Source organism: Ambystoma mexicanum, chromosome 3q (genome assembly GCF_040938575.1).
Source record: "Ambystoma mexicanum isolate Mex_15411 chromosome 3q, UKY_AmexF1_1, whole genome shotgun sequence".
NCBI classification, from domain to species: domain Eukaryota; kingdom Metazoa; phylum Chordata; class Amphibia; order Caudata; family Ambystomatidae; genus Ambystoma; species Ambystoma mexicanum.
In genome coordinates this window covers 731,813,655-732,939,120 of record NC_090926.1, presented here as the reverse complement: position 1 = coordinate 732,939,120, position 1,125,466 = coordinate 731,813,655, and the positions used below count along the sequence as shown (strand labels likewise).

The 1,125,466-nt window shown below is 47.9% G+C and overlaps 2 protein-coding genes across 7 annotated transcripts; one reads left to right on the top strand and one right to left on the bottom strand.

The window, feature by feature from the left end:
* Positions 1–269,264: 269,264 nt before the first annotated feature.
* Positions 269,265–480,022, bottom strand: JMJD6 (jumonji domain containing 6, arginine demethylase and lysine hydroxylase). Its single transcript, XM_069654657.1, has 6 exons — positions 479,431–480,022; positions 478,641–479,029; positions 444,880–445,166; positions 410,575–410,710; positions 330,729–330,867; positions 269,265–269,667 (listed from the first exon to the last, which is right to left on the bottom strand). The coding sequence occupies exons 1-6, from the start codon at positions 479,557–479,559 to the stop codon at positions 269,536–269,538; spliced, it is 1,212 nt and encodes a 403-aa protein (XP_069510758.1). The 5' UTR covers positions 479,560–480,022; the 3' UTR covers positions 269,265–269,535.
* Positions 480,023–480,439: 417 nt separating this feature from the next.
* Positions 480,440–1,091,129, top strand: METTL23 (methyltransferase 23, arginine). Of its 6 annotated transcripts, XM_069654659.1 has the most exons (5): positions 480,440–480,671; positions 634,915–635,019; positions 830,487–830,724; positions 1,006,658–1,006,742; positions 1,090,728–1,091,129. In XM_069654659.1, the coding sequence occupies exons 1-5, from the start codon at positions 480,573–480,575 to the stop codon at positions 1,090,900–1,090,902; spliced, it is 702 nt and encodes a 233-aa protein (XP_069510760.1). In that variant the 5' UTR covers positions 480,440–480,572; the 3' UTR covers positions 1,090,903–1,091,129. The 6 variants fall into 6 exon arrangements, with proteins under 6 accessions (XP_069510760.1, XP_069510762.1, XP_069510765.1 ...); XM_069654661.1 differs by lacking the exon at positions 480,440–480,671 and having other exon boundaries at positions 830,470–830,724; XM_069654664.1 differs by lacking the exons at positions 480,440–480,671; positions 634,915–635,019 and adding an exon at positions 776,052–776,841.
* Positions 1,091,130–1,125,466: the final 34,337 nt, after the last annotated feature.

The window sequence follows — 1,125,466 nt, the reverse complement described above, 5'->3', positions numbered from 1 at the left end:
ACCAATCAAGGTAGCTTGACGGCGGTCAAGACTAGGTCTCAGGAGCGGTGAGGGTGACTGAAAGACCTCAATGAGCACAGAGAGTAAAGGACACTTAAAAATCACCCCAGTCAGGTGCAGATATATCAAAAATACATATACATTTATTTCAAGGCCTTTGAGTTACAAACACACGCATCAAATCACAGTAATACTTATGAAGCCAACACAATACTATCTAAATAAATATAAAGAAGACCAATGGGGTCTAAAGGGTTAATGCACGAAATGGGTCCACAAACTAAAAGGGGAAGGAAACAGGCAGTGCAAATAGCCTTTAGCCCCTTCTACATCCAACACACTCCTAACTAAGAGGCAGTCCGATCCCTTAGAAGAGGGGAGCCTAACGCTCAAAAGTACAGGCAATGCAAGCGCTCACGGTAGTTCCAATGGGCAAAACAGAGTCTCTTCAGGGGTCTCTAGCAGCTCAGGAAGGTGGGTGAGGTGATGAAGAATAGGTTCCCACTATTCGAGGAGGGTCTCCACTTGAGGGCAGAGTCGATTCCAAGAGTTGGGAATAGTTTGCTAGTTCGCACTAGCAGTGGGAAGGAGGGGGGCCCACAGGGGCCACTTGTGCATAAAAATGGATGGAGGCACTAGGGGCCACTGGCTAGGGTTGCAATTTCTCACCGACCCCCAGGCGCACACCAGACCAAACTTCAGCAGTCAAGTCCACTTCGGTTGCAGGTTCAAGTGCGGCAATTTGGCGACTCTGCGGCTTTCAGAGACGAAGATACAGTGATGATTCCCAAAAAGGACAGTGGCGATTTCTCCGCTCCTGCTGGAGGGATCAGGCCAGTTTCACTGCAGCAGGCTTCAGGGGCAAGAGGGGCACAAATTCAGTGCACCTGCAAAGGTCATCACCACGGCTGGGCGACACTGTAACCCGCGTATGCTCCGGTTCAGGTGCACTCGTCTCACTTCATACCTGGGAAAAACAAGTTTACGAAATTCGATGTGAGGGTGCCATGAGCACAGAGCCAGCGATATACCAAGTTTCGAGGGCCTCCTCGAAACGGCGGCAGCGGAGTCCTGCGTAAGCTGGTCAGCGCACTGCTTGTCCCAGGGACACTTCCGAGAAAGCTTACTTGCAGGGTTTGATGAAGGTGCCAATAATAGTTGGTCCCACTATTTCAATGGGTCGAAGCATCTTCGCAGTCCTTCTAGGACGATCAGATGCAGGGGGTCCCACGGGACAACAGCGGGCTTAGGGTGCCAAACCTTCCAGCGGGTCACCAGCAGTTCCTCGACTTGGCTTCTTAGCTTCAGGATACTTGGACCCTACCTTGGTTCAGTGAGAACTCCAGAGTTCGACATGGTATGGGTGTTTGGGGGCTTCTCTTATCCAGAATCTCCTTCGCGACAAAACTAAGAGGACCCAATGGGAGATCTGCTCAGATACAGGCATACCATACATGGACCAATCATGAACCATGGTGGTCCTAGGCATTCACAGCACTCCAGACCCTCTGGCACCCAGGATGTGTATTGAGGACAGACACCCCAGCCCACATCCTGGAGGCACACACACAAGGCATGCAGAAGCCCGCAAAAGCTTGGCATTTCACGGGAAAATACATGCCCAAATAAGGACTGACCTGGGTCGGCTCGACCTGGGGAAGGCAAAGGGGCAAGATGGCCAAAGGACAGGACAAAGAACCTCGTGGCATGGCCATTTTGGAGCTAGGCCACCTATGTGTGCCAAACGCGGTAATCATAGTTTACCTGGCAGGAAAGGGTTAAAATTACATGAAAAGATAAGTTGCCACCAGCCCTGTCCGTGACATATCTGCACATCTCCTAAAAATTCCTTTGAGAGTATGTAGGGCCTTTGGAAATGACTAAGAGACCCAAGTGTACTGTACTAGAAGGTACATTGTACACTTGTTACATGTTGCAGAAAAGTTGCAACATTTGAAAAGGACTAAGGGAAACAAAGTCCCCCAGTACTGACTGTCTTAAGGGCACAGACCTAGAACAGTGGGAATTAATCCACTCCTGAACGAGTCTCATGTTCAGGTCGGTTAAACATTCTGGACAACCCATCATCATTGCTATGTTGGACACCTGGCCTATGCTCAATAGTGAAGTCAAAGCCTTGTAGACGTATGGACCACCCAAGCAACTTTGGATTCTCTCCCTTCATTTTCATTAGCCACTTTAAGGGCTTATGGTCAGTTTTCACAGTGAAGTGAGTCCCATAGAGGTAGGGCCTCAGCTTCCTTAGAGCCCACACAACAGAGAAACATTATTTCTCTACTGTGGACCATCTGAGCGCTCTTTCCTTAAGCTGGCGACTAATGAAGCCAATAGAGTGTTCCTTACCCTTCTCATCTACGTGTGAAAGTACAGCTCTTATCCAAGTGTCAGAGGTATCTGTCTGCACGTGTTACGCTCACCTGGTATCCACAGGTCTGCGGGGAAGGCTCTGCCTGAAAATACAGGAGGACTGTGTTCAAGACTGACCGACTGGGGTAGTATCCTCCCTCCACCCCCATATGATTTCAGTCCCTCGGGCGCCCTCTCCTCACCTTGTGGTAGAATTAGGCGTGCTCTCCGTCCTGCCTTCTTTGCAGGGGTGCGTTGTCTTTCATGGGCGAGTGCGGTCCAGTTACCCTACTGACGCCGACCCGTTTGATATTGTTCAGATAGGTTTTATTGCTGTTCTTTAGTTTTGTTGCTATCCTGCATGCCTTTCTTTGTTTAAAATGTCTCTTTTTTCTCCCTTAGGTATGCAGAGCTTCAGCGCGGCGAACTGGCTTGGTTGAGCCCCTCTGGTAAATGATGGTGCATTAAGAGCGCTATGATGCAGTAATTAAGCGCTATGCGCAGCGCTGAAAAGTCTTGCCTTTGCTAACCTGTGTTTTCCTGCCTTGTAGGTCACAGTGTTCTTCAGTGCGAGTGGAATGTCCGGGGTGGTTCCAGCCGAGAGGCAACCAGCCAGGTAAACCTTTTGAGCAGTTCATAATTTGTAAATGTCTCTACTGCTTTCTTTAATGTTGCCTCTATCTTCCCCTTTCAGGTCGTTCTGTCCGGGAGAAGTGCGGATTCGAGGAAGCTGTTCTCAGTAGCTGCAAGTGTTTAAAGATGAAGACTGCAGGTAAGATGCTGCTGCTAATGATGTTCCTTTTGTCTCCTTGCAGGTTCTGCTTCTCCGAGGTTCGAGGGAATAGCTGGACACAGTGAGCGACACGTTGCAAGCTGCAAAGTAACGCGAAGCGTGTTGTCTTGCTTGGGTGCGGTTTAAATAGCCCCAACAAAATAGTCCAGGTAAAGTAGTCCCTAGGCTACCACACCCAAAACACTAGACCGCATAGCTTGGTTCTTAAGAACCAAACTATGTGGATGCCTCCATGTTGGCTGACAATACAATAAAGTAGTTCCCAAGCACATTGTTTTTCATGGTGTATGAGCCTGGCTATAAACAAAAGGAGGGAAATCAGGTATAAATGAGCGTAGAAGAGGGGTTTTTAACCTGACATATATAAACCTTCAACAAAAAAGTGGCCCCTGCGCTTTTTTAAGTTGTAAGCCTACAATTAACTGTATACTAAAGGGATTCTCACACTTATAAGAGCAATGCAAGTTTAGAGAGCAGAAGTACTAGGAGAATACAATCTGACTTCATCATGGATTCTGTTAGAAGATGTTTTTTAATATAAATAGAAATATCATAAAAACACATAAAAATTCCCATACAAAACTAGCAAAAAGATCTGCACGCGTTTGTTCGTTGCGGCTGCAAGAGGTCCTTACACCATGATTGAGCCTAAATTAACACTAACTAATTTAGATGCACTTTAGGTATACACCGACTGAGGCATCAGGATCAGTAACACTATAGAAGGATGGTTTCTGAATTGTAACTATTGTGTGGTTTAATGCTCAGTAAATAGCAAATGTAACAAGTATTTATAACTGATTATATGCTGCTTTGTACACTTGATGGTATTAGAATATCTTAGAGAAGAAATACAGATTATTTGCGATTTTTGCACAAAACTAGGTATTTCAATGATGAACACTTACTATTGCCTGTGAAGCACTTGTCACTTTTTGCTAGTTTTGTATGGGAATTGTTATGTGTTTTTATGATATTTCTATTTATCCTCTTTTGAAGAGGATGCCAGGCTCTAGAGACCCGAGTCCTGAATCCACCTGGCCAATGGCTTTGCCAGAGGGGGTTTTGGGCGAGGGTCATGATAGCAAAATAAAACGGTCTTTGGTAATCAGGGGCCCTGAGAACAGGGGCCAGGCACAAGGAGTTGTTTAAGCCATTGAAAGCCCTCGCATACTCTTCAGACCAAGTTACCTTCTTGGGTTTCTTAGGAGTTGTGAGAGCAGTCAGAGGGGCGGCTATGGTGCCATAGTCTGCCATGAAATTTCTATAGTACCCAGTGAGTCCTAAAAAGGTTCTCACTTGGGTGTGAGTAGTGGGGGTAGGCCAGTCTTGTACTGCTTGTACTTTACTGGGTAGCGACTGTATCCTCCCTTCACCTACTTCATGTCCAAGGTAGACAGACCACTGATCCTTGTCCAATCTGGCACTTGCTGGCCTTTATGGTCAAGTGGGCCTTCTGAAGGGCATGCAGCACAATCCTAAGGTGTTTCACATGGTCTTCCCAGGTGGCACTGAAAACTGCTATATCATCCAGATATGCAAGACATAATTCATCTAACCCATTCAACACGATTCACAAGCCTCTGGAAAGTGACAGGGGTATTTTACAACCCAAAAGGTATTACCCTGAACTGGTAAAGACCCTCTGGTGTTGATAAAGCCGTCTTCTCCTTGGGATGTTCTGCAAGAGATATTTGCCAATAGCCTGCAGTGAGGTCAAATGTGCTGAGGTATTTGGAGGTACCCAAAGTATCCACCAGCTCATCTGTTCTAGGCAAGGGGTCTGCGTCTGTCTTGGTGACAGCATTCAGAGCCCTGTAATCCACACGGAACCTCAACTCAGAAGTACCTGCATTTGGAACCAAAACCACTGGGCTGGACCAAGGACTACTAAGGGGTTCAATCACCCCAAGATCAAACATTTTGTTGACCTCTGTCTTAATGTAAGACCTTACTTTGTCTGACATCCTGTATCCCCTACTTTTGGTAGGTACACTGTCTCCCGTGTCAATGTCATGTTTGCAACAAGGTGTCAAACCAGGAGACTGTGAGAACAAGGGGGGAAATTGCCTCAGCAAACCTTTCACCTCTGCTTGTTGATTAGTAGTCGGGTGAGGGGCCCATACACACCCTTAATGGAGCTGTCTGAAGGACAGCTCTGGAACAGGTCAGGGAGAGGTTCTGACTCCTCCTCCTCAACATCTGAAGCCAGCAGCAGTGCAGTGATTTCAACTCTTGGGATGAAAGCCTTCAGTCTATTCACATGGAACACCTTTGGAGCCTGAACAGCCCTTCCAAGGTCCACCAAATAGTTGACCTCACCGAGTGACTCCACCACTGTGTAAGGGCCGGACCAATTGTCCTGTAAAGCTCAAGGCCTTATAGAATTCATGATCAGGACTTGCTGACCAGGTGTAAAATTGATGAGGGAAGCCTTCTGGTCATACCAATGTTTCAACAGTGCTTGCCCTGCCTACAGTCTCTCACTAGCCAGACCAATCAGGAGTACCATCCGTGTTCTGAGCCCTAGCACATAATCTACTACATTGGTAGTAATGGGGGAGTGGGCATCTCCCATCCTTCCTTGACTATGGCCAAGGGTCCCCTCACAGGGTGACCAAACAGAACCTCGAAGGGGCTGAAGCCAACACCCTCCTGTGGTACCTCTCTGTAGGCAAAAAGTAAGCATGGTAGCAGAAGATCCCATATTCTTCTTTCGGGTTCTTTCAGAGCCCCAATCATGCATTTTAAGGTTCTGTTAAACCTTTCAACTAGACCATTGGTTTAGAGGTGATATGCGGATGAAAACCTATAGGTGACACCACCTTCCTTCCACATGGCCTGCATATACTTTGACATAAAGTTGCTGACCCTATGAAACATAACTTCTTAGGGAAGCCAACCCTAGTAAATATGCCTAGTAAAGCTTTTGCAACTGACTTGGCAGTCACAGTTTTCAATGGGATGGCCTCAGAATATCTGGTGGCATGGTCGACCAGCACCAGGATAAACCTATTGCCTCAGGATGTTTGGGAGTCAAGAGGAACAACAATGTCGATCCCTACCCTCTCAAATGGTACCCCCACTACTGGGAGTGGTACCAGTAGAGCTTGGATTGTTGATCCACTCCTACCAGATAACTGGAAGTTGGCACAACTCCTGCAGTGACTTTCTACTTGCACCCCATCTCGGGCCAATAGAAAAGCATGGATGACCTTTGCTTGGTTCTCTTGATACCAAGGTGACCAGCAAGGGGCACTTCATGTGCCAGCTACAGGATGAAGGGTCTTACAGCAAGGGGACCCACCAACCTCCTATGGTCTCCTTCTGTAGACTCTGTAGGCTCATAGTAGAGGAGCCCACCTTCCCAATAAATCCTGTGCTTCCCAGGAGGTTCACCCTCAAGCTGGGAGTAAGCCTGTCTCCTTAGGCCTTCCAGAGATGGGCACTCACGTTGGCCCTTACTGAATTCTTCCCTGTCAGGACCACCTTCTACTAACAAGTCTTTTAGTTCAGGATGGTCATTGGGGTCAAATACTTCAGGTAACACCTTTACCTCATCAGGCCCTGGTGTTTGACCAACTACCTCCACCTCAGTGGTAGGTGAGTTAGGGGGAATATTCTCATTCCCTCTTTTGTCTTTTCCGACTCCTTTAGCCTTGGGTTTCCCCTTTGTCTTGGGCACTGCAGTGGTCTTGGCCAGTCCTGCCCTTGTTTGAGACCTTGTGCAGGGTCTTTCTGCTGTATCTCCCACAAGCCCTAATGCTCTGAGATCATTTCCAAGCAAGACCTTTCCTGGGACATCTCTTTGAATGCTAACTGGAATTCTGACTACTGTACCATTTACAGTAAGATTTACAGGTATAACTGGGAACTGGAGAGGTGGGCCATGAGCCAACCTAGTGGGCATCAGATGAGCCCTGGGAACTTCCTCTGGGTCTACCAAGGTAGAATCCACTACAGTTCAACTGCACCCACTATCCCTAAGAGCTGTAGTATTTACTCCATTGATCAGCACACTGGGCCTCATCACGAGTTGGGTGGTAACACCGGTGCTATTACCACCGGTGCTATTAGCCCTACCACCAAACCCCCTGGCGCTATTAGCGCCGGATCACGGTATTGGCGGAATGGTTAATGTCCATTCCCCATTGGGCCATTCGGGAATTTCTCATTCACCATTGGGCACAATGGGGAAAATTCATGCTATTACCGCCGGCGGATTTCCTGCCGGCGGTAATAACGCCAAAAATCAGCACATTTGCCACGGATTTCCCCCAAGCTCAGAGCTGGGGGGAAATCTGCCAAGGCCATGATCTGGCGGACCCTTAAATGTGGCGGTAATAGCGCTACCACCGCTTTTAAGGGTTACCACCAAACTCGTGATGAGGCCTAGTTGTCTTTGAAGTAGTGCTTGGTATTGTCTGGAATCCTAGCATAAGCCTCTGAGACGTTAGGCTCCCAGGAACCCAGGGAAACTAAAACTACCTCAGAATCTATCCCACTGGGGAAGGAATCTGAGGAGAAGGATGCCCCTGTAAACTCTTCTTCCTCATAGGAGGAGAAGGCCAGATTAGCAGAGTGGATCCCCAAGGTTTTGACTTTACATCCGGGGTCACCCTTAACATGGTCACTTGCTCCACAAGCCACACAAGATCCATTGGGTCTGTTGATATAGGGAAGCTTACTGTAACCAGAGTTCTGTTTTGGAGGATAGCCTCCACTATCCTCTGTGTTCTCTTGTGACTTACCCTTATTTTTCTTTTTGTGGCCCTTCGGGGAGGAAGTTTTATCAGGACCCCCACCCTCCTTATCTTTGGGCTTTTTCCCCTCCATCTGCTTACCAGGTTGTGTCTAGTCCTTATGGGACACTCTATGTGACACCCACACATCTGCTGCAATGGCCAGCTTCTTAGGATCTAACTCCTTTGAATCCGCCAAATGCTACTTAAGCTCAGGGGAACAAGATGCACAAATATGTTCAAGCATGATAAGACCTATCATATCCTCAAAGATGGAGACCGTATAGCCTTCAACCCAGCCAGTCAAGCTTTTTAAAGAATCAGTCACATATGACACCAAAGTACTTCCCTCTTTCTTTTTATACTCTCTGAACCTTTTAAGTTATTGGGCAGGAGTCTTCCCAAACTTCAAAATGAGAGTTTGCTTTAACATTGCAAAATCAACTCTCTCAGCTTTTGACATTTCCATAATGGCACTGCAGCCAGAATGGGGTAGTCTGCTGAGCAGCCATGCAATCTTATCAGCATTTACAACCTCCTGAACTTCACATGCATACCCAAATGCATTCAGCAAGTCCATTATATCATTCTTCTCATCATACACACTGAGCAGATCTTTAGGAAATAATGGATGAGAGGAAGACCCAGACCCATGTCCAGATCCCTTGGATCCAGTTGAAGCTTGGCCAATTCCAACTGGTGATCCCTGTCTTTTAGTTCTTCTGCCTGCTCTATTCTCAGTTTATCCATGTGAATTTCAAGCTCCTTCTGCCTAAACAGCACTTTTTGTTTCTTGAATTCCAGCATGGCCTCAGCATCAGAGCTTGCAGAGGAAACATTAGACATAGCATCCTCCCTGTCATCATGGGCACCACTAATGAGGGCAGCGACAGACCTGTCAGTTCTGCCAGTGGAAGCTGCTCCATCCCCTTCTGCACTATCATCAGAGGCTATGGCATTGAGTTGCAACTCTTGCCATTCCATGACTCTTTGGATCATTTCAAATTGTGTACCTTGAGCAGATAAACCTCTCTCAGTACATATCTTTCTCAATGTTTCTGACCTGTAAGCATTTAAGGTTATAAAGGTACTTGTTTCCATTATATTAGATAGGTCTATGGCTTTTTACAGTTATCACTACAAAGTCACTATGTGCCCAGGATAGGAATAACTTGAAATGCCTTCACTAGTGTGCAACTGTTACGCTCACCTGGTCTCTGCGGAGGCGTTGGGGCACGGTTGCAGCCCTCCCACGAATTTGATCACCCCGTTATATCTCTCCCCCTGCAGACTGGCTGTGGGTTGCAACAATTGGTGGCACTGCTCCTGCGCAGATATGAGAAAACTTGAGTGCGCTGATCGGTGACTATGGTACCTCTCAAACCCTTCTACCCAAGGTGCGATTTCTGTGGACATGTACCGGCCCATAAGGCTCACCTGTTAATTGTTGATGGTGAGCTCACCGTCCTGCTACTTCTGGCAGGGGCGCTAGTGTCAATGGGATCTAGTTCCTTCACTGATCCCGGGTGAGTAATAGTCCAGTCTGGCTGCGACTATTCTTCTCTTGGTTGGTAGTATTTATTTTTATTATTAGTAAGTTTCTCAATGTCTCTTGTCTTTTCCTCTTTCTGTTTTTTCCCCTTCTCGCTTTCTGTCTTGTATTCTTGCTCTCGATTTGTTGTTAATTCCTGAATAATGTTTTCTCTTCTGTTTTCTTCCCAATAGATGGAATTGCAGCTCAACGGCAACTGTGGAGGTGTGGAACGCTGCCAGGAGGAAGCTAGAGGAAACCGCAATATTTGACAACAGGTGAGTGATGGTTTAAGGAAAAGCGCGAGATGCGGTGGGAGCGCGACCTTAAACTTAATGGGCCTCATTACGAGTTTGGAGGCAGCCATGCCTCCAAACTCGGGTCCGTGGTTCCTGAATGGGGAAATACCGGGCCATTCTGACTTTGGAGGTCCCAGTATTTCCCCATTCAGGGAACCCGGACCTGGGACATCACCATTCCCGTTTGAGCCCGCATAGGGCTCAATGGGAATGGGGAGCATGCTAACAACGGGCCCGTTAATGACGGGCCCGTTGTTAGCATGCTGGTCCCCTCTCGGGACCCACAAAGGACGTCTGGTCTGACCAGACGTCCAGAGCGGGTACCGCGAGGGGACCTCGTAGTGAGGCGGTACGGGGTTAACGGCGCAGGCACCTTTACCAGCGCCGTTAACCCCTTAACGCCTCACTTGTAATGAGGCCCAATGTCTTTTTAATGTCTAACCTTGCCATTTGCTTTTACTTGCAGGTGCTGCGGTCGTGGACGAAGCATGTGATGCTGCGGTGCCAAGAAGGAAGTTTCAACGTCCTTGAAGCCGTGAAGATGAGCTGCGGTCCTCGGATGAAGAGCTCAGCGCTCCGGAAGGTTTGAAGGTAAGCTGCGGTGCTAAGATGAAGATGACGGCGTCCCAGAAGATTTGAAGAAGATGCGCACAGTTGAGAGCAGATTCCCCAAATGGTAAGTATAGAAGCAGGAAGCAGGATTTAGAAGGTAAGTTTTAATCACAGGCGGCGGTGAGTGTTACGCTGCATGGATGTGCAGAATAACGCGCAGCGTCTGCCTCGTGGATTGGAGCAGTTTATATAGCTGTGATTGTGGGCACGCCCACTAGGCCGAGCTTGCCTGCCACACCCTGCCACTCCTAGTGAGTCAGCAGGTGCAAGGCAACCCAGCAATAGAAGCCCCACCGCAGAGTACACATGGGGCTGCTTTAAGTGATGGAAGGTTCCACGTTAAATGCACCTTGCACCCGGAATAAGGTGCTATGCTTGTAAAAAAAGCATTTTGTCCCGAATAAATGTTCTTGTTGACTGTTATTTATGAGCCTGGCACCAAAGAAGCAAGGACTGTGTTCATCCGGGCCCCTTCTGTGTTCTTGGTCATATGAGCCTGGTGCCAAAGGCGCCAGGACTGTGTCCATCCGGGCCCCGTCTGTGTTCTTGGCCCGATGACCATGACAACAACACTGGATACCTTCAGTCCTATCCCACCACTGCACACCAATTTGTTAAGATGGATTTCTGAACTCTGACCTGGTGGGCAGAGGTTCAGGAGGCTGGCCTGATTTCGTGGAACAGGGTAACCTTCTGGACAAGCCAGACCAATCAAGGTAGCTTGACAGTGTTCAAGACTAGGTCTCAGGAGGGATGAGGGTGACTGAAAGACCTCAATGAGCACACAGAGTAAAGGACACTTACAAATAACTCCCAGTCAGGTGTAGATATATTAAAAATACATATACATTTATTTCAAGGCCTTTGAGTTTCAAACACACACATCAAATCACAGTAATACGTATGAAGCCAACACAATGCTATCTAAATACATATATACAAGACCAATGGGGTCTAAAGGGTTAATGCACAAAATGGGTGCAAAATCCAAAAAGAGAAGAAAACAGGCAGTGCAAATAGTCTTTAGCCCCTTCTAAATCCAACACACTCCTAAGAGGCAGTCCGCTCCCTAAGAAGAGGGGAGCCTAATGCTCAAAAGTACAGGCAATGCAAGCGCACGTGGTAGTTCCAATGGGCAAAACGGGGTCTCTTCAGGAGTCTCTAGCAGCTCAGGAAGGTGGGTGAGGCGATGAACAATAGGTTCCCACTATTCGAGGAGGGTCTCTATTTGAGGGCTGTAACGCTCACCTGGTATCCACGGGGACGTCACTCAGCCTGTTCTGACCTTCAGCGCAGGGGCGTGTTGATTGATGCAGGCTCGTTGCTGCCTAGTTACTTCACTGGCAAGAGTCCGACAGGTAAGTATAATGAGTCTTTTGAACAGTTCTGTAACTTTGTTTCTTTCCTTCCTTAGATGATGGCCGGCATCCGGGGATGGCGGCGTGCTGCTGAGATGAGTAGCACTGAAGTTGAGTGAGAAAGCGATGCGCGATGCACCCCTTTCGTATTTGCATTGAACTGAGTTATTTTCTGTGTCTTTTAGGTGCCGCAACGTTTTCAGCGTGGATGCCGGTTATGAAGAACAAATGCGGTGGGTAAGCGCGGTATGCAGCCCCTCTACATGTTTCCACGCTAACCTGGAGTGTCTTTTCCCTCTTGCAGATGGATGAGAAGTTCCGGAGACAGAGTCCCCCCAGAGCGGCTAGGATTCAGGTAATGCTTACTAATGCCTTTTTTCTGTTCTATTCCCTTTTCCTTAGGAAGCGGCGTGCCGGATGGGAATGACACTGCCGAAGATGCCCGCAGAACAGAAGGAGCGATAACTGATGGGCAGAAGCGCCGCAATGTAAGGCTGTTCCTAACGGTGTTCTTGTTCTTGCAGGAGCTGAGCGCAGAAGAAAGATGCAGGCCAACTGGAGACCGATCCGAACACGGTGAGTGTCACGCTGCAGGTGCAGAAAACGCAAAGCATGTTTCTCAGCCTGGGTGTGGCTTAAATAGTCTCTGGGTATCCTAGGTGCCTCTGGGCTGAACTACACCCAAAAGACTAGACCGCACATGCAGTTCTGGGAACCGAAATATGTGGGGGCATCCATCTTGTCCCCATCAATGCACTACAAGTCCAATTCCCAATGTTATCCTATGGGAGTGAGTGAGTCTGGTGCCACAAGCGCCACGTCTGACTCTAAGGGGGTCTATGGAGGGACGGAGAGGCCCTTGAGGGCCATGTAGGTGATCGTGGCCTGGCTCCAGCCTGACATCTTGGAGGGCTGGGGACATGAGGGGCAGGAATCATGACAAGGGCAGAGTTGATTCCAAGAGTGAGGAATAGTTCGCACTAGCAGTGGAAAGGAGAGGGGCCCGAGGGGCCACTTATGCATAAAAATGGATGGAGGCACTAGGGGCCACCGTCTAGGGTTGCGATTACTCACTGACCCCTGGCGCACTCTGCATCAAACTTCGGCAGTCAAGTCCACTTCAGTTGCAGGTTCAAGTGTGGCAATTTGGAGTGTGGCGGAAGATACAGCGATGATTCCCAAACGGTACAGGTGCGATTTCTCCACTCCGGGTGGAGGGATCAGGCCAGTTTCGCTGCAGCAGGCTTCAGGGTCAAGAGGGGCACAAATGCAGTGCACCTGCAAAGGTCATCACCACGGCTGGCTGACACGGTAACCGTGTATGTGCTCTGGTTCAGGCGCACTTGTCTCACTTCAGACCTGGTAACGCCAAGTGTACGAAATCCGGTGTGCGGGTGCCGTGAACACAGAGCTAGCAATATACCAAGTTTCGAGGGCCTCCTCGAAACAACGGCAGAGACAGAGCAAAGGTCCTGCGTAAACTGGTCAACCCACTGGTTGGCCCAGGGACACTTCAGAAGAAGCTTATTTGCAGGGTTTGATGAAGGCGCAGAGAATAGTTGGTCCCACTATTCCAATGGGTCGAAGCGTCTTCGCAGACCTTCTAGGACGATCAGTTGCAGAAAGGTCCCACGGGACGACAGCGGGCTCAGGGTGCCAAACCTTCCAGCGGGTGACCAGCGGTTCCTCGACTCGGCTTCTTAGCTTCAGGATACTTGGATCCTATCATTCGTTCAGTGCGAACTCAAGAGATCGACATGGTATGGGTGTTTGGGGTCTTCTCTTATCCAGAATCTCCTTCACGGCAAAAGGAAGAGGACCCAATGGGAGATCTGCCCACATACAGGCATACCATGTGTGGACCAATCACAGACCACGGTGGTCCCGGGCATTCACAGCACTCCAGACTCTCTGGCACCCAGGATGCATATTGGGGACAGACACCCCAGCCCACATCCTGGAGGCACACACACATGGCATGCAAAAGCCCGCAAAAGCTTGGCGTTTTGTGGGAAAATGCATGCCCAAATAAGGACTGACATGGGTCGGCTCAACCTGGGGAAAGCAAAGGGGCAGGATGGCCAAAGGACAGGACAAAGAACCTCGTGGCATGGCCATTTTGGAGCCAGGCCACCTATTCGTGCCAAACGCTGTAATCGCGGTTTACCTGGCAGGAAAGGGTTAAAATGACATGAAAAGATAAGCTGCCACCAGCCCTGTCCGTGGCACATCTGCACATCTTCTAAAAAATCGTTTGAGAGTATCTGGGGACTTTGGAAATGACTAAGCGACCCAAGTGTAATGTACTGGAAGGTACATTATACACTTGTTACATGTTGCAGAAAAGTTGCAACATTTGAAAAGGATTAAGGGAAACAAAGGGGGTCATTACGAGTTAGGCGGTAAGGGGTTAACAGCGCCGGTAAAGGTGCCGGAGCCGTCAACTCCTTACCGCCTAATTACGAGTTCTGCTCGCAGGACCCGCTAAAGCCGTCTGATAAAACCAGGCGTCCTTAGCGGGTACCGTGTGCAGACCAGGGTGCTAACAACGGGCCCTATGGGGGCTCGAATGGGAATGGGGATTTACCGGGTCCGGGTTCCTTGAATGAGGAATTACCGGGTCCTCCATGGTTGAAATGGCCCGGTAATTCCTCATTCGAGGAACCCGGACCCGGTAGCCAGTAAGGGGGTAGCCATGACGCTAATAGTCGCATGGCTACCTCCAAACTTGTAATGACCCCCAAAGTCTCCCAGTACTGTCTTAAGGGCATGTTAGTTTCCCCATAAAAAGTGAGGGAACGCCCAGAGGAGTGCAGCAGAAGGCTGTGCTCCCCTGGCAAAGTCAGACTATGGTGTTAAACTGCAGCAGAAAAGTTGGGGGGTACACAACTAGAAGGAAAATTACACATAACGGAAATCTTTTCTAACATGGACCACAATAATAAGGGAAGGTACTTCCCTAAGGACCTGATCCTGTCTCCGATTCCATCAGATGAAAGGCAAAACATCTTACTAGAACCTATCCTCTCAGATCATTTGCAACTTGGCACACAGGAACCAAGGTTACCGAATGGCGAGCCGCAAGAAAAGGGTCTCCCAGAAGGGTTTCCACCTGATACTAAAGCCAATGAAGCAACGTTGACAGCCCTCAATTTTGTTTTAAATTCATATGTCAATGTATTTGAGTTACTGAAGGGTGAGACTCATTCGGGGATACTGTTGGAAATGACCAAAGAAATGGAACTAGGCGAATCCTCAATGGTGGGCTTAAAGAACGCACTCAATATATCAAAAATACCGACACTTTCATCTTTGACAAAGGAAATGGCAAAACAAACCCTAGCATCAAATATGTTAAAACAGATGATCCTGGAATTAAAACTAGGTGAACAAGAGACACAAGCTCTGGTCAAAGAACTTCTAGACCTTGCCATAAGAAAAAACACGAATTGGCAGGGAGGGAGGAGATGCCAGCAAACAGCTTTGATGATACCCCTCTCTCTGAGTCAGTCCTAGAAGAATTTAGGAGAATGGCCCAGGTGGTGGAGAGTGAGACACTGGATACTTCTATAACACCAAGTTGCAGCATAACCACCCCCTAACAAGAGGCTACGATCGAAGAGGAGGTCTGGCTTGACAGTGCACAGCAAAATTCTCAAGGGAGAAAGAGAGCCAAAAGGAAGGCGATGTTAAAACACAGGAAGCCTACCCAACTGTCAGAAGAAGGGCAGATAAAAAAAACAAAAAAGCCAACAAACCAAAAAACACAGGCACATCCTCTTTTATCAAAGCACTTAGTGATCCAAGTAAGAAGGTTTCAGACACTGGTACAAAGGATCCATGTGGCCATAAGCAGAATCGAGTTAAAAAGCAAGGAAAAAGAATGACACACCAGATACACTACTCAAAGAGCTCAGTGTCCATGTGGTTGAAGATCTATGAATCACCAAGGAAACGATTGGGATGCAGACCGAAGAAATACCGGGACTAAGAAGCGATACATGGAACGCTTGGCTGTTCAAGCATTAAGCAAAGAACTGCACTTACAGGAGAACAAAAAATCATTGCCTGTCTGGAACCAAAGATGATGAAAGACCCAACCAAATGGACTCCCATTTTCAATTGTGGGAAAACAAAGAAGATAATATCAAAAAGGGATGAATTGAATCAAACGCAGCAGCCAAATAAGCCCTTAAAGTTGGCTTCCATTTTCTGCTGAGGCCAAATATCTGAGAAGGTATTGTACCCAGAAAGTGACTATATTCCAGTGGCTGAGTCACATGAAATACAAAGAGATGGAGTCTCTCGTAAAAACCTTGGGAAAGGGAAGGACAATGCAGAAGGAAATGTCACCCAAGAAAATACGAGAGGAGAGGCCTCACTATCACCTAAGCAGAAGCAATCATTGCCTATGGAAGAAACAGCTCCCTTTGCTGTACCCAGGTATAGTTCAAATGTGTGAAACAGTCAGCCAGCTATAGATCACTGAATAGAACGACCAATTATGACTTTCTTGAAGTGAATTCCAGACTTGTATTTGTTTTGTTCAGATGACATAGAATTAGTCAAGTTTCCCTTCCCATATACACCTCTAGTGGCCGAGGTGAGACTCAAATCTAAGACGGGGGCTAGAGCAACCCACCCAGAATTTGATTTGTCAGAACAAGGGAAGGTCCCAGAGAAGGGAAGAGAGGAGAGCCCAAAGAAAGGTAATGTTAACCTGGCTACCACTGGTATAACAAAGTCTAAAGGAGGGATGTCACTCCAAGAGAAACAGTAGAAAAAAGTCCTTACAATGCTCCCTGAGATCCTGACACAAGTGCTTCAGTGTCTGGGAGTAGGAAGGGAGTCTCTTTTGTTGGGACAAGTGGCATTTCGTGAGCTGTAACACGCAGGGCTCAACCTCATTCAAATTGAAAAGTATGAGGGAGGTCCTATTTGATTGCTACAATTTGATTGTCCTGCAAGAGACATGGATTTAGGCTTTAAAATATTACACCAGCCAGCGTCGACGCAGGGGCGAGGAAGGCCGTCGGGAGGGGGGAGTCTCTTCATAGCATGCAAATCTTCTTTAATCTGGGATGTACAGGAATGAACTGCCTCGCAGAAGGGAATTCTTGCAGGAAGGCTCTCTTTGAACTCAGATGGTGGTCCCAAACAATTAAAAGCAATCAATATCTATTGGTACCCTGCTTGTACCAAGCTCACGATTTTTCTGGAGTCACTGGCCATTTTGCTGACCAGCATACGTTTAGACTTCCCGGGTATTCCAATATTAATGGCTGGAAACTTTTAACACTCAATATGTAACAATGTCAGCAGTAGGAGAGGGGTCAAAAGAGAAGAGAACATCCCGATTGGGGAGAAGATGGCAAGCCTTCTTCACTGAGTGGGATATGAAGATGCTCAATGGCTCCATTAAGGGGGATATCCCGGCTTCAGTAACATGGATTGGGTGTAAATCCTCCTCGATCCTAGACTACATTCTTCTCTCCTCACAGATATTTGAGGATGTACGCAACTGGAGATTAAAGAGGGGGGCACGAGTTACCACAAACGTCTAGTTGCTGTAATGTCCTGGAGCTTCACAAAGAAAGTTGTCTACCTAAAGAAATCACTCGCATTTAATAATGGTAATAACAGATTGGTTAAGTACAATAGCAAGGGCAGACACCTGAACGACAAACTAGAGTACTATCAGAGGAATACATAGATCAGGGAATGGAGGGACAACTGCAATCCTCTAATTTTCCATGATTTTCTGTGGTCCTTCGACCGACCAAATGGCCCAGACACCACAAAACAGAGGGTGCAGCATCATTCATTTGATGAAGTAACGTGGGGAAAAAAAGAGAAATGTGACATGAAGGGCCGTGAAGCTAATAACTCTATCAAGAGATCAATATGCAGAGAAGGCTCGTAAGATCAAAAGAGCCTACATAAACTGGTCCCACCAACATGAGGCATTACGCCTTCAGAAGGATGGGGAGAGAATAATCGAGGCACTTAACGAAAACAACTCTCGTAATTTCTGGTCAATTATCAACAGGGAGGAGAATGCTCTAAATCGAGACCTAATAAATTCAGTAACAGAAGTAGACAGGATGGAGTACCTGACGTCCCAATACCAAAGGCCACAGGGCACCTTTAGCTATAATATCGCATACATCATTTGGGAGTTGAATTTTGAAGAGAAAGATGTAAGGGATCTGATAAAAAAAGGCATCATCCTCCTGGGCGGCGGGGCCAAATGGCCTGACATATCAGGTACTCAAAGGAAACATACATTTATGGGGGAAGGTCTTAACACATCTGTTCAACGAAATTTTGGTTAATAGAACTCTCCTCATGTCCTGGACCACTTCGATCATTGTCCCCATATTCAAAAAGGGCGATCGGACATCTGTGCCAAATTATTGCGCAAAAGCGCTTTTGGACGTGGAAAGTAAATTGTTCGTGGGTCTAGTACTTGGGCAGTTCAGAAATGGGCAAAGCATAATCATATCATCTCCATATACCAAACTGGTTTCCGGAAAGGCCTCTCCACATCACTGAATGGGACCATACTCACGACTGAGATGGAAAATTCAGGCACCAAGGGGGCGGGGATCTCTTTGGGGCCAGGATTGATCTGTCGAAGGTGTTTGATCTAGTGACTAGAGATTACATTTGGGCTAAATTGGATATTTGGGGGATACCAAATCGCTCTGTATAGAGATAACACAGAGCAGATAAGATAAGATGGTGGAGGTTCTCTCTCTGATTACATCAAAGTGGAAAGAGGAGTCAGGCAGGGTTGCTTGGTGGCACCTTCCCATTTCAACTTATACCTGGCAGATTTGGGAAGGACGTTGGAAGCTTCTGCTTTGATAAGCCTAGGGTAGGAGACAGTACCATTGAATGCCTCATATATGCAGACGATATTGTTCCTTTGGACAGGACTGAAGTTGGTCTGCAGCGATTGTTGAATTCCCTGGAGGCATATATTTAGGGAAACAACATCCTAGTCAATCCAAGCAAATCAAAAATAGTTGCCTTTTAGAGTCGAGGCAAACAGGGGCAAGTTATTCCGGTGGTCAAGGAGGTCACTTACTGCATCTTTGTGTTTGGCCCAAAGTGGTCAAGATCTCTTGGGGAAAAAAATTTCAACTATCAGCCAAATGGTCAAAATTAAGAGGAAATATTGCAGGTTCTCAATGTTACCTCTAGTCAGATATTATATAGCAATGGTTATTCCAAATCTTTTATATGGGCTGGAGGCGAAACCACTGGTTTGGGAATTCAACTGGCAGCGCTTGGAGGGTTTCATATGGAAAAGAGTCCTTGGTCTCCCCCAGAGTCTCCCGATAGTAAGTCTATGGTACGAGCTGGGGATCAAATCTTTAAAGGTACAAGTAACTGGAGGCTTATTTCGCTGTATGGACAGGTTATGGCCCCACAGACAGACTCCCTCTATGAAGACCTTCAATCTCATTTGATCCAACAAAGCCCACCCCTCTTATGCGCTCTTCAGAGATTGATGCTGGGAGCCCTCACGGACTGTAACAGTGATGTGGAGACTCTCATCTCTAACCCAGACATGACCAAAGGGGCCCTTATGCAGATGGACTGGATCCATACCATAGAACAAATGCGAAAACTCAGATTGGGAAGTTCACTTTCTCCTTATGATAAAAAAGGGGCTTTCTCACAAGATACCTGAGAAAGTTCCCTGACTCAAAAGTTAGACAACATTTTTTAAGTTTCCAAGTGAATGGGAGAAGTCACGTCCTGTTTGTACCGTGTTAATGAAGAGAAAAAACGTGTAAAGTCTATGAGGACCCTCGAAAGCAGTCCTGAAAACATCTCATGATGGAAAGCGAGGGCACCTTGGAAGTGAGAAAGAGGTGTCTGTGTCAGCTGGTTGAAACTGAGGAACCGCCCCCTTTCTGAAATGTTTTGGCATAGGCTTATAGCGGGCCAGGAAACGTTGCTAACTATTAATGTAATCAGGCTATTTCACTTGAGTGGGATTATACCGTCAACTCATTATTGAAATGCTCTCACAACATCTCAGTTGGGAAGGATGAAGATATGGGAGGTTTGTGTCTCCTCTGTTCTATCTGGTTCTTTCTGCATCCTGGCTCTTTTGTCTTTTCCTTTCATCTGTGAGTATTCAATTTGTTTTTATGAAATGTGTAGGATGCTTTAGGGATGTTGGAAAGTATATACTTTGAATTTTAGGTTTCTGATTTTATTGTACTTGCTCTACTTAATTATTTTACTGTCTAATTATTGACTTATATGAATTTCTGTATGGTTTGTGTGTAAAAATCGATTATTCGGTTTCAATACACAAAAATAAAAAATAAAGTCAAATGGCTTTTTGTTTCGGTATGGATGAGGTTCCATTAAGAAAAAGAAGAATCTGTGAATGTCGCAATGTATATGATCTGCCTTTGAAGTATTGTTAACAGTCTAGTTACATGGAATGGTGTTGACGTTCCTGACCTATCAGGATGTTGTGTTTGACGTCACACGAACATGATTGCTGCATGTCACCCCTTCTGGGAGCATGGTAGCTCCCAGGATGTGTGCTTGGGTAACATGGTGGCAACCATGTGACTCATCTAAGAAAAGCAACAAGCCATTCCCGGCTCGTCAGTCGATCCCAAGCTGACTCCAGCAGCCTTCCTTCATGGGCACCATGCTGGTGCGGCACAGTCTGCTGAGGCCCTGTCTGCGTGGCCCAGCATTTGGATGGTGCTCCTGCTGGGCAACACCATCCCCATGGAATGTCTCTGCCATGTGATCACGGCCATGTGGGTGCAACCCCGGCCTGGGTGCCCCCAGAGCCGGGGATGCTGTGTGCTGGGTGCCCGCAGCTTGGGTAAGTGGCTCCGGTGCTCCGGAGGCCACATGGTGCCCCCTGCGGTCCACCGCCAACGGTATGTTCACTCCATTGACCTGGATGCCGTAGGGTGCTCCCTATGGTCCGCCCTCTGCATGATTGCAGAGCGGTGGTCAGCCTGATGACCCAGGTGCTCAGTGTGGCCTGCCCGGAAGCCCATAGGCAGGCCGCCACATTGCGATGAGGGCTGGTCTGGGCCCTGCATGCAGGAGGAGTGTGCGGGCTTCTGGAAGCCCATGTTTTAGTTTTAGTTTTTTTGTTTTGTGGGTTGAACATCAGCGGCTTTGTCGGCCGCGTGTGGGTAGGAGGCAGTGGCTGCAAAAGGAAAGAAGAGCTGCAGGTGGTCCAGGGTCCTGTGCTTTGTTATAGCATGGGCCGACTGGTGCCCGCAAGGTGGAGAGGCGGCGGCTTCGGCGGCATGGGTGAAGGCCTGCGGTGGCCCCAAAAAGAGGTGGCATTGCCTGTGACTACCTGAGCCCGGCGAGCGCGGCTCACGGAGGGGAGGCTCTCACCGTGCTCCCGGAATGAACCTGGAGGAGAAGCAGCAGTCATTGCATGCAGATGGCGGGGGTATCCATGCGTGAGCCGCCCGGCCCTAATCAAAGAGGGTGCTAGTGCGGCCGGGGTAGGTGTGTGCCTGCAAGCCTGCCGTGTCCACCAAAAGAGAAATGGAGCGGCCGGAGCCGCGAGTGTACAGCAAACAACACACCGCTTGGAGTGGAAGAGGTCCAGCGGGGGCCCGCATCCCTCTGGGAAAGTTCCCGGGTCCTGTCTGTGGTGAAATGAGGCTCCGGGTTCGGAGCAATAAAAAAATAAAAAATGCATGTGACACTGTGTGCATCACGGGCCGCAGTGCGCAACATCATGCCCCATGCTGGAGCAAGGAAATGAGGGGCGCTGACGAGAAGAGAGGGCGTGGTCCACCATGACCCGGGCCAACCTTGGTGAAAAGAACGAAGGGGTGCTCTGGAACGGAGCACATAAAAAAAACAAATATGGAATAACATTTTTCCTTCTTCTTCTTCTTCTTCTTCTTCTTCTTCTAAATTACCGAATGCGTGGGGGGACCCACGCAGGCGCTTCCCCATCCAATAGGATGATGTGCACCAACCCACCAATCAACACATATCCCACATAAACTCACAACTCCTCCCACCGCCCCGTCTGTCTCACAAAATCCAACAACATACTGCTCCTCCTCCTGCCTCTCACCCCGTCACCTCCCAGCAAAGCCTTCCCACTCATCTCAGCCACACCCAACGCAGACAACCGAACCCTCATCAATTCTCTCTCCACAACATGTCTCTCACACCTAAGCAAAAAATGTCCCACAGTCTCAGGCACCCCACACAGTGCACAGTCCCTCGATTCACGCTTCCCCACTCGATGCAGACAGTCATTCAGCCCCACATGCCCTATCCTCAACCGATTCAGCATCACCTCATCCTCCCTCCTCCATTCCAGACTTCCCGCGTCCACCTTCACCGACACTTTCCCACGGAAACCAAACATCCACCTGCCCTTCACCCCACTCACCCACCTCTCCTGCCACTCATCCATGACCCGTCTCACCACCACAGCCTTCACCTCATCCACACTCAAAGGCAACCTCACATCAACCGTTCCCCTCCTCATACCTTCACCCGCTGCCAGATCCACTAACTCATTACCCAAAATGCCACTGTGACAGGGGACCCACGCCAACTCCAAACCCATTCCCCCACGCACACACCGATCAATCTTCCTCCTGATGTCCAAAATCACATCCTTCCTATCACCATCCCCTGCCACAATCGCCTGCAACCCACTTAATGAATCCGAGAACACCACCACCTTCTCATACCCCAACTCACACACCCTACCAATCGCCAATGCAATCGCCACCAACTCAGCCGTACAAATAGACACATCATTCGTCAGACGCCCTACTTTATACTCCCCAGTGCTTTCCAAATAATACGCCATACCCACTCTCCCAGACACAGGATCCTTCAAACCATCCGTGAACACCTTACATCCTTCCTTCCCTGCCACATACGCCTGACCCAAAGCCTTGATCTCACCCCGCAAACCCCACTTCTTCGACACCACACTCGCCAACTCTAAACACACCTTCGGAGACCCCATCATCCACATCGGTCATCTCACCAAAACATTTTGCCTTCAACAATGAGTTGGAGGCCTGCCGCAGCCCCGATAAAAGAGGCCGGGGCCTCTTAACACCCGGGCCTGCGGCAGAGCACGAGAGAAAGGAAAGGGTGAGGCCTATCACAAGAGGAGGAGGTGTGGCCTTCCAACACCTGGGTCTGTGTGGTGAAACAAATCAGCGTCACCAAGCCACTCAATGCGTCAGCTGAAAAAAAAATAAATAAATCGGGGCTAATCAACGCTGCACGGTGTGTTGTTCACCTCATTTAATCCCCAACTGCAGGTCATCCACCTTCCAGGCAGGAAAATGGCCAATGAAAGAATTCACTCATCAGGTGTGGGCCAAAGACAAGGAAAATAGAAGACCTCAGGCCAGCTGGGGGGATTATGGTCCGTGTGCACCATGTCGGAGCCTGTGGACGAACTGGGCTGCGTGGGCAAGAGTGAGGTTACAATCAGCCCACTCTAGTGGAGTTGTGAAGACATAAGCCCCAATGTGATCCGGGGCCCAGGAGCAGTGACTGGCAAAGTTAGAGAGATCGCGGAGTAGGGTTGCAGCTCTCGCAAGTGCTTGTGCGCCCTCTCCTGTTTGCAGTGCCCGGCAGCGGCCCCAAAGGGAAGGGAGTGGTCCGTCATCCCGCCACCAACCCAGCACCATGCCGTGATTTTGCCCCAACCAGTTATGGACGAGGTCAAAGTGGCCCCTGGTGCTCCCAGGTGCGGCTTTGCCGGCCCTTGAACTCAGAACTGTCCTAAGGAGATCCGAATGGAAGTCGGACTGGCATCCTGCAGACCTGCAAGCATTTAGAGTGGACCTAGTGGTCATACACATGAAGGATGGGAGCCCACAGGTCCCGAGCATGCTTAAAATAGTCCTGCCAATATGGTGTGTGAAGCTGTGCTCCTGCGCTTGTGGGTTTTTGGGTTGAGGGGTGCCAGGCGCGAGCAATGGTGTTTTGTCAGTGGTGTAAGTTCCACTCACCCAGGTTAATAAAGGGTGTGTGTGAATGTGGAGTTTTCAACATATCGCCAGCAACCCACCAACCCTGACTGTCACCCCCTTGGGTATCAAGGCCTAAGAGGTGGGGTAACCTGGGGTTCTAAGTGTGTAGAAAGTAGTTGCACCCATATTCCTAGTAGTATTGTTTGTATTTTGTGGTGTGATGTCCTGTTTTAAGCATTGTTTGGTTTTTATGGAAAAGGAGGAGTGTTGCATGCAACTCCTCCTGGGAGCATGGTAGCTCCCAGGACTTGTGCTTGGGTCACATGTTGGCAACCATGTGACTCACCTAATAAAAGGGACGAGCCATCTATGCCTTTTTTGACATCACAGTTGGCTGTGCGCTAGTGGTGGTGGTTGTTATAGACATACGTAACAAGTGAAGATTTTAAGCCTGTGTTTTCTATCTCATTTTGATTCTAGAGGTACACTATGTTTATAAGTTGGGAATCGTTCGACATTTGCACATCTGAAGTGCGCCTGAATTCATTGAAGGTGACCAATACCACTGAGAATTATATGAGTTATTGTGCTGTTTATGGAGGTGCATGATACAGTTTCAATTGAAATGCAGCATTGAAGTCGTAAAGTTGAAGAGATGAGCACATATCTGGTGGTTTTAATTCTCTGTTTTATTACTATTTGTAGAAATGGTGCTGATTTGCGGTCAACAAGTGGATGCTTGGTTATATCTAGACTACACACACTGGATTTGTTAGAGTGCATTTGGGCGGCATAGGGCTATTTTTCAACAGAGAATTGGAGATTGCCTTATCAGGAGTTTGGCGATAACCCTTAAATGCGGCAGTAGCGCTATTACTGCCGCATTTAAGGGTCCGCCAGATCATGGCTTTGGCGGATTTCCCCCCAGCTCTGAGCTGGGGGAAATCCGCAGCAAATTTGCCAATTTTTGGCGTGATTACCGCCGGCGGAAATAGCGCAAATTTTCCCCATTGGGCCCAATGGGGAATGAGGAATTTCCGAATGGGCCCAATGGGGAATGGGCAATAACCTGTGATCCGGCAGTAATATCACCGGGGGTTTGGCGGTAGGGCTATTAGCGCTGGCGCTAATAGCGCCGGCGTTACCGCCCAACTCGTGGTGAGGCCCAAAGCATTCTAATTTTAAAAGGCACATCCACAGTTAAGGAGCTACATTATAGTTTTATAACCCATGACAAATGTCCATCATTGGTAGTCTTATGGACAGAAACATGTTGGGTGAAAACTTACTATGATTATGTGTTAGGAATTATATGATTTATTCATTTGTCATAGCGACTTGTGAAGCATATTTATGCACTGGTGGGATTGTGCCTTTGTACATTATCTCCTGATTTTGCATTTGAACACTTCTTCTAAACTGTTGTTTGATACATTGGATGTGTATTTTTGTCAACGTGTATTTCTTTTTAAAGTCAATCGTAATTCATGTAACTTGTTTCGTTTATCCTTAATGGCTGCTTCCATTTCGCTTCCCACATGTTTTACCACTGGAAGCATTTGGGCACATTACTGATCTATTTCCGTGGTTCTCAGCTCAAGCAAAGAAGTACTTGTTTCCAGCTGTGCTACTTTTTCGCTTAGCTTGTTGAACCTGCTCTCCAACTGAGACATTGAATTCTCAATACGACATAACGCGGCCAGCACTGGTTCCAGAGATGGCGATGTGGGTCTGGACTCATCACTTGGCTGTCTGATGCGTGGTGCAAAAAAGCCAGATTCTGCTCCTTTGCTTTTTCATAGGTTTCCCAGTTGCCATTTTTCCCTCTCCGGCCTTTAAGTAGACTGGTTCATGGATCTGAGTATGAAGGTGATAGTGATAGGATTGATAGGGTGGTGGCTTGGGTCATGCACTGTTTCACAAGTTACTTGTTACTCTGCATTTCAGCTACTTAACATTGTCATTGATTTGGCTGAGGAGGTGCTTTTTCCTGTGTAGGTAGTTAGGACGAGTATCACATTTTTTAGTGGCAGCGGAACTCTCATTTTGTTACAGCCCATGAGTGGTTAAATCCTTTTGCATCTGAAGAAAAATAGCCACCCCTACCTCCTATTCATTGCTTCTAATTACATTGGCAAATGCCACCCATTTCAGTGATGGCTCAGAGAGCTCTTCTACGACAGATGGATGGGCTCCAGTACAGCAAAGCGTGTATCTCACACGGTGAGCGCTAGCAGACAAACTGCACCAAGACTCAAGGCCACCCAACCCATCCGAGTGGTTAACCCCCAGCACTCACTCTGCCACTCTCCTCTCCCTTGCCCCCGCACAGCACAAAGGAGCTCGGCTCCTCCTTCAAGTCTCAGCTATTCATCGCCCGGGCATGGAGACCATAGCTCCCCGGGTACACCAGGAAACCCCTCCTGGGATCATCTGCCATATCGCTAGTGGCCTCCAAGGCAAAACCACTGGTGCGGTACGGTCTTTCAAAGAAGGTGTCCTCGGATCTCACAGGAAGTGCTCCCACACCAGCGCCATCTTGGCCACGCCCCTAAAAGTAATTTCGTATATTTATATAGTACTCCTCTTTTGTTTCAAGCACTTGCCCTCTTAAGTTAATATTGCCTATGTAAGTCACCGGTTTTCTTATATACATTTTTCCAATTTTTTTGGTTTTGCCTTTGGTATATGCCCACGTTTTTACACCCTCACACTGACTCACCACTTATTCTCCTTTTAGTGCTATTGGACACGTACCCTTCATGGGGATGCTTCGACCAACAGTAAATGTGTTATTGTAAGCCATGTTTTAATTGAAATTGACGTCCCTTTTGCTTAAATAACTACAAATATAGTAGTCTGGTCTCAATTCTAGGAGGTTAACATGATGATTAAGCTCGGCTTCAATCATTATTACACATTTTTTAAACCATGGTGCACAGTGCATTTTACCTGTAGCTGTGACAACCCTCTAAGGGGCTTTTACATGGTACTGTAGTATTTATATTATCTGCCTCATAACTTGCATATTTTGGTATCAACATGGCAATATGTATAACCTCCCTGCCCCAAACAAATCATCAGGATCTGGTGCATGGATATGTTTCATGACTTGCAGCTTCATAATTAATAAAAGGGTCCAAGAGTGGTTCATCAATGGCGCGGCATCCCAGATTTAAACTGTCTACAGTCCTGAAGATACTTGTACTGGGGCTGAATGAAGCACCCTGCCTCTGGTTCTTCAAACTGAACTCCAGGTGCTTTATAGCAGTCTTGATCCTAGCCTCACTTCAACACTTGATCACCTTTATAGAACAGGAGGACTGGTATAAGCTCAGGCAAGCATACTTCTAACCAGTCTGGAATGCCTGGCGCAACAACAGTACCCGGGGCAGAAAGTGGCAAATAACCTGTATTGTATCCTTGGTAGAACGAGTATCTGGGGCATCAAGTGGTATAGTTCCACTGGGTTCTTCCAAGTCAGTTATAGGTCAAAGGATCGACTGGAAAGGGTCGAATGACAAAAGGTTCGAGTCAATAGTCTCGAAAACCAAAGGTTCGATTTATTTTTTAATATATATATATTTATTTTTTTAGGGGGTTCCCCCCCAACCCCCTTTTTTGTGGTAAAAAATACTAACCTTTGGTTTTCGACCCTATTGACTCTCACCTTTTGCATTCAAGCCTTTTGTAATCGATCCTTTGACTGGACACCTTCCAAGTCTTGTATGGGAGACTGCTCAGTGACGTGGTATTCTGGAATAATCTAGAATGCTGGCCCAGATGAGAGCATCTATACCATAGGGATCATAATTATTGCTGAAATCAGTTGGGATCCTCTTCTCTGACTACTTGATTTGGGTTTTTCAAATGAATACTTGACAGCTGTGAGCTGACTGGAATTCTCTAGACTACAGTTTTCATTCTCCAAACCCTGACGGTTAAGTTAAGGGCAAATTTGGGATTTTATTTGTGCCTCTTCACTGATTGGAGGAAGGTGATTTAATGCAGTGTTCTGCAGTTTCTTGGCCTTCCTTCTTCCCAAACACTGTACACAAGGTGACCAGGCAAGTGGCTTTCCACAAAGTAGGTCCCAGACTCCCATCTTCCTTCTTATTTGTTCTGGCCTTTCTATTCCAAACTTCTATTAGGCCATGATCACCTGGTTGCAGTGCATGGAATCATACTGTCTTATGTTTGACTATTTGTTTTAATTTATTTTGCAACATTTGGCCTATTACAAACCTTTTTTGCAATTGAAAACATCCATCTTCCAATAAAATGAATGCAAAATATTGTCACTTTACATAAAAACAGCTTTTCCCCCTTTCCACAATCCTCAATCCACTTCCCTCCCCCTCATAGTTGTTTAAAGATCGCATCCAAGAACCGTACAGTAGCAAACACCCAGGGCGTGTTCTCGCCACTTAACAACTGCCACCATTCATCTGGTGATAGAGTACTCATGGAATTTAAGAACGAGGCAAAATGCCTGGTCCTCAGATCAGTACATGCTGCACAAAATAACATATGTTTAAGCGATCCTAAAACCTCCTGAAGATTACAATGATTGTAATACGCCTTAGTTGGACACGGGTTCCGTCTGACTGATACCACCTCTTTTGTGGGCATCCGGGTTAGATGTATCTTCATCAACTGGGCTCTAACATGACAATTGGGACATTTCCTCAAGTATTTCGGTAAGGGGCGGGCCCAGACTTCATGTTTCAGATGATAAAATAATGTACATTTATTTGCTTCTTCTCCTGTACGAATCCAGTCAGCTCCCCATAGCTTTGTTTTTACCTTGATAAAGTTATTTCTCAGCGCATCTTCTGTGGAGCTGATCCTATCCAATAGGGCCCTGCATTTCCGTTGCCATTTTAGCAATTTTATTACCTGACCCTCTTCCATTTCTTTCCTTAACAGGCATAGGAATTGGGGGTTCATCCACTGCAATACATTTTCTATAAAAGGCCAATGAGGCCCAATCGACTTTTGCCTTCAAGGATATCAATACAAGCTCTTTCCTAACAATTTGGATGGGGGTTGCCTTTGGCAGTTTCAGAACCCTCTTCCAGAACAAACCAATAGTGCGCCATAACGCATCTGGGATATGAAAGAGTGCCTCTGCACTGTATATCGTTGTAGCAGTGACCTTGAGCTTGTAAAACTCCACGATCAGAATTAGGGAAAATCAACAGAACTTCCTACACATCAGCCTAGCTTGATTTGCTTTCATCTTTACTTTTGTTCTGATTACCTGTGCCATATGAACTTCTGTCTGACTGCTGTTAATCAAAACACCCAAATATATGAACTCTCACCTGTTCAATAAATTATGAGCCCAACCACCATTTGTGGCCGGCTCGCTTCCTACCCCGAGGTTTATTAAGGACCAGAATTTTTGTTTTACCTCTATTTATTTCCAACTCGTTGGCTTCCACATATTCTTCTAGTTACTTTGGGGATCTTTGTAGGCCAATCGCCGTCTGATCTATTAGAACTAAATCGTCTGCATATAGCAGATTCCCGATTTTACTGTTTTATAACTAACAAGAGACATTTTTGGCTTTGACCAAGCTAGCTCCAATGTCGGAGATAAATAGATTGTGCAAAGCGGGTGCTAAGGAGCAGCCTTGTTTTAACCCTCTCGTAGTTGGGATTTCTTCTGAGAGATTGCCCTCTCTATTCAAGCTAACCCTCATGGATGTCCTTGAATAGAGGGCTTGTACCTGCTCTCTTAGTTCAACCGGGCAGTTCCATTTCACAAGTTTGTCCCATAGCCTAGATCTACTTATGCTATCAAAGGCATCTACTACGTCCACAAAGGCCAAGTAACATTTCTGCCTGGCTTCTATCACTCGGCCTTTCAGAATAGACACTACAGCAATATTGGGGCTTGTGCCCAAGCCTCTTACAACGACGGTTAGATATATATTGCTGTGACGTTCTGTAACTGGCCACCCGTTCAATCGAGTGAGCAGCAAGGAGCCAAAGATCTTACCGACAATATCAACGAGGGCAATAGTGTGATAGTTCTTTGGGTGCTCCCTATTGCCCCTCTTGAAAATCGGAATGAGAGTGGCCTTTCTCCACGAATTTGGAACTGTTCTTGTGATCACTATCTGTTCAAATAAGATACACATGAAGGCTGCCCATGCATCTATCACTTGCTTAAGAATTGCATTTGTTAAACCATCCGAACCAGGGATCTTTGATGTGCTGGCTTTGAGTATTTTGGTGCTAATGGCCTCCCCATTTCCCCTGTAAAGTGTGGTCAAAGTCCACCCCTTGATCGCGACCCTCAAAATAAAGATTTTTAAAATGATCCACCCAGGCCGCCTCAGATATATGATAAGACTGGAGAAGAATTTGAGCAGAGTTCTCTTCTTTTAGGGGGCCTCATATTTTATATGCGTCCTTCTTACACAGTGCTTTCAGCATATTATCTGTGTTATGCTGAAGCAGTGTTGCTTTGTGCCAGCAAATCCAAGACTTGTATTTCTTTTTTAACACTATGACTGCTGGATCCCGAATATTTAATTATCCCCCTATTCTTTCTCATGGCTTCTCGCAAGTATTTTTTTAACTCCCTTCGCTTGATAACCACTTCTCTATCAAAAGTGTGGTGGTAATTATGATCAGCTTCCTTTGGGTTAGGCTAACCGATAACAGGCTGCTCAGGAAAGGCGTGTACTCCACCTGGTCCCCAATTGGCCCAGCATGTGTATTCAAGTTCCCTGCAAACTGTGAAACAAAAAGCCCCATATTCTTACTTGGCATTTTTAAACTAGTCCCTCCATTGACCACTGCCAATTCCAAATCCTGAACTATCACCTTTTTTACATCTTCCCTAAGCCATTTCAGGCTCATGATATTATGGGTACTTGATGTCGAACCCTTTAACCTAAGGGACTCTACCGATGGCAAGAAGTTCCTAGAGACAAATTACTTTCTTTCCCTGTGACCATGTGTTGGCTGGTGTCATATCGCTTGGAGTACAGCCGTTCAATAGGTGGAGGTCCCTTGACGACATGGCCTCATTCCAGTCCAAACCTTTTAATTCAGATAAGGCTAGGGACAAAGGCATCTCCCTTATTTGCCCAGACTCGTTAAGGCATTTGCAGTTCAGATCTCCACAAATCAAAACAGATCTCTTTCCTTCCCTGCTCACTGATTCATCAACCAGCTCCAAGACTGCTTTTATAAAACAGTCATTTTTGCTATCAGCAAGGTTCCAATATAGGTTGCAAAGTACTGAGTATTGTACTTCTTTCTCTGGTCTTTGTGGACTTGGAAGTGTTCTTTTCAGTTCCACCATTTGTATGAACGGAGTAGGATTGTTTGTAGAAGTCACTTCCCAGCCTGCTCATTTAGGCACTGCCACCAGTGAACCAGCTTTTGGTCTTCCTTTCGGGCCTTTAGTCATAGAGTTTACCAAGACTGAGAAGCCGTTCAAGCTTGGTTTATTTCATAAGCATGTCTCCTGAAAGCACAAAATGTCATATTCCTTTACATTGAATTAACTTCTGGAAGAGGTGGTTATGGCCTTGTGTATTACAAGAGGTCCTTTTGCTTCTTTCCATAATCATCATCTTTCTTGTCAGATTATCAGCTTCTTTCTATTCTATTGTTATGGCTAGCAAATGCTTAGGTGCGGGGTGCCTTTTCCCTTGTTGTTCTTTTCCTGCTTCTCCCATGCATCTATATCTCGATTTTCTTTGGTTCAATTGCTCCGATGCTGGTCGACCATAGTGGGGCCGTTTGGGGCCTCTGTATCGGATCCCGCCTTCTCCTCCAGTAGATGTCACTCTATTTCGATTAGATCGAATCCCATAAGTCTTATTCCAATGCTGGCTTACATCAACGCATATTTCCATATCGGTGAATATATGTGGAGGTAAACAGCATCCAATCTCATCTTGTCAGCAAATTCTAAGATTTTCATATCGTCTGATCTTATTTGTCTTAGTACATGTACACAATGTAGCAAAAACAAGACATTCCTTCTATTCAAAATTAGCGGGACATCTCTATCAATTAGTCTTTACAATTTCAGACTCCTAGATCCGATCTTCTTTGGGCATGATTCAGGGATGCCCTCTCTCCTTCCCTTTTGTTCTTTATCCAGCTCACAATTGTTTTCCAAGTTCCTTGCTGGCCACTTCTCTCCAGGATTGGATGATTTCTTGTCCCAATTTAAGGATGTTAACAGGAGTGGGGGTTTTGGTCTGGCCAGCTCAATCTGTGATAGAGATGGCCTCAAGATCCAGACTCTTACAGCAAGACCTCAGGAGGAGAATCTGGATAAAAACATATGAATAGAGACAGTAACGTTTCTAACTTTGGCCGGAAAAAGAGCTGAAGCTGATAAGAGATACATCCAAAGAGAGTTTCCAATTTGCCCTGTATGGATTTTTGAGTTGTTAGTTGCCTTTGAAGTCTTATCCTCCTAAAATTCGTTAGGCAGGCAGTTATCTGATTTTACCAGATCACTTCCATTTTCCAACCACTGCCCTACATCACCTTTTAAATTTCCTTGCTCAGGTTCTCCACCCGAATCCCATTCTGTTGGATATACTGAGAGCTCCAACAAAGAGGTGGGTGCTTCTAAAGTCACCTGCAACTCCCCTCCCTTTGTCATTTGGGGGTTTGAAACATGTGCGAGGAGCCCTCTTTTTGCTCTTGATTTTTTTCAAGGCCTTGTTTTCCTTATCATTACTTCAACCCTTTTTTGCCCCAGAGAACTGTAGACTTCTGAAGAATTGCTGTGAGTCATTAGATCCTGTGGCTGAATATGTTTTTTGATTCTTTTTCTTTGGTTGTTGCAAAGCTCTCCCCCTTTTCTCTTCTTTTTCCCTGAAAACATGGGGTACAGTTCGGAGCCCTCCCTGTTAGGGCATGGGGGCTTTCACTTACAGCCTCTATCCGTCCCAAGAGCTCGACTGTATTGTACACTACATCTGAATTCTCAGCTCTAAGTGGGGACAAGGCGGTCAGTTATTGCTGTGCCAGAGGATAGGGGGAGGATCTGTTCATTAGTCAAACGTTGTGCCTCTTTGGTATCCTTTTTCCCCATCACCAACAGTTGCCATTGTCTCATCAAGATGGGCTAACGAGGCCTGATTTAATGGCAAAAAATAAATCTGCTCTGCCTGGGGGGTGGAGAAAGGGAATTATGGGCACCCTGTACATTGTGAGCCTTTAAACAGGTCTCCCCTTTGATTCCCATCTCCGCAAACCAATTCCTTTTTAGCCGTGATATGGCCTGCAATGACCAAACCTTCCAGTGTAACGTTGTTATGAGGATGGCCTGGTCCTTCATCGAATCATTAATTGATGCATACATCTTTAAAAATTGAGCTAATGCAATCGTGAGCATGGACAGCAAGTTTATCAACTCCACCATCATGAGGCTTTTTGGTTTAACTTATGCTCTTTCATGTTAAAGTCCCCCCTCTTGGCTTTAAGTCATAGGAAGAATCAGGGGAGGTTCCTAAGGACTCCAGATCTCGAAAGGGGACGCTTCTCCCCCTTTCGATTTGACTTTCCAGGTTTATGATATCCACATTTTTGGCTGGGATATGGTTTGAATTTACTCTCTGGACTCGGTTTGTTCCAACAGAAGCAATGGAATTCTCCTTCCAGCTCTCCGCCCCATTTCTTCTGCCAACTTCGATGGGGGTGGTCTTATACTTAAAGGGTCCGTCATTTTTATCATTTTCTCAATCTTTGCAATATCCTGTTTTAGAGATGTCTCTAATAAACAGATATCGTTTTTATTCTTTTGTATGGCATTAATTGCTCATAGTAGATGTGCTGATACGATGCAACAAGTGTCTTCCTCTCCCATCTAACCAGGGATCGGTCCTCCAGAGCGCCCTGCTTTGCTATTTCATCCGCCCTAGTCCAGGGCGGAATTCTTAGAACTTTGGGGGGGTGTTGTTCTTAAGGGCAATAATTCCTCTAGGTCAACCTCTTGCCCTAAAAGCCCATCCACTCCTAATAATTCCACGTCAGTGATATCCACTGGCTGGAGACATGAGGCATTGTTGTAATAATACGCTGTACTTGTCAGATCCAGCAGAGGTGGGCCTGCTTTCATCTTGGTTCACTGCATCCCCCCTCTAGATCATAGACTCTCAGTTGAGTTCTCTGATCAGGTCCTTCAAATTTGAAATAAGTTGGGGTCAAGGGGGCCTTGGTACTGATCTTAAAGGTTTGGGTAAAAGTGCTTCTCCATTTGGTGGCTGTTGGCACTCCTCTCTCCTCCCCTTCTGCCCACCCCCTCGAGGTAATTGAGGGGGTGGGCAGAAGGGGATAAAGTACTCACACCACTTATGGCTGGTCCATCGACATAGCTATTTGTTTCAAGTCCCCCATTGACCACTTGCAATTGTTTAGTGAGAGGACACCACCCTCGCATGGGTTTCAGGGTACATAAGGCCCCCCTGAACTCGAGTGACTGTTAGCTGGTCCACACTGTTGTGTGGGCGGACTGCCGTTGCGGCCTTGGTGCAAGATGTCCAGGATGTGACGTCAGGGGAAGGGGAGGTACGAGGGGAAAGTTGCGGCAGTTGCCGCCTGTAAATGAATAAATCAGGTTGTGTTCTGCCCCAGCTCCCACGTATCATTGGCCTAGTGCCCTGCGCGCCTGCGAGTCCCCTGGCGGGGACCTAACAGTAACCTTCAACTTCTCGTGTTTGGCTCCCTTTGTCATTTCAGGGGCTCACACAGGCGACAGCGCAGCCAAAGATGGTAAAGGCATAACTGGGCAAATGTAGATTTTCTCAGAAAATGCAACTTCCACACGATCTTAGGAAGCTGAAGCCTATTTTACTCTCCATTCTTTTCTGAAGCAGCATGCGCTAACTGGTGTGCTTGTTCCAGTAGCTGGGTGACATGGTAATGAATGAAAAAGATTGAATCTAAAATGCCAAATGCACGTTTATTGTGCATTCGGCATAGTAAATTAGATCTATTGCCCATAACACCGAACAGGAGAGCGGGGGTTACGTGGGTGTCTCCCACTCCCCCAGTTCGGTATTATGGGCTGCGGGGGTGTCAACCGCACACATTAAAGGATAGTGCAGGGGACAAACCGGCAAAATCCCAAAAGATCAAATGACAAAATACGGGCAAGTGGGCTCTGTGATTTTGTAATTCGATTTTTTGGAATACGTTTTGTTAACGTAGATCACAGGTTTCAGGTCCCCACCAATAAGGATTCACTCCAAAAACAGATCCATTGACAATATGATATCACGTCTAAATATCCGATAGTTTTGAGGTGTAACCTGTTGCATTATTTTGAGTACAAGTCTAGGCATGCAGTAGTTGTTAAGTACTGGCTTCATTGAGTCTCCTGTTAAGGCTTTAGTGATCACATACATTTTTTATTTGTGCATCTCCTTTTCTGATGGTAAGGATACATTCTTGTTTTCTTGACACCCAAAAGGTGTAAAATCTGCTACTCCTTGGTTTAAATGAGTATGTGCTAGCCAAGCCTAATTAAAGAAGTACTTCTCCCACAGCACTTTGGCTACTGTGGAAGCCTTCTGATCCACGGCGAAGTGGTGCACACAACCATGATATCCGGTACTCCTTTTTATGCATCTCCAGGTGCAGGAAATCTGAACAGACCTGATTCAGGGGTGTAGAACTTTGAAGATGCTGCAGGTAGACAGAATCTTGCAGCTGTTTTACTGACAATGCATCCGTTGCATTTGTGGCAGTAGACGCCTACTTGCCCAGACTGTCTGGCCCAGTAGAAACATTAACAAACTCGCTTGTGCTCTTTAAAGTCCCAGATGGCACTGTTGATCATGTAATGTATACAGCACTACTTGTTGGTATATTTGAGGTAGAATCAGTTGATGGATTACTTGGTTCTCGATTTTACACTGTCACCACAAGACTCATCCTTTTGCCACACTATGTTACACTGTCACTACAAGACTCCTCCTTTCATCACAAAAGTCTTCAACTTCCCCAGCAATAATCTGGCTTTGTGGTCTGGATGATAGGCAGGCACATCCTTGTCACAATCAACTTTGCCAGGAGCACCTCAGAAATACTGAGATCTTCCTTTGTCAACATCAGCCTTTCTGACATTTCCAGACTAGTAACAGTGCAGTAATAAGGCTGATTAACTTCTACCAATGCTCTGTGAGAAACCTGAAGGTGTCTCCCTGGCTAAACCCAGGGCATCTGTCATCCAAGTGACCATGACATGGCCATCGCTATTGGATCTAGTTCCTGGGGGTGGACCACTGAGGGAGGATCACCTGGATGGGGGGTCCTCGGGGAGCTATGTTAATGTTAATGTTAAAAAATATTTGTACCGTGCACTATCACCACCGGATTGTGGTCCCCTGGTGGCTCTGAAAAAAAGGGAAGAGTGGGGGGAGAGTTAGTGGGTTGAGCTGGAGAAGTGCAAGAGAGCAGTGATGTGCTGTTGGCGGCCTCAGCCCGCAATCCCGTTGGCTAGGCTTGAGGTGTTATACTGTCGGAAGACATTGTGTGCTGTTGTGCGGGTCCATGTGTGCTTTGTTTTGTTGTTGCAGTGTAGTGAAGTTTGTGCGGATTATTGTGTTGTAGGTTTGTGGTTCTGTTCGGTTAGAATTTGAGAGGTGTATCCAGAGGGTGAAGATGTTAGTGGGTTGGTTAATTGTTATTGCTGTCTTGAAGTGAGGCGCTACATTTCGCTATTTCTAATTAGGTGGGGTGTGTGGGCGTCTCTGTGTCTGCGTCGAGATCAGGGCTGTACGACACTCATGGTCCCTTTCCCATATGGCATCCCTTCATATGCATAACTTTGACCAAGTTGGGTACCGGCCGCCTCTGTGGCCCCTGTTCGCATGCGGGGCGGGCAGGCGTTTGTGCATCCCTTGCTGTCTAGTCCAGAGAGCATGCCCAATCTAGTCTAGCAGGAGGGTGGCATCAGTAAGCCCGGGTTTACTGCCTCCATGCGTTTGGGCTGCTCGGCATTCATCCGCTTATTCGGTTGCTCATTCATGTTACTGCTCCTACCCCCTTTGGAATGTGGCAATGCTAACGCTTGCAATTATGTCCAGGAACAGCGTCTGTCTTCAATCACAACTCTCCTCGGTCCATGCCCCTGCCAATATCCACAGCTTAGTTAGTGTGGCCAGTGCCAACGTTCACCCATCTTTATACAGGTATGAACTATAGTAGCATTTATCGAGTGGGTGAAGGTTGTTCGCTGGGAGTTGGCTAGGGATGCTGGACTCTGTCCTCATAGGTGTCTCTTGTGTCCTATTAGACTTAGTGTCTCGTCTCTCTTGTTCTAGTAAGAGTTTCTTTATTCAGTTCTGGATGTTGTCATTGTCGTCCTAGATTTGTCAACCTTTTCATTGTTTTTCCGTTTGGCGGTTTGTTTTTTCAGTTTGAATCTGTGATGTTGAAGAGCCAGGTTTTTAGTAATTTTCTGACTTGTAGGTGGTCTTTGGTGTTTCTTATTTCGTTCGGTGATTTGTTCCAGGTTTTTGCAGCTAAGAGGGAGAAGGAGGTGCCTCCAAGTTATTTCTTAAGGTATGGGTTTTCTTCCAAATGGATTTCGTTGCTTGATCTGAGGAGACTTGTTGGCTTGTAGACTGTTAATTTCTTTTGCAGGAATTCAGCTCCTTGTCCGCTATTGCCCTGTGTGTTATGCACATTGTTTTGAAGGTGATGTGATGTTGGACTGGGAGCCAGTGCAGTATGTTTATGGCTGGAGTGATGTGGTCTCTTCTGGATAGTTTGAGGAGGAGTCTGGCTGCTGCATTTTGGATCCATTGTAGTTTCTTCAGGAGGTATTCTGGTATCCCGAGATAGAGGCTGTTTGCATAGTCGATTCTTGACATAATGAGGGTGACGATTGTGAGTGTATTGTGGGTGAAGGAGAGGAAAGGTAAGATTCTTCTTGCCATGTGAAGGAGGAAGAAGCATTTCTTGAGTATTGCTTTTATTTGTGGTTCTAAGGTTAGGGTGTTGTCCATCAGAACTCCCAGATTTCTTACTACCTTAGATAGAATTGGTTTGGTTTCCATTTCCGTTGGCCGTGGAATATAGGTGTTGTTCTCTTGATTTTTGGATATAATCATGATTTCTGTCTTTCCTGGGTTGAGTGATCGGCTTGAGTGTCTTTGATTTTGTAGATGATTTGAGTGTCATCTGCGTAGTTGTAGCATGTAATTTGCTATTTTTTGAAGATTCTGATTAGTGCAGTTTGGTAGATGTTGAAGTACAGTGATGATAGTGAGGACCCTTGTGGTACTCAACAGTCGTTGGCTCGTGTTGTGGATTTGAAGGACTTTAACCAAGCGGTTTCTGTTCTCTCTTCTAGGTAAGATTTAATCCAGAGTAGTGCCATGTCTGTTATGCCTATGTCTTCTAGTCTTTTGGTTAGGGTCTCATGGCTAACTGTGTCAAAGGCTGCAGAGAGGTTGAGCAGAATCAGAGCTGAGATTGTGTTGGAGTCCGCATTTATTTTTAGGTCATCACAGATGGATAGTAGTGCTGTTTCTGTTCCTCTTGCGGGTCTGAAGCAAACGTATGCTTGGTCCAACAGGTGATGTTTTTCTACGTGTTCTTGGGTTAATTTGTATACGTAGGTTTCCAGGAGTTATGCTGGGTAGGGAATATTTGAGTTCGGCCTGTAGTTAGAGAGGTCTTCTACGTCGCCACTTGTATTTTCTAAGAGTGGTTTGATAGATGCTGATTTGAATGATTTTGGTATGGTTCCTGTTGCTAGTGAGAGATTAAGGAGGTTTCTGTAATATTCTGATGGTGTTCCTTGTATGAGGATTGATTTGTAGATGTCAGGCGGGCACGGATCCATAGGTGAGCCTGATTTCTTGCTGTGTTTCACCAGCAAGACGAAAGCCTCTGCTCATATTTCGGGATAGTTTTGGAGTTTGTGTTGTGGTTCTGTGTTAGGTTCAGTTGGTTGAATGTTATGGTTGGTTGGTCTATTTTGTATGCTTTGTCGGATTTCATTGATTTTGTTCTTGAAGTGGTCTGCCAGGTCGTTGCAAAGGTTCTCTGAGGGGGTTGGGGTGTTGTCGCAGCCTGGTGGGTTTCTCATTTCTTTAACGATGTTGAACATTTATTTTTCTGAGTGGGACACCAACAGGTGAGACGCAGTATCCCCCTTCTTTCAACACGTTTTCCCCATCCTACTGTGTAGGACATTCAAAACCACTGCCTCCGCACCCTCTTTTCCATTACGAACACTTTCGCACGACACAAGAGAACAAACTAACACCAGAGCAGTTTACCTGACATGTCCCAATACAAGGGTCAGGCAAAGTCAGGCAATTGATCAGAATCACAAACACTTGACGGCCCTTTCCCTTCCCCACAGTGATAAAAAGTGCAGCAAGAGAGCACAGTACCAGCAAGGCAGACCACACAACGAGACAGCATTCCAGCCCTGGCAGTTCAAGAAGAGGAGCAAGGCGGCGAATATCGAGAGGCTGACAAGGAGGGACACGACCTTACCCTTTTCGACGCAGACCTGTGAAACCTCCATAGAGGGAATCGTAAGACCAAGGACAATAGCACAAGTGTGCTGCCGCAGATGCCAATGGCACATGGAACATATCAATGTTGATAAGCCGGAGCGAGGGAGAATCCTGCTTTCATAGTACCGGCCTTGACTCCAGTTAAGAGGAAAGCCAAGCAGTCCATCACAGTCGGTGAGTTGAGGGGAGAACCGATAAGAGCGGGGCTGTGGTGAATGAATGTCACAAAGTGGCAACTTTAACCAACTTCAAAGAACTGTAAAAGTGTTAAAGGGGAGACCAGCTGCTACCACGTGTCTGCTAACTCGAGAGACTCTGGTCAATCCCTGTCTAAGTGAAACTACAGATACCAGAAGGCTGTAGGAGAGCTGCCAAGATAGGTCAAAGTGCTCAGACAGCAGGTCAAGCAAAATCCCTGTACAGTCGAAAGCCTTTGCGCTAAGAACTTTGAGAAAGCAGGGGAAGTGAATCCCACAAACATTGAAAGCGAATTTGAACGTAAAGTTGGCAAGAGTGACTCTGTAAGAGGGATGCTGACAAAGAGGGGCCAAAGTCTAAAGTCCCAAGAAACAGTGTGTTGACAAAGGTGAACCCGACCAAGGGATGTCCACTGGACCTGTTTAAAAAGACATTGTACAATAACGATAGAGGAGATTGCTCTTTGTCTGTCGCTCCCCCTTCCCCTTACTGTCCCCCCCATCCCTCCAGCACTATCTGAAATGTTGTCAGGCCTAGTACGATAGTCGCTTGTTTTGTTCCTCCCCTCCCTTTCTGCACCCCTCTCCCTCACCTTTTGTTTTTCTCCGGCTCTACCAGAAATGTCACCAGGCCTAGTACGGTAGTTGCCCGTCTGTTTCCATTTCCTTCCCACCCTCCCCCTCCCTTCCTTATCTATGTCTTAGCTCTTGCACTATCTAACATGTCATCAGGCCGAGTACGATAGTTAATTTCACATCCTTACTGTTCACGGCCTGTAAGAATGTCATTGTATTTTCCCTTGTTCCCTCCCTTGCCTTGAAGCGCTTTGAAACACTTTGTGTATAGGCGCTATATAAATATCATATAATTGATGAAAGCCATATTGAACCTGGTGCAGGGAGGCTAACAGTCAAAAGGGATCTGAACCCGAACGAGGGAGATCCAGGGGTGAAGCCATCACAAAAAATCGAGAAGCCATAGTGAACCCGGCGGAGGGAGGCCGAAGATTTGAGAAAGGTCTGCACCCAGAAGACGGTGACCCAGGGGTGGCAACCTATCACCCAAATACAGGGAAGAAACCCATGTGAAAGAACGTGTTGTTTTGATACTTCGAAAGACCTAGGAATCAGGAGGCAAAACAACTGAAGGCCTTGATACTGATAGGAAATGTTTTTGAAGGGTCCGAGCCCGAACGAGGGCGATCCAGAGGTAAAACCATCATCCTAAATCCATTGAAAGAACTGTTATTTTGAGATACGATTTGTGAAGGATCAGCGCCCAGAAGAGGGGGACCCAAAGCTGCATACATCCCCTGCAGAGAATATGTAAAAAACAAACTTTGTTTTTATTTGACTACGTCAGGCCCTCGAAGGCAAGAGACTTACAAGAGAAACGAGATTTCGCCATAAACGGCCCAGATAGCTGAAATCTCATCTTGTGCTGAGAGAGCTCGAGACTCTGCTGTGCTCCAGGATCCCGCCTTACCCCATGCTCTAAACATGGGGAAGGAAGACGCAAGCTACTGCATCCTGACATATTATTTGTGAACACTTTCTTTTCTGGAAAACCATCCCACACCCCTTTTGTTATTAGTTGTAAGGTTTGGCAATAGGTTTCTTAGTATAGGGCCTTTCTATTGTGACACAACACCACTGGGACTGCCTTGTTTTCAGTAGATGATCGACGCTTGCTCGCATCTTAGATTAAGGTTTACATTAGGCATTTTCCCAACCTGCATACCGTTTAATAAACACTGTTGAACTATGCACTTGTGTCTGTCTTTACTGTTGCTACCGTGAATTCCTTAGAGCTCCCAGGCACACCAGTTTGCACTGAACAGACTGTAGCTGGCCACACTGTTGTTGGCTTGGCAGGTGGCATTCCCGCTTGGTGTGGACACTTTCACCCAATTAGCATAATCTGTAACATCTCCGTTGTGTGGTTTTTGGGGACATGGCATCAGCCTCCCCATTCATTGGTCTTGGCCAGTACTGCAATTGGAAATTGTACGTCAACAGGACAGACAGCCTTCAATGTCTACGTTGTGTCGAGCTTGGCAGATCCAGAAAGTAGTCAAGAGGGTTATCAGTCTTCACAGTAAACTGAGCACCATGAAGGTAGACCTAAAACTTCAGTGACCACCCACTTTAATGCTATAAACCCAAGTTTGTGAACAGGTCAATGTGTCTCAGGAGATAATAACACTCTTCAGAATAACAACCTGTAGCTTTTGCCAGTAATTCTTGACATAATTGCACCCAACCTGTCTAGGTTAGTATCTATATGTAACACATACAGTAACTGGTTTGGCATACGTTAGAACAGGGGTCATAATGGAGGTGGCTTTAAACGTTTACTAACTCTGAAAAAAGAGCGATCAGAGTGACACTGATTGTATCCCTGTGCGATTGGTAGCATTACCCTTTGTAAAATATATAAGTGGCCTTCTTATCAAGGAAAAATATGTGACACATTTTCGGTAGGAATTGCAAAATCTCAGGGAACATTGCAGCTCTTTCAGGGTATTTGGCCTATGCTACTTTTTTAAGGCTTCATATACTGAACTGAGATGCGGTCAGCTGAAAAAACAGGCCTGAGGTATTTGGCACTGCTTCTACAAAACGGACATTTCTCCAGTGACACGTTTAGTCCTCGATCCTTCAGAATATCCAGTACTTTCACAAGACATATGTTCTACTAAGGTTCAACGAAATAATGATGTCACTTAGATATAGTATGACCTCAAGGAAGTTCCTGTCTCAGACAGTCCATCAGTCTTTAAAAGGTAGCTGGTGCGCCATAGATTCCCTGTGGTCATCTGGTAAATCCGTACAATCCCAAGCAGCAGATGAAAGCGATCTTCTCCTGGTCTGAAGTATGCATTGGTGTTTCATAATACCCATTTTTGAGATCCAATACGGTGAACCATTTACTTCACTGTAAGGCCATGAAATGCTTCATACACTTGAGGTGTGGTGTCATATGCGGTCGTCATTGTTCCTTTTGCAACAAACACTTCCTGTCACGCCCCAGGCAAGAACCAATCAGGTGATGAGAAGAATCATTCCTGCAATGCCACACCCCTCCACATATAATGAACAGAATTGGGTGACAGATCAGGAGAAGAACCAGGGAGGCTGTTAGGGAAGGAAAACAGGAAAGTGTTAGCACAGGACCAAGTGAAAGCAGGACTTATTTGCAAATTCAATACTGCACCCAAGAACATATCTGCAGATCCAGGGTGAATAGGATGCGCCTTGCCACCTGGAAGACAGAGAAACCCAAAAAAGGTCACAAGGGAGGTTTAGAACAACAAAATCAAATAGAGATCACAGCAATCTGAAGTGGGAAAAATAGCACTCAATCCAGTGTCCAGTCCAATGTTTAATGTTCAATCCAGGAACCAATCCACAAGAGCCAATCCACAAAGAAAGAAATCCAGATAAGTGCAGCACAAAATAAGTCCAGAGTTCAAATTCAAGTTCAATCCAGGAAGCAATCCAAGACAACAGTCCACAAAACGGGATAAAGCAGAAGACAAATTCAGAAAACCGAGTTCACGCACAGCCGGGCAGGTACCAAATCCGAAGGGAAACACAAGAAGGATACACTGAGGGTCTGGGTAACACCAGGAGCAGCACAGAATAATTCAGTAACGCCAACCAACAGCCAGAGCTCATTCAGAAGCACTGTATCTCCGACATGGCTTCCTTTTACTTCTTGAAGTGTCAGAGATGCGCAGTACATTGTGCGTAACGTCGTCTCGCACTAAGGCTGCCAGAAAGTGTAGTACTCTGCGAGTTACCACTGCAACCTCCAACAATGTGTCTGTGCGCAGAGGCCTGCCAGGAACCTGGCGACCCAAGACACTTCCTTACTCCTTGATTACAGCAGATAGCATCCCATCCAGATATCTTCCCCCTTCTTCAACATCTCCTCACACTAAGCAACAGGACCACTGACAGAAAGCCATCTCAGGAGTTACTCAAATGTGGCACCCCACACCATCAGCTTATCTGATTTCCCATTTGAGGTAGAGACAACATCAGCCTTCTTTTAACTTTTCTCTCAGCTTGTCACAATCTCATTCTGACAAGGGAGATTCCCCAATAATTCAGCTTCTGTGGGGTTAAAGGTTGGTACTGCACGTGACGTAATAGAGGCTTGGATAACTGTAGCAGTGAAATAAACTGTACTATATTAGCTCCTCCAGGTAGACTTGTGTACTACTCAACGACATTGGTGATGGAAACTCTAATAAGTTACTGTCTCAGATTGGTCTCTTCCATGATAATCGATTGAATACGACCAATGCATGAGAACATTCCAGTGGTATGAGAACCAATAGATGATAACTTGGCCATCATTAATGTAGCTAAGCACATACTTTCTGATACCGAAATAAAACTCCTTCAGAACGGTTTATTCTTTGTACCAGTGACTAGAGCAGATCCATTCTTTTGTGAGATAGAACTTTGCAGGTTCTTCCGGAATATTAGACTGAAAAACATTTTGTAAATGTACTTGCCTAAACACAATCAGGGGGATGGATATTCCGCTAATACTACAGAGAATATTACAGTCCTCAAAGCGAAATCAAAGTTTATCCCCCGAACTATGCATGTCCAGCAGAAATGACTGCTTTTGAAAATATAGTCATTGGACAATCATTGGATGTAATGAACAAGCGGAATTACCAGCAAGCTAACCTCAATAGAGAACATCAGAGTCTAGCATTGTTATGTAATGATGCTGAAATAACTATTAAACCTGCTGATAAGGGAGGAGGGATTGTACTAATGGACACCACCTCATATGAAGCTGAGTGTGAAATACTGTCTCGGATAACTCCTTGTACGTGAGATTACCGGCAGATCCTATGAAGTGGATACAGGGAGAAATAGAAACTTTCATGGCCCATGCCACCAGACTTGAAAGGATCAGCGATGAAGAAAAACTCTTCCTGAAAAAGTGGCACTCTAAGATTCCTGCATTTTATGTTCTGCCTAAAGTCCATAAAAATATGAGGCACCCTACGTGGAGACCCATAGTTGCAGCCACTGATTCAATCTTGGAACCACTATCCGTATAGACAGAGTTTTTTTTCGAAAGCCATTTGTGATGGATATGACCTCATATGTTAAACATTCTACGAATATGATTAATATTCTTTCCTCCATTCCCAAAGATGAGAAGGATAACTTGGTGATGCTAGACGTGGAGTCTCTGTACACCTCGATTCATCAGCTAGAATACCTGGTAATCCTAGCTCACATTCTGGATACACAAAGTGATACGCTCAAACCCCCTAGTGCATTAATAATTGAATGTGCAAGATTGGCAATGACCGAAAACTTTTTTATGTACAAAGATCAGTTTTATAAACAAAAGAAAGGGGTCAGCTTGGGGGCCACTTTTGCCCCGGATGTGGCAAATCTCTATATGGCACACTTTGAAATGCTATATATTTTTTCCCTCTACAATCCGTATGCTAAAAACATAATGATATGGAAACGCTATATTGACGATGTGTTTTGCATATGGTCTGACACAGAGATAGAATTGAAGTATTTTCGAGACTGGTTGAATGCATGCAACATACATCTTTTCTATGGAAACACATCAGCAGAATATTCATTTCTTGGATCCGACGGGTACGCAACCTAACTATATAGGAAACCATCAGACAGAAATGGTCTTTTACACTTTATCAGATTCCACCCAGCTGGCTTGAAGTTGAACCTCCCCTACAGTCAATTTCTCAGGATCTGCAGAAATTGCAGTGAAAAAGAAAATTTCACCACACATGCTGAACATCTGAAGAGATTTATAGACAGAGGCTATCTGAAAAAAGTGATAAAAAAAACGAAAAAGAGCAGCTAATACCAACAGGGAAATGGCACTGACTAAAACTAGGAACACCTAGGAGAGACTGGTTTGTGTGACTACTTTCACGCCAGCAAGTGACCAAATCAAAAGGATCATACTTAAAAACTGGCATCTTGTGAAACAACCATGTACACTCAATAAAAAACCTTAATTTGCTTTTTTTTAAAAACACAAACTTGACACAAAAATTGGTACATACTTATAGGACCCATCCAGACAATTCATGGTTACTACCACTCTGGGACTTACCCCCACTACAAGGAGACCACACATGTGGGAGCTGTAATGTGTGTAATTTTACAAAAACTAAAATGGGGTTCAAACACGCAAGAATACGATGGGAACTAAGGGCCCACACAAATTGTAAAAGCAGATTTGTCATTTATATTGTGGAGTGTCCTTGTGGGTTGCTATATGTCGGCAAAACTATTTGACAGGTGAGAGACGATCCCAGAACACCAGTCATGCATCCGTAATCAGGTGCTGACAAACCTTTAGTAGAGCATCATACATGCTTGGGGCACACAGACAAGGATTTGTCATGGTTGGTGCGACAAAAGCTTAAACCACACCCTAGATGGGGTGACCTTGCACCTCAACTATACAAACTGGAACGATGCTGGATATACAGGCTGAATACATTTAAGGACGGCCTTAATCTATCGGTTGAGTGGAACACCCTTATTCTTTCCTGACAATATGGTTCCACATGACATTCCACAGATAGACATTTTGCTTGTAAGAACTGTACCCTTTTCTAAGTTAAAGTGATGACCCATGACATAGAGATGTCAATTATATCATGGTCATGCATTGGTTGTTTGCTTCAAATGAAGACGGAAAAGGGCCTCTAAATATGGCAAGTGCATTTGCCGTAGGAAATGTACCGCTTTGAAACTCTAAGTGATGACCTGTGATACAGAGATGTCAACAATATCGAGGTCATGAATTGGTTGTTGGATTTTAACGAAGACTGAAAAGGGCCTATTGACATGATCAGTACATTGCAGGTAGACATCTTGCCTGTATGAATTGTATTGTTTTTGCAAACTAGTTATGAGACATTATTTAGATGACGTTTTTGAGTGCAGCTATAGTACCAACATATGCGCTTTTAGTACAAGCGCCCATAACTTTCATAGGGGATGTTAGTCCTGTTGATGAGAGTACGTTTTTATACACCACTCGACACGAAAATGAGTACAGTACATAAAAATAAGCCCAGTTACCCTTAGTTTATAGTATATTCGTCCAGGTCTAGAATTCAGGGACATCCAAAAGGGACGCACTATTGGTATACGGTCCCTTCAAAGATGGCCGCCTCGTTATCCTTACTGGCGGCCTAACCTTTTGTTTCCAGGGGTTACTTAGCAACCCTGCTCGATTCACTGCAAAACATTTGTGCTCGAGTCACAGCAAAACCTTTGCCTTGACTCTTCATTGCGTCGGGTTGTTTCAACGCGTTCTAATGTCCCTAGTTTCAGGTATGGTTACATTGTGATACTGGGTTTAAAATCAATTTCACAGGATTTATTTTGAATCGTAGTGTAATGGGAATAACATTGCGATCTAAAAGTGTAAATCTCCACACGCGGTGAAACAGTCGGGGGCCGAATCTGTATAATGCAATTAAAAAGGTATATTGTGCATCATGGACAGCACCTGTATACCCTATATGAGTGCCTAAAGGGATTTACACAATCCATGGCAGACTTGAGAATGATGAGAATAATGTTTTTAGAGCCGCTCAGCACACGCTGTGCCAGCTGTGATATAAAGTCAGCCTGTGACTATCCTTTTCCATTAGGTCACCTGCTGTACCTTGGTTTACAGGTACCTCCCCTGGGAATAGGCCATGTCCATAGCTGCTCTGAAACAACCAACCTCCAGAGAATGAGAGACCAACTACTGGGGATAAAGGACCTGCATATAGCAGGTGAGTCGTGCAGGGTTTGTATGTTCTAAAAATGTGTTATCTAAAGACACCACTTCCAGTGGAGTGTCGTCCCACACTAGCACACTGTCCTATATAAATTTACAGGTGTGGGTGAACCACATTATTTTCCAACTAACTAAGTGGGCTTGCTTGGGAGAAGGACCAGCACGTAGCAGGCGAGTCACAATGCCCTAAACATGGCGACCTGGAGACACTACCTGTAGTGGAGTGCCTTGTTGTACTGACATACTTTCCTATATTGTTCTTTAGGCATGGATGAACTATGTAATTGCCCAACTAATAAAGTGGGCTATTCGGCCACCACTTCTATCCTGGCTACTACCAAGGTCGGATGCTCAGCTGTACACATAGAGACCTTTTAAATATCTCTAAGACGCATTCAGTCATCCTTTTCTTGAATTAACATGTGACACTGGCTTTCAACCTCTTTTAATATGCACATACATTTTTGCTTTTCCACAGACAAAGAATACACACTATGGTATGTTGAATTTCTGGTCACGTCCAGATGAAGGACATAAACGATTAGAACATCACTAATGTTTCTGGAGACGGTCGAAACACACTGTGTCGACTTTTGATGAATGTAAAATGACACTGCAATTAAGGGCAGGTCATATATATGTTAAACACAATTTAGGATTGAATGAGCTCTGGAACTAACCAGGGTTGTGGTTGTAAATACAACATATAGATGTTGGACCTATGTGGATGATAGGTCCCAAGATTGTAATCTTTGGTTTGTTTTGTGTCTGATAAATGAAATGAATTGTTTATGTGGGTTACACGAACATGTCTTAATGTGTAAATGTGGTGGGGCAAATGTGGGTATGAGAATTGTTTTAGCGATTGTTGTAATGCGAATAAAAATGATACTTTTGGTAAAATAATCAGAATATTTCATGTAAATCAATTGAAGCAGCAGAGTGTGACATAAAGGCCTTGATCGTTGCTTTTTGATATATGTGATTGAATAAGCAGTCCACCTGGCAGTGACCTCTGTTCAGGTGCTTCAATCACAAGGTTGCATACCCATCCTTAGTCTCATTTGGGGGTCCTGGCAGGTATACACACCTGGTGGCAGTTACAGCTTCAATAGGCACTACAACATTCTCTTGAGATTGCAGGTTTCTTCTCAGGTAGGCCTGTTGGCACAAGGTCAATGAATTTTTACAGCTTGGCCAAGCTGTCTCCTTGCCCAACGGTGCTAAAGCACTAAACATGGATCAATTGGTACCTAGCACAAACGCAATGTGATGTTGCTTCTCACCCTGGCTGCTCCTTGCAGTACTTGCATCTTCACTTGGATGTACAACAGGTATTTGCAGGTGAAGTCTCCCAATCCGAGGAGGTGTAGACCTTCCAGGGGCTTCAGTGTCAAACGGTTAAGGAAAGCTTGGCAGATAGGATAACAAATTGTCACTTGTGTGTCCAGCAGAGCTTTTGTACTTCTACCTTCCACTGTCACAGGAACTTCCACTTTTGCTCCCAGAAACTATTCTGAAATTTTGACTAGACAGCTCTTGCTTTCAATTTAAGAGGTTCCTTTCTTGGCAACACCGGTGGAGTCTGGTGGTCTTGAAATGACGTTTAGATGTTGCAGGATATCACTGTGTTTGAGGGTACAGGTGCTCCTGTAGACAGACATGCCTTAGGGATGTTTCTCCAGAAACATTAGTGATGTTCTAATCGTTTATGTCCTTCATCTGGACGTGACCAGAAATTCAACATACCATAGTGTGTATTCTTTGTCTGTGGAAAAGCAAAAATGTATGTGCATATTAAAAGAGAGTGAAAGCCAGTGTCACATGTTAATTCAAGAAAAGGATGACATGCCTTGATAGCATTTCCGTGGTTAAGGCAGCAAACCTCTGCCTGACTTGGTTAGTTGTTCTCATTTGTGCTCACAGGAGCAGTAGGCCATTCTCCACACCCATGAAACAACCTTCATGGGGGCAAAGGTCTTGGGACACTGGGTCTTTTGAGATGGGCCGCATATGCTTGGAAATGTTGCAGTCTCTCTCAGGTAGGGGATCCCCTTGGTTTGAGTCTCCTGACACAGCCTTCCAGGTTCATGCTGAGATTGCTAATTTTCTTCCTAGCATCTCCTACTTCATTGTCTGGTGGCACAACAGTATGTCTTTCACCTCTCCTTCCAAAGTGCAGATATCTCTAATGACGTCTTTAAAAGGTGGATCTGTAGTGCAGCCCTTGACTCCCAATTGTAGTATCATCATAGGCCATTTGTTGGCCTCACAAAGAATCAGTTGCAGGCAGTAGGAGCCAATATGAGCCAACCAATTGCAATATCGGGTCAATTCAGTTCACATAAGTTGACAACTTCTCCCCTCATTCTAGGTAAGTAAAGTAGAATGTTACCATCATCTGTGACCCGGTATCAGTACTCCCCAAAACACCCTCCAGCGAATCCATAATATCCTCAGCTGCAAATCAATCTATGTGGAACGAAGACTGGATGACTTTTAAAACTTCTATACACAGACACTATACAATGCATTTCTGCTCAATGTCACACCTTTCATTCTCAAATCACCTGCCATGCCTGCTCCAGCCTGACTGGACATTCATCCTCTTCTTTAGGCACAGGTATATCCACAGAGACAGCCCACAACCACACACAGGTGCCCTATTTACTGAGTGTGGCGAGGACCACCTTCATGGCTCTCTTGAAAGCATCAACAGATGTGGTCAGACACAATCTATCAGCTGGGGAGGAATCCCTTAATTGGGTAGGGCATCTAAAGAGGTGAAGGGATAGATCTGTTCTGGCATGTCCTCTTTCACTTCATTGGATAGTTTGCACCTATCAAGAGAATCATCCCCATAATACCAGTATTTGCTAGGTTTTCAGAATATTATCTTCACTGCAACCAAATGTTTTAATGTTCAAAGAGATATTTTCCTCAAAGTCAAACTTTGCAGAAATTCTGTTGTGGGCATTTCCCCTGGAACCGCCTGACACTAACGAACACCATACAGGGTCAATCCTTTCTGAATTTGTCTTTTCTGCTATACCCACATGTTACACTCTTTCTTCTTTCTTTGTGAAACTTCCATAGCACTATTTCCCCAATTCACGTAGGGAATCAACACCACCATGAAAGGTTTCACCAACATGCACATTATTAAACATTGAAATATACCCTATGCTCTAATTACCAACAGCTGCCTTCATTTTTCTATCCCTCTGGCATGTGTGGTCCCTAGAAGTGGAGTGATGTGCTATGTCCTCCGCCTGCTGAGGAGACGGGAAGTCATTACTAATATAACACCTGAATACTTTGGTGTTTCAGAAACCACTCAGCAGCGTTTCAAAGAATTGGTCAAAACTATAACCATATTTATTTCTGTGCACCAATATTTGCTGCTTGAATTATGGAAATGACTGAATAAGACTTTTAGGCTGTGTTATCCATATAAAAACATGTCTTGTTATCGAGTAGTAAGTTTAAGAAATGTAACTCACAAAAACAATTGATCACTACGGTCATTAAAAATAGCACAACATTACTTATGAATTCGATCAATTTGTGTCTGAAACAACTTGAATAAGATGCTAGAACATTTTTCGATTCTTCCTTTCCTCTTCAATAGACAACCTTTGATCGCAACACATTTAAGCCAAATATGCTGTTATTTAAATCATTTGTTGTCCAGGGTGTTGTGTAGTATAGAAAGCACATGTTATTATTATAGCTGACATAGGGCCTCATTACGAGTCCGTCGGTAACCGCAGCGGTAAAACCGCCTGGTTACTGCCGGACTCGTATTACCATTCCGCCTCCGTGATTCCCGGAATTACCGGGGCATTACAACCCCGGTTTTCCAGGAATCACGGAGGCGGAATGGTGTTAATCCCCATTCCCATCGAGTCCTATGGGACTCGATGGGAATGAGGATCATGGAAACACCGGCAGCATCTCGTAATGCTGCCGGTGTTTCCTCGTCCGCCTGCAGGCGGGCGGTGTTAAACCCGCCAGGTCAGACCTGGCGGGAACATCACCTCCCGCCTGCAGGAGTCGGGATCAGGCGGTCCGGAAACAACGGTGGCGGCGGGTTTACCGCCACCGTTATTTCCGGACCGCCTGAGTTATAATGAGGCCCATAGTATAGAATATGGAATGTAGAATGTGAGGGACATTCTGGAAGGTGAAGGAAGGAAAGAGAGCCCGGGCAGTTGATGAAGGAAAATAAAAGGATAAGACATCCGCATCTTGTGTCCTGATCATTACTTGGATATAAATATAAAGATAACAATTTGGCGACGAGGAGGAGCAAGACCCATGCGATCTAGAGCTGTCCAAAGGAAAACAGGAAACGGCAACCGCAGAACGGAGAAAAAGGAGAACGAACAATAAGCTGGTGAGACATTAATATAATAACAAAGGGGCAACGCAGGCAAAAATAGAAAACAAACGAAGTGGAGATAATTTATAAAAGTAGCAGAGGTGTGAAAAATTGGAAAAGGGACAATGTGGCGATGCATTTAAAAAAAAAAATAACATAATGCAATGTACTTGGTGAACGAGCGTCGGCACGAGAAGTAATGGTGACGTCCGCATAGAAATAAAAAAAGGACCCAAATACGTAGACTTTACGTGCTGTCATATCAGGAAGTAATGACACAAATTATTAAAGGAATGAACCTGTGAGCGTAAGAATACGTGCATCCATTCAGGAAAATGAAGGAAGGAACAATTCGTAATTCAATTACAGTTGCCAGCACAATGTCCGGTTGAAAGCAACTTTGAAATAAAGCATTGATCTTGTTGCCGATGAAACGCAACGTTATGTAAGTGCGTGGGACAGTGCAAATCGAAGCGCACCATGGAAGTAAAATGAAAGTAATAGAACAGAACAATGGAAATAAAATGAATGCAATTAACATAACTGAAGAAGAAAGTGAAATGAATGGATAAACATCACGATGTTCCACCCACCTGCAAACAAAATAAAATGGATATTAGATGTTAATAACACAATCTCACCTTAAAAAAAGAGCTTTTTTCATTTCTATTCTCTTTTCACTCTTTTTCTCGTCTGCCCACAAAAGTTAAGTTAGGGCAAATTTGCAGGGACAACCAACTCAAAGTGAAATCTATATTGCATAAATAAAAGATTAAAATACAAGCAAATAAACATGTCAACAGACAATGCAAATGCAAGTGGAGACGGGAACACACAACAGAAAGCACCTCTGGAACGCTGTTATCTACAAATCCTCTGAATTATTTACGGCGACCAAACCCCTTTAGCTTAGAGCCAGAAGAGAATCAAGGGTAAATATGGCAAGATTGCATTGATGAGTTTGAGGAATTCTTGAGAGCAGTAGGCGATCAAAATGCACCAAACAAATTAGACATCTTTACGAATTTGGTAGTAAAAGAGATAAAAAGCATCATTAAAATGATACCAGCTCAAGAGCAAGCAACCTATTCAATACTGATAGCAGCGATCAATGCTCAATTAGTAATCCCTCTTAACAGAGATTATGAAAGATATGTGTTCAATCAGTGTACGCAGAACTTGCACGAAACCATAGCTCAATTTGTATTGAGACTGCAAAAGAAGGCCACATTCTGTGAATTCATGAACTTTAATGATGATGAGGCAATAAGACTGCGAGTTATCGTGGGGTGCTTGTCATCACAATTCAGGACGCACTTATTAAAAAAACCCTTGCCTTTGCGAGAAGTGTTGGAACTTGCACGAATATAAGAAAGAATTGACACACAGGCAGCCAATATAGAAAACCCGAAGAGAATGGATACTGATACCGTTGCGGCTATGAACCAAAATACACAATGGCAAAGGAGATACCCCAATATGACATCACCTAGATCAATACGAAGAATTGCAGGGGATAGACAATGTTACAGTTGTGGATTTGAATTTCCTCACAAGGGGATATGTCCTGCTATGGATCAAATTTGTTTACGTTGTAGACAAGAAAATAATTTCCAAACGATGTGCCGAGAAAGACTCCCAATGTCGGTGAGCCGCTACAACACACAAGTAGTGTCAGGTAGACGATATGACAATCAAGGAAATTCAGGAGGACGAATGTATACAGAGAGAGAAATGGCAAGACCATATACAACAGTGAGCCAACAAAAGGCTCAACCAGGATTTGTCAGGGCCATGGACAATCTGCACATTGAGCCAATAGTCCCAAGTGACCAAGGGTTGGAACAAGATATGATGTCTCCACAAATTCAAAGTCAGGGAGAAACGCAATATGAGGATCCATATGAAAACCCACCCATTTCCCGTGAAGAAGAAGAACTAACAATATCAGGAGTATTACAGGTACAGCAAAGGATATGTACGACTGATATATGACACCTCAGCTAGCAACAAAGCTATAAAGGTGTCAGTGAATCTGGGTGGACATGAAATACCATTTTTGGTAGATACGGGAGCGACAGTGAATGTCATGAGTGAAGAAGCATATGATAAAGTTGCTGCTACAGTCGTCAAGAGCAGAAATATTTCAATGGGGAGCAGAAAAACCGTTAGTCAACAAAGGACAATTCCGATGTGATTTGATTCATGAAGGACTAGGCATACCCACTAACATTCATGTCATAAGGAGTCCTATTATGGGTAGATGATTAATCAGTTGCAAAACTGCCACAGAATTGAAACTTATTGATGTGAAATACAGAGAGTCGGAAAGGATATCAAGGAAGACACTGGATTTGGAAGGGCTAAAAGAGAACTTTCCAGGCCTATTTCAAGGAGTTGGAAAACTGAAAAATAATGAAATTCAACTGGACACTGACAAATCAGTTCAACCTGTCCCTCAACACCCGAGGCGTATAGGATTTCATCTGTAGTCAAGGGTGTCACAAGAACTAAAGCAGCTAAAAGATAATGACATCATTGAGAAGGTTGAGAGTGGGCCAACACCCTGTGTATCGCCGTTGGTAGTGGTGCACAAAGCGGATGGACGTCTTCGTCTGTGTGTAGACATGAGGATTCCTAATACAGCCATTTTAAGAGAACGACACCCTGGACCCAATATTGAGGGCATGATAATACATTTAAATCAAGCCAGTAGATTCACCAAATTGGATCTAAATCAGGGTTACCATCAGTTGGTGATTGACCCAGAGCCTCGACCTATAACTACTTTTAGCATGCATGAGGGGTTATTCAGATACAAACGGCTCAGTTTTGGCATCTCATCTGCTGCAGAAAATTTCCAGGAAGCAATAATGAAAGTAATAGCCCCGGTCAAGAATGCATTTAATTACAGTGACGATATTTTGATTTATGGTACTGAGCAAGACCAACATGACAGGGCTCTTGAACAGGTATGCAGGCTATTGCAAGAGAATGGGCTAACATTGAATGGACAGAAATGTGACGTAAACAAAAGAAGTCTGAAATTCTTTGGACACATATTTTCAGAGAATGGAATGAGAGCGGACCCAAGAAAGGTGAAGGGTATATTGAATCTTGAGGCTCCCAAGGACATATCGGAGTTAAGGTCTTTCCTAGGTATGGCTGGTTATTGCGCCATATATTTGCCAAATTATGCAACCATCACTGACTCATTATGACAACTTCTAAAAATGGATGTGGCATTTGTGTGGAATGAAGACTGTGAGAAGAGTTTAAAGTAGATTAAGGAAGAATTGGCCAGTGATCAGAGATGGAGCATGAAGACAAGCGATGTATAGTTGCATATGCTAGCAGAGCATTAAGTGATATTGAGTAAGCGTGTTCTCAGGCTGAAAGAGAAAGTTTGGTGGCTGTATGGGCATGTGAGAAATGGAAACACTTTGTGATTGGGAAGCCCTTTACTTTGGTTACTGATCATCAAGCACTTCTTTCGTTATTTGGAAATCCTAGAATCAAAATGCCTCCCAGGATTGAGAGGTGGGGTATACGATTACAGGAATAGGATTACAGAATTGTTCATAAACCTGGAAAAGAGGCGAATCCTGCAGATTATCTGTCAAGGCATCCTGCTGGTGTGGCAGAGACTGAGATGCAAAGGAAAGCAGATGAGTACATGTCATACCTGTCTCTCAATGCATTGCCAACATCAATTACTGAGGAAATGTTCAAGGAGAAGAGCAGGAATGACCCGATGATTCAAGTGGCGGTTAGACTCACTAAAGAAGGAAGATGGCACTCTCTTAACTTAGAAAAGGGGGTTGAAGAGGGTGATATGAAAGATCTTCAGAAGTTGGCAAGAATGAGCAGTGAATTGTCAGCTACAGAGGAAGGAGTACTTCTTAGGGGTAACAGGTTGGTGGCTCTGAGAAGTCTGAGAAAGGTTTTGGTGATGCTAGCGCACAAAGGTCACCGAGGGGTTGTGAACACTAAAAAGATTCTGAGAAATCAAGTGTGGTTTCCCTGTATGGACGTAATTGTGGAAGACATCTTACAAAATTGTGTTGCGTGTCAAGTGGCCGAGTCAAAGAGCTGTGCATCACCTCTTCAAACAGTGCTACTCCCAGATGGCCCGTGGAACCATGTGGCTGTTGATTTCTTTGGACCTTTGGAAGAAGGAGGATACTTGTTGGTAGTTATTGATGAATACTCAAGGTTTCCTCTTGTAAAGCATGTAATGTCCACTGCATTTCATCATGTAGTGGTGAAGCTTGATGAGTTGTTTAGTGAATGGGGAGTGCTGAAAATTGTGAAGACGGATAATGAGCCGCCGTTTCAGGGTCATGAGTTCAACATATTTGCATTACATCTGGGTTTCAAACATCAGTAGATAACACCATTGTGGCCTCAAGCGAATGGTATGGTCGAAAGATTTATGAGTACTTTGAAACAAACTCGACAAAAAGCTGTTGTGGATAATATATCAATGCCACAGGCGGTGTCTCAGATGTTAAGGAGTTATCGTAATACCCCTCATGAGATGACTGGATACTCGCCTTCTGAATTAATGATCAAATACAAACCTCACACCAGGCTGCCTTGCGTGGATTATTACACACCTGCTGAAGACCAGGAGATCAGAGAGCAAGATAAAGTGAAAAGGTTTACAATTAAGGAGTGGACAAATCGCAAAAGGAAGGCAGAGGATAGTGATTTTCAATTCGGAGACACAGTGTTGGTTCAACAGAATCAGCGCAAGAATTTGGATACTAAATATTGGCCAGTTCCGATGAAGATCAAAGGTGTCAAAGGACACATGGTTACGGCTGAAGGGGGTGATCGTAAAATAACCAGGAATGTATCCTTTTTTAAAAGATTTTGTCATGATTCTGGTGAGAATGAGGGTCTGGCTGGTTCATTGGACAATGGACATGACTGTGCCTCTTATGATTGTCACATTGATTTAACTTTGTTGGATGGATCTGCTAATGAAGATAAAGCTGGCTCTGAAATTCCCATTAATGTTGATGTTGGAAATGCCAGTGATGTTTCTTTGCCAGTGATGAATTATAGTGGTCATGAAATTGGTGATGACATAGTGACTGGGGTGTTGGGAATTGATGTTGTAAATCATGATTTGTCTAAAGGAATATTGGGTCGGCGCCCCATAGATTAGTTCGCAAGCCAACTCGTTTAATTGAACAAATGTAAAAAATAAATTTAAAAAAAACGGAAATGTTAAAGAAATATTTTTAGGTTGCCTGCTACCTTCTTTGAAATGTTTGCAAGGAACTTGGGGTTGGTCACCCTGAGTTACCTGGGGGCAACCAGACGTGGACTCCCTGCTCAATGTGCGCAGAGAGACAAAGCTTCACCTCATTGATGAGGCCCAACAAGGCTGAAACACCTGTATGGGGTTGCTGTTGGTACTCTTGTTCAGAGAGGAATTGCCATAGCATTTCGGTGCTGGACTGCACATGTGGGCGGGACAAAGACTGATATGCAAATAGATATTTCCCATCTGTGAAAGGTACAGTGAGCAAAAAGCGTGTGCTGCAAACTCTCATCTCAGAGCGCCTGCTACCTTCTTTGAAATGGTTGTTAATGTAATTTAGATGATAAGTAAGGGAGGGGTGTTGTGTAGTTTAGAAAGCACATGTTGTTATTATAGCTGACATAGTATAGAATATGGAATGTAGAATGTGAGGGACATTCTGGAAGGTGAAGGAAGGAAAGAGAGCCCGGGCAGTTGATGAAGGAAAATAAAAGGATAAGACGTCCGCATCTTGTGTCCTGATCATTACTTGGATATAAATATAAACATAACACAGACCAAAGAGAATAAAATGCTAGCCAGCACCTGACCCATGTTTCGAGCAATGGGGGTCTCTCAAGTCTACATTTTAAACAGAGACAGTACTCATTGATAATCACTTCAAAAAGAAAAGAAAACCTATAAATTCTTACAGAAAACAGTAACACTGAAAGCAAAGAGACAAGAGGAGAACCTATAGCGAGGTAACCAGGAAAAGAAAAATGAGCTGGGGTGGGGGAGGAAGTTGGCTCGACCAAAAAAAAAGTGCACACATTTAGGATAACAATAATTCCACCTCATTTGTACTCATGAAGCTTTTCGCCTGAGCATGGGCACTACTGCCTGCCAGTACTCCCTCAAGCCAGGTAACCTGGAGTGACCACTCCCCTCTGATCACTTCAGGCAGCCATGGTCTCTCTGCGGAATCAGGCGGCCACGCCATCCCCTGTTGCTCATCTTTCACAGGCTAAGGGGGACCAGCAGGGAGAAGCTGCAGCTCTGGTGCCGACTTTAAGAGATTCTTTGTGAAGTGAAAAGGAAAACGGCCTTGGCCCAGCAGATTCACCAGCCGGACCACTAGCGCCACAAGAAGCGAAGGCTCTGGACACCCAGTAATGGCGATGGGCAGACAGCCCGAGGGACTACCTTGAGTGGGTGGACTTGGACCTCCTTTTGTGGGTCCAGGAGAAGGTTCCAGACCTGTGAGGGTTTTCCAAGAGTACACACTCCCTCACAGATAATTTGCCTCAGGCACCGACTGTCCACTCTTTTCTCCGTAGAGAAAAGTCGTTCTGCCATGCACCATGGAATGTTCAGTTAGTAATCAGCCTGGAGATGGGCACCCTGGCTTGAGTCCTTTCCCATACAGCATTGGAACACACCATTTTGAAACTGTCCAACCTTTTACACTTTCTAAAATCTAAATACAGTAGTCTTGTCTCAATTCTAGGAGGTTATTAGCCAACAACGTCCATTTACCCAATCCTTATTGTACATTTCTAAAGCACAATGCATAAAGAATGTTACTAGTAGCTGTGGCAGACCATCTGAGAGGCTTGTTCAGGGATTACTGTTTCTTATTATTTGCCTCATAACTTAATCCCTAATTCTACCGCATTCACATTACATATGTTGGCACCATCATGACAATGGCCCTCATTAGGACCCTGGCGGAGTGGGTTTCCGCCAGCGCTAATCGCGGCGGACCCGTCCGCCGTACTACGAGTTCCCTTAGCGCCATGGAGGTTTTCTCCGCCTGGTTTTACCGGGCGGAGAAAACCATGGCGCTAAGGGACCTCGTTGTTAATTACGCCGCCGTACTTTACGGCGGCGTAATTAACTCCTTCCCCACTCCCATTATACCCTATGGGGCAAGAATGGGAATGGGGAAGGGTAAAATGGGGATTGGGGATTTACCGCTCCGCCAAGGTCGGCATGGGGTGGTAAATCCGCCAACCCCCATGGCGCTATCGGCGGCTTTCCGCCATGCTCCGCGGTGCATTTAGCACCGCGGATTCCGCCTGGGTCGTAATGAGGGCCAATATGTGGACCTGCACCGAGGCTGCACTCCCGCTGCAGGGATTGCATGCGGGCTCTATTGAGATTTTAGTGGGCTGCATGTTTACATGGGGGGGTTATTGAAGAATTTACGGTGAAGAAGCCAGAATGGGTCAGTTTGTGGGCTTTCAGCTTCACCTACCAACAGAGGCTTTGGGACTAAGGCCTTTGTGGAAAAAACATGATTGCCCATTTGCAGGACATCTGGGATACGATAAATCTTAGGATTTATTCAATTGATGAATTTGGTCATCCTTTCTCAGACTTTTAGGAATTCCAGTTTCTAAACACACTGATGGTAACAACAAGAGGAGAATCAGGAGTCGAGATAATTACCTCTGTTGTTATTTCAAGGCAGGAAGAAATCAGGTAGATCTTGTTATATTCTTAGATATTAATATATTGATTGCACAGACACCGTCACGTAGCTTATAGCATCTTTATTCCTTAACCAACTAAAGTTTCCTCGCCCACCCATATTCTAGAATTCCCCACACTTGCCCCTCTACATTCTATCATTCTAATAGAATGCTACTTTGGCTTCCTAATACAACAATGATACATAACAGATCTTTTAAAGGTGGAAGCAATAAAAGATCACTGTGTAGTTAAAACACTTCACACAAAATCAGATTCAAGCATTTGAAGCCTAATGACCGCCAGTGACCTGCCACACAACCGCTACTGCAAACAGTATTAGAGAATTCAACACCAAAATTCGATCCTCTGCCTTCAAATCAATTTGGAAGCTCTGCCCAGGGTGCCTTACTCCTTTGGAAAGGTGGCACCAACGAGTCTGAAGCTCTGCTCTGCATCCATAGAAGTTTCAAGATCAGAGTAGTCAATGGGTCTGCACCCGACAGGAACTGTGTAGGCACCTGCAGCATTCCACAGGTCCCTTACTGCCTCATCACTGGAACCTTTGCTGGCATCCCAAGATCTCTGCTGGGACCTTGCCAACTTACTGCTGCCATCTAATAACCAGGAAGGCCTACTAGAACCACGAAGACTAACTGCGTTGAGCCCCAGGGATTGCCGGCCCTCTACTGGGTTACACCAACATCTACTCCTTTCTGTATCTTCAGAGGGGTTTTCTCCGGTGCTAATGAACCTGAAATCAAGCAGTCTTCAGCCTGTCCTGGGGTTTCTGCCTGAGCCTGATCTAACTTCATTGGAAGACTCAAAACTCCAGCCAGTAAACTTCCACAGCCAAGTAGACTGTGAACCGCATTGTCCCAGATTCCCTGTTAGTGGTGTTCTAACTCAGGATCCCTGGGGGTCAAGGTACCGCAAAATGCATTGGCCCCCCCACCCCCGAATCCCATTGACGTGCATTGGGCATAGAGCCCTTAAAATAAAATATAGCTACTTTACTAGGCCAAAGGTTGTGGAGACTAGGCCAGGAATCCTCTCTACAGTCACTGAGGGCCTGGGTACCTGGAGTTTAGGTACCTGGAGTCTAGCCCTCCAAAGCTGGCGGGCACCTCAGAACATTTATACAGTGACTTTTTGAAAAAACCTAATTGATAAGAACACCTGCTTGTAATAGACTGAAGTATAACAAAAGCAAAGGATAGACTTCTAGAGTGTTGCTCTTGCAGCTGAAGGATTTATAGCTGACCGTAGGCTTGTGAAACTGCACTCAACATTGTATTTCATCCTCCTCACTTTAGACATTTACAGTGTATAGTGCTTATTAAATTGAGTTACAATGTATAAAGTGCTAGGCAAACCATTTTCCTGCTTTATATCTATGTTCGAGAGTGGCTTTACTTACCAGTAGTGGGCGGATGATTTTACTGATTGCCTATGTCTACAGATAATATATTTATGTTATTTTCTGTGTGGACCTCTTTTCCTTAACAGACTTTGCTCTTGTTAACTGTACTTCATACCCAAGTCTTCCTCTTCCTGAGTTTAAGTCTGACTGTGTGCTGCTTTACCATTGAGAGGAGATATTGAGAACCCCCTCTTTACAGTCACCATCAGGGGTGGGGGGGAGTTTAGTAAGAAAAGCCCTCTTACCTTTGTTACCTGTCTGCAGACAGCACAACATTGAAGGAGAAGTAAATTCCCCAGATCGCTAGTAGCGATTAATTGAATAGCCAAGTATACAAATAAGCTCAATTTTTCTAGGAAGATTATGTCTGAAGAAACAGTTATGTTGATTGTCGGAGCCTTCACGCAGGCAGTGCGAGAGGCTCTCTCGAACACAACATCATCTGGCCCCCGACAGGGCCATAAAGTACGCGGACACAGTGGGGTCAATTACACGTCTTTATTTCACTTCATAAGGTGGACAACTGCCAAAGCCCCGACCCACATGACCCCCTGTAATCGCCCCCTTGCCTAGCCCAATGTCCCTCTTCTTGTCATGTGGCCTGAACTGAGAGCCACCCACATAACGATGTGGGAGGGCTACAAGAGTCACGTTTGTCTTGATATTGGGCAAATCTTCCTCGGGACCAGCCCTTGGGAGCAAAAATTACCCAATTCATCCCAAAATACAGGTTCTATTGTGCCGAGCAGTGAACTCATGCTAGTGACAAATGACACCTTCAATAAGTTTTAGTATTTTATTCTAAACAGTGAATTTCAGCAACATCTTGGGATTCAAGTTAGAGAAGATTACAAAGCACAAAACTTAGAGAAATGCAAAATATAGAGAAACATAGAACTTAGAAAAACATAGAGAAACACAGTCTTACGCCCCTTCAATCAGCACTGGGAGACCCTGGCCCTCATAAGCTAGCTGTAACAAGCCCCGCTCAGAGGACAGCGCTGTAGGGTGCCGACAGAGCCACAAATTCCGGACACTTGATCTTGCTCGAACCAAGTCCACAGATCGATCTCCCACCTGAGTCATGTGGGCATGCATTTTTATAATCTCGTGCTGTCAGTCCATGACGCATAGTTCCAGAACTTTCCCTGTGCAAAATATAGGCTTGCTCATGGAAAAACCCAACTCTGTGAATTTCCACTGGGCTCCTTTTCTGTGCCCCTCCCTACTTGGAGCCTATCTGCGCGAAAGCTCAGGAAAGTCTTATCAGTGCCTTCTCAGAGAAAGAGGATTTGTTTACGAAGCCATACAGGGCTACCGTTAGAAAGGCAGAATATTCTAAGAGAAGCCGAGATGAATTAACCCCATGTGAGCAAGCTCTAAAAGGCATGCACTCATAGCTTAGTGTTCATAGCGCTTATGACTGGCTATCTAAGCGCTATATAGGTGCCATAATGTTACAAACACTCCAATAATGTCTATTAGCTACAGACCTGGGGCCTTCGCCGCCTGTTTATCTACAATGCATAATGTGACCTACCACCCCTACTAGGCCTGCATATTCCTTGTAGCTCACTACTGCATAATGGAAGTGCTACAACAGACTACTGTCAGCATTTTTGGCACATACTTTGAATAAACTATTGGCTTTCAGCGGCTAATGCTGTCATCTAAAGCCCTGATTGGCAAATTTGCAATTTTGTGTATCACTACACTCCACCCCTATTCAAAGTGTGTGCGACAATGCTGACTAATACCCATCAACATAGTATGTAGTGCAGTGATAAAGACCTTGGGGCTTTGCAAGAGGTTTAAGCAAACTATCTTCTAGCGGTTAGTCAGCGTGGCATGCAAGGTTAGTAAAAACACTACCTAAACAAAAATGTACACAAAGTGAACAGTGACAAATACCCTTGCCCAAACCTGGCCTACACAAAAATACCTACACAAAGTGAACATGGACATTTACTCTAGCCAAAACCTGGCCTACACAAAAATATCTAAATAATTATTGTATAACTGATTGTCAGTTATAAAGCAGCATGCAGTTAGAATGTCAAGGCAATCCGGTGTAGTCTAATCTACAATGCACTATTGCATTTATGTATGGTTACCAATTCTAAACCTGGCAGCCTTTCACTCTAAGGGCCTACCCTCCCCCTGATCCCAGGGCATTCAAGCGTGACTATGGGCTGTGTGATTAGACACTTCCCCCATGTATGTGGAACCCAACCAAAAACCATCTAATTTCATGAGCAAGGTGAACCCATGGGCACCAGGTTATCAAAATAAAAACAATTCTACTAATTTGCATTAAAGCATGGCATGTGTTATTCATGCAATCAAAAGCAAGCGATTTGATCCATATGTTTGCTGGTAACTGTAGCTCTGTGTGCCAGTGGGTTGAGGATGGTCGCCCCCACTCGGAGCGAAAAGCCAACACCTGCTGATTTAACAATGTTTGCCATAAAATGCATCGTGTGTATTTAGCAGTCTTGTTGACCTGCCCTATGGCAGAAAAAATGTCTTCATACCTAAAATTCCGCCATCTCCAGTGGTTGCCAATACTTGTAGCAGTGTTGGGCATATCAATGGGCCCCACTAGGCCAGAGGTTTTGTAGCAGAGCTGGCATCAGAACCCATAGTGGCTAGCTTATTGTGCACAGTTTCTATGTCAAAATCGTTTAAAGCTCCTGTTACCCCCCGCTGCTCCCGCAATTAATGAATCTAGCTCCCTAGCTATGCGCAATCTAGTGATGGGCCATAGAAATGGACTCCATTTGTAGCAGCTTGGTAGTACTAAGGAAACATTGCCTCGTGATAAATCTATGTCTAAGTGTATCACTGTAATAATAGAGGTGTGCATTACCAGCCTACAATTTAAATGTTGCCTTACTACTGGAAAATCTAATATGTTCACAGTTTCTACCTTGTGTGACTTGGAGAATACCCTTCTCCAAGTGGGGTGCCTACCATATACAATATCAGTTTTAGCTACAAACACCATACTACCATCCGGCAGTGGCTTGTTTCATCACACCATTGTGTGAAATGCATTTAGTCAAATTATAGTCCATAAAATCTTGGCGAGAACACTCGCTGCAGTTCTTGGTCAGAAAAAACATAAAACAAACAAATTAAACAAATCGTTGGATCCATTCACTGAAACATTTGGGCCTAGGATTTCATAGGCACCAGTCATATGAGGCAGTGACCAAAGATGCCCGACAATGTGCCAGGCCAGTACGCTAGCAATTCCATGTGGATACTCATTTGCAGCGCTTTTCCAAGGAATTATTCTAAATGTCTACAATCAAAAGGTGACTCTTTGCATTAGTGTGCTGGAGACAACTGTCCCCACAAAAACATGAAACTGGTTGGTTTAACAAAAATCGTGTCACACACTGTGTTATAAAATCAAATATCAAGTCCGTCATGGTTTCATTTACCCGCCTTAAGGCTAGCTGTAAAAGTACCCAGTGTTTCAAAGGTTACCATCTCAAATTAGAGCTCACACACTTGGCAGCATTACTTCCAATTAAGAACCTTAACCAATGCACAGCTGACTTTGGTGTGCGCACTCATTTTATCTCAAAATAAAGTACGCTCCTGCTTGCATAATCCGGCTGCCCACACAATTCATAAATCATTTTCCTGCCTACGTGCAACGTAGTAGTTTTAGAAAAGGCAAAATATCTCTGGTTAAAGCAATTCAGTTGGAAGAGCAAAACATTTCGTTTTTTCAGATTCATCTCAAAAAGTGCATTTAAAAACCATTTTTCAATGTGCTAGCATTCAAGTGCTGTGTCACACAGCTGTGTGTGGTGCATGATGTCATAGTCCACAACCCATTGTACACAGTCCTTTAAACAAGAAAGGCAAAACATATCAACCAGGTTATTTCCAGCAACTGAATCATTTGAATGTGCAGCATCAAATGTTTGATAACTAGCCAAGTCTGCATTGTGCCAGTTCAGCAAAAGTTATTACTCTGTTGGACACCTTTCGCAGGTTGCAGAACAAATGTCCTCATACGTCGTGCATGTAAGCAGCATTGAGTGCGGTGCAGGACAGGTTCAAAGTTCACACATCATCTCGCAGTGACTCGCATTCTCTGAGAATGCGCCTGTTTGACTGATCAGTGTCACCCGCAAATTGCACACATCTACCCCAATCATGGCACGCAACTGTCTTGGTTTTTTGCCTAGGCAAAATACAAACAGAAATGTTAGGATTTCATCAAAAGTACAATGTCATTGTTCTTCACGTTAGGATGTCATCAGAACTACAATATCAGCGTTATCCACCCCATCCCTTAACATCACCCCCACCTTCAGAAGTCTCATCAGGTAACTACACACTTTATCATTGCTCCTGCAATTATTTGTCACCCTTCTGCATGTTTCTGGGGGCTTATTTGCACTCAACCATACAGGGTGTAACTGCCTAATCACAAACTCATTTGTGCAATGCGATCATAGTTGGTCAATGGTACTTCAGACTGATCTGTGATTTTACAAAAGCCATATAATAAGTACCCAGGTCGCACTTCTCAATGGATCAATGCTTTTCTTTTTCACCAAAGCGATCACGAATGCCAGGCACCAACTTGCTTCCAGTGTTTAATGATCTTGATTTAGGTTGCCCTGCTGGCATCACTCCATATTTCAAAGGTAAAGTATTTCAGTCCAATACCGCCTGCAGTTAGTTGCACAAGCAGCTTTGTTTATTTTTCTCCATATAGCTAGTGTCTTTCAAGCCTCTGGTTTTCCACGTGTCATTTTCCCAAAGGGTGTCTGCTGATTTCTTGGCCCACCCCTTTGAGAGCGATAGTCTGAATCAGTTCCTTTTATTTGCTTCAACAAATCACTCATTCTTGCACTAAGCCGTGAGGCTTCTGGATCATGGCTAATGTACAGTGTTCATGTTATACTCCAGAGCCCCGCTCTGCATGTTGTCTCTTGCAAAACGGCTACCTTTGTCAGTTTGATTCCATCTGGAACACCATAATGTCTTTGTCAGTTACTCCAGCCCTGGCAATGTAGCTTGCATTTTGCCAGCTGTGTATTTTCACTTCTCAAAGCGCCTAGAGGTTTCTTCTCTAGTGCACAGGGCTTTACTTCAGTTCACATCACATGGAGCACTGGGATGCAGCTTGCACGGCAATGTCGCTTTACTTCACATCACATCACATGGCGCATGGGGATGCAGCTTGCACGGCAATGTCTCTTGAAATGGGCAGCTGTCTTTTCTTAGCCCATTCACAGATGCACAGGTTCCCCAAATGTTCAGATGCGATGTGCCCGTCTGCCATCCTGCATGCAGCATTTGTTTTCCTTCAAGTGTTGTTACTGGGCAAATTCTTTACTTCTGATCAGCTCTGTTTTTGCATGCCGGTGTTAGAAAGCATACGTACATCAGCATGTAAGGTAGATTGCACTCTTTTTCAATTTCTCACTCACAGCAATTATTGCCTTCAGTTCTGTTTCAGCATTATGTCTCTGCACCCCCCTCCTCAGTTTTTGCTCACACTGACGGTGTCTCTCACAGGGGATGGAATGCAGGAATGTCATTGTTTATCTTTCATGTGCACATGGCAGCACCATGAGCACACAGCAAACTTATCTCTTTGCCTATAACTCTTAAATTGGGGTGGCTTCAATGAAAGGCACTCGTTTCAGACAGTTCATCCAGATTAACTGTTTCCTGCCTTCCTCCAACAGTTTTTTTTCTTTCGCGCACCTCGCCCAAGACAGTGCAAGTTATCTTCAAGGCACAAGCTCTACACAGCAAGACTCTTATTTTCAAAAGAGGCACTTTTTCTTGTCATCAGATTCTACTCCATGTAATTTAGCAAAATGTCAAAGCGTCTTTTAGCCTGTTTTGAAACTGATCAATGTTCCATTTAAAGGCATACATTTTTTTTTCTTTTTCCTCGTAACCTTGTAGTTTGGCTTCACAAGCTCACTCCAATGCAATGTGCGATCTTTAAAAAGAATCCGCAACCCACTAAATCTTTGTGCTGTCTTATCACACACAGATTTTTCATTCTGTTGTAGCATTGCCAGAATATAACCACTTATTTCAGTGCATTTAAAACATGCCATGCGTAGTGCAGCTCCCTGCACGTTTTTTTTCTCTGCAAGAGCAACCCACACTCTATATTGCTTGTGGGCTGTTAATGTGTCAACAACATTTTTCACCATGTACCTCAGTCAACAGGTCACTATTTCCAAAACATACATCACTTATAACGCAACAGTACAAATCCATGGCATAGCGTGGGAACAGTCAAAAATACTCCAGGGGCAATTAAGGGGAAATTTAGAAAAATATAAATTGTCTTTTCCTCCCAAACCATTGCAAACTGATTCTGCAATTCCAAATCAATACACAAAAATCGAAAATCCAAATATCATTCACTCACTTTCTTTTTTAAGTGAGTCTCTCACCCATTGTAAGCATGGCACAGCTAAAATGCAATGTAGCCATTTTAGTGTGTTTCCTTAAAACAGAATGCACCACCAGCACATGGAATTTACAGTTGCCAAAAGAAAAACAAACCCTTTAGGCTCTCAACACAGATGTTACTCTTTCTCCTAAACACGGCTCATTCCCACGTTATCTTCAGGAATGTGAGCACTTCAAAAGCATACATTTAAAAAGCGAACCTTCACCTCCGTACATTACAGCCCCCCACTCGCTAGCACACTGGGGCTGAATCAATGGTTAGAATTACTATTCACAATTTGCATGTCAAATCCTCGCAACTATTTTCCTGCCCTCATGACAGAATAGAGTTGAGAACTCCGTCTCACTTTGCATTTCAAATTACAACTTTAAACTTGGGGAAACCGCATAATAAAATTCTTTCCTAATTGAACATAAATCTTTATTGACCATTCATCGGAGCGCTTTAAACATAGCCATTTCCCGCTTGTTTATCGCCATGTGCTCCCTGGCTCCATTCCCAAGCAATAAGTCAGTCACGACTGATTTACTGAAGGGAGTCTTAACCACACAAGCTATCGGCCACGGCAAGCCGGCACAAAGTTTCTGTCTTTTGTGTCTCAGAGCTGCAGTGAGACCACTAAGGAAATGCGACAGCCTGCTCATCACTCTGCACTGTGTTCTCTCACACAATTTGTCATTTCACAGCAAGGCACTGCTCTGCACAAATCCCACCGCTGCCACCAAATGTCTTGATATTGGGCAAATCTTCCTCGGGACCAGCCCTTGGGAGCAAAAATTACCCAATTCAGCCCAAAATACAGGTTCTATTGTGCCGAGCAGTGAACTCATGCTAGTGACAAATGACACCTTCAATAAGTTTTAGTATTTTATTCTAAACAGTGAATTTCAGCAACATCTTGGGTTTCAAGTTAGAGAAGATTACAAAGCACAAAACTTAGAGAAATGCAAAATACAGAGAAACATAGAACTTAGAAAAACATAGAGAAACACAGTCTTACGCCCCTTCAATCAGCACTGGGAGACCCTGGCCCTCATAAGCTAGCTGTAACAAGCCTCGCTCAGAGGACAGCGCTGTAGGGTGCCGACAGAGCCACAAATTCCGGACACTTGATCTTGCTCGAACCAAGTCCACAGATCGATCTCCCACCTGAGTCATGTGGGCATGCATTTTTATAATCTCGTGCTGTCAGTCCATGACGCATAGTTCCAGAACTTTCCCTGTGCAAAATATAGGCTTGCTCATGGAAAAACCCAACTCTGTGAATTTCCACTGTGCTCCTTTTCTGTGCCCCTCCCTACTTGGAGCCCATCTGCGCGAAAGCTCAGGAATGTCTTATCAGTGCCTTCTCAGAGAAAGAGGATTTGTTTACGAAGCCATGCAGGGCTACCGTTAGAAAGGCAGAATATTCTAAGAGAAGCCGAGATGAATTAACCCCATGTGAGCAAGCTCTAAAAGGCATGCACTCATAGCTTAGTGTTCATAGCGCTTAAGACTGGCTATCTAAGCGCTATATAGGTGCCATAATGTTCCAAACACTCCAATAATGTCTATTATCTACAGAGCTGGGGCCTTCGCCCTGCCTGTTTATCTACAATGCATAATGTGACCTACCACCTCTACTAGGCCTGCATATTCCTTGTAGCTCACTACTGCATAATGGAAGTGCTACAACAGACTACTGTCAGCATTTTTGGCACATACTTTGAATAAACTATTGGCTTTCAGCGGCTAATGCTGTCATCTAAAGCCCTGATTGGCAAATTTGCAATTTTGTGTATCACTACAACGTTACGACGCGACATCTCCCCCCTTTTTATAGTACAGCTTAACTCGTGTCTTTACCCCATTTCCTCGATCAGTCTTAGGAGCTTTATGCAGCTGCGTTGAGGTCTTGTGGGCTACAGAGGTTTTTGGGTGGGTGAGTGTTTTCCTCCAAGCTGTTCTTCATCTTCAGAGGGTTCACTATCTCCTTGGTACGAGTCATCTGAAAATGATCCATCGACACTGTCACTTGACAGCTCCCATTTTTCAGGTATGCAACATGGAAGTCTCTTGAAACGAGATGAGTTTCTTGTGACCTCTTGTTGGCGATCTCCACTGGTTGTCACCATGTTGCCCTTTTTAGCAGTCACTATCAGCATTTCTGGGGCAAATGTCGAGTCTCGTCCTTACAGGCCCTTGGCTGGCACATCACTACCTGGTCTCCCAGACCTACCTCACACTACTGTGCTCTCCTTCGTGTGTCCGCCCTTTCCATCATCTTCTCCTTTTGTTCTACATCACGATCGTTGAATTGTTGTTCAAGGGGTGTGACGGGGTGTCGACTTTGACTCTCTGGTAGTCGTGTTCCTATGACTCGAAACATGAGGTCAGACGGCTCACTCCGGTAGTGCTATGAGGGGTGTGACGATAATCACGTAGTGACTTATATAGTGCTTGGTCAAAGGGTTTGTTGATCAGATTGGCTTTCTGTAAGGACTTCTTGACGTTGGCCATAAATCATTCAACGATCCCTGAGGCCATTGTGGCGTTATCTTGCTGTGTAGGAACCCCATGTATTTGGCAAAGTTCTCAAAATCATGACTTGTGAATGGGGGGTCCATTGTTTGATTTCAGGACCTTTGGTATGCCATAAACAGATAGCATTCGGTCTAGCGCTGATGACGCACGTTGTCCAACAAAATTGACTGCTGCCCCTTCCCAAACACCTCTGGGAAATGATGACATTTGTAAAGGATTTGGGTGCGGCTGGGGAGCCACTAGCGCGCACAGATCACATCTGCTAACAACCTCTTCCACCAGAGTGTCCAACCTGGGAAATCAGACCTTCTCGCGCAGAAGAAGTTTCATGGAAGCTAATCCTCGGTGACCTCATTTGCTAGCTCGACAACACGTTCACGTAGCGAGGGTGGGATGACAACTTTTGATCCTTTCATCACAATGTGGTTCTCAACTACTGTCACCACTTCCTTTCCAAGTTCCAATCCCCTAATATCTTTCACAGTCTCTTCTTCTTGTTTGGCCTGTTGTTTAGCATGTAACATCCTGTCAGTCTGCAAGGGCTTTATCATTTTCTGATTCTTTACGTATGTTGGCCCAATCCACTGGCAGAGGTTGAAAATGATGTAATTGATGTAGTTGTCTGCGATGGATGGACTGGCTCGGGATGGGCCTGCAGGGTGTCTTGAAAGGTAGTCCGCTGGGTTGTTTTCCTTTCATGGGCTGTGTACGATATTAAATTTTTAGTCTTGAAGGCGTAGTCCCCACCATGCTAATTTTGGGGGCATTCTTGCCTTGGGATCACTGAAAATTGTAAGAAGTGCCTGGTGATCAGTGATGACGGTGAAAGCTTTGTCATATAAGAAGAGGTGGAAATATTTGCAGGCCCACACCACTGCTAAGATTTCTTTTTCTGCCTGAGAATAGGGATCTTCTGTTGTTGTAAGGCTCCTACTCGCATATGCCACAACACATTTTTCACTGGGTTCCATGGGATTGCATTGTGTCAATATGGCGCCAAGTCCAACTGGGCTTGCATCAACTATTACTTCAGTTTTCTTGTCTGCGTCAGAGTATTGTAACGCTCACCTTGTATCCACAGAGATGCCATTCAACTGGACTGGATCGTTTTCGATTCGGGTTCACCTTCCCCGGGGACTCATTCTGCCATGGGTCTATTCTGGAAGACAGGAGTTCTGTTTTAGCCACAATCTCCTTCTCTCGGGGCCCACCTCCCAAGTACCCCCCAAGACCCTCTTAGAGTCTTCCTCACCTTGTATCTTAATAAGATGCACTCTCTGTCCTGCTGTTCTGTGCAGGGGCGCGTTGTGGCTGGGCACCTTGCTGCCATGTTACTTCACTGGCGTGGGCCCTCGAATCCAGTCCTGCTGCGACTCCACTCTTGAGGTAAGTCTATAATTCTTAAAGAGTGTGTGTCCGTAACAGTAGTTGCCCTGTTAATCTCCTCCTTTTCTTGTAGATGCAGAAGGGATGATGAAGACATCGAGCTGATGGAGAGGGCGATGCTCGAGAAGGTGAGTGAAAGCGCGAAACGCGACGCTATGAGCGTCTTTGAATTTGGCTAACCTGTGCTGTTCTTCCCTTGCAGGTCGCCGAGAAGATCCTGGAAGAAGTGCGATCAGATGGAAGTGGAACGCAGAGTGGAAGATGTCCGGACCGCTGTCGAATACCAGGAGAGTTTCGGTAGGTAAGCGCAAGTCTGAAAGGCGTAGGAATCAGAAGACGAACGCTTACTAAATTGTCCTCTTCTCTCTATCTCCCTAGAATGTTGCTTGCTGGTGAGGACAGGTTCCAGAGAAGACGCCGGAGCGATCGAGGAGCTGGATTGCTGAACAGGTAAGGAGGAATAATGGTGTTCTTCTTCTCTCCCCAGATACAGACCTGGAATGCTGTGAGCAGGTCTCGGTGAACGTCACGCTGCGAGAGCAGAACAACGCGAAGCACATGCTTCAGCTTGTGCTTTGCTTAAATAGCCTACAGGTATCCCAGGTGCCTCCAGGGCGGACCACGCCCTAGATGCTAGACTGCATGGTTCAGTTCCGAACTGAACCTTGTGGTGGCAGTCATGTTGGTCCATTCCCCAATGGGAACTCCATTTGCCATATGAGCCTGGCACCAAAGGCGCCAGGACTGGCTCCAGGACAGCCGAGAGGGGCATGATTGGGCCCTTGAGGCCTTGCAGGAACACTGGCGAGGCCCAGAGACCCCGAGTCCCCAGGCCAGGGGCTATGGCCGTGACAGCACTCCCCCCAAAGGCCCCTCTCAAGGTGGTTCTTCTGTCCGGTCCGGGCTTGGTGGGGTACTCCTGATGAAAACATTGTATTAGAAGTGGTGCATGAATGTAATCACTGGGCTCCCATGTTCTGTCCTGCGGGCCATATCCTTTCCAGTCTAGCAGGTAGGAAAGCTTTGTTCTAATATACTTTGAGTCTAGAATGTCCTTTACTTCAAATTCTGGCTCTCTGTGGATCATCACAGGTCCCGGTGGGGTAGTTACTCGAGTCCCAGGCTGAACTGGTTTCAAAAGGGATACATGAAACACCAGGTGTATCCGCATGTTGGTTGGCAATGTCAATTTAACTGGTGCTGGGTTTATGATGGACTCAATGGGGAACGGCCCCAGGAATCGTGGGCAGAACGTCTGGGTTCCTTTTAGAGGCACATACTTAGATGCTAGCCACACCCTATCCCCTACTTGGTAGTCAGGGGCCTTTTCACGATGCAGGTCAGCGTACTTCTGGCAAACTTTAGCTTGGCGCAAATGTTCAATGGCTCTTGTGAAAGCCTGCAAAATGGTCGTGTGTAGGGTCTTGATGGCTGGCATTTCTAGAGTCGTAGGAATGTCCAGTTCTGACGTGCGTGGGTGTCTGCCATACAACGTAAAGAATGGAGTCTGCCGGGTACTGCTGTGTAGAGAATTATTATAGGCATATTCAGCGATCCACAGTAAGTCTTTCCAATCCCCTTCCCCTTTGTGAAGCATGCAGTGCAAGTATTGTTCGAGCGTCTGGTTCGTACAGTCCGTTTGACCATCCGTTTGGGTATGATGGCTAGTGGATAGTCAAATGTCTATTTTACCACAGGAGGTGATGAATTGAATAACATCTCTGCGCCATGTTGGCCACCAGTAGCTTCGTTTCACCTTGGCCAGGGTTTTAGCAATTCCTGGATGGCCTTCCATGAGGGAGTCATGATACTCCGAGATAACCTGTTCTTGAAGCTCTTTTTCCGGCACGAATAGCCGATCCCTGTAGTAAGGTAATTGGTCCTTAACACTATAGTGTTCTCCTCTCGAATTCCAATCATGGAGTCGTTCCTGAGTCATTACTTGTTGGATTTCTTTCAGCAACTCATCTTGAGTCATGGTGGTTGTAATGCCCAAAAGCCTGTCACCCGGAATGATGGCCACGGGATCAGGGGGTGTATACACCAGCATGTCGGTGCCCATGTGTGAAAGGGCATCCGCTTTGCCATTTCTGACTCCAGGTCAGAACGTGATCACATAGTCTTACTCTGCGAAGAAAAGGGCCCAGCCTAGTTGTCGAGAGAATTGAGCCTTTGCACTCTTCAGGTATTGTAGATTTCGGTGGTCAGTTATCACTGTGATAGTGTGTCTGGCTCCCAACAGATAATGTCGCCAGGCCTTGAAGCTGCTTTGCACCCATCGCCATGCTGGAAGCATCTGTCTCCACCACATATAGAAGGTCTGGGCAAGGATGTCGTAGGACTGGAGCGGTAATGAATTTCACTTGAGTTCTTGAAAGGCTTTTTCAGCCTCTTCAGTCCATTGGAATGTCTTGTTGCACTTCCTTAACAACAAGGTGATCGGGTGTACTATTTGCGAGAATCCTGGAATGAATCGACAGTAAAAGTTGGCAAAACCTAGCATGCTCTGGACTCCCTTGAATGAGCTTGGGGCTGGCCAATTGAGGACGGTATCGACCTTGTGCATATCCATTTGTATTCCTTTTGGAGTGAGGATAAATCTTCTGTAACATGGAATGAACATTTCTCGAGTTTTGCGAAGATATTTTGTTGTCGGAGCTTGGTAAGGACGGACCGTACATGCTTAAAATGATCTTGCTCTAAAGCCGAATATACCAGGATGTCATCAATATAGACCAGGGCGCAGACGTCAATCAGCTCCCTCCGAACATCGTTCATGAAATATTGGAATACGGCTGGGGCACTGCACAGGCCAAATGGCATTACTTGATATTCATATAAGCCATATTTGATACGGCATGCCGTTTTCCATTCGTCCCCTTTTTTAATGCGCACAAGATGGTAGGCCCCTCTAAGGTTCAATTTCGTGTAGATTTGGGCATCCTTGACCTGGTCTAACAATTCCGGGATCAGGGGTAAGGGGTAGCGATTCTTGACGGTAACCTGGTTCAATGCATGGTAGTCGATGCAAGTCCTCAATTCTCCTTCCTTCTTCGGCATGAAGAATAAGGGAGACGCTGCCGAAGACTTTGAGGGGCGGATGAAACTGTTGTCCAGATATTGCTTCAGATATGACTTCAAGTGCTGGTTCTCGGGTTCAGTGAGTGCGTAGATACGGCCACAAGGAATTCGGGGACCAGGTATCAGATCGATCTGGCAATCATAGGGTCTGTGGGGTGGCAAATTATTTGCTTGTTCTTTTTGGAACACATCCTGAAAGTCCCGATATTGAATTGGTAGGGTAGCAACCACACCTAAGACACTTATCGCCCCTTCCTGAACGGATGAGCTGGTATGCTTACTCTTCCTCCCTTTGGGATAGCAGGTATATGTGCAGTCATGGGAGAAGACCAACTTTCGGGCACGCCATTTGATCCGTGGGTTATGTGCGACCAGCCACGGCAACCCTAGGATTAATCAGACCTGCAGTGCTTTGATGAGGTGAAAAATGTTTGATTCTCGATGACCATCCTGGCATAAGAGGGTGAGATCAGTGGTACATTTGGACACGGGACCGGAGCCGATTTCGGTGCCATCTAAAGTAGTTACAGTCTCTGTGGTGGGCTTTGAGCAGAGTGGAAGGCTTTGAGCAGAGTGGAAGCCCCATCTTTGCTGCAAGATCCTGGTCCATGTAATTCCTCACGGCCCCGCTATCAATGTAAGCTTCTAACGAATGCCTCTTTGATGGCTGTTGATGGGTGATCAGGATCACGGGCAAAGCAAAATGGGAGGTCTGTAATTAGATTTCTTCACTCGACAATTGGACCCCTAAAATTGCCGGGCTTAGTGTTTTCTGACTCCTCATTTGGTTTCTCCTTGTCCGTAGCTCCTACAGTCCTTCTTGGTGGTTTTACCGGGTACTCCTTGAGGAAATGGCCTGCCTTTCCGCAGTACAGGCATAATTGCTGTTCCCTCCTCTTTTCCCTTTCTACTTTGGTTAGAGAGGGTCTAACTCCTCCTAGTTGCATTGTTTCTGCAGAATTTTCTGTTCCCCGCTGGGCATGATCTTTGGGGCGCACGAACATGGGGCGTGCATCCAGTTTACTTCGATCTGTTCTCCGATCTTGCAACCGATGGTCAAGTTGAATTACCAGATTAATGAACTCGGCAGAGTCCTTGGGCGGATCCACTACTTGGGTAAGTACATCCTTTAGCTCCCCTCGTAAGCCCCGGTGGAACAAGGTGGTTCTTTTGTCCTCTGGCCACTCTGCTTCGACCACAAGCCTATTAAATGTAGCTATGTATGTCAACAGATCTTGGTTTCCTTGACGAAGGACAAGAGTTTGTTGTCTAAGGCCTGTCCATGAGAACGGCAGGCGAAGAGCTTTTCCAACTCCTGTAGAAAGTCCCCAAAACGGTGTAACAGTTGATCATCCCGGCTGATGAACGGTACCGAACATTCTGCTGCACTGCCACTGAAGTAGGACAAGACAAAGGCCACTCGCGACTGGTCAATGGGAAACACCCCAGGTCTGCACAAAAAGTGTAGGCGACACTGATTCATAAAGGTCGCGTATCTTCGGGGATCCCCCGAGAAACACTCCGGTGGAGCGAGTGGAACTGCCCCATGAAGGGGGATTTGCACCAGATTGCTCGTTGGGGTTGGCGTTGGGGGGCTAATCCCAGGCAAAGGGGCTTGTCCAGCCTGTGATTGAAGGAGTTGCCTACTGAGATCATCAGTTTGTTCTTTGGCCACAATTAGTTCTCTCCGCAAGGCATTGGTTTCTTGTCGAGCTGAATGTACCTCAGCGCGTAATTGCCCCAACAACTGAGCCAACTGGTGGGTTTCCGAACTGGGCGCCTGGGTGGATTAAAATGTTTGGGCTTCGCATTCTGGAACGCTCACCTTGTATCAATATGGCGCCAAGTCCAACTGGGCTTGCATCAACTATTACTTCAGTTTTCTTGTCTGCGTCAGAGTATTGTAACGCTCACCTTGTATCCACAGAGACGCCACCCAACTGGACTGGATCGCTTCTGATTCGGGTTCACCTCCCCCGGGGACTCGTTCTGCCATGGGTCTATTCTGGAAGACAGGAGTTCTGTTTTAGCCACAATCACTTCTCTCGGGGCCCACCTCCCAAGTGCCCCCCTACGACCTGCTTAGAGTCTTCCTCACCTTGTATCTTGATAAGATGCGCTCTCTGTCCTGCTGTTCTGTGCAGCGACGCGTCGTGGTTGGGCACCTTGCTGCCAAGTTACTTCACTGGCGTGGGCCCTCGAATCCAGTCCTGCTGCGACTTCGCTCTTGAGGTAAATCTATAATTCTGTCCGTAACAGTAGTTGCCCTGTTAATCTCCTCCTTTTCTCGTAAATGCAGAAGGGATGATGAAGACGTTGAGCTGATGGAGAGAGCGATGCTTGAGAAGGTGAGTGAAAGCGTGAAGCGCTGCGCTATGAGCGTCTTTGGAATTTGGCTAACCTGTGCTGTTCTTCCCTTGCAGGTCGCCGAGACGTTCCTGGAAGAAGTGAAATCAGATGGAAGTGGAACGCAGAGGGGAAGATGTCCGGACCGCTGTCGAATACCAGGAGAGTTTCGGTAGGTAAGCACGAGTCTGAAATGCGTTGGAATCGGAAGACAAACGCTTACTAAATTGTCCTCTTCTCGCTCTCTCTCCCTAGAATGTTGCTTGCTGGTGAGGACAGGTTCCAGAGAAGACGCCAGAGCGATCGGTGAGCTGGATTGCTGAACAGGTAAGGAGGAATAATGGTGTTCTTATTCTCTCCCCAGATGCAGGCCTGGAATGCTGCGAGCAGGTCTCGGTGAACGTCACGCTGCGAGAGCAGAACAACGCGAAGCACGTGTTTCACCTCGGGCATGGCTTAAATAACCTACAAGTATCTCAGGTGCCTCCAGGGCGGACCACGCCCTAGATGCTAGACTGCATGGTTCAGTTCCGAACTGAACCTTGTGGGGACAGTCATGTTGGTCCATTCCATAATGGGAACTCCATCTGCCATATGAGCCTGGCGCTAGAGGCGCCAGGACTGGCTCCAGGACAGCCGAGAAGGGCATGATTTGGCCCTTGGGGCCTTGCAGGAACACTGTGGCAAGGCCCAGAGTCCCCAGGCCAGGGGCTATAGCCGTGACAAGTATGCCATGTTATCTGCTTTGGTGATGTTGTCGCGGATGGTTTCAAAAGCAGTTTGACAATCTCAAGACCACTCGAATGATTGTTTTTTTCGTGTGAGCAGACTTTGTAGATTACTTACTGTTGCGCAATCATGTAAATATTATGAGAAATAGCTAGCCAGCCCAAGAAAAGATTGTAGCTCTGATATGTTTGCGGCGGTTGGGCAGAGTTGAGGGCTGCCACTTTTTCAGGGTCTGGTCACATTCCTTTTTCTGGAAATATGTGTCCAAAGAACCTGAGAGAGTCTTTTAGGAACTCACACTTTGCTCAATTCAGCATAAGACCTGCTGTGTCAAGCGCTGTACAGACTTTATGCAGAGCTGCATCATGCTTCCTTGGATTTTCCATATACCAGTACATCATCTGAGTAATTCAGACAGTTTGGGACATGACAGATGAACTTATGAATTTCTTCATGGAAAATTTCTCAAGCCGACGAGATGCCAAAACTGAGTCTCTTGTATTGGAATAAGCCCAGGTGAGTTACAAAGGTGGTGATGTACCTGGTCTCTAGGGCAATTTCAATTTGATGATATCCTTTTGTAAGATCCAGTTTCGAGAAGTATTTGGCTCCATGTAAAAGGTGAACCATATCTGTTATTCTCGGTGCTTGGTGTCTTTCTCTTTCTATGGCCTCATTCTCTCTTCTCATATCCACACATAACCAGATGGAACCATCTGGTGATTTCTTCGGTACAGGTACTATAGGTGACACCCACAGAGTAGGTCCTGTATCTGACTCTATGGCATGTTGTTTTAATAGTTTTTTGATTTCATCCTCAACTTGGTGTTGTATATTAATGGGTATGCCCTGGTAATGTTGGGCGACAGATTTTACTTCTGGATTGATATGAAGCTGGACTTTCCGGTTCTTTAGCTTCCCTAATCCTTTAAACATTTTTGGGAAGGTTGCATCGATGTCTTCTGGCTGAGAAAAGTACTTGTGAGCCATCAATTGGTACATGGTGTGGACTAGTCCCATGTCCGCTGCAGTCTTAAAACTGAGTATGCATGAACTTTTTGCTTCAGTCTTGAGGACATGTACCTGAACCTTTGAAACGGGGGATTTGTGTGCACACGTGACTGAGATGACCCCTCTGCAGGGCAGGGGCATGGTGGAGTCATAGGGGTAGATGTCTACCATAGCATTCTTGAGTTTTGGTGCAGTAGGTAGAGTGTCATAGGCTTCCTCACTAATTATGTTGACGGTGGCACCAGTGTCGATGAGAAACTCCATGGGCATGTCATTTACTTGGATGCTAAGGACAAGGCTATGTTGGGTTGCAGTGTTATTTAAAGCCCACACGTACCCCTTTTTATGCTGGTCATCTCCTGGTTTAGAGGATTCACTGCTGGAAGGTGACTTCATTTCAATATAACGGATATAGTGCCTGCGTCTGCTGCGTTGTGAGGTGTCAGATGGCTTGTGTTCATCTCTCGGATAGGTTTTCTTATGGTCCCTCTCATCTCGCCTTTGCCACCTATGGTCTCATCTGGACATCCTTCACACAGACTTGTTGGTGCTGACTTTCTTGGCTCCTTGAAACTTTACCAGAGGTTGGGCTGAATTGGGGCATACTTGCACATGGTCATAGCCCCCACAAGCAGCACATTTTTGTCCCATGGCAGGGCACTCTCCTGCATGGGGGTACTCATGACCACATCTGTAACATGTGGCTTTGTTGCCTCTTGGCAGTGAGTTGGCTGAAGAAAATATTTTGCTGACCACTTCTTGATCTCTTGATCAGCCAATTTTGTCTGTATGTTGACTTTGCCTAGATTATCCAATTGGGACTCCACTGCCACCTCCATGCGTGCCAGGGCAAGAATTTCATCAAGGGACCGTTGCTTTTATAGTAGCTTCTTACGAAAACCTTGAGAGTCACACCCAGCTATTACTTGGGATTGGAGCGCCTCCTCATTGGAGTACCGATGGAATTTGCAGTGCTTCAACTTGATGCGCAGTCGCATTACAAAGTTGCCTATGGATTCTCCCTTCTCTTGACGTGTAGTATGAAAAATATGTCCTTCATAATCTACTTTAGTCAGTGGTGTGAAATATTCTGTTAATTTGGAGTGTAACTCATGATATGAGGCAGTGTCAAGATTGATTAACTCTCCGACAATATCTCTTACTGCAGGACCCACTGCCATGGAAAGAGTATTTTTGAGTCTGGTGTCATCTTTGAGTCCTATGGCACCTATGTAGAAATTGAAATTGCGTAGCCAGGTAGCCCATTGTGGCCTTAGGTTACTGGTATCTCATATATCAAAAGCATGTGGTAATTGTAATACTACTGGCCCTCCACTTGTCGAGGGCTGCATCTCACTTGATGGGGTTGTCCCTGTCGTGGACGTGGGATCTTTCTCAGGCATGTTGGCTGACTTGGTTCCCTAAAAGCTGCTTGTAAGATTCAACATCGTAGTAAAAGACTTTTGTGTAACAGCCACACACTGCAATTTTTGAAATTTCCTCCATGCTAATGTTTTATTATGTTTGTTAGATCCCTTGAACTCTGTTTGCTTGTGAAATTCTTTATCTTGGTTTCTTACTGTTTTTCTCACAAATCGATAGCTTGGTAGACCTTATGTTCATGCTCACACTCACGTGGGTGGGCTACGGGTTCAGCACACTTCATGACCAGTGGTGGGTTGAAATCACTCTTCACCTCCCTTAAAGCTCACTGGCTTTGGATTTAATTACACAAGGCATTATTGCCGTGCCGCGTTCGTGTGGCGCTCCTTATAAAGCTTTTTTTTTCTTTACTAATGGTGCCAGGCTTCCAACCTGCTCTGCTCCCTCCCCCCTTTTTACTCTGGGTCTGAGCACACTCAGCGGGCGCAAGAAAACAAAAATGGTATTTTTTTACTTACTGACGGTGCCGGACTTCCAATATCTTTTAATTATTGAGTACCTGTAATCCTGTAATCCCGTCTGTAACCGGCAACCCGATGTGCATATGCAGTGCCCGGCAGCACCCTCCTCGTCACTTTCTTCACTCTGTGACAGACTTAACTTCTGTCACGGTGTGGATTCCATTTGCGCGGTTCCCTCTTTGCCAGTTGTCAGAGCCTTCACGCAGGCAGTGCGAGAGGCTTTCTCGAATGGAACATCATCTGGGCGGATATGGCCATTATTTCACTTCATAAAGTGGCAAACTGCCAAAGCCTGACCCACGTGACCCCCCCTGTATTAACCCACTTCCCTAGCCCAATGTCCCTCTTCTTGTCATGTGGCCCGAACTGACAGCCACCCACATAACGATGTGGGAGGGCTACAAGAGTCATGTCACGGCGTGATATTTATTGTACATAGTTTAGCCATTTGGATTTCTATTAATACAATTATGATAATTCGGTTTCTGAAAAAAAGTCTGTTAATCAAAATGCTCAATGGAAAAATTATAGTGTACAAAGGTAACATGCCGCAACCAATCTACGGAAATGACAGCACCAGTTCTGCTGTGCCATAGAGTGGGCTCAAAGGTGACCTATACATCCCTTGTAGCTGCATCTCTGCAGGTAGAGTTAGCCTCTGATTAAGGCTGACAACTATCATAATTTAGAGCAGTCTATTTGCAGGGTTATCTATAAATGTAAGCAATGCCTGGTTGTTTTATGGTGACTGATAACTGCATGGGATTGTGAAAGCCACAAGCAACCTTATACCATGCAAGTGTGAACTCTTTGAACCCAGTCTCAGCTATGTCAGGGCAATGTTTATTTATGGATAGTCTGGCTATCTCCACTACTGCCTAGTGAGACAATAGCCAGGATGCTGCCTTCTTTGGATTCTCTAGCAGGAAGGGTACACCCCCGTCCCCCGGGCATTGAAACTTCCCCAGTAAGTCTCATGAGAACGGTGCTTCAAAGGCAGCACTGCCAAAGCCAGCACTGCGCCAAGGTGCTGCATACAAGAGTTTCATTTCAAGACAGCAGGCATGGGAAAGGGAAGGAGGAAGAGTTAGAGTAGCCGGAGAGGGAATGTAGGCCTGAAGATGGGTCCCAACAACTTGGTTTTCTGTCAGGGCTCTATTCCTTACTGTACACTAATTTCCTGCACGGCAAGGAACTCTGAGTATGATGTCAGAAGGCAAGAGTCACTTGTGACAACAAGGATTGAACTACTTACAGCAGGCTTGCTCTGGACAAATCCCCTGTGACAATGGGCCTCATTAGGACCCTGGCGGTAAGGGGTTTGCGCCAGCGTTAGCTGCGCCGACCCCTTACCGCCAACTACGAGTTCCCAGAGCGCCATGGTCACTTTTCCGCCCGCTTTTTGCGGGCGTAAAATTCCATGGCGCTATGGGACCCCGGTGTTAATTACGCCACCGTAGTGTACGGTGGCGTAATTAACACCTTCCCCACTCCCATTGAGCCCTATGGGGCCGAAATGGGAATGGGGAAGGGTAAATGGGTCAATGGGGACTTACCGCCCCGCCGACCTCGGAATGGGGCGGTAAGTCCGCCATCCGCCATGGCGTAAAGGGACTTTGCGCCATGGCGGAAAAGTCCGCTGATGGCGGAAAAAATCCGCCAGGGTCCTAATGAGGCCCAATGTCTTTTTTTAAATTTAATTTAATTTTTAAAAAACGTTATTTATTAACAGTCATGTCCGTGTTCATACAGTACAGCAATACTTTCTGCGTTACAATGTAGGTGTAACAGTATACATTTATACAGAAATTAAATGATCAAGGTGTAGATGCTGGGGAGAAGTCATTGTCAGATACCATCTCACATAAATGCCTTCTGAATGGAGCCCATATGTCTTTAGGCCAGTTTGTTACGGGCATAGATAATACATATTGCTCTTCACTTTCGTTCACAAATGTCAATTCGCGAAGGAAGTCATTTGTCTGAGGGGCGTATGTGGCCTTCCAACATTTCAGTTTGCATCGTTTCGCTACAACACATGCTACATTAACTAATCTTCTAGTGGCTTCAGCCAGGAGATACCAAACAGTACTTGTTTGGTATCTCCAAACAAGTACCTCAGTGGGGTAAGGGAAACTAGGATTTGTATTATTTGCTCGAGTATCTCAGCGACACGGCTCCAAAATACAGCAATCTGCGGGCATGCCCAATACATGTGAAAAGCATTTGCGTTTGGGTACCCACATTTCAAACATTCCCCAGACCAATTCTCTGTGAATTTGGCCATTTTGACTGAGGTGTAATGAAGTTGGGTTAATATTTTGAACTGGATCAGGCGTCGTGCAGCATTCAGCGATACTGTTTTCATCAGTTGGCAGCATTTGCCCCATTGTTCTTCACTCAATGTCATGCCCAGGTGTGATTCCCAAGTTGTTTCAATATTGTTTAAGGATTTGGAATGTGTCTGTATCAATGCATATAGGTTGGAGACTCTCTCCCTCACCCCATCTCCAGCAGATATGGATATGGATTCATGTGCAGTAGGTTCTTTTGGAAACGTCGGCCATCTAGCACTGCAAACTGCCCTCATGCAGTGATATTGGAGCAATTTTAGCTGTCCTCCCCCAATTGTATTCACGAAATCACCATTTGCCCTCCGGGAACATGTGCCGCATCCTCAGCATTTTATCTGGATCCCGTGTTTTCTGTAAGGAGTCGTCAAATGTCGGGGAGATTCTGGGGAAGCGCCAGAGCCGGGCCTGTGAGTCGTAAGGTATCTCTACGTTTATCCTCCTATATATTATGGACCATGAATGGACCGTAACGCTGACCGGCTCATATCTACGGGAGTCTTTATGACGAACACTAAACATTACAGATCTGAGATCAGTGGGGGATGCTGCATATCTTTCTATAGGCATATATGCGTGGCAGTATCTTCTTGGTCGTGCCAGTGGTTTGCGAATTGGGCTTGTGCCGTCAAATAATAGAGCTCGAAGTCTGGTGTAATACCACCGCTCGAGTATGGTTCCACGAGTATGTCCCATTTATTGTCGCGGCTCCTCTACCCCATACAAACGTGGTGTCCAGGGATTGCAGTCTATTGAAAAAACTCTATCCGGCCAAAGGGGAACATTGCCAAAATAGTGCCAAAATAGTATAATTATTTGGGGAGAACCACCATTTTCAGGAGTGATACCCTGCCGTATAGAGAGATGGGAAGTTAAGCCCAAAGTTGGAGTTTCACAGTTAACAGCTGTAGGTATGTTTCGTGGTTATCAGCATATAGGGTTTGTCTTTCTCTGGACACGATTATGCCCAAATAGCAGACTCAGACAGGTGCCCTTTTGAATCCACTAGCACTTAATGGGCATTCGGTAGCAGGTGTAAACGGAAACAGTTCTGATTTTGAGTCATTCATTCTATACCCAGAGTACTGTGCAAACTCATGCATGTCCTTCATGATAGGTACACGCTTTACCTCGGGGTCTCGAATGTGGAGGAGGGTATCGTCTGCATAGAGTGAAATTATTTGAGGAGGGCCAGTCATTCTGATGCCCCTATTCCATGGTTTTTACGAACAAACGCTGGCATCGGTTCAATTGTTAGGGCAAACAGTTGAGGAGAAAAGGGACACCCTTGTCTGGTACCACTACCCAGGAGAAACAATGCAGACAAAGTGTGGATCATAAAGACTCTTGCCCCAGGGTTGGAGTAAAGGAGTCCAACACATTTTATAAAGTACGGACCCAGTCCGAAGCACTCACGCACTGACCATAGATACACCCAGGAGACAGAGTAAAATGCCTTCTCGGTGTCTAGTGCAGCCACTGCTGCTTTTGCCTTCGGGCATATCTGTGCCATTACACCAAACAGCCTGCAGAGATTAAGGGCAGTGGATCGCATTGGAATGAGTCCAGATTGATCCGGATGTATTAATGTGGGCATGTTGGGGAGAAGCCTAGTCGCGAGGATTTTGGCAAATATTTTCGCATCTACATTAATTAGGGAAAGGGGTCTCTACAAGGACATATCATGAGAGGGGCGTCAGGGTTTCAATAGTACCGTAATGATAGCTTTGCGCATCGAGTCCGGGAGTGTACCTCGTTCCATAGCCTCCTGCCACACTTCCAGCAAGATGGGGGCTAGCTTATCATGGTACTCTTTATACAATTTGATACCCAGGCCATCTGAACCAGGAACTTTCCCTGATGCCAGTGCTTTAATGGCGATTTAGCCTCAGGGGAGAGTACAGGAAGTCTGAACCTGTACAAATATTCAAACGTTTCCTAGGCTGTTTTCTCATCTCGAATGGAGTACAGTTCTATGTAGAATTGTGTAAATGCAATGTTTATCTCTTCCCCTTGGGTCTTCACCACCCCATTTCTGAAAGCAGAAATCAAAATATCGAGGCTTTTACACCATGCAAAGAGAAATACACCATAACGGGCTTGTAAAGATTCCCAGAATCTTTATTACAAAACTGCACAGTTAAAAAACAAAGTACACAAATAACTATTTTGGCCGTCAGTACACCACAGAATACCAGCAATTCAATGTGGGCAGTGAGCAGGCATTACCATCTGGACATCAATGTATTTATATGGTTTTTTGCAGTGATGTTCAGCCCTCTACAGGTTAATCATACACGGGACTAGGGATCGTGCCAGGTTCATTTCTAATTTACATATCTCGTACATACGGGTTATTCCTAATATATTTTACTGACAGCATACGATGGTAACAATATAGTGTCTGGATTTAGTCTATCCCTCTTTATTCATGCATTACAATGCAGGTCAACAGATGTTCGCGTACAATGTTTAAACAGTATTGTATTCACAGGTTAACATTGTTGTTACAAGCAATCCCTTGATCCATAGGTCAATGAAGGACAAGGTCTCAGTCCACAACCTCAACAAGTGGCCTGCAGGCAAGTTACACATTAGCAACATACAGAGGTCAAGACGACCACGTTGTATTTCGGAAGGACATTGTCCACCATTTTGACTCACAGGGTGACTTTACAAATAACAAATCTAAAATGGCGGATTTACCTAAAATGGCAGCTCACATTGATTCAAAGGTCAGGACCTTGCGACACAGATTCTTTCGCAAACGACTTACAAGTAGCTTGGCGTAGGCCAATATACATACATTTTATGCAATAGGAGGCACGATATAATTTCTCTTTTGACACATTTGTTGCTTGGATACTGGCAATGGGGGTGCAATGGTTTTCCACTGTCAACATGTTTGCCAATGATTTCCCTGCCTTGTCCCACTCTCTGCGTATCTACGTGCCCTCACAGGAGCGGCCATATATTGCACTTCCCTATCAGCTAATTTATGAAAATCACTTAACAATTTGTTAATGTCCGCCAAGGTGCCCTTGTTATGTGTTGTACTGTAGCTTTTCTTGTGTTCCCATAGGCGGGCCTCCACCAGACTCAATTCCGTCCCAACTGATTTAAGCATCCACAGCTTTTAGCCATAAGAATACCCATACCTTAAAGGTTTCTCAGAGTATGGCGGGACTGTTAACAGAGCCTTTGTTAATGTTGAAGAATTCCTCAATCTCAATATGTAGGGATTCAGATACATTGGGATCTTTGAGGATAGCAGATGGCATCCCCCAGAGCTGTGCGCGCGGGGCAATGTCACATAGTTCGAGGCACAGAGAAACCAGGGAATGATCCGACAGTGTGCGTGAATGAATATCACAGCTTGTCACCACGTTCGAGAGCGAAGCAGTCAGGAGCCAGTATTCAATCCGGGGAATCAGAGTCATGTACCGTAGAATAGTACGAATATTATTTATCTAGTGGGTGGAGTGTTCTCCAGGTATCTATGAAAGGTGCCTGTAGCATTATCTTGTGAAGGGTTGTGGCTGCCCTTGTGAGTACACAGGGAGCATCCGACGACCTGTCCAGTGAAGTGTAGTGCCAAGGAATGTGTTGAAATCCCCTACCCACAGTACCCAGGTCTCATCTACCGGGGTAAACATTTACAGCACAGCTCGGTAAAATTCTGGGTTGTCTATATTGGGCCCATATGTATTTACCAGTATCACTGAAAGACCTGCCAACTCCCCCAACACCAGTACGTAGCGTCCCATAAGGTCTATTTTACTGTTTATGTATCGGTAGCCTAGTGATGGATGGATAAGAGTCAAGATCTCCTGGCCTGTATGGAGCATTCCATATAGTATCGGAGTGGGCCCCAACCAGCGTTAAAGTCAGTGTTTACTTTCTTCAATGCATGGGTTTCTTGGAGCATTAGTATCTGCGGGTTGTGTCTTGCCACGTATGCACCCACTTTCCTGGCCTTGACCGGATTATTGAGGCCCCTCACGTTCCAAGTTAACAGCTTAACCCGCAGCCCATTTTATTACGTGCCATTTGTATTTAACATGGTTATCACATCTTCACTTGCGTTTCTGATTTCAGTACTGTCCACACCAACATGACTTTTAGTTTTAAAACTTTCAACCTCCCAACTCCGTCAGCCTCCGCTACCCATACCTCCCTCCTATCAGGTGTATCAAGAAGTAACCTTGGCAAACCCCATCCGCACAATCAACCCCAACAACATGATGATGTTTCCCCCTGAACTTGTGGAGACTTCCGGAGGTGGTTATGCTGCAGCTTCGTGACTGCCACAGCTGGATGCTTCTGGTCTAGTTCAAAACTCTCCGATTCATTCTGTGCCACCCATTGACCTCTCTCACTCACATATCAAAGGAGTATTACATTACATTCCGCAACATTCAGTCTGCCGGATCTCTCCTCTCTTCCTCGGGTTGGGGGTTTCTAGTCTGATCTGCTCCACGATCTCGAGGCAGTAGTGGGATAGAAGCTTCGATGTAGTCCATTGCTGCCGGCTCCTCAAAGAAATGCGCTCTACCGCTGTGTTGTATTCGCATCTTGGCCGGAAAGATCAATGCATACGGAATGTGACAAAGCCGTAGTTGTCTTTTGACTTGTTCGTCGGACCTTCTTTGGGCCTGTACTCCTGCCGCAAAGTCAAGATAAATGTGTATATCGTTGCCCTCAGATTGCAGTCACCCCAACTCTCTAACCATCCAAAGGATTGAGTCTCTGTCTCTATAGTTGAGCAGCTTAGCAATGATGGTACAGGATGGGGCCCCAGGTCTAGCCGCTGGTGCTAGGGTGCAGTGAGCTCTTTCCGCTATGAACTGGTCAGAGAACGCTGTCACCCCAAATGGGATTTCAGGAGACCCTCAACGTGCGCTTCCGTGGGTCCAAAGGATTCTGCGACTCCAACTATATGGCTATTGTTCCTCCTGGACCTGGATTCCAGGTCCTCACACTTGTTACGCATCTTGGCGACTACATCCCTCAGTTGTGCGATATCCGGGTCATGTTGACCAATTGTATCTTAGTTTGTGCTTATTCTGGCCTCGATCTCCGTCACTCGAGCACTTTCTTTGTCCAATCAAGCCTTGCGTGACCCTATGGTGGAAACTATATCGTCCAGATTTACATTCACGGATAAAAATCAATTTTGCATAGCAGCAAGGAGATGATTGTTTCTAGGGTTGGCTGCAGATGTTGTTGGTGCCTCCCCAGTCAAAGGCATTATTGACATTCCTGCCAGGGTCTGGGTGTTCGGGAATGAGTCCATCGGGCCTTTTTATTTTAGCCCCAGAGCCCTGTCATTCTCAACAGTTAGTTGTGTAGAGGCTGCGCTATAGACCAAATGACAGGAGACGGCGAATGGTATTGTTGATGGGATTATGCTATGCAACCAGTAGTTTTGTGCAGTGGAGGTTCTCCTTGTAGAGTTGTACAGTTGAGGCCTTCACCGCATTTTGATGAATCCGGCCTTTTCAGAGTGGATTTCGTTATCAATGACCGCATTTCTCAGCGCAGGTCAGCCCTGGGCGCTATGTCTCTTGTGTGACCGTGTCTCCACACGTCGCCAGGACCACACTCACACTCAGAGTTTTTGGAAAGTCGACAATAATGTGGTGGTGTCTAGACTGCGATATACTGCAAGATGTACCTAGTCAATAATTAACACAGGGTTCAGCAAGACTGTTAGGCCAGATTCAAAGGTCCTGTAAAGTGTGTCCAGGGGCGAGGACTGCACTGTCTTCTATACTGTTCACACTGGATCAGGTATCCCGCCAGTGGCGTACTGAGGCTCAAAGCTGTGTGTCTGAGTGTCGGTCAGCCCAAGTTAATCAGGATGTTCACGCTATATTGCCCTTTGGTTGGCTGGATGGATTGCGTTCCCCCACGTCTTAAGGGTGCAGATTGCTTTGTTGTGTGAGTGCTATAAAACGATGACCTTACATTATTTACAGAGCATAGTGGTCAGTAGTGTCTCAACACATGAGGGACCCACCACCGTGTAACAGAATTCTCCACCTCTCAGTCAACAGTGTCTCTTGCAGGCCAATTGCGTCTGTAGTTATGCCCTGATCCAAGTAGGCAGTGGCAGCCGTGCGTGCGGTATAAAATGTGGGCCTGCTTCTCTTTTGACTGTATGGCGGGTTATGTGGCCAAGGCATTGCGACAAGACACAGATGTATTAGTGGGCCAGGTATCACTCCTTACTCACAGTATTTGTGGCAATCAGCAGGGTGTTGTGGACGGATGGTCTTGCCTCACTGTCTCCACCTCGAACCAGGGCCTCTGTTGCGTTTCAATCCGACCGTTTGGCTTGAGTGGCGGATTCAATGATGTTTGCGGTCTGGTGCCGGGTCTGCTTCAACTGCTGTGCACTCGTTGTATGAAGGATCGAGTTGCAGAGTTCTGGCATATATGAAATATTACGGGTGATCTCAATGTGGTATCCCGGAGTGCCTCGTGTTGTTCCCGGCTTGGGTTGCAGAATGGACTGTATTCTCCCACGTTTCGAGAGATTGTGGTTGTTACATTGGATAATCCATTCTAGTATGGGCGTACTGTCATGCTGCAGTGCCCGTTTTTAACAGCAGTTTTGCCGGGTCCCCCCTTGACCTCTGCAAGTCGAAATTATCCGCGTAGTCTGTGTAAGCAGGAGGTTGGCTTCGGCTGGGTCTTCGAACCTCTGGTGTAAGCGTGACATGAGAGGCCCCTACTACACAGTCGGCCTCGTTCTAGACCATTACTGTAGCCTGGGCCGCGTATACAGGTGGGGGTATGGGCTGGGGGGAGAGCGTCACTCCCTATTTGTTGTATCCGCAGGGTCTGGCTAAGTGGAGTTCGATGAGAGGCCCTCTCCGTAGTGCATAGGTGCCGGGTGGGTTTAGGGTGTTCTGAGGCTGACCACCGTGAAGGCCTCCACTGCGCACTTGATCCCACTTCACCCCGTCTCTGGCTCAGCCGAGCCGACAGCGATGCAGTCGGGTGCCCGGTAATGCCTCCTGGGCCTCATGACCGGAACACGCCGGTGCGTCCAACCAATAGAGTCCTGTTACCTCAGTTGCGTGGACTGCACTTTCCACAATCAATTACGACACCCGGCGTCTGTCCACCCAAGGCATCGCAGAGTCAGCCGAATCGATCTCCGCACCCGGTGCATGCACAGATTTTCCCAATGCTGCAGGTCTCTCCCACGTGGAAAGGGTGTCTGCAAGCCGACCCAGTCCTCCTCCCTCACGGCCTGAGCGCTCAGCTCCTCCTGCGGGCTTGAGTGTTTATCTGACGGTTCTCGCGGTCTGCCACTGCATTTCAACGCTCCTGCTCAGCTTTTCCAAGATGGATATCTCAGCCGGTTGTTGTCGGATTGGTCCAATCTTCACACCGGGTGTTCTCCCGTCTTTTATGAGTTTTCGTTGCAGGAAATCTCTTCGCCGAGGGGCTCCAAAAGTGGATTATATTTAATGAATGATCTTGTCTGGATCGGAGCTCTACAGCTAGTCAGCCATCACGTGAGTGCGCAACAACACCCCCAACAATGTCTTTTTAAGGTAGGGGTCTCCCACTTTTTTCTTGATTTTACCCTGGACTTGCACAGTAAAAAGAATTCATCTTGAGTACTGTGGAGGATATCGCTGAACACTCTGCCCGGGAGGTAAAGACAGAAGGGAACCTAGGCAAAGGAAAGCTCTGCTCCCTAACTATACCCAATGTACGATGAGGGTGAATTGCTTTTAGAACAAGACTTCACTGGGCTGCTCTGGAACTAGAAACCTGTCACAGGAGGTAAAGGAACCCCTGCAGGTGATAGCCAAGCACCTTGGAGTGTGAGTGCATAAGACGGATCCCACCTTGTTAGAGTCCCTGGATTGGAACTCCCAGCAACCTACAAACCAACCAAGAGCTGAAATCCTGTTTTCACATTTTAAGACACCTTTGAGCCGCACTCGATGCCTTTGAGAACACATAGGCCAAGCGATGCTGCTTTTGGCACTTCTAACAAACTTTGAAATGCTCACTGCATTTTCAAACTATCCAGGGGCTGGCACAAAATTTTCCACAGACAGTCTCAAGCAACCAAACCGGAGCCTCAACATTTGTTGAAGCAACCGACTCAAGCACCGACAACCTGCAGGACACCATTGAACTTGCTGTCACAAATGCAGACTTAACACAGCAGAACCCCTTGTCTTGACAACCTTAAAAGTTTTGTCCCGCTGGCCCACTTTCTGGGGTTGTAATGTGGCAATAAGACTGAGGCTGAGGGTCTTATAGCTATTAGTACCCCGGCCCATTAGACCGTGGTACTAATGACATTTTCTTCTGTTTTGAAACGCTGCCGCGATTCGAAACAGAAAAAAAAGTGAAAAAACGTAGTCCGTTTTCCCTTTCCATGGTGGCCATTGGGAGCGGACACGCTGGGAACAGAAGTGTTTCCAGCACGTTCGCTCCCAAGAAAAGAAGAAAAAAGAAGGTAAGTGGGGTTGGGAGGGTGGGGAGGCGATAGTTTGCGGGGGAGGAGGGCAGAGGGAAAAAAACGTACCTGAGTCCCCAGCCGGGGACGAAGGCAGCCTCCAGCCATGGGGAGGCTCGGAGCAGGGACTGCCCCGTTTCGAGCCTCCTCATTGGCTAAGGGCCCGCCACGCCCCCCACCGGGAACAAAAGGCACATAGTGCGTGCAAGGGATTCTCGGCCTGGTAATTCCCCAGCGAGGGCCAATCAGAATACTTGTTGCATTCTGGTTGACCCTCGCCGGATACTAATGTCTCTTAGGCTCCCTTTGCCACCGTATTTTTAAGACCTATCCTTTCTTAACAGTGAAATTGTTAAAACTGTCTTGCCTGAATACCCTGCTTGTTTCCCAGAGTGCCATGCTACACCAGTCTGCATTTTCTGTGTTCTCTTTACAAGGGTGATTTTTTGCTAGTATTTAGTTAGTTGATTGGATTTTTATTGTTTAATTAAAGTATATGTTTTTATTGAACCTTGATTGGACATTTTCATTTTTTGAGTCTTTGTACTATTGCTGTTTGGGTTGCTACTGTCATCACGTCATACCCATCTTGAAGACACAACCTGCCCTCAGCCTGCAATATCACATTTGGCGAAGGAGGAACCTTTTGGGCTGTGCCTATTTCACCTTCATGAATGGATAACTGTTTATTCAGTAGTGTGAGCGCTGACTAGACAGTTTAGCCACTGCTCATGTCCGTACTCCTGCAGAGCAGTATTCATTTTGTCACAGTAGCAATTTAAAATGTGTTCAAACACTAAAGACAGTGAGTTTAAGAGACCTTTTCCCACTTGAATCATAGAACATGAGAAGCCATTAGGGTTCATTATGGGTAAGCCAATCTAAAGCTGGAAAAAGAATACTAGGAGAAAAAACCAAAGTAGGAATTTCAAAAGCCTTAGTAAAGAAAAACTTGAAGAAGATTGTAGTAGGCCTTAACAGTGACTCCAGTAAGACCTATCGGATTATAAGGAAGTCACACAGGGGTTCGGTGAGCCAGCAAAGGTAGCCAGGGATGACAAAGCCCATAGCAAGGCTACTTACCTCTCTTTAATCTATTGTCCAGAAGAAGATGAGTGGGGTACAGCTGTTTTTTATTAGTTTGTACAATTCCCCCAGAGGCTCTGGGCACACAGTCCTGTTACTAGAAGAGTGTGGGCCTGGAGTTGAATGGGCTGCTGACATATGATAAATATTACTTATCAGTAATGGTCTTTCTGTAGCTTGTAGCTGCTCAGAATCACATGCTTTGCATGGGCCATCTAATGGTTGGTGCAGAGTATTACATATTGTTTTTTCAAATTCGGAAAATGGGTGTCGACAGGTGTGTACACTATCTCTACTCTACATGTAACCATGATCCATCACACATTGCAATCCTCAGATTGTCTTCTAACATGTGAAGAGTGCAGACCCTTTTAAATGTGTCTCTGTGCACCCTTCTGCTCCTGCATGGGGATGATGGATGGGAAGTAATATTTGTCTTCTTGAGTTTGTAAACCCGCTAGATGCACATGCTTTACATAGATTAGCACACAGTATTTAGTGAAGGACAGAGGAGAGCTGAAGGGCTGGAAGAGAATACGTGTCCTAATATTGCCTGACCCAGTTGTTAGTCTGACTATGCCCACAATAGTGTTTTGCGAAGGTATGTACTGAACTCTAAGCGGCTGCTTTGCAGATGGCTTCCAGTGGGACATTTTGTAACGCTCACCAGATTCCCGCAGAGGCACCGGTCTTGACTGGGTGAATGCCGCATCTTCAAAGGTGATGTGTAACACACGGTTGGCTCTTTGGGCTGGACCTCTGTGCACTGTATGTCTGACTCGAAGAGTAAGATGTCTGCAGATAGAAAATATGGGATTAATGAACTGGGGTTATTGGGTGCCTCTCTCCTCTTCCCTTTCTCTTCTCCTGTAGAACCCCAAAGGTTAACGCCCTCACCTTAGGTAAGTGAACGCCGAGCTCTCCATCTGCCTCTGGGCAGGGTGCCGTAACCAGTTTCTTCACTGGATAAGGGTGCAGGCCTCTTGACCTCAGAGGACTGCTGTCCGTCGTTAACTGCACGAACGGTAAGTTCTGGGCACTTCAAATGTCTTAAAAGTCTTTTGTAATGATATCTCTTGTTTTGCAGGGTTCCGGCGATGGCGGATGGCGGGCTGATGAGAGTTGAGGATCGAACCTGCGTGAGGAATAGAAGCGCCTGGAAGCACGTAAGTAAGCGCTTGTAGCCTGCTTCACGATGCGCACTAACTGTCCCTTTTATCTTGCAGGTACAAGTTCGGAGCTTTAGAGAAGCTGAAGGGTTCTGGAATACCCACTGGATTCGGCGTGGGAAGGAGTAATGGCACGTGAGTAATAAAGTTGCACAATGTCTTTAAACGCACCTTCTTTTGTCTTTCAGATGCGGGATGCAGCGCCGAAGGCCTCCGGAGCGTGCAAAGAGCTGGTAAGCTTTTGTCTTTCAGATGCCGGAATGCAGTGCGAAGACCTCCGGAGCATGCGAAGAGTAGGTAAGCCTTTGTCTTTCAGATGCCGGAATGCAGCGCGAGGCGCTGGTGACAGCCGATGGACCAGGTAAGAAATGCGCTGCCACTGAAGACCGTAGTGCTAACCTGTTCTTTCTTTGTCTTTACAGGTGCTGCTGAAGACTGGATTCCAGGATGGTAAGCCTTTGTTCCCTTAGGCCCAGGATCAGAAGCAGAAGACACGATGAGCGTTCTGCTGCAGAGAATGCAGAATAACGCAAAGCAAGATTCATCCATCGGGTGTGGTTTAAATAGCCTCCTGTAGTGCTTAGGTGTCTCCTTCCGCAGCCACGCCTAGGTAAGAAAAGAGTTCCTGCTTTCCAGAAGAGTTCCAGTGTTCTGAACCTAGGGAGTGGCTCCTGCCCCACCCAACAGGAAAAGTAGTCCCAAACAGAAGAGGATCAGGGGTTCAACTGGCAGGTAAGTAAGCAGCATGGTCTGCTGCAGGTAAGTCCACCCAAGCATTATGAGCCCGGCGCTTCCAGCGCTGGGACTGGGCATCTTTATGAGCCTGGTGCCACTGGCGCCAGGAGAGGGTCCAAAAGGTCCCAATTGGGACTGGCTGGCACTCGGAACCGGGGTTATGGGTCTGCTTCCAAGGGAGTCGGGCAAGTCCTGATCTTTTGGAAGCAGAGATCATGACAGCACCCCCCCCTCAAGGCCCCTCCCAAACCGGGCTTCTCCGGGGGTTTGGGCTTGTTAGGAAATGTTCGATGAAATCTTTTGATTAGACGAGGCGCGTGGACATATTCTGCAGGTTCCCAGGATCTTTCTTGGGGACCATTGCCTTTCCAGTCAATCAGGCAAAATAGTTTAGATTTGGAGATCTTGGAATCCAGGATGCTTTTGACTTCAAACTCGAGTTCTCCATCAACTAGAATAGGTTTTGGAGATGTAGTTAGTCGGGTTTGAGGTTGCACGGGTTTTAATAGAGAGACGTGGAAGACCGGATGTATCTTCATGTGAGGGGGCAAGTCCAACTTGACCGCTACTGGATTTACTATGGTAGTGATGGAATAGGGACCAAGGTATCTTGGGTTGAATGTGCGTGGTCCTTTTAGAGGTAGATATTTGGTGGATAACCAGACTTGATCTCCTACTTGATATTGGGGGGCTTCCTTCCGATGTTGGTCTGCTCCTTTCTTGTATTGTTCTTTAGCCCTTTGAAGGTGAGAAACGGCTTCCTTAAACGCTTGGGTGATTGTAGAATGCAGGTGGTCTACTGCTGGTGTTCCAAGATCTTGGAGTGGATCCAACTCCGAGGTTCGAGGGTGACTACCGTATAAAAGAAAAAACGGGGTCTTCCCAGTTCCCGAGTGGACAGAGTTATTGTAGGCATATTCGGCTATCCAAAGGATATCTTTCCAAGTTTTTTCAGTTTGTTGTAGCATGCAGCGCAAATACTGTTCCAGAGTTTGATTGGTCCTCTCGGTTTGTCCGTCGGTTTGAGGGTGGTGGCTGGTCGAAAGTCTCACATCAATTTGAGCCGACCGACAGCAACTTTGCCAAAAATGAGAAATAAATTGACTACCTCGATCCGAAATTAGAACTGAAGGAAAACCGTGCAGTCGGATGATGTTTTCGAGAAATTCTCGGGCCAGAGTTGCTGCTGTTGGTAAGCCTTTCAGTGGAATGAAATGCGCCATCTTGGAGAATAGGTCCACGATTGCTAGGATCGTATTGTATCCGGAGCATGGAGGTAGATCGGTGATGAAGTCCATAGAAAGCGTATGCCAAGGGTGAGGCGGGATGTCAATAGGGCGTAAGAGGCCGGCTGGTTTTTCCTTTGACTCTTTGTTTTGGGCGCATACTCCACAGGACATTATAAAGTCTCTGATATCTTTTTTCCAAGACGGCCACCAGAAGTAGCGCTTGATCTTTTCCGAGGTCTTGGTCATACCGGGATGTCCTTCCATTAAAGAATCGTGATAACAAGAGATTACCTTTTTCTGTAAATCTGTGCTGGGCAGGTATAACCGTTCTTGGAAATATAATAGGTTGTCCTTCACCGTAAAATCCTTTCCCTGCAGATGCCAATTCTGTATGTCTGCTGGAGTTACCAGTAGCCTGGCTTTCTCCTTAACTTCCTCTATGGATTGTGTGGCGATTACACCTAGAATTCTTTGTTCGGGAATGATAGGTACAGGTTTAGGATTGATCAAATGTTCTTCCACTCCCATCCGAGAAAGGGCATCAGCTTTACCGTTTTTTGTACCAGGTCGATAGGTAATTATGAAGTCAAACTCGGCAAAGAATAGTGCCCAAGGGAGTTGCCTAGAGGATTGAGCTTTTGCGGTTTTCAAATATTGCAGGTTTCGGTGATCTGTAATCACAGTAACGGTGTGTCGAGCCCCCAGAAGATAATGCCGCCAAGCCTTAAAGGCGGACTTGATAGCTAGAAGTTCCTTATCAGTAATAGTGTAATTGATTTTTGATTTCAGGAGGCGAGAATTTACGGGACCAAAATGCCACGGGATGCAACTGATTGGTTACTGGGTCCTTTTGTGATAGAACTGCCCCCATGGCAAGGCTCGAAGCATCAGTTTCAACGATGTAGGGGAGTTCTGGGCGAGGATGTTGTAAGATCGGTGCAGAGATAAATCTAGTCTTCAAATCCTGGAAAGCTTGTTCTGCCTCGGTAGACCATTCAAAACGTTTGTTTTTCTTTAACAAGGCGGTGATGGGCTGGACTATTCGAGAGAATTCGGGGATAAACCTGCGGTAAAAGTTAGCGAAGCCTAACATGCTTTGAACACCTTTTACGGAGGATGGCGATGGCCATTTGAGAATTGCATCGACCTTCTTTGAATCCATACGCACTCCGCTAGGTGATAATATGAATCCCAAGAATTCAACTTCAGTCACGTTGAAAACACATTTTTCCAACTTAGCGAAAAGTTTGTGTTGCCGCAATCTCTCGAGGACCATTTTCACGTGTTTCCGATGTTCAGTTTCCGATGAAGAATAAACGAGGATGTCGTCAATGTAAACAACAACACACACATCTATGAGCTCTCTGAGGACATCGTTCATAAAATATTGAAAGGCGGCCGGGGCATTGCAAAGTCCGAAGGGCATGACCTGATATTCAAATAGCCCATACTTGGTGCGGAAGGCCGTCTTCCATTCATCGCCCTCTTTTACTCGTACCAAGTGGTAGGCTCCTCTAAGATCCAGCTTTGTATATATGCATGCTTTTCTGACTTGGTCCAGGAGTTCAGGGATCAAAGGTAACGGATATCTATTCTTAACGGTGATCTGGTTCAGGGCGCGATAATCTATACAAGTTCTAAGGTCCCCTTCTTTTTTTGGAACGAAGAACAAAGCTGAGGAAGCAGCGGACTTGGAAGGACGAATAAACCCATTCGCTAAGTATTGATCCAGGTATTGTCGGAGGTGAAGATTCTCAGGCTCGGTGAGGGCATAAATTCTACTACAAGGAGGAGTAGATCCAGGTATCAGGTCTATCTGGCAGTCATAAGACCTATGAGGAGGTAGAGAGTTAGCCTGATCCTTCCGGAAAACATCTTGGAATTCTAGGTATTCAGGAGGTAACTGGGGAGCCTCCGAGGAAATTGCTGCCAGTGCAACACCAGGTCGAGGGTGACAAGTAAAGACACATTCTGGAAACTGAACCGTTCTTGCTCGCCAATCGATCTGAGGATTGTGCTTCTCTAACCAAGGAATTCCTAGAATAATCTGGAACTGAGGGGCCTTGATCACATTGAACACGATCTTCTCATGGTGTCCATCTTGACTTACTAGCGTCACTTCTTGGGTGGTATGCGTTACTGGTCCGGAGGCTATCTCCGTACCATCCACCGTAGTAATGACGTCCTTTACAGCCTTTGGACAAAGGGTCAGATTCATCCTCAAAACCATTTCATGATCCACATAATTGCCGATGGCACCGCTGTCGACGTAAGCTTCAATCGCATGTAATCGATCCGGATGTTCAGGGCTAATGAGGACCATAGGTATCACGAAATGCGAGGTCACGGAACTGGTTTTAACGCTCGGCAAGAGGACCTCTATTCTTGTCAGGCAATGTCGTTTCCCTGCTCAGAGTTTGTGACCCTGGTAGCTGCAGCTCCTACTGCCTTCTTGGCTGGTTTCACCGGAAAGTCTCGAAGAAAGTGCCCCGAGTTTCCGCAATAGAGGCATAATTGCAGCTGTTTTCTCCTTTCCCGCTCCTTTTGTGTTAGTGGTCCTTTCAGGCCCTCTATTTGCATGGGTTCCCCGGAGTCTACTCCTTTGGTAGGAGTTGGTGGTTTGGAAAATACTCGAGCATCAAACTTGGAACGATCGGCCTTCCTGTTCTGCAGTCTGTGGTCAATTTGAACGACTAAGTCAATATAGTCCGAACAGTCTTGCGGGGGATTCACTACTTGGGCTAACACATCTTTGAGCTCTCCACGTAGACCTCTATAAAACAGCGTAATCCTTTTGTCCTCAGGCCATCGAGTTTCAACTATCAGTCTGTTGAAAGACGCAATATAAGCCAAAAGGTCTTTATTACCCTGTCGCAATGAAAGGAGCTCATTGTCCAAGGCCTGCCCCTGTGGATGTCTTGCAAACAGTTTTTCCATACTGAGCTGAAAAGCTTGAAAATCATGGAGAACCGGATCATCTTGATTAACTAGAGGGATCGACCAGTCTGCCGCATTTCCACTAAGGTACGAAAGCACGAAAGCTACCTTAGCTTGATCAGTTGGAAAGGCTGCTGGCCGGCATAAGAAGTACAACCAGCAGTGATTAATAAATACTGCAAACCTCTTTGGGTCACCAGAAAATCGTTCGGGCGGAGCCAGAGGTACATTCCCAGGTAGGTTGATCTGCACTGGGTTCGTAGAGGATGTTGAAGGAAGATTTGCCCCTGATGCGGGTAACGGAGTTTGTCTGGCTTGTGACTGTAGCAATATTCTAGCGAGATCGTCTGTTCGCTCCTTGGAAATAATCAGTTCCCTTCTTAGAGCATTCTTTTCCTGACGGGCTGCATGCACTTCTGCTCTTAGTTCCCCAAGTAACTGGGCTAGCTGGTCGGTATCCGAGGTTTCCATAGCGCCTGGGTGGGAGTTTTGCGGTAGGGCTTTGCGTTCTGTAACGCTCACCTGATTCCCGCAGAGGTGCCGGTCTTGACTGGGTGAATGCCGTATCTTCAAAGGTGATGTGTAACACACGGTTGGCTCTTTGGGCTGGACCTCTGTGCACTGTATGTCTGACTCGAAGAGTAAGATGTCTGCAGATAGAAAATATAGGATTAATGAACTGGGTTTATTGGGTGCCTCTCTCCTCTTCCCTTTCTCTTCTCCTGTAGAACCCCAAAGGTTAACGCCCTCACCTTAGGTAAGTGAACGCCGAGCTCTCCATCTGCCTCGGGGCAGGGTGCCGTAACCAGTTTCTTCACTGGATAAGGGTGCAGGCCTCTTGACCTCAGAGGACTGCTGTCCGTCGTTAACGGCACGAACGGTAAGTTCTGGGCACTTCAAATGTCTTAAAAGTGTTTTGTAATGATATCTCTTGTTTTGCAGGGTTCCGGCGATGGCGGATGGCGGGCTGATGAGAGTTGAGGATCGAACCCGCGTGAGGAATAGAAGCGCCTGGAAGCACGTAAGTAAGCGCTTGTAGCCTGCTTCACGATGCGCACTAACTGTCCCTTTTATCTTGCAGGTACAAGTTCGGAGCTTTAGAGAAGCTGAAGGGTGCTGGAATACCCACTGGATTCGGCATGGGAAGGAGTAATGGCACGTGAGTAATAAAGTTGCACAATGTCTTTAAAGGCATCTTCTTTTGTCTCTCAGATGCGGGATGCAGCGCCGAAGGCCTCCGGAGCGTGCGAAGAGCTGGTAAGCTTTTGTCTTTCAGATGCCGGAATGCAGTGCGAAGACCTCCGGAGCATGCGAAGAGTAGGTAAACCTTTGTCTTTCAGATGCCGGAATGCAGCGCGAGGCGTTGGTGACAGCCGATGGACCAGGTAAGAGATGCGCTGCCACTGAAGACCGTAGTGCTAACCTGTTCTTTCTTTGTCTTTACAGGTGCTGCTGAAGACTGGATTCCAGGATGGTAAGCCTTTGCTCCCTTAGGCCCAGGATCAGAAGCAGAAGACACGATGAGCGTTCTGCTGCAGAGAATGCAGAATAACGCAAAGCAAGATTCATCCATCGGGTGTGGTTTAAATAGCCTCCTGTAGTGCTTAGGTGTCTCCTTCCACAGCCACGCCTAGGTGAGAAAAGAGTTCCTGCTTTTCAGAAGAGTTCCAGTGTTCTGAACCTAGGGAGTGGCTCCTGCCCCACCCAACAGGAAAAGTAGTCCCAAACAGAAGAGGATCAGGGGTTCAACTGGCAGGTAAGTAAGCAGCATGGTCTGCTGCAGGTAAGTCCACCCAAGCATTATGAGCCCGGCGCTTCCAGCGCTGGGACTGGGCATCTTTATGAGCCTGGTGCCACTGGCGCCAGGACATGGTCCAAAAGGTCCCAATTGGGACTGGCTGGCACTCGGAACCGGGGTTATGGGTCTGCTTCCAAGGGAGTCGGGCAAGTCCTGATCTTTTGGAAGCAGAGATCATGACACATTTGTGAGAATGGCAATTGTTGCTCCTGTACTTCTTGCGGAATGAGCACTTGGTGTAGATGGAAACATGTTGTTAGCTATCAAATAGCATTTCTGTATGCATCAAACTATCCACCAAGCAATAGTTTCCTTGGTGACTGCATCCCCTTCTCTCCCAGTTGCAATGGACATGACAAGTTGCTGTGTTTTTTGTATATGTTTTTAGTTTTGTCACAGTAGTACATTACTGTCCTGCACACATCCACAGTATGCAGTACTCTTTTTCCTTTATTCTGTGGGTTCTGGAAAAAAGATGACAATTCAATGGATTGATTCATGTGAAATTTAGATATGCGTTATGGAGAAAACCGAATGCAAGTTCTTAAAACCACCTTGTTTTAATGAATGGTGATGACTGATTCAGAAACTGATAGGGCTTGTAACTTGATTATCCTTTTTTATAGATGTAATATCAACAAGTGAAGCTACCTTATATGTAAATTCTTTAAGCAGGGCTTTGTGCATGGGTTCAAAAGTAGGTCTCTTGAGCCTTGAAAGAGCAGTGCTTAGATCCCATCCTGGAGGGATTCGAGAGACTGCTGGTTGTTTGTGCTTGATGTATTCCATAAAAGCTTTTACTACTGCTGCTCTCCACTATGATGTTTTGTGTTGTGATGTGGTGTATGCTGCTAAGTATACTTTAGAAGCTTGATAAGTTGGCACAGAGACATGTGCATTAGGTGAGAGTACCATGGCGGTCTTGCCCACATGGAGCAATAAGTAACATTGTTAAATTCTGTTGGTGCATTTAGTGAATTATCTTGCGGATGAGTGTAGTCAATGGAAAAGAGAATATCCAGTAATTTGGTCGCATCCACCACGCCCTTTTTGCAGCATTTATTTTAAACAGCAATTTTCGCTGCAACTTTATTACATGGAACTGAAAAGAGTATGCAAATATCCCGGACCAGTTTGTCTATAGCGCGTTGCCTAGGGAGCCCAGTTGTGGGAACCTGGACACGCAGGTTTGGCCTTTTTTGTTTTCTCTTGTTGCGCATAGGTCTACTGTTGGGTGACCACATGTCGCAAAGGTGTGTTTCAGTGTATTGGGGTTGAGTTCACACTCGTGTTCTGGCATTAGAACCCTGATGAGCGAGTCTGCCAGACAGTTATGAGCCCCTGGAACATGCTATGCTTGTATGGATATGCTCCTCTGTATGAACCAGTGCCACAGTAGACAGTTGTTTTGAGCGAGTTCTGCCCTGCTTGTTGATATAGAACATTTCTGTTGTAGTGTCTATATGTATTAGGATTCTCTTTTCTTCTAGAACATTTTGGAAGGACAGCAGTTATCTTTATTGCCAGAGGTTCCAACCAGTGAATGTGTTCTGTCTTCTAACGACTTCCCCTGTGCCGCGAGGTGAAGTCAGTGCTCTCCACCATACTAATGATGTGTCAGTTGCGGTGGTTGAGAAATTAATGGTCTCCACATGCTCATGTTGCTTCCTAACCCCAACAGAACCTTTGTTTACAGTTTGCAAGACTACCACTAGATTGTCCAATTGGCCCTTCATTTGTGACCATTGTTCTGCCAGCCACTGCTATATTATTGGCATTCTTAGACATACATGTGGTATTATAAAAATGCATGATGCCATCATGCCTAGGAGTCTAATAACTTTCATGACTTAGCATCCGACATGGTTTGAACAGGGGAATGAGTGATTATAAAGCTTGCACTCTTTCTGGTGTTGTGTATGCTGATGCCTTTTTGTGTTTCAGACTGCCCCTACCATCTATCAGCACCACCATACACCTCCCGTTCAGCACTGCCACTGGTGAACCTCAAGCCTGCCACACTTGGGAACAAGAACTCCCTAGGCTAGCACATGCACCTGCTGGACCAAACAATACCTACTAACATCCAAAAGGCAAACCAGACCCAAGAAAAATCTCACTACACGCAGGGATCCACAACCTAACTATAATACATTCCTGCAAGAGACCATGCTAAAGATAAAACACTACACCATCTCACACTCCCCATCACACTCTCACAAATGGCAAAACAGCAAAGAATTCCCCTTAAAACAAGCATAACTACTACCAAACCCAGGAATTTTGCACCATGAAACCTTGCTTTGAGATGAGGTATTGGCAGAGGGCAGCGAGGTGGACCTTTAGAGTTGAAAACAAGTCCTGAGTCTAATAGGTATGTTGGATAAAGGACTATATCTTTCAGTGAACAGTTAATCGGGTTGACGTTCTCAGAGTTGCAGCAAATGATAAAACGTTTCCACTTATTGGAGTAACAGTGGGCTTCATTGTAAGTCGGCCGGTGCAGTAAAAAAGTGCTATCGGACTGCATGGATGGGGAGTGACACTGCCATTCCAGCACCCATAATCCGTACTGGATGCAGGAAACAGTATCTATACCGGCAACCTAGCGGAAAACTCAGATTGAGGCCCAGTGTCTGGTGTAAGGTTTCCGTGACTCCTTTAGTATGTCCATGCATCTTTGAGGTCATTGGCAATGACCAAACTCTATGACTTCAGGAGCCACGCTGCTAAATTGAGCATTTGGGGGCACAGGTGCAGTGTCTTACAGTGGGGGTTGGGGGGACTTCCCTGACACCATTGGCTCGAGAGCCACTCCTGAATGGGGGCGCAGGCCATCAACCCCAATAGATGCATGGCTTTGTGTATGGTTACCCGGCGACTGGCTACTTAATGAGGTATCTGGAACAGCATGTTGACGGGGAAGACAAGACCATCTTCTGTCCGAATAAGTGCTGAAAGAAAGTGTTTGACTTGACTAGGAACCAGACTTGACATTTTTTTCATTGATTGAGAATCCCAGATTGGAAAGGAGATCTGTTTTGAGTGTTCTCGAGACACGATCTGTACGAGTCTCCAGTTATGAGCCAGTCATCAAGATAGGGATACACTGGGATGGACTGCCTGCTCAGATGAGCAGCTGCTTCTGCTAGTACCTTCATAAACACCCTCGGGGTGAGGCAATGCTGAAGGGGAGCACCTTGAACTGATAGTGAGTGTTCTCTATCTTGAACCTGAGGTACTTTCTGTGTGCTGGCAACATTGAAATATGAAAGTATGCATCTTTCATATCCAATGTGGCCATGTAATCCCCCTGTTGCAACAGTGGTAGTACCTCCTGAAGAGTTGTCATCCTGAACATTTGAGGCTTGACATATTTGTTTGCAGGACGCAGATATAAAACAGGGCGCATGGTTAAATCCTTTTTGCGTACAAGGAAGTATATTGAATTAATACCCTTGTTTACCTGAAGATGAGGGACAACCTCGATCGCTCCCTTGTCTAGAAGGATCTGGACCTGTTCCAGCAGGATTTGCAGATTCTCTGCGGACAGTCGTCTGCTCTTGGGTAGATGGTAGCAGATGGTTGTAGGAATTCTATGCAGTAACCGTGGGCAACGGTCTTGAGTATCCACTGATCTGAAGTGATCCCCTCCCATGCATGGGTAAAAGATGTTAGACACCCCCCAACAGGGGAGATATGGGAAGGGACCCCTACTGCCGAGTCATTTGCTGGTTGGGGTAGACTGGAAGCCGCTGGAGGAATGTTGACCGGAAAACCATTAGACTCCTCCTGACCCGTACCGTCCCTGGGAGGAACGGGCAAAAGACTGCCAGCGAAAGGGCCGGCAGGTATTAAATGCCTGTCGCTGGACGAATGGTTTTGCTGAGATCTGGTTGAGGGATTTGAGAGTCTCATGCTCTTTCTTACCGGTCTCCAGGGCATTATTGATCGCCTCACCAGAAAGGGCAGAGTCTTCCACAGGCTTATTTGATGAGGGTAGCCCGAGTCTCTGGCTTAAATCTCAAATTTTTCAGCCAAGTCTGGCATTTTAGGAGAGTCCCTTGTACGAGGATGTGTACCCCTGTTTCAGCCAAATCTAGGTTATTTTTCAGGATATTTTGCGTCACTTGGTGTCCTTCAGTGACCACAGCTAGCAGGTGGGCGCAGGCTGGCTCCGAGACGTTCTGGAGGCCCTCTGCACGAGATTCCATTGTACATCACTATAGCTCGCACGGAGCATGGTGTTATTGATGATTCTGATACAAAAGGCAGCAGAGATGACACATTTGCATAGAGCGTACATCTTTTTGCAATCCTTGTCTGGGGGTGACTCTGACGAGGATAGTGGCACTCCTGCCCATTTCCTGGTGGTTTAAACAACAGGGAGTCAAGGACAGCCATGGGGCTCAATGGGAATGGGGAGGTTGGATGCACCGGCACCATTCGTGAATGGTGCCGGTACATGCAACATGCTCTGCTCGTGGGTGCCGGTACGCCCACCAGGTCAGACCTGGCAGGGTAGGAACGCACCCGCGAGCAGAACTCGTAGTCTGCCAGACCGGTAAGAACGGTACCGGCAAGCTTACCAGTACCGCTGTTACCAGACTGCTAAACTTATAATGAGGGCAAGTGTCCTGAAATGTCTGACCTGGGTCAGGGACATAGTAGATGTCCTGGTCGGGGTCATCATGGAGCACATAAATAGGAGGTTCCTGTGAACACTGTTCATTTGGGGATGCAAATTGGGCACCTTATGAAAGGAGCCTAAGGGACTCGTGAGGAGTAGGACAACAATCCACAGGTATATATTTAAAAAAAAAATGTATCAAGTTTATTTTAAACCAGCAACACAGTAGGAGATAATGACATACAATGGGAATAAGAGTCATTGCAAATGAGAGCTGCGTGTCCAAGGTCTAGGAGCCCCAGGGTCAGTAGGAGTTCAGTTAGAAGTTTAGCAGTTCTTCCCGATCTTTGGTAGACCTCTGGGGCTGGAGCACCCAACAGGATGACTTCCGGATCTTTGTGAATGCTCACATGAGTGAAATCTTCTATGGCAAATAGACAGTAATTCCAGAAAGTTTGCACAATCGGGCAGGTCCACCATATATGAAGTAGAAGCCGGGCCGGCGATAATTACGCCAGCAATGAGGGTCCAGGGATTGGTTGAATTTGAGCAGGCGGGTTGGGGGTAATACCATTGTAGAAGTAATTAATGAGCACTTTCCCGGTTGGTGATGCAGAAGGAGGAGGAATGGGTTCTGGTCCATATGTCAACCCAGAATTGGTCCTCCAGGGAATGACCCAGGTCTGTTTTCCACTGTGCCATGTAGGGGATTCTACTGCTAAGGACGTCATCCTGTAGTAGCTTGTAAAGCGTGTAGATCTTACCCGGGTGCGGCAACACCTGCAGCGTAAGTTCCACGGGGCTAGGGGCTCGCATGGCTGCTTGTTTGGTCTGGGGCTGGGAGCACCAGTGCTGCAGTTGGATGTAAGAGAACCTGTCCGCCGTTAGATGAAAGGCCATTTTGCATTGTTCAAAGGATCGGGGTTGGCCGCTCTGGAATAGCTGTCCCAGGGATTAAAGTCCCCAGGCCGTCAAGTGTTTGAAGTGCCCAGGGGATGCTCTGGGTGAAAAGTCCGGGTTGTGAAGAATCGGGGAGGAAGAGCACATTCCTCGTGGAACCCTCTTTTGTTTCAATGCCCAGTTCGCTGAGGGTATGCTTTGTGTTGGTCAGGGTCCCCGTCCAGGTTCTCCTCAACAGAGATGGAATGTATGGGAGGAAACGGAGGGGCAGCGCAAGGCAGGACTACTCCAGCTCCATCCACTTTGGGGTCTCCTTAGTTCCGCTCCAGGCTTGGATTTTCGCCAGTTGAGATGCGACGTGGTATCTACGCAGGTCAGGCCCCCCCCCCAGGTCTTCTAATTAGGCAGTGATCATCATGGCCTTCTGGGGGATTCTCGCTTTTCGGACCCTCCATATAAACCTGAGCATTTTCCTCTGCATCTGCCGAAGGTGGGGGAGCGGGATTGGAGTCAAGAGAGAAGAGCATGACTAGAGGAATCAGGGGAGAAGATTAATCTTGCAGGCGGTTATCCACCCGATAAGGGACATTTCTTGTGTTGTCCAATGCTCGAAGTCCTCAAAGAGTCGAGGAAAGTTCACTGCGTATACATCTTTGGTATGAGCCGGGATCTGGACCCCCAGGTATGGAATAGATTTCTCACTCCTGTGGATTGGGCATAGGGTTTCAGGTTCTCCAAGTCCCCGGACTCCAAGCCTATACCCAAGGCTGTCCAATTCTTGTAGTTGATGTCGAAACCCGAGACCCTGAAGAATCTGTGGAGTTCCTGGAGGGTATGAGCCGGGATCTGGACCCCCAGATATGGAATAGATTCCTCACTCCTGTGGATCAGGCATAGGGGTTTCAGGCTCTCCAGGTCCCCGGACTTCAAGCCTATACCCAAGGCTGTCGACTGCTTGTAGTTGATGTCAAAACCCAAGACCCTGCAGAATCTGTAGAGTTCCTGGAGGGCTGGGGGCAGGGAGGGTCGGACATCCTTTATGGATAACAGGACATCATCAGCATAAAGCGAGATCTTGTGTTGAGAGGAGCCGACTGGGAGGGCCTTTATGTTTGAGTCTTTTCTGGTTCGCTAGGCAAGAGGCTCTATGACTAGGGCAAACAGAAGGGGGGGACGGGGAGCATCCCGGCCTGGTTCCGCAAGTCAAATGTATCGGGTTTGAATAATTATGATTGACTCAAAGAAGGGTTTTCGGGGATCAGTAGTTATTGAGGACCAATTTTTGAAAATGCGGTCCAAAGTGGAAGGCTTCGAGGGTGAGTCGTAGGAAGGTCCAGTCCACTTTATCATAGGCTTTAGTAGCGTCCAGCGCCAGCACGGCCAATTTATGTGAATCTTGGGCTGCAATGTCCACTAGGTTCAAGGCTCTGCGGATGTTATCTCTGGTTTATCTGTGTCTTATGAATCCTGTCTGGTCCAGGTCGATCAGTGTAGGCAAAAGGCTAAAAACGGAGGCCAAGCGATTTGCCAGAATCTTGGAATATATATTGGCGTCAATGCTCAATAAGTAGATGGGCCTGTATGATGCATTGTCTATAGGGTCTTTGCCGGGTTTGAGAATAAGAACCGTTATGGATTCTTGCATGGTTGGGGTGATAGTGCCAGAGGTGCCAAATGAGTTGCAGAGAGCCACTAGCGGGGCCACCAGCTGGGGGTAGAACAACCTCGTTGTGAACCTGTCTGGACCTGGAGCTCTGAGCTTTAGGGATTTGATGGCCACTTCAACCTCCTCCACTGTGATCGGGGTATCGAGTTCCTCTCTGCTAGGCTCGTCAAGTTGCGGGAGGGTAGCATCATTCAGGTATTTTGTCTGTCTCGCGGTGTTGCAGTTAATGTTTCGTCGAGATGGGACGCTGTCAGCAGTAGCTTATCTTGGTCCGCGTATTGAATTCGGCCTTGAGTGTTGCAGGGGCCCACTATGGTGTTCCTTCTTTTTGTTTTGGCCAATTTCTCTACCAAGAGTTTATTTGCTTTGTTGCTTTGTTGCTCCCTACATAGTATTTTTGTTTGGATTTGGCCAGTAAGTACGCCTTATCTTCTGCGTAATGGGCCTCCAGCTTCTTTCGAGACGACTGCAGAGAGTGTTGCGTCCTCTGGGACCAGCCTTTGTTCGCATGTGTTTATGAAATGCCGCCCCGTGTGCAATTAAGTCTCTCCTCACCACTGCCTTCATGGCATCCCAAGTGTTGGCTGGGGGCGTGTCCTCCACTGGGTTTACTTGAAAGAAGTTTGGGATCGATTTGGCTATGGAGTCCATCAGTGGCATCTCATTCAAGATGGGATCATACAGATTCCAGTGACGTCTTGGAGGTGGATCAGGGTTGTGGGCTTGTAGGGTTAATTTAACTTTGGCGTGATCCGATAGCACCTTCAGTTCCAAGGCTACATCATCCACGTAGGAGAGGACTTGTGGGCAGGTCAGGATCAAGTCTATTCGGGAGGATGTTCTGTGGACATATGAGAAGAAGGAGAAGTCCTTTTCACCTCGGTGGAGCACCCTCCATGAGTCTACCACCCCCAACGTCCGGAAGAAGTGAAGTCATTTTGTGGTGAGTTTGAAGTCTCTGGATCTGGGGGGGGTGCAATTTGTCCCATAGGGGGTCCAGGACCCCATTAAAGTCTCCTCCTATGATTGTTTGGCCCTTGACAAAGTAAAGCAGGGAATTACCCAGAGAGTTCTAGAATGCCTCTTGGGGGGCATAGACCGAGACAAGAGAGTAGAGCTGTCCGTATAGGAGGCCTTTGACAGCAGTGAATCGCCCTTCCAGGCATAGTAGTGTCTCCAGAGTCTGAAAACTGACTTCTGGCAAATAGAAAAGCAGTGCCTCATTTCTTGGTCCCGTTAGGAGCGAGAAACTGGAGCAGGAAATCCCTATTTCGGAGGCATGCGAAATCTTGTGGCAGCTGGTGAGTTTCTTGTAAAAAGACTACAGATCCTTGCATGTCTCGGAGCCATTTCAGTGTTGATTTCCACTTGAAGGGGGAGCTCAAACCTTTCGTGTTAAGTGAAATAAAGTTTAACTTCTGATGCGGTGAAGAGTCTTCCGGGCCATTCGTGGTCGGTGGGTGAGGGGCTAGGGCTGGGGCTGGTAGTGACTCAGCCGCCATCCGTATCCTTTGTCATAGTGCCACCGCATTTTACTGGAGTTTTAACTTAAGCTTCCAACGTGAAGCGTTGTTCGGCAAGGTTTGTATGCAGTACCCTCTGGGAACACTACAAACAACTCTGACTACAGATATATAATCTTTGTTATAAGATTGTAGTACATAGTTTTGGTAGCGTGTTGAGCAGCCAGGCTAATCTCAAGAGGGCTCAACGTGAGTTGTAGTCGAGTTACACAGAGATTTACAGTTACAAGTATTCAAATAAACTCTTACACTCCAGGTTTCTTGAATAAACAATTATTAATGTATTTATCAATCAGTTAAAATAGGGAGCAATATAATAGTAACACTCAAACACACTTCATGAAACACACATCTCTAAATCAGAGGATACCTTTTTGGGATGGCCCACAGACACTACCTAAACCCTCAGGTGACTTCAATTGATAGGGTGCTAAGGACATTAATATATCACTGTTGCATTTAGGATCATATAGCAATAAGTCAAAGGAAAAGATTATTTAGAACAACCAAGAGACCACAAATATTGTTAAACAGGCAAATACTTTTGGATCTCCTCAAGAAGAGCCATTCCGTACAATAGGTTAGGCCAAGGTTAATGGGCAAAATGTCTTATATAGAATGAAGCACTTCTGGTAGGTTCATGGAAAAGTCGTTGCACAATGTTTTAGAAGTCTTTGAAGAAAAGAAGAATCAAATGTAGGGCCACAAGCTGATTAGACTTGTGAGTAGTAGAAGATGAAAGCAACTCTACAGCAATAGGTAAGTTCTCTTAGACTTTGTACAGTACCTTTAAAATGAAAATAAGATGCAGCAGATGACTACTGTTCCTGTGCAGCTCTGCAGATCTCACTGTTCCTGGGCCTCAGTCGTGGGGACAAGAGGGAGGACATCGGGGGACTCCTGCACTGCGCTTTGACGGTCAAAGCTCACAACCGGCAAACTTCACTTTCAGTGGCTGTTCAGTGTTTCAGCTCCTCGCATTGAACACTGTGGTTCCTGGCTGTCGAGATGGACTTTCCTTGCTTCTGGAATCCTGTACTCTGTTGAGGGGGCTCAGGCTCGTTTAGTCCTGCTTCCTGGGAGTCCGGAGGATCTTCCTGGAACTCTGGGCCAGCTTAAAAGCAACGCACACAAGCTGGTGTTCATCTTCCTGGCTATAAGGTTTCAGGCAGCAACTCTGTGGAAATTCCACAAGCTCTGAGAGGGATGTCCCGTTGGCTTACTTTGGAGTTGATTGGTCCCACCAACTCAAGGGGAGAAGTCGTCCTTGCAGGGGCTTCTCCGTCAATACGAATTTGGAGTTTTAGCACAGCAGCAGGGCTTCACCGGGCAAACCAACGGTCCAGTAGTTGTAGTAGGCACCCTCTTCAACCTCTTCTTCGGTTCCTTAGTCCAGTGGTCAACTCTGCCTTCCAAGCCAAAAGACTCGCCTTTTATTCATTTCTCTCATATTCATTCCAGCCCAGCTGTCAGTCACCCAGCAGGGTGGCTGTCCTTGCCAGTCAGTCAGCCGGCCAATCAACACAGAGTGCATTTGCGTCTCTTAGGAGACTAAGCACATGGAGTTTCGGGCACCTCCCTCACTTCCTGCCTACCCCAGGCACCCTGGAGCCAGAGGCGGGCTTCATTCGTGAATCCCGTAAAAGGCAAAACGAACAATGGGACCAAACCTGGTTTGGCATGCTGAGTAAATCTCAAGAAGGACCTTTCCACAAAGAAATGGTGAAAAAAGAAGACCGGGGCCATTTCGACAAAAATAGCACCCTTGGGTGCTTTACTGCAGCTGCGAACGAAGCCCACGATTAATACACAGCACGGTAGTTAAAACATACCCACTGCCACCAGCCATTCAGTGAGGAAAGGGTAACATAAAAAATGTTACATGAGAAACTAGACAAAGGGGATACTAGGTAACCCCCCCCTCCCCCCAGAACCCCATTGTAAGATAGTGTGTGCTGGGTCTAGAAAGTTTACAAGTGTAAGTAAAGTCAGTTTCACTTTACTGCTCTGGGAAACAGTAGTTGCCGCATTTGGACAAAGCATCAGTTGAGCTTTGTCCAAATGCGGCAAAAGGGACTGGAAGAGGTCACTGTCACGATCTGAAAGACTTCCCTGTGCCACTGCACTGAAGGTGCTGTGTGACACAATGTAAAAGATGATGCCTATGAGTTTGTCAGGCTCCATAACCAAAAAAAGCACAAAGCTCAGAAACCACATTAAAGTACATGAGAGAGTGGGAAAAAGGGTCTCACTCTCTCCAGGTTGAAAAAAGCAAGTCCTGGGGGGCGCTGTTGAGCAGCCGACAAAATGGCTGCCTAGCTTAATTGCTCCGTGCACTACCGCACTTCATCTGCTGATATCTGCGGAAATCTATACCATCCGGCATTTGCACTGGTTCCCCTGCACTGCTGTGCTACTAAGCTACCTGCGTGTGCAGTTTGGGCCGAAATCAGTGCCCTGGGGTCTTGTCTTGGCCCATCCTCCTGTCCCACTGGTCGTCGGGCCGGCCCTGCCATCGCTATTCGCTGCCGAAGGGGTGCGCGGCGGGCTGCTGGGAGCCGACCCCCTTCATTGACGGAGACTCCTGCCGGGCTGTCCGCATCGGGGCTGGAGCCGAGGGACTGCCGCTGCTGCCTACCGGCTGCTGCGTTCATCTCCTGCCGGGGTCCTGCGCCTTGAAACGGCGCCGCCGCGCATTGTGACTTCTCCTGAGTCGGAGCGGCTCGCGCTCCCGCTGGCGGCTGGAGGCCCACACTCGGGATGGTGTCGGCCGTCTGTGCGGTAAGCGGAGCTCTGCCTTCCTGCCCCGGGTCGCTCCTTCCTCCCGGTGAGCGTGCCTCCCAGCCCTGTTTGGGGTTGCGCTTGGGGGGCGCGACGTGACACCCCGGCCCTCCTGGACACTGCTGCAGTGTCTGCGAGGTCCCGGCGAAGCCCCGGCGGCCCCCCTGTGGATCACCTACGATCGTGCGGCCGGCAGGCTGCGCATACCAGGTGAGGAGTTGGTGGGGAGGTGGGCGCATGAAGGGCCCTTAGCCGCCCCCCCCACACTGCATCGTTGCCTCTCTGTGGCATCTGGCCCCCGGGCTCTGAACACTTTCACTTGCATTGGCAGCGTGTGCTGCAGGCAGTGGACTAGTGCTGGCTGGACTGCTGCCTTCTCTGGCTTGCCTGCACTTGCCATTTAACACACTTCCACCACCACTGGCAGTCTACATCCGAGGAGGTATGGGGCCCCATTAAAAGCGGCAACGTCTACACCTCGAGACGCCCCCTGCAATGCATCTTTTGGCCTCCCCTAGGGCAGCTGGCCCCCGGGTCCCCCAGGCTCTGAACACTCTCTCCCACGTTGTGCTGTGTGTGCTGCAAACACTGCATCAGAATCGGCTGGATTGCTGCCTTCACTGGCTTGCATGCACTTGCTATCTGACACACTCACCACCACTGGCAACCTACATCCGAGGAGTTGCGGGGCCCCATTGACAAGGACATTGATGGCACTCTTCATCACCTGGAGGCATCCCTCCAAGCATTAGTTGCCTGCATTATTATTTGCAATCTACCAGTGCCACGGAAGAAGGGCCCTCTCCCACTTGCATGACAATTGGGACGGTCTTGCTCTCATTTCTCCGTGCCGCACACCCACTCTGCCGTTTGACACCTCACCCTTGCAGCGAGAACCCGGTCTTGCATGATGTCGAACAGATCCAGGAGTGTGAATAAGTCTGGCGCAATGGACAAATTCGCCAGGGCGGCCCGAGGCCGGATGCAGCCCAAACACCTGGCGGGCAGACGGAAGAGCTGATCCCAACTGAGGCGACGGCCTCGGAGTTAGCTGTAATGATGGAGTCTATGGCCAGAAATTTTGCGTCCTTCCATGAGAAACTGGACGACATTAATGCAAATGTCGCATCACTCAAAACCCAACTGGACCATCAAGGTTCGAGAATCACTGAGGCTGAAACCAGGATAGGCGCCAACGAGGACAGTATAGCCACACTGCAGGACACGGTGACTACGCTGGCACGGGATATGAAGTCAGTCAAAGCCAAATGTGATGATCTCGAATGCAGATCCCGCAGAAATAATATACGCATTATTGGTGCTCCCGAAAATGCGCTTAAGGGCCGGCTCGAACTGGCAACCGAAGATCTTCTTAAGGAACTTCTGGGCAATCCCAACCTATCCCCCTTCTTTACTGTCAAGAGAGCACATAGAGCACTTGCACCACGCCCTAAACCAGGGGACTTCCCGCGGCCCATCATCGCGAAGATTCTAAGCTTCAGAGACCGAGATCAGATCCTCCGGCTGGCGCGGGAGAAGGGTGAGCTCAGACTGGAATCGCAGGTGATCAGGATATTCCCGGACTTTTCTACTGGAGTGCAGCAGGAGTGTCGCCAATTTCTGGGGGTCAAACAACTGCTCAGAGAGAGGAATATTTCTTACGCCATACTGTTCCCGGCGCGATTGAAGTTTACGTTCAACAATAAACTATACTTCTTCACGGTACCTGCAGAAGCGGTAAAATTCATTGAGGCGCAAATCCCTTGCAGGGCCCTGCTGATGGCCACATGGACAATGGGCCTCATTACGACCCAGGCGGTAAGTTACCGCCTGGGTCGTACCTTTACCACCATGGCGTAAACTACGTTTACGCCATGGTGGTTGGCGGACTTACCTCCCCATTCCGAGGTGAGTGGGGCGGTAAGTCCCCATTAACCCATTTACCCTTCCCCATTCCCATTTTTGCCCCATAGGGCATAATGGGAGTGGGGAAGGCGTTAATTACGCCACCGTAAATTACGGTGGCGTAATTAACAACAAGGTCCCATAGCGCCATGGATTTTAACACCTGCTAAAAGCAGGTGTTAAAACCTCCATGGAGCTAAGGGACCTCGGAAACAGGCGGTAAGGGTCGGCGCTGTTTACGCCGCCGTAAACCCCTTACCGCCTGGGTCCTAATGAGGCCCAATGATTGAGCTCCTCTCTTCCCTCGTACTTTGAATCTGTTGCCCGCGTGGTGACCGACATCATGTTTTCACTGGCTTTCAACCAGCGGCTGAACTCCATGCAGCGCACCTTGCTCTCCTGCTCCTGCTGTTCATACCGCATTACTCCCTGGGGTGCTAGCTGCTGGGCATGCGCGGCATTGTCCTATACTTTGAGTATCCCTATTGTTCACTAATGGCTAAGCTGTACTACCTCGAGTTCCGAGTCTTCCAGGTGCCCTATTTACTTGCATACTGAGAATCTGCCCGAACATTGGCCTCATTCGCACTTGACCCTTTTGCCTCATTTGCCCTGCTGGACGGACTTGGCTATTCGCATGTCACTTGCCTTATCTGGAACACTCACTGTTTATTTGTCCAAAGCTGATTTGTTTCCCTTGATCATATCCCAGACTATCTGTGTTTAAACTGCTATGCTTACACTCCATAGCTTGGTCCCTGCTTTCCCACCTTGAAACGCAGGGAAATGCACCAAACGACCGCAGACACTGTTAGTTTTGTAACAGAACCATTCGGTTCCAGGCGTGCTGGTGCACGGCAATGGCGCACCCCATTGCGATTGCACTGTTCTCTGATACACCTTCGTTATGGGTTAGCCACAGTTGGGCCTTCGTACAGGCTGGGCCAAGTTGGGGGCGGCTCAGCTGTGTACAGTTATGGGTGGGTGATGCTTACACTGCTAGTTTCGGGCCAGTGGTGAGGCAGGTGGCAGGGAATGGGGTGTTATTAAAAATTGGCATACGAGGTTGCACAGCACATGCATTGAATGGCCACAAGCTCATCCTCTGCTTCAAGGATGGGAGCTCGCATTATCGCTGGTTCTGGGATGTTCACTAAACGTATATTATGGGATTAGATTCCTGTTGCTGAAATGTCTACCAACATAATGTCCTGGAATGTCCGGGGATTAAGCAATCATACTAAAGCCTGCAAGATTATGGCTCATGCTAATAGGTATAGCTGTAAAATACTATTTTTTACAAGAAACACACTTTCTAGGATATATCTCAAGGACAATGGCCCCAGCGTGGGGCCCCGCTAGATACTTCACTTCCTATTCCACCCAATCCAGGGGCGTTCTTACGATGGTCCATAAATCTATTAAATTTGTGCTTCACAAAAGATACATAGGGCCTCATTACAACTCAGGCGGTAAGGGTTTTACGGCGCCGTAAATATCGCCGACCCTTACCGCCTGAGTACGAGGTCCCTTAGCGCCATGGCGGATTTAACACCTGCTTTTAGCAGGTGTTAAAATCCATGGCGCTAAGGGACCATGGAGTTAATTACGCCACCGTAATTTACGGTGGCGTAATTAACACCTTCCCCACACCCTTTATGCCCTATGGGGCAAAAATGGGAATGGGGAAGGGTAAATGGGGATTGGGGACTTACCGCCCCGCCAAACTCGGAATGGGGCGGTAAGTCCGCCAACCACCATGGCATAAACGTAGTTTATGCCATGGTGGTAAAGTCACGGCCCAGGCGGTAACTTACCGCCTGGGTCGTAATGAGGCCCATAGACCCTAAAGGGCGCTATGTTATATTACACTGCATGCTGGTCAACAGGGAATATCTACTTGTAAATACCTACTGCCCCAACATTGACTTCCCCAAGTTCTTTGACACAGTAACCACCATACTGTTGGGCTACATTGGAGTTCAGGTTATATGGCGTGGAGACTTGAATCTTATCCTGGACACTTCCCTGGACAGGACTGGTACTGCTGTCCGAGCCCTGTCCGGTGCTGCACGTAGGTTACATGGCCCCATCAAAGCACTTAATATCTGCGACGCCTGGAGAGTGCTACATCCCCAGCGGCGAGAGTACACTTACTACTCATATCGAGCGAGATCATGGGCAGGGTGGAGGGGTCCCGGATCCTGCCTCGCACATTGTCAGACCATTCCCCAATTACACTAGCCGTTGGGCTGGGAATAACTATTCCGACATTCAGCACCTGGCGCTTTAAATCTGAGGCCCTCAAAGATATTGGCCCTCATTACGACCCTGGCGGAAATCGAAAAACGATGGCGGAAATGCAATACCGCCATCGAATAGCGCTCGGTGCGACTATGACCCGTCACCGCAAAGTACGAAGCCATTAGCGACACCGTAGTGAACGCCAACGCTAACTGCACCAAGCACGCGCGCGCGCCATGCCAAACCGTAAACACCACCATGGCGCAAGGGTACGCCAATTCCGACCCTAGCGGACATGTACCTAACGCCATCAAGCATGGCGGAATGTACCATTCCGCCATGGTGAGAAGTACGGCATCGCGAATCAACCGTAAACGGCCCCACTGAGTGCCTGTACACCGCTCCCTGCCCACAAAGTACAACTCCCCGTAGGTGCAATGAAGTCACAATGCAACCAGTGAAATGTACAAGTCACCCATGCATGCCAACGAACAAATGAAACACAAGAGGGGCCAATGGGAGCTGCAGGGCACAGATGGCACGAATACAGAAGCCATCCCAATGGACATGACCACAGTCCCCCACCAAGAAACGCACGCAAACACAGGCACCTGTGACCAGCAATATTCCGAAAATCACATCATTCCACCAGTCCACCTGGCTGACCGGCATCTGTTACACAAAACCCAATCCCCCGCCCCTGAGCATGACAACATTGGCAGCCCCCATCCCTGACCTCACGGGCTTCGTAGGCAAACGCGCCCAGTACAGTACCACGCAACTAAACTCCGAAGCTGGAACCCAATGCAGATCTCCTCACAATACATCGCTCCCCAAATAGGAATATGCCACATCACTTGCAAAGAAGAACGCTACACGGGCCAAATCAGAATAGAAATTTAATGCACAACAAAATCACCAAGCCCATACAGCCATCAGGCCATGAACTCCAAAACACATTTCACCATTGTGGGCTGCATCCGCAAGAAATGACCAGCCACTACTTGTGTGACGCCCTGTTCCATCATGGTACACAGAGCCACATTCACGTACGAAAAGGCAACATGGAAGCGCACAGAACCGCAGGGCCGTCCCAATGGGGAGGCACTAGTCCAGCTGAAAGGCCGAAATGTTGCTCCGAGCCACCAGTACTGCGTAAGGGCATGTGGCCCATTGGCGATCGTCCCATAAGATCGTAATGCTGCTCCACTGATTAACACGAAGCAGCAGGTGTCGGGAGTAAAACCCATCTGCAGGAGTGGCATACAGATGGCAGTGGCAAAAGGGGAGGAGATACCTGTCAACCAAAAGAAAAGAAAAAGAACAGAATGGCCATCAGAACTACATTCCAACAACTCACTTCAATGATCACACTAAATCCACAGCCATATGCATGCTAGCCCACTCCAAAGGTTCATCACCACCCAAAAACCACTTGCGACTCATAACTATCTATATCGAGGTGTAAACACCATCACAAACGAGTGTACCTGTGCATGCGTCTGTCAAAACAGAATCCATCAGATGGGATTGGTAACGTGCATGGACACAAGTGTCTGAGGGCGCGTCGAGACAGGGAGGGCTCAACAAGGCCAGATAGACGATGGTCCCACTATGGCAGCCCTGCATCACATAGCGTAGGGGAGGCGGATAGATCCCAAGAAGCCCTGTACATGGCAAACTCTGTATCAAATTACCTGCCCATGCATCCATTCATCATTCCCTCATCCCGGGATTAAAACGCCTGAATATTTACTCACATAACATTAGAAATATCCATTGAGTCTGTGCGTTATGCAGCCTGCAAAATCCACAGTGCCCCAGCCCGTAATTCCAGTGTTGTGAAGTAACATGTATTTGGGAACGTCCGGCCTCATCGCCCACGTCGCTATTGCGCATCCCAAACTATTCATATCAATCATTGCTTCCTCGCCATGGCCCCTGTCTCAAGGACATTGAACAATAGAACGTTATATTTGCAGTCAGACCTGTGGGCATTTCCTCGCCGCTAGCTGAAAACCGAAAGCGCCGCCCTTCGAATTCCTCATTTGCAACATCACGTCGAAGAGGCATCTGTGGCCGTTTGGAATCACTAATTAATCCATCGAGTGCGGCTGTGTGTGAAAATGGCAACTGCCTTCACCCACAAATGGGACGTCCCGCCCGTCGTTGCAACTCGGTACAGTGATGCATGAGGGCCCACCGTTACTCGAGTACTACGTTCCACTGACCCTTCACAAGTCTGTTCGCGACTGCACAGATGGTATGTGAAACAATGGGACCATAGCCGAATGTACATATCAACCAATGTTACACGGCCATCGGATACAAATACATGATTGCAATAGCAAGATGCCATTCCTCGAATTGCAGCGTTGTGTGCGGGACGTGCTCGGCCAAAGGGGAGAGCAGTTTGCCCAGGTGGAATGAATCACCACAGGTGGAGGCCATACAGCCTGAAAACACATAAATTGCACACCCAGTCTCCTCCCACAACCACACCGAAATGCTACCGGCAGGACTCGCGATGTTGGCCCTGGGGGACATGATAGCACTGCAAGTACTCCAACTCCAAGAAGAAGACGAACACCAACTACAACCGGCCGCACGGAGGAGACGCAGGAGGAGGAGGAGGGCAAGGCAGGGCCAGCAAGGGCCGCCAGCACAGCCACTACCACCACGCAGGCAGCCCGCAATCCCACGCCTCCGAGCACATCCGTTCAACCTCACTGATGAGCAGATCCACACCCTCTACCGTCTGGACCGGGACACCATAGCCGCCATTGTGGACATGACACAGGCTGACCTTGTCAGCATGATAGATAGCCCAACCGCCATCCCACCCCTACTGAAGGTGGTGTCTGTACTCCACTTCCTGGCCACAGGCACCTACCAGCACACAGTCGGACAGTTGCATGGCATTTCTCAGCCACTGTTCTCACGGACACTATTGCAAGTGCTCGATGCCCTCCTGCAGCACGCAGAGGACTACATCTCCCTACCACGCTCGGAGCAGGAAATTACCAACACAAAAGTGGGATTCCATGCACTTGCCGGCATACCGGGTTGCATTGGTGCCATCGACTGCACCCATGTGGAATTGGTCGTCCCACATGCCATGGAGGCCCAGTACCGCAACCGAAAACAATTTCATTCTCTGAATGTACAAATGGTGTGTGACTCCAACAGGATCATTACACATTGTTGTGCCAGATTCCCTGGATCAACCCATGATTCTATGGTCTTGAGGAACTCTACAATACCACGCTACATGGAGCGACACGCAGGGAACAGATCCTGGCTACTCGGTGAGTCACATTACATGCATGATAATGTGGGGTATGTGATTCGGCAATGACCTGGCAGGAAGGGGGGGGGGTGTGCGTACGTAGCAATGGCATTCCACATCATACGTTTATCGTCCACATACAGGTGATGCTGGATATCCACTGAAGAGATGGCTCCTCACACCAGTCCGGAACCCACGGGACCAGCATGAGGAGGACTACAACCATGCCCACTCACGTACCCGTGTAGTCATCGAACAGGCATTCGGCCTACTGAAGGGTCGTTTCCGCTGCCTCAGCAGGTCTGGCGGGGCACTCCTGTACCGCCATGAGAAGGTTGCAAAGATGGTGATGGCATGTGTCATGCTCCACAACATGTGCGTACGTAGAAATGTGCCCATGCCCCCTGACGCAGAACTGCAAGCACCTGATGATGGTCATGATGAGGGTGGGGATGTGGCAGCACCTCAAGGAGTCTGCGAGGCACCGGAGGGCCGTGACATTCGTCAGCATCTCATTGATGTATGCTTCTAGCACTCACGCCTGGTGGCTGATACATGGACACGGGACCCGTGGCACTGTGTGTGTCTGGGACATGCACAATATGGACTGTACGCCTATGATGGCCTAGTACACAAAGATCAATGTCCACACATCTCATTGGTTGATCGTGCACTGTTTATGGCATATGTGATATCATATTGAACACCCTATCGACCCGCCACCCAAGTGAGCCCAACACACCCCCTCCACCCTCCTACCTCCCCCCCGAACACCAGTGTCCAAAGATGCTCATTGTCAGTGGGCAGTCGCTATTGCAAGCCCCCTCTGCGGGTATTAGGGGCACCCCTGCCTGTGGAGCGCAGGTTCCTCCCAGATCTACGTTGGGGGCTGCCCTGGACGGAACTTGCAACGGATGATGTCTCTGCCTGCTCACGTCCATGCATGTCCCTAAGGGTTTGCGAGAGCTCAGTGAGCACACGGCGCACTGCGGCAAGTTCGGCACATACGTCTTTGGACGTCGCATGTAGTTCCCCCCTCAGGCTCTCGGTGCTACTCTCCATTTGTGCCCTTAGTGTCTCTGTACTTCTCTCCATTTCTGCCCTAAGTGTCTCAGTTGATGTTTCTATGTCTGCCTTAGTGCCCCCACATTCATCGGCATGGTCCTTGAGGAGCGTGGCCAGTTGCTGCTGTTGCACGATTAACTGGTCGAGGGACTGTTGCCTCTGCTGGGCCATGGCCATTTGCGGGGGTGTCACAGAGGGGCTGTTGTCCTCATGTTGCCTTGCCACAGGGCTTGTGGGGGATGGCCAGTCGTCGTCTTGTGGGTGCCCCTGCGTGGTATCCTCATGTTGTACGGGATGGGACAGACAGGGGGATTGGGACAGGTCATGGATGGATCTGACTTCGACATCCCCGTCTTCTGTGTCGGAGCATGCTGCCATCAATGGGGTGTCACCTATGGTGCTGCTGCCACCAGAGGCAGTGCCTTCTGTGGCATCCGTTGGGGGGACCTGTGGTGGTGGTGGTGTGGGCATGCTGGCTGCTGGGGTGCCTGTTGATGTTCCCTCCTCTGTGCTGCCACCTGATTTGTGCTGCTGCCGTGTCTTGATGCGTGCAGCTGAGGTGGAGGGTCTTTGGCCGTTGGTCTTGGCCCTCTTTGCAGGTGTGCTGGTAGGGGTGTCCTGATGCTCGTCGTTTGGATCGGACCCTGTGGTGGAGTAAAGGAGGGCGAGGGTTATTAATGGGTCTGTGGGTATTGGAATGGCATTGTATCACATGCATTGGGGTGGTACCTGAGGGTGATTTGGGTCGGGGCCTTGGAGGTGCTTTCATTTGTGTGTGGAGTGAGGGTGCAGTTGTTTGGCAGCCTGCAGTTAGGGTGTGCCTGCTGCACGTGTAGTGCGTTTTTTAGGGGTTTTTAATTATTTATGTATTTATTGTGGGTTTTAACGTGCGCTATCAGGCCGATGTGTGTGGACGTTCTCCTGGACATGTGTTTCTGTTGCACTATGTGGACACATGGTACCTCACATGATTGGACATTGTGGATTTGGCATTGTTTTATTTGGCCCACCTACCTGAATCTTCGGATGTCTGCACTCCTTTCTCCATCCCTCCGACTCCCTCTATGCTCTCCATTCTGATGGTGGAGGCACAGATTTCTTCCCAGGGGGTCAACTTGATGGGTGAATCAGGGCCTCCCCCGGTGGCTGTGGCAATGTTGCGGTTGGCAGAGAGTATGCTGCGGACGCGTATCCGCAGGTCGTCCCATCGCTTTCGGCATTGCTGTGGGGTGCGGGGTGCGGTCCCCACAGCACTTACCCGCTGTGCCACCAGAGCCCATATGGCCTTCTTGTTTGCAAGTGCCGTCCTGGTCATTTGCGTGGAGAAGACGACGGCAGCATTCTCCTGGAGGGTCTCTGTTAGCACGGTGAGTTCCTCACGGGAGAAGTGGACCTGCCGCTTGCGGTCGCACGCTTTCTTCACTACTTTTCCCATTTTTCTTGGTTTCGCTAGGGTGGATGACGGGTTGGGGTGTGTCTCTGGGTAGTGTTTTTAGTGGTTGTGTGGTTTTAGTGGTTTTATAGGTGTACGGCGGGATGTTTCCCGTTCCGGGCCCATGTTTTAACTTCCGTTTCCGTATATTTCCGGTCACTGTACTTTCCGGTAGGCGCACACTGCGGTGTCCGCTGTGATGGGTGGCGGTATTGCACCTAGGGCGCCGTACGGCGGCGGTGTGGGCCGTTTTGGGGTCATTTCCGCCATCGCGGACTTTGCACTTCCGCCATGCCGTGGTGCTGGTGCCCGATGGGTCGGAATGGGCCGCACTTTGCTCCATCGTGCAATGGCGGAAACGCTATTTACGCTGTGGCGGTCCGGTCAATCACTTTCCGCCAGGGTCGTAATGAGGGCCATTGTGTTTAAGGTGGAAATACTGGCTGACATTGAATCTTTTTATGAGCACAATTCCCTCCTGGACACGTCAGCTGCGGTTAGGTGGGACGCCTTCAAGGTGTTTATCAGGGGAATGTCTATCTCCCGCGAAGCTGGGGTGCTAAAAGCAATCAGAGCTGCCCTCGGTCGCTCCGAGGCCAGACTGAAGCAACTGGAGCTGCAGAGCTCCACTGGGGCTGATCCCCCCATACTCGCCCAAATTAGCGATGAACTCCAATCGTACAATGCACTTGCTACTAACGAGGTCCAGTACTTTAGTCGCCCACAGGCCACCAGGAAATACGGTGAGGGTGACAGACGGGGAGAACACTAGCGGCACTCGTGAGAAAAGAATCTGGTCGGACCCAGATCTCTTCCATCAAAAACAAGCAAGGCGAGGCACAGTGGGCGGACCAACAAATCCTAAATGTATTCACAGAGTTCTACAAATCCCTTTACTCCCAGCCTGCCGAACACACCGAACAACACATGCGTGAGCTTCTCAACCAGATCCCCACCACAGAAATTTCCCCCTCTACACGGGACCAGCTCGACTCCCCAATAACATTAGACGAAATCGTAACGGCCATCTCAGATCTTCCCAAAGGTAAAGCACCAGGCCCTGACAGACACACCACCGAATTCTATCAGGAACACATTGCCATTTTAGCCCCCAGACTGCTTGAGGTGTGGGACGAATCACTCTGAGTCTCTATCCTCGCTCCATCCATGCGTGAAGCTGTCATCACGGTACTGCTCAAGCCTGGTAAACCCGACGATGACTGTGGGTCCTATAGACCTCTCTCCCTCATGAACCTCGATACGAAAATCTTCGCTAAAATCATAGCGAATCGTTTCCTGCCCATTATGACATACAGTCCATGAAGACCAGGCGGGCTTTGTCCCAGGAAGGTCCACCTCCCACAATATTAGAAGATTGTTTAATGTGATGTCCTGTATAGATCAGGATGTGCAAGCTGTGGCGGTCACGTTGGATGCCCTGAAGGTCTTCGATATGGTCTCTTGGAGATACATGTGGTTGGTACTGGAGACAATGGGCGTCGGTCCAAACATGATTAGGTTCATTAAACTACTATACACCTTACCTATGGCGTGAGTAAGAGCTAATTCATTGACATCTGATCTCTTCACACTCTTTAGGGGTACTCGACAAGGATGCCCCTTCTCCCCGATTCTTTTTGCCCTAGAAATTGAGCCGATGGCAGATCATGTCCGTTCACGCCATGCTCGCAAGGGTATTAGACTGAAAGATAATCCCAAAATCATATCCCTATATGCGGACGATGTACTACTATACATCAGAGATCCTGCAACCCATCTCGACCCTATACTGAAAGACATCACTCGCATCGGCACCCATTCCGGATTCACAATTAACTACTCCAAATCTGAGATCTTCCCGCTTACTAAATCCACCCAGTGACCCGTCACCGAATACCCTCTCCGCTGGTCCACGGACGGCGTCAGATACTTGGGGGCTCAGATATCGCTAACCAAATCCACCTTGCTAGCTGATAACTACTCTGCGGTGGCACAAATGGTTGAGACTAAAATCTTGCTGTGGCGTACTCTTCCATTATCCATGGCTGGTCGGCTGTCCCTCATAAAAATGATACTACTTCCCAAGCTCCTTTACACTTTCAGTAACATACCCATATGGCCTGGGAGGGAATACTTCCTCAACTACACACACTATTTGCACAGTTCCTATGGCACTCTGGTGCGGTGCGCAAGAAATGGACTGATATGGCGCTTCCATACGAACAAGGGGGCATCACGGCTCCGGATCTATCATATTACTGGACCGCGGCCCAGGCTCAGCATGCCACTCATTGGTACCCCGGCTCCCCAGAGAGTCCGCATGTCAAACTGGAACGCCTGGCAGCCGCTGGCACCAACATAATGTCCCTTATACTGCATCAACATTATACACCCGATTCTCCTATCGATATCATTCCCACAACCCTTCATGCCTGGTCACGCCTGCTATACCCGACTGCTGAAGCCTCCCCATACTACAAATGGCTCCCAGTGTGGGCCTTTCCCGGTTTGGAACCTACGCATGACACCGCTGTGGCCCGACACTGGTGAGTGCTGGGATACTAGGCACTATCTGACTTCTACCCCCAGGGCAGGTTCATCGACCCCCAAACATGGAAACAGGGACACACCAGATCCGCCCTAGAGACCCTCCAATATTATAGACTCTGTGCCGCATTTCGCACTAAATGGCCCTCCTTTCCAGACGAGCCCTCAGACCATCCAGCTATTGCATACATTGGTAACTCGGGCGGCGCCCGGGTTGTCATCTCCTCACTGTATAAGATCACACAGGACACTACCTCGATACCAACTCTTAGGGCGCGCAATGAGTTGGCTGTTGAACTGGGGCTGGAAATCTCAGACGAGGGGGAAGATGTGTCAACACACCAAGAAGGTTTCCCTTAATTTTCGTTACCGCGCTATGCAATACAAGCTCCTAAACAGGCTATACTATACTCCACACAGGACCTCGAGGTTTAGCCACACCACACCGCACCCAAGCCGCCGCTGCGGGGCAGAAGGAGGCGATCACTTACATATGTTCTGGGCCTGCAATAAACTGTTTGAATTTTGGGAAAGCGTTTTAGAAACACTCACCACAATTACCGAAACTTCGATTAATCCAGATCCTTTAGCAGTTCTGTTTGGTGCCTGGAGAACAGATGACACTAGACGATCGGCTAAATTCTTGAACATAAATTGTATGATAGCTAAAAAATGCATACCCCAGAATTGGAAAAGCTCTTCCCCATCGGCCCATCGGAAATGGTTGCGCTTACTCACCTGGTCGCGAAACTGTGAGGATGAATTCCTGGCCACGCTACCGGCCCGGTCTCGTCCCAAGAACATATGGGTTGAATTTAACACTTATCTTAACAATCAAAGTGAAGGTACACCTGGGTCTGGCTTGTCCCCTGCCCCATCAGGAACTACTCCTACACCATGAACTCTGGTATCCTCTTCTCGCATGCAATGACCTATTGATACTGTTGTAATTAATGTATTATGATGGTTGTACGGCTCCAGAACATCTGAAGGTCTCTAAGGTGGGGGGAATTAGCACATTTCTGAGAATTCTCTCTAACAAGCGTTAACAGTAAACTTGTGGGATGCCGATTCCTTTTTGTCTGCGACTTCCCTAACTAACGGATCCATAGGGTTCTGTGATTCACTCCAAGGGTGTATCAGTGTCATCCACCTTGGAGATGGGCATGTGCCGTGTGAAGCCCTATGTCTGGTAGCGCTGCGTTCCTTGATATTCCTTGATATTCAATTGGCCCGGTTAATTGAAATCCAATATTTGTAAGGGAGAGGGCCAGTGGGGCCAAGAGGATCAATTGCCCCTTAACCTGTCTGATCACGAGAGCGGGTCACTTTGCGTTCCGACTTTTCTGCATCTTCGTGCAGGTTATGCATTTCTGTTTGGGGGAGCGGGGATTCTCTGGATCCTCCTCTGGGCAGTTGGGCGAGGCATCTTCAATTCCCTGGGTGATTTAGGGTGTAGAATTGATGCAGCATCCTCCAGGTGCGCTATTGTTCGGGACACTCCCTTGTAGGAAAATTGAAGTGCAGTTGGAAATAGCCATCGGTATCTGATATGTTGGTTTCGAAGGAATAGTGATCGGGGCCGTAAAGCCCTCCGTTTTGTATTGTCACCATGGCCAAGTCCTGGTAGATTTGAAGGGGGGAGCCTTGGAACATTAGTTCATCTTGTGAGCGTCCTATTGCCATGACAGCCTCCTTGGTAGTGTCGAAATGAACCTGGGCGATTACACCCGGGTTGTGTGGGGAAGTCCTTGTCTGCTCCTCGGCGGGGTCGGAGTCTATGAGTGTGGTCCGGCATCAGTTGAGCTTTGTCCAAATGCGGCAAAAGGGACTGGAAGAGGTCACTGTCACGATGCCTGCCCCCAGACATCAGGAGCAGACCTGTCTGCCCAGAGTACTGGCATCCATTGGGACCTATCAGGCTCCAAAGGATTGCCTAAGGGATTCCTGGACTCAGTGTAACGCTCACCTTACTCCCACGGGGGCGCTGGCCTGGTTCGCACTGCTGTGACCTCGTCTAAGGTGATGCGCAGGGTTCGGAAGACGGACTGGACCGGGCCCCAGATCTGGCTTGTCTGACTCGCAGAAGTATCCTTCTGTAGGTGAGAATAGGGGGCTAACTGTCTGCGGGGTAATGCAATCGGCCTCCCACTTACCCCTCTCACCCTCCTCAAAACCCCCGTAGCGTCTCACCTTAGGGTCTGGAAGGACGAGCTCTCCATCCTGCTTCTGATGCAGGGGCGCGTTGGTATCCATTTACGTCACTGGATTTTCAGATGGGTGAGAACCAAACTTGCTTGGCTTCCAGGTAAGTTTTTCTATAAGTGGTTCCCCTTGTGTCCATGCATTAATGTTCTAATGCTAGTGTCTTTTTCCCCATAGGGGCAGGGGTACGGAATGCCGGGGAACAGGCACCGACCCGAGGTGAGCTGTGAAATCCTTGTGGAAATCAGGTAAGTCTTTAATGAATGTTTTGGTAATGTCTTTTCATTCACTCATTAACGCTGATGTCTTTTTCCCCTTAGGGGCCGGGGTCCGAAAATGCCTGGATGCGGCGCGGACCCGAAATGAAAAGGGAATGACCCAACAGGTAAGTCTTGACATGGAGTTTTAGCTTCCCTTTTCCCTTCTTTCTCTCACCTTTGTTCTTGTCTTTTTCTCCCTAGGCGCGGGGGTGCGACTGCGAATCCGGATGGTCGCTGCTGAACATGGAGGCGCCCTGTAAAGGTGAGTAGAATGCGGCGCTGCAGCGATCGATGCGATGTGCTTTTAAAAATAAATGTCTTCCTTTTCAGGATTGTCGGCGAAATGTCTCTGGGATGCAGATTTAGCAGGTGAGGCCTTTTCCTTCTTCTGTTCTCTTGTTCCCTTCCTTTCCAGGTGATTCTGGATGCTGGCAGGTGTGGCAGAAGTCAAGATGCAGGAGCAGACACGGTGAGCGTCCAGCTGCTAGATGCAGAACAACGCGAAGCACGTGTGGCTGATCGGGTGTGGTTTAAATAGCCTTGGAAGAAGTTCCTAGAATGTGTCCTTCCTCCAATCAGGTATGTATCCTTCCCCGACCACGCCCGGGTGGTAAATGAGTCCCACAGGTAAAGTAGTTCCTTTCAGGCCTCAAGGAGGCCGGGGTTCTGCAGCATGGTCTGCATCAGATAAGTGCACCCAAACACTTTCATAATGAGCCTGGCGCCTATGGCGCCAGGACTGACGTTTTCTATGAGCCTGTCCAAAGGGCCCCTATAAAGGGTTGCTGGGACCTTCCCCGGGGACTTGATGTCCGCTTTCGGGGACGCAGGGCCTGAGCCGGCTCCCCGGGAGCGGGCATCGTGACACTCAGTCCTGGCGCCGTTGGCACCAGGCTCATATTGCCTTTTTCAGGCAAGTCAGGTCATCAAGTGGAAAAACCATGTACATGCCACCTTGGGCCCCTTGAAGGGATTACTTTATTCGAGGGACTATTTCCTTGGGTGTGGTACTGGGACTACTTTACCTGGGAACTACTTCTGGATGGCTATTTAAACCACGCCCGAAGAACAGAACACGCTTCGCGTTATTCTGCACTCCTGTAGCGTAACGCTCACCGTGCCTGCAGCTCCAGTATCCAGTCCTCGGCCACACCTGTCTTGTTCTTCATGATCCGAACCTGCAAAGGAGAAAAGGAAAGCAGATTAGAACAAGAGCCTTACCATTCGCCATTGCAATCATCCGGGAGTCGCCGCACCTGCAAGAAAAGTAACTCCAATTACCGCGCTATACAGTCAGCATCAGCGCCGCGGAGTACTCACCGATGCTCCATTAATCCATGCGATCCATCGAGGCACGCTGCCGAGATTGCCACTCGGAGCATCTGCACCTGCAAAAGATAAGAAAGTTTACAGGTGAGCTGCGCCTCGCTAAAGACATTCGACCTCGCACCGCAAGATACGTATCCGTGGCAATACTCGCTCGAGGTCTCACGAGTCACCATCATACGTCCCTCGCTCCAGGGAAGCGCCGCACCTGCAGAATAAAGAAGAGGACAATTGATTAATCACACGAATGAACAATATCGCTTGCTAAGACTTTTGCTTGCTGCAAATACTGAATCTTACCTTGGCACTACCTTGTTTCTTTCGGAGAAGAGACACCTGTCTTAGACAATTCTGCAAGAGGAAGAAACATAAAGAAAAGGTACAAGAGTGAACTATAAGACAACCTGAACTCTAAAGCATTGCATGCTACTTTGGATTGGCAAAAGACTTACCTCTGAGTCATTGTTGTCTGGAACTCTGCCATAAAATTAAGGGATCAGTGAAGTTAACTGGATTCCAAGTTCAGCGCACCCCTGCATTCCGACGCAGGATGGAGGCCATCCTTCTTAACAATAAGGTGAGGCATTATTAGGGGAACACAAGGTGGTTACGGAAGCAGAAGTTAAACCTCCTTCTAGCAGTCGGCTAACTTACCATTTTACCACTCTAGGAAAATCCTCCTACGTGCCAGACAGACGAAATTAAGAGGGCAAGTGCAGTCGCTCATCACTACATTACGAGTCACATTGGTGGAGACCGTTGCAGTCCAGATTTGTTCGGCGCCCCTGTGGAACCCAGTTGAGCGTAACAGTCGCTACTCTGGGAGATTCTGACCCTGGATCGAGGCGGGGATCCCCCAGAATCCGTAGATTGTTCCGACAGGCCCTATTCTCTAGGTCTTCCTGCTTAAATTCTAAGATCTCATTTCTGCTGTTCAGTACTGGATAGAGCGTTGGAGTTCTAGGAGAGCCGCCGCATTGTTTTATTACCAGATCGATGGGCACGATAGCTTTAGTGTGCAGATGAACGTTCCTGGGAGCTGAAGCCAGGGATCAGATTCCAGTTCCACAGGATGGTCGTGATTCCTGCCCGAGACCTGGTTCAGGAGTAGGGGATTGTGCCTCTGAATAATAACATCTCCTGGCATAGGAGCGCAGCGCATCCCCAAGCCGGCCTGAGCAGGGAGATGGTGGTGGTAGAGCCTCTGTCAGTCCTCGCCATCCAGAGGAGTGATGGGCTCAAAGGAGACGAGAGGGAGACTGCTGCAGTCAGTCACAGTGCCTCCTTGCTTCCGAAGACGTGGTCTGTCTCTCTTTGCAGAGCGAGGGGGCCGGGGGCACAATGCCTGTATCCCCATGGGGGAAGTGACCTCTGATGTGCCGCGGTAGCAGGGGGACAGCTGTTATAAGGGGCACAAGCTCCCCCGCTTATCGCAGAATGAGGCAGGAGAAGCACTTCTGCAGGTGTTCCCGCAGCCGCCTGGAGTGTTCAGGAGCCGCGGCACCCGATCTGCAGTAATGCTGGGCTGCGTTGCACCACAAACAGGTGCATGGGATCAGCTGGAATGCCGGTGGTACTGCCGCTGGGCCGGGCGCTTGGACAAGTCACACAGCGCTGGCGAAGGCGAGACTTGCTTCCCCTCCGGTGTATGATGGCCGCCCGCCATTTTGAGAGAACACTGCAGCAGGCACTCCAAAGACCAGCTTCAAACCAGGGACAGAGAGCACATTAGGAGCTCATATTGCTGCATTCCACCTTCTTTATCTTCGTTCCTTTATCAGGTGTAAATGCGTGAACTGCATTTTATTTCGTCGTAGTGAAGGCTTCACATGGAGGCCATCAATGGAGCAGCCACATCGATGGCGATCCTGGCCACGCCCTCCAGGTCTATGTCTTTTAAGGATATTATCAAACGGGTCCGAAAAGTTGATATATACTCGACCATCTTATCCATACATGCTTCAAATTCTTCTCTAGTCCACCAGAGGAGGTGGACTCGTCAGTGGGAGGGAAGGGCAGGGCAGCTTGAACAGAGAATCCTGCTGTAGGGCCACATCAAGAGGGAAAGGCTGGATAGCACTCAGGGAAAGGGCTGGTCTTTTTTTGGGTCAGAACCCTGTGTACAGGATTTAGAGAGCTCCTCCCGAAGCTTCAGGAGCATTTTGGATAAATGGGCCTATTTTGGTGAGTCTTCGATGCTACGGCATCGAGTCCGTAGATTTAATGCCGCCAAAGACTTCATGCCGTGTGCAGGTCGCGATGGCGGGTTGTGCAGAGGACTCTTAAACCTACAAGATAGGGATGGGGTATATTTTACAATCATAGGAACACACCCCCAGGGTAAATTACAACACTAAACAAAAGAAGCGTTCCTATGGTTCTCTGACACTCCCATACAGGGTACATCCATAGATCTTTTGAGTGGCCAAAACACTATACTACAACAAACATTTATTTTTGTATACATTTTTTGTTTCCTTTTCAAGTATTTTGTTTACTTATTTATCATAAATATCAAAATCATCTCATTAGCATCACTTAATTCATACAAATGCGATGGATGTTACCAAAACTACAATGCATAATACAATTCAATAAACTAAAAATACAGTGTACATCACACTTAATTATTCCTCACTCACATTCAAATCATACAATCCATTACTTACTACACACTCACCCAACATGTTTATTTCCTTCCATTCTTATTTAAAACAGTATCTTAGGAAATTCTTCAAGGAAGCAATGTGTCACAACGGAATCGCACCAAAATGTCGCCCTCACAATTACGACGGCAGAAAATGCTGACTTTTTTTTTACCCTCCCCCCCTTACACCACGTATATAGGTGGGGGTAAAGAATATAAAATTAATATGCGAGGGGTGCGGTGGTCTCCCCCCACATATATATGTGGTGTAAAGGGGTTTAAAAAAAAAGTCTGCCTTTTTCGGCCATTGCAATAATCACACAGATCCTGTTACAACCACCACATCCTACTATACATTTGCTCTTATTAAATACAATAATCTGTATGGTTTGTTCCAGACTCTTTTCTGGTGAAAATCAAGTTGGTGACACTTCCTGTTTTTTCTTTGTTACATCAGTGCAGGACCATCGTGGGGGCCACCTATCTGAGTGACACATAAAGAGGGGCTTAATACCTCAGTCTTCAAATTATATTTTCTATATCAGCAGATTATTCTATTATAATCACACTAACGGCACTCCTAACGTACATCAGGAAAACAAATTCCCTATCTTACAGTGGGAAGAAAACAACATATGCGCATACTCAGCCTACATTGCAGCTAGAAGACTTGTGTAGGGTAAGGCCTGCTACCGCTCAATGGGCTTATTAGCCGAGATGCACAACAAATGAATGTTCACTCGCCTTGAGGTGACAGTAGTACGTAGTTTATTGCTACTGAAACTTATGCTAATACAGACTGCAATAAAAGAATGATACAAAGCTTATCACTAATATGTCAACATCCATAATTTCATCCGTTTATATAACGAATCCCATGTCCGAAATTCCTATTTTTCAATTCTTCATACATTGGTTACTTATACTTCTGGACATTCGATGGTCATCGCCCGCCTTTATTGATTCGGGATATCCTGTTTCTTACTATTAGCTTGTAAGTTATGGGAAACACTTGCCACAAACACGCGTGTGGTGCACTCTTTATCAATGGTAGCCCTCTAGCCAACTCTCTGAAAACATACTTTACTATTCTTTGTGCATACGACCCGTAACGTACCTGTAAATACAATGCACCTGAACATTTATACTCCGAGCTTACTTACTTAGGAACGTGCAGCCTACAGTATATTGAATCACTCTTCGTACACATTTTCGGTCTTTCAACACTTCACCATTATCTGAAGATTGTTATATGCTGTTCTCCCGGAGGCCCAGCACGAGGGGCTGGCTCCGGTCCAGGAGGCCGCGCGGCCTTGACCGTGGCGTGGGCAGGAGCACTGAATAAACACACGCACACGCTGATCTGCATTCGCCCGGAACTGCCTCCCACTCCAGGGGGCTGGGCTTTTATTTAGCTGCCCTACGTCACCGCGCTGCGGGACGTAGGGCGGATACAACATTCCTCCTTTATTTCAAACCAACCTAACAAACAACATAAACAACATGCTCAACTATAAACTCCTGCCACTGTTCTTGGCTTAGTATACATAGTCATTCAGCCTCGCAGGCGGTCTCGTGGTCTTTCTCAGACTGTACCGCTTCGCTTGGGGGCTGTCCCCGCTCGGTTCGTAAGTCTGCTCACCTTCGCTGCATGTGTCCTCACTGCTGGGCGGTCTCGGTGATTGCCAGCTGTGATCCCCTGCTGATTCTTCCTCGGGGTCTTGCGCCGGCACGTCGCTGCTTTGTTGCTCGTTGTCGTCGTGAGGCCCCTCGCAATCCGTCCAGAGATGCTGGGGCACGGGCTTGAACCAGGAGGCGTTCCTTGTTACTTTCCGACCTCCCCGGGTGACAGTTATCATGGTCCCGCGCCGGTTGCTGGTAGTCCATGGCAGTTCCTCGTACCTGGTGTCTAGCTTGGATTTCGTGGGGTTTCGCAACATGATTACTTGGTCACCCACTCTGTGGTTTGAGGGCCTTGCTCTTCTCTTGGCGCTCATGTGAGCGTTGGCACGTGTTCTCCTCGTTTCCACGCGTGCATTGTCGACGTCGTCAGGGGTCCTGCTTGGATGATGGGGAATCGATGAGTTGATGATAGTTCCAAACATAAGGTCAGCCGGTGGTATGCCTGTGGTGCTCTGGGGGGTGACCCGATAGTTCCTTAGGAACCGGAATAGGTCGATCCTCCACGGGCTGGCGTTTGCCTTTGATACTCTGAGTACCTTGTTGATGGTCCTCATGAATTGCTCGACGTCCCCATTAGCTTGTGGCCACCTTGGCATGATGTGGTGGTATTTAATGCCCAGTTCCTGTAGGTATGACCTGAATTCCTCCCCTGTGAACGGGGGTCCATTGTCACTCTTAATGGTCGTGGGCAGACCATGGGTGGCAAACATCTTTTCTATCACCGGGATGACCACTTCCGCGGCGGTGGACTCCAGTATCTCGACCTCTGGATAGCGTGAGTGGTCATCGATTGCCACCAGTAGATGTAGACCCTCTCTGATTTTGCAAAAGTCAATGCTGATCGCTTCCCATCGTGCCCGGCCACACTCGGCCGATAGGATTGGTTCTGGGTCTGGTGGCCCACTCGTTATTTGGCAGGGTAGACATGTGTTCACTAGGTCCTCGACACGATCGTCGATGTGAGGGAACCATACCCTGTGTCTGACCCGGGCCTTTGTTCTTGCGAGCCCTTGGTGTCCTTCATGCGCTAGGGCAACTATCCTGTCTTGCAGCCTTGGGGGTATGATGATGCGGTCACCCCTTAGCAGGAGCCCTCCCTCAGTGATTGAGAGGTCTTGTCGAACCGTGAACATGCCTGCTAGGAACTCCTTGGCCCCCTCGGTTCTGTTGCGTGTGTGCGACATGAATTCTTTCCAGTTGCCTGACATGATGGCATCTTTTACCAGATCGCAACAGGGGTCATTTTGGGTTTCTGTTGCAATGTCCTCAATGTTTATCGCTTTGGGCCTCATGGTGTGGACTACTTGACAAATGTGTTCCTCCGTTTCTTCGGCGACTAGCACTTCCTGCTGGGTGGCTGGTCGTGGGTGTCTCGACAGGAAGTCCGTGGGGTTGCCACTGCCCGGTTGGTAGACAAGTTCGAAGTCATACTGCTGGAGGTGTAGCAGCCACTTGGTGATTGGCTGGTGGGTGCGCCGATGACCCAATGAAGATTGGTAGTAGGGGCTTGTGGTCGGTGATCGCCGTGAACTTGCGCCCATATAGGTACATGTGGAAGTGTCGACACCCCCATATAACGGCGATTGCCTCCTTTTCTAAATGGGAATACCTTTGTTCCGTTGCTGTGAGCGCCCTGGATGCATATGCAATCGACCTTTTTGTGCCCTCTTTTGTGATCTGCATCAGGATTGCTCCAAGTCCCACTGGGCTGGCATCCACAAATAGTTCTGTCGGGAGGTCCGTGTCATAGTAGGCCATCTTGGTATCAGTTGATAGGGAGTCTTTTATGCTCTCAAATGCTTTCTGGCATTCGGGCCCCCAGTCCCACTTGGTACTGGCCTTTGTTAGCTCCCGCAGCGGTTCGGATAGGGTTGCTAGGTTCCAAATGAATCTGCCACAGTAGGTGGCCATTCCCAGAAAACTGCGCACCTCAGTGGGAGACGTTGGGGGACTGGCAGCTTGGATGTCCGCCACTTTCTGGGAGTCTGGTGATATCCCGGTGCGGTCGAACCTGTATCCAAAAAAAGTTAATTCTGGTTTTAGGAACTCGCACTTCTCTCGGTGAATTGTGAGTCCGGCGTTTTCCAACCTGCCCAGTAGTGTCTTGAGTCTCGTGATGTGTTCCTTGGTGTCCGGTGCATGTATTAGGATGTCATCGCTCACGTTCAATACCCCTGGTATGCCTCTGATGACCTCCTGGATGGTCTGTTGAAAAACCTCCGCGGCCGAAGCTCAGGCGCTTGTACCTCCTCAGACCTAGGTGGGTTGAGAAAGTGGTGATATAGCGCGACTCTCTGTGGAGCTTAAGCTGGTGGTACCCCGCCTTTAGGTCTACCTTCGAGAACACACACGATCCAGTGAGGTCGGTGATGATTTCATCAATTGTGGGTGTTATGTGTCGTTCTCTTTTTATGGCTGCATTGGGCAGGCGCATGTCAATGCAGATCCGGACTTTTCCGGGCTGTTTGGGCTTCCTGGTGACCACCATCGGGGAGACCCACGGTGTTGGTCCCGTGACTTCTTCAATAATGCCAGCGGCTTCGAGTGACCTTAACTCCTTCTCAACCTGTTCCCTCATGTGGAACGGTGTCCTTCGGTGTCTTACCGCACGTGGTTGCACTGATTGATCAATGTGTAGTTTGATGGTCTTTCCCTTGAGACAGCCTATCCCCTTCTGTAGCTTGGGGTGTTGCCTGAGGAAGTTCTCGACCTCGGACGTGTCGTCAATGTGGCATATGAATTTGACCACGCCCAGGTCTTCAGCCGCATCTCCACTCAGCAGGCTTTCAATTCCCGCCTTGACAACATAGATCTTCGACCACAACTTCTGTTTGCCATGCTGAAGAGTGGTGCGGAACCTCCCGATGACTGGTAAGGGTCTCCGACTGCCGTAGGCAAATAACCGAGTGTCGGTGGATTTTAGCTCGGGTGGTGGTACGAGGGTTTGGAAAATGGTGGTTGGCATGACGTTTACCGAGGCCCCCGTGTCAATGGTCATCTGTATGTCCTGGCCTTGTATGTTGACCATGCATTTTCGTCGCCTGGCGGTTCTTTTCGACGGTGCTGGCCCTTGGTTCAGTGTCGATACTAGGTATACCTTTCGGCCCTTTCCTTCGTTCTCCGTGCCTGCTGTTTGTCGTAGGGCTGAGAGGTCATCCCCTTCCTCTTCCGTCGAGGAGTTGACTACCGCAACCCTCCTCGCGCTGGCTTGTTTCTTTTTTTTCGATGACCCTTTTTCCTGCAGAGGCTGTAGTGGCGTGTTCGCTGATCTGCACACTTTCGCGTAGTGATCCTTCCTGCCACATGCTCCGCACGTGGTGCCTTGCGCCGGGCAGTTTCGCCTTCCGTGCCTTTGACCCTCACACCATCCACATTCTGTTGGTCCTGGTGCTCGAGGCTGCCACCTGTTCTGGGTGTAGCCGCTGCCACTTTCGCTTCTCGTTGATTGTCTGTCTGAGATTTGAGCGACCATCGCTGTGGAGAGTGACGGCTGGAGTTTTTGTAGGGTCGCTTCCATGTTGGCGGCCCTGGAGTGGGCAAGCTCCCTCTGTCGACCCAATTCCAGGATGCGTTGTAGAGGGATGCCCTTTTCACTGAGCACGAGACGCCTCAGCTTCTCCGAGTGAATTCCATTTATGATTTGCCTCCTAATCTCCCTTTCAGTGTTCGTAAACTCACACGACATGGCCAGCTTCCTCAGCCTCATGTGGTAGGCGTCGAGAGTCTCATCGGTGGCCTGGATGATCGTGCAAAAGTTAAAAGTTTCATAGTCTGGATTGAGTTGCGGGAGAAAATGTGCTGTTAGCGCGTCCTTTGCACTCCGGTATGCGTCTTGGCCGTCATCCACATCCAGGGAGTTGAAGATGCGCAGCACCTCGTCGCCCACGCTGAGGAGTAGATGCGCTTTCATCTTTCTGGATGACGTGATGTCCTTACATTCCATGGCCATCTCAAACTTTTGTAGCCATAGCTGCCATCTGGGCCCACTGGATGATGGGTCTGTGAATGGGTCGAATGGTTGGATCAACGTCGACGAACTCCCCTGCGTGCGAGGCGGTGGTGACTCCATTGACAGGTTTGCCGCCATCCTGGACGGTGTTGAGGGTCCAGGGGTAGATGACCCAGTCGCCATGGTGTTGCGTACGCTTGGTCAACGATTCTCCGCCCTCTGGGTTCGTGCGCACCCTGTGGTGAGGCAGTGCCCCACGTGGTGACAGTTCCTACCGGCACTTGTGCTCCGATTGATTGGCGCTTCGTGGCCTGTGTGCCATGCAGGAGACGTTGTGCAGGTGATGACCGGGAGAAAACACGAAAAAAAAATTTCACCCCCTGAGGATGAGGTGTGGGAGGGGAATGAAGAAAAAAACTTTTTTTTTTTTTTTTTGGGGGGGTGGGGGTCACGTGATCGTGGGGGCCCCCACGGGTGTCCAAAAATTTACACGGAGCGTCCGTGTGGCATCCGCGTGTGAAATGGTGGTGGAGCGCGTGGATGCTCGCTCACTTCCTCGTCGCCATTGTTATATGCTGTTCTCCCGGAGGCCCAGCACGAGGGGATGGCTCCGGTCCAGGAGGCCACGCGGCCTTGAGCGCGGCGTGGGCAGGAGCGCTGAATAAACACACGCACACGCTGATCTGCATTCGCCCGGAACTGCCTCCCACTCCAGGGGGCGGGGCTTTTATTTAGCTGCCCTACGTCACCGCGCTGCGGGACGTAGGGCGGATATAACAAAGATCTTGTAACATGCTGCCGTCATTAGCGAGGACTAAAGCTTGTACGCCTGAGTACACGAGAAATACAAAGTGTATATTATAATCACTACTAGCAACTACTGCACGTTTTTGTACCGTACTGCCTAATCTAATGGCTTACCTTGCTTTGTTTCTCTCGCAACGCCTTCCAGGTCAATTTTTCTGGTAGCCAGTAAGTTGTCTCTTGTCTCTATGGTAATGTGCTTTAGACCTATAGGTCCTTTCTTCTAATCAGCGGTTGCACTCTTTTTGGCTCATTATTATTGGAGTTAATGTGTTACCAATCTAACAACCAAAATCAACCATATTAATTTGCGATATTAACCCGGTAGAACCATTCACCATCTTCAATATAAGATATATCTGTGCCATATGTCAACACGCTTAATAATTCTTAGGTGAGTCATCTCTTGCTCGAGAATCATGTAATGCTCTGGCTGGGTTGTGCAGAGGATGCTGAACTACAAGGTTCAGAAAGCCCAGTCGAAACTTTCACCCAATCGCTTTTCTGCCTGCATAGCATAGACTGCTACTTTTTTGTTCTACGCTGCTTTAGCGCTTCGGTCTAAAAAGCCTGCAGGCTTTGCACCATGAGTTATCGTGGTCCCAGTGAAGGCATTTATTACTACACACCCAGTATGGGCCCTTCCAGGGAAATTTAGTGTTACAGCTAGGGCAGAATTTAAATGGAGTGTTCTCCATTGGGTAGTAAGGAAACAGACAAGCTATTACGTGTAGGTGTATCTACGGTGGGGGGCAAAAGGTATTCTCTAAAGACTTGCTGGTCAGAAAAATATATTTATATATATATATAACAATATTACATACCTGTGATCATCTTTCTGATGTTTTTATCTGCTTAGATTCTCATGGTTTGCATAGGCCACCATCCAGTGGTTGGTGCAGAGTATTGCATGACTTGTTTTCAAAATTCGAAAAGGGTCGTCGACAGTGCGTGTCTTTAATACTATCCCTATTGTCATTTTGTTTCTGACATGAGGGTGCATGAAGTGTAAGAGTATAGGAAGATAAAAGATGGTGTAAGTTGTCTATGTACCTTTGATTTACCACGAGAGGAGGAAGGGTGGGCACATGTTAATCTAAGCAGATACAAGCATCATAAAGACGAATACGGGTATGTAATATTTGTCTTCTGAGGCTTGTGGATCTGCTTAGAATAATTTGCTTTGCATAGACTAGCGAGCAATACCTGGAGAAGGTGTGTTGCTAGAAGGTACATTGACCAAAAGAAGTTTTAATGCTGCCTGTCCCACCTGAGAATCAGTTCTTGTGTGAGTATCCACACAGTAATGTTGTGTGAATGTATGAACTGAACTCCATGTTGCTGCTTTACAAATTGCCTCTAGGTCTGGGGCACATTTGCAATGAAAGCTAAGGTTGCACCTGCACCTCAAGTTGAGTGAGCTCTGGGTGCAAATGGTAGTATTCATTTGGATAATGCATTGCATTGTTGAATGCAGTCAACTATCCACTACCTGCAGCTAATGAAACAAAGAATTGATTTGTTTTTCGTAATGGTTTAGCTTTGTCAAGGTACTGCATAACCACTTTCCTGACATTTAGTGTATGGAGGGCTCTTTCTCCAGAGTTCTGTGGGTTTTGAAAGATTGCTGGCAGTTCTATTAACTGATTGACATGACATTTCGAGATAAAAGTAGGTGCGAAGCGTGGATGTGTTGTTAAGACTACTTTGCCTTTGTGTAGGATGACAAAGGGGTCTGCCACTGATAGTGCCTGAAGTTCACAAGCCCTTCTCTCAGAGGTAGGTGAGAACTATAAGAAAAACAGTTTTGTATGTAAGCTCTTTGAGATTTGCTATATTCATGGGTTCAAAAGGAGACTCCATAATCTTGGTTAGGACATTTAAAATCGCACCCTGGAGGTGATGTTAAAATTGGGGGATACATTCATTTAACCCCTCCCATGAACGCTTTAACTGGGATATTCCACCAAGACAACTTGCTTTGTGAGGTGGTGTAAGCTGAAAGCGCTGCAAGATGAACTTTAAGCAAATGAAACATTAAACCGGAGTCTAACAAGTGTAGCAGGTAGTATATTGGAAGGTGAACACTCAATGGGGTTGATATAAGCCTTCATACACAATAACACAAAACGCTTCCATTTATTGAAATAACTCTTGTATTTGGCTTACAAGCATTGAGATGGTCAATCTCTGTGACTTCAGTAGCCAAGCTGGAGTGTCTGAGGATGTGAATGGTGGGTTGTTCCCTGATGCAGTGACAGCATTTTGTAAGGGTTGTGGTGGACAGATTGACATTGTCAGTAGGTGTAGGAATCAGGTTCCGTGCCCACAATGGAGCTAGTAGGATCATGGTGAGATGTTCCTGATGCATTTTGTGTATTATCTTGTTCAACAATAGTGTTTGGGGCGTGTGGGGTGGAGCATACGTAAAGCTTCCTGACCAATTAATTTACAGTGCATTCCCTTGGAGTTTGCCTGGGGAAACCTGGATGCATAACCGAGGCATATTGCGTTTTCTTATACTGCAAAGAAATCTATGTCTGGATGCCCCAATCGTTTGAAACTGTTGTTTAAAATGATTGCATGTAATTCCCATTCATGTTCTGAGGAAAGCTCTATTTTTCTACTTAGCACACCTGCTAGACAGTTGTGTGTCCCTAAAATATGTTGTGAAAGGAGCAAAATGTTCCTATGCCGCGACCACGTCCAAATCTTTCGCCTTTTTTGTTGATGTAGAACATGGCAGCAGAACTTGTCTGTGGGGATTAGAATTCATTTGTCTGACAACTGGCATTAGAAAGTTTGTAGAGCCACAGTATCCCTTTCCTTATAACACCTTTACCCCATCCTACCATGTAGAATATTTAAGAACTCTACCCCCGCCCCCTTTTAACAACACACTTTCTCACCATCAGCCCGCTCTTAGGAAAAACAGGCTAACACCTGAGTCATGTACCAGACGTGTCCCAATACAATTGTCAGGTAATTACCGATCATCACACACACCTGACGTCCATTACACTTCCCCACACAGATAAAAGGGGGAGCACAAGAGCACACTCTTCATTGAGGCAAAGCACACAAGGGAACAGCAGTTCCAAGATCGCAGTTTAACAAGATGAGAAAGACAGCAAAACAGAAGGGGTTCACAAGCAAGACACTTCCCTTGAACCTTTCGACAAGGGACCATTACTTTCGTGACACCTCGAGAGAAAGCGTAAAACCAGGAAACCAGGCTGAAGAATCCTGCATTGTGTGTCGGAGGTAACAGGGGCAATCCCGTGTCAAAAATCAAGGCGGGGAGAATCTCCAGCTACCGTGGTACTGTCCTTGGCTCCAAGAACAAAGCTGCTTCAGAGAAAGCAACACAGCCGGTGAGTTGGGGGAAACCAATATAGCACTGTTCTGTGTTGAAGCCAAGGTTGCAAGCAGCAGCATTGTATGGCGAGTGCTGGAACGAACATTGTTAAAACTCATGTGATAAGAAACTTTAATGAAGTCAGACTGCTGATGAGTGGTTGAACTTTAAAGCAAACTACAATACCTTTGACAGAGCGGTCCGGCACTGGGTGGGTGCTCAATCGAAGGTCTCTGTAAGGTAGCCAGCTAAGAAGAAGAAAAGTAGATAAAGTTGGTCTGAGCCCGGCGGAGGGGGATCAATTGAAAGAGAACGAATAACTGATTGGAAGTGGTCCTGCGACGGGTCAAGTCAAATCCTGCACACAGTTGAAAATGTTCGAATTCGATGAAGTAGATCAAAGTTTGGAACAGTAAATGGCTTTGGTCCAAGCCTGATAGAGGGAGATCAAGTGAAAGCTTTGTGTTAAAGTGGGTCTGAGCCTGGCGGAGGGGGGCCGGGGTAAGTCGAGAATCAGCCAAGAAGTTTTATATGAGAATCATGAGGAGTAAGGAACTTTTGAATGTTTGTAGCATCAGGCCCTCTGAAGTAAGAGACTTTGAATAGCAAAGAGACTTTGACATAGAAGGCCCCAATACAGAGATCTGAACTGCATCCTCATGCTAGAGAATCCAGAGGTTGTGCTAAGCTCGAGTTTGCCGCCTTGTTCCGTGCTGAAAACATGGGGGAGGCAAACAGATTGAATATCCTGATATGTGATTTCTTGAACACTTTTCTTTTTGCATAACATTGTTTCTCACTTTATTTTTATTTAGAAGTAAAGATTGGCAATAGGTTTATTAGCATAGGCCCTTTTCTTTTGACAGACTCGACTATGACAGCGTTATTATTTGATGGTCATAGCTTGCTCCCATCTTTAGATTTAGGATTACATAGGCGTTTTCCAAACCCCATTGAAGTCCAATAAACACCCTTGAACTGTGGTCACTTGTATTTCTTAATGGTTGATACCATGCCTTTCTTACAGTGGAGGTAATGAACTTCCCACCCTGAAAGTGATGCATCTGTTGTTAGAGTGGCTTGCACTGCAGATGCAAGAAAGTGATTGCCTTTTGACATGTTCTCCTTTGTCTTCCACTACAGTGCTTGTACTACGGAGTACAAAACACCCACTAGATTGTCCCAAAGACCAAAGTTTCACTAGCCGCTCCTGGATAGGAAGCATGCGCAACCTTGCATGTGGCACTAAGAAGATGCAGGAAGCCATCATCCCGAGAAGGCGCGCGCATGACATTTTGAACAGTTATCTGGTGACTGACTGTGAAAGAAGGAACTTGAAGCAGCATGTTTTGAACCCTTTCAATGTGTTTGTTTGGATTGAATTACCGTGCCAAAGAACGTTTGGTTTTAGCTGGGTACTAGACTGTATTCTTTCTCTTTGCTTCAGAAGCCCAATTGAAATAGAAGGTTGATTGTTTTTCAGACACGTTTCTGGGGTTGTTCCTGTAATTAGCCAGTCATCCAGATAATGGTATAGCGGGATGGACTGCCTGCGCAATTGGGATACCACTACTGCTAGAACCTTTGTGAACACCCAAGGAGCTGACGAGATGCTGCAATGCAACACTTGGAATTGATCATGGCTGGGCCCCACTTTGAATCTGAGGTATTTTTGATGGGAAGGCAACATTGAAATATGAAAGTATGAATCTTTCATATCCAATGTCATCATGTTATTCCCTTTTTTGATTAGAGGGATTACTTCTTGAAGGATTGTCATTTTGAAGTAACACATATTTGCGGATTTACTGCTTTCGTAAGAGGAGTTGGAAGTAATGTTATGTTATGTTAACGGTACTTATATAGCGCACCGTCACCAACGGAATTGGTCCCCAGGCGCTCTGGAGGATCTGTAAATGAGAAGGTGGGATGGGTTAGTAAGGTGAAGAGGGAGTAGGATAGTGAGAGCAGTAGTGTACTGTTGGCAGCTTCAACTTGGTAGATACCGTGTGCTGAGCTTTGGTGCGAGTATTGGATCGGTGTCAGTCCGCGTGTGCTGTTGGTGCGACTTATATGTTGTTGCAGTGTGGTGAAGTGCGTACAGCTTGTTGTGCAAGAGATGGTTGTGTGAGATTTTTTTTAAGTGTGCAGAGAGTTTCAGTTTATATTGGTTAGTGGGTTATGTGACATTTAACATGCAAGCATTCACAGTTCTGTTTAAGTGTAGCACCCGCTGACCTACTCCATTCAGTCTGAGTGTGGCACTCACCAATCTTCACAATATTATCCAGATACCGCACAGACCAATGTTCACAATTCTATCCAAGTGCTAACATTCTCATTTCCTTCTAAGTGTTGTGCTTGATAATCTTCATAGTTCCATCCAGGTGTGGCACTCTCTAACCTTCACAATATTATCTAGATGCGATGCAGGGCGAAGTTAGGAAGTCCGTCTAAGTGTGGCACACACTAGCATTCACACTTCTGTCTAGGTACGGCACAGACTAATGTTTTCAATTCTAAGTGTGGCACATACTAACATTCAAGTTCCATCTAAGTGTGGCACATGCTAACATTGACAGTTCTGTCTAGATGCGACGTAGGCCCAAGTCAGGAATTACGTCCAAGTGTGGCACATGCTAATATTCAAGTTCCAACTAGGTGTGGCACATGCTAACATTCACAATTCTGTCTAGATGCGATGCAGGCCAGCGTCCCCAATTCTCTCCAGGTGTGACACTTGTTAACATTGACTTGTATGTTAGGATGCAGTGCAAGGCAACCTTTCAAACACTGTCATGGTTGATATCCGGCTGGTGGTCACACAACTTTCTAGGTATGCCTGGGCTATGTCAGTCTATGTTATGGGATGGTAGGGTAGAGTGGCAGGGGTTTTCTGGTGTAGAGTAATTGCTCTACACCCCACCCATGCCACACTTACAGTTTTTGTTGGTGTCTGTTAGCTGCTGGCTTCCTTGGCTTCCCCTGCTGACACCGGCAGACACATCTTGGAGCCGCCTCTGTAGGAGCCGCCCTTTGCCTTGGAGCCCTTAGCCACAGGGCTGCACGGGCAGAGGGCTGCCCTGGGAGGAGCGGTGATGAGGGCCGAGAGGACCAATGGGAGCCGGGGGCCGGGAGGGAAGGAGAATCAGGAAGAGGGCATGGGTCGGTAGGCCCAGCTGACTCGATTCAGGTGCCAATCAGGCCGGTGTTGTGGGCCAGGATAGCCAATCAGGGACGGTGGGAGGCGGGCAGTGGAGGAACTCAGGAAGTGAGGGAGGGCTGGGGAACGGAGGCCGAGGAGGGGCACCAAAGACACTGTGGCGCAAACAAAATGCAGCTTCTTAGGAGGAGCAGAGGTCCAGAGGGTCTCAAAAGCATATTCTACTCGACAGAGCAGCAGGCAGGGAAGTGGAGGAGGCGCGAGAATTGAGAAATTCTTCCACAAGCAGGCTTAGTGCCTCGCTGGGAAAGCAGCACTAGATGCATGAGCCAATTGGGTCAGGGGCTGGGCGGGAGTATACTGGAGCAGGAAGCATGGGGAGAAACCATTGCGCACCGAGCGCATACAAACAATCAAAGCCAACAAACGTGGCTATTACAATTTAAGAGCCCAAGGTAGCTCTCGCTCACCTTTGAATTCGACAGCAAATGGAGAAATTCTTCCACGAGCAGGCCTAGTGCCTCGCTGGGAAAGCAGCACTAGATGCATGAGCCAATCTGGTCAACGGCTGGGAGGGAGGCGGGAGTATACTGGAGCAGGAAGCATGGGGAGAAACCATTGCGCACCCAGCACATACAAGTAATGGCAAAATATTTGACAGATTGCAATAAAGGGACATATTGCCCTACTGACATTTTTCATTTAAAATATGATCAACTAAGTCGGAATCTTCCTCAGACGCGTGTGTTTCTATTTAAAATGCTTAGCAGCTTTCTTTAATAAATCATTAAGGAGGAGTTGGTCATCTATAGGTGATGTTGCGATGGCCTCATCTGTGACATCCGGGGACTGAAGTAAGTAATTATGAGTCAAGATCAATATAAATAGCTGCACCATCACCCTCCTCGGTATGAATTATACTATGGGAGCACGTGCCAGACACATTATCTACTCTGCGTGTCTTAGCAGGAAGTTCCCCTTCTCCCATGGAAATATAGTTCTGTGTAATGGGGCGCTATTCGAAAAACCGACTAAAAGAGGGCACGTACTTTACACTTTCCTCGAAGCACTGTTTGGTCCATGCTCCTATCCTTGGAGTTTCAGCGGGGTGATGTGTATGGGAATCTGTCTGCAAAGCCCGAGGCAATGTGGTTTAAGACTTTGGTGTGTTGTGCTAATAGAGGCAGACGCCAGGTTAGGCAGTAACCTTTACGCTCGACAGCTGTTTATTGTTTGAGTCATGCACTGGACTTGGCATTGTAGGTCACCGAGGACCTTTTGCTTTTTGTTACAACGGGCCACTTTTCGGTGTTTTAGCCTGCATGGCGTAGGCCGCCCACCATTTCGAGTGTCGACCTTTTAATGCCTTCTAATGAACGAGCTTGCACACGTGGCACAGACTTTCTGAACGGTCTTGAGGTAAACAGTGGTTACACATGCTATGTGTGTCTTCCCACTGGAATTTTCGGTTACATTTTGGGGCAAATAGTTTTCTCTATAACTAAAAATAAGGCCAGCTACAGTCAGTATTACAAGGAAGGCTTAACGGAGACATTCTCTAAATGTCAATGTGAAGTGTCGATTGCCCCCCACTCTCCCGACTGTGAAGGTGGAAGCCCAATGTTGCAGAAGTCTGCAAAGAGACGTCGAAGACAGACGTCTGGATGAAAATGCCATAGTACACTGCTTGATCAGTCAAGCATCGATGGCAACGTATTAAAGATAATATCAAGCTGGAAGCTAGGAACTCGGCGAAATGCGACCACCTAGTATGGTGGGGAAAAATCTGAAGACCTCAACGCGTGAAGTACCTTGGGTGCACTACAGTCACACTAGGTATAATATGAAGACATTCCCCAACGAAGTCCCTTTTCGAATTTCAAAAACAAGCCATGAACTCTGCACCAACCACTAGATGGTGGCCTATGCAAAGCATGTGTTTCCAAGCAGATCCACAAGCCTCAGAAATATAAATATATATATATAAAGCCCTCCCACTCTCCCTACTGAATCGCCATACGTAGTGCGTGGTTCGGTGTCTGGCAACGTCTCGCAGCACCTCTCTTGTCATGCAGTAGGCCTCAGTCTTCAATGTGCATGTGCTTCCTCTTGGGATCTCCGCATTTTGAGTCCAAACCCAGTGGCAGAAACAAAAAAACGATTTGCGCACATCCAGTGAAGGATCATGGGTACACGTAGAGTAGGGATACTTTTACAGGTACACCCCAGTCGATACCCCTTTTATGACTTTGAAAAAATAATATGTAATACTCTGCACCAACAACTAAATGGCAACCTAGGCAAAACCAGATCAAAGCTGATTCACAAGCTCCGGAAAACCTATTTACACAACTCATACCTTGATAGTGTGAAGGCAGCTATGTGCACTGTTCCATTCTTCCTGGCACTGTACTATTCCAAACTCTTCAATTTACAAACTGACACCTCAAAGGCAGGAGCAGTTCTATCACAGCGGGGGAAAAGGAATGCAGGGAACAACCAATCACCTTTATCAGTTACAACTTCAAGTGTTATTAAAATACATTGGCAATTGGAGACAAAGCCATACCATAAATTGATTGATAAGGCGTTTTAGACCCTACCTTGCTGGGCCGATCTTTAAGGGCTTATGATCAGTTTGGATGGTAAAGTGGCTTATCCACATTGAAGGGGAAACTCCCTAACTGCTCAGCTGGTACATCAGAGTGGAAGGGATTGGCTTCACCAGATAAATATTGCCGCACAGGGCTTGTCACAATATGCAGCCAACTACAAAATAAATGACTGTACCCTGGAGGGTAGGATGAGAGTCCTAAACTGTGACTCACCAAATCCAACATTTTTGACCCTCTTGGTTCACAAGCTTTTTCTCTCACGAGTCCCCATCCAGAGCCTGATGCATATGCCCCTGAGTCCAAGACTTGCATGTCAGGGTGACCTGCAGGTACCCCATAGGTATTTTACCACAGCAGGACATGCTGCTGAGTACCTTGGGTAAATTACTGGCTGGTGGCAGCTCTCTGCATTATTTTTGAAGGCTGCACGTTGCTGTGACCATTTCGTCATTAGGGAACAAGACTTGCTCCATGCAGGTCACCGTTAAAATGGTAGACTGTTTAAATGCCCAGTGAAGGGCCAAAAGAAGAAAGTGTTTACCCGACAGGCCGTACCATGACTGTATTGGGAGTTCAGAGCAGCCATTACCAGATCAAGGGGAAGATGCATGAACGGGCATCTGAAATTCACAACTGAATCAACATCCTCAGAGTTTAACTAGAAAAGTTTGAATGTGGTGACCATCAGGGATTAGTTAGCTGCCAAATGTTTGAATCGTGCAGTACGGCTTACTGGAGGAAAGATGTGTATCCGGCCCCCAATATCTGCATACCAGCAAGGGTACCCGCACCATGCCTCTGTCAAATGCTGGGACTCATGCCAAAGCAGCTGGAATAGGAACCTATCGAACAATTTGTCCTTGGATGGGGCTGTTGCTCACCCAAAAGAACCTCTACAGCTAGACCACAATGGACAGATTTTTCCTTCTAACCAGAGGATTTCCACTAGTCTTTCGCACTGACCTACACTGCTCCTGGAATGGCTTTGAGTGCAACCTTTACCATAACCACACCCTTTAATATTAACTTTGTACTGTAGTAAAGCACGGAGTTGTCTCAAGTTCTAAAAACACTGCATTCTGAACTCTGTTTTTCTGCACATTTAGAGACTGCTGTTAATGTTGCTGCCCTAAAACAGTGTACACTACAAAGCTAGTCATCTGTAACAAGGCGTTGATATTGAGATCTTCAGATATACATGTAGGCTTTATATAAAAGACTACAATCTTTGCTGCTAATATTGATTTGGTAAGATGGGATGTGCTACAGACAGACAAAATGATCCTGTCAAGGCTTATTGTGAGCCGATCAGAAAAAAATGTATGTCTTGTACTAGCTGTTCGTTGGTATGTGCCGGTATAGATCCCAAGAAGCATGCCACTGAAACGTGACAGCCGTGGCCTTAGCCCTGACCGCATGGGCATGAATCCCCTCTGGAACGGGTTTGCCCCTGGCCGTATACGTCTCCAAGATGGCCTGGACCATCCAACAGGCGATAGAATATACAATATAATATGATAATTTATTTAGATTGCGCTCGTACACAAGTGTTTAGAAGCTGGCGAAGGCTATGTACCGGGAGACGAGCCCCAAAAAGTAACAAACAATGCCTCAGACTTCCTGAAGGATTTTGTCTGTGAAAGATAGAACTCTAGGACTTTGAGGTTCAAGGAATGTAGAGCCCGTTCTGCCGACTGCAGGTTCGGGAAGAACACCAGCAGGAAGATCTCCCAGTTCAAATGGAAGTGAGAAACTACCTTGGGCAACATATTTTGATGAGAGCACATGACCTTGTCACCATGAAACGTGGTGAAGGGCCTGCACAATGACCACTCCTGTAGCTTGCTGATCCTGCGTTTAGAGGTGAGTGCCACTAACAGTACAGTCTCCAGTGTTAACATCCGAATGTCCACTGAGGCCTTCGGCTCAAAGGGCTTGCGCTGCAAGGCCGCCAGAACCACACGGAGGTCCCAGACCGGATGCGGCCTATGCACCGGAGGAAAAAGCCTGGACAATCCCTTGAGGTGGACCTTAACCACCGGGTTGGCTGCTGAAATAACATGCTCTAGAGAATTGTTGTAGGCCGCAATTGCCGCCAAATAGGTGCAGCAGGTATCCACCTGAACGAGCCAGATGTGCAGAGAACATCAGCACGTCGTCCAGTAGCGCATGAGATTGGGTCCAGCCCATTGTCGCAAGCACAGTGGCAAAACCTAGTCCCCTTGCTCTTATAATGGGTTTGAGTAGATGGCCTCTTGTATGATGTCCCAGTTGGCATCCAGAAATTGAGCATGCTTCAGGCTCAGGTGGTCAGGAGCCAGGCCGCTAGGGCCATCTGGCTGGGTCCGAGTGCTCCACTGTCCTGGCATCCTGCATCAGGAAGCCCCTGCTGGGGAATCGGAATATGGAGAGGCCCTTGGGGAGCACAACTGCAACAGATCCGAGAACTGCACCCTCGAGGGCCAGTGGGGGGCAATCAGGATAAGGCAGCAGCCTACCGACGCCTGGAATTCGCAGAGGGTCCACTGGAGCAAAGAGGGAGGAGGGAACTCGCAACACATGAAGCCGGTCCAGCAGATCTAGAAGGCGCCTTCCAGAGACCCCTGACCCCGACCAGACCATGAAGCAAACCGGGGGCACTTGGACTTCAGAGGCGATGGAAATAAGTCCAGATCTGAAAACCCCCATCTCTGGAACAGGGGCAAAAAGGAGTTGATATGTAACTCCCACTCATAGGTGTTGAACCCCAAGCGGCTCAGCTGGTCCGCTTCTGCGTTGCTGTCCCCAGGAGGTAGACCGCAGAAATCCGAATCCCCTCCGACAGGGCCCATTCCCAGATCAAAACCGTTTCCATGCACAGCAGGAGGTGTGGGGGGGGAGAATGGGTGCCACCCTGCTTGTTCAGGTAAAACATTGTCGTGGAATTGTCAGTCCAGATCAGAACTGCCATGTCACTGATGAAGGGGCAGAAAACCTTTGAGCACCAGGCCCACTGTACTTAGCTCCCGCAGATTGATATGCTGGAGGGCTTCCGCCCTGGACCATGCGCCATGAATGGAGTAGCCCCCCCCCCCAGAGTAGCTCTCCAACCTGAAAGAGGAATTAGTCTCCGGAGGGTGGTGGGCTCCGGACGGGTAAAGGGGCTCCCACAGCCACATTGCAGTCCCCCAGCCACCAGCGAAGATCCGGGAGGAGGAGCAGGGGTATTGGGATCCTGTCTGACTGAGACCCCCGCCTCCTGGTCCCAATTGGCTGCCAGGTGGAGCTGAAGGTACCTCATCTTGAGGTGGACGTGTTGCACCGTAAGCACGCAAGATGCCATCAGTCCCAGAAGGTGCTGGAACCACCATCACAAGTTGGTCGAGTTGGCCTGAATGTGCCCCACTGCCTTGCGGATGGAGAGGAGCCTCTCAGGCGTGGGGGAACACCTGCTGCGCCGCTGTGTCCCAGGGCACTCCCAGGAAGATCAGATCCTGGTCGGGAGTCAGCTGCAACTTCCGCCTGTTGAGGGAAAACCCCAGCTGGCAGGAGTGCACCACCCCCTTGGAAGAGCATGCCCTGACTAGTGTAAGAAAGCATGGGGCGAATTAGCCCCCCCATACATTCTACACAAGATGAACCACTTGCTCTTGCACTAGTGGGGGACGCCTCCATCGCCCTTCTGCTGTCATAAGAGATAAGGCCTCGGCAGAAGCAGAGGTGGTGCTATTGCAAAACACACTTGGACTCCATTTTGTGTGCCCTCAACTCCATCTTTGGAATAGGCCGCAATTTGGCACTACGAAGTCTCCTCTCCCCTCAGCAGCGCAGCGAGCACCAACTGCCCCCACCTTTTCTGTGCGTCCCAAGTCCCTTTCTCACAGATGCGCTGAAGCTAACTGTTACAATTAAAACTATGTATCTTATCATTCTTCCTCTGAGATCACTGTCCTGTGTGTGAACCGGTCTGAACCATGACTTGTAGCTCATCCATCTCCACAAACCTGCTCCTGCACCCCTCACCCTCGGTGTTGGAAAAAATGACTGCTTGTGTAATCCTGTGCCCTCCTAAGGTATTCTCTTGGTGTAACAGAAGTGTGCCCCCACTGTGCTAACCACCCCAGAGTGCACCCAATAAACCCAGACCCCTGTCACAGTATATCCTGTCCTAAACTAACATGTGTCACTTCATTCCCCTACCCGCCCTGATGTGCCAGACCAGCCCATTCCCCAGGTTATCGCAGAAGCAAGACCCCCGCACCCTTCCCCTTATGAATGACCCAATGTAAGACAATGCAATCATGTGTGTGTACAATTTATAGGCCTCTAAGATTTATTCAAAGGTATATTGATGCTCATTGTTTATTGCATGTCTAGAATAATGTGTAAATTAGCTAGTGAGGTCCAGCAGCCTCTCCGACCTTCCCTAACCTTCACCTCGCACGGACCGGCCCAGCTGAATCACGTGGTGTCCAAACTCCCGCCAAGTCATCAGCCAATCCTGTGGAGCAGGCCCATAAAGAACTATATGTGCACCTCCTTTCTCACCAATGAAACTGTAATATGTTGCCTGTATAGAACTCATCACTGATGACGCTGTAACCCTTCAAAACATATTGCATCTGTATTGTTTGTCTGAGCGCTCTCAAGGTAGCAGAGTTCTCTGGATGCTGAATATCATATAAATCTTTGACAAACTTGCAATCAACTCTTGTGGTCTCATTACCTACTGGGATGTGTCCTTTATTCTGATTTCTATTGGTATTGTGGGGAGTGAGTACTTTCACTAGCCAGTCGTCCAGATACGGGTATAAGTGATGGCCCTCCAGGCGGAGGAGACCAGCCACTGCATTCATCAGTTTCGTGAAAACATGTGGGGCCGAATTGAGGACGAAGGGCAGCACCTTGTATTAGAAGTGGTACGACATAAATGTGAACCGCAGAAACTTCCGATGAGGCTGGTAAACGGGGACATGAAGGTATGCATCTCTAAGGTCTAGGGAACACATCCAGTCCCCTGCGCACAGGGAGTAATCATCTTGAAGCGTTCGACCGGTAAAGACAGATTGAGAAATGACAGGTCCAAGACTACCCTCAGGCCAGCCTGGTTGTTCTTGGGTACCACAAAAGTCCTAGAGTAGGAAACGGTTCCACTGCCTGGATCTCCAGAAGTGAAAGGATCTCCCGTAAAAGAACCAGAGACCCCATCTGACGTAGAGGAGGAGAGGATGGTGGAGGAAAAGGCAGAGGACGACTGAATCCCATGGAGACTATCTTGGAAGAGAGCCAACCGGCCTCCTACTGGTGAGCTGTGCTCCCCGACTGTGACGTCACTGCTTCTTGGAGTCTGAGACGGGGGAAGAGGAGGGGGAGCAGAAGAAAATTTGCAAAGTCCTCTCCTGCTTCTTCTAGTTGTCGCTGGGTGACCTATCAGGCCTCTGCGTACCGCAATCCTGAAAACCCCAGAAGCTAGTGAAAGCATGTGGCTTAAAGTCGGTCCTGCCCTGAAACTGAGGGAAGGACTTCTGCCCTGGGTTTGTCAGGATGGCCAAGGTCTTGGCGGTTTATGTGGAGGTTTTCGTCTTTGTTAACTCGTCATCGTTTGATGAATGAAAGAGGGCCACGCCTTCGAAGGGAAGATCTCGGATCCGCTCTTGCACATCAGATGGAAGTTTAGTGGCATGCATCCACGCCGTCCTTCTCATCTTGACTCCCAGGCACATGGCTGTATCGATGTGGGAGACCAAAGACTCCATGAGGACCTGTGCAACGGCCCTGGCATCCATTAGACCAGCATTGAAGGAGGCTTGCCTCCCCAGAGGGGCAGCGGGGGGGAGGTCGAGGTGGCTCCCGAGGATGAAGACGATGGTATAGAACAGAGCAGCCACCACTGAAGAGTGCAGCTGTGGATGGCTCCCTGTGCGTTAGCCTGAACCTGCTGTCCAACTTCTTGTTCATCTGGGTGTTGGCCCGGGGCTTCTCCCAGATCTTTCTCGCCACCTGCAGAACATCTTTCTGGAGAGGGATACCAGAACGGATCGTGGTGCGCTTGCCCAAAATCTCTGCTAGCACTCCCAACTCCTGTGGGCTTCCTTGGGCAGGGGAACACACAAGAACTTTACAAGGCCCTGAAGGCAGTCATGAAAGACCTTAACAGATGCAGAGGGTTCAAAGTACTGGGCATCATAGTCATCGCCGTCATCGTCCCCAGTTTTGTACAGATTGAGGGGTGTCCAAGCCCTGGGACACAGGTACCGATGGGATCCCCACTCTAGTTCCAGATCCAAAGACATGTCCAACAACTGCTGAGGGGGAGGCATTGGTGGTACAGGAGGAGGCGGAGGGGTCTGAGCAACCAGTAAGGCCTGGACCGAGGGAGGGACAGGCGCTAGCATTACTGGAGGAACAGGCAGAGGGCCAAGAGAACGAGGCCGGGGAGGCACAAACTGTGTGATCCCCTCCTTCACTATGTCCTTGAGGAGCCCTGTCAGCTGTGGGGAACGAATGAGTTGGAAGAGTTGGTCCTCGCAAGCCGCCGGGCACCTGGGGAGCCAGCCCCCTGAAGTGCTGGGTTGCGGCTCCTGATCGAAGCGCTGAGGTGAGTGAGGCATGTAGCCATAAGGCTGCTATGAGTAGATGTACCCTGAGGGGACCAGCCACCTGTACCATACAATCTGCCGCCGCTTCCAGAGGGAAGGGGGCTGGAACCTTCTTGCAAGGCCCATTCGAGAGCGCGGGCGGGCCCGAGTTGAATATAAGATGGCCGCCGGCCTAGCTGGCTCCGCCACGTGCCCATCCACCATGCCTTGGGCGGGAAGGCGCAAAGGCCCCGAGCCGCATGCTGGCTCAGACAATGGAGGACACATCTTGGGGCCCAGAACCCGAAACAGAAGCGTCACCCTCAGAGATCACTTAGGTAGGTGCTGAGCCCTCGGCCGGCTGGCCAGTTTTCGAATCGCCCTGACACACTACCTCAGAGTGAGCTCAGACTGTGCTCTCTGCACCAGTAGGTGTGCTGAATCGTGCCGAGGACTCTTGCTGGTAGAAACCGATGATCCTTTACCCCTGGGGGCTGATAAGGACGAACTTGACTGCCCATATGAGGACAGCCCGGTAGGGCCCCTCTGCTTGGGATCCGGTAGCCTTGAGGGCCTCGGATCTGCCCACAGAATTACCGGAAGAGCCCCCTGGGCCCCTTGGCTTGGAAGCTGGTAGCCGTAGCAGCCTTGGGACTGCCAGAACCTGAATCCAAGGAACCATGCAGGGAAGGAGTCTCTGCACTGAGGAGCCGCACTAAACAAAGGGCCTGCCTTGTCTTAATGGGAGGTCCTGGAGACAAAGTCTTTAAGGTGTGCTGTAGGAGAAGTGTGGAAGATCTCCCTCCAATGCGACAACCGATTCTTCAATGCCCAGTGACCGAGCACTGCAAGCCGTGCACGCATCCCGGCAGTGATGTGGCCCCAGGCACTCAAGACAGAGCGCATGGGGTTCTGAGGCTGGGAACAAGCAGTCGCAGGACCGTCATCTCAGGAATCCTCCTGCAGCGTAAATGCGCCAGGGGAAGGCGAGGCACCTAAGGGAGGTGAAAATTGAAATACAAAACAATGGGGAGCAAGTGAAAAGTAAAAAAAGTCTGGTACCGTCACCATGTTTGGGGACACCTACAAGGATGGTGACGGCTGGACAGAGTGTGCAGAGCATGCTCACATAAGAAAATAATTATATTGTTGCTGCTTAGTAACACTCTCCGGCCTGTGAACATCCCAAAAGTATGGAGGAAAGGGGACAGGCCATAAGAGTAGTCTGTGTTTATGGTCCGAAACCTGCACTCCGAAGCCACACATGCTTTGCCATTAAAGCAGTTGCATTATCAATGCGTACCTCGCAAGCAGCAGAAGAGGATACTTTCCTCCCGAGTGCACATATCTTTTTGCTCTCTATATGGGGGTTACTCATTGGCAGACAATGGTGTACCAAACCTTTTACATGTTGTAGTCAACCAAAGAGTCTGGTGATCGCTATCCCTTAATGTATGTTGGGTCACTAGGTGCAGGCCTTTATTTCTTTTGAACACAAGGGTTGACAGCCTTGGTAAGAACTGGGTTGGCTAGGGAATGGATTACCCTCTTATTGACTGAAGTAAAAGGAATGCACACAGCTGTTTTCTCTCCTATAAAATGTCCAATCAGCTTCATCCGATTCACGGGTCTCTATGCCAAATCAACCTACAAAGTACACACTGGTCACCTGTGAGGAATTATGTTATTGGAGGGTCCATCACATCTGAAGAAGGTAAAGGATAATCCTTGGGGGTCGATATCTTGAACTTCATCTAAAATGACCTCATCTGTAAAATCTTGCTGTTCCACTAGGTCTTCCTAATGTTTCAATTATTCTAATTGAGCGCTTTGTTTAAATGAAACACTATCCGCAGTGTTAACTTGTTTCCTCACTTTATGGTGTGCATTTCAATGAATTTCAAAAGGGTAATTTTGCCATGGTTTTCTAAAATTGTTCTTTTGTTTGTTTTATCTTAGGATGCACTGATGGGACATGCTCCCGCTGCTCTATGTCCTCATCTGAATCAGAGCCTGTCAGCGAATGGCAGCCCAGACAATTGTGGACATCATTACCTTTTGTCCACATAAGGGAAAATTGAATAAATGAAATTGAGGTTTCTATTATTGCTCTTATTTAGTATACCAGTCTGTTCCTATATGGAGCCCAAGTGTTTTTTTTTATTTCTGCTCAATCATGTGCAAAGAGCAGAAGTGCATAGACAAGCAGTGAGCCAATGAACCTTGTCTGAGGAGGATGGTTGTCATTTCTGACACGTTGAACTGGAAATACATGGACACGTGATGAGGAAAGGTTAATACAAACTGAAAAACTATAATTGAAAGTGAAAGTCTATTGTTCCAAAGCGGGCAAGAAAATACAAATTGAAAGTTACAAAAGGTGAGGTGGCCAGAGGTTGAACCGCTGGGGAGGTATAAGGAGAGGGGAGTTGCAGGGTGTGGGCTAGGTGGGCCTGGGTTTTGGGGTGGGAGGTTATGCTGTCTGAAGTTTGCTAGTCTTGGAATATTGTTTGCTTGTTCATCCCTCTGATGGCTAATTGGGTGAAAATGTCTGTCTGTTGACATCTGTAAGCTTTTCTTTTTTCCTTCACCGACATTGATGCAAGAGCAACCTGCCCTTCAAAATACCAGACTTGACACTCAACTGGTATGTCTGGAGTTGGGACAGGCTTGTGTGTTTTTTCAGTAATCTCTCAGGTTGAAGCTGATACTAGAGTCCTCAGACCGTTAGTTGCAGAAGTTTAGTTTTCTGAACACTATGACAAGTGACAGTCACCCATTGCATGCCTTGGCCTCTGTGCAAAATGGGCTATGTTCCTCTTAAAGTGTTTGATTTCACCACAGGTGTCAGTGTTCTACTATGGACACACTTAATTTGTTTTAGACTATATTGGCTACCCTTTACACAGGATGACTACTTCTGCCCTATGGAGCTGGGAGCACGGCGAGGAAACTGAGGTTTCCTCTTTTAACTCCTCCTCTGTTTCACTTGTCGCTTATGTCCTCAACCGTAGTGGTTAACTTCCCCAGAAATGTCTTAGCCTGCATAGCATATGCGGCCAAGTGCTTTATTCTGCTCTCCTTTAGGATCTTAAGTTTGAAGAACCGACAGGCCCGACACCTTTCCTCTTCATGATCCCGTGGAAAACAACAGTTACACACACACGCACAGTGCGTGTCCTTCCAGGGGAATTTAGTATTACTAAAGGGGAAACATTTTAAAGGGATATTATCCATGGGCACCATGGTGTTCATATATTTGGAAAGAAGGTGCTTCGGAGGCCTTCTACACACTGGCTGTGTGCATCCGATACGTTTACCATTCGCTCCTTCTACTGTGAGCCTTTTCAGCAGTCAAGCGCACTAGACCAGTCACTCCGGTCTGTCTACTTCCTACATAGTCTATGTTGAATCACAATCAATTTGGAGAAACTGATTGAGACAAATGTTTACAATCGCTATACTTGAACTCCAAATGTAGGCATCCAACCCCAAGCAGAAAACCAATGAGAAAGTCAACACATAAGGGATCCTGCACATGTAGACTAGAGCTAGTGTGGGGACGCCAATTTCGACATCCCCTTATTTTGAATTCAAAAAGGTGTAATACTCCACAGCAACTACTAGAATGGGGGGTCTATGCAAAGCATGTAAATCTAAGATTCACAAAAATGTTATTATCAAAGTTGAAAGAAATCAACTTACTTATCCTTACTAATTGAATAAGTTCAAAGTATTTATAGGCAGACTTTAAAACATTTTTGATATGGTAACCAACAGAACAATGCCCCTCCCCCCAAACCCACAATGAAGACTGCATATCTGGATCTGAACCTACTTTGCAAATTAGTAATGTGTGTTGTGAAGCCGGTTAGTAATCACTCACCTTTACAATTTCTGTTCAGTCCGATATCTCATCACAGAGTGTATGACAAGCATTACTTACTGTAATCGTATTTCTAGTGCTTATATCTGCTTTGATTCACATGCTGTACTTATAGTGTGACATCTAGTGGTAATCGAGTATTGCAGCTTTTTTTTCTCCAAATATCAAAAACGGACATTGACCTGGGCTTGTCTGCAACACTATCCCTACTGCTATCCCTACTGCGACGTGTAGTGTATCCATGATCCCTCACGCGTTGAGGTCCCTGCGGTTGTTTTTGTTCTGCCATGAGGGAACCTGAAGAGAATTTGTGAGCACAGAAGGATAGAAAGGTGTAAAATGTCTATGTTTCTTGAACTCCAAAAGAGGAAGAGGGGTAAACGCTTGTGAATATAAGCAGATACAAGCACCCGAAATACAAGTACGGTAAGTAATGCATGTCTTCTGATGCTTATGAATCTGCCTAGAATCACATCCTGTGCATAGACTAGCAAGCAGTACCAGGAAATGGAAGTGGGGTGTTTGAAGGAACAGCGGCAAAGAGATGTCTTAACACTGCCTGACCCACCCGACAATCAGTCTTACAATGTGTATCTAAGCAATAATGTTGTGCAAATGTGTGAAAAGAACTCCAGGTAGCTGCCTTACAAATAGCATCTAGAGGAACATTTGCAATGAAGGCTATAGTAGCTCCTGTGACTCGAGTAGAATGTGCACTAAGTGTAAAAGGTAAAGCTCTCATTGACAGAGAGTAATCCGTTTGGATACATTTAACGTTCCATTTAGAGATTGACAACTTGGAGACTGGATCCCCTTTTCTACCAGTGGCAATGGAGACAAGAATTGATCTGTCTTCTGGAGTGGTTTTGTTTTATTGAGGTACTACATAACTGTCCTCCTAACAGCTAGTGTATGGAGGCTTCTTTCAACTGAATTAGTAGGATTTTGAAAGAAAAATTTAAGTTCTATGGACTGGTTTACATGGAATTTGGAGATAAGTTTAGGTGCAAAACCACTTTGTCCTGATGAATGGTAACAAATGGGTCTTGAAGTGAGAGCGCATGCAGTTCACTTACCCTTCTAATGGAAGTAATGGCCACCAGAAAAGCAGTCTTATAGGTAAGAGCCTAAAGACTAGCTTTGTGCATTGGTTCAAAAGGAGGGCCCACACATTTAGTAAGGACGACATTCAAGTCCAATCCGGGAGTTGGATTAGAAATAGGTGGGTGAAGTCTTTTCACCCATTCCATGAAAGCCTCAATTACAGGGACTTTCTGCCAGGAAACCTGGCTTTGAGAGGTAGTGTAAGCAGAAAGGGCAGCAAGGTGGACCTTTAGTGAGTTAAAAACTAGTACTGAGTTCAAGAGGTGAGCTAGGTAAAGGCATGTGTGTGTGTGTGTGTGTGGGTGAACAATCGATTGGGTTGATGTTACGAGTACCACCCCCAAATGATAAAGTGTCTCCATTTACTGGAATAAAAGTGTCTGGAATTTGGTTTACATGCCTCCTTAAGAATGTCCATACATCTTTGAGGCAGCTGGAGATGCCCGAACTCTAGGGCTTCAGGAGCCAAGCTGCTAAGTTGAGAGTTTGAGGGCATGGGTGCAGTGTTGTCCCCTGATCATGGGACAGCATGATGTAGGGGCAAGGCAGTTTGACTGGAGGATAAAGTATCGTTCACATGAGATGGGAGAACGACGGTTCTGTTGAGGAGAGGAGTTGGGAGGAGGGGTTGCGGGGATTTAGGAGTGTAAGCAAATTTCCCTGACCATTTGATCCAGAGACCGTTCCCCCATGGACATCCTTTGGGGATACCTGCAGGCGTAGTCTAGACATTGAGTGTTCTCCAGTGTTCCAAAGAGGTAGATGTCTGGATGCCTCCATTCCACAACGACGTTGTGCAAAATGTGTTCACGTAAACACCACTTGTGTTCTAGGGATACCTGAAAGTCTCTGCTGAGCACATATGCAAGAATATTCTGTTCCCCTGGAGCGTGTTGTAACAGGAGGACCATGTGTTTGAGTGCCCACTTAGAAATGCTTTGTGCCAGCTTGGACAGCCTGGAGAGTGAGTTCATCCCTGCTTGTTTATGTAAAACATGGCCGTGGTGCTGTCTGGTAGGACTAGAACTGTCTTCCCCTGCAGTTGTTGAAGAAAAACATTCAGGGCTTTGAAAACTGCTAGTAGCTCTAACAGGTTGATGTGTTTGTTTGCTACAGATTGTGACCACGTGTTGGGCACTGTCTGGTGGACAAGGTGAGCTCCCCACCCTGACATGGTTGAGTCTGTGGTGAGAGTGGCCTCTACTGAAGGAGTGGTGAATGATTTCTCTTTGAAAAGGTTCTCCTTTGTCCACCACTGCAGTGATAGAATAAGGGGTTTTGAGACAACCACTAGATCGCCCACTGACTGCTTGCTTGACACTATTGGATGGCGAGCCACTCTTGCATTGGATGCATGTTCAGGCAAGCATGTGGTACCAGAAAAATGCAGGAAGACATTCCCAATAGCCACATGGCTCTCTGTACCGTTACCTGACAACCGGCTACATACTGAGGGATTTGTGACATGTTTTGGACCCTCTCGTTTGGAGGGAAGATAAGGCAGTCTTCTGCTTGAATTAGGGCTCCCAGAAATTGTTTTACTCGGCTAGGGACAAGGCTGGACTTCTTTTTGTTGATCGAGAACCCCAGTTGAAAGAGTAGTTCTACAGTCTTTTGCGTGTTCTGTAGACACGTTTGAAGGTGGTCTCCTGTTATGAGCCAGTCTAGATAAGGGTACACTGGAAAGGACTGTCTGTGTAAGTGTGCTGCTGCCACTGCCAGAACCTTGGTAAAACCTCTTGGGGCTGAGGCAATGCTAAAGGGGAGTACTTTGAACTGACAGGGAGTGTCCTCTATCTTGAACCATAGGTATTTGCTGTGCACTGGCAACATTGAAATCTAAAAGTATGTATCTTTCATATCCAAGGTGGCCATGTAATCTCAGTGCTTCAGCAGTGGTATTACCTCCTGCCGAGTGGGCATCCTGAAACTTTGAGGCTTGACATACTGGTCAGCAGGACACATATCTAATACAGGGTGCATAGTTGGATCCTTTTTGGGTACCAGGAAGTATATCGAATAGATACCCTTGTTTACCTGATGATCTGGGACCACCTCTATTGCTCCCTTTTGCAGCAGGGCCTCCACCTATGCTTGAAGAATAAGGAGATGGTCTGGAGACATTCTTCTTGTCTTTTTATGTGGGTGGTACCGAAGTTTCAGGAGAAACTCGATACAGTATCCCTTGCCCACTGTATTGAGCACCAACTTGTCTGTAAAAATCAGTGTGTGGGGGAAGTATGTTATCCGACATCCTACTGGAGATGCGAGAGAGATGCATGGGAGGGGACCCAGACCGGAGAGTCATGTCTATACCTTCCTTTACCATGTCAAAACCACTGTTGTTGTGGAGCTCGATAGGCACTGGCCGATCCTTGATTTGAATAACAGGGCGAACATCCTGTGCCAAAAGAGTTCTATGCAGGTCTGGAAAAGATTGCAATCAAAAAGAGCGGCAAGTATCAATAAGGAACAAGTTACTTACCTGGAACTATTTTTCTCCAGCATGGGTCTGGTATGGATTCACATGTTCATGAATTCCCCATCGTCAGGCCGTAAATCCTCGGTAAAAGAAAAAACAGTTACACTTTCACTTACAAACTGTATTTCTCCTCTAAACCAATCGCTGTACCCTGGGTCATACTGCCCCCAGCCAATGACTGCCCTCTCCCTAAGCCCCTCCTCTGGCAGCCAGCTTCAGATTTGGTAGCACGTACAGTGGCAATATGACCAAGACGCTGCAGAGGGGAAGGAGGGAGGGTTCACATGTGAATCCATGACAGACCCGTGCTGGAGAACAATAGTTACAGGTAAGTAACTTGTTCCTTTTCCAGCATGGGGTCTGGCATGGATTCACATGTTCATGAATTCCCCATCGTCAGGCCGGAAATCCTCGGTAAAAGAAAAAACAGTTACACTTTCACTTACAAACTGTATTTCTCCTCTAAACCAATCGCTGTACCCTGGGTCATACTACCCCCAGCCAATGACTGCCCTCTCCCTAAGCCCCTCCTCTGGCAGCCAGCTTCAGATTTGGTAGCACGTACAGTGGCAATATGACCAAGAAGCGCTGCAGAGGGGAAAGAGGGAGGGTTCACATGTGAATCCATGACAGACCCGTGCTGGAGAACAATAGTTACAGGTAAGTAACTTGTTCCTTCTCCAGCATGGGGTCTGGCATGGATTCACATGCTCATGAATAAAGAATAGATAGCAGTACCACATTATACAACCCAGGGAGGTGGCAGGACTCACCAGAAGCAAATGTCTTACCTCTGGAACAGACTCACCTCAAGCAAACAGGCTGCTTAACACTGATTGGCCAACCCTGGACTTCTCTCTAGAATCCCCGTCGACACAGTAGAACCCTGTGAAGGTGTGCATAGACCTCCACGTAGCAGCCTTGCAGGTGTCGACCAGGGACACACCAGACAGGAAAACTGTAGTCACAGCTCGAATGGGCTCTCAGACGACTGGGCGGTGGTCAGTTGGCCAACCAATGGCAGTGTGTGATACAGCCAGAGAGCCACTTGGAGATGGATGCCTTGCACAAGGCCTTCCCATGGTTCCAAGGATCAAAGTACAAAATAGTTGAGACGTCTTCTTTTGTGCATGCCACGTAGAACTTGAGAGCACGAGTAACATCCAGCGAGTGCAAAGCCCTTACAGCCGGTGAAGAAGGCTTCGAAAAAACACACAGGTAGCACATAAGGCATGTTGAGGTGGACTTCTGACGGAACCTTTGGCATGAAGGAGGGGTGCGTCTGCAGCACCAATCTTGACTCGTGGAAAGTCAGATATGGCTGTTTGCAGGATAAGGCCTGGATCTCACCCACCCTCCCGGCAGAGGTGATGGCCACCAGGAAAGCCTTTTTTCCATGAAAGGACCTTGAGAGGAGCATGATGCATAGGCTCAAAAGGGGCCTCCCATTAGCCTAGTCAGCACCACGTTGAGTTCCCACGCCGTGGCAGGAGCCTTCACCGGTGGGAAAGATCTGGACAGTCCTTTGAGGAACTCCTTCATGAGATGGTCGGACCAAAGAGAAGATCTTCCTGGAGACCTAGTGTAGCAGGAGATAGCCGCCAGATGCACTTTGGTAGAGGCGTGTGCCAGCCCTGCCTTGGCCAAGGACAAGTACGAAGAATCTGCAGGGCCGTGACCCTCAGAGGGGTGATCTTCTGCAACTGGCTTCACGTAGCGAAATGCTTCCACTTGTGACCGTAGCACTTAAGAGTTGATGACGCTCTGGCCTTGGCAAGGACCTCCCTGCAGTCCACCAGCAACTCGTTGTAGTGATACACGAAATTGCAACCTTGCCAATCAGGGCTTTAGATGACAGCATTAGCCGCTGAAAGCCAATAGTGTATTCAAAGTATGTGCTAAAAATGCTGACAGTAGTCTGTTGTAGCACTTCCATTATGCAGTAGTGAGCTACAAGGAATATGCAGGCCTAGTATGAAATAGGTCAAATTAAGCATTGTTGATAGACAGGCAGGGAGGGCCCCCAGCTATGTAGATAATAGGTTTTTGGAGTGTTTGGAACATCATGGCACCTATATAGCGCTTAGATAGCCAGTCTTAAGCGCTATAAACACTAAGCTATGAGTGCATGCCTTTTAGAGCTTGCAGATGGGGTTAATACATCCCTGCTTCCCTTAGAATATTCAGCCTCACTAACGGTAGCCCTGGCTCCAAGCTAATCTTCCTTTTCTCTGGGAAGGTACTGATAAGACATTCCTCAGCCAGCGCAGATGGGAACCAAGGGAGGGGGTAGGAGCGAGCAGGGAGCATCTCAGAGAGAGCTGGGTTTTTTCCATGAACCAGCCTCACAGGGAAAGTTCTGGAACTGTGCGTCATGGTGACTGACAGCAAGAGATTATAAAATATCCATGCACACATGGATCAGGGGGAGATCGCCTGTGGACTTGATTCGTGTACAGTCAGGTGCCCGGAATTGGCTCTCACGGTGTCCTCCAGCCTTGTTTTTCTATGAGCGGGGCTTGTTTTACAGCTAGCTTATGAAAAACCCAGGTCTCCCAGGGCTGATTAAGGGACGTAAGACTGTGTTTCTTTATGTTTCTCTATGTTTCTCTATATTTCTCTATGTTTATCTAAGTTCCATGTTTCACTATATTTTGCATTGCTCTTTGTTTTTTGCATTGCTCTTTGTTTTATGCTTTGTAATATTCTCTAACTTGAATACCAAATGTATATGAAATTCACTGCTTAGAATAAATATGCTAAAAACTTTGAGGGTGTCATTTGTCACTAGCATGAGATCACTGCTCAGCACAATAGAACCTGTATTTTGGGCTGAATTGGGTATTTTTGCTCTCAAAGGGCTGGCCCCGAGGAAGATTTTGCCCAATATCAAGACATTTGGTGGCAGCTTTGTGGGATTTGTGAAGAGCAGTGCCATGCTGACATGACAAATGGTGTGAGAGAACACAGTGTAGAGTGGGGAGCAGGCTGTCGCATTTCCTTGATGGTCTCACTGCAGCTCTGAGACTTCAAAAGGCAGCAATGTTGTGTCGGCTTGCCGTGGCCGATAGCTTGTGTGGTTAAGACTCCCTTCAGTAAATCAGTCGTGACTGACTTATTGCATGGGATTGGTGCCAGGGAGTACAAGGCAATAAACGAGCGGGAAATGGCTTTGTTTAAAGCACTCCGATGAATGGTTAAGAAAGATGTATGCTCAATTAGAAAAAGAATTTTATCATGTGGTTTCCCAAGTTTAAAGTTGTAATTTGGAATGCATAATGAGACGGAGTTCTCATCTCTATTCTGTCATGAGGGCAGGAAAAAAAAATATAATTGCAGGGATTTGACATGCAAATTGTGAATAGTGATTTAACCATTGACTCAGCCCCAGTGTGCTAGCGAGTGGGGGCTGTAATGTTCGGAGGCGAAGGTTCGTCTTTTTTGATATATGCTTTTGAAGGGTTGGCATTCCTGAATAATGAGGAAGGGGAATGAGCCATGCTTAGGAGAATGAGTAACATCTGTGCTGAGAGCCTAAAGAGTTTTTTCTTTCTTTTGGCAACTGTAAAATTCCATGTGCTAATGGTGGCAAATTCTGTTTAAAGGAAACACACTAAAATGGTTATATTGCATTTTAGGCTGTGCCATGCTTATATTGGGTGAGAGACTCACTTAAAAGGAAAGTGAGTGAATGTTATTTGGATTTTCGATTTTTGTGTACTGATTTGAAATTGCAGAATCAGTTTGCAATGGTTTGGGGGGAAAAACAATTTATATTTTTCTAAATTGCCCCTGGAGTATTTTTTGACTGTCCCCATGCTATGCCATGGATTTGTGCTGTTGCCTTATAAGTGATGTATGATTTGGAAATAGTGTCCTGTTGACTGTGATACATGGGGAAAAATGTTGTTGACACATTAAACAGCCCACAAGCAATAGAGTGTGGGTTGTTCTTGCAGAAAAAAAAAAAAAACGTGCAGGGAGCTGCACTAAATATGGCATTTTTATTTTTTAAATGCACTGAACTGAGTGGTTATAGTTTGGCAATGGTACAACAGAATGAAACATCTGTGTGTGATAAGATAGCACAAAGATTTAATGGGTTGTGAGTTCTCTTGAAAGATCGCACATTACAAGAAAAAAAAGACGCTTTGACATTTTGCAAAATTACATGGAGTAGAAAAATGACAAGAAAAGTGCCGCTTTTGAAAACAAGAGTCTTGCTGTGTGTGCAGAGCTTGTGCCTTGAAGCTGTCTTGGGCGAGGTGCGTGAAGGCAAACAAAAGCAGAAACAGTACAAGAAAGAGTTAATCTGGATGAATTGTCTGAAACGAGTGAAGCCGCCACAGTATAAGAGTTATAGGCAAAAGAGATAAGCTGCGTGCTCATGGCGCTGCCAGGTGCACACGAAAGATAAACATGCCTGCATTCCTGAGGAAGGGGGAGCAAAAACAGAGAGCTGTTCAAAAAAGTAAAGAATTTGCCCAGTAAACTGTGGTACGGAGCAAAGGCTTCATGCAGGATGGCAGACGGGCACATCACATCTGAACATTTACCTATGCATCTGTGAATGGGCCAAGAAAAGACAGCTGCCCATTCCAACAGACATTACTGTGCAAACCGCATTCCCATGTGATGTGATGTGAAGTGAAGTGAAACGCTATTGCTGTGCAAGCTGCATTCCAATGCTCCATGTGATGTGAACTGAAGTAAAGCGCTGTACACTGGAGAAGAAACCTCTAGGCGCTTTGAGAAGAGAAAATACACATCTGGCAAACTGCAAGCTACATTGCCAGGGGATGGAGTAACTGGCAAAGACATTATGGCATTCCAGATGGAAGCAAAACTGACAAAAGTGCTTAGCCGGTTTGCAAGAGACAACATGCAGAGCGGGGCTTTGAAGTACAACATGAACACTGCACATTAGCCATGATCCAGAAGCCACACGGCTTAGTGCAAGAATGAATGATTTGTTAAAGCAACAAAAGAAACTGACTCAGACTATCGCACTCAAAGGGGTGGTTCAAAAACAGCAAACGCCCTTTGAAAAAATGACAAGTGAAAAAACCAGAGGCTTGAAAAGACACTGCTAAGAAAAGAAAGATAAATAAACAAAGCTGCTCGTACAACTGCAAGCGGTATTGGACTGAAAGACTTTACCTTTAAAAAATGGAGTGATGCCAGCAGGGCAAACTGAATCAAGATCATGAGACACTGGAAGCAAGTTGGCGCCTGGCATTGGTGATCGCTTTGGTGAAAAAGAAAAGCATTGTGCGACCTGGGTACTTACTATATGGCTTTGTAAAAGCACAGATCAGTCTGAGGTACCATTGACCAGCTATGATTGCATTGCACAAATGAGTTTGTGATTAGGCAGTTACACCCCGTATGGTTGAGTGTAAATAAGCCCCCAGAAACATGCAGAAAGGTGATAAATAATTGCAGTAGCAATGACAAAGTGTGTAGTTACCTGATGAGACTTTTTGAAGATGGGGGTGGTATTATGGGAAGGGGTGGATAACGCTGATATTGAAGTTTTGATGACATCCTAACATTTCTGTTTGTATTTTGCCTAGGCAAAGCACGACAAGACATTTCATAATATCAGAAATTAATATGCAGTTTGTGGGTGACACTGATCAAAGAAGGGTCAGACGCATTCTCAGAGAAAGCGAGCCACTGCGACATGCTATTTCAACTTTAACGTGCCCTGCACCGCACTCAATGCTGTAACCTGCGAATAGTGTCCAACAGAGTAATAACTTTTGCTGAACTGGCACGATGCAGACTTGGCTAATTATCAAGTATTTGATGCTACACATTTAAATGACATGTTTTGCCCTTTCTTGTTTAAAGGACTATGGACAATGAATTGTGGACTGTAACATCAGGCACCACATACAGCTGTGTGACACAGCAATTGAATGCTAACACATTGAAAAATGGTTTTTAAATGCACTGTTGAGATGAATCTGAAAAAACCAAATGGTTTTACTCTTCCAACTGAATGGCTTTAACCAGAGATGTTTTGTTTTTTGAAGAAAAAAAAATATTCTACATTGCACCTAGGCAGGAGAATGATTTATGAACTGTTGGGGCAGCAGAATTATGCAAGCAGGAGCGTAATTTATTTTGAGATAAGATGAGTGCGCACATCAAAGTCACCTGTGCGTAGGTTAAGATTCTTAATTGAAGTAATGCTGCCAAGTGTATGAGCTATAATTTGAAATGGTAATCTTTGAAACACTGGATACTTTTACAGCCAGCTTAAGGCAGGTAAATGAAACCATGACTGACTTGATGTTTGATTTTATGACACAGAGTGTGACACGGTTTTTTGTTAAACCAACCAGTTTCATGTTTTTGTGGGGACAGCTGTCTCCAGCACACTAATGCAAAGAGTCACCTTTTGATTGTAAACATTTGGAATAATTCTTTGGAAAAGCGCTACAAATGAGTATCCACATGGAATTGCTAGTGTACTGGCCTGGCACATTGTCAGGCATCTTTTGTCACTGAATGGATACCATTTGTTTAATTTGTCTAATGTGATGTTTTTCTGACCAAGAACTGCAGCGAGTGTTCTCGCCAAGATTTAATGAACTATAACTTGACTAAATGAATTTTTTCCATGGTGTGATGAAACAGCCACTGCCGGATAGTAGTATGGTGTTTGTGGCTAAAGTTAATATTGTATATGGTAGATATCCCACTTGAAGAAGGGTATTCTCCAAGTCACAGAAGGTAGACACTGTGAACCTGTTAGATTTTCCAGTAGTAAGACAACATGTAAATTGTAGACTGTTAATGCACACCTTCATTATTACAGTGCTACACTTAGACATAGATTTATCATGAGGCAATGTTTCCTTAGTACTACCAAGCTGCTACAAATGGAGTCCATTTCTATGGCCCATCACTAGAGTGCGCGTAGCTAGGGAGCTAGATTCATTAATTGCAGGAGCTTTATATGCTTGTGACATAGAAACTGTGCACAATAAGCTAGCCACTATGGGTTCTGATGCCAGCTCTGCTATAGAACTTCTGGCCTAGTGGGGCCCATTGATATGCCCAGCACTGCTACAAGTATTGACAGCCAATTGAAGATGACAGAATTTTAGACATGAAGACATTTTTGTCTGCCATAGGGCAGGTCAACAAGACTGCTAAATACACACAATGCATTGTATGGCAAACATTGTTAAATCAGCAGGTGTTGGCTTTTTACTGGGTGGGGGCAACCATCCTCCACACACTGGCACGCAGAGCTACAGTTACCAGCATACATATGGATTGAATTGCTTGCTTTTTGATTGCATGAATAACACATGCCATGCTTTGATGTAAATTAGTAGAATTGTTTTTATTTAGACAACCTGGTGCCCATGGGTTCACCTTGTTCACGAAATTAGATGGTTTCTGGTTGGGTTCCACCTACCTGGGGGAAGTGTCTAGTCACACAGCCCATAGTCACGCTTGAATGCCCTGGGATCAGGGGGAGGGTAGGCCCTTAGGGTGAAAGGCTGCCAGGTTTTAGAATTGGTAACCATACATAAATGCAATAGTGCATTGTAGATTAGACTACACTGGATTGCCTTGACATTTTAACTGCATGCTGCTTTTTAACTGACAATCAGTTATACAAAATTGGTGTAGGTATTTTTGTGTAGGCCATGTTTTGGCTAGAGTAAATGTCCATGTTCACTTGGTGTAGGTATTTTTGGTGTAGGCCAGGTTTTGGCAAGGGTATATGTCACTGTTCACTTTGTGTACATTTTTGTTTAGGTAGTGTTTTACCTTGTATGCCACGCTAACTAACCGCTATAAGATAGTTTGCTTAAACCTCTTGCAAAGCCCCAAGGTCTTTATCACTGCACTAAATACTATATTGATAGGTATTAGTCAGCATTTGTCGCACAAACGTTGAATAGGGGTGGAATGTAGTGATACACGAAATTGCAACCTTGCCAATCAGGGCTTTAGATGACAGCATTAGCCGCTGAAAGCCAATAGTGTATTCAAAGTATGTGCTAAAAATGCTGACAGTAGTCTGTTGTAGCACTTCCATTATGCAGTAGTGAGCTACAAGGAATATGCAGGCCTAGTATGAAATAGGTCAAATTAAGCATTGTTGATAGACAGGCAGGGAGGGCCCCCAGCTATGTAGATAATAGGTTTTTGGAGTGTTTGGAACATCATGGCACCTATATAGCGCTTAGATAGCCAGTCTTAAGCGCTATAAACACTAAGCTATGAGTGCATGCCTTTTAGAGCTTGCAGATGGGGTTAATACATCCCTGCTTCCCTTAGAATATTCAGCCTCACTAACGGTAGCCCTGGCTCCAAGCTAATCTTCCTTTTCTCTGGGAAGGTACTGATAAGACATTCCTCAGCCAGCGCAGATGGGAACCAAGGGAGGGGGTAGGAGCGAGCAGGGAGCATCTCAGAGAGAGCTGGGTTTTTTCCATGAACCAGCCTCACAGGGAAAGTTCTGGAACTGTGCATCATGGTGACTGACAGCAAGAGATTATAAAATATCCATGCACACATGGATCAGGGGGAGATCGCCTGTGGACTTGATTCGTGTACAGTCAGGTGCCCGGAATTGGCTCTCACGGTGTCCTCCAGCCTTGTTTTTCTATGAGCGGGGCTTGTTTTACAGCTAGCTTATGAAAAACCCAGGTCTCCCAGGGCTGATTAAGGGACGTAAGACTGTGTTTCTTTATGTTTCTCTATGTTTCTCTATATTTCTCTATGTTTATCTAAGTTCCATGTTTCACTATATTTTGCATTGCTCTTTGTTTTTTGCATTGCTCTTTGTTTTATGCTTTGTAATATTCTCTAACTTGAATACCAAATGTATATGAAATTCACTGCTTAGAATAAATATGCTAAAAACTTTGAGGGTGTCATTTGTCACTAGCATGAGATCACTGCTCAGCACAATAGAACCTGTATTTTGGGCTGAATTGGGTATTTTTGCTCTCAAAGGGCTGGCCCCGAGGAAGATTTTGCCCAATATCAAGACACTCGTATCCTCCAAACTCTAGGGTTGCAGGAGCCAAGCCCTCGGGTTCAGCGTTCCTGGGTCGTGATGCAGGATTGTGCTGCCTCCTCTGGTGAGCAGATCCGCGCCCACTGGCAGCTTGACCAGATACTGCCTCGGCCACGCTCGGGTGACGAGTATCATCCTGCATCAGCACTGTTTGAGTTGACTGACGACTCACAGCAGGAGTGGCAACCGGGGGGGGGGTGTATGCGTACAGAACCAGGCCTTCCCACGGAAAGGAGAATGTGTCCCCCATGCTCCTCGGCTGGTGGAACCTGCTAGCAAATTTCTGGCATTTGGAGTTCACCGCCGTCGCTTTTCAGATTGATCTGGGGCCTGCCCCCACTTGATGAAGATGCGGTCCACCTGGTGCTGCAGAAGTTCCCACTCATGGCAGGAGCGCAACTCCCTGCTTAGGGAGTCAGAAATGGTCTTCTTGACTCCTGCCAGGTGAAAGGGGATGAGGAACATCTCTTGTCTGACGGCCCAGTGCCACATGTTCTGCGTCTCTTTGCAGAACGCTGGGGATCAGGTGCCCCTCTGCTTCTTGATGTAGAATGTGGTGGTGGTGGTGTCCATGAAGATCCTCACCAGCTTGCCCTTCAGGGATGGAAGCAACGGCTTGAGGGCCCAGAACACTGCCCACAGCTCCAGGGTATTGATGTGGAGATCCTTCTCCTCCGGCAGCCACAGGTCTCTGGCGTGCAGACATCCAGTGTGGGCTCCCCAGCACTCCAGGGAAGCGTCCGTGGTGACCGTCTCCCAGTATGTGGGGTTTTGAAACCCTGTGCCCCAGGCGATGTTGGAGTGTACGCCCCACCACCTCACCGCCCGACGGAACTCCTCGCTGACAGGGCTCTTGTCTGCAAATCTTCTGGCTACTTGTATCCAGCGGGCATCCAGAAACTCCAGAAGAGGCCGCATCCGCAACCTGTATAGTCGGATAAGGTAGATGCACAACGACATCATTCCGAGCAGCGACTTGATGGTCCACACCGTGGCAGTGTTCACTGACAACAGCCGTTGCACTTTGCCCAGCAGGGCCGCTATCCTCTCCTCCAAGGGCGACGCTAGGCAGGAAACCGTATTGAGCCTGGCTATCAGGAACAGTGCGTTCTGTGATGGTGTCATTGACAGCGAATTCCGGATCAGACAGTCGTCTCTCTTGAATTGGCCAGGAGGAGCCAGTCGTTGAGTTACGGTATACATATATCCCTCGTAGACGGGCCGCCACTGCTGCAAGGCACTTCGTGAACACCCTGGGAGCTGACTTTCAGCCGAAAGGGAGAACCTCAAATTGGTAGTCCCTTCTCTGCACCATGAAGCGTAGGAACTTTCGATGCTTTCTGTGAATGGGGACGTGGAAGTAAGCGTCCTCCAGATCTAGCAACGTCAAGAAGTCTCCTTCCTCCAGTTGGCCGAGCATGTGCTGCAATGTGACTATCCTGAATTTTTGGGACTTGAGGTACTTGTTGAGATGCCACAGGTCTACAATGGGCCTTCAGCCCTGGTCTTCTTTTTGACTAAGAAGTATCTGGAGTAGACCGCGGAGCTGTCTTGGGACTAGCTCTATTGGCCCCTTTCTTAGCATGGGCCAGAGCTCCTGCAGGAGCTGAGGGATGTGCTGCTCCTGCCGGGCCACTGGAGGGCTCCACGGACACTTCTGCTGAAACTCCAGGGTATGTCCATGAGCGAAAGCATCCAGCACCCATCTGTCAGTGGAGATCTTTTTCCACTCGCTGACGAATCCAGTCAGCCGGCCTCCCACTGGGGTGCATGGGTGGGGGCACAACATCCTTGCCGCTGCAGGACTCTTTGGTGCCTGCATTGCGCCTTGGGGTTATTGGCACTGACCACTTCCACCAAAAGCCTTGGAACTGCCTCTCTAGGCCTCATGGGTCGTGGACCGGGAGGGTTGAAGGTACGACGAGGAGCCTCCACCAAAACCTTTCGTCAATCTGCCTGAATTTCCTCCGGAGGAGCGAACGGCAGAGCGGTGCTGTTGGAGTACCCAGGGCACGAGCCGTCTCCGTATCCGTCTTAATGGACTGCAAGGACTCGTCGATGGCCTTCCCGAAGAGGTTATCCCTGAAGGGCATGTCCAGAACCCTCGTCTGGACCTCCTGGCAGAAATTGGTGGCCTTCAGCCAGCCTCAACAACGGAGGCAGACAGACACAGTTCCCCATCCGTTGGAAACCAGTTTCGGCGATGTCCATGGCCACTGTGATGGCATGGTCCGAGCCACCTCCCACTCCTGGTGGAGTGCGATCGCCTCCACCCGCTTGTCGTCAAGCAGGAACTCCAGAATCGGGGCCAGTTTGTACCACAGTTCCCTGTCGTACATGACTTTCCTCCCCATGGCATCCAACTTCTTCCCATTGCTGTCTGGAGGGATTGAGGATGATGACGAGGGGTTAGACAATCTCTTCCTCACAGCCGCCGACACCACCAAGTCCAGCGACGGTTGCGCCTGTACGCACTTGGATGCGGACTCCGGGACCTGGTACTTTTTCTCTAGCCTATCCCGCTTGGCCAGGGCCTTGGCAAGATTCTTCAATAGGGTGAAGCCTTCCTACCACACATCATACAGGAGGGGCACCGCCATGATGGCCTCGCGCCTCTGGTATAGGAAGCCTTCCGTTTTGGTCTCCTCGGTTGCCAGCTGGAAGAGCTCAGAAGCTCTGGCGACCATGGCATGAAACAAACCCACCTCCTCCGGTGGGGATGCCCTCAGCTACGGCGATCCATCCGCCATGACGATGTCATCATCGTCCTTTGTCGCCATGGCTGTGTCCGAATCCATCGGGGGAGAGGGCACCTGGCGCGGGTGTGGAGGTTGATGAGGGGGCGTTAGGAGGCACTTCCTCTTTTTTGACAGAGGCTGATCAGGGGCCACAGGGGCCAGGGCCTGGGGCATCCGTTTCTGTATTTCCGACACCAACGTGTGCAGGGTCGAAAGGATGTCTAGAGATACATCCCTCGGTTGAGCGGTCGGCATACTAGCCCCACGCCTTCGTTGTCCCCAGCGATTCCGCCATCATCGTCCTCGTGGATCGTGTGCACGGACTCATGGTCCTCCTCGTCCGAGGACAAAACATCTATGTCGTGGGGTACGGTATGAGACTGGCCTGGGACCTCATCACCACCCCCCCCCCGTTTTGGACCCTGAGGGGTCGGGCAGGCTCAGCAACAGCATCCTCTTTTCCGGTGTCTTCGCCACCGGGCCAGCCAAGGCCTCCCGCCTCAGGGGTAGGCACACACCCTGGGCGCAGTTGGGGCTACCTTCACAGGGTCAGCCCCTTTGGCCTTCGAGAGAGCGGCCACCACCATGTCAATCATTGACGACATTTGTCCTGTGTCATCTGGGCCTTCTAGGGCAGGTCGTCCGTCTTTTCTTCAACCCTAGGCTTCTCCTGCAGCTTAGCCAGGATGGGCGATTTTCTTTTTGAGGAAGAGCTTGATCGATGGCTGGAGAAGGAGGCAGATGTGAGGTTGATTGCACCCCGCTTGCGCACTGACCCCGACTGAAACGACACTCACAGCGCTTGGCCTGGTCTTGGGCACCCACAGATGGAGCACCCTCAAAGGACTTAGATGCCCGCTCCTTGGACCGGCAAGCCCTGGGTGAGGCATGACCCTGCTTCAGGCACAGGGCAGAGGCCTTGGCGCTTAACCACATCGCCAGTCTACTATGACGATCCTTCATCGTTCTCTTGGAGAACCAGAGGCAGATCTCGCAATACTTTGTGGTCCAGGTGAAGACAGTAGAGGCACTGAAGGTGTTTTTCCTCCACAAACACATTCCGCAGTCCGCACCTGGAGCAGAGGTTGAAGAGGGAACTTCCCTCCTTCTCCTCCGCCGTGGCAGTAGGTGCAAAGTAGGCCGATGGCCTTCTGGAAACTTTGATGAAACTCAACCATTCTTGCCCTTGGGAGGGCACTGAAATTCACAGACAAACGGATCTCTGCTTGTCGGCCAATGAAGAAAAAAGCACACAAGCTCTGTTTGACAAATGTAGGACTTTTTCATGAAAAAAGCACAAGAAATGTAGAATAGCTCACGGAGCAAAACTCAAGGACTTCCAACACTTGAAAGTGCAGTAAAAATCTGAAGATGGCTGCCATAGGATGGGCTTAGGCAGAGGGCAGTCATTGGCTGGGGGCCATATGATCCAGAGTACAGTGATTGGTTTAGGCAAGAAGAACAAGTTACTTACCCATTGTAAAGTTTTTTCGACTGGATGTTCCTTACACGTATTCCTTATCTTTTATTATTTCCAATATCCAGCTTGCTGCTTGGGAAAAAAATAATCCCAGGAGAGGGCGCTGCGCGCCGACGCCTGTCGAGATGATGTCCCTCGGAGGTCTCTGTTGCAGTGTCGAGGTCATCATTGGTATAAGTAGCGCACGCAGGGTCCGTTGCTCAGTTCCGTTTTGAAGTGTTATGCACTGTCCAGGATGAGACGGTTACTAACCGTGAGGGAGAGCAGACTGTAACCACAAGGGAAGTTTTCCTGCGGGGAAGGATGGGATGGGCGATAAGGAATACGTGGGAGTAACATCCCATTGAAAGAACGTTACCATGGGTAAGTAACTTGTTCTTCGAATGGATTGTGTCCTCCCACGTATTCCTTATCTTTGATAGACTCCCGAAGTAGTAAGGTATACAGGAGAAGGGAGTGAAAACTTAATTTCTTTTAAGTATACAGAGAGTGCAATACTGCCTTCCCAAATTTAGTCTCTTGGCTAGTGGAAGAATCCATACTATAAAATGTTGTAAAGGTGTGTGCAGACCACCATGTGGCAGCTGCGCAGATGTCTTTTAATGGAACTCCCCTTTGAAGAGCTGACAGACCTGCGATACCCCTGGTTGAATGAGCCCTTAAGTGCTCTAGAGGGTCCTTACGGGCCAGCTTGTAACATTCTACAATAGTCAGAATAATCCATCTAGAAATGGTTTGCTTGGTGATGGCTAGGCCCAGATTATGACCTGTATACCTGACAAATAATTGGTCAGTTTGCCTGAATTTTGCCAGTCTACTAATATAGAATCTCAAGGTACGCCTTGGATCAAGTCTGTGTAGCGTTTCCTCCTCTTTCCCTGGATGAGGAGGAGGGTAAAAGGAAGGGAAGGTTTTTTTTTTGGGTGATATGAAATTCCAAAACAACCTTGGGAAGGAAGTTAGGCTTGACTTGTAAAACCACCTTGTCCTTGTGTGAAAGACTGGCCCTCATTACGACCCCGGCGGTAAGTGAAAAACGATGGGTTTCCATGCACTAGCCGGCATACCTGGTTGCATTGGTGCCATCGACTGCACCCACGTGGAATTGGTGGTCCCACATGCCATGGAGGTAGCGTACCGCAACCGTAAACTATTTCACTCAATCAACGTGCAAATGGTCTGTGACTCCAACAGGATCATCACACATTGTTGTGCCCGATTCCCCGGATCAACTCATGATTCAATAGTCCTGCGGAACTCCACAATACCGCGCTACATGGAGCGACATGCAGGGCCAAGATCCTAGCTACTCAGTGAGTCTCATGTCATGGCCATGGAAATGTGAAGTGGGTAAGGTGATTGACGTACCAATGCATACTTTACCTGGCTGAAAGGGGGGGGGAATGATGCATACTTTACCTGGCTGAAAGGGGGGGGGATGATGCATACTTTACCTGGCTGCAAGTAGCAGAGGCAATGGAGCCAGCTCATACCCTAAAGCAGCACAAACGTCAACTGACACCTGTACACATAATGCCAGATGTAAGCAGCCCTACCATGTGAACGAAGGTGTGTCCCAACCATGACACAACCATCTGCAAGTGCATTGTACCGATTCGGACCACATTGACTCCAACAAAATGCACCTACATGTAATGACTTTAGCCAATACACGGCACCAAACACCATCAACTGAAAGCCCAGTCCCCCATAACTGCGCACAAAGGAGGCACATGACGGACAAAAACATCAATACACCACTACACAGACACCGAGGCCCCAAAAATGTCCCTATCAACATTAGTAGTGCTCAGTGGGGTCATCATGAGGCTGACAGCAATGTTGCCATGATGAGAGTGTTGATATCACAGGACACCTGCCAGGTCACCAAAACAAACGCCATGAACGAACACAGTGGATGGGCACTCACAAGGCACTTGACCCCCCTGCATACAATGGTTGATGGCATGCAAAACAGTCCATGAGAGGAATACACATATACCGGTCACATAGTGTGAATCCATTTGTGCATGTAAAAGTGGTACAAAGTAACAGTTGAATGCATGCCATGGTGGCACGTCATGTTCGGAATTTGATGTCATGACTGACACATTGTTGCCCACATACAGGTGATGCAGGCTATCCCCTGAAGAGGTGGCTCCTTACACCAGTCCGGAACCCACAGAACCAGCACAAGGAGGACTTCAACCGTGCACATACACGTACCCGTGTGGTGATTGAGCAGGCATTCGGCCTACTGAAGGCACGGTTTCGCTGCCTCAGCAGGTCTGGTGGGGCACTCCTGTACCGCCATGAGAAGGTGGCAAAGATCGTCATGGCATGTGTCATGCTACACAATATGTGCATCAGACGAAATGTGCCCCTGCCCCCTGACGCAGAACTGCAACCACCTGACGATGAGGATGAGGAGGGTGGGGATGGGGAAGCACCTCAGGGAGGCAGCGATGCACAGGAGGGGCGTGACATGCGTCGGACTCTTATCAACCAATGTTTCTAGTACACGCGGATGGGGGGTGTCACATGGAGATGGCAATTGGGGCACTGTGTGTGTCTGGGATATGGACACTGTGGACTGTTCACCAATAAATCACACATACGCAATGAGCAATACCACACATGTGTGTTGTGATCAAGAATAAATTGTATTGTAAATGTGAATTCAATTAACACACCCACTCACCCCTCCCCCCTCCCCCCTCAACTCCCCAACACACCCACTCCCCAACACACCCACTCCCCCCTCCCCCCTCAACTCCCCAACACACCCACTCCTCCTTCCCCCCACCCCCCTCAACTCCCCAACACACCCACTCCCCCCTCCCCCCTCAACTCCCCGCAAAAGTGCATGGATCCCTGTGTCGAAGTGCCTAATGTGGAATTGATCCACTGGGTGGCCTCTACTGGCAGCCCCCTCTGCCGGCCCCCGGGGCACCCATGCCTGTACTCCGCAGGTTCCTGGCCGACCTGCTTGGGGCAGAACTGGCAGCGGAGGAGGTACTCGGCTGCTCGCTAGGACGCATGTCCCTCATTGTCTGTACATGCTCAGAGAGCACGTGCCGCACAGCGGCAAGTTCGGCACAGATGTCCTTGCTGGAGGATTGGATGGCTGCCTTCACAGTCTCGGCACATCTTTGCATTTCAGCACTGGCACCTCCACAAACGGGCACATGCTGTGTGAGGAGTGAGGACAGTTGGTGTTGCCTTGTCAATATTTGGTCCAGCGACTGTTGGTATTTTGGGGCATTGAATGATGCAATTGCCAGGGTCATTGGGCTACTCCCCTTCTCCACACCTCCCACTGGGCATGGAGTGGCTGGCCAGGAGTTATCAGGGGATAGCCCCTGTGTGTTATCAGCGGGCAGCCTACATGGGGACAGGTAGGGGGAATGAAGGTGGGCAGTGGGGGGACATTCTATGACATCCTCATCATTCCCCACATCACTATCAGAGCAAGCTGCAATGGCAGCAGTCTCCCCAATTGTACTGCTTCCTGCAGACACATTCCCTTCAGTGGCCACCAGTTGTTGCATGTCTGTTGCTGGTGGTACCATGCCGCTTGCCTTGGGGATCATCGATGCCCTGGGCTGTGTTGTGGCAGTCAATTTTGGCTGCTGTGTTTTTTTTTGGGTCCGGCAGAGGTGGAGGGTTGGTGTGGTGCTGCCTCTGGCCTGGCCTTCTTAGCAGGTGTGGTGCCTTGCCGGGGTCCGAATGGGAGCCTGTGGTGGAGCAAAGGAGGGAAAGTGTTATCGATGGGTCTGCGGACATTGAGCAGGCATTGTGATTAATGCCATGAATTTGATGAATAGATGGTGCACTTTGGAGGCAGTGACATACAGGTTGTCTCCCTTTTGGGTGGGTTAAGCGTGCAGGAATGTGGGTGCCTACAGTGGAGTGTGCATACTGCATGTGTACAGGGTGTAGGTCAATGATGCCTGTTGGCAGTCTTCTGCTGATGTGTTGCGTTAACCCTATTGGGCAACATTGTGATTCCCATGTAAGTGGACTTCAGGGAGTTTAGCATGGCTTAATTTGAGGCACCTATCTGTGTCACCTGATGTCGGGGCTCCTGTCTCCATTCCACCGACCCCCTCGATGCTCTCGATGCCAATCATTGTGGCACATATCTCCTCCCACGGCTCCATTTTAATTGGTGAGTGTGCTCCTCCGCCAGTTGCCAAGCCCATGTTTCGGTTGGCCGACAGTATGCTCCTTACACGGAGCCGGAGGTCGTCCCACCTTTTACGACACTGTTTGGTGGTGCGGGGTGTTGTTCCTACTGCACTGACCCGTTGTGCGACTAGTTCCCATATGGCCTTTTTCCGTCCTATTGCCGGTCTGGTCATTTCACCGCTATTTGCTATTTGTGGTGCTCTCTAATATTGGTGGGTAGGGTGGCGGTGGTGCAGCTTGCACGGCTTACAATGCCGGTAGCTGACATTTTTGGGACGTTACCGGCATGGCGCAGATTACATTACCGGCATGGCCCAATGCACGTGCACGAGAGGTCGTAATTTACCGCTTTTAACGGTTCCAGACCAGCACGGACACGTTAGTTGCGCCATGCCGGGAATGTCCATTACTTACCGCCGGGGTCGTAATGAGGGCCAGTGTGATGAGGCTTGCAACATAAAGCCTGCAGCTCACTCACACTTCGGGCAGATGTTATTGCCACCAAAATGACAATTTTGAGGGTAAGAAGTCTGAATGGGCACAAGTGAAGGGGTTCAAAAGGGGTACCCATTAGAAATGATAAGACCAAATTTAGATCACACAAGGGGAATTGAAAAATGAATTGGGGGCTAAACATTAGTTAACCCCTTCAGAAATTGAATTACCAATGGTATTCTAAAGTAAGAGGGTTCCTCAGCAGTGCGTTTGAAGATGGACAGCGCTGCTAGGTAACCTTTTATTGTGCCAACCTGGAGTCCCAGGTTTGCTAAGTGCAAAAGGAAGGATAACATGTGAAAGTGTCAACATTCTTAAAGGAATGGTTCCCTCAAAAAATTTATTGGCCAAAAAGATGGGCAATAATAAAAAAAAATATACTGCCACTTTTTTTTTTAAGTCCCTATGTAAAGTTTTGAGCAAATGAAGCTCAAAGGGAAGCGCATGGGGGCATCCATTTTGTGAAATGGATGCCCGCCTGTGCTTGCTTTTGCTTTTGCAGCACTAATGAAAGAAAAGCCAGCCAGCTGTAATAAACAAAAGCTACCACTGGGTGGCTTTTCCTTCATTGGTGCCGGGACTTGCAGGACGGATAACAGGCAGAAAAGCTGCAGCTGCATCTCGTTAAGTGCTATTTTTTTTTTTTAAAGCACTAGCTGCGTTTTTTTTTCTATGTTTTCCGGGCTGGCGGAGCCCGGAAAACTTATAAATAAAATCGCAGCTTTAAAAACATTGTATTTATGTTTGCGGTAGCTTTTGAAGCTACCACAAACATAAATACGTTATTGTGTTTGAAAATGCTGCGGTTTTTCTTTCTAAGTTTCTCAGGCTCCTCTGAGCCAGAGGAGCCTGAGAAACTTAGAAAGAAAAACAGCAGCGTTATTGAAACACAACCGCGTTTTGTTTCTGCCTGCCGTGGCTATCACTAGGGGAGCACAGGAGACCCAAAGTGAAAGCCAAGGCAGGCAGAAACACAACGCGGTTGAGTTTCCATGCTGCGGTGTTTCTGCTTAGAGCAGCTTTCCCATTTGGGGCTCTCGGGCTCCCCGTGGGGAGCCCGAGAGCCCCAAATGGGAAAGCAGCTGCAGGCAGAAACACAACACAACACAAGTTTCTTAGGCTCTTCCAGCTCGGAGGAGTCTGAGAAACTTAGAAAGAAAAACCAGTGAAGGAAAAGCCACTCAGTGGTAGCTTTTGTTTACTACAGCTGGCTGGCTTTTCCTTCATTAGTGCCGCAAAAGCAAGCACAGGCGGGCATCCATTTCCCAAAATGGATGCCCCCATGTGCTTCCTTTTGTAAGTTTTGAGCTTCCTTTGCTCAAAATTTTACATAGGGACTTAAAAAAAAAAAAGTGGCAGTACATTTTTTTTATTATTGCCCATCTTTTTGGCCAATAAAATGTTTGGGGCAAACCATTCCTTTAACTCTACACTAGCTGAAGAACTTGTTCCAATGGCAGCGGTATAAAGATGTGGTCGCTGGCCTTCTGGCCGAAAGCAAAACCTCCATTACAATCGTCCGTGAGGTCCCAATCTTTGTATCTCAGCCTCTCAGAAACCATGCGTGAAGGCTGAGAGTCCGGATATCTGGATGGAGAACCTGAGCTTCCTTTCGCGAGAGAAGATCCTCTCTTTGTGGAAGACGAATCGGAGGACAGATGAACATGTGTAAAAGGTCCGGATACCACGTTCTCCTGGCCCAATCCGGCCCAATTTCCTGAACCTCCTCAACCTCCTTATCACGTGAGGAATGACAGGGACTGGAGGAAACGCGTACAGGAGTGAAAATTCTATTCTATACGGGCATTAGTCCCACCCATATTTTCTCCAAGCAACCCTACTTTGTGTAGGGGTTACGCGCATTTGGCGCGCCCTTTGAAGTGCGTGAGAAGTGTGTTTACTGTTTGGCTGTTCGGCAGTGAGGGGGGGCCTTATACCAAACTCATATGCTATTTGCTTTGCTACTTAGGGCGTGCAGTATTAATGCTGCCTGTCTTGCACTGTCTGCTGTTGACAAGTAAGTGTGCTCTCAGCTTCTCATATAGGAGTCCAACGTGAGTATTGGAGTGAAGTGGCTTGTATAAGTACAGCTTAAATACGGTCATGGTTCAGCGGTCTCTGCCGTAGTTGTGCTGATTTATAGACGCAACTCCTGTCTCATGCAGTGTTCTTCATGTGTAAAGCAATCGGTGCATTTTTTTACTTTATTCTTTGACTCTGATGTCCGGTTGCTTGGTAGAAACAGTGGGTATTGTGCCATAGGTAAGCGTGCTGCGGATTTTCACATTGGGGGTCTGGTGAGTTGACATAGGAACGTGAAGTTTACAGTTTGTTCTTTCCGTTACTAAGACAATTAAAATACTGAAACCCACATATGACATTCTGACCAGTATGAATCGCGGACGCTGTGCCTTTAGCAAGGTGCCACGCTCTTGAAATATTAGGATAGTGAAGTGCTTTCTATCTACACATATTGCACATTTTCTCGAAACTCTGACAACTGACACAAATAATCTTTGAGGTTTGACGTTTATATTGATTTATTATTTATTTATTATTTATTAATTTAATATGCACATAACATTACAGTTTTACATATATAGTACATAAATCACATCTTTATCACAATTCATGTTAGCTTTCATACACTTTAACTTCATTACTTAAAAAAAAAAAATATCACTATGAAAAAATGTTAAAACACCATTTGATAATTCAGATAAAATCTCTAAAATTTTCACAAAGAACTTCATCATATAAAATATTAAATTCATGTCCTTTCCATTCATAAGACTCGTCCATATTTCAGACATTTTGCACGTAGATGTATCATTGTTATATTTCATCAGGTATTTTCTGCGTATTCCCTCAATACTCTCACATTCACATATTATGTGGTAGGCAGTTTCTATTGCATTATTCCCACATAATCTACAATATCGACTATCCTTATGGATAGCATTTTTTGAACCTAGTATGTCTAGAGTATTACAAATGTTAAATTTAAACTTTAGATACCACCTAATTGTTATGCTTTCTGGAAATGCATGTTGGTAGGTGAGTATACCATCTCTGGACATCAAGTGTTTTAGAAAGGGACCACTATTTACTTTTTCACCCACATTCACTGTCATCTGCTCTTTATCTTGCTCACTAATTAGCCTTTTTAGTTTACGGTTGATCTGCACAATGGAGAACAACAGCCAATCATCATTGTCACTTTTTGTCCATTTATCATAGATCTTATGCCACTTATTTATGGTGACAAAATTCTGTTTGGTTGAAGATCTAACATATTGATCCATAACTTTTATCACAAACGTTCCGTTAGAGAGACGACGAAACTTGACATATAGCATAGCCACCATTATCTCTATCCGACTATTCACACTTGTCAATCCACATTCCAGCAATATGTATTCATTAGACAGATTTTTTGGCATCCTCAATAATATCTTAAGCATTTTAGCTTCGAATAATTTTAACTCTTTTTTAAGATGGCAACCCCATGTTTCCGCGCCATAGAGTAAACAGGAAACAATTTTAGCAGAGTATAGCGAGATCACAGTATTTACAGAAATATTCCCTTGCATACCAATAAATTTACTTAGAGCCATAGTGGCTATCATACATTTTCGCTTAGTTTCCCACCAATGTTTTTTCCAATCCAGCTTATTGTCTATAACCACTCCTAAATATTTGTATTCATTTACGACCTCAAGGTATCTTTGCTCTACTATCCATTTTTCTTTATGGTTTCTATTCAAATTTTTGGAGTCAAATGTCATCACTTTTGTCTTCTCAGTGTTGATGACCAGATCGTTCTTATAAGCAAACTTAACCAATTCATCTAATTTTACTTGGAGGCCCTTAGGTGTATAATCAATTAATACAATATCATCAGCGTAACCTAGCCACCCAAGCTTAATTGTGCCGATCTTAATGTCAAAAATTGAATTATTACTGACCTCATTTAGAAAGTCTGCCAGATATAAATCAAAAAGTGTGGCTGCTAATGTACAGCCTTGTTTGACTCCACGCAGGGTAGAAATCGCATCAGATAGTCTGCCTTCAAGGTCTAAACGAACTCGGACCGATGTGTCGGTGTATAGCAATTGTATCATATACAATAATCCTGAAGGTATTCCCCATTTGATAAGCTTGGCCCATAGCTTACTCCTAGTAATGGTGTCAAATGCAGCAGAAAAATCGATAAATGCAGCATATACCGACAATCCACGTACCTTGCGTGAGTATTCTATTGCAGTCACAAGGTTAACTATATTATGCGTGGTTGAGGAGCCTGCTCTAAAGCCTGATTGTTTCTCTGGCAGGATTTCACATTTGGTTATCCAATGATTCAACTCAATTAACAAGATTTTGGCAAATATTTTGGCCGGTATGTCAAGCATGGCCAACATTCTATAATTGGCAGGATCTTTGCGGGGCCCTTTCTTATATACTGGCAATATTATGCTATTTTTCCATGTCTCAGGGAGTTTCCCATAGCACCCGATCCATTTAAATAAAATAAGTAACACTCTTGCCCATAGATCAGGGGCCTTTTGTAATAGAGCATTGCACGTATTGTCTGGTCCAGCTGCTCTTGACTTTGGCAGTCTTTTTATTATTTTGGCCAACGTGCTTTCAGTCATGGTACATTTCCATTGGGTAGGGGCAATCACTATCACGCCTTCTTCGTTTCGTACGGTTCCCAGTGTACTCTTCACATGGGAAGCCCATAGACCTTCAGTCGCACAATTAATAGGCAAGGAGACTTCTTTGTTAGCATTTATAATGGTCCACATTTCTTTACTATTTCTACTTTTTGAGGCGTGAGCCAGTTTCAACCATATGCCTTCATGTTTCTTATTCTGGTAAGATTTTAACCAGTATTTATATTGCCTTTTAAGTGTTAATATCTGTTGGGTGGTATCTGTGGGTCGCTCTTTTATGAGTACTTTGAGACCGTCTCTAAGCTTTTTCGTTTCCTTATGTATCACACTATTGTAACTCTTGTTGTGTGTCTGATTCCATTTTTCTCTAATTGTTCTATATATATATATATATATATATATATATATATATATATATATATATATATATATATTTATATTGATTTAATGATTCGCATATGTTTGATGGGGAGTTGAGATTGGATGTAGGATAGTGTTTAGTAACTATTATACACGTATTATTGCTTAAATACAATCAAGCCATTTTTCCTGCAATATGGTCGGAAGTCTCTGTAGTGGTAAGTGTCTTAGTGAGAGACGTTTGAATGCTAATTTAAACATGTCTGCCCATATTCAGTTTCATGCTATATATGAGAGAGATGATGATGATGTTTTAATCCATCCCACTCACCATGTGCACTCTATTCATGGTGAGCGGGTTATGGATTCTGATACTGCGCCCTACAGCCTACAATCTTTGGCTGTGGAACCTAATGATAGCATGCAACCCTTGCCTCAAGTTAGGCCTCTACACAAAGAGGATAAAGAGGCTATCTGCACCTACGCATTGGGCCCCAACTTGCCCATGGTCTGAACTCTTCCCACTATGTTTATGGTACCAACAATCAAAGAAAAATCTCATGTATCTTTGATATTTCTATTTTATCACCCACTGTACTAGCTGAATGGAGTAAGCGTTGTCGGGGTTCTTTGGGGCATGCTTCGTCTCAGACGCCTTGTCCCTCAGAAGCTGATGAGGCTCATTTGCATTATTTTCAAAAAATAAATTTAGATGTCAATAGCTCCACTCAGAAGAATAGCAGTGTTCGAGTATTTTCTGTCAGATTCTATGCCTGAACCTAACAGCTTTTCACGGCTAATTGAAGCCATGGAGGAGCTTAATAAACATAATGGGCCTCATTACACGGAATGCGGTAAACCATGGTGCTATTAGCACCATGGTTGCTGCTGGTACCATACCGGTACCACCATGGAGAAAAGGGGAATTACCACCCCATTCCAAGGTTGGCGGGGCGGTAATTCCCCCTTTCTCCATGGCCCTTCCCCATTCCCATTTTTGCCCCATAGGGCATAATGGGAATAGGGAAGGAGCTAATTACGGTACTGCAAATTGCGGTACCGTAATTAGCACCAAGATCCCTTTGGGGGACCCAACTTTAACGGCTGGTCTACACCAGGCGTTAAGGTCGGGTCCGCAAAGGGACCTCGTAATAAGGCAGTAAGGGTTAACGGTCACCGGTATCTTACCGGTGACCGCTAACCCTTACCGCCTTCCGTGTAATGAGGCCCAATGTCTCTGAACAAATTCTTCATGTGACTTCATCTGAAATCGTAGCATCTGAACCTGATTCGAGGCTATACTCACGGAAACTCAGGTAAGCTCATGCTAAAGCACTCAAATGTAACAAACTTGCTCAAGGCAATAATAATGTCTCTAAAAAGACTCAAACAAAAAAAAAATCAAACAATGTGCCTCATTTAAGTGCATGTGAAAATCAAACTATCTAATATTTTGCCTGCTTCCGTCAATGCCGAGTTAAACATTGACCTAGATCAATTGAACGAAGAATCAAAATTCCTTCTACCTATGGGCAAACATGACTCTCAATGGCAGACAAAAATAATAAAAAACAAAAAAAAATATTCAGAAACTGCCAGAGAATGTTAAGACTATCTTGCCGACCGCCACGCCTAGTTCATTAATCAATCATACAAACACATCTGATGTGCAGAGCTATGGAGGTTCCTTGAGTCAAGACTTGAGTCAAAACCCCATTACTCGAGAAAAGACAATCCAAAGTCAACTATTACAGGTGTATCCAATTACATGTATAAAAAATTCCTCCTCGGGAAAAAAGATCTTGCCATGCAGTAATGTAACATTCAAGTCATCCTTACCTAATTCTTCTTTACAACAGGTGAAACTAGCCCCCCAATAGCTGCCAGTCACTCTCTTAATCAAATTCCAGTAGTGATGTCCAACATTAAAAAAGTTACACCTGCCGTCAATGGATCCTATGTTTCTGTGCCTCACAATTATCCTCGCAATTTGGGATGTGAACGTTCTGACTCAAATCCTTTCGTGCCTCTGTGCAGTAGGGACCCCAGCCAGCCCATAGGACTGGGGGTTTCCAGACACCCCTTTAAGATGAGTAGCAGCACCCTTGAGATGGATGGGGATGCAGATTCGTACTCTCGCAACAAATCAATAATGACAACTCAATAGTTTGGCAAAGGGAGTCCATTTAAAGACAAGTACAAAAAACAGGCAGTTCATGGATATCAGCAATCGCGCCTCCCTTCTCGCTTCGACTCCAATTCATTTCAGAAAAAACAGAACATTTATATCGAAAACTCATCATCACTGACGTGTAACTCTTAAAACTTACTTAGAGAGTGCTTAGAGAGGCATCAGCTTCACCTCACTGATGATCCCCAACAAGGGTGAAACACGTGTATGGGGTTGCTGGTGGTACTCTCGTTCAGGTTGGAATTGCCATTGCATTTCGGTGCTGGACTGCCCCTGGGCAGGACAAAGACTGATTTGCAAATGGATATTTTCCATCTGTGAAAGGCACAGTGAGTAAAAGCAGTGGCTGCGAACTCTCAAGTGGTTAATAACCACTGAACAGGTTATCAGGCCTTGTTCTGTCGAGAGAGGGGCGCCCGCTACCTTTGCAAACTAAACTTCAAGGAACCAGGGATTGGTAACCCTAGGTCTCCTGAGGGCAACCAGACGTGGTCTCCCTCTCACTGTGCTTAGAGAGGCATCAGCTTCACCTCACTGATGATCCCCAACAAGGGTGAAACACGTGTATGGGTTTGCTGGTGGCACTCTCGTTCAGGTTGGAATTGCCATTGCATTTCGGTGCTGGACTGCCCCTGGGCAGGACAAAGACTGATATGCAAATGGATATTTTCCATCTGTGAAAGGCACAGTGAGTAAAAGCAGTGGCTGCGAACTCTCAAGTGGTTAATAACCACTGAACAGGTTATCAGGCCTTGTTCTGTCGAGAGAGGGGCGCCCGCTACCTTTGCAAACTAAATTTCAAGGAACCTGGGATTGGTAACCCTAGGTCTCCTGGGGGCAACCAGACGTGGTCTCCCTCTCACTGTGCTTAGAGAGGCATCAGCTTCACCTCACTGATGATCCCCAACAAGGGTGAAACACGTGTATGGGGTTGCTGGTGGTACTCTCGTTCAGGTTGGAATTGCCATTGCATTTCGGTGCTGGACTGCCCCTGGGCAGGACAAAGACTGATATGCAAATGGATATTTTCCATCTGTGAAAGGCACAGTGAGTAAAAGCAGTGGCTGCGAACTCTCAAGTGGTTAATAACCACTGAACAGGTTATCAGGCCTTGTTCTGTCGAGAGAGGGGCGCCCGCTACCTTTGCAAACTAAATTTCAAGGAACCTGGGATTGGTAACCCTAGGTCTCCTGGGGGCAACCAGACGTGGTCTCCCTCTCACTGTGCTTAGAGAGGCATCAGCTTCACCTCACTGATGATCCCCAACAAGGGTGAAACACGTGTATGGGGTTGCTGGTGGTACTCTCGTTCAGGTTGGAATTGCCATTGCATTTCGGTGCTGGACTGCCCCTGGGCAGGACAAAGACTGATATGCAAATGGATATTTTCCATCTGTGAAAGGCACAGTGAGTAAAAGCAGTGGCTGCAAACTCTCAAGTGGTTAATAACCACTGAACAGGTTATCAGGCCTTGTTCTGTCGAGAGAGGGGCGCCCGCTACCTTTGCAAACTAAATTTCAAGGAACCTGGGATTGGTAACCCTAGGTCTCCTGGGGGCAACCAGACGTGGTCTCCCTCTCACTGTGCTTAGAGAGGCATCAGCTTCACCTCACTGATGATCCCCAACAAGGGTGAAACACGTGTATGGGGTTGCTGGTGGTACTCTCGTTCAGGTTGGAATTGCCATTGCATTTCGGTGCTGGACTGCCCCTGGGCAGGACAAAGACTGATATGTAAATGGATATTTTCCATCTGTGAAAGGCACAGTGAGTAAAAGCAGTGGCTGCGAACTCTCAAGTGGTTAATAACCACTGAACAGGTTATCAGGCCTTGTTCTGTCGAGAGAGGGGCGCCCGCTACCTTTGCAAACTAAATTTCAAGCAACCTGGGATTGGTAACCCTAGGTCTCCTGGGGGCAACCAGACGTGGTCTCCCTCTCACTGTGCTTAGAGAGGCATCAGCTTCACCTCACTGATGATCCCCAACAAGGGTGAAACACGTGTATGGGGTTGCTGGTGGTACTCTCGTTCAGGTTGGAATTGCCATTGCATTTCGGTGCTGGACTGCCCCTGGGCAGGACAAAGACTGATATGCAAATGGATATTTTCCATCTGTGAAAGGCACAGTGAGTAAAAGCAGTGGCTGCGAGCTCTCAAGTGGTTAATAACCACTGAATAGGTTATCAGGCCTTGTTCTGTCGAGAGAGGGGCGCCCGCTACCTTTGCAAACTTTTAAAACTTAGCATGCAACTTGATTGGTTTTAGGAAGGTAACTTTAACATAGGTATTATATCTGTATATGGTAACGGGGAAAGGGGATTGGATAAACAACGTCAGGTGGGGCATCTAAGCCCTTCCTTCAAAATGGCTACTGTAGACGTCACTAAAAGTACAACGTCTCATTGGTTCTACTAACTATAGGACTCTAGATTACACGGTCCACTATGATTGGGTTGGCATCAACCCCACTCACACTTTTCCACTTGCTTAGCAGCATGCAGAATAGCCGGCCAGGTGCAGGGAGTTTGTCTGCACCCCCAGCTTGCCTCCAATTATTGCTACAATCAATCATCACTTCAGTGGTCATGTGTCAATTATTTCTATGTGGTTGGCCTCGAGTCTGCTTCTTGATCTGGGAAAGTTACGGCGTCTGCGCCTGGCAAAGGTCCATGCGTAGGTGGGAAAGTTTCATCCCTTCTGCTTGCTTGGTCACGTGATTTCGACACTGTAAAATCGTCTTATTCTTCATGCAATTTCATATATTTGATTTAATTCTGCCAGTCATCTGCCATCTGTGGCTTATCTTGACCGTTCTGAACAGGATACTCTGTTCTTCTCATTAATTGTATCCACTGTTGGTCTATTTCAGCCGATACATGTTACGCTCACCTGATATCCCCGGGGGCTTCCGGAAGGCTCTGAGATCTGGAACCCTAGATGCGTAGTTGCCCAGTGCTGAATAATGAATCTTAGTTATTTGTGGGGTGAGCTATCCGTCCTGCGTTTCTTGTGCAGGGGCGCTTGACGTTTGTTGGAGAGCTGCCCGAGTTGCTTCACTGGTGCAATTCACCTTCCTTGGGCCCAGGCCTGCTGTGCCCAAAAATCTGCTGGTAGGCAGGTAGGTTTGTTAATTGTTATTCTTTGTTCTGTTTATGGTGGGAATTCGTTAATGTCTTTATCTCCTTCGTTTTAGGTGTGAAGGTCTTGATGCTGGCGTGCCGGATGGAGAGGCACGTTTTCTAGGTAAGAGAAAGCGCGAAGCGCAGCACCTTTATTGTCTTTTAAAGCTAACCTGTGTTTTCTTCTTCTTCTCCTCACAGGCCGCTGTGGTGCTGTGAGTGGATGGGAGTGCGATGAAAAACAAGCCCCCGGAATCCGTTAAGGTAAGTACAGCGCTGTGCTGTTGTTTAATATTGAAAGTGAACCTGAATATGTCTCTTTTCCTTTGCAGATGTTGCTGTGGTGCTCCCGATGGAAGCGTGGCGTAGCGCGATGGAATTCAGGTAAAACTAATGGAATTCGATGTTTTGGAAGCACGCGTTCTAATATTGTTTTTCCTTTTCTCGTTATTGCAGTTCGCAATGTTCCAACTGCAGCTGTGGTAGCGGTTCGCCGGAAGTCCTTAAGCTAGTACTCACAGGTGAGTGATGTTTCTTCTTCTCTCGGTTTCCACTGATTGCAGCCCAGTTGTGATGCTGAGTGCTGGATGGTGTTTTCTCAGGTAAAACAGAATAATCTTGTTCTTGCAGGATTACAGGAAGATGCTGAAGACCAGGAGCTGGACACGGTGAGCGTCACGCTGCGGGTTGCAGAATAACTTGAAGCATGTTCTGCAGTCAGGGTGTGGGTTATATAGCCCAGGTAAAGTAGTACCACGGAAAGTAGTTCCAGGCCTGCCACACCCAAAACACTAGACCGCATGGCTTGGTTCTTAGAACTAGACTGTGTGGGTGCTTCCATGTTGGATTTAAAGGCCCATGTACATAAATGGGACCTAGTTTGAACAGCCCTTCCTTCCTACATATGAGCCTGGTGCCAAAGGCGCCAGGACTGGCTCCAGGAGCCCTTTTGCAGTGGTTTTAAGGCCCTCAGGGTTCTGGTGGGAGCCTGCTTGTGGCACAACTTGTGCCCCCTCTGTTACGCTCACCTGGTATCCACAGGGACGCCCGTATGCCCTGGGTGCCGGATTCCCCCCGGATGTGGCCAATTCGGGATGATGTCTTCTATGACAGGTGGGCCTAAAACACAGGAGGACTGGATTTCGTTTCCTCCCCACCAGCCCCTTGGACTCGACCTGATGGCCCCCTCCTCACCTTGTTATGATGTCTGGCGTGCTCTCCGCCCTGCTTTCTGTGCAGGGGCGCGTAATTTTCTGCGGGTTGAAGCGACCGAGTTAACTTCACTGGTGCCATCCCATTCAAGTGTCTTTAAGGAGGTAAGTCCGATTATAGCAGTCTCTGAAGGCCTTTGCTTTTCCTTCATGCTGTTAATGTCTTTCCCTGATTTTTTCTCCCTTAGGTGTGCAGAGGTTCGCTGGGTTCGCTGCTTGGATCAGGCTCATGCCGGGATTATGGACGCGGAGCGTATGAAGAATGGTAGGTTCAGTGCGAAGTGCGGCGCGCTAATGTCTTCTTTGGGCTAACCTGTATTCTTTATTCCTTTTCAGGTCGCGATGGTCTTTCTGGGCGTACAGAGATTTTCCGGAGCGGAACCGGCCAAGAAATGCCCAGCCAGGTGAGGAGGTTATGGTACTTCTCTGATTGCCATGAGTAACCTGTTTAACCTTGTCCTTTTTTCTCTCTCCCTCCAGGTGCTTCGTTCCGGTGAGTGCGTGATGTCCTGAAGATGGTGCCAACGGGATGGGAGACTGCGAGCAGCCGGGGTCGAAGGATGGAAAGCTGTAGGTAAGCAGGGACTGCTAATGATGTTCTTTTGTCTCCTCTGCAGGTCCGCTATTCCAGGAACGCCGGGTGCTGGTCACTGAACACGATGAGCGTCACACTGCTGGCTGCAGAATAACATGAAGCACGTTCTGTAGCTTGGGTGTGGTTTATATAGCCTACCCCTGTAAAGTAGTCCAGGTAAAGTAGTCCGGGCTACCACACCCTAAAACACTGCACCGCACAGTCTGGTTCTTCGGGACTAGACTGTGTGAGTGCCTCCATGTTGGCTGCAGGCTTACACACAAAAAGTAGTCCCCTCAAGTCCCATTCCAAATATGAGCCTGGCGCCGAGAGTCCCTGATGATAATGTAAGGCCCTTGGGGCCCCGAATGAACCCCGAGTCCTAACCCTACCTGGCATGTGACCATGCTAGTGGGGTTCTAGGTCATGGGTTGTGACACCTCACAGTGGTCATGACGTAAGAGCTTGGTTTCTTGGCATGAAGCTCTCCTCTTGAGACCTTTAGTAACCTTTGGTTGATTCTGCTCTTGTGCATAGTGGAAATATACTTCTATAAAGTGCTCCTTTGAGGTAGATATGTATAGGTGGCGCGTGCCGCAATCTATCTTACTACTAAGCATAAGCAAGTCTCACAAGTTCTATGCTCCTTGCGGTTACTTTGTATATGTACACGTTTAAACTAACTGAATATCTTCATCGTGCATATGGCATAATTTCTGACATCTTGACATTAATTATTTCACTTTAGGCTCAGGATATCACTTATCCATGGTGTTTCGTCTCTTTTCATCATTCACATGTCTTCATATCTTCTATATGTGAGTCAGTTTGGGTTCTTATAACGTCACCATTCGTCTTCCTTTAGTATCTTTTTTAGCTTCTTCAGGTATTGTATTCTGACAATCGTCATTCTGTCTCACGTGTCGATATGGTTTTCTCAATGGGTACCTTACTGTCCAGGGTTTCTTAAGTGTTGGTACTTCAACAGGTTCTCTTCTTCTGATAAGTACTGGACAGAGCCCAACTGCAGCTCTCTGCTGGTTTATTTGCTCATCATACGTCACATATTTTGCCGTGAATGTTCCTGGTACTTCAAAATGGGTGGTTGGAGTGTGAATCGAACTTAGCACCTCCTCAACACTCCCCCCTCTGGGCGATTCATCGACCACTTTAAATTCTTCCTTTGTATCCACTTTTATTTCACCCTCTGGATCCACTTTTTACTTCATTCTCTGGATCCACTGTTACAATCTATGTACCTTTTATTCCAAAGGTTTGGTGTTCACAGTCCCTACTGCAGATATCAGATAAACAACAAGACAACACTAACCTGGTCCAGTAGGAATTCGTAGAGAAGAATGGAAAGCTCACCTAACCTCCTCTCCCCGCGCTGGAGAAACCCAGGTCGAGGAGGGGAAGTCAGGGAAACCCTCGTGGGGGAGAAAACCCTGTTGTGCCAGGAACTCAAAAGAAGCGATGGGCGAGTCTTGATTCCCAGGAGTGACTTCGGGAGGTGGACTTGCGATCGCGAACTATCCTGAAGAGAGAAACCAGGTGGTGTTTAGAAAAGGCAGAGATTGCTGCAGTAGGACTCAGGTGAGCGATATACCGTTAAATTTGAATGTCTGTTGAGGGGGTGTAAGACGGCTTGCACGAAGGTTGTATTCTGTTCAGCGCGTGGTAGAAAGTAACTCCCTGTCCTTGCTGAAGAGACTGAAGAATGGAGAAAGGTTAGTGATGGAATGAATGAAAGTATGTTGTATGCTGGGGGGGGTACGGAACTATACGTACTGCGGAGTGTAGAACCAATGCCTTCGGTGTAAGTGTGTGGAGAGCTGGTAGGGAAGAGGACCAAGGACAGAGGAGTCTGATAGGAGCGTGGCCTCTTTAAACAGTAGCAACGCGCTGGACCGAAGACGCCGCCGAAGGAAATCCATTCTGCAAGGTTGGGGGCGGAGTCATCCGCCACTCTCGGATTCGGAAGGCTGGAGCGCTGCTTTTCCTTGCTACCGCCATGTTGGAGGAGGTAGAGGCGATGCATGAAATTCGTCTCCACCTGTGCCAGAAAGTCCACGTGAGCCGCCCCCTAGAGGGAGCGGACGTGACAGTATGCCCCCTCCGAAGGGCGACGAAACCCGGTTTACCAGGATGTAGCCGGTAAAACCTGCTAACCAAACGGGGAGCATGAACCGCTGAGGCGGGTTCCCAAGAACGTTCCGCCTGAGAATATCCCTTCCAGTCTATAAGAAACTGTAGCACCCCTCTTCTATAGCGTGAATCACAGATCGAGGAGACTTCGTATTCCGGTCCTTCACTTGTCAGGACCGGAGGGGGGAGTTCCCTTCTTGGACACATGGAATCGGGATTGGACGTCAGGCTTCAACTGAGAAACATGGAATGTAGGGTGTATGCGTTTCCAAGAAAACGGGAGACGTAACTTGAAAGCAGCCAGACCTTTATTTTCAAGAACCAAAAAGGGTCCAAAGTATCTCGGCGATAATTTTGAAGGTTTCAAACTCTTGGGGAGATATTTACTCGACAACCAGACCTTGTCACCAACTTGAATGGAAGGTGTGGGACTCCGATGTTTGTCGGCTTGTATCTTATAGCGTTCATGAGCATCCTTTAGAGCTACCTGTGCATTTCGATGTCCTTGTTGAATGGAGGTTATTAACCCGTCTAAATCCGGATACGAAGTATCCGTGGGAACAGTTCATGGGTACACCTCCGGATGAAATCCAAATGTACTAAAGAAAGGACTAACACGTATGGTGGAATGAACCGCATTATTATAAGCAAATTCTGCTATAGGCAGTAAAGCCTTCCAATTATCTTGTAAAGCTGATATATAACATCTTAGATATGCTTCCAGGGTTTGATTTAAACGTTCAGTCTGGCCGTTGGTCTGAGGGTGGTATCCTGAACTGAGCGCTCTTGAGATCCCTAGTAAACAACGAACATGTTTCCAGTACTGTGACGTGTATTGTGGTCCTCGATCCGAGATAATGACCTCTGGTAGTCCGTGGAGTGAAAAAATGCGTTCCACGAATACCCTGGCCATAACAGGTGCAGATGGAACAGATGGGAGAGGGACGAAATGCGCCAATTTGGTCAAAGAGTCTATTGTCACCATGATGGTATTACAACCCTCTGACCTTGGTAAATCCACGATAAAGTCCGTTGATATTATTTGCCAAGGTTTCGTAGGAATTTGGGTCAGGATAAGTTTGCCAATAGGAGAAATCCTTGGGGTCTTGGTTTGCAGACACACCGGACAAGACGCAACATAGTCCATTACATCTTTGCGAAGTGTCGGCCACCAGAAGTGCCGTTGAATTTGTTCTGTAGTATTGAGAGTACCTCTATGCCCGGCTGCCTTGGAGTCATGACACATTTGAAGTACTTCTAATTGTAGTTCTTGATCGGGAAGGTACATCTTGTCTTCCTTGAAAAGAAGACCCCGATCAGCAGTAAGTCCTAGTTCTCGCAGGGTAGCGTCCTGATCCAAGTCCAGATTTCTTGTCCTTAGTGCTACCTTTTGAAGAAAAGAATGAACAACAGGCACTGTGACCAGGTTGGGAAACATAGGTTCAGGCTGAAAGGGAGCTCTTTTTCGTGGATTACTGCGGGATAAAGCATCCGCTTTGAGATTAGTCTTGCCCGGTATGAAAGTGAATGTAACCCGGAAGGGTGAAAAAAAATGCGCCCATCTAGCTTGTCTACTATTGTTAGTTTGGGCATATTGCAGTGCTCGGAGGTTGTGATGGTCGGTTCTTATTTCAATAGGAAATAATGCTCCCAAAAGTAAATGACGCCATTCTTCAAAGGCCCTCTTGATCGCGAGCAACTCTTTCTCGAGAACCGTGTAATTTACTTCTGCCGGGGACAGAGTCTTCGATAGGTACGCAATGGGTCTTTCGAACCCCCTCTCGTCCGGTTGTAACAGAACCGCTCCAATACACTGGTCTGAGGCATCTGATTCCACTATGAATCTGTGAAGCTGATCCGGCATTGCCAAGATAGGAGCTCTAGTAAATAGGGCTTTTAGCTCCTGAAAGGATTCCTGAGTTTCATTTGTCCACCGAAATACAACCCCTTTCTTTAGCAGATGAGTGATGGGATGGGTGAGGGTAGAAAAATGAGGAATGAAGCGCCTGTAGAAATTCGCAAAGCCAAGAAATCGCTGTATTTCTTTAACTGACTTCGGGGCTGGCCAATCAAGGATAGCTGACACCTTTGAGGGGTCCATGGAAACTCCTTGATCGGACAGGATATACCCTAGATATGCCACTTTGTTTTTATAGAATTCGCATTTCTCTAATTTACAAAAGAGATGGTTCTTCTGTAGTCTGTGTAAGACTTCTTTAACATGAATGACATGGTCTGCAAGGGTAGATGAAAATACCAAAATGTCATCTAAATAGAAAATGACAAAATGTAGGGCTATATCTGCAAAAATGTGGTCCATAAACCTTTGGAATATTGCCGGGGCATTGGCTAATCCAAATGGCATTACACTATATTGGAAATGACCGAATGGTGTCCGAAAGGCGATCTTTCATTTGTCTCCTTTTCTTATGCGGATGAGGTGATAAGCACCCCGTAGATCCAGTTTAGTGTAGAGTCTAGCTCCTCTAAGCGCTTCCAAGATATCTGGAATAAGCGGCATGGGATACTTGTCCGGCACTGTGATCTTATTTAACCCTCTGAAGTCAATGCAGGGACGTAACTCGGTCGTGTTTTTCTTTGGAATAAAGAAGAGTGACGCCGCTGCAGGAGAGGTGGATTCCGTGATTAAGCCATTTTCTAGATTTGTCTTCAGATATTCTTTCAGTGCCTCTTTTTCCTTGGCGGACAATATGTACATGCGGCCAAAGGGGAGAGGACTATTGGGAATCAGATCTATACAACAGTCATCTCTGCGGTGAGGTGGTAATTCGGTGAATTCTGTTTTTGCAAAGACCTGGTGGAATTCCTGATATTCCTGAGGAAGAGTGTTGACTTTGTTAAGAATCTTATTTGAGACACAAAAAGACTCTAGAGAGTGCTTGTTCTTGGAGGTGGAGGCGACTAAGTTATGGCAGTTGTGAACACAATGTTCTGACCCCAAAAAAAGAGTACCAGCTCTCCAGTTAATAAAGGGGTTGTGAAATCTCAGCCATGGCAATCCTAAGATTACAGGATAATGTGCAGTCTTGATTAAATCTAATTTCAGGATCTCTTGATGTGCCGCTATAGTCATCGTGAGAGGAGAAGTGTGGTCTTTTATGGGACCGGAAGTAAGAGGGCTACCGTCCACACTCTCAACCGGGATCATTAATGCCTTGGGTACTTTTGGAATCCCCTGTTTAGTAGCAAATGTGTCATCTAAAAAATTTCCTGCGGCTCCGCTATCGATAAGTGCGGGCACGTTTTCCAATCTTGTGCTACCCCAGGCTAGCGTAACCTCAAGTACTATCATCTGGTTTTCTGTGGATAAATCTTGTTGAACCCTGGGAATGCTTTGAAGGGAACTAGTAACTCTGGTACCCTGCACCGTTGTTCCCCTTACGGTCGGGCGCTGGCGTTTCCCGCCTTCCTAGGGGGAGTATGGGGACATTCCTTGACCAAGTGAGAGCTCTCTCCACAATACATACAAAGACCCTGAGTACGCCTTCTGGTACGTTCACCCACCGATAAAGGGCCTCTCGTATTCCCTATTTGCATCGGCTCCTCGGAAGGAACTGGTCTAATAGGAGACAGGGTACCTTCGGTGGTTTGTCTGCTCTTTCCTTTTCTTCTTTCCTTCTGTCTTTCTTGCAGTCTATAGTCTAACTGCATAACCAGTGAGATGTATTCCGCCATGTTATGTGGACGTGGGGCTCGGGACACCTCGTCCTTTAAATCCTCAGAAAGTCTTCTTCGGAATATGGTCATCAAAGCTTCATCGGCCCATGCCGTGTCAGAAGCTAGTTGCTTAAAGCGTGTGATATAAGAAAGAAGATCCTGACTACCCTGTTTACAATCCAATAACCTTTCCTGTGAGGCAATGGTTATCTCCTGTCTCCCAAACATACTCTTTATGCTGTTACAAAAAGCAGGGTAGGAATCGAGTATGGGATTGTTATTGGTAACCAAAGGAGTGGCCCAAGCTAACGCAGCCCTTGACATTTGGGCAATCATATGGCCCACCTTCTCTCTATCTGTCGGGAAAAAGGCTGCCTTAAAGGCGAACTGTAGAGAACAGGACTCAAGAAATTCCTTGACTGCATGGGGATTACCATCAAAACGTCCTGTGGGTAATGGGCCAGGAGGTACTTCCGAGCTATGGGCTGCTCGACCCACCTGTTGCCTCAAGCTGGTATTCTCTAGCTTCAATTGCTGGACCTCGGATGACAGGGACTGAACCGCTGCCATTAATTGTTGTATTTGTTGGTCCATAATGGATCCTCTGATTCTATCAATAAAGACTGTGAGGCCGGTATAGGCTTGAAAAAATCAGGCGTTGCCAACTGTTACAATCTATGTACCTTTTATTCCAAAGGTTTGGTGTTCACAGTCCCTACTGCAGATATCAGATAAACAACAAGACAACACTAACTTGGTCCAGTAGGAATTCGTAGAGAAGAATGGAAAGCTCACCTAACCTCCTCTCCCCGCGCCGGAGAAACCCAGGTCGAGGAGGGGAAGTCAGGGAAACCCTCGTGGGGGAGAAAACCCTGTTGTGCCAGGAACTCAAAAGAAGCGATGGGCGAGTCTTGATTCCCAGGAGTGACTTCGGGAGTTGGACTTGCGATCGCGAACTATCCTGAAGTGTGAAACCAGGTGGTGTTTAGAAAAGGGAGAGATTGCTGCAGTAGGACTCAGGTGAGCGATATACCTTTAAGTTTGAATGTCTGTTGAGGTGGTGTAAGACGGCTTGCACGAAGGTTGTATTCTGTTCAGCGTGTGGTAGAAAGTAACTCCCTGTCCTTGCTGAAGAGACTGAAGAATGGAGAAAGGTTAGTGATGGAATGAATGAAAGTATGTTGTCTGCTGGGGGGGTGCGGAACTATACGTACTGCAGAGTGTAGAACCAATGCCTTCGGTGTAAGTGTGTGGAGAGCTGGTAGGGAAGAGGACCAAGGACAGAGGAGTCTGATAGGAGCGTGGCCTCTGTAAACAGTAGCAACGCGCTGGACCGAAGACGCCGCCGAAGGAAATCCATTCTGCGAGGTTGGGGGCGGCGTCATCCGACACTCTCGGATTCGGAAGGCTGGAGCGCTGCTTTTCCTTGCTACCGCCATGTTGGAGGAGGTAGAGGCGATGCATGAAATTCGTCTCCACCTGTGCCAGAAAGTCCACGTGAGCCGTCCCCTAGAGGGAGCGGACGTGACATCCACACATAGAGGTCTGAAGAAATATCTCTTTGGGGTCTATATCTTTATGACTCCCTTCAAGCTTCCTGCTGTTCTTACATGCTCATCTTTGTTCCAAGTCATTAGTTGACATTGTCCACTTGGACTACAATAGATCTATCTTCCCACATAATTTCTGTGTTTCCTTGGATATCGAAACTTTGTTCCTTCTGATGCATAAATGCTGGCTTTCACGAAGTCTCTTATTTCTTCATCAGCCAGGTCTTTGTGCTTCCATCCTGACTCAACATCAATCATGATCTTCATCCCTATGGCCTTTTTCTGCAGTTTTCTGGCACCGAGATATTATTATCTTGATAACATAGAATCCAAGCAATATCATCACTAGCAGGGCTCCTAGGAATTTGAATGCATCTGCCATCCACTGTGGAACCCATGAAAACAGTGATCCAAACCAACTGTCATCATCAACTTCGTCAGCTTCGTCTATCATTTGATTCTGTAGTTTTGTCAGCATACCTATGGCTTCTGTTAAAGTTCCATTCTCATCATCGTGCAAAGGTATGAATGTGCAGCATGATTCTCCAATTTTTGCACAAACACCTCCATCCATAGCTGTGATCATGTCAAGGACATATCTGTTCTGGAGAGTCATTAGTCGAATCACCCTTAACTCTTCCTTGATTGCATTGAATCCTTTTATGGTTGTGATGATGGTCTGCAGTAACTCCCATCTGGTTATCTGTAACCATTTAGTATTTGCTCCAACCTGAACTCTTGGCATCAGAATTGTCGTGAATACTGATGAGGTGAGAAGGGACTACAAGCGGGGATATTAATAGAACTAGCGGAAAAGGAGCTAGAAACAGTGCTGAGCAGACAGGGTAACACTAAGGAAGATACTGAAACCATACTCAGGCTGCAACAGAAATGTGCAGGACACTGGGACAGACTATGCAATCTAAACTTTAAAAGGTATGTAGAGAGACAACATGCGGGAGGAGATAAACCAGGGAAGGTGTTGGCATGGTTATATAAAAGCGAGACCCCCAGACCAACAATCAGAGCATTAAAGAAGGAGGATGGGCATGTAGTGTATACGCAAGAGGGCGTGATTCGGGAATTTCCAAAACACTATCAACAATTGTATAGGGATGAAGGAGGGAAGCAACTGCAGGGAAATAAGGGAAACACTGGAAGACATAGGCATGCCACAAATTAGCGCGGAGGAACGAGAGGATTTAGAGGCCCCGAATACCATGGAGGAATTAGAAGAGGTGGTAGTGCAGCTACCCACTAGCAAGACTCCGGGGGCTGATGGACTCCCTAGTGAATTCTATAAAATGTATAGAAATGAGGTGCTTCCCCCGCTTTTAGCAATGCTTAATGAGGCATGCGAAACAGGAAGGTTGCCAGAGTCCCTGAGAGTGGCGATTATCATACTGCTCCTTAAACCCAATAAGCCTGGCAAAGATTGCGGATCATTCAGACCGCTATCAATGCTTAATCAAGATAGCAAAACGCTCACAGCGGTTCTGGAAAACAGAATGAGACGGATCATTAATAAACTAGGTTATACACCCCGATCAGACCGGATATGACCCACATAGGAATAGATCCAATAACCTTAGACGATTTCACCGAGTTATAGAACATACGAAAGGGGACGCGGGCGAAATTGCAATTGTATCGTTGGACGCAATAAAAGCCTTTGCTTCAGTCAAATGGCCTTGGCTGATTGCAGCCCTGTCCAGCTATGGGATAGGGCCTGGGTATCTTAAATGGGTCAAACTGCTATATATGGCCAGGGTTAAAATCGGAGCAATAATATCGGAGAGGTGGCAACTTAGTAGGGGTACTAGACAGGGATGTCCGTGGTCCCCTATGCTGTATATCTTAGCATTAGAGCCCCTGACTCTAAGGCAACATCTAAGGCAACAGTATGACATAATAGGGATTAACATAAATGGGGAGTCACACTCCTTGTACACTGACGATATGCTGTTGTACTTACGATACCCTGAAGAAAACCTCCAATATGTTTTGGAAGTAATGGAGCGATTTGCGTCACTATCTGGCAATAGCGGTGAACCCCAAAAAATCATGTATATTTCCGCTGGGTAGGTATGTTGGGATCCCGCAAGATCAATTACCAGTTTTACAAATACCATGGGAGGTCAACACGTTCAGATATCTTGGGATAGACCTCTACCATACGGTGGAGGCAGAGCACCAACATAATACTGAGAAAGCGGTGAAGAGCATCGAAAATAGTTTGAGGTTCTGGGCAAAGCTCCCCCCGGCGATGATGGGAAGAGGTGCAATGCTGAAAATGGTAGTTCTGCCGAGATTATTGCATTATTTCGGGAACATACCATATCTGATGCCAAGGCGATTTTTTGCTAGGATGCATAGCATATGTAGGGAATTTCTCTGGCATGGGACGAGGAACAGAATCGGCCTTTGGAAGTTACAAAATTCGTATGATAAGGGGGGTATAAAACTGCCAAACTACGAGATCTACTATCTAGCGAGCCAACTACAATATGTGGCAAAATGGATATCAGAAGACCCAACCTCAGAATCTAGGTTGTTTAGACTGGAATGTGCACCATTCTTCCTGAAAGAAATGATATGGCTTCCCAAATCAGATATGAAAGAGCGCCCAGAGATGATGACATTGGGATGGAAAATATGGCATAGGCCTGTCAGGTAATGGAGAACCCAACCCCGAGTTCCCCGCAAGTGCCACTGGTCACATTGACGGGAAAAGAAGGCCAATTAATGAAGATGATCAGGAAGCACTGGGAACCGGTAGGGATAGCAACAGTGGGAGACATATGGCAAGTGGGGAGTTTAAAGGAATTTGGGATGTTAGTGGAGGAAACGAGGTTGAATACGGACAATATATTACATATCATAGGATGGTGCGGCGAATCAAAGAGACATGGTCCAAAATAGTACTAGAGCAGCACCCGGACGCCGCCATAGAAATGATATACGATATAGCAGAATGAGGGTACTAGATAGCCAGGATATATGAGCCGGTGATGTCCAAAGTGGGGAAAGAAGTGGTACAACTGAGACAGGATTGGGAGGAAGAAGTGGGTGCCCCTATGAGTGATGGGATGTGGGAGCGGGCCCAAGGGTACCACAAGAAAGTGTCAAGGAATGCAAGGCTACAGCAAATACAACTGTATATAACCCACAGGGCTTATATGACACCCCAGAGGATAGCTAAATCTAAAAACACAGTACGACAAACATGCCCTAAATGCGGCGAAGAAAACGCTGGGATGACGCATATGTTCTGGGCATGCATAGAAATTGAGAAATTTTGGGGAGAAGTAGCCCACAGATTAGAAGAAAAAGGGATTAAGATAACTGTTGAAATAGCATGGGCATGTCTGGTAGGGGGTTTTCCCAGACCACGTAAACTTAAACATGTAAGCAAACTAAAGGATTTGGCATATATAATTACGAAGCGTAGAATTGCCATGGGAAGGAAGGCATGCCACAGACCAAGGATAGAAATATGGTGGAAAGACCTTCAGAAATGGGCAGAAGCTGAAACTGCAATATGGCAGGAAGCTAGTAACACTGGAGGGGATGAAGAAGCAGAAACCCTGACAGCCTGCAAACATTTAATAGCCACACTGTTTGGGTCGACTCAGGACGTGTCAAGCGACCAGGACCCAGCAGAGAATACAGGAGAGGGAACCCCTCTGCTAGATGAAGAAGCAGATCGCGAAGTAGTGTAGGCTCGGATGGGGGGGGGGGCGGGAGACGCAGTAGACATTGTTTGAGTTGCATAAAATTAAAATACTGGGATATGTACTGCAGGTTTGGTTGTTTGAAATAAAATTGTTTTTAAAAAAAATACTGATGAGGTGAGGCTGAACAGCCTGTGTTCATACGGGATAGCATGAAAAGCTTCTTCTGATTTGGCAGAAAAGTAATTATCTCTCTTCATTCGGTTCATCAGTTCCACAGATCTCTTCTTTCTCAGCTGAGCATCTTCTTTCGGGAAACTGTAAATATTCAGATCACTTTTTGGTATCACCAACGCTGGAACGTGGACATTCACCAGTGTGCATATACCTCCCCAATTCTTCGGGAGTCTGATATATGCTTTAGATCCACATGCCCAATAATGATCCATGATTACTGCTGTTCCATGTATCATTCCTGGAGCATCAAAAACTCATCCACAGTTCTGATTCTCTCACATTTTCCTTGTGCAATTATTCCTGAAGCAGAATTTTGGGCTCTCCAGTGGCATTATCTGCAAGGGTCCTCCTCTGTCCTTGACCCATGTCAATAGTTTAGCAAGCTTTGGCCATAATGGCTTGCATCCATTTTGTACTATGTCAATGGTACTCTGGTAACGACCGTTGACCATCCATGCTCTGCAGATCACTACTCCTTTCTCCCAACCGTCTGTTGAAAGCATTGCTCCCCAGATTTGCATTTGGCCTCTGTTCTTCCAACTCTGAGCTTCTTCTGGAGTTTTTCCTTAAACTTTCAGTCTTTGGTTTGTTTCACTTTTGATCTCTGCTCCTTTAACTCCAGGCTTTTCATATCTGATCACAATGTTCTTTGTTTTTCCATTGTTTCTTGTATTTATGTCCTGGACATAATCGTCTTCATTTGGATCAGTTGCCCACTTGAGTGAAGCATCACTTTCCCATGAACTGGCCTCTGGTCTTGCACATTGCTATGTGTGATAGGCAGTGGGCTGTCTGGACATCAATTTCCACAGCTACGAAGATCTTTGACTTCCCCATGCTGTAAGTTAAGAGTGCACAAATAAAGCATTCGAGTGGATTGTGTCCTCCAACATATTCCTCATCTTAGATAGATGTATTCCATCCAGCTTTAGCCGTTTGCTTCGGAAAAAAATTTCGGCAGAGGGCGCCGTGCGTCGATGTCGTCGAGTCGATGGTCCCTCAAAGGCCTCCGTCGAGGGTGACGTCATCGGGTGTATAAGTAGCACGCATGGCGCTCGTTGGCCTCAGTTCCATTTTTCCGCGGTACACATTGCTTTGGAGATTCGGCACGCCTCGAGTTCTGTGACGCAGAAGTAAATTACCTTACGATAGCGATATGTCCTCGTCATCGACGCTGACTACGACCCCAAGATTGGGTTTCACATAGTGCAAATAGTGCAGTTCAAAAATGTTTATCACAGACCCGCACCGAGAGTGTTTCTGGTGCCTCGGGGAAGGCCACGACATGGAGGCCTGTACGAAGTGTTAGGCGATGATGGGAAAGGCTTTGCGAGAGAGGAGGGGAAAACTACAGGTAGGTCGTAAATCCGACCGTAAAGCCTCTAGCGTGGAGTCAAGGTCCCGCGAGGAGAAGTCTCCTCGACGCGAAAGGCATCGGTCCAGGTCCCGAAGCGATTCCCATCGCTCGTCGTCTTCGACCAAAAAAAAAAAAGAAAATCGAAGAAAAGATGCCACAGGTCCCCCTCCACCTCGTCCTGGGACGAATCCCCAAAAAGGATGAAATGCCCCAAAAAACATTTGTCTTCCGAAGAGTGGGAAGCTTTCAGGGTCCAAATGATGGAGGTATTTGAGAAAGAGAAGCCTCGGTCCACGCCTTCTTTGGAAGCCGGCCGGGAGCATCATCGCTCCAAAACTGGCGCGCCCTCGAGCCCGGGTGATCGAAAAAGGAAGAATAGAGAACGTTCTAGGACACCGAGCGAGAAAAAGCACTCGAGTCGTGTTGACCACTCGAGGTCACTGACGCCGTCTGACACCCAACGTACCTCGAAGGGCAAATCTTCAAAGAGAGCCTTGATGCCCTCAAAGCCGGCTCCATCGACGACAACTATTACGTCTACGCCATCAACACCTTTGTTGACATCGACCCCGAAGCCCTCTGCGCCAAAGGCTCCAGCTCAGCAAGGCCAGCCAGAAAAAGGGAAAGAGAAGGCTACAAGACCTGTAATGCCTTCAGAACCCATTAATACATCTCCTCCACCTCTCCCAGAAAAGGTTTTCAAACCTCTTCTTAGGAAGGAGTTTTTCAAGTCCCTGACCTCAATTTTTGAGGCACAGGAAAGATCTGAGGAGGAGAATGTACTCTTTGGGCTAGAATATGGTACTCCAAATGTCCCAGAATGCCCGATTTCAGAAGAAAGGATGAGGAACCTAGTGTAATCATTACACAATGCAAGTGGCATTGATACATCTCCTGAAAATGACTTTGGCAGGCCAGAACCAGGAGAGCATGCCAGTCCATCATACCATCAGCTAATGACAAAGGTGGTATATTATTTAGGATGGGCTAGACCACCAGCCCAATTCAGCCAGGATGATTTGACAGATATATTGGACCATGGTCCCACTGAAGACCCAATACTACCCTTTCACGTAGCCTTGCAAAATAGGGTGGCCAAGAATTGGGAGACTCAGTTTTCGTACACTCTGTGGGAGTGCATTGCAATGGCGGCAGAGCACAAACCAGAAGGGGACGAAAGGGAAGGATTCCTAGCCATCGTCAGAGATGGAAAAGAGGCCATGCAGGAATCCCTTCAATCTGGACTGGACACTGCGGATAGTGTGAGCAGGTCCATGGGCACTAGAACGGTAATGCGCAGATTTGCGTGGTTTCACACCGGACGTACAGAACCGCCTTCTGAACATGCCCTTTGACGGGTCTCACCTTTTTGGCAGCAAGGCTGACGAGAGCCTTGAGAGGTTGCAGACCTCGAAAGCAGCTGCCAAGTCTTTAGGGGCTGCTATTAGGCAACCTCAGCCTTTTCGTGTGCCAGGACAATCTTGGAGGGGACGATCCTATCGTTACTACTCCTCATATGGAAAGGCGATAGGAATGGCCAGTCAAAGGGGCCAGAGAAAGGCCACTCGCGGTGGACGAGCAAGACGTGCAAAACCAGCTCCAGCTGCAGCCTCTTTACTATCAGCGGCCGCAGCAACCACCACAAAACCACTTTGAGGACTTGCATCACAAGACACCTGTGGGAGGCAGACTGTCACAGCAGCTGCAAGAATGGCGAGCCATTACTTCAGATGTTTGGCTCTAGAAATAATAGCCCAAGGTTACTGCCTTCCTTTTCTAACGCAACCTCAAAACAATCCACCAGGGAGACACCCTTTGAAGTTTTCAGACCCGCTCCTACAGCAGGAAGTTCTGACCCTGCTGGAGAAAGGTGCTATAGAGCCAGTACCTGCAGCGGAGAAGAACCAGGGATGGTACTCCCCATATTTTTTGATTCCCAAAAAGGACGGAGGACTGAGACCCATCCTGGACTTGAGAAACTTGAACAAGTTCCTCAGGAAGTTCAAGATGGTCACTCTTTCTCAGATCCTTCAAGTCCTTCAACTCCAGGATGCTTATTTTCATGTGCTGATTCATCTCAAGCACAGAAAATACCTGAGGTTCATAGTTGGCGACTCACACGATCAGTTTTGAGTCCTGCCATTCAGATTGACCTCCGCCCCGAGGGTCTTCACCAAGCTAATGGTAGTGGTGGCAGCGCACCTCAGGAGAGGGGGATTCACGTCTACCCCTACCTGGACGATTGGTTGATCAGGGCGCGTTCCGCGGAACAAGCACTGGATCATCTGAAAGTCAACTGCCACGTCCTCCACAAGCTGGGCTTCTCCCTCAATTTCAAGAAGTCACAAAGGACACCTTCCCAACAGCTCCAATACATAACAGCTGTATTAGACACATCCTTGGGAAAGAGCTCGCCTCCCAAGTCAAGAGCTCAAGACATTCTTCAGATGGTTTCCAAATTCCAAAATGGCCAAAATCTCCAGGCCTATGACTTTTTAAGGCTACTCGGCCTCATGGCATCCTGCATCTTCCTTGTACCAGAGGCACGTCTGAGGATGAGATCCCTTCAAGGGGCTCTAAAGACTCAACGGTCGCAGTTCTCAGGTCAAATGATGGATCTTCTCCAAATTCCGAACAGGGTTCGGCAGGATCTTCTATGGTGGTCTTGTATGGAGAATATCCTAAAAGGAGAACATTTTTGGCAACCATGCCAACGATCTGACAATCAGCGGTCGTTGGTCTCCATCAGAGCCCAAACTACACATCAACCTTTTAGAGCTGAGAGCAATCATACTTGCGCTGAAAGCTTTTCTACCATCTGTCAGGGGAACTCATTTCTTGATAATGACAGACAACACAGTGGCCATGCATTATCTAAACAAAAGAGGAGGCGTAGGGTCACTACCTCTGTGCAGAGAGGCAATGCAGCTCTGGTATTGGGCAATTCAGGAAGGAATCTCCTTAACGGCAGTTCATCTTGCCAGGGAGGAGAATATGACGGCAGATGCTCTGAGCCACGAATGGGAACTGGCTCAGGAAGTCATTCAGGAGATCTTTGCCCTTTGGGGAACCCCTCAAGTAGACCTGTTTGCGACCGGAATCAACCAGAAGTGCGAAAGGTATTGCTCAAGGGAATTTCCCCCGAGAGGAGCCCTAGGGGACGTGTTCGTGGTGGAGTGGAATTTCCCACTATTGTACGCGTTCCCTCCGACTCCCGTCATTCCTCAGGTCATCAGGAGACTGAGACAGTTCGGAAACCTCATGATCCTAATTTCCCCGCATTGGGCCAGGAGAACCTGGTACCCGGACCTTCTAGATATGTCCATCTGGCCCCCGGTACGTCTTCCTCAGAGAGAGTACCTTCTCTCACAAATGGAGGGTCAGGTTCTCCATCCAGAGGTCAAAATTCTCAACCTTCACGCTTGGTATCTGAGAGGCTAAGATACAAGGATTTGGACCTTCCAGATGACGTCATGGAGGTGTTGCTTTCGGCAAGAAGGCCAGCAACAAAGTCTCTATACCGTTGCCGTTGAAAAAAGTTGTGCAACTGGTGCAGAGATAAGAATGTTGATCCTTTTCTATGCTCTATTCCGGAAGTACTGTCCTTCCTCTTGTCATTAGCACATAGAGGTTTAAATGTTGGAACCATTGAAGATATTCTTGCAGCGCTTTCCATCGTCAAGCGCTCGTCGGAGGAATGCTCCTATTTCAAAATTCCTTTAGTAGTACAATTCTTAAAAGGACTCACTAACGGGTTTCCTCCTTACTCATTTCAGGTACCAATTTGGGATCTTAATCTTGTTAAAAAATTCTTAATGTGTGCCCCTTTTCAGCCCTTACACACTTGTCCATTAAGATTACCAACATGGAAAACTGCTTTCCTAGTTGCTTTAACATCAGCAAGAAGAGTGAGCGAATTTGCAGGCACTGTCTTCTGGGCCACCCTATACTGTGTTCTATATGGACAGAGATGTATTAAGGGTTAAACCCTAATTTTTACCTAAAGTTGTGTCTGATTTTCATTTCAATCAGAACATTTTTCTACCCGTATTCTATCCTCCACCTCACCCTAGTAAGGAGGAGGAAAGGTTGCACAGGTTAGACCCGAAAAGAGCTTTAAGCTTTTACATCTCTAGGCTTTCTAAGCTTAGAGTGGACAATCAACTGTTCATTGGCTACACCGGAAGGAAATTTGGTAAATCGGTGTCAAAACAAGCCATATCACGCTGGATTGTGCTTTGCATTTCAGAACCCACCTGAAGGTTTAAGGGCTCATTCCACCAGAGGCATCGCCTCTTCGTCAGCCCTACAAAGAGGTGTTCCAATAAGGTCCATTTGTGAAGCAGCAACTTGGTCTTCGCTGCATATATTTTCAAAATTCTATAGTCTAGATGCTTCCCAGTCTAAGGAGCTGAATTTTGGTAAAGCGGTACTATATTCAGCCATTTAAGGGTATCAAAAAATCTACCCCGCCTCCAAAGGAAATTGTCCATACTGCTTTGGGTGCCTATCTAAGATGAGGAATATGTTGGAGGACACAATCCACTCGAGGAACAAGTTACTTAGCGACTGGTAATGTTCTTTCAATTGGATGCTCTTCCAGCTTATTCCTCATCGCCCTCCCAGCCTACCCCTCTGTAGATTTTTCCGGGTTATTGCCACTTCAACTCTCGCAAGGCTGATACCTGTCTACTGGCACACTCTACACAGTACAAAATCAAAGGTGAAGAGGAAAAACAGAACTGAGGCCAAAGGCCGCTGCATGTGTTACTTTTACACCCGATGACATCACCCTCGACGGAGGCCTTCGAGGGACCATCGAACCGACATCGACGCACGGCGCCCTCTGCCGAAAATTCTTTCCGAAGCAAGCAGCTAAAGCTGGATGGAATACATCTATCCAAGATGAGGAATACGTTAGAGGAACATCCAATCGAGAGAACGTTACCAGTTGGTAAGTAACTTGTTCTTCTACCTCTGAAGTTCGTCTTCCAACTACTTTCATATGTTGGTACCAGATGTTATTTCCCAAGTGTGCTGTGCTGTCCAGGTAGTCGTTTAGTTCGTTATTATCTTCTTGTGTGCTTCTTCTGATTCTTAAGGTTTTCGTGTAGTTTGCTATCATCACATCCTTAATCGCATCCACATAGCTTCTTCTTGCTGGAGGATTCTCGGGTATCTTCATCCGAGGTCCTTGCGTAGTAGAAAGCTCTGTCATTCCTTCCTTATCTCTTTGCATTTTCCTGGCTTTGGCTACGAACGGCCAAATTGATTCTGCTATCATCTCTGCACGTGATAGTTTTGTTGGACTTGTACTTGTCCCTTTCATTGTTGGATTGAGGGTGCTCATCAATGCTGTCTCTGTTTGTTTATTCTCCAACTATTTGTCTTTTAACTTCTCTTGGTGTGGAGCTTCTGATCGTTGGTTGTCCAACCTTCTCCCATTCTTTGACTTGTGGTTCTGCAGTTATTGACACTAGACAAAGTGTATATGCACTCATTGTTTGTGTGTGTGTGTGTCTTTCATTAACCTTTTCTCATGCTTGCTCTGCCAACCTTGTCTCCGGCTTTTCAATTTGTTTGTTACCACAAGTGTGTGTATATTATTGTTCATCACATCCATTTCAAGTTCACTCATTCCTCTATCAGACCGTCTAGGGACTGGAATGTCTATGTAAGGTCTGGGTGCCTTTGTGGATTTCAAGCTTACATCATTAGATGGATGCACTGGAATCGGAACACTTTGTGCACCAATAAAAAATGCAGTTCAAATCGTCAGTGACAGTAAAACAATGATGAATACAATGCATAGGTACATAATTCCTCTATAGGTTAACCTACAACACTTAGTTCCGCGACAATATGAGCACGTCTCCTCCTGAGGGATGACGAGATTACTATTTTGGTTGCCCATCTCGATCATCTAAGGAAAGAAAACTAACTCTTTAATACATTCTAGGTAATGTTATATCTGGGTTCTGCTGTTTGTGCTCATAGGTTGCAGATACTGGAACGATTTTCCTTTTTTGCCTGAATAATAGATTGTCTCTGTCTCTGGAAACAGTTCTCTTTTCTGTAAACGAAAATGTCAAATAAGGTAAAAAGTTCAGCAAGTCTTTAGTGTGCGTGTTCAAAATAAACACGCTCCAAGTCAATGCCTCTTATCTGTTTCACTCCAGAAGACATGTCTTGTCCTTGTCAGTATAAACAAGAGTGGAGTTTCTGGAAACACTTTCTGATCTGTCCCCTGGCGGAAAGTTTACCATCTTCTCCAGAAATTCTGATGATTAGAACGTTCGACCTGCATTATAATACCATGAAGGTGCAGGCTCATCCATGTAGAGTTCGCTGGGTCTCTGATGAAAGTGAGGACGTCAACACTTGCAGGTCTCCCCCACAAGCTCTGGAAAATCTTCAATTAGGCGAAAGAAGACGTTGCTTGCCAATATGCTATCTTCTGGTGACAGGGACATTTGTCTTGTCCTCCCTGTATTCCGGAAGCAGAAGGAACTGCTTGGCAATCACAGTGAGCAGCCTCTTTATTGTCTTTTCATTTTCAGGATGTTGAAGAAATTCAGTGATGTTAGTGAGCCTTCCCACTAACGACGGGCACGATCTCAATACTAATTCGAAATAGATTAAGAAGTCTTTACTCTTAAAGTCTTTAGTCTTTACTCCACTCGCAGCCCCAGGAGCTGATGGACCCTCAGAACTGCCGGGGCAGTGCTGCACTCATTGCAGGTGAGGCTAGGATGCTACCCCGATGGAGCCAAGCCAGCGCATCCATCTAACACCATATGACACAGGCAGATCCGAATATAGCCTTGTGTCTGTTAATTTGCGTGGAAGCTGCTTAAAACTAGAGCCTGACATAAGGCTGCTTTCTTTTGCCACGAGAACCGCTTTTCTACAGAGCTACCATTAAGCTCCACGAGGCTGAGGTCACTTCAAGATGGCCGTCTGCAAATTTGTATTACCTTCATGCATTGTTTACTATGAGAGAGGCGCGATTGGTTCCCTGCACATTCTTCTATCCAATCAACATTGCCGGCAGGCAAACGCTGGCACACCTCCTTAGGCCACCTACCAAGGCTGACTCCTGTCTGGAGCCTATCCGGAGTCGTCAGAGTCCAGGGTCAGGAACCTTGCCCAACTGCCTCCAGGACTCTGTCGATACCCCCCGAACCTTGGCTGTACTTAGCAATGGTAAGCACTCAAAACGTTACCCCCCCTCAATGACGCTAAGCTACCCATTATTTAGTGCGTTGTGAAACACGTGTTATACTTATACCTTAAAATGTACTTGATTCCGCCTAAATGCATGTTAGTTGCACCAGCGCACCACCGTACTGTTGCTGCTGTACCTAGTTGCACACATATCCTAAATGCGTTCTGAACTAAAGTTGCATTGTTTATTTTATGCCGATTCGGGATGTTAGTACTAGTTCATCCTACTTGCAATATTAGCCACAAACTGCTACGGTCGAACAGCCGTCATCCTTGCCGATTGTATGTGCGTATATGCACTTGTGCTCTTTTAGCTCAGCTGTTAGCACCACGACCGGGTGTACTCGATGCCTCCGATTGCGTAATTATGCTGCAGATTGTCTAACTGCTCTTGGTTCAACCTTGGGTTGTGGTGTAAATTCCAAATTAGCCGACCGTATTGCCTTTCCATAGTCTGTGCAATGGGTTGGGAGCACTGCTAGCTAGCATCGCCCAACTGCATGACGGTACCTTTTCCCCAGCTGAGTGTTATTTGCCCACCCCCGCTCCTCACTAACTGCCTTTTCAGCACTAACAGTTTAACGTTTTACGGCTCGCATTGCCGAACTTCACGATTTGTCACACTGACTGCTAGTTGCCTTACTAATGGGGCCGCTGCCCACCCTTCACTATTTCTATGGCTCACTTGCATATTGTATAACCATTTTACATAACCTTGTAAATATACTTTATGCTCTAATATCTGTTTCTCTAGCGACTCACACTGCTAGTAGCCTGCCTGAATGTTTTTATCTTTGGTTACAAATCATGAACCCACGCTCCTACTCCCACAGCAAGCTAATGCTCCTCACACTAGTCCTATTTTACTCTTTTTGGCCTGTTATCCTCGCAATCCAAGTACGATTATTGGGCTTCCTCACAGATTTTAACCAGTTCACACTGATAATGAGCCCATCCTATAGGCCGACAGTGGCACAGCACAATGAGACTATGGGTCCCCAAGTGCTATGTTATAGCAGCTGGCCATATTTGAACACTGCTCCCCACAACATATACCTTAGTGCCCCGGCCCTCTGGTTAGATCACTTCACTAAGAAACCTACTCCGAACCAACCTTGCCCCACGCACCTTAGAAACAAAAGACTGGGAGCCAGATTTCAGTGCTCAACTCAGCACACTAAGAATCCTTGCTCCTCATTAAAACGATCAACATCTGGCCTCAACCACCAGACTCCTACCACACTAACTCCAAAGCCTTCTCAACTGCCACTAGCACCACCAGGCAAAGCTACACATATCAAGGGCGCCTTGGTCAACGCTAGATCCCTGGCAGCACATGCACTTGATATTGCTGATCTTATTAAGACTCAAGAGCTTGACTTTATTGCCATTTCTGAAACATGGCTTCATGCTGCCTGCGGCCCTGCACTCTCCCTAGCGATTCCAGTGGACTATGCTATCACTAGATGCGACCGTACCACCAGAGGGGGTGAAGTTGCCTTTATCCATAAAAATTCACTCAGTCTGAGAGCCCTACCTAGCATCAACATTGAATCCGCTGAATTACTTTCGGCCAAAGTACCACTACCTCCCAACCAAACAGCCAATGTACACTTAATCTATAGACCACCAGGCCCTTCAACATCATTTGCGGATGATATCACTTCTTTAGTACTTGACAAAGCCAAAACCAACTCCCAAACCATCCTGCTTGGGGACCTTACTTTAGGCCACCAATACCCGAATGATCATACTGCTATAGACTTAGCTAACATCTTAACAGATTTAGGATTTACCCACCACATTCAAGAACCTACCCACACGAAAGGGAGGTCGCTAGACTGGTTAAGTGACACCAATTGTAACATCAGCCTACTATCCAACTCACCTTGTGCATGGTCGGATCACCATATTATTACCTTTAATATTGGGACAGTAGCCCTCCCGGCGCCATCCATTGCACCTGCCATCCCTACCAGAAATAAAATGGATATAACTAAGGAGAAGCTACTCCCTCTCATTCTCCCTACGCTCAACAACTGCTCTAACTCTTGCGCAGATCCCACTATCTTAGCAGACACTTACAACCATGTGGTGCTTGCAGCTTTAAACTCCATCGCCCCTCTCAAACTCAGGAAACCTAAACCACATGCGCACCTTAACTCATGGTTCACACCTCAATTAAGAGTGCTTCGCAAAGCTAAACATAGTGTGGAAACCCATTGGAACACAAGGACAGGCTTTTTCTAGCTACCCTCAACTACAAAGAAGCTATCTTCCAGGCAAAAAAAGAGTCTTACAACAATTGTATCTTGTCAGCACAATCTAATACGAAAGAACTGTTCATAATTCTAAAGGAACTTGAGTAACCTGCAGTGCCGCCAGACTCTTGCATTAAAGATAGCACCTGGTGCTCTAACATACAGACAGCACTTCTTGACAACGTTGCATCACTCCAAACAAAAATCAGAGGCAAACAAAATTCTATACAGTCGGTTAAACCTCAGACGGCTCCTACGACTGCCTCCGGACAAACTAATATGAATTGTAAACCTTTCGCATTTTCCCCTCTTACTATTGGCGAAGTAGAAGGAATTATGAACAAACTCAAACCTTCCAATTGTCAAGGCGATTCGTGTCCAGCCTTGATAATTAAGGAAGCTGTCACTGACCTAGCTCCTTTCATCACAACTTTCATAAATGCATCTTTCAAAACAGGCATAGTCCCAGATAATCTCAAGGACGCATGGGTGATCCCTCTGATCAAAAAACCGTTCGTTGACCCAAATATACCTACTAATTATAGACCGATTACCACTGTCCTGTTCCTGCTCAAGATCTTAGATCGTGCAGCCTACCTTCAGATCCAAGAGTATCTTGAATCTAACAATCTCCTTGACCTAAGACGGTTCCCGCCCAAGACATGGAACAGAAACAGCTTTGATCGATCTTAAAACCCAAATTGAGGTGTTAAAAGTTAATAGGAAACTAGCTTTGCTAGTTACTAGCTAGTTTTACTTCTCGATCCTTCCGCCGCATTTGATCTGGTCAATCACCAAATCCTATGCCAGCATCTTAAAACTGCTGCACATTTTTCTGACTCTGCCACTGCATGGATCAACTTGTTTCTAAGTAACCGTTCCATGAGGGTCTTCTCCCCTACAGCCTCAGCAGCCCCTTCTCCCATTCACTGCAGTGTACTTCAAGGTTCCTGTGTGTCACCCACACTTACAATGTGTTCACCAAACCCCTCCTTGATATTCTTGATTATCTGGGTGTCTCTTACACTAATTATGCTGATGACACCCAGATACTCATCCCTATCACGGGGGACCACACAGTGGACACCAAATCACTGAATGACGTCTACCTGGTTATTCAGGGATGGATGGATCAACATGAACTTTGCCTCAACGATGACAAAACTGAACTCCTTATTCTTGGATCATCACAACGTCTCAATAAACTTGACCAAGCTTTTAAGTCTTTTACCATCAATGTTTCTAAGGACACCAAAACATTAGGGGTCTAGCTCGAATCCGCGCTGTCACTGAATAGACAAACAAACGCAGTAAGGTCAGCTTCGGCGTATACCTGCAAACTCATCACGGCCTGTAGGCCTTTTCTGAACTCCACTAACTTCATTACCTTGGCTAGAACAATGGTCATCTAAGATTGACTATTGTGGCACCCTCTCCTTGGGGACTAGCCTGTCTAACATCAACAAATTACAAACTACACAGAACAATGCTATTAGAGCAGCGCTCAATATTCCTAGACATCACCATATCTCCAATGTCTACGCTGGCTCCCAGTCAAACACAGAATATCCCTAAAAACACTAGCGCTGACACATAAATGCTTCGCCAACAAAGCCCCCACCTCCTTATCTAACCGTCTCACTCTCCACATGTCTACTCGACCCATGAGATCTGCACAAATACACAGCCTCTCCCTGCCCAGATTCAAACTTCAAAAAGCAGGAGGGGTGAGCTTCCCTATACTGGCTACAAAGCTCTGGAACTCCCTTCCTACTGCCATTAGAACTGAGCCCTCTCTCCATGCTTTCAAGAATAAAACGAAATCATGGCTCCTCACTCAGAATATCTGATTTACTGCTTCATGGTTAGGTTGTCTAACGCCCCTGTCATTACTTCTTCATTTTATATTCCTGTACAGTAGGGTTGGTTTGTTGTTTTACTGGGGCTACAGTTCCTCCTGGCACCCTGCTCAGCAATGTATATTCTTGTATTGTAATATATTTAGGATGTATTGTTGCGACGCCAGTCCCACACTGTATCCTTCTGTAACAGAGGGAGCTGGTCTCACCCATTTGCCCTGTACTGTAATTGCAACGATGTATGTTAAGATTATGCGCCCCTATGCCTTCTGGCCTGGTTGCCCTTTACAAAAACTAAATACAAATAGTGATGTTACTACTGTGGGACACCATAAGTGAGTTCAAATAAGGCTGTGTTAAGAGTCTGGATACTGTACTTTATTATTATTTTTTTTAAATTATTATTAAAGTGGGTTTAATCAAGAAATGTCTTGATTTTACAACTAGTAAATTAAAAAGACCATATAAATTAAAAAGAAGTCAGCATTCTCTTACATCATTAATATATACATAAACATACATACATGCGATTTCTTTTAAATTTCACGAAAACAATCAATTAATAACAAAATATGAGGTCATAATAATAATAACAAAAACAAGTGTGTCAATAAGATGATAATACATTCCAAGTAAAATCGCATGAATATAACCACAATAAAAAATAGCAACATTAGTGCCTTTAAATTGGCACTGTGTAATTATAACTAATGGTTCCTGATGAAATTAACAGCTGACTTTACAACCAAGCCCATTTGACAAGTCCAAGCAGTAAAGATAGTTAAGTATTGCATATCTAACCACTTTCCCTTTCAGCATGAAATAAATACTCCCAAGATATCTCTGTCGCGATAATAGAGGTTTGAGTTGGATGGATTGTAGAGAGCATAGCTTCGGACATTCAGTGCATAAATGTTGCAGAGTCTCCATTACCATATTACAGAAACGATATTGTGCATCTGATTTGGAAAGCAGTTTAAGTGTATAAGATAATTCGTGTGTGTGCCATAAATTAAAACAGAAACGTAGGTACTTATTCCTCTGGTAGGAATTTGGGAATTTAACAAGATAACTTTCTGTGGACCCATAACGTTTCAAGGCAAAAGGGTTGTTCTTAGACTTCTGATATCGAAGAGATGCTGTTCGTGTCTTGAACCAGTCAGATTCCCAGAGTCGAGACTTTGCTTTATCAGGATTTTCACGTAATAACTTTAGTGAAAATCCTGCATCGTCCACTATCTTTTGTATTTGGAGGCGCCATCTGCTGGGAAAGATATCTGATGAGTTTAGTACATATGCAGCAAGAATCCTTAAAAGATCCGAAGTCAAACTAGCCAAAATACATTTACGATAAAGGCTACACATCTTCCATTTATATAAGGCATATAGGGATATCAAGCCTAGCTCATGCCCTATAAGGCAGATGGATTCAGAATTAGGTAGGTTGAGGGCTACTTTCCAATATTTACTTTCAAGTTTGGTCCAGTAATGATAAGATTTTCCTACATATGCTTCGGAACCATAAAGGACTACGGGGACCATTTTTTATCTGTAATAGATTAATAAAGGCATAACTGAAAACTTGCAGTATCTGTTCTTTATAATGCAAGCTTGTGATAGTGCTGTATCCACTTTGCCTTTAACATGAGTTTCTTGTTTTGTATTGGTTATTTGATTTGTTATCAATGTGCCTAAATATGTATATGTGGAAACAGAAGTCAAGGACACATTCTGCAATGGCTTAGCAATACGTTGTCTTACATTACCACATTGAATAATTTTTTGCTCTTCAATACATTTATCCTAATACAGTTCTTAATAGTGTATTCATTCAAGGCATTCAAGAGTTCACAAGGCCTGAGTAAGACCATATCGTCTGCATACAAAAGGTATTTTACTTGGTTGCCATTAATTATCGGTGGATCGGCTTTAATGTTCAAATATTCCTTGCCAACGTCTGAAATGAAGAAATTAAACATGACTGAAGCTAGCAAACAGCCCAGTTTCAGGCCACGGGAAGTCAGTATTGAATTTGACAATAGACCATCATTTGATAGTTTAACTTGAACAGAGGTTGCAGAATGAAAATCAATTATCCATTTGAGGATATTCCAGGGGCAGCCTTTATCCAGTAATTTCTTAAATAATAATTCCCGGGGACCGCATTAAATGCCATACGGAAGTCTATAAACGCAAGATAGAGTGGTTGGTTGTGTTGCATTGCCCGAGATTGAATACTGCATACAGTTGTTATATTTATGGCAGTGCCAATGCCTGAGAGGAAGCCTGTTTGAAACGGGTCACGCAATTTATTTAGATCAAGCCATGTATTAAATGCCTTCAGAACCAGACTTGGGATCGCTTCTATCACCCTTTTTAAAAATCGGCAAAATTATGGACTTCTTCCATGACTGTGGGATACCTCCTACTATGAAAACATGTTTGAAGATTAAATGAAGGATTTTTGCCCATTCTAACGGATTATTTTTTAGAGTACCGTTATGAAGTCCATCAGGACCAACAGCTCTTGACCTGCTCAAGGGAGAATGTCATGGTCTCTATTGGAAAAGTGCACAATGACTCTTGGCCCATAAAAGACCACTCTAATGGGAAGGAATAGGGTGAGCTATAAAGATCACCAAAGTAACTCTGCCATAACTCTTTAGAGATTGCCTTGATTTGTAAGGCTCCCTGATGGTGTGAGACGGCCTTGTTCAAACAGGCCCAAATACCACTAATTGATTTTTTAAGGATCTGTTGGAACATATGCTCATTATCGAGGCAGCACTGGGTTGCTCGCCGATCTTTTAACCAAACCTTATAAGCCACTTTCAGTTGTTTCGTTATTGTAATCCTTGCAGTATCGTCAAAATGCTTTAAATTGCGAAGCATGCGTCTCAATTTAGATTCGTACTGTTGTACTTCTGGATCGAAAACATGAGAATGATTGCTTATATAATTAGCGTTTGGTAATTTATGTTTCCTAAAAAGTTGCCTAAGATGAACATAGCAATCAGATCCATTTTCACAGGTCTGCTCAATGCAATCTCGTAATCAAGTCAAAGTCCTAGAGTTCCATTGTAAGCGAGTTCCTCTGTTATTAAAAATTGCATTTGAAATATAGATGTTCATCTCAGCCTTATTCAAGGAAGAGGTAGTCTGAGACAAACTTGCAACAGGTTATGATCGCTAAGACCTGTATCAACTACCTTGAAAGAGACTATAAGATTTAACATTTACATATAGTCGAGCCTCTATTCCACGTAAAGCGCAGAGGTACATCTCCCAGAATTGCTCCGTTAAGCATTGTAAATCCCCTTTCCTTCATCATAAGGCCCCATGTTATTTCAACATCTGGAAGTTCTACAGTATTCATTGGAAGTAGATGTAGATTCAAATCGCCCATTAGAAGGGTATATGACAATGCCTGGTCCTGGAGTAGTGTATCAAGGATAACTGACAGATGATTGAAAAATTGTTTTGCTGTTATTGTATACTTACTCCAATATATATTTACAATGGCAAGCGAGGTGTTACCTCTCACGACTTTCACTACTTGGAAATAAGGGGCTGGGGTGGAACATGATATACAAGCAAGGCCAGAGATTTTTTTTATGGCCACAAGCAACCCACCCATCGGACGACCCAGCCTACGTTTGATGGCAGGTATAATGTAAATAACATGCAAATCCCATAAAGGGGCAGAGACTAGCCATGTTTCTTGAAGGACCACGATGTCTTGTTCACCTAATGTGTTTTGTAAGGAGTTAAGAAGATGAGAGTAACCTCTCGTGTTACACAAAGTCATGCAAATAATATCATGTTGACTCACTTGTTGTTATGAGTTCTGACCAAATGTTTGCATTGCTTGAGAGCAGTTTGATGTATTTAGAGCATGAGTGGCAGCGATGGTCGGATTGGGGTTATAGATGTTAATTAGGGTTTTTGGGGGTTGCAGGAAGCCGCTTTCGGAGGGTTGGGGTAACACAAACCCTAGATCAAATATAGCCATTCTAGCTTGCCACAATATGTTGGCTCCACGCCCAGATCGAACATGTATTCTGGCTTCTGAAAGATTAGGACCATTGGTAAATTCCACTAAATCAATATCCATGACTGTGGGATACCTCCTACTATGAAAACATGTTTGAAGATTAAATGAAGGATTTTTGCCCATTCTAACGGATTATCTTTTAGAGTACCATTATGAAGTCCATCAGGACCAACAGCTCTTGACCTCCTCAAGGTAGCAATACAGCAGAGAATGTCTTCGGTCTTTATTGGAAAAGTGCACAATGACTCTTGGCCCATAATAGACCACTATAATGGGAAGGAATAGGGCAAGCTATAAAGATCACCAAAGTAACTCTGCCATAACGTTTTAGAGATTGCACTGATTTGTAACACAAGTTCAGAACACTTGCATGATTGAGAACATATTGGGAGGCAGAAAGCTCTCAACATTTCATTATCAAGCAATGAGGCTTTGCTTTGTTATTTGCATTTTCGGACAACTTTGGAGTCTTGACTTGAATGTGTTCAGCACTTGAGCTTAATACGTGCTCCGGCATGAGAGACTGTGGGTGAGGCTTGGGTAGCAGCTGGTCAGATCGTTTCTCTAAGGTGGGGCCATGAAGTATCCTCGCTACATTAGGAAATAGTAATGAGTAAAGGCTATCCCCATTCTGTGCTCTGTTGTGAACTTCAGAAAAATAGGCATCCATAGATGTTTTTATGATATCTCGCAGAACTTCAGAACTGGGGTGGTTCTCATCATTAGGGACTTGATGAGTGTTAGAGATACTCACTGCAGTGCGATTTGTCAAGTCAGGTGGATTAGATGTAGTGCAATTGTTCTTATACCAAATATTAGATTGTTGGCTTGGGATATGTGACTTTAAGACCTCTAGAGATTCGGTGGGCACTTTGAATCGCAAATCATGCAATAAGTTACCCTATGTTGGACACAAATTTGAGGCAGCTATTACAGTAGTGGCAGGCGGCCTTGCAGAATCTGCTTCCAGTGATTTTTGATTCACATAAGAAGCAATTGAAGCACGGAGTTCATCTCTCAGTAAATCTTTTATTAAAGGAACATGATGAACTGCAGCATGGCGAGTTACTACTGGATGGTTAGTCATGTTCAACGATAATTTGAATCACGGATTGGGTTCAAAATCTGTGGAGCAGGATCTTTAGTAAGAGGTTCACAGCTAAGCGTGTTTTGATTTGTCTTGCAAGTAAGGGCTACTGGGTCATCAAGTGGTTGATAACTATATTGAGCATGAGCAGCAATCTCAGATGTACGAACTACAGGAGACGAGTCTTGCTGCATCTCTAACCGACTGATGGCCTTTACAAAACGCCTGCTTTTGCCTCTGACTGGAGCTTGTCGCAATCTCTTTACAATTTTACAAGATTTTTTCACAATAGGAACTTGTTTTGATAGAATAACACCTTGGTCAGTGTGTTTATCATTAGGGATTGAGAACAGATTGTATGTAGTCACTTTAGAAACTTTGGAGGGCTCGGAGGAAATTGGAAAATCATTTATAAGAGACTTTGGAAGAGAGTCTTTACTTGTGACTATAGACTCTATGTTGGGATCACTATTTTCATTGGGATTCTCTGCCAATTCACAAGATATCAAACAAGTCATTGGAGCATCAGGGGGTCAGAGTTAACTTAGGTTGAACAAAAAGCGGAACGTTTGCCTCTTTGAGTAAAGAAAGATGAACGGGAGATTGAATGGGTGACAATGACCTCGGGTGTGAGTTAGATGGGTGGTTGGAATTTATGAGCTTTTCCAAGTTTGTTACATTATCAATCAATTGTTCAATCAAAGTGGTTTGGTAACTCACGTTCCCCTCCATGATTTCATAGAACTTGGCTACTGCAAGCAAAGCAGTGTTCATGGCACTCAATGTATTATCGAGGGCCGGCGCCTCAGGAAAGGAAAAGTGAGATGACCGTCCCTTTTGAATGAAAAATTCTGGATTGTGCATATCATCATTAAATTTGGAGCGCCTGGGAGTCGGGGCAATAAAAGATGGTGATTCATCAACAAAGTGTATATGTGATTTGTTGACCGTATCAGAGATAGGACTCCGATTTAGAGTTGGATCAGGGGGTTGTGCATTAGTGGGAATCGCTGAGTCAGTATGGTTCACAATAGGACTTTGCATAGTATTTTCATGAACTTGAATTAAATCCCCTGAATTGGAACAAATGTGCATGATTTCATGTGTAGATGAGCTCGATCTATTCGAAATATTCATGAAATCAAGCACATCATCATCGATTTCACCTGCCAATGTGAGTGATGCATGGGCTTTCTGCAAACGCTGCTGCGGGAAGACTGAACACAACTCCGGCGCTAAGGGGCTGATTGAGGTCAAATGAATTGCAGTAGGTACTGAACCCACAGGTCGGTCCTCGTGTTCTATACAGACCGAGACAAGTGTATTATCAGTAATTTCCCCACCCGCCACAAATACTTCAACAGGGACAGAATTTGACACAAGTGAGGAATTACTGATGGCTGGCAGTGGTGCATCAAGCATAGAATTATTGGCAGGTGTAAAGTTCAAAGATAGGTTATTCACCGTTGATGTGGGGACTGACATTATATGAGTGCTACTAGGTGTTTCCATATTGTTTTGCTGGTTAACATTTACTTCTTTGGAGCAAAAGGCATGAATATCAGATACCCAGGGCAGGGTGTGAGTGCCCTTTTTGCCAGGGACCCACCCGGCCAGCGAAATTAGTTTTATTTCAGCAATTGTTAGTTTCTTTTGAGTTAATCTCATTGCACCTTTAGTCACGGGGTGCGGAAAAACCGTAGCCCGTTTATTAAAGTATATTCATTTATGACCATAATCGAGATTTCTGATAAACAATGTTTCCCCAAGATCAAAGTGAGGTAGAAGCAATACCGTGTATATAGGCGCCCCCCTACTCCCGCTCGACAGCAGGACAGCGAGACAGCAAATTCACTTGGCAAATCCCCTTGCCCAAATGCGCACGCGCAATGTATTTTATGTGGATTGACTTGGGGGCGGGCTGGTTACAGCTGAAAAGAAACCAGAAAAACACAATGAAAATCTGAAATTGGCGAGTAACAGCAAGTCAAAAGGCCGTTGCTAGGAAAGTCCTTGGCTCACAGGCTCACGGCCAATTGCAAGTTGTCAAAATGTCCGTACCTAGCCAATGAGAAGTGCTCTACACAAGTCTCAAGAGCGTAAACACAAAGCGCTCGATCCTCGCGTACGGCGACTCCGGGTGCTTCAGGGAAAGGCAGCAGAGCGGGACAACGAGACAGCAAATTCACTTGGCAAATCCACTTGCCCAAATGCGCGTGCGCAACGTATTTTATGTGGATTGACTTGGGGGCGGGCTGGTTACAGCTAGCCAATGAGAAGAGCTCTGCACAAGTCTCAGGACCGTCGACACAAAATGCTCGATCCTCGCGTACGGCGACTCCGGGTGCTTCAGGGAAAGGAAGCAGAGCGGGACAGCGAGACAGCAAATTCACTTGGCAAATCCACTTGCCCAAATGCGCCAATACTGTATTTTCTTCCAATTTATGTGTCCTCGATCAAATTATGGCATATCCTTTTCTTATCAAGGCTTCAATGTGCCTCAGTCCAAAGTTCAAATTCAGACTATGTTGTGGCTTATACGTGTAATTTTCTTCTTTACCCTGCAGCTAGGATGCACAGAGTGTCTGTGTTTATGTCCTTATCCTCTTTTTTGCTAAGAGGAAATGTCCAAAATTAAGCCACAACTATGCACAAACGTTCTTTGCCTTGCTGGTCATGCATCCCTTCTTCCTCATCATGGATCTCGTCTACATGTGCTGTGGTTCTTCCTCGTTGTCTGTAGTCTCTACGCGTTGAGGTGCGGGCAGAGGGTCTTCTCCATTGTATGGCTTGATGTCACCCAAGAAGATCAAAGCTCTTCTTCCCTGTAGCCTGACTGCAGAGGGAGTGACGTCCTCCACTCTGAATGGTCTGTTGAACCTTGCTCGTCCCACTTTTTTCTCGTGTGGTTTCTCACCAGGACCGTGTCCCCAGGGAACAGTTGTGGAACACGTAAACCTTGAACTTTGGTCTGTTGTAGTATGTCCTTCTGTGTTCTGTGCTGCCCTGCACCCTATTTGTCGTCGCTGCAGCTGTCCTGAAATTACAGTAAGACAAGATGTCATGCAATTCAAGTAATTTTGCATTTCTGACCCTAACACTTCACCTGTTGGCTGAGCATCACATCTAGCTCTGTCTCGGGGTGTCAATGGCGTGTGCATTCTTCTGCCTGTCACGATTTCATGTGGCATGAGATGGTGGTCAGAACCAGGTTGGTTTCTGAGCACATACAGTGCCAGTGGAAGGCAGTGTAGCCATCCCTTCTTTAGACTACGCTTCAACTTGTAATTAAGGAGCCTGTTTTGTTGGGTCATTACCCCAGTGGACCTCAGCGCCCTCCTTAATGATTGTTGACTTAAAAAGTCACGGTCGCATGACTGAGTAACAACGGAGATTGCTGGCTCCCTTACTCCGTTCGAAATCAAGATACAAAAAACTATGTTACTGTTAGCTAGTATCATGCGCCCTTATCATGTAGGAGAAAAAGAAAGACAACCACTGCCTTATTATTCTCCAAGTTGTAAGCTTTGAGCTTTTAATTGTGCATTATTTCGAAAAGTTGCCCGTGTTTCGACGTCTGCGTCTTTTTCAAATCAGGGCTGATTGAATTCCATTAACAAAAATATATTAATTACAGATGTAAAAAGAAAAAGAAAGAAAAATAAACATTGTATACATGTTGTAAATCAAACACAAACAGTTTTATGCACATGTGTTAAAAGATGGCCATTGATGGAGGGGGTAGGGTGGGATTGTTAAGGGTGGTTGACAAAAGAAAGAATGCATCAAGTAATAAAAACGAAACAGAGAAAAGAGAGAAAAACATACATGAGAAATTTAGTTATTTGACGATATCTTATTCCACTTTGCAAGACATATCCAATATAAATTCGGATTTGAAACCAGAAAAATTGGGGTTTCTATTTCTTCTTACCTAGTCAGTTCGGTTTGCAATTCATAAGTTTAATACTTAGATTGGATAGTCATGAGTTAAATCCCTAAAACAAAAAACATGTGTCCCATTAGTAAGCTTACCCGCTTAAGGTTAATAAAGTACATTTGGTCAATGGGGCTATACATTGTTTATAGAGCACATGAAATCGTGGGCGATTTTAAGTTAGCCATTATGAGTTGTCCCAAATGGCTAATCCGTTAATGGTTGACGTTCAATAGAAAGGCAAGGGACCAGGTTCCCATTTTATCACCATGGTCTTTCAAAATCTGTTTACACTCCAAGTGCGCGGATGTATTAACTTTCCTAGTGTTAACAATCGTGCTTCACGGTCTAAAAATTTCAAACAGTAACGATCGTGTCACCACGTGTATTCCACGTGTCATTCCATTGTCTGAGTGAGCCCCCCTGCGAAAGACCCTTCAGCACGCTTACCTGTTTGTCACCGTGTGCCGTTTCAAAATTAATGTACGGTTTTCACCTATGTACTTTCACATCTTCATCAAGTTGTAACAAATGCCAATTTTTCCTTAATATCTTTCTCAATACTTTATTGTCTGCACAGTAGCTGGTAATGAAACTAATTTCTTGTCTTTCATCATGTTTGGATCTTGTTGGCTTTAGGGTGCTCTCCCTGTCAACTTGGGAAGCCTTATCTCTGGCTTGTGCTATTGTTTTGTTCCCATAGCCTCTTGTTTTAAATCTGCTTGTTAATAGTTTGCATTCCTCTTCAAAACTTCTTTGTTCAGAGCAGTTCCTCCGGGCTCTGATAAATTCTCCTTTTGGTATGTTCTTAATCACGGAATTAACATGGCAACTTGTGGAGAATAAGGTGGAATTTGCCTCAGTGCTTTTTCTGAAGGTTTTAGTTTTGAGGTGGTTGTCTTCTACATAGATGTTCAGCTCTAAAAAGTTTATTTCGTTAGTGCTGGCAGTTCCTGTGAATTCTATCCCCATCGTGTTCTTATTCGCTCTGCTTCTGAAGTCTTCCAGGTGTCCCTCCTCCCCTTTTCAAATGATAAGTACATCATCCATGTACCGTGTCCATAGTATTACATTTGCGTCATAATCTTTATCTGTATAAATGTATCTGTCTTCAAACATTGCCATCGTCAAATTGGCAAGGGCTGGGGCATACTTAATCCCCATTGCCACTCCTTGTGTCTGCTTGTAAAATTGACCATTGAAGATGAATACATTGTTTTGTAATGTCAATAAGGGCATTTCTTTCAACATGCTTACAGATTGATAATTGGATGCAGTTTCCTTAGAAAAAATGTAGTCCATAGTTTCTATGGCGATATCATGTTTGATTGATGTGTATAGGGAACGTACGTCCCAGGTAGCCAAACGATAGCCTTGCTGCCATTCTATCGTTGCTAATTTATTGATTGTCTCAGTTGTATCCCTCAAGTACGATTTAGTTTTGGTTGCCAGGGGTCTTAAGATGTTGTCAATATACTGTGCCAGGTTCATGGTTGCCCAACCTATTCCACTTAGAATGGGTCTTCCTTCTGGAATCTTTGTGTACTCTTTGTGTATTTTGGGTAAAAAATATACTGTTGGTAATCTAGGTTGTTTTATTTCCAAAAATGTTTTCTCATCATCGGTGATTAATCCTTGTCTGTGCCACAACGATATTGCTTCTTGCAGTTCTATTAATATCTCCATTTTGGGTTTCTTTTTAAGTTTGACATAGCAATTAGGTGTATTCAAATGAGTCATTGCCATCTCTACATAATCCACTCTGTCCATTACTACTATTTTTCCTCCTTTGTCACCTCCTTTAATCACAAGATGGTGGTCTTTTTTGAGTTGAAAAAGTGCTTTTCTTTCCATCCTTGTTAAGTTGTCATATTGGTATTTCAATTTGAATCTGTTTGCCGTGTTGGCGTCATTGTAGTCGTTTAAATCCTTTGTAACGGTTTTGTAAAAGGTATTGACTAAATTGTCTGGCATAAGCTGTGGCGTAAACTTAGATTTAGGTTTGAAGTCCTTGGCGGAAAGGCTGGTTTGTTGTATTTGAAGTTCATATAATGTCTCATGGATTGGTCTTTCTTCTGTTTCTTGTAAAGATCTAAGTGCATTTATGTTGGCCAAATCTTCAATAGTTATCTCACTTTCCTGTACCGGTGGTTCTTTGGTATGGTGTACCTTGATTTGGGTATCAAAATACTTCTTCAATTTCAGCTTTCCCACAAATTTAAATAAATCTATGTGTACTTCTGTATTATTGAAGTTTGTGGTTGGTGCAAAGGTAAATACTTTGTTTAATAGTGATATTTCCTCCGGTTTGAGTTGGTGATTGGATATGTTCAGAACCAGGTCTTTCACTTGTTCTTTTTCACTGCTTCTCTGGCTCTTGCTCTTGTTAGTCTCCTGGAGTTTTCTAACGCCTCTGGATTTCCTGTGTCTACTATTGCCACGTTTCCCCCTCCTCCTGTTGGCGGTTGTTGTTGGGTTGCCTGTTGTGGCAATAAAAAATGCACTTGTTTCGGATTTTGGTAGGTGAGTGTTTCCCTTCTTATATCTCCTTATTTGATTTAAAAAAACCTTGTCCTTCTTGAGTTTCAGTACTATTAGGTGCGTCTTTGTCTTGGTCTCCTTCGGACTCTGCATCCAAACTACCTGGGGAAGTATTAGGTGTGCTTTCTTTGGAACTGGGTTTACTTAATTGTTTGTATTTGTCCTGGAAAGTGTACACCTTGTCATCTTCATAATCTCTGTTGTCTCGAAAGAATTCTCATCTTTTTAAGTTTGATTTCGTCTTGGTATTCCTTTAAGATCTCGAACATTTTTTGATAGTTTTTCTCTTTCGTCACTTCTGGTGCTTTTGCTTCTTGTATTTCCTTTTTTACCACCTCTATTTGATTTGTTATCCATTTGTGCTCTCTAGAAGCATGTTCTATTAGGAGTTCTAACATCACATTGGAACTTTGGTTCAAATTTCGTTCCCAAGAATCCGCTAGGTCTTTGTCATCATCTTTTGTAAAATCTGGGAAGATCAGTATCCTCAAGCCTCTAGGGATCTGTTTTTTCGTAATGTAGTTCAATGATTTGATTTCCCAATATTTCCTTTTTTGATAACCTTTCCAATTTCACAAATTTGTACCTTAAATCCTCTCTTTGTTTCGGTAGGTTGGATGCAAATGCGTGTGCGCTGCTGCCTTTTGGGGCAAAAAGATTTAGAGCATCTCCTTCTCTGTTTTCTAAATATTCAGCCATATTAGGCTAATTTTGTTATTTATGTCTGTTGGGGCTGCAAGATCCTGGGTACCCTTTGGAATAATATTCTCTTGTAATTAAGGAGCCTGTTTTGATTGATAATTTGATAAACTGCTTACAGATTGATAATTGGATGCAGTTTCCTTTGAAAAAATGTAGTCCATAGTTTCTATGGCGATATCATGTTTGATTGACGTGTATAGGGAACGTACGCCCCAGGTAGCCAAATGATAGCCTTGCTGCCATTCTATCATTGCTAATTTATTGATTGTATCAGTTGTATCCCTCAAGTAGGAAATTTTAGAAATAAAACAACCTATATTACCAACAGTATATTTTTTACCCAAAATACACAAAGAGTACACAAAGATTCCAGAAGGAAGACCCATTCTAAGTGGAATAGGTTGGGCAACCATGAACCTGGCACAGTATATTGACAACATCTTAAGACCCCTGGCGACCAAAACTAAATCCTACTTGAGGGATACAATTGAGACAATCAATACATTAGCAACGATAGAATGGCAGCAAGGCTATCGTTTGGCTACCTGGGACGTACGTTCCCTATACACATCAATCAAACATGATATCGCCATAGAGACTATGGACTACATTTTTTCAAAGGAAACTGCATCCAATTATCAATCTGTAAACATGTTGAAAGAAATGCTCTTATTGATATTACAAAACAATGTATTCATCTTCAATGGTCAATTTTACAAGCAGACACAAGGAGTGGCAATGGGGATTAAGTATGCCCCAGCCCTTGCCAATTTGACGATGGCAATGTTCGAAGACAGATACATTTATACAGATAAAGATTATGACGCAAATGTAATACTATGGACACGGTACATAGATGATGTACTTATCATTTGGAAAGGGGAGGAGGGACACCTGGAAGACTTCAGAAGCAGAGCGAATAAGAACACGATGGGGATAGAATTCACAGGAACTGCCAGCACTAACGAAATAAACTTTTTAGATCTGAACATCTATGTAGAAGACAACCACCTCAAAACTAAAACCTTCAGAAAAAGCACTGAGGCAAATTCCACCTTATTCTCCACAAGTTGCCATGTTAATTCCGTGATTAAGAACATACCAAAAGGAGAATTTATCAGAGCCCGGAGGAACTGCTCTGAACGAAGAAGTTTTGAAGAGGAATGCAAACTATTAACAAGCAGATTTAAAACAAGGGAACAAAACAATAGCACAAGCCAGAGATAAGGCTTCCCAAGTTGACAGGGAGAGCACCCTAAAGCCAACAAGATCCAAACATGATGAAAGACAAGAAATTAGTTTCATTACCAGCTACTGTGCAGACAATAAAGTATTGAGAAAGATATTAAGGAAAAATTGGCATTTGTTACAACTTGATGAAAATGTAAAAAAGTACATAGGTGAAAACCCTACATTAATTTTGAAACGGCACACGCTGACAAACAGGTAAGCGCGCTGAAGGGTCTTTCGCAGGGGGGCTCACTCACACAATGGAATGACACGTGGAATACACGTGGTGACACGATCGTTACTGTTCGAAATTTTTAGACCGTGAAGCACGATTGTTAACACTAGGAAAATTAATACATCCGTGCACGGAGTGTAAACAAATTTTGAAAGACCATGGGGATAAAATGGGAACCTGGTCCCTTGCCTTTCTATTGAGCTTCAACCATTAACGGATTAGCCATTTGGGACAACTCATAATGGCAAACTTAAAATCACCCACGATTTCATGTGCACTATAAACAATGTATAGCCCCATTGACCAAATGTACTCTATTAACATTAAGCGGGTAAGCTTACTAATGGGAACATATTTTTTGTTTTAGGGATTTAACCCACGATTATCCAATCTAAGTATTAAACTTATGAATTGCAAACCAAACTGACTAGGTAAGAAGAAATAGAAACCCCCATTTTTCTGGTTTCAAATACAAATGTATATTACATATGTCTTGCAAAGTGGAATAAGATATCGTCAACTAACTAAATTTCTCATGTATGTTTTTCTCTCTTTTTTCCGTTTCGTTTTTATTACTTGATGCATTCTTTCTTTTGTCAACCACCCTTAACAATCCCACCCTACCCCCTCCCTCAATGGCCATCTATTAACACATGTGCATAAAACTGTTTGTGTTTGATTTACAACATGTATACAACGTTTATTTTTCTCTCTTTTTCTTTTTACATCTGTAATTAATATGATATTTTTGTTAATGGAATTCAATCAGCCCTGATTTGAAAAAGACACAGACGTCGAAACACATGTAATCTTAAAGGGCAACTTTTCGAAATAATGCACAATTAAAAGCTCAAAGCTTACAACTTGGAGAATAATAAGGCAGTGGTTGTCTTTCTTTTTCTCCTACATGATAAGGGCGCATGATACTAGCTAACAGTAACATAGTTTTTCTGCACGCTTCAACTTGGGTATCCTTTCCTTTAACACGCCATTGAGCTTCTTGCATATCGCATTTCCTTGGGGATGATACGCTGAAGAAAACTTGTGCTTTATACCAAGCAACAAGCTGATCTGTTCCAATACTGCATTAACAAAGTGAGGTTCATTTTCTGACCTCATGACCTTACATACTCCCCATCTGGGAAATACCTCCCTCACCAAGAATTTGGCCGTGCAGGTAGAGTCTGGGTGTGTATATGGACCTGCTTCTATCCATCCAGAGAATGGACACACCACAACAATTAGGTACCTGTACCCGTTACATACTTGAATCATATCGACATGCAAGTGCTGAAAAGGTCCATTGGGCCTTGGGATGACTCCTCTAATTACACGTAGCGTATGCCCAGCCATGAACTGTTGGCAGATTATACAGTTCACCATAATATAATGCAACATGCTCTGCCAAGTTCGGTAAAAACCAGTCTTCGGCAATTGTTGCTGCTAGATTCTCTTTTGTCATATGCACTGGATAGTGTAACTGTTCCAGTGCGATTTTCAATAAGACTATAGGCATCACCGGTTTACCAGTGCTGTCTTGTCGCCACAAGCTCTCTGAGGGGTTTGAAAAACACCCTCGCCGCTTCCAAAGGGTTTTCTGTTCCCGTGGTGCCCCCCCTTGGAGCTCCATTAACTGGGTTTGCCCCATATTGCTATAACTTTCAGGTTCACTTCGTGCAACAATCATTCTCTCATGCATGTCAGTTATTTCCACATTCATTATTATTTCGTCTTTGGTCGCTACACGTTTGGCTTCCGTGTCTGCTGCCTGATTACCTTGTGAGATAAAATCTCTCCCTTTCGTGTGGGCGGTGCATTTCACGACCGCTATGCCCACTGGGAGTTGTAGTGCCTTAATGAGCCTATCCAATAAGGCTGCATGCTGCACTGGCATGCCATCCGCTCGCAGGTAGCCCCTCCTTTTCCAGCGCGCTAGGCCTGCATGTGCTGTTGATGTCACATAAGCAGAGTCGCTGTACACCATCACTTCCTGGTCTGCGTGATTCTCCATCGCGAGTATCAACGCCAATAATTCTGCAGCTTGTGCTGAATAATGTGATGTAATCGTGCACTAATGAGTACTCCAAATTCTCCATTTGCCGTGTGCTTCATCACAGTGGTGCCTGTATATCTTTGGCCATCATTTTGATCGATTCTCAAAGAACCGTCAACGAAGATGATTTCTCCTTCTGCAAATGCATTTTCTTTTACTCTGGGACTCTCATCATAAAATTCTTCGAAGTTCGCGCAATAATGGATTGGCTCTCCTTCAGTGACTGGCTCGGCTATAAACCTAGCCGGGTTCACTATCTTACATCGAATTATCTTAATCGATGTATTTGATATGATCACTTCATAAGCAGAAGCTCTCTGCGATTTCAATGTGCCTTTCAGTTTCTCTAGAATGGCAAATAATGCATGCTCGATGAATAACATCATTGTGCATCACATCACAATGGTTGTAGCCTTCTTTATGGCGAACGCTGCGGCAGCTAAACTTTGTTCGCATGGGATGGGACCTCTCATTACTGGGTTCAAATTTCCAATCGGGACATGTCAAATGGGCAAATAATCAGACCACCACCAATATGTTGGACGTGTGGGATGACTGGGCATCTAGCACGCACATGCAGAAGTCAAGGCATGGTGCAAAACGACCAAGAAAGAAGATTAGGGATGGCAAATTCGCCTGTGTTTTTACAGCAGGGTGGAAATGGAGTTGTACAAAATCACACGGTGCAACAGCAAGGGAGCACAGCAAAGCTTGCAACCTCAGAATATGACAAACGTCCGACAAGGACAGTCTCAACAGTCACTGGTGCAACTGTTACAGGCAGCAAGTATACGACAGGTACTGAATTCCGTCATAACACTGCCATTTGTGTGTAAACGGGTAGAATTCCGCTGCATAATTGGGAATCCCTAGAACTGGTGCCATGAAAATTGCCTTTTTCAGTTCAACAAATCCTTCTTCCATGGTCTTGGTCCACACAATTTTTTCTTTCGTCACCTGTGCTTTCTTTAGGGCTTGTAACAAGGGCTTGATATACGAGCTGTAGTCAAAGACCCATGCCCTGACATAATTGCATAATCCTAGAAAACTCTGCATTTGCTCTATCGTGTTAGGCTTGGCTGTGTTTAATATTGCTTCAGCCCTTTCAGGGGTAACCCCTTTCCCCTCATGTAAGATTAGCTTCTCTTTGTCAATTTTATATCCTTTCTCAGCCAATATAGTCAATAGCTTAATAGAATCGTGTCTGTATGTTTCTTCTGTCGTACTGCAAATTAAGATGTCGTCCACATATTGCAAGACAGCACACTCTAATGCAATATTCCTTAAGTCCATCTGTAGGACTCTGTTGAAAATCGAAGGAGACTCACAGTACCCTTGAGGTAACCTTGTGCTTTTCAGACGCATTTGCCTGAACGGGAATGACGTCAAATCTTGTGAGTCTTTGTGCAATGGGATTGAGAAAAATGTGTTTGTCAAGTGAAACACTGTGAAATATTTTGCGTCAACGGGTATATTACATAGGATTGTGGACGAGTTAGGGACTAGAGGGAACTCTGCCTCTACAATATCATTTATCGGCCTTTGATCTTGGATTAAAACACCAAGACCCTCCCTTTGATTTTTCGATAGGGTAAACTGCGGTATTTATTTATTTTATTTTTATTACATTTGTTACTCGCCCAGACCCTAGGGTATCACGGCGAAAGATACAGGAGAGTTAAACTCATTATTATACAATGTTGCAGTTACAATACAAATAATACATTTTTCTTTATACATGGGTTACAAGATATCATGTAGTCATATACCAGATTCCAATTGGTCAGTTGGCCCTTCCCATTTTGTTTCAGCTTTATTTGCAGTACAGTGGCTGCCCTAAGCAGTGTAGATGGTCATGGGAGGGTAGGGCTTGAGCGGTTAATATTTATTGAATAACCAGGTTTTCAATGCTTTTTTGAATTTTCGTAAGGAATCCTCGTTTTTGATACTCAGAGGTAGAGCGTTCGAGTGCGAAGGGGCTAAAACTTTGAAACTACTTCCTCCTGCTCTGCTGTATTTGTAATGAGGAACTTCTAATAATTTGGCCTTCTTAGATCTCAGCGACCTACATGACATTTTTTTTTTTAATGGAGTTGTTTAGGTAGCTGGGCGCTTTGTTGGTGGTACATTTGTAGACGATACTAAGGGTTTTGAATATGATCCTTGCTTCAATTGGCAGCCAGTGGTTTTCTCTTCTAGTGCTGGATATATGTTCAGATTTCTTTATCCCTAAAGCCGCTCTGAGGGCTTTATTCTGTAGTAATTGGATTTTGTTTAAATTGGTTTTGGAAGTTCCTAGGAAGAGGACGTTACGGTAATCTAGTTTTGTTAGGATTAGGGCTCTAGCCAGGGTGATGCAATTTACATGGGTGAGAAATTGGCGACTGAGTGCAATACGTTTTGCTGTGTAGGCTGTGGACGAGGAAAGGGCTGCTATTTGTTTATGCATGGAGAGGTTGGCGTCAATGTAGACACCTAACGTTTTGACTTGTTTAAGTACTGGGATCCGGGTACCGTCGATATTAATGTGAGAGTAGTCCGGGTGGAGGGTGCTTATTCTTTTTTGGGAGCCCACAATGAGGACCTCCGTTTTCTCATCATTTAGGCAGAGACTGTTCAGGGCCATCCAGTTTTGGATTATGGAGTAAACTTTATTAATGGTGAGGGTGTCTTGGGTGTAGTCGCCTGTAATAGGGATGAGGATCTGTGTGTCATCTGCGAAGTTGGTGTAAATGACACCCATATCGTCTAAGGCTGAGAATAAAAGTTTAGTATATGCATTATAGAGGGTGGGGGAGAGGCAGGATCCCTGGGGGACTCCAATGGGTACTATTATGGGGTCCGCTGCAAAGTTTCCAATGGCAACTCTGGATGTACGGTCAGTGAGAAAGGATTTGATCCAATGTGTGGCGTTGTTGGAAAGATTAAAATCTTTTTTTAGAGTGTTGCATAGTTTGTCATGATCTACCAAGTCGAATGCTGCTGATAGGTCCAGTAGCAGTAGTGTGGCTAGTTTGCCTGAATCTCTAATAGAGTCCATTTGGATTTTAAGATCCAGGAGGGCTGTCTCAGTGCTGTGATTAGGCCTAAAGCCTGATTGTCTGGCCCCTAGCAGGTTATTTTGTTCTAGGTGAGTTTGTAGTTGGTTGTAAGCTATTTTATCAATGATTTTAAGTAAGAATGGGACAGTCGTTATGGGCCGGTAGTTTGTGGGCACTAGTGGGTCTAGTGTGGGCTTTTTTAGTAGAGGGGTGACCCAAGCCGCTTTAATGCTGACTGGGACCTGATTAGTGGAGAAGGAGGTGTTTACAAAGTTAGTGATTATAGGCGTGAGAGTGGGGGCACAGAGTTTAATTAGGCATGCTGGAAAGTTATCTCCTTTGCAGTTGGACGCTTTAAGTTTGGCTATAGTATTAAGTACTGTATCATGAGAGACTGGTGTGAAGTTGAAGAGGGGGGCAGTATTTTCTATAGTCGTGGAGATCTGGTTGGCCGTGGAGTGTTTGTCGGACAAGAGGTTTCTTTTGGAGATAATTTTGTTTTGTAATAGTTTAATTTTAGTGGCCAAGGTATCTTGGATGGTGGTGCACCATTCTTTACTTGGTTTGACTGGGTTAATTATGGGGATCGGATTCTCCAGCTCCTGGAGTATGGTAAATAGCTCTTTGCTATCGGAGGCCGCATTACTAATTCTAGTATTGAAGGCATCTGCTTTATGGGCGATGATGGCTGATTTATAGGTTTTGTTTGCAGAGTTGAATTCTTCCAGAGCTTCTGGGGTGTGGTTTTTCTTTAGGCGGTGTTCAAGCGATCTTTTGATCCGTCTAAGAGAGACTAATTCCTCGTTGAACCAAAAGGAGGACTTTTTGTCTTTACGTTTGGTTTTGTTAATGCAGGGTGCTAGGGCGTCAATTGTACTGGTAAGACAGTTATGGTAATGGTCTGCCAGGGCACAAGGTTCTTTGGCAGTAATGATATTGTTATTGAGGGCATTGGCTAATAGGGGGTTGATGTTTTCTATTGTGAGTTTGTGGATGTTTCTTGTTACATAGGATTCTTCAACAACCGTTTTCGGTAAGTCTGGTTTTTTGCACAGGATAGTGAAGTTTATGCAATGATGGTCTGACCAGGGTACTGGGGTGATGGAGTCTATGGATACTATAGTGTTAAGATATAGTATCCAGTCTAGTGACCTTCTTTTTGTATGGGTAGGGGCGTTCACGAGTTGCGTGAAAGCCATGTCTTTAAGTGCACTGTGTAGTGTATCTGCTTTGTGGTCTTGGGGGTCGTTAAATCCTAGATTCAGGTCCCCTAGGACTAGGCATTTTGTGTTTGGTTTAATAAATGGCGTTAACAATAGTGGTATGTCTAATTCTGGTTGAGATATGGTGTTAGGTGCTCTGTAAATGGTTATTATGTTTATAGTGTTTTTGTGGTCCGTAGCTAGTTTAGCTAGCAGGACTTCGTAGCCGACTGGGCTCTCAATAGGGCTGGTTCTTATTTTGAGATGGGCTTTAGAGATAATGGCTACTCCCCCACCTACTGATTTTGTTCTGTCTGTTCTGAGAATGGTGTAGTCTGGGGGAATGGCAATGGAGAGCGATGGGCCGGAAGCTTGGTGGAGCCAGGTTTCTGTCACTATGAGTAGGTCAAGTTGTTGCTCAATAATGAGGTCATGAATTTCAGTGGCATGAGCAGGTATGGGCCGCGCATTAATGAGGGCTGCTTTGAGGTGTGTGGATGGAGGTGGCTCTTGGGTTGGGGTGGGTGGGTGAGTGTTGGTGGTTTCTATGGAGTTAGATTGTTGTTTGAGTATGATGGGACTTTTAGGGTGTTTAGCTTGGGTTTTTAATAGGGGTATATTTCCTGTGTTAGCATGATTGATAAAGGTGATAGCTCTAGGAGGGTTAGTGATTCTAGATCTGAGTCTTTGGGTTCTTATGGTTCCTAGAAGAGGGATTTGATTGGGTTGATTATCTTTAATGGGTCCTCTGGTTGGAACGTAGGAGGTTATGTAGGTCCGTGATCTGAGTCTAGTGCGTCTAAGTGCACTGAGAACCGGGGTAGTTGTTATAGGTACTAGGTGGGGTGTGTTATCACTTGGTGGCTTTTGGATGCTTTTGTGATCTATTAGACTATTCGTTGAATGATACGGATTGGGAAATGGTGTAGTGCGGGGCAAGAAAGGCATAGGGCATGGGATGGGGTGATGACGTGGGCAGGCTGCTCTGGAGAGGCCGATGTCGAGGAAAAGGAAGTGGGTACCTGTGCAAGGTGTGTCATACGGGACGACACAGAAGGGAAACATCATGATTAGTAACCAGCCTTGCATGGTTTGGCTTAGTTTGGAATAGTGAGGGGACAGGTATTGGCTGTCTATAGTGTACCTGAATGTCTCTCTAGTGGAACGTGCCTGGGCGAGTAATAGTGCTAGGGCTACTACTATTTTATCGGGCTAGCTAGTAGTATTAAGTCTGGGCAATGACCGGTACATATGCGTGATTATGGTTGCAAAGTGCTAGGTCCTAGGCAAATTAGAGGTGGATAGTACTAACAGTGGCAATGCTGACTAACATCGCAGGGGTTGAGATGCGACTATGCACATGCGTGCAAAGAAAGGCAGCAATGGCAAATGCTCGCAACACAATAGTCTCTATGGGACCATAAGGCATAATACAATAGCACTGTGGTTTCTAAGCGAACATAAGGCAGATCACAATAGCACTAAGGTCTCTAAGCAACCATGAGGCACAACACAATAGCACTGAGGTCTCTAGGCGACCCTGAGGCACAACACAATAGCACTGAGGTCTCCAGGCGACCATAAGGCACAACCCAGTGGCACAGTGGTACACAGTGGCAGATTCGTTTTTTTTTGTTGTTGCAAGGGATGGCTAAGACATAGTATGCAAGTACACAGGTGCTCTAGCACAGAAAATAGAGGGCAGTTGGAGTTATATTTGAGCGTCTGGATATGCACAGGGTACAGGAAGTTTGGCAAGGCAACTGTTGTCAGGGCAGCGTCAACATATACTCTTAGTACTATGCGGGGTCAAGTGAGTACTAGGCTGTAGTTCTAAGCTAGCAAAGGTGATGGGCAGGTGCCTAGGGGTCTGCGGCACATAGCAGGTACAGTAGTAGCCAACAGAGACTATTGTCGGATTGGCGCCAACTGCAGCTGAGGCAGGGTGTAGTGGGGACCTGCAGGGCCAGATGTACTGTGTAAGATGATCATAGACAAATAGAAAAAGGCTCAGTAGTACATCGAGCAGACTACAACTGGAGCATTACACAAGTTCAAGGTTATCATTTATGTGGAATGGCACTAAATACCCTACTCCATCATAGCAGAAAATGTCTTGAAAATCCTTTCATCTGCTTCCCTAGACATGGGATACTGTCGTGCTTTGGTAAAATTGCTCCTGGTTTCAATTTAATCTTTACTTCCCCGACTCCTTTCAACAAGCCTACCTCATAAGGGCTGTAGTCCATACTGAGACAGGCACTTTTGCCATGTCATCATCAAAATATTCAGGACGTTTTTGTGCCTGCATCATTCTCTGGGGCACTTCTCTTTTGATCATTTTCACCCAATAAATGAGATTAACTTCAACTGTTTCATCTACACCTAATTGCTCTTCAAACAGATCGTCATCAGTGACGTCAGTCAATCTGTATCTTTCCTCAATGGTGATCACTGCGCACCATTGTTTGCCTTCGTCATCACAACCATTGATCAAGTCCACTTTTCCTCGCTCTATGGCTGTGTGTATTGCCAAGGGAAACACTTGTCCCTTTTCCTCATGCATAGGTATTCTTGGCCTAAATAGAAACTCATTGGGGGTTCTCATGGTTTTGCCTGCAAGGCCTGGTGGCCCTGCCATTAATATACGCGCACTCCAAACGCAAATACTTCTGGTTCCAATGGAACAGCTCTCATAGCCGTTTGTTATGCATATGCTCTAATCATTTTGCATACGTTCAAATAATGCATTCCTGGAGTAGAACATACTATGCCCTTCTCCGTGAACGAGATTGTCATGTTTAACTTCGTCATTAGGTCTCATCCCAATATATTTACTGCGGTTTGCCTTAAATACAGCAGTAGCACGTTCATGTCACATTCTCCTATAAAAAATGGAAGTTCTTTTGTAAAAAGAACAGGACTTGTTGCTCCTGTGAAGCCATGAGTATTTATGGCATCGCTGGACAAGGAAAACGTGCCTTTACGTATACACGAGCGTGTTGCACCTGTGTCAACTAAGAAGGAATATTCTTTATCCCCTATAACGACCTCTACCCTTGGCTCCTCGTGAGGGTTTGGTGTCACTGATAGGATAGAAGACATCAGGTTTCCCAGTGAGCTATCCTAGTCCATATATAACTTTGGCCCATGCTGAGCGAATGGACTTCCTCCATCACTAGTGTTATTTCTCATTCCAGAATTAAGTACCCGTCCTTTACTTGCTGTCTGTAACAGTTGCATCGGTGACTGTTGAGACTGTCCTTGTGGGTAATGTGTCATATTCTGAGGTTGCAAGCTTTGCTGAGCTCTCGGCGCTTGCTGTTGCACTGTGTTATTGTGTGCAACTCCATTTCCACCCTGCTGTAAAAACACAGGTGAATTTGTCATCCCCACTCTTGTTCCTTGGTCGTTTTGCACCATGCTTGGACTTCTGCATGTGCGTGCTAGATGCCCTGTCATTCTACACGTCCAACATATTGGCAGTGGTCTGATTATTTGCCCATTTGACATGTCCCGATTGCCATTTTGCATGTTTTGAAAACCTTCCTGATTAGTCTCTCCTCCTTGGGTAAAACCAGTTATTGCCTTGATCACCCTGCCCTTGTTTATTGACCTGCTGCATGTTTGATCCGTCTCTGCTAGTTATCATTGCCCCTTCAACGGCATATTTTGACAATTTCTTCTGCACTAATTTTGCCTCTTCAGCTTTTCGTGCAGCCTCTTTTTTGAGATTTTTCTCTTGTAGCAGCCTGCAATAGTGAGATATTGTCAACTGTATTTCAGAGCATGGTTTGGCTTCTATTCCTACTATTTCTCGAACTGCTTCTGTACTTGATCTGGCAGCCATTGGCATAATATATGGTAGAACACGGGTATGGACTTCCCCCAAGATTCGCGCGTTTCCAGCACCCATGCGTCTTGGAAATTCTGAATGTAAAGCAAAGGATTCTCTGACTCCTTAATTTTACGTGTCATTATAGCTCCCATGTCTGAAGTGTCCGGGTATAGCAATCATAATGCTTTCCATACCGCGGCTCTGCAATTGTTAAATGGAGCTCCATCATGCGCAGCATTAACTGTAGTTAAGCCAGGGTAACCTGCACGTGTCCACACATCGTCAGCTATATCACCAAGTATGGCAATTAAAAGACCCTTAATATCACTGATAGCTACCGTGTTCCTTCCCGTCATTTTTTCTAGCTCATGTATCCATTTTCCAGCTCCCGATGTTACCATTGGAAGCTTATTTTTCAGATTTTCTCGATCCATGTGTGGCCAGTAACGGGAATTGTAACACATGGCACTCCTTATCCTCTCTCATCATTTTTCTATCCACAGCAGGTGTAAAATTACTGCATCGCCGTCTACCTGGCAATGTTCTTAGTCTGATCACATAGGGTAGTGGAGACACCCCCTCTGACCGTAAGATGCTTCCTTGTGTCGGTCTTACTGGGTGGCTGACTTTGATGCCTTAGTTGCAGATCCACTAGACTCTGACCACCTTATTCCCTTTCCTCTAGAGAAGCGTTTTTCGCATCTTCTCTCATGTGCTCTTTCCTCACATTCCTCTCTTTCCGCGTCTGATATTGTCTGTGCCCAACTCGTGCAACTTCTCTCATCCTCCTCATTTCTGTTTAGCGTCAACCTATCTAGGGACAGTTCTCTATTTTTGCTACTTCAGGAGGCATCCTCAGTGTTGTACAATTGAGTGCTCTCAAGACGTCGTACTCTCATTTCCCATGGGGTACCTTTTCTAGCCCCATTTCATCATATATTCTGGTGTCGAAGTCATCTTCCATATTTGCCCTAGACGTGCCTGGTACTAAATCATACTCAGGAAAGAATTCTTCTATATTTTCCCAGTCTACTACTGGATCAGGTTTTTTAACCTCTCTCTCCAGATATTCAAGATCCTGGCTCTCTGTCTTCGCTTGCGTTCTATGTCGTCATCAAACTTTCTGCGCTTCCTCGCTTCCTCTCTGACCCCATCTTCTACCTGTTTCCTTGCATCTCTACGTTTATTTGCCCTTCATATTTCCTCATCCCTTTGTCTTTTTATTCTCTTTTCCCGTATTTATTGTTCTTCGTCTATTCTCCTTTGTTCCTGCCTGTCCTGATCATTAGCTGCTCTTTGCTTATGATCGCGTTTCCTTTCTTGCTCTTAACGATACAACTGCTCTCATCTCTGTCTATCCTTTTTTCTGATTCCTTCATCTCTCAATCATTTTTCCTTTTCCTTCTCTTTCCTTTTTGAATTGTCTGGCTCTCCCTTTTTTCTCACATCCTCAATGCCTTTACCATTGAGTTTCAATAAAATCGGACCTTTTATCCATTCGTTCTGTGTGAATGTCATCTCATCAGTTCTGTCCTCGTCTCCTTTCCATCTCTTTCCCTTTCTACTCGTATCTAGAGACATACTTGCTTGTGCCTGGTCTCCTTTTTCTTTCTCGCGTCTCTCCTTGTCCCTCAGGACTTTGGAGGTAACATCTCTGTCTCTGCCCTTGTTTGGATTTGTGTCACTACTTTGCATAGGTGTCTCATATGCCGGGTTGCTATATCCCGTGGCTGCTTTAAGCTCCCTCAACGGATATAATCCTTCGCCTTTACCGGCTTTGCTTTTTGTTTCAGACGGGGCGGGTGGCGCAGAAGGTGTTTCACCCCCCTCTGTGCATATATTAAGTATCCAATCTAAAGGTGGCTCTTCCTTCTTTTCCTCTTGGTACATCTTCCAAAGCTCTAAACTAGCTAGGCGTTTATCTAACTCTTTGCCAGTATGCGTGTCGTGCAAATATGTCGTCATGTGTTGCAAGACCGTTTTAGATAGCGATCCGCCTTGTGGCCATGTCATAGACATTTTGCTAGCGGTTCCTTTAATCCATTCTGCACTGTACTTCTTCAGCTTAGGTGCATATTTTGGCAAATGTTTGCATAAGTGTACTAACGGTGTAACGTCCTCCATGCTTAACCTTTTATATTCTCTCCTCCTATAACACTCTGTTATGATTTAAGTTTCACAAACAAAATCAACCATGAGCGAGCACAAATAGTCGCAACCTCCAATCGCGTTTTTTCACAAAAAATGTACTTTTACTTTTTCAAACAACAACCATAAATTCATGTCATACAACGTTTTTTCTATTCAATCGCACAATTTTCATGCTATTTCCCCCCAAAAATGTTCTTACCTTGTGACGTCAGAAGAAAGAAAAAGCACAAGACAGACACGACAGACTAGACAGGACTCTGGCTGGCTACATGAATCTCATTCCCCCATCATTATTCCAACATGTAATGTAAGCCCATTTCTTGCAAAAACGTCTTTAATCGTTTTGGTCTCCTATAGCGTCCTATTTTGTTTTCATGACTTTAAAGGCAGGCTTCTTCTAGTGCTATATTAAAACCTATGTATCTGGGCGTATCCTCTACCTTGGGTATCCTGCCGGTATCTCTCTCTAGCTCGGGTATCCTCCCGCTATCTCTCTATTGCTCGGCCACCATCGAGTCAATATATTTCCCCCTTTTATATACATTATACTCTTACTCTGACGTTATTTTTGTCCCACCTCTGTCCGTTATATTCCCTTACTTGTTCTAAGGCATGCAACTTTTTGTCAACGCATTTAGTTTTTTTCACTCACCGTTCGCATTTCTTTCCTCTCTGGATGCTCGGGATCACCGCCTTCGTTACCGCCTCTCCTTGCCTTTTGTCCGATTAGCTGCTCATAGAAGTGGGAAGGAGTTTATGGGAGAAAGCAGGGGTCCCTTCAGACCTTAACTGGCAGGGTTTTTACTTAGACTAACCACTATCCACGGGGAGCCTCTCGTTCTACCCAGCCGGATGCAAAGGAGGATATTGCTGAGGACCTATGTCAACAACCAATGGGTGTCTTATCTAATCGAACCATCAATCTCTGTTACCAAGTGTGCAGTAGGGACCCCAGCCGGCCCATAGGACTGGGGGTTTCCAAACAGCACTTTAAGATGAGTAGCAGCACCCTTGAGATGGATGGGGATGCAGATTTGTACTCTCACACAAAATCAATAATGACAACTCAATAGTTTGGCAAAGGGAGTCCGTTTAATGACAAGTACAAAAAACCGGGGAGTTCATGGATATCAGCAATCGCTCTACCTTCCTTCTCGCTTCAACTCCAATTAATTTCAGAAAAAACTATAGGACCCTAGATTACACGGTCCACTATGATTGGGTTGGCATCAACTCCACTCATACTTTTCCACTTGCTTAGCAGCGTGCAGAATAGCCGGCCAGGTGCAGGGAGTTCATCTGCACCCCCAGCTTCCCTCCAATTATTGCTACAATCAATCATCACTTCAGTGGTCATGTGTCATTTATTTCTATGTGGTTGGCCTAGAGTCTGCTTCTTGGTCTGGGAAAGTTAAGGCGTCTGTGCCTGGCAAAGGTCCATGCATAGGTGTGAAAGTTTCATCCCTTCCGCTTGCTTGGTCACAGGATTTTGACACCGAAATTGTCTTATTCTTCATTCAATTTTGGGTATTTGATTTAATTCTGCCAGTTGTGTGCCATCTGTGGCTTATCTTGATCTTTCTGAACAGGCTACTATGTTCTTCTTCTCATTAATTGTATCCACTGTTGGTCTATTTCAGCCGATATGACCTTGGCTTCTTGGCATGATTATCTTCGTTTGAGTTTCTCTCCGTCTTTCATTTTCGATTTGTTTGCTGCAAAGCTCTCCTCTTGAGACCTTTAGTTGATGCTGCTCTTGTGTATAGTGGAAGTATACTTATAGAAAGAGCTCCTTTGAGGTGGATATGTATATGTGTCGCTTGCCGCAATCTATCTTAGTACTAAGCATAAGCAAGCCTCACGATTTCTGTGCTCCTTGTGGTTACTTTGCATATGCACATGTTTAAACTAACTGAATATCTTCATCGCGCATATGGCATAATTTCTGACATCTTGACATCAATTATTTCACTTTAGGCTCAGGATGTCACTTATCCATGGTGTTTCGTCTCTTTTCATCATTCACAGGTCATCATAACTGCTATATGAGAGTCAGTTTGGGTTCTTATGACGTCTTCCCTTAGTATCTTTTTAGCTTCTTCAGGTATTGTATTCAGACAATCATCATTCTGTCTCACATGTCGATATGGTTTTCTCAATGGGTACCTTACTGTCCATGTTTTGTTAGGTGTCGGTACTTCAACTGGTGCTGTTCTTCTGATAGGTATGTCTAGAGCCCAACTGTAGCTCTCTGCTGGCTTATTTTCTCATCATACGTCACATTTTGGCGTGAATGTTCCTGGTACTTCAAAATGGGCAGTTGGAGTATGAATCAAGCTTGGCACCTCCTCTACACCTCACTTAAAGGTACCTTGTGAGGGTTACACAGAAGATGGTAACTTTCCCTTAGAAATGCCCACTATCTTAGGCTGGATTAATGATCCGGCCAAGATAGGTCAAAAAGATTCAATCGTTCATTCATCTTCAATACTTTCAAATATAGTCCCCAGTTAATGATAATGTGTTATTTATATAGCGCCTTAATCCAAAGCGCTTTACAGAGCACATATTTACATAAATAATTTACATAAGGACATTGATTTTTGACGATGTGGAGTGGATACATTTGTCAAATTTTAATAATCATCGTATGATTAGTGGTACCTATTCACGCAACATTTTATTGTTAATATGGTCCCAAAGAGAGGCTTTCAAGATACAAGGGTTGACCTTGTGAACGTTTGGCTCTTTAGAAGAGGCTAATGCATTTCTTGAGGCTCCTGTGGTTGTTATTCCACCTGAGACAACAAATTCTAATTTTGTAACTTCCACCCTCACAACTGACTTAATTTGTCAACTAAGTGCTTTGGTGGCCAGCTCTGCCAACCTAACTTGGTTGGAGCCATTGTTGGCCTCTATAGCAGAAATCTCAAAGTTGTCTAAACAAACGTAGCCCTGAGATTTTTAGTATTATTTCATGGAACTGCTGTGGCTATCTAAATTTAAATGTGTGGCTTCTTTCTGTTTCAGCAAATGAATTACCTGCTATGTTCTTAATTCGGGAAACCATGTGTACCCAGCTTCTTGATGGTTTCACTACGATTTCACATCCTGCAAAGGCAGGGGCTCTAGGCCATCCATCAGGGGGACTTGCCATACTCCTGAATAACAACATGAATGCTAAAGCTAGGTTCATTTGTTCTTATGATGAAATCCTGGTAGTTGAATACCACCAGGTTGATTTTCCTGCTCAGGTGTTCTTGATTATATGTATCTATTTTAATCCTACCAACAACACTTTTCAGCAATGCTTTGATATCTTAGATACCATACTTGAAGAGGCCCTGTTAAGGAATCATGATTACTCTATTATTTTAGGTGGTGACCTGAATGCAACTTGCATTTCCCATGATGTTGGCAAAACATGTACAACAGCAGTCGGTGCTGGTAGAGAATCCAAACAACGAGGCAATGTCTGGCTACAATATTTTGAGTAATGGAATATTCATTTAGTCAATTTTATACAAACTACCCCCCTGGTCACCTGGAGTAGGGGCTATGCCTTTTCTTGTATTGACTATTTTTTTATTTCAGCAAATGTAATACCTACTGTTGATCTTGTACGCATTGAGCGTATTTCATATGGTGATCATCACCCTATTAAGCTAGATATCAAGGCAAGAGTAGCACTTCTATGTAAATCGGATCTGGAATTGATTCAGGCTGACAGGCATCTGCACTCTATTAGTCGTCAAAGCTATGTCAGCATCTCACCTATTTAATCAACCGGGACATATGGCGTGTTTACGATAATAAGTCACTCTCCTTATATGTTATGTTATTTTGCATTTGTATAGTGCCTTATGTACCATTGGTATGATCTCAAGGCGCTGGTAGGTTGAACGCCCTCAGGAACAGCAGTTCAAGTCAGTTGAGAGAGAAAGAGTCGTAAAGTGCATGGGCGAACCAGGTATGTGTGTAGCTGGTGTGGTTGTTGCATGATCGCTGCTTCTTAGCGTTAAGTGTGGTGTTGAGGAGATCAGTTGAATGTGTTCAGTCTTGGGGGGTGGACATCCAGACTGAGTTCTGGCTGCGTTAGGCCTGAGGAGACGCCTAGGCTAGCCAGTGTTTTAGCAGTTTTTTTTATCAGGATGATGGGTAGTTTGATGAGTGATGTTAGTATGAGAACAGCTTTACCGAATGTGTCATTGTACTGCTGTGTTCTAGTTAAATGGTGGTGTATAGGAGAGAGTAAGCATAGTAGTGTGATATTGTGGGAATCAGTAAAGTGTATGTGACCAGGCACATTCAATGATGTTGGGAATGCCTTCTAAATTAAACTTTTGACACAGTGACGCTATTAGGGCACACTTTCTAAGTTCAACTTTAACACAGTGACGCTATTAGGGCACACTCGATGTTGGAATACCTTCTACAGTCACGCTGTTAGAGCAAACTTACTAAGTTCAACTTCAACACAGTGACGCTATTAGGGTACACTTTCTAAGTTCAACTTTAACACAGTGACGCTATTAGGGCACACTCAATGATGTTGGAATACCTTCTACAGTTACGGTATTTGGGCACACATTCTAAGTTCAAATTTAACAGTTACGCTATTAGGGCACACATTCTAAGTTCAAATTTAACACAGTTACGCTATTAGGGCACACTTTCTAAGTTCAACTTTAACACAGTGACGCTATTAGGGCATACTCAGTGATGTTGGGAATACGTTCTAGATTCAAATCTAACAGTAACGCTATTCGGGCACAGTCAGTGATGTTGGGAATACCTTTTAGATTCAACTTTAACAAAGTGACACTATTAGGGCACACTCAATGTTAATGTTAAAGGATATTTGTACCACGGACTATCACCATCAAAGAGAAGAATGGAATACACTGATTATCAAAGCCCATGTGTTGGAATTGAGTCAGTCTCTTAGGAATACAGCACTAACACATAAATAGTCTTGTAATGTTGAAATAGCGGCCCTATAAACGCACAAGAACTCCGCCCTACCAAGGCTCCCATTTCCCATGTTGAATATTACATTAGGAAAAACTTGATTATACAATTCTATAGAAAGCAACTCAGAGTTTTGAAACATCAAATCCATTGTGCTGAAAATCAAAGGTTGTTGTTGCTCTGTAAACGGGATATCTGTAGTATCTGGTCCATATTAAGATCGGCAGGTAAATCAAGTACTTCAACTTTAGGCGCTAGTATTTCTGCAGATGTATGGAAAACATACATTGCAACTAAACTTACCCTTCCAACATAGTTTATTTCTCTGTACTTTCTTGGTACTCTTTAAACCTGAATACGGCTAGTGTAGATGATATGTCATTTTCTATTGAGGACATGTTGTTGGCATTTGGTCGTATGAAAAATTCAAAATCAGCTGGTCCCGATGGTATACCACCGTGCATTATAAAATTTGACACCAAATTTTGGGCCGCTGTACTTCATAACCAAATTTGACCATATTGTGCGTTCTATGGTTATTCCTGCCTCATGCAATTATTATTCTGCTTTATAAGAAAGGTGACCCACATAATCCTAACAACTACCGTCCAATTGCCCTGACAGATGACTCTGCAAAGATATTTGCGATGCTCTTGCTCAAGCTGAAAAAGACATCTATTCCAGATACCAAGTCGGTTTCAGGAAAAATAGGAGTACCTCATTAAATGCCATGGTCCTTGCCCATTTGTTGGCAACTGCCCACTTCACTAACACAGGCCGCATTCGTGCGGCTGCATTAGATCTTAAGTCAGCATTTGACGCTGTAATTAGAGAACCTTTATGGTGCAAAATGTTAAAACTAGGCTTCTCACGTAGACTAGTTCAGCTAATTGCACTATTACACAACCATACATCATTTCAGGTGCGTATTAATCAAGAGGGATCCATCACTGCTCACATTCCCACGATGACAGGCGTCAAGCAGGGCTGCAACTTAGCGGCCACTCTTTTCAACCTTTATATATGTGACATTGATTTACTGTGGGGGGGGGGGGTCAGCTATGTATCCTGCGCGCATGGCGAACTTGCATCTACATTGGCTCTGCTTCGCAAACGATAGCCTCCAGTTGAACAGAACACCTTCTGGTTTGCAGCGTAAATTAACTGTTTTTCATGAGTTCGCGACTGCTCATAATTTACAAGCGAATCCTGCAAAATCAAACATTCTTGTGTTCCTGAACAAAACGCAGTCAAAAAAATACAAATGGTTTATGGCCGACCAAAACATCTGCCAAGTGACATCCCTTCGCTATCTGGGATATCATCTAACAGACACTAACTCATTGAAAACATGGACAATGCAACTGAAGGCAAAGGTTCAAGCTCTTCTTTCTCAGATGAGAAATATTGCTAGGAAATATGGGAAATTTTCGTTAGTCCCTGTCCTTGATTTTTATACTCTCAAGATGGAGCCTACTCTATTATTTGGCCTAGATCTAGGACTACTCAATCTAGATGATACCCTTAATAGGATACTGGGTCAGATATGGAAATCCACGTTGCGACTAGCAATGACGGTGCCTAACTCTATAATTCATCATGAACTTGCCTAACCATGTTTATCTGTTACATTCACATGGCGGAATCTCTCGATATATGCATAAATATTGGTTCCATCTTGTAACTCATTATTTCAAAACCTTAATGAGCTTTTGTTAATCTATAGACTTCCATCTCTTGTTTAGTTTGCGAACCACATGCATGCCATCCTTGGCCAGATAAATTCCTCTGTGGATGACTTGATGTTGGGTTTGCCAAATGTAAAAACTAAATTATATGACTCAGACTGGATTGCTACCAGTGAAACTAACCGTTCATACAAAACATATTAAGAGTATGCTGTATTTGTAAGAAAAAGAAACAATTGAGCTGTATATTTACTTAAAAGTCCATGCCCTAGGGTTCGTCAAATCTATATGAGATTTAAATTTAATCAATTTCCAACCCTAGAATGAATGCAATATAAAATAGCTTTGGTCAAATGAAATAATCGTTGCTGTCGATTCTGTGTTGCTCACGATTAAATCGAAACTATAAAACACCTACTTGTTTATTTCCCACATCTAGAACTAAGTAGACTACAGCAGATGGGTGAATATTACCCAACTCCAATGGTTGTGGTGCGATTGTCGTTTTCGGAGCATGCAATGCAAGGCGATAGTACGCGACTAATATTGGCATTGGGTAGATTCTATACAAATTGGAAGAAGTACTCTCTACTATGAATATGCTTGATTCTACACTTGTATTAATATCTGTGAACTATGCTTTATAATGACGTCTTATGTAATGGTTCTTAATAAGATTTTTTATTTCATTAAGATGTGAAATGCTGACCTGCTGCATATTTTGATGTCCTTAATGCATCACTGATTAATGTTTGTATTTAGGTGATTGTATATTAAATTGCAATAGGAATTTCTTTTCACTGACAATCTATGTAACATTGTATTGCTGTGTTGTTTATGTTTTGTAAAGGTTTCTTTGGGAACCGTATAGAAACAAATTTTAAATAAAAAAATAAAAAAAAAGGTTCTCCCCGACAGGCCCACCACTGAAGGTTCAGTGAGACTGTTTGGGATTTGTAAAAGATGAGACATCCTTCCTGAGAACTGTGACCACTGGGTCCTGAGAGCCTATTGACGAGATCTCATTCTCAGGCGAGCCTGTGGCACCAGAAAAATGCAGGCCGCGCAACCTCAGAAAGTCAAAGGCTGGGATATGTTGGGCATTTTGGAATTTTGTCACCATCTGTAGAATGTCTTGAGCCCCCACCTTTGGTGGCAAAACCTTTCCCAGGGATGCATCCAGTACTGCTATGATAAATTGGAGTCTTTGTGATGGTCTCATGTGGGACTTCTTGAAGTTGAGGGAGTGAAAGGTTTGGTTTAGATGTTCCGGGGCCTGTTCTGGGGAACTGGCCCTGATCAACCAATCATCCAGGAACGGGTAGACATGAATCCCCCCTCTTCTGAGACTCGATGCCACAACCGCCATTAACTTGAGGAAAACCCTTGTGCAGAGGTTAGCCCAAATAGCAGAACCCGAAACTGATAGTAAGAGCTGCCAATGGCAAACCTCAGGTACTTTCTGTGCTTGTGATGGATTGGCACATGAAAGTAAGCACCCTGAAGGTCCAGAGATACCAACCAATTCTGAAGCTGGAGGGCCTGAAGGATCTGAAAAAGTGTAACCATCTTAAACTGGTCCTTCCTGAGGAATTTGTTCAATTCTCATAAGTCCAAGATGGGTCTCATTCCTCTGTCCTTTTTCAGAATTATTAAATAAGGGGAGTACCAACCCTTGGTCTTCTCTCCGCTACAGGTACTGGTTTCTTTCTCTAGCAGGTCTAGAATCTCCTGCATAAGGAGAGGGTCTGGAAACTTCAAAGAGTTGTTCCCCGGTGGATGACTGTGAGGTGTGCATACAAAAGACAGGCTGTAACCCTGGGCAATTGTCTCCAATGCCCAAGCATCTGACGTAATAGCCTGCTATTCTGTCCGATGTTGAGTTAACCTGCCTCCTACTGCTGTATTGCAATATAAGACCTAAGTGAGGTTTTGAGGCGGCTGACGCAGAGGCTGACGGTAAGGTAGCCCCTGCTGCTGCGGCTTTAGTACCTCTGCCCTTTCCACCACAGGGAAAAAGTCTCTGGCCTCTTTGAGCTGGCTGTCCTCTGCCTTTTCCGAATGCAGAATAATAGCGAAAGGACCGGCCCCTCCGGGGCGTACCTGTGGGGCGGTTCAGAGTTTGTCTTATTACTGCTCCAAGGGATTTGGCCTCCGCCTTGGAAGTTTGCAACATCTCCAAACTGTTATCAGCTTTCTTACCAAATAGAGGAGCACGGTCAAAGGGCATATTCAGAAGCCTGGAATGAACATCTGGGGCAAATCCAGACTTCTGCGACCACGCAAATCTGTGGATTGTCGTACTAGCCGCCATGGCTCTAGTGATGCTGTCAACAGAGTCGAGACCAGTTTGGGGGAACTCGCACATGGCGTCCTTTCCATCCTTGATAAGGTTCAAGAAACTGTCCCTATCTTCCCTTTCGGGGATATGGTCAGCCGCCCCAAAGGGTGTAGCTAAACCTCACCAGCATGCATGTTGCATTAGCAGACTTTAAGGCCATGCTGCATGCCAAGAAAACTTTCTTGGCCATGGCATCAAACCTTTAATCATTACAATCCTGCGAGATTGTGGGGTATGCGTTCTGCTTTCCATAAGAAGTTGCAGCTTGTACACCAAACTCTCTGGAGTTGGGTGCTTTGAGGGGTATAGAGGATCTGCAGTTGATGCCCTATACATAGCTGTCAGTCGTTTACTGACTGCAGGGATCACATCCGGTGTCTCCCAGTTGGTAGACAGCTTTTTAAGCAAAGTCAAGTATATCAGTTAGGTCACCTTGCTCGTACACAGGTGTGGGCCTAGACCACCCCATATATTTTCCGTCACTCTATTCATGAGCAATCTGCAATTGCCTTCCGCATGATCCCCTGGATCAGGCTTACCAAAGTCAATCTCCTGGGAAGCATAAATCCCACTTGCATCATGCAGGGAGTTCTGGAGAGGTTTCATTCTGGACTCTTCTGAGACCAGTTATTCTGGGATAGAAGGTGTTCCATACTCCAGACCAAAAGGTCTTTCATTATCATGTATTTGACCCCCCCCCCCCGGCCCCTGCAGTTCCTATCGTCTCCTTGCCCCTAGTTTCCCTTCTCTCTAGCCCTTACTCTTTGCTTCTGCCCCTCCCCCACCCTGCTATCTGTTCTCTCCTGGCATTGTGCACCTTGGCCACACTGTCCTCCAGGCCCAGGTACCTGCTCACCCTGCCGCACTGCCTCTGGGCCACCCCTTGCACTGGCGTCTGTATCTGTACCCATAGTCCCCACCCCCTTTTTTCTTCCTGCACTTATCAGACTTGCGCAGCTCACTTGCTGGCTGCACTACCATGGTTCATTTATTGTATTATTTGTTTTTTCTCTCCTCACTCCACACTCTCCTTTTCTCCCCCCTTGTATGCACTTCTCCCCCTCGCACTATGAATATTAGCCTGTGTCACCTCTAGATAGCTTTGTGAATGTTAACAATGCACACTAGGTTAGAATTGTGAACATTGGCCTACGCCAGACCCAGACAGGATTGCAAATGTTAGTAATGCCACACTTAGATAGAACTGAGAATATTACCCTGCATCACTTCTAGATAGGATTGTGAATGTTAACAATGCCACACTTAGTTGGAATTGTGAACATTAGCCTGCCAAGACCCATACTAGATTGTGAGTGTTCACAATGACACTCTTCGTTAGAATTGTCAACATCAGCCTGCCCCACACCCATACTAGATTGTCAATGTTAGCAATGCTGCACTTGGTAGATTTGTGAACATTGGCCTGCGCCAGACAAGATTCTGAATGTTAGCAATGCCACTTCCACACTTAGTTAGAAATGTGAGCATTAGCCTGTGCCAGACCTGAACATTAGCCTGAGTCGCTTCTTGATTAAGTGTAGGTGTTGGCATGTCCCACACTTGGGTGGAGCTGTGAACAATGGCCCGAGTCACATCTGGATGGAAATGCAAATGTAAATGTTAACATGCCCCACACGTGTATTACTGTATACCCTGCTTTCCTGTTCCCCATGCTGTAGCTATATATCTGTATCCCCCCTCAGGTCGCTGTAAGCCCAGCACCATGTCCCTATGTGTCACTGTGTCGCCATGTTCTCTGACATCCTGTTCACCTGCCTGGTCTCGGGCACTTTAAAGACAACCATCATATCACACCACTACGCTTACTCTCTACTATACACCATCATTCAACTAGAAGACAGCTATACCCCCGATTAATTCGGCCTAGCTGTTCACATATGAATACGACCCCATGCACACCTCATCACCCTAATGAAACGCAGCTAGCCGAACACATTCCGGCCTTGTTGCTCACATATGCTCCCTTCAGGCCTAACGCAGCCAGAGCCCAGTCTGGGTGTCCACCCACCAGACTGTACACATCCAACTGATATCTTCAGCACCACATCTAACGCTAGGATGCAGCTACCATCCGGCAATTACATCAGCTGCACACATACCTGGTGCACCCACGCACTCTACGACACTATCTCGCTCTACTGACCACAACTACGGGTCCCGAGGGCATTCAACCTACCAGCGCTTTGAGGTCATACCAAGGACATATAGAGCGCTATATAAATGCCAAGTAACATAACATAACTTGCACGTTCTCAATGTCACTGGTCCTAGTAAGATCGTTTTTTGTTCTCCCGTTTCTCCTTCCCTTGTCGCGCTCTGCAACACTTGTGTATGAGCGCGATAGAAATAAAATATCAATTCCCTCCCTCCTCCTGCTTCCCTGTCCCGTGATTGGCTATCTGCAGCCAATCTTGCCTGGAGTTTGCCACCACTCCCTGCACGCCTGATTCCATCTTGGCATTGCATGCGAGTGCAGTACTTTGTTGGACCCTCAGCCCCTTTTCCAGTGCCTCCATATTTGTAATTGACCCCCCGGCCCTCACCGTTTTCCCGATCGTTCCCTTGCCTCCAGTCCCCCTTCCCTGCCCGCCCAGTGATTGGCTATCTGCAGCCAGCCTTGCCTGGAGTTCGCCACCGCTCCCTGAACGCCTGATTCCATCTTGGCATTGCAGGTGAGTGCAGTACTTTGTGGGACCCGCAGTCCTGTTTCCAGTGCCTCCATATTTGTATTTGACCCCCTCAACCCATCGTTGAATTCCCGATCGTCCCCTTGCCTCAAGTCCCCCTTCCGTCCCTCCTCCCTGCCCACCCCGTCCCGTGACTGGTGCAATGGATGGTATTAAACAACCTTCCCAGGGCAGTCCATGCGGCAAGGAGCGGCTCCTACTGAGGCAGCTCCATATTGTGTCTGCAGAGGAAGCCAGTGGCCAGCAACATCAGCGACTAGGACGAGTACGGTAGGAGTTGCATGGGTGGGGAGTAGAACAATTACTCTACCCTTGCAACCCAGCCACTTAGTAGCCTTACCTATACCTGTAAAATACTGTAATTACATTCCTCTGCCTCACTCTCTCCCACTATACATGACTCTCAGTTCTACCACTATACAGAACCACACAAAACCTACTGTACTATAGTCTGAAACCTACGGCACCGTGAAGCCTAGGCACCCCCCGCCCACAACCCAGGGCTCTCAAATCTAGGTGTAGCCGCCCCCCCCTCCCCAGCCCCTTGTTTACTATATGACGAGACCTACTGCATTTTGAGACCTACAGGATTCTCGTGTCTGGGTTCAGCCTCCATCTCGGGTTAATATATGCAGATACCCGCTACAATATGGAAAGCTATGTCCACTGGTACAGGAATCTTAATTCTAGATCTGGACCTGGACATATCCTGGCCTAGCAGATAAACCTTGCAGCCTACTGTAAATATATCCTTGCAGCATTAGCGTGGACAAAGGCCGCAGGCACGGCCAAGCATCCATGCACGATAGAACACGGCTAAGCACATCCAGCCTAGTGCACACAGTCGCCCAGACAAACACCTGACGTACCTTAACACCTCTGCCATTAGCATACAGCAACCACCGCCCTAAAGGAACAGGTATAGCTGGCTCACATAGATTGCTATTGTTGAGAGATTCTATCTCTAACCCCTAACAGCACCCACCCATGTGACGGACCTCTCTTGGGTTGCTTAGTCGAGCTTTGCCAGCCACCCAAGTCCTAGAATGGCAAACATGCATCTCCTAAGCTAAAACCACTTAGAATTTCCAACCACATTGACTACGGTCACCAAGGGTGTGTGGGGAAAAAGTGCTATATAAATAACAAAATAAAATATAATCAGATGTTTCACCTTCCTCATAAATAGAGAATAGAGTTTTGAAAAAAAATGAACGAGATTGAGCAACATGTTTTTTCAAATGAAGTAGGAGCTATTGATGTCACTATTTGTGCAGAAATAGTCAAAACCGTCGACATAGACATAAAGGCTTCGAGATAGTCGACGATATCAACTGTGATGTCGACGTCTTCGACAAAGTTGTCGAGTGTAATGTCCTGAACGGCGTCGAGGGGGTCAAAGCTCACAGAGTCTATGACCTTTCCTTCGACGGAGTTGCCGATGGCGCCATTTTTGGCTTCGACAAATCAGTCGATAGTGAAGTCTTGTGCGTCACAGAGGCTTTTTCTCCACTCGAGGGTTTTTCACACTCTCGAGGAGTATCTTTCGCCAAGGTTGAAGACTCACAGCTATTATGTTTGCCAGGCTTTTCTCCTGGGGAATCCCCTCTAGGTGCCTTCCAGGGGGGCAAGGCTGCGTTCTCAAACACCTTTAGCATACTTTTGCGGAATTCTTCCCACTGTGCCAGGGAATTGTATTTGGTAGGACATATTACTCTCTGGTGAACTGGAAGACGAGGTGGATGGCAATCTATGGTACCTTTTCTTACTATGTTTCAAAGCTGATGAATGGTGTGACCCGCTCAGAGAGCGTGGCAGGAAGTGTTTTTTGCGATGAGGAGACTACGGTCTCCACTCATTGGAAGTGTGTTTAAAAGGGGTAATGAACTTTTGGGGCTTACCTCTCTCCAGCTTCCCTCTGCACTCCCTCAAGGCCTTTGCCGTCATGGACATACACTCGTCACATTCTGAACAAGGGTGCTCTGCCCCAAGGCACCAAAGACAGACCCTGTGTGGATCTGTCATGGACATCTTAGCCCCACAGTCCCGAAATTGTTTGAAGCCGGACAAGGGCGTAGATGGAGCCGATGAAGAGGCCATCTTGTATCGAAGATTAGAAGATTTTGACAGAAAAACTCGAGGAATTTCAATTTTCTCAGAGAACAGAGCGTCGAGTTCCCGAAGCTCATGAATCGAGGAAAAACGGAACTGAACGGTACTCTGCGTGTGCTACTTACACCCATGATGTAGCGCCCTCTACTGGGAACATTTTTTTTGTCGAAGCAGCAAGCTAGATATTGGAAATATCAAATATAAGGAATACGTGGGAGGACAATCCATTTGAAATACAGTTTGCAAGTGAAACTTTTCTTTTACTGCGGATTCCCAGCCTGACGGGGAATTCATGAGTATGTGAATCCATGCCAGACCCCAGGCTGGAGAACCCTGCACTGCACGTACAGATTCCTGGAAATTTGGTTCAAACACTTCAGAGTCTTGTGTACTTTCATTGCCGTCTCAAGCACATCGTTCACTGGTTTTCCAAGCAAGCATGGCACTTTAGAAGAGTCCCTTCAGCTAACACACTGCCAGCTGTCTCGGTGGAGAAAGTGTTTTAAAAAATATTTTGGGTGGCTTGCCACCCTTCGTGAACAATGGCAAGCAGCTGTATCTTGGCTGGTTCAGTTATAACTATGTAGCATGGGGTGTGGGAGCCAGTGGGCTCTCTTGTGCTTCTATATTCCGATGATGCCGGATTACTTTGAGTTATTCAATAAAAGAACTCTTACAACTTTACCTGCTGGAGATAAAGAGGATGGGATCCAAACCCACGCGTGTGAAATAAAGTGAGTGTCTTTGGAGGTCAAATCATTGAATCGTTGTTATCCACTTTATTCCTTATGTCTACATTGATCCTCATGTCCATTACATTTATTTCGTCCATTTCATTATTTTCAGCTCCTATACTGCTAGCGTACAATTTATTCTTTTTATCTACTTCGCATGTTCAATCTTTTTTTTTAAATGTTTAATTTTTTTTTATTGTGTTTGTCCTTTTAGCTAACCAATAGAGGTTATTAGTTTTCGATTTCCCGCTTGGATCATGATGCTGCATTGCTATTTATGATCTAGTATTTGGCAAAGTCATTGCGATGCTGTTATCCGGTTTGAGTTAGTTTTGGTTCGGGGGTCGGTTTTAGGGGAAGAGCCAAGTTTTCAGTAATTTGCGGAAAGACATGTGGTCTTCAGTGAGTCGGATGTGGGGTGGGAGTGCGTTCCACAGCATGGGGGGGGGCCAAGGCTGAGGATGATGATGATGATCCGGCTAACCTGACTGAGTTTGTTTTTGGTACGACTAGGAGGCCGGCTGAGCTTGATCTTCGCATACGTGCACGGTGATAGGGTTTTAGTTTGTCTTGAAGATATTGAGGTCTGTTTTTATGCAGTGCTCGGTGAGAAATGCATAAGGTTTTGAAGGTCACCCTTCGGGCAACCGGAAGCCAGTGAACAGTTTTGAGGGCTGGGGAGATGTGGTCTCTTGGGCCAAGCGCTAGTACCAGTTTGGCTGCTGCGTTTTGAGCGCTTTGTAGTTGTCATGATGCCTACCCCCGGGCATCCGGATCAAGCCCATCAGCCCCGGGAGCAGGCATCCAGACATTTACAAAAACCCCAGCAGCCCCAGCTAGGGGCTGTCTGGGTTCGGTCCTGGCGCCGTAGGTACCAGGCTCATAGACATTACTTACCTCATGCAGACCATGCTGCAAATAAATCCAAGCCAACGTGAGGCCAGGATGGGACTATTTTACTACAGGGACTATTTTTTACTTGGGTGTGGTCCTGGGGAACTTCTTTCCTGGGACTACTTTGGAGGCTATTTAAACCACGCCCGAACAGCAGCACATGCTTCGTGTTATTCTGCATCCAGCAGCGTGACTCTTACCATGCCTGCAGCCAGCATCCAGTCTTCTGCCACGCCCGCGTGCCTACAGCCAGCATCCAGTTTTCTGCCACGCCCGCCTCGAATCCGGAGCTCCTAGAATAAAGAGGAAGACAAGGACAAGGTTAGAAAACAAACTTATTTCAAATTCCTCACCTGATTCCAGATCCATTTCATCTCCCGACCTGGAAAGTACATCAGTCCTTCACGCGTCGCTTCGCCAGCTCCAGCACGGCGCCATACTCACCAGTTCTCACAGCATCTTTCGATCCGGCACTGTCTCCATCATTTCTTCGCCGTACTCCGGCACCTAGGGGCACGAGAACAACAAGGTGAGCCAAGGGAATCAACAAATACCTCTTACCACCATAGACTTACACGATTTACCACCGGCTGTATTATTCTCCATATCTTCATATGTCGCATCTGTAAAGAGGGAGAAAAACAACACGTTAACGCATGCAATAGTTACCGGACAGCGTTGGGTAACACAGACTCTTACCTGAACGCCAGCAGCAACTACGAGACCTTCTTCTCACAAACTCAGTTGCAACTTAAGGAAGGAAGGGGACAAGAGTGAACATCAGGCACATTGAACTCTTTGAACTTGATACTTACCAATCCCGCCTGGGACTTCAGAGTCAATGCTTACCGGAACTCTCCCAACGCCTTCAAACCAGTGAAGTAACTGGGATCTACGCGCCCCTGCAAGACACGCAGGATGGAGAGCTCATCTTTTACAAACATAAGGAAAATACTTCTTCGGGTCCAGCAGACAAGACTAGGCGGGCCAGTCCAGACAGTCATCTCTGCACTACGCATCACGTTGACGGAGACCGCAGCTGTCCGGGTCCAATTGACACCCCTGTGGGGTCCAGGTGAGCGTAACAGTAGTTTAGTCAGTTGGTATGCATGGACTCCGAGGTATAGGGGGTTAGCGTAGTCCAGTCTTGATATAACAATGGATTGGACCGCGGAGAGTCTGTTGGGAAAGGAGAGGTATGGAAAAAATGCGTCAAAGAGTTTTAAGGCAGTATTGGCACGACTTTGAGACGTTGTTGACTTGGCGCGAGTGTGTTAGGTCAGAGTCTAGGGTGCATCCAAGGTTTTTTACTGAATTAGAGGGAGTCGGTGGGTTGCCCATGGCAGATGGCCAGGGTAGTGGGTGTGGAAGAAGTTTGATGATGCCACATATCATGATTTCTGTTTTGGAGGGGTTTAGCAAGAGGTGGTTTGTGGTCATCCAGAGCTCTATGTCGAGGAGGCAGGAAGCAAGGTAAGGTCGGTAGTTGGGTTTTGAGTTCAGGATTTTTAGAATTAGTTGAGTGTCATCAGCGTAGTTGTAGCACAGGATGTATCATTTTGTACAGTGGGAAAAAGGCCTGGACATACCCGGAGGTAAAACTGGAAAAGCCTAGGGGCCGGAAACATGGGAATCCCGCTCTGTAAGTGTCTTTGACAACTACTCCCTTAAGTTAGGGTGAGTTAACGGACGACGCGTCTTTTTTGATGCGTCTGAAACAGGTGCTGAATATTTAGGGGGGACCCTGGGAAGTCAAAGACTTAGAACCATGCGCTACACGCAGAGCGCCGAGAACCGGAGGGTGTCTTAGATTTCAACAGGCCTGCTGGTGCAGTCAGCTTCTTCAACAGTACTGTTGAGGGATGCTGGGGGTTGTGTGCTATGCCTTGGTGTCAGCGTGCGTGCCCCCATCACCAGTGGGTGATCTCCTCATAGCAGTGCGTTCAGCATGCCTAGTAGGGCAGGCACGCGGGAGACAGAGTACTCTACAACAATGTCTTAAGCCTCCGAACTGGAGGCATGGCTGCTGGAGGGTTCCTCGTCCAATGTGACAGAGCCGGTGGGGGGAAATGGGATTCGGCCTGCATGGTGTAGTCCGCCCACTGCTTAGTGTGCCATTCTTTGAGTGTCTTGGGCTTAAAGAGTCGACATGCCTTGCAACGCCGCTCGCCGTGGTCACGAGGCAAACAGTTACTCTTGTGAGTGTCCCTGCAAGTACGGGCAACATTTATTAAGTAGATAAATAGCAGTCTGACAAGGTAAAGAAGAGGGAAGAATAGGAAAATGCATTCTCTAATGGAGGAGAATGTTAAGAAGGCCCCCCACCCCACTCTGCCCTACTGTGAAAGGCCGAATCCCGATAGTGACGGCTGCAGTCAGCCGTCAGGAATTCAATCACGGAAATCTCCAGATGGGATCCTAGATGAAAACCGCCATCAATGAACATCGAAAAGGTGCACCAAGACGCGATGACATGCATTACTAACCTTAATAGCATTTCTGATTGTATCAACTTAGATTCACATGCTGTGCATATAGTACGACATCTAGAGGAAATCACTGAGTATTGCATCCTTCTTTTGAAGATTGAAAGGGGACATCGACATGGGTGTGACACTATCCCTAACGTGACCTGTAGTGTACCCAAAATCCCTCACACGTCAATTTCCCTCAGATAGCTTTTTCCACAGACCTAGTTGGTCGCTTATGCAGAGCTCATATAGCAAGAGATCTCGTCAAGAGCTCTGCATTAATGCAACCGACCACTATGTGGGGGGTAGGGGAACAATCTGGGGGAGCTTGATGCATGAGGGATCATGGGTATACTACACATAACCGTAGGGACAGTGTTACAGGCACACCCTTGTCGACATCTCTTTCCAAAACTTCAAAAAAGAATGCAATACTCCAAGATTACCACTGGATGTCAGACTACATGCACAGCATGCGATTCTAAGCAGATTGACCAGCATCAGAATAAAAGTTTGGAAAACTCGAGTTGCATTTTCAAACTGATTTGTTCATATGATCCAACATTGTAAGAAAAAGGGAACTATCCACAAGCACTTGCATATGGCATTCATCAATTCATTTTATTATGCTTTAGAACAATCGTATTGATAAATATATAAAAAGAAATGTTAAACTTGCACACAAAAAACAGCTGCTTAGATAAGGGACATCTGTGCTTGCTTGAAACCACTTGGTTTAGTTGCGACAATTATTAAATGGCCTTTGCCACACAGTCTAGTGGCCAGTCCACCACTTGGCGCAGATAGGAAAAGGATGCAACACATGGCCTGGTGCACAGATAGGAAAAGGATGCAACACATGGTGACAAAATGGTTTATAGTAATTACAAATCTCAGTTAATTCACATTACACAGTTCTCATTCAAATTCCAACTTTTCTACAGTATTTGGCAGTATTTACATCATAGCTCTGGCTCATGTTCACCAATATATATAGCAGCAAAAGAGGAGCTTTCAAAGAATCCAGCACAAACCTCATCTTGGTAGTGAAAATATTGTGCAATCCTGGAGCATAATAATGGTATGTTCAACCTTGCCAGCAGGCTCTTCATGGACAGATCAATCCTACCCGTTAATAAAGGAGAAAAAAACAGCACCTTGATGGCAGAGTGCTGGTTTTGAAGAAGGATGTGCCCACGGGGAATCAATTGGCTAACTGGGAAATGAGTGCTGGAACTATATCAAGCAAAAGACAACCAAGGTCTTGAATAACCTTGATTGGGTCGTTATGTCAAAACTAGGACTGAGATGGGAAAAGTGCCCTACTGAGGTTTCTATTATACACCGATTAGGATTTTTTGCCAGTTTGTGTCTTGAAAGGAAAGCTGTTGGGAATTCTCCTTTTCATACAGTTGCACTAAGGGGGTCAGAAGCACCAGCGTGGATGCGAGGATGCATAGTGGGCAGTGGTCACATAGTGCAGCCTCCTGATGAGTGCCGGAGGGGGCCGGGAGAGGTTGTATAGTGCAGCTTCCTGCTGGGTGCCAGAAGGGGTGGGGAGAGGTTGCATAGTGCAGCCTCCTGCTGGGTGCCAGAGGAGCAGGGAGGGAAAGAGCAATGGCCACATAGCACAGACTACTACTGGGCACCAGAGTGCAGTCGCCTGCTGGATGCCAGAGTGAGGGAAGAGGTCACAGTAGCACATCCTGCTGGAGCCAGAGGGAGCTCATAGTGCAACTTCCTTGTGGGTGCAGGTGGGGTTGGGGGACGGGAGAAGAGGCCACATAGTGCAGCCTCCTTCTGGGTGCCAGAGGGAGGTGCTGGGTCCTGCTGAGTGCTGAAAGGCGGGGAGAGGTCGCATAGTGCAGTCTCCTGCTGGGTGCAGGAGAGGTCACATAGTGCAGCCTCCTGCTCGGTGATGGAGGGCGTGGAGAGGTTGCATAGTGCAGCCTCCTGCTGGGTGTGGGGGTGGTCTTGGAGAAGGGAAGAAGAGGTCACATGCTGCAGCCTTCTGCTGAGAGGGGGGGAGGGGTGCAGGGAATCAGGGGGGTGGGAGGAGGGGGCAAGTGATGTCTCACCGAACTTTCTCCCACTGGGCACGAGAGCGGATGTGAGAGGTTGCATAGTGGGTAGTGGTCACTTAGTGCAGCCTCCTGCTGGGTGCCGGAGGGGAGAGGTCGCATAGTGCAGCCTCCTGCTGGGTGCCAGAGGGGGTGGGGAGGGAAAGAGCAATGGCGACATAGCACAGACCACTACTGGGCACCAGAGTGCAGAGTTCACAGTGCAGCCTCCTGCTGGGTGCCGAACGGCGGGGAGAGGTTGCATAGTGCAGCCTTCTACTGGGTGCCGGAGGGCGGGGAGAGGCCGCATAGTGCAGCCTCCTCCTGGGTGCCGGAGTGCAGGAAGAGGTTGCATAGTGCTGCCTCCTGCTGGGTGTCGGATGGCAGGAAGATGTCACATAGTGCAATCTCCTGCTGGGTGCCGGAGGGAGGGGGGGGGTGGGGGGGGGGAGGAGAGGTTGCATACTGCAGCCTCCTGCTGGGTGCCGGAGGGTGGGGAGAGGTTGCATACTGAAGCCTCCTGCTGGGTGCCGGAGGGCAGGGAAAGGTTGCATACTGCAGCCTACAGATGGGTGCCAGAGGGCGGGGAGAGGTTGCATAGTGCAGCCTCTAGCTGGGTGCCAGAGGGCGGGGAGAGGTCGAATAGTGCAGCCTCCAGCTGGGTGCCGGGGAGAGGTTGCATAGTGCAGTCTCCTGCTGGGTGGCAGGGAGAGGTCGCATAGTGCTGCCTCCTGCTGGGTGCCGGATGGCAGGGAGAGGTCACATAGTGCAACCTCCTGCTGGGTGCTGGAGAGGGAGTGGGGGGGAGAAGAGGTTGCCTACTGCAGCCTCCTGCTGGGTGCCGGAGGGCAGGGAAAGGTTGCATATTGCAGCCTCCTGCTGGGTGCCGGAGGGCAGGGAAAGGTTGCATACTGCAGCCTCCTGCTGGGTGTGGGGGTGGTCTTGGGGAGGGGAAGAAGCGGTCACATGCTGCAGCCTCCTGCTGGGTGCCGGAGGGCAGGGAGAGGTTGCATAGTGCAGCCTCCTGCTGGGTGCCGGAGGGCTGGTAGAGGTCGCATAGTGCAGCCTCCTGCTGGGTGCCAGAGGGCAGGGAGATTTCACATAGTGCAGCCTCCAGCTGGGTGCCGGAGGGCGGGGAGACGTCGCATAGTGCAGCCTCCAGCTGGGTGCCGGAGGGCGGGGAGAGGTTGCATAGTGCAGCCTCCAGCTGGGTGCCGGACGGCGGGGAGAGGTTGCATAGTGCAGCCTCCAGCTGGGTGCCGGAGGGCGGGGAGAGGTTGCATAGTGCAGCCTCCAGCTGGGTGCCAGAGGGCGGGGAGAGGTTGCATAGTGCAGCCTCCAGCTGGGTGCCAGAGGGCGGGGAGAGGTCGCATAGTGCAGCCTCCAGCTGGGTGCCAGAGGGCGGGGAGAGGTCGCATAGTGCAGCCTCCAGCTGGGTGGCAGGGAGAGGTCGCATAGTGCAGCCTCCTGCTGGGTGGCAGGGAGAGGTCGCATAGTGCAGCCTCCTGCTGGGTGGCAGGGAGAGGTCGCATAGTGCAGCCTCCTGCTGGGTGGCAGGGAGAGGTCGCATAGTGCAGCCTCCTGCTGGGTGGCAGGGAGAGGTCGCATAGTGCAGCCTCCTGCTGGGTGGCAGGGAGAGGTCGCATAGTGCAGCCTCCTGCTGGGTGGCAGGGAGAGGTCGCATAGTGCAGCCTCCTGCTGGGTGGCAGGGAGAGGTCGCATAGTGCAGCCCCCTGCTGGGTGGCAGGGAGAGGTCGCATAGTGCCACCTCCTGCTGGCTGCCGGAGGGCAGGGAGAGGTCGCATAGTGCCACCTCCTGCTGGCTGCCGGAGGGCAGGGAGAGGTTGCATAGTACCGCCTCCTGCTGGGTGCCGGAGGGCAGGGAGAGGTCGCATAGTGCCGCCTCCTGCTGGGTGCCAGAGGGCAGGGAGAGGTCGCATAGTGCCGCCTCCTGCTGGGTGTGGGGGTGGTCTTGGGGAGGGGAAGAAGCAGTCACATGCTGCAGCCTCCTGCTGGGTGCCAGAGGGTGGGGAGAGGTCGCATAGTGCAGCCTCCTGCTGGGTGCCAGAGGGTGGGGAGAGGTCGCATAGTGCAGCCTCCTGCTGGGTGCCAGAGGGTGGGGAGAGGTCGCATAGTGCAGCCTCCTGCTGGGTGCCGGAGGGCAGGGAAAGGTCGCATAGTGCAGCCTCCTGCTGGGTGCCGGAGGGCGGGGTGAGGTCACATAGTGCAGCCTCCTGCTGGGTGCCGGAGGGCGGGGTGAAGTCACATAGTGCAGCCTCCTGCTGGGTGCCGGAGGGCGGGGAGAGGTTAGTGCAGGCCCCTGCTGGGTGCCGGAGGGCGGGGAGAGGTCGCATAGTGCAGCCTCCTGCTAGGAGAGGTCGCACAGTGCAACATCGGGCTGGGTGTGGGGGTGGTCTTGGGGAAGGGAACAAGCGGTCACATGCAGCCTCCTGCTGGGTGCAGAGGGCGGGGAGAGGTTGCATAGTGCAGCCTTGGGCTGGGAGAGGTGGCATAGTGCAGCCTCCTGCTGAGTGCCGGGGGCTGCAGGGAATCGGGGGCGGGGGGGCAGAGATGTCTCACAGAACTTTCTCCCGCTGGACACCAGAGCGGATGTGAGGTTGCATAGTGGGTAGTGGTCACATAGTGCAGCATCCTGTTGGGTGCCGGGGGGGGGGGGGTGAAGAGGTCGCATAGTGCAGCCTCCTGCTGGGTGGTGGGGAGAGGTCGCATAGTGCAGCCTCATGTTGGGTGTGGGGGTGGTCTTGGGGAGGTGAAGAAGTAGTAACATGCTGCAGCCTCCTGCTGGGTGTCGGAGGGCGGGGTGAGGTCGCATAGTGCAGCCTCCTGCTGGGTGCCGGAGGGCGGGGTGAGGTCGCATAGTGCAGCCTCCTGCTGGGTGCCGGAGGGCGGGGTGAGGTTGCAGTGCAGCCTCCTGCTGGGTGCCAGAAGGCGGTGAGAGGTTGCATAGTGCAGGCCCTGCTGGGTGCCGGAGGGCGGGGAGAGGTCGCATAGTGCAGCCTCCTGCTAGGTGCCAGAGGGCAGGGAGAGGTTGCACAGTGCAACATCGGGCTGGGTGTGGGGGTTGTCTTGGGGAAGGGAAGAAGCGGTCACATGCAGCCTCCTGCTGGGTGCGGAGGGCGGGGAGAGGTTGCATAGTGCAGCCTTGGGCTGGGAGAGGTCGTATAGTGCAGCCTCCTGCTGGGTGACAGAGGGCGGGGAGAGGTGGCATAGTGAAGCCTCTTGCTGAGGGTGGTCTTGTGGAGGGGAAGAAGCTGTCACATGCTGCTGCCGCCGCCTGCTGGGTGCCGGAGGGCTGGGGGAGGTTGCATAGTGCAGCCTCCTGCTGGGTGCGAGAGAGCCCACCTAGTGCAGCCTCCTGCTGGGTGCCGAAGGGCTGGGAGAGGTTGCATAGATCAGCCTCCTGCTGGAGGGCTGGGAGAGGTCACATAGTGCAGCCTCCTGCTGGGTCCCGGAGGGGAGAGGTCGCATCCTCCTGCTGGGTGCCAGAGGGGGTGGGGAGGGAAAGAGCAATGGCCACATAGCAGAGACTACTACTGGGCACCAGAGTGCAGAGTTCAACGTGCAGCCTCCTACTTGGTGCCGGAGGGCAGGGAGAGGTCGCATAATGCAGACTTCTGCTGGGTGCCGGATGGCAGGGAGCGGTCGCATAGTGCAACCTCCTGCTGGGTGCCAGAGGGCAGGGAGAGGTTGCATACTGCAGCCTCCTGCTGGGTGTCGGAGGGTGGGGAGAAGTGGCATAGTGCAGCCTCCTGCTGGGTGTCGGAGGGTGGGGAGAAGTGGCATAGTGCAGCCTCCTGCTGGGTGCCGGAGGGCAGGGAGAGGTCACATAGTGCAGCCTCCTGCTGGGTGCTGGAGGGCGGGGAGATGTTGCATAGTGCAGCCTCCTGCTGGGTGCCGGAGGGCAGGGAGAAGTCGTATAGTTCAGCCTCCTGCTGAGTGCCAGAGGGCTTGCATAGTGCAGCCTCCTGCTAGGTGCCGGAGGGCAGGGAGAGGACGCACAGTGCAGTACCCTGCTGAGTGTGGGGGTGGTCTTGGGGAGGGGAAGAAGTGGTCAAATGCAGTCTCCTGCTGGGTGAGGAGTAAGGTTGCATAGTGCAGCCTCCTTCTGGGTGCCGGAAGGCTGGGAGAGGTTGCATAGGGCAGCCTCCAGCTAGGTGCCAAAGGGCGTGGAGAGGTTGTATAGTGCAGCCTCCAGCTGGGTGCCAGAGGGTGGGGAGAGGTCGCATAAGGGAGCCTCCTGCTGGGTGGCAGGGAGAGGTTGCATAGTGCAGCCTCCTGCTGGGTGTGGTCTTGGGGAGGGAAGAAGCAGTCACATGCTGCAGTCTCCTGCTGGGTGACGGAGGGCGGGGAGAGGTTGCATAGTGCAGCCTCCAGCTGGGTGCCAGAGGGCGGGGAGAGGTTGCATAGTGCAGCCTCCAGCTGGGTGCCAGAGGGCGGGGAGAGGTTGCATAGTGCAGCCTCCAGCTGGGTGCCAGAGGGCGGGGAGAGGTTGCATAGTGCAGCCTCCAGCTGGGTGCCAGAGGGCGGGGAGAGGTCGCATAGTGCAGCCTCCAGCTGGGTGCCAGAGGGCGGGGAGAGGTCGCATAGTGCAGCCTCCAGCTGGGTGCCGGGGAGAGGTCGCATAGTGCAGCCTCCAGCTGGGTGTCAGGGAGAGGTCGCATAGTGCAGCCTCCAGCTGGGTGTGGTCTTGGGGAGGGGAAGAAGCAGTCACCTGCTGCAGCCTCCTGCTGGGTGCCGGAGGGCAGGGAGAGGTTGCATAGTGCAGCCTCCTGCTGGGTGCCGGAGGGCAGGGAGAGGTTGCATAGTGCAGCTTCCTTCTGGGTGCTGGAGGGTGGGGAGAGGTCGCATAGTGCAGCCTCCGGCTGGGTGCCGGGGAGAGTTTGCATAGTGCATGCTCCTGCTGGGTGCCAGAGGGCGGGGAGAGGTTGCATAGTGCAGCCTCCTGCTGGATGCTGGAGAGAGGTTGCATTGTGCATCCTCCGGCTGGGTGCCGGGGAGAGGTCGCATAGTGCATCCTCCGGCTGGGTGCCGGGGAGAGGTCGCATAGTGCAGCCTCCGGCTGGGTGCCGGGGAGAGGTCGCATAGTGCAGCCTCCGGCTGGGTGCCAGAGGGCGGGGAGAGGTTGCATAGTGCAGCCTCCTGCTGGGTGGTGGGGAGAGGTCGCATAGTGCAGACTCCTGTTGGGTGTGGGGGTGGTCTTGGTGAGGGGAAGAAGTAGTAACATGCTGCAGCCTCCTGCTGGGTGCCGGAGGGCGGGGTGAGGTCGCATAGTGCAGCGTCCTGCTGGGTGCCGGAGGGCGGGGTGAGGTCACATAGTGCAGCCTCCTGCTGGGTGCCGGAGGGCGGGGTGAGGTCACATAGTGCAGCCTCCTGCTGGGTGCCAGAAGGCGGGGAGAGGTCGCATAGTGCAGGCTCCTGCCGGGTGCCGGAGGGCGGGGAGAGGTTGCATAGTGAAGGCACCTTCTGGGTGCCGGAGGGCGGGGAGAGGTTGCATAGTGAAGGCTCCTGCTGGGTGCCGGAGGGTGGGGAGAGGTCGCATAGTGCAGCCTCCGGCTGGGTGCCGGGGAGAGTTTGCATAGTGCATGCTCCTGCTGGGTGCCAGAGGGCGGGGAGAGGTCGCATAGTGCAGCCTCCTGCTGGGTGCTGGAGGGTGGGGAGAGGTTGCATTGTGCAGCCTCCGGCTGGGTGCCGGAGGGCGGGGAGAGGTCGCATAGTGCAGCCTCCGGCTGGGTGCCGGGGAGATGTTGCATAGTGCAGCCTCCGGCTGGGTGCCGGGGAGAGGTTGCATAGTGCAGCCTCCGGCTGGGTGCCGGAGGGTGGGGAGAGGTTGCATAGTGCAGCCTCCGGCTGGGTGCCAGAGGGCGGGGAGAGGTTGCATAGTGCAGCCTCCGGCTGGGTGCCCGAGGGTGGGGAGAAGTCGCATAGTGCAGCCTTCTGCTGGGTGCCGGGGGGCTGCAGGGAATCGGGGGGGGGGGGGGAGGGGCAGAGATGTCTCACAGAACTTTCTCCCGCTGGACACCAGAGCGGATGTGAGGTTGCTTAGTGGGTAGAGGTCACATAGTGCAGCATCGTGTTGGGTGCCGGGGGTGTGGGGGGGAGAGGTCGCATAGTGCAGCCTCCGGCTGGGTGCCGGAGGGCGGGGAGAGGTCGCATAGTGCAGCCTCCGGCTGGGTGCCGGGGAGAGGTCTCATAGTGCAGCCTCCAGCTGGGTGCCGGGGAGAGGTCGCATAGTGCAGACTCCTGTTGGGTGTGGGGGTGGTCTTGGGGATGGGACGAAGTAGTAACATGCTGCAGCCTCCTGCTGGGTGTCGGAGGGCGGGGTGAGGTCGCATAGTGCAGCCTCCTGCTGGGTGCGGAGGGCAGGGTGAGGTTGCATAGTGGAGCCTCCTGCTGGGTGCCAGAAGGCGGGGAGAGGTCACATAGTGCAGGCTCCTGCTGGGTGCCGGAGGGCGGGGAGAGGTTGCATAGTGAAGGCACCTGCTGGGTGCCGGAGGGCGGGGAGTGGTCGCATAGTGCAGCCTCCGGCTGGGTGCCAGGGAGTTTGCATAGTGCATGCTCCTGCTGGGTGCCAGAGGGTGGGGAGAGGTCGCATAGTGCAGCCTCCTGCTGGGCGCTGGAGGGTGGAGAGAGGTCGCATAGTGCAGCCTCCGGCTGGATGTCGGAGGGCGGGGAGAGGTCGCATAGTGCAGCCTCTGGCTGCGTGCCAGGGAGAGGTTGCATAGTGCAGCCTCCGGCTGGGTGCCGGAGGGTGGGGAGAGGTTGCATAGTGCAGCCTGCGGCTGGGTGCCGGGGAGAGGTCGCATAGTGCAGCCTCCGGCTGGGTGCCAGAGGGTGGGGAGAGGTCACATAGTGCAGCCTCCGGCTGGGTGCCAGAGGGTGGGGAGAGGTCACATAGTGCAGCCTCCGGCTGGGTGCCAGAGGGCGGGGAGAGGTTGCATAGTGCAGCCTCTGGCTGGGTGCCAGAGGGTGTGGGAGAAGTCACATAGTGCAGCCTTCTGCTGGGTGCTGGAGGGCCGGGAGAGGTGGCATAGTGCAGCCTCCTGCTGGGTGCCGGGGAGGAGGGGCTGCAGGGAATTGGGGGGGCAGAGATGTCTCACAGAACTTTCTCCCGCTGGACACCAGAGCAGATGCGAGAGGTTGCATAGTGGGTAGTGGTCACATAGTGCAGCATCCTGTTGGGTGCCGGGGGGGAAGGGGGACGGAAGAGGTTGCATAGTGCAGCCTCCTGCTGGGTGCCAGATGGGGCAGGGAGGGAAAGAGCAATGGCCACATAGCGCAGACTACCAGAGTGCAGAGGTCACAGTGCAGCATCCTGCTGGTGTCGGAGGGAGGAAGTCATAGTGCAGCATCCTTGTGGGTGCAGGTGGGGTTGGGCACGGGAGAAGAGGTCACATAGTGGAGCCTCCTTCGGGTGCCGGAGGGAGGTGCTGGGTTGGGGCAGGAGAGAAGAGGTCACATAGTGCAGCCTCCTGCTGGGTGTGAGGGTGGTCTTGGGAAGGGCAAGAGGCGGTCACATGCAGCCTCCTGCTGGGTGCCGGAGGGCTGGGAGAGGTCACATAGTGCAGCCTCCTGCTGGGTGCCGGAGGGCAGGGAGAGGTTGCATAGTGCAGCCTCCTGCTGAGTGCCGGAGGGCAGGGAGAGGTCGCATAGTGCAGCCTCCTGCTGGGTGCCGGAGGGCGGGGATAGGTCGCATAGTGCAGCCTCCTGCTGGGTGTGGGGGTGGACTTGGGGAGGGGAAGAAGCAGTCACATGCTGCACCCTCCTGCTGGCTGCCGGAGGGCGGGGAGAGGTCACATAGTGCAGCCTCCTACTGGGTGCCAGAGGGCGGGGAGAGGATGCATAGTGCAGCCTACAGCTATGTCCCAGAGGGTGGGGAGAGGTTGCATAGTTCAGCCTCCTGCTGGGTGTGGGGTGGTCTTGGGGAGGGGAAGAACAGGTCACATGCTGCAGCCTCCTGCTGAGTGCCAGGGGTTGCAGGGAATCGGAGGTGGGGGGGGTGTGTGTGCGTGTGTGTACACGGTGAGGGGAAGAAAGTTGCATGCTGCAGCCTCCTGCTGGGTGCCGGAGGGCAGGGAGAGGTGGCATAGTGCAGCCTGTGGCTCGGTCCGGGGAAGGTAACAGGGGGGGGGGGTAGAGTTCACAGGGAAGGGACAAGGCAACAGTGCAGCCTCCAGCTGAGTGCCAAGGGGGCAGCAGTAGAGGTCGCCGTTTAACTTTCGGCTGGGTGCCTTTGGGGGGCGTGGGAGGGAAAGGGACATTAGTGGGCACAGTGCAGACTAATGCTTGGTGCAGGGGCAGAGAGGTTGCATAGTGCAGATTCCTGCTGGAGGACATAGGGCTTGGAGCAGCCTTCCCTTTGGTGTTGGACAGGCAGGAGGGATTATGGGTGTGAGGTTCACAGCACAGCCTCCTGCTCGATGCCAGAAGGGGGCTGTACAGGTCATATGATGAAACCTCCTGCTGGGTGACTTCAGAGGGAGAAGAGGTCTCACAGCGCAACCTTATGCTCAATGCCAGAGTGGGGGCGGTAGAGGTTGCATAGTGCAGTTACTCGCTACTCTGATGGCAGAAGGCAGACCAACAATTTGGTGCAGATTTGAGGGAGATCAAGGCAGTGCCAATTTTTTGCTGAAAACAGAAGGTTTGTGGAAAAATACTTCAGATGAAGGAACAAACAATGGTCACAGCACTGCCTCTTACTCTTTCATATTCAAAACGGTTTGGGTATGAATACTGTAAATAGTAGCGAAAGGACAAGGGCCTGACATTACTTTTAAAGATGTGGGGACCTCTGAGCTTGATCAGCAGTGCGTTAGGAGGCAGTAAGCACCTGCAATGCCAACAGGTTTTTCAGCCCAACTAGTCCTCCAAAACGAAGGCCCATGAGCCCAAGATGCAACGAGTAGCATCTGGAATCCAAGCTATAGCTCCAACCACCTACACAAAGGCATACGCTACACAAATATTTGTACTGCAACACTTATTTGCATTAACATCTTATTTTAGCCAAAGAGTCATTGGATGAGAGCATAATGAAAGCTTTGAAGGCAACAAAGGATAACCAAAAGAATTAAGACCAGCTGTAATTACAATAAAATGTGAATAGCTACAAAAGGATAAAAACAAAAATATACAATCTGTCTCTTTAAAATATTTCAAATAATTCCCAATGGCACAGTTGGTGCCTAACCTGAAGCACTTTAGGATGAAAAAAGTATCTGAAAATGGCTTGAAGGACCAGACATTTTTGCAAATCTAGCACTATCCTCCAATCTCGCTGAACAATCCATGCTTTATTCTTCTGTAGAGCAGTCTTAGTCTTGGAAAGCAGGTCTGTCACCTGGATGAGCTGCGCTCTTTGCTGACGCAATCATCCTGAGACATTGTGTCTCCATTTTCAATCATACTACATGTTCGCCTCTTTTTTCTGCGGTGAGTCATTGCATCTTCTTCAGAGCCAGAGTCTCCCTAAGAAACAAACAAGTGTCAGAGCATGGTTACGTAAATTAAAGATACAGAAATGTTTTGTACCTGTAATAATGGTTAACCAGCATGCAAGTCTTACGCATATGAACAGACCGCATAGGGTATTTGAGGAAACGGTGGTCAATTAAGCATGAACAATGTACTTATGTATCGGTTCCTTTAAAATCAGTCAGGTCTCGTCACTATTATGAAAGACAGCATGCTGGTTAGAGACAAGTGTCTCCTACAATGCTTTGCAGCAACTGTGCCATAATCAATTTAATTCGTAATTCATGACATGTGCCTAGAAACAAATGCTGGGGTGGTTTGGCCCCATTACTTTATTGAGTAAGTGTTTTTTCAGAGAGTAAAGGTTACAACTGTCTTATTTCCATCTGAAGATTTAATAGCTTACCAAGTCACAGTTGTTTTTAGGTTCCGACCATTTTTTATTTTTTGAACATTTGTATGGTGCTGATACATCAAAAAGTGTTTCCCAGTGCCACACCATAAGGTGGTGTGGGGGTACAGAAGATAAAGTTACATTAACAGTTCTACTAGGCCCTATGACATTCGGCCCATGCAAGTGCAATAAGAAAGTGCAGGGAGAGGGGACTGGGCAAGTGCAAGGGTGGCCCAGGAAAGCAGGTGCTCAGGGAAAAAGGGATGGGGTCAACTTGTGCGAGGGAGGGGGATTGCACCAGACTCAGTAAGCTAGTCAGGTAAGGGTTCCCAGGGGCAAGTGCTGGTAGGAGGGGAGACTGGTCGAAGGAGGGCCTGGACCCAGTAAGGCTCACAAGGGATACAGGCAACCAGACACAGGTAGGTGGAACTAGCAGAGAAGGGAGAAGAAAAGGAAGGTCTTGAGGAGCTTCCGGAATTTAAGGAGACCTGGCTCAAGACCAAGAGGGGCAGGAAGGCCATTCCAGAGGGAGGCTCCTGCAGAAGAGAGAGATCTACCACCCACTCTCTGCTTGGAGAAGCGTCTGACTTGCAGAGAGTTAGAGCTAGAGGATCAAAGAACTCTAGCAGGTTGGTATTTAGGGAGAGAGTTGGATGTGGCGAGGTCCCAGGCCCAGAAAGACTTGTGGATGATGCAGAGGGTCTTACGACTAGCAACCTACCATAAAACATGCTAAATGAAGAGTTATTGGGATTTATCATAACCCATGCAACAGCCCAGATATTGTGTGACATTGGTTTGATTAGGTTTCATCATATAGTTCTGCTGTTGTGCACATTTACTGTTCTGTCAGTGTAATGAGATTGAACGCATGACCCATTTCATGCCATGTAAATGCATTGAGCAGGGCAGTAGTGGAGGTCATTGGTCTGTCCCTGCAGTAATCACATTGTGGCATATACTCGGGGGTGACAGAATCTCCTTTGACTAGGCAAAATGTATGTGAGCAAAGGGGAAAATAAGAACATTCTGTGGAATGTTAAGATATATTAGCTCTGCATTACAAGACATTGGACATGCAGTGTGCTCAGCAATGCTAGAGTGCTGCTTTTAGAAGACATTCTGAAATTTGACTGACTGTTCACATGACGGCTGTCTTCTGTGCTAATTCCCTTCAACCTTAGAGAGCCCCAGCTCTTTAGCTGGACATTTTAATTTTAACCCTGGAGTGAGTGAGCCCTTTTTCACGCTCATGTGTTTTGACCTGATTTGGATTGTGTGTTCTTTGTTTTTGGAGTCTGACAATCTACATAGGCATTTTGTTCGTCTATGGTGACACACGGCACCTTCAGTCCAGTGTCACAGAGAAATGCTTTAGATTTCTCATAAGGTTTAAATACCTTTTCTTGTGTGAACTACTGTTCCCAAGACTAGTAAAGTGAAATTGACTTTACTTACCTTTTCTCTTTTGTGGGTCCAGCACAAACCATCTTATGTGGAGTGCTGGGGAGTTACTTAGTAGCCCCTTATCCTACTTCCGTAACATTTTTTATGTTACCCACACTACTTTAAATGGCTGGTGGCAGTGGCTTAATTTTCCTATCATTGTGCTTTTCTACCACAGGCTGAATCCTCAGCTGCAGCTTAACACCCATGGGTGACCATTTTGTCGAAATGGCACCTGGCCTTCTTTCTGCGCCATTTTCTGTTTGTGAGGTCTTTGGAACAAGTTACTTACCTGTAACTGTTGTTCTCCAGCATGGGTCTGGCATGGATTCACATGCTCATGAATATTCCCTGTTGTCAGGCTGGGAATCCTCGGTAAAGAAAAATCAGTATCAGTTTCGTTTCTGATCTGTCTTTCGTAGTAGTAACCAATCACTGATCTCTGCGTCACACTGACCACAGCCAATGACTGCCATCTCCCTAAGCCACGCCTCTGGCAGCCATCTTCAGATTTGGTAGCATGTGAAGTGGCAGTATGACCAAGTGAAGAGCAGAGGGGTAGGCGGGAGGGTTCGCATGTGAATCCATGCCAGACCCATGCTGGAGAACAACCGTTACAGGTAAGTAACTTGTTCCTTCTCCAGCATGGGGTCTGGCATGGATTCACATGCTCATGAATATAAGAATACATAGCAGTATACACATGCACAACCACGGTAGGTGGCAAAAGGCTCAACATTAAGCAATACAACAACTCAACATTAAGCATCTCTTACCTCCTCACCAGGCTCACCTTAAGCGAACAGGTTGCGCAGCACTGCTTGGCCGACCCTGGACTCCTCCCTGGAATCCCGATCGACGCAGTAGAATCTCGTGAAGGTGTGCGTCGACCTCCACATAGCAGCCCTGCAGATGTCCAGCAGGGGCACACCAGATAGGAACGCCGTAGTAGCAGCGATCGCTCTGGTCGAATGGGTTCTCGGACGGCCTGGCAGCGGTCGGTTAGCCAACCGGTGGCAGTGCATGACGCAGCCGGAGAGCCATCTGGAAATAGAAGACTTTGAGAGAGCCTTCCCTTGATTCACAGGTCCAAAGTTCACAAACAGCTGTGATGTCCTCCGAAAACTCTTTGTGCGGTCCACGTAGAACTTCAGCGCTCTAGCCACAACTAGCGAGTGCAAAGTCCTCTCGGCCGTCGGCGAAGGAGACGGGAAGAAAACAGGTAACACCAGAGGCTCGTTAAGATGGAAGTCCGACGGCACCTTGGGCATAAAGTAGGGGTGCGTCCTAAGCACCACCCTCGAGGCATGGAAAGTCAAGTACGGTGCTTTGCAGGATAGGACCTGGATCTCTCCCACTCGTCGTGCAGAGGTAATGGCCACCAGGAATGCAGTCTTCCACGACACAAACTTCATCGGTGCGGAGTGCATCGGCTCGAATGGGGGCCCCATGAGCCTGGTCAGCACCATGTTAAGTTCCCACGCTGGGGCAGGGGCCTTCACCGGCGGGAACTTCCGGAACAGTCCTTTCATAAACTCTTTTACCAGTCGATGGGACCACAGGGATGTCCGTCCTGTGGTTCTGGTATATCTGGAGATCGCCGCCAGATTAATCTTAATGGAGGCATGGGCTAGCCCAGCCTTTGCCAGCAATAGCAGGTACGGCAGCACTTGAGGGGCCGTAATCCGTAGGGGGTTGATCTTCTGTGCTCGGCACCAGATAGAGAACCTCTTCCACTTGTGACCATAGCATTTGAGAGTCGAGGTCGCCCTGGCCTTTGCAAGAACCCCTCTGCAGTCGGCCGGTATATCGTACCCTCCAAACTCTAGCGCTGCAGGAGCCAAGCCTGCAGGTTCAGCGACGCCGGGTTGTGGTGGAAGATGGCGCCTCCTTCTCTGGAGAGAAGATCCGCGTCTGCTGACAGCTTGATGGGTGGGGACGTTGACAAGTCCAGAAGGTCCGGGAACCAGATCTGCTTCGGCCACGCCGGTGCGACGAGGATCATCCTGCACCCGGACCTCTTGATCTGGTTGATGAGTCGAAGCAGCAACGGCAACGGAGGGAACGCATACAGGTATAGGCCGCCCCAGGGGAACGAGAACGCATCGCCCATGCTTCTCGGCTGGGGAAACCTGCTGGCGAACCTCTGGCACTTCGAATTCGTCGCTGTTGCGAACAGGTCGATTTGGGGTTTGCCCCATCGTCGGAAGAGTTGATCCACCTGATCCTGGCGCAGCTCCCACTCGTGACACGCGCGCAGCTCCCTGCTGAGCGAGTCGGCGATGGGGTTTCTTTCTCCTGCCAGGTGGAAGGGAACCAGGAACATCCCCTGGGCGACCGCCCAGTGCCACAGATCCTGTGCCTCTATGGATAGGGCTGGGGATCTGGTGCCTCCCTGCTTCCGTATGTAAAACATTTTCGTGGTGTTGTCCGTGAAGATCCGCACCACCTTGCCCTCGAGCGACAGGAGGAACGATTTGAGAGCCCAGAACACGGCCCGGAGTTCCAGGATGTTGATGTGCAGGAGCTTCTCCTCCGGGAGCCAGAAGCCTCTTGCGTGGAGATCTCCGGTGTGGGCGCCCCAACCCTCCAGGGAAGCGTCCGTCATCACCGTCTCCTGGTATGCCGGCGTCTGAAAGTCCTTGCCCGCCATGAGGTGCGCTCAAACGCCCCACCACTGAATCGCCCGCCGGAACACCTCGTTGAGGGGGACCCTGTCTTCGAAGGTGCCCGTCACCTGCATCCAACGGGCGTCGAGAAATTCTTGGAGGGCGCATCCGTAGTCTGCAGAGGCGCACCAGGTAGATGCAAGAGGACATCATCCCCAGGAGGGACTTGATGGACCTCACCCTGGCCACGTCCGTGGCTAGCAGGTGCTGCACTTTGTCCAGAATGGTCTTCGTCCGTTCTTCTGACGGTGCCGCCAGGCGCCTCACTGTATCGAGCTTCGCTCCCAGAAACAGGGCCACCTGTGACAGCACCAGGTGGGACTTCGGGTAATTTATTGCGAATCCCAGGTCTGTGAGTAGCTGGACGGTCCTCGCAGTGTGTTCGACGGTGAGTTCCCTCGTCCTTGAGCGGATGAGCCAGTCGTCCAGGTAGGGGTAGATGTGAATCCCCTGCAGGCGCAGCCGCGCCGCCACAGGTGCTAGGCACTTGGTAAAGACCCTGGGGGCCGACTTCAATCCGAACGGCATTGCTCTGAATTGGTAGTGGCGTCCCTGGACGACAAACCTGAGGAACTTTCGGTGACTTTTGAGGATGGGAACGTGGAAGTATGCATCCTCCAGGTCCAACGACGATAGAAAGTCGCCTTCCTCCAGCTGTCCCAGCACGTGCTGGAGGGTGACCATCCTGAACTTTTGTGACCTGATGTATTTGTTCAAACGACGAAGATCCAGGTTGGTGCGCCAGCCGCCCGTCTTCTTCCTGACGAGGAAGTACCTTGAGTACACCCCGGAGCCTCTTCGGGACGAGCTCAATGGCGCCTTTCCTGAGCATCGCCCGTACTTCCAACAGCAGTTGCGGGACGCGATTTTCCTTCCTGGCCACAGGTGGAACGTGAGGGCACTTCTTCAGGAATTCGATAGAGTGTCCTCTTGCCAAGGTATCCAGCACCCAACCGTCGGTGGAGATGGCCTTCCACACGCCGACGAACTTCCTCAGCCGGCCTCCCACTGGGGTGCTTCGGTGGGGGCCCGAGGCCACGGGCGGTTCAGTCCTGCTTGGAGGTGGTGGCCTTGCCGCCCTGGCCACCTTCAAACGGCGGCGAGGCGCTCCCTGCTTGCCGCGACCCCTGTAGGCCTCCTGAGACGAGGAGCGTGCCGCCTGGCGGTAGGACGAGCCACCGCTGGATCCCTTGGAGGCCCCCCTGTCTGCATCCGGAGCTCCGAAAGGGCCGTCGTTGCTGAAGGGCTCCTAGGGCGCGGGCCGTCTCCGTCTTTATGGCTTGGAGGGATTCGTCAACCGCCTTCCCGAACAAGTTGCTGCCGTCGAACGGCATGTCCAACACCCTGGTCTGGACGTCCTGACCGGTAGGAAGTCCAATATGGGGGCCAGCTTAAACCTGTCGTAACGGGCCACGATTGCCAGGGCGTTGGCCGCTTTGATCGTCGTCGCCGCCGACGAAGTGACCCGTCGCCCCATGGCGTCCAACTTCCTTCCCTCGCCGTCCAGAGGGGAATTCGACGTTGAGGCTCCTGACCCCGCCGCTTTCTTCTTCGCCGCAGCCGAGACGACCGAGTCTGGCGTTGGCTGGGCCCTGAGGCACAGGGGAGCGGTCTCGGGGACCCGGTACTTCTTCTCGTACCGGTCCCGTTTGCTGGTGCCGTGGAGGGGCTCTTGAGTACCGACAGGCCCTCCTCCCAGATGTCAATGATTAGAGGCACCGCGATGATAGTCTTCCTCTTGGCCTCCCGGCGCTGATAGAGGAAACCTTCCTTTTTCTGCTCCTCCTGGCAGAGCTGGAACAATTCGGACCCCCTGGCGATCATGGCGTGGAATGAGCCAATCTCGTCGGGCGGAGAGGCCCGTGCGAACGGGAGACCCGTTCCGTCGTCACCGCCGTCGCCCTCAGAACCCGTCGTCGAGCCCACCGCACCGTCATCTCCCGACTCGTGGGAGGATGAGGAGGGAACTGCAGGCCTTACGGGGACGAGTGGAGGAGAGGGTTGGGTCCTCCGTCGTTTGTTCGGAGGACTTCCCGACGGGCCAGGTTGCGGGTCCTCCGGCCTGGCCCGTGGTAATCTCGTCCTTATCTCCGAGCATAAGGACTGGATTGCAAACAAAATGGCCGCCGAGCTATCCCGAGGCCTAGGTTCCGGCTGCGCCGGAAGGGAAGGCTGCTCTTCCTCGGTTATCTCCCGAGGATCTTCCTTGCGGGATTGAACCTTCTCGAATTGGACTTCGAGATTCCTCACGACCTCGGTCAGTTCCCCCTCCGAGGCTGACTCCGAGCTCGAGGAGGCTACCGTGCCCCCCCCCCCTTTTTCCATCACGGGGGCCATGACAATGGGCTGAAAAGAGGATTCCCTCCTTGGCGGCAGGGAAACTCTAGTCCCGGAGGCAGTCTCTGCTGGCGGGGTCTCTGCCGGCTTGGCCAGAGTCGCCTCGATAGAGGCCTTTGCCTGCTGGTTAGGGGCCTTCACCACCTTTGGTGCGTCTTGGGCCTTCTCCTTAGGGGGAGGGGCGACGCCTCACTCCCCCGCTCCTGAGATCGTACGGGGCTTCTCCCGAAGCTTACCCGGGGTCTCGGACTTCCTCTTCCCCGAACCGGAGAGCTGGCTCGTGGTGGACTGTGCCGGGGAAGGTGCGCCCTGCCTGGCGACCGAAGAGCCCGACCTTTCGGCGCTCCCGGAGCCAGCGAACTCGCAGCGCCTGGCCTGGTGTTGGGCGCCCGCACAGGACTTAGAAGCCCGCTCGGACCCTTGCTTCTTCTTCTCACCCGTTGAGCCCTTCTCCAACCAGCTGGCGAGACGGGATCGACGGTCCCTTATGGTCCACTCCGACAAGTTCTTGCAGAACTGGCAGTCCTTCTCTACATGAGTCTTGTCCCCATGAAGACAGTAGAGGCATCTCGAATGTTCGTCCTCAAACACATTTTGCAGCCCGCATCCAGGGCAGCTGCGAAACAGCTTGGGTCCGGGTGACGAACTCGCGTCCTGGGCCATCTCGAAGTAGGCCGCAAATCTTCTGGAATCCTCCAAGAGGTTGATTCGACGAAATCTTCACCCTTGAGGGGCGTAGGAAAATCCTGCAACGGGTACCCGTTAACGGAAGTAGAAACGGTGGAGCTTGAGGCTCGATTAACCGAAAAAATGTGAAAATTCACCTGAAAAAGCGCGAAACACGCAGCAAAAACTCGAGAGCTAAGCACAAGGACTCCCAACACTTGAACGTGCGGTAAAAATCTGAAGATGGCTGCCAGAGGCGGGGCTTAGGGAGATGGCAGTCATTGGCTGTGGTCAGTATGACGCAGAGATCAGTGATTGGTTACTACTACGAAAGACAGATCAGAAACGAAACTGATACTGATTTTTCTTTACCGAGGATTCCCAGCCTGACGACGGGGAATATTCATGAGCATGTGAATCCATGCCAGACCCCATGCTGGAGAACTTGAGTTTTACCCTGTGCACCAAGCCAGGTTTGTGCCCTTTGTTCGTTTTGCCTTTGGCGGGCTTCAGTACTGAAACCCGTCTCTGGCTCCAGTGTGTCTGGAAGGGCAGGAAGTGAGGGAGGTTCCCAAGACCCCAGTGTCCTTTGTCTTTAGGAATGCCTGAACGAACCCAGTCTTTTCAGGACAGCCACCGTGCTGTTTGAGCGACATCTAGGTTGTACATGAATGGGAGAAACTTGCTTAAAAGGCAAGGGTTTTGGGACTAGAGACAGTCGACCACTGGGAAGAACAACCCAATGAAGAAACAGTGAACTAAGCTTGCTGCATCCTCCTGGACCTTTGAATTGCCCCGTGAAGCCCTGCTGCTGTGCTGGAACTCTTTCTGATCGACAAGAGAAGCGCCGGAAAAAAGGACGGCTTCTTCCCTTGGGTTAGTGGGACCAACTACCCCTGAGACGAACTTCACTGGACCATCTTCCCCGACTGGCTGTACTTCTTTGCTGCTGCAGGTACAGAGTGCCTGGAGTCGAGAAATCCGTAGTCGAGTGCAGCTTCTGCAATCCGGCCAGAAGCTCCAGTAGTCTCCTAAAGACCCTCCAGAGGTAGAACGACCAGAGCTCAAGACCCCTCACCGGAATGCAGGACTCAAGGCGTGAATGAAGCCCAACCGGTGTCCAAGATCTGCAGTGGTGACGTTTACCGAGCGCTGAAACTGTAAAGTGCTGATCTGTAAAGAACCTATAGCTGCCGCCGACCTCCGAATTGCTGCCGCAGGAGTCCTCTCTCTTGTCCCCACGACTGAGACCCAGCAATCCAGGACCTGCATCGCTGCAACCAGACAGAAGCCATCTGGACCACTCTTCTGTTCCGACTTGGGGTACTTACCTCAGTGTCTTTAGCTTTGCTTCTCTCAGTTGAGACTGGCAATAGCTACTTTGCTAGAGTTAATTTCAGCTCAAACCTTCACAAGTGTAACTGCTTGTGACCCTACAGTGATTTTTCTTCAACCAACTGCAAGACTTTGTTATCTAAGAAGTGCCTCAGCTCCATAGACTGTGCTCCAATTGACTTTGGCTATCCTGGCTCCCAGCAGACTCTTCTAGTCCAATTGACTTTGATAATGTGGCTTTAAACTATTATTGCTGGGAAAGGTTTTTGTCTAGACTTCATTGGAAGATTTAAGTGCTCACATGCTCTGAGAACCTGTTTAACCTTTCCTTTCTACAAACCTCAGAATCTACAAAGTGTACTAGTGACATAAATGCAATTACTGTCCTTGTTAGTGAAGTCACCCGTGTAGGAAGTGTTTAAAAGCATTTCTACAGGAGTATCTACTAGCTTTGTGTTGATTCTGGAAAAGTATATTTGATTGTTACCTATATCGCCCTTTTTAAAGAATGCTAATTTAAAAACTAATGTTAAATAACTAACTAAAACCTTGAGTGTAAGTGTTACTTGTATTTGCGAATGTCATTGCTACAGCTCAAACTTACCACTCTTGAAAAGCCTGGCTGCTCAGTCAAACTACCAACTTGTGTAGTACAGGCCTATACCAAGAGGTGGGTTACCTAGAGGACAAGTGTTGTGTAATCTCCCAGAGGGTTACTACATCAATTATTGCCTAACAGCCAACATATGGTCATACAGCAATGAGGAATGCAGTGCCAATTCTGCATCACAAAAGACAAAACTGGTACACACCACCTTGAAACTGAAGTGCAACAGGATGTGGGCTGAGAGTTTTCAGTCACTGTTAGGACCGGTTTTATATACTCTGGCCTGGTGGACAGATGTATAGAATGACAATCTATATTGTGACAGTGACAACTCTGTAGAGCTGTAGCCAAACCAGTTCAAGGTAGCTAGGTGAGTGGTCTAGGCTAAGTCTCAAGAGGTGGTGTGTTTAAGGGGATCCACAATGAGTACACACAGTGCAGCAGTCAAAGATTACACTTGGACAATCAGGTATAAAAATACTTCTTTACTTATGGCCAAAACACAGTGAGAAAGGACTAAAAACCGGTAATATCACACAACAGTCAAATTAGATCCAGTTATAAAAGTACTGGTGTAGGGCAAAATACATATCAAACCTCTGAAAAGAAAGGTACAGGTAAGTATTTGCACTACAAATCCACAGAGAATCAACCCTAACTTCAGAAGTCCAACCCCGAGTTGTCTGGGGCCTTGTGCCCAAAAGTTCAGCAAAGTTTCCACATAGTTTCTGAAGCTGAAAAAAATTAAGGAAGGGTCTCTGGGGTCCAATGAACAGTTCCAAGTGTCAGGGGGCAAGTTAAATTAGCGAACCAACGTGTTCCCAAATTTCGGAGTGCTTGTGTGAACATGCAATGGCAAAGCCAAAGTGTTAGAAATTTTTTATAAAAGTCAGCAAACTTTTAAAGGGAATTTACGGGGCAGGTTAAGTATCGCCATAATGCACCCCCCTGTCCGCCGATTGTTCATGGGACTTGGCAGGTTGGATGAAGAAGCTTCGAGGTCACTTTTCCCGTCAGCCTCAGCCCTTGTTCCCCAAAGGTTGCAGGTTCAAGCAGCTCTCCGGTCGGTGTCTGATGCATTTGCAAGGACTCTCAGTGGAAGACTGCAGCAAAACTATGCAGGGACCCTCTCAGGACAGGAATGGATACAGGAAAGCAATTTCGGCCAACAATGCATGGCGACGCAAAGGGACTTGCATGTCACAGTCCGACTTTCCCTCCTAACTCGGGTCCCCCTTGCTACTAGGACCACGAAATTTCACATTAAGTCTTGTAGCACAAGCTGAGGATCCCCTTGAGTTCCAGGCCTCAACTCAGAATGGTGCAAGCCAACGTCAATAATGGATGTTCCCTCCACTCCAAGTTTCGCAGCTCCTTCGCAGGATTGCTGGAGATCCCCTTCAAAACAGGGCTCTCCAACCCTTCTTCCGACGGGTCTCCAGTTTCCTCGCGGGTTTTGCCGCTGGATAGGAGACTTGGCTCCTTTAGAGATCCTCGAAGAAACTGAAGAGTGGCTGCAGGGGTCCTCTTATCCAAAAAGCAAGGCAAGAGCAGCAGCCCCCACCAGCCAATAGTAGATCTGACCCACACACACCCCAGCAGTGGTCCAATCAGGACCACTGGCAGCAAAACTCATTGATTCAACCTAGACACACTGGCACCAGTTTGTGGATTGGGACAGACAGTCCCAGCCCACTTCCTGCTTGAAATTGGGATTTGTTGTCCAGGAGCAAAAAGCAGATCCTGGGCATCTGGCATAACCAGTTAGGCAGGAGCTACCTCTGGGGGACCAGGAGCTACTACAGACTGCACAGCAAACCTAACTTTGCGCAAGATGCAAACTAACTTTTGTCCATTTTATTTGATCCAATATGCTCTAAATGTCCCGTAAGTGTGTTCATCGTCCTTTATATACATCCCCAAATATAAAATGTTAGTATCACATAGCTAGGTTTGTATAGCACCACTTGCCTGAGGAGTCAAAAGTAGCTCCTGGTGTTTCGACAGTTTTTCTGAAGTCCAGGACTTAGTAAAACCATTCAACTGAGGCAATACAAGACTTCACTCTTACTAAGGCTGTACCACCAGAGTTCATGTTAGCGTAGACAGAGCAGCCAGGCTTTTCGTAGGGAGGGAGAGAGAGAGGGCTGTATAATCCATACAAATGAAATTGTAATACAAATGGACTAAACAAACACTATATGCAAGTAGGCCTGGATAAATCTTGGGGGAAATAAGTACCATCACATTATATGTAACCACAACTATAGAAAAACACAACACTATGCTTTAAGGTACACAGACGAAAGCATATAACCTTATTTAGAACACCTAACTCTAGGGAAGTCAATACCAATAGTTACTTTTAAATTACTTTCAGTAATACCAGGGTAGTAGTCTCCATCAGTTGTACCGTGATGCACTTGCATGGTCCGAATGACAGTATCATCAACTGGACATGATACTTTTCCAATTTTGTGAAACAGATTCTAGGAACAGTATAAACCTATAACTCTATGATTCAGGATAAGTTATTCTAGGGGAGTTGGACCTTGGGGTGTAATATTCAATTACAGCTGCTTTTCAGTTCAAAGACTAAGGGACGCAATAATAAACTTATTTTAGGATAACAGTTATACTCCAGGTAAGTAAAACCTATACACTTAACATTTTTACACTTATTATATTATTATTACAGGAGCTATAAGCAAATTAAAGGCAGGTATGAACCCAAGACTGTTTTTGTGTTGGTCTACAACAGACCAAGGAAAGCAAAACCCAGCGTTACATTTTACGAATGACTGAGTTATTCTAGGAATGTAAAACCTAATGCAGACTTTCTGGACAGGCTAACAGCAAGTGAGGAGAAGCAAGACCCAGTTGGGGACACTCATACCTTTATCCTAACAGGAATAGTGAAGTGAAACTACCAGCATTACTTTTGGGAAGAGGCACAACCAAATCACATGCGAGTAATATAACCTTACAGCTCAGCACAGAAGATTTTGCAGCAGGACTACTTCAGGATCTGCAGCCAAAAACATGGTCGTTGAATTCCTTCATTAAGACGACAGAAGACAGGACACTGGAAGGACTTTTGCAGCAAGGATCACAAGGATCTAGGCAAGGTTTTCCTTGCCACAAAATATTGTCAGTCAGATTCTCGTTGTTTGCAAGGTCCAGCACTCTGGTGAGGGCACTTTTTGGACTGGAATCGTGAGATCCAGTCGGAGGCCCACGAAGTTTCAGCAAGATTCACCATTCGGAAGACCATGCACTGCACAATGGCTTGAGGTCCCAGGGTATTGCACCCCCTCAAGGTCGCAGCACAGCGTGGGATGGCTCACAATTCATGTCTTCTTGAGCCCGCTAGGCTCTGGGCCGGGGTTGTTGTTTAAAGAGTCCCCAGATCAATTGGAAGGAAGGGCTACAGCAGGCTCCGGTTACACAGAAGGCTCTCCGGTCGCTGGAAATTGGAGCTCCCACAGGGCCAGAGAGCTCCAAAGTGAAAGCCACTGTAGGCAGAAAGACTGCGGCATGGAAACACAACCGCATTGTGTTTCTACCTGCCTTGGCTTTCACTTTGGGTCTCCAGGGCTCCTCCGGGGGAGCCCGGGAGACCCAAAGTGAAAGCCACGGCAGGCAAAAACAACGCGGTTGCGTTTCAAAAACGCTGCAGTGTTTCTTTCTAAGTTTCTCGGGCTCTTCCGGCGCGGAGGAGCGCGAGAAACTTAGAAAGAAAAACCACAGCGTTTTTTAAACACAACGTTGCATTAATGTTTGCGGTAGCTTCAGCTTGGAGCCCAAATACGTTTTAAAAGCTGCAGTTTTATTTCTAAGTTTTCCGGGCTCCTCCAGCCCAGAAAACGTAGAAAAAAAAACGCAGCTAGGGCTTATTTAAAAAATAAAAATAAATAGCACTTACCGAGATGCAGCTGCAGCTTTCCTGCCTGTAGTCTCTGGTCCCCGTCCTCAGAGTCCGGCACCAATGAAGCAAAAGCCACCCAGTGGTAGCTTTTGTTTACTACAGCTGGCTGGCTTTTGCTTCATTAGTGCCGCAAAGGTAAGCACAGGCGGCATCCATTTCACAAAATGGATGCCCCCTAGTGCTTGCAATTTTAAAGTTTGAGCTTCATTTGCTCGAAACTTTCCATAGGGACTTAAAAAAATGACAATGCATTACTTACCGTAAAAGCATTTCTGATGATTGTATCTGCTTAGATTCACATGCTGTGCATAGGTCCGACATCCAGTGGTCACTGCGGAGTATTGCATTTTGTTTTTCGTAGTCGAAAAGGGACGTCGACAAGGCGGGTCTGAAATACTATCCCTATAGTGACGTGTGTTGTACCCACAATCCCTCATGCGTCAAGGTCCCTCCGTTTGTATTTTTCTGCCCTGAGGGAGCCTTCTAGACGTGAGTGAGTACAGAAAAAAGAGAGATATAAAAGGAAGTCTATGTTCCTTCCATCCGAGCGGGGAGGAAGGGTGGGCGCATGTGAATCTAAGCAGATACAATCATCAGAAATGCTTTTACGGTAAGTAATGCATTGTCTTCTGATGTTTGTTAATCTGCTTAGAATCACATGCTGTGCATAGACTAGCGAGCAGTACCCGGAGTTGGCGGTGGGTTATGAGAAGGAACAGTAGAGAAAAGATGTCTTAATACTGCCTGACCCACCTGGGAGTCAGATCTCGAGTGTGCATCTAGACAGTAGTGTTTTGTAAAGGTGTGCACAGAACTCCAGGTAGCCGCTTTGCAGATGGACTCAAGGGGAACATTTGCAATGAATGCTATGGATGCCCCCGCGCCTCGAGTAGAGTGTGCTCTAGGCTTAAAGGGCAGTTCTCTCTTAGCAAGAGTATAGCAGAGAGTGATGCATTGAACAATCCATCTAGAAATAGTGGACTTTGAAACTGCATCCCCTTCTCTTCCTGCTGCCACCGAGACGAAGAACTGATTAGTCTTCCTCAGTGGTCTGGTTCTTTCCATGTAGAACATGACCGCTCTGCGCACATCTAGTGTGTGCAGAGTTTTTTCTCCCAAGTTGGAAGGATTTTGAAAGAACGTTGACAGTTCTATAGATTGGTTTACGTGGAATTTCGATATGAACCTCGGAGCAAACCTTGGGTGTGTGCGTAGAACCACCTTATCTCTGAACTGTAACGAAGGGGTCTAGAACAGAAAGAGCCTGTAGTTCACTTACCCTCCTGATGGAGGTGATAGCTATTAAAAAAGCAGTCTTAAGAGTGAGGTCTTTAAGAGATGCTTTGTGCATGGGTTCGAAAGGTGAGCCCATGAGTCTGGTAAGTACCACGTTAAGGTCCCATCCGGGAGCTGGGTCAGCTATCGGGGGGTGTATTCTCTTTATTCCCTCCATGAAGGCCTTTATAACAGGGATCTTCCACCACGACACTGAGTTGGGAAGTGGTGTATGCAGAAAGTGCCGCTAGATGGACTTTAATGGAATTGAACACTAGACCTGAATCCAATAAGTGGGTCAGGTATAGAATATGTGTGGGAGAGCAGTCAATTGGGTTGATGCCTTTCCCTCTGCACCAGATGACAAATCTCCTCCACTTGCTAGAGTAGCAGTGGCGAGTGTTAGGTTTTCTGGCTTCCCTGAGAATGTCCATACATCTCTGCGGGAGCAGTAGATGTCCGAATTCTATGATCTCAGGAGCCAAGCTGCTAAGTTCATGTTCTGGGGGCATGGATGCAGAGTCCTGCCCTTGTCTTGTGACAGCATGTTGTACGGGCAGGGGAGTTTCACTGGGGGAGATAGAGACATCTCCATCAAGTGAGCAAACCATGGCTGTCGGGCCCACATTGGGGCCACCAGTATCATGGTTACTTGTTCCTGGTGCATCTTGTGCACCACCTTGTTGAGAAGGGGAGTCGGGGGGGAAAAGCGTAAACAAATTTCCCTGACCATTGCATCGACAGACCGTTCCCCTTGGATTGGTTCGGAGGGTACCTGGAGGCGTAACTTAGGCATTGTGAGTTCTCCAGGGTTGCGAATAGGTCTATTTCTGGGAATCCCCATTGTGTGAAGACGTCGAAGACGATGTCTTCGTGCAGTCGCCATTCGTACTCTTCGGGCAGGGGGAAATCTCTGCTGAGTTTGTCTGCCAGCAGATTGAGTTCCCCTGCTACATGTTCTGACAGTAGGAACATGTTTTGTTTGAGAGCCCACTTCCATATATTCTGGGCCAGTTTGGACAGCCCTGGAGAGTGGGTGCCCCCCTGCTTGTTGATGTAGTACATGGCTGTGGTGCTGTCTGTAAGGACCAACACAGTTTTCCCTTGTAGGTGTTCCTGGAAGGTTTTTAGCGCCTTGAACACAGCTAGTAGCTCCAGTATATTTATGTGTTTGGATGCTACATTCGGAGTCCACACTCCGTGAGCAGTCTGATGGGATAGGTGAGCCCCCCATCCTGTTAGGGATGCGTCTGTGGTTAGAGTGGCTTCCGCCGCGGGTGTGGCAAAGGGTTTCCCTTTTTTCAGGTTTTCCTTTGTCCACCATCGTAGCGAGAGAACCAAGGCCTGCGAGACCACCACTGGATCGTCCCATAATCCGCTGGCCTGACACCACTGGCTGTTGAGCCACTCTTGCATAGGGCGCAGGCGCGCGTGATGTACCAAATAAATACACGACGCCATCATGCCTAGCAAGCGCATTGCTTTGCGTATCGTCACCTCTCGACCGGTCACATATTGAGGGATCTGAAACAGCATGTTTTGGACCCTCTCGTTGGAGGGGAAGACGAGGCCGTCCTTTGTTTGAATTAGAGCCCCTAGGAATTGTTTGACTTGGCTGGGGTCTAAGCTGGACTTCTTTTCGTTGATGGAGAAGCCCAACTGGAATAAAAGGTCTACCGTCTTTTGGGTATTGGAGAAGCATGTTTCGTAAGAATCCCCTGTTATGAGCCAGTCGTCGAGGTAAGGGTAAACTGGGATGGACAACCTGCGCAGGTGGGCCGCTGCCACTGCCAGTACTTTCGTGAATACCCTTGGTGCTGATGCTATGCCGAAGGGTAGCACTCTGAACTGGTAGTGTTTGCCCTCTATTATGAACCTGAGGTATCTTCTGTGCGCTGGCAACATTAAAATATGAAAGTATGCATCTTTCATGTCCAATGTTGTCATGTAATCTCCCTGATTTAGCAGTGGGATTACTTCCTGTAAGGTCACCATACGAAACTTCTGGGGTTTGATAAACTTGTTCGCTGGGCGCAGATCTAATACAGGGCGCATGGTTAGATCCTTTTTGGGTACAAGGAAGTACACTGAATAAATACCTTCCGTTACCTGAGATAGAGGCACGACCTCTATGGCTCCTTTTTCCAGCAGCTGTTGTACTTCTTGGAGAAGGATAGCAAGGTGTTCCGGTGTCATGCGTGGTCCCCTCGGGGGTCTGTATGTTGGGGAACTGTTGAATTCGATGCAGTATCCGTGGGCTACGGTGGAAAGTACCCAGCGGTCTGACGTTATTCCCTCCCATGCTGGAAGAAAGGATGTTATCCGGCCCCCGACCGGTGTTGCATGGGAGGGGACGCGAATCTTCGCGTCACTTGGTGTTGTTGGGGGCTTGGGAGCCTCTGGGGGTGGACCCCCGACCTCTCCCTCTGCCCCTGCGCTGGCCTCTTTGGCTGTACTGCCCACTATTGGCCTGGTAACTGGTGGCAGGGTACTGTTGCTGCTGACTCTGCTGTTGGCGTTGGCCACGAAAAAAGCGTTTGTTGCCATAGCCGCGTCTGGTAGTGGGCTTAGAGATCTGATCAAGAGTTTTGATAGTATCGAACTCTTTTTTAGCCATTTCCAGAGGCTCATCCACCGCTTTCCCGAAGAGGTTTGAGTCTTCAACAGGTTTATTTATTAAAGACGCCTGTGTCTCCGGTTTGAACCCTGAGTTGCGCAGCCATACATGGCATTTTAGGAGTATTCCCTGAACCAGGGAACGTCCCGCTGTCTCAGCAGCATCCAGAGAGTTCTTTACAATACTCTGGTTGACCTGGGTTCCTTCGCCAATAGTAGATAGCAGGCGTGTACGTAGTGGTTCCGGCGCTTCTTCGGCGTCCTTGCGCAGTTTGGCCCACTGCGCGTCCGCGTAGCTAGCTAGCAAAGAATGGTTGTTCGCAATTCTTGCCGAAAAGGCAGCCGAGGATGTGACTCTTTTAGCAAGGGCATATAACCTCTTGCCCTCCTTGTCAGGTGGTGCCTCACTGGTGGACAGCGGCACCCCTGCCCTCTTCCTTGTATTCGTTACTACAAGGGAATCCGGAATGGAATGTCCCCTGATGTACAGCGGGTCTGAGGGTGAAGGAGTGAAAAGTTTTTCAATCCTTGGATTAACTCCTCTGATTAGTGCGGGTGTGGATAGCGAAGGGATGATTCTTCTCTTCACTGAAGCGAGGAGGGGGAATGGTCTGGCTGACTGGGGGTTTCTCCTTAATTACTCTTTCCACAAAGTCTATTTCCGGAGAGATCTCCCCAGTGTCCAGTTCGAAATGTGCTGCTGCTCTGCGTAACAGGGCATTGAATGTGGGCTGATCGTCAATGGGAGACGTGTTTCTAACAGGTGAATTGTCAGGAGGATTTAGGTTCAGGACATCAGTGTCCGTATATACTGATGGGGATTGCCAGGGACGAGAAGGTCCTTCTTCTAGATTTTCTCCGAAGCCTTCTCCTACCATGTCTGGGCTGTCTTCCAGACCTTCCTCTTGGTTCTGTCCCTCTTCATTGTCCACAAAATCATCCTCCTCTTCTAAGTATTCCTCACCCGTGAGGTCATACACATTATGGAAGTCTAAGGCTGTGTCCTGCCTCGGGTATTTGGCCCTGGGGTCCTCCTGAGGTCCTTCTCTTGTTCTCTTGGGAGTGGGAGGGTTCTGGGTGTTCATAAACCTCTCCATTCTCTCCATGCAGAGATGGAGCCTTTCCATGGTTTCATGGGGTACCCCTGAGCGGTCTAGCGGGGGAAAATTAGTGTCATCTAGCTGAAAACGGCTCGACCTCTCCCATAACGTCGAGGAAAGTGTCCCGTCGTCCTCCGAAAAGCCTTCCGGAGTGCTGGGGGTCCCCCCGACTGAAGGGGGTAGTCCCTGTCTGTCTTCGGGCTTTTTCGTGTCTTTTGACCTCTGCGTAGTGCTCGACGTGTCCTTCGGCGTACGCTTCTGGGCGTCGGCTGCCACGATCCTCGACAAGCTCTCTGCGACCCGTTTGTCAGCGGAGGGCTGGGGTTTCGACGTTATGGGTGTTGATCGTTCTACGGCGGCGTGCGCTCTCTGCTGGTGCGCGCCGGCCGATGGTTTGCGGGCGGCGCCCTTATTTGCCGAAAGCCCAGTCGCTGGTCGCGGCTGCGAGAGGGGCTTCGAACCTGAACGGTCCGAGGAAGCCGCCGGTGTAACCTGCGTCTCCTTGGGCGCTGATGCTTTCTTCGTCTTCGACGAAGAAGAGCTATGGGTTGTGTGTTTATGTGTTGTCTTGTGTGCGTCAGTGTCGCCGGGGTGTTCATCCCCATAAGCAGGGCGTGAGCCGAGCCCGTCAGGGCCGGGGACAGACGACGAAGAGCGCAAGCGCTCTTTAGAGGGGTGTACGACTTCCGTAGCGGAGGTCGTGTTATCACGTTCCTCGTCACTGTCGGTGGTCGCAGCGGCGGGTGAAGACCCGGCCTTCGACATAGCGTAGGCCGCCCACCTCTTGACCCTACGGTCTTTTAGAGTCTTTGGCTTTAGAAGCCGACAAGCCGAGCAACCCTCCTCTTTGTGATCGAGGGGCAAGCAGCGGTTACACCGTGAATGCTTGTCCTTCAAGTAAACTTGCCCTTACAAAGTGGGCAAAACCTAAAGGGTTTTCCTCTCCATAGCCGAGGCAATAAACCGTGATAACTACCCCAAGGGAAAGGAAGGGGAAAAGGAAAGGCATTCTCAGAAAAAGAATCAGATGTCCCACGACCCCACTCTCCCTACTGTATTTGGCCTGCGAGTCCAGGCCACGTGTTCGGCAACGCCGAAGGATCTCCTCCGCTCGTCCCCTCCGTCGAAGATCTTGCTCGGCGGAGACAGCTTCACAACTGCGTCGAGGGAGGGATCGATATATTAAATCTTTAAACAGGAAAAAACGACCAAAGGTCGAGGAGATGGAATCTGCAATGTCTCTCGAGGAGCTCCGCGTAAAGGCGACCAGTAGCTGGGCGGAAAAAAACAATCTGAGGGACCTCGACGCGTGAGGGATTGTGGGTACAACACACGTCACTATAGGGATAGTATTTCAGACACGCCTTGTCGACGTCCCTTTTCGACTACGAAAAACAAAATGCAATACTCCGCAGTGACCACTGGATGTCGGACCTATGCACAGCATGCGATTCTAAGCAGATTAACAAACATCAGAAATATATATTTTAGATCTTTGTTTTATTATTGGCCATCTTTTTGGCCAATAATATTTCTGACCGAACCATTCCTTTAATTCCCTCAGTCCGTCAACCCTCGGTAGTAGAGGTTCTAAGAGTATTGCATATAATGGAGGTGAAAGGGGGCACCCTTGCTTAGTTCTGCGTTGTAGGGAGATGGGGAGAGACAGTTGGCCATTTATTAATATTCTCGCGATCGGATGTTTATAATTAGCCTTAACCATCTGAATGAACTTTGGCCCGAACCCCAACCTTGCCATAGCAAAAGAAAATTAACCATTCAACCCCGTCAAATGCTTTTTCCGCATCTATGGAGACAAGGACTGCTGGAACCTGCTACTTCGCCATTTTCTCTAAAATATGGCACACTATACGAATGTTATGTGCTTGACGAAGCCTGCTTGGTCTGGGTATATCAAAGGTAATACGTTTTCTAGCCTGTTGGCCAACACCTTAGTGTAGACTTTGGCATCTATATTTATTAAAGCAATAGGGCGGTATGATCCGCAGTTGGTTAAATCTTTTCTTGGTTTAGGGAACCGCACTACTTTCGCTTCTTCCATCGTAGGGGAGATATCGGGTTAGTATAGGAGCTACCTTGCCGGGTATCCATCAGGACCCAGTGATTTATTTATGGGTGATCCCGAATAACCCGCAGTACCTCTTCCAGCGTTACCTCCAATTCGAGACTTCAGCTTGCGTGAGCCAGAGGAGGATAACCATCTCTAAATATTCCTGTTGGGAGTGTGTATCTGGGCTTTGGGATATATATGGAATTGTGTAAGAATATCAGTAGTTTCTAAAACTATTGCTCCGAAGAGATCCTGATCTGCTGGACTAATCTAAATGGATCCTTTTGAGAGAGGATGATGCGTTTTGTTAGCTTTTGCATAATATTTTTGTTTAAGGAAGAGAAGGGATTTCTTTGCTTTCTTGGTTTGGTAGAGATTAATAAGCATGCCAGCCGCTGCCCTAAACGCTTTCAGCATCGTCGGGCCTGTGTTTGTTTCCATCTTTTTCAGTATCTGACGAGTTCCTCCTCTAGTCCTACTTCTAGAGCCATTTTCTGTTGACGTTCATTTGCCTCCACAGCTATGAGAAAGCCCCTCAATGATGCCTTAAAAGCATCTCATGTTACTTTCATCAGGGTTTCCCCCATTGGGTTCAAATCAAAGTACTCCTTCATTTGTTCAGCAATGCTCCCCCTAATAATTTGATCCTGCAACAATTCCATTGGAAATCACCAAGTACAAAGCCTTTGCTTCTCCTCTGGGATTTTCAAATCCAACGTAACTGAAGTGTGTTCAGAAAAAGTGATGGTATGCATCATGATGTGCGTGACATTACCCCCCCCCAAAACAAAAAAAAAAACAAAAAAAGGTGGACATCCATGCATAATCAATGCAGGAGAACGATTGATGCACGTGTGAATAGTATGGGTACCCCTTATTCCCCCGCATATCTAACCACACATCCACCAAAGTCAATTTTGCACATTTCTGTTGTAAAGAAAGCAAGGGGAGATTTGGGCACTACTTGCCATCCTGCTTCTGTCACGCTCAGGGGTCGCATGTAATATTGAGGACTCCTAAAAGTAATATTTCCCCTTCCACGAAAGATTCCAGCTGGGCAATCATGTTTTTCAGAAAACATGCCTGGCCTATATAAGGGGCGTATATTGATGCGGCGGTCAGCTTAACAGGGCGTAACTCCAAAATTGTGAATATACATCTACCGTCTTTATTGGTAAGAGTTACCTTAACTCTGGCCCCAGCTCTTATTGCTATTAACACTCCTGCAACCTTACCACCGGCATTAGCCTGGATAATGATCGGATACTGATTCGTGTAGAGTTTACCTTTATCCACTTTCCGCATACGAGCTTCCTGAAGCGCCACCAAGTATGGTTGGTGGCGTTTCAGTGGGGTGTTAAGCCCCCTTATATTGAATGAAAGACACTTAAATAAAAAAACATTGAATCTGTTGTCCATAGGGTTTTTTTGAATTTGGGTTCAACTCTGTTAAAATACTTTAAACCACCACACACATACAATGGTGCTCTGAAACACGTGTACACAAGCACAATACAAAAAATATATCATAATGGATATGCCTCACCCAGACCCCCCCCTACTCCCCTCACTATCCCACCCCTGCATTTCCCTTACATATTTCCCCCCCCCAAAAGGTCCCCTGGTGTGAAACAAAACATACTGTTGGGTAAATGCCACCGGCTGTGGAACACTTGCTGTCCCAGGGATAAGTGTGAGGGTACACCAACACCCCCACCTGTTACCTGAGCAGATGTGTTCCAAGATATCACACTCCATCTCTTTCTTCCGTATTGTTCTTTCGATCCCATTGTGTCAGTTTCTGATATAAATTCTCTATAGGACCTTCATTTTCGTGGACTGGAGTTTTGGACCCCTAAGGCGAGGTCTCCAGTCCTCCCTTAGTGCGCCTTTATGTCTTCTTCTACAATGATCCGATGAGGACCATTCTCCTGATGCAACACTCTGCGGCGCCTCCGCTCCTACTGTCAAACCTATAGCCATCTCCTCTGAAGCAGCAACCATCCCTGCTTCTCTGGATGTAATTTTGTTTTGTCTTCCTTCCAAAGCAAAGCGCAGTCCAAACGGAAAGGTTCATCTATACTTCATTTTGCGTGCCTGAAGAGTTCACAACCTCGTGCATAGCTCTACGTTTTTGAAGAGTTATCAGTGAGAGGTCTTGATAGAATGGAGTTTCTGCTCCATTGTATGCAATTGGTGCCGTAGTCCGTGCCTCTCCCAGTATTTGTTCCTTCTGCGGGTATACCGCACATGCCGACCAGCAAATCCTGGGGGTGGGCCTCTGGTTCCAACGGCCTCGGACCAGTCCAGTGCACCCTGTCTAGTGGAATATTAACTGCCTCCTCTCACTTGTGATTAGAGTCGCAAAAATGTGCGTAACTGACTCCCTTAGCTCTGCGTCTGTCACCGTCTCCGGAAGGTTCTTAATTCAAATATTAGAATCTCTAGATCGGTTCTCCAAGTCTTCGTACTGTATTTCAAGATTCTGTGTCACCCTTGACAGTTCTTCCAAAACTACATCCATTTGCTTATTATCCTCCGTTAGTTCCTATATTGCCCTCTCGGACGTGGTCACCCATAACAGTTATTTCTTTACAAAAGTCATTTAATGAGAGCCGGATTTCCGAGGCAAAAGAGGTGAATTAGGTTTGAAATGAGGCAGATAATTTCTCTTGGAAGTCCTGAAAGCTTTTAGTAAAGTCTTCCTTTGAGGCAGCAATGTCTACACCTTCAGTTTGGGAGCTAGTCCTGAAAGCTTTTAGTAAAGTCTTCCTTTGAGGCAGCCATGTCTACACCTTCAGTTTGGGAGATCAGAAGTGGATGTGCTGCAGATGGAGAAGTTGATTGTGTGGTCTCGGGTTGCCTTGCCAAGAACTTCACAACCGCAGTATGTTGTTTCAAATGTGGCTGTAATTGCCCGACCCGAGTCGGTTTCTTCCTGCCTCCAAGTATGCGTTCAGGCCTTGTACATCGGTTCCCCTAATTATGCTTCTGCAACCCAGGATTGTGAGTGGGTAGATGGGCTCTGTCCTCCTGCACGGACAGAGGGTGAGTAGGCACCCCAGCGTGTCTCCCCGAGGTTTCCTGGTGAGGGATACCATTGCTCCTAGGCATGAGTTCCGCAGCTTGCCTCGCCCATCCAAATTGGAGCCGTTTCCCCTGTTGCGATCAATGCCAGTCTCACCTCCTTATGTGGTAGTAGCATGGAAGTAAGTTATTTGGCAATTGGCTTTAGCCCGGGGGTTCGGAGTTAAGGTTGCACTCCACCTACACTTTGTTAGTTGTACTGATTATGCACCACAGTCCATAACTCAAGACCGTTCCTCCTTTCGAGGTAGCTTTCTGCAAGGCACTGCGTCAGCCACCCCCCTCTTTGCTACACGTCCCAGCTTTGTCCGCTCCATTGTTTGGTTGCCTATGTGGTCCCCTTTCTGGCAGGTTGACCCCGATTTGCGTCCACAAGAGTTTGAAAAAACCTCAAAAGTGGAGTAACTGTTCAGTGTCTATAATTTTAAGTTGGGAGGTATTTGCAAACAGAGCGACCATCTACCTTACTTGCTTCTGCTGCGGGCTAAATCTCCTGCTCCGAACGCCATGTACCAGGAGAAGCCCTGTTCGAGCGTTGCATGCTATACTCTGCCACACTCTCTGTTGAACCGCGCCCTTCACCCCTTTGTTCGGACCTCGCTTCCAAGCACCCACCGCTTACGCAGAGGACCGCGGGACATGTTAAAGCCACTCCAGTGCACCCTTGTCTCGTCGCCAACTGCCTGCCTTGTGATGCCACCTCCTTTTGGGATGCAAAGATTTACTCCGCTGGGGTATCAGTCTGCCTGCTCCGCTCACAAAGTCTCTTCCGGATGGCCGCTTTGTGCTCGCCTTGTGTCGTGGTCGCAGACCCGCAGCTAGACGGCAGTCAAACTAGAATAAGTGCATCTCTCGGGCGAACAGGCGGGGAGATTTGTGGGGGGCAGGGGAAGGGTTTAATCCATCCTCGGGTTCATGAAGATCCCACCCCGGATTGTACTCAATTGGGAATGCTGCTTTAGTAGAGACGGAGTGCACGCGCACACGTCTATACCGTGCAGCAGCAGCCATCTTGCAATCCACAAGAAGCACTTCCAAGTAGTTGAGGGGAATTCTAGTTGCTATGCATGGAATCTAGTTTGGCTAAAGAAAATATGTATACCTGTGAGGAACTGGGGTTCGTGTCTTGCTGAAGGAAGCTAAAGCCTTTGTTTTATGGTCTCTACTTGTGGGCGGGGAAATCTCCAATTTATTGCAAATCTTCCACTCCTGGCGCATGCTCCTACGTGCAGCAAGTTTCTTTACCCTAGAGCGATGACAGTGCTGCGTTATAATCCCACAGAAGAGCAGACTCCAATTTTCTTCAGTCATGAGGTCTGATAATAGACTAACAAGCACTCTGGGTATGGTGCGCGCCCCTGATAATATAGACCTCAACAGGGATTGGGGCTCTGGCTTGCAGCTAGTGAAAACGTGAAACGCGCCCTTCTGATCAAGTCCCTGTGACAGACTCACTCCCTTCGGTATGAGGAACAGAGGACACCTAGAAATGAGTCCCAGTAAGACATGCATTACTTACCGTAAAAGCATTTCTGATGATTGTATCTGCTTAGATTCACATGCTGTGCACATGGTCCGACATCCAGTGGTAACCGCAGAGTATTGCATCTAGTCTTTCGGGGTACCGAAAGGGGACGTCGGCATAGGCGTGTCTGAAACACTATCCCTATCTTGATGTGTGTAGTACCCAAAATCCCTCACGTACCGAAGTCCCTCCGATTGTATTTTTTTCTGCCATGAGGGAGCCCAAGGCTATAGTGAGCGAGTACATGAAGAGAGAAAGTAGTAAGAAGTCTATGTTCCTTCCACCCCGAGTGGGGAGGCAGGGAGGGCGCATGTGAATCTAAGCAGATACAATCATCAGAAATGCTTTTACGGTAAGTAATGCATGTCTTCTGATGCTTGTTATCTGCTTAGAATCACATGCTGTGCATAGACTAGCGAGCAGTACCAGGAGTTGGAGGTGGGTTGTGAGAAGGAACAGTAGAAAAAAGATGTCTTGGTACTGCTTGTCCCACCTGAGAATCAGACCTAGAATGAGTGTCTAGGCAATAGTGTTTTGTAAAGGTGTGTACAGAACTCCAGGTTGCCGCTTTGCAAATGGACTCTAGGGGAACATTTGCAATGAATGCTATAGATGCCCCAGTGCCTCGAGTAGAATGTACTCTAGGCTTGAAGGGCAGTTCTCTCTTTGCAAGAGTGTAACAGTGTGATGCATTTGACAATCCACCTTGATATTGCTGATTTAGAGACAGGGTCCCCTTCTCTACCAGCTGCCACTGAAACAAAGAATTGTTTAGTTTTCCTCAGTGGTTTAGTTCTATCCATGTAGAACATGACTGCCCTGTGCACATCTAGTGTGTGAAGGCTTCTTTCGGCCATGTTAGTAGGATGGCACTTCGAAATACATTTTGGCGCAAATATGGGATGAGTGCGCAAAACTAACTTATCTTTGTGGACTGTAACAAAGGGGTCCAAAACCGAGAGGGCCTGTAGTTCGCTAACTCTTCTGATAGAAGTGATAGCTACCAGAAAGGCTGTCTTGTAGGTCAGGTCTTTCAGACTATCTTTATGCATAGGCTCAAAAGGGGGTCCCATGAGCCTAGTTAAAACCACATTTAGGTCCCACCCAGGGGCTGGGTGAGTGATGGGGGGGATACATTCTTTTAACCCCTTCCATAAAGGCTTTAATCACAAGTATTTTCCACCACGACACCTTCTGCTGAGACGTGGTGTAGGCTGACAACGCTGCTAAGTGAACCTTTAAGGAATTGAAGACTAACCCAGAGTCCAACAGATGGGTTAGATATAACACAATGTGTGAAGGCGAGCAATCGGTGGGATTGTCGCCTTTGGAACTGCACCAGATGACAAAACGTTTCCATTTGCTGGCATAGCAATAACGTGTGTTGGGCTTTCATGCCTCCCTCGGTATGTTAATGCATCTTTGAGGGAGTTGCAGATGTCCAAACTCTAAGACCTCAGGAGCCAAGCTGCTAAATTCAGAGTTTGTGGGCATGGGTGCAGAGTCTCCCCCCTGTCCTGAGACAACATGTGGTACAGGCAGGGCAGCTTGACTGGTGGGGAGAGGGACATTTCAATCAGGTGCGCAAACCAGGGTTGGCGGGCCCACATGGGAGCCACCAGAATCGTGGTGACTGGTTCCTGGTGCATCTTGTGTACTATCTTGTTCAGATAGTGAGTCGGGGGGGAAAAGCGTAGACAAATTTCCCCGACCAAGTTATCCAGAGACCGTTCCCTTTGGATCGGTTCTGGGGTACCTGGAGGCGTAGTCTTGGCATTGGGCGTTCTCCCGAGTAGCGAACAGGTCGATCTCTGGAAACCCCCATTCTGCGAAGATGTTGAATACAATGTCTTCGTGCAGTCGCCATTCGTACTCTTCTGGCAGAGGAAATTTTCTGCGGAGTACGTCTGCCAGAAGATTGAGTTCCCCTGGAACATGTTGGGATATCAGGAACATCTTGTGTTTGAGAGCCCATATCCAGATGTTTTGGGACAGCTTGGATAGCCCTGGAGAATGAGTGCCCCCCTGTTTGTTCAGGTAATACATTGCTGTTGTGCTGTCGGTTAGGACCAGCACTGTCTTCCCTTGCAGTTGCTCCTGAAAGGCTTTCAATGCTTGGAACACTGCTAGTAGCTCCAGTAGGTTTATATGGTTGGACGCTACCTGAGGGGACCACACTCCGTGAGAGATGCGTCTGTCGTGAGAGTGGCTTCCACTGCAGGGGTAGTGAAGGTTTTCCCCTTCAAGAGGTTCTCCCTCGACCACCACTGCAGAGGGAGAACGAGGGCTGGCGAGACAACTAACAGATCTTCCCATTGTCCGCTGGCCTGACACCACTGGCTGTTGAGCCACTCTTGCATGGGACGCATGCGCAGCCGCACGTGGGGAACCAAGTATATGCATGACGCCATCATCCCTAGCAAACGCATAGCTTTGCGTACCGTCGCCTCTCGACTGGCTACATACCGAGGAACCTGAGAGCATGTTCTGAACACTCTCGCTGGAAGGGAAGACTAGACCGTCTTCCGTACGAATTAGAGCCCCCAGGAACTGTTTTACTTGGCTGGGGACTAAGCTGGATTTCTTTTTGTTGATAGAACATCCCAGGCTGAACAGTAGGTCTACTGTTTTTTGGGTGTTCGAAAAACAAACGTCGAACGAGTCCCCCGTGATGAGCCAATCGTCGAGGTAAGGGTAAACTGGAACTGAAAGTCTGCACAGGTGTGCCGCTGCCACTGCCAGGACCTTGGTAAACACCCTTGGCGCTGAGGCTATGCCGAAGGGGAATACCTTGAACTGGTAGCGTTTGTCCTGAATCACGAACCTAAGGAATTTTCTGTGCGCTGGAAGCATTGAAATATGAAAGTATGCATCTTTCATATCCAATGTTGTCATGAAGTCCCTCTGTTTTAGCAATGCGATCACCTCTTGCAGTGTTACCATGCAAAACTTCTGGGGCTTTATGAACTTGTTCGCTGGGCGCAGGTCTAGAACAGGATGCATGGTGAGATCCTTTTTGGGTACAAGGAAGTACACTGAAGAGATACCCTTGTTTACCTGAAGAATTGGGATGGCTTCTATGGCGTCCTTTTCCAGCAGCGCTTCCACCTCTTGGATCAGGATCTGCAGATGTTCCGGTGAAAGGCGTCGATGTTTCGGCGGTCTGAACTGTGGAGGTTGGGCGAATTTCACGCAGTAACCGTGGGCGACCGTCTTTAAGACCCACTGGTCATAAGTTATTCCCCCCTCACCCCCCATGCCTTGAGGAAAGAGGTTAATCGCCCCCCGACCGGGGAGACATGGGAGGGGACCTGGACTTGGTGGTCATTTCTGACCTGAAGTTGATGCTCCTCTGGAATGGGAGCCTCTGCCTCTATTCTTACCGCGTGTCTGACCCTTTTGGGGGTAGTAAGTGGGGCTTGCAGCAGGTTGACTTTAAGTTGCCCGTGCCGAAATTGTTTTGAGCGGCGCGGGCTTGTCCTCGAAAGGACTGCCGAGAATTACTGCCCCTCTCTGAAGAGGGTTTCTGGGAAATTTGGTGCAGCGACTTAATAGTCTGATGCTCCTTCTTAGCTGTCTCCAACACACCGTCTACCGCTTTCCCGAAGAGGTTGGCCTCTTCGATGGGTTTGTTGATAATGGATCCTGGGTCTCAGGCCTGAAGCCCGACGTGCGCAGCCACGCGTGCCTCTTTAGGAGAGTACCCTGTGCGAGAGACCTGCCTGCTGTCTCTGCGGTGTCCAGGGTATTTTTTTACAATATTCTGATTGGCAAGTTTGCCCTCCGAGACAATGGTGAGAAGCTTGGCTCTGGTTGGTTCCGGAACCTCTTGAAGGCCTTCCTGGAGTAGGTTCCATTGGGCGTCGACATAGCTTGCCAGTAACGTTGTGTTATTGGCAATCCGGACGGTATAGGCCGCCGCCGACGTAACCCGTTTGCCTAAGGCACACAACCTTTTGGACTCCTTGTCCGGGGGTGACTCTCCCGTGGCAAGGGGAACCCCTGCTCTCTTGCGAGTGTTGGTCACCACCAGCGAGTCTGGGACTGCGTGTCCTTTGATATAAAGCGGGTTGGTGGGGGAGGGTCGGAAAAGTTTTGACCCTTGGGTTCACAGCCCTAGTCTGAGCGGGTGTGAGTAAGGAAGGGGCCAGCCGTCTCTTTACAGAGCTCAAGAGAGGGATAGACTGGCTTGCCGGAGGCTTTTCATTAATAATGTCCTCCGCGAAATCTTGTTCGGGCAAGGCTTCCAGCGTGGCAATTTTAAAGAATTCCGCTGCTCTTCTCAACGTGTTGTTGAAAGCCATTTGATCATCCACCGTGGAAGCTTGTCGAATCGGGGTGGATGGGGGAGAGTCGAGGCAAATGATATCAGAGTTGTGATCGTTCTGCTGGGAGTCCTCCCAGTTGTCTGTTGCCCCTTGATCTTCCCCATAGTTGTCCAGAAAAGAAGACTCCTCTTCTTCTGTATAGATGTCTCTATACGTGTCCATCTGGACATCTTCTTGATAGTCATCTTGGTGATGGACATCTAGGTGTTGGACATCTTGTGTTTGAGGGTTAGGGTCTACCCAAGCTTTTTTCGGCGGAGGTTGATCAGAAGCCCTGAAAAACTGCTCCAGCCGATCCATACACCCCTCGAATTGCTCCGTGGTCCACTTGGATGACCCAAATGGACCTAGCTGAGTAGGAACCATGTTCTCCGTCCTAAGGCATTCAGAGGATCTCCTCAGGGTGCTTGAGAGGGGTAAGGAACAAGTTACTTACCTGTAACTGTTGTTCTCCAGCATGGGTCTGGCATGGATTCACATGCTCATGAATATTCCCCGTCGTCAGGCTGGGAATCCTCGGTAAAGAAAAAACCAGTATCAGTTTCGTTTCTGATCTGTCTTTCGTAGTAATAACCAATCACTGGTCTCTGCGTCATACTGACCACAGCCAATGACTGCCCTCTACCTAAGCACCGCCTCTGGCAGCCATCTTCAGATTTGGAAGCACGTGAAGTGGCAGTATGACCAAGTGAAGAGCCGCAGAGGGGTAGGCGGGAGGGTTCGCATGTGAATCCATGCCAGACCCATGCTGGAGAACAACAGTTACAGGTAAGTAACTTGTTCCTTCTCCAGCATGGGGTCTGGCATGGATTCACATGCTCATGAATAAAGAATACATAGCAGTACACACATGCACAACCACGGGAGGTGGCAAAGGCTCAACATTAAGCATCACATCAACTCAACATTAAGCATCTTACCTCCTCACCAGGCTCACCTCAGGCGAACAGGTTGCGCAGCACTGCTTGGCCGACCCTGGACTCCTCCCTGGAATCCCGGTCGACGCAGTAGAATTTCGTGAAGGTGTGCGTCGACCTCCACGTAGCAGCCCTGCATATGTCCAGCAGGGGCACACCAGATAGGAACGCCGTGGTAGCTGCGATCGCTCTGGTGGAATGGGCTCTCGGACGGCCAGGCAGCGGTCGGTTTGCCAACCGGTGACAGTACATGATACAGCCGGAGAGCCATCTGGAGATGGAAGCCTTCGAGAGAGCCTTCCCCTGATTGACAGGTCCAAAGTTCACAAAGAGTTGTGACGTCTTCCGAAAACCTTTCGTGCGGTCCACGTAGAACTTCAGCGCTCTAGCTACATCCAGCGAGTGCAAAGTCCTCTCAGCCGGCGACGAAGGCGACGGGAAGAACACAGGTAACACCAAGGGTTCGTTGAGATGAAAGTCCGACGGTACCTTGGGCATGAAGGAGGGGTGCGTCCTGAGCACTACCCTCGTGTCGTGGAAAGTCAAGTACGGTGCCTTGCAGGAAAGGGCCTGGATCTCTCCCACTCGTCGTGCGGAGGTGATGGCCACGAGAAAAGCTGTTTTCCACGATAGAAACTTCAACGGGGCCGAGTGCAGAGGCTCGAACGGAGGTCCCATGAGTTTGGTCAGTACCACGTTGAGCTCCCACGCCGGGGCCGGAGCCTTCACCGGCGGGAACGATCTGAACAGTCCCTTCATGAACTCTTTCACCAGACGATGAGACCACAAGGACGTCCTGCCCGTGGTTCTGGTGTATCGGGAGATCGCAGCAAGATGAATCTTGATGGACGCGTGTGCCAGACCAGCTTTGGCCAGCGTCAGCAGGTACGGCAGCACTTGGGGAGCCGTAATCCGTAGAGGGTTAATCTTCTGTGCGTGGCACCAGACAGAGAACCTCTTCCATTTGTGTCCGTAGCATTTAAGAGTCGAGGACGCCCTGGCCTTTGCAAGAACCTCTCTGCAGTCGGCCGGTATGTCGTATCCTCCAAACTCTAGCGCTGCAGGAGCCAGGCCTGCAAGTTCAGCGACTTCGGGTCGTGGTGGAGGATGGCGCCTCCTTCCCTGGAGAGTAGATCCGCGTCCGCCGGCAGCTTGATTGGCGGGGACGCCGACAAGTCCAGAAGGTCCGGGAACCATATCTGCCTCGGCCACGCAGGTGCGACGAGGATCATCCTGCACCGTGACCTCTTGAGCTGGTTGACGAGCCGGATTAGCAGAGGCAAGGGAGGGAACGCGTAGAGGAACAGGCCCTCCCAGGGGAACGAGAAAGCATCGCCCATGCTCCTCGTCTGGGGAAACCTGCTGGCGAACCTCCGGCACTTGGTGTTCGTCGCCGTCGCGAACAGGTCGATCTGGGGTGTGCCCCACCGTCGGAAGAGGAGATCCACCAGATCCTGCCGTAGTTCCCACTCGTGGCACGAGCGCAGCTCCCTGCTGAGTGAGTCGGCGATGGTGTTTTTTATCCCTGCCAGATGAAACGGCACCAGAAGAATCCCTTGGGCGACGGCCCAATGCCACAGGTCCTGCGCCTCCTTGGACAGCGCTGGGGACCTGGTTCCGCCCTGTTTCCTGATGTAAAACATGGTGGTGGTGTTGTCGGTGAAGATCCTCACCACCTTGCCCTTGAGGGACGGAAGGAAGGACCTGAGGGCCCAAAACACTGCACGGAGCTCCAGGACGTTGATATGCAGGGACTTCTCCGTCGGGAGCCAGAGTCCCCTTGCGTGCAGATTTTCGGTGTGCGCTCCCCACCCTTCTAGGGAGGCATCCGTGGTCACAGTCACCTGGTGGGCTGGGGTCTGGAAGTCCATGCCCGCCGTCAGATGCGCGCGGGTGCCCCACCACCGTATCGCTCGTCGGAAACTCTCGTCGAGCTTGATCCTTTCCTCGAAGCTGCCCGTCGTCTGGATCCAGCGCGCATCCAGGAACTCTTGCAACGGGCGCATCCGGAGCCTGCACATGGGAATGAGGTAGATGCAGGAAGACATCATCCCGAGGAGGGACTTGATGGACCTCACCTTGGCCGCGTCGGCCACCAACATCCGTTGCACCTTGCCCAAGATGGTCCTGGTCCTCTCCTCCGACGGGGAGGCCAGAAGGGACACTGTGTCGAGCCTCGCTCCCAGAAACAGTGCGACTTGCGCGGGCACCAGGTGGGATTTGGCGTAGTTCACGGAGAATCCCAGGTCCGTGAGGAGTTGGACGGTCCTTGCCGTGTGGACCACGGCGAGCTCCCTCGTCTTGGCGCGGATGAGCCAGTCGTCCAGGTAGGGGTAGACGTGAATCCCCTCGCGGCGCAGCTGCGCCGCCACCGGTGCGAGGCACTTGGTGAAAACCCTGGGTGCCGACCGCAGTCCGAAGGGAAGGGCTTTGAACTGGTAATGACGCCCTTGGATCTGAGGAATTTTCGGTGCCCCTTTAGGATGGGAATGTGGAAGTAGGCATCCTCCAAATCCAACGACGATAGGAAGTCTCCTTCCTCCAGCTGACCCAGGACGTGCTGGAGGGTGACCATCCGGAACTTCTGCGCCTTGATGAACTTGTTCAGGCGTCGCAGGTCCAGGATGGGGCGCCATCCTCCCGTCTTCTTCTTCACGAGGAAGTAACGCGAGTAGACTCCGGAGCCCCGAAGCCTCTTTGGGACGAGTTCGATGGCGCCCTTCCTGAGCATCGCCTTTACCTCCAGGAGAAGTTGAGGGACGTGAAGTTCTTTCCTGGCCACGGGGGGGACGCGCGGGCACCTTCTTTGAAACTCGAGCGCGTGGCCCCGGGCCAGGGCGTCCAGCACCCAACGGTCGGTGGAGATGGACTCCCACACGCTGACGAAGCCCGCCAGCCGGCCTCCCACCGGGGTGCTTCGGTGGGGGCCCGACCCCACGGCCGGTTCAATCCTGCTTGGACGCGGCCTTGCCGCCTTGGCCTCCTTGGCGACGACGGCGGGGGCCGCCAGACTTGCCTCGTCCTCTGTAGGCCTCTTGCGACGACGAGCGGGCCGCTTGACGGTAGGAAGCGAAACCGCCGCCGGAACCTTTGGAGGCGCCCTTGCCTCCGCCGCTCCGAAAGGGCGTCCGCCGTTGCTGCAGCACTCCAAGGGCCCGGGCCGTCTCCGTATCCGCCTTGATGGCCTGAAGGGAATCGTCCACTGTCTTCCCAAACAGGTTGTTCCCGTCGAAGGGCATGTCCAGGACCCTGTTCTGGACGTCCTGCCGAAAGTCCGTAGCCTTGAGCCATCCGCGACGTCGAAGGCAAACGCCGTTGCCCATCTGGCGGAACCCAGTGTCGGCGATGTCCGTCGCCACGGTGATGGTGTGGTCCGAGGCCACCTCACCTTCCTGCAGGATCTCAAGGGCCTCCGCCCTCTTGTCGTCCGGCAGAAAATCCAGCAGGGGAGCTATCTTGTACCAGAGTTCCCTGTCGTAGCGGGCCACGATAGCCAAGGCGTTGGCCGCTTTAATCGTCGTCGCCGCCGACGAGATGATTCTGCGTCCCATGGCATCCAATTTCTTTCCCTCGCCGTCCGGCGGGGAAGTCGACGTGGAGGCCGCACCCCCCCCCCGCTTTCTTCCTGGCTGCCGCGGAGACGACGGAGTCCGGGGTAGGCTGCGCCCGGAGGCATAGGGGGGCCGAGTCCGGGACCCGGTACTTTTTCTCGTACCGGTCTCTTTTCGCTGGCGTCGTGGAAGGGTTCTTGAGGAGGGAAAGGCCCTCATCCCAAATGTCGTCCAACAGAGGCACTGCGAGGACCGTCTTCCTCTTGGTCTCGCGCCGTTGGTAAAGGAAGCCTTCCTTTTTCTTCTCCTCAGGGCAGAGTTGGAAAAGCTCGGATGCCCTGGCGATCATTGAGTGGAACGATCCAATCTCGTCGGGCGGAGAAGCCCTGGGGGGAGGCGACGACGGAAAATCCTCGTCGTATGCCTCGTCGTCCGTACCCGTCGCTGCCGTGTCAGTCCCCGTATCATCCCCTCGGGTGGACGGGGAGGAGGGCTGGACGGGGCGCGATGGTTGAAAAGGAGGCGGTGGATGGATCCTTCTTTTCTTGGTAGGGGGAACACCAGAAGGTCCCGGTTCTGGATCCCCCGACGGGAGAGGTTCCTCCGTCGGTAACGGTAGTCTCGTCCTTATCTCGGAGCATAAGGACTGTATAGCCAACAAAATGGCCGCTGAGTTGTCTTGCGGCGCTGGCAGAGGGGAATCCGACGGGCGAGCAGGGGCCCCGTCGGTATCCTCGACGATGTCGTCGTCGTCACCTGCGTCGGGGCCCATTCCGACGGGCTGGTCTTGTTCCACGCCTAGGCCGTGGCTTAAGACCTCGATCAGTTCCTCTTCTGAGGTTGAGGCCGAATCTACGACGACGCCCTGCCCCCCCTTCTTCCCCACGGAGGGTTTCACGGGGGTCCTATCGATGGGCACGAAAGAAGACTCCCTCCGAGGAGGCAGGGAGATTCTGGGCCCCGAGGCCGCCACCACTGGTGCAGCCTCCACAGGCTGGGCCAGGGCCGCCGCGACCGTTTCGATAGAGGGCTTGGTCGAATGGATCAAGGCCTTCACCACCTTAGGTGCGCTCACCGCCTTATCCTTGAGGGAGGGGGCACTGCCACGCTCCTCCTCTGCCTTAGAGCTCGACCGGGGTCTCTCCAGGAGCTTCGCCGGGTGCTCGGCCTTCCTCTTACCCGACCCAGAGCGTTGGCTCGTGGTTAATGGTGCCGGGGAGGGTGCGCCCTGCCTGGCGCCCGTAGAGCCCGACCGTTCGGCGCTCCCGGTGCCAGCGGACTCGCGGTGCTTGGCCTTATGTTGGGCCCCCGTCGCCGGGGCGCCCTCAAAGGTCTTAGAAGACCGCTCAGATTTCTTCTTCTTCTCGCCAGACGGGCTCTTACCCTCCAGCCAGCTGGCGAGACGTTGATGGCGGTCCTTCATGGTCCGTTCCGACATGTTGCCGCAAAACGCACAGTCCTTCTCCACGTGCGTCTTGTCCCCATGAAGGCAGTAAAGGCAGAAAGAGTGTTCGTCCTCCTTGAAGACGTTCTGCAGCTGGCATCCAGGGCAGGCCCTGAACAGCTTTCCGGGCGTCGAGCTTCCCTTCTCCTGGGCCATCTCCGAGACCGGGCCTGAGAAGCTTCTGGAGTCCTCCGAAGTGTAGCTCGACGAAATCTTCACCCTTGAGGGGCACAGATGAATCCGACACGGGTCCCCGTTGATCGGATGTAGGATCGGTGGAGCTTGAGGCTCTTTTGACCGAAAGAATCGAAGTTTTTGTGAAAAAGCGCGAAAAAATAGCACTAACGCTCGAGAGCAATAGCACGAGGATCCCAACACATGAACGTGCGGTAAAAATCTGAAGATGGCTGCCAGAGGCGGTGCTTAGGTAGAGGGCAGTCATTGGCTGTGGTCAGTATGACGCAGAGACCAGTGATTGGTTATTACTACGAAAGACAGATCAGAAACGAAACTGATACTGGTTTTTTCTTTACCGAGGATTCCCAGCCTGACGACGGGGAATATTCATGAGCATGTGAATCCATGCCAGACCCCATGCTGGAGAACTGGCTTTCTTCGTAAGTCTTCGGGATCGTCTTCTCAATCAGTGGAAAACTATTCGGTGGATTGGCCCATAACTGTGGGTGGAACCGGTACTAGGCCACCGCCGTAGAAATCCTATTGATGTTCTTAGGGATAGTCAGTACGGGCCTTGGAAACCTTGGAATCCGTCGAGGTTTCTTGTTCTGAAACTTTGGCGCGTGTAGTTTGGGGAGTAGCGCCCTTGTTATGTTTCTTATGCCCAGTCGTCATGCGCTGCTGCGGATGCGGGGAAGGCTTCGGATCAGACCGATCCGTGGGCGCCGTTGGCGCTTTCGCCTTCTTCGATGAAGTCGAGGAGGGCGCTTGGGTTGTGTGCTTTGTGCGGTGCGATTGTATGCCCCTGTCACCGGTGTGGTCCCTGTAGCAAGAACAGAGTCGAGCCTGGAAGGGTCGGGACGGGCGTGGCGGCCCTAGAATAGTCCACCTCAAGGTCTAGAACGTCCGCGTTGGACGTTTGGTCATCCGATGTACCCCCGTCACTTTCGGCTGGTGTCGCGGCAGGGGAGGGAGGCTCCACGCGTGACATTCTGTACGCGGCCCACCGCTTCAACCTGCGCTCCTTAAGGGTTTTAGGTTTAAGGAATTTACACGCCGAACACCGCTTCTCGTCGTGCTCTAGGGGGAGACAAGCGTTACACGACGTGTGCTCGTCTTTCCACGGATATCTGACCCTACACACAGGGCAGAATCTAAATGAAGTCCTTTCCATAGCAGAAGGGAAGGGTGACCAGACCAAAAAGGAAAGCAGTGGAAAAGAGGAAAGACATAACAGCATGGCAAACCCCCGAGCCCACTCTCCCTACTGTGTAGGCCGGCCAGAAGGCCCGACCACATGGAAGTCCGAACGCCGGATCTTAGGCGCCGGAACCCACAGCCGTAGACGATGCCCCTGTAGTCTTTGTCGAAGATGTTCTTGATGGGCGAAGTGACTTAACACGGAATAACCGACAATTCGGTAAGATAAACAATGTCTCATGAAGAGCTCTGCTATAGGGCGACCAGTTATCTGGGCGGAAAAAAAAAAATGGACCTCGGCGCGTGAGGGATTTTGGGTACTACACACGTCACGATAGGGATAGTGTTTCAGACACGCCTATGCCGACGTCCCCTTTCGGTCCCCCGAAAGACGAGATGCAATACTCTGCGGTTACCACTGGATGTCGGACCATATGCACAGCATGCGATTCTAAGCAGATTAACGAGCATCAGAACATCTTTTCTGTGCGGCATGCAGGGAACTAGCCACCCAGTCAGGGTGACAGAACACAAGGTCTTAATTATCTTATGTTTCAAGGATTTGGTATTCTTTGGAGGCAAAGATCGAGAAATGTTTGCCCATAATTGAACCAACAATGCAGTGACCACCCCAAGATTGTCATAGAAGAAGCAGAGGTCCCAGGCATGGTCCATGCTCAAGCACTCTGGCAAAAACATCATGCATATATCCAAACTTTGGAATAAACTTCTTAACTGGAACTGTCCTTACTCGGTGTTGGAACCAATAAAAGAACTGTACTCAGACATCCATGAGCGTTCGACTCGACGGCACAGATCCCCTTTCTACATCTATTCCAACGAGCCGTGGAGTGAAGCAAGTATGCCCACTGGCTCCGGCATTGTATAATTCCTACACAGGAGACTACCAACACTCTGAAAAGGACGTCAAAGCCTTTCCACCAACTTTGGGCACCGAAAAGGTCAGCAGGTTGCTATACGCGGACATCATTCTAATCGACCAAACTAAGATCGGGCTGCAGAGAAAACTGGACAACCTTCACGAATACCTCAAAACCAACGATCTAGAAAGCAACACTGTAAAGACCAAAGTGATGAGACTAGACAAATCAGCCAAACGGAAAGTCCATAGTGCATGGTTCCTGGCCGGAGAACGACTGGAAGAAGTCGAAACCTTCAGATATCTGGGGATCACCGTCAGCAACAAAAATAGAGAACTACCGATGCAATAAACCTTGGTTCTTAAAAACAAAACCTTGACCAACCAAATGATCCTGATGAATAAAAAATGTGGTCGTTTCAAACCGGCAATCACCTATAAGGCGAAGGTGGTACCAGCCCTCACTTATGGAGTGGAAGCCATGCCCACCATCACTGAAACCATCTGGCTAAAACTGACAGGCATTCTCTGGAGGAAGCTACTTCGCCTTCCAGCCTCTACTCCAATGGCTCTGATAAGAAGAGAGCTTGGTCTCATCTCGCTTAAAGGAACAGTGTCTCTGAACAGCCTGATGCTTTACAGGAAAACAAGATCCTCCAAAGAAAAAATCTACACACTCATCCATGGAAAAATGAAGAAAGGCACTAAAACGGCTTCAAGCTTGGATCAGCAAAAATCAGAATCCTAGAAGAGATAGGAAGCACTGAAGAGGAACTCCTGACCAATCCAATAAAAACTGCAGAAAAAATTCAAAGGAACAGACTGGTGTGATACACAGTCAAAAGCGCTGAGCTATAAGTCCATAGCTCACCTGCCTCCTTTCGCGCAAAAAATAAACAAACCCATCAGCTACTTATTGAAATTCCCAAACAAGAAAATTCGTTCAACATACTTGAGAGCAAGATTAAACATCCTGAAAACAAACGAGATCCTGGGAATCCGAAGAAAAACAGACGCCAACATCTGCCGTTTTTGCTGGATTCATAACACAATCAAAAGCATAAAGCATCCAACTCTTACCTGGCCAGTCTAAATCTCTAACAGAGAAATCCACCTCTGTCACCCAAGGCTGGATGAAGATTATTGGTGGGCGTTTCTGATGAACGGGTTAAATCGAAAACCAGTCATTGCAATGGGAAACTTCCTGCACAGCCTGGAGCTAGACTCTTTACCTTAGAACATTCAACATCAAAGGATTTAAGCCTCACAAGCACACCAAAAGAAACAAAACAAAGTTCACGAGGAAAGAACCTCCTCTTTTGTAAAAACTGTCTATACAGTTATAAACAAAAAAAATAGAAAGCGATCTGTCCACGGACCATGTGCTGAAGATGGCCTTCTCTTTTGGTGAGGTCCCTAAAGCAAAAATCCAATTTGAGACACAGAAAATGTGCTTGCTCCGTGACGGTACTTGCCCAGTCCATATAGAGGGAATGGACTGGGCTTGTGGTCGGGATTATGCATAGGAGAGGTTTGCATGTGCCGCAATTGCACTTTGCTTTTTTTAAATTCAGTTTCTGCTCAATGTCAACCAACAGTCCCCATCCCCATACTAGGGCAACAGTTCATAAGTGTGAAGAAACGGAATGGGAGACAGGGGTACTTTTCTGTCAGAAAGCACAGCGAGTAGAGTGCTCGCTTTGACATCCGTGCAGAGCCTGCCAATGCAGGTTCAAATGCCGGCAGGGCCAAATTCAGCCTTTCATCCTTCCGAGGTCGATAAATGAGCAGCACACACTGTGGGCAATAAGCAGCGCTCAGATGCCTGAGGGTTCGTAGCACTATATAAGACATGCATTACTTACCGTGATAGCATTTCTGATTATTGTATCTGCTTAGATACACATGCTGTGCATATAGTCCGACATCTACTGGTAACCGCGTATTGCATCCTGTCTTTCGAGGATCGAAAGGGGACGTCGACATGGGCGTGCCTGTAACACTATCCCTGACGTATAGTGTACCCAAAATCCATCATGCGTCGAGGTCCCTCCGATTGTATTTGTTCTGCCGTGAGGGAGCCTTATGACGATCGTGAGTGAGGCCAAAGAGATAAGATGTCCATGTTCCTTCCATCCGAGCGGGGAGGACAGGTGGACGCATGTGAATCGAAGCAGATACCTTACTTAACTTAATAGCATCAGAAATGCTATTAAAGGTAAGTAATGCAGGTCTTCTGATGCTTGTAAATCTGCTTAGAATCACATGCTGTGCATAGACTAGCGAGCAGTACCTGGAGTTGGTTGTGGGATGTGAGAAGGAACAGTAGTGGAAAGATGTCTTAGTACTGCTCGTCCCACCTGAGAATTAGACCTAGAGTGAGTGTCTAGGCAAAAATGTTTTGTAAAGGTGTGCACAGAACTCCAGGTTGCCGCTTGCAAATGGACGAGAGGAACATTTGCAATTAATGCTATGGAAGCCGCAGTGCCTCGAGTAGAGTGTGCTCTAGTGTTGAAGGGCAGATCTCTCTTGGCAAGAGTGTAGAAGAGTGTAATGCAATCGACAATCCCCATTAAGATGGCTAATTTAGAGACAGGATCCCTGCTTCATCAGCCGCCACTGAACCTAAAAACTTGTTTTCCTTAGTGGTTTAGTTCTATCCAGATAGTACATGAGTGGCCTGCGCACACCCAGTGTGTGTAGGCTTCGTTCCGCCACGTTAGTGGGGTTCTGGAAGAATGTGGGTAGTTCTATTCACTTAGACAGAATTGCGAATATTAGCATGGCCACACTTGGAGTGAATTGTGGATACTGGACTGCGTTGCATCTGGATGGGACTGTGAATGTTGACATGCCCACACCTAGATGGAATCCTAAGCAATGGCCTGCGCCACATCCAGACAGTTGTGAGGGTCAACAGGTGCCACACGCTGAATGTTAGCATGCTAAAGGTCAGGTAACCCACTAACCAATATAAGATCAAACTCTGCATACATATCTCACTCAAAAATTCACACAACCATCTCTCGCACAGTAAGCCGCACGCACTTCACAAAACTGCAACACATAAGCCGGAGCAACAGCACACTTGGACTGACCCCGATCCAATACCCGCACCAAAGCTCAGTATTTGGTGTATACCGAGCTGAAGGTGCAAACAGAACACCACTCCTCTCACTATCCTACTCCCTTCTTCACCTTACTAACCCTTCCCACCTTACCATTTGCAGATCCGCCAGAGCGCCTGGGGACCAATTCCGTTGGTGATGGTGCGCGGTATAAATACCTTTAACATTTATTGACTGGTTCACATGGAACTTAGAAATAAAATTTGGGCGCAAACCGAGGGCAAGTGCACAGAACCACCTTCTCTGAATTGTGACAAAAGGGTCTAGAATTGAAAGGGCCCGTAGTTCACGGACTCTCCTTATTGAAGTGACCGACACTAAGAAGACGGTCTTGAGAGCTTTGATGCTTGCCTTGTGCATAGGTTCAAAGGGAGACCCCGTAAGTCTGGTTAATACTACATTTAGGTCCCATCCGGGAGACTGGTTAGAAATGGGTGAATGAATCCTTTTAACCCCTTGCATGAAAGCTTTAATCACTGGGATCTTCCACCACAACACTTTCCTCTGGGACGTGGTATAGGCTGAAAGTGCAGCTAAGTGGATCTTCAGCAAATTAAAAACTAGACCCAAGTCTACTAGGTGAGTTAGGTATAGTACAATATGAGTAGGAGAGCAGTCAATGTGATTGATGCTCTTGGAATTGCACCAGATGACGAAGCGTTTCCACTTATTGGAGTAGCAATGTCTGGTGTTAGGCTTTCTTGCTTCCCTAAGTATATCCATGCATCTCTTGAGGAAGTTGGAGATGCCCAAACTCTGACCTCAGGAGCCATGCTGCTAAATTGAGAGTCTGCGGGCATGGATGAAGTGTTTCCCCCTTGTCCTGAGATAGCATGTTGTATGGGCAAGGAAGTTTCATCGGGGAGAGAGACATCTCCATCAGATGGGAGAACCAGGGTTGGCGGGCCCACATCGAGGCCACCAATATCATGTGACTGGTTCCTGGTGCATCCTGTGCACAATCTTGTTGAGTAGGGGAGTCAGGGGCAAAAACATAACATTTACCTGACCATGTTATCCAGAGACCGTTCCCCTTGGATCAGTTTTGAGGGTACCTGGAGGCGTAATCTGGGCATTGTGGGTTCTCCAGAGTTGCGAACAAGTCGTTCTCTGGGAAGCCGCATTTTGAAAAACTGAGACAATGTCTTTGTGTAGTCGCCATTTGTACTCTAAGGGCAGTGGGAAGTCTCTGCTGAGCACATCTGCCAGAAGATTGAGTTCCCCTGGAACTTGAGACAATAGGAACATTTTGTGTTTGAGAATCCATTTCCAAATGTTCTGGGACAGTTTGGACAGACGTGGAGAGAGTGCTCCCTTGCTTGTTCAGGTAGTACATGGCTGAGGTGCTGTCTGTGATGATCAGTACTGTCTTTCCCTGCAACTGTGTGTGAAAGGCCTTCAGTGCTTTGAACACCGCTTACAGCTCCAGCAGGTTTATGTGGTTGGATGCTACTGCTGGGGACCAAACGCTGTGCACCGACTGCTAAAGGAGGTGAGCTCCCCACCCAGTGAGCGATGCGTCCGTCGTGAGAGTGGCTTCTACTGCGGGGGTGGTGAAGGTTTTCCCTTTCAAGAGGTTTTCCCTCAACCACAATTTCAGCGAGAGAACGAGGGTTGCCGAGACAACCACTAGACCGTCCCATTGTCCGCTGGCCTGACAGCACTGGCTGTTTAGCCACTCTTGCATGGGGCACATGTGCAAATGTGGGTGAGGAACCAAGTAAATGCAGGATGCCATCATGCCTAACAGTTGCATGGCCTTGCGTACCGTCACTGCTCGACTGGCTACATACTGAGGGATCTGAAACCGCACGTTTTGTACCCTCTCGTCGGAGGGTAAAACAAGGCCGTCTTCTGTCCGAATTAGAGCCCCCAGAAACTGCTCGACTTGGCTAGGGTCGAGGCTGGAATTCTTGTTTATGCAGAATCCCAGGCCGAATAATAGGTGTATCGTCCTTTGGGTGTTTGACCAGCATGTTCCGTAGGAGTCCCCCGTTATGAGCCAGTCATCGAGGTAAGGTTAAACCAAGATGGATTGCTTGCGCAGGCGAGCTGCTGCAACTGCCAGCACCTTTGTGAACACTCTTGGGGTCGAGGCAATGCCAACGGGAAGCACCTTCAACTGATAGAGAACAAGCACTATCATGAACCTTAGGTATTTCCTGTGTGCCGGCAACACTGAAATATGAAAGTATGCATCTTTCATGTCCAATGTTGCCATGTAATCCCCCTGGGTGAGTAGAGGGATAACTTCTTGCAGCATTACCATAAGAAACTTTTGAGGTTTGACAAATTTGTACGCAAGTCTAGCACAGGGCTCATGGTGAGATCCTTTCTGGGTAAAAGTAAGTACATTGAATAAATACCCTTGTTTACTTGTAAAACAGGGATGACTTCGATAGCGCCCTTTCCCTGTAAGTTCTCGACTTCTTGCAGCAGGATCGTCATGTGTTCCGGTGCTAGACGCCTGGACTTTGGTGGACTGAATCGAGGTGGCCGGCTGAACTTCATGCAATAACCGTAGGTGATTTCTTGAGCAACCACTGGTCTGTTGTAATCCCCTCCCATGCATGTAAGAATGATGTTACACGTCCCCCGAACGGAGAGGCATTTCTGGATAAATCATTTCTGGCTGGAGGCTAGGGAGCCTCTAGGGGTGGCATTGCGTCCCCTTCCTTTCCCCATGGCACTGTCCTCTAGGTGGATACTGATTGAATGCAGGAGACCCTTCACCTGAGGACCAAGTGTTACCCGTTCCATATTGGTAATGTGGGGAATGTGAATAGGATTCTCAGCGAAAGGAGCAGCGGGAACTCACACCTCGCTGCTGAAAGGGCCTTGGAGTGATTTGATTTAACAATTTCAATGTCTCATGCTGTTTTTTCGTGGTTTCCAGCGCCCCAGCTACAGCCTTGCCAAACAGGTTGGACTCCTCCACCGGTTTGTTGATAAGGGACGCTTGTGTCTCGGGTTTGAACACAGAGTTCTTTAATCAGGCATGTCTTTTCAAAAGGGTACCCTGGGCCAGAGTCCTCCCCGCCATCTCTGCAGCGTCTAGGGTGTTTTTAAAGATATGATTAACTTGTCTAGCCTCCGATACCACCGTGAGCAGACGTGAACGGACTGGTTCGGGAACTTCCTGCAGGCCCTCTTGTAGCATGTTCCACTGCACATCACAGTAACTGGCCAACAGCGTGGTATTGTTGGCAATCCTGGTGGAATACGCCCCAGCAATAGTAGTGATACTTTTCCCTAGGGCATATGACAATGCATTACTTTACGTAAAAGCATTACTGATGGTTGTATCTGCTTAGATTCACATGCTGTGCATAGTCTGACATCCAGTGGTCACTGCAGAGTATTGCATTTTGTTTTTCGTAGTCGAAAAGGGGACGCCGACAAGGCGTGTCTAACACTATCCCTATAGTGACGTGCAGTGTACCCACAATCCCTCACGCGTCGAGGTCCCTCTGTTTGTATTTTTTCTGCCCTGAGGGAGCCTTCTATACGTGAGAGTACAGAAAAGATAGAGAGATGTAGGAAGATGTCTATGTTCCTTCCATCTGAGCGGGGAGGAAGGGTGGGCGCATGTGAATCTATGCAGATACCTAAAAAAGATTTCAGATGGTTGTAAGTAATGCATGGTCTGCTGATGTTTGTTAATCTGCTTAGAATCACATGCTGTGCATAGACTATCGAGCAGTACCCGGAGTTGGAGGTGGGTTGTGAGAAGGAACAGTAGAGAAAAGATGTCTGAATACTGCTTGTCCCACCTGGGAATCAGATCAAGAGTGAGCATCCAGACAGTGTTTTGTAAAGGTGTGTACAGAACTCCAGGTTGCCACTTTGCAAATGGACTCAAGGGCAACGTTTGCAATGAATGCTATGGATGCCCCAGTGCCTCGAGTAGAGTGTGCTCTAGGCTTGAAGGGTAGTTCTCTCTTAGCAAGAGTGTAACAGAGTGATGCGTTGAACAATCCATCTAGATATAGTGGACTTTGAGACTGCATCTCCTTCTCTTCCTGCTGCCACCTAGACAAAGAACTGATTAGACTTTCTCAGTGGCCTAGTTCTTTCCATATAAAACATGACAGCTCTGCGCTCATCGAGTGAATGCAGGCTTTTTTCTCCCAAATTGGAAGGGTTTTGAAAGAATGTTGGTAGTTCTATTGACTGGTTGACATGGAATTTCGATATGAATTTCAGTGCAAACCTTGGGTGTGTGCGTAGAACCACCTTATCTTTGTGAACTGTTACGAAGGGGTCTAGAATAGAAAGAGCCTGTAGTTCACTTACTCTCCTAATGGAGGTGATAGCTATTAGGAAAGCAGTCTTAAGGGTGAGGTCCTTAAGAGTTGCCTTGTGCATGGGTTCAAAGGGTGAGCCCATGAGCCTGGTAAGCACCACATTAAGGTCCCAGCCGGGAGCTGGGTTTGCTATCGGAGGGTGTATTCTCTTTACCCCCTCCATGAAGGCTTTGATAACTGGGACTTTACACCATGACACCTTAAGTTGGGAGGTGGTGTATGCAGAAAGTGCCGCTAGATGGACTTTAATAGAATTGAACACTAGACCTGAGTCCAGTAAATGGGTCAGGTACAGGACAGTTTGTGTGGGAGAGCAGTGGACTGGGTTGATGCTCTTACCTCTACACTAGATGACAAATCTCTTCCACTTGCTAGAATAGCAGTGGCGAGTGTTGGGTTTTCTAGCTTCTTTGAGAATGTCCATGAATCTCTGAGGGAGAAATGGCGAAATTCTATGACCTCAGGAGCCAGGCTGCTAAATTCATGTTCTGTGGGCATGGGTGTAGTGTCTTGCCCTTGTCCTGTGACAGCAAGTTGTACGGGCAGGGCAGTTTCACTGGTGGGGACAGGGACATCTCCATCAGGTGCGCAAACCATGGTTGGCAGGCCTACATCGGGGCCATCAGTATCATGGTGACTGGTTCCTGGTGCATCTTGTGCACTATCTTGGTCAGCAGAGCAGTCGGGGTGGGGGGGGGGGCGGGAGCGTAAACAAATTTCCCTGACCATGGTATCCAGCGACCGTTCCCCTTGGAGCGGTTCTGTGGGTATCTGGAGGCGTAATCTAGGCATTGTGAGTTCTCCAGAGTTGCGAACAGGTCTATTTCTGGGAAGCCCCATTGTGTGAAGACGTCGAAGACGATGTCTTTGTGTAACCGCCATTCGTACTCTAAGGGCAGAGGGAAGTCTCTGCTGAGTTCGTCTGCTAGCAGATTGAGTTCCCCTGGTACATGTTGTGACAATAGGAACATGTGTCTGAGAGCCCACTTCCAGATGTTCTGGGACAGCTTGGACAGTCCTGGAGAGTGCCCCCTTGCTTGTTGAGGTAGTACATGGCTGTGGTGCTGTCCGTGAGGACCATCACTCTCTTCCCTTGTAGGTGTATCTGGAAGGCTTTTAGTGCCTTGAACACCGCAAGTAGCTCTAATAAGTTTGTGTGTTTGGACGCTACGCTCGGAGTCCAGACTCTGAGCAGTCTGATGGGATAGGTGAGCCCCTCATCCTGTGAGGGATGCGTCTGTGGTTAGAGTGGCTTCCACTGCGGGGGTGGCAAATGGTTTCCCTATTACCAGGTTTTCCTTCGACCACCACCGTAGCGAGAGAACTAAGGCCTGCGAGACCACCACTAGATTGTCCCATTGTCCGCTGGCCTGACACCACTGGCTGTTGAGCCACTCTTGCATTGGGCGCATGCGCAGGCGCGCGTGAGGTACCAAATAAATACATGACGCCATCATTCCTAGCAAGCGCATTGCTTTGCGTACCGTCACCTCACGACCGGCCACATATTGAGGGATCTGAAACAGCATATTTTGGACCCTCTCGTTGGAGGGGAAGACGAGACCGTCCTTTGTTCGAATTAGAGCCCCTAGGAATTGTTCGATTTGGCTGGGGTCTAAGCTGGACTTCTTCTCGTTGATGGAGAAGCCCAGTTGGAACAAAAGGTCTACTGTCTTCTGGGTGTTTGAGATGCATGTCTCGTAGGACTCCCCTGTTATGAGCCAATCGTCGAGGTAAGGGTATACCGGTATGGGCAACCTGCGCAGGTGGGCCGCTGCCACTACCTTCGTGAATACCCTCGGTGCAGACGCTATGCCGAAGGGTAGCACTCTGAACTGGTAGTGTTTGCCCTCTATCATGAACCTGAGGTATTTTCTGTGTGCTAGCAACATCAAAATATGAAAGTATACATCTTTCATGTCTAGTGTTGTCATGTAGTCCCCCTGAGATAGCAGGGGAATTACCTCCTGTAATGTTACCATAAGAAATGTTTGTGGTTTTACAAATTTGTTCGCTGGGCGCAGATCTAGTACAGGGCGCATGGTTAGGTCCTTTTTGGGTACAAGGAAGTACACTGAATAAATACCTTCCATTACCTGAGATAGGGGCACGACCTCTATTGCTCCTTTCTGTAGCAGCTGTTCTACTTCTTGCAGGAGGATGACGCGGTGTTCTGGTGACAGGCGTCGTCCCCTTGGAGGTCTGTAGGTGGGGGACCGATTGAACTTTATACAGTACCCGTGGGCTACGGTTGACAATACCCACCGGTTTGATGTTTTTCCCTCCCATGCTGAAAGGAACGATGTTATCCGGCCCCCAACCGGAGACGCATGGGAGGGGACCCGCACCTTCGGGTCATTTGGTGTTACTTGCCGGGGTGCCTCGGGCTAGAGCCTCGGCCTCTGCCCTTGCCACGGCGTTGTCCTCTTTGGTTATACTGGTTACTGGTACCCCGATTAGAGGGCCAGTTGCCCGCAGTGTAATGCTTTTGCTGCTGCTGCTGTTGGCGACGAAAAAAAACGCTTGTTCCCAAATCCCCGCCTGTTTGGAGGCTTTGAGATTTGGTCTAAGGTCTTTATGGTGTCGAATTCTTTCTTCGCATTTTCCAGTGCATCGTCCACTGCCCTTCCAAAGAGATTTGACTCTTCTATTGGCTTATTAATGAGTGACGCCTGTGTTTCTGCCTTGAAACCGGAATTGCGAAGCCAGACGTGACGCTTCAGCAGAATTCCCTGCACCAAAGAACGGCCAGCAGTTTCTGCCGCATCAAGAGTGTTCTTAATGATGCTCTGGTTGACCAGAGCTCCTTCTGTAACTGTAGCCAATAAGCGTGTTCTTAAAGGTTCAGGGGCTTCTTCGATGTCCTGCTTAAGCTTTCCCCATTGAGCATCGGCATAGCTTGCCAACAATATATTATTATTGGCAATCCTAATTGAAAACGCTGCCGAGGTGGAAATTCCTTTGCCCAATGCATAAAGTTTTTTCCCTTCTTTGTCTGGGGGTGCCTCACTGGTTGACAATGGAACCCCAGCCCTCTTCCTTGTGTTAGTAACCACTAAGGAGTCCGGGACTGAGTGAACCCTGATATATAATGGGTCTGACTGAGAGGGTGAGAACAATTTCTCGATTCTTGGATTGACCCCTCTTACCAGCGCGGGGGTGGACAGCGATGGGGCGAGTCGTCTCTTAACCGAGGCGAGGATAGGAATAGTTTGACTAGTGGGAGGTTTTTCCTTAATAATCCATTCGACGAAATCAGTATCTGGGGTGACCTCCCTAGTTTCAACTTCAAAATGCGCTGCTGCCTTCCTCAGTAGCGCATTGAAGGTGGGCTGATCGTCTACTGGAGATGGGTACCTGACCGGTGTGGTCTGAGGAGAAGAAATGTCTATAATGTCGGGGTCTGTAGACCCTGATGGGGACTGCCAGGGCTGTGAGCCACCTTCACCTGGGCCCTCCTCGTAGCCCTCTTCACCTTCATGAAAACCTTCCTCTTGTTGGTCTTCATTATACACAAACTCATCCTCTTCCTGGAAGTGAGAATCCTCTTCAGTGAGGTCGTAAGAGTCCATGTCTTCCTGTAGGGGGTTAAAGTGCTTCGGGTATTTAGCCCTTGGCCCTTCCTGGGGTACCTCCCTTGGCCTCTTGGGTGTCCTATTTTCTGGGATGGCCATGAACCGGTCTAGCTTGTCCATACATGACTGGAACCTCTCTACAGTCCAGTAAGGTAGGCCAGAGCGGTCTGGGAGTGAAAAGGGAGGTTCTTCTCTTTGCAGTTGCTTAGTTCTGTCCCATAGCATCGAAGATAGCGTCCCTTTGCCTTCTGAGAAACCTTCTCGCTGGCTAGGGTCTTCTGTCGACGGTGGGAGCTGTCCCAGCCTACCCTCCGGCGTCCTCAGCGTTTCTTTGGCCTTGTGAGCGGTTATCGACGTGTTACCCGCCGTCCGTCTCTGGCCGTCTTTCGAAGCTATACGTGCGAGGCTTTTGGAGAGCAGCTTCTCTGTCGAGGGATCGCTCGCCGTCTCTGTAGGCAGTGCAGAGTCTTTACTGGCGACGTACGCACTCTTGCGAGGCGCGTCGCCTGAGGATTTGGGGTTAGCGCCCTTATTTACAGAAAGCCCAGTCGCCGGTCGCGGAAGCGGTGGCGGGGAGGGCTTGGGACCCTTACGGTCGGCGGAAGGCGCCGGTGGACCCGACGCCTTCGTTGACGCTATGGCCGTCTTTGTCTTCGACGAATGCGTGCCGTGGGGTATGTGCTTATGTTTTTTCCTGTGTTCGTCCTCGTCGCCGGGGTGTTCATCCCCATAAGCGGGGCGTGAGCCGGGCTTGTCGGGGCTGGGGACGGACGCCGAGGAGCGGGAACGCTCCTTCGAGAGGTCTACAACCTCTGCTGCGGAGGCCGTGTAATCACTTTCCTCGTCACATTCGGCGACGGCAGCAGTTGGCGAGGAGTCAGACCTAGACATCGCATAGGCTGCCCACCTTTTGACCCTGCGGTCTTTTAAGGTTTTGGGTTTAAGTAACTTACAGGCCGCACAGCCATCCTCTTTGTGATCGAGGGGCAAGCAACGGTTACACAGTTTGTGCTTATCCTCCCAGTTAAATTTGCCCTTGCAGTGCGGGCAAAACCTAAAGGGCGTACTCTCCATAGCTGAGGGTATGAAATGTGATTACGACCTCGAAAGAGAGGGAGGGGAAAGAGAAAGGCAGTCTTAGAGTGAAGCAAAGAAATGAACACACAACCCCACTCTCCCTACTGTATTAGGCCGGCGAGGCCAGGCCACGTGTTCGGCAGCGCCGAAGGATCTCCTCCGCTCGTCTCTCCGTCGAAGATCTTGCTCGGCGGAGAACAGCTTCTGCGTCGAGGGAGGGATGGAACAAGTTACTTACCTGTAACTGTTGTTCTCCAGCATGGGTCTGGCATGGATTCACATGCTCATGAATATTCCCCGTCGTCAGGCTGGGAATCCTCGGTAAAGAAAAAACCAGTATCAGTTTCGTTTCTGATCTGTCTTTCGTAGTAATAACCAATCACTGGTCTCTGCGTCATACTGACCACAGCCAATGACTGCCCTCTACCTAAGCACCGCCTCTGGCAGCCATCTTCAGATTTGGAAGCACGTGAAGTGGCAGAATGACCAAGTGAAGAGCCGCAGAGGGGTAGGCGGGAGGGTTCGCATGTGAATCCATGCCAGACCCATGCAGGAGAACAACAGTTACAGGTAAGTAACTTGTTCCTTCTCCAGCATGGGGTCTGGCATGGATTCACATGCTCATGAATAAAGAATACATAGCAGTACACACATGCACAACCACGGGAGGTGGCAAAGGCTCAACATTAAGCAGTACATCAAACTCAACATTAAGCATCTTACCTCCTCACCAGGCTCACCTCAGGCGAACAGGTTGCGCAGCACTGCTTGGCCGACCCTGGACTCCTCCCTGGAATCCTGATCGACGCAGTAGAATTTCGTGAAGGTGTGCGTCGACCTCCACGTAGCAGCCCTGCATATGTCCAGCAGGGGCACACCAGAAAGGAACGCCGTGGTAGCTGCGATCGCTCTGGTGGAATGGGCTTTCGGACGGCCAGGCAGCGGTCGGTTTGCCAACCGATGACAGTACATGATACAGCCGGAGAGCCATCTGGAAATGGAAGCCTTGGAGAGAGCCTTCCCCTGATTGACAGGTCCAAAGTTCACAAAGAGTTGTGACGTCTTCCGAAAACACTTCGTGCGGTCCACGTAGAACTTCAGCGCTCTAGCCACATCCAGCGAGTGCAAAGTCCTCTCAGCCGGCGACGAAGGCGACGGGAAGAACACAGGCAACACCAAGGGTTTGTTGAGATGGAAGTCCGACGGTACCTTGGGCATGAAGGAGGGGTGCGTCCTGAGCACTACCCTCGTGTCGTGAAAAGTCAAGTACGGGGCCTTGCAGGAAAGGGCCTGGATCTCTCCCACCCGTCGTGCGGAGGTGATGGCCACAAGAAACGCTGTTTTCCACGACAGAAACTTCAACGGGGCCGAGTGCAGAGGCTCGAACGGAGGTCCCATGAGCTTGGTCAGCACCACGTTGAGCTCCCACGCCGGGGCCGGAGCCTTCACCGGCGGGAACGATCTGAACAGTCCCTTCATGAACTCTTTCACCAGACGATGAGACCACAAGGACGTCCGCCCCGTGGTTCTGGTGTATCGGGAGATCGCAGCAAGATGAATCTTGGACGCGTGTGCCAGTCCAGCTTTGGCCAGCGTCAGCAGGTACGGCAGTACCTGGGGAGCCGTAATCCGTAGAGGGTTAATCTTCTGTGCGTGGCACCAGACAGAGAACCTCTTCCATTTGTGTCCGTAGCATTTAAGAGTCGAGGACGCCCTGGCCTTTGCAAGAACCTCTCTGCAGTCGGCCGGTATGTCGTATCCTCCAAACTCTAGCGCTGCAGGAGCCAGGCCTGCAAGTTCAGCGATTTCGGGTCGTGGTGGAGGATGGCACCTCCTTCCCTGGAGAGTAGATCCGCGTCCACCGGCAGCTTGATTGGCGGGGACGCTGACAAGTCCAGAAGGTCCGGGAACCATATCTGCCTCGGCCACGCAGGTGCGACGAGGATCATCCTGCACCGTGACCTCTTGAGCTGGTTGACGAGCCGGATTAGCAGTGGCAAAGGAGGGAACGCGTAGAGGAACAGGCCCTCCCAGGGGAACGAGAAAGCATCGCCCATGCTCCTCGCCTGGGGAAACCTGCTGGCGAACCTCCGGCACTTGGAGTTCGTCGCCGTCGCGAACAGGTCGATCTGGGGTGTGCCCCACCGTCGGAAGAGGCGATCCACTAGATCCTGCCGTAGTTCCCACTCGTGGCACGAGCGCAGCTCCCTGCTGAGTGAGTCGGCGATGGTGTTTTTTTATCCCTGCCAGATGAAACGGCACCAGAAACATCCTTTGGGCGACGGCCCAATGCCACAGGTCCTGCGCCTCCTTGGACAGTGCTGGGGACCTGGTTCCGCCCTGTTTCCTGATGTAAAACATGGTGGTGGTGTCGTCGGTGAAGATCCTCACCACCTTGCCCTTGAGGGACGGAAGGAAGGACCTGAGGGCCCAGAACACTGCACGGAGCTCCAGGACGTTGATATGGAGGGACTTCTCCGTCGGGAGCCAAAGGCCTCTCGCGTGCAGATTTTCGGTGTGCGCTCCCCACCCTTCCAGGGAGGCATCCGTGGTCACTGTCTCCTGGTGGTCTGGGGTCTGGAAGTCCATGCCCGCCGTCAGATGCGCGCGGTTGCCCCACCACCGGACCGCTCGGCGGAAACTCTCGTCGAGTGTGATCCTCTCCTCGAAGCCGCCCGTCGTTTGGATCCAGTGCGCGTCCAGGAACTCCTGCAACGGGCGCATCCGGAGCCTGCACATGGGAATGAGGTAGATGCAAGAAGACATCATTCCGAGGAGGGACTTGTTGGACCTCACCTTGGCCGCGTCGGAAACCAACATCCGCTGTACCTTGCCCAGGATGGACCTGGTCCTTTCCTCCGACGGGGAGCCCAGAAGGGACACTTTGTCGAGCTTCGCTCCCAGAAACAGTGCGTTTTGCGCGGGTACCAGGTGGGACTTGGCGTAGTTCACGGAGAATCCCAGGTCCGTGAGGAGTTGGACGGTCCTTGCCGTGTGCTCCACGGCGAGCTCCCTCGTCTTGGCTCGGATGAGCCAGTCGTCCAGGTAGGGGCAGACGTGGATCCCCTCGCGGCGCAGCTGCGCCGCCACCGGTGCAAGGCACTTGGTGAATACCCTGGGTGCCGACCGTAGTCCGAAGGGGAGGGCTTTGAACTGGTAGTGACGCCCTTGGACCACAAACCTGAGGAATTTTCGGTGCCCCTTTAGGATGGGAATATGGAAGTAGGCATCCTCCAAATCCAACGACGACAGGAAGTCTCCTTCCTCCAGCTGACCCAGGACTTGCTGGAGGGTGACCATCCGGAACTTCTGCGCCTTGATGAACTTGTTCAGACGTCGCAGGTCTAGGATGGGGCGCCATCCTCCCGTCTTCTTCTTCACGAGGAAGTATCTCGAGTAAACTCCGGAGCCCCGAAGCCTCTTGGGACGAGTTCGATGGTGCCCTTCCTGAGCATCGCCTTTACCTCCAGGAGAAGCTGAGGGACGTGAAGCTCTTTCCTGGCAACGGGGGGGACGCGCGGGCACCTTCTTAGAAACTCGAGCGCGTGGCCCCGGGCTAAGGCGTCCAGCACCCAACGGTCGGTGGAGATGGACTCCCACACGCTGACGAAGCTCGCCAGCCGGCCTCCCACCGGGGTGCTTCGGTGGGGGCCCGACCCCACGGCCGGTTCAATCCTGTTTCGACGAGGCTTTGCCGGCTTGACCTCCTTGGCGACGACGGCGGGGTCCGCCAGACTTGCCTCGTCCTCTGTAGGCCTCCTGAGACGACGAGCAGGCCGCTTGACGGTAGGTGGAGAAACCGCCGCCGGAACCTTTGGAGGCGCCCTTGCCTCCGCTGCTCCGAAAGGGCGTCCGTCGTTGCTGCAGAACCCCAAGGGCCCGGGCCGTCTCAGTGTCCGCTTTAATGGCCTGAAGGGAATCGTCCACTGTTTTCCCAAACAGGTTGTTCCCATCGAACGGCATGTCCAGGACTCTGGTCTGTACGTCTTGACGGAAGTCCGTAGCCTTGAGCCATCCACGCCGCCTAAGGCACACGCCGTTGCCCAACTTGCGAAACCCAGTGTCGGCGATGTCCGTCGCAATAGTGATGGCGTGGTCCGACGCCACCTCACCTTCCTGTAGGATCTCCAGGGCATCCGCCCTCTTGTCGTCCGGTAGGAAGTCCAGCAGGGGAGCCAGTTTGTACCATAGCTCCCTGTCGTAGCGGGCCACGATAGCCAAGGCGTTGGCCGCTTTAATCGTCGTCGCTGCAGACGAGATGACCCTGCGTCCCATAGCGTCCAATTTCTTTCCCTCGCCGTCCGGTGGGGAAGTCGATGTGGAGGCCGCAACCCCCCCCGCTTTCTTCCTGGCCGCCGCGGAGACGACGGAGTCCGGGGTAGGCTGCACCCGGAGGCACAGGGGGGCCGCGTCCGGGACCCGGTACTTCTTCTCGTACCGGTCTCTTCTAGCTGGCGTCGTGGAAGGGTTCTTGAGGAGGGCGAGGCCCTCATCCCAAATGTTGTCCAGTAGAGGCACCGCGAGGACCGTCTTCCGTTGATAAAGGAATCCTTCGTTTTTCTTCTCCTCAGGGCAGAGTTGGAAAAGCTCGGATGCCCTGGCGATCATGAAGTGGAACGATCCAATCTCGTCGGGCGGAGAAGCCCTGGTGGGAGGTGACGACGGTAGATCCTCGTCGTATACCTCGTCGTCCGTACCCGTCGCTGCCGTGTCAGTCCCCGTATCATCCCCTCGGGTGGACGGGGAGGAGGGCTGGACGGGGCGCGACGGCTGAAAAGGAGGTGGAGGGTGAATCCTTTTCTTGGGCGGGGGAACACCAGAAGGTCCCGGTTCATGATCCCCCGACGGGAGAGGTTCCTCCGTCGGCAACGGTAGTCTCGTCCTTATCTCTGAGCATAAGGACTGTATAGCCAACAAAATGGCCACCGAGTTGTCTTGCGGCGCTGGCAGAGGGGAATCCGACGGGCCGGTCTTCTTCCACGCCAAGGCCGTGGCTTAAGACCTCGATCAGCTCTTCCTCTGAGGTTGAGGCCGAATCTACGACGACGCCCTGCCCCCCCTTTTTCTTCCCCGCCGGGGATTTCACGGGGGTCCTATCGATGGGCACAAAAGAGGACTCCCTCCGAGGTGGCAGGGAGACTCTGAGCCCCGAGGTCGCCACCACTGGTGTAGCCTCCACAGGCTGAGCCAGGGCCGCCGCGACAGTATCGATAGAGGGCTTGGCCGGATGGATTAAGGCCTTCACCACCTTAGGTGCGCTCACCGCCTTATCCTTGGGGGGGGGGGGGGGGGGGACACTGCCTCGCTCCCCCTCAGATGGGGCCTTTGAGCTCGACCGGAGCCTCTCCAGGAGCTTCGCCGGGTGCTCGCCCTTCCTCTTACCCGACCCAGAGCGTTGGCTCGTGGCTGAAGGTGCCGGGGAGGGTGCACCCTGCCTGGCGCCCGTAGAGCCCGACCGTTCGGCGCTCCCGGTGCCAGCGGAGTCGCGGTGCTTGGCCTTGTGTTGGACCCCCGTCGCCGGGGCGTCCTCAAAGGTCTTAGAAGACCGCTCGGATTTCTTCCTCTTCTTCTCGCCCAACGGGCTCTTCCCTTCCAGCCAGTTGGCGAGACGCTGATGGCGGTCCTTCATGGTCCGCTCCGACATATTGCCGCAAAACGCACAGTCGTTCTCCACGTGTGTCTTGTCCTCATGTAAGCAGTGGAGACAAAAGGAGTGTTCGTCCTCCTTAAAGACGTTCTGCAGCTGGCATCCAGGGCAGATCCTGAACAGCTTTCCGGGCGTCGAGCTTCCCTTCTCCTGGGCCATGTCTGGGCCTGAGAAGCTTCTGGAGTCCTCCAAAAGCGTAGCTCGACGAAATCTTCACCCTTGAGGGGCGCAGACGAATCCGACACGGGTCCCCGTTGATCGGATGGAGAGTCGGTGGAGCTTGAGGCTCTTTTGACCGAAAAAAACGAAGTTTTTGAGAAAAAACGTGAAAAAATAGCACTAACGCTCGAGAGCAATAGCACGAGGATCCCAACACATGAACGTGCGGTAAAAATCTGAAGATGGCTGCCAGAGGCGGTGCTTAGGTAGAGGGCAGTCATTGGCTCTGGTCAGTATGACGCAGAGACCAGTGATTGGTTATTACTACGAAAGACAGATCAGAAACGAAACTGATACTGGTTTTTTCTTTACCGAGGATTCCCAGCCTGACGACGGGGAATATTCATGAGCATGTGAATCCATGCCAGACCCCATGCTGGAGAACTATGTGTATGGCTATAAATAATAGTAAACGACCAAGGGTCGAGGAAATGATTTTGCAATGACTCTCGAAGAGCTCTGCATAAAGGCGACCAATAACTGGGCGGAAAAAAACAATCTGAGGGACCTCGACGCGTGAGGGTTTGTGGGTACACTGCACGTCACTATAGGGATAGTATTTCAGACACGCCTTGTCGACATCCCCTTTTCGACTACGAAAAATAAAATGCAATACTCCGCAGTGACCACTGGATGTCGGACTATGCCCAGCATGTGATTCTAAGCAGATTAACAAACATCTGCTTCTTTGTCCGGTGGTGCCTCACCTGTGGATAAGGGTACCCCCGCCCTCTTTGTCGTAGTGACCACGAGAGAATCCGGGGTAGGATGTCCCCGAATAAAGAGGTGGTTTGTAGGGGAGGGACGAAAATGTTTCTCCACCCGAGATTTCACGGCCCTCGTCTGTGAAGGTGTAAGTAAAGAAGGGGCAATGCACCTTTTAATGGAGTTTAGTAAAGGGATAGCCTGACTGGCAGGTGGCTTCTCCTTTAAATTATCCTCCACGAAGTCAGAGTCCTGCACCGCTTCCTGCGTGGCTATTTGAAAATGTTCTGCTAGTTTTTTGCAGAATGGCATTAAATGCCATCTGGCCATCTATAGGAGATGCCTGGCGCAGAGGTGGGGAGGCGGGAGGATCCATGCATATAGTGTCAGGATCTGGGGTATTTGTAGGTGACAACCAAGGTTGGTTATCCACTGGTGGTTCATCTCCCCAATCAGTGGCCTGATGAGTGTGATCCTCAAAGCGATCATCCTCTTGTAAAAAGGGGTCTTGAGGAACCTCATCCTGATCTGTCAGGTCACAGACCTCCTCATGAAGAGGGCAGGAGGACCTCTGAAATTTAGAGACTGAAGGGTAAAGTTCCTCCTCACGAGCCCTTTTGGGCATGGTAAACTTTGAGAAGTCTACAAACTTTGAAAGCCTATCCAAACACCCCTCAAACCTATCCCTGGTCCATAATGAGGAGTCAGAAGGGTCAGGGAGGGTAGGGGTAGGGGCGTCCTCCTGGGGATCAATATGCCTAGAACGTCGAGAGAGTGTTCTAGATAAGGACTGGGGGCTTTCCAAATAGTCTTCCTGTCAATCCCAACGTGTGGAGGTGTCTTTCGACCTATGCATAGTCTTATTGGCCGCCAAAACAATCTGAGAATCTCGCGTATGTTCGGCGTCGCCGGGAGAGGTTTAGGGTGTTCAAGCGCCTCTGCCGTAATTTGACTTACCCGGAATGGTAAGCATGGGCGCCCTCTTAAGAGGCGCCTCAACACCCTTGTCTGCTGAATGCCCGGACGCATGTAGCTTACGCGGTTGCAGGGGGAGGGCTGCCGACTGCGTGGATCGGTGGGTGCCGTTGAGAAACTCTACGTACCTGTTGGCGCCTTACACCGCCCGACGAATCCGTTAAGACGGTACTGGGGGGTTGTGTGCTTACTCATGTGTAGCGGGTGCCTCCCTGTCGCTGCAATGTACATTCCCCATAGCAGAATGATTGTTCTGCCTGCCGGGGCTGGACTATTCGGTGCGTAAATGCTCGGATGAAAGGTCAATGGCATCCGGATTGGAACCACGACCATCACTTAACTCATCACTCATGGTGCCTGTGGCGGCAGGGTGCTACCCTCGGCCTGCATCATGGCGAAGGCCGCCCACGGTTTTTGATGCTTTTAATAGCCTTAGGGCAAGCGTGACAGGACGCCTCGTAGTGATCTAGAGGGAGACACTTATTGCACCTGCGGTGTATGTCTTTCCAGTGGAACTTGCCTTTACACGAAGGGCAAGCTGTCCATAGCTCAGGTGTATTAAAGCAATGGCAAAACCAGAGGGGCAAAGAGAAGGGAAAGGGAAATACATTCTCAAAGAAATAGAAACCCTGGACCTCACTCAACCTACTGTATAGGCCGGCCGAAGGACTGGCCAAGCGGTCCCCGCCGTCGACCGGAGCACCAGCTGTCGAAGTCCGAGTTGTCTTCCGATGTCTTGGGCGGTGGTGAAGAAGTAATCGTCGATGAGGGGACAAATATAAATAAACGACCGGAGGCCGTGGGTAAGAATTTATTTTTGCAATATGTAAGAGCTCCGCATAAGGCGACCAGCTAGCTGGGCGGAAAAAACCATCCGAGGGACCTCGATGCGTGAGGGATTTTGGGTACACTATACGTCACGTTAGGCACGCCCATGTCGACGTCCTCTTTCGATCCTCGAAAGACAAGATGCAATACTTTGCGGTTACCACTAGATGTCGGACTATATGCACAACATGTGATTCTAAGCAAATTCGCAAGCATCAGAAATGCAATTTAGGATTATTATTCTTCTAAAAACAATTTGAACAACTGATTTACTCTTTGCTGCAAAAAGATTGAGACACCAGATTTTGTATTGCAATTTTGATGTCAATATTGTGTTAAATTAGCTTTTTTGAACGTGCGCTTTGTCTGGTCGATATATAGTCCATGGGGGCACTTGAGAGCAACTGCAGTGAGGCCAGCTTTCAGGTAACTGGCACAGCAAAGTCCTTGCATCGCAGCATGCATGTTATTTTGACATGTTAGCTAAAGGGGCAACATCTGACCAAATGAATTTGAGGGAATTTGTACCCCACCACCCCCCCCAAATGATTGTGTATGAATTGTATTGTACTTGTCATTTGTATGGCGCCTTTTACCATAATTATAGTCTCAATGCGCTGTTAGTGGGAACACCCTCGGAGGACCAAAGTCCAGAGTATTGGATGTCATGGAGTACGATGAGGATGCGCGTGTGCATTTGGCCAACAAAGGCTTTGCAGGGCGGGCCTGGGTCCAGTAGAGAGCAACCAATGAAGTCAGGCATGTAAATGGGTGCTGAGGAGTTGGGAGATGGCATTGAGTGCTAAAGATTCGCTATGTGTTCAGCGTGCCAGAATCGCTCATAGGTCTGCTTAGACAGAGAATTATGTGAACAGCACAACTGAATTTGTCAGTTCTTGCTGTATACCGATGTGTGCGGATAGCCATGCCTGCGGCCACTGGTGTGTTATACGTACCTTGCCGAAATCAATGGTGCTTTGTTGTTTGGGCACCCACTCAGGTACCTGGCTTGTTCTGTCAGTTCATGCAGCTGTGATAAAACTGTTAGCAACATCGACAGTCTATGATACAACTATTTGCCACAAGAGGCGCATGGGCTGTACGTTCAGAATCTTCTAGGCGGACTGGGTGGCGAGTCTACTCAGATATTGACTGCTTACTGAACATTTTAATAAGTTAACTTTACCATGGGGGGGCCTATCTTATGGTTCATACATGCGCAATACCTGCCCATCACCCCCCCATTCCTTCCACAGCAATGATGGGCTGGCTTTTGATTGCCCCCTGTAGTAATGCACAGGGGACACCCACCTGACAGGCTGGTTCGGGACATGGCCAAGGCGGTACGACCTCCCATGACAATTCCCTGCAGTTCATCCAATCTGTCAGATTGTGATGGTTCTATCACACCACTGTTTCCGATTTGCCCATACATGCCAGGTGCAGTGAATCAAGCCTGTGACATTTCACATATGTGGGCTATGATTCAGCTAGTGGTGGATGAGGGGAACAGGGCTGTGAACAGCCAGTGCCGCCAGGTGCTTGGAGGCCAATGTTGCGGCGAATGAAGCATTAGGAGCCACACATCAGGAAGCCACAATAAGCAGGACAACAGACCTCTACCTTTACAGCAGTAATAACAAATACCTTAATCTCAAGAAAATATTCAAATATCATGCAAAATGTCAAACTAGCCATATCAGGATGTGAAACAAAAGATTGACCAAGTTGTACCAGTACAGAATCAGGATAGTGCATGTGGAAGTACAAACATAAAAGGCAATACATACAAGAACATGGACCATCTGAAAGAGCAATCTTTCACTTGGCTCTTAAAATTTAAAAGCATGGTGTTGAGGAAGATAGCTCAGACTTTCATCCTCCTCAGGATGATAAATTGAATACCATTAACATTTGGTCAAAACGGCCCTTACAGTGCTGCGACATTGATACACTCTGACCTGAAGTGGTATAACACAGACTGATCACCAGGACTAATGTAGACCTCAAAGCGAGGATGAAAACATTTAGTTTAAGAGAAAAAAAGAAAATGGATGTTGGGACAAACTATGCTAAATGAAAAGCACGTAGGCAGATATATCACGTATGCTATTCTCACACAGCCGTACCACAAAAGGGGAAATTTTACTGTCCTTTAATATTCAAGAGGAAGGCTGTATTCAACGCAATCTCATCCATCCTAGTTCAGAAAAATTGGAGGATAGTCCTGAAATAATGGACCCCCACTCTGATATGGTCATAGTGAATATAAAAAAATTATCGATTTTATTATGCATTTCACCAATATACATCAAAAAGATTTTGTGATGTTAAAAACATCACTACAGTAGACACTTGTAGGGTCTCAAATACCTATTGTACATTCAAGAAATCATAAACGTGACAAGTGTGATTTATTAAATGTACAATAGGTACATGAGTACTGTATTGGTTTTTAACATATCTCATATTTTTAATGTGTATTGGTGATATGTATAATAAAATAGATATATTTTCTAATATTCATTATGACAATATCACAGTGAGGGTCCATTAATCTACTGAAGTAGGGTGGATGAGATTGTGTTGAATAAAGCCTTCCCTTTTGAATATGAAATGTCAGATATATCATTCAAGTGGCCAGAGAATTAGCAATTTGAGACCCCTCTTGGTACAGAGTTTTGTGCTAGTCCAACAGAGTCCTGAGAACATCAAGGCACTCCCATTGCTTTACTAATGGATCACTAAAATTATAAAGCAGTGGATGAAAGTGTTCAGGGGCCTACCAGTGACTGCTGGAACAGATTCTACAGCATAATCTGCCAAGGATCCCTAATGAGAAACTACCTGAATACATTTCATTCATAAGTGGACAAGCATAAAAATATCAAATGCTTATATGTAAAAATGTATGCTACCTATAAGTAAGGCTTCCGGATTTATGCTACCTATACATTTTGTACTCTACCATCATGTTTAGGCAACACATTCAAACTGCTCCACAATTTAGAGAAGACAGTGGACCTGTGGTGTAATCTCACCTCGGAGTCAGAGTCTGAAGAGCTAGAGCTAGAGGAGCTAGAGGAGTCACTGGAGCTATCCGAAGCAATGCCAGTCGATTCTTGCAGGTCAACAGTATCTGCCAATGCTGCCAGCTCTGGACGCTCCTGTTTCAAAATCCTAAAAATAGACAAAAAGGAGTGCTTAAAACAAACATCTTAGCTTGTTAATAAACAGCAAAGCTCCATCTTCATTGCGGTGCATTAAGTATCAGCAGATATTTTACTTTCTAAACTCCTTATTGCAATGCCAATTTCTGCGGCACAAAATAAATTTAAGGGGGCAGGGGGGGCAAGGGTGTTTGTCCCCCACCACTCAAACATTTGTGGTAGGGGCCATTCATTTAGGCGTCCTGTCCACCGACAATTTTCTGCAAAGTTACTCTACTGATAACTCCCCTGTGCATGCTTTCTGCTCGTCAGGTCTCCATGTAATTCTGCAATTGAACAAGAATGGTACAAGAAAACCATGGGAGTTAAAGCCATGGGGGGGGGGACTTGGGTCTCCTGGTGTGATGTTCTTGTGCAGAATTTAGAGATGTATAAATGCTATCAAAGTGGGATAAAAGCATTAACATCTGCTTCACCAGACAGTATTGTGAGCCAGGTTCAAGTGCAGATTCCAGGCTGAGAGCTTGCCACTTTTGATATGTGCTCCCAGAGTGCCAAAAGGCTGCACGCATGCTGTCGGGGCATCGCCCGTACTGGCTCTCGCAGGCAGCCAACCTTCAAGGACACTACTCCGGCTTCAGCAAAATTTCTGTTCTGGCATCAGAAGCTTCAGAGCATGCTTCACAAACTTGTAGCAAGCAGATACATGGCTCCAGTAAGCCAGATCAAATTTGATTCCAGCAGCGGAATAGGATCCCTCAGGAAAGTAAACTTAAGCAGACGTTGAGACCAAGTAAATGCTCAACAGGCCATCACGGGAAGAGCAGTCAGGCTTCGACTTCCAGCAGGCCAGTCCTCATGGCGAGTGACTGCAGCAGCAGGTTGGCGAGGTCCCAGCGCAGCTCAGAGGATGCCCATACACCTTCCAGCAACCAGGCAGGAAGCGGCATGTGCACAGATGCAGTCCATTTCCAGGCAGGTGTAGACAAACGCATATCCAGTGATGACTGTTCTTGCAAAAGCAATTCATGCAGAACATGACAGATAGTTTGGTTCCACCAGTCCAGAGGAGACTGGCACTCTGGTATCTTCCTAGTTAATTTGAAGTCAGATCTGAAATGCAGTAGTTGGCTTGTCCAGTGCAGGTTGCAAAGCAGTACTCCTGCAGGTCACAAGCGATCCTTACGCTTCAGATACTTGGATATTGTGGTGGACTATCGCTAATGGCTCCAGGTTCTAACATTTATTTAGGATTGAGCATTCCACCACCATCTATAGAAGGGTCCAGTATTCACATTCAAACATGTTGAGGCTGTCCAATTATGGACAGCCTGTCTCCCCCACAATCTGCCCAGCAACCAGACACATTAGGTCATTTTTTCTTCTGCAAATAAGTTAAATGAACAAAAAACAACTTGCATGAGGCAGTTCGAACAACAGTCAGGACCCCGTATCCGCCTGCCCTTCCTCCCTCATAACTTCTCCAACTGTATGCCCCCCTCCCTCCCCAGTATGATTTCTCGCTGCTATAGCTATAGCTTTAGTCCCTTCAGTAAGAAACAATAATACAAAGTAAACTTTTAGCATTGGCATCTGGCTTCCACACAGGCGTATTTGTCCATATCAGTCCGGCATTGGTCCATGCCCTACCTGCATTTATTTCCAGCACGAGGTCTAGGCACTCCTTCCGAAACCTCGGCGTTGGTCACTGCAGGGTTTGCCCCAGGCCTCACATTTATCAATGAATTCTCTCCACTCAATTTCAAGGAGGCCTGGATGACCGTGGAGCACTACAGTTATATATATTCATAGCCACATTGGTCAATTCCTTCCTGCCTAGGGGGAGAGCACTTTTCTACTTGATGGTTAAGCAAGGCCTTGCCGCTAGGAGCAGGGAAGAGGACATTTTCGGCAGTCTGACAATCTCCCTCCTCCCCCTCCAGATCAAACCGGACCAGCATCGGCAACTTGGCCCAGGCAATCCAGTCAATTTGTGTGAGACTACACAACACTCATCTGCTTGGTATTGGGTAACCCACCTTTCGGTATAGGCCTGTACTACACAAGCTGGTAGTGTGACTGAGCAGCCAGGCCCATCACAAGAGCAGTAATTGTGAGCTGTAGTAACGAAATTCGCAAATACAAGTAGCCAAATAACACTTACAATCAAGGTTTCAGTTATAGTTATTTAACACATTTTTCAATAAGTGGTCTTTAAAAAGATTAAGATATGTAACAATCAAATATACTTTAAAATACTTTTAAAGACTCAGCAGAAGTTTAGTGGATACTCTTTAGAGATGCTTTTTACACACTTCCTACACAGAGAGGTGACTTCATTCACAAGGACAGTAATGGCATTTATATATCACTAGTTATACTTCCTAGATTCTAAGGTTGCACAAAGGAAAGGAAGGAAAAAGGTTAAACGGGTTCTCAGAGCATGCAAGTATACTTAAATCTTCCGACAACGTCTAGACAAGCTTTTCCCAGCATTAACACAAGTTACCACCCATGAGGGACAGAAATATAGTATGCAGGGAGCCAGGACAGCCAAAGTCAATTGGAACACAGTCTATGGGGCAGAGTCACTTCTTAGATGATAAAAGTCTGGCACAAAGTTAGAGAGTTTTGTATAAATTCCTTGTAGGGTCACAAGCCGTTACACTTGTGAAAAACAGAGGTGGGATCACCTCCAACAAGTAGCCAATGCAAGTCTCAACTGAGAAGAGCACAGCTAAAGACACTGAGGTAAGTACCTCAAGTCTAAACAGTACCTCGGGTTTGAAGAAGAGTGATCCAGTGGGATTCTGTCCTGTTGCAGCGATGCATATCCTGGGTTCCTGAGCCTCAGTCATGGGGACAAGAGGGAGGACTCCTGCGGCAGCAATTTGGAGGTCATCAGCAGCTTCAGATCTGCTGCACTTCGCGGTTTCAGCGCTCGGTAAACAGCACCACCGTGGATCTTGGACACTGGTTGGGCTTCCTTCACTCCTCGAGTCCTGCACTCTGGTGAGGCGGCTCGAGTTCTGGTCATCCTGCGTCTGGAGGGTCCATAGGAGACTCCTGCAGCGTCTGGCCTGATTGCAGACGTTGCACTCTACTATGGATTTCTCGACCCGTGGCACTCAGTTCCTGTAACAGCAAAGAAGTACAGCCAGCCGAGGAAGATGGTCCAGTGGAGTTCATCTCGGGGTTAGTTGGTCCCACTAATCCAAGGGAAGTCATTGTCCCTTCCGGAGCTTCTCTTGTCGATCAGAAAAAGGAGTTTCAGAACAGCAGCAGGGCTTCGCCAGGCAATTCAAAGGTCCAGGGGGTATGCAGCAAGCTTCGTTCACGGGTTTCTTCGTCAAGTGTTTTTCCCAGGTCGCCTTTTAAGCAGGTTTCTCGCAATCATGCCACTCTAACAGCAGGGTGGCTGTCCTCAAAGGACAGCCAACCAGCGAATCAGGACTGGTTGCATTCATGCACTCCTAGAAACTAAGGACAGGGAAGTTTTGGGCACCTCCCTCACATTCCGCCTTTCCAGACACACTGGAGCCAGTGGCGGGTTTCAGGACTGAAGCACGCCAACGGCAAAACGAACAAAGGGCTCAAACCTGGCTTGTCACACAGTAAACAGGTCACCAATGAGTACTATACTGCAGCTGGGGATTCAGCCTGCGGTAGAAAAGCACAATGGTAGGAACATTAAACCACTGCTACCAGCCATTTAAAGTAGTGAGGGTAACATAAAAAATTGCTGGGTTGCCCTAGGGGCTTCCCTTTCCCTTGTGCTAACCTTGAGTGAACTACAGTTCCCATGGGTAGAAATGATCTTTGGATCCCTTTTACATTTTGTTAAGTAAAACCAGCACACCCCCCTTAAGTGGGGTGCTGGGGAGATACAATGTATCCCTTTTCACCTTAAAATTGTAACAATTCTGTTACAGTGACAAGCTTACCTTTAATGGCTGGTGGCAGTGATACCTTCTTTTAATTTGGTGCACCTTTACTGCAGCTGTGAACACAGCCCGCGGTAAAGGGACCCAAGGGTGTCAATTTTTACCAAAACGGCCTGTCTACTTTTTTTCGTCATTTTAGTGTTTGTCGTTTCTTGTTCCTTCCCCTGACATCCAGGGTGGGAAATTCCTGTGACACTTCTTCGGCGGGAGTCCCCTGGACTCCCCACCCATGCTCCAGTCTGACTCAGAGCAGGCAGTGAGGGAGGAGTCCAAAACTCCCCAGCCCTTTGTCTTACGCCTTGCTTGAATGGGGATACATCCCAGTGGAGGGCTGGCTGTCCTAATTGGACAACCAGACCGCCCCTCCTTGTAAAATGCAGGGGAGAATGCAGAGGTTGTGTTGTAATTCCTGATAAATACTGGAAGCTGAAGCCATGTCGACCATTGGAACCGAAACCGAAGAGGAAGATGAAGGAAAAGCGGCTGAGACGATTTCCAGCGACCGGAGAGCCTGCTGTGTAACTGGAGCCTGCAGTAGCCCTTCCTTCCAATCGACCTGGGGACTCCGTAAACGATGACCCCGACCCAGAGCCTGGTGAGACCCACTAGACTCAAGAAGACCTGCATTTTGAGCCATCCCATGCGTTGCGGCGACCTTGCGTTGTTGCAATACCCCATTCCCTGGGACCTCGAGCCATTGTGCGGTGCACGGTCTTCCGAATTCCGAATCTCGCTGGAACTTCGTGGGCATCCTGGTGGATCTCCAGAGATACGAATAGAGTCCGAAAAGGCCCCTCACCAGACTGCTGGACCTTTAAAATGACAAGAATTCAACCGCTATTTTCTGTCTACTTCTGTGCTCCTTGAAAAGGCGCCAAATCCGCAGAACCGCATTCAGCTGTGAGGGAAACCTTGCATAGAGCCTTCATCGATCCCTGCTGCAAAGTCCCTTCTGAGGTCTTGTTTTCAGTCACCACGACAAGGAATCCACGGACCAGTATTTGGCTGCAGACCCTGTGGTTCTCCTGCTGCAAAATCTTCAATGCTGAGGTACTGTGTTGGGTTGGGTATGTACTTACTTTAAACCTGTTAGGATTCCCGCGTAGCTGTGGGTTGTTTTCTGTGATGGGGAGGCCTCTCATCCAGTGCACCCAGTCCCACTGCTAGAATCCCGCTAGGGTGTCTCCTGCGAAGCCCCTGTACCCGCTTCTAACTCTAAAGTAAAGTACTTACCTGTTTGCCCAGTTTTCTTAAGGAACTCTGACTTTTGCTACTAAAGAACCTATTCTGACACTGCCTGTTGGTCACTAGTCCTAGTGACCCCACTTCTGCCAATGAGAACACTCATGCTCCAAGAATAAGGGAAAGCCTTTCAAGGGATTGGGACTTCTGCCTAAAAAAGAAAATAAGTGTTTAAAAGTTACTTACTTGTAAAGAGTTGGTAACTGTAATTCTAAGAGTGAACAGTTACAAAAGTTCTTACCGATCTTGAATGTGCGATGCACTATTCTTAAAAGTATGGTGAACATCTTTTATTCCTTAGCCACTGTTTTGCCAGTCTAATAGAAAGTAGAAGTGAAGGTATTTTACTCTCCTGTGATTAGGTTGTACCTCTTCCCAAAAGTAAAGTGTTGGTATCACCAGATTAGTCCTGTTAGGATAATTGTATGAGAGTCCCCCAACTGGGTCTTGCTTCCCCAGACTTGCTGCTAGCCTGTCCAGAATAAGTCTACATTAGGTTGTTGCCTACCTAGAATAACCGAGTCATTCAGTAAAGTGTGACATTGGGTTTTACTTTCCCCTTCATTGTGGGGTTAAACAAAGTATGTGGGTTTTACTTAGCTTGTGTTAGCTGTGTGACATCCAAAAATAAGTTACAAGAGTTACTGCTTATCTCTATCGGGGGTTCCCCGATTTAAAAAGCACCTTTAATTGTATATTACATGCTTAGGTTTTACTCACCTAGTGTAACTGTTATCCCAAAAGTGGTTCTAGGGTTTTACTGCACCTAGAATAAGTGTTTCACTATTCACCAAAAGTATATTGTCCAGTTGACTGATTAAGTGATTTGTACTAAGAATCATTATACAACTGGAAGGATCTACTGCCCTTGCATTACTGAATGTAATGGTACAAAGTAACCATTGGTTTTTACTCCCCAAGGATAGGCTTGACCTATACAGAATGTGTATGAAAAGGTTTTGAATTCCCTAGAACTACTGTTAGGTACTTAAAATAAGGTATATACTTGAGTCTGTGTACTTTCAAGTATAGTGTTGTATTTTTCTATTGTGATTTCATATAATGTGTTAGTACCTACTTACCCCCTAGTTTTACCTGGGCCTACCTGTATTTAAATAAATCCTTTGTTTTTACATACATAGTCTTTCAGTGTTTCTTTGGATCATTCGTATTAAAATTTCACTTGTACTGATTCTACAGCCCTCTCTCACTCCTAAAATAAGCCTGGCTGCTCTGTCTACGCTACCATGAACTCCAGTGATACAGCCTTAAGAGTGGAGTCTTGTAATGCCTCAGTTGAATGGTTTTACTAAGCCCTTAGTTGGACTTCAGAAAACTGTCCTAACACTGACCACAATCGTCCCTAGCCCCGCACCCTCGCCGACATATGGGGCTTGTAACATTTCGGAGAGTCTAACCGGGTTATAGTACCACCTGTGAAAGAGAATGCACTTTGTATTGACTGGTGGTTGAAGTCCTTGAAACACCCCTACAATTCTTTCCCACAGTACTGGCTCTATGTCAACTTCCATGTCTTGTTCCCGCTTTGGTCTAAGCTTCTCCCGTGGACTGCTTCCCCGATCCCACCAGAGCCCCTTACATTGCTGAGATTAGTCCCTTCATTTCCGTGCATTTGGGGGACCTGGACCCGAGATCAGAGGGTAGCCAGGTATGCCAGAGCAGTTTCAGTTTTAACCAGAAGATCAGCAGGGAAGCAGGGGAGAGAAAGCAGAAGCAAAGAGGAAGGTCTTGAGGTGCTTCCAGAACCGGAGATGGTTCTCCTCAAGTTTCGGAGAGGCAGGGAGGCTGTTCCAGAGGGAGGCCCCAACAGAAAGATCTACCACCAACTTGTTGCTTGGAGAAGCGACTAACCCAAGGGTGTTGGAGGTGGATGAGCGAAGAGCTCGAGAAGGAAGATATTTACGAAGAGAAAGTTGAAGGTATTGAAGCCCCAAGCCCCAGAAGGCTTTATGGACAATGCAGAGGGTTTTGAACTTAAACCTCACCGCCACAGGGAGCCAGTGCAGACTTGAGGCCAAGGACAAGTCTCGCAGTCTTGTTTTGGATGAGTTGCAGAGGGTGGAGAGTAGAGGTAGGCAGATTTAGAAAGAGGCTGTTGCAGTAGTTCAGCCTAGAGAGAACCAGAGCTCTGAGACAGTGAGCTTTTGGGGGAAGGAGAGGAAAGGAAGAATACCTCTGAGGAGGTGCAGCTGGTAGTGTGACTTCTTGGGAGACGTCAGATGTGAGGAGAGAAGGAGTGCGCAGAATCAAAGACAACCAAGGTTTTTAGCCTCACAGGTCGGAGTAGGAAGATGGCCAAGAGAGGCCGGCCAGAGAGTAACAGGAAAGGAGAGAGCTTGTGTGCCCATGAGGAGAATCTCGGGTCTTACTGGCCTTAAGGCAGAGATCATTGGCGGCACACCACTCCTGGATAGCAGACAGACAGTAGGAGATGAGAGAAGAAGGTGACAGAAGGCAGCCTGAAAATGAGTTCAGTGTCAAACGCATAGCACTGAAAGTTGGGGCAGAGTGTGGCAATGCGGTGGGCAAGAAGTGCCAGGTATTGGTTGAACAGCCAGGGAGAAAGGTTAGAAAACCAGATACAGATAGAGGAGAATAAGGACCCAAGTTGGGCCTCGGAGAGTCGATTGGAGAGGAAAGTCATCCAAGTCGGGGCCTGATCAGTGATACCCAGGTTATCACGGAGACGGTTGAGCAGGATGGCATGGTTGACCTTGTCAAAGGCAGAAGAGAGATCAAGTAAGATGAGGACACAGCGGGTGTTGGAATCAAGGTTGGAGAGCAGGCCTTCACGGATGTTCAGAAGAGGGTGCACATGGGAGTGCTTCAGGGGGCCAGGGGGAGAAGACTCAAGTGGCGAAGGAGTGATAGCAGAAGTCAGGGTGTCAATGTGGTCCTTGATGGTTTTGGAGGAACAGGGGTGAACCCGTTTTGACGAGACTTACATAGATCTGACTCGTCTGGAAACCTCGTCTGGGGAGAACAGGGGAAAGGCAGAGAAGGAGGGAGGAGAGGTGGCCGAAGAAAGGCCAGAGGTAGAGGGAGTAGAGGGATGAGGGGGAGAAGGAGAGGACAGGATGTCCTGAGTTTTAGAGATGAAATGAGAAGCCAGGGCAGTGCAGAGGGCTTGGAAGTGGACAGGAAAGGTAGAGACTGCAGCAGGATTGGCCAGTTCCTTGCAAATTTTAAAGCGTTCGGCCGAGTTGTTAGATGCCGCAGAGACGCAGGCTTGAATGTAGGGCCTCTTCTTGGTGCAGACAGAGAGCCGGTATTGCCTTTGGAGCAGGCGGCAGGCCAGTTTGTCAGAGGATGTACCGGAAGTCAGCCATTTCCTCTGAGCCACCCTGCACTTGTGTTAATGTCCAGTGGACCTACTCGCCCTTTTTCTTTGGCAGGACCAGTACTTCCCCGGATATCTTGGTCTATTCCCCTGCCAAAGAAACCCGGGTAGAAACCCCCCTTATATCCCTGAAGGAGTCTGGTATCCGAATGGGTAGCATCTGGAACAGAAAAGATCTTCGGGAGAACCACCAATTTAACAGCATTGAGGCGCCCCAGCCATGATATTGTTAATCTGCTCAGTTTTTCCGGGTCAGTCATCGGGGGAGGGCAGCTCCTGAATCATACAAGGACTTGTGTACTTTATATCCGTCCCTTCAATTTCAGTAACCCATCTTTCAGACCGCCTCACTCTTGAGTCTAGCTGCCATGAGTGCCTCCGCCTTGTCCCCCTTCTCATAGAATTTCTGCTTCAGAAATTCCGGGTTATTTTTTTTTTTTTACCTCAAGGAACCTCTGCTCCTCTCTATTCTCCCTTGCCTCCAAAATCTTCTCTTCACGTCCCTCCGATGACACATACCCCCGCCTATCGAGTAGTGTTCCCTCCTTCCGCAGCCTATCTTCAATTAGTGCTCGCACTATCTTTTCCCTGGCTCCCTCCCCGATAAGAATCCCCCTCCAAGTGGCCTTCCCTGCTACCAATACAATTCTTTTCTCCACCTCCCATGTGTGGTTTGTGTGAAAGTTTTCCTCAGTTTCTTTAGTCATTTCCGTGAGAAACACAGGGTCTCTACACAGGGACTCCTTACACCTCCACATCGAACCCTTGGGGAACATTTCGCCACCCCACACCACCCCCCAATCCCAGATCGACCATGTGGCCCGATTAGGCGATAGGGTGAATCTGAGCCCAGTGCGTCCTCCCACAGGTCCCTCAAAATATACATGTAGTCAATCCTTGTAAAAGTACCACGCCTCCCCACCCCCCTGATTAGGCAGTGTACAACCTTTCCTGTTGGTGGAAATGCCGCCAAATGTCCCTCCACCCATACACTTCCATCGTATCCTTGATCTCCCTGTATCCTGGCCTTGGCGCTTCTTGTTCATTGGGAAATAACACCTGCCTATCTAAATTAGGTTCGGCCCAGATAATGAAGTCTCCTCCCAGAATAAGGTGTCCTGCGCGATCAAGCATTATTTTTGATAGGGTGGCATTCCGAATTCTTAGGGGTCTCTGGCTTGGGGCATAAATAGTGGAGAGTGTGAGGCACACCTTAATGGTGCCCGAGACTAGGAGGGTCCTCCCCTCCCCTCTACATCAGACCAGATCTTGGAGACCTCCACCTTAAGTGCTCTGCTTATTATGATACCCACCCCCGCTTTCCTTAGAGGACCAGAAGTTATGTTATTTGGCATTTCTATTGCGCTCTATATAGAATTGCTATGACCTCAAAGCACTTGTGCGTTGAACAGCCTCATTGACCGTAGTCCAGGTCAGTCGAGAGAGTAGGGTATCATAGGGTGCACTCAATATGTGAGCAGCTGATGCGATTGCCTGATGGTAGCTGTATCCTAACATTAGGTTTGGTGATATTGAGATCAGTTGAATGGGTGCAGTCTGGAGGTTGGTCTCAGAGACTGGATTCTGGCGGCGTTAGGCCTGTGTACGACACTTGTGTGCAGCTAGGCCGATTTTTACGTGGGGTATAACTGCGTTCTAGCAGGATGTTGATGTGTTCATGGAGTAATGTTTGTATGTGAGCAGCAAGGCTGAAATTGATCGATGGGTGTAGGTGCACTCTATTGTGTGTTGGTGCAGACTGATAGGAGAGGCGAGTGTCTGGAGTGGAGGATTTATTCTTACGAGCCGACTGTTCTGGATTTCATTTATGCATTTCGCAATAGCTGTGTTCGGAGTTTAGTGACTTATTAGTCGCTTTCAGTGGTGTCATTGCTCAATATCTTCTCGAACATCTGTCTGCAAGTTGCAGGGTGTCAGCGGCTCTAGACGGTCTTAATCGGGTTTATGGAAAGAGCCAGGTTTTTAGAGCTTTGCGGAAGGCCATGTAGACTGGGCTGTGTCAAATGTTTGGGGGTGGAGAGAGTGAGTTCCACAGAGATAGAACCAAGGTTGAAAAGGCAGGTCCTCCAATCCTGGCTGAATTGGAGGTTGGTATCACTAGCAAGAGGGCAGTGCTTGATCTTGGGGTGCGTGATGGGAGGTATGGCTTTATCTTCACTTGTAGGTTCCATGGCGCTGTCTGAAGCCCCATTGTGCAGGGTTGAGTAGTTTGTTGGATTCTACTAAACAGTTGAGCTGGGAGTAAGCAGCCCGGTCAATGAGTTTCACATGAAATCTGGTGTTGGAGATCGGCCTGTAATTCTTCGGGTCAATGGTGTAGAGGGATGCCTTATTTAAAAGCGGTTTGACATGCGCTATTTTAAAAGGGCTCTGGAAAGGTGCTAGAGGTGACGGAGTCGTTTAGTATGGATCTTGCATTTTCTCCTGTGCAAGTAGAGGAGAATATTTATTTCAGAAGAGAGGCAGGGCAGGGGACGAGGGGGGATCCAGAGGGTCTACTGCCGGATAGTAGATCCAGGAATTTGTTTCTAGAGATGGGTTGGCATAGTGGTCGTCGGGGCAACAGGAGCAGGAGGGGTAGATGTTGGGCAGGGGTTGAGGGTGGAAAGTTTGGTGTTAATGGTTGCCATCCTGTCAAGTGCAGTGTTGTAGAATGTAGCGAAAGGGAGTCGCAGAGTGTTCACGTGGGAGTGGTTTGGGCAGAGGTGCAACTAGGTTTCACGAATTCGGAGATGATCTTGTAGAGTTCTTTGCTGCTGCCACAGTCCAGAATTTTTTTATTGCAATAGGCCTGCACTCAAGAGTTCTGTTGATTTTTGAAAGTCTTCAGGTGGGGTGTGAACCATTTGGAGGACGGCCCTTTGCGTGAGAGAAATTAGTGATTATTTAAGCCAGGAGTCAAAGGATTCAATAGTTAAGGGTCTACCACAGGTCAGCGTCGCTGAGAGACAGAGTAGCAGGGCTTCAGCTAGGTCGGGGAGTACCTTGACTTTGTTCCAGCATTTATGATCAAAAGCGGGGGGAGCTGTGGGAGATGGGGCTGGTGTGTGGATAGAGAAAGGGGTGACAGAGTGGTCTGTCCAGATAAGCAGTTTGGGACTGGATATTGAGACAAGGTCACAGGAGCTGAAGATCGCATCAAGGGTGTGGCCAAATGAGTGAGTTGGACCAGTGGTATGTCTGGAGAGATTGAGTGCATCGAGACTATCAACCAGAGGTTGGTCATGGGGTTGTTGGGCATATCGAACCAGATACTGAAATCTCCCAATAGTGTGAGAGTTGAGCGTTTTACCCGAATGGTAGCTATGGAGTTACAGAGATTGTTGGCAAAATGTCCGTCATATCCAGGGGGTCTGTAAATTAGTAGGAAGCTGTGGGTGATTGTTGATGGTAGCAAGAGTTTTACTAGATGGATTCACAGGCAGCATTGCAAGTCTGGGTTTCGACAAGTGAGATGGAGAAATGAGGTTTGTAGAGGATTGCCACTCTGCCACCTCTGGAAGGTCTGTGGTAGGCGATAAGCGAGTAGGCAGGGAGGAGGGGAGGCCTCGTACACGACTGATGCAAAATCGGAGAACCAGGTTTCAGTGATAAAAATGAGGAAGGGATTGTCAAAGATGCTGTGCCTGTTTCCTGCTACGGAGCGGGCATTGAAAAGGATGCACGTGACTTCAGGAGGAGGTGATTTTCATGACGCTCAGCGCTGGGAGTGCTCGGTGGACATGGGTGTCCGGTGAGATGGGGGTGTGGTAGGATTAGTCTGGGTGGTTGAGACTGAAGGGTGGTTGGGGGTGCCTGCATGCATGTGCACTTTGGGTGAGTGAGTGGATTAGGTCAAAGGGGAGCGGGAAGAGTAGGCGGGCGGTGGTAGGTATGTGGATGTGGTGGGGAGGATCAGGGGGGTGGTGAGTGGTGCACTTGTGGTGTGGGGGGTTAGGTGAGGTTTGTGGTTCGAGTCTGGAGAGCGCTGGGGGTTTAGGTGTACTGGCTGAGAAGTCGAGACCAAGGGGGTGTAGACGGGGAGAGGGTCTGGAGGTAGGGGTCGGAAAGGATGGGAGGTTGGACCGATGGCGAAGTGGTGATGTATGGAGTGTCGAGGGAGAAGGCTGGTCACTCTTTCTGCGTTTTGTGGGTTTGGGTGCCAGAGGAGTGGGAGAGAGGGTAGGAGGGAGGGTATAGGTGCTATATGACATGCATTACTTACAGTAATAGCATTTCTGTGATTGTATCTGCTTAGATTCACATGCTATAGACCGACATCTAGTGGTAATCGCAAAGTATTGCATCTTGTCTTTCGAAAGTAGAAAGTGGGACGTCGACATGTGCGTGCTTCTAACACTAACCCTAACGTGAAATGTAGTGTACCCAAAATCCCCCACGAGTCGAGGTCCCTCTGGTTGTGTTTTTTCTGCCGTGAGGGAGCCTTATGACTATCGTGAGTGAGTACAGAAGAGAGAAAGGACTAAAATGTCTATGTTCCTTGTTGGAAAACAAATTTCCCTGACCATGTTAACCAGAGACCGTTCCCCTTGGAGTGGTTCTGTGGGGTACCTAGAGGCATAATCTGGACATTGTGCATTCGAAAAGTTGCGAACAAGTCGATCTCTAGGAAGCCCCATTCGGCGAAGACGTTGGAGACCGTCTTCGTGTAATCGCCATTCGTACTCTCTGGGTAGCGGGAAGGCTCTGCTGAGCATGTCTGCCAGAAGATGGAGTTCCCCATGAACATGTTAAGACAGGAGGAACATCTTGTGTTTGAGAGCCTTCTTCCATATGTTCTGAGACAGTTTGTATAGCCCTGGATAGTGCGTGCCCCCCCTATTTGTTCAGGTAATACATGGTCATGGTGCTGTCTGTGAAGACCAGTACTGTCTTTCCCTGTAGTTGTGTCTGAAAAGCCTACAAGGCTTTGAACACTGCTAACCATTCCAACAGGTTTATGTGGTTGGATGCTACTGCTGGGGACCAAACGCTGTGCGCCGTGTGATGAAGGAGGTGAGGCCCCCCCCCCCACCCTGTGAGAGATGCGTCTGTGGTAAGAGTGGCTTCTACTGCGGGGGTGGTGAAGGTTTTCCCCTGCAAGAGGTTTTCCCTCAACCATCACTGCAGAGAGAACGACGGCTGTCGAAACAACCACTAGATCGTCCAATTGTGCTCTGGCCTGACACCATTGGCTGGAGAGCCACTCTTGCATAGGGCGCAGGCGCAAACGTGCGTGCGGGGCTAGATAAATGCAGGCGGCCATCATCCCAAAGAGTCGCGAGGTATCTCGACCAGCATGTTTTGAACCCTGTCGTTGGCGGGAAAGACGAGGCCATCCCTGGTCCAAATTAGAGCCCCCATATTTGGCTGGGATCTAGGCTGGACTTTCTCGTTCGAGAATCCCAAACTAAAAAGGAGATCTACCGTCTTCTGGGTATTTGATAGGCATGTTCCGTACGAATCCCCTGTTATTAGCCAGTCGTCGAGGAAAGGGTAGACTGGGATAGACTGGCTGCTCAGGTGAGCCGTTCCTACCGTCATTACCTTTGTAAACACTCTTGGGGCTGAGGCAATGCCAAAGGGGAGGATCTTGAAATGATAGTGCTTATGAACCTTAGGTATCGAGTTGGTCGGCTGAACTCAATACAATAATCATGGCCGACTGTCTGGAGCACCCACTGGTCTCCCATGCGTGAAGGAAGGATGTTATTCGTCCCCTGACCGGGGAGGCATTGGATAGGACCCGGACTGGCGAGTCATTTTTGAGCGGAGGCCGGGAGCCTCTTGGGATGGAGTTCCTACCCCTGCCTTTGTCTCTCCGCTGACCCCTTTGTTGGTATTGTCCTGTGGCAGTAGTACCCTGTCCGGAGAACCATGATGCATTCCCAGTGCCATACTGGTGGGGGGGGGGGTAACGTGAAGGATTGCCCCTGAAAGCAACGAGGAGTGTTTCCCCCCCCTCGCTATTGATCGGGCCTTGCTGTAATTTGATTGAGACGAGAGTCTCATGCTTCTTTTTTGCTGTTTCCAAAGCATCGGCTACTGCTTTCCTAAACGAATTAGTGTCCTCCACTGGCTTGCTTATATGGGATGCTGTCTCTCTGGTTTAAAACCTGATTTCTTTAGCCAGGCGTGCCTTTTGAGAAGGGTTCCCTGTGCCAGGGCCAGGCTGCTAATTCAGCTGCGTAGAAGGTGTTTTTCAAGATATTTTGATTGACCCGTCTCCCCGCCGATACAACCTCCAGCAGGTGTAATCGTACGGGTTCCGGGACTTCTAGTAGGTCCTCCTGAAGTAAGTTCCACTGAACGTCATAACTTGCCAGTAGTGTAGTGTTGTTGGCGATCCTGGTGGAATATGCAGCTGATGTAGTGATGCGCTTTCCGAGGGCGTATAACCTTTTACAATCTTTATATGGTAGTGCCTCTGATAGGGACAACGGCACTCCAGCCCTCTTTCTGGTAATAGTGACTACAGGGGAGTCTGGATTAGCAAGGCACAGGATGCACAGCGGGTCTGAAAGGGAGGGACTAAAAAGCTTCTCTACCCGAGGGATGACCGCTTTGGTAAGAGACTGGGACAACAATGAAGTTGTGAGGTGCTTTTCGATAGAGCTAAACAGTGGTATTGCTTTGCTTGTGGGGGGTTTTTCTTTTAAGATATCTTCCACAAAGTGTGTCCTGTACTGCCTGGTTGTGACAATTGCAAAGTGGTCTGCTGCCTTCTTTAGTATTGCGTTGAAGGCCATTTGGTCTTCAATGGGTAAGGCTTGCCTCTGAGGAGGTGAGGAGGGAGGGTCTAGACAAAGGTTTTCTGGATCCGGAGTAGTAGTTTGGGAGAGCCATGGTGCTTCCCCTGCCGACTGTTCCTGACGCCAGTCTGGGCACTGGTCTGGTGTCTACTCAAAAGGATTTTCTCCCTGATCACAAGGGTCCTCAGAGTTCTTCAGGGTCTGAGAACTCTATAGCCTCTTTCCTGGTGAAATGCACTGGAAGTTATTTGTATCTTAGAAAGATTAGGGTTGGAGGAGTCCTCCCTTAGCTTTTATGGGGTGATAAACTTCTCTGAGAAGTCAAACTTAGAGAGTTTGTACATATATCCTTCAAACCTAAACTGGTCCATAAGGATGAATCAGAGGGGTCTGGAGAGGTGGGGTGGGGGATCTTTTGGAGGACAAGGGTCGCTATAGAGGGTGGGGTGCGGTCGAGATTTGTCAGTCATAGCCTTCTAGAGGTGCTGTGAGCCATCTGAATATTCTTCGACGTTTGGACGTGTCCTTAGGCTATTCTTACAAAGAATCGAACCCCAGTGAGTGACCCCGACGCGCGAGGGATTTTGGGTACACTACACGTCATGTTGGTGATAGTGTTACAAGCACGCCTATGTCAACGTCGTCCTTTCGATTATCGAAAGACAAGATATAATACTCTGCGATTACCACTAGATGTCGGACTATATGCACAGCATGTGATTCTAAGCAGATTCACAATCATCAGAAAAATAAACAATACCATACCAATACCAGGATCAGAGAGAGAAGAGGATGAAGTGACTATTCTAGAAATGGCAAGATGTGCTACTTTCAGAGAAGGGAAAGGGTATGCAGGGGGAGGAGGGTCTGTGGGCAGGGGTCAAGTAGGGGACAAGAGGGGGGGCAGCGTGGGAGGTAGGGTGAGGCTATCGCAGGTGAAATTAGTATTGGGGACAGGCTGCACAGTATGTGGGACGCGGTTGCCCTCATGGGATCGTGCTGCTAGAGGGACACTGTTTTCTTTGGGGGAGAGGTGTGTGTGTGTGTGGCTGAGGTGGAGGCGTGTTGGTAGAGGGGTGACGAAGTTGGAGTGACGCAGAGCTCTACACGAGTGGGTGTGTGGTAGTGCGGGTGTTCGAGGGGGATTGGCAATGGCAGGGAGGGCTGGAGGGGGGGTTCGTCTAGGTGAGGTGCTCCTCGTGATCGTTGGAGCGCCAGAGAGCTCCTCTGGCTTGTGAGTTTTAGATTGTGCAGAGTCTATGTACAGGGAGTGTGATGGTGTGCTCTCATCTTGGTAATGAGTTACTCAGTGGGCGCAGGGATCGCACAGTAGTAGCAGAGGACATGTGATGTTTGGAGTGCCAGAGAGCTCTTCTGGCTTGTGAGTTTGAGATTGCGCTGGGTCTGTGTACAGGGAGTGTGGGGTTGTTCTCAATAGAAGCTTGGGGAAAGATGGATGTTGATATGTTCGGGTGGGTCGAGGTGTGAGGGATGAGGGTTTCAGGCGAGGGGTGTTTGGCATGCCAGAGTGCTCCCCGGATCTTGGAGTTGGAGATGGAATGATGGTTGGGGTGTGAGCAGGGGGGTCAGAGTATCGATGTTCGGGGGCAAGGGTCGTAGGTGGCGATGCGATGTGGAATATAGGGGGGGTGGTTCATGATGTTAGGTGCTACATTGGAGGTTATGCGCCGGAAGGGGCGAGCTACAGGGGGGGGGGGGGGGGGTGGTATGGTGCACAAAAGCCGGCAATGAGGAGGGGTAGGAGAGGTGGTCTTTGTTGATGTGGTATCTCCATCCGGGAGGAGAGGTCAGGGGCAGCACCTAGAATTTGATACACCTTGATAGAGGGGAAGCCCAAGATTTAATAGATAAGTCAATGTAGTAACCCTAGATGTAATGGCAGCACCTACATTTGGAACACCTGGCTAGAGGGAGAAAGGGCCTAACACGGGGGCAGGGGGGAAACGACAGTAAGGGAGTAGTTGCTTACCTGTAACTCCATTTCTCCAGCGTCGGTATCCTTCATGGATTCACATGCTGTGAATATTTCCCTGTCAGGCTGGGAAACCTCAGTAACTAAGCGTTTTCCTATGGAAAACTTGACACTTTAGTGTCCTATTGACGTTCTTTTTGGGTGCTTTAGGCCACACCAATAGGACGTCTGATCTAAATAGCCCCGCCCCCGCAACTTCCCTTCAGATTTTAACCTCCAAAGTAGAGGGAACCCAAACCAAGGTTTGCCTGCAGGGGTGGCTGGCGGGCGCATGTGAATCCATGAAAGAAACCAATGCTGGAGAAGAACAAGTTACTTACCAACTGGTAACTTTCTTTCGACTGGATGTTCCTGCAACCTATTCCACATCTTTGACATGTAATGTACACAGCTGTGTATTTCGGAAACTTTCGGCAGAGGGCGTCCTGTGTCGGGTCGATGTCCCTCGACTGCCTCCGTCCAGGGAGACGTCACCAGATGTTATGCCATTGCCTCAGTTTATGTTTTTTCCTCCATAACATGCGACATGCACATATCCAATGCCTGCTTGACTGCACATAGCCTTGAGGGAACGTAAGCTGCAATAGCATAGGAAATTCTCCAGAGGGGCAGGCTGGGAAGGCGATGTGGTATACGTTGGAGGAACATCCAGTCAAAAGATTGTTAACAGTTGGTAAGTAACTTGTTCTTCGAATGGATTGTGTCCTCCAACGTATTGCACATCTTTGACAGACTCCCAAAGCAGTACCAGAAAATGGAAGAGGGGAAAATAATTAAGAATACCCAATCAGATAGCAGAATAAAGAACCGCCTTACCAAAGGCCATATCCTGACCATATCCAGGAAGTAATGTTTGACTAAGGTGTGGATAGAAGTCCAAGTGGCTGCATCACAAATATTCCTAATAGGAACTCCCCGCTGCAGGGTTGTGGAAGTAGCCACGCCCCTAGTGGAATGAGTTTGAACCTTTCAGGAGGGTCCTTGCCCGCCAATCAGTAACATTCAGTAATGGTGAGGATAATTCACCTCGACATGGTCTGTTTGGTAACAGCCTGGCTCAATCGGTGTCCAGCATACCCCACAAAGAGTTGATTGTCCACTCTGACCCTGGACATCGTAGAAATATAAAAGCTCAGAGCTCTCCTAGGGTCCAACCTATGGAGTCGCTCCTCTTCCTTACCAGTATGAGGAGGATAGAAAGACGGAAGAACCACTTTCTGGCTTAAATGAAATTCAGATACTACCTTAGGTAGAAAGGAAGGACGTACCCTCAGTACAACCCTATCCTTGTGGAACACAGTAAAGGGCGGGTTAGATGAAAGTGCCTGCAATTCACTCTGAACCGCAGTCAACCAACAACACAGTCTTGAAAGACAACAGCCTCAAAGGACAAGAGTGCAAAGGTCCAATTTCAAGGCCAAAGTCAGATCCCAAACCAGCACCTGGAACGGGGATGCCAGGAACATATTAGTGAGCCCTTTAAGAAATTGGGAAATCAAAGTAATCTTAAAAGAAGAACATTCTTCAGACGAGCGCTTGAAGATAGACAGCGCTGCCAGGTAACCTTTAATGATACCTACTTGAAGGCCTCTGTGGGCCAAGGAAAGCAAGAAAGATAGAACCATGGGAATGGGACACTAAAAAGGATCAACATTTTGTGCACCAGTCGCAAAACTTACGCCAACAGTAAAGGGATTTTGTTGCTGGCCGCCTGGGCAAAAGCAACACCTCCCATCATGTCATCCTGGAGGTCCCCATTCTTATACCTCAACCTTTCAGAAACCAAGCGTGAAGGTTGAGAGTCTTGACGTCTGGATGGAGAACTCCCCCACACCACTTGCGAGAGAGAGAGCCAGATGAACTGCCGAGAGTGATATTACCTGCTGGATTGCCCAGAACCAGTGCTGCATCGCCTCTCTGCACAACAGGAGTGACCCTACCCCTCCCCACCTTTTTTTTTTTTTAAGTAATATATGGCCACTGTATTGTCAGACACTTCATCCGCAAAGACGGCAGAAAAGCCTTCAGAGCCAGCCTGATGTCCCTCTGCTCTAACAGGTTGATGCGGAGTTTAGACTCCGGCGGAGACAAACGACTGCTGGCGGTCAAATCTTCGGCATGAGCTCCTCATCCTGTGAGGGAAGCGTTCGTCACTACCGTCACCTCTGGCCACGGTTGCCAAAGCGGCTCCCCCCCTTCATCAGGTTCCACCATAGCAGATCCTGTGAGACAGTGAAATCTGAACAGGATCCGACATCTTGCCTGAGAATTGTAACCACTGCATATTAAGGACCCATTGCAGGGATCTCATCCTCAGTCTGGCCTCTGGCACCAGAAAAATGCAGGACGACATAAGGCCGAGTAACCTTAAGAATTTGAAAGCCGGGAGACTCTGGGCATGTTGAAACTTTTCCACCATCTGCACAATGTGAAATGCCCTCACCTTGTGAGGCGAGCACTTCCCCAAGGACGTGTCCAACACACCCCGATGTAATGGAGCTGTTGGGAAGGTGTCCGATGTGACTTCTTGAAATTGAGGGAGAAGCCCAGCTTTTGGAGGGAGCGGCAGATGAGACCGAGATGATCCATTGCTTGCTCGGGAGAACGCGCATGGATCAGCCAGTCGTCCAGGTAGGGGTAGACGTGAATGCCCCCCTCGCCTGAGATACGCTGCCACCACCACCATTAGCTTGAAGACCCTCTGGGTGGAGGTCAATCCGAATGGCAGGACCCGAAACTGAAAGTGCAAACCTCAGGTACTTTCTGTGCTTTGGATGAATCAGCACATGAAAGTAAGCATCCTGTAGGTCCAGAGACAGCAACCAATCCTGAAGTCGAAGGGCTGGGGGAGGACATGAGAAAGTGACCATCTTGAATTTGTCCTTCCGGAGAAGTTTGTTCAACGAACCCAAGTCCAAGATCGGTCTCAATCCCCAGTCTTTCTTTGGAATCAAAAAATATGGGGAATACCATCCCTTGTTCCGCTGCGCTACAGGCACCAGTTCTATAGTGCCTTTCTCCAGCAGGGTCAGGATTTCCTGCACAAGGAGCAGATCTGGAAGCTTCAAAGAGATTTCCCGGTGGATTGTCGCGAGGCCGCTTTAGGAAGGGAAGGTAGTAGCCATGAGCTACTGTATCCAGAACCCACGCATCCAAAGTAATAGCTCGCCCCTCTTCGAGATGCTGAGACAGTCTGCTGCCGAACAATGGAACATGGCCTCATGATTGTTTTGGAGCGGGTGCTGCAGTGCCTGAAGGCAAAGAGGCAGCTGCCTGAGCGGCTTTGGCAACCCTATTTCTCCGACCACCACGGGTACTTTTATGCTGACCCATTTGACTGGCGGCACTCCTCGCTCTACCAAAGGAGGAGTAGTAGAGAAAAGAACCTCCCCTCCACTGCTGTCCCTTAGGCCGAAAAGCCGGAGGTTGACGCACCGCTGCACTCAAAAAGTCTGCCGCAGCTTTTGAGGTCTGCAACCTCTCAAGACTCTCGTCAGCCTTGCTGCCAAACAAATGCACGTCATCAAAGGGCATGTTCAATTGACGGGCATGCACATCCCGAGCAAAACCAGACTTCCGCAACCACGCAAATCTGCGTATAACGGTGCTCACAGCCATGGACCGGCTAATACTGTCTGCCGTGTCCAAACCAGACTGAAGGGATTCACACATGGCATCCTTGCGGAAATATGCTCAGCCGCTAGAGAAACAATTCCACAGAGTGTGAGAAAGGAACAAGTTACTTACCTGTAACTGTTCTCCAGCATTTGTCTGGCATGGATTCACATGCTTATGAATATTCCCCGTCAGGCTTGGAATCCTCGGTAAAGAAAAAATACGTTTCAGTTTAATTTCTGAACTGTCTTTCTACTAGTAACCAATCACTGGTCTCTGGGTCATACTGCCCCCAGCCAATGACTGCCCTCTACCCAAGCCCCTCCTCTGGCAGCCATCTTCAGATTTGGTAGCACGTTAAGTGGCAGTAGAACCAAGAGAAGAGCCGCAGAGGGGTTGGAGGGAAGGTTTGCATGTGAATCCATGCCAGACCCATGCTGGAGAACAGTTAGAGCTAAGTAACTTGTTCCTTCTCCAGCATGGGGTCTGGCATGGATTCACATGCTCATGAATACAAGAATACATAGCAGTACACACATGCACAACCACAGGAGGTGGCAAGGCTCAACATTAAGCATTTCAACAACTCAACATTAAGCATCTCTTGCCTCTTCACCAGGCTCACCTTCAAGCGAACAGATTGCGCAGCACTACCTGCCCGACTCTGGACTTCCCCCTGGAATCCCGGTCGACGCAGTAGAATCTCGTGAAGGTGTGCGTTGACCTCCACATAGCAGCCCTGCATATGTCCAGCAGGGGCACACCAGACGGGAACGCCGTGGTAGCAGCGATCGCTCTGGTTGAATGGGCTCTCGGACTGCCGGGCAGCGGTCGGTTTGCCAACAGGTGACAGTGCATGATGCAGCAGGAGAGCCATCTGGAAATGGATCCCCTGGTTCACAGGTCCAAAATTCACAAAAAGTTGTGATGTCATCCGAAAACTGTTTTTTGCGGTCCACATAGAACTTCAATGCTCTAGCCACATCCAGCGAGTGCAAAGTCCTCTCAGCCGGTGACAAAGGTGACGGGAAGAAAATAGGTAACACCAAGGGCTCGTTGAGATGGAAGTCCGACGGCACCTTGGGCATGAAGGAGGGGTGCGTCCTCAGCACCAACCTCATCTCGTGGAATGTCAGGTATGGAGGTTTACAGGAGAGGGCCTGGATCTCTCCCACTCGTCGTGCAGAGGTGATGGCCACAAGAAACGCTGTTTTCCACGATAGGAATTTCAACGGTGCCGAATGCAGAGGCTCGAATGGCTGGCCCATGAGCCTGGTCAGCACCATGTTGAGCTCCCACGCCAGGGCCGGGGCCCTCACCGGCGGGAACGAGTGGAACAGTCCTTTCATGAACTCCTTCACTAGTTGGTGAAACCACAGCAACGACCGCCCCAGAGTTCTGGTGTAGCGGGAGATAGCTGCCAGATGGATCTTGATGGAAGCATGTGCCAGCCCCGCCTTGGCTAGCGATAGCAGGTACGGCAGCACTTGAGGGGCCGTAATCCGTCAAGGGTTGATCTTATGTGCACGGCACCAGACAGAGAACCTCTTCCATTTATGCCCGTAGCACTTGAGTCGAGGACGCCCTGGCCTTTGCAAGGACCTCCTTGCAGTCCGCAGGGATATCGTAGCCTCCGAACTCTAGTGCTGCAGGAGCCAGGCCTGCAGGTTTCAGCGATCCCGGGTCGTGGTGTAGGATGGCGCCTCCTTCCCTGCTGAGCGAGTCGGTGACGGTGTTCTTTACTCCTGCTAGGTGGAAGGGTACCAGGAACATCCGCTGGGCAACAGCCCAGTGCCACAGGTCCTGCGCTTCCTTGGATAGGACTGGGGATCTAGTGCCCCCTTGCTTCCGGATGCAGAACATTGTGGTGGTGTTGTCGGTGAAGACCCTCACAACCTTGCCCTTGAGGGACGGGAGGAACGACATGAGGGCCCAGAACACGGCTCGGAGCTCCAAGACGATTTATAGTGACCTCTCCTCCAGGAGCCAAATGCCTCTTGCGTGGCAATCTCTGGTGTGTACTCCCCATCCTTCCAGGCAGGCGTCCGTCGTCACCATCTCCTGATGTGTCGGGGTCTGGAAGTCCATACCCACTGCTAGATGCACATGGTTGCCCCACCACCGGATTGCTTGGCGCAACGTCTTGCTGAGGGAGATCTCGTCTTCCAAACTGCCCACTGCTTGCATCCAACGGGCGGCAAGGAACTCCTGCAGTGGTCCGCAACCTGCATAGGCGCACAAGGTAGATGCATGATGACATCATGCCGAGTAGGGACTTGATGGACCTTACCCTTGCCATGTCCATGGTCAACAGCCGTTGTACCTTGCCCAGGATGGCCTACGTCCTTTCCTCCGACGGCAAAGCCAGGCGTGACACTGTCGAGTCTGGCTCCCAGGAACAGGGCGTCTTGCGAAGGTACCAAGTGGGATTTCACGAAGTTGATCGAGAATCCCAGATCTGTGAGCAGTTGGACAGTCTTCGCTGTGTGATCGAGGGCGAGTTCCCTTGACTTTGCTCGGATGAGCCAATCGTCCAGATATGGGTAAACATGGATCCCCAGCAGGCGCACCCGCACCGCTACCGGTGCCAGGCACTTGGTGAAGACCCTGGGTGCCGACTTCAATCCGAAGGGCAGGGCCTTGAACTGGAAGTGTCGTCCCTGGACCACGAATCATAGGAACTTTGACGCCCTTTGCATATGGGGATGTGGAAGTAGGCATCCTCCAGTTCCAGCGACGATAGGAAGTCGCCCTCCTCCAGCTGTCCCAGCACGTGCTGAAGGGTCACCATCCAGAATTTCTGGGACTTGATGCATTTGTTTAGACAAAGGCCCAGGATGGGTCGCCAACCGCCGGTCTTCTTTCGGACGAGGAAGTACCGCGAGTACACTCCGGAGCCTCTTCAGGACGAGTTCTATCGCTCCCTTTTTTAGCATTGGTCGTACCTCATGAAGTAGCTGTGGCACGTGGTTTTCCTTGCCACGGGTGGTAGACGGATCAAGTTACTTACCTGTAACTGTTCTCCAGCATGGGTCTGGCATGGATTCACATGCTCATGAATATTCCCCGTCATGCTGGAGAACAACAGTTACAGGTAAGTAACTTGTTCCTTCTCCAGAATGGGGTCTAGCATGGATTCACATGCTCATGAATATAAGAATACATAGCATTACACACATGCACAACCAAGGGAGGTGGCAAAGGCTCAACATTAAGCATTTCTTACCTCCTCACCAGGCTCACCTTAAGCGAATAGGTTGTGCAGCACTGCTTGACCGACTCTCGACTCCTCCTTGGAATCCCGGTCGACGCAGTAGAATCTCGTGAAGGTGTGCGTCAACCTCCACGTAGCAGCCCTGCAGAAGTCCAGCAGGGGCACACCAGACAAGAATGCCGTGGTAGCAGCGATCGCTCTGGTCGAATGGGCTCTCGGATGGCCGGGCAATGGTCGGTTTGCCAACCGATGACAGTGCATGATGTAGCCGGAGAGCCATCTGGAAATGGAAGCCTTCGAGAGAGCCTTCCCTTGGTTCACAGATCCAAAGTTCACAAACAGCTGTGATGTCTTCTGAAAACTCTTTGTTCGGTCCACGTAGAACTTTAGCGCTCTAGCTACATCCAGCGAGTGCAAAGTCCTCTCGGCCGGCGACAAAGGCGACGGGAAGAAAACAGAGAACACCAAGGGCTCGTTGAGATGGAATCCGACGGCACCTTGGGCATGAAGGAGGGGTGCGTCCTCAGCACTACACTCGTATCATGAAAGGTCAGGTATGGAGGCTTGCAGGATAGGGCCTGAATCGCTCCCACGCATCGTGCGAAGGTGATGGCCACAAGGAACGCTGTCTTCCACGACAGAAACTTCAACTGGGCCGAATGCAACGGCTCGAATGGCGGACCCATGAGCCTGGTTAGCACCACGTTGAGCTCCCACACCAGGGCTGGCGCCTTCACCGGCGGGAATGATCGAAACAGTCCTTTCATAAATTCCTTCACCAGGCGATGAGACCACAGGGATGACCGCCCTGTAGTTAGTTCTGGTGTATCGGGAAATCGCTGCCAGATGTATCTTGAATGAAGCTCGAGATAGTCCAGCTTTGGCTAGCGACAGTAGGTACGGTAGCACTTGAGGGGCTGTAATCCTGAGCGGGTTAATCTTCTGTGCACGTCACCAGACAGAGAACCTCTTCCACTTGTGTCCGTAGCATTTGAGAGTTGAGGACGCCCTGGCCTTTGCAAGGACCTCTCTGCAGTCAGCCGGGATATCGTATCCTCCAAACTAGTGCTGCGGGAGCCAGGCCTGCAAGTTCAGCGACTCCGGGTCGTGATGAAGAATGGCACCTCCTTCTCTGGAAAGATCTGCGTCCGTCGGCAGCTTGACTGGTGGGGACGACGACAAGTCCAGAAGGTCCGGGAACCAGATCTACCTCGGCCACATCGGTTTGACGAGGATCATCCTGCACCGGGACCTCTTGAGCTGGTTGATGAGTCGGAGCAGCAACGGCAATGGAGGGAACGCATATAGGAACAGGCCGTCCCAGAGGAACAAGAAAGCATCGCCCATGCTCCTCGGTTAGGGAAACCTGCTGGCGAACCTCTGGCACTTGGAGTTTGTCGCCGTCGCGAACATGTCGATCTGGGGTTTGCCCCATCGCTGAAAGAATCGGTCCACTTGATCCTGGCGTAGTTCCCACTCGAAGCACGAGCACAGCTCTCTGCTGAGTGAGTCGGCGATGGTGTTTTTTATCCCTGCCAGATGAAAAGGCACCAGAAACATCCCTTGAGCAACGGCCCAATGCCACAGATCCTGGGCTTCCTTGGATAGGGCTGGGGATCTGGTTCCGCCCTGCTTCCGGATGTAGAACATCGTGGTGGTGTTGCCTGAGGGTCCAGAACACTGCCCGGAGCTCCAGGATGTTGATGTGGAGCAGCTTCTCCTCCGGGAGCCAAAGGCCTCTCGCATGAAGATCTCCGGTGTGCGCTCCCCACCCCTCCAGGGAGGCATCAGTCATCACCGTCGCCTGGTGGGCCGGGGTCTGAAAGTCTGTCCCTGCCGTTAGATGAGCGTGGGTGCCCCACCACCGGATCGCTCGCCGGAAGGTCTCGTTGAGGGATCCTGTCCTCAAAGCTGCCCGTCGCTTGAATCCAGCGGGCGTCGAGGAACTCCTGTAGAGGGCGCATCCGAAGCCTGCACAGGCCCACGAGATAAATGCAAGAGGACATCATCCCGAGGAGGGACTTGATGGACCTCACCCTGGCCACGTCTGTGGCCAGCAGATGCTGCACCTTGCCTAGAATGGCCTTTGTCCTTTCCTCCGATGGCGAGGCCAGACGTGCCACTGTGTCGAGCTTGGCTCCCAGAAACGGTGCAACTTGAGAGAGGACCAGGTGGGACTTGGGGAAGTTGATGAAGAACCCCAGGTCCGTGAGCAGCTGGACGGTCTTCGCTGTGTGTTCTACGGCGAGCTCCCTTGTCCTTGCGTGGATGAGCCAATCGTCCAGGTAGGGGTAGACATGGATCCCCTGCAGGGGCAGCCGCGCCGCCACTGGAGCGAGGCACTTGGTGAAAATCCTGGGTGCCGACTTCAATCCGAACGGGAGGGCCTTGAACTGGTAGTGCCGGCCCTTGGACCACGAAACTGAGGAACTTCCGGTGTCCTTTTAGAATGGGAATGTGAAAGTATGCATCCTCCAAATCCAACGACAGGAAATCGCCCTCCTCCAGATATCCCAGCACGTGCTGGAGGGTGACCATCTGGAACTTCTGTGCCTTGATGTACTTGTTCAGTCGTCGCAGGTCCAGGATGGGTCGCCACCCTCCTGTCTTCTTTTCATGAGAAAGTACCTTGAGTATACTCTGGAGCCCTGGAGCCTCTTTGGGACGAGCTCGATGGCACCTTTCTTGAGCATCGCCCTTACCTCCAAGAGTAGTTGAGGGACGTGTTTCTTTCCTGGCCACGGGAGGAATGTGGGGATACTTTAGAAATTCGAGGGCATGCCCCTGGGCCAGGGCGTCCAGCACCCAACGGTCAGTGGAGATGGACTCCCACACGCTGACGAACTTACGCCAGCCGGCCTCCCACCGGGGTGCTTCGGTGGGGGCCCGACGCCACGGTCGGTTTAATCTTGCTTGGAGGGTGCCTTGCCGCCTTGGCCTCCGTGGCGACGACGGCGGGGTCCACCCGACTTGCCTCGTCCTCTATAGGCTTCCTGCGACGAGGAGCGGGCCGCTTGGCGGTACGTAGAGGAGCCACCGCCGAATCCCCTGGAGGCACCCTGCTTGCCTCCGGAGCTCCGAAAGGACGCCCTTCGTTGCTGGAGAACTCCTAGGGTCTTAGCTGTCTCCGTGTCCGCCTTGATGGCTTGGAGAGACTCATCCACTGTTTTCCCAAACAGGTTGTTCCCGTCGAACGGCATGTCCAGAACCTTGGCTTGTACGTCCTGGCGGAAATCCGTCGCCTTGAGCCACCCTCGTCTGAGGCGTTGCCTAGGTGGCGGAAAACTGACGGCAATGTCCGTTGCCACCGTTATGGCGTGGTCCGACGCTACCTCACCTTCCTGCAAGATCTCCAGGGCCTCATCCCTCTTGTCTGGTAGGAAGTCCAACAGGGGGGGCGATCTTGTACCATAACTTCCTGTCGTAGCAGGCCACAATCGCGAGGGCATTGGCCGCCTTAATCGCTGTTGCTGCCGACGAGATAACTCGTCCCATTGCATCCAGCTTCTTTCCTTTGCCGTCCGGCGGGGAAGTTGACGTTGAGGCCGATGCCCCCCCCGCTTTCTTCTTGGCCGTCGCTGAGACGACAGTCAGGGGTCGGTTGCGCCTTAAAGCACAAAGGTGCCGCGTCGGGGAACCGGTACTTCTCATACCGATCCCTCTTGGCAGGCGTTGTAGACGGGTTCTTGAGAAGGGTGAGACCCTCGTCCCAGATGTCATCCAACAGAGACACGGCGAGGACTGTCTTCCTCTTGGCCTCGCGTCGTTGGTAAAGGAAACCTTCCTTCTCTTCGGGGCAGAGCCAAGGAAAGACCCAATCTCGTCGGGCGGGGAGGTCCGTCCTGGAGGCAATGAGAGCTCCGTCCTGTCGTCACTGCCGTCCTCATCCGTACCCGTCTTGGCCGTGTCCGTTCCCGTGTCATCCCCAGGTACGGGGGACATGGGCAACGGCTGAGCAGGCCGCAAGGGCTGAAAAGGTGGGGCTGGATGGGTCCGACTTCTCTTGTTTGACTGGCCTGGTTCCGGCTCCTCTGTCGGTGGTAGGGGCAATCTCGTCCTTCCCGAACATAGGGATTGTATTGCCAACAAAATGGCCACAGAGTTGTCCTGCGGCTCCGGAAGCGACGGGCGCGATGGTTGACTCGGAAACCTCGCCGCTGTCGCTCTCGTCGTCCGGATCTCTCCCTTGGGACCGGGCCTCTTCCGATGCCCTCGTCGAGGCCCTCCAAGACTTCAACCAGTTCCTCCTGGGAGGCTGTGTCCGTGTCCACAATGGCCACCGGCTCCCCCCCTCTTTTTCCACCGGGGTCTTCACGGGGGTCTTCTCGATGGGCCTGAAAGAGGCTTCCCTCCGCGGTGGCAGAGAAACTAGGGGCCCTGAGGTCGCCACCACTGGTGTAGCCTCCCCAGGGCCGCCGCAACCTCGATAGAGGCCTTAGCCGGGTGAATCAAGGCCTTCACCACCTTCTGCGGGCCTGTGGCCTTCACCTTGTGGGGGGAGGGTCACCGCCTCCGTCCCCCTCGGCTGGATCCTTCGATACGGACCGGGGCCTCTCCAGAAGCTTTGCCGGGTTCTCGGCTTTCCTCTTCCCTGAGCCAAAGTGTTGGCTCATGGTTGATGGTGCTGGAGAGGATGCGCCTTGCCTGGCAGCAGAGGAGCCCGACCGTTCAGCGCTCCCGGTGCCCACGGACTTGCAGTGCTTTGCCTTCTGTTGGGCCCCCGTCGCCGGGGCACCCTCAGAGGACTTAGAAGACCGCTCAGACGACTTCTCACCTGACGGGCTCTTTCCTTCCAGCCAGTTGGAGAGACAAAGATGTCGATCCTTGATGGTCTGTTTCGACATGTTCCCGCAAAACGCACAGTCCTTCCCCACATGTGTTTTGTCCTCATGAAGGCAGTAGAGGCACTTCGAATGCTCGTCCTCTTTGAACACATTCTGCAGCTGGCATCCAGGGCAAACTCTGAACAGCTGGTCCACTGCCTTGCCGAACAGGTTGTTCCCATCAAAGGGCATGTCCAGTACCCTGGTCTGAACGTCCTGACGGAAGTCAGTGGCACTAAGCCAACCGCGTCGGCAAACGCTGTCGCCCATCTCTCCTTCCTGCAGGATTGAGGGCCTCTGCTCTCTTGTCTGGTAGGAAGTCCAGGAGGGGAGCGATCTTGAACCACAGCTCCCTGTCGTAGCGTGTCACGTTCGCGAGGGCCTTGGCCGCTTAGATGGTCGCCGCCGCTGACTAGATGACTCGTCGTCCCATGGTGTCCAGCTTCTTCCCCTCGCCGTCAGGTGGGGAAGTGGAAGTTGATGCCGTCGCCCCTGCAGACTTCTTCTTGGCCGCCGCATAGACCACTGAATCCTGGGACGGTTGAGCCCCGAGGCATATCGGGGCCGAATCCGGGACCCGGTACTACTTCTCATACCGGTCCCTCTTCACAGGAGCAGTGGACGGGTTCTTGAGTAACAATAGTGCTTCGTCCCAGATGTCGTCCAGTAACGGGACTGAGAGGACCGCCTTCCTCTTGGCCTCCCGTCGCTGGTAGAGGAAACCTTCCTTCTGCTCTTCGGGGCAAAGCTGGAAAAGCTCTGATGCCCTGGCGATCGTGGTGTTAAAGGAGCCAATTTCATCGGGAGGGGCGGCCCAGGCAGGGGGTGATTGGGAGATCCATCCCATAGTCACCACCGTCGTCGTCCGTCCTCATCTCCGTTCCTGCCTCATCCCTCAGAGGAGGTTAAGGCTGGAAAGATTGGGGGGGTAGGGAGGTGGATTCACCTCTGCTTGTTCCGTGGGCTCCACGACGGTCCAGGCGTCCGCTGGGGCTAAGGGTAACCTCGTCCTCATCTCCGTACACAGGGTCTGGATGGCCATCAAGATCGCCCCCGAGTTGTCTTGTGGCATAGGCATCGGTTACGACGGCTTGGGCGTGGGATCCTCCGTATCCTCCATGGCCCTCATTCCTCATCGGCTCCACCGTCGCCCTGTACATCTGCCGCATCGGGATCCCTCCCGTAAGAACGGACTTCTTGTCCAGGATCTTTTTTACTCGAGCCAACTCATCTTCGGAGGTGGTATCTGTGTCCGTTATGGCTACCGTGCCCCCCAGTTTCTTGTCCTGGGGTTTCTCGGGGGTCCTCGATAGGTTGAAAAGAGGATTCCCTCCGGGGTGGCAGGGAAACTCTAGGCCCAGAAGTAGATTCCACTGGGGTAGCCTCCGCAGGCTTCGCCAGGGACGCCACGACTCCAAATCGAGGCCTTCGCCAGGTGAATCGGGGTCTTCACGACCTTGGCCGCGTCTGGGGCTTTCACCTTAGGGGGAGTGTCACTGCCTCGCACCCCCCGTCCCCTTGGCTTTCTCCGTCGGGATCAACCGGGGCTTCTCCTGAAGCTTACCCGGGTTCTCTGACTTCCTTTTCCCCCCCGAGCCAGTGTGTTGATGGCGCCAGGGACATAGCACACTGCCTGGCAGCCGAGGAGCCCGAACCAACGGCGCTCCCGGTGCCCGCGGACTCGCAGTGCTTTGCCTTATGTTGGGCCCCCGGCGCCAGAGCGCCCTCAAAGTTCTTAGAAGACCGCTCAGACTTCTCACCTGCTGCTGGGCTCTTCCCTTCCAGCCAGTTAGTGAGTCGGGTCTGATGGTCCTTCAACGTCCATTAAGACAGGTTCTTACAAAATGCACAGTCCTTCTCCAAGTGCGATTTGTCGTCGTGAAGGCAGTAGAGGCACCGAGAGTGCTCATCTTCCTTGAAGACATTCTGTAATCCACATCCAGGGCAGCTCCTGAACAGCTTGGATCCAACGGGCGTCGCGTTTCCTTTGTCCTGGGCCATGTCCACGTGGGGTAGGCCTCAACAATCTTCCAGAATCCTCCAAAGAGTGAAAACTAGATGAAAATTCACCCTTGATGGACGTAGAAGAATTCCGAAACGGGTCCCCGTTGATCAGAAATAGAATCGGTGGAGCTTGAGGCTCGATTGACAGAAAATATAAGATTAAACTTAGTAAGAGCTCGACACTTGAACGTGTGGTAAAAATCCAAAGCTGGCTGCCAGTGGAGGGGCTTGGGTAGAGGGCAGTCATTGGCTGGGTGCAGTATGACCCAGAGACCAGTTACTAGTAGAAAGACAGTTAAGAAGCAAAACTGATTTTTTCTTTACTGAGGATTCCCAGCCCGACGACGGGGAATATTCATGAGCATGTGAATCCATCTCAGACCCCATGCTGGAGAAATCTTGCTAAGGCACAAGTGGAGTTGGCTGACTTCAGCGCCATACTCCCCGCAGAAAACACCTTGCGTGCCCAACCGTCTAAGAGTTTGTCGTCGCCATCAGGAGGGATGGTAGGGTACGCCGCCTGCCTTGAGGTGGCCATAGCCGCCTGATCCACCAAACTCTCGGGAGTGGGGTGAGATGAAAGATAGCTGGGGTCGATACCGGAAGGGCAGTATTTTGTAGTTCACGAATTAACTGCCGTAAGAGATTCCGGTGCCTGCCAAGCAGCCGCCACCCTTTTCTGCAACGTCAATTGAAAAGCTAACAGGAAGGACCTTGATCCAAAATATCCGTTAAGTCATCCTGAACAAATGCTTCTGGAGGACTAGACCAACCAAGATACTCAGTGACCCTGGCCATCAGTCTCATGTAGGACGACTCAGCATGAGTCCCAGCTCAGGTCTGCCAAACTCCATCTCAGGAGACGTGTCCAAGACACCGGCATCATGAAGAGATTGCCGTAACTCTTCCAACTGACTGTCCCCCGGAAAAGACAGGAGCCAGACAAGGCTCAACAGGGTCAAATTCTAAAATTCAACCTCTCATCATCCTCGTAGATGTCATCCAGAGGTAGGAAAAACTCCTGCCTCGGGACGGAAGAGGGTCTGGAATCCTTAACAGGCCTCACAGACTTGGACCAGGGACCTCCATCGGCAAATTCCGGCCAAAAGGCCCCGAAAGTGTCGAGAATGGCGCCAAGGGCTGGTGTGAAGGCAAAGCTTCGACATCCGTATCCGACGGACACGGTGTCGACTCCCGCCCTTACCAGATTGCTGCGGTCTCGCCACTAGGATCGAGATCTGGAAGCACGTCTCCGGCAATCCACCGAAACCTTGTCCAAACGTGACCTCAAAGGTTCCTGATGGGAATCGTGCCGAGGATCCAATCCGAAGGTGCACGAGCCACGGACCGATACTGTTCCCTTGCCGGCTTCTTCCGAAGGCGCAGACCGAACTGTGCCCTGGGATTGGAAAATCACCAGTATCTGCTCCCTGAAGGCTGCCCATTCCTCTGGAGTCGAGGACTTAGGACAATTCACTTTCCTCGCGGCACCATCCCCCGAAGAGTACGGGGAAGGCGACTGGTGACAGCGCTTCCTGGAATGCTGAGATGAGGACGACGAATGGAGGGAACCGCTCCGGGACTGCGATCCGCAGGACGCTTTCCGACATGGAGAGTCGCCCCTCGAATCGTCGGTGGACATCCCCTTAGAAGTTTTACTAGACTTATTGGGTTTAGAACCCCTACCAACCTGTAACGTCCCCTTACGCTCCCACAAGGCCTTAGCAGTCAGCGACTGGCATTTGGAACAGTCATCGGTGTCATGACTCTGACCCAGGCACCACAAAAAAAACGATGCGGGTCCGTAATCGACATCTTAGATGCAGTACCGGCAAGTCTTAAAGCCAGACCGCGGAGTCGTAGAGGACGAAGAAGACATTCACGAGGCGCGCTGAGTCTCCGAAGCAAACACATTTGCAGAAAAAACAGAACTGAGGCTACGGGCGCTGTGCGTCCCATTTATAACATCCAGTGACGTCGCCCTCAACGGAGGCCTTCAAGGGACATCGACCCGACGCCAGATCGTGATGCCACACTCTGCCATTGTCCTGAGACAGGAGTTCTTGATCTGCTCCCAACCAAAACGGTTCCTCCACTGCTAGGGGAAGGAGATCTGAAAACCACGTCTGCCTGGGCCAGAACAGGGCTACCAAAATCACCCTGCACCGGCACTTCAAACCCACTGGATCGTTCTCCGAATCAGTGGAAACAGGGGGAAACACATACATGAAGAGGCCAGTCCATGGGAATGAGAACGTGTCCCCAATTGATTCCGGGTGAGCCCCTCTGCTGGCAAAATTCGGACACTGTTTGTTGTCCATTGTGGCGAACAAGTCTATCCAGGGAGACCCCAATTTCTGGAAGATTCTTGCCACCTACTGTGTCTTCAGCCACCACTCGTGCAGCGGACTGGAGTCTCTGCTTGAACATTGAGAACTCCCGACAGATGGAAAGCTACAAGATGGATTCCCTTGAGCCAGAGACGAACGCCAGACCTCCTGATCATTCTTTGACAGGACCCTGGAATGCGTGCTGCCCCGCTTCCTCAAATAGAACATTGTGGTGGTATTGTCCATTAGCACCCTCACCACAGTTCCTCGAATGCAATGGAGAAACGACTTCCGAGCCCAGTGCACCGCTCTCAACTCGAGCACATTGATCTGCAACAATGTCTCCTTCCGAGACCACAGGCCTCGTACCTGTGACTTGTCGAGGTGTGCCCCCCCCCCCCCACCCCATATGGGAAGCGTCCACCACGATCGTGAAGTGAAACTCTGGTTCCACCAAAGCTAAATCAAAAGGTTCCACTAATACACGCTAAACTCCATGTTAGGCAGAATCCTGTGAAGTTCCCTTAGTGAGCACTACACAAGATTAGGACTACAGGTGAGAGCAAGAAATCCCCTTTTGTTATCAGTCTGTACCACAAAGATGTAGTTGGTAGCTGTGGCTGAGCAGTCAGACTTATCTCAAGAGGGAGATGAGCAGTATTCAGTATTTACACAATAGGCCCACTAGACTATGGAACAAGGAAACACTGAACCACCCTTTGTATTTAAAAAGTAGATATATATTTATTTTATACACTTCTAATAAAACACATGCATCACAGTCATTAAGCAAGGAACAAGTTACTTACCTGTAACTGTTGTTCTCCAGCATGGGTCTGGCATGGATTCACATGCTCATGAATATTCCCCGTCGTCAGGCTGGGAATCCTCGGTAAAGAAAAAACCAGTATCAGTTTCGTTTCTGATCTGTCTTTCGTAGTAATGACCAATCACTGGTCTCTGCGTCATACTGACCACAGCCAATGACTGCCCTCTACCCAAGCACCGCCTCTGGCAGCCATCTTCAGATTTGGAAGCACGTGAAGTGGCAGTATGACCAAGTGAAGAGCCGCAGAGGGGTAGGCGGGAGGGTTCGCATGTGAATCCATGCCAGACCCATGCTGGAGAACAACAGTTACAGGTAAGTAACTTGTTCCTTCTCCAGCATGGGGTCTGGCATGGATTCACATGCTCATGAATAAAGAATACATAGCAGTACACACATGCACAACCACGGGAGGTGGCAAAGGCTCAACATTAAGCATTACATCAACTCAACATTAAGCATCTTACCTCCTCACCAGGCTCACCTCAGACGAACAGGTTGCGCAGCACTGCTTGGCCGACCCTGGACTCCTCCCTGGAATCCCGATCGACGCAGTAGAATTTCGTGAAGGTGTGCGTCGACCTCCACGTAGCAGCCCTGCATATGTCCAGCAGGGGCACACCAGAAAGGAACGCCGTGGTAGCTGCGATCGCTCTGGTGGAATGGGCTCTCGGACGGCCAGGCAGCGGTCGGTTTGCCAACCGATGACAGTACATGATACAGCCGGAGAGCCATCTGGAAATGGAAGCCTTCGAGAGAGCCTTCCCCTGATTGACAGGTCCAAAGTTCACAAAGAGTTGTGACGTCTTCCGAAAACACTTCGTGCGGTCCACGTAGAACTTCAGCGCTCTAGCCACATCCAGCGAGTGCAAAGTCCTCTCAGCCGGCGACGAAGGCGACGGGAAGAACACAGGCAACACCAAGGGTTCGTTGAGATGGAAGTCCGACGGTACCTTGGGCATGAAGGAGGGGTGCGTCCTGAGCACTACCCTCGTGTCGTGAAAAGTCAAGTACGGGGCCTTGCAGGAAAGGGCCTGGATCTCTCCCACCCGTCGTGCGGAGGTGATGGCCACAAGAAACGCTGTTTTCCACGACAGAAACTTCAACGGGGCCGAGTGCAGAGGCTCGAACGGAGGTCCCATGAGCTTGGTCAGCACCACGTTGAGCTCCCACGCCGGGGCCGGAGCCTTCACCGGCGGGAACGATCTGAACAGTCCCTTCATGAACTCTTCCACCAGACGATGAGACCACAAGGACGTCCGCCCCGTGGTTCTGGTGTATCGGGAGATCGCAGCAAGATGAATCTAGATGGACGCGTGTGCCAGTCCAGCTTTGGCCAGCGTCAGCAGGTACGGCAGTACCTGGGGAGCCGTAATCCGTAGAGGGTTAATCTTCTGTGCGTGGCACCAGACAGAGAACCTCTTCCATTTGTGTCCGTAGCATTTAAGAGTCGAGGACGCCCTGGCCTTTGCAAGAACCTCTCTGCAGTCGGCCGGTATGTCGTATCCTCCAAACTCTAGCGCTGCAGGAGCCAGGCCTGCAAGTTTAGCGATTTCGGGTCGTGGTGGAGGATGGCGCCTCCTTCCCTGGAGAGTAGATCCGCGTCCACCGGCAGCTTGATTGGCGGGGACGCTGACAAGTCCAGAAGGTCCGGGAACCATATCTGCCTCTGCCAAGCAGGTGCGACGAGGATCATACTGCACCGTGACCTCTTGAGCTGGTTGACAAGCCGGATTAGCAGTGGCAAAGGAGGGAACGCGTAGAGGAACAGGCCCTCTCAGGGGAACGAGAAAGCATCGCCCATGCTCCTCGCCTGGGGAAACCTGCTGGCGAACCTCCGGCACTTGGAGTTCGTTGCCGTCGCGAACAGGTCGATCTGGGGTGTGCCCCACCGTCGGAAGAGGCGATCCACTAGATCCTGCCGTAGTTCCCACTCGTGGCACGAGCGCAGCTCCCTGCTGAGTGAGTCGGTGATGGTGTTTTTTATCCCTGCCAGATGAAACGGCACCAGAAACATCCTTTGGGCGACGGCCCAATGCCACAGGTCCTCCGCCTCCTTGGACAGTGCTGGGGACCTGGTTCCGCCCTGTTTCCTGATGTAAAACATGGTGGTGGTGTTGTCGGTGAAGATCCTCACCACCTTGCCCTTGAGGGACGGAAGGAAGAACCTGAGGGCCCAGAACACTGCACGGAGCTCCAGGACGTTGATATGGAGGGACTTCTCCGTCGGGAGCCAAAGGCCTCTCGCGTGCAGATTTTCGGTGTGCGCTCCCCACCCTTCCAGGGAGGCATCCGTGGTCACTGTCTCCTGGTGGTCTGGAAGTCCATGCCCGCCGACAGATGCGCGCGGGTGCCCCACCACCGGACCGCTCGGCGGAAACTCTCGTCGAGTGTGATCCTCTCCTCGAAGCCGCCCGTCGTTTGGATCCAGCGCGCGTCCAGGAACTCCTGCAACGGGCGCATCCGGAGCCTGCACATGGGAATGAGGTAGATGCAAGAAGACATCATTCCGAGGAGGGACTTGATGGACCTCACCTTGGCCGCGTCGGAAACCAACATCCGCAGTACCTTGCCCAGGATGGACCTGGTCCTTTCCTCCGACGGGGAGGCCAGAAGGGACACTGTCGAGCTTCGCTCCCAGAAACAGTGCGTTTTACGCGGGTACCAGGTGGGACTTGGCGTAGTTCACGGAGAATCCCAGGTCCGTGAGAAGATGGACGGTCCTTGCCGTGTGCTCCACGGCGAGCTCCCTTTGTCTTGGCTCGGATGAGCCAGTCGTCCAGGTAGGGGTAGACGTGGATCCCCTCGCGGCGCAGCTGCGCCGCCACCGGTGCAAGGCACTTGGTGAATACCCTGGGTGCCGACCGTAGTCCGAAGGGGAGGGCTTTGAACTGGTAGTGACGCCCTTGGACCACAAACCTGAGGAATTTTCGGTGCCCCTTTAGGATGGGAATATGGAAGTAGGCATCCTCCAAATCCAACGACGACAGGAAGTCTCCTTCCTCCAGCTGACCCAGGACGTGCTGGAGGGTGACCATCCGGAACTTCTGCGCCTTGATGAACTTGTTCAGACGTCGCAGGTCTAGGATGGGGCGCCATCCTCCCGTCTTCTTCTTCACGAGGAAGTATCTCGAGTAAACTCCGGAGCCCCAAAGCCTCTTTGGGACGAGTTCGATGGCGCCCTTCCTGAGCATCGCCTTTACCTCCAGGAGAAGCTGAGGGACGTGAAGCTCTTTCCTGGCCACGGGGGGGACGCGTGGGCACCTTCTTTGAAACTCGAGCGCGTGGCCCCGGGCTAAGGCGTCCAGCACCCAACGGTCGGTGCAGATGGACTCCCACACGCTGATGAAGCTCGCCAGCCGGGCTCCCACCGGGGTGCTTCGGTGGGGGCCCGACCCCACGGCCGGTTCAATCCTGTTTCGACAAGGCTTTGCCGCCTCGACCTCCTTGGCGACGACGGCGGGGTCCGCCAGACTTGCCTCGTCCTCTGTAGGCCTCCTGAGACGACGAGCGGGCCGCTTGACGGTAGGTGGAGAAACCGCCGCCGGAACCTTTGGAGGCGCCCTTGCCTCCGCTGCTCCGAAAGGGCGTCCGTCGTTGCTGCAGAACCCCAAGGGCCCGGGCCGTCTCAGTGTCCGCTTTAATGGCCTGAAGGGAATCGTCCACTGTTTTCCCAAACAGGTTGTTCCCATCGAACGGCATGTCCAGGACTCTGGTCTGTACGTCTTGACGGAAGTCCGTAGCCTTGAGCCATCCACGCCGCCTAAGGCACACGCCGTTGCCCAACTGGCGAAACCCAGTGTCGGCGATGTCCGTCGCAATAGTGATGGCGTGGTCCGACGCCACCTCACCTTCCTGTAGGATCTCCAGGGCATCTGCCCTCTTGTCGTCCGGTAGGAAGTCCAGCAGGGGAGCCAGTTTGTACCATAGCTCCCTGTCGTAGCGGTCCACGATAGCCAAGGCGTTGGCCGCTTTAATCGTCGTCGCTGCAGACGAGATGACCCTGCGTCCCATAGCGTCCAATTTCTTTCCCTCGCCGTCCGGTGGGGAAGTCGATGTGGAGGCCGCACCCCCCCCCCCGCTTTCTTCCTGGCCGCTGCGGAGACGACGGAGTCCGGGGTAGGCTGCGCCTGGAGGCACAGGGGGGCCGCGTCCGGGACCCGGTACTTCTTCCCGTACCGGTCTCTTCTAGCTGGCGTCGTGGAAGGGTTCTTGAGGAGGGCGAGGCCCTCATCCCAAATGTCGTCCAGTAGAGGCACCGCGAGGACCGTCTTCCTCTTGGCCTCGCACCCTTGATAAAGGAATCCTTCCTTTTTCTTCTCCTCAGGGCAGAGTTGGAAAAGCTCGGATGCCCTGGCGATCATGGAGTGGAACGATCCAATCTCGTCGGGCGGAGAAGCCCTGGTGGGAGGTGACGACGGTAGATCCTCGTCGTATACCTCGTCGTCCGTACCCGTCGCTGCCGTGTCAGTCCCCGTATCATCCCCTCGGGTGGACGGGGAGGAGGGCTGGACGGGGCGCGACGGCTGAAAAGGAGGAGGAGGGTGAATCCTTCTTTTCTTGGGTGGGGGAACACCAGAAGGTCCCGGTTCAGGATCCCCCGACGGGAGAGGTTCCTCCGTCGGCAACGGTAGTCTCGTCCTTATCTCTGAGCATAAGGACTGTATAGCCAACAAAATGGCCGCCGAGTTGTCTTGCGGCGCTGGCAGAGGGGAATCCGACGGGCGATCAGGGGCCCCGTCGGCACCCTCGACGATGTCGTCGTCACCTGCGTCGGGATCCATCCCGACGGGCCGGTCTTCATCCACGCCAAGGCCGTGGCTTAAGACCTCGATCAGCTCTTCCTCTGAGGTTGAAGCCGAATCTACGACGACGCCCTGCCCCCCTTTTTTCTTCCCCGCCGGGGATTTCACGGGGGTCCTATCGATGGGCACAAAAGAGGACTCCCTCCGAGGTGGCAGGGAGACTCTGAGCCCCGAGATCGCCAACACTGGTGTAGCCTCCACAGGCTGAGCCAGGGCCGCTGCGACAGTATCGATAGAGGGCTTGGCCGGATGGATTAAGGCCTTCACCACCTTAGGTGCGCTCACCGCCTTATCCTTGAGGGGGGGGGGGACACTGCCTCGCTCCCCCTCCGATGGGGCCTTCGAGCTCGACCGGGGCCTCTCCAGGAGCTTCACCGGGTGCTCGCCCTTCCTCTTACCCGACCCAGAGCGTTGGCTCGTGGCTGAAGGTGCCGGGGAGGGTGCGCCCTGCCTGGCGCCCGTAGAGCCCGACCGTTCGGCGCTCCCGGTGCCAGCGGACTCGCGGTGCTTGGCCTTGTGTTGGACCCCCGTCGCCGGGGCGTCCTCAAAGGTCTTAGAAGACCGCTCGGATTTCTTCCTCTTCTTCTCGCCTGACGGGCTCTTCCCTTCCAGCCAGTTGGCGAGGCGTTGATGGCGGTCCTTCATGGTCCGCTCCGACATATTGCCGCAAAACGCACAGTCCTTCTCCACGTGCGTCTTGTCCTCATGTAAGCAGTAGAGACAAAAGGAGTGTTCGTCCTCCTTAAAGACGTTCTGCAGCTGGCATCCAGGGCAGACCCTGAACAGCTTTGCGGGCGTCGAGCTTCCCTTCTCCTGGGCCATGTCCGGGCCTGAAGCTTCTGGAGTCCTCCAAAAACGTAGCTCGACGAAATCTTCACCCTTGAGGGGGGCAGACGAATCCGATACGGGTCCCCGTTGATCGGATGGAGAGTCGGTGGAGCTTGAGGCTCTTTTGACCGAAAAAAACGAAGTTTTTGAGAAAAAAACGTGAAAAAATAGCACGAGGATCCCAAAACATGAACGTGCGGTAAAAATCTGAAGATGGCTGCCAGAGGCGGTGCTTAGGTAGAGGGCAGTCATTGGCTGTGGTCAGTATGACGCAGAGACCAGTGATTGGTTATTACTACGAAAGACAGATCAGAAACGAAACTGATAGTGGTTTTTTCTTTACCGAGGATTCCCAGCCTGACGACGGGGAATATTCATGAGCATGTGAATCCATGCCAGACCCCATGCTGGAGAAGTTAAATTAAGTACAAGGAGAAATATACACACTCCTAAGTTAAATTGTAGACCAAGTGAACCAGAGTGAAAACTGAACAAAACGGCAGTGACAACTACACACAAGGGATCCTCTAACAATTCCTCACAAGGGAGGGACAGCCCAAGTTGTATAGAAATAGGTTCTTACCCACCCTAGCAACACTTCCCATCAGTTTGTGAACCAGTTTAAGCAAGGCAGTGTTTCAGTACAAGTAATACTTAAATGAAAACCGAGCAAAATGGCATTTCACAATGTTACAAAATGGGAAGGAAAGGGTAGTTAAAGAAAATAGGTGCACCACACAGTTCTAGCTGAGAATCAATCTAAAGAGGGCAGATCTAACAAATGTGACCAGTCAGTAGGCCTGTGCCAAAGTCAGTTGGTACAGGGCAAGGGCCCAGGAGCAAAAATGTTCTTGTAGCTGCAGTCAAGTCTTTGGTTAACGATGTGGAAAAGGCGGATGCAGACGTTGAAAAGAATGTTATGAGAGAGGGGCGGCCAACCCAACAGGTAGGTAAAGGATTTAAAACTCCTTTAGTGCTACCGCGAAGAAAGGGCAGCCTGGCAGAACAATGTACCTTAAAATGGATAAGTGGCTCCTGCGGTTGTTCCTGGTAGTTCCTGCAGTTCGGATGATCCAGCAGAGGAAGAGAGGCTCTCGTCGTGGAGGAAGGTTCGAGTTACTGCACTACCCAGGGATGAAACCAGCCGCTGTGCTGCCCGACGAATAACAGGTACGCTCCTTAAAATCGCGGTCCGGGTGGAATGGTGCCTGGTTATCCGGCCTCCGAGTACAGGGTACAGGAGATTCGACCAAGGCAGGTCCGGAAAGGCGATTGGCAAACTGGTTGGCCCCACCAGTTCAAGGGAAGAAGGCTCTTGCAGGTGAAGATCTTCTCTCGTCGTGTGGAGAAAAGTGGTGAGACGCTGCAGCAGGGCTTCACTGGTGGTTCAGTCGTTGCAGATGTCTTTGGCTTCTCTCCTCTTCGGCTTCTTAGTTCCATTGGCAACGTCTTGCTTTTCCAGTCCTCAGGACCCTGCTTTTATGCAAAAAGATCCCCATTCATACAGCCTAGCTGTCACTCACACAGTGGAGTGGTTATTTGGCAGGAGACCCTCCAGCCTATCAGGATAGAGTGCGACATGAGTTGCTGAGGCAACCCTGTACAGGGGTCCTACTCCCCCTCCCACACAGTGGACCCACCCCAGACTCAGTGGCCCCCGAAAGGAGGGCTTCTCGGCAGAATCTCGCCAAAAGGACGAATAAAGGATCCCCGACCTGGGATAGGAGTTTAGAGGAAGACACGAGAAAGAAGTTAAAGTTCTGGCAATAAAAACCTACCGGAGTAAAGTTAATATTAAAATACACCGGCGGTATGTTAGAGGCTGTCAGACAAAAAAGTGGTAGCCTCAAACAATGGGAAAATCCCATAAGGAAATATTTGCGGTCGAATATTTACGGTAGTAACCACTGCCACCAACCAGAAACTTGAGGGAGGGACTGTACGGTACCCTCTCGAAAATGAACATAGGGGAAAAACTATTAACCCCTTCCAGTCCCTCCATAGTAAGAGGGGATGTACTAGTTTAGTTCATAGGGTTCGACTAGTAAAGTAAATGGGGACTTTACATGCCCTGGGAGACAGTAGTCAATCCCAGGGTATGGAGTCTATGTTTGGGGGTCACTACGACACCCCCGTGTTACTGCACTGAGGGTGCTGTGTAACATGTGAATAAAGATGGTTCCTATGAGGTTGAGAAAGATCCCATAGGCATTAAACACAAAAATAGCCTAGAACACACACAGCACAAATGCCTAAGAGTGGGAAGGAACAAGTTACTTACCTGTAACTGTTGTTCTCCAGCATGGGTCTGGCATGGATTCACATGCTCATGAATATTCCCCGTCAGGCCGGGAATCCTCGGTAAAGAAAAAAAATCAGTATCAGTTTAATTTCTGATCTGTCTTTCTTAGTAATACCCAATCACTGATCTCTGGATCATGCTGCCCCCAGCCAATGACTGCCCTCTACCTAAGCCCCTCCCCTGGCAGCCATCCTCAGATTTTGTAGCATGTAAAGTGGCAGTATGACCAAGTGAAGAGCCGCAGAGGGGAAGGAGGCAGGGTTCGCATGTGAATCCATGCCAGACCCATGCTGGAGAACAACAGTTACAGGTAAGTAACTTGTTCCTTCTCCAGCATGGGGTCTGGCATGGATTCCCATGCTCATGAATATAAGAATACATAGCAGTATACACATGCACAACCACGGGAGGTGGCAACAGGCTCAACATTAAGCAATACAACAACTCAACATTAAGCATCTCTTACCTCCTTCACCAGGCTCACCTTAAGCAAACAGGTTGCGCAGCACTGCTTGGCCGACCCTGGAGTCCCGATCGACGCAGTAGAATCTTGTGAAGGTGTGCGTCGACCTCCACGTAGCAGCCCTGCAGATGTCCAGCAGGGGCACACCAGACAGGAACGCCGTGGTAGCAGCAATCGCTCTGGTCGAATGGGCTCTCGGACGGCTGGGCAGCGGTCGGTTTGCCAACCGGTGACAGTGCATGATTCAGCCGGAAAGCCATCTGGAAATGGAAGCCTTCGAGAGAGCCTTCCCTTGATTCACAGGTCCAAAGTTCACAAACAGCTGTGATGTCTTCCGACAACTCTTCGTTGCGGTCCACGTAGAACCTCAGCGCTCTAGCCACATCCAGCGAGTGCAAAGTCCTCTCGGCCGGAGACGAAGGCGGCGGGAAGAAAACTGGCAACACCAAGGGCTCGTTGAGGTGAAAGTCCGACGGCACCTTGGGCATAAAGGAGGGGTGCGTCCTCGGCACCACCCGCATGTCGTGAAAAGTCAAGTATGGAGGCTTGCAAGATCGGGCCTGGATCTCTCCCACTCGTCGTGCGGAGGTGATGGCCAAGAGAAATGCTGTCTTCCACGACAGGAACTTCAACGGCACAGAATGCATAGGCTCGAATGGGGCCCCCCATGAGCCTGGCCAGCACCACGTTGAGCTCCCACGCCGGGGAAGGGGCCTTCACCGGCAGGAACAATCGGAATAGTCCCTTCATAAATTCCTTCACCAGGCAATGAGACCACAAGGACGCCAGTCCTGTAGTTCTGGTGTATCGGGATATGGCAGCCAGATGTATCTTGATGGAGGCGTAATCCGCAGAGGGTTAATCTTCTGTGCACAGCACCAGACAGAGAACCTCTTCCACTTATGTCCATAGCATTTGAGAGTTGAGGACGCCCTGGCTTTTGCAAGAACCTCTCTGCAGTCAACCGGGATATCGTATCCTCCAAACACTAGTGCTGCAGGAGCCAAGCCTGCAAGTTCGGCGACTCCGGGTCGTGATGAAGAATGGCGCCTCCTTCTCTGGAGAGAAGATACGCGTCTGTCGCCAGCTTGATAGGTGGGGACGCTGACAAGTCCAGAAGGTCCTGGAACCAGATCTGTCTCGGCCACGCCGGTGCGACGAGGATCATCCTGCACCCGGACCTCTTGAGCAGGTTGATGAGACGGAGCAGCAACGGCGGGAACGCGTACAGGAACAGGCCGTCCCAAGGGAACGAGAAAGCATCGCCCGTGCTCCTCGGTTGTGCGAACCTTTGGCACTTGGAGTTTGTCGCCGTCGCGAACAGGTCGATCTGGGGTTTGCCCCATCGTGGGAAGAGCCGATCCACCTGGTCCTGGCATAGTTCCCACTCATGGCACGAACGCAGCTCCCTGCTGAGTCAGTCGGCGATGGTGTTTTTTATTCCTGCCAGGTGGAAGGGAACCAGAAACAACCCCTGGGGAACGGCCCAGTGCCACAGATCCTGGGCCTCCTCGGATAGGGCTGGGGACCTGGTGCCTCCCTGCTTCCGGATGTAGAACATGGTGGTGGTGTTGTCGGTGAAGATCCTCACCACTTTGTCCTTGAGGGACGGAAGGAACGATTTGAGCGCCCAGAACACGACTCGTAGCTCCAGGATGTTGATGTGGAGAGACCTCTCCTCCGGGAGCCAGAGGCCTCTTGCATGGAGATCTCCGGTGTGGGCCCCCCATCCCTCCAGGGAGGAGTCCGTCGTTACCGTCTCCCGATACGCCGGGGCCTGAAAGTCCATGCCTGCCATGAGGTGCGCACGGGCACCCCACCATAGAATCGCCCGACGGAACTCCTCGTCGAGCGGGATCCTGTCTTCGAAGCTGCCCGCCGCTTGAATCCAGCGGGTGTCGAGGAACTCTTGTAGCGGACGCATCCAAAGTCTGCAAAGGGGCACAAGGTAGATGCATGAGGACATCATCCAGAGGAGGGACTTGATGGACCTCACTCTGGCCACATCTGTGGCTAACGGGCACTGCACCTTGCCCAAAATGGCCTTTGTCCTTTCTTCCGGAGATGCCAATCGCTTCACTGTATCGGGCTTCGCTCCCAGAAACACTGCCACCTGCGATGGGACCAGATGGAATTTGGGGTAGTTGATGGCGAATCCCAGCTCCGTGAGCAGGCGGATGGTCCTCACTGTGTGTACGACGGCGAGTTCTCTTGACCTTGCACGGATTAGCCAGTCGTCCAGATAGGGGTAGACGTGGATCCCCTACAGCCGCGCCGCCACAGGTGCGAGGCACTTGGTGAACTCCCTGGGTGCCGACTTTAATCCGAACGGAAGGGCTCTGAATTGGTAGTGACGCCTCTGGACTACGAATTTGAGGAACTTTGTGTCCTTTTAGAACGGGGATGTGGAGGTAAGCATCCTCCAGGTCCAGTGAGGATAGGAAGTCGCCCTCCTCCAGCTGTCCCAGCACGTGCTGGACGGTTACCATCCTGAATTTCTGTGCCTTGATTTACTTGTCCAACCGACGCAGGTCCAGGATGGGGCGCCAACCGCCTGTCTTCTTTCTGACGAGGAAGTATCTGCGGAGCCCTGGAGGACAAGCTCGATGGCACCTTTCTTGAGCATCGCCCTTACCTCCAACAGCAGTTGAGGGACGTGATTCTCCTTCCTGGCCACGGGAGGAATGCAAGGACACTTGAAATTCTAGCGATTGTCCGCAGCCCAGGGTGTCCAGCACCCAACGGTCAGTGGAGATGGTCTCCCACACGCTGACGAACTTCGTCAGCCGGCCTCCCAACGGGGTGCTTCTGTGGGGGCCCGACGCTACGGCCGGTTCAGTCCTGCTTGGAAGAGGCCTTGCCACCTTGGCCTCCTTGCCAACGGCGGCGAGACCCTCCTTGCTTGCCGCAGCCTCTGTAGGCCTCCTGGAACGAGGAGCGGGCCGCCTGGCGGTAAGTAGAAGAGCCACCGCTGGATCCCTTGGAGGCTCCCCGTCTGCCTCCAGAGCTCCGAAAGGGCCGCCGTTGCTGAAGGACTCCTAGGGCTCGGGCTGTTTCCGTGTCTGTCTTGATGGCCTGGAGGGACTCATCCACCGTCTTTCCAAACAGGTTGTTGCCGTCGAACGGCATGCCCAACACTCTGGTCTGGATGTCCTGGCGAAAATCCGTCACCTTGAGCCATCCTTGTCGTCGGAGGCAAACCCTGTTGCCCAGCTGGCGAAATCTAGTATCGGCAATGTCCGTTGCCACCGTTATGGCATGATCCGACGCCACCTCACCTTCCTGCAGAATCTGTAGGGCCTCCGCCCTCTTGTCATCCGGTAGGAAGTCTAGCAGAGGAGCTATCTTGAACCAAAGCTCCCTGTTGTAACGGGCCACAATCGCTAAGGCATTGGCTGCCTTAATCATCGTCGCCGCCGATGAGATGACTCGTCGTCCCATGGAGTCCAACTTCTTGCCCTCGCTGTCCGGCGGGGAAGTGGAAGTTGAAGCCGCCGCAACCGCTGCTTTCTTCTTGGCCGCTGCCGAGACGACAGAGTCCGGCGTGGGCTGGGCCCTGAGGCCCAAGGGGGCGGCATCGGGGATCCGGCACTACTTCTTGTACCTGTCCCTCTTGGTGGGTGTCGTGGAAGGGTTGAGGATAGCCAGCCCCTTGTCCCAGATGTCATCGAGCAAGGGCACCGCGAGGACCGTCTTTCTCTTGGCCTCTCGTCGTTGGTAAAGAAAACCTTCCTTTTTCTGTTCCTCAGGGCAGAGCTGGAAGAGCTCGGATGCCCTGACTATCATGGCGTGAAAAGAGCCAATTTCGTCGGGGAGGGGGGGGGGGGGGTGATGACAGGATGTCCGTTGTATCATCACCGCCGCCGTCGTCGTCCGTCCCAGTCGCTGTATCCGTCGCCGTATCCTCCTGAGGGTCCGGCGAGGGGGATGAGGGGTCCACGAAGGGCGGAGCGGGGTGGACTCTCCTCTGCTTGTTCGGAGGGCTTCCCGACAGTCCTGGTTCTGGATCCTCCGTCAGGGTCCGTGGTAACCTCGTCCTTATCTCAGTACATAAGGATTGGAACGCCAACAAAATGGCTGCCGAGCTATCCTGGGGCTCGGGTAATGGCTGCGACAGAGGACGGGATGGCTGCTCCACTGGGCCCTAGTCGATCACATCAGCGGGAACCTTTTCAAACCTCTCATTGAGGCCTATGAACCTCTCGGTGAGGCCTTTCACGGTTTCCACCTGAATCCGAGTCCGTAATGGCCACCGCCCCCCCTCTTTTTCCGCCGGGGTCTTCACGGGGGTCTGGAAAGAGGATTCCCTCCGCAATGGCAGGGAAACTCTGGGCCCCGAGGTCGCCTCCACTGGCGTAGCCTCTGCCGGCTTCACCAGGGCCGCTGCGACAACCTCGATAGAGGCCTTTGCCGGTTGGATCAAGGCCCTCACCACCTTAGGTGCGTCCTGGGCCTTCACTTTGGGGGGGGAGGGTCATCGCCTCGCTCCCCCTCGGCTCCCTTCGAGATCGACCAGGGCCTCTCCAGAAGCTTACCCGGGTTCTCGGACTTCCTCTTCCCCGAACCAGAGCACTGGCTCGTGGTTGATCGTGCCGGGGAAGTCGCGTCCTGCCTGGCAGCCGAGGAGCCTGACCTTTCGGCGCTCCCGGTGCCCGCGGACTCGCAGTGCTTGGCCTTCTGTTGGGCCCCCGTCGCCGGGGTCGCCCTCACAGGACTCAGAAGACCGCTCAGACTTTTTCCTTCGCCTTCTCACCTGCTGTGCCCTTCTCCAGCCAGGCGGGAACGACGATCTTCCTTGGTCCGTTCCGACAGGTTCTTGCAGAACGCACAGTCCTTCTCCACGTGCGTCTTGTCCTCATGAAGGCAGTAGAGACATCTCGAATGCTCGTCCTCCTTGAAAACATTTTGCAATCCGCATCCTGGGCAGCTCCTTAACAGCTTGGATCTGGGTGTCGAGCTTCCCTTGTCCTGGGCCATGTCCGTTGAGGTAGGCCACAGATCTTCTGGAATCCTCCAAGAAGCGTAACTGGACGAGAACTTCATCCTTGAGGGGCATAGAAGAACTCCGAAACGGGTCCCCGTTATCAGAAGTAGAAACGGTGGAGCTTGAGGCTCGATTAAACCGAAAAAATGAGAAAAATCTCCTGAAAGCGCGAAAACGCAGTAAAAGCTTGAGGACTCCCAACACTTGAACGTGCGGTAAAAATCTGAGGATGGCTGCCAGGGGAGGGGCTTAGGTAGAGGGCAGTCATTGGCTGGGGGCAGTATGACCCAGAGATCAGTGACTGGTTACTACTAAGAAAGACAGATAAGAAACGAAACTGATACTGATTCTTTTCTTTATCGAGGATTCCCGGCCTGACGGGGAATATTCCTGAGCATGTGAACCCATGCCAGACCCCATGATGGAGAAGAAAGAGCCTCACTCTTAGCAGGAAAAAAGAAACAAATCCTTCAAATCCAGCAAAGTTGCTGGGGGACTCTATAGGTAAGGGAAATTAGCCATAGAATGAGAATTCTCCCTAACACTCCACTAGAGGCATGACCCCGTATCAGATTGTCGTGCAAGTCCAAAACCGAAGGGCGTCCACCAATCCCCCGTCGATGACCATTTTGTCTGTCCATAATCCACGACTCTGCGATCACCTGTCTGCAAGAAATTCCTGCACTGGTCTCATGAACAGGTGACAATTTGGAATGAGCGGGATACACAACGTCATGGCTCCCAGCAGCGACATGAACTTTCGGGACCGAAACCACTGTACCACAGCCCCACTCGCCAGCTTTTGACCGCAACTTCACCACTCTTTCGCTGGAAGGTTTCATCAGATTGTCCTGGGTAAGAAACTGCGCCCGAGAAACACCAATGTCCAGGATGTCATCAAATAGGATTTTTGAAGTTGACAGCGAATCCCAGCCGTTGCAACAGGCCCATGGTCGCCATGAGAGACTGCCTTGTCCGTTACGGCGACAGACCCCTTTACCAACCAATCGTCCATGTAGGGGTACATACGATGGCCTTCCCTGCGGAGGAAGGCAGCCACCGGAGCCAGACACTTTGTAAATGTCCTCGGAGATGACATCAGGCCAAACGGGAGTACCCGGAACTGGCAATGATCCTCGCGGACCACAAACCGCAGGAACATGCAGTGTTTTTGCCTCATCGGGATGCGGAAGTAGGCGTCTTGCAGATCTAACGATGCCAGGAACTCACCCGGTAGCACCGAGCGGATAACATCCTGAAGTGTGAGCATCTTGAACTTCAGGCGTTGCAAATTCTTGTTTAGTGACAGAAGATCTAGAATAGGCTTCCACTTGCCATTGGGCTTCTTTACGACGAAATACCGGGAGTACACTACCTGGCCCCGTTCCGAGACCGGAACTGGTTTTATGGCCCCTTTTGCTAGCATGAGTACCACCTCCTGCCGCAAGACTGGAAGATGTGGCTGTGCCACATACAAGGGCGGAATAGGGACTGAAGGACGCCGTCATTCCGAGTGGCCGAGGCGCACTGTATCCAGCACCCAGTGGTCTGAAGTTATAAGTTGCCACTCGTCTATGTAGTTCGCAACCCTGCCCCCCAGCAGATTTCCCATATGGCAGTCATTGTTGAGACTTCGACTGCTTCCCTTTAGCAGCAGAGGCTTGTGAACCTTTCTTGCGCCGAGCTTGAAAATCTCTGCTCTTCTGAGCAGACTGAAACCAGCGCCTGTAGCCTTGAGACGAGTAGCTGGAGCGCCCGTAACTTCGATCTCGGGAGGAGGTAAAGCAGACATTACCAGAGGCTCCACAAAAAGCCCAAAAGGAGCGAAAAGACCGGCCACTCTGCAGGGTACCTAAAGACTTTGCTGTCTCAGTATCCTCTTTCATCCCCTTCGGGGCATCGTCTATCTTCTCCCCGAACAAGTTTTCACCCTCACAGGGCATATTGATGACCTTATACTAGACTTCAGGGCGAAAATCCGTACACTTCAGCCACAAGCCTGCCGCCAGAGCACCACACCATTATTGATTTGCTTAAACCCCAACTCTGCAAAGTCCACTACAATATTGATGCTGTAGTTGGAGGTCTGCTCCCCTTCTCGAACCAAAAGCATTGCTTCCTTTTGGTGTTGCTCTGGGAGATGATCAAGAATTGGGACTAGCCTGTGCAACATCTCTCTATCACATCTGCCCATAATAGCCAAGGAATTTGCAGCTTTTACCGTGGTAGCCCCGACCGTCGGGACCTTCTTCCCAAATGCATCCTGTTTCCTAGCCTCACTGTCCGGGGGCATAACGCATTTGTGTTGGCTCCTGGCCTTACGGCTAGCTGCCGCCAAAACCGACTCGGGCGCGGACTGTGACACGAGAGATCTGGGGGTGGACTCCGGAGCCTTGAATTTCTTTTCCAGACGTCCCTTCACCGCAGGTTCAGTACACAGGTCCAGCATCTTGCGCAGGCCCTCCTGCCACATGTGACGTGGTCGAGAATCGGAACAGAGAACCTTCCGTTGCTTTCCCATATGGTCGAAAAGAAGTCATTATGGTCTTCCTCAAGCGCCTAACCAAACTCCTGACAAGCTTGGCGTGGAATGCCCCATCATCTGGGGGAGATGGTTGCGCCGGGCTACTGGGCTGTTCTACCTCAAGATCCGTATGCCAGGCATCGTCCCTCGTTGGCGATGATGACACCCGTTGACAGGGTATCACGCGGAGCACTCTCCGGATCCGAATCTGGCAACTCATCTTCCTCTGAACCGCAGCCTCCACTGTCTTAGCCTTCTCCGGCGACAGACTTCTTGGAAGAACCGGAGCGGTGCTTTGAAGTGTCCCGGCTGGATGAGGACTGATCTTTAGATGAGTGCTTCGAGGAAGACTCCTTCGGGTTCCCCTGCCCTTTATCCGACACCTTCGACTTCTCGGGCCCACCACCAGACCCCTTGGACTGGTCAGGCCAATCCAACTTTGACAGCGAGAAGCCACTCTCGAATGATGCGAGCTGGATGTAGATGACTTGCTACCTCTCGCCACCTCTGACGTAGTCCACAGAGTCTGCTGCTTCTAAGCAGGGGGGGCTCTCGGAGGCCATTTTCCGATCTCACCGAAGACTGGCTCCCCTGGGCCTAACCCACCTCCGACAGGTAAGTGCCCTCATACAGCCAACAGATGAGCCGGCTGTTACAATCCTTTAAAGGATTCTGTGAAAACCTTATATCTTGCAGGAATCCGCTGAATGATGGGGGTACAGAGAATAGAGACAGTCCGTATGGCCATCCCCTTCGATGTCCATAAGGCCGCAGGTAGCACAAGGCCTAAACAGTGATTTATTGATTTATTTTCTGGGCCACAGATGACATACTGGCTGGATACGAAACGCACGTGCAAAACATGGAGAAACACAAAGTGATCCCAACAGTTTGGAGGCGGTTGAAATCTGAAGGGAAGCCGCAGCAGCGGGGCTATTTATAGCAGACGTCCTATTGGTGTAGTCTAAAGCACCCAAAAAGAACGTCGATAGGACACTAAAGTGTCAAAATCTTCCATAGGAAAACTCCAAGTTAAAGTTATCGCGGTTACCCAGCCTGACAGGGAAATATTCACAGCATGTGAATCCATGAAAGATCCAATGCTGGAGAAATGCAGTAACAGTAAATGCAGAAACCCTAGATGTAATGGCAGCGCCTACATTTGGGACGCCTGGATAGAGGGAGAAGGGGCCCAACACAGGGGGACAACAGTAAATGCAGTAACCTTCGATGTAGTCGATGATAGATGCATGACATGCCGAGCAGAGACTTGATGGTCCTCACCGCGGTGATCTTCAGTGCTAACAGCCGTTTGCCCAAGATAGCGTGCGATGGAGTCAAGCAGGACTTTGCATTGTTCACTGAGAACCCCAGATCTGTTAGAAGGCGAACGGTCCTCGCCGCGATCTGGCCCAGATGAGCCAGTTGTCCAGCTAAGAATAGACGTGAATCCCTTGCAGTCCAAGGTGGGCCGTCGCCAGCGCCAAACACTTTGTGAAGACTGTGGGTGCTGACTTCAGTCCGAAGGGAAGGGCCTTGAATTGGTAATGCACCCCTTGAACGATGAAGCATAGGAACTTGCAGTGCTCCTTGTGAATGGGATATGGAAGTACGCATCCTCCAGGTCCAGCAACAACAGAATGTCTCCTCCTTCCAGTTGTCCGAGCACGTGTTGCAGAGTGACCATGCAGAACTTCTGGGACTTTTTGTTCAGTCGCCGCAGATCGAGAATGGGCCTCCAGCCCCCAGTCTTCTTTCGTACGAGGAAGTACCTAGAGTACGCCCCGGAGCCGCTGTGGGACCCGCTCTATCACCCCTTCTTTAACATGGCCCGGAACGCCAGCAGCAGCTGGAGGTACATGATTTTTCTTGCCGGGTCACTGGTGGTAGTCAGACACTTCTGCTGGAATTCTAGAGTGTCCGTGGGCGAGAGCATCCAGCACCCATCGGTCGGTGGAGATTGAATTCCACGTGCTGATGAATTTCGCCAGCCGGCCTCCCACTGGGGTGCACGGGTCGGGCCCCGAGGTCACGGCTGGTTCATTCCCGCTTGGAGGTCGAAAGGCTGCCTGGCGGTCCCCGACGACGACAGCGTCCTCTGAAGTTCTTGGAACTGCCCCTGTTCTCCTGGGCCAAGGAATGGGGCGGTTGATAAACCGAGGATCCGCCACTGAAACTGAGCGGGTAGACTTGCCTCCTGAGGACTGAAAGGACGGTCACCGTTGCTATAGTGTTCCTAAGGCATGTGCCGTCTCCGTGTCCGCTTTGATGGCCTGAAAGGACTCATCCACAGCTTTCCTGAAGAGGTTGTCAACGAAGGGCATGTCCAAAACTCTGTCTGGACGGGGCCTGGAGCCAACCACTGCAGCGAAGGCAAACGCTGTTGCCCATCTGGCGGAAACCTGCATCTTGGTAGAAGAATCCCTCCTCCTCTGGCGTGAGTTGGAAAAGCTCAGACTCCCTGGACATCATAGCACGGAAGGATCCAATCTCGCTCCAATGCCTCTGCCATCTTATCGTAGGGGGTAAAGTCCAGCAAAGGCGCAAGCTTGAACCACATCTCCCGGTGTAGCGTGCCACGATTGCAAGGGTGTTGGTGGTCGTCACAGCAGAGTAGATCACTCACCTTCCCATCGCACCCAACTTCTTCCCCTCATTGTCAGGAGGCGTGGACGCAGCCAAAGACGTAGAGCCCGAAGACTTCTTCCTGATCGCTGCAGAGACCACCAAGTCCGGTGACGTTAGGGCTCGCAAGCACTTGGGCACGGAGTCCGGCACCCTATACTTCTTCTCCAGGTGGTCCCTCTTTGCCGGGGCCGTCGAAGGGTTCTTCAAGAGCGCCAATCCTTTGTCCCAAATGTCATCCGAGAGGGGGACCGAAAGGACGGCCTTGTACATTGGGTACAGGCAGTAAAGGCACTGAGAATGTTTATCGGCCATATAAACATTCCATAGACTGCAGTCGGAACAGATCTTGAAAAGAGGGGGAATCCTTCTCTTCCGCCATGATCCACACAGTGTAGGCCTTGAAGAATCTTCTGGAAGCCTCAACAAAGAAACTATGAAAATTCAGCCTTGAGGGGCGTGAAGAATCCAGAAAACGGGTCCCCGTTAATTGGAGCACCGGGGCTCGAATGACCAAAAAATAGAGTAAAAACTCTTCCAAAAAGCGAAAAACGCAGTAAAAGCTCAAGAGCTAAGCACGAGGACACCAACACTTGAATGTGCGGTAGAAATCTGAAGATGGCTGCCAGAGGAGGGGCTTAGATAGAGGGTAGTCATTGGTTAGAAGCAGTATGACCCAGAGCTCAGTGATTGGTTGTTAGGAAATACAGTTCAGAAATAAAACAGATTTTTTCTGTAACCGAGGATTCCCAGCCAGACGACGGGGAATATTCATGAGCATGTGAATCCATGTCAGACCACATGCTGGAGAAGGTATTGCTTTTGGAGTAGACAATAGGCTAGTTTGTCAGAGGATGAGCTGAGGTCTGCCACTTCCGTTCAGCAACTCTGCACTTGCGTTTTAGAGCGGCTAGATCAGAGTCGTACCAGCTGTTACGCTTGGAGGCAGGTTTCAGGTGGATCCTCATGACAGGGGCAATAATGTCAAGAGTGTTTGTGATAATCATCATCTTGCTATGTTATTTGGCATTTATATAGCGCCATATATATCACTGGTATGATCTCAAAGCGCTTGTAGGTTGAACGCCCTTGGGGACCATAGTCCAGGTCAGCCGAGAAAGTAGAGTAGAATTCAGTGCTTGGTGGCACTCAATATGTGTGAAGCCAGTGTGATTGTGGCTGCACCCCAACACTAGGTGTGATGGTAGTGAGATCAGTCGAATGTGTGCAGTCAGGTGGTTGGTCTCCAAGACTGCATTCTGGCAGCATTAGGCCTGTGTAGGATGTTTATGTGTGCAGCTAGGCCGATTTTTTGCATGGGGTATAGCTGCGTTCTAACAGGTTTTTGAGGTGTTCATGGAGAATTGTTTGTATGGGTGCAGCTGGGCCAAAATTGATCGAGGGGTATAGCTGCACTCTATTGGTTGTTGGTGTAAAGTAGAGTGAGAATAGTGGTAGGACAGGCGAGTGTCTGGAGTGTAGTGGTGTACTCTTAGGAGCCTCCTGTTGCTGGTTACCTTCCGGGCCTGGATGAGCTTGCAGTGATTGTCCTCCTGTTTCGCGGCAGTGGGGCTCTGCGGTAGATTCTCAGGTTGGACCGGAGTAAGTTATGATTTGTACGATCAGAGGGTCATTATTCTTAGGCTCAGAACTATGTCCGGGTCCCTGAATGTGGTTTATGGTGGGTTACAGGGTAGGTATTGGCAGGATACTGGTTATAGGTCAGGATATATCTTGCTGCAACGTAGGTCCTACCGAGGCAGTGGTGCAAGGGACTGACAGGACAGAAACATTGTAGAGCCCGGTTGTTGGATGCCTTGGGAGGGATCCTATCTTTGGTATGCAGTCGGGCAAGGGAGGGGGTGAATGGGTATATGATATGATACATAATGGCATGGCACGAGAGGCTGCTAGGCTTGTCTAGTACAATCGGGAGGCGGAGAGTCGGTAGATGCATATTTTAGAGTCTGCAGGACAGTAAAGGTGCGAACTGTGGTTTCACAGTTCCTAAATCCACCTGGATGTCTCATTGGTCTGTTTCTGTGGTTCCCTCCCTCAGTATCCCTAGGAACACATGCTGGCTGACTGATTACTTTCCAATTTTATGTCATTGAGCTCCAGATTCTATAATAACTGAGTTTCGGCAGCCTAAGTAATGGTTTACGGAAAAATCCAGGTTTTTAGAGCTTTACAGAAGGCCATGTAGTCTTAGGTTTGTCCAGTGTGAGGAGGGAGTGAGTTCCCTAGAGTTGGAGTCAGGGATGAGTAGGCAGACACCCCGATCCTGGTTGAATTGGAGGTTGGAATCACTAGTAAGAGGGCAGTGCTGACCTTAAGGTGCGTGGTAAGGTGTAATCTTCTCTTGTAGGTATGCTGGGCCGGTTTTGTGCACTGCTCGGTGGGTCATGCATATGATTTTGAAAGTGGCCCTTCATCCAACAGGCAGCCAGTGAAGGGTGCGGAGAGCGGGGGAGACATGATTCCCTGTGTCCCAGTCCAGGAAGGAGTCTGGCGGTAGCGTTTTGTGCTCTTTGGAGTTTGTTAAATTGGTATGATGGTGTACCTAGATTAAGGAGTTGGCATAGTCCAGTCTTGACATAACAGTGAACATAATAGCAGCGTGCCTGTTGGGGTAGGTGGTAAGGGAAAATGCATCTTAGGAGCTTGAGGTGGTAGTGACAGGATTTTGATACATTATTGATCTCATGGGAGAGGGTTAAGCCTGAGTCCACAGTGCAGCCAATGTTTTTGACTATTTCTGAAGTGGGGGGGGGGGGGGGGCGGCGTGCAGAGGGAAGGGGGCCATGGGTGTGGTTGCGTGATAAGGGCAGTGTTGCTGCTCACCATGATCTCAAGTGTTATCAGGGGTCAGAAGAAGGTGGTTTGTCATCCATCGGTCAACTTATCCGAGGCAAGCTCCAAGATCGGGTCGTGGGCGGAGGCTTGTTTTGGGAATTCTCAGGATAATTTGGGTATCGTCAGCATAGTTGAAGCAGGTGAGGTTGAGCGTGCAGATGATCACTGGTAGAGTGGTCAGATAGAGGGTGAAAGGGATAGCAGAGAGGCAGGCACCTTGTGGCAGTCCAGTGTTCGCGGTGCGAGCGGTTGAGAGAAAAGGGGAGAGGAAAGGGATATGTTTCCTGTTGTTGAGGAATGAGGCAATCCATTTAAGTGCTGAGCCTCAGATTCCAAGGGAGTGTAGTCTGTTCAAGGAGAATAGAATGGCTAACAGTGTCAAATGCAGCCGACAAATGAAGGAGTGCCAGCCCTGCACAGCCCTCCGAGACCTTGAGACCATCCCAGATCGAGATCAAAGTGGTTTCTGTTCCATGGCGCAATCTGAAGCCTGATTAAGCGGGGTCGAGTAGGTTGTTGGATTCTACAAAACGGTTGAGCTGAGAGTACACAGCACAGTCAATGAGTCTCGCTAAGAATTCTTAGGCTGAAGAGGGTCAATGGATGCCTTTTTTAGAAGTGGTTTGACATGCGCGTTTTGAAAGGCCTCAGTAAAGATGCCAGAGGTGAGGGAGTCATTTATTACAGACTTTGCTTGCTCTCCACTCATGTGGAGGAGAATATTTCTTTCAGAAGGGAGGCTGGACAGTGGTCAAGGGGCGATCCGGGTGGTCTGCTGCCGGATAGTAGATCAAGGAACTCCTGGGGTTGAAAGTCGAAAGATGGGGTTGTGGTGGTCGAAGCAGTGGAGTTAGGAGCAGGAGTGTGGCAAGGGGCGAGGGTAGAAAGTTTTGTATTAAGGGTGGCCGTCCTGTCTACAGATGTGTTGTAGAAATGAAGGGAGAGGGAGTCGCAGGGCGTGGGCTTTGTCAGGGCAGAGGTGAAGGAGGATTTCACAAATTCAGAGAAGATCCTGTGGAGCTCTTAGCTGCTGTTGCGACAGTTCAGGATTTGTTTATTGTAATTGGCCTCTTTTGCCTTTCGTATCTCGGATTTGTAGTTACGGTGGTGGCGGGCGAACAGCAATCTGCTGAGAGGGGAATTAGATTTTCGCCATTTGCGCTCAAGAGTTATTTTTGCTTTTGAAGGTCTTCAGGTGGGGCATGAACCATTTGGAGAACGGTCCTTTGCGAGAGGCTGCGGGGCAAGAGGGGTAAGAGGAAGTAGTGTTTTATTAAGCCAGGAGTCAAAGGATTCAATGGTTAATGGTCCATCTGAGGTCCGTTGTGCTGGGAGACTGTTGCAGGGCTTCAGCTAGATCAGGGAGTACGTTGACTTTGTTCCAGCATTTGTGATCATGTGTGCCGGTGGGAGGAGTCTTGGGTGGAGAGAGGATAGAGAAAGGGATGGCAGAGTGTTAGGGAGAATTGTCATTTATGTGCCAATTCCCTTCAACCTTAAAGACCACCAGCACATTTGCTGGACTTCAGGACTTTTTAATTTTAACCCTGGATTGAGAACCCTTTTTCTCACTCCCTCATGTGTTTTGACTTGACTTGGATTATGTATTTCCCTTATTTCTGGAGTCTCACAAACCAGATGGGCATCTACTTTTTGTATGGTGACACAGCACCTTCAGTGCAGTGTCTCAGAAAAATCCTTTTAAATACCTTTTCTTGTGTGAACTACTGTTCCAAGAATAGTAAAGTTAAATTGACTTTACTTACCTTTTCTCTTAGTAGGTCCAGCACACACCATCTTATGTGGCGTGCTGGGGGCTGATTTAGTAGCTCATTTTCCCCATCTATTCATGTAACTTCTGGGAGTAGTTTCTTACCTGTAACTCCATTTCTCCAGCGTTGGTATCCTTCATGGTTTCACATGCTATGAATATTTCCCATCGTCAGGTTGGGAAACCTCGGTAATTTTAATATAGCAGTTTTCCTATGGGAAAACTCTGACAACGAGTGTCTATCGATGTCCTTTTGGGTGCTTTAGGCTGCACCAACAGGGCGTCCAGTATAATTAGCCCCGTCCCCGCGGCTTCCCTTCAGATTATAACCTCACAACTGGAGGAAACCTGTATAATATGTTTGCCTGAAGGGGACGGCCAGAGGGCGCATGTGAATCCATGAAAGATACCAACGCTGGAGAAATGGAGTTACAGGTAAGAAACTACTCCCTTCTACAGCATTGGCTCCTTCATGGATTCACATGCTGTGAATAGGCTACATAGCAGTTCCAGACCTGGAGGTGTATAACAGGCAAACCATACCCCTGCACCAATAGACCAACAACATTAGTAAGGACATAAAACCAGTAAAATCCCCGAAGTTGGGGGGCCTACCTTATTGGAACAGGCACTGTAGGACCGTACGCCCCCAACTGCACATCCGCCACATGTTGCTGACCCAGACAGTGTCTGGTGAAGGTATGTGGCACCACCCATGTTGCTGCTCGGCAAATGTCCTTGAGCGCAATGCACGCCCACAGCGCCGCCGACGCAGCCCTCGTAGAACGGGCCCTGGGCGTGGACTGCAGAGGCTTGCCAGCTTTGTTGTGGCAGAAGGAAATTGTAGAGGACACCCAATGGGAAAAGCCCTGCGTCGAAATCGCCTTTCCCCTGTTGGACAGGCCGAAAGCGACAAAGAGTTGCCTCGAAGTCCAGAAGCACCGAGTCCTGTTCAGGTAAAACTTCCAACGCCATCTTGACATCCAAGGAATGCAGCACTCTCTCTGCAGGCATGGTAGCCTTTGGAAAAAAAGGCGAGCAAGACTATCGTACTGTTCTTGTGAAACTTCAATGGGATTTTAGGAATAGAAGAACCTTCTCCCTCATGAAAAATGGGTATGGCGGGTCGACGCCCAGAGCCTGGAGTTCAGAAACTCGCATAGGCGGATGTGATGGCTACTAGAAAAGCGACCTTCCACGTGCGAAATGTTACTTCCACCGTCGACATCGGCTCAAACAGTGGTTTCATGAGGGCCGAGAATACCATATTGAGACTCCAGACTGGGGCAAACTTCCTATGTGGGGGGAATGTTCAGAAAAGGCCTTTGATGAAATGCTTACCCAATCCGTCACTGAACAGAGGTGCAGAGTTGCGCTGCCTCGTGAATCTGGAAATGGCAGCCAAGAGGACCCTGATTTAAGACAAACCTAGATCCTCCTTTGCCAAAGACACAAGATATGGCAGGATTTGCTGCAGTGATAACGGCAATGGTTGCACATTAGGCTGTTCAAGCACCAGACACAGACCCTTCTCCACTTTCGACCGTACGCCACGTTAGTAGACGGTCCTCTTGCGGCGGCCAAGACGTGGCGACAGTCCACTGGAATCTTCAGGTGTCCAAATTCAGAGTGGTCAGGAGCTACGCCGCAAGGCTGAGGGATCCTGGGTTGTGATGCCACACTTTCCCGCCGTCTTGCGACAGCAGATCCGGCTCCGACCCCAGACGAAGAGGTTCGTCCACTGCCAGGTGAAGAAGGTCAGAGAACCAGGTTTGTCTGGGCCAGAACAGAGCTACCAGGATCACCCTGTACGGAACCTTGCGCACCATCTGGATCATCCTCCGGATCAGTGGAAACGGAGGGAAGGCATACACCAACAGGCCCATCCACAGGAACTCATCCCCCTTCGAGTCCGGATGAGCCACCCTGCTGGCAAAGAGGCGACACTGCTTGTTTTCGGGGCTGGCAAATAAGTCCACGGGTTGGGGGTCCCACATTTCTTGAAGATCCTTGCCACCTGAGCGACCTTGGCTGCCATTCGTGCCACCTGATCCATCTCTCGGCTGAGAGCATCCGCCTGAATCTTTTGGACCCCTGGCAAATGGTAAGCCATGAGGCGAACCCCGTGAGCGATGGCCCAATGCCAAAATGCTTCACCTCCTGGGACAGGGGCTGGGAATGCATGCCTCCCTGCTTGCGCAGCTAGAACATTATTGTGCCGGTCTTGTCTGTCAGAATCCGCACCAGAGCCCTAAATGAGGGGCAGGAAAGACGTCAGAGCCCAGTGTACAGCCCTCAAATCCAGAATGCCTTGGACCTGAAAATGGTCGAGGTGCGCCCCCCCCCCAACCCAACTGAGAAGCGTCCGTCACAATCGTGGAGTGAAAGGCTGGTTCCACCAGAGGCATACCCCTCGTTATGTTGTCTGAGCAAGTCCACCACTGCAGGGCCTCCACCAGAGCCTGGAGGAGATAATCTTGTCAGACCAGGAACAGAGGATCTGCGACAACCTGGAGGCTAGAAACTCCTGTAGCGGCCGCATGAAGAGCAAACAACCGTGGACGAGTGGGATGCAGGATGCCATGGTGCCGACATGAAGACGCAAACTGTGACCACTGCTCCCAGAGCAAAGGAGCCTGCCATGGACAATAGTTTCTCCATTCTTTCGTCCGAAGGATTGGCCAAGTTGAGCTGAGTAGGAAACTGGGCCCCTAGAAAAGCCAAGTCACTGGAAGGCGTCAGACAAGACTTGGCGAAGTGGACCGCAAAGCACAGCCGCTGCAACAAGAGCATCGCTGCCTGGAGAGACTCCCCTGTCCGCTGACGAGTCGCCCCCCTGACCAACCAGTTGTCTAGGTACGTATACACATGATGCCTGTCCATGCCGAGGTAAGCCGCCACCGGAGCCAGGCACTTGGTGAAAGTTCTGGGCACCGACTTGAGGCCAAAAGGGGAGCACCCAGAACTAGTAGTGCTGGTCGCCGACCACGAACCGCAGATACTTGCGATGCTTGGGGTGCATCGGGATGTGGAAATTAGCATCTTTGTGATCCAACTACGCCAAAGTACCTGCGGGCCGACCCAACTTCCGATCCCGGGTAGGCCCCCTTGTTCAACCAGCAAGTCAGCCGCCGGTTACGGTCTTTGAGCGTCTTCTGGGAGAACCCCTGGCAAATCTCGCCACTGAGTGATTGGGGTACAGGCAGTACAGACAGTCTGCACAACCTCCCCCTTCATCGAAGTTCTTGAGGCCGCAGCGACTTCTAGGGCCCACAGATGACCTGATGGTGCCTCCAACACACCGAAACAGTGCAAGCTGCATGGAAACACGAAGAGCAAACATTTCTCAAGAGATAACACGAGGTGATCCCAACAGTTTGAAGACGGTTGAAATCTGAAGGGAAGGCGTGTGGACAGGGCTATTTATACTCAGTGTCTGAGTTTTCCCGTAGGAAAACTGCTATATTAAAGTTACAGAGGTTTCCCAGCCTTACAGGAAATATTCACAGCATGTGAATCCATGACAGATCCAATGCTGGAGAATTTATGTTACCCTCACCACTTTAAATGGCTGATGGCAGTGGTTTAATGTTCCTACCATTGTGCTTTTCTACTACAGGCTGAAACCCCAGCTGCCGTATAGTACTCATGGGTGACCATTTTGTCAAAATGGCCCCAGGCTTCTTTTTTCATCATTTTCTGTCTGGGGGGTCTTTCTTGGGTTTTACTCTGCACACCAAGCCAGGTTTGAGCCCTTTGTTCATTTTGCCTTTGGCGGGCTTCAGTCCCGAAACCCACCTCTGGCTCCAGTGTGTCGGTAAGGGCAGGAAGTGAGGGAGGTTCCTGAAACTCCCCTGCCCTTCGTCTTTAGGAATGCCTGAAGGCACCCAGTCCTGTTGGTTGGCTGGCTGTCCTATTAGGACAGCCACCCTGCTGTTTGAGTGACAGCTAGGCTGTGCATGAATGGGAGAAACCTGCTTAAAAGTCGAGGGTTTTGGGACTGAAGACAGTCGACCACTGGGAGTAACAACCAGACGAAGAAACCGTGAACAAAGCTTGCTGCATTCTCCTGGACCTTTGAATTACCCAGTGAAGCCGTGCTGAAATTCCTTTTTTCTGATCGACAAGAGGAGCTCCCGAAGGGACTTCCATTGGCTTAGTGGGACCAACTAACCCCGAGACGAAATCCACTGGAACACCTTCCCTGACTGGCTGTACTTCTTTGCTGCTGCAGGAACCAGGAACCAAGTACCAGAGTTTGAGAAATCCTTAGTTTGAGAAATCCGTTTGAGAAATCCGTATCCCAAACATTATGCAATGTTTGGGATACGGCCAGAAGCTTCAGTAGTCTCCCCAGGACCCTCCAGAAGCAGGACAACCAGAGCTCGAGTCCCCTAACCAGAGTGCAGGACTCAAGGAGTGAAGGAAGCCCAACCAGTATCCAAGATCCACAGTGTTGCTGTTTACCGCGCACTGAAACCGCAAAGTGCCGCTGACCTGAAAAGAGCACGTAGCTGCCGCCGACCACCGAATTGCTGCCGCAGGAGTCCTCCAGACATCCTCCCTCTTGTCCCCATGACTGAAGGCCCAGAAACACAGGATCTCCATTGCTGCAACCAGACAGAAGCCAGCTGGCCCACTCTTCTAACAAAAGGTACTGTTCTGACTTGGGATACTTACCTCAGTGTCTTTTGCTTTGCTCTTCTCAGTTGAGACTTGCTGTAGCTACTTTGCTAAAGTTGATTCCAGCTCTAGCCTTTTGTGACCCTACAGTGATTCTTCTTCAACAAACTGTCTAACTTTGTGCAAGACTTTGCTATCTAAGAAGTGCCTCTGCTCCATAGACTGTGCTCCAATTGACTTTGGCTGTCCTAGCTCCCTGCAGACTCTTCTAATCCATTTGACTTTCATACTTACTGTCCCTCATAGCGGATACTTGGCTTTAACTATTATTGCTGGGAAAGGTTTTTATCTAGACTTCATTGGAAGATTTAAAGTGCTCACATGCTCGGAGAACCTGTTTAACCTTTTTCCTTCCCTTAACCATTCCTTTCTACCAACCTCAGAAGTGTACTAGTGATATATAAATGCCATTACTGTCCTAGTTAGTGAAGTCACCTCAGTGTGTAGGAAGCATCTGTAAAGAGTATCTACTAGCTTTGTGTTGATTCCGGAAAAGTACTTTAAAGTGCATTTGATTGTGACATATATTGCCCTTTTTAAAGAATGCTCATTTAAAAACTACTGTTAAATAATTATTTATAACAAACCTTTAGTACAAGTGTTACTTGACTACTTGTATTGGTGGATTTCATTGCTAAAGCTCTACAGCTCCTATTTACCCCTTTTGAGATAAGCCTGGCTGCTCAGTCACACTACCAACTTGTGTAGTACCGGCCCATACCAACAAGTGGGTTACCCAATACCAAGATGACACGGGTTGTGTAGTCTCCCACAGGATTACTACATCAATTCTTGCGTAACAGTGACCACCGAGTCCTGAGGGCCCACTGAAGAGACCTCATTCTCAGACGGGCCGCTGGCACCATAAAAATGCAGGATGCCATGAGACCGGGCAACCTCAGAAAAATCAAAGGCTGGAAGATTTGAGGCACTTTGGAATTTGTTTCCCTTTGTGGGTAGCCCCTCCCCTCGGGTGACAAAGCTTTTCCAGAGGAAGACTCAAGGACTGTGCCAATGAATTGCAGCTTCTGGGAAGGTGTCATGTGGGATTTCTTAAAAGTTGCGGGAGAAGCCCAGCTTGTGGAGAGACGGACGGATGCTGTACAGATGTTCCAGAACCTGCTCGGTTGAACGGACTCTGATCAGCCAATCAACCAGGTAGAGGTAGAGGTGAATCCCTCCCCTCCACAGATTCGCTGCCACCACAGCCATCAGCTTGTGAAAACACTTGGGTGGAGGTCAGTCCGAATGGCAGTACCCGAAACTGATAGTGAACTGCCAACAGCGAATCTCAGGTATTTTCTGTGCTTGAGATGAATCGGCACATGAAAATAAGCATCCTGAATATCCAATGACACCATTCAATCCTGGAGCTGAAGGGCCTGGAGGATCTGCAAGAGGGTGGCCATCTTTAACTTGTCTTTCCTGAGGAACTTGTTCAATCATCTTAAGCCCAAGCTGGGTCGCAACCCTCAGTCCGTTTTCGGGATCAGAAAAGGATGACCACCAGCCTTGATTAATTTCCGCTACAGGTACCGGTTCGATTGGACCCTTCTCCAACGGTGGCTGACCTTCATGTAGGAGGAGCGGATCTAGTACTTTCAAGGTCTGGCCTACTGGGGGACAGTCTGGTGGTCTCATTAGTAAAGGGAGGCAGTAACCATGGACAACGGTCGTGCCCAAGCATTTGTAGTAATGTATCGCCATTCTTTCCGATGCTGGGATAACCTGCCTCCCACCACTGTTGATAGTTTTCAAAGTGGTTTTATGGCACCGGTTGGAGCAGAAGGCAAGGCAGCGGATACTGCTGCAGCTCCTCTGCCTGTACGTCCTCGACCGCCTGGGCGTTGCTTTCTCGGGCCCCTGTGATTAAATTGACCTATTTCTCTGTTAATTGAGGAATAGTAACGAAATGAACAATTTCTCCATCCCAGAGCAGAAGATGGCGCTGTCCCATCTTGTTGTAGCTGCCGCGTGCCCAGACTCAAAGATTTCCCTGCTGCCTTAGACAGCAACATTTCAAGACTTCTAGCCCTGACTGCAATGATTGGCACATTTCATCTTCACCATCCTGAATAATGCTCATAAAACCATCCCTTACCTCACCCTCTGGGATGTATTCAAAAGTGTAGGTGAACGTCCCTATAACACAAGTTGCATTTGTTGCTTTCAGTGCCATACTCCCTGCAGAGAAAAGTTTCTTTCCCATGGCATTGAGCCTTTTATCCACCCTGTCCAGAGGGACTGTGGGATATGTTGCTCCCTTAGATGCAGCAGTAGCTGCTTGCACAACGAGGCTTTGCGCACTTGGATGATTCGAAAGAAACTCTGGACCCACTGATGAGGGTCTGTATTTGTGTGAATTCCTTGTGAACCGCAGGGATGGTATCTGGATTTTCCCAGTTCTCTAGCACTCTATTCTTCACTGCTGTATGAAAGGGAAGGACTGGGTCCTTAAGAGGCCCCCTATCCAAAATATCTGTAAGGTCATCCTGTTCTTATTCAACAGATTTACTCCATCCAAGATATTCAATAATATTTGCCATTACTGATCTAAGATGCATCAGCATGACCTTAACCTTCAGGAGGGCCAAATCAACTTCAGGAGAGGTGTCTAGACCACTGGCATCCTGCAGGGTGTCCACAAGGTCATTTTGGATTCCTGGGATATCAGCTCTTCTGCAACACCAGGAGTGCTGTATTCCCTACCAAAACTATAAATAGGGCTTTCTTCCTCATAGAGGCAATTGACTAAAAAAAAAAAGAAAAAAAAAAAAAAAAAAGAAGAAGAAAATGTTCCCTTAGGTTTAAAAACCTTCGACGGGCTTTCAAAAAAGTCAGAGGGCTTTGACCCTGACTGTTTCAGCATCAATACTCTACTTTGACGCCTTAGAGGTCAACTAATGGGTCGGAGAAGGAGGATCCCTTCGAGACATCGAGGCCATTAGAGGCGCACAAAATGCCTTCGAATCCTACCTACAGTACGGACATCGGGCGCACGCTCAGTGGTTTTCACATACTACACCCTGTCGGCTTTTCGTGCGATGGGGTTGTAGTCTTGACTTAAACAAATGGGCTGGCTTTGCCACCTTCTCAAACACCATTAACATCTGGAATCTGAACCTTTCCAGTTCCACTCGACTAGCCCCCTGTTTGGGAAATATACCAGTTTCCCTTTGGGCAAGGAATCCATAGAGAACGATCTGGAGCGATGACTGTTTCTTTGATCTCCTCACAGATGACAAAGAGAACCGCAGAGATCTCAAACACTTCGAACTTTCACTGTGTCTCTTAGGTGTGCCGGGTGCCGTATTGGACTCCCTTCGGACGAAATTTTAGTGGGGGTTACCGAAGACCAACTTGTGATGGTTTTCCCAAAGCAGGTTTCCCCTTGCTCTTCATTAACGCTTTTAATCTTAGATGACGTGGCCCCACCCCCAGGAACCAGAGACATGCTTGATGAGGATAGTTTATGAACATTTTATACCGTTTCTGGGGTACGAGTAGACATTTTTGTAATGAACTCATAACTACACAGTAAATAACACGCAGAGATGAAGAACCGAGCAGCTTTGCAGAAAAACGGAACTGAGTCAACAGGTGCGCCATATATACCAGCGTCAACATCATACTCTAGGACGGAAGCTCGAGTGATACAAGGTAGACTATGCACGGCACACCCTGCTTAGAAAAGATTGAGCTGCAAGCAGGATATCAGAATACATCAAAGATGAGGAACACGTGGGAGGACACATCGAAAGATGGGTTTCAGTTCCAAATAGTTAATGTGGCAGGTATGGTGTTCCCCCTCCCACTGGTCATAGACTTGCAGACCATTCAGCATTGCGCCCAAGCCCACGAGAGACATAGTCGCCGCGATAGTCACCTGGGGCGAAGGGTCGTGGAAGGATACCCCCTGCAACAAATTCTGGGGATTTGCCCACAATGGGTCCCAATTAAAACTGGAGGAATTTGAATCAGATGCGACTGATGATCCACCCCCTGCGACCAGGAGAGCCTCAGTGTCAGCTGAGCACTCCTCATTCTCAACCTGACTAGCAGGACTGCCTGGACGCAGGAAACCATGGAACCACTACAACATTGTGCTGCTGTAAGAGAGAAACTGAGCATCTGCTGGATGCCCGACACCCTCTTCTTGTCGGGAAGACTTTGGCATCTCGTGAGTCTCAAAGGAAGCCTAGACCAAGCGTTGGCACAAGGTCAAATTTGACTTATTCCAATTGACCGGTAAACCCAGGCTGTGAAGTTAAGTCTAAGAGGTAGTGAAGTTGAGAGTCAACTTTCTCTGGGTATAGCCCACTTACGGCCAATCGCCTGGGTACGGGCAGACCTGTATTTTGTTATTTATTTTTTGCATTTGTAAAGCGCACTGCAGCCCTTAGGCACTGAGGCGCTATGAGAAGGCTTAGGCAGGCTTGATTCAGGGTTACATAAATGCGGACCCAGCAGAAAACTTGAAGACAGAAACTAGTTATGGTTAACAAATGGACATTTTCATATAGTTTTGATGGCCTTCCTGAAGGTTGCATGGGAGTCAATCCCCCTGATGGAAGGGGGAAGGGAGTTCACAGCGTGGCCGCCATGTATACCCAGGAGACTGAGGAAGGAAGCTAACTCACCCATTATTTTTGGAAGCACTCCAGGTGTTGAATTGAGGCCAAAAGGGAGGACTAACTGAAAATGGGATTCTTCCCCCCCAGAAAAACATCTGATGCTGGGCCCATATCGGGATATGCAGGTAAGCACACTGAACGAAGACCTTTAGTTGGATGGGGCAGTCTTCATGTGCACCAACAGGGACTTTACCGTCAGGGTACTGGCCTTCTTAGCCAGCTCGTCATCAGTGGATAAGGTCCATCCCTTCAAACGGGAGGTCTAGAACCTAATCATGCACCTCCTTTATGAATTTCGGAGCGTGCAGCGACACCTGCCTGCAAACATCATGCCTAATGCCACTTCCCTAGATGTGTCGACATGAACTTGTCCAAACGGTCCTAAAGGATTAATTTATTTGTAACCCTACCAGATCTTTCCAAAGGCTTTGGTTCGTGGCTGCAGGCAGCGCCATGGCATTGGCTTGCCTCAGCTGCAAGGCCAAGTTTGCGAAGATCTTTCTGAGACCTCCTTACTGAGCACCTGTGACGCAGAGGACAACGCTGATGCCAGTTTCACAAACATAGCAGCTGCTGCAACAACCGATTTCAGACGGCAGCAGGCAGACTCATAGTAGGCTGCAGTCCGGGGAGGTCACACTAAGTCTTTTATTGGTGGGAGCTTATTCCAGGATCCTCTTTGCCTCTGCCAGAACACCCTTCTGAGGGACGATCCCAGTTCTCTCAGACGTTTTGATCGATTGGGCCCCCACCAGCACCCCCTGCTCTGAAGGCAGTGGATCCTGGACCGGGATTTCCAGAAAACCATAAAACCATAAGGCTCGTAGCCTGTCATGGAAGAATGTCGCTGACTGAGGGTTCTCTGCCCCCTCCTCGGTCAAGTCCAGATCTAATGGGACCTGCACATATGGCACTAATTGGAAGGAGCGGGGGGGAGGGGGGGCATGGACCAGGTCTCAGAACGGCTGCCAAGTGGGTCTGGACATCCATGGATCCGCATATTAGAGGAGAAGAGGTGAACGGCAACCTCGGGGAGGGCCCCAGTAGATTTGGCCCCTGAAAAGGGAACCGCTGGGGCGGCCCTGGAATGTTTAGCCCCCACCGGTGTACCCTTGGCTCTGCCGGTATGTGCATTGGCTCCAGGACGGGAAATCTCAGAGCAAGATTCGGTATTCGATTTAGCTTAAAGGGCCTTGGGACGAGTTGCGATACTGTTAGAGCATTAACAGCCCCTCCCGCGACCAGACACCTCCAAGTGGGGACGCCATCCCGGGGGAACCTGAAAAGGAAGCCACTTCCTTGTCAATGTTTCTTCACAGGGAAACATTCTAGAATGTACTCTGGCACTACATGACGAAAGATTTCTTCCCAGCACTGGGCCCGAACTGAAAGTGCATCACGGGTGAAGCAAGTATCCAACCTGTAATCCGGTCCCAGGCACTCCAAGAGAAGCAGGTTCTCGAGCACTTTGCTCCTCCAACTCTGAGGGTCAGTCCCTTTTCCAAGAAAAGAGTTGGGGGCAGATCTTTCTTTGGCTGGGGCCTCCCTCTGGAACAGCCTCCCTGCCCCTCTGAAACTTGAGCAGAACTATCTCCGGTTCCAGAAGCAACTCAAGACCTCTCTCTTTCCTTCTGCCTTTTCTCTTCCTCTCCTTTGCTTATCACCTGCCTGATACATGCACTGGTCACCCTCTGAATTCGGGCCCAAGCCCCGGGCCTGTCCAGCTGCAATCCCGCACTGCCCTTCACTCCCCTGCACTTGTTGTATGCCTCTGTAACCCTACAGTCCCCTCCACTGCACTTACTCGGCACCCTCTGGCTGCACTTATTAGTACCTGCACTTGCCACCCGTTGGCTGCAGTTTTTCTCCTATGTCCTACACTCCTCCATCCTCCCATACCCTTTCTCCCCTAACCCCCTTCCCTTCTCTTGCAGGATCTGAATGACACAAGGCCTAGTAAGATCTTTGTTTTGTCCTCCCCTTTTGTTTCCGCCCCCTTGTCTTGTCGCGCCTAGAAACACTTGTGTACAGGTGCGTTATAAATGCCATATCATATCGAGCGTGTGAGGAGCTGATGCCGAGTAGCTTCTACCACACAATGCGCATGAGGCAAACCCCCTTTCAATCAGACGAGGGAAAAGAATTGTGACGGAAGAAAAAAGGCAGGAAAAAGTATGCGCCAATGCGGAGGCGTCCAGCACCAACCATGCAGAGAAAAGGTCAGACTTGCGAGGCCCGGAGGCAGGGTTTGGGGAGGCAAAGCCTGCAGCCAATCATGCGCTCGTGCCGGCAACATAAAAACTGGACAGAATGTTTGTATGGTGCTAGAAAAAGCTCTGCTCCCATCCCAGTGGATGGAATGTCCCACAAGTATGGAGGCAATGGGGGTGGGATGTAGGCGTATGGTAGCGTTTTGTGACCTGGGAACATTTAAATATGCAAGTATACATCTTGCAAATCTAATGTTGCCATGAAATTTCCCTCTTAGTAGGGGTATGATTCCTGCAATGTTAACATCCTGAATTTTAGGAGTTTGACGTATTGGTTTGCTGATCTTTGATCTAGAACTTGTCTTGTTGATTCATCCCATTTTGGTACTAGAAAGGGAACTGAATACATTCCTAGTCTGCTGGCGCTTCTTCTATTGCTCTCTTTAGTAGTAGCTCTTGTATGTCCTCCGGTAGAAACTTTAGAGGATGCTTCTCTTTGAGTAGATGGAACAAGTTACTTACCTGTAACTGTTGTTCTCCAGCATGGGTCTGGCATGGATTCACATGCTCATGAACATTCCCCATCGTCAGGCCGGGAATCCTTGGTAAAGAAAAAAATCAGTATCAGTTTAGTTTCTGATCCGTCTTTCTCAGTAGTAACCAATCACTGGTCTCTGGGTCATACTGCCCCCAGCCAATGACTGCCCTCTCCCTAAGCCCCGCCTCTGGCAGCCATCTTCAGATTTGGTAGCACGCAAAGTGGCAGTATGACCAAGTGAAGAGCCGTAGAGGGGTAGGAGGGAGGGTTCGCATGTGAATCCATGCCAGACCCATGCTGGAGAACAAGAGTTACAGGTAAGTAACTGGTTCCTTCTCCAGCATGGGGTCTGGCATGGATTCACATGCTCATGAATATAAGAATACATCGCAGTACACATCCACAAACAATGGGAGGTGGAAAAAAGGCTCAACATTAAGCATTACATCAAAACTCAACATTAAGCAGTTCTTACCTCCTCACCAGGCTCACCTTAGGTGAACAGGTTGCGCAGCACCGCTTGGCCGACCCTGGACCCTTCCCTGGAATCCCGGTCGACGCAGTAGAATCTCGTGAAGGTGTGCGTCGACCTCCACGTAGCAGCCCTGCAGATGTCCAGGAGAGGCACACCTGACAAGAACGCTGTGGTAGCAGCGATAGCTGTGGTGGAATGGGCTCTCGGACGGCCAGGCAACGGTCAGTTTGCCAACCGATGACAGTGCGTGATGCAGCCGGAGAGCCATCTGGAAATGGAAGCCTTCGTGAGAGCCTTCCCTTGGTTCACAGGTCCAAAGTTCACAAAAAGCTGCGATGTCTTCCGAAAACTTTTTGTGCGGTCCACGTAGAACTTCAGCGCTCTAGCCACATCCAGCGAGTGCGTCCTCAGCACCACCCTCGTTTCGTGAAAAGTCAAGTATGGAGGCTTGCAGGATAGGGCCTGGATCTCTCCCACTCGCTGTGCGGAGGTGATGGCCACAAGAAACGCAGTCTTCCACGACAGGAATTTCAACGGTGCCGAATGCAGGGGCTCGAATGGCGCCCCCATGAGCCTGGTCAACACCACGTTGAGTTCCCACACCGGGGCAGGGGCCTTCACCGGCGGGAATGATCGAACAGTCCCTTCATAAATTCTTTCACCAGGCGATGGTACCACAAGGACACCCCGTCCTGTGGTTCTGTGTATCGGGAGACCGCAGCCAGATGTATCTTGATGGAGGCGTGAGCCAGTCCAGCCTTGGCCAGCGACAGTAGGTACGGCAGCACTTGAGGGGCCGTAATCCGTAGAGGGTTAATCTTCTGTGCACGGCACCAGACAGAGAACCTCTTCCACTTATGTTCGTAGCACTTGAGAGTTGAGGACGCCCTGGCTTTTGCAAGGACCTCTCTGCAGTCAGCCGGGATATCGTACCCTCCAAACTCTAGTGCTGCAGGAGCCAGGCCTGCAAGTTCAGCGACTCCGGGTCGTGATGAAGTATGGCACCTCCTTCTCTGGAGAGAAGATCCACGTCCGTCGGCAGCTTAACTGGTGGGGACGCTGACAAGTCCAAAAGGTCCGGGAACCAGATCTGCCTCGGCCACGCCGGTGCGACCAGGATCATCCTGCACCGGGACCTCTTGAGCTGGTTGACGAGTCGGAGCAGCAACGGCAACGGAAGGAACGCATATAGGAACTTTCCGTCCCAGGGGAATGAGAACGCATCGCCCATGCTCCTCGTCTGGGGAAACCTGCTGGCGAAACTCTGGCACTTGGAGTTCGTCGCCGTCGCTAACAGATCGATCTGCGGTTTTCCCCATCCCTGCTGAGTGAGTCGGCGATGGTGTTCTTTATCCTTGCCAGATGAAGGCACCAGAAACATCCCTTGGGCGACGGCCCAATGCCACAGATTCTGGGCTTCCTTGGAGAGGGCTGGGGATCTGGTTCCTCCCTGCTTCCGGATGAAGAACATTGTGGTGGTTTTGTCGGTGAAGATTCTCACCACCTTGCCCTTGAGGGACGGGAGAAAGGACCCGAGGGCCCAGAACACTGCACGGAGCTCCAGGATGTTGATGTGGAGCGTCTTCTCCGGGAGCCAAAGGCCTCTCGCGTGAAGTTCTCCGGTGTGTGCTCCCCACCCTTCCAGGGAGGCATCCGTCGTCACGGTTATCTGGTGGGACAGAGTCTGAAAGTCTGTGCCCGCCGTCAGATGAGCGCGGGTGCCCCACCACTGGATCGCTCGTCGGAAGGTCTCGTCGAACGGGATCCTGTCCTCGAAGCTGCCCGTCGCTTGGATCCAGCGGGAGTCGAACTCTTGCAGAGGGCGCATCCGAAGCCTGCACAGGCGCACAAGATATATTCAGGAGGACATCATCCCGACGAGGGACTTTATGGACCTCACCCTGGCCACGTCCGTGGCCAGCAGACGCTGCACCTTGCCTAGAACGGCCTTTGTCCTTTCCTCCGATGGCGAGGCCAGACATGCCACTGTGTCGAGCTTGGCTCCCAGAAACAGTGCGATGGGACCAGGTGGGATTTGGGAAAGTTGGAGAATCTCAGGTCCGTGAGCAGCTGGACGGTCTTTGCTATGTGATCCACGGCGAGCTCCCTTGTCCTTGCTCGAATGAGCCATCGTCCAGGTAGGGGTAGACGTGGATCCCCTGCAGGCGCAGCAGCGCCGCCACCGGTGCGAGGCACTTGGTGAACACCCTGGGTGCCGACTTCAATCCGAACTGGAGGGCCTTGAACTGGTAGTGCCGTCCATGGACCACGAACCTGAGGAACTTTCGGTGTCCTTTCAGAATGGGGATGTGGAAGTACGCATCCTCCAAATCCAACGACGACAGGAAATCGCCCTCCTCCAGCTGTCCCAGCACGTGTTGGAGGGTGACCACCCGGAACTTCTGTGCCTTGATGTACTTGTTCAGTCGTCGCAGGCCCAGGATGGGGCACCATCCTCCCGTCTTCTTTTTCACTAGGAAGTACCTCGAGTATACTCCGGAGCCTCTTCGGGACAAGCTCGATGGCATCTTTTTTTGAGCAACGCCCTTACCTCCAATAGTTGAGGGATGCGATTTTCCTCCCTGACCACGGGTGGAATGCGGGGGCACTTTTTTTGAGAAATTCGAAGGCGTGCCCCTAGGTCAGGGCTTCCAGCACCCAACGGTTGGTGGAGATGGACTCCCACACGCTGACGAACTTCGCCAGCCGCCCTCCCACCGGGGTGCTTGGGTGGGGGCCCGACACCGCTGTCGGTTCAATCTTGCTTGGAGGACGCCTTGGTCTCCCTGGCGACGACGGCGGGCCCACCCGACTTGCCTCGTCCTCTATAGGCTTCCTGTTACGAGGAGCAGGCCGCTTGCCGATACATAGAGGAGCCACCGCCAAATCCCTTGGAGGCACCCTGCTTGCCTCCGATGCTCCGAAAGGACGCCTTCGTTGCCGGAGAACATCTAGGGCCCTAGCTGTCTCTGTGTCCGCCTTGATGGCTTGGAGGGACTCATCCACCGTTTTCCCAAACAGGTTGTTCCTGTCGAACGGCATGTCCAACACCTTGGCTTGCACATCCTGGCGGAAATCCGTCGCCTTGAGCCAACCTCGTTGTCTAAGGCAAATGCCGTTGCCTAGCTGGCGGAAACCAGTGTCGGCAATGTCCGTTGCCACCGTAATGGTGTGGTCCGACGCCACTTCGCCTTCTTGCAAGATCTCCAGGGCCTCGGCCCTCTTGTCATCCGGTAGAAAGTCCAACAGGGGGGCGATCTTGTACCATAACTCCCTGTCGTAGCGGGCCACAATCGCGAGGGCGTTGGCCGCCTTAATCGTTGTTGCCGCCGAGATAACTCGTTGTCCCATTGCGCCCAGTTTCTTCCCTTCACCTAAGGGCAGGGAAGTTGACGTTGAGGCCGATACACACACCCCCCCCCCCGCTTTCTTCTTGGCCGCCGCTGAGACGACCGAGTCAGGGGTCGGTTGTGCCCTAAGGCACAAAGGGGCCGCATCGGGGACCCTGTACTACTTCTCGTACCGATCCTTCTTGGCAGGCGTCGTAGACGGGTTCTTGAGAAGGGTGAGACCCTCATCCCAGATGTCATCCAGCAGAGGCATGGCGAGGACTGCCTTCCTCTTGGCCTCGCGCCGTTGGTAAAGGAAACCTTCCTTCTCTTCGGGGCAGAGCTGAAAAAGCTCGGATGGCCTGGCGATCATTGCATGGAAAGATCCGATCTCGTCGGACGGGGAGGCCTGGGCTGGCGATGGGAGCTCCGTCCCGTCGTCGTCATCGGTACCCGTCGTGGCTGTGTATGTTCCCGTGTCATCCCCAGGGACGGGGGACATGGGTAAAGGCAGAGTAGGCCGCGAGGGCTGAGAAGACGGGGCTGGATGGATCAGTCTTCTCTTGTTCGGGGGGCTTCCCGCTGGGCCCGGCTCTGGTTCCTCAGTCGAGCCTGGTTCCGGATCCTCCGTCGGTGGCAATGGCAATCTCGTCCTCATCTCCGAACATAAGGATTGTATTGCCAACAAAATGGCCGCCGAGTTAACCTGCGGTTCCGGAAGCGACGGGCGACTATGACCCTTGCTGGTGCTGCCGTCACTCTCGTCGTCACCCTCGCCGGGATCCCTCCCGTGGGGACGGGCCTCTTCGACGCCCTCGTCGAGGCCCTTTAAGACTTCTACCAGCTCCTCCTCGGATGCTGTGTCCGTGTCCACAATGGCCACCGCCCCCCCTCTTTTTCCGCCGGGGTCTTCACGGGGGTCTTTTCGATGGGTCTGAAAGAGGCTTCCCTCCGCGGAGGCAGGGAGACTGGTCCCTGAGGTCGCCTCCACTGGTGTAGCCTCCACAGTCTGTGCCAGGGCCGCCGCGACTCCCTCAATAGAGGCCTTGGCCGGGTGAATCAAGGCCTTCACCTTGGGGGGAGGGTCACCGCCTCGCTCCCCCTCGGCCGAATCCTTCGAGATCGACCGGGGCCTCTCCAGAAGCTTACCCGGGTTCTCGGATTTCCTCTTCCCCGAACCAGAGCGTTGGCTCGTGGTTGATGGTGCCGGGGAAGGCCCTGCCTGGCAGCCGAAGAGCCCGACCGTTCGGCGCTCCCGGTGCCCGCGAACTTGCAGCGCTTTGCCTTCTGTTGGGCCCCCGTTGCTGGGGCGCCCTCACAGGACTTAGAAGACCGCTCAGACTTCTTCTCCTCACCTGACGGACTCCTTCCTTCCAGCCAGTCGGAGAGACGAAGGTGTCGGTCCCTGATGGTCCATTCCGACATGTTCATGCAAAACGCACAGTCCTTCTCCACGTGCGTTTTGTCCTCATGAAGGCAGTAGAGACATTTCGAATGCTCGCCCTCCTTGAACACATTCTGTAGCTGGCATCCAGGGCAAACCCTGAACAGCTTTCCGGGCGTCGAGCCTCCCGTGTAGGCCGCAGAAACTTCTGGAATCCCCCCAAGAAGCGCAACTCGACGAAATCTTCACCCTTGAGGGGCGTAGAAAAAAATCTGACACGGATACCCATTAATCGGATGTAGAGACGGTGGAACTTGAGGCTCTATTTGACCGAAAAATGAGAAATTCTGTTTCAAAAAGCGCATAAACGCAGCAAAAGCTCGAGAGCTAAACACGAGGACTCCCAACACTTGAGCGTGCGGTAAAAATCTGAAGATGGCTGCCAGAGGCGGGACTTAGGGAGAGGGCAGTCATTGGCTGGAGGCAGTATGACCCAGAGACCAGTGATTGGTTACTACTGAGAAAGACAGATCAGAAACGAAACTGATACTGATTTTTTCTTTACCGAGGATTCCCGACCTGACGACGGGGAATATTCATGAGCATGTGAATCCATGCCAGACCCCATGCTGGAGAACACATGGTTTTTGTAAAAGCTTGATGCAGTACCCATTCCTTATAGTGCTTTAAGACCCGCCGGTCTCATTTCCTTCAGCTGGCTGAAGCAAAGCGAGTTTTGCTCGAGCGCTCTGCTCGCGAGTCTGCGGAATGACACTGTGCACGTTTAGCTCCATCTGCTTTCATTTGTCTAAACTGCATTCCGAAAAATTTACGGAAAAAATAAATAAATCACCATACCAATTTGTTGAATTTAGATACTCAAAAATTGTAATCCATGGCCAATAGATGAAAACAAAATCTGCAACAGGAAAACAGCATAATGTGAACTCTCGAGGCAGCCTTAGTGGATGATATACATTGAACATCAATCGTTTACAGAATATGAACTCTCCTGAGACAGCTTTTTATCAATACCTGAACTAGGTTTCTGATTATAGACAGAGGGTCTCCAACATGGGTCTTTGCACATGTGGATACCAGCAACACTTATCGATAAAACAAATTAGGGATATTTACTTCTAGCTTTTTTTCCTTAATTATTTCATTTGAACATAGCGAAATAATCATGTATGTGGAGTATTAATAGCGATTCATATCACCATTAAATTCTAGATCTTCTCATCTCATTTAGAGAAGTATAACAGATGAGACTTAATTAAAAGGATCAACATTGCACTCCCCTAGTTTAAAGATGTTGACATCGCACAATAAGGTCATTCTTTACTACGAAAGCACAGCCGTCTACCTGGTTTACAAATATGGCATCACGAACGTCATACGTGATTACGTCATTACGACGCATAAAAATTGTTATTAAAAGCGGCCATTTTGCAGGAAATTCTTAGCTGCGTACCGTGAACCGCTACACACTGCTAAAGAAATACTTCTGTAATCTAATGTAATGTTCTGTAAGTGGAATCCTCCACATTAGGTAATTGATGGTTCTTTATTCATATATAATTTGGGATGCATCCTGAAGCCTTGATTTTGTCTATAGATCCGTAGAGGACGTGGGCATCTTCCTTACCACAAGAACAAGCACTTGTTAGCGTGAGCTTCCTTTAGGTGAACAGTTTTATACATTTTCTTTTGCATATACCATAGAAACATTTACATACTCCTATTCTCACCTTTTCACTTTAGAATAAAGCAAAGAAGATTCATATGGTGCTTAACATGAAGATTTTCATAATGACCACCTATTATAGCATTAAGTCTACCCACTTAAAAGGTTAGCTATTACCCACTTCTATGTTTTTCAATCTTATTAGTTTGATTAATTCAGAGATCTAAGGTGTTCTTAATTACAGTAGTTATTGACCATTTCTATACAATAGTGTACACATTGGTTCAAAACAAATGGATTCTCGTTACGAGTAGTTAACGTAGAGTGGAGATCAAATACATTTATTTTATTGAGTGAACTATGGTCCCTATGGAGAACATGAACCAGAATCCTTTGGTAAAATTTAAGAGCACTTATTTAAGCATTCTCAGGACTTTATTTTTGATTTATTGTTTGAAAGTTAATGGAATTTGTGAAACAATATTATGCTCTGATTCACTAAAACGATACCATGAGTTAATTTGTTATATTCTCATTCAATAAAACTATATCTGAATGTTCTTGAATTTGTTGAATTGATTTGAAATATGCCCCTGATGAAGAGACAATATCTCGAAACGCGTTGGGTTTAAAGAATAAATACCTATCTAATATCTAATGAAAACTCGCTTCAAGCCACATTTGCAACACAAAGAAATTCTGCTCTCTATGAAATGTTTATGAATTATCATTGAAATACATAGAACACTATGACTTTCTGATCTCTAAGGACTGTTTTACTAGAAAGTTTGGCCTCATTATTGGGCCCACAAATGGTGTGCGGGGGACGAGAGTTCCCAAATAGAGAACTTTGTTTTGTTTCAGTTTTTAAACCCATGTGCCAGGGTTGCCTTTCTCCCCCCACACCTCAAATCAGATGACCATACAATAAACACTTTGTTTTATACTTACTCTATTTATTTATGTTACCTTACAACTCAGGTGTGCATGGTATAAGATTTTGGATATTTGGACAGTGTCAACCAAGCCATCCTGATCGACTAAGAACCTGGGCATCACAGATCAGGCCCTGGAATGGCTGACCTGCCTGGACCGCCCCTCCCAGGTCCAGCTTGGTCCCTTTCCCTCTGCCACTTCTCTACCCGTGGCGTTCCCCAGGGCTCCATCCTCTCACCCTGGTTTTTCAACCTCTACTTGTCCTCTTTGGCCCACCTTCTCCTCTACTTTGAGTTATGTGGATGACACTGCTTTCCTTCAGGCTCCCCTCAGCCTCGCCGGCCCTCCTCTCTCGTTCATTCCTGACTGTCTATCCACAATTCAGGATTGGTGCACCTCCAACAATCTCTGCCTTAATGCCAGTAAGACTGAAATTCTTCTCATTGGGACCTTTGTTCCTGCTTTCCCTCTCCCTCAGGCCCCCCGCCTTGGGACCTCTTCATTCGCCTTCCTGTGAGGAAAAAACCATGGTGTCATCTTAGACTCCACCCTCTCTTTCTCACCTCACATCTCGGTCGTCGCTAGGCAGTCCCACCACCAGCTGTTCCTCCTCAAAGGCACTCTTCCCTTTCTCACTTTCCCCCAGAAGCTCACTGTATCCAGAGCCCTGGTTCTCTCTAGGCTGGACTACTGCAACAGCCTCTTTCTCACTCTTTATCTACCCTGCGCAACTTATCCAGAACAGGCACTGCATCTCTCCAGCCCTGAAATCTCTCCACTGACTCCCGGTGGCTGAAAGGATCAAGTTGAAGACCCTCTGCATTGTCCACACGGCTTTCTGGGTCCGGGGCCCACACTACATCCAACGCGCTGGTCTGAAATACCTTCCTTCTCAAGCCCTTCGCTCAGCTACCTCCAACTCTGCAAGGGTCAGACGCTTCTACAGTCAGAGAGTGGGGGTAGATATCTCTCCTCTGCAGGTGCCTCTCTCTGTAATGGCCTCCTTGCCCTTCTCAAACTTGAGCCGGACCACCTGAAGTTCCGGAAGCAGCTCAAAGATTTTCTCTTCTCTGCTTTCTCTCAATCCCTCCCCTGCTGACCTACCTGCTGTACCGACTAGTTGCTTGGCTACCCTCAGTCTCACTGGGTACCAGGCTCCTTGATCAGTCATCCTGCACTGCCCCCGGGCCCATTAAGCGCTTAGGGGCTGTAACTGCAACCTTTCAGTCCCTAGTTCTCCTTGCACTTATCCTTAGTCACGCTGTCCTGGTTGCACTTACTCAGAGCATTACTGCCCTGTTCCCCTCCCTTTCCCCTTGCACTTCTCGCTCTATCTGAAGGACACAAGGTCTAGTAAGATTGTTTGTCTTGTCCTCCCTCCATCTGTCTTGTCATGCCAAGAAACACTTGTGTACAGGTGCGCTATAAATGAGATTATCCCCTCCCATATGTGGGTCCCTCCCCCATTCTCCCTACTGCATCGCCTTCTTAACGAGTCGCACCTTTTTGTGTTCTTTCGCTGCCCCGCCGTTCTAGCCTCTGCTTTCGGTTGTGGGCATGGTTAGGCCTTGTCAGTCATTCGATCGATGGACACAGTGTTTAGCATCCAGCCTCTCTAGCAGAAAAACAATCAGACGCCGATGGGTGATGGATCATGGGTATCCGTACATGTAGAGGAGGGATAGTTTTCCAGGTACGCCAACGCCCCCTTTTTCGTTTAACAGGTGGCTTGGGTGCCAGATATAAAAAGAAACAAAAGGACACATTTTCTTGTTAAGCGAAGACTTGGCATCCCATCAATGTGAGCAAGCAAGAGATTTCCATCAGTTGGACCCCCAACCACAGGATCCCCCCCCCCACTCCCCAATAACCACCGCCACACAAGTGGCCAGGGACCCTGTGGCTGAGCTTTCTTAAATAGACTATTCCAGCTAGTAACCAGCTGAACATTCCCTCAATATATAGTCTTATATGCAGTCTTTCAGAAAACAAACTAACAAAAAGATTTTGCAGGTGAAGGTTAAACTATACATTAAATCAAGTAGAAGAATGCCCCGTGGTCTCACTTTATATGAAACAGAGTAAAGAATCTGAGGCCGTCCCTCCGTGGCATAGCAAAGACATACTGACCGAATTGTAAAGCAAATGAGTCAAAACCTGGTAGATAGTGCAGCCTATGTGCCATTTTTTCATTAAACTGATTTGTTAAATCTATAGAGTATTCCCCACACAGACTACAGGGAAAGCATGTCAATCTAGTTACAAAAGCCAATGCTAAAGAACAGAACCTTCGTCCTTCTGAAACTAGACCAACGCAGAAGTAAAGTAACAAAAACCCACAACACACAAATCCTTGCACTCAAACTAGAGTTCTAGATGCTTCCAGGAAAGGCCTGTGCACAGATCAGGCTGCACGTGTGAACTAAGCTGGTCTAAAAATGTGCAAGCTACACAGTGGTCCTACTGAAAATGGGGAGAGAAAAAAATATTACTACAGAGGAACAGCAAACTCACCACAAAGGATTTCATTACTTTGCAGCGAAGTGGCCACAACGGCCAAACAGTTAATCTCATCTCACCTGTACCACTTTCTCGACAATTTGGGTCTTCCTCTTACTGTCTTGTGCCACACCACAGGGAAGTTGGTAGTACTGGCAAAGTTCTGCGTCAGTGCAATTGTTGTGTCCAAATTGAGAACTACATGCCACCAGCCACCTGCGAGATGGAAAGGACCATGTAAAACTGTAGCATGTTAACCAAGAATTAAACAAAATAACTCATCCATTTCATGGAGTTGTTTTCTAAACTTCTCCCAGAAAAGCTTTGCCCTTCTATAATATAAGAATTTTAGGAGTAGGAAACACAAAACATTGAATCATTTAATGAAATAGAAATTGGGCGAATCAATCCTCTAAAATAAAAAAAGTGTGCGTCATTCAAAAAAAGCTTTCATCCAAGTCTTCTACCCCCTCATGCCTCAGTTATTGACAGTGCTGTGCCTAGCAGTATAGCTGTTCATCCGCATAGAGCGATTCATCAACAGCGAAATGCAGAGGAGAAATGCAGGGTTTAGAGAGAACAGGCTGCTTTTCAAAAGGTTTTTTAGAAAGGGCTTTCAGAGAAAATTAGGTTTTTCTAGACACATAATGGAAACAAAAAATACCTGCTCTTATTATATCAACGGATGAATTAAGGCAGCCTTAATTAATGCCAGGTCTGCGTGTGCTCTTGCTACAGAGGTGGCTGAGCTTATTGAGGAGCATAACTTAGAAATGCTTCTGATCACAGACACATGGTTTTCAGATGTCTCAAGTTTCATTCCATGATATGGTTGCAGAATAGTACCTTATATAATGTCTAATTTATGTGGGTAAGAAAGGGGGCATTGCTGTCATTTACAGGACTCCATCACAACTGTCCCATCTTAACACTCTAGAATGGGATGGTGAACCACAGGTTGGTCAGTTGGTCATTGGGCTATTCCCACATTTCTTCTTTAGAAGGTGACAAAACAATCCGAAGCCAAACAGGAGGATCAAACCAATGATGATGTTACAACTAATTGATCCCAAGAAGTAATTAATGGAGCTTGATCGCTAGAACTAAAAGCAGACATAATTGTCCTAGGTCTACAAGTAAGCACAATATTGCACCTCCTGACGAACTGTTTGATAGAAAGACGGGGAGGAGCAAGTACATACATTCGAGGAACAAGTATCTAAATTTGGGAGAAGCAAGCATATGTAATTAAGAAGAAAGTATTCTCAATTATAAACCATTGAATGAACATAATTCGATTGTTAAGCAACAAAAATCCTAAATGAAGAGCAAGCATGGAATTTAGGAGCAAATATTGAATTTAGTGAAAAGTAGTACCTCAAAAGGAATGGTATTGAATGAATAGAATTCAATTGGAAATGCTTTAGAGGAGAAAGCACCCCAATGAGGAGCACGTATTTGCAACTGAGGAGACAGCATCGACAACTACATTTTATTGAATGAATAAAATTTAACCAAACTGGATTCCAAAGTCTGTCTTTCTACAAATTTCCAAGCCCTGGTCAGCCTCAGGACACACGAATCACATTGCAGCCGACTAATCTACATAGTCACCTCTTTCCAAACTATCATGGATTTTTAGGGAAGCGCCAATTGCTGTTAAAGGCTGGACATTTCTTATGGTTATTAGGGTTACGTTTCAGATCAAACTTTGATGGATTGCGGAGTACCGCAAGGGTACTCACTGTTCCTTTTTACCTTTTATATACAACCTTTGCTGGAGATTCTGAGAAGTCACAGTTTGAACTATCATTCATACGTCGAGGACACTCAGACCTTCATCAAGGTTGGGCAATTTGAGGAAACCTTTATTAGGGTTCAACAATGTATGGAGGAAGTCGTGAGTGGATGTCTACTAATCAGCTTGAGTTGAATGCGTCCAAAACAGAGCTTATATTGTTTGGACCCAAACATCTACTCGCAACGGCTAAAGAATGGCCAGTCCCCAATCTCCTGGGTGTAGAGCAGGGTTTGCCTCCAAGGTAAAAAATCTGGGCTGCATTTGGCAGTATAATCTCGATAGCGAGGGCCATGTAGGAGCAAAAGTGCAGGCAATTTTTTATTAATTGAGACTGTTACGGAAGGTCCTACCATTCATTCCAGAAGATGATCATGCAAAAGTGGTTGGTGCCTTAACGAATGCCAATCTGGACTATTGCAATAGTCAGTTGATGGCCATCCAGACTAAGCAACTACATAGGCTCCAAAAAGCTCAGAATGCGGCCGTTCGACTGGTCTCCTGGCTGAGCAAATCAGCTAATGTATCCCAGTCTGAAACTCTGAACTGGTTAGCAGTGGAGGAACATATAAAATTTAAGGTGGCATGCCTACTTTTTAAATGTTTAAAATCCATTGGCACCGGCTTATCAGAGATAAGATTTTCGCCATCAACTTTCTGGGGGCCTACGATCTAGAGAACTGCTGTTTTTGACCGTTGCCCCATCAATGTGTGTATCGAGAGGAGACAGAAGATTTGTAGTTTTTGGCGCAAAGTTTTGGAACAGCATTTTGAGAGATTAGGGTCCTTAAGACATTCCGTAGAGCACTCAAGACGTTTCTGTTCAAATAGAGGGGCAAAGAGATGTCTTTCGGAGGGCGATTTTAGTTTTGTAAAATGGTCTATGGTTTTTACACTGCTCTGGTGATTTTCAATTAACAACTGCGCTGAAATACGGTTAAGTTTGTCATGGGCGCGTCAAAACTGTCGGATGAGTAACATTTGCCTAGTTCATATTACGCGCTACCTAATCTACCATTTGCACACTTATGGAAGCAGAAGAAAGGAAACATTTCTTAACTGTACATTTGGTTCTCCTCATTTGACCTTAATTATAAAACACTAGAATAGCAAACATGTGCCTACCCCGGGAAGATGGAGGCATTCCACCATCGGAATATATTTCTCAAGGATCTCGTCCAGACAATACCTAGCAAACATGTGAATGTATACTGCACATTACATGGTCAGGATTTAGAAAGCAAAGCTCGCCCCGTAAAACAAACATACCATACATGAGCAAGCTTTAGACAGCCGTGCTAATGCCATGAATCAGTCCCTGCACCACACAAGATCAGAGCGCTATCGCCCAAAAACGCAAGTCCTGCACATAACATTATAAAAATGTCAAACACAAACCACTAAAAATGACCTTATTCCATAGGTGTAAACAATTCAAAACTCTGCATTTCTCGAATCAACTTGCTTGCAAACTACACTGACCAAACACCATGAAAAACGTAACTTTTCAGGCTTCCCACCTGAAACCAAAAACTGCCTACTGTTTATGAATGAATACCCTCCAAGTAAGACATGCATTACGCACCGTGAAAGCATTTGATGATTGTATCTGCTTAGATTCACATGCTGTGCATATAGTCTGAAATCCAGTGGTAACTGGGAAGTATTGCATTTTGTCTTTTGAGAATCTAAACATCGACATGGGCGTGCCTGTAATACTATCCGTGACGTGTAGTGTACCCAAAACCCCTCACACGTCGAGGTCCCTCCGATTGTATTTTTTCTGCCGTGAGGAAGCCTTATGACTATCGTGAGCGAGTACAGAAAGAGAGAAAAGCATTAGATGTCTATGTTCCTTCCATCCGAGCGGGGAGGAAGTGTGGGCGCATGTGAATCTAAGCAGATACAATCATCAGAAATGCTTTTAAGGTAAGTAATGCATGTCTTCTGATTCTTGTTAATCTGCTTAGAATCACATGCTGTGCATCGACTAGCGAGCAGTACCCGCAGTTGGAGGCGAGTTGGGAGAAGGAACATTAGTGAAAAGATGTCTTAGTTCTGCTTGTCACACCTGAGAATCAGACCTAGAAGGAGCGGCTAGGAAATAGTGTTTTGTAAAGGTGTGTACAGAACTCCAGGTTGCCGCTTTGCAAATGGACTCGGGGAACATTTGCAATGAATGCTATGGAAGCCCCAGTGCCTCCAGTAGAGTGTGCTCTAGGCTTGAAGGCCAGTTTTCTCCTAGCAAGAGTGTAGCAGAGTGTGACAATCCACCTTGAGATAGTTTATTTGGAGACAGGATCTCCCACTCTACCCGCTACCAATGAAACTAAAAACTGGTTTGTCTTCCTTAGTGGTCGCGTTTTTTCCAGGTAAAACATGACTGCTCTGCATACGTCTAGTGTGTGCAGGCTTCTCTCTTTCATGTTGGAGGGTTTCTGGAAGAAGGTTGGCAGTTCTGGACTGGTTGGCATGGACTGGTTCACATGGAACCTTGAAATAAATGTAGGCGCAAACCTAGGATGAGTGCGCAGAACCACTTTATCTCTGAACTGTAACAAAGGGATCTAGAACTGAAAGGGCCTGTAGTTCACTTACTCTTCTTATGGAAGTGATAGCTATTAAGAAGGCAGTCTTATAGGTAAGATCCTTAAGACTTGCTTTATGCATGGGCTCGAAAAGAGACCTCATAAATCTAGTTAACACCAAATTTAGGTCCCATCCGGGAGCGGGGTTAGAAACAGGGGGGTGAATTCTTTTGAGCCCTTCCATGAAAGCCTTAATAACTGGTATTTTCCACCACAACACCTTCTGTTGTGACGTAGCGTAGGATGAGAGACTAGTTAAGTGAACCTTTAGTGAGTGAAAAACCAGGCCTGAGCCTAGTGAGCGAGTCAGGTAAAATACAATGTGGGTAGGAGAGCCGTCAAGGGAGTGATGCTCTTGGAATGGCACCAGATGACAAAGCACTTCCACCTACTGGAGTATCAGTATCGGGTGCTAGGTTTCCTTGCCTCTCGAATTATGTCCATGCATCTGAGGGAGTTGGAGGTGCCCGAAATCTATGGCCTCAGGAGCCAGGCCACCAAGTTCAAAGTTTGCGGGCACGGGTGAAGTGTTCCTCACTTGTACTGAGATAACATGTTTTATGGCAAGGAAGCCACATGGGGGCAACCAATATCATGGTGACTGGTTCCTGGTGCATATTGTGCACAATCTTGTTGAGTAGGGGAGTCCGGGGGGTGGGCGTAAACAAATTTCCCTGACCATGTTCTCCAGAGACCGTTCCCCTTGAAATCGGTTCTAAGGGTACCTGGAGGCGTAATCTTGGCATTGTGCGTTCTCCAGAGTTGCGAACAGGTCGATCTCTGGGAAGCCCCATTCGGCGAAAACGTTGGAGATGATGTCTTTGTGTAATCGCCATTCGTACTCCATGGGTAGTGGGAAATCTCTACTGAGTACGTCTGCCAGAAGATGGAGTTCCCCTGGAACATGTGACAACAGGAACATGTGTTTGCACAAACAAGGGGGCGCTCACTATCCAGGGCTGTCATAACATTTGGAAATGGGCTCTCAGACAGTACATTGCTGTCTGTAAGGATCAGGACCGTCTTTTCCTGCAGCTGTGTTTGAAAGACTTTCAGAGCTTTGAATATTGCCAACAACTCCAACAGATTTATGTGGTTGAATGCTACTTCTGGGGACCAAATGCCGTGCGCCGTCTGCTGACGCAGGTGAGCCCCACACCGCGAGAGAGAGGAGTCTGTCGTGGGAGTGGCATCTACTGTGGGTGTGGTGAAGGACTTTGCCTTCAAGAGGTTTTCCCTCGACCACCACTGTAGAGAGAACGAGGGTTGGAAAGAACCACTAGATTGTCCCATTGTCAACTGGCCTGACATTACTTCCTGCAGAGTGACCATACAAACCTTTTGAGGTTTGACAAATTTGTTCGCTCAATGCAAGTCTAGTACAGGGCCCATGGGGAGATCCTTTTTGGGTACAAGCAAGTACACTGAATAAATACTCTTGTTTACCTGTAGAAGGAGGTACGACTTCTATGGCGCCCTTTTCCTGCACGATCTCAACCGCTTGCAGCAGGATGCGCCGGTGTTCCGGCATCAGGCATCTAGAACGTGGAAGTCTGAATTGGAGGGAGGGGGGGCTGGGGGGGAAATCCAGCAGAATTCTATGCAGTACCCGTGGGCAACGGTCATGAGTACCCATTGGTCCGTTATCCCCGCCCATGCTTGAAGAAATTATGTTAGCCGGCCCCCAACCACGGAGGCATGGGAGAGGACCCGGATCTGCTGGTCATTTCTGATCTGAGGCTGGGGAGCATCTGGTGGTGGAATTTCGGCCCATGAAAGGATTCGCCATGAAAGGAACTTTAAGAACCACCCACTCTTCTTTGAGAAGGCCTCTGGGAGATTTGATCCAGGGTCTAGAAGGTGTCATGTTCCTTTTTAGCTGTTTCAAGCCCCACATCAATGACTTTTCCAAATAAGTTGGTCTCCTCCACCAGCTTATTTATCAATGAAGCATGGGTTTCTGGTTTGAAACCAGAGTTTCGTAACCGGGCGTGCTTCTTTAGGAGGGTACCTTGTGCTAAGGTCCTGCCAGCTGTTTCCGCAGCATCCAATGTATTTTTGAGAATACTGTGATTAACCCGTTTCCCCTCAGCTACAATAGAAAGCAGGCAAGCCCACAACGGTTCAGGGACTTCTTGAAGGCCCTCTTGTAGCATATTCCATTGTACATCTGAATAGCTAGCCAGCAATGTGGTGTTAGCTATGCGAGTGGAAAGTGCTGCGGCAGTTCTTACCCCAATGTGTATAATCTCTTGCACTCCTTGTCAGGGGGTGCTTCCAAGTGTACAGGGGGACCCCCGCCCTTTTCCTGGTTGTAGTTCCCACCAGGGAATCTGGAGTAGCAAGACCTCCGATATACAGGGGATCAGAGGGGGAAGGGCGAAAGTTTTTCGACTCTGGAATAGACAGCCCTTGTTAGGGCGGGTGTCAATGAAGGAGCCAAGCGTTTGATTGAATTCAACAATGAAATAGCCTGGCTGGCAGGTGGCTTTTCTGTGCTCGACAAAATCAGCCTCGGATACAGATTCCTGAGTAGCAATCTGGAAACGATCCGCTGCTCTCCTTAAAATAGCTTTAAACTCCATCTGGTTGTCAACTGGGGAGGCCTGTCGAGCAGGTGTGGTTGGGGGGGGGGGATCCATGCACAGGGCATCAGGTCGACTGGCTGGTCGCTTTCCCACCCCTCTGTGGCATCAATGGGATTACCCACAGGATCCCCAAAGGGGTATTGAATGAATTGGTCCATAATGATCTCATCTTCAGTGAAGTCATAAGTTTCTTCCTCCTCAGAGGAATCAAAAGGTCTTTTGAAATGTTGCCATAGGACTAAAAAGGCTCTCCTCTCAAGGCCTTTTGGGTGTGAACTTCTCTGAGACGTCCACAAATCTCTCTAACCTATTTACACACCCCTCAAATTTCTCCCTGGTCCAAAATGAGGAACCAGAGGAGTTTAGAGGTGGAAAAGGCTCTCCTAGCTGATCTTCTATAAAACGTGGAGATTTTCCATCCAACATCGAAGAAAGAGGCACAGGGCTCTCTGAAAACTGAGTTTCTGGCGGTTGTGGCGTGTCTTTGGACGCGTCCTTAGGTCTATCCTTGGGTTTCGACAGGCCCTTCGACCGTTCTCCTTTATTTGCCGCCGAAACGACCTTAGCAATGCTTTCGGTAATACTTGGTGTTACAGGAAAATGTTTAGACTGGGCCGACGGTTGCGCATTTGTTTTCGGCAGTAAACAGGGCTTTCGGCAGCATCTTCTTCTAATGCATCTCGACGGTCGCTTGAAAATTGGTGGAAGCGCCCAATGGTTTAGACTGCCCGCACACATGCCACATGCTGCGGTTGCAGGGAGGGCTGGCGAACTGGAGGATCGGCGGGCACTGCCGAACTGTGTGTGCCCGTTGGCGCTATGGAACGCTTCGACTGTCGAAGACCGACCAGGGGTTGTGTTTTTAGTGTGGGAAGAAAGTGCGTTGTTGCCGGGATGTACAGTCCACATAGCAGGATTCGCGCTGTGCCCATTGGGGTCGGGGACGGACGAGGCGGAGCGAGAGCGCTCCACTGTGAGAACAATGGCCTCCGAATTGGAGCCCTGGTCGTCACTAAGCCCTTTGTCACACGGCAGCTGCGGCAGAACTACTTTCGGCCTGCGACATCAATTTAGGGTCTTAGGACGAAGGAGCTTATAAGCCGCACAGGCCACCTCATTGTGTTTAAGGGGGAAGACACCTATTACACTTAAGGTGTTCGTCTTTCCACTGGAATTTTGCCTTGCATGAAGGACAAAATCTAAATGGAGTCCTGTCCATAGCGCAGGAATAACACAGTGATGACAAGACCAAGGGAACAAAGAGGAAAGGGAAAGGCATTCTTAAAAAGGAAATGTCCACCCTGACCTCACTCTCCCTACTGTGTAGGCCAGCCAGAGACCCGGCCACGTGGTCGGCAGCGCCGACCGGATCAACTGCCGTCGAAGGTCTGTAGTAGCAGACTTCAGCAGAGGTCAGGAAACAGCCGTCGAGGGAAGGGACAGTAAGAGAAGATAAACGACCAAAGGTCGATAAATATAACAATATAGCAATGTTTCTTGAAGAGCTCCACATAAGGCGACCAATAAACTGGGTGGAAAAAACCAATCTGAGGGACCTCGAAGCGTGTGGTTTTCGGGTACACTACACGTCACCTTAGGGATAGTGTTACAGGCACGCCCATGTCGACGTCCCATTTCGATTCTCGAAAGACAAGATGCAATACTCTGTGGTTACCACTGGATGTCAGACTATATGCACAGAATGTGATTCTAAGCAGATTAACGAGCATTAGAAATTTAGTTAAAATAATTATTTAACGGTCATTTTTAAATAAGCATTCTTTAAAAAGGGCAATGTATGCAGCAACCAAATACACTTTAAAATACTTGTTCGGAATCAATACTAAGTTAGTAAATACTCTTTAGAGATGCTTCTTACACACTTCCTACACCCTAAGGTGACTTCACTAACTAGGACAGTAACTGTATTAGTTTGTTTATTCACCTTTTTATGCGCACCAGACCCATAGGTAACAGGGCGCAGCGATAAGAAAATGCAAGGCTTACATGGTTACACAATATACAAAATATACAATATAAAGGCATATGTGGTTGCAGCAATATACAATGTACAAATATACAAGTTACAACATGTTACACTGAGTATAGCACTAAATCTCAAAAATAGATTAGATTACACATGAACTTGAGAGCAGTGATGCAGAGTTAGATGAGAATATTGGGCGAGTAGGAATAGGTTGATCCCGCTAGGGAAAAAGCCTAAAGGGTGGGAGACTGGGGGTCAGTAGAGATAAGATGTTTAATAAAAAATGTTCTAAAGTGTAGGTTCGGTTGGTCAGCTCTCTACATATCACTTACATCACTAGTAGACTTTGTAAATTCTAAATTCGCAGAAAGGAAAGGTTAAAAAGGAAAGGGGTTAAACAGGTTCTCGGAGCATGGGAGCACTTCAAATCTTCAAATGATGTCTACATAAAAGCCTTTCCCAGCTAGATTGGTTTTTAACTAATGTATCACCTATGAGGGACAAAATGAATCTGGAATAGAAGTCTGCAGGGAGCCAGGACAGCCAAAGTTAACTGGAGCAAAGTCGGTGGAGCGGAGGCACTTCTTAGAAAGTCTTGCACAAAGTAAGGGTTTTTGTTGAAGAAAAATCACTGTAGGGTCACAAACTGAACTCTAGAAATGCAGTTACTGCAAGCCTCAACTGAGAAGAGCAAGCTAAAGACAATGAGTTAAGTACCCCAAGTCAGAACAGTACCTTTGGTTAGAAGAGGGTCCACCTGGCTTCTGTCTGGTTGCAGTGATGCAGATCTGTGTTCCTGGGCCTCAGTCGTGGGGACAAGGACGACGTCTGGGGACTCCTGCGGCAGCAATTCGTAGGTCGACGACAGCTACGGGCTCTTTTCTGATCAGTGTCACTTGGCGGTTTCAGCACCACCGCGGATCACCAGCTGGACCTTTCATTCCTCGAGACCTGCACTCTGGTGAGGGGACTCAAGCTCTGGTCATTCTGCTTCTGGAGGGTCCTGGGGAAGAGTCCTGGAGCTTTTGGCCTGTTTAAAGACGTTGCACTCAACTATGGATTTCTCGACCGCTGGCACACGGTTCCTGCAGCAACAATGAAGTACAGCCAGTCGGGGAAGGTGTTCCAGTGGAGTTCGTCTCAGGGTTTCTTGGTCCTACTAAGCCAAGGGAAGAAGTCCTTTTTTCCCAGAGCTTCTCTTGTTGTTTAGAAAAGTCTTGTCCAAGCAGCAGGGCTTCACCTGGCAATTCAAAGGTCCAGGAGGATGCAGCAAGCTTTGTTCACGGTTTCTTCACTGGGTTGTTCTTCCCAATGGTCGACTGTCTTCACTCCCAAAACCCTTGCCTTTTAAGCAGGTTTCTCCCTTTCATGAACAGCCTCGCTGTCACTCAAACAGTGGGGTGGCTGTCCTGCATGGACAGCCAGCAAATCAGGACTGGGTGCATTCAGGCATTTCTAAAAACAAAAGGACATGGGAGTTTCGGGAACCTCCCTCACTTCCTGCCCTTCCAGACACACTGGAGCCAGCGGCGGATTTCAGGTCTGTGGCCCGCCAAAGGCAAAACTAACAAAGAGCTTAAACCTGGTTTGGTGCGCAGAGTAAAATGAAAGACCGACCTCACAAACAGAAAATGGCAAAAAAAGACGACCAGGGCCATTTTGACAAAATGGTCACCCATGGGTGCTATACTGCAGCTGAGGATTCAGCCTGTGGTAGAAAAGCACAATGGTAGGAAAATTAAACCACTGCCACCAGCCATTTAAAAGTAGTGAGGGGAACACAAAACATGTTACATAAGTAGGAAAGGGGGCTAAGTAACCCCCCAGCACTCCACATAATATGTATGGTGTGTGCTGGGTCTACAAAGAAAAAAGTAAAGTCAATTTCACTTTACTACTCTTGGAAACAGTTTATCCAAGAGAAGGTATTTAAACCTGAAGAGAAATCAAAAGGACTTCTCTGTGACACTGCACTGAAGGTGCTGTGTGTCACAATACAAAAAGAAGGTGATGCCTATGGGGTCGGTCAGATTCAAATTCAGAGAAAAAGTTCAAATCAAAAAACACATACGAGAGTGAGAAAAAGGGCTCGCTCTCTCTAGAATTAAAAATGGAAAGACCTAGAGTCCAGCAAAGGAGCTGGGGGTCTCGAAGGTTGAAGGGAATTTACACAGAAATTAGAAGTCCCTTTAACAACTTGTATTTACGTATTTCATTTGTACAGCTCTACAGCTCAGATTTACCCTTCTTGAGATAGAGTCTAGTTGTTTAATGACGCCATCCCGCTGGGTGCAGTTATAGCTGGCGAGCAGCGTAGTATTATTAGCTGTTCTGGTCATGAACACACCAGAGGTAGTAATAGGCTTGCCCAGTGTGTAGAGCCTTTTACAGTCCTTGTTTGACAGCGCCTCAGAGGTGGAGATCGGAACACCAGCTCGCTTCCTGGTGTTAGTGACCATTAGAGAATCCGGTTGTGTGTGTCCCCTGATAGAGAGGATTGGATGGCAATAGCTTAAAAGATCTTCACTGTTGGGTTGACTGCCCTGGTAAGCGAGGTGGTTGACAGAAATTGAGAAACCCTTTTTTGATGGACTTGAGCAGGGGAATAGCTGGACTCATGGGTTTTTTCTCATTGAGAATGTCCTCGACCAAATCAGTACCCTCAGGGTTGGTCTCATCTGTCCATATTCAGAAATGGTGAGCTGCCATTTTCAGCAACTAGCTGTTGGTCAGCTGTGGGTGGAGTATGTCCGCTCCCAACTGCTGTAGTGTCATGTTGATCTATAAAAGTAAGATCCGGGTCATCCAGTCTTGCAAGTTGGTGTCATCAGCATCCTGGTTGGGATCTTCCTAATCAACGACCCACATGTCCTGGTCTGCCTGATCCGATGGTAGGTCACCCTGTTGAGAACCCCGAGAGGCATCCTGGGGCGTGATGGTAGAAGATGCATGGGTGACTAGGTGCGTTGGGGCTGGGTGGCCCTGAAAGTTGTTCCACAGGTCTTTGTGGAGTAGGCAACTTAACCCAATGTCGACAAAGAATGATATTTTCCCCCAAATTTCGTCTGGGACCATACACCAGAAACTGGTGAATCTGCATTGTTCTGGGGAAGCTGCAACACCTCAGTGCTTGCCTTGGGGGTCTCTGTGGGGCCAACTGTAGGACAGTCCACCATAAGGGAATCCTTGGGCGTTTTTTGTGAAGGGAAGATGAATGGCCTTCATAGCTTTTAGAGGGACCAGGAGACGATTTACCGTGAGCAGGATGCTCTTTGTAATGTTTTCCTGAAGGAGAATGAGAGGTTTCTTATCAATAGTTGTTTCGGTGTGTCTGACTCCTCTGTCGAACAGCTTTAGGCATGCACAACATAGTGCTCTCATGAAGGCCTTGTGGTAAGTGCAGAGGCGGAACGAAAGCAGGCTTCTTTGGCATTGGGTTGGTAAGTCGAGAGACGCCTACAGCCGGCATACAGCCTTCTCTCGGCGGTTCCGTCGAGGAAGGGCTCTGGGGTGTGTGCTTAAGGTTAGGCATGTGTGTGAGCGCCGTCCCCACCAGAGGCCTTCCTCATAGCAGCACGCTGCATCTGCCTTTCAAGGCTACGGACAGGCGCATGGGAACCTCAGTGTTCCTTAGTAATGTCTCTGAGCTCCGAATCAGCGTCTCTGCTGCCTCTGCCTTTGTCTCCTACTCCGCCATCATGGCCTGTGCCGCCGATAGGTTAGTTCTCGAGGGATTTTGGCCTAAAGAGCTTGCAAGATGCACAGCGGGACTAGAGTGATCGGGGAAGGCAGTGGATACACACCCTATGCGTGTCTTTCCACAGGAACGTTCGATTGCATTTAGGGCAAAATTTTAACGGAGCACGTTCCATAATGAAATGTGGACAAAGGCAGCACGACAGAGGCAGTAGGGGCAGACATCCTCTAGGCAAAGGATCAGCCCGCCTCGCACCCTTGCCCGCTCTCCATACTGGTAGGTCGAAGACGGGTGTAGGCCGAGGCACAATGACAGAACTAAAGTCTGTCTCTGTGTTCGGAATCAGGTGTTGAGATGGCTCAGGTGGTTAGCCATTGAGAAGATGCGATCGGTAACCAGCAGATGAAATTAAATGGAATTAACTACAGGACTCTGTGATAATAGGACTATCCACAATGGTGGTAAAAAATAATCTGCGGTACCTCAACGCATGAGGGCACATGGGTACGTCCCTTTTCAAACAACTTCATGTACAAGCACGATGAAATTTAGGAACACGTTTGTTAGCTAGTTTAACTTGTCCCCCGACACTTGCAACTGTTCACTGGACCCCATAGACCCTACCTTCATTGTTTCCAGCTTCACAAACTATATGGAACTTTGCTGAACTTTTGGGCACAAGGCCCCATACATTTTAGGGATGGACTTCTGAAGTTAGGATTGAATCTCTGGACTAGTAGTGCTAATACTAATCTGTACCTTACTTTTTTGGGTTTGATATGTATTTTGCCCTACACCAGTAATTGTATATATGCATCACATTTTTAGGTTCGAGTGAAAATACTACCGTTAGTAGTCATTTTTCACTGTGTTATTTGGCCATAAGTAAAGACGTCTTTTTATACCCATTTGCCAAAGTGTGTTCCTCAACTGCTGCACTCTGTGCTCATTGTGGTCCATTTACAAGCTCACCACCTCTTGAGACTTAGCCTGGCTCACTCGCCTTGCTACCTTGAACTGGTTTTGCTACAGCTCCCAGAGTTGTCCCTGTCACAATATAGGTTGGCCTTCTATACATCTGTCCACCAGGCCAATGTATCGAAAAATGGTCTTAACACCAGGTTCATAGAACCGTTCGTGACCACAGTTACCTGGGGCCAAGGATGACAAAACAACAAGCCGTATCGCTCACCACACAAGTTCCTGAGCCATAAAAGGTCAGGCATTTGGCCCTGAAACCACTGGCAACGGAGGAGCCACTGAAGTGATGTCACGCACAGCATTGCCTCTGGCACCACAAGGATGCAGGAGGCCCAAAGCCGCAGGAAAGCAGAGGTCTGGACTTGTTCTTGGTATCGGAGGACATGGACCATCCAAATTATGCTCACCACTCGATTCTTGGGTGGGAAAGGCCTGCCAAGTTGAGTGTCCAAGACCGCATCGATAAATTGGAGGGACTAGGACTACGGAACCTGAAACTTTCTGAAGTTTATGGAAAAGCCAGGGCTTTGCAATCGTGTGCATGTGCCTGTGCTTTCGTTCGATCTGCACGTAGAAGTAGACATCCCGAAGGTCAGGTGATACCAACCAGTGCTGCAGATCGAGGGCTTGCAGGATCTGAGCCGGTGTAACCATCTCGACGTCCCTGCGCAGGAACAGTTGCAGCAGCCGCAGATACAGAATGGGACGTAAGCCCCAGGCCTCTTTCCGCACCAGAAAATGAGTGACACCCCTGCATCATTCTGACCGTGGTACCAGTTTGACCGCGTTTAGACAGAAGCCGACTGATCTGTGGCAAGATGATGGGGTCCTGAGAAAAAGGGGTGGGGTGTCGGGGGCTTGGGACTGGAGGACACAGGAAAACAGGAGACAATACCCCTATTGCGGTTCCAAATGTCGGACGTGGTCCTCGACCATTCCAGGCTGAGCAAGGAAAGCCTCCCCCACCGGCATTGAGTGGCATAGCCAGTCACTGAGGTTGTGTGCGATGGGGACAGTGGCTGCAGTCGTGCCACCCCTCTGGGCCCCTTGATGTTGAAGGAAACATCTGTCCTGCATTCATCCAGGGGCAGACTGACCATGGCCTCTTGGGGCATAGGTGGTGGAGGGATGAAAACCCAAGCCTCGAGACACTGACTGCGCTGAGGGCTGTTGAATGCCAAGCCCCAGGGACTTAGCTGTTGCCTTGGACGACTGGACCTTCTAGAGGGAGTCCTTGGCCTTGACTCCATAAAAGGTTTTGGCATTCCAACAGCTTCTCAACATTGGCCACAAACTTAGGCATCCTCTGCCAAGAAGAGTAGTATCTGCCCACATATGTCCAGTCCTGATTCTAATATCTGGCATGCCGCCTCCTTGCCATCAGCGACCAAGGCCAGGGAACCGCCTGCCCCATAGCTCTTATTTATTATACGCCCAGACCCAGAGGTATCACGGTATCATCTTCCGTGACGTATTCAGCCGCATTGGCCACATCCGCCCAAAGGCGGAAGGAGAATTTCACTACGGCACAAGAGGCATTCAATGCATGCAGTGCAAGACTTCCCGAGGCAACCCCCCCCCCCCCCCCCCATGAGTCAAACCTCTTACTTTACCTGTCCTGTGGCAGGGACAAGAAGGCATTATACGTTTTGAGGCTTGCCATCGCAGCCTGAACCCCCAAACTCTCTGGTGAAGCATGGGAGGAGAGAAACGCCAGGGCCATCTCCTCCTTGGGGGCATCGTTCAGTAGGTCACATAGTATCATACCGAACCTTGGATCTGGATGGAGCAGATTTCCCCACAGTAGCAGCTACCTTCGCTATTAAACGCTGGAAGACAGCTTGAAGCTTTCCTGGGGTGTGAGCTGGAAAACTCTTGGGGAGCGATCAAGGCCAATGGCAACCTGCAGGTCCCCGACCAGTCCCAGCACATCCTCACGTTCACCATAGAATCCCTCCAGGAAATAACTCGCCTCCCTAGAGCCCAGAGGTCTTATCCAAAAGGAGCCTGGTTGCCCTCCTCATCATGGATGTTGTACATCTTAGACATGGAGGTGCTCATAGAGTGGAGTATATTCCCGCAGAGTTGCAGTGTCAACGAAGAAGATGGAGTCAGTGCAGAGGCCATAGCACCCAAGACGGGACCGGTCGGCAATGAGGAACCTTGGTCATCTTCTGGTCCAACCACGAGCCCATAGATGTGCAGGAGTGGTCCCCCAGAGGTTACCATGCCAGTCGCAACAGACCCAGCGGGACCCATCAGCGCTGCATCTGATGGCACAGTCGCGTGCACCAAAAGCACAGAGGCCAGAGCAGTCTGCGCCTTGGCAAAGAAGTCCAATATCTTCAGGTGGGAGATCTCCCATTCCTCCAGGGTGAAGGATTGGGTGGGAAAAGGTACCTGTGCTGGTCGCTGAGGGGAGTCCCTGGAGTGGAGGTTTTTCTTTTTTGAGGAGGAATGTCAGTACAAGGACTCTGGAGCAGGACTTGTTCCAATGCTTCTTATTATTTTCTTTGTGCAGAGCCACCCTTTCAAAAGCAGTGCGACCTCGAACGAGATCGCAGGGCCTCACCCATCGCATTGTGGACCAAAGTAAATAGTTTTGCTGCCCTTTCCCGGATGGCCTTCAGGTGAATTGACTGCCATGACATGTAATCCTGGGTTTCATGGTCCTGGCCCAAGCAATACAAACAATTCCGACCTTGGTCGGTCACAGTCTGCACACTGCTTGAAGCCCAAAGTTACCCAAGCGTGTTCCCAACTAGCTAGCAGAGTGCGCAGAAAAAAGGAACTGAGGTTGCAGCACAGCGATATATCCTAGCCCCAATGTCATATGCAAGGCATGCAGAGGCGCACTGAGCCCCCTGGTGGTGGAAACGTTTCTGAAGAACAGCTGCACTGGGAAAGGGCCATCAGATGAATCTGTGGAAGGAAAGAATCCTTTAGAAAAAATGTACATGCCGGAAGCCATCATTCCCAAGAATTGCCTGACCTTTCTGACCATTATCTGACTTCCAACCGGTTAACAGGAAATTTGGGCTAATATTGCTCGTACTCTCTCTTTTTAGAGGGATAAGCTACTGCTTGTCTTGTTCTGGAATTGTAAGCTAAACAAGAGCTTTTAAAGTCCTCTTTTTTAGGGGGCTCTTTGGCAGAGGACCAGACCTCAATAACAGCAAAGGTGCCATAGCACAGCTACTCTTCCTGCCACGCGGAGGACGTCGGATATCCAACACTAAAGCACGTCTGTAACTGTCCAATCTAATTTAGACACGGGTACTACAATATATTTACTAAAAAGTTAATATTTTAATTTTATCAAAAAACAAACTCTTGCACACATGTACAACAGTGAATGTGACATTTTAAAATCATATCAAAAAACAGATTCCAAATAACCGTAGGAACCAATCAAAAGGAAAACAATCCCAACATCAAAATCAAACTTTCACAAAAACAAATGTGAGGTTAGTACTTCAACGTGAAACGTTACAAGTGCTTGTCAATAGAAGACTTTGATTTTCATGTCATTAATAAAGCTTTAAAACACTTTTTTTGAAACATAGATGTCGTGTCGACCATTTGATGCGTTTCTAGGTCCATTAGTTACACCAGACACATGCTGAAATATATCTTGTTGGCATGTCTTATTGGAACTGTCTTCAGGACACTTCCAAGTTTTCTAGCACAGTGTTTGTTCATCATAAAGTTGTGACGCGACTTTCATACTTTCTGACAATCTAAAATACTAAAATGCGGAAATACTTTGCAGGTCCTTATGGAAGAAATTATAAATATCCCATGTAAAAAGTCATCACCACAAAGCGTGTTTATAACGATTGGTCTTTGTCGAAATATATTCAAAATAGGATGTGAATTACTACTTTTCATTATTACAGTTGAAAAAGAATCTAAGATCAACTGGGCAAGTTTGAAGTTGACAGTTCCTTACACGCAGAAAAGAAATTTAAGGTCAGCCATTTCATATTCCACTTTTAAAACACTATGCTAAAATAGGGTACGTTTTAAACGACTGACATGTTGTATATATGTTTGGGTTTTAGATGGTCAGAAAGTATGAAAGTCGCGGCACAACTTTATGGTGAACAAAATCTAAGAAGTGTCCTGAAGACAGACACGCCAACAAGATATATTTCAGCATGTGTCTGGTGTAACTAATGGACCTAGAAACACATCAAATGGTCGACACGACATTGTTTTTTTTTTTAAAACTTTACTAATTACATGAAAATCAATGCTGCAGCAAGTCTTCTATTGACAAGCACTTGTAACGTTTCACATTGAAGTACTAACCTCACATTTGTTTTTGTGAAATTTTGATGTTAGGATTATGTTTTCCTTTTGATTGGTTCCTAAGATTTGTTGGAATCTTTTTTTTTTTTATTTGATTTTAGTACGTCACATTCATTGTACATTTGTGCAAGAATGTATGTTTTTTGATACAATTAAAATATGACCTTTTTAGTAAATATATTGTAGTACCCATGTCTAAATTAGATTGGACAGTTACATAAGTTTTAGTGTTGGATATCTGACGTCCTCCTTGTGACAGGAAGGGTAGCTGTCCTGTGGCATCTTTTGAGGTTATTGTTCTAGAATTGCCTATAGGAACTCTTTCCTTGTGATGGATGAGGCTGGAGTTTGTCTCGTTCATGGAAAACCCAGTTGAGGTAGATTTATGGTGGTCTGTGCGTTTCATAAGTAAACTGCTGCCATTGCCTCTGTTACTGGACAGCCCAGATATGGGTATATTAATATTTTTACAGCATACATGCTCCGCCACAAATGCAACTTCAATACATTTGGTGCTGATTCAAATCCAAAAGGAAGTACTTTGAATTACCTTGAAGTGCAGATCCTGTTGGGACCTGGAAACGATGAGAAGACATGCATTACTCACGATAATAGCATTTCTGTTGATTGTATCTGCTTAGATTCACATGCTGTGCATATGGTCCGACATCCAGTGGTAACCGCAGAGTAAGTTTTTCGGGGACCGAAAGGGGACGTCGGCATAGGCATGTGTAACACTATCCCCATCGTGACGTGTAGTGTACCCAAAATCCCTCACGCGCCGAGGTTCCCTCTGATTGTATTTCTTCTGCCATGAGGGAGTCCCAAGCTATTGTGAGTGAGTACATGAAGACATGAAGAGAGAAAGTAGTAAGATGTCTATGTTCCTTCCACCCCGAGCAGGGAGGCAGCATGTGAATCTAAGCAGATACAATCAGAAATGCTATTACAGCGAGTAATGCATGTCTTCTGATGCTTGTTAATCTGCTTAGAATCACATGCTGTGTATAGACTAGCGAGCAGTACCTGGCATTGGAGGGGGTTATGAGAAGGAACAGTAGAGAAAAGATGTCTTAATACCGCTTATCCCACCTGAGAGTCAGATCTAGAATGAGTGTCTAGGAAATAGTGTTTTGTAAAGATGTATACAGAACTCAAGGTTGCCGCTTTGCAAATGGACTCTAGGGGAACATTTGCTATGAATGCTATGAATGCCCAGTGCCCAGAGTAGAGTGTGCTCTAGGCTTGAAGGTCAGTTCTCTCTTAGCAAGAGAGAAACACAGTGTGATGCATTTGACAATCCACCTTGAGCTAGCTGATTTAGAGACAGGATCCCCTTCTCTGCCAGAGAAACGAAAAACTGGTTTGTTTTCCTCAGTGGTTTTATTCTTTCCAAGTAGAACATGACTGCCCTGCACACATCTAGTGTGTGTAGGCTTCTTTTGGCCATGCTAGTGGGATTCTGGAAGAAAGTGGGTAGTTCGATCGATTGGTTCACATGGAACTTTGAGATGAATTTAGGTGCAAATCTGGGATTAGTGCGCAGAACCACCTTATCCCTGTGGACTGTAACAAAAGGGTCTAGAACAGAAAGGGCCTGTAGTTCGCCAACCCTTCCAATAGAAGTGATAGCCACTAGGAAGGCGTCTTGTAAGTAAGGTCTTTTAGACTTGCTTTATGCACAGGCGGAGATCCCATGATTCTGGTTAAAACCACATTTAGATCCCATCCAGGAGCTGGGAGAGAAATGGGGGGGATGGATTCTCTGAACCCCTTCCATAGAAGCCTTAATAACTGGTATTTTCTACCATGACACACTGTTGTGACCTGGTGTAGGCTGAGAGAGCAGCTAGATGAACCTTTAAGGAATTGAAGACCAGTCCTGAGTAACAAATGGGTTAGGTACCGCACAATGTGTGTGGGGGCGAGCAATCGATGGGATTGACGCCCTTGGTATTACACCAGATGACAAAGCGTTTCCATTTACTGGAATAGCAATAGAGCGTGTTAGGCTTCCTAGCTTCCCTGAGTATGTCCATGAATCTCCGAGGGAGCTGTAGGTGTCCAAACTATCTCAGGAGCCAGGCTGCTAAGTTCAGAGTTTGTGGGCATGGGTGTAGGGTCTCCCCACCCTCCCCTACATGTTATATGGGCAAGGTAGTTTTACTGGGGTGGAAGAGGGAGGCAGGGTGGAGAGGGACATTTCCATCAGATGAGCGAAACAGGGTTGGCGGGCCCACATGGGGGCCACCAGTATCATGGTTACTGGTTCATGGTGCATCTTGTGCACCATCTAGTTGAGAAGAGAAGTTGGGGGGGTAGGGGTGGGGGAGTGTAGACAAATTTCCCTGACCAAGCTATCCAGAGTCCGTTCCCTTTGGAGCGGTTCTGGGGATCCCTGGAGGTGTAGTCTTTGCATTGGGTGTTCTCCTGAGTAGTGAACAAATTATCTCTTGGAAGCCCCATTCTGCGAAGATGTTGAAGACGAAGTCTTTGTGTAGACGCCATTTGTATTCGAAGGGCAGTGGGAAATCTCTGCTGAGCACATCTGCCAGAAAATAATTCCCCTGGAATGTGTTGGGACAACATACATTGTGTTTGAGAGCCCACATCGAAATGTTTTGGGAAAGCTTGGATAGCCCTGGAGAGTGTGTGCCCCCTTGTTTGTTAAGTTAGTACATAGCTGTGGTGCTGTCCGTCAGGACCAGAACTGCCTTCCCTTGTAGTTGAGTCGGAAAGGCTTTTAGTGCCTTGAACACTGCTAATAGCTCTAACGGATTTATATGGTTGGATGCTACTTGTGGGGACCACGCTCCATGTGCTGCCTGCTGAAGTAGGTGAGCCCCCCCCCCCGACCCCGTGAGAGATGCGTCTGTCGTGAGAGTGGCTTCCACTGCGGGCATCTGCCATTCCCGCGTCGCTGACCCCTAGGTGGATAGTTGGCGGGGGTGCTGGATGCTTGGTTTGAGTTCCCGTTTCCCCGTGTTGTAGATGTTTTGGGCGGAACAGAATTGGCCCCGAAAGGACCGGCGGAAACCGCTTCCCCACTAGGGGAATGGTTTTTGTGTGATCTGTTGCAGTGACTAGAGTCCCATGCTCTCTTTTGACAGTCTCCAAAGCATTGTCGACTGCTTTACCAAAGAGATTCGATTCTTTGATAGGTTTGTTTATAAGAGCAGCTTGGGTTTTCAGCTTGAAGCCCGAGTTTCGGAGCCAAGCGTGCCATTTAAGCAGATTGCCCTGCGCCATGGCTCTTCCTGCCATCTCTGCAGTATGCAGAGTGTTCTTTAAAACATTCCGATTGACTTGCTTGCCCTCAGCCACGATGGCGAGTAATTTGGATCTTGCGGGTTCAAGCACCTCCTGGAGACCTTCTTGTATAAGGTTCCATTGCGCATCAGGATAAATGGCAAGCAAAGTAGTGGCGTTTGCTATGCGCGTGGTAAAGGCAGCTGCTGTGGTAACACGTTTACCCAAGGCATATAACCTTTTAGACTCCTTATCGGGAGGTGCTTCTCCCATAGCAAGGGGTACTCCCGCCCATTTCCGGGTGGTGGTGACCACTAGGGAATCGGGGGGTGGTGTGGCCTTTAATGTATTGAGGGTTCGTAGGTGATGGCCGAAAATTTCTCCACCCTTGAATTGACTGCCTTGGTGTGACAAGAGAAGGAGCCAGTCTCCTCTTAATGGAATTCAGGAGAGGGATGGCTTCTTGGATGGCGATCTGAAAGTAATCAGCTGCCTTCCTTAAGATTGCATTAAAGGTCATCTGATCGTCTATTGGTGACGCTAGGCGGGCCGGAAGGAGGGGAGTCCACAGCTAGGACATCTGTCATGATTGTGAGTAAACAGTGCCCATGGCTCCGTATCAACTTGCTGAGTGTCCGCCCAGTTGTCCGTGGCATCCGCCAGGTCATCTGGAGTATAGGCTTGTAGGAAAGTATGCTCTTCTTCCTTATAGATATCTTGGTATGTGTCCATATGAATTTCGTCCTCAGGGTGGGTAGAAATGAAATGGTCCCGAGAAGATTCAAAATTTCCAGGAAATCTTAAGGTCGACATAGAAAGAGGATGCTCACGGGGTCTCTTGGGTGTAGGGTGCTTTGAGAGCGCTTTGAGAGCGACAATCCTTTCCAGGTGGTCCAAATTTTTCCCCGGTCCATTTAGATGAACCAGAAGGTGTAAAAGGTAGAAAATCTTCATTTTCTTGCCTTTGGCGCCAAAATTTATTAGCAATATCGCTAGATGAAGGCTGACAATCCTCAGTCTTCGCAAGCATTGGGGTGCTGTGGCACGCTGCTTGAGTCGACGTTTCCTTAGGCATCAACCACACTGCCGAAGTGATCCTTGCAATACTTTCGGCGATGTCTGGCGAATCGGGGCGTGCCGTAGGCCTAGAGGTAGGAGGAGGCCTAGAGGTAGGTTTTTCACCTACCGATTGACTAGAAGGCCCAACGGTAGATTTTTGGCCTATCGGGGCCTTAGGGGGCATCGGAGCATCAGATGAGCGCGCTGCACCGGCCAAATGTGATTTTGAAGTAGAGCCCTTAATTTTTGAAGGCCCAGTCGCTGTGGATGCGGGGAAGGCTGTTGATCTGCAAGATCAGAGGAAGCCGTTGAAATTTTCGGCAGTCCTGTTGCCGCTTTCACCAGTTTTGACGAACCCGTCGAAATTGGGGAAGGGGTTGCGTGTTTAGTCAGAGTGTTATGTTCGCCCCTGTCGCCAGCTGTTGTTCCCTGTAGCGTGATTTACATCAGGCCTGGAAGGGTCGGGAACGGGCGTGACGGACCAAGGAGGGTCCGTCGTAAGGTCAATGGCATCCGGTACGGATGCTTGGTCATCACTGGTGCCCCCTCGGCGGGTACGGCAGTGGGGGAAGAAGATCCAGCCCGTGACATGCCGAAGGCCTCCCACCGATTAACGCAGCGCTCCTTAAGAGTTTTGGGTCGAAGGAGTCTACAAGCCACGCACAGCGCTTTGTCATGGTCAAGGGGTAGACAATTATCGCACTTATTGTGCTTGTCCTTCCCCGGGTATCTGAATGGTGTCCTTTCCATAGCGAAAGGTAATAAAAAGTCCGCAATGGGGCGACCAGTTATCTGGGTAGAAAAAAAACAATCTGAGGGACCTCAGCACGTGAGGGATTTTGGGTACACTACACGTCTCGATAGGGAGAGTGTTACAGACACGCCTATGCCGAAGTCCCCTTTCGGTCCCCGAAAGACAAGATGCAATACTCCATGGTTACCACTGGATGTCAGACCATATGCACAGCATACGATTCTAAGCAGATTAACAACCATCAGCATCAAGGTTACCATATAACCCCCCCCTTTTTTGAAGTGGGATTACTTCCCGAAGGTTCGTCATCCGGAACTTTTCCAGTTTGACATACTAGTTTGCTGCTTTCCCAAAAATGTACAGATATCCTCTAGTGGTTATATAGTAGGGTGGCTTGTGTTTCGACCTTGAAACATGGCTGGCTGTCTCTTTCGCTCTGTTAGGGGAGTTTTCCTAAAGTCCACCTGGAGGCAAGACTCTATAAAACGATCCCTTGGCATACAGGTACTCAACTCCTAGCATAAGCCTGTACTACCCAAAGGATCGGGCAGGATGGCAAAGCAGCCAGGCTTATCTTATGAGGAGGATGTGAGCTGTAGGTAAGTACAATGAACCCAGTCAATACGATAGAAACTCTTACACTGAAAATATTAAAACATACATTTATTCTTATATACTCAAGGCAAGCTAAGTAAATACTGAAGACTAACCAACACACACACAGGAATTCTTAACACTACTTTTCATAGGTGACTGCTTCAATAATAGTTGCTCACGGTTACAATTGTTACAGAAAATGACAGTTCTACTGTATTACCATTAGTGCTGTGCACCCACATGTGTTAGAGAAATTACAGTTTCATTCATTTACTAAAGTCACTCAAGTCTGTAGGAAGGAAAAGGAGGGTTATTCAACATGTTAACGTTAATTTACTTACTAGTAACACTTTTCAAGGCATCTAATGCTTTGGCAGTCCAATCACTAATTATCCAAGAGTTCATCAAAGTCAGTGTAGGAGAGGAGCCAAAGTCTTATGCAGCAGCAGAATAGGTAAAGACTTTAGTCACCTAAATAAAATGCTGTAGCAAGGTAACAATGACTAGGGACCCTGCAAGGACGCCCTACGAGAGCAAACGCTGTTAAGCCTGGGCCAGAGATATGCGTGGACACCCAAAAACCTTTAAAAAAACATAACGTTTTTCTAAAGTCCTACAAAGACTTCATAAAACCATACATCTGAGACAGTACATAAGCTCCACTCTTAGTATCACCTGAGAATGAGTTAGCATTGACAGAGCAACCAGGCTCATCTTGGGAGGGAGAGAAGGATGTAGCTTGGTACAAAGAAATTTTAGCATACATACAATGAAACGCTGAAAAACTATGCATTGTAAAAATAAACCATTTATTTAAATACAAGTAGGCCAAGATGAATCTTGGTTAAATAAGTACTAACACCATCTATAAACACAATTCTAAAAACCAACAATACTTCAGGGATACAAGCAATGATCCACCTAGGAGCCTCACCGCCAGAGGCCCAGGTCACAATTGGTTCCCCAGGCCTGCCTGCTCCTCCCTTCCCGCCTTAAAGGGAGAGGGGGCAGACCGCCAGGCAAAGGCCAAGGGAAAAGGCCTCTTCCACTCTCTGCAGCTCGAGGTTGCTGACCGCCGCCAGCAGAGGCCACAATCCCACCCACCTCCTGATATCACCATTGCAGCCACCTCTTTGCCAAACACCCTCGCCATCAGGGCTACACGCCTTAGAGCGTATACCCTCCTCAACTTGTACGTCCCAATCCCTGCCAGTCTCCCTCAAGAACGTACAGCTAGGGTCCAGGCTCACCTGCCCTTCCAGCGGCCCGTAAGTTCCTCTTCATTTCACCTGCAACAACTTCTCTGGACACCACACAGCTCCTGCAGTCACCCGCATGACAACACTGCTCGCATGCATTCCGAGTTCAAGTAATAACCAGCATAAAGTCCACACAGCTGGAGCTCCATTCACAAAACATAGCGCATTCTGAACAATCCACCCGCCCCATCACGTGTGCCTTCATGCAACGCTCAAGACCTCCTGTTGCCATACACCCATGCCCCTGCAAATAAGGGTGCACAGATCTGTCCGGCTCACCAGCTCCTCAAACTTTGCTTTCGCACCACCAGACTACTTCACCTGACAGCAACCCGCCCTAGGATTCATTCGCCCTCTGTTGAACACTCGGTACAGCCCCAGCCTGCTAAAGACCACGCAAGTCCAATAAGGAATCTTGAAAGAATATTGTCTACACCTCTACTGGAAACAAAAAGGTAACCATTGCTATGCCCAATGGCTACACCTCACCTGTAGAGCCCCCGCCCTGACGCCACATGCTGTTACCTCCACTATGCCTCACAGTAGAAATGCTCTTCCTACTAATGTGATTGCCCCCATGCTGCCAACAGTTGCTGCCCCCATTGAGCCTTTAAATTCTAATGTTTCCAGCAACTTGATTGCCCCCATGCTGCCAACAGTTGGTACAACCACCATAGCCCCCCCCCCCGTTGGCTTACCCTCCATCCATCTCTCTCTCTCTCTCTCCGACCTGCCCAAGTCCCACCCCCTACCACTCAGCTGCGCCCTCATCAAACGTCCAGTCGCTCCCTGCCCATGCCTTGGACATTCATGATTTTATCATCAGCTTCCACCTTGATCTACTAATCATTAGTGAAACTTGGCTCCATGAAGCATCGGGACCTGCCCTTACCATGACCCTCCCCCAGGGCTATACCATTTTCAGGCAGGATCGCTCCCTCCAGAAAGTTGGAGGGATAGCCTCATTGCCAAAGAGACCATTCCAATCAGAGAGGTTCAAGGAGAACTAGGCTTCAACAGCGACTACCTACTCCTTAAAATCAACCCATCCCCTAACCGTACTATTACCCGCCACATTTTGTACCGTCCGCCAAGGCCTGTCACAGACTTCCAGGATGCCCTCTTACAGGCCATCTCCGACAATCTAAAGAAAACCACCAAAGTTATCCTCCTGGGTGACCTTAACCTAGGCCAGAACGGCCCTTCGGACCCTCATGCAGCCTCCCTCAACAAAGCCCTTTCCACCTTAGGGTTCAAGCTGTGACGGAGCCCACCCACATCAAAGGACGCACCCTTGACTGGATCGCCCACCACAACAGGCCTCCATCTATCACATCCATCTCACCCATTCCTTGGTCCAATCACCACTCCATCTGCTTCAAACTTAACCAAGGGGCCCTCTTCTCACATGACCCCACTCCCATCTGCCCTCACCAGAAGCTCCCGCCAGCTCACCAAGGAAAGGCTCCTACCCCACCTCCTTGTGCCTGCCCTCAAGCCCCCCCCTTCTCCAATGACCCAGACACCCTTGCCTCCACCTACAACGCCATCTCCCAAGCGGTTGACGCCATAGCACCCCTCCCACTTAAGAAAGCCAAGCGCACCAACCACACAAATGCGTGGTACTCCTCAGAGCTTCTTCAGTTACGCACCAGGAAAAGAACAGCATACAACCTGGTTAGCCAAACCGAGTGACTCCACCAAACTAGCATTCAAGACCATATCAAAAGAATACAAAGCTGCCATTATTAAAGCCAAGTCCAACTAATTAATCTGTAGGAGAGCAAACGCAAAGTCAGGCTCTAAAGAGATTTACCATTTTCAGAGAGATGGAAACGCCAGCTCCCACCCTGCCAACCCTCACAAAGCTGAACATCCTTCAAAATAAAATCATCGAACACAAACAGGCTTTAAGACAACAAATATCTAAACTCCACTGTAACACCTCCTCCGACGCTCTGCCCCCCCCCTTTTCCTTCAAGGAAATGAACAGGCAGTCGTAGCCCTCCTTAAATCTATCAAACCCTCCAACTGTAAAGGAGACGCATGCTCAGCTCAAAGAAAGTGCCTCCACCCTCGCACCTTTCATTACAACCTTTATGAACGCCTCCTTCACATCAGGCTATGTCCCTTCCTGCCTCAAGGAAGCCTGGGTATGACCACTTCTGAAAAAACCTGCGCTCTACCCAATCTTCCCAGGGAATTACAGACCCATCACCATGGTCCCTTTTCTTTTAAAAATCCTCGACAAAGCAGCTTACCTGCAGGCCCACCAATTCCTAGAGGCTTACAACCTGCTTGGTTGCCGGCAGTCTGGCTTCTGTCCCGCCCATGGGACCGAAACCGCACTAATGGACCTTAAAAACCAGATTGATGATTTCAGGGATGCAGGCAAACCTGCCCTCTTGCTGCTCCTCTACTTATCTGCAGCTTTTGACTTGGTGGACCATGAGACCCTATGCCACCACCTCTCATCCCCTGCCAATATTGTACCGAACGCCACAGCCTGGATCACATCCTTTCTCCAAGAAAGAGTTATGAAAGTCTTCTTTGACCAAGCTTGCGCCAGTCCCAATCTGATCAAATGTTGAGTCCCACAAGGATCTTGCATTTCACCCACCCTCTACAACTTTTCACTAGGCCCCTTTTCAACTTCCTGAACACACCAAGCATCACATATACGAATTATGCTGATGACACGCAGGTCCTCATCCCTCCCCACCCCCAACTGATGACTACGAGGCCGACAGGGAAACTCAACTCCATTTACGCCACGATTCAAACATGGATGGCAGAAAATTGATTGTGCGTAACGGTGAAAAAAATGAACTACTTATTGGCTCACCAGGAAACCTAAAGAAACTCAATGAAAAGTAAAAAAATATTTTGTGATCGATAACACCTCCATCCCAGTCTCACTGGCGGTAAAAACCTTGGGGGTCTACCTAGACTCTAACCTCTCAATGGTCAGACAGGTTAACACCATAGCGTCTGCTGCAGCTAGACCATTCCTGACAGACCAGAATTGCCTCACCATAGCCAGAGCAATAATCGGGTCTTGGCTGGATTACTGCAACGCACTACTGGCAGGCACTTCTGCAAAAAACATCAGAAAACTCCAGACTGTCCAAAATAATGCACTTAGGGCAGCCACAGGCTTATCCAAAAGGGAACACATCTCAGCAACCAGAAACTGGTCCATTGGCTCCTCATCAAGGAACCCTCGCCCTCACCCACAAATGTCTCCATAACACTGCCCCCCCCCTTTACCTTTCTCAGCAAATTGCCAAACCTTCCACAGACAGACCAACAAGAACTGCCTACACTAACCACATCACCATCTTGAAGACCCTCAGGACTCGTGCAGGAGGATCTAGCTTCCCTGTCATTGCTGCGACCAACTGGAACTCCCTCCCGCCACACTTGAGAAGCATTGACTCGCGCAAAGCCTTTAGGAAAGCTGTCAAAACACTATTGTTTTTTAATCTAGACCAGACTGATTCTGTTGCCCTGAATACTGTAAGCTACCTTCTCACATGCTCTGTAACACACTATGCCAATATAGTAATGAAAATTCAATCACATATGTACTTGCGTCACTGCACCCCGTTAGGCTCTCGCTTGCTGTAACATGTAACTAATACACTTTACTGCAACAGCGCCTCAATGCCCTCGGGCTGTAGCTCGCTTAAATTCAAATAAATAAAACCCAAAGTATAACCTTACTAAGAATGCAATCAGTAGTCAAGGTAAGTTAAACCTATACACATTGAGAATGCAATCTGCTATTATTGGGGAATAAAACCAGGTTATGTATACTTTTTGAATTCAGTCAGTATTTCAAGGGTAGTAGACCCCGTCAGTCATGCAGTGACACTCAGTTATAAAATCACATAACAAACCAGCTCGGTTCCAAGTATTCCTTCTAACCTTACTTTTTAGAACTCAGTTCAGAGTTGGTGAATCAACTTCTATACTTTCTGGAGGGGCTTTAAGCTAGCCAGTGACAAGTATTAACACACCGACTATCTTACAATGCACTAAGCACATCAGGGACAATAAAACCCTATTACACTTAAGAAAGACAGCAGTATTTCAAGATAAGTAATGGACCCTGTGACTATTTTGGAAATGCTCTAGATAGATTCCGGGGAAGCACAACCCAGTGTTACAAGTACACTTTTCTGAATAGTGGAACACAAATACATGTAACAGTATGAACCTATAACTACATTCCGGATAACCTTCAGTTCTACTAGGCGAGTAAGACCTAATGTTGTAATGAACTATTACAGTTGCTTTTCAGATCAGTGGAACACAGACTAAGGTAAGCAAATGGCACAAAGCAGACCAAGGTTAGTAAAACACACATTGCACACTGCTATTCAAGATAAGCAAGACCCAAGTATTCTAAACAGGCTATACGGCAAGTTAGGGGAAGCAAGAACCAGGTTGGGGAACGTAAACATTAATTTCCTAATAGAAATAGTAAAGTGAAGCAAACAGCATTACTTTTGGGAAGTGGGGGAACCAATTCACAGGCGAGTAAAATAACTTTGAATGTTTTTTTGCCTTTCTAAAAAGTGTATATATAAAAAGGATATTAAGAACTTTAACTGCTCATATTTCAGAGGGACAGTTACCAAACCAACTAAACGTTACAAGTAAGTAACGTTTTAACACTTATACTTCAAGATGGACTCCCTTTTCTTATCCAGTACTTCCCTAGTCTATTGCATGAGGTCTCTCAGAGGCAGAAAAGGGACACTAGTGATCTAGGTGCCAGCTGTAGGCAGGGTGAGATGGGGTACAGTTGGTGGAAAAGTCAAGAGTTCCTGAGGAAGTCTCTTCAAAACAAGTAAGTAGTTAACTTTAGAGTTACAAAGGAGGGTGGGAGCCCCTCTACTGAGGACGAACATGGGTCAAATGCCCTGTTCCTTGGAACATCTAGCACTCAGGAGGGTCTACAACCACGTTTTAGCTCACTGCACCCTCCACAGAGGGGAAATATCCATTTTCGCATCAGTCTTTGTCCCACCCACAAGGCCAGTCCAGAACCTAAATGCTAGGCAAATCTCCTCTGAACAAGAGTACCGTCAGCAACCCCAGACACGTGTTTCTGCCTAGTCGGGCCTCCTCAGTGAGTAGTTCATTTTAGAGTTAGTTAGGGTCCAGGGACTTCAGAGAAGACACCCTAGAACACAGATGCCTTTAAGAGATATGGAGGAAAGAAAGACGCCATAGGATATGGTCATCCAAAAAAGAACAGAGTTCCAAAAGTCAGAGCAAACGTTATTGTTAAAGATAATTGTACTGTGCACCGTCACCACTGGAGTGGTCCCCAGACACTCGTACTGATCTGAAAAGGAGTGTGTGAAGAAATGGGGGTTGGGGGGGGGGTAGTAGGGTGTGGAGGGAATAGCAAAGTGAGAGTTGTGATGTCCTGATGGCCGCTTCAGTTCCGCTTGCACAGTGTGCTGTGCTTAAGTGCAGTTTTCGGGTCGGTGCGAATTCCCATTTGCTGCTGTGCCGGGTTATGTGTTGATAGTCTGTTGTAATGTGGTGAAGTGAGTGCTGTGCAAGTTTCTGTATGAACCGTGTATGCCGAAAGTTGAGAATTGGGCTAGCAGGTTTTCCTTACCTCTGTCTTTGCGTTTCAATAAGAACGAATGAGAGGAAAAAGACTTCCCTCATTCAGGAGAGAAAGAAAAAGGTCCAGAAGGCCAGCAAAAAGTGCCAGGGGGGGGGGGCATGGGGGTGGTCTCACTAGGAGACGGGATTCAGCATAAAACTGATAAATGTCCCTAAAACAGTTAGGGGATGGTATTCCCCTTGGAAGATCTTTCGGAAAACAGGCAGCTGTTCTCTGGCATTTCTTTCCCCAGAGCATCATCCCACTAAGCTCTATTATACCTGGCCATAAGTGCAGTAGTGTTGGGTATGTGCAGGGGGATCTACGTGATCCGACCGTGACCAATTTGCCCGGGGCCGGAAAGTTTGCAGGAGAAAGGTGCGAACCACCAAAGGTTTGCACCTTTCTCATGTGAACACACGTACATACCCACACCCACGACACCCCCCACCCATACCCGCCGCATACCCTCAACATAAACAAACCCCTTCACGCCGAGTCCCTACAGTGCCAGTCCCCTTTCACTTCTGTGATCGGGAACAGACGTCGCAGGGTCCTTTTCTTCTTTTTGTTTTCTTTTACGGGGGCTGCAGGGGTTTCCCCCACAACCCCCGCTCGTTATACTATGAAGTATAGTGAGCGGGGTGTTGCGTGCGACACCCCCGCAGTCTTTTTTTTTTTACTTATCTGCAATGCCACCATCAAAGGTTCGAACTTTTGGTATTCAAACCTTTGGCGGTAGCATTTTTAGACCTTTTTGTACGTGCGACCGTTTAGATACGGTCAAAACGTACAATACCATGTGCAGGCTACCACTCCGGAAGCTTGCCTTTTGATGACTATATTTAATGATCTGTATTACACCAATTGCTTCAGTCAAATAGTAGTACCTGAAACTGAAAAATGCCAACACTAGAGAAAGGAAGAATTGAACACAACATTTTTTTATACACATTTTTGCCCGCATGTCTGTGGCATCCAACAACTCGGCTGACCTCTTCTGCAAGGAGCTGGCCAACCGTGCGGCAGTCTCCACTCCTCTTCTCGCCTCACAGGCTCTTTGCAACTCCCTTGCCTCTCACTTTAATTCCAAAACTCTTGTCCTTCCTCTCCTCTGCCTCCCCTTCTCTCTCTCCTCTCCTTCCTAGCCTGCTGACCCTCCCTCCGACACCCCCCCCTTCTTTCTGCTCCTTTCCTTTTTTCTCCACGGATGAGGTTGCTACATACGTCCGAGCTATGAAGGCCTCATCAAAACAGGTGCATCCCTGTTACTCTAAAACCATTAAAAAGCACATTGATACCCTCGCTTCGGCCCTTGCCGATTTCTGTAACACTTCCTTTGCCTCTGGATCGTTCCCCTCCCAAGCATTCCCTTGTGCACCCTCCCCTCAAGAAACCTACAGCTGAACCCTCCTGTCTGGCTAACTATCGCCCAATTTCCATTACTCCCTTTTTGGGGAAGCTCCTGGAAAAGCTGGCCATCTCGCAGCTTAATCTTCCTTCCAACTGTGTTGGCTCTCTCCATGACCACCAATCTGGGTTCAGAGCTGCCAGAAGCACGGACACTGCTCTCCTGAACCTCTGTGAAGAACTGCTCTCCAACCTTGACTCAACATTCCCTCTGTCCTCATCCTACTTGATCTCTACTCTGCTTTCGACACAGTCAATCATACCATCCTGCTGAATCGTCTGCGACAACCTAGGAATCACTGATCAGGCTCTGGCCTGGCTGACTGCTTTCCTTTCTAATCGACCTTACCAGGTAAAACTTGGGTCCTTCCTTTCCTCCATTTCCCGCTCTACCTGCGGTGTTCCCCAGGGGGTCTAACCTCTCGCCCTGGCTTTTCAACCAATACCTAGCTACTCTCGCCTGCTGCATTTCCATTTTCTGCTCAAACCTTCAGTGCTATGCTGACGACGCCCAACTCATTTTCAGGCTTCCCTCAGACACCTTCCCATCTCGGATTGCTTAATTGCCATTCAAAATTGGTGTGCGCCGCCAACGATCTTTGTCTAAATGTCAACAAGACTTCCTCATTGGTACACCTTCACCAGCCTTACCCCTTACCCTCTGGCCGGCCTCCCTTGGCCCCCCTCCTTCCTCAACCTGCGAGGCTAACACTCTCGGGGTCATCTTTGACTCCACTCATTCCTTCTCCACACACATCTCTGATGTCTCTAAAAAGTTAAACTTCCTAATGCACCTCCTTAGAGGCAACTCTTCCTTTCCTCTCCTTCACCCAGAAACTCACCGTCTCCCAAGCTCTGGTTCTCTCTAGGTTGGACGACTGTAACAGTCCCCTTCTAAATCTTCCTGCCTCCACTCTCAGCCCTTTGCACCTAATCCAGAGCAGGACTGCAAAACTTGCCCTTAAACCCTGCGATCGTAGTGAAATCCCTTCATTGGCTCCTTGTGGACGCAAGGATTACATTTAAAACCTTCTGTATTGTCCACAAGGCTTTCTGGGGCCTGGGTCGAAAATACCTTCAACTTTCCCTCCGTAAATACCTCCCCTCTCAAGCCCTTTGCTTGTTTGTTTGTTTGTTTGTTTGTTTTATTCACTTATAATGCGCACCAGACCCGAAGGTAACCGGGCGCAGCAGTACAGAAAATACTTCTAACTCCCTCAGGGTCAGTTGTTTTTCAATGAAACAAGCTGGTGGCAGATCTCAGTCTTCGGCGGGGGCCTCCCTTTGGAACAGCCTCCCGGGCACCTTGAAACTTGAGGAGCACCATCTCCGGTTCTGGAAGCACCACCAGACCTTCCTCTTTGCTTCTGCCTTTGCTCCTCTTCTCCCCTGCTGATCTGTTCTCTCTCAGCAACATGCTCCTGGCCACCCTTTGTCCTTCGGGCCCATGTACCTGCTCATCCTCCAAGCCACCCCTTCCACTGGGATCTGTATCTGTACCCACACAGTCTGCCCTTTTTTCTCCTGCACTTATCAGATATACCCTGACAAACCACGCACTTGCCTCTGCCTGTATTGTTTTTATTGCACTTTTATTTACTCTGTTCTCTTTTTTGTGCTGCACTCTCCACTTCTCCCCCTTCCTCGCACTTTCCCCATTTTCCCTGGACATGTGTGTGCTTAAAGTCACTGGGCTTAGTAAGATCGCAGTTTTTATTGTCCCTTGTTCCCTTCCCTTCCCTTCCCTTCCCTTTGCCTGGTTGCGCCCTGAAAAATGTGTGTACGAGCGCGATATAAATAAAACATATATCACCATTTAACTTAAAAGTAAATGTTAGGACCAATGAATGAGACAGGAAAAATACCTCAAAATAAAAATGGTCCAGAAATAACATGTTCTTTGATGGAGACCATCTTGATGGCATTTATCCATGCTACATACCAGACACCATAGAGTGACGCCATGGAAATTATGAATTTATAGTTAGTTGCTGACAAGACTCTTCCCACCATCTCCTTACGGAAACTGTGACGGTGCATTTTTTTTTCTACATATGCATCTATGCCAATTGTTTATTATTGTGCAAGGGCATTGTCTGGTACTATCCTAAAAAAGGACATCTCAATCATAAGATTAAAAAGTACAGTATGTAAGAAGGTCCCCCATCCAAGATGCTTAAAGTATAAACTCACTGTTTTCATGCATATTTCAGGATTCCAACCCATCACAGAAAATGAAATTTAGTCCAGATAGTAGGAAGCAGGAACTTAGAAAAGCTGAGGTGGCACAGAGTATTTTGCTTAATGCTAGCCGAGGTGGCACAGAGTATTTTGCTTAATGCTTACAAGAGACAAAAGTTAAATAAAATGACTAAAGATCTACTGTCATTAAGCCTAATTTGTGTACAGTCTATTTGCAAGATTGTAATCTGGAAGAGGGAATGGATGAGTGGTGGTGCTGCATCACTCTACCTGGTATAAAAACGGTTTCTCCGGGTTTCTGTAAGATCTCCAAGGGTTTGAATTCAGGAGGCCATGTAGGGAGCTGTGTCCGCGGGTATATGATGCTGAACCAGGTGATTGCTTCATCTTGTTGATTCCCCCCTTCTTCACGTGTCACTTTGATGAGCTCACGAGGCGTGTTGGTGGGAAAAAGGCACCAGCGCTTGTGTCCTTGAACCAAAGAATTCCAAGCACTTGTTCCAAGGGGATCAATATGGATTCCTGTGCCAGATCGGGGGGGGCCCATCACAAACCATCTGTCAGATAACAGAAAGCTTAGTGTGAAAAGAAAATATTGGTCAAATAAAACACCTAACTCACAGGTATTATGAAAGCTGAAATCAAAAACAAAAAAAGTACGTTATGGTAGCCTATCGCATAGCCCCCAGCACCAAAATTACCCAATAAGGAGGTTAGGACCAAGACCTTGCATAATGGAAATGCATGTTGAATGCACAATTCAACAAATGAAGGACTCAGGCAGCAGGAGGGATCATTAGATGCATTGCTGCACTGTATTGGTGTGAGATGTTCTATGGTAGCAAGGAAGAACTAAGCAAAAACTATGGCAGCCAAGAACCTCTGGGAGGCCGGGGGAACGAAATAGTGAAGCACAAGGAGGTTTAAGAGCGGTAAGGAGATGCTGAGAGAGAAGAGGATGTGAAGGAGATTAGATAAGGGGGAGCCTGGCGATGATAGCACTTGAACAATGCAGAGGAAATGAAGGAAGACAAGAGTCGATGGGAAGAAAGGAGCTGGAGGAATTGAAAACAGTAGAGCGAGGTGGGAACAGGGATGCCGAAAGAGCAGGGCAGAGCAGTAGGCGAGAAAAAAAATATTAGTACAAAGTTTAGCGACATGAAAGGATAGAGAAGGATGTATTTTGCAGGCATTGAATAGCAGAAAGCAAGTGCGGGCAGTCAAAAGATATATGACAGGCAAAGCTGAAAGATGGGTCAAAGATAACACCAAGGTTGAAGGAAGAGGGTGAAAAGGGGAGGACAGAAGGGGGGAGAGAAGACTAGAGGTCTGGGAGCGACAGGTGGAAAGTAGAGAACTTGTGTTTGAGGGATTGAGGTGATGGAGCCCTGGATAGCAGATAGGCAGGATGCATGAAGAGTCTGAAAATGTAGAAAAAGATTATTTGTGAATCGCCCGCACAGAAATAAGAAGGTTGAACAATTCAGCAAGAGAACAAATTACTTACCCCTGGTAATATTCTTTCTACTGGATATTCCTCCCACGGATTCCTCATCTTTGATATAGCCATAACCTGCTTTGCAGTCTCTGGAATCTTAACATCAGTGTGCGCTGTGTGGCCTCGAGTTGATGTCCCACGACTGTTTCCATTCCCGTGCCCAGACTTCCATGGCAGTATAAATCGCACGCACTGTGCCCGTTGCCTCAGTTCTTAGTTTTCCCCCTTTTTCTGCACAGCCGATTTGATGATTAATAACCCACATGGGCGTTGAGGTACATTAAAAAATGCACCCACAGTCAGAAGTGATGAGGAATCCTCAGGAGGAACATTACCAGGAGTATGCAATTTATTTTTCGAGTGGATGGAGTCCTCCCAGAGATTCCTCATCTTTGATAGACTCCTAAAGTAGTTTTTGCAAATGGAGGTGGGAAAAGTGGATTTCTGTTGGCACCGATTCATGCTGTGCAGAACCGCTGTACCAAACAGTATCCTGACCCCAGAGTGTTAAGCAATAATGCTTTGAGAAAGTGTGACGTGACGATCTGTTAGCAGCATTACTAATGACCTGCACCAAACACCTCTTTCAAGAGCCGAAGTAGTAATCACTCCTCTGGTGGAATGGGCTCTTAGATTTTCAGGGACATGCTTTCCCGTAATGCAGTAGCACTCTGAAATGCATAGGATGATCCAACAGCATAAAGTTTGGTTGGTCACGGCTTGGCCTAGCCTGTGCCCTGTATAATCAAGAGTGCCATCTTGCCTGCAATTTGCCATGATAGAAATGTAGAAGCTAATATCCCTTTTGGGTCTTAGCCAATGTAGCCTCTCGTAATCCCTATAATATTATTATTATTATAAGGGGTGGGTAAATGGATAAAAAGCCTGTAGTAGTAGTTTGTGTCAGATGGAATTCAGACACAACCTTGGGAAGGAAGGAGGGACAAACCCTCAAGACTACCTCCACCTTGGAAAACCATTGTAAAAGGAGGTTTCCATGACAGGGCTTGAAGTGATATCCACCAAAAGATTTTTTCCAAGGTTATTAACGTGAGTGGAAAAGAATGGAGAGGTTCAAATGGAGCTCCCGTTAAGGTTAATACCAGGTTCAAATCGCAGGACGGCACCAGAAAAGGGACCAGTGGGAAAGTATTTGTCAATCTCTTGAGGAATTGAAAGACATGAAAGACAATTGGCACCTGAAATTAAGAGCCTTGTTCTGGCATAAGTTTAAAGATGGATAACGCTGCCAGGTAACCCTTTACGGTAGCCACATGAAGCCACTAATGGGCTAAGAGCAGGAAAAAAGGCACTGCAGGTGTATTTCAAGTAAAAGGATCAATATCTTTAGCTCTACACCAGCTGCAAAACCTGTTCAAACAGCAGAGGTGTAGATGGAGAGGGAGATTGTGGGGGGAAAAGTGGGCTAGAGAGGAGCACACGTTGGTGACAAAGAAGTCAGTAGAGTACAGGGATTAGGAGGCGGGAGGGGAGAGTATCTTGGTCAAGACCTGGACCAGCAGAGGTGGGTGACTGGAGAAAGAAGCAGTAAGAGAACAAAAGTAGTGTTTTTGGCTGCAAGAAGAGAAAGATCAGAGGAAGAGAGTTATTTTCCAAGTACGTTCCACCTTCCGTAAGGCCGAGGGGCTTGATGAGGGAGAAAAGGTAATTGAAGGGTGAAGGAGGTTAAAAGCAGAGGAAAGGCAGTATCGAAAGGAAGTGTGGAAAAAGTTGATCGGGAGGGGAAAAGCCCCAGTCTCACCTTCCTCCCAAGCACCTCACACCAGTTCCCAACCCCAATTACATCTTCATCCACATCTGACACAATCATAACAATTCAATGTGTCAACTAAGGACACAAGGTCTCTCCCACCCTAAAAGTGAGAGTGGAATGTAAAACGAATTTATGGAGTTAAAAGATAGATATCTTGAATTCATGCTTCATAGTGATACCACACCCGGTGGCCTTTAGAAAAATCTAACCAAATGTCAACACAGGCTTTGCAACTAAAATAAGGACCAAACACTAAAGTGGTATAGCTATGGAAGAGAATCCGGATTTACTCAAGGGAGGAGCGGTACAGTTAGGCTCCAAACCAACACCCCAAAACAATACACCACACTGGTACACTGAAAAGCATACACCTTAAAAGTACATAAATAAGTACCTTGGGTTAAACATAGCTGAAACACTATGTATAAGAACAGTTTATGGGGACATAGGTAGCCCCTTCCCACTCCTAAGCTAAATGCGTGTGGGTGGAGGGGCTCGAACAGTGCCAGATACAGAGAACTTGTGTTAGGAACAAAGAACAACCCAGTGAGTACAAGGCTTCTTTGTGAGATACAGGATCCAGTAGAAAAGTGACTTGCACACAGGACTAGCAACAAGTCAAAAGAAGAGAAACAGGCCTACCCGTACCAAGACCCCACCAGCCAGAAACAAAAGTGAGGTCAAGTGGAAAGGAGGCGAACCAAGAGATCAGGCAGAGGAAGGACTGTGTAAGAGCACGTTGCAGAAACTGTTGTGGAGATATTGTTACAGGTGTAGTGTTGGATCGTAAAGGAGAGTGGAACCAGGGTGTAAGCATGGTTATGGTGTAAGTGAGGGTTAGAGAGTCAGTAAGAGTGACAAGAGTGTGAGGGAGGGTGAGGGCAGGGAGATTGCATAACAAAAGAGATAGGAGGATTGAATGCATAAGGAATAGCTAAGAAGAGAGTGCAGGTTGAAGAAAGGAACACAGGGTAGAGTTAACAGGTTTGGAACAACAGAGTACCAGGAACTGGGTAGATGAAGGCACCAGACCATCTTGAAAAACTCAACATTATACATACACTAGGATAAGTTTCCCCCTAGAAAATCCATATAGGGAGCGAGAGAGAAGGTTCACAACCTCTAGGCCACAACTAGTCAATAAATAGATAGTATATGTAACCAATATTTATCTACCAACCCAGGGGAACAGACGCTGGGCTGGGGATATGGGAAGCCCACATGAGACAAGAGGGACAGCATGAGAAGGTCATATTCATTTTACAACATAATTTCAGTGCTGCCTAAGAAAACCCTTAACTATTGTTATGACCATTTGTGACAGATCAAAGGGCAACACAGAGCCGCCAGTCAGCAAAACACTCTTGCAAAAAGGGGAAGGGTGGGACAACGATGGAGGTGACAAGACTAGATGGAGGGGAGAGTGGTAGGGTGGCTCAACAACATTCTGGTCGACCGAGGGTTCGAACCTGAAGGTGCTGGGTCCATGAGTGCAGAATGTGAAAAATAAGTAAAATGTACCAGAAACCATCCCAACATGGGCCAGTCCATCCAGGGACGACCAGGATGACTGATGACTAGCCCTATAAGGATATCTAGCTAGCAGCCAAAAGGTGAAATCAAAGCAAGAGATAAAAGGAGATAGCAGCCAGTATAGCCACACTGTGTCTTGGTGATTCAGCCTCCCATCTAGGTCCTCCAGAAATGCAGAATTGAGCATTGAAAAGCATACACCTGCATCTGCCCTAGAAAAACAAGTCACTCATGGGCTGGCCTAAGCCAGCCCTCCAAACACACCGAGCAGCCTGTCATGTTGGCCCTAAAAGAAGCCAATCATCCATGTCCATCCACACAGACATGTATCTGGGTATAGTGACCAGTTCAAACCACTACGCCGGGTGCAGGGCTGGGCTCAGAGGGAATCCAAAGGTGCATTTGTTAGGGAGAATTCTCGTTTGTGCCAATTACCTTCAGCCTTAGAGACCCACAGCTCTTTTGCTGGACTTTAGGACTTTTTAATTTTAACCCTGGAGTGAGTGAGACTCACTCTCTCATGTGTTTCGACCTGATTTGGATTATGCGTTTCCTTTGTTTTTGGAGTCTGACAACTCCATAGGCATCTATTTTTTGTATGGGGACAGCACCTTCAGTGCAGTGTCACAGATAAATCCTTTTAATTTCTCATAGAATACCTTTTCCTGTGTGAACTACTGTTCCCAAGAATAGTAAAGTGAAATTGACTTTACTTACCTTTTCTCTTTGGGGGCCCAGCACACAACATCCTATGTGGGGTGCTGGGAGGTTCCTTCGTAGCCCCTCTTCCCACCTACTAATGTAACAATTTGTATGTTACACTCACTACTTTAAATGGCTGATGGCAGTGGTTTAAATTTTCCGACCATTGTGCTTTTCTACGGCAGGCCGAATCCTTAACTGCAGTATAGCACCCATGGGTGACCATTTTGTCAAAATGGTCCTGGTCGTCTTTGTTTGGACATTTTCTGTTTATGGGGGTCTTTCTTGGTTTTAATCTGCTCACCAAGCCAGGTTTGAGACCTTTGTTTGTTTTGCCTTTGGCAGGCTTCAGTACTGAAACCCACCTCTGGCCCCAGTGAGTCTGGAAGGGCAGGAAGTGAGGGAGGTTCCCGAAACTCCCCCGTCTTTGTCTTCAGAATGCCTGAACGCACCCAGTCCTGATTGGCTGGCTGTCCTTGTAGGACAACCAAACTGCTGTTTGAGCGACAGCCTAGGATGTGCATGAATGGGAGAAACCTGCTTAAAAGGCAAGGGTTTTGGGACTAGAGGCAGAGTCGACCACTTGGAAGAACGTCCGAGGAAGAAACAGTGAACGAAGCTTGCTGCATCCTCCTGGATATTTAAATTGCCAGGAGAAAACCTGCTGCTGCGCTTTTTCTGATCGGCGAGACACGCTCCGGAAGGGATGACGTCTTCACTTGGGTCAGTGTGACCAACTAACCCAGAGACGAACCCCCACTGGACCATCTTCTCTGACTGGCTGTACTTCTTTGCTGCTGCAGGAACCAAGTGCCAGGGGTCGAGAAATACGTAGTCGTGTGCAATTCGTCCAGAAGCTCCAGGAGTCTCCCAAGATCCTCCAGAAGCAGGACGACCAGAGCTAAAGTCCCCTCACCAGAGTGCAGGACTCGAGGAGTGACGGAAGCCCAACCAGTATCCAAGATCCGCAGTGGTGCCATTTACTGCGCGCTGAAAACCGCGAAGTGCCACTGATCCAAAAAGATCCCGTAGCTGCCGCTGACCTCCAAATTGCTGCCGCAGGAGTCCTCCAGACGTCCTCCCTCTTGTCCCCATGAATGAGGGTCAGGAACCCAGGATCTGTATCGCTGCATCCAGACTGAAGCCAGCTGAACCACTCTTCTTCTAACCAGAGGTACTGTTCAGACTTGGGGGTACTTGTGTCTATAGCTTTTCGCTTCTCAGTTGAGACTTGCAGTGGCTATTTTTGTTAGAGTGGAGTTGATTTCAACTTTACCATCCACAAGTGTAACAGCTTGTGACCGTACAGTGATTTTTCTTCAGAAATTCTCTACATTTGTGCAAGACATTGTTATCTAAGAAGTGCCGCAGCTCCATAGACTGTGCTGGCTCCCCGCAGACTCTTCTATTCCACAAAGTGTACTAGTGATATATAAATGCCATTACTGTCCTTGTTAGTGAAGTCACCTCCGGGTGTAGAAGTGTGTAAAAAGCATCTCAAAAGAGTATCTACTAGCCTTGTGCTGGTTCTGGAAAAGTAAATTTGATGGTTACATATATTGCCCTTTCCTTTTTAAAGAATGCTTATTTAAACATTGATGTTAAATATAACTAAAACCTTGAGTGTAAGTGTTACTTGGCTACTTGTATTTGTGGATTTCATTGCTAAAGCTCTACAGCTCACATGTTGTTCAACAATCCAGTCTTCTGGGTCTGTTGGTTTTGCTATTCAGCGTCCGGGGTGCTAGATTGTGTAAATATGTTAAAGCCCCTCTGTCCCCACTGAAAAAGATCACATGTGAATTCCACCCAACGCTATCCTTGCAGTAGGTGGTGGTGCCTAGGTATAGAATGTGTCTAGGGCTCCCTTAGAAACTGAGAACTTTACAAGAAACTCTACTTATCAACACTGCACACCGACCTTTGAATAGTCTTTCAAACCTCTTGAATGCTATGATCAATGCTATGATCAAGTCATACAGCGTGTGTGTTTGAACTGTCCCTGTACAACTAGGGTTACTTACCTCGAGCACTGGGACACGAGTAGTGTTCAGCTTCTCAAGTGTTGTGCAAAGTGTTCTGGATGTCAAAGTTAGCCCTGAGATTTGGGCAACAACATTTCCTACTATATCAATTTTGGGTTACCAAACTGTAGGTATATGTGTGCGTTTTGCTTTGCTTCGATGGTAGTTTTATTTTAACGTTAATTCAAGTCAGGGCTCCAGGCTAACGTTTTGACCGAGCCAGTGGCTTCTTCTGCAAAATGTTTGGGCGTCCTTTTAAGTTCTTGGAGTCAAGTTTCAGGTCATGTAAAGGCATGTCAAACATCAAGAAAAGCACACTGTTCACTAAGATACACTAGCTTTGCACTGCAGAGAAAACATTCTGAAAAACAGCTTTTCTGAGGAAAAAAACATTTAAAAAACTTTATGGACTGCCATTTTGGTACCCTACTACTGCAGTTCACCTGGGTCATTAAGTGCATCGTCCTGTCAACTTGAGAGGACTATCAATAACCAAGTGGTAGTCGTAGCTCAGAAGCACAGGCCTATTTCTCAGGATGGAGTGCAGTAGGTTAACATGTATAGGACGCATCTTTCATTGATATTCCATGTGATAATGTCCAAAAACGATATTCTTATAAGAAAATAATATTTATATAAACAAATGTAAAGAGAAATTCACTACACTATAGAAACAGATACTACATTTTTTAGGCAAGTTAAACAGTTATAACAAGAGTTTTTTTTCTTAAGTTTTTCCTAGAAAGTAGAAAAGTTTATTATTCACAGTGACTACTATACTCAGCATCCATAGTCCCCTTTCCAACAAACTCGTGGGACATTCCGTCTTATGGGACAGGACCAGAGCTTTTTGTAGCACCATACAAAAATTGTCCGTCACTTCGAGTTTATGTAGGCCCAGTGGATGCGCAGCCACAGACTGTGCCGACCAGGCCCCCCCGGCTCCCACCCTACCGGGCTTTGTGCCTCGGTCCATTTCAACCTGGCTAGGTCGGCTCCCAATTTAAGCTAAGGCATTTTAGGGGGATGGTGGGAGGGGCGTATTGTGGAAAGGGGGCAATGAACTCACAGTTGTCACAATGGTGAGTAACATTTCCTTACTCCCACGTCCCTGTCCCCTTCCTCTTCCCCCTTTCCTCCACTTCCCACTTCTCGCACAATGGCTGGAAGAACTATTTTCAATTTAAAGAGGTTCTTTAAGACTGCCTGGCCGAATACCATCCCACAGAATTTGCAGTGCATCCACTCCCAGCGCCCCTATGGCTGCATACAGTGTTTTTGAGGCTGGTGGCAAAGGGAAATGTTTGGGTGAAGCTGCCACTCATGGCTGGCCTCTGCCAGATGGCTCAGCTGATATGCTTCTGCATTCGCTGCCCCCGGCAGGTGAAGGGCCTGAAGCCACATCCCATGACAGACAGTCCATTACCATATCTGCAAGGCCAAAAATACCAGTGGAGGAGATTTGGTCCCTCCACCCGTTTGTTGATGTAAAAGAGATAGAATTGCCCGTTATGATGGACACCATCTTGCCGTGCATATTGGGGAGAAAGACTCAACGCTAGGAAGAGGTCTTTCAGCTCCTTGTCAGTCTTCCCCGGACCACCGGTCTCCAATCTGAAAATGGTTCATTGTTGCCCCCAGCCCAACAGGGACGAATATGTGGTGATAATTGCCTGTGGGGAGGGGTCTCGGAATGGAACCACATACAACAGATTCTGAAGATCAGCTCACCACAGCAAATCCTGAACCAATTCTTAAGGAATCGGCATAAGACTATGGCAGGTCTTGCTCACGACACCATGAACTTTGGAGCTTAAGCTGAGATCTCTGAATCTTCTATCTGACCAAAGGAACGGCCTGAATACATCATGCCATGAGACCCAGCAGTCTCTGGAACCTACAAACAGTGATGCCGCTTGTGGAAACTAGAAGAAAGCAGGTGTTCTGAATATCCATCACTTTTTCTGATGTCATAAAAACCCTGGCCTGTTGGGAGTCCCAAATGAAGCCTATGAAGAGAAGGCACTGGGATGCCGTCAAATGAGACTTCCCCAGTACAAAGACAGGGCGAGGCTGAAAAGCAAATCCAGTAGATAAAGTTGCGCCTCCAGTCTCCGGTGAGAGAGCCCTTACCAGCCAGTCGTCCAAAGTATGGATAAACATGGATGCCTTGAAGGAGGAGAAAGGAGGCAACAGATGCCATCATTTTCATAAAGACTCGTGGTGTTCAGCGTTTAAACCAGAGAGGAGGCACTCTGTAATGGGACAACCCCCCGAAAACCTGAGAAACTTCGATAAGGGGGCCAGATTGGGATCTGTAAGTATGCATCTTTCAGATCAAATCTCCCTGTTGCATAGCAGACCAGATCTGAGCAAATGGGATCTTGAATTTCGGAAGGTACGGGAAAAGATGAAAGACCGCCAAGTCTAGGATGGTGCACATACCTGCCTGGTTCGACCTTGACACCGTAAACAGTCGAGAGTAAAAACCCTGGCTGACTTCTGAACTTGGCACATCCTCTATGGCGTTCATCTGCAAGAGTTTCATGATTTCTAGTCTTAAGCGGAATTCCCAATCTAGCCTTTAGGAAGGAAAGGAGGTAAATGCAGTCTGTATCCCCGGCTAGTTACCAACAGCACCCAAGAGTTTGAGGTTAAGTTCCTCCTAATTTAAGGGAGATTCACCCGCACGCACTGGAGTCCTGTGGGAGCAGGCAACCCCATCACTTGTCGCTGCCTGCTTGATAAGTTCTCAAAGTGCCGATTGACGAGTGAGAAAAGAAAAAAAACATGCCCATGGTCTTCTGTTCCTTTCTTTAATTGCTGGGTGACCGGCCCTGCTGCCTCGCTTTGCGCTCTTGGAAGCCTTGGAAACCAGATAACGACCTGGACCGAGATTCCTCTATAGAGGAAACTGATGGCTTGACTGTTGCAAGCTTTGTTAAAAGCGACAATGATTGGTCCGTAAGCATGCTTGCCTTTTTCTTGGCCAGTTCCTCATCTGTAGAGCTATGGAGGGCGAACACCTTATCCTGGACCTTTTTCGCAAGCTTAGTGGAATGAAGCCGTGCCCGTCTACATGCATTCACCCTAATAATGACTCGTCTAGCAGTGTCAACACGATGGGCTGCTGCATCCAGAAGATCCTGAGCGATCATTCAGGCATCAGCCAGGTCAGCGAAAAAAGTTATGATATGGTATTTATAAAGCGCCTATACACAAGTGTTTCAAGGCTCTATGAGGCAAGAGAGGGGAACAAAGGGAGGACGGATAACAATCCTACTAGGCCAGGTGTCATTCAGATTGCACAAGTGCGTGGGAAGGGGGCAGGGAAATGCAGTATGATAGGCAAGATGATAACAATAAGTAGTTGCCAGCATGTGGAAAGTGCATGGGTAAGTGCAGACATCAGGTGTCAGGGCTGGGAGGGGAACTGTAGGGATACAGAAACAGTCCCCAAGTGCGGGGGTTGCCAGGTGGGCAGTGCAGGTGTGAAACGCTGGCGGGGGAGGAACTGGTCCCGTGATCAGAGGGTGTCCAGGTAGCCAGTGCAGTTTCCAGTTGCACTAGGAGGTCATAAGAGGAGGGGAGGTGAAAAAGCAGAAGCAAAGAAAGGCTTTGAGGAGCTTCCGGAACTGGAGATGGTTCTCCTCAAGTTTAAGGGAGGCTGTTCCAGAGGGAGAGACCAGCCGAGGAAAGAGATCTACCACCAACTCGTTGCTTGGAGAAGCGACTGACCCTGAGGGAGTTGGAGGCGGATGAGCGAAGAGCTCGAGAAGGGAGATATTTAGGAAGAGAGAGTTGAAGGTATTGATGCCCCAGGCCCCAGAAGGCCTTGTGGATGATGCAGAGGGTTTTGAACTTAATCCTCGCAGCCACTGGGAGCCAGTGCAGAGATTTCAGTCCTGGAGAGATACAATCCCTGGGCTTGAGGCCATGGACAAGTCTTGCAGTCCTGTTCTGGATTGCAGAGGTCGGAGAGTAGAAGCAGGCAGATTTAGAAAGACGCTGTTGCAATAGTCCAGCCTAGAGAGAACCAGAGCTCTAGAGACAGTGAGCTTCTGGGGGAAGGAGAGGAAAGGAAGAATACCATACCCTTAAGGAGATGCAGCTATTAGTGTGACTTCTTAGAGATGTCAGAGATGTGAGGAGAGAAAGAGTGTGGAGTCTAAGATGACCCCAAGGTTCTTAGCCTTGCAGGTGGGAGCAGATAGAGGGCCAAGAGAGGCCAGCCAGAGCTGTAGGGAAGGAGGGAGCGGGTGTGCAGATGAGGAGAATCTCAGTCTTACTGGCATTAAGGCAGAGGTCATTAGCGGCAAACCACTCCTGGATAGCAGACAGACATAGATAAGAGAGGGAGAGAAGGAGGCCGAGGGTAGCCTGAAAGTGAGCTGGGCGTCATCCGCATAGCACTGAATGTTGGGGCACAGAGCGGCGATGCAGTGGGCGAGGAGTGCCAAGTATTGGTTGAACAGCCAGGGAGAGAGGTTAGATCCCTGGGGGACAGCACAGGTAGATAAAAAGATAGCGGAGAGGAAGGACCCAAGTTGGACCTGGGAGGGTCGGTCAGAGAGGAAAGAAGTCAGCCAAGCCAGAGCCTGACCAGTAATACCCAGGTTATCACAGAGACGGTTGAGCAGAATGGCATGGTTGACAGTGTCAAAGGCAGAAGAGAGATCAAGCAAGATGAGGACACAGGGGGTGCTAGAATCAAGGTTGGAGAGCAGGTCTTCACGGATGTTCAGGAGAGCAGTTTCTGTGCTTCTGGCAGCTCTGAGGCCAGACTGAGGGTCATGAAGACAACCAACAGATTCAGTGTGGAGATTAAGCTGGGAGATGGCCAGTTTCTCCAGGAGCTTGCCCCGGAAGGGGGTGATGGGAGATTGGGCGATAGTTGGTCGGGCAGGAGAGGTCGGCAGAGGGTTTGAGGGTGCCCAAGGGAGTGCTTCAGGGGGAATGGGAAGACTTCAGTGACAAAGGAATTATTGCAGAAATCAGCCAGGGCAGGAGCCAGGGAGTCGATGTGGTCCTTGATAGTTTTGGAGGAACAGGGGTTCCAAACGTTATGGGGCTATGATCTTTATAAATTCCAGGGGGTGTGGCTAGCACGCATGGAGTAAGGAAGCAGCCTGGCTGAGCTCCCGTCAGAGATCCTACGTATGATCCTCTTGCAGCGGGAAAAAAAGCAGAATTTCTAATAACAAACTGCAGTTAGTGCACAAACCTCTTGCGCTGTTGGGGGCGCTGAGCTCCGGGACCCCGACGTCAGGCACACGAACCCGGCAAAGATTGGAGCAGACAGGGTGCGGCGGCCGTGGCCCCTGCTGCCAGCGACTGTTTAGCCCGATCACGCGGCTGAAGAAGCCCCGCCGCTCCAGGACTGCTGGGGCACGACAATCGCTTGGGGAAGTGACTGGGCCCTGATCCCAGAGGAGTCGCGGGTGGCCCCCACCGGGACCACAAGAGCTAACGAGTGCGGAAGACACGCAGGTCTGCAACAAAACGCTGCGGAGGACGCCAGCGCCATACAGGTCAGTGAGCGCGCACCCTTGAACTTAGGGAGCGGAAAGCCCCCGCAAACACTACTATGGAGAGCCTGTGGAGGCTGACGTGGGCTGCACTTGTGCATTAATCGCTTCATAGACGAATACCCCAACACCAGTGCATGAACTGAACTTGACCCGGGGGAAAATACCCCAACTCACTGCGGGCTTGCGACTCATCCTAGGGGTGTCTCAGACCTGAACACCCCACCCTGGGAAAGCTGCAAGCGGTGAACTGAAGGGAGCAGAATGTGACAGGTACTATACAACTGAACCGTCATGACAATGTGAACGCCAGTTGGGGAAACTTGCTATACAATGCGCTCCGGCGGGGCTCCAGTGAAGCAGCACACGCCCTGCCGGCACATACATGAGGCGGCACACTGCCTCAGAGCAATCGGGGGAGCTCCAATACAAACCCATAGCTGGGAAGAGGACCCACTGTCGGGGCCGTAACCCAATCAAGACACCTGAAACGACATACAAGATTGGCCACCGAACTCCAATCCAATCCAATCTGCTGGCACTGAAGAACACAGCCCTTAGCCGGGTGCCCTGACCACATCATAGCCACGCACGCCAGTCGACCTGGGACGTGCCAATGCTGCTGCCCATTAAGCGGCAAGTATCACACCAGTGCTTGGGGACCAGATAACCCCACTGGTGCAGACCAACACCCGGCGTGATCAACTGAAGGGGCAACTGGACCCGAAGACGCAGCAACACAAGTGAGCCTCTGTGTAGGCTCACAGCCACGCATTGCTAAACATCAATAATCGCCTGCCACCGCCAATCTAGGTCCTGGAGGACGCTAGCCAACTAAGTGGCCCACAACTACTCAAGAGAACAAAAAGAGTCAAACCACATACTGGGTCGCAATCACAGAACCACACGTGCACGCAGACCCGAGGCACTGGAGGACTGGCGCGGCCTGGCGACCACTTGAGGACCCAGCCACTAAGGCGAGGCAATGTCCCCTCTGAAGGAAAGGGCAAAGCCAGCATTATGGAATCTTTTGCGGTAGATGCCCAAAGGAACAAAGGTTGGAACCCAAGACCCCTGAACCAACCCAAGGAGCCCCCCCCTCCTGAGGAGCACACCAAAGACGAGCAGATACTAGAAGCAATATCAGGACTCCGCTCCTCCATCAACACCAAGATAGAGGAAGTGAAATCGGACATGCAATTAATGCGCCAAGACATGCGCAACCTCGCAGAACGGGTAACAACCACGGAATCAAACCAACAAGAGATGGCCACAACACAGAGGTCCAGATCAAAGTGGAGGAGTTAGAAAAACGCAACAGAATATTGGAAGAAAGGGCAGAGGAAAGATCCAGGCGCAACAACGGCCGCTTACTTGGGGTTCCGGAGGGACTCGAGGTACACAATCCCACGAACGTCTGGAGTCACTACTGCAGCAGGAAGTGGGTGCTGGCAGACTGCCAGGGGTTTGCCGTCAAAAGAGCACACAGAGCACTCCAGAAAAAACCACGACCGGGCTCATACCCTCGCCTGATCATAGCTAGGATCCTGAACATCCAAGACAGGGAGGTAATACTACGATACTCATGCGAGGAAGGTGCAATAAGCAGAGACAATGCAAAGATCACAATATACCCAGACTATACCCCAGCAGTCCAAAGGGCGAGAAACTCCTATATTCCCATCAAAGCCAGGTTGCGACAACTGAACCTCAAATACATGCTACTCTACCCACAAAGGACGAGCCATTTTCCTAGAGACTCCAGCAGCGGCAAACATGTGGCTCGAACACAACAACATGGCTGACGACGATGAGACGGCAACATGTCCACAACACTGATATAACAGGGCCCTACAAGGAAAAGCGTGCCCATGACAGGCAACCACCTTCGCCAGAACCTCTGCCAACAAGGACGGGAGAGCCACCATGGTGACCAACCCGTGCAAAATGACACGACCCCATGAATGGACCGATGCAGGCCTGTTGCCATTGCAAAGCAACCCGCCAGGGATGGCTTGGAAAGGCCAAGAGATGGCGGGCCCCCCCGAGCACCAGCCATGTGGCGCAACTGCTGGGTGCAGTTGGTGAGTTTATCAAGTTACTGTTCAAAATGTTCTACTTTTGCCACGATACACATGCAGAAACAAAGATCATCAGAGACACTGATCAGGACAATACAACACGACGACGATGTTGGCTAACATCAAAGAGATGACGTGGAACTTCAGATGGATGGGCTCCTACGTGCGCAGGAATAGGATCAAATCATACCTGAAAAGGAAACATCTCCATTGCACTGTTGCAAGAAAGACACCCAAAAGCTGAAGACAATACCAAAATGAGTGAATGGAGGGGAGGACAGGGCTTTGGTGCCCCCTACTCTAAATATGCATGTGGAGTCTACACCTGGATTGATGGCTCAGTGCCCTTCAAAGGAAGCGGACACGGAAGGAAGATACTTGATAATAAAAAGGCAGCATTGAACAGCAGGAAGTATGCATCGTCAACACTTACCTCCCCAACAACGGCATCCCAGCGTACCTGTCCAAGATAAGTGCCAAATTAACACCCTTTCGGGACGGTGTTTATGTGGGGGCTGGGGGGTGATTTCAACTGCACACGAGATTGCACGCTAGATAGGTCTAAACCTTTAACATCACCAGCTACCTCTTCCCAATCCCCACTGAAGAAAGTACTAGAGTATCTTGAACTGGCCGAGGTGTGGAGGGAACTTCACCCGAATCATAGAGCATACTCATATTTCTCATACTCATATTTCTCATCTCCCCACACACACTGTACACTAGTATTGACTACCTGCTAGTTGACAAACACCACCTACCTCAAGTCGAGTCAATATCCTACCTAGGAAGAACAATATCAGACCACTTCCCACTCCTTATGGAATGAAAAACTAGAGGGCCCAGACCACCCATTCCAATGTGGCGAATGCCGACAGAAGCCCTCACTGATGGGGCTTTCAAGGAGGACCTCCGGGATAAAATACAAGAATACCTGGACATCAATACAGGCTCCGTAAAGGGCTGGGACACAATATGGGAAGTGCTAAAAGTAGCGATCGGGGAAGGTCATTGCCAGCGCTGGAGGTCGAAGGAAAACCCTACGGAAAGAACTAGAAGCTGGGGAAGAGAGAATCACCCAGCTTGAAACCGCGGCACCTAAAACGAGGGAAGCAGGAGGAACTAGTTACAGTCAGAAGTGACTGCCAGAACGCATGCGCCAGATTAGCCAAATTTGATTACATAACCAGGGTCACTAGAGCACACGCAGATGGCGATAAACAAAACCGACTCTTGTCTTGGCTATGCAAAAAAGAACACCCGAAATACCCAATCATTGAAATTAATACCCCCGCTGATGAGACCTACAAATCACAACCGGAAATGAATGAGGCATTTAGCCAATTCTATACCCAGCTGCATAGCCACACAACAGTGATACCGCAAAGGGACATCTTAGACACCCTCAAAGAAATAGGCCTCCCAACATTAAACGATGTCCAGGTAGCCACCCTTAATGAAGATTTATCGTTGGAGGACATAACCGAGGCAATCAAATCACTGTCAACGAGCAAGACCCCGGGCAGTGATGGAATTCCCCCTGAGTTTTACAAAACGTATGACGCGACCCTGGTCCCCACCTTTCTGGGAGTCTTTAGAGATTCTTATGAGAGAGGGACCTTGCCCAAAAGCACGAGGGAGACGCCGATAGTACCGATCCCCAAACCTGGGAAACCCAGAGAACAATGCGGATCATATAGGCCACTAGCCATGATTAATTACGACATAAAAATACTAACCACTATTCTAGCACAGAGACCCTCTCCAAGGTGATAGGTACACTAGAACCTGCGTCGACTGCAACATATAGTGGCACAAACCAAAAACCTACAATCATATGCAGTGGTCTCCTTGGATGCCACAAAAGCTTTTGACTCCATATACCGGGAGTGGTTGCTGGAGGTCCCGAGACAGTTCGGGTTGGGGGCTTCCTTCATTAGATGGATAAAAATACTGGACCAATCGCCGGTGGCTAGAGTTAAGACTGGGAAGACAGTGTCAGGACTACAAGATATTCAGAGGGGCACCAGGCATGGCTGTCCTATCACCTATGTTATACATCCTGGGACTGGAACCATTAGCCATATTCATGAGGAAGCAATTCTTTGACGCTGGCATCAAGATAGGGGGCGAATACCATATCGTCTCATACATAGACGATGCCCTACTATATCTACCAACAATCCTAGAGATCTTAGAGAACTTTGCCCGGGTGTCAAGGATCTCCTTCAATATAGAGAAATCCAGCATATTCCCTCTTGCTGAGCTAGTTGCACAAACTGAAACTGATCTCCAACGGTGGGAATCCAATGGAAGCCCCACATCTTTAAATACCCGGGAGGCAACATCTGCCATACACCAGAACAAACACATGGGGGCAACACAGGTAGCGATAAACGGGCTTAGAAAATCGATGAAATTCTGGTCAAAACTACCACCATCAATGATGGGTAGAGCTGCAGTGGCTAAAAAGATAGTACTACCAAGATTCTTGTATTTCTTCAACATACACTACCTGATCCCTCTTTCCTTCTTTCGAGTACTGGAAAAACTATTGAGAGCGCTACTCTGGAACACCACTAGACACAAAATATCCCTGAACACACTGACACTGCCATACACAGCGGGCGGAATCCAACTCCCAGACCTAGGAAAATACTACCTGGCTGCACAACTAAGCCACGTGACTAAATGGATATCCGATGAACGTACCTCTGAAACCATATTACTCAGACAACATGTGGCCCCAGCAAACTTGAAGGAGATACTAGGGGACCCGGCAGACTGCCTGGGGGAAAATCTGATGCTAGTAGAGCTGAGCAAGAGGGTCTGGGCCCAGAGGCACACAAGAGGTGTACACCCCTACTCTGCAGACATGCTGATAGCAGCAGGTGTATGCAAGGGGAAACCGGACCTAGCCCGAATGAGACAGTGGGAGAAGTACGGCATTTACACCTGGGGAGGAGACACGTACGAAGATGGAACCTTCAGGAAATTCGAGACCATGGTGGCTAATGAGGGCTTGCCCACCGGCCAATTCCTATGTTACAGAAAAGTCAGGGAAAGCGCCAAATCACAGTGGCAGGAGTGGGCAGATCAGCCGGAGCTAGACCCACTAATTACACTGCTATACAACCTAGGGGATGGCTGGAAACCAATATCTAGGCTCTACGCCCAACTGTCGGACAGACCCAACCCCAAAAGTAAGGCCTTGAAAACAAGGTGGGAGTTGGACCTGGGGGAGGAAATCACTGAAAAGAAATGGGAAAGAATCCTAAAATATCCTAGAGGTGTCGAGAAACGCCTGATTCAGACTAATCCAACTACAAGTCTTATACAGAACGTACATGACACCAGGGAAAATAGCCAGAATCAACAAGACTAGTGACCCACTATGCCCTCGATGTAAATTAGAGGAGCGGGGATGATGCATATGTTCTGGGAGTGCCTGAAGATCCAGACTTTCTGGTCCAGAGTGGAACAGACCCGCAGAAGGGCAGGAATGACAATACAAATGGTCCCTGAAGGAATGCCTACTCGGCGCGTACCGAAGAATAAGCAAACGACGACACAGTAAAACTCATGGACATGGTGTGCGTGCTGGCCAAGAGAGCCATAGCAATGACGTGGAAATCCCTGGAAGGCCCACACTTCGAGAGATGGTACGGAGAGCTAAAGCACTGGACAGGGGCCGAAACAAAGGTGTGGGGAGATTGAGTAGACAGAGCGGGAGGAGAGGCGAGCCAGACATTTGATGACTGGAAAGCACTAATACGAGATATGTTTCATCCGTCGGATGACAACCCCCCGAACCACCCCCTATCCATCGAAACATTATTGAATCAGACTTAAAGCCAATGCCCCACGAAAGCACCCACAGAATTACTAAACTTGGCACTCCTCTGCCAGTCCAACACCTAAGGAACTCCAATGCCCGAAGGACTAAATAAACCGGGGCAGAACCACCAGCACACTCAAGTGGCAAAGGGAACAGTTGTTTAGTTACTATTGTTTAGTGTTTGTGTAACAAATTTGCTTTTCTTTTTCTTTCCCCTTCCGTTTGCTTTGCTTTTGACATCCCCCATTTCCCCCCACCCCCATTATGGAAATGATGCTTTAACAGGTTGTTGTGTAAATGTTACCAAAGTTAGATGCCAATAAAGTACTTTAAAAATAAAAAAAAATTATAAATTCCAACAGATCCATCCTCTGGTTTGGTACAACTAAAAGCACCGTCGCATTCGCCTGCCTCAATTGCAGCATGGAATTTGCAGAGACCTATTTGCCCAGGGCTTCCAGAGCCTGATCTTCCTTGATCAAAACACGAGAGGAGGAAGAAGCAGTGTACAGCCTTGAAAACATAGTGGCCACTGCCACTAGCGGAAGACGGTCGAGGACAAGATGACAGGGTTACTTCCTCAGATTGGAGCAATCTATATCTCACATTGATTGTCCTGTCTGTGGGGGGTCACTTGAGTGGGAGGCTTCATCCAAACTTTCCTTGCCTCTGCCAGAAAAATGTTCTGCAGACACACACCTGTTTTCCAATGTGCTGATGTCTTGAGCCCCAGCGAAAACCTCTCAGAACGAGAGAAAAGCCATTCATCTGTAATCCGGACATGGATGTTTATTAGGGGCTCTTTTCTTCTTCGTCATCGGGGTCCTTTCAGTCATCCACTAGTGGTGGAACCGCATCCTCTGGCTGTGGTCTCAAAGGCAGGCCAGAAGTCTCAGGAAGTGGAGGCACTTCCGGCACATTGGGTAGGAGTGGCATCGCCTCAACCGGCCTGGGGGTTCCTGAGTTTTAGGAATAAGCTCCCAAAATAAGTCCTTACAATACTCATTCATAGGATCAGAGCGCAATGTTATTTGGTCTTGTAGCACGCACTGCAGCCACACATGATCGCCTGGTATATCTGAAACTGTGTTTTCGTGTTTGTGTTGGTTGGAGTCTTGTTTCGTGTGGAGGGTGTAGTTCGTTGCATTTGTGATTGTCTTATGTTTTGTTGCAGTCCAGAGATGCTTTATATTGTTCTGTGTTTTAGGGCGAGTACGCAGAATATTTGAGAGTCGTTAAGTGGGTTGTGGATAGTGAAACGCCTTTTAAATTCAATACATGGTCTACCCCCAAACTCATCCAAATCCAATACATTGGCTACCCGAGATACATATAAATTTAGTACCTTCCCCACCCCTGAATTACATCCAAATTAACACAGATTACCTCAAATTATATCCAAATTCAACACATTACCCTGAAACACATCCAAATCCAATACACTTCCACCCAAGCTCAAAACATTGCCTACCCACAAAAATGTTTGTGCGGCAAGGCACAGCCCGATGGCAGCTCAGAGCACAGCTGAAAACAAAGTAATAGAAGTGGCAAGGTCCTCCGGAGCATAGCAGTGCAGGTGCTCACAACTTCCACTACCTTAACATTTGTTGTTTTGTGGGCAATTGTGTGCAGGGGTTTCCAGGGTGTTGTGAGGAGATGGTAGAGTGTCCGTTTCTTTGTCCGGTGTAGGATTTGTCATGTTAGCTATGTAATGCGTTGCGGGTGTGCTGTGTTTCAGGGTGTTAGGGAGTTATTAGTAGTGTTTTTTTACAATGAGTTTAGCCCATTCTGTTCCCGTTTGGTTCCTGGGTGGACGTTGGGTGGTTCATTCTCGTGAATTTCTCTTATTTTGCGGTGGATTGAATTTGTCGCTCAGACATTTTTCTTCAGTTTGGAGACATGTTTTTAACAGCTTGCTGCATTTGTGGCGATCCTCTTGTTTGGATTTCTTTTTTGACTGGCAACCATGCAGCGTTTTGTGCCGGTTTGATCGTTGAGTTTGAGTAGTCTTGCTGCTGCGCTCGGTTTCGTTGTAGCTTTTTCAACAGGTAATCTGGCATTCCCAGGCAGATCCTTTTGGCGTGATCTATTCCATTCATGACGAGAGAGATTATGGCAAGTGTGTGTGGGAAGGAGAAGGGAAGTATCTTCTTGATCGTGTGGAGGTGGAAGAAGCAGGTTTTAACTATCGTGTTCTAGCGTTTGCTCGTTGTCCAATGGAATTCCAATATTTTTGACCACCTGGTGAGTTTCCCAGCTCAGTCTGTCATGGAAAGTGCTGGTTATTTGCCAGGTTGTTGGGTGTAATCATCCCAGCAATAAGTAGCTACTGCAAGTCTCAACTGAGAAGAGCAAATCTAAAGACACTTAAGTACCCCAAGTCAGAACAGTACCTTTGGTTAGAAGAAGAGTGGTCCAGCTGGCTTCTGGTTGCAGCGATGCAGATCCTGGGTCTCAGCCTTGGGGACAAGAGGGAGGACGTCGAGGACTCCTGCGGCAGCAATTCGGAGGTCGACGGCAGCTACGGGCTCTTTTCAGGTCAGGGGCACTTTGCGGTTTCACCTCACGGTAAACAGCACCACCGCGGATCTTGGATACTGGTTGTGCTTCCTTCACTCCTTGAGTCCTGCACTATGGTGAGGGGACTCGCTTTGGTTGTCCTGCTTCTGGAGGGTTTTGGCGAAACTCCTGGAGCTTCTGGCCGGATCACAGATGTTGCACCCGACTACGGATTTCTCGACCCCTTGCACTCGGATCCTGCAGCAGCAAAGTAGTACAGCCAGTCGGGGAAGATGGTCTAATCCAAGGGAAGAAGTCGGCCCTTCCGGAGCTTCTCTTGTCAATTAGGAAACTGAGTTTCCGCACAGCAGCAGGTCTTCACCAGGCAATTCAAAAGTCCAGGAGGATGCAGCAAGCTTTGTTTGGGGTTTCTTCGTCGGGTTGTTCTTCCCAGTGGTCGACTGTCTTCAGTCCCAAAACCCTCACCTTTTAAGCAGTTTTCTCCCATTCATGCACAGCCTAGCTGTCACTCAAACAGCAGGGTGGCTGACAGGTAGCCAGCCAATCAGGACTTGGTGCATTCGGAAAGATAAAGACAGGGGAGTTTAGGGAACCTCCCTCACTTCCTGCCCTTACAGACACACTGGAACCAGAAGCTAGTTTCAGCACTGAAGCCTGCCAAAGGCAAAAACGAACAAAGGGCTCAAAACTGGCTTGGCACACAGTAAAACCCAAGAAAGACCTCACAAACAGAAAATGGCAAAAAAAGAAGAAGACCGGGGTCCATTTTGACAAAAATGGTCACCCATGGTTGCTTTACTGCAGCTGAGAATTCAGCCTGCTGTAGAAAAGCACAATGGTAGGAAAATTAGACCACTGCCACCAGCCATTTAAAAGTAGTGAGGGTAACATTAAAAATGTTACATGACTAGGAATGAAAGGGAGCTACCAAGTACCCCCCCAGCACTCCACATAAAGGTGTGTGCTTGACCTACTAAGAGAAAAGGTAAGTCAAGTAAATTTCACTTTACTATTCTTGGGAACAGTAGTTCACACAAGAAACAGTATTTAACCCTTATGAGAAATCTAAAGGATTTCTCTGCGACACTGCACTGAAGGTGCTGTGTGTCACCATACACAAAGTAGATTATGGAGTTTGTCAGAATCCAAACACAAAGGAAACCATCCAAATCAGGTCAAACAGTGAGTAAAAGGGCCATGCCACTCCAAAGTTAAATAGAGAACAAAATGGGGGGCTCCAACCACATATCAAATGAATATTCTCTCAATTAGAATATTTGCTGTGTAGTATCAATTGTCATTTGAAAATAAGTGCTTCAAACGTAAACTAAGTATCCAGTAATAGGGTTATTTTACTCATGAGCTATATTCCATGCACACATCCTGAAACATCTATTGTGCTCAGAAACAAGCTGCTTTTATTTAGCAGGTCCAGTCCTCTGGCTGGATTTACATCTAGTATATTCATATTTCAACAAATGAACAAGGTATGAATATAATAATGACACCCCAAAGACAAAGTAGCAGTATTCACACATTTTGGTGTGGTAAAATGTGTGAACACTGCTACTTTGTCTTTGGGGTGTCTCTCTCTAAAACTGTGAATATGATGTAATATCTCACAAACAGTACTAACACACCCTTGATTTATACGCTGCGATGTGGTTTAGTACTATGTTAAGACATTATGATATTCATACCTTGTTCATTTGTTGAAAAATGAATATACTAGATGTAAATCCAGCCAGAGGACTGGACCTGCTAAATAAAAGCAGTTTGTTTCTTGCTGTTTTTTCCCCCACCATTGTTTTTGCTTTGTTAGCCCGAGTGGGATGGGTATGCCCAAACATGGGTCCTGTGCCTGCTGGGCCTAGAGACACAGGCTACTCTTCACTGATGAGCCCCAACAAGGGCGAAACATGTTTGGGGATGCTTGTGCAGAAGGGATGTGGCCTAACAGTTCGGGCTGGACTGCCCCTTTTGGGGTCGGGCCAAGCCTGATTTGCTATGGTCTTTCCCCTTCTGTAATGGCTTGGCAGGCCAAGAACGGTGGTCTGGAGGGTTGCCCAGAGCATTGCCAGTGGTTAAGATTCATTCTAAACCTTCCAGCCATCACCTCTTTGTTTTTGCTATCCCTTCTGTTACCTACTCTAAAGTTAAGGCAATCTCTGAGGATCTGTATGTGGCTGGGGAAACAGTCTCTGAGGAGGCACAGACCTTACCCATGAATCTGTCGACATTGGCTGCCAAGTTGGTCTCAACAAACATGGACTCACATAATGATGTGGAGAAGAATTCCTAGGCAGTGACAGAGTAGGAGGCAGTGACATGAGAGGCGCTGATCACTCGACTCTGGGAGCAAGAGAAACGCCTTCCAACCGAAAACTGGGTGCAGGTGAAAACAGATTGTGGCCCAAAGAAGCAAGTGCTGACTTTGGCAGTTACAGCGGTCAAAAGTTAGACAAAGAAGTGGATTCGGGAAACTGCTGGCACCCTTTTACGGGAGAGGGCATCAGATCCCGTAGTGGTCTTAGACTGACTGTTGAGGCTTAGGCACAGATAGATGACCCAAATCTAGCGCAGGTAGGTCATTGCTAGGATTAGCCCCGACGTAGGGAACCCTCAGCAGTGCTGGTGCAGAATTCAGCCCTTACTGAGAGATCAGTGATTCGACCTGGTCAATTTACCTCCCAACAGGGGAACCTCAGCCAAGCCCCTAACTGGAATAGCCCTTCCTGAGGGAACTCAGGAGCGAACTCCGATAGGTAAAAAAAGAAAAAGTACTGGACAATAACTAGGCTGAAAACGCTGAAATTCCCCAATTGAATTTTTATAGTTTTTTTTGCAAATTGCGTTCCCAATAAATATATAGGCGGTTAGATTAGGGAATTAAGGTTGGGCGGCTGCCCCTGCATTTCATTGTAAAAAAAAAAAAAAAAAAAAGTTTAAAAACTAAAAGTGCCAGTTTTTTTTTTCCCTTTTCAATGTTTGTAAAACAACTGCGCTGCTTTCAGCCTCATATTTTCAGCATTTCAATATAAATCCCCATGTGAGCACGCTTCAGTAGCCAACAAAGGATGGATGCCCTCTGGACAAGTCCCAGTAGCACTAGGATCTCAGCAACCCATCCCATTGCCAAAGGCCTCCGAGGGGAAACCTCTGATCCGGGGTAACCTGCAAACATAATCACTTACCGGGCCCGCTACTTACTTGACACAAAGTGTAATGTGCCCAAGCGCTGACTGATGGAGGACTTCCTTCCCAACGCTGAAGCCATTCAGAGAGTACGAGTACAAAGTCAGTCCCAGGCGAAACACAAAACCCACCTGTGATCCAAAATAGAGTGTGTGTGGAGCCGACAGAGCAGTTGCTACCACACGACGAACAGGATGCAAATCTTGTTTGCGCCGGCAAAGGTGAGCGAAAACTATTGCAATGCGAGGACGAGGGGAGTAAAAAATCCAGACGCGAAACCCCCACCCCCCAAAAGAAACCTACCACTCGTCCAGTCCCAACCATAAGGAGAAAGACTGAGCAAGGAGGTGGGGCGGCAGAGCCTGTGGCCGCGCATGCGCCGGACCCATGTGAACTGGTGCTACAAAAAGCCCTGCTCCAGTCCTGTAGAACGAAATATCCCACAAGTATGGATGAAAGGGTAGGGTGTGGGACTTAAGAGTAATGATGCAGTAACAGGTAAGCATATAGACTTTTCCCAAGTAGGCCAGAAATTCAAGATACCTACAGAAACCAGCAGTGTGATTTTAACGCTGCCTTTGCCAGTGGGTTTGGGTTTAGAGCTGAAGAATAAATATAGAAAAAGGTACACCAGCAATGGCAGTCAGAAGAGCAATACCCTGGGACCAAAAAAGCAGTTCTGCGAAGAGGGTTTCAGCAACACATTGGTGCAAGAAGGACCCGAAGACCCCCGGGAAGGACTATTAAGGTGATTCAGAGATTCCCAGGTCAGCGCCATAGAAGTTGAAAGGCGAGTCGGCTACCATTCACGGTAGTCAAGGATGGGTTACCCATGTCATTCTTGGGCACAGGATTCAGCTTCTGAAGATAGTCAGCTTGGAGTTGCCTAAAGGAAGAGCAAATATTGATGAGAAGTCATTGAAGAGCCAGTCAGGGAAGGATCGGTAGGCGGGTTTGGCAGTGCAGTTGCAGTTTTAAAGGCAGCACAGGCCCCTGGAGTTCCCAGTCAGAGGAGATGGAACAAGGGCACTTGCCTGATGTCCTGGGATAAAGATGCTCAATTTAATTTGGAACAGAGTTCTGGCAGCGTAGTATCACCCACTTCTAGAGCCAGTGACTCAGGCACAGCCAGGAGCTTCGGCAAACTAGGCCTTCTGAGCAGGAGCTGTGCGCCAATTGTCCCCATCGGATCCGAGGACAGGAGCACTGCAGAGGGTACCTGCTGGCTGTCTGGAGTGGTAGAGCTTTGAATTTTGATCATCAAAGGATGCTGGTGCTGAGCTTGTGTCCTGCCTCGAGCAGGAGGCATTGCAGAAAAGTAGGTATAGTTCCATCAGATGACTGGAGTGGGTAATTGTATGGTTTTATTCCTCTAATGAGGCATTGAGTAAACTCAACAAAGGAATGATCAGCCAATGGAAGACCATCCTTCCAGGCACACCCATGCATTTTGGAAGAATCACACACAAAGGAATTAATCCACGCAACCCTAGACAGTAATCTGCATAAACCAGTCGGAAATGGTTTGACCGGCTACAGCCTCCAGATGCAGGCACCCAGTGGTCCAAGATTGCCACCAGACAGACGAAGAATAGACATGTGACCGCACAGGTCTTCAAGGCTAACAAAAAGAACTTCCTTTCCTTGGGCACGAAAGGGGGGGCAGGAGATTTAAAAGGGCCCAAACAGGTAAAAATTGATTACACGGGCGAAAAATGCCAACACCAGCCTAGCCACACAACAGAGGCATGCCTTCTCCGAGACACAATGGGGCACCTTTGGGTTGCCAGGCCTTAGTAGTAAAGACTCCCAAGGCACGTGTAATTCATTTTATCTGCCAGATTACTAAGACTACCAAGGCAGAGCACATTAAACATTGATAATCCTAAATAGAATTGTGGCTTATCCAGTGAGAGTTTTCATTATCGCACGGGTGGTCAGTGTTGTGAACTCCGCGCCTGCTCCGATTACTAACCCCTTGCTAATTGATAATTTCGACAAAAACTATTTATTGCACATTTGTATGGCATCTAAGTGTTTCCAGGCGCCACAAGGGAAAAAAAGGGGAGCATAGGGAAACAACAGTAACGGTCGTACTAGGCCATGTGACGTTCTTACCGTGCAAGTGCAGAGACAAAGTGCAGGGGAGGGTAGACATGGGGGCGGGGCAGGGGTGGGAACAGGGGAGAAGGGGGTAAGTGCAGGAGTGGAGGGCCCAGGGGCTGAGCAAGCGCTGAGGGGAGCCACAATGGGCAAGCACAGGGGGGAGAGGGAGAAGTGCGAGGATGGGGGAGGAGGGTGCAGATTCAGGCCAGTCCGGGAAGGTTGCCCTGGGGTAATTGCTGGTAAGGATGCCGAAGGGGGCTGATCAAGGATGGCCTGGCCCCTTTAACACTCATAGGGGACCAGGAACCAGTCGCAGAGGGACATTCGCACAGGAGGGGAAGAAAGAGGGGGGGTCTTGAGACATTTCCGGAACTTAAGAAGATCCGGCTCAAGCCTGAGGGGGGCACAAGCCACTCCAGACGGATGCTTCTTCCGAGCAAAGGGACCTACATCCCACTCTCTGCTTGGAGAAGCACCTGAACTACAGAGAATTGGAGCTAGAGGACCGAAGGACTCTGGCAGGGAGGTATTTAGGGAGAGAGAGTTGGATGTAGAGGTCCCAGGCCCCAGAGAGCCTTGTGGATGTGGCAACAGGTCTTAAATTTGATCCTTGATGTCACCGGGAGTATGTGGCGAGATTTTAGGGTCGGAGAGATGTGGTCCCTTGGCTTGAAGCCAAGGATAAGCAGTGCAGCCCTATTCTGGATTAGTTGAAGAGGGCGAAAGAGGCAGATTAAGGAAGAGGCTGTTGTAGTAGTCCAGCCTAGAGCGCACCAGCGCTCTGGAAACTGAATTTTTGGCCGAAGTTAAGGCAACTTCCCTGCACGTGTGCAATCTCAATGTCACCTGGCCTACTAGGATCGTTGTCTCTCGTCTTCACTCCGTTTCCCCTCCCTTGCCTCATCGCGCCTTGAAACATTTGTGTATAGGCGCGTTATAAATGCCATATCATATATCAAGGGAGAATGTCTCTGTGGAGGGGGAGCTGAAAGGTGGACTTCTTAGCAAGGTCTGACGTGCGGAGAGGAGGAGAGTGGGTTGGGGGAGGCACCCAAGGAGTGTGGCCAGAGAGTGGAAGGGAAACAGGGTGCAGGTGTCCCAATGTGAAGGATATTTGTCTTACTGGCATGAAGACAGGCTGTTAGAGCACCACACTTGAATAGCAGTGAGTCAGGAATGAGAGAGAAGAGAGGAGGTGGAGGATGGAAGCCTAAAAGGAAAGCCGAGTGTCACACTGGAAGTGAGGAAAGAAAGAAGAGATGAGGTGGGCCAGGGGGGCAAGGTAGATGTTGAAGAGCCATGGCAATAGGATAGAGCCCTGAGGGACACCACAGGTAGAGACTAATGTGGTGGAAAGGAAAGGGCCAAATTGCACTTGGAAGGCTAGGTCTGAAAGAAGGCCATATGTTGGTCTTAATGATCATCTTCAGGAAATGCACTGGATACTGTAACAAGTGTGACGACATGGCCAACAGAAGGGTCTTCTTAAAGAAAAACACTTCATTAAGCAGGTGTAATCAAAACAGGATTTAAAGAATAAAGCAAAATGTTCACATGTAAGTGAATTAGAAGTCCATCCCTGAGTGAATAACGCAAACTGAAAGTGTACTTCACTTATGAAGTAAAACGGTGTCCCAAACTACTAAAACCACTAAAGAAAAAAGCTCATCTGTTAACTAATCCTTTAACTTAAAATAAAGGTTTCCTGAATCAAAGGTTCATTGAAAGTGAGTCGTCAGAATAGCTATATCAAATGGTGCAATGAATAATATAAACGTAAATGTCCTTCCCTAGGCGAAAAGTATTCATACTTCGTACAGCTAAACAATAGGGCCGCTTACGCGAAGCAATCACACTGGGACCTGTATGTATGTATGTATGTTTGTTTGTATGTTTATTAATTTGTATAGCGCACCTGACCCAAAGGTATATGGGCGCTTAATCTTCGAGTTACAGGCAAGGTAGGGTACAATTATACAGTGATGAAGCAAAGGTATACAAGACAGGATAGCAATTCGTGCATAGACAGTAATATAGCAATTCGTGCATAGACAGTAATATGCTGGCATGGTGCAAAATACAATCAAGCAGGAGGTATGCATTCAATCGTGGTAGGTTAATTGTTGAGTAACCAGGTGATGACCTTAGTTCTGAAAGGTTGGAAGGTGGGTGTAGATTTGATATCCAGTGGAATGGTATTCCAAAGTTGTGAAGCCAGAACTGGAAAGCTGGAACTACCAGCTCTTTTGAGGGAGAATTTGGGCACAGTCAATTGTAGTGTATTAGAGGATCTAGTGGTTCTAGTGTTCTGTCTTAGTGTGAATTTGTTGGTGAGATAGGGCGGGGCAAGGCCGTTGAGTGCTTTATAGGTGAGGCAGATAGTTTTTAGATCTATTTTTTGTTGGATGGATAGTCATTTGCATGCGATTCTGGTAGCCGAAATATGTTCTCTTCTGGGAATATTCAGGGCGGCACGGAGTGCATTATTTTGTATAACTTGCAGTTTATTGATTACCGTTTTGTTGGCACCTACGTAGAGACTATTGCAGTAATCTAGTTTAGATTGTATAAGTGCTCTGGCTAAGGTGAGGCAGTTGTTAGGGGAGATCAGCGGTCTACAGGCCCTGATTAGTTTGCCTGTGTAGGCCGTGGCTGAGGCAGTCATATTAATTTGTTTGGCTAGGTTAGTGTTCGTGTCGAGGTAAAAGCCAAGGGTTTTTACACTCTTGGCGATAGTGATGGTGTTGCCGTCAATGGTAAGGCTAGTGTAGCTAGGACTAAGTTTCCGAATGGTGTTGGGTGAGCCGACAAGGAGCAGTTCAGTCTTGTCATCATTCAGGCAAAGGCCATGTGTGGCCATCCATGCCTGAATGATGGAGAAGACTTCATTGATCCAAATGGCGTCCGAATTATAGTTGCCGGTTAAGGTGAGGAGTATCTGGGTGTCGTCTGCGTAGTTGGTGTAGGTGACACCCAGATGGTCCAGCTTGTCGAATAGGGGCTTTGTAAAAATGTTATACAAAGTGGGTGATACACACGATCCTTGTGGGACACCACAAGTAATAGGAATAGGGTCGGCCGCTGCTAGGGGTGAGAAGACCCGCATGGTCCTATTGTCCAGGAAGGATTGGATCCATGAAATTGCGGAGTGGGAGAAGTGTACTGCCGATGACAGATGGTTGCACAGGATTTTGTGATCAACCAGATCAAAGGCAGCGGATAGGTCAAGAAGAAGAAGGATGCCAGCTTTACCTTTGTCTTTGAGGTCGTCTATCTGGCACTTGAGATCGACCAGGGCCGTTTCTGTCCCGTGTTGTGGACGAAAGCCGGACTGGCGAATTCCTAGTAGATGGTTTGTCTCAAGGTAATCCTGGATTTGTAGATAGGCCACTCTATCAAGAATTTTTAGTAGGAATGGGACAGTGGTGATGGGTCTGTAATTTGTGGGTATATCTGGGTCGAGGGTAGTTTTTTTTAGTAGTGGTAGGACCCAGGATTGTTTTAGATTACTAGGGACCGAGTTATCAGAGACAGACAGGTTTATTAATTTTGTGATGAATGGGGAGACATCCCTTGCAGCATCTTTTATAATCTGAGCGGGACAGCTGTCCCCCTTGCAGTTCGAAGGTTTCAATGACGCTATGATTTTCTGTACTTCGGGTATGGATACCTTTTTGAAGGTGAATCCTGGGCTGGAGGCTGTAGGAGGGGGAGGGGTGGGACTGGAGGTCGGAACATAGGTGAGTTGTTGTTTATTGTCAATTTTAGACTGGAGCCCTGAAATTTTGTTAACAAGGGCATTCTGGATCCCTGTGCACCATTGTTTATTTTTAGTGCAAGTATCCGTGGGAGGAATGGGGTTTTCTAGTTCCTTTAGGATCTTAAAGAGCTCCTTTGAGCTGGAGCTTGCCTCCGAGATCCTGGAGTTGAGCGATTCTTTCTTTGCGCGTATAATCTCATTTTTGTAGAAAGTGGAGATATTAGTGAGATTCGTTCTGTTAATTGCTGAGGGCGCTGATTTCCATAGTGCTTCAAGTTTACTTTTTTGTTGCCGGAGGGATTTAAGTTCTGGGGTGTACCATGTATTCAGGTGTGCTTTTGGTTTCCCTTTGCGCATTTTTAGTGGGGCAATAGTGTCAACAGCTATGGCCATGGAATTATTGTAGACGTTGACCAATTGGTTCAGGTCGGTTGTGGCTGGTAGTGCGTTCAGGATAGGGGTTACCAAGGGTATTAAGTCTTCCGCTGTGATGTTACTCTTTTTCCTAGTTAGGCAGGCTGGTGCGGTAACAGGCTTGTTATGCACTAGGCTGCTAGTGTTAATGTCAAATGGGAGGAAATGATGGTCAGTCCATAAGAGCTGTATGGGATCCTTCATGGTAATGTTGCAGTTAAGGGCGGTTACCCAATCGAGGATTCTGCCCTTCGAATGGGTAGGTTTGGAGCAGAATTGTTGGAGGCCATGCTCCTCTAATGCTGTGGCCAGGGCAGTGGCTGGGACGTCGAGGGGGTCATTAAACCCAAGATTGAAGTCTCCAAGTATAATCATTTGTGCTGAAAGTTTGGAGCTTTCGGCAACTAGTGAGGTGATGTCTTCCTCAAAGGAGCCTGGTGGGCCCGGGGGTCTGTAAATTAAGTGCATCGTAATGGTGTTCTTAGGGGACGTTTGTAATTTGAATGTGAGATGTTCACATGATTTAAGTGGGGGAGACGAGGCTAGTCTAATATTAAGCGAGGACTTGAAGATGATAGCTACACCGCCTCCTCGTGCGTTAGGTCTATCTTCATTTTCTAAGTGCAGGGCCTCTTAGGAGAGGAATCGGCTGGGTCCTGTGCTTTCGTTCTCCACCTCAGACGATTCGTCCCTCTCTCATCCGGCATGACGCCCCTTCCCTTCAGGAGTCTGTCTTCATTACCTAACTTCTCTCTCTTCTTTGCGCCTCACGTTCTCAGGGGACCTGGATTGTCGCCCCTCACCTCTTCAGGAGATCTTTGCTTTTGCCCCTCTTCCACTCAGGGGTCCTGCTTCTGTCATGGTCCCTCTTTTTCAGGGAATTTAGCAAGGTTTTGCCTTGGCCCCTTCCCAGGAATTTTAGATCTTCCACCCTTTTGGCTTAGGTTGACTGCAGGGGTGCTCTCCTTCACCCTGGGTCAGCTTGTTTCCAAGGTAGGTCAGCACTTCCACTTTTTTGAGGAGGCCAGGGAGAGCCATGCACTGCGGAGGAAACCAGGAGCGTGCCCCACAGGAGGGGACCAAGGCCCATGAAGGGATCCTCCAGGGGGCCAGCAAAGCCAGTGCTCCCAGGTGCCCTGCACCCGAAACAATCCTTGCTGGGAGGGCAGGAAAAAAGGGGTTGGTATTCTGGACAGTATTATGGACAGAAGAGAAAGTGAAGAAGGGTTCCAGGAGCAGAGGCGGTCCTCAGAGATTGGGACGAGGAAAACTGACGTGGATGTAATCTACCTTTTTACTGCACCAAAATTATAATGGTAGTGGTCTCGTAGCACCAAGGTTTACCATGAGAGTGACGTAATGTGCCCCCAAAAGCGATAAAACCACAGAAGAGGGTAGAGGAGGGGCATAAGAAGCTTAGTCAATTGAGGCCCCTGTAGTGCAAAACAAACCAAGAGGCGATTCTTCACACCATCCTTTTGGATCGTTCCCAGAGAAAGCTCAAGATTTGATGGTGTTAACATAAAGCAAATTAAAACACTGCAAAACTTCTTATTTAACAGAGCAGCGTTTTTACATATTTAAGTCGTACACCTACACTGAAGAGTTGCCATTTTGACAGCCCAGACATGCTTGCATGAGATTTACTACGAATCCAACCAACTAGCAAAGGGGCACTCAAAAAAATAAATAGTTCAGAGCGATATGATAGGATACATGATATGGCATTCATAATGCACCTATACACAAGTGTGTCAAGGCGCAACGAGGCAAGGGAGGGGGAACAAAGGGAGGAGAGAGACAACGATCTTACTAGGCCAAGTGACATGGAGATCGCGCAGGGAAGGGGCAAGGGGAGAAGTGACAGGGGAGGGGGCAGCGCTGTACATGGAATCAAAACAATGACAAGAAGTGCAGCCTGCAGGTGGCAAGTGCAAGAGTAAGTGCAGACACCAGGTGCCAAAAGTGCAGGGGGGGGCTGTAGGGTTACAGCTACAGACCCAAGTGCAAGGGTTACCGGGATGCAGTGCAGGTGTGCAACTGGGCGGGCAGGGACCTGTGCCTGAAATCAGAGGGTAGCCAGGTGACCAGTGCAGTTATCGGGCAGGAAATCAGCAGGGGAGAGGAAGAGAGAAGGCAGAAGCAAAGAGGAAGGCCTTGAGGTGCTTCCGGAACCAGAGATGGTTCTCAAGTTTCAGAGAGGCCCCAGCTGAAGAAAGATCTACCACCAGCTCATTGCTTGGAGAAGCGGCTGACCCTGAGGGAGTTGGAGGAGCAAAGAGCTTGAGTAGGAAGGTATTTACGAAGAGAGTTGTGGGTAATAAGGGCCCAGGCCCCAGAAGGCCTTGTGGACAATGCAGAGGGTTATATGATTTATGGCATTTATAACATGCCTATACACAACGAACTTAATCCTTGCAGCCACTGGGAGCCAATGCAGAGCTTTCAGGGCTCGAGAGATACGACCCCTGGTCTTGAGGCCAAGGACAAGTCTCGCATTCCTGTTCTGGATGAGTTGCGGAGGACAGAGAGTAGAAGCAGGCTGATTTAGAAAGAGGCTGTTGCAGTAAACCAACCTAGAGAGAACCAGAGCTCTAGAGAAAGTAAGCTTTTGGGGGAAGGAGAGGAAAGGAAGAATACCTCTGAGGAGGTGCAGTTGGTAGCTCGACTTCTTAGAGAGATCGGAGATGTGAGGAGAAAAGGAGAGTGTGGAGTCGAAGACCCAGAGGTTCTTGAGAACAGGAAGAGGGCCAAGGGAGGCCAGCCACAGAGTGACAGGAAAGGAGGGTGCAGGTGTGCCAATGTGGAGAATCTCTGTCCTACTGACATTAAAGCACAGATCGTTGGTGGCACACCCCTTGTGGATAGCAGATGGACAAAGCTGAGAAGAGTTGGCAGAGGGGAGCCTTAAACGAGCCGAGTGTCAACAGCATAGCCCTGAGAGTTGGGTCAGAAAGCGGCAATGCAGTGGGCGAGAGGTGCCAGGTATTGGAGAAACCCCCAGGAGACCCCTCTAAAGCTTTATTTTTTAAGCTGGATAAAAATTCGGCCAATGTACCTGTATGGAGGGCGACGCTTCTCACCAGAATACTGAAATAAGTCGTCCTCGAAGAATTTGGGAACCGTGTAATCATCGAGAAGTTTCCTCCTTTTAGGATGCTCCCCATAACTGCTATCAAAGATGTAGAGGGGGCTATCATCCTGCGTAGTCTCCATGTATTCCATGTAATACTTCATCTTCATTTTCACTGAGTACCCGTCGTTATCCTCGCCACACTTGAATTTCTGGTTACGGTATTTGCGCTTCAGGCGCTCGATGGTCCATTTCTCCTGTGCAGGCCAGTCCGCCATGGCGTTCAGCAGGACCACCGGCTTATAAGGTTTTTCAAAGCGCGCAATAAACTCGTCATTGGACAGGGCAAGTGTATCGGCCCGCTCCACATTGTCCTGCAAAAGGTATAAAAGAAATACCGGTGAAACATAATGACTCGACAAACCCTGGAAGACACAAAGTTGGGGAAAAGCTCATAATGTTCGAGGCTCCACGTTTTGTTTAGAGAAAATAAACTTGTCAGAGAAACACACTGCAATCCCCGCCTGTACAATACCCGAAAAGGAGCCTCACAAGTCACAATCCCTTTAACTAGTTCCGTAGAGCCTGAACACGAACTCAACAATGTCCTCACATCAGCCTTCTCTCAATGAACAACATAACTTTACGAATTGCGCTGCACATACGTGTGCGTCTGTCACCTCTCCCCTCTGCTCCCACCCGTTTCTATCGCACCAGTTCTCTGCAAAACTACAAGTTGTGCGTCCCAGAACGCCAATAAAAAGCGCCCGCTCACCTTTACTGTGCCGTGGCTCAGATCGAAAGTCCGACTGTATTCCCTCCGGCTCCAATCGTGTGGTTCTCGAAGCTCAGGTCGGGCACTGCGCTTAGCTTCACGGATACGCTTTTTGGTCTTGTGGTTCATCCCCGAAGATGCCCTACAAAGAAGATCGAGCGTAGACAGTGGTGTTCAGATCGTGTGTACACGGGCGGCTCTAGGGGCTTTTTCTGGGTTTGTAAAACGGGTGCGCTTCTAAAAGGGAGACTCTAGGGAGTTCAGGTAGAAGAGTTTGATTTCTTTTTTTTTCTCCAATAAAGCAGCCGTTCACTCCGGGATTTTGTTTGGGTGGTAATATTGTATGTAGTGGTACTCTCTTCCGTACGATTTTGACGTATTCTTTCCTTTATGTGCTTGATTTTCCACCGGGGCGCACCCCCTTCCCTCCCCGAAACTCCCAAGGGTAGGTGTTTTTTTCTGTATCCACTAGATACTACTACCAATTAACCCGACCTTTAGTTCAAGACTATTTTGCTCCTTCCAGAAACTTCACGCTGCCGTTTCTCGCTTCCTATGACATCACTTTGGTGCGCCCTCTCTTCCACTAGTGCGAGGTCGTCAACCCATAGAAATTACCACTTTACAAGACGGCACGCAGCGCACGTACACTACGGCCATCATAGATTGGGGAACTTCTCATTTACCACGCTATTCAAAACTCGACCAACGGCAAAACATCTTTTCCAGAACTCCGCCCACAATTAAATGTAACTTGTGGCGGCCATGTTATAATGGAAAACCTCAGCTGGGTAATACATTTCGTAGACTCTTGCTGCCCTCGTATTACAATGACGGGTAACCCTTTGAATGTGCTGCTTCGAAAGATCGATTAGGTTCTTCCCTATAACCACATGTAGGTTGTCAAGAGTAAATATCTGTTGTTAGTCCAAGACCCTTTCGTTCGAGCACGGCCACCAAGCTTTGTGTAGCTCACATAGTTGTGTTTCCGGAAGATTCAAAGAAACTATTGTTAGTGCAACTTTTCGTCCCTACTCAATATGGCGACTGCCGAATGTACCAATATATCCATTCCATAAAAACATGGTAGCCCGTGTTTAACTTTAGGTCTTCTGGTGCTGATTAAACCGTCAAGTTGTGGTATGGGGGAAACGGTTGCCGCGAGGGTTCGTACTGTGCGCCGTTACACCTTTCGTCAGCCTGGAGGGGATCTCAGCGACCTACGGACCTGCATCCCCGAGGTGTGTTCTTTATGAGCGACTTGCCTGCACCATTTCTCGAACTATCAGCAGTTCTTAAAAACGGAATCAAATTGTTTGCTCTGAAGTATTGGATATTCGATGTTGCATTCAGAGTGAATGGTTTACCGAAACATGCCTTTATTCTATGACCTAATGTTAATGTAGTTTTAACTTGTAATTGTGAAACATCAATCGTTTTAACACTCTTCATTATGAATGAAACAAAAAAGAAGCAGTAAACATAACCTCTGTCAAAACTCTGGAGGTCTTTCTGGAATCTGGATGTCCCCCTTTAAACATGTCCAGGCAGGTTAACCACATTGCCTCCACCTCCGCCAGCTCATTCAAGCCATAGCTCTCAACTCACACGCTTTTGGGGGGTGTCACGCGCCTTGTAAACAGCTTACTCACCCGCCAAGCCTCCTGCACGCCCATTTGTTTCAATGGGCCTCTCACCCGCCAATAATCAAATCTGGTGTTTTCACCCGCCTTTGCAACACAAATGGTTGAGAGCTATGTCAAGCAAGCAGACCCTTTCTCTCCTATCGCATTGTAGTCGCCTGTGCCCTTATTTGCGCCAGACTACACTATTGAAAAGCCCTCTTTTTGGAACATCAGAAAAAACTTGAACACGCTCAAAATTGTACAAAATATTGTCATCCGATCTGCTGTGGACCACAGGAAACATTTATTTTTATTTATTAGATATTTGTTAGGTGCCTATACAGCAAAAGGTGCTTCAAGCCACCACAAGACAAAAGGGGGTGGGGGCAAAGGAGAAAGATAACCATAATGGTCCTACTAGGCCTTATGATGTTCGGATCGTCCAAGTGCATTGACAAGAAGAGCGAGGGTGGGGCATGCCGGTCTGCACGAAATGCAACGTGCTATCGTGGAAAGGGGCGTGCATGGCTAAGACATGATAGTGCAAATGGGCGTTGGGGGGCACGGGATAGGCTAGTGCTAAGGGGAGGTCAGGTGTATAGGTTCCATGGATTGCGTGGGGTGAGGGTCCACTTAAGTGCGAGGAAGGAGGTTGACTGGATGGAGGGGGCCTGGTGCCCTATAGAGCTCAGAGAGAAACCGGGCATCCAGTCACTGTGACAGACGGGGCTGTTGGGAAGGAAGAAGCGAAAAGGAGGGTTTTGCAGAACCTCCGGAACTTAAAGAGATCCAGCTCAAGCCTGAGAGGGCAGAGAGACCCTTCCAGAGGGAGGCTTCTGTGGAGGAGAGAGCTCTACCCCCCACTCTCTGCTTAGAGAAGCGTCTGATCTGCAGAGAGTTGTAGCTAGAAGACCGAAGGGCTCTATAATGGAGGGATCTGGGGAGAGTTGGAAGTAGTGGGTCCCAGGCCCCAGAAGGCCTTGTGGAGTGGATGATGCAGAGGGTCTTGCACTTGATCCTAACAGCAAACGGGAGCCAGTGGAGAGAGTTTAGGATTTGAGGCCAAGGATACGTCTCACAATCCCATTCTGGATTAGTTGGAAGTGAGGATAAAGGAGGATTGAGGAAGAGGATGTTTCAGTAGTCCAACCTAGGGAGGACCAGAGCTCTGGAGACATTGAGTTTCTGGGGGGAAGGTGAGGAAAGGGAGAATCCCTCTGCGGAAGAGCAACGGATAGTGGGCCTTCTTGCCAAGGTCCACGATGTGAGGAGAAAAGGAGAGGGAGGAGTCAAAAAGGACACCAAGGTGAGTGGGCGGCCAGAGGGAAGGAGGGAGCTGAGGTCCCAATGAGAAGGATCTCAGTCTTACTGGCATTAAGGCAGAGGTCATTGGCAGAACACCATGCCTGAATAGCAGTCAGTCAGGGATGAGAGAGGAGGCAGCGGAGTGAAGCTCAAAAGTTGAGCTGTGTGTCGTCTGCATAATGCTGGAAGTGAGGACAGAAGATCGTCAGGTGGGCCAGAGGGGCAAGGTAGATTTTGAAGAGCCAGGGCGAGAGGATGGAGCCTTGAGGGACGCCGCGGGTGGAGAGTGATAAGAGAGAGAATAGGGCCCAATTGAACCTGGGAAGGTCGTTCGGAAAGGAATGAGAACAACCCATACAGTGCCACACCTGTGATGCCAGAGGTGTCACACAGCCGTTTTGTCAGGGTGACCTGATTATAACTGTGTTGAAGGCCGAGGAAAGATCCAGAAGGATAAGAACGGACGGAGGGCTGGGATTGAGATTTGAGAGCAAGTCATAACTGGTGTTCAGGAGAGCAGTTTCCATGCTTGTGGCTGCTCTGAAGCCTGACTGGTGGTCGTGGAGACAACCAACAGAATCGGTGTGGGAGATGACCAACTTATCCAGGCGTTTGCCCATGAAGGAGATAGGGTGGTAGTTAACCGGGCAGGCACCGTTGGCAGAGGGCTTTTTGAGGAGAGGATGCACAAGGGAGTGCTTGAGGGGTTAAGGGAAGGAGCCAGTTGCAAAGGAGTGGTTACAGAAATCGTCCAAGGCTGGCGCAAGGGAGGAAATGTTGTCCTTGATAGTTCTGGCGGAGCAGGGGAGCACCAGTTTGGAGGAGACTTTTTATAGAGAGGACTTATCTAGAGTCCTCATCTGGTACTATGGGAGAGGGGGTGAAGGGAGGCCTGAGAGCTGGGGAGGGAGGAGGAAGGGGTCTAGAGTAGAGTGAGGACAAAATGCCCTGAGTTTTGGCTAAGAAGCGGGAGGCCAATAAGTACAGAGGGTCAAGGATGGCAGGGGTGAAGTTGAGAGTGCAGTAGGATTGGCGAGTTCCTTGCATATTTTAAACTGTTCGCCTGTGTTAGCGGCCCCAGAGATACAGGCTTGGATGTGGGCCCTCTTCTTCAAACGGATGGAGAGTCTGTATTGCCTTTGGAGCAGGCGGCAGGCCAGTCTGTCAGGGGATGTGCCAGAGGCCGGTCACTTCCGCTCAGCAACTCTGCACTTATGTTTCAGGGATTTTCTGGGTCGGAGTCATACGAGGTGTTGCACTTGGAGGCCCACATATCTGTTGCCAGAAGAGCCGCCCCTGGCTTCCCGTCTGTGAAAGGATCAAATTCAAAGTCCTCTCCATCTCCCATCGCTGCCTTTTGAACAAGGCTCCCTCTTACCTGGCCCAAAAACTTAACCGATACTCTCCTGCCAGACCACTGCGCTACTCGAACAGCCACCTCCTCACCGTACCTAATGCCGCCGAAAAAAGCAGGCGGCACCAGCTTACCACCCTGCGCAGCCACTCTGTGGAACAATTTGCCCCATAACCTGCAAGCTGACCCCCCTTACCTCTCGTTAAAAAAAAAAACCGAAAGACTCATCTGCTGCTAAACTTAGTAACATGCCTTACTTTACCTGTACCCTACCTGACTTGCGCTTCCTGTAACTAGTGCCTAGATGCCCATGGTCTATGTGCACTGCTATAAATACATTTCCCAATAAAAGAATTGAAATTGTATTCTAATGCCATTGCACAACAGCTTCAGACCTTCTCAACTCACGCGTTTGACAGATGTCACCCGCCTTACAATTCATTCATCCGCCCAGCCCCACCATATAATTCAATGGGCTCTCACCCGCCAGTATCTCCTGTTTTTCATCCTCCCATGGCACAGAAAAGGTTGGAGGTTATGACAGCATAAATGCCACCATGCCTGGGAGGGACATATAGCTACACAAAGCAGGAGATTTGAGTTCTCCCATTAGATTGCATTGGGGTACATATTATTGTAGATGGGAGCAAATAAAAACAGCAACATTTTTTATAAAAAATTTGGCAGTCTCCCTCCTAAATCGTGAGGGTTGCCATTTCTGCAACTGAGCCTGCCACACTGTTATTTCCCTCCAATCACAGCTTGAAGTCATACATTTCAACTCACACACGTTTGGCGCGTGTCACCCGACATGTAATTAGCTTTTTCCCATACATGCCAACATTTTGCAGCACTTAGATGGGAGATTCTCCCCAGAGAAACTGGTAGATTAGAATTTCCCCATTCAATTGCATTGGGGTTAGATTTATTTTAGGAGGGCAACCGTAATAAAAAAACAATGTTTTTGTTAGGAGTCTCCCATCTAAATCGTGAGGGTTGGCATGTATGCTATCACCCACCAACCCTCTTTAACATCCATATTTGTTGATGGGCTCACTCACCTATAAAAACAAAATCTGGTGTTATCCACCCATGGAACAAAAAAGGTTGAGAGCAATGCTGGAAGTGCCTCATTAACTCTTTTCGACAGCCCTGTATTTTGTCTTTCTTTCCCTGTGGCACTCATCAATTCCGTGCCTGATGCAATCACCACATTTGACAAACTCGACACTAAAAATCCAATTGACTCAACTTTTTGCATTTGTGGGATAAACCGGCAACAAGCTATATTAAGATATTCCATCACCAATGTAACACAAGTGACAGGCTGCCTGGTTCCCTCTGACGCAGGAGCCTTCCTCTAGAATGGTCTCCCTGCCATCTCAGGATTCAACCGGTTCGCCTTAAGTTCCAGAAGTTCCTCAAGACCTTCCTTTTCTCCCCCTCCTTCACTCTCCCCCTCTAACTCCTTCTGCCTCAGTGATGGCTGCCTGGTTCCCTCAGAGAACTGCAGGTATCCAGCCCCCTGCCCAACTGCCCAGTCCACCCACCCTTCCCTAAACATGCCTGCGTTCCTTTGCACTTGCCCACTGGACTCCCCTTAGCACTTGCACTTCGCCCCTTCAACCTTTTCCCTTCCCACTGTAACACTTGTTTTTGCACAGACCAGCATTATTTCCCCCCTACCACCCTTGCTCTTCTTGTTCTGCGCTTGCACGATCGGAATTTCACCAGGCCTAATAGGACCGTTATTGGATCTTTCTCCCTTGTTGTCCCCCCCCTTTTTTTGTCTTGTGGCGCCTTGAAACACCATCTGTTGTATATGCTCCTTACAAATATCCAATAAATAAATAAAACCATATGTTTGCAGCAAAGGAACAACGCAAGCTACCAACTCATGAGACTTGTCCTTTCAATACCTGCTCCCGCCCACTGGGAGAACCGAGGTGTGGTTCCCTCTTTCCCCCTTATGCTCTAGCTTTGCCATACATGCCAACCCTCACTATTTAGGCGGGGATATTTTCAATTTTCCAAAATTGCTATTTATCATGTACAAGTTTGTGACATATCCATACTGCTGCGATTGTATGAAAGGCAATATTCACTCAGCCAGCCATTCAGAACATACCCTCATGTTGATACAGTGTAGGGATGCTACCAGGAAGGGTGTCCACTACCAATATGTCAGAATGCGATTATGAGTAATATGGATGAACTCTAAATAAAGCCTGAAGATGACAGAATGATGATTTCATGAAGGAGATTCATGAACCTAGGCTGAAACAGTATGAAAATACTTAAAACTGACAATCTAACTGAAGCACAAAGAGAAACATGTACCAAAAGACAAAGTAACCATGAATGAAAGAAGATGAATTAACGTGCTGACCAATAACTGTAAATATGCTGTAACGCAAGGTACATAGAAGCTTGCTAAAAGGAGGTACACATACAACGTTTAGGGCGGCCATTGGAAGAAAATGGACGACGGCCTGTGTTAAGAATCAAACCTGTTACCTCAAAAGACGAGCCTAGGAGTGCAAATTGAAGAACTGGAGAAGAAGCTGTTTTCACGTGCAGAATAAGGGAGTACCTTGGTCGAGGATCAAGAAGGCTATTTCAAGAGATGGGTGCAAGGAACAAAGGGAGTCGAAGGAACGGACCACTTGCATAAGACCAATTTCTAAGATTAGGAGAGACAAGGAAATTTGCAAGTGCCAACTACTGAACAATCACAAGGGCAAAAGCCTATGTGAGGTGGAGTGAGCAAGTCTCTAAAGGCCAGAGATGGCAATGGCATCCTGTTTAATACAATCAAACAGTCTTAAATAAGAGGCTCAAATGGACAAAATCTTGGCCTCCTAACATGTGACTCAGAAGTCGAAAGCAAGGGCTATTTATTAAAACTCAGATGTAGATAGTGGTCTGTTCATACCCCCTCAATGTTCCAGAACAGTGATCAGACTACGAGGTCAACTACAAACAGAAGGTCTTGGCTAAGGATCAGGTCGATGACATACGACAGATTAATTGGGAAAACGAGAAGGCCTGCCACGCACTTTCACATAAAATGTTGCAGTTACCAATCCGCTGCCATATTCTCTGCTATGGTCAGTATACTACATATGTAGAAGTAGCCAGGGTGTGTCCTACAGACAAGGGGCAGCCAATCAGATATTAACACTTTTATATGATTCTATCAGTAGATATGTTCCCCTAATCCAATCCCTCCCGTTAATAGGTTTTGTAAAATGCCATTTAGGAAAAAAAATGATAAACTCTATACACAGGCAAATGTGATTATGCAAGCATCTATTTTGATAGCTGTACAACTCCATGCTTTCTTTCATTGAGATTAAAGCCGTTATTTATTATCTTTTTTGGGTCTGTCCAGTTATTTGGTCTAAGATGTTTATTGGTAATTCCATCTAGCGCATAGAGGATGCTTCAAAGTGCTACAACACATTTGGTAGTGGTGCGTATGGTTCTAGGCCCAGATCCAGACCTCGGACGATCGCCTTCTCCTACCGTTAGCCAGACGATCGCAGAGTTTCCTGCGGAAAAGAGGATGGGTTCAAAAATCTGGTTGGCAGCTACCCCTTTGATGAAATTCCTATCCGGTCCCCGCAAGCGCCCCGCGGACTGAAGACGAACTGGTTGATTGTGGGAGTTTCGATGCCAAGGCACTGAAGCTGAATAGCGGATGTAAGAACACTATCGAATATGGTAAAATATTAGGTCGAAGGGATTGTATTGTGGTGTGTTTTATACATATATATATATGGAGTAACTGGACTTTTGTGGATTCTAAAGAGAGAAGGATACCTAGATTTCACAGGCCCGCGAGGGACGTAAAGAATAGGTGCCACAGCTCCATATAGGAGTGTTAAAGAATCCTGAGGCATGTAGCCAATGAGAAGGGCGTGTTTTAAACTCCGACACAGAGTGAATAAAAGAGGAGGGATACATTTTCGAAGAATGGTAAAGAAAGATGTACGTTTAGGTGACAACTTTAAAAGTACACATGTGTAGGGGATATATGTTTCTATAAAGCTTTCTTCATGTTTGAACTGATGGATATGAAACGATAGCAAAAACAAATAAAAGTAATTTTCAGACCTTTTGTAAACAAAGGATTGACGTCAATCAGAAGGTTAAAATTAGATGAAATTAATATATACAAATAAAGAAGAGAACCTTAAAATAATAAAAAACAATGTCTAAATTGACTTGCCACTATGGAGGACACACCTCCTTTACACCTAGGCAGAACATTACCGAGATATATAGTCAAAATCAGGAAATATCATTCAGAGTGGGTTAAAGGCACGATTAATAAAACACATGTCGTGACCCTGAGCATTCATTATCGAAATTAATGTTGCGTCACATGACAGTATACTTGCATGCGACTCATAAAGGGAAAAAGTTGGAGAAAAGATTAGCAGTATTAGAACTCTGGAAAATGTACCAGAGTGAGAAAGAAAATCGAGCTGAGAGGGAGTAGATGCTTAATCAACCTAAAGGACAAGACGTAACACCTTTTGGCTTCTCCCCCAACCCCTGAAAAAACAAAATGTAAACACTGAAGAGAAGGGATTTTATCCCTTGAAGGAATTAAAGGTAGCAGCAAGGTATTTTAACCCAATGTATGAGCCCCCTACCTATAGCAGTGACGATACGAAGGAAGAGGATGGGAATCGAGAACGCACACATATATAAGCACGCAATGAAATTAAACAGTGTGATGAGAGAAAGGATAAGCAGGACAGTCAGAGATGAGACAGGAAAAGGCAGAAAGACAGAAGGGAACAAAGTATACCACTAAGGGCATGACGATAGTACAGAACAAATGGATGGGAGGACAAATACTGCTTAAACTAGATGTCAAAGGCATTGATGGAGTTCGAGAGAAGAAAAAAGAGCGAGAGAAGAAAGAGAAGGAAAGATTATATAAAGAAGGGACAAAGAATATAAGCAAAGGGAGGAACAGAACAAATGAGATGAGCAAACAAAACGAAAGATTATAAGAAGGGAAACAAAAAGAGGCAGAAGCTGAAAGACAAAGATGTAGGTTACAAAGAAGGCGAGAGGAAGATGAGTTGAGGGAAATGAGGAGAAGAGAGGAGGAAATTAATCGGAAACGAGGATTAAAAGATGACAAGATTTAATATTTATTCCCTAGGAGCATAGTGTCCATAGAAGCAGAAGAGCGATTGGAAGAAGAAAGAAGGTCACAACAGCCCCGAAGGAAGCTGCAAGGAATGCTGCGATCAGCATGGGCTGGTGGGCAGGATACATAAGGCATAGACCAGAGGCTTGTCAACTTATATAGGCAAATGAGGGATAGAGCAAGGTATGGAACTTGAGAATACTCAAAGTACACCATCAAAGGGAACTGAAGGTAGATTAGGGGACGTCATGACAGGCGATCCTAGAACAATGTCTTTAACCAGGTTAGACCTTGATGACTTATAAGAAAACGGTCATACGAGTTGGTGCATAATGTCAGATGAAGAAAGGAAGGAAAACGAGACTGCACCAAGAAAAGGTGCATATGGATTTTCAAGAGAATCGAGTGTAAAGGGGTAAAATGGTCAGACTTGGAGTTCCCAGTGAAATAAAACACCAGAACCAACACCATATACTGAATGACCACAAGAACAATCACGCAGTGCAGGAAATATATCACTGCCTTTTGTAAGTAGATTAAGGGCATTGCCAGGATGGAGATGAACAGGTAAAGACCACACTGCATGGAAGACGAGGAGTGTGGCCGGGTATGATTATGAACAAGGACTGTCACAATTCCCAATATTAGAGAAAGGAGAGGGTTGACCACAATATATACCATGGCCCAAAATGGATAAGGAGAATTTAAAGTGCATACTGCCAGTACGCGAAAGGGGAGCTCTGAATTGGAGAAAAGATAAGAGGCGACTGTTGCCATAGGCAACATTGAAGGCCTATTATCAGCTATTCTACAGGAGATGGCTGACGACATTTGGAAAAGAGCAGGAAATCTGAAAGTCATTGCGCAAAACGCGGTGCACGATGGAGCGCCATTTAATAACTGTAGAGTAAATGCATGGTGCTCACTCCGAGTACAATATCCTGATAAATTGGATATTGGTGCAATAATGACTAGGAAAATGGGAGAAACTGAAGACCTCATTGGCTTTATGCAAAATAGATGGAATTTGAAGACGCATGAATCATGGGATAGAATGGTAGCATTATTGTATCACATTTTATTGTTATAGTTCATAGAACTTTTCACAAATGTATATGAAAAACATAAATATGGCATTATATAACATCAGCACTTCCTAGAACACCAAAAAGCATCAACAAAAGAGAAAACACAAACTTAATATCGTAAAGCAGCAGCGCTTAGGGAAGAGCATATCAAAATTATAATTCCGAACAAAGTCGGGCCAAGTCAAGAACCCAATTAGGGTCCAATATCAAGATCCTTCAGTACTTCAACCTCCTCTTCAAAGTTACGTAGACGTTCATTCGCTACCTTCCAGATCTGGGTGATAGCAATGACCAGCTTATTACTCCTCCCAGAAAGACACCTCAGCCAAAAAATCTCACTTTCAATATACATCTGAACATATTCAAATTTGGCAAAATATTTATCATAAGTCGCACACATCGCCAGACAGGATGTAAGTACATGTCTAGCTGTTTCCGTCTTGGAATCATCAGCACATATTCTACAAGTCCTTCTCTCAGCAGGTAGATTGATCAAAGATCCCTGAACCGCCAATACATTTAGGCGATTTAGTCTAATATCTAAGAATATTCAATGGTTAGCCTTAGAGGGCATGAGTTTCATATAGCTTTGTGCCTCTTTATAGGTAAAAGGCATTTTAGCAAATGTACATAGAGAGCTCATGGAAGAAACCTTATCATGACTGGCAGCCCAATCCCACTTCTCTATTACATCCTTCAATGATTTGTGAACTGCCCCTTCGCCATGTTCCCATTTGAGAGTTCAGCAGATTTTATCAAAGACTTGCAGATTTTTCTCCTTAAATGTATTCAGGGCGTCCATTTTGCCTCCCTCCAAATCTTCATGTAAGATATACAGCAATGATCCAGGGTGGGCATATTTAATTTTCACAAAGACCATAGCTCTATTATGATCTGGGTGGACAGAGAAATAAGCCCCATTTCAAGCCGTACCGCCTGAACTGGGGTATAGTTAGTAAGGCCCAGCAATCTGCGCCATACAATACCTTCTGTCACATCCGCCCACTCCGAACAATCTGAATAGGATGTCTCCAAGGCATATAAAAACATGGCCATCAGCTTCTGCTTGTATATGTTAGTTATTCCCAACAGGCTGAAGCACGCTGTTTTTTTTGGAGAAGGACATAACAGCTATTAAGGTGGCCATAACTTTAGATCTTTTACTCTGTTGAACCATCATATTCATTTTCCCTCTATCGCCACATACCCCATGGCCCAAGTACTTGTAGCAGTTTACATTCTTTATCAGGCCTAACAGGCACCAAATACCAGACTTTTTACAGCAGTTCCTATCCACCGCCATAAATTGTGTTTTAAAAAGATTGATTTTTAAGCCACTGTTCTTAGCACATCCACAGATGGCACTAGCGCTATTGCAGATTCCACTATAAATATTATCAAAGATGATCGTCTGCATAGCGGATCCACCCAGTTTTGTGAGAGCCGATTCTGGGGAAGGCATTCATCTTTTCTTTAAAGATTTCACCAAAATCGGCCTTAAACAGATATAAAGAGTAGGTGCTAGAGCGCAACCTTGTCTTGCGCCTTTAGAAATGGGAACAGGATCAGACATAGCACCTGTGTTATCCAACCAGATTGTGGCCTTACTTTCATTGTAGATCATCCTGCAAGCATACAGGAGGTGCAGGGGCATACCAAAAGACTTAAGCTTCGACCATAACCTCTTATGCTCCACTGAGTCAAACACAGAGGATAAATTGACAAAGAGAATGTATAGAGGTAGCCTATCCTTGCCTTTGGCCTGCTCAATAAGTGTGTTAACTATAAAGATGTTATCTTTGGTTGAGCACCCTTTGCGAAACACCAGTTTGAGCCTAATCCAGAATATTATTGCTCTCAATCACGTCTGTGAGTGCCAAGTATCACATTTTATGTCAAGGGTTGCCAGAGCCGGTGCAAAAGCAGCTAAAGAAACCGGTGGGGATGGAAGCAAAAACATGACCAGAGATGCAATTGTGCATTACTGTAGAATATTGAGGGAGAAAGAGAAAAAGAAAGCCGACAGTAGAAAACATTAAGAGGCAAAGTTGGTGCAGAATAAATGATTAAGGTACGCCATAGAAGGAGCAGTACTGACAAGTAATGAGGGGGCAACTGCACAAACAGTGCAGTTACAGCAGCAGGATAATGTGGCATATGTCATGGATCAGAATCGGTATAATTTTATGCCAAGAGGCAGAGGGAATGGGCCTCGAGGAGGACGACGAAGTGGATTTCAAAACCCTTAAGGAAGGAGAGGATTTAATGGCAGACAGTCACTGCAGTGCTGGAGTTGCAGTAAATTTAGAAATTTAGCTAGAGTATGCAGAAGCAAGGGAAGCATGCAACAACAGAATTGGCAGTCTCCAAGAGGGGACATTGGATGTGCTCCACAGTATAATAGAGATCCACAAGGATATTACGCCCAAGATCACACGCAACCTCAGGCACATGCACCAAAATCACGACGAGTCCCAATGCAGATGAAATCACTGCAGGGGCAACAACAGTAGGTACCGATGCAACAAATAAATATATTCCAATGCAAACGGCAGGTGCATCACAATGACACATGGATACGGGAGCCATGCAAGTAGCCGCACCCAAATCGGGAAGTATGGCTATGGTAGGAGGGAATCGTTTCACAGGTACGGGGCTGGATTTATATCCACAATAGGACAGCCCACAGAGCGACCTGATGTTTTCAGTACTATCTGTGACGCCACACTCCCAAGAGGAACCAAGGGTGAAGATGACGATGGGAAGACGTTTTCATTTCTCCTAGACCCTGAAGCTACTCATTCCCGTGTCCGTGAGGAAAAATACCCAATGTCCGGCATTGCCATGAATGCTCAAGGGATCTCTGGGGCGACGAGCTTTGTTCCTTTCATAGACAAATTACCCATTTCTATAGGTGAACACAACATGTCTATGCCATTATTATACTCTGGACAAACGCCAGTAAACATATTTTGGCATGATTTGAGGACAAAACATAACATGATGATATCTTTTACTGATGAGGGAATAGTGTGTTCAACTCCAGGGATACATTATGTAAATGTGAGAGACCTCATATTAGCATTTGCAGGAAAGAACGCTTTACGAGAAGTACCTCTGGACGAGTAAGTATTTTTGTATGGAGTGACTGTCTTATTATCATGGTTGCCTAAATTGATCGGTAAGCTATTGAGAATACCAGATTTTGTTCAGGCCAGAAATCCCTATGGACGATGAGGGAGTGCAAATTATACCTTTAGAACTAGAAGCAGCAATAGTTGCAGAAGTAAGGGTGATGCTTTATGGGACAGACAATGAGGGAAGGGGGTGGAGGATAGTGATAGCCCTTAATGAAGGAGGGATGACTATTCAAATGATGAGTTTGTATGTTTCATAAATCTCACTTATTGGATGAAAATAGAGAATACAGAAATAATGCAGAGAATGGCATTGGTAAAAAAAGAAACCGCAGTTTCTTTCAGGAAGATTTGGGAAAGGTACTGAGTATCTTTTGGACTACAAGTCTATACGAAGTGGGCTTATTGAAAGGAGTAGGAGCAGGTAAAATTAAGCTTCAATCAGGAGCAATTCTGCCACATGCAAAACAGTATCTATGTCCAGAGAAACGGATAAAGGTATATTGAAAACCATATCCGCTTTAATGAAGCATGTCATTTTGGTATCATCTGATTCCCTGTGTAACACGGTTGTGTACCGTGTCAAAAAATCAAAGGGTGGGTCGTGGAGACTTATCCAGGACCTTTGCCCTTTGAAAAAATATAATCGAAGCAGAGTTTCCCTTCGCTCCAAACCCTGCGACGCTATTGTGCAATATCCCGTCATAAGTATTTCACCATTGTAGATTTGGAAAATGCCTTTTTCTCAATTCCCCTTCAAGAAGACTCACAAGATTTGACTTCCTTTTCATATAGAACGATTTGTCTGAAACACACTTGTTTGCCCCAATGGTAGTGTGAGTCTCCATCAATTTGCAGAGAAAACTGTTAAACGTATGACTATACTGGCAGAGAAAGGGTACAAAGTAGATAAGGAGAAATTTCAACATTGCCAAGAAGTAGTACTGTATATAGGACAAGTGATTTCGCATGAAGGAAGAAAAGTGACACCTGAAAGGGCAGAGGCTATTATGAGGACAGAACAGCCAAAAACAGTGAGACAAATGCGAAGATTGGTAGGCCTATGCATTATTGCAGGCTTGGGTCTTTGATACGTATATTTTTCCACTTTTAAAAGGACTAAAACAGACACAGATGGCTATAAATAAAATTATATGGACAGAAGAAATGACCGAGGGATTTCATGAATTAAAAAATGCAATCAGCACAGCTCCTGTGTTCGGAATTCCAAACTATAATGAAGAATTTTACTTATTCTTTCATTCAAATGGAGAAGTCATGACCACAGTGCTTGCACAGAAAACAACACTAGGACATGGTAATAAACCATTGGCTTATTATAGGGGGTCTTTGATCCAGTCATGAAAGGACATTATCCTTATGAGCAATTCTGAGCCGCAGCTGCATTTGCAATAGAAAAGGCCTCCAGTATATCCATGGGGTGCCCAGTAACGTTATTCTATTCGTAGAGCATGCATTATTTGCAATTTTACAGGAACCCAAAAGTACGTTGACCACACAAAGAGCTTCATGATATGAGGTAATTATCTCAAACCCTGCAATAAAAAGTATTAGGTGTAGCACAGTGAATACAGCTATGTTCAGAGCTGAACCAGCGGGAGAAGATGACGATGTGCATGACTGTATTAAGTACAATTAATGTTCTGATGATATTCCCCGAGTTAGAGAGAAGGCGCTAGGAAGGGGGGTGGGGAGAGTGGCCTTTATTGATGGATCATCGAGAATTGATCAAAAGACTGGGGTGAGAAATACTGGATCAGCAGTGATAAAACTGAACCGAGGGTAAATTTGAGGTAACGCTGAGCAGAAGATTGTCCCCAATTTACTCAGGACAGGCTGCAGAATTAGCAGTGCTTATTGATGCGCTACAGTGCTTTGAGGATGAGGAAGTGAAGGTGTACTCTGACTCGCCTACATGATGTCAACTGTAAAATATTTGAACTAGACCTTGGTGGAGTCTGCACTTGAACAGAAACAGTCCAAAGAATACCTTGTTTTGTTTGTAAGCAAAATGTTTTACACAAAATCACTGTTACATAGGACAGTTAGTTTGATTTTCTTAGCCACGATTTATTGTTTTTTTTGCTTGCTCGAAATAATATATTCAATTTGAATTTTAAAGTCATTCAAATTCAAACATCAATGAAGTTCTTGATGAAATAAAAATTCAATATTTTGTAACAGAGTTGTAGTTAATATCCAATTGGTTTCCAAAGCTTGGAAATTGTTCTAACAATAATACACTTTATAATGTCCAGCCTGTTCCCGACACGTGTTTCCCCGCCTATTTCCTGGTGGTTCCTCAGGGGTTTAATGGCTGATTATTAACAAAAAAATGATGTAAATTATTCCCATAGTTCAAAGTCCTCAATTAAACATTTGATTCCTGTTGAGATAGAATGCAAAAAATAGATAAGGAACTTAAAATTATTGACAAAACTAGAATGAGATCTTCAGTAGTAGTTTTTAAATGTTTACAAATATTTAGTTTATGAGGACAAATCTAAGTCAAAACTTATTGAGAACAGTGAAGAGGGAAAAAAAGAGAATGGGGTTTACAATTTAATCTGTAAGTCTGTTCGTAATACAAATTTGAATGACTTTACAATTCAAATTGAATTTATTATTTCAAGCAAGCAAAAAAAACAATAAATCGTGGCTAAGAAAATCAAACTAACTGTCCTATGTAACAGTAATTTCGTGTAAAACATTTTGCTTACAAACAAAACAAGGTATTCTTTGGACTGTTTTTGTTCAAGCGCAGACTCCACCAAGGTCTAGTGCAAATATTTTTCAGTTTCTATTCTCTCTACAGTCTGAGAGGTATAGACCTTAGTCTTGCCGCTTTTACACGTCTAACTTTTTCACAAGAGCAGCACCGGAATCAGCTAAAGACTGTACCTGTTCATTGTGATGTCAACTGTACACGCAGGCCTGTCACGTTGGAAAAGGAGGGGCTTCTTCTGTGCAGACGGAACTCCAGTGCAACATGCTGGTTTATTAGAAATGCTTATGGAAGCATTGAGTTTCCCAGAGACCACACTATCGTAAAGTAAGCAGCCCATTTAAAGAGAACAGATTTAATTCCTTGCAGAAACGAAGCCGCAGATTTAGAGGTCAAGAAAGCGGCCTATTACCCAACCACATTTGAAAGCAAAATGAAAAATATAAGGCAGACAACAGGGCGATGCATGCTGGTCAGGGAAGGATTTAACATGACGTCCATTGTACAGTTAATTGAAATACAAGGAGGAGCATTGCAGGAAGAAAGAGTTATGGATAAAACTGGGATGTTATCTATCCCCTACTGAGGAATGTGGAGACAGAATAGCACTGGAAAGCCAGTTAAGCCTCTAGCATGGAGGGTAGCGTTGGAGCAGCTTCACTACCCACCGCATGTGACTAGAGAAAGTCTAGCCGCTACTATAGCAGAAGAATGGTTTGTACCAAACCTAGTTGAACATGTGGCACAGTTCATCATAAACTGTATTGTGTGCCAGAAATTCATTGCAGGGGACACTTTGTGAACAGTGAGGGGATTAATCCCCAGACCAAACGGACCATTTCAGCATCTACATATAGATTACGTAGATATGCTGCAGACTTGTAATGGGTATAGATATATGTTAGTTGTAGTGGATATAGATATATGTTAGTTTTAGTATGTCCCTTTTTCTAGATGGATTGAGGCAGGTCCATGTATGCACCCTGATGCTGCATTTGCCGCCAAGTTCCTTGTGCGTGAAGTATTTCCAAGATGGGGTGTATGCAAAGATTTGCGATCCGATAATGGGCCACACTTCGTAAATGAACTATTCAAACATATAGTTTTACTATTCGGTATAAGGCACAAATTTGCATACGCAAGCAAACGGTATTTGCAAGAAATGAAATGGACTTTTGAGAGAAAGAATAGCAAAGCTGAAAGTTACTTTAAAAGGGGATTGCTCCATTGCCTTCCCCTTGTGCTGTAAGCGCTGTGGAATCGGCCTGGCACAGATCACCGTTTCACTCCTCATGAGTTGGTGACTGGGCGCCATATGAGAACTCCCCCAACAAGGGCAAATACAGACGCCCATAGTGTAGCAAGGGCTGTAGGTGATGAAATGCATGATTATTTAAAAACAATGATTGAAAGTGTTTCTTTTATGTCTCAACAGCTCCAGAATCGACGGGAGGGGTCAAGGGAAAATAAAAAGGATAATCGGCCCATTGATTTGGAAGAAACACTCAAGCCTCTCGGTTGTACCCTGGGGACTAGTTGCTGGTATGCAAATTTGTACGCACCTGGCGTACCACCCGTTTTGAGGGCCCCCACGTGGTGGAGGAAGTAAGCCCTACTGCCTTGAAGTTGCAAGGGAGGAGATTGTGGATTCACTTACACAACGCTAAACCCTATAAAGGAGAAACCTTGACCTCTCCTGCAGCTACCCCTACTGAAGCAAGTGAAGAATGTCAGCGAGTGCAGACAAGATCAGTCGCCAAAAGTCAAAGCAAGTGAAGAAGTACAACTTTATTAGAGTAGGGTTTCTTAGGGACTGATGGACTTGCAGTGCTCCTGGAACACCTTCCTCAGACTAAGACAAAAGAGACAATGGGACAGAAACAGTAAAAGTTAGAAGAAAAGATTACCTTATTTTCTATGCTACTTACTGTACACACATTCTTGCTTGCAGTTTTTTCTTATATCCTACAATCTTATCTAGCTTTGATCAGAAGACACACAGATATTGCAACCTTTCTTGGAAATCCGAAAAAATAACACCATCGGTTTAAGAATTATATTGGTGACCATTTTACAGTTTCTATTAAAAATGTATGAGTTATTAATAAATCAATAACTTTGGCATATTGAAAAAGATTAAAGCAATGGAAAGGTTTCAAGAAGTAAGAAATGTATCCCTATGAAAAAATGCACTGTAACAAGAGTATTTATTGGAGCTTTTTGTGGTATCAAGAGACTTTTCCATACAAAGACACATATGTGAAAACCAAGAGAATGGAGACTGGATTGGGGCGCACACGCAAATAACTCATGTATCCATCCCAGTATGGAGACCCAATAAAAACTGTCGAAATGAAGAGGATGAATTGCTCAGACATGAATGAAAAATCAGGAGAGCCAGGATGCTGGGAAAGGACACAGCTGCTGGTGTGTGGGCGTGTAGCAACCAGCACTAGACGTCAAGATGGCCTAATATCCTACACTACACACTCATTGAACAAAGCCTAAAGGCTAAACAACTATTTTTCTGTGACAAGATCGAGCGGGCCATTAATCAACCCAAAGCCTTATTTGAGTCAGTTCAATGTCTGACTGCACAATCTAAATCTCAGTCCATTACTCCTCCTTCACAGGAGTTTTGTGATTCTTTGTTTCTATTTTTCTGATAAAATAGCTGCCATTCGTAGTGCTATTGCTAGAATTTGTCCTCAGTCTGTCCAGCCCGGGCTACTGCCCATTCTATTTTCTAACTATGACACAGCCCAAGCTGGCTGATCCTATTTCCTAACTTCACAGACCAGGACATTCTGGCTGCCATTAAAGGTTTAAAATCGGGATATCGTCTTGCGACCCTATTCCGCTCTTCTTTTTGAAAGATGACTCAGTACAATTGTCCCGTGGTTGTCTTGGGCAGTTAATAATTCATTTTCTTCAGGGGTTGACCCGAAAGTCTTCAACATGCCCTTATAATTCCACTGCTGAAAAAACCGTCTCCGGACCCGGTGATCCTTTCTAATTTCCGCACTATTTCTCTGATCCCATTTTTAATGAAATTACTCGAATCCTTGGTTTCACCTCTTCTTAGTTCCTTTCTGGAATCTTCAGTTTTCTTTGATTCTTTTCATCAGGGCGTACGCCGCCGAAGCACTGAATCAGTATTGGTGTCAGTGGTTAATGATCTGGTGCGGCTGGTGGACCGGGGGTGGGGCGTGCCCTGATCCTTTTGGATCTTTATCTTTCGGCGGCATTTGACACCGTGGACCACACCACCCTGGTCTCCCGTCTCTCTTCCGCTGGTCTCTCCGGTCAAGTGTGGGCCTGGTTCTCCTCTTTCTTGGCGGGACGCTCACTATCTGTGTCCCTGCCACCCTTTCAATCCAATCTCAGCCAGTCCCTCTGTTGGGTGGAGTCCCTCAGGGCTCCTCACTATCTCTCACCTTGTTCAATGTTTACATCCAGGCGCTTCTTGTCATAATCTACTCACGTGGCTTCATGTGTTACTCCTACGCCGACGATACACAAATTATTGTGCGACTTGATCTATCTCAGCTGGAATCGGCTGGTCGGTTTAGGAGTTGCCTGGAGGCGGTGGGTGATTGGATGGCCAGGAACTGGCTCAAATTGAACGGTGAGGGAACAGGTGCTGGTGGTCGGTACTACAAACCCCTCTGTTTTGGACTCCGACGTTCTGGCCTGTCTGCTTGGGCCCTTTCTCTTTGCCTGCCTCGTCGGTAAAAGATCTAGGCGTTAAGATCATAGCATCTCTGTCCATGTCCAAACCAGTGTTGTCTACTGTCAGACTTGCTGTGTCATGAAGAGTAATAGGGCCTCTGTCCCCAAGTTCCCCACAGAGAGATCAAATAAACTCTGTGCGAGCCTTGAAGCCACAGGTGTTGGTGTTGTTGCACAGGAACCAGGCGCTGCCGAAGACCCCAAGGCTGTGGGAAGGAAGCCAAGTTTAGCACAAACAGGTACAGTATGTGATACCACAGACACAGTTAAGTAACAAAAGGGTTCTTACCTAAGCCCTGCAATAAGGCCTAATATCGGGGTTCGTGGTGCAGGGGCGCGTAGACCATTCCCGTAGCCCGGCAGTGCCGGCTGCAAACACCTGGCGGATTTCTGGTACTCAGTAAGGCTTGAACATTTGAACGTGACTAGTAACAGATTCAGATAAAGCAGAGGCGAGTCCAAACAATAATCCGTAGGTTGGTTCCAGTCGAGCGAGGAGGAGTTAACAAACCAGGGAGTAGTTCAGAGGCAGTCCAGTATTCGTTATATCCAAAGCTCAAAATCTGTGTAACGATGCAGGTTGAGGCAGTAGTACAAAAGGAGTTTAGCAAAAGAAGTCCGTGGTCCGTGAGCCGAGGTCGAGTACCAAAAGTCTTTGAATCCTGAGTCAAAATGCTGAACAGTGACACGAAGAACAGCTGTGAAGCAACAAGCATTTCGAACTGGCCGGCTTTATGCGCGGCGGCTCCCGATCATGTGAACTGACTTCGGGGCACGTGATCGGGGAAGCGTCCCGTAACCAGGAAGTAACTGCGCTCGGCTTCTCCTGCCCGAATGCAATCTCCAGGGAAGTTGCCAATGGAAACGAGGGGTCCAGTAAAAACGACCAATGCCCCTGCTGTGCAACAAGGATCGCCCGTGCTTCCCCCGCACCAAAGGTAACCTAAGACCCTGAACTGATTGTAACCTGGGGAGTTTAGCGCTACTGCTGGTCGGGGAAATGTCGTGAGTGGAAGTGCTGGTGTCACTACTTATAACGTTCTGGGCATTCTGTTTGATTGGAAGCGAGTTGGTATGCCTCCCGCGCATGACATCTACCTGTCAAAAGGGACATTTCAAGCTGTGGACCCTACAGTTGGTCCTTCCCTACATCTACTCTAAATTGCATGCCCCTGTGGTGTCATCCTTGGTAAACAATGGAATTGATTACTGTAATGCGCTCTGTTTATTTATTTTAATATACATTCAGTGGATTGGCTTTGTATATACAACAATTAAAACTAGAGGAACATTTACACAATTATTACAATAAAACCACAAAAAACATAGCTACTGGATAACATCTCTGAAATAAAACATTTTTCCTTATTTATCATGAGAAACCAACCTACTCTACCTATAGATATTGCATAATATATGTTAAAAACATAGCTGGGTAAAACTAGCATATGTATACAAATTAACATTGTGTATTTCATCCCTTCACACATCATATAGGTCAAAAGGGTCAACGGGCTACTAAATTCATTATTTCCACACATTTCCAATAGAATTTTAGAAGATGTATCAAAATATTATCACATCCGTTTAATAACAAAGGCCATATTAAAGTACGGTCTTCCAATTAAGACCATTGTTGTACGCTTTCAGACAACTAGTTCTAAACATGCAGGCTCTCGCAAACTATTAACAAGTGTTCAATTGTTTCAACATCTCCTGTACCACATAGCTTACAGAATCTAGTGTTGCCTGGGATGCCTAGCCACGCACCTTGGGTCATTAGTGCCATACTTGTATTAAATTTAAGTCTTGGGTAATGTCTTGCAATAGAGCTGTTGGGAAATGCAGTTAGATAACTTGGTTTTACTACTCGAGAGGAGATATACTCACAAACAGAAGTACTGTTACTCCCTGAAAATAAATTCACAAGATGTTGTTCTTTGCTGTGCCACAGTAGTTTGGATTTTAAGCGAGCCTTGATCACATAGACTGCCCCATTTCTCATCAGGCCACAGGACCCCTTTTGCCATTTGGTACAGAGGGTTAGCAAGTGGCCAAATATCCCCATTGTGTGGCAATTGTCCATTTCACAAAATGCACCTACAAAGTTCCCCATCATAGTACTATTCTCTAGTTCTAACAGATTATCACAAAACATTACTGACTTCACAGTTACGTCAGCCAAAATACCAGCAATTCCAAATTATAATTACATATACTCTATGGGTAGTGACAGTGGCATACAGAGGAGTTTGTGCAATTTTGATGTTTCAAATAATTTCAGTACTGCACCATATTTATTTCATCATATTTCAATCCCATAGAATAAAATGGATCAAACTTTAGTCTGGTATAAAAGAAGGATTGTCTCAATGGAAATTCTGCTTCTTTTTGCCTATGAATTGCTGAATGATACTTACAGCTCTATTGCATTTGATTTTAGTTCCAGCCAGTGAGTGTCCCACCTCAAGTTGTTTTGCAGATGGATACCCAAGTACTTATAGGAGGGAGCACTCACAAGTTGCAATTCATTAAGGGTATAAACAGTATTTCGGGCTTTTGGAACAGATGGGGCAAATGTCATCGTCTTACTTTTATCTATGTTAATAGACAGGCCATTTGCTTCTGCGTATTCACCTAATGCTACAATCAAACTTTATAAACCCCTAGTGGTATGATCTATCAAGACCAAATCATCGGCATATGCCAATCGGCGAGTAGGTTGCCATCCCATTTTTACTGGGCACATTATCGAATTGTTAAAGGCTAGACCAAGATCAGAAAGCTAAAGATGAAAAAGCGTGGCAGCGACAATGCACCCCTGTTTTATCCCTCATTGTGTGTGGGACAGATAATCTACCTTCAGCATCTAAACTGATCTTGACTGAGATATTGGTATAGAGTAGCATCAACATTTTAAGCAGACCTGGTGGAATATTCAATTTTTATCAATTTCTTTCAGAGTCTGTTGCGAAGCGCTGAGTCAAATGCTGCAGAAAAATCTATAAAACCAGCATGAACCAGTGCATCTCTCTGCTTCCATGCATACTCGATAGATGTTAAAAGAATGATCAGATTGTATGCAGTGGTATATTTTTTAATAAAACCCATCTGGTTAGGGGGCAGTATATTGTTAGCAGCAATCCAGTCATTTATTTCACCTAGGAGCACTTTCGCTAGCATCTTAGAGGGAACATCCAACATGGCAAGCATTCTGTAATTAGTTGCTAAATTCCAGGAGCCTTTCTTGTGGACGGGCAGTATATGACTTTCACACCAGGTTTGGGGGATACTGCCCGTTTTGCCAATATGGGAGAATAATAGATGTAAACTATGTCCCCACATTCATGGAGCAGCTTTGACAAGAGCATTACAGATGGTGTCAGACCCTGCAGCTTGTGATGAGTTATGGTGCTCAATGATGTCAATTATGGGCATTTGGCAATACCAAACTGCATTTGGGATAGGGTCTAGGTCATCACACTCTTTCAGACGTAATGTACCTGCAATATGCTTCAACCTATCGGGTTTAGTCACTCCATTTATAGTGGGGCCGGGAGTTTCGTTGCCTCGCAAAACCGACCATATTTTAGTATTATCCTTTTGTAAAGCTAAATGTTCAATGTCTTTCCATTTCTCCAAGTTACAGTTATTAAGATGTTCTATGAGCCATTTTCGATGATTCTGCTTTGCTATTCTAATATTGCGACATACGTCCCTCAGTGATAACGGTCTATATGATAGTATAAAACTGCACTTATAGTAGTTCGTAGGTGACGTTTGGCTTTTGCTATTACCGGGTCATAACTCACCCGTTTATCAATAGCTTTGTTGGTTCGCTCCGCCACACATTTATATTTGCGGTGTGTAATTGTGGATTCTTTTATTTTGAGAACTAGCTCAGCAAATACAGGGACAATCTCCTCAAGCTGTTCACTCGGTGCTGAGTCAAAGCGAGCTATAAAAGAGGGGAAACAATCTACTTGAAACCAAAGATGCCCTTACTAGCTTTGTTTCCTTCCAACGGATTCGATTTCCCTGTGGATTAGTAGGTATATCCCCATTTGTAGCGTTTCGGAGGTACAACTAACTATATGCGAAAGCAAAAGACATAAGGGGCAATTATCACTTTCAGCTTGTGGTAATATAGCCATGTCTTTTACCACTTGCATACAATTAGCATTAACAAATACATAGTCTAAGGTAGAGGCTGATTTGCCACTAACACGGGTAAAGGCCATGGACGCATCACCGGGACAAAGCCTATTCAGGTGCGTCATGCCATACTCTTCCAACAACAACACCCATTTCTTTTGCGGCACGACTGGCTGTTAAGGCATTAAAATCGCCAACTAAGAAGTGTCGAATGAAATGTATTCAAAATTATTTTGACCACCGCTACGTTTTCAGTAGTTGTTCGGAGGGTCATAAACATTTATGAGTATTAGGTGTTATGAGCACTTTTAGTGGTGAATACCGTCGAAACAGAGCTATCTATTTCTTCGAGGGAACAAGGCGAAGCCACCGAGATCATAAATCCTCCTTTAGGTCGTCCCTTGGGTCCTTTAGACACAACATTTTGGATAGTAGCACGTCCCTCAAACTAAACCGGTTCACACAGCCATGTTTCGTGGAGTGCAATGATTGAAAAGTTGAATGAGATACCAGCCCTCCTTCGCGAAAATAAATGGACAAATCCTCAGGTGTGCCATAAAAAAATAATCTGAATTTCATAGTGATATCTGAGCGAAGTGGGTTTTAAAGACGGCAGGGAGCCATTGCCAGTATCTGAATCATTGACAGTAGGCACGGGGGGAATGTTGCAAGCCTGCTGTTGCACCTATCAAGGCTGACTCTGCCCGGGTTAATCTGTTAGTATTTGTCATTGCTTTTGTGTTAGTCAGCAGATGACAACTGTTCCTGCCCTTATTATGGCAGCATTGATGGTCCTGGCTATTGGACACATTTGTCAAAGGCATGACCGGCTTCTTTACAAGTGATACGGGTCTGACATTTGCACTTAGAGGACCATTTATCCCAGCATGACTCCGCTGCTTAGTGCTAGGCATCTGTGTAGTCAAACACGGATAGCCTAATTTAAAAATTGCATCTTGATGAGATAATACGGAGTCAAGCAAGGAATCGGAGCAAAACCGAATGTTAGTTAGGTGAATAGCGCTGTGATCAACTTGATCCACTAATAATCTTTTGATAGTATCACTCTCAATGGGGCAATATTGTGGAGCAAACTCAAGACTGCAACGCGGTTCAAGGGAGGGGCAAACTTGTTGAGGGGATTGCTTGCAGTTGTAATGCGCTATATAACTGCACAGCGTCTGTATTTGCATCCGCTACATTAGTAGCTGTGGAAGTTGCGACCACCTTAGCATTTGCAGTTGACCACAGGTCAGTTAGTCTGGGTTTGTCAGACTTAGCAGCCTCAAATCTGCATGAGACAGTTAATTTGTTTTGGTCTCTATGGTGACCATAAAATACCACATTTGGTGTTGGTACACAATTATAGTTTTCTAAAGATATCATTGCGGTTTCAGTCAGTAACTGTTCTGGGACCAATAGAGCTTAAGGGCAAACTGCTATGGGTATAGCTTGTATATTTTGTTCAGACAAGGTGCTTGAGTTTAAATTAGTCTGGGGTCTTTAAGCATACATCATGGCTTGCAATATTACTTTCTTTTTCTGTTTAGCCATGATTGGATTGCCTGCCAAACATTTACTCACACTGGGGCCTACAATCAGTGACATGGCTTTAACCCCTTAACTGCCATGGGTATTTCCCCCCAGTGCCATGGCCTTTTTTGGTGATTTCGGTATGTCGCCATTCAATCCCTTGTAACTTTTTTTTCGTCACATGAGATATCTTGGACAAATTTGGCCTTTTTTTTCCCCCAAATGTATGCGGTCGTAACGCCACCCAGGAATCCTAGTTTGCTGTAGGGAGGGGGGTGAGAGAAAATAACCAAAAAGGCAGAAAATGTTGGGTTTTATAAAAAATGGCAATTAAATGATGTACAAAGAAGCCTGTGTTTTTTTTTCCCTGTGAGAGCCAGGAACAAATGGTTTGCTGTGCTGAATTCTCCATTTTCCTGGCTTTCAAGAACAGGTTGAGTGGAAACGAGGAAAAAACGTATTTTGATATGGTTATCAACCGTTTTGTGAGAGGTAGGCGATTTTGGCCTTTTTTTCCAATAGGACATGCGTGGGCTGACTGGAAGAAAAGGGTAGGAAAGCTGAATGGGAGGATAGAAAGGCATACATTTCTGAAAAGTAGACAGAATTCCAGGTTAGGGAAGAGGTGATTTACGCAGGTCAGGCAACAACTATGTTGGGAAAAATTCCATAGTTTGGGAAAGAATCAGGAATATGACAGAAAAAAATGTATGTGGTGGACATGGTTGGCACGGTACGGCAATGGCTTCTGTGAATTTTGAGAAAAACAATGCTCCGCTACATTCCCCCAACTCTTCCAGTTAGGAAATAATACATTTTTTGTAATGTTTCACAAAACGAGCAATACCACAAGCCAAAAACGGAGCCATGGTACACAGGAGTTTTATGCTTACGGCCTAAACAGAAGTACTTAGCATGTGTAAATCAGGAAAACAAATGTGGTGAGGAAGGGCAAGCATACATATTTTGAAAGAGCACAGGCAGATCTTTGGAAGGGTAGGTGACTTGTGCAGGTTACAAAAGTGTATAGTGCCTAAAGCAGTGACTAAATGTAGGTCACACTTGGGATGGGAAAGGATTGTGTTACAAAGGGCAGCAGCAAATGGGCCGAAACGTTAGGAAAACCACGCAAACACAACAAATGTTGTACCTTCCTGCATTCCCACAGGTGTCCCCATGAAAAACGGTACCTTACATGTGTGGGTGCACCTACCTGGCCGCAAAGGGAGAAGCCTAAAACACTGGTAACCCCAAGCCTTTCGGCACAGCTGATTTTCAGGAATTTTGCTCATGCGGACACAGATTTGGGCCTGGGGTGTCGAAGCCACCAAGGAAAACAGGGAACCCCATGCATTTCCGAAAAGGACACCCGTGGGAATCCACAGAGGCCTGACTTGCGTCAATCGGCCCAAAGTTTATTACCCAGAACCCCCTGCAAAGTCCAAAATGTGGTGAAAAAGTCACAATTTTTGCACATTCCACTATGCTCACCCACCGAAACACGCCGCCAGCACCACATGGCTTACCTTCCAGCGTTCCCACAGGTGTCCCGACGGAAACGGTACCTCACATGTGTGGGTGCACCTACCTGGCTGCAAAGGGAGAAGCCTAAAGCACAGGTAACCCCAAGCCTTTGGCACAGCAGATTTTCAGGAATTTTGCACATGCAGACAACCTACAGATTTGGGCCTAGGGTGTTGAAGGAAAACAGGGAACCCCATGCATTTCCGAAAAGAGGACACTCGTGGGAATCCACAGAGGCCTGACTTGCGTCAATCGGCCCAAAGTTTATTACCCAGAAACCCCTGCAAATTGAAAATTGTGTTTTTCTCCACCTAATAGCAAACCTTGTCTGGGATTGTGGGTAATACATTCTGGGGCAATTAGTGCAAGACAGACCTCTGTGGATTCCCAAGGGTGCCCTCTTTTCGGAAATGCATGGGGTTCCCTGTTTTCCTTGGTGGCTTCGACACCTTAGGCCCGAATCTGTAGGTTGTCTCCCCAAACCCTTTGGGGGTTACCAGTGGTTCAGCCTTTTCCTTTTGTGCCCAGGTAGGTGCACCCACACATGTGAGGTACCGTTTTCGTTGGGACACCTGTGGGAACGCGGGAAAGTAGGTCATGTGGTGCTGACGGCGTGTTTCAGTGGGAGAGCAAAGTGGAATGTGCGAAAATTGTGTCTTTTTCACCACATTTCAGACTTTGCCGGGGGTTCTGGGTAATACATTCTGGGCCGATTTGTGCACAGACCTCTGTGGATTCCCACGGGTGTCTTATTTTCAGAAATGCATGGGGTTCCCTGTCTTCCTTAGTGGCTTTGACACCCTAGACCCAAATCTGTAGCTTGTCTCCCCAAACCCTTTGGGGTTTACCAGTGGTTCAGCCTTTTCCTTTTGTGCCCAGGTAGGTGCACCCACACATGTGAGGTATCGTTTTAGTCGGGACACCTGTGGGAACGCAGGAAGGTCGAACATCTGTTGTTGGCTGCGTGTTTCGGTGGGTGGGCAGAAGAAAATGTCTGTGAAATTAGATGAAAAGAAACAGTTGTCAGACATTTCACTCTGGCCACCCACCGAAACACGCCGCAAACACATGGCCTACCTTACCGCATTCCCACAGGTGTCCCAATGAGAGGCAGATCTCGTATGCGTGGGTGACCTGAGTGAGAATGGATAAATAATTTGTACAGTAAGTGCTCTTTAGTGCTCTCATTAAAGAGTAAAGTGCTGTCAGTAAGCCCATTCACATGCATCTTTGCTCACACTTCGGACAGGCAAGGTGGGATTTAGCACAAGGAGGAACCTCATTGTGAGCAGTGATCCCACGATAAGGCACCCACTGTATCACTCGCCATTCATACACCTTTCGTGTCTGCAGTCAGTAGCCATCCATTTCAGCAGTCACACCTCTAACAAATCACTTGTGCCATAGCAAGCGTATCTACAGTCTTCTAGCATGTGGACATCTGCTCACAATGCAACCATGTCTCTAGCAATATTTTGGACATAATTTTCCAGCACTTGCATATGAACTGTCTGCATTCCAATCTCATGTGCCACCAATCGTATCTGCACACTCACAGCAAGTGGACATCTGCTCACAATGCAACCGGGTCTCCAGGCAATATCGTTCACATAATTTTCCAGCAATTGCATATGAACTGTGTCTGCATTAAAATGTCATGTGTCTGCAATCGTATTTGCACACTGATAGCAAGTGCACACTGGCTCACTTGGCTACCTGGCCTACAGGCGCTGTCTTTCACACCAGGCGCTGTATTTCAGTATGCGCATAGCAAGTATGTTGAAACATTCATATGTGCAACCTTACCCACACACCCTCTAACATGGTAATCATTCTGCAGTGCTGGAAAAGTGCATTTACAGAAATGACATCTGCATGTACTACGTAGCTTAACCTCACTCACACACCAATCGTATTCAAGTCATTCCTACAGAAGACATTTCAGTTACTCCACACATAACATTAGTTGAGGTAAAACAATAAAGAAGGCAGGGTGGTACGAGGTACGCAAGACACCGCCGCCATACAGATGGTGTCCAAGTATCACTTTCATGACACTTAGACCTCAAGGGAGGGAGCCAGTGGAGGGAACCTCAATGGTTTTCCCGTCTTCTCCAACGCACCGCTCGAGTAGAGGGAGCGGGACTGGGGTTTCTTTGCATGGCAAGCCTTAGGTGGAAGGGGCCGCAATCGCGTTCCTTTCCAATGTACACCTGAAGCGGAGGGATCTTCACTGATGTTTCTTTCTAAAGCAGGCCAGAAGTGGGGCGAGCTGCACTAGCATGCCTTGCCAAGACAGCCCAAAGGGGAGTGAACCAGGGTGCCGTTCCCTGCTTCTCAAAGGTACGCCTCAAGTGGAGGGAACTGCAGTGACATTCCTTTCCAAGATGCGCCTGAAATGGAATAAACCTGAATTGCGTTCCTTTTCAAGTCACACCTCGTGCAGAGGGAACTAGACTGATGTTTCCTTCTGAGACAGGCCTGATGTGAAAGGTACCGGGAGTGGTGTCCCTTTCTAAGGCATGCCTCAAGTAGAGGCAGTAGGACTAGCATTGCTTTCAAAAGCATGCCAAAGAGCAGTTCACCACAATGGAGTTCCTTTCTTGGGCATGGCATTCCTCGAGTGGAGGGATCCGTAATACATTTTCTTTCGCAGGCACGCCCCAAATGGAAGGAGCCTGAATTGCGTTCCTTTGCAAGCCACGCTTTGAGCTGAGGGAGCTAGACTGACGTTTATTTCGAAGGCAGCCTCAAGGGAATGGTACGGCAGTGGTGTACCTTTCCAAGGCAGGCCTCAAATGGAGGGAGCAGGACTAGCAATGCTCGTGAAGGCACGCTAAATCAAGTGAAGTGAGTTGAAATGCTGTTGCATTTTTATTGAAGGTAAAACTGCAGTGCAGGGAGCAGGAGTGCCATTCCTTTGTAAGACATGCACAAATTCAGAACCTAAGGGTCTCTTTCAAGGAACGATGGGCATTTCCGGAAATCAGTCGATCTCTCAATACTTTTCCTTTGTATGATACAAAAGGAAGCAAGGCTGTAGGCAGAGGGCTGGCTTGGAAGGGCATTGGGGACAGTAAGCCCTAGTATTGTTCCTCGTTCCGTGTTTTGGACACACCTTACATTTTCTGTAAGGTTGTGTCTTCATGGCTGTGGCAGGAACATAATCGGCAGTGTCAATCTTGCAATCTGGACACATCTTGTACCTCTGCAAAGGAGGGAATTTGTACATGGACCATACTCCGAGATTAAACAACTTCTTTTTAAAGTTCAGAAAGGAGAGGTTGTTTTGTGGAGTAGCTGCATGGTACACCACATAAGCATTGTACGTTGCTACATGCATGCGACTTGCGTTCAGCATGATATGACTCAAGCACTTGGTCTGCTCTATCTACTCCACCCATGTACTTGTAGTCCAGAATGCAGTTGGGCTTCCACACTTGCAGAGTCTGCCCGTGCGGAGTGACTGCTGAAGTAGTTTCATCATGAATAGTATTTAGCATGTACACATCCCTTTTGTCACAGAATTTTACTGCCCACAGTTCATCCCGCCGCAATGCCGTACATGTTCCCTTGTCCAACTTCCTACACAAAAGTTGTCTGTGAAAGCCTTTGCGGTTACTGCTGATTATACCCCATGCCAGTGTGCCCACATTGTACAATTCCTTCAACACGGAATTCCTGTGTAGAAATTGTCCACATACAAATGGTGACTCTTGTGGAGCAATGGTGTCAGAAGATCCCAAATAATCTTCTCACTTGTCCCTAAATGGGCTGGGCAGCCCGGAGGGTGTAGGGTAGAGTCTTTCCCAATGTAGACTCTCATGCTGTAGGCATACCCAGTGGTACTTTCCCACAACATGTACAACTTGATCCCGTATTGTGCTCTCTTGCTAGGAATGAATTGCCTGAACACTAGCCGACCTTTGAACAACACCAATGATTCATCAATGGATCTGTTCTGGCTAGGAACATACACCTCAGCAAATTGCTGAGTGAAGGGCCTCAGAAATGGCTGAAGTTTGAAGAGCCTATCAAACTTTGGGTCAGTTCTCGGTAATGCTGCCGAGTTGTTGTTTTTTAAATGCAACATACGTTGCAGTGCTTTCAAAGTGATTTCTACTTTTAGTTGTTGGAAAAAAAGGGGCTGCAAATACCGCTTTGGTAGATCAGTACATTGAGATGGACGGCTTCAGCTCATCTTCCTATGAGCAAAATGAGACCCCAAAATCTTCTCATCTCATCGGTTGTTGGAACCCATGAAAGTGCTCTGGAATGGTGTTTGAGAGTGGGACCCCGTGACCTCAAGAACTGTGCAGTGTACAAATTGATTTGCTGAACCACATCTGCAATGAACCCATCATCAACAAAAAGGTTGAAAAAGTCAATAGGCTGAAACCCATCTGTATTCACTGTGCTATATCAGGGTGCAGTGAAAGGGGGCACAACAGGCTGAGCCATTGCTGGAGGCACCCACTGCGACTCAGCAGCCATGTCAGGAACTGGCACATTCCTTGCCCGTCCTACATGTCCCCTCACCCTTACAGGTCCCCTGCGTGTGGGAAAACATGCATGTCCTCTTTCATCCTCTTTGTCATCAGATGATGATGATGATGAGGAGGAACTAGCATCCATCGAAAAGTCACTTCCCCATTCACCTTCCTGCTCACCCTCAGAAGCAGTATCTGTTTCAGATTGCACATCCGGCTCTGTGCCTTGCTCCAAGCTGGCCTCCATCAACGCAGCGAAAGCCACCAGACATTATTCGACAAGAGGCCATCACTACTGTCGCTATAGTTGCAAAAATTGAAAAGTTTGCAGATAGTAGCCTGGGGCTCCTAGGAAGGGCTGCATGAGGTGCCCCACCCCTCCATTTGGGGTGGGGGGGGGAAGAGGGCCCTCAGAAAACGTGGGACAGGCCCCCCAATGGATGGGGCTGTAGGTTTTGAGCACCCTGGGGGCAGATGGGCACACTATTGTGCCCATCTGCCCCAAAGGAAGTTCGGTAAACAAAAAGAACATTTGAAAATGGTAGGCTGCATTTTAGGGGGGGCTGAGGGGCACCCTAAACAACCAGGGAATTTTGTAATGTAAAGGGGGTGCCCCCCACCGCAAATGGAGTGGGGCATCTCATGCAGCACTCCCTGGGGGCAGATAAAGGAGGAATATCATGCAGTCCTCCTTGGGGTCAGATGCCCCTTCCTAGGAGCAGATAATTGCCCCCAGGGAGGGCTGCATGAGATGGCCCCCATTTTGGGTGGGGGTAGAGGGCCGCCCCCATTCCATTACTGAATTCCATGGTGGTTTAGGGTGCCCCTCAGCACCCCCTAAAATGCAGCCTACCATTTTCCATCTTTTATTTTGTTTACCCAACTTCCCTTGGCGCAGATTGGAACATTAGTGTGCCATTCCGACCCCATGGTGCCCAAAACCTACTGCCCCATCCATTGGCAGGCATGTCCCACGTTTTGTGGTGGGTCTCTCCCCCACCCCAAATGGAGGGGGCATTTTATGCAGCCCTGCCTGGGGCTCTTAGGAAGGGCTGCATGAGGCCCCCCCCTCCATTTGTGGTGAGGGAGAGGGCCACCACAAAACGTGGGACAGGCCCTCCAATGGATGGGGCAGTAGGGGTTGGGTGCAGATTGGTACACTAATGTGCCCATCTGCCCCAAGCGAAGCTGGGTAAACAAACAACAAAAATTCAAAATGGTAGGATGCATTTAAGAGGGGCCGAGGGGCACCCTAAACCACGAGGGAATTATGTAATGCAAAGGGGGTGGCCCTCTCCCCCCCCACTCCAAATGGAGGGGGGGCATCTCATGCAGCCCTCCCTGGGGTCAGATGCCCCTTCCTAGGAGCAGATATCTTCCCCCAGGGAAGGCTACGTTATGTGCCCACTCCATTGTGGGTGGAGGGGAGAGGGCCACTCCCCTTTGTTCCCCCAAAAGTACCTGGTGGTCCAGTGGACCCCCCACGACCCCATTTCATCTTATTTTGTATTTTTGTTTTAGGGTTTGGGCCCTTCCCTTGGGGCAGATACGCCCATCTGGCCCCAGGGGGACCCAAACCTACAGCCTATCTTTGGCAGCCCTGCCCACACATGTCTGGTGGCCCTCCCCTCCACCCAAATGGATAGGGGGGGGATCTCATGTAGTACTCCCTGGAGGCAGATGCCCCTTCCTAGAGACATAAATCTGCCCCAGGGAGGGCTATATTATGTGCCCCCATCCACTTAGGGTGGGGGCGGAGGGCCACCCCACTTTGTTTTCATAAAATTGCCAGGTGGTCCAGTGGGCCCCCACACAGATTGCATCACATCACATATTTTTATTGTTTTTTTTATGGGTTTGGGCCCTTCCCTGGGAGGCCCAAACCTAAAGCTCTGTGCTTTAGGGGCTCGGGGGGAGGGGGCCGCTCACCTAGTACCCGCCCCCCGCCCCCCACATCACAAACAGGTCTTGGTGGTCTAGTGGCATTGCGGGCTGCGCTCGATCCGCAAACAGCAATGCTTTCACAAAAGGTGTCGTTGGAAAGGGGAGAGTCTCCCTCAATCTCTGGCTTTCAATAAAGCCGGAGATCGAGGGAGAAAGGCTCTTACCTTCTCTCTTCATCGCGGCAGCCAAAAATGGCAGTGAATTTTACAGGAAAAAGTGAGCGGCAAGCAGCTAACCAGGCATCCTGTGAAAGTGCAAGATGTGAGGGACTGCGCATGGTTGGCGAGGGCTCTAAATGCACCAACGTCCTCAAATTAGACTTGTATAGAAAGAAATGATGACGTGTTGAGGATCGGGTGCTAGAATACTAGAGGGTTTAGGCCCCTGTTTAATGAACGAATGCCCGACCTAGATTTGTTTGAAATTTTGCTCTTCCAGGAAACGTGGTTGATTACAAAACCTGATTGTGATGGATTTCAGGTCCATTTAAATACAGATCTAAAGGGCCTGATCGTCTGCGGAACTGCTGGCTTTAGTTAAAATTGACTCGCGGTGGAATCTTCTCGATGTCAAATGTCCTAACCCTTATGTTCAGGGGCTCTTTCTACAGTGCAAAAGGGATTCTAGGGAGAGTTGTCTTCTGCTAATTAACGTATACTGGCGCTTAAATACGGCTAAGGAGACTAAACTAGTCCCCATTGTGATGGAAATGGTGGATGAAGCAATGCATGAATGGGTAGAGATTAAGACTGTCATCTGTGGGGATTTTAATATGAAGCTGTTTGACAAAGCGGGTATTCCCCTGAAAGAAGGTATGTGGAATGGATGGGTAATATCTTGATGAGACGGATGCACCTTCTAAATGGTCAAACAAAGGGAGATATCCCGGGAAAGCCCACGTTTAGATCTGGAAAAGGTACATCATGCTTAGACTACTGTTCTGTTTCCAAAAATCTGAGGTAAAGAGTAGGGTACTTCTCGATTATCCCCCAAAGACTGAGCGACCATGATCTCCTGGCAATCCATATTCATGGATAGAGGACCATGGATTCAGCTAGAAGCATGGAAGATGTGTCCCTTGAGTGGGGAGGAAATAGATTACGATTAAAAGATCAAGATGTCAACAAAGTAACAAGCTTATATATGACCCAAATCCTGGAAAACCCAAATGAAATCGAATACTTGGGGGATTTTAAAAAATTTTTTTAAAAAAAATGCTATGGGGGTATGGAGTGGACCCAACAACATGTATATGATGTGTACTTAGTAAATCAGAGAAAAGTGATGAGAAGGAAGATTAGAAAGATTGGAGGGGATGCCCTCCTCGCCAAAAGTGAGCGAATAAGAAAGACTCACCAGAGATTCAAAAACTGGTGCAAGAGCACTAGGGCTACTAGATCCCAAAATGACACTGAACAAGTGCTAAGAGCAGTCTGTGCAAAAAAGTCGAAAGTGCTTGGGAGCTAATAAATAACGTGGGCGTTTTTCGAGAAGTAAATTCGTTGAATATGGTCTCTGAAGATGATTGGGTTAAACACTATTCCTCCCTTTTCGCGGATCCAAATTGGAGTGAGGAGGTTGATCCCAAGTGTCACCTTAGGAGATGGAACTTTATATTAGACGACCATGACTCAGACATGAGGATAGGCAATTTGATCTCCTCTCGGGCGGCAAGGCCTGACGGCTTGTCAAACAAAGAATTGAAAAAGAGCAGAGCTGAGTAGACCAAACTGCTTGCCGCCATGTTCTCGCAGATCATGGAAAATAGGGTGATACCATCATTGTGGAAGTAGGCCAATATTGTCCCCATTTTCAAAAAAGGGGACCCAGCTGACCTCAGGAATTACCACCCTATTGCCCTGTTAGATTCCGTAGGATAGATTTTTGCCACAGTCCTTTTGAGGGATCTGGAGGGGCATCCACGACCCATGTCAAACAGGGTTTGTGAAGGGGGTGGGTACGTCCCTTAATCTCTTTATATTGAATTTACTAACGGAGAGGGCATTGGCAAGGGAAACCATTTTATTTGGCCTTTATGGACCTAGAACAGGCCTTTGATGGTGTCATCAAGGGGAAACTATGGGCTAAATTGCAGAGGTGGGGTTGTCCGGAGGACCTAGTTGAAGCCATAGAAGCCCTATATACCGATACATCGGTTAGGATCTGCCTGTCTAAGAAGGGGAACCTATCGGAAAAAATAAATACCTAAAGCCAGGGGTGCACGCGTCACCTCTACTATGTTGTCTGTATATAGCGGATTTGGCGGAGTCTCAAGAACTAAGTAAGGGCCTTCCCGCCAAAATCAATGGTAAGGAGGTACCATGGGTTCTCTTTGCAGACGATCTGGTCTTTTTAGATCTGACGCAGATTGGTCTGCGAAGGAGATTAAGTGTATTTGAGTTCTTCTTTAGCCAAAATGGCATGAAGATCAATGCTAAAAAGTCGAAGTCATGGTGATGAAAGCAGTCGGTAGAAGAAGGTGTGAAAGGTTCACCTTGCCAGTAAAGGGAATTCCCTTAGAGATTGTTGACACCATCATATATCTCGGAGTAACGATTAACAAGAGCAGAAGTGAACAAGATCATTATCTATTCCTATACTCGAGGCTTTCGATACTAATAAATCAGGGGCAGACCTTCCAGAAGAAATTTGGGAGATTAACGTTCATACCACTATTTGCTTTTTATAAGCAGAAAGTGGCCCAAAAACTAACCTACGGAGCAGAAGCGATCCTCCATATGTCCTTTTCTGTGTGGGATAAGCTTGAAGGTCTGTTCTGGCGGAAAGTTCTGGGGCTCCCGAACAGCTTGCCAACCAGTGTGATAAGGCTAGAACTGAAATTACAATCCCTTGAGTCCATGGTGGTATGGAAGACGATGGCTCTATACCGTAAATGCATTGAGAAGCTTACTACTCGCCTGTTTGAATTATTGGAAGTCGATTTGGAGACCTGTGATAAATAATGAGATTGAAGATCTATTGGCCAACCCCTGTAGGGTGAAGAAAAAGCGCCAGGCGTGGGATTGGATCGATACCGAAGATCGTTGTGGGAAAGACAAATTGGGTCGTTTGCTGATTGAGGATGGTAAGGGTATGAATGTGCTTCCAATCTACCTGCAGACAATCCCCTTTCCAAAGATTTGTGACCTCCTACTTCGATGTTGTTTAAACATCTTGGACACAAGGGAAGTACAGTGGAGGAGGAAGTTGCCTGCGGTCCGAAATCCATGGTGTAGATTTTGTGGTGGAATGCCCCATACATTTGATAATGGTTGGCCATTCGGTGGTCCACATCAGAAATTTCTTTTAAAAAGAGCATATGGGGAAAATAACGACCTTGAGCGCGATTGAGTGGTGGAAATGGATATTGATAGGTAATTGCTACAATGAAAATGTTGGATTTTTTGTTGTCGGGGAAGGAAGAGGGTGAAGGGGGTTTGAGATAGTCTCTTCCCATCTAGAAATTGAAGGTTACTGGAGAGAAGGATGATGATTGAGTTGTAATGTTAAAGTTTCTTTTTAAACAGGATCATGTAACCTGTATTTGTTCTTGGTTTTTATGTTTTTTTTAAGCCAATAAACAATTTAAAAAAAAATGTACTTTCAGTTTCATATCGGCGTGCATTACGCATGCTGACGTTAAACTGAAGGTAATCCAACCCCCGGGCCGCGAGGAAGGTCCTCCCCCTCACAGAGCCTGAGGGTTGGATTACTGTTTTGTGCGATCCCTACGAGCTATCTCGTCCTTGGCAACTGGGAGGGATTGCCAAGGACGAGATGCCTCATCCTTGGCACTTAAGGGGTTAAAGCAAGGAATTGCAGAAAATAATAAAGGATTAGGGTGAATCATAGGGGTAAACCGGTGTCAGAGGTGTCTGTAATGGTCCATTGAACCTGCACCTGTTTCCGACCCTCTATTAATACTCTTGTGTAACAAGAGCAATTGGAGATCCAATTTATTTTCAATTCTTTCGCTTTCATCTATCAGTGTGGTGAGTAACCATTCAAAGGCTGAAACATTTCATCCGAATTCATGCTACTGGTGCTTGAAGAGCTTCGTTCCAGGGGTTGTTACACTGGGGCAGTAAAGACAGGGGAGGTGCAGGGAAACAAGGAGACAGAGCGGATCGGGGACGTTAGCCAGGAGAGGACACAAATGGAGAGGTGAGAGGGTCCAACAGGCCGGGGAGGCGGGTGGTGTGGATTGATCATATCTTCAAGACCAGCTGGTTTCACACATACCCCATTCACAGAATCAGAACCAGGTTAACATTTTAGTGCTAAGGGGGTGGATTGCTCTAACACAATAAGAGTCGGAAAAGAACCATCAAGGTGAGGCCCAAGAAATTGGACATCACTAGTACTCTGGTTCATATCTAAGGTGAGCAAGGAGCTACCAGGCAGGCTAGTGATAGATACTAGCGGCGTGTGGATTTGGACTCCAGTTGTCGATGCAGAGACCGGTCGCATGTTGTGGTTTACAGTGGCCGCAGCTATTTGCATGTTCAAGGTTTGGGTTACAGTGGGATCCAAACACTTAGGGGTGGTGCACAGATCCACAATTTCAGGGTGGCCAGAACTCATATCAGAGGTGCTCAATTCTGTCTTGCGTTCAAGGGGTGGGAAAATAAGGGTGTTAACCAGTTTTGAACCTAAACAGCCCAGTGAAACTCATAGCTTTTTAGTCACTGTTTGAGCAGCGTTATAAATTTCATCAGGGTTAAGCGTTGTAAGTTTAGGAAAGTAAGTGGTTAATTTATGTGTGTTCACTTGTCATTCTGGTTGGGAAATGATTTTGGTTGGACATACTCGGGGGCATCGCCATTTCGGTTTTATATCTTCATCAGCCGTTTCGTTGCTATTGTCAGTCCATGCTTTTGGGGGGGGGGGGACTTCCATAATTCTTATAGTTGGCATACTCTGCTTCTGTTCACTGCCCAATCTTAAGACACAGGAGGAGGTTTAACCGAAAGTCGAGCTTTTGTGTTTAGTGGGTAGCGTATAGCCAATGGGCCGTATCAAGAAAAATAATTAGACTGAAAGAGTGCTAACACACTATAAAACGTTGAACAGCTGGATGGTGACGCTACTGATCCTCACAAACTCGCACACTCGCCTAAAAAACAGCATAGTCTCCCACACCAGGGTTTTTGATGCCGGTTATCCTGGAAAGCGGAACCCGCACAGTGGACTTGGGAGGGGGCAGGTTCTAGATAGTAAGCAAGTAAACTAATGGGTCAGTTAATTATATAAGGAGATAGGTGCTACATTAAATTTAGTTGCCCAAGACTACATAAGACTGCACAACGCTTCTGCACCATGCTTGCCAATCATTACAAGGGAAGAACGGGAGTGTTCCCGGAAGTATTGCTGCTGCACCGAGCCGATGAGCCAACAACGGCACACTTCCTAGCGCACTACAGTTGCATGCACACCGACAAGTGATTTTTTTGGCACTTTACACCGGGGGGCAGGCCTTCTAATGATGCAACTTGATAATAGAATGTCCAAGAATAGTAATGCTGCTGGAAAGCGTTCTCGGGATCAGAAGAGCGAACAGCACACTTCCTAGCGACGATTGCATGCAGACACATGATTTTATGGCACTTCCCACCGGGGGCGGGGCTTCTAATGATACAACTAAAAAAACATGGAAAAACAATACAATTAGACACGTAAATATAATCTAAAGTCAAGTGGCTATCTATTTTAACTGCATCTAACAGACCTTGATAATAGAATGTCCAAGAATAGTAATGCTGCTGGAGAGCGTTCTCAGGGTCAAGACAGTAGACCAGCACTCTTCCTAGCGCACTTCCGTTGCACACAGACACGTGATTTTATGGCACTTCCCACGGGGGGCGGGGCTTCTAATGATGCAACAGTATCCACCGGTACCTCGGCAAGGATTGCAATGCTTTGCTCCAATGTTTATTCAAACTTGCATTAAAATAGTGAACGCTCTATTTGTCCCTCCCAAAATACCCGTTTGGTCGTCTACTGCTGCAGAATATGGCAGCGAGAACAGTGCTCCACCCCCCGTACGGTACTGGCTTCCAGTAGAGCAGCATTTGAGGTTCAAGTCTCTATGCTTGGTGCACTGAGCCTTTTCAAAACGGGGGCAGAATATCTTCAGGCAAAGTTTTGCACATATGTTCCTCCAAGATCGCTACGCTCTCAATGCTCTTTGACCATTCAACTGCCTAAAATTAGGCTCTCTCGGGTTGGAGGCTGTACTTTCTCAGTCGTCGCAGCACGGGCATGGACTTCCATTCCTCTTTGCCTACGTGCCATTGAAGCCTATCTTCCCTTTTGGAGGGCTCTGAAAACTGCAGGTACTCAGTTTGCGTGCATACTTCTGAGAGTAAAGTGCCATGATGCTCTCAGGCGACCGACGCACTTTATAAGTATGGATAAGAAAGAAGCAATCTGCAAGGTGCAAAAGGAGAATGATGAATGCCTAGAATCATGAACCAAGCATGCACGACTACTAACAAGGGTTGAGAACGAAGCAGGACCAGTGCACATATTGCAAGTGAAGAATGTGACAACCTGCTTCAAGAATGATCGCAAGGTCTACGTTGGAAAGACTAAATGTTGTGGAGAAATAATCGAAGTACCACGATTTAATGGAGGAACTGCAGTGCTAATGGATCGATATTGGCTTGCGGATCTATAGCGTATATGCAATTAACTAAATACTGGGGAGGAGTGTGCTCCATTGTAATGGTACACGTCCCAGCGTTTGTTGATTACCCAACCTAACCTCCATATTGAGGAGTTTCCAAAAATGAATGAGTACCTAAGGAAGAAGAGATCACTTCATTTTCTAAAAAGAGAGAACTATTCCTCATCAAAATTAATAGTCATATGAAGATATTCCTGATGAATTCAAATTATTCAGTAAGACTGCCATGCTAATGACATCCATATTTACACCAGAACTCCCAAGCAGCAGTAAATGCCAAGTGGTTACAAATCAGTAGATGGGAATTGCTGCAGACGATCAATGCAACAATAAAAGGATTCAATGCAATCAAAGAAGAATTGTGAGCAATCAGGCTTATGACCCTGCAGAACAGGTATGTTCTGGACCTAATAACAGCAATGGAAGAGGCATTTGTGCCACGGTCGGGCTGTCCTGCTGCACGTTTACACCAGCTCATGATGGAGAAAATGGGAATTACACCATTACTGAGCCCCTATCACTGCGACCTCTGAAAATGTAACCTTTTTATTTTGTCCCCCCCCCCTTTACACCACATATATATGTGGAGGGGTAATGGTATATAATGCGAGTAATGGGTGATTGCGGGGGGGGGGGGGGGGGTCCCCCGACATATATAAGTGGTGTAAAGGGGGTCAAAATAAAATTTAAGAAGTCGGCACATTTGGGTTCACAGTGATGGGGGGTCACAGTAATCGTATAGATCGGGGAAACTGGAACCCTGACAGAAGCAGTAACTATATTAACGACACTGCACACAAAGATGGAAGAGGAAGCTGCAGGAGGCGATTGGTTCTCATCTCTGTTTTCATGGATTCCATCTTGGTTGGCGAATGCTTTCAAATTACTTCGAGCAATGCTAGTGTTGGTGCTGTTACGATTCTGTCTCGTAAGGATCATCTTGGGACAACGCCAGAAGACAGACAAGAAAGTTATTGGAATGAAGATAATGATTGACATTAACAGTGGCAGACGGAAGAAAGTACTTGAGAAAACGTTAAAAAGAGTTCTCTTGCAGGCCCAGGAACAAGGTTTTATAATCCCCAAGATCAGAAGAGGTATTGTGTGGGACAATGGATATGGGGATTGTCGATATATGACTTGGAGCGTGGATGAACACACAAAAAATGCAGGTCACTTGATGGGGTGACTTAAATATGGGTCCCAATGAAAAGAAAATGATGAGATGATAGAAGAAGATGAAGCAGGAATTGCAGAAGAGGAGGAACAGAAGAGTATGGTTGAATTTTCAACCAGAGGGAGGACTGTAGAGGATCAAGTGGATTCTCTCCTCTGGTCCGCACCCCCTCACCATCTTATTGGAGTAGCAGACGAAGAGCTACAATTGGGAACCCATGCATGAGTTTGTGAAATGTCCATACCACTTTGATTGTATGAAAGACGATATGCACTCGGACAGCCATTCAGAAGATACTCTCATGTTGAGACAGTGGAAGGATGCTACCAGGAAGGGTGTCCACTACCAAGATGTCAGAATGTGATTATGAGTAATATGGATGAACTCTAAATAAAGTGTGAAGATGACAATGATGTCATAAAGGAGATATATGGTCCTATGCTGAAATGATATGTAACTGAAGCACAAAAAAACATGTACCTAAAGACAAAATAACTGTGAATGAAAGAAGATGAAATAACGTGCTGACCAATAACTGTAAATACACTGTGACGCAAAACGGTATAGAAGCTTGCTAAAAGGAGGTATGCATACAACTTTTAGGGCGGTCATTGAAAGAAAATGGACGTTGGCCTGTGTTAAGAATCAACCCTGTTACCTCAAAAGACGAGCCTTAGATTGCAAATTGAATAACTGGTGAAGAAGCTGTTTTAGCGTGCAGAATAAGGAAGTACCTTGGCTGAGGATCAAGAAGGCAATTTCGAGAGATGGGTGCAAGGCATAAAGGGAGTCGAAGGAACGGACCACGTGCAGAAGACCTATTTCTGCTAAGATTAAGAGAGACAAGGAAATTTGCAAGTGTCAAGTACTGAACAATCATGAAGGCAAGAGCATATGTGCGGTGAAGTGAGCAAGTCTCTAAAGGCCAGAGAGGGTAATGGCACCCTGTTTAATAAAATCATATAGCCCTAAATAAGAGGCTGAAATGGACAAAATCGTGGTCTCCCAACACGTGACTCAGAAGTCGAAAACAAGGGCTATTCATTAAAACCCAGGTGGAGATAGTGGTCTGTTCATACCACCTCAATGTTCCAGAACAGTGAGCAGACTACGAGGTCTAAGGATCAGGTCGATGACCTATGACAAATTAATTGGGGAAAACAAGGCAGGCTGCTATGCACTTTCACATACAATGTTGCAGTCACCCTTCCGCTGCCATGATCAGTATACTTCGTATGTAGAAGTATCTCTGGGTGTGTCCTACAGACAAGGGGCAGCCAATTACATATTAACACTTATATGATTCTATAAGTAGATATGTTCTCCAAATCCAGTCCCTCCCTTTTAATAGGTTTTGTAAAATGCCACGTAGGATGACGGATATAAACTGTGTATACACAAAAGGAAATTTGATTATGCACTCCCTGCTTTCTTTAATTGAGATTAAAGCACTATTTTACAATCTTCCTTGAGTCTGTCTGATTATTTTGTCGAAGATTTTTATTGGTAATTCCATCTAGCTCATAGTGGACGCTTCGAAGTGCTACAGCACACACTGGTCTGGCTTAAAGGAGTGTTGTTAAATTCAGTTTCTACTGAAGGGGGGACGGAGGAGCAGCCTTTTTGTATTACCAAAGCACCCACTGCTTTGCAGCATCTAGAGTGTGCTTCTTAGAGGAGACATTGCTAGCTTGTGTAACTGGATCATGGTTTCCTGCAACAAAGTACCTTCATACCATGCCAGCTGGGCGGGGCAGAGGGAAATTATATTGCAATACACTTCCCATGGCACTGTGCAGGAGAGACAATGTCACCTGCCCATGCATGCCATACTTTTATGGCCCCTGCTGACCACTCCTCGTTTGTGCGCCATTCATTTAAAATAAAATGCTGGCCAAACATTGGCCCCTTTGTGTGGGTGCCACGATCTTGCCCACTACAATTTTTCATGGGCCTGCTCCCTGCACACCAACCCCCCCTCCTGGTGCTGGGGAGGTGCCATCTTGCCCCTTTATGCCCTCGGTCCGATTATTCTTGTGGCCTTCCAAAGGGGGCTGCATGCTCCAGTCCTGCAGACACCACCAAAACATGCAAATCTTGTTGAACTCTGAATTCGATATCCTTGGCCTCTGCAACTTAACTTCAAGTTATTGATTTCTTTTTCTTTTACAACCTGGTCAGATCCTGCAGAAGTAGGCGATAATAAGCACAATTTCCTTCCTTCAAATTTGGGTGGGCAATAGTAAATGCAATCGTGCCAAGTGACGTAAAGGAATGATACACTAGGCAAGCCTTTCCAAACACAGTTGCTTTTGCGCATCCAACTCTGCATTGCTGAGCGATTGTATGGATGGGATAATACTTTGCCTTGTTGTCTTAAATAGAATCACAGAGGTCTCAAGATTCCTGAGGCTATGTGTGAGAAGACCATTCAGTCCTGTTTTTAACATGGTGGAAAAACGCCAGTAGTCCCAGAATCCAAAGGGAAAAAACTAGGACTGGCTGTCCTTATGCGTGGCCACAGGAAACTTGAGAACTCTCTAATCCTGACCTTCCTTAACTTTTAGTATAGAAAATCTGTATTCTGTGTCAAGATTGAAGGCAAATTATGCTTGTGTAAACCCGCATGTCCTGTTTTTTTTTGTTTGCTTAGCATGTAATATGTGTCCCTTTGTTATGGCTGTAAATTGTGTGTACACTTTAGTTTCACGGCACGTTCCCATGAGAGCTTCTGTTGTTCTTTTGTGCGCTGAGAGAGGTGTAGAACCATAATGGTAGGTTCCACCAGCAGGGGGAGCATGGTTGTATCTGAGGTGATGTTTACCTCAGGACAGGAGCGGGCTCCCCTGCTGGCGGTTTGAGTTGGAGAGTCCCCGCGTAGGATAAGGGCTGGAGGGGATTGATGAGAGAGAAAGAAGAGGGGAAAGACGCTACAGGCTGCCGCTGAGGGCACTCACGACCTCTGGTCCCAAAGAAGATTCCTCCGGGTGCCAGGCAGACCGCCTGACAGAAACCTGACTCTCTCCCGGGGTCGAGAGAGAGTGCCGGAGGGAGCCCTTGCCAGGTGTTTCTGCCGGCTGGTGTCAGAGGGAGGGGGAGGAAGAGGGAGAGACTGACTGTGAGCGAGTATAGTATAAGGAAGCAAGTACGAAAGCGAAACACGGAGAACAGGATCCCGGGCCCTGCGTGTGTGAGCTGCCGGATTACCTGTGGGTGTAGGAGTGCCCGGACGACTATATGCTTTCTTCGTCCCCATACCACGGGACTGAGAGAGGAAATTGTAAGTTAACCAGCGCTCCGGTGGCAGGAGGCTGGGCCTACTTTTAGAGACATTTGTAAGAAAGCACAGAGGTGTTCCGGCGGGGGTGAGACCGCGGTGGCACATGAAGTGTTCCTCACAAATCTTACAGCGGCCTGTTCAGGTCAAGGCTGGTGTAGTGGGACCCTTATCTAACTCTTCACCCATTCTGACAGGGGCAGTGATTTATAAATCCGCACGAGGATATTTTGTTTGAGGAGGCCTGCTCCATGGTGTGCATGGGGGGGGTGGATTTCCGCCCGGTCTCATAACTGGGTAGCTGGAGGTAGCTAGGAGAGAGTGAGATATCCCTGTAGGGTAGTCCGAGTACTATTAGTGTAAGGGGCATTTGTGGCCCGCTCCAAATTAAATATTTCAGTACCTCAGGTGAATTCGCACTTTTTCATGTAATCTACATGATATGTTGAAAAAATATTTAACCAAGGTGAAAGCGCACTTTTTCATGTGATGTCCACCACTTATTTAAATATTGAGTACCGCAGGGGAATGTGCACTTTCTCATGTAATCCACATGATATGTTGAACAAATATTTAACCAAGTTGAATGCGCACACTTCATGTGATCTACAGGATTAGAGTTGAACAGATATTTAATTAATGTAAATGCGCACGTTCTCTGGGGATTGCTTGGAGGTATATGAAGACAAAATTAACAAAGGTGTAGGCACATGTTCTCAGTTGCCAACACTCACTCATATGAAGAAGTAGTTAACAAATGTGAATGAGTTGGGTCCAGGTCGCCTCCAATGGACATGCTAAGGCCACTCTAAGGCAGAACATGTGAAACTAATGATGTTGTATACTAGATGAAATGAAATTGTTAAACACTGTTCCCATTCTGTGTTAAACGAGAAAGACTCATTTAAGGGTTCAATAAGGCATATGGAACATGTGTATTAATGTTTGATTTAAAGCATACAATTATATAAAGGAAAGCGGATCCCGTTTATTTTCAAACGCCAGACTGTATTTGTTTATCTAACCAGGAGCACTGTTTTAGCTTTCTTCCCTGAGAGGGACCATCCTCGAGTCTTGTTTGTTTGTTTTATTTGTTTATATAGCGCGCTGAACCCAGGGGTAGCTAGACGCTTAACTTGTGGATCTAGTTACATAGATGGAATAGTTACATACATGGAATACATACATACATACATACATACATACATACATACATGGTATAAATACAAAGCATGGGTGAATAGTTATAGTATACAGGCATGTGGGAAAATTAAGGTGAGGGTAGTGGAGGAAGGTTACATTGTAGTTAAGAATCAGACATGCAGGTATTTACAGGAATATACAGCAATTTACAAGTTGAAGTCAGCGAGAATATATAATAAACCGATTTTTAAAAGATAGACGGGCAGTATATGGTTTCCTGGCAGTATATGGTTTCCTGGGGGTTCTTTAGGTGGGAAGGATCGTGGAGAAGAGCCACATTTTGACTTTGAAGCGGAAGGCTATGAAAGAGGGTTCATTTCTCAGCTCTGGGGGCCATCTATTTTCCCCCCTTGGGTAATACTATGATGCACATGTGTGCAGTGAGGTGTTAGACTCCCTACTCAGGTCTCCTACAGGTTGCAGCCCACCCATACAGATAGGTAAAACAGTTAGTTACACAAGGGAGAAACACCTTACACTTGTTTAAAGCTTACCTCTACCAAAGCCATTTGCTAGATCGAAATAAAACAAATTGAAAACTGATTCTTTCAACCAGGCATCTACCTTTTAGGATATCATTTAATTGTGGAACAAAACACAAGCCCTCTGAAGCCATGGCCACTTGCACTGAGTGGGCCCCAAAGGTATTCATGTCGATACCTACCTACTTCGTGCACCATCCAATCCATCTGGCTGTTGCTCTTCTGGCGATCAGCATGGCTTAGTCAGGCACGTATGTTTCAAGGCACCTAACCCAGCAAAGTTTAGGCAGTCTCGGAAATGCTGGATATGTCCTGTTAATATGGAAAGTCACCCCTTCCGGGGTATAACTCTTACTATCTACCTGTATAGTCTTTATTTATTTATTGGACATTTGTAAGGCGTCTATACAACAAACAGTGTTTCAAGGTGCCAGAAGACAAGTATGGGGGGGGGGGAACACAAGGGAGAAAGATACAATAACGGTCCTACGAGGCCTTGTGACATTCGAATCGTGCAAGTGCAGAACAAGAGGTGCGAGAGTGGGGAGTGAAGCGTCGGTCTGTGCATAAAACGAGGTGCTTAGGTGGGAAGGTAAAAGGGTGAAGTGAGGTGCAAGTGCTAATTAGAGGCCAGTGGGCAAGTGCAGCAGAGAAGGCGCCGTGGACTGGAAGGGGGGGTAGTCCTCCATGGTGAATCAGGCAGCCAGTCACTGAGGCAGAAGCAGGTGTTAACAGGGGAAAGGAAGAGTGAAGGAGGAAGAGAAAGGGTGGCTCTTGAGGAGCTTCCGGAACGTAAGGAGATCCAGCTCAAACCTGAGAGGGGCAGGGAGACCATTCCAGAGAGAGGCTCCTGTGAAGGAGAGAGATCTACCCCCACTAATAGGGAAGTGTGTGATTTGCCGAGTTGAAGCTAGCAGACCAAAGGGCTCTATCAGGGAGGTATTTAGGGAGAGAGAGTTGGATGTACCGGGGTCCCAGACCCCAGAAAGCCTTATGGATGATGCAGAGCATCTTGAATTTGATCCTAGCAGCAACTGGGAGCCAGTGGAGAGCAATTAGGTCTAGAGAGAAGCAGTCCCTGGGCTTGAGGCCAAGGATAAGTCTTGCAGTCCTATTCTGGATTAGTTGGAGGGAGGATGAAGGAAGATTGACTAAGAGGCTGTTACAGTAGTCAAGCCTAGAGAGGGCCAGTGCTCTGGAGACATTGGGTTTCCGGGGGAAAATGAGGAAAGGGAGAAGGGGCAGCTGATAGTGGGCTTTCTTGTCAAGGTCCGCGATGTGAGCAGAAAAGGAGAGGGAGGAGTCAAAGATGACACCACAGTTTTTAGAGGAGGGCGGCCAGACGGAATGTGGGAGCTGGGGCCCCAATGAAAAGAATCTCTGTCTTACTGGCATTAAGGCAGAGATCATTGGCAGCGCACCATTAGTGAATAGCAGTCAGACAGTTGGGGATGACAGAGGAGGGACGCTTGAAGGAGAGCTGTGTCGTTTGCTTAACACTGGAAGTGAGGAGAGAAGGAAGAGATCAAGAGGGCAAAAGGGGCAAGGTAGATGTTAAAGCCACAGCAAGAGGATAGAGCCTTGAGGGATGCCGCAGGTAATCGGGGAGAGTGTAATAGGGGAGAGAGAAGGGGCCAGTTGAACCTGGAAAGGTTGGTTTGAGAGAAAGGAGGTCAACCAGTCCAATGCCAGGCCCGTGATGCCAAGGGTGTCAATGAGCCGATTTGTCAGAGTGGCATGATTGACCGTGTCGAAGGCAGAGGAAAGATCCAGGAGGATAAGAACAGAAGGAGAGTCAAAGTCAAGATTAGAGAGCAGATCATCACAGGTGTTCAGTAGAGCAGTTTCTGAGCCTCTTGCTGCTCTGAAGCCAGACTGGTAGTCGTGGAGACAGTTGACGGATTCGGTGTGGTGTCAGTTGGGAGACGGCCAGCTTCGCCAGGAGTTTGCCCAGGAAGGGGGTAATGGAGATAGGGCAATAGTTAGCCGGGCAGGAGGGTCAGAAGAGGTTTCTTAAGGTGGGGATGCGCAAGGGAGTGTTTGAGCGGTAGAGAGAAGGAGCCAGTGGCAAAAGTGGTTACAGAAATCAGCCAGGGAAAGCGCAAGGGAGGCAATGTTGTCCTTGATTGTTCTGGAGAAGCAGGGAAGCACCTGTTTGGAGGAGACTTTCATAGAGAGGACTAGTTTCGAGACCTCATCCGGTGCTATGCATGAGAAGGGGGAGAACAGTATTGAAGAGGAGACAGGAGTCGGGCGGCGTGAGATCTGGGGAGGGAAGAAGGGGGTAGAGGAGAGTGAGGACAGAAAGTCCTGTGGAAAGAAAGTGATAGGCCGGAGAGGTACATCGGGTCAGGGAAGGCAGGGGAGATGTGGAGACTGCAGAAGGATTGGCAAGTTTCTTGCAGATTTGAAACAGTTCGCCAGAGTTGTTAGAGGCCCCAGAGTTGCAGGATTGGATGTGAGCCCTCTTCTTCGAGCGGCGGGAGAGTCAGTATTGCCTTTGGAATTGACAGGCCAGTTTGTCAGAGGATGTGTCTGATGATCGCCACTTCCTCTCAGCCACTCTGCACTTGTGTTTCAGAGAGGCTAGGTCGGAGTCATACCAGGTGTTGCGCTTGGAGACAGGCTTCATTGTGATCCTCATAACAGAGGCAAGGCTATCCAGGGTGTTGGTGATAGAAAGGTGAAGATTAGCAAGGGCAGAGTCAGTGTGGGTATCCATGGCAGGAGTGGGGGGGGAATGAAAGTGGCAGCAAAGACAGCAACTGACACTCGATTCATCGGTCGAATGACGGAAAAGGAGACCGGCAGTGCAGGCAGAGACTCAGCAGGGGAACCTAAGAGATACAGATGAGAAGACAGGGGGAAATGGTCAGACCAGGAGAGAGGTGTAGTGAGAAGGTTGGAGATAGGAATGTTTGAGGAGATTAGAGCATCCAAGGTATGTCCGGCGGAGTGCGTTGGACCGGAAGGGATGAATGGTGAGGGGAAGAGCGTCTCGCAGTCTGCGGAAGAGTCCAGTGGCCGCCTTGGGAGATTCAAGGTGGATATTGAAGTCACTGAGGAGGAGAAGTTTGGAGATAGAGGCAAGAAGGGAAGAGGTGAAGTCGGACCACTCCCGAGAGGAAGAGGGCGACCAGACCAAGGGTCCTGTAGATGGTGGCGAGAGTCAGCGAAAGGGTTGGAGAGACGCCGAGCCTGCAGACGAGGCATTCAAAGGAGGAGTAGGACTGAGTGGGAATGAAGGTAGCAGGGATCCAATCAGGGAATATCAAAGCAGCTCTGCCTCCAGACCGGTTAGGCCTGGGCTTGGAGAGGATCTTGTAACCCTCAGGTGGGTGTGTCAAAAGCAGTGACACCGCTGGCATTGAACCACGTCTTGGTGAGGGCTAGAACATTGAGGTCAACGTCTTCGAGAAGGAGACAGATGTCAGAGCGATAGTTGAGGGTAGCTAGGTGGACCTGGTTACCACCTTTTTGAAGGTCTTCCGAGGAAGGGTATAGGGACGTGGTACACCCATCGGAGGTGGAGAAGGGGCAAGGAGGTGGCCGCCGGAGGATTGGCAGCAGAAGGGAGGAATTTGATGAGGGACCAAAGACACCAATCAAGAAGGAGAAGGTTGTGCTGAGATCCCTGGGCCATGACAGTGCCCTTGGGATATGCACGAAACAAAAGAGGTGATGGCTGGAAGGTTTGGAATACATCCTGACCTCTGGCATAGCTCTGGGCAACCCTCGAGGCCATCGTTCTTCGCCTGCCAAGCCATTACAAAAGGGGAATGACCATATGCAAATCGGGCTTGGTCCCACCCCAAAAGAGGCAGTTCAGCCCGAACTGCTTGGTAAACATCCCTTCTGCACGAGACCACAAGCATCCCCAAACATGTTATGGACTTGTTGGGCCTCATCAGTGAGGAGTAGCATTGGTCTCTAGGCCTAGCAGGCACGTATGGACAATAGTCTGTCTCCCTATGTGCGCAAGGGTATGTCCAGACGTGGGTCCCTTGCTCGCTGCGCCATAGGGAACCAAGCCTCACCTTACTGATGAGGCCCAACAAGGTGAAACATATCTGGGGTTGCTTGTGTTTCCAGGCAGAGGGGACCTAGCCTAGTACCTGACTGATTTGCATATGGCTGGACCCCTTTTGCAGTGGGACAGACGGGCAAAAAATTGGCGATGTGGAAGGTTGCCCAGAGCAGTGCCAGTGGTTCAGATTAATTCAAAACCTTCCACCCATCAGTTTTTTGGTTACAGTTGGCCTCTGTATGTGAGAGGGTATGCCCAGACATGGGTCCCTTGCTCGCTGCGCCATAGGGAACCAAGCTTCACCTCACTGATGAGGCCCAACAAGGCCGAAACGTGTCTGGGGTTGCTTTTGTTTCAGTGCAGAGGGGACCTCGCCTAGCACCATTGGTGGCAGTACCTCATTGATTTGCATATGGATGGACCCCTTTTGCAATCACGCAGACAAGCTATAAAACAGTGGTGTGGAAGGTTGCCCAGAGCAGTGCCTGTGGTTCAGATTAATTCATAACCTATCTTTAGATGCTGTAGAGCTCGGTAATGCATTGGGCTGGTAATGCAGCGGGCTGGAGAAGATCAGTTGAATAGTGGAGACTAACCATCCCCCAAATCCTAGCTAGGTCCCTGACGGAAATCCTGAGGCATGAAAAAACATGTCGTCCAGGTAAACGATCATCCTGACTCCCTGTTAGCGAGTCTGCTCACCACTGGCTTGAGAAGCGTGGTGAAGCACCGAGGAGTGGATGAAAAACAGAAGGGGATGCCAGTAATCTCCCAAACTTGACCCATTCATTTTAACTGAAGGAGGCCTAGGTGGGGTTTAAATATGGAGACTGCCAGGTAGGTGTTTCATAAATCCAAGCGCACTAAGCAGTTTCCCATCTGGACAATGTCTCGTAGTAGATGGATTCCTTCCATCTTGAAATATTTGGATACAGGGTTCCATGTTATTTCAATGATGAATTTGACTTCGAAGTAATTACTTACAATATTTACTTCGATTTTATAATTTCTTTTCTCGGGGATTCGACCTCAACCCCCTGCCAATTTCCCTATGCTAGTCCCCCCTACCCCGAACCCCTCCCCACCCCTTTCAACCCCTTACCCCCACCCACTTTATTTTTCAATGTGTTTTGTCAGTGGGATTCCGGGGAAGTAAAATAACTTTGTCAGAATTCCTGTCGGTAAAACGACGGGATACCGGACAGGGTTGATGTGCCTCAAAAGGAGTTTGAATGACCTCTAAGCTAAACCCATACACCGATTCTAGAACCCAGGTGGTGATTGCGCTCCAACTCTCAAAGCTACTTGCCAGCCTCCCTTCCAATATTGGCACGGGTGCACATGCTCTTGCCTTAGTTAGCTGGTGACTTGTTACCTGTTCCTTCCTCTCTAGCCTCTGCAAGGGGATGCATGTATTGGGCCTCCTGTCACCCTGACTTCGAAAGCTATCAATGCTACCTTGAACCTTTGGCTGAAGCTCCGGCTGGATGAGCGGCCCTGCCTCGTCAAGCTTTGGTGAAAAACTTCAGTGTAAGCACCTTCCTGAGGGATGATTGAGCTTTGTCCAAGAAGGTGTAGGTACTGACAAATGTTGACATGTCTGACAAAGGGATCACTGAAATACAACTCTTTTTAGTTTGGGCTATTAGGCGTTGCTTGCGACACCTATAAGATGTCACTATTGCATTAGAGTAAAGATAGCGGGGAATGGCATATGGGGAGCGACATACAACTTGTAGGTGGTGTTTGGTCATGTGCCCACCCATTGACTGCCCACGGCCATGCTAATGTCTGTGGCCATTTCCACCCAGTTCCTGCCCCTCCACGCACAAAACGCATCCTCATTGGAACTTTTTGCCCTCGCTATAATCGGGCCCTGCAATCAACCTTTGCACTGGAAGTGCCTGCCAGTGAGTCCTGTTAAAAACAAGCATTGGCAAACCCAAATGTTTTGGCTTGTGTGTAAGCATTAGGCATTTGCCATGCACTGCTATTAAATGCCCATGTACTCGCACTATTTTGCACCTCCTACCATCAATGGGCAGTTAATACCACTACAACTGTGCCTGGTGATTGCCTTTTCCATGCCTACACAAAAGCCCAAACTGTTGGCATTGCCAATGCTTGTTGCTGTGGCCTCTGAAAGGGAAAGCTTTCCCAGTTTCTGATCTATTATAACCAGAATGGACCTTTCTGCTGCTAAAGTGCAGCCAGGCCTCCAGAGAAGTGTCGTACCAGGTTTTTTTACGCTTTAGAATCTTGTAGATACAACACTTTTTATCTTTTTGTGAGTACTATTTACGCTCCCGTTGAGAGCAGAGTTCAGTGCAAAGGGCTGGTGACTTGACAGAAACCAGACCATATATTTTGATTCTTATCTGCATGGATGAAATGGGTTCTGTCAGAAACAGCACAAAATGATATTAGGAATGTTTCCTTTCTTTTCAACGTCTGTGTTTTGAGTCTGCAAATGCTCATGGAGAGGAGCACAATAGATGCATGTTTATTTTCCTTGCATTTTTTATTTTTTATTTGATATCGTTGCCATGCAACTTTTCAAATACAAAACCAGTTGTTTAAAAGAAAATCAAAAAATGTTTTACATGTCTACATTGTCACATCAATGTTATTCGCGAACATCTGTTCATATTTGATTCTTACAAACCTATTAATAAAACCTACATTGACATGAACATTTCAAAAGGACTAATCATCAATGCACTTTTCCATATAAAAAGGTTCTGACCATTTAGTGTTTACCTCTATAATTACCATTCCAGCCTTGGAGTATGTTATCACATTGCTCATCTTTGTCACGTTCTGTCATCAATTTTATGCGTAGAATTATCATCAAACTCGATTTTGTCAAGGTAGTTAATAACTATATTTATCGAGATTTTCTGCGCACTGCACATCATGGACCATGCAGTATTCATACTCCTCAATCTAAAATAGCTAACAAACTTTGAGAATGTCTCTTGTCTTAACTTAGAAAGTGCTTCACATTCACATATTATATGTTGTAACGTTTCAGGTTTCATATCATTTTTGCAATAATGTTAGCTTGACATTCTTATCTTTGCTCCATACAGCTTGTCTTGTCCTAGTGGGCCAAAAATCAAAGCGGAAACGCATGATTTTCATTCGATAGTAGGTATCAGGAGCTACTATCAGGAGGTGTCTAACTAAGTAATTCGGGATGTCATGTATTTTCTTTAGACCAATATTGATTATTTTAAATATTTTATATTTTTTACATTCAGTGATAGTTTTTATCCAGTCTGACAGCCAATATTTCAATTTGGCTGGATTGGGATTACAAGTTAAAAGATCAACATCAATGTTAGCCTCTTCCACCATTTTCCTACAATCATCTTTCCATGACCTTAATGTCTCAGATCCATCTTCCCCGCAAGCTTGAGCAATGATGTTATGATATGTGATCAATTGGGGGTTGGTTGAGCACACGGAAATGTGGGTTGCTGCGCCCTGGGTCTCAGATCTCTGGTGCACTAGCAGCCGGTAGGTAGAAGCTGGAAGGCCTGTGCTTGTGGTGCCTGTTCTGTGTATCCTGGTAATGTGGTGCCGACACGTGTTTCGACCATACAGTTCTTTATCAAGGCTGCCAAGATTTTGTAGGTCCATAAGTTATCACATGGTAGTGCAGGGTGAGTGTGAATAACCATGGGGCGCATTGTGCCATACATTGCGAGGTGACATAGTAGCCAAGTTTTGCGTGAGGATTGTGCGTGTTTGTGGGATACATAGTACCATATATAAAGCGTTCAGACAATAATATAATGAATAAGCATAATGCAATTCATATTAGCCATTTGGGAAGAAGAACATTTATAGTAAGAACAGTTTGGAAAAGAAACAAGGGAGGAAGGGTTTTTGAAAAAGTGTTAGTCTGGTCAGAAAATGGGTGGTTGTAAGTCAATAGATAGTTAGGTTGGTTGGTTGATGGGTGTGACTCACCTTGTTGGTGTCTGTCCATGCTTGGATTGTGGATTCGCGGGGAATTGGCTTGGGAGCTCTCGGGTGTCCTGGGTTCGTTCAGTGGGTCATGATCCACCCGCGCTCCAGTTAGTTGTCCAGGTTAGTACCTGCAAGTTGCAAAGTGACACAAATTTGTGGTGAGGTGCTCCTGGGGCTTTGGTGGCTTGAAGATTATTACTGATGAGGCATTGGTGGAAGTTAATTATGTGGTAAAGCTTGTGGTGTGCTGGTGTCGGTGTGATAAGGGCTCAGGTGCCCTGGGACCCCTCTTGCAGTCTCTCAGGTGGAGAGGAGAGAGGGGTCCGTTGGTGCCAGAGGGTTGTTGGAAGTGGCTGTTTCACACGGAATGGTTATGTCGTTCCCGGTGCCGAGAGATTGGTAAAATGGCTGTTTGCACGGAAAAGAAGTGAGCAATGATGCCTTGTTGCATGGGGGCATGCACAGATCCTGTAGCCTCAGGGAGGAACAGGAAGAGGGGATCCGTTGGTGCGTTGTGCGGCCTTCCCATGAGGAGTGGAATTGCATTTGACGGTGTGCCTGGGATAGAGAGGTGCCCATTTGGGCGCGCGGTTGTGAAAACGGTTGTGTTCGCATGGAGAGAGGGGGGCTGAATGATTGGTGCCAGGGGGCTTGAATTGCTCGAGCAGAGTCTCGAGGGGGGAGGGTGTGGGAGGTTCGAGGGGGGCATATGGGGGCCGGAGAGTTGTTCGGATTATGATCTAGTAGGTTTGATTCTTTTAGCCATTGGTTAAGATCACGCAATAGTAGATTTTGCCAGCAGAATCCATTAGCGCCAGGGGTCTATAATTGGAGGGGTTTAATCTATACTTTTTTTTTTTAACAGGAAAAAACAATGGAATTCTTCCATGATGCCAGAATGTATCCTGTCACAGTGATGTTGTGATACATTTTCTGCAATATCCTAGCCCACTTCGCTGGATGTTGTTTAAAGGTGACATTACATTAGAAATGCCATCGCGGCTGGGAGCCCTTTACATGCTTAATTTTTTAAAAATAGATTTAATATCATCTAAATCTATAATTAAAGGATCGTCATCTGATTGGTTTTTTCAGAGGGTTTCCGGCCTCTGGCTTTTATTATCAAAAAAGAGCATTGAAATGTGTTACCCACTCCTCCCTACCGATAGCATTCAGTAAGTGTGAGGTTCTGTCCATACCCGCGCTATCTTTCAAAAGCAACCAAATCTGGGCACTAGACTTGGTGACGAAAGTCTGCAGCATATTTTTATTATTCTTTTGCGTTTTCTGTATTCCGTGTTGTATTAAAGTTTTTATATCTCATGTGGATTTTAGTGTATTCGTTATCTATTGCAATAATTTGCTGTGTTGCCCTCCTTTTTAAACAGCTTTTTTTATTTTTGATGATCGGATCATATGACTTAATTGTTTGTTCAATTCTACGTTGTCTTTCATCTATGGACGTTTTAAACTCACATAGGGCATGGATGTAATCTACTGGCACAGGCATCATCATATCTTCCAATAATTTGTCTAGTTTTTCATAACCTGGGCTTATCTCTTGCACATTCTGTGTTGTGGGAGTTGTAACGGGAGTCGGTTTCTGGTTTTCTCGTCAACATGGAACAGGCATACATAAAGACCCAGAGGCATTACATACATCCTGACCCAACCCAAGCTTCAATTCGGACTCCAAGGCTTCAAAGAAATTCTGACATATGATTTTAGACGATGGAATCTCTCATTTTTATCTGATTCAACTCAGCATAGACCTGATCAAAATTTGTATTAATTTTGCCCAATTTATTGGAGTTTGACTCCATTTTTGTTTCTAAATGTTCATAGATCTTGGCTAGGCTGTAAAGACCTGTATTCATTGCGGCCAGGGAAATCTCATAGGCTGGGGGTATGGAATTTTTGAAGCCAACTGAAGGTCTCTGGGTCGGTCTAATGTAGGACATGTCAGAGAATATAGTAGAGTCTAGTATTTGGTTGTTCGCTTCTCGATCCAAAATCGGCGAACCTGAAAAATTTGATTCATCCAACAAGTTAACCACAGATTGTGCACTAGCACGATTCAACACATTATGTATAGGTTCTTCATCTATCTGTATCTCTGGGACGGTAACATCCTGACCCAAGTCGGACAGAGGCTCCATAGACAGTTCAACAGGGTTGGTGACATTAGAAGCACATAATTGAGTTTTTAAATGACATTGTGGTAACAGTCCATTTTTCCTCGGTTCATTTCGGCAACCGTAACGTGCAAAGGGTCAATGTTCCTTTCATCGAATAGCGGGCATAGTACCATCATAGGGTTAGCCAAAATAATTACTTTCGTGCCTTTTGCACACGAAAGCACAGAAGTTGATTTTCAAAGTAGGAGTCCAAAATTGGCAGAGATCAGCTCCAGCTGATTTGGGGGGCGTCACGCCTCTTTTGTCTCTGATGACTTTCTGCAGAACAGGCAGCGGGTGAGTTTCTGCACACGTTTCAGATGGAACATTTCGCATGACTCGACCCAACAGGCATAGCAGTCGTTAACGTGGGCATATCAAGGTACACAAAGGGAAATTCAAACGGACGACGATTAGGCACCCAGAAAAAAAGAGGATCCAATTCTTGAGAACATTAAACTGCCGATTGTAAGGGCTGCACAGCACTCACAATCATCACTCCCACAGAAGCACGCGGGCATGTGATTATATTGCCTTCTGGGACAAAGAGGAGGAGCCACTCTCTAAAGAAGAAACAAAATTATCCACCTAATAGTACTTGTAATACAAATATACACACAGAAGTGTGTATCCAATGAAGTCTGTGTCTTCTAAGAAGTCCTACCAGTTAAGTCCTGAATGAAAAATATTTGCAAGGCAGACCATGTTAAGGCAGGGTGTCCGGCAGAATCAGCACTCTCAATCAGCAGTCCCACAGAGGCGCGCATTTTAGGATCACTGCAGTAATAAGATTGAAAACTTAATTCCAATGGGAAAGTATCCTTTTAACAAACACATTATGCGCTTTCAGTGAATGCATATTTGCATTGCAAAAAAGTATTTTTCGAAGTTCGTGTGGTGTGCATTTATCATCGAGATGCATCTATGTGGTGTGTACATAAACATTATTTTGTGGGAAAATGTTTTTTTAACAAATGTAATAACTTGTTTGAATGTTTTAAAAAGTACTATACCTGTGATACTTCTTCAATGTCCTCCTTCACGTATATGTGCCGTAATATATAATTGATCTAATGCCAACCTAAATATAATTCTAAGAGCAATTGTTGTACCTGCACTTCCCTTTTCTTTTCGAATTTCCAAACAAAAATCCTTAGGGCACATTACATATTTTCTTAAAACCCTGAATGCACTGTGTGCGTGTGTCATAGGCAAGATCTGTATCTACCAACCCGTGTATTTTGCACAAAATGCCACTGTGTTCCCCTGTTCTCACAGCAACATAATGGTCTGCTATATACCCCCATCTGTTACCTTTGACATATGATACTACCGCACTCTTAATATAATCACACCTAGCTTCAATCTAATATTCACTTCTAAAATGTTCTGCATTATGCAGATTATTTATCCAAAAGTGTGTTGATACTTCCAAGAGGCCTTCCTGCTGTTGCTGTGTCATTGTTGTTGCTAACAAGCATGTTATGAGGAGTACTGCCTGATGTTTAATAATGTTAAATCTGAAACACGATTCATTCCCACTGGTTGGAAATACTGCTGTGAGCAAAAAGAGACTCTTAGGATTTGGGTTACATCACTGGACACCTGAGCCTTTGTCCAACAGTGATGTCATACTGTCCCTGGAGTATAGAAAACATTAATCCTACCTCTTAATTTTGCGTTGCATTACTTGTAAAAACCATGTGCTCATTCCTGAAGATTAATACGTAAAAAAGTAGGTCACTGTTTTGCAGAAAAACTGCCAAGTCTCAATAAAACACCTCAAAACAGTATTGAGCCACCTTGAGCACTCTACCATAACGTAGATTGACAACACACTTTATGCAGTGTAGTTCCCTATATCTGATGTTATATCCAGTGATAATGTTGCAGTGAAATGGATGCCAGGTAGTGACATTTAACTAATAATGCACCCTCCCGACAATCAAACACTTTCTCCAAATATTCTAGTATTGGAGGTAATAACATATAATTATACCTGTCCTAGAATATTTGTGGAAAGAATTTTAGGGGTCTGAAAAAAGTTGAATACCTGGCGACTTTTTCATGGCGACATTATCACATGGAACCTCTGATGTCCTGTTGCTGTCCTATGTCCCACATGAATATGCAAAACGGACAGCATGCCTCGTTGAAATACCTGGCGGAAAAGAACCATGGTCATAAGTTTAATGTCTGCTACTAGTTGAACAAAAAATGTTAACATATTACTATGGCACTTTGATTGTTGCAACATTAATAAAATCGACGGATAATATCGAGAACACGTTTATTCTAGGACAAGAGAGGTACCATATATATTGCAGTTCGCCCAAATACTAACAACCACCCAAGTGTTCTGAGTGCAAACATCTAGAAATATTTTGCACTAAACAATTCACAACATCCTAAAAAAAAAGGTCAGGCTCTTTGTGACTTTGTTTGCATTGATGTATGGCTACATTTTACACTTCAAAGCCCCTGATCTTGTTAAGGTATCTGATGATTGAAGCCCCTGTACATGTTAATGGAATATGTTACAATGGAGCCCTGAATGAAAAAATGTACATTTTGCCAACTGATCTAAAAGACTCCTAAAACAAAACACATGCTGGGCTGTGAAAACGTTGTTTGGGAAAGTCCCTCCTAATAGAGTAAGCCCAATTATTTATAAACCCTTTTTGGACAGAATAACACCAAGAAGTGACAAAAAAACTCTGCTGGAATACATGATTTATTTATTTTTAATGCCCTGCACCCGTCTTTACTAAAATGTTTGCTCAATAATGAGATTAATATGAGTGGGAGGGTGAGCCTCTCTGTAGTGTCTGCACTCAATGTGTTTCAATCGCTGCATGTGCTCTGAAAAAACACATGCTTGAACATTGGGCCGCCATAGGGTGTTACATCCATAATAATGCTTAATATCCATAATAAGGTTGTATACCCAATGTATCATACAATCTTGATATAAATCATCTATTTTACTTATGACCACACTGTAGGCCTCGAATATATTTTTCTAAGCTGCACAATACAAACATAACGCAAATACAAATAAAGAAAACATGAAACTCACATTTGAATACTCTCTATTATTCTAAAAGATCTAGCACCCTGAAATCTATAACTCTAAAGATATACACTGACTGGAGGTAAGCCACAATATCCATGGTGTTAACAAACTAGCACTTGTTTCGGCTTCTACAGTCTTGAAAACAAAACAAATAAGATTCGCCCACATGTCGTTTGAAAAGATTTTAAAAAAATATATTTGCATTGAATTTTTAACAATCAATCAATCAAACACATAAACAAACTTAGCGGTGTGTATTATACATTTTACATAGCATGTATCATGTGTAAGTTATGGCCGCTAAGAATCCCCTTTCCATCCTCCCGAAACAACATGAGCCTATTCCATTACGCCATCCGCCATATACTCTAGGGATGTACCTACTTCTGTATCTTGGGGAGTGTCATCTTCGCTTGAATTCTCTTGGGTAGACCCAGATAATGTTGCCACTAGATGCCCCCAGGCCGTTAATGTGTCTGTCTCTTCCTCTCCTCCTCTGTTAGCTGCCTCGGTCCATACTGCCGTTTCAGCTTCTGCCCATTTCATAAGATCATTCCACCAGACTTCTATTTTGGGTCTGTTACATGCTTTCCAGCCCATGGCAATTCTACGCTTGGCCAGTATATAAGCAAGGTCCTTGAGTTTACTCACATGCCTTAGCTTACGTGGTCTAGGGAGCCCGCCCATCATGCATGCCCATACTGATTTCACCATTAGCGTAATGCCTTTCTCTGCCAGGCGATGGCCTACTTCTTTCCAGAACATACCAATTTCTGGGCACGCCCAGAACATGTGCTTCATGGCAGCATTTACTTCTGCACACTTGGGACATGTTTGTAGTCCTGCATTTTTTAATCGGGCTAATTTCTGGGGGGGTCATATACGCTCTATGGGTTACATATAGTTGGATTTGTTGCAGCCTTGCATTTCTGGACACTTTTTTTGTGGTACCTTTTTGAGCTATCTCCCATTGCCCATCATTCATGCTTTCTTCTACTTATTCCTCCCAATCTAGTTTTAGCTGGATCACTTCCTTCCCCACTTTAGACATTAGCAGTTCGTATATCCGGGAGACCTTATGCCCTCCTTCTACAATGCCATACATAGTATATATAGCTATGTCCAGTTCTCCTCTAACTCTATCTCAGCCCATGTTTTCTTAACCCGTCTCACCAGTCTAGTATATGTGATATATTGCCCAAGGTGTAGGCCTGTATCTTCTGCCAGTACGTTAAATTCCAGTATTTTCCCGTTTTGCCATAAATCTCCCAGTGTTGCGATCCCCCTGGTTCCCAATATCTACGTATCATTTGTCTTAGTTGTGCGTCCCCATCGGTTAGTGCCACTAGTGGGACCTGAGGGTAACACAGAGTTGGGCTTTCCATGGCCTGACAAGCCTTTCGCCACATATGCCATCCTAGTTCCAGCATTCTCGGCCGCCCCTTTAGTTCAGTTTTGGGTAGTCATATCCATTCTTTCATAAAAAATGGAACACAGTCTGACCTCAGCAATCTAGATTCGGCTGTTGAGTCTTCCGATAGCCACCTGACCACGTATTGTAGCTGGCTGGCCCAGTAGTAGATTTCGAAATTGGGAAGTATTTATGCCTTCTTTATCAAATGTGTTCTGCAGTTTCCACAGGGCTATTGTGTTTCTACTGCTGTGCCAAATGAACCCTCTGCATATACTTTGGAGATTGTCAAAGAACCGCTTCGGTATCAGATATGGTATGTTTACGAAGAAGTGTATCAGCCTGGGGGGCGTGGCTACATTGCCACGGAGTAAGCAGCGATTCCTGTGGGCTCTTGCGGATCCGTGTGTAATCCTAGACAAAGCAGCGTGTGCAGATGGCTTCTGCATTCCCAAAAAACAGCAAGAGATGTGTGAACACACTGGGTATGTAACGATTGCATGCCCGGTGAAAATCGCAGCTGGGAGCTGCAAATGCGAGTTGAGTAAGATCGGGGAGCCCAGGGGGCCGGAGTCACCAAGATGGCATCATATGAACAAAGGGACGCAAGATGAAACTGTTGCACGCCGGACAACAATTTCAGCGGAGAATACAAAATATGTATACATACTAGCCTCTGGAAGACGCAACGAACGGAAATCCCAGGCGCGAATAAATAAGGAGCAGCGCCGAACGTTGCAGTCCACGGCGATGGAGAAAGAGCAGAACATATGAGGGGAGGAGCCGGAGCCGGACTGTAATGCAGACAAGCAACAGTAAGTGCGCTGAAAAGCAGAGACCTATGCAGCGCCACAGCACCGAGGGCGGTTGGAAGCCAGGAAGGTCCCGATCGCAAGGGACACGAACAAAAGCACCTGTGAACACGCCGCCCCGGCCGCACATGAACTGTAGGCTGGTAAGCCCAATTAAGAGCGTCGGAAGAGGAGACCAATGCCGGGCTGCAGCGCTGAAGGCGGTCGGAAGCCAGGAAGGCCCCGATCGCAAGTGATGCAAATGAAGGCACCCGATAATATGCCGCCCCGGCCGCTCAGCTGAGCTTTGGGCTGCTGGAGAGCTATATCACGGAGACGGGACCGCCTACGGCAAACGTAAACAGCAGCAAGATACACGGAAAGGCCGACTCACGGATACAAAGTAGAAGCATTGAAGTGAAATTCCAGAGAAGGAACGGCAGACACGTTCAGGGGGATACGAAATATAGGACAACACAGGCACTATGAGCTCTACAATGAGAGCAGGAGGGTATGGCAATATGGATCCAGCACTGGTAACTAAAATGCCAGGAAGGTGCTGCTAGTGTCGAATCACTATCCATGGACACGACAGTGAGGCGCATGAAAAGAACGAGCACAACTACGGGCAGCAAATAAGGAAACTGCTTGCAGAAGGAGTGGTAAGGACCCGGTGCAACTAATCATACAACACGGACAAACGAAAACACGGATAAGCCCCAGGCCTATATGGAACACACTGCATGGAGGTGATGTATTGATGGGACACAGCATAGTGCCCAGACCTGCTGGACAGATGAACCTACAAAGGCCACAGATATAGCTGTGCAAGTCACATGCTCCCCTACAGTGACAAGAACGTTGAGAAAAGCTTTAGACAGTAAGACATAGGTACTGTGGGCGGAGCGACTGCATAAGAGAAACCCGGGCGCAGGAGAAAGTGCGCACTAACTAAAACAGACCACAGTGTGCACAACCTAGCGCTCTGGCAAACTGCTACAGCACTAACATTGGAATAAGCACCCTGCACCAGGAAGGCCCTGGGGAAGCCAGCAGCAAATCCGAACACCATATAAGCAGATACTGGACGATAGGCTTGAGAATTTGGCTCATGCCACAGTGAGCAGATACAGTGAGGTATTAGGATGGCGTCCAAGTTACCAAAACAAAAGTGAAACAACCGACAATGTATGAATTCACCAAAACACCCCAATCATCTGAAGGAGCCAGACACAAGAATAGGAATCTACAAGCAGACGCTGCACCAGGGCGGAATAATCAACAAATCCTTGACGCAATTGCGGACCTGAAAATTGCATGGGAAACTAAATTGGAGGCAACAATGAGCGAAATAAGAACATCACTGGACCTTTAAAATAGGGGCGGTACAGGAGGACGTCAATTTATTAAGACACGATGTAAAGAAAATAGCGGAACACACAGGTGAACTGGTGAAGGAGGCACACGCAAACACAGCTACCTGCGCAGCACACACCTCGGAGATCCATATACTGCGGCAACAAGTGAGTAACTTGGAAAACAGAGCATAGGAGATGGAAGAGAACAGTGAGAGTTTTGATATGCAGCGCTTACCTGCTCTAAAAAGCCCTTGTTATGCAGGCTCTGGCTTTCAGTTTCCAAGTCCATCACCTCCATCTGCTGGAGTGAGAACCAACTACCGTACCAAATGCTCTGGTGAAAAAATGAGTGCGATCAACCAAACCTCGGCCACCAACCTCCAGGAGGCGTGGGAAACAAGATCTCCTTGGTCGCTAGGACCCCACCACGATATTCTCTTCTCTAGAATCCCTGATCTTCTGGGCAACCTTGGCAATAGAGGATGGGGAAAGGCATCCATGTCCATATCACGTCAGAAAAGTAGGTTCTGCTTCCCCATGCGCCTTTGCATAGGCATCTAGAACAAAATGAATCAAGTACTGCATTGGCCTGAAATTCAATTAGGTGAAGGGGGAGTCACATACTTTGTGCATGTTTCCTAAAAGACCCAAGGAAACAGACTCCATTTAGTAGCATCCTTCATGCTGCTCAGATCGGCTTCCGAGTTCTCCATTCCCGTCACCACTCAAAGGAATGCAAGTGCTGTTCCACCAACCATTTTAGTTTAAATCTTAGAAGTGCCAGTGCCAAGACCTTGAACTGCCTATTCTTAAAGGACATATATGTCATACTGTCTGTCCTTAGAATCACCACCTTCCATTTGGACATGGCATCTGGGACATTGCAAAGCTCGGTATATTCACATTAATTCCTTCCAGTTGAGGAGTGGTCTCTAACCTCGGGATGCTTTATACTGTGTTGCACCCGACCCTGCTGGCATATGTGATAAGTGTGATCAGTGATTGCCAAATCAGGAGAATCCCTCTGGCTAGATCCTGCTCAAGCCACCATTGCATAGCTGCCTTCAATTACCCATCTACTGGAAAAGATGCTTCCTACTCTTGGCAGATTGGGATTCACTGCTTGTAAATATGGGCCACTAAAGAGCATAAATGAAGCCTTTCCAATGAGACCACCTGAAAACATGCTGCCATAAGGAGCAAATGTCATGCTGTGCAGATCAGTTTCAATGTTTTTCATCCCCATTTATGTGGATGCCCTTCCACCATCCACCGGCTGCATTGCCTCTACGTTGCTAAGCAACGTATGTTTGTATACTACTTCAATACAAACATCCGCCAGCAGGCGGAAGAGCCGGTGGCCACAACTAATGCCATTATAAAAAGGTGTGATTGGATAAGGTAGTCTTGCGCTCAAAACCCTCCAAAAAGGGAGAAATATAGAGAGTCCACTAGTATCTGAATCAAATCACTGCATCAGTGCGATTATTCGATAGTGATTTTATTCCTTCTGATTATGATCAGCCGACACGTGTTTCGACCCTTCTGGTCGTCCTCAAGGCTGTATTGTTAACATAGGCATTGAAGTGCATTTGAAATTAACAGTAAATCGGGCCAAAGCATGGCATATACAGAATCAGATAAATAACCGATTATATAAATAAAATTAACAGTACATTATTGGAACAGTTGATTATATTAATAAACAATCATACCAGTCGTTGTCACACGTCAGGTTATGGATGGAGGAATGGAAACCGGATGTGGTCAGATGTATAGAAGCATGGGAAGATTTGAAAAATAAGAATAAAAAGTATAACATGAAAGACACTAAGTATGGCATACATTAAAGGATGCATGCCCATTAAGGGTTTTAGCATTAGATCTAAAATATGAATGCCCTCAAAAGTGGTGTATTTCATCCAAAAGGTTGGTGAGCATACAGTATTTCAAATTTTGTGCAAAGATTGTGAGAGCATTCTGCCCAGCTTCAAAAAGTTAGTCCACAAAATTGTTAAGATAAACTATTCCAAAGTGTCAATTATATAGTAGAGTACATCATCTCATTCATGAGTGTTCTTAAACATTAGTGGTGACTTTATCAATATCAGACTTAAAGTGCAATGTTAAAGGTACGGGCTCTGATGGCAGTCTTACCACACTGGTGGTAGTAGAATACATTCTCTTGATAATGTTGTAGTCTTATTGATTCCGAATTGACATAATCGTGAAAAAGTTCTTCTAAGCTGAATGCAAGAATAAATTGATTCATCAGATGTCTACTTCATAAATTAGCAGTAAGCTATTGTATTTAGCTGAAACATCAGACTCGTTCCTGGCGTCTCACTTGCTTTCCAATAGTAATATGGTAAGATATGAATCCTATTCTTTCAACTTGATAATCATATGGAGAGGTACTTGAACTCCTCCGTAATCCGGCTAAAATAGCCTGTACCCTGGTAATCACCTAAAATCAATAGAATGAGTCTTAGCCATATTTTGTACAAAAATCCAAAGTATGAGCTATTGAAATAATTACTTGGTTCAGTGCACTCATAGTTAATTATGACTGCATTGCTGCCACATTGAGGAGCACTGAAAAATGACTAACCAGAGAAACCATAATGTGGTACCCTGCTCTTAACAGAAAAATATGCATTCCCTTTGCATTGAATAGTACATACTGCTCTCTATAAAATGTTAGTGTGTCCTTTGAAAACAAATACTCTCGAATCATGAAAACACATGGGAGACCCCCTCTGTGAAAAAATATATAATCGGCCATATGGATCAATTACCCCAAACTATAGGACGATTGCTCGGAGGCATTTAAACCTTAACTATTTTACAATGGAGCCCAGTCCCCTTCACAATATCCTGGCTGTTGCCCGCACCAAAACTGCTAATGCCGCCGCACTCGAGTCCGAGTAACAGACGCTAAAGAGAGAAACAAAGATGGTGTCCGCGGCGTGATGACGTCACGCGCACCAGAGCGCCTGACGTCAGATGTAAATAAAATACGTCACGATCCTTATAGGCATGACCTTCTGTAACCAGAAAAAAGCTCCAAACGCTGTGATGTATTATTTTTTTTTTTTTAGTATTTGTAGAGCGCACTACAGCCCACAGGCAACAAGGCGCTATAAGGACATTTTAAGAAGGCTTGCTTGCGGGTTACAGTAAGCGGCCCCAGAAGGTATGCTTAAATACATTCACTTAGATACATTTGCTTGGTTCCAGATGATCCACAGTAATCATTACAATTGATTACTCATACTCTTGTCTAGGTAGCAGATGGCAAAACAGATAATATCATATACATGGTGATACAATAGTAGTGCAGGCCTAGTATGAAGAGCTCTAGACGAAGAACTGGGTTTTTAAGGCCTTGCGGAAGGCTGTGTATGAGTCGATTGATCTAATCTGAGCTGGGAGGTTGTTCCATAAGGTTGCCGCCATAGTGGGGAAGCTGGTGCCTCCTGCACACACTCTGTGCATGTGCGGGACGGTGATGCGGTTAGCATAGGCTGCCCTCGAAGGTCTGGCGACTGTTTGTCTGGTGATCCTCTGTGTCAGATAGGGAGCGGCCTGATCATGAAGACACTTATGTGTAAGGGCCTAAGTTTTGAAGACCACCCTTTCCTTGATGGGGAGCCAATGTACCTGCCTCCTGATCCCGAGATGTGTTCCTTGCGCGAGGTGCCTGTAGCAGCTCTTAAGGTATTATTTTGGGCAATCTGGAGTTTGGCAAGGTTTTTTTGGGAGATTCCAATGAACAGGGCATTGCAATAGTCCAGTCTGGAACCGATGATGGCTCTGGCTATTGAGATGCAGTTTTGCCGTTATAGTAAGGGCCTGATGGCATTGATGAGTTTGGAGTGATAAGCTGCGGAGGAGGCGATGGCATTGACATGCCTGTCCATGGTGAGGCTGGGTTCGAGATACACACCCAGTGTTTTGATAGTTTGAGAAACTCTGATGGGAATATTATCCACGGTGAAAGATTGGTACTTTATATCAAGTTTGCCCAATGTTGATGGGGAGCTGACAAGCAGGAGTTCGGTCTTATCACTATTTAGACAGAGCCAATTCTCAGCCATCCATGATTGAAATGGTGGCGTAGATGCTGTTGAGTGTGTCCAGGTCCGTAGTGTAATCACCTGACAGGGGTATGAGAACCTGTGTATCATCTGCATAATTTGTATACGAGATGCCCAGGGAGTCAAGTATCCTGAAGAGAGGTCTCGTAAAGAGGTTGTAAAGTGTGGGGGCTATGCAGGAGTCCTGTGGGACTCTGCATTTGATGGGGCTGGGTGGAGCGTTAGCGGAATCTGAGATGACCTTCATTACCCGCTCCTGAAGGAATGAGGAGATCCAGTCACACGCTTTGAGAAGTGGGCTGAGGCTGTGAGATGGTGGCATAGCGTTTTATGCTCAACCAAATCGAAGGCCGGCGAGAGGTCTAGAAGCAGGAGGAGAGCTGGTTTGCCTGCGTCCCTTAGGTCATCTGTTTGATTTTTTAGATCAAGTAGTGCCGTCTCGGTACCATGTTGCGGGAGGAAGCAAGACTGGCGTAGCCCAAGTAGGTGGTTGTCTTCAATACATTTTTGAACATGCAGGTAGGCTGATTTGTCCAGAATCTTTAACAGAAAGGGGACGGTTGTGATGGGACGGTAGTTCCCTGGGATAGATGGGTCGAGAGATTTTATTTTTTTAGGAGAGGTTTGACCCAAGCTCCTTTTAGGGACGTCGGTACATGCAACGATTGAAATGATGAGTTGATGAAGGCCGTAATGATGGGAGCCAAGGCAGGTGCGTAGTCTCTGATAATGTGGGAAGGGCAGGTATCTCCCTTGCAGTTGGATGGCTTAAGGGATTTTATGAGTGCAATGACCTCTGGTTCAGTCATGGTAGAGAATTAAAACTTTGGTATTTGACTGGGAGCGTCTGGCGGTGGTGCTGGAGGAGCCGCTGTGCGATCTAGAAGGGCCGATAGTGCTTTTTGGTGGGCTAAAATTTTAGAGTGTAAGGTATCTAGTTTGTGTAGCATGGCTGCTTGAATTTGGTTGCACCAGGTCTCGTCCTTGGTAAGGGTGGATGGTGGATAGGAAGGTGACTCCAGTTCCCTGAATATGGCGAAGATTTCCTTAGTATCTGATTTAGCGTTGCTAATCCTGTGTTGTCGGAGTCTGCCTTAGCGTGTGTGGTGGCTATTTTATAGTCTCTGGATCTGGACTTGAAGGCCATTTTGTTGGGCTCGGTGGGGTACTTTTTCCATGTGGCCAGTCGCGCTCTCTTTTTAGCGCAGAGATCATGCTTAGTTTTTTTTTGCTTTTTTTGCGGTGAGGGGTGCGATGGCTTCTACCGCTGTGGTTATCACTTGGCTGAATGTGTTAGCTAGGATGGTGGGATCATGGGGGAATGGGGGTTGCAATGCTGGGATGAGCAAATGCGGGAGGAGAGAGTCCTTCGTTAGTTTTTTGGAGCTCCTTGAGAGCCCTGCAGGAAGAAGGATGGAGGGTCTAGCAGGTCCTGGTGAGGTGTCGATGTGAAAGTTGATGCAGAAATGGTCAGACCAGGGGATGGGAGATATGTTGTGGAGGAGAATGGGGCAGTTATGTTGTGTCACCCAATCTAAGGTGCGTCCTTTGATGTGTGTAGGCTTGGTGATAGCTTGGTCAAATCCTAGAGTAGCAAGCGCCTTTTGTAGGGATTGGGCGTTGTGGTCCTTGGCGTCGTTGAGCCCTAGGTTCATGTCACCCACACTACTTTGGATGTTATTTTCAGATTGTCTGAGATCGAGTGGATGAGGGCTTCCTGGAAGTCATTTGAGGGTCCTGGGGGGGGATACACTAGATGGAAAGCAATGGTAGTATTGTGGGAGATTTTGAGTTTGATTGGTAGGTAGTCTGAGTTGAGGCCTATTTCTGCCTGGGTTCTTCTAATGTCAAGAGAGTCTTTGGCTATAATGGCCACACCTCGCCCCTCTGTCCTGTCCTATCCTGTCTGTAGATGGTATAGCCGTCAGGGATGGCCAGTGAGAGGGCAGGGCAGGTCCAGAGGTGTCTTGTAGCCATGTCTCGCATAGAAAGAGCAGGTCAAGCTTGTCCCTAGTGATAAGGTCATGCACATCGAGCGTGTGTACAGAAATAGAGCGTGCATTAACTAGGGCACAGTTAAGGCTAGTCAAGGGGAGGCTGGTGGGCCGTGTTAGAATTGGCAGCAGGGCCTAACCTATTGTCAGCATCATCAATGGGCAATGCAGTTGGGGCAACAAGGGCATCAGGGCCCAGCATAGTACATGTCTCAATATCAATGGGCAATGCAACAGGGGCATCAGGGCCCAGCATAATACATGTCTCAATATCAATGGGCAATGCATTTGGGGCAACAGGGGCATCAGGGCCCAGCATAATGTCAGCAGCAACAATGGGTAACATGCAACGTTGTGTACTTTTGTGTGAAAGGGCAATGTTTGCTCTTAGGACCTTGGCCTGACGAGGCATGGTAAAGTTATGAGCCGGTGCGTGTGGATGGAAGTGGTGCCAGTGCGCATATCTCATGCCAATACGCGCATTCTGTGCGGCAATGCTGGGCGGGTAGGTGCGGGGGGAGTGAGTCTTATGCATCTTGATGCGGTAACAGAGCAGTGCGTTACGGCGGGTGACGTCATGAGTGCACGCATTGGGGATTAGGTGGGTGAGAGAGGCAATGGGTGCCTTAGCTTCCGTCTTGTGTTGGTTTCCTCTGGACGGCAGCTCCGAGCAGCGGAGAGATGCAGAGAGGGAGCTCAGCCTTAGCAGACTGCCTTCGCTGCACGGCTTCGCCTGCCGGTTCACCTCCATATTAATCACGGCTCCTTGAGAGCCTGAACCTTGATTGGAGTTGGGAATCCGTGTCTATTTAAAAATTATATATATTAGGCCATCTTATTTAGTGAACAAAATCCAACACATGCAAAGAAAGGCACATGCATACATTTAGGTAAGGTCCGGTCATAGAAAACAATAGACATGAACAGTATGTAAGGCTTTTTTTTAAAAACTGCAATAAATTAATAGCCCAAAAAAAAAAGAAAAAGCGTTTGGAGCTTTCTTCTGGTTACAGAAGGTCACGTCTATTAGGATCGTCAAGTATTTTGTTTACTATTTACATCTGATGTCACGCACTCTGGCGGACACCATCTTTGTTTCTCTCTTTAGCGTCTGTTACTCTGACTCGAGTGCAGCGGCACAAGCAATTTTGGTGCGGGCAACAGCCAGGATATTGTGAAGGGGATTGGGCCCCATTGTAAAATAGGTAAGGTTTAAATGCCTCAGAGCAATCGTCCTATAGTTAGGAGTAATTGATCCATATTTATGAAGTAGACATCTGATGAATCAATTTATTCTTGCATTCAGCTTAGAACTTTTTCACGATTATGTCAATTCGGAATCAATAAGACTACAACATTATCAAGAGAATGTATTCTACTACCACCAGTGTGGTAAGAATGCCATCAGAGCCCATACTTTTAACATTGCACTTTAAGTCTGATATTCATAAAGTCACCACTAATGTTTAAGAACACTCATGAGATGATGTACTCTACTATATAATTGATACTTTGGAATAGTTTATCTTAACAATTTTGTGGACTAACTTTTTGAAGCTGGGCAGAATGGTCTCACAATGTTTGCACAAAATTTGAAATACCATATGCTCACCAACCTTTTGGGTGAAATACACCACTTTTGAGGGCATTAATATTTTATATCTAATGCTAAAACCCTTAATGGGTATGTATCCTCTAATGTATGCCATACTTGGTGCCTTTCATGTTATACTTTTTATTCTTATTTTTTAAATCTTCCCGTGCTCCTATACATCTGACCACATCCAGTTTGTATTCCTCCATCCATAACCTGATGTGTGACGACGACTGGTATGATAATTTATTCATATAATCAACTGTTGTATCCTTTCTAATAATGTACTGTTTATTTTATTTATACAATGTGTTATTTATCTGATTCTGTATATGCCATGCTTTGGCCTGATTTACTGTTAATTTCAAATCCACTTCAATACCTAAATTAACAATACAGCCTTGAGGACGACCAGAAGGGTCGAAACACGTGTTGGCTGATCATAATCAGAAGGAATAAAATCATTATCGAATAATCGCACTAATGCAGTGATTTGATTCAGATACTAGTGGACTCTCTATATTTCTCCCTTTTTGGAGGGTTTAGAGCGCAAGACTACCTCATCCAATCAGAAATCTTTTTGTCTAACTGTTACAAGCTTTGTGGGAAGTTTGTGGGGTATAGGTTTGCCATCCAAGACTTGTATACATATTTTATTTTCTATTAGAGTGTGTTATCCTACTAATGTTAAAGTGGTAAATAGCGCACAACTCGCAGATCGTTCCCACACAGTTGATCCTACATAAGGCCATTATAAGGCCACTTTCCCTGTTTGACCCTGTTCGCCGTGGTGCACCGCCACTGCCCATGAACTCTTGCTGCTGCACGGCCACAAACCACTAAACTCGTAGCGCGCATCAACGCCTACTCAAGAAGCCTCTTATGCAAGTTTGGACTCACTGTAAGTAACTGGCTTTGTATGCACATATGCACGTACCTCCTCTGTTGCCCCCACGCACTCATAAACCCATTCCCTGTATCTCACCATCAGACATTCACACTTGCATCCTTTCCTGATCTAGACTAAAGAGTCGGATCAATTGCAACTCGGGCAATACCGGCAATATACTACCCTGTGCACCACTGATTTGCCCTAACCCTGATTGCCATAATCTTGTATGCCACCACTGTATGAGCCCACTGCTCCCTCAGTTGTCCAATGCCCAATGTGCCTGACAACCCCATCCCTCTGTGCCCATCCTGAACTGCTCTGCTGCAGCCCACTGTGCCTATTTTTTAAATTTGCCCTATTGCAGCCCACTGTGCCTATTTTTGAATTTAACCTATTGCAGCCCACTGAGCCTATTTTTGAATTTAGCCTTGTACTGCTCTCCCCCGAAAAGTGCACGAAACAACCATAAATCATCAATGCAATTATGGAGCAATTACTTTGAACCGCAAAAACAGACAGACACAATAATTCACACACTCTTAGAAGATAAATCAACTCTTTACGGGTATTTATTCAAAGCTTACAAGTACATAGAAATAACTCATAATAATATGGACATAGTTAACAGAAGAAATGAAGAAGTCTAAAGGAAATACATCATCGTGAGCCTAATTGAAGTCCTCATCTCGTCCCGAAGCGGCTGGAAGACTCCGGGGACAGCCAGGCCGAGAGTACCACAGCTCACTGGAAGGCCTGGCGGAGCGTCCTTCTCTGGCTGAAGTCTCACCTGACCCCCTCCGTGCCTTCACATATATACACACTCCACAAAGGGGAGTTAATTCCTGAACATTCTGGAAATTGCACTTGCGCAGTTGAGGAACAGCCGTCGATTGACAGCTGGGTCAATCGAGAGCTCCCCTCAAGGAACGCAATGCCTCCCTGCTCTAAAAACACACTCCACGGAGAACAGTAGCAAGCCATAACAACATTAGCTTTCCCAGCAGAAATGGCCTTGACTGTATACCAAGTTTAAAAAAGCATGTTTGTCTCAGCACTGTGAATCTAACACTTCGGCAAAATGTGTGCAGCCTTTCACTGCGAAGAGAAGTAAATATCCAACATGGCTCCGAGCGCTCCCAGAATGCATTGCGCGCCCGCGCCATTTTGAACCAAGCATAAATCAAGCACAACAATTGCACCCTTTGGATATTTATCTTCCGTAGCCCGGTGGCACTGGAACTGGTCTCTGAAACCTACGGAATGTTAAAACTAAATTGGGAACACATTGATGGCAACAACAACAAGCAATTATAATAAACAATGTAATAAAAAGGCAAGCAAAAATATAACGTAGTGTACCCCCAATATCAGGTATCCATGAAAATAACCAATTCCACCAGTTTTTGTTACGATCTTGAGACACTTGAGAAATGAGATCCCTCAAACCTCGAATATGACTTTCAATGGATCGTGAGTGGTCACTCAAATTGAAACAACACATACCTTCAAAGACATTACACCCTAAATTATGTTTCAGCAATAAGTAATCAACAGCAGATCTGTTCTGTAAAGTTGCTTTTCTAGTAACTTGACTATCAAGGAGTAATTCTTCTAAAGCCTGCGAAGTATGATTAAGACTTTTGACTACTAAACACGCTAATTTCATCAAAGATTTGTAACCTCCAGTAGCTAAACCCCAAACACCTACTAATGAAAGGGTTAATGCTAAAACCTCAGCTTCTGATAGCAAATCTACATGTGAATCACAGTCAGGAGATAGCCCTACAGATTCAAAGGTTGACCTTTTACCTCGAGTTATCGCTGAGTGTAAAGGAAACATCATTAGTCCTAATCGAGTCAACGCACATGGACCTCCAGAAATGTTAGCTGGAATATAAGTATATGTAATGTTACCACATGAAAAGAGCCATCCTGTTGGAAGTTTCACATGATTCAAATGACTAGCAGTTATCACTGTATGATTGCAAGACATAGTATTATTTACACTGGTGCATTTGCGTGACATTCGTGAACAGTGTCTCCTCTCGAATGTAGTGTGATTGTATTGATTGGTCAACTCTATTTGTCTGCATTTACCAATTTCTTGTGCTTTGCACGTCATAATGTAACACACATCACCTTGGGTTATGTTGTACGTGATAACACGTGTCAAATTTCTCCATTTAAGTTCAGTCTCTTGCAGAACCTACAGTATTCGTAGACTGAAAAAGTTTGTCTAATGTCTGAATCTTAAACTAAAGAATCATTGTGTGACGCCGAAAATATGCTTTAAAACCGGAGCAGGCGTCGGCACCGCTACTAAACATGTAGTCAATAAAGCTTCAGCATTGGGCACATCAGTCAAACAAAAGTGTGATATATTCAGTACTTGCTGTGCTAGATATATCCACATATTTTCTTCTTGGGTTATCATAGGAGAGTGTTTCCTCCGTCCTACAAAGGGCTCCTGCACAACGGGCATCAAGGTCGTTTTCACTTGCTCCTGATGTGTTTGTCGCATCTCACGGATCCATGTGTTCGGTATGGCGGGCTTGTCGGCACTGGCATAGGGCTGCTTGGGGACAACATTATTCATCACTATCATTATCCCCTTGATCACTGGCACAGATGTGACATTTGTTGCTGGTGACAGAAGACCGTCCAAATGGAGTCCATTTAGTGCCACAGTCACACCAACCAGGCCCAGGATCTACAAGGCAAACCCAGAAAAGAGATATCAGTGTTGCACATCACTCTCTTACGTAACATTTGTCTGCGGGTACATATTGCCATTTCTTTCTACCAGGCTCCATCACTAAAACCACTTGATCTTTGCCTGATGCAATGACATCTGCTGGCACTGGTGGGCCACTTGGCTTTTCCACCCACACTTTTGCACCCGGTACCATACTGTCTGAAGAGCCAAAACCGCGATCCCCACGGGTAGTTAACACTGTAGGAGGCTCCCCTTTCTTAATCGTGGACAATTTAATGGGAATGATTATCAATTGGGCCACTCGATCACCCTTGTGTATTGATAACAACTGATCCCCACTATTCATTAAGAGGACTTTGATCTCACCTTGGTAATAAGCATCAATTATCCCTCCCAACACTTGAACTCCCTTCAATGCTAGGCCAGATCTAGGGGCAATTCATCCCACATACTCTGGGGGAATCTGTACTCCAATCCCTGTTTCAATAACAACTATTCCTCTTGGATCTAATCTGATTTTGTCATTAGAATGCAAGTCTACCCCTGCTGACTCTGGAGTTGCTCGATAGGGAGCTAAATAACCTGGTGTAATTTCCCAGTATAACAATGTTTCTCTAACTGAGTTGGGTTGAACCTGTAAATTAGGAGTCATTAATCGCATCAAAGGAGTTTCATGTTCATACACAGGCCTATTGTTCAGCACTCGCACCGCATCAAACACACGATCACGCCAGCCTGCCAAACTGCCGTCTCCAGATTTGCGCAACCCATTCATTCGTTCAATTAGTCCTGCCGCAGCTGAGTGGTAGGGGATGTGATATATCCACTCAATGCTCTTTTCCTGACAAAACTCCTGGATTAGTTTGCCTTTGAAATGTGACCCATTGTCACTTTGAATCTGCAAAGGCACTCCATAATGTAATATGATCTGATCTAACAACCTGATGGTATTCAATTGGGTTGCACGTTTGCACAGCAAAACCATCAAATATCCTGAGTATGTATCTACAATAGTGCATGTATACTGACAACCTCTGCTGTTTGGCATAGGACCAATATAATCAATCTGCCAAATTTGACCTGGTAATTTTCCTCTTCTCAATGTACCTCGAACAATCTGAGGTATAGGTCTATGCAATTGGTGTTGGCACACGGGACACTGCAAAATGATTGTTTTCACTAGTTCTAACGGAAGACTGATGCCTCGAGCTTGTGCCCACCTGATAGTAGCCTTTTCTCCATGGGCCCATTTGGCCAAACCCTCCCTATCGTCTTCCCGAGCCTCTGCATCCATTGTCGCAATCTTGGTGTGTTCATCTGCAACATAATTAAACCAACGTTCTAATGAATCTGTGGCACAATGTGTGTCCACATGATATACAGTGACTTCACTTTGTAACAACATTTCTGCAATATCTTGCCACAGTTCTTTTCCCCACAACTCTTTGGAATGAATCTTCCATCCATTCTTTTGCCAAGTCGGCAACCACACTGCCAATCCATTCGCCACTGACCATGAATCTGTGTACACATGGCATTGACCAGGGGTCTCTTGTTTCAATGCTTGGTAAACTGCGTAAAGTTCTGCAAACTGACTGCTCTTTCCTTTCCCTGTCGTTGTCAACATCTTTTTTGTTTTGGGATTGTACGACAATGCTTTCCAGTACCGCTCAGTTCCCACATATCGAGCTGAACCATCCGTGAACCAAGCATGCTCTGTTTGTTCCACGGTCAAATCACTGTAAGGGACTCCCCATTTCACGGGAGACTCACGTTTTTCAGGCACCTCCGGTGGTATATAATCTGAGAGCGGTATGTTAGCTACTTGCTCATGTAATTTTGCCACTCCACCCTTACCTGATTTGGCTCTGTCTTGAATATACCATTTCCACTTAATTATGCTGGCTTCTTGAGCATGTCCTATACAATGTGTTTTAGGAGGGCTCAGTACCCACTGCATGATTGGTATTTCAGGTCTCATGAATACATCATGACCTAAGGTCATCTGCTCGGTATCAACAAGAGCCCAATAACATGCCAGCAATTGCTTCTCAAACGGAGTATATGAGTTACCAGCATCGGACAACTTACGGCTCCAAAATCCTAATGGCACACGTTTCCTGTCTTTTTTCTGCCACACACTCCAGTTAGCATAATTGTCTTGCACAGACACATTTAATTCCACTTCGCCTTCCTTCAAGGGCCATAAATCAAGCACCTGCTGCACAGTGTCTTTCGCCAGCGCAAAGGCTGTCTGCTGCTCTTCCCCCCCCCCCACTGAAACTCATATTTCTTACGTGTCACTTTGTAGAGGGGGGGGGGCAATATCTGCCCTAAATGCGGAATATGCTGTCTCCAAAACCCAAACAGTCCTATAAACTGCTGAGCTTGCATTTTGCTCGTTGGAGTGGTGAATTCAAGTATTTCCTGTCATGCTTTTGGCACCATTTCTCGATGCCCATGATGCCACTGAATCCCTAAGAATATCACTGTTTCAGCTGGACCTTGAATCTTACTTGGATTAATCTCCCACCCTTCCTTATTCAATCCTTCTATAAGGACATCTAGCTGACTTTGCACGCTATGCTCATCCTTGCCCTGGATCAATATATCATCAATGTAATGAGAGATTTGTATGTCGGGTTTACACGGTATCTTGTCTAATTGCTCTGCCACCAGCCGGTGACAGATAGTCGGACTGTGCATGTACCCCATGGGTAGTCTCGTGAAAGTGTACTGACGTCCACCCCATGAAAATGCAAACTGTTCTCGACACTCGTCAGCAATTGGCACGGAGAAAAAATGCATTAGCTAATTCGATCACTGCATACCAAGTCCCTTCAAACTTTTGGACATTTTCAATCAAAGTAATAGCATCTGGGACTGCGGGCAGTAAGGGAGGAGTGTGTTTATTCAACTCCCTGTAATCCACCATCATCCTCCACGACCCATCCCCCTTTTTAATGGGCCAGAGCGGATTGTTCCATGATGTGGTAATAGGGCGTAATACACCCGCCTCCACATACTCTTTGATGGTAACTGAGATTTCCTTGTGCCCCCCAGGAATGCAGTATTGTTTCATGGCTACCCGCTTAGTCGCCACTGGCACTTGCACTGGGGGCATCTTCAATTTGCGTACAGTAATGGGTGTACAAATTAATGCACTCACCCCAAACTGGTACGTTTTACCGCCAAGTCCCAAGGTTAGCCCTTCCAAAATGTCAAAGCCAATTATATATTCAGGTATCGGGACAATCAACACTTGGTATTTCTGCCTCTTTAAGTTACCTATTTTCATCTCGACTCTCGTTTGCACTGCGGGGGTCTCCTTTCCCCCTAAACCCGTAATCGTAAACTGTTTGCCTTTAAATCGTGTCGGATTACCATGAATCAAAGAGGCCTCCGCCCCGGTGTTTATCAATGCTCGCACCCCTTGTGTGTTTCCTGGCCCCCAAAAAATCTTAACATCAACATGAGGCCGCCTATCCACTTTTATGCGGGCAGACGCTGCCGGAGCTTGGCCAAAGCCCTGGTCAAACTTCGAATGTGTGTGACTCGTCTCCACCTCTAGCATTGCACTCGCCACCTTTCTCAAATGAGCGTATGTCGGCTGGTACGGGGAAGGTGTCCTCATAGACCCTTCACCTTGTTCTTCTGCAGGGGGAGCAGAAGGTGAGGCGTCCCCCTGTGTCGTGGTGACTACTTGCTTCTTAACCTGTTTATAGAGCTCTTTTGCTGCAAGTCCTCGTTTTTTGTATAATTCATACATTTCAATGCCATCAATTTCTCCATGTGGCACACCATCTTTTAACAAAGCCAAAAACATGTCTTTTCGGGACACGCGGGATTCTCTGCTATCCTGCCTTCAGTTCTTCTCTCACTACGCCCTTCTCTCTCTCGTGGCTTGTTATCGCTCTTATCCCACTCTCCCAAATCTGCAAGCTGCCGAATGGCATCTGCTACCTCATCAGTAGCCTTGCCCGTCATACCTACGAGCAAAGTCATAATGATACTTTTGTATGCGGGTGGCGCAGTTCTAATCACCATGTTGCGAGTTGAAACTGAGAGTGGCACAGCTCCCATGTGATCAGGAGCATCTATGTGAATCGCCTCGTTCATAGCATGCTCTCTGACTTTTTGAATTGCTTCTCTCAACGTATACCACTTTGTTTCTTCACTAGGCCAGTCTGTGGTAATGTGGTATTTACGGTTACATGCTTGAGCTATCAGGTGCAACAAAGACACCTGCGTATCTTGACCATTTGCATCAGGGGGCGGTCCTGCTCTTAAGACCTCCTGTACATTGGTGTCAATTGACAGGGGTAAAAAACGCAGTGAATCAGTAGAATCTACCAACAACCCTGCAGCACCCCCATCTAGTAATCTCACCATCCATGTTAATAAAGCTTCCCCTGATTTTTGCCTCAAACGGGTAATAATTTCCCCAACCTCCTCTTGTGTGTAATCTTCAAAAGTACTTAAATCCACCATACCACCACCAGGATTCTGCGGGTGTGGTCCGGCTCGCTGCCTTCTAACAGGCTTCGCCGCCACTGTTTTCTGTTTCACCTCTGGTTTGGGGTCAGACTCTTCTGCAGAACTACTTTCTAGACTGGTCGAATCAAAAATATCACCATCCCATTTGTCCGGTTCCCAGTCTACACCAGCGGTAGCGATTACAGTTGCCACCTTTCTTTTGTTGACCCCTCCCCGTCTTTTCCTATACTTATATCGCGCTACTCTGACTGCTGCCCTCTCGGCCACCGCCTGATATGTGTCGGCCTTATCTTTAAACAATTTCATTTGAATCTGCTGCATTAACGCAGTCTGTCGTTCTGCAGCTAGCTTTCTCTCTAATCTCAAAACCTCATTTTTCATATCCATTTGCCTCTGATGTATTTTCCTATAAGCATGCAAAAGAACCCAACCTCGCCTACCTAATGCCGCTACTGGAACTTGTTGCAAGCATGCAATTACATCAGTCGGATCGGCATCTCCCAATCCTTGATCCCAAGTTTCACTTAAACCGGCACCACATGCCCACGCTTGAGCCAATTTATCATACGGACGCTTAATCCAACCTGGAATAACAACATCAGAACAGTCACCGCCAGCGATAACGCTCTTCTTCATGAACAAACTACTCATTATCACAAGCAAAGCCTCGTTAAACCTATATATTTTCTTCTCCACAATGCAATCACTCCCACAGGCACTCAAACAGTTACCAAAGAGCAAAAAAAATGTCACTTACACGACAGCCAAATCTTATCTACATTTCAACAGATTCTTGGATACACGGAACAACTCATCACGTACATCCTGTTCGTGACGCCAAAAATGTAGCTCTCCCCCGAAAAGTGCACGAAACAACCATAAATCATCAATGCAATTATGGAGCAAGTACTTTGAACCACAAAAACAGACAGACACAATAACTCACATCCACGCACTCTAAGAAGATAAATCAGCTCTTTACGGCTATTTATTCAAAGCTTACAAGTACATAGAAATAACTCATAAAAATAATATGGACATAGTTCACAGAAGAAATAAAGAAGTCAAAAGGAAATACATCACCGTGAGCGTAATTGAAGTCCTCATCTCGTCCAGAAGCGGCTGGAAGACTCCGGGGACAGCCAGGCCGAGAGTACCACAGCTCACAGGAAGGCCAGACGGAGCGTCCTTCTCTGGCTGAAGTCTCACCTGACCCCCTCCGTGCCTTCACATATATACACACTCCTCAAAGGGGAGTTAATTCCCGAGCATTCTGGAAATTACACTTGCGCAGTTGAGGAACAGCCGTCGATTGCCAGCTGGGTCAATCGAGAGCTCCCCTCAAGGAACGCAGGGCCTCCCTGCTCTAAAACACGCTCCACGGAGAACAGTAGCAAGCCATAACAACATTAGCTTTCCCAGCAGAAATGGCCTTGACCGCATACCAAGTTTGAAAAAGCATGTTTGTCTCAGCACTGTGAATCTAACACTTCAGCAAAATGTGTGCAGCCTTTCACTGCGGAGTGAAGTAAATATCCAACATGGCTCTGAGCGCTCCCAGAATGCATTGCGCGCCCGCGCCATTTTTAACCAAGCATAAATCGAGCATAACAAGCCTATTGTAACCCACTGTGCCTATTTCTGAATTTAGCCTATTGTAGCCCACTGTGCCTATTTTGAATTAGCCTATTGCAGCCCACTGTGCCTATTTTTGAATGTAGCCTATTGTAACCCACTGTGCCTATTTTTTTTTATTTAGCCTCTTGTAACCCACTGTGCCTATTTTGAATTATCCTATTGCAGCCCACTGTGCCTATTTTCTTTTATTTAGCCTATTGTAACCTACTGTGCCTATTTCTGATTTTAGCCTACTGTAACCCACTGTGCCTATTTCTGATTTTTAGCCTACTGTAACCCACTGGAGCCTATGTTTGAATTTCGCCTATTGTAGCCCACTGTGCCTATTTTGAATGTAGCCCACTGTGCCTATTTTTGAATTTAGCCTATTGTAGCCCACTGTGCCTATTTTTGAATTTAGCCTATTGTAACCCACTGTGCCTATTTTTGAATTTAGCCTATTGTAGCCCACTGTGCCTATTTTTGAATTTAGCCTATTGTAGCCCACTGTGCCTATTTTGAATGTAGCCTATTGTAGCCCACTGTGCCTATTTTTGAATTTAGACTACTGTAACCCACTGTGCCTATTTTTGAATTTAGCCTATTGTAGCCCACTGTGCCTATTTTTGAATGTAGCCTATTGTAGCCCACTGTGCCTATTTTTGAATTTAGCCTATTGTAGCCCACTGTGCCTATTTTGAATGTAGCCTATTGTAGCCCACTGTGCCTATTTTGAATGTAGCCTATTGTAGCCCACTGTGCCTATTTTTGAATTTAGCCTATTGTAGCCCACTGTGCCTATTTTTAATGTAGCCTATTGTAGCCCACTGTGCCTATTTTTGAATTTCGCCTATTGTAGCCCACTGTGCCTATTTTGAATGTAGCCCACTGTGCCTATTTTGAATGTAGCCCACTGTGCCTATTTTGAATGTAGCCCACTGTGCCTATTTTTGAATTTAGCCCACTGTGCCTATTTTGAATTTAGCCTACTGTAACCCACTGTGCCTATTTTTGAATTTAGCCTATTGTAGCCCACTGTGCCTATTTTTGAATTTAGCCTATTGTAGCCCACTGTGCCTATTTTGAATGTAGCCTATTGTAGCCCACTGTGCCTATTTTTGAATGTAGCCTATTGTAGCACACTGTGCCTATTTTGAATGTAGCCTATTGTATCCCACTGTGCCTATTTTTGAATGTAGCCTATTGTAGCCCACTGTGCCTATTTTTGAATTTAGCCTATTGTAGCCCACTGTGCCTATTTTGAATGTAGCCTATTGTAGCCCTCTGTGCCTATTTTTGAATTTAGCCTATTGTAGCCCACTGTGCCTATTTCTGATTTAGCCTACTGTAACCCACTGGAGCCTATGTTTGAATTTCGCCTATTGTAGCCCACTGTGCCTATTTTGAATGTAGCCCACTGTGCCTATTTTGAATGTAGCCCACTGTGCCTATTTTTGAATTTAGCCCACTGTGCCTATTTTGAATTTAGCCTACTGTAACCCGCTCTGCCTATTTTTGAATTTAGCCTATTGTAGCCCACTGTGCCTATTTTGAATGTAGCCTATTGTAGCCCACTGTGCCTATTTTTGAATTTAGCCTATTGTAGCCCACTGTGCCTATTTTGAATGTAGCCTATTGTAGCCCACTGTGCCTATTTTTGAATTTAGCCTATTGTAGCCCACTGTGCCTATTTTGAATGTAGCCTATTGTAGCCCACTGTGCCTATTTTTGAATTTAGCCTATTGTAGCCCACAGTGCCTATTTCTGATTTAGCCTGTTGCAGCCCACTGTGCCTATTTTGAATTAGCCTTTTGTTACCCACTGTACCTATTTTGAACTAGCCTACTGTAACCTACTGTGCCTATTTTTAATTAGCTCATTGCAGCCCAGTGTGCCTATTCTTTTTTTAATTTAGCCTATTGTAACCCACTGTGCCCATTTCTGATTTTAGCCTACTGTAACCCACTGTGCCTATTTCTGAATTTAGCCTACTGTAACCCACTGTGCCTATTTTGAATTAGCCCATTGTAGCCCACTGTGCCTATTTTTGAATTAGCCTACTGTAACATACTGTGCCTGTTTCTGATTTTAGCCTACTGTAACCCACTGTGCCTATTTTAATTAGCCCATTGCAGCCCACTGTGCCTATTTTTTTGAATTTAGCCTATTGTAACCCACTGTGCCTATTTCTGATTGTAGCCTATTGTAACCCACTGTACACAACCTGAACTGCCTTGCCTATTATGAACCAGCCTGCTCTCCATTCAAGCTAGCCCATTGTGCCCAGCCTACTGTGACTGTACTCCCGGACGTACACAGTTTGTTCATGCCAAACCTTTACTTAACCACTCTTACCTTGACGGCAACTCTCTCCTTACTCCACCCCAACAACACTACCCGCCGCCCCTCAAATCCTCTACCTCAATCACCCCCACCACAACATCCCACACACTCCACAACTATGGGGTATGCCGATACTAAACAAATCGACCAGGCAAATTGCGCCATTAGGCCATTAGAATGGATCCACTGATTTGCTGCCCCTCCCACACCCTGGAACCTTTGCCAAGTGAAGGACAGAAACCTGAGACTCGGCACACGGTCCTTACCCGCCAGGTGTCTCATTAAAAAACATCCCCCTCATTCCCATCACAACAAAGTTCAAGCCAGTGCCTCGCAAATCTTGGACAACACCCAAAAAGCCCCTATCGGCATAATTGAACATCTCCTGATCAAAGCTGCTCTCATCAATGCCCGTTCACTGGTCGCCCATGCGCTAGATTGACCCCTCCATCCAACCTTCAGTCAGCTGAACTTCTTTCTGCTAAGTTCCAACTCTCTGCTACACTAACCATCCTTTTGCGCTTCATTTACAGACTTCCAGGCCCCATCTTCTCATTCGAGGAAGAGATATCCGACCTCCTGACCATCAATACCAAAATAGGATCTCAAATCATCCTACTAGGAGACCTTAACCTAGGACTTTGGGATCCCGATGATGCCAATGCGTTCTCCCTTGAAAATACCATCTCCCAACTAGGGTTCAAGCTCAGGATCAAAGCTCCAACACACAACAAAGGCAGAACCTTGGACTGGTTAGCGGATCACAACTGCTCCACAGCCATCCTTTTAAAATGAGCCAACCGATGGTCAGATCATCACGCCATCTCCTTCTCCATCCAAGGAAAGACGCAACCAAACACCCCTCCAGCTACTATTCCGCAAACCCTCATCAGGAATAACCGCAACATCACCTTGCAGAGCCTTCATCCTCTAATCCACAACATCCTTCCTTACTCCCGCAAACTATGCCAACCTAGATGTGGATAAACTTGCTGACCTCTATAATAAAACACTCGAATCAGCAGTAGATATCATCGCTCCTCTCTTACTCACTAAAGCAAAACCAGCAGCCCACAACAAATGGTTCACCCCGGAGCTTAAAATCCTCCGGAACACCAAACGAGCGGCAGAAGCCACTTCGAGAAAAACACCTAACCAGGCCAACAAAACACTACTCACGACAGCAGCCACCACCTACAAAACTGCTATCCTCGGGGCCAAAAAAGAAACCTATGACAACAGAATTGAGAACGCCAAATCTAAAACAAAAGAGCTCTTCACCATCTTCAGGGAACTTGAGTCCCTCTCCACACCCTCAGAAACCTGTGTGAAAGATGCAGGCTGGTGTGAGAGGATCCAAAAAGCCTTGGCAGACAATTGCCATGCTTCAATCCAGAATCGAACAGAAAAATCTCAGCCTAGCCATAAAAGCTAACCCTCCACCACCAGCCACCTCTGAAACTCCAACATGCCCCTCCTTCTCTTTATCCCCGGTGTCAACAAAAGAAGTGGAAAGTATCATCAAAAGCCTTAAGCCTTCCAGATGCCAAGGAAACTCCTGCCCAGCTCCCATCATCCTGGAAGGTGCCTACAATCTGGCCCCTTTCATAACAGCCCTAATCAACGCCGCCTTCAAATCAAGCTCAGTCCCCAGCAGCCTCAAGGAGGCCTGGGTCATGTCCCTTCTAAAAAAAAAAAAAAACTAACCTAGACCCTAATAACCAAACCAACTACAGGCCAATTACCTCCGTCCCCTACATCCTAAAGATCTTAGACAGAGTGGCCTACCTGCAAATCCAGAAGCACCTGGAAGAGAACAACCTCCTGGGCCTTAGACAATCTGGCTTTAGACCAAGGCACGGAACAGAGACAGCCCTCCTGGACTTAAAAATCCAGATGGACGAGGCAAACGATAAGGGCAACTTAGCCATTCTCCTGCTGCTTGACCTCTCGGCAGCCTTTGACCTGGTTAACCATCAGATCCTCACGGAACATCTGATGGCCTTAGCTGCTTTCTCTAACCAGGCGACTGCCTGTGTCCAATCCTTCCTAGCCGACAGAACCACCCGGGTCTTCTCTCTGGGGCTCCAGCCCTCCCCATTCCCATCCTCTGTGGCGTACCACAAGGTTTGTGCGTCTTGCCGACCTTATACAATATCTTCACTAAGCTATTGTTCGACCGCTTTGATAACCTGGGTGTCGCATACACAAATTATGCTGACGATACCCAGGTTCTCATCACCCTAACAGGCTGCTATGAAGAGGATTCCACATGGATGAACAACCTTTACCTGGAGATCCAAGCTTGGATGGCAGAACACGGCTTATGCCTCAATGACGAGAAAACGGAGCTCCTTCTTGTCGGCTCCCAACCACGGCTAAACAAACTGGACCCCCGTTACGCTTCTATCAACATAGACAGTAACCTAATCACTGTGGCCAAAGAAATGAAAACTCTAGGGGTCTATCTAGATTCCACACTCTCTCTCAAACAGGTCAACGCCACAGCTTCTTCCACAGCTTACACAAATAAGCTAATCAATACCTGCAAATCCTTCCTCTCACCCTCCAGCTGCATTACACTAGCCAGAGCGCTAGTGCTTTCAAAAATGGACTATTGCAATACTGTCTTTCTTGGCTCCTCAGAACGCAATCTGAACAAACTGCAGGTGCTACAGAATAATGCCCTCAGAGCCGCTCTGAGTATCCCGCGGCACTCACACATCTCAATCTTCAGACAAGAGGCCCATTGGCTCCCTGTACTAGACACAATCACCCTCCGATCCCTCGTCATCATCCACAAATGGCTCTCCAACGACGCCCCCAAATACCTGGCAGACAAGTTCATCAAACACACTTCTACGAGACCAACTAGAACGTTGTACTCTCACTGCCTTTGCATCCCCAAATTCTCCCTAAAAAAAAAAAAAAAAAAAAAAAAAAAGCAGGCGGCTCCAGCTTCCCGACCCTAGTCGCCAAACAATGGAACGCTATACCACTGAACCTTAAAGCAGAACCCTCCTTCTGGACCTTTCAGAGCAAAACCAAAGTCCTGGCTTGCCAACAAGAATTCCACCTCTGTCTGACACACTACTTATTGTACTTGTTTCCTCTGCCGACCACCATGTAACCCGGTCAACTGCACCTATTGTTTTTATTTTGTATGTCTATACTCCGCTGTAACTTCCTCTATGTTTCCGGCACCCAGTTACCCCAGGGATCGGCGCGCGGTTTAAATAAAGAAACGAAACTAAACTAAACCTGGTTGGAATGCGAGAAGTGCTATTGCCAAGACCTTGAACCTTCTAGGTATAAAGGTCACATGTGATACTGTCTGTCCTTAGAATAACCACCTTCCGTTTGGACATGGTATCTGAGCTGCTGCAAAGCCCTGTACATTCACATCAATTCCTTCCTATTGGCAACCACTTCACCTGATGGAAAGCTTTATCCAAGGTTGCTCCCAATTCAACCCTGCTTGCATCTATGGCAAGAGTGATCAGTGATGGCCAAATCGATAGAAACCATCTGGCTAGATCCTCCTCAAGCCTCCATTGCATAGCTGTTTTCAATTGTCAGTCTACTGAAATCATTGCTATATACTCTTGTGAGGTAGGGACCCACTGCTTGTGAATATTGGCTACTAGAGAACATAAATGAAGCCTGGCCTATGAGACCATATGAAACGTGCAGCAATGTTCCCCTGTAAATGAAGACGCCTAGCCAAGGTTGAATCTACCTGAACAATCAAATGGTGCATCAGCTTGTGTCTCACTGCCCTGCCTTGTAGAAGAAATACTCTGCAGACTCATTCTGAAGTGGCCCCCTATAGTCTGTAGATCCTGGGGTGGGATGAACCTTGATTTCTGGTGGTTGATTATATATTTTAGGGATTAGCCAACTGACAAATTCCATTCACCTATTTGATCAGAAGTGTGAGTGTCATTCTCCAATAAGCCCCTTATTCCATGTAGGAGGGCTTTCTTCTCCATCCCCCTAGGCATTGGGGTAAAGATGGCTACTGACAGTGGAGGAGGAGCCATGAACTCTATTTTGTGGCCAAACCTAACAACCCAAGATCAATGGGTACTACAGGTAATCTTGTTCCAAACCTCTAGAATGTTTCACAATCTGTCCCCAGTGGTATAATGTAGTTGTCAGGGTCCCCGCTGCTTAGGACGAGAGGATGGTTCACTGGATGGCTGATGTGATTTCACCTTTGTCTTCAGGTGTGCACTGCTTGTGTATTCGATGGGGGAAATGGTTCTGCCACTTGCAATGCTACAGGTCTCTCAATTCTTTGACCTTTACCAGATGTTTCCTCTGATGCAGTTTGCCCGAATGTTTGTCATTACATAGTGCCCTGTGAAATGTGTCTTCTAGATGATTGCCAAATAAAGGGGACCATTCATAGGCCATCCTCATGGCTGCAGACCTTTGGGAGCCTGTTGCATGCCCGTCACTCACATGGGTGTCTAGTGCATGAGTTCTTAGTCCTATCATCATGAATGCTGCCTTTGTCCCATCAAAAGCCAGGTCTGATAGGAATATTACTTGATTCTTCATGGTCCTCCCAACATCTGAGCACAATCAGTCCCATTGTTTATAGCTCTTTGCAGCTTTTGAAATCCATTGAGGACTGCCTTGGAGGTATAGCATGCATAAGTGCTGGAACTTGGTGATGTGGGTCCCTGTCCAAACCTTCAGCAGGGTCCCATTGGAGTAACTTTGTTTAAAATTTGTTTTATTTCTTTTTGTTACATTTTTGCGGGAACATACAATATTTCAAAACAAAAATGGAGGGAGGTACCCTTGCAGAATAGAAAGTAGACAGCATGTTCTAATACATCCGCGACATACTCTACCCACCCACCTCCCCTGATACAGGTGATGATACATTTCGGATACTAATGTTTAAGGCATGCACTCGGTAAACAGTATCGGGATAGGTGGATGTTACTGCTCCACGCATGCCATGATTGTCATTATGGCGCTCCTCGCCCAAGCTTTACGTGAATCGGACGGAAGGTCCATTCTCCTTTTTGCTTGTCCCCCCACCCCTACTGGAATGCATTGTGGAACTGTAGCCATTCTGTTCCAGCTGGGCGCTACTCCCGTGTAGCACAGCCAACATCCTTTACATTAGGTAAATATCTTTGGCGTTGCCGACCATTCCTGCATCGTTGGGAGGTGTTCCCTTTTCCAATGTCTGGCCCTGCGAGCCCGTGCTGCCAGCAGGAGAAAGTTGGCCAAGGATGAGGGGGCCCCCCCAGGTTTCAACTCGTCTTTCCAGCCCAAACAACACTAGCAGGGGGTCCAGTGCGTATGTTCCCCCCTGCATCCCTGATCCAACCCAGGACCTCTGACCAGAAGAACTGGACCCTGGGGCAGTCCCACCACATAGGCCAGTAATCCGCCCTGGCCCCACATCCATGCCAGCAGCGGGGGTCCACTGCTCGGAACATTTTGGACAAGCGGACAGTGTCGTATTGCCATTGGTGGAGTAGTTTTATTGCATGCAACTTATACTGCCATGAGATGGAGGTCTTAAAGGCTCGCCTGAACATTTGCTGCCAGAGGCTATTCCCCAGTTCGGTGCCCAGGTCCCTTTCCCAACGCTAACGGGGTGCCCCAGTGTCCCCCACCTCAGGTTCCAGCAATGCCCTGTAGAGGCATCAGAGAAGGCCTCCATGTCTGTATAGACATCAAGTACATTTTCCACTGGTGTAAGTTCCCTCTGAATGTGCTCCTTCCACTTAACTGACATAAATATGCCATTGAATCTCAGATATATGAGGACCGACAGGTTCCCTATTCCCAGGGCTTCCTCGAGTTTTTGGATGCTTATGAATTCTCCATTTTGTACCAATTCGCCCACCCTCACCAGTCCCGCCTCGAACCATGACTGGTAACATTCAACCTGTGGTATCTCATACCTGACTGGTGGTGCCCAGATGCGGCTCATCGGGGAGGGCCACGTGGTGATCCTAGAGTCCCCTTTCCCCATACGCATGACTTCCCAGTGTACCGCGAGGATCGGGTGTTCTCTAATATGTTTCGGGAGACAGTCCCTCTGGACCCAGAGCCACTCCCCTACCGTTGCCGGAACAAGTCCTGGTTCTCTAAAAAGACCCACTGTTTGTCCGGGTCTTCCCTTAAATGTGGGACCAACGTTCTGAGTTGTGACGCCCTATAATATGCCGTCAAATCTAGCAGTGCCACTCCCCCCAGTCCCCCCCTCCGTCCTTGGGCAAAATGAGTGTCATAACCCACCCTGGGCTTCCGACCCTGCCAAAGGAATCGTTTGACGTGCCGCCCGGCTTCTTGAGTTGTTCTACCGGTCCACTGATTGGGAGCATCTGAAACAGATAAAAGACCCTCAAGGGGAGGTTCATTTTTATTGCATTTAAACAACCCATCCACGACAACTGCCCCTTCCCCCAGGTTACCATGTCAGAGTATAGTCTTTCAAAGAGAGGTGGGTAGTTGGCCTGGCCCAGGTCAGGGCGGACTATGTTAATCCCCACATATTTCAACCTGTCTCACTGAATCTGCAATCCCAGGGGGACCAGCTCCTCTACATTCCTGGCTGTGTCCGGGGAGAATGGGAAGACCACTGACTTGCTTGTGTTTACCTTAAACCCAGAGTGCCTTCCATATTCCCCAATCACCTCCATGGCCACCAAAATGGAATGTGTGGGGTGCTTCAGATGGAGCATTACGTCATCCGCATAGAGACCAAGATTAAATTCCCTGTTACCCACCATAATGCCCTGAACCTGTGGTTCCACGCTCAGGTATCCAGCCATGATTTTCATGGTCAGTGCGAAGAGCAGGGGCGACAGAGGGCACCCCTGCCTTGTGCCCCTCTTTAGTGGGAAAGATCAGGATAGACGCCCGTTGACTGTAACTGTGGCGGAAGGGCTCTCGTATAGGGCCTGGATGCCCCGTTGGAACCCCTCCCCAAAACCAAATTTCCTAAGTACCCCATTGAAGAAATCCCAGACCACCCGATCGAAGGCCTTCTCCGTGTTGATGGCCACCAGTACTGGGTTTCCCCCCTGCCCAGCTGCTGTTCTCAGAGGGTTTCTGCCCCCTGCCTCCCTCGGATGAACCCCACCTGGTCAGAGTGAATAAGTTTTGGCATAAGGCCCTCCATTCTTGTGGCCAGTATCCTTGTGAACAATTTTTGCGTCCACGGGAGATTGGCCGGTACTATTTACAATCTGCGGGGTCTTTGCCCTCCTTGGGGATGACGGTGATCAGTGCCCTCCCAAATGACAGGGGAGCCCTCCCTGTGACCATAATGCCGGTGAATAGGGCAGCTAGGTGTTGTGCAAGGGGTCCGGCAAACGTCTTGTAAAACCCTGCTCTGTATCCATCTTCACCGGGTGCCTTCCCCAACTTTAGACCTCATATTGTGCTGAGGACCTCTTTGTGTGTAATTGGTCTGTCTAGGATCAGACTCTCCCCCTCCCTGAGTTTTGGGAGTGGGACTTCTGCCAGATATTTTCCAAGCTGAACCTCGTCTACGGTTCCCTCCTTCCCATAGAGATTTTCATAGAATGCTGCAAAACCCCCCACCACCTCGCCCGCATCGGTGAGCCTCTGCCGGCCCTCCTCTTGAATCCCAGCCACCTCTCGGCTCTCTGGCCTCTGAGTTTAGTGGCTAGCATGGCGTCCACCTTGTCCCCCTTTCCTGTAGTACTTTTGCTTCAGATACTGAAGGCTGACAAGGAACCTCCCCATCTCTATGTCCTTCAGTTCCTGGCCCTTACCTCTAGCCACTCCGAGGTCTTCCTCTCTCTGCCCTGCCTGTTTGCCCTCTGCCCTTACTAAAAGGCAGATTTCTCTCTGAAGATTTCCAGCCAATCCTCTTCTTTTAGGCTCCTTCCCTAATAAGTAGGCCCCTACAGGTTGCCTTTGCAGCCTCCCAAACCATTCCCCTTTTAACCTCCCCCGTATCGTTAATTTGGGAGAATTCCTCAATGGCCCCCTTCATTTCCTCCACAAAGATGGTGTCCTTGAGGAGAAGGTCATTGCATTGCAAGAGCGACTCCCTGGGTTTCAGCCCCGAGAGGGTCACCTTAAGCTCGACCAGGTCATGGTCTGACCAGCTGATTGGGACGTGTACGCACAAGTTCACCCTATTGAGGTGTCTCTGTTCTAGAAAGAAGTAATCGATCCTTGTTCTGGAGCCATGGACCGGGGGGTAAAAAGTATAACCCTCCTCTTTTGGGTTGGTGTCCCTCCAGACATCTACGAGCCCCTGGTTCCACATGTGGTCAGCTAAACCTTTACTTGCAGTCCCCCCTCTACTGCCCACTGGGGTATGCCCCCCACTGTTATCCTCCCCTTGTCCGCCCACATGTTGATGTCCCCCCTATGATGTGGAGGCCTTCCGTTCTGTCCATAATCTCCCTCATGGTCTCCCTCAGGAACTGCATTTGGCCCCTATCGGGGCTGTATACCGAGGCCAGGGTTATTTTTATCTTCTCTAGAGACCCAGAAACCACCGGTACCCTCCCGTCAGTCAGATCCCAGGCCACTGGATCTGTGAGCCTGAGCCTCTGGCTTAATATAATCCCTACCCCCCCCTTCTTAGCTGGCCCACTTCTCGGATTTCAAATGTTAATGCAAATGGATGGGACCAGCTGTATCTAATGTCCTTGTCGGAAAGTCATTGTCTGGGGGGGGCACGCCACTCCCTGCGGTGGGCCAGAGTCAGGGCGGAGAGAACCTGGAATATTTTGATTGTACACCTCTCGTAGATGAAGCTTTGTGGAGGACCTCCATTTTCTCTCTGTACCCAAGGAAGCGCACCCCTGTGGACCTCAGGCCCCTTCCTCCTCTTTCTCCTCTGTGTGCTCTCTCCAGCTGCACCTCTTTGCCCCCCTCAAGTGCGAACAGCTGGTTTATCAGGCCCTGTACTTTCGGTCCGACTTCCGCCACTGATTCACCTTTCTGTTTGCTCACTCAGAGGATTCTCAAGTTGACGTCACTCCCTGTTTTCCAAATCATCTATCTTCAAGAGCATCTCCTCCTCCCTGAGTTCTAGGTCTGTCAGGCGTGCTTCGTATTTCATACCGAGAACGTCTTTTTGCAAGTGGTTGTGTTCAAGCCCTTCCATTTTGTCCTCATTTCTGTCAACCCTGCCTTTAAGATCACAAATGGAGGCTTGTATGTCCGTTCTGATAGCTTTGATCTCCTGAAATGTCTTTGAGATCGTCTCCGGTCAGAGATGGAGTTGGGATGGGAGTGTCTTCCCCTGATGCCATTTCGTGTGGGGGTAGAGGGGTGTCCCTCGGAGCACTTCCGAGGACCTCCTGAATCGTTGCAGAGACAGAATCCCAGGGGGGGGGCCTCTTCTTCTTGGTGGCCTGGCCCTGTACCTTCTCCAGTGTGATGCCCAGGTGCAGTACACTGGCATTGCTCTGTCGCTCAGGTTATGTTGTCACCCGAGGTAGGGGGCCCGCTCTCCAGTACTTTATATGTTGACAGGATTTGAATTTACAACCTGGTTTCTGGCGTCTCCCTCCCTCTGTGTTTATGACTCACTGTGAGAGCGTAGGGCGCTACCTGCCAGCTGTCTAACATGCGGGGGGCTCCCCCCTGCGGACTGTCATCCCCCTGTGCTGTAGGGTGCTCTGGGTGGGGGGCTGTCTCTGGTGCCTGCTCCCCCTCTCAAGCGTTCTCAACGCCAACAAAGGATCTCTCTAGTTCGCACGCCTGTTTGTGACTGTAGGACTTCTCTGGGAGGGGGCCCACCCTTTGTTCTAGGTGTGCTTCAGTGTCTTCAGGTCCACACGGCCCCCTAGCATGTCAGACAAATTCTGGGGGGGGACGATTACCCCTGCTCTTGGAAGCCTCCTTGTCACCTTGTGTACTCTCCCTCGTTATGCGGTACCTGGCAGGGGTTCCTGTCCTTGTGCTCGTTGGCGAGTCTTTACCAGGGTCCAATCCCCCACTCTCCGGTGGTGTGTGCTATGGTCCTTTTATGCTATCCTGGTGCCTTCCTGTACTAGCACTATGGCCCCCATCCGCTGTCTCTGGGTTGCTGTGTGAGCCTGTGGTCCTCTCAATGGAAGCCCTATGCGTGCGGACACCTGCGGGTGTATTGCGCAAAGTATTATTATCCCTGCTTCGCGCTGTGGTGCTGGGGCACTATGCCTTCTCACTGATTTCTGAGTTAGCCGAAGGGGATGGGGCCTTGGGCTGCACACTAAGCCCTCAGGGCTGGCCCCTGGGGTCTTCAACCCTCCGAAGGCTTGCCTAGTGTCTATGGGGCCTCAGGTGGCACCAAGCGTGTCCCTCTTATGGCGTGACCCTCCTGACTCCGGAGCCCTCTGTGGGGCCTCTCACATTGCAGAGGAGGTCCCGGTGACTCTTCTGGCGTTGCCCATTCCCAGTTCCCTTCCCTCCGTTACGGGGGTGGCTCCCCACCTCCACCAGCTGTCTCCTCACCTCTTCACAGCGTGCACTCCGTCTGAAAATATGCCTGCATGGGCTCGGGCGGGGAGCAATGGGGCAGCTGCGCTCCTGCAGCGGCCACCCGGGCTAGTGCTTTGGGGTCTTCCTGGTTGCATGTGGACGTCTGCCCGGTCTCCCGTTTCTTCTATTGGGCCTCGGCAGGGGACTCCTCTTCTCGGGCTCCACCGGTGCACCTCTTGGTTTCACTGAGTCATCTACGCCACCACCTGGATTCTTCTACACCGCCATCTGTGTTTGTGGTCCTGGCCCCACAAGGCAGGCCCCCCCTTCCTCACGATGGTGTTGCCAGCAGGTTGCCGTTCCACCAGGGCAGCCTCCGGGTGTCCCTCAGTCTGGGCTCTAAGTATTGATGTGCGTGCTTGGGCTTAGGCGGGAAGCTGAAGGGCGGCCTCGCTTCTGCAGCGGCCGTCTGGGCTGGCACTCCTTGTGTCTCTTCGATGCCTAAGGAGGTCTGTCCCATCTCCTCTTCTATGGGGCCTCAGCTATGAGCTTGTTTTCGCGGGCCTCGCCGACTCGCTTCTCGGCCCGGAATCTCGTGGACTAGTCTGTGGAACCCCTTGCGTTCGTGGCCCGGGTTCCCTCCACAGCGGTGTTGTCGCAGTGGTTGCTGTTTTGTTGGGGTAATCCCCGGGCTTCCATGCAGTGCCCTGTCCAGCCCAGACGGACCCCAACCGCCAGGCACGCTGTCGAGGGTCTGGGTTGTCCCCACTCTGCGCACTGGAGTCGTATTGCTTGCAGTGTATGAGGCTCCTCCGCCTACTCCATCGCTTCGGACTCAGAACGCTGCCGCTGGTCCAGGCTGGGGTGGCACTGTCCTCGGCCCTCTGAATTTCTCAGGGGCTCGGGGGTGGGCTCGGACGGTCAGACCCCTGCCAGGGGAGTGCACATTTCTGAAGGCCCAACGGCTAGGAGCTGAGCACGAACTTCATGTGTCCATCTAGGTACGCGCCCCCTAGCGGTCTCCTGGAGTATCTTTTTATATCCAAAATAACCAGAAGACCCACTTTTGCTGTGTGTTAGAATTAATTTTTCGTAGAGTTCTTGTCTGGCTCTGGGTTAGCCAAAGAGAAAAAGAAGACATGCTTCTGCCACTTCCTGCGGTACCTCTGCTGCTGCTTTTCTGGTTGAATGTTTTACCTTATAATCATTGTCCCAGGAAGATTTGGGCTCTCTAGAGGAAGTGACTCCATAAGTTGATGAAGGTTTAGCGGTCTTATTGCCAGAGAAACCCCCATTCTGAGAGCTCTAGCAAGCCAGAAGCAGGAGTTGGAACAGAGGACATGTTATCAAAGGAACTTAAAAGAAAACGCCTTTCTAGCCCTATGCTAAAAGGGGAGTTCCCTTTCTAACAATCTATACTAAGATGCTAGTCAATAGTCATAATAACAAAACTGGCCCTTTGTCCAAACCTATCCTCTAAACTCACCATAGCACTTACAAAAAATATAAAACAAAAAAACTAAGCAGAGTGTCCTGCTTACAGAGTTGCTCATCCCAATCTCTCTCACGGTTTCCAGGAATCCCTCATGGTTTCAGATCTTCAGATCCAATGCTTAATCGTAGCAATCCATTCTTCCTGTTTTAACAGTTCTTATCCTTCTTGTCAGAGTTCCAAACGTTTCCCAAGTTTACTAAAGTATCAAGTTCCTGAAAAGATCAAATGTCCAAGTTGTCATAGGTGATGGGATACCTCCTCAATCTCTTTCCACCACTTGGTGGGTTTCGTCCCACTATGTCCACGTTGTGGTTGTCTCTGTGCTCCCCTTGAATTTGTTCTTCACTTGTCTTACTGGTACCCTCTGGCTCTCTTGGGTTTCTCTGCCCCAACATCTCACTTATCTGCCAGGGATATCGGTAACTCCTCTTTACATATGCCTCTTTGTTCTCTGTAGTGCCTGTGGACCATTTGGCTGATTCTAATGTTCGGGTTTCTTGGGACCCCGGATCCTTATTATTATTTGGTTCTTTCTCTCTCTCTCTGGGCCTGTATGCCTCTGGTATGAGGTTAGGGTAATCCTTCCATCTTCCCCTTGCGCTCTCTGGTCTCTCCGCCCCCTTACACTATGAGCAATCCGACTACCTTGTATGTCACAGGGTCTGCTCCAGCCAGGTAGCGTCTGCTCAGTAGAGGTGTCATTCTCCATGCCTTTCTGGTGTTCCCGCCTGAACACGAGTGAGTATTGTGTTCCGCTTGTCTCTGCATTTCTCTGCCCCTCGGTTCCTTTGTAGCGAGCGAAGGATTTGTTCCTCACTTGTGTTTTGGGTTCAGCGTCTTTTCTTGGGCACCGGGCCCACCACGTCATCCACTTGGTCACGCATCCAGAAGAAGCCGGCTCTGCTCGGCTTTGGCCTCACAAATTACACACAGCTCTGTGTCGGGTCAGAAACATCTTTCTCATTCTCCTGCCTCTACGCGCTACAGCCTGCTTTGCAGTGCCGCCCAGCTCAGCCCCACAGAGGCGTGCTCACCTCGGAGGCTCGCCTCTGTGTATTGCTTCTTCTCCTCCATTCAAGGGTGAATGCGCCTTTGTTCTTGCTTCGTGACCAAAAAGAGGCTTGTTGTTTATGTTCGGCTGTCAGGCCACGGAGAGACCAGCATTGTCTTGAGCCAAACATCCAAAGACACTTTCAATATTATTTTGAGTCCCACAGCTGAATGTAACAGTTTCTCATAAACCAATGTATGCAGATAATGCTGTAGTTATAGGAAGTTTTGCATGGTAATGGGGTTCCTTGTCCTCTTGAGGGGAGTCACTCCCAGTGAGGTCCCGCTTTCCCAAACCCCTAGGGAAGGTTTTGCTGAGTGGGTTCGCCTCCATAGCCTCAAAGGGGTGGCTCCTCCCAGTGAAAAAGGCACGAAACCTCCAGATGTGTCACAAAGCTGTGTAGTTCAGTGGTAAATGTAGCACTGATAGTAACTGTGACACTCCTTTTTGGTCCCCTCGAACCTTCTCCCCGAGGACATTGGGGTCTGAGCTGAATCAAGGTTTTTCCTTGATTCACACGAATAGCATATTTCTTAGTCTGTGTGGCGGCAAATTGGGAGATTGGCGGCGGCTTGACTGCACACTGTGGACAAGAGGAGCAGCTGGTCAAGCCGACAGCATGAAGCAAGATGCGCTGTCTGTATGTAGAGAGAAGCAAACAGTTATCAGATGCAGGAAAAAGGCTTCAGCCTCCCTCACAACTGAGAAGCAGCACAGCTAAAATACCACAGTGGTAGAATTGTTACCTGCCATGTAAAGTGGCCCGGCTTCAATTCCCCGTTAAGGACCTTGGATAAATTAAATTTAAATGTAATAAAATAAAAACTACAAAACCACAGACATGGCAAAACAAAATACATGCTTATTTAACAGTGCAAGAGGAAAACAAAGCCATACCTACCACCTACCCAGGAGGAGCAAACCAGATAAACTGGAGAAAAACCCTTGTATAGGAATATTAATTGAAACTTTTAATTGAGTCTGCTGATATTCGAACTTACCAGTAGGGAATGAACTACGCTGGGAGGCCTATGATGTAAGCACTACTTCCACTAATTAAGAAGTCGAACAGTTCAGCCAATCAGTAGTTGGCTAGCAGAGAAAGGACTGTATAAAAGAAAAGTCAGTTCAGTGGCAAGATGTCTCAGCTGGGGGCTTGTTCCCTATCTTGCTGGTTTGAGGAAAACAGTGGAGAAGAAGCCCGAAGCAGGGGAAGGAAGGCTGCCTTGTGCTTGGTAGTTACCCTTCTGTGCTGAAGATGGATACCTGAGAGAGCCCAGCTGAAAGGCAGCCCCTGCTAACCTATGGAAGGGACTAGACAACCCAAAGTTCTGCAGTGAAGGAGGGACTGTGGGCCGCCTGACTACTCCTGGAGAGGAAGCGGTGAGAAAGGATGAGCCCAGTTCGAAGGTGTCACATAAGAGACTCGCCCTCTTGCTCCGAGTGAAGATACCCCAAGAGAGGGGACAAGTGTTGGGATACACCAAGAGAGGGGGTGAGAGTGAAGATAACCCAAGAGAGGGGAACAAGAGTCGAGAGACACAGGAGAGGGGAGAAGAGAGTGAAGACACCCAGGAACATGGATATAAGGGCGAAACAAGAGACAAATACCCTGAGTGGAACAAAGAGTATGAAGCCCTAGAGTGGAAAAGAAGCACCCCGGAGTGGGGTAAACAAGTGAAAATAGCACCCAGAAAGAGAGACTTGAGTATGCCAAGTAAGACTTTCTTTGGAACTACTTTTGGAACACTTACCCATTATGCCGACACCTAAAGAACTTTCTATCCAGCGGAACCAGAATGGGAGTAAACCTGGATCAGAAGCAGTCAATTATCGTTTTAGTTGTTAAACCCTTCAGACCCATGTGTGTTCATTTTTCTAGGAAAGTAGTAGGCTAGTTTAGGACCTGGGCTAGGGACTTTGTTTTGTGACATCCCGACAGTTGTATGTTTTCCTAGAACATTTGGGTTTTAAAATGAGCAACATATCTCTTAGAATTAGTGTTCAATGTTTTAGTTTATTTTCTTTGAAGCTGACCAGGAGGCCAGACTAACTGTAAGAAAAGATACCTCTGGCTTGCCACAGTTCCAAAACATGATTGCTGCGCGGCTGTCAAACAGCGTAGAGAAACACTTCATACATATTTTACATCGTTTTGCATCATTTACTTCCGGGCAGCCTGTGTTTCCATTGTGAGGGCTCCCAATCCAGCCACTGAGCCCAGGTAAGATAGGTGGCGCAAGCAGCTGAGCATTATCATTTTCGTAGAGACTCGGCTCCATCATAGAATCCGCATCCACATCCCATTCTGATGCCCCGGCTGGACCGCACAATATATTTTATATACCAGCATTTTGCCCCTGTTTCAGGAGCCACACACTGCCATCAGAACAAGCGCTGTACCACTGCACAGGGAGCACAGGCCCTCTCTGGTCCCCTGTGTGTGCCCTTATTCTCACATTATGGTGACAAGTACTGTACCCAAATTTAATCCACCATTGGGGTATCTTCCCCCCGTGCTTCCGTGCACGGATTACATAACAACGGCCACAACCCACCCAGCTTCTTACCTCATCTGGACGCAGAACGATTCAATGTTCCTGACAGCTGGGACCTGGATTTACTGACCACACTTCCTGCTGAATAGCCTGCAGACCCACGTGCCCACTCCTGTAGATCTGGCTTCGCAGACTCGCATACGTGAAGAGATGGGCCCAATTTTCTGCATTATTAAAAACAATACTCAATAATGCAGTACTCAAAGTGCACAGAAAACCCCAGCTTTATTCAAAACATTGAAACTCAGCTGGAACAGCATACAATCAGCTCTCCCTGTTAAATAGATGTGAGCCGTTTTTAAACAAGAGATACATCAACCGTTTCGTCATACTATCGTATCAATTTACAAAAAGTATAAATATATATGATTGGTTAGTCTTGAAAACTACATAAAGAGTATGTAGGTGTTAGCTCTATGACTGGGTTAAACCTACCTTATGGCTCCTCCTGGGTCCAATCTACTTCAGATAACACTTTCAGTACATCATCACATTGATAATGAATTGATTGGCGCTGGTCTGCTGGTCGTTATAGGTGGTGTGACACAAGGGGTTCAATTGGTTGGCAATTTGCTCACCAACATTGGACATCCTGACAGACCGTCAAGATACGAGCGAGACATAGGGTGGGGGGAGAGAAGTAGATGTGCTGCTATAATTCCAATTAAAAGCAAATCCGTGTAATTCCCAGGTGATGAGGCCTTCTCTTCTCTTTGTACATGGCCTTGTGTATCAGCTTGTGTCTATGTATTAGGAAGTTCAGAAGGTGTCTTGTCTGTGTTTGTCTCATATGAATAGCTAGTGTTCTCAGTGTCTTGATCACGTGCTAGGGGACTACCTATTTATTGACATTTTAGCTAATTCTATTGTAGGTTGTACTCCTTTTTATGAGACGCCCTCCATCTATTCTCTATAGAGTCTTTTGGCATACTATTCTCATGCACCTGGACATCAATGGCCGTTGGTGCTTTCATTAATTAAATTAACTTGGGAGTCCACTGCTTCACTCCCTGTGAACTGTTATCGTCTCTCTAGGTTCTACTCACCCACTACTCCCTTCCTGCCGTTCTGACCTTGGCGCTCACTGTAAGCTTCTGTCTGGGCAGCTTCAAACGCTTCTAAAATAGGTGTGTTATTGCGAATTCCGCATTTGGATTCAAAAACTTTGTACATTTATGAGCCTGCTGCGGCCTGCATGTTAGGAAAATGGCTGTACTTGAGCACTGTCGCCACCATGTCGGCAACTTCTATTTGCATCTGTTTGTATTGCATTTGTCTTGTACATCTGCCATAAGTTGATTTGCCTGCCTATGTATGCTGCGCCCTTATCTACCTATAATTTCACCTGCCCTTCCAATGTGGTGAGACCCTCTCTTGGTATGCAAGAACCTCTGCTACTTACAGCACACTACTTGTGCATTCTACAGCCTAGTTTAGATTCCCACTTGTGTCGCTCAGCCTAACTACTTTTTTATGGCAGATGTATGTTCTTTAACAGTGTGACTGTTTTATGGATTCTGCTTCAGCTTGTATCGTTTCTCACCCCCGAGTTCATGGAGCGGCAAGTCCTTGTTGTACCCTCTCTCACCTTTAGAGTAACAAGGAGGAGGAGGGGCAGAAGATGGATGACAGTGGCCCGTTTATCTGCACCATAACAGAAGGGATGCACAATCCTTCTTCTCTGTGCCTGTCTGAAAGACAATAAGGGCCTCATCACGAGTTGGGCGGTAGCCCTTAAATGCGGCAGTAACAGTATTACTGAAGCATTTAAGAGCTGGCCCTGTTATGAGTTGGGCGCTAAATGGGCTCTTTTACCTCCAGCTTTTTTCTGAAGGTGAAAATCCCATTTAGCCTGCTGTTTTTGGCGCAGTTACCATCGGCTGAATTAGTGCACAGTATTTGTGCCAAAAATTCCCCATTAGGTCCAATGGACCCGATGGGGAATGGGGATTTACTGTTAATCCTCAACCCGTGATGGCGCCGGACTGGTTGGCGCGCGCCGGACTGGTTGGCGCTAATGCAATTACAATTGGGCGATATTACAGCAGGGATACCGCCCAACTTGTGATGAGGCCCTAAGTCAAATTGAGGAATGCAGCATATCAGAGGCATTATAAGCCTCCAAAAATGAAGAGGGCAGGACAATTCAAGGTTGGAAAATGGTTCTTCTAGGGATATGGTTACCCCAAATGTAAGTACTGAGACGAGGAAGAGTAACATGAAGTAATATAAAACAATGTGTTCTTCCCCACACAATAGATCAAGCAGTGTATTGCAAGCAAAATGTACCAGTTGTACCGAGCAGACCCTCTACCCCAGGATATTGCGGCGTAGATTCGGAAATTGTGCATCATAAGAAAATTCATTTTTGCAGTACAGTTTCATTTTTACATTCTTTAATATAGAAATAAAAACATGTAGGCTTGAGTAGTATTTACACCCTCTACTCCGGCACATACTAGCGCCTGATGTCCTCCTTTCCCGGTATGTCTCCTAAACACGTACTCATCACTGCAACACCCAAACGCTCAGCAAATAACCAGTCTCCTGCTTCTCCCCACCTCCACAAAAGCCCAAATATCTTGCAGCTCACTCTTATTGGACAGCTTCATCCAAACTTGGGCTCATTTGCGATGTCCCAGCAAGCCCCATGAGTTCATCTCCATTTATTTCAATGGAATTATCCGACAAAATCATCATTATAATTGCACCTCCAACTGTTGGTAGGTTTGAACACCGATGCCTGGAGTGTGTCCTCCAACAACCAAACTCACTCATGCCAGCTGTTGTGCATACCATTTTTTAGCCTCCTAACACAGCTCCCATCCTGCCTGCCCTCCACCACCCCAAAAAACATTTCCATACCTGGAATTCTGTCCCTGCAGAGCTCAAAAGCTTCCCAATGCCATGCGTGAGTAGGTCCTCCAGTTTGGATTCTGAAACTTGCAGTTTGAATGTTCCCATTTTACATGCAACGTTATAATTCCTAGAATGTGTGGTACCCATGGAAAGTACCATCATACATATTATAATACTTAAGAGTACAACTTATTTTGTGCTGTTTGTTTATTTATACATGATTGAAGAAAAAATACATTCTGTTTTGCAAGGTTACCGTCTATGCAGTCTGTTGTAAAATGGTCTCACATGTAGCAGTCTGCAAAAGCTCTGTTCGCTTGACTCTATATCTTTGATGCCAGAACTTGTATGATGAAACTGAACTGCTTGCGAAGTAAACAAAAAAACACTAATAAAGCTTAAGCTGTCGTTTTCACCCTTGTTAAGGAAACGTCAATTTTGCATGATGAGGATATATTGAGTTTTTCCTACCAATCACAAAATCCTTATAAACTGGAGAGTCTGACTGTGCAGACGATAAAGTAATTTAATTTATTTTGGTGAATAGCATTAAATACATGAGCATCCGTTATATACATAATATGTTGGCTCCTGCCCTAGATTGTATTAATCCCGATTTGTGCGCAGCATGAGTTGTGGTGAAATGTGTGGCAACTGTTCCGAATCCTTTACACATTCACTATGCAGTATGTATTTTCTCTGTACTACTGGAGCCACTATCCAGGATTTTTTAGCCCAGTTCATTGGTCATGATATTCAGATTTGCCACTGATGTCGACAGCGTCAACATTTATCGCCATGTGAAATAATCATGCTTCCAAAAACCAGTGCAATTTTTGAAACTGGCAGGTCTTTTTATTTACTAGGTGGTTCATCCTGTTTGACATGTAGCATTTTGGAGTCCCTGGATTTGTGTATACATAGAGATCATGCTTGCAGTCATCTTCCTTATGACGCAAATTGTCTTACCGGGTGCAGAGGTTTTGTTTCAGCATCACCTTAAGTGCAGCCTTGGACGTGCCCAGTTTTTAAATTTAATGTAGTGTGGAGTTGGGTGTAGTCAGATGTAGTCGTGGACACACTTGTAGCGCAGACCCACTTATATCATAAAACGATACCCGTGAGGATTCACCTGGCTGCTGCACCAGATCTTTCCAGATCTTTAAAACAGCTCCTTGGCGCAGAGCACCGTGCGTAGTGTGCAGCTGAGTTTAGTCAGCGAAAGTAGATGTCCTCGCTGGCAACCTTATGGACTTTTTTTCTTTCTCCTCGCTTGCTATTCTTAAGCTACTTGTGTTGGAGGATTTGATTACACCTTCTGCGTTAGTTATGTATGCGCTACAAAGCAAAGTAACCTCGATTTTGAACACACTTTCAGATGCCTGTTTAGGCACCCAAGTCAGGGAGATGATGGCAAATAATGGGTGCAGAGGAAGGAGCACAGAAAGAGGCAATCTGGGTCAAGGGCCTTTGACAATTTTACACTCAGTCCGTAATCTCCACTGGCTCCTATACGTTGAGTCTGATAACTCACTTCTAATTGGGGACAGCTCGTTATTGGAGCGGCTTGAGGGCTCTGAGGCGCTATGGGGTTCCACCCAGGGGGCCCCTTTCTCAAATTCTGCTAACAAAGTGTTGTTGGCTACAGAATATAAGTTGACCCCTAACAACTGTACTGAGAATCCTTTTTTAGAAAGAGTGCCGAGACTCTCAAGATACCCATCTTTATATGCCTTGGATAGTTCTAAGATCTTTGAACCCTCTTCTTTTATCATACTAACCCTCCCTATCTCCTTTGGACTCCCCTAAACTAATTCCCAATCTACATACTTCAACTAAAGACTCTCCTTCAGCATTATTTGCACTGAATTGGGTCCATCACGCCTTGGTAAAGCTTTATGAGAATGTAAGTCAAGATTTCAAGTACCAAAAGGATACTCTTGTTTCTATTTCAACCAAACGTACCTTCCTGGAAGGGTATATGTATTTTTTTTTTAAACTTTCTTTTTTAGATGTTCCTCTCAAAACATTTATGAAACAACACCACCCACAGTTGGGTGTAACAACAGTGCGCCTTCAAAATCCCCCCTACCCCCCTAACCCCCCCCTCCCTCCACCAGTCCTCCGGGCACGTCATTGTGTTGACTCCTCATCAGCATATATCAGTTAGGGTGCCAGTCACTGTGTTTGAGTGAGCTTGGTTACTCTCTTGGCTACTTCGCCTTATTGGGGTCGATGATGTGGAATATCTGAGTTAGCAATTAGATATGCTGCAAGTTGTCCCCATATGTCTGGGGGGCGTGCGTGTTGGGGTAATGTTCTGATGAATTCTGTTTCCACGTCCTGGCAGTAGAGAACGTCCTTTCGCCAGGTTGCCACCAGTGGGACTGGTCCCCGCCCCCAAGACATGGCAATTCTCCTGTGAGCTAGTGTCAACAGGACTCCCGCCAGTTTCCTTATTGCTGGTGATGGCTGTTTTGTCATCCCGAGTAGTGCCACCATCGGGATGGGTTGTAGCTCTTCCTCTACTATTGCCGTCGTGGTCTGCAGGACTTGCGTCCAGAATGGGGTCAGAGTGGGGCAGTCCCAGGCAAGGTGAAAAAAGTCGGCTGCTGGGGCTCCACATCTTTCACATGCTGCTGTCGACTCCGGCTGTGGTCGGCACTTTTTAGCCGGGGTATAGGGCGTTTGATGCATAAAGTTAAAATGAATTTGCTTGAAAAGTGAGTTCAGAGCTATATTTTGCGTTTGCCTCAGGATGTATGTCCATTCATCATCCGGAATTGAAGTGTGCAGGGACCTTTCCCATCTTGTTTTCGTGCGTGTGTTTACAGGCACGGTGTCGGCTAATAGTGATTTGTAAATTCTTGAGACTAGTCTGGCCTCGCCCTGTGCTTGGATCACATTGTGTAATAATTGCCATGTTGATGGTTGTTGTGGGAATGTGGGGAAGAGTGCTTGCAGGGTGTAGCAGAGTCTCAAGTATAGGAAAATGTCTAGGGATGTGTCGCTCCCTCTCTCAGTTGCTTGTTTGGGGCGTTATAAAGGTTCCTTCGCTAAATAAATCCCCCAGTGTGTTTATCTGTAGTTTCTCGACCCATTGATGAAAGACCCTGATGTTAGTGGGATCCCTGGTATGAATTTGATTGGGAGGAGAGGGGAGAATCTAATCTGAACGTTGTATTTTTGAGCTATCCTTTTCCAGATCCCGTAAATTGCAAGAACTACATTCAGCGTAGTGTGGGGTACTGGGAGTTGACTGATAATGACAGCTCTCGGTAGATTGGCTGTCGCTAAGGCTTGTTCTATTTGGAGGTGTGGTCTAACAAAGTGCGTGGTGTACCAATGACTGAGGAATTGCACCTGGGCATCCAGTAATATCATTTTAGATTAGGGAGTGCTAGGCCACCACTGGATATCGGAAGTATTAAAGTCTAATGGGCCACCCTCGCTGGTTTGCCCGCCCATAGTTATTCGAGGACTAGACTTTTAACTCTCCTCAGGAAGGATTGTGGTACTAAAATAGGTATGTTTGCAAACAAGTACAGGAGTTTCGGGAGAATCACCATTTTAACCAGTGAGGCCCTCCCCCATAGGGTCAGTGGGAACGTCTTCCATCGATTTACTTTCTCTTGCAGTGTCTTTACTACTGCTTCGTACTTGTCACGAAATATGTTCTGGTAATTTAGTGACATCAATATCCCAAGATATCGAACATGGGAGCTCTCCCATGCGAATTGATAGTAGTCTGTGAATACCCTAGTGATTGGAGTCAGCGGGAATAGAATTGACTTGGTATGATTAATTTTCAGGCCAGAGACTGCGCCGAATTTAATTACTTCGCTCATGATCGGGTTTAGGTTTTCAATGGGGTTGTGAATGAATAACGCTACATCATCCGCATAGAGGGATTTTATTAGCTTGTGTGGACCAACGTTAAAACCTCTATGGAGTTGCCGGGAACGCAGATTCGAAGCCAGGGGTTCCATTATTTGTGCAAATATTAACGCTGAAAGCGGGCAACCCTGTCTGATTCCCCGTTGTAGATTAATACGGGCGGACTTCATTGTTCTCAAGATGATGGAGAATTGGGGGTTGGTGTACAAAAGGGAGACTAGTTTGATGAAATGGACCCCCAAGCCCAGTTGTGTAAGCACCGCGAGGAGGAAGGGCTATTCGGCAGAGTCGAAGGCCTTCTCGGCGGCGAGTAGGACTGTGACGGCCTGGTGGGTAGGATCAAGCGCCTCGATGACTCCGAACAACCTTCTAATGCCGAAAGTTGTGTTGCGCCCGGGCACAAATCCTGCCTGGTCTGCAAGCACCAAGCCTGGCATCAGGGGGAGCAGTCTATTGGCCAGTATTTTTGCTTGGATCTTATTGTCAAGGTTAAGTAATGAGATTGGTCTGTACGACGCACATTCTTCGGGGGGGGTTTGCCTGTTTTGTGTAGGAGGATTACATTGGCTTCACGGAGGGTCTGTGGGAGGGACCCGGTCTTCAGCGCCTCATCATACACTTCAACGAGGAGAGGTGCTAATGTGTTCTCAAAGGTTTTGTAAAATTCCCCCGTTAAGCCGTCGGGCACAGGGGCTTTGGTGTTTGGGAGGGTTTTGATGGCTTGTATGATTGTGAGGATACACCCCCGGAGTCACCTAATTTGAACAGTGGCGGGACATCTAGCCCACTCACCAACATAAAGTTAACAGAACACCCTGTACCTACAGTCATGGACGGTGAAAACATGCCGCACATAATGAAAAAACCCACTCTGCCAGGGGATTCCAAAATAAAATCTACAGAGACTACATGTCAGAAAACTACTTCTCCCACAATGCACTATGCTGAATCACGAAGAAAAGCTGCCAAATCACTTAGTTCCAAAATGCATAGTGACCTTCACCTACCTTATTACCTCAGCAGAAGAAAGGCATTCAGAACGGACAGAATATCAGGAGGGCGGGTGGAATCCAATAATAACCAGGGAGTTCAGGTGGGAGAGCCCAGAGAGAAAAGCGAGGAAAGGGTGGGGTTGATTCATGAGAGCACGGAAAGATTGAACACACCTGGACTTGGGAGGGGAGGACAGCATTTTTAACGCATGCGTAGATTCAGAGAGGCTGTCTGTTCTTTCTTTATCCAGGGAGAAGGCGAGTGCAAGGAGAAATGAAAGGAGGAGGCAGCAGGTTTTAACTGGGCATACTGATTGCAAGAGCCACAGGCATGCAAGAAGTCCGTATGCGCGAACTCTCGCCGCAGAAAAACGCAGAGTCCCTCTGACAGGGGCTTACTTGAAAAGCACCATTTGGCCGGGATAAATGCTGGCTGTTAGACGACACGGGCATTGATTTATGGACTGTTTACTTTAACCCACGGAACCAAAGAAAGAAAAGGTTACCGGAATGGACATCTTTTTTTTTTTTTTTTTTTTTTTTTTTTATTGAACTTCAGATAGGAAGTCTGAAGCAACGCTTAGTGAGTGCCTTAGGAGGAAAAAGAAGCCCACAATAAAAGGCAAGGACATTTAAAAGACTTCTGTTTTTTTTTCTTTCTTTACATTAATTTGGCCTTAACCCGTGTCACAGCACCAACCCTGATTTAAGGCCTTGTTCAGGAAGTGAAAGGAGTGCTTCCTTGAAAAAAAACAAAAATCGTGCTTATCTTGAAAACTGCATTTAAAGTTTTTTTTTTTTTGTTCTGAATAAAAGGATTTGGTACATCCTCAAATACGCCTCCCGCCTGCTGATTAACAGTGGTGGCAGAGGTGGGATAAAGATAGCGTCTCGCCAACCACAAAACAATGGAAGCGGTAATAAAAACCTTGGCTGAGGGTCAGCAACAGTTACAGCAACTAATCCAGGTGCAGGGACACCAAGCACAAGTAAATCGCCAGGCCCTGCAGCAGGCAATCCAGGTACAGAATGCCGCCCAAGATCAAGGTAGAGAAGCACTACGAATACTGGGGGAAGCCGTAGCGGCAACAAGAATTCAACAGGCAGTTCCACCCACAGTACTTCAGAAATACCAAACTGGGGATGACCCAAGTTTTTTCTTTGTCAATTTTGAACAAATAGCAAGAGCCGCCCAATGGCCACAAGAGAGATGGGCTTTCTTTCTGGCCCCTTTGCTGACTGGGGTAATGCAGGGAGCCTATCAAGCAGCAAATCCCACAGGGGATACCCCATATGTCGAACTGAAAAAAACTATCCTAGAAAGACTGGGAATGGATGAAGAGTCCTATAGGATCAAGTATCGGGAGACCAGGCTCAAACCAGGAGAGAGCCCGAGACAACTATTTTATAAAATTCAGGACCTCGCAGAGAAATGGTTGCAGCCCAGCACCTCCACCATTGGGCAAATCAAAGACAAAATCATCCTTGAACAATTTGTAGAGGCCATGCCCGGACCTATACAGAGGTGGGTCAGACAACACCACCACCTAACACTACCAGAAGCCATAGACGTAGCAACTGCCTTCCAAAAAGCCGGTATCCCAAGGTCCTTCCTGACACCCCAAGTGAAACAAAGTGGAGACGCGGCCACCCTGCGCAATGGGCCTTACAGATCGATATCGGCAGAGCCCAGACCTCGGCCAGAGATCAGAGCGTCCTCAGGTAATGGGGGTCCGAGAACCCCTGGGGGTCCACAATGCTTTGAGTGTGGTGAATGGGGGCACATAGCAAGATTCTGCTCCCGAAAAGCAAAACCAGAACCGATGGAGATTGGAACCATTCAGTCCCAGGAAATCCGAAGACGGCGACTCCCGTACGTGATAGAAGTAACTGTGGATGGACACCCCGCCCAGGCCCTGATGGACAGCGGAAGTCGTCAAACAGCGATCCAGCCCCATGTAAGCAACCACGAAGACAACCAGGTGAGCGGAGTAGTTGTGAAATGTGTGCATGGGGATGTCAAAAAGTATCCTACCAGAGACATTACTTTGGGGATAGAGGGGGAGCAGATTCCAATAAAAGCAGCAGTGATACCTACACTACCAGCCCCAGTCCTGATAGGTACCGACTTACCCGGATTTGAAAAATGGCTAAAAGAAGCACCATATTCCGGATCAGAACTGAAAGGGTGCCCACTTCGGGAACGGTTGTCACGGGCACAGGAAAGAGAGAATAAGTGGGGATGGAGGGCAGAAGCCCAGGAAATAGCCCTGATAGATTGGAAAGTAGAGGATCATATACCCTCATTCCGCACCGAAATAAAAACGGATGACTCACTAAAACAGGCAAGAGAACAAGCTCATGACCCAACCCAAAATACAGGCTCCACCCCATATTTTAGAGAGAAGCAGGGTCTTTACTACAGGATAACCAGAAGGGTAGACCACACAGAAAAAGAACAACTATTGGTACCTCTGTCCTATCGCAAGAATTTGGTGCAACTAGCACATGACCACAACACAGGGGGGCACCTGGCAGAAAATATGACTCTGAAAAGACTACTCCTGAACTTCTACTGGCCGGGGATATATGCAGAGGTGGCTAAGTATTGTCAGGAATGTTCCATCTGCCAAAAGACCAGTAATCGTATTCCACCTCGAACCCCGTTGCAGAGGATGCCCCTTATTAAAGAGCCTTTCCAACGAATCGGGATGGATATTGTCGGCCCCATAGAACCTAGCAGCCGAGGGTATAAGTTTCTCTTGGTGATAGTGGACTATGCCACAAGATACCCGGAAGCGTTTCCCCTACGAGGTATCTCAGCTAAACAAGTCTGCGACGTCTTGCTCCCATATTACGCCCGAGTGGGAATACCCCAAGAAATAGTGACAGACCAAGGAAGCAATTTCATGTCCCTTGTAATGAAAGAAGTGTGTAAAACATTAGGAATAAAACATCTGAAAACTTCTGTGTACCACCCGCAAACTGATGGACTTGTGGAAAGATACAATCAGACCATAAAACAAATGTTAAGAAGGGCCACAAGTCCCACAGGATTGGGATGGGACAGAATACTACCCTGGGTACTGATGATACTGCGCGACACGCCCCAATCCTCCACAGGATTTTCCCCTTTTGAACTGTTATTTGGAAGGCAACCAAGATCTATTCTGAAAGTGTTAAAGAACACGTGGGAGAATCAAGAAGAGAAAACGTTGTCTGAGTATGTAAATGACTTACAAGAACATTTGGGGCACCTCCGGGAATTTGCACAAGAGAGGTTAGGTCGAGCCCAACTACAACAAGAAAAATATTACGACCAAGGAACCCGATTACGCACCTTTAAAGTGGGAGACAAAGTCCTGGTCCTATTACCAACAACTACCAATAAAATGCTGGCACAGTGGAAGGGTCCTTATCAGGTCACAAAAGTCTTAGGACCGGTGAACTATGAAATAGCCCAGCCCGACAGAAAAGAAAAAAACAAAAATTATCATGTAAACCTGCTCAAATTGTGGAGAGAGGATACCCCACAAATACTGTGTGCAGCCCTCTCAGAATTATCGGTGGCGGAACAGTTGGTGCCCAACGCACCCAGTGGTTTACATGACGTAATGGTCGGGCAACAACTGAGTAAGAATCAACTAGCAGAGTTGTTTGGATACCTTGATCCTGTATCAAAAGTATTTTCCGGACTGCCGGGGCGAACCAACCTGGTGTCGCACCACATAAAAACAGAACCAGGCAAAATAGTCCGCCTCAGACCTTATCGGATACCCGAGGCCAAACGGGAAGACATAAACAAGGAAATAAAGGAAATGCTGAGAATGGGCACCATCATACCATACAAAAGCGCCTGGTGCTCACCAGTAGTACTCGTACCTAAGCCTGATGGGTCCACAAGATTTTGCATGGATTTTAGACAATTGAATGCCATATTTCGCTTTGAAGCCTATCCCAAGCCTAGAATTGATGAGTTATTAGAAAGGTTAGGAGCAGCAACATACCTAAGCACACTGGACCTCACAAAAGGGTATTGGCAAATACCACTGCACCCAGAGGATCAAGAAAAGACAGCGTTTGCAACCCCTCAAGGCCTCTTCCAGTTTACTGTCCTTCCTTTCGGTCTGCATGGGGCACCGGCCACTTTCCAAGCCCTGATGGACCAAATCCTAAGACCACATGAACCATATGCAGCTGCCTACTTGGATGATATAGTTATTTTCAGTACCACCTGGGAGGAACACTTATCCCATCTTAAAAAAGTAATCATGGCATTGGGAGAAGCCGGCTTGCACATAAACCCTAAAAAAACTAAACTGGCAGCAACCACTACCAAATACTTAGGATACTCAGTGGGTGGAGGAGTGATAACACCTCTGTTAGACAAAGTACAGCCATACAACAGCTCCAAGTGCCCACCACCCGGAAGGGGATACGAGCTTTTCTAGGATTTGTGGGATACTACAGAAGGTTCATTCCTCACTTTTCCTCTATAGCTGCCCCATTGACAGACGCCCTCAAAACCAACAAAACGCTAACAATCACCCCAGAAGTAACCCGGTCCTTTTATTCTCTGATCAAACTGATCGCTAACAGGCCGGTTCTACACTGCCCCGATTTTTCCAAGCCTTTCTTTTTACAAGATGATGCTTCAGGGTGCGGCCTGGGGGCTGTACTATCACAGGGAACAGAAGAAGAACTCATCCCAGTTGTTTTTATAAGCAGAAAACTGTTATCACACGAACTTCCATATTCAACCCTGGAAAAGGAGTGCTTAGCCATAAAATGGGCAGTGGAATCTTTACGTTACTATCTGCTGGGTAGACAGTTCACCATTTTCACGGACCATGCTCCTTTACGGTGGCTAGCAACACAGAAAGATTCCAATCACAGGGTATTGCGATGGTTTCTTACATTACAGCCATTCCGATTTGTAACCGTGCACAAACCAGGAAAATATCAATTGGTAGCAGACTATCTGTCTCGTTCCCTAGATCAGCCCGATCGGCATGATTCCTTGAGGGAGGTATGTGAGGATACACCCCCGGAGTCACCTAATTTGAACAGTGGCGGGACATCTAGCCCACTCACCAACATAAAGTTAACAGAACACCCTGTACCTACAGTCATGGACGGTGAAAACATGCTGCACATAATGAAAAAACCCACTCTGCCAGGAGATTCCAAAATAAAATCTACAGAGACTACATGTCAGAAAACTACTTCTCCCACAATGCACTATGCTGAATCACGAAGAAAAGCTGCCAAATCACTTAGTTCCAAAATGCATAGTGACCTTCACCTACCTTATTACCTCAGCAGAAGAAAGGCATTCAGAACGGACAGACTATCAGGAGGGCGGGTGGAATCCAATAATAACCAGGGAGGTCAGGTGGGAGAGCCCAGAGAGAAAAGCGAGGAAAGGGTGGGGTTGATTCATGAGAGCACGGAAAGATTGAACACACCTGGACTTGGGAGGGGAGGGGAGGACAGCATTTTTAACGCATGCGTAGATTCAGAGAGGCTGTCTGTTCTTTCTTTATCCAGGGAGAAGGCGAGTGCAAGGAGAAATGGAAGGAGGAGGCAGCAGGTTTTAACTGGGCATACTGATTGCCAGAGCCACAGGCATGCAAGAAGTCCGTATGCGCGAACTCTCGCCGCAGAAAAACGCAGAGTCCCTCTGACAGGGGCTTACTTGAAAAGCACCATTTGGCCGGGATAAATGCTGGCTGTTAGACGACACGGGCATTGATTTATGGACTGTTTACTTTAACCCACGGAACCAAAGAAAGAAAAGGTTACCGGAATGGACATCTTTTTTTTTTTTTATTGAACTTCAGATAGGAAGTCTGAAGCAACGCTTAGTGAGTGCCTTAGGAGGAAAAAGAAGCCCACAATAAAAGGCAAGGACATTTAAAAGACTTCTGTTTTTTTTTCTTTCTTTACATTAATTTGGCCTTAACCCGTGTCACAGCACCAACCCTGATTTAAGGCCTTGTTCAGGAAGTGAAAGGAGTGCTTCCTTGAAAAAAACAAAAATCGTGCTTGTGTTGAAAACTGCATTTAAAGTTTTTTTTTTTTGTTCTGAATAAAAGGATTTGGTGCATCCTCAAATACGCCTCCCGCCTGCTGATTAACAATGATCTCATCTGTCGTAATAGGTTCATTGAGGGGTTTGCGTAGTTCCCTCTCCACCCAGTAAAGTTCAGTGTCATTCAGGCACTTGTGTAGGGATTCAGAGTTGGAGTTATGTCTAGAGGTGTATAGTTCTTGATAGAAAGCTCTAAATTCTTCCACTGTTTCTTCTTCTGCATGTACTGGCGTGCCTTGTTTGGTGCGCACTCTTTCAACCTGTGTTGGCTTCCTGTCTGCAGCTATCAATCTAGCGAGGAGGGCTCCTGGTTTTTGGCCCTCCCCATATTGGCGGATCTGTCAGCCTCGACCTAGAAATTTTAGTTCACGTTCTGCCGTTGCTCTGAATGTCAGCAGTTCCTCTTTGAGTGCAGTTTGTTTGTGGTGGAGCATTGGAGTTCGAGACTCTTCAATAGCTCTTCACTGGTGGCCAGTTCACGTCTGATTAGTTTATGGATTCCGTTCTCCTTTGCCAAGCACACCCCCCTGACTTAGCACTTTGTTTGCCAGAGCGTGCCCGCCGAGGAAACTGTGCCCTGATTGGCTTCTAAAAACATTGTCTCGTCCCGCAGCTCAGATGCAAACACCTGGTCTAGTAGCGATCCAGGCTTAAATCGCCAATGGAGCATGTCCCGTTTAGCGATGGGAGGATTGCAGTCGAGGGTGACAGTGGCGTGGTCTGAGAAGATTTTAGGAAGAATTTGGCAGGTTCCCCATTGGAATGGACCTCTGGAGGAGACCAGTAGGTAGTCGATCTGGGAGCTCGTATTGTGGACTGCCGAGTGGAAGGTGTAGTCGCACTCCTCCCAGTTATTGTGCCTCCACATGTCTACAAGATCATAGGCTCTGCAAATTTCATTCACCCGACGGCTGGCTTTGGCTACTGGAATAGTTGTAGTCCAAGACCTATCTTTTTGAGGGTCTAAAGTTGTGTTCAGATCTCCCCACCCTGCCCCCAGATAACTGTTGCAGAGCCTGTCTCTGTGAGGTGTGTGAGAACCCAGTCGAAACTATTCACTCCATCTACATTAGGGGCGTAGGAGTTGACAAATATAATTTCTTTGCCCGCAAGGACTCCGTTCACCAGGAGTGATCTACCCTCAGTGTCCTTTTCAGTTTTTATCAGGAGAAAACAGGATTTTCGGTTGATCAGAATAGCCACTCCTCTGGCGTATGACAAGTACGAGGAGAAATACCTGTGGCAACCCCAATTTCGGGCCAAGTGGTGTTCGATTCCTGGGAGGAAAGGCGTTTCTTGTATCAGGGCCACATCTACTTCGTGTCTTTTCAAATATTGTAGGATTTTTCTTGTTTTGGATGGGAGGTTGCCTCCTCTAATGTTCCATGTGGCTACCTTGAATTGCGCATCTGGGTTTCTTATTCGGTCCTATTTTGTAAGGTTCGCCCGTGGGACTGCAAGGTATTGTGGAGAGTGTTCGTGGAGGACTCCTGGTATTCTTCTTATTAGCATGTAGAGGTAGCATGGCGTTGTGTGACTGCAGGGAGGACTGGCGGGGGGTGAGTGTCGGGCGGCACCCCAACCCCCAACTCGCCCGTTTGGTTACCCTTTTTGAGTGCAAACCGCATGGCTGCGTGTTTGTCCCTCGTTTCCCCTCCCTTTAACATTTAACTGGTGGAAATAAAGTTTTGCTGTGCAGGGGGCATTAGGGGCTTCCCAAGCTGCGCGACCTTAGAGTACTTAACTCCAATGTTTTGTTCCGGTTAGATTGCTGTTGCTTGTAGATCGATTTTGCCGTTGACATTGGTTGGCTATGTCAGGTTTCTTTGGTTTCTTTCTCTCTGAGCGTGTAAGTGACCAGAGTTCGACGTGCCTCATCCTGCCTGGTCTAGGTATGCGCTTGTTTCTTCTGGTGACTGAAAGAAATTAACTTTCCCACCATGTTGTATTCTGAGCCGTGCTGGAAAGAGCATTGAATAAGATATTTGGTTATCTCTGAGCCTTTGTCTGATGCCTACGAAGGATCTCCTCTGAGCTTGAACCGCTGGTGAGAAGTCTGGATAGAAGTGAACTCTGTCACCGTCGCGGTCCAGCTCTCCTTTTTCCCTGGCGAGTCGGATTATTGTGTCTCGGTCTTTGTAATTGAGTATTTTTGCGATTATTGGTCGGGGGGAGCTCCTGGAATGGGTTTAGTTGATGGGATTCTGTGGGCTTTCTCGATGACAAATAGGTGAGAGAGAGCCTCGTGTCCGAAAAGATTGGTACACAGCGCTTCCACATAGTCTTCCATTTTCATTTGTAGCTGGTGTTCTCTCACTCCGACAATCCTGATATTATTAGTCCTTCAGCGGCCTTCTAAATCTTCACTCCCAGCATTAGCTGCTTTCATTTGGGTCTGGAGTTGTCACTCTGGCTACTAGGGCCACCGCGCCGTCATCAAGATTGGACACGCGGTGCTCTACCTCATTCAGGTGTTCAGTGTGGGTGTCTAGTCGATGTTGTAATAAGTCTACTTTAGAGGAGAGGCCATCCATCTTGTTATTGAGACACCCTATGCCAGCCTTCAGGTCGAGTAGGAGTTCCCTAATGCCTGTAGAGCATGCGCCCTCGTCGTCCTGGTTTGCGATGTCCGTTGGGGGCTCTGGCTCCTCTAGCAGTCTGGGTGTCTTGGGGGCTGATCCAGCCTCAAAGTTTAGCTTCCTCTGCGATTTGTCAGCTTTCCCCATTCTATTTGTGCAGGGGGAAGTATCCACGCACAGTGTTCGGCGTTTGTACCCAGCTATTGAAAGCTCCAGCTGTTATGTAAGGGGTAGGTGTTGTACGCACCGTGCGGCAGCTGTTCTTGGCTGGAGGGCGACACCCTAGAAGGGCGGTGTTTGCTGTGGTAACCGGTGTTGGTTTGAATTGCAAATGTTCTCTCCCTGTTGTGCCTTGTTAGTCCACTGGAGGATGAGGGTATGAATACAGTCTCAGTGGTATTGTTGCTAAATGTCCTCTCCTTCGCGCAGTGTGTTTGTGTCCCTTGGGCTGGATTTTCCTCTCCCCCCCCCCTTTGTTTATACCGCGGGTTGGTGAATGGAATTGTCGTTTCCTTTCTAGGATGATTTGATGGTTCTGGTAATGATTTAAGCCATGGAGATCCAGGGGCTTTGCCTTTTGAAGCTGCACGAACGAGTGCGCAGTGACTCCGATTAGCGGCCGTAGTATTCTAATGCTCGTTCTTGTTGCGTACTGCTATTATATGCCAGTTGCTGCCCTTAGCGTGTGCTGTACCTGCTCGGCGCTGTGGGCTCCCGGTCTCGGCCATCTGTGTAGTTCGGCGTCCTCTACAGGAGCCACTTCTGCTGGAGCACCGCCAGGGGTGTTCTGCTTCAGATCTTCGGATCAACCTGTCAGGCCAAGTCCTCCTTGCCGGGCTCCGGGGGGTGAGGGGGAGCCCGTTAGGGGGGCCTTCCGCCTTGTCCACGGTGTCAGGTCTGGTGATGTCGCTCTCCGTTGATGTTCGGGGGAGGCAGGAGTATGGGGGTCGCCTGCAACCAGGCCGGCTCGCTCTCTCCACCCCACCCCCCAGGGCTCAGTCTGGCCGCCTCTGCAATCACCCAGTTCCTGACAAGGCCGCCGGATGTCTGCGGCCGCTGGTTCGTGGGGTAGTCCAGCTGTGCGCTGCGGGGAGCCTCATCCGAGCCCAGGTCCCCCGATCTCTGCTGTGGTTTCTCCTGCGTGAGGGCGGGTCTGGGGAGCCCTCAGCCCGCCAGTATCCAGGGCGGGCGCAGCTGGTGCGACTCCGCTCCGCTGCCGCAGGTTAGAGCGGGCCGGGCTGCTTTTCCCAGATTGGTCGACACTCGGCCCTGGGGGAATCCCCGGGCACCTGGAGGTTAGCAGGGCCCCGCTCGTTGTACCGTATCACAGGATCGTGGGGTGGGATTTGTGGAGACAGGTCCTCCAATTTCGCTTCTGTTTTGCCAACGGAGATAGTTACAGGGTTAGGGCAGCAATCCTCCGAAACGTACAGGATTAGTCGGGATTCATGCAGGGCCGCGCAAGAGCTCACATAGATGCGGCCATCTTGGTTGGCTCTCTATCCCCCTCTCCTGGAAGGGTATATGTATGATAAAACAAGTGATTCTCAAGGTTGTAAACCCTTTTATTTCTTTGGATCTGGAAATAGCCAAGATAGGATGAAAGGAAAGACCTTATGGCTCAGGAAACCTCTATAATAATCCTAGAGCCATTAGAACCTTCTGTTCAGATAAATACTACAGTTGATCCTCTATGTAATCTTGAGCAACAAAATAATCTGTGTGATAATGTACTGGGGGTTCCTAAACTGGATACTATATCTGAAACAGAAAACATTGAAAAACTAAAAGAATCCACTGAAATCGAAAAACAAGGGCTCACGTACATTTCGTAGAAAGTTGAAGCAATCGCTACCATCAAATGACAATCCCGTTTTAGTTGATGTCAACTCTACCAGCTTAAATCATAACACTTGATCTAACTGATCTTTGGATCGAAACTGCCCCGGAACAAACTGAGCACAGACTATAATAGTTTCTCATTAAATGACAACGTAATTAAAACCCAACAGAAGGTAAAAACTCCAGGGGTGCAGCTTGAGGCCTCTTTAAATGCAGATGCTTACATAATTTATGTGAACCAGACATGCAACTACTATCTCAAGAACATATTCCCTAATATCCCTGATCGAAACTGCACTATTATCATGCGAGACACTATTCTGACCAGATTTGCCTATTGTAACTCTCTACTCAGCTGAGCTTCCTTATCCAATCTTAAGAGATGTCAGGTGATCCAAAATTATGCTGTTCGCATTGTGACCAACACACATTTCGGATTACAGGAGGAAATTGCACTGGTTACCCGTCCGGGAACAGATCAGTTTCAAAGTGGGCACTCTGGTCCACAGGTACCTCTTTGGCACAGTAACAGAATACCTAAAACCATTAGCCCCGTCATACCAACCCACAAGATCCCTCCACTCTTCCAGTTTAGGGCCGATACAGGGGTCAGCCGTTAAACGTACCAAGGGCCTTGGTAGATCTTTTTCTTCCAAGGCCGCCCATTTCTGGAATGCCCTGCCGCTTGTTCTTAGGCTGGAACCTGAACTTAAAATCTACAGGAGAAGTTTGAAAATCTTTCTTTTCAACTGAATGTCTTCTTACATCCTCTCTGTCTTGCTAACCCTGCCTGTCTCATTCTAATTGTTTAGTTCAACTGTGTCTGTCTTCGACCCAATGCCTGCGGGCTGCCGGCGTAATACAAATACATAAATAAAACGGTGAAGATACCGGGTATCAGTTATCTTCCAAAAAGAAGAAAGGCTCTAAAACATCTATTACCATTGTGGTGGATCAGAAGAACATTGATTCTTTATGGACATTTCAAGGATGTTTTATTGAAGAACAAAAATATAATGCCTAACTCTCCCTATCTCAATGGGGTTCTGTACCAACAAAACTAACTAAGCTGCTAGTCTTTGAATGTCCAAAAGAAAAAGTGTCCGCAGTCCACACTAACCTCAACTGAAACTACCACTTATTCTTAGAACTAGGGACAGGAGAATGGCTCTCTTCTTCTAGATATTCTGCTTGCAAGTTCCCTTCTCTTATACTCATGTTCTATGATATTTCCAAATGTCTCTTGTGACTTTTTTAACCAGTTCCTTTAATTCCTTTAAGGTTTTCTGAGGCTCTTGTTCCTTCTCTGGTATGGGTTTCTAGAATCTTGAGCATCTATTATAATCGTATAGGATGGCTTTCCGCTTTCCCAGGGTATAGATCTACAATCCTTTCTCTTTAGTTCATGAATATTCCGTTTATACTTTAGTTCAAGGAACATGATGAACCTTTACTCAGTTGATCATATTCCTTCTGTTTCTTGGGCTTTTAAAGGATATCTCACTTTTTCCTTTTCTTCAGGCATTGTTGTCTCACTCTTAATGTCTCGTACAATTCTTATTATATTCATAGTTTCCTTATTAAGCACCTCACTTTTCTTGGGTTTTCTGTTTTTGAAGAGATTCCACTTTTCCTCTTGTCGGACATTATTCTCTCACTCTTAATCTTTCTTGACAATTCCTATTGCATACTGGCTTCTCTCATCCTTATTACATTCTCTTTCTCATATACATGACTGTGATGAGTATGAGCAGTTCTTTGACCTATATAACTGGGAACGAGTATGAATAGTCCCATAGCAGCTCCCCTTAGGCCTCCCAGGTCTCCCATTCTACCAGGACTTGTCTGGGATAACATCACTGGGGCCCTTGCATGCTCAGGGTCTGCTGCTTTCCTCTTTCTTTCTCTCGATTCGGTGTTCAAAGCTCTGTATCCTTTCAGAATGGCAGCTTTGCCAGTAAGTGGCTGCTAGTGGCTGCTAGGTGGTCGGGGCCATCTAGTGGTGAAGGGATGAATACCCTACATTTGTTACATAATCCAGAAACCAGAGGAAGGAAAAAGATTGATAAAACATTTTTTGAAACCTATAACTTCTATTCCTATTCACAAAGTCTCAGATTTCAATCTAAGCATCCTAACGAAACATTCTTGTGAACACAACGAGGCTGAAAAAATTCTTGTGTTCTATTCCAACCCTCCATACTACGCCAAATGCTCCCAAATCTTTGTCATCTTCACCTCAAACCTTGTGTCGGCAGTATGTCCTTCACTTGAGGCCAGAGATGTGTACTCCAAGTCCTCGGTTGCAAAATGTAATTAGTCCCACTTGACAGAAGTCATTTCTTCAACCTTATCTAATCATCTGCTTGTTAATAGGCCGACAAGACCTCTCGAGCCGTTTGATAATGAAGGACTTCTAATTAAAACTACTTCGACACATAAGACCACTTTCATTGTTCATATTCCGATGAAACAAAATCGCTAATGGGAAGGGAACTATGCTAAAAATAGGCTTCAGGAGATGTCCAACTCAAGCTCTTTTTGTGTCTGTCTGGAGAGTTTATTTTTTCAAGAAAATCAAATGTCCCTCAACAGGCAAAATGTGTTATCCTTTTTATATGAAATACTTCGGCTTCGATCAATTACATCAGCTGCAAGTAGAATTTAATGTGGACTCCAGTATTGATGATTTGGTGACTTTTTACTCTAGATCGAATCTGTTTATTAATACTTAATTGGAGGAAGCTCAATCCTTTTGAATTGTAGGTTATGATATTTTTATATGTTCACAAGACGAGGGCGATCTTTCGAAAAAAATACGTGTGCTGACTCTGAAGAAGACAATTAGAGTTGCCTTGGATGGAAACTCCAAACAACATGTTATGCTGCCTTCAAACTTTGAATCTTCTCCTCATGCAATTATTGACTGATCGACAGTCACACTTGCTTTACATGCCAGTAGGTCTAATAATGGTTTAGGGAAATGAGATATAATTACTAATCAGCCGAGTATTGTCTTGTGGAATACCCGTGGACATTCTCATCTCCTGACAAATTTTCCTTCTACTTTGCATTCCATTGCCCATTCAATAATTCTTCTGTAGGAACATGGATAGTGGATGTCCCACTCATTGATGGCTTTACTGTTCTACATGTCTCTGCACAAAAGGGTGCAACTGGTAGGCCATATGGGGCCTCATTTGTTCAATAAAGAATAATATAGGCTGAGACTTGGAAGACTGTATATAGTGATATCTTGGCCATCAAATTGAGTTGGTTTGATTATATCTCCAAAACTAAAGTGTTGTGACGATTCACAAGGTGATGTCACTTCTCCCCAGGGAAGAGCCCATTTCCATGAAGCTAGGTAGGTGCGGCTGCTACCCAATAGTCTCCCATTGCAGCAGGACCTCATGGGGAGGGGCTCCCCCACTAGGGATAAGGACGATCACCTGGGGTACAGACCATTGAATGTTGTTACTCACCAACATTCCTTAGCCCTCCCTAATGTCCGGAGCCACTACATTGAAAGCAAGCCTATGTTTGTTGTAACATAGGGCCACAAACCAAAAGTACTAGGACGAGGAAGAACACAGGAGACCTAAAGATGATTGACTCTGATAGCACTGGTGCGCGGTGGCCACAAGGAGGCATGAGTATTAAGTCCGTAACAAAGAAGAAGAATTTGTCCATTCCCCATGAGAGGAACTGGATACAATGTATAAAAAGGAACAAAAGACTATCAGATGTGTCAAGCCTGGCCGCAGAGCCGAAAACAGCCGTAATGAGAACCACACTGGTGGCAGGCACAGCAGTATACAGTGCTGTTCGGTAAAGCAGCCGGCGTCTGAAATCTCCAGCACAGGTGACTCAAACGCTGACCGACAGCTGTGGAAAAGCAGAGAGCGGCAAGAGGATGCCAAAGAAGTTCTCTGCCCGCTGAGTGGAGGTGGACCGAATCTCGAAGCCAGGAAATGCTGCAAAGCCACGAGTGCAGAGCAGAGAAGCCCACAGAGCTGTAGAAGTGTGCCCCGGTCCCAGGACGTCCCGGCAACATACCAGAGATGTAGCGGGGTGTACACGAGAAGCGGAGGTGGCACAGGTGTGGACACAGAAGCTAAGGTGGCTTTTCCCCAGCCCAGTATTAGCAAGGACTTTAATGGGTATTAGGAAACATTAAGTTTGCGCTCTAAGTAGCGCTGTTTGCTGGCCATCCTTGCTGCTCTACGTGCTCAAGACTCGCCTGGATTGCCTGACCCTGCCTGGACTTTGGTATATATCCTATCTGCCCTCTTCATTGACATAACACTTTTTGCTATAAGTATATTTTACTTATATATGCTCCTTTTCTTATTATTCTAGTTGGTCCCGCCCCCCGCCACCTGAAGTGTACATAATCTGCTTCCTGCGCGCATTTGCGCACGCGCATTAAGTACGCGCTCTAAGTAGCGCTGTTTGCTGGCCATCCTTGCTGCTCTACGTGCTCAAGACTCGCCTGGATTGCCTGACCCTGCCTGGACTTTGGTATATATCCTATCTGCCCTCTTCATTGACATAACACTTTTTGCTATAAGTATATTTTACTTATATATGCTCCTTTTCTTACTATTCTAGTTGGTCCCGCCCCCCGCCACCGGAAGTGTACATAATCTGCTTCCTGCGCGCATTTGCGCGCGCGCATTAAGTACGCGTTCTAAGTAGCGCTGTTTGCTGTTCGCTGCTTCGGTGCGGGGTGAGGCTACCTCTAATGGTCCACATTACTCTTTAGGTCCTCCACCAGTTTTGAGATGCATGGGTAGTTTAATATCCTTTATTCTATCTAATGTGCTAACTTATCTTTGGCTGGCTTTGCCTCTTTTATGACTGCTTGTGACAAACATCAAAAGAGAAAGTTATTTGTTTATCTTGGACTTCTCTGACTTCTACCCCCATTGTAAGGTTATTTCTGCGAAAATGGCAAATGGTTTAAGAAGCATCAAGGGCAAATTCATCGCCCCCCTTCCGCTTTCAGTAACCTCTATTGATTCACTGGTATGCCCGGGAACAACCTCCTATATTGAATTACCAGCCCTGCAAGCTCTAGCGTCTACATCTATCCAAGAGGTGCCGAGCACACTCTGCTCTGCAGAACATGTTGTGCAAATAAATGCTCAAAATAATTCACTACTTCCCCTACTTTCTTCGCCCCCGGTCCCTCCGGTGCCTCCAATCTCTTCTCCCTTAATCAGTCCTGAAGTACGTAAAGCTATTGATGACTTCAAAAGCTGTTCTGAGTCCCCCCTGGTCTCCGGGACTGATCAATGCCAATTCGATCTAACCATGGCGAAAATGGAGGCATTGGACAAGGCTGTTTGTCGTTCGATTGGCACCCTAACACCAATAGTCTTTAATTGCGTAAAAAACCGCATGGTTTCCCAATCTCATGCGCCTCATGATCCCAAAACTTTTTTGGATATGAGTGCTGGTTCGGCCAATGTTATTAATAAAAAACTCTCTTTTCCGCACATATTGCTCTCACCTGAATCCACTTTCTTGGATAACAAAGCAGACCCTTCCCTATTACCGCCTGCTGATTGTCAAACCCAGCACTCCTGTGTGGGGAATCAATCCCAATACTCTCCTAATTCGTTTCCGGTGATCATCCGTATCCTAGATCTCTTGGATAAAGGTCATGATTTGACCCATCTTGCACTGAGGGAGATCAAGTCAACGCAATCACTGTTAACCTCAAAGATGGATCGGATCGAAGGCTTCATTGTTGCAGCCGAAACGCTTAAAAATCTTCACAATGTATGCCCCACGACCCATCCACCTGTTATTAATTCACCTATGAAAAATAAAAGCATTCAGTGCTGCCTGGACTTGACTCCCGTTCCGCCTGCTACGCCCGTGCAAACACCAATAGATTCTGCCTCGTGCAAATGTCACAATTCTTCCTGCGACTTGAAATCTGCCATAGAGAAAATGAATACTCTAATGGCTCTATATTCATCTGTAGTTCCAACCTCTTTGAATGGTTCTGACAGCCCTTCTGTTCTTCTGACAGCTCTCGAACATATGCAATCTGAACCTCCGGTCCCTGCTTCCAGTGGTAATGATACTGGTTTCATGTCACGGAGAGCTAAGAAACTTCACCAAAGAGCTGTCAAAAGAAATGCTAAAAGAAAGAAGAATACTGACATAAAAGAACCAAATCCTGCAACTGATTTGAATATTAAGATTTCTGTCGAACCACTAATAGATGAGGATCATATTGACCTTAATCAACTTTCGAAAGAAAGCCAAGATGTCCTATTTCCACTTATAACATCAAATATGTCTGCAAGTTATGTTGCAGCTCATTCTTGTGAGACGACTGGGCTACCCGCCACAATACCCACAACTGATGTCGCTAGATTGACCACTCCTGATACTAATCGAGTTGAAAAACAGCAAATTGACTCTACTGAAATATCCACCTTAAAACGTAAAATGAAAAATAATAATGTAATACCAACTAATTCAGTGCTCAAAGGACAAATATCATCACCATTAGTAGGAGCTAAATCTAACCTGGCCACCTACTTTCCGGTCTGTGGGAGAAATCGCACTACTCGGCATGATGAAATCGTACTTGTTGATTGTCCAACTAATTCCACCTCCAGAACATATAGTGAAGTATGCACTTCATTCTCTGGAACCAACAGAAATGTCACCACTAGCAATCCAATGAACGATGTCAAGGCTCTGGACAATGCTCCAAATACCTCCGGTTCACCATCTGTGCATTTAGCACCTGCACCCTCGACTGATTTACAATCTAGCAGTAATAAGGCGACATCACCAGCACTTTCTCATACGAGCAATGATTTTAATTATTGTCCTACCTTGCACGACAATGCTGATCTCCCCAGTAGAACTAGCTCTGGGATGTCCGGTAACGGACTAGGAAAGGTAACATCGTTGGCTCTCCAACCTGTTATGGAACCTTCTATTCTGCCTCCTAACGGTCAGCCACAATGTACCATACTTCCATCTCATGCCCAGAACTGCACCTCGAAGCAGGGCCTTTTAACAGGTAACTGCAACTTTGATCCTCGAGCTACTACCATGCTATCCCATCATGAAATTTTAGTTATCCTTAGGAAGGAACTTAATGAAAGACCATTGAAACTTAATTCTTCCAATGTAACTTTTCATCAAGATCCATCTATGATCTCTCACCATGCTCCTTCCAGTGAAATCGCCTCTGATCGTCTCCCAAAATCATTTGACCAGTCATCTGACACTAATGAACAAATCATCCCAGAAAAGCACCATCTATTAGGATTTGAGGGGAAAAGCGATCTACTTGGTAGGAACCGGATTAATCGGGCCTTCATTTTGGCACTATTCAATCGCATCCCTCAACTACGGATGTTTAAATCGGCAGACATTCTGAGAGTGTCATTAGCCACGGACAATAATTATCGTGCTGTAATCCAATTAGCTTCAGAGGCTGTAAAGAAATATCTATGGTTTAATAAAGAAGGTATCTATGAAGAAGGCCTCACTTTGAATTCACTGGAAAACGAACAAGAGGCTACCAAATTCATTCAATTTAAATGTCCTCAGGCTCTGAGCCTTGAATCACACGCTTCATTGCAATCTCAAAATCATGGGGCTGCCAATGACGTAATCACCGAGCTCCTGCTTAAAGTAGGCATCTCTCATGACCTACCATGGCTTGCCCCCATGCTTAATTCTCTTTTAAAAACTACGGACCGCTCTCCCACTTCATAGCCGTCTTCTAAAACTCTACTCTCTTTTCAATCGTGGAATTCATGTGGCTACCTTAACCTTATGAAATGGCATTCAACCCTTGATTGCCTTAGTCGTCCATCAATACTTATGTTTCAGGAGACTATGAAAACCACTTCCCTTTTTTTGCCTGATTACTCAACGCATCATATTCCTGCTATACGAGCTCCTGCCGGCCGTCCATCTGGTGGTATTATGATAGCTATAGACAATGCCCTCATGTTTAATTCAAAAATTGTTTGGCATGCTAATAACCTTCTAGCAATATTACTGGAAACCAACAGTTACAATTTAATTGTCATGACCATTTACTGGAATCCGTCTACTACCCCCATTGATGAGATGATTGAGGCAGTTGAGAATTGCTTAGAATTTGTAACTCACGAATACGATAATATTGAAATCATCCTTGGTGGTGATTTTAATTGCGATTGCAGAACCCCCAATGAAAATGGTGGATGTTCTAGAAACCTACTCTCGAAAACTAGAGGTAATATATGGAGGTCCTTTTTGAAAGATTGGGATCTAGATCTTATTCCCCCCGTTGACCCGTCAAATTGGATCACATGGTCAAGGGATGGAAAAAGGTCAACAATTGACTTCATATTTGTTAGTCACAATTTGCTTCTACGATCATCTCCTCTAAGAATCTCCATGTTGCCTTTTGGTGACCACGCTGTGCTATCAGGCAACTTGAAATTCGACATTTCCATTACTGGAGTTGATCATGCTACTGCACTGTGTGAAGTAGATCGTTCTATGACTTCTATCAGATGGTCTATGACACTGTGCAAGCAATTCACTCAATTTGTAAAGTCAGCCATAGTACTTTGGAACAACTCGGAACAAATGCCCACGACTGTTCTTGAGCAGCGATATGCTGAAATAACGCATGCAGCACTAACATATTTTAGCAAAAAGAAAAGAACCGATATTAAAAATCGTCACTTCTTTGATCCTCTTTGCAAAGCACAGAAGCGGGAGAAAAACAAGGCTCTTAGAGCTTTGAAAGAATCCATTGATCTTTCGCGGGAACGGTATCTAGTGCGGCGTAATTCTATCGTGTCAGCATATAAACGAAGCTTGAAGCAGATAAGGCTAATAAGACACAATGAAATAAATTGCAAACTTGTTAGAGCCATTGTATCCCACGATACTCGAACTATATGGCGAACGATCAAGGGCCACACCTCCCAAGTATCGCTTTCTACGCCGAATGTTATATCAGAATCCACCTGGTATGAGTATATCAGACACAAATTTAAGACTCCTGTGCGATTTTCGAATATAACGACCCCTGCTTTAAGATTTCATGACCTGCCGCGGTTGGTTTGGACTATCGCTGACATCAAGTGGGCGATATCTAAACTCAATTATTCTAAATCATCCGGCCCCGATGGCCTGCCTCCCTGTCTATACAAAGATGACCCGGATTTGTGGGCATGTATCTTAAACACCAAGTTTCAGTTCATCCTTAATACAGGCGCTATTCCTGTCTCATGGCTAACTGCCAATATCATCCCGATCTTTAAAAAAGGAGATGCTGCGTTACCGCAGAATTATCGACCTATTGCGCTAATTGACACTGCGGCTAAATTATTTGCCTCTCTCCTTCTTCACGAGCTGGAGAATCACATTGGAGTACTAGGACTATATTCCAAATACCAAACTGGCTTTAGGAAAGGTATGTCCACCTCGCTTAATGCCATGAGTATGGCTTTTACCACCGCAGAAGCTAAGAAATTAACATCTAATCCTGTTTACATTGCCCTCATCGATATGTCCTCAGCCTTCGACACAGTGATTCGTAACTTATTATGGGCCAAACTTACCAATATGGGAATTCCATCTGTCCTTATTTACTGGCTCAAAGCCTTACATACTAACACCTCTTATAGAATTAAGCTCACCTCAGAGGGACGTATTACTAAAGCTATCAGCACAGAGGTAGGCCTAAAGCAAGGCTGTAACCTCGCCGCCACCCTTTTCAATCTATACCTGTCCGATCTCGATAAAGCTTGGGATGCAAAAAATCTCTTCTCTGTTAAAATTGGCTTGATCTGTCTCAAATGGCTCGCCTTTGCAGATGATATTATTTTATTCGATCCCACCCCGCCAGGCCTCCAATTTAAACTACGGCTATTTGAGGAATTTGCATTAGCACACAATTTGACACCTAACCCTGCCAAAACAGCAGTAATGCAATTTGGTGTTCGGAAGCGAACTGGCAAGTCGCAATGGCACATCATGCAGACTCCCATCCCTCTTATTACAGAAACGATTTATCTGGGTTATCATCTAACAGAGAAAAATTCTATCTTAATGTGGACTGACCTACTCAATAAAAAGATCAGACCCCTGATTTCACAATCCAAGGTAATTTATGCGAAATACTGTAAGTTTTCACTAACTCCCCTCATCGAGTTTTTAACTCTAAAAATTGAGAGTGTAATTCTGTACTCTCTCGACATATGTATGGGTGAGATGGGCCCAATTCTGGATCAATTGCAAGGAACTGCCCTGAAACGTGCCATGTCGCTTCCGATGTCCCTACCTAACGTAATCTTGAGGCATGAATTAGGTTTAGTCGCTCTATCCACTCGTTGGAAATGGCGACTTCTAACCAATTTCGCTATGATTGGACTTCCTATAGCGAACTCCCTATATGTTGAGTTGAATCGTACCATTAACTTGTTGCCCACGTCCTCTATGGCTCTCTATGTGACAAAAATGGCTGCTATACTTAAGATGGCCAACATCACTGTGGATGATGTTCATTACAGACCAGGATATGCCAAAAAAAAACTGTTCGAACTCGATTGGTGTACCACCCTCGATAGAATGAGATCATACAAACTTTATAAAGAATATCACCTATTTACACGCAAACGTATCCCCAGATACGATTATATTGTGCTTTTTCCCTGTAATTCTACTCGGAAGTTGTTCCTTTGGTTTAAATTTAATTTGTTCCATACCAAAGAAAGAGTAGTAAAATGGGTTGGTCATAAGTTGTATGCATCGAGTCCTCACTGCAGATTTCCTATGTGCACCGCAACCATTGAAACATTAAAACACCTGGTTTTATATTGTCCCCATTTTAAGAATCAAAGAACGATTTTACTAACTGAATTTGTAAATATTAACTTTACTGATTGCCTTCCTTTCCTTTGGGCTAGAATGATGCAAGGCAACCATAAACCGCTCATATTTGCTCTAACAAAACTATGTAATGTAATTGCAAGAGAATTGGAAAATGACTGTTACATGAATACGTCATGAATTATTCTTTTCCTTTTCTCTATCCTTTGCAAATCTGTATAAGATTGATGATCTTTTTACGCCCATTTTAATGAGTAGATATTTTTATCGTTTATTTCCTTTTTCTTCCTTTTTTCTTTTTTTTCTTTTTTTTTCCTTTAGCAGTATGTCATAGGAATTCTTGGTTTGTAATTTTACTTGAAGGATGGTCACTTTTTTATTTCTTTTTTATGTTTATATATTGTAATGTTCCATGTCTGAAGGTACTTTATGTAATGTGATTGTATTCCTCTTCCTTTTGTAAAGACTCTCCTACTTGTTAGGAGAGTCTAATACAAATAAATAAAAAAAAAAAAAAATTAGGAAACAAGGGTCTGAGACCCCAAGAGTGAGAAAGCCAGCATCAGAGGAAATCTGCCTCGGTGTACTGCTAACGAGGAAACCACTGACCACTAGAGAAGGATCTTGGACCCCAACAGTGAGTAAGAGCATCAGAGGAAATGGTCCTCAGTGCAGTGGTAGTGAGGAAACCAGTGGCCACAAGAGAAGGGTCTGGAACCCCAACAGTGTGAACTGTGCCAACCAATACCAGGGGAAGGGAATTCCCCCTGGCTGCTTTGTGAACTGAACCAAGCAACACCAGGAGAAGTGAGTCATCCTCCTGGTACAGGCCCAGGACTTGTGTTGAAGATGCCAGGGAGAGGGAATAATTACCCCTGGCCTTGTGGTGAACTGTATCAAGTAATACTAGTAGAAGGGATGCATTCTTTTGGTCCTGGGCTGAGTTTTGTGCTGGAGACACCAGGGGAAGGGAGCAATTTCCCCTGGTTTTATTGGAAATTGTGTACATCTACACCGGGAGAAGGGAGCCATTCTCTTGGATGTGAAATTGCATAAAGAATGGGTAAAACCTATAAGCCAGGGGAAGGGAGTCATACACCCTGGCATTTCAGTTTTAAGAGAACATTCTTTGGACACCGTTCAAAAAGCAGGAGAAGGGAGCTGTTCTCCTGAAGAAGGAACATTTTGTTAGTTTTAATTATACTGTGAGGGTGGAACTTTGATTTGACCGGCATTCTGACAATTCCTTTAGTTTTAGTTTGAGGTAGGGAATCCCCTCTTAGAGATAGGTACAGGTAGATTTTCTATTTGAGAAATAAGTCTTCTTCGACAACCTTGCAGTATACAGTCTACTAGTGAATGTTTATTGGAATCCCACAATGCTGTCTGCATCCTTGTTCTCGCCCTTACTTGCAAATCATTTTGAAGAATGGTATTTTAGCATTTACAGTTAAAATCTCCCAAAACAATCACGTGACCCGAATTTGTTAGACACTCTATTTTATTCTAATTCCCTAGCCTCTGCCATGCTCCAATTATCTATGTCTAGTGGCAGTTTTATTCAGAATGTGATGGAATTGTGGTGTTGTACTCTTTTGAATGGTTGTGTTCTGGGCAGCATATCACCCAGTTTCACCTGGCATAACTACAAATCCCACTCAATTTTATTTAATAGTTGTTCCAATTTGAAGGTGCTGGAGAAGAAGGAAAAGCGACCATTCTCTCCTGTTTCTGAGTACTGAGATCCTAATGACTTGTGAAGTCACAGAAAATATACTTTTTATGTAGAGGTTAATAATTGAAATTCTACAGTAGTAATGACCCTCCTATGCTAGACACCTTAATATGTATCTGCAAGAAACTAAGGTTGAAGGTGACAAGGAGGCTGAAAGGTTAATGGATCCTATGTTTTTCCATGTATTGTTGGAGGCTTTTGAGATGTATGCTCATTGATAAACCCAGTGTTCGGGGTCGAAATTGGAACAGTCATTATCGTTGTTTTGACTTACCAATACACTTGAGGAAAAAAGATTTGAGTTGAAAAATAACACAATTACCTCAACATAACCCTAAACAAAATAGGAAGAATGTTAAGTATGTAAAGCAAGCCTACAAAAATTGATTAAAATCCCACAAGTACCCACTATTACATCGAGGTTAGAGACTATGTTAAGAACTCTTTCAAATAAACATGCAACATTTTTCTGGTTACTAATTAATAAGTTGTCAACCTCATCTCCAAGTCCAACTGATTTCGGAAGCTCTGTGGGTAGAACATTTTGAGTTTTTATGGCACAGCGTCCAGACTTAATAATAAACTGCCATTTAATAATGAAGGTGAATGGCCTTTAGAATGTATTAGAGAGGACAGACAAATCTCCCTTTTAGATGCGTCTAGCTAAATTATTTTAACTGTCATTTTAAAAGACCTACAGAAATGGGCCCATTGGTCATGCTCATTGGATAAAAAACATTCTAGTTTTAAAAAACAAGTTGGAACATTAAATTGTTCTATTTTATATTTACTCCGCCAACAAGTACTGTTAACAAAACGTCTGATCTATATGGTATTTATTGATCTATCAATGTCGTTTGATAAGGTCAACCATAATAAATGATGGGTAAAATTAAATAAGAAAGGCTATCCAAGCCACCTACTCAATATCTTACTATCCTTGCACTCAAACACAAAAATTCAAATTCCTTTGGACCAGGAAGGGAATTGCTCTTGTTATATTGACACGTCACGCAGCATTGGGGAGGGTTGTGTTTTAGCCCTTGTTTAATTTCATTTTTACATATAAGATCTGGCTGAGACTCTATCCTCTGCACATGGTTTTTCCCCTCATTTGGGTCAGCTAGGTAGTCATCACAGCTTATCCAGATGATATTGCTTTATTTGATTTAACTGCGATAGGCCCTCGATTTAGGAATTAATGTATTTAAGACAAAAATTATGGTGTTGAAATCTGCACACACAAAAAAAAATCTTCAATTGGTAGCTAGATGGTCAAAGAATCGATTCTTTGACAGTGTTCAAGTATTTGGGTGTAAGGGTATTGTCATACCGGATAATAAAAGCGATTTATAAAAATTATTATTCAACTACTATCGCCTTAGCACTGCAAATTAAGAAAATTGACCATAGGTTTGGTCATTTTTCACTTTTGCAGCTACTCGGGATTTATAAATCCAAGGCTGTACCTAACTTTTGGAGAAGAGTCCAGTTACATGGACAGGAATTGGAATAAGCCTGGAGGCCCTAATATGGAGACGATGCTTAGGCCTTTTTAAAATGTGTGCTTATAACTGTCATTAGAAAAGAATTGGGTTTTATTTCATTCCAATCACTTGTTGACTAGAAACGTATCCAATTATTTTAAAAAAATGTTGTCTCCACCGCCAGATTCCTTATATACTGTACTACATGCACTATTGACTAATGGGTCATGCTCTGTTTTAAATACATGGTATTCTTTCTGTTTAAGAAGACTTGGTGTAAGGTAAAAACAAACTTTAGTCCCTGGACTGGATAGCCAGGAGAGATGCTATCATGAGATATTGGGCCCGATTCATGGAATTGAATTGCGCTGAAAAAGGGGCGCTTGCGTGCAAAACGCGCGCAAGCGCCCATTTGTCGATTCATGGAACACAATTACCCGAGAGTTGAGCTGAATTTGCGCGGGTCCAACTGGTCACTGTTACACCACGAACGCCTTGCGCCCTCCAGCGAAGGCGCATACCGTCTTAAGCAGTCACCTAAAAAGGGGGTGGGACAACAAGCATAAATGTGGGTGTTACGTGGAAAGTACCACAGTAAAATACTTGCAACGCCCACATGCGTGCTAACAACACGTAGTCATGGAATCGAACAGGACTCACTGGCACATGGAAAAAGACACGCAAATCCGGAAACACGTCCTCCACACGAAACCTGGCGTAAGCGTCGCCGTGCACTAAAAACAATGTATAAAAAGGGTGCGTGAAAAACCAACACGCGTATACAGCTACGATGAAAGTACCATTTTTTTGTGGGACACCGCAGGAGTAGGAGGATAGCCAGGGTATGCATTTTTTTACCCAGGACCAGCTTTTTTGGGATGGCTGAGGACCAGGTCTATGGCAGGTATAGGTTTCCACCTCATCATATTACAGCTGGTCATGGAGTGGGAAGATGACCTCACATCACCCACTCTGTGCTCCCAAGCACTGAGCCCCTTGGAAAAGCTGCTCAATGTACTACATTTTTTGGCCACTGGGTCATTTCAGCGGACAACTGCCATAGTCGGGGGCATTTCACAACCCACGCAGTCACCCTGCCTACACCAGGTGATGACAATCATGACTGAATGCCCCTCAGTCCGCAGGCACATATACATGCTCAGAACACCCACAGAAAGGCAGGCTGTGGTCCAGGACTTTTACGGGGTGGCACACTTCCCTAAAGTGCCTGGTGCCATTGATTGCACCCATGTGGCCCTATGTCGACCTAGGGCCACAGAGCACATATATCGCTATCGCCAGCACTGGCATTCCATCAACGTGCAGGTTGTATGTTATGCCAAGGCAATCATTACCTCTGTATATGCCAACTATCCAGGGTCCACCCATGATAGTTTCATATTCAGAATGTACCACTACACCGGGCTCTGGAAGCTGGGAAGCATGGCAACACATGGCTCATTGGTGAGTACAAATGGCCCTGCAAATGCATGCATGTCTCACACAGACAAAACCACACCATTGACAAACGATGTCACCTCCACAGGGGACAGTGCCTACCCTCTGAGCACCTACATGATGAGGCCAATACGGAACCCCACTACACCACCCCAGGTAAGATACAATGAAGCCCATATTGCAACTAGGGCCATAGTGAAGCGCACATTCGGAGTGCTAAAGTCACGCTTCCGCTCCCTTGACCACTCTGGGGGTGAGCTACTATATGCACCACCACTAGTGTGCAGGATCATTGTGGCAGCATGTGTCATGCACAACGTTGCAACACAGAGTGGTGTACCGGTGGACATGGTGGTGCCCCCACATCCCCAACCACATGCACGGCGGCTGTGCATGGGGGGGGGACACGTGGTGAGGCTGCCCGTACCCGGCCTGTGTCGCCATTTGTGCCCTAAAATCCAACCCCTGCAGAGTGCACACAGCCCTGGCACATTCCAGATGACAATCGATGATGACAAAGGGACAATCGTCTGTTCCAACCTTAACACCATGAGAATATGTCCTTGGAAGTGCTACATTGTGTGCATCCCTTAGAACTTAAACTAACTCAATCTGGTGTGCACAAAAGGAACACATGGAAGATGGAGTATGCCACTAACACCATGCCAAAGTACACATCCAAATGCTGGTATGTCACCTAAACCCTCCCACACTTCATGTTACCTGGTTGACACACCATGCCAAGGCATGCTATGTCAAAAGAGACAAAGAAATGGCCAACACATTACACTACTGTCACAAAGCGCTCAGCTATCAACAGAACAAGTTCAAAAATAACTCACACTCAAACAACAAAATAATAATGTACACAGGAACATCAATTGGCCAGTACAACATACCAGAAACACAGGACCCAAGAGTGAATCTGTCTGACAGTGACCATTCATAATTGCACATGTGCCTCAATGTGTCGTACCTTGCACCTGGCACCCTTGTATTTTCTGGTGGCACTGCTAACTTAACAGGGCAGGGAAGTGCATACAGCAGGAAGGCTAACAAAAATGGAGATAGTCAAGCTAATACATGAGGATGGAACACGAACAAAGGATGGATCTCAATGTCCAAACAAAAAGGGATGCTAACCATGCACTGGACAAACCATTATGAATCCCACTAGGGGTGTATGCATAGGTCGGACGTGAGACTGCCCACAGATATAATGGAAGCACAATGCCACTGTGTAAGTTACTTTTACAGGCTGCACTCCTTGCAGCCCATGGAAAGGGGAAGCAGGAGTGGCATATGTGTCTGGACCCTAAGGCACCAACACGAGACAAGCCTGCATGGATCCAGCTGGAACCTACAGTGGATGCCCTCAGATGCCACACAAAGCACCACACTGTCACATAAATGCACAATAGAAAAAAAACAAGTTAAAAAAAATGAAAAATGCCCATGGAGGACTGGGGGAATGGGGAGCACCAAGGAGGGAGGAGGTGCAGGGTGCACGTCAACACCCACATGTGTGGATGTTGAGAAGAAAAGAAAACCTCCATGGGTTAATGGGCTGCACGGCTAGCATGTATCGGGAGACCTGTCGCCACCCTGTGGTGTAGCATCAGAATGTGGTAGTGGTAAGGGAGGATCACCACGCATAGCCCTGGTCTTGTCCTCCATGGCAGTGGCCATGCGGGACTGAGATAATTGGCTATGCAGCAAAATGGCTCGGAGGTCCCCATGCAACACCTCATGGGATGCACAGAGTTCCTCCGTGATGGTATGAGTCAACTGTGGCATCTGCTGTTCAGACCGTCTACTGCGGGCTGCCTCAAGTGCAGCCAGGATAGTTCTGAGGGACCTATACTCTAACCTCAAGGCGTCCCTGTGGGCCCGACCCTCTGCACCCAAGGTTGTCTGCAGAGCACTCAGATCCGCCCGTCAGCTCCTGTTGCTGGCTTCCGTGTGCAGCCTGTGTGAGTGGCATGTGGACCACAATGCCTGCAGCTGGTGCTCCACCTGTCCCTCTGGGGGGGAATCATGGAATTGGCCACCCTATCCATGCCCTGAGCCAATATCTCATATGAAGCACCCCGCTGTTGTGCAACAGTATACATGGACTGCTCCCAGAGAGTATCGCCAGCTAATACACGGCCACCACGTTGGCAGACCCCAGGCCTTCCTGGGCCAAGGGAACCTGGCCCTTGATGTGATAGCGCTGTCGGTGGCTGCAGGACTGCATCCCTCCCTTTATCTGCTGGCCCAGGACCAGGAGTCAATACTGTGGAGTGTGACCCTGGAGCTGTAACCACCACAGACGGAAGTACCAACACTGACTGGCCCTGTGAGGGTTCGTCCCCCCCCTTCAGACGTTTGGGATACAACAGCACCCACACTCGATGCACTCACCTGCGACAGCACAGAGGAATCAAATTCCAGTACACCACCATAGACATAGGTATCATCAGAGGCGGTCTCATACGGAGTCAGGCACGTGATGGACTGTAGCACCAGTGGTTCATCATTGGCTGCCACACCACGTCCTCCAACGGTGCCTGTTTGCGGATCAGTATCCTGGTCCTCCTCCTCCCTCCTCCACCTCTGCATCCAGTGCCTCATCACCTGCACATGGACAGAAAAATACATGAAGACGCATGTAAATAGCATAGCCCACACACATGGGCATCGCAATGGTGTCATGCAACACATTAACCTGCCATGTCACAAACTCTCGCACGTATGCAGTGTCAATGGAAGGGAAGGGTAGCATGAAAGCGGCCATGGACGTGTGTGTAAGGGCTCAAACCACATGTAGTGCACGGTGCATAGCATCTGCTTCACACACAAGCACCTGACTGGCATAGTTCAGTCACCAACATCACTGATGCAGATACACAGATGCCACGTAGCATAGCCATGCCTGAACTGTCATACTGCATGAGATGGAACTTGCTGACTACTGTCCCAGAGCCATGTACAATGGATGTGACATGACATGGCATGTAATTCACAAACTCAAAACACACAAGTGTCACAAGGTGCAACGATGTAAGGGTGGTGGAATAGTGAAGCCAGACACACCCATCCCATGAGGCCAGGTCACATTGACATCACGCAAATGAATTGGCTCAGTGGGGGAGACCTGGGGTTGGAAGTGGGAGTGGGCAATGCAGTACATGGGAACGGCATCCAAATAAAATACAACTACATAATCAGTAATTAAAAAGCGGTGACCTTTGACCACCTCTGCTGATCCAGAAGACTCCCGACGTGCCAGACCACCGTTCCACAGCTCAGCCCCAGGACCACGTTGCCCATCAACACCTGCCTCGCGGGTTGCCATGTCTGAACCAACATCATCATCGTAGGCAAGTGACAATCCCCTGGCAGCGAGGCAGAGGGCTGCCCGCTTCAGTCCAAGAGAAGTTGACATCCTGGTGCAGCAAGTCCTGGGGCATTATGAAGCCCTCTTCCACAGACCAACGCAAGTCGGCAGGGAAGGAAGGAACATGATCTGGGCCGACATTGTGGGTGCCATCAACACGGAGTGGGTAGCACCCTACGACTACCACCATGTCCACAAGCGCTGGGAGGACTTCAAAGCCAGGACCCACCACAAGGCCCAGCACTTCCTCCAGGATGGTGTAAACCAAGGGGGGCGGCGGGTCCGGTTGAGCACCGACAACATGCGGGTTCTGGAGCGGTTCTACCCAGCGCTGCACTCCCAGGCCATGGATTTGCAAAGCCGGCTGGAGTCGACTGGTAAGTGTCCATGTGTTGGGGTCCTCCACAGTGCATGTGCATGTTGATGTGCATGTTGATGTGTGGTTGAAGTGTGCACCTTGACCTTATGGCAGGTATGCCTCTTGCACGGATGTCTATGTGCATGTCCCAGACAGTGCTGCATGTGTGTCCATTCAAGCATGTGTGACATCAACAGTGTTTCTGTTGCAATGTGTGGTGCGCTGCAGCATGTAACAACATGTGTGTGGCCATGTGAGAGGTGTGGCACATGGGTGCTGTCGGCAACATCATGGACATGCATGGTGTACATGTGCATGTGTCTGAGAAGTGAGTGTGTGACTGGCCAACACACCTGGATGGATGTTGCTGGAGCATTTGAATGTGTGCTTGACTCTTGCTGCTAAATTGACATTGAGTGGACTCTGATGTGATAGCTCAGTGGCCTCTTTCATGGCTGTCAGGTGATGTGTGTGAATGAAATGTGTATGTCCCATGATGCATGTGAGGGGCATGCACAATTTTGAGGTGCTGACAGTGCCTTGTCCAAGGATGTGATTGTCTGTTGTGAAGGACAGACCTGATTGTGCATGTGTGTTAATTGCAAGTACCTTTGTGTTGTGGAGGGTGATGATGGTTCTGACCTTTGCCAGTGCAACTCGGGTGCATTTGTTTTGTGCCAAACAGACATTTGTTCAGTACCCTGATGTTTCTGTTGTATGTCTCCCTATCCACAGCGACGTTGGAAGAAGAGGGCAGAGAAGGTGCTGTGGAGCAGGGCAGCGGGTATGCTTTCACCAGGCCCATACGCAAGGCCCAGTCACGCTCCCAGGTAATTGCATCTTTGGGGAGCGAGGAGACTGGTGCAGCGCCAGAGACATCGGCCGCAGCTGCTGAGGGGAGGTCCAAGAGGGTGAAGGTGGTCGTGGACCCCTCGGCAGTGGGAGGGACAGGTGAGCTCGCACAGGGGCAATCCAGTGCGGAAGATGCTGGGGAGGCATCCAGGTTGGTGGGGGTGGAGGAGGAGGAGGAGGCCGCATCAGCCCAGTCCATGGGGCCCGGCGGGGGTGGTGAGCTGGGTGTGACTCGTGCAGCCCAGACTCAGCGGCAGGCGGCAGTGCAGGTCGCCGTGGAGGTGCATGTGCCTAATCCTGCCCCTGGGCTTGTGCCTGCACCAGTGTGCATCTGTGGCCATGCCCCAGGCCGGACCCATCCGCAGGTGGCGGAAGTTTCCACACAAAATCGGAAACGCAAATACCTGCGGATGTTGCCACTCGAAACCGGGTGTAACTGGTGCTAGCCGGTATCGCAGGCATACAGGCACCATTCGTGATGTGCAGGGTTACAGTGGTGGACTTGCACATCATCAAAAGTGAGGTCTGGCGTCTCCTGAACTGGCTAGCTACGTTCCTGGTCTCGAATTGGGTGTGTGGGCTGGCCACTTCTGCAACGTCCTCCTTGTCTTCCTCCTCTGTGCGCCAGTCATCCTCCCTAGCGCCTTCTGGCCCAGATTACCACCAAGGTCCCCTGTTTACCTGTCCCACCCCTGACGGCCCGTCTGGTGGAGATCACATCCCTGCCAGAGTCTGGAGTCGAGGTTGGATCATATGAGGTGGTCACCACGCAGATGCAGCCGTCAACAGGAGCCGTGAAAATGGAGGGAGAGCGAGCACCAAGGAGCAGAGCATGTGCACGACAGCCCTGGGGGTTGTCGTGCCAGAGACTGTCCTTAAGGAGCAGGCACCAGGCTATTTGACAGCAGCAGGCTCAGAGTAGGAGGCGACTGTACTCGGGGCATGACATCTCAGGGAGGCAGGTATCGGCCGTCATACAGGAGGCAAATGTGAACCTTACCCAAAGGATGTCTTCTGTGTTGCAGCGTTTGGGGCAGCAGATCGGGGCAGAGCGGCAGCGGGTACGGGAGGCAAGACTCACCATGGCCAGGGCGGAGATTTCACTGCGTCGGGCAGAGAGGTGGGCTGAGGTCCTCGAGGAAACTTGCAGGGAGTGGGAGAGCGGCATTTGGAGTCCCTGCAAGCCCTCGAGGTGAGAGTGGAGGCCCACATAGGGGAATTGGACGCAGTGTTCGATGATGCCCTGGCCAATAGTTACCAAATAGTTCTTTGGTAACAAGTTTCCTTTATTCTTTTTTTTCTTTTTACGATTTGGAGTTTTTGGACTACACTTCACTTTTTGTACATAGTTGTTTGTGTGTGATTTACCTTTTTTTTATTTTTTATGTTTTGGCGTACTAACTGGACTTTGCTCCATGTTTATTTGTACATAGTTTACTGGTGTTTTATATTTTTTCTGATCACATTGCCGGAATGTATTTTATTCTCATTTCGATTATTATTTTTGTAAGACTTTTATGGACATGGACCTATTTTGAAACTTTTACTTTTTAAATGTACATAACTGGATTTTTAGTGTGGACATTTGAACATTTTCTTAATTTCCGATGTACATATTTAAATTTTTGTTTTGCAGTTTGTATGACATGAATACAACTGGTTAATATATTTTGATTTGATTACTCACAGTAATGGCTTCTCTGACTTTTTTCCCGCAAAATTCACTGATTTGTTTCTCTGTTTGGTCTCCCAGGTAAGGATCATTGTTGGTCATGTGTGTGCTTACTTGCATGCATGTGTCATGTTTGCTATCCATTTGTGTGTTGCAGTTACACATGTGCGTGACCAGTGGATGTGATGTGTGTGAAGGGAGAGTTTCAGTATGCACGGTGAAGTCTCATTTGCTATCACATGTGCACCATCACTGAGTATTGGTCCTCACTGTGTTGGGAGGAGGGGGGTTTAGGGTGGGGGACTGATTAGAGTGTAAAATGTTTCCAATATTTTGCCAGGAATTCATTCATGCAGTGTAACGCAAATGGCATGCTTTGACCTTCTCCAGCATGTGTGTGTGCTGTTTTCATTGACTGTGCTGTTGTTGGGCATCTTGCACTGGCAGTCACTTTTTGCCATTTCTCTGTTTTTACATTTTGGCAGACTAATGCAGCAGTCTGTGTGGGTAACTCCCTTTCTGATTGCCATGTAGTCATTCAGAACTTGAGTCACTCCTCTTTGCTTGTGCTTTTGGTACTCCTCTGACCTGCTGAACTCCTGTCGGAATCTGCAATGTTCACGTGGCTGCCCTCTGAACTTGGGCAAAGGTCCCCTTGCACGCCACTTACACACCCGCACTGCCTCCCTGGCATCCACTACACTTGGACTGTTTTTACGTATGGCAACAGCCACCTACCTGCACTTTACACCTGCTGTCTGCATTCAGGCTTGGACTTGACACCAGCTGGGCACAGTTTCTTTATTTTCTACATTGTTATATTTGTCACAGTGTCCTTCACAATTACTGCACTGCCCCCTCACACAAACCCCTTTTCTCCTTCCCCACTTCCCATGCACTGGCGCAATCTCAATGTCACATGCCCTACCAAGTTCATTGTCTCTGTCGTCACTGTGTTCATCACCCCCGGACCCTTTGCGGCTTCTTACACTTATGTATGTGCGCATTGTGATTGACATGTCATTTGATAAGATGTCATGTCCTTAACACATGGAAGGAACAGTGATGTGTTTATTGGGTTATCTGTTCTGGTAATATTAGCTCATTGTGGCTCTGGCCGTGACCCGCCTGGGCAGTGTCTGCTCATGTGACACACATTGAGTTGTGCTAGTGATGGGGGTGGTCCCATGTAGTGGGGGCTGCCTACGGGCTGGGGTGATGGGGGCTGGGGTGTCACAGGTGTTATGGGCTGCCTGCAGGCTGGGATGATGGGGGCTGGGGTGTCACAGGTGTTGTGGGCTGCCTGCAGGCTGGGGTGTTGGGGGCTGGTGGGTCCCATGTAGTGGGGGCTGCCTGCGGGATGGGGTGATGGGGGCTGGGGTGGCACAGGCTGCCTGCAGGCTGGGGTAATGGGGATCCCATGTAGTGGGGACTGCCTGCAGTCTGGGGTGATGGGGGCTGGGAGGTCCCATGTAGTGGGGGCTGCCTGTAGGCTGGGGTGATGGGGCCTGAGGTTTCACAGGTGTTGTGGGCCTGTAGGCTGGGGTGATGGAGGCTGGGGTGTCACAGGCTGGGGTGTCACAGGTGTTGTGGGCTGCGTGTAGGCTTGGGTGATGGGGGCTGGAGTGTCACAGGTGTTGTGGGCTGCCTGCGGGCTGGGGTGATGGGGGCTGGCGTGTCACAGGTGTTGTGGGCTGCCTGCAGGCTGGGATGATGGAGGGTTGGGGGGCCTTATGTAGTGGGGGCTGCCTGCAGGCTCGGGTGATGGGTTCTGGGGTGTGGATGTCCCGTCGGGAGCGGTCTGCTTCCTTTTTCATGCTATTTGTCTGGGGTGCGGACGGGGTACACACTGCACCCCAGACAAATCGCGTGGAGACTCGGCAGGTAGCCCGTCCGCACCCCAGCTAAATTGCATGCAAACTCAGCGCATACCCCATCCGCACCCCAGACAAATTGCGTGGAGACTCAGCGCATACCCCGTCGGCACCCCAGACAATTTTCATGGAAACTCAGCACGTGCCCTGTCCGCACCCCAGACAAATCGTGTGGAAACTCTGTGCGTACCCCGTCTGCACCCCAGACAATTTGTGTGGAAACTCTGCGCGCACCCCAGCCAAATCGCGTGAGAACTCCGCACGCATCCTGTCCGCACCCCAGCCAAATCACGTGAGAACTCAGCATGTACCCCGTCCGCACCCCATCCAAATTGCGTGCAAACTCAACGCATACCCCATCCACATCCCAGACAATTTGTGTGGAAACTCAGCGCATACCCCATCCGCACCCCAGCCAAATCACATGAAAACTCAGCATGTACCCCGTCCGCGCTGCGTTTTAATGCGTTTTGGTTGGGGGGGCTCTATGCTGGTCCTGGGATGGCGTGGTGGCTTGCGCAGTGTTTGGCATTTTACTTGCTTTTTACTTCAAGTGGGGGCGTGTTGGGAGCGTTACTGGCACTACTTGATGTTCCTTGCGCCACGGCTAGTGATGCTTTGGGAAATCCATGAATACGCGTGCCGCGCAATTGTCTTTGCGCCACAGCTGGCGCACGGTGCTTGCTCGTTTTCTGCACTCGTTTCAGTGAATTGGGCCCATTATCTGTTATCAATCAGTGTTGGATGTAAGAGCCTTTAATAACCATTCCACGATACTAATTGCTGTATCCTTCAATATTCTTCAGGAATAATTTAAACATGTATATTTAATCTAATTCCATAAACTAAGTTATAGGGGTTAGAGCTGAGGTACAGAGAGCGTCTATACTTTGTCGATTCTGCTGGATATATGTTGAAACACTAAATCACTGGTTTATTGAATGTGAACCAGTGTCTAGTAAAATGTTTGATTAATGTATTAATTTTGTGTACAATGATATGAGTTTATGGACAGATCAATTTTAGGAGAGACTTTTTAGTGCAAATCAAATATCATTATCAATTACGGTTCTAAATTTTATAAAATCTCTTTTGAATTTGAATAATGTTGGGTCTTTTTAAGAATGATATGGATGAATTATTTTATAGAACTGTTGAAAAAAGGTTGTATTTAGATACATTTTATTGTATCTATATTTCTTTAATCAACAACTTTGTTTTATGTGTAGTAAGTTAATTGTATGTCTTATGCTTTTTTGATATATAAACAACTGTGAAAGCTCTTATATTTAAACCAAATAAATACAAATTAAAAAATGTAGTTTATATGTGTAAGTGATTCATCCGTGCTCTTGGCGATGAGAAGGGTTTCTTCAAACTCAGGTCAATGCTCTCCCAAAACCTTTCTTGAATGGGCCAGTTAGAGCAGTGCAACATGAGTTGGTTGTGCACAAGTTGATCCGTCATAGCTTCCGGACCGTTGGCTCATTGGAGTTCAGGTGTATCACCATGGTCCGTTTTGCATCACAGCTGTCTTTCTGGGTTTTTGGGCTTCATTCTACAGTCCTGTGTACCCTTCAGGGCTGACTTTTTTATTCATTGGCAATTGAAAAGGATCAATAGCTGAGATCGTAGTTTAACGTTGGAAATTCACTAATCTCAGATTTCTCTAAAAACAAGTGTCCTGCGTTCATAAACCATTGAATGAGTGTTTCACATTTGGACATTGTAATATATTGCATGCAAGGGGTTCCATCATTTAATATGTTGGCTCCCATTGTGGTCTGTATTATTAATCGCCTGAATGCATGACAAGCTGTCCCGTTGCCAATATCCTGCTTGTTTCACTGCCGAACAGGGCTAGTTTTGTAGTGGTTGCCAGTCTTCTTTACCCTGTTGTGGCAAAATGATTACTGCTCTGCAAGTACATGGATGAGTAGTGGCTAAACCGCTGCACACTACTAAACCAGCAGGGATCCCAATCATATAGGTGAAACCAACAAAACATAAATATACCTCGATTCGTCTCCTCTTTTCTTTACCCCCTCGGTCTTCTATTACGTCCTCCCTACTTTCGATTTGATGATCTCGTCTTCTTTACCACTTTCTCTCAATTGTTTTCAAATGTACCCATGGTCTGGCCACCCTTATCTCTCTGCCATACTTTCGTTTTATGTCCCATCTTGCCCTCTATGATCACAGAACATATTTCTTCTAACTGTTCCTAAACCTCCCTGTGCTGCTTCTCGTTTCCGTTCTTATGCTCTTATGGCTCCCAAACACTGGAACTCCCTTGCCGTCTCAATTCATTCTACCACATCTCTCTGTATCTTCCAATCAAATCTCAAAACACATCTCTTATCTTCTCTCGTCTTAGTCCTCTGGCTTCCCCCTCTTCTGTTTTTACCTATGTTTACATTTGATCATGATTGTACTGCTTTTTGATATATTTTGTTCCGCGTCTTTGGCGAAAGATGCTCCATAAATTCAATGAAATAAAATTAATACCTCCTTCACCTCATTTGGTCGTGCAGGCGCTGGTCATGCTATATATCTATTGGAGGGGTTTGCGCTGAAAGCAGTAGGAACCCAAACTACTTCATTATAATTGTTCCAAAATTAAAGACTATCCAGTCAATGTTCTATACAAATGAAGGTACTTTAATCAAACAATGAAATGCAAGCTATCATAAAACACTAGGAAAAACCACCCCTTTAAAGAAACACAGAGATTGGAGATGTGTGTTTATATTAAACTGATAAGAACAGAACGAGAAGCGAGGGTTGTTCAGGCAATCAGATTGGTCAACAATGTACATTTTCAAGGATATATTCTTGTAGAAAAAGGTGGGGGGATTAAAGACCCCTATGGTCCCAGAAAGTGGACCGGGGGTTTGGGGGGCCTCTTGTGCTCCAGTGTCGAGACAGGCTTCTTGGAACTTTAGCTGCCGTCGAGTCAATGTCGAGACGTTATGTTAACCCACTGCCGAACGGTATCAAATCTGTTCAAAGGCGCAGGCTCCCTTTGGGTAGAGTCTGCATTCCAGACAGCAAGACAATGGCTTTCAATGGTTCAATGTAGCGGTTGAGTCAGCGGCATGCCAATGGCTCTGCTGGGTCGTGTCTATGTGAGACAAGCGAGTTTGGTGGTTTCCAGCAGGCCGAGTCGGTGCTAGAGTGAGTTGCTTCCACAATGTCGAGCCCATGATCGAGTCAAGATGAATCAGTCGACTCAATGGGTTTAGCCAGCATCTGAATGGCTCAATGTGCAACCAGCGGTTCAACGTTTGTGTAGAGGGCCGAAAGCAGTACCTTGGGTCTTGTGGTGGCTCAAAGGGTGTTGAGCACCATCAAGCCAGCTAGCTGTCTTGAGGTGAAAAAGCAGGATCCTACAGGTTCCTACTGGGCCTACAGGCCAATGGGGGCTAATCCTGGGTGTCTGGGACGAGGTGAGTCCTTAATTTCTGTGCTTCTACTCCTGGAAGTTGTCTGGCACTTATAGGGGCTCCTTGACCTCCAGTGCAAAGTCTTGGTTCCAGTTCCACAGCCAGCAGAAAGGTCTAGGTCCACAGCTATTCACCCCCACTGTTCCCTGGGGATGGTTAGGAGACAGGGTTCTCCTCTGCCTTGGATGCCTTCTGTCTTCTCTCTGGCAGAGGACTTTGGGATAAACTGTATCCCCAACAGAGGTCCTTTCAATTCTTCATCTTATTCGGGGAGTCCAGCGATTTAATCAAACAAGGAGAAGGCTTCCTCCCTCCTTTATGAAGGCAAATTTCCACAGGGGATTGGTCCAAAGCAAGCCCGCTGTAATGGGTCCAATCAAGGCTGTTTAACAAGAACCCTTTGCTTTCTGACATCACACCCAGAGTGGCTTGCCTGCAGGAAATGGGGGTGGGAGGTGGAGGAAGTGGTAAAGAATCCTTATACAAACCAAGATGGCGGAATCCCTCCCTCAGCTCACCTCTCTTCTGGCTACTCTAACTCTGCCCCTTCCCATGTCTGTTGACTTCAGAGGGACTACTGTGGTCAGCACCCTTGTGAGAGTTTGTCTTTATGTCATTGCTTCCTTTGAAGCACTGACTCCCAGGAGACCTCCTGCTGGGGGTCCTGCGGCCACAGAGGAAGGTGTTGCCCTTCCTGCAGGGCGATCAAAAGGCAGACGCCTGGTCATTTTTCCACATGGCAGCCTTGGAGACAGTCAGAACAGACAATAATACAAATCTGTCCTGTCATATCTGGGCCCTGCTCACAAAGCTGACACTAGTGTGATATCAATTTGCAGTGAGTGTTAAATTGTGTGGTCATATCAGCCACCACTCAGCATGGCTTGTATTTACAGATTTACTGGCCAACAGGCTGACAAGGTTACTTTGACAGGGTCAGAGGCTTGGCCCTGTCAAAGAGGAGCATGGACCACTCTCACCCTGGGGTAGGCAGTCTACCAGGCTAGTTCAACCGGGCCAATCCTACCTCAAAAGCAGGGTGAGGGAGTTGGGAGGGCTCCAGTCTGACTCCCCTGCTAGAGTGTTTTATTTTAACAGCAATGGTACCATTGTCTCGATCGTAATGCCTTGCAGCCTCACTTCTGGTCAGGTCTCTTCTTTTTTTTCTTACAGAACTACCCATCCCAGAAGGCTCCGGGTGGATGCTGAGAGGGTCTGGACCGGAGCGCCAGCAGTAGATGGAACAACGCACAGTGCACGCTATTACCAGTCACCATCCAGCCACCCGGTGACAAACTTAAACGGTGGGCAGAAGCAGTGTGGCCAGCAAGTCATTTTTTTTCTCCAGCTTGGGGACCGTGGCATGGATCAAAACGGGGATGAGGCTTGCAGGCCTTTTCAAAATAAAAAAATCCTTATACAAACTCAACCCCCCCGTGGAAGAGAATTAAATGTCCCAGAAGGCAGGTGACCCAAATAACCAGTTGGAACCGAGCGCAGGACTGACGCAGGACCGGCTGGCCTATAAAAGCCTGCCCAGACAAAGCAAGTAAGCCCGTCACAGCGAAGACCCTGTGAAACCAGCTCTACTGTGACAAGTCCACCCAGACCATGAAGAATCCTAACCCATGACTACATACGCAAACCTAGAAGATGGAGTAATCCAAAAATCACCTCTGATGACAGCAAGAAGAAGACCGACAAGTAAAGGTCTTCACGCGAGGTTAACGGCGACCTTGAAGGAGCAAAAACCGGCGATGGAGTGAAAGTGTTGCAGATTGTAGCGGTGGCGTGAGAGAGAATGTAGCTAAGGTATTGTGTCTGTGTGTGTGTGTGTGTGTGTGTGTGTGTGTGTGTGTATGAGAGAGTTGCAGATTATAGCAGTGGTGTTGGAGAGAGTGCAGGTAAGGTATTGTCTGTGTGTGAGAGAGTGGTGCCAATTACAGAAATATTGTGTGGGTGAGGGGAGGGTGACTGGGAGACTGTGTGTGGGAGAAAGAGAGAGCAATCTAAAGAAGGATACAATATTAGGGATTACCTTGCATTAGATATCTGGTTTGGAAGTTGTTGTGGGGGAGTAGGGACCCTTGGCTAGGGTTGAGGGAGCAGGGACCTTTGGCTAGGGAGCCCACACAAAGGCTGAGAATAAACCAGGGTACCCCTTAGTCCACGTCCACCAGAGCATTACAGGAAGCCTATTCCAATCTATACTGCAGCCTGGTGAAAAAATATCTTCTTTCGTCTGTGGATTATTGGGGCTATCTGTGACATTAAACTGTTATAATGTAGAAGAGAGGTGCAGAAGATTAAAATGCAAACTCTGCATGTAGGAACTTTGTATTCCAGTATCAATAAGGAATGAACATGTTTTAACCAGCCATGTGCCTCTGCATGGCTAGTGCTGAGGGTGCTAGAGGCTGTGTCAGCAAAAAACATGTGTGCACTATAATTTTGGCATGGAGCATTCATGGAAGGGGTCTGATTAGCAGACCTCCGTTTCAGAAACTGAATTGCACGCTTTATTTTATGTAATATAAATAAGTGCTGGGGCTTTTACACCGTTACAGATGACAATTGGTAGGGAGAATTCTCATAAATGGCTAATTTCCCTTACCTATTGAGTCCCTCAGCAGCTTTGCTGGATTTCTTTTTTTTCACCTGGTAAGAGTGTGAGCCTTTTTCCCACTCTTACATGTGTTTTGCTGTGTGTGTTTTTACCGTTTGTGTGATCTTGGGCTCTGGAGCCTCACCTACTCCATGAGCACCATTTTTGTGTGTGTTACACAGCACCCTCAGTGCAGTAACACAGGGTTGTCTTTTAGACTTCCCTATGACTCCATTTTTCTGGGACTGACTACTGTCTCCCAGAAACATGTAAAGTTGCCATTAACTTTATGTAATCTCGTTAACATACAAACCCAGTACACCCCATCTTACATGGAGTATTGGAAAGGGTTAATTCTTATCCATTTTTGTCTGTGTCTCTTGGAGCACTGTTTCGCTCCCTTTATATTAAGACTTGGCTGGTGGCAGTGGTATCTACCCTAAACTTTCTACCGCTTGACCAAATACATTTTATTTTGGCTCCGGTTGGGTTTAGTCGCCATTTCTTTTTGTTAGTCTTTCTCGTGTTCTTCTCTGCATGCCAAACCGGGGATGATTCCTTTGTTCGCTGTCTTTTTGCAGGCTTCTGCACAGTAGGCAGGATGTGAGGGAGGGGTCTTCGGAACCCATGCCATGCCAAGTCGCACTCTTGTCTGATTGGCTAAGGGGGCTGTCCTTGCCAGGACAGCCACCCTGCTGTGTGATTGACAGCCAGGCTGTATGAATGGGGGAAAACTGCATAAAAAGCAGGTCTCTGGGACTTGAAAGGCAGAGTCGCCACTGGAACGAAAGAACCAACAAGGAACTGGCTGAAGAGGACCCCTACAACGACTGAACTTCCCGGTGAAGCCCTGCTGCAGGTCCGAATCTCCAGAATACGACGACAGAGAAGATCCTCCAGGAAACATCTTCCCATGAGCTGGTGGGATCAACCAGTTCACCCAAACTACAAGCCGGGACCCCTCCTCTGGTCGAATTCGCTGTACAGAGCTACAGAGGGCTCTGTAGGAAGGTCGGAAGGTCCAGGAAGCTGTAGGAAGCTCTGTAGCCAGGAAGGTCGGACCCTGCTTGGGCTTTAAGGAGCGCATCTTTTATTCGTTGCTCTGCTGCTGGTTTCTTCCCTGGGTAGTGCAGGACCCTCCAGTCTTTCTACGTCTGATCAGTCGGACAGTCGCTTCAGGAACCGTGAGCCTGCAGGAACTACCAGGAACGTCAGCCTCAGCTACAGCTTCGTCTCCGTTTTAAGGTACTGTGCAAATCTGGTTGTCGGTTTCGTTCAACCACGGTGAACGTGTTTGAAATCTTTCTCCAATCCGAGGGCTTGTCCTTCTCGTCTCTTTGAACTAACTTTTGTATCAACCAACATCGTCTGGAAACCGTGCCACGAACTTTACCGCAAACTACCCTGAACTGTGTGATCTTGAGCAAAAGACTTTTGACCCATTGACTTTGGCCCTAAACCTTTTCTATCTGACCTCCTCACTGAAGTTCCTCTTGTTCAACTGCCCGGAGTACTTACCTGTTGGTTTGATCTAATTTCTAATAACGTGTGTCTTTCCCTCCCTTTTAAATTACTGGAGTGCCATTTTGCTCCCACTTCATTTTGTGAGCTTAACTTGTCTGGAATTTAAGGGAAGTGGTGTGGTGTATTAAGATTGTGATTTTTAACTTGCTTATAATAGTGTAATGTTATACAACTGAAGAGTGAAATAAATGTATGTTTTTACTTTAAAACCTTGAGTCAGTGTTTGCCTGAATCATAGTAATTGCTGTCCTTTGTGTAACTGTCTGATACTGCTCACTTACTCTTGAGATAAGTCTGGCTGCTCCGCTACTGCTACCACTTTAACAGTGTAGTACAGGCTTGTACCAAAGGTGATTTTTTTGTACTGTCACTTGTAGTCTTAATTATGTATGGTGTTCCCAAAGGGCACTGCATATAATTCTGCCTAACAACAGTCTGTCACACTCGTGCACATGCCAGCTGGATCTCAACTAGCTCTTGGTGTTAAAAATGTTACCCTGACTGTGGAACCTCTGGTAACCATTCCATATTCTTCCAGATCACCTATGGGCCACAGACCGACTTACTCCCGGAAGTTCCTCCTAAAACTGGATCCTTTTTTAAGCAAGCCAGCTCCTGGGCTCACAAGAAATTAAAACACCATTCCTTGTTTTGTAAGCAAGTTCATCAAACCGAGCTAATTGGTCTGGAACATGTATATAGGTCCAGTTTTGCAACGTGATATGCATGATATTATCCCATCAGGTTGGCTGCTGTGGTCTTAGTGGCAGTGATGTCTATCTGCAGCCCACCTCTTCCTACAGATGTAAATCATTCCTAACGTAATGTATGAACAATAAGTCTGACGGTCCACTGTGCACAAATGGCAAATAGTGACAGCTAACCCGATTTCGTGCCCAGCTTTCCTATCCGATACTTTGCTTAGTGTGGACCTTTCCTCATCCCTGAAAAAGAAGCTTTTTACCTCAACCAGTACTCCAGTTTCCTTGCAAGCTGGATGCGGAAAGTGCGAGAACTATAGTGATTCATCTAACCACATAAGGACGGGCCTCCCAATCGTTTTCAGTGCGTATTCATCATCCGTTTCTTCGTGGCAGTGTTAACCATCCATATTCTGAAGGATTGCATGCCTTCAGTTCAGTACAGTCAGCAGGATTAAGCAGAGCTAGCTCTCAGGATGCGCTTATATGCAAATATGTCTTTAGAATATAATCAAAAATGGCGAAGCATGCTTAGACACTTTGCCCGTGTTTGTTTTACTCGGCCTGTCTTATTCCAAAAACACGCATGCTTAGTAGATGCCCATTTTTCTTCCCCAAGGCTATGAAGTTGGGGCAATCTTGCCTACCCTGAACACCTCACAATAAAATGCAGGAAATGCCATTTTAAAACATAAAGCCTACACATATTGGCAAGCTAAACCGATACAATTTAAATTGGCAAAATCAATGGGTACCTTTGATTTCAGGTGTCCACAAGCCTGCCGTAAATATTCAGTGCTCACATCAAGTCAGGACTTTCATTCTGGTCTTCTCATTTGTGCCATTAGTCAATATCTAGATTTACCCCTGGCAAGACCCAACCCACACACTCTTCTAACGCCTTTCCTAGTTGCATGCAACCCGTTTGTTTCCCAATATACACTCGGGTAGTAGCATGTGAATTCTAAATGCACAATTCTTCCTGCAAAAATTACCCAGACTTCTGCTTCGGGTGCCAATTCTGTGAACAAGAAATGGAAACTTTGCTTCTTAGGCCACGTATTTGCCCAAATGCACAGTGCTAACCTAATGTAATACATCAAAATCTTTAAGACCCAGGCACACTTGGCTTACCCATTTGTTTATTACACAGTACCACCTGTTTATCGAACCAAAGGAACCCTTTTAAGATTTGGGTACGGAGTGCATTAGCTCTCTCACAGAGCTCTTGGAGTTATTTATTTAATGTTTTTGTTGCATGCCAAACATGTGAACAGTAGGCCACTTCACAATGCAATTATTCATGGGTGTGGTTTGGTTGTCTTTAAGCCAAGACTAATTGCCACCATTGCATTGGATTACTTGTGTTTGGTCGTCAAATGTATGCAATGAGGGATACATGGTAAGCTCTTTCCTGAAACATTGATAGTTTGGTTACGTGACGGAAGTTAGCTGCCTGAAACCTCACCTGTTGACCAAGAGCCCAACAATTCTGGGAGCTGGGTCTCTGGTCACACCAATTGGTGAGATAGTGTTTTCCCTTAATGCATCTCAGGAACAGAAACAAACCCCTGACTGGATCCAGGAAACCAAATTAGGGACTGAGGAGCGGGGTCTGGCAAAATACCCAATACTTAATTAGACACCAGGGAAGACATCAGGAAACCTGTCTCAAGGACCAAACACCAAAGGTGTATGGGGAAACTACCCTCAAATGGACAGACTACATCTCCCACAATGCTCTTCCCTCCCAACCGGAAAGCCTGGAATGAATCGGTGAAATTAAAGGATCCCTTTAAAGACAGGGAGCCTGTAGGAAAACCCATCAAGGACGGGAATACCCTGCGGGAAAACCCATCAAGGACGAGAATACCCTGCGGGAAACCTAAATACCCCTAGAGCCACCAACACACTTGCCTTCCCAACAGCAGCATAGCAGGATATTCTCAACAAAGGCAGCTTGTCCATCCTCTCCATGCACACAAAGTTTCAAAATGGCCACCAGGCTCTATTAGATTTAGCCCAGCCCCCTCAGCCTCAGTCTGACCCTCAGGAAGTGATCAGGCCTTGCCAATCCCAACTTTCACCCGCATTAGGCTCACAGCTGCAGACCATCAGCCCTAGTTCCACTCAGGGAGGAGGCATGTTACTATATAAGCCAGGCAGCCAAATTCAGTGTGGTGACTGACAGGAGCAGGCAGATCTTGTATGTAGAAGGCTCGGGAGGGAAGACTGCCAGAGAGGAGAGGTGCTGCAGACGGGAGCTGGCAGGAGACAAGAAAGTGGTAAAAGTTGAGCGGGTGAGAGAGGAGGAAGCACAGTTTCATCAGAACAGCATGGAAGTAAAACCAGAAGTGAAGTGGCATGAGGAGACAAGAGCAGAGGGAAGGAAAGGGGAAATAAAACCTGGCGTGGAATTCAAAGAAGGAGTAAAATTAGAAGCCTGGAGAGAGGAAGTAAGAACCAGGGTGGAGTGTAAGGTGGTGACTATAACTAGGGAAATGGAGCTTGAAGGCCGACAAGGAGAGGGTGGTTCAGAAGGTGGTTAGACTAGAAGGTAAGGCAGCTCTGATATCAAGAGAAAAGGAAGAGATGGCAGGAACAAGCCAAAGTGGTGGTAAGGAGACAGTCAAGAGTCAGGAGGTGGAGGTAGACGAGCGAGAGGAAACCGGGGCGAGATGCCTTCAGATGAGGAGAGTAAGGACAACGGGCCAGGGGTTTATGAGGAGTGGAGAAAAAAGAAAGCACTAAGGAGAAGAGATCAGGACTTTTATCAAGGTATTGATAAGCAAGGCGGGGGGCCGGAAGGAGGATAGTCAGCTAGAGGTATTAGGTTCTGGAGGACAAAGTCGGGCTCCAGGCTGATCTAACTTGTGGAAAGAAGTTCCAGTGGGAGTTGGGAAGCCTATTGATGAATTAGAGAGGTGGTGGGTGAACAGAGTCAGAAAGGAAGGCTAGTAGATATTGGTACTACTGCCTCTCTTCTGGCTGACCCCAACGACATCTGTAAGAGAACCCTGAGTGTGTCGCAAAACATCGAGGACAAGCTCAGTCTTGGGGTATGGGACCCCAGAAATCCCTCACCTATGCTCAAAGGAGCAGGAAAAGGACTCTGGACATCCTGGAGCCTGTACCATTCGAGAAGAGCGAGAAAACCCTTTTGGCACGTTGGAACAGTGACGGCAGAGACTCAAAAGCCTGACCATTCACCCTGAGAATGGAAAAGATGTCAAAGGAGACATTTGTTAACGATGGCCATCCTATGTTTTGTTATTTGTTTGGGGAAGATCCTTAAATGGGCCCAGACCTATATACAGTCCCTAATACAAATCTTGAACTTTGATCACCTGATCTTGGCATACTTCTTGGCCCAAATGTCCAATCTGTGACGTTGTTCCTTAAGTGGTTGAGGGGGATTTCTACAGATGTGTGCTCCTTGAGTTTTTAATATTCTTCCTTGTGCTTCTTTGGCCCAACTCTTTGGCAGATCAGGAATTAACATCTACATTAATGAAAGAGAGTGGTCTATAAGAGCAGCACCCCCCCAGGTCTTTCCCCCTTCAGCAATAGTCTAATCAGTGCTTCACACATCGACTGCATCATTATCCCCTCCACATAGGCCTCAGAGTAAACCTCCAGCAGCCTGGAGGCCAGTAACTCCTTACATGTTTGTATATTTATATTTAATTGTTTTTTTATAACACGCTTAATACCTAGTTCGGTTTCTAAGTGCGGATCCAGGATTCGAACCTTTGTTGCTCTGCGTGGTCTTGCTTCCAAGACCACCCTGCGCTATCCTCAGTTTTATAGAACTCGACTCAGTGTTTTTCCTCGCTGCCTGCTGTTCTCATTGGCTCCACCTACAACGCTTCCTACATCTGCTGTACTTCCCACAAATCTTGCCGCGGGGCGAAGGACTGCCTGGACCGCTACTCAACGCTGCTGATCTGTCGGCTAGGGAACGACCTAGAGACTGCGGGGTGTCTCATCCTTTCCTCTAGGCTTCCCTTGTTATTCAAACTCCTAGTTTCTCTAGATTACCCATGTGCTTCACAGGCTATGCTGACGCTACATGCTTGGGAATTAGTGAAATCCATCTGCGGTTACTGTTAACATGAGGTCATGAGGTCGGGGTTCAGGATGATCCCCAGGAACTAGAAGCTCCAGACTGCATTGCAAGTTGCAGTAATATGGTGCTTTTTAAACCAGCACAGACTATTAAACCTACTATTCTCTGAGCTACTCTCTTTGAAGAATGCAATCCCTGCTTCACATTTCTTGACCAGAGAGGTACCCAGAGTTTTGCTTCGAACCCCACTGGCCTGCAGAACATGGCAGTTGCCAGTGCTGGATCTGCTGATAAAACTAAGAGAGAAATGTCAGGCGTTTGACTCTATGTTGATGACGAAACTCTATGGTGCAGATATTTAAACTTCCAGAATACCTGGGAAGAAATTGCGATATCAGCATTAATTAAGAGTATGAATTTAAATTAGTCTATGTGTATCAGAGATTATTGATGGAATTATACTTCTTAATGTTCCACTCCATTGTTGGATGGAATTTCACATTTTTCTTTATTGGTATTATGTATTAATGTGAAATGTCTTATTTTCTGTTGTCTGATGAAATTTGTCAGTTATCTTGATCTATTTGTAAAGGTTTTTTTAAACCGTATACAATGAAAACATTTTTTTTTTAAAGTACTCGAAGGGTAACCAGTCTGTCCTTGGTGTCTTCCCCCTAAACGGATCTTCTATTGCCCGATGGACGTCGTCTAAATATAAAGGCTGATGCAATTCCGCCGTGTCTGCCTCTATAAACTATGGCAAACCCGCCTCCTCCAACAGATCCACTATCTGAGCCTCACCCAGCCGTACCTGTTGAGTATATAGCCTCTCATAAATTCCTTGGGCACCCCATTGATTCCTCTTTGCACCTGTATAGTGTCGCCCACCTTGCTCTTCATCGCAGTGATAATAACCTTTCCCTTTTCTCCATTGACTAGCCATGCAAGTGTTCTACCCGGCTTGTCAGCCTCGTCATGCATTCTGCTCACATGTGCAGCCAACTCCAGCTTGCCTATGAACTCATACGCTTCATACAGTTGTTCACGTTTAACAGCAGCTTCCGCTACCAGCTCCCTGTCGTTCATCGCCCTCCTCTGCATGTCCCATATTTCAGTTTCCAGTTGTCCAATTTCCCACCTGAGAACATGCTTAACGTTGCATGTGGTGGAAATACATACCCCTCTATTGGAGACTTTAAACGCTTACCACACTCTGAATCCAATCTTTTGAAGACTCGACCAGAATACAGACATTGAACCAGGCACATTGGTTCTGTTGGAATATTGATAACATTTACTTGGAAAACTCTCCACCTAAAACAGGAACTTGCGAAATTAGACATAATAGTGCTTCACCTGCACAGAGGAGATGTAAGAGCAGCTCTCCCTCCCAGACATCTCAGTGGTTGAAAATATCATATACTAGAGAAGGCTGCATTTTTGGTCAGCTGCACTCAGTGATCTGCATTATCCGATAGTATTGCGAAAATCTACTTGTACACATAAGCAGGGAAATCCACAACCTAAAACGTCATAGCTACTAATATGAGGTGCAGTATATATATATATAAACAGTTATTAGTATTATTAGAACTATGAAATAAATGATTGTATTAAGAATCTGATTTTACAAAAATCAAATAAAGATTTTCTACCATTTTTTTATTAGAATGTTTGAAACGTATTATTGACAAAAATCGTTCTAACTAGTTTTCCACAACCCCTAACCTCAACTAAACCACAAAGCTATAGTGCTCGGGCAACCTCCTTAATTGTGTTTACTGTCTAGCCATTGGATTCAGTACTAGCTTTGTGTAGGAGTTTCTGGTATGTGTACCTCTGCATAGGGAAACGGTGTGCCTTGCAGTACTCTAACCCTGCTAACTGCATTAGCGTGCCTGATAAGGCTCTTAATAAGGACTCGTCAGGCAAAGGTTGGGTGCATCGGATCAGTGAAAACAAAAAATAGACGAGGCCCCCATGCTAGCAGTGTAGGGTAGAATGCTTTGGTCTCAAAAACATATATATTCGCAAATAAACCTAGCTCTCGTACTTTAACTTTCCATTTATATGCATTGGACCTGGAAGACGATTGTAGATGGTCATAAGAAATTAGCAACTTTAAATGTAGGATTGATTATTTTTTTTTACTAATGATTCTACAACTGTGACTCACTTTAGACCAAATGTAAACGCTGTCTGTGTTTTTTAATGTAGGAAACTGAATTTGCTCAACTGTTTCCTTTCACTCTCTACAGAACCTTTCAAATTTTTGTACTAGGGACCCTAACATTGTTCCAAAACCATGCTTCACGAGGGAACTTACTGACTATGGTGATTTTGAAAAATAGTCCCAAACTATTGTGTTGTTCCAACAGGTTTACATAATGCCATTTTAATTTTGTCATTTCATTTACCAGAGTATATATGTCTTCCAGGTCCTGGATACCCAGTATGGCATGTATGTTTGGCCCTCTGCTGTGGTGCTTGCCCAGTATGTGTGGTTCCACCGAGAAATCCTTGCCGGCAAAAGAATTTTAGAGGTAAAGCCTGCGATACTCTTTTCAGTTTTAACTTTATGCCAACCCTGCCAATATCCCCTCTGTGGTGGTTTTTTACTTTTCAGACTGACACATGCAGTTTATGTCTCCTCATTGAGACTCTGGGTAGTTGGTCCAAACACGTATGCAGCAACAGGAAATATTTAAACTTAAAATATCCCTTGGCAGGGACTTGTAGGTGCGAAAAGGGGTGGGCATACTAACCTCACCCCAAAAATGGGGTGGGGGGTGCTTTTCTGTGCCTTTTTCTCTCTCTCTCTCTCTCTCTCTCTCTCTCTCTCTCTCTCTCTCTCTCTCTCTCTCTTTCTATCTCTATCTCTCTCTATCTCTCTCCATCTTTTTCTCTGTCTTTCTCTGATAGATACATTGTGCATTGTGTACAGCAAGTACCTGGCAATTAGAAGATTAGGGAAGGGAGACTCCACTCATTACCACACGTAGTGTTATGGGAGGAATGGGCCACCATCCAAAAATGAATACCTGCAACCCCCATGCCCCTCACCTGGTTTAGAGGTGGACCCTTCCCAGACTAGATCCTTCTGTTGCCACTAAAACTGATATTGAAGCTTTTCCTAAGCAGTCAATCAAGATATTGCATCACGGTATTAAGAACTTGCCATACAATCTGTTGATATCCCCCAAAGTGTTCAAACCATGGATGGATGAAGTAGAATCCAATCAAGTGAAACAACAAGCTCGTGATCATGCAGAGATGGAGAGGAAGCATGATGAACAAGAGAACCGCTTAAGGAGATACTATTTAAGAATAGGCAGCATACCTCTCACTGTTGTGTCAGAGCCGTTAGAAACGTATGTATGTCTATGAGTTGTAAGAATTCATCCAGCAGGACCCAGATCAGCCACTGATTCAAGTAGATTTGGCTCAGAGTGTGTAATCCACATTGCAGCAGAAAAATGGCCTTGTCCTGGATGCATTAATGAGAGTACGCATCTACAAAATAAACAAGAAGCAGGGCCCAACTAAATTTGGAACTCTACCATTCTCCTTTTACAGGATTTTGCATTAATTCCATTCAGAAAAAGGAGGGAGATGAGGCCAATCACATTCCTTAAGAATGCTTCAAGTACCTTACTGATCCCAGTTTTGATATAGGCCTGAATAATCATTATAGACATCTTGTGCATATATGGAGCCAACTGGGGGTAGCCCACCTTGAATGTGTGCAGGATATGAAGATTCACGAACGAAGAGTTAGCCATCCCTGTGATAAACCATTAGAAAGGTACCATTGTGTGTTTAACTGCTGATCAATCGCTATTTGCCTACCAAGTGGATAATAGTGGGACTCCAGTTCAATTACCATACACCCATGGAATTTAAATAATGGGATATCATTCAAGGTGGGCTACATCCAGTAGGCTCAATATATGCACAATATGTCTATAATGATTCTTCAGGCCTATATTGAAACAGAATAGGGTTCACTCCTTAATTGTATGAATTTGATAGCATCCTTAATGATTCAGTATTTGACACTCGTTACCTTGCAATAGAGAACATACATGTCTGATTTCATCCAATTCATGGATTGTATAACACCACTGCTTATTTTGGGTTCTTGACATGTCCTTTTTATGTGATATTCTCTCTGCAGTCCGTAAGGCTCAGGAAGAAAAGGCATAGACCTCGAAACGGGTCAGCCAAGATACCGGACATGCAGATTGTTTTACCTAAAATTATATTGAATTAAAGATTGTTTATATTTTTCTCTACAAAATTCATACAAACATGACCTGGTGGATTTATTTACTTAATTGATATATGAAAAGTTTTTGGACTGATTTACTGTCTTGTACAGTATTCAAAAGTGTGCAGGAGACGGAGGATTCGACATTTGAATCTTCTTTCTCTTCTGTATTGTGTTGTGGTTCTGTGCCAGGACCATTGTTCCTCCCCTGCACCTTCAACTTACTTGAATTGATTAAGTTGTTCCAGAACACTAATATTGGAAATTTGGTGTGCACCATTAACAGTTGGAGTTATTTTAGTCAGCACAGTCTACGAATCAAAGCACGATGTGGGTAGAGTTACAAGAGTGACTCCACAGTCCCATAAACCCAGAACATATGCTGGAAATTCATTTGATGTCTCTGAATGCCAGGGGCCTTAACTTCCTTACAGTCATAGGCTTGGTCTTCAATAGTGCACTCTAAATCGGGCATTCTTTTCCAGGAGACCATCTCTTAGGCGAACAAAAGTAGATTCTTCCATCGGTGTTTCCCCTGCTTCCTGTTCTAAATCCAGAAGGGTGGCCATACACATCAGGCAGGCTAGTGGAAATTGGGGGATGAGGTTCAAGAAAACTTCTCTTCCCAAAGTTTAGAGCCTTCACACATTTGAATAGTGTTGAATAGGCCTCTGGATCGGCCTAATTCATCATCATCACAACCGATGCATAGTTTGAAAGCCTTGAGCCCACACAAAGAATAACTCACAGATGTATCGAGAATCTTTCATGGCATAGAGCAAGACAATGAATACTATTCCCTTCCACATGGTGGGCATTGGAAAATAAACCTGTTTCTTGTTTCATTAAATATTCTAGACTCCACTACTCAAAAACAATACTTCCAAACACAATATCCAACTGTTCCCCCAACAGATATGGACCTTCACATACAGATCCCAGAAAGCCAGATTTAGTTGGATATTAGACAGCATCCTCTTGTAGGATCCACTACTTCAAGAAACTATTCAGAAAACCGAGTAAACAGAAATAGCAACATGTGTGGGATGCTCGTGAAGATTTTACATGAGGAATGATAATGAGCCCAACACCAAGTCACAGATATTCAGGAATTAGTCAAAACATAAACTGGATTCTCTGGGTTTAAAGCTGCCTAGCAAACATTAACTGAACCATTTTCAGAACAAAAGTGGTAGAAGTTGTATGATCATGGAATGAAAAGTTATGTTTTTAATACCTTCCATAGCTATGCACAATATATCTGGAGTCGTGCACAAGGTGGTAATTCAGTGTGGTGTTTCAAAGGCTTTTCTCTCGGTGGTGTGAGGAACCACGAATGAGACACGGACACAGACACTTATAGTTTTGACAATAAACTATTATTAACAAAAAAAAGGGGGTTGGGAAGTGCCTCTCTGTCCCTGCTCTAAGAGGTATTTCCCTACCTAAAACCAAAACGAAGGGTCTGTCAAATGTCAGAATGTCCAAAGCAAAACATTCTGTGTCCAAAGTTCTATTCTGGCCCTCACATTCTAAAAATCAACTCTAAGGCGAAAAGGATACATATCTTTGGCCTTTAGCAGTGTACAAATGTTCAAAAAGAAAAGGTGTAACTCCAACAAAAAAGTTCCAGAGGATAGAGTTCCTTGTACCATAGGGTGGTTCCCTTCCCCTGGATTTTTCTTCATTCTGTTTAATGCTTTCAAGAATATTAGTTTTTTAATTTTTTTTATTTTTTAAAAAATGTTTTTATTAACACTAAAACCAAACAACCAACAACCAGCATTCAGTAAAGCTTATGACGTTTCAATTTAAACACATTTTACAACCTAAAACACTACACTCCCAATCCCACCCCCCCCCCATGAGCCTGTGTGTTCTTCACTTTCAGTATCTGCTCCGTGCGGCTGGGCTTCACTGCCTTCAGATTCAGCTGGATCCGATACTGCTCCAAACAATTCAGCTATCAATAGTTTCCACGCCATGAGGGAGCCCATTTCCTCATCCCCAGTATTGCTACTAGCCTCTTGCCACACCACCGTTTCAGCCTCCGCCCATTTTTGTAGGTCCCTCCACCAGACTTCCACTCGTGGCCTGTGACACCCCTTCCATCCCATGGCAATCCTTCGTTTCGCAAGCACGTATGCCAAGTCTTTCAATTTCTCTACATGTTTAAGTTTCTTAGCTCTGGGATACCCTCCCAACAAGCAGGCCCAGGCCGAGTCTATCTTGAGCATGACCCCCTTTACCGCTAACCTCTGCGCCACTTCGCCCCAGTAGCTTCCGATTACCGGGTACGCCCAGAACATATGTATCATGTCAGCGCTCTCATCGTCACACTTAGGGCACACCTGGCGCCCGACATTTCGGAACTTCGATATTCTAAGAGGGGTCATGTATGCCCTGTGCGTAACATATAGCTGTATTTGTTTAAACCTGGCATTTCTCGACACCTTATGATATCCCAAAGCCCGTTCCCACATCCCATCTTCAATCGGGGCTCCCATTTCTGTTTCCCATTCTAATCTCAAGTGCCCCAAGTCCTTCCCCCACCTTGGTCATCATCATCTCATACAGCGTTGAGACCTCACAAGAATATTTGTTCATTAAGTTTCTCTTGATCAACAACACAACTGGTTCACAAAACAACTTGGCTGTTAGTCTGTAGTTTGTTAGGATACCTGGTGTACTCTCCTGCCAGGTTTTCGGTCCTCTTTAATGTTTTCTCAGCCTTTTGCTAGTCCTGATGTATCCTTATCAGGACTTCCTTAGGTTATTACACACTATTCAACTTGACCACGCCTGGTATGCTTTCCTGTCGGGGCTTTCTCACATGAAAATGCGTACAACTTGCATCTGCCTGGTATACTCTCCCGCCAGGGCTTATGATATATATATATATATATATATATATATCAAAACAAAGGCTGCATAGCAGTCAAAAAGCACAGCCACACTTGTGCAATGTGTTCCCAAAATGAAGACCGACTGAAGCTATGAAAAAAAAATCCTTTATTCAAGTCACAATGGACAAGTGGGGAGAGAAAAACGTGTTTCACCCTACACAGGCTTCGTCAGATTCAGTGTTTACACTGCACACAAACCACATTTTTGGGGAGTGTGTTGGTGTGTATGAGCGCTTGGAGAGGGTGGGGGAGAAAGAGATGGGTCAAATTCTGTATTTGTGTAGGTTGGAGAAGGCCGTGATGTGCTTGTGGGGTGCGCAGTAACTGTGGTTGTCCGCGGACATTCTAAACAGTAGGCGCACTACTGGCTGTTTTAGTTTAATATGATGTTGGTTTTGGGTCGTTAAAAGAGCATTGGGTGAAGGGTGTATGTATTGAAGAGTTTGTACTTTGGTTGTAATTATTTTTTATTATGTTAATTGAAGTGCATAGTTTTGAGGTGGATGTATTATGTTTTTGGGTTGTGGTCATTTGGTAGGTGTTTGTTTCTATGGGTGTGTCGTTCTGCGGTGGTTGTGGCCAGGGCCTAGAGTCTTAGGTGCATGGCCTACGGCCTTCGGCCCTGCACCCAAGACTCTAGGCCCTGGCCACAACCACTGCAACATAACTCTACAATGCTACCAAACATTTTGATTGTGGTATGTGGGCTGCTTAGGGGATATGTTTTCAAAAATGTGAGTACTGATTGGTAGTAATGTAATAGTGTTTATAGGATAGTGAGATGATGGGTGTTTGTTTGTTTGTTGGATTGTGTTCAGATTGTTGGTATTGAAGACTCTAGGCATTTTGGGTTGTATTTATTGGTGAGATGTTTGTTTGCATGGCTGTGTTATGTTGCAGTGTTTGTGAGTTTAATTATTATATACTTACTGTTTCCTTTGTTGAGGCTGTCTGAAGAGTTCTGGCCAGGCCAGGCCATGCAGTCAAGATTGTAGTGTTTGGCAACAAGCGCTGCAGCATAAGATACCCATGTAAGCAAACATTTTGGATTGTGGTTTATGGTCAGGTGTTTGCTTGAATGGGTGTGTTATGCTGTGGTGTTTGTCGAGTCCAATCGTTATATACTTACTGTTTGACATTTTGTGGTTGAATGCAGTTTTTACATGACTGTGACAAAAGAAAAAATCACATGTTAGTGTAGGTAGTTTATAATGAGTATTCCATTGCATAGTAGACATTTCTGTTTTTTGTCGACCCTCATAGTTAGTACTTTAGAAGTACTATAGTTCAAACCAGTGTACTGTGCAACCTGCTCAGTTCCTATGTCTGTTGATTAAATCATTGGGTCTGTGGGAAAAAAATCCATGCTGGATTAAAAAAAACCTTTCTATGTTGTGGTACAATATATTTCTTTCATTGATTTCAATAGGAGGAATTGAATAGGTGTATAGTTTTTTTAGTATTTGGAAGGGGTGGTAGTACTGTTGCAATTAGATAGCAGTAGGTGTATTCAATTTGTTTATTTATTTGACCATTTTAGTGGTATTCATCTGTCTGTTGGCTTGTTGCAGATTTTTGTGACAGTTAGATACCTAATGGCCTATTCTAACTGTTTATTTCTTGTTTAATTGTAGTGGTATTCATTTATCTGTTTCTTTGTTGCAGGTTCTTGGGGCAGTTAGATACATGTTGCCATATTCTAACTGGCCATACTTTTTAAGTTCAAGTTTTGTTTATGTTCATACACAGATTAGTTATTACATTTTGGTTTTAAGAATATTAAGTAAGCGTTTACAAGATTTGCTAGTAATCTCTGCTTTAGAGTAATGGTACTATTATTACATTCAAACCATCCACAATTCTTTTTTATATATGCAGTGTAGTGACCTGCATTGGTTGTGGCTCCTGCGTGGTAGGTTATGCCTATTGTTGAGAAGGTTTTCTTACCAAGTGATACTTGACCATGTGCGAATCCAGTCAGCTTGCAGTTGTTTTTGGTACCATCTGCATTATAACGTAAAAGCATTACTATTACGTATTTAGTATGTGTCTGTATTTGTAAGGTGGAAAGATTATCGGAATTGCAGGTAGTACATAATCTGCCACAGTTTGCATTTTGTACAAGTTGCTGAAATGGAATGGATTCACAGTTGGGTATGGATACATACACAAAGCGTTCATTAGGAACTTCTTGTACTACATGCCTGCAAAGAGTTCATGTATGTTTCCACATGTATGAAATCTGGAAGATTTCATTTATAGGTATGTTTCTGTTTGCTAGTACTTGTAGCAAGTACATCAGACATTCTTGTGGATCTTTTTGTGAGTTTATATTGAATTTGACCATTCCAGCACAGTAGTCCAATTCCTGCCTTATTGCGGAAACATTGTAACTGCTGTCAGGATTGTTGGTTGCATTTCTATGAAGGACTAACATTTGCAAACACAATTGGTCTGTACCGTGTAAGTAAATGTTGTCAATAATTGGTGGCAATTGGAATAGAATATTTATTGCTACATTTGCATAGCAATTTACACCAGTTGTATTTGAAAATTTGAATGGACCTGACAGTTCTGTGTCCAAGTCATTTGTTGGGAGTGTGCCTTGCTTCTTTGAAGAGGTAGTTGAGTTACTTTGAGCAGTAAATTCTTCTTTGGTTGTGGTCCTCGATGAAGTATTAGCTTCTTTTACTTTCTTTGGAGGAATTGCTGTGAGATCCTGCATAGATTGAGTCTGAAGTAGTTTTCTTTTACAGTGTTTTGCTTTTTGCGGAACAGGATAGGTTTTCAGATGGGGGTGTAGAGTGAACGCAGTCTGCCAAGAGTTTATGGCACAGTTTGTGCCCTAAGGTTTTAAAAATAGTTCAGCTTTCACTGGTGTAAATTGAAGAAGATCTTGGAAAACAATAATGTGTTTTCCTCCAAAGAGATCTTCGTAGTCTGTTTTTGAGGACCTCTTGTAGTGTGAGGTGAATTAAAGCCAACATTAGGCTGGAGACCATGCTCACCTCATCTATTAGCAGCATTTTCATTTGTTTGAAAACTCTGCGTAGTTCCATTGCAGCTTCTGTAGAAAGTTTGTAATAATCTGATTTGTTTTGGTGTTTTACTGGAAGGAATAGTAATCAGTGTAAAGTGACACCGCCATTGTTGTAGGCAGCTAAACCTTTGGGGGCAGTTACAACAGCTGACAGTTTGTTGTTTGTCAATTGTTGGAGGAACTTGCTGATGATTTTTATTAAGAATGTTTTGCCTGAACCAGCTTGACCACTCACGTATAGCAGTATAGGTTTGTAATCTTGGCAGGTACAGTTTTTATTTTCATGTTGCACACCATGTTCAATTTGTTTTATTACTTCTTGGAAAATACTATGCTGCTCATTGTTTAGTTGTGATTTCAGTACAGCAAAGTCTTCTGTAGATTGCTCATAATGACACATGGTGTTTTCTACTTCTGTCATGGCAAATTCTGCCTCATTTGCTATTAGTGGCTGTCCAAGTAGTTCTTGGCTTCCTGTTACAGAAGGTTGACTACTGTCAGGAGTGTCCACATCTAGTTGGGCCTGGAGTTCTTCCTCATGTTGCTGTTCATTGTGCAACATTATTTGGTATTGTGTAAAGTTTACGTCTGTTTATAGTGCTTTCATTTGCTTTGAAAGCGTCTTCATAGGAGTCATACGTATCCAGTAACTCTTCTTCTTTTCTCCATGGTTTAAAAAGTTGTAGCAGGGACATGTAATACAGTTCTTTATGTTGAGGATTTCTTTTTTATAAGTTTTTTTATTGGCATTTGTGAATAACAGTAACTCATAAAGAAAGGGGACAGGCCATCCTTGCTGGCCTGTCCCCCTTTAGGTTTCCACAAGATACCCTCCAGGTCCTCTCCCGTCACCACCCTGTCCATAGGTCTCCATATCTTCCCTTGGTCATCCCTCTGCCAGTCCCGTAGGACCCTCATCTGGGCTGCCCTATAGTATGCTCTAAAATCAGGCTGCCCCATGCCCCCCCTCCACGGGTGCTCTCATTAATTTGGCCGCCACTCTCGGGTGCTTATTATTCCACACAAATGTACATGTTATTTTCTTTAGGGAACTAAATAGAGACTGCGGAACGCCAACCGGCAAGGACGTGAAGCAGTAGAGGAACCGGGGTAGTATCACCATTTTAAAGACGTTAATGCACCCAAGCCATGAAACCGCTAGCGGACCCCAATCTACCCGTTTGGACCTGAGCTTCTCTAAGAGGGGTGTGTAGTTCGCTTGGTTTAGAGCTTCGATTGTTTTAGTGAGCTTAATGCCCAAATAGGGGATGAAGTGCTCAACCCACTTATATGGAGGGACTGCTTTAAGGTTGCAGGCTCTAGCCGGCGGAAGGGTGAGATTCAGGATTTCTGTTTTGGATGCATTTATTTTGAGTCCCGCTATGCCCTGAATTGCTCTAACTCCCTTTCCACTGCCCTTCGGGATTCCTCTGGTTGGGTTAGGGTAAAAATCATGTTGTCCGCGAATGCCGCCATCTTGTGGGGTTCCCCTGCAAAGGGAATACCTGCTATGTTTTTGTTAGCCCTCACCGCCTCTAGGAAGGGTTCCAAGTGTATCGCGTATAAAATAGAAGACATCGGGCACCCCTGCTTGGTTCCCCTCCACACTGGTATCGGTTCTGTGAGCTGTCCGTTAAAGGCCAGGTGGAGGGTTGGGCGTTGGTAGTTTGCTCTTACGCGGGCCAGGAAGTTAGGGCCAAAGAGATTTTTCTATCAAATGGACCAGCCTCCGACATTGCCACTTGTCTGTCGTCCCCTCACGAAGCTGGATTGGCCCGGCTGGATTAATCAAGGGATGATCTGGTCTAGTCTGGATGCTAAAATCTTCGCGTGGATTTTTGAGTCCACGTAATCATTGCTATAGGGCGCTAAGACCCACTGTCCGTAGGGTCCTTATTCTTTTTTGATATGAGGATGACTTTTGACTCCTCCATCGATTTGGTGATGGTCACGTCCTTACCTATTTGATTGTATAGGGATGTGAGATGGGGAATGAGCGTTTCCCTATGCTTCTTATAGAACTCTGCTACAAAGCCATCTAGGCCCGGAGATTTGTTGCATTTTAGATTCTGGATGGCTGCTCTGACTTCATCCCTTGTTATGTCCTGTTCTAATGCTTCGTGTTCCTCCCCGGTTAGTCTGGGAAGATCTATTTTTCCCAGATACTCGTTCACTCGCGCTTGCGGGAGGTTGCCCGAGCTGTACAGGGTGGTATAGAATTGGGTGAACTCATTTTTGATGTCTACATTATTGGCGCTAATTCTAGTTCCCTCCACTCTTATTTTCGCTATTGTTTTATCCTTTTCCTCCCTTCTCAGCATCCTTGCCAATAAGCAGCCCGCTTTATTTGCTTTAATGTAGTATTTGTGCCTGAGCCGGAGTAGATTCCGCTCCACTGCCCTCGTCTGTATCAAATCGAGTTGCCCCCCGACAGCTCTGTATTCCTTTCTAGTAGTTAAAGACTGCCATGGACCCAGTTTCGCCATGATCTCTTCCAGCTGCTCTTCCAGCCTAGCCTCTTCTAGCTTCATTTCCCTATCTCTTCTTGCTTTCATAGCTATTATCTTCCCTCTGAGGGTCGTCTTGAAGGCGTCCCACCGGGTCTGCTGGGTTGTGTCCCCTATTTTATTGGTTTCAAAGAAGGCTTCGATTTCCCCTTTCGCCTCCCCCACCAGAACCTCATCCTTGAAGAGGGGAGTTGGATAATTCCATTTCCACAGGCCCGACCGGGCCCTTTTTCTGGACAGAGCAAGTATTATTGGGGCATGGTCGGAGAGTCTTATCGGACCCAACTTTATGCTCTGCCATTCCCAGTAGCCTGCTTGACAGCCAGATGAGGTCTATTCTCGAATGAGTGCGATGGACATGCGAATAAAAGGTGAAACCCTCTTTGTCCCCTTCGAGCTCCCTCCATGCGTCCACTAGGGAGAGATCAGCCATTCTACCCTTGAGGTGCTCTAATGGTCTTCCCCAATACGTAACATGCCCTCTGCTCCTATCTTTGATTGGGTTCCAGGCCAAATTGAAGTCCCCCATTAGTATTATTGAGGATTTTGCAAACCATTCGAGGCAATGTATCGCTGATTGTATGTATTCCTCTTGCCCCACGTTAGGGGCGTATAGTGTGGCTACCGTTAGGGTCTTCCCCTTCCCTTCCAACATGGCCGCTAGGAACTTTCCCTGGTCATATGAGACCTTCCCTGTTATCTTTAACTATAAGCCATCTTTGAGTGCCAGGACGACTCCCGTTTTTTTAACCAATTGTGTGGCCTGAAGAATTCTAGTGTAGCCCCATAGTTTTATTCTGCGTCTGTCCTTCGCCTGGATATGAGTTTCTTGCAGGGTAACTATATCCAGCCGTTCCCGCCTAACGCATCTCTCCAACTTTTTCCTTTCCACTACGGAGTTCAGGCCGTTGACATTCAAGGAGACCATCTTCAAGGTGCCTGTTTCAGCCATGCTACTTCAGACTCGCGGGATAACCCGTTCCCATTCCAAGATTTGCCCCCCCCCTTCCCAATCAGGCCTCTTTTCAAGAATGATGCGCATCGGGCGTTTTCATTCTGCTTCTGTTTCGCCCTCTGCAGGCTCGCTCTTCAGTCCTGCCAATGTAGTTGCTCTGATCATGGTGTCATTCTTATTCTGAAGCATGGCTCATCTGTGGGTCGTGGTCGTCTGTTGTTGGGTCCCGTCTCCTTTCTGATTGGAAGTTCCCTCTTCTTGCTTTCTTGGGACGCACTGTAGACCACTCCTATGGTTTTCTAGTCGCTCCTTGTGAAGTAGACAGAGCCGGTGGAGCCAGCGTGTCCATGTCCAGGCCCAGGAGGCTCAATCCCTGTTCGCAGGTCATGATCCTCTGGTGCTTCCCCTGCCACTCAAAAGTCAGGGCAAAAGGGTGGGCCGAACTGTAGCGTATGCCCCGTCACGTAGGTGGGCCAGAATGGGCCCCATTCTCCACCTCTTCATAAGGGTTGCTTGTACCAAGTCCTGGTACAGGGCTATCTCTGACCCGTTGTAGGTAATCGGCTTTGATTTCCTAGCCTTTTCTAGTATTAGCTCCTTCACAGAGTAGGAGTGCAGTGCTGCCAGTACGTCTCTTGATCTCTTGCCCGATTCTTGTCTCTTGGGGCCCACTCTGTGGATCCTGTCATTGTATTTCATTAGGAGCTTCGGTATCCAGGAGATCTGCGAAGATGCCCTTGACTACTTGTCTTAGATCTCGGTCCTGGGTTTCCTCCGGAAGGCCTTTAATGCGTATGTTAGAGCGCCTTGACCTGTTCTCTAGATCTTCCGCCTGGAGTTCAAGGTTATGAGTGGCTGCCTCCAGAGTTTCCAGTAGTGCCTCTGCTTTTCTTGCGCCCTCCGCAAGGTCCTGGATTGCTCTCTCGTTGGTGTCTAGCCGCTGTTCCACTTTGCTAATGTCTCTCTTGATTTCCTGCAACCCTTCTGCTAGGTCTTCCCTTAGCGCATCCGTTTGTTTCTGACCTGCCGTGGTGATCTGGTCCACTATTTCTGTAAGGAGAAGCTTCAGCGAGGAGTGTGTGACTGGCAAGTTTTGCTCTTCTCGGGCCCCTGCCGGCTGCACCATGTTCTTGCCCTCTGTATGCTGCTGTTCCGGGAGTACTTCCCATGTCTTTGGCCCGTATTTCGCTAGGTCTCCCTCCTGATTCTTCTTCAAGTTTCTGGGTGTTGGGCCAGAGCCTTTACCCCTATTCTTAGACATATTGCTGTGGGTTCGCAGCTCCCACAGGGTGCACTTCCACTATTAGAAGTGGTGGGTGCTGATCTCCCCAATGTGGTCCTCCTTTGCTCTGGAGGGATTGGGGTGCTGGTCAAGTAGTGGGGGGGCACTTAGGGCCGGGGGTTTCGCTCAGCTCTCCTTCATGTCAGTACCCAGTCCTCAGGGTTGCACATGCTGCACTCAGTCTCCGAGTCCTCAGCCCTGGGCCTGCCTTGCCTCCCAAGAATGACTCTGGCGAGCCTGGCGTGGGCCTCTGCCCAGCCCGTCTCTCGCTTCAGGTGGTCGGCTTGTCTCCCCCCTCCGCGGAGTACACCTTAGAGTCCTGGGCCCCCGCTGCCGAAGGTCAGCTGTTTAAGTGCTTGACGAGCTCCGCATGGAGCTATGGGGCCGGAGCGCATATGGTAGCGCAGAAGGGAATGCAGCACGTACCTTCCTGTTGTGGCTCCATACGTCTGGGGTACTCTGTGATTCCTGTGGATCACAGAGAGGTGCGGGCTCTTGTTGCCTCTCTGCCTCCTTTTCCTCGACGTTTGCTCCAGTGGAGAGGGGTCCGCTGCTCCTCCCGCATGCCCTTCGTGGCCAATGTTCCCCCTCCTCAGGCCGGTCCTTCTCCGCTCGACTCGCTCCTCTGGGGCTCCAGCCCCCTGCCGGGGACTGCTCCTGGGCTCGAGTGTGTGCCCGCTCTGGTCCAAGTGCTTCAGGCGGCCAGGTCCGAGGCCTCTCCCAGAGGGGGCTCTTCACTTGGCTGCTGCTCTGCAGTCGGCGCTAGTGGGCTCAGTCCGGCGCTCCGCCCGCTGAACGGCCGTAGATAGGGTGTCAGCCGGCAGATGTAGAACCCTGGGTCCCCGTGTTCACTCCGCCACCTCCGGCCAGCAGGATCACCTCCCCTGCACCCTGAGGCTTGGCTGGTGCTCCGACCGTTGGTCTGCGGGTCCTGTCCCCCCACCGAGGTAGGGCCAGGTATCCTCTGTGCGGTGATGTCCTTGCCAGCTGTAGAGGGTCTCCCCCAAGGGCCCGCTGCATGCGTTTGGTGTGCGGTGGTACGCCTGCTTCTACTCTGTCGCCTCCGGGTAGTGGCGGCGTGGGTCAGCTCCCACGGATACTTGGCGGGTCGGGCTTCTTCTCTCGGTGGCTGCCGTGAAGCACTTCAGATGGGGCTGCCTTTTCCCCGATGGTTCTGCGATACAGGACCCCTCTCCAGGAGTTGATCTCACAAGCTTTTGGCGTCTGGGGAGGGCTAATTACCAGTTCTCAGCTCAGCGAGGCCTCATGGGTCAGGAGCGCAGTGGACGAGGTGTTCACTCGCTAATGGTCATCTTTGAATCCCTATGTTGAGGAGTTTTTAATGACAATTTGATATGATTAATTAAGCTGCGTTTGGTAAGTTTCACTAAGCTGCCTTCACAATTTGCTACTCTGTATCTACCTTTCTTTTCATCTGGTTTAATATTATTTCTGTATGTGAAGCTTTGGGCTACGTGGTAGAGACACATGGTTTCCAAAGTGGTAATCCTGTTTGGGTAGTATGTGTCTAGTAAATGTTTTCAAAATGTCTTGGCTGTTGGGATCATTTTTGACTATTGTTTCTATGGCCTCATATGATTTGAGAACTCTTTTTCTAGATTTAGCAGGACCCAGACTTAGCCATACCATATTTTCAGATTTTCCATACAAGGCAGTACCGGTTAAACGGTCTGCAGCTTCATAGCAGCCACATTCTCTATGAGAGAGCATTTTTATGCCTAAACTGTACAATTTCTGTGATAGTGTTTTGTCAGATTATATGTCATCCCAGAGGTCCTGAAGCTCTGTTTTCTCTGCTTTGGTTAAGTAGGCTGTGACATATCGTGCAACTGCAGTGGAATTGTATGCAATGTACTGCACATCTATGTTTGCATTCCATAGGAGGGCAATGATTGCATTGTAATCATTGATGTATTTTGATTCTTCTGTTCTTTTTATGTAATATGTGTTCTTAGGTGATTTACCTTTGTTTTTATGTCTAACTGAAGACATGAAGTTGTTTACTTGACCTGTTGTTGAGACTGGTCTAGGCAAACCAAAGCGGCATTTGGTGTAGTATTTCCCTTTGTTTTTATATTTGCAACGACAATATTTCCCACATTTGTGTCTTTGAAATTGTAAAATTTGTGCATGAAGGTCACTATGTGCTGTTTGTGAAGGGATTTCACAAGTCACATATTTTTGGATGAACTGCAAAACAGTGGCATCACTGTCCTGAACAAATTTAGGAGTTTGACTCTCTCTATACCTTCAACTTTCTCTTCCTAAATATCTTCCTTCTCGAGCTCTTCGCTCATCCGCCTTCAACTCCCTCAGGGTCAGTCGCTTCTCCAAGCAACGAGTTGGTGGTAGATCTCTCTCTTCGGCAGGGGCCTCCCTCTGGAACCACCTTCCTGCCTCCCTGAAACTTGAGGAGAACCATCTCCGGTTCCGGAAGCACCTTAAAACCTTCCTCTTTGCTTCTGCTTTCTCTCCCCCTCTCCCCTGTTGAATTCCTGACAGAAACTGCACTGGTTACCTGCCCACCCTTTCTGATCTTGGGCCCAGGCCTGCCAGTTGCCCACCTGCACTGCCTCCCTGGCAACCCCTGCACTGGGGACTGTTTTCTGTATCCCTACAGTCCCACTAACAGCACTTATGTCTGCACTTACCTTACACTTGCCACAAGCTGGCCGTTTTTATTTATTTTATTTATTCTACTATCACTTGTACTGCACTTCCCCTCTCCCTTCGTCCACGCACTTTTCTCTTTCCCCCTTCCAATACACTTGCGCAATCTGAATGACACCTGGCCTAGTAGGATCGTTGTCGGTCTTCCCTTTGTTCCCCCTCCCTTGCCTCGTCGCGCCTTGAAATACTTGTGTATAGGCGCGTTATAAATGCTATATCATATCATATATTAGGAGATGAAAGAAATAATCGTATGCTTTGTTTGCTATTTTTACAGGTGAAATGGCAGGAACTGTATGGAAAAGTATGCAATGTATGTATTTGGGAAGGTGTGGGAAATAAATCAGAAGGATTTGATGGGGTCAGCAGCTTATTACTTAGTAGGTGATTACTAAGTTCTGGGTGTTTCTGTCGTGCTTGGTGATGGGAGAGTCTGAAATAAAGTAGGGGTTGTAAGGAATGACCTGGTGCTTGTGTTGCAGACTGAAGGGAAGGGGAGAGATGTTGTATGTCTTGCTTTACAATACTGTACGTAGTTGTAGATGATGTGATGGATATGACTGCACCTGTGCATAGTTGAATGCTGTTGTGAAATCTAGAACAGAATGGGTAACAGCTGGAATGAGAGAGCGCTGTAGATTGGAAGAACAGTTGTAGAGTCAGTGGTGTTGTTTCAGTTGGGAGCCCTTCAAATGATATTGGCTATCTGTGCGCATAAATAAAGATGCATGTACTCATCCTGGCTGTGTGTAATTTTATAACGCACTAGAAACCCTTTTTCCATAATTATACTGTTATTTCTCCCGTCTCTAACATGAAATGACACTTTGTTAGCTGTGTGTGTTGTCTGATTACTAATATAGTAACTTGTAAAGGAAGTTGAAATGATAGAATGTATGTGAAATGTGCAGAATGTATAGAACGGAAATTGTATGTACATCTAATGCACTATAATGCATTAAATGCTATCATGGTTGAACTGTGGTTAAATACGTAGCAGTGGTTATAGAAATGATAGAATGAATGAAGAAAATAACAGTTTGCACATTGCAGTTAATAATATGGGGAAATAAAAATTTGGAGAGCAGACAACTTTGTAAGTGAGACTTGATCATAGCAGATGGGAAAAATGACAGTAAGCTTGTTTTACAGATTACACAGGGTAAGTGGGAGTTACTCTGTTTATATGCATTTATACAAGAGATGTACATGTATCATACATGCCAATCCTCCTGATTTCTGCGGGAGACTCCCGATTTTTCTGTGAAAAATATAATTTTTCACGTTCGCCTGCCGAAAATACACCTTTGCCCAATGCATTCTTATGAAACAAATGCTGTCTCCTGATTTTTCAGAAGCAATGTCCCTTCCATGTGGGTCAGAATGTTGGCATGTATGATGTACTGTACAAAAAATATTCATACCTGTAGTTTGTGTTCATGCATGTGGATGTGCATGAATCTGCAAGTAGAAAGGTTCACTAGTAGTTGATGTAGGTGCTTTGCAGTCACTGCACAATTGCAGTCAGAGTGATCAACAGTACATCTTAAGTGCTGAATTGTGATGATGGAGTTAGATGTAGCGGTCTTGCATGTGATTGGTGGATGGTTGTGTGACTGCTTAACAGCATCCAATGATGAAATGGTGCAGAGAGTGATGTGGAAAGGGTAGAAGGGCAGCCCCAGTGTTACTTACGTGCTCCGCGGACAGTGTGGCTGTTCGCAGAGAGGACATGCCACATCCGGGGCTTCCGAGTATGAAATGGGAGTGTATTTTGAGGCTTAGCCAATCAGGTGTTGAGGTTATGTTTCGTATTGAAAGAGGCTGTGTGTAGTGAATATGGGACAATAGTTCTGTTTTTTGTCCTCCGCAAAATGTTGGTAGGTTCTTAATCAACCGAGGCAGGTTTGCTTTTTTGACTAGAGCTAGCATGTGCTTTTGCAACAATGACAACATTGACTCTGGTAATGTTGATTACTTTAAGGAAGATGGCATGTCGTTATCTTTTTTGGGAAATGCCATGCTGTTTTGGAACCTAAGGGTTGCTTTGGAGAAACAAATGTGAACATTTTTGGAGGAAAATAAGGAGAAAAAAACAAATAAATAAAAAAGGTGTTTCTGAAGCATCTGCAAAAAACAAAAAGGCTCTTTTCAGAGCCAACCTCAAAGAGTAAATGGGGCACACTATTTAAATTTTTATTTTCTGCGCTCTGACACTTCGAACACCAAGAAAGGGCTAAAAAAATTCCATAAAGTATGCAGATCCCCAGGGACATAGTGTGGGACATGTGCAAGGGTGACCTTTCCTAGGAAAATACCTTGGATTGCTGTAAAACACTTTTAGGTGACCGGGGGCCCGGGCAGTGTTTGTTACGCTTAGCGCGGGTGTGGTCACATGATGTCGAGGACACGTTGGCGAATGGGATGGCAGTCCGTAGGACACCAAATGCACGGGGTCGGGTCTACGCATGCATGCGGGTGTTCTACGAACAGTGTTCTAGGCCCCGAATTAATTAAAAATGCGACACGTGCGGCGGACAGGCACGATGTATGTAGGGGCAAGGGTGTGCTACGCATGCACGCTGGTGTTCTACAGACAGTGTTCAGGTCCCGAAAGAAAACAAATGTGCGTCACAACTTTGCGGACAGGCAGTCGGGGTATGTGTTCTACAGACATATTTGTTCTGGTTACGGACAATGCGAACAGGGGGAATGTTCTTAGGACACTTTATTTTGCATAGCTACAAACATGCAGATGTCTTTAGTGTTCTGCAGAGACTGCCATTTTGACTACGGCCAATTCGAACAGGTATAGTGTCCTTAGGACACCCCCATTTTGGTTAATTACAGACAGGCGGACAACTTGTGTGTCCTAAGGACACTTCCATCATGTTTAAGGACAGTGTGAATAGGTATAGTGTCCTTGGGACAACCCCATTTTGGTTAGTTGCAGACAGGTGGACATCTTGTATGTCCTAAGGACACCTCCATTTTCTTTACCAACAATACAACAGGTATAGTGTCCTTAGGACACCCCCATTTTGGTCAATTGAAAACACCCCGGACAGTTGCGCTGTCGGCTGACACCCTAACTGCCTTTTTAAAAAGAATACGACACAGAGGAATATACTAACACCACACTTAATATTTTATTATTGTATAAAAGTAAAAAAATTATGTAAGAGAGGGGGGAAGCAGAAACGGATACAAAAACAGGGGAATAAGGGGCTTGGACATGATGGATGGTAGGGGAGGAAGGGAGTGAAGTCTCATTGTAATGTTTTTCTTGCTGGGGAGTTTTTGGGGATAGTTGGGTGAGACATGTAGAGGGGGTAACTGTACATGTGGGACAGTGATATTTAATTTTTTCTCTTATACAATCCTCCACAAAGTTTTTTAGAAGAATACAAATTTTCATTAACAGATCCATTTTTAGCTCCATTCGTTTCAGAGAATCTTCTATTATCTCTCTTGGTATATTATGTTTAATGTCTGTATGGTCCGTTAAAAAAAAAAATGTCAAGTACACATAAAGTAATGGTTATTAATCGGCTTATAAAGAGAAGTGTAGTGTCTACCATTAGTATCACTGTCTTCGCTCATTTCCTCCCGAGGAAAATATTCTTCCAGCCATTCCAACGTACTAGACATTTCTGTGTAAAAAGAAAAATATATATATTAGTTTTAGTGTACGTAATACAGAAAGTTTATAAATATATACAATAAATGTAGTGTACTCACTAGTTTCTTGCTAAATTTTGCTGTTACTGCTGCGTAGGTGTCCTGTTGATTTGTGCTGTGGAATTTCTGTGAGGTAATTCTGTTGGAGGCATATTTATTGTGTTTTGGTATATTCCACTATGTTGCATATGCTATGTAATTGGACTGTTACTGTCTTATATACACAGTTTCACTTCTTATTTATTATTGAATGTAATTTATTTATGTGCTGCTTTTTGACCATGTTTAGTGTTTTTTTTTTTTTTTTTGGATATAAAAATGTAAGATACCCCCTGAGTTTTTGGATAGTGTTGATGTTCGAGTCCGTCTGCGAACAGGCGTATGGTCCCCAGACATCAGACCCACTAGCGCAGGTAGGGGGTTCAGTATGTTGTATGTTATGCATCCTAGTAAACATTTATCAAATTTATATTATCTATATATCTATATTCAGTGAAAAAACGTTATTACAGGAACGTTATGGTTAAGTTGCGCTACTAAAAACCTATGAAATTCAGTGAAAAAAACGTTGTTACAGGGACGTGATGGTTCCAAGTAAAACCAAAAACCCCCTGAAATTTGCCAGTTATGGTAAACTAAGCAACCATAACTCGCGCCACCACCTTGCACTGCTAAAACTAACACCATTAGTGACAAATGGTATAGGAGTAAGCAGACTGACTGGGAAACAAAGAAACCAGTAATCATCCTGCCAACAAAGGAGGGTCCCACCATGTCAAAGCCCAGTGACATTATCCCTGAGTAATCCAGGTAACTGGGAGAATGGGAGACCCGAGACGGGGACCGATGATGATAACGGGATTACTTGTATTCGTCCCAGTAAAGACAAAGTGCCAAGAGTATATGAAGAGAGTAAGAAACATTACTGGAACACTCGTACTCGTCTCAGTAAAGACGAAGCGTCAATAATATACAAAGAGAGTGAGAATCCTTACTGGAACGCTCATACTGTCCCAGTCAGCACAGGGTGTCAAGGGTACATAAGGAGACTACAAATCATTGCTGGAGGGCTCTTAGTCCCAATCAAGATACATTAATGAAAGGGAATGAAGGTCAAAAGAATCTGTTTAAGTTCTCAAACTCGTCCCAATCAAGGAAAGAAGTGGACATTGAATAAAGAGAGAATCTTTGGTTTAAATAAAGAGAAAGAACCTGTTATATCTTGTGGAAGGAAAGAGGCAGTTGAGACCTTGAAGAACCCAATATCTGAACTGTATGATTTTATAGCTACAGTTGACCAGAACAACCTAAGGATACACTATTGCACTGAACTGGGTGAAAAGCCGTCACACAGGATAAGGGAATCATCCACCTGTGCTTTAGTTGTCCTAACAGTGGTAGGGTCAGAATCGTTTAGTTTGGACAGTGTTTTGGTTAGGCAGGGAATACCCTATCTTAGGGAAAGTTAGGCGTTTTCACCTTTTTCTTTAATAAACTAAAATAGTGAGATGGAAAACCTGAGCCTGTGTTCTTCTTCTTACCCGCCATATGTGCCACAGCGTCATGTGGGGAACCCAAGACAATACACTCACATTATTGTACCGCAAGTGTCTGCCACGACAGAGCTGAAACATGAGTGGGAAAAGTTTTAGCCAGTGGGTCAAGTTCTGTGCTAAGCAAGTGGGCAGTGTTTTCCACCATGGTTTCGAGTACCAACTGCCAGTGAAACCCCATTCCTCCTATAGCAATAAAAAATTAACCCTTTGTTGTATTCTTGCAACATTACTGCTGGCGCATTAGCGAGCATGCGTTTTACTGCAGTAAAAGGCTGTTCAGCTTCTGTCACCCATCGTAGCAGCTCTGGTATGTTTAATTTCATTACTTCCCGTAATGCTTTGATAAGTGCTGCATAATCTATTATTCACTAGCAACAGCATCCTGCCATACCTAGAAATGGAGGTATATGTTTTTGTAGTGAGTTGGGGTACCTTTCAAGTGGCCTCGGTTTGAGTTTGTTCAGTCAGTGCCCTGCTATAATGTGCCCTTGTTAATGTCCTCTTTCTCGACATATCTGTTCTGATGAAATGACTGCTGCTCAGCAGGTGGATAATGAGCAGTGACCCCACACTACTTTCAAATCAGCAGTTATCTGCATCATAAAAGTGAAACCAACACAGATCGACAAGTATACCACCTTAGTCTGTTGTGGTAGAGTAGGCCGAAGGTGGGCTATACCTTTTCAGGAGGGTATGAGCTGATAACTGTGACAATCCAAACAACTTTAGTACAGTGGTTCCAAAGTAAAGGAATATCCAATCAAGGTTGTATAAAATATAGGTATTTAATCAAACAAAACATGCATTCAACTAACTTAAAAGGCAATCAAACCCGCCCGGCACCCTATTTAAAGGAAACTCATAAAATGCAGGCTATTGTAGGATGATACTCTGGCATGTTCAGGCACTTAATTGGCACAATGTAAAATGTTCAAGATTGTCTTGTCAGAAAAAGGTAGAGAAGAGGGGCTTTAAATGTCACCCAAAGTGGACCACGGGGTATCTTATTCTTGTCTTTGGGTGCTGGACAAGACCGAGCCACGCTTCTAGGAGCTTCCTGAGGTGGTGATTCTGTGTTGGGTTGGTGAGTTGGTCGACTGGATCCAAACTCTGTGCAGTCCAAGCTGCAACAGCAAGTACCACGGATAAGTTTCAGACAGGATGGCGATATCCGGGTTTCTGTCGCTTGCAAGTGGTTCATTGCGGGAATCAGGGCCCGGAGTTGATCCTTGACATTTGGGTTGCTGGGATGCTCAATCCAGGGTCTGCTGAGAGAAGGTGAATTCTTCTGTTCTGCACTCCCATTCCAGGTGGCTGGCCCCTACATGGGAGCCTTCACCTCGAGTGACCAGGATCCTAGTCCCATTGTAGCCAGTAGGTAGGTCTTGGTCCAGTAACAGTCGCCCCTGCTGTTCCCTGGAAATGATTAGGGGACAGAGCTCTCTTCTGCTTTGGATGCCTTGTGTCTTCAACTCTACGACAGAGGACTATGGAATGGACTGAAATCCCAACAGAGATCCAAAAGTGTATCCTCCTTTTCTTGATGATCCAAAGATGAATCAAAGAACAAGGGGATGCAACACTCCTTTTAAAGGCAAGACGACCCAGGGGATTGGTTCAAAGCAAGCCTACTGTAAGGGGACCAATAACTTTTTGTAACAAGTACCCTTTGCCTTGACATCACACCCAGAGTACCTTGCCCACAGAAAATGGAGGGAACAGGAAAAAAGAGAGCCCGAACAGAAACCCCTCTCCGGGCCTACTTTCTTTCTCTGGCTACTCCAACTCTGCCCCATTCCCTGCTGGCCTTAAAAGGATCAATTAATAAACACCATGGTGTGAGGCTGCCTTTGTAATGTCTGTTTTTCCTCTGAAGCACCGTTCCCAGGAGTCCATGTGGGGGAGGTTTCTATATCCTGGGGGAAGGTGTTACGGTTCCTGCTGGAGTTTAAAATGGGCAGCATCTTGGGTGTTGCTCCATATGGCAGCTGTAGAGACATTCATCCTAGATGCAAATATACATCAGTCTTCTCATTGCTGAGTCCTGTTCACATAGCTGATACTGCTGTGATATGAAATTGCTGCAGCTGTATAATTGTGTGTCCTTAGCAGTCACCATTCCATACCCTGGACCTTGTCAGGAGGGTTTGGGGACCCTTCTCAGCCTGGGCTGGAAGGCCTACCAGGGTAGAAACCAAAGCCATTCCTACCCCAAAGGGGGATGTTGGCAGTTGGGGTAGGGCCCCACTTCCCTTTCCCTCCCCAAGTGCCTGTATGCATCTTAGAAGTACCATTTTGGATCACCCCAGATCTCATGAAAATAATGCTGGCCAGTTTCTTTCTTTTGCTTTTAGATAAAATAAAGCGGCAGCCAAAGTTTAGGCACACTGTCTGCAGGATAGCCACTCACCAGTGCCTTTAGTCAGACTGCTCTAGTCATCCGACTGCAGGGGTCCACAGCGAGAGAGAGAGAGAGAGAGAGAGAGAGAGAGAGAGAGAGAGAGAGAGAGAACCAGCAAACAAAATTGATAAGCCTGCACAGCCGCCAGCAAAGCTGCACACCGCTGCTCATCACCAGTACAAACCATGTGGTAATCACTGTGCTGGACCTACCTCAGGCAACTTAGCAGAGACTTGCTGTGGATTTGCTTTCAAATGGAGACTGTTGCTTGCTTACCTTGGATTTCAATGCAACACAGCCCCCTAACAGAGACTGGAATGCACTCCAGTGCAGGCCGCCATTGTGGCAGCACTGCGGCCCAGCGCCCAAGAAAGGAGTGGGTCTTTTTGTAAATGTTAACTATTGTAACAGCTCCCTGGTGGGGAAGTCTCCACCAGATTGGGTAGGGCAACACATCCAATGGAAGAAGGACGGGGAGGATAAGGAGGAGGACACGAAACGGGAAGGTATGGGTTGTTCGGTTGAGGTCAGTGGAGTTGGTAGCGGACCAAGAGACCAGCAGGAGTAAGTATGGTGGACTGGAGTGTGGAAGCGTTTTGAAGAAAAGGTGAGGTATTGCTTGGTGAGAGCAAGTGGTACTGTGTGGTGAGTTAGCGTGCAAGCTGCATGTGAGAGAGTGCTAGAGGGAGTGTTGCAAGTGAGTCGAAAGTGATTGTGAGAGTGAAAATAGGGTGAGTAGAATAGAATGTTGGGTGAGAAGTAGGAGTGTAAAGAGGGGAGAATAGTAGTGTGGGGGGAAGGGATTGTAGTAGTGTGAAAAAAAGATTAGGAGTGTGGGCAGGGGAGAGCAGTAGTATAGAGAGGCAAAAGTAGTATGAGAGGGGAGTGAGCAGGAGGGTGTAACATGGTGAAGTGGGAGGCAGTGGATAGAAGGAAAGAGCGAGAGTGACTGGAGGGATAGAAGTAGTAAGTGATGGGACTGGGAGAGGAGGTTGGAAGGTGCGGGGGTAATGGAAGGAGAGTAGAAGAGGAGACAAAGACCAGGAAAACAGTACCCAGGCATGAGAGGAATAATATAGAGTGGAGCTTGAGTGTCTGCAAAGCACAACCTTACAAATCTTCTAGAACTAACATCATCAATAGTGTAGGTCCAGCAGACGGAAGTCCTGTAGAGAGCTTAGATGGGTCTATTGTCTTTAGGCCCTCAGTAACAGAAAAGCTAGAACGTAGATCATATGGGTCAATAAGATCTAGATACTAATTTAGGGATTAGGGATGCTTGTGTTATGCAGGGAACCACCTAATCTTGATAAAAGATTGAGGGTGAGGGACAGACCTTAAGAGTCCAGACTAAAGTCCCAATAAAAAACCCTGAACTTTACCGGGATTTTGCGCGTTTAGGCAATCTGTGACTTCACAAAATTATTCTAATTTATATCATAGTTGAGGAATATTAAAAAGCCACCTCTTCCTCCACAAACTTTGTGTTCCCGCAGCAGTGAGGAATGCACATGTGTCCATTGATACTGCTCTTTGCCACACCAGGCGTGGGGCTGAGGGCGGCTGTAAGCTATCTCTGCAAAGGCACATGTTTGCACTATCATTTTGGCATAAGCATTCAAGAAATGAGGGGCCAGATTGGTAGTCCTCCCTTTCGGAAACTGAATTGGCTACATCGTTTTTTAAAATATATTTGAAAAAAACAGGTCTGTGGGCGCACGTGCTCTGCAACCAAGACGATGGCTGCATAGGCATGGAGCTCCGAAAGTGCTGAATTAGAATACTTAAATGAAGCCTGCCCACAAGCCACTCAAAGTCCATTTACTCTTTGTCTTTGGCTACATTTTTTTTCCTACTATAAGGGCAGATAAGCTGCAAACCTTGGCTATCTGCCCCCATGGAATGTAAAGCAACATATGCCAATGTCTCAGGGTGGGGGGGACCAATGCTTCAGGGTAGGGGGATACTATGTGCCCAACGGAAGCCCCCACCAGCCACAAATTAATTTTCCTGGTGGTAAAGTGGTGCTTACAGCTTCCAAGAGGTGGCAAAATAAGGCAAGAACCTTAGTTTTGCTCCCCCAGGGAAGCAGCAAGGATTTGCATGTCCTTGGGATGATTTGTCCCGGGAGGATAGCTCAGTGGCAGCGTGTGCGTCTTGGAAGCAAGACGACACGAAGCAACAACAGGTTCGATCCCCGGGCCCGCGCTTAGAAACCTCTGGGTGTTTAAGCACGTTATAAATACGTAACTAAGAAAAAAAAAAAAACCACACAATTACGCAACTAAGAAAAACAAAAAAAAAACAATTCCTGTAACAGCGCCTCGATGCCTGCGGGCTGTGTGAGCGCTTTATAAATGTAAAATAAATAAATACATTTTAGGTGGGCTGGCCCACAGGCAGAAGGCCAGCCCACTGGTGCCCCCAAGTGTACACATGCATTTTTAGGGCTATATTGTTACGCCTTCCTTGGGGGGGAAAATCGGTGGGAAACACCACCCATCTGCCCTCAAAGAAGGCAACAAAAATGTTGCCATATTTGTTGGCACGTTTCAGGCTGGTGTTGGGGGGGCTATGTGACCCGTGGGAGCCCCCCACTCACAAAACCATTTCCGCGGTTGTGTAGTGGTCTTTGCTGCTTCCCAGGGTGGCAGAATTGGGCCAAAACCTACATTTTCCTCCCCCAGAGAAGCAGCAAGGATTGCCATGTCCTTGGGGTGATTTTGGGTTGGCCAGGCCACAAGCACAGGTCCAGCCCCTGATGCCCCCCAAGTGCACACATTCATATTCATGGCTATATTGTTTTGCCTTCTCTAAGGGTGCAGAAGTAAAGCTCAGACACAATGATGCCATGTTTCTGGGTATACACTTTTATTAATTAAGAAAAGGATGGAAAAATGCCTCTCTATCCCAAAAGCTAAAAGGGAGTTCTTTACACAGTCTTTGATTTCCAACATGTGCACCATACAGTGTAGCAACAAATACACATGTCAATTCTCGTGTACAGTTCCATGTTGTATTTTCATATCACCAAGCTTCTGCTCTCGGTCTCCTACTTGCTTTCCATCCCATTGCTATCTTCCGTTTAGCCAGTATATATGCCAAGTCTTTGAGTTTGCTCACATGCTTAAGTTTACTCGGCCTGGGGAACCCCCCCCCCAACATGCATGCCCACGGAGAATTGACATCTAGAGTTCTCTTTTCGTGCCATGTAGTGGGCCACCTGTCAGGGCTGTCTGGTATCACTGTTTCGGAACCACTGTGCGATTCAATGACCCCTTCCTCCTCACCTGATTCTTCTGTTGAATACTTTGGCTTCTTTCCTTCTTCGTTCTGTCTTCTTTTTTGTGAAGAGATATGGCCTTCCCCGGATGGAAGCCACAATGTCACAGTGAGAAACAAAGGGAAAGACACTGGAACCCCGCCCGGAGGCGCCCGTGCAAGAGGCAAAATCTTGCAGCAGAAACAACCTCCTGTAAGGCGGATCGAGTGTAGAAGTCCGTCTGCAGTTTGTGAAGGTAGGACCAGGGGTACCGCAGGAAAGCGAGGAAGAAAAGCTGCTATCCAAGGAGGATAACTGAAGAGGAGACCGGCAAAACAAATCCAGGAACCAGAGAGGGACGAGACCCAAGAACAGAGAAGGTAGGTTACCACAAAGCACAGGTAAGCTTCGACCAGACGCACCGAACAAACAACAAACCGAAAAGGCAGAGAGCCACAAGAGAGAGAAAGCGGAAAGGAAAGCTAGGAGAGAGTGTCCGTGGCAAGAGCAAACCAGGATAGGTACACAGAGAAAAGGACACGGCCCGAGAACCGAAGAGAAAAGTAAGAGGGAGCTGCTCTAGGCAGGCGCGCAGCCCGGAGGACAAGAACAGGCAGCTTAGGAAAGCAGCCGTGAGGCTGAAAAAGGAGAAAAACTAGCGTCTAGACCCAAAAGCGAAAGTAGCAAAGGGTTGCAACGCAAGGACCGAAGGAAAGGGGCGGGGTTAAGAGCCGATAGGAAGGAAGGGAAAGAAAGACTAGACCAACAAGGCAGGTCAGAAAGAAACATGATGGAACATTCTAATGGCGGTGGAGCTGCCAGGCGTTCCAAAGGCGCCAGGTTGGGCGGCACATGACATCACCTCCCTCCAGAATTTCCCTATTTCAGGGCATGCCCAGAACATGTGCACCAACTGTGCAAGGATGATCTCTTCTTAAAGTGTTCTTTGTGTTTTCAACCAACCGAAAAGTTCCCAGTCTCTCTGGTAATAAAAAGTGATGAATTAAACAATGTTCATTAATGCAAGATTCCCATGCTAGGGATATGCTCCTGTCCCCTAGACTTCTTCTAAGTTTCCTTCCTTTTGGGCTTGTGAGCACCTTTATCCTCTGAAGCAAATCTCACTGGACAATTCACAGGGATATGTTTCTTGGATTTACCATTCTTTGTCTTCTCAACTTGATGCAGGTCGTTGGCAAATGTAGTATTCCTTTTTACCAATTCCGGGGTCTTTGACCCGTTCAATCTCTCACATGGGTGTGGGTCCCAGACTCGCAATATAGCTTGGTTCACTAAACTACCAAGCAGTGTCCTCTCATGGATGGTCTCTCTTTCACGTCGGTCCCAGACCCGCTTATTCTTCCTTATTTTAGGCGCTTGCCTTACACATGGGTAGGCGTCCCAGACTCGCATTTTGCTATCATATATGCGTTTGGTTCACTCTCCTGCCAAACATAGGACTCTTCTGTCTTGCCCGTTCTTGTGGTATCATATGCGTTTGGTTCACTCTCTTGCCAAACACCAGATTCCGTCATCTTGGTTTCTCTCGGCTTCTCATATGGGTGTGGGTCCCTGACTAGCAATTTGTTATCATACCTGTTCATTTCACTCTCCTGCCAAACATATGATGCTGCTTTTGTAGTGATTCTTAGGGTCCCAGACCCTCTTATTCCATATGGGTGCAGGTCCCAGACTTGCAATGTCCCTTGAGGTTCATACACCCACCTTTTCCAATGGTTGTAGTCACCTCCTTGCTCCCCCGGACCTCCCAAAGCCTCCTGGAAAACCTGTATTTCCTGCTTCTCTGTATATACCTATGTTTCGAGGGGATTGGGTCCTCTGACGTATTCCATATCTATGACAGTAATCACCACAGCTGTGCTGCTTCGAACAATCTTTGGCGTCTGCGTCCTGCGTCAGTGACGTAGATACGCCACCCTCGAGGACCTCCTCCGACTGGATGTTATAAGTAGGACGCACGACGCCCGTAGCCTCAGTTCCGTTTTTTCCGCGAACGTGTTCGCTTCGGGAATCTCGGCGCGCCTCGACTCTTTGGAGTTTCTGTTGTTTCCTGGTTCTTCGAACCTGTTTGGTATTTGAAGTCTTTCTTCGTGAGGATGTCTACCTCGTCTTCCACAACGCGTCTGGGCTTTAAGAAGTGCGGGGACTGTGGGTCCAAGATGTCGGTTACGGACTCACACAACGCCTGCCTCTGGTGCCTCGGGGAGGCCCATGACACGGATGACTGTGTCATCTGCCAGTCGCTCACGTCTAAAGCCTTGCAGGAGTGCAAGAAAAAGTTATCGGTAGGTAAGGTGTCCAAGCCCCGGAAGTCGAGGTCTGCAGGGCTTTCGACGGATGACTCAAGGGGCGACTCTCTGCGTCGTCGTCGGAAGTCCAGTGGGTCTTGGTCCCGGAGTCGTTCTCGCCACTCCTCTGCCTCTTCGAGGCACTCCCGGAAGCGCCGTCATCGGTCGCCTTTCCCGTCCTCATCCGAGGACTGCGCCCGTTGGCGGGTCGCTTACCCCACCAAGCATGCGACGCCAGAGGAGTGGGCTTCCTTCGGGAAGAAAATGTTGGCGATTCTTGAATCGCAGGGCACTGGTCCGTCCGCGCCTCCGAGTGGGGTCGGTCGTGATCAGTCGAGAGACACCGCTCACACGCCTTTGTGCTCGCGTGGTCGTCACGATTCGCGGGAGAGGTCCCTCTCGGACAAGGGGAATCGTTCTCATCATGCCCGGTCCAGGTCCCGGTCCTCGAAGCGCTCGAGATCGTGTGAACCTGTGGTGTCTTCACGGAAGACGTTGACGCCGGTGGCGCAGAGGTCGTCGACGGACTCTTTCGAGGCCCCGCCTTCGAAGAAGTCGTCGATGCCATCGGCGTCCCGGCCGTCGAGGGACACGCTCGGGGCCCCGGCCTCGAGGACTGTGTCGGCGCCGTCGATGCTGTCGACGCCGCGTTCTGCGTCGACGCCGATTCACTCGCGGAAGTCGGAGTTTGCTCCTGATGTGCAGGCCCGGCTCCTCAACATGCCCTTTGACGGGGAACATCTTTTTGGCAGCAAGGCTGACAAGAGCCTTGAGAGGTTATAGACCTCAAAAGCTGCAGCAAAGTCGTTAGGCGCTGCAGTTCGACAACCTCGGCCTTTTCGTCATAGGGAACAACAATGGAGGGGAGGTTCCTTTCGTTATTACACATCCTTTGGTAAAGCGAGAGGAGCTGCCAGTCAAAGGGGCCACCGTAGGAGTGCCAGAGGTGGAAAACAAGGTACTCGAGGTGCCAAGGCCGCTCGGGCTGTTGCCTCTTTGCCCTCAGGCAATGCTGCAGCCGCTTCAGCTCAGTCATGAGGCCATGTACCATGGTTCGCCGGTTGGGGGAAGGCTGGCGCAGCATCTTGCAGAGTGGTGCGCCATTACTTCAGATGTGTGGGTTCTGGAGATCATAACCCACGGCTACTGTCTTCCTTTCCGGCAGAGGCCTCAAGACAATCCACCGAGGAATCTTTCTTTGAAGAGTCCGGATCTGCTCCTTGCGCAGGAAATTCAATCCCTGCTGGAGAAAGGTGCCATAGAACTGGTACCTGTAGCGGAGTGGAACAAGGGATGATATTCCCCTTATTTTTTGATTTCCAAGAAAGACGGGGGATTGAGACCCATCATGGACTTGCGCGGTTTGAACAAACTCCTCAGGAAGGACAAGTTCAAGATGGTTACTCTCTCAAGTCCTCCAGGCCCTTCAACTTCAGGACTGATTGGTGTCTCTCGACCTCAAGGACGCTTATTTTCATGTGCTGATACATCCAAAGCGCAAGAAGTACCTGAGGTTCGCGGTTGGTGACTCGCACTTTCAGTTTCGGGTCCTGCCGTTCGGATTGACCTCCGCCCTGAGGGTCTTCACCAAGCTCAAGCTCATGGTAGTGGTGGCAGCGCACCTCAGGAAAGTGGGGATTCACGTCTACCCCTACCTGGACGATTGGTTGATAAGGGCGTGCTCTCCCGAGCAAGTCCTGGATCATCTGTCAGTCACCTGCCACTCCCTCCACAAGCTGGGCTTCTCCCTCAACTTAAAGAAGTCCCATTTGACACCAACTCAGAGGCTCCAGTACATCGGAGCAGTGCTCGACACGTCCCTGGGGCAGTGTTTTCCTCCCCAGGTGAGGGCTCATCACATTCAGCAGATGGTGCACAAGTTTCAACTTGCCCAGAGTCTCCCAGCGTTTGAGTTCTTGAGATTGCTCGGCCTCATGGCATCCTGCATTCTTCTGGTGCCAGAGGCCAGGTTGCGGATGAGATCTTTGCAATGGGCACTCAAGCTCCAGTGGTCTCAGTCCTCCGGCAGGATGTCAGACCCTGTTCAGGTGCCATCCTCGGTCGCCCAGGACCTTCTGTGGTGGGCCGACGAAGGCAATCTGATGAGGGGGGATCCATTTTGGCTGCCCTGGCCAGAGGTGACGATCGTGACGGACGCATCCCTCACGGGATGGGGAGCTCATGCCAACGAGTTGACAGTCAGCGGCCGTTGGTCTCCGTCGGAGTCCAGACTCCATATCAATCTGTTGGAGCTGAGGGCTGTCAGGCTAGCCTTGAAGGCTTTTCTGCCGACTGTGCGAGGAAAGAATGTCCTGATCCTGACTGACCTAACAACTAGATGAGGACTAGTTTTTTTTTAGATTGAGGCCGGGACCATGCCCCACACACACTGGAAAATAATTTACTAAAGAGATCCTGCGCCCCACTTTTACCCCCTTCTAGTGAGATGAATGCTCACAATGGCCCCTAGAGGGTGTGCAACTCCACAGTTCAAACCAAAATACAGTTCTGGACCATCGAAAATTGAAAAAATATATATATTTATTTTAATTATACCATATTTCAGTCTATTCTTTAAAAAAACATATACAACCTAAATAGGGTTGCAATGTACACCTTTTGTCTAACATTAATTACCAACGTAAAACAACACACCAAGTGTTGACACAAATCAGAAAAAGGAAAAAAGAAGAAAAGCAAGTGATAAATTAAATAATTAACTGGTAACACTAGATTCAACACAAACGACCTCCACCTAAATGTTATCACTAACACAATTCATCAACACAATGGGCAAAAAAGTACATTTACTTAAAAACACATTAAGAACCTACAGACAATTCCGAAAAAAGCAAACAACGCTACTAGTAAAGCTAAATACGTGTAACATTTAGCTGCCTAGTACTTGATCCTTATGTAAGTTCGGATGCTCAGTAAATTTTTAATAAATACAAGCTATCAATGCTCTATTACAGCCGTGTCTTGATCACACGGTATCTTTGTCCTGACATGTTTCTTTCCCTAAATCTGTGAATCTTGTGCAGGGAAATTCTTCAGGGGTATTGCTTCAGAAAGACGAACAATATAACATTAAACACAGTTGTATAATGTCGGTTCCTTATAGAGAAACTTGGTTTGGCCAGGAGTTGCAGCCCTCGAGGGTTTCCTTCTTGTTATAATTGACTATAACCACACTGCAAACTTATACAATAGTAAGAGGTTTAAGGAGCGCTGCTTTTAAGTAGGGCGCTGCTTCCCTGGATGGGCGTCGGGAAAAATCCCGTCTTGATCAAGTTTTCCTGCAAGTCTCTATGGCCATAATCCATGGAGTGTCAGCTGCTGGTTAGATTCTGCTATGTGGGTTCTCATATCAAGCTTTTTTAGTGAAGCTTGGAGCTAGTTTTCCATGCTGCTGATTCTTGGCGTGCGTAATTGCTCCGTATTCGCCGTTGGATCTGATCCTGACGGACAACACGGTAGCCATGCACTACCTCAACAAAAAGGGGGGGGCAGGGTCACTTCCTCTGTGCAGGGAGGCGATGCAGCTCTGGTTCTGGGCAATCCAGCAGGAAATTTCGATCTCGGCAGTTCAACTGGCCGGAGACGAAAACGAGACGGCGTAAGCTCTGAGCAGGCAGAGCGCGATCTCTCACGAGTGGGAGTTGGCTCAGGAGATTCTCCTGGAGATCTTCACCCTTTACGGGACCCCTCAAGTGGATCTCTTCGCCTCCAGTTTCAACCGGAAGTGTGAGAGGTTCTGCTCGTGTGAATATCCTCCAAACGGGGTCTTAGGAGACACGTTTGTGGTGGAGTGGTCATTCCCACTGCTGTACGCGTTTCCTCCAGTCCCCGTCATCCCGCAAGTACTGCGGAGGTTACAGAGGTTCGGTTCCCAGATGATCCTCATTGCTACGGCATGGGCCCAGAGGACGTGGTACCTGGACCTTCTCGACTTGTCCATCTGTCCTCCACGTCTTCTTCCCTACCGAGACGATCTGCTCTCACGGGATGGGGGTCAGGTTCTCCATCCAGAGGTCAGATCCGTCAACCTTCACGCTTGGTTTCTGAAAGGTTGAGGTATAAGGATTGGGACCTCCCTGAAGACGTGATGGAGATGTTGCTCTCGGCCAGACAGCCCGCAACTAAGTCCCTGTACCGTTTCCGTAAGTTCTGCGACTGGTGCAGGGTTAAGAATGTGGATCCTTTTGCATGTGACATTCCCATGGTTCTGTCTTTTTTGCTTTCTTTGGCCCACGGGGGCCTTCAAGTGGGTACCGTTAAAGGTTACCTGGCGGTGCTGTCCATATTTAAGCGCTCGTCTGAAGAGTTTTCCTATTTTAAAATTACTTTAATTTCTCAATTTCTGAAAGGGCTCACTAATGTGTTCCCTCCGTCACATTTCCAGGTGCCCGGTTGGGATTTGAACCTTGTTCTCAAGTTTCTGATGGGTGCTCCGTTTGAGCCTTTGCATTCCTGCCCTTTGAGACTGTTAACTCTTAAAACTGTAATTTTGGTTGTGGTCACTTCCGCTCGCAGAGTGAGTGAGTTACAGGCACTTTCAGTTAAGCCACACTTCACCGTGTTTCATAAGGACAGGGTTGTCCTTAGAGTTCGTCCTTCATTTCTTCCGAAGGTGGTGTCAGAATTTCATTTAGGCCAGAAGGTTGTTCTTCCGGCGTTTTATCCTCCTCCACATCCTGGTAAGGAAGAGGAGAGGCTCCATAGGCTTGATCCTAGGAGAGCGTTAAGCTTTTATATTTCACGCCCCGGGTCAGAGTGGACGATCAACTCTTCATTGGTTACGCTGGAAAGCGTTTGGGGCAAGCTGTGATGAAACAGACTTTGGCTCGCTGGATTATTTTGGATATCTCTGAGTGTTACCGCTTGGCGGGTAAGGACCCACCGGTAGGCTTACAAGCCCATTCTACCCAGGGGTATGGCTGCCTCTACTGCCCTGCAGAGGGGTGTTCCTATTCGTAACATCTGTGATACAGCCACCTGGACTTCGGTACATACTTTTGTACGTCACTACTCCCTCGATTCCATCCGGGGGCAGGATCTGGCCTTTGGCAAGGCGGTCCTTTACTCCGCAATTTGATTGGGCATGCTAAATTTCTGTTTTCTAAATTCCTTTCCCACCTCCTTGCATTGGTACTGCTTTGAGAGTCTGTCATAGATATGGAATACGCCGGAGGACCCAAACCCTTCGAAGAACAAGTTACTCTCTTACCTGGTAACGTTCTTTCGATGGGATGGTCCGATGACGTATTCCATATCGCTCCCTCCCTGCCTTCCCCGCTACTGAATTTCTAGTGCGATTGCAGCTTACGTTTCCGCAAGGCTTTGTGTGTCAGACTGGCAGAAGACTGGTGGCACACGTTCTTGGAAAAAACTACAACAGAGGCTACGGGTGTTGTGCGTCCTACTTATAACATCCAGTGACGTCGGAGGAGGTCCTCGAGGGCGGCGTATCGACATCGACACAGGACGCAGACGCAGACGCTGAAGATTTTCCGAAGCAGCACAGCTGTGGTGATTACTGTCATAGATATGGAATACGTCGTCGGACTATCCCATCGAAAGAACGTTACCAGGTAAGAGAGTAACTTGTTCTTCTCCAGCCACTGTGTTCCTCAAGGCTCTAGCAGATCCCACCATGCGCCTGAAAGCTGCAACGGTTCTGCAGACATCTCTCTGGCCAGCGGCACGTCCTTCCTTGTCAGCAGTTCACCGGAGCCTGGGATGCCTAGAGGTACATCTTGGCAGCAGCCCGTGTAGTGCTTCCAGCTTGTACCACGTCCAAGCTCTCTTTTCCCTCGGTTTTCTGCCCCCCTCTGGCTTTTTTCAGCCTCCCCCCCCCCAGTGCACGGCTCCCACAGATTTTCCTCTTCGGAGGGATTTTTCTGTTTCGCATCTGAGTTCCTTTTGAACACCTGCACCGGCTTGCTGTATTCGTTCAGGAAAATGACATCTCGTGAAAAGCTAGACCGCTCACTCTGCTTCTCCTGAGTGATCCTCGGACACTCATTTATCATCTTCACTTTTAACTCAGCTGCAAGTTACTTATTATTCTCTTGTAGTTTAGATTTGCATGTATATTAAAGTGACTGACCTGGCAACAGAGTACATTTGCTCTACCTAGATGAGAAGGGGTTGGATGTATTAAGGCAGAGGAATACTGCATTCCCTGAGAATAGTAATCCCATATCCCATAGTGGGCTTCCCTCCCATGTGATCCTCCTTCAGGGCACCCCCCCCAGGGGGACTATTGTACTGTAGACGCACCGCCCTTGCCCCATGGGAAAGGTCTCCCACTAGCAAAGAAGGGACAGCCTCCTCAGATTCGTCCCACTTCCTTGGGGAGTGGGGGAGAAATCGGTGGACAGCATCACCCATCTGCCCTCAAAGAAAGCAAACTATTATTGTCATCATTTTGGGCACGTTTCACAGTGGGAGGCTATGTGGCCTGTGGTAGTACCCCACCCACAACATCCTTTCCCTGGTGGTTTAATGGTGCTCGATGCTTCCCATGGATGGCAAAATGAGACCAGAACCTCAATTATGTGCCCCAATGGATGGATTTGCACCTCCTTGGGGTGATTCCTGGGAGGGCTGGCCCACAGTCACAGGGCAAGCTCCCTGCTACCCCCAAGTTTTGTTTTACCTTCCTTGGAGGCAAATTGGTAGAAAACAGCAACCTTTTCCCCCAAAGAACGAAAGACAACATATTGGCATCTTTGTGGCCATGTTCAGGGTGGTAGGGGATGGCTGTGTGCTTCGTAGAAGCCCCCCACCACAGAAAATCCTTTACCTGGTGGTTTAGTGGTCCTTGCTGCTTCCCAGGGGAGGCAAGATGGGGCCAGAACCTCAGTTCTGCCCCCTCCCCACCCCGGGAAGCAGCAAGGATGTGCACCTCCTTGGGGTGATTCCTGTGACGGCTGGCCCACACGCACAGGTCCAGCCCCCTATTACTCCTTCGTTTTTCAATCAATTTTTACAGCTATTGTGACGATTCACTAGGCGTTCACTTCTCCCCAGGGGGAGCCCTTTCCCATGAGGCTAGGGAGGTGCGGCTGCTACCCAATAGTCTCCTTAGGGGTGGTTTAATGCAGGAGGGCTTCATAGGAAGGGACTCCCCTCTGTAGATAAGGTTGGTGACCTGGGGTACAGCCTGTTGAACAACATCACACCCCAACATTCCCTACCCCTCCTCCCCCCATTCTAAACCACTTCCTTGAAAGTAGACCAACATTGTTCAAAATTAAGATTCAATGAGCAGGAGCTAAAACCAGCTTCTGGATGTCAGGCATAACCCAGTAGGCAAGAGCTACTGCTGTGGAACCAGGAGTAAGTATCCTATGCACCGCTAATCTAAGTTCCACATTAGATGCACACTTTTTGTCCATTGTGTATGACTCTTTATGCTTTTATGTGTCCTAGATGTGTCCTAATTCATCTTTGTTAGCATTCTCAAGTACTGAAAGTTAATGCCACATATGCCTGTTTGAAAGGAACCAGTTGGCCTGGCTAGCCAAAAGTAGATCCTGGTAGCTGATGTTTTCAAGCTAACCAGGCTCTCCTAGGATAGAAGTAGCAGCTAAATAGCTCCCAGTTCCCCTCTATTTCTAACCCTGAGCAATGTATTACTGTAGTACAGGGGATATAGCCTAAACAGAAAGTACTAGGATGAAGAAGAGCACAGAAGACATGAAGGTTACTGACTGTGCTAGCACTGGTACAAGGTGGCCGGAGGAGGAATAAAGATGAAGGTGGCAAAAGAAACAAAGGACTTTGAGAATCTGACGCGACGGGAGGGACTGGCAACAATGTATAAGAAGAAACAATGGACTAAAGAAGTGGTCAAGCTCAGCCAGTTGAGGCAACAGGTGTGTAAACCATCCAGGGTGGGAGTTTCAAATCCTGTCGTCAGACCACAGGAATGGGAAAGCAGAGGCTGCAGGCGAATCGCTGAGGGAGTTCTCTGTGGGTCCAGCTGGAGTGGAAGAGCTCTTGTAGCAGGAAAAGAGAGCCGAGCAGTACAGCAGAGCGCAGATCTGCCACGACGCTGCAGAGGAGAGAAGCCCAAAGAGCTGGAGAGACGGACCTTAGTTCCCGGAAACCACAGTGGCATACCAAAGTCTCCGAGAAGGTAACCAGATGTACGACATACCCGGAGGGAACATGGGGGTGGAAGTGAGGCAGGCTTGAGTGGCTGTCCACTGGCCCAGAAGTGACAACCAAACTGTTGGGAAGAGTGGAGTGAGCATCCGAGGAGAGCTTCCTCATCCCAGTGGCAGCAATAAGCCCACTGACCAACAGAGACGCGTCGGGAACCCTACCAAAACGAATCAAGCATCCACAGAGACCTGCCTCATCACAGTGGCCGCAATCGGACCGACTGATCACCCGAGACAGGTCAGGGACCCTAGCAGTATCGAATCAAGCATCCAAAGAGAACCTCCTCGCAACAGTGACAGTCACAAGCCCACTGACCCAACAGAAGTAGACAAGTTCAACAGAGGCTGGTTTCCTCACTAGAGTGGCAGGTATAAGACCACTGACTCAAGTTGGAAGACCTAGTACCACAGAACAGTCCTTCCTGACCACAGTGGCAATCCTAAAGCCACTTATCAAAATTCCAACCAAGAACATAAATAACACATCAGAGGAGTATCTCCTCTTCACAGTAGTAGTCAAAATACCACTGCCAAATCTCAAGGGAACTGATCATAGAGAATAATATTCCTTACCAAGAAGGCATTAAGAGAGGAGGCCGGGGACGAGGCCACCAGGGGGCGCATAGGTAATGGCTGCCTAGTGCCAAGCTAAAAACCGGCGACCCCCCCCCCCCCCCGAGATACCCCCACAAGAAAGAGCGAACCTCCTGGCCCCCGGGAGACCGGAGTTCGGGCTGCGACGGAGCCGCGGCCGAGAGGAAACACTTGTTGGAACGCCCAGGGACGAGGAGAGGCCTGCGGACGCGAGGAGCCCGGCTGGTGAGCACGGCCTCCTGCCGGGTTGCAGCGCTTCGGCGGGCGACGCGGCACGCTGAAGCTGCCAGCGAGCGGACTCAGCCGACAACGCTCCACGAAGGAGAGAGGGGGGCCGCGGTGGCGGAGCGGCTCGCCGGCCGGGCCCTCCCCCAGCAGGTCCCAGCTGATGGAACGAGGAAGCGGCCCATTGAGGTGAGGCCCTAGGCGGTCGGGTACGCCCCCCCCCGCCGCCACCGCCCCCCCCCCCCCCGCCGTCCCCGCCTCGGCCCCCCCTAACAGAATCCCGCGAACGGGGGGCCAAGCCTCCAGCTCCCCCCCGCCCCCCCACCCTCCCGACTGCCTCTGCCTGGGAGGCACAGACGAGTGGCCCCGAACCCAGCACCCGGGGCCTGGAAACAGCGACGCCGGTCCCGAACAGTCCCTGGAGCCAAGCAGGAGGGAGAGGGAGCGTTCCTAGGAACAACCACCACCGCGGCCTACTAAGCAGCACCCACAGGACTGCCGCAACCGGGGCTCACCCCCCCCCCTCAGCAACACGGGCCCACTGAGGCCCCAACAGAACCGCCTAACCCAGCGTGAACACGCTGGGGTGTCAGGACTGTGCCTACCCACCCACCGAGGAACCCTGCGAACTCAGAGGCTCAGGGGGTGGTGTTGCCCTTATCTTCCCTGAGTGGATTCCTGCCACTGTCACTCCTACGCAGACCTACTCCTCTTTTGAATGTCTTGTCTGCCGACTCTCTCTCTCTCTCCTAGCCATTCCCTTACCGTGGCTACTATCTATCGGCCACCTGGTCAAATTTCCTCCTTCCTCTCTGAGTGGGCTGACCTCTCCTCCTCATTCCTGTCCTCAACCACTCAACTCCTCTTTCTTGGCGACTTTAACATCCACCTTGATGCCTCCAGTCCCCCCACTGGTCTCTTTCGTGACCTCTGCGACTCTCTCTCACTCTCTATTCTCCCATCTGGGCCTACTCACTCTGCTGGGCACACTCTTGATGCTCTGATCTCTTCTGACCTTCCCCTCTCCGTCCCTCTCTCCACTCCTCTCTCCTGGAGTGATCACTTTCTCCTATCCTCCCACCTCACCCTCCCTACCCCACAGGCAAAGCCACCCTCTTCACTGCCACCCACCTTCTCGGTCATCCGACCCATGAAGCGTGTGTCAGTTGAGGCTTTCGCTGCTACCTTCTCGCCCCCCCCTTCTCCCTCGGCTGACTCCCACCCTGACACAGCCCTCTCCATGCTCCACTCTGCTATATCTGTTACTCTTGATATCCTTGCCCCCGTCATGAGAATCCGCCTGAAGCCCAAAGCCAAATGTAACTCCTGGTATGACTCGGATCTCGTCACCCTAAAACGCAAGTGCAGGGTTGCAGAGAGGAAATGGCGTGCTTCATGTTCATCCTCCGACAAACTGGCCTGCCGCCTGCTCCAAAGGCAGTACTGGCTCTCCGTTCTCACCAAGAAGAGAGCCCTTATCCAAGCCCGCATCTCTGCGGCATCAAACAACTCCGCCGAACTCTTTAAAATCTGCAAGGAGCTGGCCAACCCTGTTGCAGTCTCTACCTCTCCTGTCCCCTCCCAGGCCCTCTGCACTGCACTGGCCTCTCACTTCATCTCTAAAACTCAGGACATCCTGTCCTCGCTCTCCTCCTTTCACCTCCCTCCCTCCCTACCCGGCCCTTCCTCTGGCCCTTCTGCGGTCACCCCTCCTCCCTCTTTCTCTGCCTTTCCACCTTTCTCTGCTGACGAGGTTTCCAGACAAGTCCGATCAATGAAAGTCTCGTCTAAACAGGTTCACCCCTGTTCCTCCAAAACTATCAAGGACCACATCGACTCCCTGGCTCCTGCCCTGGCTGACTTTTGCAACCACTCCTTCGCCTCTGGAGTCTTCCCTTCCCCCCTCAAGCACTCCCTTGTGCACCCTCTTCTCAAGAAACCCTCTTCCGACCCCTCCTGCCCGGCTAACTATCGCCCTATCTCCATCACTCCCTTCCTGGGCAAGCTCCTGGAGAAACTGGCCATCTCCCAGCTTAACCTCCATGCTGAATCTGTTGGTAGTCTTCACGACCATCAATCTGGCTTCAGATCTGCCAGAAGCACGGAAACTGCTCTCCTGAACATCCGTGAAGACCTGCTCTTGACCCTCGATTCCAACACTCCGTGTGTTCTTATTCTGCTCGATCTCTCCTCTGCCTTTGACACTGTCAACCATGCCATCCTGCTCAACCGTCTCCGGGAAAACCTGGGTATCACTGGTCCGGCTCTGGCGTGGCTGACCTCTTTCCTTTCAAATCGACCCTCCCAGGTCCAACTGGGGTCCTTCCTCTCCAACATCTTTTTCTCCACCTGTGGTGTCCCCCAGGGATGTAATCTCTCTCCCTGGCTGATCAACCAGTATCTGGCACTCCTTGCCCACCGCATCGCCGCTCTCTGCCCTAATTTCCAGTGCTATGTGGACGATACCCAGCTCATTTTCAGGCTACCCTCAGCCTCCCCCTCTCCTTCCCTCATCTCTGACTGTCTGTCTGCTATCCAAGAATGGTGTGCCGCCAATGACCTCTGCCTAAATGCCAGTAAGACTGAGATTCTACTCATCGGTACTCCCACTCCCTCCTTCCCTGCAGCTCTCTGGCCTGCCTCCCTTGGCCCCCTCCCTGCTCCTACCTGCAAGGCAAAAAACCTTGGGGTCATCTTCGACTCCACACTCTCCTTCTTTCCTCATATTTCTGACGTCGCCAAGAGGTCACACTACCAGCTGCACCTCCTCAGAGGTATTCTTCCCTTCCTCTCCTTCCCCCAGAAGCTCACTGTCTCCCGAGCCCTGGTTCTCTCGAAGCTGGACTATTGTAACAGCCTCTATCTTAATCTGCCTGCCTCCACTCTCCGCCCTCTGCAACTCATCCAGAACAGAACTGCGAGACTTGTCCTTGGCCTCAAGCCCAGGGACCGTATCTCTCCAGGACTGAAATCTCTACACTGGCTCCCAGTGGCTGCGAGGATAAAGTTCAAAACCCTCTGCATTGTCCACAAGGCCTTCTGGGGCCTGGGTCCTAAATACCTTCAACTCTCTCTTCCCAAATATCTTCCTTCCCGAGCCCTTCGCTCATCCGCCTCCAACTCCCTCAGGGTTAGCCGCTTCTCGAAGCAACGAGCTGGGGGTAGATCTCTCTCCACGGCAGGGGCCTCCCTCTGGAACAGCCTTCCTGCCTCCCTGAAACTTGAGGAGAACCATCTCCGGTTCCGGAAGCACCTCAAAACCTTCCTCTTTGCTTCTGCTTTCTCTCTCCCTCTCCCCTGCTGAACAGCTAATTAATTCTTCACTGAAACTGCACTGATCCTGCAACTGGACCACTCTAAACGGCCTCGGTCCTGGGCCCAGCCACTCTCCACTTGCACTGATGCCCTGGAACCCCTCTGCACTGCGGGACTGTCTCTGTATCCCTACAGCCCCCCCCCCTTCCCCAGCACTTGTTCTGCACTTATCTTGCACTTGCCACCAGCTGGCCCTATTTATTTATTACTTTACGCCACTTACCTTGTACTGCACTCCCCCCCCCCTCCCTTTCCCCTTGCACTTTCCCCCTTCCTCACCCCTGCACTTGCGCGATCTGAATGACACCTGGCCTAGTAGGATCGTTTGTCTGTCTCCCCTTGTTCCTCCCCTCCCTGCCTCGTCGCGCCTTGAAACACCTGTGTATAGGCGCGTTACAAATACCATATCATATCATATCATAGGGGGTAAAAACCCATCTACTCAGACAGGTGGTGGCCCCTGGGGCCATCCCCAGAGCGTGTGCCCGCCTGCTACCCCCTCCGGGGCGGAGAATTCTGACAGCCAACAGGGCTGAGAATACAACGCCGGCAGCCCCCCCTGCCCCACGAGACCACACCCAGACGAGGAGAGGCCCAGGTGAGAGGCCCCCGCCCTGAACGGGTGGGGCGAGGTCCTGCCTGGGGGTCTCCCTGGGAAACCCCCCCCCCCCAAAAAAAGCTCCTGGTGAACGACGTCCCCCGTGGGGGACGCGGCAGAGGATTGCATGAACGGGCTAGAGTCCCTGCAGGCATTTCGGTACAGGGAGACGGGAAGCCCCAGTGACAGCTATACGGGCACCAGGGGCCCGACCCACCCGGGAATCATGACGGAATCCACTTCGGCGATGGAGGGGGGCATTGCCTCCATCCTACAGGAAATCAGGGAAATGCGATCAGACATCGCCCAGAAGTTCGAAAAAATGGACCAGAGGGTGGACAAAGTGGAGGATAGGCTCCTACAGGTAGAAACCAACCAGTCCTCATCAACAGCCCAGGAAGTCCAATTTGACATGAGGCTTTCGGCCCTGGAGAAGAGGGACGAGGAGAGAGACAGACAGATGGACGACTTTGAAAACAGGGAAAGGAGGAATAATCTAAGATTTTTTGGGATTCCGGAAACGGAGGGGGAAACAGAGAGAGATTTAACCCGAGTTGTGAGAGACATTATTACCCTTATATTTGCTGAGGAGATGACCACGGAACTTACGTTCGACCGGGTGCATAGAGCAGGAGACAAGGCGGGGAACCCCCGTTCGGTCCTAACCCGATTCCACTACTACACGGAAAAGGCCAAGGTCCTGGAGGAAGCAAGGAAGACAGGGGTGATCACTTATAATAACGCCCATATTACCATTTTTCAGGACTTCTCCGCCTACACTTTGGCAAAGCGCAGAATGTGCCGCCCCCTGACGCAGCTACTCAAGGAGAAGGGGGTGCGCTACAGGTGGGGGTATCCTTTCTCCCTGTCTTTCGAATACATGGGCCAACGCACATTGTTGGTCACTGAAGAGGACATTAGAGGGGCCATACGTGACTATGTGGTAGACCCGACCCCCCAAAGAAGCCCGATCGGCCCGGAAGCATTGGCCAGGGGTGACCCAGATCAGTCGGGAGCCAGGAGAAGAAGGACCGCCCCGCGAAAATACAAAGAATTGAATACTCCACCACCCATTCAGGAAGGAGAGCATATGGACTCGGAGGGCTGACGGCGGGAGAGTCCCGACTAGCTGAGGGACGGCCTTGGGAGTTTGCGAGGTCCCAGCGAGGACATCGTTCCTCTGAACAGCAAGTATGGAGTGGGCAAGTGACGGGACAGAGCCGGGGGGGGGACAAAGGGGGGGCTCAAGTAGAGGAGCATTGTACCTTGTGCCTGGCCAAGGTGGGCAGGCTGGTGGTCCGGCCAAATGCCAGCAATGGCGTAACTTACTGGCTGGACGCCGGGTAGGGGGGAGGGGGGTTATTTCAAGTTGGCAGGGGTTGTTCTCTTAGGGAGGGGGGTGGGGGGGGATGTTGGGGGTCAGTTTTAGGGCCCTTCGGGAGGGAGGAATGGGGAATCCAAGCAATCCAGACGCGAGACAAAAGAAGCACGATGGGAGTTTCCGCATGATGTGGGTGGCCAACAGGGAGAGTTGTATAGACCATGGCTGAGGGTCTGCCGGCCCTGGGGGTGGGCACCCTGAACGTGCGAGGTCTAAACACCCCCACAAAGAGATCTCTAGTCTGCAGGGAGTTTAGAAGAGCCAAGCTAGACCTGCTCTTCTTACAGGAGACTCACTGGGCCCGGGGGAAGGAACCCAAGATGAGGGGAGGAGGAATAGGCGAGATGTTCTGTGCGTCACACAGGTCCAAGAAGAGGGGAGTGGCTATCTTATTAGCGAGGGGCATGGGCTTTACTGGAAGCAACCCTGAGGGACCCCGAAGGTCGCTACCTACTGGTAAGGGGCTCACTACAAGGGGCCCCCCTAACTCTCGCAGTTATATACAGCCCAAACGAAGGCCAGGCCCAGTTTTGGGAGGAAGTAAGGGACAGGCTTAAACTCTTTGTGCACGGTAGGATGGTGGTGGGGGGAGACTTTAACATGGTCCTGGACCCATCCTCAGATAGAAAGCGAATGGGCCCTCCAAACATTAGACCTGCGGACGAGGCCATGGCGCGCAGCTTCCAGAGAGTCAACGCCGAGCTGGGTCTGGTAGACACAATCCCGTCCCCTAGGTCCGACATCCCCTCGTTCACGTACTACTCGGCCATACACACCTCATTCTCTAGAATCGATTATATTTTGGTGGACGAGACCCTTTGCTCATACATCTCGGGCTACAGAATTGACTCGATCCCCTGGACGGATCATGATATGGCCCGTATTACTATAGCAGAGGGCTGGCACAAGGAGCGCAGAGGCCGTTGGAAATGTACTGACGCTCTATTGAAAGACGAGGACGTGCTAGATGCCATAACGGAATTCTTTGAGTTGAACGATAATGGGGAAGTCAGCATACATACACTATGGGACGCCTTCAAGGCGACCCTGCGAGGGATACTTATCAAAATAGAAGCCCGGAAGAAAAGGGAAAGGGAGGCCCGGGAAAAGACCCTAAGGGAAAAGATAACCCGGCTCCAACCGTGTGGCTCCGCGGCACGGCCGCTCGAGCGTGACCAGGTCACTGCATTGGAGGACTATAGACTCCAACTGAAGGACCTCCTCCTGCACAAAACAGAGAGAAGCCTCCAGATGGTGAAACAAAAATATTATGATAAGGGGGATAAGGCGGACAGTATCCTAGCCTGGGAGCTGAGGGATGTCCAACGCAGCAAAATGGTGAAGGCGGTGAAGGACACTCAAGGGACTATAGGGTACGACTCCACCCACATAGGGGAGGCCTTCCGCCATTATTACGAAAAATTGTACACTTCGGAATATGACAAGGGTGATGCTCAGATAGAGGGCTTCCTGGAGTCCATTCAAGTCCCGGCCTTAACAAAAGAGATGTCGGAGGGGCTGGAGGGTCCAGTCACCGAGGATAAGATAGATGAGGTGATTAGCGGGATGAAGGTGGGAACCTCCCCGGGGGAGGAGGGTTTTATGGTGTACTTTTACAAGCGGTTCCGCTCCACCCTGGCCTCGCATTTGGCGAGAGTTTTCAATTCTGTGCTGGAAGGGGGCATCCTCCCCGATTCCATGATGGGTGCCATCATAGCAGTACTCCCCAAGGAGGGTAAGGACCCCGCAGAGTGCTCCTCTTACCACCCAATATCATTATTAAACACGGATGTCAAGATCCTGGCCAAGGTGGTGGGGAGGCGGATGGGGGGGATAATGCCGAGACTGGTCCACGGGGACCAAGTGGGTTTCATAAAAGGGAGGCAGGGGTCGGACAATATCCGCAAAACAATATACCTGTTCCACTTCGCACAGGAATCGGATCTGGACGCATGTGTCCTCTCCCTAGACTCCGAAAAAGCTTTCGACAGGGTGGAGTGGAGATATATGGAACTCCTTCTCCAGAAACAGGGCTTCGGGCCATGCATTAGGAGCTGGGTAGCCGCACTCTATAGAGCCCCCATAGCGAGGGTCCAGGTGAACGGGAGGCTGTCCGAGTCCTTCGCTCTCTCGCGGGGGACCAGGCAGGGTTGTCCCCTCTCCCCTTTGATATACGTCCTCACGATGGAACCATTAGCCATAGCGATCAGAGCACATGCGGGCATCAGGGGGATTAGTAGAGGCGAAGTGGAATTTAAACTATCCCTGTTTGCGGATGACATCCTTGCCTATGTGGTGAACCCGGCTGCCTCGCTCCCCCCCACTTCTGTCCCTGATGTCTACATTTGGCCGCTTCTCCGGACTGAAAATTAATGCAACGAAATCAGTCCTGCTCCCAATGAAAGTAAAAGACCCTGAGCTAGTCCTGCTGGACAGACTCGAGGGAATTACAGTGGGAAAGACCTCCATACGATACCTGGGCGTCCTGCTTACTAGGGACCTGTCCAAACTAGCCTCCACCAATTACGACCCTATATTGGCAAGGATCACGTCAGACTTGAGGAAATGGGGCAAGATGATCCTGTCCTGGTATGGCCGGATGACGGCGGTTAAGATGAATGTCTTACCAAGACTCCTGTACCTGTTCACAGCGCTCCCCACCATCGTCCCAGAGCAGACCTTTACGGTCCTATAAAACGCAGTCCAAGAATTCATATGGCAAGGGAAAACCCCGAGGACCGGGAGAGCGACCCTGACACTACCGAGGGAGGAGAGGGGGTTCGGGCTTCCTGACTTCCGCCTTTACTTCCGAGCCGCTCAGCTGAGGGTCCTCCTGGAACACATGAAAGAAGGGATGGGGACGTACTGGTCATACTTAGAGGATATGGACGCCCACCCCCTGAAGGTTAGGGACCTCCTATGGGCCCCACGCAAATCTATCCCAGGAAAGTTAAGAAGTCACCCGACCCTGGGAGTCCTCTGGGAAACTTGGAAGGAGGGCCCGTAGACAGCCCATCTCACCTCATGGCCGTCTCCGATGTCCTCCCTTTGTGGTCTCCCCCCTCAACCTGGGCAAGAGGGGGTTTCGAAACTCCCAGATCTGGTCTGACTTGCGGATGGAATGGGCAGGGCAGATGTTTAAGGAGGGAGTATTCCTGGCATACGAGGATCTGAGGGAGGCACTTGGCCAAGGGTCCTTAACCATTTTTGAGCACCTCTGTCTCAAGGGCATATTGTGTGACCAATCATGGGACCAAAATTTGAGGAGGCAGCTGACTCCCTTTGAGAAGTTCCTGGACACAGCAACCTCAAGAAAGGGCGTGGTATCGAACATGTATAAAATTTTGAACACCATTAACCTCCCCGGGAGACGGGGTTTTCGCTCATTTTGGAACGATTTGGCGGGGGAGGTCATCTCGGAAGACGCTTGGTCAAGGATTTTCAAAATCGCCTTCCACGGGAACTTATTCACCGCGGATATGGAGCATAATTTCAAGATATTGCAGGGGTGGCACAGGGACCCAGCGAAACTGTCCAAAATGTTCCCAGGTGTATCACCGATGTGCCCCAGGGGATGTGGCCAGAGGGGAACCAGAAAACACATGTGGTGGCTTTGTCCAAAAGTTCAGGACTTCTGGGGAAGGGTTCGGGCCTGGATAGCGGAGGTGTCGGACGAGCCTCTCCCCCAAGACCCTTTGTCGATGCTGTTGGGCCTTCCCCCGGAGGACATGGAGATATATAGATATCCAAGGATGACGGAAACAATGTTGCGGGCGGGGAGGGTGGCCCTGGCACAGAAGTGGAAGAGCCTGGAACCCCCCTCCAAGGAGGAATGGATGGGAAAGGTAAAGAATATGTTCCTAATGGAAAAACTCACAGCAATGGTGAACAATGACACGAGTTCTTTCCAGGCAAACTGGTATGGTGTGCAACAGTCTTGGGGATGGGATGTCCACTGATGCGAAACTCTCGCCCAAGCCAGGAGGGAGGGGAGAGGGAATCCGGGGCCAAGCTGGGTTTGCCCTGAGTGCCCACGGCCCGGGGAACGGCAACCTTTACCTCAGCCGGCAAAATATGGTCACCTGATAAATCACATCATCTCCTGAGTACAAGATATGAAAAGGACGCTCAATGTCTCACATGTCCGAAACTTCAGTAGGCTTGCGGGAGGGAGTGGGGGGGCACTGTTGGAGAGGGGGTAGAGGGTAGGGGCGGGATAAAGGGTTGAACGGGCTAGCTAATTTCATCATGTGTACTTTTTGTTTTCATTGCCCGGTTTGTTACAATAAGAAAATGCTAATAAAATCAAAGTTAAAAAAAAAAAAAGAGAGAGGAGGCCGGGCAAAGGAAGCATTTGGGGGCCTAGTGAAGAGAGCTCGCAGGAGCTACAAGAGTTACGGATACAGCTCTCTAATAAAAGGAGAAGAGCAACAGGAGAAGGGAGGCATTCTCCTGGTGAGAGAACATTTCTTTTGCTTTGAACTTTTGGAGATACCAGGAGAAGGGAGGCAATCTCCTGGGCCTTTATCTTGCCAGATGCCAGGAGAAGGGAGGCATTGACCTGGTAGAATAACTTTGTTATTTAGAACTTCCCAGGTTTAAGTGCAAGGTATAGAACCAGGTTTTTGGACAAGGACGGATTATCATTTGGACGGACATTCTGACATTTTCCTAGGTTGAGACAGAGAAACCCTTCATTGAGGCTGGGATAGTTGGGTTTTGTGATTTTAAACTAAGTGTCACAATACGGTTCAAATTCTTCGGACCCACTACCCTCCTCCGACTCCTTACCTGTAGAACTGGAATCCGTGGTGTAGTGTACTGGCTCTCTGTACTGGCATGTGGTTGCTGAGACAAGCCTTCCTCGATAGGAAGCCACAGCGGCCACCTGTGAGCTGTGGCCCCTCCACCGAGACAGGCGAAAAGAAGGGGAAAAAGCCGCAGGCAGAAAAATCCCCTATGCCAGTTCTATGTCCCGTTGTAGTGATAATCGTAGAGAAGACTGGTTGGCAAGTATCCGGCAGAGTAATCGGATCCGGTTAACAGGAGTTTCCCAAGCAGTACAATGGAGGATCCTTATATGAGTGGACGTAGCAGGAACCCACCATTACATATGGTGTCAGTAGTGGGATCTGACTCAATTGATATAATTTGGGGAACCCTGAAATACTTTAAACTCAGCAGCCATGCAACTGGTCCCACTGCAGCTACTAGTGAGTCTATATGTTTCAACCTAAATAGTAGTCAGGATGTCTCTGTAGTGGTATCAGAACAGCAGTTGATCACCACAGGACTAATCCTGTTACTACTTAAGGACACCTACATGCGACAAAGGGGCAGTACCAATGTCCTTTTCCATCAGACAAAAAGTGTTAGTCCTCTCACCCACCTCAGAGCACAAACTGATTCGCGATGGTACGGACCTTATGAAATATTAGAGAAGGTAGGTCCCTATAATTATAGGGGGGTCCAACCGGACAGAATACTCAAAACACAAATTTATCATGTAAAACTCTTAAAAGAGTGGAAGGAGGGCCCGGTGGAGTTCTCTTCTGTCCTAATGGCCACCTTATTAGCCGAGGAGAAATCTGAAAATAATCTGGTCCCCTCTGATTTACCAGAATGATAACAGCAGGACACCCAGGATCTAGTAGATCAATTCCCAGATGTCTTCCAAAGTGAACCTGTGCGAGTTAAAGGGATTAAACATTACATTCGCACACCCCCAGGTAAGGTAATCAACCTGAGGCCTTTGAATTCCAGAGGCAAGGAAGGAGGTCCTCCTCCAGAAGGAGTAGAACATGCTAGCCACTGATCATAATTGAACCATTACAGTCTGTGGCCATCACCAATAGCCCTTGTGGCCAAACCAGATCAGTCGTGGATGTTTTGTATAGACGTCTGGAAATGAACGCCGTATCCCAGTTTGATAACTATCGATGGCCTCGAATTGACGACTTCATCAAGAGACTGGGATCGGCTGTCTATATCTCCATGACTGATCTAAGGAAGGGCTGTTGGCAGGTGATACTGAGCCCCTCTGATAAGGAGAAGACTTATTTCCCCACCCCCAGAGGACTGTTGCTCTTTAAAGTCCTTCCCTTTGGACTTCATGGGGCCCCAGCGACCTTTCAACAGCTGATGAACCAGATACTGGAACCCTTTTCTCATTTCTGCAGTGTATATGGACGATATTGTGATCCATAGCCAAACCTGTGAGGAGGACCTGTTACACTTGTATGAAATCACCCATGCTCTGAAACAAGCCAGCCTTACCGCCAATTCCAAAAAGTGTCTCTTTGCGCTGTTGGTGGTTAAATGTTTGGGCTTTCTTGTTGGAAATGGCTTAGTCCAACCCCAATTGGAAAAGGTCAGGGCTGTCCAGAAAACATCTCCCCAAACACCAAAAGAGACCTAAGGGCCTTTTTGGGACTTAGAGGGTATTATCAGAGATTAATTTCTAATTATTTGGCAATAACATCTTGCCTTACTGACAAATTGAAGAATGCTGAGGCACAAAAACTTTGCTGGCAAAAGGAAGATTAGGCCAGCTTTAATACACTGAAACACATTGTATGCAGTGAACCCGTTCCCAATTTTAATAAAGAATTGATCCTCCAGACAGATACTTCTAAAGTGGAAATAGGAGCAGTATTATCCCAAGAATATGACTGGATAGAGCATCCGGTTTTATACATCAGTCGGAAGCTCTAAACAAAAGGAAAGAAATGATGCAACCATCGGGCTTGAGGCCCTTACCATTAAATTGGCGATGGGCTACTTGTGTAGGGCGAACCACTGGACAACCAGACAATAAAAAACAATCCTCCTGAGGAAAAAAGCTTGGTGCACCTCTTGTAAGGATAATTAGGTTTTATTTTTGTATACAAAAAGGAAAATTGTGTTGGAGGGGGGGTACGAACCCAACTACCCTGGAGATCTCTGGCAATGCAAAGCAAACGCAGCATTTTAAGGCACAGTGTCATCACTGGTGACGCAAACAATATCCGGTATTCATTCCCCATCTTTATTGGCTTCCCCATATGTACATACTACCAGTCCCCTATAGTACCTCGACCGATTGGCTGCAGCTAGTCTACTCCAACCTCCCAGCATGTGATCTTTTGCCTGCCACCTTTAGTCCGAGTACTTGATTGGCGGGCATTTGAGAATGTTACCCTCCCCATGAGCCGAGTGATGTGCACCTGGTCGTTGACATGAGCTCAGTGGATACTTTCGAGGTCAAATTAGCCTTCTGAAATAAAGAAGAACTTCTTGTGATCCACAGGCATCCCCGCCATAGAACAGGATTTGTAGGCTTCACTCCTGGCACCGTAGTACATATCACAGAGCATTGTGCTCTTTGATCCTCCCCCCCCCTTTTGAACTGCCTCTCCCCAGGACTTCGCCTGGGCCTCACCAGGACCACACTAATCATCCAACTTGTGAGGGATTTAGAAGTCCTGTTTGTGGGCATCTGGCACTTCAAATAGAATGACCATTCGCCTGGGCGTGCTAGTGCTGTAAATCTGGGATGGGTTGTTTTGGCAGCTTAGGACTTCTGGCCCGTCTCCCATGGGTATGGCCTTTGGGACGGGCGCAGCCCTGCCAGTGCTCAACCATTTGAATTCCTTTTTGGTTTTGCAGGCCTGCAACATGATACAATTAAGGTTTATCTATCAGGCCTGAAGTCCTTCTCGTCTAATTCTCTTGCTGGGAAAGAAGGGATGGGAGAAATGTCTCAGGACTTGCTGTCAGGATGCCCTGCTGTGTTCACTGCGGCCTGTGGCAGACTAAGCCTCATTCCTAATATGTCAGTGCTTCAGTCGTTCTCACAGCTGTACTGGGGGCTGGCTCCTACATGGTCATCCTGGTTGCTACATAACTATGTTCTACTAATGAACACATATATACCCTACGTCTAAGTTTATTCAAAGTTTATACTACCTTGCGCCTTGGTGCCACACGTGACCCCTACTCTGCATAATTCACCCCCCCTACAGCTATATGTATCTATTCCCACGTGTATTTAATATATTTTTCTCAATCTAAAGCGCCTGGGGGGAAATGGAGCTGTACATGCATCCCAAAACTTGAAATACTATCTGACGGGTAGAAAATTAAAATTAGTACCGACCACTCTCCACTCATCTGGCTCAGTCTGAGGAAAGCTGCGAATCCACGAATAATGCACTGGTTCCTTGATCTCCAACCTTTCTGTTTTAGTGAGGAACATAGGAAAGGCAGGGGGCATAGCTAGCGACAATGTGAAGCAGAGGTGTCTTCACAGGGCTCCAGGAAGATCAGTTAAGATTAGCAACACGATGGAATAAAGCTCTTTACATTGCAGCCCCAGCACAGTGAAAGGCTGGTAAACACCTGAGGCGCCTAAGGATTGCTCTGCAATGTCGAGTGGGCAGGAATGGGGGACATTTGCTGAAACTGACCGTGGTGTATTGTGAAGCAAGATGGCGGCCGGAAGATGGTCAGCACATCGACAATGAGAGCAAAGCACAGATATAGGGACTATTTTGTCAAGGAGAGCAACATCTCTGAATAGTGCACCTACGAGGAACAGGAGGTGCGGGAGAGCTGTGTGGAGCAGTCGGAAGGAGTGCGCATTGTGCTTCTGACAAGGTGCCTGGGGTGAAAGAGCTGGAGCGGAGTGTCCGGTGGCGGTGGGGGGCAAGGCAGTTGCCTGCACACACGCACGCGCGCACACAGCAGAGCGACATGAGCTGCCAGAGTGGCAAAAACAGGGAGGAAGACCTCCTAGGTGGCCTCGAAGTGGATACCAGGGCCCAAGTAAGGAGGAGAGGCAGCTGGGACGGGAAGGAGCTGGCCAGCCAGGTAACACCTCAGAGCTGGGAGCTGGTGGAGCTGCTACCACGCCTGTGAGTGGAGTGATCAACTAGGCGCCGAAGAGCATCAAGAAACAGAGCGCTTTAGACACAAGGAGAGATGCTGAAGGAGGTGAGGTGACACACCAACATACACCTTATGGAGGAGTGGCAAGCCCCAAGAGCGGAGAGTGAAGAGAGTGGCTGGAGGGGGAGCACAAATTAGTTGCCGCAGGCCCCAAAGTCAGAAGTGCTAGAAGTACAGAGGGAGTCTCACAGGAGCAGGTGGAAGCTGAGGCCTGGAATATTGAGTACATGGAAACAAAGAGGCTCGAGCCCAGTAAGATAGGAATTGACTGATAGAGGGGCCTGATTAATGGACATTGCGGAAAGCACCCATGGCAAAGGGATGATAAGGGGCAAGGAGAGCACGTAGGAACTGGTGAGCCCTGTCACAGCAATAGCGGGTAAGGAGGTTGTACAAGACAACAGAACGGTGAATGTATAGTACTGTGGACACCTACAAGTAGCACATGCCTGACAGGAAATCTCAGGCGAAGTCAAAGCATACTAAATTGGATGCTAATGCAAAGAAGAGAGACACTAAACCGGGCTTACCGGGTGCACTGGAATGGAGTAAGGATGGCAAAATGCAGGAGCAACAGGTAGTGGACAGTAACATTTTAAAGGCAATTGTGATGCTGAGAGCCTCCATGGAGAGAATAGATGAAATAAAATGCGATGTGAGCCTGCTGAGGCAAGCCGTGCACTCACTGGCTACCGGGGTCAGGGATACAAAGACACGAGTGGTAGAGGTAGCTGGCACTACAAAAGAGCTGACCCAGAAGGTACGTGACCTGATGACAAAAGTGAAAGTGCTGAAGATGGAGCTGAAGACGTGGAAGGGAGAGCGCAATATAGTAACATCAGGATCCTGGGCCTGCCGGAAGGAGAAGAAGGTAGAGATCCAACCACATTTGTGAAAATATGCTGCTGCAGTAGATATGCCCAGGCACGTTAACGCAGGGTTTCACGGTGATAAGGTGCATAGATCCTTGATCAAGAGGCCACCCCGGGAGCGCCACCAAGGAAAAGAATCACAAAAAATCCTCAACTTTAAGGAAATAGAGGATCCTGGCATTCTCCAGAGAGGGGGCGAGATCAAGCACACTTCGGCTGCGCTGTTCATATGCCCTGATTACACTACTATCCAGGTACAGAGCAAGAGGAGCCAGTTCATAGCCTTGAAAGACAGACTCAGGCAGCAGGGCTTGAATACATGCTTTTGTACCTGTCCAAGCTCAAATTGCTGCATAAGGGAAAGGTGCACTTTTTTGAGAACCCGGAGAAGGCGAACCAATGGATGTAGAGCAATAACATGCCTCCTATACCTTAGAAGAAGAATAACAACCGCGGAATGAGGCTAACACTCCGAACTAGGGAGCTAGCTTGGTGCTATGAAACAGTTATGCTTACGAACAAACGGGATGAGGAGAGATGCCTGGAGACTGGACTGGAAGCTGGAGGCCTTGTGGTGCCGGGAACCCGCTGGGAATAACGCCAATGTGACACACGGGATGCTGGCAAGTGGAGCCCCCAGGCTCGAAGTACATATAGGATGCTGAGTTTGGCATTCAACTACCATTCACCACTCAGTGTGGGGTGGGACGAATGGCAGTTAGGGCAGAGTAATGCCGGGCCAGGTAGCTGTAGTTTTAGATTTAATATATTTGTTTTTGTGGTGAGTTTTTGTTTAGTTCTCAGCTCAAGGTGAACGGCGGCATGGAGTTGCAAGCAAGGATGTGTGAGTGGGTGGTGGGGAGACAGGACAAAGGTATAGTGTTTATGAGACTATGAAATATAAAACAGCATAAACAAAGGGTGGCCAAAGGCGGGAGGAGCTGCATGAGGGCTGACGGCAGCATACTATACCCAAATAGGTGTGCTGAGTGTGACGCCTAAAAGATCAGATGGGGAAAGGGGATGGCTGGGCATAGCACAAACATTGAGGGTAGTTACCTGGAAACTGAAACAGAGTGCTTACTTATTTGCGTATTAGAGGAGTGGGAATTGCCATGCTGCAAGAAACACATCTCACGTCCGATAAGCAAGCCAATGTGCTGAGGAGATGGGGCGACACGGGTATGGGGCTCCCTAATCGAATTTCTCTAGAGGGGTGTTAATATGGGTCGCGGCCACAACACCGTTCAAAATGATGGAGGTTAAGACTGACGATGAGGGGAGAATGGCCCTTGTGCATGGATACATAGACAACAGAGTGGCGTGCATTATTAATACTTATGCCCCCAACCATGCCGCGTCTACCTTCTTTCGAGCTCTATATTCTAGGCTGACCTTGTTCAGAGTGATGAGATGGATTTGGGGAGGGGATTTCAAGTGCATGCTGGACTATAGCCAGATAGATTGTATGATAGATGTATAAATCCAGCACCGCTGGTTAGAATACTAGGGAAACTGCTAGAGGATTTGGACATGGTTGAGATCTGGAGGTGGGTACATGTGCATGCGACAGTGAGGGAATATTCACATTACTTGTGCCCTCATGAGTTATAAACAAGAATAGACTACCTTTGTACGGGGAGTGAATCGATATGTGAATCCCCCCTTTTGGCTAGTTGAATAGTACATGTAGACCCCCTGCCAATACCAATGTGGAGATTAAGGGCTGAGGCGCCTCAAAAGCACCCCTTTAGAACTTATGGAGAAGAAGATGGAGGAATACTGTGAGGTTAACAAGGGCAGTGTTGAAGGTTGGGGAATTTTGTGGGATGCATTTAAGGTGGCGATCGGGGGGCAAAGGTGTGTGACAAAACAACTTCCGGGGCCCCAGTGGTGTCCAGGGATGAATATCGATTTCTAAACCACCAATCAGCCTCACACCTCTAGTGCATGAGAAGGGATCCGAACAGATTGGAAACACAAGCAAATTATAAACCGCCTTGTCCAATTTTGGCAATGTGGACGGAACGGCAGACTTATCTCTGCAAGGTTGTGGATCATTGGTTAGTTGCAACACAGAGAAAATACGATTATTACCCATTGATAAAAGGGACTGTCCTGTCAAGGTTGTATACAAATATCTACTTTATTATTATCACGACCGACTGTTCTAGCACACTACAAAATACAACCCACCCTGGACAGTTTCAAGAAGGAAAGGGGATGCACTCTGGATACTGACCGGAGAGTAGTCGTTAAAGTAATTCATCTCAATGGTTCAAGGATCCTTGGTTTCAACACAAGGGGAGCAATGGGTTGTAAAATGTCACTAGGGGCCTTCAGAGAAGAACCAAGGGGACAAAACCACAATGTACCTTGTGCTTGTAGAAGTTCTTGGTGCTCGACAGGGTAGAGACGGTTTGAGAGTCCTTTGCGACAGAGTTCAAGACTGGAGACAGCTGCAGGTATCAGGCGGCAGGCAGTTTTGGCGAGCGATGCTGGACAGATGGCTGCAGGCTGGCCTACACAGCGACTCAGGGTCAGGAATCGTCTCATTGCTGGTTGGCGTGTCTGAAGCACTCGTTGAGGACCCTCGAACGATGTTGGCGACTGCGGCTTGACAACACTCAGCGGTGCAGTCGGTTGCAGCTCGACTGGCTCGAAAATGTCCTTTAAGGCGGATGCTGGTTGATGCTTGTCGATTAACTCCTCCTAGATTATTCACTGGGCTTGTGTCGTCCTTTAAGGCAGACAACCCAAAGCAGAGGAGAGTGGTGCAGGCAACAACCTTGTCCTTGGTTTGGTTCAGAGACTCTCTGGCACTTTCCACCGAGGAAGCTTGCTTGCATAGCCTAGCTGGGCACTCTGTGTGCTGGTTGGGTACCGGTTCTGGGGCTGATGGAGGGTCCTCTATATTCAGTATCTCCCTCTGTTCCCTGGAAGATGTTTAGGGGAGGGATCTTGCTTCCCTCTTTGGAAATCCTGGCCTTCCTTCACTGGTGGAAGCTGCCAGGCAGACTGTACCTTTAGCCAGGGTCCAAATGAGTTCTTCTTGTTACTCCTTGTGAAGTCTTCAGATGATCTGGCCAAAAGAGGGGCTCAGCCGTCTTTTTGAAGCCAAATGGACCACAGTTATTGGTGTAGCCTAAGTTTACCTTAATGAAACAATTCTGGGACCCCACCAACAATCTCCTGTATGCATGAGGTCATAACTAGAGTGCCTTGCAACCAAAAAGTTAAAGGGGTGAAAACATGCAAGTCCCCAGCCCCCCATCTTCCTGTCTGTTGTGGATCAAAGGATCTCTCTGGTTAATTGAGCTCTCTGTGGTTCCTGATTAAAGCGGCAGGCCTCCCTTGAAGCCGTGGAGAGAACAAACTTTCTGTCTCCATCAAATCATATACTCCTACCCTCTGAATGGGACCCTCCTTTGGGGAGGACTACTGTAAGTACATAGTCCCAAACATGACAGGTCACTGCCCTTGATACTAAGAGGCGGGAGCTGGCTCCAGGATGACACAGCGCATATCAAAGGTTGTTGGGGTTTCCCGTCTCTTTGGTTTTAGCCTCTGCAGCCAGGCCCCCTTGTGGGCCTGTTTGAAGTATACTGTATTAGTACGTTAATTATGTTAATTGCCGCCATCATCTGCAGAGGGTAAACAAACGGACAGGGCAGATCTATGGAGCCTTTGATGGTTAATTAGGCTGACCATGGCAGTAGGAAGGTTTTGGCCCTCCCCCTTCTGGTGTACATCGTGTACTTTGTCAGATCCCAACTAAATATGACAGGGAGGACTGCGCCTATAGGCTGTGTCCACCCAGAGTACACTCTGTTGTGCGGCGAGCATAGGTAAATGTGTGCAGATTACCCTCACACATTTTCCAGAGGTTGATCTACCATTATTCAATTTCATCTAAAATCCCAAAAAAAGCCCAGGTAAGCGCACAACCACTGTGCTCACAGGCAGGAAGCAATTTCCAAGATGGGAGGTGTCAAGAGGGAGTTGCTGAGGAACCTATATGTATCGGAGGCGAAGATTAAACAGCTGGAAAGCACATAAATAGAGACACAGGTAGTGGAGATCGTGAGAATCCAGAGGGTGTCTCACCCGCTAGTCCCTGGGCAACTCTCTCTCAGGTGGCGAGGGCACGGCCATCGCCTTTGGGTGCAGACCCTGGGGGTGGACCAGTGCCAGATCATCTGGTTGAGGGGTCTTCGGCGAGTGTTGGGGTGAGGCAGCCGATGGTGAGACACAGTATTCCCCCCTTTTTTGTTCATTTACCCCATCCTATTTTCTAGGATTCTCTGAGGTTCAACTCCCCCCCCTTTTTACACAAACACTGGGCCGAGGAAGTGGATGACTGAGAGTAACAAGATTACCTTTCACACATTGTACTGGACATGTCCCGCTAATCGGATCAGGCAAAGTCAGGCACTTGACTTCAAGTGTATAAACCTGATACCAATTAGCTCTCCTCACACGAATAAAAGGCAGAACTTAGACACACACTCTGAGCAAGGCAGAACACGAGTATGAGCAGAACTACCGGAGTGAAGGCAAACCTACTGGAGCAGAGTGACAGACCAAGGGTTGAGAGCAGTGGGTCGAAAACCCCAGGAGTTCCCTACTGGAGATCGTTGCATCTGACCAGCCGCGAAAGACACGTGGAGAAGGCCAGAACCCCCCATCAGAAAGCTGCATTGTGTTCAAAGGATGCCAGCGACCTTCCCAGGTGAAAAATAGAATTGGTGAGTTTTACAAGATTTTACAAATTGTACCTATTGTGTCAGTGTCATACTTGTGATACCATACCTCCCCTGCATATGGTGTCAGCGTGGGATGCGACTCCATTTAGACAAATTGGGGGACCCTAACATTTCAGAAACATAGTCGGAGCCTCAAACCCCTCTGTCGCCACAAATGAATACATAGGTTTTGATATTTGTAGTAGCAGAGAAGCCACTATCCCTCGTGGGAAAAGAGGGCTGATTCCCACGGACCTAGTCTAATACCCTCTGTGGGTTGTTATATACGATTGCCCCCAAAATCTGGCCTGGCCTCGAAGTTTGGCCTAGATATCCTAGCAGCCGTTAAAGATCCAGACTATTGGGGAGACCTAAAGGTTCTCCTACAGAACCATGGCGAACCTCCATTTGAAATACAGAACAAGGACAAAATTGTACAGGGAATTCTTGAGAAGGCTCTATTTCCTCGTTTTGAGGAATAAAGTGAATCAGAGGAAACTGCGAGAGGTAGCTTAGGCTTTGGAGAGTCCAATGAGACACGTATCACTGAGGACAAAAGGGAAGAAGAACCTACTATCCTTCCCGATCTAGCCTTCGCCCAGCGAAATGATCCAGTAATCGCAGAGGCTTTCTTACAAGTGATTCCTGAGGGAGAAGGGCAAGAGAAGGGAGCCCCCTTTTATTCCTGAAACATGGATTACTATATAGAAGGGAAACCTCCAGAGAAGGCCTAAGTAAAACTAAGCTAATGGTACCCAAAACCCATTGCAAGATCGTGCTAGAGATCGCATACTCTCATTTGATAGGGGGACATTTGGGACAGTCTAAAAACCCAAGCTCACATCAGTGGGAAATTCGACTGGCCAGGTATCCATGCTGATAAAAAGAAGTTCATTGCAACATGTGAAATATGCCAGAAAACCAGCTCACATATTATTTGCCTCTCTAAACCCATTACCGATAATAGAAGTCGCTTTCTCCCGAATTGGGATGGATATCAGTGGACCGTTGGAAACATCTAGACGGGGTAATAACTCGTACCCAGAACCCTTCCCCATGCGGAACACTACAACCCAGCACATTTTAAAACACCAACTACCATTCTTTTCTAGGGTTGGTTTCTCCAAGGAAATTCTGAAGAATCAGTTATCCAATTCCATGAGTAAGCTTATGGGTGAAGTCAAGGAATTGCTACACATTACCACATTAAGAACCTCAGTTTACCTCGCCCAAATGGACAGATTGGTAGAGAAATTTAATGAAAACCATAAAATGATTTTGAGAAAACTGGTAGATGAGGATGGGAAGGACTGGGATTGCATGATCCCATGGGCACTATTTGCAGTAAGAAATATCCCTCAAGCATTCACCGGATTCTCCCCTTTTGAGTTACTCTATGGTAGAGAACCAATGGATGTATTAGACATGGTGCAGGAGACCTCGGAAGAAAGAGAGGAGGCACCTATTCCCCTCTCACAGACAGCTACCCGATTGCAGGAGCACACGAAACTCATCGGAAGTCTAGTCCACACTCACATGGAGAAAACTCAAGCCCAACAGAAGTCCACTTATGACTAGAGGTGAATTTAAGATCTTTTTCAGTAGGACAGAAGGTATTAGTCCTCTTACCTACTTCTGAAAATAAACTTGTCTCAAAGTGGCATGGGCCCTATGAGGTGCTAGAGCAAACAGGAACCTGTACCTATAAAATGAAAGCAAAAGACCTGCCTCTACCACGTAAATCTCCTGAAGGAGTGGAAGGAAAATACTTCTGCCGTCTCCTCTATATTATCTTGTTTGGTACCAGAGGAAATAGACAACTCTGAACGTATTCCCCAAGAACTATCTAAACAGCAACCAGAAGATTTGAACAACCTTATTATAGCATTCCCCAATGTATTCTGTTTGAAACCAGGGAGAGTACATGGTACTTATTATATCAGTACTCCAAAGATAAAAGTGGCCCATTTGAAACCATGTAGACTCCCAGAAGCACGAAAACAAATAGTGGTTGAGGAAGTTAAAAAAAAAAAAAAAGAAAAATGCTGAAGGCCAACATTATTGAGCGCTCTTCGAGTCCATGGTCCTCCCTGTGATGCTGGAAATGCATCGGAGGGACAGGGTCTCGTATCCTGGTCCTTTACTGCTTTTTATCATGTGTTCTGTTGTGTTTTCCGCGCAGGAGTTCATGTGGGGCTCCTGGCGGTGCAGCTCTCTCCTTCGGTTTTGGTGAACAGACCCATGGGATACCCTTATGCATTCTATGTTGTGGGTGCCTAGTATCTGGTGTTTGACACAATGACTGAGACAGCCCTGCCCGAAACCGGTATGAATGCAGTGTGGAATGTTGAATGGCTGGGTACCTGTCCCAATACACATAACTTGTTGTGAGTGTCTGGAGAGAAGTGAATGGCCTGAATGCACTGTGTGCCTGATTGGCTGCCTGCCTGCATGAATGCCCTTCGCCGTGAGTGGATGCTTGAGTATGACCCAGCGGAATATATGGGAGATCGACAGTATATCTGGGGACCTCTCACTGCTAGGAATAGTGTTCAGAAGCTGAAGTCCACTACGACGAGTAACTGGAGTGAAACTGAAGCTTGACCTTGAAGCCCTGCTGGACGAGAAAAATTGCTGTTGCTCTCCTTCACAATCTGAAAGCTGCTGTGTCTCCAAGGACTGACCCAGAGAGGACCTGGTAAGGCGCCCTCTTTCTGTGCTAAGAGGGACCATCGTGCACCAGCTGATCTTTGCCAAAGCTCCCTGGTAGACAGATCTTCAACAGGCTGCCGACCCGAGACAGGGACGGCTGCGGAATCCCAAAGAGAAGCGCCCTGACTGTTATCTGCCACTGTCGACGACCGACGTCGCTGACCAGAGCCGCCGTGCTCCCGTTTGCCTAAGAACTTTCGAATCCAAGGACGCTCTTGTCCGCATCGTCGCTGCTGGAGAAGGCCTGACTGTCGACGCTGTCATGAGATACAAAGTGCCATATTTCCATATTAGGGATTAAGATGGCTGCATTAGAAACTAAAAACCAGTAGCTTATTCAAAGTATGTGCTAAATGCTGAAATTAATGTGTTGTAGCGCCTACTTTAAGCCGTAATGAGCTACAAGGAATGTGCAGGCCTAAGAGGGGTGGAAGGTTATATTATGCATTTTGCATGGACGGGCAGGGCGGAGGCCCCAGTTTAGTAGCTAATAGAGACTTGTATTGGAGTGTTTGGAGCATTATAGCACCTATATAGTGCTTAGATAGCCGATCTTTGAAGCGCTATAGACACTAAGCTATGAGTGCAGGCCTGCTAGAGGTTGCTCACTAGGGGTTAATTGATTTTATCTTCTCCTAGAATATTCTGCTTTTGCAATCGTGGCTCTGCCAGGCTTTGTAAACATACCTTCTCTCTCTGAGAAGGCCTAGTACTGCCTTTCCCACGTTGATAAGACATTCCAGTGCTTTCGCAGACAGGGCTCCAAGGGAGGGGTACGAGCACAGAGCATCTCAGAGAGAGCTGAGTTTTTCCATGGGCAAACATATTTTGCCCGACAAATGTTCTGGAACTGTGCGTCATGTTGATTGACGGCACGAGAGCACAAAAGGTGCACGGACCCAGAACTGGGCGGGAAATTCATCCACGGACTTGCCTCAAGCGAGAGCAGCGAGTGCCCGCAACCTGAGGCTCTTTGCGGCAACTTGCAGTGCTGTTATCTGAAGGAGCGGGGCTGGCAACAGTTAGCTTAAGATGACCGGGGTCTCCTGGCGTTGATTAATGATACCATCTCAAGGGGCGTAAGACTGTGTTTCTCTAAGTTTTGTGGTTTCTCTAAGTTTTGCGATTTCTTTAATGAGCTTTGTAATCTTCTCTAACTTGAACTCCACATTGCTGCTAAATTTACTGTTATATTTTTCTATATGTCTAATAAATGCTAAATTTATACTGAAGGTGTCATTTCACTAGCATGAGTTCATTGCTCGGCACGATCGGACCTGTAATTTGGGTGGAATTGGGTGATTTATGCTAATAAGGGCTGGTCCCGAGGAAGAAACACCCCTTTTCAAGACAGACGCGCCGAGGAGCGTCCGCCGGTGGGTTTTCCGCCACCCAAAGACCACAGAGACGCCGACGACTCGACGCCCTTGCTGGGCCACAGTTCTTCAAACTCTTTGCAGTCCAGAACTATCGGCACCGAGGGGCCCCGCACGCCTCTTCCTTGCAGGACGTTTACGCTTCCCTGTCAACGAGCACCGCTAGGAATGAAGCTGTCACTTCACCGTCGTAGCTCACCCTGTTCTCCGTCGGACGTTTGGCGACCCGTGACTCCTGCCTTAAAGGGAGGACACTCAAGAAGGGCCGTCGATTCCCCGGCGAGGAACGCTACAACGCCAGGTACTTTGGGGTTTCAGAACTATTGGGAAGTCTCTTGTGAACAATATATGGACTGGGCTTGTATCTTTATTCTATAGGTTGCCCAGGTGGGGGGATCTCCACACAGAACTGTGTTTAACGGTAGTGACCAGTATTTCTGCCAATTGTTCTGATCAACTGCTTTCCTCTTGTCTCTACTGTTGGTTTCCTTTATGATTTGATTTGTGTACCATTTAACCGTACTGTTGAGGCACTTTAAAGATATCTAATAGTAATTGTGGTACCACATAGAACTGTATATATTTGCTCGTCCATTGCTACCTTATTGAGAATCTTGGCAGGGGTCCTCTGTGCCTCTCCTCTACCAAATAGAGAGCGGAAGTACAGACCCCCCCCCCCCCCCCCTCCGGTCCCTCACGCTCCCCTATTGTGTTGGTAACTAAACCCGATCATTCTTGGAGGTTTTGCATAGACTTCAGGCATGTTAACGCCATCTCCTCTTTTGATGTCTCTCCTATGCCATGCATCAATGAGTTCATAAACTTAGAAATGCCACAATCCTGTCAACCCTAGAATTAACCAAGGGATAGTGGCAGGTCCCAGTACATGGACCTGATTAGGAAAAGACAGCTTTCTCGACACCAACGGGACTATTCCAATTCATAGCCCTCCCTTTTGGACTGCATTGGTCCCTAGCCACTTTCCAACGACTTATGGACAGGATATTACAGGCTTACTCCGATTTCTGTGGGGCCTTTATTGACGGCATAGTCATTTATAGTAAAACCTGGGAAGACCATCTTTTTCATCTTTCTACTATTATGCGAACCCTCAGAGAGTCTGGCTTAACTGCCACTCAATCCAAATGTAAGCTGGCTCAATCAGCGTGAAATACTTAGGCTCCATTGTAGGGAATGGCAGTGTCCAGCAGTAGCAAGAAAAAGTGAAAGCCATCCTAGATGCCCCCACAATTTTTAGATAGAACAGCCAGATTAACAGACAAGCTAAGAAATGCTGTACCCCAGAATATCCATTGGACTGATGAGGACGATGCATGTTACAACAACCTAAAACAAACCTTGCGTCAGAACCCAATCCTAAAAGTAGTAGACTTTTCAAAAGAATTTGTGCTACAAACTGATACCTCTCTCACAGGGTTAGGAGCTGTTTTGTCACAAATATGTGATGGATTTGAACACAGAAAGATGGAGAGGAGGGAACTACAATTGTTAATCCTTTGGTAATCAAATTCTATAGCTATTTAAGCTTTGCATTCGAATGCTTCAGCCTGGAGCTGCCAGTCCAAATCAGTCCCGTAGCACAAGGACCTACCCAAACCTCGAAAACAAAAATACAAAAAAACAAAGTGCTTACATCTTGTTAAGAATGGCGCTTCTCAGTTTGCCCCATAAGGTTGCTGCAAATTTAAAAAATGAAAGCTTTGCTAGGAGTTTGTTCAAGGTGCAATAAATTAATTCAAAATGAATATTTTGTAACTGGATATGTTTAATTCACATTCCTGTTATTTTCTTTAGAGTGACGTTATCATGAAAATTCTGAATTGAGTTTTCATCTCGAGTTGCCCATAATACATAAGTGCCAATGCATTTCGGATTGACCAAAAAACACATGTAGTTAATTTCTTCGTTGAGCCCCCTCGGTGTCAAGGAACTCAATCGATCAATCCAGAAGTTTTCTCTTTGGTCCATCCTTTTCTGGACATTTTCGTGGAGGTCTCTCTTCTCTACCACCTCCAAAATAACAAATTGAATCTGAGCTAAGTTGTGTTTTCTATCATGCCAATGTCTGGCCACAGCTGAATTGGGATTGTTATTCCTTATACAGGACCTATGTTCATTCCATCTAGTTTTAGCCACCCTGAGAGTTTGGCCCACATCGTATAAACCACATGGGCATTTAATGGCGTAAATCACATTGTGGGAGTGGCACGTAGCAAAGCTCTTGAGTCTGATTATCTCCTCCGGGTGTGGGTGCTTCACTGATTCGCCTTTCATTATATATCCACAGTTGCTACAATTCAAACAGGGGAATGTACCAATTCGTTCTGTGATTTTCTTCCTGGTTGCTGGTTTCGTTTGAACAAGCTTTTCTTTAAGATTTTGGCTTCGCTGAAATGCAAATGTGGGAACCTCTTTAAACAAATGTTCAACACGTTGATCGCATAATAATGTGTTCCAGTGTTTTTTAATGATGGATTTGATTGCTCTGTCGGGAATATTTGGACACAAAAAAAAGTGGAGGGGCATCATCTTGTTTGGTCTTCACTTTCAATAGGTCTTCCCTGCTTTGAGTAGCTACTCGTGATTGCGCTGCACTTACTTCTTCCTCTGAGTATCCTCGATCAGGAAACTTTTTACCCATTTCTCTGATGGCAATATCATAATCCTCTGGGTCACTAACCAATCTTTTCACTCAAAGCATTTGGCTATATGGCAGATTTTTGCTAAGACTCGGTTGGTGAAAACTCAAACGTTGGAGCAGGTTGTTACGATCTTTTGGTTTACGAAAGATGGTAGTATGGTATCCTGTATTGGTTATGTTGATCTTTACATCAAAAAAATAGATGTTTGCCCGAGAGTATTCATGTGTAAATTGAATTCTTGCATCTTTGCTGTTAAGGTATTCGAAGAATTTTAGTAATTCTTCCTCTGTACCTTTCCATACCCCAAAGATGTCGTCAATGTACCTGATCCACAAACTTAGGCTTTTTAAGATTCCGCGTGTTTTACAGTGAACGGTAAATATACGCATTCAAATAGCTTTTCATTCGTGGACCGCGAGTGATCACAGCCCAGACACCAGCGTCCCAGAGGACTTGGTCTCCATGGAGACATCCCCGCCCCAGGGCTCACACCCGGGGGTGGGGCGCGAGGCGTACGTGCTCCAGCTGGCACACGACGCCTCGCACCGTCTCCATGGAGACCAATCAAAGCAATCCAAAGCCGGCGCGAGCACGCTTGACAGCGGCTCACTCGGCTTTTGCTACATGCGCGAAAAGTCACACGGTAAGAGAGGGTACATTAGAGGAATTACAGCTTAGACATTAGCGACACCAATAGTCTTTCTCTCTACAGAGATTTCTGTGTATACGGTCGTACACACAAAAGAAATTAGCATTAAACCAGGTAGGAGCCGTATTTTTATTAAATCTAAGCGATGAAGACAGAACTAAACACCACATTAGCTAACTTAAATGTGCTTTTATTTTGTTTTCTCTCTATCATGGGGCGCACGGATTGTTTCTACACACAAAATGGTATGTGATTCTGTACTGGCTCAATTTAAATGACATGGTTTGTAAATCTGTTCATTATGGAGAAGTATATGATGTTTATGGAATAATAGATATGTGGTACTAAATATTGCCTATATACTGCCCTAAAGAAGGTTAATCCGAAATGCATTGGCGCTTATGGATTTGAACACCCCATCCTATTCACTAGTCGTAAACTCTTCCCACGTGATAAGAACTACTGTGTTGGCACTGGAGGCCCTTGCCGTCAAATGGGCAATTGTCCGATTAAGATACTACCTTCTAGGAAGAAAGTTCACACTTGTCACTGACCACTTACCTTTAGAATGGATAAGTCAACGAAGCAACCCTTGAGTCATGCAGTGGTTCTTATACCTGCAACTGTATTGTTTCACTGTGGAACACCGAAAAGATAAAGAACAGGGGAGCGTTGATTTTCTTTCCTGGTTTCCCCGTGAAACAGATGTGGCTACATCGCATAAGGGAGGGGTATGTGAGAAACCAGATGGTGTCCCGCACGCTAGTCCCTGGGGAGCTCTCTCTCAGGTGGCCAGGGCACAGCCATCGCCTTTGGATACAGACCCTTGGGGTGGATCAGTGTGTGAGGATCAGCTGGATGAGGGGTTTTCAGGGAGAGGGGTGAGTGAGGCAGCCAATGGTGAGACATGGTATTCCCCCCTTTTTTTGTTCATCTACCCCATCCTATTTTCTAGGATTCTCCAAGGGTCCAACCTTCCATGCCCCTCTTTTTACACAAACACTAGGTTGAGGAAGAGGGTGACTGAGAGTAGCACGACTACCTCTCACACATCATACTGGACATGTCCCGCTAATCGGGTCAGGCAAAGTCAGGTACTTTACGTCAAGTCCCAGGAATCGCCCCATGGAGGTGCAAATCCTTGCTGTTTCCCTGGGGGCGGGGGCACAATTGAGGTTCTGTCCGTATTTCACCACCCCTGAGAAGCAGCAAGGACCACTAAACCATCGGGGAAAGGATGTTGTGGGTGGAGCTTCCACGAGGCACGCAGCCACCCCCTTCCACCCTGAATGTGGCCACTAAGATGGCAATATGTTTTGTCCTTCTTTTGGGCAAAAGGTTTTTTCCACCGATTTGCCCCAGAGGAAGGAAACGCAATATAGTGTGAGGGTGTCGAAGAAGGAGTCTGACGAGGAGATGGCATGTTTGGGTTATACACTTTTATTTTAAAATCACAAAACCTAACTATCCCGGTCTCTATGAGGGGGTTCCCTGCCTCAACCTAGGAAAATAAGGAAATGTCAGAATGTCCGTCCAAATGATAATCCATCCTTGTCCAAAACCCTGCTTCTACCGCTTACACTTACACCTAAGATGTTTAAAATAGAATAAAGTTCTTTCACCAGGAGAATGCCTGCCTTATTCTGGTATCCCATAAGGTAAAAGTCCAGGAGAATGCCTTCCTTCTTGTCTCCAAAAGTTCAAAGCAAAATAAATGTTCTCTCATCAGGACAATGCCTCCCTTCTCCTGGGGTTTTACTCCTCTTATTAGAGAGCTGTATCCGTAACTCTTCTAGTTCCTGTTGAGCTTTCCTCACAAGCCCCCAAAAGGCTTCCTTGACCCGGCCTCCTCTCTCAATGCCTTCTTGGCAAGGGATATTATTCTCTATGAACAGTTCCCTTAAGATTTGGTCAGTGGTCTTTTTACTACCATTGCAAAGAGGATATTCCTGTGATGCTGTCATTATTTTCTTGGTTTGGTTGGAGGTTTGGTAAGTGGCTCTAGGATTGCCACTGTGGTGAGCAAAGACTGCTCTGTGGTACTCTGTGTTAAAACCTGGGTCAGTGGTTTTATGCCTGCCAATGTAGTGCGGGCAGCTGCCTCTGTAGCACCTTTCAGCTTCTGTTGGGTCAGTATGCTTGTGACTGCCACTGGTGCGAGGAAGTTCTCCTGTGATGCTTAAATTTGTTATTGCCAGGGTTCCCGACCCATCTCTGGTGGTCAGTGGGCTTATTGCTTCCACTACAACGAGGGAGTTCTCCTTGGATGCTTGATCCGTTATTGCTAGGGTTCACGATTTGTCTCTGGTTGTCAGCGGGCTAATTGCTGCCACTGGGATGAGGAGGCTGTCCTTGGATGTTCACTCCACTCGTCCCAATAGTTTGGTTGTTACTACTGGGCCAGGGTAGAGCCACTCGAGCCTGCCTCTCTTCCGCCCCTGTATCACCTCCAGGTGTCTCGTACCTCCCGTTACCTTCTCTGGGATTTCAGTACACCACCGGGGTTTCCTGGAACTCGGGTCTGTCTCTCCAGCTCTTTTGGCTTCTCTCCTCTGCTTCTGCATGTACCGCGGCGGCTCCACGCTCTGCTGTACTGTTCAGCTCTCTTTTCCTGCTCCGAGTTCGATTCCACTCCAGCTGGACCCACACAGAATTCCCTCAGCTATTCGCCGACAACCTCCGGTTTCCTATTCCTCAGGTCTGCTTACAGGATTTGAAACTCCCGCTCTGGATGGTTTCCACACCTGCTGCCTCTCTCAGATGGGCTTCAAAACCTCTGTAGTCCATCATCTCTTCTTATACATTGTTGCCAGTCACTCCCTGTCAGATTGTCAGTCATTTGTTCCTTTTGACACCTTGATCTTTATGCCTCCTCGGGTCACCTCATACCAGTACTAGAACTGTCTGTAACCTTCATGTCTTCTGTGCTCTTCTTCATCCTAGTACTTTCTGTTTTGGCTGTATTCCCTGTACTACAGTAATAAATTGGTCTACTTTGAAGGAAGCGGTTTGGGATGGATCGAGGGCTAAGGAATGTTTCGGTGTGACGTTCAACGGGCTGTACCAGGTGGTCATCCTTATCCTCGGGGGGGGGGGTCCCTCCCCATGAGGTCCCACCACATTAAACCACCCGTAGGGGGACTATTGGGTAATGGTTGTACCTCCCTAGCCTCATGGTAAACGTCTCCCCCCTGGGGAGGAGTGACAGCACCTGGTGAATCGTCACTTAACCTTCCCCTAATGCTGCTGGCTTCCCCATCCTCCTCTAAGGGAAATCGGGAAAGAAAATCAACATTTCCCTGCTGTTTGCCTTTCCAAAGTGTTTTTGTTTTTGTTTTATTTCTACAACAATACAACCGTACAGGTTGACATTCTTCAAAACATAATAATGTCGTCAAATGGCTAATAACGGTGCACTAACAAACACTTATGATTCAACCCGTTGAACAACTGCATACCCTCTCCCAAACAGTCCCTTGGTGACATTGTTCCAACCTATGTTCTTTCACTTGGTAAACCTGGTCTCTTGTGCAAGTTTATTTTATTTTTCATTTTTTTATTTTATTGTTTGCTTGTTAGGCGCTTGTACAATAAGAATATACTGCTTCAAAGCGCCCACAGGCCAGGGAGGGTGGGGAAGTACAAAATGCAACATTACACACAATATTAGGGGCAGAGGAGGGAGATGAAGAGGGGGAACACACCTACTATGCCTTGTGAGAATGCAGAACGTGCAGGAACAAACCTACTATGCCGTGTGAGAATTCAGAATGTGCAAGTGCAGAAAGGAAGAGGGAAGAGGGGGTGTAAGTGCTGGGGAGTCTGAGCCCGTGGGTGAGCCAGGACGAAGTGCTAGAATGTTGCTGCATGGCCTAGGCCAAAAGAGGTGTAAGTGCAAGTCTCGAAAGCGGAGGGTATGCAGATCCAAAGTGCTGTGGAAAGACAGGAGCTGGGAAGAATTGGTGTAGGAGGTGAAGTCCCCAAAGATGCATAAGGGCCAAGGACACTGATTCATCAACTGTGAGATTAGCAGAGGGGAGACGTGGGGAAGGAGGAGGAAAAGAGGAAAAGAGGAAAGTCTTAAGGAACTTCTGGAATTTTCGAAGATCCTGCTCAAGGCGCAGAGGGAGGGGGAAGCTATTCCAAAGGAGGGAGCTCGTAGAGGAAAGTAAGCGACCCCCTGTCCCCTGCTTTGCAAAACGCTTGACACACAAGGAGTTGGTGCCAGAGGAGCGAAGTGGTCTGGGGGAGAGTATTTAGAGAGATAAAGTTTAAAGATAGTGTGGTCCCCGGGCCCAGACATCCTTGTGCATGATGCAGAGTGATTTGAATTTAATCTGTACAGCAACCGGGAGCCAGTGAAGACTTTTTAGTGCAAGAGAGATGCTGTCCCGCCCTATTCTGGATAAGCTGGAGGGGTCGCAGAGTGGAAGAAGAAAGGTTCAGGAGGAGGCTGTTCCAGTAGTCCAGTCTAGAGAGAACAAGGTCTTGAGTCACATTGAGCCTCTGAGGGAAACGAACAAAAGGTAGATTCCTTTGAGACGGAAGAACTGATAGTTGGACTTCTTGGGAATGTCCTCAGTGTGAGGGAGGAAGGAAAGAGAGAAGTTGAAGATGACTCCAAGGTTTCTGGCTTCAGTTGACTGCACATGGGGGAGAGCCCAAGGAGGAAGGCCAGAGTGAGGGGAAGGAGGAGGGAGCAGGGGTCCCAATGGGAAGGATCTCAGTTTTACAGGCATTAAGGCAGAGATCATTGGAAGTGCAACAGGACTGGATGGCAGATAGGCAGTCAGGGATGATGGAGGGTGCAAGAGGGTCAGCAGGCAGTCTGGAGAAGAGCTGTGTGTCATCTGCGTAACACTGGAAGTTGGATGAGAAAGAGGAGATGAGGCGTGCAAGGAGAGCAAGGTAGATGTTGAAGAGCCAGGGGGAAGAGCATAGAGTCCTAAGGGACACTACAGGTGGAGTTCCTCCCTTCCCCCTTCTACCGACATTACCCTCCCTGCCACTCTGCTTTCCACCCTACTGCGCTTTCACGTGGTTTGTCATCCTGTGAAAGGAACATCATTTGTACCTGTGCATTCCAGGCCCCCACTTCGTTTCTTTCCCTCATCCCCTTTTCCAAGGGCGTGCACCATACCGTGGTTTCTGTCATGGACCACTTTCTCAAATCCCTTCACAAGGTTTGTATATATACAGTCCACTGCTGGACTTACAGGCCAAGGCAATCTGCCTTTTTACAAGCACACAGGCCAGGTCCACCATTTTAATTGGTGGTCTGCCCTCCCTTGGTCTCTGGAACATCCCCAGTTAGAAGGCTTCCACTTTCCATATAAATCGTGTTTTCCCACCTCTCCTGACAGAGTTACAGTTCAGTGAAGCCTATGACTAGTTGTTAATTATCTGCACCCAGATGCAGTTTCTGCCCGGACCCTACAAGGTATGCATGTTAAAAATACCAAATCAATCAATCAAATCATGGGTCCCCTCCCCTCACACTCTTGTGACGCAAAAAATCTTGGTGTCACCTATGACTCCTCTCTCTCCTTCTCCCCTCACATCGTGGACCTTGCCAAGAAGGTCCACTATTGGCTGCACCTCCTTAGAGGCATTCTCCCTTTCCTCACCTTCCCCCAGAAACTCAATATCTCCAGAGCTCTGGTCCTCTCTAGGCTGGACTACTGCAACAGCCTCCTTCTCACTCTTCCTTTATCCTCCCTTCGCCGCTTCAACTTATCCAGAATAGGACTGCAAGACTTATCCTTGGCCTCAAGCCCAGGGACCGCATCTCTCCAGCCCTAAAATCTCTCCACTGGCTTCTGGTTGCTGCTAGGATCAAGTGCAAGACTCTCTGCATCATCCACAAGGCTTTCTGAGACCTGGGACCCACTACATCCAACTCTCTATTCCTAAACACCTCCCTGCTAGAGCCCTTTGGGCTACTAGCTCCAACTCTCTGCACATCAGACGCTTCTCCAAGTAGAGAGTAGGGGGTAGACCTTTCTCCTCAGCAGGTGCCTCCCTCTGGAATGGTCTCCCAATCCCTCTCCGACTTGAGTTGGATCACCTTAAGTTCTGGACGCTCCTAAAGACACTGCTTTTCTCTTCTTCTTTCCCCTCTCCTCCTCCCCTGCTAACCCCCGTCTGTCTCATTGACTGGCTGCCTGGCTCCCTCTGAATTCTACAGGCTACCTGCCCCCCTCACAGTCCACCCCCCTCCTCCCACTTAGCATGTGGACCTTCACCCCTTGCACCCCATGCAATCCCTGGCACTTGCCCTCCTGGCCTCCCCTTAGCACTCGTCCATCCCCTTTTCAATTGCACTCTCTCCTCTTTACTCTGCAATGTCCTTCCCACCATAGCAGTTTGGATTCCTCCCTACTGGCACTCACCCCGAGACCCCCTCTCACTCACACTCCTTGTTACTGCACTTGCACAATCCAAATGTCACAAGACCTAGTAGGACCATTATTGTTCTCTTTGCCCTTGCCCCCCCCACACTTTTTTGTCTTGTGGTGCCTTGAAACACCATTTGTTGTATAGGCGCCTTACAAATAGCCAATAAATAATTAAAATAAATACTGTAAAATATAAAATGTGGGAAAAGCTGATTTTCATCATTGTGGACTCAAGTCCCACAATACCCAAAGTACTGGGACGAAGAAGAGGGCTACAGAGGCATAAGACTGTAAATTCCAGCCTATTAGTGGTAATGACCCACACTTGAGGGAGATTGGGAGGCATAAAAGGCCCCTTAGGTGCAGGCCATAGTGGAGAGCAGTAGCAGGAGGTGGAATAGTTGTGGCACCTCCATGTGGCAGCAGATGTTGGAGGAGAGCAGAGACGCTGGGACCACCGTTGTGTGTCGGATGGATGTCGGTCCTGCAAGGGTCTCTTCTGAGACCTTGATTGTAGACGTTGCACAGCGGGAAGCATTGGGATTGACGCTTTACCCCCTGAGGACCGAAGCTGCAGAGGACGTGCAGCAGGAAGCACATAATTTGAAAGCGTTCCCCATTGCCAATCGGGCTCTGGTAGCAGGCAAGTACCGTAGAGCTGTGGGAGCGAGGAGCGCTCCTTTCTCGACTGGTGTAGGCTGCAGGAAACCGAAAAGGAGAGGTTGCCTGGCTGTGCAGGGAAGCAAAAGCAGGGGACCTGGAGGCAGTGAGGCGAACGGATGCACATGGCAGATTACCGGAATATTTAATGGATTGCTGTCAGAGCTTTTATTTTTCCCAACTATCGGAATGTGGGTGAGAACAATCATAACCAGTCGTATCGAGAGTGAGAATCCTTTTAAAGTCACTGACATTCATAGAGATGAAAGCTCCTATGAATCCCAGGGAAATAATAAAGAGGAGTCTTTAAATATTACCAATTTAGACCCTGAGAACCCCCATTCTTTTTTAAAACCAAATACATCATTGATTCCTTATAATACTTCTTTAAGGGATATATAAAGAAAGAAAGAAATTAACTTGGTGATAATAATTTCATTAAGAAAGCAAAATTTTATATGGCAAACTCCAAGTCCCATAATTCCCAAAGTACTGGGATGAAGAAATGGACTGCAGAGGTGCAAGACTGCAAGTTGCAACCTATTGGGTATAATGAACCACATCTGAAGGAGACTGGAAGGCATAAAAGGCCCCCTTTTGTGCAGGCCATGGAGAATATCAGTAGCAGAAGGTGGAGTAGTTGTGACACCTCCATGTGGCAGCAGAGGTTAGATCAAGGCAGAGACGCTGGGACAACCATTGTATGTAAAACGGATGCCGGTCCCTGGAGGGCCTCTTATGATTGAGACCTAGACTGCAGAGGTTGTGCAGCAGGAATCACTGCGATTGACGGCTTTCCTCCTGAGGATCGCAGCCGCAAAGGACACGCAGAGGAAAGCATACCATTTAAATGATTTCCCCATTGTCAGTTGAGTGCCGGCGGCTGACGTGCACCTGAGAGCATGTGGGAGGCAGGAGAGCTCTTCTATTGACAGACAAGGGCCGCAGGGAAGCCACGAAGGAGAGGTTACCAGGCCGCACTGGGAAACAGAAGCAGAGAGCCTGGATGCAGTCGGGCGAACAAACGCACATGCCAGACCCGGTGAGTTCACTGTTAGATTGGGACCCGATAGCACTCCGTAACCGCCTGCTGGCCAAGTCCAGGGGCCTTAGTGAAGTTGAAGAAGAGGAACGTTTTTGAATACCGAACTAATGTAAAGCAGGCTAATTATTCAAAGCAAGCTGATTTGAAAGGAGCAGATGGCAGAACAAGAACCCAACTATCAGACCAGAAGGGTGTGATCATAAAATCGTGGGTCATATGAAAAGCCAACAACAAAAGAGGGCAATAACCCAAAAAGAAAATACAAACCACTATTGTCAAAGCCAAAAGAGAATCATACCAAGGCAATGTATAAAGGACCATTATTTTCCAAGACAAAAGAAGGCAATTGAGAATTTCAGTGTTTGTAAAGACTATTGCCCATAAGTAAATGAAGTCATAAAAGGAAATGGCTTAAACCACATTGCCAAAGCCAAATAAGTATGAAAGTGAGAATCATTATCAGCATTTGGTTAATGATGAAGTGTGGAAACAAGAGTGGTAGGAGGGCTGCCCTTCTGATAGAAGGTATTCAGGAGGATTGGAGTATAGCCTGTATTGTGTGTGGCAATCACACATATGTAACAAACAGCACCAGTGTGGTTCTTGTTTCCCTTGAAGACATTCTTAAACCGGATGTTTTGAAGCAAGAGATCTTGCTAATCTGGTGGAAGCTGACCTTCACCACAGAAGTACTTGTAGTTAGTTTATTCTGGCCTGGCATGGCAGAAGAGTACACCTGGTCAGAGGACTCTGTAGTAGTTTATTCTGTTCTGGCAGGAGACTACACCGGTAGTACGCCTGGCAGCTAGTGGACCAGGTGGTAGCCATTGAAGTACTGTGGTGTGGTTCAAAATCCTGAAGACGAAGTTGAAGAACCACTAATGTGTTTTGGTGGATTGATACAGAATCATCCGGACAAATTAATATCACTGAAGCAAGTGTTGTGTGAACTGCTGTAGAATTATGTAATATTGTAAACGCATGATTTTATGTACTGGTGCACAAATATCCTGACAAAGACATTTTTGTTGAAACTAATGAAGTACATAAATGTTCTTTGCTGATGAAAAGAAGTAGTTTCAAGATCTGTTGCAAGTGAAAAGAGGAAAACCTTGTTGAACACTTGTTGAATTCAAGTTGGCACTTTGGGTTATTAAGTTGGAACAAAAAGAGAACTCAAGTGGAACTTTTGTTAGGGGTAGGATTTCATTATCCTTTTGGAACTGTTGAACACAATCCTGCTTGAATCTGGGCAAGGGGACTTCGCCCAGATTATATGGAGAAACAGTTATCATGATGTGAACTTAACTGTCATATTTATTGTTTTTGAACTGCCATATATTACCTTGTTTAGGTGTTGTATATACAAGTGTGAGGGACAGAAACCTTTTGTTAGTGTTTCCTTTAGTTTATTTTAGGCAGGAAAATCCGTGTTAGGGTAGGGATAGTGGGGTGTTTATCCAACCTTGACTTAATAAAATGGCATAGTTTGAAAAATCTTCACAAAGTTGTCTGCCTCACAGTTCTGACCCCTTGCACACCAGAGCGCTCCATAACCGCCCGCTGGCCAAGTCTAGATGCCCTAAGAAAAGTGGGAAAAGGAGCTGTTTTTTAATACCTAACTGATATAAAGCAGACTAATCATTATTTTGCTAACCAAGCTGCCTCAAAAAGAACCAGGTGGCAGAAAAAGAACTTGACCATCAGACCAGAAGGGTGTGATTGTATTTGTGTAGGACAGAATATTTGCCAGCAACACAAGGGGCAATATTGGGAGAACTCAATACAAACAACTACTGCCAAAGCCAAAAGAAATGTATATCAAATGAAATTATAAAGAACCAGCATTGCCGCAGCCAAGAGGAGGCAATTAAGAATCCAAGTGTTTGTAAGACATATTCCCCATATAGAAAGGACGTCATAAGAGGAACTGGCTTAAACCCACATTTCCAAAGCCAAAGAAGTGTAAGAGTGAGGGAGAACCATTGTCAGCATTTGGTTAATACAGACGTTGGGAAACCGAGTGGCAGGAGGGCTGTCCTTCTGACAGTAGGTATTCAGGAGGAGTGGGACATAGCCTGCATTACGTGGGGGTAATCACAAGTGTGTAACAAACAACACCAATGTGTTTTTTGTTTTCCCAGAAGAAATACTTAAACTTGATGTTGTGAAGCAAGAGACATTGCTAACCTGTTGGAAGCTATCCTTTACCACAGGAGTACTTGTAGTAAGTAGTTTTATTCTGTCCTGGCAGGAGAGTACACTTGGGCAGATAACCTAGTAGACCGGGCAGGTGAGTGGACCAGGTGGAAGTCATTAAAGTTCTGTTGTTAAAGGTATTGAAGCAGAAGTGGTGGAACCGCTAAGATGTTTTTGTGAACTATTACAGTATAATCCTGACAAATTAATATTATTGAAGCAAGTGTTGTGTGAACTGTGCAGAATCATCTAACCTTGTTAAAACAAGTGTTTGGCGAACTGTTGCAGAGTATCCTGACAGATATTTTTGTTGATCCTAATGAACTATGGAAGTATCCTTGGTTTATGAGAAGAAGCTGCTTTAAGCTTTTTGACACAAGTGCAAAGAGGAAAACCTTGTGGAACAATTTTGAATTATAGATTGAATTCAAGGTGGAATAAACATAACTGCATTGGAACTTTGTGGCAAGACAGGATTTCCATATCTTTTTGGAACAGTTTAATAGAATCCTGCCGGAATCTGCGGAAATTGAATTTACACAGATTATAAGGAAAGACAGTTACCAGTGATGTGAACATAACTGTTATTTTTGTTATATTTGTACTGCCATATATTTCCTTGTTGCATTGTTGTATGTACAAGTGTGAGGGACAGAAACCTTTTGTTAGAGTGTTTCCTTTAGTTTATTTTAGGCAGGGAAATCCTCGTCAGGGTAGGGATAATAAGGTGTTTATCCAACATTGAGTAAATAAAGTGGCATCTTTTGAATAATCTTCACAAAGTTGTCCGCCTCACATTTCTGACCCCTCACACCCAAATTCTTTTCCCGGGTGGCCTTGTGGTGATTGCTGGCAAAGCATACATTAGTTTAAAAAAATTGATTAGCAGAATTTGCTAATTAAAATGTTTTGATTAGCAAACAAACCCATTTGATTAGCAATGGTATACTAATATGTGTCATGTCGCCAGAAGTTGTTTGGATCCAAGATATAAAATTAGCAACAATGCAGCATTCTTGTGTACAGCTGAAGTAAGACATAGTGAAAAATTGTCAGGCCATGCAAATTCTGCTAGATCTACAGGTCCAATAACTTAGTTTACCTACTTAACCTAAGAGAAATGCGCTTGAAGCTTGGCAACAGATGATAACAGATTTAAATGCGCTTTCTGTAAAGTGGTGCAAGTCACCAAAAAACACACTTTATGTTCTGCCACCCAAAGGTCAGCCATAGAAAGGAAACTTTTATTTCTCTAGCATGGGGTCTGGCATGGATTCACATGCTCATGAATATTTCCCGTCGTCAGGCTGGGAATCCTCGGTAAAGAAAAAATCAGTTTCAGTTTCGTTTCTGAACTGTCTTCCTATTAATAACCAATCACTGGTCTCTGGGTCATACTGCCCCAACTAATGACTACCCTCTACCTAAGCCCCTCTTCTGGCAGCCATCTACAGATTTTTACCACACGTTCAAGTGTTGGGAATCCTCGTGCTATAGCTCTCGAGCATTTACTGCGTTTTATGTTTTTTCAAAGAGTTTACTCTTATATTTTCGGCCAATCGAGCCTCAAGCTCCACCGATTCTACTTCTGAGAAACAGGGACCCGTTTCGGAATTTTTCTACGCCCCTCAAGGGAGAATTTTCATCGAGTTTTCACTTCTGGAGGATTCCGAAAGATCTTTGAGGCCTACCCCGCGTGGTCATGGCCCAGGACACGGAAACACGACGCCTGTTGGATCCAAGCTGTTCAGGAGCTGCCCTGGATGCGGATTACAGAATGTCTTCAAGGAAGACGAGCACTCCCGGGCCTCTACTGCCTTCACGACGACAAATTGCACGTGGAGAAGGACTGTGCGTTTTGTAAGAACATGTCCAAACGGACAATGAAGGATCGTCACGTTCGACTCACCAACTGGCTGGAGGGGAAGAGCCCAGCAGCAGGTGAGAAGAAGAAGTCTGAGCGGTCTTCTAAGATCTTTGAGGGCACTCTGGCGACGGGGGCCCAACAAAAGGCAAAGCACCGCGAGTCTGCGGGCACCGGGAGCGCCGATGGTTCGGGCTCCTTGGCTGCCAGGCAGGTCGCAATGTCACCGACGCCATCATCCACTAGCCAACCTTCTGGCTCGGTGAAGAGGAAGTCGGAGAACCCGGGTATGCTTCGGGAGAAGCCCTGATCGATCCCAACGGCGACAGCCGAGTGGAAGCAAGGCAGCGACCCTCCCCCTAAGGTGAAGACCTCAGGTGCGCCCAAGGTCGCGAAGGCCCTGATTCCCCCGGCGAAGGCCTCGATTGAAGGAGTCGTGGCGGCCCTGGCGAAGCCTGTGGAGGCTACCCCAGTGGAGATGACTGCCGGGCCTAGAGTTTCCCTGCCACCCCAGAGGGGATATCTTTTCAGCCTATCGAGAAGACCCCTGTGAAACCCCAGGAGTAGAAAGAGGAGGGGGCACAGTAGCCATAACGGACACAGATACCACCTCCAAAGATGAGCTGGCTGGCATCGCAAAGATCCTGGATAAGAGGGTCGAGGAAGTCCGGTCCTACGGGAGGGATCCCGACGAGGCGGACATAGAGAGCAACGGTGGAGTCGACGAGGGGCCGCAGGCCATGGAGGAGACGGAGGACCCCACTCCCCAGCAGTCGCTCCCGTCACAACCGATGCCTATGCCACAGGACAACTCAGGAGCAATCTTGATGGCTATCCAGACTCTGTGTACGGAGATAAGGACAAGAATGCCCTTACTCCCAGTGGACGATCCAGCAGCGCCTGAACCGTCGGGAAGCCCACCGAACAAGGCCCATCCATCCTCCCCCTCCTTTCCAGCCTTCACCTCCTTCCCCTCCACCGAGGGATGAGACGGGAACGGAGACGGCGACGACGGGGACGGATGGACGACAGTGGTGACGACGGGACGGATCTCCCATCACCCCCTGCCCGGGCCTCCCCTCCCAACGAAATTGGCTCCTTTCACGCCATGATCGCCAGGACATCGGAGCTTTTCCAGCTTTGTCCCGAACAGCAGAAGGAGGAGGGTTTCCTCTACCAAGAGGAAGACCGTCCTCTCAGTACCGTTACTGGATGACATCTGGGACGAAGGACTGCCGCTGCTCAAGAACCCGTCCACGGCTCCTGCGAAGAGGGACGGGTATGAGAAGAAGTACCGGGTCCCAGATTCCGCCCCAATGTGCCTTAGAACTCAGCCATCCCCGGATTCAGTGGTCTCCGCAGTGGCCAAGAAGAAATTGGCAGGGGCGACGGGATCAACTTCCACTTCCCCACCGGACGGCGAGGGGAAGAAGCTGGACGCCATGGGACGATCGTCGGCTGGGCGACGACCATCAAATCGGCCAACACCCTTGCGATCGTGGCGCTCTACGACAGGGAACTGTTGTTCAAGGTTGCTCCCCTCCTGGATTTCCTGCCAGACAAGAGGGCAGAGGCCCTTCAAATCCTACAGGAAGGCGAGGTGGCGTCGGACCACGCCATCACGTTGGCCACGGACATCGCCGACACCGGGTTTCGACAGATGGGCAACATCATTTGCCTTCGCCGACGCGGTTGGCTCAAGGCCACGGACTTCCATCAGGACGTTCAGACCAGGGTACTAGACATGCCCTTCGACGGGAACAACCTGTTCGGCAAGGCAGTGGATGAGTCATTGCAGGCCATCAAGGCGGACACCGAGACGTCCCGGTCCTTGGGTTCTCTCCATCAACGACGGCCGTCCTTTCTGACCCCTGGAGGCAAGTCTCGAGGTGCCTCCAAAGGATTTGGTGGCGGTTCCTCGTCGTACCGCCAAGCGGCCCGGTCATCGTCGCAGGAGGCCTAAAGAGACTGCAGCAAGGCTGGATGACGTCATTGTCGCCAAGGAGGCAAGGCCTCGGCGAAGCTTGAACTGGCCGTGACGTCGGGCCCCCACCAAAGCACCCCAGTGGGAGGCCGGCTGGCGAAATTCATCAGCGCGTGGGAGTCCATCTCCACTGACCGTTGGGTGCGGGACGTGCTGGCCCACAGGCACACTCTGGAATTCCAAAGAAAGTGTCCCCGTCTACCACCCATGGCCAGGAAGGAAAACCACGTGGCACAGCTACTTTTGGAGGTACGAGTAATGCTGAAAAAGGGCACGATAGAACTCCTCCCAAAGAGGCTCCAGGGCTCCGGAGTATACTCGCATTACTTCCTCGTCCGAAAGAAGACCAGCGGTTGGCAACCCATCCTGGACCTTCGTCTAAACAAATACATCAAGTCCCAGAAATTCCAGATGGTCACCCTTCAGCACGTGCTGGGACAGCTGGAGGGGGGCGACATCCTATCATCGCTGGACTTGGAGGATGCCTACTTCCACATCCCCATACTCAAAGGACATTGAAAGTTCCTACGATTCGAGGCCCTGCCCTTCGGATTGAAGTCGGCGCCACGGGTCTTCACCAAGTGCCTGGCACCGGTGGCGGCACGGCTGCGCCTGCAGGGGATCCACGTTTACCCCTACCTGGACGATTGGCTCATCCGAGCAACGTCAATGGAACTCGCCGTCGATCACACGGCGAAGACCGTCCAAGTGCTCACGGATCTGGGATTCTCAATCAACTTTGCGAAATCCCACTTGGTACCGTCGCAAGACGCCCTGTTCCTGGGAGCCAGACTCGACACAGAGATCCATCTGGCGGCCATCTCCCGCTACACTAGAACTCTGGGGCGGTCGTCGCTGTGGTCTCACCGCCTAGTGAAGGAGTTCATGAAAGGACTGTTCCGCTCGTTCCTACCGGTGAAGGCCCCGGCCTGGGAGCTCAACGTGGTGCTGACCAGACTCATGGGCCCGCCATTCGAGCCTCTACATTCGGCACCGTTGAAATTCCTATCGTGGTAAACAGCGTTTCTTGTGGCCATCACCTCTGCACGACGAGTGGGAGAGATCCAGGCCCTCTCCTGTAAACCTCCATCCCTGACATTCCACAAGATGAGGGTAGTGCTGAGGACGCACCTCTCCTTCAGGCCCAATGTGCCGTCGGACTTCCATCTCAATGAACTCTTGGTGTTACCTATTTTCTTCACGTTGCCTTCGTCGCCGGCTGAGAGGACTTTCCACTCGCTGGATGTGGCTAGAGCGCTGAAGTTCTATATGGACCGCACGAAGAGTTTTCGGAAGACATCACAGCTGTTTGTGAATTTTGGATCGGTGAATCAGGGGAAGGCCCTCTCGAAGGCTTCCATTTCCAGATGGTGCTCTGGCTGCATCATGCACTGTCACCGGTTGGCAAACCGACTGTTGCCCGGCCGTCCGAGAGCCCATTAGACCACAGCGATCGCTGCTACTACGGGGTTCCTGCCCGGTGTGCCCCTGCTGGACATATGCAGGGCTGCTACGTGGAGGTCGACACACACCTTCACGAGATTCTACTGCATCGACCGGGATTCCAGCGAGGAGTGCAGAGTCGGCCAATCAGTGCTGCGCAACCTGTTCGCTTGAAGGTGAGCCTGGTGAGGAGGTAAGAGATGTTTAATGTTGAGCCTTGTCACCTCCCGTGGTTGTGCATGTGTGTATGGCTATGTATTCTTGTATTCATGATCATGTGAATCCATGCCAGCCCCCATGCTGGAGAAGGAACAAGTTACTTACCTGTAACTGTTGGTCTCCAGCATGGGTCTGGCATGGATTCACATGCAAACCCTCCCTCCAACCCCTCTGCGGCTCTTCTCTTGGTCCTACTGCTACTTTACGTGTTACCAAATCTGAAGATGGCTGCCAGAGGAGGGGCTTAGGTAGAGGGCAGTCTTTGGCTGGGGGCAGTATGACCCAGAGACCAGTAGTTGGTTATTAGTAGAAAGACAGTTCAGAAACGAAACTGAAACTGATTTTTTCTTTACCGAGTATTCCCAGCCTGATGACAGGGAATATTCATGAGCATGTGAATCCATGCCAGACCCATGCTGGAGATCAACAGTTACAGGTAAGTAACTTGTTCCTTGACATTTACTACAAACAAAGTAAATATTAAATAAAAGTTTCAAACGTCACCTACGAATGGTACTCTGCCTTCATAAAGTCTACTCAACTATGTGTGCCCTGGACGAGTATCTGTAAAAGGTTAACTCCATGGATAGACACAAATAAATATGATAAGGCTCTGAAAACAGTTTGGCCAACTCTCATGTTTGTGCTGTTTTACAAAGCAAACATAATCATAGAGCAAAGTGAGCTCTGGAGGCTAAATACGGTGGATGGTATTGCAGCAGATCTGTAAATGTACAGACTGGATGGAACTATTGATCACTACTTTGCGTACATATCTAGTTCGTTTTGTATATTCATTATGTAAGAGGAAGGAAAGTAAGAGACTAAGCGCATGGCGTAGCAGACAGTGAACTGGACAAACTAGGTGGAAAATTGTAGTTTGTAGCCGTCTCGCTTTCAGGCTAACTGGTATAAAGCAAAAGGGTGATAAGATAGAATGTCCAGGAGTATGGGTTCAGCTCATGGTTTGAGCACCAGTTGCAGATGTATGCATCCAGTAGGTTACAGAACTAGGTTTGCCATCATAAGTATTTGGCTGTGTAGGCACGTACATTTTCTATATGATGCATCTTCCCCGAATAAAATAAAATGTAGTTGACACAGAGATTTAGATGTACTAACCTAAACTCTACTGTAAAGCATGGAGACGCTACAGTGTTATACAATAGCAATACTGCCACTATGCATTATGTAAGGAATGGAATTGCAGGACTGTCTTTTAAAAAATATAAACTTAACACATACTGGTCTTTGCCAGGCAGTATATAATTGGCTTAATAAAAGTGTCATCCCGATTACTTCTGGCTTGCAATTATTTGAAGAAAAATAATTCTTGACACAGGTCTTTGGCACATAAGAGTGGAGGAGATTACTTCAGTGAACTGAGGAAAAAAGGATGGCGAGAGGCCTGAGGGAAAGAGAGGAATGCAGGGTCAGCAATGTTTTCATTGAACAGGGTAACTTAAATAGCTATTTTTGCTACACGAATGTCAATTTAATTAGCAAACCTGCAGAATTGCATAGAAAATTGCTATACAACACTGCTTATTTTATGCCTTGGCTGGTCGAAGATTGTACGATCCTCGACCAGCAATCTGCTTGTAGTGAGGGTCATTGAAAAGGGGTGGGGGGGTTTCTCTTTCCAACGAGGCCTCACACATGTATATCGTGCAAAAAAGTCCCCCGCAGTCCCTAAAACCGTGTCTTCTTACCTTTGCAGACTTCAGCATTCCAATTTAATTTCTGTCTGATGTTGTGCTGACGTCATCACCTCAGGAAGTGTTCCCCCGGGCACTGAAGGAGAAGTTTTTCCCCTTCATAGCCTGGTGGTCCTTTGGATCGTCGCTCCTCCAGGGGCGGCAAGCCCGCTCCCCAAAGGTACATCCTGAAAAGGGTGTCTATGGTCATCCTTAGCAATGCAAAGGTAATCGAAAGGACGAGCTTAGATGCCCTTAATACTTAAGTGGTTAAATGAAAAATTCACTGACATGACTGGATAATAGTATTGACTCTCTTACTACCAAAGTGGAAACATCACAAAATATAATTACAGAGTTCTGCTGCCACTCGCTGAAAATGAAGAAGTTAAAGGACTGTGCCAAAAATGGAAAGGGGCATTGCAGAAATGAAGAAAGAACTATCAGGGACTAAAGCTAAAACCAAGGATTTGAAGTCAGGGTAGCTATGAAGTAATATCAGAATACTTGGGTTACCAGAATCAGCGAAGCATGGTTCCAAGGAACCTTTTCTCAAGAAACACCTGACAGATATACTGGGTCACCCAATCTTTTCCAGCCACTTTCTACTAGAAAGGGCGAGACCAGTTCCAGGCATGCCACAGAGACCTATAACTGCCAGCATGTTCATCTCCCAGAACAGAGATCTCATACTTAAAGCATCAAGAGAGGAACAAAGGCTGCACTTTGACAATGCCAAGTCATAATATTTCCAGATTTCTGCCCTGCAGTACAGGATGCAAGAACATCCTTCCTAGATGTAAACCAAAAAAGACCTGGTTCGAAAGAGGTACAATCCAGATGCACTGCTCATCTAGATTAAAAATAATATATCAGGAGAAGACCAGTACCTAGCTGCCGGTGAAAAAATTGGGAGAGCCTGATCGTCCAGATGACTAATGAATGCTCTTTGTGGGAAATTGAGAACCAAGCCAAATGAACCTTTAAAATATGCACACGTTACAAAAAGAGGTAGAGATGATGTTATAGTCTGGGAAATATGTAGTTGGAAAAAAAAGGGGGGGGGGAGTGTAATAAGAATCAGAAAGTATTCAATTATAGATGATAGTAGAAGGAAGGATGGTAAAGGATTATAGGAGGAGGTAAGGGGAAGAAGGAGGTGGGTGAGGGAAATTTGATGCTAATTTGGTCCCTCCCAATACCCATCATAATTGCATCACCCCCTCAGGGTCAATACTCTCGCTTGAGAAGACATTAAGGAACACTCAAAGCGGGTATTGGTGGCTGTCACACAAACACACCCATCCCTAGGTGAAGAAACTGAATGCAGGCTGAATATGTATCCAATAGGATATATGCTGCAAAGTAAGGATAGGGAATACATACTGGAAGTTGGGGTACCAGTGAGGGGATGGGAAAGAGGATTTAAGATAAACCAAAACCTTTGTACACAGATATGGGGCAAGTTATGTAAATTATGTTAATGTTGACCACTGGTATGGGAGAATGAGTAAAGGAATTTCTCCAGCATTGGATCTTTGTAGATTCAGATGCTTGAATATTCCCCGTTGTCAGACTGGGAATCCACAGTGATCAAAATTCATTATTACTTTTTTTTAATATACATCCCTTCTCCCCTAGAGAATGCATGTAAATACTCCATGGTGGCCTATGAGCCATTCTATTGTGTTTAAGCTCCGCCCAAGTCAGCCATCTTCAGATGTTTCAACGCAGTCTTTCAGACAGAAGAAATTATCCAGCTCTCTGAGCTTTTGAATTTGCTTCACCTTTTGTGTGTAGTATATATTTTTTTTATATATTCTACTGTTTTTCCCTCCTTAGGGGCTTTCTATTCTGAGCTTTTGGGCTCTGAGAATCGTTTTTCTTGGCACAATTACGTCGAGTGAAAGTTCTCCTCAGCACGGCTGAGCTTCAGTCTGTCAAGAAACCTTCCCTGTTAGGGACTGCACGAGGTGCAGGAAGAAACTGGTCTACATGAAGGGCCCACATGACCACTGTATTTACTGCTTATATCCACATGACATCAACAAATGTGACATTTGCAGGACTTTCTCCACCAAAGCCCTGCAAGACCGACACAAGAGACTTCTGTTACACCTAGAAGCCAAAGGTCTGTCCTCTGACGAGGAGTCTGCAAGGACCGCTGCTGTATCGTCTTCTAAACCATCTGAGAGACAATCTTCTAAGAGAAGGGCCTCTTCAGTGGAAAAGAGTTCCTCTCCCTCTCAAAAGAGTAAAAGAAAGTTGGAATCCATTTCTTCTATGCCTCTCTTGGACTCAGGAGACCACAAGACACATCATCCTGAAGAAAAAACCACCTCCAAAGGTAAGGAGGCATTTAAAAAAGAAACGGGGGCTGGTGGGTGAGTCGTCCACGAGCGGCAGCAAGGTCAGGGACTCACCGACGACCAAGCCTTTGACAAAAGCACCATTTACGACGACAACACTCCAAGCCTTATCATCCACGACCAAATCCTCGTTGTCGAAGTCAATGTCCACGAAGCAGTCACCGATGAAGCTCTTGTCGACGGATCAACCATCTTCAAAGTCAGAATGATATCCCTGCAAGGCATCTTACCGTGGCTGAACAAACGACTTCCTAGCCACTCTGGACTTAGAAGACGCATATTTCCACATTCCGATTCATCCTGCCCACAGGCAGTTCCTCAGGTTTGCTATAGGAGACCTACACTTCCAATTCCGGGTACTCCCATATGGGCTAAAATCAGCACCAAGGGTGTTTACCAAATGCCTGGCGCCCGTAGCGGCAAACCTCAGAAGGATGGGAATGGAGGTATTTCCATATTTGGATGACTGGTTGATAAGAGCAAGCTCCTACAGTCGAGCTCACTTGGCAGTTTCAAAAGCGATAGAACTCCTAAAAGGGTTAGGTTTTTCGATAAACAGCATAAAATCCTACCCAGCACGACGGTCTCTTCCTCAGTGCCAAGTTCGACACCACCATTCCCAGGGTAAGACCAGCAGCTGACAGGGTAGCGGCCATCCTCCGCTCGAAGTCATTGTTCCTAGAAAAAGAGACAACCACGGTACGCTCTTTCAAATCCCTCCTGGGCATAATGTCCTCATGTATATTTCTCATACCAAATTGCCGACTTCGCATGAGACCAATCCAGGAGGCCCTGGACCATCAATGGAAACAAGCGATAGGTTCATGGGAAGATGTAGTCCAGATACCGACAACAGTACACAAGGCACTTCGATGGTGGAATACTCCGCGGAACCTACTCCAAGGGGTGCCATTCCAGGCACCAACATCTACTCTTCTCTTAAGGACAGATGCGTCAATATCGGGATGGGGAGCGCTATTGGCGGACCTCCAAATGAAAGGGGCTTGGTCAACCCAGGAATCACAGCTCCACATCAATGTACTAGAGCTCAGGGCGATACGATGGGCTCTAAAATCTTTCCTTCCAGTAGTGACGGGTCAAGTATTGACCATCCATACAGATAATACAACCTCCATGCATTACACCAACAAGCAAGGGGGCACGAAGTCAGAGGTCTTATCACAGGAAGCTCAACTGCTATGGTCATGGGCCTTACACCACAAAGTCCAGATCCGGGCGGAACATCTCCCGAGAGTGGACAATGTCCTAGCGGAAAAATTGAGCAGGGAGTACGCGTCGTCCCACGAATGGGAGCTAGACGAAAAGGAAATCCAACAGATTTTCTCCGTATGGTGCCATCCATAGATTGACCTCTTTGCCACAGAAGCCAACAGAAAATGTCAAGCTTTCGCCTCAAGGTACCCGGAACATCAGTCAGCAGGAGATGCATTCTCGGTGGACTGGACAGGGAAGTTCCTTTATGCCTTTCCCCCCATAGCCAGAGTTCTGCGCAGAATGAAGGAGCAGGACTGCTCCATGATCTTAATAGCGCTGGACTGGGCGCGACATATCTGGTACCCAACTCTGCAGCATCTATCCCGTTGGCCTCCAATTCGCCTCCAGGCACATCAATACCTCTTGACTCAGCAGAACCACAAAGTCCTCCACCACGACCAAACAAGCCTTGTTCCTGAACAGCGCAAACTCATGAACTTGAACCTTCCGGCAGACTGCTGGGACATAATCGGGGCCTCTAGAGCCCTCTCGACAAGTATCACCTACATGCGGAAATGGACCTGCTTCTCTAAGTGGTGTGAAACATCTACGATTAACCCACTTACAGCTTTGGTAGAACAGATACTACCTTACTTATTACATTTGGCTAAAACAGGTCTCTCCCTATCCTCCATCAAAGTTCACCTGTCGGCCATATCGGCATACACGACGACTCCAGAAGCGCAGTCATTACTTTCTCTTCCGGCCATCAAGATCTTACTGAAACATTCATGGAGACCAAGATAGATGAACTTAAGGTTGATATGCAGCTCATCCGTCAGGATGCTCGCAACCTAACGGAAAGGGTAAGCACGGTAGAAGTCAACCTGCAAGATACCACAGACACTGCCAAGGATTTGAAAAACAAAGTTGTCGCGCTTGAGAAACAGGTGGCTCACCTCGAGGAGAGATCGGGGGAGGCAGAGGGCAGGGCCCGTCGCAGTAATATCCGAATCCTTGGCATTCCGGAGGAGATGGAGGGTACTGACCCAACGGAATTTGTTGAGTCCTTGTTAATGCAGGAGGTAGGGGCCGGCAAACTCATGCAGGGATTCTCAGTTGAGAGGGCCCACCGCTCCATACAAAAAAGACCCCCACCGGGATCACACCCACGCCCGATGATCGCCAAGATCTTGAATTTTCGTGATAGAGAGACGATACTCAAATTCTCAAGGGAAGGAGGCGAGATTAAACGCAATGGCTCCAAGATCGTTATTTACCCTGATTACACCCCACAAGTGCAGCGCGCCAGGAACTCATTTATACCAGTTAAAGCTCGACTACGTAAGCTTAATCTTAAATATATGCTCCTATACCCCTCGCGCCTCAAGATACTCTACAAAGGGAAAGCTGTTTTCATGGAGACTCCGGCAGCAGCCATCATGTGGATGGAGCACAATAATCTGGCTGAGGGAGAGGAACACACCATGACGCCCAAAGGCTGAATATAAATACGTTTTTTCGCCGTACTGATCAGTTAGTTTTTCCACGGACGGGAGCTCTGTGGATTACACATGGGCATTGTCACAACCCACCCCAATCATTGTTGACCTATTGCCATCACCACATCCCCGAGCGTTGTCCTCCCAGTACAGCTGCTGGGGGCAATTTACAGTTGTCTTTTGTGTTCAATCCACCTGTTCGAGTGGAAGTTAGAATTGTTCATAAGTCTGCGTTTGTTGCATCAACACAACAATCAAGGTCACCAGAGAGATCGCAATGTGCATTGAAGCTGAGCGGTCCAGGGGGCAATTGCTCAACTCACAAAGCAGGCGTGAATGTGATTAGGGCTGACATGATCTTGACACTCCAACTCCTTTTCCACCATTATGTCTGCACGCATTAAGATCGTTACCTGGAACGTGAGGGGCCTGGGCACCTACCTTCGCCGCAACAGAATGAAATCCTATCTACACAGGAAGAAGATAGGGCTGGCTCTACTACAAGAAACCCACTTAACTAAGGAGTCCGCTGCAGCGCTCCAATCATATTGGGGTGGACAGGGGTTTGGGTCCACGTATTCTAAATTTGCTAGAGGGATGTTCACCTGGATTAGCCCTCAAATCCCCTTCCAACTTACTAAGGCCGAATCGGACCCAGAAGGAAGGTACGTGATACTCTGGGGCCACATCGAGCAAACCGAAATATGTATTGTCAATTCATACCTTCCCAACAATAACATACCAGCGCATTTAGATATGTTGTACACGAGGATTGCACATTATAGAGATGCATTCTTTATCTGGGGAGGTGACTTCAATTGCGTCAGTAACCCTGTGCTTGACAGATCTGCTCCTCCCCTGGGAGGCCCGGCGGCCGCTACTTCTGCTATGAATGCCATGCTGAACCGCCTGGATCTGGTGGACATCTGGCGGGAGCAACACCCAGGAGATCGTGGCTACTCCTTCTACTCCTCGCCACATAATCTTCACACTAGAATCGACTACCTCTTTCTGGCAGAGAAAGCTTTCCCCAGATTGACTCTTCCAATTACTTGGGCCGCACCATTTCTGATCACTCTCCCCTGGCAATTGAATGGAGCATCACTGGACCCAGATCTCCTATACCTACATGGAGGATGCCTACAGAGGCACTAAAGGATTCAGCGTTCAGGGAAGATCTTAGGGAATCCCTAGAGAACTACATAAGGGAGAACAAGGATAGTGTTGACCACCTAAGCACAGTGTGGGACGCTCTCAAGGTGGTTGTAAGGGGAGAGGTCATATCAAAGGCTGGGGGAATGAGGAAGCATCTAAGAACTGAACTTGAACAACTAGAAACCGAAGTAGAGCAGCTCGAATCTGACACCCGTGGTTCCCGACAGCAAGAAGACGGGCTCATCCACACTAGGGCCATCTGTAAGGAAGCTTGGGACATACTGGCCAAGTTTTATTATACCACCAGAACCAATAGGGCGCACGCCCATGCTGACAAACCTGGTAGACTGATAGCCTGGCTGTGCAGGAAAGAACACCCCAAACACTCGACTACAGCCTTCAAAGGCGCAGATGGCACGTTGCATCGGACCCAGCAGGGCATTAATGACACTTTCAGACAGTTCTATGCCCAACTTCTATTCCACTTCCAATCCTCTATTCCACGGCCGCCCTTTAGCGTATTGGCCTAAGAGTCCCCTTTTACCGAACTGAGGCACTGTGTAATACTACATTTAATTAGTGCTGCATCCGATGGTCGCCACACTTGATATGTGCTGTGCCTATGGTCGTTAATAGACCATATTTGATTTACGCTTGTGCTTTATGGTCACTAACAGACTATTGGTTTGCTGTGTCTCTGTTTGAGGGCAATATCTAGATGCCTTCAGTCCCTGTATTTTAGGCTACTATGTTTTTGTATATTTCTATTATTATACATACATATTATTATATACAGTATCATATTCACTGTTTGCCACATCTAGGTGCCTTCAGTCTCTATAGCCTAGCCCGGTTGGAACAGGTGCACCTAGGTGCCTCCCTTACTATGTACCTCAGACTATGCCCAATCGTGCCTCTTATACTTGTGCCCTACCAGTAAATGGTGCCTAGACCTATAGAATTAGCCATACAGTCCAGACACTAGTACTGACACTTAGTACTTGAAGGCCAGCTACCCTAGTCCACGCACTCTAAGCGGCACTCCCAGCCAACAGGAATAGCTTCACACTATGTCTAGCCCACGCAACACCTACTCTCTAATGATCAACATTTACTGTCTAATGATCATGGCCACACTACACGCCTCATCTAAGAACAGCAACACAGAAGCTCCCCTCTGCAAGACAGCTCTCGCGCCTCATCTCATACTCACCACACCCAAGATACCTAACTACCTTGGCCACATCAACCCCACGTACCAGACCATGCCAGGCCGACTAGTGTACACCTCTCAGCCTACCCCAACTTACGAGAGAAACCTTAAACTACGCGCCAGACTTAATAAACTCTATGAACCTCTCAGAAGATCCCTCCCCACTATAAAACGCACAACGAAAGACCAACACACTAGAACATGCTCTGCACCCCCTCAATCTTCCCCATCAGCAAATACAAACATACCTAAGACAAATACCAATTCTTCCAACTCGGCCATAACCAAAATGGACCCCAAAGGACACTCCCTCATGGGAGCACTCCTTAATGTAAGATCCCTAGTGGCACATGCCATCGACCTAGCTAATTTAATCACAGAAGCCAATCTAGACTTTATTGCTATAACTGAGACATGGCTACATAATGCGGCAGGCCCATCGCTTATGCTAGCCATTCCGGACGGTTATACCATTTCTAGGCAGGACCGAGAAGGCTCCCGCGGAGGTGGAATCGCCATTATATCTAAAATAAACCTATCACTACGCCTAGTCCCCACTACAACTGTGCAATCCTGTGAAACTCTCACTGCCAAAATTCCCATAAACAACACCCAAACTATCTCAATTCACTTAATTTACAGACCACCGGGTCCACTCGGAACTTTCGAGGAGGACCTGCACAGCCTTTTGTCTAACAATACCAAAACTACCTCCCAATTGCTCATACTAGGGGACTTTAACCTTGGCTTCAATGACCAAGCAGATGCCCATGCTGCCACTATCGCCAATACCCTTCACACCTTGGGACTTACCCAAAAAGTTAACACCCCTACACATGCAAAGGGTAGAATACTTGACTGGATTGCTGATTCCAACTGTTCAGCCACAGTATCCTCTATCACGCCCCTCTCCTGGACAGACCACTCCTTGGTGTCCTTTAACGTACGAACTACCAAACCACCCAGCCTTGACCCACAGATAGCTCCACCATGCCCTACAAGAAATAAAAAGAACATTACAGCAGATAATATTATTCCCCTGATCCTTCCTACTTTAAATGCACTACCAGACAACCTCCACCCAAGTGCATTAGTCAACGAATTTAATAACATCATGCGTACCACTATGGACAAAGTTGCCCCCCTCAAAATGAGATCAAGTAAACCCAAGGCACACTTAAACAAGTGGTTCACGCCAGATCTCAAGGCCTTGAGCCTACACAAAAGAAAATGCGAATCTGTCTGGAAACTATGTCCATCCGAAGAGAATAAAGCTAATTTAACTAACATCTCTCGGCATTATAAAAATGAAATCTGCCTAGCGAAACGTAACTCCTACAATGTTCGCATTGCCAATGCCAATTCAAGTATGAAGGAACTCTTCTCCATCTTGAAGAACTTGAGTCCCCCATCGCCACACCAGATACCTGCATTAAAGACCAGACTTGGTGCACAGATATCCAATTAGCCTTAGCAAATAAAATCACCACACTGCAAAATAAAATTCAATTAAAAAAAGACACCCTAAACCTCACAAACAAACCACTTTTTAACAATACCATTAAAGACCCCACCAACAAATTCTCCTTCACTAAAACTACCATCTTAGAGGTAGAGAAAATCATCCTTTCCCTTAAACCGTCGAATTGCAAAGGCGACATCTGCCCAGCGCAACTAATAAAAGATGCTGCCAGAGACCTCTCACCGTTCATCTCAAAATTGATCAACTCCTCCTTCGCCTCAGGTATTATCCCGGCAAACCTAAAACAATCATGGGTGCTCCCTCTTCTTAAGAAGCAGACTCTTGACCCCCTCATCCCCACTAATTATCGGCCCATCACCACCGTACCTTTCCTTTTGAAGATACTAGACAAGGTTGCCTATATACAAATTCAAAGACACCTTGATTCCAACAACCTTCTGGGAGCCAGACAATCCGGTTTCCGTCCACTCCACGGTACTGAAACTGCACTCATTGACCTAAAGACCCAGATAGACGATCTGAGAGACCAAGGCAAGACGGCACTCCTCCTCTTACTTGATCTCTCAGCGGCCTTCGATCTGGTGGATCACAAGGTCCTTTGCAAACACTTGGACACTGCTGCACACTTCTCCATGCAGGCCACCAAATGGATTGAATCCTTTCTGAGTGAGAGAACAATGAGAGTCTTCTCCCCTTCAGCAGCAGCTGACCCTCTTCCTATCACATGCGGCGTCCCTCAAGGCTCCTGTGTTTCACCAACCTTGTACAACATATTCACCAAACCCCTCTTCGATGATCTGGACCTTCTAGGTATCACCTACACTAACTATGCAGATGATACACAGATTCTCCTCCCGCTTTCTGGGGATCATGGCAGGGACAGGGAGTTGGTGAATAGAGTGTACCTCATTATTCAGGCATGGATGGCATCACATGGCCTTTGCCTGAATGATGATAAGACTGAGTTAATAATTCTGGGCACGCAGGCCAATATCAACAAACTAGGCAAGGACTATTCCACATTTATCATAGATGGCAATAGCATTAAGGTTTCGAGTGAAATAAAAACTCTAGGCTTCTATCTTGACTCCACCATGTCTTTTGCCAAACAAGTTAACTCTTTAGCCTCAACGACAGCATATACCTGCAAGTTAATAAGAGCAGGTAAACCCTTCTTATCCAACAACAGTTGCATGATCCTAGCGAGAGCCTTAATACTATCACGACTCGATTATTGCAATGCCCTTTACAGTGGCGCTAACAAAACCATCACTAAAAGGCTACAAATCCTACAAAACAACACCCTCAGAGCCGCCTTAGGCATAAACAAAAGGGACCATATCTCATCCATTAGACAACAACACAAATGGCTCTCCACTGACAATAAAATTCACCTAAAAATGCTCTCCCTGACACACAAAGCCCTCAATAACGCTGCCCCCATTTACCTGATGGACAAAATAAAAAGAAAAATTTCCAGCAGACCTACAAGAACCCCCAACTCCAACTGTCTGGAAATTCCTAGATTTAAACTTGCCAAAATTGGCGGCTCAAGCTTCCCTGTGCTTCCCTGCTAAATGGTGGAATGCCCTACCTCACAACCTGAGATCAAACCAACCTTTCCTCCACTTTAGAACGAATCTTATCAAACACCTCAATGACAATAATATGTAAGATTTGTAAGACTCTAATCTGTGTTATGTTACTTATCTGTATGTATATATGTACCTTCAAGATTTATCACTATTGTAAATTTTAACTATGCAACATTGCAAATTGCTATAACACTGTAATCTCAACGCAACATTGTAAGCTTCGTATATTCTGTTCACTGCGCCCGGTTACCCTTGGGTCTGGCGCGCAATACAAATAAATAAACAAACAAACAAACAAACAAACTTTACTCCCACAATGATATGGTGCCCCCCGATGAGATCTCAGACACCTTGGAAGAAATCGGCTTGCCCCTACTACCGCTTGCACATAAGGAGGCTCTGTATGCTGACATCACCAAAGACGACATAACAGATGCTATCAAGTCTCTAGCCACTTGCAAGGCTCCGGGCAGTGATGGGCTGCCCACCGAATTTTACAAAACCTACGAAACGGAATTAACTCCATTGCTGCACAAGGTTTTCCTAGAAGCCTACGAGTTGGGAATCCTGCCTGTGAGCATGCGTGAGACTTTGGTGGTTCCGATGCTCAAGCCCGACAAACCTGCAGATAATTGTGACTCCTACCGCCCTCTTGCGTTGCTCAATTATGATGTAAAAATCCTTACAACCATTCTAGCTAAGCGGCTGTCCAAGGTAATTGGAGGTGTGGTACATCCCGACCAGAATGGCTTTGTGCCGGGCCGCAACACCACCGCCAATCTTCGCAGGCTCCAACATGTATTGTCACATTCCACTCACGTAGGGGAGTCTTATGCGCTGCTTTCTCTGGACGCCATCAAGGCGTTCGATTCTATCTTCTGGGAGTGGCTGAATGCGGTGCTTCGCGAGTTTGGCTTTGGAGAACGATTCATTAGATGGATCACAGTCCTCTACACTAAACCACAGGCACGAGTGAAATCTGGTCGGCTCATCTCTGCGGCGTGGGACATACAAAGGGGCACCAGGCAAGGTTGCCCGCTCTCCCCTATGCTTTATATACTTGGGCTTGAACCGATCGCCATTTTTTTCAGGAAGAAATTTTTTGACGCTGGTATAAGGCTTGATGGGGTGGACCACATAATATCCCTATATGCGGATGATGTGCTCCTTTATGTGAGGGACCCCACAGCTGAATGTCCCAAACATGCTGGAGGTCCTCAGCAACTTTGCCAAGGTATCAGGTATACACTTTAGCAGACATAAATCCTGTCTGTTTCCGTTAGGAGCCCTCCAAAACACATACGTAGATGATCTGCCTTCGCTGGGAATAAGTTGGCGTCATACCACATTTCGCTATCTGGGTGCCAATATCTTATCACACGCCTGAACTCATGCATGTCAATAACATGGCGGCGGCGCTACTCCCTCTACGCAGGTCAATAGGGTTTTGGGCTCGTCTCCCCCTATCCATGATGGGAAGGGCATCCATCATCAAGATGATTGTTCTCCCCAGATTTCTTTATGGTTTTCAAAATGTATTTTACTACATTAAGACTCCCTTCTTCCGCCTTTTGGAGAAGATACTTAAAGACTTCTTGTGGGGAGTAGGTAGGCACAAATTTGCACTATCCACGCTGACCCTCCCTTACGAGCAGGGCGGCATTGAGCTCCCTGATCTGGAACGGTACTACCTGGCTGCCCAACTTGGCTTCGTGGCTAAATGGCTAGACGAGGATGACACCCCCGAAACAGTACTTTTGCAACGCCCAATTGCTCCGATCCGGCTGAATGAACTCATCTGGGCCCCTCAACACCTTGTAGGTGGGATCCCCTTCTTGGCTGTCCTGGGACGACAGATATGGCACAGAGTTAAAATGCTTCTTCATTTGAAGCATGCATATACTCCGGACATTCCGCTCCTGGCCGACCTGTCCCAGAACTCCGTTGACCTTGCCACCATTAGATACTGGGAAAGGCTAGGAGTATACACTTGGGGGGACCTATATAATGAGGGCTCCTTTCGTGACTTCTCCTCCTTACAATCCGACGATGGCATACCTGGTGGCCAATTCCTGTGGTACTTGAAGATCCGTAAACTTGCTAGAACCAAATGGGAGACTTGGCCCGATGAACCCGAATCTGACCCCTTTATAACACACCTGTATAGTTTGGGTGATGGATGGAGACCTGTGTCCCGTATATACAGCCACCTAATTGATAGGCCCAATCCCCGTAGTCAGGATCTAAAACTCAAATGGGATGGGGACTTGGGGCATGAATTGTCTGATGTGGAATGGGGGAGAGCATTGGCGTTTCCTAAGGAGGTATCCAGAAATTCTAGATTTAGATTGATTCAGCTCAATGTGTTATACCGCTCGTACCTGACACCACTTAGAATAGCAAAGATATATGAGCTACCCCAGCATAACTGCCCTTGGTGTGGTAGAGACGAAGCAAATCTTATGCATATGTTCTGGGGATGCGTCCAGGTCCGACAACTTTGGGCGGAAGTGGAACTACTATGTAGGGGGGCAGGCATGACCAGAAATGAGTGGACCCCGGGGGAGTGCCTTCTTGGAACGTATCCCAGACTAGCCAAGTTCAAGCACTCAGTTAAGCTTATGGATCTTGCATGCATTCTGGTTAAAAGGACCATTGCCATGGCTTGGAAGCGACCAGGGGGCCCGCGATACCAAGTATGGCGCAAAGAATTAGAACGATGGATTGGGGCAGAAACCTCAGCCTGGTAGGACGGTATTGCCACATCCCCCGAAGACACGAGTCTGGCACTTGAAGCCTGGAAGACCCTCACATGGGCATTACTCAACCCCTCCAATGACGATAAACCCCCTTGAGAGACTTGCCCCTATTTGTGCAATTTAACTGCCGCAAAGTGCTTGCACTATCCCTAACCTGAATTTATTTGACTCCCTCCCCTCCTTGATTCTTTCCTTTCTTTACCTCTTGTTGACCTTCCTAAAATGTACTTACCATCAACCATCCGGAGACTCGTTGTTTATTGTTTGTTTTATGGATGTGTTTTTTTTTTATCGTTTCTGTTTATTCGTTGATAACTGAATGGCTTATTTTAACTAATTCTGATTTATGCCACAGTGGTCACTCGGTGCCACACTGCAATTGTTTATTATATAAATGCCAATAAAGAAATTTGAAAATAAAATCAAGATCTTACTGAAGGGGTAGATGCATACTTACCCTCCTACGCCCTCATCAGTTCCTTCCTGGAGCCTAAACACTGTTCTAACGGCCCTCATGGAACCCCCTTTCGAACCCATTCACAGATGTGAAATAAAATTCTTTTTTTTAAAAAACATTTTTATTGATTTTTACAACAAACAAAAAATAACCATCACACCCAACATTTCGTTCACAAGCATTTTAGCAGTCATTTATTTGTTATTAATTACTGTCTTCCCCCCACACCCCTTTTTAACTCGGGCTTGCACTTCAGTTCCTTGGGTTATCTTTCTCTTGGGGCTCGTCCCCTTCCTCGTTCTCAGACGTGTCATATTCGCTGGACTTAGTATGGGAGGATCCCGACAATGTGGCTACCATTTGTCTCCAAGCTATTAGAGAGCCCACTTCCTCATCCTCCCCTCTATTGGCTGCCTCGTACCATACCACTGTCTCGGCATCTGCCCATTTCAGGAGATCGTTCCACCATGCTTCTAGCCTGGGCCTGTGAGCTGCTTTCCAGCCCATTGGTAGTCTCCTTTTGGCTAGGATGTACGCCAGGTCCTTGAGTTTGCAGACATGTTTCAGGTTGCGTGGTCTGGTGAACCCCCCCAGCATGCATGCCCACACGGATTCCACATCTAGCATAATTCCCTTTTCGGATAGTCGCAGCTTGACTTCCTCCCCGAAATTTCGGTGTCAGGTTGTTATGCTAGTGCTGTTTCGGGCCACATTTCTTTCACCCGCTTAATTATTCTAGAGTAAGTAATATATTGCCCCGGATGTACCCCCGTGTCATCAACTAGCGTTTGGAAATCCAGTGCCTTCCCCTCTTGCCATATGTCTCCCAAGGTCGCCAGGCCCACCGACTCCCAGTGTTTGCGGATCCCTTTGCGGATCCCTTTCCTCAGTTGTTCATCCGCCCCACATAGCGCCACCAGTGGCGCCTGCGGGGAGCATGGGGTTGGGTTTCTCACAGCCTGGCACGCCTTGCGCCATGTCTTCCAGGCCGTTTCCAGCAATCTCGGTCGCCTGTGCAGCTCTGGTTTGGGTAGCCATATTAATTCTTTTAGGAAATAAGGGTCGCATTCCCCCCTTAATCTAGATTCAGCCGTCTCATCTTCCGACAGCCACCTCGCGACATATTGTAGCTGCCCTGCCAAGTGGTATATTTCAAAGTTCGGCAGGTTTATCCCCCCCCTGTCATACGTATTCTGTAGTTTCCATAGGGCTACTCTGTTTCTAGAGTTATGCCACAGGAAGCCTCTACACAAGCTCTGGAGTTTAGTAAAGAAACGTTTGGGCAACACGTGTGGGATGTTTGCAAAAAAGTGCAGTAGCCTAAGCAGGACCACCAGCTTGAGCAAGGCTGCTCGTCCTACCATGGCTAGGGGGAGCTTTGCCCAGAACCCCATGCTATTCTTGATGCTTCCCACCGCCCTCTCCGTATTATATTTATGCTCGTCTATGGCCTTTGAATGTGCTAATCTGCCAGGCTATCTCCAGAATAGGCAGATTCTCCCGTGGGACTCCTCTGTACCTCCCCAGGGGGAACCTGCATGATTTTTTGGGGTTCACCGCTATGCCCAACAGTGTCGCATAGCGCTTCATCACCTCTAGGATATAGTGCAAGTTTTCCTCTGCGTACCGCAGATATAGCAACATGTCATCCGCATATAATGATATCGGGTGCGGTCCCCCCTTAGTGTGGACCCCTATTTCTTCATACTGCTGTCTCAAGCAGATCGCTAGCGGTTCTAGCGCTAGGATATATAGCATCGGGGACCATGGGCAGCCCTGTCTCGTGCCTCCACTGAGTTGCCATTTTTCTGAAATTATCGCTCCTGTTTTGACCCTGGCTGTTGGGGGGGCAATACACCATCTTCACCCATCGCAGGTACCCTGGTCCCATCCCGTATTCTTTCAAGGCTGCCATCATCCATGACCATCTCACTGAGTCGAAGGCTTTTATTGCATCTAACAAGACTATTGCTATTTCATTTGGGTTATCCTCTGCCTGTTCAATGACATGGTGGAGCCTCCTATGGTTGTCGGATATACTTCTGCCTAGGACGTATCCGGTTTGGTCAGGGTGTATGAGTTTATTTATGACCCTCTTCAGCCTATTCGCCAGCACAGCCGTAAGGATTTTACTTTCCTGATTTAGCATGGATAGGGGTCTGTACGACCTGCAATCTGTGCTTGGTTTGTCAGATTTGAGCAGTGGAATAATCACTGCTTCCCTTAGGGATTACGGCAGTCTCCCTTTTTCAAAGGCCTCATTTAGCATTGCCAATAGCAGAGGGAGCACTTCTTGTCTGTATGATTTGTAAAATTCACTGGGGAGCCCATCTGTCCCCGGGGCTTTGATCGTGGGTAGTTTAATTACCACTGCCTCTAATTCCTCTATGGTGATTGGGGTATCCAGGTCCTCCCTATCTTCCTCGTTCAATTTAGGCAATCCTATGTCTTCTAGCGTCTCCTGAGACTCCTGCTCTATCGTCTCGCCTGCATCTTCATAGAGGCGTTTATAGAATCTAAAGAATCCCTCATTCACGCTCTCCTGGGTGTTCCAGACCTGGTCTGCCCCTCCCACTATCTCTCTAATTGCTGGTCTTGGTGTCTCGTTCTTGTATAACCATGCGAGGAGCCTCCCAGGTCTGTCTCCCCCTGCATGTTGCCTTTCGATGTATTTTTTTATAATTTAGGTTACATAGCCTCTCCCAGAGCCCTTCGCAAGTCTGTTGTAGTTGGCTCGCCTGTTTGGCGTCTTCTTGTGAGGTGCCCCCTCTTCTCATAATTACTTCTATTTTCTTTTCTGTCTCCCGTAGCTCACGCTCTATGCCCCCCTGGAGCCCTCTAGATTTGGATATGGCCGCGCCTCTCACCACCACCTTACAGGCCTCCTATAAGGTTCCTTCTGACTCCACACTTCCTGTGTTGTTTTCAAAATACCCGATTATCTCCTCCCTTGGGTCCTCTCGGAATGCTGTATCCTTCCGTGCCTCGGCTCTAAGCCTCCAAGTTGGGATCCTGGCTCTGGGGGGCTGGTGTCGCCACTCCAGGACTAGGGGAGAGTGGTCTGATAATATTCTTGCCTTGTATTCAGCGTCCATCATTTCCCAGGCAAGCCCCGGCATGGCGAACATATAGTCCAATCTGGTGTACAGGTTGTATGGGGCAGTGTAGTGTGAATAGTGCCTATCTTTAGGATGTTGCTGCTTCCATATGTCCACCAGTCCAAATCTCTCAGCAGGGTTAGTAGCGTCTTCGATGCAGGGGTGGGCCTAGCTAGTTTTGTATCTGACCTGTCCGTTTTGGGGTCCAGCGTGCAATTAAAGTCCCCCCCCCCAATATGACCGCGCCTCCCATGTGGGGGCTGATTTAGCTGTATAGTGTTTTGAAATAGGCCAGGGATCTAGGTTGGGGGCATATGTGTTTATAACACACAGTTCTGTTTTCTAACAACCCCCGAATCGCTACCATCCTTCCATCCGGCTCCACCGTGGCCTGCAACATCTGGAAGGGCACATGTGGCACCACCCAAATAATCACCACTCTGGTGTACGCCGAGTACGTTGCTCCTATGGTGGTGCCTTTCCATTTTTTTTTTTACCACCTCTTGTTTCTCTTTGGTGAGGTGGGTTTCTTGCAGTAAGACTATATCTACCTTCTGCCTTCTCAGTTACTTCATGACCTTATTTCTCTTCAGGTAGCTGTTGAGGCCTCTGACGTTCCAGGTTACTATTTTAAGGTCTCCCATTGTCGTCCAGGTCTCATCTCTTCCCCCTCCCTCCTTATCCTTCCCTCCAAGTTTGTTTCGCATGGATGTAAGCCCGTTCCCCTTCCAATATCAACATAAACCCCCCAACTGGCCCCCCAACCCCCAAACTCCCCAACTAAATGCACTGCACACCTCCCTACTCCCTCCCCACCCCCGCCCTTCCCGTTCCCAACTGATGCCCAGCTCCATCCCTGGATCTCAGGCCTTCTCGCATTTGGTACCTATTCGGCAATGCTGATACTAGGGACCCAGAAGGGGGTTTCCACTCTAGCGGAAACCAGACTATCCTATCTATAGGGGTATAAGAGTGGGTCTATCGTGTCTCCTGCTACTATGCTACATCACTTTATGCTCATGCAGTGCTGCGTATTCCGCGTGCGGTGCTGCCCTTCCATGTCTACATTGCCCTATTTTATATTCAAGCCCCAAAGTCACAGTTTATACAGCACCTCTGCTTCGGGATTACGCCTCACTTCTCCGTGTTGTCCACTTTCCGGCCTTCTGCTCCCGACGGACGGTTCTGGGCATCCAACCACTCTGTCGCATCTTCTGGGATCTCGAAGAACAGGGCCTTGTTATTGTGGAACACCTTCAGCCTTGCCGGGTACATCAACATATATTTCTACCACTACCCCATAGTTCAGTCGCCGTCTCTGCACCAGAAGTGTGTAATCTGGATATGCCGTGATGGACGCGGAAGCTCTCTGTATTGTACCTCTTTTCCGGAAGTGTTCAAGTATTCTCTCTCTATCACGATAGTTCAAATTTTTTTTGCCATTATTGGTCTCGGAGGAGCCCCTGGGGGGGGCCTTCTTGAAAGGGCTCTGTGTGCTCTCTCCGCCGCAAACCCCTGAGTGAGCGCCCCTCTTCCCATCTTCTGAAGTAACATGGTGTTACGCTCACCTGGCTCCCACAGGGGCATCGGTCGGACCTGGACTGCTGCGGCCTCCACCCACGTGATGCGTAGTGCAGCGATGACTGACTGGATCTGCCCTCCTAATCTTGTCTGCTTGACCCGTAGAAATATTCTCCTTATATTCTTGAAGGATGAGCCCTCCATCCTGCGAAGCACGCAGGGTCGCTTTGATGACCAGTTATTTCACTGGCCTGAAGATATTGGAAGAGTTGTAGACGAATCCTGACTCCAAAATATCCTGGCGAAGAGCCGTAAGTATATAGTTCGTAAGAGTTCAAAATGTCTGGAATCCACTCCTGTCCAATTCCTCTTTTATCTTGCAGCTTTGACCCAATAAGAAGATTGGCAGCTGAAGGCGCTCCGGTAAAAGTCTGTGTTACCCAACACTGTCCGGTAAATAATGCCAAGGGTTAAGCTTGCTGCTTTCTCCTTATCTTACAGGTGCGGCATAAGAAGATGTGGCGTGCTGATGAATTAAACCTCTGGCGGTAAAATCGGGTAAGCATATGGCGGCTAAAGAGATTGTCTCTGTCTGTTCTCTCTGCTCACCTTGTTGTTTCTTGTCCCCCTTAGGTGCCGGGATTCGACGATGTAAAGATGGAGACAGCGCCGGATCGAAGAGATGCTGCGTGGAACGGTGAGTATGGCGCGGCGCTGCTGCTGGCGATGCGACGCGTTTAAAACAAAGTCTTTCCTCTGGTTTGAAGATGCGATGAATCCGGAATCAGGTAAGAAATCGGGTAATACTCTTGTTCTAACCTTTGCTTCTTTCCTTCTTTCTAGGTGCTCCAGGTTCGAGGCGGGCGTGGCCGAAGGCTGGATGCTGCTGCTGGCACGGTGAACGTTACTCTGCTGGATGCAGAATAACGCGAAGCGTGTGCTGCTCTTCGGACGTGGTTTAAATCGCCTCCAAAGTAGTCCCAGGTAGGTATTCCTCCCCGACCACACCCGAGTAACAAAATAGTCCCTAAGGTAAAGTAGTCCCTTCCAGGCCTCACATGGGCTTGGATCTTCTTGCAGCATGGTCTGCATCAGGTAAGTGTGCACCTATGAGCCTGGCGCCATCGGCGCCAGGTTTGAACCCAGGCAGCCCCTAGCAGGGGTTGCTGGGTTTTCTCAAGGCGACATGATGCCTGCTCCCGGGGCTGATGGACGTGGTCTGGATGCCCGGGGGTATGCATCATGACACATGGTCTCAACGTAGTCCGTCGGGTTGGGGCCTTCCGCACCCTCCGGGAGGCCGACTGTGCGTATGTTGTTCCTTCGGGCACGTCCTTCAGCTTCCTCGACTCTGTTTTCTAGGTTGCTCACTTGCTGTTTCAGTACGTGGCTCTCCGAGGCGTGGGATGTGTGAGCTGCCGTGTTTGTGGACATTTCTGTCTCCAGCTCGTCTGTGCGCTCCGCTATTTTCCGTACATCTTGTCTAAGTAGGTTAACGTCCCCCCGCACTGCCCCCACTTTGAGTTCCAGCGATGCCTTAAGTTCGGCTGTGGATGCCTCCAGTTTGGTCTTCCACATTGCCTTCAGGTCCGCAATCGCGTCCAGGATCTGTTGGTCATTGCGCGTAGGGGTGGCGTCCATCTGCGAGTTCCTTTCTTTATTCCTGGCCCCTTCTGCTGGCTGTGGGGTCTTCGTGTATTCCTCGATCGTGGGTTGCTTCCCTTTAGTTTTGGGGAGTTTGGACGCCATCGTGATATTTTAGTTTGTTCCAGTGCTAGATGGCGCTTCTTTCCTGGGGGTGGATTTATTATGATACTTCTCCCATGAACCGGAGCCCCCTTGGTACTCTGCCTGCTCAGGAGTTGTCTTAGCTTGTCCTCACTCCGGCTACTATCTCCACGTCACCTCCGCTACAGGGGCCTCTGCTGGTGGTTCTTAGTGGCCTTCCCTTTCGTTTTCGGCAATATGGACGCACTCACAGTGTCTCTGAGCATCCCTGTGTTGTGTAGTCGTAGTCTATGGGCCCATTCTGTGGGCTTGCGCTGGCTTGTTTGCCCTCCTTATTGTTGCAGGGCTTCCGTTGGCCCTCGCCATGGCCGGATGTGTATGTGGTTAGTGAAGATTCTGAAGTGTTTAGTGGTCATGTTCTCCTCCTCAGCGCTGTAGCACTCGTTCTTAGGCCATCATGTCCAAGTTCCTGTTTCAGAACTACTTTACCGGGGTACGGATTTAGTTTGTGTACTACCCCGCTTCTCCAGGGCCCCTCTCACCGCCAGCATTTACTGTTGTCTTCTCCTTTCCAAGTGTGGGTTCCTGCAGCTTCCACTGAGTTTCCAGGCCTCTCAAATGGTGGTCTGTAGCGCTCCTACCATCTCCGTGTGAGGCACTGTCTATGTGTTTATAGGGGAGTCCTTAGCCGGTGTCTTGAGCACTGACCCCACTGTGCAGAGCTGATTCCTGTGTGCCTTCGTAGCCCGGGCTCCTTGCTAGCTGGGGCTTTGCCCCCTTTGGTGTTCTGCAGCCCCTTTGTGTTCTGTGCTATGTTGAAGACAGGTGAGGGGGTGCTGATGTGCCCTGCCCAGCCCATAGAAGGCGTAGGGTACTGTGAGGCTCCCTAGTTGTATCCCACTTCAGATGTGCTCCACATTGTAGTATATGTGGGATGAGCATGAGGGGAGGCCTTCCCTGATCAAATATTGCTGATGCTTGTGCCTTATACTAAAGCCCCTGGGCCTCTTCCGGGCTTCTTACCAGCGGTGAGCCCCACTGAGGGGCACGTTCCAAAGGGTGTTCCAGTGCAGATTTGCCGGGGGCCCCTGCGTCCGGGTGATTAGGCACTCGCTGGCTGAATGAGTGGGAGTCGGTTGGGCCCAGGGGGGGCTACCGTTAGCGGCGCGGGTGGATGTGGGTGTAAGGAACTTCGGAGGGCCTTAGCAGAGACGTGGACGGAGGGGCCGGGCCACCTTTCAAAACGGTGTGGCATGGGTCCGTGTCCCCCTCGGGACACCCCGGTGCTCCGGCGTTACAGTTGTACTCTCCTACCGGGAATCTGCGTCCGAGCCGGTCAAGCCGCCACTGTCTATGATTGTAACTGCACCGTGGGCGGCGCACTGTGCATTAGTTTCGTGTGTGCCCACTTGCCTTCATTACGCTTCCTACTGCTCCCTAGTCCAGTGTTGGTGAGCGCGTCTCCTGTGTCTCTCAGCGGGTATTCAGGGCGCCGTCCAGCTCCAACACATTTTCATCTCCATGTGGCGGCAACTGCTCAAATATTCCCGCTCGGATTCCGGCCAGGACGTTGTGTCAGTTGTGATAAACCGTTGTAACATGAGGGATAGCCTATGGTCGGGAAGGACGTGAAGGCTAGATAGGTATTTTGTACAGGGGGTGGTCCTGTCCTCGAACATTTGTACTACAGTGGATTGTTGTAGTGACAGTTTAAACACATCTCCATATTAAAGTTTAACACATCTATATAAGTATGTATCGTTGGAGGGAAGTACAAATCCAAGTCCTGGGGAGAAAACAATTTCAGTGACCTTTATTAGTTAGGTCGCAAGTTTCAAACATTAGTGATTCAATGTGAATACGAAAAATTAAACATGAGAACAATTTAAGCAAAAAAAAATTGAAAATAAACCTTGTCATCCACTTGGTGGGTTATCTAGAACAAGAGTACATGTATTCCAAATATTAAGGACATATTTAAATAGCATGACATGTTCAGTGGTGACAGGTAGTCACTCAATTTCGCCTGTTTAGTCCATACAGTGCAGAATACAAAGGTGACTTTTTTAGAAATGTACCAACAGTTTATCAAAACAGTACATTTACCAAGTTAGTATAGTGTGTTACCTACAAACTAATATACTGGTGTTGTCTTGAAGTGTTGCCAAGTATTACATCATATTGGTCAACCTGTTGAAATGTTATCCTAGTCACAAGCAACATTTACACAGCACTATGCTTTAAAGGAACCTAAAAATAGGGTCTGCTATAAGGCGACGTCAACATGAAGGTGGTAGTAAGGATTCTGGTCATCGGTCTGGAAGATGTAGGGCCAAGGCACGATGACAATAGACGTTTCGCCTGTGAGAAGGTAACAGCCTTCTTCTGGGGCCAGGTAAAGCAGGTCTCCCTATAGATAAAAGCAATATAAAAGTATATTGTTGAATGGTCCAGGAGGTGGATCATTACTATGAGTGTGGCCCGTGAGAGGCTACCCTGAGGGTTGTCCCTCCAGTCCCAGCCACTAACCTTGCATATGAGGGAGAGGTTCAGACGCTGGTTGTTAGGAGTTAGGACCCTCGTGGTTTGGTGGTCGGTGTCCTGGTAAGAACAATGTTCATAGTGGGGTGATCTAAAAATAGCAGGACACGTGTATTGGTGTTAGTCATAGATGCCATAGATCCCTGACTGTTGGTCTATGTTGTAAGAGAGAAAGAAAGGAAAGGAAAACCAAAATGGAGGTACCTCGTTTATGCGGTAGCGTGGGGGCGGTACTGCAGGGCTCCCGTGGAAAGCGTAGTATTCTCTGGGGCATGAGATGAGTTCCTGCCTGAAGGCCAGGGGCTCAGGTTGAGAATCTGGGGAGCAAGGATGAGAATAAATAGATAACCAAGGCTAAAGGTTGCTATAAAGGATGCCCGGTGCTGGGGGTACTGCCAGGCCTGGTCGGATTGAAAGGTGATGAAAGCTCACCTCAATGTCTCCAACGAGTCGCTCGCGCTGTATATGAACAGGAATGGTGCTCGCGTTCGTGTCAGAGTGAGCTGTTTGGGAGTATAAGCACTGAGCGTGCGTGGAGGAGTAGTGTGTCGTCCTCGCGCATGTGCCGTGGCATCGACATCGGGTTGTCAAGGAGACGGAACACGAATTTACGCGCAAACCAGTGAGGGCAGCTATAGCTGAAATCGAGCCGGTGCTGAAAGTGTCTCTCGATACGAACGAGTGCATCAGCTGCCTTGCTTAGTCTGTTACATGTAAAAGTGGAGGGCACTGTTGGGACGGGGCGTAGCTGTGCAGGTCCGGGGACAGCTGGAGTGCATATTCTGGTGAAAAAGTGGCTGAGTGTTAGGTGAGGAAACTGCAGCAGCTAAACTACTTGTGTGCCAAGCAGATGACATGAGTCTGCGGAAAGGGGGCTTCTAAAAGCAGGACAGAAGGGTATAATCCTGTGGGAAAATAAGCCTAAGGGGCCTGGGGGGCATCGCCTAGGCATCTGTGGTGCTAGCATTAACCTAGTCCCTGTGGGAACAGTGGACTGGAAAGGTGGGAAGCTGGAAAACAACTGTTTATAGATATTCAAACGGAGTGAGCTCATTGAGACCCTTTGAGATGGTCTATAGTTTGAAAATCCACCATGCTTCTTTAAAATTCAAAGCGTTGATAGTATTGGAACAGTCGGTAACCTTGTCTACAACCCACCATTTGAAGGAGACACAGTTGTGTTGGTACTCAAGAAAATGAGAGACAAGGGGTGCATTGTGTGTTTTGCATCTTATTCTCGACTTATGTTCCCCTATCCTTTGTTCACTGGCCTGGATGTTTGACCTATGTATCTTAGATGACAGGGGCATTTGATCAGGTAAATGACATTGGATGTGTTACAATTGCAAAAATGGCGAATTTCCCATTCTTTTTCATCTATCGGGAAGGATCGTAGTTTTCTGGTTTGGCTGCACACTGAGCAACTGCCAAGTTGTGATAAACCGTGCACAGCACGGAGGGATTTTCGGAGCCCGGTCTCCGTTTTCTTTGTTCTCGCAGAGTAGCCATTTTGCCTGGGCGTCTTTAGGAACTCTGCAATTTTCTTTCGCCTCTAACTCCTCTCTCCCATCTCGGTTCGAGCACCAGCACGGCGTGCCGTCTGCCGCTCTTCTTCCCACAGCATTAGGTTCATTTTGGTAATTTGTCAGTTGCCTTTGTCAGGCAGGCATAGCAGGATTTCTTCCGGATCGGCAGGAGCACTGGGGCCACACAACCTCTTACATGGCCAGCTGGCCACGCCCCGTGAAATAAAATTCTTATCTTGGAAAACAGCTTTTTTGATAGCCATGACTTCGGCCAGGAGGATCATTGAATTACAAGCCTTGTCTTCAGAACCTCCTTTTACTTTGTTTCAGCAAGACCGCGTCATTTTGAGGACACACCCAAAAAATCTGCCCAAGGTCTTATCGGAAATGACACACACAGCGCATTGTTCTACCATCTTTCTTCTGGAACCATACCTCGGAGGCGGAAAGAGCTTTACATTCCCTAGATGTGACTAGGGTTCTGCTTACCTAACAGGCTGTTTATTGTCTTCGTTGTTCGCACAAAAGGGCAGCATATCTCCAAACAAAGTCTGGCAAGATGGGTCTCGTTACTCTTGAAGGACATCTGCAGCGCAGCTACCTGGAGCACTCGGCACAGGTTCGCCAAACACTACTGCCTAGCAGAAGATGCCAACAAGGAATCTGCAGTTGGACAGGCAGTGCTTCGCCACCTCTTTGCATAAGGTAGGACCAGCCTCCTTTCCCGCCTTTCCCCGAGTAGGTAACGGTTGTGTTGCTGCATGGTAAAGGTTTGTCAGAAATAACTTTTCTGCATCTATGCTTATATATGTATATATGTATATGATGGTGGCTTGCTTTAACTGCTTGGTATTCTATTCAAGCATCTGAATCTATGAAAGATCCAATGCTGGAGAAGTCTTAGTTACTTACCTGTAACTGTATTTCGAAGGGATTGTGTCCTCCGACGTATTCCTCATCTTAGATATATCCTTCCAGCTCTGCTGGCCTCGGAAAATTTTTTCTCCAGAGGGCGCTGCGCGTCGACGTCCCTCGAGTCGATGACCCTCGACAGCCGCCGTATCGACGCTCGACGTCATCCTGCCTATAAAGGCCGCGCGCAGCGTCCGTTGCTCAGTTCCGTTTTTCTGCGCTACTCGGTGCCTCGGAATACGTTGCTCAGTTCTTAGTACTATTTACCTCGAATTATTCGATACCGTACTCGATGGCTTCCTTGTCGGAACCGACAACTCCTCGATCCGGCTTCAAAAAATGTCGAGATTGTGGGAAAAAGATGTCGTTGACCGATCCTCACAGAAATTGTCTGTGGTGCTTGGGAGCCGAACACCATTGTTCGGAGTGCGAGGACTGTATGTCCATGACGGCTAAGGCCCTGAAGGAGCGTAGGGGGAAGCTGGAGAAAGGTAAGACTTTTAAAGCTTCTTCTTCTTCGACGAAGTCGAGACATTCGTCTCCTCGTCACCATTCACGCTCCAGGTCTCGGAGTGGGTCTCATCACTCCTCGAGATCGAAACACTCGAAGAGGAGACGTCGAAGATCCCCTTCTCCGTCTTCCTCTTCCTCTGTTTCGCCAAAAAGAATTCCTTGCCCCACGAAACATAGTTCCCGGGCTGAATGGGAGGAATTCAGAAAAAATATGATGAGCGTCTTCGAGAAAGCGGCCTCGACCCCCTCGAAGACTGCCGAGAGCGATGCTCTGGTCGAAAGACCTGAAGGTCAAAAACGCCGCGAGTCGCAGTACCCGGCGAAAGAAACCTCTCGAGTGCGTCTCGAACCCTCGAGTAGGACTATGACCTCCAAACCTTCCTCGAAGGTTCCGTCGACGCCGTCGACGAAGGTTCCGTCGAGGTCTTCGACGCCGTTGTCGAAGGGACTTTCGACACACAGGTCTGTCGACTCGACGCCGGCCTCGACACCGGCGTCGACGCCGAGAAAAGTCACGGTGACCACACATCCAGTGACGATTCCCAGGCCCTCGACGTCGATGGCGTCGATATTGTCGAGTAAAATCCCAATTCTGTCGAGGTCCTCGAGGCCTCCACCTCTGTTTTCGACGCCACGCTCGAAGCCTTCGACGTCGGCGTCGACGACATCGACGTTTTCGAGGCTAATAATGACAAGTTCAGCACCCTCTGCCTTGGAAATGGGATTTACTCCCTTTATTAGTTCAGAACAATTGAGAACTATATCCTCAATTTTAGAAGAGGGTGATTTGTCCGAACAAGACACATTTGAGTTACAGGGACCTGTAACCCCAGTTAGAGAGGAATTTTCCTCTGAAGAGCGCGGATTAAAGGATCTTCATGATTCTTTACATGAAGCAAGTGGGTTAGACACTTCCCCTGAGGTGGATTTTGCTAAGCCAGACCCGGGGGAGCATGCTGAAACCCCCTACAGAGCCTTAATGGCCAGGATTACAGAGTTCATGGGGTGGTCTACACCTTCACAATCTTTCCAGCAAGATGACCTCACGGATATTCTTGACAAAGGCCCACAAGAGGATCCAGTGGTGCCCTTTCATAAAGCTCTTCAGAGAAAGATCATGACAAACTGGGAAACCCCAGATGTAATACCAGCAGTTAATAAAAAACTGTCTGCAAAGTACAGGGTATTTTCCACAGACCCAGAGTTCTTGTCTAAACATCCATCCCCAGAAAGTCTGGTGGTACAAGCAGCATCCTCTACCGACGTCAAGACAGCTTATCCTACTGTCCCACAGGACAGGGACGATAAAAAATATGATGCTATGGCAAAGAAAGTATTTTCAGCATGTAGCATGGCGTTAAAGTCTGTTAATGCTACTTGCACCCTTGCTAGGTTCAGCCATACACTTTGGGAGTGTGCTTCTACAGCGGCTGACTGCATCCCGGAGGGAGAAGAAAGGGATGCGTTCCTGAATATTATACAGGACGGTAAAGACGCTATGTGCGAATCCCTCCAGACGGGCATTGATTCGGCTGACAGTATCAGCAGAGCAATGGCGGCAAGTACATCAACCAGGTGGTTCGCTTGGTTGAGAAAGTCGGGTTTTGCCCCAGATGTGCAAGCCAGGCTCTTGAACATGCCATTTGATGGCTCTTCTTTGTTCGGGAAAAAGGCGGATGACAGTTTAGAGAAACTGCAAACTTCAAAAGCAGCAGCAAAATCCCTAGGAGCTGCAATCCGTCAGACTCCTTTTCGTCCCACAGGAACCTCTGCGAGGGGCAAGTCCTTTCGCTTCTACTCCTCATTCGGAAGAGGTAGAGGACGACCGGCTCAAAGGGGTCAAAGAAGAACTACCCGAGGTGGACGGGGTAGATATTCTAAAGCCGCAGCAACAGCAGGTGCCTCTTTACCATCGGCATCTGCATCAGCCGCCCCAAAACCACTCTGAGGACTTCCCTCACAGGACACCTGTAGGAGGCAGGTTGACTCAACATCTGGCGGAATGGCAGGCTATCACGTCAGATGCTTGGGCATTGGAAACAGTTGCCCAAGGTTACTGCCTACCTTTCCTACGTATACCTCAGAGTCATCCACCGGGGATCAGCTCTCAGAAAGCTCCAGATCCGCTCCTCTTGCAGGAAATTATAGACCTGCTAGAGAAAGGTGCCATAGAACCGGTACCTGTAGCGGAGAGGAACAAGGGCTGGTACTCCCCTTACTTTCTCATTCCAAAGAAAGACAGAGGACTGAGACCCATCTTGGACTTGCGAGAATTGAACAAATTCCTCAGGAAAGACAAATTCAAGATGGTCACTCTTTCTCAGATCCTCCAGGCCCTTCAGTTTCAGGACTGGTTGGTATCTCTGGACCTTCAGGACGCTTATTTCCATGTGCCTATCCATCTCAAACACAGGAAATACCTGAGGTTCGCAATTGGCAACTCTCACTATCAATTTCGAGTACTGCCTTTTGGGCTGACCTCCGCCCCGAGGGTCTTCACCAAGTTAATGTCGGTAGTAGCTGCAAGTCTAAGGAGGGAAGGGATTCACGTCTACCCCTACCTGGACGATTGGCTGATCAGGGCTGTTTCTCCGGAGCAAGCTCAGATCCAGCTAAATCACGTGTGCTACTCCCTTCACAAGCTGGGCTTCTCCCTCAATTTAAAGAAGTCTCAAATGATACCATCGCAGAGACTCCAGTTCATAGGAGCGATCCTGGATACTTCCCTGGGAAAAGCCTCGCCACCAGAGGTGAGGGCTCAAGATATTCTACAGATGGTTACCAAGTTCCAACATGCCCAACGTCTCCCAGCTTTCGACTTTTTGAGGTTGCTAGGCCTCATGGCATCCTGCATTTTCCTTGTGCCAGAGGCTCGCCTGAGAATGAGATCCCTCCAGTGGGCACTGAGGACTCAGTGGTCACAATTCTCAGGGAGAATGACAGATCTTCTTCAGGTTCCCGGCAGGGTGGCTCGAGACCTTCAGTGGTGGGCCTGTCAGGAGAACATTCTGAAAGGAGAACAGTTTTGGCAACCCTGGCTGGAGATAACAGTAGTCACGGATGCCTCACTCACGGGGTGGGGAGCCCACGCCAACGACTTGACCATCAGCGGTCGTTGGTCTCCATCGGAGTCCAGACTACACATCAACCTGTTAGAGCTGAGAGCCATCAAACTTGCGTTGAAGGCTTTCCGGCCAGTTGTACAAGGGAAGAACGTCCCGATAATGACGGACAACACGGTGGCCATGCATTACCTCAACAAAAGAGGAGGCGTAGGATCACTACCCCTGTGCAGAGAGGCGATGCAGCTCTGGTTTTGGGCAATCCAAGAAGGAATCTCTCTATCGGCAGTTCACCTAGCCGGAGAGAAGAACTTGACAGCGGACGCTCTGAGCAGGCAGAGCACAGTCTCCCACGAGTGGGAGCTAGCTCAGGAAGTCCTTCAAGAGATCTTTGCCCTTTGGGGAACCCCTCAGGTAGATCTGTTCGCCACCAGCCTAAACAGGAAATGCGACCTGTTCTGCTCAAGGGAATTTCCTCCGAGAGGATCTCTGGGAGACGTGTTCATAGTGGACTGGGAGTTTCCGCTTCTGTACGCGTTCCCACCGGTCCCTGTCATTCCTCAAATGATCAGGAGGTTGAGAAGATTCCGGCGAACCATGATCCTAATTGCCCCGGATTGGGCCAGGAGAACGTGGTACCCGGACCTTCTAGACTTGTCCATCTGCCCTCCAATTCGACTTCCTCTCAGAGAGAACCTACTCTCACAGAAGGGAGGTCAGGTTCTCCATCCAGACATCAAAACCCTCAACCTTTACGCTTGGCTTCTGAACGGCTGAGGTACAAGGATTGGGACCTCCCTGATGATGTTATGGAGGTGTTGCTTTCGGCAAGGAGGCCAGCAACAAAGTCTTTATACCGCTGCCGTTGGAACAGATTTTGCAGCTGGTGTAGAGAACAGAATATCGACCCATTTTCATGTGGTACACCAATGGTTTTGTCCTTCCTACTATATTTGGCAAATTCAGGCCTTCAAGTTGGCACCATTAAGGGCTATCTCGCAGCGCTATCTATCTTTAAGCGTACTGCGGAGGAACCATCCTATTTCAAATTACCCTTGGTAATACAGTTTCTAAAGGGGTTAACCAATGTTTATCCCCCAAGACCATTCCAAGTTCCCCTTTGGGATTTAAACTTAGTATTAACTTTCCTGATGGGTACACCTTTCGAACCTCTCCATTCTTGTTCGTTAAGATTCCTTACCCTTAAGACTGTTTTATTAATAGCACTTACATCTGCTAGAAGGGTGAGCGAATTACAAGCTCTTTCTTGTAAACCCCCTCATACAATCTTTCACAAAGACAAAGTTGTCCTGCAAGTGAAGCCTAATTTCCTCCCAAAGGTAGTCTCTGAATTCCATATCTCTCAGAAGATTACCCTACCATCTTTCTATCCTCCTCCTCACCCGGGGAAAGAGGAAGAGAGGTTACACAGACTAGACCCTAGGAGGGTTTTAAGTTTTTACATTAGTAGACTAGCCAGGATAAGACAGGCAGACCAGCTGTTTGTAGGCTACGCAGGTCACAAGCTGGGGTTACCAATAACTAAGCAGACCATTTCCAGATGGATCATTCTAGCCATTCTGGAATGTTATAAACTGGCAGGGAAAGAGCCCCCTCAAAACCTTAGGGCTCATTCGACCAGAGGTATTGCAGCTTCATCGGCCCTCAAAAGAGGCGTGCCGATTAAAGACATATGTGCGGCCGCTACATGGTCGTCTGTCCATACCTTTACACGTTTTTACAATCTGGATTCCTCCTCTAGTCAAGAGACTAGGTTTGGAAGGGCTGTACTGCATTCTATTCACCAATAGAAGACAGCGTGAAGTCAGTACTCCCTCCTCCGAATATAGAATACTGCTATGGGAGCCTATCTAAGATGAGGAATACGTCGGAGGACACAATCCCTTCGAAGAACAAGTTACTTCTTACCTTGTAACGTTCTTTCGACGGGATGTTCCTCCGACGTATTCCTCATCGACCCTCCCATCCATCCCCGCAGTTTTACTTCCCTTGTTGTTGCAGCTTACGCTCCTTCAGGGTGATTAGTCTAGTCCAGACAGTAATACTGTGGGCTACAAAACGGAACTGAGCAACGGACGCTGCGCGCGGCCTTTATAGGCAGGATGACGTCGAGCGTCGATACGGCGGCTGTCGAGGGTCATCGACTCGAGGGACGTCGACGCGCAGCGCCCTCTGGAGAAAAAATTTTCCAAGGCCAGCAGAGCTGGAAGGATATATCTAAGATGAGGAATACGTCGGAGGAACATCCCGTCGAAAGAACGTTACAAGGTAAGAAGTAACTTGTTCTTCTCCAGCATTGGTATCTTTCATAGATTCATATGCGCCCACCTGCCTCCCCTGAGAGGCTGCTCCTACGCTCCGCACCCATCATACTGTAGTTTCTACGGTTCCAAATCTGAAGATGGCTGACTGGGGCAGAGCTTAAACCCTGTCACCTCATTGGTTGGGCGCCATGAAGGACCAAAGTGAGGTGGAGGGACTACACAATAGAATGGCTCATAGGCCACAATGGAGCATTTACATGCATTCTCTAGGGGAGAAGGGATGTATATTTTTTTTAAAATTAAGAATTAATTTTTTATCACTGAGGATTCCCAGTCTGACGACGGGGAATATTCAAGCATGTGAATCTAGGAAAGATACCAATGCTGGAGAAATACAGTTACAGGTAAGTAACTCAGACATACATTTTATTGGTCCGACTATTTGCACATAGAAACTGGGTAATATCCAGCTATGGATGAGAAGAACAGGGTGGGGATCAGAGCAATTAGATGGAATGTCAGAGGACTGAATAATGCATTATATGCTAGCAAGGTATTGGTTTACCTGAAAAGGCATGACATATAACATAGCTATTGTGATGAATCTGGCAATGGCATCACTGCTGAAGAACGAAAGATGGGTGAGTCACACCCAACCATACAGCCGCTCACTGATTTCCTCTCTGGAGGTTAATGTGAATAGATTCGTAATTGTATGAAATCACTCAAACTTTGCTTGTAAGGATATATAGATGTATCACTCAGCAATTCACAATTAGTTCTGTTGCTTTATGCTCATCAATGTAATGCTAGTGTTAGAAGAGCCACAGTTCTCAAGTGTCTATATTCATAGAAGAGAGTTTTTTAATATATTCCAATGCATTTCAGAGATATAAGTCTCCTTCAGGGTTTACTCTCTTCTCTTAACCAGTGTATGGTATCAATATGATAAGAAAAAAGAAAGAAAAACATAGTAAATACATCACAAACATGTCATATGGGAGAATTGCATAATGTAGAAAATCAATCATTTCAAAGAAATACATATAGTCACACGTTTACATACATGCCAAAGATTGCGTTGAGCATGTTGATAAGTGTCAAGATTGTAAGTAAATCAAAAAAATGTAGAAAAAAGAAAAATGGAACCAACCATCAGTCAACATATATGCTAATGTCTCATAGACATAGTATCTAAAACTGTTCAGATTAATTGTATATCTTAAAGCAACGTGGGCCCACACTGGGCTTGAAGTAGAGGACTACGTGTAGTTCGTACGAAAATTTCCTGCAAAGGAAATAAAGCCTGCTCAGTATACTGCTGCAATTTACTAGGTAGCTGATATGGCAATATTGTGAATTAAAAGGTCACTTACTGCACGGAAAACGTGGCACCTTTCTTGAAATTTTTTTCATTCAACAGGTTACTACACTCTGCAAAAGATGCGTGTGTTATAGAAACTCGTTAATATGTGAGAATAGCTCACGAACTTCATTGCAAAAAAGATAGATCGCTTACCGCCTGAAGCATATTGACGCCGCCGCGTGTAGGATTCAATCAGCTGTGTTTATATGGTTGCTATGGTGACCCTAAGCGTCTGCTGCCTGTGCGATGTGCCCTACATCACGATTCTGCTGTGAACAGAAATCGGGACATATGGGCCATCAAAATAGCATTCGAAAATTATGAAAACCAGTCATGCTCTGAAACTACCTCCACAGAAATACAGCTCTAAGGAGTCACCAATACGCGGTATCTCGGGAAGCAAAAACAGGGAATATAAAAATATATACATGCGCCCTTAGTTACAGTCACACCCTTAGAGTCAGGACGCCGTGTGTGATAATCTAGTAATTATAAAAGTTGCTCTTTGCTGCATTTAAGAATATATAGGAACACACGAATACGCCATGTGTCAATCTAGCTTAACAAGCAAAATATAATAAAAAATAAAAAATGATGAGAAATAAAAATAAAGATAAATATAAATAATATAATTAAAAAGTACTCAACCGTTACTCTGGATTGGAACACAAGTTAGTGAAACCTTCAATTCGGTTAATATACGGACCTTAATAGTGGGCGAAGAGATACAAATCTCGCCCCTATTAGAGCTGTGTGTATGTGTATAAACTAGGGGTTCCTCTTTGCTTCCACTTGTGATAGTAGTATTTATCAGCCCCGCTCATATTGGGGCTCAATAAATATGTTTATGTATAAAATACTTATGTGCTCATGGTTGAACAAGTTACAAGAAACAATGTCGAAGATTAGGTCATTAAGAATATCCACTAGCCGAACACCACTGATGAGCAATACTACCAAATGTACCTCGGGGAATATCAAACCTCCAATACAATCTGTCGAATTTTGTGCCCAGTATGTAAAACATAATGCAAAAAAGGAAAAAAGAGGGGTGAGGGAAGACTTGGAAGAGAGGTGGGGAAAAAACTTAAAACAGAAAACATTCAAATAAAACAAGCATAATTGATCTCTTCATTAATTCCTGCAGGGCTTAAACAATCCAATTTATCGATCCAAAAAGTTTCTCTTCTGTCTAAAAGTAGGCCCATGTTTTCATGGGGGTTGGATGTCTGTACCACTTCCAAGATCTGGAATCTAATTTGTGAAAGGCTGTGTTTTTTTTTTTCCACCCAAAGTCTTGCTACTGCGGAGTTCAAATTAGTGTTCCGTATACATGAGTGGTGTTCGTTCCACCTGGTGTTGGCTTTTCTTTTAGACTTGCCCACGTAGTGTAGGCCACAAGGGTATTTGATCAGATATATAACATTGGAGCTGTCGCATGTAGTATAGTCTCTAAGTTTGATCTGTTGACCTGTCTGGGAATGATTAACAGTTTTACCCTTCATGACAAAGTTACAATTCGTACAATGTAGGCACGGAAATGTTCCTGTTCTTAATGTCAATGGATGTTTTTCAGGTGGTCTTGTAGATACCAGTTCATTCTGAAAATTTCTACTCCGTTGATACGTAAAGGTTGGTGGTTCAGAGAATAAATGTTGTACCCTAGTGTCGCTGCTTCCATGGGGAGAACCTCCCCTCAAGTTGCCAGGCTGAGGCAGATGCCCTCTGATACAAACCCTGGGGATGGTTATTTGAGGAAAGTTCACAGAGGGGGAGATGACCCGTATGGAGGCAAGGGCGACTTGCCAGAGGAGAAATTGTATTCCCCTTTCGTTCTAAAACTTGGTAATCCTCCTATTCTACCACAAACTCATACTGTAATGTGTAATCTAATACAACACTCCACCAGATCCAATATCTGTCCATTGGGTTTTTCCCCATTGACACCCACAGGAAGTGCTGGGACGAGGAAAGCGACGAGAGTAATGGAGACTAGATCCTGGAAACCGAAATGGCGCTCTAGTTGTCGGAAAGAACTAAGTAATATCGGGCCGTTTAAATTGTTTACAGCTGGGGAAAAACAGGGAGACGGTTTTGGAGCAGGACTCTCTCTTACAGCCGATCGGGAGTGCGGTGTCGGGCGAGGCAAAAAAAGGAGGCCAGGAGGTGTCCGAGCCAAGAAGTGTTCCCAGAAAGCCCTGAAGCTGCATTGGCAAACCGGGAAGCCCGAGTGAAGGCTCTGCACCGGCCTAGAAAGGCGTGATGCTGGCAAAGCACCATATTGTTATGGGAAGGTGCTGCTTATACCTCGCAAAGGTGTGCAAGCCGTTCACCACAGTGCGGTAAGAGGCGAGCCGGAGAGGGCTGCATCCTAGAGGGAGCGATAAAAGCTCTGAAATGGAAAGTGGCCAGTCAGAAAACCGGTCCAGGCACTCCTAACCAGCCTTAAGAGGTAGGGAGTGGACGGAACAGGGAGCAGTGGCAGAGAAGTTCTGTTGGTGAAAAGGCGAAGGCGAGAGGAGAGCTGCAGATGCTGAACCGCAGCACAACCTGCAGTAACGAGTACCATGCTGGGAGAGAACTGTAGGGGAGGGTTGGTCCAAGAGACCCCCCCCTTGCCTACATCCCTTCCCCAGGTGAGGGCCATGGCTCATTGGGCGTCCCCTCATGCCACCAGGGCCCAAGTGGTGGAGGGCTCACCTGCTGAAGACATTGCCCACACGTATTGAATTTAGCTAGGCCTCAGAAACCATTTTGTCTAATAAAGATGGTGTGAGCTCAGCGCACTGTAGCGCGGCCCCCACCCTCGGAGAGTTTCAATTATCCCTGTTGCCGCAGCACCCTGGCAGATCCGCTGTGAGCCCGTTCCCACGAACAAGACGGACATGAGCTAGCGTAAAATACTAACACTGTAACATTTCACCTTCCGCAGTGTATCACTGCTCCCAGCATGACCCGGCCAGCGAGGCCTGGGTGATGGAGAGAACTGTAAAATGGTCATCGGATGAAAGCAGAAAAGTCCCCAAATACTAATGCCAAAACTACTTGTAATACGCGCATTCTCTTCACAAAACTTCTTCTATTAAAGAAACCTGTAAAAATGTGTAATTATGGTAGAACGCATGTTCACATGACACCAGCAATGAAGGACCCGCACCCCTGCAGTTGTGTGCAAATAATAAAAAGCGTTCCGGGGGACTATTCGTTATATGTATCATTGAAAAGCTTACACTCCACGGTCCCGCCCCATAACCAAATTAATGCTGCTAGAGTACAAGGGAAGACAAGTGTAATCAAACAGAGGGCTCATGTGAAGGACGCGCGAGAATGCACCCGTCATGTGTGTATGTCGAAGCCCTTATGTGCCACTACCGCCACGCACGGTGGCGGGTCTCTTTCTTTGTGCTCCACCAACCACACTACTATCTCACTTACTGCAAATGTATATGCATATAACTAAATGCTGTAGTTGCTAAAACATAGTGTACAAATAAGGTGCTCAGACTGGCTATATTTGAGAGACATTTAGCAAAGTTGAAATATATGTTTTCGAGTGATCCAAATGAGTATTATAGAGCGTTCAAATGTTTGTACCTAAAGTCAGCAACACACGAGGAAGATACCTTTGTGAATATGTGCAAGGCCATTCCCCCTCCCACCCTGCGAAGACTGCCAAACAAGAGAGCAGAGGCCCGCGCCGCGCTGCTCCACCTCCCCCAACCAGGCTGGAGCCGCTTCAAAGATTTGTAGTCCCCTCTGCAGCACCCAAGGCCACGGCCCGCCACCTGCATTATTTACAGCATAGCAGTAAACCTCTGCCTGAATACACAAATCCAAAGGCGCCCCCTCTTAAACCCCACAACCTACCGGATCACCTTAGACTTATGGCCCTGTGCAATTAGGATACCCAATACTGTGGCAACATACAGCAGCCCATTCATAACGACTTCTAACAAGACAGAGAGGCATGTACCGCCCGTCTCATGCCCTGAGACTTAGCCCCTCGACCTATGGTACCGGTCAACAGGACACTGGTAAACATGCACTGATGAATGACCATCAGACCCCTCACAAGGTGCATTCCTCCTGTGTTGCATTAACCTGTAGAATAACCTATTGAAAGATTTACTAAAGAAGATAATATTGCAATAACTGAATGACTGCGGTGTGCATGGCCTAGGGTAAGTAAGTCAGGAAAAGACATTCATCTCTGACATTGGCCACAATGGCACAACAACACCGCCCGTATGAACTCAGCCGACCCGCCAGGCCCAGCCCAACCCACGAGGCTGACCAGTGACGTCCTCCAGCCAAGGCCAACCACATCGCAGCAGCACCTATAGCTAGTCATCACCACCCAATCCCATTGAACTTGTGCCCCTTATAGTATGTAGGTACTGATGACGTGTTTTGTAAATATATACGCCTGTCTTTGCTATTGTCAGACAGAGCGCTCTCGGAGTTTGCAGAGTTCTTTGCATGCCCTATTCTGATTGATAAACTCCCATTTAAGCTCACCCGCACTCTGTCTTGGCTTTATTCCCAACTTGGGAGAGTCCTTCATTGTCTCTCATTGCGGGGAGGATCGTGCTGGTTGGGGACGCTTGCCTTCAGTGGTGACCCCGAAAGCGTGATTATTATTATTTTTTTTCCTAACCTATCACTACCGTGCCCTTTTGGCACGAAAATCTCCGGTCGAAAAGGGAAACGCACGGTGCGCCGGCTCCGGGAGGCTGCCCGCCAACGGCGACCGGTACGCTCAGAAGTGCGCACTCAACAGAGAGAGGGTACGGGATCCCGGTTGAAAAATCCCCTTTGAATACCGCTCCCCGGAGCCGGGGCTGACTGTTGAGCGGACGGCATCACTGCCTGGATGGACCCAGTTTCGGAGACTATCGGTTCAAGACGGGCACGTGAGTATTGAGTGCGAGCGATCATAAAGGGAGTGGAGGAGGAAATTTAGGACAGGGAACGAGGAGGGGTAGAAAGGGGGGCACGTAGGTCTACTAAGGACCATCTTAGACTTTCTTTGCTTTTTCTTTGCATATGGCCATTAGGATTAAGAGGTGAATAAGAGACAAAAGTGACGGGAACCTAGCTCCAAGAGTGGGTGGAAGGCGGCGCCGCATAGTGCTATCTTGACTAGTACTGGGAATATATGAAGAAGTGGATAATAAGATAAAAGTGTCTGGCAAAGGGGGACACGGAGAATATATTAGTGGCTGCTATTCTTTCTATTCTTTTCTTTAGGGTTGGGGGAAAAATAAAAGTGAGATTAGTACAAAACCATAGAGATAAAGTAAGAGACAGAGAGTTCTACAGTGAGTGAAGATCAAACCTATAAATATATATATGTGCATACATATATCTGAATAAAACGGACAGGGACAGCCGGCCAGGGAGGAAAGGGAGGGCAAATTGAATGGTGAATAGAGTGTTACAGAGAGGTGTGTGCACATCGTATGCGTCAGGAAATAATTTGGTGTTGTGGGTGTGTAAAAATGGTCATACATGTATAGCCATTGAATGGTCATGGTAAGTGTGGCCGGACAAAGCTTCATGAAGACAAAAATAATAAGGTGAAGTGAGTGTGTACCTTTTTTGATTTCTGGGTTAACATTGTCAAGATCACTGATGGTTTGCTCTCGTATGTGCCCCCCAAAGAGAATAGAATAGAGACTGTGTACAGCCATTCTTGTGGTGTGCAGGCAGGGGGAGGAACACAAAGGCGCCCATTATTGAATGAGACATAGAAGACGAGGACTTACATGGTGATACGTTTACATTGTAATTTTGAAATACACAGAGACACACAAGTACCAGGAGGGCACGAAGTATGGGGGCAGAAACACCCTTATCACATATTTGTAAGAACCTACCGGGGTACGCGGAGCGAATTAAGAAATATGACCAATGGATCACTGAGTTGAAGGGAGAGGGGTTGCCCCAGATATGGCCCGAGGGGGGGGTCATTTGACAAAAGTGTCCTGGATATGGTAGCCACATGCATTTGTTTGAAATACAAGGGGAAGCAGTTGCATAATAGGAGAGAAATATTAGATCTCTGGAGGTTGTTTGAAGAGATACCACCGCCTAAAGCACCAGAATTAAATCCTGACCTACCATCTACCACTGACAATCCACTAATGATACAGAAAGATGCTAAAGAATTGCCAAATGCAGAGCCACCAATAGAGGTAATAAGTTTGTACCCGATATTAAACAAGCCTGTGCCCGCAGAGGGGTACAGTGACCCCACTTATGTGCCTCCCCGACAACTACTACACCCCAAAGGCCAACGGCACCCCCGCCATACGAGAGTACTAGGGAGCGAGCCCAGGTAAGTGCACAAAGGGTGAACATAGAAAAGCTAACAGACGATCTGGAGTCAAGACTCTCAATAGCCAAAGATGAGCTCTCGAGGATAAAAGGCATATGTGAGCGAACATCACTTAATGCAGCGAGATCAGAGCACACGTCTAGAGCGCCGGGCGAGAGTAGAACACTTGAAGACGGGTGGAAAAAAGGTGAGATACTATTCAGAATTCAAGAAGAACCAACACGAATAATTGAACTAGGGACAAGAGAGGGATGTACTGACAATGAAGAAAGGCCTATAGGGGACAGGGAAGAACTACTATGTGACATAAGGGACGATTTGGAGGAAAGCGACAGGTTGAGCATGGCACTGGGAGGGGGAAGTGAAGGGTTAGATGGTGCATGTTCAATGAGAACACTGGATGATGAGTGGACGGGGCGATTGAGAAACAGGGTGGGGAAAATGGCATCATTGGGAACATCAGGAGTGAAGACGGGTACAGATACCACGATGAAAGGAAAGTTACAGCTCCCGCTGATACATAGGGGAGGAGGGAGGCCGAATTACATCCCGTGGGCTCAGATGGATAAGGCCAATTTATTAAAGTTATTGCCCCCGTTATCGGGAGGGGCGAGCAAGTGGATATACGCATTTGAGAAACACACTGCCGGGGTACCCCTAGCAATAGGAGATGTGAAGAGCTTGCTTGTATCAATAGTGGGAGATCAGGCTGATAGAGTGTGGGTCAAGGCTGGTTTCCCGGGAGTAACATTAGACTGCGACCGCCATGATGGGGCCTCCTTTAACACAGTGCGTGCGAGGGTGTGGAACGCCTTGCGGGAAACTTTTCCAGATACACCAGACTTACAGTCAGTAATGCAGTGCACAATGAATGACGGGGAAGATGCTATGGATTACATTTTTCGGGTCCAAGAGATGTGGAGAGCAGAAACGGGTACGCCCTGGTATCAATCGACATCTTTATTTTACTTCATTATAAAAAGAGGGCTCCCAAAAGAGGTGCAAAAGGCGCTCGACAAGATAGCAGGTATTGAAGCGAAAGGATGGCCTGAGATTCAAAGCATAATAGTGCACCACTGTAAGAGAATAAAAGAAAGGGAGAAGGAGGTGGCGCAGAAAAGATTGGCAGACGAAGCGAAACTAGTGCAGACAAAGTTGGTGAAGGTCGCGGCAGCAGTAGCCGCGCTCCCACACAGCAGGGAGGGAGATGAGGAGGAGGAGGGGCTGGTAGCAATACAAGGAAGGATGGCAACTAATTGGGCTGGAGCAGGACAGCGGCAGTGGAACGAGCAGGAGCAAGGCGGAGGTCCGCAATGGCAAGAGTGGGCCCCTCGAGGGGGACGAGGTGGGTACAGGGGCCGAAGAGGAGGTGGACCAGGGTACGGGGGAATGGGAGGAAATGGATGGCAGGGTCCTAGAAGGTGCCCAAGGGAGTTGTTGGAACTGCGGAAGATGGGGACATTACTCTAGGGAGTGCAGAAGCAGACCCAACAACGGGTTCCAAGAGGCAGAACATTATGGACCATATGGGCTCCCCATCTGGGGAGCCCATATGGTCTCCCAATGGGACAACAACAACAACAAAGAAACCCAGGCCAGGGGCACTATGAGCAACAACAGGGGCATCAGTATAGAACAAAGAACCACCCACAAAACAATGACAATATGCAGTACACGCCAGGCAACCCTTTTGCGACAACAGCAAATGGGGCCCTCGCACCAGCCCCCTATAGTGGCATGTCAGTGGTTTCAGGGAGCGTCTTCAATCAGGGGGGGGCAATGAGACACCCCGCATAGGACAGCCCACAGAGAACACTTGCGTGTCCAGTTCTATCTACCACTTACGATGCATCAGAGGAACCATTGGTAGGGGCGCAGATAGGAGACAAGCAGTTCATATTCATGGTGGATTCGGGAGCGGAGAAATCATGCATTAGAGGGCCGGTTCCCGTTATCTAACCGGAAGTTAGAGACCCAGGGGTTCTCTGGGGCTGTAATTGAAATTCCTTACACAGAAGCATTGGATGTAACAGTGGGGGGCAAAACTGTAAAGACACCCTTACTGTATTATGAACACTCACCAATAAATTTATTAGGGAGGGATCTCCTGAGTAAACTCAACATGACCATATCCTTCACTGAGAGAGGTATAGTGTGTTCAACACCCGGAATATGCCCATTACGTGTAATGTTGGTAGTACAGGCTCACACAACCACACAAGAAATACGAGGTTTGCCGGAAAACGAGGAAATGTTTATTGAAGGGCTAAAGACATTGGCCCTCATAATTCCAGAGCTGAGAAGAATGGATTGGAGGATTCCAGCGGAGTTCCTCTTCCGCCCAATAGTGTGCCCTGACACAGCACCAGGATCAGTGGTATCATTAGATTTGCATGCTGTACAGATATCAGCGAAAAGGATTTCTGTGATTGGAATAGATATGGAAGGATGTGAGTGGCGTTACAGTACTGTGTACAAATGCCAATATCGCCCTAAGAGACTTAACAGATGAGGATCTCTTCTCAGATGCAGAGGGGGATGGTGAAATAGTAATGGAAATAGCGATGCCCTGTGATATTTTGATTCAAGCCAGGGAAATCCCCGTTCAGCTGATGGCAGTGGTAGGAGCACCGCCGCCATTCTTCGATGATGACATGAGGCTCGTACCAAATAATTTGTGGACAACAGGCCCCCATGATGTAGGGCTGTTGCATGGAATACAACCTGTGATAATAAAACTAAAACAAGGAGCAATTCTACCCCGAGTGAAACAGTATCCATTGTCCCGTGAAGCTGAAGAAGGGATAAAAGAGACAATAAATGCACTACTAGCACAAGGGATAATAGTGCCTTCAAACGCCCCATGTAACACATGTATTTACCCAATCAAAAAAGCAAAGGGAGGGTCTTGGAGAATGATACAGGATTTACGCCCCCTAAATGATGTAATTCAGAAAGAGTTCCCTTTGGTCCCGAACCCTGCATCAATACTATGCAGCATCCAAAAACGGCATCACATTTCACGTTGGTCGACTTAAAAAACGCATTTATCTCCATCCCCCTGGCTGAAGAGAGTAGATACCTGACAGCATTCACACTAGGGGGAAAGAGATATGAACATTGCAGATTACCGCAGGGATACTGTGAGAGCCCGAGCATATTCAACCGCATATTACATGAAGACTTAGGAAACCTATCAGTTGAGAGTACAATAATTCGGTACGTAGACGATTTACTGGTCTGTGCACAAGACAAAGAGACATGTAGAAAAGATTCAATAACACTCCTGACTCTATTGGCCAATAAGGGGTACAAAGTAGACAAGGGAAAGCTACAATATTGTTTGACAGAGGTTCTATACCTGGGACAGCTAATATCAAAAGATGGAAAAAGAATAATCCCCAACCGGGTAGAAGCAATAAGATCAGTAGGAGAACCCACAACAGTGAAAGACATGCAGAAATTCCTGGGAATGTGCAATTATTGCCGAGCATGGATATTAGATTATGCAGCATACACCAGACCCCTACTACAAGCACTCAAGGAGGCACAACAGGAGAACAAAAAAATAGAATGGTCAGAAGGAATGAGCGCCTCCTTTAAATCATTAAAAGAGTTAATTTCAAGCGCACCAGTACTCGCAAATCCTGATTATGGACGCGAGTTTTACCTGTTCTCACACTGCAAGGGAACACTCATGACAGCTGTACTGACACAGAAGAAGTCCCTAGGACACAAGCCTTTGGCTTACTATAGTGGCACTTTAGATGCTGTGATGCAAGGACATTTCGCGTGCGAGCAATCACTCGCTGCAGCCGCGTTCGCAATTGAGAAAAGTGCCACAATAGTAATGGGATGCCCTGTGACATTGTTTGTGGAACATTCATTATTTGCAATACTTGAGAGGTCAAAAAGCACACTGACAACACAGCGGGCAACCGCCTATGAGGTAATATTGTCCAGCGCCAATATCCATGTGGTTAGATGCAAGACAGTGAACCCAGCAACATTCATTACAGAAGCGTGCACACTAGAGGACATGCAGGAACACGATTGTGCAACTTACACAGGAGAAAGAGGGGAGGACACAGTGGTGTGTGAAAATGCTCCGAGCGAGGGGGAAGTGTACTTCGTAGACGGGTCAGCATCAATTGACATGGACATGGGAGAGAAACATGTGGGTATGGCAGTGGTGAGATTAGAAGACGGTGAGTATGAGACACTAGTGCAATACCGCCTCCCATCACATTACTCCGCACAAGCAGCAGAACTGATTGCACTCATAGAAGCACTACATGCAGCTAAAGGTTGTGTAGTGACAATATACACAGACTCAGCTTACATGACGACAACAGTACATGGGGGTCTAGCAAGATGGGGGCGGAGGGGGTTTCGACGAGCAGATGGAACTCCAGTGCAGCATGCAGAATTGCTGAAGGAGTTGATTGAGGCCCTACAAGATCCCACAGCGGTAGCAATAGTGAAGTGCCAAGCACATACATCCAACACAGATGTTGTGTCTTTGGGAAACGCGGCAGCGGACGCTGCCGCCAAGGAAGCCTCCTACTTTCAGAAATATGAAGCAGGTGAGTACATGCTGCAGCACAAGATAAACGAAGAGCTCCCAGAAGGCTACAATATGATGCCTATATCACAAATACTAGAATTACAGGAAGGAGCTAGCGCAGATGAAAAATTGATGTGGACAAAACGAGGGTGCAGCAAATCGGCGACAGACTTACTGTGGCGACAAAATAACTCGGGGGGGAAAAGTGGTAATGCCAGTAAAGTTATTGGAAATTGCGTTTCAACAACTACACTTCCCTGCACACAATACGAAACAACACATTGCAGCAGAGATACAGGAAGAATGGTTTGTGCCCTGTCTCCAGGAGCACATATCTCGATTAACACTGGAATGCACAACATGTCAGATATACAATTCAGGAATGACATTACGTACGCTCCGGGGAACAATTCCAAAACCCATTGGGCCATTCAGAGAGCTACATATCGACTACGCGGACATGGGAGAAAGGTGTAATGGGGCACGTTACATGATCGTGGTTGTATGCCCATTCTCAAGGTGGGTAGAAGCAGGCCCATGTGCACGACCTGATGCCAAAAGCGCTGCAAAGTTCTTAGTGAGGGAAGTGTTCCCGCGCTGGGGAATTTGTGACGTGATTCGCTCGGACAACGGCACTCACTTTGTAAACGAGCTCTTCAAGGAAGTAACTACATTGTTAGGAATAAAGCATAAATTGTGCTCGATTTATCATCCTCAAAGTAATGGCGTAGTGGAAAAGATGAACGGACTGTTAAAAGGGAGGTTATCAAAACTATGCTTTTCATTAAAAAAGAACTGGATTTACTTTCTGCCCCTTGCCCTATTTGAGCTGAGAAATCAGCCAAGCAAGGACCACCATTTGTCCCCGCACGAGATCGTGACTAGGAGACGAATGCACACAGCACACTCCCCACTGCGCAAACACTCAGATGCACACAGAAGCGCAGCGATATTGGGAGACGAGTTCACAGACTATTTGAAGAAATTGACAAGGGCAGCGCGCGCAATATCAAAGCAGCTCTCTCCACCATTCACGCGAGAGGAAGGAAACACAACGGGGACTGTTACTGAAACTGAACCAAAGCTACAGCTGATGCCGGGTGAATTCATATATGTCAGGAGTTTTGTGCGTCGGTGGAATGCACCACGGTTCCATGGCCCATACGAAGTAGTGTTTTGCACGCCCACAGCAGTTAAAGTAAAGGGCCTGAAGTATTGGGTGCATTTGACAGACGTACGAAGGGCATATAGTAATGTGCAGGAAGAGGTGGATGAGGAGGCACAGACAACAGCAAACAATGCAACTGAGCAGAATGTCTGAATATGAACTTGTGTGTGTGACAGTAATACAGATGAATGAAAAAATGGCTGACAAGTATACTTGCATTTTTATATTACAAAAAAAAATGTTTTCCACTTGTGAACGTATATGTAACTAATGATATGATAATATTATGAATTGTTTACACCCTTGTCTGTGCATCGCCATCCCTGCAACCCTACCCGCTTCCATTCCCTGTCAATATATACTGGCACTGGTAGTGCCAACAAAATGTTTACATTCATGCACTTAATGCACTTTTATATCTCAAACAGGAGCTACAATGGCATCTAACGGGCAGCCTGCAACGGATAGATTTACTAGATTTAGAGAGTGGTTAACTGAGAGATGCAGATATTCGTATGAGTGTGGATTATCTGTGTGTATTACATTGTTTTTTACAATAATGTTTGGCCTGGTTACATATTGGTTCATAGCGTTCATCTCTATCGAGATGAACGAGGGGGGAGGGATTAACAGCACTACTGTAATTAATGCAACCACGAGTGTAAACACTAAGGAAGGTGACTTTTTGGTATGGGACGGAACTAAACTTGTATGGGGTGGTTATACCACACCATCCAATGCTGTCATCTCAAAAAATGAAGGGCTACAGGGTGAAATGCAAAATAACAGTGTCTCTGCCAAAGATATCTAATTACAATGCTCGCAGCTTAAATGACCGAAACCCGTCTGCCATATCGTGGTTGTATAACACCCCCACCAGCCAACCTGCCCCCATAGTAAAAAACACACTGACAGATAACGTCAAGGAAGAAAAAGAAAGGATGAGAGCAACACACGAAGTATTATATGATGACTGGGCAAAAGGGGGCGGGAATGAGAAAGGGGGGCCCATTTTGTCCATCTCCCAGGAGGCTGGGAAGTACATGAGGAACAAGAATAACAGACGAAAAAGGGAAGTAGGGAGGAGGAAGTATGATGAGTACTATGGGTTAGGACTAGATAAAATGGAAGACCCACGACACCCCCACCAGACGAATAAATGGTATGCGGATATGAGTGCAACAGCTAAACAAACAACAAACGAGAGCTGCTATGTCTACTCCCTCATTCCCCATGCTTCAGGCACACCCAAGGTATTGTTAACCAAAGAGTTGCCTATTGTAGATGCCCAATGTCTCCTTCATCTCACGTTATGCAGGATTAAGAACACCTTCCAGGCACATGAAGTTACTTTTAGAATGCTGCAGAACGAGAAAACTTGCTACCCAAAGAAGGTAGGAGTGGTATGTCTGGAGGAACCATTTTTTGTGATACAAGGGACACTTTTTTCGGACAACAAGTGGAAGGATGAAGAAGTAATGTGTAAAGCTGAAGCGCTGAGGGGTGTGGCACCAGAGAAATTGCAATGGATAGAAGAAACGTGCACACCAATATGGAAGGAACACATTTCAAAACTAACTTGGGTAACAGCCATTGAAAACCCTTCAAACTGCAGAAATAAATAGACTATGAACTATGTTTTAAAGGAGAGGGGAAAACCTCCATGGGTCAAACAAACTACATATCAAAGGCATCATCGGAGTTGCTGGCACAGATCCCAGACAGATATTGATTATTCAGCTCGGCAGAAACATTATTTGCCTCACTCATCCCAAGTATCCAAGCCAGAGCAAACGCAAAATGGCTCCAGATAACAAGCTGGGAGCTGATCCAGCTGGCAAATGACACTGAAGAAGGGTTCAACGTAATAAAAGTGGAACTAAGAGCTTTACGGCTGATGACCATGCAAAACAGGTATGTCTTGGACCTGTTGACGGCGATGGATGGAGGTGTTTGCCGAAAAATCGGAAGTGCCTGCTGCACTTTCGTACCTATTGAAGACGCAGAAAACGGCTCCCTGTCCCATGTGACCGAAGCAGTACACAACCCAGGAGAAAGGATGAAAATGGAAGGTGGAGCAGAAGACAGCACATGGTTTGACAATATCTTCTCCTGGGTTCCCTCATGGCTGGGAATGACTGTGAAATTTTTTATGCCAGCTGTGGTGTTCCTCCTCTTTATTTTTTGCCTGTGCCAGGTGGGTCTTCGATGTTGTGCTAACGCAGTACCTAATGGTGCAATGATGATGGTGACAATGGGCAACACCCGTGGTACAATACAAACTATGCAGGAAGTGCAGGTACAAACTGGAACTGATGACACACCCAGGTATCAGCTAGTGCCCAGGTATCATGACAAGGATATCGTAGACAAATTGTGGCATACCACCATCAGAGAGCCCCGTATACTAGAATGGTACCAGGAGGTGTGGGTAGACTTGGAAGGAGAGAGCGGATGTATATACCTGACCTGTACCCCAGATGAATATGCTAGGAGGGGTGAGAGCTTAAGGGGGGTGTGCAGAGCATGGATGCCCATAAAAGGCACACCGGCATGGGATGACGCAATTATTGACGAAGAAGAGTGTAGGAGATTGAATGAGTTAAAGAATTCGTTACTTAAGTAACGAAAGGGGGGAAATGTAGGGGAGGGTTGGTCCAAGAGACCCCCCCCTTGCCTACATCCCTTCCCCAGGTGAGGGCCATGGCTCATTGGGCGTCCCCTCATGCCACCAGGGCCCAGGTGGTGGAGGGCTCACCTGCTGAAGACATTGCCCACACGTATTGAATTTAGCTAGGCCTCAGAAACCATTTTGTCTAATAAAGATGGTGTGAGCTCAGCGCACTGTAGCGCGGCCCCCACCCTCGGAGAGTTTCAATTATCCCTGTTGCCGCAGCACCCTGGCAGATCCGCTGTGAGCCCGTTCCCACGAACAAGACGGACATGAGCTAGTGTAAAATACTAACACTGTAACATTTCACCTTCCGCAGTGTATCACTGCTCCCAGCATGACCCGGCCAGCGAGGCCTGGGTGATGGAGAGAACTGTAAAATGGTCATCGGATGAAAGCAGAAAAGTCCCCAAATACTAATGCCAAAACTACTTGTAATACGCGCATTCTCTTCACAAAACTTCTTCTATTAAAGAAACCTGTAAAAATGTGTAATTATGGTAGAACGCATGTTCACATGACACCAGCAATGAAGGACCCACACCCCTGCAGTTGTGTGCAAATAATAAAAAGCGTTCCGGGGGACTATTCGTTATATGTATCATTGAAAAGCTTACACTCCACGGTCCCGCGCCATAACCAAATTAATGCTGCTAGAGTACAAGGGAAGACAAGTGTAATCATACAGAGGGCTCATGTGAAGGACACGCGAGAATGCACCCGTCATGTGTGTATGTCTAAGCCCTTATGTGCCACTACCGCCACGCACGGTGGCGGGTCTCTTTCTTTGTGCTCCACCAACCACACTACCTCACTTACTGCAAATGTATATGCATATAACTAAATGCTGTACCCGGAGAGCACAAGTGGGTAATCGGATGGCCTAATAAAGTTAGTCGCTTCTTGAAAACCCGAGAGGCCAAAGCAAAAACGCTAAAGAAATAAAAGGATTTGTAAAACAAGTCAATAGCCTCTGTATGGAAAATTGTACTTAGAAATTCGCCCGGTAGCCTCTCTGGGAAAGTTGATTTTAGAAGTTTGCACATTGAAAGAGCATATAACCATTCTTACACACCCCACGCGTACTCTCTCCTTTACATCACCACTCAACTAGAACACAGAGATACTATGACACCATTCGGTATAACTGTTCTCATACGAACATCCACCGCTTACTCCACATCATTCTATGTAATCACTGCTGGTCTCACAACCCCAGCCAGGCGTCTTCCTCAGGCCTAACGCAGCCACATCCGTTCCGGATAAATCCTGCCAGAACGAACACATTCTCCTGATCTCTCAACCACCACACCTACCAATAAGAATCAGCTATTACACGTATACCGCACGAGCTGCACACATATCCGGTGCACACACGCACCTTTTGACTCTCCCTACTCTCTCTACTGATCTGAACTTCGGTTCCCAAGGGCGTTCAACCTACCAGCGCCTTCAGACCATACCAATGGTATATAAGGCGCTATATAAGTGCAAAATAACAATAACAACAATAACAAGTGGGTTATTGAAACCCAGCCTTACAGAAAAAGCCTTTGTGTAACAAAGTCCTGGTGGGAATATATACCAGTTGAAGGTAAAATTAAGAGATTGTGTAAACAAGTCCTGGCAGGAGAGTGTGCCAGGTGAAGATCAATAGAGAGATAACGCCCTTGAGATTATGAACTTTTATGAGAGTTTGGAAAGAGGTAAGTCCTTAGGAGGAGACATACCCTTAGGATTTCCAACATGTTAAAAGGTCAAGAGAAAGCCTGAGAAAGGGAATTGTTAGCCAAGAAAAGCAAAGATACCAAGGTGGCAGAGAAATCCTCTTGGAACCTGATTCTTTATTTTGAACTTGTGGTATTGGAACAAGGAATCTGGGAATGGAAGTTATTCTCTGGAACTTTGGACATTGTTCATTGGAACCCATTTTCATTAGATTTCAACTTGCTAAACTTGAACATTTGAGCACTTTTGAAGAGCAAGAGACAATAGTCCTCATTAGAAGTGTGCCGGTCCGGAAACAATGGTGCCAGTAAGCTTGCTGGCAATGTTGTTTCCGGACCGGCACACTACATCTCTACGGGCGGGTGCCGCCCCGCCCGGCAGGTCCGACCGGGGACTCTATGGGAATGGGGACTTACAATTTACCGGCGCCTGACTTTCCGGTCTGCCGGAGTTGTAATCTGCCGGTGTTACTAGGAAGTCAGGTGCCGGTAAATCATTACGGGTCCAGCGGCATTCCGCCAATATCACCCGCACGGTTACCGTCGGACCCGTAATGAGGCCCAATATCCTTTACACCTTTTTGAGTTTATTTAGAGTGCGATGGCCAGAATAGGGTTACGGACACAGGACATACTTTTTATTGGACATCATGACACCAGACGGACCCATTAGTTTTGGTTGAGGTAGGGAAATTCCTCCTAGATTAGAGATAGAGGCATTTCCCAACCCCCATTTATTTTAATAAAGGTTTGTAGCAACAAACATGACTCCTCTGTGTCTGCGTCTCATTCCTGGCTCCTCACACTACGCTTGAAGAAACACACCTAGCAAGGGAAATGCATAGAGGATTTGGAAATGGCTGGGGCAAACATAGATGGTTCTGCTCACCCAACACTCAAGCTAGGGGAGTTATGTTAATGATACACCATACTCTAGATCTTAAATCACTAAATGTACAAGAAGACTGAGGAGAGATACTTGCTAGAAGAAGGAGTTGTGAACAAGAGGAAAATAGCCCTGTTCATTATTTATGCTCCGAACATTGACACTTCAGAAATATTGATGGGAGGTGATTGATTATAAAACCATTACAGATTTAGGGAAAGATAGATCCACAAACAACCTGAGAACATTGGCAAGAGCAGCAAAAGCATGGATACGACTTTGTGAGATATTTGAGCTGGTAGACAGTTGGAGAAAGATGTATAAAGATAATGAAGAATATACCTGTTATTCAAGTGTGCAGCACTCATTGTCCAGAATAGATAAATGGTTGATAACAAGGCCCTTGATAGGTGAGCAATTAAAATGTGAAACATTGCAGAGAATGAACTCCTTTCTTCCACCTGTCAATGTGGTGCTGGGATGACACCATATAGTCAAACTGGCTTTTAGAGAGGCAATACAGAGGGAAATGGAGCAATAAATAGAAATTAATATGGGCACAGTAGAGAGTGCAGCACATTATGGGAGTCATACAAGGCCCAACTCTGTGGCATTTGTATAGCAAATGAAAGCCAGAGTGCTGTGTGTGCCGAGAAGCTCTTTGAACAGGCTGGAGAATGACCTGTATGACATACAAAGGAGATGTAAAGTCACAGTGATCCAACCTTGGGAAAGATACAACATAAGCTGGACGAATTCAGAGAATATGTAGAGCATGAAGTAGAAATCCTGACCCGAAAGGTCTCAGCCAGAAGATGTGTTGAGGGATAGAAACCAGGAAAGATGCTCTCCTGGCTGTTACGAGGTCAAGCCCAAAGACACTGAGACACTACACATAACCCTGACCACAAAGTAAGCGCAGGGTATGATTGCGGGGTGTGAGCAACCTGATGGTATTCTCCCACCTACTCCCCTGGGATCCTCCATTCAGGTAGCCTGGGGAGGGCCATTGCTTTTGGATCCTGACCCTGGGGGTGGCCAAGCGAGGGAGGATCACCTGAATGGGGGGTCACGGGGGATTGGGAGGAGAATGCCTAAAAGCAAGACATAGTTTTCCCTCTTTTCCCATTATACATCAAACCCTCTCCCTCAGCTTTTTTGAGATATTTCCAATCCCATTCGATCTCCCCCTCCCCATTTCCAACATGTACAGGGACGATGAGACGATTGAGAGTAGTAAAGATTACCCATAGGAATAACATTGGGAGGCAGGAAGAGGCCTACTACATTTCACCACTGGGCTGTCCCACTAATAGAGTCAGGAAAGGTCAGGCATTTTAACATAACCATGCACACCTGACTTCACTTGACTCCAGTTAGGGTATAAAGGTGTGGTTCTGCCAAAGAAGATGAGCGAGCTGGGGTTGCTGGTTGGAACATGGAAGCCAGGGAGCAGAAACAGAAGCAAGGAAGATCAGGAGGAGCGCAGGACACCAAGACGCTGACCTGGTGTGTCTGAATGGTTTCAGCATGGCGAGGGAGCTGTGTCTCCAGGGAACCAAATTGAGGCGTGCTGCCAGCCACTGGCCGTGTCCAGGCCAGTGCTTGTTCCCCTGGGACGTGTGCTGGTCCCAGGAGGGGCAGGTGGTAAAACCCTGACCTCAACCTACAGATCCCGAGGACCTGCTCGCCAGCACTGCGCTACTGGGTGAGTTTCACAAGGAAAAATGTAATATGATATGTCATTTATAACGTACCTGTATACAAGTGTTTCTAGGCGCTACAAGATAAGGAAGGGAAGGACAGAGGGAGGACAAGGCAAACGATCTTACTAGTCCTTGTGTAATTCAGATCGTGCAAGTGCAACACCGCAAAGTGCAGGGGGGACGGAAAGAGTGAAGTGCCAGAGAGAGGGAAGGAGAAGTGCAATCAGGGCAGCATTGCTTTGAGTAAGTACAGCCAGGGCAGTGCGACTCTGGGTAAGTGCAAGGAATGCAGGGGACTATAGAGGTTACAGTTACAGCCCCTAAGTATGTGGTAATCCTGGAGGCATTGCAGGGGAGACTGATCATGGAGGAGCATTGTACCCAATGAGACGCTGAGGGTACCAAGCAACCAGTCGGTGCAACAGACAGGTCAGCAGGTGTGGGAGAGACAGAAAGAAGAGGAGAAAAGGAAGGTCTTCGCTGCTTCCAGAACTTCAGGTGTTCCAGCTCAAGTTTGAGAGGGGGAACAGAGGGCATCCCAGAGCGAGATGTCAGAATCTTCACCCCAATTGGACCGGAATTCACGTTCCTCACCTAATTCATTCTGACTAGACGAGGATTCCTTTCTTCTTCTTTTCAGAAGGGCTTCTTTTTCTTGAAGAGATATGGCATGTCTCAAATGGAAGCCACTATATCTGCCGATGAGTACGGTCGGACAAGGGGCCCCTTCTCTGAGACAGCCAATAAGGGGAAAAGCCTGTGTGGCAGAAAAACTCACAGTAGTCCATGGCGTAGTGTAAGTCCTAACCGGAAGTCCAGGAAGACTTGCTAGATCCGGTGTGAAGGATTCATGAGTCCAGGCAAGGTATGAGTGGCACAAAGGTGAGTGGTAGCTTGTCCTAAGGTCCTTGAGAGGGGCGAGCTCTGTAATGAAACAGGACAGATACCAGAGTAGTACACAGGAGGCCCTGGGAGACGGAAGACGCTGGTACAGGATTTGTGCATAATGCGCAATGCTCCAGAGAGCTGAGGGAGACCCAGGAGGGGGGGGGGACAGCCAGAGGCCAGGAGAATGTCCCTGAGAAGCCAAGAGAGACCCTGGAAAAAAAGGGGAACAGCAAAGACCAGGTGAAGCCCCGAACACCAGAGGAGGAACCGGCGAGCACAAGAGGCTCTGGCGGGAGCAGGCACAGAGCAGGAAGGGAGGAGCGTGTAAGCTTGGGAAGGAGCGTGGCTGCAAGCAACCAGGAAAGAGAGTGAGCTGATAATTCAAGGAGCAAGGAGCACCTAAAAACTGATACGAAATCCGTAAGGATATGAATGGGTTGCAACGTGCTGACGAGGATCGAACCCACATTATTGGACGCAGCGGCGTCCTTGATACAACACTGCTAGACCATTACTGCATGTTACGCAGGGATATAACGGAGCCTCCTTCTCTCCAAGGAATCCCACGGGTGACCGCGCATGACAATATGCCCCTTCCAAGGCCTGCAGGAGCTTGGCTGCCCTGTATGAAGCCGGTGGAATATCTGCAACAACCGAGGTGCATGTATGTTAGAGCTGGGTTCCCAGGAATTCTCAGAGAGTGGGTAGCCTTTCCACTGTACCAGATACTTCATTCGGCTTTTCCGGTACCTGGAGTCCCAGATTCGAGATTCCTCATATTGTTTGGATTGAGTGATATTCGGAAGCCTATATCTAGTTGGCTATCAACTATATGGATCCAGAATCCAAGGGTGCAGAAGGGAGGCATGGAAAACTGGGTGCAGGTGATTGAGCTTCTTGGGTAGTTTGAGTCTGAACGCTACAGGATTGATCTTGGCTGGGATCTAATTAGGTCCAATGTAGCGAGGTTATAACTTGAATGGATGCACCCACCTCGGCAGGACTTTGGTGGACAGCCAGACCTTAGAGCCTATCTCCCATTCTGGCATTTCTTGTTGGTGAACATCTGCCTGGCGTTTGTTCCTCCTCTTAATTTATTCTAGGCTTTGCTGAGCGGCTTTATGGGCATCCGCTAACTCAGACAGTACTGCATCAATCGAAGGGATGTTCAAATAGGGTGGGATCGACTGCGGTAAAATGCGAGGATGGTAAAAAAATAGACTGAGCTTGGTAGCTGAATGTACGAAGTTGTTATGACAATTCTGCTGTTGGTAAGAGATCCACCCAATTATCTTGCTGCATATTGATAAAGCACTGTAGATTCTGTTCCATGGTGACATTCAATCGTTGAGTATTCCCGTTGGTTCGGAGATGGTATCAGGATGACAGAGCTCTCTGGATACCCAATAACCAACACAAGGCGCTCCAAAACCTAGATGTGTATTGGGAGCCTCGATCGGATAGGATACATTCCGGTAGACCATGCAGACGGAAAATATCCTTACAAAGCACCTTGGCCATTTCTGACGCTGTTGGTAATCCCGGGAGCGGTGTGAAATGTGCCAGCTTTGAGAGAGAATCCACTGTTACCATGATAATGGTACAAAAGAAGGGGGAACAGCAAAGACCAGGAGAAGCCCAAAACACCAGCAGAGGAACCAGCGAGCGCAAGAAGCCCCAGCGGGAGCAGGCACAGAACGGGAAGGGAGGAGCCTGAAAGGTCAGGAAGGAGTGTGGCTGTAAGCAAGCGGGAAAGAGCAAGGCAGTAATTCCAGGAGCAAGGAGAACCTGAAACTAGCGCGAAACCCGTAAGGATATGAATGGGTTGCAGCGCGTGGACTCAGAGGATCGAGCCCACCTTATTGGACGCAGTGGCAGCAATGATAAAAACTGCTAGATCGCTACTGCATGTTACACAGGGACGTAATGGGCAGTTTCATGGCGGAGCCTCCGTCTCTCCCAGATTTGCCACGGGTGACCGCGCATGACAGGAGGCCCCTGCAGAGGATAGAGATCCATCCGCCACTCTCTTTCTGAAGAAGCGTCTGACCCTCAGAGAGTTGGAGGTAGCTGAGCGAAGGGCTCTAGAAGGAAGGTATTTTGGAAGAGAGCGTTGGATGCAGTTCGGGCCCCAGCCTCACACGGCCTTGTGGATGATGCAGAGGGTGTTGAACTTGAGAGAAACCCAGTAGCGTGCGGGTGGCTGGAGCGGGAGCAAAAGTGATGAAAGATGCAAGCAGCGCATTAATCGGAAAGTGAGGAAAACCAGAGAAACTGTGCGCTGGTGGTGCGAAGACTGAGAAAGGCGGAAAGAGTGAATTAAAAGGAAGCGGGAAGCAAAGAGAGTGGGTGAGCAGCCCGAAAGCAGGAAATAGGGTGCAAGTAACCCAAAAACCAAGTGGAAATTAAAGAGAGAGTGCAAGCGACCCAGAAGTTAAAAAAGCAAGGTGCAAGGGTGCACGGTCAACTGAGAAGAGTGGGCCAGAGGCACAGCAAAGCAAGAGGAGTTTGCATGATGCACCTTAAAGGGAATAAAGAGGGTGCAAGTGTGCACAGTAAAGTGGAATGAAAGATGAAAGAGAAACAAGAGCAAAGTGGAAAGGGCACCAGAGGAAAAGATGCCAAAAGAAAGATACAAAGGGTAAAGAGAGGGGTCAGAAGTCAGAGTGGTCGCACAGGGGAGGAGCAGGAGCCCAGCATTTTCGAAAGTCTCTGGCACTGCCCCATGAAGAGTCTACGTGTTGAAAAGTACATCCTGACAAGGTGAACTTTTGTTTGAAACCATAGGGGCCTAAGCTTGGGGAAGGGAACCCTGAGAGGCCTAAACAGAAACTGTGTCTTTTTGTTTGAAACTGAAAGGATCGAAGCTTGGAGAAGGGAACCCCAAGAGACCCAGGGACATTGGGAACTTTATTAACTTGTTGCAAGAGTCCTACGTGGAAGGTTCCAAGGGCAACCCTTTTGAGTCAAACAATTTTTTGAAACTGGCAGAACTAAACCTGATGGTAAGGCTACTTGAAAGCAGTCATGCTTTGGATTTCTTTTTTTTTGAGCTACCATTATTTCTTTAAGAAGACCCCAGAACACATTTTGTCTAAGAGTGAGGGCAAGCATAGTTTGTGACACAGACGGATTTCGGTTTTGGACTTCTGGACATCAACGGTCCTCAAAAACATCAGCCGAGGGAACAGCTCCCTTAGAGTTAGGGCCAGTTAGGTATTACACCAACCCAACAAAGCTTTTCAATAAAGGTTTTCAAACTGTTGCTTTTTAGTGTGTTTCTCTCTTGATACCATGCCTGTTTCACAGGGGTTAAGATGGTGCCAGTGCGCAGAACGATACTTTGGAATAAAAATATAAAGGGATGTAAGGACATTAAATGAGTGGAACTACCTGATGGTACAGGTTAATTGAAAATAAGTAAATGGCAGAATTACCATTGTCAATGATGGCGAGGCTATCCCTCATAAAACTTATCTTATTGAAATTACTGTATATTCATAGGATTGGGTCCATTGAAGTGGGGAGTATATATTTTCACAAATTTAGAACAGCTATTTTGAGACTGATCTGGGAGTGTAATAGTCCAAGAGTGTGATAGAAAGTGTTGATGGTACCGTTCTACAAAGGAGAACTGGGAGTCCCAGACTTAGAACCATATTCGTACATTGGCCAGAAAAGTGCTATAATATGGTATAGCACAGCACACTGTTATCTGTGACTCGGGTGAGGGTTAAATCTTTTATCGTTACAATATACAAAAACCCTGCTCACACCTTCAACACGGCTCTCTTTGACGCCAGAAGTTCCAAACCCTGGCTACCAGACATCACCTTCTCTTTTGAATAATGACAATCACTAAACTACTAGCATAGTTAAATCATCTCACAACTATCGTAAGCTAGACTTAACAATTGATAAGACACCTTACTAGACCAACCAAATGGTTGGCAATCTAACAACCTACATCTTCATATTGTATGTAAACCCTTCATTATGCATTTTGAAGTTCTGATATTTCTTGGGCATATTCAGTGTCATTACACTCCTCTAGACATCTTTGCCCTTCTGGACTTCAAGTCTTGCTTGTATCAATTGAACACTCTCCCTTGCCTCATTCATGTTTAGCTTTTGCAAAAAGCCTGACCCACTTTCATTGCCATACCTGGCAGTTTCCCTAGCATGTACATCCTCTAGAGTTCCAACGTGGTCAAGGAAATACTGATATTCCGATAGTCCTTGATCATCTCTGCCCAAACACAGTATTTACCCTCAATTGCTATGTGGTGTTACCCCAATACTCCACACATTTTCACTTAATTATCTTTTCCAATCCATCTGATTGCCCAAGGCCTGTTGTATCCCCCAGTTCATCCTTTCCACCATATCATTAGCTTCCAGATGATACACTGACTTCAGCCTCCGCTTGATTCCTGTTTGGACACAAATCTGCTTTACCTCCTTTGCTAAAGTTTGCAGTCAATTATCACTCAAAACAGACTCGGGATTTCGTTCTCTCGAACATGTTTTCTAAAAATACATAGAGTATTATTTGAAGTCACCCTATGTATGACAGCCACTTCCGGCCACCTTGAATAATGATCATTCAGTACCACCAAGAACTTGTTACTTTTCCCAAACATTGATACAGCCCTAGAATGTCAATTTGTAGATTAGCTCAAGGTCCTTTTGGTACTAATAGAAGATAGAATGGCACTTTTGACATCGAAAAACATAGTCCCTGTTAATACATTGTCCGCAGTTCCTCACAATTCATTCTGCATGTGAATCCTTTCCTGGCCGCCAGAATTATTCTCTCACCTTCCTCTTAGTGATCATGATACCACAGTGTCTTTCATGAGCCAACTGTACAATATTTTCTCTTATTGCCGAATGAGGAATCTCCTTGAACCCCCTCAACAACCAGTCCTCTGCTATTGTCAATTCCTCTTTAACTTCATATTATCCCTTATATCTTTCCTTCAACTCATTCTTTTCCTACCATCCCTTCTTTCCCAACCTGACACCTGACAATGCCTTGAGGACAACATTATCTGCTCATTCCTCTTCCCAAACTGCTTGGTGAAGCATATTTGTTCTCCCTGTAATTCCTCCCTAATAGCATCATCCCCTGTTTACACTGCATCATTTTCAGATATGGGCATGCTTGATAAGAAAAACTGCTATACAATTCTTTCTCCCTGGCAAATGTATTACCTTGCAATTGTACTCCAATAATCTTAACCCTAGTGTTGCAATCCTTGGGGTTGCTCTTGGCATTCCTTGAACTTTGATTTCTACCAGCAGTTGTCTGTCCAAACAGTATTATTCTATCTCACTTTCTAATTGGGACAAGACCACACATAAACCCCACCAACTAGCATCGACCATGATTACAGATTGCCTTTCAGGCTATATTCTCCCAGGTATGGAACCTCGCCTTTTACTTTTTACCTCTTCTACAGTCCTTGTACAATACTCACTCCATGCAAATTTAATATCTTTCTTTATCAATTCTCTCAACATATACTTTATCTCTGCAAATCCCTTGATAAACATATCATACAACTCCACCAGGCCCAAAAGCAACATAGTTCCTCCTTGTTCTCTGGCAATGGTGCTTTCCTGACTGCTTTCATTAAATCATCTCTGGGCCTGTGACCAGCTTTGGACAATGTGTGCCCCAAGTAATTCACTTCTTCCCTTTGAAATTCGCATCTACTGTAATCTACAGATAGCTCATTGTGTTCCAATTTTCTCAACACCATGCTCTATCTTTTGTTGTGCTCTTCTGCACCACTGATGGCAGTGGTGCAAAAGAGCACAACAAAACATAGAGCATACTAACCTATGGATTTTAATATGTCATCTTGGAACACAGTCATTCATGTCATATTTCCAAACATGTGGGACATAATACTCTGGAACATGTCAGCTACAGATGCTAACCCAAAAGGAATCCTTGGATAACGGTACATTCTGAAAGGCGTGATAAATGTAGTGTATTCCCTTGATTCCTTATGTGGAGGTAGCTGGTGGTATGCTGCAGAAAGGTCTGTCGTCGAGAATACATCAGCCCCTCCTATTAAGTTTGGCATCTCCTATATTACTGAAAGAGGATTCTAGTTTACCATAATTTTTCTATTTAAATCCCTCAAATCTACACACACCCAAAGTTTGCCATTTGCCTTACGAGTCACCACGATACCCATTCTGATGCCTCTCTTATGCACCTTTTCTCTCATTGAAATGGGAATTTCTCTTGCTGAGTGGGCTACTGGCTGGGCACCTGACCTCAGAATAATGTTGTGTGCATAGCCTCTCAATTTCACAATGCTGTACTTAAATACTACCCAGAACAGTATTCTCTCTTCCCCCGCTGCAAAACTCTGTTGTCAGTTTCCTACTGCCCATCCCCCTGCCCCCCAGTACTGATACTTGTTCCTCACTTCCTGCCCTTAGTTTTACCTCCAATTTAGCTTTGTCATGCCGACTAGATGGTCCAAACTGACTCCATCTACATCTAGGCATTCTTATGTCAGGAGGACAAGGTCTGTTCGGTTTAAACAGTGTTTTGCAACCCGAACGGCTGCCAGACCTTTCTTTTCTGATTACAGAATCACTGTGAGGTTCCCATGGCAACGGCGCTAGTTTTCAATTTACACACGTTGCCTGGGTTTGTGTCACATGTTTATTGGGGGGCGTGAATAATCTCCATTGGAAAAGTACCCGGTGCTTCTGATTAGTGTTTGATGCACCTAGAGGCTTATTAGTTTTGTTACAGCTTTTTTCAGCCTTCCTTGTCCTGGTGCCGTTTCATCCGGCTTTCTACGTTCAAAATTTCTTGCACGGTTTGCAGTCACCGCACGGAGCGCGGCTGCCTCTGCGCCTCGCTAGCAGCTGTCTCGGATCCGCGACTCCCCTCAGCCGCCTCCTGCAGGCTTGCTGCTGTCTCACGGATCCCGCTGCTCATATGAGCTTGTGTGTCAGCCGCCTCCTCTCGACGAGCAGCTGTCTAACGGAACCTCGCCACTACTGAGTGTTCGGATCATTGGCCGCTCGTCACCCACAGCGGTTTGCCACATGCCATTTCTATTACGGCTGTAACGGGTCTGCGTCTCCCTCCAACTTAAAGCCATGCCGAGCCTGTGGCTATCTCCAGCATTATACCACCAGCTGCATGTCATTGCGCATTTTACAGCAGTCATTCCTAGTTCCTACAGCATTAACATTCAGCCCTCGGCAATCCAGTAACGCTGACTACAGACCATGCTCCTTATTCACTACTCTGTCTGGATTTAAGCGCTGGGCACACCTACAGTATCCTTACTCCTATTTCCAGCTACTTCATCATTTGTACACTTCCACCACATAATCACTTGGACCTTTGGGACTCTCCACAACTGGTCTTGCTTTCAGCTTCCTCCTTCAACAGCACACTGGACCATAGACGCTTTGCTGCTTTTTGTGCACCAGCCTGACACTAGTGGGTCCCTCGTGCCATTCAGGTGAAGTACCTTACTAACCTTCCTTTCCTCATCGTTGTATGGAAGTCATCCAGTCATTCATTCAGTCCTGCAACATCCAGTCCATTCCTCTTAAGGTACGAGAACCATCTCCACAGGGGTGTTTGGGGGTGTGCAGGGGGGTTATTGGTTTATGTGAATAGGTCAGTAATGTAGTCGTCTTCCTGTAGGCAAGAGGTTCCAGCATAGAACCAGCCACTCGCCAGAAGAAGCAGGATAACAGTACTACAATAAGATTCTCCCTACTCGAGGGAGAATCACACCCTTCTCAGTGATTCACTGCACTAGCTTTAGTATTATCAGCTTGTGGCGTAGATCGTTGTGAAGGTCTTTTACGTCCAAGGTGGTCCTTGCTCGGGGTACGGTGATTTCATCCAAGAACATACCAGCTCGGTAAGCATTCCTTTCATTCTCATTGAAGTCATTTTCTGTGTCCAGCATAACAACCTTGATATTTCCAACCTAAACAACTCCCTTCTATGCCATGTATACTTTGGTACCTGTCGTAAGTCTTTAGAACTGTAGTAGTGCATTCTTGTACCCTTGCATAATAACAGTGTGACCTTCAAAGGCTCCTGGATTCTTCATTGGATTTGTAAAACGTGGAATTATAGCCTTTCTTGCACATTTCCTCCCATTTTACTCTAGTGATAATAGTGTTCGGTGACCCGGATCTACCATGAGTTTGTGTCAATTATATCTACCTTGAATGCACATTTGGAAGCCTTCTTCCCCTTTCTCCTTACTATTGTGCCTTATACCAGTGCCTCCGCCAAGGAAACTCTCACCGACATCCTCTTTGTCGTGTCTTCTCCTGACATATGGACCCTTCATATGGTCTCTGTGCTCTGTCCTTTCTCCTCTTCTCCCATCAATGGTGGCACTCGTTGGGACGCCCTCCTGGCCTCCTTCCTTTCCTCTTAGGTCATCATTAATGTTTACTCAAATCAAACCGTCTTGGTCCAAGGCCCTCAGGCCAACCTTCACCTCTTTGATAGACGCTTCCTGCGCCTCATCAACTTCCTTTCTTCTCCGGCTGTCCTCCCTCCACTTTCCTTGGCTACCTTGCCTTCCCCCTCCCTCTCTGCCCCCTCTTTGGCTCCTTCTACACCTCTGCAGGGCGTACCTCTGATCTGTACCCCTCCCCGGAAGTCCTTCAAGGATGGCAACATTCTCCACACTGCCACTCTTCGCTCTGCTGTCAAGCATTCCTCTATCTGCCACCTCCTTGAAGAACTTGACCTCGATGTCCTCGGTCTCACTGAGACATGGTTCACGGCCAGCTCTGTCACCAGCTTTGACACACTCCTACCTGACGGCTACAAGATCCTCTTTGCGCCCAGGCCTTTCCGCTCTGGTGGGGGTGTTGCCCTTATCTTCCCTGAGTGGATTCCTGCCTCCTCTTCTGAATGCCTCATCTGCAGGCTCACTCTCTCTCCTCTAGCCATTCCCTTACAGTGGCTACTATCTATCGGCCACCTGGTCAGATCTCTTCCTTCCTCTCTGAGTGGGCGGACCTCGTCTCCTCACTCCCGGCCTCAACCACTCAACTCCTCCTTCTTGGAGACTTCAACATCCACCTGGATGCCTCCTGCCCCCCCTCTACACTCTTTTGCGACCTCTGCGACTCTCTCTCACTCAACATTCTCCCCTCTGGCCCGACTCATTCTGCAGAGAACACTCTCGATGTTCTGATCTCCTCAGACCTTCCCCTCTGTCCCTCTCTCCACTCCTCTCTCCTGGAGTGATCACTTTCTCCTATCCTCCCACCTCACCCTCCCCACCCCTCGGGGCAAGCCACCTCCATCACTTCCACCTACCTTCTCGGTCATCCGACCCATGAAGCACGTGTCAGTTGAGGCTTTCGCTTCCACCTTCTCTCCCCCTGATCCCCCTTTGGCTGACTCTCACCCTGACACAGCCCTCTCCACACTCCACTCTTCTATATCTGATACTCTTGATATCCTTGTCCCTGTCATGAGAATCCACCTGAAGCTCAAAGCCAAGTGTAACTCCTGGTATGACTCGGACCTCGTTACCCTAAAACGCAAGTGCAGGGCGGCTGAGAGGAAATGGCGTGCTTCTTGTTCATCCTCTGACAAACTGGCCTGCCGCCTGCTACAAAGGCAATACCGGCTCTCCGTCCTCACCAAGAAGAGAGCTCATAGCCAACCCGCATCTCTGCAGCATCTAACAACTCGGCTGAACTCTTTAAAATCTGTAAGGAACTGGCCAATCCCGCCACAGTGTCTACCTCTCCTGTCCCCTCCCAGGCCCTCTGCACGGCTCTGGCTTCTCACTTCATTTCTAAAACTCAGGACATCCTGTCCTCACTCTCCTCCTATTGCCTCCCTCCCCCTATCCCCTGCTCCTCCTCTGGCCCTTCTGCAGCCACCCCCCCTCCCTCCTTCTCTGCCTTTCCCCTTTTATCTGCAGACGAGGTTTCTAGACAAGTCCGATCTATGAAAGTCTTGTCGAAACAGGTTCACCCCGGTTCATCCAAAACCATCAAGGACCACATCGACTCCCTAGCTCCTGCCCTGGCTGATTTCTGTAATCACTCCTTCACCACGGGAGTCTTCCCATCCTCTCTGAAGCACTCCCTTGTGCACCCTCTTCTTAAGAAGCCCTCTGCCGACCCCTCCTGCCCGGCTAACTATCGCCCAATCTCCATCACTCCCTTCCTGGGCAAGCTCCTGGAGAAACTGGCTATCTCCCAGCTTAATCTCCACACTGAATCTGCTGGTTGTCTCTATGACCATCAGTCTGGCTTCAGAGCTGCCAGAAGCACGGAAACTGCTCTCCTGAACATCCGTGAAGACCTGCTCTCCAACCTCGACTCCAACACCCCTTGCTTCCTCATCTTGCTTGATCTCTCTTCTGCCTTTGACACTGTCAACCATGCCATCCTGCTCAAGCGCCTCTGTGATAACCTAGATATCACTGGTCAGGCTCTGGCATGGCTGACTTCCTTCCTCTCCGATCGACCCTCCAAGGTCCAACTTGGGTCCTTCCTCTCTGATCTTTTTCTCTACCTGCGGTGTCCCCCGGGGATCTAACCTCTCTCCCTGGCAGTTCAACCAATACCTGGCACTCCTTGCCCACCGCATCGCCGCGCTCTGCCCCAATTTTCAGTGCTATGCGGATGATACCCAGCTCATTTTCAGGCTACCCTCGGCCTCCTCCTCTCCTTCCCTCATCTGTGACTGTCTGTCTGCCATCCAGGAGTGGTGTGCAGCCAATGACCTCTGCCTTAATGCCAGTAAGACTGAGATTCTACTCATCGGCACACCCACTCCCTCCTTCCCTGCCCATCTGTTGCCTGCCTCTCTTGGCCCTCTTCCTGCTCCCACCTGCGAGGCAAAAAACCTCGGGGTCATCGTCAACTCCACACTCTCCTTCTGTCCTCACATATCTGATGTCTCTAAGAAGTCTCACTACCATCTGCACCTCCTCAGAGGTATTCTTCCTTTCCTCACCTTCCCCCAGAAGCTCACTGTCTCCAGAGCCCTGGTTCTCTCTACGTTGGACTATTGTAACAGCTTCTATCTAAATCTGCCTGCCTCTACTCTCCGCCGACTGCAACTTATCCAGAACAGGACTGCAAGACTTGTCCTTGGCCTCAAGCCCAGGGTTCGTATCTCTCCAGGACTGAAATCTCTGCACTGGCTCCCAGTGGCAGCGAGGATTAAGTTCAAAACCCTCTGCATTGTCCACAAGGCCTTCTGGGGGCTGGGGCCGAAATACCTTCAACTCTCTATTTCTAAATTTCTTCCTTCCTGAGCTCTTCGCTCATCCGCCTCCAACTCCCTCGGGGTCAGTCGCTTCTCCAAGCAACAAGTTGGTGGTAGATCTCTCTCTCTTCGGCAGGGGCCTCCCTCTGGAACAGCCTTCCTGCCTCCCTGAAACTTGAGGAGGACCATCCGCAGTTCCGGAAGCACCTCAAAACCTTCCTCTTTGGTTCTGCTTTCTCTCTTCCTCTCCCCTGCTGATTTCTGGCTGAATCTTCACCGGTCACAAGGCCACCATTTCTGCTCACAGGCCCAGGCCCCGCCAGTGGCTTGCCTGCACTGCACCCTGGCAACTCCTGCACTTGGAGACTGTTTCTGTATCCCTACAGTCCCCCTAACCTGCACTTATGCCTGCACTTGCCACTAGCTGGCCGTTTTATTTATTCTTTATCCTACTATCCCATGTACTGCACTTTCCCCTCTCCCTGCACCCTTGCACTTTTCCCTTTCCCCCTTCCCATGCACTTGCGTGATCCGAATGACACCTGGCCTAGTAGGATCGTTATCTGGCTTCCCATGTTCCCCCCTCCCTTGCCTCGTCGTGCCTTGAAACACTTGTGTATAGGCGCGTTATAAATGCCATATCATATCATATCATATATCATATCATATATCATATTGTCACTAGCTCTGCATTCGCACTTTGCACACATTTCACTCTCCCGGTCTAACCAGTGCTTCTACTACCTCTACATACTGATCTGTCACATCAAAAACCTTTTTTCAGTTCTGATTTAGTCTCCTCCTTCTTTTACTGACTTCTTCCACCATTCTTTTATTTCACGCCTTTCTTCTTTTACATTGTCACTTTCCCTAACTTCCTTCTGTCTTAACACAGCATGTGTGTGTTCAACCTCTCATTTTCTCATTTGTGGCCTTGTAGCTCAGTGAAGTATGCTCAATCTTTTTAGCTATCGCTATTGGAGGCGCTTCCCTGCCGTCCAACCCCTCCTCTCCCTCCGAGCCCGGCAAGCACACCTCCCGCATCGTCGTGAAATCCATGACCCCTCCTGCTTGCTCTCCTCTAACGAAGGCCCTCACCCATTAACTCTGGCACCTGAGCCAATGACTATGGGCTAGAACAAGCTCAATCTTAGCTCACGGAAGAGACATTAACCGTAAGTCACTACCATTTGCCTGCTAATGTTACTGCATAGCATCTCCCTAGACAGCATTGTGTTAGCCTGCCAGCATTGTGTTAGCCTGCCAGCATTTATGATATCCTGCCAGCATTGTGTTAGCCTGCCAGCATTTATGATATCCTGCCAGGATTGTGTTAGCCTGCCAGCATTGTGTTAGCCTGCCAGCATTTATGATATCCTGCCAGCATTGTGTTAGCCTGCCAGCATTTATGATATCCTGCCAGCATTGTGTTAGCCTGCCAGCATTGTGTTAGCCTGCCAGCATTTATGATATCCTGCCAGCATTGTGTTAGCCTGCCAGCATTGTGTTAGCCTGCCAGCATTGTGATAGTCTGCCCCCGCGCAACAAACACTCGCTCAGTATGTCCCCCCGCTCCTCCACACCTGCTTAATATGTGCGCTACTAACCCTCATGATCACATTACTCAGCAGTAACAGAGAGCTTCACCCGCACGACCTACACTCACAGAAACCCTCAACTATAATGGACCGCTTCAGTACACGCACGCCGCCACTACAACTCACGGCACTAACACCTGACTCGAACATTAGATTAGTCAGACTCAGAGCCCGCACAGCACCCATCCAACACCAGGCCAACACGGCACACACAACACTCAGAAACTACAGACTTAGCTCACGTACCACGAAAGTCAACACACCCTACTATCATAGGAACAATACCTCATACCACAATAGGAAGTCTACTGTCTATACACCCAGCAGCAATCCCTGCACCCCAATTAACACTGCCGCTACACCAAATCCTCTCACCCCAGGACCTCAGAACGCCGGCCATACTCAATACAAGTGCGCTCTCCTCAACGTAAGATCCCTCAACGCCCACGCCATAGAAGTACATGATCTACTAACCACTAATGACCTAGACATACTAGCCATTACCGAGACATGGCTTCACCAAGCGTCTGGCCCTGCCATCGCTCTAGCCCTACCTCCAGGGTATGCCATCATCAGACAAGACAGATTGACCAAAACAGGAGGGGGGGTTGCCCTTTAACACAAAGAAATTCTACCCATTAGAACCACACCACACCAAGAAGAGGGAAATGTTGACATTCTATCGATCAAACTAGCACACTCGCCGAACTGCACGATCAATATTCATACTATTTACCGTCCACCTGGCCCTGCCACCAACTTCCAAGGCCAAGTTAATCACCTAGTAGGAAATAACATTAAAAAATCCACGAAATCACTCCTCTTAGGAGACTTAAACTTAGGACTCAACGACCTCAAGGACAAAGCTGCCTTATCTCTAGCCAAGGACCTCCACAATCTAGGATTCTCTCAAAAAATCGTAACGCCTACACACGCTAAAGGACGCACCATAGACTGGATCTCTGACCACAATTTCAACATAGCAATCACAGCCAACACCAGCCTCCCGTGGACAGACCATAATCTCATTCTCTTCGATATCCCCAGCACCAAGAGCAGTAGAGTGCCCACCAAAGCTACGGCTACCCTAGCTAGAAGTTCCAAAAAACTCACAGCAGCCAACATCGGCGCACTACTTAACGTGCCCTGTCTAAAGCCCCCTTTCCCATCAGACCCTAATATACTCGCGGAAATATTCAAAGATTCCATCACAAGGGCAGTGAACACTGTCGCCCCCCTAGAAAGCAAAAAAGAGAAAAAATCCTTCCACTCCAACTCGTGGTTCTCAGAGGATCTCCAATCAATGCGCACAGACAAACGCCAAGCGCTCAAAAACTGGCAACACATTCCCTGCGACAACACAAAAGATATATTCAAAACCATAGCCAAAAAATACAAAGAGGCCATCTTCCTAGCTAAATCCGAAGCCTTCAACCAACGCATCACTGCAGCGAACTCTCAAACTAAAGAGCTATTCTGCATCTTTAAAGAACTAACCATACCTCCCACATGCCCAGACGAGATCGTCAAGGATGAGGCTTGGTGTACAGGCATACAAACAGCCATGCTAGAAAAAATAAAACTCCTCCAAAAAAAGATATCACCCCATTACAACTCCTTACCCAAGCAAAGCTCACTCACACCCATGAAACCTAATGTCAAAGCCAACAACATACCCAAGTTCACCTTCACCGAAATCTCCAATACTGAGGTCATCAACATCCTTAAACATCTCAAACCATCACTATGTAAGGGTGACGCATGCCCCCCAAAAATTATCAAAGAATGTGCGGAGCAGCTCGCACCCATCCTCACTGCGTTCATCAACGCATCATTTAGGTCAGGAATAGTCCCAGACACCCTCAAAGAGGCCTGGGTGCGCCCCCTCCTAAAAAAACCTACACTTGACCCCACGAACCCCAACAACTATCGACCCATAACCACAGTCCCATTCCTTCTAAAATTACTTGACAAAGCCGCCCATATACAGATCCAACACTACCTGGAATCGAACGCAATCTTAGGTAAAAGGCAATCTGGATTCCGTAAAGGACATGGAACTGAAACCGCCCTTCTAGATTTAAAAAACGAAATCACCAACATTCTCGACATAGGCAAGTCCGCTCTCCTCCTCCTCCTCGACCTATCAGCAGCATTTGACCTGGTAGATCACAGCACACTCACCAACCATCTAACACATGCAGCACACTTTTCTAAAGACGCTGCCTCATGGGTAACCTCATTCCTACAAGACAGAGCTATGAAAGTCTTCTCCAACACAGCTCATGCAGCGCCTTCCATCATCCACTGCGGGGTCCCACAAGGCTCGTGCACGGCCCCAACGCTATACAATCTCTTCACCAAGCCCCTATTCGACAAGCTAGACGCTATGGGGATCACCTACACAAATTACGCTGACGACACGCAGATACTCTTGCCCATGACGGGTAACTATCATCAAGACTCCACCGCCCTTCAACTAATCTACTCCACCATACAAGCCTGGATGGCCACCAACGGCCTCTGCTTGAATGGGGACAAAACTGAAATCCTCATTTTAGGACAGAAGCCCACTCTTGCCAACCTCAACCCACTATACACTAACTTTAACATAGACAACTGCATTATCCCAGTCCTATCATCAGTCAAAACATTAGGAGTCCACATAGATGCCACCCTATCTATGGATAAACAAGTAAGCGCAATAGTCTCAGCCTCGGCATTAAGTACCAAACTCATCAACGCAATAAAACCGTTCTTAACTAAAGATAACTGCCTGTCCATAGCAAGAGCCACCATTGGAGCCAAGCTGGATTACTGCAACGCGCTCCTAGCCGGCACATCCAAGAACAACATATCAAAGCTCCAAACCACCCAAAATAATGCTCTCAGAGCAGCGCTCAGCATACCAAAAAGAGAGCACATCACTCTAGCTAGGAAAGCGGTCCATTGGCTCCCAGTCAAGGATAGGATTGCTTTCAAAATCCTAACCACAACGCATAAATGCATCAACCATACAGCACCTTCCTACCTATCCGACACCCTGTCTAGATCCCAGTCCATAAGACCTACCAGATCTACATACACCAACCGTCTCATCATACCACGCATCAATAGATTCAAGGCAGGGGGTATAGGCTTCCCCTACCTGGCACCAAAGCTTTGGAACACACTGCCCACTAACCTCAGAGCAGAAACATCCCTCCCCTCTTTCAGGAAACAACTCAAAACTGCTCTCTTCAACTAACATGCGCACCTGCACACCCTCTTGCTCTCTATTTACATGTACCTTAACCATAACCATTGCCCAATGTAACCAAGGGCACAACTGTATGTAACCAAGTATAAGAAACACTGTAACCAGCGCCACGATGCCTTCGGTCTGATGTGCGCTTAACTAATGCGAATAAATAAATAAATAAATTGCCTCCACTAGTATTGGATTACCACTCATCCACAGTCTCTCCTAGGTTACACTACCAGTAGTGTGAATTATGATCTGATCTCTTATGAATTCATCTTGTGTCACTCCTATTCCGAAACTACACAATATGGCTAACTTCCTCAATGCGCTCACATATTCATCCACTATTTCGCCTGGTTCTTATTTCCTATAAAACAAATAATATCTATTGACTGTTATGTTAGTTTTAGGGTAATGGTAAAGATCCAGTTGTTGTGTCCCCTTCTCTTAGTCATTCGTATTATCTCATTCACCATCTCTGAGGGCTGTTAACTCCCTGATTACACAGTGACCTACAGGGTCTAATGAATGCAATCACACATTTTCTTCTACCCTGGTGTCATTTCCTCATTGTCAATTGTGGTAATGTAATTAGCCCAGTACTCCTCCCACTTACACCATGTGATAGGAGGTAATCCTGGTACCTCCAGAAACGGCAATTGTACTCCAATAATCTTAACCCTAGTGTTGCAGTCCTGGGGGTTGCTTTTGGCATTCCTTGAACTTTGATTTCTACCAGCAGTTGTTTGTCCAAACAGTATTATTCTGTCTCACTGTCTAATTGGGACAAGACCACACATAAACCCCACCAACTAGCATCGACCATGATTACAGATTGCCTTTCAGGCTATATTCTCCCAGGTATGGAACCTCGCCTTTTACTTTTTACCTCTTCTACAGTCCTTGTACAATACTCACTCCATGCAAATTTAATATCTTTCTTTATCAATTCTCTCAACATATACTTTATCTCTGCAAATCCCTTGATAAACATATCATACAACTCCACCAGGCCCAAAAGCAACATAGTTCCTCCTTGTTCTCTGGCAATGGTGCTTTCCTGACTGCTTTCATTAAATCATCTCTGGGCCTGTGACCAGCTTTGGACAATGTGTGCCCCAAGTAATTCACTTCTTCCCTTTGAAATTCGCATCTACTGTAATCTACAGATGGCTCATTGTGTTCCAATTTTCTCAACACCATGCTCTATCTTTTGTTGTGCTCTTCTGCACCACTGATGGCAGTGGTGCAAAAGAGCACAACAAAACATAGAGCATACTAACCTATGGATTTTAATATGTCATCTTGGAACACAGTCAATCATGTCATATTTCCAAACATGTGGGACATAATACTCTGGAACATGTCAGCTACAGATGCTAACCCAAAAGGAATCCTTGGATAACGGTACATTCTGAAAGGCGTGATAAATGTAGTGTATTCCATTAATTCCTTATGTAGAGGTAGCTGGTGGTATGCTGCAGAAAGGTCTGTGGTCGAGAATACATCAGCCCCTCCTATTAAGTTTGGCATCTCCTATATTACTGAAAGAGGATTCTAGTTTACCATAATTTTTCTATTTAAATCCCTCAAATCTACACACACCCAAAGTTTGCCATTTGCCTTACGAGCCACCACGATACCCATTCTGATGCCTCTCTTATGCACTTTTTCTCTCATTGAAATGGGAATTTCTCTTGCTGAGTGGGCTACTGGCTGGGCACCTGACCTCAGAATAATGTTGTGTGCATAGCCTCTCAATTTCACAATGCTGTACTTAAATACTACCCAGAACAGTATTCTCTCTTCCCCCGCTGCAAAACTCTGTTGTCAGTTTCCTACTGCCCATCCCCCTGCCCCCCAGTACTGATACTTGTTCCTCACTTCCTGCCCTTAGTTTTACCTCCAATTTAGCTTTGTCATGCCGACTAGATGGTCCAAACTGACTCCATCTACATCTAGGCATTCTTATGTCAGGAGGACAAGGTCTGTTCGGTTTAAACAGTGTTTTGCAACCCGAACGGCTGCCAGACCTTTCTTTTCTGATTACAGAATCACTGTGAGGTTCCCATGGCAACGGCGCTAGTTTTCAATTTACACACGTTGCCTGGGTTTGTGTCACATGTTTATTGGGGGGCGTGAATAATCTCCATTGGAAAAGTACCCGGTGCTTCTGATTAGTGTTTGATGCACCTAGAGGCTTATTAGTTTTGTTACAGCTTTTTTCAGCCTTCCTTGTCCTGGTGCCGTTTCATCCGGCTTTCTACGTTCAGAATTTCTTGCACGGTTTGCAGTCACCGCACGGAGCGCGGCTGCCTCTGCGCCTCGCTAGCAGCTGTCTCGGATCCGCGACTCCCCTCAGCCGCCTCCTGCAGGCTTGCTGCTGTCTCACGGATCCCGCTGCTCATATGAGCTTGTGTGTCAGCCGCCTCCTCTCGACGAGCAGCTGTCTAACGGAACCTCGCCACTACTGAGTGTTCGGATCATTGGCCGCTCGTCACCCACAGCGGTTTGCCACATGCCATTTCTATTACGGCTGTAACGGGTCTGTGTCTCCCTCCAACTTAAAGCCATGCCGAGCCTGTGGCTATCTCCAGCATTATACCACCAGCTGCATGTCATAGCGCATTTTACAGCAGTCATTCCTAGTTCCTGCAGCATTAACATTCAGCCCTCGGCAATCCAGTAACGCTGACTACAGACCATGCTCCTTATTCACTACTCTGTCTGGATTTAAGCGCTGGGCACACCTACAGTATCCTTACTCCTATTTCCAGCTACTTCATCATTTGGACAATTCCACCACATAATCACTTGGACCTTTGGGACTCTCCACAACTGGTCTTGCTTTCAGCTTCCTCCTTCAACAGCACACTGGACCATAGACGCTTTGCTGCTTTTTGTGCACCAGCCTGACACTAGTGCGTCCCTTGTGCCATTCAGGTGAAGTACCTTACTAACCTTCCTTTCCTCTTCGTTGTTTGGAAGTCATCCAGTCATTCATTCAGTCCTGCAACATCCAGTCCATTCCTCTTAAGGTACGAGAACCATCTCCACAGGGGTGTTTGGGGGTGTGCAGGGGGGTTATTGGTTTATGTGAATAGGTCAGTAATGTAGTCGTCTTCCTGTAGGCAAGAGGTTCCAGCATAGAACCAGCCACTCGGCAGAAGAAGCAGGATAACAGTACTACAATAAGATTCTCCCTACTCGAGGGAGAATCACACCCTTCTCAGTGATTCACTGCACTAGCTTTAGTATTATCAGCTTGTGGCGTAGATCGTTGTGAAGGTCTTTTACGTCCAAGGTGGTCCTTGCTCGGGGTACGGTGATTTCATCCAAGAACATACCAGCTCGGTAAGCATTCCTTTCATTCTCATTGAAGTCATTTTCTGTGTCCAGCATAACAACCTTGATATTTCCAACCTAAACAACTCCCTTCTATGCCATGTATACTTTGGTACCTGTCGTAAGTCTTTAGAACTGTAGTAGTGCATTCTTGTACCCTTGCATAATAACAGTGTGACCTTCAAAGGCTCCTGGATTCTTCATTGGATTTGTAAAACGTGGAATTATAGCCTTTCTTGCACATTTCCTCCCATTTTTCTCTAGTGATAATAGTGTTCGGTGACCCGGATCTACCATGAGTTTGTGTCAATTATATCTACCTTGAATGCACATTTGGAAGCCTTCTTCCCCTTTCTCCTTACTATTGTGCCTTATACCAGTGTCTCCGCCAAGGAAACTCTCACCGACATCCTCTTTGTCGTGTCTTCTCCTGACATATGGACCTTTCATATGGTCTCTGTGCTCTGTCCTTTCTCCTCTTCTCCCATCAATGGTGGCACTCGTTGGGACGCCCTCCTGGCCTCCTTCCTTTCCTCTAAGGTCATCATTAATGTTTACTCAAATCAAACCGTCTTGGTCCAAGGCCCTCAGGCCAACCTTCACCTCTTTGATAGACGCTTCCTGCGCCTCATCAACTTCCTTTCTTCTCCGGCTGTCCTCCCTCCACTTTCCTTGGCTACCTTGCCTTCCCCCTCCCTCTCTGCCCCCTCTTTGGCTCCTTCTACACCTCTGCAGGGTGTACCTCTGATCTGTACCCCTCCCCGGAAGTCCTTCAAGGATGGCAACATTCTCCACACTGCCACTCTTCGCTCTGCTGTCAAGCATTCCTCTATCTGCCACCTCCTTGAAGAACTTGACCTCGATGTCCTCGGTCTCACTGAGACATGGTTCACGGCCAGCTCTGTCACCAGCTTTGACACACTCCTACCTGACGGCTACAAGATCCTCTTTGCGCCCAGGCCTTTCCGCTCTGGTGGGGGTGTTGCCCTTATCTTCCCTGAGTGGATTCCTGCCTCCTCTTCTGAATGCCTCATCTGCAGGCTCACTTTCTCTCCTCTAGCCATTCCCTTACTGTGGCTACTATCTATCGACCACCTGGTCAGATCTCTTCCTTCCTCTCTGAGTGGGCGGACCTCGTCTCCTCACTCCTGGCCTCAACCACTCAACTCCTCCTTCTTGGAGACTTCAACATCCACCTGGATGCCTCCTGCCCCCCCTCTACACTCTTTTGCGACCTCTGCGACTCTCTCTCACTCAACATTCTCCCCTCTGGCCCGACTCATTCTGCAGAGAACACTCTCGATGTTCTGATCTCCTCAGACCTTCCCCTCTGTCCCTCTCTCCACTCCTCTCTCCTGGAGTGATCACTTTCTCCTATCCTCCCACCTCACCCTCCCCACCCCTCGGGGCAAGCCACCTCCATCACTTCCACCTACCTTCTCGGTCATCCGACCCATGAAGCACGTGTCAGTTGAGGCTTTCGCTTCCACCTTCTCTCCCCCTCATCCCCCTTTGGCTGACTCTCACCCTGACACAGCCCTCTCCACACTCCACTCTTCTATATCTGATACTCTTGATATCCTTGTCCCTGTCATGAGAATCCACCTGAAGCTCAAAGCCAAGTGTAACTCCTGGTATGACTCGGACCTCGTTACCCTAAAACGCAAGTGCAGGGCGGCTGAGAGGAAATGGCGTGCTTCTTGTTCATCCTCTGACAAACTGGCCTGCCGCCTGCTACAAAGGCAATACCGGCTCTCCGTCCTCACCAAGAAGAGAGCTCATAGCCAACCCGCATCTCTGCAGCATCTAACAACTCGGCTGAACTCTTTAAAATCTGTAAGGAACTGGCCAATCCCGCCACAGTGTCTACCTCTCCTGTCCCCTCCCAGGCCCTCTGCACGGCTCTGGCTTCTCACTTCATTTCTAAAACTCAGGACATCCTGTCCTCACTCTCCTCCTATTGCCTCCCTCCCCCTATCCCCTGCTCCTCCTCTGGCCCTTCTGCAGCCACCCCCCCTCCCTCCTTCTTTGCCTTTCCCCTTTTATCTGCAGACGAGGTTTCTAGACAAGTCCGATCTATGAAAGTCTCGTCGAAACAGGTTCACCCCGGTTCATCCAAAACCATCAAGGACCACATCGACTCCCTAGCTCCTGCCCTGGCTGATTTCTGTAATCACTCCTTCACCACGGGAGTCTTCCCATCCCCTCTGAAGCACTCCCTTGTGCACCTTCTTCTTAAGAAGCCCTCTGCCGACCCCTCCTGCCCGGCTAACTATCGCCCAATCTCCATCACTCCCTTCCTGGGCAAGCTCCTGGAGAAACTGGCTATCTCCCAGCTTAATCTCCACACTGAATCTGCTGGTTGTCTCCATGACCATCAGTCTGGCTTCAGAGCTGCCAGAAGCATGGAAACTGCTCTCCTGAACATCCATGAAGACCTGCTCTCCAACCTCGACTCCAACACCCCTTGCTTCCTCATCTTGCTTGATCTCTCTTCTGCCTTTGACACTGTCAACCATGCCATCCTGCTCAAGCGCCTCTGTGATAACCTAGATTTCACTGGTCAGGCTCTGGCATGGCTGACTTCCTTCCTCTCCGATCGACCCTCCAAGGTCCAACTTGGGTCCTTCCTCTCTGATCTTTTTCTCTACCTGCGGTGTCCCCCAGGGATCTAACCTCTCTCCCTGGCAGTTCAACCAATACCTGGCACTCCTTGCCCACCGCATCGCCGCTCTCTGCCCCAATTTTCAGTGCTATGCGGATGATACCCAGCTCATTTTCAGGCTACCCTCGGCCTCCTCCTCTCCTTCCCTCATCTGTGACTGTCTGTCTGCCATCCAGGAGTGGTGTGCAGCCAATGACCTCTGCCTTAATGCCAGTAAGACTGAGATTCTACTCATCGGCACACCCACTCCCTCCTTCCCTGCCCATCTCTGGCCTGCCTCTCTTGGCCCTCTTCCTGCTCCCACCTGCGAGGCAAAAAACCTCGGGGTCATCGTCAACTCCACACTCTCCTTCTGTCCTCACATCTGATGTCTCTAAGAAGTCTCACTACCATCTGCACCTCCTCAGAGGTATTCTTCCTTTCCTCACCTTCCCCCAGAAGCTCACTGTCTCCAGAGCCCTGGTTCTCTCTACGTTTGACTATTGTAACAGCTTCTATCTAAATCTGCCTGCCTCTACTCTCCGCCGACTGCAACTTATCCAGAACAGGACTGCAAGACTTGTTCTTGGCCTCAAGCCCAGGGTTCGTATCTCTCCAGGACTGAAATCTCTGCACTGGCTCCCAGTGGCAGCGAGGATTAAGTTCAAAACCCTCTGCATTGTCCACAAGGCCTTCTGGGAGCTGGGGCCGAAATACCTTCAACTCTCTATTTCCAAATTTCTTCCTTCCTGAGCTCTTCGCTCATCCGCCTCCAACTCCCTCGGGGTCAGTCGCTTCTCCAAGCAACAAGTTGGTGGTAGATCTCTCTCTCTCTTCGGCAGGGGCCTCCCTCTGGAACAGCCTTCCTGCCTCCCTGAAACTTGAGGAGGACCATCCGCAGTTCCGGAAGCACCTCAGAACCTTCCTCTTTGGTTCTGCTTTCTCTCTTCCTCTCCCCTGCTGATTTCTGGCTGAATCTTCACCGGTCACAAGGCCACCATTTCTGCTCACAGACCCAGGCCCCGCCAGTGGCTCGCCTGCACTGCACCCTGGCAACTCCTGCACTTGGAGACTGTTTTGTTTGTTTGTTTGTTTGTTTATTTATTTGTTAATGCGCTCCGAGCCCGTGGGCATCTGGGCGCAACAGTACAAGAGGACTCGAAACTTAGTTACAAAGCCTGACACAGGCTATTACAGAAAAACAGTGGTTGGTTACAGTAGGTGATACAATGCATATAAAATATCAAGTTTAAACGCAAAAAGAGCAGCATTATAACAGGTTGTGCCGTTTCCACTAGGGTGAGGGACGTTGCATGTCGTTGTTGTGCAGCCATTTGAGAGCGTAGGATCTGAATCTTGTGTAGGGTAAGGGGCATCTAAGGTCGGGTGGGAGTGTGTTCCATGATTGTGCAGCTCTAACTGGGAAACTTGCACCGCCCGCTGTGGTAAGTTTGAATCTGGGGACTTCCAGTAGGAAGGTATTGGCAGATCTCGTCAGTCGGTTAGAGGGTCTCCAGTTGATTCTTTCCGCTAGGTAGGGGGGTGCTTGATTGTTGAGGCATTTAGAAGTGAGGGAAATAGTTTTAAGAAGGATTCTGTCCTTTATCTTTAGCCAGTGGGCTTCAATCCGGTGTTTGGAGATATGTTCTCTGCGTGGGATGTTCAGAGCTGCTCTAAGAGCGTTATTTTGCAATCTCTGGAGTTTGTCAGTGACCGACTTGTTGGCACCTGAGTATAAGGCGTTGCAATAGTCGAGTCTGGACATGACAAGGGCATTGGCCAAGGTGAGGCAGCTGGCACTGGACAGGAAGGGTCTGGCGGCACGGATGAGTTTACACGTGTAGGTGGTTGAGGAGGCGAGGGAATTCACTTGCTTTTTGAGGGTGAGAGCTGAATCAAGGTAAAAACCCAGCGTTTTGACCTCACGCATAACCTTAATAGTATTGTTATCAATGTTAAATGAGGTGTAGTCTGGGTTGAGTTTGGATAGTTTGTGGTCTGAACCGAGGAGCAGGATTTCAGTTTTATCGTCGTTCAGGCAGAGGCCATGTGTGGCCATCCATGCTTGAATGAGGATGTAAATTTTATTCACCAGAGCCAGGTCCACTTCGTAGTTGCCCGAAAGGGGTATGAGGATCTGGGTGTCATCTGCGTAATTAGTGTAGGTGACGCCCAGACTGTCCAACTTGTCGAACAATGGCTTGGTGAAGATATTGTACATGGTGGGTGAGACACAGGAACCCTGTGGTACTCCACATGTGATTTGGATGGGGTCAGCACAGGTGGTGGAGGAGAACACTCTCATAGTCCGGTTGGCTAGAAAGGATTGGACCCAAGCTATAGCATCTCCTGTGAAGTTGGCAGCCAGCTTGAGGTGGTTGCATAAGACTGCATGGTCCACCAGATCAAAAGCTGCTGACAAGTCCAGTAAGAGTAGCAGCGCTGTTTTCCCATTATCCTTAAATTCCTCAATTTTGGTTTTGAGATCTATCAGGGCAGTTTCCGTGCCATGGAGAGGGCGGAAGCCCGATTGGCGCGAGCCTAGTAGATGATTAGCTTCTAGGTACTCTTGAATTTGGAGATAGGCTACTCTGTCGATAATTTTTAGTAGGAAGGGCACCGTGGTAATGGGCCTATAGTTAGTCGGGATAGAAGGATCGAGGGTTTGTTTTTTGAGAAGGGGGAGGACCCAAGATTCTTTTAAGTTGGCTGGCACTGTGTTAGATTTGAAGGATGAGTTAATAAGCTTTGAGATGAAAGGGGCTAAGTCTCTGGCAGCGTCCTTTATTATTTGAGCTGGACAGCTGTCGCCCTTACAGTTGGAGGGCTTCAGTGAGAGGATGGCCTTTTCAGTGTCGATGATGGAGATCGGTTTAAAGCTAAAAGGGCGGGATAGTGGTAGGTTGTTACTGGAGGCAGTTGATGATCAGTAAGAGAGAGGGCGTCTTTTTTTTTCGTTATTTTAAGTTGGAGGGTGGAGATTTTGTTTGACAGGGCATTCTGTATATTAGTGCACCATATCTTGTCCTTTGGGACCGTGTCAGATGGTTGGATAGGGGATTCCATTTCCCGGAGGATGGCAAATAGTTCCTTGGTATTCGATTTGCCATTGGTAATTCTGTCATTGAATACGTTTCTTTTGGTGTTGATGATTTCAGACTTGTAGTGTTTTGTAGCTTGGGTTAGCTTGGCTTTGTTGTCGTTAGTGGGCGAATTACGCCAGATGGTTTGGAGTTTTCGTTTCTGCTTTCTAAGGTCCTTAAGGTGGGGGGTGAACCAGGCGTTGAGGTGGGCTTCTTGCTTAGCTTTGCGTAATTTTGCAGGTGTGATGGTGTCTAGTGCGTGAGACATAGCTTTGTTAAAGGTGTCTACTAGTGTATCTGGGTCAGTGTTGTCCTTCAGACCGTTAATAGTGGGCAGGAGGAGGGGGATACGTTTTTCTGTAGTAATATCTTTTTTATTTCTGGTGGGGAGTGGTGGTATCATTTTGATAGTCTTGGGGCTGGGGAGGTCAAGTGTGGCAGTGAAATTTATTAGAAAGTGGTCAGTCCATAGTTGAGGGGTGATGGAGGTGATGACTATGTTACAGTTGAGTTCTGAGACCCAGTCCAGGGTTCTGCCTTTAGCATGTGTGGGGGAGAGAATTTTTTGGGTAAGGCCTTGGTCGTTTAGGATAGCTGTTTATAGAAAGGGCATTTTTATTGCCTGGTTCATTGAAGCCGATGTTGAAGTCGCCCATCAGCAACGTTTGCGAGTGTTTTTGGGTATTGTTCGCTATGAGGGTAGTAAGGTCATCTTCAAAGGTTCCCAGGGACCTGGGGGCCTGTAGATCAGGTGAATGGCTAGCGTGCGGTTATTGGAGAGTTGCATTTTTGCTGAAAGTACTTCGCAGGAAGCGCAGGGGTGTGAGGTGGTGAGTCGGATAGGCAAGGTGGTTTTCGCGATGATTGCTAGGCCACCGCCTTTAGCATTAGGTCTGTCAACTCTGTGGATCTGGTAGTTGTCAGGTATGGCTAACATCAGTGAGGGTCCTGCTGCCTCATGGAGCCAGGTTTCTGTTACGGCAAGGAAGTCAATGCTACTGTTGTTCAGAATGTCAGCAATTTCAATTGCATGTGCTACCATGGATCTGGCATTGATAAGGGATCCAGTAAGAGTTAGGGTGTTGTTGGGAATGGGATGACTTACGAGTCTTTTTGTGTGCTTATTTTGACTCTGGCGTATCTTTTGGTAGGGGTGAGTAGGAGTTAGGGTTGAAGTTAAAGGTGTCGTAGCTAGAGTTTGCTTATCCATGTGTGTCTGTAAAGATGGGAGTCTAGCAGTATTGTTCGTACTGTTTCTTTTAGGTTCGTAAATGCAAGGTAGCCTTGCCCTGAGTCTCAGGTTTCTATCAATGGGGGGGCGAGAGCTGAGGGTAGCAAAGGTCATGATTGTAGCTAGGAGGGTCAAGGAGGTCAAGTTTCTGCACATGGTAGTTGGTGTGGTCCGCAGATGCACTTTACTATCCTTGTTTGGTTGAGATGTCTGGCTAGGGTGGCACAAAGGTGTAGTGCAGGTGGCTAGTTGAAGCTGGGGCTGCGCCTAGTGATAGAGGGCGTGATATTCACGAAGCACAGTGGGCTAGAGTGCATGGTCTGTTAATGATGATGGGGCACAACACAATCAAGGTGGCCCGTTAGCGACCATAGGGCACAACACAGTTAAAGTGGTCCGTTAGCGACCATAAGGCACAACACAGTTAAAGTGGTCCGTTGGCGACCATAGGGCACAACACAGTTAAAGTGGTCCGTTAGCGACCATAGGGCACAACACAGTTAAAGTGGTCCGTTAGCGACCATAAGGCACAACACAGTTAAAGTGGTCCGTTAGCGACCATAAGGCACAACACAGTTCAAGAGGATCGTTGGCGACCATGAGGCACGACGCACTGAGAGAAACCATGAACACCTAGGTATAAGTAGTACCAAGAAAACTAGGGTCTAAGTACGTGGACACAGCAATGGTAGTTATGGTGGGTACGGGTGTGGATCAGATTATGCAAGCATGAGACGATTCATTAGCAGCGCAATGGGGGGCAAAATTTAAATGCATAGGTTCATGGGTACCTAGATCAAGTTTATCAAGAGGGTAGGTGCAGTACAGGGGCATCTAGATGCGAAATGGCACAATTAGGCAGCCAGCAGCAGTGCATCACAATTTACTGGGCACAGTATAAAGTCTTCTAGGTACAAAATGGCAATTGGGCAGGCATTGCAGTCTGTGACAGGAGATGAGATGGGACGTATCCAAGTGGCACAATTATAGGCAAGGACAGCAAAGACATGTGCGGCCGTGTGGGGTGGCAGCAATTAGTTAGACAAGAGCGTAAGTAATGCGTTGTAAATTAGACGCTTCTAGGCAGCAGGTGGCTTACCTGGAGCAGCACGGGCAGAGTTTATGGCCCCTGGCTCCTGTGGCTCCAAACAGGCACACAACAGGCCTTAGAATGGCCTTTGGATTGGCCGGCGATCCGCCTGCCGGCGGTTCCTTCGAGTGAAATCGAGGTTTATCCTCGATTTCGTGCCGCGATGCGCCCGGCATGGGCAAGTCAGGCACTTGTGGGGACAGGGTCAGACAGGCCCTGTTCCGATGGCACGCTCGCTTCCTGGATCCTCGTTCCTCGTCGGATCCTCTGCTGGGCTGGGGGGCTGTATCCCTACAGTCCCCCTAACCTGCACTTATGCCTGCACTTGCCACTAGCTGGCCGTTTTATTTATTCTTTATCCTACTATCCCATGTACTGCACTTTCCCCTCTCCCTGCACCCTTGCACTTTTCCCTTTCCCCCTTCCCATGCACTTGCGTGATCCGAATGACACCTGGCCTAGTAGGATCGTTATCTGTCTTCCCATGTTCCCCCCTCCCTTGCCTCGTCGCGCCTTGAAACACTTGTGTATAGGCGCGTTATAAATGCCATATCATATATCATATCATATATCATATTGTCACTAGCTCTACATTCGCACTTTGCACACATTTCACTCTCCCGGTCTAACCAGTGCTTCTACTACCTCTACATACTGATCTGTCACATCAAAAACCTTTTTTCAGTTCTGATTTAGAGTCTCCTCCTTCTTTTACTGACTTCTTCCACCATTCCTTTATTTCACGCCTTTCTTCTTTTACATTGTCACTTTCCCTAACTTCCTTCTGTCTTAACACAGCATGTGTGTGTTCAACCTCTCATTTTCTCATTTGTGGCCTTGTAGCTCAGTGAAGTATGCTCAATCTTTTTAGCTATCGCTATTGCCTCCACTAGTATTGGATTACCACTCATCCACAGTCTCTCCTAGGTTACACTACCAGTAGTGTGAATTATGATCTGATCTCTTATGAATTCATCTTGTGTCACTCCTATTCCGAAACTACACAATATGGCTAACTTCCTCAATGCGCTCACATATTCATCCACTATTTCGCCTGGTTCTTATTTCCTATAAAACAAATAATATCAATTGACTGTTATGTTAGTTTTAGGGTAATGGTAAAGATCCAGTTGTTGTGTCCCCTTCTCATAGTCATTCGTATCATTCACCATCTCTGAGGGCTGTTAACTCCCCGATTACACAGTGACCTACAGGGTCTAATGAATGCAATCACACATTTTCTTCTACCCTGGTGTCATTTCCTCATTGTCAATTGTGGTAATGTAATTAGCCCAGTACTCTTCTCACTTACACCATGTGATAGGAGGTAATCCTGGTACCTCCAGAAACAGCTAAGGCAGAATGTATCATGATGCTTTGCATTATTATGTCTTTAAATTCCAATCTTGTTCTGACTTCTCAAATCTGTCACTTTGTCATTTTACAATTTGCCTTGCTCTACTTTTCAGAGATTATTGCCCATTAATATAGCTTCTCAGTTTCATTAAACCAACTCTCAGTTTAAAATTTCGCTTATAGTAATCTCCTCGGAAGGGACAGTTATCGTGGGTCTGCTTATCTCCTGTAAACATGTCCAAAACATGTTCCGAAATGGCAACATGTATTATCGCATGATAGTGTGTGTGGGCAGGTTCTTTTTTTAAATTGTTTATTCCACGTTGCTCATGATATGTTCCCCTTTCACCTGGCGGGAGTCAAGAACACCATCATCGACTCCCGCACCATTGCCAGATAACAAGTGGGAACTTCGACAGGATCAGTTGGACCGCATCTTCCTCAAGTGGGGTAGACCCCAGATCGATCAGTTTGCGATGCGACAAACTCCAAATGCCAGAAATTCGCCAGCAGGTTCCATCAGCCGAGGAGCATGGGGGACGCGGTTTCCTGCCCGTGGGAAGGCCTGTTCATATACATGTTCCCTCTGTTGCCTCTCCTGCTGCGAGTCATCAATCAACTCAAACAGTGCTGATGCAGGATGATACTCGTCGCCCCGGTGTGGGCGAGGCAGATTTGGTACCTGGGCCTTCTCAGCCTGTCTGCGTCACCTCCGGTCAAACTGCTGGTCGTCGCAGATCTACTCACCAGAGAAGGAGGCATAATCCTGCATCACGACCCAGGATCGCTGAACCCGAGGGCTTGGCTCCTGCAGCCCTAGAATTTGGAGGATACGAGTTGCCAGCGGACTGCAGGGAGATCCTTGCCAAGGCCAGGGCATTATCGACTCTTAAGTGCTACGGTCACAAGTGGAAGCGTTTTGCTACGTGGTACTGGTCACAGAAGATCAACCCTCTGAGGGTCCCGGCCCCGCAGATTCTTCCATACTTGTTGTCTTTGGCCAAGGCGGGGCTGGCTCACGCCTCTATCGAGGTGCATCTGGCGGCTATCTCCCGCTACACCAGGTCTCCAGGACGATCTTCTCTTTGAGCAACTCCTTGACGAGACGGTGGGACCAAAGGACTATTTCGATTGTTCCCAGCGGTGAAGGCTCCAGTCCCAGGGAACTCAACGAGGTGCTGACGAGGCTCATGGGGGTCCACTTCTAACCTATGCATCAGGCCCCTCTCAAGTTCCTCTCATGGAAAACGGCATTCCCCATGGCCGTCAACTCTGCCAGGAGGGTGGGTGAGATCCAGGCCCTTTCCTGCAAACAGCCATATCTGACTTTTCATGAATCAAGGGTGGTGCTGTGGACGCACCCCTCCGTTATGCCAAAGGTTCCGTCAGATTTCTACCTCAACGAGCCTTTGGTGTTGCCTATGTTCTTTTCAAAACCTTTGTCGCTGGCTGAAAGGAATTTGCACTCACTGGACGTTGCTTGTGCTCTGAAGTTCTACGTGGCACGCACAAAGAGTTTTCGGAAGATGTCTCAACTGTTCGTGAATGTTGGTCCTGTGAAACGTGGGAAGACATTGTCCAAGGCTTCCATCTCAAGGTGGCACTCCGGCTGCATCACTCGCTGTCATCAGGTGGCGAACCGACCGCTGCCCGGCTGTCCGAGAGCCCATTCTACCAGAGCGATCACTGCGACGATGGCGTTCTTGTCCGGTGTGACCCTGCTGGAGATCTGCATGGCTGCTATGTGGAGTTCTTCGCACACCTTTGTGAGATTCTACTGTGTCGACAGAGATTCCAGGGAGGAGTCCAGGGTTGTCCAAGCAGTGCTACGCAAATTGTTTGCTTGAAGGTGAGCCTGTTCCAGAGGTAAGCCTATTTGCTACTGTTGAGCCTTGCCACCTCCTGTGGTTGTGTAATGTTGTACTGCTATGTATTCTTTATTCATGAGCATGTGAATCCATGCCAGACCCCATGCTGGAGAAGGAACAAGTTACTTACCTGTAACTATTGTTCTCCAGCATGGGTCTGGCATGGATTCACATGCAAACCCTCCCTCCTGTCCCTCTGCGGCTCTGCTGGGTCATTCTGCCACTCCATGTGCTACAAAATCTGAAGATGGCTGCCAGAGGAGAGGCCTAGGGAGAGGGCAGTCATTGGCTGGGGGTAGTATGACCCAGACTACAGTGATTGGTTTAGAGGAGAAATACAGTTTGTAAGTGAAAGTGAAAATGTTTTTCCTTTTACCGGGGATTACTGGCCTATGACGGGCAATATTCATGAGCATTTGAATCCATGCCAGACCCATGCTGGAGAACAATAGTTACAGGTAAGTAACTTGTTCCTTTCGAAGGGATTGTGTCCTCCGACGTATTCCTCATCTTAGATATATATCCTTCCAGCTCTGCTGGCCTCGGAATTTTTTTTTTTTCTCCAGAGGGCGCTGCGCGTCGACGTCCCTCGAGTCGATGACCCTCGACAGCCGCCGTATCGACGCTCGACGTCATCTTGCCTATAAAGGCCGCGCGCAGCGTCCGTTGCTCAGTTCCGTTTTTCCGCGCTACTCGGTGCCTCGGAATACCGTTGCTCAGTTCTTAGTACTTTTTACCTCGAGTTATTCGATACCGTACTCGATGGCTTCCTCGTCGGAACCGACAACTCCTCGATCCGGCTTCAAAAAATGTCGAGATTGTGGGAAAAAGATGTCGTTAACCGATCCTCACAGAAATTGTCTGTGGTGCTTGGGAGCCGAACACCATTGTTCGGAGTGCGAGGACTGTATGTCCATGACAGCTAAGGCCCTGAAGGAGCGTAGGGGGAAGCTGGAGAAAGGTAAGACTTTTAAAGCTTCTTCTTCTTCGACGAAGTCGAGACATTCGTCTCCTCGTCACCATTCACGCTCCAGGCCTCGGAGTGGGTCTCATCACTCCTCGAGATCGAAACACTCGAAGAGGAGACGTCAAAGATCCCCTTCTCCGTCTTCCTCTTCCTCTGTTTCGCCAAAAAGAATCCCTTGCCCCACGAAACATAGTTCCCGTGCTGAATGGGAGGAATTCAGAAAAAATATGATGAGCGTCTTCGAGAAAGCGGCCTCGACCCCCTCGAAGACTGCCGAGAGCGATGCTCTGGTCGAAAGACCCGAAGGTCAAAAACGCCGCGAGTCGCAGTACCCGGCGAAAGAAACCTCTCGAGCGTGTCTCGAACCCTCGAGTAGGACTATGACCTCCAAACCTTCCTCGAAGGTTCCGTCGACGTCGAGGTCTTCGACGCCGTTGTCGAAGGGACCTTCGACACACAGGTCTGTCGACTCGACGCCGGCCTCGACACCGGCGTCGACGCCGAGAAAAGTCACGGTGACCACACATCCAGTGACGATCCCCAGGCCCTCGACGTCGATGGCGTCGATATTGTCGAGTAAAATTCCAATTCTGTCGAGGTCCTCGAGGCCTCCACCTCTGTTTTCGACGCCACGCTCGAAGCCTTCGACGTCGGCATCGACGTTTTCGAGGCCAATAATGACAAGTTCAGCACCCTCTGCCTTGGAAATGGGATTTACTCCCTTTATTAGTTCAGAACAATTGAGAACTATATCCTCAATTTTAGAAGAGGGTGATTTGTCCGAACAAGACACATTTGAGTTACAGGGACCTGTAACCCCAGTTAGAGAGGAATTTTCCTCTGAAGAGCGCAAATTAAAGGATCTTCATGATTCTTTACATGAGGCAAGTGGGTTAGACACTTCCCCTGAGGTGGATTTTGCTAAGCCAGACCCGGGGGAGCATGCTGAAACCCCCTACAGAGCCTTAATGGCCAGGATTACAGAGTTCATGGGGTGGTCTACACCTTCACAATCTTTCCAGCAAGATGACCTCACGGATATTCTTGACAAAGGCCCACAAGAGGATCCAGTGGTGCCCTTTCATAAAGCTCTTCAGAGAAAGATCATGACAAACTGGGAAACCCCAGATGTAATACCAGCAGTAAATAAGAAACTGTCTGCAAAGTACAGGGTATCTTCCACAGACCCAGAGTTCTTGTCTAAACATCCATCCCCAGAAAGTCTGGTGGTACAAGCAGCATCCTCTACCGACGTCAAGACGGCTTATCCTACTGTCCCACAGGACAGGGACGATAAAAAATATGATGCTATGGCTAAGAAAGTCTTTTCAGCATGTAGCATGGCGTTAAAGTCTGTTAATGCTACTTGCACCCTTGCTAGGTTCAGTCATACACTTTGGGAGTGTGCTTCTACAGCGGCTGACTGCATCCCGGAGGGAGAAGAAAGGGATGCGTTCCTGAATATTATACAGGACGGTAAAGACGCTATGTGCGAATCCCTCCAGACGGACATTGATTCGGCTGACAGTATCAGCAGAGCAATGGCGGCAAGTACATCAACCAGGCGGTTCGCTTGGTTGAGAAAGTCGGGTTTTGCCCCAGATGTGCAAGCCAGGCTCTTGAACATGCCATTTGATGGCTCTTCTTTGTTCGGGAAAAAGGCGGATGACAGTTTAGAGAAACTGCAAACTTCAAAAGCAGCAGCAAAATCCCTAGGAGCTGCAATCCGTCAGACTCCTTTTCGTCCCACAGGAACCTCTGCGAGGGGCAAGTCCTTTCGCTTCTACTCCTCATTCGGAAGAGGTAGAGGACGACCGGCTCAAAGGGGTCAAAGAAGGACTACCCGAGGTGGACGGGGTAGATATTCTAAAGCCGCAGCAACAGCAGGTGCCTCTTTACCTTCGGCATCTGCATCAGCCGCCCCAAAACCACTCTGAGGACTTCCCTCACAGGACACCTGTAGGAGGCAGGTTGACTCAACATCTGGCGGAATGGCAGGCTATCACGTCAGATGCTTGGGCATTGGAAACAGTTGCCCAAGGTTACTGCCTACCTTTCCTACATATTCCTCAGAGTCATCCACCGGGGATCAGCTCTCAGAAAGCTCCAGATCCGCTCCTCTTGCAGGAAATTATAGACCTGCTAGAGAAAGGTGCCATAGAACCGGTACCTGTAGCGGAGAGGAACAAGGGCTGGTACTCCCCTTACTTTCTCATTCCAAAGAAAGACGGAGGACTGAGACCCATCTTGGACTTGCGAGAATTGAACAAATTCCTCAGGAAAGACAAATTCAAGATGGTCACTCTTTCTCAGATCCTCCAGGCCCTTCAGTTTCAGGATTGGTTGGTATCTCTGGACCTTCAGGACGCTTATTTCCATGTGCCTATCCATCTCAAACACAGGAAATACCTGAGGTTCGCAATTGGCAACTCTCACTATCAATTTCGAGTACTGCCTTTTGGGCTGACCTCCGCCCCGAGGGTCTTCACCAAGTTAATGTCGGTAGTGGCTGCAAGTCTAAGGAGGGAAGGGATTCACGTCTACCCCTACCTGGACGATTGGCTGATCAGAGCTGTTTCTCCGGAGCAAGCTCAGATCCAGCTAAATCACGTGTGCTACTCCCTTCACAAGCTGGGCTTCTCCCTCAATTTAAAGAAGTCTCAAATGATACCATTGCAGAGACTCCAGTTCATAGGAGCGATCCTGGATACTTCCCTGGGAAAAGCCTCGCCACCAGAGGTGAGGGCTCAAGATATTCTACAGATGGTTACCAAGTTCCAACATGCCCAACGTCTTCCAGCTTTCGACTTTTTGAGGTTGCTAGGCCTCATGGCATCCTGCATTTTCCTTGTGCCAGAGGCTCGCCTGAGAATGAGATCCCTCCAGTGGGCACTGAGGACTCAGTGGTCACAATTCTCAGGGAGAATGACAAATCTTCTTCAGGTTCCCGGCAGGGTGGCTCGAGACCTTCAGTGGTGGGCCTGTCAGGAGAACATTCTGAAAGGAGAACAGTTTTGGCAACCCTGGCCGGAGATAACAGTAGTCACAGGTGCCTCACTCACGGGGTGGGGAGCCCACGCCAACGACTTGACCATCAGCGGTCGTTGGTCTCCATCGGAGTCCAGACTACACATCAACCTGTTAGAGCTGAGAGCCATCAAACTTGCGTTGAAGGCTTTCCTGCCAGTTGTACAAGGGAAGAACGTCCTGATAATGACGGACAACACGGTGGCCATGCATTACCTCAACAAAAGAGGAGGCGTAGGATCACTACCCCTGTGCAGAGAGGCGATGCAGCTCTGGTTTTGGGCAATCCAAGAAGGAATCTCTCTATCGGCAGTTCACCTAGCCGGAGAGAAGAACTTGACAGCGGACGCTCTGAGCAGGCAGAACACAGTCTCCCACGAGTGGGAGCTAGCTCAGGAAGTCCTTCAAGAGATCTTCGCCCTTTGGGGAACCCCTCAGGTAGATCTGTTCGCCACCAGCCTAAACAGGAAATGCGACCTGTTCTGCTCAAGGGAATTTCCTCTGAGAGGAGCTCTGGGAGACGCGTTCATAGTGGACTGGGAGTTTCCGCTTCTGTACGCGTTCCCACCGGTCCCTGTCATTCCTCAAATGATCAGGAGGTTGAGAAGATTCCGGCGAACCATGATCCTAATTGCCCCGGATTGGGCCAGGAGAACGTGGTACCCGGACCTTCTAGACTTGTCCATCTGCCCTCCAATTCGACTTCCTCTCAGAGAGAACCTACTCTCACAGAAGGGAGGTCAGGTTCTCCATCCAGACATCAAAACCCTCAACCTTCACGCTTGGCTTCTGAACGGCTGAGGTACAAGGATTGGGACCTCCCTGATGATGTTATGGAGGTGTTGCTTTCGGCAAGGAGGCCAGCAACAAAGTCTTTATACCGCTGCCGTTGGAACAGATTTTGCAGCTGGTGTAGAGAACAGAATATCGACCCATTTTCATGTGGTACACCAATGGTTTTGTCCTTCCTACTATATTTAGCAAATTCAGGCCTTCAAGTTGGCACCATTAAGGGCTATCTCGCAGCGCTATCTATCTTTAAGCGTACTGCGGAGGAACCATCCTATTTCAAATTACCCTTGGTAATACAGTTTCTAAAGGGGTTAACCAATGTTTATCCCCCAAGACCATTCCAAGTTCCCCTATGGGATTTAAACTTAGTATTAACTTTCCTGATGGGTACACCTTTCGAACCTCTCCATTCTTGTTCATTAAGATTCCTTACCCTTAAGACTGTTTTATTAATAGCACTTACATCTGCTAGAAGGGTGAGCGAATTACAAGCTCTTTCTTGTAAACCCCCTCATACAATCTTTCACAAAGACAAAGTTGTCCTGCAAGTGAAGCCTAATTTCCTCCCAAAGGTAGTCTCTGAATTCCATATCTCTCAGAAGATTACCCTACCATCTTTCTATCCTCCTCCTCACCCGGGGAAAGAGGAAGAGAGGTTACACAGACTAGACCCAAGGAGGGTTTTAAGTTTTTACATTAGTAGACTAGCCAGGATAAGACAGGCGGACCAGCTATTTGTAGGCTACGCAGGTCACAAGCTGGGGTTACCAATAACTAAGCAGACCATTTCCAGATGGATCATTCTAGCCATTCTGGAATGTTATAAACTGGCAGAAGAACAACAAACATCACTTATCGACTCTGGGATTTCAAACAGAGGAAATAATGGTATCTCGTCTGATGGCGGAAAAAAAAACAAGAACGCTACAAATTTTTAGCAAGAATACATTCAACAAACGACCCAGACAATACACTATCCAAGAAGGGCGAACAAAACTCAACGATCTAAGCTTGAGACCACACGACCAAAATAAAAAGCCAAGAACCAGCATTAATCTAGAAGTGAATCAGAGAACAAAGAAAACGTACCTATAACAACGAAAAGACTCACTGAACCCTCATACAACCTTATGTTCCTGGAACACGAGGGGTTACAGACATCTTCTGGAAAAAGAGACATCTACACTTGAAGAAGTCGATATCATCTGTTTCCAGGAAACATGGTTGAAAGAGGAAGTGGTGTGCGACGGTTATAGATCATTTACGAATCCAGCCATATTCTCTCAACAAGGAAGACCAGCCTCAGGAATGCTCATACTAACAAAAATAAAACTCACATGGCGTATATTGCAAAGTAAAATAATCCATCCATGGGCTCAATTCCTAACCATCAACATTCCGTCAATACAGAAATCCAATACATCTTATCCTGCAAAATACACGCGTTTATCGATTTTTAACATCTACTGGAACCCTACAGCTATGTCTGACAACAAATTCATCGACTCTATATGTGAGGAAATCGATGGACTGAATATCAGTAATAGCACAAATGAAATCATTCTGGCAGGAGATTTCAATTTCCACCTCTTCGATAAAGAAGGAAAGAAATTGGCACCTAACGCAATGTCATCGAGAGCGAGAAAATGGATCAAGGAAATGTCGTTACGCAACATTGGCCTAAGCGTGCAACCCACCAACGAAAAAGGCATCCCGTTGCCAACCTGGTCAAGAGAAAACTCCAACACAATAATTGACTATATCTTCACAACAGAAGGTATTCGGAAAATCACAAATCGCACTGTGAATGTGTCAAACTCAAATAGCGATCATCGTCAAATCTTCATCTCTTGGCCGGCCGAACCTCCATGCGATCATTGTTTGAATCTTCCTGAACTTGAAATAACTAACGGGTTGAATCGCCTTAGAATTAAAGATCATCAAGTTCGAGATTTAACTAACCTATTTAAAGACACAGCGATGAAGGACCAAGCTAAACTAAACTATGGCTGGATCTTACAGAAATATCAGCAATCCTCATCAAGAAATCAACAAAGAGCCAAACAGTTGCACACTCATTATTTCAATCTTCAAATCTTTTTAGAAAAAAAGAAACATTACAAACAACTTCGACAAATAAAGAAAAAAAAAGGAAATAATGTAATTGAAATAAAAAAAGAAAAACAAAAATTTGCCCACATAATGAAAGCATACAAAATGACAACGAAACAACATGATGCAGAAGAACTTTTGAAAGCGTCAAGTGGAAAAAACACGCGACAGTTGTGGTCCTTGATGAACAACACATCGAAAAAGCAAACCATGACTCAAGAGGTGGAATCACATATATGGGTTAAACACTATCAAAACCTATATAAGAAACCAATATTCCAAACAGCTTCAAATCTACAAGAAGACACTGAACCCTGGACCCTAAAATGGGATATAGAAGATATTACCACTACTATGAGGAGTCTGAATTCATCTAGGGCCCCAGGACCCGATGGGCTGGCTAACAGCAACCTTAAAGCAAACCCAGAACACTGGGCCAAATTCTTCTCACATCTCCTACTCCTGATAGAAAAGACGAATGAGATTCCCCGTACATGGTCGATAGCCGTTCTAATACCAATCTACAAGGCAGGAGATAGAAAAAACCCTACCAACTACAGACCGATAGCACTATTAGACCCATTGGGCAAATTATTTGCAGGCTATCTTGAGAAAAAATTAACTGATTGGGCCATACATCATGGTAAACAAGCAAAAAGACAGACCGGCTTTGTCTCAAAAATAAGCACCAACGTTAATCTTCTGCTGCTGAACATGATAAAACACGAAGCATTTACAAAAGTACAGCAGGTATACGCAATCTTTATAGATTTAAAAATGGCCTTCGATCTAGTCAACCGACAACTCCTCTGGTCCAAATTGGCTGCATGGGGTTGCCCACCGGCCATTCTGAAACCTATACAACAACTATACTCGAATACGTCCATTAGAGTTCGCCTATCAAATGACGGAAAGGCAACAGCACCAATACCCACTTGGAATGGGCTCAAGCAAGGTTGTCCACTAGCTGCTTGCCTCTACAATCTCTACACCCATGAATTTGAACGAAATATTCAACACACTACGACAAATCCACCGAAGATTAATAGTGAACCTATCCAAACTTTAATATTTGCCGATGATATCATTATTTTGGACAAAACAGTGAAAGGTCTACAAACAACACTGAACAAAACGCAAACATTCATGAAGGAAAATGATCTACAAATCAACACAGAAAAAACTAAAATGATGAAACTCATAACTGAAAACTCTAAGAAGCAATGGACTCCAAATCTCTACCTAGAACACAAAAGAATTCTGGCAACCAAATCCATAAAATATTTAGGTGTAATAATAAACCCATCTAAGAACGAAAAAGAATGGCAAGAAAATATCGAAGAAAAGGCAATATCGTTGTCAAGACAAGGCCGCTTCTTTCACTGCAAATATGGTGCATATACAGTAAAACCTACAACTCTATTGTATAAGCAAAAAGTCATTCCAATCCTGACTTATGCGAGCGAATCGTTGATAAATCAACATATATTGAAATGGCCAAGATATGAAGCTATATTCTGGAGGAAAACCCTTGCTTTGCCGAAATCTTTTCCAATCTCTAGAATTCGATATGAACTTGCCCTCCAGTCTATTCAATCCATTGTACTTTGGAAACAAATGGACCTATATAGAAAAATCATCTCGCAAGAAAACATCCCATCACTGGAAATTTTCAAAGATAAAAAAGATGCATTCCAAATTACAGCGTTAACAAAGTGGACAAGTGAGATCAAACGAAATATGCAAGATGAAGGCATTACTGAAGAAATGCTGAGAAACAGACCTCAATATGCCAAACGGAAAGTACAAGAAAATGACTGGATAAGAACAACAGAAGATCAGAAGAAATTTAAAAGACATCTAAACACCGCTATGGAAGTAAGAGCTATCAATGAGATGCCTGCGTACTTACTTCAATTCCCCAGTGCGAAAATTCGCGACTTATTTTTACGATTTCGTCTGAATATCCTACCCACGCGGGAATACTTGTCATTGATAGATCGAACACGTAGCATCTCGGCAACTTGCCGTTATTGTAAAGACCCAGTGGAGCAAGAAACCTTATACCATCTAATCATGGTGTGCCCAGAGCTAAAAACTAAACGCGATATATTTAGAGACTTCTTCAAAATATCAGAGCAACAACTGACGACAGAAGAGCGATGGGCAAAGCTGCTCCAAGGAAACAACCATTGGTTGATCATCACAGTGATCAAATTCTGGATCGAAATCAACAAAGAACTGTAAAAGAACAAACAGAATAAAGATGTAGTAGCAAGAAGAGCACAGGGAAACGGAAAAAAAATGAAAAAAAAATGAAAAGTTTGACAAGTCAAACATAACATTTAAAAAAAAAAAAAATAAAAATAAACTGGCAGGGAAAGAGCCCCCTCAAAACCTTAGGGCTCATTCGACCAGAGGTATTGCAGCTTCATCGGCCCTCAAAAGAGGCGTGCCGATTAAAGACATATGTGCGGCCGCTACATGGTCGTCTGTCCATACCTTTACACGTTTTTACAATCTGGATTCCTCCTCTAGTCAAGAGACTAGGTTTGGAAGGGCTGTACTACATTCTATTCATCAATAGAAGACAGCGTGAAGTCAGTACTCCCTCCTCCGAATATAGAATACTGCTATGGGAGCCTATCTAAGATGAGGAATACGTCGGAGGACACAATCCCTTCGAAGAACAAGTTACTTCTTACCTTGTAACGTTCTTTCGACGGGATGTTCCTCCGACGTATTCCTCATCGACCCTCCCATCCATCCCCGCAGTTCTACTTCCCTTGTTGTTGCAGCTTACGCTCCTTCAGGGTGATTAGTCTAGTCCAGACAGTAATACTGTGGGCTACAAAACGGAACTGAGCAACGGACGCTGCGCGCGGCCTTTATAGGCAAGATGACGTCGAGCGTCGATACGGCGGCTGTCGAGGGTCATCGACTCGAGGGACGTCGACGCGCAGCGCCCTCTGGAGAAAAAAGAAAAAAAAAAAAAAAATTCCCGAGGCCAGCAGAGCTGGAAGGATATATATCTAAGATGAGGAATACGTCGGAGGAACATCCCGTCGAAAGAACGTTACAAGGTAAGAAGTAACTTGTTCTTCTCAACCCTCTCCAACTGCCGCCCTGTTTCTAACACCCACTACATTGTCAAACTCTTGGACAGCTCTGCCTCTTCACAGAAACCAACAACCTCCTTGACCCAGCCCAAACGGGCTTCAGACTCCTCCAAGGATCAGAGTCCTTGTTGGTGTCGGTTTGGGATGACGTAAAAAGAGCAGCAGACTCGGAAGGATGCAGTGTGGTCCTCCTACTTGACCTATCTGCCGGCTTCGACACCATTGACCACACCACACCATACTTGCAGACAGGCTCCCTTCTTTAGGGATCAAAGACTCTGCTCTAACATGGATCTCCTCCTTCCTTTCGAACTGCTGGAAAATTATGCACCTCCCCCTTTTTGCCTCCGTCTCTTGACCTGTTCCTAAAGAGGTCCCGCAGGGAGCCTCCCTGTCTCCCCTGATTTTCAATATCTACTTTAGTCCACTTCCTGCAATTATCCACTCTCATAACCATATCTGCTATAATTATGCAGATAGACACCCAGATCATTCTCAAGATCCCCAAGAGGCCTGCCTCACCCCGCCGTGACACCTCCACTGGATGACGGCCAGCAACCTCCTCCTCAACCCTGGCAAAACTGAAATCCTAATATGCTGCAAATCCTCTCTTCTTCCCTAACCGATTCCCATGGCCCCACTCCCTTGGACCCGTTCCTGCAACAACCACTTCTATAATAAATCTCAGATGCACGTTGGACTCATACCTATCACTCTCCGAACCACATAGACTCCTTGTCCAGTACTTGAGTCTTCCACCTATGTATCCTAAGGCGAAACTTTCCGTACCTCTCCTACCCACATTGAGTCACTGCAATTCTTGCCATCATCCTCTCCCCCATAGACTATGAAAACTCCCTTTACTTATGCGCTCCGGCATACCAGCTCAAGAAGCTCCAAGGAATCCAAAACTCTGCGGCTTGTCTCCTCCTTGCCCTCTCACCAAGAGAACATATTAGCCCGCACTCAGAGTACTACACTGGCTCCCTATCGGCCAATGGACTAAAGCCGTGTGCATCAATCACCGAGCCCTCCATAACACTGTACCAGATTTCCTCCAGGATAAGCTCAAATGCTATCTACCCACCAGAAACCTCAGAACTGGCTCTGCTCGTCTCCCGTTATCCCCCTTTTTAAGTCCACCATATTGTGAGGATCCCCTTTCTCCCTTCCACTCCACATCTGGCGCATTGACAACTATCTCTGCTTCAGAAAGGCCCTCAAATCTTGGTTATTACCCATGGCAGAAGAAAAAAACATTTACTTCAACCGGAAGAATCAACCTTAATCTAAATCATACATTCGAATTTTTCAAGTGCTCATGACATGAATCACCGCGTAGCCATCTGTATAGTGTGGGTAACAAAATAAACTGGAAGATAAAAACTCAAGCTATTAAATTTCAACAATATTAATCTGTGATCATGTGCATATCAGCAATTATGACATTGAATTCTTCATTAAAAACCATCTTATTGGTCAAGAGAGAAATAGAAAACATACAAAGAGGTGTAGACCCGATTGAGTGGTGAGCCTTGCAGAGGTGCAGGGTGTGTGAGATGTGAGAGGCCAATGAATGATAGAGGAAAAGAAAAAGAAAGCCATACCCGATTTACGGTACTATGATTAGTTGATTAACTTATTTAGATTAAGGTTGATTTTTCCGGTGGAAGTTATTGTTTTTTTCTTAGTTTAGATTACCCCAACTCCCACTGTGAGAGGCGGTAGCCCTGTTGGTAAGTAATATTCCCAGCAGGAAACTGAAAGGCTCTTCTCCACCCTTATTTCTATCATCACAGCATCATCCAGATGCATCTGTCTCACCCATAGCAAAACACCAAGAAGTCACACGTACATACACCTAAAGGCAGATGTTGGCTGTTGTCATAATGGCCCACCCTCCACACTCGATCCACACTCCACTCAGTGTATACTAACACGCAACTGCCCACCTGGCCTCCTTTCTCTCACAACGCATCCAGTATATAGCTCCTTACAGTTTAAGGATACGTGGTATTTTACTCAATAAATGTATTAGGATAGCCTGTCCAGGGCATGAATAAGTACTGGGTTCCCCCATCAATTGTACCCGCCTTGACCGCACACCGAGAGGATTCATGCTGTTAGCCTGTCTACCGTCAAAAGATTTATGGGGATTGCTGATAAATGCGTTCAGAAGATATTTAGAATGCGAATCATAAGGTCCAGGGTGAGAGCCTGCCTATTAAGCTTAGAAGATGTATTGGGCTAGCATGTTGTTTTCCACCTAGAGCTAATGCAGCCTTTTACAGATGTAGCACCCAACTACTTCGAAGAGAAGGCTCAGTCTGAGCCTCGCAGTATGTATGCACGCACCGCTTCATTGAACTTCGGCCACAGGCATAGCTACACACACGCACACATTACAATGCAGCAATGACAACAACTGAAATTCGGTCTTGCTGGACATATAACGCTCCCCCCAGGCTTAAACACAGCTCACACCATCTCTTTTCCATCAGAATGCAGGGACGACCTATGACAGAATTCGGTCTTGCAGGTCACTTTACCGAGTCTTTCTTGCTATTGCACATATTCCCCCCACTCAGCACCCATTCATGTGCCTGGCATCTTGGGAAGCTTTATTGGAGCCCAGCCAGCCCTCATAACTCGTTATCCTACCCAAATGCACACATGCATTCCAGCCTTCACGCATTTTCCTACACCTTGGACTTCGGGCCCTCAAGGCATTCCCACCACAAGCGTGTTGAGGCCATATAAATAGGATAAAGGTGCTATACAAATCACTACTAACACTGAGGCTAAGCAATATTGACACAGGAGGCAGTGGTGGATTAGGTCACAAAGGCTTTAATATTAAGTAAATTGAGGTTAGTTCAGCAATGTGGCTTTAAGGTAGATATGACAGGAGACACCTTTCATTCAGCACTCACCCAACATTCTTTGAGATGCACATGCATCATGACACATCAACATTTTAAGCGTCACACAGAGTGGCAGACTGGACAAGCAGGCCCCCGAACTGGACACCTCTTGACGATGTACCACACTCCAGACTCATGCCCTAAACATGCTCTCAGGCCCACACTCAGTCACTGCAGCAGTCATTCACAGATTCACTCCCAACATTTTGCCCTTAGAACCAGTCGGGGCACTTCACCACAGGAGACTGATTCTTCTAAATTTGTGTTGGGTACAGTTTTCTCTCAAATACAGTCTGATGTAAAATGCACCATGTGGCCACTTCCTTCAAAAGGTTAAATCCTGCTTAGTGTAGTCACACTGTATAATAAACTGCTGGTAATCAAAGTAGCTTGAAATCACTGCAGGCAATATTTGCAGCACTTTGAAGTTCCATTTTAGATTATTATTGACTACCACTTTAAGGAACTCATGGTGGCAACAGTAAAGACAGATACAAGTGATCACAGTTCAAGGGTGTTTATTGAACCTTATAATGGGTGGGATGAACGCCTAATCTCAACCTAAATCTAAGATGGGAGCAAGCTACGACCATCAAATAATAATAAGGGAGTCCCAGTGGCGTCTTGTCAAATAAAAAGGGCTTATACTAAAAAAAAAAAACTATTGCCAATCCTTGCTACTAGTTACAAAAAAGAGTGTGAGATAATGTTCTCCCGAAAAGAAAGCAGTGTTCACAAAATAAGTCAGAATGGTTTGGCTGGGTCTCCCTTCCCCACAATAGAGGCACGGTTCAAGGCGGGACTCTCAAGCACAGCACACTCCAAGCCCTTGACAGCACAAGTTTCACAGTTCAGTTCCACAATATCAAAACCCCTTCAGAGGCTTTGGGCCTGATTCATGGAAGTGTTTTATAATGGTGCAATCCCATAGGAAAATCTTTCATGAATCAGGTCCTAAGTCTCTTTCCTGCTAAAGTCTCTTGCATTAGAAGGTTTACTGATTCAAAGTAACAAACGAAAGTTCTCTCTGTGATCTTGCACCTTGGGCAATTGTTCTTCGGCAAACCACCAAAAGATATTTGGGTGATTGTTCTTCGCCCCTGGGCTCTCCCTCTGTTCGGATCCGTCGGGCTCGGATCCTTCTTGTACAAACGGGCCTCCCTCCATCGGGTTCACTACAGCCCTTCAACACAGTTTCCCCTAGCTTTCTTTCGGCATCCTTCTGTCGGGCTCACACTTGCTAGTTATCACAGTTCGCAATCGTAGCTGAAAGCGGGGTTCCCTTCCCCTAGCTTTCCTCTGGCAACGGGTCAGATACTTTTAATTGTACAAGGAATTTGACGTGACCCTTATAGGACCACTCTGACGCCTCATGCCATCCTTTCCTAGGGTCTTGGTTGTTGAAGTTTCACAAACGGGTCCCGGCAGAGCCTTTAGAATGAGCCCCCACTTTGCGCCAGACCCCTCTGCACCTGGACCTCAACTGGGCTTTCTTTAAAGTTCAAACATACACACAAGTCTTTCTTCATGCATTCAAAATGTTGCTACTCACAACTTTGGGCTTAAAACAGTTTGGGTTGATATCCGCTTCCTCCAGCTTACCAGCAGTGCTGAACCCGTTGGCTGCTTTGTTCTCTGGAGTCAAGGATAGTACCACGGTAGCCAGCTTGCCTCTCCACCTGCGTTATCAAAGCGGGAGGCCCTTGTGTACCATTGACCTCTGTTGCTCTGCATGCCAGCTGTAACTCCTGGACTTATGTTTTCCCTTCTGGAAGCTTCGTGGGTCTGTGTTGAAAAGGGCATGGGTAATTCCCTCTCGTCATCCTTCCTGGTCTCACCACTTTTCTTCTGCCTTTGTACTGCCAGCTTTGTGTAGCTGTCTCCACGTGCATTCGGCCTTGCTCGAAGTGTTCTTTCCTGCTCAGCCCTTTATCCCTTTGGGGAAGGTAAAGGGCCGTCAGGTGTGCGTCGTTATTGTCAGTTGCCTGACTCTGCCTGACCCAAGTGTTGGGACATATCAGGTAAACGACTCTGGCATTAGTCCATTGTCTGTTACCATGTACGAAAGTGTCTGTGTGAAAAAAGTGGGTGAGTTAGTGCTTCTAAATATCCTTCAGGGTAGGGTGGGGAAAATGTGTTACAGGGAAGCATCACCTTCATACTAGGGGTTTTGGGAAACTCAGAAGGGTGAGTTTGGCAGGGTTTGTGAAACCAATGGGGATGACCGGGATTATTATCATGAAATGAACAGGAAGGATTGTGTCTTCTTAGAGCGGATTGGGAAGTTGGAAAATAAGAAGAATAGGAACGGGAAGAAAAATAACTTGGGGTGTTAGGATATGATACAGGAAAAGGGGGTTCTTGGGAGATATGGATTCTAAACGCAACAGGGTTTGGGCTCTTAGGGGATTTACCAGATATGGAGGGTTTGTTAGATGTGGGCAAGGGAAATTCTTTGAATGGAAGAGAGGTAGACGTGGAACAACCTACAAAGGCCTCCGGGACTTCGTCCCTGGTATAGTACCACTCTCACCTGGGGGCGTTTCCCCGAGCACAGCCCCAGGTTTCCCCATCCAGTGGTGTTCCTGACTCGCTTGTACACCCCCAGAATTGGGATCAGAGAGCGTCTGCCATTCCCTGGCCACCTGAATAAGGGACTCTTGAGGGCTGCTCTGGAGAATACCTTCAGGCTTCTCAAACCACACTCTGACATGTTTAAAAATTGTGAAAAGTCGGAAGTAACATTGAGTGTGTTTTCTCTTTTCCTGATTCCATTTGTGGTCCTTTTCCTTCTGGAAATAGAAATTTAAAGGTAGATATGCTATCCCAGTGCTATAGCCAGTATGTAAGGGCATATCTTAAATTGCTCTTTAACTGTTATTCTGACAGATTGAGATGTGGAGACTAATAGGGTGCCAGACCAGTACAAGCTTAGAAAGGGCCAATTCTAGATTGAATTGATAACAAGTTTCAAGAGGTGCATACTGGTTTTGATTTCGGACTATCAACCAAAAAGAACATGCAGTCCGAAAGAGCATTGCCTTCTCCAGCATGGGGTCTGGCATGGATTCACATGCTCATGAATATTCCCCGTCGTCAGGCTGGGAATCCTCGGTAAAGAAAAAAATCAGTATCAGTTTCGTTTCTGATCTGTCTTTCTTAGTAGTAACCGATCACTGATCTCTGGGTCATACTGCCCCCAGCCAATGACTTCCCTCTCCCTAAGCCCTGCCTCTGGCAGCCATCCTCAGATTTTTACCGCACGCTCAAGTGTTGGGAGTCCACATGCTTTAGCTCTCGAGTTCTTGCTGCGTTTTCGTGCTTTTTTAGGAGATTTTCTCATTTTTTCGATTTAATCGAGCCTCAAGCTCCACCGTTTCTACTTCCGATAACGGGGACCCGTTTCGGAATTCTTCTACGCCCCTCAAGGGTGAAGTTTTCATCGAGTTTACGCTTCTTGGAAGATTCCGGAAGATCTGCGGCCTACCTCAACGGTCATGGCCCAGGACAAGGGAAGCTCGACGCCCGGATCCAAGCTGTTCAGGTGCTGCCCTGGATGCGGATTACAAAACGTTTTCAAGGAGGACGAGCATTCGCGATATCTCTACTGCCTTCATGAGGACAAGACAAACGTGGAGAAGGACTGTGCGTTCTGCAAGAACCTTTCGGAACGGACCAAACAAGATCGTCGTTCCCGCCTCGCCGCCTGGCTGGAGAAGGGCACAGCAGGTGAGAAGGCGAAAAAAAAGTCTGAGCGGGCTTGTAAGTCCTGTGAGGGCGCCCCGGCGACGGGGGCCCAACAGAAGGCCAAGCACTGCGAGTCCGCGGGCACCGGGAGCGCTGAAAGTTCGGGCTCTACGGCTGCCAGGCAGGGCGCGACTTCCCCGGCACGTTCGACCACGAGCCAGCACTCTGGTTCGGGGAAGAGGAAGTCCAAGAACCCGGGTACGCTGCTGGAGCGGCCCCGGTCAATCTCGAAGGGGGAGCGAGGCGCTGACCCTCCCCCCAAGGCGAAGGCCCAGGACGCACCTAAGGTGGTGAGGGCGTTGATCCAGCCGGCAAAGGCCTCTATCGAAGTGGTCGCTGCGACCCTGGCGAAGCCGGCTGAGACTACGCCAGTGGAAACGGCCTCTGGGCCCATAGTATCCCTGCCACCGCGGAGGGAATCCTCTTTCCAGCCCATCGTTAAGACCCTGTGAAGTCCCAGCGGAAAAAGAGGGGGGGGCCGTGGCCATTACAGACTCAGAATCAGCCTCTGAGGAGGAGCTGGTGGAAACCGAGAAGGGCCTCAACGAGAGGTTCATAGGCCTCAACGAGAGGTTCGAGAAGGTTCCATCCCAGGGGGCGGTCCCCGCTAACGTGATCAAAGATAGCGACGAAGAGGGCCCAGTGGAGCGGCCATCCCGTCCGTCGCAGCCATTACCCGAGCCCCAGGATAGCTCGGCGGCCATTTTGTTGGCGATCCAATCCTTTTGTGCCGAGATAAGGACAAGATTACCATGGACCCCGACGGAGGATCCAGAACCAGGCCTGTCGGGAAACCCTCTAAACAAGCGGAGGAGAGTCCACCCCTCCCCGCCCTTTGTGCCCGCGAGGCCTGTGGACCCCTCATGCCCCTCGCCGGTCCCTAGAGAGGATACAGCGACAAATACAGCGACGGGGACGGACGGCGGCGATGACACAGCGGACATCCCGTCATCACCCCCGTCCCCCCCCACTCCCGCGGGCTGCTCCAGCCAACGAAATTGGCTCCTTCCAAGCCATGATAACCAGGGCATCCAAGCTCTTCTAGCTCTGCCCTGAAGAACAAAAAAAGGAAGGGTTTCTTTACCAGCAACGAGAGGCCAAGAGGAAGACGGTCCTCGCGGTGCCTTTGCTCGACGACATCTGGGACGAGGGGCTTGCCGTCCTCAGTACTTCTTCTCGTACCTGTCCCTCTTGGCGGGCGTCGTGGAAGGGTTCTTGAGTCCCCGATGCCGCCCACTTGAGCCTCAGAGCACAGCCCACGCTGGACTCTGTCGTCTCGGCAGCGGCTAAGAAGAAAGCGGCGGGTGCGGCGGCTTCAACTTCCACTTCCCCGCCGGACAGCGAGGGCAAGAAATTGGACTCCATGGGACGACGAGTCATCTCATCGGTGGCAAGGACGATTAAGGCGGCCAATGCCTTAGCGATCGTGGCCCGCTACGACAGGGAGCTCTGGTTCAAGATAGCTCCCCTGCTAGACTTCCTGCCTGACGACAAGAGGGCGGCGGCCCTAGAAAGTCTGCAGGAAGGCGAGGTGGCGTCGGATCACGCCATAACAGTGGCAACGGACATTGCCGATACCGGATTTCGCCAACTGGGCAACAGAGTTTGCCTCCGACGACGAGGATGGCTCAAGGCGACAGACTTTCGCCAGGACGTCCAGACCAGAGTGTTGGACATGCCGTTCGACGGCAACAACCTTTTTGGTAAGGCGGTGGACGAGTCTCTACAGGCCATCAAGACCGACTCGGAGACGGCCCGGGCCTTAGGGGTGCTTCAACAGCGACGGCCCTTTCGGAGCTCCGGAGGCAGACAGGGTGCCTCCAAAGGATCCAGCGGTGGCTCCTCCACTTAACGCCAGGCGGCCCGCTCCTCTTCCCAGGAGGCCTACAGAGGTCGCGGCAAGCAAGAGGGATCCCGCCGTCGTCGCCAAGGCAGCAAGGCCGCCTCCAAGCAAGACTGACCCGGCCGTGTTGTCGGGCCCCCACCGAAGCACCCCGGTGGGAGGCCGGCTGACAAAATTCGTCAGTGTGTGGGAGTCCATCTCCACCGACCGTTGGGTGTTGGACACCCTGGCCAACGGGCACTCGCTGGAATTCCAAAAGAAGTGCCCTCGCATTCCTCCCGTGGCCAGGAAGGAGAATCACGTCCCTCAACTGCTGTTGGAGGTAAGGGCGATGCTCAAGAAAGGGGCCATCGAGCTCGTCCCCAGGAGGCTCCGGGACTCCGGAGTGTACACAAGGTACTTCCTCGTCAAGAAGAAGACAGGCGGTTGGCGCCCCATCCTGGACCTGCGTCGGTTAAACAAATACATCAAGGCGCAGAAATTCAGGATGGTCACCCTCCAGCATGTGCTGGGACAGCTGGAGGAAGGCGACTTCCTATCGTCGTTGGACCTGGAGGAGGCTTCCTTCCAGATCCCCATTCTAAAAGGACACAGAAAGTTTCTCAGGTTCGTGGTTCAGGGACGCCACTACCAATTCAGAGCCCTACCGTTCGGATTAAAGTCGGCACCCAGGGTATTCACCAAGTGCCTGGCACCAGTGGCGGCGCGGCTGCGCCTGCAGGTGATCCGCGTCTACCCCTACCTGGACGACTGGCTAATCCGGGCAAGGACAAGGGAACTCGCCATCGAACACACAGCGAGGACCGTCCGGTTGCTCACGGAACTGGGGTTCGCCATCAACTACCCCAAATCCCACCTGGTTCCATCGCAAGTAGCACTGTTTCTGGGAGCGAAGCTCGATACAGTGGGGCAACTGGCCTCCCCGTCAGAGGAGAGGAACAAGACCATCCTGGGCAAGGTACGGCGCCTGTTAGCCACGGACGTGGCCAGGGTGAGGTCCATCAAGTCCCTTCTCGGGATGATGTCCTCATGCATCTATCTTGTACCCCTTTGCAGACTTCGGATGCGTCCGCTACATTAGTTCCTCGACGCCCGCTGGTTTCAGGCGACGGGCTGCTTCGAGGACAGGATCCCTCTCAACGAGGAGTTCCGTCGGGCGAGCCTATGGTGGGGGCACCTGTGCTCACCTCACTACAGGCACGGACTTTCAAACCCCGGCGTTTCAGGAGACGGTGACGACGGACGCCTCTCTGGAGGGTTGGGGGGCCCACACCGGAGATCTCCACGCAAGAGGCCTTTCGCTCCCGGAGGAGAGGTCCCTCCACATCAACATTCTGGAGCTACGAGCAGTGTTCTGGGCACTCAAATCGTTCCTTCTGTCCCTCAAAGACAAAGTGGTGAGGATCTTCACTGACAACACCACCACGATGTTCTACATACGGAAGCAAGGGGGCACCAGATACCCAGCCCTATCCAAGGAGGCCCAGGATCTGTGGCACTGGGCCGTCGCCCAGGGGATGTTTCTGGTTCCCTTCCACTTGGCAGGAATAAAAAACACCATTGCCGACTCACTCAGCAGGGAGTTGCGCTCGTGCCACGAGTGGGAACTACGCCAGGACCAGGTGGATCGGCTCTTCCCACGATGGGGCAAACCCCAGATCGACCTGTTCGCGACGGCGACGAACTCCAAGTGCCAGAGGTTCACCAGAAGGTTCCCACAGCTGAGGAGCATGGGCGATGCTTTCTCGTTCCCCTGGGACGGCCTGTTTCTATACGCGTTCCCTCCGTTGCCGTTGCTGCTCCGCCTCATCAACCAGCTCAAGAAGTCCAGGTGCAGAATGATCCTCGTCGCACCAGCGTGGCCGAGGCAGATCTGGTTCCCGGACCTTCTGGACTTGTCAACGTCCTCGCCAGTTAAGCTGCCGGCGGACGCGGATCTTCTCTCCAGAGAAGGAGGCGCCATTCTCCATCACGACCCGCAGTTGCCGAACTTGCAAGCCTGGCTCCTGCAGCGCTAGAGTTTGGAGGGTACGATACACCGGCTGATTGCAGAGAGGTTCTTGCAAAAGCCAGGGCGTCCTCAACTCTCAAGTGTTACGGTCATAAATGGAAGAGGTTCTCTGTCTGGTGCCGTGCACAGAAGATTAACCCTCTGCGGATTACGGCCCCTCAAGTACTGCCGTACCTACTGTCGCTGCCCAAAGCTGGACTGGCTCACGCCTCCATCAAAATACATCTGGCTGCCATCTCCCGATATACCAGGACTACAGGACGGGCGTCCTTGTGGTCTCATCGCCTGGTGAAGGAATTTATGAAGGGACTATTCCGATCATTCCCGCCAGTGAAGGCTCCTGCCCCAGCGTGGGAGCTTAATGTGCTGCTGACCAGGCTCATGGGGGCCCCATTCGAGCCTATGCGTTCGGCGCCTTTGAAGTTCCTGTCATGGAAGACAGCGTTCCTCGTGGCCATCACCTCCGCACGACGAGTGGGAGAGATCCAGGCCCTATCTTGCAAGCCTCCATACTTGACTTTTCATGACCCGAGGGTGGTGCTGAGGACGCACCCCTCCTTCATGCCCAAGGTGTCGTCGGACTTCCACCTCAACGAGCCCTTGGTGTTACCAGTTTTCTTCCCGTCGCCTTTGACACCGGCCGAGAGGACTTTGCACTCGCTGGATGTAGCTAGAGCGCTGAAGTTCTACGTGGACCGCACGAAGAGTTTTCGGAAGACGTCACAACTGTTCTTGAACTTTGGGTCTGTGAATTAAGGGAAGGCTCTCTCGGAGACTTCCATTTCCAGATGGCTCTCCGTCTGCATCATGCACTGTCACCGGTTGGCAAACCGACCGCTGCCGGCCGTCCGAGAGCCCATTCGACCAGAGTGATTGCTGCTGCTACTACGGCGTTCCTGTCTGGTGTGCCCCTGCTGGACATCTGCAGGGCTGCTACGTGGAGGTCGACGCACACCTTCACAAGATTCTACTGCGTCGATCGGGACTCCATGGAGGAGTCCAGGGTCGGCCAAGCAGTGCTGCGCAACCTGTTCGCCTAAGGTCAGCCTGGTGAGGAGGTAAGAATTGCTTAATGTTGAGTTTTGGATGTAATGCTTAATGTTGAGCCTTTGTCACCTCCCTGTGGTTGTGCATGTGTATACTGCTATGTACTCTTTTATTCATGAGCATGTGAATCCATGCCAGACCCCATGCTGGAGAAGGAACAAGTTACTTACCTGTAACTGTTGTTCTCCAGCATGGGTCTGGCATGGATTCACATGCGAACCCTCCCACCTACCCCTCTGCAGCTCTTCACTTGGTCATACTGCCACTTTGCGTGCTACCAAATCTGAGGATGGCTGCCAGAGGCGGGGCTTAGGGAGAGGGCAGTCATTGGCTGGGGGCAGTATGACCCAGAGATCAGTGATTGGTTACTACTAAGAAAGATAGATCAGAAACGAAACTGATACTGATTTTTTCTTTACCAAGGATTCCCAGCCTGACGACAGGGAATATTCATGAGCATGTGAATCCTTGCCAGACCCATGCTGGAGAACAACAGTTACAGGTAAGTAACTTGTTCCTTCCTCTTTGCCATTTATAGGATACAATGGGTGCATCACAGTTTAGACTAGTAGTCCTGTGTCTCCTTAAGTTGCACAGCCCCCAACCAATACTCAATAATGACTTCATGCTGCAAGATTCATGAATGCAAAACCAAATGTTTACCACGGGCTCAGCTCTCGGCAGCCTTCCAGACCATCGTTTTTCAGCCTGCCAAGTCATCAGGCTTGGTCCCACCCCAAAATCCCGAACTGCTAGGTAACATCCCTTCTGTACGAGATCACAAGTATCCCCAGACATCTTTCTGTCTTGCAAGATTCAGGAATGACCATTGACAGGAGGATGTTTCCCAGACTTTAATAATGCCCTGTTAAAAGTAAAATACTCATGTAAAGCAGGCCTAGAAAATAGCACTTGCCAAAGGCAAGTCATAATTGACTCTTGCGAGTAAGACATGGTGTGCTGTGTGCATGTGGAGAACTGGGGTGGGGCAGGGTGCAAGTGACTTCATACATTGTTAGCAGCTTTCATCTTGAATGTTTTAACCCTGTAAAGAACACTTAAGCTCCAATAAGCTGGGTGGAACCCTTGGTTGAGACACGCCGATTTATTTATGCTTGTCAAATGAGTATTCATATAACGAAGCAGGTCCATTGTATGTAATCTTTTACTATTTTGCATATCTTGCAAGATGGGTTGGTGTGTATGTTGCCTTATCATTTAGCCAAATTGACATCCAGAAGATGACAAGGCTGACTCTAACGGTGTCTGTTTGCAAATGCATTCAGCCCATGGAAACAGATGACGACAAATTTAAATGCGCTTTCCGTAAAATAGTGCTTTCTCTCCACAAACCCAGTTTGTTTGGCACAATGCTGCCATCCATTCACAGTGAAACGTATTTGACAATTACTGCAAACAAAGTAACTGTTCAATGAAAGTTTCAAAAAAGCGTGCAAATTGCACTACTTTCCCTTTGTAAAATCTACTCGACTATGCAAGTGTGCGAAAAGACTTTGCCAGCCCTGGATGATTGCCTGTAAAATGTAAAAGGTTAGCTGCATGAATGGGCACAAATAAATAGATATGATGAAACGTCTCTGAAAACAGTATGGCCAACTCTCTCCTGCAGGTGCGAATATATAATACAATCGTAATCGAAGAACAAAGCGACCTCTGGATGCTAACTGCAGTGCTATGGTAGTGCAGTAGATCTGTAACTGTATAGACTGGGTGAACTATCAATAACTACTTTGCATGAACATCTAGTTAGCTTTTGTATCCATTATGTAAGAGGAAAGAAAGTAAGAAACTAAGCAGAATGGATGGCATAGCAGGTAGAGTACTGGGCAAACTAGGTGGTATATTTTATTTTGCAGCCACCTCACTTTCAGGATGGTTAGTATAAAGCAAAAGGGTGATACAGATAGAATGTCAAGGAGTTTGGGAGCAGCTCATGGGTGGAGCTCCAGGATTGTCCAGGAGTTTTGGGATCAGCTCATGGGTTGAGCACCAGTTGCACAGATGAATGCAAGCAGCAGGTTACAGAACTAGGTTTGCCATCAAAAATATTTGGCCGTGTGATCATGTACATTTTCAAAAGTGTTCACTAGTCAATATGATGCATGTTCCCCAACAAAATGAAATATTGTTGACACTATTAGATTTAGATAAACATTTTTATTGTTTTCATTACACCAACAGAATAATCCCCCACCCCCTTCAAGGGATCTAGCTATACAATTTGAGTCGTTCAACCTCTCTTCCCAAATTATACAACTTTTTCTGTCCTTGAGTGCAAAGTCACTTTGATTCCCACTTACACAATTCTGGCACCCGGGGGGGGGGCACTAGCCAAGCTATATCATGGTCTTCTGGTCCTCCCACCCCCCATAACATCCGCCTTCGTATTATACACTTCATTCTGCAGTCATCAGCGTCTTCATTACTCATACGATCTTAGCTCCTCCCGGGCAGACTGGACATGCCCCCCCCCAACCTCCCAACCCATTAGTATTGCTTAATCTTGCAACCTCAATTCTGGGTAAGCATATTCCAGGCCAGTGCGTCATCACTTCTTTCCCTTTGGCCCCTTTCCATCGCTCTGTGCCACACTGTCTCAGCCATTGCCCATCTCTGTAGATCTCCCCACCATGCTTCTACACTCAGGGCCCTAGCCTGTTTCCAGGCCTTGGCTATCTGCCTTTTTTGCCAATATACAGATTAAATCTTTCATCTTCATCAGGCACTCTGTCAGTCTAACCCGCCCCCCTTTACCCCTGTTGGGAACATCCCTAACAAGTATACCTCTGGAGGCCATCCCCTCATGTCCACTCCTCCCTCATCTGCCTTGTCCACAATCGCTGTACAGAACATTTGTATAACAGGCCAGGCTCAGAACATTTGGAACATTCCTGCCTCTTATGCTGAGCACCTCGGGCAGCCCTGTTTTTCCAGCCCAGGGATCTGGGATATCCTATGCAGTGTCATATAAGTGTGATCTGTTACATACAACTGAATCAACTTAAACCTTGCATTTCTGGACACCCGTTTTGTGTAGAGGAGAGCGTTGCTTCGCTCTGCATCCATGAAGCCTCTGCCCAGGTCTGCCTGCCACCCCGTTCTTGCCTTTGTTGTCCTATGCACTTGCTTCCCCATCAGTAAATCATATAATCTAGATACAGTGAGCCCCCCACCCCCCTGTAGCATCATATATGGTTGCTAGCGTTCCATCGGTCTCTGTCCCGGTCTGAACTTCAGTCCATCTCTTCTCAATTAGTCTCACCATACACTTATATGTTAGAAACCGGCCCTTTGGAATTTCATTGTCTTTCCTCAAGATTGCAAATTCCTGAAACTTCCCTTCCTCCATTAAATTGCCTACCGTAGCTACTCCTTTTTCATCCCAGTGGGTTCTGACTGCCTCCCTCATTCCCAGACGCCTGTTTACTAACCAAACCAATGGAATATATGGGGAATAGGGATCTTTCACTCCTATCAATGTCCACGCTCTTTTCCACATCTTCCTTGCATGGGATAAAGTGTGGCATGTCCATTTGATGCCCGTCCTCCACCCACAGTATCTCTTTTAGGCAGAGGGGCTCGACCCATGGGGGCAGTAGTTGTGTATCCATTGTGGGCTCATCCACTAACCACCCAATGACAAATTGTTGCTGTCCCGGGAAATAATATGCTTCAAAACTGGGTACATGAATCCCTCCCTCATCATGGCCCCTATGCAGCGTCCTCGGTACAATCCTGCATCTTCCGCCCACCCAGAGAAACTCTAACAGCTGTGTCCAGCTTGCAGGAAAAAAGTCCCAGGTATGTTCTATGGAATATTCGTCAGGTGATAAAATAACCTCAGCAGTGCCACCATCTTAATCAACGCTGCCCTGCCTGTCATCGATAGCGGCAGGGCTTTCCAAAATACCATGCTCCTCTCTAGACCATTCCAAACCCTCTGCGTATTCTGCATATGTGTGTCTGTGAGGGCATGCAAGATGTCTAATCCCAAGTATCTGAATGTCTGTGGTGTCCATTGTATTCCCAAGTCTGGGAGCAGATTTTCCTCCAAGGCCCTAAGGGCTCCCAACGGAAACAGGCTGGATTTATCCATGCTGATCCTGATCCCTGAAAGTTCAATGTACTTGTCTAGCATTTCTAATATATGGGGCAGATTGTCCTCCAGTCTGTTTAGGTAAAGCAGTATATTGTCTACATAAAGCAATATAACATGCCTCTCCCCTCTAATCGCTATTCCTGCATCCCTATATTCTAGGCATAGAAATACCGCCAGTGGCCCCAAGGCTAAGATGAATGTCATAGGAAACAAGGGACAGCCCTGTCTCGTTCTTTTTTAAGCTCCCAGCTGCCTGAGACATGCTTCCCCATCATACTCTTGTCCGTGGTGCCGCATATATCACCTGTACCCATCGCAGAAAGGCCAGGCCCATACCAAAGTGTTGCAATGTAGCATATAACCAATCCCACTCAACAGTCAAAGGCCTTGATAGCGTCCAGAGAGACTACTGGACATTCCTCCTGCGCACTGTTGGTGCTGTCGATTACATAGTGTAATTGCCGTAGATTCCAGGAAGTATTCCTTTCCAGGATATACCCTGTCTGATCTGAAAGCACTATCTCGCCTATCACTTTTTTCAACCGCTGCACCAATGTGGCAGTCAGGATCTTACAGTCGGTCTTTATCATGGAAAGGGGCCTATACGATCTGCATTCCAGGGGGCCGTCTTTGGTTTCAAGACGGGCACTATCATGGATTCTCTGCTGCAATTTCCCACTCTCAAATGCTTCCTCTTACATTTCCAACAGCTTGGGGGTGCCAGTGTTTCTGCATACTCTCTATAGAATTCCCCAGGGAGCACGTCTACTCCTGGTGTTTACCCAGTGGGCAACGCCTTAATAGCCTCCTGAATTTGGACAACCGTCAATGGTGTATCTAGTAACACTACCTGTTCCGAGTCAAGCTTGGCAGCGTCAAATCTGACAATGCTTCCTCTACCTCCGACCTATCTGAGTTCCGCCCTTGACCGTATAAAGATTTGTTCACTCCGGCTTGTGTTCTGTGTATTTCCCCTGTACCATCTTTTATTGCACAGATCATTTCTCTGTTTTCATCTTTACGACACAGCCTTGCCAGCAGCCTTCCTGGCTTGTCCCCTTTTCCATTGAGTCTTTCCATATATTTTGCATGATCGAATTTGCCTAACCTCTCCCATTGCTCTATACACTGCTGTTTTAGTTCCGTCAGTGTACCCTCCCCGTCCCTTCCTGCCATCTGCTTATGTTCCACTTCAGCAATTTGCCGTTCTGCCTCCGAGTTATATCAGTATAGTTTTCCTAACCCCAGCCATTCACTGTATTGCTTCACCCCTCATCACAGTTTAAAGGCCTCCAATTGTATAACCATAATGTCCACACTACCCACGTTGTCCTCAAAGTAACCCATTATTATACTATCCTATATCTGGTCTTGGAACACATCATCGAGCAACATTTCTGCTTGTAACCTTCACATCGGAACGGGGGGTCTATATGAAAGACTCAGCCACTCTACAATCCAGGGGGCATGGTCTGAAAGAACCTGCGGTAAAAACTCAGAGCGCTTGAATTCCCCCAGAGATTCCCTTCCCGTGAGAAAATAATCTATGCACGTGGCTACGCTGTGTGGGGCCGATATGAGTATCCCGTTAGTTGCCCATGTTCCCACCTTCAAACATTTTCCAGCGCCATATGGCCCATTAACTTTGCTAGGGTTTTAGCCGGGGGGCCGGTTTCATGCGTTACCCATCTGATCTATCTAGTAGAGGATATATTATACAATTGAAGTCCTCCCCCCCCGCCCCAGATCCACAATGCACTGTGGTATGTGACCAGTCGCGTGGTCAGGCAGTTAAAAAGGCACCTGTGTTGTAGTTGGGCGCGTAAGAATTAACTATACACACCTCCTGGCTCTTCAGGAAGCCATACACCAGAACCATTCTCCCTTCCTCATCACTCCTCATTTCCAAGACTTTAAAAGGAGGAAGTGAGAGCGCTATCTTTCCCTCGTAAGGTGCGTTTCCTGCAATAGTGCTATGCCTACTCCCTTCCTCCGCAGGTATGTACGCACCCTCAGCCGTTTGATATAACTATTTAATCCCTGTACATTCCAGGTCATTATCTTAACCCTGGTCCCCATGTGCTTTTACAGTCCCCCCTCTTCGCACTTTACCACCAAATTTGTTCATGTCCTCTCTCCCCAGACCCGGATTGAAAGAGAAAAAAAAGAACCTCCATCCCTCCCGGTGCACACCCTTCTATTTGTTGCTTGAAGTTGAAGCTCCTTTCCCAACTTTTGTGGCACAATAACAGGTTGATCCTGCTGCCGAGTAAGCAACGTGCAGCGGCGGGTGCCGAGTAGCCGACAACCCTAGAAAATAAGAACTATTTGTGTGGGCGTCAACGTCACCGGCTGTCTGGGGTGTTCAATTACTCCTCCGGTCCCTGCCTTCAGGAAGACTTCCTGCTTCCAAATCACAGATCTAGACACCGCTCTCATGTCTCAATTCATGCATTGGTCTCCTGATGCTGCAATCATTCAACGAGCCCCCGTTCCAGGACCTGCTCTATTCTTTTGCTGTTCATCCAGTCTTGCACCTCTGTTGTAGATTCGAAGAACCAAGTTTTGCCCTCATACATCACTCTCAATTTGGCAGAGTAGATGAGCATATATTTTACGTTTGAGTGACGCAGTCGTTTTTTGACCGGGCCAAACTGCGCTCTGCTCCTTTGTACTTGCAGGGTGTAGTCTGAGAATATAGCCAGCTTCGAAGACGCCCCTTGAATGCCCCCTCCACTCCTAGAAAATGCCAATATGCGTTCCTTATCTTTGCAACTCAGAATTCTTTCAATTATGTGTCTGGGTGGCGCTCCTGGCTGTGGTCTCTTCGCAAGGGATCTATGAGCCCGTTCCTCTGCTCCAATTTCCTGTATTAACAAATTCTCAACATATTCTGTCGCATTCTGCGCTCCTTCTCGCTCCGGCAGCCCAAAAATGCGAATATTATTCCTCATCACTCGCCCCTCTGTATCTTCCACTCTCCGATCCAGTACTTTCATTCTGTTAGTTGTGTTACATTCGACGTGTTGCTTCCTATATTCAGTGTTCTCCTGCACTTGCAGCTCCACTGTGCTTAGCCTATCAGCTATGGAGCTGACATCTTGCCGTAGGAGGCCCATGTCATCTATTACCTCATCTATCTTGTTTTCCAGCAAAGCCCACAACTTACATTTTTAGGAAGTTAACAAATACTGATCTTTGCCAGACAGGATATAGTTGGCTTAATAAAAATATCCCAATTGCTTCTGGTTTGCAATTATTTGAAAATGAATAAAATATTCTTGCCTAACACTCCCACACAGACCTTTGGCACTTAAGAGAAGAGGAGAGGCTTACTGTTGCATTCTCCATAAGCCCATTTCAGATTGCAGTGAACAGAGAAAAGATGGTGGAGAGATCCCTGGCGGCAAGAGGAACTCAGGGCTTGCTGTGCTTTCATTGAACAGGGGAAATTAAATGGGTAGCTTTGCTACACAAGTGCCAATTTAATTAGCGAACCTAGAGAATTGCATAGCAAATTGACATACGACACTGCTTATTTTATGCCTTGTGGTTACACAGAGGCAATGACTGGCAGGCATGACTGTTACAGGAGTGTAACTGCACTTGGTCATGCTTTATAGGTGTGCAACTGTGCAGGGTACTGTGAGCGCGCTTTACAAGTGTAAAGGTGCAGAGTTGTGTGCATGGTAGTAGTATTACTGTACCAAAATATTTGTTATACGTGTGTCACAGTACATGCAAATGCATGATTTTTATTCATATGTGTATTGTTGAGACATACATTGTTTCTTGCGGCTACTTCAGATTTCTTATCCTAGCAGTTGTTGCAAAGGTGGAATATCAGACGTTTTGTAGGTAAACCTCTTTAACTGTCTCTTTGGCTAGTGGCTTTCTCATCTAGAGTTTAAGGCGAACAATCAGCCCAGTGATCTATGATTAGTTCGGCTGGGTGGGGTGCCGGCTATACCTTAGCACCCTTCACTGCAAAGTCTTAAATCACTTATAAATCAGATAACTTCCAGCATCAAGTCAAATAAAAGTAAAGACTGTGTATTTGTATACTTCCAGGTACTCAGATAAGCTCATCTATAGAACTCTTTTTGCATTTCTACTCCCTGGCAGCATAATGAACTATACCGGTCTTCTAATAAGCGTCACAACTGCTCGGATGGGTGCGAAGGGACCATGATTGGCTCTATCTATGCACAGGAGTCTAGAATTGTTGCTTAAGACCTTGAGGTACTCTATGTAAATGAGCTGGGCCCCTGGAGCAATCGTCACTGGCACAAAGGAACAAAATGTGCATAATTCTTGTGACGGAATTTGCCACTACACTGTGGTCTAAGGAATAGCTACAGGTTTGAAGGACTATCTCAGTGTGTGATTGCAACTTCCTCAGGTGTAGTATTCTGTTTCTGTTGCCTTGACTGGTTAGCATGCTAGCCAATGGGGAAATGGAACCCTGTTCACGAGCTGTGATTTTCTCCTAAAGCTAATGGTGTCCTAGCAAGCCACAACAATGGCCAGAGCTCCTGGAGGTGAAACCTGTAGGCATGAGGAATACCTTATGCCTGAAAGGCAACTATTATGCCCTGTCTCTACTCTACTGATAGAGATTCAACAGCTGCGACTCTCTGACATAATGTAAATATGGTGTTAATTTAAAGTATAGCAGTAACATTGCCGAAGTACTAAACCTAAACAGTTTTTCTTTGTACTTAGCTTGGAGCAGGTGTGAGCTTGCCAGGTGTGGTTGCAGCAAAATGTGGCGCAGAAGTAACATTGTCAGACAGAGCGGAGCTTCCCGAGTGTCTGGAGAACTGTCGACGGAGCTGTCAAATGAATAACCTCACAGGGGTGAAGGTGTTTGGATTTACCTGGGGAGACATTTCTCCTGAGCTTCTGGCATTGTCACCAGTGGATATTATTCTGGGATCAGATGTATTTTACGAGCCTGAAGGTAACTGGGAGACTGAGAGACTGAATGGGTCTGGGAGAGAATACATTGTTCCATAGCATCCTACCAATTTAAAACCAGCATTGTTCTATGTGTGGTGCAGCCTGAAATACCTCAATAATGCCACCATATGCCCATCATTTCACTTAATTGGAAGGTATGACTACTCATGTGCAGGTGCCACCATTTTATGGCATGTACAATCTCAACTGGCCCAACTAGATAAATACATGCATATCAAGTCGTGAATAACATGATTACCTTTTTCTCTTGAAATAGATTTGCTTGACAATATCTTGGCTACAACTTATGATGACTCTTTTCTTAGATATGCTTTTAAATCTTCTTTCTTCATAAAATGATATATTTGACCCCAGTAAGCCTGGGGAAGAAAGAAATCTGCTGATCTCCCACTGACGTGTGCATTTCATGATCTCGCTGTTATGGTTTTAATTTTCTGTATGTTTACAATATCACAGAGGACTTCCTAGCAGCCCTCAACGAGGAGAGAAGGGTAGTGAGGCAGTGGGTGGTGAGTAGTGAGAAAAAGCGGAGCAGTGAGTGTTATGTTAAGAACATTTATTAAGCGCTTGTTTGCCCAAGGGCATCATGGCGCTAGGGAGAGAGAAAAAACCTTGACTACAATCATGATCTTAGAACAGATATGTTTTCAATGACTTTCTAAAGATAAAATGATTTGAAGAATTTTTCAGGGTCAACGGAAGACTGTTCCATATCTGAGCCGAGGAAACAGAAAAAGCTCGCCCACCAATGCGAGAGCATCTAAATAGTGGAACAGTAAGTAGGCCAGCAGTGACAGAACATAAAGGCTGCATAGGGAGGTAGCGAGAGAATTTATCACGAAGATATTCAGCACCTTGGACATAGTGTACCAAGCAGAGAGCATTAAAGGCAATCCGTGGGGCGACCGGGAGGCACGGCAGGGAGCGCAGCACAGGGGATATATGGGCCCTATAAGGGGAGCCAATGGCAAATCGGCTGCCATCTTTTTCAAACGTTGTAGCCGCTGTATTAAACCCTTGGGTTGAGCCAGATAGAGAGATTTACAATAATCTAAGTGGCCGAGCACAAGGGCAGCAACTACAGCGGGATGCAAATGAGAGGTTATCGGGGGAAGTACCTTCCTCAGAATTCTCAGATGAAAATGTCTGACTTTTCAAACAGCCTTGACTTTTGGCTCCATAGAAAGTGTGGAAGAGACTACAACACCCAAATTCCTGACCTTATCAGCCGGGACAGGAAGTGGCACCAAAGTGATGGGTCAGGAGAAGAACCCACCACCAGCACCTCTGTCTTGTCCCCATTCAACTTCAGCCAGTTGCGGTTCATCCATTCCCCCACCGACACCATGCATTGCCACAGGCGCAACGACACCTCAGTCTGATCAAGATCAAGACGGATCAGAATCTGAGTGTCATCGGCATACGAATAACACCTGATGCCAAAGGAGTGGATGCGACACACAAGAGGCTAGATGTAAATATTGAAGAGAATCTGAGACAAGGCAGAGCCTTGGGGAACACAATAAAGAAGAGAGAAAACAGTAAAAAGAAACAGAGGAAGTGAAGGAGTCTTGAGTTCTCTCGGTCAGGAATGAAGTAAACCCAGTGTGTATCTGGCCCGAAATTCCGACCTGAGCCAGGCGGTCGAGCAGGATGGTGTAGTCCACGTGACGGCAAGAGTTGTGCACTCAGGGCACGGTTTTCAGATGTATCGTCAAGGAAAGGAGGGGTGGTGCAGTGTGCTAGAGAGGCAAACATCACCACTGATATTGTTTGCAGTTGGTCAGAACATGCAACAAAAACCCATATGTCAGCAACTTGGAACTGTAGAAGCCATTTGGAAATGTGCCTCTGCAGGTGTGCAGAATATTCCACAACCAAAGAGCCAGGTTCATGGGAAATCTCCCACATTTTGGGAAATATGTCTTGCTTGTCAACTCTTTAATTACAGATTTTGAATTGGCACAAGCCTGGCAAGGAAAATATTAGTTTAGTCAAATGAACAAATAACAAGCACCCGATCTAGCACTAGTTTTAATGACTGTTCTCCTTATGCATTTGTCTGCCCCGGTTCGTAGACGGTGACATTGGATTTTAACTGAGGGAATTCCCTATTGTATGTGATACTGGATCCTTTGTTTTTTAAATAAAGCTTATAAAAAAAAGAAAGCCAGGCTAACTCCCCTGCACAAATTTAAAACATAAAGTAGTTACAGCTGCCTATTAATGTGACATGAAAGCATTAGATGGTAAAAAAAAAATAATTTCGCTCATATGGGGACAAAACACAGTTTTAAGTGATTTGCCAACGCTTAAAACACTGGGTCAAAAGGGACCCTGGGGTGTGGTCTGGATGCCAGGAATGATCTCCCCTCTCCTGGAGAGCGGCAAACCCATTTTTTTGTTACAGCCACTCCTGTAGAGTTTGCCGGAGTTCATATGCATTGGATATTAAGAGAGTGTAGCCGACCGGGGGTTGAAAGGTCCCTGGTGATTTGTTTTTCTGAGTTGTGTTGGGACTGTGGCATACCGGCAGAAATTCTACTCCACTGCCTTAGGATGTGGGACGCTGATATCTGGCTACCCTCACGAGGCCTGAAGAACTAACAGCAGATGCTCTTTGCTGTACAACGGTGGGGATTCTGGTAGAAGGGAACAGGCAGGGATTACATGTGGGGTTTCTCCTGGTGCTGCTTCTCGGAGGCCTGACTGAAATTTTATCTGGGGCCTGCCCACTTTTTTTTTTTGCCAAAGAAAGAGAAACATGTTTAGTGGTTGAGCTTTCCCCGGGTGTCCGGCCCATATAGTGATCAGAAGTCGATAGACAAAAGGCTGTGTGAGAAATGCTGCAGGTTCCTCCCTCCAACATCCACTATGAGACAGGCAGTTATAGAAATGCTTTGAAGATTGAGGGGAATGTCTCCAAAATTATTTGCAAGCTGGTCAAGCTAAACAAGTCTCTGTTAAAGTTGAAGGGCTGGGTGTTCGAAGTGGAACATATGGCAACTAATCTTCAAATAGGACATTGGAGAAGATGGATGACGTGAACAATTTTGGAAATGGTTGCATCTTCACTGATCAGCAAGAACAAGTAGTTGTGAGCACTTAAGAAGACGTTCGAGAACGCCCAGGGGCATCATGTACTCTCTGGGTTGGCTTTCCACAAGAATTTGGTTGACCAGATTTGAAAGATGAGGAGAGTTTCCTTTGACACTGTCGCACTTGGTCAATGTTATAGAGTATCCTAGTACTGATGTCCAACAAAAATGTATATGTTAAATGCGGAACTTGGTTTATACTTCAATACTGTTCAGAATATTCAATGTATGGTTTTATTCAAATGTTTATGTCCACAGATATGTCAAACACATCGAGCACGTGTTTCGAACCACACAGGTCTTTGTCAAGGCTGATCATTGAAACAAAGGAGAAAATCAGGACATCATGGAGCGCTGAGTGAAATCTGACGAGGGCAGAGTGATGTCATGAAGAAGATATACGAGGACATACTGAAACAATATGAAAACACTTAAGAGTAACAATGTAACTGATGTGACAAGAGAAACATGCACAAAATTATAAAGTATTCATATATACAAAGAAGATGAAGTAATTTGCTGACCAATAAGTGTAAATATGCAGTAACGCAAGGTAGATGAGACATATAGAAGCTTGTTATAGAGGAAAATATAACGTTGCTAATAGAAATATGGACGTCGGCTTGTGTCAACTCAATCCAGCTACCTCAGAGACAGACCATGGATGCAGAGTCAAGAGATGTTGGAGAAATAGCTTTGTGTACAAAATAAGAGGAGTTTGTGTTGGCCTGGGATCAAGGGTGCTATTTTTGGGAATAATTGCAAGGCACAAGGGGAGGCAGACGGATAAGCTATGTACGTAAGACCTATTTCTCTTAGATTAAAGGAGAAGAAAACATTTGCAAGAGACAAATATTGGACCATTAACAATAGATAAGGCTCATACAACATGGAGTGAGCAAGTCTCTAGAGGCCAAGAGGATCAAGAACACCCAGTATAAGTAAATCAAATAGCAGTAAATAGGAGGTCAAATTGACACATTTGCAGTCTCCTCACACGTGATTCAGAAGTCAAAAACAAGGACTATTCATTCGGCTTCTGATGAAGATAGTGATGTGCTTACACTCCCTCAAATGTCCCAGAACCGAGAGAAAACTACAAGGTCAACTACAGACGAAAGTGGGGAGTAGTCTGACGTGACTCAGGCACCTGGGTTTCGTTTTGCTTAGGTGCAGCTAACAAGCTGAAAGTCCAAGGCTGGGTGAGAATGCCAACCAATCAGTCTATGGGGCAACATGCTATACAATGTTGCATAGACCAATCTGCTGCCATTTTCTCTGTTATAATCAGTGTTATATGTATTTAGAGGTAGTTTGAGGTGTGCCTTACAGATAAGGGCCAGCCAATGAAGCACTAACCCATATGAATACCATAGGTACATATGTTGCCTTAACCAGTCTTTCCTGTCAATAGGTTTTGAAGTTTGCCACGTAGGGTACCGCCATAGATGCCACATATTGGGGTATATAACCTCTGTATAATCAAGTTTGTGTGTGAGTGTGCGAGCATCAGTCCGTTGCTCACCAGTTTGCCCTGCTTTATTAAATTGAAAATAAAGTAGTATTTTGCCATGGTTGTATACAAATTGTTCGTTTTACAACTGTTCGAATTACAATTGACCTTTTCACAATTGACCGAATTGTGAAGGTCAATTGTAACATATATGTGGGGGGAAACCCCCCACACCCCCCCACCCAACACCAACCCCCCCCCAAAACCCATATATATATATATATATGGTCAATTGTGAAAAGGTCAATTGTGACCCTTTAAATTCGGTCAATTGTTAATTCGAACAATTGTAAAAGAACAACTTGGGTAATACCTTTTGCCATATTTTCAGAGTCTGTCTGGTTATTTGCTCTGAGAACTTTTTTGGTAATTCCATATTTAGCACAAGAGACGCTTCAAGGTGCTAGAGCACAATTCATTTCAATAAGGTCATCAATTGCATGTAGTAACTAAACACATTGAGTATTACAATAACAATATTATACAGCTTATCATGTCAATATAATGTGAGACATGTTTGTTTTAGATCTGTTTGAAAACGTTGTTTAAAAAGAAAATTGAGTCCAAATAGAGAGACCAGAGAAGAGGTAGAGAAAGAGGGGAAAAAAGAAGAAAACACATATAAGTAATGTTGTGTTATTACTGGACTGTAATAAAACATTGGTTAGGATCACTTGTCCCCAGGAGATCTTTCGTACCCTATGCATTCGGTTTCCCTGTTAGGCTGGGGCATTAAATGATGGAGCCAATTTGCATCATTTCTCGTGGCTCTCTGTTATTGAGCCAAAAGAGAGGGGTCAGTTTTGTGACTAGGCTTATTGTAAGACATCTCTAAGGGATGGGGAGTTTATCCATATTATGTGGTGGTGTGGTAAATATTTACCTTTCAATGAGACAAGATTTCTCAAAACATGACATGAGTTCCTTCCTTGTTCGGCCTTTGTAAATATCAGCAATCTGGAAAGCCAAGATTGTCAAAACGTAAGTATACTTGTCTGAATTACTTTCCTTAGATGTCTTAAATATATATGAAAGAGGACTCCAATACCTATTTCAATTTCAAAGTGATTCAGAATGTAGTTTGGATTCAAACTCTTCCGCTTAAATTATTGGTGGTGCGTCATCATAGTTTACTCTGTAATAAAACCAACCCAAGGTGAAGGCTGGTCTGGGAGGGCTTGGTGGTGTATTACATGTAATGTTGCACATTTCAACTATCCCTTTGCTATATTTATAGTTGGTCATCTAAATACATCAGGCTGGGTTCAGCCATATATGGCATTCTGCATCGAGAATCAAGGATGTTATTTTATTTACGTGCTATATATTTACAGCATGATGTCACACGTAGAACATGTGACATCGAGTGATGATGCATCGATTGTGGAACTTGGTCTAAGTAATGCCAGTACTTTTGCTGTTACTGAATCAGATTAAAATTCTGGAATGTGCATACATAACGAGGCATTAGAGAGGAGATCCAGACTTAAAACCATGCTGATTGGGAAGGATATTAATAAAATAGGCAGCACGTGGAGTGCATGCTGATTGCATCTGTAACGTGTCAGTGATTTAATAAGTGCAATTCATAGTTTAAAATCCCGGGGTCATGGTTGTAGGTGCGATCACATGGGATAGCTCTATATAGTGAAACAGGAGATATTTGACATAATGAGATTTATTCCAGTGAAGCTCTTATGTCCCATAATTAGAATGTATGATAACTAGTGCCAGTTGTGTCTAGTGATCAAACACTCAAGATAAGTGGACTGAATCTCCAACTTGCTGGAATGCCTGAGTTCTAATATGTCCTGTCAATATTCACTATCCTGGGAGTTGACGAAAATCTCAAAGTGACTAGTTACTCTTATAGCCTCCCAAGGCATTGAACGTTTAAGTGCATTACAGGAAAGCATTAAACTTATGATCCGAATTCAGACTATCTGTTACAGTTCGAAATTTACAATTACACTGTTTCAACTGCCAATATGATGCAAGGTGATATTTTGCATCTCGACTCCCTAGCATGTTGAGATGTTTGTGGATCTTGACTCTTCACTCATGTATAGTGCTTCCAATGTCGACTAGTGTACATACACAGATATTAGCATATATAACATATTTGGTATGGCAGTTGATTAATTGTTTAATACTGACATACCCATATTGGTTGATAGCCAGATGTTTAGTATTCATTGCAAAAGGACACATAGAACAGTTCCTGAATTAGAAAATAAACCCGAGTACTGGATTTCTGTAGCCAGTTGGTAGTCATGTGTGTTGTGTCATGCATGTAAGATAGACTAAGAAGGTTCCTAGGTGTAGGAGCCCTCTTATACCTTAAGGAAGGCTAGTCATTTAAGTAAACTTTAATGTCATTATCCATTTGAAGCAAGTGCCAATGTCTCTTAATAATTTGATGCACTTTGACTGTCTGAGTTGTATCTTGTTATGAAACATATTGTATTATCTCTTTTGTTGGTGTCCCTGACTTTGGGTGTCAACAAGGTATGTCTCTCAATAACCAAGGCTGTTTCAATATTGCCTGTGGGTAGCCTCTGTTCGGGAATCGTTGGTTAAGTAATGAACATTCATTTGCGCAAGCTGCCTCATTGTTGCAGTTTCTACGTGACCTGATATATTCGCCCTTGGGTATATTTTCAATGACATTTTTTCTATGACAACAGGAGGTGTGTAACGTGGAGTTAACCTCTGTAGATTTTCTGAAGGTATGTGTGTGCAATCAGTCAGGATGCACAGATGTACAATTGGTATGCCTAAATAGTCAATGGTTGTGTCATCCATGGTGCATGTTAGTTCAATTCCAAAACCATTATGATTAAGATAAGACACAAATGTTTGTAAATGCTCGAGTCCCCTGCCAAACGATGAAGATATCATCAGTATATCTATGCAATTTTTTCACATGGCCTAGGCACTCAAGACAGATCAGTGCATGCGCCTTTTCAAAATGATTAATGAAAAGGTTGGCAAGTGCTGGTGCATAGTTAGTGCCCATAGCAATACCTTTTGTCTGGCGATAGCAGTGCCCTTTAAACAGAAAGATATTATGTTCTAAAGACAATTCCAGAAGTTCTTTAATCATCTCCAAGTGTGTATAGTATGATGCTGATGTCATAGAGTATGTGGAGTCAATGCTTGTAAGAGCCAGCGAATGCCTGATTGATGTATACAGTGCGTTGACATCAAAGGGGACTAGCAGATAACCTGGTTGCCAAGCAAAGTCCTTCAAGCTTTGTAAGATATGCATTGTGTCTCTCACAGAGAAGGAAATCTTGAGGATCTACTATTGGTTGATAATGTTAATATATTTGGCAATGGGCTCATTTACTCAACCAATCCCACTCATAATGGGTCTTCCCTCTGGGATGGTTTCAAATGATTTATGGATTTTAGGTAGGAAGTATATAGTGGGCATCCGATGATGCATAAGAATGATTTTTCATCATCTGTGAGCAGACCTTTTCTGTAGCAGTTTACAATCATGTTTTTGGCTTCATTTGTAATTGTCTTTGTTGGGTTTGTCTCAAGTTGTTCATAAAAATCTGGTATTTGAAGATGATTGGTGGGCATCTTGATGTACTCAATTCTGTTGCGCATAACAGAATTGTATGTCTGATGTAGCTCCCCACAACATGACAAGAGGCTTTACGAGAATGCATATTCATGCCTACTATGTCCTTTGAATGTATGTCTGATGTAGCTCCTAGCAACATGAGGAGCTTTACCAGCATGTATTGTTTGCCTACTATGGTCTCCGTATGTATGTCCGAAATAGCTCACTGCAACAGGGGAAGAGGCTTTACCAGTATGTGTACACTGCATATTATTATCGATCACTTTCTGTAACTAGCGAATAGATAGCTGTGGGTTTTGTGCGCTGTAAATAATAGCAAAAATAAATAACAATAAATGTATAACAATGTTCCCTCATTTATCTGCCACTTTTATTATTACCTCTGGGTCTGTTTTCAGTTTATTCAGTGCCTGGCTCTCTGCTATGTTGAGATTCTTTCTGATTGTACATTTTTGTATTTTTCTTTTTTCTTCAAGCTTGTGTATATCTAGAGTTACTGCCTTTTGGAATGTATCAATGGCATTATCCCCTGAAATGTTGTGAGTACATTTGGACTCTCTTCAGTTCCTTTATACTGATGACAACTTCATCAATATTTAGATGTTGCCACAAATCATATTCTGAAATGTGTTCGGTTTCCTGTAATGATGTGAGGAGCTGAGTATGCTTAAGATCCTCTATAGAGATATCACTTATTTGCAGTGCATTGTCCTGCCTTTCTGTAATAAAAAACATTTTGCAAAGAATTTCTTCAGTTTTAATTTCCAGGTGAATTAAAGTTTTGTGTGCCAGTGTAGTTGGTATAGATAAATCGGGAGAACGATTGCCCTTTATTGATAACAAACTTCAACTTGAGTAAGACTTCTGTTAGAAAGATTTAGAACTAAATCTGGTGCCTGGCTGCCCTCTGCTGTCTCTGATAACCTGGTGTTGTGATTCTTCAGTTTGTTTCTAATTCTGATTCTTGAGTGCCCCCTCTCTTCCCTCTTCTATTCCTTCTCTTATTGATATCTGTTTCTAAAGGGTCCTGGAAACATACGTTCTCCACGTGGAACGCCAGATACAGCTGAACACATCCTCATGTATCTACACCAACAATTATAACTAAGGTAAGCTTGATAATTGACCTGTGCAACATTACAAGTAATACACCACCAAGACCTCCCATACCAGCCTTAAACCGGTGTTGGATGTATTAAAGAGTAAGCTATGATGACGCACTACCAGTTATTTAAGCGGAAGAGTTTGAATCCAAACCACATTCAGACCATTTTGAAATTCTAATAGGTAAGGCAGCCCTCTTTCATATCTCTTTGGGACATCTAAGGAAACGTAATTCGGACAAGCATAGTTAAGTTTTGACAAGTTTGACTTTCCCGACTTCTGATATTTACAAAGGCCAAACAAGGAAACCTACCATGTTTTGAGCCATCTTGTCTCATTGAAAGGCAAATATTTACCACACTGCCACGTAGTATGGATAAACCCCCATCCCTTAGAGATGTCTTTTATTAAATCTAGTCACAAAACAGATTGTTCCCTCTCTTGACTCAATAACTGGGAACCACGAGAAATTATAACAATGAGCTCCACAATTTATGCCCCAACCTAACCAGGAAACTTAATGCATAGGGTAAGAAAGATCTCCCATGGACAAGTGGTCCTAAATGCATCCTAACCAATGTTTTATTACAGTCCAGTAATAAGATAACATTACTTATGTGTTTTCTTCTTTTCTCCCCTCTTCTCTTCCTCCCCTTTGGTCGCTTTATGCAGACTCAATTTTGTTTTTGAACAATTTTTTCAAACAAATCTAAAGCAAACTTTTCTTGCATTATATTGAAATAACATGTTTAAAATCATTATTGTAGCACTCAATGTGCTTAATTACTACGCACAATTGATGGCGTTGTTGAAATGAATGGAATCTTGATATTGGGTCTATCACTGGGTCTGTACTTTGGGTGAAAAAACATACTCCTCACGGTACCTCGCACAACAATCGGGACTTTCCCCTTTGTTACAATGATCAACCTTGACAAAGACCAGTGTGGATAAAAACACGTGGCTGCGTTTGACATATCAGTTTATATAAACACTTGAATAAAACCATGTATCGAATATTCTGTACAGTATTGAAGTATAAACCAAGTTTTGTTGGACAAGATTATTATTGGGATACTCTATAACATTAACCGAGCACGACAGTGCCCTAGGAAAGAAACTCTCTTCTTATATTTCCAATTCTGGGGACGTCAGGGCACTGCCTCCTCCACCTACACACACGCAGCTTGTCTATACCGATTACAACCATTCTACCAGGTGCAGCTTGAGAAAAAGTTCTAGTGGTCCCCCTCCTCCAATGATTCTCAGATCTGGAAGATACCTTTTCTACCTGGCTACAAATGTTACATTTTAAACCGTATGCTCTGCAAGCAGTCCTTACTAGCTGCCAAAGCCCTGTAGCTGGAGGGGGAACACATGGGCAAAAGGTGCTGGCCAGACTACAATAGTTCAGTTGAGAAGTGAAGCTGAAGGGACGTATGTTTTAGAGATGTTGAAGGCTGCTGAGGTTGTGCTCAACTATGGGCAGGGTAGAGCCTTTCTTTTCCCTATTGTGAGTTTGAGCACAAATTCTCGAAGGAGAGAACCACACCATATCTGGCATGCTCACATGGAACGTGAAGTTAGGGTCTACCTGGTCTTCCCAGTGAAACTGAGGATAGCCACTGACAATTTTGTATTTCAAAGTCCTGGTGATGCAAAGACATTTTTGGAATTCTTGCAGGATGAATCTGATTGGGAATGGGAGGTGACTGAGCAGGCTGCTTTTCTGGCTGTAGAGACTTAATTTCTATAACCCGTGGCTGGGGTGCAAATAGTGACAGAGCTGGAAGTGGCTAGGCATTTCTCTTTTATGTGCTGTGTATGATTTGAGGGATATTGACTGTTGGTTTACCTTTTTCTGGGGGTTTCTTATTGGGTATTTGGGGTCCAGATGAGTTCCTTCCTAAATCGAATTGCATCTTTAATATCTTAATGGAGTATCTAAACCCCTTATGTTTTGTGAAACCTATGTTTATATATTTGAGAGCAACAAGCCAGCTTTCTTGCAAGCTTTTACCCATAGAGTTCTCTATTAATAGATGTTTCACAAAAGTATGTCTGTATAGACCAATGTTAATGAACAGATTTTTTTTTTAAATGAAAAGAAGCGAAGATAAGATTACTAACCAGCTTTTCCAGTAACTCGTCTTTGCCTTTGTTTATTTGAAATACCACTTCATAACTGGGCCAAATAACATTCCTACAGTTGTCAGATATGAGACAGATGCACAAAATATTTCCAGGAGATCGCACTGTTTATAATGGAAACTGGGATTAGAATCAATGTATTGAAATCCTGCACCTGTAGAATAATAGGTCGGAATTTGCACCAAGACACTGCTAATAAAACTACTAAAACCTACAGAGATACTGACTTCATCAGTAATCGGATAGTGAAATCCTGGAGGATGGAAAAGTAAGCAAAACTGGTTGCAAGCAGCAACACAGTGTAGCAATCCTGCACTCAAAGGACACCCATGATTATACCCGACATTCTAGTTCCAAAGGCTTTGATTCAGACTAGACCATGCCTCCCCTCACCAGTCGTTTTAGTGTAATATTGCACCTCAGACTATTGCTCTACCAAAGGTTAAACAGATTTGATCAAATGGCGAAGCCTGCATTAGAACCCGCATCTTGCAGCTCTAAACTTGGCGACTTCAATAGACGGAATCTCTTCCTCCCCCCTTCTTCAATCTTTCTGATGCATGTAGCACATTGTTCGTTTATTTCTAAGAACCTCGACATTTGGTACAGTTGGATGGGAACTAGTGATGTGACCACGATCAAACAGTTGTTGCCAAGTGGGAAATGCAGGATTACAATTGCATGTCTTCTGGTTACAAAGTGTGCACTTTAGCCACCAAACAATCTTCTTGTGGCTCAAGTGCAGAAGCAGGATTAGAACTCAGATTTTTCTGATTCCAAATTTGGCAATTAGCAGTGGTAGTTTTATAAAAACACATACATTCACCCAGAAGGCATTTTGGCACCGTAGAAGTAAAAAGTGCAATCGTAGTACAGAAGACATACCTAAAGAGCTGTAACTGAGGTAAGTTTAGCTTAAAAAGAAATGTCTTGAGCATTTTCCTGAATGAATGAATGAAGATTCTTCTTATTCCGTAAGGAGAAAGGTAAGGAATTCCTCTGTTTCACAGAGGCACAGAGAAAGAACTATTCCCTACAGTGGGCACAGAGAAAGACAAATTCACAAACGTATCTTTTGTAAATGGGTACACAGTTTTTTATATGCTTGAGACCATAGTGGTTGACATAGTTGATCGTCCAAGCCTATGTCAGACAACCGCAATTTAGGATCTTGCAGAGTGTTATATAGTTACTGAGCACATAGCTTTAAAAATCACTTGTTTCCTTATCGGGAGTCAGTGGAGAGAGATTGAGGCACTAGTTCTTTTCTTTTAGTCTCCTCCCTTTCCCATCCTCATCCTTTGATAGTTTCCCAATTCTCTCTCTCCCCTCTCCCTTACCCATCTGCTCCCCTCTTATTTCCTCACCTTTGCCTGTGGGGCAGTGTTGAGAGATGGAGATGTGCTTGTGGGAGCAAAGCTGCTAGGTGGACCCCTGTCTGGGTGCTTTGGGGTATGGATATGGTAGGATGAGGATACGCCTGTGAGGGTGTTGCTAGAGTGCGGTTCTCCCCCTGTACAGAGATTAGTGATGAATTAATTGTGGTGAACTGCCTGTGGAGCAGCGGGTGGAATATGGAAATGTGGTTGAGTGAATGGCTGGGTGGACTGAGTGAGCAGATGTGCCTGTGGGGTTGTTATGGAGGGTTAGGTGTGTGCCTATGAGGGGCATGGAGGGTGGATCCCATGTCATTGTGGATATGGTGGTTGGTGGAGTGTGGGAATATGTCTTTAAGGGCGTGTACCTTTGCTGAGGATATGACTGAGGTGATGGTGGGGCTATATTGTGGGATTTGAAGGTGGGGGTTAAGGATGGATTGCATACAGCAAAAAAAATGGCTGAGCCCCAATATGTAATTGGTACTCCTCAATAAGATCATTATGGATAATACAGTGCGATAGACTTTATTGATAGTACCACATGACCCTGGCTGATTAATATTATTGCTAATACCTTCTGAACTCAGTATTGCTAATCTCTTTCCAGCCTGTTGTCAGTATTGCTGATCACTAGCCTGCTGGTCAGTATTGCAAGTCACTTATTCCGTGTGATGGGCATTCATGCAAATCATTGTTGTTATTGCTATGTAAGGAGCAATGATGTGGTTCTTATTGGCCAATGCACTTAAAACAAGCATCGACAATGCCAACAGTTTGTGCTTTTTTGTAGGCATGGGAAGAGCACTTGCCAGTCACTGGCTGTTGTTAACTGGCTATCAATAGTTGCATGTGCAAAATGGTGTGAGTACATGGGCATCTAATAGCATTGCCTGGCCAATGCCTAATACTTATACACTTGCCAAAACTGTTGGCTTTGCCAATGTTTGTTTTTAACCGGTCTTTAGTGAAGGACACGCATAGTGCTTTTAAATAGAGTGGCTGAATCCAGCCCTAGTTAAAGCATTTTTATTGTTTGTTTGTTTGTTTATTTGTTTATTTATTTGTAATGCGCGCCAGACCCAAGGGTAACCGGGCGCAGCAAAGAGAATATGCAAAGCTTACAATGTTACATGGAATTACAGAGTTACATGATTTACAGTGGTAAAGAGATAGGTATGTACGAACTTAGCAGGATGCAGATCTGATCGAGAGTTTAAGGCACTGATGTCGAGCGAAGCAGTAAGTTATATACAGTGTTACTATAATTATTTACATTTATGGTATATCTCTAATAATACATATATACAGTTCAGATAAAGTAGCACAACAAAGGTATCTAGCAGTGCATTACATGTTTTTGTCATTGAGGTGTTTGATGAGATTCTTTCTAAAGTAAGAGAAAGGTTGGTCTGTTCTCAAGTTGTGTGGCGAGGCATTCCACCATTTAGCAGCTAGCATAGGGAAGCTGATACCGCCAATTTGAGCAAGTTTAAATCTAGATACTACCAGGCAGTTGGAATTGGGGGTTCTTGTTGGTCTACTAGAGTCTTTTCTTTTTATTCCTTCCATCGGGTAGCTGGGAGCAGCGTTATTGAGAGCTTTGTGTGTCATGGAGATCATTTATAAGTGGATTTTGTTGTCGGTGGAGAGCCATTTATATTGGTATCTGACGGAGGAGATATGTTCCCTTTTATTTATGCCAAGAGCAGCTCTTAGGGTGTTATTTTGTAGGATTTGTAACCTTTTATTGATAGTTTTGTTGGCACCACTGTAAAGGGCATTACAATAATCAAGTCGGGATAATATTAAGGCTCTCGCCAGGATCATGCAGCTATCATTAGAGAAGGTCTTACCTGCTCTTATTAATTTACAAGTATATGCTATGGTGGAAGCTAAGGAGTTAACTTATTTGGTGAAAGACATGGTGGAATCAAGATAGAAACCTAATGTTTTTACTTCCCTCAAAACCTTAATGCTATTGCCGTCTATGTTAAACATGGAGTAGTCCGTGCCTAACTTGTTGATATTGGCCTGCGTACCCAGGATAATCAGCTCTGTCTGATCATTCAGGCAGAGGCCATGGGATGCCATCCATGCCTGAATAATGAAGTACACCTATTCACCAACTCCCTGTCCTTGCTGTGATCCCCAGAAAGCGAGAGGAGAATCTAGCACATTTACAAGTCCAATTAAGTCATAAACTGTCAGAAGACTACTTTCAAAAAACACTGGCAGTCATTTTGAGTGCAGAGTTTGATGGTAAGGCTTTATTAAAGCGATATCAGAGTTCCCATGAGGATGGGTTTTGGGTGGGGAGGGGCAGGAACTGGGTGGGAATGACCATAGGGATCAACATAGCAAAGGACCATGGGTAGCTTTGCGTATTGTTTACGTATACAGATTCCATGCCTATTTTCTATGCTCACTTATATTCTGTATGGATTGTTTGCGTGCATTATGCTAACTCATATTTCGAGCATATTCTGCGTGCCTATATTTATTTTTAGCATGTCGCTGATCTGTCAATCTTTGTGTCTGCCCATCTTTCCATTTACATACCTGTATGTGTATAATTGTCTTCCCAGCACATGTATTCCTCCAGCAGATTCCTCATCTTGAAAATCCTCTTTAAATGCAGTATGGACTCGTTCCCTCTGCTCCTTGATGCCCTTTTGTGAAGGAATTGGTGTAATCTGCATAAATATGTGGAGCCACATGCGCCATCTTCTTCAGTTCCTTCTTCCTGTGTCAATGTTCAGCGAAGTTTTTTCACTCAAGCCACCTCTTTAAGCCCAATGACAGTTGCAGATGTACAATGACCGGCTCTGACAAGCATCACAAGTGTGTGATACCTGTAAAGGACCAGACACATAGGAATGTATTAAGATGGATTTCTACAATCTGGTCTGATGGACAGATTATATAAGGCCACCCTAGTTCTGGAGAGCAGGGATACTCGGAGGTTAGCCAAACCCAATCAAGGTAATCATGGAAAGTGGTCAAGGTTTAGTCTCAGGAGAAAGGAGTGGGTCAGGAGTCCACAATGAGTCTATTCAGTGAAGAACACAATAATTCAATTTAGACAGGTAAGTACAAAAATGCCATATTTACTATAGACCCCAAAACACACACTAACAAATGAAATAAGCAGGTAGTACTATCACACAACACTCAATTATAAAACATATACTGTCACCTTTAGGTTTGTAGGAATGCATACAATAACTTAGTCAACACAAAAGAAGGTAAGTAATGATGCAGTAGAATTTAAACCAATTTAAAAGACTTATACCCTAACTTTATAAATCCAATCCCTATGATGTAAGGGGCCTGGTGCCCAAAAGTTACAAAGCGTCTTCTTAGGATAGGGGACAGATGTAGGAAGAATTCTAGTGGTGGTGAAAATATTCCAGAAGATACTTGAGCAATGTTACAGGTCAGTAACATTATTTTCCTGTCTTTAGGCACAGCTTTTAGATCAAACGATCAAAAGGCGATGGAATGGAATAAATCTACATTTTATTTTAGGGTTTATTATAGGGTGGACAGGGGTGGTTAAATGCTTTGCAAGTACTCACCCCTCAGACTTCGATTTTCCCTGGTGACTTGGTGGGTCGACTGGGGGTCGCTGGCTATCGGTTTTCGTGTAGTCTGTTCCAGTGCAGGATGTCAACAGGTTGCAGGTTCGTGGATTTCTCCGGTCGGCTGTCGAAGAAGGCAAGCAGGATTCACCGATGCAGGACTCAACGATGCTGGACTCTTCTGGACATGTCACAGGACACAGAGAAGCGACTTCCACCAGCGGTCACCGCACAGAGACAAGTAAAGTGTCCCCCTTGTCATTTGGGGTCCGAGCCGGCCGAGGGAGATCCAGGGGTGGAAGCTCATCACCCAAACTTCATTGAGAAAGGAACTGTTAAATTGTTTTGTGGAATACGATTGGTGAGGGGTCTGCGGCTGGAAGAGGGAGGTCCCAGGGGTGAAGTTGTCACCCAAAATAACTGTGGAGCATAAGGCCCTCGAAGGCAAGAGACTTTTATTGAAAGGAGCCTTTACCGTTGAAAAACCCAATATCTGATACGGAACTGTTCACTTGTGCTGACAAGGCTCGAGTGTGTGCTGTGCTCCAAGGTCCCACCTTATCCTGTGCTGAAAACATGGAAGGGAGACCCCTGGCAATCGCATCCTGACTTATTATCTGTGAATACTTCTTTCTTTATTGAAAACCCTACCCCCACACTCTTTCTGTAATTAGTTGTAAGGAATTGGCAATAGGTATTTCTTAGTGTAGGCCCTTTAATTTTGACACGACTCCACGAGGACGCCTTATTTTCATTTGATGCTTGACGCTTGCTCCCATCTTAAATTTAGGTTTAGTTTAGGGGTTTTCCACCGTGCATTTACAGTTTAATAAACACCCTTAAACTTTGAAGAGGACTAGGGCTGGAGCAAAAGGCAACAATGGATCTCTGCGCTAATGCGTCGTTCTATGTTATGATTCCTTCCTGCTGCCTGATTGTTGGTTCCCCATAGGAGTTGCTCAGAATTGTGGTTGTTTTACTGTGGCGGAAAGGCCCGCCACGAAAATGACCGCATGAGAAATGTATGTAGTTATGGTTAAGTTGCTGTTTCCAGAGGAAGAGCACTTTTTGGGCGGCCTATGACTCCGCTCCCCCTGGACGATTCGTCACCAAACATTGCAAAAAAGGATATGGGCCACTCTGAATTTTGTTGGTGTTTGCGCAGGGGGGCAAAAGTTATAGGGGGGGTCCCAAAAAGTCTTTTTTTCCCATAGACTGAATGGGGGAAATCTTTGTGCACGCCTACAGGTCCAACCGCTGGATGCATTTCACCAAATTTGCGGCAGGGGCAGCGGCTTGGTCCCGAAAGCATGATCTTGTAAATTTGGTGACAATCCGTCCAGTAGTTTCCTTTAAAACGACCAAAAAATATGTCTAAAAAAAATGTGTGATATCTATGTCCGCTCCATGGTCACACTTCCCTGTTCGCTCCGCGGACAAGATACCGATTGGCCAGGGGGTGGCGTCATGACCGCGGACATGCGACGTCTTCGCCGATGGGCTGCAGCGAGCCGTGATGTGTGTCAGAATGTGTGGATGCGCCCGACATCTTGGATCCGACGACAGCGCGGTCGCCACCAGAGGCGAAATGCTGGTTCGGAAACTGTTTTGGTCTCCTACAGTGCTTGGGGGTGGGGTTCAGAGAGTAAGAGATGGGTGAAATACTGTACTTGTTTGGGCGGCAGGTATTAATGATGTATTCTCCATGCCCGCCTTGTCCAGAATGTTTGTAAGTACTGAAAATGAGGGGTCTGATAAGGATAGTACTTAAGTCCGTGCTGTGCGCAGGCAACTTCAAGCTGTTCGAAGGACACGCGTGGTGTTAGCGAACATTACAATTCAGTACATGCTGCAGTTACTATTTTTGTTTGTATGAGTGTGCTACTAATTTATACACCCCCATGGGTGTGATATGCTGCGGTGGTTGTGGCCAGGGCCTAGAGTCTTGGGTGCATGGCCGTAGGCCGTAGGCCATACTCCCAAGACGCTAGGCCCTGGCCACAACCACCACAGCTTATCACAGCTATACCTACACCTGTAGTCTTGCATATTGATCGTGTGTTTGTGGGGAGGGCCTAGAGTCTTGGATGCATGGCCAAAGGCCATGTACACAAGATCACATTTTTACGTAGAGAATGTATAAGGCACTATGGGTGCAATATGCTGTGGTAGTTGTGGACAGTATGTAGAGTCTTGGCTGCATGGCTCAAAGCCATGCTCCCGAAAACACAGTTATAAGCACTGCAGTTATAAGCCACTATGGCTTTTTTTTATAACATATTTTTATTGTTTTCTTGAACATGACATCAAATCCTTAATTCCACAAACTCACCCCCTTCCCTCCCCACCCACCCGGAAGAGTAGGATCACATGCGGTTATACTTTCTGGAGAAGTTTATGTGCCGTAAATGTCTGAGATTTTAATATTATGCGGGCACCATTGTTCCATGCAGTCCGACTTCAAATAATCCAGCACTGCCCCCCACTCCTTCGTGAAGGAGTTCTTCTGAACCTGAAGGTGGTGCGTTACCTTTTCCATAGTCATTTGAGACCAAACTTTTTGTAACCAGGTAAATACTAATGGCGGGTCTCGTTTTTTCCAATTTTGGGCAATTGTAGCCCAAGCTGCAATAACTAAGCCCATGAAACTTCTCCATTGTGCTATTGCGGAGTGTTTTGGCCTTTAGGTCCGTGAATCCGCACAGCCACACCCGCTCCCCCATTTGGGCTGCTTCTGGGAATATTTTTGTCATTTCCGTTTGCACTTCCCTCCAGAAGCTCTTTACACCCTGACAGTCCCACCAGATATGCCTCCAAGTGCCCTTTTCCGGGCACCCTCTCCAGCAGCGGTACGACATTTCCGGATACATTGATTTGACCCTCTCTGGAGTGTAGTGCCATTGCGTGATGATTTTAAGCCACATTTCCCTGGTCTGGACCGCCCGGGTGAGTTTTGGGATACCAACTCACAGTTCCTCCCATTGCTGTCTAGATATTTCTTCCCCCAGCGTGCCCTCCCATCTTTTCATGTATATCCATTTGATTTCTTCTTCTGGTGTATTAATGAAGTGGTATAGTGTTGACACCAGTTTCTGTCGCCGGGATTGGTGGTTATATATTTTTCAAAAGGTGTTAGATCCCTTGCAGCTGCCTGAAATATCTCCGGAGTGGTGAGCCAGTGCTTTATTTGCTCATATTTATATCTGTCAGCATCTGTCAGTTTCCACATTTTTTTGCATTCCGCAAATGACCTTAATTCTTTATCCTGGATCATTTCTCCGATTTTCCTGCACCCTGCATCTTCCCATTTTTCAAATCCCCTGGATTCGCATCCCGGTGGGAAGAGTGGGTTTCGGCATATAGGTGTAAAGGGGGCCAAAGGGGTCGTCATGATTCCCTTCCTGGTTTGATCGTCCCATGCATTAATGGTGGTTTTCATGACCTCACTAATGCGAAGATTCGGGTGTCTGTGGTGTTTGTGTTTCCACAACAGGTCCTCCAGGGGGGTCCTAGCTACCGCCCTATCTTGCATTACCCAAGTGGTACGTTGGTCCTCCCCCAGCCATTCCCTCAGGACTCAGAGTTGAGCAGCTTGATCATATTTCTTGAAGTGCGGGAGTGATGGGCCCCCTGCCTTGGTTGGTGCTGTGAGGATGGCCCTGGCAACCCTACGGGGGTTTCCTGTTCCACACATATAGCGAAATGGCCTTGGACAGTGCTTTAAAGAAGGAGTTTGGAACTGTCACAGGGAGGGCATGAAAATAATATAGCACCCGGGGACGAATGCTCATTTTTACTGATTGGATTCTACCCCACCATGAGACACTAAGTGGGGACCATCTGTCTAGATCCTTCTTTACTCTATCCAGCAGGTGGGGATAATTGCTCTTGGAGATCAGGTCTACCTTGCGCCCGAGTGTCACCCCTCCTCTTCTGCTATTTTTAGATCTAGCATGCCCACCACTTTGCCCAGTGCCCCTTTGTCTCCCGCTAAGAGCATCATTTCTGACTTTTTCCTTTTTATCTTTAGACCTGATATCCCCCCAAATTCTTCCAATTCTTTTAGGGTTTGTACTAGGGAATTCTCTGGGTCCTCCATAGCCAAGAACATATCGTCTGCGTATGCAATAACTTTAGGTTGTCTGCCCACCATCTCTATCCCCTTTACCCCTACCGCTTTCCTGATTTCTATTAGGAGGGGCTCTAAGAAGATAGCGTAGAGAAGAGGGGAAAGGGGGCAACCCTGTTTCGTGCCCCTTTATATCTGGACCCTGTCCGTTACGTCCCCGTTTATTGCTATTCTAATTGATGGGGCGTTATAGTTTGCTTTTACCATATTAATAAATTGGTCTCCAAATCCCATGCGTTCAACGTTCTGAATAGGATGGACCATACTACCCGGTCAAAAGCCTTTTCGGCGTCTAGGGAGAGCAGTACTGCTGGTGTGTGAGTGAAGCCTATTTTTTCTACCAGGTGGATTATTCTTGTTAGGTTATCATGTGTTTGTCTGCCAGGGATTATCATGTGTTTGTCTGCCAGGGATGAGGCCTGATTGATCAGTGTTGATTAGGGACGGGAGGAGGGGTGTTAGCCTGGCGGCGAGTACTTTGGTATATATTTTTACATCTAAATTAATCAGGGCTATGGGGCGATACGAGCCAGGGAGAGTGGGATCTTTGCCTGTTTTATGGAACACTAGGACTTTCGCCTCGTTCATGGATGGGGTTATATTTCCACTGTCCTTGAATGAATTGAGCAGCCTTGTTAGTACCGGGACAAGGATGTCCGCATACTTTTTGTAGAAGGGGGCCATAAAGCCATCTGGACCTGGTGCCTTATTGTTCGAGAGGTCCTTTATTGCCCTATGGACTAATTCTTCTGTAATCCTTGAGTCCAGCAACTTTTTGTCCTCCTCTGTTATTGTTGGGATGGGGACAGAGTGTAGGAACCTGTCTTGTTCTTCTTCGTCCGGGTGCTCTGTCGCGTAGATGTCTTGGAAGAAGGCTTTGAAGGCCTCCCCTATGCCCCTATTGCTTGTTTGAGTCTCTCCGTGAGCATCCTTAACATTCAAAATTGCCAATGAGTTTTGTTTCCCTCTGAGTAGTCTTGCAAGGTATTTATCCGCCTTGTTGGCCTTGATATAGTATCGTTGCTTTAGGTAGAGTAGGGATTTCTCTGATTTTTTCTTTCAGAGCATATCTAGTTGTCCCTGCACGTGCTTCAACGCCTTCTTGAGGCTTCTTGTGGGGTGAACTACCAACTCCCCATGAATGTCCGCTATTTTCTTTTCCAGTGTTCTCTCCCATTCGTAGCTCTGCTTGTCTTTGGTGGCTTTTAGTGCCATCATGTGTCCACGGATTACTGCCTTCAAGGCTTCCCAGACTGACCCCAGCGGTACTTCTCCATTGTCATTTAGGTCGAAATATTCTTTAATTTTGTCCCCCACTGTCCCTCCCAGCACGTGGTCCACAAGAATGTCTGAAGGTAATCTCCATCTCCAGAGACCCCTTCCTCTACCTGGGATCTGGATGTCCAGGCATAGCGGAGCATGATCTGATATAGCGATAGCGCCCAATTCAATACCCTGGATCTTCCCCAGGAGTCCCACCGACACCCAGAAGTAGTCTATCCTCGACATCAATGTTCCCTCTAAGGTGCGCGGCTGTGCGGCCGCGCACCTTTGATTCTGATGCCGCGCATATTGTTTTATTTACCACGCACATCACTTTGCACATCCATTTGCCTGCCCTGCCCTCCCTTCATCATTAGTATGATATGTGCGTGGTTATCCAATCAGGACATAGAAGTGACAGACCATGCTTTATTATGATTGGCTGCCGCAGCACTTGGCTGCACCTGCCGTGCTACTACAGCCAATCAAACACAGCTGTTCCCTCCGCTCCGCCCCCATGCGTAAGGCGTGGCAGTGGCACCTTGCTAGCTCTCCACTTCGGTGTGGCTGTCCTCGTTCGTGCTCCAGGCCCCAGATTGTGTTTCAGGACCATGCGCTGCCTGCCAGTGCCACTGCCTACATTTACTGGACTGGAGTGGGATAGGCCCTGTGATTGTTGGCAGCGTGAGCGTGACCCTCTCCTCGATGATTGACGAACAGATTAAAAGGTATGCAGCACAGTAGCGATTGTGCGCCTGGGAGCAGCTGCGGCGCTCCTTTGCAAAACAACATGTTTTACCATTCCTGTAATTTTATATTAAAATGAATCCGTTCCGGAACGGTTTCATTTCAATATAAAATTGTAGGAATGGTAAAACTTTTGATTTTGTTTTACAAAGTACATGCGCGTTTACTTTGTAAAACAAAACCAAAGGTTTTACCATTCCTGCAATTTTATATTGAAATGAAACCGTTGCAGAACGGATTCCTTTTAATTTAAAAATTAGGAATGGAACTGGGAGGAGCTGTCATGCACAAGCCTGCCACTCCTGTTGTGTCACTCATGGTGGCAAGTTGGCAACTAGTCTCTATGGTGACAAGTCGCCACACCAGTCTTTTTGCAATCTGGTGGTCTGACTCATCGTCACCGAAGAGGCTTGTGCGTGACAACAGCTCTCAGTTCCATTCCTTGAAAGGGCCCGCACTTTTTTTGAGCATGTCCCTGGAATTGTTCCAAACACTCACAGGCTCACAGCTGAGCCATGTAACAAGTTGGCACTCTAATTATTAAACCCTATATAAAGCATGGCATTCATATTAACCTACAAACATTCATTTTAAACAGCCCTGCCTGCTACCACCCATATGTATGTGTGGGGATGCACAATGCTCTGTATGCTTGAACAAGAACACTTTTATTAAACGGATTGAATTTGTCAGAGATCCCAAAATGAAGACTGAGCAATAACTAGAGGGCTACCCAGACTAGAGCAAGAGTGAACCACAGAGAACGTGGGAACAAAACCACAGAGAGCGGGGGAACAAAACCACAGAGCGTGGGGGAACAAAAGCACAGAGTGCGGGGAAGAACGAGAGGGAGGGAGAGAGAGAGTTTGGCGGTGGGGAGAGCGAGAGAGGACCACACAGGAAAAGATCCAGAAAGAGAAAAGGTGACCATGTGCTTCAATCAAGCACTCCACTCACAGCCAACATCTTCCCCAGTCTGCACTGCAGTCTTCAGGCTTCTCTTCGGTGGAGCACAAAGACAATCTATTAACCCGTGATACAGTGTCAAGGGACACCTTCATAGACGAATCAGCGAAGCTTAGAGCAGCTGATTCCTGGTTGTCGCGTGGTGTGTGTGCACGAGATCTGCTGTTATTTTGCACAGCAGGAGGGATTGATTCTGGTCAAGTAAAGCAGGGCTTCACTTCTAGGAAGATGCTCAGATCAGCTCCAGTCTATTTTTAACTAGTGGCTTACACATTTGAGCACCCAAAGAATATGAAGGTGTGAGACTTGGAGGCCCAAAGGTCTTTTAGTAGGTCCCTTGTTAACATAATTGCAGGCTGCAGATCTTTCTAACCCCACAGCTTGGAAGATTGAAATGCACGTAGGTCTGAGAAATTCCAGGTCTATTTCCAACCGAGAAACACTAGTTTGGTTAACCGATGAAATGAGCTTTGAAAACTGGTGTCGATTCAATTTGCAAGTTTAACTTTTATGCTGTCAGGTTAAAATGATCAGACAAGTGGCTTGGGTGCGTGCGTATAGCATGTTCCCATGTCAATCTGACCCCAGGCTCCCCCCACTCCTTTAGGCAGCGATGACGGGACATGTTTGCCAACACAAGTTTACTAAAATCGGCGATGGATGGCCCAGGTAATGACGGGCTGCATAAACAGCCCAATTTATCATGTCAGATATGTAGTCTGTGCACAACATTCTTGATAGCACAGCACAGCACCCAAGGAAAAGCATTACATTTGCAGAACCAATCTATTCTACATCTTTTTTGAGCTCTCATTTCACACTTGCTTTTGTGCGAGCGTACATGCATTGTCACCCAGGTGACATACTTTTGGTGCACTACTTCCATGGAAGTGGGATTGATGTACATTGTGGAGTTTGGGAAGAAGCAGCTGTAGTATTGGGTGGCTCATAAGGGTAATAACAGTCAGACTCTTCTTGGCTGCAAAAGCCTGCAACTTCGGATGGCCTGTCAGGTTTGCAGTATTTAGTGGCTTATTAGAGATGCAGAACACTGCTGGCCTGCAGTTGCGGCTTCGATATTGTGGTTGCAGGCTGCAGAACACAGAATTGTTGGTTGGCCTTTTTTTTAGGGATGTCTAACAATGATAATGTTGGGTTATTTAAACATAGCACCTATACCTGAACGCTTTACACAGAACATATATACATGATGATGAATCAACCATATCACCCACTGGCATTTGGTACTCATTTATTGACCTCATAACGATGAAAGGCTGAGTGTTGTCGGGATTCGAACCTGCGGCCTGCAGATCACACAAAGATCACAGCAGCAAGTGAGAGCTCATTCCACTGAGTACCTTAACAATGCTTAACTACCTCCATGGCTGCAGCCTTGCAGCACATTGCAGGGCTTCAGTGCAGGCAGTATTGGACTGCTTACTAGGGTTGTTGAACACTGCTGGTCTTGAGGACTGCAGTCATCATGGTTGTCCTATCAGGATTGCAGGGAGCTGGGGCTGCAGTATTGAGTGACTGACTACCAACTCCCTCTGCTTGGGCCCACACATGTCAGGGTGGTTAATGTAACCTAACAGCATTAGAAATTAAACACAGCAAACCTTTAACGCTTTATGGCCATACTAATGTCAGCAGGCGGTATGCAAATGCCACATAGCATAACATTTGCAGAAATCTATAACTGAGTTTCATTAACAGAGATGATGCTCTGCCAACCCATCCATTGCTGTGAACTTAACATTTTTTTCAATGTAATATATTGAGTTTTTTGCACACTGTAAATGCCTTTTCAGCAAACGTGCACCATTTGAGTTACTTGGAATTTTGGATATGTGTTTGTGAGCTTGTATGCTGCATAGAATCTATTGTTAACACTAACAGTACTCCTTTGCTGTATCCAAGAGTGTTAGTGAAGGATTTATATACATAGATGCATTGAGTATGCTGCTGGACGGTATCTTTCCAATTGTTGCTTGCCACATGCTGTCCGTGTCCATCCTTTATGGGAGATTTTGCCTTGCTGATTTTTCTTTTCTGTCCCTAGAGCAGACACTTCTGAGACTGTCGGTTTGACTTCCAGTACAATCTAATATTACATGATTTACTTGAATTTATTTAACCGTCCATCCATACCCCCCTCTTTTTAGTCATCTTTGTCATTAATGATGTTCATGTATTGCTTATTTCGTTCAACCAATATAAAGCATTTCCTTTATATTCCATAGGTTTACTGAAATGAGAATGCAGGAGCTACTGTTGCTAGTACTGTTCTAAATATTAATTTGTGAGGCAGAATCTGTGTTCCACCAGAAGAACCATTCTTGTACCAATCCATCGTAAAACAAAAGGTTTTGCTAATATTTTGAGATTTAAAAAGACACAACTTCAGATGAGTTTTAGACTTAGGAGGAGAATAGAACACCCAAATACCCCTTGAAGTAGAGCATGCTGTGCCGCAAATTTGCATGCCTCGCTTGCACAGTAGATCACTAAACACTTGCTGTGGCGGCCCAGCACACCGGCGCCGACTGCCACCGGCACCGCATCACTCAGTTGCGCACAAGGCTAAAAAACTGTCCGCACACAAAATTTCTTTGGCGCACACAGCCAAAAATAATTAGAGGGAACATTGCTCGACATCGTGTTATTGTTACGAACCGTTCTCAACGGTGGTCCTTTCTACGCCGATGGCGCTTCATGCCATCCATTCACACCGTCACCCCCAAGATGGCGTCGCGTAATAGAGTGGACGGTCTAGAACCCATTCCAGCCATTGAGGAAACTCCGCCTTGTGAGTCGATCACGGTACTTAAACCACCGGAATGGAAGACTCAGCGCGTTGCTACTGTTCTTAGTGGTCATGCTCCGTAAGTCTTCGCTTAGGAGAAATACTGGAATTTCACTTCCAAATTGGTTCCAACCTTCCACCTCCTCCCTTTATTGAAACCTGCTTGTCTTTTCATCTTTCCTCTTTCACAGGCTGACTATTATCAAGCGCTGTCACTTCATAACATTCAAAGACTCATTACTGGTGAAGTCGCCTTCTGAACCGCTCACTGCCCGTAGGTTCTCCATTCGATTCATATTTCTTCAATCAAGAAGCCCCGTGCTATACTTACCTTTCTTTACTTTCCCTTCATGTATATTGAATAGGAATCTCCAAACTACATCTCCCATCATTCATTCCGGGAATCACCTTTCACATCCACCTGTATACTCAGACGGGGTAGGTTGAGTCAAAACTCTTACACACTCATACAACCTGTCTTTTCTACATAATATAGAGCACTGACCTTGTTTTCTTCCTCTTCCAAAGTTCCCGCCGGTTCCAAACCTCTCTACAAACCCTCCTCCGAGAGTCGGCTTAGCAATCGGCGAACTATTGGAGAAACTTCGGAAATAGCTGCACGACTAACATTTCCATCGCGAAGCGGCAGCGGAAGGCTTGAATCCCGATCCACTCAACGCTCTCAAGCGACACAGGGTTTTTTCCCTTCACTAAGGGTTTCCCTGCCACATCTTTCCTTTGCCGAGTTAGAGGCGGAGGGAAGGTGTAACAGGTGAACTCCTGATAGCCTCATTCCACTAATTGAAGACCAGGTAGGAAGTTTCCTTTTTGTTGTGTGGTGTTGGAGGGAGACTGGGAGAGTCAAGGTGTTTTCACAGTTTCATCTAACTCTAAAACATAACAGTTATGCACGTGCGAGTAATACGTGAATCCGCTGGCCTGACCCCTCTTTTCCCTCCAGGCATCATGTAACGCCAATTCTTCCATCTTTTGTTTAAGTTGTTTGGGCGGGGCCCCCTGACCATGGCTACCCCCCGCGCTCCTATCCAGCTTGTGTTGCCAGGCTAAATTCAGGTCTCCTCCCAGTATTATCTCACCCTTCGCAAATCCCTCTAGTTTCCCTAGGGTGTCTCTAAGAAATCCATCTTGTCCTGTGTTTGGCGAATATATTGCCGCTAGGGTAAGCCGGGATCGTTCTATTGTGAGGTTTGCAAATGCGAACCTCCCTTCCCTGTCCACCTGTGTATCTGAGGGTTGCCCCCAAACCCCCCCCCTTACTGCAATCATCACTCCAGCACTTTTTTCCCCTGCATTCGCCTGCGCCCAGATCGCGTACCCTCTCAGATGTGTCTTCTTTTTATCTTGTGCCTTAATATGAGTCTCCTGGAGGAGCAGAAAGTCTGCTTTCTCCCTTCTAGCCAATGTCTCCAATTTCTTCCTCTTCACCGGCAAATTCAGCCCCCTTACATTTAGTGAGAAGATTCTGAAATTCCCCATCTCGTCTAGTATGTTGTTATTGCCTTCTTTCCCGCTATGTGTGATTCCATCCCTCTTCCGTAGTCTCTCCCACCCCGTTTCCCCCCCAAACTGTTCAACTTACCCCCAACTATTAACCAAAACTCAACTTTGATCCTGAGGAGGGCCCAGGCACCTAAGGTTGCTAGGGCGTTGCGCCTATCGCTCCTTGCCCTCTCATGACTCAGGACTAACTTTGCAGGGAGTCCTAAACCCTGCATCTCCCTCAGACCGCAGCCGGGTATTTGGTATTCCATGATTCCTTTGAACCTATCTTCTCCCACCTTCTCCGTTCTCGAAACTAACCTCACTATTTTCACTTAGAGATTTCTATGTCTCTCCCGCTGGGTATCCTGCTTTCCCCCTGCCATTTTGTCTCTTTTTATGCCGTACCACCTCCCATCCCCTCGGCCTCTTGTGTGGGTCCGCCCTTGTCCTGTCTCCTCTTGTGTCGTCCTCCTCCGCTTGCAGGCCCATTGTATGGAGTCCTTCCTCACAGGTGGTCACTCTTCTCTGTTTGCCTTCCCACTTGAATAGAAGACCAAATGGAAACGTCCACTTGGATCTTATTTCTTTCGCCAACAACTCTTGCACCAGTGGGGCCATCTCCCTTCTTTTAAAAGGTGTTGCTGAGGCCAGGTCTTGATATAATTGGATTTCCACCCCATTCATCCTAATGTGGTCAAGCTGCCTCGCCTTCCTTAGAATCTGCTCTTTTTGCGGATATAATGATAGGGCATCTAGCACGTCCCTTGTTCTCTCTCCTGGAGCGCCTGTTCTTTTCGGACCCACCCTATGGACTCTGTTGATCCCTTTTCTCTCCGCTTCTTGCTCCTCTATTATGTCCCTAAAGACTTCTTGCACCGCACTCTTTAGATCTTTGCTAGTCACTGATTCAGGGATAAATTTAATGCGAATATTAGATCTGCGGGAGCGGTTTTCGAGATCTTCGCATTGAATTTCTAGGTTATGGGTTAACTGGACCAGGTGTTCCTGTGTTTCACTGCTCTGTTTCGTTTCCTCTTCCACATTTTGCACGATTCTTTGTAGGGTGTCTGTCCTTTCCTCCAGCTTGGCCACATCTATTTTTAACTCTTGGACTGCCTGCTTCATGTCACTTCTCATTGAGGTAAATTGTTCCTGCACCATGGACATGAACTTGTCCTGAAGCTCCACAAACCAGGCCCGCATTTCGTCCTTTGTTGGTGGACGGGAGCTCTGGCTGGGGGGGGTAGTGTCTTGTGCGGGTTCTTCGCCTGGCCGGTCCTTTGAGATCATTGGTGCATCTGAGGACCACATTTGTAACAGGTTTGAATCCTGTCTGGGGAGTTGCGATGTGGATTGGGATGCCCCACCTTTCCCTTTAGCCCTTGACATCTTCTCTTGTTCGTGGGCGAGGTCCTGCTTAGTCTCTGGTTGTCTCCGCTGTGCTAGAAGTGGGGCAATTATGTTGGCTTCCGGTAAAAAAAAAAGAACTTCCCCCCTGCTCTGTTTTCCGCGCGCCTGAGAGCGGGGCCCCAGGGCGCTAGTTTTAAGGCTGCCTTGGTGTGGAGAAACAGTACTGCGTCTCCTGTGTCTTCCCCGGAGAAGTCAGATGGCCGTTGTTCGAGTGGGGACTTGTTCCCCCTCCCTTGTTGCCGCGGCCCCCCTGTGCAATAAACCACTTTGTTGTCAAAGAAGGTGGTGGAGGGGGTGGTGCGCTGCGCTTCTGTTGAAGGAGCGGTGCTTTACAAAATGCTCAAGCCCTTCCTGGCCCGCACGCGATGGGGAGAGGAGGAGTGCAAGTGCCGGCGCACTCACCTCTGTCTCTGGTTCTCCTCGTCTCCGCAGCCGAAGATCCTTCGCACTGTTCCTGTGGCTGGCGCCTTCCTCTCGCGTCGTGGTCGTAGGTGCCGCTGTGGAATCCGGGGGGCTTCCAGCCGGCGGTGGCGTCCCCCTGTTGCGTGTCCCCGTGGGGGTCTGGTTGAGGCATTGTGGCCTCCCGCGCTTCTCCGGCGGTCCGCGCACGGACCTCAGCTCTCCCTGCTGGAGGGAGAGAGACGTCGATCGCCCCCGCCTTGCCTTGACCCGGGGATGCGGCTTCCAGCTGGTGTGCGAGGACCCTCAGCCTTTGGATCTAATGTGTTTTCACCCAAAGGTGCATGTTGGGTGCTTGTGGTCGCCCCCTGGCCTCCGTGTGTTGTTCTCCTCCATGTCCGACGCCGCCCGAAATCTCTGTGTTCCTGGCGGCCTGGCGGGGTTTCTCTCGGTAGGGGAAGGGGCGGTCACTTCTCTCGGGTGCTTCTCTCCCCGAATACGGGTCTCGCAGGTAGAAGTTAGGTCGCCTCTGCGCCCGCCACTTAGAGAGAGATTCAGGAGCAAGTCCGGTGTGAAACCGCTCGGAAATCATCATATAGATGTGCTTTTTTGTCAGCGGCCCGGCGAGAACGCGACTCAAACGCGATTTCTCTGGCCGGCGGCCATCTTGGGAATCCCAAGCCACTATGGGTTTGATATACTGGACACCCATGCATTCACATATATATGGCCTTACACCCAAGACTCTAGCCACAACCACTGCAGCATATCACAGCTATAGATACACCCGTAGTATTAAACATCAATCAGATGGTTGTGGGGAGAGCCTAGAGTCTTGGGTGCATGGCCAAAGTTATAAGCACTAAAGTTATAAGGCAACATGGATTTTATATAGTGCAGTGGTTGTGGGCAGGATGTAGAGTTTTGGGTGCATGGCTGCAGGCCGTAGGCCGTACGCCATACTCCTAAAGCTCTAGGACCTGGCCAGAACCACCACGTCATATTACAGCAATGCATACACCTGTAGTATTGCTCAGCAGTCAGATGGTTCTGGGGAGGGTGTACAGTCTTGGGTGCATGGCCAAAGCCCATGCACCCAAGAACGACCTTATAAGCAGTGGAGTTATTTATTTATTTTTTTAAGTATTTTATTGGCATTTATATAAGTACATAATAACCATCAAACGGTAACATAACAAACAAACAACTAATTAACTACCACAGTCTTCATAGCTCAACGTATTGTTCTTAATTGTGGTGAGGGGGAGGGGGGCCGGTAGTCGGTGTACCCAAGGTCACGGGGGTTGGGTTTCCGGGTTGTCCATTCTTTGGGGTAAACCCCAGGCAAGTCTCTGGTAGGGGTGAGAGCTCAGGGGGGTTTGTGATCCGAAGCGTATTGGATGTCGCGCAACAGGGCCCTCCATGATTCTAGTGTGTCATTGGAGTTATCATCGTTTGAGTTGATTCCATCTTGCCAGGCTCTGGTCTCTGCCTCTGTCCACTTTTCCAGGTCCTTAAGCCAACGTCCATGCCTCGGGCCCCCTGGTGATTTCCATGCCATAGCTAAGGACCTTTTTGCGAGGATGCAGGCTAGGTCCATTAGTTTGACCAGGTGTTTGTATTTGCTGAGTCTGGGATGGGCTCCCAGTAAGCATTCCTTTGGGTTCCATTCATATCTTGTGAGTCCCGCTTTGGTGCAGGTGCTTTCTACCATGGACCAGAATTTCACCGTTTTGGTGCAGGTCCAGAACATGTGGATCATGTCCGCTTTATCATTTCCGCACCAGGGGCAGTTCGGTGATGCTTGTTTGTTAAAGGTAGCAACTATTAGTGGGGTCATGTATGTTCTGTATAGCACATTCAGTTGAACTTGTTTGAATCTAATGTTCCTCGACACCTCTTTGGGGTATAGTAGTATTCGCTCCCATTCACTGTCAGATAGTGTGATCCCCAATTCGGTTTCCCATTTTTGTCTCAGGGATGCGCTTTTTGGATTGGATCTATCGTTCAGTTTGATGTATAAGCGGGAGACCGGCTTCCAACCATCTGCTAGGTCGTACATTTCCTGGAGGAGGGGGTCCGGAGGGCGTTCCTCTGGCCAGACAGGCCATTGTGCCCTAGCTGTCCTCTTGAGGCGGTGGTACCACAGGAATTGGGTGTTCGAGAGGCCTTCATTAGCTTGTAGCGATTCAAGTTCTCTGAACATGCCGTCTTCAAACCGGTCTCCCCATGTGTAGATTCCGGTTCTCTCCCATTTCCTGGCTGTCGCTAGGTCTGCCTGAGTTTTGCATACATCCGCCAGAATGGGGGTGTTGGGATTGTAGGGATGTTTTAATTGTCGAAGGAAGCCAGTTCTGGCCCATATCTGCCTGCCCAGGGTAACAATCATGGGAACTTCAGATGTTTGTTTCGTCAGGTTCCAAAGCATTTCTTTGGGGAATAGCTTGGAGGTTGCATGTCGCAGGAGCCCCACTTCAGTTGACGGGTCATCGGAGAGCCATTTCGTCACGTGGCTGAGCTGTGCAGCTAGATAGTACCTTTGCAGATCGGGTAGCTGTATCCCTCCTTCCTTGTACGGGAGCGTAGGTGTAGGTAAAGAGAGCTTGTGTCTGGATGACCCCCATATGAAGTCCTCGATTAGATAGTCCAGTTTTTTGAAGAAGGGAGGTCTGATGTAGAAGCAGACGTTCGTGAAGGATATAAAAAACGGGGGAGAACTATCATCTTGACTATTGCCGCTCTGCCCATCACTGCCAGTGGTAGCTTCGACCAAAGGTTCATGGATTTGCGGAGGGCACCCACTGCTTTTTCAGTGTTGTGTTCATGCGTGAGTGCAGGGGTATGACACACTTCGACTCCTAGGTACTTAAACTTCTCTAATTGCCATTGTATCCCGACGTCTGGTAGATCGGACTTATCCAGACCCCTGAGTCTGGCCAGTGGGAACGCACACGACTTTAGCTTGCTAAATGTTATCCGAGTATCGGGCATAGTTGTCTAGGATGCCCAGCGCGACTTGTGCATTGAGCTGAGGGTTATTTAAATACAGGAGGATGTCGTCCGCGTACATGGATATTATGGCATGGTCACTGCCCAGCTCAATGCCCGCGTCGAAGTGTTGTTTCCTGAAATAGGCGGCCACTGGCTCCAGGCCCAGTATGTATAACATCGGGGACAGCGGGCATCCTTGCCTCGTGCCCCGCTGTATCGCCCAGGCTTTGGACACCGTCCCTCCAGTCTTCTATCTCGCTGCTGGTGAATTATACAGTACCTTTTACAAAGCCCTCGCCAAAGCCGAATTCCCTTAGTACTTCGTTCAGCCACTCCCAGTAGATGGAATTGAAGGCTTTTATGGCGTCTAGCGATAGCACCGCTAGGTCCTCATCTCGATCATAGATCTCTGCCATGATGTGTTGGAGCCTCCTCAGGTTTGCGGTAGTATTGTGTCCTGGAACGAAACCATTCTGGTCCTCATGAATCAGGGCTCCTATCACCCTCGCCAGCCTCTTAGCCAGTATTGTGGTCAGGATCTTGCAGTCATAGTTTAGCATGGCGATTGGGCGGTATGATTCACAGTTGTCGACAGGTTTGTTGGGTTTAAGTATAGGGATGATAATTGTTTCTTTCATGGAGTTGGGTAGGATTCCGTTTATGTATGCCTCCATATACCCCTTGTGGAGTATCGGGGTGAGGGTCGCTTCATACGCTTTATAGAATTCTGGCGGAAGCCCATCGCTCCCGGGGGTCTTGCAGGTGGCTAGCGATCTAATCGCCTCCGTCACGTCTTCTGGAGTGATTTCCGCGTCCAGTAGCTCACTTTGGGCCTCCGTCAGTCTTGGGAGCTCAATCTCAGCCAGTGTAGCCCTTATATCCTCCACTGGTATTTTGGTGTCGTGGGCATACAGTTTGGAGTAGAAGGCCGCAAACGCAGAGTTAATATCTTGTTGGTCCTGTGGGTTGTCCCCCTTTCATCAGTTATTTCGGTTGGGAGGTGTCTTGGGAACTCGCGTTTACACAGCCAGGCCAACATTCTACCAGGTTTATCTGCTTCTTTGTGCGCCCTGGCTATGTAGGTTGTGTAGTCGAATTTAGAGAGTCTATTCCAGGCCAGAAGGCCTTCCTCCCGGGTGCCCTTCAGTTCTGTTTCAGCATCCGGCATGATGTCGATTTCGGATTCCAGGTGTGTAATCTTATTCTCCAGATCCTCCAGTTCCGACTTCAGATGCTTGCGGATGCCACCAGCTCCGGATATGCCTTCTCCCCGTGTCACAACCTTCATGGACTCCCATAGTGTGCTCCAACTTGACACTGAGCCTGTGTTAATGTCTAGGTATTCCTCAAGTTTAGCACCAAGTTCCTCCTTAAATGCGTGGTCTGTGAGTGCTGCCGGTGGCATTCTCCATAGCGGGATTGGCGGTCTGGGTCCTCTAGAAGCCCATTGCATAATCAGCGGAGAGTGATCGGATATGGTTCTGCCTAGATACAATGTGGAGTCTACTTGTTGAGCCAGCTCACGATCTATGAACAAATAGTCTATCCTCGTATGGACCTTGTGCGGGGCCGAGTAATAAGAATAGCACCTCTCGGTGCGATGTTGTTCCCTCCAGATGTCCACTAGGTCGAGCTGCTCTATTGTGGTGTTTAGCACGTTAGATACAGGGCTATTTAAAAGACGGGGGGCTCTGATCTGTCCATAGCTCCGTTCCTGATGCAATTGAAGTCGCCACCCCATATGAACGCACTCTCTCTGGTAAGAATCATTTTAGCACTAAGCATTTTGAGGTGTGAGGGTATTCCGTGTTGTGGTAAGTATGAGTTCACCAGGCACACTGGCGTGGATTTGATAGTTCCCCATAGTATTAGATATCTGCCCTCTTTGTCGGCTTCATAGTCCAGTAGCTGGAAGGGCACTGTCGGGTTCACCCACGTGAACACTCCTCTAGCAAATTTGGAGTATGGCGCCCCTCTTCCGATCCTACCCCATCTTTCGGATAATTTAGCTGTGGATTCTTCCGTGAGATGGGTCTCTTGAAGCATCACTATCGATACCTTTTTCTTGCGCAGGTAAGAGTGGATCCGATTCCTTCTCAGGTACGTGCCCATACCCCTCACATTCCACGTCATCAGCTTAAATTGGAGTGCCATTGAGTTGGTGTCTTGGTTTCATCTTTCCGGTCGCCCCAGATTTTACGGGGCGGCCCTTTCTCCAGGTGGTGAGGCTCTCCCCCTGGGTTCCGGTGTTTTCTTATCCTCGGCCCCCAAGGTCCTCCGGTCCCGTGCTTCCCCTTTCTTAATATTTCGAGGACTGTGGTGTGAACAAAACGATTAACAAAACTGGAACTGGTGCGCCCAGCAACGACAAGTTCCTGCTGGTGCTCAGGCGCTCTCATACCGTTAGGACCCATCCGGGTGTCAGGCACGAGGGAGATCGGTCAGGCAACTGGCCTGTCCTGAACTGTTCGTGGGGGTAGGGCTCTGTGCCTGGCGTGGGCCGAGCGAGGGCCGCATCTACATAGCTGACTGTTGTGTGATTTTACTTTCTCTTTGGTCATTTGCCTTGCGTCTGAGTTAGCTTTATGAGTCATGGATTTGTCCATGTCTCAAGCGCAAGGGATTCTTCAGTTTTCCGTGGGTTGAGGATCCTTATCTGCAGCTAGATTGTTGTCTTCCAGCCACATGTTTGCAGCTGCTGGGGATTCCAGGAAAATCGCCCTCCCCTTGTGGATCACTTTCAGTCTGGAGGGGTATAACAGCATGTACTTCAGCTTCAGTTGCCTGAGCCGGGCTTTAATCGGCACAAATGAGTTCCTCTCTCGTTGGACCTTCGGGGTGTAATCTGGGTAGATTGTTATCCTGGAGCTCCCACGTTCAATGGGGCCCTCTTCTCTGGAGTGCCGGAGGATGGTCTCTCTATCCTGGAAGTTGAGTACTTTAGCGATTATAGGGCGAGGATGCGAGCCCGGCGGGGGTCTCTTCTGAATTGATCTATGCGCTCTTTTGATCGAGAATCCTTGCGTTACTCTTCCAGCGCCCACCTCCTGTTGTATCAGGGATTCTATATAGGCTGTCGGAATCGAGCCCTCGCTTCCTTCCGGGACCCCAAGTATTCTGATGTTGGCGCGTCTGGCCCGGCCCTCAGCCTCCTCAGCCCTGGCCTCAAGTGTGAACACCTTTCGTTCCAGGTCCAGCACCTTAGCTTTCAGCTCCGCTGTGTCGTCTGACGTCTCTTTTATGGTTGTTTCGGCAGTGGTTACTCTTTCTGTTAAGTTGCGGCCATCCTGGCGCGAGTTGTAGCTCGGATTTGAACTCCCCAATTCTGGAATCTATAAATGTGCGTAGTGATGCAATTGCCTCCAGTACCTGGGCTTGATTTTCGGGGGAGTCCGCCGGTTTTGCTTGGGGAGGTTCGGGGGTGGAAGTGAGTGGCTGCGGAGGAGTTTTCGCTTTAGCAGATACATACGTGTCCATGATGCTTGTTTTCGTCTTATTCCTGGCCGCCATGATGAGGGGCGTTCAGTGACGCCACTCGGTTATGTGCGGGTAGATGATAGTGGACATCGCCTCCTCAGCAATGCCCCCACCAGCCCGGTGATTTTAGTGTGCGGGCTGGGGGAGCTTATGGTTCCGGGGGTGGGGTGGTCAGCATGCAGCATGTGGGGACTGTTTTTCGCGGGATCAGTGTTCCAAGTTCTCGGAGGGGCATACAACAGCACGCCTCTGTGGTCCTCTATGCTGGGGGTGTTCGATTGGTTTATGCCCTCACCCAGTGCTCTCCTCACCTCCACCTTCTTTTGCTGTCGATGGCGGGGCTCCCCGCACCAAGGGGTCAGCGTGTCCACTCACGTGTCTCTCCGGTTCTCACTCCTCGGCCGCTACGGATGCCGGAGCCCAGGGCCCAGTCTCCCCAGTCGGTCGCTGCAGCAACAGCAGATCGGACCCGGGTGGAGGGGCAGGCACCTCCTCCTTTTTTCGTCGTGGCAGTAGCTTGTGGGTTGGCTTCGCTGCAAAGGCGGTTAGCGTTTTCCTCCGGCGCCGGCTTCAAGAGATGGCCGCCATCTTGGGTCCCGCCAGCAGTGGGGGACCTTTGCAGGGGAGAATCCGTGGGTCTGGAGGTCCAAACCCAGGAGAAAACCACAGGATCGTGTCTGGGGCCGGTTCTCCTTCCCTCAGAACCGGTTCTTTCTGTCTCAGGTGTAATTTCAGGCAGGCAAAAGGATCAAGATGCGGCGTCTCGGCCGGAGCACAGCGACTCAGCTTCCACTCGCCATGAGCTCCAGGCCACGCCCCCATAAGCAGTGGAGTTATAAGCCACTGTACACCCATACATGCAAATATCTATGGACATACATCCAAACCTCTAGGCCCTGCCCACAACCACTGCAGCATATTACACAGCTACGTTAGTGGCTGTGTAGTTATGGTGAAGTTGCTGTTTCCATAGGAAGAGCACTTTTTGGGTGCCTTATAACTTTGCTCCCCTTGGACGAATCCTCACCAAACTTTGCAAAAAAAAGTATATCGGACACTCTGAATTGGAACGTTTGGTGATGTTTGGTCCAGGGGGGGAAATGTTATAAGGAGGGGGTTCTCAAAACATCTCTTTTCCCCTTAGACTGAATGGGGGAATAAGTTTGTGCCCGCGGACATGTGGCGCTTTCCCTGATTGGTTGTGGAACAGCAGGAAGTATGTCCGCTTTCTTCAGTGTCCTCGCCATCTTTTATTCATGTTTTGGTGTACGCGGACATCGCCAGAAACACATACAAAACAAGACTGCATTGCACTCGTCACACTTATGTAATACTATTTCAGAAGGTGACCTTTAAGGAGGCTGGGATGGGATGTGGGAGCACAAACTGAAAAAGTGGAGTTTTCTTGTCACCAAAGTCATTCGGTTAAATGGAAGTTCGTGCTCACTGTACCACTACCAATTAGTGCGTGTGGGTTAAAATGTTTTTGGAATAATATTGCCGTCAGACTGGCGTCCTAAGTTTTGAAAACTAAGCCCACCACCTGCACTGTTTGCTGGAAACAGCGATTCTGGAGGTGTATGGGAGTATCGGTTCTCATCATTGGATTTCAATATGTTGTTGCAAAGTAAGAATGTATTTGCCTTCTGAGTGAAGGTCACATGAGTTGCTTTTTTGGTTGGACGCTCAATAGGCCCAAGCATCCGGGTGAATGTATAAGTGGCAATTGTTTTTTGACCTTGAGCGAAAGGGAAACTTTAGAAACAATTGAGGGAATGAAAGAGTAAAAAAAAATAGCAATTGATAAGGTTATGTTTTAAAAAGTTTGTAAGGCACATCCAATATCAGTCCACGAAGATTCTTCGGTGCGAATACACTGGTGTCTGACTTGGACAAAAGGAATGGAGGCAGTAAATATTATGTAAGTTTACTTTTGACCACTCTACACCGACCCGCGTTTTAATTTTAAATTACCGAAACTCTAATTGTGACAATATAACCGAAGTATTATCTTTCTGCGCTGTTATATTTTTCCTCTAATAATGCAGAGTGCACAGGTTCCGCCTTTGTAGGGTATGACTACACTCATCCTTTTTTAGCGTTAATATTTCTTGTTTGAAACGTTATGTTTGCCCACATAGCTTTGTGTATCACTTTGCACGTTCTTTTGGTCTTGTTTGAAATCACAAGATGTTATTTTTTTTTACTTGTCCATTCATTTTGCCTTCATAACTGAATTTCGAGGGGATTGGGTCCTCCGACGTATTCCATATCTATGACATGTAATCACCACAGCTGTGCTGCTTCGGAAACTTTTTTCGGCGTCTGCGTCCTGCGTCGATGACGTCGATGCGCCGTCGTCGAGGGCCTCCTCCGACGTCCGACGTCATCCGATGTGATAAGTAGAACGCACGACGCCCGTAGCCTCAGTTCCGTTTTTTCCGCGAACGTGTTGCTTCGTGAATCTCGGTTAACGCCTTGACTCTTTGGAGTTCTGTTCTTCTCGGTTCTTCGAACCTGTTCGTTTTGTGAAAATCCTTTGTGTGAAGAGGTCTTCTACTTCGTCTTCGACCCCGCGTCCGGGTTTCAAGAAGTGCGGGGAGTGTGGGTGCAAGATGTCGGTGACGGACTCGCACGACGCCTGCCTCTGGTGCCTCGGGGAGGCCCACGACACGGATGACTGTATTGACTGCCAGTCGCTCACGTCCAAAGCCTTACGCGAACGTAAGAAGAAGTTGTCGGTAGGTCGGGAGTCGAAGTCTGCGGGGCTTTCGACGGATGATTCGAGGGGTGACTCTCCGCGTCATCGTCGGAAGTCTCGTGGGTCTCCTTCTAGGAGTCGGTCTCGCCACTCCTCAGCCTCTTCGAGGCATTCTCGGAAGCGCTGACACCGGTCGTCTTCCAGGTCCTCTTCGGAGGACTCTGCCCGGCACGTCGCTTACCCCACCAGCCGTGCGACGCCGGAGGAATGGGCTTCCTTCGGGAAGAAAATGCTGGCGTTTCTTGAGTCGCAGGGTACTAAGCCGTCCGCGCCCCCGAGTGGGGTCGGTCGTGAGAGGTCGAGAGACACCGCTCGCAAGAGTGGTCGGCACGAGTCACGGGAGAGGTCCCGTTCGGACAAGGAGACTCGTTCTCGACGTACCCGTTCCAGGTCCCGGTCCTCGACGCGTTCGAGACCGCATGCACCTGTGAGGTCTTCGAGGAAGATATCGACGTCTGAGGCGTCGACAGTCTTTCTCGAGGCTCCGGCTCCGAGGAAGTCGTCAAAGCCGTCGACGCTCAGGTCGTCGAGGGACACGCTCGGGGCTCCGGCTTCAAGGGCTGTGTCGACGCCGCCGATGCTGGAGGCGCTGCATCTGACGTCGACGCCGATTTCCTCGACGCCGATCCTCTCGGCGCCGATGCGCTGATTCGCTCGACACCATCGACGCCTTTCGTGTCGGAGGTACCCCGTGGCACAGGAGAACCCCCTAGGAAGGCTCTGGTTAAGAGCAAGCACTCTCGGGTGCCTTCTTTTCGCCACCTGGACTATATTTCATAGGCGGATGAGGATTCTGATGGCCTGGTTCCTAGTCAGGTTCCAGTTGAAATTGTCTCGGGCCATAGTCAGTTTGACGATTTGAGACAGTCACTGCATGATGCCAGTGGACTGGACACCTCTCCGGAGGTGGAGTTTTGTAGGGCTGAGCCTGGCTCTCATGCCGATTCCTCATACCGGCGCCTTATGGCTAGGGTTTCTGAGTACTTGGGATGGTCTGCTCCCCCAGGGGAGTTTGTGCAGGATGATCTGACGGACATCCTTGATGTTGGTCCCCCAACTGATCCGGTACTGCCGTTCCATATGGCTTTACAGAGAAGGGTGGCGGCGGCTTGGACTGCTCCAGAGAGTTTCCCGGCGGTGGGCAGATCCTTGTCGCGAAAATACCGTCCAGCCAGTAGCGACCCCTGCTACTTGACCAGGCACCCCACTCCGGAGAGTTTGGTGGTGCAGGCGGCCACGGCCCCGGCAAAGCAGGCGTCGTACCCTACCATCCCTCCTGATAGGGACGACAAACGTTTGGATGGCTGGGCGAAGAAAGTGTTTTCTTTTGGTGGTATGGCGCTTCAGGCGGCCAACTCCATTTGTGCCTTGTCTCGTTTCACACACACTCTGTGGAACTGTGTTGCATTAGCGGCTGAACATATTCCCGAAGGGGACGAACGGGATGGTTTCCTTGCTATGGTCCAGGATGGTAAGGATGCCATGTGTGAGTCCGTTCAGTCGGGTTTGGACTTAGCTGAATGCGTCAGTAGGTCCATGGCGGCGAGCACCGTAATACGCAGGTTTGCCTGGTTGCGGAAGTCGGGGTTTGCTCCTGATGTGCAGTCCCGGCTCCTCAACATGCCCTTTGACGGTGAACACCTTTTTGGCAGCAAGGCTGACGAGAGCCTTGAGAGGTTGCAGACCTCAAAAGCTGCAGCGAAGTCGTTGGGCGCTGCAGTTCGCCAACCTCTGCATTTTCGTCCTAGGGGAAAGCAGTGGAGGGGTGGTTCCTTTCGCTATTACTCCTTCAGTAAAGCGAGAGGAGCTGGCAGTCAAAGAGGCCAACGCAGGGGTACCAGAGGTGGACGACAGGGTACCCGTGGTGCCACGGCCGCTCGGGCAGTTGCCTCTTTGCCCTCAGGTAACGCTGCAGCCGCTCCCATTCAGTCATGAGGCCATGTCCCATGGTTCGCCGGTTGGGGGAAGGCTGGCGCAGCATCTTGTAGAGTGGCAAGCCATTACTTCAGATGTGTGGGTTCTGGAGATCATAACCCACGGCTACTGTCTTCCCTTTCGGCACAGGCCTCGCGACAATCCACCGGGGAACCTCTCTTTGCAGAGTCCGGATCCGCTCCTTGCGCAGGAAATTCAAGCCCTGCTGGAGAAAGGCGCCATAGAACTGGTGCCTTTAGCGGAGAGGAACAAGGGATGGTATTCCCCTTATTTTTTGATTTCAAAGAAAGACGGGGGATTGAGACCCATCATGGACTTGCACGGTTTGAACAAACTCCTCAGGAAGGACAAGTTCAAGATGGTTACTCTCTCTCAAGTCCTCCAGGCCCTTCAGCTTCAGGACTGGTTGGTTTCACTCGACCTCAAGGATGCTTACTTCCATTTGCCGATCCATCCCAAGCACAAGAAGTACCTGAGGTTCGCGGTTGGCGACTCGCACTTTGTTTCGGGTCCTGCCGTTCGGATTGACCTCCGCCCGAGGGTTTTCACCAAGCTCATGGTGGTGGTGGCAGCGCATCTCAGGCAAGGGGGGATTCACGTCTACCCCTACCTGGACGATTGGTTGATCAGGGGGAGCTCTCCCGAGCAAGTCCTGAATCATCTGTCCGTCACCTGCCACTCCCTTCACAGGCTGGGCTTCTCCCTCAATTTAAAGAAGTCCCATTTGACGCCAACACAGCGGCTCCAGTACATCGGAGCAGTGCTCGACACTTCCCTGGGGCAGTGTTTTCCTCCCCAGGTGAGGGCTCTTCACATTCAGCAGATGGTGCACAAGTTTCAGCATGCCCAGACGCTCCCAGCGTTCGAGTTCTTGAGGTTGCTCGGCCTCATGGCATCCTGCATTCTTCTGGTGCCAGAGGCTCGCCTGCGGATGAGATCTTTGCAGTGGGCGCTCAAGACGCAATGGTCGCAGTCCTCCGGCAGGATGTCGGACCCGGTTCAGGTGCCGCCCTCGGTCGCCCGGGACCTTCTGTGGTGGGCCGTCGAAGGCAACTTGATGAAGGGGGCTCCATTTTGGCTTCCCTGGCCGGAGGTGACGATCGTGACGGATGCATCCCTCACGGGTTGGGGAGCTCATGCCAACGGGCTGACAGTCAGCGGTCGTTGGTCTCTGTCGGAGTCCAGACTCCATATCAATCTGTTGGAGCTGAGGGCCGTCAGGCTAGCCCTGAAGGCTTTTCTGCCGACTGTGCGAGGAAAGAGTGTCCTGATCCTGACGGACAACAAAGTGTCCATGCACTACCTCAACAAAAAGGGGGGGGGGCAGGGTCACTTCCTCTGTGCAGGGAGGCGATGCAGCTCGAGTTCTGGGCCATCCAGCAGGAAGTTTCGATCTCGGCAGTTCATCTGGCCGGAGACGAAAACGTGACGGCGGACGCTCTGAGCAGGCAGAGCACGATCTCTCACGAGTGGGAGTTGGCTCAGGAGATTCTCCTGGAGATCTTCGCCCTTTGGGGGACCCCTCAAGTGGATCTCTTCGCCTCCAGTGTCAACCGGAAGTGCGAAAGGTTTTGCTTGCGGGAATTTCCTCCAAAAGGAGCCTTAGGAGACGCGTTCGTGGTGGAGTGGTCATTCCCGCTGCTGTACGCGTTTCCTCCAGTCCCCGTCATCCCGCAAGTGCTGCGGAGGTTACGGAAGTTCGGTTCCCGGATGATCCTCATTGCTCTGGTGTGGGCTCGGAGGACGTGGTACCCGGACCTTCTCGACTTGTCCATCTGCCATCCGCGTCGTCTTCCCTACCGAGACGATCTGCTCTCACGGGAGGGGGGTCAGGTTCTCCATCCAGAGGTCAGATCCCTCAACCTTCACGCTTGGCTTCTGAAAGGTTGAGGTATAGGGATTGGGACCTCCCTGAAGACGTGATGGAGTTGTTGCTTTCGGCCCGAAGGCCAGCAACAAAGTCTCTGTACCGTTGCCGTAAATTCTGCGACTGGTGCAGAGTTCAGAATGTGGATCCTTTTGCATGTGACATCCCCCTGGTTCTTTTCTTTTTACTTTCTTTGGCCCACAGGGGCTTGCAAGTGGGTACCATTAAAGGTTACCTGGCGGCGCTGTCCATCTTTAAGCGCTCGTCTGAAGAGTGTTCTTACTTTAAAATCCCTTTAATTTCACAGTTTCTGAAAGGGCTCACTAATGTGTTCCCTCGTCACCTTTCCTGGTGCCCGGTTGGGATTTAAACCTTGTTCTTAAGTTTATTATGGGTGCTCCGTTTGAGCCTTTACATTCTTGCCCTTTGAGGCTGATAACTCTGAAAACTGTGTTTTTAGTTGCGGTTACTTCCGCTCGCAGAGTGAGTGAGTTACAGGCACTTTCAGTTAAGCCACCCTTCACTGTATTTCACAAGGACAGGGTTGTCCTTACAGTTCGTCCTTCTTTTCTTCCGAAGGTAGTGACGGAATTTCATTTGGCCCAGAAGGTTGTTCTTCCGGCATTCTATCCTCCTCCGCATCCTGGTAAGGAAGAGGAGAGGCTCCATAGGCTTGATCCTAGGAGAGCTTTAAGCTTTTATGTTTCACGCATGTCCCGGGTCAGAGTGGACGATCAACTCTTTATTGGTTACGCTGGAAAGCGTTTGGGGCAAGCTGTGACGAAACAGACTTTGTCTCGCTGGATTATTTTGGCCATCTCGGAGTGCTACCGCTTGGCGGGTAAGGACCCCACCGGCTGGCTTGCGGGCCCATTCTACCAGGGGTATGGCTGCGTCTACTGCCCTGCAGAGGGGTGTTCCTATTCGCAACATCTGTGATGCAGCCACCTGGGCTTCAGTACATACATTTGTACGTCACTATTCCCTCGATTCCATCCGAGCACAGGATCTGGCCTTTGGCAAGGCGGTCCTTTGCTCTATTTGATTGGCTATTCTAAATTTTGATTCTAAATTCTTTCCCTCCTCCTTGCTCTGGTACTGCTTTGGGAGTCTGTCATAGATATAGAATACGTCGGAGGACCCAATCCCCTCGAAGAACAAGTTACTTTCTTACCTGGTAACGTTCTTTCGATGGGATGGTCCGACGACGTATTCCATATCGCTCCCGCCCTGCCTTCCCCGCTGCAGAATTTCTTTTGCGATTGCAGCTTACGTTCCACAAGGCTTTGTGTCTGACTGGCAGTTGACTAGTGTCACACGTTCTGGGGGAAAAAACTACAACTGAGGCTACGGGCGTCGTGCGTCCTACTTATCACATCGGATGACGTCGGAGGAGGCCCTCGATGACGGCGCATCGACGTCATCGACGCAGGACGCAGACGCCGAAAAAAGTTTCCGAAGCAGCACAGCTGTGGTGATTACATGTCATAGATATGGAATACGTCGTCGGACCATCCCATCGAAAGAACGTTACCAGGTAAGAAAGTAACTTGTTCTATCGTCCTCCTGTGTAGTTGCCATTTTTTTATCTTACGGCGAATGCATAATCTTGGAGTTTGTAGCCTGTTACTATATTTACACATGGTCAATAGTAACATTTCACTAAAATGTCATGTTTGACCACTTACATTTGTGTATTACTTTGCACATTTTTTGTATTTTTTGCAATTTTTTGCTAGAGGTTGGTTATTGACACGTATTTTCTGTTACGTTTTCCGCCCAGGTACATCTTGCCGTACTGTCCGTGCCATGGTTTCCAAATGCCGAGTGACGGCTTTTTCGGACGGCAAATAGAACTGCTCGTGAGCGGTTGCCTTTCCATAACAATTATGTGGGATGACACACTAAGCCCGCTTTGCCCGTATGCTGAACTCGCTATTCAGAGCAACATCACATCATTTATGGTGCTGTAGGCCGAAGGTCATGGCGCCTTCTTGGAAATCACTTTGGAAACAAAGCAGCTGCTTTAACCAAGAACCCATAATTTTTGTATGGGAAAAAACCAACGTGTTCCTCATCTTTAACATTTGCAATGACGCCCTTAGAACCTTTTATCGCCCTTACCATTCAATTGAAAATGGGATTACTCCGATGGTCTCTGAAAGTTTCTTGTTAAATAACCCTACTTTATGGACTCTAAATAATGTTTTCTTTTACAATCCAGTCTATTATTTCAAAATGTAAGTTCTGCGTCACGTCACGTACTTGTGCTTTTTGCAGCCTACCATGGAAAGAGAAAAGGGACTATGTATGAAACAACCGCCTTCTCTTTCTATGGTGGCCATCTTGAAAAAGGATTTTGTTTTGTAATCCGACCCACCAAAGCCGCCCCGGATTATAACCAGTAATCCTATTTTTTAGTAGCACACATTCCTGCTTTGCAAATCTAGACTATTACTGGCAAAGATTATTGCGTCAATGTATTTTACTGAGAAATATGAAGTACATGGAGTGTATGCAATTTGTTTTTGTTTAAATTCATTTACACTGTGAAAGGTCGCTCTTAACGGAATATTTACTTTTACGGGTGGCTTTATTTTTTGGTACGACAGGTAATAAGGCAATTTGCGAACGGCAATGAGCAAAGGGGCAACAAACGGTAACGGGCGTAGATGTACGGTGGAAAATGTTATGCGTTTGTTATTTGCAAGGTAGCAGCACTGTTTCTCATGCTGCTTCATTACAGCAGTGCTGCTGTTTCTTGGGGAGGAGTATTGCACCACCATCATGTATGCTGCACACAATGCCTATGTTTCTACATGAGTACCTTAGTATACTGGATTGAAGTTAATAATCAATGCATAGCTTAATGCACTGATTAGCACTTGATATTTATTCCAATAATCTTTGACACTTTTTTTTATTAACATTACACTAAGAATCCCTTGTACAGACTTTTCATGAAAGGTAAATGCACATGTGATGACATCAGTGATGTCATCAATGACATTTGTGATGTCATCTTTGATGTCCTGGGGGTTAGGCTTAGCAGTGCACAGTGGTGGCGCGCTTAGCTTACCATAACTGGCGAATTTCAGGGGTTTTTCGGTTTTACTTGGAACCATAACGTCCCTTTAACAAAGTTTTTTCACTGAATTTCATAGGTTTTTAGTAGCGCAAGTTAACCATAAACTCCCTTTAACAAACTTTTTTCATTAGCACGCAGACAATATACAAAGATGGAGTGTAAAAAGCAATTTCTCAGGGATGGCTTTACACAGAATGTTGCACAGTAAGAATTTATGCTCATTCACAGTGAAGGTCCGCTGCCTCCATTTTTTGCTCGTGGGCCAGAGTAGCCCACAACTCGCACTATAAGGTTCTATTGTTTTTTGACCTTGACAGACAGGGATCGTGCCAAAAGACTTCTTTTGAAGGAGGGGTGCAAAAACGTAAGAGACGATAAGGATGAAATTTCTGAAACTAAACCGCTTTTATATATTATATCACTATGAGAAAGATCGTTGGCACAGACAGAGTCGTATTTAGGGACTGCATTACGCGTAGACAATGTAAAATGCCAATATAATGTAAGTAACCCTTTAGATTATTTTATACCGGAATATAATAACAATAGCGTGGCGTTAAAGCCCGGTTAAGTTGTAATTGTTCGTTCAATGTGGCATATTGTTTTGTACCGCACACTATCACCGCCGAAGTGGTCCCTTGGCGCTCAGACGGCTCTGAAAAAGGCAGAGGAGAGAGGGTGGGTTAGTGGGAATAAGTTAACATACTCCGTTGCACTATCCTCGCTAGCAAATAGTTTCATGCCCTAATAAATGAAATGAATATTTTTAATGAACATCGGCTCGTGAGACTAATTTATGTTTTTAAAACAGGTACATCCTTCCCTACTGTCAATGCCGCGATTTTCAGACCCCGGCCAAAGGATTTTTTAACTGCCAGGTGCAGCTACTTCTAAACAACTTCATGACACTCAACATTTTATGGGACAATCGCCATGCCCTTACGCGGTACTAGCGGCTAGAAGCAACATACCAACCATTATGGTGGTCTAATGCCTCGTTGTTGGAACAGCCTTTCGATTATCAGTGTGACCATAGTGCTTCTTTTATCATAAACCAACACCCTGTGTACCGCAAAGGAACAGCGCGTGACTCAAGATGAACTTTTGCGGATCGACAGCAAAGACAAATGCAAATCGCTGAATATTCTCTAAACATTTGATGTCAAATAAAAGTACTTAACGAAAAGTACAATCTTGCTGTTTGCTTTTAAATCACAGTTTCATATTCCGAATTGTGGCGCGCTGTGTTGTGAGATGATCTGTGTTGTTTTCCGGGTTCTGTGTAAAGTCGCGTAGGACTGGAGACGACTGGGCGCGTTTGGCTACGCACCCTGTAACGTCACGGAGAGAGACTGGGAATAAGAATGCTTTGATAATGTCAGGCTTAGGGGCGGGAGATATGATTTAGTGTCGCAAAAGCAGGTCAGCCAGGTCAATGGGGCAAGTGATAGGATTATCACATAATTTCGACGCACAGCAGCCTGATTTATCGTTTGTTTTGTGGACAAAGTCGGTAAGGCCCATAGGAAATTGTAATGTCAACGGACATAAGGAGGGTTCTTAGAACACTTTCAACCTGACAACGAACAATATGAACAGCGTTCTCAGAACACCCCCATTTTGTTTAATTGCAAACATTACCTCCACGTCCACTCTTCCTCGTCCCAGTACTTACTTCATGAGGCCCCTGCCTCCGACACAGGACCTTCTTCTATTTCTTTAAATTCCTATAACTCCTCCCCCACATCCACATCACTCAGTTTCATATTACCAAGCCGGAGCATGGGACCTTCCCCGCAGGGAGGGTGAGGAGGGTCGTCAGTACTGTGATGAGGAAGAGTAGGACTAGGAGTAATGAAGATTACCGGTAAGTAATCTGAGCATTTCAGGGCACCGCAAGTGTTCTTAGAACACATTCAACTTGCCAGAGTACAATATGGACAGCGTCCTCAGAACACCCCCATTTTGTTTGTTTACGAACATTTAAGGACACAGCGAGTGTTCTTAGCTCAATTCTAGCCTGCTTGCGAACAAAACGGACACATACTCTGTCCTCAGAACACCCCACCATTTAGTTTATATAGAAAATTTCAGAACAGCCGTGTTGTCCGCAGACAAATCGAACACAACAAAAGTGTCTAGCACATAAAAAAAACAGAACATTGAACCTATCTCATACTCCCCCACCCTCCCCAAACACTCTTGCACACCAACACAATCCACTAAACACAATTTTTAATCCAAGTTTCACCGCGCTGTCCGCGGTCGTTGGCGAATGCAAGATGGGGGGCGCCACAGAAAATCTGCTGAGCTTCACGCACCACGCCGTCCAATCAGCGAACACGTTGCATGTCCGTGGACATCACGCAAGCCGCTCGGCCAATCAGGGCACTGTCCGCGGAGCGAACCGGGAAGTCCGTCCGCGGAGTGAACAGAGATATTACACATTTTTTTGCCTTACATTTTGGTCATTTTTTAAAAAAACTACTGGACTGATTTACACCGAATTTGCAAAAGCACGCTTTCGGGACCAAGCCCCCGCTCCTGCCGCAAATTTGGTGTAAATCCGTCCAGCGGTTTGGGCTGTAGGCGTGCGCAACGTTTTTTCCCATTATGTCTATGGGAAAAAACAAAGTTTTGGGACCCCCCTATAAATTTGCCCCCCTGGACCAAACCTCTCCAAACTTTGCAAAAAGATTCAGAGTGGGCCATATACTTTTTTTGCAAAGTTTGGTGAGGATTCGTCCAGAGGGAGCGAAGTTATAAGCCACCCATAAAATGCTCTTCCTATGGAAACGCCAACTAAACCATAACTACATGGACGCTAGCGCGTCCATGTAATATATATGTCAGTGAACAAAAACAAAGGGGCTACACATGTGATATCATCAGTGATGTCATCAATGACATTTATGATGCCACCTTTCATGTCCTGGGTGTTAGTTTTAGCAGTGCACAGTGGTGCGGGCAGGTATGGTTGCTTAGCCTACCATAACTGGCGAATTTCTGGGGTTTTTTCGGTTTTACTTTGAACCATAATGGCAAATTTGTAAAGTTTTTTTAGTGAATTGCACAGGTTTTTAGTAGTGCAATTTAACCATAACGTCCCCTTAACTAACTTTTTTTTGGGTGAATATATATATATATCGAACTTCGTTCCGCCAAAAAAGACATTCTGTAGGAATTTTGAGCCGCACTTCACAGGGTCGGAGTTAACGGATTCCAATGTGGGGTTTCCTTGAAATAAGGTGCAAACCAACTGCTCCGTGATTAAAAACTAGTCTTTAGGAAAATTCATTCATTTAGAAAGATAATTTTAAAATCATGGGTTTGCAACCCAGGCCCGGCAACTATTCACGGGATGCCATCCACGGGATGACGTGTTTCGCTACTTCCTGTAGCTTGATCACATGGCTTCCCCCTGGTCTAGGCACATATTTAAGCTCTATGATTTTGTACCTTCATAGTCCTAGAAAGAGGACTGCAACATTCAATCATTTTAAATGCATTGCTACTGCATTTCGGAGTGCGGAACACTAATGGCAATATTTGTAGTATTTTTCCACGTATTCCCACAATTCTTTATGATGATTCAATAGACAAATCTTAATCATCTTTTGGCAATGACTATCATCAAATTGACTAAATAAAGTCAATGCACAAGGTATATAATCCCTGATGTGATATTCTAGATGGAATGATAGCGAACGTTGCCCTCTTCATACTCTGTTAGGAGGATGCCAGCGTTTAGTGCCAAGTGCCCCTAATGCCATACACAGTTCGATCATTACTTATTCTTCTGATCGGACCGTACCTTATGCCGGTAAGTTTAAAGTGCATAGTGCCCAAAAATTCTTTTCCCTTCCGGTAATATCGAACCTAGGGCATATCTCCTAGTTCTACAGCGTACAGATGGCAACGTTAGCAATATTCTAGATGCATAATACAGTCATAGGCAAGTGCCATTCTGCTCAAGCATCAATTACAAACTGCCATATAGTAGTAAATACAAAGTTGATTACATTTCGTCCATTATTCATGCTCGTTTAGTTCACCGTTATAGGGTGAATATGGTTATATTGGAATCAATACAACAGATTTGCCATCTGCTGTTCATACAATATATGCCCAAGTGGTCCACTCATGGTCAATGCTGATTCGCTTAATAAGATCTCACAACATGCCGAACCAAAGTACCTTTACGGACCTATCATGTTCTCGCCCCCTATATTTACAATTCACCAAAACCACCCAATTGTAAAGCGAGTTAAACTCCATGGGCCTCATTACGATCTGTGCGGAATGGGTTAACGGGTTCCGATAATGGATGCGGACCCGTTAACACCATTCCGCACGATTACGAGGTCCCCTCGCGGGACCAGGTAAGTACGCCTGGTAAAACCAGGCGTTGTTCCGGGTCCCGCAAGGGGACCAGGGAGCTAACAACGGGCCGGTCGTAATCAGCCCGTTGTTAGCTCCCTCTCCCATTCCCATTGAGCCCTACGAGGGCTCAAATGGGAATGGGGAATGTCCGGGCCCGGGTTCCCTGAGGGAGGAATTACCGGGCCCTCCGAACTCGGAATGGCCCGGTAATTCTCCATTCAGGGAACCCGGTAAAGGAGCCCAGTTTGGATATATATATTTCTGAGGCTTGTGGAATCTGCTTAGATCACATGCTGTGCATAGGCCAACATCTAGTGGAAGCTGTGGAGTATTAGTTTTTTTTTCGAGACTCGAAAATGGGCGTCGACACAGGGCGTGCCAGTAATACTATCCCTAGTGTGACGTCCACTGTACCCAAGATCCCTCACGCGTCTAGGATCCTCAATTGTTTTTTTCCGCCATACTGGTCGGAAGCATTTTGCGGAGTCCCCTGGCCTTAGCCATACTTTTGCTAAAAATTTAATATAATTATCTATTGACATCCTTACCCACCCCAACGTCGAACTTCGACAACTCGACGCCGGCTGGAGAAGAAATCGACCGTCGGCTGCTGCACGACGGATTTGGGCCTCGGAAGGCCGCTGGCCTCGGCCCGGGCCTGGTAGGCCGCTGGCCTCGGCCCGGGCCTGGTAGGCCGCTGGCCTCGGCCCTGCAAGTAGGGAGAGTGGGGGGTGGTACATACTCTACACTCTTTGTATATAGGTACACCTTATACATTTTCTACACTTACCAGCCCGCTGCCTCAAGGTGCGTATGGAGGGTACCCCTTTTCAATTCTGCCCCAAGTGCAATCGCAAATACCCTTGGGTCGACAGGCACGCCACGTGCAATCTCTGCTTGCCGAGGGACCACCCCGAAGCGAACTGCAGAGCGTGTAGTAGGTTTAAACCTAAGACACTTAAGGACCGTTCGACGAAGCGTTGGGCCCACCACGCCAGGCAGGCGGCCATGGCAGCGGAGGGCGCCTTCAGCGATGGCAGCGACGCCGTACTTTCGGACGGCGAGGGCATTACGGCGTCGAAAGACAGCCGAGCGCAGGTCCCCGACCTCGGAAGGTCGTCCGGCAGGGCGGCTATGGGGAAGACCCCCGGCGACACAAGCGCTTCACATACTACACACACTAAACACACTAAGTCCAACCGAGACTCGACGACGTCGAGTTCTCGGAAAGAGGCACAGACAGAACGGTCCGATTCGGTGTCCTCTGGGCGCTCTCGATCAAGATCGCCGCATGACTCCAGGCAATCATCCACTCTTGCCAAGAGTGCCTCGCTCCGTAGGCTAACAGAAGTTCGATCGTCGGAAGACGAAGACGACTTCCACCCCCAGGCCGCGCTCCAGGAGTCGGAGCCCGCAATTAAAGCCAGCGAGGCCCCACGCTCGAAGGACAGGGACACCTCTCCCGATCCTCGGCGCCAGGCGTCGAAAAACTCCGGAGCCACTAAGGGACAGGGAAAACATTTTTCTACGCACGGGGAAGGGGGAAAACAGCAGAGGAAAATACCTGTACATTCTTCCACACCTATAAAACTCTCCACCCCCCCCTAAACAGACAGACAAGCCCAGGTCTGCTGATAGGTCCACAACCAGCAAAGCTACTCAAGACAAATCCCATAGACTTGCTGAGAGAGTCATTCCCAGTTCCAAGAAATGGTCCAGTGAAGACATAGATAGGGTCATGTCAAGAATGTCTTCTTTGGCTGATTTTTATGATAAAAATCCAGAACATTTCCTCTCGTATGATCCACAAGGGGCCACACCCTCAGGCTCTACTGATCCTATCCCCCCGAGTAAGAAGGCCCGGTTTGAAACCCCTAGGAGGTCTGAACCCCTCGAGGTACAACCTTACGCAACTCCAGACTCACGGTATCAAGGAGAGGCTTCCGTTTGTGAAGACCAAGATTTTGGTATAATAGAAGAGCAAACCGGGACGGGCTACTATGGGGATGATGAGGACCAGGAAGAAGAAGAGGATGACCCGGAAACATACAGAGTAGATTCCCCGGTAGAGAACGAAGCCCCGGTTACCGACTCCCCGGTCGATAACCAACCCCTCCTAAATGAGGTTCTCGCTCGCGCAGCAGAACAGTTCCACATTGACACCCACGGTGTACAGGAGGAAAGGGACTTCGCAGAAAAGTTAGTGGGAGAAAGGAGGCCTGTTGCCCAGACCATCCCTTTCCTTAAATCCATTCAGCGGAGAATAGATCCGTCCCTGGTGAACCCAAACCTCACCAGAGCAGTCAATCCCAGGGTTGAAAAACTTTTCAGGGCGGCACAGTCTGACCCTCTCTATATAAGAGGACATCTGAAGCCAGACTCCCTAGTTGTCACCAACACTCGTAAGAGGGCTGGGACACCCTTGTCTTCGTCAGAAGCTCCTCCCGACAAGGAGAGCAAAAAACTATATAGTTTCGGCAGAAAGGTAGCCTCAACGTCCGCCTATCAAGCAAGGATTGCTAACTCCACCACCCTGTTGGCCAGCTACAACTGCCATCAGTGGGAAGAAGTCGCGGCTCTCTTAGCCTCTGCTCCTGAACCGTTAAAGGGCCAATTAGCTCGGATTTCAGCAGAGGGTAGAGCCGTGTCTGGTTGCATTTTGAAAGCAACTTTCGACGCCGCGGACAACGCAGGCAGGTTGATAGCAGAAGGTACCGTTATCAAGAGACATGCGTGGTTACGGCAGTCTGGTTTTAAGGCAGAAACACAGGCATCTTTGTTGGACAAACCGGTGGAAACCGATCTGTTGTTTGGTAAGGCGGTCGAATACGCACTGAAAAATGCCAAGGACGAATACGAGACACTCAAGTCCCTTGGCCAGTTAACCAATAAACCCCCTAACCAGAGAGGGAATAGTAATTTTCGTCGCCCACGCGGCCGAAATTCCCAGAGAGGATCTAACTATTCCCAGGGGCAGGGTACACAGTGGAACAACAACCAACAGTCTACCCAGGGTTACGGCAGAGGTAAAAGGAGAGGTCGTGGTAAAGGCAGAGGCAGCCCCAGCAAAGGAGGCTGCACGCCTCCACCAAAGCAGTGACGCTCAGTTCAGGGTCCCTTCTCACGCAACCCCAGTAGGGGGGCGCATTTCAAACTTCACCCAGGCTTGGGAAGGGATCACATCAGACAGATGGGTGCTGTCAACAGTATCCACAGGATATTGTATAGAGCTACTACAGCGTCCCCGGAACCATCCTCCACGACAAAGAGTACACTCCTTAGAACATCAGAAGATTCTCCTCGAGGAGATCGCCATTCTTCTACAAAAGGGCGCGATAGAACTCGTCCCGGGACACCAGGTAAACAAGGGTATTTATTCAACTTACTTCCTTGTGCCAAAGAAAGACTTGACAATGCGCCCAGTATTGGACTTACGGCCTGCCAACAAGTATGTCAAGCCCCAAAAATTTCGTATGACCACGCTACAAGAGGTAATCCCCCTCCTAAAAAAGGGGGATTACATGGCAACCTTGGATATGAAAGATGCTTATTTTCATATTTCCATGTTCCCAGCGCACAGAAAGTACTTGCGCTTCAAGGTGGACAGTCGCCACTACCAATTCAAGGTACTGCCCTTCGGGATAGCTTCAGCACCAAGGGTATTCACCAAGGTACTGGCGGTGGCGGCTGCACACCTACGCAGGGAGACAATCCCAGTGTACCCTTATCTGGACGACTGGCTCATAATGGGGGAAACCCCAGGAATTTGCAGGACAAACATTCAAAGGACTATCGACCTCCTACACGAGTTAGGCTTCTCAATCAACGAGAAGAAGTCAAGCCTGGTGCCAAGCACCTCAAAACAATTCCTAGGAGCAATCCTGGACACCCAGGAGGGGTTGACCTTTCCTTCAGAAGAAAGAATTCGGAAAATACTACTGCAAATTCTGCATTATCAATCCGGTCAACAAATAACGGTACGCAAAGCAATGCGTTTACTGGGCATGATGGCGTCATGCATTTACCTGGTCCCCCATGCGCGCCTGCGCATGCGTCCCATGCAGGAATGGTTTGCGAAACAGTGGTCTCAGGCAAGTGGTCAGTGGGACGATCTAGTGGTCGTTTCGCCAACACTGGTACAAAGCCTTCACTGGTGGACAAGAGAGAATCTCGCAAAGGGGAAACCCTTTTACGATCCCGAAGTACAGGCAGTAGTCACTACAGATGCATGTCTGACGGGGTGGGGAGCTCACCATCTCCACCACACAGCTCAGGGTCTCTGGTCTCACTCAGTGGCCAAGAACCACATCAACCTGCTAGAGCTTCTGGCAGTATTCAGAGCGCTTCAAGCGTTCGAGCCCCACCTACTAAACCTGTCAGTGCAAATCCGGACAGACAGCACTACAGCCATGTTCTACCTGAACAAGCAAGGAGGGACTTGCTCGCCAAATCTGTCTAAGCTTGCCCAGAAAATCTGGATATGGGCACTCAGACGGAACATCTTCCTGTCATCACAACATGTTCCAGGGGAGCTCAATTCCCTAGCGGATGCTCTAAGCAGAGACTCCCTCCCAGAGGAACACGAATGGGTTCTTCACAGAGAGGTCGTAGAAGATCTCTTCTCTCAGTGGGGTTTCCCCACTATAGACTTATTCGCCACAAGAGAAAACAGGCAATGCCCAGGATTTGCATCCAGGTTCCCCCAACCAGACTCCCAGGGGAACGCCCTGTGGATGAGCTGGTCAGGGATGTTTGCGTACGCTTTTCCACCAACTCCTCTCATCAGGAAAGTGGTGAACAAGATGAACAGGGAGTCGATGACGCTCGTCCTAGTTGCTCCCATGTGGGCAAGACAACCGTGGTTCCCACACCTACGCAGGATGGCGATGTGCGAGCCCATCAAACTTCCAGCCTGGTACAACCTACTGTCCCAGCACCAAGGTCAAACAGTGCACCAGCAACCCAACTCGATGAACCTGGCAGCATGGCTCCTGAGGTTGAGTTTGGACACCTCAATTTACCACAGAGGTGTATGGACATCCTAAAGGAATCTAGGAAATCAAACACAAGGCACTGTTACTTTGACAAGTGGAAGAGGTTTGTTATCTGGTGCCAGAGTAAACAAATCAACCCAGTTGATTGCACTCCTTCCACTATTGTTACATACATGCTCCACCTGCTAGATGCAGGATTGGTTTTTAACTCACTGAAAGTACACCTGGCAGCCCTCTCGGCTTACACCACTTCCCATAGCAAGGTTTCGTGGTGGAAAGTACCAGTAGTTAAAGCCTTCATGGAAGGAGTAAAGAGACTTCACCCTCCTATTTCAAACCCACCACCAGGGTGGGACCTTAATGTGGTGCTAGCCAAGCTCATGGGCCCCCCTTTCGAACCCATGCATAAAAGCAGTCTCAAACACCTGACTTATAAAACAGCCTTCTTAGTAGCTATTACTTCTATAAGAAGGGTCAGTGAAATTCAGGCTCTGTCAGTGCAGGATCCCTTCTTTACCATCCATAAAGACAAACTGGTTTTACGCACACACCCTAGTTTCTCACCTAAATTTATATCAAAATTCCATGTAAACCAGTCCATCGAGCTTCCGGCTTTCTTCCAGAACCCGCAAAGCTCGGCTGAGGTGAAACTACACACCCTAGATGTGCGTAGGGCGGTCCTCTACTATGTATATAAAACCAGACCGCTAAGGAAAACAGATCAACTGTTTGTCTCCGTAGCTACAGGCAGAGAGGGGGATCGCGTCTCTAAAGGTGCCATCTCGAAGTGGATTATTAACTGTATCCAGCTGTGTTACTCACTCTCTGAAAAGACTCCGCCTTTTACGCCAAGGGCGCACTCTACTAGAGGCATTGGTGCCACTCTGGCTTTCATTGCAAATGTACCTCTTGACACCATTTGCAAAGCAGCTACTTGGAGCTCTATTCACACTTTTACTCAGCATTACTGCATTGACACCGATTCCAAGGCAGATAAACAAGTGGGACAAGCGGTTCTAAGACACTTATTTGCTCATGTCCCTTCTCACATCCCACCTCCTTCTTCTGGTACTGCTCGCTAATCTATGCACAGCATGTGATCTAAGAAGATTCCACAAGCCTCAGAAGGGATACATTACTCACCGTAATCGTATTTCTGATGCTTGTATCTGCTTAGATTCACATGCGACCCACCCTTCCTCCCCTCCGAGAGAAGGCACATGATTGCTTGTAGTCTTACCTTTCTGTCTATCTGCTTGGATTATCTGTACTCACGCTACTCCTCATGCTACTGTCATGATCTCTGCTTCCAAAAGGTCAGGGTTTTCCCAACTCCCTTGGAAGCAGATCCATATCCCAGGTTCCGAGTGCCAACCAGTCCCAATTGGGACCTTTTGGACCCAGTCCTGGCGCCAGTGGCACCAGGCTCATAAATATGCCCAGTCCCAGCGCTGGAAGCGCCGGGCTCATAATGCTTGGGTGGACTTACCTGCAGCAGACCATGCTGCTTACTTGCCTGCCAGTTGAGCCTCTGATCCTCTTCTGTTTGGAACTACTTTTCCTGTTGGGTGGGGCTGGAGCCACTCCCTAGATTTAGAACACTGGAACTCTTCTGGAAGGCAGGAACTCTTTTCTTACCAGGAACTCTTTTCTTACTTAGGCGTGGCTGTGGAAGGAGACACCTAAGCACTACAGGAGGCTATTTAAACCACACCCGGTGGATGAATCTTGCTTTGCGTTATTCTGCACCCTCTGCAGCAGGACGCTCATCGTGTCTTCTGCATCCAGTCCTGGGCCTAAGGAAAAAGGCTTACCATCCTGAATCCAGTCTTCAGCAACACCTATAAAGACAAGAAAGAACAGGTTAGCATTCCGGCATCTGAAAGGCAAAGGCTTACCTACTCTTCGTGCGCTCCGGAGGTCTTCATACTGCATTCCGGCATCTGAAAGACAAAAGCTTACCAACTCTTCGCACGCTCCGGAGGCCTTCGGCGCTGCATCCGCATCTGAAAGACAAAACAAGGTGCGTTTAAAGACATTGGGGAACTTTAATACTCACGTGCCATTACTCCTTTCCACATCTAATCCAGTGGGTATTCCGGCACCCTGCAGCCGCTCCGAACTCGTACCTGCAAAATAAAAAGACAGTTAGAGCGCATCGTGAAACAGGCAACAAGCGCTTACTCACGTGCTTCCAGGCGCTTCTATTCATCACACGGGCTCCATCTTCAACTCACTTCAGCCCGTCATCCGCCATCGCCGGAACCCTGCAAAACAAGAGACATCATTACTAAAGACTTTAAAAAAACATTTGAATGACTCGAAACTTACCGTTCGTGCAGTAAACGACGGACAGCAGTCCTCTGAAGTCAAGAGGCCTGTGCTACCTATCCAGTGAAGAAACTGGCTACAGCACCCTGCCTCGAGGCAGATGGAGAGCTTGGCATTCACTTACCTAAGGTGAGAGCGTTAACCTTTGGGGGTCTACAGGAGAGGAGAAGAGGAAAGAGATAGGGACACCCCAATAACCCCAGTTCATTAACCCCATATTTTCTATCTGCAGACATCTTACTCTACACGTCAGGCATACAGTGCACAGAGGTCCAGCCCAAAGAGCCAACCGGGTGCTACACATCACCTTTGAAGATACGGTAGTCGCCCAGTCAAGACCGGCGCCTCTGCGAGAATCAGGTGAGCGTTACAGCTACCTCATGTCAGAAAAAATACAATCTGAGGATCCTAGACGCGTGAGGGATCTTGGGTACAGTGGACGTCACACTAGGGATAGTATTACTGGCACGCCCTGTATCGACGCCCATTTTCGAGTTTCGAAAAACAAACTGTAATACTCCGCAGCTTCCACTAGATGTCGGCCTATGCACAGCATGTGAATCTAAGCAGATACAAGCATCAGAAATACGATTACGGTGAGTAATGTATCATATATATATATATATATATATATATATATATATATATATATATATATATATATATATATATATATATTCGTACATTTCTCATGCAGACATTTCTTGTAAAAAAAACAAATATATATCCTAACGCCTGCCCCCACCCCCTACTTAGCTTTCACCTCGACGTGCTGTCTCCCTGCGATGCTGGTTCCCTTTCACTTATGTGATCGGGAACCGGCGCCGTAGGGTCCATTTCTTTTAATTCTTTTGTTTTTTTGTCAGGCAGCTGCGGGGTTGTCCCCCGCAACCCCTGCTCACTGTACTGTATAGTATGGTGAGCGGGGTGTTGCGAGGGTCACCGATGCTGCCCCTTTTTTTTTTTTTTTTTCGGATCAGCTGCGGGGGTGTCCCCTGCAACTCACTATAATATATAGTGACAACCCCGCAGCCCTGCAGCTTTTTTTTCTTTTTTACTCGGGTCTGCTGCGGGAGTGTCCCCAGCAACCCCCGCTCACTATACTATGGGGTATAGTGAGCGGGATGTTGCGGGGGGCAGCCCCCGCAGCCATTTTGTTTTTGTTTTTTTTACCTACCCCACCAAAATATAGATACCACAAAAGGTTCAAATTTTTTGTAGTTCGAACTTTTGGTGGTATGTATTTTAGGTCTTTTGGTGGGGTAGGTAAAATGAATTCGGTAATTTCGGCCGATTCCTTTGCTCAGGATGCCATATGTGTGATGCAAGTAAGAACAAGGGTGGGTTGGGGAACCCTGTTGTTTCTGGTGCTTTATTGGTTAGGCTGTTGCGTGTATTGTAGTGGTTATTTATTTTTTCATACGTCTGGAGACGCATAGTTTATTCATGAAAAAAGCCAACACATGTTTCAACCAAAAAGGTCTTTATCAAGGCTATCTAAACAAGCATAGTCATAAAACAATTTGTCGTGACAAGTGATTGTGCGTGACGTTGTGTTTTTGGTGCATAATAAGGTAAAAGGTAAATAGTAAATATTTATACGGCATTGGTGCCCATTTATATGGCGAGCGTGTTATAAAAACATTATGGCAAGTTTGCATCACAATTAAAGTAGACAGCAGTCATTCATAAAGACACCATATACAGTTGTAATTGTAGAATGCCCCATGAGAGAAAAGCGGATTAGGGCACCAAGGAACAAAAGAGATGAGGATTAGAAAGGGTTCTGAATAGTAAGAAATTGAAAGGTTATGTGAATACTCTGGTTCTTACCGTGGTCAGTGGACCCTGTGTAAGGGAGCCGGTAGGCAGCTGGTGGATGGAAACAAAGGGATTGTTAACTCCAGTGATCTGCCATGGAAAATTCTTAATTGTCAGTAGTGGTGGCTAGTAAAGCAACAAGTCGTAGCTACCTACCTGGGTGCGACAACCTGCTGCATGGTGCGTAGCTTGCCCTGTGCTGTTGGAGTGACTAAAGTGCTCATAGATATATCACTCTGGGTACAATGGGTGGCATGTCTGATGTTGGTGCCCAAAGCATAATTAGGCATGTTACCTGCATCCAATGTGCAGGCACTGGTGAAAGTTTACCGAGCTCTAATCGTGCTGGAAGCAGTGCGATTAGGCATGCTAGCATGTTGGTGACTGCATGCTAGGGGAAAAAGTAAGCGTGTTCATAAGGAAAGGTGTGCTCACGCCAGTTCAGAGATGGCAGATTCATAACGTTCCTACACTCTGCCGTAATTATAGTACACAACTAAGTAGCCTGCAATAGAATAAGTGTAACAGTGGGGTGGGTGGGGTGTGAACGGCCCTGATTCCGTGTGAGTCGTCATCCTGAGGTGAGATCTGACGTTGCCAGTGTCGTGAGCAGAGGGTGTGCTGATATGCGAAGAAGCAGCCGGGGCGCATGTGGGTAGGGTGAGGCCAGGATTGCCCTTGAGGGAGAAAAGGCTTACTTTGCGGGCCAGAAGGGCCTCTGGATACGTGGTGGACGGTCCGGCGCTCTTTCGATCCCGGCTGCCATCTTCAGTTAGGCTTATATACGTAAGAGGGGCCAGGATTGGCCCAAGGAGGGATGTTTAGGCCCAATGTTGATTGGTCCCCAGTGGGAGGCCGTGTGCATGTCCCAAGGCCACGAATGGTACCTGCAAGGGCCTCATGTGGAAGGGACAAGGTCACGTAACCATGTTTATGAGCAAATAGTTCAAGTGTTCAGTTAATGGTGGTCCACGAGTGGAAATCGCACTTCAAGGAAGTGAAAATAACCATGTTTAGGAGCAGAAATAAAAGTCTGAAATGCATAAGTGTGGAGAGAGTGGCCATGGATGATGAAGGAAGGGTGATTCTTGTTGATGTGAGTTTTGAAGGGATCCTGGTCACGATTGGATCTATTTACGGCCCATGTGCAGCTGGGGGCACTTTCTTTGCAAAGTTCTCCAGCATGGGGTCTGGCATGGATTCACATGCTCATGAATATTCCCCGTCGTCAGGCTGGAAATCCTCAGTAAAGAAAAAATCAGTATCAGTTTCGGTTCTGATCTGTCTTTCTTAGTAGTAACCAATCACTGATCTCTGGGTCATACTGCCCCCCCAGCCAATGACTGCCCTCTACCTAAGCCCCGCCTCTGGCAGCCATCCTCAGATTTTTACCGCACGCTCAAGTGTTGGGAGTCCTCGTGCTTTAGCTCTCGAGTTTTTGCTGCGTTTTCGCGCTTTTTCAGGAGATTTTCTAATTTTTTCAGTTTAATTGAGCCTCAAGCTCCACCGTTTCTACTTCCGATAGCGGGGACCCGTTTCGGAATTCTTCTATGTCCCACAAGGGTGATGTTTTTGTCGGGTTTACGCTTCTTGGAGAATTCCGGAAGATCTGCGGACTACCTCAACGGACATGGCCCAGGACAAGGGAAGCTCGACGCCCGGATCCAAGCTGTTCAGGTGCTGCCCTGGATGCGGATTACAAAATGTTTTCAAGGAGGACGAGCATTCGGAATGTCTCTACTGCCTTCATGAGGACAAGACGCACGTGGAGAAGGACTGTGCGTTCTGCAAGAACCTTTCGGAATGGACCAAACAAGATCGTCGTTCCCGCCTCGCCGCCTGGCTGGAGAAGGGCACAGCAGGTGAGAAGGCGAAGAAAAAGTCTGAGCGCGCTTCTAAGTCCTGTGAGGGCGCCCCGGCGACGGGGGCCCAACAGAAGGCCAAGCACCGTGAGTCCGCGTGCACTGGGAGTGCCGAAAGGTCGGGCTCTTCGGCTGCCAGGCAGGGCGCGACTTCCCCGGCACGTTCGACCACGAGCCAGCGCTCTGGTTTGGGGAAGAGGAAGTCCGAGAACCTGGGTAAGCTGCTGGAGCGGCCCCGGTCGATCTCGAAGGGGGAGCGAGATGCTGACCCTCCCCCCAAGGCAAAGGCCCAGGACGCACCTAAGGTGGTGAGGGCTTTGATCAAGCCGGCAAAGGCCTCTATCGAAGTGGTCGCTGCGACCCTGTCGAAGCCGGCTGAGACTACGCCAGTGGAAACGGCCTCTGGGCCCAGAGTATCCCTGCCACCGCGGAGGGAATCCTCTTTCCAGCCCATCGTTAAGACCCCGTGAAGTCCCCGGTGGAAAAAGAGGGGGGGGCCGGTGGCCATTACAGACTCGGAATCAGCCTCTGAGGAGGAGCTGGTGGAAACCGAGAAGGGCCTCAACGAGAGGTTCATAGGCCTCAACGAGAGGTTCGAGAAGGTTCGATCCTAGGGGGCGGTCCCCGCTGACGTGATCGAAGATAGCGGCGAGGGCGACAAAGAGGGCCCAGTGGAGCGGCCATCCCGTCCGTCGCAGCCATTACCCGAGCCCCAGGATAGCTCGGTGGCCATTTTGTTGGCGATCCAATCCTTATGTGCCGAGATAAGGACGAGATTACCACGGACCCTGACGGAGGATCCAGAACCAGGCCCGTCGGGAAACCCTCCGAACAAGTGGAGGAGAGTCCACCCCTCCCCGCCCTTCGTGCCCGCGACGCCTGTGGACCCCTCATCGCCCTCGCAGGACCCTAGAGAGGATACAGCGACGGGGACGGCCGACGACGGCGGCGATGACACAGCGGACATCCCGTCATCACTCCCCCCCCCCCGCGGGCTGCTCCAGCCGACGAAATTGGCTCCTTCCACGCCATGATAACCAGGGCATCCGAGCTCCTCTTCCAGCTCTGCCCTGAAGAACAAAAAAAGTAAGGGTTCCTTTACCAGCGATGAGAGGCCAAGAGGAAGACGGTCCTCGCGGTGCCTTTGCTCGACGACATCTGGGACGAGGGGCTTGCCGTCCTCAAGAACCCTTCCACGACGCCCGCCAAGAGGGACAGGTACGAGAAGAAGTACCGAGTTCCCAATGCCGCCCCCTTGTGCCTCAGGGCCCAGCCCACGCCGGACTCTGTCGTCTTGGCAGCGGCTAAGAAGAAAGCGGCGGGTGCTGCGGCTTCAACTTCCACTTCCCCGCCGGACAGCGAGGGCAAGAAGTTGGACTCCATTGGACGACGAGTCATCTCGTCGGCGGCAACGACGATTAAGGCGGCCAATGCCTTAGCGATCGTGGCCCGCTACGACAGGGATCTCTGGTTCAAGATAGCTCCCCTGCTAGACTTCCTGCCTGACAACAAGAGGGCGGAGGCCCTAGAAATTCTGCAGGAAGGCGAGGTGGCGTCGGATCATGCCATAACGGTGGCAATGGACATTGCCGATACTGGATTTCGCCAACTGGGCAACGGAGTTTGCCTCCGACGACGAGGATGGCTCAAGGCGACAGACTTTCGCCAGGACGTCCAGACCAGTGTTGGATATGCCGTTCGACGGCAACAACCTTTTTGGTAAGGTGGTGGACGAGTCTCTACAGGCCATCAAGACCGACTGGGAGACGGCCCGGGCCCTAGGGGTGCTTCAACAGCGACGGCCCTTTCGGAGCTCCGGAGGCAGGCAGGGTGCCTCCAAAGGATCCAGCGGTGGCTCCTCCACTTACCGCCGGGCGGCCCGCTCCTCTTCCCAGGAGGTCTACAGAGGTCGCGGCAAGCAAGGGGGATCCCGCCGCCGTCGTCGCCAAGGCGGCAAGGCCGCCTCCAAGCAAGACTGACCCGGCCGTGTTGTCGGGCCCCCACCGAAGCACCCCAGTGGGAGGCCGGCTGACGAAGTTCATCAGCGTGTGGGAGTCCATCTCCACCGACCGTTGGGTGTTGGACACCCTGGCCAACGGGCACTCGCTGGAATTCCAAAAGAAGTGCCCTCGCATTCCTCCCGTGGCCAGGAAGGAGAATCACGTCCCTCAACTGCTGTTGGAGGTGAGGGCGATGTGAAAAGAAAGGGGCCATCGAGCTCGTCCCCAGGTGGCTCCGGGGCTCCGAGTGTACTCAAGGTACTTCCTCATCAAGAAGAAGACAGGCGGTTGGCGCCCCATCCTGGACCTGCGTCGGTTAAACAAATACATCAAGGCGCAGGAATTCAGGATGGTCACCCTCCAGCACGTGCTGGGACAGCTGGAGGGAGGCGACTTCCTATCGTCGTTGGACCTGGAGGATGCTTACTTCCACATCCCCATTCTAAAAGGACACAGGAAGTTTCTCAGGTTCGTGGTTCAGGGACGCCACTAACCATTCAGAGACCTACTGTTCGGATTAAAGTCGGCACCCAGGGTATTCACCAAGTGCCTGGCACCAGTGGCGGCGCGGCTGCGCCTGCAGGGATCCACGTCTACCCCTACCTGGACGACTGGCTAATCCGGGTAAGGACAAGGGAACTCGCTGTCGAACACACAGCGAGGACCGTCCGGTTGCTCACGGAACTGGGGTTCACCATCAACTACCCCAAATCCCACCTGGTTCCATCGCAAGTAGCACTGTTTCTGGGAGCGAAGCTCGATACAGTGGGGCAACTGGCCTCCCCGTCAGACCATCCTGGGCAAGGTGCGGCGCCTGTTAGCCACGGACGTGGCCAGGGTGAGGTCCATCAAGTCCCTTCTCGGGATGAGATCCTCATGCATCTATCTTGTACCCCTTTGCAGACTTCGGATGCGTCCGCTACAGGAGTTCCTCGACGCCCGCTGATTTCAGGCGACTGGCTGCTTCGAGGACAGGATCCCTCTCGACGAGGAGTTCCGTCGGGCGATCCTATGGTGGGGCACCCGTGCTCACCTCACTACAGGCACGGGTTTTCAAACCCCGGCGTTTCAGAGAGACATTGACGACGGACGCCTCTCTGGAGGGTTGGGGGGCCCACACCGGAGATCTCCACGCAAGAGGCCTTTGGCTCCCGGAGCAGAGGTCCCTCCACATCAACATTCTGGAGCTTCGAGCAGTGTTCTGGGCGCTCAAATCGTTCCTTCCGTCCCTCAAGGACAAAGTGGTGAGGATCTTCACCGACAACACCACCACGATGTTCTACATACGGAAGCAAGGGGACACCAGATCCCCAGCCCTATCCAAGGAGGCCCAGGATCTGTGGCACTGGGCCGTCGCCCAGGGGATGTTTCTGGTTCCCTTCCATTTGGCAGGAATAAAAAACAACATAGCCGACTCACTCAGCAGGGAGCTGGGCTCGTGCCACGAGTGGGAACTATGCCAGGACCAGGTGGATCGGCTCTTCCAACGATGGGGCAAACCCCAGAACGACCTGTTCGCGACGGCGACAAACTCCAAGTGCCAGAGGTTCGCCAGCAGGTTCCCACAGCTGAGGAGCATGGGCGATGCTTTCTCGTTCCCCTGGGACGGCCGGTTTCTATACGCGTTCCCTCCGTTGCCGTTGCTGCTCCGCCTCATCAACCAGCTCAAGAAGTCCAGGTGCAGAATGATCCTCGTCGCACCGGCGTGGCCGAGGCAGATCTGGTTCCCGGACCTTCTGGACTGGTCAACGTCCCCGCCAGTCAAACTGCCGGCGGACGCGGATCTTCTCTCCAGAGACGGAGGCGCCATTCTCCATCACGACCCGCAGTCGCCTAACTTGCATGCCTGGCTCCTGCACCGCTAGAGTTTGGAGGGTACGATATACCGGCTGATTGCAGAGAGGTTCTTGCAAAAGCCAGGGCATCCTCAACTCTCAAGTGTTACGATCATAAATGGAAGAGGTTCTCTGTCTGGTGCCGTGCACAGAAGATTAACCCTCTGTGGATTACGGCCCCTCAAGTACTGCCGTACCTACTGTCGCTGGCCAAAGCTGGACTGGCTCACGCCTCCATCAAAATACATCTGGCTGCCATCTCCCGCTATACCAGGACTACGGGACGGACGTCCTTGTGGTCTCATCGCCTGGTGAAGGATTTTATGAAGGGACTATTCCGATCATTCCCGCCGGTGAAGGCTCCTGCCCCGGCGTGGGAGCTTAAGGTGGTGCTGACCAGGCTCATGGGGGCCCCATTCGAGCCTATGCATTCGGCGCCTCTGAAGTTCCTGTCATGGAAGACAGCGTTCCTCGTGGCCATCACCTCCGCACGACGAGTGGGAGAGATCCAGGCCCTATCTTGCAAGCCTCCATACTTGACTTTTCATGACACGAGGGTGGTGCTGAGGGCGCACCCCTCCTTCATGGCCAAGGTGCCGTTGGACTTCCACCTCAACTAGCCCTTGGTGTTACCAGTTTTCTTGCCGTCGCCTTCGACGCCGGCCGAGAGGACTTTGCACTCGCTGGATGTAGCTAGAGCGCTGAAGTTCTACGTGGACCGCACGAAGAGTTTTCGGAAGATGTCACAACTGTTCATGAACTTTGGGTCTGTGAATCAAGGAAAGGTTCTTTCGAAGACTTCCATTTCCAGATGGCTCTCCGGCTGCATCATGCACTGTCACCGGTTGGCAAACCGACCGCTGCCTGGCCGTCCGAGAGCCCATTCGACCAGAGCGATCGCTGCTACCACGGCGTTCCTGTCTGGTGTGCCCCTGCTGGACATCTGCAGGGCTGCTACGTGGAGGTCGACGCACACCTTCACAAGATTCTACTGCGTCGATCGGGACTCCAGGGAGGAGTCCAGGGTCGGCCAAGCAGTGCTGCGCAACCTGTTCGCCTAAGGTGAGCCTGGTGAGGAGGTAAGAATTGCTTAATGTTGAGTTTAGGATGTAATGCTTATGGTTGAGCCTTTGCCACCTCCCATGGTTGTGCATGTGTATACTGCTATGTATTCTTTTATTCATGAGCATGTGAATCCATGCCAGACCCTATGCTGGAGAAGGAACAAGTTACTTACCTGTAACTGTTGTTCTCCAGCATGGGTCTGGCATGGATTCACATGCGAACCCTCCCACCTACCCCTCTGCGGCTCTTCACTTGGTCATACTGCCACTTTGCGTGTTACCAAATCTGAGAATGGCTGCCAGAGGCGGGGCTTAGGGAGAGGGCAGTCATTGGCTGGGGGGCAGTATGACCCAGAGATCAGTGATTGGTTACTACTAAGAAAGACAGATCAGAAACGAAACTGATACTGATTTTTTCTTTGCCGAGGATTCCCAGCCTGACGACGGGGAATATTCATGAGCATGTGAATCCAAGCCAGACCCATGCTGGAGAACAACAGTTACAGGTGAGTAACTTGTTCCTCATCTTCCTTGCTGCGTGACATGCGTGTGTCCAGCTATGTGAAACTCATGATGCAAAAACTGAAATGCGAGTTGAGACGAATGCGTGATTTGTGAGGATTTGATAATTGTGTGTGTGTTTAAGTTGGGTTGTGTTGTCTACATATGTCTGTATATGTTTTTGTTTTGTGTCGTCTTTTCCCTTTTCATATGCATAGGGTTAGTTGTAGATGGTGGCTTTATGATGTGTGACTCCATAAGAAGAAATTAAACTAGCCTACTTTTTCCCTCCTTTAGGAAAGAACCATCTGAATTGTTATGATGTATCTCATCAACTCTATATTGATGTTTGTAATGTATTTACTACTTTAAATTGATAAATAAAGACATTAAAAGGAAAAGTGAAAGATCTTGTGGCACAGCCATTTTAGGGCACTAGCCACATTTAGTAGCCAGATGCAGTAAACGGAAATGTGCACACTATAAATAATGCAGAAATTGTAAAAGGTTATCTGAAGCCACCAGCTTTTCTTTAGGCACACATAAAAGTAACCAAAAATCCCAAGTGTAAAAGACTAGGGTGATATAAAAGTATCCGCACTGCATTCTGAAATGCTTTATGCACTGTTAAAAGTTACCCAAACAGGTAAAAAGACCAAAGGGAAACAGTTTCCCAGTGCTGATAGTCTGAAGGACCGACCTGTTTCCCCATGACAAAATGAGCAAAATGCCAGCTGAAGGCTTCCCTTCCCTATAAAAAGTCATGACAGGTTAAAAAACAAAAGCAAAAAAGCTTGGGGTCCATAGAATATGGAGGGGAAAGTTGCCTAAAGAGAAATTTTTCCTAACAGAATGCAGGCCTTGCCAGTCCATACACCCCAAAGCCCATAGGTAGCAGTCGGTAGAAACTTTTTCTTTCGCAGAGAGTAACAAAGGGGCATCTGAAAAATTGTCCATTCTTCACTCCAAATCAGTGCCCGGGACACCTCAAGAAATGATTCTTGAGCATGTGGAAAAAGAACATGAGAAAAAAAGGCACCACCATTCTTGGAGCAAGTTCTTTTCCTCCAGAACCCACACTTCTTCATCCTCCTCAAGAAAGTGTCACTTCAAGTCCTGGCACAGGTTGGAATCAGATGAATTTCCTTGTACTTTTGGTGGGTCCAGACCCATATTCCTTATTTCACCCTGCACTTTGGAGGAGTGGCAAAAATGTATGGTTGCAATGCTGAAGCTCTTCTATCGGTTCAAGCCCTGGAAAGGTCAGATGCAACTTTCCAAGATCATTCTGCCTATAAAACGGACTGCATCCACATGCCCATGGGCTCGGTTCTTTGTAGGTTGCCAAAGGAGGCAGTGCCGCAGGCATCCTGTGCCTCTTTGGCACCAGCAAAGTCGGCACCAGGCCTTTGGCTTGCTACAGCTCCATCGATCCAGGTCTCCCAAGTCGCTAGGATCCACAGTTTGATTTAGGTAAGAGAGCCTTGACAGGCTTGGCTTCTTCTGAAGAAGACTTTGAGGCTATTCCCTATGCAATACACTAGAGAGGTAATTGCAGTGAGTCCCCTTTCCTTGAAGAATATCTACCTGAGGAACACTCAGTGGAAGCTCTTTGGCACTTCACTCAGAACCGTAGCTCAAATGGATTTATGTACTTCTTCGGACTCAGAGATTGGCACTGTGGGGACTTTCAGGGCCATGGACACACTTGAGCTGGTACCTCTGAGGAAATATGCGGAAACCCATGGGATAACTCATATCCTGGTACCTAAAACTCCTAAAGTGCTTATTCTGCCCTTTAGTTTAGTGCTTACCGAAAATGTTTTGGCAACACGGCTTGGACCCGTTTCTAGTCCTAACGTTCATATGGGCTTAACACAGAAGCGCAGGGCTGCGCACTGTTCCTCACCATTCATCTGAATCCAAAATATCTTGAAGTACGGACTGCGACAGCTGGATCAATCCTAATGCATTTCTAACAATTCCTCCAGATAGAGAATCAAAGAAATTGGATTTTGAATGGATTGTGTCCTCCAACGTATTCCACATCTTTGACATGTAATGTCCAAGATGTGGAATACGTTGGAGGAATATCCAAACGAAAGAACTTTACCAGTTGGTAAGTAACTTGTTCTTCTGGAGAAGAAAGGTCTGTGCTGCTGGCAGATTGGTGCTTAGAGCTCTCAATGTGTCTTTTACACTGGCCAGGGATATCATAGATGAGGAATACGTGGGAGGAACATCCAGTCGAAAGAACGTTTCGAGGGGATTGGGTCCTCCGACGTATTCCATATCTATGACAGGTAATCACCACAGCTGTGCTGCTTCGGAAACTTTTTTCGGCATCTGCGTCCTGCGTCGATGACATCGATGCGCCGTCGTCGAGGACCTCCTCCGACGTCATCCGATGTGATAAGTAGAACGCACGACGCCCGTAGCCTCAGTTCTGTTTTTTCCGCGAATGTGTTGCTTCGTGAATCTAGGTTACGCCTCGACTCTTTGGAGTTCTGTTCTTCTCGGTTCTTCGAACCTGTTCGTTTTTGTGAGAAAATCCTTCGTAAGAAGATGTCTTCTACTTTGTCTTCGACCCCCCCCGTCCGAGCTTCAAGAAGTGCGGGGAGTGTGGGTCCATGATGTCGGTGACGGACTCGCACAACGCCTGCCTCTGGTGCCTCGGGGAGGCCCACGACACGGATGACTGTATCGACTGCCAGTCGCTCACGTCCAAAGCCTTACGGGAACGTAAGAAGAAGTTGTCGGTAGCTCGAGCGTCCAAGCCCCGGAAGTCGAAGTCTGCGGGGCTTTCGACGGATGATTCGAGAGGTGACTCGCCGCGTCGTCGTCGGAAGTCTCGTGGGTCTCCTTCTAGGAGTCTGTCTCGCCACTCCTCGGCCTCTTCGAGGCATTCTCGGAAGCGCCGACTGTGGTCGTCTTCCAGGTCCTCTTCTGAGGACTCTGCCTGGCACGTCGCTTACCCCACCAGCCGTGCGACGCCGGAGGAATGGGCTTCCTTCGGGAAGAAAATGCTGGAGATTCTCGAGTAGCAGGGTACTAAGCCGTCCGCGCCCCCGAGTGGGGCCGGCCGTGAGAGGTCGAGAGACACTGCTCGCAAGAGTGGTCGGCACGAGTCACGGGAGAGGTCCCGTTCGGACAAGGGGACTCGTTCTCTACGCATCCGTTCCAGGTCCCGGTCCTCGACGCGTTCGAGACCGTGTGCACCTGTGATGTCTTCGAAAAAGCACGCTGGCGGCGCTGCATCTGACGTCGACGCCGATTTACTCGACGTCGACGCCGATCCTCTCGGCGCCGATGCCTGTTCTCTCGACGCTGCCACCGATTCACTCGACGCCCTCAACGCCTTTCGTGGCTGGGTTTCGGAGGTGGCACGGGGAACCCCCTAGGAAGGCTCTGATTAAGAGCAAGCACTCTCGGGTGCCTTCTTTTTACCACCTGGTATATATTTCAGAGGTGGATGAGGATTCTGATGGCCTGGTTCCTAGTCAGGTTCCAGATGAGATGGTCTCGGGCCATAGTCAATTTGACGATTTGAGGCAGTCACTGCATGATGCCAGTGGACTGGACACCTCTGCGGAGGTGGAGTTTTGTAGGCCTGAGTCTGGCTCTCATACCGATTCCTCGTACCGGCGCCTTATGGCTAGGGTCTCCGAGTACTTGGGATGGTCTGCTCCCCCAGGGGAGTTTGTGCAGGATGATCTCACGGACATCCTTGATGTTGGTCCCCCAACTGACCCGGTACTGCCGTTTCATATGGCTCTACAGAGAAGGGTGGCGGCGGCTTGGACTGCTCCGGAGAGTCTCCCGGCGGTGGGCAGGTCCTTGTCGCGAAAATACCGTCCAGCCAGTAGCGACCCCTGCTACTTGACCAGGCACCCCACTCCGGAGAGTTTGGTGGTGCAGGCGGCCACGGCCCCGGCAAAGCAGGCGTCGTACCCTACCATCCCTCTTGATAGGGACGACAAACGTTTTGATGGCTGGGCGAAGAAGGTGTTTTCTTCAGGTGGTATGGCGCTTCAGGCGGCCAACTCCATATGTGCCTTGTCTCGTTTCACACACACTCTGTGGAACTGTGTTGCGTTAGCGGCTGAACATATTCCCGAAGGGGACGAACGGGATGGTTTCCTTGCTATGGTCCAGGATGGTAAGGATGCCATGTGTGAGTCCGTTCAGTCGGGTTTGGACATGGCTGAATGTGTCAGCAGGTCCATGGCGGCGAGCACCGTGATACGCAGGTTTGCGTGGTTGCGGAAGTCGGGGTTTGCTCCTGATGTGCAGTCCCCGCTCCTCAACATGCCCTTTGACGGTGAACACCTTTTTGGAAGCAAGGCTGACGAGAGCCTTGAGAGGTTGCAGACCTCCAAAGCTGCAGCGAAGTCGTTGGGCGCTGCAGTTCGCCAACCTCCGCCTTTTTGTCCTAGGGGACAGCAATGGAGGGGTGGTTCCTTTCGCTATTACTCGTCCTTCAGTAAAGCGAGAGGAGCTGGCAGTCAAAGAGGCCAACGCAGGGGTACCAGAGGTGGACGACAGGGTACCCGTGGTGCCAAGGCCGCTCGGGCAGTTGCCTCTTTGCCATCAGGTAACGTTGCAGCCGCCACCACTCAGTCATGAGGCCATGTCCCATGGTTCGCCGGTTGGGGGAAGGCTGGCGCAGCATCTTGTAGAGTGGCATGCCATTACTTCAGATGTGTGGGTTCTGGGGATCATAACCCACGGCTACTGTCTTCCCTTTCGGCAGAGGCCTCACGACAATCCACCAGGGAACCTCTCTTTGAAGAGTCCGGATCCGCTCCTTGCGCAGGAAATTCAATCCCTGCTCGAGAAAGGCGCCATAGAACTGGTGCCTGTAGCGGAGAGGAACAAGGGATGGTATTCCCCTTATTTTTTGATTGAGGAAAGACGGGGGCTTGAGACCCATCATGGACTTGCGCGGTTTGAACAAACTCCTCAGGAAGGACAAGATGGTTACTCTCTCTCTCAAGTCCTCTAGGCCCTTCAGCTTCAGGACTGGTTGGTGTCTCTCGACCTCAAGGATGCTTACTTCCATGTGCCGGTCCATCTCAAGCACAAGAAGTACCTGAGGTTCGCGGTTGGCGACTCGCACTTTCAGTTTCGGGTCCTGCCGTTTGGATTGACCTCCGCTCCGAGGGTTTTCACCAAGCTCATGGTGGTGGTGGCAGCGCATCTCAGCAAGGTGGGATTCACGTCTATCCCTACCTGGACGATTGGTTGATCAGGGGGAGCTCTCCCGAGCAAGTCCTGGATCATCTGTCCGTCACCTGCCACTCCCTTCACAGGCTGGGCTTCTCCCTCAATTTAAAGAAGTCCCATTTGACGCCAACACAGCGGCTCCAGTACATCGGAGCAGTGCTCGACACTTCCCTGGGGCAGTGTTTTCCTCCCCAGGTGAGGGCTCTTCACATTCAGCAGATGGTGCACAAGTTTCAGCATGCCCAGACGCTCCCAGCGTTCGAGTTCTTGAGGTTGCTCGGCCTCATGGCATCCTGCATTCTTCTGGTGCCAGAGGCTCGCCTGCGGATAAGATCTTTGCAGTGGGCACTCAAGATGCAATGGTCGCAGTCCTCCGGCAGGATGTCGGACCCGGTTCAGGTGCCGCCCTCGGTCGTCCAGGACCTTCTGTGGTGGGCCGTCGAAGGCAACTTGATGAAGGGGGCTCCGTTTTTGCTTCCCTGGCCGGAGGTGACGATCGTGACTGATGCATCCCTCATGGGATGGGGAGCTAATGCCAATGAGCTGACAGTCAGCGGTCGTTGGTCTCCGTCGGAGTCCAGACTCCATATCAATCTGTTGGAGCTGAGGGCCGTCAGGCTAGCCCTGAAGGCTTTTCTGCCGACTGTGCGAGGAAAGAATGTCCTGATCCTGACAGACAACACAGTGGCCATGCACTACCTCAACAAAAAGGGGGGGGGGCAGGGTCACTTCCTTTGTGCAGGGAGGCGATGCAGCTCGAGTTCTGGGCCATCCAGCAGGAAGTTTCGATCTCGGCAGTTCATCTGGCCGGAGACGAAAACGTGACGGCGGACGCTCTGAGCAGGCAGAGCACGATCTCTCACTAGTGGGAGTTGGCTCAGGAGATTCTCCTGGAGATCTTCGCCCTTTGGGGGACCCTTCAAGTGGATCTCTTCGCCTCCAGTGTCAACCGGAAGTGCGAGAGGTTCTGCTCGTGGGAATTTTCTCCAAAAGGAGCCTTAGGAGACGCGTTCGTGGTGGAGTGGTCATTCCCACTGCTGTACGTGTTTCCTCCAGTCCCCGTCATCCCGCAAGTGCTGCGGAGGTTACGGAAGTTCGGTTCCCGGATGATCCTCATTGCTCCGGTGTGGGCTCGGAGGACATAGTACCCGGACCTTCTCGACTTGTCCATCTGCCCTCCACGTCGTCTTCCCTACCGAGACGATCTGCTCTCACGGGAGGGGGGTCACGTTCTCCATCCAGAGGTCAGATCCCTCAACCTTCACACTTGGCTTCTGAAAGGTTGAGGTATAAGGATTGGGACCTCCCTGAAGACGTGATGGAGGTGTTGCTCTCGGCCCGACAGCCAGCAACAAAGTCTCTGTACCGTTGCCGTTGGCATAACTTCTGCGACTGGTGCAGAGTTCAGAATGTGGATCCTTTTGCATGTGACATCCCCATGGTTCTGTCCTTTTTACTTTCTTTGGCCCACAGGGGCTTGCAAGTGGGTACCATTAAAGGTTACCTGGCGGCGCTGTCCATCTTTATGCACTGGTCTGAAGAGTGTTCCTACTTTAAAATCCCTTTTGATTTCACAGTTTCTGAAAGGGCTCACTAATGTGTTCCCTCCGTTACCTTTCCTGGTGCCCGGTTGGGATTTGAACCTTGTTCTCAGGTTTCTAACGGGTGCTCCCTTTGAGCCTTTGCACTCTTGTCCTTTGAGACTGACTCTTAAAACTGTATTTTTAGTTGCGGTCACTTCCGCTTGCAGAGTGAGTGAGTTACAGGCACTTTCAGTTAAGCCTACCTTCACTGTTTTCCATAAGGACAGGGTTGTCCTTAGAGTCCGTCCTTCTTTTCTTCCGAAGGTAGTGACGGAATTTCATTTGGCCCAGAAGGTTGTTCTTCCGGCATTCTATCCTCCTCCGCATCCTGGTAAGGAAGAGGAGAGGCTCCATAGGCTTGATCCTAGGAGAGCTTTAAGCTTTTATGTTTCACGCATGTCCCGGGTCAGAGTGGACGATCAACTCTTTATTGGTTACGCTGGAAAGCGTTTGGGACATGCTGTGACGAAACAGACTTTGTCTCGCTGGATTGTTTTGGCCATATCGGAGTGTTGCCGCTTGGCGGGTAAAGACCCACCGGCTGGCTTGCAGGCCCATTCTACCAGGGGTATGGCTGCATCTACTGCCCTGCAGAGGGGTGTTCCTATTCGCAACATCTGTGATGCAGCCACCTGGGCTTCAGTACATTAATTTGTACGTCACTATTCCCTCGATTCCATCCGAGGACAGGATCTGGCCTTTGGCAAGGCGGTCCTTTGCTCCGCTATTTGATTGGCAATTCTAAATTTTGATTCTAAATTCTTTCCCTCCTCCTTGTTCTGGTACTGCTTTGGGAGTCTGTCATAGATATGGAATACGTCGGAGGACCCAATCCCCTCGAAGAACAAGTTACTTTCTTACCTGGTAACGTTCTTTCGATGGGATGGTCTGACGACGTATTCCATATTGCTCCCTCCCTACCTTCCCCGCTGCAGAATTTGTTATGCGATTGCAGCTTACGTTCCGCAAGGCTTTGTGTCTGACTGGCAGTAGACTAATGTCACACGTTCTGGGGGAAAAAACTACAACTGAGGCTACGGGCGTCGTGTGTCCTACTTATCACATCGGATGACGTCGGACGTCGGGGGAGGTCCTCGACGACGGCGCATCGACGTCATCGATGCAGGACGCAGACACCGGAAAAAGTTTCCGAAGCAGCACAGCTGTGGTGATTACCTGACATAGATATGGAATACGTCGTCGGACCATCCCATCGAAAGAACGTTACCAGGTAAGAAAGTAACTTGTTCATCTCAATGTCAAACCAAAAAGGGATGCCAACCATGCACTGGACAAACAATAATGAATCCCACTAGGGGTGTATACACATTTTGGATTTGAGACTGCCCGCAGATGAAACAGAATCTTAATGCCTCTTTGTAAGTTACTTTCACACGCTGCACTCCTTGCAAGCCCGTGGAAAGGGGAAGCAGGAGTCGCATATGTGTCTGGACCCTAAGGCACAAACAAGGAGAGTACCAACACGTGACAAGCCTGTAAGGGCCCAGCTGGAAGCTACAGTGGATGCCCTTGGATGCCACACAAATCAACACACTGTCACATAAATGCACAATAGACCCAAAAATATAAAAAGAAATCAAAAATGCCCATGGCGAAGCGGGGGGCAGAGGGGACCACCCAGGAGGGTGGAGGGGCAGGGTGCACCTCCATACCCAAACGTGTTGATGCAGAGGGAAAAAAAACCTCCATGGATTCATGGTCCGCACGGCCATCATTAATTGGGAGAGCTGTTGCTGCTGTCGCCACCCTCTGGTGTAGCAATAGAAGGTGTCAGTGGTAAGGGAGGCTCACCACGTATAGCCCTGGCCCTCCATGGCAGCGGCCATGCGGGACTGAGATTTGCACATCTGCAACATAATGGCACGGATTTCTGTATGCAACAACTCACGGGATGCACATAGTTCTGCTTGCAACACCTCACGGGATGCACGCAGTTCTGCTTGCAACACCTCACGGGTAGCAGTTCCTCAGAGACGGTGTGTGTCAACTGTTGCATGTGCTCTTCTGACCATCTACTGCATGCTGCATCGATTGCAGTCAGTGTAACTCGCAGTGACCTAGCCTCTTCCCTCAGGGAAGCCCTGTGGGGCCGACCCGCTGCAGCCATGGCTGCGTGCAGAGACCACATTTCTGCCTGTCGGCACCTGTTGCTAGCCTGCTTCTGGAGCATGTGTGAGCGGCATGTGGACCGCAATGCCCGCGGCCGGAGCGGCATCTGTCTTTCTGAGGGGAGCATGGAATTGGCCACCCTATCCATGCCCTGAGCCAACATCTCATATGCAGCCCCCTGCTGTTGTGCAACAGAATACATGGACTGCTCCCACACATTATCGCCTGTTGGCACACGCCCACCACGTTGGCGGGCCCCATGCGGGCTTGGCTCAAGGAAACCTGGGCCTTGATGTGCTGGCGCTGTCTGGCTGCAGGACTGCATCCCTCCCTTGAAAAGCTGTTCCAGGAATAGGAACCAATACAGTGGAGAGTGGCCTTTCACCTGTAACCACCACAGACCGATGCTCCAATACTGACTGGCCTTTTGAGGGGTCCTCCCCCACTACAGATGTTTGGGATAGGCCAGCACCCACAGTTGATTCACTCACCTGCGACAGTTCCATGGAATCCATGTCCGATTCACCACCAGAGCCATAGGCTTCCTTAGAGGCAGAGTCAGAGTGAGTAATGGACTGTAGCACCAGTGGATCTTCATGGGCTATCCAACCAGGTCCTCCGCTGGTGCCTGGTTGCGGCCCACTCTCCTGCACCTCTTCCACCTCCTCCTCCTGCATCCAGTGGCTCAACACCTGAAGAAGGACAGAATAATACATGAAGACACTTTTAAATAGCATAGCCCACACACACACAGGTACCACAATGTAGTCATGCTATACATCAACCTGCCATGACAGTGAGGTCACAAACTCTGGCACGGACGCAGTGTCATTGGAAGGCAAGTGAATCATGAGAGTAGACATGGATGTGTAAAAGGGCACAACACCACTCAAAGGGCACAACACTGCATTTTGCGTAGCACCTGCTTCACACACAAGCACCAGACTGGCATAGTTGAATCACCAGCATCACTGATGCACACACACAGATGCCACTAGCATGGCCATGCCTGAAGTTGATGCCTACTGTCCCTGATCCATGTACAATGCTTGTGAAACGACATGACATGGAAATACCAGTTAGCAAAAACACAAGTGTCAGAAAGTGCTACGATGCAAGAGTGATGGAACAGATGAAGGCAGACTAAACTGATTCCATGAGTGCAGGTCACATTGACAGTACGCAAGGGGATAGGCATGTAGAAGGTGAGACCTGGGTTTGGAACTGTGAGGGGCCATTGCAGTACATCGGAACGAGCTCAACATACAATAAAACAACATAATCTGGAAATGCAAAGTTGCGGCCTGATGGCAGTGTAAGGGCAAGTGCATGAATCAGGTGTCAAGTGTTGTCAGTGGGTTGTAGGGATCTAGTAAATACCCTCACGTGCGGGTGGTGCCTGGGAGCCAGTGCCATTATCACAGTTTTAGGGAGATACCTGGCCCAAAAAAAAGGACCATTCACACAGTCAAGTCCTGGATGAGTTGCAGAGGGAAGAGAGTAAAAGCACTGGACTTTGTATAGTCTGTTGCAGTAGGCCAGCATATGAATGACCAGGTCCCTGGAGACAGTGAGCTGCTGGGGAAGGAGCTGAAAGGTAGGATACCTTGGGAGGTACAGCTGTCAGGGTGACCTCTCACAGGAGAGGATGCGAGTGTGCATTGGAAGGTCATCACAGGCAATGCGCCATAATAGGTTGCAGCTGGAAGAGGGCCAAAAGAGGCTGGAGAGAGAGTGACATGGAATGAGTGAGCAGGAGTGGTGATGAGGATTGACCCAGTGTGCAGCACATTGTCCGTATGCAGTCTGTATGTCAACAAGCACATACCAGTCCACCATGACATGGTCAACCCATGTCAGTCATGAAATTGTGGATATCAATGCAAAACAATCCTTACACTACATCCAAGCAACATGCACATGTCCCGGACACACATGCATCACCACTCTTTGACGATTCCTCATAAATTGTTAGGTCTCCCACACCTTGGATCTGCTCCATATCATTGAGATCACTGACAATCTCCTCATGTGGAGTGAGTTCCTCGTCCTCTGGTTGTGTCCCACCTCCAGTCACCAGAGTAGAGGCGTAGGCGGCACCCAGCTTATCCATGGCTCTGTCGGAGGTAATTCCAATGCTTGACCACCTCCCGAGCTGTGCGCCTCTCATGGCCCATGGTGTTAATATGATCCGTGATGGCCTGCCAGTGGGCCATACGCTGAGCAGGCGTATGTGTGCTCCCTGCCCGCACAAGCATGTCATGTTTGTGCTCTAACACGTAGTCCACGAGAATGTCAAGTTCCTCATTACAGAAGCTCTTCTTCTTCGTGTGGTGCTCTTGTGCAGTGCCTTGGGTTGGAGCCTGTCCCGCTACTGCACGCTTTTGCTTCTTGCAAGGTCGTGCAGACCCGGAGTGGCTTGGACCACGTGGGTCAGTAGGGGCTGGAGTACTGGTGAACTGGCCCATGGAATCAGCCACTAATGGGACGACAGTAGGCTGGCTTTTGCAGGTATCTGTACCAGGGTGCTGGGGACAGTAGCTAGCACTGCACGTCTCTTGCCCTTACGGACAAGGACATCTGCCCCTGAGTCACTGTGGCCTAGGCCGGGACCACTACAGTCCGGGCTGGCTGACACTGATCCTGGGTGGTGGTCGCCACAGCTGTCCCTGCAGCTTCCACACCCTGGCAGCTCTGGACAGCATATGATACTGCTGGTCTGTGACCCTGGGTGCTGGTGCCAGTAACTTGCACCGCACGTCCCTTGCCCTTACGGACAAGGACATCTGCCCCTGAGTCACGGTGGGCCTGGGCCAGGACCACTACAGTCCGGGCTGGCTGACTCTGAGCCTGGGTGGTTGTAGCCACAGCTGCCCCTGCAGCTTCCACACCCTGGCAGCTCTGGACAGCAGATGACACTGTTGGCCCGGGACCATGGGTGCTGGGGAGGTCAGCATCAGCGGCATCTCCCTAACTGTGTTGGGTGGGGGGCATAGCTCTCCCTGCACGCGTCTGGACACCTCAGACTCCTTGCCCACGTCGCCCATCGCTGCCACCTTTGTCTCCCTTCCTCCTGTTGCCCTCAGTCATGGCACTGATGGATTAAAGCAAAGGGAGGTGTGGCTATCAATTGTCCTGGGCAATTGGAGTGAAGGGGCAGGGCACATGAATTAATACGTACCACTGTGCTCCAGCAAGCCTCGATGCAAACCCTGGTGAAAATATAACGGGTCACGTAACGCACAGGCACCCCAAAAACAAGAATTAACATGTACACGACCCCTTGGTAGCCCATTTGTGAAGTAAAAACATCACGCAACACAAAAAAAGCAACACGTGGGGTACTATGACCTCGAAAATGGGGTACGCGACACACAGGGGCAAACGCAGTATGAAAAATGCATGCTCGACTCACCGTCTGCCTCGTAGAAAAAAACGAAAATCACACGCGTAGGCAACTCCCCCGCCAAAACAAGTAGTGAACAGATTGCGTGTGACCCCAAAAAACTCCAAAGTCCACGCGTCCGTACCCACAAAATGCACGTACATTGCACTGTTGTCCTACGCTCACCTTTATCCCGATACTGAACGGCAGCGCCCAACGTACAGCGCGTCACGTAACTTAAAGGTGTAGGGCCTTTCCTCTGATTCCATGCTAACACGCTGTTTTTCCGCAAGTGCGTAGTCACTGTTTCCGGCTGGCCACGCGAGTAACATGGGAGACCCACGCTCCTGCCCCCCAGCCAATATACCTGCCTCTGAGTGCCCCGAGCTGCCTCCTACGAGCCCTATGCTGCTGCCAGCCCACTCTGTATTTTTTGTATTTATATTTTCTTTATTTATATAGTGCGCCTGGCCCAAAGATATCTGGGTGCATGTCTTAGTTACATAGGTTAATATACAGTTACATTGCAAGGTATACAGCATCAATACTTAGAGTTATTATTATTATTAATAATATTTACAGGTATAATTTACAATACAAATCTACAAGTAAGGTAACATGGGAATTGACAATATACAGTTTACAGAGCAGGAAAAACTCAGTACATGTGGGTAGGTTACACTCCAATTTACAGAGGGAGTCCGGGGATGGTGTTGCTGTTGGACTCTTGGGCAATCAGCCACAGTTTAGCTTTGCTCTTAAATGCGTGAAATGAAGGGTCTAGTCTAAGTGTGGTTGGCAGGGAGTTCCACAGTTTGGTGGCAAGGACCGGGAAGCTGACGCCACCAGATTTCTGAAGTCTGAATCTGGGCACGGCTAGGCAGTGAGCTTGGGCTGCTCGCTGCGGCCGGTTAGAAGTGAGTGGAGGGAACCGGCTGGCAAGGTATTGTGGAGCCTTGTTGGCGAGGCATTTATGTGTAAGTGAAAGAGATTTGCGGGTGACTCTTTGGGCTACAGAGAGCTATCGCAGATTCCGCCGGTGTTCGAGATATGTTGGTTCCTAGGTATGTTCAAGGCAGCCCTAATGGGGTTATTTTGGGTGACCTGAAGTTTGCCAAGGTTACGATTACTGGTGCCCAGGTAGAGGGCATTGCAGTAGTCGATCTTAGCCATGATTAATGTTCTAGCCAGGATGATGCAGTTAGTGGTGGTAAGAAAAGGGCGGCAGGCTGTGATGACTTTATTGGTATAAGCAGAAGCTGAGACCACAGCGTTGGTTTGTCTTGAGAAAGATGAGGTGGAATCGAGGTAGATACCTAAAGTTTTAGTAGTATTAGTGATGTTAATGATGTTACCATCAATAATGAAAGATTTGAACGAGTGGTCTAGTTTGCTGAGTCGGTTGGGTGAGCCTAGGATGAGGAGCTCTGTCTTATCATTAAAACAGAGCTAGTGTTGGGCCATCCAGGCCTGTATGACCAGGTAAACATCATTTAAGGCTTTAGTATCTGCTGCATGGTTGTCAGTGATGGGGATGAGTATCTGGGTGTCATCCGCATAATTAGTGTAGGTAACACCCAGATAGTCGAGAATATCAAATAAAGGTTTAGTGAACACATGGTAAAGCGTGGGTGAAACACAGGAGCCATGTGGAACCCCACATAATACTGGATCTGGTTTGGCGAAAGCAGAAGGGGAGAAGACCCTCATAAATCTGTTGTTCAGGAATGATCTGATCCAGGGTGTAGCTTTGTCAGAGACATGGGCTGCCATTGTAAGATGTTGACACAAGATTTGATGGTTCACAAGACCAAACGTGGCCGATCGGTCCAGGAGTAAGAGAAGGGCAATCTTGCCAATGTCTTTCATGTCCTCCGTTTGTGTTTTTAAGTCAATCAACGCAGTTTTAGTGCTATGCTTCGGACGGAAACCTGATTGTCTCAGGCCGAGAAGATTATTACAATCCAGGTATTCTTGAATTTGTAAGTAGGCTGTACGGTCTAGAATTTTCAGCAGGAATGGCACGGCTGTGATGGGCCTGTAGTTCGTAGGTGTGTTTGGGCCTAAGGTGGTTTTTTTTTAGGAGAGGGATAACCCAGGCATCCTTCAGGTTGTCAGATACAGTTCCAGAACTGAATGACGTGTTTATTAGTGCATAATGAAGGGAGCTAGTTTGTGGGCAGATACTTTTATTATGGGAACCGGGCAGGAATCACCCTGGCAGTTGGATGGTTTGAGTTTGTTAATTGTTTTCTACCTCTGTTATTCTTAGAGGAGAGAAGTTGAATGGTTTGTGGGTGTGTGAAGGGCTATTAGTTATGTTTGATAAGGAGTTGGGCTGTGGGTTGGATAGGAGACTACTTTTTTTTTTTTTTTTTAAATGGAATTTTTTCCTAAAGTGTTGAGATTTTATCTAGGTGCGCCTTTTTGTATGTTTGCACACCAGGTGCTGTCTTTATTACAAGACTCTGGAGGTGAGGAAGGAGCTTCAAGTTCTTTGAGGATCTTGAAGAGCATCCTTGGTGTTGGATTCAGCTTGCGAGATATGCTTGTTGTAGGTGTCTTTCTTGGCTAGGAAAATTGACTCTTTGTAATTAAGAGATGCTATGAAGAGATTGTCCTTATTAGCATCAGAGGGGTGGCTTTTCCAGCGGGCTTCAGAAATTCTTTTTTCTTTGTGTAGTATCCTTAGTTGTGGTGTAAACCACGTATTAAGGTGTGCACAAGGTTTAGCTTTCCTAGTTTAGAGGGGGCAATGGTGTCCATAGCTCTTAGAATGGTGTCATTATATGTATCTACTAGAACAATAGGATCAGAGCAGGAGAGTAATGCCTTGTTCAATGTAGGTACAATGTGGGGCAGAAGATTAGCTCTGGTTATGTCTCTTTTGTTTCTGGTCCAGGTGGGGGGGGCATTGTTGGGTTTGGTGTGTTGGTAGTTGGCAGCAATAGTGAAGGTGACAATGTGGTGGTCAGACCAAGCGGACGATGAGTTGAATGCTAAGTTGATGGTGCAATTTAAGTCGACCAGCCAGTCGAGGATTCTACCCGACATGGGTGGGATCAAGGATGCGATGAGTGAAGCCTATGTCAGTGAGGGAGCTAGCAAGGTCTAGGGCTGGGGGGTCATTATCATCGTGGACATACAGGTTAAAGTCACCAAGTAGTATTATTTGTGAGTTGGTCTTCGTTTTGTCTGTCAGTAATGATGAGATATCGTCAGCAAAGGTGGTGACAGGTCCTGGTGGCCTAAAGATCAGATGCAGGGTGGCGGTTTGGTTGTGGGAGATGGGGAGTTTGACCGATAATAGTTCAGCTGAGGGGAGCTGTGTGGTGGGTATGATTCTCAAGCCAAGGGCCTTTTTATGGATGAAGGCAACACCACCGCCTTTAGATTTGTTGGTGTTGCGGTCACATCTAATAATAGTATAGTCATTGGGTATGGCGAGAGAGACGAGGTGTCCTGATGCGGCATGCAACCAGGTCTCCGACAATAGCAAAGTAGTCAAGGTCACTGGCTATTATAAGATCAGCAATGTCGAGTGCATGCGCAGTGAGGGACCTCGCATTGATAAGAGCACCATTGATGGTGAGGTCTTTGGGATTGGCATGTGACGTGCTTGTGTTAGTGTTAGATGAGGGCGCGGGTGTGGTCGTGTGCAGATTTGTTAGGAGTGTCAAAATGAGGGGTACTAGGTGTGTGTGGGCATTTCTGCAGCATGGCGTGAGACGGTTGGTCAGCTGAGCGTACACATCCAGAGCCTAATCTAAAGTTCCTAGTGCGTAAGGCACACGGTTGATTGGCTAGAACACTTCGCAGCCAAACCGACACCCAGAGGGCCGGGGCATTTAGGTACGGATTGGCAGGAGTTGAAGTGGGTGAGTTTGTGATAGTGATACTATGCTGCGAACCCTTCGGCATAGAGGAGGTAGTTTAGCTGTGTGATGGAAGTGAGGGGCAAGGGTGTACGGCAGGGCCTGGCATGGTAGCGTTAGGATTGGTAGCGTTGGGATTCTCGTGGGTAAGGAACTTGACTGGTAGGGTCAAGCCAAGCAGGCTGATGTTAAGGTCAGTAGGGTCAGTGACCAATGAGACATGAGGTAGCAGGACGCACTGTAGTGGATGACCATGATGTGAACAGTGCTATGTAGGCAAAGCAGATAAAGCGAGTAATTTCAAACACTAAAAGGTAGCAAGCGGTATGGGCAACATTGATGCGTATTATAGAACGTGGCTAGACAAGGAGCAAAGATAGTTACAGGCACGATAAGAGATGGACAGCATATAGTACAGCAATCCACCAGGCACAGCAAAGATGGCACAAGCATATAGTACAGTAGATAATAAGTTAGCATCAGATAATGGCGTGGATAAGTGCGCCGAGCGTGCTTTTCGTGTGCGACTGGAAGGTCAGGTGGACTAACTCAAAAACGGTCAAATGCTTAATCTGCAGCAAGTAGTAAAGACGTAATGTTGGCCAGGAGGCGGGCAACAGAATATGTATGCGCGTGCACAGGTTTCGGGACAAGAGTAACAGCGTCGGGGTACAACCGTACACAAGCAAGTATGGGAGTTGATGATATGAGGCAGGCATTCGATAAACAATAGATAAAGGCGGGTAAAGCTACATGTGATGACACAGTGTTAGGTCTTGAGCCTAGGGTTGGACACTAGTGTGGCAGGGTTAGAACTCCGCTAGTTGACGTCAAAGGTAAGTAACACTGTGTGCCTGCTGCCCACGTGCCCTGCATTTTGGTGTCTGCTCTGAAGCGATTGCCAGTTCTCCTGTTGTCATGACCACCTCTGCTGATCCAGAAGACTCCCGACATGCCATACCATCGCTCCACAGCCCAGCACCAGGACCACCTTGCCCACCCACACCTACCTCGGGGGCGAAGCCGAGGGCTGCCAGCTTCTCAGCCAGGGAAGTTGGCATCCTGATGGAACAAGTCCTGGGGCATCATGATGCCCTCTTCCATGGACCATCGCAAGTCAGCAATGAAGGACGGTGGAAGATCTGGGCGGACATCGTGGGTGCCATCAACACGGAGGGGGTGGCACCCCGCGACTACCATCATGTCCACCAGTGCTGGGAAGGCTTAAAGTCCAGGACCCTCAACAACACACAGCGCCTCCTCAAGGCTGGTGATGATCGATCGGGGCGCCGGGGCCGGTTGACCAACGACAACATGCGGGTCCTAGAGCGCTTCTACCCAGTGCTGTACACCCAGGTCTTGGAGTTGGTGCTCCGTCTGGAGCCGACTGGTAAGTGTTCATGTGTACTTGTCCACCATAGTGCATGTGCATGTTGACGTTTGGCTGGATTGTGCACCTTGGCCTTATGTCTGGCATGCCTCCTGTACAGTTGTGTGTGCGCATGTCCCTGACAGTGCTGCATGTGAGTCCATTCAAGCGTGTGCCACATCAATGGTGTCTGTGTTGCAATGCGTGATGCGCACCGGCATGTAACGACGTGCACATGTTTGTATACCTGTGTTTGGACTGGGGCATGTGGGAGGTATTACACATGGGTGCGTATGTCAACATCATGGACATGCATGGTGTACATGTGTCTGAGTAGTGAGTGTGTGACAGGCCAACACTCCGGGATGTATGTTACTTGAGTTTTGATTTGTGATGGCCTCACGCTGCCAATTTGCCCTTGAGTGCACTGTGACGTGATATGTTAATGTTAAAGGACCGACCCGTCCTGCCCAGCTAACTATCGCCCTATCTCTATCACTCCTTTCCTGGGCAAGCTCCTGGAGAAACTTGCCATCTCCCAGCTTAATCTCCATGCTGAATCTGTTTGTAGCCTTCATGACCATCAGTCTGGCTTCAGAGCTGCCAGAAGCACGGAAACTGCTCTCCTGAACATCCGTGAGGACCTGCTCTCGAACCTTGACTCTAACATTCCTTGTGTTCTCATTTTGCTTGATCTCTCTTCTGCCTTTGATACTGTCAACCATACCATCCTGCTCAACCGTCTGCGTGATAACCTGGGTATCACTGGTCAGGCTCTGGCTTGGCTGACCTCTTTCCTCTCAAACTGACCCTCCCAGGTCCAACTGGGTTCTTTCCTGTCTGACATCTTTTTCTCTACCTGTGGTGTCCCCCAGGGTTCCAACCTCTCTCCCTGGCTGTTCAACCAGTATCTGGCACTTCTCGCCCACCGCATCGCTGCTCTCTGCCCCTACTTTCAGTGCTATGCTGATGATACCCAGCTCATTTTCAGGCTACCCTCGGCCTCCTCTTCTCCTTGCCTCATCTCTGACTGTCTTTCTGCTATCCAGGAATGGTGTGCCGCCAACGACCTCTGCCTTAATGCCAGTAAGACCGAGATTCTACTCATCGGCACACCCACTCCCTCCTTCCCTGCAGCTCTCTGGCCGGCCTCTCTTGGCCCTCTTCCTGCTCCTACCTGCAAGGCTAAAAATCTCGGGGTCATCTTCGACTCCACACTCTGCTTCTCGCCTCACATTTCTGACGTTTCTAAGAAGTCACACTACCAGCTGCACCTCCTCAGAGGTATCCTTCCTTTCCTCTCCTTCCCCCAGAAGCTCACTGTCTCCAGAGCCCTGGTTCTCTCGAAGCTGGACTACTGTAACAGCCTCTACCTAAATCTGCCTGCCTCTACTCTCTGCCCTCTGCAACTCATCCAGAACAGGACTGCGAGACTTGTCCTTGGCCTCAAGCCTTGGGACCGTATCTCTCCAGGACTGAAATCGCTACACTGGCTCCCTGTGGCTGCGAGGATTAAGTTCAAAACCCTCTGCATTGTCCACAAGGCCTTCTCTGGCCTGGGGCCAAAATACCTTCAACTCTACCTTCCTAAATATCTTCCTTCTCGAGCACTTCGCTCATCCGCCTCCAACTCCCTCGGGGTCAGCCGCTTCTCTAAGCAACGAGTTGGTGGGAGATCACTCTCCGCTGCAGGGGCCTCCCTCTGGAACAGCCTTCCTGCCTCCCTAAAACTTGAGGAGAACCATCTCTGGTTCCGGAAGAGCCTCAAAACCCTCCTCTTTGCTTCTGCTTTCTCTCCCCCTTTCCCCTGCTAAATCACTGAAATTGTACTAAATCAGCAACTGGGCCACTCACCAGTCTCGGTCCTTGGCCCAGCCACTCTCTCCTGCACTGCCTTCCCGGCAACCCCTGCACTGCGGGGCTGTCTCTGTATCCTTACAGCCCCTCTTCCCAGCACTTGTCTGCACTTATCTTGCACTTGCCACCAGCTGGCCCTTCTTATTTATCTTGTTCGTTACTAACCGCGTACTGCACTTTCCCCTCTCCCTTTCCCCCTTGCACTTTTCCCGTCCCCTTAACCTTGCACTTGCGCGATCTGAATGACACCTGGCCTAGTAGGATCGTTGTCTGTCTCCCTTTGTTCCCCCCTCCCTGCCTGGTCGTGCCTTGAAACACTTGTGTATAGGCGCGTTACAAATGCCATATCATATCATATCATTTGTACCGTGCACTATTACCGCCGGAGTGGTCCCCTGGCACTCTGGCGGCTCTGAAAGAGGAAGGGAGGGGAGTTACTGGGAGGAAGCTGGAAAAGTTCAAATGAGCAGTGATGTGCTGTTGGCGGCCTCAGCCTGGTGGGTCCATTGGCTGGGCCTGAGGTGCTTGCGGCCGGTAGTCGTTGTGTACTGTTGTGCGCGTCTGTCTGTTTTAGTTTTTGTGTTGCAATCTAGTGAAGTTTGTGCAGTTTGCTGTGCTGTAGGTTTGTGGTTGTGTTTTGTTCAGAGTTTGAGAGATGTATGCAGAGGGTGGAAATTGTTGGTGCAAATTGATTAGTTGGCATTTCTATCCTCATTTGAGGCGATGGGCTTAGGCTTCTGTATTCTCCCCTGATGGGAGACTCCATTGGCCTGCTTCATGACTGTCAGGTGATGTGTGTGAATGGGACGTGTATGACCCATGATGCGTGTGAGCTGGAGGCGCAATTCGGAGGTGCTGCCAGTGCCTTGTCCAAGGATGTGAATGTCTGTTGTGAATGAGAGACATGATTGTGCATGTGTGTGAATAGAACTTCCCTGTGTGTTGTGGACGGTGATGATGCTTGTGAACTCTCACAGTACCACTGATGTACATTAGCCTTGTGACAAACATGTGTTCCGTAACCTAATGTTTATGTTTTATGTTTCCCTATCCACAGCGATGATGGAAGAAGAGGGCGGGGAAGGCGCTGTGGAGCACGGCAGCAGGGATGCCTCCACCAGGCGTAGACGCAAGACCCATTCATCCTCCCAGGTGCTGTCATCTTCCGGGAGCGAGGAGACTGGTGCTGCATCGGAGTCAACGGCCGCAGCTGCTGAGAGTAGGTCCAAGAGGGCGAAAGTGGTGGTGGACTCCTGAGCAGTGGGGGGGCACAGGTGAGCCCGCACAGGGGCAAGACACTGCGGAAGACAGTGGGGAGGCATCCAGATTGGCGGTGGAGGGAGAGGAGGAGAAGGCCACATCAACCCAGCCCATGCGGCACGGCGGGTGTGATGACGTAGGTGTGACTGGTGCAGTCTAAGGACAGGGGCCGGAGGCAGTGCAGGCTGCCGTGGAGGTGCCTGTGCCTAATCCTGTCCCTGGCACTGCGACTGCACCAGTATGCACCTGCGGGCATGCCCCAGTCCGGACCCATCCGCAGGCGGCGGATGTTTCCACCCAGACCGAAACACCAATGCCTGCGGATGTCGCCATTCGGTACAGAGTAGAACCAGTGCTAGCAGGTCTCACGAGGTGGACAGACTCCATTCGTGACCATGTGCAGGCTTCCATTTTGGAGCTTGCACGTCATCACAGGGAGATCAGCCGTCTCACTTACTGGCTAGCACATTTCCTGGTATCGCAATTGGTGCGTGGGTTGGCCACTTATGTGACCCCCTCCTCGTCTGACTCCTCTGTGCGCCAGTCGTCCTCCCTGCCATCTTCCAGCCCAGATACCACCAGGGCCCCCTGTGCACCTGTCCCAACCCTGGGGGCTGTCATCATCCCGGAGGCTGTCCTTGAGGCGCAGGCACCGGGCTATTCGGCAGCAGCAGGCTCAGCGTAGGAGGCGACAGGACTAGGGACTTCCAATGGAAGTGAGGCAAATGTGGACCTTACTACAAGGATGTCTTCCGTGTTGGAGTGTTTTAGCCAGCAGATCGGAGCGGCAGCGGGCACGGGAAGCTAGACTCACCATCGCCAGGCCGGAGAATACACTGCGTCGGGCAGAGGTCCTCGAGGAGACTTGCAGGGAGTTTCGGAGTAGCATGTTGGAGTCCCTGCAAGCCCTCGAGGGGAGAGCTGATGCCCGCCTAGTGGAAGTGGACACAGTGTACAATGATGCCCTGGCGCAGACATTGAGGGGACATGGTGAGTCGAAGGACTAGTCCGCTGCCATTGTATATAGTTCTTTAGGTGTAGGTTTAATTTTTTATTTGGAGTTATTGGACTTTGGTCCACTTTTTGTACATACTTCTATTATGATTATATACTTCTGGATTATTGCACATGGTTTGGAACAATGGACCCTTGTTGTTTGTATATAGTTCTCTTTTTTTCAATTTTTTTTTCTGTTCACCATTAAGGAATGGTTTTCTTTTCATTTGTGTTTGCATTTGGACATACATTCACGGACATGGACCACATCCATGATTTCATTTTTAGTTTGATTGCAGCCAATGTTTTTGCTTTTTGACACTTATTTATTGACTAATTCCATGGTGCTTCTATTTTATCATTTTTATATGAGTATGACTTGAATACTGTTTTTAACATATATTTTTTCATGTTAAATCAAAGTGGTGTCTGGTCTCGATGATTTCGCCCATGTTTGGCTGTTGCTTACTCTGTTCTATGTCCATGATGCTGCTCTATGTTCATGTGTGTGCACGCATGCATGCATGTGTCATGTTTGACTTCCAGTGGCATGTGGCATGTTGTGGTGTGCATGAACAATGGATGGGTGTTAAGGTGCACTTGGAGTGTGCAGCGTCTGGTGGCATTTCATTTCACATCTGCTGCATTTATGTCTATCAGTCCACAGCGGTTGAGGGTGGGGGTGTTCCGTGAGTCGGGGCCTGCCTGCAGGTTGCCGTCACAAGTGTGGGGGGTGTTCCATGAGTCGGGGCCTGCCTGCAGGTTTCCGTCACAGGTGTGGAGGGGCATGAGTCGGGGCCACCCTGCAGGGTATGGTCAAGGGTGATGGGGGGTCATGTGGTGTGGGCTGCCTGCGGGGTATGGCTGCGGGTGATGGGGGGGGGCCATGTGGTGTGGGCTGCCTGCGGGGTATGGTCACAGGTGATTGGAGGGGGGGTCCCATGTGGTGTGGGCTGCCTGCGGGGTATGGTCACCGGTAATGGGTGGGGGGGGTCCCATGTGGTGTGGGCTGCCTGCGGGGTATGGTCACCGGTGATGGGTGGAGGGTCACATGTGGTGTGTGCTGCCTGCGGGGTCACGTCATGGGTGATGGGGGGTACCATGTGGTGTGGGCTGCCTGTGAGGTCACGTCATGGGTGATGGATGGGGGGGGGAGGGGGCCATGTGGTGTGGGCTGCCTGTGGGGTTCGGTCATGGGTGATGGGGGCTGCCTGCGGGGTATGGTCACGGGTGATGGGGGTACCATGTGGTGTTGGCTGCCTGTGGGTTCACGTCATGGGTGATGGGGCCATGTGGTGTGGGCTGCCTGCATGGTATGGTCAGGGGTGGTGTGGGCTGCCTGCGGGGTATATACATGGGTGATGGGGGGGTACCATGTGGTGTGGGCTGCCTGCGTGGTATGGTCATAGGTGATGGGGGTCCCATGTGGTGTGGGCTGCCTGCGTGGTATGGTCACAGGTGGTGTGGGCTGCCTGCATGGTATGGTCACGGGTGGTGTGGGCTACCTGCGGGGTATGGTCACGGGTGATGGGGGGGGGGGGGGTCCCATGTGGTGTGGGCTGCATGCAGGGTATGGTGATGGGTGTCCCATGTGTTGTGGGCTGCCTGCGGGGTATGGTCATTGGTGATGGGGGGCCATGTGGTGCGGGCTGCCTGCGGGGACTGCTCACATGTGAAGGGGGGGTCCCATGTGGTGTGGGATGCCTGCCGGGTGTGTTCGCGGCTGATGGCTGCACGCGCCACCCTTTCCACGTGATTTGGCGGGTGCGAGCAGGGTACACTATTACGCTGGGGTGCCGATGGGGTGCGCACGCCCCTTCCACGCAATTTGGCTGGTGCGAGCGGGGTATATGATTATGCTGGGGTGCGGACAGGGTACGCGCCTCCCTTTCAATGCGATTTGGCTGGTGTGAGCGCAGTACGCGTGGCCCTTTCCATGCGATTTGGCTGGTGCGACCGGGGTACGCGAGTATGCTGGGGTGCGGAAGGGGTACGTGCAGTTCTTTCCATGTGATTTGGCTGGCGCAACCGGGGTGCGCAAATTCGCAGGGGTGCAGACAGGGTATGCACGACCCTTTCCATGTGAATGGCTGGTGCCAGCGTGGTACGCACTACTTTTTCACGCGATTACGATGGGGGCTGTGTGCTGGCCCACGGATGGCGCAGGGCCTTGTGCCGTATTAGGCAGTTCACTGGCTTTTTCCTGTGCACAGGGGCGTGTTGGGGGCGTTACTGGCGCTGCCTCATGTTCGTTGCACCACGGCTCCTGTTGACTCGCGAATTCCATAAATAAGCATGCCACACAATTGCTGGTGTCGAAGGACCTGCTCCGCTGCTGCGCCTCTGGTAATACGGTAAACAACTTCCTTGATTTCAAAAACCAGCGCAAATGAGAAAGTCCACTTATACCGCACACCTCTCTTCGACAACCAGGCCGTAAGACGTCGGCAGTCCCTATGCCTGGCCAGTGTAAAACTCGAGAGATGTTCATAAATGTGTATACTGTCCCCTTCATATTGAATAGTGCATAACTATTTCACTCTTTCTAGGACTGCATTCTTTTCCATATATCTCAGGAATATCACCACCAGTGATCTCGGACCTCTGCCTCTAGCCATCCCTCCTCAGTGGGTTAGTTCAATCTCCACCTCCATTCCACCTTCCTCTGCAAACAAGATATCAATATATGTTTGACCGTCCCTCCCTTCTTCTCCTGGAGGCGAAACACGCAAAGGTTGTTCCTTCTCTCCCTATTTTCAAGATCGTCCAACTTCAATTGGTAATCATTACCCCGTGTTTCGAAATCAGTCAATCGCCCTTCAAACTTCATTTCGACAAGGTCTGCTTTTAAGTGATTATTTTCCATCCCTTCAACCTTGCTCTCAAGGACCTCAACCGTTTCCCTCAGCTCCGAGACTGAGGCCTGCATTTCTCCATGCATGGCCTTGATCTCCTGCAATATATCTTTTATGCCCTCTGTTATGGCAGGAACATTGATTCTGCCCCCTGCCTCTGCCGACGGCCAATCCCCCGCACCACCTTCCTCCATTGCGGCCTCCTTCTGAAACTGCTGTAGGCCGTTTATGCCTCCCTGAACCTTTGCCTCCAGCTTGAAGCTCTGCTGTGAACTCCTCCTGGTGCAGGCACACCCTTCTCAATACCAGTATTCTGTTTCCAGGAGTCTTCCAAGCTATACTCCGAGTCCCGGTCTGGCACCCTTAGAGACCTGATCTCACTGTCCCCGGTTTCCTCACTCTGCCGGCATGGGGCTCCCCAAAAGAAACTGCCATCTGACTCCCAGTCACAACCCGGGGGATCATGGTCTCCCTCACAGCCCCTTGGGCCGCTCCATCTCGCGGTCGCTGTCCTTTGGGGGCCAGCTCTTTCTCTCCTCAATGGTCTCTCCTCGTGGCTGAGGTACCTTCCTCCCTTCCCTCCCGCTCTAGCTCACCTCCTGCTGCTGCACATGGGGACCTCTCAGCCTGTGGGCCCCGAAGTTCTCCTTCTCAGAGCGCCTGCCTCTGGTTAACCTCCTGCACGTCTAATGCCTGTGTCTGGCACCCTTCCGCCCAAGGTCAAACCCCATCTCAAATCCACTAATATCTGCTCCTTCTATCACGGGGCCACTGCTCTGGGCCCTCCTTTCGTGCTCTCCTCCTTCCTTCTCACCAGCCTGGCTTTCTCGTTGATCAAGGGCAGGCTCGGGGGGCCAACCGCCCACCACCCCAGCAACCGCGGAAGGCTGTCCCTCCCTTTCAGCCCTATAGGGCTTGTCTGACCCGAAACGGTCGCTGGTCTACTGCTGGGTGAGGACACTCGCTGCTGCCACCTCTGGCTGAATCTCCTCCACAGGGGGCATCGTACCGCCCGTTACACCCGCAGACTCTATCCTGTCAATCCGGCCCCCTGCTGGGCTACCCTCGACCGCCTGGTGCGGCCTACTTTCACTTTGTCACGTCGTGTCCAAGCCCATTCCAGGCCCTGGCTGGTCTACATGTCTGGACCGGGGCTCAAAGCCAGCCAGGCTCGCGTTGCTCTTCTGCCACGCTGGATTATGGCTCTTTTCCCCTGCACTCCTCTCTGCTCTGAGTCCCAGGTAACAGACTCCTCCTAGCTGGATGTCATCAGGAACCACCGCTGCTGCCGCTTTACAACCACTGGGTTCCCAGCGTGGGTCCAATGCTCATCAGGCCCACTGTGCACCTTGCGCTCACCTGCTGCGGCCACATATCTGTACAGCCTCCGCTCCCTGGGGCCACCGTTACTGCTGCTCCCCTGGAATTTCTAAACAAATCTGCCTTCGCTCGCTCTCAGGCCGCCAGATTCACAAGAGGAAAAATCTTTACATAGATACACAGATAGATAGGCACAGATCAACGGGTAGGAACATATCTCACATTTAATCCCTTAATCGGGCCTGTTAGTCCTAAAACAAATCCTATCACGGTCTTACCCCCCTTGGGCAACCATGCACCGGTCTTGGACAACTCTAGCCAAGCCTAGACAACCCTAGCCAATCTCCTACGAGGGTGTGGACCACTATGCCACCCCCCCTACTTTCGTATCTCAGGGCCTTTGTGCACTGTGTTACTTCTAGATTACTCCTAACATACTCTTATAGACACAATAACATAAGACACAAAGAAAACACATGAATCAATTCAATTATAACAATAGAATACATTTATTTATGCACAGGAAAGCATGATGCAAACAATAATATATATCTTGCAAATATCGAATTTGCACCATTTATGCTTTTGGTGCAAATCTATCATGCAATAACTATAAGCCTTACAGGCTTCTAATGCAAGCGTGTGATTCTAATGCAGCCCAATGCAAGCATCAGCATTCCTCTCCAATCCACACCATACTTCACTCTCTCTATCTAAGACAATCCCTGTCTGATTTCCCCTTCTATCATGTCAGCCAAAGCTCTGTATGAGTGTGTCTGTTCTAATCAATCAGGTTTAGGCCATAAACCATACTTCCCATTTGCTTCAATTGGTCTCCAGCTCTGTGTCTCTCCTCTCCCGCTAACTCTCTGCAACAAGCCAGTCAGTGTCACTCGAACTGCCTCAAGCCTTTGCCAAGCTCTCGATCTCTACCAAGCTGGTCTGCCAAGGCTGCATTACTGCCACACCAAAACGCCTCTCTCTATCTCCTCGAACTCTAACTCCATCAACATCTCCATCTCCAACAACTAGAATCAGCTACTCCGCCCTCCCCTGGTTATACCATGCAATGACATACTCATTCCCCATGGTTACATTCGTTCTCTAAGCCAAAAATGCCTCTCTCTGTAAGCATTTCTATATTCAGGCAGTGCCAGTGCCTGAAGAGTGGAAGGGGGAGTGCAAATGGGTTTGAGGGGTTGGCACTTGGCCAGAAGGCACTGAGAGGCCTGAGTTAACGAAAAAGAGCCCCAAGGGGCAGGAAGTTTCAAAAGCTTAAGACTCCCCCGCCGGTGAAGTGAACCTTGCAGTCATTACTGCTGCTACTTTTACCAAGGGAGGGAATAGATGTCTGTTGATGTAGTTTTTGATTATGCTTTTTGTTTGCATTAAAAGTTGTTACGTGGAGTGGGTGTTGGGGTGGTTGTTGTTCCATCCGTTTTGGTTCAGCTTTTGATGGGCATCTCAGGGGATTAGGCGGGGTGTTAGGGAGGAGAAGGGTTGGGTTTACAGGAGGAGGGGGGGTAAGCGGCTTTGAGGTGGGCTTGGGAACAAGGGGAAATCACTACAAGATGTGTTAAGGACAGTTTGACAGGGAAAGGATGGAGCAATGGTAGGTGGTAATAGGGGGGAAAAGGCAGATAACTCAGCTGTTGAGACCCTGAATGTGAAAGGGTTAAATTCTCTGACCAAACGTTCATTGGTGGCCAGGGAATTCAGGAGAGCAGGTCTGGATGTACTGATGTTACAAGAATCTAGTTTGCTTAAGGGGAAAGAGAGTCACATTCCATGAGGGCATCCTGTTGCACAAGAGAGTGAGGCTGATGGAGGTTAAGGTCTGGAGGGGGGAAGAGGGGAGGGCCATGCTGGTCGCAGACAAGAAACAGGTCATGGATGTCGTTTGCAACGGTATATTGCCCAAACAAGGGCCAGAAGGCCATTTTGGTGGAGACGTTGGACCAACTGATAAGGGAAGCCATGGGTACCCTGATATTGGGGGGAGGTTTTAACATGTGGGCCATAGGGGAGGAAGGAGGGCAGGCGGCAGAGGTGAGTCAAGGAGCACTTGTAGGTATCTTGGGCATATACGAGCTGCAGGATGTCTGGAGATGGCTTCACCCACATGATCTTGGGTATATCTTCTTCTCCCCTGCCCACAGAATTTATACCTGTATAGATTACATCTGTGTGAGTCGGGAAATGTTGAGCCGTGTGGTGAAATGTGCGCATTTGCCTATCCGCTGGACGGACCATGATATGGTCCATATGGAATTTTCAATTTGTGGGGTTGCAGAGACTGGTATCTTTTTGGCGCTGTAATGACTCACTATAGAAAGATGTGAAGTTTCGGGATGAATTAGAGACGGGACTCAAGGAATAATGTAGTATAAATGACACAGGGGAGGTGGATTATTGCATGGTGTGGGAGGCAGCCAAAGCCACCTGGCGTGGCCTGCTCATTAGAGAAGGGGCCAATAAGAAGAGGGAGAGAATTGCCATGGAGAGTGACCAGGGAAGGAAATTGATTCCCTAGAACGTAGGATAGCTTGTACAAGAGGTAAGGGCCAAAAGGGAGGAATTGAAATCTCTGGAGTTGGGAAAGGTGGCCAGGCAGCTGCAATTCCTGAAACAAAAGTATTACAAGAAAGGGGATAGGGCCGATCGGCTTCTGGCAGTTCAGCTGCGAGGACAGCGGGCAGAGAGGTGGGTTGAGGTGATCACCGGGACAGATGGGCAGGTATATACATTCCCTTCTGGGATAGCGGGCTGCTTTGTGACATTTTACGAAGAGCGGCTGCTTTGTGATATTTTCATGAAGAGCTCTATGGGGCGGAAACAGAGCCTGATGAGGAAGAGCTCAACTCATATCACACATTCAAGCGAGTGCTAAATTGAGTGCTGTCTTGCTGCTCATCTCCATGCTGGATTATATGATGGTCTGACTGCTGGATTACATAGGGCACTGCATTAAACATCACTGATGGTGCCTTGCTATTGAGAATCGCTGTTGGGCCACTTCATTGGAGTATTTATGCTATCCATTCATTCCACTGGCCCAGAGGACAAGTCCTGCCTCAGGAAGCCGAATACAGACAAATACCGGGACACGCGCACATTCGCGCTTTACGCCTTCAAGCGAGTGCTTCGAGTGCTGTCTCGCTCTACTGTGTGCGGGTAAGGAATTCTTGCCTCACTATTGTTTAGCCCGAGTAGTATTTTCATATTTATAATTAAAAATGCCTGTAAGCACTGGAACAAATAAAAGAAGTTCTCGTAAGGGAACGGGAAATAAAACACAACCGAGTGCGGCCAGTGAGAAAAATGTACCACCTGCCCCTGAAAATGACCTGCAACAGACACAAACTGAGACAACAAATAGCTTAGTTCTTTCCAGTTCTCCATCTGGAAGCCCCAGTGCAGGTACACAACCAGGCTGAAACTTAGGTGCCTAGCTTACTTGCAAGGCTGGATGAGAACTCCAGTTTAGGTGAAATTGACAACAATTCACTACTGCGGTTCTGCTATACTATTAAGGGAAGCATGGTGACAATGGATAAATCGCATTTGCAGGGACTTACAAATTACATTTCTACTCTGCATAACAACCCTTTCCAAAATGAAACGGCTAATTCTGCAAGGTTATCAACCTCACCTGATCTGTGCCCTCAACTGGACACTACTTTATCCCTTTCGACCCACTCAGTACCAACGGACCAGCTCACTGAAACGCAATCATGTCTGGCCACATTGCAATTTGCAATGAAGATACTGTTAAAACTGTGTGGGCGGATAAATGAAAATCTAAGTTGGTGACCGGTGGTCGGGATCACTCCTCCTCCTCCTTCTGGCGTCACCCCTCCCTTGCCCCGTAGGACCCACGTGAGACGATTAAAACGGGAACTGGGAGATTGAATAATTTTACTAAGTGGTGGAGCCATGGCAAGCTACAAACACCAACCCGAAACCGGGTCATGGGTCTGTGATCCCTGTTGGCGAACAGAATGAAGAACAAATCCAGGACCTCTCACCGACATATGTCTCGTAGAGAAAGACTTCAATCCCAGAAAGCCTCTCTAAAGCATAGGCATCCTTTGAAGCGGAGTGGTGGTTTATTGGTGGACCCAGATAACAATGAAGGAAAGAAATCAAAAAGAGCATGCAAGGAGTGTGCACGTCAGAAAAAGAGAACATACTCTCTGACACGTTAGCTGACTGCTGCCTGCCCCCCGAGCTGCATCTCCCAAGCAAAGGTAAGCCTGCCGCACCTTTCCGTACCGGAGGCTTGCCCTGTGTTACCCTGCGCCTCCTGGCTATGCCCGCAATCCATGTTGCTGTGCACTCCCTTGACCCATTCCTTTCCTGCCGCTGCACGGCCCTGCAGCCCCAAGATCCATAGACCTTCTGCAACACAAGGCGGCCGCATGCCTCACGGCAAGCCTGCGTACCATTGCCCGGATCTCCTCCGCAGTTGGAAAACACCTTCCCAATCGGCCTAGACTTCCAGCCACTCCGCCACACACATCCTTCCAAACCGCAACACTCACCCTATCTCTCCCGACATGCGCTGCAACACACAAACAGCAAAACGCCCCCCATGCCACAGCTCCCTCCATGCACACACAGCTCCAGATCGCCTGAAAGAACTGCATAGATGTAGCTCCCATTCACCTCTGCAATGCCCCTAGGGATCACTACCTGCAGGGTCCGCACACTACGCCCCTACACGCTACTCCCCACCCTCCTCCCTCATCCATTGCACAGAATTCGAGCGGAGGCATACCTTTCAAATACCGACCACCTTCTAAAGCCCCAACCAATTTCTGTTCCAGCAAATGATTCTCACCCACTTCCCCTGAATCTAAGAAACGCATACCTGAGCACGTGCACCACTAAGAGTCCCCACTCCCACATCCCAGCAACCACTGAATTTAGAAACTTCCAACTTGGCCTACGCTCCTGCTCCACTAGGCACAATCTCACCGCTAACTCACCTCGCACCATATTGGCACCCAATCTTCAAGCCCTGTTATTCCGCCTCCACCGCACTCCCAACTGGCCCCACTCATTCACACCTTCCTGTACTACCACCAGTACAGGCTCCAAAACCCCCACAGGTCCTGCATACTTGGATAACCATTCTCAAAGCCCCAAGAAAATCATCGCTAACCACGCTCCCCTTGTGGCCCAATCCCCCTCAGATCCTTGGAGCCCTCATAAACACAATGTCACTCTACGCCCACTCATTAGACATAAATGGCTTGATAATCAACCAGAACCTAGACCTTCTTGCCATTACAGAAACATGGCTCACACAGTAATTTGTCCCTAGCTATACCCGATTGATTCACCATGCTTAGATGTGACCGCCTCGCCCTCCGAGGAGGTGGTGTTGCCATCATTTATAGGGACTCCCTCCAAATTAGACCTTCACAGATATCCACATATGAACATTGCAAACATCTTGTAGTCAAACTGACCAACTCCCCCACAGACTCCATCACCCTGCATATCCTCTACCACCAGCCAGGACCCATACAGTCCTTTGAGGAAAATCTCACCCACACTCTAAGTAATATCAAACCCATCTTCAGAGTCATCATTCTAGGTGACTTCAACCTATGATATCTAGATCCATCAGATCCTTCTGCCATCTCTACAGCTGCTGCCTTAACTGACCTAGGCTTCACACACTGCATATCCTCTCTCACGCACGCATGACAAGGGTAGAACCCTTGACTGGATTGCAGCCCTCAGCAGTCAGATCAACATCATCTCCAACATCACCTGCCCTTGGTCTGACCACCATATCATAAAATTATCATTCCCTACACTCAAACAGCCACCAGCCCCCCGGCCTTCTCTACCTTCAACTTGTGCGTGTAGCAGATGTAAAATGTCCAAAGACGCCATCTCTCCTACCTCAACCCCCTCAGCACAGAATCCTGCCACATAACCGACCCTGAAGGATTAGCAAATCTTTATGCCAGTACGCTCACTAATGCCATTAACCATGTAGCCCCACTTCTCCCCAGGAAAGCCAAACCGACATGCCACCTCAACCCCTGGTTCAACTCAGACCTACAAGCCTTGCGCCAAAAAAGCGTCAAGCTGAATTGTCCTGGAAAAAAGACCCCACTGCCCACTCCACACTAATCCTTCTCAATTGTTTACCACAGTTCACCTAGGATGCTGGCTTAACCCATGGGTCCCCCTCCCCTGCGATTCTCTCACTCAACACAGCCCGGTTCTCATTGATTCTCCCCTCGACTTGCTTGCTGTCTAAGACCACTTGACCTTTGGCTTTTCTGGAGTCAAGGCCGTTACCATGGCCGTGGGAGCTTCCCTCGCTCCTCCTTATCGGCATAGGCTTGCCCTGTGTACCGTTGACATCTGCTGCAAGACACTTGTGCTATTGTTCACGGTCTCAGACTTTCTTCCTCGAAGATTCCACGGGCCTGGGATGAAAAAGGCAAGGTCACTTCTCTCCTTGCCACCCTCTTGATTTCTGCCGGCTTTCTCCTTCGCTTAAACTGCTGCGCCGGCTTAACCGTCTTGTCACGCTGTCTGCCGTGCCTGCCTTGCTCGTACTGTGCTCTCTTACTTTACCTTTTATCCCTGTGGGGAAAGGAAAGGGATGTCAGGTGTGTGTGATTCAGGTTAATTGTCTGACTTTGCCTGACGCCGGGGTTGGGACATGGCCGTTGTCTTGGGTGTGTAAAGGTGTTTGTCTCAGAAATTGTAGTCTTTGTATTGAAAAGGGGAGGGTTTGAAATGTCAGAGTATCCTACCGGACCGGATAGGGAAGGTTTGTGAAATAAGCAGGAGGGTTTGGGAAATGATTATCATCGGAAAATGATAATCAGAAAGACGGGTGTGGTAGGGTTTGTGGGATAAACGGGAATAGCTGAGATCGAGAAATGAACAAAAGGGATTGTGGGGCGTAGTGTTTTATCCAAGCATGTTGGGAATGTGGCAAACAATAATCGGAGGGACGTGGAGAAGAACAGTTGGAATCATTCACGTAGGAATTAGAAAAGCAAGGATTCTGGGATAGATAGTTTCTGGGAGCAATGGAAATTGGGATCCTAGGGGATTGGTTATATATGGAAGGGTTGTTGGCTTACAAAAGAGGAAGTGTATTGGATTGAAGGGAGGTGGATTTGGTACAGCCTATGAAGGCTTCATAGACCTCGTCTTCCTCGTCCCTTTCTCCTGTATGATACCACGTTCCACCTGGGGTATCTCCCCCTGCGCCCAAGTATGACCTCGGGTTTCCCTACCTAGGTGATCCTTGCTCGCTCGTCCACCCCCAGGGTTGGGATCTGAGAGCACCAGCCCTTCCCATGCCACCTGAACAAGGGTTTTGCGAGGTCTTATTTGGAGAATAACCTCAGGTTTCAAATATCTACTTGGAATAACGGAAGGTTCAACCACCTACTGGGGACAGCGAATCTGTAAATTGTCTGGCTGCTAATCATATCTTTATGTTGCAGGAAACCTGGATGCGAAAGCATTATTATGTTGATGGTTTTGACATTAAGCAGGAGTTCACCAAAAGAGGGGCCCTAGGGCACCCATACGGTGGTTTCATGATAGGAGTGAGACTCTCTTTGAAATTGCTCAGAACTATTTCAACAGAATGTAATGACTATATATTGGTAGTAGTGGTTGAAAATGCCTTAGTAGGTAGGGGAACACGAATATTAATAGTCTGTATCTATGAAAAAGCATTTCCAGAAAGCTGCACTATTTTTTATAAAAACAGGGAACAAAGACAAGGGGGAGGTGTTGCAGTTATAGTTATAAACTCTATTCATATGTTGCCATCTACTGCAGTATGCAAGGGCTGCAAAGTCCTGCACCTAAAACATACACCTACTAGCAATAGCTGTATCAACATAATAGTGATTTATAGACCACCATCACTGACATCGGAGTTCAATGACAAACTCATCAACAGCTCAATACCGTAAACAATCCCAGTACCGCAACCCTAGTAATAGGAGATTTTAATAGGTGTCGAGGTAATCCTAACGATAAGGAAGCCATCCTCCTTGCAAAAGAACTGAACAATATAGATTTTAAGGTTATCAATTCAGAGCCTACAACACCACAAAGCAACCAACTAGATTGTGTGGTGACTCATAATCTTGAGACCAAAATGGGTCTCACCACGCCATGTATATGGACTGGCCATTCGAAAATAAAGTTCACAGTAATAATGCCTGAACCACAGCCAAAGAAAAACAATGTGACCACAAAAGTGGTGGGTGGAAGGTTTCGAATGAATCTAAACCACTGGCAATTGCTCTGGGCAACCTTCCACACCAGCGTTTTTTAGCCCGTCTGCGCCATTGCAAAAGGGGACCAGCCATGTGCAAATCAGTCAGCAGCTGCTGCCACCGAAGGTAGCAGCCCAGCCCGAACTGCTAGGCCAGGTTCCCTCTGCACAGAAAACCAAGCAACCCCAGACATGTTTCAGCCTTGTTGGACCTCCTCAGTGAGGTGCAGCCTGGTTCCCTGTGGCGCAGCGAGCAAGGGACCCACGTCTGGGCATACCCTCTCTCACAAGGAGAAACAAACTGACCACAAAAGTGATGGGTGGAAGGTTTCGAATGAATCTAAACCACTGGCAATTGCTCTGGGCAACCTTCCACACAAATGGTTTAACACCGAATTGAGGCAGCTGAAAAGAAAAAAAGGAAAATGGAACACAGCTGGTTGAAAAATCCCACAAAAGATAATCGAGACAAATGGAAGAATATAGATAGAAGTTATTAAAAAAGTATTGCAAAAGCAAAAAAAGACTTCTATAATGACCAAATCTCAACTGCAGCCAACTCTACAAGAAAGTTGTTTGAGATTTTCTCAAGTCAGCAGATAAACCTAAAGCCCTAACCCCCACCTTTTGAACCCTCACAAGAGGGTTGTGTAAAGGTGCAAGAAGCCTTCTCTAGTAAAATTAGTAAAATTCAAAAAGCCAGAGAGGCTATAAGAACATCACAGGCCAATACCCAAAATCAAACAGATCAAAGTAGGCCCATCCTCCCCTAAAACAACTATGAACATTTCAAGTTCAATTCCATCACGGTGGAGGACATGGAAGGAATTCTAGCATCCATGAGACCAACATCGTGTGCAGAAAACCTCCTACCTACCAAAATGATACTTGGTAACAAGGAAATATTTGCACCCCTGTTTACTAGAATTATGAATGCGTCTTTTAGAGACGGGAATATTCCAGAAAGTATTAAGATCGTAACCGTTACTCCATTGGTGTAAAAACTTGGCCTTGATCAAAAGGATCCCAGTAATTTATGGCTAATAACGAACTGTAATTTTTAGTTATAAGTACTAGATAAAGTAGCCAAAGTACAACTCCAAATAAATGTGGAAGCCAATGACATCTTACATACACAACAATCTGGTTTTAGGACAGCACTCAGTACTGATACTGCATTACTGGACCTACAGACTCACATGTTTGTTATCATGGATAGGAGTAAGACTGGCCTACTGGTTCTGTTGGATCTAAGTGTGGCCTTTGACCTCCTGGATCACCAGCAGCTTCAAGGGGCTTTGGAGAATATGGGCAACTGTTTTTGTGAAGCAACCAGATGGGTCGTCTCATTTTTATCAGAAAGGAAATCAAAAATCCATTGGGGTGAGGCCTTTTCGAACGAAACACCTATACTGTACAGCGTCCCTCAGGGCGCAAGTCTATCACTGCTGTTATTCAATCTTTGTTTAGCTTATCGAGCACCGCATAGTGCTCGATAAGCTCGAAGCTTATTTCACTAACTATGCATACGACACCCAGCTGGTGATAGAACTCGGTGGGTGTTAAGTTGAAGATTCTGCCAAGGTAACATCCCTTTATAACATAGTCGAAGCCTGCATAAGAGAAAGTTGGATGTGCCTTAATGGGAATAAAACAGAGCTGACTATTTTTGGCTCCTCACAAGCCCGTGCAAAACTCAGTGAAGAGTAGAAGACCATCAACATCAAAGGCTCCTTGATTACAGTGGTTGGAAAGGTGAAGACTCTGGGTCTATAACTGGAAGCCTCAATGGGTTCCGAGGCAAGGTCTCTTACCTCTGAAAGTGTCAATACTACCTCACTCTGCTCAAGTCGATCAGGCTGTTAGAGCCAAATATTCTATCTAGGCTCGGCTATGGTAATGCACTTATGATGGGTGCAAGTAAGGGCTGCATAGCCAGGTGCCAAGTACTGCAGAACAGTGATGTGAGAACTGTAAAGAAAAAAAGCTAGAAGAGACCATATAACCAAAGATAGGAAGGATCTGCATTGGCTGATGATTAATTTCAAAATCCTGACGCTGGTACATAGATGTGTATCAGGAAAGGCACCAGCTTAGGAAGGAGAGGATTTCATCCTATGCACCAAGAAGGCGTTTGAGATCAGAGGACCAGGGGTTGATTAAATGCCCCAAATTTAAAAAGTCCAATGGACTGGGTCGTGCTTTCCCAGTCAAAGCAGCCCAGAGTTGGAACAGCCTACCAGTACAACTAAGGCAATAGAAGAATTACTGCAGGTTTAGAAAAGCATTGAAAACCAACCTACTTAGGTGACTAGCTCACTAGAGAAAACTATTTTTTATAGGCAGGAACTTGTATCGTTATATGTTTTATTGTCAGTGTCTTTGTGTGTGCCCCGATGCCTGCGGGCTTATCGGCGCTATAGCCTTATATTAATCTATAAATAAATCAAAATGATCCACCGGGCGGTGACCATACCGCGGAAATCATGAAAGCCCTGGATATGGTTTTAACATTTTGGATGTGGAATGAAATTGATGGCTATATTCTGGTAAGAGGGGATTTAAATGCTCACTGCAACTGTTCCATTAACTTCACCCCCAGTCCTTGCATTTCTAGTAACTCTAAAATTGTAATCTCCAAATCCAATACCCAAGGCTTTATTCGTGCTTAATGAGCATACAAAGGGTGATACACCTCGACAGGCCACTTGGAGGTTGGGCGACAAACAAGCAAGTTTGGAATATGTATTTGCAAATTATAATTTCATGCATCACTAATATGACAGTAAATTTCAACAATTGGAGTGATCATGCTATCATAACAATGGAAGTCGCTTCGAATGCAGTTTCTAAAGTTCATGCGACTCCTTGTGTATTGCAAGTCAACCATGCCAGCAATCGTGTTAGTTGGTCTGGGAAAAACATACAGTCGGCAAAGACCTATTTACACGCAGCAGGCCCAGAATTATTCATTGACTTGGTGGGCATGATTGTGGTTAAGATTGAAGGCTGGTTTTCACTTTTCACAGCAAATGTCATACAACCTTTTCAGGCTTCCCACTGCCACATCTTCTCCTTCTCTCATCTCTGACTGTCTATCTGCTATCCAGGTGTGGTGTGCTGCCAATGATCTCTGCTTTAAGGCCAGTAAGACGGAGATTCTCCTAATCAGCACACCTGCTCCCTCCTTTCCTGTCACTCTCTGGCCAGCCTCCCTTGGCCCCCTTTCTGCTCCCACCTGTGAGGCTAAGAACCTCAGGGGCCTTTTTGACTCCACCCTCTCCTTTTCTCCTTACATCTCTGACTTCCCTAAGAAGTGAAACTACCAACTGCACCTCCTCAGAGGTATTCCGCCTTTCCTCTTCTTCCCCCAGAAGCTCACTGTCTCTAGAGCTCTGGTTCTCTCTAGGCTGGACTACTGCAACAGCCTCTTTCAAAATATGCCTGCTTCTACTCTCCGCCCTCTGCAACTCATCCAGAACAGGACTGGAAGACTTCTCCTTGGCCTCAAGCCCTGGGATCGTATCTCTCCAGCCCTGAAATCTCTGTATTGGCTCCCCGTGGCTGCAAGGATTAAAGTCACGGGGAGCCTGGGTCCACATTACCTTCATCTCTCCCTCAGTAATGCCTTCCTACTCGAGCTCTTCGCTCCTCCAACTCCCTCAGGGTCAGTCGCTTCTCCAAGCAACGAGTTGGGGGTAGATCTCTTTCTTCGGCTGGAGCCTCCCTCTGGAACAGCCTCCCTGCCTCTCTGAAACTTGAGGAGAACCATCTCCGGTTCCGGAAGAGCCTCAAGGCCTTCCTCTTTGCTTCTGCTCTTCCTCTCCCCTGCTGATCTGTCTGCTTCGACACCGGGCACCTGGTTACCCTCTGATTAACAGGCCCAGGTCCCTGCCCACCCAGTCATACATCCGCACTGCCTCCTGGAAACCCTTGCACTTGGGTCTGTATTTGTAACCCTACTGTCCCCTTACCAGACAACCCTTGTCTGCACTTTTACCTTGCACTTGCCAACTTGCTCACTGAACTCCCAGTTATTTATGCTTCGCTCACCACTTTCCACTAATACCCTCTCCCTTGCACTTTCCCCCTTCCCTGTCCCTTGTACTTGCACATTCTCAATGCCATTGCGCCTAGTGAGATCAGTGTCTTTGTCCTCCCTTGCTTCGTTGGGCTCTGAAACTCTTGTCTATGAGCACGATACAAATAAAATATAACATAAAAACACAGTTGCTTTAACCGAGTCCGATAAGTGCCATCGCTATGATAAAAGAACAAGAGACCAGAAAAGAATAATAAGGCAGGAGATCCGTCAAGTGAAGGGTGGTTGCCTTAAATCAAAGAGCTTGCTGCAGATTAAAGCTATAAAAAAAACAATACTCCTACGTCCCGTCCCCTTTCCTCCATACTTGTGGGACATCTCTCCGTCCTGTGGGACGGGACCGGAGCACTTCGTAAAAAGCATCCAAATTTTTTTCAAAAATGTGTCCCTCCTCTCTTTCCTGCGTGGGGCCCGGCACGCGGCCGTAACCCCGCCCACCTTGGCTCTGCCCCGTGCATCGCCCATCAGTCCTTTTCTCTGCTCGATCGGGGCCGGACGCACTTGCATCCTCGGAAGATTTTCTTCCCTTTTTTCCTCTCTGGCTCTCGCTGGCGTTCGTTTACTAGTCTGTCTATGTCTTTCAAATTGGACTTTCCAGATTGTTCATAGTGTCGCTGTCGCTTCGCGAGGGCGGATCCCCATCCTCTTTGTTTAGAGTGTTTGGGTCCGGAACACCGTTGGGACTCCTGTTTTTACTGTGACTCCCTTTCGGTCCGGGCACTTCAACGTCGGTTGGAGCGGTGGGAGGAGGTGTTCCGACGAACTCCTCCTTCGCATTTTCAGGCATTCATCGACGAGAAGAAAAAACGCCCGGTAAGTTCTTTACTTTTCAGAGCACCCCGACTGAGGGATACCTTTCCGGGTCCCTCTCGGTCCGGATCGCTCTGTCACCGGGGCTCGCCCTGAGGTGCCCGTTTGGGCCTAATAATTCTACCTGAGTTTTCTCCGAGGGTCTCCGTAAGGGGCGCTCCGAGGCCCCTCCTGTGGGGGCTGTTTGTAGACCCAGTTCTACTGAGTCGTGGGGTACCGGAGTTCGCTCTGAGGCCTCTGTCGGCTTCCCTCAAAAACAAAACCGGGGTGCGCCCCGAGGCATTGGCTGGGCTTGTAGTTACCGAACGGATGTTCGAGGCCCGCACAGAAAAGGCTGTTACCGGACCTGGGTCCGAGGTCCCTCGTACAGAGGCTAAAGCTACCAACAGTTCTGAGAGGCCGGTCAAGGCTTTGTCGGTGAAAGCGCACCGTTCCCGCTCTTGTGGTGACATCAGATCTGTTGAGGGGGCAAAGAAGCAAAGTTCTTCTTTTACTGGCAGTGCCGAGGTCGGTGGTCAGTCAAAAGGCCGAAAAAATAATACTGAATGACAAAAATCTCGAAAAAAAAATCTCGAACAAAAAAATATTGAATTATTTATTTATTTATTTATTTATATGTGTTTTTGGGATCAGGTAAGTAAAAAAAGGGTTAAAATAAAAAAAAATGGAAAAAAGGGGGTTAGGGGGAACCCCCCCATTTCGAAAAAAAAACGTCATAAAAAAAAATTTGTTTTTTTTTTTTTTTTTTTTTTTTTCGGCCTTTTTTTTCGAGATTTTAAAATTCGGTATTATCACTATAAACCGCCAAGGTCCTTCCTTCAAAGGGTCATTTGGCAGTTGGTATGTCATAGAAACATTCCAGGCCTCATAGTACCGGCTCGGCCGAGGTTCCTTATGTTAAGGCTAAGATTAAGAACCCTGATCCATCGACAAGGACCCCTGCCTCACGTGCCGCAGTTCCCCTCAGATGAGGAAAAAATGGTGCCCGTTCCCGCCACGACCACGGCGGCCATTTTAGGTGCTACCCCTAGAACTACGCCATCGGCTTCTGGTGTAGGGCTCGGTCTCTTGGGTGAACCTAAGGTCCCTTGTGCGCATCCTGACCGGCCGGTTTATGATTGGAACGGCCGGATGCCTCTTCCACACAATGTTTCATTGCCCGCGGGGCGGCTCCTTTGATTTATGTGGATTCGTCGGTGGAGGGGCCGGTGTGGCACCCTTCCCCGTTACGTCCCTGGATTTGTCCTCCTCATGAGAGGCCTCCTCAGGTCCCGAAACAATCTCCTGAGGATGCCTTTTTCGGTAAATTTCAAGCGCTTATGCGCACCGACCCCATGAGGGAATATTTCAAAGGGCTTTTCAAGGAGATATGTCCACCGGCGCCTCCGGCTCCACCTGTTCCTCCGGTGGTTCCGCCGGCGCCTCCCTTGCCTGTGGTGCCCCCCCCTGCTCTCCCGCCTTTGCCCCCAGTGGACAAGGCAGTGCCTGACACGGCTCAGCAGGATCCTGACCTGTCAGATGACCCTGAAGGCGATCAGGACAACAAGGACCTTCCCAGCTCTATCGGAGCCTTTCATGACCGAGTACTGGACATGATGAGTTTCTTAGATGTTCCGGTGTCCGAGGCACCCGCTCCGCAGGAGGGCGTGCTTTCTGGGGCGTTCACCCTGTCTCCCTTGGAGCGTACCGGCCTGTTCCTGCAGAAGGACATTCTGGCCGAGGTCCGAAGAGTCTGGGAAAAGCCACACTCTGGACTTTTTGTCAATAAAAAGATTGACGCGAGGTACAGGCTGCATTCTTCAGAAGAGGTGGCCCTGTCGCCTTGTCCGCCTCCCTCCTCTGCCAGGGTCTTGGCCCAGGATCTCCTGGAGGCTGCGGCTCACCACGTAGACACCTCGGCTCAGGGCCTGATGCTTGGGGTTGATACCTCACGGCAGGCGTGGCTGCATGCTGCTAAATTTTCTAAGGAAGTGCAAGACAAGGTGTTGGACCTTCCATTCGATGGTAAGGAGCTTTTTCATTCTACTACTGATGTAGAGCTCACCAAGACCAAGTATAGCACTCAGACGGCTAAATCATTGTCTGTTCTGGTCAAAGCTCCTTTCAAATCTCAGAGACCGTTGTCGCAAAGTCGACCCTCCTCTGGTTTTAGGGGCTTCCTCGACCGCAAATCTCGCAGAGTGGATACTCCTGCGGGGAATAACCGCTGTAGACAACAACGCACACGGTTTTTCTCCCGCTCCTCAGCCTCCTCATCAGGTTCAGGTGGCACCGCCACCGATAAGTGTGCCAAATGAGGGTTTTCCGCGCTCGCACGAGACCCCGGTGGGAGGACGCATTGCGTCTCATTGGGAGGCGTGGTAGACCATCACAGAAGACAGATGGGTCTTGTCAGTCGCTCGAGCGGGCTTCCGCTTGCCTTCACCCCCTACCCCACCCCTCAACCCTCCTTTTCAGCTGTCGGGTTCACCCTCCCTCAAGGCCGAAGTTCAGAAACTTCTGGACCTCAGAGCTGTGTAACCCGTTCCCCTTGGGGATCGAGGGGAGGGCTTCTACTCCCGGCTGTTTACGGTGCCCAAACCCAACCAGGCTGGCCTGCGCACCATCCTAGACTTTTCCCAGTTCAATCTTTTCCTACCCCAAGAGAAATTCAAGATGATCACGCCCAGCCAGATACGCTCCTCTTTGCAGATGGGCGATTGGCTCAGCGTGGTGGATCTTCAGGATGCGTACATGCATATCCCGATTTGGAACCCACACAGGAGATACCTCCGCTTCTCTTTGGGAGAGGAGCACTTCCAGTTTCGGGTGCTTCCTTTTGGCCTCAGCTTGGCGCCGCGTGTCTTCACGAAGATGATGTCGGTGATTGCGGCCTATCTTCGTCTCCAGGGTATCCATGTGTATCCTTATTTGGACGACTGGCTCTTACGCAGCCCTTGTCCGTTGGCAGCAGCGAGCAACCTCCAGTCTCTCCTTCAGCTCCTGTTCCATCTTGGGCTGTCAGTGAACTGGCGGAAATCCTCCATGACGGTCTCACAGGACCTGATCTTCCTGGGTTTTCTTTGGAACACGATCGACTGCAGAGTGTATCTGACCGGGGACAGAATGGCGGATCTGTTAGCCACGTGTCAGATGTTTGCACAGTCGGAGAGCATGTCGGCCTGGTGGTTCCAGAGGCTTCTGGGCCTCATGGCCTCGTGTGTACTGCCTCTTCCTCTTCCTCTTGCTCGTCTCAAAATGAGACAGACCCAGATGGCTCTTCGGAGTTCCTGGCGTCAGGCTGTGGACCCTGATTCCAAGCGGATAATGATTCCGGATTCCATGAGAGTGGACCTGGACTGGTGGTCATCTCTCAGCAACCTGTCGGTGGGCGCGGGGTTTCAGGACCCAGCCCCCATGGTGACGATCACAACAGACTCCTCCCTTTTGGGGTGGGGTGCGTCGTTAGATCTTCTTCAGGTCTCGGACCTCTGGTCGCCTCAGGACAAGCTCCTGCACATAAATCATTTGGTGCTTCTGGCGATCTTCCTGGCGCTCAAAGCGTTCAGAACGCTCATTGTCAACAAGGTGGTCCGCATAAGAACGGACAATGTGGTATCAATGTATTACATAAACAAGCAAGGGGGAACAAAGTCTCCCCCCCTCGTGGACCTGTCCATCCAGATTTGGGAGTGGGCCGTGCTTCATGGTGTCTGGCTGCTTGCAGTGCACATCCCGGGCCAGCTGAATGTTATAGCGGATGCCCTCAGCCGGCGACAGTGGTCAGTTACGAGTGGGAGTTGAAGGCGGAGGTCCTATCATGGATTTTCTCGCGTTGGGGCACACCGGAGGTGGACCTCTTCGCCACGGCGGTGTACAAGAAACTTCCTCAGTATGCCTCCAGAGGGGGGCTGGGAGCCTTCTCTCTGGGGGATGCTCTTGAGATTCCATGGCACAACATGAGAGCTTACGCCTTCCCGCCTCTGCCTCTAGTTCATCGTGCAATTTGGAAGTTGAAGAACTCTGTGAACTGCTCCCTTCTACTGATAGCCCCGTGGTGGCCGGCCAGGTTTTGGTTCTCAGAACTTCAACACCTGTCAGTGTCTCCGCCGATCAGGTTACCAGTAACTCCTGATCTTCTTCACCAGGGGGAACAACAGATGTGGCACCCCTCCCCACAATCGCTCAGCTTGGCGGCATGGTGCCTGAGTTCAAGTCTTTAGAGCATCTGAGTTTGTCTGCGGATAACATGCGCATTATCCAGGCAGCCAGGAAACCCTCGACCAGATCCCAATACAGGAGTAAATGGCTCAGCTTCTGTCATTGGTGTTTGGAGAAGAAGTTGGATGCCAGGGTGGCAACGATTGACACTGTGCTGTCCTTCGTGTCCGCCCTAGCAGAGTCAGGGGTTCATGTTCTGTCATGCAGGACTTATCTCTCAGCGGTTTCCGCTTACCTTTCTATAGACCTTTGACACGCCTCTACCCTCCGGTTCGTAATCCGCACCCGCCATGGGACCTAAATGTGCCATAAACCCTTTGAACCAATGGCTACGGTAGACCTCAAGTACGTGTCTTGGAAAGTGTCCTTTCTAGTCACCGTTACGTCAGCGAGAAGAGTGAGTGAGCTCCAGGCATTGTCGGTGGAGCATCCCTTCTTGGTCTTTCACAAGGACAAGGTAGTCCTTTGGACAAACCCGGCTTTTCTATCGAAGGTGGTGACCGAATTCCATCTGAATCAGTCGATCTCCCTCCGGTCTTTTTTCTGAACCCTGCCTCAGAGGCTGAAAGGGTTCTACACTGTCTTGATGTCCGAAGAGCTCTTAAGTTCTACCTGGACAGGACTTCCGAGCTTAGGAGTTCTTCTCAACTTTTTGTTACCTTTGGTAACCCCCAGGGCAAGCCGGTGTCTAAGGCAACTATTTCTAGGTGGATTTCCGCCTGCATCACGGAGTCTTTCACAGTCCAAGGGCTGAAACCTCCTAAGGGTATCCATGCACACCTGGTGCGGGGCAAGGCAGCCGCGGTTGCTTTTCAGAAATATGTCCCCTGGGAGTCCATCGCTAGGGCAGCTACTTGGGCCTCCCCATTTGCTTTTTGTAAGCATTACTGTCTCGACATGAGCTCAAGAGCTGACGCTCAGTTTGGTCAGGCTGTGCTGAAGAACCTGTTTCAGTAAGGGGTATTTCCATCCAACCGTAGTTCCTGTAAGGAGTGCTTGGGAATCTCCCACAAGTATGGAAGTATGGAGGAAAGGGGACGGGACGTAGGAGTATTGCCAGGTTACTCACCGTAGTGACCACCTTACTAGCCCATAGTCCCCTTTCCTCCATACACCCGCCGGCCGTCCCCTCTAATAAGGCTCCTCTGTTATTGCTAATGGGTCTTTGACCTGGCGATAGAAAAGGACTGATGGGCAAAGCGCGGGGCGGAGCCAAGGTGGGCGGGGTTACAGCCCCGTGCCGGGCCCCGCGCAGGAAAGAGAGGAGGGACACATTTTTGAAAAGAAATTGGATGCTTTTTACAAAGTGCTCCGGTCCTGTCCCACAGGACGGAGAGATGTCCCACAAGTGTGGAGGAAAGGGGACTATGGACTAGGAGTAAGGTGGTCACTACGGTGAGTAACCTGGTAAATATTGAGCATGGGTCAGATGGTGGTGCCATTCCTCAAAACTCTCTGCATGGCAAAGTATGGTCATAATTTTAAACTCGAAGATTCTAGGAAGATATGGCATGCTTTGGGGGCGGCTAAGGGTAATGTAAACACCAAGATCATTAACCCTCTGAGTGAGTTTCAATGGACCCACCATATATAATCTGCACGTATTGTGGCAAGGAGTATCAAAGTAGGGAACCGGAGTGAGGGGTGTCTTATGATTAGTGAGAAGGACATTGCCTGTCAAATATTGAAACGTAAAGCCTCAAGATCACCTGGCCCAGACAGGGGTGCGCCCATAGTCCTAAAAAGTGATAATAAATTATGGGCAAAAATACTTGTCCGAAGGCACCATCCCGGTCTCCTAGCAAACTTTGATTCTTATTTTGGTCTTTAAGAAGGGAAATGGAGCCATCCCCAAGAATTATTGACTATTAGCCATGCTCTATATTCCGGGTAAGCTGTTTGCATCATTCATTCTTGACCAGCTAGAGACCTAGGCTGATTCTTGCGAAATTATAGACAGATTCCGAACTGGGTTACGTACGGAAGCCTCCACAGTACATGACTTACACAGTACATGGATCTTCTGATTGGTAATACAAGAAGCAAATGCGACCATGGCCTGTACGTTTTGTTTGTGGACTTCAAATCCGCCTTCAATCTAATTCCCAGGGAGAGACTGTGGGCTAAGCTTGCAGAACTGTCCCCTGTTAGGCAACATTTGAATGCAGTACCCTCTTGCAACACTACAAGCAACTTTGACTATAAGTATAGGCAACCCAACCTTTGGTATAAGCTTGTACTACACAGTTTTGGTAGCGTGTTGAGCAGCCAGGCTTATCTCAAGAGGGGGAATGTGAGCAGTAGTGGAGTTACACAAAGAGTCACAGTTACAGGTATTCAAATAAACTCTTACACTCAAGGTTTCTTGCATAAACAATTATTAATTTATCAATCAGTTATAAAGCCTTCTTCAGAAGGGAGCAATGGAATAGTAACACACAAATATACTTCAATGCTGTACACTTTGAGTTTCTGAATCAGACAAGACCCTTTTGGGATGGCCCACAGACACAACCTACACCCACAGGTGACTACACTAACAAGGGTGCTGGGGACATTAATATCTTACTGTTGGCATTCAGAACACTCTTAAAAGGTTAATTGATTCACAGCTATATAAGCTGCCCTGATCCTCAAGACAGATGCTTCGCGTTATTCTGCACTTACCAGCAGCGCCACACTCACCGTCGCCTGAGGTCAGACCTGCTTACCTTTTAAGACCCTGCTTCCTGCCAGCATACTTGCCAACTGGGGGAAGCTGTTCTTACCTGTACATCTCTTCGGCGAACCGAGCATTCATATTTACACTTTCCGGAACGCCGAAATCTTCATCTTGGCACCGCAGCACCACACGCTCCATCGTCGACAGTAGCGCCTGCGAGGAAAAACAGAAGACAAGGTTAGACATCGAAAAAACAGTCAGTTTAAGGTTGCACTTTGCCATACTTCACGCTTTTCCTTAAACCATCACTTACCTGCTGTCGAACGTTGCGGTAGCATCAATCTTCCATCCGGCCACATCTCGAGTCTCACAGCTGCATTGAGGCCGTATTTCCATCTAAGGGAAGAAAACAGAAGAGAGACAATATTGCGGGCATAAGGAGCAACATATAAAGACATTAAACAGAATGAACTTAATCGCAAGAGCTCAAGAGACACTTACCAATGATAAGGAAAAGCATAGTCGCAGCTGGACTGGACTAATCCTTATCAGAGATCAGTGAAGGAACTTGATCCCATTCAACGCGCCCCTGCCAGAAGTAGCAGGATGGAGAGCTTACCTTCCATAATTCACAGGTGAGCTTTATGTGCCGGCGTATGCTCACAGAAACAGTACTTTGGTGAAAAGGGTTTGAGAGGTACAACAATCGCAGATTGGCGCCCTCACACACTTATCTCCACGCAGGAGCAGTATCACCATGTACCACCGCTCACAGCTTTTCTACCGAGGGAGAGGCCTGAAGGGGGTGATTCAAGTTCAGGGAGGGCTGCAACCGTGCCCTAAACGCCTCTGCAGAGACCAGGTGAGCGTAACACCTGCCAAAGGCGAAATGAACAAAGAGACCAAACCTGGTTTGTCGCACAGAGAGACTCCCTAGAAGGACCTTCCACAAAGAAATGGCGAAAAAAGAAGACCGGGGACCTTTTTGTCAAAGATGGCTCTGCGCCATTTTGAAAAAGTTGGCTCCCGCGGTTAGCGTTACCGGAGCTGGGAACAGCCGCGGTAAATGCAAACCATGGTCATTCGGAACAAAACCACTGCCACCAGCCATTCTGTGAGGAAAGGGTAGCATAAACATTTTATATGAGCAATCAGACACAGGGGATACCAGGTAACCCCTCCAGCACTCTATTGGAAGATAGGTTGCGCTGGGTCTAGCAAGTACACTGCTAAGTAAAGTCATTTTCACTTTACTGTTCTGGGAAACAGTAGTTTATCCCAGAGAAGGTATTTAAACCTTGGAGAATCTAAAATACTTCCCTGTGTCACTGCACTGAAGGTGCTGTGTGACACAATGTAAAAGATGATGCCTAGGGAGCTTGTCAGACTCCATAACCAAAAGAAACACAGAAGTAAAAATGCACATTCAAAATACATGAGAGAGTGGGGAAAAAGGGTCTCACTCGCTCCAGGTTAAAAAATCAAGTCCTCAAAATCCAGCAAAGTTGCTGGGGGTCTCTAAGGTGAAGGGAATTAGCACATTTTTGAGAATTCTCCCCAACATCCTCCGGTACTGCTGTTTTTCCAGAGACTTTTCCATACTGATAATAGCGTCGTGGTCAGGTTGGATAGACAAGGCATTCTTAACGCATCCTATAGCTAACCTGCTCAGGGCAAGGAGCGAGTTGCTTAGGCAGGCGCCATCAGCGCACCCCCTGATCTGCACCTCAGGAAACCTTTGAAGATTTATTTATCTGTTTTGATTAAATCGGCTGCCACTCTTGGCAATTATTGGTCCTGCTCTAAATATGATACGATGTCTGTAAAAATGCCAACTGTCTGGAAACTGTGAGACCTGTTCTTACTGAGTGGCCCCACATGGCAAATACCATTTCACTAAATCTGGCTGAATATACTCATAGCTTGGCATCAATCAATGAGAGCGCCTTTTGGCTCCACTGCTTGAACCCAAGTAGTAGCAGCCTACACCTGGCATTATATCGCACATGGTCTATCTTCGAGTGATTTGTGACTGAAACTAGGAAATGAATAAACTTGAGTTGTTCCTCAGTGTGAGCTTGACTTGACTGAGCTATGTTGCCGAGGTCTACTCAGGGGAGGGAGAGTTCCAATTCGGTTTCAATTCTTTGCCTTGTTCTGATTTGTGTGGCATGTTATCTGTGTTGTTTATTTGGGTTTACTCTGTGCATCAAATGGGGTTTTGAATATTGAATGTTTGGAATTGAACATTATTAGCTGGGGTTTTATTATGTGAGGTACTGAGCTACACGTTGACTAACGCTGTAGTGGAGGTATAAACTAGTTTAATTCATTAATTTGATTTGCGCCATATTATATTTAGTGATTTTATTAGATGAAATATGTTGATAGTTTATTATGCTCATTTTGAATTGTTGATTGTATACATTCTATATGTGTAAAGTTTATAACTAAAACACATTAAAGTGTGTGTGTATATATATCTTTCGAGGGGATTGGGTCCTCCGACGTATTCCATATCTATGGCAGTAATCACCACAGCTGTGCTGCTTTGGAAAATCTTTCGGCGCCTGCGTCGATAATGTCGATACGCTGCCCTCGAGGGCCTCTGTCGAGCCGACGTCACTGGATGTTATAAGTAGGACGCACAACGCCCGTAGCCTCAGTTCCGTTTTGTTCGCGAACGTTTTCGCTTCGGAGATCTCGGCGCGCCTCGATTCTACTGAATCCTGTTCTTTCAGTTCTTTGAACCTGTTTTCTTCCTTGCTAATTGTATGTCGTCTTCGGCTTCTTCCACCCCGCGGTCCGGGTTTAAGAAGTGTCGGGTGTGTGGGTCCAAGATGTCGCTGACAGACACGCACAACGCTTGTCTCTGGTGCCTCGGGGAGGACCATGATACGGATGACTGTCGACTGCCAATCGCTCACATCGAAGGCCTTGCGGGAGCGTAAGAAGAAGCTGTCGGTCAGTAAGGTGGCCAAGCCCCGTAAGTCGCGTTCCACTGGTCTTTCGACGGATGATTCGAGGGGCGACTCTCCGCATCGTCGTTGTGATTCTGGGGGTTCTCGGTCTGGTAGGCGGTCCCGCCATTCCTCTGCCTCTTCGAGGCACTCCAGGAAGCTCTGTCACAGGTCGCCTTCCTCGTCCGAGGACTCCGCCCGTCGGCGGGTTGCTTGTCCCAACATGCATTCCACTCCTGAGGAATGGGATTCCTTCCGAAAGGAGATATTGGCGATTTTTCAATCAAAGGGCTCCGGTCCGTCCGCGCCGTCTGAGGACGCTGGGCTTGGCCGAGCTAGAGACGCCGCTCATCCGCCTTCGGGCTCGAGCAGTCGTCGCAACCACCGGGCGCCTTCGAGGTCCCGGTCGGACAAGGATGGTCGCTCTAGACATGCCCGTTCCAGGTCCCGGTCCTCAACGCCCTCGAGACCGCGAGAACCTGTGAAGTCTTCAAAGAAGACATCAACGCCTGCGGCGCCGAGGTTGTCGACGGACTCTCTCGAGGCTCCACCTCCGAGGAAGTCATCGATGCCATCGGCACCTAGGCTGTCGAGAGACAGGCTCGGGGCTCCGCCCTCGAGACCTGTGTCGAAGCCGTTGATGCTGTCGGCGCCGCGCTAGACGTCAACACCGATTCCGTCTATGCCCTCGACGCCTTTCGAGGCGGCATTGTCGGGGATACCCCGTGGAACAGTGGAACCCCCCAGAAAGGCTCTGGCCAAGGCTAAACATGTCTTTGTTCCTTTTTCTGTACCCTCCTTCCAGCCTCTGGGTTATATTTCTGAGGTGGAAGAGGGGTCTGAGGAAGGTGAGGTTCCTGCAGAGGTTCCAGATGACATTGTTTCTGGTCATAGTCAACTTGAGGACCTGCGTCAGTCGTTGCATGACGCCAGTGGTCTAGACACCTCTCCGGAGGTGGAGTTTGGTAGGCCAGAGCCTGGCATGCATGCCTACTCCTCATACCGGCGCCTCATGTCGAGGGTCACGGATTATCTGGGGTGGTCTGCCCCCCCTGGGGATTTTCAGCAGGATGACCTGACTAATATCCTGGACAAAGGTCTGCCAACTGACCCGGTGCTGCCATTCCATATGGCTTTGCAGAGAAGGGTGGCTGTGGCTTGGACTTCTCCGGAGAGCCTCCCGGCAGTGAGCAAGTCCTTGCCGAAGAAATATCGCCCAGCCAGTGGCGACCCCTGCTACTTGACCACGCACCCCACTCCGGAACGTTTGGTGGTGCAGGCGGCTACGACCCCCGCAAAGCAGGCGTTGTACCCTACCATCCCTCCTGATAGGGACGACAAACGTTTTGACTGTTGGGCGAAGAAGGTGTTTTCTTCTGGGGGTATGGCGCTTCAGGCTGCCAACTCCGTTTGTGCCTTGTCTCGTTTCACGCACACTCTGTGGAACTGTATTTCCTTAGCGGCTGATCATATTCCCGAAGGGGAGGAATGGGATGGTTTCCTTGCTATCGTGCAGGATAGCAAAGATGCCATGTGTGAATCCTTTCAGTCGGGTCTGGACATGGTTGATTGCGTCAGCCGGTCCATGGCGGCAAGCACCGTAATACGCAGGTTTGCGTGGTTGCGGAAGTCGGGGTTTGCTCCGGACGTGCAAGCCTGGCTCCTCAACATGCCCTTTGATGGTGAACATCTTTTTGGCAGCAAGGCTGACGAGAGTCTTGAGAGGTTGCAGACCTCCAAAGCTGCAGCGAAGTCGTTGGGCGCTGCAGTTGGCCAACCTCTGCCTTTTCGTCCTAGGGGACAGCAATGGAGGGGAGGTTCCTTTCGATATTACTCGTCCTTTAGTAAATCGAGAGGAGCTGCAAGTCAAAGGGGCATCCATAGGAGTGCCAGAGGTGGAAAACAAGGTACTCGAGGTGCTAAGGTTGCTCGAGCAGTTGCCTCTTTGCCCTCAGGCACTGCCGCATCCGCTTCAGCTCAGTCATGAGGCCCATGCTTCTTCGGTTGGGGGAAGGCTGGCGCAGCATCTTGTAGAATGGCGTGCCATTACTTCAGATGTGTGGGTTCTGGAGATCATAGCCCACGGCTACTGTCTTCCTTTCCGGCAGAGGCCTCACGACAATCCACCAGGGAATCTCTCTTTGAAGAGTCTGGATCCGCTCCTTGCGCAGGAAATTCAATCCCTGCTGGAGAAAGGCGCCATAGAACTGGTACCTGTAGCGGAGAGGAACAAGGGATGGTATTCCCCTTATTTTTTGAGTTCGAAGAAAGACGGGGGTTTGAGACCCATCATCAACTTGCGCGGTTTGAACAAGCTCCTCAGGAAGGACAAGTTCAAGATGGTTACTCCTTCTGAAGTCCTCCAGGCCCTTCAACTTCAGGACAGGTTGGTGTCTCTCGACCTCAAGGACGCTTATTTTCATGTGCCGATCCATCCCAAGCACAAGAAGTACCTGAGGTTCGCGGTTGGCGACTCGCACTTTCAGTTTCGGGTCCTGCCGTTCGGATTGACCTGCGCCCGAGGATCTTTACCAAGCTCATGGTGGTGGTGGCAGCGTATCTCAGGAAAGGGGGGGTATTCACGTCTACCCCTACCTGGACGATTGGTTGATCAGGACGCGCTCACCTGAGCAAGTCCTGGATCATCTGTCCGTCACCTGCCACTCCCTTCACAAGCTGGGCTTCTCCCTCAACTTAAAGAAGTCCCACTTGACGCCAACTCAGCGGCTCCAGTACATCGGAGCAGTGCTCGACACGTCCCTGGGGCAGCGTTTTCCTCCCCAGGTGAGGGCTCACCACATTCAGCAGATGGTGCACAAGTTTCAACATGCCCAGAGTCTCCCAGAGTTCGAGTTCTTGAGGTTGCTCGGCCTCATGGCATCCTACATTCTTCTGGTGCCAGAGGCCAGGTTGCGGATGAGATCTCTGCAATGGGCTCTCAAGCTCCAGTGGCCTCAGTTCTCTGGCAGGATGTCGGACCCCGTTTAGGTGCCGCCCTCGGTCGCCCAGGATCTTCTGTGGTGGGCCGTGGAAGGAAATCTGATGAGGCGGGCTCCATTTTGGCTTCCCTGGCCGGAGGTGACGATCGTGACGGACGCATCCCTCACGGGATGGGGAGCTCATGCCAGCAAGCTGACAGTCAGCGGTCGTTGGACTCCGTCGGAGTCCAGACTCCATATCAATCTGTCGGAGCTGAGGGCTGTCGGGTTTGCCCTGAAGGCTTTTCTGCCGACTGTGCGAGGAAAGAATATCCTGATTCTGACGGACAACACAGTGGCCATGCACTACCTCAACAAAAATGGGGGGGCAGGGTCACTTCCTCTGTGCAGGGAGGCGATGCAGCTCTGGTTCTGGGCCATCCAGCAGGAAATTTCGATCTCAGCAGTTCATCTGGCCAGAGACGAAAACGAGACGGCGGACGCTCTGAGCAGGCAGAGCGCGATCTCTCACGAGTGGGAGTTGGCTCAGGGGATTCTCCTGGAGATCTTTGCCCTTTGGGGGACCCCTCAAGTGGATCTCTTCGCTTCCAGTGTCAACCGGAAGTGCAAAAGGTTCTGCTTGCGGGAATTTCCTTCAAGAGGAGCCTTAGGAGACGCGTTCGTGGTGGAGTGGTCCTTCCCACTGTTGTACGCGTTTCCTCCAGTCCCGTCATCCTGCAAGTACTGCGGACGTTACTGAGGTTCGGTTCCCGGATGATCCTCATTGCTCCGGCATGGGCCCGGAGGATGTGGTACCCAGACCTTCTCGACTTGTCCATCTGCCCTCCACGTCGTCTCCCTACCGAGACGTTCTGCTCTCACGGGAGGGGGGGGGTCAGGTTCTCCATCCAGAGGTCATATCCCTCAACCTTCACGCTTGGCTTCTGAAAGGTTGAGGTATAAGGATTGGGACCTCCCTGAAGACGTGATGGAGGTTTTGCTTTCGGCCAGACGGCCGGCAACAATGCCCCTGAACCGTCGCCATTGGAAAAAGTTCTGCGACTGGTGCAGGGTTCCGAATGTGGCTCCTTTTCCATGTGACATTCCTGTGATTCTGTCTTTTTTGCTTTCTTTAGCCCACAGGGGCTTGCAAATGGGTACCATTAAAGGTTACCTGGCGGCACTGTCTATATTTAAGCGCTCGTCTGAGGAGTGTTCTTATTTTACAATTCCTTTAATTTCTCCATTTTTGAAAGGGCTCACTAATGTGTTCCCTCCGTCACCTTTCCAGGTGCCCGGTTGGGATTTGAACCTTGTTCTCAAGTTTCTATTGGGTGCTCCATTTGATCCTTTACATTCTTGTCCTTTGAGACTGTTAACCCTTAAAACGGTATTTTGAGTTGCGGTCACTTCCGCTCGCAGAGTGAGTGAGTTACCGGCACTTTCAGTAAAGCCACCCTTCACTGTGTTTCATAAGGATAGGGTTGTCCTTAGAGTTCGTCCTTCCTTTCTTCCAAAGGTGGTGTCGGAATTTCATTTAAGCCAGAAGGTTATTCTTCCAGCATTTTATCGTCCTCCACATCCTGGTAAGGTAGAGGAGAGGATCCATAGGCAGGATCCTAGGAGAGCTTTAAGCGTCTACATTTCACGCATGTCCCGGGTCAGAGTGGACGATCAACTCTTTATTGGTTGCGCTGGAAGGCGTTTGGGACAGGCTGTTACTAAGCAGACTTTGTCTCGATGTATTATCTTGGCAATTTCTGAATGTTACCGCTTGGCGGGTAAGGACCCTCCGGTAGGCTAACGGGCCTATTCTACTAGGGGTATGGCTGCCTCTACTGCCCTGCAGAGGGGTGTTCCTATTTGTAACATCTGTGATGCAGCCACCTGGGCTTCGGTCCATACTTTTGTATGTCACTACTCCCTAGATTCTATCCGAGGGCAGGATCTGGCCTTTGGCAAGGCGGTCCTTTACTCTGCAATTTGGTTGGGCATTCTAAATTTGTATATTCTAAATTCTTTTCCCACCTCCTTACGTTGGTACTGCTTTGGGAGTCTGTCATAGATATGGAATACGTCGGAGGACCCAATCCCCTCGAAGAACAAGTTACTCAATTACCTGGTAACGTTCTTTCGATGGGATGGTCCGACAACGTATTCCATATCGCTCCCTTCCTGCCTATCCCGCTACAAAATTTCTTATGCGTTTGCAGCTTACGTTTCCGCAAGGCTTTCTGTGGTCATACTGGCAGTAGATTGGTGCCACACGTTCTGGGGGAAAAAACTACAACTGAGGCTACGGGCGTCGTGTGTCCTACTTATAACATCCAGTGACGTCAGCTCGACGGAGGCCCTCGAGGACAGCGTATAGACGTCATTGACGCAGGACGCAGACGCCGAAAGATTTTCCAAAGCAGCACAGCTGTGGTGATTACTGTCATAGATATGGAATACGTCGTCAGACCATCCCATTGAAAGAACGTTACCAGGTAAGAGAGTAACTTGTTCATCTCTGGGGGAGATTACACTCCCGACCTTGACGGAGGAGGAAAGGCACACATTGGATGGGTCCTTATGCTTGGAACAGGTTTTACTGGCGATTCGTGGGATGCTAGCGGGGAAGGCACCCAAGGAGGATGGTTTCACTATTGGCTTTTACAAATCTTTTTCAGGGCTGCTCGCTCCACATCTGGTGAAGCTGTTTAATCATATTCAGGAGATGGCAAGGGCCCCAGAGTCCTTCGGCCGGGCCCTGATAACTGTGATTCCCAAGGAGAGCAGGGACGATAAGGTTTGCGGGTCCTATTGACCCATATCACTGTTGAATGTAGATGCAAAGATTTTTTACCAGGGTGCTCGCTTCTCAGCTCGAGACGTTAATGCCCCGATTAGTTCACAAGGACCAAGTAGGTTTTATCCGTGGGAGGCAGGGAGCAGATAGATTGAAGAAAACCTTGCATCTGATAGATGCTGCCGGGGGGCAAGGGGTTAATCCAACGTTGCTGGCCTTGGATGCAGAGAAGGCCTTTGATAGGGTGGACTGGGCCTTTTTATATGCAGTGTTATGGAAATACGGTATTTGGGGAGAGCACCCTTGCCTGCGTTTGGGCTCTGTACTCGGGTCCCACAGCAAGGGTGACTGTTAATGGGCAGTTTTCCGGAGCATTCTGGCTACAGAGGGGTACGAGGCAGGGGTGTCCACTTCCCTTCCTGTTATTTGCACTCTCAACGGAGCAGTTGGCCGAGATGCTTAGGAATATACCTCTGGTGGAGGAGATTTGGGCAGGGGAAATAGAGTATAAGCTAGGGCTGTATGCGGACAAATTGCTGCTGCATTTGCAAAATCTGCATTCCTCGATCCCGGCCGCGTTAAATGTGATACAGTGTTGTGTGAACTTTACCGGGTTTAAGATCAATAAGGCTAAATCTATTTTGTTCCCCTTTGATGATGACGGCAAAAGGGACACAGGTATTCTCGAACCCCTGAGGATGGAAGTGAAGTTGAAGATGATCCACTATTTGGGGGTTAATGTCATGCGTAGGCTGCCAGATCTTTGTGAGGCAAATTATCTACTGCTGCTTAAAATGTTATATGGGTATATGTCAAAATGGGAGAAGCTCTGGATATACTCAATGGGACGGCTCAATGCTCTTAAGATGAATTTCCCGCCCCGGATAGTGTACCTTTTTCAGATGCTCCCAATTGCAGTCCCATAGAGGTTGAGAAAGCAAAAAGGGCGTATGTTGAAATTTCTATGGCAGGAGAAGAAACCACGGGTAGTGTATGGAACTTTGATCCAGACTAAGGCAAAGGACGGAGTGATATAGCCCGATCTCTGGGGGTACTATAGAGTGGCACAGCTGATGGTGCTGGTCCTGCACCTGCGGGAGGATGTTGGGAAGCAATGGGTTTGTCTCGAGAACCTACACTTGCAGCCTGTGACGTAGGGTGAATGGTTGTGGGCACCTTGATCATCGATTCCACGTAGAATCCGGGAGCATCCCATCCTGGGGGTGATATGGTACTTGTGGTGCCAGGGTGCGGGGATGTGGCGGAACACAAAATAGCCATCGCCTATGAGCCACCTATGGACACAGGGGTGAGGGAGGCGATGCCCGAAGCGAGTAGATATCAGGCGTGGTTTGGGGCTGAATTGGCTAGGGTTGGTCAGCTGTGGTGAGACAGTAGGCCTCATTACAAGTTGCATTTCTTCCGCCACCCGAAAATGGGCTGTAACCGGATCATGCCGACCTTGGCGGACCCGGTAATTGCCCTTTCGCATGTGCCGGTAATGTGGAACTCTCCATTCAAGCCCCATAGAGCTTAATGGGAATGGGGAGCTCGGATGCACCGGCACCGTTCGTAACGGTGCCGGTGCATCTGGCTTGCTGTGCTCGCGGGAGCTGCTCTGCCTGCCAGGTCAGACCTGGCGGGCTGACAGGCTCCCGCAAGCACAGCTCGTAGTATAGTGGTACGATAGCAACAGTGCTGGTAGCACTACTGGCGCCGTTGTTACTATATCGCTATACTTGTAATGAGGCCCAGTGGGTTTATTTAAATCCTGGATCTGGAGGCAGCCACGCACATAGAAAAATTGTCAGTGTTTTTATATCTGCAGATATAGGGGGTGCTTATGGTAGAGCACTGGAAGGAGCGGATTCAAAGGGTGCTGACCCCCACGGAACGTATCTTAGATTCTCACTTGGAGATGAAGGGCTTTGATTTCGAATTTGTAGGGAGCATTTTTGGAAGTTGGGGGGTCTGGCACTAAGGGCCTGAGAGTAAAATGGGAGCAGGATATGGGCAGGGAGATCGGGTAGGAGCTGTGTGCAAGATGTCCTGTAGAGCATTTAAGACCTCTTTTTCCTGCCAGTATACGCTACATGGTATTAAGCTGCTGCATAGGTGGCAATACGATCCAACTCGCTTGGCAGGAATGTTTATGGGAGTAAGCCCATTGTGCTGGCAAGGGTGCAGGGTACGCGCCTCATATTGGCATATGTGGTGGGATTGTGAGGTAGTGCAGATATATTAGGCAGAGGTGCTGTGGTGGATTAAAGAGGTGGAAGGGGTCTCTTGCCCTTTGGCTCCCTTGTCGGTTTTATTCGGTTTAGAGGAGGCAGAGGGGGAATTCAGGAACCTGCCACATATGGCGCATTTTCTATTATTAGATGCTAGGGCGGGTTTGTTCGGACAGTGGAAGAGGGCGAGGCTACCCAGCCTGGGAGAATGGGTGACGAAATACATTTATTTGATGGAAAAATCACAGCTACCCTCCATGGAGGGAGCAGCGAGATAGAGACAAGTTGGTTGGGCTTCACTGTGAAATATCAGGGAGTGGGATAGCCTGCTGGAGAACATTGGGATGGGGTAACGGAGTCCACTTTGGGGTAAAGGAGATCCGACTCTGCCTCCGATGAGGTGCCCCGAATTGGGGGATACCTTGTCTCGTGTGAAGGACAATAGCAAACTGTACACACCTGAAATGTTCTGTTAATTGGTTTCAATAACATGGCTGTTACCTAGTTAGGATTGTTTATGGGAATGCCGCAGGGGGAGAGGTAGCAGACGGTGTTACTGGGGAGAGATGTGGATTTATTGAATATTGACAATGTGCTGTTTTGGAAGCTTCCTATGTAAAACTTAAAATCAATAAAAACATGACATTTAAAAAAGGGGGCTAGTTCATCAGCAGTGATCTTAGGTATTTCATTGGTTTTATTGTAGGCCTGAGCGAAACGATTTTGGAGAAGTGCTTTTTTTCTTCCCGATGATGGAATGGTGGACATGGTGGCGTCGTAGATATGCAGTCTTGTCTTTATTTTCTTTTGGTTTTCTTCATTGTCATTGGTTTCCGATCCTCTCTTTTGTGGAGATGCTGCATATGGTTCTACTTCAAGTACTGGGAAACCTAATATACATGGCAAGATTCAAACATCCGAGAATGCAACTATACTGCCTATGGCTCTACTTCGAGTATTGGGAAACTTAATCCACTTCACGAGACTGAAACATTCGAGAATGTAATGTATGCTACATCTGCTCCGTTGGTGAGCAGGTGCAAGTGGATCTAGGTCACGTGGCCTAAGCCCCACCCACCTGTCAATCAGTTTAAACTGCTGGCACCTTCCTGTTTTGTCAGCCTTTTTCCCTTCTTAAGCAGCCCTTCAACCCCTTTTACTTTGCAGTTGGTGAGCAGGTGCAAGTGGATCTAGGTCACGTGGCCTAAGCCCCACCCACCTTCTTAGCTATGCTTCTTCCTTTCTGGTTTTAAATCTTAGATCAAGGGCGTCTACCGCCCAGGTGTCCGTAGTGCAGGGCAGGCAAAGAAAAGGGCAATTGGACCTGCTGGGACCGGGAGGACCCAGGGCTCGAACCCTTGCGCAGACAAAAGGTAAGCACACGCTGACATGTGTTTTCTCCCTCCGTCCACACAGGGCATCTCCACCATCACCAGGCAACGCCAACGACATCCTCTAAGGTGTGGACTCCGCAATGCAGCAACTTCACCCACATCAGCCCCAAGCCTATCAGCACCCCCACACCTCCCACAACATGGAAGTTGATGCTTGCGAGTCTCCGCTCAGCTATCACCCATGCAGCAGACCTCAGTGACCTCCTCACTACACACGACCATGACGCCATCTTCATCACCGAGACCTGGCTGACACCCACCTCCACCCACATCCTAGACATCCTTGTCCCTGACGGTTACTGCATCCAACACAGAGATCGGTCGAACAAGACAGGTGGATGCCTCGCAGTCATCCACAAGACCTTGTGGATCTGCACCAAACTTGACGTTGACAACATTGGCTCCTTCTAAACCCTCTCCTGCCACTTCCCACTCTCCTCGATGGACACAGTCACCTTCAATCTCATCTGCAGACCACCAAACCAAACACTGCCTTCATCAGAGACTTGACCGACCTGGTCATCATCATGTCCCTCATGCACGCCAACATCATCTTCCTAGGCAACTTCAACCTCCCAAGCAATAAGGTCACCAAACCGATGAAGGAAGCTCTCCTTGGCTTTCTCTACACGCTCAGGCTCACGCAGCACACGAAAGACCCAACACACAAGAAAGGTAACATCCTCAACCTAATCATCACCACACTTTCTTGCCTCCACTACAGCTCTCCTCTCCCACTTCACTGGTCTAACCACCTAGCGTCTCAACATCCTTCACATCACTCCAATCAAGATCTCCCAGCAGAAACCCACCAGACAAACCTTTAGGTCCTTCATGAACTTCTCAGTGGAAGCCCTCACGGAAGACCTTGCCAACCTTACATGGACCGAACTCCCCCAACCGAACTGCGACTCTCTACTGGAAGCAATCAACACCACTCTCTCAGCCTCCATCAACTGACACGCGCCTCTGAAACAACGCACCTGCAAACTGAAACCGCCTGCACCCTGGTACACGCAAGAACTCAACCTCAGCAAAAATGTCATCGGGAAACATGCGAAAACTCCCCCACCTATGGCGTCCCTCAGGGCACCATTCAAACCCCATGGCCCCACAACACCTACCTCGCACCTCTGGCTCACTCAATCAACACCATTGCACCCCACTCCGTGTCATGCTGATGACACACTAACCACCTACAGGCTCCCATCCTGTGCTGCCTTTCAATCCACTCCCAAACATGACTGCCTGACTGCCAATCATACAACATGGACTTCCGACGATCCCTGCCTGAACACCAGCAAGACAGAGAAGCCACTCAACTTGACAGCATTGCCTTGACACCCATCCACTCCCTAGCCACCCTTCATGGGCCCCCTCCACATAAACCCCTGAGAGGCCACAGACCCTGTTGACCCATCCCACACCTCACATTCACACATGACAAACCATGGCAAGAGGACCGGCACACAGCACCACTACCTCAGAGGCACCCTCCCCTACCTCACCGATCTTCAGGAGCCCAACGTGTCTAGAGCACTGGTTGCCACTGGCTATGACAACAGCAGCAGCCCTCCCACATTTTACATCTCGCCTCCCTCTGCCCCCTCGTACAAAACCAGAATAATGCTGCGTGAATCAACCTAGGCCCAAGCCTCGGGACTGCTACCCTCCAGCTCTGGAATCCCTCCACTTGCTCCCTCTGACCGCAAGGTACAATACAAAGACCCCCTTCTCCATATACAAGTCCGTCTGGGGCCTGTTGCCCCATGAGACACACTGATATCAGATCATCCCCGACCACTCACACCCAGCATCCCTCACAGGCACTTGTCAATGGCCACCCTTCCCTGTACCTGCCTGAATCTGGGCCAGCCCATCCTTCGCACTGTACTGCACTCCCCTCCTCCCACCCCTTGCATCTGCCCCTGTGGCTCCACCCCCTGCATCATGCCCCCTCCCATGCCGGTACCCTCACCCATCCCTCCCCTGCATGACATTGTGCCCTGCACTTGCACGCCAACAATGACACAAGGCCCAGTACAACCGTATCTCCTGATTTGCCCTCCCATATCCAACACTGTCTTGCCTGTGACGCATGATGACCCTTTTGTACATGTGCCACATGATTCATCAATGTATGAACTGTAGACACCATGCACAGGCATCATGTCACATGCACTTTGAACTGCATGTAGCAAGGCCATGTGATGGCACAGAGGTGACTAACGCAATGCCCATCTTGCACCCACAGGCACATCATCTGACGATGATCAGGCCAGCCCAAGTGCCGCTCAGGCAGCCACACGGAAGAGGAGAGTGACGCCACGCTACACCGCTGCAAATCCAGCAACAGCGACACAAGCCACAGGCCCAGTGAGTCTGCCACCTGCCCCTGCAGCTACTCCTGCTGCCCCTAAACAAACTTAGGCCTACCTGCAGCTACTTCTGCGGCCCCTACAGAGGCGCCACCAGGACGTCCATTCCCTCCCCCCAACAATCCCCCCTGTACATAGGAGAATCCATGAATGACAATGCCGGGCAGGAGGCGGGGGACATAATGTAGGGGACATTGGAGCACACCCCCTACCACTGTCCCTCATTCAGTTCCTCCTGCATACACAGCCCACCTCCACCACCCATCCAAGCATCAGAGACATGGATGCCCACCTATGCTGCATCGAGGAATGCCATGAGCAGATGGCGGGACTCATGCCTCAGCACCTGGAGGAGGCCAGGCTGATGCGGGAGGAAACGACATTGATCCGGAAGAATGTGCAGGCCACCGGCGCTGTGCATGTGCCCTGGGCCGGTCGACATGCACAGCAGTACTTCTAGCAGAGAGGATGAGGGAGGGGAACAGAGCCATCGCGGCAATGGCTGAAACCCTCCCCCTTTCCCTGCAGGCAGCACTAGAGCGCAGGGACATGGCACCCTCATCAAGCTCAACACCTGCCAGCTCACAACACAGCAGCCCGAGGCACTGGGCCATGCGCCTGTCAGGCTCCCCACAAAAGGACAGGTCAAGTGCAAAGAAGCCACGGAAGTGAGCCAGACACACAGTGACACTGTTGAATACTAGGGGTGTTGTTGGGACGGTGTGTACGGGAGGGTGTGTACGGGAGGGTGAGTTGGGGAGGTTGAGTTGGGGTGGGATAGTGTGTGGGGAGTGGGGGTGGGAGTGGTGGGCCACAAGTTTCATGTCGATTGTTTGCACAAATACACATGGTTCTGCCTATGAATTCACGTCCAGACATTCATTTTGTGTGGTTGAGTGCTTTATTTGTGCGCAGATTCACATGCAGTGTGTGGCATGGGTCGTGTGCAGGTGCTGTGTGCTCAGAAGTAGTTCTGTATGAGGTCCTGGTGGGCTACACGCCCATCCAGGTAATCCCTGTTGTGGTGTTGTCCAATGTCTACAGCTACATAAACTTCACTGTCATCTTCATCGTCCGCAGGGGCATGCGCATGATGCACACATTGTGCAGCATGGCACAGGCCAGAACTATCTAGCCCACTTTCACTGGCTTGTAGATCAGTGCCCCACCAGAGCGATGAAGGCAACAAAACCGTGTCTTCAATAGGCCAGAGATTTGCTCAATTGTGGCACTTGTTCTGATGTGTGCACAGTTGTACGCTGTTTCCTGGTGGTTCTGTGGGTGTTTTACAGGGGTCATCAACCATGATAGTAAGGGGTAGCTAGAACCACCTACATGGAAAGGGAGACAGGGAGGGACATGTCATTGTGGTGGCTGGGCAGTTCATGCATGTTGGGATGTGGTGGTGACACATACATCTGGCTCTGTGCACTTGCGGCTCATCATTCACCTTGCTGCACCCCGTGACAGGTAATGTTTGTCTGAACATGTGTAGGATCCCACTCCCAGGGATGGGTTGGTGGTGGTGGGTGGGGCATAGTGAGGATATGATGTATTCTGGTACCTGTGGTGCATGTGCCTGTCCATCCGTGCCCAGATTGTGCTGGTTTGTCAATCTGTATACTCATGTGGTACATGCCAGTCATGGACCCCCACTTTTGCATGCAGATTGTGTGCCTCCATTTGCATGGTGCCTGTGGGCCATGCACTGGTGACAGTCGACCCCCCTCTCATAGGTGCAAGTCTCGGGAGGATAACTCAGGGGCAACGTGGTCGCCCTAGATGCAAGATGACACAGAGCACCACAGGTTCGATCCCCGGGTCCGCGCTTAGAAACCTCTGGGTATTAAGCGCGTTATAAATAATATATCATATCATATCATAGCCTTGTACACATGCAATGTGGTGTGTGTGTAGATACTTTGACTCACCCAATAGCCAGGTCTGCTGTCCACCGTAACGGGCCATGTACCCAGGCAGTTTGCTGTTCCACAGGATCATGGAGTGCTGTGTTGATCCCGGAAAGTGTGCGCAGCAGTGTGCGATGGTCCTGTCCGCATCACAGATGACCTGCACATTTATTGAGTGGTACAGCTTCCCATTCCGATACACCTCCTCTGTGGTGAGGCTGGCCACTATCTCAATGTGTGTAAAGTCCAGTGCACCCGCATGCCCGCAAGGTCATGGAAGCAGACCTTGGACACGTTCACCTGGGCCTGTGTCATTGGTAGGGAGATGTGCTGGGACACATGACGCAGGAGGGCATCCAGAACCTGCACAAGCACTTTTGAGAATCCTGGCTGCGAGATGCCATGCAGCTCCACGAATGTGTGCTGAAATGTGCCCGTGGCTAGGAAATGCAGCACAGACACCACTTTCAACAGGCGGGCTTGGCGGTCCGAATGCCAGTGATGCCCTGCATGTCGTCCCGATGAGGTCCACTATTGCGAGGATGGTCTCCCAGTTCAGGCGGTTGAGTGTGTGGATCTGCCTGTCAGTCAGGGACCAGGGTGTGGTCCTTGTGCAGGTATGGGTGCACTCCTCTGGAGCACTACTTGCTGCCCATTGTTCCTGTGCATCATCCTCTGCCTGTTGCCACTGTTTCACTTCCTGCTCATAGAGCTGCATTCTTGCATGCAGCGCCTCCATGTTCATAACTGCTGCTACGAGTGGCAGCATGGTTGTGTTGGGAGGTGTGTGGGGTGGGTGTGGACCTTTTTACCAGTCCCTGTGCTCATTGTGTGCAGCTGCATCAATTGGTTGTACCTGCGGCACGTTTCTGCACACCTGGGTCTGGTTACCGCCTGCGCTGCGGTGCCAGTGTTTCTGGCATGGTTTTCCTGGTGGCACCGGCACATTTGTGGTGGTGTTTCTAGGAAGTCTGCTGTTGTGATGCCCCCTTATTTTCCATGGTGCCGGTGTTTCCGGCACTGGTACAGGGGTCCCGCAGTTTGCGTGACCTGTGCTATATGCAACGGTTGTAGGGGGTATAACGGTTGCCGGCATCTCCTCTCATAGTGTGGTGGTCCAGAATGTGTGCTGGTAATCAGTATTACCGGCACGTTGTTTCCAGACCGCCACACTTGTCATGAGGGCTATTGAGCATCTAGGAGAATGTGAGGAAGGGTAGAATGCCTCTGAGGAGGTAAAGCTGAAAGTGAGCCTTCTTGGCCAGGTTCATGATGTGATGAGAGAAGGAGAGGGAAGAGACGAAGATAACACCAAGGTTTTTAGCTTCACACAATGTGATGGGAGGGGGCCCAAGGAAGGCGGGGCGGGGGAGCAGTGTTCCCAATGAGAAGAATCTCAATCTTACTGGCATTAAGGCAGAGATTGTTAGCAGTGCACCATGGCTGAAGAGCAGACATGCAGTCAGGAAAGAGAGAGGAAGAAGAGGAGGTAGAGGAGGGTAGCTTGAAGGAAAGCTGTGTGTGGTCAGCATAACTAGATTTGCATCAATGTGAACACCTAGAGTCTTGACGGTGGATGATAAAGGGATGGAAGTGTTGTCTATATTGAAGTTGGCGTATTGGGGGCTTAGTTTCTTTATTGTGTTTGTTAGGCCAAGGATGAGGATTTCAGTCTTCTCCCCGTTAAGACAGAGGCCACTGATTGCCATCCAGACTTGGATAGTGGCATAGATGCTGTGAAGGGTCGTGGTGTCTTGGTGATAGTCCAGATAGGGGAATAAGTACTTGGGTATCGTCTGCATAGTTGGTATATGATATACCCATAGAGTCCAGTAGGTCGAAGAGGGGTTTTGTAAAGCGGTTATAGAGTGTGGGGGCTGTGCAAGATCCTTGGGGGACACCGCAGTTGATGGTGGTAGGGTCTGCGTTTGCTGTGTCTGAGTGGACCTTCATGGCTCTACCTTCAAGGAAGGATGTGATCCAGGATACTGCTTGTTTGGAGAAGTGAGCTGCATGGGTGAGGTGAGTGGTAAGTGTTTGGTGGTTTACCAAGTCAAATGCAGCTGATAGATCGAGTAGGAGGAGCAGTGCAGGTTTGCCTTTGTCCATGATCTGTGAGACTTGATTTTTTAGGTCCAATAAGGTGGATTCTGTCCCGTGCCCAACACGGAATCCGGATTGTCTTTTGCCTAGTATGGAGTTTGCTTCTATGTATGATTGTATCTGGTTGTGAGCTGCTTTGTCTAGGATTTTTAAGAGGAACGGGACTGTCGTTATCTGTCTGTAGTTTTGGGATTTGTTGGGTCAAGTGTGGCCTTTTTTTAGGAGTGGCCATACCCAGGCTTCCTTGAGATTGTCTGGGATGGTTCCTGTTTGGAAGGATGCGTTGATGAAAGCAGTAATCAGGGGTGCTAGGTCATTAGCCCATTCCTTGATGAGTTTGGGCAGGCAGATGTCTGCTTTGCAGAGAGATGGTTTGAGGTTTTTGATGAGATTGAGGACCTCCAGTTGAGTGACGTCTCTGAAAGCGAATTGAGCGTGATTGAAATTACTACACTTGTCTTGAGAGGGACGGTTGTTTTTTTGATTAGGGAGGTCTTTGCAATGGTTTTGGATTTTGTTCTGGAGGAGTTTTATTTTGTTGAGTATGGCAGACTGAATGCTAGCGCACCAGGCTTTGTCTTTGGTTATCTCTTCGGTGCTGGCTGGGGGAGTTACTAGTTTGTTAAAGATTGCAAATAATTCTTTAGCTTGGGAGTTGGCCTTTGAGATCCTGTCATTGAAGGAGTTGGATTTGGCTGCTAAGAATACTTTTTTATATTGGAGGGCTATTTGTTTGAAAAGGCTCTTACTTATGTCACTGGGAACCATTTGCCAGTTTTTTAGCGCCTGACACTTTTGAGTTCGGAGGGTTTGGAGTTCATCCGAGAACCATGAGTTGCAGTGGAATGATTTTCTTCTCTCCCTTTTCTACCTGCGATAGCAATGCACCAGGCCCAGCAGTGGAAGCGTTGGTCTGTAGAATGAGCTCTTTGGAGAAGTCTGATATAATTAGGACAGGGCTTCCACATAAGGATTTTTTAGCTGATCGAATGCTACCCGAGCTGTCATCCCAATAATATTAGAATACCTAAACTTCAGTCTGTCTGGGAGGGTTCCTGCTGTTTTATAAAATGTGTGATAAATCAACGGTTGTATTCAATTAAACCACTGCACTGAACATTCCCTTAAACAGCAGGTGTGTTTCTTTGGGGGTTTGGATTGTGCGTGGGAGGGGGCATGGTGATTGGGTTTGTGGGGAGCGGGTGAAGGCCAGCAGGGAACATAGTTCCACTACTACTTTTCGTGCACTTCAACAACTGGTTATGGGAGAAAAATGTGGGGAATAGAGGGGATGGGAGAGGGGGGCCAAGAGAGGACCGGAAGAAGAGGAGGGAGAAGGATTGGAGTAGAGGTGAGTGAGGAGTGGATGTCCCAAGTTTTGGAGATGAAGTGAGAGGCCAGACAGGTGGAGAGTGCCAATTAGGGCATAGGAGAGGTGGAGACTGCAGTACAGTTGGCGGTTTCCTTGCAGATTTGGAAAAGTTCTGCCGTGTTAGTGGCCGTGGAGATGCGGGCTTAGATATAGCCTTGATAGTTCTGGAGGAGCAGGGGAGCATAGTTCCAGCTGGAAGGAACATTTACAACACCTCACGGCCATATCCAACCAAGTTAGGAAAGTACACCCGACTGCTAACCAGTCTTGCCCGATTCTCAATGAAATACTGGGGATTCAAAGTTGGAAATGGTCAGGTGTTGCCCCACAAGACCAAAGACTGGGTGATCCAGAAAGTACAATGAACTGACACAAAGAAGGAGAAACAGGACATTCTGGGGTTAGTTGGATACTACTGTTGATTTATCCCAAATTTCTCTAACACACCAGGAACCCTGACAGATAGATTGAAGTTTGGATATTCTAATAATATTGGGTGGGATGTCAAAGCTCGGGTGCCCTTCGATCAGCTTAAAATTTCTTATGTGGAAGCCCTGTCCTAATTATACCAGACTTCTCCCAAGAGCTCATTCTACAGACTGATGCTTCCATTGCTGGGCTAGGTGCATTACTATCGCAGGTAGAAAAAAAAGGGAAGAGGAGAAACCTATAATGTACATCAACCAAAAACTCCATTCCCGAGAGATTAACAACTCCAAAATTAAGTTAGAAGTCCTTGCCATAAAGTGGACAGTTTACAGCATGCAATATTATATGACCGACCGAAGGTTTAAACGAGTAACTGATCATGCTACACTGGTCGGGTTGGCCAGGAATAAAGATACAAATCCCTTTATCTTGAGATGGTTCTTGGCACCACAACAAATTTCATTTTCAGTAGAACACAGAGCAGGTAACAAACAATTCAGTTCACCAACAGGAAGAGGTGGAAGAACAAGAGGACGTAGGAGAACAGGTTAAGGTGTGTGACAAAGCGCATATCATGGGCTTGTCAAGAGGGGGCCAGAACTCCTCTCTACTGGGGGTGCGAGGCCTACCAGGGAGCGATCCAGAGACAGTACTACCCCACACGGGGACTGTGGCAGTTGAGAGGGCCCCAATTCCTGCCCCCCTCTTGTGCCAGCATGCTTGTGTGCAGTCCACCTTTTTCGTATGTCATACCTCCTCAACAAGATGCTTGGCACATTTTTTCTATCTTTCCCAGAGGATCCACATCAAAGCAAGTAACCAACAGGAAGAGTAAAAGGGAGAGCCTGTTTCGAGTTCCCCACATTAGCAGCTGAGAACCAATGACCCGAACACCAACTAGCTGTTCCCCAATCCCCCACAAGGTCCATCCTACAGAGGGGAAATAACAGCAAGAGTGGAACAAACCCACAATGCCGAAGCTCTGTGGCAAGAACAGCCACACAGTATAGCCAGGTGATAGCGGTGGGCAGACACAGCTGTCACCAGCTACCCTAGACCACCAGGGACTTGTGAGGGACCAAAACCCCCTCACCCAATTGGAACATACTGTTGGTGCACCTTGAATGGGACCCTCTTACATGAACAGAGAGATTGGACTTGCCGGGCTGCCATGGCCAGGCTGGGCCCGTGCAAAGAACGTGGCTGGGGGCTGATGTGAACGTGAAGCGAGCAAGCTATTTCTGCATTCCGCGAGTTTAAAACAAACTGTGATACAGAAAAGAATGTGACCGCGAGCTTCTGGGCCTGCAGACTGTAACCAGATAATGTATCATGGTGAGAGACACAGAGAAAGGGGAAAGGGTGATGCAGAGCAGATGGACAAATCGAGAAACGAGTGACAAAAGATAGAAGATTCTCAAACGAAAGAGGGCAGAAATGTGTTGGGGGCCCGCCTCCGGTTACCGGGGCGGGCCTCAGCATGTGTCGGGATCTCCCGACACAGGTCACCAGTGCAGTGATCATGCCGCAGACAAAGGAGCAGGGGGCACCCTGGTCGCCCCGGATCACCGGAGTGGACCACGTGGCTGGGGGCACCCAGCTCGCTGCAGCCCCGGCTCTGGGGGCACCCAGGCCAGGGTTGCAACCTCAGCCATGGTCACATGGCTATACCATGGAAGGACGACGGCGTTGCCTAGCAGGGGCGGTGATGTTGTGCATGGCCCCGTCCCTGGGCCTACTGCACGCAATATTGCACCAGCAGGGTGCACACAAGAATGACACCGGAGTCAGGTTGTAGATCGACTGACGAGCCGGAAGCGGCTCGTCTTTTATTAACCTGGTCATATGGTTGCCACGATGTGACCATGATGGGTTGACATGCAACACTCCTCCTTTTTCATAACAAGACAAATACCAGACCAGACCACAGCACAATACACACACTAACACTAGAACTGTAGATCTCACTAGCCTTCCCAAACTTAGGGACCCAGCTCGCCCTGGGGTGACAGTCCCGGCTGGTGAGCAAACAGGTGACACGTTGGAACATTCCCCACACACGCACCCTTTATTAACCTGGTTGAGCGGTTCCAGCATCACTGACACAACACCATTGCTCCTGGCTGGTACCCCTCCCCCAACCCCCAGCCACCATCACGCAAATTCACACAATAGGTTGGCGGGACCAGTTCAGGTCTGCATGGCATCAGTCCGACTTCCTTTGACACCTCTTGAGGACAGTTCGGTGTTCACGGGCTGGTAAGGTCGCACCTGGGAATCCCAGGGGCCACCTCGGCCTAGTCTGTAAAGGATAGGGGAGAGAACCCTAAAAGGGCGCTGTGTCGATGGCAGGACGATGAGCCATTACTTCCACTTCTCCTGATGGCAGAGGGCGCACAAGCACTAATGAAAGCTGCAACCCTTCCGCTGGGCCCAGTGTATTGCAGGGTCTTTATTCCCCCCTCCCCGCTGGCACTCTTCCACACACCGCATCCTCACCTTTCATTAGGCCCAGGATGGTGATAAGGCCACGTGCCTGCAGGCCTGGATGCTGAGGCCCTCTTCGAACAGCCCAGGATGTTGGGGCCATTCACCTGCAATCTCCTTTTTTTTTTCTCGCTTGTGTGAGTGCTCCGATAGGGAGCACCTGATTCACCCGCATCCAAGGATGCAGCCCTGGATGTTGGGAGGGCCACTTGCACCCGCCTCATTGCATGTGCCTTCCGGCGGAGTGTGGAGCCCTGCGCCGTGGTGTAGCGCCTCCTTGTTCCACCGGGCCATGTGTTATCTTTTCTGTTCCTCGTTGCCGGCCCGGCAACCATGCACCGCACCCACCTTCTTTGCTGCAGCTCCACTGTTCTTCACACTGGGAGGGTTATCTGCACCCGCCTCCCTCAGGGCCTGGAGCAGCCATCCCCGCTGTGGTAGGGCGTTTCCTTTGTTCATCGCATGGCCGTTAGTTGAATGGCTATGCCCCCTTATGCTTCCTCCAGCTTGGTGGTCTTTCTTTTACCGTGGGCCCAGGTGGTGATGGGCCCGCCTCATCTGGGGCCACCTCAGCTGTTTTGGCAGCTCCTTTTTGTTACCTCTCCACCATCGTTAGCTGCTCGGAGTGAGCACTCCTTCCTGTACAGCAGGCCTTTGATGTTGCGGCCACGCCCACCCCATTGTCCTGTTCGGGCTTCGAAGGTCTCAGTTTACACATGTTTCCTTTTTTTTTTTCCACGGGCCCAGCTGGTAATGGGCCCGCCTCATTGGTCCATTTTCGGGGCCGCTGCAGGCCACGTTTCCTCAGATTTCTTTCTTTCTTTATTTTTCTCTGCCGCAGGCCCGGATCATGTTAGGCCACGCCCATCTCTGTTAATCTCAGGGCTGCCGGGGGGCTATTTCTTCAGATCCTCTTTTTTTTATTTTTATTCCAAGCTCCAGTACGGAGCAGAGTTACTTTTGTTTTTCATGTGCGGGGCTCCACACCCTGCAGCCGTGGCACCACAGCCACGCCCCCATTTCGCTTCGACCGAGGCCGCCTCTTCGTTGTGCCCACCACCGCCGCCTCCTTAGAGCAGTTGCCGCCCTGCCGCCTTCCTCTCAAGTGGGCACACAGGGCAGTGCAACTGCGCTTGCTCACCTCATGGCGAGGCTGCCTCTGCTGTTCCTTCCTTGGAGCCGGCTCACGGCTCCGCCTCCTGAATAGCGCGACTGCAGCCGCTGCAGCACCTCACCTGTGTGGCTCCCCCGCTGCTGCCTCGCCATTAGCGGCCGATGCCGCTTGCTATCCTGTGGGCTCCAGGCGGCCCGTGCCCAAAAGCAGCATGGGGCCCTAGGCCACCCGCAGTGCCACCTCCTCACCATCAGCGGCCGACGCCACCATGCACACACGGGCTCCAGCCCTCGTCCCCATTGTTGGGGGCCCACCTCCGGTCACTGGGGCGGGCCTCAGCATGTGTCGGGATCACCCGGCACGGGTCACCAGTGCGGCAATCATGCCGCAGACAAAGGAGCAGGGGGCACCTTGCTCGCCCCGGATCACTGGAGCGGACCACATGGCTGGGGGCACCCAGCTCACTGCAACCCCGCTCTGGGGCCACCCGGGACATGGTCACATGGCTATACCATGGAAGGAGGACGGCGTTGCCCAGTAGGGGCGGCGACCTCGTACAGGGCCCCGTCCCTGGGCCTACTGCACACGGTATTTTACCAGCAGGGTGTACACAAGAACGACACCGGAGTCAGGTTGTAGATTGACGAGCCGGACGTGGCTCGTCTCTTTTATTAACCTGGTCACATGGTTGGCACCATGTGACCATGATGCAGTTCCTGGGAGCTACCGTGCTCCCCAGGGTGGTTGACATGCAACAAAATGGTCACACTACAATACACTGCGTTATAGTGATTTACCAAGGGGAGCAGTCCCTTTCCTCTCTCTTCAGCCTGCTATTTCTAACTTCACATGACATGCGACCACCGAGGGTGGATAATCTAGGGCCTGATTAGCACAGGAAGGAGGACCAATCCCATAAGGTAGCAGGGAATATAAGGGAGAAACTGGAAGCAGGAACTGTGGGTTACCCAGTTGAGGCTGGAGGAGGTGGTGAACGACCAAGAGACCAACAGGAGGATGGAGTGGCAGGGTGTGGAGGCACGTTTTGCAGATAGTGAGGTATCGTCGGTGTGAACGTGGTACAGTTGTATGAGTGTGTGTTTTTGTGGCAAGTGTGGTTAGAAATACTGGTGTAAGGAGTGATTGTGAAGTGGATGGTACTGAGTGAAAGGTGGGTGTTTATGTAGCTTGAGGGAGCAGTAGTGTGCAGGAAGCAGTAGTGTTGTGGAGGACAGATTTGGGGTGCGGAGGAGAGAATAGTATTGCAGAGGCGGTACAAGTAACATCATAGGATGGAGCACGGTATAGAAGAAGTGTTGAGAGGGATAGAAGAGCAGAGGGAGGAGTAAGACAAAGTGGGTAAGGAGAAAAGCATAGAAATGGAGAGGTGAGAGTGAGCGCAATTGACAGAGGACTGGATGCAACAGAGTATCTGTAAGGCACAATTCCTATATCACAGTAGAACACTGACAACTGGATAGAGTTGAGAAAGTTAGAATGCCCTTAAAGAAGTTTAGAGAGATGAGGCATTATTCCTTTAGGTCCCCAACTAGCTGAAGACATAACTAGACAGTAGGGCGTCAACCGCCTCTATATGCTAAAAATAATGCTAACTGGGCTTCTAAAGGCTCAAGCAACTTTGCCCTAAATGTAAGATAATCAAAAAGATTGATGATGAGATGGGCAGCACAAGAACGTCACAGAAAGGTAGCAATCACAAAATGATGTCCTGACCATCATGCACTCCGGAATTTTGCAATGAAATGCATATATAAAAATCCAATGGTGGAGGGGGCGTGGCCAACACGCATGGAATGAGGAAGTGTCTCTCCCGAGCTCCTGCCTGATCCTTCCATCAATCCTTTAAACACATGGCAAAAACCAAGAAACTTCAACAAATATGGACCACAGGCTGAAAGGAACTGATCCGGCACACATTGGCAGCAATTCTGCCAAAAAACGGAGCTGTCATCTCGCAAAATGCAGCTCCCGAACTTAAGCACCTGGCGACCAAGATGGCGGCCGCGAGGGCGTCCTGACTCCACAGAGGGGGAGGGTCCGAGCGTGGTTTTGGAGCTCTGGCTGGAATCATAAGGCGCAGAGCAGCGGCGACACACCCCTTACCTCAGACAGCCATCAGACTCTGGGTACCCGCGGCCCAGCGTCAACTGTCCCCGACTGCATGAGCAGCCCAAGCAAGGGCCGGAGCAAGACTGGCGGCTCCTCCAACGGGCTGAATAAAGAGGCAGAAGTATGCGCTGCAACCTGAGGCGACCGGGCACTAGCTGGCCCCTCCGCGCCAACCCTGCATATCGAGGACTGGCCGCCAACCATCCGACAGCTAAGAGCCGCTGCGGGGAGCTTGACGAGATTGCGGCCGCCCAGCGGAGCAAACAGACAACAGCGCTCCGCGCTTTAATAAGTAAACATACACCCTGGGACACAGGGAGCCGTGGATCCACCCCGACCGCCCACGGCACCGCATTTGCAGCGGCCTGCGGTCCCCAGGCACAGACTGCTTCCCACACCCAGCAGGCACCGGACAGGGCTGGGAGGGTCTGATAAAAGCGCTGTGGCAGCGGGCCGCAACCCTGTGGGCGGCTCACAGAGAAGGGCAAAGGGGCACGCATCCGGCAGGCAGAAGGCACATAGCATGCCGCCGGCGACATCCAGCACCCATCAGGGCACAAGTAAGGAGTGAGAGCCCATTTTCATCCGGATCTAGCAGGAGGCCCCTGGCACATATCCTAAACTGTAACCCTGAATGTGGGGGGATCCCTATGCACGCTAATTTTACACAGCCCAGTTAACCCAGTCACAGATCCTGAAGCCAACACACGAATGCGGTGGCGTTGGATTGCGCCACCCCTAAACATTCAAGCCACCGGACCCAAGTGGCGACCCCAAGCCTGTACTGGGTAAGGCCCTGCTGAGGTCCACCCAATCGCGCAGCAACATCAGACCCCCGAGACTGGCAGAGGCAATTCTGCAGCAAGTCACTACAGCGGCAGAACACTGCAGTTCCTTGAAGCCGCTGAACACAAACTGAAGTTCGCCCCGAACCCCTGGACAACGGCCACCCTAGACTCAGCTGACATCCTACGCTAACTCCCCCACACGCAGAAGAGCCGACCCCAGCCTCAGCTAATGGAGAACATACCAGCGGACGGTCCCCCGTCCCACAACCCGACAAATTCACCGAAGTCAGCTATGGCGAACTCCAAAAGCAAAGCCAAAACCACTATCATGGAGTCATTCAATGCAGGCAAGCCCAAAGAACCAAGCCAGAAGTCAAAAGGGTCCGGCACAGAGTCACCTGCACTGGAAGAGAATGACAAAGACAATCAAATACTTGAGGCCATCAATGTGCTACGCTCCTTCATAGACACTAAAATCGGGGAGGTGAAAGCAGATGTGATGTTGATGCGCCAAGATCTACGTAACCTCACAGCACAAAAGGAATCAACCGAGACCCTCAAAGACATGCAAAGTAGAGTCTAAGAACTCGAGAAGCGCAACAAGTTCCTAGAGGAAAGGGCTGAAGACTCCGAAGGGCGCTCCAGGCGCAACAATGTGCGCCTACTCGGAATTCCCGAAGGGATGGAGGGATCCAACCCTACCAGCTTCATAGAGAGTCTCATACAACAGGAAATTGGGGCTACCCACCTCTCACAGGGCTTTGCAGTGGAGCGAGCACACAGGTCACTACAGAAGAAACCACCACCGGGATCCCACCCACGTCCAATGATAGCCAGAATTCTGAACTTCCAGGATAGGGAAGTCATCTTGCGCTTCTCGCGTGAAGGAAGGGAGATCGAAAGAGGCAACGCCAAGATCGCCATTACCCAGACTATACACCCTTAGTAAAAAGAGCGAGGAACTCCTTCGTCCCAATTAAGGCCAGACTACGTCAGCTAAACATTAAATATATGTTAATGTACCCCTCGAGGCTCAAAGTAAAATTATAAAAGAGCAATCTTCCTGGAATCGCCGGCGGCAGCTACCATGTGGCTAGAGCACAACAACCTGGCAGATGGCGAGGAGAAGGCCGCACGACCCGCGCGCTGAAACCCACCAGACAGGACCACCCAACCGCAAACAGAGAACTTCGGCTGAGCCGTGGATCGCATAAAAAAGGCAGGAGGAAGGCGTCACACCAGACGACCTAAAGCCCCCCCACCCGCGAATGGACTTGCGACAGCACAAGGCTGCCGCATCACACTCGCTCGAGAAGACCTGGAAAGGCCCTAACGGAGCCGGGGCCCCCGAGCAATGCAGAATCCGCATACCTGCTGGGCGCAGTTGGTCCACTTGGACATGTTTGATTTATACTGTTTGTTTACGGTTGAAAGGTCCCACAGTCCTCAACATAATCATCCTACTAAATCAGGAGGCACAATACATCGGGCCAGGGGTCCAATGCTATGAATATGGCTGACAACATCAAAGTGCTGACATGGAACGTCAGAGGGATGGGCACCTACATGCGTAGAAACAGGATAAAATCCTACCTGAGAAGAAAGCATGTCTCCATTGCTATGCTCCAAGAAACACACCTTTATTGCGGAAGTCGACACTCAAATCGCAGAATGGTGGAACGGACAGGGCTTTGGGGCAACATACTCCAAATATGCCCGTGGAGTCTATACATGGATAAGTGGTACCGTACCTTTTAAACTCTGGTCCAAGGAAGCAGACCCCGAGGGCAGATACCTTTATACTCCGGGGAAGCATCGAACAGACAGAAGTGTGCCTAATCAACACATATCTCCCAAATTGTGGAACCTCAGTGTACCTCACCAAACTGCAGCCGAAGCTAGCACCCTACAGAGACTGCTTCTTCATATGGGGAGGCGACTTCAACAGTGTTCGTGATCCTGCCCTTGACAGATCTGCCCCTCCAACGCTACTGACCAACCAGCTTTCCTCCGCCCTACGGAGAACCATACAAGAAATTGACTTGTCGGAGGTGTGGAGAGACCTGCATCCTGAAGGTAGGGAATTCTCATACTACTCATCCCTGCACGAGGTATACACCCGCATAGACTACCTACTAATAGATAAAGCACACCTCCATCAAATAGAATCTGCCTCCTACTTAGGCATAACCATATCGGACCATTCCCCGCTCCTAATGGTATGGAAACCAAGAGGCCCTAGACCACCCATACCGATGTGGCAGATGCCAACGGACTCCCTAACAGATGGAGCATTTAAAGAGGAGCTCGGGACAAAATAACGGAATACATAGACAACAACGTGGGAAGTGGAAAAAAATGGAGCACTATCTGGGAAGCACTGAAGGTAGTAATAAGAGGGGAGGTCATAGCCAGAGCCGGCGGGATCCGGAAAACACTCAGGAAAGAACTGGAGGGCGGTGAGGAGAAGATCAGACGATTGGAGGCCAAGGTCAACAAATCTAAAGAACACGAAAAGGACATGTCTGCAGCGAGGAAAGATTGCCAAGAGGCCTGGGTCCGATTAGCTAAATTTGACTACATCGTGAAAACCACTAGGGCTCACTCGGAGGGGGACAAACCAGGCAGGTTACTTCATGGCTGTGCAAAAAAGAAAGCCTGAAACTTCCCATCCTTGAAATCCAGGACCAGTCAGGCACCATAAACACCACGCAAAGAGGGATCAATGAGACCTTCAAAGGCTTTTACTCCCACCTGTATAGCCACAACTCCATTGTGCCCCAGGAGACATTTATGACACGCTAGAAGAGATAGGCCTCCCCCCACTAGAAGTTCAGAGAGACGCACTAAATCAAGAGCTAACAACTGAAGATATACAGGAGGCGATTAAAGCACTGTCCACTTGCAAAACCCCTGGGAGTGACAGGCTACCTCTGGAGTTCTATAAAGCATTCGCAGCTGAGCTGACTCCAATCTTACACAAGGTCTAAAAGGAGGCCTTCGAGTCCGGGACACTTCCAAGCAGCATGAATGAGACTCTAGTGACCTCCATTCCCAAATCCGGGAAACCTACAGCTGAATGTGGCTATTACAGACCAATTGCCATCCTTAATTATGACATAAAAATCCTTACGACCATACTGGCCAGTAGTTATCGAAAGTTTTTGGGACCCTAGTACACAGCGATCAGAATGGGTTTGTCCCCGGCCAAGCACAACAGCAAACCTACGGAGACTACAACATATTATAGCACAAACAGGCTCACAGGAACCCTACGTAGTAGTCTCCCTAGACGCTATCAAAGCGTTCGACTCCATGTACTGGGAGTGGCTCCTAGCCATCCTGAAACAATTTGGTCTTGGCGGATGTTTTATCCACTGGATCGAGATCCTATATAGGACACCGAAAGCCAGGGTAAAAACTGGGAGAATGGTGTCGGCACCATGGGATATACAAAGAGGCGCACCAGTCAAGGATGCCCCCTCTCCCCAATGTTATATATACTTGGGCTAGAACCACTGGCAATATATATCAGTAAACTGTTCTTTGACCCAGGCATCAAAATTGGGGGTGTATAACACGTGATCTCGTTATATGCAGACGACGTCCTACTTTATTTAAGGGACCCACAACTGAACATGCCCCGATCCTGGAGGTACTTAAGAACTTCGCAAGAGTATCAGGGATATTGTTTAATCCAGAGAAGTGCTTCATATTCCCACTGGCAGGACTGGCTGGGACCAGTAAACCAATGCTCCCAGAGGTTGGAATAAGTTGGGAACCACATTTTGATACCTGGGTATCAACATCTGGCACACCCCCGAACAGACACATGGGGGCAATAACCTGGTGGCGGTGCAAAGGCTAAACAACTCCATGAGGTTCTGGACCAGACTCCCACTGTCGATGATGGGCCGAATGGCCATCGCCAAGATGATAGTGTTACCACGCTTCCTGTACTTCTTTCAAAATATCCACTACTAAATACCGACCGCCTTCTTCCGGCTGCTGGGCGTACTACTGAATTTATTTTAAAATTTGTTTATTGGCATTTTCAATAGCATCTGTTACATATATCCATGTTGTGCCTTATTCTTGTACAAACCAAAATACATTTTAACATTAACTTTAATTAACAGTAACAACTGTCTCCTTATGGTGTTCGCATGAATCAGCTCGTCTCGCCCCTGGGGGTTATGGGTGTTGAGAGGGGGCATTCGTGTCATTTGCAGGGTGTAGGAGGGATGCTTCCCAAGGGCCCATAGCGTCCCTTATTAGTTCTCGTCTGATCTTCGTTTATGTCTTGTAAGCGATCCTGCACTAAGCCTTTGTTTCAGGGGGGCTTGTCGTCTGAGGGGAGAGTCATATGACTAGTGAGCTCCTTCCTTGCTTCTAAGGCCCTGCTGGACTCTTCAGTTGATCTAGCCACGCTATCTTCCCAGGCCCTAGTCTCAGCTGGAAGCCATCGTTCCATTTCTCCATGCCATGCTCTATATTGTGGTCCAGCTGTTTTTTTCCAAGACATGGCTATGGCTCGTTTGGCTAATATGCACGTTATGTCCATGAGTCTGACTAGGTGCTTCATCTTGGCCAATCTGGGGTAGGTTCCCAGCAGGCACTCCTCCGGCGTCCAATTGTATTTGGTCATGCCTGCCCTCACGCAGTGTTGTTTCACCCTTCCCCAGAGTGTTTTCGTTTTGGGGCATTCCCACATCATGTGGATTAGGTCTGCTTCTTCCCTGTTGCACCAAGTGCAATTTGACTGCGTTTGCTTGCTAAATTTGGCTATCCTTTTCGGGGTTAGGTAGGTTCGATGCAGCACATTCATCTGTATTTGCCTGAACCGGTGGTTTCTCGACACTTCCTTGGGGAATGTGAGCGCCCGGTTCCACTCCCCCTCTGACATCTCCCTACCTATATCCTTTTCCCATCTCCTTTTCATGTCCATGCTTCGGGGGTTAGGTGTGTCGCTCAGTTGTCTATATATTTGGGATATTGGCCTGCAGCCCTCCCTCATGTTGTATAGCAGTGTTAATAGTGGATCAGAGTCCAGTTCTTCAGGCCATGATTCCCACTTGCTTCGCGCTATGGCGCGAATCTTCTGGTACCAGAGAAACTGTCCCGAGTGTATACCCTCACTGTCCCGCAGCGTGTCAAATTCCTTGAATGTGCCTTCCTCGTATAGGTCTCCCCAGGTGTAGATCCCTTCCCTTTCCCATAATCTGATTTGTTTCAGGTCTGTAGCTGCTATGTATAGGTCTGCTGTCAGTGGGATCTCTGGGGAGTAGGCCCTCTGTGCATGGGCGAGTGTCCTCGCTCTGCGCCAGACCTCTCTCCCCAGGGTGACTATGTGCGGTGCTTCTCCCATCAGTTTCGATGGTGTCCATACCAGTTCTTTCAAGTAATGAGGGAGGCTCGTAGTCTGTAGTAGGGAGTTTTCTTCAGTGGGTTCGTCAGAGAGCCATTTAGTTATGAAGCTTAGTTGTGCCGCTAGATAGTATTTTTCTAGGTTAGGGAGCTGGATGCCACCCCTAGCGTATGGTAGGGTTAGTGTTGTCAGTGCTATTTTGTGTCTGTTTTCTCCCCATATGAACTCCTTTATCAGCGTCTCCAGTAGTCTGAAGAAGGGTTTTTTGATATAGTAGTGTACATTTTGGAACCCATATGGGCGAACTACTGAAGGACTTGGTGTGGGGGAGCTCTAGACATAAGCTCGCCCTAAGCACACTAATGCTACCATACAAAGCAGGCGGAGTTCAGCTACCTGATCTGGAAAGATATTTCCTGGCTGCCCAACTCGCATTCGTGGCCAAATGTCTTGCAGATGACCACACCTCGGAGACCGATCTCCTGAGCCAGTTAATAGCACCGGTGTGACTGAAAGAAATCCCATGGGTCTGATGGAAGCACACAGCAAAAGCCCCCCCCGAGTTATCCAGGTGGGCCGGAAAATATGGGACAGAACACTGAAGTTGCAGGCGATGGAGAATCCATACTCCCTGGAAACACCATTGATCGCAAATGCCTGCTCCAATAGAGACGAACTGGCACTCATAAGATTATGTGAAGGGCATGGCATCTACACTTGGGGAGACATGTACGAAGAAGGCTCCTTCCGAGAGTTTGACTCCTTGGAAACGAACGAGGGACTCCCTAGAGGCCACCACCTTCGTTACCGAAATATCAGGGAAGTGGCTAGACGGGTATGGAGGGAATGGCCGGAGGAACCGGAACCGAACCTGACCTTAACCCTAATACATAATCTGGGCGATGGCTGGAAACCAACCTCCAGGATATATGCCCAATTTACGGACAGACCTAATCCCAAGAGCGACGCCCTGAAGAGCTCATGGGATACAGACTTGGGAACAAGCACCACAGAACAGGAATGGGAAAGGATCCTACAGTATCCCAGAGAAGTATTGAGAAATGCGAGATTCAGTTTAATTCAGCTGAACGTTCTCCATAGAACATACATGACTCCCAGCAGACTTGCTAAATTCAGCAAACCCCCAGCCCCGCTCTGCCCCCTATGCAACTCGGAGGATGCAGGAATGGCTCACATGTTCTGGAGCTGCCCAAAAATACAGAATTTCTGGGCCAAAATCGAACAAGCATGCAGAAAATCTGGCCTGACCCGCTATGAATGGACACCGATAGAATGTCTGCTGGGGTCCTATCCGCGGATAAGCAAGCTCAGGCATATTGTCAAGTTCATGGACATGGCCTGTATACTGGCCAAGAGAGCAATCGCCATGATGTTGAAATCCTCCACCGGCCCCCGCTACACCAATTGGCTCAAGGAACTAGAACACTGGTCAGAAGCGGAAACCAGGCCATGGGGAGAAGGAATAGCTAAGACTGGGCAAGGCCTGGTCATGACATATGAAGCCTGGAAATCCCTGATATGGGACATGTTCCATCCATCCGATGACAAACCCCCACAAACGATCCTAATTCCACCCACAAAAGCTGAACAAGTAACCGGATCTAAACCCTGAGATAGCACGGAATGCCCCACCAAGGACACTTAACACCCCCCACGGCCCCTCCCCCGAGGCAGACCACACACTTGCTAAGCTATATTGCCCAATTGACTCTAAAAGCAGGTTCAAGACTGTGACGACCTTCGTTGTTTATTTAAAGTCATGTTATCTCCCATGCATTTCCCTTCCCCCCACCACCACCCCCCCTCCTCCCCTCTACCCACAAATGTTATTCGCAATTTGTGTCTTTTAATGTAATTGGAAATGCCAATAAAAACATTTTTAAAATGAAATAAAATAAAAATAAAAATCCAATGGTGAAAATGCTGAATTGAATAACATTAAATACGTTTTGAAGCATCAGTAGAGAATGTTATTATTCTGCGTGTGTTTGAGGTTAAATTCAGCCCACAAGCATTTCGACCTATACTTGGGTCTTTTTCAAGACTAACAAAATAGTTCAAGAAGGACTAGGATAAGTACAGTCAGTCGCAGGGCTCATTAGAAATTCAAGTATTAATAATGCCACAAGTTGGCCTCGTTTAATCAAAAGCTACACAGCCTTGCGAATAGTCTGTCAAGCTGCAAATAAACGATACCTTGATGTCATCTAAGGCTAAAATGGTTAGGCTCAGCGTTTCCTCAGTGGGACCTGGAGGGCAAGACATTACTGGTCTCATATGCGTGAGCCCTGCGTATATGCTTGCTCAGGGGGCTGCATACCCTGAGTAAGTGGGTTAGACGATTTGTAGGGATGCCGTGCTCAATCGCCGACTGGTCGTTACCAAGCATTGTAGGAGAGGTCCTGCTCCATCACCAAATTAGCGGCTTTAACAACTCATATGGTACAACAAATTGAGTCCCTTTGGAGAGACATGAAACCTTCTCCCCACATGGAGGCCCGAGGACGACTGGTCCTGCATCAAAACCTATTTACAGAACCTGGCTGCTAAAATCTCCTCTTATGATGTGCAGCAATATGCCATACCACACCACTCGGGCACAGGCAAGGCCTCACTATTGAATAGTAAGAGTTAAATGATCCCTCTGTCATTTATAGTAGTGTTGTGGAGATGTATTCAGTATCAGCCTCATTAGAATGAAGCACTTTGGAGCATTGCACTGTTTCTAGGGATACTGTCACTCAGCACATGAAATATCACCATTTCAGAATATCACTAGTGGAGTGGTTAGGTGCGAGGATCGATGCTGATGCCAGAGTTTACTTGTCGCTTCCCTCTCGACCAGTGGGTCTTCACCTGATTGTGATACTGATATTGACAATACACGGTATAAGCTTTTGTATGATTTTGTTTCTGCGGTCCTTGTGAATATGACGGGGTACTAATACAAATATGTTGAAATTGTGGGAAGCCCATTAATCAAGAACAAAATGTCACATATAACCACACAACAACTGCAAAATAAGTATGTGGGCTAAAAAATTCTACCAGGCACTGGATGGCCATCTTCTCGCCTATAGCTTGCATGCAATTGCTCGCAGTGCTGCATTCCAGCAGCAACAACAGTAATCGCATATTAGTGTTTGGACTATGAATTATGTTTTGTTCAAACAATCGACAATATTCAATCCGTCCTTGGTGACAATGACGAGGCTTGGGTGTCACCAAACACACACAAGGGTTCCAAGCGCGATTCCTGAAACACATGGCGCTAAAAGAGAAATGGGGGCCTACACTGAAACCGGACGCTAGCATGCAGCAAGTAACTTCAGCAGCACTAAGCTCTTCGTTCCCCATTATCCCAAGACAGAAAGCACGGGATTAAACCTGAGGAGTCCCTGAATATGGTATGAAGACCATCTGCAACCGCAGATTCATTGCACTTTAGTTACAGGAGAACAGTTCCTTCTTCCCGTAACTCACCATTATCTGCCTTTATGACATATTCTTCTCCCCTCAGAAAGCTCTGTGATGTGGCTGGCGAGTATTCCTACCATCTGCAGCAATACTTATAGTATCAGGACTCCCATTCACTGTAAGGATTGATCGAATTACCTGTTCTATTAAAACAAAAACATAATGCAGTGACTTTCCCATTGAATCATGTCTACAATAAGCCTACACAACATTGGTAACTGCGAATTTGCAGCATTTGGTTATCTTTACAGTATACATTACCTTTAAAACCGCCCAACGTTTATTCAAAGTTGTTTATAGCCAATAAAGTTCTAAACAATAAGGTTTTAAATTCTCTTATTGTTTAAAGTGCATTCTAGATTGGCACCGAAAGTAAGGTCCCATCTAATGTTAGGAAAGATTTTAAAAAATGTCCATTATCACAGCAAAAAGCTTGCCTCTCTTCCAACATAGATCAACCTATTAGTTCTGCAAATCGCATTTTTTCACCTAGAGAGTAAAAGGTTACATCAGCCACTTACTCCTGTCAAAGTAGTGTACTTGCTGGGGTCCATTCAAGACACGTTTGAGTCAAGTTTTTATCATTCAAAATTAATTGCTCAAAGCAATGCGTTACATACTACTGTGTCCCGTGCATAATAGTATAACCATGCACTTAGCAAAATCAGCTACTCCTGAATTCAATTTCTTAACTAAGTTAAAAAATGAGCTCAGATCAGTAATGGAATCCATGAAAGTCATGGCATGCCATCCTAATCCCTACCCTAACTCTGTTGTCAAAGGTTGTTTAGACATTTAGATTTTTTACTACGTTCATCAACATCTTTCTAATGCTGGGCACAGTGCCTAACCCACTTAAAATGTCTTGGATCACCACTTCTGAAGTAACCCTCACTCAATACCATTCTATTGCTGATACCCTTTCCCTGGCTAAGATCCTTCAAATTGTGCTTACCTGCCAGTTTCAAGAATTGGCGGAACCATACTGCCAGTAGGCAAAAGATATTCCTGTTTCGGGCCTCATTGTGGTAATTGTATAGCTTTGTTGGATGTCTGAGAAAATACTTTTGGGAAAAAAACTATCGCCAGTACATAATATTGGTGATGATGGCCCTTTGGGCTTATTTCGACACCCGGGAACACCAGATCATCTTAGAAAGACTTCCTCAGTGTCTGTTACTTCTTTCTGACCGACACTTATTCTTGCATTACCTCATATTCTTCCATCACCTGCTGTACCTTCTTACACCTAATACCTGAATGGTCTGTGGTGTACACCAGAGCCCCCCCACTTTCCTCCCTTCTTTCTATAACATTTATGTTAAAACCCTTACATGATCTCTTGGCGGACCTTGACATATATTATCACTATTATGCAGATGATCTACTGCTTTACTTCAGATTGTCCCAGAGCTTCACTAAAGGCAATCTCAGACTTTTTAAAAAACAATGTTGTTGCTTCATTAACAACAGTGCAACTTACAGACTCATATATCCATTCAGATGAAAATATATAACCGATTGTGTCTGTTTATTTCCTTACCTGCCAACTCCCCCGCCAACTTTGCAGCCTATTCCACCTCCGTCTTTTAAAAAATGCAACTGACTGTGCTCAGTATCTCCATTAGTCTCTAGTCCACCAGTTGCAACGGTGTATGCCCTCCCCTCCTCCTGCAACATATGTTTCTAGGAGTCCAATTCTACATTTTCTTCACCCTGGCCCCGGCGAGCTGCCTCTTGCCACACTGAGGTTTCTGCCGGCGTCCGTTTCTGGAGGTCCCCCCATCACAGGCTTACTTCCGGACCTTTGTATGCTTTCCAACCCATCGCTATCCTACGTTTCACCAGGATATATGCCAGGTCTTTCAACTTACTAACGTGTCTTTCTTGCTTCGGTCTTGCAAAGCTACCAAGCAAACAGGCAGTGGGAGTTCTAATGTCTAATGTTATACCTGCTTTGGCCAAGGACTGTGCTATCTCTTCCTAGTATTGTCTGATCTTCTTGCAAACCCAGAACATGTGTACTAGGTCGGCATTAATCAGTCCACATTTCGGGCAGGATTGTTCGTTGCTTTACTGAAATTGGATATTTTATTCGGGGTTAGATATGCCCTATGAGTTTTGTACAATTGGATCAGCTGAAGCTTTGCATTTCTGGACACTTTCTTATGATAAGCCATCGTTCTGCCCCAGCCCTCATCTGTCAGTTGCTCCTGCAAGTCTTCTTCCCGGTTATGCCTGGTCTGCACCAGCATATCCCCCGGCCCTGACATTAACAACTCATATATTCTCGATACTGCATGCCCTCCTTCTGAAATATATCATAGTGTTTAAATTGTTTTATCCTCCTGCAGTATCCTGTCTGTTCCCAGCTATTTCTGCTTTATTCTAGTGAGGAGTGTGGTATAAATTATATGTTGGCCCACCTGTATGCCTGTTTCTGAGGCAAGCACACTGAAGTTCATCGGTCTCCCTTCACATAGGACATCTCCCACCGAAGCCACCCCCATGGGTTCTCAATGCTTCCTTAAATTTAGTCTAAGTTGTGAATCCTCCCCCTTCAGTGTCACCAATGGAATCTGGGGGGAGTAGGGTGCTTCTTTCCCTAAAAAAAAAAAAAGCTGTATGCCATATTGTCTTGCCCAGTTTAAGGAGCAGTGGAGGTTTCGGGCCCTGCGGGGCAGCAGTCCATATCACCTATTTCAAAAAGAACGGGGTGCATGCTGACTGTATCAGCAGAATATCCTGAGTCTGTTCGTCAGACAGCCAATTTGTGACGAAGTGAAGTTGGCTCTCCACAATATACGCTTCAAAATCGGGCACTTTTATACCCCCTTGATCATACAGGCTTTGCAATTTCGTTGGTGCCAAACTGCATCTCTAGTTATGCCATAGGAAGCTATGATATGTAGTTTCGAGTTTCCTAAAAAAAAGTCTTTAGGTATGTCGTACGGGACGTTAGTGAAGTAATGAAGGAGCCTCGGGAGCACCACCATCTTCAATAGCGCAGCTCTACCCATTAGTGAGAGCAGCAATCTGGCCCACAAGGTCATGGATTTCTCAATTGTATCTACCGTTTATAGTGTGTTTTGTATGTCTTCCGTCTTAGGATCATGGAAAATGTCTACCCCCAGGTATCTAAATGAGTTCACCTCCCATTTAATCGGTAGCACCGGCAGTGTGTTCATGGGTTTACCTCTTGTCATGATCTCTGCTTCCAAAAGATCAGGACTTGCCCGACTCCCTTGGAAGCAGACCCATAACCCCGGTTCCGAGTGCCAGCCAGTCCCAATTGGGACCTTTTGGACCCTGTCCTGGCGCCAGTGGCACCAGGCTCATAAAGATGCCCAGTCCCAGCGCTGGAAGCGCCGGGCTCATAATGCTTGGGTGGATTTACCTGCAGCAGACCATGCTGCTTACTTACCTGCCAGTTGAACCCCTGATCCTCTTCTGTTTGGGACTACTTTTCCTGTTGGGTGGGGCAGGAGCCACTCCCTAGGTTCAGAACACTGGAACTCTTCTGGAAAGCAGGAACTCTTTTCTTACCTAGGCGTGGCTGTGGAAGGAGACACCTAAGCACTACAGGAGGCTATTTAAACCACACCCGATGGATGAATCTTGCTTTGCGTTATTCTGCATCCTCTGCAGCAGAACGCTCATCGTGTCTTCTGCTTCTGATCCTGGGCCTAAGGGAACAAAGGCTTACCATCCTGGAATCCAGTCTTCAGCAGCACCTGTAAAGACAAAGAAAGAACAGGTTAGCACTACGGTCTTCAGTGGCAGCGCATCTCTTACCTGGTCCATCGGCTGTCACCAACGCCTCGCGCTGCATTCCGGCATCTGAAAGACAAAGGCTTACCTACTCTTCGCATGCTCCGGAGGTCTTCACACTGCATTCCGGCATCTGAAAGACAAAAGCTTACCAGCTCTTTGCACGCTCCGGAGGCCTTCGGCGCTGCATCCCGCATCTGAAAGACAAAAGAAGGTGCGTTTAAAGACATTGGGCAACTTTATTACTCACGTGCCATTACTCCTTCCCACGCCGAATCCAGTGGGTATTCCAGCACCCTTCAGCTTCTCTAAAGCTCCGAACTTGTACCTGCAAGATAAAAGGGACAGTTAGTGCGCATCGTGAAGCAGGCTACAAGCGCTTACTTACGTGCTTCCAGGCGCTTCTATTCCTCACGCGGGTTCGATCCTCAACTCGCATCAGCCCGCCATCCGCCATCGCCGGAACCCTGCAAAACAAGAGATATCATTACAAAAGACTTTTAAGACATTTGAAGTGCCCAGAACTTACCGTTCGTGCAGTTAACGACGGACAGCAGTCCTCTGAGGTCAAGAGGCCTGCACCCTTATCCAGTGAAGAAACTTGTTACGGCACCCTGCCCCGAGGCAGATGGAGAGCTCGGCGTTCACTTACCTAAGGTGAGGGCGTTAACCTTTGGGGTTCTACAGGAGAAGAGAAAGGGAAGAGGAGAGAGGCACCCAATAACCCCAGTTCATTAATCCCATATTTTCTATCTGCAGACATCTTACTCTTCGAGTCAGACATACAGTGCACAGAGGTCCAGCCCAAAGAGCCAACCGTGTGTTACACATCACCTTTGAAGATACGGCATTCACCCAGTCAAGACCGGCGCCTCTGCGGGAATCAGGTGAGCGTTACAGAACGCAAAGCCTACCGCAAAACTCCCACCCAGGCGCTATGGAAACCTCGGATACCGACCAGCTAGCCCAGTTACTTGGGGAACTAAGAGCAGAAGTGCATGCAGCCCGTCAGGAAACGAATGCTCTAAGAAGGGAAATGATTATTTCCAAGGAGCGAACAGACAATCTCGCTAGACAATTGCTACAGTCACAAGCCGGACAAACTACGTTACCCGCATCAGGGGCAAATCTTCCTTCAACATCCTCTACGAACCCAGTGCAGATCAACCTACCTGGGAATGTACCTCTGGCTCCGCCCGAACGATTTTCTGGTGACCCAAAGAGGTTTGCAGTATTTATTAATCAGTGCCGGTTGCACTTCTTATGCCGGCCAGCAGCCTTTCCAACTGATCAAGCTAAGGTAGCTTTCGTGCTTTCGTACCTTAGTGGCAATGCGGCAGACTGGTCGATCCCTCTAGTTAATCAAGATGATCCGGTTCTCCATGATTTTCAAGCTTTTCAGCTCAGTATGGAAAAACTGTTTGCAAGACATTCACAGGGGCAGGCCTTGGACAATGAGCTCCTTTCATTGCGACAGGGTAATCAAGACCTTTTGGCTTATATTGCGTCTTTCAACAGACTGATAGTGGAAACTCGATGGCCTGAGGACAAAAGGATTACGCTGTTTTATAGAGGTCTACGTGGAGAGCTCAAAGATGTGTTAGCCCAAGTAGTGAATCCCAGGGAAGACTGTTCGGACTATATTGACTTAGTCGTTCAAATTGACCACAGACTGCAGAACAGGAAGGCCGATCGTTCCAAGTTTGATGCTCGAGTATTTTCCAAACCACCAACTCCTACCAAAGGAGTAGACTCCGGGGAACCCATGCAAATAGGGGGCCTGAAAGGACCACTAACACAAAAGGAGCGGCAAAGGAGAAAACAGCTGCAATTATGCCTCTATTGCGGAAACTCGGGGCACTTTCTTCGAGACTGTCTGGTGAAACCAGCCAAGAAGGCAGTAGGAGCTGCAGTTACCAGGGTCACAAACTCTGAGCAGGGAAACAACCTCGCCCGACAAGAATAGAGGTCCTCTTGCCGAGCGTTAAAACCAGTTCCGTGACCTCGCATTTCGTGATACCTATGGTCCTCATTAGCCCTGAACATCCGGATCGATTACATGCGATTGAAGCTTACGTCGACAGCGGTGCCATCGGCAATTATGTGGATCATGAAATGGTTTTGAGGATGAATCTGACTCTTTGTCCAAAGGCTGTAAAGGACGTCATTACTACGGTGGATGGTACGGAGATAGCCTCCGGACCAGTAACGCATACCACCCAAGAAGTGACGCTAGTAAGTCAAGATGGACACCATGAGAAGATCGTGTTCGATGTGATCAAGGCCCCTCAGTTCCAGATTATTCTAGGAATTCCTTGGTTAGAGAAGCACAATCCTCAGATCGATTGGCGAGCAAGAACGGTTCAGTTTCCAGAATGTGTCTCTACTTGTCACCCTCGACCTGGTGTTGCACTGGCAGCAATTTCCTCGGAGGCTCCCCAGTTACCTCCTGAATACCTAGAATTCCAAGATGTTTTCCGGAAGGATCAGGCTAACTCTCTACCTCCTCATAGGTCTTATGACTGCCAGATAGACCTGATACCTGGATCTACTCCTCCTTGTAGTAGAATTTATGCCCTCACCGAGCCTGAGAATCTTCACCTCCGACAATACCTGGATCAATACCTAGCGAATGGGTTTATTCGTCCTTCCAAGTACCCTGCTTCCTCAGCTTTGTTCTTCGTTCCAAAAAAAGAAGGGGACCTTAGAACTTGTATAGATTATCGCGCCCTGAACCAGATCACCGTTAAGAATAGATATCCGTTACCTTTGATCCCTGAACTCCTGGACCAAGTCAGAAAAGCATGCATATATACAAAGCTGGATCTTAGAGGAGCCTACCACTTGTTACGAGTAAAAGAGGGCGATGAATGGAAGACGGCCTTCCGCACCAAGTATGGGCTATTTGAATATCAGGTCATGCCCTTCGGACTTTGCAATGCCGCGGCCGCCTTTCAATATTTTATGAACGATGTCCTCAGAGAGCTCATAGATGTGTGTGTTGTTGTTTACATTGACGACATCCTCGTTTATTCTTCATCGGAAACTGAACATCGGAAACACGTGAAAATGGTCCTCGAGAGATTGCGTCAACACAAACTTTTCGCTAAGTTGGAAAAATGTGTTTTCAACGTGACTGAAGTTGAATTCTTGGGATTCATATTATCACCTAGCGGAGTGCGTATGGATTCAAAGAAGGTCGATGCAATTCTCAAATGGCCATCGCCATCCTCCGTAAAAGGTGTTCAAAGCATGTTAGGCTTCGCTAACTTTTACCGCAGGTTTATCCCCGAATTCTCTCGAATAGTCCAGCCCATCACCGCCTTGTTAAAGAAAAACAAACGTTTTGAATGGTCTACCGAGGCGGAACAAGCTTTCCAGAATTTGAAGACTAGATTTATCTCTGCACCGATCTTAAAACATCCTCGCCCAAAACTCCCCTACATCGTTGAAACTGATGCTTCGAGCCTTGCCATGGGGGCAGTTCTATCACAAAAGGACCCAGTAACCAATCAGTTGCATCCCGTGGCATTTTGGTCCCGCAAATTCTCGCCTCCTGAAATCAATTACACTATTACTGATGAGGAACTTCTAGCTATCAAGTCCGCCTTTAAGGCTTGGCGGCATTATCTTCTGGGGGCCCGACACACTGTTACTGTGATTACAGATCACCGAAACCTGCAATATTTGAAAACCGCAAAAGCTCAATCCTCTAGGCAACTCCGTTGGGCACTATTCTTTGCCGAGTTTGACTTCATAATTACCTATCGACCTGGTACAAAAAACGGTAAAGCTGATGCCCTTTCTCGGATGGGAGTGGAAGAACATTTGATCAATCCTAAACCTGTACCTATCATTCCCGAACAAAGAATTCTAGGTGTAATCGCCACACAATCCATAGAGGAAGTTAAGGATAAAGCCAGGCTACTGGTAACTCCAGCAGACATACAGAATTGGCATCTGCAGGGAAAGGACTTTACGGTGAAGGACAACCTATTATATTTCCAAGAACGGTTATACCTGCCCAGCACAGATTTACAGAAAAAGGTAATCTCTTGTTATCACGATTCTTTAATGGAAGGACATCCCGGTATGACCAAGACCTCGGAAAAGATCAAGCGCTACTTCTGGTGGCCGTCTTGGAAAAAAGATATCAGAGACTTTATAATGTCCTGTGGAGTATGCGCCCAAAACAAGAGTCAAAAGGAAAAACCAGCCGGCCTCTTACGCCCTATTGACATCCCGCCTCGCCCTTGGCATACGCTTTATATGGACTTCATCACCGATCTACCTCCATGCTCCGGATACAATACGATCCTAGTAATCGTGGACCTATTCTCCAAGATGGCGCATTTCATTCCACTCAAAGGCTTACCAACAGCAGCAACTCTGGCCCGAGAATTTCTCGAAAACATCGTCCGACTGCACGGTTTTCCTTCAGTTCTAATTTCGGATCGAGGTAGTCCATTCATTTCTCATTTTTGGCGAAGTTGCTGTCGGTTGGCTCAAATTGATGTGAGACTTTCGACCAGCCACCACCCTCAAACCGACGGACAAACCGAGAGGACCAATCAAACTCTGGAACAGTATTTGCGCTGCATGCTACAACAAACTGAAAAAACTTGGAAAGATATCCTTTGGATAGCCGAATATGCCTACAATAACTCTGTCCACTCGGGAACTGGGAAGACCCCGTTTTTTCTTTTATACGGTAGTCACCCTCGAACCTCGGAGTTGGATCCACTCCAAGATCTTGGAACACCAGCAGTAGACCACCTGCATTCTACAATCACACAAGCCTTTAAGGAAGCCGTTTCTCACCTTCAAAGGGCTAAAGAACAATACAAGAAAGGAGCAGACCAACATCGGAAGGAAGCCCCCCAATATCAAGTAGGAGATCAAGTCTGGTTATCCACCAAATATCTACCTCTAAAAGGACCACGCACATTCAACCCAAGATACCTTGGTCCCTATTCCATCACTACCATAGTAAATCCAGTAGCGGTCAAGTTGGACTTGCCCCCTCACATGAAGATACATCCGGTCTTCCACGTCTCTCTATTAAAACCCGTGCAACCTCAAACCCGACTAACTACATCTCCAAAACCTATTCTAGTTGATGGAGAACTCGAGTTTGAAGTCAAAAGCATCCTGGATTCCAAGATCTCCAAATCTAAACTATTTTACCTGATTGACTGGAAAGGCTACGGTCCCCAAGAAAGATCCTGGGAACCTGCATAATATGTCCACGTGCCTCGTCTAATCAAAAGATTTCATCAAACATTTCCTAACAAGCCCAAACCCCCGGAGAAGCCCGGTTTGGGAGGGGCCTTGAGGGGGGGTGCTGTCATGATCTCTGCTTCCAAAAGATCAGGACTTGCCCGACTCCCTTGGAAGCAGACCCATAACCCCGGTTCCGAGTGCCAGCCAGTCCCAATTGGGACCTTTTGGACCCTGTCCTGGCGCCAGTGGCACCAGGCTCATAAAGATGCCCAGTCCCAGCGCTGGAAGCGCCGGGCTCATAATGCTTGGGTGGACTTACCTGCAGCAGACCATGCTGCTTACTTACCTGCCAGTTGAACCCCTGATCCTCTTCTGTTTGGGACTACTTTTCCTGTTGGGTGGGGCAGGAGCCACTCCCTAGGTTCAGAACACTGGAACTCTTCTGGAAAGCAGGAACTCTTTTCTTACCTAGGCGTGGCTGTGGAAGGAGACACCTAAGCACTACAGGAGGCTATTTAAACCACACCCGATGGATGAATCTTGCTTTGCGTTATTCTGCATTCTCTGCAGCAGAACGCTTATCGTGTCTTCTACTTCTGATCCTGGGCCTAAGGGAACAAAGGCTTACCATCCTGGAATTCAGTCTTCAGCAGCACCTGTAAAGACAAAGAAAGAACAGGTTAGCACTACGGTCTTCAGTGGCAGCGCATCTCTTACCTGGTCCATCGGCTGTCACCAACGCCTCGCGCTGCATTCCGGCATCTGAAGGACAAAGGCTTACCTACTCTTCGCATGCTCCGGAGGTCTTCACACTGCATTCCGGCATCTGAAAGACAAAAGCTTACCAGCTCTTCGCACGCTCCGGAGGCCTTCGGTGCTGCATCCCCCATCTGAAAAACAAAAGAAGGTGCGTTTAAAGACATTGGGCAACTTTATTACTCGCGTGCCATTACTCCTTCCCACGACGAATCCAGTGGGTATTCCAGCACCCTTCAGCTTCTCTAAAGCTCCGAACTTGTACCTGCAAGATAAAAGGGACAGTTAGTGCGCATCGTGAAGCAGGCTACAAGCGCTTACTTACGTGCTTCCAGGCGCTTCTATTCCTCACGCGGGTTCGATCCTCAACTCGCATCAGCCCGCCATCCGCCATCGCCGGAACCCTGCAAAACAAGAGATATCATTACAAAAGACTTTTAAGACATTTGAAGTGCCCAGAACTTACCGTCCGTGCAGTTAACGACGGACAGCAGTCCTCTGAGGTCAAGAGGCCTGCACCCTTATCCAGTGAAGAAACTGGTTACGGCACCCTGCCCCGAGGCAGATGGAGAGCTCGGCGTTCAGTTACCTAAGGTGAGGGTGTTAACCTTTGGGGTTCTACAGGAGAAGAGAAAGGGAAGAGGAGAGAGGCACCCAATAACCCCAGTTCATTAATCCCATATTTTCTATCTGCAGACATCTTACTCTTCGAGTCAGACATACAGTGCACAGAGGTCCAGCCCAAAGAGCCAACCGTGTGTTACACATCACCTTTGAAGATACGGCATTCACCCAGTCAAGACCGGCGCCTCTGCGGGAATCAGGTGAGCGTTACACCTCTATACCCCGCTTGGGGGAACAAACACGACTTCTGCACTTTGATCGTGATACCATATAGGTCTGCACAGCGCTCAAACCCGTCTAGAATATACGGCAAGTTGGTTTCTGGGTGTTGTAGGTACAAAAGCATATCATCAGCATATAGGGAAATCAGGTTCCTGCTGCCCTATATTCCTTCCGGAGATACACCGCTAATGGTTCCAAGGCCAGAATAAATAACATGGGAGACCATAGGCAGCCCTGCAGTGTGCCTTTAATTAACAGCCATTGTTCTGAAATGAGGGTGCCGGTCTTGACTCACGCTACTGGATTACTATACAGCAGTCGTACCCATTTAATATATGTGGGCCTAAGTGCCGAAGCTTTTCAACACCGCCAGCAACCATGGCCATCTGTCGAATGCCTTGACTGCGTCGAGTGAGGCCACAGTTAAATGTTTACTTCTTTGGCTATGTTCTATGATATGGTGTAACCTCCTAAGGTTAAATTAAATATTTCTGTCCGGAACATGCCCTGACTGATCTGTGTGTATGAGCTTGGATATTTCTGGCTTAAGCCTGTTGGCCATTAGAGCTGTGAGAATTTTCCCATCTTGATTAAGCAATGAAAGGGGTCTGTATGACCTGTAGTCGGTATCAGGCTTATTGGGCTTCAATAGTGGGATAATAATTGACTCTCTCAATGACATCGGCAGTGTGCCTATGTCTAACGCTTCATTAAGCATAGCATAGTTAGCGACAGGGACGTGACATCAGCCATGAATTCTTTATAAAATTCACTGGGTAATTGTCTGCCCCGGGGTCTTTACCAGTCGGCAACCCTCTTATAGTGTGTTCTAATTCCTCTATGGTTATGGGGGCCTCTAACCTGTCGGCAGCCTCTGCGTCCAATTTCGGGAGCTCTATCTCGGACAAATGGGTTACTGATGTCTCTGCTCCCTGTAGTAATCGTGAAAACATTTATTTATGCCTTCCTGCGTCCCACATTCCTCCCCATTCCCCTATACTATCGCTCGTATCCTATCCCGATTGGATCCACTTTTATATAGCCAGGCCAACAAGCGTCCCGGCTTATCTCCTACGGCATGTTGTCGTTCAACATATTTCTTATAACTAAGCATGCCCAACCTTCCCCAGTGCTCTAGACATTCCTGCTGCAGACGGGCCACTTCCTGGGCTTGTTCCTTAGACATGTCACCTGAGCGTTCTATGGCTTATAGTTTGGTCCCTTTCTATCATGGATTGGATTCCTTTTGTTTTAGCTATTGCCGTCCCCCTAATCACTACTTTGAAGGCTTCCCATAGTGTACCCGCTGATCCTACACTCCCTGTGTTATATTTGAAGTATTCCTTCACACCCTCTTTTAGGTGTTCTCAGAACACCGCGTCTGAGTGATTCGCCTCTAAGCCGCCATGTCGGGATGCGTGCCCTAGCAGGGAAGTTCTGCCATGTGACATCCAAGGGGGCATGGTCTGATAATACCTGTGCTTTGTATTCTGCCCTTTTAAATTCTCCTAGGGTCTCTTCCCCCTGAAGACATAGTCTAGTTTAGTGTATAGCTCTTTGGGGGCAGTGTAATGTGAATATCCCCGGGCCTGCGGGTGTAGTGTCCTCCATATATTGGACAATTTGAATGCTAGTAACAGTGTATTCAAGCCCTTAGCTGAAGGGTCTGGGTGTACAAGTCTGTCGACTGATCTATCCATTCCCATGTTAAGTGTGCAGTTAAAATCTCCTCTCCATATTAATGTGCCATCCCTGTATGGGCTGATTTGGGGTTATAGGGAACGGAAATAGGCTGCTGAATCTTGATTTGGTGCGTGTTGATAACGCAGATTTTTCTCTGTTCCACCAGTCCCTGTACTACGATCATCCTGCCATCTTTATTTTTAAAGGGACAGTGCCACCCACATCAGAACCCCTCTAGCATATGCCGAGTATGACGAGCCTAGGGTTGTGCCACTCCATTTTTTGGCTAGGGCAATTTGTTTCTCCCCCGTGAGGTGTGTTCCTGAAGGAGTGCTGTGTCAATTTTTTGGCGTTTCAGATATGTCATTATTCTATTTCATTTGATATAGCTATGCATTCCCCTGACATTCCAGGATGCTATTTTAAGTTCCCCATCGCACATAAAGGTTCTGACATACCCTAACAGTCTGATGCGCATATTAAACATACCCTGTGTGGATCTATAGGCTAACTCCCAACTAACTACCCCAACTCCCCTGCCCCTCCCCCCCAACAATTGCCCAGATCACTACTTTGTGCTCAGGCATCGCTGTTTCTCGCACCCACCCCAGTTACTTGTCCTGGTGCCTGGAGTGCAGCAGGCAGGTACGTATCCGCTAGTATCCAAAAAACAAATCCAGTCTTAGGTGAAGGACGATTACTGCGCTGCCAGCTCCTGCATTCCACAGAGGTTTTAGGGCCTGTAACTTATATGCGTAGAGGTCGTACCCAATTGCAGTCAGCTGGCTGTACTCTTCTATATCCTTTCAGTTTCATCATAGTTCGTTAGCTTGTGTCGTCTACGCCGCTCGTTTGGTTATCCGTTCTGATTGCCAAGTTTTCCGTGTTCATCCACTTATGCGCATCTTCAGAGGTGTCAAAGAAGATGGCCCGGCCTTTGTATATGATTTTCAGTGTAGCCGGGTATAGCAGCATATACTTAAGGTTCACCACCCGCACCCTTCTCTTGAACGACGTGAAGTGCATCCTCTGTTTTTGAACCTGTAAGGTGTAGTCCGGGTATTCAGTAATGTTGGCCGATGCTCGCTGAATCGTTCCTCCTTTGCGGAAGTGTTTGGGAATCTTTTCTCTAGCTGTATAATTTAATATCCAGGCTATTACGGGCCCAGGCAGGGCTCCCGGCGGTGGTTTCCTCATCAGGGAGCTATGGGCCCTCTCTACTGTGAAACCCTGAATGAGGGTACCCGGGCCAATTTCTTATAGCAGCACATTTTCTATGAAGTTGGTTGGGTTTGTGCCTTCCTTTCCTTCGGGGAGCCCAATGATTCTTACGTTATTGCGCCTGGCCTGTCCTTCCGCATCTTCAACTCTGCCCTCGACGTTCCGCACTTATTGCTGCAGTGCCGTTGCCTCTCTTGAGGTGTCTTTCAGGTTACTTGTGTTTTCTACCACTTCCTTTTCAGGAGCTCCTGTGCGTTATATAATATGGCAATTATAACGCGCCTATAAGCAAGTGTTTCAAGGCGCGATGAGGCAAGGGAGGGGGAAACAGAGGGAAGACAGACAACGATCCTACTAGGCCAGGTGTCATTCAGATTGCGCAAGTGCATTGGAAGGGGAAAGGGGGAAAGTGCGGCGGGGTGGGGAGGGGACAGTGCAGTACATGGGATAATAGAATAAATAACAATTAGTAAAAGTAAGGCAAGCAGGTGACAAGTGCAAGGGTAAGTGCAGACATCAGGTGTCAAGTGCTGGTAGTTGGGCTGTAGGGATACAGAAAACAGTTCCCAAGTGCGGGCGTTGCCATGAAGGCAGTGCAGGTAAGCGACTGGCAGAGGAGGGGACCTGGGCCCAAGATCAGAGGGTGGCCAGGTAATCAGTGCAGTTTCAGTTTCACCCAGGAAGTCAGCAGGGGAGAGGAGGAGAAAAAGCAGAAGCAAAGAGAAATGTTTTGAGGTGCTTCCGGAACCGGAGATGATTCGCCTCAAGTTTCAGGGAGGCAGGGAGGCTGTTACAGAGGGATACCCCAGCTGAAGAAAGAGATCTACCACCAACTCGTTGTTTGGAGAAGCGACTGACCCCGAGGGAGTTGGAGGCAGATGAGCGAAGAGCTCGAGAAGGAAGATATTTAAGAAGAGAGAGTTGAAGGGATTGAGGCCCCAACCCCCAGAAGGCCTTGTGGACAATACAGAGGGTTTTGAACTTAATGCTCGCAGCCACTGGGAGCCAGTGCAGAGATTTCAGTCCTGGAGAGATACGATACCTGGGCTTGAGGCCAAGGACAAGTCTCGCAGTCCTGTTCTGGATGAGTTGCAGAGGACGGAGAGTAGAAGGCAGATTTAGAAAGAGGCTGTTGCAATAGTCCAGCCTAGAGAGAACCAGAGCTCTGGACACTGAGCTTCTGGGGGAAGGAGAGGAAAGGAAGAATACATCTGAGGAGGTGCAGCTGGTAGTGTGACTTCTTAGAGACGTCGGAGATGTGAGGAGAGAAAGAGTGTGGAGTCGAAGGTCTTCACGGATGTTCAGGAGAACAGTTTCCGTGCTTCTGGCAGCTCCGGAGCCAGACTGATGATCATGGAGACAACCAACAGATTAAGTGTGAAGATTGAACTGGGAGATGGGCAGCTTTTCCAAGAGTTTGCCCAGGAAAGGAGTGATGGAGATTGGGCGATAGTTAGCCGGGCAGGACAGGTTGCAGAGGGTTTCTGAAGAAGAGGGTGAACAAGGGAGTGCTTCAGGGGGGAAGGGAAGACTCCAGTGGCGATGGAGTGGTTGCAGAAGTTAGCCAGGGCAGGAGCCAGGGAGTCTATGTGGTCTTTGATAGTTTAGGAGGAATAGGGATGAACCTGTTTTGACGAGACTTTCATAGATCGGACTTGTCTAGAAACCTTGTCTGGGGAGAACAGGGGAAAGGCAGAGAAAGAGGGAGGAGAGGCGGCCGAGGAAGGGCCAGAGGAAGAGCAGGGAGTAGAGGGAGGAAGGGGAGAGGAGGAGAGGGAGGACAGGATGTCCTGAGTTTTTTTAAATGAAATGAGAAGCCAGTGCTGTGCAGAGGGCCTGGGAAGGGACAGGAGAGGTAGAAACCGCAGCAGGATTGGCCAGTTCCTTGCAGATTTTAAAGAGTTCAGCCGAGTTGTTAGATGCTGCAGGGACGCAGGCTTGGATTATTGCCTTTGGAGCAGGCGGCAGGCCAGTTTGTCAGAGGATGTACATGAAGCACGCCATTTCCTCTCAGCCACCCTGCACTTGTGTTTAAGGGTGACGAGGTCTGAGTCGTACCAGGAGTTGCATTTGGCTTTGGGCTTCAGGTGGATCCTCATGACAGGGGCAAGAAGATCGAGAGTATCAGATATAGCAGGGTGGAGCATGGAGAGGGCTGCGTCAGGGTGTGAGTCAGCCAAAGGGAGAGAGGGGGGTGAGAAAGGGGCAGCGAAAGCCTCAACTGACACGCGCTTCATGGGTCGGATGACAAATAAGGTTGGTGGAATTGATGGAGTTGGCTTGGCCTGTGGGGTAGAGAGGGTGAGCTGGGGGAAAAGGAGAAAGTGATCACTCCAGGAGAGAGGAGCGGTGAGAGGGATAGAAAGAAGGTCTGAGGAGATCAGAACATCCATAGTATGCCCTGCAGAGTTAGTCGGGCCAGAGGGGAGAATGGAGAGTGAGAGTCACAAAGGTCACGAACGAGTGCAGAGGAAGGGCATGATGCATCCAGGTGGATGTTGAAGTCTCCAAGAAGGAGGAGTTGAGTGGTCAAGACCAGGAGGGAAGATGAGAGGTCCGCTCACTCAGAGAGGAAGGAGGAGATCTGAGGTGGTCAGTAGATAGTAGCCACAGTAAGGGAATGGCTAGGAGAGAGAGAGAGCCTGCAGACGACCTAACATCCTGTCTCAGGAGGTTCACATCTAGGCCGATAGCGTCCATTTTAGATTCCAATGCGATCTTCAAAGCTGCTATGGCATCCAGGACCTTTTGGTCCCCTTTCATTTGGACCTGCTCCCCATGTGGTGTTGGGGTCACTGGCGTAGTACCCTCAGGTGCATTCGTGGGTTTAGCAAATATGTCTAATGTGGGCTGCCTCGCCTTGTTTCTTTGAGACTTGGACGCCATGATTGGTTGAATCGGTGCCAGTACGACCGTCCCCTTTCAGTTGCACACTTGCGTCTATGCCGCTGGAATTTTGTTGATGCCGGATGATCCAACCTTGCTTATCTATACTGCTTATCTTCAGCAAGTGTCGGACGGAGGCTGCTTACTGTTAACCGAGACTGCATTGCTGGCGCCTTGTGTCCCTAATATACTCTGCTTATAGGTGACGACCACCAGTTATGCCGTAATGGTTAGCGTCGATATTCCACGATGGTAGGTGGCCTCCAGTTCTCACTTATATTGTACACTTTGTGATGTCCAGTGTGTTCAACACTGGGCAAGCTGGTGGTAACCTGTGTGCACCCTTGTGCCTATGTGACCACTTGTTCGTGTTTCGTTCCGATCTCTGACCCGGAATCTCCTGTGCTTGTGGAGGCTAGCATTCGCCCCATGTGCCCCCTTTAACATTGCATCCTTGGGCTTTGCGCGGATAAGACTCTTTATCAGTGTGTCATGCCGCCGAATTGTGCGGGTGTGTCCTCGCACCTTGTTTCACTGCCTTGGGTGCCCTGCCGGGCTGTCTTCCATGCCAGCGTATACACCTACTCTTGCAGATCCCTTGCGTTGCTTAGGGTTCACTGATTGAGCAGCCTTCATTCATGTCGGGCTTCTGCCCTTGTCCATTACTTTGAAATGTTCTTGTATGCACCGACGTGCTTAGTTTCTGCACGGACACCGTTCTAAGGCTGTGTTTGCAGGGAGCTGGGATTGCACTTTTTATGGTGCAATGTGCCCTCTGGCGACTGGTGCGGTGTGTGCCTGCACACCTACTTCGGCCTTCCGTGTCCTGGGCTGGCTTTTGCCTCTGCTTGCTCCGACCACAAGCCGGTATGTGGGGTCTGGCTACGGGGGGTGGGAGGCTGGTGCTCGTACGGGCGCTGCCCCGCTTGTTGTGTGCACTGGTGGCTGCTCGGCACCCAAACTCCCACTGCTGTGCTCCAGAGCAGCTTGCTCTCGGGGAGGGGGGGGTGCTTGCTGTCGCCCCATGGCCCTCTGTTATGTCGCCGGCCCCTCCAGTAGCCCTCCTGCTGCCGCGAGTGTGCTTGGTGCTCCACTCACCGCTTGTCAGGCTACTCCGACTTCCTACAGCGCAGATGTTCGCAATGCAGCGTATAGCTCGCTTGTCTTCGGTGCTCCGCCAGGCGAGTCCCGACCTGCCGTGGACCTAGTACAGGATCCCGCCAGGCCGCAGTAGTCCTTGTCTGCCTCTTCGCATCTTAACAATGCCGTGGTGTTCCCAGCAGGCGCGGGTCCCCGCCTCGCGGCGGCCACCATATTAATTTCACCTTCACTCGCCGGATCGCAATCTTCTACCGGCTCGTTCTCCGCTATACTCACACCTGTGCCCGCCTTCTTTATCAATCTGGTGATTTGATCTCAGGTGTCAACGCACACTGTAGCCTGCGATTCAGGCTAAGATAATGTTGGATCGGCAGGAGCTACAGAAACCACGTCTTTGCTGCATGGCTGCTTAGCCACGCCCCCAAGGCAATCTGAGTTTCTGCTGTTTTCGATCCCATCAAGACCTGTTCAAAACAAGTTGCCCTAACCAATATCAAAAACAGTACACTAACTGCCAATTCCAATTTTTTATTGTTGGTATTTTTCGTACCTGTGGACAAAGTACCTTGGTGAAGTACCGCTTCGCCGCTGTGGAACACTGGAGTGCTGTCTCTTGGACTTGGACACATATGAACAAATACGTTTATCAAGGTGGCTGTGCCTTGGACAAACATAACGAGTGCATTGTGGCAAGGATCAGCCTCTTACGTTTTGTGATTTAGGTGTTTGTTGTTTGAAGTGGGTTGTTACGTGATTGAAGACATGGCCATTGTTTGTGCCATCCACTGCACCGCCGCGCACCTGCGGGCTAAGTACCTTGGTGAAGTACTGCTTGGCCGCTTAGCCGTCATGGTATAGCAGGGTCTTGCTTTCTTTTCATTCGTTTGGAACCTAATATATGGTTAGCTGGTATTCAACCTATTGAAGGTGGTGAGTTGTTTAGCTTGTTTTGAAATGACTGCTACCTGAATTTAAAGTGAACAAGTGCATGCCTAACAACTTGTAGTCACTGAAATCGTGTATGCCCATCTATTCACACAATCTTACAAAAATGTACTCCGGTGGCGCAGCGAGTGGTACTCGTATGTCGCACAGAACAATTACTTTGACTCCAATTAGCTTGCACAAGGGCATATGCTGTGGTGCTCCGGTGCGTTGCTCTAATACAAAAAAATGTGTAGATACTGCTTTGCGAATTCCAGACAGTTTAAGCAAGAAAGTGGAGAAACCACTGACATTTGACTTACTGTGAATAAAAAAAAAGAACATTTGCGAGACAGTTTTCCAGCAGTAGTATCCGAGTCTCACACACTATCGGACCATACCATGCTCCACTCAGCAGGAGCTGGTAAGTCAGTTCAAAGTTTGGAGATTGATATGCACACCTTGCCCACTCAGCCAAATTTGGTCACTAGCCGAGACATCTCAGATATATCGATCTTCGCAAGTCAATGTGAATCTCCAATATCGATCTATAGTGAAAAAAACTAACCATTACGAAAGATGCTCTATGGACTCTTCCATACAGTCAGTTTCGTTATCATATGCGCCAACAATCTAGGTCTGTAATTAGGGACAACCCTATACCCAGTCCCACCATGATTGAGCTTACACGAACAGCGATTAACACCACCATTTTGAGTTTATATAAATTATTTGAATCTCTCGACGCGAAGGCGTCGCTGCAGTCCAAGCAAATTGAACACATTTCGCAATGGATAGCTATTAGTCTTAAAAATACATCTCTGACCCTGAGTCCCATGACGAAAATAGCTGTAACTGCAGATGATAATTCCTCAACTATGGGTGCGAGTGTCATTTTAGCTGACCCTCCGTCAGCATTGCCAACATTCGATAATAAATTATCCGGCCTGTGGTTGCTCCCATGGTTGGTCTGACAGATGTCGCAAATGAATCCTGGGCAAGCTTGGAACAGGTGTCGAGTACTCAGTGTTCACCTAGAGGAACTTCTAGAGATGAGATACCCATTAGGGTTTCTCTTAAGTCAACAGAAACTACTCATAAGAAAAATAGACCAAAACTTCTGGCTGTATGTTTAAAGAAACGAAAAACATCAAAGATAGTTCTAAAAAAAAGCTAAGAACACCATGAGCACCTTTTTTCGGCCCACAAGTCGGTCACTTCCACTTGCCACGCCCGTATTTGACAATTCTTTAATCATGAATACCAACATGAAAAGTGTGACGGGCCTAAAAGATGCTTGTCCAACTAAAGCAACTCCTCAAGTGACAGTGAATCATATTTCTGCCTTGTAAGCCTCCTCTCTCTTATTCTCCATTGAATGATTTAATACAGATGATCGAAAAATCAGATCAAAGAGTCAGTCCCGAAGCTTCAGGTACATCTACTGAATCTAGTAGGCGGGCTATATTTCCTATTACAAAGCCTATGACATGTACAGATACTGTCACAACCTATTTGATTGAAAATATAAAAAAAGCTGTGGATGGGTATCTGGAAAGCAGTCTTCAGACTCTTACATCCAACACACTGCCGCAAGTATTGGAGCCTATGTCTCAATCTGTACCGACTCAAGTGTGCCTGGGTACTACAGATAGACGTTCTTTAGCAGATGTTGAGAACAGCGCTAATTTCCGTAGTCAGTGTAACATACCTGCGAGTTATGACTGAATGTCTTAAAACTACCGATTTAATGAAATATCAAGTGCACTATGCTGAGCAGGGGTTAACAAAACAAAAAGATACTCGTAGTCTACAGCGCCAAAATTCTGCTGGTCATACTTTGATTATGAATTGCTGGGAAGGCCCTTTTAAGACATATGATCTTAATAGAAGAAGTGTGTTAAATATATTTTCTGATATTGCAGAGTTGGAGGATATTGCTTCCTGTGATATAGATCACGTGGAATTTATTTCAGATTTTAATTGGTCAGTAGTGAGATTATGGATCCCTTCTCGTGTGGTGCGAAACACAATCTGGAAAGCCAAAATGACTTTGTTCAACATGGGATTTCTGATAGCACAAAACCCAGAACGACTTTCAAGCAGAAATTGTCCTGTAAGCCACACTGTTGCAAGTACACCTTGGGATCATCTTGACAATGGAGTCATATCCTTGCCTACCATTCCTCACTGTATAACAGCATAATCAATAAAAACAGATACTTTGTCATCTCTTTCTTTAGGCAGTTGGCATACTTGAGGACACTCATCTTCAATCTTCTGTAGGTAATCCGATTAATGCAATTGATATCCTGGCATTGCAGGAAACGTGGCTCACCACCATACCTATTTGGGACAATCATGAAATGTGCCTGTTACCTGCACTTGCCACAGGCAGAGGGAGACCATCCTCAGGTCTGTTGGTAGCGGTTAAAATAAGTGCTGTCCTTTCAATCAAATCTTGGGCTACGTATAGCTCCTATATACAAACTAGTTAGAATCTCCTTTCAGCAGCAAATAATTGCATTAGTGAATATCTATCGTAATCCATTTGAACTAGCAGATAATGCCTTCTATGAAGGATTAACTAAACTTTTAGATGTGATACTCATGACATCTGATATCACAGCAACTATTTTAGTGGGAGATCTAAACTTAGATTGTGTAAACAAGAAGACAAGACACAAATCACAGGAGATTATGAGATGGTCCTCCTTTATATCCAAAAGGAATTTTTGTCAATGGTGCTGTAGCAGGAGATTTATCTGCAAAGGATACATGGAAGAGAGGCTCGTCCACCAGTACCATTGACTACATACATGTAGACTCAAAGATTTTTCTGTGGCTGCAATCGTTTGAGGTCATTCCTCAACAATCTAGTGATCAAAATTTGTTGTCACTAACATGGCCGTCTAGTGTTTCTAAGATCGAGAGGCAGGTTTCGATGGACTGAGCCTAAGCTAATTTCTCTGAGTCATTCAATTGATGTTAACTTGAAGTCTTCTTCGCTGGTGCAATATACTCATGTAGTGACGCCATATAAAGACTTCATTACAGTGATAGGCCGGAGAGACTTTAAACATAATCATCTTTATGATCTTGAAGTTAGGTGCAGGCGAGCTAATTATAGAAGGGAGAGAAAATTAATTCTTACTCTTCCTGAACCTGTACAGTTAGAAGCACTCAAATCGGTTAAATGCAAATACCGGAATTGGATCCGAGGGCGGAAAGCGCTCCTATTTCAGAATGATAGCGAGGCCATGTTAAAAGCTATGACTAATAAGAACTCTTCTGAAACTTGTGCTCTTATTAATAACCATACTCATGAAGCCCAAGCAGGGGCACAGTCAAACGCAGTGCAAGCAAATCAGTGGGTAACACATTACACTGAACTTTATAGAGATGAGCAGTTTGATAATTTTAACTATGCCCAGAAAACAAGCACTTCTTGGTCAGTAGAATGCTCAGTAACCATCATTGAGGACCTGATCAAGAAATCCAGCTCATCTCGTGCTGCGGGCCCCGATGGGCTTCATAATGCCATGCTAAAAGCCAATTTCCGATCTCTTGGCGATAATTCTGTATAAGATCTTTAAACATATATTGTCAACTCATGTCATCCCTCCTTCATGGCGAACATCATTGATTGTGCCTATATTTAAAAAGGGTGATCGCACATTGTCGGACGCTCCAGGCAAAATCTTTGCTCGGTTAATCCTGCACGATTTTAATCCCTGGATGCTTTTGCACCATAGACATGACCCAAACCAATCTAGCTTTGTCGCTGGTATGGGCACCGCAGTAAACTTATTTTGTTTAAATGCATTAAAAGCACAATGCCAAACTAAGAAATAATCTATTTTCTTTGCATTGGTAGATTTGCATTCGGCCTTTGACTTGATATCTCGAGTAGTACTCATGTCAATGTTTAGCTGAGATGAGTCTCCCCCATCACTGAGTGACATTATTTATTGTCTTCATTCTAAAACATCAATTCGAATTAGACTCGCCAGCGAGGGGTTACTATCTCCCTCCATTTTGAAGTCCCGAGGATTCAAACAAGGATGTTTGCTTGCCTCAACTATTTTTAACTACTTTATACATGATGTAAAACAAGTTTTTGATTGCGTCTGTTGTGATTCACCGACACTTAATGGCCTTCAAATCAAGGGATGAAGGTACACAGACGATCTGGTACTTATTGCTAAGACACCAATTGGCCTTCAAATATTGCTATCGGCTTTCGACTTGTACATAAAACAAAATGAGCTGAAAATGAACACCACCAAAACTCAAATTGTAGCTTATTGCTCCAAAGAATCATATAGAGGACACATGTATTGGTCGATCAATAAGGTTAAATTAGAAGTGGTCCCCAGTTACATGTATCTCGGTATGGTGTTCGAAGGGTCAGTACAAGCGAAACGGCAGATGGAGAGTGTTGAGCGGAAATTAGACACAGCAATTTCTCAAACAAAAATAATATTACATAGATATGCCAAATTCTTGATCAATCCGGCTTTGATCTATTGGAACTCGAAAGTGACACCATGTCTTTCATATGGAATGGAAACATGAGCAATTTTGCCTGATCAGTTTTTTGATAAATTGGAAGCTAAGTTCTGCCATTCCATTCTAAATCTTCTGCAGTGCATTCCTGGTGTTTGGTTGCGTTATGAGCTGGGTCTTGTTTCACTGAACGCTCTTTATCATTGGCAAATTTGTGCGCTCTTTAGAAAGTGTCTTGTATCGACTGATTTGAATGTTATGCTGAAAGTCCTTGCGACCTATCTGTTTTCAGCTCAGCAAATTTTCATTCAGAGATGGATTACAGGCACTTATCGCATTCTAGCAGATTCGACTATTGAAATGTTGGTTTCAAATCGGGATAAAGCTAAAAGAAACAGTTATCAATCTGACTGGATAGAAACCAGAAACCGATGTTTGAAATATAAAAAAATGTCAAATCATGTATACGTATGCGTTTTAATCTGTGGCCTACTAGGGATTTATTAACCAAGCGAAAGATAATTCCAGTGGAGCAGAACCTTTGTCGATTTTGTCAAGACCTCACTTCCAAAGAAACCCTTGAACATTTGATTTCGCTCTGCCCGGCTCTCAATGCATTGAGAGCTACTCATTTTACGAGACATTGCTCATACCTTAGATCTTTGAATGCACAGAAGCGATGGTCAGCCATATTAGGCGCAACCTCTGTTCCTATTCAAATTGCCATGATTAATTTCTTAACTGCATTGAGATTAGATTAATTTTATGAGTTTGATATTTAAAAACTGTTAGGTATATAAGAATTATGTATCTATTAGAACTATGCAAGTCTTTTTATTGAATGTTATATGTTTTGTTTTTATCATGTCATTATTGTATGATGGAATTATTTTAAAAGGTTATTGAAAAGTTGATTAATTTCAGCTGAATCAATAAAAATAAAAATGTTTTTTTTTCGTTCAGTACTTCTTAAAATAAGAATTGTTGGGGTCTTTGTTGGCACCTGTATCGATATGTCTCCTGACATGAGTTCCGTTACTAGTGCTTTAATGTACTATTTACACCCGTTCAATAAACATGTATCAAATCGAGATCTCAGGCACATTCTCCCCGAGCTATTATTGGCACTAAACTAGACTACTACCATACACTTTTAATAGGCTGTACTCTACAACAAATCGTTAGACTTAAAGTTCTTCAAAATTAAGTTGCTTGTACCGTAGCCAACACGCAACATTTTGCTTATATTACTCCTATTTTACAGTGCCTGCTCAAACTGACTTTAAAATTGCAACACGTATAAACCCTGAAAATTGATGGACGCTCATCTCTTGGTAGTTTCCAAATTCAACTGAAAAACTGCAGGATGATTGTTTCAGTCCAAAGTGCTCTTATTTGGAACCACTGTCCAGTGATATTGTTTGTTACAGGTAAGTATAGGGTAAGACGTCTTGTGGAGACAAATCCAGCAGCCACTATTACTCAAAGGGGGACACTAGGGTTTAACTGAAATTAGGCATCCTAGAAACATAACACAACTGACAAAAGAGCTAGTCCAAATGTGTACTTGTAACTGGATTGTCAAAATACAACATCATAATTCAACTATTTAATAACATCTGCCGACATAGAAACAGCAAAGTGTGTTCACATTAGTTCAAAACGGTGTCCAAAATCATCCTAATATCATGTTACAGCACTTAGAAACTATCACAAATTCATTTATCTGACATTGGATTACCCATTTAAAAATATTTGAAACATTTAATTGATAGAACAAACATATTATCACACAAACATCAGATTACTATACACTATATGCTAAAACATTTATGTTGTGCAAATGGAATTGTATAACCCTTATCCAACCGTCTGTTGTATGACTACTTAATCGTTACTATGTGTATATTCTCATACGGCCAAACCGTATTTCTGCAATTGGTATCCTATCACTAATTGGTACATTGTGAACTGTGATGAATCTGTGGATGTTGTCCCTTCTCCCCTAAGGGACGACCTTTCCCATGGGCCAGAGCGTTGCATCCACAGTACAATAGTCCCCCTAGGGGTTGTGCACAGGGAGAGAATCACATGGGACAGGAAGCCCCTCATGGGATTAGGGACGACCATCCCCTGAGAATTTATATACCTCAGTTTTGTTGCACCCTCCCTCTTTGCCAAAACCTCCTTCCCTCGTTTCAACCAATGCCAATATCCTTTATGGTAAAGACAGCCAACCTAATACAATGAAGACAACTAAGGCACAAGATGATCAAACTTGCCTTCCATACAATGTTAATGCAATCACTGGGAAGAGGAATATAGCTAGGAGTAGGACGATTACTCCAGGGGACTGTTGTGGGCTCTGTGAGGAGTCACAAATGAAACTCGGGCACAAGTTCGGCATTATTTTGGTTTGGTTAAAATAAAAGGGTTGGGTAAATGCCTCTCTGACACTGCTCTTAGAGGAATTTCCCTACCTAAACAAAACCAAAAACAAAGGATCTGTCTGTGTCAGAATGTCCAAAATGAAACTTTTCCCTGTCCAAAACTAGAAACTAAACTCTAAGGTGAAAATTGAAGTGTCTTTAACTTTGGGTGGTTTAGAAAAGTGTTCATAAAGGAAGAATAAATGGCTTCAACACAAATGTTCTTCAAGGATAAAGATCCAGCCTCCAGAGGGTGATCCACTTCCCCTGGATTTCTCTTCAACACAAGAATTCCTCATAAACAGTCCCTTGTGTCTTTCTTGTCTCACAATAACACTGACAAACTGTTTGGCTTTGTAATTCTGTCTCTTTCAGGATTGCTGGTATACTTTTCTGCCAGGATGTTGCTCCTTCTCTTCTGGTCAACACAGTCCTGATATTTCTTCTCAGGACATTTTGTATCCGCACACCTGCAATTGCTTGTTATACTCTCCTGCCAGGGCTTATTGTACTCACACACTTGTAATTGCCTGGTATACTCTCCTACCAGGACTTCTGTTCATACGGGGTCTCTGATATGTTATTCTGTTCGGCTTTCCCATGTCCTTGCACTGCAGTCATGCACATATTTGCAAGGGTCTTGTTTCTAATTCAATTCCCCCTTTTATAATAAGTCTTTTCAATCTTTTCTCTTGCTTTGTTTATGATCATTTGCATTCGGCTCAGTTGCTGATACGCCCCAGTGTCTCCGCTGTCTCTGGGTTGACTCATCGGCTCTTGTTGGCATTCCGTGATTCTCCTGCAGTCAGCCGGTGAAGGTACTCGCCTGCTTCGCTCTCGCAACCACTTTCTCTTCGCTCTCCCGTCCCTCGTGGCTTCCATTAAACACCTCTGCTTCGCACCTTTCCCCAATGCTGATCTGTTGGCATTTGGTGTGGACTGTTGCAGAAGCTGTTAGTCTTGTGTACAATTATTACTGTGCGGTTGAGTGATGCCGGTGAATGGTAAGCTGTTTTCTGCAGGGTCCATGTATCTTGCTGCATCTCTCTCATACATGGGTCGAGTAGTTTGTTGTCTTCCGCAGGGGTTCTGGGAATAGTAGTTCTGTACAAAAAGACACTGGCCAGAATGGGGTATGGCAGACATTGGGTGATTGATAGTGGTACTGTCCACTTGTAACAAGACAGATAAAGTGGGGAAGAGACTGGGGCACTCCCTCACCCCACCTCTGGGCAGGATTGGCTGTGGTAAAAAACATGTTAGGCTTCCAGCTCCAGACTGAGGGGGTCTCTATCCCCCCTTGGCAGCATGACATAGGTAAGAGGCATAATGGAAGGTTTAGAGAAGTCTACCTTAGTTTTCAAAGAATGCGTGCTGCTAATCATCCAGAATGTGCAAGCTGCTCCTTTAGATTGGTGCAAGACTTCCACATAGGAAACCAACACTAAGACAGTCCTCATTTTGGAAACCAGGAGAAGATTACATGGAAGGGTGTACTATTAATTAGGAGTCACACACAGGAAAGCTTACATAGGTATGAAGGAAGCAAGCACAAGGAAACTTGCAGAAGCACTCTGTAAAGGAGGGCAAGTATGCAAGCACACAAAAGGTAAGCATAATAAAGATCCAACATGCCTGCATAGGAAACTGTGCACAGAGAAGCTTGTACACATTTCTGAAGAGTGGTGTTGATAGATTTACACCGGTGCTCTAGTGGTTAGTGCTGGGGGTGCCAGGTTGGCAAATCCACTCCTTCAGGGTAGCATAAAGAAGTTTGAGCAGGACGTCTAGAACTTTTGTACAGATAAGCTTGCACAGATACTGTTTGACATACAGTACATGCAAGCACAAACTATTTTTGCTTTAGCTTCTTGATGGAACACGGAGGTCACCATTTGTGTCTCACTATGTTGTCTTTTCCAAAGTTCTTATAATCGATTGACTGTTATTATTGGTTCAAAATGATAATATATATATGTTTCTCACATACTTGTTTTCCATTGCTTGACTATGCTTTTAAGACTTGCAGGCAGTAAGCGACTCGGATGCTTTTTTTTTTCTTTTGACATTTCAATATTTTCATACAACCGCCTCCATTGACAGTGAAATATTTGAATACATTTATATATATTTTACGTTAACGCATATTTTGTAAGACAAACTGTTCATTTTACAGCACATTTTTTTAAATAGGCTTTTAAGAAGGTTGTTTTTTTCTGCAGATTTTGAAGATATTCTGACAAGTTTGAAGTTTCTCTTTGCGAAGAATTCTCATGCGCAATTCTGGACTTCATATCAGGTCCGCAGGTAATTTACACAACAGATGCTCATCCTCGGTCAACTAGATATGTGTGCAACATCCAATAAATGTAACATTACATGCCAATAAAAATGGTGCCTATATTTACTATGCTTACACAGTCATAGGAATTGTTATGGTAGACACTTATGCTTGATTTGATATTAACGCTAGTTGATAACTAATGGGAATTTACTGGCCTTGAAATGTTTTATTGTTCATGTTATTCATTTTCAGTGTCAATTGCGTTATGTACTAGTCACTCCCGTTTTCTATTTAAAAAGCATCCCTTTTGGGGGGAAGCAAATAGGCCACACCAACAGAGATCCCCAGAGAGATTCCAGAGAAAGAGGATTTAGGTCAAAGTTAGACCCCTGCCTAAGGTCAGGAATCCAGATAGCACCTTATTAAAGATTCCTTCTTAAAAACGAAAGTGTAATGAATGAGCTCTGAATTGGCACCTTAAATGCTCAGTGCCTAAACCTGCAGATTAAAAGGAGATCCATATTACAGAGAATGAGTAATAGAAGGGCAGCAATTGTCATGTTTCCGCAGACGCGTGCATTCCCCTTAAAATGAAAAATAGACTGTTCCCATTGCAACATTGCAACAATTTGCTTCAGAATGGGGAGAACGAAAGGGTGACAACAATCATTGTCATTTATGAAAATTGATATTTTGTGATCTACACCAGGCAGATACCTAATGTGGAACGGGAAAATGTATAGAAATTTGATTACACTAATATCAATACATACGCCTAATGTGAGACAGACTAATATATATTAGAGCGCTGTCCCAAAGTAGCAGCATTTGTGTAGGGTGGGGTTTTAATAAGAGGGGGATTTTAACATGGTCCTCGATCCAACTATAGACAAAACGCTGCCTCCTATCACTACTGACTTCAAGAACGCAATAGTATTTGCCAGAATATTGATGGAACTGGAGTTTGTACACTGCCGTTTGGTGAGTGAGGCGTGCTAAATGAGTTAGTCTATTTCTTTTTCTTAGATCAATTAACTGAAACTAATATGTGTTTGGGAAGTATAACGAACAGTCCTGTGCTAATATCAAATATTAGAAAACCACACTATTCTTTTAGAAGGACAAGCAGTCCCAATAACGTGTTTGTTCCCGCTCAAGCATGCAACGGAGAGACCATTTATATAATCAAAGAAAAACCTAAACTGCTTATTCAAGAATGTGAAATCCACTGTGGCACACACAGGAGCGATATTTGATGCTATATCTTTGACCAACGCTGTTCTAGTGTGTATTTTCTTCAGATTTATAAGATTGTGCTCTAGCACCTTGAAGCGTCTCTTGTGCTAGATGGAATTACCGATAAAGATCTCAGACCAAATAACCGGACAGACTTAAAGAATATGGCAAAGTACTACTTTATTCTCAATTCAATAAAGCTGTGTCAACTGGCAGACATCGGACGGATGCTTGCACACTCACACACACACTTGATTACACAGAGGTCTTATACCCCAATATGCGTCATCTATGATGTCATCCTGCATGGCAAACTGTGATACCTATTGGCGGGAGGGATTGGTTAGGGGAACATTTCTACTTATAGAATGTATATGGGTTAGTACTTCATTGACTGTCTTTTATCTGTGAGGCATTCCTCAAACTACCTATAAATACATATAATACTGATTATAGCAGACAAAATGGCATCGGATTGGTCTATGCAACATTGTATAGCAGGTTCCCCCATAGATCCACTGATTGGTTGCCATTCTCACCCAACCTTGGACTTTCGGTTCGGCTAGCAGCACGTAATCGAAACAAAACCCAGGTGCTTGATTCACATCAGATTACGCCCCACTTTCCCAATTAGTCCATCATCTCTCATCAGTCCGGCCATGAGCCAAGGTTTCCCGTCTGTAGTTGACCTTGTGGCCTGCTCTCTGTTCTGGGACATTCAAGGGAGTGTAAGCACATCACTAGCTTCATCAGTGGCTTAATGAATAGCCCTTGTTTTCGACTTCTGAGTCCCATGTGAAGAGACCACAAATTTGTCAATTTCAGCCTCTTAATTACTGCTATTAGATTTAATTATACTGAGATTCATTGCTCATCTTGGCCTCTAGAGACTTGCTTACAATACCTTGCATAGATTTTAAACACTTTTGATTGTTCAATACTTGGCTCTTGCAGATGTTTTCTTCTTCTTTAATCTAAGAGAAATATGTCTCGTCCATGGCTTACCTGTGCCCCTCTCTTTGTGCTTTGCAACTGTTCCTTAGAAATAGCATCCTTGATCCCAAGCCAACATAGACTACTCTTTGTTTTGCACACAAAGATGTTCTTCCAGCGTCTCCTGACTCTGCCACCCTGATCTGTTTCTGAGGTAGCTGAATTGATGTTAAGCTCACCTGGACCCCACGGGGGTGTCGATCGGACCCGGACAGCTGCGGTCTCCTTCAACGTAATGCGTAGTGCAGAGATGACTGTCTGGACTGGCCCGCCTAGTCTTGTCTGCTGGACCCGAAGAAGTATTTTCCTGCAAGTGGAGACAGGGATTAACCACCTGTGGGTTTTAGTGATGGCCTCCCAACTGTTCTCGCTCTCCCCCACTAATCACCTCCGATATCCCCCTAGTAACCTCACCTTATGTTCGTAAAAGATGAGCTCTCCATCCTGCGTATCTTGCAAGGGTGCGTGGATACCAGTTACTTCACTGGTTTGAAGGCGTTTGGAGAGTTCCGGTAAGTATTGACTCTGAAGTCCCTCGCGGGATTGGTAAGTATCAAGTTCAAAGAGTTCAATGTGCCCGATGTTCACTCTTGTCCCCTTCCTTCCTTAAGTTGCAACTGAGTTCGTGAGAAGAAGGTCTCGTAGCTGCTGCTGGCGTTCAGGTAAGAGTCTGAGTTACCCAACGCTGTCCGGTAACTATTGCCTGCGTTAACGTGTTGTTTTTCTCCCTCTTTACAGATGCGGCATATGAAAATGTGGAGAGTTATGGAATAATACCGCCGGTGGTAAATCAGGTAAGTCCATGGTGGTAAGAGGTTGTATTTGTTGATTCCCTTGGCTCACCTTGTTTTTTCTTGTGTCCCCTAGGTGCCGGATTATGGCGAAGAAATGATGGAGACCGTGCCGGATCGAAAGATGCTGTGAGAACTGGTGAGTATGGCGCCGTGGTGGAGCTGGTGAAGCGACGCGTGCAGGACTGATGTACCTTTCAGGTCCGGAGATGAAATGGTTCCGGAATTAGGTGAGGAATTTGAAATAAGTTTGTTTTCTAACCTTGTCCTTTTCTTCTTCTTTATTCTAGGAGCTCCGGATTCGAGGCGGGCGTGGCAGAAGACTGGATGCTGGCTGCAGGCACGGTGAGCGTCACGCTGCTGGATGCAGAATAACGCGAAGCATGTGCTGCTGTTCGGGTGTGGTTTAAATAGCCTCCAAAGTAGTTCCAGGTAAGAAGTTCCCTAGAGCCACGCCCGAGTAAAAAATAGTCCCTGTAACAAAATAGTCCCATCCAGTCCTCATCTAGGCTTGGACTCTTTTGCAGCATGGTCTGCATCAGGTAAGTAAAGTGACTGATTTCTATGATGAGCCTGGCGCCTAAGGCGCCAGGACTGAACCCAGACAGCCCCTAGCCGGGGCTGCTGAGGTTTAAACAAATGTCTGGATGCCTGCTCCCAGAGCTGAGGGCCTTGGTGTCATGATCTCTGCTTCCAAAAGGTCAGGGTTTTCCCAACTCCCTTGGAAGCAGATCCATAACCCAGGTTCCGAGTGCCAACCAGTCCCAATTGGGACCTTTTGGACCCAGTCCTGGCGCCAGTGGCACCAGGCTCATAAATATGCCCAGTCCCAGCGCTGGAAGCGCCGGGCTCATAATGCTTGGGTGGACTTACCTTCAGCAGACCATGCTGCTTACTTGCCTGCCAGTTGAGCCTCTGATCCTCTTCTGTTTGGAACTACTTTTCCTGTTGGGTGGGGCTGGAGCCACTCCCTAGATTCAGAACACTGGAACTCTTCTGGAAGGCAGGAACTCTTTTCTTACCAGGAACTCTTTTCTTACTTAGGCGTGGCTGTGGAAGGAGACACCTAAGCACTACAGGAGGCTATTTAAACCACACCCGGTGGATGAATCTTGCTTTGCGTTATTCTGAAACCTCTGCAGCAGAACGCTCATCGTGTCTTCTGCATCCGGTCCTGGGCCTAAGGAAAAAGGCTTACCATCCTGAATCCAGTCTTCAGCAACACCTATAAAGACAAGAAAGAACAGGTTAGCATTCCGGCATCTGAAAGGCAAAGGCTTACCACCCTGAATCCAGTCTTCAGCAACACCTATAAAGACAAGAAAGAACAGGTTAGCATTCCGGCATCTGAAAGGCAAAGGCTTACCTACTCTTCGGCGCTGCATCCCGCATCTGAAAGACAAAACAAGGTGCGTTTAAAGACATTGGGGAACTTTAATACTCACGTGCCATGACTCCTTTCCACATCTAATCCAGTGGGTATTCCGGCACCCTGCAGCCGCTCCGAACTCGTACCTGCAAAATAAAAAGACAGTTAGAGCGCATAGTGAAGCAGGCAACAAGCGCTTACTTACGTGCTTCCAGGCGCTTCTATTCATCACACGGGCTCCATCTTCAACTCACTTCAGCCCGTCATCCGCCATCGCCGGAACCCTGCAAAACAAGAGACATCATTACTAAAGACTTTAAAGACATTTGAATGACTCGAAACTTACCGTTCGTGCAGTAAACGACGGACAGCAGTCCTCTGAAGTCAAGAGGCCTGCGCTACCTATCCAGTGAAGAAACTGGTTACAGCACCCTGCCCCGAGGCAGATGGAGAGCTCGGCATTCACTTACCTAAGGTGAGAGCGTTAACCTTTGGGGGTCTACAGGAGAGGAGAAGAGGAAAGAGATAGGGACACCCCAATAACCCCAGTTCATTAACCCCATATTTTCTATCTGCAGACATCTTACTCTACACGTCAGGCATACAGTGCACAGAGGTCCAGCCCAAAGAGCCAACCGGGTGCTACACATCACCTTTGAAGATACGGTAGTCGCCCAGTCAAGACCGGCGCCTCTGCGAGAATCAGGTGAGCGTTACACTTTGTCCTGATGCCCGGGGGTAGGCATCATGACAGCACTCCCCCTCAAGGCCCCTCCTAAAGTTGTTCTTCCCCCTGACCCCGGTTTGTCTGGAAGTTCCGATGGAATCTTTTCACCAACCGAGGTGCATGAACGTGGTCGCTAGGCTCCCATGATCTTTCTTGTGGTCCGTAGCCCTTCCAATCGATCAAATAAAAAAGTTTTGATTTAATCATCTTGGAGTCCAGGATATTTTGTACCTCGAATTCAGGTTCTCCATCTATCAAGATGGGGTCAGGTGGTTTGGTTAATCTTGTCCCTGGTTGAACTGGTTTTAGAAGTGAAACATGAAAGACAGGATGAATTTGCATATTAGAGGGTAATTCCAATTTGACGGCCACTGGGTTGATAATGCCCTTAATGGTGCAAGGTCCCGAATATCTAGGATTAAAAGTCTGAGTTCCCTTCAGAGGTATATGTTTTGTAGCCAGCCAAACTTGATCCCCAATCTGGTATTGTGGAGTTTCACTTCTATGTTGATCAGCATTTTTCTTGTATTTCTCTTTTGCTTGTTTCAAATGTTCTGTGGCTTCCTTAAAGGCTTGTGTAATAGTAGAGTGCAAATGACTAACTGCGGGCATTTCTAAGTGCTGAGGCGAATCGAGTTCTGAGGTTCGAGGGTGATGTCCATATATGGTATAAAAAGGGCGTTATTGTATGCGTACTCGGAAATCCACAAAATATCTTTCCAATTGCTTTCGGTCTGGTGTAGCATGCAGCGTAGGTACTGTTCAAGGGTCTGGTTGGTACTTTCCGTCTGACCATCGGTCTGGGGATGGTGACTTGTTGATAGCCTCACGTCGATTTGTGCCAGTTGACAACATTTCTTCCAAAAATGCGAGATAAATTGACTACCTCGGTCAGAAACCAATACGGAAGGGAATCTGTGTAATCGAACAATGTTTTCGAGGAACTCCTTGGCCAGAATCGAAGCAGAAGGTAACCCCTTTAAAGGAATAAAGTGGGCCGCCTTGGAAAAAAGATCCACAGTAACTAGGATGGTGTTAAATCCATTACATGGAGGTAGATCTCTAATAAAGTCTAAAGACAAGGTGTGCCATGGTGTAGGTGGAATATCCAAAGGTTGTAAAAGGCCAGCAGGTTTTTTCTTCTGGCTTTTGTTTTGGGCGCAAATGCCACAAGACATCGCAAATGACTTTACATCTTTTCGCCAAGTGGGCCACCAGAACTGTCTCTTAATTTTCGCTTCAGTTTTTGCAATACCTGGGTGCCCTTCCATCAGGGTGTCATGGTAATTGGAGATGACTAGTTCTTGTATTTCCTTGTGTGGTAGAAATAGTCGTCCTTGATGGTAAGGTTGGTCATTGATGACTGAGTAGTCCGGGCCTTTCTTTACTCAGTCCTGCAGGGTTGCTGGATCGAAGAGTTGTTGGATTTTTGAATGAATATCTTCTAGTGTCTGTAGAGTAGTTATGCCAAGAATTCTTTGCTCGGGAATTATTGGCACCGGTTCCGGGTTTGCATATGCTTCTCCCATCCCTATTCGGGATAAGGCATCTGCTTTGCCATTTTTGCAGCCTGGTCGATAAGTGATCACGAAATCGAATTCGGCAAAGAACAATGCCCATCGAAGTTGTCGCGATGATTGGGCTTTGGCTGTTTTTAAATACTGCAGGTTCCGGTGAAAAGTGATTACGGTAATAGTATGCCTGGCACCAAGAAGATAGTGCCGCCAAGCCTTAAAGGCGGATTTGATGGCTAATAGCTCTTTATCGGTAACCGCATAGTTTAACTCAGGTGCTGAGAACTTTCTGGACCAAAACGCTACTGGGTGAAGTTGACCGGTTTCAGGATCCTTCTGGTACAGGACAGCTCCCATGGCTAAACTGGATGCATCAGTTTCTACTATGTATGGAAGCTCAGGGCGTGGATGCTTTAAGACAGGTGCTGATTTGAATTTCGATTTCAGCTCTTGGAAGGCCTTTTCAGCCTCTTCGGTCCACAAGAAGCGTTTGTTTTTTCGCAAAAGTGCTGTGATGGGGTGTACAACATGGGAGAAGTCCGGAATGAATCTGCGGTAGAAATTAGCAAATCCGAGCATGCTTTATACCCCTTTGACTGAACTGGGTGATGGCCACTTGAGAATTGCGTCCACCTTTCGAGAGTCCATTCGGACTCCTTTTGGAGTCAGGATAAATCCAAGAAATTCAACTTCCGTAGCATGAAAAACACATTTTCCAATTTTGCATATAACTTGTGCTGGCGTAGTTTCTCAAGGACTGCACGCACATGCTTAATATGGTCTGATTCTGAGGAGGAGTACACTAGAATATCATCTATGTATACGACGACACAGACGTCAATGAGTTCACGAAGGACATCGTTCATAAAATACTGGAAGGCTGCTGGTGCATTGCACAACCCGAAGGGCATCACCTGATATTCGAATAATCAGTACTTGGTGCGAAAGGCAGTCTTCCATTCGTCGCCTTTCTCGACACGTACCAGATGATCTGACCCTCAGAGATCTTACTTAGTGTAGATACAAGCATCCTTTACTTGGTCTAGTAATTCGGGGATCAGAGACAATGGGTATCGTTTTTTTACCGTAATCTGATTTAATGCGCGGTAATCTATGCACGTTCTAAGGTCAACTTGCTTTTTTGGCACGAAGAATAAAGCTGAGGATGCAGGAGACTTGGAAGGACGGATAAAGTCATTAGCAAGGTATTGGTCCAAGTATTGCCGTAGGTGACGATTTTCAGGTTCCGTGAGGGCGTAAATTCTACTGCATGGGGGTTGTGCACCGGGTAGGAGGTCGATTTGACAATAGTATGATCTGTGAGGAGGTAATGTATTGGCCTGTTCTTTTTGAAAAACATCCTGAAATTCTTGGTATTCCTGAGGTAACTGTACAATTGGGTTAACGACTGTAGCCAGGCCTTTGTTCAAAGTTTTCTCCGGGTAACAGGTGTGTGCACAATCCGGGAAGGTTATTCTCTTCTCTCGCCAATCTATACAAGGATTGTGTTTCCAACCATGGCATCCCCAGTATTATCTGGAACTGTGGGGCTTTGATTAGATCAAACACAATAGTCTCTCGATGCCCATCTTGACTCAACAGTGTCATCTCTGTAGTGGAATGAGTTACAGGCCCCAAGGCAATCTCAGTTCCATCAACTGTGGTGATGACATCCGAAGTGGTCTTTTTGCAAAGAGATAGGTTCATCCTTGACACCAATTCCTGGTCCATATAGTTTCCTACGGCCCCGCTATCTATGTATGCCCTTACGTGATGGCTGCCTGGGATCAAGTAGGACCATTGGGATGATCAGATGCGAGGTCTGAGTGTCCTTCTTTAAGCTCGGCAAGCGGACCTCTACGCTTGTCGGGCGTGGTCGTTTCCCGAATCAGGCTCTGTGTGGCTTTTATCAGCAACACCTACCAGCTTCTTGGGTGGTTTTGTAGGGCAATCCCGTAGAAAATGTCCTGAGGTTCCACAGTACAGACACAACTGCATCTGTCGTCTTCTTTCTCTTTCCTTTTGAGTTAAGGGTCCTTTAACCCCCCGATCTGCATAGGTTCAGATGCATCTGTTCCTTTGGGGGCAACGTTGGGTTTAACCAATACCCGGTTCTCGAACTTAGCTCGATCAGTCTTTCGGTTCTGAAGTCGGTGGTCTAGCTGGACCACTAAGTCTATAAATTCTGTGCAATCCTGAGGTGGGTTCACAACTTGAGCCAAGACATCTTTGAGTTCTCCCTGAAGTCCACGATGAAACAATGTAATTCATTTTTCCTCTGGCCACCCGGTTTCCACCACCAACCTATTGAAGGTTGCAATATAGGTTAGCAGGTCCTGGTTACCTTGTCGTAAGGATAAAAGTTTGTTGTCCAGGGCTTGACCCTGTGAGTGTCTGGCAAATAGTTTTTCCATGCTCCTTTGAAAACCCTGAAAATCCCGGAGAAGAGGATCATCCTGGTTGACTAATGGAATGGACCAATCCGCTGCGCTGCCACTAAGATATGACAATACTAAGGCTACTTTGGCTTGGTCATTTGGAAAGGCTCCCGGTCTGCATAAAAAGTGCAAGCGGCATTGGTTCATAAACACGGCGAACCTTTTGGGGTCCCCAGCAAAGCGTTCGGGTGGAGCTAACGGAATATTTCCTGGTAAAACCACTTGCACAGGATTGCTTGATGAAACGGGGGTTGGGTTTCCCCCATATCCAGGTAGGGGCGTTTGCCCAGCTTGGTTTTGCAGTAGTTGCCTAGCCAGATCATCCGTGCGCTCCTTTGAGACAATCGGTTCTCTCCTGAGGGCATTAGTCTTTTGCCGAGCGGCATGTACTTCCGCCCTAAATTCCCCCAATAATTGGGCCAGTTGGTCAGTTTCCGAGGTTTCCATAACACCCGGGTGGGTATTTGTAGAGAGGCTTTGCGTTCTGTTACGCTCACCTGGACCCCACAGGGGTGTCGATCGGACCCGGACAGCTGCGGTCTCCTTCAACGTGATGCGTAGTGCAGAGATGACTGTCTGGACTGGCCCGCCTAGTCTTGCCTGCTGGACCCGAAGAAGTATTTTCCTGCAAGTGGAGACAGGGATTAACCACCTGTGGGTTTTAGTGATGGCCTCCCAACTGTTCTCGCTCTCCCCCACTAATCACCTCCGAGATCCCCTTAGTAACCTCACCTTATGTTCGTAAAAGATGAGCTCTCCATCCTGCGTATCTTGCAGGGGCGCGTAGATACCAGTTACTTCACTGGTTTGAAGGCGTTGGGAGAGTTCCGGTAATATTGACTCTGAAGTCCCTGGCGGGATTGGTAAGTATCAAGTTCAAAGAGTTCAATGTGCCCGATGTTCACTCTTGTCCCCTTCCTTCCTTAAGTTGCAACTGAGTTCGTGAGAAGAAGGTCTCGTAGCGGCTGCTGGCGTTCAGGTAAGAGTCTGTGTTACCCAACGCTGTCCGGTAACTATTGCATGCGTTAACGTGTTGTTTTTCTCCCTCTTTACAGATGCGGCATATGAAAATGTGGAGAGTTATGGAATAATACCGCCGGTGGTAAATCAGGTAAGTCTATGGTGGTAAGAGGTTGTATTTGTTGATTCCCTTGGCTCATCTTGTTTTTTCTTGTGTCCCCTAGGTGCCGGATTACGGCGAAGAAATGATGGAGACCGTGCCGGATCGAAAGATGCTGTGAGAACTGGTGAGTATGGCGCCGTGCTGGAGCTGGCGAAGCGACGCGTGCAGGGCTGATGTACTTTCCAGGTCCGAAGATTAAATGCTTCTGGAATTAGGTGAGGAATTTGAAATAAGTTTGTTTTCTAACCTTGTCCTTTTCTTCTTTATTCTAGGAGCTTCGGATTCGAGGCGGGCGTGGCAGAAGACTGGATGCTGGCTGCAGGCACGCGGGCATGGCAGAAGACTGGATGCTGGCTGCAGGCACAGTGAGCGTCACGCTGCTGGATGCAGAATAACGCAAAGCATGTGCTGCTGTTCGGGTGTGGTTTAAATAGCCTCCAAAGTAGTTCCAGGTAAGAAGTTCCCTAGAGCCACGCCCGAGTAAAAAATAGTCCCTGTAAAAAAATAGTCCCATCCCGGCCTCATGTAGGCTTGGACTCTTTTGCAGCATGGTCTGCATCAGGCAAGTAAAGTCTATGAGCCTGGCGCCTATGGCGCCAGTACTGATTTCTATGATGAGCCTGGCGCCTAAGGCGCCAGGACTGAACCCAGACAGCCCCTAGCCGGGGCCGCTGAGGTTTAAACAAATGTCTGGATGCCTGCTCCCGGAGCTGAGGGCCTTGGTCCTGATGCCCGGGGGTAGGCATCATGACAATTGAATCTTAACACAAGCCGGCATCCATTTTCCAATTATGGCCGTCCTAGCCACGTTATATATTCCTCCATAGCAAGCTTCTATGTGTCTCATCTACCTTGCGTTACTGCATATTTACACTTGTTGGTCAGCAAATTACTTTGTCTTCTTTTGCAATCATGATTACTTTATCGTTCCGTACAAGTTTCTCTTACCACTTCAGTTACATCGTCTCTCTTAAGTATTTTGATATTTCAGTATGTCATTGTATAGCTTCTTTATGACATCACTCTGCCCTCATCAGGTTTCACTCAGTGCTCCATGATGTCCAACGGTGCATGCTGACATCCTTCCACACAGCATCCTTCCACACTTTGAGTGAAGGTACATTTAATACGGTTGTCTGAGTGCATATCATCTCTCGTACACTCAATGCAGTCGAGGCACCACACATTGAGGCCCATATAGGGCCTTGCTCCTGCTTTTCCAGTATGAGGGCGGTTAGGGGCGGGAGTTAGGGTACTGTTATGCTCACCTGGCTCCCACAGAGGCGTCGATCTGAACTGGACAGCTGCGGTCTCCACCAATGTGACGCGTAGGGCCGAGATGACGGACTGGACTGGCCCACCTAGCTTCGTTTGCTTGACCCGTAGGAATATTCTTCTGATGGTTTGAAAAGATGAGCTCTCCATCCTGCATTGAGCGCAGGGGCGCGTTGATAACCAGTTGCTTCACTGGCTCAAAGGAATTGGTGAGTTCCAGAACAATATTGACTCCGAAAAGTATGTAGTTCGTAAGAGTTCAAATGCCTGACTTTCACTCTTGTCCGATTCCTTGCAGATTGCAGCTTGACCCTAGTGAAGAGTTCCTCGTGGCAACCGGTAAGATTCTGGTAAGGATTTCTATTTCCAACACAGTTCGATAAATAATGTCAATATGTAACCTGTTGCTTTCTCCCTTATTCAGGCACTGAGAGAAAGTATAAAGTCTCGGGGAATGATACCTCCGGCGGTAAAATCAGGTAAGTCTAATGTGGTGAGGAGGGTTTCCCCTTGATAGTCCCTTTGTTTTACCTTGCTGTCCTTTTGTTTCCCCTTAGGAGCCTGGGTTCGGCGAAGATGCAGTGGAAGCTGCGCCGACCCGTGAAAAGGATAGTACCCCCGGTGGTAAAATCAGGTAAGTCTATGGGGGGTTACTAATATTCCTCTGTGTATTCCCTTGGCTCACCTTGCTGTTCTTGTCTACTCCTTAGGTGCCGGAATGCGGCGGGAAGATGCAGGAAGATGCAGGAGGATGCGGTGGAATGTGAAGATGCTGCGAAGGCCGGTGAGTTCAGCGCGGTGCTGCAGCAGGCGAGGCGACGCGCATAAAATAACTTCTTTCTTCCAGCTCGAAGGCGCGATGGATCAGGAATTCAGGTAAGGATCAAAGGTATTGCTCTTGTTCTAACTTTTTCTCTTTCTTTCTCCCTTTTTCTAGGAGCTCCAAACTCGAGGCGGGCGTGGTAGAAGACTGGATGCAGACTTGCAGGTACGGTGAGCGTTACGCTGCTGGATGCAGAATAACACAAAGCGTGTGCTGCTATTCGGGCGTGGTTTAAATAGCCTCCAAAGTAGTCCCAGGTAAGTATTCCTCCCCAGCCCCGCCCGGACTGATTCTCCATATGAGCCTGGCTCCATACCACACCCAAACAGCCACTAGCAGGGGTTTTTGGGCTTGCCCAAAATAACTTGATGCCTGCTTCTGGGGTTGCTGGACCTGGTCTGGGTCCCCGGGGGTAGGCATCATGACAATAATGTATCCAGCTGCACCTCTACAAAATTGCCACTTGCATTATAGGCGGCTCACCTCTTTTCTCTTTGTTTAATTCTTCTGTGACCCATGGTGTGGAGGGTCTATTCCTTACTGAATTGGCTTGAAGAGGAGCAATATTGTCAATTATTTAATTATTTCTTTTGTTACAATTTGAAATTGACTACATGTCTCATTTGTTGAGCTGCTCATATAGCCTCTCTTCAACTTTGGGTAAGGACCTTGATAAAGATGCATTATTTATCAAACGCATATTTCGTTTTAGTACAGTTTATTTTTTCTGCCTTTTTAAAAGTATCCTTTCAGATTGCAAATTGAATGGTATTAACCAACCAGTCAATCGAAATATAGTAACATTTATGTTAATGTGTTGTGGACTTATTATTCAATCTTGGATATTTCCCATATTATGTGTTGACTCGCAGCAATTTTGTTTTACATTCATCATTTCAAAAAATTGGGACAAAATGTTAACATATCTAAAATATATATATCCCCATGGAAGGTTGACGTCCCCCATAAAAAGAGAGGAAGAATGAGAGCTACATGCATTTGTTATAAAATCAATAAGATCAATTGTAAAACTTTCATTAAGACCTGGAGGATGATGGACAACATTTATAGGGAAGGAAGCTGCATAAATGCATACCTTCAATGCAATATATGCAAATGAAGTAGCTCTCTACTTCAATCTGGTACACTCTCCTGACAAATACTGCCACAAAAGATATTTCTTGTATGGTTGTTTGTGGTTAACTATCATTCATTCACCAACTTTATACCCCTATTGGTTCACTCGTACCCATTAGCTCCACTGGCTCTGGGACGCTCGCCAGTTCTTACTGGGCTTGTGCTTCATTTGGGAGCGTTGCACAGGCCTTCTGCGTCTCCGCTGCTCTCGCTCCACGTACCTTGGCCCATTCTCTGGGCCAGCAGTATAGGCTTTATTGAAGGACTGCAAGGTCCACCTTCCAGAGGTCGCGCCACAGCTTCCCCGCTTCCAGCCACATTTTCAACCAACTCCACACCACCGGGTCAAGGATTCCTGTCATCTGCTTCCCGTCTCCAGCAGAAGATGGCCTACAGCTTCTCCATAGAATTCTCTGTGTCTGCTTTGCTTTTCCCGGTCTGGGCTGTCTCCCATGGTGCTTTTCTTCTCATTCTTGTCAAGTCCTTCTTCTGTTTTTATGTTAGTCAAGTGAACATTCCCCTGCAGAACACTAGAATGGTTCTTCCAGTTTCCTCGGCCACTCTTCATGACTCCCAAGGGCCACCTCCACCCAGTACTTGCATTGGGAGTAATCGTTATGTCTCGGATGATCTTCATCACAATTGGTGAAGCTGGCACTGATACAAAAGCACATGGATGTATCAGTCAGAGGGGTGTGTGAAAGGGTAATAGAGGTTTCAGGAAGGTTTGGGCTTGGGTGTTGCACTGCCTATCACCCAGGGTGTCGTCCTCATCCCAGTAGGGTAGTCCCTCCCATATTAACCCACCCCTAGGGGAAATGTTGGGTAGCAGCTTCACCTCCCTAGCCTTATAAGAAAGGGCTCACCCCTGGAGAGACGTGATACCACCTAGTGAATCATCACAGTACCTAGGAGCTAAAAACGTACAATCCCCTTAAACCCCCAAAGTTATACACTAGCAACTTTTTGGACTTCGCCATGGAGTTTGAGGGGGATATGCAAAGATGGAACTACCAGGAGATAATATGGGTGGGTAGAGTTGCAGCAATCAACATGGATCTAGTTCCTAGAGTTGTATGTTTGCTCGTCATACAGGATGACAACTCCATAGCTGCCGAAATTGCAACAAAGGTTTTTTGCATTTATATGGATGGGGGAAGAAGCCAAGGATTTGGGGGAACGTTTTAATGTCACGAGGATTGGGGGTCTCAGACCTTCCAAAATGCACACTAGCAGCACATCTTTTCCATTTGTAGGAATGGAAATTGGGAGAACCAAGAGCACAATGGGAAGACATTGAACAAGATGAGCTGGCAGTGGACATTCATCATGCTCCCTTCCTTGAGATAAAAAAAGAGAGAACACACGATCCTCATTAATATCTACCAGGGTTACACTTTATTATTGGAATATAGCCCTCCAACGTTGGGGATTCCGGGATCCATGAGCTTTAATCAAGTCTATGCAAAAAGGACAAGCATACTTGTCCTTAGAGCTTAAGGGGTTAAAACCCTGCCTTCTCCACTGGTATGGGGAAAGGAGCATTTAATTAAAGGGATGAGTGTGAACTAATGGAACTCTTTTAATTGCATGAGAAGTCATTCCTGTAACATTTGAAGAGGTGAAAACAAAGATCCACCTGGGAGAAAGTGAGAGATTTGGGTACTATCAAAAACGACAATTGATAGAAAACTCTATTTACAGCAAAAGTCTTTGGAATTTACTTGCAAAGTGGGGTTCTCCACTGCGCGTATCTCAACATTCTGTAAAACATTGGATCGGCCAGACCTGAGCGAGAAATTGGCAAACACAGGCAAATGTGAACAGGAATGGGGAGTTCCCATTGAAGAGGCAAAATGGATGCTGATTTGGGGTACAAAAGTACAGATCGTCGTAATGTACGAAAAACCAGGAATGTGCTATTAAGGTGTGTGATGGGTAGTTTTCCCTCTTTTTCCCCAACAGACTTATGAAAATAACCCCAAAGTAACTAGCCTGTTGTTGGAGAAACTGGAGAAAAGGGACCCATGGGACACATGTGGTGATCCTCTGTAAAAAGACAAATATTTTGGAAAGAAGTTTTAGCCCAAATAAAATAAATTAGTTGACTTCATTTACACGTGGACAAAGTGTTATATTAGTTTTAGGCAACAAAGGAAGAAACGTGAATTCCTTAACAGGAAGCATGGCAGAATGAACTACTCATCTGCTTATAGCCATGAGACTAACCACAGCCCATAGCTGGAAAAAGAAGAGGACCCCAGATATGTATGTGGTGTGTAGAGATGTCGGAAATAATGGTAGCAGAAAAAATAAGAGAAGTAGTCAAGGGAAACTTCCTTGGTGCTGTGTGCTCACAGGGTGGCATTAAGAACCACATAAGATTTAAATAACGCCTTTAAATGCACAGCACTAAAACTCAATTTTGTGACAAAACATGTGGTCAATGTTTTAGTACAATTTTCATTTAGAAACGTGAGGAGGGATTCCAAGATGGCCGCCCGCAGGGGATAGACGTTCGGGCGAAGCTCCCGAGTCCCGACACTGGGAAATGCCCACCACCCAGCTACAGGGACGGAAATGGCCCCTCGCGGCTGTGGAGCAGTGGCCCCGGCTCCTTGCGGTCACCCGACGGAGAAGAACGGAGTGCGCACAGTGCGACACGGAGGTTCTTTCCTGGCGGCTTCTGCGGTGTAGGTGCGTAGGAGTGGCTGAAGCGGCCCGGTGAACTCAGGAACTCGCTGCAGCCCGGGAGCGTGGTATCTCGCTAAGTGCCGAGCCGCGAAAGGAGGATCCGCGACGAGGGCCGGAACTCCCCTAGCTTTGTACCGGAGGAACCGGCGGATTACGGATCCTGAGGTGAGAGGGTCGGACGGGACTCCAGCGAGCCCGGGTGGAGGCGGGGCGGCTCGCGGCAGGGCAGACACCTGGAGAGACCCGAAGAAGGCGCCGGTTGACGGCGGTGAGCAGGCGGGGGAAGCCCGGTGGAGAGGCAGTCCCCGGGAGCGGCATGCTGCATGTGGCAGAGCTGAGAAGGAGTATGGAGGTACATACCCGTGCCAGCGGCGGTGTATGCAACAGGGAGTGAGGGAGCAGGAGCTCACGGGCCTTGGACAACAAGAAGCGCGCCCCAGTGGGAGCCACATAAGGTAGTGGGCGCTGTGGCAGTGTTTTCGCCTGACCCAGCCGGGCTGGCTTCGAGGGACCCGCTCTCGGCAGGAACATCATTGGTGAGGCGCTACAGACGAGCAGAGCGCGACCCATCAGGGGGGGTCTGAGGCCCCCGGTGGTGACTTTGTAGTGGTGTGGTAACCGCTGGATTGACTACGTAGGCTCACCCTTGCCACCCGGGGGATTTTGGAGGCCCCCAATAGCGGCGGTGCAGGAGCTTCCCCCTGGAGAGTGGGACCATTGGAGTAAGCGCCTGGAGAGGCGCCGGACTGGGGTGCTGCATAGGGTTTGTATAGCCCTCGGTGCCCCCAGGTATTGTTTGCCCCATCAGAAGAGAACTCAAGAGAGGGGGGGCCTACCCACTGCGGCAGGGCGCCATTGGACAATTACCGGTGCTGTGTACACCACCTGGAACTCCAAGGAACCAAGCAGCTGCATAGAGAACTGGGTAGCTTGAAACACGAATTGCTGCAGGAGGGACGGGTAAGGTATCCCCCGAGAGAGTGTGCAGAACTCCCCCAGCAGAGGTGAGGTCTGGGTGACACGAGGAACCCACAGCGGGGTTGGGTCCGGCACGGACATGGCGGCGAAAGTGAAGGGGAAGAATGCGAGGGCAGGGCCAGCCTCAGGAGAGGCCCCAGGTACCCTTCCTACCATATGGCCACTGCAGGAGGCAAGGGAAACGACTAAGATAACGAAGGAGGACCTGGGGAGAAGTACCCCGCTGCCCGAAGGGGAGGATTCGGCTGCGATGTCCCGGCAGGACTTTAGGGGGGAGATGCACGCTCTGCAGGCCAGTCTAACGAAGACTTTTCAGGATCAATTCCAGCTCCTGCGCGCCGACCTCAACTCGGCCCTAGGAGAGATAAAACAGGAGCTGCGTCAACAGGGTGAGCGGACTGACCTGCTGGAGAAAGGGCTGCAGGAGTTGGACAAGGAGGTGACAGCCAACAGCGAGGCAATTGAAAGACTGGACACAGCCACACACAACTTAGAAATCCAGATAGAGGACATGGAGAACAGGTCTCGTCAAATCAATATAAGAGTCAAAATGCTACCGGAAACCGTTCAGGACAAAGACCTGAAAGGGGTGATGCAATCTATTTTTGCAGAGATACTGGGAGTCTCCCCTCCGGACAAGATTGAGCTTGATCGAGTTCACAGAGTGGGCCGGGAGGGCACAGGATCACAGTCAAGGGCTAGAGATGTCCTGGCTGCGTTCACTAGGTATGCCCAGAAGGAAGAAGTCCTACGGGAGGCAAGTATGTTTCGCGAGCACCGCATTGCGCTGTTCCAGGATTTGGCAAGCAGCACCCTATCAAAGAGGCGCCAAATGGGACCGGTTCTTAAAGTGCTCAATGAAAAGGGTGTTAATTACAAGTGGACCTTCCCATTTGGATTAGTGTTCGAGTGGGAGGGGGCTCAGAGGCGGATACACTACAGTGCAGGAAGGGGCGAGCGCTCTGCGTCTGGACTTGGACGATATCCCCATGGGATTTAGAAAGCAGACCACAGCTGCCGGATCAGGATCACGGCCATGGGCCTGGATGACAGTGGGTGAGAAGAGAAGGAGGATGAAGCTTAACGAAAAAACCATAAAGGGCAGTAATAAGCAAAGTGCGGAGATGGTGGAGAGTGTGGCACAAGAGGTGACCTAATTCAAGTGGTAACGCATTAAGGGTGGTGGGCTGTTAAAGGGAGTAAGTAGCAAGGGGGGGGCATCCATCTGCGAATCGAAAAGGATGGGCATATCCGGGGAGTGGGGGGAGTGGGAGGCGGGAAGCCCTTCTGGTGGGGGGGTAGGGGGGCATGGGTTGGGAGGGGGAGAGGGGAGGACAGCAGAGGCTTTGCGCAAAAGTTAGGATATGGGGACCAGAGTCTCCGTTTGATATCGGGAGAGGTCGGGAGGGATCGGAGGGAACAAGTAGACCGTTTAGCGGCCTGGGCACTCATGGAAGAAGAGGCCCGGGAGAAATGTACGGTCCCATGGCAGTGGAGATACAATACTTCGCTCTTAAGTGGTTAACCCATAATGTGAGAGGCTTGAACACCCCCCTTAAGCGGAAAGAATTAGAGCAATTTACGAGAAAAGAGAACCCAGACATTCTGGGATTGCAAGAAATGCATCTCAGACCTAAAGACCAGGGGCGCCTTAAGCTACGGGGGTTTGGTCAGATTCTTCATGCATCTGGAGGGAGCAGGTCAGCGGGTGTAGCTCTAGCTATCAAAACTTCAGTGAATTTTAGAATAGTTGATGTCATAAGAGACAAGGAGGGGAGGTATATAATAGTTACCGGGGAGCATCAAGATACCCCGTATACCTTGGCAGTAGTGTACGCACCTAACACAGGCCAGGAGCTCTTCCTGACACGTATTATGGAGGAGAAGGCCTGGGGGCAAATCATCCTGATGGGGGGATATCAATATAGCCTGGGAAAGGGAGCGGGACAGATCGGGGCACCCAATGGGAGGTGGGGGAGCAGTAATGTCGACAACCTTGAAAGATAGAATATGGGGTGCAGGGTTGAGGGATGTGTGGAGGGAGGTTAAGGGGGAGGGAGATGGGTATACCTTTCTGTCAGGAGTTCACGGCTCCCAGTCTAGAATTGACTGTATTTGGGTAACCTCGACTCTGGTGGGCCGGGTTTGAGAGGTAGTAACGGGTCCCATTGGTATAGCGGATCACAAAGTGGTGTCCATGACAATGGACTTGGGTCATAGGGAAAGAGGGGTATGGACGTGGAGATACCCAGGACACCTTCTCAGGGACCCACTAATAAAGCAGGAAATAGAAGATAAGATAAGGAGCTTCTTTGTCACTAATCCGAGGGGAGACACGAGGGAAGAAATAAGGTGGGACGCCTTTAAGGCCCCGTTGAGGGGGGAACTGATAGCGGCAGCATCCCATAGGGAGAAGCAACTGAAGGAGCTGGAAAGGCGGCTCGAAGAGGAAGTCGAAACGGCAAGGAGAAGGGCGGGGGTAACTCCAACAAGGTCCTCTATGAGGGAGTATCGTGGAGCGCTAGGATAGCTGGAAATCCTCCGCACTAAAAAGGATGAGGCGGCCCTGCTGGGGGTCTGTCAGCAATTCTACGCTAAGGCGAATAAGGCAGGTACCCTCCTTGCGCGCTTATTAAGGGGAGCGAAATCCAGAAACGCGATTACGGCTCTACGATTAGAGTCCGGGGCAAGGGTAATTGAGGCAGGGGAGATACGGGAGTCCATGGTGGCTTTCTACGAATCCCTATATAAGTCGCAGGGCCCCCAGGAATGTACCCAATTAGAGTTCCTAGATAAGGTAGAGTTGGGAAAAATAGGGAAAGAGGCGTCAGATTTACTAAATGGGGAGATCAGTGAAGAGGAGGTGAGGAAGGTGATTAAGGGGTTGCCCCTGAACAAGGCTCCAGGCCCTGATGGCTACTCAGCGGCCTTCTATAAAACCTTTGCGGCTGTGCTGGTCCCACACCTAACCTACCTTTTTAATGTCTTTAGGAGTACGGGGAAACTATCGCCGTCAATGGAAAAAGCTAGACTGACCCTAGTTTTGAGGCCCGGTAAAAACCCAGAAGAGAGGTCATCATATAGACCAATAGCATTGATCAACATTGATGCCAAGCTCTTTACTAAGATATTGGCGAGTAGGCTGGAGGGGCTTCTCCCGGATCTGGTACACCCAAATCAAGCGGGATTTATAAAGGGCCGACAGACAGCTGACAATATACGGAGGGTGACCCACAGGGTGAAGAAATCTCATAATACGAACCCTCCTGCGGTCCTTCTGTCGTTGGACGCAGAAAAAGCGTTTGACCGTGTGGAGTGGTTGTTTCTCTTTAAGGTAATGCGTAAGATGGGCATTGGCGGGACCTTCCTACGTATGGTACAGGCCAACTATCAGACGCCCGTCATGAGAATAGCTGTAAATGGAACTATGTCTAGATCCTTCGAAGTGAGTAGGGGCACTAAACAGGGATGTCCCCTGTCTCCTATGCTTTACGCTATTTACCTGGAACCTCTGTTGCAGGCGATCAGGGAGGCAGAGGGGATAAAGGGGATTCCTTTCGGAGGTGAGGAACAAAAAGTAGCTGCTTTTGCCGATGATATGCTCTTGACCCTAACGGCGCCATTAGAGTCTATTTGCCTAAGTAGGAAGCTATTGGGAGAATTCGGGGAGGCCTCGGGTCTTAGGATTAACTTTGGCAAATCGGAGCTCTTAAACTTGACCCTTGGTGGGAAGGATCGGGAATCCTTGCGGGAAGCCACCCCATTTAAGTGGAGTCCGGGGGGAATTAGATACCTAGGCGTGACAATTTACCCCGACCTTAGCGGGTTGGTACCGAGCTAACTACCCACCGTTGTTGAAGGACATCGAGCAGGATTTCTGCAGGTGGAGGGGGCTTCGGATCTCGTGGCTAGGCAGGATATCCGCAGTTAAAATGGTAACCCTCCCGCGGCTGTTGTACTTTTTCCAGGCAATACCTCAGGCTCTCCCTAAGACCTTTTTCAAGGAGTTGGGATCCTTGACCGGAGACTTCCTTTGGGGTGGGAAAAAAGCCCGGGTTGGCAGGCATCTCTTGATGGCTCCTAGGAGGGAGGGGGGTCTGGCATTACCGAATTTCCAACAGTATTCTGAGGCAACGCAGCTACGGGTCATTAGAGATTGGCTCCGGGAAGGAGAGGCCTCACAAGATAAGCAATGGGTGGCAATGGATAGAGCAGTTGCGCATCGGAGTTTAGCAGAAATTTTATGGCTTCCAAAGCAGCATAGGCCCAAGCATGTATACGAAAGCACCATCACGAAACTGATGCCTGAGAACTGGGATAAATTGCTGAGGAGCAAGGGAATAACGACCTTCACCTCCCCCTTTACACCCCTGTTTTATAATGGAGATTTCACCCCGGGGATGGAAGAGGGAGCATTCAGGCAATGGCAAGAGGGGGGCTGTAGGTGGCTGGGAGATATGTTTCGAGGGGGGAGAATTCTATCCTTTGAGGAATGTAAGAGGGAGTACGGGGTGAAGGAGGGAGAAAGACTCAGGTATGCACAGCTGCGTCACTGGGTTTTGAACCCCGTGAACAAACAGGCTGCAACAAGGGAGAAAACACGCTTCGAGGAGTTCCTTCTGTCTAATGATGGATCCAAGGGTCTAATTTCTAATTTTTATAAGATTCTGGATGATGCAACTGTCAGGCCTCCATGGGCGTATATGGGCAAATGGGAACAGCTCCTGGGGAGGGCAATTACGCGAGATGAATGGGAAAGATTATGGAGGAAAATTCCCAGGCTGGTTAAAGCATCTCAGTTGCAGGAAACGTGGTACAAACTTTTGTTTGGATGGCACTACACACCGGTTCGTCTTCGGGAGATATACCCCGCTACTTCCGGGGTCTGTTGGCGGGGATGTGGGATGGAGGGCACGGTGCAGCACATTTGGTGGTCATGTCCAGCGATCAGGCCCTTTTGGCTAGAAGTGCAGAGGGCTCAGGAGCAGGCCTTTGGGTCAGGAGGTAGCGAGCCGCCTGTGGAGGTTCTTTTGGGAATTAGGCGGGCCGGCAGTGTGGGAGAGCCTAAATCCCGGGGTAAAGCAAGGGCGATACTTACAATTGCAGCTATGACAGTAATAGCGCTGAGGTGGAAAAGCAAGGAGGCCCCTCAGATACAGGACTTGTTGCGAAAACTCTGGGAAATTGTGGCACTTGAATGGGCAACATATGCCAAGGATAACAACTTACAGTCCTTCGCAGGGGATTGGGAAGAAACTCTGCCTTTCTTAAAGATGACTTCCGAATTGGGTGGTGCCCTCAGCGCCTGCGGTTATTGGATTTATGCTGAGCGATGGCAAAGGGTCCATGGAGGTAATGGATCTTGGGCGGGGAGGAGGATTCCCAGGGGGAAGGGAAGAGGGGGGGGGGAAATTGGCAGGGGACTTTGTTTGGCAGGTTTATCTTTACTAACTTGGAGTGACTGGCCCATGATGTCAATGGGCTATGGACGCAATGCAGCAGCCTCGGGGGAGAGGGAGGAAGGGGAGGGATTGGGGATTGCATTCTTTTTTCTGTGTTGTAAAATCAATAAAAAGAAGTTACAAAAAAAGAAACGTGAGGAGCTAGACTATACCCTGGCCACTGCATTTTGAACTTGGAGTCTTTCATTAAGGCATTGTTTGAAAAAACATAAACACACAAAGTAAAGTGTACTTGTGATCCTTTCACAAGATACCACTAAACACTGCAAAATCAGTCCAATAGAAAAATACCTGTCTCCTAAAATAGTAACAATCTAGAATAAGGAACAGCAAAGCATAACAATCATTAAAACCAGAAGGAAATACAATACCCATCTCCTCAGAAAATAGTACTTTGAACCGTCTGTGTGTGTAAAGTGTATATAAAACTGAAAAAACAAAGTGGAGTAGTAAGGTGCAATATCTTCACAACAGGATAATGCTGTAATGTTTTAAATGGATCTATGTGATTATTGCTGCGACCCTCACAATTGCGACGGCCGAAAACAGCAACTTTTTTTTTAAAACCCCTTTACACCACATATACATGCGGGGGGAGTCCCCTCCAAAGACTGACCCCCATATTAATATTATATTCTATACTCCCCCACCCCCCAACATATATATGTGGTGTAAGAGGGGGGTCCAAAAAAAAAAGTAGGCATTTTCGGCCGTCATAATTGTGAGGGCGACATTTTGGTACGATTCCTTTTAAATTAAGGCAATGAGTTAGATCCACCATAAAGAAAAGTTTCAAACGATTCTAGACGCAGCTGTACTCTCATGAAGGCCACCGCCATCCGTGAGCGATTTTTTTTTAAAAAAGAAGAGTAGTTTTGTGCAAGAACCTGAGACGTCAACTCCCAACCATGCGATGACATCAGCATCAAAAATTGCTTTATTCTGCAGCATGCCATAGAAGTACATAAAAACAGCAATAAAACAAATAGCAATAGCATATATAAACATTTTGAAACTTTAAAATCCTATCTTCTGTAGGCTGCTTAGATAGGGTAGCTTTTAATTGTACTAATTATCGGTTGTCAGGTGGTTGTTATTGTAACATCGGGTTTCCTTATGTTAAAAGAATATCATAAAATTAAAATGGTTTTACCCTAACAGCATAATGGCTAATGGGTTACGTCTGCAAACTAGAACAACATCTAAATGGAGTCCTTTTACAATACTCCCTCTTTTAAGCAGTATTATTTATATGATAGTTATTTCAGATCCGGATGTTTGCATTTATCGGTGGGCTTTATTCCAACTGGAAATAGGCAAATGTATTGATTGTTCATACGCTAAGAGTTCACCAGTGAGTATAACAATCATTTATTCCATATTTGGGTCAAAAACTGGGCAAAATTCATAATCACTTCCCAATCGATTGTAGGTTTACAAAGTCTAAGTGCATCTTGGCCGTTTCCTATTCTTTCCAAATTGAAATGGGGTTTGTGATGAATATGGACAATTCGTCCCTTCTACTCAAAGGGGACCCACCCCCTTTGAGGGTAGGCAGGTGAACTTGCTATGCAAGACCATCCCTAGGGAACTGGACAAGTGGGACCTCACTGGGAGTGACTCCCCTCTTGGGGAAACTGACTCCCATTCCAGACTCCCATTGACTGCATCTCCAGGAATATTAATGATCAAGAAAATAATCGAAATTTGAAAAAAGAAGAAAAAACGCTTGCAATTGTTTGGGAAAGCATTGTTTTATTGCGCATTATCATCGAGCTGCCTGTTTGAGATTCTTTAATACCTGAAGCTGCCTTGCTACTTTAATGCAGTAGTTTTCCTACTATTGCCTGCTTATGTGAAGATCTTGCAGCATTTCAAAGATGGCCGCCATTGTTTCTTTGTTGTGAAGGCAGTCTGGCTGAGCTGCCTTTCCCTGTGCGGCACTCCCATTGGATACTGAGTGCCTTCTTGCATTCAAATGGGGACCGGCAGTCCCCTCACCAAAGGCCCACTCCTAAGGCTCCTGTCTGCTCCCTGTCCATTACCAGAACGCTACGTGGGGTCCTTTCTGCACCCTAGCACCCAGCACCTTCACCTCAATGATGCTGCCACTGCACTCTTCTAAGAAATCCGGACTGCCTTGACATTCACACCTCCTTAACTATGGTTTAGTTCCCTCTTTCTGGACTCGCTCCTACCCCCTTTTGACTTTCACTGTCCCTTTTGCTTATCTCTCCCATGTTTACATTCTGAATTGCATTGCGTTTTTTGACCCTTTGCTAGCATCTGAGCCCAATTGTAAAGTCAGATCTTGGTGTTTTTGCTTTTTGTTTTAAAAGTCAAATCTTGCTGTACTTTGCTAACTTGCTCTGCACTTTGCTTGTAATTGTTGCTTCTTTGTAACTTGTTGGCCCAGTGACTCAACCACTCTTTGTTCCACTCCTATCTGCCTCCCCTCCTGTCCACCCTGCTTCTCCCTCCTTTTCTTGCTACCACTCCCATGGCGCTTTGTTTCTCCTATATTTTTCAACTGCTTCTCCATTGACTATCCTTCCCTTCTCACTAAGTCTGGTAGGAAGAAGTTCAAAAAGGATATCCTGGCCTCTGTCATGACCGCTGCCTCCAAAGAGTCAGACCCAGCCCAATATCCTTGGAAGCAGGGTCACAACTTCCATTCCAGGCACCAGTCGGTCCCCACAGGGGCCTTTTGGACCTTGTCCTGGCGCCAGTGGCGCCAGGCTCATAAGGGAACCCAGTCCCGGCACAGGAAGCGCCGGGCTCATATTGAGAGGAATGGTGCTTGGGTGAACTTACCTGCTGCAGACCATGCTGCTCACTTACCTGTAGGATGATATCCTCATCCATTCCTGGCTGGAACTACTTTACCTTCTGGGTGTGGCCAGCACCACTCCCTGGGACTGGATACTGTAACTGTTCTGGAAGCTGGAACTTCTTTCTTGCCTGGGCGAGGCTGTGGAAGGAGACACCTAAGCACTCCAGTAGCCTATTTAAACCACACCCGATCAGAGCAACGTGCTTCGCGTTATTCTGCACTAGCAGCAGGACGCTCACCGTGTCAGCTCCAGAGAATCTTCAGCTTCTGCATCTGTGAACAAGAAATCTTCAGTCTTACCTCCCGGAAACCAGTCTTCAGTCTTCAGCAGCGTCTGAAAGAGAACAAGGACACCAGGTTAGGACAAGGCAAAACCAGCGCTGCACTTGACTCGTCCATCGGAGCATTCCGAGGCCGTGTACCGCACTCTTCATACTCCGGCAACCCTGCGGAAACAAAGAACAGTGGTTAGTGAACCTCCGTGATAATTTTGCTTACCTGTGCCACGTACGCCCCGATCTCCGCCAAGCGCTGTTTAACCGCACCTGCAAAAACAAGAAGGACATCATTAAGGGCACTGTACGCCATCACTACTCACGTGCCTTCTAGCTGTAATCTGCTTGCCCATACTCCGGCACGTACCTCGGCGTCCATCTCCAACGCCGGCTGCTACGGCTACCTGAAAAAGGGAAAAGAGACATTAAGAAGTGCATTTAACTTCGAATAACATTCTTTTGCTTACGTGCCTTCACGATCCCCGGCATTCTTCTCGCTTACCTTATCTGCATACCGGACCTGCAAAGGCAAGAGACATTTAAGGGGACATATAAATAAAACTCCATATTCAAGCAATTACCGTTCGTGCAGCTAACAACGGCCTTGCTCCCCGACTTCATCCTCTGCAATCACGAGGCTGGGCTATTAACCAGTGAAGCAACTGGCATTAGCGCCCCTGCACAGACACAGGATGGAGAGCTCCGCTTTCACCTATCTAAGGTGAGCACATTCAGTCTACGAGTAACGTGGGGAGTCCAGAAAGGGGAAGGTCAGATTGGCCAACCAGACATACATTAACCCCTTGTTCTCCTACTTGCAGACACCTCCCCCTCCAGGTCAAAATTACGGTGAGGAGAGGGCCCATCCAGGGTGTTACCAGAGGCCTGCGCGTGACCCTAGAAGACTGAAATCTCCCAGCCCGGACCTGCGCCTCCGAGGGATTCAGGTGAGCGTTACAGAACGCGAAGCCTACCGCAAATTTCCCACCCAGGCGCAATGGAAACCTCGGACACAGATCAATTGGCCCAATTGCTTGGGGCACTGAGAGCTGAAGTACAGGCATCCCGCCAAGAGAAAAATGCTTTACGAACGGAGTTGATCGTTTCCAAAGAGCGAACGGATGATCTGGCCAGACAGTTGTTACAAACACAAGCGGGACAGACGCCTCTGCCTGCCTCGGGAGGGAGCTACACTCCTACAACCTCAAATAATCCGGTGCAAATTAATCTGCCAGGGAATGTGCCTTTGGCCCCGCCCGAACGTTTTTCAGGTGATCCAAAACGGTTTGCAGTATTCATCAACCAATGCCGCTTGCACTTTCTATGTAGACCCGCCGCATTCCCAACTGACCAAACCAAAGTAGCGTTCGTACTTTCCTATCGTAGCGGTAGTGCTGCAGATTGGTCCATTCCTCTTGTGACACAGGATAATCCGATCCTCCATAACTTTCAAGATTTCCAGACCAGTATGGAAAAGTTGTTCGTAAGACACTCACAGGGGCAGGCCTTGGACAATGAACTCCTATCACTAAGACAAGGGAATCAGGATCTCCTGGCATACATAGCATCTTTTAACAGACTGGTGGTTGAGACTAGGTGGCCTGAGGATAAGAGACTCACGCTTTTCTATAGAGGGCTGCGTGGAGAACTTAAAGATGTCTTAGCACAGGTGGTGAATCCTCCGCAAGATTGTTCCGATTATATCGACCTAGTAGTCCAATTAGATCACCGGCTACAGAACAGGAAGACCGATCGTTCCAGATTTGAAACCCAAATATTTTCAAGACCTCAGAGCTCCGCTAAAGGAAAAGATTCCGTGGAGCCCATGCAGATAGGGGTTGTTAAAGGACCATTAACCCAAAAGGAACGGGAAAGGAGAAGACAATTACAGCTGTGCCTCTACTGTGGGAATTCCGGACATTTTCTTCGTGATTGTTCAGTGAAACCGGTCAAGAAGGCTGTAGGAGCTTCCGATAAGAATGCTGAAAAACTAGAATCGGGAAACGACCTCGCCCGACAAGTGTAGAGGTCTGCTTGCCGAGCGTTAAAACCAGTTCCTTGACCTCGCATTTGGTAATGCCTATGGTCCTCATAAGTCCAGATCGACCAGATCGCATGCATGCTATTAAAGCATACATTGATAGCGGAGCAATCGGTAACTATGTAGATCAAGATATGGCAACCAGGATGAATCTTCCTCTATGTTCTAAGATGGTTAAAGACGTAATCACTACAGTGGATGGTACAGAAATAGCTTCCGGACCGGTTTCTCACACCACCATGGAAGTGACGTTGCTATGCCAAGATGGACATCGGGAGAAGATTGTGTTTGATGTAATCAAGGCCCCGCAGTTTCAAGTAATCCTGGGAATTCCTTGGTTGGAAAAGCACAATCCTCAGACTGGCGAGCCAAGGTAATCCGGTTTCCAGAATGCGCCCCAACTTGCTATCCTCGAACCGATAACAGGCTAGCAGCCATCGCTTCCGAGAGCCCCCAATTGCCTCCAGAATACCAAGAGTTCCGCGACGTCTTCCAGAAAGATCAGGCCAACACCTTGCCCCCGCATCGGTCATACGACTGCCAGATAGACCTAGTACCTGGATCTACTCCTCCGTGCAGTAGAATATATGCTCTCACTGAGCCAGAAAATCTCCATCTCAGGCAATACTTGGACCAGTATCTGGCTAACGGATTCATTCGTTCCTCGAAATCTCCAGTTTCTTCAGCTTTGTTCTTCGTTCCGAAAAAAGAAGGTGACCTGAGAACATGTATCGACTATCGCGCCCTGAACCAGATTACAGTCAAAAACAGATATCCTTTGCCTCTGATTCCCGAATTATTGGACCAAGTTAAAGGAGCCTGCATATACACAAAGCTAGATCTCAGAGGAGCTTACCACTTGGTACGCATTAAGGAGGGTGACGAATGGAAGACGGCCTTTCGCACTAAATACGGATTGTTTGAGTATCAAGTAATGCCCTTTGGACTATGTAATGCTCCGGCCGCCTTCCAGTTCTTTATGAAGGACATTTTCCGAGAACTTATTGATGTATGCGTAATTGTTTATATCGATGACATCCTGGTATACTCATCCTCAGAAGCTGATCACCGAAGACATGTCACAGCGGTTCTACAGAGACTTCGCCAACACCGTTTGTTTGCTAAATTGGAAAAGTGTACTTTTCATGTAAAGGAAGTCGAATTCTTGGGGTTCATCTTGTCACCCAATGGAGTTCACATGGACTCAAGAAAGGTGGACGCTATCACCAAATGGCCGTCCCCAACTTCTGTGAAAGGAGTATAGAGGATGTTGGGCTTCGCTAATTTTTACCGGAGATTCATTCCAGAATTCTCTTGAGTAGTTCAACCCATCACGGCCCTTCTGAAAAAGAATAAAAAATTCGAGTGGACTCCAGAGGCCGAACAAGCCTTCCAAGTATTGAAAGCCAAATTTATCTCCGCTCCAGTCTTAAAGCATCCTCGTCCAGAACTTCCTTATATCGTCGAGACAGACGCATCCAGCCTCGCAATGGGGGCTGTGCTATCACAAAGAAATCCCGAAACACACCAATTACACCCTGTGGCATTTTGGTCCCGCAAATTTTCAGCCCCTGAAATCAACTACACAATTACGGACAAAGAACTTCTGGCAATTAAGTCCGCCTTTAAGGCCTGGCAGCATTATCTCCTGGGAGCCCGGCACACTGTTACTGTAATCACTGATCATCGTAACCTCCAGTATCTGAAGTCAGCCAAGGCCCAATCTTCGAGACAACTCCGCTGGGCATTATTCTTCGCAGAATTTGATTTTGTGATCACGTATCGGCCAGGCAATAAGAACGGAAAAGCAGATGCCCTTTCCCGAATAGGGATAGACGAACACACAGCTAATCCAGAGCCGGTACCAATAATCCCCGAACAAAAGATACTGGGAGTAATCAACACGCTATCCCTTGAAGATATCGAAGCGAAAGTCAGTCAACTAATAACTCCTGAAGATTCATTGAATTGGCAACTGAAAGGAAAAGATTTTACGATAGATCAGAATCTATTGTATTTCCAAGGAAGACTATATTTGCCATGTGTTGACTTACAGAAGCAGGTCATCACCTGCTACCATGATTCTCTGATAGAAGGACATCCGGGAGTTGCCAAAACCTTAGAGAAAATCAAAAGACATTATTGGTGGCCATCTTGGAGGAAAGATATTAAAGATTTTGTGGCTTCTTGCGGCATCTGCGTACAAAACAAGAGTCAGAAGGAAAGACCAGCAGGTCTGCTACATCCAATAGACATTCCACCATGCCCTTGGCATACTCTCTCAATGGATTTTATCACGGATTTACCCCCCTGCGCCGGATACAACACAATTCTAGTAATCGAGGACCTTTTTTCAAAAATGGCTCATTTTATTCCACTGAAAGGTTTACCCACAGCTCCCGTTTTGGCCCGAGAATTCCTTGAAAACATCGTCCGGTTGCACGGTTTCCCTTCAGTGTTAATCTCCGATCGAGGGAGCCAATTTATTTCCCATTTTTGGCGAAGTTGTTGTCGTTTAGCGCAAATTGATGTACGACTTTCCACCAGCCATCACCCCCAAACTGACGGGCAGACTGAGAGGACTAACCAAACTCTGGAACAATATCTACGCTGCATGTTGCAACAATCGGAGGGCACTTGGAAGGATGTCCTTTGGATTGCTGAATACGCCTACAACAATTCAATCCAGTCAGGAACTGGAAAAACCCCTTTTTTTCTGCTGTATGGGATTCATCCTCGAACCTCTAATTTGGATCCACCTCAAGCTCTCGGAACGCCCGCTGTAGACCATCTGCATGCGACAATAACTCAAGCATTTAAGGAAGCCACAGCCCACCTTCAACGAGCCAAGGAAATGTATAAGAAAGGAGCGGATCAACATCGAAAAGAGGCCCCTCAATACCAAGTAGGAGATCAAGTCTGGCTGTCCACTAAGCATTTATCCCTAAAAGGACCACGCACCTTCAACCCAAGGTATTTAGGACCCTACACGATCACGGCTGTGATAAATCCGGTGGCTGTGAAATTGGAACTACCTACTCGGATGAAGATACATCCCGTTTTCCATGTTTCTCTCCTAAAACCTATGCAACCCGGAACCCGTTTGACTAAACCTCCAGAGCCAATCCAGGTTGATGGAGAACTCGAATTTGAAATTCGAAACATCTTGGATTCCAAAATTTCCAAATCAAAACTGTACTACCTGATTGATTGGAAGGGATTTGGCCCCCAGGAGAGATCTTGGGAGCCTTCAGAATATGTCCATGCACCTCGTCTAGTCAGGAAGTTTCATCGGACTTTTCCCAACAAGCCAAAGCCTCCGGAGAAGACAAGCTTGGGAGGGGCCTTGAGGGGGCGTGCTGTCATGACCGCTGCCTCCAAAGAGTCAGACCCAGCCCAACATCCTTGGAAGCAGGGTCACAACTTCCATTCCAGGCACCAGTCGGTCCCCACAGGGGCCTTTTGGACCTTGTCCTGGCGCCAGTGGCGCCAGGCTCATAAGGGAACCTAGTCCCGGCACAGGAAGCGCCGGGCTCATATTGAGAGGAATGGTGCTTGGGTGAACTTACCTACTGCAGACCATGCTGCTCACTAACCTGTAGGATGATATCCTCATCCATTCCTGGCTGGAACTACTTTACCTTCTGGGTGTGGCCAGCACTACTCCCTGGGACTGGATACTGGAACTGTTCTGGAAGCTGGAACTTCTTTCTTGCCTGGGCGAGGCTGTGGAAGGAGACACCTAAGCACTCCAGTAGCCTATTTAAACCACACCCGATCAGTGCAACGTGCTTCGCGTTATTCTGCACTAGCAGCAGGACGCTCACCATGTCAGCTCCAGAGAATCTTCAGCTTCTGCATCTGTGAACAAGAAATCTTCAGTCTTACCTCCCGGAAACCAGTCTTCAGTCTTCAGCAGCGTCTGAAAGAGAACAAGGACACCAGGTTAGGACAAGGCAAAACCAGCGCTGCACTTGCCTCGTCCATCGGAGCATTCAGAGGCCGTGTACCGCACTCTTCATACTCCGGCAACCCTGCGGAAACAAAGAACAGTGGTTAGTGAACCTCCGTGATAATTTTGCTTACCTGTGCCACGTACGCCTCGATCTCCGCCAAGCGCTGTTTTCCGCACCTGCAAAAACAAGAAGGACATCATTAAGGGCACTGTACGCCATCACTACTCACGTGCCTTCTAGCTGTAATCTGCTTGCCCATACTCCGACACGTACCTCGGCGTCCATCTCCAACGCCGGCTGCTACGGCTACCTGAAAAAGGGAAAAGAGACATTAAGAAGTGCATTTAACTTCGAATAACATTCTTTTGCTTACGTGCCTTCACGAGCTCCGGCATTCTTCTCGCTTACCTTATCTGCATACCGGACCTACAAAGGCAAGAGACATTTAAGGGGACATATAAATAAAACTCCATATTCAAGCAATTACCGTTCGTGCGGCTAACGACGGCCTTGCTCCCCGACTTCATCCTCTGCAATCAAGAGGCTGGGCTATTAACCAGTGAAGCAACTGGCATTAGCGCCCCTGCACAGACGCAGGATGGAGAGCTCCGCTTTCACCTATCTAAGGTGAGCACATTCAGTCTACGAGTAACGTGGGGAGTCCAGAAAGGGGAAGGTCAGATTGGTCAACCAGACATACATTAACCCCTTGTTCTCCTACTTGCAGACACCTCCCCCTCCAGGTCAAAATTACGGTGAGGAGAGGGCCCATCCAGGGTGTTACCAGAGGCCTGCGCGTGACCCTAGAAGACTGAAATCTCCCAGCCCGGACCTGCGCCTCCAAGGGATTCAGGTGATCGTTACAGCCTCCAACCCTGGTCTCCCTATCTATTTCAACGCTTCCTCCAGACAGACCCTCACCGACATCCTCTTTCTTGTTCTTTCGCCAGATCTATGGACTCTTCATATGATCTCTATGTTCTGTCCTGTCTCCTCCTCTTCCATTAATGGTGGCACCCGCTGGGAAGCTTTCATGGCTCCCATCGACTCCTCTAAAGTCATCATAAACGTCTACCTTAATGTCACTGTCATGGTCCAAGGACCTCAGGAATCTCCTCCTCTTCGATAGGCGCTTCCCTCGCCTCATCACTTTCCTTTCATCTCCTGCTGTCCCTTCCTCTCCCCCCTTAGCTAACTTGCCCTCTTTCCTCCTCTTCTGCCCCACTTTGGGCTCCTTCTCCGCAGAGCATACCTTTGATTTGTACCCCTCCCTGGAAGGTCTTTAAGGCTGGCAACCTTCTTCATCTTGCCACTCGCAACTCTTGCTCTGCTGTCAAACACTCCTCTGGCATCTGCCACCTCCTGGAAGAACTTGACCTCAATGTCCTCGATCTTATCAAGACATAGTTCACGGCCAGCTCTGTCACAACGTTTGACACTCTGCACCCTGATGGCTACAAGATCCTCTTCGCATCCAGATCCGCCTGGTCCAGAGGGGGTGTAGCCCTGATCTTTCCTGAGTGGATTCCTGCCTCTATCATTCCCACTCATACTTACTCCTCTTTTGAATGCCTTGTCTGCAGGCTCTCTCTTTCCTAGCTACTCTCTTACCATGGCTACTATCTACCGGCCTCCTGGTCAAATCACCTAATTTCTCTCTGAGTGGGCGGACCTCCCCTCCTCCCTCCTGGCCTCAACCACTCAACTCATCCTTCTTGTTGACCTCAATATCCATCTAGACTCTCCTTGTTCTTCCTCTGTACTTATCTGTGACCTCTGCGACTCCCTCTCCCTTTCTATCCTCCCCTCTGGCCTGACTCACTCTGCAGGGCACACACTTGATGTCTTGATCTCCTCTGACCTTCCCCTCTCCACCCCTCTGACCGCTCCTCTCTCCTGAAGAGATAACTCCCTCCTCTACTATCATCTCTCCCTCTCTTCCCCCCCAAGCCAAACCTACTCCAACACTGCCACCTACCTTCTCTGACATCCGGCCCATGAAGCGTGTGTCATTGGAGGCTTTCACCGCCACCTCCTCTCCCCCCCCCCCACCTCTGGCTGACTCACATCCTGACACAGCCCTTTTCCTGCTCTACTCTTCTATTTCCGATACTCTTGATGCTCTTGCCCCTGTCATGAGGATCCGTTTGAAGCCCAAAGCCAAGTGCAATTCTTGGTATGTCTCTGACCTAGCTACACTTAAACGTAACTGTGGGGCGACTGAGAGGAAATGGAGGGCTTCTTGTTCATCCTCTGACAGACTGGCCTGTCGCGTGCTCCAAAGGCAATATAGACTCTCTGTCCACATCAAGAAGAGCCCACATCAAAGCCTGTGTCTCTGTGGCATCTAACAACTCGGCCAAACTTTTTAAAATCTGCAAAGAGCTGGCCAACCCTGCTGTAGTCTCTACCCCTCCTGTTGCCTCCCAGGCCCTTTTCTATGCCCTTGCCTCTCACTTCATCTCTAAAACCAAGGACATCCTGGCCACCTTCTCCTCCTCTACCCCTCCTCCCCCTGTCCTTCTGTGAACTCTGACCCTTCTTCAGCCACCCCCCTCCTCTTTCTCGTCCTTTTCTCTTTTCTCCCCTGACAAGGTCACTAGACAAGTCCGATCTATGAAAGCCTTGTCAAAACAGGTTCATCCCTGTTCTTCTAAAACCATCAAGGACCACATTGATGCCCTTGCTCCCGGCCCTGGCCGATTTCTACAACCTCTCCTTTGCCTCAGGAGCCTTTCCCTCCCCTCTAAAGCACTCTCTTGTGCATCCTCTTCTCAAGGAACCCACAGCTGATCCTTCTTGCCTGGCTAACTATCACCCAATTTCCATTACTCCTTTTCTGGGCAAACTCCTGGAAAAGTTGGCCATCTCGCCGCTTAATCTTCATTCTGATTCTGTTGGCTGTCTCCACGACCATCAGTCTGGCTTTAGAGCTGGCAGAAGCACAGAAACTGCTCACCTGAACATCTGTAAAGATCTGCTCTCCAATCTTGACTCTAACATTCCCTCCGTCCTCATCCTACTCTATCTCTCTTCTGACATACCATCCTGCTCAACCGTCTCCATGACAAGCTGACTATCACCGATCAGGCTCTGGCGTGGCTGACCCCTTTCCTCCCTGATCGACCCTCCCAGGTCCAACTTGGGTCCTTCCGTTCATCCATCTCCCTTTCTACCTCCTCTCCCCAGGGTCGGATCGGCCCGTCGGCCATTCAGCCCATAGCCAGGCCGATCGGAGGCCCTGGGGCTGGTCTACCCTGTGTGGGGCCGGTGGCGGTGTACCAGGTTATTACAACAACCTTGGCTTGGCCTCAGGGCTGGCTGGCTTGCCTGCAGGGTGCAGCCCGCTCAGCAGCCAGCTTGCACCTTGGTCGCAGCACAGCTGATGCATTCATCAAAGAAAGGTAACACGCAAGTGTTACCTTTCTTTGATGAATGCATCACGTAGGTGTGATGGCCTGGCAGTGCTCTGGGCCTTGAGCCGATCCGGCGACCGTGTGGCGCCAGTTGTAACTTGCAAATGCAATGAATTGCAAAAGGAGCCGCTCCTTTTACAATTTATTGCATTTGGAAGTTACAACTTGTGATTTGTAAATTGCAACAACAAAGCTGTAAGGACTTCATTCCACTCACTCTCAGCTCGTGGCCCGAGGTGCGGGCACGGAGCAGGAGAGGTTGAGGACACCTCAGGCAGCCCCTTCCCCACATAACATGAGGACGTGACGTATTGAAGCTAATTGTCCAAACTACAGCCATGGACACCAAAAATGTAAATCGCTATTTACATCACAAGCAAATCTGGAACAGATTTCAGTCTGGTGTGTGTGAAATGCAGGGGTATCGCCAACTTTTCACAGTCGAGCGTGGTAAGTCACTGTACCTCAAATCGGCAAACACATCTGTTCCTGCTAAGAAAGAATGTGTCCATGTTCAAACCCTCAACCCGCCCAAAATTATAACGACTGCAAATCACTCTAGGGTACCTTTCAGCCAGACTCGCCCATCTATGAAGCAGTACAGGGTAAACTCGGGCAAGGAAATCTAGCCTTTCTGAACCCTCTTTTTTTATGCAACGATAGTTATTGCGAACTTGACAAAAACCACACATCTGTTTGAAATTAAATGAATACTGAATCGCGTGGGTCTACCCACACAGCATTGCCTAGTTTTTGCTACGACAGGTTCCTTCCAAGGTCGATAAATGACAGCCGACTTCAGTCCATTTCGTACTATGCATTTTGCTTTTTGAAAGTTGTAGTAATGGCATGTTTTTTTTCTGCCGTTGTCTGTTACGCTCATCGCGTGCCTAAAAGCTCTGTACAGTGTAGAAATATTTGACCATAGCACATCAAGTGGACATTGACTTCACTCTGCCACAATGAATGCTTTGTTGTAATGTGTCTATCTTTCCCATCTCCCTGGCATGCTGTTCAGGATGTTTGTTTGCATGTATGAGGTAACGAGTGCTCAGAGTATGGGATGTCCTGTGAGTGCGCTGCTCTCCCTATTTTGCCAACCTCTGACTGAAGCCTGAAAAGTAGATGCACGCAGGCCTGACATGCGGCCAAATTTGCACCAGACCTGCAGATGAACTTAACTGGTCTGCTGTTAAATCTCAGTTACCAGTTTGATGGTATCCAGTGGATAATAATTGCTCATTTTACTATAGCCGATATGATAGCTCAGTGGGTTGAGCGCTTGCTTCTGCAATGTGAGTGTGATCTGTAGGTTGCAGGTTTGAATCCCAGCAAGGCCATCTCAGCCTTTCAAACTTCTGAGGTCGATAAATGAGTACCATCCCAGGTTGGGTGATATTGTATGCATATTTGTTCTATAAAAAAAGAGCGTAAGTGCTATACAATAGCATATTATCATTTGCCCTTGGACGTCTGCTTGCATTCACAGTAATTTGACAATATGGATCTACACACACAGATATTAATGATACATATGGTGATCTATTCTTGTATGCAAAGTTATGTTATTTTATGAGTTGTGTTGTAATGTAACAGACACATGAACCCTCCATAAGTAGCATTTTCTGTAAAGTCGTGAATTGACGCGATTCACGGATGATGGTTTGAGGGTCACTTTTTTGGAGACGAGGGGTGGGCCACTTTTTTGAGGCGAGTGGTGGGCCACTTTTTTTTTGGGTGTCCGGGGCCTATTTCTTGTCCCAGTCCGACATTGCTTCTCATTCTGGCTTTTCAACCAATACCTGGAAACTCTCGCCCTCCGCATTGCCATTTTCTGCTCCAATTTCCAGTGCTATGCTGACGACAGTGAACTCATTTTCAGGCTTCCCTCGGCCACCTACTCTCATCTCTGATTGCCTATCTGCCATACAGGACTAGTGTGCCGCCAAAGATCTCTGCCTGAATGCCAGCAAGACGGAGATCCTCCTCATCGGCACACCTTCACCCTCCTTTCCCATCACTCTCTGGCCGGCCTCCCTTGGCTCTCCTTCTACCCACACCCGCGAGGCTAAGAACATCTGGGTCATCTTTGATTCCTTACTTTCCTTCTCTGCTCACATCTCTGTTGTCTCCAAAAAGTCAAACTTCCTACGGCAATTCCTCAGAGGTACTCTGCCTTTCCTCTCCTTCCCCCAGAAGCTCACTGTCTCCCAAGCCGTGGTTCTCTCGTGGTTGGACTATTGTAACAGCTTCTTTCTAAATCTACCTGCCTCTACTCTCCGCCCTTTGCAACTCATCCAGAACAGGACTGCGTGACTTGTCCTTGGCCTCAAGCATTGGGATTGTATCTCTCCAGCCCTGAAATCTCTCCACTGGCTCTCAGTGGATGAAAGGATTCAATTCAAAACCATTTGCATTGTCCACGAGGCTTTCTGGGGCGTGGGTCCAAAATACCTTCAGTTGTCCCTCCATAAATACCTCCCCTCTCGATGTCATCCGCAACCGCTACCGCGGATGGCGGCTCCTTCCACGTTGGAGGCTCTCCGGCAGGTAGAGCCATTTAGTCCTTTCTTTGTATCTAGTACCTACCACCACCAATCACAGCACTGCCGGCAGTTTATCTGTCATCCAAGCCCGACAGTCGCTGCGTTTCAACCGTTGCTGGCGCTCTCTCCAGCGGCTCGTGTTTTTGCGCTCTCCAGCGTTGCCCTCTGCTAGCCTCGACTTGCAGCGGGTCTCCTTTGCTTGCTCACTCCTCATTTTTGGTATAGGAGTTCTTTTCCTCTTACCTATTTCGCTGTTTGATTACAGCGGCAGTTTTTTGCTTTTTGCAGCATTTTGTACTTGCCGATCCTTCGGCTCTTCTTCGTTTTTTCTCTTTCTAGACTCGCCGCTCCGGCGGCGGGCGTGCTATTTTTATCCTTTCGCTTTGCCGCTCTTTTCTCTCGCGGCTCTCCAGTTTTTCCTTTTTTCTCTGTCCATCAGTTTTCTTTTCTCTTTCTCTCACCGCTCCCAACTTATCCGTGGCCTGGTTCCTTCCACCATTCTTTGGAGCATTGGATATCCCTCCTGAGTTCTAACCAGTGGATCACGCATCAGCTTCCAGTTCGATTCGTCCCACTCCTCTTTACCAGAACTTCCTAAGGGTTTTTTCCCACTTGTGGGTTTTTCCCTTTCTTGTCCGGCCTGTTCCCGGTCAAGGGGTCCCAGGACGGCTGTCCAGGCAGCGGTCACTGTGGCTTCTCACCGAGACAGGCAAGTGCTACCTAAAAAACAACGGGATTACCTGAGCCGGCGAAACCTACAGAACACCGGTGACTCTGAGGACTCAGGTGAGGAGAGTGTGGAGGGAAGAAAAGAGAAAGGGGAGACACAGCTTTCACAGCCACGTAAATCACAGATTGAAACGCCATCTAGGACCAAGATGTCTGCCGAAGAACAAGTCCAAGAATTATGGAAGGCTTTTCAGGCCATGTCACTGGAATTACAGGGGGTAAAGTCGGAGAATGCCCTTCTAAAGCAAATGGTAGCGGTCCGGGAACCCTCACATCCTCCGGAATTGCCTCCTATGACTCTTTCGTCAGGAAGATTTGATGGCTCACCTAAAAGGGTGAAGGAATTCCTGGAAGCCTGCAATGTATATTTTACCTTCAGACCACACACCTTCTCTACAGATCAAGCCAGAGTAGGTTTCATGATCTCCAATATGACAGGGAATGCTTTAGCCTGGGCTACTCCGCTAGTTACGAGCAGCAATGCTATTCTACAGGATTGCTCAGGTTTCCAGAACCTATTGAAACAGACTTTCGAGCGACCTGAACTATCTTTTACTGCAGGTGAGGACCTGCTGGATGCACGACAGGGTGCACTGGATGTGCTGTCATATATTTCCTCTTTTAAGACACTGGCGGCAGGAGCAGGATGGTCCGAACAAGCACAATACGCTGTATTCCGAAGAGGGTTGAGAGAGGAGATCAAAGATGAGTTAGCCAGATCTCCACGCTCTCCCACATTTCCAGACTTACTTGCTGCCGCGCTCCACATTGAATACCGTCTCCAAGAGAGAAGGACAGAACGCAGGAAACAAAGAGGACCAGGAAATCTCATGAACCCTCCTTCACACTCTCCTTCTGGACGATTCACCTCTACTCCAAGCGAAGAACCGATGCAGATCGGAGCTACCAGAGCACCTCTATCGTCAGCGGAGAGAAGGCGAAGAAGAGAAAATGGGTTGTGCGCCTATTGTGGTTCCGATCAACATGTACTGAAGGACTGCTCTGAAGTACCGGAGAAGAAGGTGGGAAACGATTACCCTCGGCGCCAATAGGGACGGGCAGCCGGGGGTATTCAGATCTTTTTCAGCGTCCCTATGTCACACTTTCGGTATCAGCGTCAGAATCCCAAGAGGATTCCAGACTGATGGTACTATCTGTTACCTTGAATTTGAATGGAAGACTGGTAGAAACATTAGCCTTATTGGATTGTGGAGCGGCCGGAAACTTCGTGGACACTCTGTGGGCAGACAAGATGGGGCTCACACGGATAGTACGGAAGGTGGGTCAGAAGGTAGAAGGAGTGGACGGTACACCTTTGTCATCCGGATTAATCACTCATACCACTGAACAACTCTCCATGGTCATCAACCAACACACAGAAAACCTGCAGTTCGACATCATTAGAGCCGCACATTTCCCCATAATCTTAGGCATTCCCTGGCTGCGCAGGCATAATCCGTATATCGACTGGACGGAAAATCGACTAAGCTTTTGCTCTACTTACTGTTCGGTACACTGTTTTCCTCCCGATACCAGGGCGGATCAACAGTCTATCAGAGTTCTCTCCAAGGATCATATAGGTATTCACGCGCTTCCTAGTTTCTGTGCAAGATATTTCGGGGTATTTCAAGAGAACCTTCACGCTCAGCTACCTCCCCATAGACCAGAAGACTGTGCAATCGATCTCGAACCTAATGCACTGGTACCATTTGGGCGCATGTTCTCTCTCTCTCAGGCCGAGAAGAAGGCATTAAGAGTCTATCTAGATACCAACTTGGAGAACGGTCTTATTAGACCTTCGAAGTCGCCTGCTGGCGCCTCCCTGTTCTTCATTAAGAAAAAAGACTCGACTGATCTTCGACCCTGTATCGATTACCGGGGCCTCAATAAGGTTACAATCCGTGACCGGTATCCCATGCCACTCATAACCGACATTATTGAGGCAGTACAAGGGGCTCGAATATTTACAAAATTGGATCTCCGAAATGCGTATCATTTGCTTCGCATCACCGAGGGGGACGAATGGAAGACGGCTTTTCGAACTCCATTCGGTTTGTTTGAGTACAGAGTAATGCCGTTCGGCCTAGTGAATGCACCGGCTATATTCCAAAGGTTCATGGACAGGCTATTCTCTGATCTGCTGTCAGTCTCAGTCATCATCTACCTCGATGACATTCTGGTTTTCTCCCCTACCCAGGAGGAACACGTTCAACATGTCACACAAGTACTGTCTCGCCTTCAGAAAAATCAGTTGCTAGTCAAGAGCGGGAAGTGTAAATTTGCAGTATCCTCAGTTCACTATCTCGGATTCATTCTTTCAGAGGAAGGGGTGGCCATGGACCAAACCAAGGTGGATGCGATTCTGGATTGGCCAGCTCCTACTTCAGTCCGAGAAGTCCAGAGATTCCTAGGACTAGCCAACTACTACCGCAGATTCATTTCAGACTTTTCAGAGGTAGTATACCCGATTACGCGCTTACTCAAGAAGGAGGCTATTCCTTTTTTTTGGTCTGAGGAAGCAGAGAAAAGCTTCAACTTTCTCAAAAGATTGTTCTGTACTGCTCCCATTCTCCAGCATCCGGATCAATCAAAACCTTTTGTTCTGGAAACGGACGCGTCTGCGGTAGCTGTAGGAGCGGTGCTTCTCCAGTTTATCCAAGGAGCGGAACACCCCGTAGCCTACATGTCAAAGACCCTTTCTCCCAGCCAGCTCAACTATTCGGTACTGGAGAAAGAACTTCTGGCCATGAAACTAGCCTGCGAAGAGTGGCGCCATCTCCTGCTAGGAGCCAGACATCCTTTTCTGATTAGGACCGATCACAAGAACCTCAAGGTATTACAAGAATTGGAATGTTCAAATTCCAGACAGGCCAGGTGGGCACATCACTTCGCACAGTTTGAATTCCAAGTCTCGTATATCCCGGGATCCCAGAACAGTCTGGCGGATGCCTTATCCCGCAAAGACTCTACCAAGGAACACTTGAAAGTAAAGAGGGAATCCATGTTCAAACGCAACCAAATTCTGGCCTTGGTTGGTTCTTTCCTCAAAGAAGTGAAGACTGCCCTCACTCAGGAAAGACTTCAAATACCCCTACGTAACACCTCTCCTTTTCAACAAAGAGGTGACTGGTTATTCTACAAACAGAAATTTTACATCCCCACGGGTCCTCTTCGTTCGAGAATTCTAAAGTGGAGTCACGACTCTCGCTCGGCCGGCCATAGAGGACCTGAGAGTACTTTGGAACTTCTCTCTAGAACATTTCTTTGGCCAAATGCTAGAAAGGAGACATACGAGTATGTCAACACTTGTCCAATTTGTGCCAGAGCCAAGTACCGCCTAGGAAAACCATTGGGTCTGCTCACTCAGGTCAAACTTCCAACGCGCCCTTGGGGTCTTATATCGACCGATTTCATAGTTGATTTGCCTGTTTCGGAATCCTGTACCTGCATCATGGTCACAGTAGACGCTTTTTCAAAGTTGGCTCATTTTTCTCCCCTTCCTGGTCTGCCCACTGCTGCTAAGATGGCGGAGGTTTTCTCTCGAGATATATTCAAGCTACATGGTCTTCCCGATAAGATAATCTCGGATCGGGGAAGTCAGTATATCTCAAAGTTTTGGACCGCCTTCTGCCACCGTTTGGACATTGAAAGAGCTCTGTCTTCAGGTTTTCACCCAGAGACCAATGGTCAGACGGAACGCCTTAATGCAACACTGGAACAATACTTAAGGTGTTATATTTCTCAACATCAGGACAACTGGGTATCGCTGCTTCCCACAGCGGAATTCTCATACAACAATACTAGACATTCCTCGACAGAACTCTCTCCTTTCTACTGCACTTACGGGGTTCACCCTCGTGCAGTATTTCCGGAGGTTCCCAGTTATACTAACTCCCCTACAGTGGAAGAGGTATTAGGAAATATCAAGGAGGCCCAAACCTCTGCTATGCGGAGTTTAGAGATTAGCAGAAGACGGACGAAATCCAGTGCCGATCAACATCGGAAAGAATGTCCTGTTTGGAAGCCAGGGGATCAGGTGTGGTTATCCACCAAGTTTCTACCTAGATGGACAAGGCCTTCTAAACTGTCTCCTCGTTTTCTGGGACCTTTCACTATTCTCTCTAAAGTGAATCCTGTAGCTTTCCGCCTTCGGCTTCCTTCCTCTCTTCACCGCATTCACCCGGTCTTTCATTCCTCTCTTCTCAAACCTTACCATCCCGATCTTCACCAGAGAACTATCCCCAGATCTATACTAGCAAAGTCCTCGGAGCCTGAGGAATATGATGTATCTAAGATCCGTGATTCCAGGTATTATCGTGGACGTCTTGAGTACCTTCTGTCCTGGAAGGGATACCCGGAGTCGGAGGACTCATGGGAACCGGCTTCTCAGGTTCATGCACCAAGGTTATTGGCTACTTTTCACCGCCGCTATCCGGGGAAGCCTGGGGCGGTTAGGTGGGGAGGGGGTCATACTGTCATCCGCAACCGCTACCGCGGATGGCGGCTCCTTCCACGTTGGAGGCTCTCCGGCAGGTAGAGCCATTTAGTCCTTTCTTTGTATCTAGTACCTACCACCACCAATCACAGCACTGCCGGCAGTTTATCTGTCATCCAAGCCCGACAGTCGCTGCGTTTCAACCGTTGCTGGCGCTCTCTCCAGCGGCTCGTGTTTTTGCGCTCTCCAGCGTTGCCCTCTGCTAGCCTCGACTTGCAGCGGGTCTCCTTTGCTTGCTCACTCCTCATTTTTGGTATAGGAGTTCTTTTCCTCTTACCTATTTCGCTGTTTGATTACAGCGGCAGTTTTTTGCTTTTTGCAGCATTTTGTACTTGCCGATCCTTCGGCTCTTCTTCGTTTTTTCTCTTTCTAGACTCGCCGCTCCGGCGGCGGGCGTGCTATTTTTATCCTTTCGCTTTGCCGCTCTTTTCTCTCGCGGCTCTCCAGTTTTTCCTTTTTTCTCTGTCCATCAGTTTTCTTTTCTCTTTCTCTCACCGCTCCCAACTTATCCGTGGCCTGGTTCCTTCCACCATTCTTTGGAGCATTGGATATCCCTCCTGAGTTCTAACCAGTGGATCACGCATCAGCTTCCAGTTCGATTCGTCCCACTCCTCTTTACCAGAACTTCCTAAGGGTTTTTTCCCACTTGTGGGTTTTTCCCTTTCTTGTCCGGCCTGTTCCCGGTCAAGGGGTCCCAGGACGGCTGTCCAGGCAGCGGTCACTGTGGCTTCTCACCGAGACAGGCAAGTGCTACCTAAAAAACAACGGGATTACCTGAGCCGGCGAAACCTACAGAACACCGGTGACTCTGAGGACTCAGGTGAGGAGAGTGTGGAGGGAAGAAAAGAGAAAGGGGAGACACAGCTTTCACAGCCACGTAAATCACACTCGAGCTCTTTGTTGCTCTACCTCTAATTCCCTCAGGGTCAGTCGTTTTTCAAAGAAACGAGCTGAGGGTAGATCTGTCTTCGGCTGGGGCCTCCCTATGGAACAGCCTCACTGCCACTCTGAAACTTGAGGAGAACCATCTCCGGTTCCAGAAGCACCTCAAGACCTTCCTCTTTGTCTCTGTCTCCGCCCCTCCTCTCCTCTGCTGATCTTCTCTCTCTACACCGTGCACCTGGCCCACTCTGACTTCCGGGCCCAGCTACCTGCTCACCCTGCCACCCACCCGCACTGCCTCCTGTCAACCCCTTGCACTGGGCTGTGTATCTGTAACCATACAGTCCCCCTTTTTATTTCTGCACTTACCAGACATACCCTTTCTGCTGCCTTAAATCCAGCATTAGACATACCCTTTCTGCTGCCTTAAATCCAGCACTTGCCACTTGCTGGCTGCATTACCACTGTTTGTTGATTTTTATTATTTTATTATTTATCTGTTTTCCTTTGCTGTGCACTTTCTACTCCTCCCCCTTCCATGCTCTTTTCCACTTTCCCTCTCCCAGGGCACTTGCGCGTTCTCAATATCACTGAGCCTAGTAAAATCGTTGTTTTTGTTATCCCTTGTTCCCCTCCCCTCCCTTGCCTTGTCGCTCTCTGAAACACTTGTGTACGAGCGCGATACAAATAAAAAATCAATATCAATATCAGAGCGGAACTCCCAGTCCAAACCACCTTGTCTGCCTGTATGGATGTCTTCTGATTTTGCCTTCAATTCCTCCAGAGAGTTCCCATTGAGTTTTTTTCCTGCCATCAGACGATTCCTTGGAATTAAAACATAGCGCCCATCTAGTCAGGTTAGTGTCATCTCCTTACATTCATTAGGTATCCTCTCCTGTTACCACTGCTACTAAATCTATTTCTTATTTGTTTTTTAGCCTGGCATATACCTAGTTGTATTTTTTCTCTGCTCTTTCAGTTAAATCGCTACTTTGCCCATGAATTACTAAACAGGCAGAGTAGTGCTTCAAGGGAAAGGTCACCCTAAAATGGGTGACCGCACTTCCTGGTCCGGGGTTCCATCCATCCCAGAGAAGAGTGACCTACCGATCTTCGATCCTATTTGTGAGTACCACTGACGCTGAGCCACAGAGCTGGTGGCCGTGAAGAGGGCAAGCAGGCAGCAAGTATGGCGAGCAGAATGCGAGCCGAACGCTTTTGGCTTTCTACCCGACCTAAGAACCGAGGTCAGAGAGGAAACAGAGGAGGGAATGCCCCGTGTCATCTGGTGGTGTGACCTTGAACGAGCACTGCCAGGAGAGCAGTAACGGACTCTGAGGCCAGATTGTATGAGGGAGCCCGAGTCCCCAAGCTCCGCACATGTAGGACCATAGCTACAGAGACAAGTAGCCATCGGGAAAGCCAACGAGGTTCCGGGAACCTGAGAAACCCGACAGAGAGCCTACTGGTAAAAGGTATGAAAATTGTGATTAATGGCTGACAACCCTGAATGTGCAAATACCCTATGAAAGGGGGATCAATGATGAGCCTTGTGAATAACGGCTGGGAAAGCTATCAAGGTTACGGCAACCTGGGAAACCTAAGTGTGCAAAACACCTATGAAAGGGGGATTGAGAAAAGTATGAGTATTGGGAATGCGTGCTGGAGAAGCTATCAAGGTTACGGGAGCCTGAGAAACCAGAGTGTGCAAATACCCTATGAAAGGGGGACTGAGAAAGAAATATGAATACTTTGAATTAAGGCACGAAAAGCAACAACAGGTGAAGACCTGTGACAGGACATGGTGGACAGCCGTCCTATGTGAATCAATTTGGGCGAAATTAAATAATCACCGAACTTTGGGGGAAACTGTGAGAAATCCAATGGTATTCTCACTCCTACTCCCTTGGATCCTCTGGGCAGGTGGCCAGGGAAAGGCCATCGCTTTTGGATCCTGAGGGTGGAGAAGCGAGAGAGGATCAACTGGATGGAGGGTCCTTAAGGATTGGGAGTGGGGAAATCCTTGGCCGGCGAGACATAGTACCCCCCTTTTCCCATTGATGACAAACCTAACCCTCCCCCAACCTTTATGGGCTATTAAACGCCAGTGCCCCACATTATTCCACAAATTACATTTGACAGTACGGGGTCGAGGAAGAGGTGATTAGGAGTTATGCACACCAACATGCACCACTTTGGTACTGAGACGAGGAAGAGGGCCTCAGAGGAGTACCATTGCAAAGATCAGGCATGTCTTACTAATGAGCCTAACTATAGTCGGGCAATTAAGAAAAAGGACTCACGCCTGCAACCCCTTTACACAACTTAGGTGTATAAAAGCAGCGTGTGCAGGAATGTGAGAAGAGAGATGTGAGACGCTGATGGGAGCCATGGTGAGCCGTGCTGCAGCAGTAGAAACACACTGAGGACCGAAGAAGCTGAGGTTCTGGGCAAGTGTGTAGTGGGAGCAGGAGCTCTGTGGCGCAGAGGCGAGATGAAGGAAGGAGACCACATGAGGGGTCATCCTTCATTCCATCTAAAGGACTGCTTATTCTCCCGTGGCGCTGCAAGAGCGCGAGAGTATCTGAGGGGCAGAGAAAGACCCCCTCGAAGGAAGCCGCCAAGTTTGTGGCCAGCGCAATATAGAAAAGGACTTCCAAGTGAACCGGTGAGTTTCCCAGATCGAGATACCTAGTGTTACTGTAACCGCAAGTATCATGAAGTTAACCCCTTTTGTTAATGAGGCCCAAGACTTGTACAATGTAGCAGAGTGGTCACGTGTCTTGTTAAAGGAACAAGCATGTATTCGAAAGTCTCTGAATGTTATGAATCCTTCCTTTTGAACTAATTAAGCTTGTTGAAGTGGTCTCAAGCCTGAAAAAATGAACTTTTTCGAAAGTCTTCAACTGAGGAAGGAAGTACTTAAAACCAATGTATATTGAATACCAAATTAAAGGGAAATTTTAAAGAAGTGAATGTATATTGAATATCGAACTAAAAGGGAAATTTAACATTGAAGCAAACCAGTAAAACGCTGAATACTGAATGCATGTTGCGCAACAAACTAACTCAAATCTTGAAGTTGAATGTAATCAACATAAGAATGAATTAAGCTCTGAACTGCAATTGAATAATACTGAATGATTATTGCACAAGGATTATTGCACAATGAAGAAAGCCCAAACAGCGAACCTTAATGAATGAATACAGTGCGACAGGACTACTATTTGGAAAGGAGTGTTGTGGCACATGGTGGCAGAGTCACGAGGCGGCTAAGGAGAAATCAGAGGAGCCCAAGAGCACACCCTAAGTTCCAGAAACCAATAAAGGTAATCAAGTACAAGTAACTTGGCGCACTGGAGCAAGCACCAAGGAACCTGTGTGAGGCATTGAATTCATGGGGATTGGAACCCTGAGACAAACCCTGAGACAAACCCTGAGACTTGGCAGATTTATATGTGTTGTCTTGGGATTGGAGTCTCAAGAACCCCTTCGTTTGGACTGTGTTGTTTTGAAACTTGGGGAAGGGTACCCCAGGAGTGTTTCTGAACTCTATTGCTTCGAACTGGAGAAAGGTAAACTTCAAGACTCTTTTTCATGGATCTATTTTATGCTTGGGGGTAGGGAGGTGAGAGAAAGCTGTGAGCTGGAAGAAGACCGACTATTAAGTTGAACTCTTTGGCTCAGACTTTCCCTAGTTTCATTCAGGTAGGGAAATCCTACCTTAGCATAGGGCAAGTAAGGCCTTCAGCCATCCTGACATTTAAGTTAATAAATATCTTTTGTTTGAACTTTAAGTGTTTTGTCTGTGTCTTGCTTCATGATGCCTTCACAAAAGCCGACGCCTCAAAGGAGGACTTTTTTTTCTGCTTACCAGAAATCCGGGAGAAATGGAAATGTTAAAAAAACAGAGATAGTTTTCTTTGTTAAAAGGAGAGAGTGAAACCTCTAATTTGATACAAATACTGGACGGAATATCCTATTCTGGAAAAGGAACTTTGAAACTCAAGAACAACCCAAACATAAATTGGGCAGCCAGATGCCTTGCTGAGGCTACGGTAGATGCCCTGCTGAGGCTACTTTTCAAAACAACAACAAAAATTCTATAGTGCTAGGGCCAGTTAGATAGGATTCTGACTGAAGAACTTTATTTTGAATGTGCACCCTTTGCTTTTGTTTTGTTAGGCAGGGAACTTCCCTCGTAGCTGTAGAGCTAGATCGGCATTTTGGCTCTTTTATTTTATTAAAACCACTTGAGAATTACCTCAAATTGTCAGAGTCCTCCTTCTGGTTCACATCAGGTATCAACCAACGGCCCCGTAAAGCGTTATACAGTGGGCAGAGCAGGAGGAAATGAGCAGAGCAGGAGGAAATGAGCTAACGTTTCGTCTTGCGTGGTACAAAAGTAGCATTTTGCAGATGTGTTCGGACCCCAACTCGCTGTGAATCCTCCTATGGGTAGGATCCCCAAGTGTGATTTTATAAAGAGGGTCCTATCCTTTGCATTCAGTCTCTCGAGGTAATTTTCAAACCGTGAGAAATTTTTACTTCCAGGTAATTACAAATTTCACATTTCGCCTAGCCTACATGTGACTCTTTTAGGAATCTACCGGCATATCTCTTCAAGAGTGAGATTGATATTTGGGCCCCCTTCTTGCGGAAATTCGTTAAAGAAACTAATAGCACATACAATATTCCTGCTAGCTGGAGGTGTGCTATAATAATAACAATTTACAAGAAGGCCGATAGAGAAGTCCATTTGAGCATATGGCCCTTTGGGTGTCGTGCATGCAATGGATGGGGATGCAGAATAACTCTGACACCAAATAATCAAACCATCTCAAGAAGATGGCTAAGGTGCTGTTTTATTAAGTTATTTAAAACAGGGAGTTAAAACGGCCATCAACGGACATTCGCTTGAGCTCCATTGCATTTCTGCAAAATATACTTTAGACGTGACGTCATACTACGTGACAAATGAGAAAAACCTACAAGGGATGGTGATACGTTCAATGGGAAAATCTTAGTATACATTGCATAGGGACTAGGATTGTGATTGGCTATCTATTGTCAGGTGGACAACTTATGCCTACCTCTAAACATGTAATCTTCAACAATATTAAGTGCACAGTATATCATTGGTTGTCAAACTAGAAGGCCCTTCGTTATACGGCCCTTCACAATTGGTTGGCACACTCGTGCCATTTCTGGAACATTTGGTTCACTTAGCAGCACGTAAGCTTAGACCCAGGTGCCAGGATGTGGATTTGACTTTACCGCCCCACCCAATTAGCCCAACGTCTCATCACCCATGCCTTCTGCCATGCAGATTGTCTTTAAACTTGGCCTTGCAAAGTATTCTTGTCTCTGGCAATATATGGGAGTGTGAGCCCTCACCATCGTCGATCTAGGACTCCACACTCAACTCTATTTCCATCCTTGACTCACGTGACCACGATTTGGTCAATTTTGCAGCATTTAAATGTCTTAAATGAATAAAACGTGGCACCCCTGGTGTTCTTTCTTTGCACCTGAATAAGGTATGATTCAGCATTTCACGTTTATTGCCTTCAAGAATAAATAACCAACCTTGGCTGCTTCAGCTTTGACACCAGGCCAGACAGCCTCGCCATTCGTTTTTACGATCTCATCTTATTTTTGCTGCGACGGTTCTCAGCGTTTCCTCTCCATGGATCCGGGCTTCATAAATTCATGACACAGATGTCTAGTTTCTATATAATGGCAGCTTTACCCGCTGTCTAGTCACTGCATACAGCCAGCTTATAAGATTACTTAATGTACTCGCGTTTCAGCGGAATTGTACGATCGGACCAAAAAAAAGGTACGACCGCACAAAAAGTCAGTAAAATGCATACCACCAAAAGTTGGAACTTTTGGTGGCATGCATTGTAGGTAAGTAAAAATAAGTTTAAAACAAAGACTGCAGGGGCTGCGGGGGGACACATACAGTACAGTGAGCGGGGGTTGGAGGGCACACCCCCGCTGCACACCTGACATCGAAAAAAAGAAAAGAAAAACAGAGGCTGCGGGGGTTGCAGGGGGAGCCCCTGCAGCTGCCTGTAAAAAAAAGGACCCTGCAGCGCTGGTTCCCGACCACAGAAGTGAAAGGGAACTGGCGTATCAGGGACACGGCAAAATGGAAGGTAAGTAAGGGAGTGGGGGTGTGGCGGGGGTGTGTTGTGGGTGGGGGTGTGGGTATGGGTGATTTGCACTGTTTGTTCGCATGGATGTACGAACCTTTGGTGGTGCATACATTTCCCAAGCAAACTTTTCCGTCACTGACTTTTCCGTGATGGAAAAATCATGCATATCCGTTTCAGCATCTGTACAGTTAGTGAATGTCTTGCATTTTCTGTAGTGCTTCGCACACATGCAATCTTCTTTTCGCATACAAAAGTTTAGTAAATTCTTAACTTCGTCATCAGTTTCCACAAGATCCATACATTCACTTCAGCCAATATTCTCAGTGTGTCATGCTTGTCTTTCATGACGTCACCAGCTCCTCTTGTTGCTCCTTTTCATATTCCATCAGGGAGTTCCTCCCTCAGATATCTCTTCGGGGATACATTTGTTAGGGTTTTCTCAGTGGGTACCATCTTTTTAACACTGTCTGTGGTATGGTCACAAATGCTGGTGTTAAGCATGGCACAATCTCAGGCTTTCAATGTACAGGAGGTAGGGGGGTGGAATTTCCTGCAGAGGCATGTAACTGCTCCTCTACATTCCCCCCTGCAGTCGAGTCATCGACCACCTCTTCAATGGTTTCCACATCTTGGTATTTTCTCTTGAAAAGGTGCTTCTTTGGAGATCTTTATCACCCCCCCTCAGGGTGCCGGCCTGTTTGACATGCTCATCTACACTCAAGATCATGTAGTTGCACTGTCCATTTAGATTATAATAGACCCATCGTCCCATGTACTTCTTATGATTATTTGGACACAGGCACTTCGTTCCATAAGGTGTTACGATGCTGGCCTCTATGTATTTTCTAACATATTCATCAGTCAATTCCTTGGCTCCAAACCCAGATTCGACATCGATCATGTTCTTCACTCCTACTGCTTTCTTTGCCATCTTCTTGCATTGGGCAATTATTACCCTGATCACACAGAATCCAAAGATCACCATCACCAATATTGCTCCAAGAAACTTGAAGATGTTTGCCATCCACTGTGGAATTCATGAGAATATGGAAGCAAACCAACTCTGTAATGTCTGCTGTCTCGTCTTCCATCTTGTTATGCAGGTTCGTTAGCAACGTTATGGCCTCTGTCAAGGTCCCATTCTCGTCATCGTGAGAAGGTATAAATGTGCAACATGATGGTCCGATTTTTGCGCAAACTCCTCCTTCCATCGCTGTGATCATATCAAGGACATATCTGTTCTGCAGGGTCATTAGTCGTATGTCTTTGATAGCATTGAATCCCTTTATGGTGGTATTGATTGTCTGCAGGAGCTCCCATCTCGTAATCTGCAACCACTTGGCATTGGCCATCGTCTGGATCCCAGGTATTAAGATAGTCGTGAAGATTGAAGCAGTCTTGCTGAACAACCTGTGTTCATTAGGAATGGAGTCAAATGCTGCTATTGACTTGGCTGAGAAGTAATTTTCCCTTCTGATTCGATTAATAAATTCAAGCGATCTTCTTTTTCTCAAATGGGCATCTTCTTTTGGAAATTCTCCAATGTTCAGGTCACTCTGAGGAATCACTAATGCTGGAGCATGGATAAGCACCAAGGAGCATATTCCTCCCCAATGCTTGGGCAGTTTCATGTCGGCCCTAGGCCCACAAGCCCAAAATCTATCTATACGAACAGCTGTCCCTACTCCCATCCTGGAAATTTCAACTGTAGTTTTCCAGCCTTTGATATCTCTCACATGTTTCTTTCCGTGTATTAGGAAGCACAATGTTGCATTCACCAATGGGATCACAACCATTGTACCTGATTAATCTTCTACCCATGTCAGTAGTTTGGCATGTTTGGCCCATGACTTCAAACATCCATTGTTCACTCTCTGTACCTCTTGTACATATTCTGGCTTCAATAGATGAGTTGCACAGGACATCAGTCCTCCTTCCCATCCCTTCTTGGACTTCACATAGACTAAGACTTGAGTTTGTTCCCAACACCCAGGTGATCCAGCTATTTCTGTTCTATCAGGGCAATTCATTCTCTTCATGTCTTCAATAACTAACTCTTCCTGTCCTGCTGCAGGATACACAATCATCTTGCTCTCACATTTAGGTTCCCTTTCCAACTGTGTAGTCTTGCTATAATTATCCTGGAATGAAAACGACCATTTCAATCGTAAGTGGCCCAACTTCCCTGAAATTGTCCTCTGGTCATACATGCTGCAAGATGGCATCGTGTTCTGGAACTTCTCTGGAGATGAACGTTTTCACAGTATTCATGGCATAGGGGATGAGAGCACAGACGTAGCAACTCTCCTTAGACCTTTCTTCCCCTAACCCCTCATGTGCTGGTACCACATATTGTTACCCAAGTGTGCTGCATTATCTAGATAGGTATTTATCCCCTCATTATTTTCCTCTGCATCTCTCCTGTGTCTTTTAGAAGCCTTGTACCATTCATGAAGTATATCGAAGGAAATTCCCATAGCAGGAAGAACCATAGGTACCTCTACCTTAGTGGAAATACTATCATGATAGAGACTATGAAAAATGAGGAACAGAAAGACGGAGAGAAATCGTACAGGCATATATTATGCACAAAAACATTGGCATCCATTTCTCACGCCGTCTTGGTACTTGTTGCACTTGTTCATTCTCTAGAACCGTGCCAGCTTCTGCATTTCTCATCTTTAATACAATCATCAAATTTTGTTACACTTGCAACTGTCAAATCTGCTCAATTATTGCGATGAGAAGCCTTCTTATCACTGGGCCATTTTTAGGATCCTGTAAAAAAGTGTGAATATCAACATCTCTTCTGACAAGAGCAGGATAAGCTTGAAGTATAAACACATAAACAGCAAGCACAAGCTGATGAACATCACTGTCTGTAAGTAGCATATGTTTAACTGCTTAGAACAGGTACTCGCCACAAACTTAATCTGGATACTGATCTCATTCCCAATTTATGATCAAGAACTGACGTTTAGGCATGACACTGACCCTTCAATGTCTATTTCTTAAATTCATTTTCAGCCTACTGAAATTTGCTGCAAGTCTTTGCACTCCTCCTAAAATATCTATAAGGACTGTCCACTGATTTTTAGTTCAAATGCTAAAATCTGCATTATCCACTGGTAGTTGCTTTATCGTCTTTCTTCTTCGTCTCCGATCGAGTCGACACACGCTGAAATTCTTCTTTTCTTGCTTCCGGATCGGCAACGATGGGAGGCCGGGTCTCACCTTTATAGGCTTTTACGTCACCCAGGTGAAGCCAGGCCCATCTTCATTGGATCTTTATAGCTGAAGGGGTTATATCCTCAGCACAAAAGGGACCATTGAATTGTGGCTCATGCCACTTTCTAGTAAAGTTTTTAATGAGAACAAGGTCTCCAACATATAACTTAGGCGCTGATAGTAGTTGACTTAGGTTGGTTGTTGAATTGGCTTCTTCTGTGTTCTGAGACCAACCCCCACCCTTGCGCTTGACTTAATCTGAAATTAGAGAAAAGCTAGAGGTCATACAAGTCAAATAGTCGTGCAACTCATCACCTAAGGTTTTAGCTACACTCTGGGCATCACTTTTACTTCTAGATGGAGTTTTAAGGGGCGTTTGAATACGCCGCCCTGTCACTAGTTCATGAGGGGTGATGTGATGGTCTAATCCTGATTCCGAAGGGCATATAAACTTAGGGGTAGGCAATGTAGCCATCCCTTCTTCAAAGTCAATTTAATCTTGGCAACCCTTTCTTTAAGGAGGCTGTTGAGTCTCTCACATATCCCGTTCACTTGTGGGTGATTAGCAGAAGAAAATGTGCGTTTAATGTTCAATAGAAGCCCTATTTGTTCAAATAGCTCATTAACAAAATGTTGTCCATTGTCGGATCTCGGCACTTCACTCACACCCCCCCCCCCATCTCGGGAACACTTTGCGCACTAAATACTTTGTTGCGCAAGTGGCATCTTGGTGTGTACACAGACCTGCCTCGATACACCTAGAGAACGGACTCACCACCACTTATAGATACCTATATCCATTACATACTTGCAGCATATCGACTTAGTCGATATGTAAATGCTGAAACTGACCATTCGGTCGAGGTGTTACCCCTCTAATTGTTCTCACGTATGCCCAGCAGTGAACCTTTACAAACGATGCAGTTTACCATAACAAGTGCAACGCGCCCCAACAAATTCGGAATGAACCAGTCTTCCGCAATTGTAGAAGCAAAACTCTCCCTAGTTATATGTGCGGGGTAATGCAGCTGTGCAACCTTTAATAATGCTACTGGCATCACCGGCTTTCCAGTGCTGTCTTGTCGCCATAATGCTTCTGTGGTGGATAAAGAACACCCCCTTAGTTTCCACAATTCCTGCTCTTCCTGTGGCACACTCCCGTGAATCTACATTAGTTGGGATACCAATAATGTATTAAACCCTTCTTGCACAAACATGGTTGTAACTACTTTTTCTTTAATACTCTCAGTATCAAAACCCGTAAAATCTGGGGAATATGCAACCCTTTTGGCTTCTACGTCTGCGGCTTCATTCCCACAAGAGATAAAATCTGTTCGCTTAGTATGTGCTGCGCATTTAACAACTGCTATGGCCACTGGGAGTTGTAGTGCCTTAATAAGCCTGTCCACTGGAGTGCCGTCCGCACAGAGGTAGCCCCTCCTTTTCCAACATGCTAATCCTGCGTGTATGGTTGACGTCACGTAAGCAGAGTCACTGTACACGTCAATTCCTGCCCTTTGTGTTTCTTGAGCACGACAATAAGCGCTACTAATTCTGCTGCTTACGCTGAAAAGTGAGATGGTAGCCTTGCACTTGCTACAACTTCAAATCCTCCATTCAATCTGTCTCAGTACTGCGGCACCTGAATGCCTTTCCCCACTAGTCTGATTAATTTTCAAAGAACCATCAATAAAAAGGATTTCCACTCCAACCAAAGCATTCTCCTTCACTCGGGTAAAATTATCATAAAATTCAACATAATTAGCAGAGTCATGCACATGATCGCCTTGTTCTATTGGCTCAGCTATTTTACATCTTACAATTTTAATCCTTTGGTTTGAAATCATTGCCTCATATGCTGAAGCTCTTTGGGATGTCAATGTACCTTTGGTTTTCTCTAAAATGGCAAATAGAGAATGCTCCACGAAGAGAGTTATGAAGCAGCCCATAACAATACTTGTAGACTTCTCAATTGCGAACACAGCAGCTACCAAAGATTGTTTGCAAGGAAAGCGTCCTCTCATAACTGGGTCTAATATCCCACTGTAATACCATAAAGGCTTGTACCCCAATGTAATTCTCTGTGTAAGCACTGCTGTCATGGCTGTCCCATTTGTGTGTGAAAACATAAAATTCCTCAGCAAATTGGGAATTCCTAGAACAGGGGCTGTACAAATAGCTTTTTTCAACTCCTCAAACCCTCCCTCTTTTTCTTCAGTCCATTCTATTTTAACTGTATCCACTTGTGCTTTCTTTAAAGCTTGCAAAAGGTCTTGTGTATGTACTGTAATGAAACACCCAGACTCTAGCATAGTTGCATAACCCCAATTACTGTTGCATCTGTTTCACTGTACTTGGCTTTGAGGTTTTCATAATCGCCTCAGCTCTTTCAGGTGTCACCTTCTTTCCTTCATGTGAAATCAGCTGTCCTATGAATAACACCTCTTGTTGGCAGCATTGTAACTTCTCCTTGTCTACCTTCTATCCCTTGTCTGCTAGAATAGTCATCAACTGATTAGAATCTTGTCTGTACTCCTCTTCCGTGGTGCTACAAATTAAAATGTCATTGACAAATTGTATCACCGCACTCGTGAGATCAATATTGACTAAATCCATCTCTAGGACTCTATTAAAGATCGATGGGGACTCACAGTACCCCTGGGGCAGCATAGTATGTTTCAGTCGAGTTTGGCGGAACGTAAATTATGTCAAATCTTGTGAGTCCTTGTGCAAAGGGATTGAGAAAAACGCATTTTTTTAATCGATCACCATGAAATATCGAGCTTCCACCGGGATACAGCATAGTATCGTTGCCAGATTAGGAACTAAAGGAAACTCTGCATCTACAGTCTGGTTAATCGGTCTCATATCTTGTATAAATCTCCATGACCCTCCTTTAGATTTTTTGATCAGATAAACCACGGTATTACACAATGATTCTGATGGCACCAGAATCACTTGTTTATCAACTTCATAAGGAAGATCTAAAGCACTCTGGAAATCCTGCATCCTGGCTTCCCACTGTCACATAAGGCTCCTTGTGCATGTGGTAAGCTTTTTCATGCATTCCGGCAATGCACATCTTAGCACGATTACAAAATCTGAATCTGAAGCTAAATTGAAAAATTATTTGGCTCTCGAATCACCCTCTATGCTCCAGATACTTTTGTACTTGCTATCTGGCCCTAATCTTTAAGGCCCTGCTAAGATGGTCGTCCTGCATCGATCTCACTAAGCTCCCTGCTGCATGAGCTTGCTCCCCCCTCCCATTGGCTGGCTTGGCCCTCTTCAAACAATCGCAGCAACCGGGAGGCGGGAGCTGGCCCGTTTCACCTAAGACCCGCACTGAGGCCCGTGGGAGTTCTTTCCCACTCTCTCTACTTCAGAATGAAGACCTACAGCGCTCTGGGAGTCCTGCATCCTGGCTTCCCACTGCCATATAAGCAACCTTGTGCATCTGATAAGCTTTTTCGTGCATTCTGGCTATGTGCACCTCGCACGATTACAAAATCGGAAGCTAAATTGGTAAATAATTTGTTTCTTGAAGATTGCAACATTCAAAGAAAGTAACATCTGGCGCTATCACCCTCTACGCTCCGGATACTTTTGTACTTGCTATCTGTCCCTAATCTTTAAGGCCCTGGTAAGATGGTCACCCGCATCGATCTTACTAAACTCCCTGCTGCCTGAGCCTGCTCCCCCTCTCATTGGCTGGCTTGGCCCTCTTCAACCAATTGCAGCATCCAGGAGGCGGGAACAGGCCTGTTTCACCTAAGGCCTGCAACAAAGGCCCTGTCTGCTCCCTGTCCGTTGCCTGGTCAGGTCTGGGGTCCGCCTCTACCCCCCACATGAGCACATGGAGGTCGAGGAGTACCTGCACTCTTCAGAGTCCACTGATGACACACAATCAGTTGTGGAACTAACTGGCTGCCATGCCACAGTCAACAACAAGCTTGCTTGCATTTACAACTCCATTGAGGCGTGGATGAAGATCAACTGGATGTGCCTCAATGAAAGCAAGACCAAGCTCATGGTCTTTGGATCCCCCCAGGCCAGAGCCAAACTAGACCCAGCCTACTCGACATTCAATATCAAAAGCTCAGATGTTAGGGTATCTGACAAGGTGAAGACACTAGGTATTTACTTACAGGCATCTCTGGGAGCCAATGCCCATGTAACACATCTTAAGCAAACCTGCCAATACCATCAAAGACTCATCAGACGGATTGGGCCCCTACTGTGTCGACATAACGGCTCTATCATTGCTAGAGCCACACACCTATCTAGACTGGATTATGGGAACTCACTGATGCTGGGGGCTAGCAGCAAATGGATTCAACTGTGGTAGGTCATTCAAAATAATGCTGTGAGGACAATCGCCAGCAAACCAAGAAGGGAGCACATCACTAAGGAAAGAAAATCCCTTCATTGGCTGGCTCTAGAAGATCGCTTTACTTTCAAATCCATGTCCTTCGTCCATCATTGTTTATACAGAGCTGCCCCAGACTACCTAAAAAAACATATCAGCCCATATGAACCAGGTCATGCTCTAAGGTCTAAAGCCAAAGGGCTAGAGAAAGTTATGTACCCAAAAAAAGCCAGCAGACTTGCTTCCCAACCAAAGTAGCTGTTAAATGGAACCAACTCCCAGCGCATCTCAGATTCGAACCAAACTACCTACAGTTTAGAAAAAATCTGAAAACCCTGCTGTTCAAATAAATGAACAGCAGCAAGACCTTACCACCCTGATCCATCTGACAGGCCGTACCTTTTCTGTAGTCCCGTCTCCTCTCTTCGTAATGCGCCCTGATGCCCGCGGGGCAATGGAAATAGACAAATAAATACAAAAATTAAAATATCATGACATTGCTATTTGCCCTGAAGGTTAGTCACCGCCACTAAACATGCATCCTTCACCTCTACACCTCTGACTGTCCCACCTAGACTCCCACTCTCAACACCTTTCGGACTTGGCTGTGCCCAGTGGCTGCATTGTGTTTTCATTCTGTCCTGCTAAAATCAAACTTAGCTGTGCTCAGTGGCTGCGTTATGTTTTCATTCTCTCCTGCTAAAATCAAACTTAGAGGTCGGAGGGTCATGATTTTCAGGATCTGCAGCCCAGACCTATCGGCTGTCCCATGTTGTCGCCAACTCCCAGCACGCCAAACACCCAACCATGACAGTCCCCACCTTGGGCCAAATGTCTCACGTCTCGTGTTTAGAGCACTCTACAGTGGGATGCACCCTGCTCTGAGCCATACCCGTTGTTCTACCCTTTGTATTCACCTGTTCGCTCTTGTGAGTCAGAACTGCCTCACCTTTAATTGCCAGATATCGGCAGCATGCCACCACCAGGAGGAAGAGCGGGGGGTGCTGTCATTTCTCTGTCCGTCTCCGGGCCAAAGCGCCTCTAAGTGTGCCTCAATAAGTGGTTTCAGGCCTCTCAGCCTCGCTGGACAGGTGCCATACCCAGAGCCAGGTAGCACTGAAGCCTCCCCCCATCCACCTCCCAGGCTTTTGGCTCTCTTTGGGAAAGCCAAGAGGAAGTGGTTGTGAGAAGCAACTAACTGAAAGACCGCAACCGGTTTACCGCAGGAGAAATCGGGGACACCAACATGAACCGGTGAGTCCACCCACAGACAGCAGGGACACTGGTGCATATCAGCGGCCACACCAAATACAAGGAATTGTAAATTAAGAAACCAAGAGAGAAAGGGCGAGAGAGGTTATTGTTAAAAGGAGAAATTAACAGAGTGAAAACCTTACAAGTATGTTAATGTATACAGTGCAAGTATAGGGGGAACCTGGACAAGCAGGTACATTATTAAACAAAGTAAATGTGCAAGTGTGGGAGAGGGCAGAGAGCCCGTATGAACAGAAGCCCTGGCAGGAGAGTATGCCAGGCAATTACAAGAAATGTACAGGAGTCCAAAAGGTCCTGAGAAGCAAAATCAGGACTAGAAAAAGGATTGCGTTAACCAGGAGTAAAGAGGTTCTGAGAAAAAATATCAGGACTAGAAAAGGATTGTGTTAACCAGGAGAGAAGGATAAAATTATGGAGAGTATACCAAGTATCCTAAAAGAGACAAAAGTTAAAAACCAGACAGTTTTGTGTGCCAATCTTATTGCTGGTCAAGAAAGGGATAAAGAACTGTTACTTGTGAAAATATCAGAAAGTAAAGAGGAATACAAGGAAAGGGGATGCCCTCTGGAGCAAGGATCTTTATCACTGAAGAACATTTGTGTTGTAAGAAGAATCCAGGGGAAGGGAGCCACCCTCTGGAGTAGGGATCTTTATCCTTAAAGAACTTCTGTGTTGGAGCTATTTATTCTTCCTTTTTGAACACTTTTCTAAAAAGACATTGCCATCTTCACCTTAGCATTTAGTTAATAGTGTGAGTGTCAGAATAGAACCTTGGACACAGGACAGTTTTGTTTTGGACATTCTAACACAGACAGAACCTTAATTTGTGGTTTGGGGTAGGGAAACACCTCTCAGAGCAGGGTCAGAGAGGCATTTCCCCAACCCCTTTTGTTTTCAATAAAAGTCTTTAACCAAAATCATGACTAACTTGTGTCCGAGTTTCATTCCTGACTCCTCAAAGTAGAGGCTCTGGAACATCAACTGGAATGGGTCATGAACAAGCAAGAGGACGCTGAAAATAGATTCAGGGGGAATAATATTAGATTGCAAAGGATCCCCAAGTCTGTCTAGGACTCTTGAGTTGAACGACTATGTGCTAGCACTGTTTCGGCACTTACTGAATATCTCGATGGATTAACACATCGTACTGGCACGGATGCATATGGTCTACACCCCTTACCAACAGATTAAGAACTTGACCCCTGATTTGCTAACCAGAGTCCACCTTTTTCAAACAAAGGAGAAGATCATGAAAGCGGTGAGGAGGCAAGTACATGTTAAATTCCGAGACTATCCTATAACATGTTTCAAGATGTAGCCCAGGCAAATGTTGGGAAGGGGACACGTTCTTCCCACACCCCCAAGCACTTCAGGATAAGGCAAAGGCTTCCACAGGTACTGCAAGAGACAATGGGGGAGGGGACTGCCCTTATGGCTTCTGCATGATTACATTATTGCATGCTTTATAGGTATAGCACAAATGCGAGAATAGCAGCAATCGTAGACACCAGCAGCCATAGTTTGGCACAAAGCTTAAACAGGTTGTATCCCAGACACTGGGCCTCATTATAAGGGTGGCGGCCACGGTATGAACAGTGCCGGTAAGGCACTGCCACCGTTCATACCAGGCCTCCGCATTACGAGTTCTGCTCGTGGGTTCCTGACAGCCCTGCAGGTCATACCTGGCGGGCTGTGCGGCACTCGCGAGAAGAACTCGTGATTGCACTGGCACCGTTATCAACTGTGCCGGTGCAACCATGCTCCCCACCCCCATTCTGCCCTATAGGGCAGAATAGGAATTGGGACCCCGGCATTACCGCCACCCGCGAATGGGCAAATGGGCCTGTTATTGCCCAATCGTGGGAGGCGGTGCCGGTAGCGAGCATGGCGGTAGCCGTGCCTGCCATACAGACACGGCTACCGCCATCCTCGTAATGAGGCCCACTGATAAGAAAGGCCAGAGCTGCACAGATCTGTAAACCCTTCACTGTCCTAAAATGTTGCCATCCTTTGCACCCTGGGAAGCATGTGCCCTGTCGAGTGTCTGTGAACAATACGATCCCATGAGAAGGAGGGCACCAGCCTCCAACCCCCACCAGTCCTAATTCTAGGTTATAGCACCCAAATGCCCTGGCTTTAGGACCCCTGAATTCCAAGGTACCAGCCAGCCCCAGACCACTGATCATAAACCTATTAGAACCCTCCAATCGATCAGAAAGATCAGAAAGCAGAGCCTTCCTGCCTTCACTTCTAGGTCAAGTGATTTGTGCTGGAGGTGCAGGGAGGGATGACATTATAGCCCAGAACGAGGGTGGAAGACCTTGGAGAGGTGCCAGCCCGTCTGGGAACCAATGAAGTGTGTGAGTTAGCATGACCTCGGCTTTCCCCCCCACTGTCCCTGGCTGCTCGTACCAGGTGCACTGCTACATAGATAGAGATGTGTTGTTTAGTTTGCAAATACATTGCTTGTGACCGATGAGTGCAGCATCACCCACGTGGAAGAAGATGGACAGACGGGGTTGGGACCAATGGCCTGACATCCACTATGGAGCAGGTGGCCTCTGTATAGGGTCTCACCAACCAACCAGTTACGTGGGTTTCTACTGTATGTAATGATGTCACTGATGACACTATCTACCTTTTTATAATGTGCTGCTCATGCAAATTTTGGCAGAACGTTCCGTAGCAGCAGAGTTCTTTGTTGGTGCTTCTTTCCTTTTGTATGGAAATAAACCTTGTTATCCTTGCAAGAGGTGTTTTGGGCCTTTTTCCCTAGTGGTTTGTATTTTTCCTGCTGTGAGCGTCTGGATGGGAGGAGGGGGGGTCCTACATTTGGAGAGGTGCCAGCCTGTCTGGGAGCGAGTGAAGTGTGTGAGTTAGTATGTCCTCGCCTTTCCCCCCTGGTCCCTGTCTGCGCATACCAGGTGCACTGCTACATAGAGATGTATTGTTTGGTTTGCGAATAAATTGCTAATTGCACAGCTTGTTACCAATGATGAGTGCTGCATCACCCACGTGGAAGAAGCTGGACTGATGGGGCTGGGACCAATGGCTTGGCATCCCTTATGGAGCAGGCCGCCTATGAGGTACTCACCAACCCGCTGTGCGGTTTCTACTGTATGTAATGATGTCATTGATGATGCTATGTACCTTTATAATGTGCTGCAGATGCAGATTCTGGTGGAACGTTCCCACTGCAGTTCTTTGTTGGCACTTTTGCCTTTTGTATGGAAATAAACCTTGTTATCCTTGCAAGAGGTGTATTTTGCCCTTTTTCCCTAGTGGGTTTTATTTTTTCTTGTGAGCGTCTGAGGGGCCTTTCCAACACAGCGCTGATGAAAGGAAACATCTCTGCCTGGTAACTACCTGGATACAGGACAAGGGGATTTGTTACAGTGGACTTTCCGGTGCGGACTCTGGTTCAAATTTCAAGGCAAGGCATATAATCTAGTCAGGGAAGTCGAGATGGCAGACTTAATGGGAAAGGATGAAACTTCTCCATCGGCTGAGGCCTCTTCAGACAGAGAGGCAGATAAGCACCCAGTGTGGTTGACCTAAAAGGAAGGATGGCGACAGAGGCATCCTTATCCTAAAGGCAGGGGCACAGGACTTAGAATAGTGGCTGTTACCTGAAGTGAGGTTGTTTCCTGGGCAGCTGAAGCTGGGTCATTTTAAAGAGGGTGGAATGGGGAGAAGGATGGCGGTACAGGGTTACAAGCGAGTGGAGGAGAAAACGGGTTGGGATTATTGCTCTCCTTTGATCAGGGCAGGGTGGTTTGGACGATATAGTATTGTCACATGATGATGTGGGTGTCGGCTGGGGCTACTTAATTGTGCACTGTGAGATTCAGGACGCTCTTCAGGTCCTGGTGGGGAGCGAAATGGTGTGAACTGTTGGGGACTTGGGTTTTGTGGGATGTTGGGGGGGAGCTTTGGAGGGTTGGGTTTATTTGTGGCATGACCGGAAAACAATGGGATGGTTAAAGGGAAGTGAAACTCTGAGAGGGATTGGTCGTTTTACAGCTGGTAGAGAATGGATGATTTATATATGATTACCCTGAATGTTCAAGGGTTAAATTCACCTGTAAAGCCGCGTTCCATACTAAGGCGCTTGGTAGAGCGGAATGCCTCAGTGGTTTTCCTCCAGGAAACTCATTTACTCTGAGGCGACAAAATTTGTATGAAACGCAAATCATTATCTCTACAATACTTTGCCTGTAGTGGGACGAAGAAGAAAGAGGCAGGAATATTGCTGGGCACGATGTTAGGCTTTAAAAAACGATTCCTGTATAAGGACCTGGAAGGGAGATTTTTGGTGTTAAAAAGGACGCTGGAAGGACAGATGTTTACACTGGTTTCTTTTTACGCACCTAATGAACAACAGGATCATTTCCTCGCTACGTTGATCCATAAACTGGGCGGGTGGGGGTGTGACAACAATTATGTAATGGACCCTAAGCTGGATAGGACGCTAGCCTCCACGTCCAATGATAATAGATGTTGGCAGGCTTTGGGGAAGGTCTTCAGAGATCTGGACTTAATAGAAACATAGAGTTTTTTCCACTAAACAGAGAGTGATTACACACACATCTTGGCATCGCAAAGGGGTTTTTCAAAGATAGATCTGGTGCAAGTATCAGCGACGCTTAATACCCTAGGTCCTTGCGATGGAAATAGTGGTGAGATATCTCATAGACACCATGCACCTGTAACCCTCCAGATCGAATGCGATAAACCCTTGGTTAGAGAACAGAAACAATGGAGGTTGAACGAAATGATCCTCAGAGACACAGCAATTATGGAAGCAGTGATCTGTAACTATTTACAGATCACTGCTTCCATAATTGCCACTCTAAAACCTTAGGAGAACCATCTCCGGTTCCGGAAGCACCTCAAGACCTTCCTCTTTCCTTCTGCCTTCGCTCAGCCTCTCCTGCTGATCTGTTCTCTCTTGGCACCGTGCACCTGGCCACCCTCTGTCCTCCGGGCCCAGGTACCTGCTCACCCTGGCGCACTGCCTCCGGGGCATCCCTTGCACTGGGGTCTGTATCTGTACCCATACAGCCCCCACCCTTTTTTCTTTCTGCACTTATCAGACCTACCCTGTCTGCTGCCTTAAACCTAGTACTTGCCAATTGCCGGCTGCACTACCACTGTTTGTTGTCTTTATTATTTATTTATTTATTATTATTTATCTGTTTCTCCTTTGCTTCGCACTTTTCATTTCTCCCCCCTTCCATGCACTTTTCCCCTCCTCCTCTCCCAAACACTTGCGCGTTCTCAATGTCACTGGGCCTAGTAAGATCACTGTTTTGTTCTCTCCTGTGCCCCTCCCTTGCCTTGTCGCGCTCTGAAACACTTGTGTACGAGCGCGATAGAAATAAAATATCAATATCAATTTCCAAGAAAATTATATGGGGAATGTAGACTGGAGGGTGCTTTGGTATGCTGGCAAAGCGGTATTCAGGGGCAAATTTATAGCACAATCGGTGTCCTATCTGCGGGGTAAGGAAGTTAAATGTTTAAATAAGTGCGGCGCATCGGCCTTGAAAGGCAAGGGAGGGAGTCAAAAATCGTACACAAAAAACTGAAATCTCTGAAAACACTTTGGGCTCTGCGCAAAATTAGCGCACAGTTTGAGGCTCGCAGAGGGCTCGGCACAGTTGTTAATGCAGATGAAACAATCTTATCTGAAAGCGGGTAAATCCAACCGTTTCCTCGTGGCAAAACTGAGGAAGCAGAAAACCCATAACTACATACCGCAATAAAGGGATATGGCAATGCGCTGAAATAGAGAAGCTGGCAATAATAGAATCATTCCATGCTGATCTGCTGAAGGGAGAGGATAAAAGTCTGGGGCTCCAGTCGTACTAACTCAATAAGATAGGGTTCGCCCCAGATATCTGATGAGGATTGGGCACACCTGGAAGCCCTGATCACAATAGAGGAATTAGGTCTTGCTATAAGCTCCCCGCCTGCTAACAAAACGCCAGGCTCAGATGGCTTTTGGAATGGCTACTATAAAACATTTTGGGTATGGCTAATGCAACCCCTGACTAAACTTTTTAATAGGATTAAGGAAGGAGGGGTAATATCAGAAGACATGGGAATCTCAACTACTTTGTTTTTAATTAAGCCAGGCAGGGATCTGACGCAATGGGCCAGCTACCGTCCAATATCCCTGCTCAAAGAGGCCGCTAAAATATATGCCAAAGTCTTGGCAGGCAGACTGATTGGGGTTCTGTGCAAAATAATTCACGCAGATGAGGCCAGATTTATTCTTGGAAGGCACACACAGGACAGTATTAGACAGGCTATAGACATCAATAATTGGGGAACAAAATCGGGGCAAAGATTCTCTATAGCAGCCTTAGATGGCACCCGGGCATTTGACAGCATAGATTGGGGGTTTGAGACAGACGCTGGTGGCGTTTGGGTGTGGACCGGAATTTACGCACATGGTGATGGACAACTTTCATATTAAATGTATGAAATTTGTGGTTAATGAGACCCTTTCAGCCCAAATAGAAATCAGACTGGGTACGCGCCAGAGATGCCCATTATCACCATTCATATTTGCACTTGCCATGGAACCACTGGCTGTTGTAATAAAACAGGAGTAGGCTACACTAGGAGTGGACAGCAATGGTGAGATGCACAAAATCGTGTTACACACGGATGACGTGATGTTATGTATGCGGAATACAACTAACACACTACTGAGAGTGATGAGGGTATTGCAAGATTTTGCAGAAGTCTTGGGGTTCACTATTATTTACACCAATTCAAAGGCTCTTAATGTATCAGAAAACCTAGAGGAGATAGAGGGAATGCATAATAGATTCCCTTTGATCTGTGAAACAAAGGAAATAGAATACTTGGGGATAATACTGACGCGGACTATAAGGATCTTTACAGAGCAAATATACCTCTGCTATGGAGAAATCTGATGGAAGACCTTAAGAGGTGGAATGTACGGGAGCTATTGTGGTTCTCCCTGATGGGAGCAGTAAAAATGACGTTACTGCCTTGACTTCTTTGTGCAGTGAGCTCCCTACCTATTAATATCCAAACCTAGATGTTGAAAACTCTGCAGATCCTCTCCTTCATATGCAACGGAAAGAGGCCGAGGGTGCCTAGGACGGTACTCTTCAAATCACCACTGATGGGGGCGCTGAGAGTCCCCGAAATAAAAGATATGTGATGACATCCCAGATAGCCCCAATGCTGTACTACTCGGGGTCTGAACACAAGAAGGGTTGGTGTAAAATTGAACAGGGGGCCATGACCATCCCACTGGGAGCATTGCTGTTCCTGGGACACGCGGCCCAGGGGCAAGGGGGACCTCCATTGGAAGCAACTAAATGCACCCTAGAATACTGCGACCAAGTGCCACAGTGGAAAGGGAAAACTCCAGGTCTCGGGCCTTATAGCTCAATGGCATACAACAGGGAATTCACTCCCGGTTGGAGTCGCATCTTTTGGGAGCACTGGGGGGGGGGGGGGGTGTCACTTTAATGTTAGCAGACTTCTATCGCTGGGAGATCCCCTGTTGGTCGAAGAATGTAAAGAAAGAATTTCAGGTGTGTGAGCGAGAAAGGTTCTGATACATTCACAAAAGATATTGGATCTCACAGAGGGTAGTCAAGGAGGTGGGTACGAGAGCACCACTCTGGTCAGAAGTGACGATGCGGGAGGGGATACCATCGAAGGGTGTCTCACGGCTCTACAACGGATACACAATATAAATACACTGTTTTCACCCCTATGCTGGAGAAACTGCAGGGAGGTGGGAGATCTGGGACACATGTGGTCTTGCCCAAAGGCTCAGATCTTTTGGAAGGAGATACTGGGGCATATGAAATACAAAATACCAGCTGCCAAATACCCCAAAGGGGCATCTGCTGGGGGTGGTCACAGAATACATATATACGCTGCTAGTGGGGCTAGGGCGATCCTTCTTACACACTTCTTGACCGCTGCAAGAATGACACTGGGCCAGGGGTGGAAAACCGAGGAGGGTCCTGTGGTGGCTTGGTGTTGGGTCAAAATTTGGGGGGTGTTAGCAATGGAAAGGGAATGCGCCTTGGCTAACGGAACGTATCGGAAACTACTCAAAGTTTGGTTCACTTTCCATGAGCAAGGAGAGAACAACTGTTTCATAAACCGTGTATGCTTAAAAGATTTTCAGTATTGTGAATAAAGAAGGCTAGGGACTCCGAGTGGCCTAAGGTTTCGAGAAAGAACGGCGTGAACCATGAGTTGATGTTGTGCAATAATTGTTTACGGTTAAATGATGTTATTGTAGTGGGGGGGGTTGAAATTGGTTATTAAAACACTGTCATTGTCTCTGGTATAATGCATAAACAGGACTGAATGTATACAGAATTTCTGATGATACTTGTAAATGAAAGATATCTGTATCAAAAGGCACTGGTGACAATGTACAAATAAAGCATCTAAAAAAAAAGAAAAGCTGGATTTATGTTACTCATGCCAATTATCTTCAATATACATTATGTCGAAATCTCATTTAGGCATAGAGCGTTATCTTGATTTTCCAGGTCCTAAGAAAACGAAAACTCTTGTTGCCAAAATGCACTGGGGCATTTGATCTCTTGCTGCATTTACATGCAGCTGGGGCTTGAATCACACAACCAAATGCCATAGTTCGTTACATGGACAGAACTGGTCAAATGGATAGAATTTGTTATGAGGTTTGATTACTAATGTGAAATAACTTTTTTTTCCTTCTTGTCTGTAACCCAATGTTTTACTTTTCATTTATGATGTATGTTTGAACTATCTACTCTTGATATATGTTGTAATGTATGTTTTAAGGAGATTTGTATGAGATAAGTCCTTTCTTATTTATTTGCTGCTTTTTTATATACTGTCTACGTGGTGTAAGGTTTTCTGTAAACTATGAGCACAACAATAATTTTCTTTTTTTAAATGCCATTTTTGCACGACTAATGAGGAAGCTGCACTTTTTGTTATTATGTCTACTGTATGATACGTTTAGAAGCAGATGGCTCAAGCCAGGAGGGAAGTCATTGGGCTATTTAAGAATACCCCCTCCCTACCCGTTTTGTGTTGTGTTTCAACCTTCTTAACGAAAGCTTTTACTCTTAGAAAGAAACTATTTAAGAAGAATAATTCAGTCTTAAAAATCTTCGAGTTAATGAAATCTTTTTTTTTAGACCTGTAATGATATTTTGATGACTTTGATGTTATACTCTGTACTAGATGCAATATGTATCTAGCTATTTAATTAAGACTGTATAGAATATCATGTTATGCGTATATGGTGTATACCGAATTAAAGGTTTGCTTCACACTTGATATTTTTAGCCAGTAGTGAATAACAGCATGGATTAATCTACAGCTCAGGGAGATTCACCAGATGGAACATATTTTTAACAAGTAATACAATTGGTTCCGAGTAAACACTCTCAAACCGTGGCAAATAAATATAAATATAAATGGTTGATTTAGCTGCTTAAACACAGGGATTGGTTGGCATTGCCCCAGGCCAACCCTGTGGGTAAAGTTTCTAATACAAGCAAGTGTTCCTGTGAACCACTGCGCTTAAGTCAATCCTGAAATGTGCATATTGAGGGACCATGACATTGGATTTAAGTCATATCCAGACTGGACCCTGATTATTTTGAAGCTGGGAAATTTTGAGTATCCTTTCCTTAGGTTGGTGTTTGGAAGTAGTACGGAATTGGATGTCCCAGAATTGGCTACAGCTTAATCACAGTTAGACGGAGGCGGCCCTGTTTGGCGCCATAGGGAACCAAGCTGCACCTCACTGAGGAGGCCCAACAAGGCTGAAACATGTCTGGGGTTGCTTGTGTTCCCGTGCCGAGGGGATGTGGCCTAGCAGTTCGGGCTTGGCTGCTCCAAATTAGTGGCAGTACCTGACTGATGTGTATATGGCTGGAACCCTTTTGCAATGGCTCAGACGGGCTAAAAAACTGTGGTGTAGAAGGTTGCCCAGAGCAGTGCCAGTGGTTCACATTTATTCAAAACCTTCCACCCATCATTTATTTGGTTATCCTGTTTGGGCCTAAACACTTGTTGTCAGGACTCAGTGTCCTCACTCGTCGTGCTTTTTGGCTTTAAGATTACATTTTTCTTCTAAAATTAAGAATCTGGGTTGCATCTGGCAGGCAAATCTCAGATGTGAAAGTCAGGTGGAAGTGAAATTACAGTGAGTGTTTTATTCCCTGCGGTTGCTTCGACTTGCCTTGCCGTATGTTCCACTTGAACACCAGGCCACGGTAGTTGGGACATTAATTAATTCCCAACTAGACCATGGAAACAGTATGTGAGGACGCGTTTGAACAAAGCACTTGAATAGGCTGCCGAAAGCCCAAATTGTGGCTGTTGGATACATTTTTTACGTTTTAAAATCAACTCCCATTTCAACCATGCAGCATTCTCTTCATTGGCTGTCAGCGAAGTACAGAATTGACTTCAGGATTCTTTGTCTGATTTTTAAATGTTTGAATAATCTGGCTCCTACTTACCTTGCAAAGAAATTGACCTGGTTCAACCCAATCGATCACTGCGTTCCGCAGATAAACTGCTGTTGGTAGTTCCCCCTACCCGCTGTGTTTCTAGGGGAGACAGACATTTTGCAGTCTACGGTCCCAAGTTATGGAACAGTTTGCCTTGGGAGCTCAGGATACGAAAACACTTTTACAATTTCGTAAATCTCTTAAGACACTGTTTTTTAAATAACATATACTTAGGTTTCCCTTGATATAGGCCAGACGTTAGTTCTCTACCTGATATTCAGAATCTATTGGAACATCTGCGCCCAAAAGCAGTTAAGTCGGTTCGGAATATGCGCTATAAAAATAACTGAAAATCAAATAAAACAATTAATTACTCAATGACACACGTTTAGTACGGTTTGTCCTGAATATAGACAAAATGAAAATTAAAGATGGTATTTAAAATCTAATATTGTTTCTCTTTTGTATATACAGTAATATGCATTCTCCAACATGTGTTTCAAGGCTGTATAAGACAAGACAAGGAACCATGATCAGAATAGGGAATGAAGAGAAACACAAAAAGAGGAATAAAATGGTATTAAAACATGTTTCGCGACCTAGGGTTCAACCAGACCATTGCAACCAATTCAATCAGAGGTTAATCAGATCTGATTTGTATCAGAAACATATTTTTAACATACTTGAACCAGGACAGATCATTCACACCTGTCACGGATAAAATAACTTTGAGTGATTCTCAACTTTTACGTTCTCACTATTCCAGATCTTAATCCAAAATAGGAGTGGTTTTAGCCACATTTTCTGAGCTATGCATCTAAGCCCAGCTCTGCCCTGATTGGTAAAGATAGTGCACTGTATGGTAACCTTAACAATCTCTTTAGTATCTTATTTTCTTTGGTCTTGATTATGTTAACATTCGTGTGACCACACTGTTCAGAGCCATAAGTTGCTGCAGCAACTGCTTGGGCATTATATACCTCTAGAGCACCCAAAATTATTCTTTCATCGTGTTGTTTTGAAAACACTAGCGTTGCTTCCCCTCTGCGTCTTAGGATGTTACTACTTTTCTCAAATTGAGGGTTGCAGCTTATTGTATTACTGATTCTAATGCCTAAATAGTTGCATTCATCTACTATTTCGAACATTGTGTCCTCTATATAAAATCTAGGACAGGGAACCTTCTTCTGCCTCAGAGGTTTGCACACCATAATCTTTGTTTTGCTAACATTTTGTTTAAGCCCCTTGTCCTTCACTAATGTATTAAAAGTTGTTGGTTGTCTTTAGAGACCCATTGGTGACTTTGATAATAAAATGGCGTCATCGGCAAAGAAGAGAGTAGCGAATCTCTGGCCAGCAAGACTCGGCGCACCTGCCTCTAGATTAGAAATGGTTATCAAGTCATTCACATTCAGGGAGAACAGTAAGGGGGCCAACACGCACCCCTGCCTGAACTCCACATTTAAAGGATTCAGCATAGCATGATTCATATCCACCTCTCACTTTTGCAAGGTTTTTTGTATAGAGCAGCCTGATTGCGCCTATACGTTTTGCTGGAATTTCTGTTTGCTCCAAAGGCAGCCATAGTTTAGATTGAGATACCATTTCAAAGGCTGTTTGGAGATCTATAAAAGCTAAATCTGATGTTCTTTAATTAAAACAAATTGATATAAATTCAGAAAAAGACGAAATATTTGATCAGTGGTCGAGACACCCTTTATAAGGCCCTCTTGCAAGGGACGTAATAACCTCTGCAAATTACACCAGTCTTCCATCCTTGTTTGCAGTACTTTACCAAAAGATTTTCCCAAGGAATCCAGCTGCGAAATAGGATATTAGTTATGTGGCTGGTTTCACCCTCCCTTTTTATGGATTAGAGCTAGGGTCCCCCCTTGCCAACTGCGTGGTACAGTATTCGCCGTTAACAAATAATTAAAAAGTTTTGTTTAAAAGGGAGTCCATGTTGCGGGCTGTTCTTTAAAAATGTTGACTGGTATAAAAATCCGGCCCAGACGCCTTTCCAAGCGATGAAATCATCAAGCACGGAAAACAAAAATAAAAGAAGTTGCGCTACCAGAGCTTAGTTCTAATAAATCCCAAAATAGAGAGAAAAAAATCAAAATAAGGACCAAACAATACAACAATTTTAAAAGAAAGCATAAATCACATGGAACAGAAGGAAACGGAATTTGGAAGACAAAGAGATAGTTTAGCGTGAGGAGAAAGGGGAAAAAAAAGAAGGGAGGAACTGGGAGACCAAGAGAAAAAGGAGACAAAAGAAAGATAAAAGAGAACAAATTGAAGTAACAATGGAAAAAAAGAAGCAAAACGAAGATGAAAATAAAATCACTAAAATGTAATCAGAACCAACTATTAGGAAACATGGTAAACAAAATGGTCAGTGGACAACCAATCCATCAAAGGTGTCACAAAAAATCTTGAAGAATGTTCAACACCAATGTCATTATAAAGAACAAAACAGATTACGGCCTTTATTCATTCTAACTGTTGCAACCGCATTCAATTGGTCAATCCAGTAAGCCTCTCCACGGTCCAAGATGTTAGTGTTACCCCAGATTCGGGTTCAAAACCAGAAAGTTGTATTTGATCTAGCTGTTAGATGAAATATCTGGCTACTGTAGATATCTCTGCTCATTCTATCTTAATTTGGCTGGTTTAGTAGATAGTCCCACGTAGTAAATAACACAAGGACATTGTATTGAATAGATGACATAAGCAGTATCACGAGTTGCAAAATATCAAAATAATGTCCTTTCACCAGACCTTTAATGATAACTTTAACAACAATATTGAAATGAGTGCAGTGCCTACAAGGAAATGTCCCTAACCTGGCAGGCATCTCTAACTCTGTTAGAACTTCTCAAATGAGTACGTACTGGATTTATATGAAGATTGACCATAGTGAAATAATTTAGTGTGTGGAGGAACGTTATGCATTTGACTAATTGATAGGGACTATAAGGTGATATTATCTGGTATAGTGTATGTGTAGTTATGCAGAGCCTTCAGAGGCTGATGGAGATTTATTTTATAAACTGTATTGGATGCATAATTGTTTGATATGTGTTTTACAAATGTATGATGTCAAATCTTTGTGGCCTATGAATGGTAAAAATGTAAGTATTTAAAAAAAAAAAGCATCACTTTTTAGAATTCATTTATTTTCTGGTGCAGTATGAAACATTAATTCCACTTTCTTAAATAATAGGAAGGGGCGAGAGTCTGGACATGCCGGTAATGAACATTTGGGATTTTTGGAATAGAACTAGTTAGGGATTTAGGGTATTGGAAATAGTAAAAAGTTCACATAACCCATCTTCCCTACCTATGGAAGATCTTCGAGAAAGTGGTAGCTGCACAACTACAGCAACACGTCGACACCAACTATCTCCTCCAAACCTACCAATCCGGGCTCAGACCCAGATGCATCACGGAGACAGCAACCATACAGGTGGTCGACGATGCCCTCAACACACTTGATGAGTCACCCCTGCCTCCTAGTTCTACTCGACCTCTCGGCCACTTTCAACACAGTAGACCACCAGGCGCTTACGGACACCCTACATCGGTGCATTGGATCAGCAACCTTGTCCTACGCTTGTTCAAGACCTACCTCGTCACCCACCAGCAGTTTGTTCAGATGGACGCCTCTAGATCGCCAATGCTACCCGTCACCTGTGGAATCCCGCAGGGTCCCATCCTCTCTCCAGTAATCTTCAATTTATACATAGAGCGTCTGTGAACCCTCCTAGCCACACACAACATCCACATCCACCAATACGCAGACAACACACAGCTATACCTCAAGATCGACTCCATCAAGTACATATATAGGATCAAAACCTTCCTCTCACTAATCCAATTTTGGATATCCAGTGCATACTTGAAGCTCAACCACTCCAAGACCAAATTCCTAGTCCTTGCCAACAATACCAAACACCCGGCCATACAGTCCTGGCTATCAACCATGAACTCTGAGGGATTCACACTTGAGCTCCCCTCCTGTGCCAAGTCCCTTGGGTTCCACATTGACAAACACCTCTCCTTCAAGACACACATAGCTAAGAAAACTCAGACAGCTTAGTATCAGCTCCCCCTCCTGCGAAAAATCAAGCCCTTCCTCAGTAGGCTTTAAATCCACTGTTCAAGCACTGGTCCTATCCCACCTGGATGGGGGCAATGCACTCCTCAAAGCCCTACTGTCGTCTTCCCTTGTGCCCCTGAGAAGTATTCTACACGGGGCCACATGCCTCTTCAAGCGTATATGCAGATACGACCACATCATCCCAGCCCTCGTCGACCTTCACTGGCTCCAACTGCAGGCACAAACCACCTACAAGTTTTGCTGCATTATCTATAAGGCAGTCACAATCCAGTCATCCAGCTACTTTTCAGAGTCAGCGCACCACCAGAAGCCAGGACACGTGCAGACTTAAAATCCACCACTGCAAAAATGAATGGATCAGAAAACAAGCCTTCTCTGCCTATGCCCCATGACATGGAACCTCCTCCCCGTCCCGATCCAGCTACCCCCCCCCCAACCCACGCTCCTACAATTCAGAAAAGAACTCAAGACCCACCTATTCAAGGAATTTCTCCACCTCAACACCTAGGCCATTACATCGCCCATCCCGCCACCCGACTCGCTAGATGCTGCCCACCCCTCTTCTCCCTGCCACCCGGTACAGCTGTACCCCTCCTCTGTGCCCCTCTGTATCCCACCCCCCACTGTATATCTGTTCTGTTGTTACCTCTGAAAGGCACTCCGTTATGCATCTGTACTGTTGTATATCTCTGTAACGCGCTCTGTTATGTATCTGGACTGTTGTATACCTCTGTAAAGCGCTCTGTTGCTTCTTGAAGCCAAATCGGCACTCAATAAATACCATAATAGTGTCCAAAGGCTCTTTCACATATTTCAATCTTGGTCTATCTTTCAAATCTGTTGCATTGAAAGTTTTTTTGTATGCCTAGTTAGCTGGGTGAAAAGTATAACTGTGTGTGAAGCATGCACAAGTTGGGCGGTAATCCGACACAATTTCCGCAGAGCGGAAATAGTGTTACCCCCAGGTCTTGCAGCAGTAGTGGCGCATAACAACGGGGCGTGAAACAGCACTGAAATGAGGGTTACCGCTGCAGTATCAGTGCAAATAGCGCTATTGCCACTGATCCTGGCGCTATTGGTGCCGGTGCAAATTTTGTCATCGCCTGGAACGGGAATCGTTGCAGTGGCCATTTTGAAAAACACAATCCATCCAAAATCTCCACTTCCTGCAGCCATCCGGATCAGGACCTGGAAACAAGCCAGAATGTCACAGGAGAGGATGAGAGGCAAGGTGCTTGAAAATCGTTTGTGTAAACCCTAGTTCAGTGAGGGGGAGCTGCTGGTCCTCACTGATGAGGTCATTGCCCACTGCGAGGAGCTATACGGCAGTAGGCAGTGTAAGACCACAGGACAGTGCAGGACAGCCATCTGCCACGCCGTCGGTCAGAAGGTGACTTCTGTGGCAAGCGTACCCCATGATGGAGTGGACTGCTGGAAGCGGTGGAATGACCCGAGGGTCAGGGTGCGTGCACTGCTGCCCCAACACCATCCGGAGTCCCGACTGGAGGAGGCACCATGGAACCACTGGTCCTCACCCCCCTCAGAGGAAAAGTGCAGCACAGTCCTTGATATGGAGGCAATAAAATGAGTCGGAGATGCAGAGACGGGTGCCAGGAGGTGAGTTACTTACTTGCCCCAGCACAAGTGCATGCACAAATGACAGCCTAGCATAAGATGCCCAGTGGACAGGGACACATGTCAGCAGACGCAGAAGCTGGGCATGCCAAGATGGTGAAGTGACAGGGTGGCACATCAGCCACCCTCCACAGCAGCCATGGGGCAGGGCATCCCTGAGCGTTAGAGCAGTGGGATGGGGTGGCAAGTGACCTGTCCAAGTGCCATGCACACCCACCCCTGCTGCTGCACCCTGTGCCAGTGGGATTGTGGTGCGTGAGCAACCACAACACTGTGCAGCAGTCACACCAGCATGTTGCAGGCCCAGTTGGCCTGCCTCATGTTGACATGGCAGACAAGCCACATGGAAGTACACGTCCCCCTACACCGACATGGGGTCAGCTAGCCAATCACTGTACACCACAGTACAGCTCTACTGGCTGCACAGCAGTACCCCATAGTCATGCCAGTGCCATGGAGTAAACCACCACCCCCAATCCCACAAGATGAGTGCCACCTAGGGAGGGGATGTGTCGGCATGAAGGACCACAAGCATGCACGCCAGGACACCAGCCCTACCCACAAACAGGCCAAAGACCAACTGCCCATGTGTCACCCACTCATTGCTGCAACCATCCCCACAATGCTCGGTCCACATGCAATCTCCCCTGACCAACAATGTCCATCTGCCCGAATGTGCGCGCTCCCACTGTGTACCTTAATAAATGTGTCTTGCATGCCAACACACATGGTAGAACCAACCTGACAAAATGTCCTATGTCCCCTATAGGCACTCATGCATTGCCAGAGGCATCGGAGGACGATGGGGCAGGCCCATCTGGGAGTGGCGCATCCAGGCCCTCAAGGTCACAGACAGGCTACGCCAAGGCCGATTTCCCACCGTGAGACACCACAAGCCAGCAGGGCCAAGCCCATGTCAACACCCCAGCCCACCTGAACCATCTCAAGGCCCACTGCGTCTACTCCTGCAGCGGGAGGGTCTGACATTGAGGCCACACCTCCAGGCAGGGCGACTGTGGAGACACAGGGGGACACAAACCCAGTGTCACCACATACAGAAGGTCCACAAACCCCTGAGAACCCACACCGCCGCCAGCGTGCACAGACACCTGAGCCAAACATTGACACGCCTTCCTATGGCTCCCCTGACAACAGCCCAGAGACACAGAACAGCCCCCCTCCCATATGGCACAAACCACCAAGCAACACTGTGCTGCAGAGGCTGGAGGAGATGGAGCATCGACAGAGGGAGATGGAGGCAATAGGGCATACACACTCTAAACACCTACAGGCGACCCGTGACTGCCTACAAGGGGCCACCCACAGGATTGGGCGGGCCATGACGTGGAACTGGGCGGAGGCAGCTACCAGTACGGCCACCCTGACAGTGTATGGGCAGAGGGTCAGAAAGATAACCGAAGGGGTTTCGGCACTCGCAGAGGCCATCTGCCAGAGCACAGAGGTCACACTCCAGTATATCTGGGGGCCTGGCCCGATAGCCTCCAATTTCTCTTGAGCGTTCATCAGGGCTCAACCGGTACGGTTGAGGCAGCAGAAACTTGCCTTCAGGAGGCCAAAGGTACGCTCTATGCACATACTGTTCCTGTGTGGTTCTAAGCAATACCCTGCAGTGTTTGTGAATCACGCACAGGGGTGATTAGCCATGTGCATGGGGGAAGGCAGAACCATTAGTCACGGTGTAAAGTGTGGGGGTGGCCTTACACAATATCAGGGCAATGGACATCTTGTGCATGCATATGGGCCTTCATTTCGTGACATGTGTCTATTGTATGTCTGTGCATGCTATGTCACTCGTATCATGCATTTTATCTGCTTCACGTGCACCCTGTTCCCTTGCAGCACATGTTACATAAGGTGTCTGTCGGTGACATGTGCAGCTGTCATGTGGCAGTGTATTTACCCTGTACATGTGGCATGCCAGGTCACCATTGTGGGCTGGGCACACATGGGTGCATCGTGGTGGTACTGGCAGGGTTGTTGTGTGATGCAAAGTGGTCATTTGTCAGCATTGCTTTGGTTTGTGCATGTTGCACTGTGGTACCTGTAGTCTTGTTTGTGTTTATAGTTGCTACTGTATGTGTGCATCAGCTTCTCCATTCAGGTAAGTTCGGCATATGCATTCTCCCTGGGATGTACCATGATGTTGGTGCGGGAGGTGGTCAGGTACGGATTTTGTATTTGCTTGTCATTCTTTGTGTAGTTATTCGCACCCTTGCCCCCATTTGGACATGTATTTCACAGTGCATGCGTGCAGGCAATTTCCCTCACCCACTATCCAGGTCCGTTGTCCTCTGTGCCACTCCATGTATTCTGGCAGTGTGCTATTGTAGGCCCATGGATTCGTGGGTAGAACCAGGGTAGCAGGCACAGCAGTGGGTGATCTAGAGGTTGGGGTCGCAGGTCACCTGCACAATCACGGAGTGCTAGTGCTTGCGGTTACGGTGCACTACTTCGTGGGCCTGTGGGTTCACCAACGCAGCATGGGTACAGTCCAGGGCAGCAATCACATTTGGCATTTGGGCAATGGCATAGAACTGTGCCTTCATGGCATTGACCTGAACTGGGGTGGTAGGCAGTGAGATGTGCCTTTACACTTGCCGCAGGAGGGCTTCAAGCACCTGGGCCAACACTGCGCAGAATGTGGGCTGTGCCATGCAGTTCATCATGCCCATAAAGTGCTGGAAGGTGCCAGTTCCAAGGAATTGTAGGACAGACACTTGCTTCAGCAGTGGGGGCACAGCTGTCCGGATGTTGATCTTTCTCCCTATGTCGTCAGGTATTGTGGTGAGCAGCACAGTTATGGTCTCCCTGTTGAGGCGGTGCAGGGTGATCAACTGGCTGTCCGTGAGGGCCCAGGGTGAGGGCCTGACCCTGGGGATCGGTGCACGCCTTGCTTGGGCTTTCCTCCTCTCCCCCCCCTCCCTCTGTACTCCCTGTGCCCTGACCTGGTTATCCCGCCTCTCTACTTGGAGGTGCAGTATGAGCAGCTGCCTGTCCCAGTACACAGTGGCTAGTGGCATCATGGTGTTTGAAACAGTGTTTGAGGTAGGGATGTGCCTTATGTAGCCCTCTGGAGTGGATTGGGGTCACCTTTGGCTTAATTTCTGACACCTGTGTTCATTTACCTCCAGCTGGAGGCTGGAGGTAACTGCGCTGTGTTTTTGGTGCTAATACTGCCGTACATGGACTTGTGATGCGGATGTGTTTGCGCTTCATGTGGCCGGCACAGATACTGCCAACTGTAATAGCGCCAGTTGTAATTACACTTGCTGTAATAGCGCTGGCTGCTTTTACAGTCAGTGATATTTGCGCCGGCTCCTGATCCAGCAGAGCGTTATTGGCGGCGCTAATTCCGTTAATGCCACTTTTAGGGCTTACCGCCCAACTTGTGACAAGGCCCTATTTGGAAACGTACTTCATTGGTGTCCATTTTTTTTAAATCTCGCCATAAGGATCCAAGTGAAGGAGTAGAATTTTTCAAAAGGCACCCATACTAAGAAATATTTTATATTGCAATCTGATCTTTTGAGGGGGAGGGGGGGCGTTTCACCTTTCAGTGCTCCCCAATGTGTAGCTCGGGAGCAACATGTTGCTCACGCCACCCTAAAATGTTGCTCGCCAGTTGCTTTAGTTCATGTCTTGGCGGCCAAGAAGGAAGTGCTGAAAGGATGAGACCTCAAAAGCAGTGTAGCTAGTACCATGACTTCTGAACTGGGCAAGCCAATGATAGCCAATGCCACTGCTGTGGTTCCAGTTGGCTTATATTTGTAGATGCAAGATTTGAGTTTGTTGCCACCATGCAAATCATTTTTCAGAAAATGCCCTTACTCATAGCAATGTCATAGTTAAAAGGTTGTCATCTCAGATACTTTGCTCAGCCGGCAAATGCATTAATGAGCAAATAATTGGAACCATGTGCCTATGTTTGTGTTCTGGAGAAAATTGTCATCTGCTGTTCCTTTGCACCGCTGTAATTCCATAACTGGCAAGTAAGTGGAAGGCGAACCCAACTTTCCTTTATTAAATAATTTGCATATGCTGCTTTTTGTACTAGTGAGGTTTGTTTGATGCCACCATGCATTATATCGATATGCATGCTGGAATGGGGGGATAACGGCCCAGCAGCCCAATTAATCGTCTTGAGTGAAGCAAGGGTGGATAACGAGTTATCTCGGCCGTTAGCCCCCATTCCAGCCTAAGGAATGGGGGATACTGGCTACTAGCACCCCGGGTTTCCAAAGCGGTAAACCGGGGTAATAAAAAAAAAAAGGATTTTCCTTCGTACAATGGAATGTGAGTGCAGATCCCCTCTTTACTTTCCATGGCAGCCTGCATGAGCGGCGGTGGCAAGGAGTGCCGCCGCCGCAGAAATAAGGTAAGTTGTAGATCAGAGGGGGACAAAAAAAGGGAACAGAGGTTGGGAGGATGATGGCGACCGGGGAGCTAGCCGTCTGGTGAGATGGAATGCAGGCTTTCACCAGTGGTTCAAGTCCGCATTCCTGGCCACCTGATTGGCTGGCTCTCCCCGCCAGGGTGCTAATCAAAAATATTACTTTTAGTGTCACCTACACTACACTGTCAGCATTTGATACTCTGTCCACCCTTCTGGGGAGGGAAGAGGCCCCAAATCCTTCAGAAAATGGTGTCTATTCCTAATCACTTTTTCAGCAATGCAACAGGTGCTTTTAAGTGCACTATTTGCCAGTGCATGTCAAAATAATTCTTAGGAGGTAAACCCCAAGGCCTTAGTGAAGTGATCTGTAAATCCTACTATGTTCCGACCAGTATTACTTGTTTTCGATGCTTAGGAATGCACCATTTGCCACAAAAGATCCCACATGTTCCTTGGCCAGAACCCCATGTTACACCTGAAGATCAGTGCTCCATTTCTGACCAATTTTGTCTAAACATTTGCAGTAACATTTTTGAAAATATTTTGAGCGAAAACCCAAAGCCCCTGGTAATCTTTTAGTTCTACCGTATTGTTGAACAACTTGACTGGCCACATCTGTCTAAAAATGTCATACTTGCTACTTATTTCCCTGAACATTTCCTGTAAAACAACTGTTAAGATGGATTTCTGAACTCTGACCTGGAGGGCAGAGGTTCAGAAGGCCAGCCTAGTTTCTTGGAACAGAGTAACCGTCTGTACAAACTAGACCAATCAAGTAGCATTGGCGGCGGTCAAGACTAGGTCTCATGAGAGGTGAGGGTGATCGAAAGCCCACAATGAGCACACACAGCAAGGACAATACAGATTACTCTGTCAGGTGTATGTCAAAAATACGTATACATTTATTAAAGGCCTTTTAAATCAAACACAAGCAAAGATCAGTAGCAATACTTAAACCAGAAACACACTGCTATATATACAGTTACAATGGCCTTAAGGAATGACACACAGTAAGGGTCCACAACCTGCAAAGGAAAGGGGCATAAAGTGCAAATTTACTTTAGGCATTCTTTCACTTATCAAACCCTAACTAAGAGGCAGTACAGTCCCTACGAAGAGTGGAGGCTACCACTCAAAAGTACTTTCAGTGTAGACATACGCGATCGTGCGGTAGAGCGAAAACAGGGTCTCTTGCAGGGGCTGTAGCGACTCAGGATGGTGGCTGAGGTAGTGGAGAATAAGTTCCCACTATTCGAGGAGGATCTCCCCAAAGGGCAGAACAGGTTCCAAGAGTTGGGAATAGGACAGTAGCACAGGGTTCCTCAAGAAAGGCGAGTGGCCCTCAGGGGACACTCATGCGTAATAATTGATGGATGCTCCAGGGGCCACCGGTAAGGGTTGCAAGTACTCACTGACCCAAGGCGCACTCTGGACCAAACTTCGGCAGTCGAGTCCACTTCGGTTGCAGGTTCAAATGCAGCAATTGTGCGTCCCTGCAGCTTTCAGCGAGTTTCAGGGATGATTCTGTGGCGGCACAGTGGTGATTTCTCCTCTTCTGGTGAAGGGATCAACTAGATTTCACTGCAGCACCTCTCAGGGCAAAGGGGGGGTACAGCAGTAGCCCTCGAAGTTCGTCACCACGGCTCGTCGACACAGTGACCGCGCACACTCTGGTTCAGGCGTACTCTCCTAATTCCAGACCTAGGGACCAGGCTCATAATAAAAATCAGTCCTGGCGCCATAGGCGCCAGGCTCATAGACATTACTTACCTCATGCAGACCATGCTGCAAATAAATCCAAGCCAACGTGAGGCCTGGATGGGACTATTTTACTACAGGGACTATTTTTTACTCGGGTGTGGTCCTGGGGAACTTCTTTCCTGGGACTACTTTGGAGGCTATTTAAACCACGTCCGAACAGCAGCACATGCTTCGTGTTATTCTGCATCCAGCAGCGTGACTCTCACCGTGCCTGCAGCCAGCATCCAGGATTCTGCCACGCCCGCGTGCCTGCAGCCAGCATCCAGTCTTCTGCCACGCCCGCCTCGAATCCGGAGCTCCTAGAATAAAGAGGAAGAAAAGGACAAGGTTAGAAAACAAACTTATTTCAAATTCCTCACCTGATTCCGGATCCATTTCATCTCCCGACCTGGAAAGTACATCAGTCCTGCACGCGTCACTTCGCCAGCTCCAGCACGGCGCCATACTCACCAGTTCTCACAGCATCTTTCGATCCGGCACTGTCTCCATCATTTCTTCGCCGTACTCCGGCACCTAGGGGCACAAGAATAACAAGGTGAGCCAAGGGAATCAACAAATACCTCTTACCACCATAGACTTACCTGATTTACCACCAGCGGTACTATTCTCCATATCTTCATATGCCGCATCTGTAAAGAGGGAGAAAAACAACACGTTAACGCATGCAATAGTTACCGGACAGCGTTGGGTAACACAGACTCTTACCTGAACGCCAGCAGCAGCTACAAGACCGTCTTCTCACAAACTCAGTTGCAACTTAAGGAAGGAAGGGGACAAGAGTGAACATCGGGCACATTGAACTCTTTGAACTTGATACTTACCAATCCCGCCTGGGCCTTCAGAGTCAATGCTTACCGGAACTCTCCCAATGCCTTCAAACCAGTGAAGTAACTGGTATCTACGTGCCCCTGCAAGACACGCAGGATGGAGAGCTCATCTTTTACAAACATAAGGTGAGGTTACTAAGGGGATATCCGAGGTGATTAGTGGGGGAGAGCGAGAACAGTTGGGAGGCCATCACTAAAACCCACAGGTGGCTAATCCCTGTCTCCACTTGCAGGAAAATACTTCTTCGGGTCCAGCAGACAAGACTAGGCGGGCCAGTCCAGACAGTCATCTCTGCACTACGCATCACGTTGACGGAGACCGCAGCTGTCTGGGTCCGATCGACACCCCTGTGGGGTCCAGGTGAGCGTAACATCTGCTCGACCTGGGGAAGGCAAAGGGACAAGATGGCCAAAGGACAGGACAAAGAACATCGTGGCCAGGGGAGTTGCTAGGTCTGGAAAAGACCCGGGGCTACGCTGATGTCTGAACTGTTGGGACTGGGGGCTAGCTAGTCTTGGCTGTAGCTCCTCAGATTCTATTCGGGGCTATAAACCAAAAGATCAGGGGCTATAACCCCCTTAGCCTCCCTAGCAACGCCCCTGCTCGTGGCATGGCCATTTTGGAGCCAGGCTACCTTCCTCTGCCAACCGTGGTTTGCATGGCAAGAAAAAGGTTAAAAATATGTGAAAGTAAAAGCTGCCGCCACCCCTGTCCAAGGCACATCTGTACTTCTACCAAAAAATCCTTTGAGGGTGTCTAGGGCCTTTGGAAACGAAAGGAAGACCCCAGGGCATTGTACATTGTACATTGTAAGGTACATTGTGCATTGGTAACATGTTGCAGAAAACTTACAACATTGGAAAGGACTAAGGGAAACAGTCTCCCAGTACTGACTGTCGTTAAGGTCATGTCAGTTTCCCCATAACAAAGTGAGCGAAAACCCAGCTGAGCGCAGCAGAAGGCTGTGCTCCACTGGCAAAAGTAGGCTAGGCTTGTCAGACAGCAAAAAGTTGGGGGCTATAACTGGAGGGAAAATTACATACAAATGGAAATCTTTACTAACAACCACCACTTAGGAGCTTATCTTGAGCTGGTCGTAATGAAAATGAAAGGCGTAAAAGCCTTGCATGAGGCATTTCCACCTGCCATGGAAAAAGCAGGCAGACTCGAGAGGAAGGCATTGTGAACGGGTACATGCAGGAAGCGTTTTCTCCATTTGCAGAGCAGTGTGCAAAAAGTGGCGCACAAGCATGTACGCTTCTTTTTTACCCTCCCCTTTTGCACTCTCCCATGCAATTGAGGAAAAGTAGGTGGTAGGCAACTGCTTACACAAGTGAAAATGTAAAAGGTCCCTTCCACCTAGTTACAACACAATTAATGTCAAATGAAGCTAAAGTGATTGAAAATGTTCTGGTCTAGAATTGCACATGGCCTAGATAATTAAGTATTTATTTAGCATTTTTAAAGCGCTCACACAGGCCACGGTCATCGAGGCGCTGTTACAGAAATTGTTTTTTTTTTTAGTTGTATAATTGTTTTTGTTGCGTATTTGAGGTTTCTAAGGCAGAACCGGGGATCGAACCTGTGTTGCTTGGTGTCGTCTTGCTTCCAAGGCGCACACATTGCCTGCCCCTCAGCTATCCTCCCGGGACATGAACTGCAAATTACTATGTTCTATTAGCAATCTTAAGTTATAGGTTGTATTTCAATAATTTTTCCCATCTGTGTGCCGATTTGTTTCAAATGGATGTTGCTCACCATTTCATTTGAAATGCTCTTTTTGCTAATTCCGCGCAACAGGACCCCCCCACCTTACATGTTCACGGAATGAATGGCAAAGGGAACCAGTCTGAACGTTGTTTTGCTAATTACAGCAGTCTCATCATGGCATTAACAGGCAACATCTATTTTTTAGGAGAATAATTCCATTTTTCTTTTCTCCTTAGTGCTGACTGGTCAATAGAGGATTTGCTTCACAAGTGGGAGTTCAAGTGCGCCCACATTCCCTTGAAGTCTTTTGGGGCTGACGGCGCTCGCTTAGCTGGCTCGGACCTTCCAGGAAGGCATACTGTTCAAATGATGATTTTAACAGCCACCAACAGCACAGAAACACCCATGTAACCACCAGCCATGAATTTTGCACCTGCAATGTTTTTGATACGGACTATACATTTATCTTCGGGCCCTAAAAATAAAAGATTAAAGAAATAATGCATATGAATGAAAACAATTTTAATAAAATGTAAGCTATATTTTGCAACTGCATCTAAATATCAGTATGAATGCTCTTTAACGCTAGGTGGCATCTGTTTTATAGACGTCAGCTAAAATAAACTGTTTGCTCCATTGCCTTTGATTATCAGTTTGTTTGGGCATGTTGACTACACCACACAGAACATCAAAAACAGGATTTAAAAGATCCTTTCATGCTAAATAACTAGGATGCTACTTGTGCAAGTAAACGCTTAGCTCTGTAGCATAGAACGGCTCACACACACACCTATGTGCTTTACTGAAAGCACATTTCTCACTTATACTCGTAATCTTGTTTTCATTTTCTTTTATTTGCACGTTCAGTTTCTCCTCTTCTCGTGTCAGGCTGCAGAATAGTGATTTTTTTTTTTAATTATAGCAAAACAAGAATGTTAAACAGGGAGCCAGACCAGCAGCAATCATTGTGACATGATATATTCATTCTGATCCAATTTGTCATCCTGTAATAATAAGTATAATTAATGCTTCCAGTTTTCTGTTTTTACTGTTTTTTACACATAAATACAGACGGAAATTAATCTGCTTTCTGTCTATATTTATTTGTAAAAATGGAAAAAACGGAAAAAAGGTGCTTCTCTGATGTCACTCGTACATCGCAGGCCAGATTGGCAACACGGAGAGTGTAAAAGTTGCCTAAAAATAGCATTAAAGTTGTTCAAATTGCTGACGGCATATATGTTAAGGCAGCAGCAGTCAAAGGAGCAAATGTTTGTTGTTATGGAACAAATTGAGCTAGCATTTCTTTCCTATATGGTTGCATGTGTGCTTTAATAAATGCATTTTATTATCAGATGCAGAAAAATACTGGTTGCGAATTATCTTTTTATTTGACAACAAATAAATGTGGAGAAATACAGAAAAAAAAAAGACCCACAAATAAATATGGATAAATTCAGACGGAAATGGCAGAAAAATAAATACTATAAAACAGGGAGCCTTAATAGTAAACTACAATTTTTTTTTGTTGGTGTAAGATATTTTTTCATTGATGATGTAGGTGCTCTGGTAAACATGATTTAGTGCTTGTAAAATATCTTCAGTGATTCCTCATTTTCTGCCAGTATTTAGGGGCTATGCACAATAATCTGTCTAAGATTTCACCTCTGCGTGCTTACAATTTTAATTTTGGTTAGTCACCAATTTGTTATATGTCGCTAGAAACTCTTATCGATTCATAAATGTGGTTATTCACCATATATTTTAATTGCAGTCACTGGAACCTATTTACTTAAAATTTAAGTTCCTTGATACCTGGATTTCAAATCCCTCCAATATGCCTAATTTTCTCCATAAAGTAATCTATTCCCAAATGTATTTTTTACCTAAACGAAAACGTGCCAAATGCAAAGCTTGTCTAAACTAACGTTGCCAACTAAAGTACGCTATGTAGTATTGAATTGTATTATTGTACCTATTTTTAAAATACATTTAAATTCCCAAAACTGTTTAAACAACATTTTCTACATAATGAAAAGACTCCAAAAAGCAGAGTTTATATAAATTGAAAATTAAAAGGTGTAAAATTAGAAAACTACTGTGAAAACGTTTTCTCATTTAACAACACCGACGTGAATGGCTCCTGGCAGTTTATGCACCCAAAGGCTTTTTGGGAGAGGGAACAACACTTTTCACAGCTCTCCACAAATATGGCAGCACCTTTTAGAAGTGTCCGCACCTCATCACCTTAGATTTTTAGTAGGGACCTGGAGAAATATAGGGCCCAGCCTGAAGAACCCGATAAAGACCAGAAGAAGAGAAAGCGGTATCACAATCACACTTCGCAAGGGTAGAGAGTTCGACCCTCCCTCCCGAACCGCAGAAGCTGAATGAATCGACCCCTCCCACCGTGGTTGGCACAGGTACCTGTTTTGAGTATACAAGACACCAGGTGGCAGCCAATGGGGGGAAGAGGGATTAGCGAGAGGGTGTGGATGGGGTGGGGGAAGGAGGAACACCGAAAAGAGGGTAAGGAAAATACCTAAATTGGATGGGACCGGGGAAGCACAGGGTAAAACCTACACTACCTGCACCTATCATGTATTCCTTAAAACTCCAGATCTATAGAACTCCACACTTAGCATCCACATGCCTGAATAAGAACAGAACTCTACATGCACCCAACTCCTGCCTTTTTTCGTAGTTAGAACCACTTGATATTGGTCACCCTTTGACAAGAACACATGCATCACATATTAGCATAAGCAGCATGAAACAAACAAAATGGGATGTGTCCCCAACATGAATAAACGTACACATGGCCTGAAAGGCAAGCATAAGCAAGACATAACAAACACAAAAACATGTACTGTAGTGACATCTAGTTAACGGCACTAGATTAGGCTCTTCCTAACGCAGGGCTTCCTGATACGAGAACTCCAGTCATCCTCGCAAAAGCCCCCCCTTGAACCTTATAAATAGCATTTTTGCCAAAGTCCCCAACATAAATTTGTATGCAAAAGGAATCGCATAGACTTTTCCCACTAGCCACTGCACACAGTCATGGGCGCAAACACTACATATGCAGGAAATGCACTCCATGGGCTCTTTGCTTAAGTGTATACTATTTAGACCATTAAAATGCCGGTAACGATTATGTCCTGGAATGTGCGGGCCCTAAGCAATTACACCAAGGGTCGGAAAATTATGGCATATGCCAGTCGACACGGCTGCAAAATATTGCTCCTGCAGGAGACACACTCCACGGGCCCGCTGGCTAAAAGTATAGCGCCAACTTGGGGGCCATACAGATATTTCACCTCATATTCCACTTGTGCCAGAGGAGTGTTGACATTGATCCATAAATCACTTAAGTTTGCTCTCCACAAGAGCTACATAGACCCGGAGGGGAGGTACACTGTGTTGGATTGTGCCATTGCCAATAGAGACTATCTGTTAGTGAACACCTATGGCCCTAATGTTGATTCCCCCGAATTTGTTGATCAGGTGGTATCCATATTGCTGGGGTATGTGGGGGTGCAGATCATCTGGGGAGGGGACATGAACTTCATTCTTGATACCATGATGGATAGGTCTGGCACGGCTTCAGACCTCTGCCTGGCGCAGTGCGCAGACTTCTGACCCACTGCACGACACTTGACATCAAAAGCGGGAGTTCACTTACTACTCATCAGTGCATGACAGTTCCTCCAGGATTGATCTGTTCCTACTGTCCGGCCCTATGCTGGGCAGAGTTGTGGAAACACGCATACTTGCACGCACACTGTCTGACCACTCCCCTATTCTGATATCCCTAGACCTGGGAATATCGGCCCCCACCATCAACACATGGCGATTCAAATCGGCCGCTCTGCAGGACATTGTGTTCAGGGCAGACATCCTTGCTGATATTCAGTCCGACTTTGAGCATAATTTGCCACAGTCTACCACCCTGGGGGTCCGCTGGGATGCCTTTAAGGCTTTTATCAGGGGAGCGTCCATCTCTAGGGAATCCGGAGTCCTCAAAACCATTAGAGCCGCCCTGTCTCGGACTGAAACTAAACTACGGGACTTGGAGCGAGCCCACCCGGCCTCCATAGACCATGGCATTCTCTCCCAGATCAGTGAGGACCCTAAAATCTTTAATGAGCAGGCTAATAGGGAGGTCCAGTTTTTCAGCCACCCACACGCCGCACGGAAATATGGCGAGGGTGACAGACCCGGCAAGACACTGGCCGCTTTGGCGAGGGAGGAATGGGACCAATCCCAAACTACCTGTGTTAAGGACAGCCAGGGGATGATGCAGTGCTCCGATCAGCATATCCTTGAGGTCTTCACAAGCTTCTATTCTGAACTATACTCTCAGCCCCCCGAACATGGGGACTCTCAGATGCGGGAGCTCCTGGAACAGATCCCCACAACTATCGTCTCCCCAGCGACGAGAGACCAATTAGATTCCCCCGTTACACTGGATGCAATAGTGGAGACTATCTCGGGTCTCCCAAAGGGAAAGGCGCCGGGCCCCGATGGGCTAACGGCAGAGTTCTATCAGGAGCATGTGGCTATATTGGCCCCTGAATTGCTTGGGGTGTGGAATGAGTCACTCCAGGTGGGATCCCCTCCTCCGACATTACGCGAGGCTGTTATCACGGTCCTCCTCAAGCCTGGTAAGCCTAGTGATGACTGTGGATCGTACCAGCCCCTTTCACTCATGAACTTGGACACAACATTTTTTTTTTGCCAAGGTGATCGCTAATCGCTTTCTGCCTGTTTTGCCATATATGGTGCACGACGACCAGTCGGGTTTCGTGCCGGGAGATCCACGTCACACAATATCAGGAGGCTTCTTAATGTCATGGCACGAATCAATCAAGATATGAGTGCAGTTGCGGTCACCCTAGATACCCAGAAGGCCTTGGATATGGTGTCCTGGAAGTACATGTGGCTGGTCCTGGAGACCATGGGCATAGGTCCCAGGATGCTTGCATACATCAGACTGCTGTACACCTCCACCTGATCTCAAACGTCCGCCTTGTTTCCTCTCTTCAGAGGAACCCGCCAGGGATGCCTGTTCTCCCCCGATCCTGTTCGCCCTGGCCATCGAGCCTATGACGGACTTTGTCAGGGAGCGCCACTCTGGCAAAGGGATACGACTGGGGGGTGCCCCTGAAATTATCTCACTCTACGCAGATGACGTACTGCTGTTTGTCAGAGACCCCGATGTCCACCTTGACCCTATTCTGCGTGACATCACTCGTATTGGTACATACTCTGGCTTCACTATCAATTATGCCAAATCCGAACTCTTCCCTCTTACAGGCTCCACGGTCCAACCTGCCACGGAATACCCGCTCCGTTGGTCCCCTAACGGAATTAGATATCTGGGTATTCAGGTGTCTCTGTCCAAAAACACTCTCCTAGCCAATAATTACCTGGCCTTGGCAAAACTAGCGGAGACCAAGATCGCACGCTGGTGCTCTCTCCCGTTGTCACTGGCGGGGAGACTATCACTAGTTAAAATGATATTGCTCCCCAAACTGCTATACACATTTACGAACGTTCCCATATGGCCCGGCAAGAAGTACTTTGCAGATTTACACAAACTGTGCGCCCAGTTCCTGTGGCATTCTGGTGCAGTATGGAAAAAATGTATTGCCATGACTCTTCCCTACGAAAGGGGCGGGTTCACGGCCCCTGACTTGATGCGGTACTGGATCGCAGCACAGGCTCAATTTGCCACCTACTGGTACCCTGGGCCCCCCACTCGCCCACATGTCAAGCAAGAGACCCTTGTTGCCTCTGGCACCAATATAATGTCCTTAATTTTACATCCACGATATGAGTCAGACTCACCCATAGACCCAGTCCAAACCACCTTATTGGCCTGGAGGCGGATGTTTGCTGTAGGCAATGAGGCACACCCATACTACAAGTGGCTCCCCACCTGGCAGTTCCCCGGGTTGGAGCCCACAAACGACATAGCCCTGGCACGACACTGGCAGACCTTGGGATACCTGGCCCTAACTGACTTCTACCCGGACGGGCTATTCATAACACCACAGACTTGGAAACCGGGCCACTCGGGATCACCAATGGAACTGCTACAATACTATAGGCTCCGCGCTGCATTCCATGATGCATGGCCGGAGTTTCCCAATGAACCCCCTAAGTCCCCTGTGATTTCCTACATTGCCAACTCGGGTGGGGCCCGCGGGGTGGTGTCATCATTATACAAACTCCTTCTCACGACTGCCACACCACAGCCCTCTAGGGTGCTGGACGACTGGGCTTCCGAAGTGGGGGTAGAACTCACAGACCAACTATGGGGGAAGATGTGCTCCCACCCTAATAAGGTTTCCCTGAATTTTCGATATCGCACTATCCAGTATAAACTGCTAACCAGGCTATACTACACCCCGCGCAGGCTCTCCGGGTTTGTCCGTTCCGACCCATGGCTTTGTCCTCGCTGTGGTGCGGAGGATGCTTGCCATTTTCACATGTTCTGGGACTGCCCGAGGCTAACCCCATTTTGGGATGAGATCCTGAAAACTCTGTCAGAAATTTGTGATACTGCTATTGAGCCTAACACTATTTGGGATATGGGGGATGTGGGAGCCAGAGGGACGGCCAAATTCTTAAACGTATGTTGTATAATTGCCAAAAAGTGTGTTTTGCAGAATTGGAAGTGCTCTGCCCCCCCTACCTTCTGGAAATGGTTGAACCTATTGACTTGGTCTCGGAACTGCGAAGAGGAATACATTGGTACCCTCCCGGCCCGGTCCCGGCCTAAAAACATCTGGACTGCCTTTAACACTTACCTTAATGGCCTTGATGCCCACTGCTCAGTAGACGACTCACTGTGATCAATATTGCTCTGTGCTTCGGCACCGGTTGCCCTGTGTTGCTGCACTCTTTACGTGACTATTTCGTACTACTCATATGTGCCACTGTTCCTTTCTGTTGTTGATAGTCCACATTGTCATATCTTGGCTGCTCTGATGTGTGTGTGTGTCATTTGTCTCTGCCAACAAAAATAAAAGTTTAAAAAAAAAAAAAAAACGCTGGCCTGTTACTAGAGCATAAATATCACTTGATTAAATTTAAAACAACTGCAGTTTTTTTTCCTCAAACTATTGTACATGCAGAATCGGGATGTTTAATTTCCCTGCACACTTAAAAACGCTAGCAGTTTCGAAATCACCCAGACTTTTTGAGGATACTTTTTTTGTTTTTAATTTCAACTTTATTTAATTTATGAGGATCACAGTTCACATATTAAACATGGTGTCCAGTTAAAGTACTGAACACAAAAGGATCGAATGCCAAAGGGTCTACTCAATTTGACCTAAAACAAAAGGGTCGAATTTTTATTTTGTAAATATATTTTTTTTTTTGGGTTTCCGTTTTGGAAAAAAAAGTGGGTTTTACCCACCTCCCAAAAAACCCCCACAATAAATAAATAAATAACTCTACCCTTTGGTTTTCAGTCCTTTTTGATTCGACCCTTTGGTCATTCGATCCTATGCATTCGAAACCTAGAACCATTAAACATTCATTTTCTTTTTGTCATTTAGTTTATTTAAACTTTTACCAATCTTAAATACCAACCAACAGCAAGATACTAGATTCTAATTAAATCATTCATGCATGCACAAAGGTAATTTGCATCTAAATCATATGAAAGCAGAATAGCCAGAAAAAGAAGGCAACAACCTAAAAGTCTGCAATCAGAATGGCAAAGACGAGGGAGAGAGAGGGTCTATATTTTTCCTTCATCAAACTCTCCCAATCTTTTCATAGTGGCTTCTAAGTATTTACCAAGGGCGGTATTAAGTTTCTTCTCTGACACCCCATATAGAACCTCCCACCAGGCCTCTGCGTTAGTTCCATATCAGTCTTTCATTTATTCATAAAAATACATCGTTCTTAAGGACCTAAAATTTGGACAGAAAATGAGTAAGTGCTTTAGGCTCTCCTGCTCGGTGTTATAGAGGCAGAATCTGTAATCCTGCACCTCTGCACCGTATCTTAGAAGAGTTACCTTCATGCATAGTATGTTTAGACGAAACCTAAGCAGCAAGTCTTTGTTTCACACTATAGGATCTCTTCAAGTTAGTGGGTGTGACGTTCAGTGTTGTTGGCAATGTTTTTGAGAGTGTATGGACTTTTGAGTTTGCTCTTCTTTGTTCTGTTTTGTCCCAGTCGTCCCCCCATAAGATCTTCTTTGCCAAGAGCAGGTTTCTGCATAGAGTTTCTGTAGAGATTCCCAGATTCGTTAGTCATTTGACATTGGTTGATCCATACCTTCAAAATGGGATCTTGGATTCTCATTTGATTCGTCACCAGCACCTCAAATTGTGGTGGACAAGTAGATAGCTGTAGTTTTTTAAAAAGGCGCATGGAATTCCAGACCACTCGTGCATAGAGGGAGAGAAGACCTACTTCACTTCTAATTACCGTCATAAGCACACATGATGGTAGTCTCAAGACTTTTTTCCAAATGGGTTTCCCAGGGTAATCCCAGGCAGGCCTCAGCTGCCTAGGTGAGTGATGGCACCACCTTTGGGTTATAGAATTTTTTGACAGGTTCCAGTGAACATTTGCAATACTTCCGCCCTATAACTAGGCCCTGTACACTCAAGTTTTTTGTTTTGTTCTTTAGGCATTTGGCCCATGGAGCGTCACAGACGCTAGCACTAATTGTAACTCCTAGATATTTTATGTGTTCAACGGACCGGATCCGGGTTTGGTTCAACGACCATCCATGCATGTGTTTTTTCCTCCCTTTCCTATATTCCAGTACGATGATTCCTGGGTTTTTTGCATTGATCTTCAAATCGTTTTTTCGGACATCATTTTGCAGAAGGTCGAGTTTTCTTTCGAGGCCAATTGGTGAAAGGTCTCGCAGTACCAGGTCATCCGCGTACAGAAGCCACCCCACGTCAGGGCCATTTATTTCTGGAGAAAAAGTACGGCCCTGACCCAACGCTTCTTTCAGGTCTTCAATGAAGAATTTAAATAGAGCTGAAGCCATCGGGCAGCCCTGTTTCAGGCCTTTCGGTGTTGGAATGCTTTTGGTTATGGTACCGGTTTGATAAATCTGATTTTCATGGAAGTGCCCGTGTATAAATCTTTTATTGCCGCTAGCAAGTCCATGGGGCACCCTCTTTTTTTTCCAATTTAGCCTCCAGAATTTTTCAATTTATGCTGTCGAAAGCGTGTTCCAAATCGACGCAGGCCAAATATATTTTACGAGGTCCCTTGATTGCTTGCATCTTCAACGAATTGATTAGCAGTAGGTTTAAGTTACAGCCTACTTCTTTCACAAAGCCTGTTTGGCGATAGTCCTAGCATCCTGCTAGTGTAATCCAGTCATTCAGAAGATGGAGGCAAATACTTTCCCCAAAACATCTAATACTGCGATCGGCCGGTAGTTTTGGGGATCTTGTCTCTCCTTTTTTGAAAATAGTCACCACTACTGCAGTTTTCCATGATAGTGGCACTTGACCTCTTATGAGGGTTCTTTGGAACAAGACTGCACAGAAGTCGGCCCATGCTTCCATGGCGGACCGCAGCATCTCTTTTATCAGGCCATCCGGGCCAGGTGCATGTGATCTACTAACTTTCTTTATTTGTGCTAGGATTTCCTCTCTGTCAAGTTCGATGTTGCATGTCTTTCTTGGTGTAGCTGGAGGAAGTTCTACTTGGTGATTATGTGTCGAGTATAGCTTTCCTAAGTAAGTAAGCACACAGGTGCTTTCCATTATCGGGTTAAGCTGAAGAGAGGCTTTGGCTGAGTTTTCCTCATTTATGATCTGCCACAGAGTCCTAGAGTTGTTCTTCGCCAGTGTTCTTAGCGTTGCTTCTGCATTAGTTTTGATGCATTGTGGCCTTGTGTGCAATTAGCCAATTTTTGTTTTTGCTTTTTAATCAGAGCTTGCCTGACCACCAGCTAAGAGGCCCTGAGTTTCCTTTTGGCAGTCTATAGTAGTCTCTTCTGTGTCACCACCTCTTTGTCATAGGAATGTAAAGATTTGAAGTACGGTTTGCTGTTTTTAGCCAACTTCTCTCTAAACATCTCCAAGAGAGTCGTATTCCACCCCCGCTTCATTGCCCGGTTGCCAAACCCAGAGATGATCAGTAATGTGTGGAATCACTTCAGGTTTAAATCTTAATCTTTGTCTTCTTCGTTCTACTTACACCTTTTGCAGCCAGAGAGTGTTTTTATTTTTATTTCGGGCCCTTTTGATTAGGATTAACAGATTGTGTACGGCATGAGATACTCATTTTTAATTTCGACTCACACATGTTGCTTGAAACAAAGAAATAATCCAATGTGGCCTACAAGGGTCGTTTGCCAGGTCGGGGCACCCAGGATATCTCCTGGAATTTAACTGTTGAGCATGACTAGACCTCGGTTTTCAGTAGCCTCCAGCCAGTCATTTGTTCTTAGTACTTTGCGGCCATTTCCCCCTTAATGCGCATCTTGTCATGACGCTCACCTTCAGGCAGTCTATGTTTAAGTCCCCACCGATAATCACTGCGGGCTCAGCATATGTGTGATACACAAGGTCAGATGAAGGTCTACCATGGGTTCCTTTTGTTGCTTTGTTTAGATGTATAATATCCCTCCCTTACTGACCGACGGCATTCCAGACGACCACGATCGGGTTTTGACTGACAACCCTCTTGACAACGAGAGTCCGAGTGCAATGCGACCTGGCTTAAATAAGCGCATCAACACGGCGCATACACTTGCAACATCCCTTGGAAATACTCTAAAGCAAGATTACAGGAGTAATTTGTTTGCTCGACTGATAATAAATTGAGTGTCCGTGTACCTTTGACCGGAATCTACTGCCTTCTAAAAATTTCTGACTATATGTGCCTTAACTAAAGGTCATGTGATCAGTGGGGTCACCATCTGATCTGTCCTGTCAAAAACTGTTGTTTGTCCTGAAGATGGCTCTATAGAATAGAAGATTGTGTACATATGGGTACAGTGCAATACGAATAAAGAGCCAAACAGCGTGTCGACAATTTGGATAGGGAAACCTCAGAGTTCCGATTATACTGTGCTCTTGTTTATGGCAGAGACTTTTTCAACTTCTTTTCTGCCTAATGCCTATAAACATTGTATAATCTCACCTAGATACTAAACCCCAGTCACCAGTATCAATGTTTGTAGACCTGCTAGATGAGCAGAGTCTTGTAACATTTGTGTTTGTCCTTTTAAGTACTGTACGAGTCTGTACATTAATGTTTCATGTTGATTGGTTAAGCCTTGGTCTGAGGCTCTCTATGTACCAAAGAATAAACATTGCAGTATTTTAATAATAATACATAGGAGTGACTAAAGCCAGGTAGGTTTCACTCTTGGTTTTTCTCTTGAGCTGAAAGCTAAAGTATAAGCCGACAGCGTTGTAATTCAGAAACTGTGATCATTTGTGATTATTCAACAGCAAGGGAGGGGTAACCAGTCTCCTATAGATTTATATATTTATAACCGCTTCGACACTTTAGTCTGGTCCCCTGATAAAAATGAATTAGTGGAAGTACCCTTTTTTATATACCGCTTTGTTTAGATGTACAGAAAAGCCATCAACCAATGGTGGTTCCCTCATCCAGGTTTCCTGCATGCATGTTATGTCGACACTAACTTCAACGGGGACTAGTTTTTGGAGGAGGTGGGTGAAACCTCTGGTGGTCCATGATCCCATCTTTAATGTTTCACCTTCTCCATTCCCCTGGCCCTATGGCTGAGGGTTTACAACTAGGGCCCTAGCCATCCAATTCCATGAATTCTTGCTGTCTGAAAATGATGTTGTACACTGTTCCTCCTGTACCAGTCCTTTACAAGCCGTTTGTGAGTCATCTTTTCTAAACATAATTTTCAGCTGGTTTAAGTCCTTAGGTAAAGATGACTTGACCCAACCCTGCTTGCAAATGCTGTCCACGTTTTCTAGATCTTTTAGTGCAAAAGATACATTTTTGGCATGGCGTTGTCTAATACTTACCTTGTGTTTTGGGGGTATTTCTCGACGGAATGTCTTTTCTCTGGGGTACTCCCACCAACATATCTTTTTGCTTGTGGGCTCTCGTTAGACTGCAGCTCGAAACCTAGTGCTCGCAGATCGTCTCTTGCATCGAGGAGCAACATGATCAAGGAAGCAGTCCTCATGTATAGCCACACTCATTTATAAAACCGACAATCTTTACATCTTCGCTTTCCACTACAGACACAGGGTGTTCGAATGATTTAATCTCTGAGACCCGTGTTTGCCTTCAGAATCCTCTCCAGCATGATCCCACGGTCAAAGGCATTTCTGCCGCATTAACTTTTTTGAAGGCCTCTGTGTTTTTTGTGTGTCTCGTGTCCCCCTCTGGTCCCTTTTTGATTTGACCATTTTTCCTGAGGCAAGATAAATTCCTGTCTTAAGTTTTCGATCAACTTGCTCATTATATCCGACAGAGTTGTGTTTGAAGACTTCTTCGGGCCATTGACTCTGGCTCTTCACTCTGTCAAGGTTTCGAAGGTGTAAGAAGGACTCCAGGAGGTTGCTTTGGGGGTTTGTGAGCGGTCCCCTGTTTCCTTAGGGCTTTGTAATCTTTGCTCCCTTGTGATATTGACAGCAGTGTTGGAGTACTGAGGTTCAATTTGTAATCCCTCATCATTCACATTCTCGTAGGTGGACAATTGCAGAAGCGAGTCTCCAACCATCTCTTATTCGATTCTATTTTCTGTGCAAGAATTGGGGTGCCCTTCCAGACGCTATTCTGGTTCCACCACCGGCTTTAAGGTCATGGGTTGTCTTCCGTGCGATGTATTCTGCTGAGGGAAAGCAGTACAGAGAACAGATTTTAAATTTCTCAGGCAACTTCGGGATCCACAAGCTTTCCCCTTTTTAGTTCTTTGCATGTTTTGTGTCTTCTTTGGCTGATCCTGCTTCTTGGGTGTGGTCCTAGGATTAGGGTTGTTTTTTTGCTGTGGTCAAATATTGACAAAGTGCTCTGCTATTCCACTAGCACGTGGGCATGGATGGTTCCTGCTATATGTATTGATACTTCACAGCCTACCCCTTCGGCAGGCATTTCTACAGGGCTGCAATCTTAATCTTGATGGACTGTTTGGACACGGCTAGCAGGCTGCGCTGTCATGAAGAGATGTTTCTCTGACTCAATGGGGGAAGCACTTGCAAGATTCACAGCCCGGCATTGAGGCAGGTTTCCTGTCCACGTCTGATCAACCAATAACGACCCTTCTTGGTTAGTTTGTTGGATTTCTGTGTTCTGATCAGCAGGGTGTAGACGCAAAACAATGTCTCAAACTCCTTTTAGGAAGATTTTCTTGTCCGACTATGCCTCTTGCGTTAGGTCGATCAGGGATTTTAGGATCACTCCTAGTTCATTTTCTCTACAACTCTTTTCTTTGATAGCCATTATGAATATTTCCACGTGCAGCATTTTGGTTTGCATTAAGGCTAGCAAAGTAGTTAGGTCCTTGTAGTTCTCGTTTTAGGTAAGGGGCTAGTGTGATGGGGGCTGATGACAAAATGTTCAATAGAAGATGGGAGAGCCATGCTGTCTACCGGTTTCCCTCTGAATACCAGGGAGCTATGTCCTTTTTGTTCTCCAAACATCTGTTTTCTAGGTGATTTTTGTTGTGGGAGGGGGGTCCTGTTTTCAGAGGCACTTGACACCTCAGTAGAAGAGTCAGACCCTGACTCCTCACTAGATTCCTCCCTAATGTTACGGTGGCTGTTCCGCATTGGCTGGTGATCATCTTTGGCCTCATCATGTCTCATAACTCCAGTTACAATGGCTGGGCCGGCCATCATGTCCTTTGTGTTGCCGGAGATGGTGTGTCTTCCAAGAATGTGGCTCTTCTTTTCCGTTTCGCTGGGACCCCTGAGTCGGAGTCACCGACGCCAAATGGCTCCCTAGGCGTGTGTCTCCCAGAGCGTCATGCTCATCAACGCCAAGACGAAGAGTCAAGCTAGCAATGTCCCTTGTGAGCCTAGCGCCCAGAGTGGGACACGTCGCCAGCACTAATTCGGCTGCATCAAGGTCAGGGCAGTCGATAGGGGCCTCACACATTTCTTTTTTTTTTAAACAATTTTATTAATTTTAAAGCAAGCAAAACAAAACCACAATACAACCAAACACGCAGTGCATTTTGCAACAAAATAATCACAGTAATTCAATCTTGTGCACTGCTTCTCCCCTTCCCACCCCCCTTCATGAGCCTGTCTGTTCATCGTTCTCCGTGTCCGCCGCATGCGGCGGGGTCTCGCTTCTTGTAGATTCGGTCAGATCTTGTACTGCTCCAAACAATTCAGCTATTAATGATTTCCATGCCATCAGGGTCCCTGTCTCTTCCCCCCCCCCCTACAGTGTTCGACTCTTGCCATACCATTGTTTCTGCCTCTGCCCATTTCTGCAACTCCTTCCACCACACCTCCACCCGTGGCCTATGACAAGTCTTCCATCCCATGGCAATCCTCCGTTTAGCAAGCACATATGCTAGATCTTTCAGTTTATCAACATGCTTAAGTTTTGATGATCTGGGGAACCCTCCCAGCAAACAGGCCCAAACTGTGTCTATGATCAACGTGACTCCTTTCTCGGCTAGCTTTCGTGCCACTTCTCCCCAGAAACGCTCAATTACTGGGCATGACCAGAACATATGTGTCATGTCAGCGTTCTCCTCGTCACATTTGGGACATGCTTGTCGTCCCGTGTTTTCAAACTTGGATATCCTCATAGGCGTCATATATGCTCTGTGCGTTATATATAGTTGTATTTGCTTTAGTCTAGCATTCCTTGACACTTTCTTATGGTATCCCAGTGCCCGTTCCCACATCCCATCCTCTATCGGGGTTCCCACCTCCGCCTCCCAATCTGGCCTCAGCTGCGTCAGGTTCTTCCCAACCTTAGTCATCACCATCTCATACAGCCTAGAAATCTCATGCCCCCCCCCTCCGATATATCATATATTGTTTCTATGATGGCATCTGGTTCTTCTTCTAATACAGTTTCAGGCCACTTTTCCCGAATTCTCTGTACAATTCTGTGGTACGTGATGTACTGGCCCGCGTGCAATCCTGTCTCCACCCCAAGGGCCTCAAAATCCAAAATGGCCCCCATCTGCCAGACGTCTCCTAACGTTACTAGCCCCACCGATTCCCAATGGGTCCTGAGTATCACTCTTAACTGCGTATCTTCCCCTGCCAGCGCGACTAGCGGTACCTGCGGGGAGCATGGGAATGGGTTCTCCATCATCCGGAACGCCCTACGCCACATCTGCCACCCGAGCATCATCATCCTGGGCGCTCTCTCATTTCGGACTTGGGCAACCAGATCATCTCTCTTAAGTGAAATGGGGCACAATCATGTCCAAATAACCTAAATTCAGGGGTCGCCTCGTCTGAAAGCCACTGAGCCACATATTGCAGCTGACTTGCTACATAATACACCTCAAAATTGGGCAGTTTTATCCCCCCTCTTTCGTAAAAGTTCTGCAGCTTCCTCAGCGCCACTCTGTTCCGGGTACCATGCCACAAAAAATCCCTACACATACTGTTAAGTTTAGCGAAGAACTTCTTGGGTATCATGTATGGGACATTGCTAAAACAATGCAAAAGCCTGGGCAGGACCACCATTTTTAGCATTGCACCCCGTCCCATCATTGCTAAAGGCAACTTGACCCAAAATTGCATACACTTCTCAATTTTCCTGAGTGCCACCTCGGTGTTATGCTTGTGTTCCTCCTCCACCGTATGGTACACGTCTATCCGAAGATACCGGAAAGAACTAACCTCCCACAGTATTTGTAACACCGGTAACCGCTTCTTAGGGGTTCCCTTATAGTCGCCTAGCGGGAACATGCTGGATTTTTGGGGATTCACCGCTATCCCAGACAGTTCTGCATACCTTGCCATCACCTCCAGTATGTACTGGAGATTTTCTTCCGGGTATCTTAAATATAGCAACAAGTCATCTGCGTACAAGGAGATCAGATGTCGTTCTCCTCCCACTTCAATACCTATTGTGTCATATTGCTGTCTGAGGTATATTACTAGGGGCTCCAGGGCTAATATATAGAGCATCGGGGACCAAGGGCACCCCTGCCTAGTACCTCTACTCAGTTGCCACCTCTCAGATATTACTGCACCCGTTCTAACTCTGGCCAGTGGCTCACTGTATAGCATTGTCACCCACCTCATATAACCGGGCCCCATGCCTCAAGGCCGCCAACAACCACGGCCACTTGACCGAGTCGAAAGCTTTGACCGCGTCCAAGGACACGATCGCCATTTCGCCCTCGGCCGTACTACCCCATTCAATCACCCGTCGGAGTCGCCTATGATTATGGGTTATATTCCTATTTGGGACATAGCCTGTCTGGTCAGGGTGTATAAGCTTGCTAATTACTCTCTGCAATATGTTTGCCAGGACAGCCGTCAGTATCTTGCTGTCCTGGTTTAACATTGAGAGAGGTCTGTAGGAACCGCAGCTGTGTGCAGGTTTATTAGGCTTGGAGAGCGGTATTATGACCGCCTCTCTGAGTGATTCCGGCAACCGTCCCACCTCAAACGCTTCATTGAGCATATCCAACATCGGGGGGAGCACCTCTTCCTTGTATGTCTTATAGAATTCACTCGGGAACCCATCCGCCCCCAGGGTCTTGCAGGTAGGTAACTGCCTCACCACTTCTTCTAACTCCTCCAGGGTGATCGGTGCATCTAGCTCCTCCCTTTCCTCCTCACTTATCATGGGTAGTTCTATATCGTCTAATGTTTCCAATATTTCCTCTCGGCTGTACCCCATCCCGTCTGCGTACAGCGCTTTATAATATTCTGCAAACTCCTCGTTGACACCCTCTTGGGTGTCCACTGCGCTACCATCTTCCATCATTATTGTTCTGATCGGGGGTCTGGGAGCCTCGCTCTTGTATAGCCACGCTAACAACCGTCCTGTTTTATCCCCTGCCGCATGCTGTCTCTCGATGTACTTCTTATAATTAAGGTTGCTGAGCCTCTCCCAGTGTTCCGCACATTTCTGTTGCAGCCCCAGTACCCGCTCCATATCTTCGCATCCACCCTTTAATACTCCCTCCAGCTCCTCTTCCGTCCGTTGTAGGTCAGTTAGAATCCCGCCCTGCAGGCCCTTCGATTTTGCTATCGCAACCCCTCGCATCACCACCTTAAAGGCTTCCCATAATGTATCCGCTGAGTCAACGCTACCCGTATTCTCCTCAAAGTAATTTGCAATATCCTCCCTTATACCCTCTCTAAAGACTGGATACTTGAGCGCCTCAGCACGAAGGTGCCATGTCGGGATCCGTTCCCTCGGGGGGCGGTACTGCCACCCCAGAACCAATGGCGAGTGATCAGAGAGGACCCTCGCCTTATATTCTACCTGAGTAACCTCCACCATCACATCCGACGTGGCAAAGACATAGTCCAGCCTCGTATGTAGCTGTTGAGGGGCGGAGTAATGAGAGTATTGCCTTTCTTGGGGGTGTCTAGTTCTCCACACATCCGCCAGATGAAAGTCATCTAGCAGTGTCTGTAGTGCTTTCGCCGCTGGGGAAGGCCTATCAACCTTGCCATCCAATCTATCTACGTTGGGATTCAGTACACAGTTAAAATAACCACCCCAGATCACTGCGCCACCCATACATATGCCGAGGTTGGCACTCAAAGTCCTGAAATAGGCTGCTGTATCCCGATTTGGGGCATATGTATTTACAATGCTTATCTCTCTATTCTCCACCAGTCCTCTCAGCATGACCATCCTCCCATTCGTCTCCGCCACCTCCTGCAGTGGTTGGAACGGAACGTGTGGCGCCACCCAGATTAGTACCCCCCTGGCATACGCAGAGTATGTCGAGCCCACCACCACCCCTTTCCATTTCCTAGCAATCAGCTCCATCTTCTCCCGTGTCAGATGCGTTTCCTGCAACAGCGCGATATCTATCCTCTGCCTCTTCAAGTATAGCATAACCTTGTTCCTTTTCAAGTAGCTGTTAAGTCCCCTGACATTCCATGTGACTATTTTAAGATCCCCCATAGCTCATTACCGTCCTCCTTATCTACCTCCCGCAAATCCCACCTTCCTGCGCGACACTGATTCAACCATACAATTTTGCTATATAGGCTCATGTTCAAACTAAAACTCAAACCCCCCAAAACTATATACATATCCAACTCCCCGCCTCCCCCCGTCCCCCCTCCCATCCCTTCCCCAACAACACTCTTCCCAACTGTTGCCCAGCTCCATCCCTGGATCTCAGGCACCCCCACATCTAGCCCCGTCTAATATACTCAGAGCTCAGTGGGGTGAAGTCGCCCTAATGGCCACTTAACTGTTAATACTAAATGGGGGTGTTAGGCCTAGCTCTACAAGGCTCCTTAATAAAGCACCAATCTCAGTGCGCACACTACATTATCTATCCTAATCTGGTCTCATCCACTAACAGGTCGTATCAGTGACTATAGTCAAGTCCCATAGTCTTAAACCACTCCCTTTCCCAGTGTTCTCATTACTCATTACTTATCTCGTCCGTCTCCTTCTCCCGTCTGGATGTCGGGCTCCTGGGGTGAACCCTGCATGTCAAGCCATCCCATGGCATCCTCCGGAGTGTCAAAAAACAGTCTTGTTTCTGTGAAAGACTTTCAATTTCGCCGGGTAAAGTAGCATGTACTTGTGGCCTGCTTCCCTCAGTCTCCTTTTAACAGCCCCGAAGTTCATTCGACTCCGTTGCACCATCAGGGTATAGTCTGGGTAGGCTGTTATGTTTGCCTCCCCTCGCTTAATTGTTCCACCTTTGCGGAAGTGTTCCAGTATCCTCTCCCGTTCCCGGTAGTTAAGGATCTTGGCAATAACTGGCCTAGGTGGGTTGCCTGGCGGCGGCCTCCTCGTTAAAGCCCTATGCGCTCGTTCCACAGTGAATCCCTGAGACAGGGCTCCTCCAGGTATCTCCTGCAGCAACATGTTTTCAACAAACTCTGTGGGGTTGTGGCCCTCCGTTCTCTCCGGCAAGCCCACAATGCGGATGTTGTTCCTTCGAGCGCGTCCTTCCGCTTCCTCCGCCCTACTCTCCAGGTTGCCCACTCTTTGTACCAAGGCATGCAGTTCAGACTTGTGTGAGGCACAATCCGCTGTGTTCGAGCTCGCTTCCTTCTCAAGGCTCTCTGTGCGCTCCGCCAGGGACCTTATGTCCTGTCGGAGTAGATTCACTTCTTCCTGCACTTCACCAACCTTAAGATCCAACGCTGTTTTCAGTTCAGACACCACTATTTCGAGCTTGCCCTCCCAGGCCGCTTTCAAGTCTGCTTTCAGGTCTGCAATCGCCGCCAGGACCTCCTGATTCGTGCCCGAGGTGGCCATGCCGCCTGCGGGGTGCTTGTCCTTGCTCTGGGTGCTTTCCGGGCCCGGCGGTGTCCTGGCAAATTCGTCCAGCATGGGTTGCTTCACTTTTAGTCTTGAAGGCTTGTTAGACATGACGCTGCAGCTGTGTGTTGTGGTTCAGCTCACCTCCTATGCTCCACTAGTGGGTGGGGGGTAGGGGGGGGGGGCACACACTCAGTTTCAATATCTCAGGCCTTACCCAGGCTTAGAGGCATCCGCACCTCAAAGGCTCATTTGGCGGCCTCCTTTACTTGCCTGGATCATTCCACCGTAACCAACAAATCCACTCACACCCACCTACTGCTCAAACTGGGTGCCCTTTCATTCCGGATCCACCCGTTCCGTGTCCTAGTCAGTCTGTGCACTGCAGAAGGCCAAGCCAGTGTACCGCATTCCCGCCACTGATACAGTGTGGCGGGGTCCTTGTATTTATTGTGTGTTGGCAGCTCTACCTTATATATAGGGAGGCTACGTTTATTGTGTTTGCCTTTGTTCGTACGGTTTTGTTGGGCAATAGCTCATACTCGCTGCCTTGCAATCACTCAGTGGTGCAGTCCTGCAGTGTTTTCCGTTTCTTCCGCCCAGCTCTTCTTTACTTTTTGTGGCCGCTCGTTCATGTGTGCCTCCCTGGGCGCATCAGCTGCTTGCTACACATATGGCCGCTGCAAGCAGCCCTTTTTTCCCGGGCACTTAGCGTCCAAGCTTCGGGGGCCTCGGGCTTCACGGCGCGGTCACACGCGCACACCCGCGGGGTTTCGTACCTACGGCCCCTTCTGCGTTCTGGGTGCCTCCGGCACAGGCGGCGATGTTCGGCTGCTCACTACACTGCACTTATGGGTATGCCAGCCAACGTCCGTCCTCGTGTGCACTCGCCCTTCCCCCTATCGCAGCTGTCCTCGCAACAGGCTCTGTTTGTACGTTCGGTGACCACGCTGTTCAGAGACTGCCTCCGTCTCGTTCCCGGGCCAGCATTATCTATTGTTACAAAGTTCCAAAGCCCAAGTCCGTTTCGCACAATCCTGCTGCGGCCGCATGTCCTTTTCCCATCCACTTTCGAGTTTCCTTCTAATGTGCACAGCCGCTCAGTCCTCTTGTGTGCAGCATCGCATCACGGCGCATGTGTCCTCTGTATTCTACCCAGTTTCTGGGCACCCTGGGGGGGCTCCAAGCTTCGCCGCACGATCACGCTCACGTTTGTGATGAGTTTCACTTTCCGATCGCCGCCATCTGCGGGTTCCTCTTCGCATACGCCGTGACCCAGATGTTCCAGCATGGGCCACGACACACGTTCGCTCACTCCGCTACTTGCCGGGTATCCCAGCCGTGGTCCGCTCCCATAAATACACGTCTGTTCCTCCACTATAGCGATCTTTACATTGGGCTCAATCCGCATTGCCAGAAGTTCCTTTGTTCGGATTCCGCCGCCATCTTTCCGTCAGCCCCGCATCAGCCAACGGAGGTTACAAAGTGTCACAACTCCGGTAAATTTCACTCGATCTGCTCACTTTCCCATTTCTTCTGGCTACATTTCTTGCTGTTGTAGATGGTTTCAAAGCTTGCGCTCGTCCGGATCAGTTGTCGGATCCAGGAGCACACGAAGAGAGCAGCCTATTCCATGGCTGGCAAGCCATGCCCCCCGGGCCTCACACATGATTGCAGATATTTGCCTTGAAGGTTGCATCATCTTTGGAGCAGATATTATTATCGATGCCGAGCTTGTAGCATATGTTTCCTCCAATGAAGAAATTGAAGTCTTCGAATCCCTCAGGCATTGTGTACTCTGCTGCACAGGAAGAGGAGGGTCTGGAGATTGCTCGAAGTCGACTTCCTCTGCGGTATGTAGCAGAGCTTCATCAGTCAAGCCACCCCACCACTCTGGTGGGGCGGCAGGATCTTATCTCTGCGTATTCGTGCCACAATGTAAAGTTGAAACCGCCCCCACTCCATAGCACCTAAAATGCCATTTTAAAGTGCACATGTCAGTCACGGATTTTGCTCTTTTCTTCAGCGCAAGTGGTGGTCTATTTGTTTTGCCCAGTCCAAGCTAAAGGTCTCGAATAGGAGCTGATTTCTGGGGCCACATATTACTCGCTGAGGGAGGATTTAGGGCAGAGCCCGTTGAAGTAGATGTGACGGAGGGAGCCGTCGTGACGACCTCACCTTGCATCGCCAGCTCCTCTCCCAAAAGAATCTGGAGGTTTGCGGGCGAAGTACGAGCTATGAAGGGCTGTGAGTCACTCGGGGAAGCTGAACAAAGAGTGAGGCAGGTATCCCTTACAATAGATGCTGCTGAGGGGGGGCATACTGATGATTGTGTGCTGAGGGATGGAAATTACCTTGGGCCTTTGGGAGAACCTCCTCCGACTTCCTTGTGGAAATATCCGGCAACTCGGGAAGCTCTGCCTTCTGAAGTCACGCCTGTAGGCGGGTGCGCTGTTGGCAATAAGGTTCGGGGTGCAAATCCATCCAGTCGGCTTAGGTCGTGCAGCTCCTCATCTAACACTCAGCCAACACTCCACTATTCTCTGCTTTTGGGTGGTTGTTAAGAGTGTTCTAGTGGGAAGCTCTGCCTTCAGGTGGACAGGGAAGGCAGACTAGGATCCAGCAGCAGCAGAACAGCAGCAGGCAAAACACAAATGCCGGCCAACACTCCACTGAAACATTAGATCTGTAAACCTGGATCGACAACAGTACAACAAATACAAAGAGAATGAACTGTGTGAATGCATCATTTGGCCTCCCACTCCTAAACCCCCCCCAGTCAACCTAACAAAAGAACGGCTCTCAGCCTGTCTGAGGACCCCCTTTTCATCTCCACTAGGGCCCTATATAATGCACCAATTAATCCCTTGGAACCCGAACTGGTGTCTAAGATCTTCTCGAACGGTGTAAGTTCCCTCTGTAATTTCTCTTTCCAGGCCTCCCTCATCATCACCCCCTTCAACTGTAAGTATGAGAAGACGGCGAGGGAGCCCAGCCCAATGCCTCTTCCAACTCCTGTATTGTAGTAAAGCTGCTGTCTCTCCACAATTGTCCTACCCTTTCCAGACCCGCTTCATACAAAGTTTGGAAATTCTCCGGATTCGGGATAGTGTCCCTGATCCCCGGGACCCAAAGATGACCCAGTGTAGGTGGCCAAGTTGTAATGCCAGCTAATACTGCTCCCTGTCGCCAAATGCTTCAAATGGTGCTTAGAATTAGGTGCCGCCATATCCTACGCAGTAGCTTCAACCTGGGAACCCATAGCCATTCGCCACCCATTGCAAGCCACAAGTGGTGGTTGTCCAGGCCCACCCATTGCAAGTCTTTGGACCCTAAGCTGAGTGGCTTTATAATACAAATGTATGTCCGGGAGTCCCACCTCCCACTGTCCTTAAGGAGACTTAATGTCACATTAGAGATCCTGGGTTTCTTCCCCTGCCAGAGGAATCGTGAGAGAGTACCCCTGGTTGCTTTGAAGTAGGAGTTGGGCATCTGTATGTGGAGCATCTGGAACAGATAGAGAATCTTGGGGAGAACAACCATTTCTATCGCGTTCAGTCGCCACATTCATGCATGAGAAGGTCAGCTTGTTCCATTTCCCTGGGTCTTTCTCCACTCCAGTCATTGGGGGGGGTGGGGGATTTGCCTCATATAGGCCATTTAATTCTCTTGTGACTTTGATGCCCAGATAACACAGTGTCCCCAGACTGACCTTCATGCCCATGAATGAGAATCGCCCCTCCTCTCCATCCTGCTTTTATCCAATGAGAAAAGGACCAATTTGCCTGTGTTTATTTTGAACCCTGCCATACGACCATATTCCTCAATCACACCTACTGCGGTCAGGACCGTGGTCAGCGGGTTCACCACCTGGAGTAGCATGTCAACCGCGTACAGGCGCAATTTGTAAGCCTTCTCGCCAACCACAACCCCCTCCACCAGCGGTTCCCGTCTCAGTCTATGAGCAAGGGGTTCCAATGAGAACACAAAGAGCAGGGGAAAGTGGGCAACTCTGCCTCGCCCCCCTACCCAGATTAAACACCCTCGAGTATCCCCCATTAACCAAAACACAGGCCCTCAAGGAGGAGTAATTGACATAATCCCACGCAGAAATCTCTTGCCCAGCCTTATCTTAGTGAGGACTGCCTCTGGGAAATCCCATTCCACCCAGTCAAAAGGCTTCTCTGCATCCACAGAGAGAAGAGTGGGGTCCCCCTGCATCCCTTAGGCCTCATTTATCAAATGCAGCGTCTTTCTCATAGTGTCCGCTCCCTGACGCCCCTCACAAATCCCACTTGGTCAGAGTGAACCAATTTCGGTAAATTAACCCCCAATCTTGCCGCCAGGACCCTAGCATAAATCTTGGCGTCTATGTTTAGAAGTGACATTGGGCGATCGGAGCCACAGGATCTAGGGTCCCTTCCCTCCTTAAGTATCACCGTAATGAGGGCCTGGACAAAGGAGTCTGGTGCTCTCCCCGTCTTCATAATATTGTTAAATAGTAACATCAAGAAGGGAAGCAGGACCGCAGAGAAGGTTTTATAGAATCCCGGGGTGAAACCGTCATCACCCAGTGCCTTCCCAAGCCAGAGGCGCCCTATAGCGCTCTGAATTTCCTCCCTTGTAATTGGGGCATCCATGGCCCCTGCTAGAGAAGGGAGGTGGGTCCTTTCAAGATAATCAATAATCTGCCCCAAGGGAACCTTCCCCTCACTCCTATATAGAACATTGTAGAACAGGGTGAATGCTTCCTGAATCCCTTCTGCTGTGCCCACTCCTGCCCCCCCCCGCTCAACCTCCGTGACCCATCTCGCAGCCCGTTATCCCCGTAATCTTGCGGCCAGAAGAGCATCAGCCTTATGTCCTTTCTCCCTTTCTCATAACATTTCTGTTTAAGAAACTGTAGGTTACAAACTATCTTCCCCCTCTTCCAGCAATTTGAACTCCTCTCTCAGTCCTCCCTATCTATGTGTGACGACTGAAAGAGCCTTTGCAGGGCTTCTATTTTTTCCCTTAGCCCTTTCTCTATGAGCGTGCGTTCCCTTTTCTTGTGGGCCCCCTCACCAATCAGTGGGCCCCTCCATGTGGCCTTCGCCACATCCCATACCGTACCCTTTCTCACCTCACCCGAATCATTGATGGCAAACAAGTCTCTAATGCTATTCTCCATTTCTTCTTTAAACACTGGGTCCTTCCATGACAATTCATTACATCTCCACTTGGAGTTTCTAGGGCACAATCCCTCCCAATTTGTCTGCAGACACCATGTCGTGGTCTGACCATGAGATCGGGTGAATTCTTGACTCCCTTGTCTCTTTCCATAGGTCCCTTGATATATACAGGTAGTCTATTCTCGTGAGAATACCATGTGTGGCAGAATAAAAGTGAATCCCCTCGCCTGTGGATGAAAGTGCCGCCATATGTCACTCAGCCCATTGAGCTTCATGGCCGTTGTAACATCCACATCGTCCTGTTTCTGAGCGTCCCCTTTTCCTACATGTCTAGCCTGCCTGTCCAGATTCACCTCCATCCAGACATTAACATTTCCGACAAGTATAAGATGCTCCTGCCCCTCTCCCATTATTTTCTCTAAGGTTCTTTGCAGGAATCTCTTATGACCCTGGTTCAGGCATATATTGTTGCAAAGGTAACCCTTATTTATTTCATCAGGCCCGCGATCAACAGGGGCCTCCCCTCCGCGTTTGACCATTTCTTTGTCACTTCCATCCGGAGCCCTTTCCGTACCAGAATCCCTACCGCTGCCTTTCTAGAAATTCCCGACCCCCCCAGGGTTCACCTCCAATAAGACCACAGGGGATCTTTCGTTCATCACCCCTCCGATATCTAGTTTTCTGTAGGAATAGGACATCAATTCACGATCACTTAAGCTCTTTGGCAACCAGAGACCTCTTTGTGGGGGAGTTGAGCCCCTTAAAACCTTCAGTGTACTTGCACAGAGACTGTCACCCTTTCCGGCTCCACCTATCGCAGCCATAAGCAAGTCCTATGTCCAAAGTGAATCTCCTTAGAAAAAATGAGCCCCCTGAGCGCTAAAAGCTCAATGACGCTGGTGAACATAGCAAGAGCCATCACATTTAACCTAACACCCCATAGCCTGCTTCACCCCTCCCCCACAGCACTTCCAAGTTACCATCACTAGGCGAGTCCAAACCACCAAACAAGCCCGTAACCTAGGCCTCAGCTCTGTGCACCTCAATATCGGGTGCCCTGCCCCAGCCCTCCAAACTCCAACAAACAGTACCAACCAACATTTTTTAAAACTTTCTTAAACCCCAGACCGAACCTTTTAGCACGTTAACACTCATAAAGTACAGACTGTGCTTGCCCCTTTCCTCTGACATGCCCCAGGGGTTCACACCGTACAAAGGTTACCTTAGGTAGCCTCAGTGTCACCTCCAGAAATATGTTCAGGGTGTGTTGGGAGGGGACGTGTGGAACTTCTTAAATTTCCCAGAGCCCAGTATTTTCCTCCATTTCAGACCCTTAATGCACCATCTTCTGTCTCCTTCATTCTCCCTCTGGGGTCCCGGAAAAGTTCATTCGCGCCGAATAGCTCTTTTGTGACTCTATTTTTTTCCTCTGTCACGTGCCTGTACTTCTGCCCATCCAGCTAGAAGGAAATCAAAAACGGGAATCTCCATCTATAACGTACACCTTTTGCATTCAACCACTTGGTCAAGGGTAGGCACAGCCGCCTATTTGCAAGGGTGAGGGAGAACAGGCCCTGGAAGATAGCAATCCTCTCCATTCCCAATAACACCAGCCCCCTTGTCTTCACCTAGTCCAAGATCTTAAGCCCGTCTGGGTAGTTGTGGAAGCACGCCAGAACCGATCTCTGGCCTCTCAACGGACCACTGGCCGTATGGACCCTTTCAATTTTCGTTTCGTTAGGCGAGTCGTCCTCGAAGAGGACTTTTGTGATTTCATGTATTATTCTCCTGAGATCCCTTTCGATCTCCCTCTCCTATTCCGGCACCCCAAAGATCCGGAGGTTGTTTCTCCTCTTGCGATTCCCAAATTCATCCATCTTTAACACCATCTCTGCTTCCCTTCTCTCTGCCGCCCATCCTTACATCCATTTGCGTCTCCAAGGTATCCAGGGAGGATTGGTTGTGTTCCACCTCTTGTAACCTCTCTCCATTTTATCAAGTCTGATGTTGATCTTGTCAACTTTTCCACCAATGTCGGCCCTCATGCCCCGGATTTCCTCCATTAGCGAGGCAACATCTTTCATTGCCATTGAGTCCTCACGACCTGTCACCATTGCCTTCTCTTTGTTGCGATCTATGCTTTCCTTGCTGCCTGGTTATGCAAATTCGGCCAACCGAGATCTGGGTTCCATACACCATACATGGGTGGAGCACTGCCCCTGATCAGTCCTCCCCTGCCCCCCCCTCAACCCCCCGCTTCCCAAGAATGGACGACCACTGAAAAAACCCTGGCAGCAAGTTGCCCGGCGTCCCTGGAGCGCGTAGAGGTTGGAGTGAGTTTCTCCACAGACGAGTTCCTCAGGGTCTGTTGGGGTATGTTGGCCCGAACAAGTGTCTAGAAGGATGTCCATACCCTTAGGAATCCACCAGACCCCTTCCCCAGCAGTCTTATGTCCTCTGTGGTCGGGCTTGAGCAGGCAGGCACACGCCCCCGAGTTTGGGGGTCACACACCTTCACTACGGCCCTTGCCCAATGGAAGCCCAGTTGGCCACTACCACATCTTTCATGGATTCCTGCTCCCCCAGTCTGCTGCCTCCTAACCTCTGAGGTCATAATGGGGGAGCACAGGGACAGAATCTCAGCGCCTCCTTTGTCACCTCGAACCCTGTGTCCAGGTCCTGGAGCGCAGGGACACACCCCATTCCTGGGGGCCTGTCATGGTCATGAAGTCAGGGGCATAGGCAGGGGTCGCATGCACAGGAGACCTGGGTGGACACTGTCCTGGCGCCTTTGGCGCCTGGCTCATGACCAAAAGTAAACGAGAACATCCATTGAACACCAAAAAGATTTTATTATGGACATAGCACTTCAGATGCATTAACCTTGAACATTCCATCCATTAAGCAGGAGGCATTAACCTTGAACATTCCATCCATTAAGCAGACCCAAGTGTATGCTTGGGTGTGGCTGCTAATGGATTGCCTTTGCATGTGCTCACTCTCTAGGAGTGGCAGGGTGTGGCTGGTAAGCCGGCCCTAATTGGCGTGCCCACAATCTCAGCTATACAAGCTGCTCCAATCCTCAAAACAGACGCTTTGCATTATTCTTTACTTGCAAGCAGCGTAACGCTCACTGTCGCCTGAGGTCAGACTTTCCTTTGAAGATCCTGCTTCCTGGACATCCTGCTTCCTACCAGCATACTTACAAACTGGGGGAAGCTGTTCTTACCTGTACATCTCTTCTGCAAACCAAGTATTCACCTTTACACTTTCCGGAACGCCAAAATCTTCATCTTGGCACCGCAGCACGACACGCTCCATCGTCGACAACAGCGCCTGCAAGGAAAAACAGAAGACAAGGTTACACATCGAAAAAACAGTCAGTTTAAGGTTGTGCTTCACCATACTTTGCGCTTTTCCTTATAAACCATCACTTACCTGCTGTACAACATTGCGGTAGCATCCATCTTCCATCCGGCCGCGTCTCGCGTCTCCCAGCTGCATTGAGGCCGCATGTCCATCTAAGGGAAGAATACAGAAGAGAGACATTGCAGGCATAAATAGGAGCAACATATAAAGACATTAAACAGAATGAGCAGCATCACAAGAGCTCAAGAAACACTTACCAATCACAAGGAAAAGCATAGTCGCAGCTGGACTGGACTAATCCTTATCAGGGATCAGTGAAGGAACTAGATCCCATTTGACGCGCCCCTGCCAGAAGTAGCAGGACAGAGAGCTTATCTTCCATAATTCATAGGTGAGCTTTATGGGCCGGTGTATGCTCATAGAAACCTTACTTTGGGGTGAAGGGTTTGAGAGGTACAACAAACACAGATTGGCACATTCACACACTCTTATCTCCACGCAGGAGTAGTATCACCTCGTACCACCGCTCACAGCTTTTCTACTGAGGGAAGAGGCCTGAAGGGGGTGATTCAAGTTCAAGGAGGGCTGCAACTGTGCCCCAACGCCTCCGCAGAGACCATGTGAGTGTAACAGAACGCGAAGCGTCTAATACTCTCTGCCTGGGCGTTATGGAAACTTTAGAAACAGATCAGTTAACCCTCTTACTAGGGGAATTACGGGCTGAAGTACATGCTTCAAGACAGGAAACCAATGCATTACGGAGGGATCTTAGTGTAACTCAAGAAAGAACCGACAAATTGGCAAGACAAATACTACAAGCACAAGCAGGACAGGTTCCACTGCCTGGAGTGACCCATTCTTCTCATTCTTCCACACCACAACAATCAACACCGGTTCAGGTGGTTCCTCCAGGAGCAGTGCCTCTAGCCCCTCCCTAACGCTTCATCGGCGACCCAAACAAGTTTACTGTATTTATGAACCAATGTCGCCTTCATTTCTTGTGCAGACCAGGAGCCTTTCCTAATGACCAAGCCAAAGTGGTGTTTGTACTCTCATATTTAGGAGGTAGTGCGGCGGATGGTCTATACCTTTGGTAAATCAAGAGGACCCTTTACTCCGGAACTTTTCCAACATGAGATGGAGAAATTGTTTGCCCGTCATACTCAAGGACAAGCTCTGGACAACAAGTTGTTGTCACTCAGACAAGGGAGACAAGATCTATTAACCTATATTGCAACCTTCAATCGTCCATAGCCCAGACCAACTGGCCAGAAGAGGAGAGGACTACACTCTTTTACCGAGGGTTACATAGAGAACTTAAGGATGTGTTGGTGCAAGTGGTGAATCCCCCTGAGAGGTGTGCGGACTACATAGACCTGACGGTGCAACTCGATCATAGGTTGCAGAATCGGAAAATGGATCGAGCTAGATCAGAGGGACGGTCAGTTTATGTACGACCCCGTGTGAATCAGACTAAACCACGTGAACAGTCTGAGCCAGTGCAAATTGGTGGATTACGAAGTCCCCTTACAAAGCAGGAAGGGAAAAAAGAAGACAACAGCTTTGCTTATATTGTGGACGAGCAGGTCACTTCCTCCGTGACTGCCCAGGAAAACCACCCACGAAAACGGTTGGGGCAATAGACAAAACTGAGGAATAAGAAGAACAGAACTCGGGAAACGCCAATGCCCGGCAAGTGTAGGGGTCCACTTGTCGAGCATGAAAGAGGAATCCGTACAGACCTCACATCTAGTCTTTCCAGTGCTTTTGGTGAATCACAAGCAACCATCAAAAATACATGCCTTGGAGGCATATATTGATTGTGGAGCTGTGGGTAACTACATTAACCAAGATTTGGCTCTCCGAATAGGCCTTCCTCTCCGACAGAAGCAGAAATCGGAAAACGTCACTGCTGTGGATGGTTCTGAGCTTTCATCCAGCCCGGTGACACAATACACCGAGAAAGTCAAGCTTCTGTATCAGGACGGGCATCAAGAGGATATTACTTTCGATCTCATCGGTGCTCCTCAGTTCCAGATGATATTGGGAATGCCCTGGCTGGAGACCCACAATCCTAGGATCGACTGACGAAAATGAGTTCTGACATTTCCTCATGATTGTGCCGACACATGTTATGCTCAACTGGTATCCACGGGGGCGCCACACGATACTGGATGGAGGTCTAAGCGCTATCCAGGACCCCCCCTCTGCTTGGTTATGTGCCAGACGTTGGGTAGCGCCTATAACAGGAGAATGGAGGGTTAAGATACTGGTTCTGTGATGAATGGACTCCCGCCTCCCTCTGGTCCAAATCCCCTCCCTTGGGGTTATTGCTCACCTTAGGTTTTTGTGCGTTGAATTCTCCATCCTGCGTCTCTGTGCAGGGGCACGTGATTGGTGCGGGTGTTCCGTGGACCTAGTTGCTTCAGTGGTCCGTGTGCCCTTATGTCGGGTCTAGACCGGCTGTGACTCCGACTCTGCTTGCTGTCTTCCAGGTGAGTTAAAATGACTTTTCCGCCTTCATTTTGTCTCTTTCTTTCCCTCCGTTTTCTGTCTTCTCTGCGTCTTGCGCCGCTATGCTGTTCCCTAAAAATGTCTCTTTTTGGTTTCACAGGGATGGTTGCAATCTGAGTTGCCGCGCCGATGGCGAAGACCATGGTGAGTTATTGATGCGCAGAGTGCTGCGCTGTTTATTGGTGTTAATTGCTAACCTGTGTTCTCTTCTGTTCTTTTTACAGGTTGCAGTGATGTTCCGGAGTGATGAGCGATCGAAGCGCTGCTTGTCCAGGTAAGTGCTTTGTTAATGCTGATCTTGTTCCTTCTCCCTTGCAGGTTGCAGTGAAACCCGGAGATGGGCGAGGTAAGAGAAGCGCAGCGTGCTGCCAGGACTCGCTGCTTGCCCAGGTAAGAATTGTTATTAATGCTGTCCTTGTTTCTTTACCTTTGCAGGTTGCGGCGAACTCCGGAGATTGGCGAGGTAAGCGAAGCGCAGGATGGATTCAAGGCTGGTTACTTCACAGGTAAGTGTTCTTGCTCGCTAATGCTGTTCTTGTTCTTCCAGGTTATTAATGGAATCCGGATCTAGGGCTTCAGGATCGGGCCACCGGAGAAGCAGATGAGCAGGAGCTGGACACAGTGCACGTTACGCAGCAGGAGTGCAGAATAACGCAAAGCGTGTTCTGCTGTTGGGCTGTAGTTTAAATAGCCCAGGTAAAGTAGTTCCAAGCCAAGTAGTTCCAAGCCCAGCCACACCCAAAACACTAGACTGCATGGCTTGGTTCTAAAGAACTGAGCTGTGTAATAGGCCTCCATGTTGGATTAAGGTCCAAAACTGGTATTGCTTTATTCCTGATAATGAGCCTGGCGCCAAAGGCGCCTTGACTGACTCCAGGTATGTTTCTGATGGAGTTTTAAGGCCCCTGCGGCCTGTGTGAAGGGCTTTAGCCCCACTGCTCCCAGGGGGCTGTTATGCTTGAGGGGGTCAGGGGCGTGGATCGTGACAGCACTCCCCCCTAAGGCCCCTCTCAAGCTATTTACTCTGTCTGCCCTGTTTTGGTCGGATGTTTCCGATGAAATCGTCTTACCAGGCGTGGTGCATGGATGTGCTTGCTAGGCTTCCATGTCCTGTCCTGAGGGCTGTATCCCTTCCAGTCCACTAAGTAATATAACTTGGACCTGGTGAGTTGAGAATCTACGATGTCCTTGACTTCAAATTCGGGTTCTCCGTTAACCAGTACCGGATTTGGTGGTGTTTTGACCCGAGTTCCAGGCTGAACAGGTTTTAAGAGTGACACGTGGAATACGGGATGGATCTGCATATTTGGTGGTAAAGCTAGTTTTACTGCCACAGGATTTATAATAGTCTTGATGTTATAGGGCCCTAGATATCTTGGACGAAATGTTCGAGTTCCTCTTATGGGCACGTGCCGAGACGCTAACCAGACTTCATCTCTGACTTGGTAGTCTGGGGCTTTTCTTCGGTGTTGATCAGAGAATCTTTTCTGTCTTTCTTTGGCTTGGATCAAGTGTTCTGCTGCCTTTTTGAAGGCTTGATTGATGGTCGTATGTAAAGTCTTCACCGCTGGCATTTCGAAGGCCATGGGGGTATCTAATTCAGAAGTACGTGGATGCCTTCCATATATGGTATCGAATGGACTTTGTCTGGTACTGGTGTGTAGTGAGTTGTTGTAGGCATATTCGGCTATCCACAGCACATCCTTCCAGCTTTCTTCCACTTGATGTAACATGCATCGTAGGTTTTGCTTTAGTGTCTGATTCGTCCGCTCGGTTTGGCCATCAGTTTGGGGATGGTGACTAGTGGACAGACGAATATCGATTTGGGCAATTGCACTACTCTTCCTCCAGAAGTTAGACACAAACTGACTCCCTTGGTCAGAAATCAGGACGGATGGGAAACCATGTAACCGTACAATTTGCTCTAAAAACACCTTTGCCAGACTGGATGTGTTTGGTAGACCCTTAAGCGGAATGAAATGTGCCATTTTAGAGAATAGGTCAACAACCACTAGGATAGTGTTAAACCCTTGACAGGGAGGCAGATCTGTGATGAAATCGAGGGAGAGTGTGTGCCAAGGTGCACGTGGAATTTCCAGGGGTTGAAGAAGGCCCGCAGGTCTTTGTTTCTGGGATTTATTCTGTGCACAAATGCCACATGACAGAATAAACTACGTAATGTCCTTTCGCCAGGTCAGCCACTAATAATTTCTTTTCACCTTGGCTAGGGTCTTGGCAATTCCTGGATGTCCTTCTATCAGGGGGTTATGATAACCAGAAATGACTTGTTCTTGTAGTGCCTTATTCAGTAGATATAAACGCCCTCTGAAATACGGGAGTTGGTTCTTTGTTGTGTAATGTTCACCTTGAGTGGTCCAGTCTTGTAGAGCATCAGTGTTCATTAGGAGCCGAATTTCCTTTTGGAGTTCGTCCAGAGATAACGTAAGTCCTAGTAGTTTGTCACCTGGAATAATGGCCACCGGGTCTAGGGTTGAATATGCGTTCTCATCAATACCCATGCGGGATAGGGCGTCGGCTTTTCCGTTCTGGACTCCAGGTCGGTACGTGATTATGTAATCATATTTTGCGAAGAATAAAACTCATCGGACTTGACGGGATGATTGAGCCTTTGCCATCTTGAGGTATTGTAGGTTGCGATGGTCGGTGATTACTGTGATGGTATGTCTGGTGCCTAGGAGGTAATGCTGTCAAGCCTTAAAGCTTGCCTTGATCGCTAGGAGTTCCTTGTCTGTTATTGGATAGTTAAGTTCAGGTGTAGTAAATTTTCACGACCAAAAGGCCACGGGATGTAACTGGACTGTTTCGGGATCCCTTTGGGAAAGAACAGCCCCCATTGCCATGCTGGAGGCATCTGTTTCCACTACATATGGGAGATCTGGTTGGGGGTGTCGTAGCACCGGGGCTGAGGTAAATCTTTTCTTGAGTTCCTGGAAGGCCTTCTCTGCCTCTTCTGTCCCTTGGAACAGTTTGTTGTTTTTTCGTAATAAAGAAGAGATTGGGTGCACAATCTGGAAGAAACCCGGGATGAATCGGCGATAAAAGTTCACAAAGCCGAGCATACTTTGGACACCTTTGACTGAAGATGGTGATGGCCAGCTAAGGATGGCGTCTACTTTGAGCATATCCATCCGGACACCTGGGGGGTGTGGCCAGCACGCATGCCGTGAAGATGTGTGTTCGAGGAGCTCCTGCCTGTGATCCTAGCACGGGTGAAATCGTGCCGAATAAATAGCTTGACTCGCATCCGAATTAACGCTTGCAGAAAGGGGAACCTCTTCCCTACAACTGGACGCCACTCCTAAAAGAATCGGACCCGGCAAGCCCTAAAACGGGACCAAAGAAGAGGCGCCCCTCGGCCTCACAAGATGGCGGCGCCCGCAGCACTCGTGGGGGATGGGGCCCGGAGCTCCCAGACAATGAGATCCTTATAGGCCAGCGGGGAATCCCCCACGCTTGCCCCTTCCCCACACTATTGTGGTGGGGTGCCGGCCTGCCCCTGGCCCCACGCAGCCAAGCGGCGAAACCCCGTGGCCCTGGGAGGTCGAATCCGAGAGGCGGCCTGTGCCGGGAAGAAGAGGCAGACCCCTGGAGCGAGCGGACAGGGAACTACAGACGCAGGCTTCTCCCTTTCTCCGCACCACCCGAGGAAGATCCCGGCCGGAGCAGGAGGCAGCGGCGATACCGGCGAGGGACAGGAGACACAACAACGCGATCCCCTCCTGCCGAGACCCACGAAAGACAAGAAAGGACGCCCGGCGCGGAGAGAGGAGGGCGCGGACAGGAGTTATCACCGAGGCCTGCCACGGCAGAGGGTGAGTCCCGGGACTGGGCCCCTCTCCTGCCCACGGACACTTTAATAACAGACCGTGGGACGGGCTGAAATACCTGCTCGTCCCACTCCAACAGAGCCTGACATCGCTCTGAGGGCTGATAACCCAGCAACAACGCACCTGGCCCAGAAAACCACACATGGACCCCCTGATTAATGCAGACGGGGAGGGCGGCTTGAAACACCCGAAAAGTAACTTGACCTCGGCGCAACCAGGAGACTGAGCACACGCATAGAGGGTCATACTCCACATGCCCAAACCAGGACATTATACGACCATATGAGCGGAGCCGGGCCCCAGACGCCACCACTTTTGCATGAGATCGGGTACCTCGCAAGCCTCACTGGGGATCCCCCCGACCCTATAGGGTGCTGGGTACGTCGATCCGAGGTATTGTGCACACAACAACCCTGATACTCAAATAGCTCGATACTAGAGTCGGCCCAGGAACCAAGAGCAACTGAACATGGCGAAACTTCTATCGACCAACTTGTTTCCCGCCTAGCCTGCGGCATCCACTAAACGTGAACCACTAAACCACCTACTGCATAAAAAGGGCAGCGCATTGGACCTAAAGAGAGATGTCCCCGCCCAAATCAAAGACAAAATTAACTTCGACAATGGACTCCTACACGACGATCAAGCCTAAGCAGCCGCTACAACAAGAGCCCG

What these genes read in the sequence shown, in the direction of transcription:
- METTL23 (XM_069654659.1), top strand. Translation starts at nt 480,573, where the DNA reads ATGGGGGAAACGGTTGCCGCGAGGGTTCGTACTGTGCGCCGTTACACC. An exon ending in TACGGACCTGCATCCCCGAG is followed by an intron (nt 480,672 to 634,914) that starts GTGTGTTCTTTA and finishes TATGTCTTCCAG; the next exon opens with GTCCTGGATACCCAGTATGG. An exon ending in CCGGCAAAAGAATTTTAGAG is followed by an intron (nt 635,020 to 830,486) that starts GTAAAGCCTGCG and finishes CTTTGTACTTAG; the next exon opens with CTTGGAGCAGGTGTGAGCTT.
- JMJD6 (XM_069654657.1), bottom strand. Translation starts at nt 479,559, where the DNA reads ATGAACCACAAGACCAAAAAGCGTATCCGTGAAGCTAAGCGCAGTGCC. An exon ending in AGAAACCGTTTTTATACCAG is followed by an intron (nt 410,711 to 444,879) that starts GTAGAGTGATGC and finishes TCCATCTCGCAG; the next exon opens with GTGGCTGGTGGCATGTAGTT. An exon ending in CTTCAGACTCTGACTCCGAG is followed by an intron (nt 269,668 to 330,728) that starts GTGAGATTACAC and finishes TTTGTTTCTTAG; the next exon opens with GGAGACTCTGGCTCTGAAGA.